Source organism: Elephas maximus, chromosome 9 (assembly GCF_024166365.1).
Source record: "Elephas maximus indicus isolate mEleMax1 chromosome 9, mEleMax1 primary haplotype, whole genome shotgun sequence".
Classification (NCBI taxonomy): Eukaryota; Metazoa; Chordata; class Mammalia; order Proboscidea; family Elephantidae; genus Elephas; species Elephas maximus.
This window is the reverse complement of record NC_064827.1, coordinates 92,080,427-93,233,859: the sequence shown is the minus strand read 5'-3', so window position 1 is coordinate 93,233,859 and position 1,153,433 is coordinate 92,080,427. Positions and strand designations below refer to the sequence as shown.

Sequence of the window (1,153,433 nt, the reverse complement as noted above, 5' to 3'; positions counted from 1 at the left end):
TCGGGGTCTCAGTTTTTTTTTTTTTTAAATCTCTAAAATGGTAATACATGTAGTTCCCGTTTTCATGTACCCTTTAGGATTGTTGAAAATTGTTGTTACCACTCCAGTCTCCTTGCCAAATTCTTCCCCATTGGAAATGCAGGGTGGCACCATAAGTTAAGATTTGTACCATACCTCTGAAACATGCCTTATAGTTTTGAAGGGAATTGAGATACCTTTCTATGGGAGAAGAGTGTGTAAACCCTGAACCACCTGTCTTTAATAGTGTAGTTTTGAAAGGAAGTGGAGACATTAAGGCCATCACCCCCTCATCTTTCACCGGCCACAGATGTGAAAGTGGCAGTCACTGAAGTGAAAGTGGCAGCCACTGTCTCATTTTCTTGATGACTCATAAAGCCAGAGTATGTTCCCTTTCCTCTGCTGTCCTTTCAAATTAAATTCATTGTTCTACAAGACATCTGCAGTTCCCAGAAATGACGCAAGTAGTATGAACCCTATTCAAAGGCTGGGCATTTGACTCTCAGGATGTTCTCCCAAGCGACCTGGGCCCTGCCACTCACTAATGCAGCCACTGACAATTCCATTAACCCCTCTTTCTTCTTTCTTAACAGAAACTCAGAGAGGATTACCACTATATGGATGCCTTAAAAAAAAACATTGCAAAGCCTACTTTAAAAAATTTGGTTATCCTTACCAAAACACATGAGAAAAAAATGAATTTGTTTTGATATTATCAGCCAAAATGAGTAGTATTTGATCTCCCACCAGGTGAAAGCAGACACTTGATAGTTGCTTAAAAGCTAAACAAGAGGCATTAGTTAAGGAACATGAGTCCTGCTTCCATCTCTCGTCCTTGAAACAAGCTTGGAATGCTTCTAAGTCTAGACCAAGTGGAAGATGCAGTTTCTTAAACATCTTTTGTCACAGGAAATAATTTAAAAGCTGCACACATAACGCATCTGCACCAAGGAGACCACACCTCTTGGAGGCGTGGTTGGTCAGTGAGAAAGCTAGCATGGAGACATGTCCCAACAGTGAGTCAGCAGCTGCCAGCCCAGCTACATTCCATTTTTAAAAGGATAGTGTATGCCATTTATTTCTTTATTTTATTTTACTCTCCCTCGTATTTTTAACATTTTCCTATATGTGTAGGGATGTTATCATTTGATTTTTTATAACAACCCTACAAAGTAACTTGGACATTGTTTTGCCCATTTTACAGATGAGGGGGCTGATGATCAGAGATGTCAATCGATTTGCCCAGAGACACACAGACAGTAAGGCACACTGTCAGGTCTCACATCCGACTTTTCTGATATCTTGCAGGTGAGAGCGCCAGGGGAGCTGGCTCTGATAAGGCAAACTTCAAATGCCTTAGGAATAGTGGTGCTGGCAGCGGTCATGCTCTTATTGGTGGGTGCAGTGGTACTGTGTTCCTCTGAGCACCAGCTAAAGGAAAGATGGAGTGCCATGTGGGGATGGGGAGTGGAAACAGCGAATATAAAATATGCATTCCCTGTCTTAAGGATCTTACATTCCATCAGTGAGTGGTGTAGGCAGATACGTTATTGTAGAGAAATGTCACTAACTGGAACATCTGCAGCACCTTTCTCTGAAACAGGTTTCTTTTTGTGTAAAGCGCAGGTTGCCAAAGAGGCATAATTCTTAGGAGGTATTGCTTGGTGTAGGAAAAACATAAATTATAATATAATCAGGTCATTTCACAATTTTAGTGACTACTGATCCATTCACAATTGACCTAGAAATTCTACTCTTATTGGGTTCTTTTCATGGAGGCTTTTATTTCTACTCTAAGCTATTTTATTTTGTTTCTCTTCTTCTTGAAAGACCATTTGGAATGGCAATAATGGCAATTCTTTGGGCCAGGAATTGGGCATTTAACATGTATTATTGCATTTACTCTTTACAACAATCCAAAGAGGGAGGATTATTCCAATTTTATAGATGAAGACACTGAAGTATAGAGAGGATAAGTTGCCCAAAGTTACTTAACCTATAAATGGCCAGGTGTTTTGATTATCTATTGCTGGTAATGCAATGGTTAAGGCACTTGGCTGCTAACCAAAAGGTCAGTGGTTTGAACCCGCTAGTCGCTTCGTGGGAGAGAAGACCTGGTGATCTGCTCTCGCAAAGATTACAGGCTAGAAAACCCTATGGGGCAGCTCTACTCTGTTATATAAGGTTACTATGAGTTGGAATCAGCATAACAGCACACAACAACATAATAGCAATCATTTTATTCTGTCCCTTGATTTTGTGGGTCAGGAATTTTGGGAGGGCTCAGCAGGGACAGCCCAACTGCTCTACATGGCATCAGCCTGGGGAGCTTTGACTGGGGCTGAAGGGTCCACTTCCAAGATGGCTCACTCACATGACTGGCTGTCAGCCAGGGTCCTTGGTTCCTCCCATGTGGACCTCTCTCTGTGGTTGCTTGAACTTCCTCATAGCATGATGGCTAAAGTCCAAGTGTGTGTATTCCAAGAGACAAGAAGTGGTAGCTGCCAGTCTCTTAAAGCCTGGTCCCAGAAACTGGCATGGCGTCACTTCTGTTATATTTTATTGATCAGGAGGTCACAGAGCCTTTTCAGATTCAAGAGGAGGGAACATAGACCCCACCTTGCACTGGGAGGAATGTCCAAGAATCTGTGGCCATGTTTTCCCTATCAGATAGAGCAGTAAGCCACCACACCACATTGCATCTCAACTAGTACAATACCAGATGCTTTTCTCAATCACTGAATTTATGTCATTGTATTATAGTAGCGAGACCATAAGCTCCTTCGGGCAGCGATCATGGCTTGTGCGTTTTGGGTTGGCATAATGCCTACGTGAACATAGTAGATGTTCAGTAAATACTGAAGGAGTGAATGAAAGAGAGCTGAGTTCTAGTCCTGGCTCTGCTTCCGAGCAGCTCTGTTAGCCTAAGCAGGATATTGAACCTCTCTGATCCATGGTACACATGAATAAAGTGAGGGGATGAGGTTAGATAATCCCTAAAGCCTCTTCTTTTTCCCAGAATTACCATTCCACTAATCTACTCTAATTAGCAAGGGCCCATGAGAGAGATAGAAATAAGAAGACTTAGATGTATGTATATATATCTAAGGAGCCCCTTGGTGATGCAAACAGTTAAGTGCTCAACTACTTGTCAAAAGGTCAGCAGTTCAAGCCCATTCAGAAGCACCTCAGAAGACAGGCCTGGCAATCTGCTTCTGAAAGGTCACAGCCATGAAAACTCTATGAAACAGTTCTACTCCGCACACATGGGGTCGCCATGAGTTGGAATCAACTCATTGCAACTAACAACAATAACGACACATTTCTCTCTCTTTATATATATAAAATGAAGAACATTGTCTTTATGAACAATGTTGTGAGGTGTTTGGTTATGTCTAAGAGGTTTCCCTGGCTGTGCCCTTCATGCGCTCTGTTGTCTATATTAATATATGTGGAGCACCTACAGTCATGTACATAGAAATATCCACCTTCAAACTTGTATCTGCTGGTGAGTGTGCTCTGTAGGGTGTATCTTGAGTTAATCTCTTTTGAGATGTAAAGCAGATTAAATAAGCAAACAGAAGAGAGATGGGTAAGATAGATATCAAGACACATGGAGATCTCCAAGGAACCAGGAAGCAGAAGCTAAAGAGACAAGGATCTTCTTCCAGGGCTGACAGAGAGAAAAATTTCTCCTGGAGCTGGTGCTCTGAATTTGGACTTCTAGCTCCCTAAACTGTGAGAGAATAAATTTCTGTTTGTTAAAGCCATCCACTTGTGGTTTTTCTGTTGTAGCAGCAATAGATAACTAAGACAGATGGGAATACCTGAATTATGATGAAAGTGCTTACGATAGAAAGGAAGGACATTAGAGAAGCCTTTTGTAAAGGATAAAGACATTGGACTTGGCAACGATTTGTCAAGAAGGGGTAGGAGAAAGTGATGAGTCAAAGGGGACTCCAGGTTTTGCACCTAGGTGACTGGGGTAATACAATGGTAACAGCAATGGTTTCTAACTATGACTACACAGAAAATAACTTGGAGAGCTTTTTGAGAATACTGATGTCTGGTCCCCTCTCAAGACTGCTCAATTCAGGACTCCTTGTCACTCATGCCCTGGAGACGAGGCTTGGGCATCAGTATTTTTCAAAGACCCCCAGCTAGTTTCACTCTACAGCCAGGATTGAAGGTTTTTGATCTAGAGCTAAAGGCCCTGGACCTCTGGCTGCTATGGAAGAAGATGTTATTAAGAAGCTGAGAATCAAAAGCTGATCTCCATCAAATAACTTGAGGTATGTGTTGGTGGTAGGAAGAATAACGGCCTCCGAAAGATGCCCATGTCCTAGTCCTCAGAATCTGTGAATATGGTGTGGTATGTGGAAAAAAGGAATTAAAATTGCAGATAGAATTAAGGCATCAAATCAGCAGATAGATTTTCCTGGATTATCCAGGTGGGCACAATGCAATTGCAAGGATCCTTAGAAAGTAAAGGAGAGTGGGAGAAGAAGAGAGTTGAAGAGAGATGTGACTACATCAGAAGGGTCAGAGAGATGCAACATTGCTAGTTTATTTTATTGTACTTTATAGATGAAGGTTTACAGAACAAACCAACTTCTCATTAAATAGTTGGGACACATACTGTTTTGTGACATCGGTTAACAACCCCACGATATGTCAACACTCTCCCTTCTCTACCTTGGGTTCCCTATTACCAGCTTTCTTGTCCCCTCTTGCCTTCCAGTCCCTGCCCCTGGGCTGGTGTGCCCATTTAGCCTTGTTTTGTTCTGTGGGCCTATTTTTTGGCTGAAGGGGGAACCTCAGGAGTGACTTCATTACTGAGCTAAAAGGTTGTCTGTGGGTCATAGTCTTGGGATTTCTCCACTCTCTGTCTGGTCTTTTTTTGTGAGTTGGAATTTTATTCTATATATTTTTACAACTCTGTCTGGGACCCTCTATTGTGATCCCTGTCAGAGCAGTCGGTGGTGGTAGCCAGGCATCATCTAGTTGCACAGGACTCAGACTGGTGGAGGCTGTGGTAGTTGTAGTCCGTTAGTCCTTTGGACTAATCTTTCCCTTGTGTCTTTAGTTTTCTTCATTCTCCCTTGCTCCCGAAGGGGTAAGACCAGTGGAGTATCTTAGATGGCTTCACATAGGCTTTTAAGACCCCAGGCGCTATTCACCAAAGTAGAATGTAGGACATTTTCTTTATAAACTATGTTATGGCAGTTGAGCTAGATGTTCCCTGAGAATGTGGTCTGCACAGCACCCAGCCCAGTAATTCGGCCACTCAGGGAGTTTGGATGTGTCTATGGAGTTTCCATGATCTTGCCTTGTACAAGTTGTGCTGGCTTTCCCAGTATTGGCAACACTGCTAGTTTTGAAGCTGGAAGAAGGGAGCTGAGAGTAGAGGCATGTGGGTGGCTTCTGGAAGTTAGACAAGGCAAAGAAAAGGATTCTCGCCTTGTCATAGATTGAATTATGTCCCCCCCCAAAACTTGTATATCAGTTTGGTGGGGCCAGGATTCCTGGTATCGTGTGATTTTCCTATACGTTGTAAATCCTGCCTCTATGATGTTAATGAAGGAGAATGGGTGGCAGTTGTGTTAGTAGGGCAGGACTCAACCTACAAGATTGGATTGTGTCTTGAGGCAATCTCTTGAGATATAAGAGAGAAGTGAACAGAGCAGAGAGACGGGGACCTTGTACCACCAAGAAAACAGTGCCAGGGGCAGAGCACGCCCTTTGGACCTGGGTTCCTGCACAAAGAAACTCCTAGTCTGGGGGAAGATTGACGAGAAGGCTGACAGAGAGAGAAAGCCTTCCCCTGGAGCTGACACCTTGAGTTTGGACTTTTAGCCTACTTTACTGTGAAGAAATAAATTTCTCTTTGTTAAAGCCATCCACTTGTGGTATTTCTGTTGTAGCAGCACTAGATGACTAACACACCCCTAGAGTCTTGAGAAGGCGCACAGCCTTGTTAACTCCTTGATTTTACCCCAGTGAGGCCTGTGTAGGACTTCTGACCTACAGAACTGTAATATAATAAATTTGTTTTGTTTGAAGTCACTGAGTTTGTAGTAATTTGTTGCAGTAGCAATATAAAATTGATGTAAGTAGTCAGTTCAGAAAGGCTTCCTGGAAGAGGTAAATATCGACAAACTTTTGATGGAACATTGCTGGTGAAGAAAAACTGGGGAAGATATATGATGAAATTTGAGTCCATCAGAAAAAAATAAAAAATTCAAGGCTGTATAATATCTACCCAGAGTGGTTACAATCAAAAGTCTCAAAAAAAAAAATTGTACGATTATTACTAAATTCCTCAGTGGAGTCAAGGGTAAGGAATTTTCAGGAATTTTTCTCAGTAATGTTACTTGAATTGTGATCAACTTCGCATATTTAAAGGCTGAAAAACACTTGTTTTACTTGATTGGTTTAAAATTAAGTCAGCAGAGAAAGGAGATAGAATCTGTAGCTATGTACAGCTCATCACCTGAATATAACCTGGAGCTTAATATTCCTATTATTTCACTTCAATCACATCTGTAGACTCTACTGAGTTCACTGAATTCCCTGAATAAAAAATAATTGGATCATGAGACAGACAGACAGAGAGAGAGGCAGAGACAGACACAGACAGAGAGTCCTTGGGTGGCACAAACAGTTACCTTCCTTGGCTACTAATGAAAGATTGGAGGTGAGAGTACACCCAGAGGCACCTCAGAAGAAAAACCTAATCTACTTTCAAAGATTCAGCCACTGAAAACCCTATGGAACACAGTTCTATTCTGACACACATGGGGTTGTCATGGCTTGGAGCTGATTGGACCAAAACTAGAAAAAGCTCAGCTGTTCGTACTCACCAGCTGCTTTGGGTAAAAGATGTGGAAGTCTACTTCCGTAAAGATTACAGCCTTGGAAAACCTATGGTGCAGTTCTACTCTGTCCTAAAAGGTTGCTCTAAGTTGGAGTTGACTTGATGGCAGTGGGTTTTATATATATATGCGTACGTATACATAAACCAAACCAAACCCATCACTGTTGATTCTGACTTATGGTGACCCCATTTGTTACAGGCTAGAACTGCTCCATAGGGTTTTCTTGGCTGTAATCTTTACAGAAGCAGATCACCGGGCCTTTCTTCCCTAGTGCCACTGGCTGGGCTTGAACCACCAACTTTTAGGCTAGTAACTGAGTACAGTTTGTGCCACCTAGCACCTTCATATATATGTGTATATATATATATACACACACATTCATGTCATATATATATGTGATATGATATAAGCTATATTAAAAACCCTGCCCTTGACAGCAACAGTTTTTTTTAATATTTATGTGTATATTTATATATATGTAAATTTTTTCTAGTTGTCTTCAAATCCACTCCATCTCATGGACCTCACTGCCTGGTGGAGAACACAAAGTAATCAGGCAATTTATATTAGGATGGAAAATACAAGTTTTGTATGAAAGAATGTAGAAAGGGCAACCGATTCCGTCTGGGGGTGGAGAGGGAGGAATGTGTAGTTCTCAAAGTGTGGTCCCTGGATCAGCAGCCTGGGCCACCCCTGCGAGATTGTTACAAAAATGCAGACTTATTCAGTTCAGAAGTCTGGGGGTGAGGCACGGAAATCTGTGTTTTCAGAAGCTCTCTGGGTGATTCAGATACGTGCCGGTTTCAGAACCATTGCTCTAACATAGTCAATCACACGTGGGCTGCACATGAGAATTACTGGAATCAGTTTTTACACTGTGCTGACGCTGCGGCCCCACGCCTAGAAATACTGATTCGGTTACTCTGGGACAGAGCCTGGGATCAGTATATCTTAAAACCCATGGCGGTGTAATGTGATTTTAATGTGCAGTCAGGGTTCAGACCACTTCTCTAGGCTGGCAGCTGAAGCATAAGTTAGCCAGGCAGTGAGGGCTGGGAAGAGGGCAAGAAGTATATTACAAGCAGGAGTGCAAAGACTCAGATGTGAGAGAAAGCCTATTATAGTGTATCCAGGGACCTAGGGCTGGTGAGTGCACACAACAGAACTCCATGACTGAAATAAGGTTCATAGCTGTACATTTAAGTGTTTATTGCAGTACTTCTTAAATTTTAATGTGCATAGAAATCGCCTGAGGATCTTGTAGAAACACAAACTCTTATTCAGTAGGGGGTCCGAGAGTTTGCATTTCTAATAAGCTCTGTGATGCTGATGTTGCTGGACTTCGGACTACAGTTTGAGTAGCAAGGTTTCATTGCACCAGCGTTTCCTGAGCGAATTTGTCAGAGTGTGTATGGGGAGTGCAGTAGGGTTTATCTACGCATTAGCCCCAGGGCCAATATAAGGGCATTCAGTTGGGGTGAACTCTGGGTCTCCATTGCTGGGTGGTTATGTTTTGAGAGTAGGGAGAAAGCAGCCTAGCACAACCTCCCAGCCCGCTCTTCTGATTATTTTCCATCAAGGTCGCAGGCTTTTTAGCTCAGTGGTACACCCCCGCCCCCCAACCGAGTGCGTGCTCTGGCCTGCCCAGCAAAGCCAACTCGTTAAGTGATCGCTGGAGCTCTCTGTAGCGCGCCAGCCAGCCTGGGAGGCTCTGGCCGAGGAGGGGGGCTCCCCCGGGGCCTGTTTCCCCTCGCTCTCGCTTCCCACCTCCCCTCTCTGACAGCGGCGGTGCCTGCGGCAGAGCTTCCCTCTGCAGCAGCCCCTTGCACTTGGCTCGCACTTCTGGGCGCTGTCCATGGTTGCAGCATCTTTCGGCGCGCCACGTCAGGAGGCCGAAGCCGGGCCCTGCGATTGGCCGAGGAGCCCCTCGCCATCGCCCAACACCCCCGCCTCTGCGCCCCGGCCCTGCGCCCTGGTCCTGGAGGCGCGTGTCAGCAAGAGTGCGGACGCGCCCAGGGGCTCCCGGGAGGCACACCCACTTTCCTTATTAGGGCAGAGTCGGGCGCACAGAGCGGGTGGTGGGGCGCGGTGCGGGGGGAGGGCGGGGGAGCCCTGGGCCGAGACAGCCGAGGGCGCTGCCACAGCCTCAGCCGCCTCTGAGCGGCTGGAGGGAGCAGCCGGTGTCTCCGCTTCGCCGGGCGGGCCACTTCCCCGCGACCCCGCACCTCTCCCCCGGCGGAGCGCTCCCTCTGCGCCCCTCCGGGTACCCCTGGGTCCAACCTCGCGCAGCGACATGGAAGAATTTTTGCAGCGTGCCAAGTCCAAACTGGTAAGTTGGAAGAGCAAGGCTCTGTGTGTATGTGCGTGTATGCGCGCGCGTGGGTGCGTGTTGATGGAGAGGAAAGGGCTTTGCAGCAGAAGAGGAAGGAACAACTTTGCCACTTAGTTGCCAGGGGGAACAGGCTGTACCCTGGCAAGAATCTCTGGACCTCCGGTCCTTACAGCAGACAGTCTGTGGCTAGAGTCTTCCATCACAGCTAGACCAGGTGCAGAGTTGAGGGTGGTCTTGGCCTGGCTGAAGTTGAGTTGCTTTGGTTCCCGTTGCCTGAGACTGGAGAGAGGCCCTCCAGCCAAATCTGCAGATTGATCCGGGAGTCTAGGGGATGAATGGGTGTGGTCTTCTTGGAGGAGAAGATTCTAGCCTTCTGCAGATGCAGTACGTGCGGGTGTAAAAGGAGAAGAATCCCTTAGGACAGTACTGTAGCTGTAGGAGGCAAAATGTAAGTGAGGAAGTTAGGGTGTGGACTAGGAAGGACGTGTGCCATCCTGCAGTTGATCCGAGGATCCCCCCCTCCATGGAACTTGTGCAGGTGGCGGAGTTAGGTTAGTGTATACGGTGGTCTCTCCAATCTCTTGCCCTATTCAGATCTGTAAATTCGGGCAGTGGCAGAGGGGAAAGCCCCAACTGTTGCTGGTGATAAAGGGTTTGCCAGACTGTTGTCCTCCTGGGAGGAGATCAGCATGTTGGCTGAGTGTATTCTACTGTATCACTGTCCAAATAGTGAACCATAATTTAACTGTGTGTGTTGACAGTTGTTACACATTCTGGAACAACAGACTCTAGCAGTTTCCAAATATCAAACTGTTCTGGCTCTCCAGCATAGCCAGTAGAAAATAAACATAATGGAAATGTTTGTGTTTTGGCACTTAAAAAAAAAAAAAAGCCACTGCCCATTTAGAAGCATTATCTTTAATGAACAATGAAAGCACCTTTTATGGGCCCAGCATAGGAGGAAATGCATAATTTATGATGCCTTTAACCTTTAAACCTTCATGGAAGCCAAAATAGAAAACTCTGCATTAAGGTGACGTCTCACTCACATGGCAGGATGTTTGCAGGGTTGTTACTGTAACTCATTTACCCTGGAACAACAAAGGAAGTGCAGGAAGGGAGAGAGAAAAGGTGCCCACGCCGCCATTCAGAGTGCAGACGGAGGTGTGATCCTTACAATGATCTAACTGTAAGTGTCTTAAAAAAAGAAAAGCAAAGTTGACTTATGTTAATATACAGTAAGCCTGCCCCAGAGTTGAGCATTTGTGGGGGGTTTCAGAATTGAGAAAGTTCGCGATCATCTTTGTGTTTATTGCTGACCCCTTCTTATTTTGACTTGAGCACATGAAGGAGAAGACTGATGGCAGAAAACTCATTTGCATTTCTGAAAGTATAAGTCTGCTCTTTGGTCTTTGCCTAATAATGGGATGAAAATGACCAAATATGGAAGTCATGTTTGGCAACACTTTTTTTCTTTTGGATGAAAGTGAACGGTGACCAATAATAAACACAGTTTTGGACTGCACTTTTCCTTTCTCTCCCATGCCATTTAGTTGATATTTTAACAGTAAGCTTTTAGATTGTGTGGCCTGATGTGAGTAAGAAGCTTGCCTGCTTTCTAAAGAGCAATTGCTGAAATGGAAAAATTCCCTATTCCGGAGTAATCAGTTTAAAGTAATGTGTACGTTTATTTACTGAGTCCCTTCATTAGACGAGCAATTGCTCAACATCATTAAAAAGAAAAACAGGAAACAGAAGCAGTTGTTTGAATACTGTTCCGAATTTCCTGCTTTAGCCAGAACAGTGACTGCTAATTTTTTTTTCCTGGAATTGGTTTCTTGTTAGAGATCGTGATTAGCCTTTCATATTCAGCCACAGCAGAGGTGTTTTGGTGGCTTTTGGTGTCACATGTCTCCTGATTAATGACATTTTCTAGGGACTAAAATTTTTACTTAGTGTGCAGCATTCAAATGTAGTAGTAGATAACCTTTTGCTTTTGGCTTTGGAGGAAAAGTCAAGTCAATAATTATGTCATTCATTTATGGGAAGTTTATTCATAATAAAATGGTAGGATTTTTTTTTTTTAATTAGGTCAATCCTTTAGAAACCATTTTAAAGAGAATAATTTACCATGCTGGCTTTCACTTTAGCCTTATTAGACCAGACAGAATTTAGGAGTTATGCGGAAGCTGTTATCCATCAGAAGTTAAATATAGATTTTTTATCTCTGCTTACTCCAAAAAAGCCTGATTACCAGTTTTTCTCTACCTACTTGGCTTCCTGTCTTGATATTCTGTGCGCATTTTATGTATCTTTTTAATGGTTTGCAATAGCCAACGTCCCTTCCAAATCCTAATGTAACCTCGTCATCATTAAACCTGTCGAGTCTATTCTGACTCATAGCAACCGTATAAGACAGAGGAGAACTGCCCCATCGGGTTTCCAAGGCTGTAATTTTTATGGAAGCAGACTGCCACATCTTTCTCCCGTGGAGCGGCCAGTGAGTTCCAGCTGCCGACCTTTTGGTTAGCAGCTGAGCACTTTCCAATAAAAAAAAGGAATTTTAAATTGCAAGATAGAATTGCTGTTACCATAGATCAAATCTCTAAAAGTCAGACCTTTGGAGAAATTCTTTGTGGGTGTTTTCTCCCCTGACTGGGATCATTTTTATTCATTTGTCATTGGGTAGAGAGGAGAAGCTCCCCTGTTCTAGGCCAGACCCTTGGCTTGAGCAGAAATCTTTGAAGAGGAGAGGGTGTTTTTGGATTCTTGTCACATAGTTTGGAACTTATTTCTGTTGAAGTTGGACAAGCACTCTCTCAATTCCATTTTTCATTCCAGTCTGGTCCTTTTAGTCCTTAAACTGAGGCAGATTCACCGACATAATCTCATTGTATCTCCCTTTTCCTTCAGTCTCCCTTCCAATACACACCCCTCCTTCCCAAGAATACATGCTATCTGTTTATCAGAAATGGCAAAATCAACACCCAAGTGTGCCCTCAGAGGGCCGCCCCTGCCTGGGCTCAAATGCTTCTAGAAGAGGCCTGCCTTCTGCTTGGTTAGGGCAGGCTTGGGTGGTTGTGAACAAACCTTAGCTGAAGGCAGAGGGTGGCAGGGGAAGTGGCCTCTCCCTCTCAAGCGGTCTCCCAAAATGGCACCTTGTTGACAAACGTGGCATGACTAATACAGAGTAGACACAATGATTGTTAAAAACGGTAAAGAGAAGGTAGTAGAGAAGGTGGTCTGTGAGCAATATCTTCAGCTAGCAGAGGTGGTAATGAAAGGGGAATACTCACTACCCAGCCCGCCAGGCCTTGTCCTGCCCGCTGATGTGAGAACCTGGTTAAGTTTCTCATCTGGACACTCATTACTAGAACTAGAAATGAAAGTCAGAACATATTTTTCTTTTTCTTCTCCTGGTGTCCACCTGGCTTTTCCTCTATCTGCTCATTCAGAGCTGGAATAGGAACAGAGGTCAAAGCGTCTAGTTTTAAGTCCATCCATAAATTTTAGCCATACTTTTCATTCTCACTTATACCATTTCCAGTGGCTAGAGAAGTTGATACCCTGGGCTGTGATTTGGGAAGTGTCTTCCAACTTCGTAATGGGTCAGTGAAGAAAAGTATTCAGGGCAAAGAAGGCTGCATGGTGGTAAATGGTCCAAGTTCATGTGAATAAAGTAAATGTAGAATCATCTGGAACTGATAGAGAGCTCTGGGGCTCTGGCTGCAGGAAGTCAGGGTTCTTGCACGGGTAGACTGGCAGCTGAGTCATCCACACCACCCAGAACACCACCAGCTGATGCAGTTCTAACAGCTGCTAAGGGGTGGGGGTCACTGCAGCCCACATGCCCTAAGATGTAGGTCATGAGCCAGCCTGGGGTGGACTGTCAGCTGCTGCCTGGAAGGGTGTAGCACACACCAATGTCCCAGGAATGCTGTTTTCACAGAGAGGGTGGGAGAGGGGTCAGCCCTGCCGTCTGTGGGGTGCACCTGCCCCCTCAGCAGTGACAGCTGTGGGTGAAGGGCTCCTTTCTGCAGTGGGTATTAGCCAATACATGGATTTCTGTAGAGGAAAAATTCTGGGCAACTTAAGTGCCTGTGGTGTGTGGCATAGGGACAAAAAAGCATATTCAAAACTCTAAATGAAAACCACGTTAGAATTGATGCAGGAGATGGGCTTTAAAAAAAAAAAACAAAGAAAAACACTGCAGCATGTCTGCAGAATGTCATTTTGATTGGAAATTCGAGGAGGATGTTCTTCCTGATGTCCTATAGAGAAGGAGGCTTCTGTGTGTGTGACAATGAAGAAGCATCTTTATTGAATGCGTCGTATCTTTGAAAGGGCTGCTGCGGTAAGGGCTGGTGATGACGGGGAAACTGGCCAGCGGTCTCATTTGAGGAGCTGAGCTCATTCCCATCAGAGACCACGGGACCAGCTCCCTCCCCACTGCAGGCGAGGGCAGGTGCACTCGAGAGGACTTGTGTCCCTTCCCAGAGCATTATGAGCAGGGAACTCAGGAATCCAAAGCTCTTCAGGGCAGGTGGTGCCCTGCCACCCCCTTAGGTTCTGATGAGAAATGAGCCCTTGATGGCTTTAGACCCAGAGTTAGCTCCATTTCTAACTATCCGAGCCTTCCATCTGAGAACTGGATTGGCTGAGTCCCAGGGTCTTCGGAGAAGAACCACACTTTTTCAGAGTAAAGAGATCTCAGAGTGGATGAGCCTGCCTCAAAGGTAAGAATTGGTTCCCAGCATTGAGACAGCACCCTGGGTCTTGGAGGATGTGTGATCAGGAGATTCAGGTACCCTTTAGCCAGTGATTTGGGGAATGTTTTATGTCAACTCGGTAAAAAAGGTGACAGTTTTGTTATAATCTGTCTGTATGTAGTCATTTTCTTGATAGATATTAACAGCATTTTGTGTTGGTTGTACCAGTGGGGGGAGCTCTTGTAAGCAATGGCGGGCTAGTGATAAAGGCATCACTCTTCCCTTAGTTCACTCCTCTCTGGAGTGCAAGCTGAGCAGAGAAAAGGGTGAGGGAGGAATACCTGGGTCTGTATGAGGGCAACAAAAAAGAAAGGAACATTAGGGAACCGGAGAGGTAAAATGCATGATGTAGCCTTGGTCTTTGAGTCTTCTTCTTTTTTTTATCGTGCTTTAGGTGACAGTTTATAGAGCAAATTATAGAGTTTCTTATTCAATAGTTTATACAAAATTGTTTCGTGATGTTGGTTGTAATCCCTGCAATGTGTCAGCACTCTCCCCCTCTCCACCCCAGGTTCCCTGTTTCCATTTGTCTAGTTTTCCTGTCCCTTCCTGCCTTCTTGTCATTGCTTTTGGGCAGGTGTTGCCCATTTCTAAGAAGCACGTTCCTCACATGTGTTATTGTTTGTTTTATAGCCCTGTTTAATCTTTGAAGGGCGAACATTGAGAGTGACTTTGATTCTGAGTTAAAAGGGTATCTAGGGGCCATAGTTTTGGGTTCCACCAGTCTCTGTCAGATCAGTAAGTCTGACCTTTTTTTGTGAATTTGAATTTTATTCTTCATTTTTCTTCCACTCTGTTGAGACTCTCTATTGTGATCTATGCAGAGCAGTTGGTGGTGTTCGCTGGGCACCATTTAGTTGTTCTGGACGTAGGCTGTTGGAGGCAGCAGGATGATTCTTCTTCAGTTCTGGGATTTAGGGGAAAGTCATGGAGTTTGGGTTTTTTTTTTTTTTAAAGTAAACTGGGGAGGGGCAGGACTGACATATTCGGGAGGCATCATTCGCAGGGACTTTGATATGAGTGACACCCCCTAGGTCTGTGCAATACACAAGCTGAGCAGTCATACGTGGCTGCCCTGTCAGAGGCCAGAGAGTAGTCTACTCAAAATTGCTGGCAATGTCCCAAATCCATTTCCTTCTAAGCCTGTGACTTTGGTTTTCAGGGAAAGGTAATCTTTAAAGAGTACTTAAATGAAAAAAACAAACAAAAACAAAAACTAGCACTTGTATGGCTAATTGGGTTCTAGATTGCCCTGAAAAATCAGACCCACAAAGTCAGTGTTAGAAAAATTAAGCTGATAACACAGACTTGGATCGTTAATCTGAAAAATGGCATAAATGATACCTACTTTACAGCATTGTTGTAAAGCCCAAACCTTGTACTTACGGCCCTTAGCACAGACCCTGGAACCATGGCCGACTCTATCCCCTCACCCTCAAGCCTGTCTTCTTCTGCAGTTCCGGTCTCTGTGAATGGCATCATCAGTCTTCATCTATTTTCTCCAAATGGAAACTTTCTTCTCCTTCATCACCTCCCCAGCCGCTGTATCCCAGGTATTGCTAAGTCACTTGAATAACAGTAGCGGCTTGCAAACCACTGTCCACACTGCTGCCCAAGAGATCAGTCTGAAAATATCTAATCCTAACAACTTGACATCACACTCTTGAAACCTCATAATCATTTCCCATTGTTCTTAGGTGAATGGACAGCACTCTTAGCACGACCCTGAGATTGAGTCCAGTCTGCTTTTCAGCTTCTTCTGACTTCTCCTCTTGGCTTAGATAACTCCTGCTTCTTCATATAAGGCCATACTTGTTCAGGAAAGTGTTTGCTGAATAATTCCACTCGATCAGTCTAAGGTTCTTTTGTTAAATGTTTTTAGGCCATTTAGCTTGTGATTATATCTTTATTGGGCATGTTTGTCTGATTAATGTGAGTTTGAGGAGAGCAGGGAATAGGGACTCTATGATTTTGTTCACCATGTATCCCCAGGGTGCCTGATGTTCCATGAGTGTTTCTAGAATGAATGAAACCATAAGGCAAGAGCCTTGCACAAAGCACATATTAAACCCAACCAAACCTGTGCCGTTGAGTCAATTCTGACTCATAGTGACTCTGTAGGTCAGAGTAGAACATTCCCACAGGGCTTCCAAGACTGTAAATCTTTACGGAGGCAGAATGCCACATCTTTCTCCCACAAGCACATAGTAAACCAAAAAACCAAACCCATTGCTGTCAAGTTGATTCCAACACATAGTGACCCTAAAGGACGGAGTAGAACTGCCCCATAGGGTTTCCAAGGAGCAGCTGGTAGATTTGAACTGCTGACCTTTTGATTAGCAGCTGAGCTCTTTAACCAGTATGACACCAGGTCTCTAGGGGCTTGAAACAAGAGGGTGAAAGCTGACATGATCACAATCAACATCTTAACAGTTTTCTCATCCTTAATGATTGGTGACCTCCCTGGGAACAGCATGGACCACACATTTTTATTTCCAGAACTTGGAAACCCTGAGGCAGCCTGAAGTAGAGGTCACTCGTCCTAAATTGGATGCTGGAAGATTTCCATAGAGGATGAGTTTTGGATTTTTATTTTTGGCCCCGTAAATGCAAGATAGCATGGAGACTAAGAGTGTGGGCTCTGGAGCCAGATGCCTGATTTAAAATCCTGACTCTGCCATTTACTTACTCGTCATTCAACCTCAGTTATTTAGTGTCACTGTGAGTCAGTTTCCTCATCTGTAAAATGGGAATAATATTGGCACTCGCCTCATAGAACTATTGCAGGTGTGCATGTAGTGAAATGAGAATCTGTTCTCCACAATTACAAAAGCATCAAAGGACCACTAGGGGAGTAGAGAGCCAGGAAGCCCTGCTTACATTTCAGAGACAGGGACAATTCTTAGCTCCCTTCAGTCCAACTCAAATTTGTTGAATATCTGTGTATGTTCTAAGAGATGCACCTTTTCACTGAAAACCCCTTCCGCCTCTCAATAGTCTTGTGAGTTAGGTGTTGTTATTCTCATTTTGTAGTTGAGGAAACCCAGGCTTAGTGAGGTGAGGTACGGAGTTTGCCTAAGGTTAAAAAAAAGTTGCTTTCAAGTCTACCCTGCCTCAGGGCGACCCCATGTGTGTCTGAGTAGAACTGTGCTCCAGAGGGTTGTCAATGACTGGTTTCAGAAGTAGATTACCGGGCCTTTCTTCCAAGGTGTCTCTGGGTGTACTTGAACATCCAGCGTTTGGTTAGCAGGGAGAGTGTTAACCATTTGCACCACCCAGGGACTCCAGGATTACCCAGCTGAAAAAGAGCAGAGTTGGTATTTGCCCCCGGATCTCCTGACCCCAATTCAGGGCTCTTTCTTCCTCAATAGCACAAGTGAGTCTTCCTACAAGATCTCCTGGAACATTTAGCTCCCTTTAAGTTAAAAGAAAAGAACATGACAGGTTTATAGGAGAGTTGAGTGACTACATAGATCATGAGTTTGCGTATGTATTTTTTATTTCGACCCAAGAGGGGTTCGTTTCTGTGTCGACTGTTTTATTCTAAAAACTCTTGGACAACCAAGCAATGAACCAATATTGTTGAATACCTGCTATGAGAGAAAGATGGTCCCAGGCTGTTTATGATTTGGTTGAATAAGCCATGAGACTTTTCTTACTGTATGTCTAATTGAAAGAAAAAATAAAAGACTGAAAAATTTTTATAAAAAATGGGGTGTCTGTCTAGCTCTTAGAGTGACTAAGAATAGTGAATTTTTAATAATGACAATACATTCTTGAAAGAGTTTGAAGCTGTCCCTTATTTACTGTCAAGGTTGTTGGCCCAACCTTTGATTTTGGAGATTTCTTCATTATTATCTTTCTCTTGTTGAAGATCTTAAGAATTACTCTGATGGGCTGACTGATTAATCAATCAGTTGATTGTGAGGTAGGACGAACTCGTCCAAGGTGACGCAGCTAGGAAGGAGGAAAGCTAGGCGGAGAATGCAGCTCTCAGTGTGTGCTGAGCCTACTTTTGCTCCTGAGTCTTCTGGCTTCTGTGCCTCAGAATCCTACTGGTTATGCTCAAGGCATTTGTAGGATGAAGGAAAACGAGGAGAAAGGAAAGAAGGAAGGTGGAGTGGAATGGGAAGAGAAATAGAAGAAAAGATAAGGATAAAGGGATTTAGAGAGGAAACAAGTTTGAGAAGTGGTAGGGCATAGATGAAAGCCTTCCAAAATTTAGGGTGAAATGAGTTTTAAGTGCAACAGTTCGGGTGTCTGGAGTTCATTTATCTGGCAGCATCAACCAACCCAAAGTCACCTTAAGGGAGAATTAGGCAAAGCCAGCTTTCCTTCATGCAGTTAAAATGAACTATTGAAAAATATCATTAAAATTAGTTCTTTTCTCACAGGAATATCCCCTAAACTCTATCTCTGAGCCTATTTGTGAGATAATACCTGTAAATCATTCAGAAGAATGCCAGGCACACAGCAAAGATGCACAAATGGTAGTTATCATCATCCTTATTATTTGATATTTGCTTTGACGCAATATTTACAAGTTTGGATGGAAAGAGAGGTGGTTGCTAAAGGCTGTAATAGCTGGAAAATTACAAGGAGGGAATTGTACAAAGAAAACCCAAATCAAACAGAACCTAAAAGAAACAGACCCAGGCCCATGGGTGCAGGGTTGTTGATGTTAGTTGCACTTGAGTTGGCTCTGACTCATGGAGACCTTATGTGTAACAGAACTAAACGTTTCCAGCCCTGCCTCATCTTCATGATCGTTGGTGTGTTTTGAGTCCGTTGCTGTGGCTTTTGGTTCAATCCATCTTATTGAGGTTTCCTTCATTTTTGCCAACCCTACACTTTACCAAACATGATGTCCTTTTCCAGTGATTGGTCCTAAATACCTGCACAGCCTCAGGGGAACATAACACCAATGACGTAAAGTATATAACTGATGTTCACGGTAATGACCCTGAATAATAAAGGAAAAAAAAAGGTCATTTAAGCTTAATGTTCTATTTAGGAAGAAAGGGGGAGGAGGGACGTGCGTAATCAATTTCAGGAAAATTTCCAATGCAGGTCATTAAAAAAGAAAAAACTGGAAAAGAAATTGGCTCATGAAAAGTAAGCTTCAGTTGTCTGGAAAGTCACTTGTATAGACGAGCTTGTTCTTGAGTGAAGCCAGGTATGTGAAATGGCATGGTTTATGACAAGCAATCGCGAGTCAGGATGGAGGAAGATGGTTCTAAAACAATGAGCCTAATGAAAACCAAACCAAATCAAACCAGTTGCCATCGAGTGGATTCCAACTTATAGCAACCCTATATATAAAATAGGACAGAGTAGAACTAAATGCCCCATAGAGTTTCCAAGGAATGCCTGGTGGATTTGACCTGCTGACCTTTTGGTTGACAGCCGTAGCTCAGCCTGATGAGGGGAGGCATAAATAGACCTGTGGCAAGTAAAGAATGTGAGCAGCCCCCTTTCCCACTCCCATCCTGAGTTGAGATCTAAACCTGGTTCTGGCCTTCACAGCAAAAGCCTCAGCATGACCCTAGGCCTGTAAAATAAAATCTCCGAGAAAAGCCTGAGAGGGTGGGATAGACTGCTGAAGGACTTGCAATTATTTGAAAGGTTTTTATGGAAAAGCTCCCACCCATAGGAGCCTTTTCTCACCCTCAGTTGAAGAAATGGGACTTTTAGAATGAATGTTTTTATTTACTTATTTAAAGAAAGCTCATCAATTCAATGGAGGCCCTTGGCGGTGCAAACTATTAACATGTTTGGCTGCTAACTGAAAGGTTGGAGGTTTAAGTCCACCCAGAGGTGCCTTGAAAGAAAGGCCTGGCAATCTACTTCCAAAAAATCATCATTAAAAACCCTGTGGAACTCAGTTCTACTCTGACACACCTGGGGTCCCCATGAGTTGGAACTGACTCGACAGTAACTGGTAAAATGAGCATCAATTCAATAAGGTCCAATTTTTTTGCTGTGAAAAAGTATCTCCTATAAATTAATTAAAGGATGCAAAAAAGGAAATGTGTGTGCTTGCCTCTTGATCTCCAAAATGGAAAAGAAGAGCATTAAAAGCCTTTTGCTTCCCTCCGTACTCTCTGTACACATTTTCTGTAGCTATTGGACAGTGGTGCTGGCCAGACTAGCACCTGACTCTGAGAAGACAGAGAAATGTCACGGCAGGTGGAGGATCACGTCTGAGAGGACACGTGGCTGATGATTCCCCGGGGAAGGCAGAGTCCCTGAGCCCTTCTTCAGGGAGGGAAGGGGCAAATGACTCTCTGCTTCCTATTCTCTGCTTCTTTAACTCCCGTCTTCCCTCTGGCCCTTAGCAGTTTGGTTTGTTTAGTCTGGGTGCTGCATCTCCTGACTAAAACATGGGACAGGATTCTCGCACCCCTGGGGGCTACCATATAAACAGGTATCTAAGACCACCTCCTTTTGGAGTGTGGGATTTCAGCATGGAAAGGTGGCCTGTATTCCAACTGATCCTTGTGCAAGCCCAAGCTTTAATTCAGGTTTTGCTTTATCTTTTGAGTGTGTACTGAGATGATTGGGAAAACTTTTTTTGTTTGTTTTTGGATTGTGGGCAAAGTGAAAGCCTGATATTCGGCACTATATGCAGGTCATAGACCAAGATGAATTAGAAGGAGACATTTTATTTTCGAGCTGGCTATTTCTTCACCACTTCCCTGTGAATGTGCTTTGTAAGACCCTAAAATAAAGCTGTGCATGACCCATCACAATTTCTGTGGTTTCATAAGTGATCGTACGGGCCACTTGGCTGACACTCCTGTACTGTGGCCTCAAGTGCCATTGCTCTTGGTTGCAATCTTCAGGAGAGACCAGGAGTAAACTCACCGTGGCGGATGCAGCGCAAAATGCCGTCCCAGAACTGGCTTTTAAAACACTTTGAAAAATTTATTAGCCCTCCATTAAGTTACTCTGAGCTTTATGGAGAAAAAATGTAATTCTCATTTCTGTGGAATTACTTCATGTCCAAACAGCCTTCTGACCAAAGACAGCATCTCAGTAAAAGCCAATTCATACACAAAGGATTTCATATGATAACATTTATTATATTGCATATGATGCTTTGATGAGTCTAGTAAACACTGAACCACACATTACTATTGGCCTCTTGGACTTTTGCTCCAACAAAGATTTATAGAGAAAGATTAATACTCAGCCGTCCTTATCACTATGCCAGACTGGGAACTTCCTGACCCATCCTTTCAGGGTGTGGTATGGACATTTTAAAACACAGCACTATAAAGCCATGGCCTTTTTTTTTTTTTCACTGATTTCTTGCAGCATAACTAACTGTTAGTTGTTTTAAATATTATAGAATCACAGACCTTTAAATCTGAAATTATTTTTGAATCATAGTTCAGTAACATTGAAATAGAAGAATTTTAATCTTTTGTATTTCAGCCTCCTTATATTATTATGTTTCAGGCTTTGTTTATTCATAAAATAATGAACGCTAAAACAAATTTAAAAAATTGAGGCAAGTGGAACAATTCCCCACGGACATGAGAAAAAATGGAAATTAAAAATAAAGGCTACCTACTTTCATTGAAACATAACTACTGCTAACATGTTGCCAAGTAGTTTTCTCAGTCTTTCTTCCCTGTGCACAGGATTAAAAAAAAAAAGTTGTAAATAAAGTATTCATGCATTTTAGTATCCTGATTTTTATTTTGCTTAACATTGTTTATTAAATTTTAAAAATGTTATTGCAGAGTATGTGGAATCAACATTTTAAATAATAGTGTACTGTTTAATAAAGAATATATACTAGGGTTAAATATTTTGTTTGCTCCCCTTTTTTGGTCATTGTTAATAATATTATAGTTAACATCTTTGTACATAAAATGTTTACCCTGTTTAAGATCACGTGTTTGAAATAGCTTTTGAAATTATTAGGGCAAAAGATATAAATCCAGTAAAACCCGCAAAAGCCGGAACCTGTGTAAGGCAGCAACTCAAGAGAAGGAAAACTCAAATATTTTCCACTAAAAGGAGAGATAGAAAAGTAGTAAGACTATGCCCTGTCAAAGGTGGAAAACATTCGAAACCCAGAAAAACAAGGCAGTCCTGTTGAATTCTGGCTCTCACAGGTTTCACTATACTATATTTGCAAATTTCTTGATAAATCTTTCTAAAATGGATTTCTGGATGAAATCCCCCAAATTTAAAGACATTGTGACAGAGCTGAACAGGCATCTTAGACAGCTAGGCCTGTGCTCCTGACCCGTTTGAGGGACTACAGCATCGTGGGGAGGGCACTCTGCTAATTTTGTAAATCATGGATCTGAACAAGTAATCTGAAAGTGTGTTGCTGCTGAATTAAGCGTATTATAACTCATTCTGTGCTGTGCTAGTTACAGCTCTGAAATTTGAGACCATGAGATAGAATCTGACTACAAAAAACACTTTCTCTTTTTCACTTCCTTGCTTAATTATTTAAAAAGGATTCATTCAAACTAGTTATACTTGGTGTGCTATTATACTTGGTGTGATAATTCAGAACATAATATAAAAACAAACAAAAAAACCACCAAACCCGTTGCTGTCAAGTTGGTTCTGATTCATGGCAACCTCATATGTACCAAACCAAATCCTTTGCCGTCAAGTTGATTCTGACCCATAGTGACCCTGTAGCAGCACTTCATAATTGATTTTACTGATATAATCTCATTTGATGAACCCTGGGTAGGTCAGATGTTATTATATCTATTTCGCAGTTGAGAAGAACAAGGCCAAGTTTAAATCCAGCCTTGCCCTAGGACACAGAGCCAGTAAGTGGCAGAACTGGGTGTAGAATCTGTTTCAGATTTTCAAGCCTTTGCCACTAATAACATCTGTGGGAACAAAAATTCGGTCGATATTCTCAAAAGATAGTTTGAGGGTTTCATTGCAAGTTTGGTGGTTTGGCTTCATCTCCATAAAAGAAAATGGCGGAGCACAAATGCAGTACACTTTTCTGAGGGGAGAACATTCACAGGTGAAATACACTCGTGCTGAAGCTGTTTGCCTCATTGCAGGGAAACAAGTCTACAGAGCTCTGGAGCTTCGTGTGGTGGACTGTGATGTACAGTTGGGAAGTGTGAGATTAATGAATGTGTCACTGGTGGAAACATGCTGAGCTTCTTGGGCTCTGGAGATCTTGCTCACGTTCTGCTGAGTGTCACCTGTGATGAGAAGGAGATGCCTGAGACGCAGGGTCTCTGGAGGACCTGTGAGCATCACCGGCACACCTGTAAATGGGGCACAGCTGACTGGGTTTTGCTTCTGTCAGCTTCAGCTAAGAGATCTATGTTATCGGGGAGAAGTTTAATTGCCTATAACGAGCTCTTTCCTGTCAGATTCTCACTCTAGCTTATCTCTTTCTCCACCTCCTCTCGCTACTTCTCCCTCTGAATCATACTCATTAACAGCCCATAAGCCTAGACGGGAAACCCTGGTGGCGTAGTGGTTAAGTGCTACAGCTGCTAACCAAAAGGTCAGCAGTTCAAATCCACCAGGCTCTCCTTGGAAACTCTGTGGGGCAGTTCTACTCTGTCCTGTAGGGTCGCTATGAGTCGGAGTCGACTCGACAGCAATGGGTTTGGTGTTTTGGAAGCCTAGATGCACTCCACATTGATGCAATAGGGACTAATTTTAGCTCGATTTGATTTAGTTTAGTGATGTAGTATATGCTGAATTCTTTCAAAAACACTCCTATTAAAAAGCACATGTAGAGTCCCTGAGTGGTGCAAATGGTTAAGCGCTCAGCTAGTTTACCCAGAGGTGCCTCTAAAGAAAGTCCTGGCGCGATCTACTTCCAAAAAATCAGCCATTGAAAACCCTTTGGAGCCCATGAGGTTGCCATGAGTCAGAATTGACTCCATGGCAACTGATTAGCAGGTGAGAAGTGCGTATATCCCTGGACCAACCTTTCTTACAGCCATAGTGCGACCGAGATGCCAGGATTGCTGAAATCAATACGTACAAAGACAAAGATGCATCAAACACAGTGGACTGTGGCTAGAGGTCCTGGGTTGCCTATGTTCTCCAGTTTTTCCTAGGAGCTTGATTAATTCACCCTGGTGAAAGAAGTGGACGGAACGATCCAAACACAATTGAAAGGAAACTTAGGAAGACAGAACTTCAATTAGTCTGGTGTCGAAATTCTGTGTTAATGAAAATTTTAAGTTTATAGGTCACGCATCATCTTAAAAGCTTAACAAGATTTTCTTAGAGAAATCTACTGGCGAACAGAATATGCTGTTTTTGTTGTTAGGTGCTGTTGGGTCGATTCTGACTCATTGTGACCCCATGTGACAGTGTAGAACTGCCCCATAGGGTTTTCTAGGCTGTAATCTTTACGGAAGCAGTACGGTACAGTAAGTCCTTTCAGACGTCATGTCGGGAAGCTGTAATATGTGCCCGTGGATATGTGTGGGAATGATAGCTGCTTGTAAGGGTTGAGATGGGACTGGAAATCAGTGACTCTGAGATATTTAGGCATATAATTGTTAACCCATGCGCATCTGCTAAATAATTAGCATGCTGTGGGGTAGTAGGTTCTTTCATGCTGCAACTCTTAGCTACCCAACTCATCTCAGAACACACTTCCTGCTTTTAAGACCAGAGCAGAGAACATGGGGGTCAGACAGGAACATTCAGATAAAGCTCGTGTCTCACTGTGCCCAGTATTCCTTACAGGGCCTTCTGCTTTGCTGTTCCCATTTCCTCAAAACATCTTCTCTCTGCTTCTTAGCCTTGTCTCCCACCCCTCAGCAAAACCTGCCCTTAGTCAACAGACAGAAGAATTAACATCTCCAGTAGATTATCATTAGTTGCAGTAGTTATGGTATATCGAGTTGCCATGATCACTGAATTAATAAATACAGACCCATCGCTCCTAGGGGAAGTACAGGGTTAGGTTCCTGTGAGCAGTATTTTCGTCAACCAATCAATATGTAACCTTTTTTTTTTTTAATGTGTGTTTCTTTTTAAAAACACCTTATTAAATATATATTGTTGATTCACTAGTGTTGAACTCACAGCCAATGTCCCTATAACTCATGCCTGAACAAAGTGTATCTAACACAGGGGTTTTCTCTGTAAGGCACATTACATGGCCTTCCTGTGCTTAGGAACACTAGACAGAACTTTGACACTATGCTTAGGGGCCATTTTGAACATCTAAATTACCAACAAAAGCACAAAAATAAGAAAAATGTGGCACTGTATTTACATGCTGTTGTTGTTGTTGTTAGGTGCAGTCCAGTCAGTTCTGACTCATAGCGACCCTATCTATATACAACAGAATGAAACACAGCCTGGTCCTGTACCATTCTCACAATCGTTGTTATGCTTGAGCCCTTTTTTGCTACTGCCGTGTCAATCCATCTCATTGAGGGTCTTCCTCTTTTTCCCTGACTGCTCTATTATCAGGCATGATCTTCTTCTCCAAGGACTGGTCCCTCCTGAAAACATGTCCAAAGTAAGTGAGATGAGGTTTCACTATCCTCGCTTCTAAGGAGCATTCTGATTGTTCTTCTTCCAAGACAGATTTGTTCATTCTTCTGGCACTCCATGGTGTATTCAATATTCTTCATCAACACCATAATTCAAAGGCATCATTTCTTCTTCAGTCTTCCTTATTCATTGTCCAGCTTTTGTATGCATATGAGGGGATTGAAGACACCATGGTTTGGGTCAGGTGCACCTTAGTCCTTAAAGTGACATCTTTGCTTTTTAACACTTTAAAGAGGTCTTTTGCAGCAGATTTGCCCAATATATATATACAGACTGTGGAAAGAACACTCGTGTACATCATGAGAGCTGAAACAAGGAGGCAAAGAATCACCTTGTTCTACCTCAGCTGTTGTCTTAGTCAGAGTTCTTTGTAGAAAGAACCAGTGATTATCTATCTGTATCTATCTGTCTGTCTGTCTATCATCTATGTATGTGCGTATCAATCTGTCTAGGAATTTACTTCAAGAAATTGACTCACATGATCGTAGGGGGCAGGCAAGTCCCAAATCCATAGGCCGAATAACAGGCTTGAAACTTCTTCAGGCTTGCACCCCCAAAATCCATAGGTTAGGTGATGGGAAGAGTAAAGAGTAAGAGTATTCTGGCAAAATGTCTCATGCTCAGAACCACACCTTAGGGAAGGTCTCTTTTTCCTCTTAAGGCCATCAACTGATTGAATAAGGCCCACCCACATTATGGAAGGTAATCTGCTTTACTTGAAACCAAAAAAAACCCCAAATCCATTGCCGTCAAGTTGATTCCAACTCATAGCGACTCTGTAGTGCAGAGTATAACTGCCTCATAGAGTTTCCAAAGAGTGCCTGGTGGATTCAAACCGCCGACCTTTTGGAGGTCAACTGATTTCATCACATGAATTTACTTTATAATCGCATCTAGACTAGCATTTGATCAAACAACTGAGCACCATCGCCCAGCTTAGCTGACACATAAAATTAACCATCACAGTTGTCAATATGCATATAGGGCAACTCAAAGTTTTTACCTCTCTGGGGTTACCATGAATCGGAATGAACTCAGCAGCAGCTGACAACGACAACAGCAACAACGAGCATGTCCATGACTGACCGTGAAAGCACAGCGAGTCTTGATTTTGAGAATACAAATAAATTTTAGTAAGTAGGAGGATTTACAAATACGGAATCTTTGAGCAATGAGGATTTACTCTGCAGCTACGGATGTTGTTTAATTAGGCTTTCCTAGCAATCCTCTGAGACACCGTTTACAGAGAGGGAAACTGAGACTCAGAGAGGCTGCGTAACTTGCCGAAGGGCAGATAACTAATGAATGCTGGAGGTAAATTTCTAGTGCCTGAAGAGTACCTGACAGTCTTACTCCTTACTCTTCCATTTCAACACACGTCAGGGACATAACACACTTACAGACAGTCCCCAGCTTCCATACAACTTATGTATACAACCCGCAGTTACGAACCAACCCTTGTAAACCTGTTACGTGAAACATTTGACGTACATACAATGGTTCGTAATAACAAACGGGCGCTACTTGGCGACGCACATCAAAACATTATTATTATTATTATTACTGTATTATGTTAAAGATGTTTTAGTGTATCTGGAAATGTTTCTTTAAGGTTTTTTATGCATAGAAGTGTACACTGTATAGTATACACTAAGACAAACTGACGTTAGATATGAGCTGTACCTGACTGTTCTGACTTATGTACAGAGCCAACTTAAAGACAGAGTTAGGAACAGAACTTGTTTGTAATCCAGGGACTGCCTGTATTTCAGGAAGAGAGGTCCTTATAGCAGCACTTCTTACACTTCAGTGTGCATAGGAGTGATTTGGGGATCTTACTGAAATGCAGATTATGATTCAGTAGGTTTGGGGTGGGGCCTGGGATTCTGCATTTCTAAGAAGCTCCAGGGATGCTGATGCTGCTGGCCCCCAGATGACTATTTGAGCAGTGAGGGTCTAGAACATTTATCTGCTATGAGGCAGGCGATACTGTTCATGCCCCTTTAAAGGGTGTGTTAGACTATGGAGGAGGTTGGGCAGTTGAGAGAAATTGCTTCCCAAACCACAAGGGGTGTTCCCCTCAGAGGGGCTGTTACAGCCTCACTGAACTGTTCTACCAGCCGCTCCGTTACACTGTGATGGAAATGCCTAATGAGACAGTGCCGCGTGGGTTCTAGGTTTCACAAATCTAAACCAAAGGACTAAGTCTTTAGTTACATTATTTCAGGTCAGAGAAGACTTGGTAGGAAAAAAAGACTTACCATACAGACACAGCCATCAATTCTAATTATCTGTAAGGTGGGTGCTGAGCCTAAGACATGTTTCTACTGACTAGTATGTGTCAGTGTTAAAATCATTGATGATTCCTTATGCTTTGCCCTTATAAAACATGGGGACTTTGGCTTCACAGTGCCTGGCAGCCATGGAGGGGACCATAAATATGTTAATGGGCTTTAGGGAGGGAGTGGGAAAGGAGAACTGAGGTACAGTCAGTGTTTTACAAAATGCACGGCTCCGGAGTCTGGGTTTGTTTGAATTATCTCAAGAGTAAAACACACGACTGGCCTTTTCCCAAGGATTTGCTGCAGGAAACAATGTACGAGTGAAACATTTTCCCCCCGCCCCTTAATTTTTTTTTTTTTTCTTAAAACAGCTCATAGTTCTTCTTACCCTTTTCCAGTCTATTTACTTATTTTGTCTCTTTGTCTAAATTATATTTTATTTTTCTTCTCTTAGTTAAAAAATTAAGTATCATCTTTTGGGCAGTCCGGTGCTGCCTTGATGCTATTTGCTTTCTGTTTCCTTGTCCCCACCTTCCAGATTGTTAGGGGTGCATGTTTATATGTGACGCTTTGTTATTTCTGGTGTTCCTTTATTATTTATGTCCTTCTTGCTTTGTCGATAACTTTTGCTTAGTCACTCTGCTTCTCTGGTGGGTTCTTTGTTTACACTTCATTTCCTACGGTGGTTTTCCTTTGTCAATTCCTTTTCCCTTAACACAGAATTCTGTTTTTCTTAGCACAGTGGGGATCCCAGAATGGCTGGTGGGACCTTGGGTTGTTTGGGGATGATCAGCAGACCTCTGAGAGTTTTCAGAACCAGCTTAGGCACTGCACTGTATCAGTCACTGTTCGCTAGCTTATGCTGCAGTAGCAAAAATCTCCAGTGTCAGTGGCTTTCGACAACAAAGGTTTATATCTTGCTTATGTTACAAATTGCGGAGGGTCAGCTGTGGCTCCCTGTGCCTTCTACACCTGGGATCCAGCAATGGCTCTTAAAGCTTCTACTCAGAACTGGAACAAGCCACTTCAATGCATATTTCATCAGTCAGAGCAAGTCACATGGCCAAGCCCAATGTCAGTGGGCAGGGAAGTATTCTCTTTGAATAGGAGGATGTGGCAAGTCACACGGCATCGCTCAGGGACGTGTTATTATCATCCTGCAGGAAGGACAGTTACGAAACAACAATAATATTGCAATCTACGATGTGCCCTGAAGCCAGAATTGTCTCCGTCACTGTACAGAACCACATTTACATTCTGTTAATGGTCATATCAATGGGTAGGTATTCACCAAATAAAAACTTTGACGAAGAAGCATGAGATTCCTTGGGAGGTTTTTATATTATTCCAAAACCCGTTGCCTTCAAGTCGATTCCAACTCACAGCGGCTCTATAGGACAGAGTAGAACTGCCCCATAGGGTTTTCAGTGGATTGGAAGTGCCGAACTTTTGGTTAGCAGCCCAGTGCTTTAACTACTGTGCCACCTGAAAACCTCCACTAGTCATTTTATCATCTCTTGGACACATGGCCTTAGATGAGGCATTTGGGATGCATGCAGGCTACATCTCTGTCCCAAGTGAGGCATTTGGGACAGCAAGGTCAGTTCCGTTAGATCACCAGGGAAACATTTATGGAATAAGACTGCCTAGAAAAATCTTGTAAACTCTCTGTGCCTCAGTTTCTTCATATACAAACTGGGAATAGCCGTAGATTATCCCTATAGGCTGTTCTGAGGATTAAATTTGTATAAAATTCTTAGAACTGTGTTTGTTCCGTAGTAAAAATAGTTGAGTGCTTGCTTTTTGTGATGATGATGGTGATTTCTGCTACTTTTGTGCCTGGACCCCTGAAAAGCATATTGGGGGATTCCAAAACCACGAGTTTTTGAGCTATTAGACAGACAGACTGATGTTTCAGAGCTTAAGAAATTAACACAGAACGTAGAGTTTTTAATTCTTGGCCTCTTAATGAAACTAGCCACCATTTCTGTTAAAAAAAACAAAAAACAACCCATTGCCATTGAGTCGAGTCCAACTCATAGTGACCCTATAGGACAGAGTAGAACTGCCCCATAGAGTTTCAGAGGAGCACCTGGTGGATTTGAACTGCCTACCTTTTGGTTAGCAGCTGTAGCACTTAACCGCTATGCCACCAGGATTTCTGTTAGGGAAATTAATATCCAGGCTGTGTGTTTGCCTCTTCCAGTCCTTGTGCAGAGTAAAAGTCCTTTAAAAGTTGTTGCATAAAATCTTGGGTTTGTTTGGTGACCACGGAGCATTTTATAGCTATGTGTGAGTGGGGATAGCTGTACGATTTTCTGGAAATCTCCAGACAAGGGCACAGAGGTGAGATACAGGGCTTTGTGTGCAGAAGGCAGTGGCTTGGCCCTCGGGGACAGGTCTGGGGGAAATGGGTCGAGATAAGTATGCAGGGGGCCTTTATTGGTAAAGGGAACACAAAGAAGCTTCTGGCCTGGATGGATGCTTTTGTCTTGCATCCCATCAACTCAGCCGAGCAGCCCAAGGTATAAGGAAAGGAACAAGGGTGGTGGAATCAGAATGTCAAGTACAGCTCCCCCTCAGCTGTGTGAACTGAGGTATGTTTCTTCAACTCTTTGGGCCTTGGCTTAGTTATAAATGAAATATTAATTAATATTTCTTGAGCCCTTACCATGTGTAAGGGCATTATATAAATTCCTTAAATGTTAATTACTTTTCACAATAACCCTATGTCTTAGGCTAGGTTTTCTAGAGGAGCAAAACCAGTGAAGCGTATGTGTGTGTGTATATATATATGTGCATGTATGTATATATGTATAAAAAACCCATATAAAAAATATATACAGAGAGAGATTTATTTCAAGAAACTGGCTCATGCAATTGTGGAGGCTGGCGAGTCCCAAATTCGTGGGTCAGACATCAGGCTGGAGACTTCTCCTGACTCATGTGGCTGCAGGGGTTGACGAAACCAATATCTGAAGGTCAGATGGCAGGTTGCTGGCTTACGTCTCAAGAATCAGAAGTCAGAGGGTGATGAGTTGGATGCAGGATCCAGAGAATATGAGCTTTGCTAGAACATCTATATATATTGGATGCAGGTCACACCCCCAAGGAAACTCCCCTTTCAGCTTTTTTGCTGCTCACATCAGATCACAAAATGGAAGATGATTACATAATATCTGCTAACCCCCTGAGAAGCATGGCCTAGACACGATGACCCATAACCTAAACCATTAAGTCCTATTAGGTAGGTACTACGGTCCCCATTTTGCACATGGGGAAACTGAGGTAGAGAGAAGTTGACTAACTTGCCCACACTTGCACAGGTACTGAGGGGTGGAGTCAGGTTAAACCTGTTCACCTCTTCTAAATTCTAGCCCATTATCTGTCATGTAATAAGTAGGTGCTCACTGAACAGCAGTGACAACCTCCTTCCCCCTGCCTTTTTCCTTTTAGCTCCCTGGGTCAGGGTCTCATCTGACTCTCAAATGTAGCATGTATTTTTTTTTTTAAGTTTTTATAGTTTATTAATCATCTGGTGAAAAATCCACACTATTATCGCAGATCAAGTCACTGCAGAATCTTCATTCCTTCTTTTTGCCTGCACCAGCCTTGGCCTTTGCAGTCCCCCTGACTTTCTTTATTCTGTTTTTGCACTCCTTGTGCCATTTTCCTGGGGCCTTTTTCTTCTCCTACAGGCCGTGCCTGCAAGTCTGTGTTTAGGCTCATTTTTCTTTGCATAATCTAAGGAATTGTAAATCATGCCAAATGCGTTCTGAATCCAGGCACAAAGATGACCTCTGGTGTGGTCTTGTACATTTTGGTTAATTTTCCCCAAATTTCTGTCTTAGGTAGCATTGCCTTCCCAGGGTGAAGGACATATATGACCATTTGTTTCTGCTTTAGTAGTCGGCTGGTCCTGAACTTCCTGGTCCGGATAGTTACTGTGTCCTTCGTGATGGTGGTGGACCCTCAGGCAGCCAGTGAGGAGAAAACTGTTGCATGTATTTTAATGAGACATCTTATATTCCATTTACTGCGTGGAGCTTTTGCCACTGTCCCACCTCTATGGCACCGAGCTGAAGAGTATGATGTCATCTGGTAAACTAAAAAATCAAACCTATTGCTGTTGAGTTGATTCTGACTCATGGAGACCCTATATGTTTCAGAGTAGACCTGTGCTTTGTAGGGTTTTCAATGGCTGTAATCTTATGGAAATAGACTGCCAGGACCCTCTTCTGCAGTGCCTCAGGATGGATTTGAATCGCCGGCCTTTCTGTTAGTAGCCTAGCACAAACTGTGTCATCTTGTAAAGTAAGCCCAGAATTAAAAAGAATAATGGCATAGTTCCGTGTTTCTCCCAGCACACCATCATATCCCCATAAGGAAATTCTCTACCCCAGTAATGATAATATGCAAAAGATTTTCATATGCTTTTGACTAATACCTAAAAAAAATTATTTGGTTTTTCCCTTTGGTCTTCGAGGTGTCAAAAATAGGAACCTCCTCACTCCTACCCTTAGGTTAAATAACTGCTAAGCCAAAAGGTGTGGCACATACACAGCAGCTGTCTTGAAGATTTTCAGTACATGACAAAGCTCTTCGATGATTCTCTTTTCCTACTCTGTTTCCTTCTACTGGGGATTTGGTTCCATATTAATCCTGTGACTAGTGCCATTTTCCAGAGGCAGAGTATGGCAGTGGAAAAAGCAATGGTCCTAGGGAATAATGAGACCTGGATTTTAGTGCATTCCCTTCAAAGTAGGAGCAGTGTGACCCTGGCAAATAGCTGACCCTTTCTGGGATTCTGATTTTCTCAGTTGCAAAATGAGGAGCTGGGTTTCATTCCGCCTTAGCCAGTGTTTCTAGCACCTCAAGAGCCTTCAAGGCAATGATCCATTTTAATATTTCTAAACTAATAATGCAGTTAAATGGTAGATAAAAACTTTCAAAACATGGAATCCACAGAGGAAAGAAAAGATTAAAGGGACCTTTAGTGATGGAAAGCTGGGGAGCAAGAATCAGTTCTTACTCATTTTTCATACAGTGCCCTGCACATAGTCAATAGGCAAATAATTCCTGTCTCTGAACCTCAGTTTTCTCATCTGTAAAATGGGGATAATATAGAATGTATCTCAGAAGGCTCAGAGAGTTGCTGTGAGGATCAAATGAGATAATGCATATAAAGGACTTACCCAATGACACTCAGTAAATTGTGGCTCTGTTCCTGTTTCTTCAATACAGGTTCAAAATTACCCAAGGAGGTTATTCCAGATTAAATTGTTGTTGTTGTTAAGTGCCGTCGAACTGGTTCTAACTCAGCAACCCTACATACAACAGAACAAAACACTGCCTGGTCCTGCCCCATCCTCACAATTGTTACTATGTTTGAGCCCACTGTTGCAACCTCTGTGTCAATTCATCCCCATGAGGGTCTCCTCTTTTTTGCTGATCCTCTACTTTACCAAGCGTGATGTCCTTTTCCAGGGACTAATCCCTCCTGATAACACGTCCAAAGTATGTGAGACAAAGTCTTGCCATTCTTGCTTCTATGGAGCATTCTGGTTGTACTTCTTCCATGACAGATTTGTTCATTCTTTTGGGTGCAGGTTAAATTGGTTCAATAGATTATATCATTAAAAAAAAAATATCATAAATGTCTTTAATTTACTGGTGGATTTGGGGTTCTTTGGGTTTTGGTGAACCCAAGAATGGACAGTTAATTCCTGCTTTCTTGGGAACTACAAACCAAGTGTGCTTTGTGCAAACCCTTCAGCTTAATATGCCATCCACCTGGCGAGACCTGACCCTGCCTGAAGTAGGTGAGTGGGGAGAGCAGAAGAGAAGATCCAGGGAAACATGGAGACCAAAGTCCTTGGCCCAGAGATTGGCATTCCTAGTGCGTGTCGTTTACAGCATATGCAGTCTCAATGATAATAAAACCCATTGACATGGAGTCCATTTGGACTCATAGTGACCCTATAGGACAGAGTAGAACTGCCCCATAGGGTTTCCAAGGCTGTAATTTTTATGGAAGCTGACTGCCATATCTTTCTCCTGTGGAGCTGCTACTGTGTTCAAACCTTCAGTGTTTCGTCTAGCATCTGAAAGCTTAACCACTGTGCTACTGGGGCTCCTCCTCAGTGATAATAATTATCATTTATTCAGTGTTTAGCAAACCTGGTGGCACAATGGTTAAGCGCTCGGCTACTAAGAGATAGGCCAGCAGTTTGAACCTGTCAGTTGCTTCGTGGAAGAAAAGACCTAGCGTTCTGCTCCCGTAAAGATTACGGCCTAGGAAACCCTATGGGGCAGTTCTACTCTGTCCTATAGGGTCGCTATGAATAGGAATTGACTCAAAGGCACACAACGACAACATCCAGTGTTTGCTATGTGCCAGGCCCTGTGCTAAGTATTTCACATACACTATGGATTTTAATTTTCTCAGCCATTCTATGAGCGCTTTTGTCTGTGAGGAAATTTAGACTCAGAGAACTTAAGTAGGAAGTTGCTCAAAATCACCATGCCAGAAAGAATTCAAATCCAGAGTTGTTGTACTCCAAAGTCCAAGCCTTGAAGCTTCACTGATTTTCCTGAGGCTTCATATTCAGACATGGAGAACTCGGGCAACAGTTCTGTATTAGTTTCCTACAGCTGCTGTAACAAAGCACAGGTAGTCCCCGATTACAGACAAGTTCTGTTCCTAAGTCTGTCTTTAAGTCGAATCTGTATGTTAGGTATGGTTTGATGTAATATCAGTTAGTCAAATGTTTGTCTCAGTATATAGTATATAGTGTGCCTTTCTATGCATATATTCTATATTTTCTATGCATTAAAGAAACACTTCCAGTATACTAAAACATCTTTGCCATAATAATACAGTAATAATAATAATGTTTTGATGAATGTTGCAAAGTAGTGCCCATTTGTTATTACAATCCATTGTAGGTACTTTGAAGTTTAATATGATAGGCATTACATGGGTTGGTTCTTAATTACGGGTTGTACATAAATCTGACATTTGTAACCCAGGGACTGCCTATACCACAAATTGGTTTACCACAACAGAAATTTGTTTTCTCAAAGTTCTATAGGATAGATGTTGGAAATCAGTGTGTTGTCAGTGTTGATTCCTTCTGAGACCTCTGAGGGAGAGTATTTTCCATGCCTCTCTCCTAGCTTCTACTGACAGCCATTGATCCTTGGCGTTCTTTGGCTTTAGATGCATCACTCCATTCTCTGCCTCTGTCTTCACATAGCCACCTCTCCTCTGTGTCTCTCTCTGTGCCTCTCCTGTTTTTGTAAGGACACCACTTATATTGGATTAGGGCCCGTTCTACTCAGTATGACCTCATGTTAACATAACTGATTATATCTGCAAAGACACTATTTCCAAAGAAGGTCACATTCACAGGTAGCAGGGGTAAGGACTTGAACATATCTGTTTGGGAGACACAATTCAACCCATAACAGAGCCTAATGGGAGTGTGGTGAACTTGTCTCTTGGTGTGGGAACATTGGGTCTGCAGATATTCCGTGTTCATTTTTCTTCAGGTAAACACGTTATTCAAGTAAAAAGAAAGTGAGTATTGCTTGGCAGAACCCCAGAGTTTACAGTGAAAGGTGGGTTGATACCTTTTTTTTTCTCTCATCAAGTGATGACTTTGATGTGTCAAACTTTTGGCCATCAGCCGCAGGGCTGTGTTTACAGTAACATGCCCTGACAAGGTGTTACTGATTAAAGTCAAGAATGACACCACTGCTGTTGTTTTTAAGAGGTATTTGTAAATCTATCAAGGGAGTTTGCACAAATGGCTTAAAAACAGTATAATTGCAGAGCCAAAATTTTGAGAGGAGAAGGTGCAGATTAGAAGATACTGCATTTTAGGCCACCAGAGTCTTACCAAAAAAAGAGAGAGCATCAGGAATCTAAATGCTGATAGAGTCAAAAGGCAAAGGAACAGCTAATAGAATAACAAATTCAAGAGGGAGATAATGTGGAATAGATATTTGTGTTCATTTGTCTTTTTTGGTAAATTTTCTTGGGTTAAGAAAGGAGACAGTTACTGGGTTATGGATTAAAAAAAAATTAATATTCAGCAAATGTAACCTGTGCAGGATGTAACTGCTTTCCCTTGCAAATCAGCGGTCTCTGTATCGGTTACCTATTGCTGTACAACCAACCACCTGAAAACTGAGCTACTGAAAACAATAAACGTTCATTATTTTTTGAGTCTACAGGTCACCTGGGTGATTTTTCTCATCTCACTTGGGCCCTCTCTGCATCCATGGTCTGTTATGTATCAGGTGAACAGCTCTGTTGTTCTTTGCTCTTACATATGATTGGAGTCAGCTGGTAGCAAGCGAATGTACAGTGGCTTAGAAAAGACAACTGGGCTTTTTCCCAAATGCTCTCTTATCCTTTGGCAAGCTGGCCTGGTCTTATTCACGTAGCAGTGTCAGGTAATCAAGAGAACAACTGGAAATGAACAGGTCCTCTTGAGGCCTGGCCTTGGAACTGACCCAATATCAATCACTTCCGCCACATTCTGTTGGCCAAAGCAAGTCATGAGGCAAGCCCAGCTCCAGGGATGGAGAACTGAACTTCTTCTCTTGATGGGAGGAGCTTCAACATCACATTGTAAGGGTGTGGATCAAGGGAGGGGCCATTTTTGCCATCAGTCTGCAACAGTCTGTGTAGTATAAATAGAACAGAAGATCATGTATTTCCCTGGAGTAGCTTCTGTTCTGAAGAAAGGGGAAGAAAAGATGTCAAGTGTGTCCTTGCATCTTAAGTCTCTTTCATTACAGATAGAGCCCAAGGTAATATTTAGAGGCAATAAAACTGAAATATGGTTCAATTTGTTTTGGTATGCTCAAGTGTCATATTGTGACTGGGGAATTTGGGCTTTTTTAATTCACTTGGGTTCTCATGTTCAAAATAAGCTGCAAGCTAAAAATGTCACTTATATCTGTTATCTCCAAGTTCTGCAGAGTGTTTATGTGGTATCCAAAGCTGTGAACATTTCCACCAACCTTTCCAAGGGAGAGCAATGAAACTTAATTTCTAAAAATAGTCAAGACAGAAAAACCATGTATATACACTATATAAAATACATGTAAATTCCAAGGTATCTGAGGTATAAAGATGTAATCAGTGATAACAGAAACATAAACAAGGGCATGAGGAGGGGAACAACTGGCATCTGTATAGAGGTTGTTTATGTTGATGATGTTAGGTTCGTATTAACATAAATCAGGGTATTATAAATGTAAGATGATAAATGTAATCTTCATGGTAACCACAGAAGAAATACATTAACAATTATACACAAATAGAAAGAAAACCAAACCAAACCCATTGCCATCGAGTCGATTCCGACTCATAGCGACCCTATAGGACAGAGTAGAACTGACTCATAAAGTTTCCAAGGAGCGCCTGGTGGATTCGAACTGCTCATCTTTTGGTTAGCAGCTGTAGCACTTAACCACTACGCTACCAGGGTTTCCAAATATAAAGAAGGGAAACAAAATGGTTCACCATGAAAGTAATCAAGGCTTCAGCTTTCTGATTCATGAAAAGGGTTGATGAGGGCTGAGCAGTATTATCCAAAAGGTAGAAGGTTTTGTATCGTAGGAGGTAAGATGATGATATGTGGATCTTTAAATAACTTGACTTAGATGGTTCATCAAATTTCCATTTGCAAATGACACTAGTGTTCCATATTTAGTAATAATAATACATTTTTCTTTTGAAATTAATTTTCTTACATAAAAATGAGTCAATTAAAATGTAGACAAATAATAGGGGTGATATATGGATATGGCAAAAAATACGAAGGTACTGCATAAATGACTTAACTTTGAGAAACACTGAACTCCAAATATCTCTGAGTTTCCTTCTGGTTCCCAAATGCTGTAGTTTTACTTCTATTTTTTCATCCTTTACTTTTTCCCAACATATGAACTTCCTTTTTAAAAACATGATATTTGTCTATTTACCCCATTCAAAGAATTCTAGAATCTTGGGTTGAGAATAGATTGTATCAATAAATCTATCATGAGCAAAGGAGACGCTATACCTTTACAGTGGGAATTCACAGATGATTAAGACCTGGACCTTGTCTTTTAGGAACTCACAATATCTTTATGGTAGAGACTATAATGACATGGTGACATAGTGGTTAAGAGCTACGGCTACTGACCAAAAGGTTGGCTGTTTGAATCCACCAGGTGCTTCTTCGAAACTCTGTGGGACAGTTCTACTCTGGCCTTTAGGGTCACTATGAATCGGAATCGACTTGATGGCAACAGGTTTGCTTTGGTTTTATAATGACATAGTAATAAGATTTTTATCCAGTTTTTTGTGTGCAAAAGTACAGAGTTTACGCAGTGCAAGGGAAGTCTTCCTTCTGCCTAGACTGTCCCAGTGCCCTGCTAGGCAACCACTGTTAACAATTTTGTGTATCCTTCTGGAAATATTTCTTGGTAATAATAATAATAATACAAAGTTGCCATGGAGTTGGTTCCAACTGATGGTGACCCCACATGTGTCAGAGTAGGTATGTGCTCCGTAAGGTGTTCATTGGCTGGTTGTTTGGACATAGATCACCCGAGCTTTCTTCCAAGTAGCCTCTCAGTGGACTCGAACCTCCAACCTTTCTGTTAGCAACTGATTGTATTAACTGCACACCCATGAACACTTGATTTTTTAAAGTTAGTATGTTTTTTTGAGGTCTGTGGAGCTTTATAACTCTCATAGGGTACATTTTCAACATGAGCACTTGAAAATAAAAAGGGCATACGCCACACACCCAGGGACTTTCCAAGGGAAGTAGATAGCATGAGAGTTGGTTCATCCATCCACCTAGCCACTTAACAAACCTTTATTGTATTCCTGTATATATACTGCACTATGCTTGGCCCTAGGATGCAAAAATGTATAAGACATGCTTCATACTTACGAAAAATAAATAGATTGACAGAAGAGAAATATTCAAACAACTGCGATACATCTGTTAGAATGGGGATGTGTACAAAGGGCTGGAGGGTCAAGAGTGGGCAGTGTCCAGCTCTGCCTGGGTGAATCGAAAGGAAAGGTGACATTTAAGTCAGGTCCTGAGAGGTGAGGAGGCATTTAACAGGTAAAGAAAAGGAAGAAGGGTATTCCTGGTAAATGGAGCCACATGTACAAAAGCTTGGCGAGGAAACCCCCTTGTTCAAAGTAAGAAAATTGAGGCCTGAAAGAAGTTGCTGAAAGTGTCATATCTAATAAGAAGTAGATCTAAGCTCCAACCCAGCCTCCTGTCTCAAAATTTATTTTTCTTTCCACTGTGCAAGCTGCCTTTATTTTCCTAAATCAACAAATCCAAACAAGAAACCAAATGACCTACATGCAAAAAAAGACAATTTATTAGGACGTATTGCAAAATGAGTATTTCCCACCATTTACAATTAAGCACTTTAAACATTTGGTGATAGGAACAAGGATTGTAATGATCATCTATCAGAGTAACATTCCCCTCAGAATCTGGGAGAATTGCGTCATCCGTATTTTGTAGACTCATACTACAAACAGAAATGCTTACAGTTGAAATCTGTCATCTACTGTGTATGCTGTGACAAATATTACCTTCTAAACACATTCCTGTGTATCCACATTAAAGAGAGGTGTTCTAATCAGAGATCACTTATTTACCCTTGCAAAAATATCTGATAATAAATAATTAATTATAAACAAATGTATTCATAAGCATATATATACACTCATATACATTTTTTTTTTTTGATACATAGCCTGTATAGCATCCCGGTTATTCTATTAGTATAATTGTTCTCAAATTCTTTGGTCTCAGGACACCTTGGCATGTTCCAGAATTATTGAGGACCCTCAAAAGCTTTTGTTGATGTGTGTTTGGTTTATGTCTTTCAATATTTGTGGTATTAGAAATTAAAAAATTATTTACTTATGAATTCATTAAAATAATATAAATGCACTATGTGTTAACAAAATAACGTATTTTATTTAAAATAACTATATTTTGCAAACAAAAAAAAGTTAGTGAAAGCAGTTAGTTCAGCTTGCGATTGAAATAACGGCACAAATGCTTTTCCTTCTAGATCATTCTTCTTCAGTATGCAGCAGACGTGCTTTGCGCATCCTTCTCATGTTATTTTACACAGAGTAATAAAAAATGTGTATACTCAAACTTCGAGCTTTAACTAAATTAGTTTTTTTTTTTTACTATTTTGTCAAAGAATTTTTAAGCAAAACTGGCCATTTTTGTGCTGCGAGCGGAGGTGGTGAGTACAATGCCTTATCGTACAGTTTGGTGTCACAGCCTTGATTCTTGTGAGGGCCCCAGGAGTTTCACCCCACTGCTTTTGTACCATCAGTGCAAATGTTGACACCATGAAAAAGGCAAATAATGTCTTCATATTGCTGTGATAATAGATTTGACTTCATGAACCCCCTGAAAGTGTCTTGGGGACCCCCAGGGGTCCAAGGAACACAAAGGAAGGACTCTTTGTGTCCTCAGTGAAGTACATGACTCAGGAATTACACACACAACACACACCCTTTGGGTTTTTCAAATATTAGACCTCTGTCTTAAAAGACTAATCTTTACAGTGGAAATAAAAAACAGGGCCTCATTTTAATCAAATTTTGTATCCTTCTACCTAATATACTCCCACCTCAGGACCTTGCTATATAACCTTTGCTCAGAATGGTTCTTTTCCAAGTATGTGAGCAATTCTCTTCCTCATTTCCTGTAGGGCCTTACTTAGCTATCACTTCAGGGACCCGTCTTGGACCACCTTACCTCAACTATCACTCCTTTTCCAACATACTCAGTCACTAACACACACATACACACAGTCTCTATTATCCTTCCCTGGTACACCTATCACTCAACATTTATCACTATTTCATATATATATAAAAAAACAAACCAGTTGCCCTATTTCATGTATGACACACTTGGTTTATATTCATTTTCCCATTAGAATATAGATTGGAAAAAGTAGGCATTCTTGTCTGTTTTGTTAACAGTCGTAGAATAGTGTCTGACATGTTGATGTCTGAATAGTGTCTGAAACGTTAATCAAATATTGTTGGATATTGTTGATGTTAGTTGATTCCGACTTATGGTAAGCCCATGTGTGCAGAGTAGGGCTGCTCCACAGGGTTTTCAAGGCCATGACCTTTTGGAAACAGATTGCCAAGCTTTACTTCCAGGGTGTATCTGAGTGGGTTTGAACCGCCAGCGTTTCAGTTAATAGTCCAACACATGTCCATTTGAATAACTCAGGACTCCAGTAACATGGCTAAAATTTTGATGTAACCATTTGTCGTCTCTTAACTAAATGGTATATCACAGACAATCCCAACATGTATTCCATAAGAAGCACAATGGGGAAAGGGTCTTATGATCAAAAAAATTTGGGAAAATTTCTCTCTCTCTCTCTCACACACAAACACAGACACACAGATATAAATATCATTAAACTCAATGTTCTCCAAATTATTTTACTAGTATTATCTGGAACACCCTTTGGGAAATGCTTTCCTATAGGCAACATTCCTGGCTCAGTTTCAGTGTGGCTGTGAGGGTTAATTGGGATAAAAGCTTTGGGGTTGCTTGGTATACTCTGGGGAACTACAGGGAGTCCCCAGATTACGAATGAGTTCCATTCTTGTCTCTAAATTAAATTTGTATGTAAGTTGGAACAGTTAGGTACAGTTCATATCTAATGTCAGTCAAATGTTTGTCTTAGTGTGTAGTATATAGCGTACCTTTCTGTGCATAAAAAACATTAAAAAAAACACTTCTAGATACACTAAAACATCTTTAACATAGTAATACAGTAATAATAATAATAATACTTTGATGTGCTGCAAAGTAGCCCGTTTGTTACTACGAACCGTTGTATGTACCTCGAATTTTTAATAGGCTTTACTGGGGTTGGTTCATAACTATGGGTTGTAAGTAAGTCAGACATTCGTAACCCAGGGACTGCCTGTATTGCAGTATAACATATTATGATTAGTTCATCCACATGGAAAATAAATTGTGCTTCATTTCATAATTCATAATGTTGTGTACTGTCAAATATTTTGGTGACACGAAAGAATGTAAGAGATATAGTTGTGTATCTATATATTTGAAAACATGTAATTAACAAGAGTAATTGTAATTAGATTGCTTTTGTGCGGGTTAATCAGGACAAGTAGTTGAAGTTTTCATAAATTTAGAGGAGAGCTTAGGAAATGTTCTAATCCCAATGGTATCTATCAGATCAGTTAAACCCATAGGAAGGAATAATTTGTCTGCTTCAGCTTTTACAGACCATCAAGGAAGAAAGTCCCTAAAGACTGCTTAATAATCTTAGCCCTCATCAGAAATCCTTGCTGTGCTCCTTTCTAACTTTTCTCAAATGGGTTGTTTACCCTAAGTCTCTTAGAAAATAGTCAATAGAATACTGTTCTAGGGATTTAAGAGGTAACTCCCTGGCACTGACTCATCTCTGGTCCTTTCTAAGTAACTTTTCATTGTGCAGCTAGAAGCTTGACTCAACCTTGAATGAGAAAAACCAAGCCAAAGGAGCGCTTGCTTCTTCGTAAAGGTTGTGGTTCCCTTGCCGGCCCATGACGTCCTCCCTTGTGTGCCCATGTGCTTTAAGAGCTCCACCTGGCCTTGTCTTTTTTTCTCCTCCTCTTTGGCAGTACTGAAAGAGAATATTTGTTTCTCTAACTGGCTTTTCTTGTCCTCAAGGTCAGCCTGCTTGCTTGCACTCAGAATCACCAATCCCTTGCATCTCCAATGGCCTCAAGGACCATCTGACTGACCACAGCCCTGACCTTTCTTTTGCAGAGCACAATTTCTGAGAAATCAGCAGGACCTGCAGCATCTTGCTGATGTGACTATTGATCTCTAACTCTTCCCTGCTAAACAGCTTGATCAGCCCCAGAATCTGTCAATAACACTACCACTGCTGAATTCCCACTTCCTGCTAGGTCCAGATCCCACCTCTCCCCTACTAAGTGCCACAGTATATCTTTACACTACATCTAAGGAGATTTTATTTTCTGTCTTAAGTCTTGATCAAATCAAGACTAGACGAGTAAACACTCCTAATCCCAGTGGCTAGAAGTGATATTATAAAAGCTAGCAGTTGCCCATCACTGTGCATTATTTATAACCAATTGTGCATTATTTATGACCAAGAGAAAAAATTTCCTCCTTCAAATAGTAGACCATCTATCTGACAATACTTAGTTACTGTCCTCTAAGGTCTCACTACTTTTTTAAGCACTCTTCAGACAAACTTCAAGAGAAGGCCAGCAGCCAAAGGAGATCCCTTCTGTGAGGTATGATTGGAGGGGCTCCTAGAAGGTCACCTCAAGGTCTTAGTGCAACAATACCTGGAATTCCATTAGACAATTGTTCCTTGGTTTTCTCTTTATATATGTAGGTGGCATAAACAGTGTGCTTGGCTACTAATCAAAAGGTTGGTAGTTCAAATCCACACAGAGGGTCTTCAGAAGAAAGGCCTGGAGATCTACCTCTGAAATGGCACAGCCATTGAAAACCCTATGGGCTGCAGTTCTACTCTAAAACACATGAGTTCTCCGTGAGTTGGAAGTGACTTGAGTGTAATTGGTTGTGTATATATACACCCTGGTGGTTCAGTGGGTAAGCGTTTGGCTGGTAACAAAAAGGTCATCAGTTTGAATCCATCAGCCGCTCCTTGGAAACCCTATGGGGCAGTTCTATTCTGTCCTATAGGGTTGCTATGAGTCGGAATCAACTCAATGGCAACGTTTTTTTTTCTTTTTTTTTGGTTTTATACATATATATTCTTGAGATCTGCTTTCATAATGATATGGCCAAGAAAATCCTATGGGACAGTTCAACTATGTCACATGGGGTCGCTATGATTTGGAATCAACTCGATGGCACCCAATAACAATGATGGACATTTCCAATTCATAGTGACCCCATGTGACAGGGTCCGACTGCCCCATAGGGTTTTCTTGGTTGAAATCTTTACTAAAGCAGATTGCCAGATCTTTCTCCTGTGGAGCCACTAAGTGGGTTTAGCAGCCGAAAAAATATAATATTCCAATATATTTATATTATACACACACACATTATATATGATATAAAAAAACTATATGTCCCTTTTTAAAAGGCAAGTCCTTCTGGGAGGTATTAATAGATTAGTGACGTAGATCCTTGTCCCACACCCATTGTCTTTTGTAGATTTTCTCTAGAGCATTGACGCTGAAAGAAATCTTAATGTCATCTGGCTCTAATTTTAGAGATGAGGAATCTGAGGCTCAGGAGACAAGAAAGTCTTGATCAAGGTCTCATAGCTAGTTAGTAGCAGAGAGTTAGGATCAGAACCCTGTGTCTCCTGCCTCTTTTCCAGAAAGCTTTATGTATCTTATGAAGTCCTGAGGAGACAACTTTCTTTCAAATGTGTCAACCTGCCGAAAAATATTTCATAGAATGCAGTTTGATCAGTATTTCTCTACAGTCACTGTAATTCTACCGATGTTAGGCATTGGGGTAATTGTATACAAAATTTCCTCTTGGGTTTAAGCCACTTCTGAGAACCAATGGTTATTTAAAAATGAATGCTTAGAGTGGGGTGTTTGGGTAACAGTGATGTCAGAAACAGAATGACTGGCATTTTTTTTTTTTTTGCCAATTTCACTAAAAATGGTGGGATGGTATGGGGTTCCACCCTGACCTGTCACCACCATCAAGTGTAATAGATGTGTTGGTGTGTAAGGGGAGGAGCAGTGGGTAGCACAGAAAGTGGGGATGGGAAAGAGGAAAGTAAAATAGACAGTTTATGTAGGTGTTTCTGTTGAATCAATATTGCCCATTGTCTGCTGTGGAAAACTCCTGAAACCTCCAGAGGACAACTGGCTGTAGACAGGGGCAGTAGTGTCCAGGAGGAAATCTCTCCCCAGTCTCTCTGGCAGTGTGTACCAGGGACAGTGGGTGTTCTTGTACTCACAGGCAGACCAAACTCCTCCTCTTCCTCCTTAGCAGTTCTCTGTAACACACCTCAGTTAAATTCAGATTTTGAGTTCTGGGTATTAATTGTTGATTTTATTCCGATTTATCTGTTTGAATAGTTTCTACAACCAAGACTGTCCCTCTGTGTCTACCTGAATCATTTCTCTTTGAAAGGGGTTTTGCAAGCTGGTTGTCATTAGTTAGTTGCAGTTGTGTCGATTCTGACTTGTCGTGAACCCAAGTGTGCAGAGCAGGACTTCTCAATAGGGTTTTCAAGGCTGTGAATTTTCGGAAGCAGATAGCTAGGCCTGTCTTCCAAAGTATCTCTGGGTGGGTTTGAACTGCCAACTTTTTGGCAAGTATTCAAGCGCTTAGCCATTTGTGCTACCCAGGAACTCTGTTTTGCAAGCAGACCCATGGAAATGTCTTCTCTACTTCATGGGAAATAGGAATTTCTGCTACCAATTTGTCACAGATCCACGATCCTTAAATTTCGATGTGTGTTACAATGACTAGGATAGATCTGGGCCCTATCTCAGATCTACCTCCTTAGAATGTAGCAGAATGGGGCCAGGGCACCTGCACTTAAATTCTTCCTAGGACTTCCTAGTCCTATCCTGTGATTCTGTTGTCCTCCCAAGTTTAAGATACTTGTCAGAGGGACACAGAGTAAAAAAGAAAGATGGTTAGAAATGATATGGCTTAAGGGTTCAGGGAGTCCCTATGCCTGATTTGCTCATTCATTCTTTATAAACCTTTACTGAGCCCCTTCATTGTGTGCGCAGAATGTTCCTAGGCTTTGAGCTTGCACAGATGACTAAAATACAGCTTTTGCCCTCAAGTTGCTCAAAGTTTAGGACAAACAGATATGGCCACATCTATTTACAATGCAGTAATCTGTGGCACAGGAGAAGTACTGAAGGTGACGTGGATAAGGTAGTCAGGGGAGTTCCACAGAAAAAGTGATGTTTAAGCCAAGTTTTAAAAGAAGGGTCATAGATCACTGGGCAGAGGACAGAAAGAAAGTTCTAGAAAGAGGAAACTGCCTGTGCAAAGACTTAACGACTGAGAAACTTCATGAGTTTAGAATACTTTGGGTCCTTTGTGTGGCTGAAACATACTGAGGTTGCATAAGGGGAGAAAAAACCTGGAAAACGGGTGTATTGGGCTAAGAAGTGTAGATTTTTTTGACAGACAATTGCAGTGGGATTATGGACAAGAAAGCAGGTTGCATATGTGAAATTCCAAATCCCTCCCCCCAAAACCAAGCCCATTGCTGTCAAGTCGATTTTGACTCATAGTGACCCTATAGGACAGAGTAGCATTGCCCCGTAGAGTTTCCAAGGAGCGCCTGGTGGATATGAAGCAGCCATCATAGCTCTTAGCAACTGCACCACCAGGGCTCCTATGTGGAATTAGTGTTTTAAAATTGGTTACTGCCATTTTGGTGTTAATTTATTATTAGCTAATATAGTCCCTGAGTACTACAGTCCCACCCCTGACCCCTCTTTCTGATCTCGTCTGGTGATAGTTAACGTGTTCTCTTACCTGCAAGCTCTTTCTTCTCTTTTTCTCTTAATCCCTCCTTTTCTGTTTCTCGAATGTTCTGGATCTGAGGCATTGCTCGACTCTGTAGTTCCTAGCGTTATTCCTATTATGCTCAAACCATCTTATTAAGATCTATGAGCCTGATTCCTCTAAACATGAATTCTAACTTAAGCAGTAATGTCCAATGAAGTTACAGTGATGGGGTGGAAAATGTTTACCGTCTTCTACTTGCTAGATTGACCCATGAATCTAACTCAGACTTTATTTTTTAAGTTTTTATTTCTTTTTCATGTCAGGAAAACTTAATGAAGGTCTTTCTAGGTTTTAACATAATGGCTATCAGAGTCAGTCTTGATAATGCCTGATTTTGTATTGTCTGCATGTTTTCTGTCTTCATCAGTAACAATAAAAACATACCCAGTTCTCACGCAGAGCATTATGCCTTCCAGTGAGCTTTCCCGTGTTTAAAATCACTTTTAAAATGATTTTACCAGGAATCCGTGAATTTAGCAGATCATTATTGTTGTTATTATCCTGACGTAACAAGCGCGAGAATGGAGGCCCAGTCTGATGAGCGATTCGCTGTAACAGGTTTTACTTCCACTTATGACTCTAAATATTCTCGGTCAACAACATGATAAACCTACTTAATGTCACCAAATTGTACATGTGAAGAATGTTGAAAAGGTAAATGTTTTGTTACATACGCGTTTATCAATTAAAAAAAAAAACACACAAACTCAATAAGGCCACTACCAAAGTAGAAGTTTTCAGTGCGGTGTTACGTTTTGGTGTTCATAATTGGGATAACATTTATCTGCAGGAATAATTCAGCATTTCCTCTCCCTAATAGATGTACTGAGCAAGCACTGCGGTGACAAGATAAGTTGCCCTGTTTTGGTCCATATGTCTGTGTTCAAAGTGTTCCATAGTTTTAATTGGTTCCCTGCAGAATAACATTTACAAGCATATGGTACGGAAAATGCTGACTGCTTTTGTTATCATGTATTTTATTAGTTGTGGTAGCCCTGGCTCACTTAGCCTTTAGATGTGATTATGAGGTTATTTAATGCAGTTTACGGTGTACTTTTTCTTAACCTGCCTACCGAGTGTGAAACGCCACCCGTCTAGTGTCTCCGGTAGCCAGCTCACATTTGGGCGGAGAACGGATTCACAGACGCTTTCATCGTGCCTTTGCGCCGCGAGATGGTCTCTGCCTCCTAGCCTTGGTGTGCCGTTTCAAAGGCACAGCGAGGTTGCCTTCAAATATGCTTCAGAGGAGGATGCACCGTTGGGAGCCCAGAAGAGCCAAGAGGCACAATAGAGCTCTTGGGACCCCTTGATCCCTTGAAAAGGGATTACAGATGTGAATTTAGACTCATGCATTGAAGAGAGGGCCAGCTGTATTTTGGGATATTAGAGCTACTTCGGTACTTGGGTGGATTCTTCGGGGAGTGCTGTGGTGGAGTGCAGGTGAATTATTAATATTTCTGAAACTACGTACAAGGCTGCCTTTTTTTTTTTTTTTAACTTTTTATTATGGAAAATTCCAAACAGACAAAAGTGGAAAGAATTGCATAGCGAACCCTCATCAGACCTACGACTTAGCCTCGGTAATTATCAGTGTTTTGCCAATCTTGTTTCATCTATTTCCACATCACCGGGGCATATGCTTGTTTCCTGGGGTATTTTAAAGCAAATCAGACATCATGTCTTTTCACCTGTAAATTATACCGTTTGCATCTCTGTTGAGTAAGGAATTTGTGTGTGTGTGTTTCTATAACCAATGGGAAACACTGAAAAAACAATAGAAGCTCCTGTGACTTCTCAGCCTGGGACACTTTCCTCTCTCTTCTCTTGAAGACAGACATAAGTCACCTCCTCTAAGCAGCCTTTCCAGCACTCTAGGGCAGTTAATGGCTCCTGTGCTCTGTGCGCCCATACTGTTTTTCAGCGACCTGTGACATACAGATTTATAGCAGGGTGATGTAGAAGTGGGGAAAAAAAAAAAAAAAAAGACTTTTTTTGTGCGTCATTTCTCTGTCTGTTCTATCCTTGACCCCCCCCCCCCCCCGCCCATTCCCTAGAAGAGAGGCTTTTCTAAAAGGCCATCAAGCAGCAAGGAGATGAGGCAATCAGGGATGGCGGGATGACAGAAGGGTTTGGAAAGTGCACCTGAGGACCCTATGATGGTGGAGCTGGCTGATGCTTCCTTCTCAGGGGACGTTGCTGGTGAAGTGAGGAGACAGTCCTCCAAGGGACTACGCTTCTGGTTATCAAGAACTTTGTAGGCATGGTATGGTGTCTGTTGTTGCTAAGCAGAGCTAAACAATAGAAGCGTTCTAAACACCCACCTGTTTTTGCTAAGTTATATAAATGTTTATTCTTTTCATTTTTGTAAAAACTACCATAGTAATCCGTATTTGCCCCATTTGCCCTGAGATAACCAAATGTTGATCATGGTGATTTTTAACTATGTGTAAAACCACCTAGGAGGCAGAGTGTGGTTAGACAGAGAAGGGCCTTGGAAGCGCAGGATTACCACAAATTCTTTGCAGGTCTGTCAGCCAGCACAGCATAAGGAAGTGGTGAAATACACAGGCTTTGGAGAAAATAGACTTTGGGGATCCTAGTCCTGTTTGCGGAGCCCTGGTGGTACAGTGCTTAAGAGCTTGGCTGCTAACGAAAATGTCGGCAGTTCAAATCTACCAGCCACTCTGTGGAAACCCTATGGGGCAGCTCTACTCTGTCCTATAGGGTTTCTAAGAGTCGGAATCAATTTGATGGCATTGGGTTAATCCTGTTTGCAGTTCCTTTGGCTAGTCCCGCAGGCAGTCTCTGTGGCTCAGACTTTTGATCTGTCAAATGGGGGATCATATGTAGTATTTCCTGCTTGGGATTCTCAGAGTTTCGTGAAATGAATCGAGGTTTGGAGAAACCATATAATACTGTTAGCTGGCCTGAGGTTGCTATGGAGGCGCCACTTTGTATTCGATGTGAATGACGCTTCCTAGAGCACATCCGTATGCAATGTGACTGGCGCCCCCTGGAGTTGTGTGACAGTGAGCCACTGCTTGTTGTCACTATTGTCATTAACTGGTTCTTGCCACTTGGGTTTCTCTCTCTAGTTAGCTGGGATTTGCCAGCAAAGCAGTGGGAAGTTATTTAATCCCCTCTGATCCGTGGGTCCCACCCTCTCACTATGCCTTCTCTTGGTCCTTACCCCACATTTTACTGTCAGTACCCTCCAGCCATGTCCGAGTCCTACCTGTCAAGGATTTTTTTTTTCTAGCATCTTCTCTCTCTTTTCCACTCTGAGACTCTGAAGTTCTCAATATTTTAGTGCGTTAAAAATGCCCTTGATACAAAAAAAAAAAAAAAAGTTGGAGGACCTTATTCTATATTTTTCTTTTGGTGAAGGGGCCTTAGTTGAATCAAGCTTCTGAAACAGAAACAAAAACAAACCAACAAAAACTTGGGAGGGCGGCAGAAGGCAGGATTTTGATCAGTTACTGAAGATAAACATGCATTACTTAATCAGGTCCAGATCATGGTTAAGATGTTATTACTCCCAGTCAATCTTCAAACCAAAGACTCACTGTCCAATTGCTGCTTGGAGAGTAATTGGCAATTATTTATAATAAGGCTTTTTGTTTCTACATTCCTACCTATCTTAATCATCTAGTGCTGCCATAACAGAAAGACCACAAGTGGACGGCTTTAACAAAGAGAAATTTATTTTCTCACAGTCTAGTAGGTCACAAGTCCAAATTCAGGACGTCGGCTCCGGGAGAAGGCTCTCTCTCTCTCTGTCAGCTCTGGAGGGAGGTCCTTGTCCTCAATTTTCCCCTGGCCAAGGAGCTTCTCAGGCGCAGGGACCCTGTGTCCAAAGGACGTGCTCTGCTCCTGGTGCTGCTTTCTTGGTAGTATGAGGTCCCCAACTCTCCGCTTGCTTCTCTTTCTTTTTTATCTCTTGAGAGATAAAAGGTGGTGCAGGCCACACCCCAGGGAAACTCCCTTTGCATTGGATCACGGATCTGACCTAGGTAAGGGTGGTGTTACAATCCCACCCTAATCCTCTTTAACAGAAATTACAATCACAAGATGGAGGACAACCACAGGATAATGGGAACCGTGGCCTAACCAAGTTGCTACACACAGTTTTGGGGGGACATAATTCAATCCGTGACACTACCTCACACAGCTTCACATCCACGCGTTAGGCAGCGGGTTTGCATTACTCATGAAGTGAAATTGTTAGGTTGCTAATAGTTGCAAAGTATTTGGAATTTTCAGAGCGGATGCCACAGCATTAAGGAATGAATGCTTAATATCCTGGTTGTTGTTGGAATTATAAACTCCTGAGGAAATTACTTAGAACACTATCTTAAGGAAAATAAAATGGTAAGAAACATTTCAATCTTTAATTCAGAGTTTTATGTAATTCACCAGTGAACATAGCCACTAGCCCGAAATAAAGATTTATTTTACAAGAAGAGTAAAAAATTAAAAAAAATGTGATATCATCTGTTTTACAGCTGTTTAATCTGGTGAAAGATTTTGGTGATCTGAGGCATTTTAATTACCTATTGTTAAAGGTTCCATAATATTTTAAAATCCTTGTGATTTAAAGGTTCCATAATATTTTAAAATCCTTGTGATTTGTTAATCCCTGGATATGTATTTTTATTGAAAGCCCAATATAAGACCTTTGTTAAAAATTAAAATAACAAAAACCCTCTAACAGCCCTTTTCTTTATGTAATTGATTTATTTTACATCAGAGGTAGAAAACTTTGTTCAAATATTTCAGTATAAAAGTTTCTTTGCATAGTCTCTTCATTGATTTGGCACCTTGAAATGTCAATAATAACATTCAAATTGATATATTGAACAATTTCCAATTTAGGGGCTCTGTTTGGAGACCCCAGGCAGCTTTCTCAGTAGAGGAGAGCAGACAAAGGCAAAATGTTTGAGCAATTGAAAAATAGGGTATTTAACACTTAGAAACACAAAATTACATTCTCCCAAGATTGGAAGGATCCTGATTTTTCCTTCTAATGCTTAGAAGACATGACACTTCCCTGGGAAGTGTGTTCTTAGCAGAGCATGGTACTATGTTAATGTTACATGTTTTAAAAATCAAATTAATTTAAAAAATACCAGTGGAATAATACAGAATTTATATATGCACGTATTTCTATATCTTCATCTGTATCCACATGCTATTACATTACTCTGTGCCACAAAAAGTGTATTTTAGTAAAGCTTTACTGAATACCTACCTACTGTGTGTCAGGTACTGTTTAGTTTTGAAAACAGTTTTCTATTTTACAAAATATTTTGAGAGAAAGGGAGAGAGCAGGCAAGTCTGAGTGGTCACCTGGAAGGTGAGGGTCCTTCTATCACTGAAAAACACACAGTGTAATAAGTAATAGCATCATTAAAAGCTGTCATTTTGCAAAGCACAGTAATTGTGGTGCATGTCCCTTGTACCTGTCCCTGGGAACCTGTATAACTCCATCACACTGGAAACACATCTTCTCCTCCTGCCTGCTCCCAGCAGCTTCTCTGTTCATTACTGTCATGTCTGAGCGAGTTTCAGACACGCCAGGTGTGTGGTGTCACCTGCCTGATGTCCATTCCAAATACAGACATTTACACTCGTGAGTATTAAAGTAATAGCTCTTCCTTATGACAACAGAAAGCTGACTGCGGAAAAGCAAAGCTTCTGGGAAAAGTTTTCAAGCGCATCTTGGCTTCTTCATGGGGCGGGAGGGAGAAAACCTGACTAATGAGCTTCAGCCCTTCCAAATCAGAGGGAGAAAAAATAATTAAAGTAGCGGAAAAAACCTGTGCCGTGTAGCGGTGGGCTTCTGAAAGGGAACATGTTAAGAGAACTGGACCTGAGAGAAGACTCATGAAAGAAGTTCAGTGAACTTAATGTAGAGCAGCAGATGCCTTTTTATTTTTTTTAATTGATTATTTTTTGCCCAAGGGTCTCTTATGAATCACAATTTTTTCAATAAAACTGAAAATGAGAAAAACATAAATTCCTACAACTTTTACTAACTTTAAAGAAGAGAAAAACAACAAAAAAAAATTTAGAGCTATTATTAAAATATTAAGTGTAGGGCAAATTTGAGAAGTAATAACCTGAGTACACCTTTCCAACCTTTTTTTTTCCCCCTGGGTGATACTGTGTTTTGCAACTTATGTGGGTTAGGTGTTGCCTGTTCCTAGGAAGAAGTCCTTTGCCCCTAGAGACACTTCTGGGAGCTCCTCCAGCAGGGATATTATAAAATGACCAATGTGGGTGGGCTTCTGCTTTACAGAATTCCTTCAGCCCATGCCAAGTCTCTAGTGCAGCTTTTGGCGACTGGTGGCTGCAACTCCAGTTCGTAAAATCCTTTATAGGTGTTAACAGTAATATCACTTCCTCTTTCCTCTCTTTGAACCTCCTTCAACTGGTTATTAGTAATGTGGATACAATAAACCTGAGAATATTCGTGGGCACTTACAGAGCACTCCAACATCAAGTGGCTACACAAAGATGAGCAGCTTATTTTTCAGAAGGCTCTGTATTCTTAGCAGAGGGCCTTGAAAATGTTTTTGGAAGGGTGGAAAAAGACAGGTAAATTAAAGAAGTTCAAAGAACATCACACCTGTTGTTATTTTGGTTCTCTTTTGTCTGTTCTTGATATAAACCCAGTTGCCATCAAGTCCATTCCAACTCATGGTGACTCCATGAGTGTCAGATTAGGGTTTTCAGTGGCTGATTTTTTGGGGAGTAAATCACCAGGACTTTTCCTAGGTGCATCTGGGTGGTCTTGAATCACCAACGTTTCGGCTAGCAGCCAAGCACATTGACGATTTGCACCGTCCAAAGATTCCATCTGCACAATGAGAAGTTCAGCTCCTGGCTACAAATCTGTGTGTGACTTTTCACGTGGGACCAGAGGCAATTACAAAGGCTGTACCTGGCAGGCCTCAGGGGGAAAGGTGTCTCCCCAGCCAGACTTGGGGCACAGCCAGTGTATGGCAGTCTCTGAAGGGAGTCAGCTAAGGACTGAGCCTCCTACACCCCTAAACCCCAGCCTTGCTCTTCTAGCCCAGGTGTCTCCATACAAAGGCCTCTTTATGGTGGGCGGGGAGGGCCTTCAGTAGAGGCCTTCCTCAGGCACCTCTGCTGAAGCCTCCTTATTGGGGAGATGATGGGGGTGGCAGGATGGTGAGGAGGAGTTTGAGTGGGGAGGATCGGGAGGGGAACCTTGAAGACAGTTTTCCCCACCCTGACACAGTACCCAGTACTTTTCCATCACTAGCCTTTCCCTCACATGGGGTCTCTCTGAGTTGAAAACTGACTAGATGGCACCTAACAGCCTTTGCCCCTCAACACTGAGTCCATAAAACCGCAGGGGCCTTTTGTCCAGGGCTTCCTCAGGAGTGAAATGGGTCCTCATGTCTTCTCTGATCCACCTGACCTCCACCCAGGCGCCATTCCTGGGGAAATAACAGAACAGAGGAAAGCTAGCCTGCCTTCTCCAGGTAGCTCTTGCTTACACTCTCACAGTAAGTGGTTAAAGGCCGGATTATGACTTCCTTTTTTTTTTTTTTGGCTCATCTTAATTGGCTTCTCAGACATCTGGCAGCTCAGCTCAGCTCTCTCGCTCAGTTCTCTGACACAGAGACATTCAGTGCGTGTAAAGGATGCTCTAGGAGTCACACAGTTTTCCCCTGATGTATTGTATGCCTCCGGCCTACACCCACCCCTGGTACAGACAGCATTTCTTCTTTCCATACATGGGCAAAGTGAAGAACGGGGAAGCATGGCTGAATGTTCAAGGGGATTAAGACTGAAGTCACAATGTGGGGCTATTTCTCCCTCCATAAGTTGTTTTTGCTTTAATTTGCAGCCAGGACAAACATTTAGATACATGCACACAAGAACATGTTGTTGTCGTTGTTAGGGGCTGTCAAGTCGGTTCTGATCCATAGCGACCCCTATAGGACAGAGTAGAACTTCCCCATAGGGTTTCCAAGGAGTGGCTGGTGGATTTGAACTGCCCACCTTTTGGTTAGGAGCTGAGCTCTTAACCCCTGTGCCACCAGGGCTCTACACAAGAACATGGGAATAACATCAGGCTGTTAATATGAAGGAGGAAAAAAAAAAAAGCAAAAGCACCAAAGTAAAGTGAAAGCTCTCAAGTCCTGTTCCTTCAGTAATTTCTCTGACACTGAGTCATCCTGACAGTCCTTGGAAGCACTGCTGATTTAGCCTTAAATTCTAGTTCTACCCAAAACATTTCTTTGTTCAGTTATATCACAGAAGATTCTGTTTGAATCTTGTTAGGGTGATACGTGATGGCTCTGCGTGGTCTGAGATGGTTTGTTTTCTTCTCTGTTGGGTCCTAATGGTTAAGTGCTTATCTACTAACCAAAAGGTCAGTGGTTTGAACCCACCAGCCGCTCTGCCGGAGAAAGATGTGGCAGTCAGCTTCAGTAAAGATTAAAAACAAAAACAAAAACCAAGCCCATTGCCACCGAGTCGATTCCCACTCATAGCGGCCCTATAGGACAGGGTAGGACTACCCAATAGAGTTTCCAAGTAGTGTCTGATGGATTTGAACTGCTGATCTTTTGGTTAGCAGACGTAGCGCTTAACCACTATGCCACCAGATTTTCCTGGTAAAGATTACAGCCTTAGAAACCCTATGGGACAATTCTATTCTGTCCTACAGGGTTGCTGAAAGTCAACTCACGTCAATGGGTTTTAATGGTATCTGGGTGGTACAGGTGGTGCTCTTGGCTGCAAACTGAAAGGTCTACCCAGAGGTGCCTCAGAAGGAAGGCCTGGCTATCTGCTTTGAAAAATTAGCCATTGAAAACTCTACAAAGCACAATTCTACTCTGACACACATGGCAACTGTTTTTTTTTTTATATAGTATCATGAAAATTGCTGTTTTCCTCCACCCCCTCCCCCATAACCCCATAAGACAAAAGATCAAAAGGAACTCCCCAAATGGCATGAGGAGTATGTTAGGGCTTGTGGGAAAGGACAGGGTAGTAGGTATGAGGAGCATGTGAGGAGTCAGGCAAACCATTTGTCCTGCTTTTGCTACTTTAACCCCAACCTGGGCTATAGCTGCCCATGAACTCGGAATTTGAGCTCCTTATTTATTGCTTTGATGCATTCTCTCACAGATATTAGCGAGTGTCTGCTTTTTAGTCTAGGTGCTGATCCACCTCTACAGGCTGAAACCGAAGACATGCTCTAACTGGTTGCTAAGAATGTGTATTCAAGGGCCTTCTTTCCTCCCCGTCTCCATCTCTCCCTCCCATCTCTGTCTCTTTCTCTTACGCTTTTTATATTCCTGGCTCTCTACGAGTTATTTTTATTGTTAAAGTGTTCAAACATGCACAAGAAGAGAGACCAGAGAGAACTTCAAGTACCCATCACCCAGCTTCAACAATTACCAACATTTGGTGAAAAAGTCATCTTAAAGTTGAACACTTACTAGCCTTTGGGGACAGCAGTTGTATGTCTTATTGTCATTCCACTTAGAACTAGGCATTTGGAAATTATTTGAGCATTACAACACATGTCCTACATTGTGTCAATGGAAAGAAATCCTTTATAACTGCAATATATCATAAAAAATGCCATATGAAGTTTTGGAATCCCTGGGATATCGCTGAGTGCAAAATCAGTGTCTGGAAACAACAATACCAGCCGTTTTGTTTATTGATACAACAGCTACGCCCTTTGCCTTGAAATCATTTAAACTTGAACTTAAAAATTACTCTACACTAGACACCTGCTATTTAGCAAGTGCTGGAGACAAGGCTAAGTAATCTCTCGTAGCTAATTGCAACTCTGCCTTTCTTGGTGGTTTATGGGTGTATTTCAGGGCCCAGGATCGGGCCTGCTGGATATACATCTACTAATAGCAAGTCGTGTTTTGATAAGCGTTCCATGGAGTGCTGTTCATGATGCTTGAGATATTTAAAAAATAAAAATTATTATAAAAGTTATGTCTGCAGAATAATAGTGAAATTAGAATGTGGAGTACAATCAGAAGTCAAGCATTTGAAGTCTTAAGAAGAAAAGTGAAAATGTGAGATGACATAATACTCATAAAATCTGGTACTTTATAAAATTGTTTCAATGCATTTTCTAACTTAACACCATGTGGTAGACAGAGTACACATGTCATAATGCTCTGCTCTGTGTGTGTCTGTGTGTGTGTGCGTGTGCACGGAGAGAGAGAGAAAGGGAGTGTTATGGGTTGAATTGTGTGTCCCCCCAAAATGTGTCAATTTAGCTAGACTGTGATTCCCAGTATTGTGTGATTGGCCACCATTTTGTCATCTGATGTGATTTCCCTGTGTGTTGTAAATCCTACCTCTATGATGTTAATGAGCTGGGATTAGCAGCAATTAGGTTAATGAGGCAGGACTCAATCTACAAGATTAGAGTTGTGTTTTAAATCAGTCTCTTTTGAGACATAAAAGAGAGAAGGAGCAGAGAGATGTGGGGACCTCGTACCACCAAGAAGCAAGAACTAGGAGAATAGCGCATCCTTTGGACCTGGGGTCCCTGCACCGAGAAGCTCCTCAGCTGGGGAAGATTGATGACAAGGACCTCCCCCTAGAGCCGACAGAGAGAAAGCCTTCCTCTGGAGCTGGCACCCTGAATTCAGACTTCTAGCCTCCTAGACTGTGAGAGAATAAATTTCTGTTTGTTAAAGCCATCCACTTGTGGTATTTCTGTTATAGCAGCACTAGATGACTAAGACAGAGAGAAACCCTCCACCAAATGAGTCTTTTAAGCTTGAGAGGATAATTACTTACAACCTTAATGTAATCTTTAAATTTTTGTACTTTTATCAAAGTGTTATTCCATAATATTGTTGTTTCTTAGGAATGTGAATGAGAGGATATAAAAGTAGAAAACTCTCTTCTGCCTATTATATCCGATATCATTGTTTGTTTTCACTAAGAAATGTTGATTTGAGTACCTCCTTTTTTTTTTTTTTGTGCAGAGCATGGCCTTAAGGAGCTCTGGGTCACACAACTTCAAGATGTGGCCAGGACTCTTAAGAAACCATTAATTCCATTGAACTGGATCTCTGATGTTCAAGAGCTGATCCCCAAATGTGTGCGTAGCCAGGAACTAAAGAGTGTACATCGAAGACAGCTACTGTTCAGTTTCATATGTGAGGCTGAGGTTTGTTTCTCCCATACTGCGCAGCAGAAGTAGGATGTTGGGCCAAAGAGGCAGCCTGTGAACTTTAGATGGGGAATTCAGGGTCTTGCCTGCCTCTTCTGTCCACCCCTTGGTTCTCGTTCGTAGTTGCCTCACGTATAAAAATCTGTCTCTAGTTATATTTGGTTGTGCAACCACATTCGTAAAAGTCTTTTCAGTACATTCTCAATACATGTGGAAACCCTGGTGGTGTAGTGGTTAAGTGCTATGGCTGCTGACCAAAAGGCCAGCAGTTCAAATCCTCCAAGCGCTCCTTCAAAACCCTGTGGGGCAGTTCTACTCTGTCTTGTAGAGTCCCTATGAGTCAGAATTGACTCGACGCAGTGGGTTTGGTTTTTTCAAAATATGTATTTATTTTTGAGTTTTATTCTTGTATTACTACATTAGCATATAGGGTGGATTGTAAAACCTGTTAAAAAAAAAATAGAAAATTTGAAAGGATGAGATAAATGGGACTTCTCATACTTTTTTCCCTTACTCCTGGAGGTGTACTGCCTCACTTTAGAAACCATTAACGGGTTTCAACTGGGTGAATTCTAAGGCCTCCTCTATATCTTGTTGTTAGTTGACGTCAAATTGGGTCTCACTCATGGTGACCCCATGTGTCCAGAGTGGAATTGCTCCTTAGGGTTTTCAAGGCTGTGACCTTTCGGGAGCAGATCTCCAGGCCTGTCTTCTGAGCTGCCTCTGGGTGTGTTTGAACTGCCAACCTCGGGGCTAGTAGTCACGCACTTAACTGTTTGTGCCACCCAGGGACTCTCTTCTAACTCTTAACATCGGTAAATCTAAATAGTAAAACATTTGCTAAAACGTCACCAGCAGTGGTTTCTGAAATTTTACTTGAGCTAGCAACTCAAGCAGTCCCTTCCTTTGGAAACCCAATTGCAGGTACATTCTGTCGTTGACAGGGGCCAGATAGTTTTTGTGAGCTAATCACAGACTCTCTTTATAGCCGTGGTTTCCCAACCTAACTGTTCGTGAGAATCAATCTCGACATTCCTATACTCCGCTGCAGGCTACTGAATCTACGTATTAGGGGTTGTTGTTGTTAGGTGCCATTGAGTTGGTTCCAACTCATAGGGACCCCATGTGCAACAGAACAAAACACTGCCTGGTCCTGTGCCATCCTCACAATCTTTGTGATGCTTGAGCCCATAGTTGTAGCCACTGTGTCAATCCATCTCATTTCACTGACCCTCTACTTTATCAAGCATGATGTCCTTCTCCAGGGACTGGTCCATCCTGATAACATGTCCAAAGTATGTGAGACTTAGTCTCACCATCCTTGCTTCTAAGGAGCATTCCGGCTATACTTCTTCCAAGACAAATTTATTTGTTCTGGCAGTCCACAGTATATTCAATATTCTTTGCTAACACCATAATTCAAATACTTCAATACTTCTTCAGTCCTCCTTATTCTTTGTCCAGCTTTCAAATGCATATGAGGTGATTGAAAAGACCATGGATTGGGTGACATCTTTGCTTTTTAACACTTTGAAGAGGTCTTTTGCAGCAGATTTGCCCAATGCAATGCATCGTTTGATTTCTTGACTGCTGCTTCCATAGGTGTATTGATTGTGGATCCAAGTAAAATGAAATCCTTGACAGCTTCAGCATTTTCTCCATTTATTATGATGTTGCTTATTGGTCCAGTTGTGGGAATTTTTGTTTTCTTTATGTTGAGGTGTCATCCATACTGAAGGCTGTATTGGGTAAGACTCAGAAATTTTCATTAAAATAATGTTGTAATAGGTGATTCCAGTGCAGTCAGCAAGACAATAGTGTCTAACAAATGAAAACTACAGCATGGTTTTCTTCTGAGAGGCAGATTCCGGAAGAAGCATCCATGTGATGTAGGGAGAAAAATATTGTAGTCCATCTTTCTAGGTCATTAGATATTGATCTAACTCATTTGTTGAAAATAGCTGCTTGAATTCTGTTTTATGAACATTCCATAATTTATCTAACTTTTCCTTGGTTGTTGTTCATTTAGGTTGTTTCCTTTTGTTGCTGGCCTTTAAAAAAATTTCTGCATTAAAAATACCTCTTCAATAAACATTCTTTTACATCTCTCCATATTTATGGGTACTTTTATTTTGTAGAATTGATTCCTAAAAGTGCATCTTAATGGATGACCAATTGCTGTCAAATCAACTCCAACTCATGGCAAACCCACCTGTGTTAGAGTAGAACTGTGCTCCTTAGAGTTTTTAATGGATGACTTTTTTCAGAAGTAGGTCAGCAGGCCTTTCTTCCAAGGGGCCTTTAGGTGGATTAAAACAGCCAGCCTTTCAGTTAACAGCCTAGAGAGTTAACTGTTTGCATCATCCTGGGACTCCATTTTAATGGATACTGTCAGATTATTTCCGAAGAGATTATAGTATTTCCTAATGCGATCTGCCTACAGTCTAACCAGCAGCGGATGTTAACACTTAATTTTTTGCCAATCTGATAGGGGAAAAAATGACATCTTGTTTTTGGTCTAATTTGAATTTTCATCACTACTAATGAGGTTGACTCTATTCATTTTATATATTTCATATATTCATTCTTCTTCTGTTAATTGTCCGTTCCCATCCTTAATCCATTATTCCATTGGGTCGTTTGACTATTTTTCTTTTTTTTAAATCAATGTGTAGGAACCCTTTGTATGTTAGGAATATTGTCCTTTAATGGTAAGATGATGCAAATATTATTTCCCACTCTAGAGTTTATTTTGTATCAGTCTTTATGGGCTATTGTCGGCAAAATTTCCCTATTTCTAACTACTTTGAATATTGATACCTTGGGCACCTTAAATTTAATTGTAAGTTGTATTATTTTGACCCGAGGCTACTCACAAAACAGGAGTAACTGTTTTTTATTCAAGAGACAGGAGACGTCTGGTCTCCAGGCAGTCTCACATGTATTATTGCAGAATTTTCATGAAGCAGGGTAGGTGGATTGAGGAGAAGTAGGATACAGAACGTGCCACTGCCCTTTAGTGCTCGAAAAAATAATGTCATATTAAATAACGCATACTTATTGCACACTTAATGCCATCTATTGAATAATTTGTTCCGTGGATCCCCAAAGCCAAAGAACAAAGTAGTATCTTATTGACATTACCAGAGATGAATATGTTAACAATATTTTAATAGTTTATTCATTGATAAAATAGGAGAAACATCCTAAAAGATATGCTGAGAAAAAGGCACAAAAATAATGTGCTCAGATGAAGAATATAATGTTTGGTGTCCATACGAAAAAATTACCTAAAGCCCTTATAATCAAAATAAATTAAACAACATTAAGTTATTCTTTTACCTATCAACATATAATGCGTACATACACTCCTGAACGTTTGAAACTCAAGTATTTCTGTGGATATGGGTGTAAATTTTTACAATCTTTCTGATAAGCATTAAAATACTTCCATTGTTTGATCCAGAAATTGCAAATCCAGGAGTTTATCCTGAAGAAATAATTAGGGATGGACACAAAATAATATCTTCCAAATATTCACTGCAGTCTTATTCATACTACCAAAAAATTAAAATAACTTAAATCTCCAAGAGGGGGTTGACTAAATAATGATGATGAGGATCCATATTAAGGAATACTATATGCATTATATGCCATAATCATTCATTTATTCATTTTTTCAGTAGTTATTTAGCACCTACTATGTGCAAAGCAGTAGGTTGGCAGCTGGGGTTACAAAAGTAAACACAAGTCACCCTGGCCATCCAATTTTATATTTTAGCATTTTAGAAGAATGCTTGTTAAGAAAAAGAGGTTACAAAATATTATGTATAATATGATCATAGTGTTGCAAAAAAAGAACACTCATATAGGCATAGAAAAAAGATTGAAAGGAAAACATTAAATGTTCATAGAGGTTAACTTTGGGTCTTGAGGGTTTTTTTTTCTTTTTGAGTTTCTACATTTTACAGATATTTCGTGTTGAATATATATTATTTTATAAAATAATTAATGTGTAAATCTTAGGTGATGTGCATACAGGTTTCTCTGTGTGTTTACCAGGGGTGTCCTTTCTCATTTTGTCTTTAGAACTCTTTTGTTGGCATGCCTTTGATCATTTGGAAGCTCTTCTGAGCCTTTCCTGAAGTTCAGTTATGTCCTGAGTGGTTTTGAACGTTGGAATGACTCCAAACTGGAGGTTTGAGCACAGCGAAGGGGCACCTGATAACACAAGGTCAGAGGAGACAAATGGAATGCTGTGGACCCAGATGCACATCCTATGAGACTAGATGAAAAGATAATGGCTCTCAAGTCTGAAAAGAGAAAGGCTGAGAGATGAAAAAGACTATAAAATCATTGAGGATAAACTCCATAGTGAATAGTAAGCTAGAAGGAAGCTGAACCTAAAGAGCAATCTAGTAAGTGATAAACATATAGACATATTTCCCCCAGAAGTGGGATGGCTGGAAAAGGAAAACATCTTCAGTCAGCTATATAGGACAATTTTCTAGGGCCTCTTTAGGAAAGGTAAAGATTTGGAGGAACCATCCCTGATCTGTTGAGGTTGAAGCTGTGGAGGAAAAATAATGATTCTGCTCTTGCCAAATTGTCCTTTGTGACTGCTGTAAGAAGGAGAATCCAAACTAAAAAAAATTAAGCTTCAGAAGATGTATGTACATTATATTTGAGGACACCCCATTTGAGAACACTATTTTTCAAGATCGGCAGCAAACAGGTTGAGAAAGAATGGATTCAGTACTGAGGGCAAAAAATGGTTGAAACCACGCCCAACGCTTTCAGCTAAGAGGGCACCTGGCCTTAAGGGGACTGGGGACCCAACTCTCATTCAAGAAGGGCCTGAAGTAATACTTGGGTTTAGGTTTTGCTCCTCCAGTGCCTACCCACTATGGTCTCCTGTTTTTGAAAACATAAGAGGCGCAGGTGCCCAGACCTGAGCTATTTATAACTGAGCCTGTTCAGACTGACATCTGTGTCCCATCTTTCCCAAATAAGAGATTCGAGAAGAGGGCACCCTCTAGTTTGGCAAAGAGAAGGCTGAGGCTATAGGCAATATGTATCTGAGTTGATTAGTTTCAGTTTATCAGAAAGTGAGACAATTAAATTACCTCATGGTCCTTTTGAACCTTACTATTGGAAGGCTTCTGTTTTTTCCAAATTTCTTTCTTTTTTATATTCACCCAGTATGTCACCAATTAAATTAGGTCATTTACCAGATAATTAAATATAAAATGCTTATGTCTCAAATTTGCAGACTCTGGTAAATGTTTTTGTTTTGACATATGATCTAAGCTACAGTTCTATACCAGGGCTGGTTTGAAGAGGCATCTTGTTTGCTTGCAAATGAACAAAAAATATGACTTTATCCATATCTGGCAGAGCTGATTAGTGGCTTTTGTTCTCGCCCTTGGCACAGTTTCTCTGGGTATCTCCCCAGCTCCCTTTTGTTCTTGCTGCTTATTTGGCTGTGACACCTTTCTGCATCCCCTCCCACCCTGGCTTTCTTGGTGACTGTGAGCGGGGTGGAGTGCAGGACCTATGGGGCTGGGATAAGCATTTATGTCTCCACCTGCCTATTCTCTGAGTCTTCTCACTTCGGATCATGGCAGCCCCATGTGTACAGGGTCTTCTGAGGAGGAAACCAGTAACCCAGTTGCCATGGAGTCAACTCCTACTCGTGGTGGTCTATGTGTGTCAGAATAAAACTGTGCTCCATAGAGTTTTCAGTGATTGATTTCTCAAAAGCAGATTGCTGGGCCTTTTTTCCAAGGTGCCTCTGGGTGGAGTCAAACCTTCAATCTTTTGGTTAGCAGTTGAACGTGTTAACTGTTTGTACCACCTGGGGAGGAAACCAGGCATTTTTCTGTACCACCCACAGCCGGCTTCCAGGCAGGTCCACCCCTCCTTGACTTGGAGTTAATAAGTAGTCAAGGGATGCCCTAACTCAAAAGCCAATCCTTTTCTGTGCTTAGGTTTTCTTGGTGACACCATTCCTAGACTTTCAGGATACTTCTTTTTCTCTTATTTGTTCATTTGTTGGTTAGGGAGGAGGAACTAAGAAATGTGTCCGCCTTGAGTGTGTGAGGAAGGAGACTGTCCAACTACTGTGGCTTTTGTTTACAATATTTTTTGAAACAAAATTAATTTCAACTAGTTATTATTGAAAGAAAATGTGTAGGATTTTTAAGAAAAGAGGATTAGGGAGGATGGGTACTGAGAAATCATGTTGTTGTTATTGTTAGGTGCTGTCAAGTGGGTTTCGACTCACAGTGACCCTATGTACAACAGAACCAAACACTGCCCAGTCCTGTGCCATACTCACAGTCATTGCTATGCTTGAGTCCATTGTTGTAGCCACTGTGTCAATCCATCTTTTTGAGGGCCTTCCTCTTTTTTCCTGACCCTTTACTTTATATTGTAAAGGCTCGTTGATTAAAAGGTTTGTTATGGGACTTCAGATGTGGAAAATTATAGGCAGGAGCAGCCGTTGTTTCTGAGAGGGTAAAAAAACAAAACAAAACAAAAAAAACCCACTGCTGTCCAGTCTATTCCAATTCACTGCGACGCTATAGGACAGAGTAGAACTGCCCTCTACAGTTTCTAAGGAGCACCTGGTGGATTCAAACTGCCAACCTTTTGGTTAGCAGCCATAGCTATTAACCACAATGTCACCAGGGCTTCCTGAGAAGGTAGAGTTATAAAAAAGTGAATAGAGAGGCCTTTGCTTAGAGCAGCACCCTGGAAGCCCTCTTTGTGATCAGTTCTGCAGTTTTCTGTGAATGTGTTTAAAAACTACTTTTGCCTAACAAGTGCAGTTCCTTTAATGGACAATTGAATCTGAATGCTTAGGCACTTTGGTGGCTTTTAGAAAGAGATAGGAAGTAAACTTCATTAAAAAGTCTTATTTTAGTGGTGTATAGGATTACGCTCTGAAAGCATACTAAAATTGTGCTTTGGAATGCTGGCATGCTCCATATATTTCCTTTTGTGCATTCATTATGGAAAGATTCTGTCCTGCTATTTGGAAGTCAATCTGGATGACAAAGCAGTGTGGTATCTATTTCAGCCCATAGTCAATACTCCATTTTGTGCTGGGCTTAGGCAGTACTGGGCTTAGGCATTTGCTCTGAATCTATGTCTCCTGAGATTTCTTAATGCTTGATGCGACGTGTTGAGACCATGGAATGGATATTTACCTTCCAGATCTGTTCACCCCTGGTTAGCAGTTTGCAGAGTCACACTTAGAAAATATACTCAGTTGGCAGTAATTATTTGTTGAACGTTCTAGGCATGCTCTGACCGCAGGGCCTTTGCACTTGCTGTTGCCTTGGCCTGAGATATCCTTAGGTCCTGCTCCCTCACTTGAAGTTTACTCAGATGTCACCTTCTCAGTGAGCCTCACCCCAGCACATCCAGCCCCCTTTCATAATTTTTTTTGTCCATTTATCATTATCCAATGTTTCTGTTCATTGTGTCTCCTTGCACTAAAATATGAGTCCACGAGGGCTGGGATTTTTGTTTGTTTGGTTCACTGCTGCATCCCTAAGGGTTAGAACAGGACCTGGTACAAACAAGCTTTCAATAAGTATTTATTGAATGAAACTAATAAACGGAATTGGTAAAATTGCACATCACATTAATTTGGGAATGATCTATTTGTGAATAATTCAGACCCCAATGTGAAATGTGTCAAAAACCAGTTGCCATCAAGTTGACTTTGACTCGTGGTGACCCCATGCGTGTCAGAGAAGATCTGTGCTTCATAGGGTTTTCAATGACTGATTTTTCAGAAGTAGGTGGCCAGGCTTTCTTCTGAGGTACCTCTGGGTGCACCCGAACTTCCAGCTTTTTGGTTAGCAGTCAAATGCTTTAACCCTTGCACCACCCAGGCCATAGATATGAGGGTTGAACATCTTAATTCTATGACTATGTGGAGGTATGAAATAGAAAGGGGCCCACAGATGTGCTATGAAAGGTGCAAGAGTATCTTTGTGGCCAGGAGTCTCTTCTTGAGTAGAATGAACCAGTGTCACTACTTCTTTCATTGCCGTGGTAGCCACTAATTGGACCCAGCACCTCAGAGACCTCCTGTTACCAGCCCTGGACACTCTAAAATCAGTCCCAGAGTTTTTTCATTTGGATGATGTCTGTGCTTGTTCTGTTCTCTCTGCCAAAGTCATTTGTGGTGGGAAGATTGAGAGTGGTTCTTGACTCCCAATTTTGAGAATCAAATCATAACGTTTTCCTTGAGTTCATCTACTGGATAAGCCTACATAAATAATTCCCTGTTTTCATCCTTTCAGCATAAAGGAGTCTGTCTGAGCATGGTTACTATGTTTACCTTTTGCTAACCCTCTTCTTATATCTTATCAGTGGGTAACAGACACTTAGGGACATTTGAAATTTTTGAAGCCAAATCTGTCACTGTCACCCAAATGGCTGTCCTATCCATTCTATCTGGTCCAGCATTCTCAGCCAGCCTGAAATTTCCAGTCACCTTTTCGGGATTGTGGCATAATCTCTGGAACGTCTCTTTAAAATGAAAGGGCGTTTTCTTGGTGAGAAGCTCACTAACCCAGCAATACTTGGTGACATCGAGTCTCTGGGTGGCGCATATGGTTAAGAGCTTGACTACTAGCTGAAAAGTTGGTGGTTCAAACCCACCTAGAGGTGCCTGCAAAGATAGGCCTGGCAATTTGCTTCTTCCAAAAGGTTACAGCCTTGAAAACCCTATAGAACAAGCCTACTCTGCACACATGGGGTTGCCATGAGTTGGAATTGACTCAACAGCAACTAATAACAACATGTTAGCTTACATCCTCCATTGCAATTGCTAGTGAACAAACAAATAGGTCCCTGACTGAACTGGTACCGGAGTGGTACATTTTGGCGGAGTTGGGTGGTTGAGGGAAGGGAGGGTTGGGATCTGATAACTGGCGTTGACTGAGAATGGCGAGTAAGTGAATGGCACTGGAAGGGGCCATGACTATGAGGGAAGTGGGTGTTTGGAAAGAAGGGAGATCAGAGGAAAAAGGAGAGAGCAAGAAAAGAGACGTATATGGCACCAAAGACAATCCCCATAGTTTTGTACTGGGATCTGCTATGGCTGTGTTCTGTGAGATAACCTTTACTTCTTTTTCCTGTTTAACTGGAGAGGAAGGAATAGGTCATAATCTTAGAAAGTCCCTGAGTTGTCTAAATTAGTCCAGCATGTTTTGGGTTCATAATGTTTATTTGGTTCTATTCTTTTTCAAGTAATAATTGGGTTTGGGCTTGGAAATAAATTGACACACGAATTTGCCTATTTCCCCTGTGTCTTCTTTGATGCAAGATGAAAGTTGAACACAGAATTGTGCCTAGGAATTATTGAACGTTGATAAACACACAAATAGGTCAGCTTCGGGGTCAGCCTTGCTGTATTTAGAATGCATATTCGACATTCTCTTTTCACCCTCCACTCCCGTGCTTATTGTTGTGTAGACACTGAAGTGATTTGGCATTATGGGGTGGTTGGTACATGAGTTAACTTGACAGAAAGGGGTTTTCAGGTGCAGGGCAGGGGAAACAGGACTTACTGTACTGGGTCGTGGGTTCTGGGAACAATTCTGGCCCTACCACACAGTCTATCAACCTATAAAGAGTGTTGTGAATCTTCTTCCTGTCTGCCTTATAGGGTTTGGAAGGGGAAATGAGGTAATGTCTGTTTAGACCTTTGAGCTTCTCGGAAGAACGGCATGCTACAGTAATATGATTTCCTAATGCATTTGTTTAGGTTGTAATGGCGTATAACTCCATTTATCTAAATTTCATTAGGTGCTTCTGGAATATTTAGCTGTCTTGCCCAGGGAAAGCAGCCCAGGTTTGAGAGTGGGAACTGTACTTGCATTAGAACCCTCACAGGATGTTCAGCCAAATGAGCCAGCTATCGATTTCGGAGGTTAGGGGAAGGAAGTTGGGAGAGGAAGTCATAGGAGCTAGACTGGGTGGTGATGGGAGAAGGGAGTTCTTGTTCTTTTCAGAGAGTTTCTATTATAGTTTTAAATATTGGTGTTTTACTAAGGATCAGTATATTCTCAATTTTTAAAAAAATATAAGTGTATTTGAATAAATTTAGCAGTATTACATGTAGAAAGACTCATCTGCAACACCGATCTTGCGATCTTTGTCTGTAGCTGATGCTATTGTTGTTAGGTGCCATTGAGTCCATTCCGACTCATAGCCACCCTGTGTACAACAGAACAAAACACTGCCTGGTTCTGTGCCATCCTCACAACCTTTGCTATGTTTGAGCCCGTTGTTGTAGCCACGTTGTCAATCCATCTCATTGAGGGCCTTCTCTTTTTCGCTGGCCCTCTAGTGGTAGACTCTTTTCACCTAAACCAAAAAAAACGAAATCTACTGCTGTCAAGTTGATTCTGACTCATAGCGACCCTATAGGGCAGAGTAGAACTGCCCCATAGAGTTTCCAAGGAGCGCCTAGCGGATTCGAACTGCTGACCTCTTGGTTAGCAGCTGTAGCATTTAACCACTATGCCACTAGAGTTTCCTCTTTTAACCTAGCTCCCTTCAGTATTTCTTTTATGATGTTCCTTGGGCTACAGCCTGGTTGTTTAATAACTTGTTTCTGATTTTGATGCCAGCAGTTCCATACAAGCACTAACAATCTTACGGATTCATTTTTAAAATACGTAGTAGGCTTCTAAATAATGTTTTACTTTTGTTCTGCAGATAAGAGAATAATAAATAAGTCATTTTTGCTGAAATAGTCATGAATAGCCTAACCTTTTGCATAGACTTTAGAGCAGAATTACAGCTGCGTTGGCTTTCTAGTTGGTTCTAAAAAGAGAAGTTAAGACAATGAACGAAAAGTGGGGGATATATACACGTGTCATCTCTGACATTACTATTAAGATGTGAATTTGTGTTACAATTATTTATACTGGAGAGTTTTGCTATAGAAATTTCTAGAAGCTGTTGGTTCTTTGGAATTTCCAACCCAGCATTTCAAAAAGAGGTCAGTCTTCTGTAAAGAAATTTTAAGTAACTACTCAGGAAAAAAAAAAATTACTCTCTTTTAGAGAGGTAACTATATGCACTGTTTAAGAGTAACTAACTTGGATTTTTAGAGCAACGGTACTAATCCTATCTCTTTCCCTGGGGGTGGAAAAGTGTTACATTTCATTTGCTAAATTATAGACTATAATGCAGAGAGAACGAATCCTATCACCTGGCATGAAAAAATAAATCCCTGACAGATCGTGTGTTTATGTGTCTACCTTTCATTCCAGGAACATATATGAATAAAGTTACTTTGTTTCACAAATTAAGAAGCATGTCTTATATAAGGAGATTATATAGAATACTATGCAACTGCTGCTTAAAATGAAATTAATATTTTATTAAAAACTTACGATTCAGAGATATAGTTCATATGAAGTTAAATTGTGAATATTCTTAATAGAACCACATTTTCTCTTCTTGACAGTTCACTACTGTTTGCGTGAGCACTGCTGAATGTTAAATTTATGTTCTCATGTAAAACTTCTTGATAAATTTATGAATTTATGCCATTGTGTGTAAATATAGTTAAGGCGTACTTTTTTAGAAAAGGTTGAAGTGTTTACTTTTATACTGAGGTTAAAATGTGATGTTTCATTTGAATTTGTTTCAGAATCGAAGCAAACGCTTGGAGGAAGTCCATGTGGTTATTGGACACAAATCATGCGACTTGGATTCTCTCATTTCTGCCTTCACATATGCATACTTTCTAGACAAGGTGAGGGGGAAAAAAAAGATTATGCTTTTTATATTTGATTTATTTCATAGTTTTTAAGAACAAACATTTTCTGAAAAAAGAAAGAACCCATCAACTTAATTTTTCATGTTCTGGTTTATTGTTACAGAGAATAAAATATTATAGTCCATTAATCAACAGATCTTTATTGAGCACCTACTAGGTGTCAGGCATTGTTCTAGTTGTTCCTTAGTGACTCTCTTCATAAAACATTGTTTCAATATGCTTAATATTGTCACATAAAAAAATTATCTGCTGAAAATTAAATTTTATGGGAATTAAGAGAGCTAACAAAAGTAAGGGTGAGGATTTTTTTGTTTTTCTTTACTATTCTTGGATATCTGTATTGTATGCAAATAATGAGAGCCTTCTATGTTCGTTTGCCAACCAGGCCCTCCCTCAACGAGGTATTTTTATAAGCACACTGTGGTAATTTTATAAGCAACATATAGTAGTCTAGACTTTGGGAGTAGAAAAATATGTGCCGAATAAGCTACACGAAGATTACATGAAGGACAGAGCCTATTGACTGGAATTTTCAGTAACAGGGCTATTACACGTCAAATCTGTATCCTATAAAACCTTGTTTTGCTTTGCCTGTTAGCTCTGTTTAGGAAGGCAGTTCTCAGTTAATGAGAGTTTCCCTTGAGCAAGAATCTTTCTACCCTGTGAAGTATATGGCATGTCTGTTGTGTCGTTGTTGTGTACCATCAAGTCAATTCTGACTCATAGCGACCCTGTGGGACAGAGTAGAACTGCCACATAGGGTTTCCTATGCTGCACTCTTTACGGGAGCAGATCTCCAGATCTTTTCTCCCGAGAAGCTGCTGGTGGGTTCCAACTGCCAACCTTTTGGTTAGCAGCCAAGTGCTTAACCAGTGTGCCACCAGGACTCTTTATGGTGTGCCTCTAGGGGTTGAAGGAGCACTGGTGGTGCAGTGGTTAATGGAGGTGGAAAGATCTTTCAGTAAATTGTTTTAAAACTTCCATCCCGTAAAATTCATCAGCTCATACAGTTGTACTCTGACATACATGGGGCACCAAGAGTTGGAGGTGACTAGACGGCAACTGGCTAGGTGACTGGTAGCCCCCTGCCCACAACCATAGGGTTGAGCAAAGTGAGGAGCAATATCCCAAAGAATTTGCCCAGGTAAGATTTGTTTTTCTCGTGATTAGTGAATTATTTCTCCCATCTACTTGCAATAATTACAGATTATTTGGTTTTCCTTTTGTCATTTTATTGTATGGTATTTGCTTTTAATGCCATTTTGGCTTTTGTAACTATTACTATGGACCCTGCTTTGCTTCTCTTTTCCTAGTACTTCATATGGTATGCCATCTGTTCTTAATCTACTAATGGTTACTTTTAAGGTCCAACAATTTAAAGTCATAGATTGAATTGTGTCCCCCCAAAATGATTCCCTGTGTTGTGTGATTGTCTACCATTTTGTCATCTGATGTGATTTTCCTGTTTAATGTAAATCCTACCTCTATAATGTTAATGAGGTGGGATCAGTGGCAGTTATGTTAATGAGGCAGGACTCAATCTGCAAGATTAGATTGTGTTTTAAGCCAAACTCTTCTGAGATATAAAAGAGAAATGAAGTAAGTAGAGAGACATGGACACCTTATACCACCAAGAAACAAGAACCAGGAGAAAAGCGTGTCGTTTGGACCTGGGATCCCTGTGCTGAGAAGCTCCTTGACCATGCAAGACTGATAACAGAGACCTTCCCCCAGAGGCAACAGAGAGAGAAAGCCTTCCCCTGGAGCTGGCACCCTGAATTCGGACTTCTTGCCTTCTAGGCTGTGAGAGTATAAATTTCTCTTTGTTAAAGCAAAAAAAAAAAAAAATTATCAGCTCATGATAATAATCCAAGCCTCTTGCCGTCGAGTTGATTCCGACTGATAGCGACCCTATAGGTTAGAGTTGAACTGCCCCATAGTGTTTCCAAGGAGTGACTGGTGGATTTGAACTGCCGATCTTTTGGTTAGCAGCCATAGCTCTTAACCACTGTGCTACCAGGGCTCTAATACTTCACCTTAAAGCCTAAAAAAAGCACAATATGTATGTTTAGGTGCTATTTTCAGTTTCATCAAAATTTTTCATTTCTGGAGTCTGATTTGTTTTATTCCAATTTTGCTTGGCTCCTTGGCCTCAGACAATATGCATAGCTGATCTAAAACAAAACAAAATAAAATCCAAGCCCATTGCCACTGAGTAAATTCTGACTTGTAGCGACCCTATAGGACAGAGTAGAACTGCACCATAGGGTTTCCAAGGAGAGCCTGGTGGATTCGAACTAATGACCTTTTGGTTAGCAACTGTGTCTCTTAACCACTGTGCCACCAGGGTTTCCATAGCTGATCTAGAGTGATTTAAATTCACATGAAAACCTGTGTCCCAGAATGAGCTGTGGGAGGCAAGAACTGCTTTAGGGCAGCAGCTGACAAAAATGCCGGGTATAATATTCTGATCTCTACATGTGGGCTTTATATCAAATTTATCTTAAAATTTGTTGAACTTTACCAGGGAGATTAATTGGCATGAGGAGATAAATGTGTTGTGTCAAGACATGCATATAAAATGCTGATCTTGTTAACTGTATTTTTTGACTCACTAGAAAAAAAAAAAGTCGCTAATCTAGAGAATACAGTTAATTAAACAAGATTGATTTTTACACTGATAATGGCATAGATTTTTAAGGAAATTATATACTACTACTAATAACAATAACAACAAGGATGTTTTGAATACATGTAATGACACCCAGCAAGAAAGGTGGGGAAAGTAGTTGTGACAGATAGAACAGATGATAATAACCGATCAGTTGCCACTGAGTCAGCCCAACTCACGGCGACCCCATGTGTGTCAGAGTAGAACTGTGCTCCACAGGGTTTTCAATGGCTGATTTTTCAGAAGTAGATGACTAGGCCTTTCTTCCGAGGTACCTATGGGTCACCTGGAACTACCAACATTTTAGTTAGTGGCTGAGTATGTTAAACCATTTGCACCATCCAAGGACAAAAGTATATGATAGATAAAAATAGGAAAATGTTTGGCTTCTCTTCTCTTCTAAGTCTTGCTACTAAGCGTGGAAACAAATATGGAATTACTGAAGGATCATGTACTGAAATTTGTTATATTTCTGTGCCTTCCTCATAGTTTATTGGGCCTCGTCCCCTACTAGAGGTCTGTGTCTCCCTTTTAATTCTTCCTGAAAATGTGGCCACTTCATCTCAGGGTATTAACACATAGCATGGCGTGAGTACAGAGCTCTGGCGCTTCAGATACATGACTTTATTTAAGTCTTCCTTCCCTGGTAGGTAAGCCCCATTCTACAGATGGGAAAACTGAGGCTCAGAGAGGAAGATGACTTTCTCAAAGTCACACGGCAGAAGCTGTGTCTTGTTCCAACTCCAGTATAAATCCTGCCAGGATAGGCTCAAGCCACATGCTGTTGACTTATGTATTGATTCTTCTCCTGTACTCAGGATTCAATAGCAGGAGTTAGATATAGCTCTATCAGTTAATTAGGAAAAATAGTTTGCCACACAAACTGCTAGTGATTGTTAACACAGTTGTGATTCGGTATTCACATGACAGTTGGGGAAAAAATCTGCTTTGTTGTAGTAGTTTGTGTTTTGTCTACTACAGAAGTGAGGGAGTCATTCATTTCTTCAACAAATATTTATTAAGTGTCTACTGTATTCCAGGCTCGTTTACACACTGGGAAACATAACTGAGGTATCCCTGGTTAATGCAAATGGTTAATGCACTTGGCTGCTAACCAAAAGATTGGAGGTTTAGTCCATCCAGGGACACCTCAGAAGAAAGGCCTGGCCATCTACTTCTGAAAAATCAGCTATTGAGAACCCTGTGGAGCACAGTTATGCCCTATGGAGACACACATGGGTCGCCATGAGTCGAAGTCAATGCAACAGCAGCTGGTTACACGTAACTGAACAAAACAGACAAAAAGCCCCGCCCTCTCAATGCAAATCAGGGAGACAGACGATAAAGATGTTATAATCGTGGAAAAAGCACTGTGCTGGTGACAGAGCAGGTGGTGGTGTGAGAAGAAAGGCCATTTACTGTATGCAAAAATTCATTGTTATCAAACTTTATATTCTCCCAGCGATATTTAGTGTTTATTGCTATATACTCACAGTCATTTTTGAAAGCATCTTTCTTTCTTTTTTTTTTAAAATTCCTGCTGAAAAATAACTTTAGTATTGTGAATCTGAAATTTTCTAACTCCTACCCATCCCCCGGAAACCCTGGCGGCGGAGTGGTTAAGTGCTATGGCTGCTAACCAAAAAGTCAGCAGCTCTAATCCACCAGGCGCTCCTTAGAAACCCTGTGGGGCACTTCTACACTGTCCTACAGGGCTGCTATGAGTCAGAATTGAATCAACGGCAATGGGTTTGTTTTTTTTTTTACCCATCCCTTTGATCCCTGGGTGGTGCAAACGGCTTGCACTCGACTACTAACCTAAAGGATGCCAGTTCAAATCTACCCAGGGATGCCATGGAAGAAAGGCTTGGTGAACTGCTTCTGTGAAGACTACAGCCAAGAAAATTCTACGGAGCTATTCTGTTCTGTGACACATGAGGTTGCCATGAGTTGGAATTGACTTGATGGCAATGGGTTGTGGGTCCAAACAAAAAACCAACCAACCAACCTATTGCTGTTGAGTTGATTTCCCCTTATTGCCTCAAAAAAAATTTTTTTAGTAATGTAGAGGTTTGTTACTATAAGAGGCTTTCATAACAGAAAAAAGCAACAGAAATCACAAATCTGATCGTCTGTGGGCTGAATCTGACTTATTGAGTTTCCATAGACCTAATGTAGTACTTGGAATTAAAAAAAAAAAATTCCTTGTCGCAATTAAACATCACAGATCACAGTCTGAAATTTTGATTTCTAGCTTCTCTTGAGTCACTGAAAGATTTAACTACATGGTGCCCGAATTTCTGCGTGTCAACAACTGACCGGAGCTGAGTGTCAGGCATCCCATTTAGATGAGACATAAGCCTTCATGTGTCACCACTGTCCCCGCCTGGCCTACTTGAGTCATTCTCATTTCCTGCCAATTCCCTAAAGACACGTAGGTTTGTTACCCTTCCTAAAGAGAAGAACGTGGGGAAAAAAAAAAAAAAAATTTTTTTTTTTTTTAATTGTAGCGGGGCTGTAGTGACACATGAAATATTTCAAGTAAGACATGAAAAGTTTCATGTAGGTTAAAGAATATTACGAGCCACTTACGAATGGGTAATGCTCTACCCCATGGGGCTCAGGAAAAGTTGGTTATGAATGTCAAAACGTATAAAGAAGCCAAAGGACTTATATTTCCTGTACCTGTTACCCTTGGGCTTGAGAAAAATGGAGTTGTTTTCTTTCCTCCTGCTGTTTTCAGTGATTAAATCAACTTTTTTCTTGGTAGGTCAGTCCACCTGGGGTTCTCTGTCTGCCAGTACTGAACATCCCAAGAACTGAATTCAACTATTTCACCGAGACAAAGTTTATTTTAGAAGAGCTAAATATCTCTGAATCATTCCATATATTCCGAGATGAAATTAATCTGCATCAGCTAAATGATGAAGGGAAGTTATCTTTAACACTCATTGGCAGCAACGTGCTGGCCAGGTAAGGCTCAGAGTGAGGCTCTGGAAGATTGATCCTTTGATGAAAGCTCTTGTAGGCCTAACATCGCCTTGTGCAGTAGTCCCGGGTGGTGCAAACAATTAATGTGCTCAGCTGCTAACGGCAAGTTTGGAGGTTTGAGTTCACCGGAGGTGCCTCGGAAGAAAGGCCTGGTGATCTACTTCCCAAATATCAGCCGTTGAAAACTCTATAGAGCACAGTACTACTCTGACACACGTGGGATTGCCATGAGTTGGACTCAGCTCTGCAGCAACTTTTTTTTTTTTTTTTTTAAAGGGAGAGGACATTTAGAGAAAAGGGAACATTTTTCTTTCCTACTGCAAAGTTTGGGTTATGTTGACGCTTTGTTTTTCCTTTTGCATTTCAAATATGGCATCTTTGAATGGAAACATCTTCTAAAACTGGCGGAAATTAAAATTTTTAATGAACTAACTTCAAACATTTTCTTATCGCAGCATGGTCATTCTAAGTATCAATGCCGAAAATATATAACGAAAATTGAAATTAAAGACGAAATAAAACCGAAAGATCTTTAAGAGGGAAGTGTCACTGAAGAAATAGAAACTACGTAGAGATGGGCTATGAAAATCACTGATCATTAGTTTATTCATTCGTAGTATTTTACGCTAGAAGAGCTGGAAGGGGTTTTTAAAAGTTCAGGTAGTTCGAACTCCTTATTTTATGGACAAGAAACCTAAAAGCCAGTGTCACAAATGACTTTCCCTGAGCCCCACATCCAGTTATTAGTAGAGTTGGGATAGTAGTTGGGTCTTCCGAGTCCTTCAGTAAGTACATTAGAGTTACTACAAGAATCTAAAGCGATGTAAGAGGAACAAAAGAAATTCTCTGCCTTCCACCTCACAACCCAGCACAAAGATGCCCTTCTAGATAAACTTTCTGCGGCTATTGAATGTTAAAAGTTAAACAGTTCAGCAGTTTGTGATGCTAGGTTTTTGCACAGTTTGCCAATTTGCTAACCGTTGATGACATTAACTAGTGGACCTGAATATGCATGAAATAACTTCTGCTGGCACCTAATTTTTTCTTTAACCTTCTTAGGAAGTGTGTTCAGGTCTGAATATATTATAATGTCATTGGTGCAGTTCATATAATTTTAAAGAGTTTTGAAAAATGATCTGTCTATGCATGGCTGTTTCTGTCCCCATGCTGTTTAAAACAAAATTCTTTTAAATAATATTTATCTATCAGTTTTTGACAACCGGCTGAGAGTTGTTGGTAGGTTATTTGGCTGACTTTAATTATCTGTATTCAGGACAATCACCTGCTTGACTAAATTCATGTGTGAACTTTTTCAAGACTTACTAATGCTGGTAGACCTGGATAAAAACAATGTAAGAAGCCAAAGAAGTGAACTATGAAACGTTGTGTGTTATTCAGAATCTTAGGAAGAGTCTGGTTACCAATGAAAATAGAAATAGGTATGCTGGTTTTGAGACTGGAGGTGTGAGTTCTGGCTTTGGGGTTGTTTATGAATTATGAGCTTAAAAAAAAATTGATATATTTGTTTCCCCCATTGCCACTCATTTGTTTTTGACAGGCATGAAGAATAAAGTTAGTTATATCCATTCTTTTCTTCCTGTCTTTGAAAAAAGCCAGCTCTATCTCACATATAAAGAATGGTGGTGGAAGTTAGTCCAGTAGTATTTTTTCTACAGCACAGTGGCTGGAGGAACAAACTTTGGAGCCAGATTGTCAGAGTTTAAATACCAGTTGGTTCACTTACTAGAGCCCTGGTGTCTCAGTGGTTAAGAGCTTGGCTACTAACCAAAAGGTCTGCAGTTTGAATCTACCACACGGTCCTTGGAAACCCTATGGGGTAGTTTTACTCTGTCTTATAGGGTCACTGTGAGTTGGCAGTGGGCTTGGTTTTGGTTAGTTCACTTCCTAACCGTATAACTGTGGCCAAATTTCTTAACCTCTTTCTGCCTCAGTTTTCCCATTTTTAAAATGGGGATTTTAATAGACCCTGTTTTCATAGGATCATTTTATAGTATAAAGCATAATAATATACTGAAGGTGTTTATAATAGTGTCTAGCATGTAATGGAAGCTGAATAAATGTGATCTATTATTATTTTAGCCCCTGGGTGGTGCAAATGGTTAGTGTGCTCTGCTCCTGACTGAAAGGTTGGAAGTGCCTTGGAAGAAAGGCCTGGCAGTCTACTTCTGAAAAATCAGCCATTGAAAATGCTACAGAGCACAGTTCTACTCTGATGCACATGGGGTCACCATCAGTCGGAATCAACTTGACGACAACTGGTTTTATTATTTTTATTATTATTATTATCCACCAGAGAAAGAAGAGATAGAGTTGCTAAGGTGTGAAGATATTTTAAGAATCTGGGGGGAGGGTGCAATTAGTTGAAATGAAGTGTAGAAACACGTTAAGTAAAGTTCTACTCTTCTGAGTCATTTGAGCTTACTGATATTTTTGGCTACTGAGAAAAGAAAAAGGATAGAGGAAGGCATTTGTATGGAGGTAGAGGTGAAATAATTACAAAAAGTGAGGAGAAAACATGTCACGTCTCTCTTTCTCCCTCTCTTTCATGTGCTTTATAGTGAGGACAAAACTTTAGAATCAGCGGTTGTCAAAGTCATTAATCCAGTTGAGCAGAGCGACACTGGGTTTGAGTTCCAAGAGTCTTCCTCCTCCCTTGTGGTGAAAGAGATTCTCCAGGAGGCTCCCGAGCTCATCACCGAGCAACTGGCTCATCTCCTCAGAGGTGAGAGATACGCTTCCTAGTTAATGCTGGAAGGCTTAATGGAGTGCTGCCCGACCTGCTCATGCAGAAAGAGTGCGATCCATTCTTGGGTTAACAATCCCTTTAAAGGCCACAGGAAGCTTCATCAGAGAAGCAGGGAGTAAAGAGTTTGTTAAAGAGTAGCATTTTATTGAATATTAAAAATGTGCATTTAAAAACAGGCACAAAAGAGCTTTGCTGTTTCACTAGACAAGAATATTAAATGGAGCTGCCGCACCTCAGTTGGGGAGCTGGAATAGCTCCTCTGGCCATTTTAACAGCTTTAACAGAGGTGATTCTTGTCCTGTGACAGCGTGAGCATGGTCCAGAGTTCCACGTTCCCACACTGAAATATCCCCTGACAATTATTCATGTTTGGCTTATATAATACTGCTCGTAGGGCAAAATACACACCTTTCCTGTTGATGACACTGTGTCAGGGCTTTAATATCAAACTGTCACCTCCTTCACCACCATCTTGTAATGTATTCCATCTTCACTTAGCCTCCTTGAAGCACTGGGGCCTGCCCATGGCATTGTAAATTATTCTCTTAATCTTCGTTTCAGCAGTGGAGCCATTGCTTCCAAAGAGTGTTTTACAAGCTGGAATGGTCAGTGCCAACTTGACCTTGGGACGAGATTCCCACAAAAATTCAGTTATTCTCTCAATTAAGACACTGTTTTGATTTTGTATACAGTTTTTTTTTTCTTTTAACAATCCATCTTGCACATGATAGAAATGAATTTTCCCAGAAATATTTAGCAAAGGACCAGTAATAGATTGAAGGAATTAAAAAAAAAAAAGATGGAGAAGATGAAGAAAGTATTGAGTCAGCTCTTGTGGGCTCTTTCCTTTACTCCCCTTGTCTCTACCACAATGTGGAGGAAAAGGTATCCAAGAGTTATATAGTTCCTGTGAATGTTTTAGAACTAGTTGCTTCAATAATGGAAACTCCAGTAGCATAGTGGTTAAGTGCTATGGCTGCTAACCAAAAGGTCGGCAGTTCGAATCTTCCAGATGCTCCTTGGAAACTCTAGGGGGCAGCTCTACTGTGTTCTATAGGGTCACTATGAGTTGGAATCAACTCGATGGCAGTGGGTTTGGTTTCAGGTTTTTTGGCTCCAGTAAACTTGTCCTTGAATATTTTCCCGGCTGTGGTTGTCTGTGAAAATGTCTATATGTGACTGTGCCCTCAACTAAACTAAGTGATTGCACTCATTTATCTTCATGACAGAGCAAAGGAAGAATAAATGTAATTGGGGATCTCAGTCAAGAGGGAAGTTGTTTGACAGTGCAAATGTACGATGCAGACAAACAGTAGAGATTATTGTGTTTAAATATTTTGCAAACTAAGAAGCTTGGTGTATTGTTAGAAAAATGTATGTGTTGTTTTGTAGGAAAGAAATGCAGTCAATGAATAGCTCATCATCATGATTTTCTGTAAGCAGGAAGATAATATCAAACATTGGTATGAAGATTGACATTTTGGCTGTTCTTGGTGATGACGATGATACTCAGATTCAGGAAGTTAGAAGGGTTGCAGACCCTTTTGTTGGTTATCTTGGTTTTAGTTTGCAGAGTTACCCAGAGTTAGAGCTATGGCAAAGGATTTTGTTTTCTCATAACGCTGGAGGTCTTTCATAATGTAAGGCATTAGGAAGCTGACACAATGTGGATATCACCACGTTGTCCTTTGGAATATGGGATGTGAGAGGATAAAGAGCCTCAAAAAAAAAAAAAATTTTTTTTTTTTTAACCCATGAAGACCACTGCCCACTCGTCAGTTTGTCATACTGTGGTGGGTTGCGTGTTGGTATGATGTTGGAAGCTATTCCACTGATATTTCAAATACCAGCAGGGCCACTCATGGTGGACAGATTTTAGTGGAGCATCCAGACTAAGACAGACCAGGAAGAAAGGCCTGGTGAAATACTTCTGAATATTAGCCAATAAAAACCGAGGAATCACAAAATATTGCCTGATGTAATGCTGGAAGATTACACAGTAATCTGCTGGCACACTGGTTAAGCGCTTGGCTGTTAACTGAAAAATTGGCAGCTCAAACCCACCAGTAGCTCCACAGAAGAAAGATGTGGCAGCCTGCTTCTGTAAAAATCACAGCTTTGGAGACCTTATGGGACAGTTCTACTCTGTCCTACAGGGTTGCTGTGAGTCGGAATTGACTTGAAGGCAATAGGATGGACACAGTAGCCACAACAGTGGACTCATACCAATGATCATGAAGCTGGTGCAGGACCAGGCAACATTTTGTTCTGTTATACAGTAAAACCTGCGAAAGCTGGAACCTGCAAAATTGGAAACCTGCCAGAGAGGGAAAACTCAAATATTTTCCACTAAATCGAGAGCAGTAGAAAAGGTGGAAAACTTGTGAGACCTGGAAAAACAAGGCAGTCCTGTCAAGTTCCAGCTCTCACAGGTTTCACAGTACGAAGGTCACCATAAATGGGAGCTGACTCAATGGCGACTGACAACAACCCACGAAGCCTGCCAGTACAGGTGCTGTCATGAGAGAGGCATGTTTCACTAAAGGCTTGGAGGTGGAAGATGTAGGTGGCTTGTTACAGTGGAAAGAGGGCTAAGGAGACCTGTGGCCAGAGAGTGCACGTGTGAGTATATGTTTGTTTATGTACGTAGAAGAGAGATGGAACACCACTGAACAGTTTTGGCAAGAGGGACCTAAAGGATGGTGATCCAAGGGATTTGGCTTTGAAGAGATGGGTGAAGAGTTCCCAGGCGAGAAGCGTTTTTAGGCAATGGCCAATTTTCAAAAGTTCCTAAATCTTTAGTAAATATAAGAAAGGGATCGAGTCAAATTTTGCTATATTCTAAGCTGTAACTTAGATTTCATAGTTTTCCAATCATGTATTAGCACCAAACCTAAAAGAACTTGTTTATTATATTCCTATAGTTTTTTTTTTAACATTTTTTTATTTTCATAATATGAATAGGTCTCTTTTTAAGGAGTATTGTTAAACAGCTGTGATGTTACTTTGTAATTTGGGTGGCACAGTGGTTAAGCGCTCAGGTGCTAACCAAAAAGCTGGCAGTTCAAATCCACCAGGCGCTACTTAGAAACCCTATGGGGCAGTTCTACTCTGTCTTATAGGATCTCTATGAGTCCGAATCAACTCGATGGCAATGGGTTTGGTTTTAAATGATCATTAATTTGTCATGGACTTCTAGAGCATGTGTATATTCTTCTAGGTCTTGAAGAAATGTGCAATTTTTATGCATACCTCTGCCATCAGGAGGAAAAAATGTTACCGGATGTCATCAGACTAGACATTTGTGGCTGAGGCTTAGAAAAGTCTTTAAAAGCATCACAATTAGACCTCTATGGAGGATATATTATTAGAAACATGGTACCAAAAAAATAAAAAAAAATCAGAATTTACTGTGAGCTAGGTACTTAATCGACTAATTCTTTTTGGTATAATGACTCTGTATATTCCTTCCATTTTCTTTTGATGCTTCCTGCGTCGTTTAATATTTTCCCCATGGAATCCTTCACTGTTGCAACTTGAGGCTTGAATTTTTTCTTCAGTTCGTTCAGCTTGAGAAACGCCGAGCCTGTTCTTCCCTTTTGGTTTTCCAGCTCTTTGCACATGTCATTATAATACTTTACTTTGTCTTCTCGAGAGGCCCTTTGAAATCTTCTGTTCAGTTCTTTTACTTCATCAATTCTTCCTTTTGCTTTAGAAGAAGATGGAAGGAATACAGAGTCATTATACCAAAAAGAATTAGTTGGTATTCAACCATTTCAAGAGGTGGCATATGATCAGGAACCAATGGTACTGAAGGAAGAAGTCCAAGCTGTTCTGAAGGCATTGGCAAAAAAACAAGGCTTCAGGAATTGATGGAATATCAATTGAGATGTTTCAACAAACAGATGCAGCGCTGGAGGTGCTCACTCATCTATGCCAAGAGATATGGAAGACAGCTTCCTGGACAACTGACTGGAAGAGATCCATATTTATGCCTATTCCCAAGAAAGGTGATCCAACCAAATGTGGAAATTAAAGAACAATATCATTAATATCACGTGCAAGCAAAATTTTGCTGAAGATCCTTCAAAAACGGCTGCAGCAGTGTATCAACAGGGAACTGACAGAAATTCAGGCTGGTTTCAGAAGAGGACGTGGAACCAGGGATATCATTGCTGATGTCAGGTGGATCCTGGCTGGAAGCAGGGAATACCAGAAGGATGTTTACCTGTGTTTTATTGACTATGCAAAGGCATTCGACTGTGTGGATCATAACAAGCTATGGATAACACTGCGAAGAATGGGAATTCCAGAACACTTAGTTGTGCTCATGAGGAACCTTTACATGGGTCAAGAGGAAGTTATTCGGACAGAACAAGGGGATAGTGATTGGTTTAAAGTCAGGAAAGGTGCGCGTCAGGGTTGTATTCTTTCACCATACCTATTTAATCTGTATGCTGAACAAATAATCCAAGAAGCTGGACTATATGAAGAAGAACGGGGCATCAGGATTGGAGGAAGACTCATTAACAACCTGCATTATGCAGACGACACAACCTTGTTTGCTGAAAGTGAAGAGGACTTGAAGCACTTACTAATGAAGATCAAAGACCCCAGCCTTCAGTATGGATTACACCTCAACATAAAGAAAGCAAAAATCCTCACAACTGGACCAATGAGCAACATCATGATAAATGGAGAAAAGATTGAAGTTGTCAAGGATTTCATTTTACTTGGATCCACGGTCAACAGCCATGGAAGCAGCAGTCAAGAAATCAAAAGACGCATTGCATTGAGCAAATCTGCTGCAAAGGACCTCTTCAAAGTGTTGAAGAGCAAGAATGTCACCCTGAAGACCAAGGTGCACCTGACCCAAGCCATGGTATTTTCAATCACATCATATGCATGTGAAAGCTGGACAATGAATAAGGAAGACCGAAGAAGAGTTGACACCTTTGAATTGTGGTGTTGGTGAAGAATATTGAATATACCATGGACTGCCAAAAGAACAAACAAATCTGTCTTGGAAGGAGTGCGGCCAGAATGCTCCTTAGAAGCAAGGATGGTGAGACTGCGTCTTATATACTTTGGACATGTTGTCAGGAGGGATGAGTCCCTGGAGAAGGACATCATGCTTGGCAGAGTACAGGGTCAGCGGAAAAGAGGAAGACCCTCAACGAGGTGGATTGACACAGTGGCTGCAACAGTGAGCTCAAGCATAACAACGATTGTAAGGATGGCGCAGGACTGGGCAGTGTTTCGTTCTGTTGTGCATAGGGTTGCTATGAGTTGGAACCGACTCACTGGCACCTAACAACAACAACAGGTACTTGATCGGAAACCCTGGTGGTGTAGCGGTTAAGTGCTATGGCTGCTACCAGAAGGCTGGCAGTTGAAATCCATCAGGCACTCCTTGGAAACTCTACAGGGCAATTCTAGTCTGTCCTCTAGAGTTGGTATGAGTCAGAATCTACCCGAAGGCAACGGGTTTGGGTTTTTTTGGTTAGGTACTTAATCAGTCTGATTGTTCTTTGCCTCTCATTCGCATGGTCACATCCTAGAACATGTCATGCTGATGCACACTGGTGCGCTGTAAGTGGATTTCACGTGAGCCAAGATATTGATTCCACTCAATTCTTGGAGGGAAACCCAAGTATGCCTCTTAGCTTACTATGCTGTTAAAAAAAAAAAAAAAAGGTATCTTCCATGTGTTCCTGAATGTGAAAAAGTTGGAAAGCGTGCATTACTACACTGCCTCCAAAATTTCCAATTCAAGTGGCCTACCCTTTGCTGGCCACACCCTGTCCTTCCAGACCTTCTGCTCCAGCATCTCTTCCACCTCATTGAGGGCTCCAATTCAAAGATTTTGCCACTTCCTCACTATTAACCGTGATCCCTTAAGGGATTTAATTCCCTCCTTATAAGTCTTGGGAAACCCTGGTGGCGTAGTGGCTAATTGCTACAGCTGCTAACCAAAAGATCTGCAGTTCAAACCCACCAGGTGCTCCTTGGAAACTCTATGGGGCAGTTCTACTCTATCCTATAGGGTCGCTATGAGTATAAATCGACTGGACGGCAACAGGTTTGGTTTTGATTGGTTTTAACAGGCTCAAGTCTCTGGTATTGTAATTGGTCAAGCGCTGTATTACTAATGGAAAAGTTGGGAGTTCGAACCCACTCAGAGGCATGTCGAAACAAAGACCTGGCAATCTACATCTGAAATGTCAACCATTGAGAAAACCCTGTGGAGCACAGTTCTAACTCTGATACGCCTGGGGTTGCCATGAGTGGGAATCTACTCGACGGCCACTGGTTGTTTGTTTTATCAGGTTTAGATTCTGTGGTCTTCATTGTGATTGTTCACTTTGAAACCACTTTACTCCTCCATTTTACTTGTCTGGCAAAATCCCAGCCCTGGGTAAACATCTCCTCCTTGCCTGCATCCAACCAGCCAAATGCTGCTTGAGAAAAAACAGGCAGAATAGTGTCACTTTTAATTTATGGAAACATGTCTTAAGTCAGCATGCGACACTGTGCAAAGAAAAGATATGTTGTCTTTTCTGCTCTTCATAATGACACTTTCACATTTTGTTCTGTCTCTTCTCTCTGCAAACAAACTGCGTCATCCTTCTTAGAGAAAATAGAAGTCATCAGATAGGAACTTCCTCATGTTCACCCCAAAAGCAAACCAAACCCGTTGCTGTCGAGTCGATTCTAACTCATAGCGACCCTATAGGACAGAGTAGAACTGCCCCATAGGGTTTCCAAGGAGCGCCTGGCAGATTTGAACTGCCGACCTTTAGGTTAGCTGCCATAGCACTTAACCACTATGCCACCAGGGTTTCCTTCCTCATGTTATCATCCCCTAGATCACAAATCTACCAACATTTCTATCCATCATCCCTTTCAATATTACAAATAAAGTGTTCTTATCAGATATGAGCCCTTTCCCTGTGTTCTGGATCCCTTCCCGTCTTTCCTTCTCTAGAACTTTGTGCCCACAGTTATCTCATCTTTTTCCTACAGTCTGCTTCACCATCTCTTCCTTCCTACCAGAATCTTCCTATTATCATTCTTATCAGCCAGTATCTCCTAAGAAAACCAACAAACAAAAAAACCCAAGCTTTATTTGACCCAAATTACCTTCCAGCCATGCCTCCTTGTCTCCTCTCTTGACATAGTAAAAGGCCTTGGAAGAGGTGTCCATACTACTTCATTCACTTCTTCACTTTGCTTTCTCCTCTACCTGTCCCCAGTCGGCTTCCTTCCAGCCACTCCTCTGAGATTTTTCAGTGAGTCACCAGTTGTCTCCATGTTGCCAAATATCAGTGGTGCCATTTCTTTGTGTTTACCCTAGTTGACCCCTTAGTAGCATTTGGTATAGTTGGCCATCCCCCTCCTTAAATTTTTTTCTTCTTTTGGCTTCTGTGCACCACAGCATCCTGGTTTGCCGTTTATCCTGCTGGCCACTCTTCCTCAGTCTTGCTTGTTAGCTCCTTCCCCTCTGCTCAGCTTCTAAGGATTAGAAGTTTGTCTTGGGACATTTTTTGCTCTATCTATACACTGAACTTCGAGCCCTGCTGGCACAGTGGTTAAGAGCCCGGATGCTAAACAAAAGGTCAGCAGTTTGAATCTACGAGTTGCTCCTTGGAAGCCCTATGGAGCAGTAGAGTCTCTATGAGTTGTAATCAACTCTACGACTATAGGTTTTGTTTTTATACATTGTGCTTAGGTGATCTTATCCAGTTCTGAGACTTTGAATATTATACACAGGCTGTCACTCCCTGTATCCCCAACTATGACCTCTCTTTAGAATTTCAGATTTATGTCAATGCCCACATGACAAATTCATGTGCAAGTCTAATTAGCACCATCACCTTAACACACTCAAAACAGAACTCCTGGGTTCCCTGTACCTCCAAACCAGCTTTTATCCCACTGTTCTCATCTCAGTAAAAGGCACCAGTTATCCACCCAATTTGTCAAACCACATTCCAGGAGTTACAGTTGATACTTTCTCTTTTCCCCTACACTGATCTAGCACTAAGTCCTGCTGACCCTACATCTGGAACACAGCCCGTATCTACCCACTTTTCCCCATCAATACTACTTGTAACCCAGCCCAAGCTACCAATTTGCCTCTCCTAGGCTATTTTAATAGCTGCCTAACTGTTGCCATATTCCCTCCAAGTAATCTATTGTCTACCAAGTACTCAGAATAATCTTCTAAAAATGTAGATCAGGCCATGTCATTACCCTGCTTAACTACCATCACATCCAAAACCCAAGCTTTCCAGCTTTACGAATTGCAACACAGTCTTTCCCCTGCCTACCTTTAAGGTCATCTGATGCCCTTTCCCCCTTTTCCCCTGTGTTCCAGCCAGAAGGGACTTTCGGTTTTTCAAATATGCAAAACTCTCTCTACTCTTGAGGATTCGCATACACTGTTCCCTCCTTCTGAATGCTTATCTCTCTGTCCACGTATCCCTCTTTCTGTCTACATAGCCTTTCTATCTATTGTTAGTGTCCGCTGCCCTCCCGTTCCCTCATTCTAGAATGTAAGCATCATGAGATGAAAAACCTTGAGTTTTGTTCACTGCTTCACTGTTGTGTCTCCAGCTCTCAGTAAATACTGTCACAAAATGAATGTTACGTGATTGTTTAGATACTCTCTTTTTGATGACTGCCTTGCTTTTGTTAGTGCAATGATATTTGAATTTCCAGTCCATCCCTGATGTATACTTTTTTTTTAATAATTTTTATTGAGCTTTAAGTGAATGTTTACAAATCAAGTCAGTCTGTCACATATAAGCTTATATACACCTTACTCCTTACTCCCACTTGATCTCCCCCTAATGAGTCAGCCCTTCCAGTCTCTCCTTTTGTGACAATTTTGCCAGTTTCTAACCCTCTCTACCCTCCCATCTCCCCTCCAGACAGGAGATGCCAACACAGTCTCAAGTGTCTATCTGATACAAGTAGCTCACTCTTCATCAGCATCTCTCTCCAACCCATTGTCCAGTCCCTTCCATTTTGTGATGAATTGTCTTCGGGAATGGTTCCTGTCCTGAGCCAACAGAAGGTTTGGGGACCATGACCGCCGGGATTCCTCTAGTCTCAGTCGGACCATTAAGTCTGGTCTTTTTATGAGAATTTGGGGTCTGCATCCCACTGATCTTCTGCTCCCTCAGGGGTTCTGTGTTGTGCGCCCTGTCAGGGCAGTCATCGATTGTGGCCGGGCACCATCTAGTTCTTCTGGTGTCAGAATGATGTTAAGTCTCTGGGTCATGTGGCCCTTTCTGTCTCTTGGGCTCGTAGTTATCGTGTGACCTTGGTGTTCTTCATTCTCATTTGATCTTGGTGGGTTGAGGCCAATTGATGCATCTTAGATGGCTGCTTGTTAGCATTTAAGACCCCAGATGCCACATTTCAAAGTGGGATGCAGAATGTTTTCATAATAGTGTTTATTATGACAATAGACTTAGATATCCCCTTAAGCCATAGTCCCCAAACTCCCGCCCTTGCTCCACTGACCTTTGAAGCATTCAGTTTATCCCGGAAACTTCTTTGCTTTTGATCCAGTCCAGTTGAGCTGACCTTCCGTGTATTGAGTATTGTCCTTCCCTTCACCTAAAGTAGTTCTTATCTGCTAACTAATCAGTAAATAACCCTCTCCCACCCTCCCTCCCTCCCCCCTCGTAACCACAAAAGTATGTGTTCTTCTCAGTTTATACTATTTCTCAAGATCCTATAATAGTGGTCTTATACAATATTTGTTCTTTTGCCTCTGACTAATTTCGCTCAGCATAATAACCTTCCAGGTCCTGATGTATACTTAATGTCCAGAATTTGGACATTGTCCCTTCTAGTAAGAAATCCTTTTTTTTTTTTTCAGTCTTTAAAAAATTTTTTTTGGCTTTTAGAAATCCTAGGAGAATTTGTTTTGATATTTTGCCTGCATTTTCATTTTTTTTCTTTTAGTTGTCATTAAATATATATATAATATATGTATTGTATATATGTTTGTGTGTATGTACATAAAATCCTTTTTTGTGGTGTGTAATACATGTATGGAAAAGAATACAAAACAAATATAAAGCTCAATGGATTGTCACAAAGTAACCCCTCTTCTATCAATTACCCAGGTAAAGAAACAGAATGAGAAGACCCCTTTGTGTCCCCTCCCCTCACTACTCACTCCCTCTCTATGTAAAGATAATTACCACCCTAATTTTTGGGTACACTGTTCCTTGCTTTTCTTTATGGTTTTACCATGCCCGCATGCTTCCCATAACTCTACAGATTGGATGTGCCTGTTTTTGTATATTATATAAACGGAACCATATTGTATGTACTGTGATCATCATTAGATCTCTACATTTATGTTAAATGCAGTATTTACTTGTGTAAGTCATCTAGCTATCATTTATTTTATTATTTCTGCCCTGCCTTCTCCCATATAATATTTGAGGTGGCTTACAAAAATGCATGCCATACAATAAAATGGGGAAAAAGGAAGTCAGAGTCAAGCAAAATAGAAACATGTACATAAAAGGAATAAGGTCAAGATATAATAATAAATTTGAATGAGTCAAAACAGTATTCTTTTGCAACATTGGATGTGAGCTTCCTGACCCAATGAAACAACAGAAATGTGGTTAATTATAATATTCATATTATGACTGAAGTTAAATACACATACCAGTTAACTCACTAAAAAATAATACTACTAATAATAAACAACCAAAGAACAACTCAGTCTAAAGTCTTTTTACACCAGTTTTCTTGAAAAAGACCCCTCGTAATGTAGATATCCCCCGATCACAGCCCTTTCACACATACCATGGTGGTTTATACAGGAAGTGTACAGTGCTGTATACTTCAGACTCCTCAAGCAATGTGTGGAGATTATTTTAGTAACTTACTCATTAGTCAGCATTGCCCTTAGTCTGGTAACGTTATTTTCTGTTCCAAATTTCTTTTATATGCATACTGATGTTTTTCTCTAAATACAGGAAATAAATACTAAAATTTCATCATATTAGAATTCTTTTGGAGCCCTGGTGGAGTAGTGGTTAAGAGCTCGGCTGCTAACCAAAAGATGGGCAGTTTGAATTCACCAGCCACTCCTTGAAAACCCTATAGGGCAGTTCTACTCTGCCCTATAGGGTCAATATGAGTCGGAATTGACTCGACAGCAAGGGGAATCCCTTTAGTCTTTATTTTTACTGCGGCAGCTGTATATCAAAGTGTTTGCATTATGGGATAATATTTTATTCAAATATTGAGGTAGAGCCTGGTGATTATGGATGTTGTTAAAAGATCGTTTACGTACCAGTCAGTAGGTGGTGTCATATTACCAGTGTAGCAATAATCTGCTTGTGTTTCTGTAATGTCACTGTATCCTCTAGGTCCTGGCAGACGGTTATGGATAAATGTCAACAGGTGACTCAGCCATAGGCATTGTGTGTTCAGGCTTTGTGGGGGATTTAACAGAGTTGAAATAATTTGCCTTTTCTTAAATCAATACTTATTACCATAGATAAAAAAGTATTAATTTAAGAAAAGACAAATTAATACTTCTTACCATAGATACAAACAATGAGATGGATTGACACAGTGACTGCAATAATGGGCTTAAGCATAACGGTTGTGAGGATGGTGCAAGACCAGGCAGTGTTTCGTTCAGTTGTATGTAGGGTTGTTATGAGTTGGATGGCACCTGACAACAACAACAGCCATAGATAAGTGGAGGCCTGTTGGCGCGGCAGTTTAGGGTTTGGCTGCTAACCAAAAGGTCGGCAGTTCAAATCCACCAGCTGCTCCTAGAAAACCCTATGGGGCAGTTCTACGCTGTCCTACAGGGTCACTATAAGTCGGAATCAACTCGACAGCAATAGGTACAGGTACCATGGATAAGACCTACAACAGATAGGTCCTGCTGTTCTTAAATTAGTGTTTCTTAATTAAGGTTCTCAAAACTTAGAAATACAAATCGTTAGCATCACTTTCATTTGAAAAGGCACAAAATTTAAGAAGCATCGTTTTCTAATTATTTGTGCAAGAAGAAAATATGCTCATTCAGATGCAATCATCAATGACCCTGATTTTTGGAAGCGCATCTTTTACCTTTTTCCTTCCCCTCTCTATCTCTGTTTTCGTCATTGCAGTTCTCCTTTTCCTTGTTTTCTTTATCCTCTTCCTTCTTTCCTTTTCACCTTTTCCTTTGCTTCTCCGTCCTCCTGTCTGCTTCTAAGATCTTTTCATTATCATTTTCCAAGAAACTGATGTCTGAATGTATCTAAAGCCACATTATACAATCATGGTGGCCTAGAGTTAATGCTTGGTTATGCCCTGGGTTTGTGCCCAAAGCAAACAACTATAGACCTGCCAGACTCTTCAATCTGTATTGTTTTATTTTCCCAGCGAAGTGTACTAGAAGACTATTGCCAAATTTAAGATCTATGAAATTGCTGGATCATCACATTGGGGGTTTGGAGATTTGTGTGCCCATGAACGTGTGTGTGTGTGTGTGTGTGTGTTTGGGAATAAGCTGGCAATAATGAGCTTCCAGTCACTGATTATCAGGCACGTTTCCCTCACAGCTACATGCTACCCAAATGACCTTTCACCTTTATGTGTATACAGTCTTGACAGAAGCCACAAGATGAAGACTGAGATAAATAACTTCAAATGTTCTCAGCTGAGGACGTGAAAAAACTATGTTCCCAATATTTTGAAAACAAATTCTTTCTTTTCCATTGGTAGTTCCATTTGACGTTTCCTAAAGAATCTGGCTATTTTAGTAGCCTGGATTAACAGCTTCAAAAAGATCCTTTTAAGGAGGTCAAATAGGCAAGAAACAGAGCCAGGTTTTTTTTTTTTTTTTTTCCTCCTTCTGTCTCTTGGCCAAAGAGTGATTCATACTACTCCCAAAATGGTTAGAAAGTCCAAGGGGAATTACGTCACCTGTTTTGCTTAGGAAGTGGGAAGACTGATGTTGGAGGTGGGGGAAAGAAAAGATATATATTTTTTTCTTTCCGCAAGATACAGAACCAAGATGATTCCTCAACTTCAGACTGTTAATTGTTTCTTCCGGCAAATAAAGATAAGCCTTATTTTTAAATTTAGACATTTTAAATTTATAAGAATTTTAAGCACTTGAATAATACGTTTTTTAAACCTTTTCAGACAAAAATGTGAACTGTTATATTTTCTACTTTTATTTTGCCTCTCTGCCCTCCCCCCTCAATTATTCTTTCCTTAGCTTTTTTCAGTGTGAAAAAAAGTCAATCCCAGGTGAAACAGGAAAAGAGGTTTAAATCCCTTCTTCTAAGAATTTATCATGCAGAATATGCCTTTATTGTGCTGAATGTTTTCCCCTAACAAATTCTGACTTCATTGGATCATGTTTAGTGTTAATGTACTTCTATTGCTTTTGGCAGGAGGTCTTTCACTTCTACATTTTTGTTTTTGAACAAAGAATATTGCGGTCAATTTTTTTCTAAAGAAATGAAATGTTTGTTTACTATTTTATTATAATTGCCTTCTTTGTTGCTCGTTGTTACTCCCCCGTGGCCTGTGAATAGGTGGGACACTGGGCACTTGTGTTTGGATTTATTTCTTTAGTTCTGCAGAATTTGCTTGCAAGTTAAGTCAGTCCTCACTACAAAAACCGGTTGGAATAAGCTATGAGGTGTCTCTGGCTAATGTACATTTTGATACTGATATTTAACTAAGTATGTGGCTAAGTGGGTTTTTAATATCAAATAGAAAAAAAATTCGCCACTGAGTAGTCCCTTGGGTAAAGTTAGACCATAGCCTGTCCTTCTTGGTGTTTGCATTATTCTAACTATGACCACAGAAGGCCCTCAGAGCATGGTGAGCATCTTTTTATTTTTTTCCCTGGTTATGTTAGTACCTCATCTTCTTTCTAATTCTCAAGTCAAACTTAATCGAATAGCCAATGTCAGAAGTCACAATAATTTATCGAATTATTCTGTGGCATTGTTTAAAGCAGTGTCTGTTAGATTAATTGCTGGATACTGCCTTTATATTTAATGTCTTTTAAAAGTAAGATGCCCATCTCCTGTCTGGAGGGAAGATGGGAGGGTAGAGGGGGTTAGAAACTGGCAAAATGGCCACGAAAGGAGAGACTGGAAGGAGAAAGTGGGCTAACTCATTAGGGGGAGAGTAAGTGGGAGTATGTGGTAAGGTGTATGTAAGTTTATATGTGAGAGAGACTGACTTGATTTGTAAACTTTCACTTAAAGCAAAATAAAAATTATTAAAAAAAAAAAAAAGATGCCGAAACCAAAGAAACTGTGTTCTTGGTTTGACTGCAAGCCAGGCACATTTTTGTCAAATTTGTTCCTAAGTATTTTATATTTTTGATGCAATTTTAAATATTGTTATTTTAAAATTTTGATCTTTTAATTATTGTTTATAGAAAGTCAGACAATTTTGTATTATTGACCTTATATCCAACAAACTTGCTAAATTTACTTATTGTTCTAAGTTTATAGATTCTTTTGAGTTTTTTACTTACACATACCATAATTTTTACATAAATAATATGCACCTTCTATGTTTGCCAACCACGCCCTCCTCCTGTGAGGTATTTCTGTATGCTGATTTTTTTAGGGAGCAATTGGTAAACAAACCTAGAAGTTGCATGTTGTTTGCATAAAAATGCAGTTATCCATGAGGAAAAACGTTTTTATTCCTTCATTTTCTTAACTTTTTGTTTCTTTTTCTTACCTTATTTCTCTGGCTAAGACTCACAGTGCAGTGTTGAATAGAAGTAGGAATTTCTACCACAAATTCTTGATTTGTGGAAGAAATCTTTCAGCATTTCTCAAATATAATGTTTGCTTTTTTTATTTGGTTTTTATAAATGCCCTTCATCAAATTAAGTAAGCTGTCATCTTTACTGAGATTTTGTATAATGATTTAAGTGTTAGATTTTTATCATATGGCTTTACTATATATATTGAGATGATCATATTATTTTTCTTCTTTATTCTGTTGATGTGGTGGATTATACTGACTGATCTTTGAATGTTAATTTGTCCTTTCATTTCTGGGAAAATCCCTACTTGGTCATTATGCAATATCCTATTATACATTGCTGAATTTGATTTGATACTATTTTATTTAAAAATTTTGCATATATGTTTATAAAACAGGCTTTCTTTTAATTATTTTATTTTACATTTTTCACCCTTTTGATTAGTATTCTTCTATAGACTCTTTGATCAAAACATTCAGTAATGGTAGCTGGGCACCTTCCAGTTCTTACCTCTTGGCATATGAGGCAGTTGTTCACGGAGGCAACCAACAATTCTTTTTTGTAATGTCCGTATTAGGTATTGGTATCAAGATTATTCTAAATTCATAAAATAAGTTGGGAAGTGTTCCCTCTTTTGCTGTTTTTTTTTTTTTTTGGAAGAATTTGTGTAAAATTGGTGTATTTTTAAAGTTTCAACTATGGATTTTGAACTGTATATTTATTCTTGAATATAGAACGATCCAGATTTTACATTTATTTCCTGCTAATTTTGGCAAGTTGAGTTTTTCTAGTAGTATCCATTTCCTTTAAATTTTAAAACATATTAAAATAAAGTTGTTAATATTATCTTTAACATCTACCTAGAATTAATAGTTATGTCACCTTTTCATTCCTAATGTCGATAAATTATGCTTTCTCTTTCTCCCCCCGAGCAGTTTTCGAAGCTATTTATATTAGTCTTTTTAATTAATCAACTTTTGTTTTGTTGATTTTCTGCATTGTATGTTGTCTTTTAAATTTTGCTCTTATCCTTGTTATAGCCTCCCTTCTACATTTTTTAGTTGAATTTGCTACTCTATTTCTAATATCTTCAGATGGATAGTTAGATCATAATTTTTAGACTTTATTTTTTTCATCATATGTATGTTTTTAGGCTATAAAATTTCCTCAGAGCACAGCTTTAACTGCATCCCATTAGTTTAAATGACCTATCTTCATTATCATTCAATTAAAAATACATTCTAGTTTAGATTGTTACATCTTCTTTTACAGTGAGTTATTTAGAAATATATTGTTTAATTTTCAAACATTCGAGGGTTTCCTAGTTATTGTTTTATTACCGATTTTTACACTATTCTCACTATGACCACAGGACATACATTTTATAATTGTAATCCTTCAAAATTTGTTAAAATGTAATTTATGTCTCAATAGATGGTCAATTTGGGTAGATGTTTTATTTGCACCAGAAAAGAATATAGAGTCTGACATTGTTGATAACAGAGTTCAATGTATGTCGATTAGGTCAAGTTTGTTATCGACATTGCTGAAATATTCTGTATTTTTACAGACTTTTTTGTGTGCAAGTTCTTAGAGTTGCTGAGAGAGATGTGTTAGACTTTCTGACAATAACTGTGTATTTATCTCTTTCTCCATCCAGTTCTGTCTACTTTTGCTTTATATATTTAAAAAGTGTGTTATTAGTGCATAGAAATTTAGAATTTATATATCTTCCTGAGAACTTAACCCTATAATAATAAAAAAAATTGTCTTATCTCAAGTAATTTTTTTTGCTTTACGGTCTGCTTTGTCTGGTATTAGTATAGTACACCAGCTTCCTTGTGGTTAGTGACTGTGTGCCATATCTTCTTCCATCCTTTTACTTTCAACCTTTGTATATCATTATATTTCAGGTGTGCTCTTATAAGCAGTATATTGTTGTTTTCAGAATTCAGCTTGACAATTTTCTCTTTAAAGTATTTTGTTTCTTTACATTTAATATAAGTACTGTTGCATTTGTATATATATTTATCATTTTTTTTACTTGTCTCACTTTTTTCCTCTTTCCTTTCTTTTCCTACTATATACTAATAAGTAATTTTTGTTATTAAATTTTTCTAGTAGCTTGTCGTGAATTATTTTTAAAAATTCTTTTAGTAGTTACAGTTGAAATTAAAACATGCAATTAAAATGTCATATAAATTAATATTTTTACTATTTCCCTCACAATCTGAGAACCGTAGAGCATTTTATCACTACTTTTTTTTAACCCCTTCTGGATTTTGTAGTATTACTGAAAGGTAATTTAACTGTACTTGTATTTTAAATTTTAAATTTGGTAAAATAGTATTCAGTTGTTTTTTACAGTTAATATTCATTTATATTTACCTGCATCTTTACATTCTCCAGTGCTCTTCTTCCCTTCCTGCATTTCTTTGTTTCCATGTGGAATAATTTTTCCCTGCCTTTGCTGTTCCTTTTAGTGTGTGTCCTTTCTCTGGTGACAGATATTTTCAGGATTTTTTTTTAAACATCTTTTTTGTTTTAATTTTTTCAAATGTTTTTATAGAATTCTAGATTGGCAGTTATATGAAGATATCTTATATGAAGATGTAATTCTGCTGTCTTCTGGCTTTCATCATTTTAGCTTTCAGTCTTATTGTAGACCTTTTGAGAGTAATATGTCTTTTTTCTGACTCATTTTTATATTTTTTCTCTTTGTAATTTTTAGCAGTTTTACTATCATGCGTCTAGCAGTGTATTTCTTTATGTTTATCCTGATTTGGGTTCATGGTGTTTCTTGAATGTTATAGGGAAGGCTTTCATTAATTTTGAAAAAATTATTACTCATTACCTTTTCAAATGTTGTTTCATCCAAATTCTCACTCTCTTTTCCAAGAGTAATTCCTGTTACAAATAGGTTAGACCTTTTCTCCATGTCACCTGTCTCTCTTATGCTCATCTTTGTATCTTTCATTCATTTTTCTCTCCATGCTTCAATATTTGGATAGTCTCTTCTAACATACTTTCTGGTTCATTATTTCTCTCCTTGGTGTGTCTAATCTCCTGATAAACACGTTTTTGAGTTCTTAAATTTTCAATTTTAAAATTTTATTTGATTTAAAAAAAAAGATTGTTCCCAATTCTTTATTGTAATTCTCCAGCTAATGTTTTGATCATCTCTGGCTCTGTTTCCATTCTTTGTTTTTTCTCTTGAGTTTCTAGTGTTTTGGTCTTATTTGCTTTATGCCTGGTACTATTTTATTGATCCCTGAAAAATGGAGTGATTCTGAGGCTATCAATGATGGAATTGTTTTGCACAGTTTTGATCATCAAAGGCAGTTAGGAGAGGGGAAGATCAACTTAATCTCTTCTGTATTTAAACTGATTCAGATCAGAATTTCAGTCTGTGTAAAAAAAAAAAAAAAAAAGTCGTGTCTATTTTTGCTTTACCCTTTTAGGGCTGTTCCCATTGCTGTTGAGTTGATTTTGACTCATGGTGACCTTAGGTAGAACTACCCCTGTAAGGTTTCCAAGGCTATAATCTTTACCAAACCATACTTCCACATCTTTCTTCCATGGAGTGGCTATTGAGTTTGAACTACTGAACCTTCATTTAGCAGCCAAGTGCTTATCCATTGCCCCACCAGGGCTCCTTTCTCCTAGAGGCTGACAAAATATTTCTGTAAAGGGCCAGATAATAAATATTTTAGGCTTTACAGGCCATATGATCTCTGTCACAGCTATTCAACTCTGTCATCATAGTACAAAAGTTACCATAGACGATACATAAATGAGTGGTTATGGTTGTGTTTGAATAAACCTTTATTTATAAAAATAAGCACTGCAGATTTGGTCCACAGAATAGTTTTCCAATCCTTCTCCTAGGGTGTAGCCCTCCAGAGTTCCCCTCTGAAAACCTGGGCTTTTTAACCAAGACTCCTTCTTCATGGAGGGCCCTGAACTCCAATTTTTATCTCCCTAGCCCTTTGAACCTACTGATAAATTTGCTCCTTCTCTAACCATTGGATGCAATTTATAAATTAGCAAATGCCTTGAGGGAAAAACCAAGACCAGAAGCTGGGCACACTTCTCTGTACTTACTTTCTCTCGAGGTCCTTTCTTCTTAGGATTCTTTTTTCTCGGTCCCTTTTGCCTGGGAGACTCTCTGATGCCTTTGTAGATTTTTTTTTTTTTTGTATCTTGAATTTTATGTCATAAATTGTGAGACCACAAGGCATATTCAGAAGGCCAAATCTATCTTCAAATGATAATTTGTGTTTTCTGCATGCTGACTCTTCCTTCCTTAATTCTCATCTAAACAATCTCTTAGCCAATCTTCCCAATGTAACTTTTCTATTCCATTCTCCACATGGTAGCCTGAATGATTCTTACAAGACATAATTTTGACCACATTTTCTCCCTACTTAAAGCTCTTTAATGATTTCCCATTCATCCCAGAATTTAAAAAACAAACTTTAAGATTGTTTGCAAGGCTCTTCATGATCTGGCCGCTGCCTACCTCTCCAGCCTAGTTTTTCAGCATTTCTTCCCTAAAATGATACTATTCAGCGTTACTTAATTGCTTTCCTTTCCTTCAACTGGCCAATTTCTCTACCACATCATTGCCCTTGCACGTGATCTGTCTGGGTCATAATTTCCTCTTGGGCTGCATTTGTCCTAAATCTCTAGTCATCCTGCAAGTGTCAGCTGAAGTTAACTCTATCTAGGAAGCCCTGTCTGACCCCTGAATCTGGCCCCCTGGATTCAGAGTGCTGTGTATTTCCCCAGTGATAATTCTTAACCCCTCATATTGAAATTTAAGTGTTTTCTATAGCTCCTAAAGTACTGTAAGCTTCCAGGGGCAAAGCTATCGCTATTCCAATCTTGAATCATTAGCTTCTAGCGCAGTACCTGGTACATAAAAAAACAAAACAAAACAAAAAAACCCACCAAATCCGTTGCTGTTGAGTCAATTCCAATTTATAGTGACCCTGTAGGACAGAGTAGAACTGCCCCATAGAATTTCCAAGGAGCATCTGGTGGATTCAAACTGCTGACCTTTTGGTTAGCAGTCATAGCACTTAACCACTATGTCACCATGGTTCGGCAAACAATTATTGAGTATCTATTGTGTACCATATACTCAATAATTGTCAGCAACCTTGGCAGATCCCTTAGCTGTTGGCAGTGGGATGGTGAGATCGTTTAGTTGTTGTAGAATGAATGAATGATAATTAATAAAATGCTTTAAATTTGCTGGCAATATTTATTTTTCATTATGAAGTTTACATTCATTTGATCCTCCGTATAACCTTGTGAGCTAGGAAGACAGTATTATTTCTGTTTTAATAACGGGAAAATCTGAACAGAGAGACCAAATGACTTTCCCAGGGCCTTCTAGCATGCTTAATGGTCAATGCAGACCTATTCTCTAGATTCTTAGGCCTCACGTCAAGTGTCCAGATTGTGTGCTTTAGTTTTCCCTCATTTCCAACTTCCTCTTTTACATTCTTATTTCTCTTTCGTTTTCCCTCCCCCCTGACTAGACCTATCATCAAGGCCACACTGAAAGCTAGGGAGGTAATGACGCTTTTGATGAATTACGCAGTGGTTAAGGCTTGGCTGCTAACCAAAAGATTGGTAGTTCAAACTCACCAGTGGCTGTGTAGGAAAAAAAGACCTGACGATCTGCTTCTGTAAAGATTACCACCTAGGAAATCCTATGGGGCAGTTCTGCTCTGTGCTACAGGGTTGCTATGAGTCAGAATCAACTCAACAGCTCACAACAACAAAAGGTTTTTGGAGAGTTTAATCATCCATAATTTTCTCAAAGCAGAGCCACTAACCCTAACTTCTCCCTCTTCCTGTGGGTCTGTGTTAGTCTGGGCACTGGATGCAGGGACAAGGGGATATGACTATTGTAATAACTCTTCCCTTTCAAGGCAAGGGTGTCTGTAGAATTTCTGGGAGTTTTAGAGAGGTCATTCACATTAACATGTTACTTTGTAATATAAACCTGTGCTTTAGAACCAGCTTGTAAATCCTCAAAACTAGATGATAGTAAATTACTTCAAAACTGTGTATGGTGCCTAGAAGGTCAGGAATGGGCTGCAGGTCAACCCGCTTGTCAGATCCTTTAGCTACTGGCAGTGGGCTGATAGGATCCTTTAGTTGTTAAAAGGAGGAAGTTCATATGTGAAAGCAATGATGTGATCAGGGAGAACAATATATTCTCTGTGGTTCCTTAAAGGGAATAACTTCGACTATGTTTTTAAATAGCTTACCATTCACTTCCATTTTGAAATAACTGAAAACCAAATATATCATTTTGTGTGTGCTTGTGTGCGGTGGGGAAAAGCCACCACTTTGTTTCTTGATCTGTTAACTGTCTGCCAACGTGTGTGCTAGGGGTCAGTTAAGTTGTAGAGATTAATACCTGGAGAATAATGAAGCCAGGCAGGTGGAGCCTGAAGGGTTTTCCAAGAGTTGCCTCCCTTCACCCCAATAAATAGAAAAAGAATCCTTTATAGACAAGTGCAGAAACGTTAGAGAGAGAAAACAGGAGTACTACAGCAATCTTTAAAAAATTCAATGACATACTTCTGAAGTTATTCAGTATTTTCTTATTCATAATAGCATATTTGGCCTGGTGTTTATTAGAATGGTTTTCAGCTCTTATCTTCTGAAACACTAAAATTGTAAGCATTACATTCTGATTATAAAGATTCTAACCACCAGTTGCTGTTGTCTTGAATGCTATGCTCTGATGGCCGATGGTCCAGGCAAGAAACAGGAAGGAGAAACCTAGGTCATCCGGCCAGAAAACATTGATTTTCCTGTCCCATGACCCGGTTTGGCTGAGATGTTTAAAGGTTGTTCCTATTCATGCATTTCAGGTAGCATCCTTTTCCAGAGCCTGACCATGGACTCAGAGAAGATCTCAGAGAGACAGGAGGAAACCCTCTCCATCCTGGAAGAGAAATTTCCTAATTTGCCTCCAAGAGAAGATATCATCAGGGTCCTGCAGGAGACCCAGTTCAGTGCTCAGGGTGAGTGACTATGTCCCCCAGTTCTCTCCCAAGGGGGGTTGCTCTGTGGGATGCGGGTTGAATGTAAATTTGTGCATGCGTTCATTTTCTTTACTCTTGTTTGTGTGTCTGGAAGATTTTTAGGCGCATGCGTTGGCCCACTTGGAAGGAGGCAGCCTGTACTGTAGCTTCTCCTTTGAGGCCTTTGTGTCTGAATCTGAGGTTAATTCAAGTGTCTAATGTGCACCCTAGGGTCCTGGGTGGTGCCAACCGTTAAGCACCCCACTACCTACCAAAGGTTGGAGGTTTAAACCCACCCAAAGGTACCTTGGAAGAAAGCCCTGGCAATCTACTTTAAAAAAATCAGCCATTGAAAACCCTATGGAGCATGATTTTAACATACATGGGGTCGCTGTGAGTTGGAATCGAATCAATGGCAACTTTTTTCTTTTTGTGTGTGTGCACCCAAAATGAATCAATACATGAAATCTCTGTGTTGAGAAGATTCTATCTTGAGAATGTGTCAGGAGCAATGTCAAGCACAATGGGATTTCATAAATCAGTTTCAGAAAGGAATAGTAGAGAAGTGACTGAACTGATGAAATTGTTCTTGAAGTCTAGATTTTATCAAGAAGTTTATAAACAAGTGTCTTAGTCATCCAGTGCTGCCATAACAGAAATACCACAAGTGGATGGCTTTAACAAAGAGAAATTTATCTTCTCACAGTCTAGTAGGTTACAAGTCCAAATTCAGGGCATCGGCTCCAAGGGAAGGCTTTCTCTCTCTCTTGGCTCTAGAGGAAGGTCCTTGTCCTCAACCTTCTGGTGGAGGAGCTTCTCAGGCACAGGGACCATGTGTCCAAAGGATGTGCTCTGGTCTTGGTGCTGCTTTCTTGGTGATATGAGGCCCCCAATGCTCTGCCTGCTTCCCTTTCCTTTTATGTCTTGAGAGGTAAAAGGTGGTGCAGGCCACACCCCAGGGAAACTCCCTTTTGGATCAGGGAGGTGACCTGAGTAATCCTTTTAACCACAGGCAGAGATTAAGATTTATATAGGAAAATCACAAAATGGAGGACAACTATACATGGCCTAACCAAGTTGACACATATTTTTGGGGGACACAATTCAATCCATTACACTCTACCCTTTGGCCCCCCAAAATTCATGTCTTGCAACATGCAAACATATTCATCCCATGATGTCATAGCAAAAGTCTTAACTCCAAGTTCAAAATCCAAATATTCTTACTTATCTGTGAAATCTAGAAATCAAGTTATCTGCTTCCAAGGGTACAATTGCAGAACAGGCACAAGCTAGACATTTCCATTACAAATGGGAGAAACTGGAGAGAAAGAACAGATATTAGGCACCAAAGCAAGTCAGCGGAACACATTACATTAGCCCTCAAAAAGAAAAGCCCTCAAGGCTTTGAAAATAATCATCTGTTCTCTGAGACAATTTACACAATAGCCCTGCCCTCCAGACTTTAGGTATTGGCCACACTCTGCATATTCTGAGTGGAGGCCCCTTAGCCCTGGGCTTCAGCTCCGCCTTCCAGGCTCACTGGGACCAAAACTCTGCTTCCTTAGCTTTAGGCACACCATTCTCCTAGTCCATCTGAGTGGTGACTCCACCCTTAGAAACACTGGAGGCCATGGCTCCACCCTTTGAAACCCCAGAGGTCATGGCTGTACCTTTTGAGACTGAGGCAGCTGGGCTTCTTATGTTGTCTCTTCAGCTTCTATTTCCTGGTTTCTTGGCCTCTTGGCTCTTCAGGCCTCATGCCCACTACTGCCCTGCTGGGGCAAGTGTTCCAAAGCTCAATAGCTCCACCGATAAGTGTCTGAAGGCACCCTATTCCGCCAGAAAGCCTCCTGCACACAGCCACTCCAGCTCTCTCTCTCCGTGGGTCTGCTCCAGTGCTGTTTCACGCTGGTCTCCTGGTTCTGCTACCACTGGGTCTCTACTGTTGCAGCTTCTCTGCCACTGCAGGTTCTCTGCAGCACTGGTCCTCTGCCACTGTTGTAACTATACCCATTCACAGTTTCAAAACTGCTTCTGCATTTTAGGAATCTGTCAGAGCAGCACCCCACTCCCAGTACCAAATTCTGTCTTAGTCATCTAGTGCTGCCATAACAGAAACACCACAAGTGGATGGCTTTAACAAAGAGAAATTTATTTTCTCACAGTCTAGTAGGTTACAAGTCCAAATTCAGGGCATCAGCTCCAAGGGAAGGCTTTCTCTCTCCGTTGGCTCTGGAGAAAGGTCCTTGTCCTCAATCTTCCCTTAGTTCTGGAGCTTCTCAGGCATAGGGACCCCATGTCCAAAGGATGTGCTCTGCTCCTGGTGTTGCTTTCTTGGTGGTATGAGGTCCCCAACTCTCTGCTTGCTTCCTTTTCCTTTTATCTCTTGAGAGATGAAAGGTGGTACAGGCCACACCCCAGGGAAACTCCCTTTTGGATCAGAGAGGTGACTTGAGTAATCCTCTTAACCACAGGCAGAGATTATGATTTATAACACATAGGAAAATCACAAAATGGAGGACAACTACACATGGCCAACCAAGTTGACACATATTTTTTGGGGACAGAATTCATTCCATTACAAGGGAAAAAAAATCTACAAAAATTTCCTAAATCGGCTATTTTAGTAATAAATAACTATAATGCATTGGGTGTTTAATATATACAGTAAAACCTGCAAAAGCCAGAACATGTATAAGGCAAAAAGCTGTCAGAGAAGGAAAACTCAAATATTTTCCACTAAAATGAATGGTAAGACTGAAAAGAAAGAAAAGTGGTAAGACTGCACCCTGCGAAAGATGGAAAACTTGTGAGACCCAGAAAAACAAAATAGTCCTGTTGAGTTCCAGCTCTCACAGGTTTTACTGTATCAGGTTCTTATGCTCTGTCTTTGCATGGACTAGCTCACTGAATTCTCATGACAACTCTAAGAATCAGGTACTATTATTATCCCCAATTTCCAGATGAAAATGATGAGGCACAGAAAGACTTCTTTGCTTTTCCCAGGTAATATACACCCACCTGGCAAGTGGCCAGACCAGGATTTAAACCTAGACAATCTACCTTTAAGGTAAAAGCACAGAATTACATGGGTTCCTACCTTAGTTTGAAAACTCCCAAAGGCAGAGCACAAGGCAAAGACTCTAGTTGTAAGTAGTTTATATGGGAGGTGACAACTGCTGTACATCAGCAGGAAACCCTGGTGGTGTAGTGGTCAAGTGCTACGGCTGCTCACCAAAGGGTCAGCAGTTCAAATCCACCAGGCGCTCCTTGGAAACTCTGTGGGGCAGTTCTACCCTGTCCTATAGGGTTGCTATGAGTCGGAATCGACTCGACGGCACTGGGTTTGGTTTTTGTTGGTTATACATCAGCGAGGAAACCGTGGTGGCCTAGTGGTTAAGAGCTACAGCTGCTAACCAAAAGGTGGCAGTTCGAATCTACCAGGCACTCCTTGGAAACTCTATGGGACAGTTCTACTCTGTCCTATAGTGTCACCGTGAGTTGGAATCGACTTGATGGCAATGGGTTTATACATCAGGGAAGGAGACCCAGTGGCACAGTGGTTAAAGAGCTCAGCTGCTAACCAAAAGGTTGGCAGTTCAAACCCACCAGCTGCTCTGCAGCGGAAAGAAATGGCAGTCCACTTCCATAAAGATTTATAGCCTTGGAAACCCTGTGTGGCAGTTCTACTTTGTCCTATAGGGTCACTGTGAGTTGGAATTGACTCCATGGCAGTAGATTTGGTTTTGGTTTTTTATTTTATACATCAGGGTGTGTGTGTGTTTGAGAGATGTTTGTTAAACATTTACCAATACCCACTGGACTATTGAGGGCTACTCCTAAAACCAAACTAAGCCATTTGCCAACAAGTCGATTACAACTCAGGCAACTCCACGTGTGTCAGAGTAGAATTGTACTCTGTAAGGTTTATAAGACTGTGACCTTAAGAAGCAGGCTGACAGGCCTTTCTTCTAAGCTGCCTCTGGGTGGACTCCAACCTTCAGCCTTTTGGTTAGTAGTCAAGCATTTAACCATCTGTGCTACCCAGGGACTCCTGAGGGCTTCTCCCATTGCCGTTGAGTCAATTCCAGCTCATAGTGACCCTATAGGATGAAGTAGAACTGCCCCGTAGGGTTTGGAAGGAGTGGCTAGAGGATTCCAACTGCTGACCTTAGTTATCAGCTGAGCTCTTAACTGCTGCACCGCCATGGCTCCTGAGGGCTGCTCCCAGGAGGTGTTAATTCCACAGCACTCGCTACTTGCCTCCTGTGAAGGGCCCAGTAGACTCTGGTGGCCAGAGAAAGCCCTCTGGAAAAGAGATGTTTGTGCTGGAGTTTCAGATTCATGCTGGGGTTCACTGAGATGGGAAAATCTGTGGAAATGTGGGTGGGACATATCAGCTCTGCATTCTGTTACATAGGTACATGTATATGTGGCTGCATAATGGTAAGCATTTTGTAATTGGTTTTCAGAGCTAGACCAAACTTTTAATGTCATGACCTATTCTATAAATCACTTCATCCAGCATTGTGATAGATTGTGGCCTTTCCATCTTTGAACCAAAGAAAACTATTTAGTACCTGGCTTAGTTATCTTGTGCTGCTATCACAGAAATACCTCAAGTGAGTGGCTTTAATGAACAGAAATTTCTTTCCTCACAGTTTAGGAGAATAGAAGTCTGAATTCTGGGTGAGAGGTCTAGGGGAAGGCTTTCTTTCACTGTCGGCTCTGGAGGAAGGTCCTTGTCTGTTTTGAGCTTCTGTTCCTGGGTGATCTTCGTGTGGCTGGGCATCTCTCTTTGCCCATCTCTGCTTGCTCACTTGCTTGTTTAATCTCTTTTATATCTCAAAAGAGATTGATTTAAGACACACCCTACACTAATCCAGTCTCATTAACTTAGATAACCCATCCCCAAAAGAGATCATAACCACAAGCATAGAGATTATAACACATATTTTGGGGGAATACAATTCAATCCATAACATTCCACCTTTGTCTCTCCGTAATTCTTGTTCTTCACACATGCAAAACACATTCACCCCATCGCATCATCCTAAAAGTCTTAAATCAATTCCAAGTCCAAAATCTCATCTTCTGAATCAAAATATGGGTGAGACTTTAGGCGTAGTCCATCCTGGGGCAAAACTGCTCTTTATCTGTGATCCTATGAAACCTAGAATACAAGTTATCTGTTTCCAAAGTACAATGGTGGAAAAGGTACAAGGTAGATATTTCCATTACAAATGGGAGAAATTGGAGAGAAAGAAGGGATAACAGGCACCAAGCAATTTCAAAAGTCAGCAGAACAAATTACATTAGCTGAAATAATCCTCTCTTCTCTGAGACCATCTGGGCAATGACCCTGCCCTCCAGACTCTGGATGTTGGCTATGTTCTCTGGATTCTGGGTAGAGATTCCTCAGTCCTGGGCTTCAGCTCCGCCTTCCAGGCCCCCTAGGATGGCAACTCCTAGTCCATCTGAATGGCAACTTCACACTTCAGCCCCTTCAGGCCCTGTTATTCAGCACCTTGGGTATGGCAGCTTCACCTCCTCAGCTTTGGGCAGTGGCCCCATTTCTCTGTCACACTTTAATGGCAGCGCCACACTCTGGGACCAAGTTGGCAGAGATCTAACTCTTTGAAACAGAGATCTCACCCTTTGAGATCCAGGAGATTGTGGTCCCACCCTTTGAAACTAAGAAAGTCCTGCTCCCTGTGCTCCTTCCGGCAATTCTTTTGGGATCCTTTGACATTGGCTTCTGGTTGGGTTTGGCCAATGGGAAGAGGTAGAAACACATTGTGTATGTGTGTGTGGTGGTGGTGGTGGGGGTAGGGGAAGGAAGGAGAAGAGAGAGGCTGTAGTATTTCTTCCCTGCTTCCTTCTGACTTTGGTGCTAAGTTTTTGGCAGCTCGTCTTTCCACTGTTCCAGATGTCTTTCCTTACCTTGGCTTCTTGCTAACCTCTGGGTGCTTCAGCATCCTTTATTTGTTTCCTTGGTCCTTCCTACATCTCTGTAAGTGCCCTGCCATTAAAGAGTCTTCTTTTAAATCATGAAGAGTTAGTTCTAATTTCTGTTGGGATCCTAACTGATGTATGTTTGTCAGTAATGTAATTTTTGCCTTAATGTATGTGTTTTTTATGGGTAAATGTATATTAGAGGGGAAAATATTGAAATTGCACGGTGAATTCTTAGAATAATCCACTGTTTTTTTTTTTTATTACAAAAAAGTTCACACCAAGTACAACATACTGTATTCTCTTGTCATTCACAGGTTTAAGTATTGAGCAGACAATACTGAAGGATCTAAAGGAACTGTCAGATGGAGAAATAAAAGTAGCCATTAGTACCGTGAATATGACCCTGGAGGTAAGGGTAAGGATGCTTTTTAAGCAATGATAGATTTTACAGAATGGCAGCACGAGCAACTGGAATACAACCCCCTCCCACCATGCCCTATAAGTTGGTGTTAGTCTTGTGCTCTGAATGCTTCTTTGTCGTATATTTGACTAGGAATACAGGTTATTATTCTGGGTGAAAACAGTATGCCAACTCAAAGAAAAATGCCAAACCTGTATTCCCAAGTTGAGTGCTGTTTCATTCATCTCAGTAAAAAAATTAAAGAAAAAAAAACCTACACCACAAACACTCATGGGTGTGTGTGTGGGTGTGTGTGGTGTGTGTGCACATATAACATGTTTAATAGAAATTACCTGTGTAATTAGGTTCACTTCCTTTTTTTCTCTGCACTACCTTTCATTGTCCACAGAACTTTTCTAAGATAGCAAGTTTCCTTTGGTCTTTGTATGCTATTTGGATACATGTTATTTTCATAATCAGTGAGGACAACTCAAGTATTAATAAGGAATCTCCTTCCAATCTGTTAAATGAATGATTCAGAGTGAATGCTACTCTTGTCTTTGTGTGTTTCCTTGGTAAATTATCTATTGTCTACTTTGGGAGTTTTCAGTGACTCGTGTGTTAACCTTAATTAACCTAACTAATGGGAACTATGGAAACCCTGGTGGTATAGTGGTTAAGTGCTACGGCTGCTAACCAAAGGGCCGGCAGTTTGAATCCACCAGGCACTCCTTGGAAGCTCTATGGGGCAGTTCTACTCTGTCCTATAGGGTCACTATGAGTCGAAATCTACTCGATGGCACTGGGTTTGGTTTTTGTGTTTTAATGGGAACTATAGTTTGCAGAAGCAAATTTGTGCTGTGCCAAAGTCTGTGCATTCCTTTACTGTTGTAGTGCCTTGATCAAGCTATCCACTTTTGGTTGATGTGCCAAGCTCCCAAGTCAAGTTTATGGAGATAATATTTGCTGTTTGAGGAATTTGTCTTTCAGTTTTTAGAATTGTATGTTGTTATTCTTTTTTCTCATGGCAGTGGTGTCTATATCAATGCACCTATTCCTGCGGAATAGCTGACATGCCTATGGATATCCACACCTCAGAAAGCCCAAGAGCAAGCCAGTTGCTTTTTGCAGTGATCTCTTTGGAAAATTTATTCCCAGTTGACTGACATCATGATTCAGCTCTCAGATCTATATGAGTACTGGGTGGCAGACTGCCATCACTAAAAATAATCACATTTTATGGTTGTATAGTGTCTTGTAGTTTATGAACCACATTCTCATTGGACATAGTTGGTAGACGGATTCAACTGTTTCTATGGACTTTCAAATTGATAAGTGCGCCATATAATTAGTTGTTGATATGAATCAATACAAGAAATACATGCAATTTGGGATGTAGTAACTAGATAATCACCTTCAATTAGAACCCTGCTTTGTGTCTAGAAATCCAAGGGAAACACGGATCTTGCAAGGGTCAGTAGCTCTGAGAATCATTTCTACTAGTTCAAGCCTTAGGGTTTTCTTTCTCTTTCCCCCTTCCCTGTCTCCCTTCATTTAATGGCATCTTATTAGGTTTTAAATGCCTTGTTTAGAATTCCTTTCTAAATTAAGATAGAACATCTTGTGATTGCTTAGAGAACTGTCTGTAGTTAGCAAATTATTTTAAGGCTATTAATATAGACTTACCATAGTTTTCCTGTACCTGCATTTATTTACTATATGGGTATACAAATGACTTTGTCAGATACATTAAACTGTAAATGCTTAGCAGTTGAGTAAGTGATAAAATGATCATCTTAATCTTGACAGCAATTTACACAGAGGTCCAGTAATTAATCAGGTGGTTAAGTACATCTCCGGGAGCGCTATGTGATCTTCCAGGAGGGGAGGGAGGAGGACACTTGTATGTATAAATAAGGTACTGGTTTAAACTCTCATCAGCTGAATGAGAGTTTTTTACTTTTGCGTAATGGAGATATGAGAAATGGAGAAAGAACTCCTTAGTAACATCCCATATCGCCCTTGAAAGAGAAAATGTACATTATTTATTTAATCTGCCAGAAAAATCTCCAAGTTAAGGGCAGAGTTTGGTTTTCTCTGTAGGTTGTCTTATGGTACAGTGTGGTATTTTCCAATCTCTATTTATATGTGATAGTATTTCAACATCCCTTTCCCATTTTCATTTTAAAAATGATGACAGAATCCATGTGTATTTGGGAACAGCAGTATTCTGGAAGAAATGTTCTTATTCCCATGACTGTCTAAATCTCACTTCTCCTGTGAAGTGCGATCAAGACACAGGTACTTCCTAATGCCTTTTGTAAATTCTCCATCTTTTATTACCACCCTCTGAACTCTTGCAAGATTTAGTCTAAATGACCTATTTAAGACTTAAGCCTATATAATCTTCTGTTAGTTTTGGCCTTGTTTCATATATTTAGTCATATTTAGACAATATTTTAAATTAATTGAGGGTAATGGTGGTATCTTTTACTCCTGTTTCTCTATTTCTTGGCACAGTGCTAGGCACATAATAGCTGCTACTAAATACAAATACTTAAATGAATATATATTGGTGTTAAAAATTTGTTACTTTGATATCTGATTTTTATTTCCTTTCGTATTTAAATGAGTGAGTTAGGAAAGCAAAGGTGCCTAGCGAAGCATCCAAGGCAACCTTCTTTGATCCCTTCTAGTTTCTTCTCAGACAACTGTGGTTGAAGATTGGGATCAAACAGATAAAGGATAGCCCACGTATTTATAGACAATGCTGCTTATCCAGCCGTCTAAAAATGGAGTGGGCAGCTTGGTAAAATAGTTAGCTATCTGTCACTGGAAGGAATCAACTGGAGGTTCTCTGGCATGCCAGGGATATGGGAAAGAGGATTGCTTATGTTTCCAATGGTCCTTTACAAGGCCATAATTCCACAGTTGTATGTGTGGTGACATTCATTTGTCTGATGACCCAATTAATATTCTGGGGTGGAAATTAGAAAAATGTGTCTCTTTGCAACATAAACAGCATGCTTTTCAGAGGAAACCACTCTGGTTTGGGAGGCAGAAGCCACTGGCTTTGACAGGTAGCTTAACTCTGACACTCTATACATCCAGGAGAAAGCTACAAAGAACCTTTTCTCTGGAAATTCAAGGGTTTCTCATTTTTTTTTTTATATTTTAGTATATCTCACAAATGATTGTTGTAATCTACTCAAGGTTATATAAGTTACTGAAAGAACTACCATAAAGAGCAAATGACCATAATAATGCAGAGTTTCCAGGTTTGCAGTGAGAGATGCTCAATAGATAAGGTAGAATGGATGTGGGTTTGAGGACTGGTAGAAATAGCCCTATCCGAAGTGTGGGCAGAGGGGCAGCCCTCCTTACAGAGAGGACCACTGGAAGCTAGGACCATAGACAAGACACTGTAGTCCCATTTTACATGGCCTCCAGGCCATTCTGAGTCTGACTATATGTAGCACAGTCCACTGGGGCCTACACACCACCATGTTGGAATCCTTCGCTGATTATCCTTCACTGCCTCGATTGTTGTTGTACCTACCTGGTTCCTTGAGCCATTTTCTTTGCTTGCCAATTTACCTATCAAAAGGAAATTTATAGACATCAAAGCATGAGCTTAATTGGAACAAACCTTAGCTTTATTCTTTTGCCAGCAGAATAGAGTGGTAATTATCCTTCTGGAACTTTTCTTACTCCCTAGTAAGGCCATACATTAACTTATTAGAGGGAAGGAACAGCTCTTTCCATTCAGATAAGGTACCACTGACGCAACTGAGGTTCCTCATGGCAGTACCACATTAATGATTCGTTTGATGACACCAGATATTATTACACCTCCTTTACGCATCTCCTCAAAGGCTGTAAGTCGTTAGCATCTTTTCCCTGGAAGGACAGTAGCCAAGTGCTGACTCCATTACTTTTGATTGTGATCAATTGCATTATAATTTATTCCTGCATATACACTATTAAAAAAAGTAGTCATTTTTCTGATAAATTAAAAAAATAAAACTTAGACTAAAACTGTCTCTTTGAACCTGTTAAGGGCATTGATGTTTCAGTGGTGGAATTCTTGCCTTCCATGCGGGAGACCCAGGTTCGACTCCTGACCAATACACATCATGCAAAGCCACTACCTGTCCATCCATGGAGGCTTGCATGTTGCTATGATGCTGGAAAATTTTCAGCAGAGCTTCCAGAGTGAGATGGGCTAGGAAGAAAGGATGACTCAATGGCAGGTAACAACAACATGAACCTGTTGCCTGCTAAGCACATTTCAACTGTTGCTCCCATATCTTCTTAATTTTGAATCATTATTCCTTTAAATGATTTGAAAGGATTTTCAACTCCTGCCATTTTGCCTCTTTATTTGGGTCTGGAGTAGGAGGAATTGTTCAGGCCTGTGTTCTCTCTGGGTCCCTGGACTGTTCTGCTGTGCTCTCAGCCCGCCCTCATCTTGAGCAGACACACTGCTATTTGAAAGCTGCGACAGAGAACACACGGGATGCATTCTGGTGAAGTGACTCAGAGACTGCTGACTCATCCTGCCTTGCCCAGAGATTACAAGTCAAGCTGCATCTTGGAACACTGCAGAGGGAAAAATAACAGCATTTCCCATTAGCATTCAGGACAGTGACCAGAATGAATTCCCAAAGTCACTGCTAACCGCCTCGCTAAAAAAAAGAGAAGTTTACTCAGGCCTCAGGAAGCATAACTGAATGATTTTAGCTAGTGATTTAAGGCCAGTCTGAAATCCGGTTTACCAATTTTGGTCACCAAATTGTGCTTTCTCATTGTTTGAGCTAGGAGTTTTTTGGAGGTCAAGATAATAGTACTTCTAGGGTATTTGCCTACCTTATGCTGTGGTAGAATGCGGGGTAACATCTTGGAGGAGCATGTAGTTCTTCTAGTTGATAAGCATATCCTTCAAAATGCCACACACTTATACTGAAGGTGAGTTCTCAAAGCCATCCTTTCCAACCAGTGGAAATGCATGCAACCTCCCCTCCAAGTTCTAAATCATAAATGCTTTCACTTCCCTTTGAATCCAGTTCTGCCAACTCCTTCCTGTGGCGATAATAATAGTTGGCATTTAATGAGTGCTTACTGTGTTGGTTTGGTACTGTGTTCCAGACAGTACAGTAAGTAGCTTATACGCATTATCTCATTAAATCTTCCCAGCAACCCCATGAGCTAGAGGAGCTATGATTATCCCTCTGCTGGTTAAGGTAGTACCAGCAGCCGTAACAGATAAACCCCAAATCTCAGAGACTCGGCACAAAAGTTGTTATTTTTTGCTCAAGCAACAATCCAACTTGGTGTTCCTAGTTGGTGGCCAGGACTGATTCAGAGTCTATCTTCGATACGTGGCTCCCAAGGTTGCCCTGGGAGTCGTGGCCATTCCACCTTCCAGAAAACCTTGGACGGTCAAGGATGGGAGGTTTTATGGGTCCGAACTCGATGTGACCTCCATCATTTTGCTCACATTTCATTAGCTTAGTCACACGGCTGCATCTAACTGCAGGGACGCTGAGAAATGTCCAGTTTTGCATCCAGGAAGAAGAACCGATTTGGGGAGTAATTGACCAGTCTCTGCCACAATCTCCATCTTGGAACTGAGGAAATTGGAAGCTGGAGGGGTTAAATCATTGTGTCAGGTAGAGCCGGGATCAAAATCCAAGTCTGTCCTGCTCCAACACTGGGCTCCATTGGTTGGAACTTGGTGCCAGGTGGCAAGATTAATTACGGAGCTTGAGCCTGCTCAAGGGTGCACTAGTCATTCATCAGTGGCCAGTCATTGCCCCAAATTTTGGATGTCAGACAGCCTAGGCATCCTTAAGCAATCCTTAGTTAGCTCTCATCTTTTCCTTACTCTGGCTGCTAAACTTTTTTACTCTCTATCTTCACATATTTGCTTCTTAAAAAAAAAAAAAGTATTTTAGCTTTTGAACTGTAAACACCATCCAGGTTGTATTCATAGTCAAACTAATTTCTGGTCCCTGATACAGAGGAGGTTTGGCAAAATAATTCAAGTAGATAAAAGTAATAGGAAAAAGATTATGGGGCAAGAGAATGGAGAGGACATGCCGCCATATAGAAAGGAAAGAAGTCTGTTATTTTTTCTCAGCCTGCCCTAGAACTCAAGGTGATGGGTACTGTAGTTTACCTTGCTATGAATTTAACTTTTTCAAAACTGTTTTCAAAATGAAGAGCTCCCCAATTTGTGAAGAATTTTAATGTAAGAGAATTTTCATTGAAGTTATTACTTTCAAGTACTATAGTAACTCCAAAAAACCTGTGTAAAGCACGTGAAGTGTGAATTACAATTGGAAACTAATTTAGAGCTAATAACTCATAGCTTCTTGAGGGCAGTGTTAGGATGAGAAAGTGAAATCTGGACTCAGAAAAGTGGATTTTCATTCTTATTGGGCTATATGAGTGGATCCTGGTAACAAGACATAACTGACATCAGAGAATTAAAAAAATGCCTATTTAAAGAATGTTTTATCACAAAAATGAGACTAAAGGAGCACACCAACCCAGGGGCAAGGACTGGAAGGCAGGAGGGAACAGGGAAGCTGGTAATAGGGAACCTAAGATTGAGAAGGGAGAGTGTTGACATGTTTTAGGATGGTTAACCAATGTCATAAAACAGTATGTGTACTAACTGTTTAATGAGAAAATAGTTTGTTCTGTAAACCTTTGTCTAAGGTACAATAAAAAAAAAATAAATAAGTAAAGAATATTTTATCATATCAAGGGCAACAGCAGTTTGTCTTGGAATAAGAATGTACTAAATAGCTGAAGCTTGTATAGTGAAACCTGTGAGAGCTAAAACTCCATGAGAATGCTTGTTTTTCTGGGTCTCATAAGTTTTCTGCCTTTGATGGGTGCTTACTATTGCTGTTGCTGTCTGTTAAGAATCCTACCTTATTTTAGTGCTGAGTTTTCCATCCCTGACAGGTTTCCAGCTTACTCAGTTTCCGGCTCTTGCAGGTTTTACTGTAATATTTAGAAGCCTTCCGATTTGTATGAAGGTAGCTCCTTCTGCAGATGGCCGAAAATATTTCAAAACCATCAAAATAAAGTTTGCAAAACCTGCCTACCTAGAAATCCCTTATAATACATACACCTAAACTCAGGTTGGTGGCAGCTTGATATTTTCCTTGACGACTTTTCTCTGCACATATGTATTTGCCTGTTGGCCAGTTTGAATGGACTTAAATGATTCACAAAACTTGGTCCATGTAGCTGTGTTTCTCTATAAATGGGCGTTATTTCCCTTGCTGTTAGTTGCTGTCAAGTTGATTCCAGCTCATGATAACCCCATGGCTGCAGGATGGAACTGCCCCATAGGGTTTTCAAGGTTGTGACCTTTCGGAAGCAGATTGCCAGGCCTGTCTTCTGAGGTGCCTCTGGGTGAGTTGGAACCACCAACCTTTTGGCTAGTAGTTGAGCACTTAACCGTTTGCCTCATCCAAATGGTACGAAATACTTCAGTACAGACTTTCTACCTATCATTTTGCTACAGGAATGAGATAAACAGTGATCCAAAGTTTTTTGTTGTTATTGTTAGGTGCTGTCCAGTCGGTTCAGACTCACAGTGACCCCATATACAACCCCGTATACAACAGAATGAAACACTACCCCGTCCTGCACCATCTTTACCATGGTTGTTAAGCACGAGCCCATTGTTGCAGGCACTGTGTCAATCTAAGGTTTGGAGATTATAGCGTTACTTATTACGCATTCGCTCTTTCTTTGGTACAGGAGAGTGCCTGGACCTCTCTCCCCTCCTGTGAAACACTGATAACGCATTCACGTGGAGCTGGTGGGAGGGACTATGTAAAACACAGACCCTGCCCCAGATATAAACTCTCCTAAGGGTCCAGAAATCCCAGCTGACTCTGTGAAACTGTGAAGTGGGAATGAGATGATGAGATAAGAGGCATTGAGGACACAGCCTCACTGAGAGGCTGCAGGGAGCTTAAAGGATGCTAGCCTTGAAAGTGGCTCTTTGGCGTGGTACAGAAAGAAGGAAGCAGTGGGAAGAGCCGCGTGCCATTCCAGGAAGCCCAAATGTGACTGATTGATAATGAATGAACAGGGTAGAGTCTGTGTTTCATTTGATGGTATTTTACTTGCATATCTGGTGGAGTATGGCTTTATGGGATTCAAATTTATATGCAGATGTGGATGTGCACTACTCATAATCATTTTCCATTTTTGTTGAATCTCTACCTTAACATGCCTATGCACCTGCTTTTGCACATTGGGTGTGGAACAAACAGGACTGCAGTACCCCAACCAAGGATTGCTGGGATCATGCTGTGATAGGGCCAGTTGGCTACCTACTGATTGCTTCCTTCTCAGAATTAAATGATGTTCAATTTATCTACTGTTGTGTAGCAAGCCACCCCTAAAATCTAGAGGCTTAAAAGAAGATATTAGCTCTGACAGTTCTATGGGTTTACTGGGCTCAGCTGAGCAGTTCTTATTCAGAGTCTCTCATGCAGTTGCAGTCAGATAGTGGTCAACTGGGAGCTCGTTTGGGACCGTCAACTGGCTTGGGTGTCTCATAGCATGGCACCTAGGCTCAGAGAGGTAGTGCCACAAAAACTAATGCCACAAGAGCAAGACTCAGGTGGAAGCTGCAAGTCTCCTTGTAGCCTAACCTCAAAAATGTCAGAATATCACTTCTATCATGTGCCATTGTTCAAGTAGGTCTCTAAGGCCAGACCAGATTCGAGATGAAGGGAATTAGCAGCGATGTGCTGCTAAATGTTTAACAACTGGGTCTCTGAAAAAAAAAAAGAAAAAAGGTATTATGTATACACACACATATTACTATATAAAGGATACCTAGCACATAATTTACACATAATAATACAATAAGGGATACTCTTTGCTGTAAATTCCATAGAGCAAATTGATTCTCACACAATGCTTTCATTAATTTTTGTGCAGTTAATTTAGTTAACGTGTATTGGGATTGATAAGCACGTATAGTTCCTGTAAGAATGTCGGCTGGTATTTTTGCCTTAACAAGAAAGTGATAACAGTGAAGACTTATGTGGAACTTCACATGTTTGTCAACAACGTGAGTGACTCTTTTGTTCAAATGGAGAATAGTTTTCAAATACTGTTCTCTCAGTTATTTTATTTTGGAGGGAAGGGTGCTGTTCACAGTGTGATGGCTACAGACATGACACACTTTCAAGTTTAATCTGCATTATTAACATTTTCTCTATTTTTTTAAAAGTCTAGACCAGTTTTCTTCTGTAATGGACCAGATAGTGAGTATTTTAGGCTTTGCTGTTCAGGAGGCACAATTGAGGGCATTATGTAGGAACTTAGATAACAAATATTTTTAAATGTGTTGCTCGTGAGCTGCACAAAAATAAACATGGGCCCAATTTGGTCCATGGGCCGTGTTTGCTGACACCTGATTTAGACAATCAGTAAGACAATAAAACAAGCCCTGATTGGTAGTTTTACCAATTCCCATAGTGTAAATACTCTCACAATGACCGATATCAAGGTATCAACATGATGTCATCAAAACAGGTTTGGGAGGAGATGCATAACACACACCATTATATACAGCATTTCTGCAATTCCGTTTCCCACTGCCATCGAGTCAGTTCTGACTCGTAGTGACCCTATAGGACAGAATACAACTGCCTCAAAAAGTTTCCAAGGAGCACCTGGTAGATTTGAACTGCTGAGCTCTTGGTTAGCAGCTGTAGCTCTTAACCACTATGCCACGAGGGTTTCTGACAGCTACAATAGATGTACTCAATCTCAAGAGCATAGATAATAGTAAATGTAGTAAAATAATTAGGAAGAGATGAGTTTCAAGAATTGATTGCCTTTATAATTTATTTAAGGTAAATTATATAATTTAATTTTAATAATGGCTGTACTTAATTTGGGAACAACCAGTTCATAAATTTCTTGAATTCTAGCCAAGATGTACAAGTCAGCTCCAGCACACCACCACAAATTAGACCCCCAATTCTTCTTTTTTAATAATATTTTATTGTGTTTTTGGTGAAAGTTTACATAGCAAATTAGGTTCCCCTTTGTGACAGTTTCCACACAAATTGATCAGTGACATTTGTGATGATTAAGATTGTGTGTCACCATGGCTGGACCATGATTCTCAGTGGTTTGGCAGTTATGTAATGATGCAGTTTGACAGTTATATGATGATGTAATTTGGCAGTTACGTAATGATGCAGTCATCCTCCATGATGTGATCTGATTTGATCAGCCAATCAGTTGTAAAGGAAGTTTCCTCAGGATGTAACCTATGTCCAATATATATATGAACGTTCTGGCAAAGCTTGCTTGCTTGCTCTGGATACTGCATCTGGCTTGTCATCATCTGACCTCCAGTTCTTGGGACTGGAGCCCGTGGCCTGCCGTCTTACCAACTGATTTCGGGTTTGTCAGTCTCCTCAGCCTGTGAGCCAGCTGTCTGACCTGCTGATCTTGGGTTCATCAGCCCCTGCAGCTATGTGAGTCAGGAGAAGCCTGATGCCTGATTTCTGACCTACAGACTTGGCACTTGCCAGTTTCTGATAAATCTGTGTGTGTGTGTGTGTGTGTGTGTGTGTGTGTGTATGAGCCCTGGTGGCACACTGGTCAAGAGCTGGGCTGCTAACCAAAAGGTCAGCAATTCAAATCCCCCAGCTGCCTCTTGGAAACCCTATGGGGCAGTTCTACTCTGTCGTACAGGGTCACTATGAGTCAGAATAGACTCTATAGAATTGGGGTTGTATATTCACTTCACTGGTTTTGCTTCTCTAGAGAACCCAGCTAAGACAGCATTAGTTATATTTTTCACATTGTGTCAATATTCTCATTAATTGTGTTCTGGTTGTTCCATTTTCAGTACTGTAGTTTCCCTTCCCCCTTCTTATCTCGTCTTTGCTTTGGATTAAATGTTCACCTTTTGGACTTATACAGGTTTTTTTTTTAGTACAACACTGATCTGATGAGTAATATCCTTTATATTGTGTGTCACTCAACTTTTCTGTTAAAAAGTGATTTTAGGGGAGAGTGTTGACTTGAAGTTTAAAGTATCTCAGCAGTAGTCTCAGGGAATCCTCTGGTCTCAGGTGGTCCATTTAGTCTGGCCACTTTTAAGAGTTTGAGTTTTGTTCTGCATTTTTCTCCCATTCAAACCAGGATCATCTATTGTGTCCCTGGTCAGATCGATCAGTGGTGGTACCCAGGTACCATCTAGTTCTTTTGTAGACCCCAATGCTTGATGTGAGGAAGAGTATGTGCATATAGGGAGGCAAGGAATTGAAGGTGGCCATCTTTCGAGACTATTTACCAAAGAAGAGAATCATTTCTGGTATCCAAGCCTATGTCATCAAGTCCCAGACTTTCTTCTATAAATCCTTGTGTTCTTTGACTACTACGATCTGTCGTATACAGGGGGTGCGAGTTGACATGTAGTTAGGTATAAGCACAGGGTGACTAGAATTTGAGGGGTATTAATCACTTATGTGTAGTAGAAGTAGATCTGTTCATGAGATAGCATAGCTGAAGTGCTCATAGATTTTTTTTATGTAAACAAAATAAATTGTGATTTTTTTTTTAACCATCCAAGAAAAAGTAGAACCTCGATGTATGATTCACAGTTTACTCAGCTGGTTTCATGCACTTTCATACAAAGCTGGTTTCATGTAAAGTGAAGAGGACTTGAAGTGCTTACTGGTGAAGATCAAAGACTACAGCCTTCAGTATGGATTGCACCTCAACATAAAACAAAGATCCTAACGACTGGACCAATAAGCACCATGGTGATAAACAGAGAAAAGGTTGAAGTTGTCAAAGATTTCGTTTTGCTTGGATCCACAAGCAACGCCCATGGAAGCAGCATTGGGCAAATCTGCTGCAAAAGACCTCTTTCAAGTGTTAAAAAAGCAAAGATGTCACTTTGAGGACTAACATGGGTCTGACGCAAGCCATGGTATTTTCAATCACCTCATATGCATGTGAAAGCTCGACAGTGAATAAGGAGGACCGAAGAAGAATTGATGCATTTCATTTATGGTATTGGTGAATAATATTGAATATACCATGGACTGTCAAGAGAATGAATAAATCAGTCTTGGAAGAAGTACAGCAGAATGTTCCTTAGAAGCGAGGATGACAAGACTTCATCTCACCTACTTTGGATATGTTATTAGGAGGGACCAATCCCTAGGAAAGGACATCATGCTTGGTAAAGTAGAGCATCAGTGAAAAAGAGGAAGGCCCTCAACGAGATGGACTGACACAATGACTGCAAGAATGGGCTCAAACATAGCAATGATTGTGAGGATGGCGCAGGCCCAGGCAGCATTTCATTCTGTTGTACACAGGGTCGCTATTAGTCGCAACTGACTCGAGGGCACCCAACAACAACAACACATATACTTTGGCTGATGGTATCATGTTTTTTGATAGTTAGTAATTTTTGCACAGATTAAAAGCAGATGTGCCCATCCTGCAGCTAGAGGTAACAGGTCACGTTTAAAGTATTGAACAACACTGCATAATTAGTCTTTGAGGCCTTTCTTGTTTGGACTCAAAACATCACAGGTACTCCTGCCTCCCCTCACCAGTTACTGCTGGGGACTCGGGCTCTTCCTTGGAAGACTTGTCTTCCTCAGTCTCTGCTCTTCAGCTGGAGACACAAGGATTGCTCTTGCCAATAATACATCCTAGATTATTACCACTTTCCTGAGCTTTAAGCTGTACTGGCATCTTCTGATAATACTCTTTGGACCACATCATGAATTTTCTCTCTTTTCTCACTTTCCATCTTTTCTTTCCTTAGTGGGTTTTGAAGTTTTTCCCTTTTCCAGAGGTCCACACACCCCTTTTCTGCATGTTCACGTACCTGCTCTCAGAAATACTGCCCTGTTCTTCATTGTCACTTCTCCTGCCTTGGTTTTACCATTCCTCCTTCTTATGACTTTGCAATGTATATTGGCAATAAAAAAGCCAATAGAAAGTTTTTCTGTTTGTCATCAAAATGACAAAATCTCTCCACTTAAGTGGGGTATCTCTGGTACCTGTTCACCTTATTTGGGGACTTCCCCTCTAAGTTCACAATCGCCTTTGGGGAAATAGGCATATTATCAGAGGGATTAAAAAAATCATTTAACATTTTATCTTATATAGATAAAAACTGTGCATGTATCGACCTTCAAAATAATAAGCAGGCAAATCTGTTGTACTGATTCCGAATCATAGTGACCCTGTAGGACGGAGTAGAACTGCCCCATAGGGTTAAATCCTTTGACAGGAGGAGGTAAATGAGTCCTCATGTAGGAAACTGAGTATCAATGTACAGCTTCCCGAGAAATAAGCTCTACAACGTTGGTAGAGTTCAGCACATCTTTTGTAATCACCCTTGAATAAATGTTGTTATTCAAGAAGCTGGAGTCCCTGGATGGCACAAACAGTTAACTCGATCACCTGCTAACCAAAGGCTGGCCATTCAGGTCCACCCAAAAGCACCTTGGAAGAAAAAACAGCCATTGACAACCTGATGGAGCACAGTTCTACCATGACCCACATGGGGTCACGATGAGTTGGAATCGACTTGGTGGCAACTGGTTTTTGCTTATTTGGAAATCTAATAGGTAGACTTTCGTGCTAGCCATTTTAATCATCTCATAAAATGACAAAGAAACTAGAAAACAGCTTATTAAGTAAATTTATCCTCAACTTTAGCACTGCTGAGGAAATTAGGAAACAGCATTTCACAAACTCTGTCTGTGACATTTTGAATTTTCTTCATAGCACAACATCGCTTTCTCTTCTGCGTCTCTCTTTGTGAGAAGGGAAACCCTGAGGACATGCTGATATGCTGGGATGACTGCTCCTTCACTCTGTAAATACTTTTTTTAAGTGTGTTATAATGTCATTTTGATGGTTTAATTTCTGGAAAGATATGGCTAATTACATTTTTAGGAATGCACTCAGACCAGTTTTAGCTGCCTGGTATTACTTTTAATAGCAGCCGTTGCTTACCTTTTCTCTCCTTTATTTTCTCTCTTTCCTGCTGATTTCGGGACTTGACCTTGGTTTAAATTAGTTTGTCTGTAACATGCCTGTGAATATGATGCAATATTTTAATGGTTAATTACTACGTTGTATCAACTTGTCATAAAAAAAAAAGCAGGCTGTGAAATTAGAGGACAGTTGTTCTCTTTTCCTATGGCAGAAGAAATCTCAATAAAAGAAACAGCCAACTGCGTTAAATGCCCCTTTCCAATCCATGTAGGTAAATACTGAATTGGTTCCCTAAGTAACGAGGACTTTTTTAGTACACACTGAAATGAAATAATAAATTTATACCAAATAGCCTGTGGCAATTCAGAGAAATAACAATATTCAAACAAAGGAATAATTTAGGATAGTTACTTTTTAGAATACACTCTATTTTGTTCTTCCTTATTCAACAGGGATTGCCAGGGAAGGTGGTGCAGTGTTGCAGTGTGGCTTATCATAGGTCAGTGGTGTCGCCTAGTGGTGGAAAAAGGAAAACAGATAAGGTGATAGAACTAGGATTTGGTAGTTTATTATTATCTTCTTTTATTTTGTTCTTTCAAAAGAATAATGCTTATTGCACTCACAGCATGGTGCTAGACAGTACCTTGAATAATTTAAATTAAAAAAATAATTGTAATGGTATCCAACATTCACTGAATTTTTACTATGTACCATTTTTTTTAGCATACATTTTACTTTGATTTTCTCGTGAACCTCCGCAACTACCCTTTGAAATGAGTCTGTTATTATTTACAAATGAACTTTTAAAGACTATTCTAGAAAGGGAAGTTCATGACATTAAGGTTATGTGGCTATGTTTTGCCTCTCTAAATTTCAGACTAGCATTCTTTTCGTGACACCATTATGAAATCTAAGTTTCAGTTTCTTCATGAATGTTCAACCAGGAACACCTGTGGGTGACCCTTTCTGATTATCCAGACCTTTAAGAGTGGTTTCCTTCTATCCCAAACCAAAAAGGAGACAGTCACTTTGTACCTACCTGCCCGTGGAGCCCAGAAAATGAGGCTCCCAACCTCCGCTATAGTCATTAACATCACCAGCTTAGTCTACAGCCCATCAGACTGGCTGAGAGACCCAGAGGCCTAGGGACACCAAGGTTGGAGAGAAGGGCTTGAATGCATGCACCCATTTCATCTACCACTAACATAGCCTTTTGTCATCAGACATTTACTGAATAGCCACAGTGTGCTTGCTATGTGGACCAGATGCTGCTCTGCAAGTCTCTGTCCTCCCTCAGCTTATGAGTGATTGGTAATTCTAATTGGCTCTAATGGGCCAATACAGGATACCACAGGAGCACAGAGCCTGATCTGCAATGGGGAGGCAGAGCAGAAAATGTTCCTGGGAGATGATATTGAAGCTAAAATGTGAAGGGTATGTAAAAAAGTTGGCTAGGTAAATGAGATATGGGATGTTATGGAGGGGGAAGGTTAGGTATAGCAAGGGGTGAGGTGAAGGAAGTCTATTTCAGGCACAGAGAAGAACAATGCTAAGGTGGAAGGTGAGAAACAGCGTGGTTATTGACTCTGAATTAAAAGCTCTGGAGAAATGGCCTTATCTCCAGTTTCAGAGTCTATTCTGGATTTATCCCTGAGCCACCTGGTGGGGAGACTTGTGCTGCACAAAGACTGGGAAGGGTTCAAGTTGGAGAATAATGGGCATTATAGGTCCATCTGTGGCAGGTGGATATTCAGAACAGTTTGGAGCTGGCAACAGAGACAGGGCTGCATGGCTTTAGCTGATTGATGGTGGGGAGAATGGGGATCCAGTTTACTGGCAAAGCCTTTGGCTGATTCTCATTTGGTCCATCAGGGATAGGGCTTAAGTTTTGAAGCTGATCGAGAGTAAGCAAACATCCTAGTTTCCTAGAGCTGCCGTAACAAAATACCACTAAGAGTATGGCTTTAAACAACAGAAATTTATTGTTTCCTAGTTTTGAAAGCCATAAATCCAGCCAGGGTATTGGCTACGTTGATTGCTTCTGAGAACTCTAAGAGAGGAACTGAGCCATGCTTGTCTCCTAGTTTCTGCTGAATCCTGGCAGTCCTTTGCATTTCTCAGTTTACAGATGCATCTTTACATGTCTTCTTCCCCCTGCGTCTGTTCTCCTTTTATAAGACACCACTCAGGTGGGATTAGGACCCACCCTACTCTAATATGACCTACTGTTAACCTAAGCCTGAAAGGAAAGGAAGGAAGCAGTTACCAGAACCTGGAAGAAGGTTGAAAAGAGAGGGCCACACTGAGAGGAAACTTTGGTCAAGGAATGGCCAGTTCGAGGTGACACAACACAAAAGAAATGGAAGACTAAATAGTCTGCCTTTACTTTCCTTCCTCCCCCCCAACACCTGTTCCCACTGACTGAAATCAACAGGAGGCCAGAGGCTAAGGAAAACCCTTGATGTAGTCGATAAAGTCGCTGTGCTGTGAAAGAGAGCCAGGTGGAAGAGACTGGCTCTGGAGGGACAAACAGAAGGCAAGTTGGAGAGATGCTCAATTAGAAGGCCCTACTGATGCACCAAAACACTACACAAACCTTCCTAAAGTGATGTGTGAGACCATGACACAAAATTTTCAAAAGAAGTCGATGAAATTTGGTTACACTGCTTTTAAACCTCTCACCATTTTTGAGAGAATAAATGGATTGGAATTTTAAAGTAGAAAAGAGGAGAAAATTTTAAATGTGTGGGCGCTGTGTTATGTGGGGGGAAATATATCTTCTCCCTCTTCCACCTCAAGCATAGACAAAGAGTTTTCAAAGCACCACTCAAAGAGATTCATATGAGTCTGTTTCCATTTGGGGGACACGTGGGGCATGCATTCCACTGCTCCTTGGAAAACCTAAGGGGCGAGAGATGTGCCAACTGGCTGTGTTGACCACAGAGCATAGACTGGGTGGCTGCACTAAGCAGTCTGCACCCTGAGAAAATTGTCAGAGTAACGGATGCTGGAATATTTAGAATAGGGTCAGATGTGAGTCATGTTCGAGAGAGTCAATGTGAACGTTTCTTAGCTCCTGTCCAAAAGGAGTCACTTGAAGTGAAAACAAAACAGATCTCAGCTGGGAGAAGCTAGAGGCAGGGCCAGTTTCCTAGGGGTTAGGAAAGTTATGAACAGAAATGCATTTCAAATGTCTAAGAATGTAGAATAGGTAGGGGATGGGGAGCTCCAGCAGGCCCACAAACAGCCCATAAGAGAAAGTGTCAGTATAAATACCTGTTGGAGGGCAGTGATGGCTCAGTGTTAGAATTCTTGCCTTCCATGTGGTAGACCTGGGTTCGATTCCCAGCCAGTGCACCTCATGGACAGCTACCATCTGCCTGCCAGCGAAAGCTTGTATGTTGCTATGATGCCAGATAGGTTTCACTGGCGCTTCCAAACTAGATGGACTAGGAAGAAAAAGGCTAGCAATCTACTTCGGAAAAACAGCCAGTGAGAACCCTATGGATCACAATGGTTTGATCAGCAACTGATCATGGGAATGGCACAGGACCAGACGACATTTCATTTCATGGTACATGGGGTCAACACGAGTCAGGGGCGGACTCAATGGCAACTGTCAACAACAAAACACCTGTGAAGAGCAGAGAGCTCTCATGTTAAATACTCCAGAGCCCCAGAGCCTAACAGTCAAGTAAGAATTTTCCTACTCATCTTACCTTATCTTCTCTGTTGTGCTCTAACCCTGCAGGGGTCAGAAACTGCAGTCAGCAAGATGAGCGAGGAGTAGAAGGGATAGGTGGGAAAGAGTGAGTAGGAGGCCAGACTCCCTCCCACCTGTAATGGGCCTTGCTCAGGGAAAAGGTAGAAGCTTAACTCTATACAAATTGCGATAATTGACTATGAGATGGGATTGGACATTTTGACTACTAAATCGAGACTACGTTTTGTGAATCGAAATGCCTGGGAAGCTGTGTTACTAAGAGTATCCAGAAGATTCATGGAGTTTACCTGAGTTTTTGCAAAGAAATCAGCAAAAATCGGACCCACAGAATGATCCTGCAATTGCATTTTACGAGTCCTGCTTGTTCAAGCCAGTCGGGGTGGAGTTGACTCCTCCTACGGAATGGCAACTCTGTGTGTCAGAGTAGAATTGTCCTCCATAGGGTTTTCAGTGCCTGCTTTTTCAGATGGAGAACACCGGGCTTTTCTTCCAAGGCACCTCTGGGTGGACCTGAACCACCACCTTTTGGTTAGCAGCTGAGCATGTTAACCGTTTGCACCAACTCTGTGCTTGTCCTAAAAAAAAAGATATCTGTAAATATAGAGAAAAATGAGCCCCTGCTTCCTCTAAAATAAAGTGGGCCTGTCCCTTCTCCCATTCCATACATATTCCATACATACAATTATTTTCTCTTCGAAACATTCTTGATCTTATTTATATAAGAATCTGTTGACAGCTGGATAGAGAAAAGAGTGAGGGAGGGAGCAAACAATGTGATTTTGTTTATGTGCCTAATCTTCTAAGGATATCCCTGGGCCTACAACCTTCTGGTTGTGTGAACCCAAAATGAAGCTTGAAGCTGTACTGTACTTGATCAGAAAGTGTGTTTGTGCCAGCATGAATATTAAACACTACTGTGCCCAGGACTGGAAACCTGGTGACGTAGTGGTTAAGTGCTGTGGCTGCTAACCAAAAGGTTGGCAGTTGGATTCCACCAGGTGGTCCTTGGAAACTGTATGGGGCAGTTCTACTCTGTCCTTATAGGGTCGCTATCAGTTGGAATTGACTTGATGGCAGTGGGTTTGGTGCCCAGGATCAAGTTTTGTAGCATATTTTCACTGTAAAGGAAAAAAAAAAAAAAAAAACCTTCTTTGAAAGAGCAAGAACACGGTGTTAGAACTTGCCAGTTATTAGTGCATTTTTTTTTTTTTTTGCAGACAAATTCAAACTACATAAAGCTTTCTCTTTGCTATTTAATTAAGGTTTACTTGGAAAGTTTGAACTTTTGCTATTCAGCAATTACTGTTTGATTTTAGTTTCTGGTAGCTGCAAACTTTTCTCCCATTTTCTATGCATACATGTGCCAGGCCCCAAGATGGGTACATGGATTTGTTTTTGTTGCTGAAGAAGCAAGTAAGCATGTGAACCTTTAATCTTCCAGTAATGGAATGGGAAACAGAATTCTCAGCAACTTACAGTGCTGTTCAGAGAGATTTTCCCGCTGCCTGTTGTGAGAAGTTAGGGTATGTAAAATAAATGATGTATAGAGCTGTACAAATGCAGCTTCCCCAGACTACCTTATGTCTAAGGAACATTAAACATAGGGTTCTCGTTTAGCAAATAAATAACCATTCATTTCTATGGCTGCATAGTCTGGACTTTCGTGCATATTTTTGCAAAGATAAGGAGAGGCCATTAGGGATTTAATATAAAATAAATCGCCAAGGGGTCTTCTTGTAGTCCTCGTCTTTCTGCCACATGGTGTGTTACTAATGTGCATAAATGGGCTTAAATGAATTTGTTATCTGTACTGCATTTGCAGTATGTATATATTTATATATTATTTTTTAATTGTGTTTAAAAATAAAACATTAAATACCTCATTTTGGAGAGTTGAAAACATAGAATACGTAAATCAATCAGCTTCAATTAGTATTAAAAATGTCAGTATATTAGATTTGCCCGTGGGTGTATTTACTCCACAGAGTTTAATGTATTTTAGTTTTGAGATCTTGGAGGTAGCCGTATGGTTAATTTGTCACCTTATAAGAATAGAATGTTACCATCCAAGCTCGATTAATGATTTAATGTGTATGCGCCATCGAAAGAGTCCATGTCTTGGTTGTTTTATTGATGCCCTAGGTCAGATTGGAACGTTGTCTACACGCAGCGCTGATGGCCTGGACTAACCAAGGAGCTTGGCGGCTTTGCTTTCTTCTTGAGTTACTCTCACCATTTTTACAGTTACAGAAAGAAGGGGGCAGGAAACATTCGGCATCGTTTAAAACTATTTGACATCATCCATTGTTGCATCCACAAGGTCACCGTCATTGCACGAGTTTCCCTTTACAAATTTATTTTTTCACAGTGATAAGTGGAAATTAATTAACTATGATCTGGTAAGATTTAAAAGATAGTTACATTCTTCTTGAGATTAGATTTCAAAATGATCTCAGATGGTTTTGATAACGTTTTAAAATATAGTTACTCATTTCATTAGAAAAGCTTTGGTATCTGCCCAGTAGAAACAGCTTTTGTTAAAGAAATTGTCATTTTTTATGAAATTAGTTACTTAGAGATGCCAATTACTTTATTACTTTTCATTAATAATCTGCTAGATGATGCCGCATTGCTAAATCCATGCTCAGTTTTCTATATATATTATTCCCAACATAGACTATGGCATAAAGATGCTCACTTGATATTCTTTCCTCCTAATCAATGTTATTTGATGTTCAAAGGGAGTGAAAAACTTTCTAAATCACATGCAGCTGATAGTGTCTTTTTAAGCCATCTTGATGCAGACTGTCCAGTGAGGAAATATCACTCAATTAAAATATTTTTTAGATAACTCTTAGACCTTGGTTAATAGCTTTCACTGTATTTGTTTCTGAACACAAATGAAACCACTGTTTTATAACCTCATACAAGGAGAAAGGCAGTTGGTGAGCATGTGTGTATCCTTTGCATTTGACTGGTCAGGAGAATACTGCTTATTTTGACTTCTCTAAATCTGACCAATTTATCATTTGGGGGTTGTGTTGTTCTTGTTTTTGTTACTGCTTTGCTGGCAATGTCTATGGGGTGTGGACTCTATCAGCAGGTGGTGTTTTTAAGAAAAATGTTAAGTGTAAAGCTTATGTTGTAATTTATTCACATGCTATTTGGTGTTTGTTTCCACTCTGACACTATATGCACACAACCTAACACTGGTAAGTAATTTTAAATAGGTAAAAATTGCCCTTGATTCTTTATCAGTCCAGGTGAACCGACACTTACGGAAGGAAGCCAAGGCTTGTCGCAGAAGTGAATTCTATGTCCAGGCAATCAGACTGCAGTGTCTGTGTTTCCAGAAGCACAAAAAAGAGGAGGGATATTGGTGGCTCAGTGGTAGAATTCTTGCCTTTCATGCAGGAGACTCAGGTTCGATTCTCGGCCAATGCACCTCAAGTGCAGCCACCACCCATCTGTCAGTGAAGGTTTGCATGTTGCTGTGATACTGAAGAGGCTTCAGTGGAACTTCCAGATGAAGACAGACTAGGAAGAAAGGCCTGGTGATCTATTTCCAAAAATCAGTCAATGAAAACCCTATGGAACACAACGGTCTGATCTACAACAGATCATGAGGATTGCACAGGACTGCACACCGTTTTGTTCTGTTGTATTTTGTTCTGTTGTTCAGGTCAGAGCCCTGGTGTTGCTATGGTTAGGTGTTTGGCTGCTAACCAAAAGCAGTAGTTCGAATTCATCAGCTGCTCCTTGGAAACCCTATGGGGCAGTTCTATTCTGCCCTGTAAGGTTGTTATGAGTCAGAATCGACTTGATGGCAATGGATTTGTTTTTTGTCTTTAGTACATTGGGTCACCATGAGTTGGGGGCCAACTCAACAGTAGCTAGCAAAAACATGTAGTTTAAAAGGAGACTGTTTTTTCCTGTTTGAATTTTAGTAATATTTTCCCACGTTGTCTAAGATATGCCAATTCAAACAAAAAATTCTCTGTTGGTTACCAGGGATGGGAGTGGGAGAGAGGGAAATTTACTAAATAGAAGACACATGTTAGTACTGGTGAAGGGAATAGTCACACAGTATATCAGGGAAGTCAGCAAAACAGGACTAAAGCATGGCAGGACACCAAGAACAAAGGTAGCAATGGCAATTACGATAGCGTAGACAATCCTGCAACAATAGTAGTAACAAACACTGATTTATGAATGGAGGCATAGGTAGATAGGTATACCGAGACGTGTGGGAGTAGGTAAGGGAACACACCCACCTGCAGATAATAGGTTTGGTGGTGAATATTTCTACATATGTAACTGTAGGTTCTGCTTATATGTTAATATAGATAATAGAGCACACAGGGGCCACAGTCAGGGAAACCTCTTAGACATAACCAGATGTTACTGGAATAAGGTTCTTGCCTCTCACTGGTCAAGAGTGAGCAGGTAAGGCACGTGGTTTTCCACATGAGCAAAGCTTTATTGAAGAGGCTTGCAAGCAGAGACGAGGAGGGCCTAGAGCAACGCATACCCTCATCTCACAGAACAAAAGATAGGCCCGAGTGTTTAAAAGTTCTTGGGTGGGAAAAGATTCATGTTTATTCATAGACACAGGTGGGGATATGTTAACTAAGGTGCGCGCGGCGGCAGCAGCCTTCCAAGATGGCTCCTGTCCTGGAGGCCTCTGGGATTCGTAGCAGGACTTATTGTGGGGTGTCACGTCTGCACAGTCTCTTGCTCCCCAGGTTCGATTCCCTGGCTGGGGCTATAGCCCCTCACTGCCCCTGGTGGAGGGTCACACAGTGGTCGCAGGTGGATGTTCCGCGCCTGTCCCTGGGCCTGGTTTTCTCCAGCTGCTTCTGAAAGGCAACTTTAAAGAAGTTTGCGGGCTATTTTTAGATACCCTGCCCCATTGTTCAGGGGAATGGTTTTGTTTCCATGCCCTGGCCTATTTCTTGTTATTTTTGTTGCAGATTTGGGGGCCACTTTGTTCTCTGTCTTACTAAGTTTCTGGGTTCTACACTGAACCCCCTATTACCTCCCTTATAGCATAGTCTATTTCTCTTTCACTTGTTTGTCCTCTCACCGTAGCAGTCTCTTCGCTATTTCTCAAACAGACACTCTCCGAACTCAGGGCCTTTGCTCCCTGTCTTACAAACACCTCGCAAGATGAAGTTCCTAGTCTTGAAGGTGAAGGACCATAGACTCATGGTTCATCTACGGCATTTGGCATATCATAGTTCATAAAGAGAAAGACTCTCAATGAGATGGATTGACACAGTGGCTGCAACAGTGGGCTCAAACATAACAACCATTGTGAGGATGGTGCAGTACCTGGCACTGTTTCATTTTGTTGTATGTATGATTGCTGTGAGTCGGAACCGACTCAATGGCACCTAACAACAGCAACAACATATATGAAGTGCCTTACCCTGGTGACCTGGACTGGATCATGGGTGACTTTCCAAGAAGTTCCTTTGCCAGTGCTAGCAGCAGGCAGGGCAGTCTCTTAGGTCCCTTGGGAGTCTTACCATTTCCAGTATGTATCCAGTACGCAAAAGCTGAACCAGAGGAAAAAGAGATTTTGCACCAACCTAGACAATTTGTTACAAAAATAAGTTCTCCTACTTGTAGATCTATGGCCCTGCTGTGGGTTTTAGGATTCTCTTATGCCAGTAGGGATAATGTAGGAGTGTGAGCTTTATGTGGCTGTTTGAGGTGCCACATAAGAGCCTTCGGATGTTTAACCTTTTAGCCTTTTTTTTCTTGATAAGCACTTCAAAAATGGCTTTAGAAATTCCCAACTGGGGTGGAGAAGCTCACGAAATTCAGTTCCACGTTGCTTTTATCAGGCAGAGAAGAAGAGAGGCATCTCATTCTTCCTTTCAGAGCCTTCCCCCTGCATGCTTAATGTATGAGTCGAATTGGTAAAAACAAACAAGGAGGCAGGAGGCAAGAGTCAAGAGCAAAAAGGTAAGATGTAATAAAAAAAGGGTCGCTAAAAGGTGTCTGCCATTAGGAGGGAGAAGGGTGATTGCTAAGGCGCCCCTACTCCATCCCCCTTTCTACCCTTCTTGTCTTTATATGACTATCTCAGGGCTTTAAAATACCAAATGGATATGCCACCTGTTTCTTCTCTCTACCGCTCAGATATGAAATTCTGGAACTATGTTGAAGTCTTAGACATCATCCCACCCCAGGGAAAGCTCAGGGAGTTTTACATACTCAAGAATTACTCCTGCTTTCTGGCTGGCAATGACTACAAAAAAAAAAAAAACCTGTTGTCATTAAGTCGGTTCCAACTCATAGCAACCCTACAGGACAGAGTAGAACTGCCCCATAGGGTTGCCAACGAGAGACTGGTGGATTCGAACTGCCAACGTTTTTGTTAGCAGCCAAGCTGTTAAGCACTGCTCCACCAGGGCTCGAACCTTATAACCCTATGTACTTGGGGAAGTTCAAGAACTTCTGTGAAAGGGATACATAAAAAAATACTGTTTCCTATTTCCAGTCATTGCACCAATCAGTTACAGACACTTTTCACAGTCCCTTTTCTTGGCTATTTAAAAAACTCCTTTGGGAGAATTTGTAATTTGGGTTTCCATTAGAAGAGTATTAATGCTTTCTTAATCCATTTACTTTACAAAATTTCATTAATTATCACATATCTTTTGTAAAGAAAAGTATTTCATTTACCCAAGTTATACACAAACTTAATTTAAATATGAGAGTTTGGGTTAAACTTTAAAATGAGGTGTCTGTACAGTGAGAGATTGGAATAATGAATGATTTCTCTTTGATTTATAAGAATCCATAATTGTTTCTTACAGAGTCTCATACATTCACTATCTGTCTGTCTGAGTCATGTCTCAGAAATTTTTTCAATATGAAAAGTCAGAGTCCAGGGCAAAAGTGAATAATTCATAGCAAATGATTTCTGGCCATTTGGTTAAAAAGTTATGTGTGATTTTTATGTATATCTGGGCTTTTTAAATAATGGGATGTGTTAACCATCTTGTATAGAATAGAAAATGGAATACGTGATTAATTGTTGTTGTTGTTCGGGGCCGCCAAGTAAGTTCTGACTCATAGCAACCTTATGTACAACGGAATGAAACACTGCTTTGTCCTGCGCCATCCTCACAATCATTGCTATGTTTGAGCCCATTGTTGTAGCCACTGTGTCAGTCCATCTCGTTGAAGGTCTTCTTCTTTTTTGCTGACCCTGTACTTTACCAAGCATGATGTCCTTCTCCAGAGACTTGTCCCTCCTGATAACATGTCCAAAGTTTGTGAGACGAAGTCTTGCTATCCTTGCTTCAAGCGCTCTGGTTGTATTTCCTCCAAGACAGACTTGTTTGTTCTTTTAGCAGACCATGGTATAGTCAATATTCTTTGCCAACTCCATAATTCAAAGGCATCAGTTCTTCTTCAGTATTCTTTATTCATTGTCCACCTTTCACATGCATATGAGGAAATTGAAAATATCATGGCTTGGGTCAGGTGAACCTTAGTCCTCAAAGTAACGTCTTTGCTTTTTAATACTTTAAAATGATCTTTTGCAGTAGATTTGCCCAACACAATACATCATTTGATTTCTTGACTGCTGCTTCCATGGGTGTTGATTGTGGATCCAAGTAAAATGAAATCCTTGGCAGTTTCAGTTTTGTCTCTGTTTATCATGATGTTGCTTATTGGTCCAGTCGTGTGCATTTTTGTTTTCTTTATGTTGATACGTAATTCATACTGAAAGCTGTAGTCTTTGATCTTCATCAGTTAAGTGCCTCAAGTCCTCTTCACTTTCAACGAGCAAAGTTGTGTCATCTGCATATTGCAGGTAGTCAGTCGATGAGTCTTCCACCAATCCTGATGCCATGTTCTTCTTCATATAGTCTACCTTCTTGGATTATTTGCTCAGCATACAGTTTGAATAAATATGGTGAAAAGATATAACCCTGATGCACACCTTTCTTGATTTTAGACAAAGAAGTATCCCCTTGTTCTTTTCAAATGACTGTCTCTTGGTCTACGTACAGGTTCCTCATGGACACAATTAAGTGATCTGGAATTCCCATTTTTCACAATGTTATCCATAATTCATTATGAACCACACAGTTGAAGGCCTTTGCAAGGTCAATAAAACTCAGATAAATATCTTTCTGGTACTCTCTGCTTTCAGTCAAGATCTCTCTGACATCAGCAATGATATCCATCATTTCACGTCCTCTTCTGAATCCAGCTTGAATTTCTGGTAGTTCCCTGTTGATGTACTGCTGTGTCCGGTTTTGAATGATCTTAAGTAAAATTTTACTTGTATGTGATATTCGATAATTTCTGCACTCTGTTGGATCACCTTTCTTTGGAATGGGCACAAATATGGGTCTCTTCCAGCTACCTGGTTGGCCAGATAACTGTTTTCCAAATTTCTTGGCATAGACAACTGAACATCTCCAGTGTTGCCTCCCTTTTTTGAACCATCTCAATTGGTATTCCTTCAATTCCTGGAGCCTTGTTTTTCACCAATGCCTTCAGTGCACCTTGAACCTCTTCATTTAGTATGCTACCTCCTGAAATGGTTGAACATCAACCAGTTCTTTTTGGTACAGTGACTCTGTGTATTCCTTTCATCTTCTTTTGATGCCTCCTGTGTCATTCAGCATTTTGCCCATACAGTCCTTCAGAATTGCAACTTGAGGCTTGAACTTTTTCATCAGTTCTTTCAGCTTGAGAAATGCCAAGAGTGTTTTTCTCTTTTGGTTTTCTAACTCCAGGTCTTTGCAGATTTCATTATAATATTTTACTTTGTCTTCTCGAGCTGCTCTTTGAAATCTGTTCAGCATTTTTCTTCATCATTTCTTCTATTCTCTTTAGCTACTCAACGTTCAGGAGCGGGTTTCAGAGTCTCTTCTGACATCTGTTTTGGTCTTCTCATTCCTTCCTGTCTTTTTAATGACCTTTTGCTTTCTTCATGTGTGATGTCCTTGATGCCTTGCAACAACTTATCTGGCCATTAGTGTTCTATGCATCAAATTTATTCTTGAGATGGTCTCCAAATTGAGGTGGTATATACTCAAGGTCATATTTTGGCTCTTGTGGACTTGTTTTAATTTTCTTTAACTTCATCTTGAACTTGCGTATGAGCAATTCCACAGTAAGCCCTCTAGCTTTATTCTAACAGATAGTATTGAGCTTTTCCATTGTCTCTTTCCACATATGTAGTCAATTTGATTCCTGTGTTTTTCACCAAACGAGGTCCATGTGTATGGTCATCATTTATGTTGCTGAAAAAAAGGTATTTGCAATGAAGAAGTTGTTGATCTTGCAAAAGTCTATCATGTGATTTTTCATGTCATTTCTATCACCAAGGCCATATTTTCCAACTACTGATCCTTTTCCTGTAGCCCTGGTGGCGTAGTGGTTAAGAGCTTGGCTGCTAACCAAAAAGTCAGCAGTTAGAATCCAACAGCCACTCCTTGGAAACCCTGTGGGACAGTTTCGCCCTGTCCCACAGGGTTTCCAATGTCCTGTATGGTCCCTGTGAGTCAGAATTGACTTCGTGGCAACAATTTGGATCCTTCTTAGTTTCCAACTTTGTCATTCCAATCACCAGTAATTATCAATGCATCTTGGTTACATGTTTAATCAATTTCAGACTGTAGAAGTTGTTAGAAATCGTCAGTTTCCTCATTTTTGGCATTAGTGGTTTGTGTGTAAACAGGAAAAATAGTCATATTAACTGGTCTTCCTTGCAGATGCATGGATATTATCCTAACACTGACAGCGTTGTACTTCAGGATAGATCTTGAAATGTTGTTTTTAATGATGGACATGACGCCATTCCTCTTCAATTTGTCATTCCCAGCATAGTAGATCATGTGATTGTTGGACTAAAAATGGGCAATATCAGTCCATTTCAGCTCACTAATGCCTAGCATATCAATTTTTATGTGTTCCATTTCATTTTTGATGACTTCCAGTTTTCCTAGTTTCATACTTCGTACATTCCACATTCCAGTTGTTACTGGATGGTTGCAGCTGTTTCTTCTCATTTTGAATCATGCCACCTCAGCAAATGAAGGTCTGAAATCTTTACTTCATCCATGTTATTAAGGTCGACTCTACTTTGAGGAGGCAGTTCTTCCTCAGTTGTATTTTGACTGCCTTCCACCCTGAGGAGCTCATCTTTTGGCACTATATCAGACAAATGTTCTGCTGCTATTCATAAGGTTTTCACTGATCATTTTTTTTCAGAAGTACACTGCCAAGTCCTTCTTCCTAGTCTGGAAGCTCTGCTGAAACCTACCCACCAAATATGACCCTGCTGGTATTTGAAATACCTGTGGCAAAACCTCCAGTATTACACCAACACGAAAGCTGCCACAGTGTGATACACTGACAGACGTGTGGTGGTTTTTACCGTTAAGGAGGCTAGAAGTCCAAGTTCAGGGCACCAACTCCAGGGGAAGGGTCTCTCTCTCTCTCTGTCAGCTCTGGGGGAAGGTCCTTATCATCAATCTTCCCCTGGTCCAGGAGCTTCTCAGTGCAGGGACCCCGAGTCCATAGAATGATTCGTTAAAGATAACATATTTGGATCCTGTTAATGAAAGTCTGTATTTTTACAACGAAGAAACTGTTTGCATTTACCTCCACTTCCTTCATCTGTACTTCTGTCTTTTCACCCCTTCCTCTGTCTTTCTCAGACTTGGTTATAAGAAACCAGAAGGTAGAGATAACATGTTAGGAGCTTAGGATGAGGTCACGCTACTTTCAGGGGAACCTACTTATGTTACTGGCTCTCACAGGAGTTATTAGCAACTCAAAATTAGGTTCAATCACAACCTAAGACAAGTTGAGTTAAAAATTCTTTTCACAGTGAGACTTATCTTCCAGGCTGTCTTAAGACCAAGTGGTGTCCACTAATGGGCAAATGACAACTGGAGGGACCAGAAAAAATATCCATTCTCCTCTCTGAAATAGGAGAGTCTCTTTCAAAGGCAGAAGTCTGTGTTTAGTGCTAGATTCCTGTCCATCTTGGACTGGGTCTTACCAGTTTAGTGACCATAAAGTTATGGTTTTAAAGATGTTTTTAAAGACCAGTGCCATCAATGCTGGGATTATCTAGAAAAAGGCAAACCTGATCTTTGGACACCTGTGTGCCTGAGATGCTGATAACTGAGTCCTAGACGGAATAATAAAAAAAATAGTCAATGCAAATTCATTCTGGGGGTTAGTCAAAGCTGCCTATGGGCATCCGACAGCTGGAGCCCAGCCACCTGGGCCAGTGTTGTTCAATTAAGCCCGATTTCCAGGTAAGGCCTATCGTCTGAGCCCTGAACATAGGTGAGAGCAGTGGGAGTCCAAATCCTCCTTCCTACCTTTTTTCATGGCAGGCAGAAGAATATTAGAAGGTGTTTTTTTTCTTCTAGTAGGTCTAGATCCCAGTGGTACAAATAGTTAATGCACTTAGCTGCTAACTAGAAAGATTGGGATTCAAGTCCACCCAGAGGTGCCTCGGAAGAAAATCCTGGAGATCTACCTCCAAATATCAGCCATCAAAAAAATCTGTGGAGCACAATTCTGCTCTGACACATACATGGGGTTGCCCTGAGTTGGAATCGACTCATTGACAGCTGGTAAACTAGTAGGGCCTAGATCCAGAGACTGATAATTTGGAGAATAATAATTGGTAACATATATCAAATGCTGAGAATATTCTAGACACTTTGTTTAAAACTTAACATGAATTGTCCCGTTTACTTCTTGTGGCCCTATGAGGCAGTTACTATTATTATTCCCGTATTATAGAGGAGATATCTGAAGCTTAGAGAGGATAGGTAACTTGCTCAAGGCGGCAGAGCTACTAAGTGGTGGAGCCTTTGCAAACACTTGCGTGACGTTTAAGCCTAGGCCTTCCACAGCCAGAGGCTGAGCTCTTTCTCCCCACCTACTCCCTCCAGGATGATAAAGCCTATGGTATGAATACAAATTGAGTCCGAATACCTGACTCTGCCGTTCACTGTATGAGCACATTTATTTACTTTCTCTGAACCATGGTGTCCTCATCTGTGAAAAATAAATTTAAAAACCTGCTTCCTAGAATTGTTTTGAGGACTTAATATGTATAAAATGCTTAGTAGCTCCAGATACACATTAAGTGCTCAATAATAATAGCGAGTCTTATTAAAATAGATCTTATTACGATAATATAAAACTTAGTTGGCTTTAGACAAAGTGATGCATTGTTAGGAAGCCAAAGGATATTTGTGGCTGCCTACACCATTGCTGGGTAAATTCATAGCATCTTTACAAGCCTGTTCTTTTGAAAATCAGACTGGAAGAAATAGCAGAGATGCCAAAATTTTATGGGACATCATGTTGTTTGGAACAGAGAATCATGAAGTGGGAATTAAGAAACTGGAATACTCAACCTAGTTTTACCATGAACTGGGTGAATTTAAGCTAGTTCTGAGTCTTGCTTTTTCTTTTTTGTTTCAAGAAAAATAAGGGGTTGGGTGTGAGAATGGGGGCTGTTAAATTAGATGTACTCTATAGACCTTTGGAATAAAAATTCTGTGATTCTAATTCTAAACCAATTCCAAGTGGTGACATGGCGGTTGACTGAACAATGCCAAATGTTCCTGCTCCTATTGGTGCCACCCTGCAGGATCCCAGGTCTCCACTGTGAAATTTCTCACACTTCACAGAGTTTCTCTTGTCTAGGTGGAACCTGGTTAGAGGTATGGCATTCATCATTTTGAGCCAGTTCCAGCATCTTCTAGGACAATAGGAGTTGCTGTTAGTTCTAATGAGATGATCCCTAGATGGGAATGATGAGCTTTAACTTAGCTTCTGTAGATTTCATTCTTCTTCTTAGTCATTGATGACCCTGTCAGGCATACATTTGTCAGCCCTCCACCTCTCTTACATAATACATTTATAACTCTTGCCTGTATGCATTCCGTTTGGTTAATAACTCTCATGTCTATTGCTTGCTGTGTGCAATATTATTTACACTATTCTTTGTATGCACAGCTCCTAGAGTTTCAAAGAGTGTCCATTTGTATACGTTTGTGTACTTATCTCCTCGAGTTCTACTAATTAGCCTAAGAAACAAAGGTCTCTGACCTCCCTCTGTGCTCTGCCCTGTCTACCTATTATAAATGCAGAGAGGTGACTAAACCCTACGTGGTATAATAGACTTAGATTTGGATTTCAGCAATTTTTTATACTTGCACTTGAACTTTGGACAATTAAAACTCCTGAGGATCAGTTTTGTTCTCTGTAAAATAGGATGGTAATACCTACCTTTCAGGGTCATTGTGGGGATTAGAAAAAAATGTAATTAAAATGAAGCCTCAAGCTAACACATAATAAGTTGGCATTCACAGAGTGGCTAACATAATAATGTCTAAGCCTAGAAAGAAGAAAAGAAACTTTTACATTAAAAGACCAAAAAGAAAAGAAAAAGTTGATAAAATACTTGCCATTTATTGGTGAATAGTATCTTTACTATATAGTGAATATTTTCAAATTAATAAGAAAACAGTAAAATCCTTGTTTTAAAATGGACAAAAAACCTAAACAAATAGCAAATTAATTCAGGAAAATGCATTTAGCTTTACAAGTAATGGATAAAATGTGCATTAAAAACCATCATGTATTAGTTTTTTATTGTGGTTAAAAATATGAATATTTAAAAATATTTGCTGTTTCGGCTTTCTTCATGTGTACAATTCAGTGACATTAACTACGTTCACCATGTTGGGCAACCATCACCATTATCCGTTTCCAAATTTTTCTGTCACCCTTAACAGAAATTTAGTACCCCCTAAGCAGTGACTCCTGCTTGCTCACCATGATGTATTAGTTTTTGTTAATAGAATTTTTAGTTTTTTCGAATAATGCTGTCCATGGTGTTGCATCCCTGGCGTCTGGCCTCTTTCTGGCTACCATATCCATGCCAGTTTGGGGCTCAAGGAGAAGAATTCTGTAGCCCCCTCATTCCGATTGTCCGCTCTCTGTGAGGCACCCTTCAGAGAGACTTCTTTTGCCCTTGCTCCATGAAGTACATAGGAAATGCTAGTATCTGGCTACTTTCTTAGGCCCTTTTGGAAAAGTGGCACATATCACTGCTGCTTGGACACACTCAAACCTCTCTGAGGTGTTCTATTGTGCTCTCTCCACCCTCCTTCTCCCCTGCGCCAGCCCTTTCTCAGAGTCCCTCCAGCATCTTTCTCAAGGTCTCACCCTCATCGAAGCTTTCTTCCCTCTTTCTCTTTCTATTAGATGCTTTTAAATCCAGTATGCAGGCAGGCTGGTCTGGTTCTTCCACATCGATTGTTTATTCCTTGAGTTCTTTCTCTGCTTCACGGCTGCATCATCTTAGCCATGACCAATGGTCTAGCTTCAGTGAGACCAAGGCCAGAGGAAATACCAGGATTTGAAAGCATACTGTCTTCTACATTAACATTCTATTGCCTACTGCATCCCTTACTTCCTGTGTATATACTGGAGTACAAGGACCATAACGGCAGGCCTTACCTTTAATGGCCTATAATACAAGAGACTATACATATATTTGCAGTCTGGGAGTAGTGCAAACGGTTAATGTGGTAGGCTGCTAACTAAAAGGTTGGAGGTTCCAGTCCACCCAGAGGCACCTTGGAAGAAGGTCTGGCGATCTACTTCTGAAAATCAGTCACCGAAAACCCTATGAAGCACAGTTCTACTCTGACACACATGTGGTCACCATGAGATGGAATTGACAGCAACTGATTGGTTAATACACAAATTCAGAAGTCACTGAGGAGAGCCAGGTTTTCTCTCGTCTATCTGAGTAAGGTGGCCAACCAGGGGTAATGAATTTCAGAACCCACAAAATGAAGAAAAGAAACAATGGCTGCCCAGGACATTTTGACTCAAAAATTCAGTTATAGCCAAATTTAAACTGTTAATAGAATTAACAGAGAGTGAAGAAAGTGTGGAAGTGAAAAGAAGGAAAAAGTAACTCAGCGTCTGCTCTTGACCAGCACAGTGTGAGCTGCTTTTACATGTGGTCTCGCTAAGTCCTGGATTGTTTGTTCATGCCCATTTTACAGATCAGGAAATAGAGGCTTGAGTGGTTGAGTAATTTCTCACGTTGATGGCAGGTGTGTGAGCCAGGATCCAAACAAAGCTTGTGGAAAGCAGAAACTGAAAGAAAACTGTCAAACAGCACAATTCTGTAGTTTTGCTTGAAAGCTAGAATCCAAACTCTCCATAGAAGCAAGGAACAGTCTTTGTGGTGGTAAAATGGCAGCATGTTTTTCATTTCCTTCCTGAGTTGTTCATTAAAAAAACACGACCCCAAAACCAAAACCCATTGCACTGAGTCAATTCTGGAAAAAAAAAAAAAATTTTTTTTGTGTCAGAAATAGGAATGTCTAGATTGAGCACAGATGAATGCATCGTTCTCTCAATATTTGTTCTGATAAATTGCGACAATCTCCTTCAGCCCCGTGCCCCATATTATACCTGACAATAGTAATAAAAAAATCGAGGACTAAAAGAATCATTTTTAAAACTTGAATTCCAAATAATAGGAATATGCACTGTTCTTGACTTCAAAAAGTTGGGTCATTAATGACCTTCCATCGTATTTGGAAGCCTCGTTGGATTTCAAACCACGGTGTTCCTTGAATGCTTGCTGGATGTTATGAGCTCCAAAGAAACTGAACAGAATTAATTCAAGAATTAAAAAAAGCCATCTCTTCTTGTGTGTCTCGATCTGATGTTTGCCATATGGGCGGCTCAGCATCACCCTCGCAGCAGGCCTAGTTTATGGCAAACACACATCCATGTTCACGGAATACAAGAAAGCACAGCCTTCCTCCCCGTATTTTTATTCTCTGCTTTGCCCCCCCCTAATTCTCAGTTACTTAAGTACAGATTTCCTGACAACAGGGGTGGGCAGTTGGCTGTAGCTGGTGGGTAGGAGGACATTAACTGTCAAATTGTACCTGGAAAGGAGAAAATTAGGGAATTTTAGTATGGCCTGCTTCTTGAATTTGGGAACACACATGTCAGACAGAGGTGACTGAACAAATATTCTGATGTTTTCCTGGAGTGAAGATTCCCCGTTGCCCACTAGGCCATTGCAGCTAGAAGTTCTGCAGTGTTCCATAGTTGACTTACTGTTAATTGGTCTGTTGTCTCATTCATTATTTCAACAAACCAGGCCCTGTGCTAGGCATGGGAATTGCAGAGACACAATGAAGAAACATGACCTCTTAAGGTTGTGGCAGAAAATTGTTGTTGTTGTTTAGTTGCCATCCAGTCATCCCTGACTCATGGCGAACCTATGCACAACAGTATAGAACGCTGCCCTGTCCTGAGCCATCTCCACGATCCATTGCAAATCTTTGTGATCCATTGGCTAATTTTTGGAAATAGATCACCAGGCCTTTCTTCCTAGTTTGTCTTAGTCTGGACTCTCCACTGAATCCTGTATAGCATCATAGCAACATGCAAACCTCCACTGGCAGACAGGTGGTGGCTGCATGTGAAGTGCATTGGCTGGGAATTGAACTTAGGTCTCCTATGTGAAAGGCAAGAATTCTACCACTGAACCAACACTTAACCCAGTTTAGGAAATTACTTGGAGTTAAAGTGGGTGCTTTCTAGGACTATGAACAAAGTCGGTCTGGAGGGTTCAGCAGAAGCTTCACAAAGGAGAAGAAAGTTTCAGCTATTGGGAACAGGAGTCCCTCTCAGTTCCCACTTCCATCTTACATTTTGTGGCCCCACCTGGAAAATGTCACGTTGCAGCTTTCTAAGACCAAGTTAACAAAGAAGTAAGTGACCCCATCCCTGCTGCCTTTGCTTTTTGATGCCTCATTCATGGTTGTCACATAGATATTACTCTTTGTAAAGATTGGCTACAGTACACATTAATCTGAGGGTCTTGTTATCTCATACTTAAAACCAGGGCCTGGAACCCCTCTACACTTAGAGTGGCATCAGGTACTACTGAGATGCCTGTTGAAAGTTTGTTGACAATCATTGCTGGTGACCCAGAGCTGGGGCTTCTGGCTGTGAGGGGAGAAGGATGAGGAGAGGCCTGGACAGCAAAATGTTATTCAGTGAGAAACAGAAAATCCTCGCTGACCGGGGTTACGGTCTCGCAGCCTTGAGCATATGGGAAAACCTCATGGGGATGCTTGGTATCCAAGCCAAGAACTCTCTACCTTCCAGATAGACTCCAGATGGAGAAATCTCTAGAGATGCTGCGTATCCCAGCAGTCTTTTCTCTTTTTAACATTGCTGTGGATTGACCAAGTTCCATCTACAAAAGGAAGCTTCCATATTGGAGCCCTCTAATGACTTTTATTTGGAAAGACACCATGATTCCCTGATCCTATTGGAAGATCATTGGATGAAAACCTTGAACTCTGGAATTTGAGTCCTGGCACCCATCACTTAATCGAAAACAAGCAAACAAAAAATAAAACAGTTACCATGGAGCTGATTCCAACTAACGCCAACCCCTGTGTGTCAGAGTAGAACAGTGCTCCATAGGGTTTTCAGTTGGTAATTTTTCAGAAGTAGATCACCAGGCTTTTCTTCCGAGGCATCTCTGAATAGACTTGGATCTTCAGCCTTTGGATTAGTGACCAAGCATGTTAACCATTCCACTACCCAGGGATTTGACAAGTCAGAACCTATTTGTGTCACAAATTTTCTTCTTCTGTAAAATGGGAAGAATTGTGCTTTCTCTGGCTACATCAAAGGGTCTGATGGAACAATGGATGTGAAGGCTTTTGCAAAAGGTACACTACCCAAGTGGAAGGGATTACTTGGAAGGTAAAGTTTCCTGATTTTTATATCAGTTCAAAGATGGCATCGCCCTTGGAAGGGTCTTGTCTTAAAGCTGTGCATGCTGAACATTTTTCATAAAAATGTAGAAGTATCAATTGTCCATATCAAAATATATGGGTGGAGGGTGGAGGAAATTATGGGGAAGACTTATGCTCCCACTACGCCCCTCCTTGGGTCTTCCCCTGAGAGAGAATGCTTCTCAGGAGTTTGTTCTTGCCCTTCTTAGTGAGACCCAGTCAGGAGAGCTATCTTAACTCCTTCTTGAGGCTCATATACATATCCTTCCTGAGATTTGGACTTGATTCATTTGACCAGATGAATTTCAAACTGGGATAACGGTAATCATAGCTAGCAAATTGCAAGTGCTTGAATAGTGGTAAGCCCTGCTCTAAGTTTGGGGAGAAAGATGTAGCAGTCTGCTTTCTTAAAGATTACAGCCTTGGAAACCCTATGAAGCAGTTCTACTCTGTCCTATTAGGGTTGTTATAAGTTAGAATTGACTCAGTGGCAATGGGTTACTTCTCTAAGTGCTTTCTGTGCATTTCTTTAATGCCCCCAACAAACTGCCATCTACGTCCCCACCTTATAGTTGAGACAGAATTAATTTTTTCCCAACAGCACATGACTACTAAGTAGATGAACCTTTTAATCCAGCCAAGTGTGGCTTCAAAATCAAGCGTTTGACTACTCTACTATGCTAGCCTGTGCATCAGGAGGTTTTACAAGGGGGGAATGTGTAGCTTGAGAGTTTGAGATCTAGTATTGTAATTATCAACCAGCTCACAAGCTATTTTTAATATTTTAACATTCATGCATTTATTCATGGTAACTCTACCCATTAAGAAGCATCTCTTTTGACTGGGATATCTATTTGGTGGGTTAACATCAGTTACTTCATGCTGTTTCGATTCATGTCTTCAGTAAAAATAGGGGAATAAATGATTCCCTAGGAGAGGCCATGTCTTTAGAAGATAAAATCTTTCAAAGCAAGGGGTCCCGGGAGTTCTGAGGTTCTCATAGTCTATTACACAAATATTATACTTTAGTTTAATATTAGGGACTTTAGTTGCTGGTGCTGGCTTCGGAGGCCAGTGACTCACTTCGGAGGCCAGTGACTTACTTCATCTTGAAGGATGAAGAGGAATCAGGTAGAAGAAAGGGAAAAAAGCATCCCAGACAGAGGATTTTCTGAGGCCAAGTATGAAAATGAAAGTATGGTGCCTGTGGAAATGGCAGGAAGCTGGGTGTTGCTGCGGCGTAAGGAGAGTGGAGAGTGTGGTCAAAGATAAATGGGTTAGGAGAGGCTGGGCTGTGAAGGGCCGTGGGCGCCATGTTATGAGGGATGGATTTCTGATTGGCAGTGGGAGGCTGGACTCCAGCAGGAAAAGCCTAGTGGCCATAGGAGCACTACAGAGGCTGTTGCCATGAATAGGCCAGGCTGGAGCTGCTGAAGGTCTAAACCAGAGCTATGTCTTTAGTTAAGGAGAAAAGAAAGGGATGAAGTTTCCTATCTCTAGAGAGACACAGAGAAGAATAAGAGGAAAAAGTAAAATATATTTCACTGTCTTTAAGATGGAAACCCTGGTGGCGTAGTGATTAAGTGCTATGGCTGGTAGCCAAAAGGTCAGCAGTTCAAATCCACCAGGCCCTCCTTGGAAACTCTATGGGACAGTTCTACTCTGCCCTTTAGGGTGGCCATGAGTCAGAATTGACTCGACGGCAATGGGTATGGGTATCGTAAAGATAGCTAGGTGACTGTTGGTTCAGCGGGAGAATTTATGTCTTCCACGTGGGAGACTCTGTTTGACTTCTGGCCAACATACCTCGTGCACAGCCGCCACTGCCTGTCAGTGGAAGCTTATGTGTTGAACAGGTTTCAAACACTCAACAGGTTTCAGCAGCGCTTCCAGACCAAGACAGACTAGGAAAAAAAGGCCTGGCATTCTGCTTCTGAAAATCAGCCAGTGAAAACCCTGTGGGTCACTATGGTCCCATCCCATTGCTCGTGGGGTTGCCATGAGTTGGGGACAACTCTATGACAGCTAGCTACATATGAAAGATAATAATAAACATGGCAAATGATCACATTTTTGAAGGTCAGCAAATAAGGATGGATTGATACTAAATTGAATAAATTGATAGTAAAGGAAATAAAATATCAATAATAATATAATACAATAATGTAACAATATAATAAAACAAAATAATGAGAATAAAGAACATTTCAGTGATAAACAAGCAATAAAACCTGTAACAAAGAATCAAAGTGAAATAGTATGCCAAAACACTGCAAGAAAAAGTAATATGGAATTAAGATTTTGGAAACATAAAGGTTCAGCAAGTTTAAAAATGGACAGAACAGCTTTAAAGTGTGAGTTCCTAACTGGGATTCCCGATGTAGCAAATCCTGTGGCTCCTTAGCAGAGAGTGGAGGTGTAGAGGGCCCTGAGGGGCAGGGAGTATGTCCAGCCTCGCCCCTATCTCTATGAAGGCCCAGGAGTGATCCCCTCTGTTCACGTGGCACAATCCGTCATCCTTCCGGCTTCAACCACTCACTGCTCTCAGCCCCTGCGTGCATGTACTCCTGGGCTGATGACTCCTGGGTTTCTAGTTCGCGTGACTATATTGGGGATCATGCTGTTAACTGCAACCAGTAATAAAGGGAGAGGAGCAAGTCCAGAAGAGGAAAGAAAGAAAAGAATAAGTTTGAGTATTTTGACTTTTAAGTTTCTAAAGTTCATCTAGGATCATATACCCAATGGACAGGGTCTATTAGGACAATAAATTGAGTCTGGGAGTTCAGGTTAGAGCTGGGATGGAAATAAAGACTTGAGAGTCACTGATGTTCCTGGGGAGAAGGACAAAGCAGGAATAGAGAGGGGACTGGTAAGTAATATGTTGGGAGGAAAGATAGACTTGGAAGCAAAGGCTAGAAGCCAACGTGTATCGAGAAAGGGAGCCAGAGATGGCCAGGAGCTAGTATCAGTAATTGGAGAATTAAACTCATGACATTGGCCCCATTCTTTTAATTCTGATGGACTGAGATCCTTGGCTTGGCCTGTGGCTCATGGAGACAGAGATGGTCATCTCCCAGAATTCCTTGCAACTTTGTTCCTTTTGACTAATGTACTCTTCAAACTAACATTTCTTTGAATCTCTACTGTTCGTATCATTTCTTTTTTTCTTCCCTGTCAGTTATCAGTTCAAAGATAACCTTATTCATTTGACTATCAGTGAAAAAGAGAGATGACTGTTCAGAGATATATGCGGAAGCACCTGAGCTGCTCGAATCCTCTCCAGACCTGGTAAATGATTCCTAAAAGATGAGAGAATTCAAATTCTGGCTTCCGCTGAGAATTGCATATTCCCCAAACTGCCTGATGCACAGCCCCAGCTGAGACCTAATGCAAGTATTTTGCTTAAGAGAACTCGCAAATGCGAGGTGCTTCTAACAATATGTGTCAAGCAGTGTGTTGCCGATGGTAGGAGTTAGATTTATGCATATTGTGGTTGTCCATTTCCAGCTGCTTTTGTGGAGTCAAACTTTTTTTATGTTAACAGATCACATTATTATCACATTTAGTGGAGAATAATGAGATATGGTGGTGATACATCATTGGCAGCTCATAGCGCCATTTGAAAACATGCTTGTTTTTAAGTCTGCAATAATGGGTCAGAGAGAGAGACACACACTGGTATGCACACACACATACACACACAGAGAGAGAAAGAAACCACAAGCACAGCTATCAACGATTGGTCCTGAGTAGCTCTTTCTTTGTAAATGCTTCTTTGCCAGAAGTTAACCTTTATAGTGACCCACAAGGGTGCCCTGTTTCTGCTCTGTTAATGAAGGGGACAAAGACATCTCCAAGTTGAGATAAGTGACCAGCAGGATTTGCTAAAATTCTTAAGAGTGCTATGTGTAGAATTGCTCACAGTTGAAATGACTGGGAGACTGGAGGCTGCCTTTGGGGATTCCCACTGCATCGATTCTGTAAAAAGCTTGTTGGATGTGAAAACAAGTGTTCCACTCACTAGAAGCTATGGGAGTAACCCAAGAACTTTGTAGTTGTCGCCCTGGGCTATTGAAGTATTCTCTGCAGTCGGTGGTGTATTCTCACTTCCTCTGTGTGTCTCTTCTCCTTTATCTTTTTTTCACCATCTCTGTCTTACCCTTGAAGGACTATGGAGAGGTTAACGAAGTGTACTATAGGAGATAATACAAGGTTCCCTGTCTTTCCTTCTACCCCCTAAGCTTAGCGACACGCCCCCCCCAAACATTCCCTCTGTGACTCTTGGATCCCATACATTTCTTTAAATCTCTTGTAATAAAATTATACCTTCAGCATGTGCTATCTCATGGGATAATTATTCCTGTAAGTTTCCCTTTTTTTGTGTGAAGTAAAACAGTTTATTCAAAACTTTACGTCATTTAAGATTTAGGAGATGAGGAAGGCGCTCCCAGGCAGGGAGACTAGTGTATGCCTGACCTGTCTGGAGAATTACAGGTTAGAGAAGAGGTTTCGTTTGAGCATATGGGGATGGGGTGAGGGCAGAGGTAGTAGTGATGGCAGAAGAGGCTAAAGGGATGGAGAGAGGTGAGGTTTAAAGAGCCTTGTGCTCCATTATTTCTGGATTATTCCATACTGATGGTGACCCTCGGCAGCTGTCCAGTTATTGTAGCCAGCAATGATCGTTTTAAAGAAAATTTTGCAAATGGTTTGGAAGGTAGACTATACAATTATATTGCCAGAGTTGTGTGTAAAATTGAACACTTCCAAGTTAAAAACAAACAAACAAGAAGTGGATCTGGTCATATTAAATAGAGTGGCATTTTGAGGTCTTGAAAGTGGACCAAAAAGGGGTAAATGAATTTCAGTATGGACCAAGGCAACTAGCGATAGTAATTCACTCTGTAGTCACTGTGCTATGAGCATTCAGATACAACCCTGGGAAGGTCTTGAAAGTCATTACAGACTGTTTATCAATGACTCGGGTGACTACACTGCTTTAGGAAAAACAGCCAACACAAATATGAAGGATATTTGAACCAAACAGAAGATATCGTCCTATCACTGTACAAAGGTCACAGTACAGATCAAGTAACTGACCTTTAAAAATGTAGTGTAGTTGGATGTGTGGAGAGTGTTGGGACTGGAAGGAATCTTAAAGATCGGTTGTTACAGTACCTTTATTGTGCAGGTTAGAAAATGGGGGCCAAGAAACAGGAAATGACTTGGCCATGAAGACGTAATTCAGGCAGAGACAGAATCCTGACCCTCTGACCTGTGATTACGTCCTGTGCTACTTGTCTACCTCATGCTCAGCACAGCTATTTGGTTTGGTCTGCTTGCTACCTGTCTTTTGAAGCCATCGAAGTTTTCTTACCTATTTCTCTCTCTCATTGTTAATGCTCACTGGGTGAATTCATTTTAAGCTTTTAATATTTTCAAATAGATGTTCACAACAGGGTCTATTTTCCTGTCTGCCATTTAAGGAGAGCATTAGTTTACTATCGTTGGTATTTTCTAATGTCATTTCCTGCAAGCAGGGACCAGGCACAGGGGCAAAGCTGTTGTCACCCTAAGGCGGTAGGGCACTTCCCCTGAGACATGTGCAAGGGATGGGCAGAACAGAAGGACAGGGACTGAGCCACCCTAAGAAATCCAGACTCTGTGAGGACAAACCAAGAGGGGAGACAAACCATAGGAACCCAGGAACAATTCTGGAAGGCCACCACACAGGAACTATGGAAATGAGCAGGGGGCGTTAAGACCATGAAGACTTCTAAGGCAGAAAGCAGAAGCTCAGTGTTGTTTTATAAAGTTGTTATTTCTTTGCTTCCTTTTCTGTTTGTGGGTGGGGCATTTAGAGAGGCTGAAGCTGTGCAAAAGCACACCACTATTCAGATGTTCATCTTGCTGCTGCTAGTGACATAGTTATCTCAGCTGCACCAGATGCATGGCCTCAGATGGTGAAGTCACCAGCCCCTTGTATTTTCCTCCTGGAAACGTATGTCAACATTTGAGGTGACAAATGACAGATGTCAGCATACCCTGAACTTGAGTTGGAAGCTAGACATGATGTTTAAGCTGCTGGATCTTATGAACACTCTGTTTCTTTCATCGGGCACATGGAATGTTAATATTTATCTCACAGAGCTGTTGGGAGGATGGAGCAACCTGTGTAAAGTTACTAGCACAGTGCCTGGGACACATCAGATCTTCCACAAATGTCATTCTATTGAGGTCTCTGATTTCTAGTTCACGAAATGTATAACCAGATACAGCTGATGTTTATTTATTGTCTACTTTGTTTCTGGCTCTGCGCCTTTCTCCTTACCATAACACCTACTGTGTGCATTACTTTGGGCATTTTAAAAGAAACCAAAGAGATGCAAGACACATAACTTGGGTTACTAAGAGAGACCTTAGAGATTGTCTAAATCAAGGATGTTATTTCATAGACAAGAATCTAAGACCCAGTATATTTGCAGAGGTCACACAGGTAGCTAATAGTAGGTCTATAGTTAAAAGCCAGGGCTTCTTACCTCCATTTTCGTGCTTATTCCACCATGATGCTCATTCCTGCTATTAAGAGGTCTAACATTTCTTTGTTGCGTTGACTACTCAGGAAACAGTGTGATTGGTGGTGCTCTAGAGTGATGTGGACTAGCTGATAAGATACAGAGTGGACTATAGTTAAAAGCCAGGGCTTCTTACCTCCATTTTCGTGCTTATTCCACCATGATGCTCATTCCTGCTATTAAGAGGTCTAACATTTCTTTGTTGCGTTGACTACTCAGAAAACAGTGTGATTGGTGGTGCTCTAGAGTCATGTGGACTAGCTGATAAGATACAGAGTGGACTAGCTTTTTGCTTATTGGCCTCGTTGTTTATTGAGATACTAATGTAGGTGTTCTAATTCATTAGGCCATAAAGCAGGAGGGCCCAAGAAAATACCTCCAAACCAAGCTATACTGTGTGTAACTCCTAAATTTTACTTTTATTTAACAAATATTTATATAGAATATAATACATGGCAGGTACTCAAAGATGTCAGCATACCTTGAAGTTGAGTTGGGAGCTAGACATGATGTTTAGCCTGTTGTGCCTCACTTAATCTTTATAACAACTCTGCAAAGTAGTTCTTCTTGTTGTCTCCATTTTCATATAAAGAAAGTGAGGCACAGAGAGAACTATAACTCACCCAAGGTCATACAGATGTGAAGAAGCAAAATCTGACCCCCGTGTTCATGTTCTTAACCATTCCACCGTATTGCTTCTCTAAAAATGTTTTTAAAATGCAGAACCTTCCCTCCACAGGGGATTCCTTCATTCATTCTCTCCCTTTTGGAAAGTTCTTCTTGATTCACTTCTCCTCAGTTCCCGTATTCCATTTGGCCTTTCCCAACACTTTCTATGTCTCTGATTATCTTGCCTACCTTTTTACAGACTCCAACACCTGCATCCTCTCTGCCATACACTTGGTTTTCTGTGGTTGTTAGTTGCCATCAAGTTGATTTTGACTCATGGTAACCCCATGTGTGTCACAGTAGAACTGCGTGCCATAGGATTTTCAAGGCTGTGGCCTTTTGAAAGCAGATCACCGGACTGTCTTCTGAGGAGCCTCTGGGTAGGTTTGAAAGGCCAACCTTTTGGCTGGTCATCAAGCACTTGCCTGTTTGTGCCAAGCAGGGTCCATACTTTGACTCTACAGTAACTGGTAAGGTAAGGATTAAAAAGTGAAATACGAAGAAAGTTTAACTATTTAATAGTTTAAAATAGTTTAATATTGAACTATTTAGCTATTAACTATTATCCATACTATCTGCTTACTTGGATCCCCGATCAACACTGGTAGAAGCAGTAGCCAAGAAATCAAAAGACGCATTGCAAATCTGCTGCAAAGGACCTTTTTAAAGTGTTGAAAAGCAAAGATGTCACCTTAAAGACTAAGGTGCACCAGACCCAAGCCATGGTATTTCAAATGCATCATATGCATGTGAAAGCTGAACAATGAATAAGGAAGATTGAAGAAGAATTGACACCTTTGAATTGTGGCGTTGGCAAAGAACATTGAATATGCCATGGACTGCCAAAAGGACGAACAAATCTGTCTTGGAAGAAGTACAACCAGAATGCTCCTTAGAAGCAAAGATGGCGAGACTGCGTCTTACATACTTTGAACATGTTGTCAGGAGGGATCAGTCCCTGGAGAAGGACATCATGTTTGGTAAAGTACAGGGTCAGCGGAAAAAAGGAAGACCCTCAATGAGATGGATTGACACAGTGGCTGCAGCAATGGGCTCAAGCATAACAATTTTAAGGATGGCACAGGACCAGGCAGTGTTTCGTTCTGTGGTACATGGGGTCGCTATGAGTCGGAATCGACTCAACAGTACCTAACAATAACAACAGCTTACTATCTGCTATGTGCTAGGCACTAAGGATAGAGGGAAATAAGATGCATGCAGCTCTTATCCTGTTGGATCTTTCAGTCTTGTGCAAGAGCTAGGCATTAAACATCATGCAAAGAAATACAGATTTAAAATGATTTTAACTGAGATGAAAAATACAGGATGCTGCTATGAGGAAATATAATTATACCTGACTTGGATTGGATGGGGAGGGTGGGTAAAACCCTCTTGAGAAAGTGATTTCTAAGCTTATAAATCAGGGTACATAATAGTAGAGTGGAAGAACACTAGAGATAAGACCATTCCTGGCAATGGGAATAGCATGTGCAAAGGCCCTGAAATACGAAATAGATTGATGCATCCAGGAAACTGAAAGAAGATCCATTGGGATCATAGTGAACATAGGGAGGAGAGTGGCATGGCACAACTAGAGAAGTGGTCAGAGTCAGATCAGGCAAGGCCTTGTGGGCATAGTAAACAGTATGGATTTTATTCCAAGTACAATGGAAGCCATTGGTGGTTTATAAGAAAGGTAGTGGCAAATGGTTGATGGGAAGGGTTAAGAACACAAAGAGGCAGTTTAGAGGCTCTGTCATAGACTGGAAGAGATGAGGTGGTGCTATGGATTGAATTGTGTCTCCTAAAAATATCTCTCAAGTTGGCTAGGTCGTGATTGTCTACCATTTTGTCATCTGATGCAATTTCCGTATGTGCTGTAATTCCTAATACTATGATGTAATGAGATGGACTATGGCAGTTGTATTGATGAGATCTACAAGATTAGATAGTATCTTAAGCCAACCCCTTTTGAGATATAAAAAAGAGAAGTGAGCAGACAGACATGGGAACCTCATACTACCAAGAAAGCAGCACCGAGAGCACAGCGCTTCCTTTGGACCCGGAGTTCCTGAGTGGAGAAGCTCCTAGTCCGGGGGAAGATTGATGACAAGGACCTTTCTAAAAAGGCGACAGAAAAAGCCCTCCCCTGGAGCTGACACTCTGAATTTGAACTTCTAGCCTACTAGACTGTGAGAGAATAAACTTCTGTTTGTTAAAGCCATCCACCTGTGGTATTTCTGTTACAGCAGCACTAGATAACTAAGACAGGTGGATTGAGGTAGGATGGAGAGCAGTGGAAATAATTTCAAGATATATTTTTAAATTGTGACTAACAGGATTTGCTGATGGATTGACTGGGGATTAAGGAGGAAAAAATATATCTGATAATATACTCTCTGATATGTAGTATACAAATTTGGTGGATATCCTGGATCCTTTACTAGATGGGAAACACTGGAGGTCAAGGTAGCAGACACTCCCCAGTTTTGCAGTGTGGTCTGTATGGCCCTGTGCAAATCCACATGGGGCACCTCCTGATGCTGCTACAAATCTGATTCCACTTCAGCCCACACTTAGTAAGCTTCCATCTTTGTTTTAGCTTCATCTTGCTCCTGGTTGTAAATGAATCTTAGATACAGGTGGCCAGAAAATGTGGTCTTTCAGCTCTTCTTCCAGTTAAGGATTTTTTAGTTTTGATATTTTTCACACCTCTCTGCAAATTTGTTCAATTATGAATTGGTTGTGAGGTGGGGAGAGACTACCTCATTATTGGCTGGCTGGTTGATAATCAAATAAACATAGAAAATATAATGGGATCATGTAGCTATCATTATAACCCAACCAATTTTTTAAAAGAAATTTTTGTTGCATATTACATAGGCCCAAGAGTTTAATTGCACCACTTTGGGGAATCCCTTTTTATGTCGTTGTTGAGCTAAAGGCAGCCAAGATAAAGCCTTGAGAAAGTGCCATTTTTTTTTCAAATATGAAATCAAGAGTTCTAGTCCTGAGATGAATTTCATGTGTTGGAAGAATCTACCTATTATTGAAGTTTAGTCCCTGTCTTTTCGTGTAATGGACTTGTATTTTATCAGCAGCCCTCACATGATTTCTTTGTGAAAAATTTTTCTCTGTATAGAAGAAAGTTTATCATTTGGAATGTTAAATGCAATTATATTGACATATGGTGATAATGGGATAAAGCATACGGGTTAAAGGTTGCGGGAACCATGGCTTGGCAATTAGCGATGTAAATGAAACATTCATTATCCATCATGCTGAGAAGTTGATGAACTGTACAGTAAATCTGAGCCCACAGTCACGACTGAGATAAGTCATTTCAGACAATACAGTGGAGTATTTATGAGCACCAGGGACAATGTTTCAGCTTCCTGTCATGGAGCATTCTTTACCTATTTGTTTATGTTGAATAAAGACCTTATAAAGCCCAGGCTACAACACTTTCCTTCCATGGAAATAAATATGAGATTTTAAAACTTTCTCTTAAAATGAAGCGTCTCGAGAGCTCAAGTTACTAGATGTTGACAGTTGACATGTTTCATAAAAGTCCATCCCATAAAAAAGATGCTCGATAGATGCTTTATTTTGAAGAAGAGCTTCAATGAATTTCAAAATGGAATCTAGATTTTGAAAGGAAACTATGAAAATAGAGACCTCGGTTTTTCTCCCAAAGCTTCTAATCCTGCAGGTTGGATGATGCAGAAGTAACTGCTATTTTTTTTTCAATTCTCCACAAAATGACTGAGGGAACATTAAGACACTTAAAAAGGTATCTAAAATTTTGCTTTGTCTCTCGCATATCTTGTGCTTATTCTAAAGCATGTCCTGTGAGTGTGGGTACTGCACATCCAGAAAATTTGAGTTGACGCTGACTTGTCCTTCTCAGCTTTTTATTTCAGTCACAAAAATGGCATCCCCAAAAGTGAGATAAAGAATCATTGGAGAAATGTTAAAACAATTTATTTAAGATAAGTAGTAATCATCTAGCCTTTTTTTTTTTTTGAATGCTCCCAATAACAAAGAGCTCACTTCTTACAGGGAACCACCATGATTCATTCATTGTCCTGTTAGTTCTAGTGGTGCAAAAAGCCTTCTTCAAACTGGGAGTTTACACACTGCTGGGTCTAGTTTTGTGATCTAAAGGAACTCTTCCCGCTTTCTTGCGGCAGTATCTTTATACGTTTGAAGAATTATCATGCCTTCCTTTGAATTTCCTTTTCTTTATCATCACACACAGAGACAAAGACAAAAGGCTTGGCTTTTCCTTTCACTCCGCTTGATATTCTTAGGGCTTCTAGACTATTCTCAGGTGAGGTTCCCACCTTGGCCACTGCCCTGTCATCTTCCTCTCAGGCCCTCTTCTTTCTTCCCTGCTCCATGACCCTGGATGACCGTCCTATAGGTATGTAATAGATTCCAGTGTTAGCTGAGTGACAGTTCAGTGTACCGTTAAATCCTTTCCATCCTTAGGACATTGATAATCATTGAAAACATGCTGTTAACCATAAAAAAAAAAATCTATGGACAGTGAGGCTAATTATAGATATTGGTGAGGAGTTAGGGGAGTGAAGGAAAAATAAAATTTAATTTGCTGGTTAAAACTAGTATTTATTCTAATCACTTCGTTGGACTCCTTAACCTTGCCCACTCTCTTCCTTGAGGTGTTACAGTTTCACATGCGGATAACTATAAATTGTATTTGATGACAATGGCAAATTACACGCAGTCATCATAGTTGGCGATTATTCAGTCCTCAGTCCATCGCTTAAAAAAATCAAAGGGAGCAATGGTCAGATAAATGAAGATCCTGGTTGTTTTGGCCAATAATCAGGACTAAACTTCTGATAGTTTGGAAAGGACTGTGTGTGAATCCATTCCAATTATCCACACCTTTCTGCTAGTTGTAAAACAGTCCTATGTACTTCAGTGAGTCAACGTTTTATTTGTATTTACTAAATTATGGAATGTTTCTTCCTGGGTGGCTTACTCTAGAAAACTTGAAATTGTTTTTCAGAGTTATGGAGAAGGGCTACTTAAGAGGACAAAGTGATCTTACTCCTTTCTCTTTCAAAATCTCATATTGGGAAAATTGCTTTGAATTTTTTGAAAAGAAATATAAGAGCAGAGAATTAGGCTTAGGAATAGTGACAGGAGCAGGGAAGTAATGATAGTCATAGTAGGAGTGCTACTATGTAGTATGGGTGTGGGCTGAGCCAGGAGTGAGAATACGATGTATCAGGAATGGATTTATGTTCATTGGCATGAAGCCCGGGTAGACATTCTCATGTATTTTTCAGGTGATATAAGGCCCAGGAAGGAGCCCTCGTGGCATGGTGGTTAAGTGCTCAGCTGCTAACCAAAAGGTCTGCAGTTCGAACCTTCAACCGCACCGAGGGAGAAAGACATGGCAGTCTGCTTTTGTAAGGATTAACAGCCTTGGAAACCCTATGGGGCAGCTCTACCTTGTCCTATAGGGTCACTATAAGTTGGAATCGACTTGATTGCAGTCGGCTTGGTTTTGGATAAGGCCCAAGACAATCTGGCTAAAATGAGACAGTATAAAGCCAAGTTTACACCCAAGAAAGCATCAGAGGTCCTAGGGCAAATATAAAGATCTAATTACCCTTATATACCTGAAGAGAGAGGAACTATAGGTAGAGTAACAAAATGCTTTTTAAAATGACAAAATTTTAATTGGTCCTCTGATAGTGTTGTTTCTCTTGGTCATTGTGAAGAGACACACTCTAGTTGGATGCTTTCATTTATAGCCCCAACACTAGAAGACATTTCTTTTTTGTCCCCCAGTCTTCCACATGGGTGCTTAGGGAAGAGTTGATTTTTTCACCATTTAAACTTGATTTTCTGTCTAATCCTACTGAGCTCACTTGGGCGAGTGACAGGGAGAATTTTTTCCTTCCTCTTTGAGACTTGAAATATTCTTTTTTGTAATTCACTGCATATCACAGTGTGCCAAGAACGTCACATAAATTAGCTGTTTCTCATAACCCTCTCTGTAGGGTAGGCATTACTGTTCCCAATTTACAGATGAGGAAAATTGAGGCTCAGGGACAAAAAGTAGCTCATGGTTGATAAAAGAATTTGAATTCATGTCCTTCTGTCCCTAAAATCTGTAACCCCTTCACTACCCAAAGGTGTTAGACCCCACCTAGTCTCATTTAGAGTGGAACTTTTTTTTTCAGTCTTAATTTCACTCTGGTTTAGAGAGGTGAACCTGCTCTTTTTCCTCTCCTCTGCCCAAGTTTTCAAGTAGATGATCTAATTGTTATTTGAAACAATCTTATTAAGTTTAAAAATACCCGACCTTTCCAAGCCTTGCAGACTTAAAATAGATCTGCCAGCCTCTGAACAGTCATATCTTTTAGTTTTCACTCGCCCCTTTTCTTTTCTTTCTTCTTTGAACATTTTATTGTGTTTTAGGTGAAAGTTTACACAGCAAATTAATTTCCCATTCAACAATTCATACAGTAATTGCTCTGTGACATTGGTTGCTATCCCGCAATGTGTTAGCACTCTCTGTTTCTACCCTGCCTCCCTGTTTCTGTCCCCTTAGTTTTCCTGCCCTTCCTTGCCTTCTCATCTTTGCTTTTGGGAAAATGTTGCCCATTTGGTCTTGTTTAGTTGATGATTCTAAGAAGCGCATTCCTCACGGGTGTTATTGTTTATTGTATAGGCCAATCTATTATTTGGCTGAAAGGTGACCTCCAGGATTGGCTTCAGTTTCAGGTTAAAGGGGTGCCTTAGGACAATAGTCTTGGGGGTGCCTGCAGTCTCTATCAGTCCAGTAAGCCTAGTCTTTTTTGTGAATTTGAGTTTTGTTCTACATTTTTTCCCCATTCTAACTAGGACCTCCTATTGTGTTCCTGGTCACAGCAGTTGGTAGTAACAGCCAGGCACCATCTAGTTCTTCTGGTCTCAGGTAAAGGAGGCTGTGCTTCCTTGAGTCTTTGCTTTTCTTCACCCTCCTTTGCTCCAGTTTAGATGAGACCAATAGTTGTATCTTAGATGGCCACTCACAAACTTATAAGACCCCAAACACTACTCACCAAACTAGGATGTAGAAATTATCTTTATGAACTATGTCATGCCAATTGACCTAGATGTCCCCCAAGACTATGGTCCTTAGCCTTAAAACCCAGTAACTCATTCCCACAAGGTGTTTGGGTATGTCTAAGAAGTTTCCATAACTTTGTCCCCATGTGCTCTGTTATTTATATGAATATAAAAAAAAAAATGCAGCAAATACAAATATGTATATACAACTACCCACAACTATATCTGTATGTGCATGCACATGTACTCACAGGCCCCCCACACCCATATAGCATACATATTTACCTATGTAATCACTCACAAATTTATGGCTGTTATTACTGTTGTTGCAGAATTGTTTATGTTGTAGCATTTTCTGTAGTTGTCCTTTATTCTTGCTTACCTCTGTGTCTTTGTTTGCCTTGGTCACGTTGTGCTGACTTCTACCATATTGTGTACTGCCTTTCCCTTCACCAGCATTAACACGTGTCTACTATCTACTAAGTGATTCCTCCCCGCTCCCTGCCCAGTTCCTGGTACCCATCAAAGAATGTTCCTTTCTGTGTGTAAATCTATTCTTGACTTTTTATAAAAGCAGTATCATACAACATTTGTCCTTTTGTGATTGACTTATTTCACTCAGCATAATGTCCTCCAGATTCATCGTGTTATGTTTCACGGACTCATCATTATTCTTTATAGTTGCATAGTATTCCATTGTATGTATGTACCACAGTTTGTTTATCCATTCATCCATTGATGGGCACTTAGGTTATTTGCATCTTTTTGGTATTGTGAATAATGCTGCAGTGAACATGAGTGTGAATATTTCTGTTTGTATTATTGCTTTTAGTTCTCTAGTCTATATTCCTAGGAATGGAATTGCTGGATCATATGGTATTTCTATTTCTTGCTTTTTGAGGAAGTGCTATACTGTTTTCCATAGTGGTTGTACCATTTTACAATCCCAGCAGCAGTGTAAAAGTTCCAGTTTCCCTACAACTTGTCAGTATTTGTTTTTGGTTTTTTGGATCAGTGCCATGTTTGTAGTGTTGAGATGGTATCTCATTGTATTTTTGTTTGCTTCTCTCTAATGGCTAATGATCGTGAGGATCTCTTCATGTGTTTGTTAGCTGCCTGAGTATCTTCTTTAGTGAAGTGTCTGTTCATGTCCTTTGCCCATTTTTTGATTGGATTGTTTGTATTTGTTGTTGTTGAGGTGCTGAAGTTTTCTATATGTTTTAGAGATTAGATCCTTGTCAGATATGTTGTTGCCAATTTTTTTTTTCCTAGTCTGTAGGTTTTCTTTTTGATCTTTTGGTAAAGTCTTTTGATGAGCATAAGTATGTAATTTTTAGGAGGTCCTGGTTATCTAGTTTATCTTCTGTTGTTTATGCATTTTTAATTGTGTTTGACAGTGTATTCATGCCGTAAATTGGGACCTCTAGCTTTGTCCCTGTGTTATCTTTCAGGAACTTTATAGTTGTAGGTTTAACATTTAGATCTTTGATCCATTTTGGGTTTTTGTGTGTGTGTGTGTGTATGATGTGAGGGGTGGATTCTGTTTCATTTTTCTGCAAATAAATATCCAGTTTTCCCAGCACCATTTGTCAAAGAGACTATCTCTTTCCCATTCAATGGACTTCAACCTTTTGTGAAAGATCAGCTGTCCATAGCTGGATGGACTTACTTCTGGGTTCTAAAATTCTGTTCCATTGGTCTATGTGTCTGTTGTTGTACCAGTACTGGGCTGTTTTGACTACTGTGGCTGTATAGTAATTTCAGAGATCAGGAAGTATGAGGCCTCTTATTTTGTTTTCCTTCAATAATGTTTTAGCTATTCAGGGCCTCTTTCCTTTTCATATAAAGTTGGAGATTAGTTTTCCATTTTGTTAAAGAATATTGTGGGGATTTGGATCAGGATTGCGTTTATATCTATAGATTGCTTTGGGTAGTATTGACAATTTCACAATGTTAAGTGTTTCAATCTATGAGCATGATATGTTTTCCCATTTATGTAGGTCTCTTTTGGTTTCTTACAGTAGTGTTTTGTAGTTTTGCTGGTATAAGTCTTTTACATCTCTGGTTAGATTTATTCCTAGATGTTTTATCCTTTTGAGGGCCATTGTAAATGGTATTGCTTTCTTGATTTCCTTTTCAGAGTTCTCTTTGTTCATGTAGAAGACTCCAACAGATTTTTGTATGTTGATCTTATACCCTGCCACTTTGCTGACCCCTTCTATTAGTTTCAGGAACTTTCTTATGGAGCCTCTGGCATTTTCTATGTATAGGATCGTGTCACCTTCGAATTCAGATAGCTTGTTTATTTATTTCCCTTTCTTGCCTAGGACTTGGCTAGGACATCCAGTACAATATGGAATAAGAGTTCGCACTTTCTCTTCATAGGTCCTGTTCTTCCGCTTGTGTTTTTCCATCAGTTACTTTCCACCTTCCTTCAGTGGGGTTATTTTTATGAGAGTGAGTTAACACATGGGATCTTCTAAATAGTTACATTTTCTTGTTCTTAAATTTCTTTTTCTAGTTGCAGCATAGGGACTGGCAAAGGAAGATACTGACATTAATGCATACATTCATATCAAGATATATTCAGTTTGTGGATGATGTGACTGCTGAGTGAATGTATTGAAATTAAAATAAACAATACACTGTCCAGCATAAATCATTCTTTCTTCCAGCTTTTCCCATGGTTTACAAAGATTTCTATTTCTTCAGTGGGAAAAGATTTGGCCTGTTTATTTAATTCCTGTCCAATTAGTGTATATAATAGTCCAAAGTTTTTCTTGAGCTGGATGAATTTCAACAACAACAAAAGGCTACTTTGGAAAAGTAGAATTAAACTTGAGAAATAAGTACATGCTTAAAGTGATAACTGGTGGGGGAAGATAGTGGGATCTCAGGTAATAAGAACCAGTTTAAGAAATTCACAATCTATTCTAGTTTGGAGTCCGTGGGTGGTGCAAATGGTTATTACACTTGCCTGCTAACTGAAAGAGCGGAGGTTTGAGTCTACCCAGAGCACCTCTGAAGAAAGGCCTGGCAATATACTTTAAAAAATAAATCATTAAAAACCCTATGGAACACAGTTCTACTCTGACACACATAAGGTCGCCATGAGTCAGGGTCACCATTAGTTGGAGTCAAGTCCATGGAAGCTGGTTTTTGGAGTCCCTGAGTGGTGCAAATGGTTAAGTGCTTGACAACTAACTGAAAGGTTGGCAGTTTGAACCCACCCAGAGGCATCTAGAAGGAAAGGCCTGGTGATCTGATTCTGAAACGTCATAGCTTTGAGAACCCTACCAAACAAAAACCAAACCCATTGCCATTGAGTTGATTCCAACTCGTAGTGACCCTATAGGGCAGAGCAGAACTGCCCCATAGGGTTTCCAAGGCTTTAAATCTTTACAGAAGCAGACTGCAACATCTTTCTCCCATCGAGTGGCTGGTGGGTTTCAACTGCCGACATTTCAGTTATCAGCCAAGCACTTTAACCACTGTGCCATCAGGGCTCCTCCTTGAAAACCCTATGGAGTACAATTCTACTCTGCACACATGGGTTCATTTTGAGTTGGAATCAACTCAACAGCAACTGGTTTGGGTTGGGTTTTTTGGGATGATACAAATGGTTAACATGTTCAGCTATTAACTGAAAGGTTTGAGGATCGAGTCCACATAGAGGCTCCTTGGCAAAAAGGCCGAGCGATCTACTCCTGAAAAGCCAGCCATTGACAACGATTTGGAACACAGTTCTACTCTGATACATGGGGTCACCATGAATAGGAATCAACTAAGTGGCAACTGGACTATTGTAGTTTAGTCTCTTACTATGAGCTTTTTCTAAATGGAAAGGTTTGGGGGCTAAATACATACTTTTCTAATTAAAGAGAAAGAGCAAACAATGACTTGGTTGTGCTTCCAGCTTCTGTTAAAACCATTTTCTTCTTGAATCCATGTGTGACTGCCCATCGATAACTGACATAGTTAAAAACTGTAGTTAGCCTTCCCCCGGGGAGGAGACTCAGAAGGCTGCTCTTGGTTTTCTCTTAAGGGTTTATTGGGGCTTGGAGACGGATATTTCTGAGAACATCAAGACTATGTATGGACTATAACAAGTATATACTGCATCGAGTGGATGCAGAACCTCAAGATGACTGTTGTAATTTTTAAAATTTAAAATAAATACTGTTGACAAAATGATTTTGAATCTTGAACTGAAGAGTTCTTTCAGAGAGCCTCTTCGTACTAGTAGCAAGAAGCCATGGTGATTCTGTGGCTACTGTAGTGGGCACTGGTGTCTGCTCATGGAGAAGAGCTTCATTTTGGTCTCAGGGTGGGGTAAATACAAACAAAACACTTCCTACAGCAGCCAGGGAGCAGAAAGGAGGCCTTCCATATGACCTCTCTGTCTAAAGCGGTAAGTGGAGTTCAGGGATTTGCAGGTTAAAGGGGAGTTTGCTTTGCACCTATTATTCTGCTCTCTGACTTCCTGTGTGGCAAATTTCCTGCAATGTTGCTGTGTATTTGGCATCAGTAGAGGGAAAACATCTTTAATGAACCCACTGAGCCGCATGCTGTTACTGTTGTCCTTATCACAAAGTGAGCATTCATGCTGCCTGTTAATCAAACAAACGGGCTAGTTTCTCCTTTCTCATTCAGCACAAGGGTCTGCAAACCACACCTGAGTGTCTGTGGCCTTTGTGGGCAGTAGAAGGAGTATGGAGGCCTCTCTCCTCTGGAAAGAATTGGAAATAAAAGCAGAACAGATTGGCAGATTCTGGGGTCTGCTCTTTAGCTGGAATGACATTTAGGCTTGGTTTTCCCGTTTTCTGGTTCTTGCTGAATTTTCTGATAATCACGTTGCTCAGTGGACATGTAGCAAATTTTAAATATTCATTGATTTACCACAACTGTTCTGATGTATACGATTTAGCCATCCAGGATTCCAGCCAGATGTTACCTGAACACCATCTTTCAATATTCTGTATTAAATAACCATTCCCACCCTGTCGCTGCAGTAATCCCTAATCACTGACCCCGCATTAGTTTTTTCCATTGCACTTATCCTCATGTGACATTGTTATGATTTTTGCATATGTCCCGGCTAGCACATGAGTTCCCATGGGCAGGGACCTTGTTCACTTCAGTAGCTCTAACTCATAGAAGGTCCCTGGCACATAAAACAGCCTGCACATAAAAAAAAAAAAATAGTAGAGCTTTAATCAATATTAAGTGAACGCATTAAAAAACTCAGTTGCCATCAAGTTGACCCTGACTCATGGCAACCCAGTGTGTATCAGAGTAGAACTGTGCTCCATAGGGTTTTCTGTGGCTGATTTTTGGGAAGTAGATCACTTGGCCTTTCTTCTCAAGCACCGCTAAGTGGACTCAAACTGCCAACCTTTCATTGAGCAGCTGAGCACACTAAAGCTTTGTACCACCCAGAATGAATAAATAAATAATTCGTATTTAACAGCTTTTGAAAATTCCTGTAACTTTGAGTTTATTTTTTTCGTTTTGTTATTACAGAAGCTTTAAAGAAATGTCTAAATTGATGAAAGCTAAGGAATGTAGTTTGGTTTAGTTTTCTTTTTAATATACTTAACATTCCAAAAAGTATATTTCATCATCAATTATTAAAACTGCAATCTTTCATATGGGAATATCATTTATATGATTATATATGATTTCTTTAAAAAATTTTTTTACTAAATATTTGATTTCTTTAGAATCCTTTCTGTTTTGCCAATCTTTTAAGTGTTTTTTAAGAATATTTTTGACAATTTCTCAAAAAGTGTATCAACTTTAATTTTCTATTTACAGTAATTAGTAAGCAAAATTTAATAAGTGATTCAGTTGTTCTGGTCACAAGCTGGTTTACCATTTAGTGATTCAATTTTTGGAGTCCCTGCCTGGGTGGTGCAAATGGTTAATCCACTTGACTGTTAACTGAAAGGTTGGAGGTTCGAGTGCACCCAGAAGTGCCTGGGAAGAAAGGCCTGGCAATCTACTTCTGAAAAATCGGCCATTGAAAACCCCGTGGCATACAGTTTTACTCTGTATACATAAGGTCGCCAGGAGTCGGAACAGACTCGATGGCAACTGGTTTAATTCCATTTTTAAGATTTTTAGAGATTTAATTTTCGTTTCCTTCACCAATTTCATATTTGTGGTTAATGGCTATTAAAGTTGAGATACTAACTGAACTGGCCATTAAAGCTATCCCTTCTGGATTTCTTCTTCACTGTTTTTCTTTTTTGCTATTTGGAATGATTTTATCATTTCACTTTCTTTAAAGGGCCACCAAGTTAACTCAGCTTGCTCTTGGTTAAAAACCAAAATCCAAGCTTTATATAAAATGTCAGCATTTAATACAACTTGTTGTTAATCATGTTATCTGGAAAGCTTTCAACAGCCTTGCGGGATTTTGTTGTGGTTGAAATGTTAATATAATTTGGTTTGGTTTGAGCTATAATTTTAGTTTTGCAATAATTATTTCACCCCAGATATTTTTTTAGTCCATTTTAGGTGAATGTCAGTTTCATGAGTGGTTCATCTGCTTTTTAAACAAGCACATATTATTCTTGTAGTTTAGAAATGTTGATAAAGTAAAATGTTTTTGGTAGTAGGAATTATGCAAAGTGATGATCTACAGATATTTAAAAAATGATTCATAGAATCCATGCAGAGGGTTTCATACCACACAAGCGTTCAATGATTTGGGAATAAATACATTCAAAATTACGTAGGTGATAAGAAATGCAAGGGAAATGGCCAGAATAGTGTGTGGCGTCAGGGATTTTTTTTTTTTAAATTGAGTCATTTGGGAGATGACTTCAACTTTGACCTTAAATTGTTGATGGTTTATTCAATGGGGGTTCCTTAACTGGCCAATGGCAAGAGCCCTGAGAGAAAGTAAGAAGTACTGGTTGGAGATGGAGACTTGGGAGTCATTGACAGGGAGGTGCTAGGTTAAGTCCAGAATGTGGGCAAGCTTTCTGAGGAGAACTATACGTGTGTGATCCTCCTCCCCAGGTGGTAGTGCTAGGCTGTCTAGGTGGGTTGGTGGGGCTGGTAAGGTCAACTCCAACCTGCCACGGTGTGCATGCAGCTGGAGAGCAGTTTCCAGATAATAGAAAAAAATAATACAGGAGGTCAGAGAAATGTGATAGCCCCTTTTGCTCCATCAGGAGCCTTAGTCAAGGATCTGAAAGGATTGGAGAACCAGGGAAGATAAGAGTAGCAAACAGTGGGACTGAGAAGGTAAATAAGACCATGTTTTGAATAAATACAGGTGCCTGCTTCCTTTAGTTGAGTTATAACTCCACTGGGAGACTTGTTGCTGGGCAGGGCAGATTTGTTTAAAGACTCATGAGGAAATGTACAATGCACATAGAGAAAAGTCGGAGAGAAATAGAATATTAATTGAATCAGCAGCAGAACCTAATTATACATGTTTTACTTTAAATAAAGGAGAATTGAGCCTCCTTGAAAAAGAAGGAATCCGTAAAGAAGGAGCTAGTGGATTCCTTTGTCTTCAGTGACCATCGGTATAATATATTCTTCCCCCAAAGCACACGGCCACCCAGTCAATGCCGGCATTAATCTCACACAGATTGGCTTTGCCTGGGGAGTGACATATGGTATCCCCTGAAAATTTCAGCTCTTCTGCTTAGAGTAAGTTTGTAAGAACCAAGAATGGCATTGCAATTACACTGGTTTTTTTTTATACTGACACTTAAAACATTTTAAAAAATAGGCCTTGGGTCCAGCTTATTGGCCATGAATTTTAAAGCTGGACCTTAAAATCAGCTAGTTTAACCTCTTAATATTATAAGTAAGGGAACTGAAGCCCAGAAAAATTTTAGTTTGGCCAAGCTGAGAAAGCTGTTAAACACGACTGTGGAGACCTGATGCTGTTCCCTAACCCCTGATCCAAATATTTTCCAACAAGCTTAGGCTGTACCTTCTAAATGTGAAGAAACTTCCTTTGTTAAGGTCGACAGTGACCTCCATGTTGTCAGATCTTCTTCTTGACATCTCAGCAGCATTCAAAAACAATTCAAAGCAACCCCCTCCTTCATGGCATCCATTTGATCCTGGCTTCTATGGCATCATTTTCTCCCAGATTCCGCTTACCTCACGGGAAGTGCCTTTTCTGCCTCCTCTGCCAGTTCTTCCTCTTTAGTTTAACATCTAAATATTGGAATTTCCAGCTCATTAAATTTTTTCTAACTCCATGCCCATTGATTATATGTCAGTGATCCCCAAATATGCATAGGCAGTTGAATTCAAAACTTACATATCTAACCTGCCTACTTGGCATCTCCATTTAAGTGATTAACCAAAACGTCGGCAGTTTGAATCCACCAGCCGCTCCTTGGAAACCCTATAGGGCAATTCTCTGTCCTATAGGGCCGCTCTGAGTTGGAATTGACTCAGCAGCAATGGGTTTGGTTTGGTTTTTGGAAATAGAACTTAGGATCCTGGGTGGTGCAAGCGGTTTGCAATCTGTTGCTAATCTGAAAGTTGGCGGTTCAAACCCACCCAGTGGCTCTGCAAAAGAAAAATCCTGGTGAGCTGCTTCTGTAAATATTACACCCAAGGAAACCCTATGGTGCAGTCCTACTGTGTAACACATGAGGCTACCATGAGTCGGGGTTCAACTGGACAGCATCTAATAATAACAACAACAAACGGAACTTATGACTTTGCCCCTAATTCTGACCTTTGCCATTCTTCCCCATCTGGGTAAATTCATTCGGCAATACTTAACAAGTGTCCTCTATGTGCCAGGTTCTTTTCTGGACACTGGGGATATAGCAGACAAAAACCCCTGTCATCATGTAGCTTACATTCCAGTAAAACAAAAACCCGTTGCCATCAAGTCAATTCTGACTCACAGCAACCCTATAGTACAGGGTAGAACTCTCCCATAAGGTTTCTCAGGAGCAGCTGGTGGATTGGAGCTGCTGACCTTTTGGTTAGCAGCTGAGCTCTTAGCCACTGCACCACCAGGTCTTCTAATTCCAGTGGAAAGATAATAATGTCATGGAAGCCAAGCAAATGGCTTTTTCAGTCCATAAAGCCCTAGGACCAACCACCGCTCCTCACCTTGACTATAGCAGTAACCTAACTGGTCTCCCTGCTTCTACCATCTGCAGTCCAATCTCTACGTAACAACTAGAGTAGTCTGTATAGATCTCAAATCTAAACACAAATTTTAAGTTGGGCATCCTCTCCTTCAACTTTAAATCTTCTAGTAGCTTCCTATTGTTCTTTGAATAAGATCCACTCATTCACAGGGCTCACAAAGCCCTGCATCATCTGGTCCTTCCTGACACACAGATCTTCCCCTTGCTCCCTCAGCTGCATCCACACCCATGTTTCCTCTGTTTCTCTAAAGCACTGAGTTGATCCCAGACCCTTTGCATTTGCTGTTTCTTCTACCTGAAATACTCTGACCTCAGAACTTGAAGGAGCTAGTCATTTCTCATCACTCAAGAATGTTAACTCAAATATAACCTCATCACTTCCCAGATTTCCCAATTTAATCCTCCCTTCCACCTCAGTCTACCAACTGTCTGTCAGTTTGTCATACCTTGGTGGCTTGAGTGTTGCTATGATGCTGGAAGCTACGCCACTGGTGTTTCAATTCCCAGCAGGGTCACCCATGGCGGATAGCTTTCAGTGGAGCTTCCAGACTAAGATAGACTAGAAAGAAGGACCTGGCTATCTACTTCCAAAAATTAGCCAATGAAAACTTACTTTATGGATCACAGCCGAACATTGTCTGACTTGCTTGCTTTGGGCATGTCATCAGGAGGGATGAATTGCTAGAGGAAGACATCACGTTCGGTGAAGTAGAGGGCCAACAAGGGTATAGGAGACACTCAGTGACATGGAGTGGCACAATAGCAACAAGGATGGACTTGAACATGCTGGCGATTGTGAGGATGACACAGAACTGAGGAATGTTTTGTTCTGTTGTACGTAAGGTCACCATGAGTTGGAGTCGACTCAACTACAGCGAACAACAATAATTAGTTATTAGCTTTCATTCCTCCAATAAACAAAGTCTTGCAAAATTCTTCAGACAGTTCCTTCGGTTCCTTGTTAGAGCATCCTCTCCTTTCCAGAATTCAATACATTCTCTTATCTCTTTGAGGATATTTATGATAGCTTTTAAATTTTATTCTCCCTACAAAGTCTACATTGCCATGAGTCGGAGTTGACTTGATGGCGGCTCTCACCACCTCATCACACTCGTTTCCATTACACTGTGTTAGATTTGACTTGGCACTTATCACTATTAGAAATCATCTTACTTATTTATTTACTTATTATCTGTCACCATGCAATGAAATGGAACTCTAGGAGAGCAGTGATATGGTCTGTCTTATTATTGACTACCATATCCCCAGTGCCTACAGTAGTGCCTGACACACAGAAGTTGTTCATAGAGTATTTGCTCTGTGAATCAATCAATAAATGAATGTATTAATGAATGAGGACATTGTCTCTACCCTTGTTATTGTTGTCAGGTGCCATCGAGTCTATTCCAACTCATAGTGACCTTATGTGCAACAGAATGAAACACTGCCCAGTCCTGCACCATCCTCACAATCATCTTTATGCTTGAGCCCATTGTGGCAGCCATTGTATCAATCCTTCTCATTGAGATTTTCCTCTTTTTAGACCCTCTAATTTACCAAGCATGATGTCCTTCTCTACGGACTGATCCCTCCTAATAAGTCCAAAGTATGTGAGACGCAGTCTCCACATCCTTTCTTCTAGGTAGCATTCCGGCTGTACTTCTTCCAAGACAGACTTGTTCATTCTTCTGGCAGTCCGTGGTATATTCAATATTCTTCCCCAGCACCATAATTCAAAGGCATCAATTCTTCTTTGTTCTTCCTTATTCCTTGCCCAGCTTTTGCATGCATATGAGGTGATTGAAAATACCATGGCTTGGGTCAGGCGCACGTCAGTCCCCAAAGTGACATCTTTGCTTTATAAACACTTTAAAGAGGTATTTTGCAGCAGGTTTTCCCAATGTAATGTCATTTGATTTCTTGACTGCTACTTGGCATTGATCATAGATCCAAGTAAAATGAAATTCTTGACAACTTCAGTATTTTCTGTTTTTCATGATCTTGCTTGTTGGTCCAGTTGTGAGAATTTTTTTGTATGCTGAGGTGCAATCCATATTGAAGGCTGTAGTCTTTGATCTTCATCAGCAAGTGATTCAAGTCCTGATGCTGTGTTCTTCTTCATATACTCCAACTTCCTGGATTATTTGCTCAGCATACAGATTGAATAAGTATGGTGAAAGGATACAAATCTGATGCACACCTTTCCTGACTTTAAACCATGCAGTATCCCCTTGCTCTGTTTGAACAAATGCCTCTTGGTCTATGTGCAGGTTTCTCATGAGCACAATTAAGCATTCTGGAATGCTCATTCTTTGCAATGTTATCCCTACCATTGCCTAACATGTAATCATATAAACCCACTGAAGTTGAAATCCACAGGTCAATTGTAGAGATGCCTCTCTTGTGAAGCCCAGTCCAAACAGAAATTCCCGTGTTTTTTGTATCTCTTAAACACTTTAATGTGATTCTAGTGCACAACCCATGGCAACTCATGGACATTTCCTTTCCTCTCATATTCTCTGACTCCTGGGCCCCTCTCACTGTATAACTGCAGAAGATTCTTCCCCTTTCCCACACTACCCCATCCCCTTTTCCCATCCCACCTTCCCCATTATTTTTTAAGTTATTTGGTGAAAATTGCATATTTATGCCAACATTTTCTAAAGACTTTTATTTTCCAGTGGAAATTCAGAGCCACCTAGTGACCAAAAATAAAACGTCTAAAATATAAAACATAAGAAAAAACTTCTAATTATTTTATCGTGATTTTTGATGCCCAAGGATAAAATTATATCTAGTTCAACTCTACAAAACAAGTGTTCCCACAAATTAAACAGAGTAAGTGTCTGGTTCATTTGGGATTAAAGGCCCCTAAACATAGACTCGAGATGGTAGTGTAATTAATTTTTTCAGTGTTTTAATACAGATACCCCTTATCAAATGAGATATATGTGACCTATAAAAATATAAGGTACTATTTCTTGCAGACTCATATCCTCATATCCCCTTCCTTAATGATGCCTTCTACCCTGGAGCCATTTATGTGTTTTTCTCAAGAAAAGAGAAAGGGGAGGGTCTTAGAGAAAATAAGGCAGGGTAGTTCAGCTTGGCTCAAGTAGAGCAAATCTGGTGGGAAATAATAGGAAATGAGGGTGCAAGCCAGGGTGTAGCCATGATGATGAACACTTTTGCAACACTTAAGGGGGGATTTTGATCAAAGTCATGATAAAATTTAGGAAGGATTCCAAAGCAGGACAATTGGTCTCTATACGCCTGGAGCAACAGAGGAAGAGAGAGAGTCAGGAATAGGAGGAGGATATGGAATTCCTGGCTAATTGCCTCCATGAACAACTGCCTCCTTTGCCATGAGACCAGAACTGGATGGTTGCCTGGCTACCATTCATTACTGAATATTTTGATCAAGGATTCATAGAGAAAACTTGATGAAAAGGGGGAAGCTTCACAATAGAATTTCAAATTCTCATGGACTCCAGACTTTCTAGAGCCACGGAGACTGAATGAACCCTGATGCTATTGCCCTGAGATAATCTGTAAACATTAAGCCAAAAATATCCCCTGAAGTCTTCTTAAAAGTAAACAACAGTTTAGCTTAACTAGTAAACAATACCTGCCTTGAGCATTATGCTTTTTTAAGAACTGCCTAAAGCCAAGCCATTGCCGTCGAGTCGATTCTGACTCATAGCAACCCTATAGGACAGAGTAGAACTGCCCCACAGAGTTAAGAACTGCGCATATAGGATCAAATTGACAACAGCAACTCAAAAGATTAGACAGGAACATTAGGGGGCAGTGAGTTTATGTTAACGGGGAGGAACAACTCAGAAAAAGAGGGTGATAATGATCTCACAACTCAAAGAATGTAATCAATGTCACTGAATTGTACACGGAGAAACTGTTGAATTGGTGTATGTTTTGCTATATATTCTCAACAACAAAAAAATAAAATTTAAAAAATTTTGGAAGATTAATCTGGATGCAGTGAGTAGAGTGAACTGATGCAGGTAAACGTATGGTAGGAAGAGCAGTTAGATTATTCTGATAGCCCGTGACAAAATTCATAAACATATAACCTAGAATTATTGAAGTAAGAAGAAAAAGATGTGTCAAATGAAAGAGAAAAACCTTCAGTACTAATATAGAGGAGCAATGGAGTGTTATATAAATGGTGGCTACAAAATGTCTGCACTAAGTGATGAGGGGGTAAAAGTTACTAGCAATAGAAATAACCAGTACTCTGACTCATGGTAACCCCATGTGTGTCAGAGCAGAACTGTGCTCCATAGGGCTTTCAATGGCTGATTTTTTGGAAGTAGATTGCCAGGCCTTTCTTCCAAGGCACTTCTGGGTGAACTTGACCCACCAACCTTTCAATTAGCACCCAAGCACATTTTCCATTTGCACCACCCGAGGACTCCAAAGAGAAATAAGAATACTGGAGAAGTGGCTGCTGTGTGACGGGGAGAGCATGAGTTTGGTTCTGGATATCCATTTATTCATTCAGAAACATGAGCACTGCTACGTGCAGACACTGTGCTGGGTGCTAAGGCTGCAGTGACATCAACAACCTCCAGCAGCCAGCAATCCAGGGACAAGGAGGCCAGAGCTACTTCCACACCAAGGAGCCAGATTAAATTCAAGTGACAAGCTCTGGGCCAAGTACATCGTCATACCCAAACAAGCCAAACTTGTTGCTATCGAGTCGATTCCCACTCATAGTGACCCTACAGGACAGAGTAGAACTGCCCCATAGGGCTTCCAAGGAGAGCCTAGTGGAATCGAACTGCCAATCTTTTGGTTAGCAGCCGTAGCTCTTAACCACTATGCCACCAGAGTTTCCACTTCATCATATCTTCATTAATTTAGTTAAAATTTGTAACAAATCTGAGAGGTGATTATTAACATATTAATTGTGCAAAGATGGCAACAAAAGTCAAAGAGATGCAGTGGGGAGTCCATAGTCACTCAGGAACTCTGTGATAGAGGCAGGCTTCAAACATAGTTGTTGCTAGGACAAAAAAGCCAGATAGGGAGGTGAGCGGCCAAGCCTCTACAGCCATGAACTCGACCTACAGAACAGTGTAGTCTAGTGGATCAGTGGCCTGCAGTTAAAAGGGGCTTGCATCTTGCAGTTTGGAGTCTGCTTCTCCAGTAAATTACTGCCTTGTACTGGAGCATGGCAGGTCTTTAAGTTCTTGTCCCTTGTTGCTGTCTTCTGACCTGCTCCTGTCTGAACGCTCAAAACTCTTCCAGTCTTCACTGTGTGGACCAGTCGCCTGGTCAAGAGTGACCATGGACTGGAGAAGTGTCAGAAGCTTTGGCTTTGAGATCTCAGCCATTTGCCAGCTATAATTTTTTTTTTCTCTTCTCTGTATAGCCCACAAAACCTCCTGGAATCTCAGTCTTCTAATCTGTAAAATGGGAGTAATAACACCCACCCACTGCGATTGTCTTGAGGGTTTAATAAGATAATGTAGATGAAAGTGCTTTTATGGATTGTAAAGTTCTGTGAGCACCCCTGGGTGGTGTAAATGGTTAACACACTCAGCTACTAACAGAAAGGTTGGAGGTTCAAGTCCACCCAGAGGCCCCTTGGAAGAAAGGCCTGGTAATTTACTTTCAAAAAGTCAGCCATTGAAAACCTATGAAGCACATTTCTACTCTGACACACATGGGTTGCCATGCGTTGGAATCGACTCCACAGGCACTGGTTGGTTTTGGTGAAGATTTGTGGGGTGTAAGATGCCCCCACCCTTCCCAAACACCCTGACTCAACAGAGCAATCATTTCCTCTCCTTGTTATTCCCTTTTGATTCTTGTGCAACTCTGCAGCGCAAGCCAGGAGACAGACCTTCAGCATCTGCCGGACTGCAAATACTGAGATTTATACAGTGAGAGTCTTCTGAAAACCAAACCAATAGCAGCTAGACAGAAAGGAGATTTCCTAGTCTCATCAAGCTGGTGTTTAAATAGGTTCTGTACAGTTTGCCCGAAGGTCTTCATGTAGTTTTAAGTCTTAATAGTATTAGAAGCATAAATACTGTCTTACAAAGAACTGCATTTGAAAGTTTAATTATGTTCATTTCTTTTACAGTTACTTGGTTTTGTGAATTTGGAATTATACTTTCTTTTAGCTTTCTGGAGATGGCAAATATTAACTGAAAGGGAGAAATTAAAAAGTAATGTTTCAAAATTCACAAACTAAATAAGCGTAAAGGAAATGAAAATAATGACACTTTCAAACGATGGTTAACTGAGTTTTTAACGTTTTTAACGTTTTTACTTCTGAAATCATTAAAGCTTAAAATTGCACTAAGTCTTTTGTCTTACAAATTATGGACAACATTACAAAGAACAGGAATTCCAGAACACTTAATTGTGCCCATGCAGAACCTGTACATAGACCAAGAGGCAGTGTTTCCAACAGAACTAGGGGATGTGGCATGGCTTAAAATCAGGAAAGGTGTGCATCAGAGTTGTATCCTTTCACCATACCTGTTCAATCTGTATGCTGAGCAAATAATCCGAGAAACTGGACTATATGAAGAAGAAAGGGATCAGGATTAGAAGAAGACTCATTAACAACCTATATTATGCAGATGACACAACCTAACTTGCTGAAGCTGAAGAGGACTTGAAGCACTTACTGATGAAGATCAAAGACTACATGCTTCAGTATGGATTACACCTCAACATAGAGAAAACAGAAATCCTCACAACTGGACCAATAAGCAATGTTGTGATAAACTGAGAAAAGATTGAAGTTGTTAAGAATTTCATTTTACTTGGATCCAGAATCAATGCCCATGGAAGCAGCAGTCAAGAAATCACACGACGTTGCTTTAGGCAAATCTGCTGCAAAAGACCTTTAAAGTGTTAAAAAGCAAGGTTGTCACTTTGAGGACTAAAGTGCACCTGACCCAAGCCATGGTATTTTCAATCTCCTCATATGCGTGTGAAAGCTGGACAATGAATTAGGAAGATTTAAGAAGAATTGATGCTTTTGAATTATGGTGTTTGTGAAGAATAGTTAAAATATCATGAACTGCTAGAAAATGAACAAGTCTGTCTTGGAAGAATAGCAGCCAGAATACTCCTTAGAAGTGAAGGTGGCAAGACTTCATCTCCCATACTTTGCACATGTTATTAGGAGGGAGCGTTCCCTGGAGAAGGCCATCATGTTTAGTAAAGTAGACCTCAGCAAGATGGATTAAAATGGTAGCTGCAATGGACTCAAACATAGCAACGATTGTGAGGCTGATGCAGGACCAGGCAGTGTTTTGTTGCGTTGTACATAGGGTCAATGTGAGTCAGAAGTGACTCAATGTGAGTCAGAAGTGACTCAACAGCCCTAACAACAAGGACTTTTGGGATATATTGCAATTTTTAGAATTTTGTCAAAATGTGGTCTGTGATGACCTGCGTCAAAATCCCATGAAGTGCTTGTTAAAATGTGAATTCCTGGTCTCCATCTCAAATCTCTGGTAGGGTCCAGGAATCCACATTTTAAACAAATTCCCTAGGTCATTCTTTTTGAACTCATGAACTACTGTCTATTTTCAGAGCTGTAATCTCTTGACCATTACATGAGAAACAAAACATTAAATTTGTATATATAGTAAAGCACATACAGGGCAAAGTTACGGAGACCTCTTAGACATATCCAGACGTCTCATGGGATTGGTTTACTGGGTAGGAGGACTTAGGACCATATTGTTGTGGGACAACTTGGTCAATTGGCATTACGTAGTTCATAAAATAATGTTCTGTATCCTGTTTTGGTGAGTAGTGTCTGGAGTCGCAAAAGCTTGCGAGTAGCCATCTAAGGTACAACTATTGGTCTTTAGTCATCTGGAATAAAAAAGAAGCAAGGACACAAAAGACTTAAAGAAGAAACTAGTTCTCAGGACTAATAGCGTACAGGAACCATGGCCTTATCTAGCCTGAGACCAGAAGAAAATTAGACGGTGCCTGGCTACCACTACAGACGGTTCTAACCAGGGACACACTAGAAAGTCCCAGACAGAATGGGGGAAAATGTAGAACAAAACTCAAATTCATAAAAAAAATTCAGACTTACTGGACCGATAGAGACTAGAGAAACCCCCAAGGCTATAGGTTACCTTTTATCCAAATAATAAATTGGCTTATAAAATAAACAATAGTACCCATGAGTACTGTGCTCTCTTAAATAATCAAATACTTGAGACCAAACAGTCAACACTTACCCTGAAACAGAGATGAGAAAGAAGGTAAGATAAATGGAAACAGAACAAATAAAATGGAAGTAATAAGAATGCTGACACATTGTGAAAAATGTAACCAATGTATAAAAATTGCTAAATGGGAACCTAATATGCTGTGTAAACTTTCACCTAAAACACAATAAAATAGTATTAAAAAGGAAACAAAGCATTGGGGTTTCATTAATAAGTTCTCCTTCACCTCGATTATTACAATTGTTACCACAATTATGTTGGCACCGCCCTTCGCTTTGGCAATGATTTATTGGCATTCTCTAACATTAGTCATTGCCGTAGAAAGATTTAGAATGATTCATGTTTCTCAGGATTTAGAAATAACCCTTTAATTTCAAAATGTTAGCTCTTAATCCTAGATTAGGCCAGTTACTTATTTACATAAAAGTAAAAAGCCCTTTTCAAGAATTAACATTGTTCAGAATGTCACTAAGCCATCAGCAAAACTTTCTCCTTGACTTCACCAGTTGACAGTGTTTATTCTGGCAGTAGATAGTGATCTAAATATTAACTAATTAATCTAGCTTGTAATATTCACTGCTGGCTTTGTGGAATGAGGTGGGAGTGGATCAAATCTGCAGACCGTTCACAGGCTCCAAATGGAAATAAAATAGCATTTGTTTGTAGGTGGAACCAAATGATTATAAATGAATGGCGAGCCATCTCCTGGGATTGGCCATAAAGGTCCTGTGAATGGAGAACTGTATCAACAAACAGCTGTTGGGAAAATGCTATTACGCTGTAATAGCTGCTATTAAAATCCATTAGCAATCTTGATGGCCTGTTTGAATTTGAGGCATCATTTGCTCTGAATAGCATTTCTTCCTAGAGTTTTGTAGTAGGATTTATGCAGATGGATCGGCTGTAGTAGTGACATTCTAGGAGATTAATACGGATTACTCTTTGCTTGCACTGACTAATCCAGCCCTAAGAGATGTCCAAATTTGGGGGTGGGGGTGGGGGCAGTATACAGTATAAAGACACAAAACCCAGAGCCTTTCGCACCTAGAGTGAAGCATCTATTTTGTTTCCACGACAAATGTTCACATGCCAGAAATGGGTCCCCTGTTTCCCACTTTTTAACAACTCAGCCTTTCCTCGTTCTAGTCCCTTTTCCAAATTCCAAGGAGTCCCTGGTGGTCACACTACCCTGGGGACACAGCTTGGCCGAGAACATTAGATATCTAATGTGATTTTGAAAAATGCATGTGTTGGCAAAGAGAATGCGGCTGGTCGACGGTGGGTGGAGGAATCATTCAAACGTTAGCTTAAAAAGCAAGTGAGTGCTTGCTTTTAGGTGCTCGGGCAGTAAGTAGTGCCTGAGCTGCTGGGAAGAATGGGGAAGGAGCGCCATCTGGCTGGTGTGTGGAGCAAAGAGATTCGAGGGAATTTCTTAATATACACGGGAGAGCAGTCAAGAACAGGTTTATGCCTTGCTCACAGTTCCTGGGAGTCCGGTGTGATCAAAGATAGGAGGATATGTATGAGGAAACATTAGGGCAAATAAACTGTATGTGTAAAAAAAAAAAAAATTTTTTTAGGGTAAGTTAAATCAAGATGTAATTTCGTATCTTTAAAAAGCATTTTCACAAGGCATTTTGTTGTTGTTAGGAGTCAGCTTGGACTCATGGCGACCCAGTGTACAACAGAATAAAGTGTTACCTCCTTCTGCACCCTCTTCACGATCATTTTTATGCTTGAGTCCATCATTTTGACTACTGTATTTGGAGTGCCTTCCAACTTAGGGGCTCGTCTTCCAGCACTATATCAGACAATATTCTGTTGTGATCCATAGGGTTTTCATTGGCTCATTTTTTGAAGTTGATTGCCAGGCCTTTTTTCCTAGTCTGTCTTAGTCTGGCAGTTCCCTGGAAACCTGTCCACTATGGGCAACACTGCTGGTGTTTAAGTGTCAGTGGCATAGCTTCCAGCATCATAGCAATATGCAGGCCACCACAGTGTAACAAACTGAGAGATGGGTGGTAGAGTATTGTTAGGGCAGTGAACTATTCTGCATGATATTGTAATAGTGGTTACATGACATTATGCATTTGTCAAAATCCATAGAACCATACAACAGAAAGAGTGAACCCTAATGTAAACGTAGACTTTAGTTAACAGTAATGTATTGATACTGGTTCATCAATTGTAACAAATGTTGTTGTGTGCCGTCAAATCAATTCCCATTCATAATGACCCTATAGGACACAGTAGAACTGCCCCGCAGGGTTTTCAAGGCTGTAATCTTTACAGAAGCAGACTGCCACATCTTTCTCCCACAGAGCAACTAGTGTCTTTGAACCGCTGACTTTTTGGTTAGCAGCCCAGCACTTAACCATTTCGCCACCAGGTCTCCTGTAACGAATGTAAGATGTTGATAAGAGAAACCCTGTGCAAGTGTTGGTGAGGTGGAGGGAAATATGGGATCTCCTTTTATTTCCTGCACAGTTTTTCTGAAACCCTAAAACTGCTCGAAAGATAGTGTATTAAAAAAAAAAGCTTCCTTTTGACACGTATACTTACAAGGATGCTCATCAGTTGAGGGAAAACTATAAACCCTCAGATCCAGGAGGTTCACAAAAGCCAAGTTATCAGAAACATTAAGAGAACCATACCAACACAAATTGTAATCAAATTGCTCAAATAACAAAACACATCTTTTAAGATGGAAACAACCAACATGTCCATCAACAGACCGATGGATAAACAAAATGTGGTATACCCATAAAATAGAGTATTATTCAGCCATAAAGAGAGATGAAGTCCTGATACATGCCACAACGTGGATGAACCTTGAAAACCTTATGCTGAGTGAAATAAGTCAAACACAAAAGGACAAATGCTGTATGATCCACTTATATGAAAGACCTAGGATAGGTAAATATATAAATATATAGAGACCAAAATTTATTAGTGGTTGCCAGGGGTGGGAGGGAGGGAGAAAGGGGAGTCATTGCTTAGGGGGCCACTGAGTAATACTTTTTTTAGAGTTAATAGATAGCTTAAATGTCCCATCAATAGATGATGCTAGAAGCAAAGATTGTCCTTTTTTTTCCTACTAGAATTATCAGGGGAAAGTCTACTGGCAGTTTTCAAAGCCTTGATAGGCTACTCAGTCTTTAGGTTATTGAAGTATAGAACTTGGTCTGGAGCCAATGTGCTTGAGTTCAAATCCTTGACCCATCACTTTTAAAGTATGGAGTCTTGGGAAAGTTACTTAACTCCTCTGTGCCTCAGTCTTCCACATCTGTAGAGTGGGAATGATGCTAATAGTAATCTATCTAAAGGAATTATTTTGAGGATTAAATGAGTGAATCCATGTACCATAGTCATAGCAGTGCCTGCCATGTTGTAAGCACTCAAATATTCATTGTTATTATCAATCTCCTATTCTGGAGACTCAAAGCCAATAGGAAAAAGTTTAAGGAGACAATTTTTGGATCCATATAAGGGAAAAACTTTCTAATAGATCTATTCAAGGGTAGAATGGGCAGTCTCAGGTGATGAGGAGTTTCCCATCTGTAGAAGTGTTCAATTCCAGGTTTCATAATCACTTGGTGGAGTGAAGTATAAGGAAATTTAAGAATTGGGTAGGTGATTGAATTAAATGGTTTTTAGGGCCCTTCTCAAATATGAACTCAATTATTTTCTCATTTTAATTGTAAAATTATTAAATTCTTTGAGTCCCTGGGAAATACAAATGGTTAGGTGCTGGATTAGTAATTGAAAGGTTGGTGACTCAGATCCACTCAGAGGTGCCTTGGAAGACAGGCCTGGAGATCTGCTTCTGAAAGGTCACAGCCTTGAAGATCCTATGGAGCAGTTCTACTTTGCAAACATGGGGTTGCCATGAGTCAGAAGTGACTCGACAGTAACAACAACATGAAGAACCCAACTAATCTAACTCTGTTCAAAACAAAACAAAAACCAAACCCGTTGTCATCAGGTTGATTCCAACTCATAGCTACCTTATACGACAGAGTAGAACCACCCCAGTAGGGTTCCCAAGGCCATCTTTATAGAAGCAGACCCCCACACTTTTTTCCCATGGAGCAGCTGGTAGGTTTGAACTGCCAGCCTCTTGGTTAGCAGCCAAGTGCTTAACTACTGCACCACCAGGGCTCCTTAATCTTTCTCTTAAAAAAAAAGTGGATGTCCCCAGAAGGCATCATGAGTTTTATTGAGATTCGGTGTAATAGCCCTCTAAATTTAAATTGAGTAGGAGATAAATCCACTTCTTTGAAAACCACCACTAGTTTTCTACTTTGAGTTTTATAAAGAATATGATCTGGATATCCCCATTTTCTTTCTATCATAATAGCTATCTGACAAAATCTATCTAGTTATTCATTTTGGCTGAAGGTCATAGTGATCAGTAATGATTTCTACTCATATTTTCTGTGAGAGATTTTTCCAAATAGGGTGATTTAAACAAGCCAAACGAAAACATTCAGCCACATTCCATTATGGATTTGTTGACATTTCCTGAGAAGATGCAAAATTAAAGTCCTTCTACTTCCTTTGGCAAGGGTGGAGAGGAATCTGAGACATACAGAACAATCATTAATCATCTCTTACCCTTTATAAGTGAAGTATAAAATGGAAAAGGTTTTTGTTCACAGCAATTGACCAAAATAAAATCTGTACTGGAATTAAGCCCTGAAGTAGGCACTAACTAAAGTATGATTTTAATTCCAGGCCTTTCTCGTGACTCTAAATTTCAGTAGCTTCCCTGGACACCCTTTGAAGTCAGTACTGAAGTCACTCCTGAGGTTCGCCCTTTAGCCAAAGATTAGACAGATCTGTAGACCAAACAATAACACACACGAGGGTCATGCTTTATAGTTGAATCGTGTATATGAGAATAATGGGCACACCATCCTGAAAGCAAAGACAAGAAGGGAGGAAGGGACAGGAAAACCAGATAAATGGAAACAGGGAAGCTGGGGTGGAGAAGGGGAGAGTGTTGACACATCATGGGGTTGGCAACCAATGTCACAGAATAATTTGTGTATTAACTGTTTAATGAGAAACTAATTTGCTCTGTAAACTTTTGCCTAAACCACAGTTTAAAAAAACAAATTTCAGTAACTTAATTGATGAATATCAATGTTATTGACCCTACTAAGGTTTCTGTGTGTGTATGTGTGTGTGTGTGCAAGTGTGTGCATGGACTCTAGGGAGCTGGCTGCCATCTGTCAGTGAAGATTGTCTAGCATTCTTGCAAAGAACAGCTGTTTATATCCATCCAGACTGCTTAGCAGAGTGCATGAGAAGAGGCTATTTGTGAGGCAAAGGGAAAGTTCAACTCCTCCTTTCTAATTATGCCCATGTTATGGGTCTAGATTTAGGTGGGCTCATGTGTGGAACCAAAAAGCTTGGCAAATTGATACAGCAGATGCCTTCTGTTGAGCATTAATCATTTCTTTCCTTAAACTTTATACTTGTCCCCTAGTACAGCTCAGTAAGTAACAATGAATTTCCAAGTCTTTTGCATTTTGCAGCAGGGACTCAATCCCAGGCCACATTTTCACATATTATACTTGGGTATGTATTGGAAGCTTCCATAACTGTATTTTTAGATGTGACCTTTCATTGATTTCTAGACACGTAAGGACAACTTTCAAGGGTTATTATACAGCTTTCTTGGTTTTTATACACATTCAACAAGGCAAACAGAAACTTGTCCCCTTCGGTCTAGTGCCACTGCCTTAGTTCAGTACTTCATCTCCTATTACCCAGAGTATAACAGCCAAGGTTGCTACTAGCTCATGGGTGCCTTGGTGAAAATTAGGAAAAGACCCTCTTCCTCCAGCTGATTCTGCCTCACCTCCCAACCATTGGCTTCGTGAGAGGGTGATGGACTGGATTATGAACTGGATTTCAATCCCGGTCTCCCCTGTGGCCTGATACCCCTGCTCGGACCACAACTTACAAGCCGCAGTCCTGCTAACAAGACTCTTACGGGGCCATCTGTATGTGACTGGCTTTCTGATCTTGAGCCCAAATCATCTCCAGTCTGCCCTTCACACTCTTCTCAGGGGTCTTTCTAAAGTGCAAATCTAATCATGCCCCTTCTTCCTCTTAAAATCGTCCAGTGGCTTTCCATAGCTTTCCAATTAAAGTGAAACCTCTTTGCATGGCACCCAAGAGCATTGAACTTCTGATCCTTATATCAACTCTAGCGTCACCTCCCTCCACTCACACCCACCCCTGACATCACTCAGAGGGTGGTTCTTATAATGGATAAGTGTTCGATTCCTCCTGCTTTTTTTCCACTTCTATACCTTGATTTATGCTGTTCTGTCTACTTGAAATGTCTTTTCCCCACCAAGCTAGACCCACTCACCTTTTCTAATGCAGCCCAGTTGTCCTGTTTCCAAGAACCCTGCTTTGACACTTGAAGTCAGATTTTTAACAGCTTTATTGAGATATAATTTATATACCATAAAGTTCACCTGTTTAAAGTATACAGTTCAATGGGATTTAGTGGGTTTAGAGTTGTACAACCCCATGTGTGTCAGGACTGTGCTCCACAGGTTTTTAATGGCCAATTTTTCAGAAATAGATCACCAAGGCCTTCTTCCAGGGTACCTCTGGGTGGACTCGAACCTCCACCCTCCAACCTTTGGTTAGCTATCAAGTGCATTAACTATGGTCACCATAAGTTTGAATCAACTTGATGGCAACTGGAACAGAGTGGTTTGACCATCACCATAATCTAATTCCAGAACATTTTTATCATCTCCAAAAGAAACCTTGTACCCATTAGTAATTCTCGCTCCCACAATTCTATCCCTAGGTAACCACTAATCTCCTTTCTGTCTCTATAGACTCCAAGTCAGAATTTGATGCTCCTCCTTAGTGCTCTTGGGCATAACTCCCTCTCATTAGATTGTCTGGTTATCTTACCAGCCCATCTCCTCCAGTCATCCGTAGGCTCCTAGGGATCAGGGACCTCATCCTCAACTTTGTATCTATAGAGTCTGCATCTAGCCCAAAACATGGTAGGCCCTCAATGATTGATTGAATAAAGAAAAAGAATTTTGCTCCTAATTTATGTTTCCTCTCAATGGCTTATTTTTTTTTTTAATAATTTTTATTGTGCTTTAAGTGAAAGCTTACAAATCAAGTCAGTCTCTCACACAAAAACCCATATACACCTTGCTACACACTCCCAATTACTCTCCCCCTAATGAGACAGCCCGCTCTCTCCCTCCACTCTCTCTTTTCATGTCCATTTTGTCAGCTTCTAACCCCCTCCACCCTCTCATCTCCCCTCCAGGCAGGAGATGCCAACATAGTCTCAAGTGTCCACCTGATCCAAGAAGCTCCCTCCTCACCAGCATCCCTCTCCAAACCATTGTCCAGTCCAATCAGTGTCTGAAGAGTTGGCTTCAGGAATGGTTCCTGTCCTGGGCCAACAGAACGTCTGGGGGCCATGACCACTGGGGTCCTTCTAGTCTCAGTCAGACCATTAAGTCTGGTCTTATGAGAATTTGGGGTCTGCATCCCACTGGTCTCCTGCTTCCTCAGGGGTTCTCTGTTGTGTTCCCTGTCAGGGCAGTCATCGGTTGTAGCCGGGCACCATCTTGTTCTTCTGGTCTCAGGATGATGTAGTCACTGGTTCATGTGGCCCTTTCTGTCTCTTGGGCTCGTAATCACCTTGTGTCTTTGGTGTTCTTCATTCTCCTCTGATCCAGGTGAATGGAGACCAATTGATGCATCTTAGATGGCTGCTTGCTAGCTTTTAAGACCCCAGACACCACTCTTCAAAGTGAGATGCAGAATGTTTTCTTAGTAGATTTTATTATTCAATGACTTATTTTATATTCTTTTAAATATCAGGATTTCTTCTCACTACCTTAAAGGAAGAAGACCTCCATGGTGACTGAAAACTGAACATTGCCCAGAATTACTGGTACAAAAAAAGTGGAGAGTATGGAGGTAGAAAGGTGGGAATTAAGGAAGGCAAAGAGAGTTGTCCTCAAAGAGAAGGTTGTACTGAAAGAGTTTTGTTGTCATCTTAAATCAGTGTTGCTTGAAAAATTCCTTCAAGGATCCATTTCTTATGGAAGCCAATTGATTTTCTTCACTTAGAGGAGTTGTCTGCCCATATCTAGGAACGAACTCAGTTATGGAAGCCCATGCAGTGAAACAGAGAGAGGGCACAGGCTTTGAAGTCCAACAGAACTGAGTTTGAATTGAGGCTCCTCCTCTGACTATCTGTGTGACAGTAGCCAAGTTGCTAGGCCCTCTGAGTCTCAGTCTCCCCACCAATAAATGAGGAAGATAATAGGTGTCTTAGGCTGGGTTCCCAAGAGAAGCAAAATCAGTAAATTGCATATATGTATGAAAATATATAGGGAGAAAGATTTATCTCAAGGAAATGACTCACATGGTTGGAAAGTGTGGCAAGTCCCAAGGTCATGCATGGCTCAGGAATCAGGCTGTAGGCTTCTGCTAACTCACGTAGCTGCAGGGGCTGACAAACCCAAATTGGCAAGTCAGACGGCAGGCCACTGGCTCATGGGCTGTGGAGACTGATAATTCCAAGATTGGCAGGTAAGACAGCAGGCTGCTGGCTCAAGGAGGTCAGATGATGATGAGCCAGTTGTAGGATCCAGAGCAAGTAAGCTTTGCCGGAGCATCTGTGTATATATTGGATACAGGCCACACTTGCAAGGAAACTCCCTTCTTAACTGATTGGCTGCTCACATCAGATTGCAAAATGGGGGATGACTAACTACATCATTACGTAACTGCCAAACTGCATCATAACTGCCAAACCACTGAGAACCATGGTCCAGCCAAGTTGACACAAAACCTTAACCATCACGATAGGATTATTGTGGGAAATAAAACAAGATAACATGTTTAAAGAATCTAGTAAAATTCCTGGCACATTGAAGGCTAACTTTTGCACTAATTAGAACTCTAATTTCAAAGACAGAAAATTAACTTGCCTTAAGGAAAAAAATGGGGAAGGTCTCACTGACTCATATTATACATCATGGATTCTCTTCCACCTCTTAACTCTGCTTCCTGCTGGGGACTGCTTTATTCTCCAGAGGCTGTCAACAGCTCTAGATGCACATACCAGAAGTTTCACTGTCAAAGGAGAAAAGAACTCTCTAGAAGCTCAGGAGGACACTGAGTGATACTGAGTGATGTGGGAATACATGTCCCTTACCAGGGTAGAGGGAGTGAGGTACTATGATTAGTCCAGTTTAGACTATGCCCATCCCTGTGGTCAGGAAGAGGGGTCTGCTGTCAGCAGGAGGAGAGGAAAGGTGCTGGGCAGACAAAAGCAATAGATACCTACTATGGTTTTCTTTCCTCTCTGCTGGAAGGTAGAAGATAGGCCAAGATCGGGAATTATTGAAGCAATGGCTGTGCAGTCATAGTAGGCAGGCAACTTGGTAGGGAGAATCTGGGGTTTGACTTTAGAATTTCTCCTAGAGAACAATACCTTCTAGGTGAAGTCGACCCAACTGTGAAGAGCTTACTAAAGAAGCTCACCAAGGCATAGAGTGGTGTATAGCATCCTTTGATTTGGTCTCTGCAAACAGGGTTCAAGGTAAAGTGGTATGGAGCCCTGACAGACGGGTGAGACACAGCCATGGTGAATGTGTGGCGAGCGCTACTCAGAAATCTAGGCAAGCCATCAGTGCTGAATAGTTCATCCATTGGGCTAGACTCAAGAGTTGGAGCTTCTTTCTCAAGGTGGATTAAACAGATAGGAGTCCATAATGGGGGTAGGAGTTGGATAGGGAAGGGAAGAGGGAGATTATCCATTATGCAATGAACATTGTGGAAACTCAGAGGGCAATACTAGGGCATGTGTTTGTAAACCAGATTAACGGACTCAGAGAGTTCATTTTAAACCCATTCCCAGGGTTTAGAGTGGGAAGGGTATAGAGCCTGCTTAGGTTTAAAGCTGCATATGCAAGAATGGGGAGTCCCCGGGTAGTGCAAATGGGATTAACATGTTTAACTACTAATGGAAAGGCTAGAGGTTCAAGTCCACCCAGAGGCACCTGGGAAGAAAGGTCTGGCAATCTGTTTTTGAAAAATCAGACCTTGAAAACCTGATGGAGCATAGTTCTACTCTTAACACACATGGATCACCATGAAGTCAGAGTAGACTCAGCGACTGGTTTACAAGGAGGGTGATGTGGGGCCGTTGTAGAGAGACATGTAAATAAGACAAGAGCAGCAGCCCCGCCCTTGAGGAAGACAAAACTCCCACCTGGGTAATCCCTGTTCCTGAGACCCTTGCTGGCATCTCCCCAATAAGGGACCTTTTCTGTGATCCACCTTTATTCTGGAAGGAATTTCCCCTAATCGATCATCTAGTGCTTTCTCTTCAACATTCTTTATTGCCTTGACCTTGGAATGTTTGATCTGCCCAGTTTAAATCTTACAAGGATGTTTGCCAACTGAACAAATGATTATAACCCAGCCTCTGAACTTGGCCTAGGAGACACATCTGCAGAGGTTTTTCTTGTTTGGGTAGATAATGACTTGCATTTCGTTCATAAGGAACTGACTGTTTAACAAATGAGTTGCTGAAGGCGCCTCACTTAACTCTCATAACCACAAGTGCTTATTGGAGCACTTAGACAAGCTCGAGCATATTATCCACACTCTTTACTGCAGAAAACAAAGACAAACTCATGGTACTTTTTGTTACTCTCTCATTTTCCCTTTACCTTTTTTTTTTATTATTATTTATTATTTAAATACATGCTTGTTTTATTAAGAAAAAATGATACAAAGATATATAAAGAAATATTTAACAAATTACCCTTCACTCCTATAGCCTCAGTTAACACCTCATGCAGTAACTAATGCTAACCAACTCTGTGATTATATGCTAGAGTAATACATAGATATGGAAAAATATAAATGGCATTATGGATTATGTAATTATTTTTATTTTAACAGTAGGATTGTATGGTACGCATTATCCTTCAATGTGCTTTTTTCTCTTAATAGTATGTCATAGACATCTCCCCAGGTAAAGAACTAGATCTTTTAATATTGTTGTTGTTAGGTGCCATTGAGTCACTTCCACTCATAGCCAGCCAACGTACAACAGAACGAAACAATGCCCAGTCCTGTACCACGCCCACAATTGTTGTTGTGCTTGAGCCCATTGCTGCAGCCACGGTGTTGGTCCATGTCGTTAAGGGTCTTCCTCTTTTTCACCGACCCTCTACTTTTAGTAAAATAGCAACGGGATGTTCTGTGCTATGCTGTGGTTGGATGGAACATGAGCGTCCCATGTCGAGGGACAGTCAGGGTATTAATGCCTATTTTTTGCCACCAAAACAATGCTGGATCAACTATCCTCATGCATGTATCTTTACAAATAGAATAGTTTCTTTTATCATGTAGAATGGTTTCCCAAAAGTTGGTTTGTGGATTATGTTAATAGTATCATATTAGTTTCCAAAATTTTGTTGTAATTCACACTTACCAGTTGTGTGTGAGAAAATTTAGATTTTCCTGTATCCTCAGGGGCTCCAGATTTTTTTTTTCTTTAAAGTTTTAGAATATAACAGTAAAAATGGTGTCTCATTTGTGCTTAGTTCGCTTTTTTCTTGATTACTTGTGAGACTGAACTTTCTTTCATATGTTGTATGACCATTTGCTTTTTACCCTCTTAATTGTAAATCTACATCTCTGTCCATTATTTAATTGGGTTGTTAGCCTTTTTTGTTACTTTTTTTTTTTTTGCTAAGTATTTGTATGTTATAGATTAATATTTGATAGTCATTAGTATTGAAGATAACTTTCCCAGTTCATCATTTATCTTTCAACTTTGTTCCCTGGGTGATGCAATCAATTGGCGCACTTGGCTGCTAACCAAAACATTGGAGGTTCAGGTCCACCCAGACGTATCTCAAAAGAAAGGCCTGGTAGTCTACTTCTGAAAAATCAGCCATGGAAAGCCCTGTGGCGCACAGTTCTACTCTGACACACACCTTGAATTGGAATTGACTCGACAGCAGCTGTCTGCTTTTATGCTAACACACAATTTTTTAAATTTTTACATGTAGCCAAATATGTCTCTTTTCTTTCATGGCCTCTGAGGTTTTGGCCCTCTTGAGTAACTCTCTCTACTACAAGATTATACAAATCTTCTTGATTTTCTTCAAAGTGTTATATTTAATTTTTTACATTCAGATCTTTAATCCATCTAGAATTTATTTTTAGCAGTCCTGTAGGGTCACTATGAGTCAGAATTGACTCAGTGGCAACTGGTTTGGTTTGGTTAATTTGGTTCCGTCAGATATGTTCCAATTATGTTAACATTATTTATTAGTCAAAACACTCATTTCTTAATGAGTTTGAAACACTACCCTTGCTATGTGTTAAATTCTTCTTTATGCTTTCCAGGAGCCAAGGTGTCACAGTGGTTAAGCGCTTAGCTACTAACCGGAAGGTCGGTGGTTCAAACCACTCTGTGGGAGAAAGATGTGGCAGTCTGCTTCTGTAAAGATTACAGCCTTGGAAACTCTATGGGACAGTTTTCCCTGTTGTATGGGGTTGCAATGAGTCGGAATTGACTCAATGGCACTTTTTTTTTTTAATGCTTTGTGAATTCTCTATTCTGGTTCATGGATCTATTTGTTGGTATTGTTAGCTGATATCTAATTTCATAACACTGTTTCTCTGACTGTACAAATCTTGATAACTTCAGGAGATTCAGGAGAGAGCCATGTAAAGAAAAAATAGATTTGTCTTATGATATTTGAGCACTAATACTGCCTGTGTATTTGATCTAAAAACTCAACTGATAGAGAAATAAGTACTAGCTATAATATCTATAGCCCACATTTATATATGATTGGAAAACATATAATTAATGGAATTTTCTGACTCGTAATCATAAATAGCCTTTTAAAATTTTTATGAATATAAGCCAAGCCATTAATTGTTGATTAGAAATCAGCTTCACAATCTTAATGGGGCCCCAGTTCTAGGAAAGAATTTATTTGCTATGCAGTTACAACCTCATTAATTTAGAAAAATGCAGGGGAAGCAAATATAAATAAATGAGATGTGAGCCTGAGAAATTTTTTAAATAAAAATGTTCCCTGTCTTTCAGGAACATATAAAAACTTGAGTCACTTAACAGATGCCTGGCAACTAGAGGAGATTTGAGGATCTACCTCCGTCACTAACAAAGAGAGAGTTCTAAATGAATGTAAAATTTTAATTTTAAAATTATAAAACTTTTTAAATAACTGTAAAATGCTGAATTTTTATTAAGTTTTTTTTAATCCTTAAGCTGATAAAACATTCCTCTTGGGAATCACTAAACATTTTCATTCAGAAAGTAAATGTAAATTTTGAATAGTCCACCATTGGAATTGATTAGTAGAATTTATTTTAATGAGCTTTTACTTCATTGCCTTTTGACTCTTTCGTTTGAATTGACTCATGTTGGGGGTCAAATAAAAACCAAACCAAACTCAGTGCCGTCGAGTCAATTCCGACTCATAGCTACCCTATAGGACAGAGCAGAGCTGCCCGATAGAGTTTCCAAGGAGCGCCTGGTGGATTTGAATTGCCAACTCTTTGGTTAGCAGCCATAGCACTTAACCACTACGCCACCAGGGTTTCCTAATTCTCAGTTTATCTCAGCATGTAATTGGAAGTGATCTCAGTTCTCTTTCATTGAGCAGTAGATATTCAATATTTAAGACCTTATTGAGAATTAGTCCAGATCCACCATCCTTCATCTGCAATATTGAAATCCCAAAAGTTGTGAAAACCCTCGGTTGCTTGAAAATTTGACAACAAACTCTGACCTGATATTTATAGTCTTTATCTTACTTTATATATTTTGTTGCACAATTGTTTACATGACTTGGGGGGGGCTGCCCTATGCTCCCCTGGGGGTGATACACAATATACCTTTCTCAGATAAAAAGAAAAAATTCTGAATTATGAAAGACATCTGGCCCCAGGAGATCCTGATAAGAAATTATATTTGAGAAATGATTAATGGAGTTTGCCACTCCCATTCTTTTTGTTGCCATTATTATTGTTGGCAATAAAGAACATTAGTGTCATTTACTGGGGACTCATTATGTATGTAAGCACTGCTTTAAACTGAGAGTTTGAGGCTGTAACTCTTCACATTGAGCCAGGGAACTACTTAGCGACAGAGCTGTATTTGATGCAACCAGCAATCGGTTGCTATTGAGTCCCACTCATTTGCCATCTGTCTACCACCCCACCAGTTGTCATCAAATGGACTCTGACTCATGGCAACTCCATGTGTGTCAGAGTAAAACTGTGCTGCACTGGGTTTTCAATGGCTGATTTTTTTTAGAAATAGATCACCAGCCTTGTCTTCCGAAGTTCCTCTGGGTGGATTTGAACCTTCAAAATATCAGTTAACAGCCAAACACATTAACTGTTTGCACCACCTGGGGACTCCTGTATTTGATACAGCTGGTATCCAAATCAGGAAGTCTGTCCTTGCCCTCTAGAATTTATTCTCACATTATATAGAGAGAAAGAGAGATGGATTGACACAGCGGCTGCAACGATGGGCCCAAGCATAACAACGATTATGAGGATGGTACAAGACCAAGCAATGTTTCATTCTGTTGTACATAGGGTCACTATGAGTCAGAACCAACTCTACGGTACCAAATAACAACATAAAAACAAAACAAAAACTGTTCCGAGACAATTCTGACTCATAGCGGCCCTATAGGACAGAGTAGAGTTGCCCCACACAGCTTCCAAGGAGCAACTGGTGGATTCAAACTGCTGACCCTTGGTTAGCAGCCTGAGCTCTTAACCACTGTGCTACTAGGGCGCATATATATATATATATATATATATATATATATGTATATGTATATATATATATGTATGTATTTGTGGGATTTTTCTCTTACCATTGGTTTCCTGTTGTATTTCTGTGATTTGGCATTCTTCATGGACAATAGGATTGTATAAAGAGTCACATCTTACCTCCACACTTACGAGTATCTTCTTAAAGGCAAAGAAATGGATGGCTTTGCTCTTGGTTCCTAGAGGTACATTGGAAGTGCTTGTTGTCCCTGAGGTTGAGAATAACGGACTATTTCAAGGAATCCATGCATAGTGTAGTTTGGTCGAGATTCTTAAGCCCTTTGCTCTTTCCTGTCTCAGTTTCCTTAGAAAATGGAGCTCAAAATCCAGCTTTACCCACTTCGCAGGGGGATTATGAGGCCCTGATAAGACAATGTAAGTGAAAGGGCTTTAAAAGGTAAAGTGATGTCTTTGACTTTATCCCTCTAAAAATATCTTCCCAAATCAAAGTATCTTGAATTCTCAAATATGACCGTATCAGCCAATCTATAATCGTTCACACTGAGAGTTGTAAACAGAGCTTGTCTAGGGTCAGAGCCTCGAAAGAGGGAAAAAGACTGAAACCAGGAGATTCTGAGGGTGCTCTGAAGTGCCTCCTTCACCTCTCAGGAGTTTTTAGGCCAGGGATGCTGCTTAGGAGCCCGCCATCTTCAGAGAGCGTGTGTGAGCTTACAGACCCGCAGTGGTTAAATCAATAGTTAACGATGTTCGTCATGTAATTTAAGCCTCTAATTTGTTTATGCTAGACCAACTTTATCCATACTCCAAACAAATTATCTCTTATAATTACCAGCCCGAAGATAAATCTCTAAATGTTTTTCTGATGATAGTGCTGTGGTTGGCAGGTGTTAAAAGTGCCTCCCAGGGACAGAGATTGAAGAGGAGCTAGTCCCCGCGAATCCTTCAGGCGAGGATGTTGGGCTTTCTCTCCCACCATGTGCGAAGGCGCCTTATATGGTGCCCCGTTAATGAAATCTAATAGGCAAAGGTCGTATATCTTTACGAGGAAAAATGCAAAGCTGGTGTGTGATAAATGGGCTCTGTGGGGTTCAGTGGACGAGATGTGGTGATAAAACCCAGGTTTTAACAGTCTGCTTGGGTTCTCTATAATGTTTATACCTTCAATACCCCCTTGTAGTGATTCTCCTCACCTGGTAGAATGACTAAAATAAATATGAAAGTAAACATCTATATGTTTTCAGTACTTCAAACCAGTGTGGCTGGCCATGAGATGTGAATGTTAAAATTAATCAGAACAAACAATGTGTGTTGGGAAAAAAGTGTAGGTTCTCAAAGAAATTTTTCTTTAAGACTATGCAATTTGAATGTGTTTTTAACATTAGAATCTGTCTTCTTAATTACTCCTATTAGGATACTAAACAATTCATGCAAATATGTAAGGTTTTATCTCCCCCAAAATGTACTTTTTAGAAACAGAAGGAAAAACCAATCCGCTTAGAGCTGAAATGGAAGAATAAGTTAAATCTGGAATTATAAAGAGTTAACTAAATCAGATATTGTTGAATTGAATCACTGCTGGTTTTAGGAGAAGTTACCAGTTCATTTGCTGTAGTTATACTGCTGAGCTAAGAGACAGTTCAATAAATCAATTCAAGCTTGATGGATTCTTCAATTCATTGAAATGAGTGCGTGGAAGAGAAAAGAAATCTCTTAGTATTCCCTCTTTGACAAAAGGGTATGCAAAGAGCCTGAATGGATGAATGGTTGATTAATTCTGCCAGAAATTTTCTTGACAGCAGGAAATGTGTTTTTGCATTACTCTGTTTGCCTGGGATTTGTTTGGAAGAATATGAATTATTGCATGTAAATTTTTACCTGAGGCTATGTTGCTGAAGTAGATAGCTCCTGGTGAGGTTTCTGAATACGGGACCTGTAATATTCCTGGATGGTCTTGCACTCCACCCCCTTCAGGGCTGCCCTGCAGCAGTGTATAAATGTCTGCTCTCACTGATGTTAGCAGTGAAGTCAAGCACTGCCAACGATTCAATATTGAGCTTGCTTTCAGTGATCATCTGTGCCCCCTCAAGAAAGCACAGGGCTGGAGGCAACCAACTGCCAAAGCTTGGTACTTCCTAGACTCATCAACCTGGCAGTTTATTTATAGGCTCTTACCTTTAAATAAGGCAGAGAAGGCAACAAGGTATTCCCTTGTGCTTTCTATTTACAACAAGCCTGCAAATGAGCATGTTTCTTAGTTTTGTCTCATCAGGAAGAGATACAGTTACACGTGTGAAGACCTTGGCTGCTGTTTGATGATAGATGGATTTGGTGAGAATAGACTGGTAATAGTGGTAGGCTCTCTGCTTACCAGGTCCCTGGGTGGTGCAAATGGTTTGTGCTCGATTACTAACGTAAGTTTGGCCATTTAAACCCACTTAGTGGTGCCTCGGAGGAAAGGCCTGGTGATTAGCTTCCGTAAAGATTACAGCCAGGAAAACCCCATGGAGCAGTTCTACTCTGTTACACATGGGGTTATCATGAATCAGAATCAACTTGACAACTGTGGGTCACCTCATACGTTTTCCACCTCATATCTTTTCCTTAAAGTATGATGCTCTGCCATATATATGACCTCTCCTGGGTCGGTGTGGAGGGTAGGAAGGCTTATGGTTCTCAGAGCCTGTACTGGGCCTGCAGGTGATGCTGTGTTGTTGCTGTTGTCGTTAGCTACCACAGAGCCAGCCCCCAACTCATGGCGACCCCTAGCACAATGAAACGAAACACTGCCTGGTCCTGCGCCATCCCCGTGATAGTTGGATCAGGACGTTGTGATCCACAGGGTTTTCGTTGGCTGGCTTTTGGAAGTAGATCAACAGGCCTTTTTTCCTAGTCTATCTTAGTGTGGAATTTCTTCTGAAACCTGTTTAGCAGCATAGCAACGTACAAGCCTCCACTGACAGATGGATGATGGCTGCGCATGAGGTGCCGTGGTTGGGAATTGAACCTGGGTCTCCCACGTGGAAGGGGAGAATTCTACCACTGAACTGCTTTCACTTAGACCTCCTCTGCCACCGTACTCAGACCCTGGAATCCTGGAAGGCCCTAGACTGAAGTCATGTAAAAAGAAAGGCTCTACTTTTTTCCCACTAGTAAATTATTTAGCAACTTCCTCTTCCTTTAGTTTTCCTTGTAGGGGTCAATACCAGAATTTCCTCTTTCTTTTAGGTACAAACGAGAAATGTTCTATGGCATTAAAAAAAAAAATAAGGCACAGCATTTGACATTTTGCATAATTTCATGTTACGTATATATTTTCTTCATACACTGATGCTGAGTCTCTTGAATGCCAACTCACCACGGTGCTTATGCTAATTCTGTAAATAAATTTATAGAGAAATTCTCCCTTTGAAGCTTTTGGATACACACACATACACACACACACACAAATACAACCTAATAAGCCATGAGACTGCAGAGTTTTTTCATTAACTATCCAAATTTGAAATCTCATATTTTCTCCTTAGATTACAATAGGTGCATGAGATGTGATTAAAAGAAATAAAATGTTAAATTAAATAGGAAATTTCCTTTTATGTCCCTCTCAGAGAGGGCACTCAGCCTCAACATGAGGACAATGGCATATACAAATGCACTAAAATAAAGCTCAGGAAACTTGGGTTCCAGGTCCTGCTCTACTACAGCTTATTCCTGGAATTTCTTGAGCCTCAGCTTCCTTATCTGGTAAATGGGTATAACTAAGTCTAAGCCTAATACCAGCTAGAGAATTGGTGAAAATCAATTAGGATTGCTTTGATCACATTCAGAAAAGTCAACATTACTCTATAGACATAAAATTTTACTTCCTTGTTAAGTGTCGTAATGCTTTTAGTTTTTGATTCTTTGTATGTTATCAACTTCTGTTCAATGATAACTCCCTAGGCTGGTGCATCCTAACAAGTGATCCCAAAGTCTCCCATGGTCAGCCTTCCAGTTACTTCTCTATCCCTTGTCCTTGGCTTCGAGGAGTCCAGCTGATAGGATCCCCGATTCTCTTGGTGTCTCAGTGCCTTAGTTGTCACCCATCATGGGACTAACCACCAGGTATGATTAATAAGAAAAAATATATATCTTCTTCAAGAAAACGTGGGGGACTTTGTTTCTAAACCAAAGACCAAAGTCATTGCTTAGATTTATCCTAAACATGAATATTCATGAAATCTTGCTTTTGAAGTTGTAATTACATGTTTTTCTGAAGTACATTAGAGAAAAGACATTGAACATGCAGTGAAATAAAAGACATCCATTGGCATATCACCTAAAATCATCACGGATGCTACTAAAAGATAATTCATTCACTTTTCGGGCAAATTTTTTTTAGTCTTTTATCTTCTCTTTTAATGATCAATCCTATGTGGTTAAGTTTGGGAAGACTTTACCAAAGAATTGATGATTCATGGCTCTTAAAAGATGAATACCCAAAATCAAACCAAACCCATTGCTGTCGAGTGGATTCAGACTCACAGGGACCCTATAGGACAGAGTAGAACTACCCCATAGGGTTTCCAAGAAGCGACTGGTGGATTTGAACTGCTGACCTTTTGGTTAGCAGCTAAGCTCTTAATCACTGAGCCACAAGGGAAAATGTAAAAACGTAATGGGCTTGGAAGAAAATATTTTTTCTTAAAGTGGTCTCTACTTCTACGAATGTCTGCTTCTATTATTGTAATCACTTAGTAGGTATTCATAAGTTGTGGGTTTTTATGTCTATTAGTTATTTCCTTTGGTTGTAAGTGACAGAAATCCAACTCAGATTTGCTTAAGGGAAACAAGGAATTAATTGTTCTGGTAGGTGATAATGCTAGCTTCTGGCATGCTTGGACTCAAACTCAAACTATACTATCAAGGCTTTTCACTTTTTCTCCATCTCTGGCCTCTGTGTTTCTCAGTCTTGGCTTCATTCTCAGCTAGGATTTCTCTGTGATTTCCCAAGACGGCATCACACAGCTCCAATCTTACGCAGTCTTTAGGTCTGAGGACCTCAGAAGAAGAGGAAACTCCAGCAAAACCCCTGAGAAGGCTCTGGTTGGCCTAGCAGGAGTCACGTACTTGTCCTGGAAACCATGATTGTGGTCAAGAGCATGAAGTACAGTTTGGCCAGCCCTGAGTCATGGGTCCACTCCTAGAGCTCAGTTTGAGGGCAACAACAACCCCACATTAGCCCCATGAAGTGAGAAGAATTACTATAGAATGGGAGAGGATAGGTCCCCCAAAGGAAGGAATGATGGACAGATGAAAAATACATATATCTATGACCAACCAGTTCCTGAAGAAGGACATCAGGCTTGGTAAAGTAGAGGGTCAGCGAAAAATCCTCTGGATAAATGATGAAGTATGTATTATTAGTATTATTATTCTCATTTTCAGATGCAAAAGGTGTGGCTTAGAGGCTAAGTGTTGTTGCCAGGTCTAAGTTTTTATTCCACATCACTGAAACTAAAATTAACCCATTGCCAACAAGTTGATTCTGACTCATAGCAACCCTGTAGGACTGCTAAAATTAATTCTAGATGGATTAAAGATCTAAATGAGTAGAACTGCCCCCATAGGATTTCCAAGGAGTGGCTGGCAGATTCGAACTGCCGACTTTTTGGTTAGCACACGAGCTTTTCCCTACGGTGCCACCAGGGCCCCATGTTTTTAGTCCAAGTCACTGAAACTAAAATTAGACATTGAAAATAATGGGAAGTCCCTAAAGGCCCATGCACAATAAATATTTTAAAAAAGCCTTGGCCCTACGCAAGGTCCCTGAGTGGCACAAATGCTTTGCGCTTGACTGCTAATCAAAAGGTTGGTGGTTCAGATCTACCCAGCAGTACCGTGAAAGAAAGGCCTGCCAATCTGCTTTCATAAAGATTACAGCCAAGAAAACCCTACAGAGCAGATCTACTCTGTAACATCTAGGGTTGCCGTGAGTCAGAATAGACTTGATGGCAACAGGTTTTGGCCCTACATGGAAAGTCTATAAAGGTATGCATAATTTTTTGTTCAAACTCAAATAATATTTTTTTATAAAAAATATTTACTGTAATTATTTCCCTCTTTAATCAACTTTTTATTTAACCAACTCTTTGTCCTAATCATATCAGCTAATGTAAATAAAGATATGCAGTGACGCCCTCTGTGTAGCTTTATTTAGAGAATCAAGGAAAGGAGAAGCAAGAAATTGTATTGCCTTAATGGGCATTTCCTATTTTTCAGATTAGGAGTTTGGGGCCCAGAAGGTAAAAAGTCTTGCTTTAGATCAAAGTGTGATTCTCACAAGGTTGTCTCCAGACCAGCAGCATCAGCATCACCTGGTAACTTGCTGGAAATGCCAGTTTGTGGCCGCTGCCCCAGATCTACTGAATCAGAAACTCTGGGAGTGAGGCCCAGCACTCTGTTTTCACAAGTCCTCCCATGATTCTGATGCAGGTAAAGTTGGAGGGCAGTTTACTTAGATGACACATCAAAAGCAGAGCCTGGAGAAGAATTTGTCCATCAATCAAACCATTCCACTGTCTCGCTCAGGTGCCAGGTACCTTCTGTGAACCTGAGACTTCTTTCTTAATTAGAAATTCTGTTGCTTACATAATTGAAGCCATCGTTACAACCAAAGAATCTTAGATAAAAAGGACTCTTTCTACCATACGTAAGGCAGAAAGATGATCTCAAAACTGTACCAGGAGTTCCTGGGTGGTGCAAATGTTAATGCGCTCCACTACTAACGTAAAAGTTGGAGGTTGGTGTCCCCCGAGAGGCACCTGGGAACAAAGCCCTGGTGATCTACCTCCAAAAAATCTGCTGTTGAAATCCCTGTGGAGCACAGTTCTGCTTTGAAACATATGGGGTTTCCATGACTCAGAATCTACTCCACAACTTTTTTTTTTTTAAACTGTACCTAAAGCCAAAAAACCCAAACCCAGTGCTGTCAATTCCGACTTGTAGAGACCGTATAGGACAGTGTAGAACTGCCCCATAGAATTCCCAAGGCTGTAATCTTTACAGAAAGGAGTCCTGGTGGTGCAGTGGTTAAGCACTTGGCTGCTAACAGAGAAGTCGATGGTTTGAACCCACTTCTGCTCCGTGGAAGAAAGATGCAGCAGTCAGCTTCTGTCAAGATTACTGCCTTGGAAACCCTGTGGGCAGTTCTACTCCTGTCCTGTAGGGTGGCTATGAGTTGGAATCGACTCGATGACACTGGGTAATCTTTATGGAAGCAGACTGCGCATCTTTCTCCCATGGAGTGGCTGGTGGGTTCAAACCACTGACGCCTTAACCGCTGTACCACCAGGGCTCCTTAAACTGTACCTAAGGATGGATAATTTCTAATGGCCTAATTGACAGGTAAGTTTACCACTGATATAATTTTTAGCTGTTGGTGTTGCTGCTGTTGTCACTTCGTGAGAGGTCCTCAGCTAAGTGTTTTACCTGGATGACCTCCCTTTATGAAGTAGGTTGTGATACTGATTGTGCAGATGAAGGAACTGAGGCTTGGAGCAATCAAGTTACTTTGCCTACAGGTGTAGAGATAACAGAGCATAGAGCCAGGATTTGAATTCTAATACCTATGCTTGTAAGCATTACATTTTTATTACCTGCTCATTTAGGGGAGTTAGGGCTTCTTAAAAAAAAAAAAAAGATTTAAATATATTTTTTAGAAGTATTTGTTTTCCCCAGTGACAATGAAATTCCCCTCAGTGACTAGAGAATGAAAAACAAGAATCACTGATGTGGCAACTATGTCTATATAGCGCAAATTGAAAATGTTTCTTTATATGAATAGAGCTAAATATTCTGTACCCTAGCTGCACAATAAAATAATATCTGGAACTCTCTGAAGATATGGTGATATGCAGAACCCACCCTTAAACCAATTAAACTGAAATCTCATAGGTGGGTCTGAGTATTGTTTTTTTAAGTTCCCTGCATTATTATTCCCACCACCCACCTGTCAGTTTGCCACACTGGGGTGGCTGGTGTGTTACTGTGTTGCTGGAAGCTATGCTACCGGTATTTCAGACACAAGCAAGGCCACCCATGGTGGACAGGCTTCAGTGGAGCTTCCACACTAAGACAGACTAGGAAGAAAAAGCTGCCAATCTACTTCTGAAAATTAGCCAGTGTGAACCCTACGGATCACAACAGAATATTGTCTGATGTAGTGCTGGAAGATGAGCTCTAGGTTGGAAGATAATCGAAATACACAAGGGCCACAAAAATGGACTTCAGTGTACCAGAAATTACGAAGATGGCCCAGGACAGGGTAATGTTTTGTTCTGCCATCCATGGGGTTGCCGTGAGTCAGAACCTACTCAATGGCAACTAACAACAAGAATCTATACCTACTACTCTTGTTGCTGTTGAGTCAATTCTGACTCATAGCAACCCCGTAGGACAGGGTAGAACTGCCCCGCAGGGTTTCCAAGGAACGCCTGGTGGATTCAAACTGCTGACCTTTTGGTTAGCAGCCTGAGCTCTTAACCTCTTCACAAAAAGAACAAATATTATTCAAAGTACAGCCATGGTTTTGAATTAGTGATACGGACATACAGGCTCAGATAGTTAAGGCTCAGAAATGGATTTGAGGAGTTTTTCTATCAAATTACCAGTTACCAGTCAGGCCAGAATTCTAGCCATTGATTGGATACTTGCCATCCCCCACGCTTGTTAAACTGTTCAGTGAGACCTTCAAAGATCTGCCCTATATTGGGTTACCATTATGGAGTTAAAAGATATGCATACATATCATTTCCAGGAATCCAAAATATAAAATTTGGTGTTTAAAAATGCCCTGTCCACCCATAACTGAACTGATATAATCTATTTTTCCAAACCTAAAAAAAACCACACACACTCTGGAAAATACCTAGGAAAACTTCATTTTCCTGGAATAGGAAGTAGATGTTTTAGGAAAATTCTGGCTCTTTATTTAAAGTCATCCTGTTTTTTTCCCTCTGTTTAAGAGAATCAAAACACTTTATTTTATAAGCGTGTTAATCTAAATTAAAAGACAATTGATGGCAATTTAAAAATTTTACCAGCTTAGAAAAAGATAACATTTGGCAATTAGTACAAAGTATTATTCTTCTGGACAGTCACTATCCCTGATATATTTTTATAGTTCCACTTCTTAAACCAGACACAATTAAAGATGGGTCTTGCTTTATTCAGTAGTGCTTTTGAAAAATTAAATATAGTTTGAATATATATATTTTTTTAATTTGCAAGACTATCCTGCTATCATTCCCTAAAGCAGTACTTCATAAGAGCGATTTTGCTCCCCCAGGGACATTTGGTAATTTGTGGAGATATTTTTGGTGGTCACAACTGGCTAGGTAGTGCTAATAGCATCTAGTGGGTAGAGACCAGGGATGCTGCAGAACATTCTACAATGCACAGGACGGGTCCCCACAACTGAGAATTATCTGGTTGAGGCTGTCAGTAGTGTCAAGGTTGAGAAGTCCTGCTCTAAAGTGATTTCTGTTGTACATAGGGTCACTGTGAGTCGGAACTGACTCAACTTGATAGCACTTAACAACAACTATAACAACGAAAGTGATTACATTTTACCTGTTATGAATTCAAATATTTCTATATTTGGGCTCCTTAGAGCCCTTCCATATGTAACTCTTGTATAAAATGGTAACAATTAAAATACTAAGCGAGACAGTTTGTTCCACAGAGTTAGTCCAAGTACTCTCTGCATCATAGGCAGGGCCTGAAGATCATTTCTAATTTGTATGTAAAACATTTCAATGCCTCGTATGTATAGTGAAAATAGCTGTGGAAGTTTGACAGTTATGGTGGAGATTTAAGCACCTGAAAACATCAAGAGCCAAAAAAAAAAAAAAAAGAATTCTACACACTGAGCTGGAAGAATAAAGACTAAAGAGGCTTGCCCTCTTTCCCCTCAGTCATTTAGCTGGTACTATGCAGAGTAAAAAATCTGAGAACCTGGACTGTATGAAGAAAATGGCATCAGGATTGGAGGAAGACTCATTAACAACCTGCAATATGCAGATGACACAACCTTGCTCGCTGAAAGCGAAGAGGACTTGAAGCACTTATTGATGGAGATCAAAGACCACAGCCTTCAGTATGGATTACACCTCAACATAAAGAAAACAAAAATCCTCACAACTGGACCAATAAGCAACATCATGATAAACGGAGAAAAGATTGAAGTTGTCAAGGTTTTCATTTTACTTGGATCCACAATCAATGCCCGGGGAAGCAGCGGTCAAGAAATCAAATGACATGTTGCTTTAGGCAAATCTGCTGCAAAAGGCCTCTTTAAAGTGTTAAAAAGCAAAGATGTCATTTTGAGGACTGAGGTGCACCTGACCCAAGACATGATGTGTTCAGTTGCCTCATATGCATGTAAAAGCTGGACAATGAATAAGGAAGACCAAAGAAGAATCGATGTCTTTGAATTATGGTGTTGGTGAAGAATATTGAATATACCATGGACTGCCAGAAGAATGAACAAATCTCTTTTGGAAGAAGTACAGCCAGAATGCTCCATAGAAGCGAAGATGGCAAGACTTTGTCTCAAGCACTTTGAACATATTATCAGAATGGACCAGTCCCTGAAGAAGAACATCATGCTTGATAAAGCAGGGGGTCAGTGAAAAAGAGGAAGACCCTAAACAAGATGGATTGATACAATGGCTGCAACAATGAGCTCAAACATAGCAATGATTGTGAGGACGGTGCAGAATCAGGCAGTGTTTAGTTCTCTTGTACACAGGGTTGCTATGATTTGGAACCAACTCAACAGTGTCTACTAACAACAACAACAATACATTTTGTTTGATCGAATAGGCATACTTTCCTTTTTATAAACTTAAAACTTTCATAGATTTGTTTTGTCACTTCTCTTTAAAATATTCTTCTTCATTGGAATGCAAAGTTCCCATAAAAATGAAAGCTAACTTTTCCCAATTAAATTACTTGACTAAAGATATCTTTCCAAGCATCATGTCTCTCCCTATGACTGGATTTGGTTGACCAGAAGTAAAGTGGGGACTTGGGAAATTGTTTGAAGTGTGTTTGTGAGGGTCCTTCGTGCTTGATATCTAAGAGTACCCACCTATCGGTTTATCTGAGCACTCCTTTTCTAGGAAATGACTCCCTTACCCACCACCCTTGTTACAGCTGATACCATGTCTGTGTTCTGTGATGTTTCCAATCCACCTTAAGTCATTGCTCCAGGTGTAGGCACCAAACCTGAGTGGGAAGAACCAGAGTCCCTTCTCCAGATTTTCAAACTAAAGAACCAGAGGGAATGGACTGGTTTCTCCCAAGTGACTAAAACCATAAGGTCTACAATTGAGCAGCTGGAGCTGCTATGTCTCCCACTATGTGGAAAATGCCAATCTGCTTCAGGCAGCAGTCTGAGGCCAGAAAAAGAGGATGGGAGGCCCAACGGCCTGTGTATCCCTGGTGGTCCTGGGGCTCACGCAACCCCTGCCTGTCTCCCAGCTTGTTCTCCAGGTCTTCCTTGGCTTCTGTGAGAACACTCCCCAGATCCTTCTCGCTTTCTCTTTATTAAAGCCAGCTCAAGTTAGGTCTTTATGATTTGCAACCAAGAGAGTCATGACAACACAGCGTCCTTTCCACACACACAGACATCTCCAAAGGAAAGTAAAACCACAAACCCCAGAGTGTATCTGTTTTCAGGAGGGGGTTTCTGGTAATTAGCTTGGATTTGCAACAAATGGCACACACAGACTGCTGGCTCTGCATGTGTGCTCTAAGATTGGTGTTTACCCTATTATATTCCAATTTAAGAGTGTCATAAAGTTTATCAGAGAGCAAATGGAAGCAAGCAAGAACACGCATATGGGTGGTGAGGGATGGGCCTGAAAAGGACTGTATATTGCGCCTTGACATCCATACTTCTCTAGACTTCAACAAAAATAAGTACTTTCATTGGGATGATAGGAAAGGGGACACAGCCTTATTCCCCACTTAAACTTGGTGATGGTTGGATATTTTTAGCAAATAGGTTGTCAGCAGCAAGGCTTCATTAGACCCATCAGGATATCTGCCCATGAAGAACGAATCCCAAACTGTACTGACAGTTTCCTTGAGCCAAAATGATGAAGCACCTCTGACAAGAGCCATATTGTGCTCCCCATGCGAAAAGCGTGAGGAACAAAAGAGACAGTTTGATCTTCATTTGGTCAGGTTAATATTGACACAACTTAGAGAAATCAGGAGTCTGGGTAATGCACAAGTACAGCAAGCTCTCTGGAGACTTGACTGGTGGTTCCATAAATCAGGAAGAGATACCCAGAGAAGAAAGGAGGTCTCCGGCTTTCTTGAAATATTGTTCAAACGTGATGATTGGTTTTTTAAAAAGGAAGATAAATAAAGCCATAAATGTCAGGCTCATGATCTAAAACAGGCTAGTTGGGACTTTTTTTTCCCTCCATCTACACGTAACTATGAAAATAATCTTTATTCCTTTATTTTTGGTAGCCAGGGTGTTGCCCAGGTTCTACCATTTAAAAAAGAAAGCATGCCTAATGAGTAGGTTTTCCAATGTGCATGTGTGCAGAATCATTCTTTCTCATATAAAAACCTTTATAAATATATATGAATAAAAAAGGGGGCCTTCAGGGGAATAACAGTCTAGCCCCCTTCTCACAGCCTCCTCAAATCTGTGCTGTATCGGAAAGTTTTGATGATTATGGGTCTGTCTTCAAAGAACATGTAAATTAGGTTGAGCTAGTTAGTGAGGTGATGGCTTATTTATCTTTAATTGGTTGTGAACTTTCCCCACATCCCAGTATTCAATCTACTATTAATGGGTTGTAGAGTCTGCCTAGGACCACTCTTCTGTGAAGTAAAATATTGAAGCATCTTTTTCCAGAGTCAGCTCTCTACTGGTATAACATCCCCTTTATGATTGAAACAGTGAAAATGAGTAAGCGTTTCAACTCACTTCATTGCAGGTTGGCCTGAAACCAGCCCACCTCATCTCAACAAGTTCATAACTCAAACTTGTGATTATCAGATGAATTATCCCAGTTCCTTCTCTCTTTCTCTTTCACTCTCTCTCTCCATTAACGATGTGGTTATAACCAGTTGCCATTGAGTTGAGTCCAACTCATGGCAACCCTGTGTGTGTCAGAGTAGAACTGTGTGTGCTCCACAGAGCTTTCAATGGCTGATTTACAGAAGTAGATCACTAGGCACCCCTGGGTAGACTCAAACCACCAACCTTTCTGTTAGCAGCTGAGTGTGTTAACCATTTGCCCACCCAGGGACTCCAATGATATGGTTATAGGAAGAAAAAATATTTGTCACATGACATGAAAGCAGTGATCTTCAATGAATTTATGATCTCCCTCTTTATTCTTGAATTTCTCAACCCAAGTGATAACATTACAAGGGTTATTGCTTAAAAGACTCTAGGTTTCTTTCCTAATACTTTTTATGCTTGATCTCAGTCAAAGCATCTACAGATTGATACATTATAATTGCCTTTGACAGTTGTGCCTTAATGGGGGGACTTCGCATGGAATGATGGCAGTACATAGGCTCCTCCCATTAAGTTGCTACACCCTCAAAGTAAAAAAATACCTCTTCTAACCCCCCCAAACCAAAAAAACCAAAATCGTTGGCGTTGAGTCAATTCTGATTCATAGCGACTGTATAGGATAGAGTAGAACTGCCCCATAGAGTTTCCAAGGAGTGCCTGGTGGATTCGAACTGCCAGCCTTTTGGTTAGCAGTCGTAGCACTTAACCACTACACCACCAGGATTTCCACCTCCCTCCAGCAATCCTAAATCCTATTTTTCTGTGGGCTTCTGAGCAGTGAAGAAGTAATGTTGGGAACATTTTTGATGATGACTTTTTTTTTAAATAATTTCTATTGTGCTTTAAGTGAAAGTTTACAAATCAAGTCAGTCTGTCACATATAAGCTTGTATACACCTTACTCCATACTCCCACTTACTTTCCCCCTAATGAATCAGCCCGCTCCCTCCTTCCAGTCTCTCCTTTCTTGACCGTTTTGCCAGTTTCTAACCCTCTCTACCCTCCCATCTCCCCTCCAGATGGGAGATGCCAACACAGTCTCAAGTGTCCACCTGATACAAGTAGCTCACTCTTCATCAGCATCTCCCCAACCCATTGTCCAGTCCCTTCCATGTCTGATGAGTTGTCTTCGGGAATGGTTTCTATCCTGGGCCAACAGAAGGTTTGGGGACCATGACCGCCGGGATTCTTCTAGTCTCAGTCAGACCATTAAGTCTGGTCTTTTTATGAAAATTTGGGGTCTGCATCCCACTGTTCTCCTGCTCCCTCAGGGGTTCTCTGTTGCGCTCCCTGTCAGGGCAGTCATCGATTGTGGCCGGGCACCATCTAGTTCTTCTGGTCTCAGGATGATGTAAGTCTCTGGTTCATGTGGCCCTTTCTGTCTCTTGGACTCATAGTTATCGTGTGACCTTGGTGTTCTTCATTCTCCTTTGATCCGGGTGGGTTGAGACCAATTGATGCATCTTAGATGGCCGCTTGTTAGTACTTAAGACCCCAGACCCAGACGCCACACTTCAAAGTGGGATGCAGAATGTTTTCATAATAGAATTTATTTTGCCAATTGACTTAGAAGTCCCCTTAAGCCATAGTCCCCAAACCCCCGCCCTTGCTCCACTGACCTTCGAAGCATTCAGTTTATCCTGGAAACTTCTTTTGATGATGAGATTTTTATATATTGAACAGTAGAGTGGAATTCTTTCATTGTTCATGTGTCCAAACTACCAGGGCAAGAAACATTACATGGTGATAATTCTAGATAACCAGTGGCATGCCACTTCCCTGATTGTTTTTTTCCCTTTGTACACATGCATGCCTAACAACTTTTCAAAAGTACATATTGCTGCAAGAATATCACTTTCTTGTACGTAGTTGTTTCTTTGGGCAGGTTTTTTATTTTAGGCTCACACATATAGTTAATGGTCATCCTACATTTGTGTTTTATAGAGTAGGTAAGAAACTGAAAATTGATCAGAAAGCATGGTATCAAATGATAATATTGGATCATCAAAAAATTTAAACGGTGTGGTATTAGCGTATTGTCAAAATCCATGGTGTGGCTTGCTGTGTGTAGTGAAAAGAGAGAATCAATACTGAACAGAAGGAAATGGAGTAGGAGAAAACTATTTTTTTTTTTATTAAAGTAAAAACTGAATTGATAAAGCATTTTCTCATTCCAGGAGAGCATGGGGTCAGACAAACCTGGATTCGAGTCCCATTTTTCCCACAGATGAGCTGTGTGACATCACTTACTTAGCCTCTTGAAGTCTCCATTTTCTCAGTGCAAAACAGAGATAATGTTACTTACCTCAAAGAGGCAGCTTCAAGTTTAAATGAGATGATGCAAAGAATTAAATGCGTGCTTAATGTGCAGAGTCAGTGCTTAGTTTATGTTAGTCTATTGGCGATTTAAACAAAAATTATATTGGTGTGTATATATATGTTACATATTGGCTTATATATTGCAGCATTTTTAATTTTCACAAAAGGGCCCTCTTTTTAACTATAAAGAATGAAAATATGTACCATCAGACTCTATTTTCAAAATAAAACGTATAATATAGTTTTAATAGACCTGGTGAAGTTTTTACTATTAAAATACCTTAGCTAACCCCTTAGCTAGCTCATAAAAATAAGAACAATAAAGTGTAAAACAAACAAAAAACGTATTGTAAAAACATGGGAAATATCTTTGCTTACCAATTAAAAAGTGTATGAAAAACAGAATAAATAAATCTTTTAATTTATGCATTTTGTGTCCTCATAAATCATTTTCCTGTCAAAATTATCAGACTTTATTATTGCTGAATATTTTAAACATCATAATGGAATTTTGGTGGCATAAATCATAAAGCTTTCAGTTAGAACATTTGTGTACATACCTCAGCATTTTTCTTATATCTTGATTAAGAAAAAAAAAGTCCTCTGTCTAGAAATAAGTCCATGCAGAGTATAAATGTCAAACTGTATTCTTAAATTTCAGTAACTCAGCAATCCATGCTGGCCACTGTGTGTACCAGGTAGTTACGGGTTGTCAAACCATGTTTCTAAGCCTCACTATTCTCAAAAATAAAACCATACAAACTTACGTTTTAATCTTGGTGGTGATTTTTATCTACAAGCATCCTTGTTGTTGTTGTCGTTAGATACCGTCAAGTTGGTTCCGACTCATAGCGACCCTATGCACAACAGAACGAAACATGGCCTGGTCCTGAGCCATCCTTACAATCGTTGTTATGCTTAAGCTCATTGTTGTAGCCACTGTGTCAATCCACCTCATTGAGGGTCGTCCTCTTTTCTGCTGGCCCTGTACTTTACCAAGCATGATGTCCTTCTCCAGGGACTGATCTCTCCTGACAACATGTCTAAAGTATGTAAGATGCAGTCTCTCCATCCTTGCTTCTAAGGAACATTCTGGTTGCACTTCTTCAAAGACAGATTTGTTCATTCTTTTGGCAGTCCATGGTATATTCAGTATTCTTCTCCAACACCACAATTCAAAGGCTTCAGTCAATTTTTCTTTGGTCTTCCTTATTCATTGTCCAGCTTTCACATGCATATGATGTGATTGAAAATACCATGGCTTGGGTCAGGCGCACCTTAGTCCTCAAGGTGACATCTTTGCTTTTTAACACTTTAAAAAGGTCCTTTGCGACAGATTTACCCAATGCAATGTGTCATTTGATTTCTTGACTGCGGCTTCCGTGGCTGTTGATTGTGGAACAAAGTAAAATGAAATCCTTGACAACTTCGATCTTTTCTCCTTTTATCATGATGTCTCTTACTGGTCCAGTTGTGAGGATTTTTGTTTTCTTTATGGTGAGTTGCAATCCATACTGAAGTCTGTGGTCTTTGATCTTCATTAGTAAGTGCTTGCTGAAAGTGAAGAGAACTTGAAGCCCTTACAAGCATCCTACCTACACGCAATACTTGCTCACTTGATTTTTCTATTTCCTGCATGAAGAAAAATATTACAGACATAAGGGATCTGGGAATGGCTTGTGCATGAATTAGGAAATAATTTATTTCATTTAATAAAAGCCTTACTTGGTGCATTTAACTTGTAATTTGAAAGGGAGACAACTGCTTTGGATTATGTGTGTAGACCCTCCATTTTTCAAATGTTGGAACTAAACGGACAATATTAGCATCAAGAGTAAAATCTACTAAAGATCATTTTGTGTTTGGAGGTAAGACAGTGGAAATGCTGAAAAAGACTCTATCCACGATGATTTAGCTGGAGGAAAAATCACTACTTTTTTTTCTTTTTTTGCAATGCTTTAAAAGCTGTTGTTTGGATAGTCACAAACAGAAGCTCATGAGGCATTCATTGAGTATAACTTGGAATTAAGGATAAAGAATCTGTTAACAAGATAAACACTGATTTGCCAGTAGTTTTTGTATCTTACATCAATTTTCAAAATGATTTAACTTTGTGCAACTTCTACCATCATCTTGCTTCTAGGGATTTTACATGTGAATAGCTTGAATGATTGAAAAATATGTGCGATCATTATTAGAAAGTTCACATATATTATAAAGGCTTTAATGTAAATAATTGTAATATGAATAACCAGCTTCCATATAATCTTGTAAAATTCTTTCTGTAAATTAGATTATTCCCATAAATCCTCAGAATGACATTTTTTATAGTTTAAGAACTATGAAAGGAAAGAGATCTAATGTTCATTGTTTGCTGTATGTCAGGCTGAGCCAGCCTTTTTCTATATGCTCTTAATTCTCACAACAGTCTTGAGGTGGGGGATTACAGGTGAGGAAAAAAAGGCTCAGAGAGGTGAGGTAACTCATTCAAGTCACCTTGCTCATGACCCGCAGAGCCAGGGCTAACCTCAGGTCCAGCCGAATTCAAAGACTTTTCTAGAAACCTTGGAGGGAGTTCTCTATAACAATGGAGAGACGCAAGATTTTAGATTAGCAATTTGGCTAAATTATGACAACTTTTAATATCAAGATACCTTAATGTCCATTGCATACTAGATTTCAATACATATTGTTGGAGTACATATAGAAATGTCATTCTGTTTATATGTAATTGTAGACATGATTTTCCTCTTAACACCATCATGAGTGTTTTCTTGTGTCATTAAGTATTTTTTGGTAGCATGACTTTTAATAGTGGCTTCATATTCTGTTGTTCGAGCTTCACAATTTATTTAACCATTGCCGTATTGTTGGACATTTAGATTGTTTCCCAGTCTTAATTATGAAAGTAATAACTCAATGGATAGCCTTGTACATAAACCTTTGTGGGCATATATGATTATTTCTTTAGACTATACTTCTCACAGTGTATGAGAATGCTTATTTGAGAAATATATACCAATGATATTAAGAAAAAATAGAATTTTTTCCTTTCAAAGCTTTTCTTTGATTATTAGCAAGTTTAGGTATTTATTGGCCATAATTTATTTGTATTTCAATTGTGACTTGTCTTTTATGTTCTCCAACTATTTTTGTATTGTATGTCTATTTTTTTCTCACTGGTTTATAAGAAGTCTTACTCTGAAGGACATTAAACCTTTCTTCTCCCAGCTAAAATATAAAACGATAGTAAATAATAATCATTGCATTGGGAAACTTTTGAGTGGATTTGAAGCAGAAGAGTGTCATGATTCAATTGACATTTTTAAAAACTCCCTTTTGGTGCTGTGTTGACTGTAGGAAGACAAGAGTGTCAGCAGAAAGACCAGTTGGGAGGCTGCCACAGAAATTCAAAGAAGAGATGATGGTGGTTGTAATTAGGAGAGTAATAGAGATGGAGAGAAGTGAGAGAAGCATCTGTATTTGAGATATGTTTTAGAGATAAAATGAATAGGATTTGCTGATGGATTATGTGAGGTGTGAGGTGAAAAGGGAATCAGGAATAATTCCTAGATTTGAGGCTTGAAGAACTGGTCGGATGGTTGTGCCACTGAATGATATGGAGAAAACTGGAGAGAAGGTGGGTTGTATTTTGTTTGAGATGTTTATTAGACATTCACGTTGGGGATATCACATGTACAGACAAGGCTAGAGGCCAGGGAGATGTATATTTGGTTATCACTGGCATACAGATAATTTTAAGACCATGTGACTGGACGAGATTACCAAGGGAGAACATACAGTTACAGTAGAGAAAGGAGTCGGGAAACAAATTCTAGGGCACTGACATTTAGTGGTTGAGTAAAAAACAAGAACCAGCAAAGGTAACTGAGGAATAGCCATTGAGGAAAACTAGGAGTGTATGGTGTCAGGAAAGAGAAGGAATTCAGTGTCTGAAAAGGGGGAAAGAATCAACTGCATGGTATGCCACGGAAAGTCTAATAGCATGAGAAGGGGAAAGTGACTTTTTGGATTTTGCAACTTTCAGTGGCTTACTTGAAGTGCAGAGGACTTGAAGCACTTACAGATGAAGATCACAGACTACAGCCTTCAATATGGATTCCACCTCAATGTAAAGAAAACAGAAATCCTCACAACTGGACCAATAAGTAACATCATGATAAATGGAGAAAAGACTGAAGTTGTCAAGGATTGCATTTTACTTGTATCCACAATCAACACCCATGGAAGCGCAGCCAATAAATTAAACGACATATTGCATTGGAAAAATCTGCTGCAAAATGTCACTTTGAGGACTAAGGTTTACTTGACACAAGCCATGATATTTTCAGTTGCTCATATGCATGCAAAAGATAGACAGTGAATAAAGAAGACCAAAGAAAAATTGATGCTTTTGAATTATGGTGTTGGCAAAGAATATTGAATATTCTTGGACTGCCAGAGGAACAAACAAACCTGTCTTGGAAGAAGTACAGCCAGAACACTCTTTAGAAGCAAGATTGGTAAGACTTCATCTCACGTACTTTGGACATGCTATCAGGAGGGACTAGTTTCTGGAGAAAGACATCATGCTTGATACAGCAGAAGGTCATCGTAAAAGCAGAAGGTCATCGTAAAAGCAGAAGAACCTCAGTGAGATGGACTGACACAGCGGCTGCAACAGTAGGCTCAAACGTAGCAATGATTGTGAGGACAGAACAGGACCTGGCAACGTTTCATTCGCTATGAGGCAGAACTGACTCGACAACACCTAACAACAACAATGACTTCACCTAACTTGGAAGCCATTGGTCCTTTTTGATGAGAACAATTTCAGTGGGCTGGTGAGGACACTAACCAGACAGGAGTGGATCGAGAAGACAATAGAAGGTAAGAATATATGGATGATGCAAGAAGAGCGCGTCCCCTTTTCATGGAGTATCCACATTTATGCACACAAATGTTTAAAAGACAATATTTAGATCACTTTTATTTCATGGGATGCAACGAAGCAATCAGCATGTAGCATAGAACAACAAAACAAACAACCCGTTACCATCGAGTCGATTCCGACTCATAGAGACCCTATAGGACAGTGTAGAACTGCCCCGTAGAGTTTCCAAGGAGCGCCTGGTGGATTCAAAGTGCCAACATTTTGGCTAGCAGCTGCAGCATTTAACCACTGCCCCACCAGGGTTTCCAATAAAAACTAAAATTTTCAGGCTAATGGAATAAGAAGTAAGATAAGATTTTGTGAAAGAATGGAGTTCTCCACTATGTTTGCCTGTGTACTTTCGACCACAAATGTAGTAAATCTTTTGGGCACTATCACTATCCCTATCACTTTCTCAGGTCTTATATTAAAGATGTATTATTTCTGTTTACCTGCCCTACATCCTTGTGATAATCAGCCCTTTTTAGGGCCCTTGAGATCTACACCTTTGTTTTTGGCTGAAAAATTCCGAAGGGTTTCCCCCTACTGCCCACCCCCACCCTACCCTCTCTTCTTATTTCTAGGGCTTCCCACTCATTCAGAAACTAGGAATTACTCAGGAAAAAACCTGCATGACCTCTTAAAAAATATGTTTAATGATTGAATCTTCAGAACGAAGGGTGGCAAAGGACTACATCAGGGAGCAATTTCCGTACTTCCTAACAGATGGGAGTTGTCTGCATTTTTGCCAGTCAATTCCCAGTTGTAATGATTAGTAAAGTAACTTTCTAAATACCATGCAGCAATGGCAAGCTGAGGTCGTATTTCAAATGCAGAAGGTATATTTGGCAGAGGTGGGAGTGGGGTAGATTAAAGGAGATCCCTTTATTTTCCAAACCTTTGGCAACTTGAGTGGGATATGTATGTCTGTGTATGTATGTATGTATGCATGTATGTATGTGTGTATCTCATTTTATCTTAAGGTGGTGGAAACATTTTGGAGACATTTGAGCAGATTAATAAATAGTATTTGTATACATGTAACTAAAACAGTAATTTATCAGGTAGAAGGCAGATGGGGGAATAAAGTGCCAACCTGTGTGTACAGTTGGGTTGTGTTGGTGATGAAGTGCTGTTTATTCAGGACCAGCCTAGCTTGTCAGCAACATAAGAGCCATCGCAGCACATGACTCCCTGTGTAGCTAGAAGACTATAATAAATTATCTCCTATACAAACAGCACCAGCATAAAAGCAGAACAAACAGACTCTGCCTCCCAGATTCCTGAAGATTCTCACTCATTCCCTTGTTTGGCTCTGGCTGAAACATAAAACTCCTGACATTATCCTAAGGCCCCTGATCCTAAGGCCAGTAAGACCTAATTTGGTTTGGATGATCTTATTAGGTTAGAAAGGGCACAGTTGTTGCCAATCTTTGTTTTGGGGTTACTGTAAAATTTAAGTATTTTGTTTCTCTAACATGCCTAGCTGAGTCAATACTTTTTATCAAAGTTTTATCAATACTTTATTTGGTCCTATGGAATTTGGGGCCACCCAGAGGAAATACAGGGCAGTGTCATCCAGGGGGGCTTGATTATAAGACTCATTTCGGGTGCATGATAAACATATAGATTCGTACACCCTGTCCAGTCTGCTCAATCAGAACCTCTAGCAGAGCAGCCCAGGGTGATTTTTTTCTGATGAGGTTAGAGTGAGGAACAACAGGTGGAGGGAAGGAGTCAGAACAAGTCAGGCGACAGTGTTGAGAGAACCCAAAGGATTGCTTCACTGGAAAATATACCCATTGCTGTCAAGTCAGTTCAGCCTTATAGCAACCCTGTAGGACAGACTAGAACCTGCCTCATAGGGTTTCCAAGGCTGTAATCTTTACAGAAGCAGACCGCCATATCTTTCTCCTGTGGAGCGGCTGGTGGGTTCAAACTGACAACATTTCAGTTAGCAACTGAGTGCTTAGCCACTGCGCCACCAGGCCTCCCTTTGGGAAATTTATCCATTAACAAATGCCTGCCAAGAGCAGTGCTGCTTAGATTTCAGTATTCATTGGAATCACCTAGAAATCATGTAAAAGGCAGATTCGGCTCCAGAAGGTCTTGGGTGTGGCCTGAGATTCTACTCAATGTTGCTAATGCTGCTGGACTTGGAACCACACTTTGAGTAGCAAGACCTTGTTATTGTTGTTAGTTGTCTTTATGTCGGCTGGATTCATGACGACCCCGTGTACAATACACAATACTCTGCCTGGTACTGCACGATTCCTGCGATTGGTTGAAGATTAGACCGTTGTGCTCCATAGGGTTTTCACTGGCTGACTTTTGGAAGTAGATCACCAGGCCTTTCTTCCTGGTCTTAGTTTAGAAGTTCTGCTGAAACCTGTTCAGCATGATAACAACACACAAGTCTCCAGTGCCAGACAGGTGGTGGCTGTGGATGAGATGCATTGGCCAGGAATCGAACCTTGGTCTCGAATACAGAAAGTGAGAGTTCTACCATTGAGCCATCACTGCCTTAGCAAGATCCTAGAGCCATCGTCTTCACACAGAACAGTTCAAACAGGTCGAGTTGTAAATGTTTCACAAGTATGGCTTCGAATAACGCTTACTCTCCTGAATCTTGTGTTTAGATACCGTAAAACCCTCTCCTTCTCTTGTTTGAGTGACCCAGCTGGGAGGGTCATGATGATTGTTACTATCTGTGAAAATCTCTTAGAATTGTGTGCCTTTTTTCAAGGAAAATGTATTTTGGGGTTTTATGCATATAAGTGCATGTAATAAAAATAGTAATTTGGAAGGAAAATTGTAGGATCGTCTCATGCCGAAGTACTCTATCACCAAAGATAAGATGTAGACAGCTGGCTGTATGTTCTTGTTTTTCTTCGGGACCATATCTTCTTCTCTGATTCACAACAGCATAGAGCTTGATAAGGAGGTTCTTAATTAATAATACCAATGACTATTAGAAATCATTGTGCCTATTTAATGTACATTGTGTATAATACGAGGGCTGATTTAGAAAACCAAAAAGCATACTCTAAATATCTATGCTTAACTGTGGATGAATTAATTTCAAAAATTTTTTTACAATTGTAATGTCATTGGGACAATAAATAAAAAATATGAAAGCTGACAGTACACTTAAAAAAAAATTTGATGTGTTGTTGAGAATATACACAGCAAATCATACACCAATTCAACAGTTTCTACATGTACAACTCAGTGACATTGATTACATTCTTTGAGTTGTGCAACCATTCTCACCCGCCTTTTCTGAGTTGTTCCTCCCCAGTTAACATAAGCTCATTGCTCCCTAAGTTTCCTATCTAATCTTTTGAGTTTCTTTTGTCTATTTGATTCCATATGGCTAGATATTAAAAGAGCACAATGCTCAAGGCAGACATTTTCTTTGCTCGTTAAGCTAAACTACTGTTTGGTTTTAAGAAGACTTCAGGGGATATTTTTGGTTTAAGGTTTAAAGGTTATCTCAGGGCAATATTTTCTGGGGTTCATCCAGCCTCCAGGGCTCCAGAAAGTCTAGAGTCCATGACAATTTGAAATTCTGTTCTGCGTCTTCTTTTTGAACACACACTTCCTCAAGCTTTTCTATTTGAACACATCAATTTCATTATTCATATCGTATGTATAATAGATCTTTGGTATTTATCAGCATATATCCCAAGACCTTTGTGAATTCCCACATACAAGTTCTTGTAATCAAAAAATGAAAGCAGTCTTTTGACGTGCCTAATGAGAGTGGCTACCGCAAAGAGGAAACACCAAAGCCCTTTCCTGTGGAAGCTGTGATTCCCCGTGTTTGCACACCTGCAAAATGTTTTGTGTCCCTTCTCAGGGGCCTCATAGACCTTGAGATTCAATTCAGTAGAACCACAGAGAACATGCATTATGGATAGTTGGTGTAGCCGGTAAATTGTCAAAGCCATTAATATCAGATCCCAAGTTTCGAAGAGCTCTCAGATACAAATATCAATCTGGGCCTGGAAAAAAATTTGTAACCATACTCACTGCACTGCTTAGCTCTTCACAGTGCTTATCTGAGGAAAGGTGCCTGGTGCTTCCACTTTCTATGGCCTACATTTCTGTATTATTTTAAAATTTTACTTGCAGCATGCATAATTCTGGTTACTTTTGTAATCAGAAAAAAAAAAATTAATAGAATTCTTTAAATCCCTTGAGTGCACATGATGGTGTTTTTCACTGAGTAGTGCAATAGACTGTCAGCTGATTGACTCTGCTTGTATATGATGACCCTATATATGCTATGATAGAGGATTATGTAGCTCAGGTTGATATTGCATGTTTCTCTAGTTGTTCACCAAACGTTTCTTGAGCTACTATGTATGTGAGGCATTAAGTCAGGGGCCAGCATACAGTCTTCATTGTACTTCTTTAAGGAAAGGTGACATCCCTGCAGATAAGGAAATTCTCATGGCAGCAAAGAAAACTCTAAAAGGCCAGGAACTTTTCTGCAGATGATGAGAGCCACAGGTCTGGGTGCCCCCTGGTCAGGGGTACCTTCTCCTCGTTTCTTTCATTCCTCCATAGAGCAAGCGGGTCTGATATCACAACCCTTATGGAAATTTTCTGGATTTCTATACCAGAACAAAAATCACTTAGTAAGCCCGACTAGCTTTATTCTTAGGAATTCCTACTTGGAATGAATAATAATCATTAGAAAACAAAATTGTAGAAAAGAGCAATAGCTCCCTCCTGGTTTTCATAACATACATTATGGATAGATGGTGGATAGATGGTGTGGCGGGTACATTGTCGAAGCCATTAATATCAAATCCCAAGTTTCAAAGTGCTCTCAGATACAAATATCAACCTGGGCATGGAAAAAAATCTGTAGGTTTTTTCTGGTAGAGCGTAATAATAATCAACAGGCATTCCTACATAGATCCTATGTACAATAAGAGGAAATAAAAGTAACTATTTGAATAAATATAGATATTTTTAAATTTTAAGATGCTAGTTCCTTGTCTAAACTATTCTTAATAATAATGACAAAGCATACTTTAAGCCTTAGCATGAAAGTTTCCAACTTTTTCAGAGCAAGATGTTTATTTCACTTGCATCTAAAATAAATATCTGTCCTAATAATACATAAGTCTGGGCAAATTTGTAGCACAACTCCCCAAAGTTGGCCATTGTTGCATTAATTTCAAATTTCCTGTTGTTTTTTCCAGAACTGTGTGTTTCATAGGAATATCACCAGTGATCTGAAAGCATTTACAGACAAGTATGGTTTCGATGTCCTCATCCTCTTGGCCAGCTACCCGTCAGAGGAGCAGCAGCCGAGACGACAGATTGCCGTGTTTTCCGAGAACCTAGAGCTGTGCAGCCAGGTGAGGACCTCCTTCTATCCTGACACATCACGCTGTATCCTAACTTGCTAACTCTCAGAACACGTGGGTGGAAGATGAAAATGGATTGGTGGCTTATAAGGAGTTGTCCCAAAGGATAAAGTCCTAGAGTTTGAGTTGTAAGAAATGTTGGTGTTTTGCCACATTGGACCTTTTTAAGGAGCTCTATAACCATTTCCCTTCTAGTTTGAATTCATAGAGATGCTGATTCATATCTTTTGCAGCTGAACGAGGGCAGGTTCACATTGGGCACTGTATTTCATTCAATAACTGCTACCTGGCAATATCTCATAAGGCTTAGCTTCTGTATTAGTGTCCTACAGGTGCCATAACAAAGTACCACATACTGGGTGGGTTAACAAGAGAAATGTATTGCCCCACTGTTCTGGAGGCTAGAAGTCCTAAATCAAGGGGTAGGCAGGTCAATGCTCTCTCTGAACACTCGGGGGGTAGGATGCTTCCCTGTCTCTTCTTAGCTCTGGTGGTTCCTGGCAATCCTTGGTGACCCTTGGCTTGTAGATACATCACTCCATTGTCTCCCTATCTTCACATGGCCATTTTCTGTCTCAGTCTGTCTCTCTGTGTCTCTTCTTCTCTTCTTATAAGGACTTCAATTATATTGATTAAGGCCCACCCTACTATACTATGACCTCAGGCTAACTTAACTGATAATATCTTCCAAGACCCTATTTACAAACAAGGTCACTTTCAGAGGTACTGAAGGTTAGGACTTTGACATACCTTTCTGAGGGACATAATTCAATTTATAACAGTCCCCTCTGATGCCCAATATTTGGTAACTGGCAATCAAATGATTTAATCAAAGTTAGTTTGTCTCCAGGTACTAAAATTCTGACTGGGTGATTAGCTGTATCCTCTAGGTTACATGTGAGTCTTTTCACCCAAGACTTTGGAAATAATAAAATAATTCAACAAATTAATTGAAACAAGTGACTAAACCAAGCCAGGTGTATTATAATAATTAACATGGGAACATACATTATTCATTATAATATGGACTACACGGGCATAGAAAGAATTCATCACTAAAGTTTCCTCACAAATGTATTAGACAGAGTCCCTGGATGATACAAATGATTAATGAGTTCAGCTGCTAACCAAAAAGTAGGAGGTTTGAGTCCATCCTGAGGTACCTCAGAAGAAAGCCCTAGCAATCTACTTCTGAAAAATTGGTCCCAGAAAACCCTATAGGACGAAGTTCTGTGATGACACGCATGGGGTTGCCATGAGTCAGAATCGACTCCATGGCAGCTGGTTTAATGTGCCTCATTTATCCACAGGTGGCTAAAGGCAAAGTCTCCATTCCTCTCTTTACTTTATCTTCACCTTCTGTCCTCCAAGAGACCATTTTTGGTTCTCTTAATATTTAACTGCAGGTACTCACAGCCTATAGTCGTATTAACTGGTCTTCCTTGTAGTCGTATAGAGAGCATTCTGTCACTGACAGTACTGTACTTCAGGATAGATCTTGAAATGTTCTTTTTGACCATGAATGCAATGCCATTCTTCTTCAGTTTGTCATTCCTGACATAGTAGACCATATGATTGTCCGATTCAAAATGGCCAATGCCAGTCCATTTCAGCTCACTAATGTCTAGAATATTGATCTTTACGTGTTCCATTTCATTTTTATGACTTCCAATCTTCCTAAAATCATATTTTGTACATTTCACATTCTGATTATTAATGAATGTTTGCTGCTTTTTCTTCTCATTCTGAGTCGTGCCACAACAGCAAATTAAGGTCCTGAAAGCTTGACTCCATCCACATAATTAAGATGGATTCTACTTTGAGGAGGCAGCTCTTCCCCAGTCATATTTTGAGCGCCTTCCAACCTGAGGGGCTTATCTTCTCGCACTATATCAGACAGCGTTCAGCTGCTATCCCATAAGGTTTTCACTGGTCAATTTTTTCTAAAGTAGATTGCCAGGTCCTTCTTCCCATCTGTCTGGAAGCTCCACTGAAACCTGTCCACCATGGGTGACTGTCTTAGTCATCTAGTGCTGCTATAACAGAAATACCACAAGTGGATGGCTTTAACAAACAGAAATTCATTCTTTCACGGTCTAGTAGGCAAGAAGTCCAAATTCGGGGTGTCAGCTCCAGAGGAAGGCTTTCATTCTTTGTTGACTCTGGAGGAAGGTCCTTGTCACAATCTTCTCTTGGTCTGGGAGCATCTCAGCACAGGAACCTCAGGTCCAAAGGACGTGGTCTGCTCCCGGTGCTGCTTTCTTGGTTGTATGAGGTCCCCAAGTATCTCTGCTCACTTTTTTCTTTTATATCTCAAAAAAGATTGGCTTAAAACACTATCTAATGTTGTAGATATCATCAGTATAACTGCTGCTAATCCATCTCATTAACATAGTGACAGAATTTATAACACATAGGGAAATAATATCAGATTACAAAATGGTAGACAATCACACAATACTGGGAATCATAACCTAGCCAAGTTGACAGATATTTTGGGGGGACACCATTCAGTTCATGACAGTGACCCTGCTGGCATTTGAAAGACCAATGCCGTAGCTTCCAGCATCACAGCAACATGCAAGACACCATAGTACAACAAACTGACAGACGAGTGGTGTGAAAGATTAAGAAATTGAAGCTTTTTACCAACTTCTGCAGGGTGAAATTGATTAAACATAATTATTAGTGACTGGAATGCAAAAGTCAGAAACAAAGAAGAAGGTTTGGTAGTTGCAAATATGGCCTTGGTGATAGAAATGATGCTGGGGATCATATGACAGAATTTTGCAAGACCAAAGACTTACTCATTGGAAATACCTTCCTTTGACAATGTGAACAGTAACTATACATGTGGACCTTGCCAGATGGAATCAAATTAACTATATCTGTGGAAAGAGAGGATGGAGAAGCTCAATATCATTGGTCAGAACAAGGCCAAGTGCCGACTGTGGAACAGATCATCAGTTGCTCATATGCAAGTTCAAGTTGAAGCTGAAGAAAATTTTAAAAAGTCTATGAAAGCAAAAGTATGAAATTGAGTATATCCCACCTGAATTTAGAGACCATCTCAAGAACAGATTTGAACACTAATTGTACAGCATTGAACACTAATGACCGAAGACCAGACGAATTGTGGAATGATATCAAAGACATCATACATGAAGAGAGCAAAAGGTCATTAAAAAGAGAGGAAAGAAAGAAAAGACCAAAATGGATGTCAGAAGAGACTCTGAAACTTAATTTTGAACACAGAGTAGCTAAACTGAATAGAAAAAATGATCACGTAAAAGAGTTGAACAGAAGATTTCAAAGGGGAGCTCCAGAAGACAGTCTTATAATGAAATATGCAAAGACCTAGAGTTAGAAAACCAAAAGGGAAGAACATGCTTGGCATTTCTCGAGCTGATAGAACTGAAGAAAAAATTCAAGCCTCAAGTTTCAATATTGAAGGATTCTTCGGGGAAAATATTAAATGATGTAGGAAGCATCAAAAGAAAATGGAAGGAATACACAGAGTCACTGTACCAAAAAGAATTGTTTGACAGTCACCCATTTCAGGGGAAAGCTTATGATCAAGAACTGATGGTATTGAAGGAAGAAGTTCAAGCTCACTGAAGGCATTGATGATAAACAAGGCTCCAGGAACTGATGGAATACCAATTGAGATGTTTCAACAGACAGATGCAGCACTGGAGGCACTCACTCCTCTATGCCAAGAAATCTGGAAGACAGCTACCTGGTCAACGAACTGGAGGAGACCCATATTTATGCTCATTCCAAAAAACGGTGATTCAACAGAAATTATCAAACAATGCCATTAGTTTCACATGCAAGTAAAATATTGCTGAAGATAATTCAAAAATGGTTGCAGCAGAAGATTAACAGGAAACTACCAGAAATTCAAGCCAGATTCAGAAGAGAACATGGAAACAGGGATATCATTGCTGATGTCAGATGGATCCTGGCTGAAGGCAGAGAATATCAGAAAAATGTTTACCTGTGTTTTATTGACTCTGCAAAGGCATTTGACTCTGTGGATTGTAACAAATTATGGATAACATTGGGAAGAATGGGAATTCCAGAACACTTAATTGTGCTCATACAGAACCTGTACATAGACACAGAACAAGGGAATACTGAGTGGTTTAAAATCAGAAAAGGTGTCCCTCAGGGTTGTATCCTTTTACCATAGTTATTCAATCTCTATGCTGAACAAATAGTCTGAGAATCTGGACTCTGTGAAGAAGAACTCACCATCAGGTTTGGAGGAAATCTCATTAACAATCTGCGATACGCAGATGACACAACCTTGCTTGCTGAGAACGAAGAGGACTTGAAGCACTTACTGATGAAGATCAAAGATTACAGCCGTCAGTATAGATTATACCGCAACATAAAGAAAACAAAAATCCTCACAAATGGACCAATAAGGAACATCATGATAAATAGAGAAAAGATTAAAGTTGCCATGGATTTCATTTTACTTGAATCCATGCTCATGGAAGCAGCAGTCGAGAAATCAAAAGACATATTGCATTGGGAAAACCTACTGGAAAAGACATCTTTAGAGTGTTAAAATGCAAAGATGTCACTTTGAGGATTAAGGTTCACCTGACCCAAGAAGTGGTATTTTCAGTCGCCTCATAAAAAAAAAAAAAAAAAAATCTTTTTTTTTTCATATGCATGTGAAAGCTGGACAGTGAATAAGGGAGACTGAAGAAGAATTGACGCCTTTCAGTTTTGGTGTTGGTGAAATCTGTCTTGGAAAAAGTACAACCATAAGGCTTCTTAGAAGCAAGGGTGGTGATACTATGTATCATGTACTTTGGACATGTTATCAGGGGGCACCCATCCCTGGAGAATGACATCATGCTGGTAGAGTAGAGGGTCAGCAAAAAAGAAGAAGACACTCAATGAGATGGATTGATACAGTGGCTGCAACAATGGGCTTAAACATAGCAACAATTGAGGATGGTGCTGGACTGGGCGGTATCGTTCTGTTTTACATAAAATCGCTATGAGTCGGAACCAACTCAACAACACCTAACAACAACAGCACTCTCAGCCTCCTTCTGTGCTTTCTCCTGTCCAGATATGAAAGAGCCTCCTGCTACTGCTGCAGCTGCATTTTGTTCTGCCTCTTCTGAGCCACCTTCATTTGTCATTGCACTACCAGCTGTGCCCTGGCTCTGCATTTTGTTTCAAAACTGAATTTTATTTATCTTTAGCCACTGGCATTCTAAGGACATTACATAGCTCTCCTAACCCTCCGGTGCAGTGGTTTCAAGTTACTTTTAGCAGCAGGACCCCTTTTTCAAACCAGTTTTAAAACTGATTAATATAAAATAGATGCGGAAGAGTCAATGAGGAGGTTGGAAGCCCTTGAGCTACTGCATCCACTTGGCCTCTCTTCTCCCCCTCCTACCAGCCTCCTCAACCCAGCAACACCCCAGAGGCAGCTCCTCAGTATCCTGGGATTTGAACAGCATGCAGTCAAGACTCTGCTCTAAAGGACTCCTTCTCTGACTGTTGGTCACACAGTGGCTTAAGTCAGCCTCTGAAGCTTGACTGCCTGAGTTCAAAACCTGGCTCCATCACTTTTTAGCTGTGTGTTGTTGGATAAGCTATTTAACCTTCTGTGTTTTTTTTTTTTTTTTAGTCTTAGTTCCCTCATTGATAAAATGGGTATAATGAGTCCCTAACTCATAATTCATGGAGAGAATTAAATGAAGTGAGGCTCATAATATCTTAGCACTATGCCTGACATGTGAGCCCCGGTGGTACAGTGGTTAATGTGCGGGCTGCTAACCACAGGTTCGGTGGTTCAAACCCACCAGCTGCTCCATGGGAGAAAGCTGTGGCAGTTGGCTTCCGTAAAGATTTACAGCCTTGGAAACCCTATAGGGACAGTTCAACTCTGTCCTATACAGTCGCTATGAGTTGAAATTAACTCCATGGCAATGGAAATGGATTTCTTATTGTTATTACTATTTACAGGAGCTCTGTGGTTACTATTGTTACCTCCACTAATCCTGTGGGGCCATTTTCAAAGGCCCACGGTGGCAAAATACCCTTGACATTTCAATAAAACCGTACAGCCATGGCAATGTCGGTGTCATGCGGATGGTCCCGACTTCCCCTCTGCCTCCCAAGCCAGCTTTGGGTCCTACATCAGTCTTCTGGGCTCCCTATCTCTGCTCCCCATGGCAGGAAGGGGCAGCTTTGGCTTGAATGACATTTGGAAAATTCTGCCCCTCGTAGCTTCTTTCTTTTTTTATCCTTACTCTTTTGCCTTCTGAAGCTATCATAGGTTAAAGCTAGTTCTGGCTGCCTACTCCTAAAGACAAGCCTTTCCTCTGATCCATTTCTCCTTATTCTAACCTTTTTTCACTAGTCTTGAAGGTACTGAACCAGCAACATTTCCACTTTTTTGCAAACCTGAGTTTCACTCTGGTTGAAAGATGGTATTAACATTACACTGAAGAAAAGAGTTTTTTAAAAAAAACCAAACCTGTTGCCATCGAGTCGATTCCGACTCAACTTATAGTGACCCTACAGGACAGAGTAGAACTGCCCCATAGAGTTTCCAAGGAGCGCCTGGTGGATTCAAACTGCCAACCTTTTGGAGAAAGGAGTTAGATGGTTTGAAATTTCTTTCCCCTTAGCTTTCAGGAGCCAGCAAAACTGGGCAGCTAGATTTTGAGTTAAATGAAAAGACAGCTTGATAGGATTGGAGAACGGGATAGTGCTATGTTAAGTGGTACTTTCTATGTTTTACATTGCACAGCTCTCAGTTGTTTCAGGTTGTATGTTTTTTTTAAAACAAATTAACACACATTAATTTTATATTAATTAATATACTTATTTAATAAATATAATTTTTTTAAAACCAATTATAAAGAGCAAAGATGGCCTGAGTGCTCACCAAACCCCTGTGCCTCCCCAACAGATTTGCTGTGAACTGGAAGAGTGTCAGAACCCCTGCCTAGAACTGGAGCCCTTTGAGTGTGGCTCTGATGAGATACTGGTGTACCAGCAGGAAAACCCTTCTGTGACCTGCGATCAAATTCTTCTCCTTGTCAAGGAAGTCATCAATAGGAGGTGTCCAGAGATGGTCTCTAACAGCCGGACTTCCTCCACAGAAGCTGTGGCAGGCAGTGCCCCACTCTCCCAGGGGTCTTCTGGGATTATGGAGTTGTATGGTTCTGACGTAGAGCCACAGCCCAGCTCTGTGAATTTCATAGAAAACCCTCCAGATCTCAACGATTCTAACCAAGCTCAGGTGGATGTCAACATGGACCTTGTTAGCCCAGATAGTGGGTTGGCCACCATTAGGAGCAGCCGTTCATCCAAGGAGAGCTCAGTTTTCCTCAGTGATGACAGTCCAGTAGGAGAAGGTGCTGGGCCTCACCACAGCCTCCTTCCAGGGTTTGACTCTTATAGCCCCATCCCTGAAGGGGCAGTAGCTGAGGAGCATACACGGTCCGGTGAACATGACAAACATTTTGATCTCTTCAACTTTGATCCCACACCCATGGTTTCTGGGCAGTCCCAGCCATCTTCCCATTCTGCTGACTTCTCCCCAGCAGATGACTTCTTCCCCAACAGTGATTCATCAGAAGGACAGCTCCCCACGGGGCCTAAAGGACTTGATGAGATAGAGATCAACATGTCTAATTATTCATCTAGTTCACTTTTGTCAACGGCTGGCAAAGACAGCCTTGTGGAATTTGATGAGGAGTTTGTCCAGAGGCAAGAAAGTCCCAGGGATAACTCTGAAAGAAATTTGAACCTGACAGATTTTGTGGGAGATGAATCTCCTTCACCAGAAAGTTTAAAAAATATTGGAAAGAGAATTCCACCGACACCTATGAATAGCTTTGTAGATAGCTCACCATCCACTGAAGAACGAACCCTATTCTATCCAGAAGATACCATCCAAAATGTAGTTGACACAGGCCACTCAGGGCAGCCTCAGTCCCGTGCGAGGTGCAGCAGCTGGTGGGGGGGTTTAGAAATTGACTCTAAAAACATTAGGGATGCATGGAGTTCCAGCGAACAGGAGTCTGTCTTCCAGAGCCCTGAATCATGGAAAGAACATAAGCCAAGCCCAGCTGAAAGGAGAGCCTCAGATTCTGTATTTCAACCCAAGAGTCTTGAATTCTCAAAATCAGGTCCCTGGGAGGCTGAATTTGGTCAACCTGTACTGGGTGGCAGAGAGAATCAAGATCAAACTGAAGAAAACTTGCAGCTTCAAAACCTGCCCACTGAGAAAACACATTTACCGAACGCTTCTCCTCAGGGAACAAACCACCTAATAGAAGACTTCTCTGCTTTGTGGCATTCTGATCGATCTCCCACAGCGATGCCTGAGCCATGGGGAAACCCCACAGATGAGAGTGAACCAGCGGCTGTAGGCGCATTTCCTGCCTGGAGTGCATTTGGTAAAGAAGGTGACACTGAAGCTTTGAAAAATACCTGGAATCTGCACCCTGTGAGTGGTGAAACACCTTCTGTGATGGACCCGAATGAGTGGGCCATGGCAAAAAGTGGCTTCTCTTTTCCTGCAGAAGACCTAGTAGACAATTCGCCCAGTGATGGAGATAACGAAGCAACTCCAGAAATCTGGGGCAAGAAGAACAATGACTCCACGGATAGTATCCTTGTATCTGGAAATTCCAGTTCGAATCTGGATCATGTGTGGAATCATTCTAAGTCACCAAAGGAAGACCAGAATGGTTTACTGGGTCCTCAAATTAGAGGAAAGGTATATGAAAAGGTAGATTCCTGGAACTTTTTTGAGGAGAGTATCAAGAAAGGAGGATCAGACGTTCTAGTTCCTTGGGAAGATTCTTTCTTATCATACAAATGCTCCGATTACAGCTCATCCAACATAGGGGAAGATTTGGTGACTTCCCCCTTAGATACCAACTACTCCACCTCTGACTCTTACACGTCACCAACATTTGCCGGACAGGAAAAAGAAACTGAAAACAAGTCATTTGATAAAGAGGAAGGTTTTGAGTCACAAGTTGCTAACTCCACCGCAGAGGAGGCTGAAATGCCTCCTCAGTCACCACAGGAACCATCTAGAAATCGAGTTAGTTCAGGTCCTGGAAACCTAGAAATGTGGTCTCATGCAGATAACAGTTCTGAAATAAATACCACTCACAGCCCAGATAAAGATTTCCTCCAGATCGAGCACACATACGATAAGAACCTCTCCATGGAGGATGACGTTGGAGACAGCAGCCAGTCCAGCTATGATGACCCCAGGATGATGCAGCTGTACAATGAAACCAATCGACAGCTCACACTCTTACACAGCAGCACCAAGTCCCAGCATGGGGCGCCCGACAACCTCGACTTGTGGAACAGAGTGATTCTGGAGGACACGCAGTCCACCGCAACGATCTCGGATATGGATAACGATTTGGACTGGGATGACTGCAGTGGGGGTGTGGCGATCCCCGGTGAAGGTCAAGTACAAGGATATATGGCTGAAAGTACTGAACCAGAAACCCGGTTTTCAGTGAGACACCTAGAACCGTGGAGTGTGGAGTATCTGGAAGCCAATCAGGTAGACTGGGAGCTTCCTGCCTCTCCAGAGCCCAGCAAGGGCACTGCTCCCGAAGAATGTCACATACTGAATGAGAAAAGTGGACAACTCATTGCAGACAGCATTTGGGATTCTGTCATGAGAGATAACGACATGTCATCCTTAATGTTACCCAGCCTATCACATATTACAGATTCAGAACAAAGCAGATCAACTCCTGAAACTCCCGGCTCAACAGAAAAAGTTAAGGACAGTGACATCCCAGACGTGCTTGATGTCTCTGAAGCCAGTCAGTCCGAAGCACTTACACCTGACCGTGACAACCAGGATGTGTGGAGGGGAACCTTGCAGGGTGATGTAGCATCCTTGGCCACCAGCCTTGAGAGCCCAGGCCATTTTGGACGTTCAGATCTATGGAAAGGTCATAGCTATGGGCAAAGTGGAATTGAGAAGGAAGCCCATGGCGCCTCTGAAAAGGAGGGCATTGGTGAGGAGGAGGTGATAAACTCTGAGGTGGATAGCGCCTCAGCGAGTCCTAGAAAAGGGGAAGGTGACCAGGAACTCTCTTCTCCAGTTGCATCTGAGCATCAAGAAACGTGCATGGAATTAGGCAAAATCAGCTCTCCTTCAGCCACTTCCAGTCCTCAGACTGAGAAACTAGAGGGGATTTTAGAGCATGAGAAGGGAACTTATAATCTGGATTCCTGTGATGTTCAAACGGTAATGTCTACAAATAACGTGCAGGCAAAAGATACCTATGAAAAGCACCTCCTGAACCAAAGAAATTTGAGTGAGGCTACTGAAGTTTCAGGTAGGGTGAATTCAACAGAAAATATATCTTTATCTGAAATGGATCTTGAAGAAATAGAGAAATGTAACATTCTGGAGCCAGAGAGAATGAATGAAGTGTCACCTCATGAATTTCCCCAAAGCCCTGACATTTGTCATGGCCCTAAAGAGAATGATGTGCAGGCAAGTTGCACAAGTTCTGAGATCACCAAGAATCTTGAAGATGAGAGTACTGAAAACAGCCTTCCAGGAGCTAGTTCACCTGGAAATTATGGCAAAAATAGTATTTCTAGTGAGTATACACATTCAAGTGCATCCAGTCCAGATCTAAATGGTTCTCCAGCAGCTTTGCTTTCCTGGAGACACATATCAAGCACTGAGCACAATGAGAAAGAGAATCAAGATGATTGGAGTGGACAGAATCACCAAGAGTCTGAAGCAGTTACCACTGATGGCCAAGTAGAATTAATTCCTGAAATGAAAGACCTGGAGAAAAACAGAATGGAAGAGTTTGAAAAGACCTTTGATCCCAAGGTGCCTACATTTTTAGAGATTTGGAATTACTCAGCAGATGGCGATTCCCTGTCCTCTTTGTCCAGCCCTGAAACAGGCAAATATTCTGAATACTCAGGTGCATATCAAGAAAGAAACCTTGTGGTTAGCCATCAAGAAGAAAACGAATGTGACACTCCTGAAACTGTGCAGCCGGCGGATACCAAGTTCATTTCAACAAGCTCAGGCTCTGACGATGATAGTGCAGATGATGAAGAGTCAGTGGAGAAAGAGATCCATTTGACCACTTGCCAAGATGCTCACAGTGAATCCAGAGCTTGGAACTCGATGAATGAATCTAATCAGTTCTTGACCACATCTGATCTCAACATTCAGGAATATTCTGAACATATAGGCAGTTCAGAACCAGCAGAGAGTGAGAATAAGTCAAGCCCATTTTATGATGATCAGCAAAGCAGTCCTGATCATTGGAATTTATCACCACAATTAGATTCATTGAATGAATCTAATAAGCTCTTGGCCACAGCTGAACCCAGTGTTCAGGAATATGCTGAACATATAGAAAGTTCAGAACCAGCAGAGAATAAGTCAGACCCATTTTGTGATGATCAGCAAAACAGCCCTGTTCCCTGGAATTTATCACCACAATTACATTCATTGGATGAATCTAGTAAGTTCTTGGCCAAGGCTGATCCCAGCGTTCAGGAATGTTCTGAATATGTAGGCAGTTCAGAACTAGGAGAGGATGAGAATAAGTCAAGTCCATTCCATGATGATCAACGAAGCAGCCCTGATCCCCGGAATTTATCACCACAATTAGATTCATTGGATGAATCTAGTAAGTTCTTTGCCAAGGCTGATCCCAACACTCAGGAATGTTCTGAATATGTAGACAATTCAGAACCAGCAGAGAATGAAAATAAGTCAAACTTGTTCCATGACGATCAACAAAGCGGCTCTGATCACTGGAATTTCTCACCACAGTTAGATTCACTGAATGAATCTAGTAAGTTCTTGGCCACAGCCAGTCCCAACACTCAGGAATGTTCTGAATATGTAGACAGTTCAGAACCAGCAGAGAATGAAAATAAGTCAAACTTGTTCCATGACGATCAACAAAGCAGTCCTGATCACCGGAATTTTGCACCACTAAAGGAGACTGAAATACAGGTTACAGCAGTGGATAGGGAGATAAAATCTTCCCCAGAAGCAGTGAAGACAGCAGATACTACATGGCAGATATCTCCCCAAACTCAACCACAGACTGCAAATAATTCTAAATTGGAAATGCTTGGCTTCTCAGCTGAGAGTGCTGAGTGGTGGACTGCCTCTCCACAGGAAGGAAGACCAGTTGAGAGAACATTTGAAGGGGAGCTGTCAAATTCAAGTGAAGTGTTAGAGATGAATTCTTCAGTCTACCAAAATGTGGATGCCTGGCGACTGCCCACCCATGGTGATGTTGAATCCATGGAAACCCATCGTACTACTCCTTTCAAGGATAAACATCAGTCTACCTTTCCGGATAGTAATGCGAAGAACTCCCATGAGCAACTTTGGAACATTCAACCAAAAGAACCAGTCTCAGATGCTGATGAGCTTAACCAACTGGAAATATTTGACCAAATTAAAGAAAAGAATTCAAGAGAGAAAGTCTTCATGTCTTCTGCTGGTGATGAAGTCACTTTTGAAACACATACCGAAGAGCAGTGTCAGGATACTGTGCTGCCAGTTGGGGATCAGCCAGACCCAACATTTACAGGTGAAAATGAATGTGTTGTATCTCATGTTTCAACTTTTGAGTGTCAAGAAACAAATTGGTGGGAACAAGAAAAATTATACACCAGTGAAATTACAAATTCAAGCATTGCCTCAGAAAACGTCCCTGTTGTCAGTTCTCCTATCCAACTGGTAAAGAATCCAGGCTCAGAATGGAATGACTCTATCTCTAGTGAGGGCCCTCAAGGTATGTTTGTTCCGGATATTTTACATGGCAATTTCCAAGAGGGTGGGCAGCTGGCCTCAGCGTCACCTGACTTGTGGATGGATACGAAGCAGCCCTTGAGCTTGAAAGCAGATGGTGAGAATCCTGACATACTGACTCACTGTGACCATGATAGCAACTCACAGGCTTCCAACAGCCCTGATATATGTCACGATTATGAAGCAAAGCAGGAGACTGAGCACCATATCAGTGCTTGGATGGAACCTGAAGTGGAATCTAGTGAGTTAAATGTCACAGAACCAAAGATGGATGAAGAGCCCAGTCAGGAGCCTGGGCAGGCATTAGTCCCATACAACTCAGGACTGTATTCTCAAAATGTCATCCCACTGCCTGCAATGAGTGAACAAGCAAATGGTAGTGGCATGTCTCAGCCTGCCTCTCATAAAGTTTCTCTGGAACCTTCTGAAATAAATGATGAAAATGATACAGATTTGCAAGCATCAGAAACAGGAACCAGCCCAGATGCAGCACCAGTTTTGAAACTTTTTGACAGAACAATCCCAGTGAATGAAAATGTGGGAGCCAGTATTTTTGTGACTCACTCAGAGCCAACTCTGGATGGCAATAGCCATTTGATATCAGACAACTTTGCTCCTGAAAATAAGAGAGATGCGAGGGCCTTGCTTGTCTATGAGCAACCTTTTATTACTGAGAGCCCTGCCTCAGTTACTGACACTCTCTTGGTCTCAGACATGTGTCTGGATATAAGCGAAGCTGCCTTTGACCACAGTTTCAGTGATGCCTCAGGTCTCAACACATCCACGGGAACAATAGATGACATGAGTAAATTGACATTATCAGAAGGCAATCCTGAAACGCCAGTTGATGGGGATGCAGGGAAGCAAGATATCTGTTCATCTGAAGCCTCATGGGGTGATTTTGAATATGATGTAATGGGCCAAAATATTGACGAGGACTTAATGAAAGAGCCTGAACACTTTCTCTATAGTGCTGACCATCCTATAGAGGAAGATGTCCTGAAGCAACCTCTGGCACCATACACTCCTCCCTTTGATTTGTCCTATCTGACAGAACCTACCCAGGGTGCTGAAAAGATAGAGGGAGCTGAGTCTCCAAAGGGTGAATCTCTAAGGAGCGAAGCCGCAGAGCTATTGCTTTCTGCCGTGCCTGATCGAACGGGCAAGGAAAACCACACAGAGACTAAAAGCATACAGCCTGGACAGCTGGTGGCGCTGCATATTTATGAAGACTCTGAGTCCCTTTCTTTGTCTTTGCCTGTAAGAGAAGGCTTGAACGTTGAGTTGTCTCCATCCAACGATGTTGACTGGGATGCAGAAACAGATAATTCTTACTCACCAGCAGGTGGAGACATAGGACCACCAAATGGTAAGAAATGTCCCTCTCCACCAACCCCAAGAAACTACTTTCATTAAACCCACTCAACTAGCACATTTGTAAGATACCCCTTCCCACCAATGTGGGTAGACAGGAATTAACTATATTTGCAACTCATGCTTAATGAAGTCCTGAGTAACAGCAGTAATACCTAATGCGTAGCGAACAATTATCCCTGATGGTGCATGAGAAAATGAAACATCTCCAAAACAAAACAGTTTCTTAAAATATCTCTTTTTAGATGGATCGTTTGCACAGATCACGAATCATATAACGTGTTAATTAAACCTCCTTCTCCCCTTTTCACCTTTGTCTTCCACTTCCAGGTGCCAACAAGGGGATATTAGACTTAGAAGAAGAAAAAGTAATTCCTACCAAACACCCTGAGCAATTAAAATCAGGATACAAGGAAGAAAGACGCACAGAGAAGAATGAAGATCACCGCACACTACACATGGATTACATACTTGTAAACCATGAAGAATATTCGCCTCAGGGGCCAGAGGCCTGTGAAGCAAGAGAACACACATTTGAATTAGAAGAATCTCACACAAATTCTGAAGAAATGGGGCTGCCAGGAACTCAGTTAGCAAGTTTCCCAGACACATTTAAGGCAGCCTCCTTAAATGAAAGACGCAACTATTCTCCAGAGAGAGTAGTTTCCAGAGATGTTAAGAGATCTTCTCCTGAAAGCCCTGGGCAAGACCAGGGTTGGATGGTCTTGGGCCACAGTGAGGTTGGTGATCCAGCGTCAGGAGGTTCCAGTCAGCTGGAAGCCAAGACCTCAGAGTCTGGATGGTCTGCCGAGGCTATGGCGTCAGCCTCAGATCCCAGCCGGGGCAAGGGTTACCAGATGCAGGTTCTGGGAGAAGCGCAGCGTCTAGAATCTTTAGTGCTAGAGGAAGCCTCTGGTCTGAGCAGCCAATCAAGGAAGACCGAGAGCCGTGGCGGGGCTGGGCCAGATGCTGTTACATTGCCGGCTGTTGCCCGTGACAATGAATGGGAAATGCTCTCACCACAGCCTTCTCAGAAAAACATGATGCTTGAAGCAGAAATGGAGGAGGAGACAGAGTTCCTTGAACCCAGAACCAGGAAACCAAGACCAAACGGGTAAGCAAAAAGCTAGATTTACATTTTCCTGAAAATCATTTTATTTAGAAACAGGAAGATAATGAAAGATTGTGGAATATGTAGAATTCCTAAATGATAGGAGCTTTGCTTGTATTTATTGCAAAATACACCATTGGGAAAAGCAGCTTCTAGATAACCATAATGACGATTTGTGTCCAGTTTCAGCCCAAAAAACCATTTCGGTTTCTATCCAGATTCTCATACCTACTCTTCTATCCCTCTGCCCCCACCTACTCTTTTTTCTTCTTATTTTAATTATTATTAAACAAGCAGTTGAAGTTGGGGCGGGGTGGGGGAGAGCACTACCATTTATTCCACATCTACTGTGTGCAAGGCAGTTTGCACGTCTTATCTCATTTAACCCTCACAACAACCCTGAGGTGGTAGGTATTATTATCTTTATTTTGCACGCACTGGTCGGGGAGGGAAGTGGGTGGAACTTGAGGCTCAGGAAGTTTCTATACCTTGCTTACAATGAAGTAACCAGAGTGAACACTCTGGGATTCAAAACTTAACACCTCTGAAGCATACACCTTTCCAGACTGGCACACTGTCTCTCTTACACATTTCTGGTTTTATTAAAGGACCTAACTTTTATGAATGGAGTCCCTGGGTGCTACAAGTGGTTAACACACTCAGCTGCTAACTTAAAGGTTGGAGGTTGGAGGCCACTCAGAGATGCCTTGAGAGAAAGAGCTGGTGATCTATATTCTGAAAAATCAACCATTGAAAATCCTTTGGAGCACAGTTCCACTCTGATACACACAGGGCTGCCATGAGTTATGATCAACTCAACAGCAACTGAGCTTACTCACTAATAGGGACAGAAAGACTCCACAGCAGGCTAAAACCTTAGTGTAAAATAGTCATCCCCTAATTGGGAACGAATTGGCTGAAAAATTGGCAAACAACCATCAAATCAATCATTCAATCATTCATTCATTCATTGATTTTTGAGACTCTGCATAACCAAAACCAAACCAGTTGCTAAGTCAATTCTGACTTCTGGCAACCGTATATGTATCAGAGGAGAACTAGGCCATGACTGCGACCTTTTGGAAGCAGATCACCAGATCTTTCCTCTAAGGCAACCCTGGGTGGATTTGAACCACCAGCCTTTCAGTTGGTAGCCAAGTGCTTAACCAGTCGCGCCACCCAGGGACTGCAGTATATTGCAGGGAGCAGAATGTCATTCCTGCCCTCAAACTTCAGGCTTTTCTGAAACTCTTTAGAGCCCTTCATTTCTTCTCAGTTGCCCTTATAAAGCCCTCCTGCTTCCAGGGACAAAAAGGCTAGCTCTGAAAAGGAACTTAAGTGAAGGAGAACAATCATCTTTCCTACTTAAATTGTGGTGGAGAAATGATATTTCCTTCCTTCTCATTTTGTGTGTACATGACGCAAGAAATCTGGTTCCAGCCTGGCTCTGCCATTAACCAATTATATATTTTAGGATAAACCTCAAGCTTACATTTGCTCATCTGTAAAATCAGTGGGTCAAAAAAAAAAAAAAAAGAAACCAAACCCATTGCTGTGTCCGACTCGTAGCGACTCTTTAGGGCAGAGTAGAACTGCCTCCATAGAGTTTCCAAGGAGCGCCTGGTGGATTTGAACTGTCAACATTTTGATTAGCAGCCATAGCCCTTAACCACTATGCCACCAGGGTTTCCAAAATCAGTGGGTAGAGCTACAGAATTTCAAGTCTTCCTTTACTGCAAGTTCCTTTAAATTCTATGAACTTAACTTGTTCAAATAGGAAGTGTCCAGGATAGCTTTGGCATTCACAAATTACATTTCCAGATGAAAGGAACAGAGAAAACGGAAGAGCAGGAGTATACTGAGGGTTAGTAGAGTGCCCTAAGGAGTTAAAAGCTCTACCATATCGAAGTGCAGCTTCATAAACGTAGCCATTTTCAGTTGGCCTAGCCATTCTTTCTTCCTGTCAAGCTGTTTCCTTCCACAGAGACCCCAGATCTGTTATTAGAAAAACAGTAGCAGATGGATCCCAGTTGCCCTGCTGGGATTGTTATAGATTGAGCTCAGAGCTCAGGCGGCCTTGAGTTGGCTGAGCTATTGTTTGGCTTCTTGTCTACACTTTGCACATGTCCCTGGAATCCAACAGATGACGGTGTTCAGCTGTGCCACTAGTGCCTTTTCTCTCAATAAAATTTGTTTACTCATTCTTTTTGCTCAGCCTCTGCAGTCACAGAACTGTTCCCACAGTGGGGGGAGAGCAAACCAAACCTATTTGTCGTCTAGTCACTCATATGAACCTGGTACGATGGAGAAGAGCTGTCCGTAGGGTTTCCAAGGAGTAGCTGGTGGATTCGAACTACTGACTTTTTGGGTTGGCAGCCGAACTCTTAACTACTGTGCTGCTAGGGCTCCACTGTGCTACCAGGGCTACTTAATGGAATGAAAGGGGATTAGAATTTTCCTTTTGGCATTTGTAGTACCTTTTGCATAAATAATTTGCTGTGAGTGCATTTGAAAGCTTCCGTCTCTGCAAGGCTCTAAGCAAGGTTTTGGAAGGATCCAAAGCTGTCTAAAACAGTCCTCACAAAGCGGGCTTCCCAGGCTAGCAGCATCAGCACCACCTGGACACTTGCTAGTTAGAATTGCAGATCCTCAGCCCCACCCTAGAAGTCCTAAATCAGAGACTCTGGCAGTGGGACCTAGCAATGAGTGCTTTAATTCCTCAAGGTGATTCGGATGCATGCTAAAATTTGAGTTCCAGAGGCCTAAAATACACCCCCAGCCCTCTAGGAGTACACAGTTTAATTAGGGAATTATGACGAAAGAGGAAATGTGGAAGATTGTGTAAAATCAATGTCAGTTTAAATATTAACCAGTTGTCGTCAAGCTGGTTCTGACTCATGGCAACCCCATGTGGGTTAGAATAGAACTGTGCTCTATACGGTTTCCAGTGGTTGATTTTTCAGAAGACCATCAGGCCTTTTTTTTTGAGCTGCCTCTGAGTGGATTTGAACCTGCAGCCTTTGGATTAGCAGCCGAGTATGTTAACCGCTTGCACCACCCAGGGACTTCACCTTTACTACTACTGCTTATTGCGTTCCACGGGTCCTGGGCTATTAGGCCATTGCATACATTTTCTCATTGATTCCTTCCAGAAGGTTAATGAGGTAGGTGATAGTATTGTTCTCATTGTATAGACGAAGATGTTGAGCTTCAGAGAAGTGAAATAACTTGCCCAGGGGCAGAAACAGTACTTGAAGCACAGGCAAGCGAACTGCAAGACCTCTGACTGCAGACCATGGGGGCTTTCTAGCCCTGATCCTCCAGACCCAAACTCTGGAGAAGTGGAGAAAAGGGATTCCAGTTTAAATATGAATAGCTACCAAGTCCGAGGATTTACTCAGGACCAGGGACAGTACCAAACCTTCTATAATACACTATCTCACTTTACTTTGACAACTGTAAAAGGTAAACATCATATAAATGAAGAAACTGACTTTAACCTTCAGAAAGGCTGAATTGCATGCTCTGGGTTAGTGGTAGAAAGTGGAGAAGCTGGTGTTTCAACTTGAATCTCAGATTTCAGAGTGTGCATTCTGAATGCTGCTAAGAGGAGGGGCATCTGTTTAGGGCAGCTTGGTGGAGGTGGTACCGGGGACGGCTTCTCCTTCACGCACAAGGGTACAGTGCCTAGGGCCCATGATACTTTCAGGGCCCCCCAAAATATTTTAATGTCTTTTAAAATCAGAAGAAAAAAATATGATCCAGCATGGATTGTATTTGTATACCATCGCAGTCGTAAAATACAATCTTGAATATTTTTTTGTGAAGAAAGGAGCCATGAAGGCAAAAGTGTCAGGGACCCACAGAAGTTGTACTTGGACCCTGAGAGATACAATTAGTGATGGGTATTAAAGGGAAGTTATAATTTGAAAAGGTAAAGACGAGAATGAGGGGCCAGCCAGGGTGGAAGGAGTAAGATGAAAGAAATTGTAGAGGCATTATTATGAAAATAATCATACAGACAATATGATAAGTAAAATAGCCATATTTTCTAAACCAAAAGTGTGGAAACATCTTCTGATACATAACCTGATGATAGAACAGAATATCCAAAATCAAGACCATCCTAAAAAGTTAAGATGTGGTCTTCGTAAATAGAAACAGGCTCATATATAGGCATTATAACACACCAGTTAGGAATTAGCTTGTTGCCCTGCCCTCACCCAGCCTCATCCCAGCTCCCAAGCTGCTTTGAAAACAGCAAGCCTTGTTTTCAAAGCCTGAGAAAGCATCAGAAAGATGCCTTTTCTCCTGTGTTTCGCCTACTGACTTTCGTTAATAAAATGCATTACAAGTGCTCGGAGATAATCTCTCTCCCTGGAGATTTTCAGCACTCCGTTCTGGTTCCACGGGATAAATCTTCCCAGAGGTCTTTGTTAACACCTTGGGCATTTATTCTCCAGCTATAGACCTTTTTCCACACGGGATGGCACACTAGTTCCCTGCAACAGTGATGGATATTTCTGATCTTTCCTGTATGGTCACAGAGAAAGCCTGCAGAGTAATCGCAGCACAAAAACCTTTCCTGAGACCGGAAAAAAAAAAAAAAAAAAAACTAGATGTTTATTTCAAAGAAGGCATGGTTGGAAGAGTGTCTTTTGAAGAAAAGAATAGTTTGGTTATATTCAAAAGCCCAATGTATCCTCAGCAAAGATCAAACCACTAGCATGTTTAAAATCATCATCTCAGTTATATAAAAATGTGACAATGGATGTACAAATATATTGGCTTTCTTCAGATGTGGGGCAAGGAAAATAGGTGTGCAAGGCAATGAAAGAAAATAATTTGCAAGGTACTTGTTGCCATCAAGTCGATGCCAACTCATGGCAACCCCGTATGTACAGGGTAGAATTGCTCCATAGAGTTTACTTGGCTGGTAATCTTTGTAGACGATCACCAGACCTTTCATCTGTGATGCACTGGGTGGGTTTGAACCATCAACCTTTAGGTTAGTAATCAAGTGCATACAATTACGCCATCCAGAAAACTCTTGACAATACTTCTCCAATCTTTTGTAGATATTTGCCACAACAGGGGCAAGGGGGGTAGGCGGGGAGCAGGGAAGGGAAGTCACTGTTACATGTACTTTTGAAACAGAGTAGTTAGAAGTAACCTGACCCTCATATTTGTGTATCTTTTTTATTTTGTTGTTGTTGTTGAGAATATACACAGCAAAACATACACCAACAGTTTCTACAGTACCATTTAGTGATTACATTCTTTGAGTTGTGCAACCCTTCTCATCCTCCTTTTCTGAGTTGTTCTTCCTCCATTAACATAAATTCACTCCCCCCCCTGAGGTTCCTATCTAATCTTTCAAGTTGCTGTTGTCAATTTAATCCCATATAGATAGTTTTTAAAAGAGCTAAATGCTCAAGGCAAAAATTTTTTACTAGTTGACCTCAATTATTATTTGGTTTTAAGAATATTTCAGGGAATATTTTTGGTTTGAGGTTTAAGGATAACCTCAGGGCAATAGTTTCTGTGGTTCATCCAACCTTCATGGCTCCAGGAAGTCTGGAGTTCATGAGAATTTGAAATTCTATTCTATGTTTTCCCTGTTTTGATCAGAATTCCTCTATAGAATCTTTGACCAAAATGTTCAGTAATGGTAGCCGGCACCATTCAGTTCTTCTAGTCTCATGGCAAAGGAGGCAGTTGTTCATGCAGGCAATTGGCCACACATTCCATTTCCTCCTTCTATTCCTGCTGCTCCTTCTTCTGTTGCTCTGGGCAAGTAGAGACCAATCGTTGTACCTTGGATGGCTGCTTGCAGGCTCTTAAGACTCCAAGCACAACACCATGAACTAGGAGATAGAACAGAAGCACTAAACATGTTATTAGGCTAGTTACCTCAGAAGTGCCATGTAACCATGACCTTAAACCTCTAACCCAAGAAACCAAATCCCATGAAGTTTTTGGTCGTACATAGCAGCCTCAACAGCCACTCTTTTTTTTTTTTTTTTTGGTCATTGTTGTAAATATATCTATTATACAGCTTTTGCCAATTCAACTTTTTAGAGGTATACAACTTATTGACAGCAATTACAATAATCAGCTGTGCGACCCTACCCTTAATTAATGTGATATTTCCGTCATAATTAACCCCTCCTTTCCCATTCCCTCCCACCCCTGGTAACCACTAATAAACTTTAGTCTCTGTACATTTGCCTTTTCTTTTTATATACATGAGGTCACACAACATTTGTCCTTTTGTGACTGATTTGGTTCACTCAGCATAATGCTATCCAGTGCCATCCATATTATAGCATGTATCAAGACTTGATTTCTGATCTGGAGCAAAGGAGAGTGAAGGAAACCAAAGACCCAAGGAAAAAATTAGTCCACAACACTAATGGCCCATGAGAAACAAAGCCTCTTCCAGCCTGAGACCAGAAAAACTGCCGGCTACTCTTACAGGGCAAGGCTTCCCAGCTCGGGACTAAGCCCTGCCTAGGTTCTTACTTTCTTCTGACCAAGAATGAGCAGGAAAGACTCAGAGGTTCCACACAAACAAAGGTTTATTAGTGACAGAAAGAAAGTCAAAGGCTCGCAAGGGAGAGGGGGAGAAGGTTTTCCGCCTATGCTAGCCTCCAGTCTCTCACTCAACAAAGGATTCCCTAGAGCTTATAAAAGTTCTTAGGTGGGAAAAAGGCATTATCTTTACTCATTAGATGGGTGGAGATTTCCAGGAAAAGGGGAGGGATTATGAAAATCAAATGCACGTGCAGTTAGAATTCAAGATGGACTTCCTTGCAGAGGTTGCTGGAACCAAGATGGAATCTCTCACAAAGGCTGTCAGGATGTCAAACAGAACTTATTCTGGGCTGTTGTGCATGCGTGATGCCCGTGGATCTTGGTTCAAGCCCTGGCAAGGGGCCCCTGTTCATGTTTGTCTCATGTGGAAGGTCATTCGTAGGCCGTGTTGATCTTTACTGAGCATGCTCTGCACCTGGTGAGGCCTTGAAAAACAACTCAGGAGAGTTATCAGTAATTTATAGCTAGCTGGTCAAGTGCACAGAGCCTTGAAATGTAGCCCTTTATCTTATCTAAGCACCTAGTTTGTTAATTACAAGTAGTTCTTGGGTGCCAGCAGTAGAAGTTATATGGTGGTCTGCACTTAGGTTTAGATTTAATTATAGCTGGTCGAGCACACAGGGCCTTGAAATGTAGCCCTTATTTAATTCAGCCAGCCTGATCTCTTCCCTGTCTCACTACTACTACTCTGACGAGGGACACAATAGAAGGTCCTAGTTAGAATGGGAGAAAAATGTAGAACAAAATTCAAATTCATAAAAAAGACCGAACTTACTGAACTGATAGAGACTAGAGGATCCCCATAAGACTATCACCCTAAGACACCGTTTTAACCCAGAACTCAAGCCATTCCTGGAGATTACCTTTCAGCCAAATAATAGATTGGCCTATGAAATAAACAATAATATGCATGAGGAATGTACTTCTTTAAACAATCAACTATACAAGAACAAATGGCCAACATTTACCCAAAGGCAAAGATGAGAAGGCAAGGAGGAGCAGATAAACTGGATGGATGGAAACAGGGTAGGCAGGGTGGAAATGGTGAGATTGCTGATGCATTGTGGGGATTGTAACCAATTTGTGTATGAAGTGTTGAATAGGAATCTAATTTGCTGTGTACACTTTCACATAAAACACAATGTTGTTTTTGTTGTTAGGTGCCATCAAGTTGGTTCTGACTTAAAGCTACCCTATGTACAACAGAATGAAACACTGCTTGTTCCTGCACCATTCTCGCAGTCATTGCTGTATTTGAGCCTCCTGTTGCAGCCACTGTGTTAATCCATCTCTTTGAGGGTCTTCCTGTTTTTCACTGACCCTCTACTGTACCAGCATGATGTCCTTTTCCAGAGACTGGTCCTTCCTGATAACACGTCCAAAGTACGTGAGACGAAGTCTCGCCATCCTTGCTTCTAAGAAGCATTTCTGGCTGTACTTCTTCCAAGACAGATTTGTTCATTCTTCTGGCAGCCCATGATGTATTCAGCATTCTTTGCCAACACCATAATTCAAAGGCATCAGTTCTTCTTAGGTCTTCGTATTCGTTGTCTAGCTTTCACATGCATATGAGGCAATTGAAAATGCCTTGGCTTGAATCAGGCGCACCTTAGTCCTTAAATTGACATCTTCGCCCTTTAACACTTTAAAGAGGTCTTTTGCACCAGATTTGCCTAAAGCACTATGTCATGTGATTTCTTGACTGCTGCTTCCACAGGCATTGATTGTGGATTCAAGTAAAATGAAATTCTTAACAGCTTCAATCTTTTCTCCATTTATCATAATGTTACTTATTGGTCCGTTTGTGAGGATTTTTGTTTTCTTTATGTTGAGGCGTAATTCATACTGAAGGCTGTAGTCTTTGAACGTCATCAGCTGGTGCTTCAAGCCCTTTTCATTTTCAGCAAGCAAGGTTGTGTCATTTGCATATGGCAGGTTGTTAATGAGTCTTCCTCCAGTCCTGATGCTGCATTCTTCTGCATATAGCCCAGCTTCTCAGATTATTTGTTCAGCACACAGATTGAATAAGTATGGTAAAAGGATATAAGCCTAACGCACACCTTTTCTGATTTTGAACCACATTGTATCCCTTTGTGCTGTTCAAACAATTGCCTCTCGGTCTATGCACAGGTTCCTCATGAGTAAAATTAAGTGTTCTGGAAGTTCCATGCTTTGCAGTGTTATCCATATTTTGTTATGATCCATACAGACAAATGCCTTTGCATAGTTAATGAAACATAGGTAAACATCTTCCTGGTATTCTGTGCTTTCAGCCAAGATTCATCTGACATGAACAAGGATATCCCTGGTTCCACGTCGCCTTCTGAATCTGGCTTGAATTTCTGACAGTTTCCTGTTGATATACTGCTGCAATTGTTTTTGAATGATCTTCAGTAAAATTTTACCTGTATGTGATATTAATGATATTGTTTGATAATTTCCACATTCTGTTGGATTGCCTTTCTTTGGAAGGGGCACAAATATAGATCTCTTCCAGCATGTTGGCCAGGTAGCTGTGTTCCAAATTTCTTGGCATAGATGAGTTAGTGCTTCCAGCGCTGCATCTGTTTGTTGAAACATCTCAACTGGTATTCCATCAATTCCTGGAGCCTTGTTTTTTTGCCAATGCCTTCAGTGCAGTTTGGCCTTCTTCCTTCGTTACCGTAGATTGTTGATCATATACTACTTCCTGAAATGGTTGAACATCACCCGATTCTTTTTGGTACAGTGACTCTATATTCCTTCTATTTTCTTTTGATGCTTCCTGTGTCATTCAATATTTTGCCCATAGAATCCTTCAAAATTGCAACTCGAGGCTTGAAGTTTTTTCTTCAGTTCTTTAGAAATGCCAGGCATATTCTTCCCTTTTGGTTTTCTAAGTCCAGATTTTTTCACATTTCATTATAATATGTTACTTTGTCTTCTAAAACATCCCTTTGAAATCTTTTGTTCAGCTCTTTTACGTGATCATTTCTTCTGTTAGCTTTAGCTACTCTATGTTCACGAGCAAGTTTCGGTCTCTTCTGGCATCCATTTTGGTCTTTTCTTTCTTTCCTGTCCCTTTAATGACCTTTTGCTTTCTGCATGTTTGATGGCCTTGATGTCATTCCATAACTTGTCTGGTCTTTGGTCATTAGCATTCAATGCATCAAATCTATTCTTGAGATGGCCTCTAAATTCAGGTAGAATATGCTCAAGGTCATACTTGGTTCAATAAAAATATATATATTAAAAAAAGACTTCATTTCTCCCACTGGCTGAGCAGTATTCCATTGTATGTATGTACCACATTTTGTTTATCCATTCATCTGTTGATGGGCATGTAGGTTGTTTCCAACTTTTGGCTGTTGTGACTAATGCTGCAGTGAACCTAGATGTACAAGTCTGTTTGAATCTCTACTTTCAAGCCTTTTGGGTATATACCTAGGAGTGGAATTACTGGGTCATATAGTAGTTCTATTTTTAGTTTTTTGAGGCACCACTACACTTTTTTCTACAACAGCTGTACCATTTTGCATTCCCACCAGCAATGGATAAGGGTTCCAGTTTCCCCATATCCTTGCCAACGTTTGTTTTTTTTTTTTTAGTTTAGTCATCCTAGTTAGAGTGAGGAGCCCTGGTAGCACAGTGCTTAAGAGCTCAGCTGCTAACCTAAAAGGTCGCAGTTTGAATCTACCAGCTGTTCCTTGGAAACCTTATGGGGCAATTCTACTCTGTCTAATAGGGTTGCTATGAGCCAGAATCAACTCAAGGGCAATGGATTTTAATGGGTGTAGTGGGAGTGAAGGAAACTCTGGTGGCATAGCGGTTAGGTGCTACCACTGCTAACCAAAAGGTCAGCAGTTCGAACTACCAGGTGCTCCTTGGAAACTCTATGGGGCAGTTCTACTCCGTCCTCTAGGGTCGCTATGAGTCGGAATCGACTCAACAGCAGTAGGTTTGCTTTTTTTGTTTAGTGGAAGTGAAAAGGTGTCTCTGTGATTTTGATTTGCATCTCTCTGATGGCTAATGATGCTGAGCATCTTTTCATGTGTTTGGTGGTCATTTGAATGTCCTCTTTGGTGAAATGTCTGTTCAAATCCTTTACCCATTTTATGATAGGGTTATTTCTTTTTGTTGTTAAGTTATTGAAGTTTTATATATATTTTGGTTATTAGGTTTTTGTCAGATATATGGTTGCCAAAGGTATTCTCCCAGTCGGTAGCTTGTCTTTTCACTTTTTTTGGTAAAGTCTATTGATGAACAAAAGTCTAATTTTTATGTGGTCTCATTTTTTTATTTTGTCTTTTGCTGCCTATGCTTTGGTTATTATATTAGGTAATCCATTGTTAAAAGCTTAACCTGACAGTCCTGCTTGTGATTTTTCTTCTAGTACTTTATGGTTTTAGTTTGCATATTTAGGTCCTTAATCCCTTTTGAATTTGTTTTGTATATGGATATCTGTGTATCTAGCTTTATGGGGGTGAGAAATTCAGTACCCCTAAAATAAAAGTGACCTTCAGAGACATTATATTTTATGTTTCACATGACCTGTTTCTGTAGTAATCTCTCTCCAGTCTTTCTTTTTAAATTAATTCTTCTTGGTCTTTTTCCTTGTCTGACAAGGCTATGGAAAAAACTTGATTTTTTTTCCCCCTGTGAGTGACGCCATTAGATCTTTCAGTATTTTTTCATGAGACCTGTGAACTAGTCTTTTTCTTCTGTCTGTGATTTATGGTTGGAGGGGGTGGTGAGTACATTGGGTCTTCAACCCATGTGGATGTTAAAAGTGAAAAACGGATAAAGGAATAATCCACAGACTCTTTGTTGGGTAAGGATGTGTTTCGGTTCTCTGAAAATCAGGCTGTTTGAGCACAGAGGCTCTTCTCTACTTCTGGCTGTTTTGTTGGGCTGTATCCGATGGACCAAACATTTGCCTTTCCTCAGAAGTAAGGTAATGCTCCATAAACTACAGCTTTTCCTTATTTATCCATTATTTTGTGACTTTGCCCTGAACCAAACCTTAAGAACCAATATTGGTACTGACTCTGCATTAATTTATTTTTGTAATTTTTTAAATTATTTTTTTTGTGTGTGTGTGCACTTTAGGTGAAAGTTTACAGCTCAAGTTAATTTCTCGTTCAAAAATTTATACACATATTGTTATGCGACACTAGTTGCAATCCCCGTAATGTGACAGCACACTCCCCCTTCCCACCCCAGGTTTCCTGTGCCCATCCAACCATCTCCTGTACCTACCTGCCTTCTCATCCTGCCTCTGGAGCCACCCATTTGGTGTCATGTATATGCTTGAACTAAGAAGCACACTCTTCATGAGTATTATTTTGTATTTTATAGTCCAGTCTAATCTTTGTCTGAAGGGTGGGCTTCGGGAATGGTTTTAGTTCTGGGTTAAAGGAGCATCCAGGGGCCGTGGCTTTGAGGGTTCCTCCAGTCTCAGTCAGACCATTAAGTCTGCCCTTTTTACCTGACTTTGAGTTCTGCTTCACACTTTTCTCTTGCTCCATCTGGGATTTTCTGTTATGTTTCCTGACAGGGTAGTTATTGGTGGTAGCTGGGCACCATCAAATTCTTCTGGTCTCAGGCTAATGGAGTCTCTGGTTAATGTGGCCCTTTTGTCTCTTGGGCTAATGTTTTCCTTGCATCTTTGGTGTTCTTCATTCTCCTTGCTCCAAGTGGGTTGGGACCAATTGATGCATTTTAGACGGCCACTCAAAAGTTTTTAAGACCCCAGACACCACTCACGAAGTGGGATATAGAACACTTTCTTAATAAAATTTGTTTTGCCGGTTGACCTAGATGTCCCCCAAAACCATAGTCCCCAGACCCCAGCCCCTGCAACTCTGTCCCTTGAAGTGTTTGGTTGTGTTCAGGAAGCTTCTTAGCTTTTGGTTTAGTCCAGTTGTGCTGACTTCCCCTGTATTGTGTGTTATCATTCCCTTCACCTAAGATAATTCTTGTATACTATCTAGTTAGTGAACTTCTATCTCCCTCCCTCCCCACCCCCGTAACCGTCAAAGAATGTTTTCTTCTGTGTTTAAACTATTTCTTGAGTTCTTATAATAGTAGTCTTATATAATATTTGTCCTTTTGCAACTGACTCATTTTGCTCAGCGTAATGCCTTCCAGATTCATCGATGTTGTGAGATGTTTCACGAATTCATCATCGTTGTTTATCGCTCATAGTATTCCATTGCGTGTATGTACCATAATTTTTTTATCCATTTGTCTGTTTATGGGCACCTAGGTTGTTTCCATCTTTTTGCTATTATGAACAGTGCTGCAGTGAACATGGGTGTGCATATATCTGTTCGTGTGAGGGCTCTTATTTCTCTAGGATATATTCCAAGGAGTGAGATTGCCGGATCATATGGTATTTCTACTTCTAGCTTTTTAAGGAAGCACCAGATCGATTTCCAAAGTGGTTGTACCATTTTACATTCCCACCAGCGGGTGCATAAGTGTTCCAGTCTCTCCACAACCTCTCCAACATTTATTATTTTGTCTTTTTTGGATTAGTGCTAGACTTGTTGGGGTGAGATGGTATCTCATTGTAGTTTTGATTAGCATTTCTCTAATGGCTAATGTCATGGATTGAATTGCATCTCCCAAAAAATATGTTTCAATTTGGCTAGGCCGTGATTCCTAGTATTGTGTGATTGTCTAACATTTTGTCATCTGATGTGATTTTCCTATGTATTGTAAATCCTACCTCTATGATGTTAATGAGATGGGATAGGTGGCAGTTGTGTTAGTGAGGCAGGTCTCAGTCTACAAGATGGGATTGTGTTTGAGGCAATGTCTTTTGAGATATAAAAGAGAGAAGTGAGCAGAGAGACAGGTGGACCTCATACCACCAAGAAAGCGGTGCCAGGAGCAGAGTGCATCCTTTGGACACTGGGTTCCTGCTCGTAGAAGCTTCTAGTCCAGGGGAAGACTGATGCGAAGGATCTTCCTTCAGAGTCAACAGAGAGAAAGCCTTGCCCTGGAGCTGACACCCTGAATTTGGACTTCTAGCCTACTTTACTGTGAGGAAATAAATTTCTCTTTGTTAAAGCCATCCACTTGTGGTATTTCTGTTATAGCACCACTAGATAACTAAGACAGCTCATGTTCGTGAGCATTTCCTCATGTATCTGTTAGACATTTGAATGTCTTCATTGGTGAAGTGTCTGTTCAAATCCTTGGCCCATTTTTTAATTGGATTATTTGTCGTTTTGTTGTTGAGGTATTGCAGTATCTTGTAGATTTTAGAGATTAGACCCTGATCCTATATGTCATAACCAAAAAATTTTTCCCCGTCTCTAGGTTGGTTGTCTTTTTACTCTTGGTGAAGTCTTTTGATGAGCATAAGTGTGTGATTTTTAGGAGCTCCCAGTTATCTAGTTTCTCTTCTGGTGTTTGTGCATTTTTAGTTATGGTTCATATTCTGTTTATGCCATGTATTAGGGCTCCTAGCATTGTCCCTATTTTTCCTTCCATGATCTTTATCGTTTTAGATTTTATATTTAGGTCTTGGATCCATTCTGAGTTAGTTTTTGTACATGGTGTGAGGTATGAGTCTTGTTTCATTTTTTTGCTGATGGATATCCAGTTATACCAGCACCATTTGATAAAGAGACTGTCTTTTCCTCATTTAATGTACTTTGGACCTTTGTCAAATATCAGCTGCTCATAGGTGGATGAATTTATGTCTGGATTCTCAATTCTGTTCCAATGTATCACTTGTACCAGTACCAGGCTGTTTTGACTACTGTGGCAGTATAATAGGTTATCAAATCAAGTAGTGTGAGGCCTCCCACTTTGTTCTTCTTCTTTAGTAAGGCTTTACTTATCTGGACCTCTTCCCTTTCCATATAAAGTTGGTTATTTGTTTCTCCACCTCATTAAAAAATGTCTTTGGAATTTGGATCAGGATCGCATTGTGTTTGTAGATCGCTCTGGGTAAAATTGATATTTTCATAATATTGAGTTTTCCTTTCCACTTATGTAGGTCTCCTTTGGTTTCTTGCAGTAGTGTCTTGTAGTTTTCTTTGTACAGGTCTTTTAGGTCTCTGGTTAGATTTACTCCTAAGTATTTTACCTTCTTGGGGGCTATTGTAAATGGTACTGATTTGGTGATTTCCTTTTACCTTATTACTCTGGCTAGGACCTCCAGCACAATGTTGAATAAGAGTGGTGATAAAGGACATCCTTGTCTGGTTCCCATTCTGAAGGGAAATGCTTTCAAACTCTCTCCATTTAGGATGATGTTGGTTGTTGGCTTTGTATAAATGCCCTTTATTATGTTGAGGAATTCTCCTTCTATTCCTATTTTGCAGAGAGTTTTTATCATGAATGGGTATTGGACTTTGTCAAATGCCTTTTCTGCATCAATTTGATAAGATCATGTGGTTCTTTTGTTTTATTTATGTGATGGATTACATTAACTGTTTTTCTAATGTTGAACCATCCTTGCATACCTAGTATGAATCCCACATGGTCATGGTGAATTTTTTTTTTTTTTTTTGATATGTTGTTAGATTCTATTAGCCAGAATTTTGTTAAGGACTTTTGTGTCCATGTTCATGAGTGATATTGGACTGTAATTTTATTTTTTGGTGGTGTCTTTACCTGGTTTTGGTATAAGGGTTATGCTAGCTTTACAGAATGACTTAGGGAGTAGTCCATACTTTTCTATGCTCTGAAATACCTTTAGTAGTAGTGGTGTTAACTCTTCTCTGAAAGTTTGGTAGAATTCTCCAGTAAAGCCATCAGGGTCAGGACTTTTTTTTTTGTTGGGAGTTTTTTTGTTTGTTTTTTAACCTCTTCAATCTGTTCTTTTGTTATAGGTTTACTTAGTTTTTCTACCTTAGTTTGTGTAGTTTAGGTAGGTGGCATGTTTCTAGATAGAAATTTGTCCGTTTCCTCGAGGTTTTCAAATTTGTTAGAGTACAATTTTTCACAGCATTCTTTTATGATTCTTTTAATTTCAGTTGGATCTGTTTTGTTATTGCTCATCTCATTTCTTATTCTGGTTATTTGTTTCCTCTCCTGTTTATCTTTTGTTTGACCAGTGGTTCATCAATTTTGTTGATCTTTTTGAAGAACGAGCTTTTGGTCTTGTTAACTCTTTCAATTGTTTTTCTGTTCTCAATTTCATTTATTTCTGCTCTAATTTTTATTATTTCCTTTCATCTGGTCCCTGAGGGCTCCTTTTGCTGCTCTCTTTCTATTTGTTCAAGTTGTAGGGTTAATGTTTGATTTTTGGCCCTTTCTTCTTTTTGGATGTGTGCATTTATTGCTATAAACTGACCTCTGAGCACTGCTTTTGCTGCACCCCAAAGGTTCTGGTAGGAGTGTTTTCATTCTCGTTTGATTCTATGAATTTCTTTATTCTGGCCTTGATTTCTTCTATAACTCAGTAGTTTTTGGGCAAGGTATTTTTCAGTTTCCATGTATTTGATTTTTCTTCCTTGCCTTTTCTGTTACTGATTCCTACTCTTACGGCTTTATGGTCAGAAAAGATGATTTGTAATATTTAAATGTTTTGGATTCTGTTAAGGCTTCCTTTGTGGCCTAATATGTAGTCTATTCTGGAGAATGTTCCATGTGTTGGAAAAGAAGGTATACTTGGCTGCTATTGAGAGGGGTGGTCTGTGTATGTTTATGAAATCAAGCTGGTTGATTGTGACATTTAGATCTTCTGTAACTTTACTGAGCTTCTTTCTAGGTGTTCTGTCCTTCACTGAAAGTGGTATGTTAAAGTCTCCTACTACTATTGTGGAACTATGTCTTTTTTCAATGCTGTTAGAGTTTATTTTATGTATTTTGGAGCCCTGTTGTTGGGTGCGTAAATATTTATTATTGTTATGTCTACCTGGTGTATTGACCCTTTCCCCATTATTAAAATTAAAAATTCCTTATCCTTTGTGGTGGATGTTGCTTTAAAGTCTATTTTGTCAGAGATTAATATTGCCACTCCTGCTTGTTTTTTATTGTTGTTTGCTTGATACATTTTTTTTCATTCTCTGAGTTTTAGTTTGTTTATGTCTTTGAGTCTTGAGGCGTGTCTCTTGTAGGCAGCATATAGACAGGTTGTGTTTTTTTAATCCATTTTGCCATTCTCTGTCTCTTTATTGGTGCATTTAGTTCATTTACATTCAGTGTAATTATTGATAGGTATGAGTTTAGTACTGTCATTTTGATGTATTTTTTTGTGTGTATGTGTTGTTGACAGTTTCTTTGATCCACTTGGTTTTCTGTACTTAGTCATTTTTCTTTATATTTTCTTTTCATCTTTTTCATTGTCTTTGATTTTGTGTTTGCTGAGTCTTTATGTTTTTCTTTTTTTGATGTGTAGGTTTGTTAGTTTGCTTTGTGGTTACCTTAAAATTCACCCATTTTTCTAAATTTGAACTAATCTTTTATATCTTGATATCGCCTTAACTTAATGTCCATATGAAAGTTCTGTGACTACACTATTTAGTCCCTCTTTTTGTTTTCATGTTGTCATCTTTTACGTATTGATGTCTCTGTGTCCCTATTTTCAGTGGTTTAGTTTTGACTTACTTTTGTGACTTCTGTATCTGGGTTGGTATCTGGTTGTTCAGTCTTGTCCTCTAATCTTGGGTTGTTATCTGATGTCATTGATTCTTTAACCAGAGGACCCCCTTTGCTATTTCTTGTAATTTAGGTTTGGTTTTTACAAATTCTCTTAACTTCTGTTTATCTGGAAATGCACTGATTTTGCCTTCATATTTGAGAGACAGTTTTGCTGGATATGTAAGTCTCAGCTGGCAATTTTTCTCCTTCAAGGCTTTATGTGTGTCATCCCATTGCCTTCTTGCCTGCATGGTTTCACTCACTCATAGGTTATTCATCTTGACAGAGTCTCACATAATTCTTAGAGTGTCTTCATTTTTTAAAAGTCTTTTATCTGATTTTTCCTCAAATAAATTTGTGTCTTGTACTTTGTCTTCAATCTCACTAATTCTTACTTCCATTGCCTTAATTCTGCTCCTATAACTTTCTATTGTCTAATTCCAAATTTTTATTGTTAATCTTCTGGACTTCAGTTTGCTGTTTCTCTATGGATTCTTGCAGCCTGTCAAATTTGTCATTATGCTCTTGTGTAACCTTGTTAAGTTCCTCTATTGCTTTGTCTGTGTGTTCCTTGGCTTGTTCTGCATTTTGGCTGATCTCCTTCCTGATCTCTTGAAGAGCTCTGTATATTAATCTTTTGAATTCTACCTCTGGTAATTCCAACACTTTCTCTTCCTCCAGGAGCTTTCCTGGTTCTTTGTTTAGATCATTTCTTTTTTCCTGTTTGTTTGTTTCTTTATTTGTTCCCTCCCCGAAGTGGGGAGACCGACTTGGATCTGAAGGTTCCACTTCTGGCCTTAGAGGCATGGCAATCGTTGAACACTGCCGGACTAGGACCGGAGCAGAGCGGGGAGGGGGTGGATGAACAGGGAGAGAGGCACTTCCTAGAATGGGAAGGGTTATTTTGATCTCTCATGGTAGGTTGGATACTTGCACTTAACTTTTGCAGATCCAGCTCTGCTTCCCCCTGGCTCCAGAGGCTTGTGCAGAGACTCTGCCACTTGGTTTCCCCTGATATGGAAAGCATGCCCGAGTGCCGCTGCTTGCCTCAGCTTGAGTGCGCCAGCCAATCCAGCCTGCAGGTGCCAACCAGTTGAGATCTGACACGTCCTCACAGCTTCTGAACTGTCTCTCCCTCACCCTGCCACCCATTTTGACTCCTCAACTTTGTCATTGGTGTTCAGGGCTCCTAGACTGTCATATATAGTCAATTCACTTGCTGTTTTGAATCTTCGTTGTAAGAGGGACCACCAGAAGCATCTGACTATTCTGCCATCTTCGCTCCACCTATTTTTGTAATTATTTTTGATAACTTGGTGTGTTAAGTTTGGTGAGTTTGTCATGATAAGTATTATAAAAGTCCTTTAAATTTGCACTTAAATAATTCAGGACTTAGTCTCCTTTTTTCTTTGGTGTTCCCCTTCTGCATTTCTGGCCAATTCTACCCAGGGCAGACTTTGAATAAGTGCTTGCTGATTGACAAATATCTTATTTGGTTCACTTAATCACCATTTCAGATAGAGAAGGCAAATTTTATTATCCTTGTTTTGCTGATGAAAAAACTGACTCAATAAGTGAACTGCTTAATATCATCTAGAGTTGAGAAAGCAGTGAAGTTGACCTTAAGTCTTTTCATTTCTAGCCAGTGCTTGTCAATAAGACACAGCTGACAAAACAATCTTTTGTCTTGAATTTCTTCTTTTTGTGATTATTGTTAGCTGCCGTAGAGTCAGGCCCCCAACTCACAGCAATCCCATGCCGGGTCCGGAGCCATCTCCATGATCGGTTGTGGGTCAGACCATTGAGATTCATATGTTTTTTTCATTGGCTTATTCTTGGAAGTAGGTTGCCAGGCCTTTCTTCCTAGTCTATCAGTCTGTAAGTGCTGCTGAAACCTGTTCAGCAGCATAGCAACACGAGTGCCTCCACTGACAGACAGGTGGTGGCTGCACATGAGGTTCATTGGGCCAGAAATCGAACTCTGGTCTTCTGCATGGAAGGTAAGAATTCTACTACTGAACTGCCAAGGCCCTTGAACCTCTTCTGTAGGTTGATCTATATGTTCCTATTCTCCCATTAAAAGACATAAAATTTAATAGCCAAGGTTTCCAACAAGACATTTTGAAACTGACTGAGCTAGAACTTTGCCTCTAACTCTTCAGACTATTTTGCGACCCACTGAGCTCTGTTGATGCCCAAAGACATATTTCACACTATAGGAAATTCATGACAGCTATTGCCTGTGGCATACAGGTCAACTTGAGTGGCTGGAGGACAGAGGAAGGCAAGAGAATCAAAGCTCTTCAAAGTTCATTTGAATTATCCAAATTTTTATAGATGGTATTTTGTGGTAAGGGATTTTACAGCAAGAGAAAGCCATGCTTGCCAAGATGAGGCAGCACAACTCAGCTGTCACATGGGAGGAACACCCACGGAGAAACCCATGTGTGTTGTGTTGGCCTCTAGCTGGAGAAAAAAAATCCAAGGTGCCTCCCCTGCCAGAACCTTGAAATGTCAAAACCAATATATAGCTTCCTTCAGAATAAAAGATTTCCACGAACATTAGGGGTATTTGAGGAGGACAGGAAGTAGTCATGGTTTTTGAAGGCAGAGTGTATTAGTACATCAGTCAGGGACCTTTCAGGAAAGAGACAGCATATCCAAATTAAGTAATTTGAGAAGTATTTAATGAAGGAGTATATGCAAAGATGGTAGCAAAGTGTGCAGAATCCCACGAATAGTTGCAGTACTGCTGTTGTTATTTCTAGGCTTCAGGGCCAAGGGGAGGGTGTGATTACCAGAACCAGAAAGAGACAAGGGTGGAGACAGCACTGACCTACTGTTGGGACACAGCCAGCCTGAGGCAGACCCACAGGGAGGGAGCCAGGAGATGCATATCCCCACCTCCTTCTCTTCCCTCCCTCTGGTCTCCCACCAGGGCTCCACATTGGTCAAAACCAAGTGGAAGTTAGAGGGTGAGGGAGCCTATTGGCGCAGAGAGCACGGTGGACAAACTAGGAGAGAGTGCCTGCGGAGGCAAACAGAAGTTATTTAGCGTAGCTGGCTTAACTGGAGAGTGGTCAACCCTCAGTTTTGGAAAAGTGCCCTGAGATACATTAATGCACCACACACACACAAAAAAAATTTGCTGCTGAGTCAGCTCCAACTCATGGCAACCCTATGTGTGTCAGAGTAGAATGTGTCCCATGGAGGTTTCAAGAGCTGATCATTCGGGAGTAGCTCGCCAAGCCTTTCTTCCAAAGTAACTTTGAGTGGAGTCAAACCTACAAACTTCTGGTTAGCAGCTGAGTGCATTAACTGTTTGTGCCACCTAGGGACTCCATATTAATGTACAAGGTTACTTAGCTATCCCTCCAATACATTGGAGGGTCTGTTTCCAAGTTCTGTGTGCGAGTTTAAAACAAAAGGTCTCAAAAATTCATTCCAGGATTGGGTCCCACTTTTTAGAAGAGCAAGCAATACCAATGGAGGAAATTAAGACTCTATCCTTCTCCATTTGGACTACTGGTTAAGGGATGAGGCTACTTTTAACTGTCAGCATAAGAGAGTGCTGTTCTAGGTAATTACCAGGGAGTAAAATTTTAAATTTACTTCCATAGACTATCTCAAAATATTGATTAAGGGATCAGGATTTATGGAGGATGGAATGAAAAATATGCATTGCATATATTCCTTTACGTGTTCCAAAATCTGCCAGGATTAAGCCCAAAGCAGAGAGAACTATGTATCTGTACCATGTTGCAGAAGATTGGTGTGTGCCATTGGCTTACCTTGATGATGGGAAACTTTAAATTAGCCTGTGAAACTCATCTCTATGCTAAAGATGTTGCTGAAACATTATTTTCTAACCAGAATTAACTGTGCTTCTTAAGCAACTCCAATCCAATCTTCATCTTGACTATTAAAGAATGTGGCTTCCTTTAATTAATAACATTTATGTAATTGATTGAGAGCCCCTGGGTTGTGCAAAGAGTTAAGCACTTGGCTGCTAACTGAAAGATTAGAGGTTTGGGACCACCCAGAGCTGCCTTGGAAGAAAAGGCTGATAATTCACTTCTGAAAAATTAGTCATTGAAAACTCTACGGAGCACTGTTCTACTCTGATACATACGGGGTTGCCATGAGTCAGGGTCAACTCAACAGCAACTGTTTTGAGACCTTTTTTGGTTTTAAGTACTGTATTTTTATGCAAATAACACACGTGGTTTTTTGGGGGGAGGTTTTTAAATTAATAAATTAGCACTTGCAAAAATACCTTTTAGGGTAGGGGAGGGAGGACATGGTTGACAAAAAAAGTTTAACACCCCAGTTATTTTTGTAAAAATATGGTAGTCGATTATGTTTATTCTTTCAAGTTGGCTGCTTGGAAGCTTACGTAATTTGCTTTTAATGAAGCTGTGATAATTTCTGGTGTTCACTGCTTCCCTTTCCAGGGAGATGCTCCAGATTTACATTTGGGGCAATTTCATCTCTTTTTTCTAAGGTTGCAAAATCCATCTTTTCTCTTCCTTTGAAATTTGAGACTATAGTTACCTTCTTTTAGTGTTTCCTACTTCTCCTATTCATTGCAATTCCTGCAAAAATTCTTATAGCCTTTCATTTTGCTTAAAGAGTTGTTATCCAGTTCACTCAACCTCATGGAGAAAAGTAGGTGTACCTATTCAACTTTTATTCTTGGCCTCTGTTGCCTGTGCCATGGGTATTATAATCTTTCAACCTGAATGTCCTCTTCCTTATCATAGAAGCAAAACTATTCTACATAGTCATCTGTTACATGATCAACTCAAGCAGCAGTCAAAAACATATAACTTTCAAAGACCCTTTTTTATGTTTATTTTTTATCCTCAATTGATTAAGTAATAATTTAGAAGTACTAGATTATCAGGGAATAACTAAAATTCTACTCATGAATGTGACATCTATCATGGTAAATTTGGTATTTATGAATATAATAACCAAGATGTTACTTATTTCATGTAAACAGTAATTCTTTAATTTTATTTTGTTGTTTTTTGTTGAGAATATACACAGCAAAATATACACCAGTCTAATCATTTCTACATGCACAATTTGGTAACATTAATTACATTCTTTGAGTTGTGCAACCATTCTCCTTTTCTGAGCTGTTCCTCCTCCGTTAATATAAATTCATTACCGACTAAGGTTCCTGTCTAATCTTTCAAGTGGCTGTTGTCAATGTGATCCCATATGAAAAAAAACCAAACCCAGTGCTGTCAAGTCGATTCCGATTCATAGCGACCCTATAAGACAGAGTAGAACTGCCCCACAGAGTTTCCAAGGAGTACCTGGTGGATTCGAACTGCCGTCCCTTTTCTTAGCAGCCATACCACTTAACCACTACACCACCAGGGTTTCCATCCTGATCCCATATGTTGTTGTTGTTAGGTGCCATCGAGTCGGTTCTGACTCATAGTGACCCTATGCACAACAGAACGAAACACTGCCCGATCCGGCGCCATCCTTACAATCCTTATTATGCTTGAGCTCATTGTTGCAGCCACTGTGTCAATCCACCTCGTTGAGGGTCTTCCTCTTTTCCACTGACCCTGTACTCTGCCAAGCATGATGTCCTTCTCCAGGGACTGATCCTTCCTGACAACACGTCCAAAGTATGTAAGATGCAGTTTCGCCATCCTTGCCTCTAAGGAGCATTCTGGTTGTACTTCTTCTAAGACAAGTTTGTTCGTTCTTTTGGCAGTCCATGGTATATTCAATATTCTTCACCAACACCACAATTCAAAGGCGTCAATTCTTCTTTGGTCTTCCTTATTCATTGTCCTGCTTTCACATGCAAATGATGCGACTGAAAATACCATGGCTTGGGTCAGGTGCACCTTAGTCTGTGTGATCCCATATAGATAGTTCTTAAAAGAGCATAATGCTCAAGGCTCATATAAACAGTAATTCTCATTTTATAAAATAATTATAACTGCCTCAGTGTAATGAATAGAATAATACATTTTTGCAAGTGCCCAGCTGACTCTGAGTTAGGACTATTCTGCCCAGCACAATCTGGGAGAGAATCCTGCATGACGAGAGGAAATATCATTAGTGATAACAGACAGCCCACATTTTCCCCATTTAATAACATGTTACTTAAATGTTCTAAAGGCATCTATGATTGGCCTGATGACAGTGATGTAATCACTTTCCATATCAACTGCTGATTTTAAAAACCGACCTCATTATTAAAAACAAATTTAGTTACAGTGTCCAGTCTACCTGTGTTGAACTTCTCTTTCTGCAGCCTTCAACTGCTGCCTTTTTCTGCCTGGGAGAGAAGCACCTCTCTAATGAGCTAGAATTTCACAAAGGACAAGATCCCCATTTTTTTAGCCTTGACCCTGGGCAGAGACATTCTCAGGATACAGCCAACTCTATTTTCCCCCAGTGATGTCCCACTTTTCTTGGCTTTGGGCAATCCATCCATGCTTTTGCTGAACCTCTGCCAGCCAGGTGCCCTGCAGAGTCACACCATCTTGTCGGCATCACCCCTAATCTGTTCCATAGCTGAAAGATATATAGCAGATCCCATGAGAAATTATTTCACACCTACTTGTAATTCCGAAGAATCTTTTAGACCTTCAGTCTAAATAAATACCTGTGCATAAAAAAATTACCCTTCTTCTCCCTTCCTCATGGCCCTCCCCACCACCCACAGCAGCCACGGGGAGGCCGTTAAATGCTCGGTATTTTAAGAGTAGGAGCTAACATTTCTTAAGCGCTTACCATGCCCAGATCCTCTGCCAAGTAATTCACTTTCCCAGTTTCATTACAGTTAGATCAGTTGAAGGTTACATAAAACTGTCCTATCCTTTCATCCTCATTCTACCTAGTCTCCCCTCACCCCACTCCCTAAAAGAAGAAAAAAAAAAATTCATGTAACATGAGATTTCTAACAACCTGGCTCTGGGAATGGTATCTTTTAATTATTTTTCACATTGCCATTTTGCCTGGTTTTGACCAAAAGGCTTTTAGTAATATTTCACTTGCCTTAACATCAAATATTTCTGCCGGCATTTTTAGAATTAAGAGTAGTAATAATGATTAAAGGAGCCTTGGTGGTGCAAACACTTAGGCGCTCAACTGCTAACAAAAAAAAGTTGGCGGTTCTAACCCACCCAATGGTTCCACAGGAGAAAGAACCTGGTGATCTGCTCTCATAGAGACGACTGCCAAGAAAACCCTCTGGGGCAGTTCTACTCTGTCACATGGGGTCACCATGAGTCGGAATTGACTGGACAGCACCGAAAAGCAGTAGTAGCTAAGATTTATTGAGGGCTTATTCTGCCCCAGTCAGTCTGGGAACATATACAGTCAAACAACAACTTCGAGGAACACTATGATTTTGTGAATGATGAATCTGAGACACAGAGGGTTTAAATAAGTGGTCCAAACTTGCTAATGAGTGGTGGAATTCAGATTCAAACTCCACCAGTCTGACTCCCAAGTCCACTTGTTTAAATTAACCCCCAGGCACATTGCCTCCCAATAGCTAGTTATCTGGGTCTTGAGCAAACGTCATGTTTCTCTACAACCTCCAGTTGGCCTTCTTTTTGTACCCCCTGGTGCGTCTATAGTCCACATTTTACTATGGTCTTCAACATTGTCCACTAAATGAAATTGTTACCCTGCGTTTTAGGTGGCTGTGTTGTGAAGCTACGAGATTTTTTTTTTTTTTTTTTTTTGCAGAGGCGTCAGGGGGGACTAAATTCCTTACAACCTGTGCTTGGAGCCCATTTACATTCAGTCTCACTCAGGAACAGCCGTGGCGGCAGTTTTTCTGAGCAGACGTAAAAATCAACGGGGCATTTCTGACTCCACAGCCTGGGCGAAAGAGCATTTTATATGCTCTAACCAACTGGGCACAGCACCAGCTCGGGTCCCCAGCCGAGCAGCTGTAGCGGCTGGTACACTCGGGGGTTCTGGGAGGCAGGTGATCATCCTTATTTAGATGTGCCAGGGGTCATGTGACCAGAAAATGGAGGCGAATCTGGATTTCCACTTAACTGCTTCAGAAGGGAGATAGATGCTGAAGAGCTGTGAGGGAGCACCGTGCTCGCCCTCCCGCCAGCGAGCCTCCTGTCCTCCTCAGAAGGTAGGTGGGTCCTGGCGCGGCTTTAGGAGGATGGGGGAGGGGAGGACATGCGATGGGGAGTGGGGTTCTCGCAAACGAGCTCATTGCCGCTGGGAAGTTGGAGGGGAGAAAAAGGGGGATGAGAGGATGCCGAGCGCTGCCCAGCCCCTAGCAAGTGACAGCTGGCAGCTGCGTTTCATTTTGTGTCCGTTCTACTGGAAAGACTTGTGTCCCCCACGCGCCCACCCCATGTTATCCCTCCTCCACTCTCCCTTGGCAATCAGGTAATTAGGGAACAGAGACGCTGCGCAGCTAGTCCCATCCCTGTAACCATTTTGATGCCTTTATGTCTGAATTAAAGTGGAGATGGAAATATCAAAGGAAGTGTCGGCTTTGAAATTGTTTAGGACTGTTGCCTAATGAGTATTATAATGTCTGTTGGGAGTATTTGCCCTGGTAGAGTGGTATTTTTATTTTTTATATTATTCCTAATAGCTATTGAAGCTAGTGACCATATACATTTCTTTATTTCTAATGAGTCTGGTAACCTTTAAGTACTACCTAAGTTCTAAGAGACAGAAATAGGTCACCCTCAAAAATGGGCTTATGTTGTTCTTCACTTTCTTGTCAAAACATTGAGAGACAGAATATTCTACTCATAGAATATCAATGTTTGATTGAGGAAGGAAGTTATGTGAGGAACTCAAAAAAGTGATCACCTGGTCAATTTTAACTGAGATATACACAGATTATTAAATTCCCGGGTGGAAACTAGAAAACAAAATTGGACTCCTACCTAGCTGAAGTGATTTAAGAGATACGAATACCAGCCCGGGGTGATCTAGGGAGGGCGGCATAATTTCCATAAACTGCTCCCCCTTCTTCCATATGAACTCTGACATGGCTTCAGTCTTATGTAAACCGTTATGTGAACACAGCTTCCAGGCCTCTTCCAACCAGATGGCTGCCCCCAAGCCCTGTCTATAGAGAAAAATGGGAGCTGCCCCTGAATGAGTCTAATTCAAAACATACATTTGACGAAAGTTTTCCTAGAATCATAATTGATAATTTGTGCAGAATACTAAAACCTAGAATAATTAGATTAAAATGACTAATCAAAAAAGGGGTTCTTGAAATTTCTCTTGAGAAGAGAGACTTCTTATCTGGGAGGGAAAAAGCTGCCTTTATGAAAATGCCTCTTTTAGCAAATTAAACATGCTCAGGATAGGGAAATCTCTGTACTTTAAAATTGTCTAGACCCTGAGCTAGCTTACAGGGCTAGGATGAAAAGACTGGGTGTTACTGACCCCTCAAAGGAAAGGTATTATCAAATGTAAGGACAGAACCACAGGGAAGCTCAAAACCATTATAATCCCTGTTTCACTGCCTCTTAGAATTCTGCCCCTCTGTCATTCTCTAGGTCTCACTATTTCCAAAGCCGAATTACTTTGCCCTGTTGGAACCTTCAGACTAAGGGTGTGATGACTGTGTTCCAGTTAGAACTCTGTATAGGAAAGTATCAGCCATAGAATGAATCATGTGGGAGCAGGTTTCCCTGCGGAATGGGATGGAGCACCAACTGAAGGAGTCAATTAGCTTGTCCTGTTTGGGCAAACAGAGCCCCCGGATGGTGCAGCTGCTAACCCAAGGGTTGGAGGTACAAGTCCACCCAGAGGAACCCCCGAAGAAAGGCCTGGCTATCTACTTATGAAACATCAGCCATCGAAAACCTTATACAGTTCTACTTTGACAACATACAGGGTCACCATGAGTCAGAGTTGACTCAGTGGCATTTGGTGGGGATCGTAGTGGATTTGGGGAAAGCATTTCTCAGACGAATGAATTAGGAGCTGAAAACTGGAAAAGTTTTTTTTTTTTTTTTTTTTTTTTTTAACTATTCCTTTACATAACTAGGCAGCCATCGTTATTTACAGGGGTTCTATTTCTTATGTGCTTTTCCTTCCAAAGCTTCTCACATAGCTCTGGCATTACTAGAAACTTAATCAATACTTGGTGTTTTTAAATTTATTGAATTTCAAAGAGGGAGCTTAAAGGTGAGGCATTTTGTGATGGGTGTGCATTCTGCTTCCGACTATAGTAACTAGAATATAAATCCCAGAAAAGGAAAGATATTTAATAAACACCAAAGCACCTTTGAGAGCTGATTGTGTCAAGTTTATTGATTATCATTAGTTTCGTTCAAATGATTAGGAAAAACTGATAAAATAAATTCTTTGGACTTTGCTGTGTAATTCAAAGACAAAGACCAAGATGAGACTTTTGTCTTTTGAAGTCAGGAGCACCTAAACATCCCCATGAGATTTAGTTTTGTAATGCAAATTTATCGTTTATGTCCTTAATAAGGCCTAATTCCTCAGAGATGCTTAAGGATAATGAGCCAGATTCTTCTTATTAATACTCTTCAGTGCATCCAGTGAACTCCCATTTTAGATTCCTTTTGATTTATTCATTCTTCAGTGGCTTTGTACTCCTGGAAGTATTTATATCTTATCAAAGGATCACAATTGCTTCTTGACCTTCATACTTCCTAGCTAGCTAGAAGACACAGTGTGGGGTTTGCTCATGGGTTCGATACTCAGTAAAGGTTAAAAAGCTTGGTTTCCCTTTGTTTGGCATTACAAGATTGTGCAGACAGGTTCCTGCTGGAGTCGTATTTGGATTTGGGGTGGTTTCTCAACCCCTTACCAATTCTAGTTAATGGTTCAATTGGGGGAAAAGAAGGGGAAGAGAAAGGGAAGAGGGAAAAGTAGTAGAGGACAGAATCTGTCCCTGGTACTCTGTCTGCATCAGAGTTAACAAAGAACAATTTGGGTGTAGTTCCCTCTGGGTTAATAATGGCAGGAATAGTGGGGTACTGGTGGCTAAGCGTCCTAAAGGGCATAGGGGAAGACAGGAGTGGATGCCTTCTGTTTGAGCACCAGTTCCCATTTGAGGACTCCATCAAGCCATTTACCTGCTCATTTGATAGCTGCCTGATTTTCTGTATTGTTCTTGCATCTTGAGTTTCAGGCACTAAAGTAATATAAGCTGAAATAAATCTTAGAATTCGTTTTGACTCAGTTCTTTAGTGTACAGTCAAGAAAATCAGCCCTAGTTAGAGTGAATGACTGGCATAAGATCAGGGCTTCAGCCTGGTTTAGTCATGGCCAATAAAGTGAAACCAGAGCAGACCCAAATTTTTACAGTTTGGGTGATCTGGAACAATAACCAGAATGGGAAAAATTATGGGTCAAAGCCCTGGAATGAGAGACTTGGGAGAGGCATCGTGAACGCTTTCAGGAGCTTGATGTGTGAGATTGGATTATTAGCAGGACTGTGGAGATGGACACACATTCAAAGCTATGCGATTGGCTGCCATCTTTGAGCAGGGCACCGCTGTTTCCAAAATCCTAAGGCAAGAGGTTTAGTTGCTATGCAACACATACGCTGCCCTTGTTTTCTAAGAGGGCTGTTGGGTTTCTAGCAGGGCTTTGACCCATAATTTTTTCTGTTCCAGTTGTTGTCGTTCCAGTTCACCCAAATTTTTAAAATTCAGGTCTATTCCAGTTTTGTTTCTTCAACCATGACTAAACCAGGAAGAACCAGTTCAAAGCCCTGCTTAAGAATACAGAGTGAGTGGTGGAGCTGGGGTCAGAACCCAAGTGTCCTAGCTCTTGGTCTTATGGTATTTCCTCTTACCCCAGGGCCTTAATAAAAAATCTGGTCCATGTGTTTGAATTGATCAGACTTTTTTTTTTTTTTTAAGTACCACTGTTTTAAGTATAAGGTGCCATTTTTCTAATTCCTATACAACCAAAAAAAAAAAATTTTTTTTTTTTTTTTATACAACCATTTTTTTTTTTTTCATACACTTTTGGGGAAATTGAAATTGAACTCTGCTCTCGGAAGCTGTGCATTTATTGTGAACAAGTTCGTATCCCTAAGGGTTGTACATGGTACAGAGATAATTGAGATGCAGCCTTTTACCTCACTCTAGTGAGGAGGAGGGGGTAAAACAATGGCTGTCAAAGGGCGAAGTGAAGTCAGTTCCATAGAGGTATAAACAGGGACTCTGGGGCTCAAATGTGGAGGAACTTCTTCCTTTTCCTGTATTGTAGAGCAGAAAATATAGGACTCATTGGTGGGGCAGATTAAATAGATTGGGGGAAAAGATAAAAGGTGGAGAATTTCAGTAGGAGGGAATATCATAGACCAAACTCTGGTGTTAGGAGAACTGTCAGCTTGACTCAGGAAACTGGAAGCTCATTTTGCCTGAAGGATAGAGTGGTTGGGGTAGCTAAGGATGGTATGAGGACTCCGACTCTACCAGCTGCACTATAAACAGGACAAGGTGGGCAAACCCCACCTTTATCACTAACCGAGTAGATTCCAGCATGAATCTAGTTCCCAGCTGGAAGTAGATCCGGGGCTTGCCTTCTCACATTTTCACTCCTACTTCCGTGGCAATTCCTCTCTCTGACCCTAACCACCCAATGTTAGATCAGACCTCATCTCCGGTATCCTGAGGTCAGGTCATCAGGGAGCAGCTGTAGGCTCCAGAATCTGCACAGATCCTTATACTTCAGACCAACTGGTTTTTTTCTCTGTCTTTTTCTCATCCCCTGGGACCAGGTCACAAGCTACAAGGGTTCTATCCTCCTTCATCAGCTGCCCATGTAGCCTTTCTTTATGACCCAGCCACCCAGAGCTGGCTCTACAGAAATCAACTCTGTACTGCAAGCCCCTGCTGGCTCATTGCCCCTGTGAGTTAATTCTCTGTAATGGTTTACAAAATTCATGGAGACTACTACCTATACTTACATTTACCCATTTGTTATAACCAGAAAGGATACAAGTGCAGAGATGCATTAGGCAGGGTCTGGGAGAAGTCCCGACACAGGGCCTCCGTTGTTCCCAGTGACATACCCCTCCTTCACCCATGGATATTTTTATAGATATGAGAGGCCCTAGAGAGAATGTTCCAAAGTCCCTAGTCCCCTAGTCACTGGGACCTCAGTGAATATGTGTGACTTGGGCCTTAATGCATAGTTATGATCTATCCAATCCATGAATATGCATGACTGCGTTAGGCACCCGCCCTTCCTGAAGTTAGTTCACCAGGTGTGGGGCCTGTGTAGCCCTACTTGCCGGGCTATTTTTGAAAAACAAAGGCATCTTGATTGCTCAGGTTATTTTCAGAAACTAGAATCAAAGGGCCGAACCACGTTCTTTATCCCACAGGTGAATGAATCCATGTGGTCAAAGGTCAAACAAATAAGTATGTATTAAATGTATTAAACACATTGGCAGTGGGAAGCTAATGTGTTTTGAACTGGGTGTTGTGATTGGCAGTAGATCGTCAATACTGCTGGAGAGATGGGAGATGAGACGGGGGTAGTTGTCCATCTGAAACATAATAAAGGCTGAAACTGTGCCAGGGATGAAAAGAAGAGAAGCAATTCCAGAACTGTAGACACAGAAGAAGCTGTAAATCAAACCTGTTGCCATGGAGTTGATTCCAACTCATAGCGACACTATAGCGAACCTATAGGACAGAGTAGAACTGCTCCATGGTGTTCCCAAGTAGTGACTGGTGAATTAGAACCGCCAATCTTTTGCCTAGCAGCTGAGCTCTTAACCACTACACCACCAGGGTTTCCTGTGAATACCAGAGAGAAACTAAATCTGTCAAAACTTGTGGGAAACTGGTTTGCAAACTTTAGGTAGATAATCAGAATGTTCTAGGTATAGTTTTGCCTGGAGACAGACATCCTTCAAAGTCCCTTCCAACCCAAGAATTCGTAAATGAACATGTGCCCTGCTGTTGTCTAAACCCAACATGGAAGTCCCATTCCTAAAGCAGCCATTGCCCATGAAACAGGAGAACAACTAGGGGAATAAAAATTTCACCACTTAGCAATTACATTTTTCTACACCCAACCCCAGAAATACCCAGGAAAGGTTGATGAAATGGCAGTTCTAGAAATAGTTCTTCCTAAAATAAAACAGGAGTGAAACCAACTTGGTGCGATCCCAAGAGAGCAGCTGAAAAAGAGGTATGCTAGGAGGATGGGAAAATGATAATGAGAGGAGAGCTGGCAATTACCGATCTATAGAAAGATTGGAGTCCCTGGGTGGTGCGTACAATTTAGGCGCTCAACTGCTAACTGGAAGGCTGGAGGTTCAAGTCCACCCAGAGGTACCTCAGAAGAAAGGCCTGGTGATCTACATCCAAAAAGCCAGCCATTGAAAACCCTATGGAGCACACACGTGAGCCGGAGTTGAACTCATGACAACTGGAGGTGGTGGTAGATAGAAAGATCAGGACTGGTAACTGGAAGAAAGCTTGGGATGGAGTAGAACCCCATCGCCAGACTGTCTGTGGGCGAGTTTTTTATTGATAGTGATTTTTTGTTTTGTTTTTTACCATTAACATTAAGTTCAAGAATGGTCAAACGTCATTGCCCTTGCTTTAAGGTCAGAGGCTGGATTTTCCATGATGAACGTTTCACCAAATTTTCAGCACTTGGCAGTTTATAAACTCAAGGCTTGTCTGTAACTAACTTGACGGATATGTGACTGGTTTTAGGCTGTTATTTCCCAGTACTAACTTTTATCCACCAACAGGAACCTGATAACTAGAATATGTGAGTAATGTGCCATAATCTTGAAATCCCATGTAATACTATAATTGTGCCAACAGTTATTTAAAAGCATAAATATATTTCTTTTTCCTGAAGAGTTACTGACGTTTATACAATGAAGGCATGCCAATTTAAAAAAAGTGGCTAAATGAATCAATTCTCCCTGTAAGGTTGGCATAGCTGTGTGAGTCCTGGCCATATCCCTTAGGAGAGTATGAAATTAATCAAGTTCTTGTAAATTAGCTTCATAGAAATATGATTATTCCATGCAGTGGGGCACATGTAAGTAAAGATGATGGCTTCTCTCTCTGGGAGCCTCGAGGGGCCTAACTCAGGCTTCTCTGTTTCCCTCTAGATCTGTCAGGCACCAGTAGAGGGCTTTTTATTAGACTGAAGGACTGATAGGCCTCTTCCAGAGCTGATTCTCCTCGTTGAAACTAGGTATGCAGGTGAAAGAGATCAGATACCCTGAGAATGTGACAGTGATGTGCTGGGAGACTCTGATGGTTCCCTGATTGGAGACGGGCCCCCAACCCCAAGAAATCATTTACCACACTTCAGTGATGAGTCTAAGGGTGGCTTCAGGGGTCCCATGGCCACTTTGGAGACTCACAGTCAATACAGAGGGTCTAGCTGAGCTCAAATTTTCCTAATAATAGAGCAATGTTAGAAGCAGTAACGTAGTAGAACTTTTGCTGAGCACTTCATTTGTTATCTTGTTGATATCACACTAGTCTTCATACCATACCCATTTTACAGCTGAGGAAACTAAGTCATAGGTCAAGTAGCTTTACCACAGTTACATGGTTAGTAAGAGGTGGAAGTGAGATTGATTCCAGTCTCCCGTTGTGGTAGATTACCTCCCTATTTGTGAGCATTGCTTTTTCTTAAACTGCTCTGGAAGGCTAAGGAGAAACTCCTTGCAGGAAAATGTGGCTAGGGGTGAGAGTATAAAGAGACTTCTTATTTTCGGCTTTGAATTGGGGATCTAAGGGAGTCCAGAATCCCCAAAGAAGGTTGGAACCTTAAATGTGATTCAGAATTTCCCTATTTCCAAGAGATCACTTAACAGACCTCAATCACTAATTTTAGACCCCATCTATTAGGACAGTGGAGGAAATGAGAAGAAAAGGCAAAAAAGGGGCTTAGGCAGATACACGAGACCAAGGGGTGCCTCCTCTTAAAAAAGGAGGCAGGATTAGAAGGCAAGAAGGGACTGGAGTTGGTTGGATGGACATGGGAAACCGGGGCGGAAAGGGCAAGTGTGCTGTCACATTATAGGGATTGCAGCTAGTGTCACGTAGCAATGTGTGTATAAATTTTTGTATGAGACATTAACTTGAGCTGTAAACTTTCACCCAAAGCACAATTAAAAAAAAAAAAAAAAGAAAGAAAGTGGCTTATGGTCTCTGGAGCTGCCCTGACGTTGAAGATGCAGACATCCCCTTCCGTAGAGCCCCCTCCCTTTGACCTGACCAGCAAACCATGCCAGAAGGCAAAATACCAGGGCGAACAATCTCAGGTAGCTTTTTCCAAAAGTGATCTCAGTTTCCAGAGCGTGTCTTCTCCCTACATGGTATTTTTTATTAGGGTAGTGATGTGCACAAATGCATTTATTCAACAAATATATGAGGGTCAGCTAATTGCAAGAATCAATGGCTCAATGCTTCACGTTGGTGCTACCCTTGTATTTACAAACAAATATACCGAATCTAAGCTCCCTGAGGTGGTATCAGCAGTGGTTCAGTAGTAGAATTCCTACCTTCCATGTGAAAGCTCCGGGTTCAATTCCCAACCAGTGGACCTCAAGGGCCGCCCTCACCTATCTGTCAGTGGAGGTTTGGGTGTGGCTATGATGCTGAACAGGTTTCAGCAGAGCTTCCAGACTAAGGTGGACTAAGGAAAAAAGGCCTGGTGACCTACTTCCGAAAGTCAGCCAGTGAAAACCCTATGGGTTGCAACAGTCCAGTCTCATTGTGCATGGGGTTGACAACTTGAGGGTAGTGAACAACAACAACAACAAACTCCCTGAGAGCAAAAACTTCGTTTTCATTACCACAACATCCACAGAGCCCTTTGAATGGATCCCAGTACGTGATGGATAGCCGATAAATACTTGTTGAATGAATGAAAAGAAAGAAAAATATTGCCCGTGGGCATACGTATTTTTGTCAGTCTGTTTTAGCAATCAGATCATTTTTGTTACGGGTGACAAGTACCCAATTTACCTTGCCTTAAGCTAAAAAGAAATTTTGTTAGCTCATATTACTAAAAGTTCAGGAGTTAACTTGGCTGTAGACAGGGCTGGGTAAAAAAGGACAAGCCACGCAGTCAGTATTTATCATTCTTTCTCTACCCATTCTCTGTTTCACAATATATTGGGTTTACTCTTAGGCTCCTTTCTCTACAGCATTCCCCTCAAAAAGGGTTTCTTTCTCAGTAATTTGAGCCAGGTCCTAGGTTGAGCTTCACTGGAATAACATTGGTGTCCTAGTCATCTAGTGCTGTTATAACAGAAATACCACAAGTGGATGGCTTTCACAAACAGAAATTTATTCTCTCACAGTTTAGGAAGCTAGAAGTCCAAATTCAGGTGCCAGCTTTAGGAGAAGGCCTTCTCTCTCTGTCAGCTTTTGGGGAAGATCCTTGCCTCCTTCCAACATCTGTGGGCCCAGGTATCCTTGGGGATCTCCATGTGCATTAATCTTCCCCGGGGTCTAGGAGATTCTCAGCACAGGGACCATGGGTTCAAAGGACTCTTCTTTCTTGGTGGTAGTGAGATACCTCTTCTCTCTGCTTGCTCTTCTCTCCTTTTATTCTTGTAAGATAAAAGTGTGATAAAAGCAAGGGTATGACTTGAGTAAGGTTGTAACTTGAGTCACACCTTCTTGTAAGGCTGTGACTCAAGACACACCCCACACTGACTCTGCTTCATTAACATATTTTAAAAAACCATTGCTGTCAAGTTGATTCCCTCTTATAGCAACCCTATAGGACAGAGTAGAACTGCCCCATAGGGTTTCTAGTGAGCAGCTAGTAGATTTGAACTGCCAACCTTTTGGTTAGCAGCCAGATGCTTAACCACTGTGGCACCAGGGCTCTGTTCATTAACATATAGTGATTAGGATTTACAACATATCACAGAATGGAAGCTAATTACCTCAGAGCACAAATGGAGGACAGCCACACAATACTGGGAATCATGACCTAGCCAAGTTGACATATATTTTTGGGGGACACAATTTAATCCATGACAGTCAATGGGTCACATGTTCATTCCTGGAACCAATCACTGTGATAGCGGGTGGGTACTATGCTGGTTGGTCAGGCCTGGGTCACATGGCCATCTCTGAAGGGAGAGGGTGGCGTTAGCCTCAACCCTCAAACCCTTTGACTCAATGTAATGGAAAAATGATTCCCCACAGGGAAATAGAGGTGCTGCTTTTAGAAGATGAAACAGTCTGTGTGAGTTGAAACCAGAAATATCCTTTACATTCAAGTACATTAAAAATGTTAATGGTGACCGTCTGTAGGGATAAATTACAAGTATTTTTTCCTTTATGTTTTCTACAAATTACATGTATTTTTATAATGAAAAAGCAGTAAGCCTTTTTTAAAGGTCTCAGAGAAACTAAAGCCTTTTTAAAGGTTTAAATCACTCCCTCTACTGAGGAGGTTCTTGTTCAGATCACGAGAATGTTTCAAACTTCCAAAATCTTTCCTTTCTTTCAACATTTTCTGTCCCCATCACTGCCTTCTGTTAGTTTTGGCTTCTTCAGGGGGTTTTCTTTTGTTACCTGATCTGGCTTTGCCACTCCCCATGGCTCTGAAGTTCCCTTAAAGAGTTCTCTTAAATATTAAAAACATCATTTCATCTTTAAAATAGTTAAACTACTATGGTTTAGTTCAGATTTCAAGGTGATTATATCTCTTTTAAAAGACATACCCTAACTAAACAAACAAATGAAAAAACAGCTCCCATGGAGTTGATTCCAACTCATGGCAAGCCCGTGTGTCAGATTAGCACTGTGCTCCACAGGTTTTCGATGGCTGATTTTTCAGTAGTAGATGGTCAAGCCTTTCTTCTGAGGTGACTCTGGGTGGAATCGAACCTTCAACCTTTGGGTTAGCAGCTGAGTGCATCAACCATTTGTACCACCCAGGGACTCTACACCCTCACTAGGTTAGATTTAATTGCTACTCTTTAAACTTCCAGAAAAGGACATCACGTTTGGTAAAGTGGAGGGTCAGTGAAAACGAGGGAAACCCTTCCTGAGATGGACTGACATGGTGGCTACAACAGTGAATTCAAACAGACGAACAATCATGAAGATGGCACAAGACCGGGCAATGCTTTGCTCTGGTATACAGGAGTTAGAGATAACTTGACAGCAGCTAACAACCACAACAAGAAGCTGATAAGAATTCCCAAAGGAGTTTTGGGCATAATTCTGAGACATTCTTGCTTGTGTTTTATATGGCATTCTGGGATAACTTATTTCCATGAGCTGACATGATTAGGCCTCACTGTGGGAGCAGTTGAAGAAAGCCTTGCTTTTGTACAGGTGTAACACTGATATCAAAAATGAAGCAGAAGCATCAAAACAAAACAAACAAAAATGGAATCTAAGAAAATACACACACATACACACAAAGCAGTAAAAGGAACCAAAGTGGAAAAAACAGACTATTGGAAAAGAGAAGATATTAAGAGATAGATAGAGCACAGATATTGAAAAACAGACTGCAAAGCAAGGGTAGAATTAGATAAATTTAAAAACAATCTGCTGCAAAAGATGAATCAGCAAATCTGTATATGGCCAGTACTGGGAGAAGCAGGTAGTGGCTATGTCGTCTATTTTGATATCCCTGTTGCTTGCACAGGTAAGGTCCTCAGAAAATAACTTGTGAAGGTGAATGAACATGACAGCCATGTGGCCACAGTGGGCAGCGGCCCCTCTGTTATGACGGCTCATCCAAGACTGGCCTTTTCCGACTTTCTTCCATTTCAGCTATTCGTGCTGCCTTCCTACACTTTGTTTGTTTTGAAAAACATCTAGAGCCATGATAACATGGCAGTGGGACGTGAGAACGTAATATTGCTACTGATAAACACCTGCAACAACTGCTTACTAAGTACTTAATTTTTTTCTAATGTTCACTGGAATTCGACAAGTGAAGATTTCTAGAAACTATTAGAGAATCTTATTATTTTTAAATTGCCTTTTTATTTTAAAACGTTGGACATGCTCTTGTTTTAATAATCAAAAACACAGAAAAGTAAATGAATAAAAAGTAAAAAAAAAATTTTCTCCCCAATACTACTTCATATAGGTTACTACTTGTTGTTAGCTGCCATCAAGCCAGCCCCCAACCCATGGCGCCCCGTGTACAATGGAATCAGATGGTTGTCATCCATAGAATTTTCATTGCCTGATTTTTCTGAAGTAGATTGCTGGGCCGTCTTCCTGTCTATCTTATTCTGGAAGTTCTGCTAAGACTTGTTCAGCATCACAGCAATATGCAAGCCCCCACTGCTGGGTAGAGTGGTGGCTGCCCATGCGATTGTTACCACATTACAGTTGAGAATTCTGCCACTGATCCACCACTGCCCACTAGGGAACCACTCAAAAACCCGTTGCTGTTGAGTTGATTCCTGTCATAGTGACCCTATAGGATAGAATAGAACTGCCGCATAGGATTTCCAAGGCTGTAAATCTTTACAGAAGCAGATTGCCACATCTTTCTCCTGCATAGTGGCTGGTAGGTTAGCAGCCAAGTGCTGCCAGGGCACAGCATGTTCTTTTCCTTCTAGATATTTTCTCTACCTAAAATATACATGTAAATATATATATGTAACTTTATATAAATGGCATCACCCTAAACATAACCCTGTAACTTGATTTATTTGTTAAATATATCTTAGATACTTTTCTGTGTCAGTATATTTAGAAATTTTGTTGCACTGATATACCATAATAAATTTCATGCTATATTTAATCAGTTCCCTACTGATGGACTTTTTGATTATCCCTTATATTTTAAAAAAAAAAAAAAAAAATTTTTTTTTTTAAGTGGAAATTTTTCTTTATTCACAGAATAGGCAACTAGTGACCAAGGCTGATGGCAAAATGAAGCAAAGTACTCCATATCCCAGAGAGAGAGAGCAATAAGCTCTCAACAATTGAGTTATAGGCTTTCCTCAAGACCTCTTAGAAGGTGGCCCAACTTTGCTAAACTCAGCCATCACCCCAGGCTACATGAGCAGAAGACTGAGAGGAGGAGAGTAAGGGAATATCAAGAATCATTGCCTGGTTCGTTGTGTGTCCCCTTTCTGCCCCTCTAAAACCAAGTAAGTGTTGCTCCCAGAGAACCGTGGGTAAAGGCAAGGAACACCTGCCACAGAGAGACGAGGATCTTGTTCCCAGTTGGATATCTGCATAGGCAGTGGACATGTGGGGTCTGCCCTTATCCTACCTGAGCCAATAGTAAAAACACCAGAGAGAGGATGGCATGGGTGTCCTGTGACCCACGGATGGTAGTAGACTTGACCCATTTCTCAGGACCCCATCCAAGGTGACAGGGCCCCAGCCAGAGGCTGTGCCAGTTACTGAGGTCAGGGTGAAGATGTGGAGTCAGGCCAGATCTGTATCACAGAAGTGGGTAAGGCTGACGTCCCACAGGCCTCATACAAGCATCTACCAGAGGGAAGGGGGTTATAGAGAACTGACCCTCCCCGCCCCATTCCAGCATGCAGACTGTGAAGAGGAAAAAATGAACAGTCTATACTTTTCCCCATTCCTACTCTCTACCTCAGCTCAACCCACCCAGCCTCTTCTCTCTGATCTGAGGTGCTGGAAAAGGAAGAAGGGTGGCGGAGCTCTTCCTAATCCAAGTTCCCTGACATTCAGCTTTGGCCAGTGAAGGAGATGAGCTTTTAAGATGAGAAATTGGCAGTTTAAAATTGGATTGGATTTTAATAGCGAGAAGTGATAACACTCAGCAGGGATGGGAGATTGAACGTTGCACAGTCGGGAATAGCAGTGATTAGAGAAAATATAAACTATTTCATGTTTGTATTACTGCCCATTTCAGACTGCTCCAAAAAAAAAAAATTCTTTTATAGTAAACATCTTTTTTACGTATACCATGGTGTATGTACATCTGGAAACCCTGGTGGCGTAGTGGCTAAATGCTACAGCTGCTAACCAAGAGGTTGGCAGTTAAAATCCACCAGGCACTCCTTGGAAACTGTATGGGGCAGTTCTACTCTGACCTATAGGGTTGCTATGAGTCAGAATCGACTCGACGGCAACGGGTTTGGTTTGGTATGGTTTTTGGTGTACATCTGTGAGTATTCTGCACTATGGAGTCTCTGAGTGGCTTAAACAGTTAAGCACTCTACTATTAGCCAAAAGGTTGGTGATTCACACGCACCCAGAGGTGCCTCGGAAGAAAGGCCTGGCAGTTTGCTTCCAAATGGTCACAGCCTTGAAAACCCTGTGGAACACAATTCTACTGCGCACACATGGGGTTGCCATGAGTTAGAATCGACTAAATGGCAACAACAACAAAATAATTCTACACTATATATGACTGTAATTGGAATAGCTAGTCAAAGAGTATCTACATTTAAAATTTTGATGAATACAACCAAAAATCATACCTCAATTTACACTCACACAACCACATGCCACCAGCACAAAATATTAAATCTTTATAATTTTAAAGATACGTTCAGCTTTTAGGAAATGAAATTTTATTCGAGTTGTCTTACTCTAGAACTGGGGTCGCAAACTATGGCCCGCAGGCAAATCCAGTCTGCCACCTATTCTTATATATAAAGTTTTACTGAAACATTGCCACGTTCGTTCATTTACCTGTTGACTATGGCTGCTTTTGTGCTACAATGACAGAGTTGAGTAGTTGCAACAAAGACTGTATGGTCTACAGAGGCTACAATACTCTCTGGCCCTTTACAGAAAAACTTTCCTCAGCCCTGCCCTAGAGAAGTCAGAGGCTTAAAAAGTCTTACATCATGTCCTGTGGATCAGCAAATATAACTGCTTGATTAGCAGTTGAAGGAGTATGTATTTAAGTGCCTGATGTTAATATTCCTGGTGCCAGATTGTCCAGGGCCTTTAGGTGACCCTTGATTCTTGAACTACTTCAGGGAAGGAAGTATTAACTAAGCCAGGGTAGTCATTGCATTGCCTTGTTGCCACGGGCTAATGAGGAATGCTTGTGATTTGATTTCCTCAGGGCAAGAGGGTAGGACAAGGAGGCAGGCTGGAGGCACATTCAAGGCTGGAGTCACAAAGAATGAATTCCAAGTGGTGCAGAGCTGGTGACATGGGGCATGGACAGGGCTGCAGTAGCCTATGTTGAGACCCTAGTCAATTCCTGCCCACCTGGGCATCCTGCAGAAGTGCCATCCCTGGCCCTGAAGAATCTGTCCTCAAATCTGAAGAAACAAAATTGTTCACTTCTCTTCCCCCTGCTTTCATAAGAACCTCATCCTTGCTAAGCCAAACACCTCCAATTGCTCCTGAGTGACCTTTACCTAATTGTGTGCATAGTACATCTTTGTAATATCACTACTCTAATAGTCATCTAATATCCCTAAATTATGTTTTGAAGAAAGCCTGACTGACCATCGAAAATAATTCATTGAAGGAGAATTTGATGGTCAGGTTCCAATATGTGGAGAGATACTAGGTGAAACGTTTTACCAGAAGAACAAGGAATCTTCACATCTCTAAATAAGTGCATTTGCCCATTAGTTATTTATTAATTTCCACCACATGCTAGGTGCTGTGCTAAGGACTGGGAGTGCCTGCCCTCAAGGAGCTTTGTATTTGTGTGTTTGTATGTGTGTGTGTCTGTAGTCCCTGGGTAGTACAATTGGTTAATCGGCTACTAAGAGGTTGGCAGTTTGAACTCAAAGTAAAGGCCTGGCAATCTGCTTTCAAAAGGTCACAGCCATGAAAACCCTATGGAGCACAGTTCTACTCCGACACACGTCGGGTGGGGGAGAGTTGAGAGGCAACAGAGAAGTTACCAATAGGTAATTGTAAGAACACAAAGAGTACCCATTTGAGGTATCACAGAGTGCTGTGGAACCTGACCCAACTGTATGGGCTGGAGGAGAATGGGGAGAAACTCAGTGATGCTAAGCTGAGTTATAAAGGACAAGCAAGATTAGCAAGGCTAAGTGGGGAAGGGGGATGAGAGACACAGTGAAAGAGAAGCTTCAGGTTTTAGGTTGGGGCCAGGTCATTATGAAGGCTTTGTGAACCATGCTCTGGAGCCAGGACTCTTTCCTCAAGGCGCTGGGGAGCCACTGAAAGGATTTAAGCAAGAAAGGGGCATCAGTGTTGAAACCGAGAAGGCTGTTCAATGAATGATTTGGAGCAGATGGTACGCAGTATTGGAAACAGAGAAAGGTCAAGAGGTTTCTTCAAGGAAGAAAAACGGTGAGGACTTAAACTAAGGTATTAACAGTGAAAATGAGCAGGAGGGGACAAGGTAAATCTACAGGACTGGATGACCAACTGGGTTGTGAAGAAATGGTAGTGAGGTATAAAGAAAGGGAAAGTGAGAAGGGATGCAAGTGTAGGGGTTTGGGTGCCCAGGCGATAGGTAGAGGCACTCGTTAGGATGGGGAATGTACTAGCTAGCTATTGCTGCCTAACAAACCATCTCAAAACTTAGCAGCTTGAAAAAACAAACAGTCATTATCTCACAGTTTCTGAGAGTCAGGAATTCAAGAGTGGCTTTGCAATAGGATCTGGCTCGGGGCCTCTCATGAGGTTTCATTAAAGACAGCTGGAGCTGCAGTCATCTGAAGGCTCAACTGGGCCTGGAGGATTTGTCAAAGAATTTATGAACATTTTTTTAAAAGTACTACAGAGAACGTTGTTTTTAGGTTGTTAGGTGCTATTGAGTCAGTTCCAACTCATAGCAACGCTGTGTACAATGGAACGAAACACTGCCTGGTATTGTGCCATCCTCAAGATCATAGTTATGCTTGAGCCCACGGTTGCAGCCACTGTGTCAATCCATCTCCTAGAGAGTCTTGCTCTTTTTCACTGACCCTCTACTTTACCAAGCATGATGTCCTTCTCCAGGGACTGATAACATGTCCAAAGTACATGAGATGAAGTCTCGTCATCCTCACTTCCAGGGAAAATTCCAGTTGTACTTCTTCCAAGATAGATTTGTTTGTTCTTCTGGAAGTCCATGGTGTATCCAGTATTCTTTGCCAACACCATATTTCAAAGGCATGTTGCCAATCTGTGGAAGGAAGATCTTGAAATCAGTTTTATACATGTTGAGTTTGAGATACCTCTGAGTAATCTACATTCTGAACTGTTAAATTCACTACATAGACTAGTGTATGCCCCTCCCCAGTATGTGAGTAGGCCATCTAATTTAATCCTCTTAACAATAAACAAATCTATTCACCTGTATTAAGGTTATAGATAAAATATTAGAACAGAACGGCATATACCTGCAGGCAAAAGTAGAAATCTCTCTGTGTCCCCATTTGCAACCAAGGATTTAATTATTATCTGAAAAGCAAAATGGGCTGAATGGTATTTAGGCTTCTTTCTATTCCTGCACAGTGTTCCTCATACTTCAGTGTTCATAGGATTTACTCTAAGGAATTTCATATGTAAAATCATGTATATTGTCATTCAGGGAGCACTTCAAGGAATTTTTTAAATGTATATTCTATTTTTGTTGTTGAGAATATACACAGCAGAACATAACACCAATTTGACAATTTCTACGTGTATGGTTCAGTGAATGATTGCACTCAAGCTGTGCAACCATTCTCACCCTCATTTTCCAAGTTTCCTCCCCCATTAACATAAACTCACGGCTCCCTAAGGTTTCTGTCTAATCCTTCTAGTTACTGTTGTCTATTTGATTCCATATAGATAGATCTTAAACAGAGCACAATGCTCAAGGCAGACATTCTTTACTATTTAAGTGAAACTGTTGGTTGGATTTAAGAAGACTTCAGGGGATATTGTTGGTTTATGGTTGAAAAATTTTCTCAAAGCAATAATTTCAGGGATTCGTCTAGCCTCCATGGCTCCAGAAAGTCTGGAGTCCATGAGAATTTGAAATTCTGCTACACATTTTCTCCCTTTTGATCAGGATTCTTCTATAGAATCTTTGATCAAGACCTTAAGTAATGGTAATCAGGCACCATGAGTTCCTCTAGTCTCATGGTAAAGGAGACAGTTGTTCACGGAGGCAGTTAGCCACACATTCCATTTCCTCCTATTTATTTCAAGGATTTTCCAATGGTCATTTGGACTACAAGTGATTTTTGCTACCTGCAGAATTTTGGAATCAAACTCTAGATAAGAAGACTGCATTGTATCCCTTTTCTCTGAAACCCTGAAAATAGGCATCTGTTATTTGCCAAGCTTTGCAAATACTCTAAGTGCTTGTCTTCCTACTGTTTGTTTTCTTCTCCTTTCCCTATTCTCACCTCCTTCCTTCATTTTCTTGCAGTAAGCTGGCTTCTGGGGCTCTTCTGCTGGGCCATGGCTCTTGTCTGTTCTAGGGTGAGTGAGGCACAAATGGGTAACTGATGCCAAGAGTCTGATTTAATGGTCATGAACCCAGCTTCCTATTGTGGGACCAGGACTCACATCTTTTTTGTGATGTGGTATCAGCTTGATTAAGCTGAATATGGAACCCAGTGCAGCCTCAGTCTTGCCTTCCACCTTGAGTAATTTGATAAGTGTGCTAGGTTCAGAGAGCAGCCTGTACTGTTACCTTAAGTTGTGTGGCCTCCTGTATCACACAGGAAACCTGAAATGTCAATCCTCTAACTACTGGCCTTGAAAGGGCTCATTTATGTACTTAACAAAAGAAGTCAGGCACCTCATAAGAGGTTTTGTTTGTTTTTCTTTTATTTCCATTTCTAGAGAAAGCAATTTTATCAGCCCGGAATATCTTACTTAGAAACTCTGACATTTATGTCAACATTTTCCCAAGATATATCAGCATAGCCAACTAGTATTTTTCTAAAGAGCAATTAAGCCCACTTCTTGACCTGCTATCCTACTTCCTATAACCACTTTTTAGTGGCCAATCTTTTAAGAATGGTTTATCCTGAAAAGGATTGCTGCCTGTAGCTGAGTCCTTGCCTGCCAGGAAACATGGCCATCTAACAATGTGTGAGCCAAGTCTTGCTTCACTGATCATTTCCTATGAAAAGAACCTGATCTCAGGCAAGTCTAATCCAACAACAACGATTAAATACCTCCAGATTCAGAAATGCTGAAGGATATAAAATGGACTTAACTTTGTACCAGTTCTAAAGGCAAGAGGATGTATTTAACAGCATTCTAAAGGTTTTTGCATTTGTGGTCCTTCACTGTCTGTGGCACCAGAACTGCCATGCTATTGCAATTAGACTTTTTTTTATTAAGACGCATTAACACCAGAAACACAAAGTCTGCTAATATGCATGGGATAGATTTTCAAACCGGAGAATTCCATTTATGTCACTGTTCCCCACCTGGTGGTATTCAAGATCATTAGAGGTGCTGCACAGGTTTAGTGTAAATAGCATTGAAGCACAGATGAGCCTGGTTCATTTTCTCATGTACTGGGTTGCGTTAGCTGACTCAGTCCAGCTTGTTTTTTTCTATCTGAATGTAAGACTATTTATTTTCCTCTAGGAACTGCTTTAGCTGCTTTCACAAGCTTTGACGTGTAGGCTTTGTTGTTCAGTTTTCTTTACTAGTGTGTTTTCATCTTTTGAACATTTTTGTGATTAATTTCTGAGTGTATGGTCCTGAGATCAGATAATTTGGTTCATATGATAATGATTTTTAGTGTTTTATGAGACATCTTGTATGGTCAGTTTTTGAGAATTTGAGAATGTATTTTTGTTGTTGTTGAGTGTAGAACTCCACATCTGTCTATTAGACTGAGCTATATTAATTCTGGAGCTCTGGTGACATAATGGTTAAGAGCTCATCTGCTAATCAAAATGTCGGCAGTTCAAATCCACCAGCTGCTCCTTGGAAACCCTAGAGGGCAGTTCTGCTCTTTCCTATAGGGTTGCTATGAGTTGGAATTGACTCAATGGCAATGGGTTTTTTTTTTATATTAACTCTATTGTTCAGATTTTCTACATTCTTAGGCATTTCTTCTCAGATTGATTTATAAATTATTGAGAGGTATATTCAAATTTACCCCCATGAATTTAATTTCTCCTTATAATTTATATGCAGTTTTTGTTTTACATACTTTGAGGCTATGCTGACAAAAGCATATTGGTTCTGGATTATTACATCTTCCCGATTTTCCTTTTATCACTAAATAAGCACTTCAGCCTTAATAATGCTTTTCTAAGATCTATTTTGTTTGCCTTTAATATTGCCACACTCACTTTCTTGTGGTTAATATTTTTCTGATATATCTTTTTATATCACTTTGTTTTCAACACTTCTGCATCATTATGTTTCGATGTTCCTTTCTTAAGCAGCATGGCTAGTCAGGCAAAGTGACGCCATGACAAACAACCCCAAATCTCAGTGGTGAACACAACAAAGATTTATTTCTTGTTCACATTGTAGTGTTAGGCAGTGTCCAAGCTGCTGCATTGTCTCCAATTCTCATAGGCTGCTTTTTTATTTTCCACCCCAGATACCATTCAGACTGCACGTACAGAGGCCAGAGGATAGAGGTTTTTCCCATCCCCTTTGATTGAAGGGGGCAACTTTTTAAGTTCTAAGGCCTTATTTAGTTGTTTAGATCTAGCCCTTCCTTCCATTCTCTGGAGGTCACTTCTCCTGTGTATGTGAGAACCCTGGTCACACTTCCTAGGGCCTGTGTCCAGTCCAAAACCATGTGGGCTACCTTTTCATCAACTTTCTCTAGAAACTCTTATTTTCTAGCACTTGAGGATTTCCCCTGGTTTCTTTCAAAGTTGGAAATGTAGGAATTATTTTGGGCTTGTTCTTTCCAACACAGCATTTCTTTGTATTTGTCATGGTGCACAGCATTACACCTTTGGTAGACACAGCTAACACTTGCTAATCTCTGTTTTTTAGCAAAGAGAATGCCTCAGTGAGAGCCTAGGGATGGCTACCTTGAACTTAATGACATTATTTTGTTTTTATTACATTTAATTTATGTAGCTATTCCTTTTAGGCAAGTAATGCTCAGTTTCCATATACAGTAGTAATGCAGGCCTTCCTTTAAAAATAAATGTATTTAAAACAAATCAGTTTAAAGAAAAATATTAAGTAAATGGGTAGAGGATACATGGCTTTGAGAAAAAAACCCATGAAGGCAATATATTAATGCTCAAGTTTATGGAATACTTTGAAGTATTCAATGCGCTTCTGAGCTTTTGTCTCCATTTTTAAAAATGTTCTCTCATTCATTAGCAACCTAAGCAAGAAGATATGTACCATATGTGTGAAATGGGTTATTCAAATTAGGAAACAAAACTTTGAGTATGTGTGAGTCAGGTATTCCCTTCAAAATAAGCAAAGGCCAGCTAGTCAGAATGTTGTGGTAATAAGTAACCCCAATATTTCAGAGCAAAATAGAACCTCATTTTTTAAAATAGATTTTAGACAGAAACTCATTTCTTGGCCACATGTCTAACAAGGCTTTTTAGGTGGGTCCTCTGCTTATCATAATCACTTGAACACAGCTTGGCAGAGCCTTTCCACACCACTGAGACAGGGAGGAGGAAGAAGTGACTAGCCAAAGCAAGTCACATGATTGCCTTAACGTCAAAGGGGCAGGAAAGTGCAATATTACCATGTGTGAAAAGGCTTAAAACAAAACAAAAACCCTGCTGTCAAGATTCCGGCTCATTGCCACCCTATAGGCCAGAATAGAACTGCCCCATAGAGTTTCCAAGGAGCGCCTGACAGATTTGAACTGCCGATCTGTTGGGTAGCAGCTGTAGCACTTAACCACTACACCACCAGCGTTTGCGTGAAAAGGCTAGAGAGTCCAATGTTTGGTGAAGAACTGTAGTGACTATAGCAGGACCCAGCAAAGACTGTAAGCAGTTCCATCCCCTAGATGGAGCCATGGAGCTGAGCATCTGGGAGCTGGGCCATCGCAGGGTCAGACTATGTCCAACTCCCTCGACCTCTTTATTAGCTAGGAATTGAAATCGACTCAATGGCAGTGAGTTTATATATATATATATATATATATGGAAACCCTGGTGGCGTAGTGGTTAAGTGCTACGGCTGCTTAACCAAAGGGTCGGCAGTTCGAATCTGCCAGGTGCTCCTTGGAAACTCTATGGGGCAGTTCTACTCTGTCTTATAGGGTCACTATGAGTCGTAATTGACTCGACGGCACTGGGTTTTGTTTTGTTTTGTTTTTTGGTTTATATACACACATATATATATTTTTATATATATTCAGAAAAGGAGTCTCTGGGTGATGCAGACGGTTAAACACACTCAGCTGCTAACTGAAAGGCTGGAGGTTCAAGTCCACCCAGAGAGGCACCTTGGAAGAAATGCCTGGTGATCTACTTCTGAAAAATCAGCCATTGAAAAACCTCTGGAATACTCTAAAACATATGGGTCGCCATAAGTCAGAATCGACTCAGTGGCTACTGGTTTTATAAACAGAAAATCCCAAATGTAATAATTGCTACAGGTGAATAAAATCAGCCCTTCAGGCTGGACTGATTTGTTACCTAATCAGATCCTGAGACGTTTCCATAAGTGATCATAAAACTGACATCCTGCATAATCACCAAGTACCTTGTTTGGTCACTTCACTTGTCTGAATTCTCATGGGCCTAATAGATGGGGTAGTTCATTTTAAGTATTGACAATGAGTACAACTTGAGTTTCTCCTAAATTTGCCTCAAGCCTTTTCTGGCTCAGTTTTCTCTCTCTTGACTTGGGTCCCTGGGGTTTCCCGACGCCTTCTGTAATATTGATCGGCTTTTGAAAGTCCTTCTCTTCTCTGACCACCCCCTGATCACAGCCTTTAGCTTTTCCTTTCTTCTAGTACTTTTTTTTTTTAGCACCTGCCACTATGACTTTCCAGCACCTTCTTTACAGAGTCTCTGCTTTGTATGGAGGAGTATTGAGAAACAAAGGCTCTGTTCCCTAATGTCGGCGAGTTCAGGGATACTTACAGGCTCTGTGGAGATTTGTGCAGTACTGAAATTTTCCCTCTCCTGGGCTAATACACAAATTGTAGTAACTTAATTGTTTTATCCAACCATGACACATGTTCAATTAAATCAGTGATCCTGATACTATGTTTTAAATGGGGAATGTAATACCTTAAATTTATGCAATGCTTTATAAGAGTACTTTCATATAAATTATATTTACACCTTATAGTCTCAATGGTGTTCGATATTTATTGTCTCCATTTAAAATCACAGAGAGGCCAGGTAATTTTCTTGAGGTTAACCAGCTATTCAGTACTGATAGTGGAACTATAACCCAGAACTATAATTTCATTATCTAGGACTTTTTCAATTTTTCCGTGATATCACCCATAACTTACAAACATTAACAAAATGACAAAATTTAAGACTGACCCTACCTGTCTGTTTATATACCCTCATTTATTTTGAGGCTAATCCTGCACCCTCATGTTCTGTGTCAGGCAGGTAGAGATTATGACATTTTTTAAAATTTTATTTAATTTTTTTTAGGCTAACTCTTAGCTAGAGTACTAAAGAAAATAATTTATAGGTACATTAGGGTATTTCAGGCTCAAAAAAAAAAATTTTTTTTTTATTTCAGTCCAGTACATATTTATTGGGTATTTACTGTATAACAGGTACTAGAAATATAACAATGAACAAAACAGGCATAGTCTGTGCCCTTATGAAGCTTCAAGTCTAATGGAGAAAGCAATTGGAATAGAAGGTGAAGAAAGCTACACCAATATAACATCTTTTTCTTTCAGTGCTTATCTTCAGGCGTTGCATAGTCTCCCTTTTTTATTGGTGAGGAAACCGAGCAAATAAATAAGAGCAAATAACTTGCCATATAACACACAGTAAGTGATAAAAAGAAGACTTAAATCCAGACACTCTTTAATAGAGGCTGCTACTTTTTGGGTACTAGTGGGTTGATGTCAAGGATAACACAGATTACTTCATATGACAAGGGGTATTGGAAGGAAATCAGAAAAACTTTGTGCTAGAGTTCTAAATTTAACACCTCCCTCTGCTCTTTATTATTATTATTTTTTTTAATAATATTTTATTGTGTTTTCAGTGAAGGTTTCTACAGCAGTTTAGGTTTCCATTCAACAGTTTCTGTACCAGTTATTCAGTGACATTGGTTACATTCTTCACAGTGCGTGAACATTCTCATCATTTCTGTTCTGGTTATTCTGCATCCATTAATCTAGTTTCCTTGCCCTCCTACATTCTTACCTTTGTTTAAAGTTCTTGTTGACCTTGTAGTCTCATGTAGGTGATTTTTTTAAAGGAGCACAGTACTTCTTGGTGACTTCCCTGTAATTCCATTCAGCTTGGGTGAATCCTGTTGATGTAGGCACTAATCTAAATTGGTGTTTAAATTACAAGGAAGTCACTAAGAAGAAAAATATATTATCATGATGAATGGGAGTTTACTTAATGAGGGCAGGGGATGAAAATAAGTCAAAAGGAATTCACTGTGAAAAGTGGCCAGTTTCCTACAAGAGTGTATAAAATTTTCACAGTTTTCTCCAGTACTTTCCCAGTCCCTCACACTTGTCTTACCAAGCAGGCTAATATAAATCGCTGTGGGCTCGGAACTGATTAGAGACAAGAGATAATAACTCATGACCAAAACTATCTTCACCAACATCTATTTACAATGAATCTTTAAATATTCAAAGGAAGAGAAGTAACATTCGTTGATTCCTTCTCAGGAACAGAGCCCTGGTGGTGCACTGGTTAAGCATTTGGCTGCTAACCAAAAGATCAGCAGTTTGAATCCACCAGCCGCTCCTTGGAAACCCTGTGGGGCAGTTCTACTCTGTTCTATAGGGTCGTTATGAGTCAGAATCGACTCAACGGCAGTGGGTTTTGGTTTTCTCAGGAACGGTAGGCACTTTACATTTAGAACTTCACCTTTCAACAACTGTTTGAGGTAGGTGGTATATCCCTATTTTACAGATAAAGAAAGTGAGACTAGCAGACTGTGTTCTTCTCTGCCCACCAGGCTTAACTACTTTGCTTAAGTTTACACAGGGAGAGAGATATATTCAAAGTCAGATCTGTCTTTATTTCAAAGCACATATCTTGACTCTTTGGTTGAAAAATTATATGTTAAATTCCCCTAAGTGTATTTTATTAGTGGTTTGCTTTCCTGTTTCTGAGTTTCCTGCTTGATGTGTGACTTACTATATGCTGTCTGCAGTTCTCATTCACAATAACTGTGCAAAAAGTCTTTCTTCTAGATTTCTGTAGATTTGGATTACATACTTGGTTCATTCCAAGTGAGTTTAAAATGTTATCCTGGAATCCTCGGTTTCCTTTTCAAAGGAAATAAAATCGTACCTAACTTTTTGCACCGTTTGCTCTTTTTTCAGACTACTGTCAGAGGATGTAGGAATGGACACCGCCTTTGATGAGGGAATGCTGAGCCCCAGTGCTGCAGACATGAGGCCTGGTGAGAGGAATATTTGCTCATTTTCTTTAGCACTATCCTACACCCAGACGTTTTTATTATTCAGTGAGAGGACCATTTCCTGTGCATTCAACTTGTGATTTCAGTCATAAAAGTGAAGAAGAAGAAAAAAAAAGAAGTGGGAAGGAAGGTGTTAGGCTTGATTTAATTAATTTCAGAGTTGACTTAAATATTGAGTAGGTCACAGTTTTTCTCCTGGGTCACGACCTCATCTACCAAGGTTTTCAGTTTCTGTGGTGATTGGCAACTATATATCAAAATGTCAAATTCTGACTAAAGACCAAGCTCACGAAATTTACTCTTAAGAGTAAGAATGTTTACAATTGGAAACGTGATATCAAGAATGCTCAGTATCCTAATTATTAAAAAAAAAAAAAAAAAAAAAAACCACACTGTAAGGGTTGATGACTCAAGGCCTATATATTAAAAAATTGATTAATTTGTGGTTTCAACCCATATGATTCCCACTTGGTATGAGGTTCACTACCTTGTACTGCACCAGCTTCAGAATTATACCAGGAGATGCATTTTTGCTGAACCCTGGTTTTATCAGCCAAGCCTGGGACAGAGTAGGAAGAAGGGAAGCAATTACATTTTTTTCTGTCCTACAATTTCCCAAAGTGTGTTCTTGCAAATACTGGTCATGTGGCATAATTTTTCTTTTAATGTCCTATGGTCACATAAGCTTGGTAACCACCGCAGCCTCCCCCACTCTCCAAGGTTCACAGCGCACCTTTGAATAATAAAGGTGCTAAAGCTGTAGGCAGCCAATGGAGTAGCCGCTTACTACATGCGGCCACTTAAATTATTTAAAATTAAAAAGAAATTTTAAAAAATTCCGTTCTTGGAACCAGACAAGGGTGCCCTTTATCACCGCTCTTATTCAACATCGTGCTGGAAGTCCTAGCCAGGGCAATTAGGCTAGACAAAGAAATAAAAGGTATCCGGATTGGCAAGGAAGAAGTAAAGTTATCACTATTTGCAGATGACATGATTATATACACAGAAAACCCTAAGGAATCTTCCAGAAAACTACTGAAACTAATAGAAGAGTTTGGCAGAGTCTCAGGTTACAAAATAAACATACAAAAATCACTTGGATTCCTCTACATCAACAAAAAGAACACCGAAGAGGAAATCACCAAATCAATACCATTCACAGTAGCCCCCAAGAAGATAAAATACTTAGGAATAAATCTTACCAAGGATGTAAAAGACCTATACAAAGAAAACTACAAAGCTCTACTACAAGAAATTCAAAAGGACATACTTAAGTGGAAAAACATACCCTGCTCATGGATAGGAAGACTTAACATAGTAAAAATGTCTATTCTACCAAAAGCCATCTATACATTTAATGTACTTCCGATCCAAATTCCAATGTCATATTTTAAGGGGATAGAGAAACAAATCACCAATTTCATATGGAAGGGAAAGAAACCCCGGATAAGCAAAGCACTACTGAAAAAGAAGAAAGTGGGAGGCCTCACCTTACCTGACTTCAGAACCTATTATACAGCCACAGTAGTCAAAACAGCCTGGTACTGGTACAACAACAGGCACATAGACCAATGGAACAGAATTGAGAACCCAGACATAGATCCATCCACGTATGAGCAGCTGATATTTGACAAAGGACCAGTGTCAATTAATTGGGGAAAAGATAGCCTTTTTAACAAATGGTGCTGGCATAACTGGATATCCATTTGCAAAAAAATGAAACAGGACCCATACCTCACACCATGCACAAAAACTAACTCCAAGTGGATCAAAGACCTAAACATAAAGACTAAAACGATAAAGATCATGGAAGAAAAAATTGGGACAACCCTAGGAGCCCTAATACAAGGTATAAACAGAATACAAAACATTACCAAAAATGATGAAGAGAAACCCGATAACTGGGAGCTCCTAAAAATCAAACACCTATGCTCATCTAAAGACTTCTCCAAAAGAGTAAAAAGACCACCTACAGACTGGGAAAGAATTTTCAGCTATGACATCTCCGACTAGCGCCTGATCTCTAAAATCTACATGATTCTGTCAAAACTCAACCACAAAAAGACAAACAACCCAATCAAGAAGTGGGCAAATGATATGAACACACATTTCACTAAAGAAGATATTCAGGCAGCTAACAGATACATGAGAAAATGCTCTCGATCATTAGCCATTAGAGAAATGCAAATTAAAACTACGATGAGATTCCATCTCACACCAGCAAGACTGGCATTGATCCAAAAAACACAAAATAATAAATGTTGGAGAGGCTGCGGAGAGATTGGAACTCTCATACACTGCTGGTGGGAATGTAAAATGGTACAACCACTTTGGAAATCTATCTGGCGTTATCTTAAACAGTTAGAAATAGAACTACCATACAACCCAGAAATCCCACTCCTGGGAATATACCCTAGAGATACAAGAGCCTTCACACAAACAGATATATGCACACCCATGTTTATTGCAGCTCTGTTTACAATAGCAAAAAGTTGGAAGCAACCAAGGTGTCCATCAACGGATGAATGGGTAAATAAATTGTGGTATATTCACACAATGGAATACTACGCATCGATAAAGAACAGTGAGGAATCTGTGAAACATTTCTTAACATGGAGGAACCTGGAAGGCATTATGCTGAGCGAAATTAGTCAGAGGCAAAAGGACAAATATTGTATAAGACCACTATTATAAGATCTTGAGAAATAGTAAACCTGAGAAGAACACATACTTTTGTGGTTACGAGGGGGTGAGGGAGGGAGGGTGGGAGAGGATTTTTTATTGATTAATCAGTAGATAAGAACTGCTTTAGGTGAAGGGAAAGACAACACTCAATACATGGAAGGTCAACTCAGTTGGACTGGACCAAAAGCAAAGAAGTTTCCTGAATAAAATGAATGCTTCAAAGGTCAGCGGAGCAAGCGCGGGGGTCTGGGGAACATGGTTTGCGGGGACTTCTAAGTCAATTGGCAAAATAATTCTATTATGAAATCATTCTGCATCCCACTTTGAAATGTGGCGTCTGGGGTCTTAAATGCTAAGAAGCGGCCATCTAAGATGCATCAATTGGTCTCAACCCACCTGTTGCAAAGGAAAATGAAGAACACCAAGGCCACACGACAACTAAGAGCCCAAGAGACAGAAAGGGCCACATGAACCAGAGACCTACATCATCCTGAGACCAGAAGAACTAGTTGGTGCCCGGCCACAATCGATGACTGCCCTGACAGGGAGCACAGCAGAGGACCCCTGAGGGAGCAGGAGATCAGTGGGATACAGACCCCAAATTCTCATAAAAAGACCAAACTTAATGGTCTGACTGAGACTAGAGGAATCCCGGCGGCCATGCTCCCCAGACCTTCTGTTGGCACAGGACAGGAACCATCCCCGAAGACAACTCATCAGACATGAAAGGGACTGGTCAGCAGGTGGGAGAGAGACGCTGATGAAGAGTGAGCTAATTATATCAGGTGGACACTTGAGATAGTGTTGGCAACTCTTGTCTGGAGGGGGGATGGGAGGATAGAGAGAGAGGGAAGCCGGCAAAATTGTCAAGAAAGGAGAGACTGAAAGGGCTGACTCAAGAGGGGGAGAGCAAGTGGGAGTAGGGAGTGAGATGTATGTAAACTTATATGTGACAGACTGATTGGATTTGTAAACGTTCACTTGAAGCTTAATAAAAGTTATTAAAAAAAAAAATTCCGTTCTTCAGTTGCGCTATCCACATTTCAAGTGCCCTATAGTCATATGTAGAACATATCTGTCATCATAGAAAATTCTTTTGGACAGCACTCCATTAAGAATCTCTGCAATGTAAAAACCAATGTAATTTTCTAAAATTCAGTGTTCCTTAAACTTATTGGTCAACAGAAACTTTTTTCTTTTTTTAAGTAGAACATTAAAACATTACATGGAACACAGCTTGGGTCATGTCCTATAGAAAAGAAAAATCTTAATGACAAAGGAACTGTGTCAGCTTCCTTAGGACGAGACCATAGTTGATATTCTGGAGTTGAGGAAGATAGCAGATGACTTTCAAAATACTTCTCGCCCAGGAATCCTATGAATTCTGTTTTTAGGCTGTCTCTCTACTTTTAATTAGTTGGCATGGACTGGTTTGAAAATGAAATGGAGAAGTGAAAATTTCTCCAACATTGCTTCTGTTAAAGTAAAGACCCATGTGAGCCTTAATATAAGAGGGTTATCATTTATGATATGGGAACCACCATCAGGCAATATCAGCATAAAAGATAGTGACTCCTTGCGTAGGTTCAAAGTTGAAACCTGGGAGAATATCTCCGGTATTATAAAGAAAGAGAGAGCCAGCCAAGGACAGGTCACTGATAATCATACACAGAGTTATCAGGAACTGAAGAGAAGCATTTTGGGAGTATTTGTGAACATAGCAGGTAAAGTTCTTACCTCCATTCCATAGAAGCCAAGTCTGCATGAATCGTTAGGAAGTCTGTGTAAGCTTAACTGTTGATCTTGCACCGTAAAATTCAATTTAACATTACGAAAGTCAAGTTCTCAAACTGGAACAGGGCAGTTCTAAAAATTAGTTTTCTACTCATTTATTAATGGCTCCCACTTGCTGTAGCTACATGGCCCAGGCATATGGGGAGTGGATCTAGTATTAGAGCTTACTGGTCAGGAAGGAAACTGAAATCCCACGTAAGCATTTTTAGCAGATCTGCCTTTGATGGAAGGGCCTTAAAAATGTTTTTCACCAGGGCCCAAACCCACTCTTTGCAGCCATGTATATGGCTTAATACTTACTGTTACTACTCTTTCTCCTCTTTAGAACCTCCTAATTCCCTGGATCTCGATGGCACACATCCTCGGAGAATCAAGCTTACAGCCCCAAATATCAACCTTTCTCTGGATCAGAGTGAAGGGTCTGTTCTCTCTGATGATAACCTAGACAGTCCAGATGAAATTGATATCAATGTGGATGAACTTGATACCCCTGATGAAGCAGACTCTTTTGAATACACTGGGCATGGTAAGTCGCCAAGTTGGCAAGGCCGAAGTACAATGAAAAGTGACAGATTAAGTGGCATTAGGGACAAGCCTCCCATTTTGGTGCCAGTGGCTCCTCCCTGTGATTTCTAGGAGCTTTTGTTTGTATCTCAGGTCATTGTTGGCCATGACTGATGGTTTAGAACTTGATAGAGCAGATACAGTTCACAGAGGTCATACCTAGCCATTGTCCTTTTGTTAAGGCCCTACTCTCTACCAGGCCTGGTGCTAGGTACTCAGGATGAGGAAGACTGTTATACCCTGTGTTGGAACAAAATTGGGGCTGGGTTTGGAGAATTTCCTCTGGAAGATAAATTTTGAAGCAGGGAAATCAGTTCTTATCAACTGCTTTGTACAAGTTCCTGCTATCTGGAGTATTCTTTCACCAGGTGCTCACATGTCTGGCTCCTTCTTTTACTTCAGGCCTTAATCAGATGTCATCTCCTCAGAGATGTTGTCCTTAAACTCTGTAATCAAAGGCACTCTCCACCCACCTCTTCCACCACATACTGTCTATCCCAGTATTGATTTTCTGTGTCTCGCTAACTGACATCATATTATTTAGCTGTTTGCTTGTTTGTTGCCTTTCTCTTCCCACTAGAACATATGCTCCGTGAGGGCAGGGACTTTATTTTGTTTGCTGCTGAATCTCCAATAAAGAAGGGAGGAAAGACGGACAGATGTAGCAAGAAAGGAAATAAAAAGAAAGAAAATTTTTAGTTGCCAGGTCAAAGACTGACACTCCTGATATGAAAATCAGTCTTACTTAGTTCTTTCTCTGGCTCAAAGAAATTTGATTCACTAAGAAGTAGGTGCAAATATAAAGAATTTGCTTGAAAAGCAACGTTGTGTAGTTTCTGTTTCACTAGAAGCCAGGGTGCCATTCTCTGAAATTCTAGTATTTAGAAGAGAGCCGTGGATGGTGCAGTTGCCTTTATTCATTGTTGAAACTCTTCTAGTCTTAAAAAAAGCAATACCACAATTAAGTGATCCCCTGACTTTTAGAGTCATGCTAATTCTAGCAGTTTTGCTCATAGGAGAAAATAAATAGGAAATTCATCAACTTAGTTAATTCAACCAATGGTTATTGAGCCCCTGGGACTATAGCCATGACCAGCACAGATTCAGACCTTACCTTTGCTGAGCTGAGGGCTTTGTTTCTCCAAGTTAAAAAAAAAAAAGGGAAATGTCTAAAAGTACTTGTTCTACAACTTACCATGTCTAAGTAGAGATTTTATATTGCATTTTTTGTCGTATTTATGAATTTCTATAGTTATCTGGGTATTTAATCCTGTAGATCAAAATACATAAATAGGAGGTGAAAGAAGGTCTTGAATTCATATTCTTTTCTGCCATCCAAGGGAATCTTCCCCAGCTGCTCTACCCATCCCAGCTGCCCTCAGCTGCCCCAGCCGCCCCAGCTGTTCCAGTCACTCTCACCCGTTTGCCAGCTCATACATTCTCCTGTGTGGGAATCAGCCTTTGCCTTCAAATCCCACAAGAAACAGCTGTGACTGACCCTACGGGTTCCTCCCTCTCTTCCCTCTGAAACATCACTGTTGCCTTGGAGAGCTGTGTCACGCTACGTTTGACTCTTATTTTTATAAAGAGTAAAACTGCCAAGCAGAGTGGTGGTGGCTGGACAAACTGGTAATTAAAGCTGTCACTTGCTGGCGTTGTTTCTTCTTGTTTACCTGACACAGTTATGTTGAAAGAACCTGTTTAACGGCCACAGCCCTACTTTTAGGTCTTAAACTCAAATGACAGAATTGTAAGTTGAATTTTAAAGTACCCCTGGCTTTTCAAATAAAAGATTATCCATACGTGGTTTTAAATAAACAGAAATGGATAAAACATTGAAAACACAAAGTAAATCTATCTAATTGTGAAGACAGAGAGAAATAACTAGATAAGAGGCGTGGGATATAAGTACATGTAATCCTGAAGTATGAAATAAATGCTTGAAAACTGCATGTTTTTTCAGATTTCTCACGTGAGTATTTTGAACTAGGCATAGGCATACTAAATAAAATCAGACTTTTTAAAATACAGTTGTTCGAAAGCATTTGGTCAGTGGTTTCTTTTATTTAATGAACACTTTCATAGTACCTAGTACTTAGTATGTCCAATCTAGGTGTTTTATAAATATTAACTAGTTTAATCTGCGTATGAACTCAATGAGCTAAGTATTATGTTGTTTTCTGCTACTTTATAGATGAGAACACTGAGGCACAGAGAGGTTAAATAATCCCTAAGTTCACACAGCTGGTAAATGGCAGAGCCAACATTCAAACCCCAAGGTGGTGCCCTTGACCCCTGAGCCCTGCTACTTGCCAATAAATATACTAACAATGAATAGGAGAGAGTCTTTTACTAAATTAGACCAACATATCTGAAGCCAGGCCTGATAGCCCACCCTCACCATCGTCCCTGTATCCAGCCATTTTCATGACTTGGGGATTCGTCCTTAACCAAGTACCCGGAGGATTGTCAGACCATTTTCCTGTTTTATTCAGTAGTTGACGACCAAATACCTCATCAAGAACATTTGCCTGTAGTGCAATTTTGCTTATAGAAAAATTTTGAACCTCACTATCAGAAGGTGTGGTGAAATTGGTCTTCACTTCTAAGCAATTTTCTATAATAGTTGTGTCCAAACAGTTGGGGAATATAATTTAAGGTACTATTACAATTAATTAAGGAGCCCTGGTGACACAGTGGTTAAGAGCTCAGCTGCTAATCAGAAGGGTGGCAGTTTGAATCCACCACCCGCTCCTTAGAAACCCTATGGGGCAGTTCTACTTTGTCTTATAGCATTGCTATGAGTTGCAGTCGATTCCATGGCAACTGCTTTGGTTTTTTGGGTTTTTTTTATAATTGAGGAGCCCTGGTGGTGCAGTGGTTAAGAGCTTCGCAGCTAACCAGAAGGTCAGCAGTTCAAATCCACCAGCTGCTCCTTGAAAAACCCCTGCCCTATAGGGTTGCTGCAAGTTGGAATCACCTCTATGGCAACGGGTTTAGTTTGGTTTTATTATACTTAAGGCTTGATTGCCATTGATATTTATAAATATGAATGATAACAGAAATAAGCAGATAGCAGAGGACTTGGGAGGTCCATCGTTCATATTAAGGGAGTGCTGAGGGTTGTTTTTTTTTTTTTAATGCTTTATTATACTAACCCGAGAAACTTAAAAAATCCATTAGTCAGAAAAGATGACTTATTTCTCTCTCTGTTTTCCAAACCGACCACAAAGTTTTTCGTTTTTACATAATTCAGGTCTCAGCAAAGGCATTTCCTAAGAGAAATGGAAAAACGATAAATAATTTTAACCTGAACATTTCTGATAAGAATATTATAAAAAGGATTGTAAACACTCCCATGCTCTCATATTTTTCCCTTCTAAACGCCCAAGTGATGTTTAGTGGGCTCATTTAAGCAACCTACCTTTTCTAAAACTAGCCTCTAACAACACACAGCTTTCGTTGTGCATAAGGCACGCTGGCATCATTTCCAGACAGTCAGGGAGTCGCTTCACTCAACTTGCCTGTCTGCAGTCTTCCATGTGTTCAAGCCTGCAGGCAACCAGCTTATGAAATCAATTCCATGTTTTAACTCTGCATATAAACTTGCTGAGTGTTAAGAGTGTATTTTGTTTTACCCACAAGCACCTTATGCCAGAATGGTGTTGTCTGAAAGGATGATTTATCTTTGTATTTTTGTATGCTGAGATTTTACACTCAAATTAACTGCCAGCCTGCCCTTTGTCACCAAAAGAATTTTTAAAGACTTCTGAACTGTATGCACGATGTCCTTCCTGTAACAACGGAAACCTCAAGCATAAAGTCTTCCAAGAATATTCCCATTGGAAGTGCAAGATCACAATATGGAAAGCTAGCCACCTTTCACAAACGTATGTCCCTTCTAGAAGGCCACAGCTGACATCATCGCTAGCTAGTCTATAATGAATACCAACAGTGGCCTCCCCCATTGTGGTCTGTGTGGCGTAGAACACTGAAGAACTTGTGTACTCAAAAGACGAAAGGAAATAAACGTCCCAGCTGACTTTCCCCCTGTGTACCCGGGGCGTAATTGACTTCATCAGTTGCCGGGGAGAAAAAGCTTGTCACTGAGAAACAGAGACAAAGGGAATCAAGCATTTCTTCGTGAAGAGGGCATGAGACCCAAGATTACATTTGGAGGGCCTGGGGATAGAGAGTTAAATGAGACTTTAAATTTTTGAAAATAGCCAGCAAACGGTAGCTGGGGGGAAGGACAGTAATACTATAGCTACAGCAGAAGGTATTGCTAACTCAAGGGAGTAAATAAAGCTGTCACTACCTGTTATTAGTTTGTATTGTTGGCTTCTAGAAATGAACGCCTTCAGAGAACTTACTGCACCCTTGCTATTAAATAACTTCTTTTTTTTTTTTTTCACTTAAGTCAGAAGAGATGAGGGAGGAGACGTAGTTTTTGCAACTTGCCAGCTTCAAGTCTCTGGGACACTAGGAGTAACACTTTATAAAAAGGTTCCACCCCAAACTTTTATAGCAAAATGAGTAATAATCCTGTTTTTTAAAAGAAACTGTAAGAAAATGCTCAGTGTGTGTGTGTATGTATATATATATATTTATAGCTCTAAAGTGGAGATGTCCTTTTTTACTCTAATAAGATAATAAAAAATCATAAGGGAAAAAATCAAGTTACAAATATTATTTTCTTATTTGGCAAAAAAAAAAAAATCATAAATTTAAAAGCTAAGCACAAGCCAGGAAAATAATTGTAACACATGACAAAATTCTATTTAAAGAACATGAATGAATCAACAAGAACCACAGTAGACAAAGGATTTGCCAGGTACCTCCCCATCAGTAGGAGAAATAGAAATAGCAAATAAACATTTTAAAATTCTTACCTTTATTAATAATTAAAGAAATTCAAATTAAAATAACAGTGAGACAGATTGCTCCTTGAATTGCCAGGGGTTAAAACCTTTGCTAACTTCCAGTGGGTTTGTCACACCACGTGCAAGGAGGCAGGCACTCTCATACATTGTGGTGTGACATGGTCAAGGACAAAAATGTCCGTAACAGCTTTAGAGGCTTATACCCTCTGATGCAGCCCTCCATTGCTGCAGGTTACCTGTTGGCAGGCAGTACGTGTATAAATGAGCTAAAATACCCATACAGCAGTACCTACTAAGGCATATTCTTTATAAGCAACAACTACAACAACACAATGGAATAAAACTAAATTTTGATCACTATGGGGTTGTTGGAAACCCTGGTTAAGTGCTACGGCTGTTAACTAAAGGCTCGGCAGTTCGAATCCACCAGGTGCTCCTTGGAAACTCTATGGGGCAGTTCTACCCTGTCCTATAGGGTCGCTTTGAGTCGGAATCGACTCGATGGCCCTGGGTTTGGTTTTTTTGTTTTGATGGGGTTGTTAAACTAAAAAGACATCAGTAAAATGGACTACCCCAAGGCTATTTTTAAAAATAAGCAGGATTTGTATTTTCTGAGGTGAAAAGCAGCCTACGCTGTATTATTAGGTACAGCCAGTTATAAAACATATAGAATTATGGAATAACTTGGAAAAAGTATGTGTGTGTGAGTATATGTGAGCGTGTGAAGAGTACACCTCAAACAGGGTAGAGTAGCATTGGGGATTTCAACTGTTTCCTTTAAGAATTTCTGTACTGCTTACATTTTTACTAGTGTGTTTTGTAACCAGAAAAAAGAATATGGTATACGAAAAAATTTTTTAAGGTGGCCGCTCAATAAAAGCATGCAGAAAGCAAAACAAAACAACCCTGCCCTCACCCCACACAGACCACAAGGATCAAGCTAGAGCAGGCCAAAAAGTCTCAAACATGGTGAAGAGGGGACGGTGAATTGTGAGTTCATTGCAGGAAAGGCATGTATGTACAGGAGCACAGAAGACAAACTCACATCAGAACACAGAGTTCTGAGGGAGGAGAGACCAGATGGGAAACAGGGGACTGGGGAGAGAGCTAAGATTAGCATCCAAGGACCCTAACCGATGTGAAGGGAGAAGCAGGAAGGAAAAGTCCAGTGCAAATGGTTGGATTTGTACAAGTGGTACAGCGCTTGATCTGAAGCCAGAGGTTGCTGTCCTCTGTTCTTAGCAGGCTTCTGAGCGCAGATGGGGACGCAGTAGAAGCTGGAGTGAGGCAAGGCTCTGTAGGTGGTGGTCGCTGTTGGTGCTGGCAAAAATGGCTAGGTCTGCTTCCCAACTTGGTTGGCCTCATTTTGCTTTTCTAAGTCATGGGTAATTGGACACTTTCGAATGCACAAGTGTAGAATCTTCCAGGACATACTAGCTTTGTTGTGGCTTCCTTACAGATCACTTATATTGCTGGGAACTGGTGCAAGCATTTCTTTACTTAAGCACTCACCCTCCTAATTTTTATTGGGTGCCTGTGCAGGTTTCTGACCTAAATGCAGAGTAGGGAGGTGGAGGTGCGTTTGATTTAGGCAGTGTCTTAGCTCAAGGAGCTCACAGTCCCGTAGTAAAGTAAGTGAGAATGAGGCAGCCACATATGCAAGGTAAAATGTGACAAAAGAGGTATCTCAGAAAAGTAGAAAAAGTAAGGGTTTTGACTATCTTCTCTTGCTAACTCTGTTAACTTGAAGCAAGCTACTTAACTTTTCAGAGGCAGTGTTTGCATTTATGTAATATCCATTATAATACCTACTACTGTACTGACACATGGAGAATAGTTAATAGATTGTTGCCATTGTCATTATCAAGGTCCCTAGGGGGAGCAAATAGTTAATGCACTAATGAGCTCAGCTGCTAACCAACAGGAGGTTCAAGTGCACTCCAGAGGTGCCCCGGAAGAAAGTCTTGCCAATGTGTCTATGAACACTCAGCCGCTGAAAACCCCGTGGAGCACAGTTCTACTCTGACGCACGTGGGATCACTATGAGTTGGAGTCTACGAAACCGCAACTGGTTTTTGTTATCAAAAGTGTTACCAGAGGAATACAGAAAACTAACGAACAGTGTCAATTCAAAAGTCCTTTTCCGTGAGTGGAAACACAAGAATGGTAATATATCACAGTGTTACTGTAAAGGTTATAACCTTTTTCTTCAAATTACTTAACTATAAAAAGAATTACTGTTATTAAATTCTATTAGTAGAAACAGAAACAATTGCTAGTTATTGTTTTTAAAAATCTTAGATATTTTTGTTGGATGTACAAGAGTGAGTAGTAAATTTTTTCCCAAAGAATGTTCAGTGGGTTTTTTTATTACCTTATGTACCCACAGATTTAAAAGTCTTATGAATTTTGGCCTTGGAATACTTCCGGCCAATAAAGTTGTTTGATTCTCACGTACTGCAGAAGCTTTCTGTAGCATTTTTTGAAACAGAAACCAAAGCAAATTTAAGTCCAGATGTGCTCCCAATAGGGAAGTGGATTCAATTTGTTGTGAGCGTCTTAGGGGTCTAGACTGGCAGCATCCTCAAAACACCAAGCTGAGGGCCTCCCAAAGTCTCTGAACACTCGGGATAGGACAGGAAATATGGTCAAAGGAAACCAGGATTATATGAGCCTGATTGATAGCCCTTCACCTCATCTGAAAGACCTGCAATCTTTGACCTGTGTCATCAAGGATGAGTTGGTACCACCCTGTACCCCATGGGGCAGACAGCACAAGCTAGTTCTAGCCCCGCACCTGCCCTCACCCTCTGCTTGACCTTTTTTAATCGTTTCAGTCAGTCAATAAGTAAGATTTCACTGAGTGTCTTCTATGTGGTCAGGACAATGTTAGCTATATAAGGGCTCTCCAACAGTGAGAGCTCTCTGAGGTTGTCTAGTTATTTAACTGCCTCAACTGTGGGGGTCTTGCTCCTTCAGCCCTGCTCTGTGTTTCATTTCCAGAGGATCCCATAGCCAACAGAGATTCTGGTCAAGAGTCAGAGTCTATTCCAGAATATACAGCAGAAGAGGAGCGGGAAGACAACAGGTTGTGGAGGACAGTGGTGATCGGAGAACAAGAGCAGCGGATTGACATGAAGGTCATCGAGCCCTACAGGAGAGTCATTTCTCATGGAGGTAGTCAAGCTTTACGCAAATCCTGGGAAGGGGGAAATGGGACAGCTGTATTAGTTTTTTTTAGAAAACAAAGGTCCTTTGTCGCATGACATCACAACATCACTATTCGTGAACAGTAATGTTCATGGGAACTGTAGGGCTAAGTATATTACTTCATACTCGATTCGTTAGGCATGCGAAAGCCTGCTTTGTAAAAATAACTTTCCAGTGTAAAAACTGCTTTTCACACCACATATCAGATGTTATCATTTTCTAAGTGAATTTCCTGAAAGCCAGAGTTGTCTAATTTAATAATGGCTATTTGGAATTCGTAGCAGCTGGTAACAGGGTTTAACTAAGTATTTCTACAGTATGGGACACTGTGGCTTATAGACAGACCATTATACCAGAAGTGCTTGTAATTATAAAACAGTCTTTTGAATCCTCTTCAGAAGCTTTAGGAAATCTTTTCTAGCCTCAGCCTGGTACTTTTTTTTTTTCCCCCATATTAAAGTTTGCTTTTCTATAAACTTCTTTAAATCTATGCCTGACAACAGCCAGCCCCAGTTAAAGCCGCTACCTGTTTAGCGAGGGACAAAGGAGAGAGAAAAGTTGTATTTTGTATTTCCAGTGCTTTCTTGAGGCCCTGGAGCATATGTAGCCGTGATTAATTTGAGGTTCACAAGTCAGATGAGCGCAAGCAACACATTTAACATTGTCAACTTGAGAAAATTATAAACGGCGTCTTGATTTTCTGCTGCGTGCCTTCCTTTCCTGCAGTCTTGAAGCACCACCCTCACCACCCGGCTGCTCTAGAAAGCCTGTAAGCTGACAAGGCAATCGTTGTTCCCTAGATGCCCTCTTCCTTAACTAGGACAGGGAAATAAGCATCTTGCTACTGCATTAAACTCGTAGCTCCTGTTTTCTAACGAGCAGAGAACATTTTGTTATTTCACTCAATCCTCCCTCCACCAGCAGAATTTCCACCCTCCCGTCCTATGTGTTACTACCTCAATGTAAGTAGTAGGACCACCCAGGGTACCCAAGCATGACAGCGAAGGAAAACGCCAATGGGTGCCCCTGACCATCACCTTTTTTTATTGCCTCACTATTTGACCGGTGTCCCTGGGTGGTACAAGTAGTTAACACACTTGATTGCTAAAGGTTAGAAGTTTGAGTCCACCCAGAGGAACCTCGGAAAAAAGGCCTGGCGATCTGCTTGCAAATAATCAACCGTTGAAAACCCTAGAGAGCACGGTTCTACTCTGACACATGAAGTTGCCATGAGTCGAAATCGACTCAACAGTAACTGGTTCTGTTTGACCAGGAATGGTAACGTTGCCCAGCAATAGCTGCTGTGGGCCTTTCCTCTTAGGGAAGCCTTTCCCAGAGCCCTTTGGAATGAAGGCTAAGTTTACTGGAAGTAAGGAGCCATTTTAAACTGACAGACAACCGGCCATAGAGCCAGCCCTTTTGGATGAAACCATAGCCTGAGTGTTATCCAAATCTCCCCAGAAAGCTCATACTTGTTTGCCCCCACCCATCAGGTATTTTTGGTTTGTTTGCTTTTTGGAAATAGCTTTTAAAAACAAAAACAAACAAACAGAAAAAAGATTGTGAAAGCCCACTGTGCTCAATCTATAAAAGTCCAAAACATCTACAAATATGTGTCAAAGTAAATCAGAGTCTTCCAGTGGTAATCCCTATAAACATTTTCACACCTCAGTTCTTAAATGAAGAGCCGCCTGGTTGTGAAGAAGGTAGGCTGTTTTGCTGCTAACTCTGGGTCAGGCTGTTTCTTATTTCTTCAGTAGACTCACCTACTTCTAACTTTCAACCTCAGTGAAATTACGTGGGTTGGGTGGATGTTGAAACTTTCGGCCTGTTGCCTGAATCAGGAGAGAATAATCATCAGCACACTAGGGTCACAAAAACCCACCGCCTCTGCCTGTCCTTTGTGGAGATTTACCTCAGACCTCAGGGCTAACCTGGTTTGCTGTGCTCTGCATCCCTGCCACCTCCTCGCCTTGGCATTTGCTCCTGTCCATTCTGTGTCGTGAACTCAGTTTTTGTCTGTGTGACTGCCCGTTTTGTTTTGAAGAGAAATCCCCCTTTCCTCTTCCCAGCTCCACCTCAGCCTGCTCCAGGCGCTGGTCCGCATGAGCGTGCCTCTGGCTCCACCCACCCTGGACATTAACAAGATGCCACCTTTTCCTACAACCTGAGCAGCTTTTGTGCTCTGTAGGTAAAGATAATTCAGATGTTCCTTCTGAATTTGCCACAGCTGTGCCTTCCTTTTTTATAGCTAACACCACTCTCTTAGACCTTAATGATGCCAAAGCGATACCCCTTAGTTGCCAACCACTTGAGTTTGTCATCCTGGCTTCTGAGGAGCATTTAAAAAGCAGCAATCCATAGTGAACACGGACCTCATTTTGGCACCTTGCGTTTTGCTGTGAAGAAGTTTTCCCCTTCAGGGCACAAGGAAAGTGTCAGCCATATAGTGTTCTATACAGTACAACTGCAAGATGGGTGTGGTTAAAAGAGCTGTGAAGACTAGCAGTGAAGCCAGACCCTGATAAGTGTCCACACCAGATGGGATTATTGGTATAGGACAGCAGTATTGGAACAAATAATTCAGTCTGTGTCTTCAGTGACCTTGGTATGAGTTGGCTGCTAACTGACAGGTTGGCGGTTCAAGTCCTCCCAGAGGCACCTCGTAAGAAAGGCCTGGTGATCTACTTCCAAAAATCAGGCATTGAAAACCTTTTGGAGCAAAGGTCTACTGTGACACACATGGGATCGCCATGAGTCAGAATGACTCACTGACAACTGGTTTATGAGTCCCAGAGCAATATCCCTGCCACTTGCTTAAATAAAAAAGCAAGGAGAGGTGGGCGTGGCTTTGATCAGCCAATGGGGGGGGTCACTTTGACACCAAAACTGGCTTTTTTGAACTTGAAGCAGGCAACACATTTAAATAATCAAGGGCAATCACGCCAAAGTATTGTAATAAGGAGTTTCTTTTCTTGTTTTCTTTTTGCTTATTTTGTTCTAGGAGATTCAGGTAATCTTCTCTACAGTGTTGCTGGAAAAATGATCCTGGAAAGAATGAGGAGAAGAGTTGCTCCCTGGTGTGTGTGTGTGTATGTTTTTGTTGCGACTGTGACATCTTTCCTTCTCTCTCCATTCCATTTGCTGGCCAGCAAACTTGTGTTACACCCCTTTCATGTCTCCCTGTCCTACCTCAGGTAAGGTTTGCCGTCATTGCTTCAGAGGGTATCAGGAAGCACCCAGGTAGGATGACGTTCTGTACAGTACAACACCTCAGCACCTCAGCACACACTCCCGAATTCACCTCCTGTTTATTGAGACTGGAAACTCTGGTGGCATAGTGGTTAAGTGCTACAGCTGCTAACCAAAAGGTCAGCAGTGCGAATCCACGAGGCGCTCCTTGGAAACCTTATGGGGCAGTTCTACTCTGTCCCAGAGGGTCAATATGAGTTGGAATCAACTTGATGGCAACAAATTTGGTTTGGTTTTTTTGGTACTGAGACTAGAGTTTAATAAGATAGCTTTTTTAAAAAACCAAACCTATAATGAATTATGCTGCTGCCAAGAGGCAGCTTCACTTGAGTAACAACAGAAATTGAGGATTTAGCCGACCCCCATGAAGGCATCTGGGAGGGACAAAAAGCAAAGGGTCCTATTCATTCTGGGTATTGCGCTTTGCCAGCAATGTCTATCTAACATACCGTCCAAGCCTGACAATGATGGTACCAACTCTTGATTTGGGAGGAAAACTCTATGTGGAAATATTTTTTCTTCTATTTCCTTTCTTACATTATCTCCTTCTGTTTTCTTCTCTCTTTTGCCCCTTCTTTTCTTCCTATAGCTGCTCTACCCACAAGTACAAAAAGCCATCTTCATGTGTATATTTCAGTAATTTTTATGTAAAGACATTTATTACCTAGAAATGGAGTGAACAAGAACCCTACAATGTCAGAAGGACAGACAGCAATGACACAGAGAGCTAAACTGCCATTTAAGATGACTGCTAAAGCAGTGTCCATAAACTTCAGTCTTTCGTTTTTTTTTAATGTCTTAGGAATTCTCCAAAAATAAGAAAAGAAGTCCAAGTAACCAATCAGTCATGATCTTGAAATTATTCTGACACCTGGGAGCCAGACAGCAAATTGAGAAAGATGCTCTTGAAAGGATACTTCTTACTTGTTTTTAAGTTGGATTCATCATGTCTGTTATCTCTTTTAATGAACTGGGTCTTTTTCATTGTGCCGAGTCTGAATCACATGTCTTTGTGGTTCGGGGATTAGTTTAGCTAAGCCGCCACCTCTTTTATGGATTTCTGTTTGGATGTGTGTCTTCTTAAATACAGTTGTTTGATGGAGCAAGCATTTCTTCTATTAAAGTGCACTTCCCCTGCCATTTTCCTTCACATGGCATTCTAAAATAGAAGCTGATAAATACTTAGCCAAGAAAAAAACCAAACCTGTTGCCATTGAGTCGATTCCGACTCATGGCAAGCCTACAGAACAAAGTAGAACTACCCCGTAGGATTTCTAAGGAGCAGCTGGTGGATTCAAGCTGCCGACCTTTTGGTTAGCAGCCAAGCTCTTAACCCCTGAGCCACCAGGGCTCCAACAAATACCTACATGTTGGAAAAGATGGAAACTAAAGCAAAAATTCTACAGGGAAGCTCCTGCAGCCCTGTTTCACAAGCCTGTGTTGCATCAGGTGTATATTTACATAGGAAACATCTTCTGAACTATGTAGTATAAACACTGTGTACAACAACCTCAAATTAGTAATACACACAAACCCATAATTTGATATATTTTTGGTTGGTATCACTGTCTTCCCACGCCTTTTTTTGCAGTAAAGTCATGCTCTCTTTGTTTAGAACATCTTATTAAACTGCTTTTCAAGAGTTAAGCTCATCCAGATCTATATCCAGCCAGTATTTTACTGCCATGTGTAATCACCAGGAAGTCTATTTAGAGTTCAGAAAAAAAAAAAAAAAATCATTAACCAGCGTGAGTTCTGGGGGGCTGGGTCAGCCTTGAGGTCCTATGTTCCTATTCAGAGCTTTAAGGAAACCTCTATTTAAGGATTCTGAAGTCCAGAACTGTGTTATATGACAGAAATCACAGGTGTTTAAAAGGGGATATTAAAAAAAAAATGAAAATACAGTGCTGCATCGTTTCTATTTTTTAAGCGTGGAAGACACTTAAAAACTGCTGACCTTTTGGTTAGCAGCCAACCACTCAACCAACTGTGCCACCAGGGCTCCTTCTGTAGGTTTTGACCAACACCTGCCGTGAATTTCAAAGATGAGCTCTAAGGGAGCACAGAGCTTCCTTGAAAAATGGGGCAAAGCCATGGTTATTTCAGAGCTTTCATAAGTGGGTAAGATGTCCTGAGATGTAGCTACATTTTCCTTGGCCCTTAAGAGTTTCAGTGGCCACACTTGCCTACGTCTTCCCCTCCTGTTTTCTCATTACCACCTGCAAACAGTACCCACTACCCCATGTTACTAGCAAGTAATTCTCAAGTATTCCCCCAAAAGCACAAATTTTCATAAAACTCAAAAAGAGATGGACTTTAGCTACGGTCTTCTTGAGTTAGCCCCTTTTTTGAAGAGACTAGGCTCTGACTTTTGTGTTCGGTTGTTCTGGGCCTGGTTAGAACTTTTCGTGTAGCCCCACCCTGCCCGTTGAGTCCAGGGATCCCAGAGGTACCACATGCAAGTGCACCAGTGATGTTGAAATCAAAATAAAGTTGTTTTACTCATCTGCTCACTAGTATCTGGTCACTGGGGTGTGTGCATCTGATACGATAGTATAGTTAGTTCAGTGACTAAATTTTCCCCTCAAATTAACTGAGTTTAAAATTAAAACGAGTTAAAGGAGATGAAAGAAAACCTCTTCACCATTAAAAGGATTATATAAACTTTTTTTAAAAATTATGTATGTTCACCACTATTAGTATCTTATAAATTAGAAACCCCTAAGTCAAAAAGTGTTGCCCTCTTATCCTTTGATACACTGAGTATTTGTACAGCCCATTCACAACTCTGCATAACACATATAATCATCCATAATATAAATTCATGCATGTATGTGTATGCAAATATATTCAAACCATGTACAGGTAGTCCCTGACTTAACGGCATATTTGGGTTACGACGAACCGTACGTAAGTGACTGTCCTTTTTTTTTATGATTTGTGTATTTTTTTATGTATGTATGTATTAAAATATATCTATAAATTTCTGTGTAATGTTTCCGACCCCCAAAGACAAATAAATACTGGATTTATAAAGATACTGATAATGAAAGCCAAAAAAAAAAAAAAAAAAAAATGAGGTGTTCAACTTAAATCAGAACCAATTTAGGACAGAGACGTCGGAGTGGAACCCCGTCATAAGATGGGGACTACCTGTATTTAAGACTATATGACATATGTTATCCACTGAAATATAATTATACATGCATATACGTAGAGGAAGACAGTCTATAGTTAAGACTACATAATGCTTATTTAGAGATATACTTACTTATTCTACCAACATACACACACTTGCCAACACTTCCCAATTGATCCTTTAGGTTAAATACCTTCTTGTTAAAAGCTTTCAATTGGTTACAAATGTCTTTTTGTTTGCTCCCCAGGATACTATGGGGACGGTCTAAATGCCATCATTGTGTTTGCCGCCTGTTTTCTGCCAGACAGCAGTCGGGCGGATTACCACTATGTCATGGAAAATCTTTTCCTGTGAGTGATACTTATGACAAAGTGCTTTGAATTAATGTCTGTGGGCATAGAATGGCAGATAGAGCACCTTTAATTAAAGGAGAATATTCTAAGGCTTTGCTTTAAAAAAGCCAGTGAAATCTGTCGAGAAAAACATGGCTCAAGAGACTAAAACCTTTCAAATAGCTCTTTTGTCAGTAGAATGGATTGAAAATAAAATGAACGCATTTGGGCCTGCGTTTTTAAATCTTGTTATGTTTCTTTTGGGTGAAGTATTATTTTTGTTCCCCGATAACATGTTCTTAGTCAACTGACAATAATCTGACTTTGTTTTCATCTGCCCTTATTTAATCTTAGTTGCTCTTAGTATTTGATAACATTGTTGACATTTTTTGAAAGTCAGGTTTCAGACCCAAACATTTTACTAACGTACTTGGAAAAAAAAGATAACCGTAAGAATAGATGAGCAATACTCACTCTCAGAGAAATGATCTTAGTAGGTAATTGCATTCTTCTTCTCAAGGTGAAGAGGTAAAATGCACAGCTATTAATGTCATACACCCTGTAATTTAAATGTTATATAATTATGGTGTAAATAGAATGGAGTATTTTATGTGGGAACTGAAAACATTCCTCTTCCTTCCTGTGATCAGGTATGTAATAAGTACTTTGGAGCTGATGGTAGCTGAAGACTATATGATTGTATATTTGAATGGTGCAACCCCAAGACGGAAGATGCCAGGGCTAGGGTGGATGAAGAAATGCTACCAGATGATTGACAGACGGTATGTGAACGCATTATTGAATCAGTATTTTGACTTCCTCAGTAGCCCCCACATTTCATCCCTTTTAATCTGCTAAAGGTGCAGTCACATTCTGTGAACATTTGAATTATACATCTTGGAAATAATAACTTAGAAAAATATCAATATACATACCACTTGGTGCCCCAAATTTGAAATAAAGCAAATCCTTGCAAGATTTTTTAAAATGTTGTGCTCTCAAACCTAACAAAGGCTTTAAACTGTGCATGTGCTATTTCCTCATGGAGGTGTACTTTGAGCTGGTTAACGAAAATACCATGATTCCTTGCTGGTATCCTGTGATCCTGCCGCTGTTGACGTGCGTTGGAACGATTGTGATTTGGATAACAATTATGCTGTTATTTCAGCATTCACTGTTAATTCAAGTTAAAGTTAACTCCTAGTCCATAGAGCACCTTCCTTTGAACTGGAATCCAAACAGATTTTATTAGAACAAAACATTTTATTGCCATCTGCAGGGAAATTGTCATAGTCAACATGCATATATTTGATGTCTGTGATATACGTGGCATCCCTTACGGCTCCTTGCATAACAACACACGGGTACCCTGACTGTTATACTAATTAAAGGATCCATTTTATAATCTAAACATTCATAAAGTAGCATTGCGTATGCTGAGAAGTGTGCCTGAAAACCAATAACATTAAAATGGTCATATTAAGCCCAAAAAACTACCATATACACTGTTACTATTTCCAGTATATAGAAGAAGAAATAAGGCTCAGTGAGATCAAGTAACTTGTCTAAGCTGCTGTTAAGAGTGTATGCTCTCCAAAAGAGTAGACATAATGCTGACAAATATTAAAAGCATTATTAAATCAAAATGTCACGATGATTATAGATAGATGCACTCCAAGAATACAACTATTCTACTTTACATTTATTCCTATTGGAAAATTATGTTTGAATTATACAAATATTGAGTTATGTCTCAAAAAACATTCTTTTAGTTAATCATGGCCATTCTATACTTTCCTACCATATAATAGTAAGGTGCCTAGAACGCCCTGAAATTACATGTATTTTTATTTGGTGATACAGTTTCTGTTTTCATTCCCAGTGAAAAAGGTTGAGTAATTTTTTTTTCTTTTTTAAAATAGGCTACGGAAGAATCTGAAATCCTTCATCATTGTTCATCCTTCTTGGTTCATCAGAACAATCCTTGCAGTGACACGGCCTTTTATAAGGTACACTTAGTAAGAGTATGGCTAGTAGTTTTTTAAAATATGTATTCATTGTCCCATAAACAAGGATGTCATAAAGAGTTGTAAGGAAAATATATTTCGTTTTCTTCCTTCCTGGAAAGATATTTTGGTTTATCCATCAGGAGTCCCTAATTAAGAATGAAAATTGTTTTGTAAAGAATATTTTCCCATCTGATCATTACAGAAGACCTCTAAAATTATCTGCTATAAACATGGGGATGAAGTGGTAGGGTTTCTATTACCCATCAGGAGGAGGAGTAGGCAGTAAGTGTAAAGTGATGTGCTATTTTGTAGAGAACGGAAAAGGGAGAGTAAAATGGCAGTGGGAAATAAAGACTAACCAAGGACAGAAACAGAAGTCAGACCTTGTCTTACTTGTTCCATTTCTTCTGAACAAATATAGTGTAGATCATTTTAAGAGCTGTGTTTTGATCATCTATGAGGATTCTTGGTTTCGATTCAGTTCATTTTGGTAAATATTTATCCAGTATTTATTTTATGTTAAGAGCTTAGCTGCTGACCAAAAGATCAACAGTTTGAATCCACCTGGCGCTCCTTGGAAACCCTGTGGGACAATTTTACTCTGTCCTATAGGGTTGCTATGAGCTGAGCAGTTCTACTCTGTCCTATAGGTTCACTATGAGTTAGGAAGTTCTGCTCTGTTCTATAGCGTCGTCATGAGTTGGTATTGACTCGACAGCAACGGGTGGTATTTTGTCATGTACTGTGTTACCTTACATTTTGGGATGTGATGAAAAGTAAGATATCCTCATAATATAGTAAGACTTGAAACAGTTACATTTTATTTTCTGGAATGCTTTAGAAATATAAGTCAGGATACAGCTTAGATAACTCTCTAAATAAATCAAAAATTTCCAGTTCCAAAGTTATTAGTAAATTCCTAAAGAAACTTCTGATAATTTAATTCTGGAGAAAAAATTAGAGGGTAAAATCCTTAATATCTCTTTGCATAGATTTTCCTGGACCATCCAGATTCTGCTTTTTTGTTCAGTGTTCACTTGTATTTTTTGGGGATTCCCAGTGTCTACTTCTAATAATTAAGGAGGAGGATGTAGTCTGATTTCTCTCTGGCAGTTTAGTCCTTTACCATACAGTGTTACTTTGCTTTAGAAAAATATTAAGAAATATTTAAGTCATACAAAAAAGCCACTTATTTTAATAATAACACAAAATAGTTTGACAAGGGAATAGGAATCAGTGCACACTAACGAGCTTATAAAAGGTTTGTTGTTGTTGTATGCCACTGAATCGATTCAAACTCATAGCGGCCTCATGTGACAGAGTAGAACTGCCCTATAATGTTTTCTAGGCTATAATCTTTATGGGAACAGATTGCCAGATCTTTTCCCACAGAGCGGCTGGGTGGGTTCAAACTGCCTACCTTTCTGTTAGCAGCCAAGCACTTAACCATTGCGCCACCAGGGCTCCTTATAAAAGATTTAATGGGTAGAAAAGTAAACATTAGCATTGATATTGATTTGTTGATATTTGTTTAATCACTCAATTCTTAGGTATTAAATTATACATACAAGAAAATTTATTTTTTTTGTGATAAACACCAAAGCTTTTATTACTATAACCAAAAAACCAAAACCCGTTGCCAACAAGGCATTTCCAACTCATAGCAACCCTATAAGACAGAGTAGAACTGCTCCATAGAACTGCTCCATAGGGTTTTCAAGGAGCAGGTGGTGGATTCAAACTGCTGATCTTTTGGTTAGCAGCCTGAGTTTGCACTACCAGGGCTCCATTTTAGAACATTGAAATATAATTCACTATTTATTCAAATGAGCTTTAAGATAAAATAATGATAACAAAAATAATTATAAAATTATAGTAAATAGTGTGGTAAATTACATATAGTAATTTATTGAGTACTTACATGAATCATTTCATTTAACCCTAATGACAGTCCCCTGAGGAGTGTGCTATTTACTATTTCTATTATATAGATCAAAACCCTGAGGCCAGTGGGGCCAAATAAATTGTCTAAAGCAGGATCCAGCAAACTTCTTCTACAGAGGATTAAATAGTAAATATTTTAGTTTTTGATAGCCACATGGTCTTAGTCACAACTACTCAACTCTGCCATTTTAGCATGAAAGTAGCCATAGATGATATGAAAACAAATGGGTGTTGCCATGTTCCAATAAAACCTTATTTATGAACACTGAAATTTAATTTTATATAATTTTCAGATGTCACAAAGTATTATTCTTTTTGATTTTTTTTTAAAATATAATTTTTAAAAAAACATTAAAAAATGTTAGGAACCATTCTTAGCTCACAGGCTATTAAAAAAAAAAATCAGACTGCAAGCTGTTCGCTGACCACTGGTCTAATTAACACAACCAATGAATGATAGATTCAGACTCTGAACCCAATTGTCTGCTAATGAAAGAACAAGCATTTCAGGTATTTAGCCATTGTATTATACAATTTCAGCAGGTAAAACCTTCCTTAAGAGCCCTCTTTTGAATCAGTTTGCATCAGTGTAATCAACTTTTGGACACCCTGGTGGTGTAGTGGTTAAGAGCTATGGCTGCTAACCAAAAGGTCAGCAGTTCGAATCCACCAGGCACTCCTTGGAAACCCTATGGGAGAGTTCTGCCCTGCCCGATAGGGTTGCTATGAGTCGAAATTGACTCGACGGCAATGGGTTTGGTTTTTGTTTAAATCAACTTTTAGGCCTGAGACACTAAAATGTATTACTCCTAAAGAGTAAAATCTGTGCTAGAGGTGTATGGCAAATTTATTTTTCAATGAGTTATTTATCTATGCCAAGCATTGGATTAGGTGTTGGAGACCGAGAGATTAATTGGCTCAATTGCTGCCCCCAAGGAGCTCACAGGCAAGCAGCAGATGTAGGCAGACATGTAAACAGTTGCATACAGGACACAACCGAAGTACATTGGGGCATGAAAACTCGAGGTGAAGGTGAGTTTTGGGGTAATATATAGAGAGCAAAGGCTGAAAATCTGTGTCAAGAAAGGTTTTCCACAAGAGCTTACCATCAGGGTGATTTTTGAAGGATGAGTAGGTGGGCCAGCAAACATCAGGGAGGATAATCCAGATAGAGGAACAGCAGATACAAACAGACTGAGAAGGATGGAACACCGCCTGTTTACACAACTCTAAGTTCTGGTAATCATAACACTGGAGACGGAGGTTTCCCCCTTGCATGACCTCTTCCTCTTCCTCATTCCAGCCACTCTGTCTTTTATCAAAACCTCAATTTAGCTCAAAAACTCCAGAGGAAGGAAGAGGTTAATGTAGCATGTCATTGGTAGTGTGTGTTCACTCAAGGCTTATCAAGAGGGCGAGAAGTGACTGTGTTAAGAAGGCTGCTGGTTTGTTCACAAGTCCGAGCCAGTGGCCCAGGGCCAAAACTGAAACTAAAACGTTAAAGGTAGATGTATGAAGAAATGACCTAGTGAAAGCTCCTTACTGGAATGCACAGCAGTTGGCAGACAGCTCAGCCTGATCCCAGTAGACTAGGGTAGTCTCTTCATTTCAAACCATTCAAGAGCATTAGATCCTTGATCAATTTCCTCTCCAAGTGGAATGATACATTTTTTAAATTAGTTTAAAATGAGATATATTTTTGAAAGAGTACAGAAATGCATTCTTCTTATAAAATATTCAGTCATTACAAATAAGACCAAGTTCTTCCTATATCACCTACCAATACCTGTTCCTAATCCCCTTTCCCAGAGGCAACTATAATTATCAATTTCATTGGTATCCTTCTAGATTGCCTTCTATGAATTTCCATACATCTAAAATGGTACAAACTGTTAAACACTCAGCTCCTAACCTAAAGGTCAGCAGTTCAAACCTACCCAGAGGCATCTTGAAAGAAAGGCCTGGCAATCTACTTCTGAAACGTCACAGCCATGAAAACTCTATGGAGCCTAGTTCTACTCTTAAAACACATGAGGTCACCCTGAGTTGGAATCGACTTGATGGCAACTGTTTTTTTTTTTTTTCTTTTGTTTTAAAATGGTAACATTTAGATGAAAGCTGTTTGTAATTCAAATCCAATTATCGGACCACAGTTTGTAATACTGGCCCATCTGGAATGTGCTCTCAAACTGAAACTTAAAAAAAATTTTTTTTTTTTTAATAAAATGAAAGCCAAAAAATTGGAGAGGGAAAATGAGTTTATATATTCTTTTAAAATATCATCAACTTTGGCAGATTCTGAAAAAACTAAATGACGTGATTTTTGTCTATTAAAAACAAGCAAACAAAGACAAATCATGAACCGGTGACTACTGAGAGTGGCAGGAACCACTGAGAGGCTGAGCAAGGTGTAGTGATGAGTGTGGACTGCAGTCAGCCTGCTGGGTTCAAATACAGGCTTTGCCGCTTCCTGATGGCAAGACCTTTGCCAAATACTTCACTCCCTGTGTCTGTTTGCGTATCTTTAAAAAGAGAATAACAATAGTACTTACTATTGCTAGGCTGTTTACTCAAATAATGTTAGCTTTTCCTCCTAAGAGCCCTGGTGACTCAGTGATTAAGAGCTTTGGCTGCTAACCAAAAGGTCAGCAGTTCAAATCCACCAGCCACTCCTTGGAAACCCTATGGGGCAGCTCCACTCTGTCCTATAAGGTTGCTATGAGTCAGAATCAACTCGATGCAACAGGCTTGGTTTTTTTCATTTTTCTCTTATTAAGAGTGCTGTGGCAAGATGTTAAGTGATACCAGGATTTTCGAGAAGAGTTAGCAGCTTTAGGAGGGATGAAAGAGCAACTAATGCTGTAAATTTTTTCTTTTTCTTTAGTTCAAAATTCAGCAGTAAAATTAAATACGTCAGTAGCTTATCGGAACTCCGTGGGCTGATCCCAATGGACTGCGTCCATATCCCAGAGAGCATCATCAAGTAAGTCCTGACAGTTGAGAAGATCTGGTAAGAAATAGTGCATGCCTGGAGAAGAGCTAGGAAAAGAACTCACTTTGGATGGTAGGGAAAAGGCATTATCTTATTTTCAAAATAAAAATCAAATGCCCGCCAGTAAATGTATTTTCTCTTACAACCTGCAGTTAACTCTCTTGTTTCTTTCAGACCCCCTTTCACATCATCTTCTTTGGTATTATTAATTATTGCTAGTCCTCACCTCGAATTTTGCTACCATTTTGGAGAAAGCATGAATTTAACATTTATCAGTACATCTGTTCCCCGTGGCCCCCACCCTGCACAGATAGAGTAGGATCTTAGTATAGCTGGGATTTCTTTACTGTCTTACAGAGAGTAATTTATCTGTATGACCACAGGAAAGTCAGAAAAAATTACCCTTTCTCTGTTGTCTTCTAAATCTATTTTTTCATGGTTGCCTTCAGGTGAAAGATTAGCTAGGTGGTGTATGCCCAGTGGTGGGAGGGCTGGTTATGAATGATTTCCTTGCTGAGGATAGGGTAACACCCCCACAGCCTGCAAGAGGAAAGAAAGCATGGGCACCGAAGGGCTCAGGATTGTGCTCAAAAGTAATAACAATAAAAGTTAACTGAACAACTGCTTGGAGCTGAGACTTGAAAACCCAGATACCAGGAGAATCAATACTCCTATTTGGTTCATTGTTGCAAAGACCTCTTGTTTTCTGTGTATCATGTCTTTTCTTCCTCTGTGTCTGATTCACTCGTTTTTGATTTGGACTAGAATTGAGAGAGGCTTACCCATCAAAGAAAACAGAAAAGTGTCCGCCATCTTCTTCCATAAAGTGGATTGCAAAATGGACCTCCCAATTTGGGCTTCCAAAAAAGAGTTCCATCACTTTTTAAAAAGGCATAGGAGTTGGAAGGAAAGGACTCTGGTTGAATGTGTATCTATACTGTACTGGGCATAGAGATGCTCTATTTATATCATTTAGTCCCCATGGTAAACTCCCATTTTACAGATGAGGAGAAATAACTTGGTAAGGAGAAGTTACTTATGTAAAGTCACACATCCGTGAAGAAATGGAACTAGAATTCAAACCCAGGGAAGCCTGGCTGCAAAATCTCCATGCCCTTTCCCACTAGATTCCTCTGCTTCCTTAAAAGTATTCATCTAAATTCAAAGTTTAGGAGTAGTTATATTTGGTTTTCTTACATCCCAAAAGCAGGCATAAAGACAGGACACTCTCGGCTTACAGTGGTCAGTTGGCCCAACTGAATCAAGCAGTTAGCTCAGCTGAATCAGCCATTAAAAACCCTGTGGAGCACACTTTTACTCTGACATACATGGAGTTTCTGTAAGTTGGAATTGACTCAACAGCATCTGGTTTACTATTTAAAAAAAAACAAAACAGAACACCCACTTATTATAATGCTATTTCCCTTTGTAAAAGATGATGACAAGGACATTCTCTTTTTCCAATGGAAATGAGCATTGGACACTTTGCAGGTGAATACAGTAATAGCTTCCATGGTGTGGCAGTTGGAGGTAAAAGAGTGAAGAAGAGAAAAGAATGGGCTTTGGAGTATTAGATTTGAACCTTCCCTCCTACTTCCTACTTCAGGCAACCTATTAAAACTCCCTGAGTCTCAGCTTCAGCATGTGTAAAATGGGGAAGTAATGTGTACTTCATGGAATTGTTTTGAGGACTGAATGAGAAAAATGCATATATAAGATATTTAGAAAGTCACCTGGCACAGAGTTGGCAATCCAGAATATTAATTATGATCGTGTTGCTTTTAGAAACTCATTACCATATGAAAAAGTTTAGCTGAAAACTTACTCATCCATCCATGTCAGTTTTCAAGGGCTCCATTTGGGGAAATTTACTTCAGGAGGAAGAGTTCCATTTGGAAAGATTTTCTTCCAGAGGAAGAAATTTAAAGCTATTCGTGTTCTCCCCAAGGGTCCGTGTTTTCTTCCATCTTTCTTTATCCATCTCTTCTGGACATCTTTCCTGCCGTTTTTATTGACCCTCATTGTCTCATTTTCACGTTACACAGTTTTTAAATTGGTACAAGCTATACCTTCTTTTCTGTTACTGTATAACATTCAAAGAATCTGATCTTGGCTAATCTGAGAATCTGATTTTGGCCAGTCAGATTATTCAGCTGGGTTGGAGTCTGTCATCAAAGGGGCTGAATGATAGAAAACCTTGCCCAACCTGGAATCACATTTATAATTAAGTTTATCATCATAAACCATTGGTTGTATCTAATAAAGATCATATTTCTCCCAAAAGGCAATTTGATTATCATTTGGGTGAGCTTTTTCTCTCATGGTCTGACTGTCCTTGAAAACATTTACTTGTCATTTTTACCATCTGTTTGTTCATTTTCCTCACTGCATCCGTTTTTTGTCTCGTAAGGTACGATGAAGAAAGATCTTATAAGAGAAGTGTGAGGTAAAAATCTCCTGATCTACAATTCACCTGGACCCTCTGTGTGTGTGCGCCAGTGTTTTCTCATGGGTGACCTCAACACGCTACAGAGCAAGAGGGCGTCCCATCAGTCCATTGTTTACCATTCCTGTCTTTGTCTTGTGTCTAAAGCTGTTGAGGTCAACCTGACTTGCAACTGAAACGTACTAAACCAGATCCATCCCTGACTTGGCCGGTGCTGCAAGCTAACTTTTAACTGTACTCAACAGGCGGATTTGGAGGTTCTCAGCTTTATTCAGACAGCATGTTTCTGATCCCCTTGCACCATTTATACCTTCCTTATGAAGGAATTTGCAAAGTAAGCGTATGTAAACACTGACTGGGAAGAAATGGCCCCACATTTAACTGAAGGAGTGATTCTAAGTGCTCCAGAGGACTGTTTCTCAAAGCATTTACACACTTCACTTACGTTTGGCTCTGCTTTGCTGGGTGACTCACGCTCTGCTTGCTTCTTTTTTGTTTCTTTTCTACGACGGTAATTTTTGCTCGTGCAGACTGGATGAAGAACTGAGGGAAGCATCAGAAGCAGCTAAGTAAGGCTTGGTTCTCATTTAGCAGCTGACATGATGTTGGCTTGCATTTCAGGAATGAATTGGAAGAAGCTGCATGCCTTGTGTCTTAGCCTGATGATAATGCTGCACTTTAAAAATTCCCTTTCTCCCCGATAGATGCAATTTCTATTATTCTTTTTAAAATATATGTATTTCTTATTGTGTTTTCAGAAAATGTTTACACAGCAAATTAGGTTCCCACTTGACAATTGCTGTAAGAATTATTCCATGACGTTACAGTGTGTCAGCATTCTCTTTAATTCTATTCTGGTTGCCCTGTCTATGATTCTTACTGTGATCTATTTACCCCCATGATCTTGGTTATTTTGAAGAGGGCATGTGTTACAGTTGCTTCATTTTTTTTTTACTTACATAAAATTTTAGGCATGACAGCAAAAGAACACATTGCAGGCATTGCCACATAAGATGTGACATCCAAATATACGGAGACAACAAACTTTGCAAATTTACTCTAATGAGAAGAAAGGATGACAAGTCAAAATTTGAAAAACTTTTGTAGAATCGACTTAATGGCTTTTTAAGATTAAAAACAAAAAACAGCCTTATTTAGTGGCTTGGAAATATTGCTCAACTAGCATCCTCTGAGCTCTTTAATAAATAGAAAAAATTATTGTTTGCTAGTATTAAAGTAGAATTTTCCAAAAGGCAAAATCATAACTCTCATGCAGATATAAAATGAACACGTCAATGATCTTATTCAGCTCATTACTTAATGAGGAAGCAAAAAAATGTTAAAGCTAGTTCAAAAAGCATATGATAAATTAGATATTTATAAGCCATTTAATAAAGGAATATTAAAAAAATATTTTTGGATTAGAATCAAAGCTGGTTAATGTCCAGCAGGCAATAAACTGTAACCTTAGGGTTATCTTTTCCACTGGACAGAAATGATTTACATTGTACTGGACAAGAATCTGCAAGTTAACCTCATGCCCCTAAAGAGCTGTGAAATAGCCCAGTCAATAGAGTCAGCCCAGCACTATTCTGAAAGAACGTCTAGTAGTTCCCTCTTCCTAAATTTTATATATCTTAAATGTGAACAGATGCTGTTCAGAAAATTTGCTATATTAGATATTTAAGCTTCCTTCCCATTTTTGCATACTGCTTACACTGTTAACTTATATAACCAGCTTCCATTTTCATAGATATTACATAAGCAGAAAGCCTGGACAATGCCCAAACAGCTACAAATTCCAAATAAATAAGATCTGAATTAGATTATTCTGCATAGCTTCGAATGCCGATTCTTCCATTAAAACAATCCCTTTAGTCATTTTTTTCTCCTACACATTTCTAGGAAACCCTGGAGGCGTAGTGGTTAAGTGCTGCAGCTGCTAACCAAAAGGTCGGCAGTTCAAATCCACCAGGTGCTCCTTGGAAACTCTACGGGGCAGTTCTACTCTGCCCTATAGTGTGGCTATGAGTTGGAATCAGCTTGACGGCAAGGGGCTTGGTTTTGGTTGGTGACACATTTTTATCACAGGTAGCCTATGGAGTTATCTGCCTATAGTGTGGATATTTTGGGTTAAAAATCAAAGATCTTTGCTTTAGAAAGCTTAACATCAGTATAGTTTACTGTACTCTATTCCTATCCCCTAATTTTCTTTCAGGATAACTAATGACCATTCAGATTAACATAATTCAAAATGATATAAATTTTTACTTGAACAGAATCATTCTAGTCTCTAACACAACAGTCTGTAACAGCTATTACAGACAAGAAGCTATGGGAATAAGGGATATGTTAAGAGTCAGGGAAACAAAGCCTGGTTTAACCTTTAGCATTTATCTTGCACTCAAATTGCATTGAGTCATGAGAGCTGCCAGGAAAAGAAATGTTAATAAGTTTCTCTTTCTAGTTCACTTTTTTTAAGATAATAACAAATTTGTGGAAATACAAAGTTGTATTAAAGACAAAAAATGGGGTGAGGGGATATCAGTAATTCTTCAGCCAACCCCATTATCAAGTCATTTCGTCGTGGTTTTTCATTGTTACCACAAAATTTGCCTTCTTTCATAGATTTTTTTTCCCCTCCATGCTTATCCTTTATCTGCTTAGTTACCATATTAAAACAGTTCTCATTTCTGGTATATTAAAACAGTTCTCATTTCTGGTATATTAAAACAGTTCTCATTTCTGGTTTAGTTGTGTAGCTTTCAGTTATTTATTTATTTTATCAAATCCACTGTTTTGTTCTCTTCCCCTCCCCTACAGGAAACCCTGGTGGCGTAGTGGTTCAGTACTATGACTGCTAACCAAAAGGTCAGCGGTTCGAATCCACCAGGTGCTCCTTGGAAACTGGGGGGCAGTTCTACTCTGTCGTATAGGGTTGCTCTGAGTTGGAGGCAACTGGAAGGCAATGAGTTCCCCTGCTACAGAACCCTCCCCCACCCCCCGACTTTCCACCCCCACCCCAAGTATCTAAATGGTCTCCCATTTTAACGGAAGTACCTTGTTCATGCCTGCAGGTGCTCAATAAATTTCTGCTGCTCAAATTACATTAATGAATGTACATAAGAGTGAGATCATCGCTGTTGAGGAGTGGTGTTCAGACTTTACTGTGCATCAGAATCACCCGGAGTACTTGTTAAAACGCAGTATCCAGGGCCCCATTTCCAAAGTTCTAATTCAGCAGATCTAAGGTGGGGCCTGAGAACTAGCATTTCTACCAGCTTCCCAGTGATGCTGATGCTGCCGGTCTGTCTCGGGACCGTGCTTTGAGAACCACTGCCTCAAAGTAAAGGGGTGAATAAAACTAGGTAGCCGTGCCTTAGGAGACTGTGCTTTTGCCTTGGGTTCCGTGGGTAAGCCACCTGCCTGAAGAATTCTCCCTCATTTCTCTTGATGGTAGCGTTTAGTGTATGGGAGCAGGGGTAGTTCAGTGGTAGAAATCTCATCTTCCACGCAGGAGACCCAGGTTCAATTCCCGGCCAATGCGTCTCAAGCATAGCCACCACCCATCTGTCAGTGGAGGCTTGAGTGTTGCTATGATGCTGAACAGGTTTCAGCAGAGCTTTCAGACTAAGACTAGATAGAAAGGCCTGGCGATGTACTTCTGAAAAATCAGCCACAGAAAATCCTATGGATCACAATGATCCAATCCCTTTGTACGTGGGGTCACCATGAATCAGGGGCTGACTTCTACGGCAGCTAACAACAACAATATTATGTATATGAGGAATTGAAAGATATTTCTGCATTTGAAAATGTATAAGGAGAAAGAATTCTGTTCTGTTGACCCCACAGATGACTAAAATGCCTTCAAATCCCACCATTTCATCATACCAACTACATCATCTCAACTCCCTGTCCTCCTCTGAAGTGGCCCCCAAATCCTTTGTCAGGCTGTATACCACGATTTTGGGTTCAGAAAACATGGTCGCTGCAGATACATGGTTAGATTCTAGAAGCCAGAAAGCCCGCCTTCTATTAGCATGTGTGCCCTGACCTTCCGCATGACCTTTATTAGAAAGGCTGAGTGTAACCAAAGGCAAACAGAAACTTCGTCAGGGAACAAAATCTGTCCGTTGTTGGGCTTTCTTCCCCTTAGTGTTTATAAACCCTCTCCGCCTTATACAAACACACACACCACCACCACCACCATCACTAATGGATTTCCAAGAGGTGATTAGCTCAGCAAGGCCTTTTCTTTTCCCTGAAACTTTAGATCAATAAGGAAAGAAAATAAGTAGTATCCATAGAACTACTATTCCTATTTGGAAAATGGTGAAGACCCCGTCAGCTGCCTTTTTGAGCAACAGTATTAGACAGTTTGCAGATTGCTGTTTTCTTTGGAAGGATTCCTCAAAGTTAAAAAGCAGAAAACCGAGTTTTGGAAGATTTCCACTTCTCGATTCCATTCCAGCTTTGCTAGTTTTTCTAGCACGCTGTCAACACTTACATGACTGTCCTGGTTCACTAGAGTTGCCAAATACCCTCCATAAAAATACCAGACCACCAGGGAGAAGGGTGGAGAGTAAGGGGGAAAAGAAAACAGAACCTTCTGCCCTTCCCAGGAATACAGCCTTTTGGCATTTTTCACAGAACTCCTAAATCTTAACAACTAAACCTCATATACAAACAGATAAATTAGTGTGTAAAGTTACATTACAAAAAGAACCCATACATTTAAAAAGGATCATTGAATCCCTTTAAATAGTGTGTTTACCAGTAGTAAAATATTAACCAGAGAGAAAAAGTCAAAGTTGAAGTTTATTAAGTCCTAATCAGGAATAAATATAAAAAATATAAAGCAAGTGTGAAATGTGCCAGTACAGGAAACCACCCATATGGAATATTAAAAACAGCTAATACACCATCAAACAACTTTTATTTGATTATTTTATATGGGTACGTTTTTATTCTTCTTGAGCACATTCATTTAGGTTCATGTCAGGACTCATTTGTGTTATCAGAACACAGCTCGGCTGTATGAAGTGGTAAGTGACCTGTTACTTTCCTGTGACAACAACAACAAAGAAAGCTGACACGGAAATTTTTTTTCTCCTCGCATCTTGGAAAAATCCTCCTTGCGAAAACTGAAAATCAACTGTGTTCCTATATAAACAAAATTAGTCTTCTTGAGAGTGATCTTCTTTTGCGTATACAATATTTTATTATTTGGGGTACAAATGAAATTTTGCAGTGTTGTGTTCCCAGAATAAGATGATCGAAAAGTCAGAAAAAATGACAAGAACAGAGGAGACCTCTGGAGGGGGTGGGAGTTTCTCATTCTCCTTTTGTGTTTCTAAATCACCGTTAATTCCTGTATTTCAGAAGTGATGGCAAAAGCATCACAGTTTAAGTTCACCATCTGTTCAGGTGTAGATTTGTTCAGTATTCACAGTGGCACCATGTTAAACAGTTGAAAATGCCCCACATCTTGTTGTGTTTACCAAGTAATAACAATGGAGAAATGTTGATTGCTTCCTATTTTTTTCCTTTGCGCTCAGAACTAGCTGCCTTTACAATGATCCAGAAATGTCTTCTACTGAGAAGGAGTAAGAATTCACCATCAGTACAGCTACTGTGTTACCTGTGGTGTATGGCTGGGCTGTGAAACACAAAAGTACATTGAGGACTGGGTAAACCCATTTCGATGTTCAGCTTTCATGTTCTCTATTCCTGTAATTAGGACTTCTGCCAGTTAAACGTAGTCTCATGATCACCACTTAAATGTCTTAATGACAAATTGAGTCTTTATATGGCATCCATTTTTCCAACCCAAAAATGAGGAGAAAATTAATAGTAGAGTCAGATGTTAAGAGCGTTTGGACGAGAGGACTGCAGCTCTGCTTTCTGCATTACATCATCGACTGTAATTAGTGAAAGTTTGGACTTCCACTTGAACTTAATATTTTGGTGGATGGGAGAGAAAATGCCCTTGTTTTGGAAATCCCAAGGAGGCAGTTAAGTCTGGATGGGACTTTTAAGAATGGTCTGTTCTGGAAATTCCCATCCTGTAAGAAATAGAAAACTGAGTTCTTGCCACGTGATAGACTCTATGTGAAAAGCTTCCCATGTAGCATCTGATTTTTATCTTCAGAATAAGCCTGTGAGATACATTTTATAGATGAGAAAAGAGAGGCAGAGAGAGATGATCTGAGCAGTCCAATGTTTTACAGCAGTAAAAATGCCCCAGAGTTGGGATTTGAACCTTTGCAACATAGCTCCACAGCTAATTGTTTTAAAGTCAGAGAGTGGTGGTCTCAATGCTGGAATGAGTATGCAACCACTGAGCTAACTGAGTATGCAACCACTGAGCTAACTGAAGACTAGAGGATACAAAATTACCCACTCAAAGGAACAGGAGCTAATTCATGGTCAAGTCGGTTTCGAAGAAGTAAAACTCTGGTCACCAATGTGGTCTGAGAGAATTTTGCCATCCCATCAGGGATTCCTAATTTGGCTTGAGGAATCCCTGGGTGGTTCCAATGGTTAACACACTTGGCTGCTAAACAAAAGGTTGGAGGTTTGAGTCCACCCAGAGATGCCTTAGAAGAAAGACCTGGTGATCTCCTTCTGAAAATTGAGCCATCGCAAACTCTTTGGAGCACAGTTCTACTCTGACACACATGGGGTTGTCATGAGGTGGAATCGACTCAGTGGCAACTGGTTGTTTCATTTGCCCTGAGTCATGGAGAATTTAACATTGTTCTTGTTTTGAAGAATCCAAAAGGAGAGGCACAAATAAAATTTAAACTCTCCTGCTATTGTCACATTTTTGTTCTCAGGCACAAGGACCCTCAAAGTCCCAAGAGAAGTTAGAAAACAGTAGTGCAATATCTCTGCAGTGACCATGTTGACCTTACAGCTGAAATAACGTTTATGCATGAAAACACCAGAGAGATGGTCCCAACTGAAAAATACATGAAGAACCAAGGCTTTAAGGGGACTTCTGAAATCACACAACTATATTTTTCTGAATCCCACCTCCTTTGAGATGAAGACTACAGTTGTTTCAGACAAATTGCCACATGAAAATTCTTCAAAGAAAAATACCTCAGTCCATCAGTCTACCATCATTTTGTTGTGCAAATAGTTCCTCCCTCAGCAAAACAGCGCCCCCTTGGGCAGAGTCCTGGGCCCGCAGTTAAAGAGCTGCTCAAACTGGAATGTCCCAACACCCAGGCACTCACTGGCCTATTGCTGCTACATCCTCGGGTTTACCCACTCCTTTGCCTGCCTTATCTATGTTGTTCCTGATTTATGTATAGGGCTGGTTTTGCTGGGGAGAGGGCAAAGCACCGCTTCTTGTTTGGGCTCATTCCAGGGCTGGGGATGGGGTGGGGGAGGAGGTAGCATGTTGCAAATTGTTACTTTTACTTCCTACTTCAAAGAAGAACACACTCTTTGCTCTTCTTCACCCCTCTCTTTCCCAAGTCCTTAGCAAGCACCCATCCGCAGTGCAGAGAATGACATCCTGGTTGAGGGACAGGAGTTGCCAAGGTTTTTTTTTTGCTGACTTTCAGCCCCGGATTAGACTTTCTGGCTTTCTTTATAATATTAGAATAAGGGGTTTTGTTTATCTTCTTCTGGCTCCAATCCACTGCAGGCCAGAAAAGATAGGGAAGAATTCTGTGTGGAAGCATTTTACACAGAGCTCAGATGCTAACCAAAAGATCAACAGTTCAAATCCACCAGCCGCTCTTCGGAAACCCTATGGAGCAGTTCTACTCTGGCCTATAGGGTCATTATGAGTCAGAATTGACTTGATGGCAACAGGTTTGGTTTGGGTTTTGGTAGCTAGTATTGGAGTCTCTCAGTGGCGCAAATGGTTAAGAACTTAGCTGCTAACTGAAAGGTTGGAGGTTCTAGTCCACCAAAAGTCAACCATTGAAAACCCAGTGGAGCGCGGGTCTCCTCTGACACACATAAGGTCACCATAGTTGGAACTGACTTGACATCAACTGGTTTTATAATAGTGTTGACTGGATGAACTGCAAATTGGGCAAAGGCTCAACCAAAGGGCTTAATCAGGCCAAGAATAAAAAGGAAGGTGTGATAATCCTGTAGGAACCAAAACCTGTTGGCCATCAAGTAGATTCTGACTCATAGCGACCCTATAGCGACCCTGTCCTTTTCCTGAGAGAAGGGAAGACTATGGCCATTTCTCATCTCTCTTTTTTTTTTTTTTGTACTGATAACACACAACAAAACGTTCAGCAATTTCTCAATTTCTACATGTGCCTCTCATCTCTTCTTACACAAAACACAGAAGCTTTTATTCATCATCATTCGTTCATTAAACAATATTGTCAGATACTTTGTAAAGTGTAGGGTGTTTAACACAGGCTAAAAGTGAAAATGACCTAGAGTAAAACTGTCAAAAAGCTGTATGTCTCACTGGAAAGCTGAACGTAGGAAACTAAACCTACCTGCTCACAGATAAGGAATATTCCCTTCATATTCAATTCTGATTAAAAGTAAACTTTTTTTCAAAAAGGATTTTTTTTTTAAAGTAGTCCTACGTGCTTATTTCCTTTACTTTTTAATTTGGGTTTTACTTATTCGTTCATTTTCTAAAACTTGCAAAATATTTCACATCCATAAAAGAACTTACATGATTTAGGGGACGTGGTTCTATTTGGAAGAGACTTCAACTAGTAGTATTGTTCGTAGCTTTGTTAGTTCCCTAAGATACTTGTTCTCTCAAAAATGAATCCTAAGGGTTGTTTCCTGTATTTATAAGTGTCCACTTTTGACTATCTCTTGCTTCTTCCATAAACTGAGTAAACAGGTCTCAGTCTTTCAGCTTTTGGTTACCCAAAAGCTGAAGGGGTTAATTAAGCCCTGGAAGGTTTACCAAAAAAAGTCAGTACAAAAAATAAAGCATTTTGAGTTGAATATCCTGGCCTAAGTGTTGTTTCAGATTTTTATCAGTGGCCAAGATGGTAAAACAAAGTGAACATGCACTCGAACCTTCACAAGATGATTTCAAATATTCTAACCTACATTCATAGTGTTCAGACAGTATGCCCCAAATTTTGACTTGGTAAATATTCTCCTGGTCTGTGAGAAAAATTAAGCCAACACCGTGGGAGAAAGAATAAAATTCCAATCAACTCAAACTTAATACATTTTAGAAGCAAAAATGAGTTCAAATACAACAGTGACCTGCATTATAGTATATTAGAAGAAGAGCTCAGGGTCTCAGTGGTTATAAAGAGAACGCCTCTGTAATAAAACTCTGCAGGTAAGACAAGTCAGATCCTTGATGCATGAAAAAAAAAAAAAAGAGAGAGATTAAAATTCATGATGACCTGGCCCCTTTCCACACTCAGCACAGCAGGTTCTGAAAGCTCCCAAAGGAGGCAAGATTATTGCAAGTACAGCAATTAAGCAGAAATATGATTTTCCCATTTTCAAAAACACCAAGTTTACTACTAATAATTACACTAACAGTTCACTTTTACTGGGCTTTCACTACATGTAATTGAAAACACTTCAGACTTAATCCTTAGCAAACTGGGAGAGAGATACGATTGTCCCTTTCACAGATGCAGAAATGGAAAGTTAAAGGTAGGTAGCTGGCCAACAGCCTACAGCTAATAAGTGGTGGGATTGCTGAAGGGTATTTCAAAGGAGAGATACTGTACAACTACAAACTGGTTGGGCAGGCAGGGTGGGTCACCAGTGGCTTTAGTTTGCAAAGCTACTATGAAGAACAGTACAAAGGCAGTGTTTCCTTCCATTGTACATAGAGTTGCTGTGAGTCCGACTCAGATGGCACTTAATAATAAGAATACTACAAGGAACACTGCTGGGCTGCTGCAAATTCCACAACCAAAGCATAGTAACCTTCACAACAAACAGACTTATGACTCAGGAGGGCAGAGATAAGCAAAATCCACAGATACTCCCCAACTTGCCTTTTTCAAACCAGTCGTTTTTCTTTTTCTCTCGTAACTGAGATTCCTCCTCAGACTGTTCACTGGCTTGTAGGTCTCTTCCTTTCTGATGCAGGTGCCAGGGAGTTGTCATACGGTTCACTAAGGCTCAAAAAAGGAAGTTTTAAACGTATTCCCTAGATATTTGGAAACCCACTGAGCATTTTTAAAAAACAAGCTTTTCATTGGTGATAAGGATCCACCTCATTAAGGTAAGCGGACCCTTGCAGACAAGTCCTTTGGCTCCTGGAAAATACTGAGTTTTCTGATTATTTTTTAGCACTTCTTATTGTTGAGCACTTGTCAGACTTGACTTACTTCAGGTAGATCATTTACTTTCTCCACTAGGAAAGGTCATTTACTGAAAATAGGTCCCTTGTTTTCGAAATGTAATAATGTTCCTTATCTTAACCTACTCTAGGAATGAGCCCTAACAAGAGCCTGTTGCCTCCCTGCGTCATTTTGAAATGGCGTAAAATGCTTCCAGAATCAGTTTTGTCAAAATAAACTGATTCCATATTTCAGAGAAAGACTTGGCAACGAGGGGAGGATTGTATTTTACCAGATTTTTCAAGTGTAAGAATTTTGCATGATTTATTTTAAGTTGGTCCTTTGAGGAAAAACAGCCAACATATGCCACCCAAGTCATTACTAAATATTTCACGTTCGGTTTCTCATGTTTCTCTCTTCTTTTCCTGTTTTTCAAAGCATTGACCTGAAGTTGAAAGAAAAGCCCTAGTTGACCATGGCTGGAAGAAGAGGATGCCTTTGTGCATCGTGGTCCTGCTGAATCTCACCTACCTGGAAGAGACAGGGCTGATGATGTTTTTTTCCCACTTTGCACTACCTGGTGCCATTCTAAATTTCTAAGGGGAAAAACAGTAAGGGAATGTGTTTACTCGTCACATGTTTTATGAAATTGTGTGTATTTTCCTATTTTGCCAATTATGTGCCTCAAAGATTTTAGTTGAACCTTAGCAGGAAAGTAGGACCTTCCATTCCGATATTTTGTTATCCTTTGGTGCAGTGGTATTTTGTCCTTTAGACCAGAATTTACCAATAAGACAAATTCCTATTAATAAGTGTGAATAGATTTGTTCCCATAGATAAGCTGCACTTCTCCTTGGTGATCCTTTTAGGTTGAGGTACACAGAAAATTGTCCGCATATAACTCCACCATTAAAATCCTAAATTTGCTTAGGATAGTCAGGAACCAGAGAGGTGTGAAAGCTGAGTGACAGCTTTGTTATCCTCTACAGGAATCTTCTCAAAGGGAAGCCAGTCTTTCTAATTCACATGGATTTTATGTTAATTATCAAATTGGACATCAATCTTTATGTGAATGGGCCTTCTTAAAGACTATCATTTCTCCAGTGACTGGTGAAGACCTCCACAATGAGAAATTTAAGATTAATGCCCATGTTTTTGGTAGCTGTCTGTACTCCAATCCGTAAAACTAGTTCAGTATGTTGGGCTTTTCATCCCAGCATCTAAGGGCCAAGGGCTCCCTAGGTGTAACATAGCCAACTCAGAAATTCACTATTTGGTGAGGCTCCGTTGTCTGAATTGCTCTTTCACTTGCATTATAAAAAGTAATCCACTTTAAAACGGTCCAATCTGATCACAGGTTTAAAATTAAGTATGAGTATGTAGTACTGTTTACAAAACATTTCTTTTACGGTCTCCATATGTCTATCCTTAAAATGTTAACTTAATTTCAAATCTATGGACCTCTAGGACAAAAGGTCAGCAAACAACACCCAAATCCAGCTTTTCTATGGTCTGTGCGCTAAGAATGGTTTTTACATTTTTAAGTGGTTTTTAAAAACCAAAACAAGAGTAATATTTCATGACTCACAAAAATTCTTCAGATTTCAGTGTCCATAGCTAAGGTTTTATCAGAACACAGCCATGTTCATTTGTTTACATATTGTCTCTGGGTACTTTTGCACAACGCAGGCAGAGTAGGTAGTCGTGAGTCCACATGGCCCACAAAGCTTAAAATATTCACTACCTTCATAGTAAATTTGCTGACTCCTCTACTAGTACATAGTCTTCCTCCCTCTGTTTGTACTTAGATATTATTTTCCCTAACAGAAGGACAAATAAGACTGTACACTCAATTCTTTTCAAGAACTGAGCAGGTAGCAGCTATATCTTCTTTGACATCCACAGAAAGTAAAATACCTGGCCTTCTGGAAAAGGCAGGGGGCCCCTAGCCACAAAAGCCCTGCTCCGTATGTGTTTGCAAGATCCAAAGTGAAGCCGCCTTCTAAAGAACTGTTAATTGTTTACATGTGTTGCTGAGGTCTTCATCTTACTTCTGGAACCACTTCTGAGTCTCCAGTATCACCTATGACAAACAAGCTAGCAAAACTAAAAACGTTACGGAGAGTGGGGTTCTATCATAGCCTCACGGCGGTAACTTCCTTGGGAGGAGCCATCACGGAAGAGCCTTGGGTGTAATGAGCTCTTCAAAGTAGACACCTTTGCACAGCTGACTTGAGTTTCACTGACCTCATTTGCTTCATGTTGGACTTTTACCTACCCTCCACCCACACTCACACACACATACACATGTTAGCTCTCTTCCTTGACAATACTAAGCCATAGGTATCTATTTTCCTTCCTTGGTCTCTTTCAACTTAAGTACTTATCTTGTGGAACTGTGTTCTTTTGGGTCTCTACCCTTAAAGCATCTGGTTTGCCTGATAGGAAAACTCTAGACCCCACCCTCTGTCGCAGCCCAAATGACGCCTCTCCCAGAACTTAGTGTTGACACAAGGACAGTAACCCAATATTCTGGTTTGCTGACGTGTTTATAACTGTTGCCCTGGCCTAATGATTAATAATGCTCCCTTCTGCTCTCGGTAATGTCCCACTTGGGAAGATAAATTACGTGATTACCCTAGCCACAGGAAGTAATGAAGAACCCAGTGTTCCATTTAGTGGTGCAAGCCTGAGGACGTAGGGAGTTGATCAAGGGCTCCTGTAAAGCCAATCAGACAAGGGACAATCTCACCATTCACATTTTCTGTCCAGCCTATTTGTGGAAGACTACCTTTTTTTTACTCAGGTGGTATGCTGTTTGAAGCTTTGTCTTCCTACATGGCAATGATGGGTGTTTTTCCCAATCAATGGTTTTTTTTTGGGGGGGGGGGGGCTGTTCTGTGGGCTGCATAACCATTCTGATATTTAGGCATCTGCTACTTTATTGTCTCTTAAAAAGACAAATTAAGTTACTTGCACGTGCTAGAGAAAATCCACCATGTAAATTCAATCCAAATAAATAGAATCCTGGAGGAATCCTGAAAAAAAATAACCCCTAAGCAGATAGGTAGACAGATGTAAACATTCATGTCATCCAGCTATCTAGCTCCTGCATTCTGAGCATTCTTGCTTTGGTTCTGACTTCTGGAAACTGCTTTGCACTCTTCCTGTAGTTTGTAGTTAAGGGAGCTAAAGGTCGTTAGGGCAAAAGGATTGTTTTCCCAATGTGGCAACTGGTCTTCATGTAGCTTCTTGATTAAGTGAAAGAACAAAAGTCTGCAGGAAATATATTGTCAAGGACTGAGAAAGGTTTGTTTGAGGTCACTTGATGGGTATGGGCAGAAAACCCTAAGATTCCTTTCGAAGCCATACAATGTTTTAGGAGGTCACCCTCTAAGACATACTTTGAGATGTGTGAGGAAGTCACTACTCCTAGCCTTCGTTATTAGATATATTTTCAGTATTCACTGATGGTACTATGTTTGCAGCTCTCATCACAATGCCTCAGTAGTTTGCTCCCTTAGAAACACTTAGATGTGCACAAATTAATCTTTTATATATTTAAAGGATTTTCTATCATGTATCAGATGATGCCAAATAAAGTATCTATTAGACCATGTTTGGGTAAATAAAGAAATTCTCCATAAATAGTGTGGATTAATAATATAAAGATATGTAACAACACAACATACATATAACCTCTCTGTACAATTCAGAAATAAAAATTAATTCCACATTTCATGGCTTCCTTTCTTTGAGTTAGCAAGAATCGCTCTCTAGCTTCATTTTAAGACGTTTCATCAGTACATCATTGGAGCAGTGGGGGTTCAGTGTAGAAATCTCACCTTCCATGCGGGAAACCCAGGTTCGATTCTCGGCCAACGTACCTCATGCACAGCCATCGCGACGGCTGGATCCGCAACTCCTCATGGGAATGGCGCAAGAGCGGGCGCGTTTCGTTCCATCGTGCGTGGAGTCACCAGGAGTCAGAGGCCAACTTGATGGCGGCTAGCAACAACAAGACTGGACATCAGTCCAGCTTGATTTTTGAGGACATATAAATTTTGACTTTCCTTGTCACTCAAATTTCTTTCCCTTTTCACTTTTGCCTTTCCTGTCTTAGAGTTTAATGAAGTAGGCTCTCAAAATGTGTTGCTTACCCTCTGGGTAAGAAGTTTCTCGCTTTGGAAGCATCTCCGTGTCTCACCGTTATTTGATTTTGCAAACTTTCCCTTCGACTGTCCCTTGCCTCTCATGGCATATATTCATTTTTAAATTTCAACACACTAAACACTATTTTGGTTTTAGTTTTTTTGTTTTTTGTTTTTTCACTTTTACCACCTTTGGGTAAAAGCAGGGTTGGGAATCACCACTGTGCTATCTTTTTTTAAAAACCTGATACCCAGTGCCATCAAGTCGATTCCAACTCGTGACAACCCTAAAGGACAACCATAGGGCTTTCAAGGCTGTAAATCTTTAGGGAAGCTGATTGCCATGTTTTTCTCCTGCAGAGCAGCTGTTGGGCTCAACCCACCAGCCTTTTGGTTAGCAGCCGAGCATTTAACCACTATGCCACCAGGTCTCCTCAAAGACCTAATAAACAGATGTTTATTGTACTAACGAATGTAATTGGTGGGCTAACCAAATGAGAACTTGTTCTACAAAAGGTGAGACATTGCACAGTTCTCATGATCCAGGAACTAGGTCTGGAGGATATTGTCCTCTACCCAAGGAAGAGAAAAAGCTGAGAAGTAATTGAGGGCACTCACCCTGCTTCCTTAAAATAACTATGGTGCTGGAAATTGGAGGCAAACTAGGTGTTCAGTACCGGAGGACAGGATGGGTAAAATGCGGTGGGTACACGTTGTGGAAGACTCTGCAGCTGTTAGGAGCAACAGGCTAATGTTCACAGTGCAATACTTAAAGTATTGCTCTAAGTGGAGAAGGTAAGAACCCAGTATTGATAGCATAGGGCCATTTTCTGTCATTTGTAAACATGTTATCGTGAGTTGCCATCAAGTTGGCCTGATACATGGTGACCTTAGGTGTGACAAGCATGTCCACTCCTGTGCCATCTTCACGCTGGCTGGTACGCTTGAGTCCACTGTGGTAGCTACTGCGTCATTCCATCTCATTGAGGAATTTATAAACATTCACGCACAAAAAACAACACTACGTATTACACAAATCCAGGCATATTTCAGGACTTAGCATACGCATTAGAATGGGTGCAAGGGGTGAGGGTGAGAGTGAAGATCAGAAATAAAAGGGAGAGTCTAATTAAAAATCAAAAAGATCCTTTTATGGGCTGCTGGTGGTGGTAATGTGCTACAGACTGAGGGTCTGATGAACTCAGAGCTCATCACTGAAGTTAAAAATAAAAATGAAGACACTCCACGTTGTCAGCTATGGAAGCCAGCACTTTCAGCCATAAATCACAGAAAAGCTGAGTTAAGACACTTTGGGCCCCCAAAGGGCTATTCCCTTTGCCTGTATCTCTCATACCCTTTCCCTCCATTGGCTGTGTCTCAGTGGACTGCAGCTTCCCAGGAATAAGTCAGGAACCCACCCTGGGTTGCATCACCCTGTACAGTCATGGAGCTTTTAATTAAATTAATGCCTCCTGACACACCAGTACTTACAGAGCGGTGGGTTTGATAGAGCAAGGAGACTGCCTTATGAGGCTGATTTTCCTAGCGAGAATTTCATTTACATTTATCCAAAAGAATTTAACTAAATAAAATTATTTATTTTCAATATATAACTGTTTTAATTATACTTAATGGCAGACACTCAAAACCACCATCTATTATCTCTCTGGCCCTACCCCTACCAAGGGCCCTGCAGCCTCTGACACTTGATCATTTCCTTCTTGTGAAACTCTGACCCCTTAAATTGGTGAACTGAATTACCTTGTTTTTTCCTCCATATTCATCATCTATTGCTGCATAACATAATATCCTAAAACTTAGCACCTTCCAACAACCCACATTGATTATTGCATATTTCTGTGGGTCAGAAATCCAGGCGCAGCTTAGTAGATTCTCTAAGGTCTCTCATGGACTGCAATCAAGGTGTTGGCCCACGGTGCCTCACAAGAATCAATCAAGGTTCAACTGGGAGAGAATCTGCTTCTAAGCTCACTCCCAGGAGCTTGGATTCAATTTCTCAGTAGTTGTTGGACTGAGGGCTTCGTTCCCTGTTGGCTTTTGGCTGGAGGCTACCCACAGTTCCTTATCACATGAGCTCCTCCAGCGTAGGAGATTGTTTGGTCAAAAAGAAAGACTGCTAGCAAGATAGAAGTTATAATTTTTTGTAATCTAACTGCTGACCTTTTGGTTAGCAGCCATAGCTATGTTAAGAGCCATGGCTGCTAACCAAAAGGTCAGCAGTTCAAATCCACCAGGTGCTTCTTGGAAACTGTATGGGGCAGTTCTACCCTGTTCTATAGGTTCGCTATGAGTCAGAATTGACTCGTTGGCAACAGGTTTAGTTTTTTGTTTTTTTTAAATTATAGAAGTGACATTTCATCACTTTTGCTATATTCTATTTGTTAGAAGAAAGTCACTAGATCCAGTCCACAATCAAGGGGGAGAGAATTACACAAAGACGTGAATACCAGGAGGCAGTGATCACTGGGGCCATCTTAGATGTCTGCTTACCACACCTCCTAACCCTTCTGCTGATTCTTCTTTGAGCTGCTCTGTCTCCTCTCGTTTATGAGTGGAGGTGTCTCTCAACGTTTCTCTTTTCTTTGCTCTTTCTGCTGTTTCCCCATGACTTCAACTAACATATCTCTTCAGAGCATTCAAGCCCTGATTTTGCGCTCAAGCTCCAAAACCACACCATCATTTTCCTACTCAGTCTCTGTGCCCCCCTCAATCTCTGGAAGAAAATTTAAATTCTCTCCCTTCCCTGGGCTGCTGAGACCATTTCTCTATTACCTCATTGTCTTTGAAATCACACATGATGTTGTTAGTTGTCATTGAGTTGGCCTCCCACTCATAGTGACCCCATGTGTCACAGATTAGAACTCCATATGGTTTTCTTGACTATAATCTTTATGCAAGCAGTTCACGAGGCCTGTCTTCTGAGGAGCTGCTGGGTAGGTTCAAACCAACAACCTTCAGGTCAGCAGCCGATCACAAACCACTTATACTACCCAGGCTCTCTTGTAAGCACACATACTAGGATTCAAATTTCAACTCTATTAGCTGTGTTATTTTGGGCAGGTTACTAAACGTTTCTGAGCTTTAGTTTATTTGTTGTTAAAATGTGAATAAAACTCTCATCTTACAAGTTTATGTAAGACTTCAGTGGAATATAAATGCCCAACCTAGTGTTTAATACCCAGAAAGCATTCAATAATTATTAGTTTTCTGCTCACACCTTCCAGTCCCTGGAGGAGGACATCGTGCTTGGTAAAGTAGAGGGTCAGTGAAAAAGAGGAAGGCCCTCAATGAGATAGATTGACACAGTGGCTGCAACAATGGGCTCAAACATACCAAGGACTGTGAGAATGGCGCAGGACCAGGCAGTGTTTCATTTTGTTGTACATAAAATCAAAACCAAACCCATTACCATCAAGTCGATTCCGACTCATAGCGACCCTATAGGACAGAGTAGAACTTCCCCATAGAGTTTCCAAGGAGCACCTAGTGGATTCGAACTACTGACCTTTTGGTTAGCAGCCATAGCACTTAACCACTGTGCCACCAGGGTTTTCATTGTTGTACATAGGGTCATTATATATTGGAAGCAACTTGATGGCACCCAACAACAAGGAAAACAACTTACGCTCCCTTCTTTTCTTCTTCTTAGTATTTACCCAGCCTTTTATCTGCTAACCTGCCAAATTCTCCAAATGCACTCCCAACTCACCTTTAGTTTCCTGTCAACGATGTCAGCCTCTCTTGTTTCCCCTCCTGCCCTCTCTTCTAAGTAAAAACCCATCCAGTTGCCGTCGAGTCAATTCTGACTAATAGCGACCCTATATTATAGGACAGAGTAGAACTGCTCCATAGGGTTTCCAAAGAGCAGCTGGTGGTTTCGAACCGCCAAACCTTTGTTTGGCAGCCAAACTCTTAACTTCTGCACCACCAGGGCTCCCTCTTCTAAACAGACTACATAATTCTCATTAACCAGTCCTCATTTTCTCTCAGATATAGCTATTTTACTCCCATTTCCTGCCTTACTCCTTGCCTAGTTCCTTCTCTTCCATCTCTTATCCTTACTTGATATGCCTTTTGTTTTTACTTTTTATTTTGAAACAATCTCAAACTTGCAAGAACAGTAGAAGAAATTATTTTGCTTGAAACATTTGAGGGTAAGTTGTCTACATGATGCCTATTCACCCCCAAATGCCTTAGTATGTATTTCCTGTAAACAAAGATATTCTCCCAATATGACTATCAAAACCAGGAAATGAACATTGAAACATCACTACCAAATAATCCTCAGCTGCCATACAAGATTGAGCTCTTGTCTCAAGAAATGTCCTTTATAGCAAAAGAGTCCCTTTCAGAATCACATGTCTCTTCAGTCTCCTTCAATCGGGAACAATTTTTCAGACTTCCCTTGACTTTCATGACTCTGGCACTTCTGGAGATTACTCATAATTATTTTATAGAACGTCCCTCTATTTGAGTTTGCCTGATGTTTTCCCATGCTTGGAGAAGACATCTTTGGCAACGATATCTCAGAACTGATGTGTGTCCTTCTCATTGCATCCTGTTAATATCAAATATTTGATTAACGTGATGTCCTACAAGGTTTTCCACTATTAAAGTCCTCTTTTTTCCTTTGTAATTAATGAGTGTTTTGTTGGGAGGTGCTGTGAGTCTATGTAAATATTCTGTTGCTGATCAAGCTTTTAATTAATCAATTTATTTATATTAGCATGACCTCATGGAATGCAATTTTATTCAGTAGGCTATAATTCGTCACTCTGATTGTTTATTTAATCCTCATATCGTCCCAGATTTGGTCAGTGGAGCCCTTCCAGTCTGGCTTTTGTGCTCTTTAACATGTTCCCATCATTCTTTGACTAATTCCTTACCCTCTGGCACAAGAAAACATTCCTGGTATTTTCGCCTTGTATTTTCCCTGCCCAGCCCTGGAATCAAGCATTTCTTAAAGAAGCCTAGTTTCTTTTAGTGGAGAATGGTATTTGAAATTCAAAACCAGATACTAAGTGTGCTCATTCTGATTGGGGTATCACTGCTCCCAGAACTTCTATAAGACAGAGCTAGGGAACACACACACACACATATTTACAGCTGTACTTATTCCTGTATCTATCTAAATATATGTATTGAAATCCCTGAGTTCATAATGATATTTCAGCTCTAGTCCAGATTATTGAATTACAAGGTTTATTTTATTTTTCTCCCTTTCCATATTTATAACTTTCTTCCAACAGTGAGAAACTTGGTTCCTGTTATTCTCAATATACATATTATTTGATCAATCCCCCTGCTTGTAACCAATATTCCATCACCACCCATACCCTTCACCCTCCTCAGACTATGACACTCACAGAGCTGTCCACCTTCCTGCACCTTCTTGGGCCCCAACACCCATGGTGGACTGAAACCAACTCTACTCAGTTGTACAGACTGCCTCCTCACCCTGTGCAGTCTTTGATACTCAGCAAAAGGGCACCAACTCACCAAGTCCTCCTTACCACATTCAGGCTGCTCAGTGGTCTCTGGCAGCCCTAAAGCAAAATCAACTAGAAATGCTCCAGGCTACTCCAAGCACAAGATTCATTGGTATCTCTCCACAAAAGGGTACTTTTGAATAGCTACAGATTTGTTATAACACATTTTATATGTAATATCCACCACTTGTATGTCAGTTTGTCTTACTGTGGTAGCTTGTGTGCTGCTACGATGCTATGATACCATTTCACCCCAGCAAAAATGACACTGGTCCAAAAAACAGAAAACAACAAATGCTGACAAGGTTGTGGGGATATTGGAACTCTTAAACACTGCTGATGGGATTGTAAAATGGTGCAAGCAGTATGGAAAATGGTATGGTGCTTCCTCAAAACCTAGAAATAGAAATACCATATGATCCAGCAATCCCAGTATTAGGTATTTACCTTAGAGAAATCAGAGCAGTCAAACAAACAGACATATACACACCCATGTTCATTGCAGCATTATTCACAATAGCAAAAAGATGGAAATGGTATCAATGTCCATCAACAGATGGATGGATAAACAAATCAGGGTACATACATACAACAGAATACTACCCAACAATAAAGAATAGTGATGAGTCCATGAAACATCTTATAACATGGATGAATCTGGAGGACACTATGCTGAGTGAAACATATGAATCACAAAATGACAAATACTGTATGATATCACTTTTATAAAAAGTTAAGAATAGGTTTACTCACAGGAGGTAAATTTCCCTGATGGTTACTAGGGATGGAAGGGTGAGGGAGAGAGAACCACTGCTAAATAGGAGACATATGTTATTTCTGGCAAAGGGAAAGGCAGTACAAAATATGGGGAAGTCAGCACAATGTGCCCAAGGCAAATGAAGACACAAAGAGGTACGCAAGAATAAAAGTCGACTTGCGAAGTGGTTAAGCGTTTGGTGGTTAACCAAATGACTGGCAGTTCGAATCCACCAGCCTCTCCTTGAAAATCCTATGGGGCAGTTCTACTCTGTCCTATAGGGTTGCTATGGGTCAGAATTGACTCGATGGCAACAGGTTTGGTTTGGTTTTGGTATGGTAATGACTAAACTGTATATAATTCTGCAACAACAGTAATAACAACCTAGAATCAATGAGTGGTTACATAGGTAGGTATGAATGCTCTACAGATGTGAGTGGGTGCATGGAGTGCGTGAGCATGTATGTACGGGTATAGTTGTGGGTAATGGTATATACATATTTGTATGTGCTGCGTGAGTATTGAAATAAATGACAGAGCACATAGAGGGCACAGTTATGGAGACTTCTTAGACATGTCCAAACATCTTGTGGGACTGAGGTACTGGGCTTGCGGGCTGAGGATCACAGTCTTGGGGAACATCTAACTCAACTGGCATAACACAGTTCATAAAGATAGTGGTTTACATCCCAGTTGGGTGAGTAGCATCTGGGATCTCAAAAGCTTGCAAGAGGGCATCTAAGATACAATTATTGGTCTCATCCCATCCAGAGCAAAGGAGAGTGATGGAAACCAAAGATCATGGAAGAAATTAACCCAAAAGACCAATGGCCTACACAAGCCACAGCCTCCTCAAGCCTGAGACCAGAAGAGCTAGATGGTGCCCAGCTACCACTACCGACCATTCTGACCGGGGACACAATAGAAGGTACCAGTTAGAATGGGAGAAAAACGTCGAATAAACTCAAATTCATAAAAAAGATCAGACTTACTGGAATGTTACAGACTGGAGGACCCCTCGAAACTATCACCTAAGACACCCTTTCAAACTAGAACTGAAGCCACTCCTGGAGGTCATCTTTCAGCCAAATAAAATAGGTTTATAGCCAAATAGGTTGGCCTATAAAATAAACAATACCACCCATGAGGAACTAAATGAGACCAAACAGGCAACGTTTGCTCAAAAGCAAAGAAGAGAAGGCAAGGAGAGGCAGGGAAACTGGAGGGACGGAAACGGGGAAGGCGAGGTGGAAATGGGGAGAGTGCTGACATATTGCAGGGATAGCAACTAATGTCACAGAATAATATGCGCATGAATTGTTGAATAGGAATCTAATTTGCTGTGTAAACTTTCACTTAAAGCACAATAAAATGTTTTTTAAAAAAATCCTGTGGATCACAATATTGTGCAATATAGTGCTGGAAGACGAGCCGCTAGATTGGAAGGCAGTACGCAATGACTGCAGCAATGGACTCAGGCACGCCAACGGTCATGAAGATGGGGCTGGACAGGGTAACATTTCAATCTGTTGTACAGGAAGTCAGCATGAGTCGGAGCAGGCTCCATGGCCACTACCAACAACAACGTATGTAATATAACATAATAATAATGCCCATCCCAGTAGATTTCTGGGTATGCTGCTTGGTGTTTCATTGATAGGCATCCCTGTTCTATCTTTTAGAATCTAAATCTTCCAGGTTCCAGAGACACTGATTCTATGTACTCTGTTCTCTTTGACCCTCTACCTCCCTCGCATCCCAGGAAGAAGGAACTAAAGCCCTGACATAAACTAATGTTCTGCTCACACACAGTAGGGATGAGACTGACATGATTTTAGCAATCTACTTTTCTGGAAAAGTTCAGAACCATATTATCAGAACGATTGGTTGCTGCATTAGTGGAAATCTTCCTGGGTATAAAATTATCCTTGAATACTTACTTCCTGACCCTCATGTTCACTCACTACGGGTATTCAGTTAACCAAAATTTATCGAACACACTGTGGTAAGTTCAAGTCACAGATAAAACCTGTTGCCATGGAGTCGATTCCGACTTATAAATACCCTATAGAACAGAGTTTGTAAGGAGTGGCTGATGGATTCGAACTGCTGACCTTTTGATGACCAGCTGTGCTCTTAACCACTACACCACCCACTCTCCAAGTCACAGAAACTTAGAATAAAATAATGGGTCTCAGTCTCTGTGGCCATAGGCCTACAGTTCTGTAGGAGGTAGGAGAGGACAGGCACATAAAACCTGGAATACCAGGCTGAGAAAAGCAAGCAGTAAGAGGACAGTCTAGGCACAGAGCTTCAGAGGGTCAGAGCAAGGAAAGATATCACCAGGTTAGGAGACCATGGAAAATGCCATAAACCAAAAAAAAAAAAAAAAGGAAAAACAAACCCACTGCTGTCCAGTGGATTCCAACTCATAGTGACCCTATAGGGTTTCCAAGGCTGTAAATGTTTATGGTAGCAGACTGCCACTTCTTTCTGCCTCGGAGCGGCTGGTGGATTCAAATCACTGAACTTTTAGTTAGCAGCTGCCTGCTTTAACCACTGCACCACCAGGGCCCCTTTAAGCGATAGAAACCCAATTCAAAAATACTTTAAGTCAAATAAAAATTTTGGCTCATGCTATTTAAAAGCCCATCATTAGGACTTGGTTTCTTTTCACTTCTGAGCTTAGCCCACTTCTATGCTGTTGTTGTTAGCTGTCACTGGGTTGGCCCCTGACTCATGGCAACCATATGCACAACAGAACAAAACGTTACCCAGTCCTGCATCATCCCCATGGTAGATAGCAGATCAGGTCATTGTGAGTCATAGGGTTTTTATTGGTTGATTTTCAGAAATCGGTCACCAGACCTTTCTTCCTAGTCTGTCTTAGTGTGGTATCATCACTGAAACCTCTCAGCATCACAACAACATACAAGCCTCCACTGACAGATAGGTGGTAGCTGTGCATGAGGAGCACTGGCCAGGAATCGAACCCTGGTCTTCCTCATGGAAGGCGAGAATTCTACCATTGAACCACCACCAATCGGCTTCATTCTAAAGTAGTATCTCCCTGTGATGACCCATATGGCCCAGGCTTACAGCTAATCCATCTAGCAACCTATTAGAAAAGTTGTACCTCCTCCTATTGTCGTTGTTAGATGTCATCAAGTCACTCCTGGCTCATAGCGACCCTATGTACAACAGGGTCATTATGGCTTTGTTGGGCTGCTTCTCATTGGGTTGCCTGGTTGCCTAACTGTCTGTGAACCAACCACTTCAGCTGAAGGGGTAGATTACGCAGAGTTAGTGGGGCCGGACCACTCCAGGGGGCATTAAAGGCCCTGAGAAAGATTGACTTCAGGGCCAGCCATCCTCTGCTCATAGAGGAGACTGCAGGATAGGTCTTTGTGCCCCTTGCAAGCTGAGTTTATCTTTCAAGGTTACGTTAAACTTATGTCTAATTGTGTAACTGGTCTGACTGTGAGGAATGTGAAGAGGAGCTTAATACCTGCTGTAATTACGGGATAACTTTATTCATAAGCTATGAGACTCACAAAAAGCTCTCCTGTTCATGAAACTCAACTGAGTAGGAATTTTCAATAATGTCCAATATTTTCTCACACACATTCACACGCACACAAAAAAACTTCTACAAATCCATACTGGTAATCCATCATTTTCTTACAAACAGAATAAATGTCATAATATTTCATATATTTTGCCACTATTAGAAGTAATCCACGATCATTCTTAAAAGGTGGGAAATACAGAAGAGTAGAAAGAAAAAGAAAGACAAGTTCCCCAGTATCACCATCCAAACACAAGCACAAGTAACATCGGGGTAGGAACTTGACTGTTTCAGGTGACAAACTCCAAATCACTGAGCTGGGGCATGTCAGACTGGGACATAAATACAGACCCAGTGGTCCTTGTACATCTGAATCTTTCTGACAGTGGTCACTCATACCTCATGTTACCACCAATTTTCTCAATATAGAAAATGAGATAGCTTCATTTTCTTTTCTACTTACTAAAAGGATACATGCTATTGAAAAAAATAAAAACAAAACAGAAGATAAAAATCACCCAAATGCAACAATCAATTATACTAGTGTTAGTTAACACATTTTTTAGGAAAAATCTTTCTAGATGTATCTCTGTGCATTATGTATACGTAAAGAGAGAGTGAAGTTACAGAGAGTTTCTGCTCTGGTCATCCTTCCGCATCCAGAAAAATCTTTTAGATAAATTCCTAAAAGGAGAGCTCCTAGATTGAGGATTTTTAAATTGTTGATACATATCGCTAAACCACCTGAAGAAAGATTGTACCCATACAGACTCTCATTAAAAGTATGTAAGACTAGATCAGACTTGCTGGTCTGACAGAGACTGGAGAAATCGCAGGAGTATGGCCCCCGAACACCCTTTTAACTCAGTACTGAAGTCACTCCGGAGGTTCACTCTTCAGCAAAGATTAGACAGTGTATAAAACAAACAACCCATCGCTGTCCAGTCAATTCCAGCTCATAGCTGACCCTACAGGACAGGTAGAACTACCCCATAGGGTTTCCAAGAAGCACCTGGTGGATTCGAACCAGCAACCTTTTTGTTAGCAGCCGTAGCTCTTAACCACTACACCACCAGGGTTTCCAGGTGGGTGTACAGGGCAAACAATAATACACGTGAGGATCGTGCTTCACAGTTCCATCATGTATACGAGGCTGACTGGGCACACCAGCCCAAAAGCAAAGATGAGAAGGCAGGAAGGGACGGGGAAGTGGACGAACGGAAAGAGGGAACCCGGAGTGGAGAGGAGAGAGTGTTGACACATAGCGGGGTTGCCAAACAATGTCACAAGACAATTTGTGTATTAATTGTTTAATGAGAAACTAGTTTACTCTGTAAACTTTCACCTAAAGCACAATTAAAAAAAAAAAAAAGTGTGTGAGACTATGCATTTCCCCCACAAGCTCACCAACACTGGGCTTTGAAATCTTTTTTAATCTTGACCCTTCTGACAGCAAGAAAAAGACACCAGTTTTTTATTTCCATTTCCTTGAAACTAGTAAAAGTGATTGTCTTTTTAAGTATTTCTTTTTGTACGAATTGACTGCTTATGTCCTTTACCCATTTTTCTGTTAAGGTAGCCATTCTTTACTGACTGATTTATAAGAGATAATTTTTTTAGTTTGCAATTTTGGAAATTTTTCTTAATGGATTTGGCATATAGTAACTTATCCTAAGCTACACTTCCCTATAAAACCTGACATACTGTAAATGTCAAATCAAGAAGAAGTTTTCGTCAGCAAATTCAGTCAATTTATCTCTACCCTCAGTCCACCATTTTGTTCCCAATGCTTTCTAAGAGTAAGAGACCATTAGGGGCCTTAGAGGTCAGGGATCCCTAGAGGCATGTATGCAGCTCTGTACGGTAGACTAGATTCATAAGCTCAGCCAGCTGTGTTCCTCTGGGCTCTGGTCAAGCCTTTAATTTCCAGCCTCGAGGCTCTTCTTTTCCCAACCTCGTCCTACCATCCTCCCAAAACCAAACCCACTGCTATCGAGTCGAGTCCGACTCATAGCGACCCTCATAAGACAGAGTAGAACTGCCCTGTAGGGTTTCCAAGGAGCAGGTGGTGAATTCAAACTGATGACCTTTCTGTTAGCAGCCGAGCTTTTAACCACTGTGCCACCAGGGCTCCATCATTCTCCCACCTTCCCCCAATTCCACCTCCACACTGGAGAAGGCAAACAACAAGCAAACGTATGTCAAAAGCTGTCTACTTCACATTTTTCTCCTATTTGATACTGTTAGGAACTTAGAAATCCTAATGTGTGACTTACAGAAGAGTTATTTATTGGATTTATAGTCATATAGAAGAATAAAGAAAGGATATGATTGAAGCAGTGTCCTTGGATGGTGCCAAGGGTTAATGCTCTCAGTTGCTAACTGAAAGGTTAGACTTCAAGTCACCGAAAAGCGTGCTGGAAGAAAGGCCTGAAAATCTACTTCTAAAAATCAGCAATTGAAAATCCTATTAAGCACAGTTCTACTCTGACACACATGTGATCACCATGAGTCGGGATTGACTTGATGGCAAATGGTCATGGTGATGGTGGTGGATAGACGAAGGACTGATTTAACCCACCTCTGTCTCATATCAGAGATTAGGAAATCATTAGGGGAGGTCAGAGGCACTGAAGGACAGCTTTCTAAAAGTCCAGTTCTAAGATCACGAGGAATATTGGTCTTCCAAAGTCACTCCTGAGGAATGCTGTAATGACCAACAGGTTCTGAAGAAAAAATAGCATCACCCACAACTCCCATGTTGATGAATTTATCAGTCATTTTTCTGTTGAGTACAGTCACATGTCAAAGATTTATTCAATTGATTACTGATGTTAAATAAGATGTTAAGACTGTTTTAAAGGATAGTTTGAAAATCAGTGACTATATATATATAATGTATGTATATATACATATATCTATAAACCAAAAAAAACAAACCCATTGCCATCAAGTCCATTCAGACTCATAGCGACCCTATAGTACAGAGTAGAGCTGCCCCATAGAGTTTCCAAGGAGCGCCTGGTGGATTCAAACTGCCAACCTTTTGGTTAGCAGACATAGCTCTTAACCAGTATGCCACCGGGGGGATTTATACATATATATATATTGCAATGGAGATGCCTCATAAATGAAAAACAGAGCTACATGACCCAGGAATAAACTTTATCCAAACTGAGAACAGGAATGAAGGGTTGACCCACCGGCCTGAGGTTTAGGTGTCGTAGAGGAGCATTGATCAGGCAAGGAAAGGAAAACAACTAATAAATTCAGCACTCGATAGTATTTTTACTTTCTTATAAATCACCTGTGGCTTCCATCTTCCCTTCTCTTTCCTTTTCTCTCCAGTGTAAAAATGAAGCCATGAGTTAAAGTCATAGCAGTATTTGATGAAGAAATGTCATTTTGACCACTTTGAAATTGGAAATCACTTAGGATATAAGCAAGGGAGGGATAAATAGAACTCTCGCTATTTTTCTAATTTAAATTTTCCTCCCCAAAAATGTATTTTTAAGCTTTTGAATGTAGCACACATTTGTTATAAAAATTTCAGACAAAGACACGTATCACACATGAAGGATAACTCTCCCTGTATCAGTCATCTATTGTTATGTTAAAAACCACCCTGAAAAACTGAGTGGCTTAGAACAATAATTCTCATTCATTTTGTCCACTCATCTGCAACTGCAAAGCTTGAGAGGAATGGCTCATCTCCGAGGCACACATTATCAGCCAAGGCGGCTTGGGTGGGGGTTGGAGGATCCACTTACAAGATGTCTTACTAACCCAGCAGGCAAGTTGGTTAAAATACCAGGTGAATTTAAAGCTACGGTTTTTCTGAGGATGTATATTATAAGGCTGTTTATAAAACAAAATGACGGTTGTAAATGACAGGAAAAGAGTGTCCTTTCACTTGGTGAAGTATGCTTTTCAAAAAGTTAGAGACATGGCTCTCGTACAAGTACAATCACACCTCAAAGATCTATTCAACTGGTTAATTAGTGATGATATTAAGTCAGATGTTAGGACTGTTTAAAAAGGATAGTTGGAAAATCAGTGACATGTGTATATACACATACACACATGTATATGTATGTATCGCATCAAAAACCAAACCAAACCCATTGCCATTGAGTCAATTCCGACTCATTGTGACTCTATAAGACAGAGCAGAACTGCCCCATAGGGTTTCCAAGGAGCGGCTGGTGGATTCGAACTGCTTATTTCTTGGTTAGCAGCCGAGCTCTTAACCACTGCGCCACCAGGCCTCCTGTATTGTATCAGAATGTCCAAATAAATTTGCTAATAGATGCAGATTAGTTAATATCCAAGAAGGTAATTAAATATAATGTTTGGGGTTATCATTTCTACTAGGTGGAAATTCATTGCTATCTCTACTGAATATTCATTTCTACGAAAACTGCCTCCACTCTTTAGCCTCAGTCCATGAACAAATTGAGTTCCTCCCTTCCACCACCACCACCATTGGTCCAAGAATGAGTATATGACTCAGGTCTAGACAAAAGGAGCATCCCATTTCCCTAGTGATAGGATCAGAGACAGCTGTGCAACCAACCCTATTGGTGCCCAAAGGCACAGTAAAATTTTTCAGGAATTTTGTGAAAGCCATCACTTTATCAGCTGCACTTGAATAAGAAAGGGTTTAGGATGGAATTTAGGCAGGCAGCCTGCCACCACACAAAGCGTGAAAATGGCAAAGGACAGAAGAATAGAGACAAGCAACAGAGGGGAAGAGCATGCTGGGGAATTCAACTGAACCCCTGCATCAACCCTGCTTATTGCCTCGTTACAGCCCTAATCCTAGGTTTTCATTAACGTTAGCCAATATAGTTCCTTTTTGTGTGTGTTAGTTTAAAACAGATAAATTCATTCCAAATGATTTCTCACAATATAAAAGGGTTCTCAAGCCCTGGCTCCTTCTAGGCTAGCCCATTAAACACATATTGACTTCTCTGTGCCTCAGTTTCCCCTTCTGTGAAAGGAATAAACAACATCTACTACAAAGCATTGTAAAGCTTAAAAGCCTAGTAAATATAATATACTTTTATAATACTGAGATAAAAGAAACCTCACATAACTTTTCTAAATTAAATTATATCTGGCTCTAAGCCCCCACTTACTAGAGCCAGATGACTCCCAATATCAATCATTATTGGAGGTTCTTTTCACTCTTTAGTGTGGTAAAATCTGTCCAAAATTACCTAGGGAAGATTTTCAGGTCTTTGGTGTATCATGGTTGCTACTGGGATGTTCCCTGTCCAAGTCCATACAGTCCATTCAAAGGCAGGTGACTACACAACCTCTTTGCTGCTTGTTGGCTCTAGAAACTTTTATTCAGCTGCTGAGACTACGGTGTTTACTGTTCAGTGTCCCGGCAAACATATCAGCTCACCCCATCAGAAATCCTACTCCTCCTAGAACACTTTGTTAAAGCCATTGAAGCTTGTAAATTCCTCTACACACTTTTCCTCAAGACCTTGGAGCCACTGATAACCTTGGGCAACTCCTCCTCTTTCAACCCAGTGACTCTCATCCAGAAAGTCTCCATCTCCTTCCTCTAAGGAACATCCAGCTAAATTCATCTCCCACACAAGAGCCTAAAGTTGTATAACAGATACCCTGGAACTTTGTTTTGGATAAGGAAATGCAAAAAGCTATTAATAATCTGTGGTAGGCAGCCTCTGAGAAGACCCAATGATCCCGACCTCCTGGTATTCATGCCCTTGTGAAATCTGCTCCCTTTGGGTATGGGCTGTACCTAGTCATTCACTTCTAGAAAACGGAATTAAGCAAAAGAAATAGAATGTCACTTCTGAGATGAGTTTATAAAATGACGGTGACTTCTATCTTGTTTGTTCTCTCTTTCTCCCTCACTGTTCTGTGGAAAGCAAGCTGCCATAATGTGAGTCTTCCAACAGAGAAGCCCTTGTGTCAAGGAACTGTCATCTAGGACTAGAGCCAGTGAGGATTCGAGGTTGCCAAAAGCCATGTGAGTGAGCTTGGAAGCAGATGGATCCTCCCCAAGATATGTCTTCAGATAACTACAACCCCAGGCAGAAGTTTGAGTGCTGCCTTGTAAGAGAATCTGGGCCCTTTAAGCAGCTGATCTCTAACTCACAGACACTGTGAGAAAATAAATGCTTATTGTTTTAAGTCGCTAAGATTTGGAAAAATTTATCACACAACAAGAGATAACTAGCACAGAACCTCTAAGACCAGAAGCCCAATATTTCCTGAAAAAGAGGAAAAATCGCCTTTTCCTCCTTAGATCTCTCCTGGCAGATGGTAGGAAACAGCAGTAAAGAGCTTGGTAAATTATCTTGTGACAAATGTACATTACCTGAAGCAGTATAAGTAGGTAGAACAGGGTTCTCTACAGAAGGAAATTACCACCTGTTATGGATTGAATTGTGTCCCCCCAAAAATGTTGAAGTCCTAACCCCTGCATCAATGAATGCGACCTTGTTAGGGGAAATAAAGCATTTCTTCACAGATGTTATCAGTTAAGTTAATGAGTAGCATGGGTCCTAATCCTAATCACTTCTGAGTGTCATTTTACAAAGAGAAAACAGACACCTAAACAGAGTCACACACAAGGAGAAGACAGCATATGAGGATCCATCTATAAGTCAAGGAATGACAACAAATGCCCAGGACTACCAGAAGCTGAAAAAGACCAGGAAGGATCTTCGCCCAGAGTCTACAGAGAGAGAGCATAACCCTGCTGATACCCTGAATTCCGACTTCTGGGCTCCAGAACTGTGAAAAAATAAATTTCTGTTCTTAAAGCCATCCACATTATGGTACTTTGTTACGGCAGCTCTAGGACACTGAGACACCACCTCCCACACTAAAGAATAGTCATGCCCCCTAAACCACATGACAACCTATGGCATCCCAAACCTTTTCAATAAAGGAAGACACAGATCCTGATACTCGGGGAGGGGTAGAGAGGAAGCTACTATAAGTTCTTGAACTGCCTTTTGGCCTCCCTAAAGAAACTCAAGCCTGTTCCTATGACCGCAAGAAAAGTACAGGCTAATTTCAGTTTGGACAAATGGAATTTCTAGATGAAAGTCCCCAAAGACCAGAACTATCTCCCCTATCATGGGTTGCTGCTTTAAACCTGGAGATTCCGGTGTGGTACCAAGAATTAAAAAAAAAAAAAAAAAACTAAAAATCAAATTACCACATGACCAAGAAATTCCTCTGCTAGATGTATATCAAAAAGACATGGAACGATGGACTGAAACAGAGACTTGTACACCAAAGTTCATGGCAGCACTATTCACAATAGCCGAAAAATAGAAACACTTCCATGTTGAGATTTGATATAATGTGATCACCACCATGATGGGATCTGCTGTGAGTAGCCAATCAGTTGAAAGGGAGTTTTCCTGGGAGTGTGGCCATTCTGGCAAGATTCAGGTTTTTTTTCTCACTCTGGATCCTACAGCTGGCTCCTGTTTGTCTGACCTCCGGTTCTTGGAACTTGAGCTAACAGCTTATCTGCCGAACTTGGAATTCATCGATCTTCACAGCCTGTGAGCAAGAGCCTTACTCTCTGACCTGCCAATCTTGGGTTCGCCAGTCCCTGTGGCTACATGAATCAGGAAAAGCCCCTATCCTGATCCACAGACTTGGGACGTTCCAGCCTCTACAACTGTGAGCCATTTCCTTGATATAAATCTCTCTCACTCTATATATATATTTGTATGCTTTACTGGTTTTGCTTCTCTAAAGAACGCAGCCTACAACATCCATCAACAGATGAATGAATAAACAAAATGTAGTACATACATACAATGGAATACTATTCAGCCAGTAGGAGAAATAAAGTCTCGATACATGCTGCAATATGAATGGAGCTTGAAGACGTTATGCTGAGTGAAAAAGTCAATCACAAAAGGACAAATATCGTAAGACCTCATTTATGTAAAAAGATAAGAAAAGACAAGTGTGTAGAGACCAAAGTTTCTTGGTGGTTGCCAGGGATGGGAGGGAGGGGGAAAGGGAGAATTGTTGCTTATGGAGCACTAAGTTTTGGTTTACATGATTGCAAAATCCCATTGATTAAGGGGTGGGTTGCACATACATTATTGTAAGCGCTGTCAAAAAGCTGTACACCTGTAAAAAGCTGAATTGGAAAAAGTTATGCTATAGACATATATACAAAAATGACAAAAAAAGTAGCTGCTGAGGCTGCTTATGTACAACCAAACACCTCATGGGATTTGGTTCTTTGTTTTGAAAGTTCAGGGTCATGGTTTCATGGGACATCCCAGTTAACTAGCCTAATAATGTGTTTAGTTCTGTCTCCTTCTGCTCTACCTCCTAGTTCGTTGTGTAGTTCCTGGAGTCTTAAAAGCTTGCAAGAGGCCATCCAAAACACAACAATTGGCCTCTATTTACCTGGAGAAACAGAGGAAGAAGGAGAGTCAGGAATATCAGTTGCTGTCGAATAGATTTGTCAGTTCTGACTCATAGTGACTCCAGGGCAGAGTAGAACTGCCTCGTAGGGTTTCCAAGGCTGTAAATCTTTAGGGAAGCAGACTGCCACATCTTTCTCTCATGGAGCCTCTGATGGATTTGAACTACTAATCTCTCAGTTAGCAGCCAAGTGCTTAACCACTGGGCAATCAGGGCTCCTTGAGTCAGAAATAGGAAGAGGAAATGGAATGTGTAGTTGATTGCCTCCATGAACAACTGCTTCCTATGCCATGAGACCAGAAGAGCTGTATGGTGCCCAGCTACAATTACTGAACATTTTGGTCAAAGATCCTATAGAAAAATCCTGATCAAAAGGGGGAAAAGCAGAACAGAATTTCAAATTCTCATGGACTCCAGACTTTCCAGAGCCCTGGAGGCTAGACGAACCCCTGAAACTATTGTCCGGAGATAATCCTTAAACCTTAGACCAGAAGTATCCCCTGAAGTCTTCTTAAAACCAAACAACAGCTTAACTAGTAAAAAATGTCTGCATTGAACATTATGCTCTTTTAAGAACTATCCATATGGGATCAAACTGACAAGAGCAACTAAAAAAATTGGATAAGAACCTCAGGAGGCAGTGAGTTTATGTTAATGAGGGAGGAACAACTCAGAAAAGGAGGATGAGAATTGTTGTACAACTCCAAGAATGAAATTAATGTTATGTAATTGTACATGTAGAAACTGTTGAATTGGTGTATGTTTTGCTGTGTATATTCTCAACAACAATAGCAAAATAAATAAATAAATAAAGTTTAAATAAATAAAGCCTGACAGGCATCCTGCCTTCAGGAATATGAGCCCCCTCTCTAAGACTTCACACCAGAAAGTCACTTGTGGTCTACAAAGTTCTGCTTTGGGGCCCTTGTGCCCTCTCCACCCTGATGTGTCAGCAGGGCTGGGGCAGAGGGGAAGGTCACACAGCCCTTCCCTGACCCTCAAGCCTAGCAGATACCCGCACCCATCCTGGACCTACAAGATCCCTCTGCATTTCTCGTGGCCATTCTATTTTCTAACTCCATCCTTTCATCATATCTATTTTTAGCTTAGTACAATTTTCCATTTATTCCACACGTAACCCAGATTATACCAGGGTCCAGCTTACCATTGGTGATCTCCACCAATTCCACAGCCTTCAGTCAAGTTTTCTCAGGAATTTGTTCTAATACCCAGGGAATTGTTCTCAGGACCATCTGTGTCCATCCTCAAAGGCAACTTCCCCATATAATCACTTTTGGCTTTACATCAACTTAAACCTCAATCTTGAGCTCCTCTTCAAGTTTCCCCAAAAGAACCCACCTTCAAAGGAGCATAAGAGGGGCTCTCAACTTTCCCACCTCTACACCCATAGGGCCTCACCCTGCTGGTCTTCCTCTCCTCTCTTAGTGTCCCTCCTTCCCCCAACAAGCTATATTTGCCCATTTTCATTCAGAAAGGATCTGTTCTTTCAAGAGTCCATATTCTAACCTGCACATCTAACACTGCATGTCCTGATTTGCTACATGGGTGAGGCCTTTATCATATCAAAACTCTTAAGAGAGTAATTGCAGTTGTATGTCACAATATCTTTTGCTTTCAGTCATACCTACGGTCACTTCCTCTTTGAAAGATTTCCAAATTTTTCATTTTTACTTTTCAACTTTTTGACACAACACCTTTTGACCTGAAAAGATTTTTAAAATATAATTACTGAGGTCATTTATTTGACATTGTACTCTATCTATCTATCCGTTTATCTATCTATCTAAAAGACTACAGGACTCCCATATATAAAAATACCCTTCAAAAACCAAGGAAAGGTAAGTGACAAGAAAACTTTCCAGATGAGAAAATCAGACACAAAAGAACAAATATTGTATGATCCCACTTATGAGAAACATTTGTCTCTAGGCAAATGCATAGAGACAAAAGTTCATTAGCGGTTACCAGGGGATGGGAGCAGGATGGATTGGGTTGTTATTTCTGTTTGGGGTGATGAAAAACTTTTGGAAATGGATAGTGGTGATGGTTGCACAATGTAATTAATGTCACTGGATCCTGCAGTCTGGAGAAAAAACAATACTCTCAAAATTCCTTGAGTGGTTTGCTCTTTTCTACTTACTGAAAGGCTGGCAGTTCAAACTCACCCAGAGTTGTCATGGAAGAAAGGCCTGGTGATCTGCTTCCAAAAAGATTATAGCCAAGTAAACCCTACGGAGCAGTTCTACTCTGTAACACACGGGGGTGCTGTGAGTCAGAGTTGAGTCCATGACAATTGGTTGGCTTACGAAGTAGGAAAGAGACGTGTGTGAGAGAAATTTGAAGGGACAGATGTATTAAGAGTTCCAAGTCATCCCTCCTTATTGATCATGGGAACCCTCACCAAGGCTTCCATCCTTTATTGCTCAGGAAGGGACGTTAAGTCCCTGGCACCCAGCAGACTTTGTCTGACTGAAAGGTGTAATCAGGGTGAGTCTACAGGATCAAAAGTTATTCTTTACTTTCTGTGTAGTCTCCCTCAAGAGCAGATTCTATATCTTGTCTAAATAGTTCTGTTTTATGGACTTTATTATGACCTTGATTATTTAAGAAACAAAACAAGACAAGCAACCTTGTTTTTTCCTTAACTTACAAAAGAACTCAGGTTCTTTAAAATTATTTATTCTGTTTATCTTAAAATTTTATTTTCACCCATAATCCTATCTTATTTAAGTGTTCGACTCTCCTCGGACAGTTTTTTTTTTTTTTTTCATTTTTTACTTCCCAATATTGGACATAGAATAATTTTGAAAAATAATAATAAGATAAAATTTCCAGGATCTCTTTTCATTTGTCACTATCTTTGAGATTTCCTAGTTTCCCAGGAAATCACAAAGTTATTTGTTCACTTTATAGAAGAAAGGCATTAGAAATGAAAAGGTTAGCTTGATATATTACATACAGCCACATAGGAAGAACTGGTAAAATAGAAGAGAACCTCAGGCTGCCCTTGGTTAAATTTGAATATATAAAACGGTATTAATATAAATTTTCCAGAAATTGAATATTTTATGGAAAGACCTTACGGATTTGGCAGTTCCCTCACTGCCCGTGTGTTTTTACCACCAGGGAAAACATTTATCAAAGGTCTTATTAAATAGTTGTGGCCACGCTCTGACTGGGATCACAACAGAGGGTCCCGGACAGAGCAGGAGAAAAAGGCAGAACAAAAAATCAAATTCACACACACAAAAAACCAGACTTATAGGCAGAGACTAGAGGAACCCCAGAAACTATGGCCCTGTAAACGTTCACCTAAAGCACAATAAAAAAAAATTTTAAATGATGTGTCCAGTTTTCCTTTATCAAAGTCCTTGGGTACTTTGCTGATGTACTTGGCATAAACAGTATAGGGTTATCAATCATAATTGTTATTTAAGATGTGTTTAATTTAAAATGCTTTCTACTTCAAATGTTTATTTAATCATTTCTTTAATTTAGTAAAGAAGTAAAGAAAAAGTAAATTTAGTTACTTCTTTGAATTTAGTATCTTTTGGGCAATGGTTCTCAATTGGAGTTGCATATCAGACTCACCTATGCGATTTCATTAAAACAGAGACACCTAAGCCTCCTCCAGACTTACGGAATCTCATTTTGTTCTTGGTACAAAAAATTGTCTCCAGATTATTGTTATTTCTCAAGAGTTTTCTCTATGAAAATTATGTTCAACTATTTTTAGAAATCAGATGCAATATTCATTGACTTCTTTGAAAATAGCCTTACACAATTATCTCATTAAGGATTATATTTGAAGGAATACATTTAGTATTTTACCTAAAAAATTTTTAAATGACTTTATTGTCTTTGCTTTGCATGACACAGAAATAACCAACCTGCCTTGTCAGTTGCATTATTCTTATTACAAACCCTCATCAGATCTTTCACATTGGAAAATTATCAACAAAAGTAACCATAGCCATTTAAGTCTCCGTCTTCTACAGGAGATTTTTGTTTTACACTGATGCTTGTCCCAAGGGTATGCTACAGGTACAGGTCAGAGTTTGTGTCTTCAGCAAAGAACACTCTCAGAGATTCCCTGAAAAGAACTGTAATAGGTAATTCAGCCTATGGACACCTCGAAGAACAGACAGAATCATGGGCACAGGCTTCTAAACTGACAGCGTGTAAATAACATTCAGACCACACCAGTGGGCTAGGTCAGGATTCCCAGGACTCTCTTTAGCCCAGAAGCAGGAGGTTTCGTGAGACAATTCTGTCTAGTTTATACCTGTTTGTGTGGACAGGACTCACTGTCATCTTCACACAGCTATTGCTAGAAGTCCATGCTGCTTTATTATAGAGCAAAATCCTACAGGATTATTCCCACCAAGTGTCAGTTGCTCAGATATAGTAGGCAATTATTAATCCATCCATTTTATTTTCAAAATAGTTTATGTATTGAGAAATTATTGTACAAGTGACAAGCACACATAATACAATTCATATCGACGTATAGCAAAATGGAAGTTCTAAGTACTCTTAGGACATACGCCTAACTCAAAAAAAGAAGAGATGGTTTTTGTTTTGTTTGCAGCACCTATTAAACGGTTACAAACATTTATTGAGAGCACACTAAATCTCGAACACTGCATTAAGCATTTTATGTGTTGTTTTTGTTAATCGACTTAGAGTTGGCTTCAACTCATGGCAACTTTATGTATAACAGAACGAAACCTTGCCCAGTCCTGCGCCATCTTCATGATTTTTGAAATGTTTGAGCCCATTGATGAGGGGCTTTTGTGTCTATCCATCTCATTGAGGGATTTCTTCATTTTCAGTGACCCTCCACCAAATATGTTGTCCTTTTCTAGTAACTGGCCTTTCCTGATGATGTGTCTAAAGTAAGCAAGATAGAGTCTCACAATTCTCTCTTCTGAGGAGCATTCTGGTTGTATTTCTTCTAAGACTGATTTGTTTATTCTTCTAGCAGTCCATGGTATATTCAATATTCTACCACAGGTCGTATGTATGACCAAAACCAAACCCAGGGCCGTCGAGTTGACTCCGATTCATAGTGACCATATAGAACAGAATACAACTGTCCCATAGAGTTTCCAAGGAGCGCCTGGTAGATTCGAACTGCTGACCCTTTGGTTAGCAGCTGTAGCACTTAACCACTACACCACCAGGGTTTCCCGTATGTGTGAAAAAGGAACCTATTAATCCTTATAGCAAACCTTTGAGGAGGAGCTTTTATCACCGTTTTGCAACTGAGGAAACTGAGGCTCAGGGAGGTTAAGTAACCTGCCCAAGATCACATTGCTAATAAGTAGTATAGGAAAACATTGTGCAAATTTTGGAACTGTTTTAAAAAGTTTACTTGGTATCTTCAATGGAAACCTCAGTGTTGTCTAGCACACCCTTTTGAGTAACCTGATTTTATGGAGTCTCTGGGCTTTTGTCGTCTTTGAGCTACTTGGATAGCAATGCAAATTATTCTCATCCATTGACATGGAGATGGATTTTGTCTAGTGGAAGGTCAACTGATTTCTCTCCCCCACTGGAAGAAGCCAGTTTTCATCTACTAAACACATTCTTTTTAGCGTTCATGATGGTTTATGTATGACTGCCCTTAGGTTCTCCTTTGAGCATCTTAGTATTCTTCTCATTTAATTAATTAGTTAAATAAAATCTTTGACATTTTATTCTTGTATGAGAGTCATGATTTGCCTTTGTTTTAAGAAAAAGAGAAAATCGCCCTTTTACAAGGAGAAGCAGAGATTTAGCCTCTAATAACCAAGCTACCAAGCCTAGGTTCTTAACAAATACTCATTATCTGCCAAGTTTTTGTGTTCTCATATTTTAGCTTTTGTAACTCATCTCATCCATTATCTCTTAAATCTAGAATTTCCTATTTCTTTTGGAATGATCATGAGTTTCAAGCTCCTTCTCGAATTTTTTAAGCACTGTTTTTGGGGTGGCACTCGGGGGTTTGCAGAGAGGCTCTACTTCCCATCATTCATAAGGTTGGTTCCAAAGAAATTGGAATCTGCCAAAAAATAAATAAATAAAATAAAGATTTGACCAATGTGTCTGGTGAAACAGAACTCCCTACTTAGGTAAGAGTCCATCTGAGTATCATTACTATCTCTTCCTGCCTCCTCCCACACACACCCTCACATTTGTGAAACTTAACATGCTCAGGATACAGTTGACTCATTGAACTAAGTCATTGATGATTTTAAAGCTGCTCCAAATCACAAGCAAAACCAAAAACCAGAACCAGTCGCCGCTGAGTTGATTCTGACTCATGGTGACCTCCAATATGCCAGAGAAGAACTGTGCTCCATAGAGTTTTCAATGACTCTTATCTTTCAAAGAGGTCCCTGGGTAGTGCAAACAGTTTGCTCTTGGCTACTAATCAGAAAAAAAGGTTAGCAGTTTGAACTTACCCAGCAGTACCTTGGAAGAAAGGCCTGGCAACCTGCTTCTGTAACGATTACACCCAAGAAAACCCTATGGAGCCGTTCTACTCTGTAACACATGTGGTCACCATGCGTCAGAATCAACTGGACAGCAACGAGTTTTTGCTTGGCTTTTGACCTTTCAGAAGTAGATTGCCGAGCCTTTCGTTCTTCCAAGGTACTTTTGGGTGAATTCAAGCCACCAACCTTTTGGTTACTATCCCAGGACTTAACCATTTTTTCCACCCTGGAACTCCATAACCAGAGGCAGTGTTGCTTTTTTTTTCTTTTTAATGAAAAATGAATCATTGAACATAGCATTTTACCTAGTAATTTTCTCAAACCACTAGAAACCTGTCTATGCTTTTGACTAAATTTGATTCAACCATATTTCTTAATTCACAGATAAAACTAGCTAACAGTTAAAATATCTGTGCATTTTGAAGGTTACAAGTCCTGTTCCCTTTGAAATGCAGGTGATTCTTAAAGAGAAAGTGATAAAGAGAAACAGAGTAAGACTGTGTTTGATGCAGCAAAAACTGTGAGAACCGGAACTCGACAGGACTGCTTTGTGTTTCTGGGCCTTGCAAGTTAGTGCCTTTGACAGGGTGCGGTCCTATCACTTTTCTTGTTTTAGTGGAAAATATTTGAGTTTTGCTTCTCTGATAGGTTTCTATCTTACACACGTTCTGGGTTTTGTAGGCTTCCCTGTATAAAGATTTGCTGATATACAGAAATTATTCATAAGTCTCAGACTTTTAGGTTAAATTCTTGGGTAATTATTACTTAAAAGAAAGGCAAATATTATTTCTCTGGATGCACACAGTAATGCTTTATCAATAATAATTGTTTAACTTGTTTAACAATTTAACTTGTTTAACAAATTAACTTGTTTAACAATTGTTTAACTTGTTTAATAATAATTGTTTAACTTGTTTAATCATTTAACACTTTGCTAATCAACTCAGTTTTCATTCATTCCACTAATATGATTGAGCTCCTTAAGGTTTATAGTCCTGAACTAAGTTTTCATTTAGTCCTAAATGAAGTGCTGTGTTGCAGAGAGAAGGCATGGTCTTTGGCCCCTGGAAGCTTAGAGTCTAAAAGGAGAAAATGTATATAAAAGCACAACATCCTTAAATGGCATCACAAAACAGTGCAGTGTATGACTAAGGCCTAATAAGTTGGAAGATTTATTTGAGGGCTAAGGTGCGGCTGACCCAAACCATGGTATTTTCAATTGCCTCATATGCATGTGAAAGCTGGACAATGAGTAAGGATGACCAACTGCCAGAAGAATGAACAAACCTGTCTTGGAAGAAATACAGCCAGAATGCTCCTTAGAAATAAGGACGGTGAAACTTCATTTCACATATTTTGAACGTGTTATCAGGAGGGACGAGTCCCTGGAGAAGGAGATCATGCTTGGTAAAGTAGAGGGTCAGCGAAAAAGGGGGAGACCCTCAATGAGATGGATCGACACAGTGGCTGCAGCAATGGCCTCAAACATAGCCACGATTGTGAGGATAGCACAGGACTGCGCAGTGTTTCATTCTGTTGTACATAGAGTCATCAACGATTTGGAAGGAACGTGGTGTAATGTCTGCTCTGCCACTAACATGATGTGTGACCTTGAGCAACCCCCCCTTTAATCCCTTTAATCTCATTTCCTTATACTTAAAATGAGAAAGCCAAGATATTATCTCAAAGGATCTGTCTAGCTATAGAGTCTAGAAAAGGCAATGTTAATTAAGGAAGAGAATGGATCTGCCAGAGCAGTCACGGGGAATATGGACAATACCTGAGTTGTCTACCGATAGCCATTCCACTACTACTTTCCCACTGTGTATTGTTTGGTTGGAATTAACCCACTCCCAGTCCTTTGGAGCACAGTTCTACTCTGATATACATGGGGTCGCCATAAGTTGGAGACAATTCCATGTCAACTGGAAACCCCACTCCTAGCACCAAAGTGTCCTAAATAGATCAGCAGAATGGCCTCCCCCTTGTCACAGTGATTAGGTAACTCAGGTTTAATTTAATCAACCTGTAGATACCTTTTCCACTAGGATTGGTTCAGGAGTCAGCCGATCTGAACACAGTATAGGATTTGGCTGGGAATTCTGGGATGGAGATGCTCTCCCTCTTTTTGGAGCACGTGAAAGCCTGGAAATGCCTCAGCTACTTACAAGATAAGTGGAGCCAAGTAAACATTGGGGAAGAGCAGAGCCAAGAGACTGATGGGAAAACAGGACCAGAGCTAAGATCAAACTCCCTGGAAGTCCAAAGGAAGAATTCATGTAGCTGATCCTTGCAGGATAAGTAAGGTTTGGAAAGGAGAAGGGAGAATAGTAACAGTGGAACAAATGGAAGGAATCTGGAAAGAATATGGAATATCTCAAAAATAGCACTTGTAATTATTTTTAATCTCTTTTCTTTTGCTTGGTTGATGCAGAGAAGTTATATTAATTCTATAGTAAACATCTATAGCATAATAGTACTGATATTGTGGTAGAGGTTGACCGTGCAGGCATGACATGTTCAAGTTCTCAAAATGCTTACACCCTAGCTGTTGCTGCTAGCTGCTGACGAATCAGGGCGACCCCATTCACAACAGCAAGAAACGCTGTTGTGTCTTGCGCCATTTCCATGATGTCTGTGGATCAGACCATTGTATTTCATAGGGTTTTCACTGTATAATTTTCAAAAGGTGATCCTGAGGCCTTTCTTCCTAGTCCACCTTAGTCTGGAAGCTCCACTGAAACCTGTTCAACCTAATAGCAACATGCAAACTTCTACTGACAGACAGACGATGGCTGGGTATAAGGTATGATCTGCACCCTAGCAGACTGGCCAAAATGTAAACCACCAACTACAGTAGAAGAAGGACCCCTCTTCCTGTCCCAAGATTGCGGAAGGGAGGAGGAGCTTAGAGCAGGGGATTATCTTTTTAGTTCCTGGGAAGAATTATCACCCACATTGTATAGATAAAGAAATGAAAGTATGGGAGCAAAAATGTCACACACCACTGCAGGCAGTTACTACTGGTAAGCCGTTATTACTGTGAAACCGAGAAGATAACGTTTAACTTTTTCTTTAAGTATTCTCTTAAGGCCTGCCCATGATCACAAAAACAACAGGCAGGGGGGAGAATCTGCACTTGAACTCTAGCCTGCTGGCTTCAACCCCTGTCTCTAGAGTCTCCAACATCATCTGGCATAGGAGCTGGCTACTTTATTTGTGTGGCCCAGTATAAAATAAAAATGTGGGCCCCTTGTTCAAAAAGCAGGGGGGAAAAAGTACCATTAAAGTCACTAAAATATACAGCGCTTTCTGTTCTTCCACAGCCTCTGGACTTGCCATGGAGTTTTATATTCGCTATTTAATGTCATTCTAATTAAAGAAAAATTAAGATTTTAAATTACTAGCACGGATTAACCATTCGTCTTTTTTTTTTTAATAACTTTTATTAAGCTTCAAGTGAACGTTTACAAATCCAATCAGTCTGTCACATATAAGTTTACATACATCTCACTCCCTACTCCCACTTGCTCTCCCCCTCTTGAGTCAGCCCTTTCAGTCTCTCCTTTCTTGACAATTTTGCCGGCTTCCCTCTCTCTCTATCCTCCCATCCCCCTTCCAGACAAGAGTTGCCAACACTATCTCAAGTGTCCACCTGATATAATTAGCTCACTCTTCATCAGCGTCTCTCTCCCACCTGCTGACCAGTCCCTTTCATGTCTGATGAGTTGTCTTCGGGGATGGTTCCTGTCCTGTGCCAACAGAAGGTCTGGGGAGCATGGCCGCCGGGATTCCTCTAGTCTCAGTCAGACCATTAAGTTTGGTCTTTTTATGAGAATTTGGGGTCTGTATCCCACTGATCTCCTGCTCCCTCAGGGGTCCTCTGCTGTGCTCCCTGTCAGGGCAGTCATCGATTGTGGCCGGGCACCAACTAGTTCTTCTGGTCTCAGGATGATGTAGGTCTCTGGTTCAAGTGGCCCTTTCTGTCTCTTGGGCTCTTAGTTGTCGTGTGGCCTTGGTGTTCTTCATTTTCCTTTGCTCCAGGTGGCTTGAGACCAATTGATGCATCTTAGATGGCCGCTTGTTAGCACTTAAGACCCCAGACACCACATTTCAAAGTGGGATGCGGAATGATTTCATAATAGAATTATTTTGCCAATTGACTTAGAAGTCCCCGCAAACCATGTTCCCCAGACCCCCGCGCTTGCTCTGCTGACCTTTGAAGCATTCATTTTATCCCGGAAACTTCTTTGCTTTTGGTCCAGTCCAATTGAGCTGACCTTCCATGTATTGAGTGTTGTCTTTCCCTTCACCTAAAGCAGTTCTTATCTACTGATTAATCAATAAAAAAACCCTCTCCCACCCTCCCTCCTTCCCCCATCTCGTAACCACAAAAGTATGTGTTCTTCTCAGGTTTACTATTTCTCAAGATCTTATAATAGTGGTCTTATACAATATTTGTCCTTTTGCCTCTGACTAATTTCGCTCAGCATAATGCCTTCCAGGTTCCTCCATGTTATGAAATGTTTCAGAGATTCGTCACTGTTCTTTATTGATGCGTAGTATTCCATTGTGTGAATATACCACAATTTATTTACCCATTCATCCGTTGATGGACACCTTGGTTGCTTCCAACTTTTTGCTATTGTAAACAGAGCTGCAATAAACATGGGTGTGCATATATCTGTTTGTATGAAGGCTCTTGTATCTCTAGGGTATATTCCCAGGAGTGGGATTTCTGGGTTGTATGGTAGTTCTATTTCTAACTGTTTAAGATAATGCCAGATAGATTTCCAAAATGGTTGTACCATTTTACATTCCCACCAGCAGTGTATGAGAGTTCCAATCTCTCCGCAGCCTCTCCAACATTTATTATTTTGTGTTTTTTGGATTAATGCCAGCCTTGCTGGTGTGAGATGGAATCTCATCGTAGTTTTAATTTGCATTTCTCTAATGGCTAATGATCGAGAGCATTTTCTCATGTATCTGTTGGCTGCCTGAATATCTTCTTTAGTGAAATGTGTGTTCATATCATTTGCCCACTTCTTGATTGGGTTGTTTGTCTTTTTGTGGTTGAGTTTTGACAGAACCATGTAGATTTTAGAGATCAGGAGCTGGTCGGAGATGTCATAGCTGAAAATTCTTTCCCAATCTGTAGGTGGTCTTTTTACTCTTTTGGAGAAGTCTTTAGATGAGCATAGGTGTTTGATTTTTAGGAGCTCCCAGTTATCTGGTTTCTCTTCATCATTTTTGGTAATGTTTTGTATTCTGTTTATACCTTGTATTAGGGCTCCTAGGGTTGTCCCAATTTTTTCTTCCATGATCTTTATCGTTTTAGTCTTTATGTTTAGGTCTTTGATCCACTTGGAGTTAGCTTTTGTGCATGGTGTGAGGTATGGGTCCAGTTTCATTTTTTTGCAAATGGATATCCAGTTATGCCAGCACCATTTGTTAAAAAGGCTATCTTTTCCCCATTTACCATTCATCTTTATATCTTGCAACGCCAGTTGTAAATGCAAATGAAAGAGGATGCCGTTTGTATTTTGTACCAGCCCCAGGTGACAGAGTAGAACTGCTCCATAGGGTTTTCTTGGCTGTAATCATTACTGAAGCAGATCACCAGGCTTTTCTTCTGTGGCATCACTGGGTAGGTTTGAAGCACCAACATTTAAGGTTAGCAGACGAGCACAAACCATTATATGTACTTCGGTTGTACCAGAACAGTGGAAATACCACACAAAAGTAACTCAACCCTTTTTATTTCACTTTTTTACAACTACACTTTCTATCAACACTCCCTACCTTCAGCTTCCTGATGAGTAAGGAAGAACTGAAAGGAAAAGGAACTTTCCTTTTCCATCTTTCACCATTTTCAGCATAAGTGGTTGGTTGGTTAACATAGGAAAGTAACACAGGAAGGATATGGTAGAGTTACTTGGTCACCCATGTTTCGTAAAAGGTAATTGCTTTCTTTCTGTTAGCAAAGTTCTGCAGAACTTTCAAAGATCTAATTTCAGTGGGAAGCATGGTATCTCCCAGCTGTCAACCCCACCACTGCCACCTTACACAGTCATAGATGTAACTGTACCATATTTTATGCAAATAACACGCACTTTCTATGTTTGTTAGCCAACCAAGACCTTCCCCGCTTGAGGTATTTTTGTAAGCACGCTATGCTAATCTTTTTTTTTTTCTTTGCTGTAAAAAAAGAGTTTCGGAAGTTCTGGCCTAGTCTGGGTTGCTAAACTACACTGCTTCCCAGGCTTTCGAGGCTGATTTCATGCTCAGGCTGTGTGAGTGGGTGTTTTCTCGGGTCAGCCCAGTCACCCGTGCTTCTCTCCTTTGTGCCTTACCTGCAGCCCCTTCAGGATGTTACCAATTACAGGGCCTGCTGGTTTTTCAGGGAAACTTACTTATGAGGCTTTGTTCAAGTCTCAGGTTTCATCTGCCTTCCATTCAAGGCCTTTGTACATTCATGAATTTCTGTGGCAAGCATCTAACTGGAACCTTCCTTTTAAAGGCAGATTTTAGGGGCTGGGCCAGAGGTGGAGCCTGCAAAAAGTTGAGAGCCTAGTTAATTTACATGTCAATGTGTAGCTGGAAGGACTTTATTATTGAGAATTCAGAATCTTGTTTTCCCCCTGTACTGACTGCCTATCTAATTCCATCTATTTCTCTACTGCTAGCTTTAAAATTTCACTCTTCTTTCAACTTTGTTTGAGATTTTTTTCATGATAAAAAGTTAGAAAAAACAATAACCACCCAAAAATATTTTTGTAAAAAAAAGGGGGGGGGGGGGTGGGTGGGAAAATATCCTTTGATGTGCAAGAAGTTCCTGAGAATAGTAACGAGAAAAGAAACTAAATCAAAATTAGGAACTTTTACTTTCTTCTTGTTTTACTTTCAACCTCGGAAATTAAATAGAATCTTCCCTCAGTTAAAATAGAATCGCTCCTCAGCTAAAACAGGATTGCTCCCCAACTTATGATCGAAGCTTTCCTGCACCTATATGTTGCAAGTCAAAAAAATTTAAACTCTTTGCTGTCCAGTTGATTCCAACTCATGGTGACCCCATGTGTTACAGAGTAGAACTGCTCTATAGGGTTTTCTTAGCTCTAATCTTTATAGATTGGAAACCCTGGTAGCATAGTAGTTAAGTGCTAAGGCTGCTAACCAAAGGGTCGGCAGTTCGAATCCGCCAGGCGCTCCTTGGAAACTCTGTGGGGCAGTTCTACTCTGTTCTATAGGGTCGCTATGAGTTGGAATCGACTTGACGGCATTGGGTTTGGTTTGGTTTTTTTTCAATATTTACAGAAGCTGATTGTCAGGCTGTTCTTTCTTAGCGCAGAGTTGGGTTCAAGGCAGTGGCCTTTAGGTGAGTAGTCAAATGCAAACATTTTGAGCCACCCAGGCACCTCTTGTGTTGCAAACCAAATACGCTATTTTTTCATAGAGTAGCTTCTCTCCTGTATGGGAGAGCATGAAAAAGAAAACAAGCAGAAGAAAAAAGAGGAAAAACAAAAAGGAAAACAAGATTTGAAAAGATGCCTGCTGTTCCCTTTATGGAGTCCCTGGGTGGTACAAACAGTAAATGCGCTAGACTGTTAACCGAAAGGTTGGAAATTTGAGTCCACCGAGAGGTACCTCAGAAGAAAGGCCTGGTGATCTACTTCCAAAAACTCAACCCATTGAAAACCCTATGGAGCACAGTTCTACTCTGACACACATGGGGTTGCCATAAGTTGGACTCGACTCAACAGCAAGTGGTTAACTGGGGCTCCTTTTACGAGGATGGCTTCCTCTTCTCAACTGCGTTGTCAGCTCCATTAGAAAACAGCATTCTTCCAATGGCTGATCTTGTCAGAAGCCAGCATTGCCTCGTAGTCAAATCAGACTTACAGAAATCTCACTTTTAAAACCAAGCTTGAGTGTTTCCTGAGCCAGACAGGAAATAGGGTACAGAGATAACCTAGGGGTTGGGGTAGGGCAGCAGCACAGAGAGAGTGGGGGCTTGGGTTTTTGGCAACCCCTATCTCTCCCCTGCCCCCAACCATGGCAGGAGCAACAGAGACATGCTCGAGCAGGTAGTTAGCTCCTGGGGGTTGAGTTTTTACTGCATATCCTTGTGTTGTGAGGTATTTCCTCATGAATTGTCCCACCTGCACAATAATTGCATTCTCTTTCGGATCACCAACTCAGGACACTTGGTAGCATGAGTGACAAGGACATTTTAAATTCATGGGAAATACAAAACCCCCTTTGTGGGCATTGGTTTCAGCTGCCGCCTCAGGTAACAAGAGTTGAGCTAAGTTTCCCTTCTTTTCCTTTCCTTATCCATTGATTCTCTGGCCAAGGTGCTATCAGGTAACCTGGTGACCCACAGGCCAACTGAGGGAGGAGATGAAAAGCAAGTTAATTCTCCAGATGGGTAGTAGGACGGCTTCATCAGGTGGCAGTGTGTCTCCAAAGCTGGATCAAAAGAAGGTTCGCAAAGTTAAGTCCTGCTTAAAAAACGGAACGTGTGGAGATGTAGGTCTGGGCTGGAACAGGAGATGAGGAACCTTCGCTTCCTCTTACTCTTCTCCATTTCTTCAGGGCCAGGATCTGGAAAGCCCCCATGGTTTGCAGTCAGAGGCCTTGCAGTTTGCCTGACTTTGATTCAAATACTGTTTCTGCCCTTGGGTAAGTTCCTTAACTTCTCTGAAGCTCAATGTCTTCATTTATAAAATGAGAACAATACTACCTTATTGGGTTTCTGACACATGGATTTACCATGAGTCAGAATCAACTTGACAGTAACTGGTTGTTTTTTCAGTATATATATATATATATATGAAAGGTTTGCTGACACCTACTCACCCAGTCTCCTTCACAGGTGCCACAAACTCAAGCTGTTGTTGTTAGGTGTTGCCAGTCACTTTCGACTCACAGCAGTACTATGTGTAACAGAACAAAACGTTGTCCAGCCCCACACCATCCTCACAATCGTTGCTATGTTTGAACCCATTGTTGCAGCCACTGTGTCAATCCATCTCATTGACAGTCTTCCTCCTTTTCACTGATCTTCTGCTTTACCAAGCATGATATCCTTCTCCAAGTCCCTCCTGATCAGTACCTCCTGATAACACGTCCATAGTAAGCGAGGCAAAGTCTCACCATCCTCGCTTCTAAGGACTAGTCTGGCTGTACGTCTTCAAAGACAGATTTGTTCTTTTTCGGGCAATTCATGGTATATTCAGTATCCTTCACCAACACCCTAATTCAAATACGTTAGTTCTTCTTTGGTCTTCTTTTTCCATTTTCCAGCTTTCATGTGCAAATGAGGCAATTAAAAATATTTCATGGCTTGGGTCAGGCACACCTTTGTCTTCAAAGTGACATCTTTGCTTTTTAATACCTTAAAGAGATTTTTTTTTTTTGTAGCAAATTTCCCAATGCAATATATATCATTTGATTTCTTGACTGCTGCTCCCATGGGTGTTGATTGTCAATCCAAGTAAAATACTTGACAACTTCAATATTTCCTATGTTTATCATGATGATGCTTATCAAGTATATCTCACCTGAACTGAGAGATCATCTCAAAAATAGATTCGACACATTAAACACTAATGACGTGACTAAAGACCAGAAGAATTGTGGAATGACATCAAGACATGCTACATGAAGAAAGCAAGAGGTCATTAAAAAGACAGGAAAGGAAGAAAAGGCCAAAATGGATGTCAGAAGAGACTCTGAAACTTGCTCTCGAGAGTAGCTAAAGCGAACAGAGAAATAGTGAAGCAGGAGAGCTGAACAGAAGATTTCAAAGGGCGGCTTGAGAAGACAAAGTATTATGATGCAATGTGCAAAGACCTGGAGTTCGAAAACCAAAAGGTATCTATCAAGCTGAAAGAACTGAAGAAAAAATACAAGCCTTGAGTTGCAGTATTGAAGGATTCGTTCTGTTGTACATAGCGTCACTGTGAGTTGGAACAGGCTTGACAGCACCTAACAACAACAAAGTGGGCAAAAAACTGAATGACACAGGAAGCATCAAAAGAAGATAGAGGGAATACACAGAATCACTGTACCAAAAAGAACTGATCAATGTTAAACCATTTCAGGAGGTAGCATATGTAGCATATGATCAAGAATCAACGGTACTGAACAAAGAGCCCAAGCTGCACTGAAGACATTACTGAAAAACAAGGCTCCAGGAATTGATGAATACCAATTGAGATGCTTCAATAAACTGATGCAACCCTGAAAGCGCTCACTCATCTATGTCAAGAAATTTGGAAGACAGGTACCTGGAAGAGATGCATATTTATACCCATTCCAAAGAAAGGTGATCCAATGAAATGTGGAAATTATTGAACAATATCACATGCAAGCAAAATTTTGAAGATAATTCATAAACGACAACCCAAGTACTGGACCTGAAAAAAGCAGACAGATGTTAAACAAAAGGAAGCAGTGAGGCCTGGGCTGAGCTGGAGGGTTCATGCTTTGTTTAAAGGCATTTAGGTTTTATTTAAACACTGTGCCAGCCATAAACGCAACGTCTGCAGGCTGAAAGCAGTCTGTGAGCAAAGAATTTGCTCCCTCGGGAAAGTCCCTTTGTACCATGTCATAAAAGTCCTCTCTGGCCTGATCTCTACTGTTCAACTACAACTTGACAAACTTCATACCTTTCCCATCCCTATCTGCCGGATTCCTCCTGTGTTTCATGACTTCCTGCTCATGCTTATATTTTTTGCCTCGCTTCTGCCTATTTTTTCCCCAAATCTCTTTTTCTTGATTATACTCTTTAGTTTTAGATGGGCCAATGTTTATCTTCTATGCCTTTATAGACCGTTATGCTGGCTCCTATCATTATATCCAGAAACCCTGATGGTGTAGTGGTTAAGAGCTACAGCTGCTAACCAAAAGGTCAGTGGTTCAAATCCACCAGGTTCTCCTTGGAAACCCTATGGGGCAGTTCTACTCTGTCCTATAGGGTAGCTATGAGTTGGGATTGACTTGACAGCAGTGCCTTTTTTTTTTTTCTTACATTACATTCAGAGTTCCAGGGTGTTGTAAACGGTCAAGTGCTCTGCTGCTCACAAAATGTAGCGGTAAGTTTGGTGGTTTGAGCCCATACAGAGGCACCTTGGTAGAAAGGCCTCATGATCTATCTCCAGTAAGTGAGCCACTGAAATCCTATGAAGCACAGTTCTACTCAGAGTGGAGTCGATTCAACGGCAACTGGTTTTGTTTGTTTTATCATTACATGCACTGAGCTAGTTTAAAATTACGTCTTTACTTGTGGTTTCCCCAAAGAATATTAAGTTCCTTGAGGATAGAAATAATGTGGCATTTGTGTAGGATTTCCAGTGCCCAAACCAAAAAGGAAACCAAACCTGTTGCTGTCAAGTTGATTCCAACTCATAGCAATCCTATAGGACAGAGTAGAACTGTCCCAAAGGATTTCCAAGCTTATAATCTTTTCTGGAAGCAGACTGCTTTATCTTTTGCCTGCAGAGCACCTGGTGAGTTTGAACCACTGGCCTTTCAGTTAGCAGATGAGTGCTTAACCACTATGCCACCAGGGCTCCTTTCCCAGGGCCCAGGTCCATATAAATATTCTTTGGTTTGGCTTAAACAAATACTAAACAGTCTAAAGAAGTTCTTTCTGAATCCAGGAGTCATTCATTTGTTAGTGATCATGGGCTAACCTTCTAAGACCCAATTATTCTCTCTAAATGGAAATAGTCTACTTCCTTCACAAACACTGGGTGCCGGAAATGCTCATAACTGGTTGGTGTTCACACACGAGTATACGTCGGTCAGTCTCCATCCAGCAATTCATGAATGTACTTAACTGTGTGTAAGTGGCGTGGTGACAGTGTCAGACCTCCCCGTCTATCTAACTTCATAAAGAGAAAGGGAGAGAACCATTATCAGCACCAATAGCCCAAAGCCGATTCCTATTAAGCAGAAGTCACACTTACCTCCTCTCACCAACATTTTTACCAATTCTAACACCAGTTGTCCCTCCCATGGCACTCTCTACTTCTCTACTGGGTTCAGTAATTCATTCACCAATAAGTGGCTAGAGGCACCCCCACTCCACCAGTAAGCCCGAAGTCACTCAACTCCCTAGCTCTGTGGGTCAGTAAGCCTAGCCCCGCCAAGTGCCTGGAGGCACCCCACTGTACCAACAATCCTTGTGCCCAAAGACACTCAGCTTGTTCATTCAGTGGATCAGGAAGCCCACTGCGTAGTCTCCAGTGTCACAGCTCTCTCTCTCTGTCTCCTGGGTCTAGGAGGTTCTCAAAACACAGACCCAGAGTCCAAAGGACATGCTCCACTCCTGTCTCTTCTTCTTCTTGGTGGTAGTGAGGTTCTCTCTGTCCACCTCTGGGATGGCTCATTTTAAGCGTAACAGCATGGCAAAACTGACCAATCCCCTCACTGGGGCTCCATACATCTTATGTGCATGGTCCCACCCCTACAGGGCTGCCATGGACCTTCTTTACATTAGTAGCAAGCTATCCAATCCCCTCGGTGGGCCACAACCACATCATTTGCATAGCCCCATCTGATCATTTGGTGGGAGATCATGGCCAGAAAGGCCGTATAGAAACAATATGTATAGAAACAATCCATCACACAGCAGTAAGTCATACCTTAAGTGGTAGAATTCTCACCTCCCATGCTGGAGACCCTGGCGATGTAGTGGTTAAGTGCTATGGCTGCTAACCAAGAATTTGGCAGCTTGAAACCTCCAGGTGCTCCTTGGAAACTCTGTGGCACAGTTCTACTCTGTCCTATGGGGTCACTATGAATCGGAATCAACTCGATGGCAGTGGGTTTTTTATGCAGGAGACGCAGGTTCAATTCCCAGCCAATGCATCTCATTCGAAGCCACTACCCATCACTCAGTGGGAAGCTTACATGTTACTCGGGTGCTAAATGGGTTTCAGTGAGGCTTTCAAACTAAGACAGCCTAGGAAGAAAGGTCTGGCGATCTACTTCCAAAAATGAGCCAATAAAAATCCTATGGATCACAATGGTCCCACCCCCAACTGATCAGGGGAATGACGCAGGACTAGGCAACGTTTCATTCCATTGTGCATGAGGTCAGCAGAGGTCAACTCAACGGCAGTTAACAACAAATTATACCTTAATTAAAAAAAAAAAAAAAAGGTAACAACAAATGCTCCATGCAGGCTGCCTCCCTAAGAGATTTCATTTCAATGTTTCATTCCCATTCACGTGTGGGTTAAACATACATATTGGCTCTGCACCCAGTCTGTGGTGAGCATTCAAGGGCACAAAAGCTGTGCCCTTGTTATCCCACAACAAAGGGAATACATTCTAACTGACAGTACCGAGGAGTCCCACTTCACAGAGCAAAGCCTGAACACAATGTTTTCTCCTGGCTTCCTATTCAGTTATTTCTGGGTGAAACATAAACACGAGAGAGCTGGCAGCCTCTCCTCCCTCTCAATATCTTATTTTGAGATCTGGGTGCTTTGAACACATAGATGTTCACCTTCAGGCAGCAAGCCCCCAAACAATACTCTTCTCAGCAGAAGAGGAGCCAGGAAGCTCTACCAAGCTGCCTTCAGATAGTTTTCAGGGTCAACTTATGCCCCTCCCAGCTGCCTAAGCATGCTCACTGAGTTTGCCTTTCTGTGCCCTTCCAGAGGCCCCAAGTCATGTGATACTTTGGGTGCCAAGAAGCCCTTTGTCACCAGGCTTCTCCTTAATTTCATTCTCTTCATGCCTTCTAGAAAGCTTACCCTCACAACTGGCTTAAGATATTTTGTTATGTGAGGAGAATTCCACATACACCAAGATCATCAGAAGTTGGACCTGGATGGAAAGGGTCTCAGGAGGAGGAAGGCCTGCAGTTCAGCCTCTATGGTGAGAGACCAAAATGGAGGCACCGAGTGAGAGGTAAGAAGAAGAAAATGGATCTCAGCTTATGACAGGTATGTGTGTGTCGGGGAGAGAAGGATTTAGGGTACACTACCCACCCTTCACAGCTTACCCGGGCATCTGCCCTATCTCCCTCCTGTACCTGCTTCTGCTTTCCCAGATATTTCTCCTTTCCAAAGACACAAGGTAGAGGTAGCAGTGGTGTTCATTCCCTCTACAGCCTGCAAGAGGGGAAACATGTTGCCACTAATGAAAGAGTATGGAGAACGTTGTAGAGGCACCTTCTTCAGGTGAATTCACTGTCGTGGATTGAATTGTGTCCCCCCAAAATATCTGTCAGCTTAGCTGGGCCATGATTCTCAGTATTGTGTAATAGTCCAACATTTTTTGTGATTGTCCACCATTTTATGTGATTTTCCTATATATTATAAATCCTATCCATATTATGTAATAAGATGGATTAGTGGCAGTTATATTGATGAGGTCTGTAAGATTAGGTAGTGTCTTAAGCCAATCTCTTTTGAGATATAAAAGAGAAAAGTGAACAGAGAGACATGGGGACCTCATACCACCAAGAAAGCAGAGTCAGGAGCAAAACATGTCCTTATTGACCTGAGGTTCCTGCACTGACATGCTCCCAGACCAAGGGAAGACTGATGACAAGGACTTTCCTCCAGAGCTGACAGAGAGAGAAAGCCTTCCCCTGGAGCCGGCGCCCTGAATTCGGACTTCTAGCCTACTGGACTGTGAGAGAATAAACTTCCCTTTGTTAAACCATCCACCTGTGGTATTTCTGTTACAGCAGCACTAGATGACTAAGACAGTCACCCTGACCCCTTCAGTGGTGCCCTGGTTTCTTTGAAAACCATTCCATTTCCTCGGCAAGCTAAGACAGGCCCTTCACAGTGTGATCCAGGCTCCCTTCCAGCCTCATTCCTGATACTTTCCCCATCGTACCCTTCACTCCACCCTTCTCAGGGTATTTTCAGTTCCCTGGTTGCGGAGCCTCCTCTGCTCTGGGAATGCTCTTCCTTCCCCTTCACCTGGCACAGTCCTCTGGAGATGTTTTTATCTCATCACTCTCCTGGCCAGTTTGTTTTAGGATCCCCCTCTCTGGACTCCACGGGCCTGCTGTTATACTCTATCCTGGCTTTTTCCACTGCACAATAAGCAATCCCTCTTACCTAACTTCTCCCTAAGACTGTACGTTTATCACCTGGCATGGTGTGTAGCAGCTGTTCCATTCTCAGAAGGTTGCCAGGTATTCGAGACAGATAGCCCAGTGTTTAACTTTCTGTTTAGTGAAACAAACGTGGACATACATGTGTTCTTTCCCACGTTTAGTAATATTATGACTATGGCACAATAGGAGTTTCCTGCACAACCAGTTGCCATCAGTTTGATTCTGCCTCATGGTGACCCTGTACGTTGCAGAGTAGAACTATGTCCCATAGTGTTTTTCAAGGCTGTGACCTTTTGGAAGCAGATCACCAGGTCTTTCTTCCAAGGTGCCTCTTGGTGGGTTCTAAGCCATCAGTCTTTCAGTTAGTAGTCGAGCACTTAACTGTTTGCATAGTTCAGGGACTCCAGGCAGGGCTTAAAAATGAGCATAACATAGATTTTTATTTTAAAAAAAGGTAATGACATTTTTTTTTCTATCATTAAGAATCCCCTCAAACACCTAGTGTTTTGGGCTCTGTTCATATTTAAAAATAAGCTCCAGAAAGCTCTGAGTGTAGGGGTGAGCCTTGCTGACCAACTTCACTGCAGGTTGCCCCAGCTGGGCTGTTTTCCTGGAGAACTTCCCCATGATTAATCGAATTGTGTCCTCCCAAAAAATGTGTTGGAATCCTAACCCCTATACCTGTGGATGTAATCCTGTTTAAAAATAGGGTTTTCTATGTTATGTTAATTAGGTCATACCCTAACAGTGTGTGCTCTAAAACTAATCACTTCTGAGTTATATAAAGAGCAGCCTAGACACAGAGACATACACACATGGGAAAGACAGATGCCATGTGAGGATCACCTACAAGCCAAGAAAGACCAAGGAATGCCTGGGGCTACCAACAAGGAAGGAATTGACATGGCCAAGACCTTGATTTGGACTTTTAGCCTTCAGAACTATGAGAAAATAAATTCCTGTTCTTTAAAGTCACCCATTTTTGGTATATGTGTTACAGCAGCACTAGGTAACTAAGACGCCCTACTGTCAGAACTGGATTTTGGTTAGGTTCCCCCAGAGACAAGGAGTCTGGTTCAGGTCATTTATTTGGCAGGTGACCTCAGGAAACACCGGTAGGAAGGTGGAGTAGCGAGACAGGGAAGGAAAAGAAGCCAGTGGAGGGGAACTTGGCAGCCAGTGTAGGTCATGCAGCTCAGGGTGGTCTGCATTATGCAAGGGCAAGGGAAGCAGGCTCTTTATCTACTAGCCCCTGCCCATCATTCACTGACTCCACCGACATCAACTCTGGCCTTGCTGCTGGTCCTGGGTGCGGGCTGAGAAAAGAAAGTGACAGATGTTTGCAGGAAGCCATCTTCTGTGGACAAAAACAAATGCTGAGGAGATCTGGGCAGAATAATGACGTGGTATCTTTGTTCTGTAGATCTTAGGTTGGTCGGGTTATTTTGAGATGAAAAGTTCTCATCTCCTACCTGGAGGTTAGGAAACCAGCTGCCAGCCTTCTAGGAACCGCAGGAGAAGGGGGTGGGCTCTCATTTAATGTTATTTAGTGTTAGCTTTCGCTTGGCCAGCTCTTTTCAGTATGGAAACTCCTCGTCTGTGCCGAGTCCCTCCACCAGTCACTCTCTAGAGCAGCACTTCCCAATAGAAATATAGTGTGTGTCATGTACATAATTTTATCGTTTCTATCAGTTACATTAAAAATATAAACAGGAGAAATCTATTTTGAGAATGTATTTCATTTAACCCAATATATCAAAAAATATCATCATTTCTGTAGTGTTATATATATTGTTTACAACAATGAAAAATGCTTATACCTAAACCTGTTGCTGCTGAGTTGATGCCAACTCACAGTGACCCTACAGGACAGAGTAGAACTGCCTCATAGGGTTTTCAAGGTGCAGCTGTTGGATTCAAACTGCCGACCTTTGGGTTAGCAGCCAAGCTCTTAACCGCTAAGCCATGAGGCTCCCTCAAAAAATGCTTATAGTAGACAAAAATGATCATTTCAACAGGTAATCAATATTTTTTTAAATATTAAGACATATTTTACATTCTTTTTTCTTGTACTAAGTCTTCAAAATCCAGTTTGTATTGCATTTAATGGAAACTTCAATTCAGAAGAGCCACAAAGGGTTACCATAAAGGGTGGCTCAACTCTAGAGAATAAATTTCCAGTCTTATGCAAAGAACGGGGGAAGGGACAGGTCATCTGCTATAAGGTATTGGAGAAGGGAGCTGGGTGGGATTCTAACTGCTTGTTAAAAGGACTTTCAGCCAGTTCTCCTGTTTTCCCCCTTCAGCCCCATCTTGGATATACCCTGTGCCACCAATTCCTGAGCATTCCTGGGATTCTGCAGTGCAAATCCCTGACACTTTCCCCTCCTGCTCACTTAGATTTTAGCTCCACTGAATCCACCAGGCCAGTGACCACTCATCCACCAGCTTTCCAACTTCCAGTTTTTTGTTGGGGTTTCCACTTCTCCCAGTCTCTTTGTCCTTATGGGCTTATGCCTTTAGTGTACATTTCTTGTCATTTTAGTGGAGTTTTGGGAGAAAACTGAGATAAACGTGTGCTCAAGCCATCATCTCTAACCAATAATCAATACATTTTTCATATCATGGGAATGTGAGCTTTTTTTTTTTTTTTTTTAATTTGGTCTACAAGTTTTTATCAGGTGTCTGGCATTTTGTTTTGATTTGTTGTTACTGTTTATCTGTGACTTAGGAGACCCCACGTGTTACAGAATAGAACTGTTCCATAGGGTTTTCTTGGCTGTAACCTTTATGGAAGCAGATTGCCAGGCCTGTTTCTTCTGTGGTGCCACTGGGTAGGTTCGAACCACCAAGCTTTTGGTTACCAGCCATCTGGGGAACTTGTGTGTCTGGTATTTTGGTTTAAACCTTCTGACAACCCTATGTATGCAAGAACTATCTCCCAAAAGAATGAATGGGTGAAGGAAGAGATATCCAGGAGAGGAACTCAGTGGTCAAGTGTCATCCAATCCAGTTGAAACCAATGGCACACAGTGACACCCTCTAGGTCACACTTCAAGGAGTCTGTCCCTCACCCTCCAACACACACACGCACACATACACACACACACTCAGTAGCCTAGCTCCATGATCTACCTCTCACCTCCCAGGTCCCTCTGAGCCATCAGAACATGCCCACAGAAATAATTAAGAATTTACAAAGGCAGAAGCAGTAAATCAAATGGGAAGTGGAAACCATGAGTGAGCTGTTTCCATCACCCTTCAACCTCATTACCTCACTATCTGCTATAACTGACCACTTCCTTGCAATGTTTGTACTCTCTTAACTTTTTCTGGTGTGGGGTTTTCTTGAGTCACTCACTTCTACTTCTACCAACTTCTAACCTTATTTCTTCTTTTGAAAGGTGCTGAATTTCTTTTTATGTGTTGGTTTTTCTGGGATCTTTTTTTTATAATAAAGCCCAGGACACTTAGACTCAACAATCATGAAGATGGCACAGGACCTGGCAACTTTTTGTTCTGTTGTATAGAAGGTGGCCATGAGTTGGAGGCAGCTCGATGGCAACTAACAACAACAGGTCTCTTAGAACACGTAGCAATCGAGTGTCCAGTCTTTTTAAGTGTAACCCACGTAGAGCTGGCAGCCTCAGGGAACTTTTTTTCTTGGCTTTGTTCTTATTCATTTGTTATTGTAGCATGAAATAACAGATGAAAAGCAATTTAAATATGCATTAGAGTCTTTTACAGAAATGCCAAAGATGGGATTTTTATTCATACTATCCAGTAAAACCTCTTAAACTCATTCCTTTTGCATAACTTATAGCCTTGAGAATCAAGAAATTTTCAGATTCAGAAAGATCCTAGTAGTTGGCTCCTTTTGTTGAAGCAGGATAGTTTCCTAGTTCAATCAGATGTTGCTCGTATCTGAACAGTGGACAGTAAATAAAAAGGAAGTCCTTGGAGCTGCTAAAGAAAAATGAAGTTCTAAGAGAACACGAGGAAATTTCCACAGAGGAGATAAAGAGAAGTGAAGTTGGAGGTGGGAGTGTCATTGAAGAAGGCCTTTTGCTGTTACAAAGTTTATAGTAGAATGATCAGTAGATATGCCAAGTTGAATTAAATTGGAAGTTCTTCAAAGCATTTCTCATAAGCTTAGAGGTTCCTGGTTTCAGCAGAATCTGGCACCTTACTGCTGTGTGCTGCCCACTCCCCTCCCCAGGCAGCCCATGCTTCAAATCTGCAGCATATTTTTAGCTCTGTGTGTTGGGGTATATTTTAGTCACATCAGTTTTATCAGTCATATAGAAAATAGACTTGTCTGTCTAAAAATTTGTATTACGGTAATATTTCCTGGGGAAATTTTTTTTATTATTTTACTGAAGTCATATTTGCACAGATTTTTCTAGTTTTCACAACATTTCAGAGTACCGTATTTCATTTTGTCTTTGCAGCAACCAACTCCATTTTCTAAATGCAGGGAAAGTGATTCTTAGCAGGCATTCTCTGTATTTATCAATTTATTACTTCACCCCATTGTACAAAGGACTACAGGTGGAACAACAGGCTTCTCACAGCTGGTAAACAGCAGGGTCAGGACTAGACATCAGTCTTCCTGACTTCTGGCTTGATGCTCTTTCCACTGAAGCTCTTTATCACTTAGTCTTTCACTCTGAGCCCAGAGATGGTCTCTGCAATGAACTTGATCAAGAACAAAGAGCCTTAAGAGTGGACTCAGAGTTTGTCATGTTGATGATTTGGGGCTGATAAGAAAGAAAATACTTTCCTTCCTCTTTCTCCTCCTCTTCCTCTCCCCTTTCCTTCTCAAACAATTCAGTCCTAAAGCCATTTGGTGGGGAAGAGCAAGCTTTGCATCCATGCTGAGGTGAGGGGCAGTACAAGGAGGTACTCAGGGTAGGGAGCATTAGCCTAAACAGGGTGAGTATATCCACTACTGGGGTCAGCCTGACTTAGGGTGTCAGAGCCTAAGTAGATAAGAAGGATCTCCTTGTAAGAGGGATGCTTATACTGTGTAACCATGGTAAGCAGGGCATCCCCGTGGAGAGACAGCTTGGCCTAAGTGTACAATCCAAGCAAGAGGGCTGTAAAGAGTTTGACCTTGCCCAAAGAGAGGTCTGGCCTTTGCCCTTGGCTCCTGGGAGGTCGTACCCCTAACCCTTGGAATGTCCTGCCTGGTAAGACTGCCCTTGTTTACCTGGAGGCTTTGGAAGACTCCAGAAAATAAAACAATGTGATTTATGGTGGTGGTTTTGAATCATATGGTATCAGCTCAACCTTTGAAGAGGTTGGAAACTAAATGTCAGCCACGTGGGTAGCTGACCATTTTTAGCACTATTAAAAACTCAGGTGAGCTTCCCTGGTGGGCAATGCTTCCTGCAAATGGTCACACATGGTTACTAGAACAGTAATACTGTCTATTTGAGTTATCTGGTGCTGCTATAACAGAAATACCACAAGTGGACAGCTTTAACAAAGATAAATTTATCCTCTCACAATCTAGGAGCCTAGAAATCCAAATTCAGGGTACCAGCTCCAGGGGAAGGCTTTTTCTCTCTGTCAGCTCTGAGGGAATGTCCTTGTCATCAGTCTTCCCCTGGTCTAGGAAATTCTCAAAGCAGGGACCCTGGGTCCAAAGGATGCGCTCCGCTCCTGGCACCGCTTTCTTGATAGTATGAGGTCCCATGTCTCTCTTCTTGCTTCTCTCTTTTATATCTCAAAAGAAATTGGTTTAAGACAAAACCTAATCTTATGGATAGAGTCCTGCCTCATTAACATAACTGCCTTTAATTCTGCCTCATTAATATCATAGAGGTAGAATTTACTACATATAGGAAAATCACACAAGATGACAAAATGGCAGGTAATACTGGGAATCATGGCCTAGACAAGTTGACACATATTTTGGAGGGGCACAATTCAATCCCTGACACTGTCCATGAATTCACAGGGAGAGGATAACTGGAAGCTTAATGTTTGGAACTTTCCTGGACCCTGCATCATGTGTCTTTTTTTCTTGGCAGATTCTAATCTGTATCCTTTAGCTATAATAAACCATAACCATAAGAAGAACAGCTTTCAGTGAGTTCTGAGAACTTCTAGCAAATTATCAAAACTAAAGATGAGCTTGTAGACCTCGGAAGTTGCAATGGGTGTCAGAGGGAGTTTGGTCTTGTGGCTTCCTGTGATTCTTTCAACTTTGCAAGGGTATATACAGGAAGGGGAGCTTGGCAAGGAGCATCAGACCCCAGCTGGGGTGTGTATGACATACCTGGAGGGACAGCCTGGTGTAGGGTGTTAGTACCTTACTCAGGAGGATGAGGAGGGCATTTATTTGGAGAAATACAGTTTGGCATGGGAAGCCAAGCTGAGTGGGTTGAAGAGGGTGCCCTGCCACGGGGAGATGGAAGACCGAACTGGGTGAAGAGGGCGATGACACAGTAGGAGGAGCCTAGTGGGAAATCATAGCTCAAGGGGGCAAGGAGGGTATTTTCATGGACAGCGACCCTGTGCAAGGAATCAGAACACCAGGTGGGTGAAAAGGGTGTCCATGTGGGAGGCAGCAGCCTGTCATGGGCTGTCAGAGTCTGAGAAGGGTAAGGATGGCTCTTGTAAGGTAGGGTTGAAAGAGCAAGGACAGGATGAGGAGGGTGTCTGTGGTGGTGGGGGGAGGAGAACAGTGATGAGTTACCTACAGGGGATTGAGCAAATAGGTAAATATATTAAGGATAATGAGAGCTAGCTTGCTTACTATTGGAGTTGGGGGTTACAAATATGAAAAAGGAGAAAACTAGAATAAATTCTGCAGTGTTGAGTATGAAGTGGATATCTTGTGGTGAACTTGTAGTTTTCAACATATATAGATAGATATAAAAGTAAATATAGGAGAGGCAGAGCTAAGATGGCAGAATAGACAGATGCTTCCGGCAAGCCCTGTTTACAACAAAGACCCAAAAAAAACAAGTGAAACGAGTATATTTGTGACAAGCTGGGAGCCCTGAGCATCAAAGGCAAGCTTAGACAATGAACTGAGGGGTGGGGGAGAAAGAGACCATTCCGAAGTGAAGAGGAGTTACTGGACCTGAATTGCAGGGAGCGCTCAGGTGCCATTCCTGGAGCAGTAGTGGTGGTGGGCTGGTACTAGCGTTCAACCGCAGTTTCCTCAGGAAGAAGCAGCCAGCCACACAGCCTACCCACACCTCCGGAACCTTAGGAGAACAGTGCTGTCGGCAAAAGCTAAGTACTTGTGTACATTTTACTGCACCCCCCCCCCAAGCTGGCTTCAGCGGCTGAATCCCTGGACCTGAGATAGACCCTGGTGAGCACTGAGAGCCATCCTCCTGGCCTTGGGAAAGGAAAAAAATTGCAATTGGGGGTAAAAGATAATTTGTTAGCTCCATTAACCAGGGGTGCTCAGGACAGAAGCGGCTCCTGTGCAGGCATAAACCATCTGTGGACCTTGAGCACATTTCCCTTCTGCATGGACCTGTGTGGGCCTATATCGGAAGAACTGGCCCTTGTTGGCAAACTCCAACCATTTCAGCTGTGCGGTAGAGAGGTGGGTGTTTGATGTTTGACATTGCTTTGCCTATTAAACAAGGTCCTCACCTACCCATATCAGGGACCTATGGACTGGTAGCTCCACTCAGATCACCCAGCCACCTGTAACAGGGGTCCAAAGATAACTCATACCTCCCAGTCCTTACAACCAAAAACTTTGGGCACCCAAGGTCCCTCTGCAGAACCCACCCACCAGCATGCTTTAGGGAACAGAGATGCATTTTCCTCAGAGACACTCGGGGGTTGGTTCTCAGCCCCCTGCCTTGTTCAGAGCGTGACCCTCTGCTGCAATCAGATACCAGTACATACGCCAATCACCCCTGCCACTCTAAGACTGTAGGACAGAGCCTGTACCACACACTTGATGATCAGCTACCTGTAAACCTGAGCTGAATTCATACAAGAAAACTGAATGGACTCCTAGACTGATATACCTGATAACAGCTCTAGCCAGCTGGGGACAGGTCACCAGAGCTCCAAAGGTGAAAATAAGCTAGCTCACGCAAGCAACCCATAGGGGTATAACAAAACAAAACAAAGCAAGCAGCTATGACACAGTAAGCAAGCATAAACTAATACAACAACTTATAGATGGCTCAGAGACAACAGTCAATATCAAGTCACATAAAGAAACAGACCATGATCACCTCAATGGGCTCTCAAAACAAAGAATCCAGGGATCTTCTAGATGAAAGTGCATTCCTGGAATTACCAGATGCAGAATACAAAAGTTTGATATACAGAACTCTTCAAGACATCAGGAAGGAAATGAGGCAATACACAGAACAAGCCAAGGATCACACAGATAAAGCAACTGAAGAAATTAGAGAGGTTATTCAGGAACATAATGAAAAGTTTAATAAGCTGGAAAAATCCATAGACAAACAGCAATCAGAAATTCAGAAGATTAAAAATAAAATCATAGAAAAAATAATAATAAAATTATAGAAAGTCAGAGGAACAGAACTGAGCAAGTAGAAGCTAGAATTTCTGAACTCGAAGATAAATCACTTCACACTAATATATTTGAAGAAAAATCAGATAAAAGAATTAAAAAAAATGAAACCTTAAGAATCATGTGGGACTCTACCAAGAGAAATAACCTACGAGTGATTGGAGTACCAGAACAGGGAGGGATAAGAGAAAATACAGAGAAAATTGTTGAAGATTTGTTGGCAGAAAACTTCCTTGATATTGTGAAAGACGAGAAGATATCTATCCAAGATGCTCATTGATCTCCACATAAGGTAGAAGTTAAAAGAAAGTTACCAAGACATATTATAATCAAACTTGCCAAAAACCAAAGATAAAGAGAGAATTATAAGAGCAGTGAGACATAAACGAAAAGTCACCTACAAAGGAGAGCCAATAAGAATGAGCTCAGACTACTTGGCAGAAACCATGCAGGCAAGAAGGCAATGGGAACACATATCTAAAAAACTGAAGGAAAAAAATCACCTGCCAAGAACCATATACCCAGCAAAACTGTCTCTTAAATATGAAGGTAAAATTAAGACTTTTCCAGATAAACACAAGTTTAGGGAATTCGTAAAAACCAAACCAAAACTACAAGAAATACTAAAGGGAGTTCTTTGGTTAGAAAATCAGTAATATCAGGTATCAAATCAAGACTGGGACACTGGGCAGAGCAACCAGTAGTCAACCCAGACAGGGAAATCCAAAAAAACAAAGCAAGATTATATATATATATATAAACCCAAAACAGGGTAACAGCGATGTTATTATACAGGAAAAGGCAACATTAGAATAATAAAGAGGGACTAAGAAATGTAATCATACACCTTCCATATAGAGAGGAAGATATGGTGATATACAGAAATAAAAGTTAGTTATAAATTTAGAAAAATAGGGGTAAATAATAAGGTAACCACAAAGGAGACAAACTATCCTACTCATTAAAACAAAATACAAGGGAAAAATACAGACTCGGCAGAAACAAAATAAACAACAACAAATATGAGGAAAGGACAATATATAAAGAAAATCTACTCAGCACATAAAATCAAGTGGGAAAAAGAAACTGCCAACAACACACAAAAAGACATCAAAATGATAGCACTAAATTCATACCTATCCATAATTATCTGACTGAAAATGGACTAAATGCACCAATAAAGAGACAGAGAGTGGCAGAATGGATTAAAAAACAAGATCCGTCTATATGCTGCCTAAAAGAGACACACCTTAGAGACACAAAAGAACTAAAACTCAAAGGACGGAAAAATATATATCAAGCAAACAACAATCAAAAAAGAGCAGCAGTGACAATATTAAATTCTGACAAAATAGACTTTAAAGTTAAATCCATCAGAAAGGATAAGGAAGAACACTATATAACGATTAAAGGGACAATACACCAAGAAGATATAACCATATTAAATATCTATGCATCCAATGACCGGGCTGCAAGACACATAAAACAAACTCTACCAGCATTGAAAAGTGAGATACACAGCTCCACAATAATAGTAGGAGACCTCCACACACCACTTTCGGTGAAGGACAGGACATCCAGAAAAAGCTCAGTAAAGACACAGAAGACCTCGTAGACATATACAGAACACTCCACCCAACAGCAACCAACTATACTTTCTTTTCTAGTGCACATGGAACATTCTCTAGAATAGACCACATATTAGGTCATAAAGCAAGCCTTAGCAGAATCCAAAACATGGAAATATTACAAAGCATCTTCTCTGACAATAAGGCCATAAAAGTGGAAATCAATAACAGGAAAAGTAGGAAAAAGAAATCAAACACTTGGAAACTGAACAATACCCTGCTCAAAAAAGACTGGATTATAGAAGACATTAAGGATGGAATAAAGAAATTCAGAGAATCCAATGAGAATGAAAACACTTCTTATCAGAACCTTTGGGACACAGCAAAAGCAGTGCTCAGAGGCCAATTTATATCACTAAATGCACACATCCAAAAAGAAGAAAGGGCCAAAATCAAAGAATTATCCCTACAACTTGAACAAATAGAAAGAGAGCAGCCAAAGAAACCCACAGGCACCAGAAGCAAACAAATAACAAAAATTAGAGCTCAACTAAATGAAATAGAAAACAGGAAAACAATTGAAAGAATTCACAAGACCAAAAGCTGGTTTTTTGAAAAAATCAACAAAATTGATAAACCACTGGCCAAAATGACAAAAGAAAAACAGGAAAGGAAGCAAATAACCCAAATAAGAAATGAGATGGGTGATATTACAACAGACCCAACTGAAATTAAAAGAATCAGATTACTATGAAAACCTATACTCAAATAAATTTGAAAACCTAGAAGAAATGGATGAATTCCTAGAAACACACTACCTACCTAAACTAACACAGAGGTAGAACAATGAATAGACCCATAACAAAAGAAGAGATTGAAAAGGTAATCAAAAAACTCCCAACAAAAAAAAAAGCCCTGGTCCGGCGGCTTCACTGCAGAGTTCTACCAAACTTTCAGAGAAGAGCTAACACCACTACTACTAAAGGTATTTCAGAGCATAGAAAAGGATGGAATACTACCAAACTCATTCTATGAAGCCAACATATCCCTGATACCAAAACTAGGTAAAGACACCAGAAGAAAAGAAAATTATAGACCTATATCCCTCAGGAATGCAGATGTAAAAATCCTCAACAAAATTCTAGCCAATAGAATTCAACAACATATTGAAAAAATAATTCACCATGACCAAGCGGGATTCATACCAGGTATGCAGGGATGGCTCAACATTAGAAAAACAATTAATGTAATCCATCACATAAATAAAACAAAAGATAAGAATCACATAATTTTATCAATTGATGCAAAAAAGGCATTTGAAAAAATTCAACACTCATTCATGATAAAAACTCTCAGCAAAATAGCAATAGAAGGAAAATTTCTCAACAACTAAAGGGCATTTATACAAAGCCAACAGCCAACATCATCCTATATGGAGAGAGTCTGAAAGCATTCCCACTGAAATCGGGAACCAGACAAGGATGCCCTTCTATCACCACTCTTACTTAACATTGTGCTGGAAGTCCTAGCCAGAGCAATTAGGCTAGATAAAGAAAGAAAGGGCATCCAGATTGGCAAAAAAAAAAAAAAAGCAAGGAACAAGTAAAAGTATCTCTATTTGCAGATGACATGATCTTATACACAGAAAACCCTAAGGAATCCTCCAGAAAACTACTGAAACTACTAAAGAGTTCAGTGGAGTATCGGGATATAAGATAAACATAAAAAAATCAGTTGGATTGCTCTACGCCAACAAAAAGAACATTGAAGAGGAAATCACCAAATCAATGCCATTTACAGTAGCCCCCAAGAAGACAAAATATTTAGGAATAAATCTTACCAGAGATATAAAAGACTTATACAAAGAAAACTACAATACACTTCTACAACAAACCAAAAGAGACTTGTGTAAGTGGAAGAACATACCTTGCTCGTGGATAGGAAGACTTATCATTGTGAAAATGTCTATTCTACTAAAAGTGATCTATACATTTAATACAATTCCTATCCAAATCCCAACGACATTCTTTAATGAGATGGAGAAACAAATCACCAACTTCATATGGAAGGGAAAGAGGCCCTGGATAAATAAGGCATTACTGAAAAAGAACAACAAAGTGGGAGGCCTTACTTTACCTGATTTTAGAATCTATTACACTGCCACAGTAGTCAAAACAGCCTGATACTGGTACAACAACAGATACATGGACCAATGGAGCAGAATTGAGAATCCAGACATAAATCCATCCATATATGAACAGTTGATATTTGACAAAGGCCCCAAAACAGTTAAATGGGGAAAAGACAGTCTTTTTAACAAATGGTGCTGGCATAACTGGATATCCACCTGCAAAAAAATGAAACAAGACCCATACCTCACTCCATGCACAAAAACTAACTCAAAATGGACCAAAGACCTAAATATAAAATCTAAAACAATAAAGATTATGGGAGAAAAAATAGGGACAATGTTAGGAGCCCTAATATATGGCATAAACAGTATACAAAACATTACTAAAAATTCAGAAGAAAAACTAGACAATTGAGAACGCCTAAAAATCAAACACCTATGCTCATCCAAAGACTTCACCAAAAGAGTAAAAAGACTACCTATAGACTGGGAAAAAGTTTTTAGCTATGACATTTTTGATCAGCGCCTGATCTCTAAAATCTACACGATACTGCAAAAACTCAACTGCAAAAAGACAAATAACCCAATTTAAAAATGGGCAAAAGATATGAATAGACACTTCACTAAAGAAGACATTCAGGTAGCTAACAGATATATGAGGAAATGTTCACGATCATTAGCCATTAGAGAAATGCAGATCAAAACTACAATGAGATAAATCTCACGCCAACAAAAAACGGCTGGCATTAATCCAAAAAACACAAAAGAATAAATGTCGGAGAGGCTGTGGAGAGATTGGAACACTTCTACACTGCTGGTGGGAATGTGAAATGGTACAACCATGTTGGAAATTGATTTAGTACTTCCTTAAAAAGCTAGAAATAGAACTACCATACGATCCAGCAATCCCACTCCTTGGAATATATCCTAGAGAAATAAGAGCCTTTACACCAGCAGATATAGGCACACCCATGTTTATTGCAGCCCTGTTTACAATAGCAAAAAGTTGGAAGCAACTAAGGTGCCCATCAACGAATGAATGGATAAATTATTGTATATTCACACAATGGAATACTATGCATCGATAAAGAACAGTGACGAATCTCTGAAACATTTCATAACATGGAAGAATCTGGAAGGCATTATGCTGACTGAAATTAGTCAGAGGCAAAAGGACAAATATTGTATAAGACCACTATTATAAGATCTTGAGAAATAGTATAAACTGAGAAGAACACATACTTTTGTGGTTACGAGGGGGGGAGGGAGGGAGGTGGGAGAGGGTTATTTACTGATTAGTTAGTAGATAAGAACTATTTTAGGTGAAGGGAAGGACAATACTCAATACGCAGAAGGTCAGCTCAAATGGACTGGACCAAAAGCAAAGAAGTTTCCTGGATAAACTGAATGCTTCAAAGGTCAGCGGAGCAAGGGTGGGGGTTTGGGGACCATGGATTAAGGGAATTTCTAAGTCAATTGGCAAAATAATTCTATTATGAAAACATTCTGCATCCCACTTTGAAATATGGCGTCTGGGGTCTTAAATGCTAACAAGCGGCCATCTAGATGCATCAATGGGTCTCAAACCACCTGGATCAAAGGAGAATGAAGAACAAGAACACCAAGGTCACACGACAACTATGAGGCCAAGAGACAGAAAGGGCCACATGAACCAGAGTCTTACATCATCCTGACACCAGAAGAACTAGATGGTGCCCGGCCACAACTGATGACTGCCCTGACAGGGAGCACAACAGAGAACCCCTGAGGGAGCAGGAAAACAGTGGGATGCAGACCCCAAATTCTCATAAAAAGACCAGACTTAATGGTCTGACTGAGACTAGAGGAATCCCAGCAGTCATCATCCCCCAAACCTTCTGTTGGTCCGGGACAGGAACCATTCCCGAAGACAACTCATCAGACATGGAAGGAACTGGACAATGGGTTGGAGAGAGATGCTGATGAAGAGTGAGCTACTTGTATCAGGTGGACACTTGAGACTGTGTTGGCATCTCCTGTCTGGAGGGGAGATAGGAGGGTAGAGAGGGTTAGAAACTGGCAAAATTGTCATGAAAGAATAGACTGGAAGGGCTGACTCATTAGGGGGAGAGTAAGTGGGAGTATGGAGTAAGGCGTATATAAGCTTATATGTGACAGACTGACTTGATTTGTAAACGTTCACTTAAAGCTTGATAAAAATTATTAAAAAAATAAAACATGGCTCTGTGGCTGGGCTGCGGAGGCTGTTCCACCAGCATCCTTGTTCTGTGAGATGCTTATGGAAGCCGGCGGCCAGGGCAGAAAGGCCTTGTGAGTATGTATAGACCTATGCTTAGCTCCTGCCCAGTACGGCAGAGGGGACTGGCTGGCTGCAGTGTGTCGGTTATTAGATGATGACCATGTAATACTGAAAATGTCCTTTTTGGTTTGGGCTGAATAAAATTTAAGGATTTTGAAACAGTTACTTATGTAACTGTTTTTTTTTATGTAACTGACAGAGTTGTCGTAAAATGTATTGAGCATTCTGCTACCATCATTTTTCTAACATCAGCATTTTTCCAACTGTTCCTTGGAAAAAATATGCTCATATGAAAATGGTTCCTTCATTGTCCACGCATGGGACTGAAAAACAACAATAACAAAAAATCCTTGTGTTTATATGAACCGCTATGCCCAGAGATTCTCTGATTTTAAAGTGTTTTCCCTTCTGAGCTTGGCCTAAATAAAGCAAGGATACCTAACAAAAAAAAAAATGAAACAAGACCCATACCTCACTCCATGCACGAAAACTAATTCAAAATGGATCAAAGACCTAAATATAATATCTAAAACGATAAAGATCATGGAAGAAAAAATAGGGACAACGTTAGGAGCCCTAATACATGGCATAAACAGTATACAAAACTTTACTAAAAATTCAGAAGAAAAACTAGACAATTGGGAGCTCCTAAAAATCAAACACCTATGCTCATCCAAAGACTTCACCAAAAGAGTAAAAAGACTACCTACAGACTGGGAAAAAGTTTTTAGCTATGACATTTCTGATCAGCGTCATCTCTAAAATCTACATGATACTACAAAAACTCAACTGCAAAAAGACAAATAACCCAATTAAAAAATGGGCAAAAGATATGAATAGACACTTCACTAAAGAAGACATTCAGGTAGCTAACAGATATATGAGGAAATGTTCACGATCATTAGCCATTAGAGAAATGCAGATCAAAACTGTAATAAGATTTCATCTCACTCCAACAAGGCTGGCTGGCATTAATCCAAAAAAACACAAAATAATGTTGGAGAGGCTGTGGAGAGACTGGAACACTTCTACACTTCTGGTGGGAATGTGAAATGGTACAACCACGTTGGAAATTGATTTAGCACTTCCTTAAAAAGCTAGAAATAGAACTACCATACGATCCAGCAATCCCACTCCTTGGAATATATCCTAGAGAAATAAGAGCCTTTACACCAGCAGATACAGGCACATCCATGTTTATTGCAGCCCTGTTTACAATAGCAAAAAGTTGGAAGCAACCAAGGTGCCCATCAACGAATAAATGGATAAATTACGGTATAGTCACACAATGGAATACTACACATCGATAAAGAATGGTGAGGAATCTGTGAAACATTTCATAACGTGGAGGATCCTGGAAGGCATTATGCTGAGCGAAATTAGTCAGAGGCAAAAGGACAAATATTGTATAAGACCACCATTATAAGAACTTGAGAAATAGTTTAAACTGAGAAGATAACATTCTTTTGTGGTTATGAGATGGGGGAGGGAGGGAGGGAGGGAGGGTGGGAGGGGGCATTCACATATTAGATAGTAGATAGGAACTGCTTTAGGTGAAGGGAAAGACAGCACACAACACAGGGGAGGTCAGCACAACTAGACTAAAACAAAAGCAAAGAAGTTTCCTGAATAAACTGAATGCTTCAAAGGCCAGTGTAGCAGGGGCAGAGGTCTGGGGACCATGGTTTCAGGGGACATCTAAGTCAACTGGCATAATAAAATCTATTAAGAAAACATTCTGCATCCCACTTTGAAGAGTGGCGTCTGGGGCCTTGGACGCTAGCAAGCAGCCCTCTGGGGTGCATCAATTGGTCTCAACCCACCTGGATCAAAGCAGAATGAAGAACACCAAGGACACAAGGCGATTACGAGCCCAAGAGACAGAAAGGGGCACATGAACCAGAGACTACATCATCCTGAGACCAGAAGAACTAGATGGTGCCCGGCTACAACCAATGACTGACCTGACAGGGAGCACAACAGAGAACCCATAAGGGAGCAGGAGAGCAGTGGGATGCAGACCCCAAATTCTCATAAGACCAGGCTTAATGGTCTGACTGAGACTAGAAGGACCCCGGTGGTCATGGCTCCCAGACCTTCTGTTGGCCCAGGATAGGAACCATTCCCAAAGCCAACTCTTCAGACACGGATTGGACTGGACAATGGGTTGGAGTGGGATGCTGGTGAGGAGTGAGCTTCTTGGATCAGGTGGACACTTGAGACTATGTTGGCATGTTCTGCCTGGAGGTGAGATGAGAGGGTGGAGGGGGTTAGAAGCTGGCAAAATGGACACGAAAAGAGAGAGTGGAGGGAGAGAGCGGGCTGTCTCATTAGGGGGAGAGTAATTGGGAGTGTGTAGGAAGGTGTATATGGGTTTTTGTGTGAGAGACTGACTTGATTTGTAAGCTTTCACTTAAAGCACAATAAAAATTATTTAAAAAAAGTAAATATCGATGAAAATGTGTGCTCATATATGTATAAACCAAAAACCAGTTGTCATCGAGTCAATTCCGATTCTGGGCGACCCCATGTGTTTCAGACTAGAACTGTGTTGCATAGGGTTTTCAATGACTGATTTTTCTGAAGTAGATCTCCAGCCCTTTCTTCTTTAAAAGATGACCTTTAATTGTGATGAAGACAGATAGCCTAGATTTTGTCTTCTAGATACCATTCTCTATTAAAGAAACTAGAGCTTCTTGGAGAAATTGTTGATCTCATGGTATTGTTGTTAGGTGTTCTGAACACTACTCAGTCCTGTGCCATCCTCACAATAGTTATGCTTGAGCCCATCAATCCATCTCAATGATTGTCTACTTTACCAAGCAGAATATCCTTCTCCAGGAACTGGTCCTTCCTGATAACATGTCCAAAGTATGTGAGACGAAGTCTTGCCATCTTTGCTTATAAGGAGCATTCTGACTGTGCTTCTTCCAAGGCAATTTCGGGCTGTGGAAGTTGGTAAAAATCTTCAATTTGTTCATCTTTGGCCTTAGTGGTTGGTTCCACTAAATAATTTGAATAATAGTCATATTAACTGGTCTTCCTTGTATGCATATGGATATTATCCTATCATTGACAGTGTTGTACTTCAGGATAGGTCTTGAAATGTTCTTTTTAACGATGAATGTGACATCATTCCTCTTCAATTTGTTATTCCTTGTATAGTAGACCATATCATTGTCCAATTCAAAATGGCCAATACCAGTCCATTTTAGCTCACTAATGCCTTGGATATCAATCTCTGTGTATTCTATTTCATTTTTGACGACTTCCAGTTTTCCTAGATTTATACCTCATACATTCCATGTTCCGATTATTAATGAATGTTTGCATCCATTTCTTCTCATTTTGAGTGGTGCCACATCAGCAAATGAAGGTCCCAAAAGCCTGACTCTGCCTGTGTCGTTACAGGTCAACTCTACTTTGAGGCGGCAGTTCTTTCCCAGTCGTACTTTGAGTACTTTCCAACCTGAGAGGCTCACCTTCTGGCTCTATGTCAGACAATGCTCTGCTGTGATTCATAAGGTTTTCACTGGCCAAGTTTTTCAGCAGTAGGCTGCCAGGTCCTTCTTCCTAGTCAGTTTTAGTATGGAAGCTCCATTGAAACCTGTCTACCATGGGGGATCCTTCAAGAAAATGGAGGATAGATCTGGGACATCTTATGCCAGAAAGCAAGGATGTGTTCAAGGAATGATGTGCATATGTCAAAAGAACACAGAAGCCAGCTTGAACAACAAAGTAAATAATCACTGTAATGGATTATAGCTCTTTGAATAAAATAGGAAATCATTAGGGCTTGTTGTTGTGGTGGTGGTTGTTAGGTGCCATTGAGTCGGTTCCGACTCATAGTGACCCTATGCACAACAGAACGAAACACTGCCCAGTCCTGAACCATCCTTACAATCGTTATGCTTGAGCTCATCGTTGCAGCCACTGTGTCAATCCACCTCATTGAGGGTCTTCTTCTTTTCTGGTGACCCTGTACTCTGCCAAGCATGATGTCCTTCTCCAGGGAATGATCCCTCCTGACAACATGTCCAAAGTATGAAAGATGCAGTCTCGCCATTCTTGCTTCTAAGGAGCATTCTGGTTGTACTTCTTCTAAGACAGGTTTGTTTGTTCTTTTGGCAGTCCATGATATGTATATTCAATATTCTTCACCAACACCATGATTCAAAGATATCAATTCTTCTTCGGTCTTCCTTATTCATTGTCCAGCTTTCACATGCATATGATGCGATTGAAAATACCATTGCTTGGGTCAGGCCCACCTTAGTCTTCAGGGTGACATCTTTCTCTTCAACACTTTAAAGAGGTCCTTTGCAGCAGATTTACCCAATGCAATGCATCTTTTGATTTCTTGACTGCTGCTTCCATGGCTGTTGATTGCAACATGCAAGCCCCCACCGTATGACAAACTGACAGACATGTGGGGGATTAGTTCTTAGCAATATAAATATACAGATAAATTAAGAGTTTAATAAAGAATGGGGTATTTACATAGAACCTACCCCACAAAATATGTATTAATTCCAATGGGAGAAACTAACTTCACATTGAGGAGGCCTGGCAGATACCACCTTTATCAAGTGATCAAGGTGAACATCATCAGTGATGGGGAAAATTGAAGTCCTGCAGCACCTGATAGAACACAAGGAGAAGAAGGCATGAGAAACTCCTACCAAAGATGCATAAACTAAATCTTACATCAGACAAACCCAATTTGAGGGACTTCTACAAAATAACTGGCCTGTAATCTTCAAAAATATCAGAGTCAGGAAAGTCAAGGAAAGACGGAAGAACTGTTTTAGCCAGAGAAGATTAAAGAGATTGACACCTAAATGCCAGGAGTGATTCTAACTTGGATCCTTTGCTAAAATGGACTCATTGAACAACTGATGAAACGTAAATGGGGTCTGAGGGTCAGATGAGAGTAATGCAACAAAGTTTAGCCACAGATTTTAATGATTGCAGGGTCCCTGTTTTTAGGACATACCCACTAACACATCCAAGGGAGGAAGGGTATCATGTGTTCAACTTATCAAATGGTGCAAAGTGAAAAAAAATTCTTTGTACTGTTCTTGCAATGTTTGAGATTTGAGATTGTTTCAAAAAAAAATATTGAAAAACAAATAAAAGTAGTCATCAGAAATAAATGAGTGAATGAATGTTGTGTGTGCCATAGAGTTTACCTTATAGGACAGAGTAGAACTGTCCCACAGTATTTCCTAGGTTGTAATTTTTATGGACACAGATCGCCAGGTCTTTTTCCCACAGAGCAGTTGGTGGGTTTGAACTGCCAACCTTTCGGTTAGCAGCCAACCACCTTCACCGTTACAACACCAGGGTTCCTAATAAATAAATAAAATAACAGGGCAGAAAACAAAAGGAAAGGAAAAAAAATCTTACCACATCAAGAGATGCTATGGTGGCAGGAAAATGTTAGTGGTATGATTCGCACGTGGATCCCTTCTCTAACTAACAGATGTCCTTTGTAGTAAGTTACCAACACAAGTGGAGAATGAGCTGAAGTCACACCCATTCCAAACAAGGCAGCCACAGAGCTCTTCTTAGTCCACAACCACAGACAAGTCCTAGAAAGAACAGGCAAAAGCAACTTCCAGGAGAAGGACAGGGTCATGTTTTCCATGCCATTATCATTGAGAAGGTTTCTTCCTTTCTTTTTTGTTTGCTTTTTATAAATGCTATGTTTTAAAAGAGGTGGTAGTGAGGAATAACTGGTAGAATTAGTTTTCTCCTTTCATTTAAAGAAAAATGATGTCCAGATGAAAAGCTTTCAACTGGAAAAGGTTTCCTCAACCATTGTTTTGGAAAATAGAGAAGAAAACAAATTGCCTCACTCTAACACAATGACTATTCCAGACTTTGTGTGTTCCCTTTGAGTCTTTTTATGTGCCTCCTTTTTAAATGGCTGTAATCCTAGCATGCATTTGGACAAGTGCAGGCTTTGAAGTCAGATAGACCAAGTTCCACATCTGGTCTCTGCCACTGTATTTTGTACACTGAGTTTTTTGTTTAGTATCTATGTATTCTCTTTATTATTATTAATTTTTATTGTGCTTCAAGTGAAAGTTTACAAATCAAGTCAGTCTCTTCTATAAAATTTATACACACCTTGCTATACACTCCTAATTACTCTCCCCTTAATGAGGCAGCACATTCCTTCCCTCTACTCTCTCTTTTCATGTTCATTCGGGCAGTTTCTGGTCCCCTCTGCCTTCTCATCTCCCCTCCAGACAGGAGATTCCAACACAGTCTCATGTGTCTACTTGATCCAAGAAGCTCGTTCTTTACTAGTATCATTTTCCAATCCATTCCCAGAGTTGGCCCCGGGAATGGTTCCTGTCTCGGGCTAACAAAAGTTCTGGGGACCATGACCTCCGGGGTCCTTCTAATGCCAGTCTGACCATTAAGTCTGGTCTTTTTATGAGAATTCGGTGCCTGGATCCCACTGCTCTTCTGCTCCCTCAGGGGTTCTCTGTTGTGTTCCCTGTCTGGGCAGTCATCGGTTATGGCCAGGCACCATCTAGTTCTTTTGGTCTCAGGCTGATGTAGTCTCTGGTTTATGTGGTCCTTTCTGTCTCTTAGGCTCATAATTACCTGTGTCTTTTGTGTTCTTCATTCTTCCTTGCTCCAGGTGGGTTGAGACCAACTGATGCATCTTAGACTGCCGCTTGCTAGCATTTAAGACCCCAGACGCCACTCTCCAAAGTGGGATGCAAAATGTTTTCTTAATAGGTTATGCCAATTGACTTAGATGTCCCCTGAAGCCATGGTCCCCAAACCCCAACCCCTGTTTTGCGGCCTTCGAAGAGTTTAGTTTATTCAGGAAACTTCTTTGCTTTTGGTTTAGTCCAGTTGTGTTGACCTCTCCTGTTTTATGTGTTGTCTTTTCCTTCACCTCAAACAAAACTTTTCTGCTACCTAATTAGTGAAAATCCCTCTCGCTCCTTCCCTCCCTCCCCCATCTGGTAACCATCAAGGAATATTTCCTTCTCTGTTTAAACTATTTCTTGAGTTCTTATAATAGTGGCCTTATACAATATTTGTCCTTTTGCAACTGACTGATTTCACTCAGCATAATGTCTTCCAGATTTCTCCGTGTTATGAAGTGTTTCATGGATTCATCATTGTTCTTTATCAATGTGCAGTATTCCACTGTGTGAATATACCATAATTTATTTACCCGTTCATCCATTGATGGGCACCTTGGTTGCTTCCAACTTTTTGCTATTGTAAACAGGGCTGCAATGAACATGGGTATGCATATATCTGTTGGTGTAAAGGCTCTTATTTCTCTAGGATATATTCCAAGGAGTAGGATTGCTGGATCATATGGTAGTTCTATTTCTAGCTTTTTAAGGAAGTGCCAAATCGATTTCCAAAGTGGTTGTACCATTTTACATTCCCACCAGCAGTGTATAAGTTTTCCAGCCTCTCCACAACCTCTCCAACATTTATCATTTTGTGTTTTTTGGATTAAAGCCAGCCTTGTTGGAGTGAGATGGAATCTCATTGTAGTTTTGATCTGCATTTCTCTAATGGCTAGTGATTGTGAGCATTTCCTCATGCATTTGTTAGCAGCCTGAATGTCTTCTTTAGTGACATGTCCGTTCATATCCTTTGCCCATTTTTTTATTGGGTTATTTGTCTTTTTGCAGTTGAGTGTTTGTAGTATCATGTAGATTTTAGAGATGACGCTGATCGGAAATGTCATAGCTAAAAACTTTTTCCCAGTCTGTAGTTGGTCTTTTTACTCTTTTGGTGAAGTCTTTAGATGAGCATAGGTGTTTGATTTTTAGGAGCGCCCAGTTATTTAGCTTTTCTTCTGAATTTTTAGTAATGTTTTGTATACTGTTTATGCCATGTATTAGGGCTCCTAATGTCCCTATATTTTCATCCATGATCTTTATCGTTTTAGATTTTATATTTAGGTCTTTGATCCATTTTGAGTTAGTTTTTGTGCATGGAGTGAGGCATGGGTCTTGTTTCATTTTTTTGCAGGTGGTTTATCCAGTTATGGCAGCACCATTTGTTAAAAAGACTGTCTTTTCCCCAATTAACTAACTGACTTTGGGTCTTTGTCAAATATCAGCTGCTCATATGTGGATGGATTTATGTCTGGGCTCTCAATTCTGTTCCATTGGTCTATGTATGTGTTGTTGTACCGGTACCAGACTGTTTTGACTCCTGTGGTGGTATTATAGGTTCTAAAATCAGGTAGAGTGTGGCCTCCCACTTCATTCTTCTTTTTCAGTAACGCTTTATTTATTTGGGCCCGCTTGCCCCTCCGTATGAAGTTGGTGATTTCTTTCTCCATCTCTTTAAAAAATATCATTGGAATTTGGATCAGACTTGCATTGTATCTATAGATGGCTTTCGATAGAACAGACATTTTTACAATGTTCAGTCTTCCTATCCATGAGCAAGGTATATTTTTCCACTTATGTAGGTCTCTTTTGTTTTTTTCTATGTATTCTCTTATACTGGCTGAATTTTTCCTTGAAATGCATGATGCTTTGTAAATTAGACTGTCTTCTGTAATAAATTATCATTTGTGCAGACTTCACTCAGGTGGCAGGTTTCCACACAGGAAGTAAGTTTCTACCTCAGGCCTTTTGTACTTGCTTTTTCCTCTGCCTGGAATGTGCTTTTCCAGGTATACACTGGTACACTCTTTAATGTCTGCTTACATATCTTCTTATCAGAGAGGATCCCTACCTTCTAACCTATTTCAAATTATTATTTGTCTCCAATGACTATACCTTGCCCTTGCTCAAAGCCACTCTGTTGGCCTTATCACAACCTGACAAAATATGTATTTGTTCGTTGTCTCAATCTTTGCTTTTCTCCCATAGCCTGTAAGTCAATAAGAGCAAGGACTTTTTAAAATGTAATGTTCACTGCTATAACCCCATTATCTAGAAACATACCTGACTTGTACTAGGCACTTTAAAGATATACAATGAGTGAATGAAGTATGAACTATTTTAAAATACAGAGAAAAATATGATTGGATGAAATCATGAGGGAAAATATAAAAGGCATGGTAGAAGAAATCAGAAGACCTAAATAGAATTCTCTTGAGAAAAAGAATAACTGGAAGACATACAATAATTAAACAAATAGTGGAATTTTTTCTGAGCTGAAGACGGGAGTGGGATGAGGCCTCAACATGTTATTATTGAGAAAAAACACACATTTAACAATAACCCAATACAATTCTTGAACTGGAGCTCTGGGTGGTTCAGTGGTTAAGCATTTGGCTCCTAACCAAATGGTCGGCAGTTGGAATTTACCAGCCATTCCTTGCAAACCCTATGGGGTAGTTCTACTCTGTCATATAGGGTCCCTATGAGTTGAAATGGGCTCAATGGCAATGAGTTTGGTTTTATATATGGCATAGAATCCCTGGATGGTACAAAGGTTAACGTGTTTGCTAAACCAAAGGTAGGATGTTCCAGTCCACCCAGAGACACCTTGGAAGATATGCCTGGTGATCTACTTCCAAAATATCAGCCATTGAAAACCCTATGGAATACAGTCCTACTCTGATACACTTGGGGTTACCATGAGTTAGAATCGATTCAAAGGCAACTGGTACTGGTGTATACAGCATAGATACAGAGATCCTGACGAAAGGTGAGTAAGTTTATAAATAAGGGCACTTGAAATGGAAGATTTATATGAACAATTCAAATCATAATTTTAAAACTTAGGAGTTGGAAAGTGGGTGAAGAAGAGGAAGGAAATACAAGTGATTTGAAATTTACCAGGACCACGAATTTTTAGCTGAATTTTATCTAGCCTTTAAAGGCCTGGCAATACTATATTTATTTAAACTATTATAAGGAGTTCCTGGGTGGCACAATTGGTTACGCGTTCAACTACTAGTTGAAAGGTTGGTGGTCTGAATCCACCTAGAGGCACCTCAGAAGACAGGCCTGGCAATCTCCTTCTAAAAGGTCATAGCCTTGAAAACCCCATGGAGCAGTTCTACTCTGCACACATGGGGTCTCCATGAGTCGGGATGGATTCGATGGCAACTAACAACAGCAACATTGTAAACCATAGAAAAGGATGAAAACTCCAAATTCATTTCACAAAGCCAGTGTAAACCTAATCAAACCTGATAAAGCTAAAGCAAAATAAGAAATTACAGACGATCTCACTTAAAAATATAGGTTTAAAAATCTAAATAAAACACTAGCAGATAGAATCCAACCACGTATCCAAAGAATGGTAGAAATTGTAACCAATGGCACCGTACAGTTTATATAAAAATTGTTAAAGGGGAATCTAATTTGCTGTGTAAACTTTCACTGAAAACATAAAGTATCATATAAAAAATATATATATGTATATACATGTACCCACATACACATATACCAAGAAGCCTGTATGGCGCAAATGAGTTGCTATTGGCTGCTAATTGAAAGGTTGGCATTTCGAACCCAGCCAGCGGCTTTGCAGAAGGAAAGTCCTAGCAATCTGATTCTGTAAAGATTACAGTCAGGAAAACTCAGTGAAACACTTCTGTTCTGAAACACATAAGGTGGTCGTGAGTCAGGGGCCAACTCAATGGCAGCTATAACAACAAAAACGTACATATACCAGAGTAATTATGAACCAAAAAAAAAAAAAAAACCTGTTGCTATGGAGTCGATTTCAGCTCATAATGACCCCACAGGACAGAGTAGAACTGCCCCATGCAGTTTCCAAGCAGTGCGTGGTGGATTCAAACTACTGACCTTTCTGGTAACCAGCTGTAGCTCTTAACCACTACACCACCAGGGTTCTGACTAATTATGTGTAACTTTTAATCTTCTTAGTTTCACTCTCTTTTAGAATTTTTCCAAATTTTCCACTAATTCTGTTATATATATATACAATTTTAACTTTAGTTTTTAAGATTTTTAAAAAGCCCTTTTCCCAGAAGCCCTGATTTTCTGAGCCTGCCACTGACTGGCCATGAAATCTACTCCTAAAATAGCCCCTGTGGCTTGCCAAACAGCAGATTAGCCTGTTTTATTCTCTAGGGAACCCAGAGAAATAAACATCAAGTTGGCAGGCATTGGGGCAGAGGGAACAATTCCTCTCACAGGTGTCATGCAGGAACCCCACATTTAATTCCATCATTCTCACCATTGGCCTCACCTGGGAACCTGTTAGAAAAGCAGATTCTTGGCCCCACCCCAGACCTACTAGATGAAATTCTAGGGAAGACATACAGCAACCATGGTTAACAAACCCTCCAGGTGATTCTGATACACACTAAACTTTGAGAAAACCTGGGCTAAGCCATCCAAAACAAGATTGCTGGCAGGAACAGGGCAGTGAGAAACAATTTGGGATCAGTAAGGGCGGGGGATGATGAGGAGAGAGCAAGGGTAAATTATCTAATAGGCAAGGAAGCATGGCGCTTACCTTGCTTATCAGACCATCTATAGTGAACAATTTCACATTTTTCACAACATCAAAGATTCTGCTTCTAGGTATAGCTGGCATCTGCTTCTTTCCCAACCCCACAGCACCTTCCTACAGAATCAAAGCCTCTTCTCAAATTTACCATCCCTAAAAAAAAAAAAAAAAAAAAAAAAGATGGATTACTCAGTAAGCAAGGTAAGCATAGGCTTACTCGCGCTTACTTACTAATTTGTAGTAACCAATTTCACGTGGCTTTCACTACATCTTTGAAAGGTGAAACCTATGTGAAATTGGTCACTACAGGTAAGAAAGTAGGCACAAGTAAACCTGTGCTTATCTTGTTTACTGTGTAATCCATCACTTAGAGAGAAGAAGCAAGTGCCCCGTTGGTTCAGGCTGGGAAAATATGACAACTGTTGTAACTGTGATAGATTCGTTAAAATTTTGTGAAAACGCCTCAAGAACGTTTACTCACACCGTGTACCCTGTGCCTAGAACAAAGCCTGGAACATGTTAAATATTTGTTGACTGAATTAAAAGTGAGTGCATGAGTGAATTAACCAAATAACTTATGTAACATGTAAAAAACAAACAAGAATGATAGACCATGAAGTCTTCCAGGAGGTCAAGGGTGGTTCGGTACCAGGAAGTCTATCAACACAATCTATTAAATCACCACTTTGAAGGAGGAAAATTACATGATCATATCTTTAGGTGCTGAAGATTTATTTAGTAAAATGGCACTCATTCCTAATGAGTAAAATAAGAGTAAAGACTTTCTTTTATATAACAATGTCTACATATCAAACCAACAGCAGATTGTGTCCTTAAGTGCATAATGGTAAAACCATTTTAATTAAAACTTGGAAGATGTCCCAAATGCATTAACACAACAAATTAAATAATCAATTGAATATCTGAAAATAAAAATAAAACTCTTTGGGCTTTCACCTAAAGCACAATAAAAAATAAATATATTAATAAAACTCTCTGATTTTGCTGATCGTGTAATTACATTCCTGAAAAGATCCCAGAGAGATTAGTAACAAGCTACTATAGATAATAAGAGAATTAGGTTACAGGGTTGGATAAAAAAGAGTTTAAAAATCAGTAGCTTTTTCTGTATCCTAACAATATCTACATAGAAGAAGAAATGTGGAAAAATATTTTATTCACAACAATGGAAAAATATAAAATATTTCAGAATATATTTAGCAAGAGAGAAAACCCATATGGGGAAAAAAACTATAAAATTTCACTGAAGAAAATAAAACACGATCTGAACAAATGAAAAGATAGACAACGTCCTTAAATAGGAAAGCTAATACCATAGATGTGTCAATTTTCACAAAATTCATATGTAAATTAACTGTAATTTTTTGGCAACACTGTATTAGTTTCCTATTGCTGCTATAACAAATTACTACAAATTTAGTGAGTTAAAACAATACAAATTTATTCTCTTACAGCTTCAGAGTTTAGAAGTCCAAAATCAGTTTCATTAAGCTCAAGTCAAGATGTTGGCAGGCTTGGTCCCTTCTGCAGGCTCTGAGAGGAGGATCCGTTTCCTTGTCTTTTTCAGCTTCTAGTGGCCACTTGCATTTCTTGGCTTGTGGCCCCTTCCCCCATCTTCAAAGTGTATTACTCCAATCTCTGCTTCTGTCATAACGTCACCTTCTTTTCTGACTTTGACTCCCCCTTCATCCCTCTTATAAGGATCTTTGGGATTACTTTGGGCCTGTCTGGATAATCCAGGATAATCTCCCCATTTTAAAATTCTTAATTTAATTACAACTGCAAAGTCCCGTTTGCCATATAAGGTAAAATTCACACGTTCCAGGGATTAGGACGTGGGCATATTTGGGGGAGGGTGTTATTCATCTTAGCACTAAACACCAGTAGGATTCTTAAAATTGTTACAGAAGAATGAATGCTCAAGAATAGCCAAAAAGGTATGAAAGAATAGTAACAGAAGGGGGCACATTCTAAAGCACTGTAATCAAATCAATATAATATTGTGGAGAAATAAATAGATCCATGGAACAGGATAGAGAATTCAGAAAGATATCTCAGTATATAAGAAAATGTAACACTTAACAAAATTGCTTTTTCAACTCAAGGAAAAAAGAATGGGTCATTTAGTAAATGATGCTAACAAAACTATTAAGACACAGAAAGAAAATGAAAGTGGACCTCTATTCCCACAATGTAAAATATTATAAATTGAATAAAGGTAAAGGTTCAACTGCAAACTAAAACAATAAAAATAGAGCAAAAAACCATAAGGGTTCCTTGGTGGTGCACAGTTTGCGCTTGTCTACTAACCCAAAGATTGACAGTTCGAACCCACCTAGCAGCATCTGAAAGAAAGGCCTGGCAATCTGCTTCCTTAAAGATTACAGCTAAGAAAACGCTGTGGATCAGTTCTACTACGTAACACCTGGAGTTGTCATGAGTCGGAGTCGACTTGATGGCAGTGGGTTTTTGGTTTTTAAGAAAACCTAGGGCATATACAATCTAAGAATGGGAAATGCCTTTCTGGAACCCCAGAAGGTATTTAAGGAAAAAAAAAAAAAAAGGACATATCTGAACATGTAAATGAAAAACTTATATCTGGAAAATGTAAACCAAAACAATCGCCATTTAGTTGAGTTCAATTCATGACAACCCCATGTGTTCCATGTTTTTCAAAGTAGAACCATGCTCCAAAGGATTTTCAATGGCTGACTTTTCAGAAGCAGATCGCCAGACCTTTCTTCTGAAGTGCCTCTGGGTAGACTTGAACCTTCAACCTTTTGGTTAGCAGTTGAGTGTTTTAACCGTTTGTGCCACCCAAGGACTCAGGGACAATAAGCAAGGTAAGCATGAGCTTAGGGCATCAACAAAACAAGGGGACCAGCTGTCCAAAGCAAAGACCCATCATAGATGCCAAGCAGACAGTACACAAAGAAAGGCGAGCGCTGCAGTGGAGGGGAACTGGCAAAGCACTAAATGAAATTGTGACTATTTTATAAATTTTATAAGTTGTTATACAATGACAATTGTATTTTCATTTTCATTTCGGACCCATCAGGTATAACCTCACATTCAGTTTTCTCTCATCAAAAACATAGGAGTGTGCCAGCAGCACCATAATCACGTGATTTGTGATGTATCTGGTCCTGCACAAAGTGAACCAAAACGGGTCTTTGGATTGACCATACCCTTGTATGTGTAACATGCATTTTGTGATCACTCTCACCACCTTCGAGTATCAGCAGTAATCCAATGAACTGTGAAGATGCAGCATCAAAGAACGGAAAGTGAGCGTGCAAGTTTTTAAGTATTATTTCAAAACGGAAAGCACTGGTGGAGATCTGTAAAGGATCTGCCAACAAATATCGTACAACAAACTAATGAAATTACTTCCGACTGCCTTGTAAGTGCTATTTCTTTTGACTATCTCAGACCTGAAGAACAAAATTATGTGCTCCAAATAAATTTTTTTACTTACTAATTTTCAAATATAAATTTTTGTGTTAACATTCAAATTCAAATGTAAATTGTATTTTATTAATTTTTCTTGTTTTATAAATCTTATTTATTTTCAATTATTCCAATTTATTTGCTACAGTAGAACCAAATTTAAAAAATGACGTAATTTTATATCCAGATAAAATGAAACGGAAAGAACTAAGTGGAATGCAAAAACAAAAGCTCACAGAAGATAAAAAAAAAACAATTTGTGAATCCCTAAAAACCATTCCAAAATTAACTTTGTTTTTGAAACATAATGAATCCAAAGAGATTTATTCCATTGAATGCTCAAGTTTAGTGTATACAAATTGTTGTACTAGTACTGATAGTGCTGAAATTTTTGATAGCAATATGAATATGATAGAATTTGTCCCAAATTCTGCATCCATTCCATGTTGCAGTAAAAAAAAAATTGATAATGGTGTAGATAGTGAAACTATTTTAGAATCTGAAATTGTTGCATCTGCAGATCCCATAAATAACAGAAATACAGATCCTGCTCTGTGGAATAATTTTTCTTCTAATGATGTAAATTATTGGATTGAAAGAGGGTCATGTGATTGTCAACATCACAGTGGACCTTTTGATAATTCCAGTTGAAAATTTCTGGATGGTAAACAAACAAGGTTTTGTAGCCAGAATGTACTTCTAGGATGCGAAGCTAAAGGTGAAAATTATAAGAGGGAGTGGCTACTGTATTCCCCATAAATCAGCTCTGTACATTGTTTGGTTTGCAAACTATTCAGTCCTAAATCAGTTAATTCTCGATTTCCTAAAGACAGATTTAACAATTGCTGCAACTCAAATAGGACTGATAAACACAAAAACAGTTGGATTCACAGAGACTGTATGTTGGCATATTTAAAATGAAGACACGGTTTCGACTTAGCTCATAACCTGGAAACACAAATTAATGAAGAATGTCAGTATTGGAAAGCCATTTTACAATGCACTGTTGCTGTCATTATAACAATCGCTGAACTTAGACTATCATTTTGAGGAAGAAATGAAGTGTTTGCGTCCCCATGAAATGGAAGTTTTGGGGATTTACTTGAACTTGTTGCTCAGTTTGATCCATTTGTAGCAGGTCACATCTCAAAATACGGTAACACGGGAAAGGGCAACCCATCCTATATGTCTAAAACAACATATAAAGGATCAGTAAACTTAATAAGTGATAAAGTTCGATCAACTGTTTTCAGTGAAAGAAATATAGCTTGCTATTTCAGTTTATCTTTAGATTTCACTCCTGATCTTTCTTATATGGATCAGCTAAGTATTGTTTTAAGGTATATATCTCCAACAGATGCAAAACCTATAGAACGATTTATCACATTTACTAGCTTAAGAACCCATACCAGTGAAAAAATTGCAAATCAAGAACTTGACTATTTATGTAAAGTTTGCAAATTGATTTTTCTAAGTGCAGAGGCCAGTCCTATGACAACGCTGCCAATTATGTCAGGGCATCCTAATGCATGCAACAGAAAATTTTAGAACCTAATGAACATGCCATTTTCCTACCATGTGCATTCACGTAATCTTGTAGGACATAGTACAGTAGATTGTTGTCCAGAAGCAGCTGATTCTTTTTCTACTGTTCAGTTATTCTACACATTTTTTGCTACCTTTAAACACCAATGAGCAGTTTTTTAAACATATTTAGGCAACAATTGAGTATTAAAACTTTTTTTTAATACAAGTTCTGCTGCTATTCATAAGGTTTTCACTGGCTAATTCTTTTCAGAAGTAGACTGCTGGGTCCTTCTTCCTAGTCTGTCTCAGTCTGGGAGCTCAGCTGAAACATGTCTGCAACGGGTGACCCTGCTGGTTATTTGAATATCAGTGGCATAGCTTCCAGCATCATAGCAACACACAAGCCCCCACAGTACAACAAACTCACAGATGCAAGGGTAGGTGGAAAATATGGCCTTGGTGGTAGATACCATGCCAGAGATCGCATGTTTGAATTTTGCAAGACCAACGACTTCTTCTTGCAAATACCTTTTTTTCACCAACATAAACAGTGACTATACACATGGAACTCGCCAGATGGAACACACAGGAATCAAATCAAATACATCTGTGGAAAGAGATGATGGAAAAGCTCAATATCAGTCAGAACAAGGCCAGGGGCCAACTGCAGATCAGGCCATCAATTACTCATATGCAAATTCGAGTTGAAACTGAAGAAAATTAGAACAAGTTCATGAGAGCCAAAGTACAACCTTGAGTATATCCCACCTGAATTTAGAGACCATCTCAAGAATAGATTTGACACATTGAACACTAATGACTGAAGATCAGATGAGTTGTGAATGACATCAAGGAAATCATACATGAAAAAAGCAAGAGATCATTGAAAAGACAGGAAAGAAAGGAAAGACCAAGGTGGATGTCAGAGGAAACTCTGAAACTTGCTCTTAAACATCGAGCAGCTAAAACAAAAGGAAGAAATGATGAAGTAAAAGAACTGAATGGAAGATTTCAAAGGCTGGCTTGAGAAGACAAAGTAAAGTATTATGACATGTGCAAAGACCTGGAGATAGAAAACCAAAAGGGAAGAACATGCTCAGCATTTCCCAAGCTAAAAGAACTGAAGAAAAAATTCAAGCCTCAAGTTGCAATACTGAAGGATTCCACGGGGAAAACATTAAAGACGCAGAAAGCATCAAAGGAAGATGAAAGGAATACACAGAGTCACTATACCAAAAAGAATTGAATGTTCTACCATTTCAGGAGGTAACATATGATCAGAAACCAATGGTACTGAAGAAAGAAGTCCAAGCTGCACTGAGGGCACTGGCAAAAAAACAAGGCTCCAGGAATTGACAGAATACCAATTGAGATGTTCCAACGAATGGATGCAGCACTGGAAGCACTCACTCGTCTATGCCAAGAATTTGGAAGACAACTACCTGGCCAACTAACTGGAAGAGATCCATATTTATACCTATTTCCAAGAAAGATAATCCAACCAAACGTGGAAATTATCGTGCAATATCATACGCAAGCAAAATTTTGCTGAAGATCATTCAAAAGCAGCTGCAGCAGTATATCAACAGGAAATTGCCAGAAATTCAAGCTGAATTTAGAAGAGGATGTGGAACTAGGGATATCATTCCTGATGTCAGATGGATCCTGGCTGAAAGCAGAGAATACCAAAAAGATGTTTACCTGTGTTTTATTGACTATGATAAGGCATTCGTCTGCGTGGATCATAACAAATTATAGATAACATTGCAAAGAATGGGAATTCCAGAACACTTAATTGTGCTCATGAGGAACATGTATACAGATCAAGAGGCAGTTGTTGGACAGAACAAGGAGATACCATGTGGTTTAAAGTCAAAAAAGGTATGTGTGCATCAGGGTTGTATCCTTTCACCATACCTATTCAATCTGTATGCTGAGCAAATAATCCAAGAAGCTGGACTATATGAAGAAGAACGGAGCATCAGAATTGGAGGAAGACTCCTTAACAACCTATGTTATGCAGATGACACAACATTGCTTGCTGAAAGTGAAGAGGACTTGAAGCACTTGCTGATGATGATCAATGATCACAGCCTTCGGTATGGATTACACCTCTACATAAAGAAAACAAAAATCCTCACAACTGGATGAATAAGCAACAGCATGACAAATGGAGACAAGATCGAAGTTGTCAAGGATTTCATTTCACTTGGATCCAAAATCAACACCCATGGAAGCAGCAGTCAAGAAATCAAAAGATGCATTGCATTGGTCAAACTTGCTGCAAAAGACCTCTTTAAAGTGTTAAAAAGCAAAGATGTCACCTTGAGGACTAAGATGCACCTGACCCAAGCCACGGTGTTTTCAATCACCTCATATGCATGTGAAAGCTGGACAATAAATAAGGAAGAATGAAGAATTGACGCCTTTGAATTGTGGTGGTGGTAAAGAATATTGAGTATACCATGGACTGTCAAAAGAATGAACACATCTGTCTTGGAAGAAGTACAACCAGAACGCTCCTTGGAAGCAAGGATGGCGAGAGTGAGTTTCGCATACTTTGGACATGTTGTCAAGAGGGATCAGACCCTGGAAAAGGACATCATGCTTGGTAAAGTAGAGGGTCAGCAAAGAAGAGGAAGACTTTCCACGAGATGGATTGACACAGTGGCTACAACAGTGGGCTCAAGCATAGAGACAATTGTGAGGATGCAACAGGACAAGGCAGTGTTTTGTTCTGTTGTGCATAGGGTCACTATGAGTCATAACTGACTTGATGTCACCTAACAACTACAACAATACGTGTTGGTAATGCATGCTGTAGCAATGCGTGCGATCCTGGAATCATGCACTCAGATTCTAGATGCATTAGAAAATATTGCTGCAGACCAGACACAAAAAGGAGATACTGAAAGAAAAACTGAAAACATTGCCAACGGAATGCAAATGCTACAGTAGAAGCCCCGAAGATTAAAGATAAAATATTAGAAATAGATATCTCAATGGAAGGACATAGAAGTAGAATTGAAACAATGGAAGAATTAGCCAAATAGAGGACAAATCCCTTGATACCGATTTGTTGGAGGAACAATCAGAAAAAAAGATTGAAAAAAAAGATGAAGAAAGACTAAGAGTTTTATGAGACACTATGAAGAGTAATAATTCATGTGAAATGGGAACCCCAGAATAGGAGGAGACAAAAAAAAAAAAAAAAAGCACAGAGAGAATTGTCGAAGATTTGCCGGAAGAAAACTTCTCCAATATCGTGAAAGATGAGAAGGTATCTATCCAAGAAGCTCTACGAACTCCATACAGAATAGGCCTCAAAAAAAAGTTACCAAGACATATCATAATCAAACCTTCCAAGTCCAAAGATAAAGAAAGAATTTTGAGAGCAGCTCAGGGAAAATAAAATATCACCCACAAAGGGATTCCAATAAGGCTGAGCTCGGGTTTCTTGGCAGAGACCACGCAGGCAAGGAGGCAGTGGGATGACATTTATAAAACACTGAAAGAAAAGAATTGCCAAACAAGAATCATACACCCAGCATAATTGTCTCTCAAATATGGTGGCAAAATTAGGACATTCCCAGATAGACAGAAATAAAGGGATTTTGTAAAAAACCAGACCATCCTTAGAAGAAATATTAAAGAGAGTCCTTCGGATAGAGAGCCAATGACAGCAGACAATAACCTGAGGGTCAGCCACATGACAGCATCACCGAGATGCCAACCCTGATAGGGAAATTACAAAACTAAAATAAAGCTGCAGAACTGAAAACAGGGAACTAGAGATGTCAATCTGAAATTGAGGGCAACTTCAAAGCCAAAAAAGGAATGAACAGTGTAGTTATAGAACTTTCATATGGAGAGGAAGTTAAGGTGGTAACTGTAAATAACAGCCTGTTTTAAACATAGGTTGATGAAGGTAACCCTCACAGTAACCATAAAGAAAATCAAAAAACCTACCTATGAAATTAAAGAAGAAAATAAAAAAGACTCAGTAAACACAAAATCGACAAAAAAGAAGGCAGTGAAAAGACAATTCGTGAACAACAAGAACTCAGCACAGAAAATTACGTGAAGCAAAGAAACTGCCAACACCACACACACACACACACACACACAAAAAACCCAGAAATTAGTGCAAGCTTATCTCGATGACTTAAATACAAACCTTCACAGGGAAGTGCAACAATTTCGTTCTTATATGAGAACTAAGTTTACAGATTCAGGAAAAACAAACTTTACTCATGTAAAAAAAAAAAAAAATTTTTTTTTTTTTTAACTCATGTAGCCATGTATAATTCCATAACAGAAGATAAAATACAGTGTGTATTTCCCGGTGTGTATTTCTCATATCCCTAACTTTAACGATTGATCACAAACTGCACAACAGAACACTTATTTTCATCCTTGAAGACACTCAAAAACCCTTAGTGTACAATAATGATTCAAGAAAGACTCAAGTCATTATCCTCACTTTGGATGGACGTCCATCTTGTTTGGCAGCTTAATTGTGATGGAATCATTGAAGAATTTGTAAGAGCAAAGAATATAAAGAAATGTTTTCAATTATAATGTGTTAGAAAGACCTATCTAAAAATAAAATATAGTAATTCGTTGTAATATTTGTTTTCTGATCATTAAATTTTCTTTTATGACATCTTTTCATTTGTTCATTTATAATCATAGCATTTATTACAAAACAAGCATCGAAACGGAAGTATAAGCTGTTTAAAACAAAATTGGTGAAAGTCAATTTTTCATTGTGGAAGCTCAACAGAATTTTCCATTGATTGTCGGAGCAACTAAGTTCACTGACTCAGTTTTTTTGTTGTCGTTGTAGAATATCTAGAATATTCTTTTTTGTAGACAACGTGGCATGTAGTAAAAATCTTAGTACCCACACATTCACTAAAAATTTTATAATCCAGTTCATCTCATTTTGATAAAATGGCATATGCCACTTTTATTACAGTCCCATTTAAAAAGAAATTACACCATAGATAGCTAAGACACACCCCCCACATACATACATATAACCCAAAACCAAAATACCCAGTTAGCACATATCCTGTTTCAATGCATGAGTAAGCAGAGGACCGGGCATCACAGATTATCAGTGATTAGGGCCTTCACATGTCTTAATCTGGCCCTGCAGGGACTCCAGATAACAATATAGAAAGAACAGACTTTTAATATTGGGTAAGCATTATCATGGAGCCCTGGTGGTACAGTGGTTAAGAGCTACGGCTACTAACTAAAAGGTCAGCAGTAAGTTGGAATCGACTCAACGGCAATGGGTTTTTTAAGCATCATCATACTTACAGAGACCCTATAGGACAGAGTAGAACTGCCCCATAGGATTTCTAAAGAGCTGCTGGTGGATCTAAACTGCCGACCTTATGGTTAGCAGCCGAGGTCTTAACCACTGCACCTCCAGAGCTATGAGTCAGAATTGACTCCTTGGGCTTGGTTTTGGTTTAATCATTATCAGAGTCGTATGCATGTAAGGTAGAAGGAAAAAACCCAAAACTGAACAAGTTGTCACTGAGTTGACCCTGACTCATGGCGACCCCATGTACATCACAGAAGAACTGCATTCCATAGGATTTTCTTAGCTGTGACTTTTCAGAAGCAGATCTCCAGGCTTTTCCTCCAAAGTGTCTCTGGATGGGTTCGAACTGACAACCTTTCAGTTGGCACCAGAACGCTTAGCCATTTGCGCCACCCAAAGTGACTGCAAAGTCTGGATAAAATTTCCATTAATTTAGAGAAAAGAACAAAAACTTCTCTGTCTCTCCGAGAGACATGAGAATGTACCTAATGATCACCTCATAGATACTTTGGGAGCAACCCTTGGGCTAATTTCAAAGGTAAGTGTTTACAGTTCCTAGGGTCCAAAGACCCAGGAATCAATGCACAAAAAAATACAATTAAAAAAAAAAATCATCATGTCGAAATCAAGTGTTAAACCAAACCAAACCCACCACTGACGAGTTGATTCCGACTTATAGCAACCTTATAGGACAGAGTAGAACTGCCCCGTAGAGTTTTCCAGGAGCGCCTGGCAGAGTTGAACTGCAGACTTCTCGGTTAGTAGCTGTAGCACTTAACCACTATGCCACCAGGGTTTCCAACCAAGTGTTAGAGTCTGTAATATATAAAGCGCTCTTGCAAAAGAACAGGAATGAGACAAAACAACTCATTAAAACCAGTCTGATCTGCCTGGCTGTGGGTTACTTCGTTTTTTCCGTCTTTCTATTTTCTAACTGTATCTGCTCATCTTTGGGCAGCATTTCCAGAGCTCTAAAATAGTTAATTCTGTAACTGTCAAAAGTGAATGATGACTTCGCCGGTGACTAATACGAAAATGGTTATCTGTGCCTGCCAGTGAGAGAATCAAATATTTTTCACTTTTGCTCTGGTGCCTTTTTAAGTGAAGGAAGAAGAATGTCCTTATTCATTTGGTTTCTTTCCCTCTCTCTTTGTCAGAGATGGCTTAAAAATTTCCATGATTAGCTATTTCCCTCCCCCGCAAGGCACTCAATGTTAATTTTGCTTTGCAGAGTAATTCCACTATCTGAATTTCAGATTTAAGGTGGGGTATTTTGTTTGTTGCAGTTATGTCAACTTTCCCCCTCTTCCTGGATTTGAGAACTTCATCATATACCTAAGGCTGTAAGCTCTCACTTGTTACACCCATAAAAGAACTTTCTATTTCTTATTCGAGCTTCTCCTTCCTCTTTTAAAATGTAAATTCAGGTGGAAGACCATGTGTGTTGTTAGGCAAGTCTTTACTGAATATCCCAATCTGTAATCTACAGGAATTACAGAGGACTTTTGTGGTGACAAGGGTCAGCCAGAGACAAATAAGTTTTCTTCAGGGAAACAATAAAATGGGAGGAAATTGAGTGTGAACCCTAGAGTCACACACGCCTCAGCCTGAATCCTGGCCAATTTCTTACACTAAGCCTTGGTTTCTTCATCTGTAAAGTGGGAAGGAGGATAGTCCCTACCTCACAGAGCTGTTCTGGAGATTAAATCAGAAAATGCACATAATTTAGCCAAAGGCCTAGCATATAGTATGATCTCAAAAATGTTTATTATTGTTGTTTTGTATTTGTCAGCCCTAGAATAGGAGAGTGGTTAGATCTTCCGCTCTTTTCAGGGAGGTCGAGGCACCTCGCCTGTACAATGTAGAATTTGAATGAGCAGAGGTTTTCAAACAGTCTTCCTCAAACCCCCAGGATTACACAAAGGGCCCTGGGAGCCAAGGAGGCTGAGACCACAGGTGAGACTTTGGATCTCCCACTCCAGCTTCTGGCTTTTGTTTGTTTGTTTTTCTGTTTTAGCTAAAAGAAACCTGCATGAGCTTTCCCTTTAAAAAACACCAATGCTTAAAATCTGTAAGGCTAAGACACGCCTATGATCCAGTGGCATTCTCCTTTGTAAAACAACTTTTCCCAGGTTTTTAGTAATCTTTTTTCATTATCCATCCTCAGCCACTGATGCCCACGAAGAGAAAGAAAGCATTTGAGAAGCCACATCCATTTTAAGCACAGGTTGCTTTGATGTCTTACGCCTTCTGGGAGGTGCCTGCGTTTTCAAAGAGTCAGAACAAGAAGAGGACAGATGAAGATTGCTTTCCTATTGAGGAAACTCCTGGCACCACAGGGCAGGCTCTATGGGGAGGGAGATCCTTTGCAAAGTAACCCCTGCCCTAATGAAAGAATAATCATGGAAGGCATTTGTGTAGAGATTCCCAGTTTACACAACAATCTCACCTCTGCTTCCTCATCGAATCAGCACAAGCCACCTGTGGATGAAGTGCGACTGTTTTACCATCTGCATTTTCAAGATGAGGACACAGAGGTCCTGGGTGGCTCCCTGACTTGCCTCAGTTGGCAGAGTTAGGCCCTGACTCCAGTCCTGGGCTCTTTCCCTAGGACAGCTCTGCTGCCTCCTCCCATTTGGGAAGCCAGTCCTGCTGATTACTCAAGGCGCAGACGTTTGAACACCGCCTTTGCAGAAATGGCACAAGCAAGACGGCTGGTTTTTCTGACTTTTTCTCCATGGGAATAAAGGAATGGTTGTAGCAGAACCGTCAGCTCTCAATGCGCTCTTTGTTTAGGTAAATTCCAGAGTTTTTATGAACGATGATTCCAGTGAGAGCTGCTTTTCCCCCCTGGTAGTTATGGTCAAAAGGTTGAAGTTTCAGCCGTGCCTGGTATTTCTCCAGAAAACTCTTGGCCCTATGCACTTTGAGTTTCAGACCCCCGGATCAGTGAGCATGAAAGATTGCTGCAAAGATATGAGAAGCTCCAGACTAAGCAAGTACTACAGAAGAAATCTTTATTTTTAATGGGTAATTTTTTTCCTTGTCGAAATCTTCAGTGACACAGTTTTTTAAAGCACAAAAAAGTAAACATGAAAGTTATTAATTGCTGGGGGAAAAGACTGTCTTTTTTCAATCATATTTACATAGAGCCAAGTTGTCTGATTTTGCTAATACACTCATACCAAGACTAGCTGGTGTGACAGCAGACGTTATAAGCTCTCAGTACATACGTATTTACTGAATGAATGAATGTCCTTTAATTTGGGGCCAAAAAATCCTCCAACAGAAGGAACAAGATAACTACCTCTGGGATTGCCCTTCATTATTGTTGACTCCTGGGCAATACCAGCAAACAATGATGAGGTTATTGTTTACCACTGTCAGGGAGATCACCACCTTGACCTAGCCTTAGTAGCATCTCCAAGGGGGAAGAGCCAAATTGGGACATTTATGAGGTTTGGAATCTGCTTTAAGGCAGGTTTTTTTAATACAGGAACTGTGTTCCATAGAGTTTTCAATGGCTGTTTTTTTCTTTTTTTCTGGAAGTAGATCACCAGGCCTTTCTCCCAAGACACCTCTAGATAGACTCGAACTTCCAATTTTTGGGTTAGCAGCCAAGTGCATTAACTATTTGCACTATTCAGCAACCTGTTCTCTGACACACATCGGTTACAATAAGTCAGAGTCAACTCATTGGCAGCTGGCTGGTTGGTTCAATGCAGGTGTTTGATTACAGTTGGGCAAGGATAGTGATATAACAGTTTAGAATTAGGGGATACAGCAAGACGAACGTTTTGAGAAAAGAGTTTTTTAAGTCTTGGAAAACAATTATATGATCAGTGGCATCCCTAGGGGCTGCAGAGAGTAAGGATCACACCAGGTAATGCTGTCAGAAGGGGTGACACCAAAATGACTATAAGATTTTTGTGCAGTGTTTCAGCAGATATTTATTATTTTTAATAAAAATATCCCTGTAGTTATAACAACAAAAACATTTTTCTGAAGGCCAACTTACATATATTAATACACTTACAAGGCTAAAACTCTATGCTAATTTACTTTTTGAACAAACGAAGCTTTGGTGGTACAGTAGTTAGGCGTTAAAGCTGCTAACAGAAGGTCAGCGCTTTGAATCCCCCAGCTGCACCTTGGGAACCCTATGGGGCGTTCTACTCTGTCCTATAAGGTCACTATGAGTCCGGAACCGACTCAAAGGCAACGGGTTTGGTTTCTTTGGAATGTGCTCCAGACAAAGCTGTGATTACTACCTAATTACAATGATGCCTGAAATCACGTGGTTTTATTTGCACACACTACAAGCATGCCACTGTTGTCCTCTTTGCTACCTATGTTTTTATAGTCAGTGATTTTGTCAAAGTTTCTGGCGTTTTAGCCACAATATTGTATTAATTATTATTTGGGGACCTATATCAATAATTTTTTTCTGAGAACGAAGTAGTAATTAAAGGAAAAGAAGGAGTGGTATATGGAAATTACGATTATGGGTAACATTAGTACAAAAAACGTCACTAAGAATTCTGTGTGGTTTGGTAGGGGAAGAGGTCCATGGGGGGGTGACACCATGAGTTAGCACACTGAGTGACACCAACCCTAGTGACGCCACTGTATGTGATGCTGAGTTTTTCCAAAGTGATTTGCAACTTTTATTACCCTGAACAACTTTTATTACCCTGGACTCAAAAAGTCACGGTGATGACAACGATGGAATAATCAGATCAAATAACTGAATGTAGCCAAGTAGTACATTCATATCAGTGCAGACCAGGGGATGGCAAGCTGGAGTCCAAAGGCCGTTTCCAACTTGTGGCCCATGTTTGTAAATAAAACTTTATTGGAACACAATCATTCTCATTCCTTTAAGTGTTATCTGAGGGTGCTTTCATACTACAAAGGTAGAGTTGAGTAGTTGTGAAGAGAAATTCTACTCTGTCCTATAGGGTTGTTATGAGTGGGAATTGACTCAATGGCAAGGGATTTATTTTTGGGGGGTTTAAAAAAAAATTTTTTTTTTTTTAAAGCCTAAAATATTTCCTATCTGATTAGCACTTTACAGAAAAAATTTGCCAACCCCTGATGTACGTGCTAAACTGTGTGGAGTTAGGTGGTTTCATTTCTCATGTATTTATCCATTCACAAGTACTTGCTAAGCACCTACTGTTTGCAAGGCAATTTTCTAGGTGTTGAGAATACAGCATTCAACAAGGCACACATCTGCTCTCATGGAAACAAACCAATAAATAATACAGAGCAGGTAGAGCTAAGTGCTATGAAGAAAAATTAAGCGTGGAAAAAGCATAGGTAGGTACAGGGTTGGTGCAGGGGAGCTGTTTGGGAAGTATAGTCAAAGAAGGCCTCTCTGAAGAGTTGACCTTTGAGTGAAAGCTATGTGAATGTGAACAGGAAGCAAATGACGACGTGGAGACAGAATGCAGACTTCGAGAAGAGCTTTCCAGGCAGAGGAAGAGAAATGCAAAAATCCAGAGGCTGGAACGACACAAGGTGTTGATAATAACAAGCAGGCCGGTGCAGCCAGAGCAAAGGGAGTAAATGGCAGAGTAGAGAGAGCTGAAACTGGAGAGGCAGTAAGGGCCACTGTAGCCACAGAGCCTGATAGGCGGTGGCAGTGTTTGAATTCTATTCTGAATGTGATGGAGGGTTTTAAGTGAGAAAGTGACAGGGTATGATTTACGTTTTAAAGCTTCACTCTGGCTGTCATGTAGAGAATTGAGGGTAGAAGGACAAAGTGGTTGCAGGGATGCTACCACAGGAGAAAAATCATGCTGAGTTTACGCAGCAGGATTAGTGGGTGGTGGGTGCCCATTGGTGAGACTCGGATGGATTTTAAAGGCATGGCTACTAAGACCTGCTAGTGAGTTTTATGTGGGGCAGGAAAGACAGGAGTCAGGAAGGTTTTTCATTTAAATGCCTGGGTGAATAGTGATACCATCTACTCAGGTGGGGAAGCCTGGGAGGCAAGCAACTGTGAAATCAAGAGTTCATGTGTTCTCATACTTTTATGGGTACGAGGGGGGGAGGGAGGGAAGGTGGGAGAGGGTTACTTACTGATTAGTTAGTAGATAAGAGCTACTTTAGGTGAAAAAAAGGGAAGGACAATACTCAGTACACGGAAGGTCAGCTCAACTGGACTGGACCAAAAGCAAAGAAGTTTCCGGGATAAACTGAATGCTTCAAAGGTCAGCGAAGCAAGGGCGGGGATTTGGAGACTATGGCTTAAGCGGACTTCTAAGTCAATTGGCAAAATAATTCTATTATGAAAACATTCTGCATCCCACTTTGAAATGTGGCGTCTGGGGTCTTAAATGCTAACAAGCGGCCATCTAAGATGCATCAATGGGTCTCAACTCGCCTGGATCAAAGGAGAATGAAGAACACCAAGGTCACACGATAACTATGAGTCCAAGAGACAGAAAGGGCCACATGAACCAGAGACTTACATCATCCTGAGACCAGAAGAACTAGATCATGCCTGGCCACAACTGATGACTGCCCTGACAGGGGGCACAACAGAGAACTCCTGAGGGAGCAGGAGAGCAGTGGGATGCAGACCCCAAATTCTCATAAAAAGACCAGGCTTAATGGTCTGACTGAGACTAGAGGAATCCCAGCAGTCACAGTCCCCAAAACTTCTGTTGGCCCAGGACAGGAACCATTCCCAAAGACAACTCATCAGACATGGAAGGGACTGGACAATGGGTAGGAGAGAGATGCTGACGAAGAGTGAGCTACTTGTATCAGGTGGACACTTGAGACTGTGTTGGCATCTCCTGTCTGGAGGGGAGATAGGAGGGTAGAGAGGATTAGAAACTGGCAAAATTGTCACGAAAGGAGAGACTGGACGGGCTGACTCATTAGGGGGAGAGTAAGTGGGAGTATGGAGTAAGGTGTATGTAAGCTTATATGTGACAGACTGACTTGATTTGTAAACGTTCACTTAAAGCTCAATAAAAATTATTAAAAAAAAAATTCTAGTGACCATATTAAAAATTAAAACTTAAATGTGAAAAAAAAAGAATTCATGTGTTCTCGGTAAGCTGCTTATGCCTATTAGACATCCAAATGAAGGAAGATGTAAAATAGGCAGCTGGATAAAAATCTGTGTAAATGGGAATAGGTTAGAGCACAAGAGCTAATTGGGGATTCATCTGTGCATCGGTGGTATTTTCTTTTTTTAAGTGAGCATAACTCAAGATTTTATTGTCATTATAATAAAACAAAAGATGAAGCTTAGAACGGGTTCACTCAGCCCTTCTCTTATCTTCTCCCAGCTCAAAATGCTTGCACCTCTTAATAACCAGCATTCTCTTAGATCTGCATTGGGTTCAACACATTCAAGCTTCGACACAACCTTCTTTGCAGTTTTACCCTTCTTGCAGACAGTTGACTTAGCCTGCCCATCGTATCCACTCTGCTTCCTGGCATAGTGCTGCTTTCCCTGGGCTTACGGAGAATCTTTGCCTTCTTTTCTGTGTCACTTGGTGGGGTTGGTGCTGTACTTCTTACAGAAAGTTTGGCAGGTTTTAGGAACATTGGCCGTGTTTGCAGGAATGCAATTTGCATGAAAACTGGGATAGTATCTAAAGCATGTAATTTGGTGAAGTCACCTAGGTACTAAATATAAAGAGAAAAGAAAATGGCTGAGTACTAAGCCCAGGATACTCAGTGGTATGGCGGAGTTGGCTCCAGCCTGCTCGTGAAAGCTGATGCTGCACGTCTTTTCCCAACTCCCCCTTCAGGGACATCATGTTAATAGCTCGAAATCAGCCTTAGTAGTGTTGTACGGGGAAAAAACATCAGAAAGTTTAGTAAGGCAAAAAGAAAGTTTTATTTAGCATATATTCAAAAAGTCAAAAGCGGGAAGTAGATAAGCATGCTGACAAAACTAATGTCTGCCTGAATCCAAGGAAATATTACAGAACAGACAAAGGTGGGAAAATGAACAAGCATTGCTACCACAGCCATGTCTGCCAAATTCAGAGAATGTTATGGAGTAGGCTAAGAATGGGAAAATGGACAAACATGCTGCCACGGCCATGTCTGCCTGAGTCCAAAGAAAGTTACAGGGTCATCAGTATATGTATATTAACATTACAAAATGGGCAATAGCATTGAAAGCATCACCTTTTCACAGTTTGGCTAGAAACTGTGACCCTACATTTTGAATTGCGTTTCTTAATAATCATTGCTATAGGTTTCAGTAACTGACAGTCAGGAGTGTCTTCATTGGTCCAACAAATTTTCTTTTCACTAAATGCTAGTTAGAAAAAGATAAGAGTGGAAAGCCTTTTGTGTTCTGTTTGATTGGCTTTATGTGAACAATTCTCTAAAAGATATTTTTCTTCCCTAAAAGATAATTTCCAAGATTGTCCCCCATCTATTGTCTTTACTTCAAAGCCCAGCTGATGTGTCTTTGTGAGCCCTTGTGGGCCCAGCACCATCTGGGTCACATTTTCTATGCTCAAGGACAGGGAATAATGATTCCAGTATTGTTTCATGTATCAGAGGGAATATTTTGTTGCTGTTAGCTGCTGTTGAGTTGAACCCTGACTTGTGGCAACTGCCATGCACAACAGAACAAAATCCTGCCCGGTCCTGCACCATCCCCATGATAGGTTTCAGAATGGACCATTGTGATCCATACGGTTTTCATCTGGCTGATTTTTCAGAAGTAGCTCAGCAGGCCCATCTTCCTAGTTCAACTGTTCAGCATTCATAGCAGCACACAAGCCACCACCATATCACTGAAACCGGCAAACACTACACATCAGGGCTTTTTTCCCCATAGAGCCAGTTGTTAAGCACTTGCCAGCATTCAGTTCCTGGAGCCCTCACATCTAAAGGTCCAGAAAGCAGAAAGAGATCATACAGGAGATTGAGAAAGACTAGGCAGTGAAGTAGAAGGAATACCAAGAGTGTAGTATAGTGTCCTGACTGACAATGTCCTGTAGTGTAGTATCCTGACCAAGTCAAGTGACAACTATATGGTCTTCTCTCCCTGCAAAATGGCTTTTGGCACTTGGAGTTGCTATACAAAAAACAAAAACCAAATCCATTGCTGTCAAGTCGATTCTGACTCACAGTGACCCTATAGGACAGAGTAGAACTGCCCCATACAGTTTCTAAGAAGCAGCTGATGGATTCAAACTACTGACTTTTTGGTTAGCAGCTGTAGCTCTTAACCGCTGCACCACGAGGGCTCCAACATATCCTATACAGAAGCATAAATCTTTTTTTGTTTAGCTCTCCAATTGAATATACATCTAGTCTTCACATGGTGATTTAAATTCATTCCTGTAAACCCGATGCTAAATGAGAAGAAGCCATTACATGAAAATATATTTCCATGAATTTTAAAGAGAAAAATCATGTGTTCTAGCTCAAACCAAGGTATGGACAATTTTCACAAATACAAAAAATATGTATCAATTGACAATTAAAAGCAAATTTACAGAAGTAATAGAGAATAAATTGAAGGTAAATATATGTTGTTAGGTGCCATCAAGTCAGTTCCTACACAGAACAAAACACTGCTCAGTCCTGTGCCATCCTCACAATCATTGCTATGTTGGAGCCCATTGTCACAGCCAATGTGTCAATGCATCTCATTGAGGATCTTCCTCTTTTTCACTGACCCTCTACTTTACCAACCATGATGTCCTTCTCCAGGGACTGATCCTTCCTGATAACATGTCCAAAGTATGTGAGACAAAGTCTTGCCATCTTTCTTATAAGGAATATTCTGGCTGTACTTTTTCCAAGACAGATTTTTTTGTTCTTCTGGCAGTCCATGGTATAATCGGTATTATTCACTGACACCATAATTCAAATGCATCAATTTTTCTTTGGTCTTCCTTATTCATTTTCCAGCTTTTGAAGGCACATGAGGTGATTGAAAGCATCATGGCTTGGGTCAGGTGCACCTTAGTCCTCAAAGTGACATCTTTGCTTTTTAACACTTTAAAGAGGTCTTTTGCAGCAGACATGCACATTTAATTTCTCGACCACTGATTCCATAGCTGTTGATTGTGGGTCCAAGTGAAATGAAGTTCTTGACAACTTCAATATTTTCTCCATTTATCGTGATGTTGTTTATTAGTCCAGTTATGAAAAATTTTGTTTTCTTTATGTTGAGATGTAATCCATACTGAAGGCTGTGGTCTTTGATCTTCATTAGTAAGTGCTTCAAGTCCTCTTCAATTTCAGCAAGCAAGGCTGAGTAATCTGCATAACACAGGTTGTTAATTAGTTTTCCTCCAATCTGATGCCAGGTTCTTCTTCATATAGACCAGCTTCTTGGATTATTTGCTCAGCATACAGATTGAATAGGTATGGTGAAAGGATACAACCCTGATGCACACCTTAACCACGCAGTATCCCTTTCTTCTGTTTGAACAACTGCCTCTTGGTCTATGTACAGGTTCCTCATGAGCACAGTTAGGTGTTCTGGAATTCCCATTCTTCCCAATGTTATCCATAATTTGTTATGTTCCACTCAGTCGAATGCCTTATCATAGTCAATAAAACACAGGTAAACATCTGTCCGGTATTTTCTGCTTTCAGCCAGGATCCATCTGACATCAGCAATGATATCCCTGGTTCAAAGTCTTCTTCTAAATCAGGTTTCAATTTCTGGCAATTCCCTGTTGAGCTCCTGCTGCAGTCGTTTTTGAATTATCTTCAGCAAAACTTTATTTTTGTGTGATATTAATGATACCGTTCAATAATTTCCACATTCTGTTAGATCACCTTTCTTTGGAAGGACATAAATATGGATCTCTTCCAGTCAGTTGGCCAGGTAGCTGTCTTCCAATTTTTTTGGCATAGACAAGTAAGTGCTTCCAGTGTTGCATCAGTTTGTTGGTACTCCATCAATTCCTGGAGGCTTGCTTTTTGCCAATGCCTTCAGTGCTGGTTTACAGAAGTAATAGAGAATAAACTGAAAGTAAATAGATAGTGTAAGGTAATGAACGTTCATTCTAGTCATCAACTGAGTAAGAAAAATCTTGGGAGCGAATGATGAGTGGTAGAGAAGGGCAAGCAGGAACCATCCTTTGGGATGCGCATTGTTGCTCTTTTTTAAAAAACCATTTTATGGACCCATTTTTTTGTAGCTCTTAGTTATCTTGCACTCAAAATACACTTAAAAATAAAATTATAGCACAGAGAAATATTTTAGAGCTAAAGAAAGGCTCAACATGAGACAGTTTTGAAACGTGTGTAAATAGCATCTGTTATGGATTGAATTGGAAACCCTGGTGGTGTAGTGGTTAAGGCAGTGGTTCGAATCCACCAGGTGCTCTTTGGAAACCATAGAGGGCAGTTCTACTCTGTCCTATAGGGTCGCCGTGAGTTGGAATCGACTCAATGGCTTAACGGGTAATAGGTACGGATTGAATTGTGTCTCCCAAATATAAGTGTTGGAATCCTAACCCCTGTACCTGTGGTCGTGATAGTATTTAGAAATAGAATTTTCTTTGTTATGTTAATGAAGTCATTATCTGTCCAGGGTGTATCTTAAACTAATCACTCCAGAATTATAGAAAGAACAGTATAGACACGGACGCAAGCATGTACTGAGGGAGACAGGCACCACGTGATGATCCTTTACAGGAATACTGAGAGCCAAGGCAAGCCAGAACAAATGACAAAGGACAGAATGGAGGCAGCCAAGACCCTATTTGGACTTTTAGCTTCCGGGACTGTGAGGAAAAAAAAAAAAAAAAATCTGTACTTTAAGGCCACCAACCTGTGGTATTTGAGTTACACAACTCTAGATAACTAAGACAGCACTCATGCATACGGAGACTGAAGAGTCACAGAAGACACTACCCATTCACCCCTCTTGCTTGGCTCATTGATGCAAAGCCAAATATCTGGGCTTATTCGAAGGTGGAGCACAATGAGACTATCTGATTAGAAATTGTTGTGGCAAGTGAATTGGTACGTGAGTCTTCACCTGAAACCATAATGTCAAACTGGCACTTCTTATACAGTATGTATTTATTGACTTTTGGGGTGAAAACTTAGGATACCAAAAAGAGAGAGAGAGAGAACAGAAAAGAATTTGTCCAAAAAGTTGTAAAACTTTTCAACACCACTGAAGGGAGCAGTCATTACCTGCACAGTCGTTATGGAAGGCAAACATGTTAAGTTTGACCTGAAAGTATATGTGGTGTCTCAGATGGTCTGTCAAGCGCAGTGAAAGGAAGTGAGACTCACGCAGGAAGGGCAGGAAACAAATAGAATTTATTACTTATAGGTTCCAGAGAGGAAACCATACCACACCATCACTCAGGACTACATAGGGAGCTGCACCCGCAGACAAGGTAACAACAAGCAAAAGGAGGTTTAGACAGTGTTTACATTGTTTGGTAAGACTGAAAGATGAAAATTTTTCAAATGTTTCTTAAGCAATTGGGACAACCTAGAAGAAAGGCACTGTATACATTTATAACTTTCTTATGCCAGGTTATAAGACACTTGAAACGATAAACCTTTTATATTTACCATGAAATCTAGCAAACGCTTGGTGATATATCCATCAGAGATGGAATTTCCCAGTTTCTACTAGTTTGTGGCATGAAGTTCAGTTTAAGTCAATGTTTATATACAAGACTCCAAAAGACAGCTGGCCTAGAAATGAATCTGAAAGAAGAAAAAGGAGATTTTTATTCAAAGTTAAAAAATAGATCCTAGAGTTGGTTGTTTTATTTTGAATTTTTACCATCCCCTCTCTTTAAACAGTCTTTAGCGTGCGTGTGGAACAAAATGCCTTTGTACCGACCAAATGAGTAATCTGGTCTTCAGCCAAAAAAAATGTAACTGGCTCGTCATAACCAGGTGTGATGCAAAGGACCTATCTGGAAGGTTATTCTGCATGTTATGTGAGTCAATGGGGTAGTTGTGTGAGTCCCATAAATTTTCCAGTAAAGAAAACAAGCAAGGAAAAAAGAGCTTCTGTTGCAGAAACCTCTGACCAAATTAGAAACAAGAGATTTGATATTGCATTCACCTGGGGAACTGTCTTGTCAAATCCAGTCGTACTCCCATCCCGTTGGGAGCTGCCAGGCGGGTGGCTCAGGGCACACCTGTGCTGAAGGTGGACACAAGGCAGAGGGGAGACCATCTTTATGTTCAAGGAAGCAGGCCACCCCCATGCCAGGCTCTTCAAATTGAGGTTATTGGGATGTGTGCCTCTTAGTTACAAGCTTTTAGAATAGAGTTTCTGTTTCTAAGGTTTGTGAAATGTCTTCGTTCCGTGGCATTTTGACGCGATTCCTGTACCAAAATTATGAATTGTAAGTTGACAGAAACTGAGCCTATAAATTCCTCAGAGGTTTAAGAACTTGGTGTAACAGAGCAAGCGCCAAGAAACAGTATTTGGCAACAGAATTCCTTTCTTATCCTCAAAGGTTTTGATTTTTAGAATCTTTACTAGATTACATTCATAGATCTTTGGCCCATAGCTTACACAACCAACTAGGCCAGGACCTAGTATAATGTGGTTACATTTCTAAATAGAGACAGTGTGATATTGCACTGATGGCTAGAAACATTTTCTCTGTTTTGTCAGATTAATAATCGGTTAACATATATCAGCAACTTCAGGCTAACGCCATTGGTTATGTTGAAAAGACTTCCGAAATAGAGAACTGATTTCTTTTTTTCTAAGTCCAGCAGTCTTTATCAAGGATCACTTTTCCCTGCTTCCACTGCATGTCTCCAAAAAAACCAAATAGTTTTGTCTGCTTTTGTTGTTGTTGTTATTTAGTTAGCTGCTGTTGTGTCAGCTCCTACCCATGGCAAGCCCATATTCTACAGAACCAAAAGTTGCCTGGTCCTGTACCATCTTCACAAACTTTGGCATATGGTCTAGTCCACTGCTGTGACCACTGTGTGTTTTGAGTGCCTTCCAACCTAGGGGGGACTCACCTTTCAACACTATATTGGACAATGTTCTATTGTGATCCATAGGGTTTTCACTGGCTAATTTTTGGAAGTAGATCACCAGGCCTTTCTTCCTAGTCTGTCTTAGTCTGGAAGCTCCACTGAAACATGTCTATCATGGGTGACCCTGCTGGTAATTGAAATGCTGGTTTTTAGGTCTTCCTAATTTGACAGCAATGTTGTTGTTGTTAGCTGCCACCGAGTCAATTCCGACTCATAGAGACCCTATGCCCAACAGAACAAAACACTGTCCAGTCCTGCACCATCCTCACAATCATTGTTACGCTTGAGCCCATTGTCGCAGTCACTGTGTCAGTCCATCTCATTGAGGGTCTTCCTCTTTTCCGCTGACCCTATACTTTACCAAGCATGATGCCCTTTTCCAGGGATTGATCCTTCCTGATAACATGTCCAAAGTATGTGAGATGTAGTCTCACCATCCTTGCTTCTAAGGAGCATTCTGGTTGTACTTCTTCCAAGACAGATTTGTTCGATCTTTTGGCAGTCCATGGTATATTCATTATTCTTCGCCAACACCACAATTCAAAGGCATCGATTCTTCATTCTTTCTGATTTATCATCCAGCTTTCACATGCATATGAGGCAATTGAAAACACCATGGCTTGAGTCAGGAGTGCCATAGTCTTCAAGGTGACATCTTTGATTTTCAACACTTTAAAGAGGTCTCTCGCAGCAGATTTGCCCAATGCAATCAGTCTGTTGATTTCTTGACTGCAGCTTCCGTGAGTGTTAATTGCGGAGCCAAGTAAAATGAAATCCTTGACAATTTCATTTTCTCCTCTTATCATGCTGTTGCTTATTGGTCCAGTTGTGAGGATTTTTGTTTTCTTTATGTTGAGGTATAAACCATACCGAAGGCTGTGATCATTGATCTTCATCAGCAAGTGCTTCAAGTCCTCTTCACTTTCAGCAAGCAAGGTTGTGTCATCTGCACAACACAGGTTGTTAATGAGTCTTCCTCCAATTCTGATGCTCCGTTCTTCTTCATATAGTCCAGCTTCTTGGATTATTTGCTCAGCATACAGATTGAATAGGTATGGTGAAAGGATACAACCCTGACACACACACAACTTTTTTCACTTTAAACCAGACAGTGTCCCCTTGTTCTGTCCAAACAACTGCCTCTTGATCTGTATACATGTTCCTCATGAGCACAATTAAGTGTTCTGGAATTCCTGTTCTTCGCAATGTACGTAATTTTATGATCCACACAGTTGAATGCCCCTCCATAGTCAATAAAATACAGGTAAACATCTTTCTGGTATTCTCTGCTTTCAGCCAAGATCCATCTGACATCAGCAGTGATAACCCTGGTTCCATGTCCTCTTCTAAATCAGGCTTGAATTTCCGGCAGTTCACTGTCAATATGCTGCTGCAGCCACTTTTCAATGATCTTCAGCAAAATTTTACTTGCATGTGATATTAATGATATTGTATGATAATTTTGCATTCAGTTGGATCACCTTTCTTGGGAATAGGCATAAATACGGATCTCTTCCTGTCGGTTGGGAAGGTAGATGTCTTCCAAATTTCTTGGCATAGACAAATGAGCACTTCCAGTGCTGCATCCATTTTTTGAAACATCTTAATTGGTATTCCGTAAACCTCTGAAGCCTTGTTTTTTCCAATGTCTTTGGTCCTGATCATATGCAACCTCCTGAAATGGTTGAAAGTCGACCAATTGTTTTTGGTATAGTGACTCTGTGTATTCTTTCCATCTTCTTTTGATGCTTCCTGTGCTGTTTAATATTTTCCCCATAGAACCCTTCAATATTGCAACTCGAGGCTTGAATTTTTTCTTCAGTTCTTTCAGCTTGAGAAATGCCAAGTGTGTTCTTCCTTTTTGGTTTTCTATCTCCAGGTCTTTGTACGTGTCATTATAATACTTTACTTTGACAATACAAGAGTTATACTTGCATGGATATGTGTGATCCTTTGACTTGACCAAGTTTTAATCAACTGGAGTTTGAAAGTACAAAAAGACAGAGAATTTACCACAAAGGAAAGAAAAAAAATGTTAGAAGGTGTAGCAAGCTTTGTTGCTTGTCTATTCAACATCCTTTCTTCCTAACTAAGAGGGCCCATATTTTATTCTGGTTTCTACGTATCAGAGAGGGTGAACTTATCTCCAGCTCAGAATTAAATCTAAGATTTCAAACTTTTTAGACTGTGACTCAGAGGAAGGAACAAGTTTCACATGCAACCCAGTACACATGTGTTCCATGTGATTTTTGAAGAAAATTGGAAAAGAATGCTTACAATATGCTTTGCTATATGTTTTCTATTCTCTTTCATTTTTAATGATTCTAACGCACAAAATTTGATTTCCCAACCCATCGTGGATCATGAGGCAAAGTTTCAAAAACAGTAGTCTAAGCTATCATGTCAATTCTACTCCTCTTGGCAATGACTGGTTTAGGAGTAGGAATGCAAACCCTGGCTCATGAGATGTGAGGGAAGCCTATCAGGGATATCTTTTTCCCTTGGAAAATTGTCATCTCTCTTTTTTTTTTTTTTTAAATTGTACTTTAGATGAAGGTTTACAGAACAAACTAGTTTCTCATCAAACAATTAGTACACACATTGTTCTATAACATTGGTTAACAATCCAACAATATGTCAACACTCTCCCTTCTCAACCCTGGATTCCCACTTACCAGCTTTCCTGTTCCCTTCTGCCTTCCAGTCCCTGCCCAGGGCTAGTGGGCCCCTTTAGTCTTGTTTATTTCCATGGACCTGTTCAATTTTTGGCTGAAGGGTGAACCTCAGGAGTGACCTCATTACTGAGCTGAAAGGGAGTCCAGGAGCCATACTATCAGGGTTTCTCCAGTCTCTGTCAGGCCAGCAAATCCGGCCTTTCTTTTTTATTTAGAATTTTGTTCTACGTTTTTCTCTAGCTCTGTTCGGGACCCTCTATTGTGATCCCTGTCAGAGCAGTCAGTGGTGGTAGCCGGGCACCATCTAGGATACTCCACTGGTCTCACCCCTTCAAGAGTGAAGAAGAATGAAGAAAACTAAAGATACAAGGGAAAGATTAGTCCAAAGGACTAATGGGCCACAGCTACCACGGCCTCCACCAGACCGTCATCACTCTTAAGAAGAAAACTGACGGGGAGATTATACCGAGTTCATGGTTTGGAAGACTCAATACTGATAAGCTATCAATTCTCTCCTAACTTGACTATAGATTCAACCCAGTCTCAATCAAAATCACAGAGAGATTTTTTTTATATATATCAAGAAACTTATTCTAAAATTTATATGGAAATGCAAAGAAACTAAAATAGCCAACACAATTTTGAAAAAAGAAAAATAAAGATGGAAGATTCATACTACCTGACTCCATGACTTACTATGCTGTGGAGTAGATTTCAATTCATGACAACCCTATAGGACAGAGTAGAACTGCCCCATAGGATTTCCGAGCAGCAGCAGGTGGATTTGAACTGCTGACCTTTGGGTTAGTAGCCAAACTCTTAACCACTGAGCTGCCAGGTTCCAATAAAGCTATAGTACTCAAAAAAGTTTGATACTGGTGAAAGGAGAGATGCACAGATGAATGGAACAGAATAGAGAGCCCAGAAACACATGCACACAAATGAGTTCTGATTATGACCAAGAGTCAAAGGCAATTCAATGGAGAAAGGATAGACTTGTCAACAGATGGTGCTAAACAAGTGAACATCCACATGCAAAAAATAAACCTTGACCTGTACCTTATACTTCATATAAAAATTAACTCAAAATGGATCACAGACCTAAATGTAAGACTATAAAACTTTGAGAAGAAAACCTTTGTGAACTCGGGTTTGGTAAAGAGTTCTTAGACATGATACCAAAAACACAATCGATGAAAGAAAAAAGTGATAAATTGGATTTCATCAAAATTAAAACATTTTGCTTCTCAAAAGATAGCATTAGAAGAATGAAAACACAAGCCACGGGCCTTGAAGAATGTCTTAGTCATCTAGTGCTACCATAACAGAAATACCACAAGTGGATGGCTTTAACAAAGTGCAATTTATTTTCTCACACTCTAGTAAGTTACAAGTTCAAATTCAGGGCATCGGCCCCAGGGGAAGGCTTTCGACTCTCTGTCAGCTCTGGAGGAAAGTCCTTGTCCTCAGTCTTCCCTTGGTTGAGGATCTCCTCAGGCACAGGGACCCCAGGACTGAAGGATGCACTCTGCTCCTGGTGCTGCTTTCTTGGTGGTATGAGGCCCCCAACTCTCTGCTTGCTTCCCTTTCCTTTTATCTCTTGAGAGATAAAAGATGGTACAGGCCACACCCCAGGGAAACTCCCTTTACCTTGTACCAGGGAGGTGACCTGAGTAAGGGTGGTGTTGCAATCCCACCCCAATCCTCATAACATAACATTACAATCACAAAATGGAGGACAACCACAGAATACTGGGTATCATGGCCTACAAGTTGACACATATTTTGGGGGGAACACAATTCAATCCATGACAAAGAACATATTGGCAAATCACATATATGACAAAGGACTTGTATCCAGAATATACAAAAAGCTCTCAAAACTCAGCAGGAAGAAAAAAGAAAAAGAACAATAAAAACACAGGTAAAGATTTGAACAGAACCTTCACCAAAGAAGATATATAGATGGCAAATAAGCATATGAAAAGATGTTAAAATCATTATTCCTTAGGAAAATGCAAATTAAAGCCACAATAGTATATCACTACATACCTACGGATCACCACAGTTTGTTCCACAACCGATTATAGAATATACTATTTTCGTGTTTAAATAGAATAGCAAGAAGTTTTTTAAGTCTATTAGAATAATTTCAACTTCTAAAGATAGGTAACTTGTCTCCCTTCAAAACAAATAATAAATATTAATTTTAATGCATATTTGTTACTGAATTAACGAAAATGGTTAGAAGTTTAACTGAGCATTCTTTTTTTTTATTAACTTTTATTGAGCTTCAAGTGAATGTTTACAAATCAAGTCAGACTGTCACATATAAGTTTATATACACCTTACTCCATACTCCCACTTGCTCTCCACCTAATGAGTCAGCCCTTCCAGTCTCTCCCTTTGTGACAATTTTGCCAGCTTCCAACTCTCTCTATCCTCCCATCCCCCCTCCAGACGGGAGATGCCAACACAGTCTCAAGTGTCCACCTGATATAATTAGCTCACTCTTCATCAGCATCTCTCTCCTACCCACTGTCCAGTCCCTTTCATGTCTGATGAGTTGTCTTCGGGAATGGTTCCTGTCCTGGGCCAACAGAAGGTTTGGGGACCATGACCGCCGGGATTCCTCTAGTCTCAGTCAGACCATTAAGTATGGTCTTTTTGTGAGAATTTGGGGTCTGCATCTCACTGATCTTCTGCTCCCTTATGGGTTCTCTGTTGTGCTCCCTGTCTAACTGAGCTTAACAGAACAAGGGATTGTTTTCAGTTAAAATTTCCTCTTCTCTTTATCCCTGAGTAGCTCCCCTTTAGTAGTAAATACATATGATATACATCACAATAAGTAGGTTGCAATAAGAAGTATGCATTTTTATACTTTACTAATGGAAAGCAAAGTGCCACTGTTAAGGAGACAATTATATTTTTTTAATTGACCTGCAATTCCTTTAAGCTAGAGTGAATCTTCAGAGTCTTCACTGGGCTTGAGGACCCTTCCTGGAGTGAGTGAGTGTGGTGATCCGGCACCCCTCCATTTGTGATCTGTTACCCCGTCCTTCATGCCAACCCAGATGGCCACTTCCATTCGGGACCTCTTCCCCAGAGGTTAGAGTTAGGGACAGAGAAAAGTGAGGGGAGGAGGGGAAGTCACTTGTTTCACCTACTATGCAATAGATAATGGCTGTTTATTTATTTATTTTTTTTATACTGTATCAAAATTGCTTACAGTTATATCAACTTCATCAACATATTGTTGAAACAGAGAATAGGGAAATGCTCAAAAATGGAATGGACAGAAAGACCAGCTAGAAGGGGCTCTCACTGGCCAAATCTGGGATAATTTGAGTATAAAAGTAAAAATGAGAGTAACAGAATCCACGGGTTCATAATGATATTAATTTTTTTTTTCCATGGAAGTGTGAGGGGGCAAAGGGAAAGCTCTTTACAGAAGAACGCCAACTAATAGATGTAAAAGTAATGACTGCATTAGAAAATAATCATTTTGCAATAGCCAACTCAGCCAAGAATTAGCAGTGAATGCTAAAACCATTGAGTGAAAAGATTTTGGGAATTGGATGTTCAAAATAGCACGTAAAAGATTATTTATTAATTACAAAGGCTAAAATATCTCTACAATGGAGAAACCTGGCAAGCATCGCATTAACTAAGTAATCAAATCTGACATTACCAATGATGGGACAGACTGCCATTATCTGTTTCCTGATGTGATGAACTGAAAAGGACACAAAATCACTTACATAATGTATTAGGTTTCTAAGCCTGCCATAACAAATTACCACAAACCCGGTGGTTTAAAACAACATAAATTTATTCTCTCACAGTTCTGGAGACTAGAAGTCCCAAATCAAGATGACGGCAGAGTCATGCTCTCTCTGAAGGCTGTAGGGAGAATCTGTCCCATGCCTTTCTCTTAGCTTCTGGTGTTGCCAGAAGTCCTTGGTGTTCCTTGCTTTGTAGACACACCACTACAATCTCTGTCCCCATCATCATGCGACGTCCTGCCTATGTGCCTGTTTCTGTATCTATTCACTCCCCACCTGTGAGGACACCAGTCATGTTGAATTAGGGGCCACCCTACAGACCTCATCTTAATTTGATCACATGTGCAGAGACCCTATTTCCAAACAAAGTCACATTCACAGGTATGGGGTAGGGTGGGTTGGGGGGAGAAGGAGGTCTTCAACATATCTTCTGGGGGATACAATTCAACCAGTAACACATAACATTCCTTCCGACAATGTTTAACTTGAATCTAAACAATGAGGAAACAATCAGACAAAAACAAATTGAGATAGCTGTGGTGGTTGCAACCCCCCCCCCAAAAAAAAAAATCAGGGACATTCTACAAAATAACCAGCCTAGTCTCTTCAAAAGTGGTAATGTCACCTGGCTACCACCCATGACCACCCTAACAGGGAACACAACAGAGAGTCCTGGACGGAGCAGGAGAAAAGTGTGGAGCAGAGCTCAAGTTCACATCAAAAGACCAGACTTAATGGTTTGACTGAGACTGGAGGAATCCCCCAGATGCTCTGTTAACCCAAAACTAAAACCATTCCCAAAACCTTTGTCTTCAGACAAAGACTAGACTGGACTATAAAGCAAAAAATAATACTTGTGTGGAGTGTGCTTCTTAGTTCAATCAGATACACAAGACCAAATGGGCAGCTCCTGTCTAGAGGCAGGATGGACACAAGAAATCTGGGGTGGGAAAGGGGAGTGTGCTGTCACATTGCAGGGATTGCAACTAATGTCACATAATGCTATGTGTATAAATTTTTGTATGAGAAACTAACTTGAGCTGTAAACTTTCACCTAAAGCACAATTTTGTTTAAAAAGTGGCAATGTCAGGAAAAACATACACATACACATACACAAAGACTAGGGAAGTGTTCTAAATTAAAGGATACTGAAGAAACATGAGCGCCCCTGGGTAGTATAAATGGTTAACACATACAGTTGCTAACAGAAAGGTTGAAGGTTCCATTCTACCCAAAGTCATCTTGGAAGAACCCACCCAACCCTATAGGATGGAGTAGAACTGCCCCATAGAGTTTCCAAGGAGCTTCCAAGGAGTTTCTTGGAAGAAAGGCCTGGCAAATTACTTCCAAAAAATCAGCCATGAAAACCCAATGGAGCACAGCTCTACTCTGACACACATGGGGTTACCATGAGTCAAGGTAGATCTGAAGGCAAATTTTTTTTTTTAAGAAACATGACAACTAAAGGCATTGTGATCTTTGAATCCTAAAACATTAAAAAAAAAAAAAAATCGTGTGCTTTGAAGAAGTTCCTTGTTTTTAGGAGATACACGGAGAAGTCTTTAACAGTGAGTTGCTATCACGATGCCTGTAACCTGGTCTCAAATGCTTCAGTGGGAACAAACTAATGCAGAAAGAGAAAAAGCAATGGAAGAAAATGCTAACAAATGGAGCATCTAGGTGAATCCATTGCCCTGTTCTTTAAACTTTCGGGTAGGTTTGAAATTTTTGAAAAAAAAATTGGAAAAAAATTGTTACATATAATGGTATCAAAATGTTTCCTGTATTAAAAGGCGATGTCAAAATATCTGCATCCATTTTGTTCCTTTCACACGGGGGAGCAGCAAGGGCTAAAGGCCATTGGGTGAGGGATAAGCTCTGTCTGGCTGACACAAGGAGGGCCTGAGAAATGAGGCCTGAGGGGGTTGTCAGAGCCAGATGAAGTGGGGCTTCCTAAACATAGTGTGAAGCCATTAAGTGTTTAAGGCAGTGGGGTAATTGGAGCTGCCCCTGTGTCTTAGTCATCTGGTGCTGCTATAACAGAAATACCACAAGTGAACGGCTTTAACAAAGAGAAGTTTATTCTCTCACAGTCGAGTAGGTTACAAGTTCAAATTCAGGGCATCGGCTCCAGCGGAAGGCTTTCTCTCTATTGGCTCTGGAGGAAGGTCCTTGTGATGCATCAGTCTTCCCTTGGTCTGGGAGCAAAAGACGTGCTCTGCTCCCAGCGTTGCTTTCTTGGTGGTATGACGTTCCCAACTCTGTTTGCTTCCCTTTGCTTTTATCTCTTGTAAGATAAAAGGTGGTACAGGCTACACCCCAGGGAAACTCCCTTTACATTGGATCAGGGATGTGGCCTGAGCAAGGGTGTCACATCCCACCCTACTCCTCTTTAACCACAGGCAGATTATGATTTATAACACATAGGAAAATCACAAAATGGAGGACAATCACAGAATACTGGGAATCATGATCTAACCAAGTTGATACACACATTTTGGAGGGACATAATTCAATCGACACCTTGCTTTTCTAGATTTTTCTGGCCTGGCTGATGTCCTTCTCCTCAGTGGCCTAGTGTGTGGACCCAGCCCCCTACACTGCTGGTGGGAATGTAGAATGGTACAACCACTTTGGAAATCTATCTGGGGTTTTCTTAAAAAGTTAGAAATAGAACTACCATACAACCCAGAAATCCCACTCCTTGGAATATACCCTAGAGAAATAAGAGCCTTCACACGAACAGATGTATGCACACCCACGTTTATTGCAGCTCTGTTTACAATAGCAAAAAGCTGGAAGCAACCAAGGTGTCCATCAACAGATGAACGGTTAAATAAATTGTGGTATATTCACACAATGGAATACTACGCATCGATAAAGAACAGTGACGAATCTGTGAAACATTTCATAACATGGTGGAACCTGGAAGGCATTATGCTGAGTGAACTTAGAGGCAAAAGGACAAATATTGTATAAGACCACTATTATAAGATCTTGAGAAATAGTATAAACTGAGAAGAACACATACTTTTGTGGTTACGAGGGGGGAAGGGAGGGAGGTGGGAGAGGGTTATTTACTGATTAGTAGATAAGAACTACTTTAGGTGAAGGGAAGGACAACACTCAATACACGGAAGGTCAGCTCAACTGGACTGGACCGAAAGCAAAGAAGTTTCCGGGATAATTTTCAATGGAAAAGAGAGTAAAATAGCAATGCGGGCACAGCTCCAGGTTACACAGGATGGCTTGGCAGCTCACGGAAACAGTCTGCTTAGGTTCAAATCCGGAGATGCTTTTTGCAATGGTCAGGCTCAGCAGACTTGGCCGTGGCTTCTGTCAGCTCAACCTCATAACAAACTTGGAAATGAAAATGTAACCCAAAAAATACATACATATATATATATATAGCCACCAAGGCTGCCCTTTCTGTCTTCATGGCTCAGTAGAGCTCTTTCGAGCTGTCTGGGCAGCCCATTTCTCTTTTTAGCACACAGCCACATTAACAACAGAACAATTTCAGAAAAAAGTAGAACAATTTTTACAAATTAGTTTTTAGCTCCCGAACTATTCAGTGGAAGATTTGGTTTCCTTTCCCTTTTAATTTTAAACTAGTTTTTAGAGTTATTATTACAAAAAGTAATTCATGCACATGATAAAAAATAATGCAAACACTATGGAAGAGAACAACATGAAAAAAAGCAAAGATTCCCTTACTACAATCCCTCTTCTTTCACAAAGCACTATTAATTCTTTTTTTTTTCTTTTTTTTACAAAACCTGCCAAAAACATTCTGGTGGACAATCTTTTTAGTCACACAGGTGTATTCATTCTTCCCTCTGGAATCAGGAGGGTCAGTTTCTGGAAGAATAATTAGTTATCTTTCCTTTCTGGGTAGTCTGTGAGTGATGGAAACTGTTAACACACTCAGCTGCTAACCAAAAGGTCGGAGGTTAGCGTCTACCCAGAGGTGCATCAGAAGAAAGGCCTGGCAATCTACTTCTGAAAAAAATCAGTTATTGACAACCCTATGGAGCACAGTTCTACCCTGACACAGATAGGGTCGCCATGAGGCAGAGTCAACCCAAGGGCAACTGGCTACTTCTTGGAGGGGCAGATGAAATTTTATTCCACACACATGTGCATACATGAAAATACACACACACACACTTTTTGTATCCTACTACACACACACACACATACACACATAATAAGAGGGATGATATTATTCGTACACTTTCATGTCTTGATTTTTCTCACTTAATACATCTGCCCCACAACCACCCAAACCCACAAACATATTGTGCTACTCATTTCCTCCCCTGAGCCTTTGCTTACACACTTGTCACTGCCTACAAATACCTCACCGTTTCTCTCTTCCCAGGTACTTCCTCAAAGCCATTAAGCTTGGCTTTATGCTGTGTTCTACCAAGCATTTATGGCTTCTGTATAATAATTTAGTAGATACCAATAGAGGAACCATCACAGCTTAGTGGAAGGGAGGGTAAACTCTTGAGTCAGTCATCCCTGTGCTGGATCTCAGCTCCATCACTCACCAGCTATTGGTCCCCTGACAAGTTTCTAAATTTTTCTGGATCTATTTTCCCATCTGAAGGTTCTGAATTCTAAAAAAAAAAAAAAAATGACAGTATTGTTTTTATAAGAATTATACCTACATGTATGTTAGGTGCTTTTTAAATTAAAAAATACTGAAAGGGCACAAAGAAGGAATCTTATCCCCTTCCACCTCAGATCCAAACACCTAGGAACAAGTAATCTCAATATTTAGTAAGCGTTAGTCTCAAATCTTTTACTGCTAAGTAGATAAACAGAGAAAGGCAGATTTTTAAAAACAGAGCATATGCTAAAATGATATTTTTAATATAAAAGTTTATGAATAATATTTTCTTAAAGAATAAAAAAGGAATTACAGTACAACTTCAAATAAATGTTTCTTTACAATAAGGTATGCTCGCTCCTAAAAGATCCTTCTGAAGCCAAGTCAAAACATTATTTAATAAAATCATTGAGAAATTTGAGACCTTGTGGGTTTCTTTTTTTTTTTCTTTTTTTACTACTTGTTTCAATTTTAGACAGGCTCTGCTTACTTCCTGTTATGAAAGAAAGAAATTAGCAGAGTACGTGACCTCTTGCCTGTCTCCTTGTCTCCACTTTCTGTTAGTCATTTGTATTGTTATTAGTTTATGTTGTTGAGGTTTACAAAACTTACCTTATGTGTTGAATTATAGCTTCCACAGTTGCTTCATTTTAGTTTTATATGTAAATATATTCACAGGATACAATGAGAATGAAAACACTTCCTATCAAAACCTCTGGGACACAGCAAAAGCAGTGCTCAGAGGTCAATTTATATCGATAAATGCACACATACAAAAAGAAGAAAGAGCCAAAATCAGAGAACTGTCCCTACAACTTGAACAAATAGAAAGCGAGCAACAAAAGAATCCATCAGGCACCAGAAGAAAACAAATAATAAAAATTAGAGCTGAACTAAATGAATTAGAGAACAGAAAAACAATTGAAAGAATTAACAAAGCCAAAAGCTGGTTCTTTGAAAAAATTAACAAAATTGATAAACCATTGGCCAGACTGACTAAAGAAATACAGGAAAGGAAACAAATAACCTGAATAAGAGACGAGATGGGCCATATCACAACAGACCCAACTGACATTAAAAGAATCATATCAGATTATTATGAAAAATTGTACTCTAACAAATTTGCAAACCTAGAAGAAATGGATGAATTCCTAGAAAAACACTACCTACCTAAACTAACACAATCAGAAGTAGAACAACTAAATAGACCCATAACAAAAAAAGAGATTGAAAAGGTAATCAAAAAACTCCCAACCAAAAAAAAGCCCTGGCCTGGACGGCTTCACTGCAGAGTTCTACCAAACTTTCAGAGAAGAGTTAATACCACTACTACTAAAGGTATTTCAAAGCATAGAAAATGATGGAATACTACCTAACTCATTCTATGAAGCCACCATATCCCTGATACCAAAACCAGGTAAAGACACCACAAAAAAAGAAAATTACAGACCTATATCCCTCATGAACATAGATGCAAAAATCCTCAACAAAATTCTAGCCAATAGAATTCAACAACATATCAAAAAAATAATCCACCACGATCAAGTGGGATTTATACCAGGTATTTTCATGCAAGGCTGGTTTAATATTAGAAAAACCATTAATGTAATCTACCATATAAATAAAACAAAAGACAAAAACCACATGATCTTATCAATTGATGCAGAAAAGGCATTTGACAAAGTCCAACGCCCGTTTATGATAAAAACTCTCAGCAAAATAGGAATTGAAGGAAAATTCCTCAACATAATAAAGGGCATCTATACAAAGCCAACAGCCAACATCACTCTAAATGGAGAGACCCTGAAAGCATTTGCCTTGAGAACGGGAACCAGACAAGGATGCCCTTTATCACCACTCTTCTTCAACATTGGTCTAGAGGTCCCAGCCAGAGCAATTAGGCTAGACAAAGAAATAAAGGGCATCCGGATTGGCAAGAAGGAAGTAAAATTATCTCCATTTGCAGATGACATGATCTTATACACAGAAAACCCTAAGGGATCCTCCAGAAAACTACTAAAACTAATAGAAGAGTTTGGCAGAGTCTCAGGTTATAAGATAAACATACAAAAATCACTTGGATTCCTCTACATCAACAAAAAGAACATCGAAGAGGAAATCACCAAATCAATACCATTCACATTAGCCCCCAAGAAGATAAAATACATAGGAATAAATCTTAATAAATATGTAAAAGACCTATACAAAGAAAACTACAAAGTAGTAGTGCAAGAAACTAAAAAGGACCTACTTAAGTGGGAAAACATACGTTGCTCATGGATAGGAAGACTTAACATAGTAAAAATGTCTATTCTACCAAAAGCCATCTATACATACAATGCAGTTCCGATCCAAATTCCAATGACATTTTTTAAAGTGATGGAGAAACAAATCACCAACTTCATATGGAAGGGAAAGAAGCCCCGGAAAAGTAAAGCATTACTGAAAAAGAAGAAGAAAGTGGGAGGCCTCACTCTACCTGATTTTAGAACCTATTATACAGCCACAGTAGTCAAACAGCCTGGTACTGGTACAACAACAGGCACATAGACCAATGGAACAGAATTGAGAACCCAGATATAAATCCATCCACATATGAGCAGCTGATATTTGACAAAGCCCAGTGTCAGTTAATTGGGGAAAGATAGTCTTTTTAACAAATGGTGCTGGCATAACTGGATATCCATCTGCAAAAAAATGAAACAGGATCCATACCTCACACCATGCACAAATACTAACTCCAAGTGGATCAAAGACCTAAACATAAAGACTAAAACGATAAAGATCATGGAAGAAAAAATAGGGACAACGTTAGGAGCCCTAATACAAGGCATAAACAGAATACAAAACATTACCAAAAATGACGAAGAGAAACCAGATAACTGGGAGCTCCTAAAAATCAAACGCCTATGCTCATCTAAGGACTTCACCAAAAGAGTAAAAAGACCACCTACAGATTGGGAAAGAATTTTCAGCTATGACATCTCTGACCAGCGCCTGATCTCTAAAATCTATATGATTCTGTTAAAACTCAACCACAAAAAGAAAAACAACCCAATCAAGAAGTGGGCAAAGGATATGAACATGCACTTCACTAAAGAAGATATTCAGGCAGCTAACAGATACATGAGAAAATGCTCTTGATCATAAGCCATTAGAGAAATGCAAATTAAAACTACGATGAGACTCCATCTCACTCCAACAAGGCTGGCATTAATCCAAAAAACACAAAATAATAAATGTTGGAGAGGTTGCGGAGAGATTGGAACTCTTATACATTGCTGGTGGGAATGTAAAATGGTACAACCACTTTGGAAATCTATCTGGGGTTTTCTTAAAAAGTTAGAAATAGAACTACCATACAACCCCAGAAATCCCACTCCTCGGAATATACCCTGGAGAAATAAGAGCCTTCACACGAACAGATATATGCAGATCCATGTTTATTGCAGCTCTGTTTACAATAGCAAAAAGCTGGAAGCAACCAAGGTGTCCATCAACAGATGAACGGTTAAATAAATTGTGGTATATTCACACAATGGAATACTACACATCGATAAAGAACAGTGACGAATCTGTGAAACATTTCATAACATGGTGGAACCTGGAAGGCATTATGCTGAGTGAACTTAGTTAGAGGCAAAAGGACAAATATTGTATAAGACCACCATTATAAGATCTTGAGAAATAGTATAAACTGAGAAGAACACATACTTTTGTGGTTACGAGGCGGGGAAGGAGGGAGGGTGGGAGAGGGTTTTTTACTGTTTAGTTAGTAGATAAGAACTACTTTAGGTGAAGGGAAGGACAACACTCAATACACGGAAGGTCAGCTCAACTGGACTGGACCAAAAGCAAAGAAGTTTCCGGGATAAACTGAATGCTTCAAAGGTCAGTGGAGCAAGGGCCGGGGTTTGGGGACTATGGCTTCAGGGGACTTCTAAGTCAATTGGCAAAATAATTCTATTATGAAAACATTCTGCATCCCACTTGGAAATGTGGCATCTGGGATCTTAAATGCTAATGAGCGGCCATCTCAGATGCATCAATGGGTCTCAAACCACGTGGATCAAAGGAGAATGAAGAACACCAAGGTCACACAATAACTATGAGCCCAAGAGACAGAAAGGGCCACATGAACCAGAGACTTACATCATCCTGAGACCAGAAGAACTAGATGGTGCCTGGCCACAACCGATGACTGCCCTGACAGGGAGCACAACAGAGAACCCCTGCGGGAGCAGAAGATCAGTGGGACGCAGACCCCAAATTCTCATAAGGAGACCAGACTTAATGGTCTAACTGAGACTAGAGGAATCCCGGCAGTCATCGTCCCCAAAACTTCAGTTGGCCCAGGACAGGAACCATTCCAAGAGACAACTCATCAGACATGGAAGGGACTGGAGAATGGGTTGGAGAGAGATGCTGATGAAGAGTGAGCTACTTGAATCAGGTGGACACTTGAGACTGTGTTGGCATCTCCTGTCTGGAGGGGAGATAGGAGGGTAGAGAGGGTTAGAAACTGGCAAAATTGTCACGAGAGGAGAGACTGGAAGGAGGGAGCAGGCTGACTCATTGGGGGAGAGTAAGTGGGAGTATGGAGTAAGGTGTATATAAGCTTATATGTGACAGACTGACTTGATTTGTTAACTTTCACTTAAAGCACAATAAAAATTATTAAAAAAATATATATATGTATTCACTGGGTATTACCATTCTTTTTACAAGCCTCCTATATATGTGAGCTATTAATTTGGACTCTTGATTGGAAGATTTCCCCCCTCCCCACGAACGGTTTGAGAGTGCTCTATCTAGGGTGGCCAGCCCTTCTGACTTCTCTGGAACTGTTGTGGTTTTAGCACAGAAAGTCCTACCAGTTGCAATCCAGTCAGTCCCGACTCATGGAGACCATGCCTATCAGAGTAGAACTGTGCTCCACAGGGTTTTCAATGGCTGATTTTTCAGAGGTAGATAGACTGAAAATTCTACATTCCGGGAAACTCCTCGGTGCCAAGTAAACTGGGACAGTTGGTCACCATGGTTGTATCCCCTAAGTTTTTGTGTTCCTGAGAATTTCTGTTACATTTTTACACATAGAGCAGCTTGAGTTGTCTCTTCCCTGAGAAAACAGTAAACATTGCTTCGTTGATTTGTGGCACTGAGCCTTGCTGGAAAGGGGTCTAAAGCAGGCCTAAACAATCCTCTTATACTTTTTCTGCTTTGAAGCCCATCAGACTTTTTCTTTAGTCTCGGCATTCGGTAACTTGGCATTCAAAAACTTTTTGATTTTTTTATGAGGGAAGGATATATACACTGTCTTACTCTGTAGACTAAACTCACTTCATGCACGTGTCCTTGTTTTACATCTTTGAATTTTTTCTGTTCCATTCTGCTGTCTTCTCATTTCCACAAACCCCACCTTTGTGCGTTTTTTTTCTCTTTACCTCTCTGTGCTTCCTTTTGAGTGAATTCCTGAGTATTGTCCAACTCGGAGTCTCTGGGTGATGCAAACATTTAATGTGCTCAGCCACTAACAGAAAGATGAGTCCACTCGGAGGACACAGAAGAAAGGACTGGTGATCTACTTCTGAAAACTCAGGCATTGAAAACCCTATGGGGCACAGCTCTACTCTGACGTACGTGGGTCTCCGTGACTTGGAGTTGACTCCACCACAACTGGTTTGGTCATCCAACTCGTGACAGCTTTCTTGATTCTCTCCCAAATGGTGTTTTCCCAGATCGTGAGGCTCATGAGAGCTGGGATATTAGTAACCATCATCATCTTCTCCATCAGCCCATTCTGGAAATTTACCGAGCACGTGCCATGGGCGAGGCACTGTGCAGGTCACTTTATATACTTTATATGATGTCATTTTCACAACAATCCCAGAAGATAAGCTCCACCATGACCTTCATTTTAAAGATAAGGGAACTAAAAAGTAGAGACAGTTACCACTCAAAGATACACCACTAATAAGTGGTACAGCTGGCCTGCAGACCTGTTTCTCTGACTCCCAAGTCTGAGATTTTAACCACTAAGTGCACTGCTTCTCATGTGTGCTCTTCCATTGTATTTGATCTGTGTCCCTTGTGGCTTTGAACAATAAGGAAGTGCTGAAATTCAGTTTTATTGATTAAATCATTCATCTGGCACATTTATTGAACATCTACTACAACCAGTTGCCGTCAAGTCAATTCTGACTCACGGCGTTCCCATGAGTATCAGAGTGGAATGGTGCTCCCTAGGGTTTTCAATGGCTGATTTTTCAGAAGTAGATCACCAGGTTTTTCTTCCAAGGTGCCTTTGAGTGAACTCAAGCCTCCAATCTTTGGGTTAGCAGTGAGAGCATTAACTGTTTGCCCTACCCAGACACTCCAAGAACCTAATACGTGTTAAATATTGTCCCAGGTGTTTGAAATGAAAAAACATATAAAATAAATAGGATGCATTAGTCGGGGTTCTCCAGAGAACCAGAATCAATAAGATGGATGGATGGCTAGATAGATAGATGATAGATAGGTAGGCAGATATTTTAAGGGGTTACCGTATGTGATTATCAGGGCTGGCATGCTCAAAATCTATAGGTCAGGCACAGGCCAGAAACTCTGGCAGTCCTGTGTCCAGAATCTGTAGGCCAGGCAGTGGGCTGAAAGCTCTGGGCAAGATATCTATGTTACAGTTTTGAGGCAGAATTCCTTCTTCTCTAGGAAACTTGAGTTTTTGCTTTTCAGGCCTTCACCTGATCCGATGAGGCCTACCAATATTTTCAAGGGTAATCTTTTCTTAGGGCCAACTGATTGTAAATCTTAATCATATCTACAAAATACCCTCCAAGCAACATCTAGACTAGTGTTTGGTCAAACCACTGGACACCACAACCTAGCCCAGTTGACACATAAAATCAACCATCATGTAGGATCACTGTCCTCAGGGCCATTCCAGGCTGTTGGAAAAAAAAAAACCAAAAAAACAGACTTATAAATAGAGAAATCTCAGTCCTCCTTGGTAAGTGCCACACTAGAAGAGTGTACCAATTCTGATAGGAACCCAGAGGCTGGAGAGAATGAGCTGGGGCTCAGATGAAGGGAGCAGGTGTCAGGGGGGAGGGCACATTCCAGGCAGAAGCAAGCACATGAGTGCTGTTGAGTTGAAAAAAAACGTATGTTATGTTCAAGGGATGATGAAAATTTTGAAGTGGCTGGAGCATAAGGCGTATGAAATAGCACACGGGAGATGCAACTGGAGAGATAAATTAGGGCCAAGTCAGGAAGCTCTTTGGTTTGGTTGGGTTGACTGTCATTAATTAACATCTTTACCCTGGTGAAAGACTGTTGATAAGTTTAAAAATTCTTGAAAGGCTCATATATACTCAGATCAAACTTTTCATATAGCATCTGGTATCTTATATCAGGTCTTGGTTTTCTTCTTATTCATATTTGATATTTCCAGCTGATTGTGGAACTATTCTTCCACTCTGTGTTTTTTTCTAAAGCCATAAAAGCTGACATTCAGTCTGGACTGGGATTAGGGGCAAGTTGAGATACCTACTTTCCAAAGAAATCAATTCAGTCCAGCAGTTCCTTTCCAGAATAAGATAAACAAAAAGGAGAGAGGAGAGAAACATCACAGAAACCTAAGTAAATAGTTCTTTTCTGAAAACGTAGTGGTTTTAACTTTGTTTTGTTTTTAATCTGAGAGCAAGCTTTCTGGAAGCCACTACCCATCAAGGAGTAAGTAGGATGAGGGGCCTTACATGGGTTGGCTGGGAGAAAGGTGAACTATGTTTGACTCAGTTAATTGTGGTGTCTCCTGAATACGAGAGCCCACAAAACTGCACTTCCTTATTCTGGAATCCACACAAACAACCTGGATTTGGAATGTATGGGAAGAAAAAGAAAGGCTTTTAGGGTAAAAAAAAAAAAAAAAGGTAGATGCACATTTATTCATAGAAAACTACAGCTTACCACTTTCAAGAGAAATTATTTTGAGCATATGGTTTTTTTTTTTTTTTTCAAAATAGCAAATCCTTTTAAGAAAAACAATTTGATAACTTAATAGATTTTTTTAAAATTGAAATATCTGGCAAATGATTAAACATGGCCAAAGTTGAGGCAGTTTTCCAATCTTGGTGGAAAGATCAATTTGGGTGCAATCCAACGAAGTATTTAAGGAGAGGCCATAAGTGAGGGAAGAGGAAAGAAGCTACTAAAACAAACAACAAACAAAACAACAACAAAAAAAACCCAAGGCAAGTGGTTACCAGGGCCAACATATCCATAAGACAAGAGTATGCGAAGTACTCAGGGACCACAATACCTTTAGAGGCCCACAAAAATGATTTAATTTTAATTTCTTTTGAATCAGAAGGAAAAAATGGGTATATAATAATGGATTCAGCCTGGGTTATATTCATCTTTATATTCATGCAGTTGTAAAATATAGTTTTTCATATTTTTTATGGAAGAAGAAGCCCCCGAAGACAAAAGTGTTTAGTGCCCACGAAAGTCATCATGTGGCTCTGGTGAGTGCTAAATATGTTGGCTCAAAGGCCTAAGAAAGTATAGCCTGTTACAGATGGTTTGAATTGTGTCCCCCCAAAATGTGTATCAACTTGGCTAGGCCATGATTCCCAGTATTGTGTGATTGTCCACCATTTTATCATCTGATGTGATTTTCCTATGTGTTGTAAATCCTACCTCTATGAACCATGCTGGCATAGTGGTTAAGAGCTACAGCTGCTAACCAAAAGGTTGGCAGTTCGAATCCACCAGGTGCTCCTTGGAAACTGTATGGGGCAGTTCTACTCTGTCCTATAAGGTCACTATGAGTTGGGATCCACCGGTTTTTTATGATGTTAATGACGAAAAATTAGAGGCAGTTATGTTATGTTAATAAGGCAGGACTCAATCTACAAGATTAGGTTGTATTTTAAGTCAGTCTCTTTTGAGATATAAAAGAGAGAAGTGAAGAGAGAGACATGGAAACCTCCTACCACCAAGAAAGTAGTGCCAGGAGCATAGTGCATTCTTTGGACTCAAGGTTCCTGCGTTGAGAAGCTCCTAGACCAGGGGAAGATTGATAACAAGGACCTTCCCAAGAGCCAACAGAGAGAGAAAGCCTTCCCCTGGAGCTGGCAACCTGAATTTGGCCTTCCAGCCTCCTAGACTGTGAGAGAATAAACTTCTTTTTGCTAAAGCCATCCACTTATGGTATTTTTGTTACAGCAGCACTAATATCTTCAGTGACATTAACATTGATAGTGTTCACATTTCACTGGCTGGGAGGTCCCCATCCACAGAGCTGTGCCTTCTCAGCCCACCTCTCAAAGTTTCCACAGCTATTTCTTAAGGCTCCAACCAACACATGCTTAGAAACAAGGCCAATCAGATTCACCTGATCCACCCCTTTATTGACTTACGCTGCAAAAATGCCAAGTCAGGAGCTGCCCCAACCATGGTTACTTTGGTGTTCAGTTCAGGTTTTTTTTTGTTTTTAAGTTTTATTGTGGTGAAATATATATAACAAAACGTTTGCCATTTCAACCATTTTTACATGTACAATTCAGTGACATTAATTAATTTCACCATGTTGTGTAACCACTACCTGTTTCCAATTTTTTTTTATCACCCTTAACAGAAACTCAGTTCCCTTTAATTAATAATCCCCATTCCTCCTGTCTCTGGTCCTTGGTAACCACTAATACACTTTGGTCTCTATACACTTGCCTATTCTAGATATTTCATATAAGTGAAATCATACAATATTGGACCTTTTATGTTGGACTTATTTCACTCTGACTTATTTCAGAGTGTTTTCAAGGCTCATCCATTTCTCTTCATGACTGAAAAATATTGCATTGTATGTATATACCACATTTTGTTTATCCACTCATCTGTTGATGGACAATTGGGTTGTTTTCACCCTTTGGCTATTGTGAATATTGTGAATAGTCCATCTGTTGATGGACACTTTCAACTTTTTTACCTGGGTGCTGTTCCCAAAATTTCAAACCCTGGAGGTGCCCAAAGAGCACTGTAGTGGCTTCCATCCTGACCACAGTGTTAGAGTTGTGTTTCGTATACCTAGGACTGGGAAGACTTCTCAGTCTACAAATCTGGGTGGCATGTTTTCACTGAAGTCCTGCAGCTGTTGCGCTTAACCCTGGAGCCTCCCAAGGTCCCTCATGTGAACAGGTCCTTCAGGCAATTACTGGTCTCTGTGCTGGGCTAGGGAACAGATAACGTCCTGTCTTCCACTTTCCCGTTTGCTCCTGTTTCTCTTTTATTCCAGGCATCTAAAGTCTAACGTTTCATAATGGATATATATATATATATACACACACACACACACATAAACATAATGGATATATACATGTATACATACACATAAACATAAAAAATATATATGTATAATTTAAGCCAAATATTTCAAAAACAAATATCAATGTTAAAAAAAGTATTGTGTTTAACTATATATATATATATACATATATATATATATAAAACAGAATTATTTAAAAATAAAGTTGCTATATACGTTTGCCCTCCTGAATTTTGTGGGCTGGTGTGATTATGAAATTATACCCGTTACAAAGTTATTGCACGTTTGAGCATATAGGATCTACACAGGTTCAAACACCCTAAAAGTCAGTCACTCGTGAAGAATAGCTCATCTATCCCATCCGACACCATAGTCCCATCAGCAACCTGGAATGAGTCTTGGCCCTCAGATATGAAGCTGGGATTGTTGCTTCAGAGAGAAATCTGGGATGTGGAGATATAAGGTGATCCAGCCTGATAGGTAGAATGTAGAAATATCTCAGGCCAAGTACGAAATTGAAAAAGAAACCAGTAGCTGCGCTATGATCTGAAATCTCATTTTGAATTTTATTTCTCATATATCCTGGGCATATTTAGCTTCGGTTATCTCAGTATGTTTGGCAAAGCGTTCTTGAAAATTCCAGACACAGTAAGGGAAGTCAGGAAAGGCAATTTCGTTTCTGCCTGCTTGAGAGATTTGGATGGGAAGTGGTATCGTCCAGGACTAGTTTGCTGATGACAGCAGTGGAAAGAAGGAGAAAGGTTCCCAGCTGAGGAGTAAAACTTGAGGACACAGACAGATCCTTCTCGTCTGCCTAATCTTTCCGCATGGAATGTTTATTTTCCTCTTAAAATTATATAAGTAATTTGTTTTCATGTTAGCAATGTTAGAAACAACAGATAAAAATCAAAAGAAAGAGAATTATTTGGAACCTTCCCACACAGTGATAACCATTGCCAACATTTTAATGTATACCTTTATAGTCCGTTTCTATACATTCATATGTGTGTATGAATGTTTCAAAACCAGGATCACACTAGATATTCTCTTTTGCAATCTGCTTTTATTTAAGTCATAAATTATATTGCGGACCTCTTTTCATGTCAATAAATGTTTGTCTACCTCAAGGCTATCAAACTTGAGCTTGTATCAGAATCTTTTGGAAAGCTTGATAAAACTCGGGTTGCTGGGCCTCACCTCCCAAGTCTCCAATTCAGTGGTTCTGGGGTAGAGCCCTGGTGGCACAGTGGTTAAGAGCTTTGCTGCTAACCAAAAGGTCAGCAGTTCCAATCTACCAGCTGCTCCTTAGAAACCCTATAGGGCAGTTCTACTCTGTCCTTTAGGCTCGCTATGAGCCAGAATTGACTCGATGGCAACGGTTTAGTTTCTTGGGAGTAGAGCCTGAGAATTTGCATTTTTAAGAAGGTGGGTCTGTAGAAAACGCCTTGAGAACTCTTGTCTACACCATCACGTTAACGGTTGCCTAATATGTTTCATATCTTGATTTGGATGTGTTTTCATAGGTGGACATACATGCAAAAATTAATCCTGTTGTATTGAGGATATGTGCACTTTATCATATGAACATTGTACCTTATCTCCAAAATTTTTTTTTAACTTTTTGGTCTTTTTTTTTCAGGCAGCAAAATCTTAAAACATTTGCAGCTGAGCTGTAGAAGCACCTGATCTATGTTTTCAGTGATTTTTCACTAATTTTTTTTTTTTTTAGTTTTTTTAAGATAAATGTCTCTTGGTTTACAGTTTCTCTCTGTTTATAATCGTTAATTTAGTAAAAGGGTATAACCCAGTCCCAGTACAGTGGGTGGAATAAAAAAATTAAATAAATAAAGGCCCCCCAAAATGCCCTCATTCTAAATCCCCAGAACTGGTGAAGATGTTACCTTACATGGTAAAAGGGACTTGCAATTGTGGTTAATTTAAAGATCTTGACATGGGAAATTTATCCTGGATTATCTTGAGTGGGCCTGATGTACTCAGAACAGTCTTTATAAGAGAAATGGAGGAGCAGTCAGAGACAGAGAGAAGGCCGTATGATGAAGGACACAGAGAGAGATTTGAAGATCCTAGGCTCCTGGCTTCGAAGATAGAGGAAGGGACCATGAGCCAAGGAGTGCAAGGGATGCAGCTCTAGAAGCTAGAAAACAAAAGGAAACGTATCCCTGCCTGCCCACACCTTGACTTTCGCCCAGTGACACGGACTTCAGACGACTGTCTTCCAGGACTATAACAGAATAAACTTGCATTGTGTTAAGCCACCAAATTTATGGTAATTTGTTACAGCAACCAGAGGAAGCTAATACAAAAGAGAAGGGAGACAAGACTCAAATATTGTTTTGAATTTTTAGGTTTGCTTTTCATGGAGACGTGGAAGAGCACGGAAAGCATTTTTTTTTCTCAAGTCACTTTTTACGTCAAAGATGATCTCAATGTCAGCAGAGGTATTCTTCCCTCTTACTTAAATGGTACAGGCATTTCAATGACAGAAAAATCAACGCTTTTAGACGAACCGTAAAACCAGTTGCCATCGAATCGATTCCAACTCATGGAGACCCCATGTGTGTCAGAATAGAACCGTGCTCCCTGGAATTTTTAATGACTGGTTTCCCAGAAGTAAATCACCAGACCTTTCTGCCAAGGCATCTCTGGTGGACTAGAACCTCCAACCTTTCCATTAGCAGCCAAGCACCTTAACCATGGGCACCACCCAGAGATGCCAGACTAAACGTACCGTATTAAAAATTAATAATGATTTTTCTAATTATAAAATTTGTATATGATCCTGGTATAAAATATATAATGGACATAAAAATCTCATTCAGCGACTGAGTTATCTGCTCTCATAATTGCCTTAAGGCTTCTCTGAGCAATGCTTGGCTGAGAATTCTTGCATCATTACCTGGGCTGATAAACACCACACAGAGACTGGGTCAAAAACTTTTGGCTTCTAGCATGTCACTATCCATAGTATTTACTGGTTTAAGGAAATAAGAAAAGGAAGTGGGTACAGCTTCCTTCCTTCCCTGTCTCTCTTGCCTTTGGCAGAAGGACAAGCCAGCTGGAGGGCCTATGTTCCATGGGGTGACCTTCAGCCTGTGTCCCTGGGGCATGCAAATTCCACAATGATTGTCACCCTCTCTCTCTTTTCCATGCTGGGGGTAGGACAGACTTGGGGTGGCCTATGAAGAAAAGTTGGAGACCAAGAAGATCAAAAAGGAGACTTCCCCATTTCTCACATTCCAAAGCAGATTTCTCACATTCCAAAGCAGATAAGCAAAGTTGTGTAACTAAAGGGAAGCTGTATGCAGTTGAGAAGATTGGCATGTGTGAGTTTGTCCTGTGTTTGGGAGTCCCTGGGTGGTGCAAACGGTTAATGTGCTTTGCTGTTAACCTAAAGATTGAAGGTCTGAGTCCACCCAGAGGCATCTCAGAATAAAGGCATGGAGATCTGTTTCCAAAAAAAATCAGCCATTAAAAACCCCAGTGGAGCACAGTTCTACTCTGAAACACACGGGGTCATCATGAGTCAGAAGTGACTGGAGAGCAACTGGTTTACATCCTTTCTTTGGGAGAAAAGTCCATGCTATCTGGGGAGCTCAAGTAAGGAAACTCGTTGCCGCCGAGGCGGTTCCAACTCAGAGTGACCCTGTAGGACAGAGTAGAACTGCCCCATAGGGTTTCCAAGGAGTGGCTGATGGATTCGAACTGCAAACTTTTTGGTTAGCAGCGGAGATCTTAACCACTGTGAGAGTAAAAAGGTCCTGGGTTCTTTTCGTGGTGTCTGTATTGAGTTCTGGAATTGTGGAAGAATTTGATAAAGGTGCACCATGCACATGTATTCATTTGCGAAGAATGGGAGACTAATTTGTGTTCATTAGGTCTTTATGTACTTGCACAGTTTCTACAATTTACCCACCATTAGGCTAGTAGCCTGAATCGAAGCCCAGAGAGGATGGAGTAGCTATTGTCCTTGTCTGCCCAGAATTATTTCCTTTAGCATCCCCACCTCTCTGACCATGGCTGGGCCAATCATAGCACATGACCCAAACCCAACCAACTGGATGCTTCTCCAGGATGTTTTTCAGAGTCACTCTTTTCTTATTTGTCAGGAGCTATATGATTGTGACTTGAAAGTGGCCAGCAGCCATGTTCCCAGCCAAGTGGAGAAACCCAAGGGGATAAATTTCCAGGACACGCTAAATAAGTTGCAGAGCCCTGATGTGTACCATGTACCAGCCACTCCTCATTCATTCAGGCATGAAGCCAGCTCCACCCTTCTTGTGGTTTGCTTGTAGGAGTCATAATTCACTTTGTATTAGGTTAATTCAATGTATGTTTCTAGCACTTGGAACCAAAAAGAAACTGACAAATACAGGTTTATGGGGAAACAAGACAAGGGCACTGCCCTCCTAGAACTTACGATTCATCTGGAAGGAAAGACAGAAGAAAACATAAGTTAGAATATGGTCAAGCATTGCATTGTGCATACTGCATACACGCCTGTGCATTTTGATAACATGGAGTTGTAGATCTGTCATCAAATGTAGAGCCCTGGTGGCACTGTGGTTAAGAGCTATAGCTGCTAGCCAAAATGTCGGTAGTTCGAATCCACTAGCTGCTCCTTGGAAGCCCTATGGGGCAGTTCTACTCTATCCTATAGGGTTACTATGAGTTGGAATCAACTTGATGCCAATAGGTTTTTGGTTGTTATCAAATGAATGAGGAGTGTGGGAGAGTGAACATTTGAATGCATTAGAATCATAACCATTGTTTAACTTCTCACAGGACTCAGAAGTTTCCAGTCCATGTTTTAAACAATTCCAAGTTCTGAAAGACAATGGGAGTACCGTGGAAAGAACACAGGCTTCGGGGACAGATCTGTAGCAAAGTCTGTTTTCCATGTCTGAGCTGCCTAGTTACGTCAGTTTGGACATCTTCATCTGGAAATAACATCTGGCTCAAAATGTCAAAAACAATAAGGAAATGTGTTTCCCAGCCTGAAAAGGCCAGAGGCAAGGTAACTTCAAGGCTAATTAATTCAGTGGCTCAATCATGTCAATGGAGACCCTGGCTTTTCGTCTCTCCACTTTGCCATTCTGGGTTACAATATGACAGTAGTTATTTCAGCATCACACTGGGTGACATCAGAGCCAGACATTCTGTCTTTTCCAATGTTCCCTTTCCCACTGTGCTCTCGTCCATTCTGACTCATAGTGACCCTAGAGGACAGAGTAGAACTGCCCTCCAGGCTTTCCAAGGAGTGTTTGGTGGATTTAAACTGCCAACCTTTTGGCTGGCAGCCAAGCTCTTAACCGCTGCACCACCAGGGCTCCATAATATTCCCTTAGGAGTGTGAAACTTTTCTCCGAACCTCCAACCCCCAGCTGACCTGCCTTCTCATCTCATTGACCAGAACTGAGTCAACGTCCAAACTAATCACAAAGGAATAGCTCTACCCTGATTGTCCAGAAGTAATCAGGATTTAAACTTGGAATGTGGGCTGGAATTGCCTTCTTCTGAAGCATGTGAGGGGCAGGGATGGGAGGTATTTTATACTCAAGCACAATCAAGGCTCTGCCAGCAAGGAAGGGGGGAAAATGGAAGGTAAGTAGGCAACTTAAAATGTCTATGATGTGGATTAGTTATAAAGTCTCTCTGAGCCTCAGCTTTCTGATTTATAGAATTGGATTCAAAATATCTAGCATGTAGGCTTTTTTTTTTTTTATTGCGCTTTAAGTGAAAGTTTACAAATCAAGTCTGACTCTCATACAAAACTTTATATACACCTTGCTATATACTCTTAACTGCTCTCCACCTAATGAGACAGCATACTCCTTCCCTCCACTCTTTTTTTTCCTGTCCATTCGGCTAGCCTCTGACCCCCTCTGCCCTCTCATCTGCCCTTCAGACAGGAGATGCCAGCATAGCCTCATGTGTCTACTTGATCCAAGAAGCTCATTCTTCACCAGTGTCATTTTCTATCCCATAGTCCAGTCTAATCCCTGTCTGAAGAGTTGGCTTTGGGAATGGTTCCTGTCCTGGGCTAACAGAAGGTCTGGGGACCATGACTTCTGAGGTTTTTCTAGTCTCAGTCAGACCATTAAGTCTGGTCTTTTTATGAGAATTTGGGGTCTGCATCCCACTGTTCTCCTGCTCCCTCAGGGGTTCCCTATGAGGGTACTCATTGGTTGTAGCCGGGCACCAACTAGTTCTTCTGGTCTCAGGCTGAGGTAGTCTCTGGTTTATGTGGCCCTTTCTGTCTCTTGGGCTCATAATTACCTTGCATCTTTGGTGTCCTTCATTCTCCTTTGCTCCAAGTGGGTTGAGACCAATTGATGCACCTTAGATGGCTGCTTGCTAGTGTTTAAGACGCCAGATGCCACTCTCCAAAGTGGGATGCAGAATGTTTTGTTAATATATTTTATTATGCCAATTGACTTAGATGTCCCCTGAAACCATGGTCCCCAAACCCCCATCCCTGTTACGCTGGCCTTCGAAGCACTTAGTTTATTCAGGAAGCTGCTTTTGGTTTAGTCCTATTGTGCTGACCTCTCCTGTATTGTGTGTTGTCTTTCCCTTCACCTAAAATAGTTCTTATCTACTGTCTGATCAGTCCCTCCCTCCCCCCTCTCATCAAAGAATATCTTCTTCTCTATTTAAACTATTTCTCAAGTTTGTATAATAGTGGTCTTATTCAATATTTGTCCTTTTGCAACTGACTAATTTCACTCAGCATAATGCCTTCCAGATTCCTCCAAGTTATGAAATGTTTCACAGATTCATCATTGTTCTATATCGATGCATAATATTCCATTGTGTGAGTATATCATAACTTATTTATCCATTCATCCGTTGATGGGTACCTTAGCATACAGGTTTTGAGGAATAAATAGGATAGCAACTTGGTCAGCATGTACTAAGGGATCAACAAATAGTCATTCACTTTCTCCTTTCCCTTCTCATTCGAAATCATGTGTTCAACCACTTTTGAACACCTACCATGTGCCAGGCCCTATGCCAGGCATCAGGAATACAGTGGTGTATAAAACATATTCCCTCATGGCTGAAATTCTACAGGAGTGACAAACAGTACACAGTAACTGACACTGAGAGTAATTAGTGGTGGCAGTGCTGAAAAGACGTAGAGGGAGATGTCATGTCTAAGGACAGTTTTGATCCTTTCTTTTCAATTTAGAGCAAAAGATCATATTTCAGTTCTCCTGAGTATCAAATATATAGAGAAATGTTCACCGCATACTGATCTTTTCCCCCTTGAAGCTTGGTTGCCTTTCCCAAAAGTGAAAGATTACCTTGGTTGTGCTTTCTTTCCCATCTCAATTCTGAGTTGTTAACCTAACCTTCATACATTTTCATCTCATAGGAAAACATATGTATATACATATACTCTGTCCTGTAGGGTTGCTATGAGTCGGAATCGACTCGACGGCACTGGGTTGGGTATATATATATATATATATATATATATATATATATATATATATATATATATATGCTTATCTGTGGACAAAAGGAAGTGCTAAAGGAAAAAAGCATTTGTATTATTTAACATTAATTTGAAAAATTTTAAAAACTACTGCCTTCCTATTCATTCTTGACACAAAAGCAGATAATCAGCCTGACTCCTAAAGGAAGTCCCAAGTCCCCAAGACTACTGCTTCATGGCCGCCTTTACCACCAGCATTTATTGACCACCTGCTCATGGTGCTACCATGGACCTGACTAAAACAGTGAGCATCCCTGTCTCCAGAAGTTTCCAACCCATGTCTCTAGATAGAACAGAGGAGACAAAATGAACATACCTGAAAATGATGCCCACGTCATCAACTGTATCTCACTGAATCCAAGATGCTACTAATAATAGGTTGCACCATTGTTTTATTTACCACAAAGGAAAAAAAAAAAAAAGCTGCAAGTTAAGCTATGGCATGCTATTGATTGTAAAATGCATCCTATGAACCTTGAAAATATTAGGCTCAGTGAAATAAGTCAGACACAAAAGGACAAATATTGTATACTCCCACTTGCAGGAAATATCTGGAGTATGCAAATGCACAGGGTCAAAAGTTTATTAGTGATTAGTAGGGGTGGGGGGAGAGGATGGGGATGGGGGAGATAATGGGGGGTTACTGCTGAAGAATGCTGATTTCTGGTTGGGGCAATGGAGAACTTTTGAAAATGAATAGTGGTGATGGGGCGCAAAATGGCGAATGTAATTAATGTCACTGAATCGCACATTTGAAAATGGTTAAAATGGAACATGTTTTGTTATATATATTTTACCGCAATTAAAAAAAAAATAGTAGTAAATGCACCCTAATTTCAGATATCTTTTTTCCTTCTCTGAATGAACAAAAACAACCTTACCATCCAATGACTTTATAGATTTTGTGTCTCTAGACTTTTTCCCTGCTACAGTTTTGTCAAAGAGCCCTGATGGTGCAGTGGTTAAGCCCTTGGCTGCTAACTGAAAGGTCTGCAGTTCAAACTCACCAGCCGCTCCACAGGAGAAAGTTGAAGTAAAGATTTCAGCCAGGAAACCCTGTGGGGCAGTTCTACTCCATCGTATAGGGCTGCTTTGAGTCGGAATCGACTTGATGGCAATGAGTTGATTTGTTGTTCTGTTGTAGGGTTTGTATTTGTTTTGAGCTTTGAGCTTATTACAAGTCTCAGTTACAATGTCGGAAGCTGTAGGTACAGCAGGAGCTTCAAGTTCAGCTTCACACTCAGCTAGCTAATCAGCAGACCCCACATATATCACTCTCTCCTCGCGTGGTAGAGCAGTATCAGCAATTCAGCCCTCGTTTGTGTTCTTTACACAATTCCTTTAAAACCCTATGAGGTAGCTACTGTTACAATCACCATTTTACACTTAAGGCAACCAAGTTTCAAGAGAGGTTAAGTAGCTAGTCCAAAGCACACAGCCAGAACTGTGTAACAATCATAGTAAGCAATTTTTCATCCTTGGACACAGCACTGTTGCCGGATTCTCCCGTTGAAAGGGCACGACACTGTGAAATCATGCCTGCCACTCCTCACAGCCCATAAAACAAAAAATTAAACCCACTGCCATCAAGTCAATGCCAACTCATAACAACCCTATAGGACAGAGTAGAACTGCCGCATAGAGTTTCCAAGGAGCGCCTGGTGGATTCAAACTGCTGGCACTTTGGTTAGCAGCCGTAGCACTTAACCACTACGCCACCAGGATTTCCTCACAGCCCACAACTATGTGGAAAGATTCTTGGAGAAGCTTGTCCTCTCTCCTGTCCCTACCAATTTGTCATTGCTCATCCTAATTTCCTTGTTTGCACCTCATACAAAGTGGAGTCCAGTTTTGTAGGAAACAGGTGTACCCTGACCCCTTTTGTGGGGTTTCTATAAATGGCTGGGGAAAGAACACACCCAGGGAGCTCTGCAGTCTGTCCTCCTCCTCCTCCTCCTGCCTTCTCACCTAGAGAACAAAAGGAACCACAACCCACCCAAGACTCTGCAAGGGCACATGAGGAAGCCACCCTGCTTGCCAGTGACCCCGGTCACATGCTTAGGCAGTGAGGACAGAACACCGATTCCTAAAGATCGAATTTCCTGAGCAGAAATACTTGTGGGCGGAAAAAAAATGATAGGCCATTTTCACTCAGGTGCATTTAGACTTCAGTCAGATTTTGCTTCACAGAGAGAATGATGACAAGCCAAATATCAGGGGGTTGTAAGTAGATCTACATTTTTCCCCCTTCTATTATTATGATGGAAACCCTGGTGGTGTAGTGGTTAAGTGCTATGGCTGCTAACCAAAAGTTTGGCAGTTCAAATCCACCAGGCACTCCTTGGAAACTCTATGGGGCAGTTCTACTCTGTCTTGTAGGGTAACTATGAGTTGGAATCAACTCAACGGCAGTGGGTTTGGCGTTTTTGGCTGTTATTATGATTTCTGGCTATTGGAAAGGAAAAGTAGTCTAAAATCAGACTTTTTTTCCCCTTACTAGAAACCAAACTAAATCCATTGCCCTGGAGTCATGTCATGGATTGAATTGTGTCCCCCCCGCCAAATATCTGTGAACTTGTCTAGACTGTGGTTCCCAGTATTGCGTGATTGTCCACCATTTTGTCACCTGATGTGATTTTCCTACGTGTTGTAGATCCTACCTCTATGCTGTTGATGAGATGGAATTAGCAGCAGTTGTGTTAATGAGGCAGGACTCAATCTACAAGATTGGATTATGTCTTAAGCCAATCTGTAGAAAGAAGCGAGCAGAGAGACATGGGGACCTCTTACCACCAAGAAAGTAGAGCCAGCAGCGTGTATCCTTTGGACTCAGGGTCCCTAAGAGGAGAAGCTCCTAGACCAGGGAAAGATTGATGACAAAGACCTCCCTTTAGAGCTGACAGAGAGAGAAAGCCTTCCTCTGGAGCTGATGCCTTTAATTTGGACTTCTAGCTTACTAGACTGTGAGAAAATAAATTTGTCTTTTTTAAAGCCATCCACTTGCAGTATTTCCATCATAGCAGCACTAGATGACTAAGACAAGTCGATTCTGACTCACAGTGACCCTTTCGGAGAGAGTAGAACTGCCTCCGTAGGGTTTCCAAGAAGCAGCTGGTAGATTTGAACTGCTGACCTTTTGGTTAGCAGCCGAGAGCTTAATCACTCTGCCACCAGGGCTCCAGGATAATACAGGAAAGGAAAAGTAGCTCTATATCAGATTTTTTCCCCCTTAGGAGAGGTTAATCAAGGTTAAGCAAATTAATTGACTTTATTGATTTACCACATATTTAATGAGCATGTACAGTATATAATGCTCCATGCTAGGCCCTGGAAATATAAAGATGAAGGAAATATAGTTCCTGACCCAAAGGGCAACATTAGCAATTAATTTAACATATTGACATGCCATAGAAAAAAAAAATACACCCAACTACATGGACTTGTATCGAGGCAGCAGTAGTTCAGTAATAACAATCCTTGCCTTCCATCCAGGAGTCCTGAGTTTCATTTCTGGCCAATTCACCTCACACCAGGCCATGACTTGTCTGTCAGTGGAGGCTTGCATGTTTCTGCGATGCTGAACAAGTTTCAGCAGAGCTTTCAGACTAAGGCAGACTAGGAAGAAAGGACAGTGATGGTCAGAAAAGACCTCATAGAGGAGGTGATGCTTGAACTCAGTGTTAAAAGGCGAAGATTTTCTGGCCTCAAAGCCTGAAGAATTGTTTTCTAACAGAGTATGCAGTGTGAGTTAGGACCTGTTCACATGCAAGTGGTTAAAAAAAATCTTAAGTAATAAAAGGCAGAGTTTATTGGATCACATATGAGTGAGCAGGTGTGGGTTCAGCTTACTCCAGGACACCAAGGACAGCTCATGACACAGTCTGTGTCTCTCTACTGCTTCCCTCTGCGTTCTCAGCCTTGGCAAATTGTCATGCTTCCTCTGAGATGGGTGTAGCAACCTCAGCATCTTCTTTCTCTTAGTCTATGTTGTTTTTGTTAGCTGCCATTGAATTGGCCCCAAATTCATTACAACCCCATGCACAATGGAAGAAAATACTGCCCTGTCCTGTGCCACCCCATGATCAGTTGTGGGTCATACCATTGTGATCCATAGGGTTTTCATTGGCTAATTTTCAGAAGTAGATTGCCAGGCCTTTCTTCCTATTCTGTCTTAGACTGGAAGTTCTGTTGAAAGCTGTTCAGCATCATAGCAACACAAAAGCCTCCACTAATAGATGGGTGGTGGCTGCATATGAGGTGCATTGCAGGGACCTGAACCCAGGTCTTATACATGGAAAGTGAGAATTCTACCACTGAACTACCACCGTTCTCCAGTTCATATTGAGGACAGAGGATTCACTTTCCCAAATGCCTTACATAAGCCTCATTAAATGTCATCAGGTATGATTCATCCTGGAGCTGGCGTGAGTCAACTCCATCAGAAGGAAAAGGGCTGAAAGTGGAGGAAGACATGGTTTTGATAGTGAGCACAGCCAGCAGCTGCTTAGCCACTATCAAGCAAGACCTGCTCTTCCTGTCCGTTATCATCAAGACCCTGAGCACTGCCTGTAACTCATCTTCTGCCTTAAATCAGCCCAAACCAGCCCAAATTAGCTCACTAGCCTCAAAAGCATTCTAAAGTAACCTAAGCCTCATTTAGACTTAATTGAAAATTAAGATCCCCACCCCAGCCAGAGCTTATCCGCCAATTTCTGTACATACTAAAGGAAAAAAAAATGTAATTTGTCTTACTGCACCTGAGCACCATGATAACCTATGTAGTCCATGATGTTTGTATGCACTTCCTTGTGAGAGATGGTATAAAAGATTCTGCCTCCCTTTGTTCGGGGAGCTGGATTTGAGGTATACACATCGTTGCTCCTTGCCTGTGCGCTTGCAATAAACAGTATTACTCTCTCCTCACCTCGGTGTGAATTTATTGATGAGAAGCCACAGCAGGCAGGTCCTCCTTCGGGTAAGTTTCCCCACACTTCTATTTTATCAGATGAACACTGATTGGATACCAGGAGACAAAAGCCTCAGATGAGCACTATTTTGTGGAGATATGAGATACCATCATATGTTCAGAGAACCATAAGGGATCCAGGAATGGATAGAGCATTGTGTGGGGGAAAAAAAAAAAAAAAGGAAGAAATTGGCTGGAGAGGTGGTCAGAAGCCAGGTCATGAGATCACGGAGGGCCTTGTGTGCCATTTGAAGAAACTAGGATTTCATCTTTTAGGCAACAGGGAGCTATTGGAAAGCTTTAAGCCAGAGTATGAAATTACCATGTTTTCATTTCTGATAAATCACTCTGACAGCAGGGGTGCTGTGTGACTTGTCCAAGTAACCTGACCTCTCTGAGTATCGATTCCTACATTTGTAGAATGTGTGCAACAATAGTGCCCATCCCCTCCAGTTGTGGTGAAGATTAAACCAGCTAATATTATTGGATTGGAGGAGTGTGAGACTGGAGGGCACTTTCACCCACGCAGCGTACTATTATGTTTGTGAACATAACATGACTACGTCAGGAAATATTCCCCCTGGAAGATGCTGAAAGTAACTTCATTTTTCATTAAGGAACATCAGCTCCTTAATAAAATGCATCAAACTACAGCTTAGGCCCCAAGTGTTTTTGAACTTCTCACCTCAAAATCCTCACCTTGCTGTGTCCTCCAATCCTAAACCATTATATTTTAATCATTATTCAAGTCCCAGCCTAGGGGACCCACATTGGTCAGACTTCCCAACCTCATAAAGAGCCAGACATGGCTCTCCTTCCTTTGGAAGGCTACCAAGAACTTCCATTATCGCAGTAAACAATCGGCTCTGCTTTGTCTTATCACCAGCTTGTTTTGGTGATTTTTTCCAGGAGCCAACATTCAAGAGCTGGCAGCTCCGAAGCTGGCAGCAGTCAGGTAAGAGGTAATGAGTGACCGAAGAAGGCTTGAGGACAAGAGAGGAGCCTTTGAATAGAAGCACTGTTAAGGGGCGAGAGAGACCTGGTAACTGGATGTGGGGAAAGGAGGAACATTCAAGGGCACCTCTCAGGTTGGCAGCTTCAGTAACTGGGGAGATTGTAGGACTGTCTTCCAAAGTAGAAATAGCAAATCTTAGTAGGTATAACTTAGCACGTGCCTTGGCATGTGATTATAGGAACCAGTTTTATTGGGTTTTTCCTTACTTCTAACCATCTACAGCCCTGCCCACGAAGATCCCCTCACAGGTGGGGTAGCTAGTATGCCAACAATCTGGGTTAGGCTTCTCAAGTTCCATAAGAGGATGTCATCGTTACGCCCTTCTCAGTTACAATTCTATGCTGAGTCAGAAACTTCGAGCGTCCCTGCTGAACACTGTGCGTGGTGAGTGTGTCACGCATACAGGAGACTCGTGGCCCACCTCTTCTTTCTCTCTGCCTGCCTGGAGGCCAATTTCCAAATTGCTAATGGCCAGAACCACCTCTGTCAGTTTGTTGTACTGTGGTGGCTTGCACCTTATTATGATTCTGGAAGCTACGCCACCAATATATCAAACACCAGCAGAGGGTAGATTACCTAATCTACAAGGGAAAAACATGTGAAAATGAGACAGAGCCCACAGAGTGCTGTGTTCTTTACCTGGCTTCCTCCCCTACAGTGTTGTGTTGCAAATCCTTTCTTTGCTGGGCTCCCCTACCCCGCCCGCCCCTCAGCTTTGCATCTGTTGCTTGGAGGTTATCTGTAAACCCCATTGCCCCTGCATAGTATGACTAAGAACGTTGCTGACGTAATTTGTATGAACTCTCTACTCGAAATCCCTTTCAAAATAACTTACCTGCCTGCCCTTGGCAAACAGTCTTGGCAGCATTAAGCTCTGATTCACTCCATTTCCTTGTATAATGAAATAAAGATGTCTTTTTTGTTTTCCTACCTCAGTCTCTCGTTTATTGACCAATACGGGTCATGTGAGTAAGAACCTGGGGTCTCTACCCGGTAACAAAATTGTTCACTTACAGATTAGGAAGTAAACACAAGTAAGCCCTGGTTTACCTTGCTGACTGGGTCATTCGCCCTTATCCCTTGCTGACTGGGTCATTCGCCCTTATCGGGGATTGTAAATTTGAAAAGAGGCTTTGATTCTGTAGGAAGGTGCTGAGGGGTTGGGAGAGAGACAGATACCAGCCATACTTAAGGGCAGAATCTTTGATGTGATTAAAAAAAAAAAAGTGAAATTGTTCACTATAGATGACACCATGCTTAATTTACCTACTGGATAATCTGCCCCTGTCCATGGTGGACAGGTTTCAGTGAAGCTCTCAAGCTAAAACAGACTAGAAAGAAAGGCCTGGCAATCCACTTCCAAAAATTAGCCAATGAAAACCCTACAGTTCACTCCAGAATATAATCCAATAAAATGAGCCCCATACTTTGGAAGGCATTCAAATACGCAGTGTCCACACTAATGGACTCGAGCATATCAACTATCGTGAAGATGGTACAGAACCAGGCAAGGTTTTGTCAAAAGTCCAGGTTGCCACAAGTCAGAGCCAACTCTGACAGCAACCAACAGCAATGCCCAGAAAACACAAATTCCATTCTCAAAGCACTGCTATAGAATTTCCTGGAGATTATGTGGAAAGAAAAGGTACAGAGACCAACTTGTCCTGGTTTTAGTGTTCAAAGTCCAGAATGCCAGGAACCTCCTCAGTCCCTGGCAAAGTAGGATGGTTGGCCATCCTAGATGAGGGAGAAAATCCCATTACACCGCGCATGTAAATCTTTTTCAAAAATCCCTTTAAAATCTCCTCTTTGTCTCTCAAGTTCTTCTCCACAGGCTGCAGACCCATCTCCTTCCTGATCTCCAACAGAGCCCTTTCTGGTTGCTCCAACTGGTGTCTCTGTCCCTCAAATTCTTTTGCAAAATCCCATCACTTTGCATAACTCACTCAGCAACACAAAAGCCAGCCCACAGGGGCTCAGACAACAATAATCCCCTGTGGTGTCTCAAATTCTTTCCAGTGTGGGGGCTCACTTCTTGAGGCCACCTTTATTTGTGTGTGCGAGGCTCTAATGAAGCCCTGGTGGCTCAGTGGGTAAGAGCTTGACTGCTAACCGAAAGGCTGGCATTTCAAATCCACCAGCCGCTCCTTGGAAACCTTATGGGGCAGTTCTACTCCGTCTATGGGGTTGCTATGAGTCGGAATTGACTGGACAGCAATGGGTATGGGAGGGTCTATTTATCATTACACTAGAGAGACAGTGGTCTAAAATGGAGTTTCATTAAACAGGGACTGTCCCTGGAAAATGGGGGTGGACACTGCCATACATATTATGCCAAAACATTTCCCCCTCGCACCTCCTACTGTTTCATCAAAAGTGTTAAGAATGACAAGACTCCTTGAAACTTGCCCCCTGGTGGCTTCCAGACTCCCCTCTCCACTTTTCCTCCCACCGTTAAGACCTTTGGGGCAGTGGTTAACAGGTCGCCTGCTAAGCAAAAGGCTGGCAGTTTGAATCCACCAGCCGCTCCTTATAAATCCTACAGGGCAGTTCTACTCTGTCCTATAGGGTCGCTATGAGTTGGAATCGACTCGATGGTCCTGGGTTTTGTGTTTTTTTTTGGTTTAAGACTGTTAAGGACCTTGCTCTCTGCTGCTTGCCAGCTTCTGCTCTTTCTCTGCTCTCGCTCCAGACACACTTTTGAGGTGACTTCATTAACACTAGTGGATTAATACTTGTTTCCATCCCTTTCATTTCTCAACAGAATCTGCTTGTTAACAAAAGTGCTACACTCAGCTGGGAGCAGGGCCTGGGGAAGGAGCTGAGTGGTAGAGGTAGTCAGGGGAGGAGCCAAAGAGGTCCTAGAAAAACATGGAAAATAAGAGATGCCTCCTGTTAGAGATTCATGCCTTTCTTTCAGGGGTTGCAACAGGTTCGAACCCCTGCTGAGAATTTGCATTTCCACCCCAAATATACTGAATCAGAATCTTTCTTTGACCCCTTGCTAAACTGAGCCAATAATAATAGCATTAAAGAAAATGCCTCTCCTGTCCCCGATACCCCCGCATTTAAACTTAACTCTTAATCCCTCACAGAAACTAAAACTCAAGATACAGACAGTTCTGGAAAAAGTTTAAATAATTAGATAAGCCATAGCTAGCCTAGAATGCAGACATGCACATTGAATAAACCAATCCAAGCCGCCTCCTGCAGATTAAGTGAATGATAACCAATCATTTTAAACTTCTCCTTTAGAAAATTCCCTAACAGTTTGTACTGTACATAATAAGTTAATCCAGATTGTAACGTGCCAAGCACACCTCTTCAGATGGGTGCTCCAAGTTCCCTGAAAAGTTTTTTTTTTTTTACTGTCCAGTAAAACCTAAAACCTTTTAACTCTAATTGACTTAAAAAAAAAAAACCATTGCCATTGAGTCAATTCTAACTCATAGTGACCCTATAGGGCAAAGTAGAACTGCCCCATAGGATTTCAAGGAAAGTCTGGTGGATTTGAACTGTCAGTCTTTTGGTTAGCAGCCATAGCTCTTAACCACTATGCCACCAGGGTTTCCTAATTGGCTTACTGATCAGATTTTTCTTTTGACAGTTCTTCACGTATCCGAAGTTTTTGAGGGGGTAAAAGAAGGCAACACACAGAGTGCTTAAACAGTGCCTGCTGGGCAGTGATGTTCGACAAATGTTAGTGATTGTCTCAATGGGCATTCTTCTCTAGGTGGAGGGGCAAGAAAATCTTCCTCCCATCAAAGACAGAAATTGATAGCAGATATCTTGCTTTGATTTAGGGGTTTCCTTACTCACGAAGCCAAATATGCACTTTTAAGAAATTCCTGACCAAAATTAATCCTGCCAGTGGTTTTTCTCTCACCCAGAATTGCAAATCCTTTCTTCCTGTTCAAAGCTGGCTTCTTTACTTTGAATTTCAAAAGATATGGCTGGGTGGAGGGCCAGAGACTATCTTGTGATCAGACTATCCTGTGATACCAGTGATTTCACTAAAAGGGCAGGGTTCAATCAATCATGTTAAGATTAAACAAACAAACAAACAAAAACACCAAATCTGTTGCCAAGGAGCCAATTCTGACTCACAGCGACCCTATAGTACAGAGCAGAACTGCCCCATAGGGTTTCCAAGGAGCAGCTGGTGGATTTGAACCACTGACATTTATGGTTAACAGCTGAACACTTAACCACCGCACCACCAGGCCTCTATATTAAGGTTAGCCAGTGGCTAGTCTTCTATATTTCTCCTTCCACTTTTCTTTGTAAGCCTCATTGTACAGAACTTCTCTGAGCCATTTGCTTTGTCTGGAATCAAAATGGTCTCCCTATATGTACATTTATATGTACACATAGGATAACTGATCAGAATGAAGCTTATGTTCAAATTTTGTTGAGATTTGATTATTTTTAACATTCCCCAAATGTTTCTCCTTAAATCAAGTGAGGAAATTCTAACTGGGCCATGAAGTTTACTGAGTCTAATGACAAAGTAAATTATAAATTGGCAGTGAAGTTTAAGCCAGTGATTAGTGATATCCATATACTGCAGAAATACTTTTTTTTTTTTAATGAGCTTTTTTAACTTTTATTTTAAGAAAGCATAAGTTTGTGTTTCTTAGCTAACCTTTTTAAGAAAGCACTGGTTTCTGCTACCTAATAGTTGAGCCTTCGAATACAATGCACAAAGATCTCTAGTTAAAGGAGATCCTCCTCCTGAACCAACATTGCTCATCCAGGATACTCCCAGAGTAGAGTGTTCGCCTGGACGCTACTGCAGGGAATGAGTGTTTTCAAGTCCTCTTGCTGAGAGAGAACATCTGCTTTGCATTGGCATGTACTTCAGAGAGCCCAGCCCATCCTCACCTAACAAGCAATTAACAATAATCTGGTTTCAGAAAATGAAATTCCACATATTGATTCTAAGGACTAGAGACAAAGTGGCCACCAGTTTAAGCACCTTGTCAGTGGCCTGTCCAAAAACCAAACTCATTGCTGTCGACTCCCACTCATAGCCACCCTATAGGACAGAGTAGAATTGCCCCATAGGGTTTCCAAGGCTGTAAATCTTTACGAAAGCAGCTGACGGCCACATCCTTCTCCTGCAGAGTGGTTGCCAACCTTTTGGTTAGCAGCCGAGCACTTAACTACTGTGTTACTAGGGCTCTTTTGGTGACCTATAATTCAAAAACCAACCAAACCCACAGCCATCAAGTCAATTCTGACTTATAGTGACCCTGTACGGTTTTCAAGGCTGTAAATCTGTATGGAAGCAGACTGCCACATCTTTCTCCCGAGGAGCCACTGGTGGTATTGAAACCGCAGCCCTTTCCGTTAGCAGCCAATCACTGTAACCACTGCACCCACCAGGGCTCCTTCTCTGAGGCCTACTAAAAAAAAAAAACAAAACATTGCCTTGGAGTCCGACTCACTCACAAGTGACTCAGAGTAGAACTGTCCCGTAGGGTTTCCAAGGAGTGGCTGGTGGATTTGAACTGCTGACCTTTTGGTTAGTAGCCATAGCTTAACCACTGCACCACTCATTAAATATTCCTCTGCCTAGTGCTGAAAAATGCTCTTTCCACTGAAGGCCTCCAGTTAGGGCATCTGATATGGTTATTCAGAGTTATAAGACTAGGACATACTCTGCTAAGCACCAAAGCTTAAATCTAAAAACACTTCTGTGGGTAAAAAAGAAGTGGAGAGAAAGCAAGGCGTCCCCTTCCCCCAAATAAAGGCTGGGGGTGGGAAGGATAAGGCTCCCTAAGGCAAACCATATGTGGAAAATGCTGCAAATAAATATTTGGCAAGCAGTAGTTTTATGGAGCTGGAAGGAATTGCTCTTGAAATATCAAGATGTGATTTCAGGCAAATTCTGAATGCTCCTTTGTTTAATGCAATCTTTTTTTAAAAAAAAAACATAATTAAGATCACATTATATGTAGTCTTCCACTTCATTTCACTTAAGCTATAGTTATTTTCCATGGCATTAAACATACTATAAAAAGATTGCATAAATACAAAAATAAAATACACAATTATTCTATCACTGGATGTCTTTTTACATCTTAGTATTAATAAGGATATGATAATTAAAATGATAATTAGATGGATTTAAATCTTGGGCTAGATTTTTTGATTATTCCCTTAGGATATTTTCTAAGAAGTAGAATTATTAATCAAAGAATGGGAATGGTTTTAAGGCTTTTCATGGGGTCAAACTTGTTCTGGTAGGTTTGAATAACTTTCCCACCAGTATGAATTTCTCAACATAGTGTCATAAGGACTGAGGGTGAATTTAAAAACAAACTTTGCTAATTTGGTATACGAAAATTAAACTGTTTTAAATTGGATGATTTTTATTAAATTTCAATTTTATTAAATTTCAATTGTCTCTCTTATTTTACCTTCTTTGAATTGTTATATTCTTTGACCATTTTCTCTTGGCATCTTAATGCTTTCTAAAAATACATTAGCAATTGGCATAATAAAATCTATTAAGAAAACATTCTACATCCCACTTTGGAGAGTGGCATCTGGGGTCTTAAACGCTAGCAAGAGGCCATCTAAGATGCATCAGTTGGTCTCAACCCACCTGGAACAAGAAAAATGAAGAATATGAAAGACACAAAATAATTATGAGCCTAAGAGACCGAACCAAAAAAAAAAACCCAAACCCAGTGCCGAGTCAATTCCAACTCATAGTGACTCTATAGCACAGAGTAGAACTGCCCCGTAGAGTTTCCAAGGAGTACCTGGTAGATTCGAACTGCTGACCCTTTGGTTAGCAGCCATAACATTTAACCACTATGCCACCAGGGTTTCCAAGAGACAGAAAGGACCACATAAACCAGAGACTACTTCAGCCTGAGACCAGAAGAACTAGATGGTACCCAGCCATAACTGATGACTGCCCTGACAAGGAATCCAACAAGGAAACCCTGAGGGAGCAGGAGAGCAGTGGGTTGCAGACCCCAAATTCTTGTAGAAAGGCCAGACTTAATGGTCAGACTGGGACTGGAGGGACCCCGGAGGCCATGGACCCCAGGCCTTCTGTTAGTCCAGGGCAGGAACCACTCCCAAAGCCAACTCTTCAGACAGGGATTGGACTGGAATAGGGGATGGAAAATTATACTAGTGAAGAACGAGCTTCTTGGATCAAGTGGTCACAAGAGACTATGTGGGCATTTCCTGTCTGGAGGGGAGACGAGAGGGCAGAAGGGGCCAGAACCTACCCGAATGGACATGAAGAGAGAGGGTGGAGGGAAGAACTGTTCTATCTCATCAGAGGGAGAGCAATTAGGAGTGTATAGCAAGGTGTATGTAAATTTTTTTATGAGAGACTGACCTAATTTGTGATCTTTCACTTGAAGAACAATAAAAATTAATTAAAAAAAAAAAACAAAAAACATTAGCAGGAGGTTGAGGGGAAATGGGGAGAAACTCTGAAAAGGTACATACAGGTTTTCTTTTTGGGGTGATGAAAATGTTGTAAAATTGATTGTGGTGGTGGTTATATTAAAACCCACTGTATGCTTTAAGTGGGTGAATTGTATGGTATGTGAACCCCAGTAAAGTCATTCCAAAAAATGAGCGTAAATTGTTATTAAGCCTCCCTTGTTCAAAATTTCCGTTTGCTTTTTCCTTTCTCATAATCAGAAGATAGACAGTTAGTTAAATCTATAATCTATTCCTATGAAAACACACATTAAAAATTAAATCCTTCATAAATAGGTTTATAATGTATAAAGGATATATAACGCTTTCAAATTTTAAAGACCTGTGGTCAACCAATTTTGCCTCTTTCTAGTCTGTTTCATCTAAAATGGGGCTCAAGATTATCCAGAGGGGTTTAACAGGTGAGATGACCTTTGGAACAGGTACTAAATGAGGGGGTGGGATATGCTTATGCGGTTAATTCAACACGCTTCCCTTTTCCAGCAGCTGTGACCACCATGTACTACAACAAGCAACAGATCCTGTTAGTCTTTGGCCATTGAGCTACTCTCTTCCTTCAGCAGAGGCATAGGATGCAAACTGCTGTTGTTGGTTACAGTCCAATTGATTTGTGGTGACCCTATGTATAATAACCATTAAATTACATTCTTCTCAAGTTCCCCACCCTGGCCCTTTTTCATAATCCGTGTTTAATTTTCTAACTTTGCCATACCCTTTTCCATTTACACATTTCTGCCTTGAGGATTAATCTTCTTGTTACCAATTGCCAATCTAACACAAAGGGTCCTTGTCTTTTCCTGAGTAAGAATACATGCAAAACACAAACTTTATCTTCAGCAAGGTTTATTGTGCTTGAGTCAAGCAAAAGGACCTCTCCAAAAGACTGACCTGAAAAGGGAAGCAAGGCTAGGGCTTATACGGGTTCGGTGTAGACAACAGAGTAATGAATATTTAGTGGGCTTCTTTCAAGGGGTGGGTACTTCTCAGAATGGTGGTGTATGCTGATTAGGTTGAGTCACACCTGGAATCTAAGATGGAACCCACTGATATTCAAGATGGAGTCCTCTTGGCAGCCTGTGGCATCATTTATTATGGGATAGAGCGCAAGTGCACTTGATCTTCGGCACGACATCACCATCTTCGGAGGGCTAAGGAAGGTTAAACATGGGTCACAATTTGTTCTTCTGCATATGAGGAGCCTGTAAAGGGCAGGGCGGGGGGGACTAGAGAACCCTAAGAAGGAGATAATAATTCATGGGTTGTTTCAATCTTAGATTGACAGGGTGCGTTCCTGCCTACCCAACTTCTAGATGGTAATCTTTTAACAGCTCTTTTGTTTCCCCCCGCCCCCGCAATTAATCCTATGTCTCAATCCCCCGAGATTCTGATTTTAATCACGACAAATGACCTTGTTAGTTATAATGTACCACATCAACCACTAAATTTAATGAGTACAAATATCAAATATTTAAATTTAACATTTGGTAGCAAATGAAAAAGGAATAATTCGTGGAGATAAGGCATTGGTTTCTGAATGGCTGATTTTAATGGTGATTGACTGATTTCAACTGCATCTAGTAATGTCCACATTCATAAGAGAAAACTTACTTTTGCCATGGAATAATGTTGAATTCATTTTATACTTAATGTGAGGAATTTTTATTTTTTCTAAGCAACTGAAAAGGTCCAGTTCAATTGACCCTACAGACAAATGAACTAAAACATGGCTACTTCCTCCTAAAACAACTACAAAAAATGAATGCGCTGATGTTATTTCATTTAAGTGAATTGTACTTGAATGAATGACACAAATACACGCTTAGAGACAAAAATCCTCCATGTTTTCAAGACCGGGCAGCTAGTTACTGTGGTCTGGGAAGAACCTGGGTAATTGCCTGTAAAGAACCATTTTTGTTAGCCTTTGTCCTTTACTAAGTAGTATGTGATTTAGAAAATATTGGAGTCATTATTCCCTGTCCTTGAGCATACAGAATGTGACCAAGCTGGAGCTGGGCCCACAAGGACCGATCAACTGGGCCCTTAAGTAAGTATAAAGACAATAGAATATGTAGGATAATCTTGGAAAATATCCTTTAGGGAACCTTTCACATAAGCCAGAACACAAAAGTCTTTCCACTCTTACCTTTTTCTATTAACATTTAGTGAATAGGAATTTGTCGGACCAATGAAGACCCTCCTGACTGTCATTACTGAAACCTGTAGCAATGATTGTTGAGAGGGACAACAACAAAATCTTCCTGCTGATTTAGGAAACAATACCGGAATCATTATTCCCTGTCCTTGAGCATAGAAAATGTGACCTAGCTGGAGCTGGGCCCACAAGGACTCACAAGAACATATCAACTGGGCCCTGAGATAAAGAGAATAGATGTGACAATCTCGGAAATTGTCTTTTAGGGGAGAAAAATATCTTTTTAGGGGACTTTTCACATAATGCCAATCAAAGAGAACACAAAAGACTTTCCACTTTTTTTCTATTAGCATTTGGTGAATAGAGAATTTGTTGGACCAGTGAAGACCCTCCTGACTGTCAGTTACTGAAACCTGTACCAATGATTGTTAAGACAGGCAATTCAAAATGTAGGAGCACAGTTTCTAGCCAATCGGTGAAAAGGTGAACATTTCAAAGGTTTTGCCCATTTTTTAATGTTAATATATACTGATGACTCTTTCTTTGGATTTGGACAGACATGGCTGCGGCAGCATGCTGGTCAGTTTTCCCATTTTTGCTTATTCTGTAATATTTCCTTGGACTCGGGCAGACATGGCTCTGGCAACATAATTGTCTGCTTCCCACTTTTGTCTTTTAGAAAATTTGCAGAATAAAACTTTCTGCCTTCTTTATTAAACTTTATGATGTTCTTTTCCCTACAACATATGTCAGCCTTGATACAATACTTCATTAGCTAGCATACTTTGATCACAGTTTTGCAATTTTTGTATGTTTAAGGATTTCCAATTTTATTTGTATGGCTTCTAATAATTTCCTATAAGACTTTAAGTGACAGTAAAAAAAAAAAAAAACTTAAGCTTAATAACTGACATTACGATGTAACTTAAATAACTTGTACATAACTTGTGTTTCGGTTCTCCTGAACGTATCATCAGCTTCCTTCTGAAATTTTGAAACTACCCTTCTGATTTCCTCAAACTGCTTTTCAGAATAACTTAAATTTAGTGGTTTCAAGTTCTTCTGAAAAGTTTAAAAATGAAATACTTTTAGTTTCTATACAGTCCCTGAACAGGTATTACCTGTAGGGTAGCGTTTGCAGACATTTTTCAACAAGTACCATGCTAGAAAGATGAGCTATCTCAACTGCGTAAAAGAAGGTGGGTTCGGTTTTAGCATGGGGCTGAGGAGATGGACTCTGAAGTCTTATTTTCACACCTATGGGGAAGGAAAAAATCCCTTGAAACTTGACAATTTAAATGTAAATGAGATGCAGTCACACTACAACAAAGCAAGAGCGCTGTGATAAATGCTATATTGAGCTATTTTTAAAACTAATTTTCAATTCTGCTTCATCCAAAACACATAAAACAATGCAAATAGGGCAGGAGGTTAACAACCTTTGGTTACGTGTAAGGGGTAGACAGGTGTTCGCTGTACCACTGGTTTAACTTTTCTGTGGATTGGAAAACTTTCAAAATGAGAAAAGTTCTGTAAAACAAGACACCAAGAATGCACTTAAAAAAAAAAAATATATATATATATATATATATATGTCACTGAACGTCTCTGGTCTTAGAGTGAAAAAAAAAAAAAAAAAGCCTTACCTTGTAGGTGACACCTTTCTGCTAAAAAAGAACATGGTAGAAATATTTGACATGCCTTAGAAGAAAAAAATTGGTTTAGAAACCAATAGAGACAGAGTATTATGTACCTAATGCCCTCATCAACTTTGTGTCAAGTTTTCAAAGTAAAGTGAGCCTTCCTCTTGGCCTAACACTGGCCACCATGCTAATATACAGAAACACAGCAGTCCACGGACATGCACGCTTACATATGATGATCCAGGTTCAAAAAACGGCATGAAATTTTCATTTAGTGTGGTCAATATAGCAAAACTCAATAAAATGTTGTTTTTCATCTTTAGAAATAAAAACATGTTTTATCAGTGAATGCCTGAAACTGGTATTATGAAATTCTCATGTACTGTTTAAGTCTCCTATGTTTTAAAAATAAAGTCCATGGCTTTGAAGAGTTTTAAAAGTCTAATGGTAAATGTTCACCACCACCTGTCTATCAGTTTGTCATACTGTGGTGGCTTGCGTGTTGCTGTGATGCTGGAAGCTATGTCGCCAGTATTTCAAATACCAGCATGGTCACCCATGGTGGGTAGGTTTCAACAGAGCTTCCGGACTAAGGCAGATATAGGAAGAAAAGCCTAGCGATCTACTTCCAAAAATTAGTCAGTAAAAACCTTATGGATTACAACTTAACGCTGACTCGCTGGCTCTGGACATGTAACTGGAAGGGATCAATTGCTGGAAGGGGGTATCATGTGTAGAGAAGTTTAGGGCCAGTGAGGGCAAGGAATACCCTCAGTTGGATGGATTAGCACAATAGTCCCTACGATGGACTTGAACATGTTGGCAATTGTGAGGATGACTGAGGACTGGCAATGTTTCATTCTGTTATACAAGGCAGACTCAAAGACAGCTATCTATCTACTTAAATGATAAAGCTTCACATTTTCTGTTAGATCTTTGGCTGCAGAAGGTCAGCTTATCAAACTGACTTTGAGCTATGACACAGCATGATAGCAACTCCAAATCAGCTGTCTTTTGGGTAAAAATGGAGAGCGTATGCTATAAATAATATCAATATCCATGCAATCTCTTCCAAATCTTAAATTCGTGTTAGGATTCCCAGGCCTTTGAGTAAGCCATGTGGAATAAAAGTGCCATTCTTCCTCCATTTCTGGAAGGTTATGATAACCAAAACCAAACGAAACCCAGTGCCATTGAGTCGATTCCGACTCATAGCGACCCTATAGAGGGAAATTACAACCAATAGGCTAAGGAGCTGCACAGGTAACGTGCAGCAGTAACAGCAGAGGTCAGTTCTTTTCCAGTGAAGGCACAGGTGACATGAGGAAACCTTGACCCTGGAAGTTTGGACACAAAGGGATTCAACAAACAACCTTTATTTCTGGAGATAGTGTCAATTGCTAGTTTTTAGAAATCATTAAAAAGAAACAGAAAAAAATTCATTGCCATTGAGTCGATTCCGACTCACAGCAACTATGTGACAGAGAACTGACCCATGGGGTTTCTAGGACTGTCATCTTTACAGAAACAGACTGCCACATCTTTCTCCAGCAGAGAGGCTAGTTGGTTTGAACCACCAACCTTTCCGTTAGCAGCTGAGCACTTAACCACGGGGCCACCAGGGCTTGTTTTAAAAATCACGGCCTTCAGTAATTGGCTAAATATGACAACTCCTCTTCCCCTCCTCCCAAGGCTATTTTATCCATTCTCTCTTCTCTGTACTAGTTGGTGACAATCAAGTCACATTGGAGTACTGAGAGAGTAATATAGGGTCCCATCAAAGTTAGGAGCCCTAGTGGTGCAGTGGTTAAGAGCTTGGCTAACCAAAGGTTGGCAGCTCGAATCCATCAGCTACTCCTTGGAAGGTCTATGGAGCAGTGTCTCCATGAGTTGGAACTGACTTGATAGCAACAGGTTTAGTTTTGTTTTTTGTTTTATCAAAGTTAAGCCTTGGTATCCAGTTTGACAGCAGGGTTTGTGCAGAATTGAGAGAGAAGCAGGGAGATAAATATATGGAAAATTTTTCTTGCGTTAACTCTTTAAGAAACTATAATAAAAAGATCTTAGCTTTTCTGATAACCTAAGATGATTCATAAATTACCTGAAAAAAAGTGCATTGTTATAAGCAAAAATTAGTCAAAAGTAACTCATGTTAAATCAAGTACTTTAAGTTCCCTGAGATGACATATAGGTATATACTCCTCACTTGTGAGGTAGTTAAGTTCCAAAGACCAGGTCATTATGCAAATATCAGCATTATGTGAAAATAGAGGATGACCACATCATTACACAACTGCCAAATTACATCATTCCATAACTGCCAAACCACTGAGAATCATGGCCAAGTCAACACATAACTCTAACCATCACTCTCGCCTCACACCTCAGCATTCGTTACTGCCAGATGTATGTTGCTAATGTGCAAAATAGTTGGATAGTAGATTTTTTACTATTGTCATAAATGCGAAATGTCAGATAACAAGGTATTTGGTAAGAGCAGGTGTACTACACAGCGCAGTGTTGTAATAGAAAGTAAATTATTCACAAGGATCATTGAGAGTCAAATCAAATTTCTATTTCAACAAATATACAAAAGCTGGACAATGAGTAAGGAAGATGGAAGAATTGATGCCTCTGAGTTATGGTACTGGCGAAGTATACTGAATATACCATGGACTGCCAGAAGAATGAACAAATCTGTCTTGGAAGAAGTACAGCCAGAACAATCCTTAGAAGCAAGGATGGCGAGACTTCATCTCATGTATTTTGGACATGTTATCAGGAGGGATCAGTCCCTGGAGAAGGACTTGCTTGGTAAAGTAGAGGGTCAGTGAAAAACACAAGATCCTCAATGAGATGGACTGGCACAGTGGCTGTAACAATGGACTCAAGCACAGTAACGATTGTAAGGATGGTGCAGGACCAAGCAGTGTTTCATTCTGTGGTACGCAGGGTCACTATGAGTTGGAACTGACTCAGCGGCACCTAACAACAACATACAAGATAAATTAGACCTTTATGATTGGTTGTTGCTACAAATTTATTCAAATCAGGAAAATTATCATATCAAAATAATTTTGGCACAGGTTGATTATTTTCCTTTTGTTAAGCATTTTTGATTTAAGTCCCTGAGCTTTTAGCAGGCCGAGTTTTGCACCTCACCTCTCCCTGCCACCTCTCCCACATTTGCTGTCTCTTCTGGCCTCATTGCTACCCACCACCACACATTCACAAACCACATAGCCAAAGAAAAGAGTTGTGAAGACAACTACATCTTTTCCTCCAACAAAATCTTGGCTCCCAGCCTCCCCTCTTTAATGATGCTGGAGATTTAATGCTATAACCTTTCTACCAGACTTGCTCTGCCGAAAACATGGAGATTCTCTGACATAAAGCCTTAGCAGAATCCCTGTCCCCAAAAGTTCCCCATACAGCTTTTCTGATGCAGAGAAGTCAGATGGTGTTCATTCTGCGCAGCACCCTTCTTTCTAAAGTTGCCTACCACGGTAAGTGTTTTAAAGGCTCCAGAGCTTTATGCCTCAGGTGCTCATCCAAACACTGGAGAGCAAAGAGGTCAACATCCACGTCAAACTTGTTGGCAAACAAGTGGTGCTTGCGTAGCATCCAGTTCAAGTCCCCTGACCCAAAAACACACACGGAGCGCACGTGGACGCCACTGCAGGGCGGGTAGGGGGCGCCCTTGGAAACATCGCCTTCATAGTAGTGCCATTTGACAAACCTCACAACCGCCTGCATGTCAGATGTGTCGTACTTATAGCTCAAGGGCAGTGCACCGGGGACTTCAGGGATCCTTTGAATGGTGGCCCAGAGATATTCATCGGGGCTGTAGGTGTCTTTTGCCCACTCTATAAACTTTTGGATTTTTTCATTTTCTAGCACGTAACCCACATAGTTCCTACTGACCACAAAATAGGCACTGCCTGAGAAAATGGGTGTTTCGAGAGGAGGATGCACTTTATCTGCCCCAGTGTTTGTTAGCTTCCCATCAATGACTTCATAACGCTTTTTCCACCTTTCCACTTTGTGGGGTGGCATTTTCTCAGTTTCGAGGTTGTTTTCACCCATGAATGACTTGAGCTTCCTGACAATTTCCAGATTGGTTTTAATAGGAAAATCCATACCACAAAGATTTATCAAGTACTTCCAGTCCGCACTCATTCTGTAGAGGTCCTTCATGCAGTTGAGGTCTGCCTGGACCCGGCTCCATGAAGCATAGACCACACTCTCCAGCTGGCTGGCCACAAAGACATTACTAAAACAGGACGCAATGCCCATCACTGCACCTAAAAAGGAATCCTCAGACTTTTTGTCCACGTGAATACAATAGAAATTCTGAGGCACATAGATGGCCCTCAGGAGCCTGTCGAGCATTTCAATTTTGTGGTGAACTACTATAGAATATGCAATTGGAAACTCTGCCTCTTCTTTGCTAAGGGTATCTGTGATATATTTGCGCCTCTTGGTGAAAGATGTACAATCACTGGTCATGTTTATATAATCGTAGGTTGTCCACCGAGGGTGCTTTTTAAATTTTACTGTTAGCATTTCGAGCTTTGCCTTTTGGATTTCATCTGCATCACCCTGTAAAACTTTGGTACAATTAATATCACTACTAGGATTCTCTTCAGTCAGTTCCAAGTCTCTAATGCTTACAAATTCAGTCTTCTGATGAATTCTTAAAACAGAGAAGGTGACTAGGGAAAAAATGGCAACTAAGAAGTAGTATTTAGTGGGATAAGAAAACAGTCTCCTCCGCAGAAGCTTCCTCAGCATTTCAAACAACCGTCGGGGCCTTGGCTTTGTAAAGGGCAGTCTTCTAGGCTTCAGACACCACTGATTTTCCCTCTCCTGTGGACTTGGGAGTTGTCAGTTTGCATTTATCACAGGTGCAAAGACATTTTGAAATGGAGGACAGTACTGGAAAAAAAAAATAGAAATGAAGTATGTAAATATAAAATTTTCCACTACATTTTCTCAAGGCTCAACTGTCCTCTTTGCTATGAAATCAAATTCTGTAAAGTCAGATGTTTAAAACAAAGTGGGTCAATAGGAGGAGAAGGGGTAGCATTATAGGAAACCCACAGTCTCTAGTATTTATGCTTGTTTCAACAACAAAAAAAACTAGTTATAAGGATGCATTGGAATATGCTATGCTATAATACAAATTTTACTTGTTAGGTATGTACCAAAAACCCACTGCTGTCAAGTTGATTTCAACTCATAGCAACCCTATAGGACAGAGCAGAACTGCCCCACAGGGTTTCTAAGGCTGAAATCTGTATGGAAGCAGACTGTTTATCTCCTACAAAGCAGCTGGTGGGTTTGAACTTCCTACCGTTTGGTTAGCAGCCAAGCACTATAACCCCTGCATCACCAGTGCTCCTAGTTAGATATATACAGGTATTAAAAAAAACAGTTGAAGACCTAAGCTACAATGATTGTGAGCTGTCCATAATTAGAAGGTTTTTGACGCTGCACCAATTCCAAGAATTACCACCTGTTATGGATTAAATTGTGTTCCCCCAAAATGTGGGTCAACTTGGCTAGGCCATGATTCCCAGTATTGTGATTGTCCACCATTTTGTCATCTGATATGATTTTCCTATGTGTTGTAAATTCTACCTCTATGATGTCAACAGGGCAGGCTTAGAGGCAGTTATGTTAATAAGGCAGGACTCAATCTACAGGATTAGGTTGTATCTTGAGTTGATCTCTTTTGAGATATAAAAGAGAGAGAGCAGAGAGATGGGGGACCTCATGCCACCAAGCAAGAAGAGCCAGGAGTGCACGTGACCTTTGGACCTGGGATCCCTGCACTGAGAAGCTCCTGGACCAGGGGAAGATTAATGACAAGGACCTTCCCCTAGAGCCAATAGAGACAGAAAGCCTCCCCTGGCATTGGCACCTTGAATTTGGACTTCTAGCCTCAAAGGCTATGAGTGAATAAATTTCTCTTTGTTAAAGTTGTCCACTTGCGGTATTTCTGTTATAGTGGCACTAGATAACTAAGACAGAGCCCCTTGCCTTGATGGCACAGTGGTTAAAGCAATAGGCTACCAACTGAAAGGTCAATGGTTTGAGCCCACCAGTCACTTTGTGGGAGAAAGATGTGGCAGTCTGGTTCCATAAAAAGATTTCTGCCTTGGGAACCTTATGGGACAGTTCTACTCTGTCCTACGGAGTCACTATGAGTTAGCATCAGTGCAACAACAACAGGAACAGGTACCGGCCTTGAAGTAATTCTTAGCATTGGTGCAGCATCGAAAACCTACTAACTGTAGTAGTTAGTTCAATAATTGAAGCGTAGGTCTTCCACTGTTCTTTACACCTCTATATCTCTAACAAGGAACCATGGTGGCGCAGTGGTTAAGCATTCAGCTGCTAACCAAAAGGTTGGGGTTCTAATTCACCAGCCACTCCACGGGAGAAAGATGTAGCAGTTTGCTTCTGTAAAGATTTACAGCCTTGGAACCTTATGGGGGCACTTCTACTCTGTCCTATAGGATTGTTGTGAGTCGAAATTGACTTGATGGCGATGGGTGGTCATGCCTTGAAGCCACTGCTAATTTGGGTTCCTCCTGATAGATGCATTAATGCCCATCACCTGGCTTCAGCAGTCCTGGGGATTAGAAGACATCATATTCATTCTACTCTGGGCTGATTTAGGATTAGGGAAACGCTTTGGGAGAAATTCACAAATGGCTGTGACTTCTAGACTTTTTTAGGGAAGGATAGGTCAAATGAATTTTCAAACTAGACTGAAAAGGCTCGACTGAAACCAGGCCAGACTTGGGAGACGAATGTGAGTTTACCGGACACTGAGTTCAGTTCCATGCCAGGCACTACAGGAAACAAACATAACCCACAACAGACTGCCAGTTCTGCATTCCCTGCATTGGTTATGTTACCATAATTAAGCCGTGCAAAAAAACAACAATCATATGCAAATTATAATCTGCGACACACCTTATGCCTATACTCAAATTCCAGGAACCCAACTCACTTTTACAATGTAAAATGTTTAAAAACATTCAAATGTTGCTTTGTTTTAAAAAATCACTTTTGTAATTTGGCAACTGGTTCTATAACTAATAAGTGTTATTCTATGAAGGAAGTCAATTGTACCCGTATCAAATTTTTAGAGATTTTAAACTAGTTTTTAGCACCACAATTAATACTGGAACTTCTAAATGTTTCCTTAATAAGTTGTCAATATTAATAATTAAGCAATAATAAATAATTGAACATGATTAGTATAGAATAATGTTAAGAAAAGTACTTAAACTTTTTACCAGTTAGAATGAAGCAAAGTCTGGCTCATTTAGTCTTGTTTCCAGGTAAAGTCCTGTGACCATCCAGAGCATATCTTACATGATCAAGTTTCTTAAATATACTCGGTGTTCAGCAATCGTGAGTCCCATGAGGCTTTTTAAAAATCTGTGAAATGAAAATGGAAATGTGTGAAGGGAATGTATACGCATCCATGAGTACACACACACTCAGAAAGCACATGGGTGAACTAATCTTATACATTTACTCATTTCTCAAAATTATACCTAATTCTTTTTTTCTCTTTTAAAATTTCTTTCTTTCTAGTCTTATTTTTCCTAATACTGTGTTTGTGGATTGAAAAAGTTTGAAAGAAAACTCTAGTAGCGCTTCCCCAAGTGTATGCCAAAGAATGGTCCAACATGATCAGGAACTCTGACATACCCTATCCCAACTCTGAAGATTCCCAGTGTTCAGTAGCACATTAAAGCCAATCCTCTAGCTGAAGTAGCTGTTCATCTCCGTGTTGCCCAACTATTTTGATAACCCACTTCTCCACTCTCTATTAGCAATCAAACATTGAGGGATGTTGCTAAAAAGAAATCCAATCAACAACAACAACAACAACAAAATACTGACAAATCTGAAACAGTAAAACATCAGCACACTAAACAAATTAAGCAGTTTGAGCCAAAATAAATGAAATAGAGAATAGAAAAACAATGAAATAGAGAAAAGTCAATGAAACCAAAAGCTGGTACTTTGAGGAGACCACAACAAAACTGACAAAACTTTTAACTAAACTGACCAGATGAAAAAGAGAAAGCACAGGATTGCTAAAATCAGGAATGAAAGAGGGGACATTATTACCAATCTTACAGACATAAAAAGGACTATAGGGAACACTATGAAAAGGTGTATGTCAACAAATTAGATTATCTAAATAAAATGGACCAATTCCTAAAAAGACAAAAACTACAGACACTGGCTGAAGAAGAAATAGAAAATCTGAAGGGATCTACTTCACACGAAAGAAGTTCAGGCTTAGGTTGGCTTTACAGGTTAATTTTACAAAACATTTAAAGAATTAATACCAATCCTTTATTAATGCTTCCAAAGATTAGAATTCTATGAGTCCAGTATTGCCCTGATACCAAAACCAGACAAAGATATTGCCACAAAACTACAGAACAATATCCCTTATGAATATAAATGCAAAAATCCTCAACAAATTCTAGCAAACCAAATTAACAGCATATATATATATACCGGAAACCCTGGTGGCATAGTGGTTAAGTGCTACAGCTGTTAACCAAGAGGTTGGCAATTCGAATCCGCCAGGTGCTCCTTGGAAACTCTACAGGGCAGTTCTACTCTGTCCTAGAGGGTCGCTATGAGTCAGAATCGACTTGACGGCAGTGGGTTTGGTTTGGTTTTGGTATATGTATACCAGGATGACTAAGTGAGATTTATCCCAGGAATGCAAACTTGGTTTAACATGTAAAAGTCAATCAATCTAACATTTTAATGGAATAAAGGAGCCCTGGTGGCACAGTGGTTAAGTGCTCGGCTGCTAACCAAAAGGTCAGCAGTTGGAACCCATCAGTCGCTCTGTGGGAGAAAGATGTGGCAGTCTGCTTCCATAAAGATTACAGCCTTGGAAACCTTATGCAGCAGTTCTACTCTGTCCTGTAGGGTTGCTGTGATTCGGAATCAACTTGATAGTATCGGGAAAAAATGGAGGAAAGTCATCCGTTAAATAATTCGATTTTCCCCGAATGAAGAAAACTGTTTCCAGATTGAAAAGCCTCCTGGAGTCCAGCACAATGGATTTAAACAGACCCACACAAAGTCATATCATGAAATGTCAGAATACCAGGCAGGTAGAGAGTAGGGGGCTTCCTATAGGCTTCTGTTATGGATTGAATTGTGTACCCCCCCAAATGTGTGTCAACTTGGCTAGTCCATGATTTCCAGTATTATGTGACTGCCCACCATTTTCTCATCTGATGTATTTTTACTAAGTGTTGTAAATCCTACCTCTATGATGTTAATGAGGCAGGATTCAATTCAGAAGGTTAGGTTATGTCTTAAATCAATTTATTTTGAGATATAAAAGACAGAAGCGAGCAGAGACATGGGTGACCTCCTACCACCAAGGAAGCAGAGCCAGGAGCAGAGCTCATCCTTTGGACCCAGGGTTCCCGTGTGGAGAAGCTCCTTGTCCGGAGCAAGACTGATGACAAGGACCTTCCCCCAGAGCCAACACAGAGAGGAAGCCTTCCCCTCGAGCTGGTGCCCTGAATTTGGACTTTGAGTCTCCTAGACCGTGAGAGAATACCTTTCTCTTCATTAAAGCCACCCACTTGTGGTATTTGTTACAGCAGCACTAGATAACTAAGCTTCCAAAGAGGAGGTGGGGGGAATAAGCCACATAAAAACTATCCAGAAGCAGGACAATTTCGTACTTCTCAAAAGCAGCAGCAGAAGCCAGAAGACAATAGAGCAATCAATGCCTAAAATATGTTGAAGGAAATTGAATTCCAGCTGAGGATTCTTATACCTAGGTGAACTACTAAGCACATATAAGAGCAAAATAAAAGCATTTTAAGGCAAGCAAATACTTATAATATTCACCCCTATGCATCCTTTCTCAGAAAACTACTAGAGGATTAAGCTCCACCAAAATGAAAGTATAAACCAACAAACAGGAAGACACAAGAATCAGAGAGAGTATTTAACACAATAAGGAAGAAAAGGGAATCCCGTGATTATGGTAAAGGGACATCCTAGGTTGTGAAACAGGCCATTTGACAACCACAGCAGACTGGAGCAGGTCAGAGGGCCTTGGGAGCGCCGTCTTCGGGAAAAAGGAAGCGATGGCATAACTGATTGGAATAAACATATTGAAAAGCAATTTGAACAACTGGCAAAGTTTGGAGTTGAATTTGTTATAACTACATTGAAAACAAAAAACAATGAAGGTGAACAAGGAGATAGTTATGACTCCAAAGAAATGAAGCAGTCATGCAGTAATGAAAAAAGCAACCACAGTGTACTATGTGGCTTAATTCAAAGTTTTAATAATATAAACACTATTTGCCCAACCAAAATTCAATAAAACTTTACTAGAGGCACAAAGCAAAGGATGAGTGTGGGCAAAAAAGGGGTTGTGTACACTACCAAGCATGGTGATAAGGGTGTATTTTTAATTACTCTTTTTTTTTTTTTGGTAAAGGTTTCTTTTTCTAATTTTCTTCTGCTATGAAGTTCCCTTGACTTCAACTACTCAAAATGGTAAGGATCAGAGAGACAATGTGAAGTGCTGTAAACAGTACAACCCAGTTCAGGATTGATTTCAGTGATAAATAGATGAGATAAGAGTAAGAAAATCCCCAAACCACTAATTTATCACATCTAGATTTCACCTTAGAATAAGGAAGGAACACGAGAAGACCTAACAATGCAGAAAATAAGAGCTATACTGGCATCTCAAAATTAAAATCTACTAAGATCTGACTAGCGTATGCTTCTATATGTTAAATGAAACAATTCCAAGATGAAAGAAAGTATTCAGCCCAGTATCACACATTTACTAAATCCATCGCCGTCAAGTCGGTTCCAACTCATAGCGACCCTATAGGACACAGCAGAACTGCCTCACAGAGTTTCCAAGGAGCGCCTGGTGGATCTGAACTGCCAACCTTTTCGTTCATTATATGGAAGAGAAATTAAAAAATTTAACAAATGAGATACCTGTGGCTCAAGCTAGATTTTGATTCCTTTTTTGACTGTAAGAAAGATAAAGCAGGGACCTCAGAAGGAAATAATATATGTTTATTATAAATTAGCATAACATAACAGATGAAGAGCTTTAAGCAGAAGTTTTTTTTTAACATACAGGAACACTTATCTCTAAGAACAATCTGGATTTTTCTGCTCAGCCTCTAATTATACCTGAGACATCTGGACAAGGAGTAAGACATGAAGGGGCTCTACAACGGTTAGTTCAAGGTTATTGCTGATAGATACACTATCAACTTCAACAAAGAAAAATGCAGAACCCAAAAAAGTTCTGTTCTCCATACAACAAAAATAATTCTGATCTTCAATCCTAATCAAAATATTGCATATGAAACTCAATTCTACCTGTTCTACCACTTTTTTTTTTTAAAGTAATGGAAATGCTTTCTTTAAAAAATAAACACATGCAGACGTGCATCTGTACACATAGCTTGTGCACATGTCTGTAGGTCTTCATGGGTAATGTATAAACAAATAGCTGGATGGATAAACCCTTCCTTCTGCAGTAAGAAGCAGGGTTGAAGTTAGTTCAGTTGGCCTTTGGCTCCAGTGAATACTTTACCTGGGCTCAATTCCAGCCTTTCAAGGACTACTGTTCTGCAGCCTAGAGGCAGTGGTGACTGGAACAAAATGCCCACTACTGTGATCCATGCCAAAGCCATGCAAGTATCTCAGAAGGTCATTACCCAAGCCAGAGCACCCAAATGCCACCACAAAGCAGGCCAAAGGAAAAAGCAGGAAACAGGTAAGATCACAAGGTGAGGCCTTTCTATTCAGGATGGAACTCCTTCTGGCCACATGGGCCTCCAGGGCCACACCTCATCTGAATGCCTGGTCTCTGCCCCAACCCACAGGCTTGCCCTACTTTGATGACTTCTCTGACACCTGACTATTGCTCGTAACTCACTACTGTGAGCTGCTTAGTCTATGACATCTCATGTTGAAACAAACTCCTCAGACCCTAGTCCTGCCTGCCCCTTCAAACTGGTCAAGAAGGGTTCTTGGGGGCCTTCTCCATTACTTAGCACCATGATTACAAAATTAAAAACAAACAAAAAAATGTTCCATGGTTTAGGCTGTTGTTTCCCTGAATTCGCCCCAGAGTTTTCTTGGGCTCCAGTCAATGAAACATTAGGCAATAGGGAACCTTCCTGACCAGCACTGGACCATGTCTCTTGCCTCATTTGGAGAGGGGGCTTCCAGCATGAAATAAGATATCACGACTACAGCCAGATGGCGTGACAGAAGACCAGGAGCGCCAAGATCATGTCTTTTTTCTTTGGACCCCCACATCCCACAGCCAGGTCAGCCTTCTTCATGATCTATGAGCTGTTCTACACCAGTGATATCAAGTTAGAAATTCAGTATTCCTGCCACATAGATCCACTGATCTCTTCCATTATATCATCTTCATCGAATGCTTGGAGAATGTTCATGTAACTCAGTAATTTTTTTCATATCCCCTGCATGCATTTTCCCATAACTTCCACCCAGGAAGATGCAACATTCCAGATATACTGACTGTTGTGTGATTTATCATAACTCAATGAATCACACAATTCATGTCATAAATCAGAGACTAACTATACTTAATGGCTTAAAACAACAACAGCTTGTTATTTCTCACTACTTTGAAGGTCATTCCTCTGATGGTTTCACCTGGGCTCACTTGGAGAACTCAGAAGCTGAACCCCAAAGCAAATAGTGGGGAAAGCTAAGAGGCAACCCATTTTACAGCAGAGCCACCACCACCATCAACCACCCTCCCAAATGGCTCAGGTATTGGCATCACAGTTTCTCTGGAAGTCATGGTGAAGTGGAGTTGCAAACTAAGGACTGGGTGAAAATCTATTTAAGAAGCAGTTAGAAGCCCTGGTGGAGCAGTGGTTTGGCACTCAGCTGTTAACCCAAAGGTCAGCAGTTCAAACCCACCACCTGCGCCGTGGGAGGGAGATGTGACAGTCTGCTTCTTAAAGATTACAGCCTTGGAAACCCTATGGGGCAGTCTACTCTGTCCTAGAGGATTGTTGTGAGTTGAAATCAACTAGACGGCAATGGGTTTGGTTTTTGGTTTAGTAAAGATTGCTTCCCCTATTCTTCTTAACTAAGCACAAAACCTTCCTGACCTCAGAAGGAGATTCTGGAGAATGTAAACCACAGGGTACTGATCTGAAAGGCACAAACACAGATGAGGGCAGTAGTACCAACATGAAAGCAGAGAGATTAAGTAAAACCTTCCCTACTCAATTTCCAGAATGTTGGCGGGCGAGCTCATACCTTTCAGGCTTATACTTCAGAGAACAGAGAATTAGCAGACATCTGAGAAAAGCCTATGCACAAAAGAAATCAAAACACACAGGGAAAAAAAAAAAAAAAAACACCTTAGGAGGTGTCTTAGGTGAGGTTCTCTAGAGAAGCAAAACCAGTAACACATATAAATGTATATACAGAGAGATTTATATTAAGGAAATGGTTCACATGCTTGTAGAGGCTGGAATGTCCCAAGTCTGTGGGTCAGGATAGAGGCTTCTTCTGATGAATGTAGCCACAGGGGCTGGCGAGTCCAAGATCAGGAAGGTCAGAGAGCAGGGCTCTTGCTTAGAGGCTGTGAAGATTGATCAATCCCAAGATCAGAAGGCAAGACCACAGGTAAGCTGTCAGCTTAAGTCCCAAGAACTGGAGGTCAGACGAACAGGCCAGCTGCAGGATCCAGAGCAAGCAAAAGCTCTGGAGCCTTGCCAGAACGTCCACTTATACTTGATGCAGGCCACACACCCAAGGAAACTCCCTTTCAGCTGACTGGCTATTCATAGCAGATCCCATGATGGAGCTGATTACAACATCTTTCAATTGCCAAACTACATTATAACTGCCAAACCACTGAGAATCATGGCCGAGCCATGTTGACATACAACCGTAACCATCACAGAAGGGTAAAAGTTAACTATTTCTATATAATGAACCACAATATTTAATGGCTTAAAACAGCAAAAATTGTTATTTCTCATTCACTTTGAAGGTAGTTACTCTCGTGATTTCACTTGGGCTCACTTAGGCAGATACATTAAGCAAGAATATTATCTAGGTTGGAAGGTCCAAGATTGCTCATGCCTGCATCTGGTGCTGGCTGTCAGGCTGGGGCATCTTTCATCCTCTGGAAGGCTATACTGGCTTCCTTACACAACACTCTCAGTACAGTGTTCCAAGAGAACAAAGGTACAAGCTGTGAGCCACCATAAGGCCTAGGCTCCAGAACATGCACATTACTTCTGCCACATTCTATTAGTCAAAGAAAGTCATAAGGCCAGTTCAGATTCAAGAGGAAATAGATTTCACCTCTGGATGGAAGGAAAAGCAAAGTCATATTGCAAAGAGGAATGCAGGCTAGAATGAGAGGAACGTGTACTCACTGAATATTCTACTGCAAGAGGGAAATAAAGATCAAGCAAGAAGATACAAATTTCAAAAAAGAAAACTAGTATTATTATCTGCAGACAGGTAACAAGTTATCACAGCAATGAAATAAGAACAAGAGACTATGAAAAAGGAACAGAAGACAAAAACAAAAAAAAGAGCCTTTAGAAATCAAAGATACAAGAGCTGAAATAATATATTCAAAAGAATGGTAGATGCTGAAGTCAACTCCAAGAAAGTAGAGCAAAAAGACAAATAAATTGAAAACAGAGAGAAAACATGTAAATTAGAGCATTTGTAAGGATCCACTATCCAGACAACAGTGTTTCACAAAGAGAGAAAGAAGAAAACGAAGGGAAGGAATTCTTCAAACAAAAAAAAATTACGAAAATGAGGATACTGATTTTATCAGCCTGAAAGAGCTCTATTGGTGCCCAGCACAATAGATTAACCAGTCCTAACCAAAGATATTATCTTGTGAAACTTTCAGAGTACTGGGATAAAGAGAAGCTCCTACAAGTGTCCAGGGAGGCGATACAAAAATGCCCAAAGGATAAGAATTAAAAATGGCATTGGGCTTCTCAACAGCAACAATGAAAGCTAGAAGAAAGTGGTTAAAAGCTTGGCTGCTAACTAAAAGGTCAGCAGTTCGAATCCACCAGCCGTTTCTTGGAAACCCTGTGGGGCAGTTCTACTCTGTCCTACAGGGTTGCTATGAGTCAGAATTGACTTGACGGCAATGGGTTAAACAAAACATAAAAATAAGACATTAACTCCATGAAACACAAAAAAGTACAATAAAAGAAAGCTAATTTTTTTTTTTATCATGATATGCCTCTTAGCTCTGCCTAGGAATATCATGTATACATGGTTGTAAAAATACTAAACACTGAATTGTGGTCTAACAAAATTTTGCTATAATACAGAGGTTCTCAAAATCATTTCCATAATAACACTAGGAGATTATTTGCCTTTTTCACTCGCATTTTTCTTACAGGTGTAGAGTATGGTATTCCAGAGGCTTCGTTAGGTGTAATTTCTCAATAGAATAAATGCAGAAGTATATGAATTCAGTTGTCTCCTAATAAGCCGAAAATTAAAGACTTGCCCCCCTGAAAAAAACTGTCATTCTTCTAATTTTTATGAAAATATAGTTTTGTTAAAAATATTACTTATGTTAGCATGTAAAGCGTTAATCACTGCTCTTTTAAAAGAAATAACAATATATTTTAAATGTTTTTCTTAGTTTTAATTCCTAGTATGATAAATACCAACAAATATTTCTAACATAAACAAAAGCTCTTTGTGATCCACAATGATTTTTAAGAATGTAAAGGGCCCTAAAGCCAAAAAATTTGAAACTATTGATTGGGAAGATGAGAGGCAGGGCCAGGAAGTGAGTTCATGTGTGGTGGGGGGTTTGGAGTAAAAGAGAATTAAATACTCATCTTTTATAATAGAAAGTCAACAGAAAAAGTCTAAAATAAAAAAATCTACACAGAGTAAGAAGAGTACCAGTGTAGTATTTAGAGACATAGGAGGACACATCCAAAGAAACCGATTAAAAAAAAAAAAAGTTAAAAATGGTTACCTCTAGGGCTACCGTAGGAGTTCCTGGGTGGTACAATTCATTAAGCACTCGACTACTAACAGAAAGGTTGGTGGTTCAAACCTACCCAGAACTGCCTCAGAAGAAAGGCCTGGCAATCTGCTGCTAAAAGGTCACAGCCCTGAAAACCGTATGGAACTGTTCTACTCTGCACATGAAAGGAGTCACCATTAGTCAGAATCTACTCCCTGGCAACTGGTTGAGGACTATGCTATCCAGCGGAGTAGGAACTAGTCACTTGTGGCTACTGAGCCCTTGAAATGTGGCTAGTCTGATGAAGGAACGCCCATTGTTTATTTTAATTAATTGAAATTAAATATAAAAACTGAAACAGCATAAACTATCTCTCCATTAAACACAGCTTGATTGTTTTAGTAAGTGTTACGGATTAAATTATATCTCCCAAAAAGAAATGTGGAAGTCCTAATCCCTATAACCTGTAAATATGACCCTGTTTAGAAGCAGGCATTTTTTTGTTACGTTAACGAGGCCATAGCAGAGTAGGGTGGGTCCGAAACTTAATCACTTCTGAGTAAAAAGTTAATCACTTCTGAGTGATGTCTTATCAAAAGAGCAGAATAAACAAAGAGATACACTCACAGGGGGAAGCCAGACACGATGTGAAGATTCAGTCTACAAGCAAAGGAACACCAGGACATCAGAAACTAAGACAGAGGTCCACAGAAGGAATCAACATGGCTAAGACACTGATTTGCACTTTTAGCTTTCATAACTGTGAGAAAATATCTGTTCTTTAAAGCCACGCATTTGTAGTATTTTTCACTACAGCAGCACAAGGTAACTAAGGCAGTAGCACTACATTTCACTTTAAAGGCTGTACTGTGTAAGGAATCACTGTGGTATTACAATACATGTATCAGGCTATCAGGGATATGTAGCATTTTAATACCTCACTAATAACTTTTCAGGTTGCTTACATATTAAAATGATATAATATTTTATATAATGGGTTATTAAAATAGTATTAAATTAATTTCAACTATTTCTTTTTTCCTCTATTAAGATGCAGTTACCAGAAAATTACACATGTGGCTTACATTAATTTCTACTGGACAATGTTACTCTATGGAGTAAAAATTCTGGGGGGCTGTTGAGAGAGGAATGCTGCTTTTCATAACTACAATTCTGTTGGCAGACAATTCTCCATTTATCCATCACATTTCTACGCATCTTGCAAGTGATGTAGTAACTGTCCTTTTGTTCCACATCATTTTTTCCAAGGATGCTTGGATAGCAAACAGCCTTAAAAGAAATAGCATTTCTCTCCCTACCAAAGGACAAGTGTACTTACTCTCCATGTAATAATTTTTTCCCAGAGCAAAGGGCAGGCAAGTTTACGGCCCACTAAAAAAAAATTTTTTTTTTTTAATAAAAGATTCAGGTTCCCTAAGGTCAAGGTTCCTTTCCTGTAATGTAATCCACTACATGTGCCTCTTCACATTGTCCTGTGGGAACTGAAACTCAGGAAACCAACATAAAAAGTACTGATACCCTAACTACTGCTATCACTATAGGTAACAAGCTGTCCTTCATTTCTGGCCCAGGAGTCTTGTGTCTTCTGCTACCATCGATAAAAACTGCCGCAGTCTGGTTAGCTTTACTAGTAGGGTAAAACTGCAGACCTTTCAGTTACTGATACTCTTATAGAACTATCTGCCTCTTTAAACACTGTGCATTTATAACTCTGATCAAAATAAAGACTAAGTTTTTAGGGTCTTAAATGTATGGATAAAATTAAGAGGTATAAAGATGGTTCATCAGTTTTCAAAGATAACTGACATAAATCAAAAGCTTTAATAAGCAGAGTGTTAGAATTTCCTCTTCTCCACCTCTACCTTCTTTTAACAACCCCATTAAATGTTTAATCCAATATTGAGGCATATTTTATAATTACATAAAATTATTTTATAAAAACTATTTTATAATTTCTTCAGTGTGGTCACGTACAAGAAAAAAAAAATTGGTTCTCCATGTCTGAATGGGATTTTTTTTTTTCCTTTACTCATTATACTATTTTGGGACAAAATGTCACTCACGTAATCAACACTTGCATTTCATTCATTAATGGAAATACTATTTGTTCCTTTCTTCTCTTCATGTAGTTCTCCCCTCCTAGGCATAACCAGAGCCACAAGCAGCTAGAAGCCTGGAAGAGGAATTGAAACCTACTCCCTCTGTCTACAGATTTGCAGGAAAGATGAAACATGCCCCAATTTATGCCACAAAGTGGAAGACTGCAAACCCCCTCAAGAGGAACAGAAAGGGGCTAAGAAACCAAAGGAGAAAATGTTCCATTTATAGGGATCCAAGAAGGCTGCCTCAATTACAACTGACCTGAATCTCGAAAGATGGGTAGGATTTAGATATTAGAAGATAGGAGAATGTAGACCCGAAATTCTAGTAAAAAGATCAGACTTAATGGTCTGACTGAAACTGGAGGGACCCCAGAGGTCACGGCCCCCAGACTCTCTGCTAGCCCAAAACTAAAACTATTTCTGAAGCCAACTCTTCAAACAAAGACTAGACTGGACTCTAAGACATAAAACAATACTGGGTAGGAGTGAGCTTCTTGGCTCAAGTAGACACATGAGACTATGTGGGCAGCTTCTGTCTGGAGGTGAGATGAGAAGGCAGAGCGGGACAGAAGCTGATTGAATGGACACGGGAATACAGGGTAGAGAGGAGGAGAGTGCTGTCACATTGTAGGGAGGGCAGCTAGGGTCACATAACAATGTATGTGTAAGTTTTTGTATGAGAAACTGACTTGAATTGTAAACTTTCACTTAAAACACAATTAAAAAAAAAAGAAGATAGAAGAGAAATGTGATCCCTACTTCCTATGCTTGCTTAGGAAGGAGAAGCCGGAAGTTAAGGAAACCTGAAAGGTAGAAGATACCACAATGAGCTATAAAAGCAGTTTTATAAAGAGGAAGTTGAGTAAGGCACAGTAGCTATTTGCCACTTGTGTTCTATAACCCTAAAGACCTCCTTCCCCACTCCTATTATGATACTGTCTGTTTCCCAATATGATGAAACACAATAATGAATAGATTAAAAACACATCCACGAAAGAAGGCTAAGATTTTGGTAAAGAAGTCAAAGGAGTGGGGATAAACAGGGCTTACTTTGTCTCTCACATACACACACACAGAGACAGATGATAAAAATGATCACTCATAATGAAGAACCCATCTAAGAAGCAGCCTGAAAGGCTGCAGAGACATTCTGTGCAGAGGCACAGGGGTCACCTGGCTCCAGGGTCAGCACTGCCTTTCCTGGATGGCTCCCCATCTGTTAATGAGCTTTGCCCAGTAATTATGGAAACATTCAAACCTTCCCCCAAGAGGAGGGAAACTGGGAAAAACCAAGACACTGTTCTGGAAATTGTCTTGGCAAATATAGGGCAAACGGTAAGTACACAGAGAACACGGAGACTACAGATTAGATTTGTTCCCTGTTCTCTGAACAACTTCCTTTCCTTGCCCCCAACCCTCCCTACATACACTAAATATGTGAGACTTGAGGCCACCGGTCTTCATCTGGGTTCCTCTTTAAACACCCAATGTTAGCTTGAAAGAATGAAACACAACCCAATAACTGGCCTGGGTTTGTCCTTTTCCAAGAACCTGGAGACATACATAAATGGAGTCAAAAATGAAAAGGGGGACCAAGATGAGCGTACCAGCAGGGCCAAATACGATCTATTAGAATGAACTTGTGGAGGGTCTCTCGTTCCTAGGGACATCTCTTTTCCAGGCTGATTTGCCTGTAACCGTTGGCCATCACAGAAGCACCAGGGCTGAAGCAATATGACTTGAAGGCTCTGACCGCAGCTCAGGCTAGGGCAAAAGTAGAAATGATGACATGTAGGGATTCTACATGTGAAAAAGAACGAACAGATCTGTCTTGGAAGAAGTACAACCAGAATGCTCCTTAGAAGCAAGGATGGCGAGACTGAGTCTTACATACTTTGGACATGTTGTCAGGAGGGATCAGTTCCTGGAGAAGGACATCATGCTTGGCAGAGTACAGGGTCAGCGGAAAAGAGGAAGACCCTCAATGAGGTGGATTGACACAGTGGCTGCAACAATGAGCTCAAGCATAACAATGATTGTAAGGATGGCTCAGGACCCGGCAGTGTTTCATTCTGTTGTGCATAGGGTCGCGGAGTCGGAACCGACTCGACGGCACCTAACAACAACAACAGGGATTCTACCCATTACCATCAAGTTGATTCCGATTTATACTGACCCTAGAGTAGAGAGTAGAACTGTCCCATAGGGTTTCCAAGCAGTGGCTAGTGGATTTGAACTGCCAATCTTTTGGTTAACAGCCCTGGCTCTTAACCACTGCATCACCAAGGCAAAAATGGAAAGGAGGACATATAGGGACAGAGCTGCTCAATTCAAACAGGACTCTACAGGGGTATCCCTCAAGGCTAATATGTGTTTTTTCTACACCAAACAAGTCCCATCCTCCCTACTACTGTTAGTACCAGTGCTTTCTCAACAGCCTTTACCCAATTTCTCTTTAAATTTAAAATTTAGTGCTAGAAATATATCAGAATTTACCCATTACATGTTTTAGACATTCCCTTGAAAACCAAAGGAATGTCTATTGTTGTACTTAAGTATCAGCATAAAAGCATTATATATTCGTAGTCAGGAAAAGCAAATCATTTTCCTGACTCCATCAGTGATAGTTTTAACCTTCAGGGTTTTTTTAAATCTCTTTGTAATGATTAAAAGAAAAAAAAAAAAGATGCTGCTGGCTTACAACTTGACCAGATACCTTCAGACAAGGTGACAGAGTCAAGAGAGCATATTGCTCAAAAAAGACTTTTTAAATGAATTTCAGAAGACATTGAAGGAAATACATCAGGAGTATACATATAGGTTTGAAACCAGGCTGTCTGAAAAGAAAAAGTTGAGAGTTATGAATATTTGGAGATAGAGAACAAAGATCATCTGTCTGACTCCTACTCAAAGGCCAGTATGTCTGTTACTGTCTACGCTGCTGCAGAGAGCTCCAGTTTCCTGAACATATGAGTAATGGCTAGTCTGACTTTTAATGGGAAAAATCTGCCCTCTGAGGCAGTAAGCAGAGTTAATTTGCAGAGATTGGCTTCATAGACTTGGACAACAGAAACCTATCTATTTATGCCAACAACAACAACAACAACAACAAAAACCCAAAAGCACTACCAACAAAAACAAATAGACAGTAGTCTTTTTCTAAGAAACTCTCTACCTCACTACTACTTGCAGGCCAAAAGAGTATAAAAGACCTTATTGTCCACTTTAACATTCCAGAATAAAGAGTAATGAACTTTTTTTTTCTTTAATTTAAAACTAGGTAGTTTATAGTACTGAATAGAGTGCCTCAGTTTTATGGGATGAAAATTTTAGATCTGAAAAGTACTTGAAGTTCAGTTTGCCCGTTTTTAATTTTAAAGATGAGAAAACCAGGGCTCAGAGGTTACCTAGGTGGCTAGGCCAAAATGCACCAAGAACGATTCTTTAGCACGGACACGTTATAGTGGCCCTGGTTTACCCCAGAAAGTCACCAAGCTACATGCAGTCACAAACCACCCTGCATGTCACACAGCCCATGGGTTCTGGGTTTTCTGAGCAATTCCAATTTCAAGTACTATAGCCTCCTAAACTGTTCCAAGGTCCCAGAAATTCTAATTTCAAGTGGCTAGATTCCCTCTTTTTACAGAGTTAGCCCCAAAATTCTGGGTCATACCACATGCATCTGGATTTTTGGCTTGTTAAATGTGATCAGACAAGTATAAACAGTTTTAATTCTCCTAGAATTCAGATTTCTGGGTCCATGGAGTTGGGGTGACCCACTCAGGTCATCTGCCCTTAGGTGTCCTTTTGAACCTGGAGTCTTTAAGAAACTATTTTCCTAAGGTCAACTTCAAGTCAAACAATAGCCTGGTTAGCACTTTAGCCTAGTTAGACCATTTTGCCTTAGGCACTGGGGGAAGACTGGGAAATACAGGCATGCCCTTAGTGACTGTTTCTACAAGACACAGACCCTGACAATGACCTTGGAGGGCCTTCCTGATAAGCTGACACTGACCTCACAATAAACATACTCTATTACACTAATTTTTGGTGTTTCTCTGTGCATTTTAGTTTTTGACAAGTAGGAATTCTCATTCTAAACTACTCACCATAAGGTTAATCATTAGCAAGAATAAAAAGTGCCCTCTCTGCCTGATTTCCTTCAACCTGTTCAAAATCCAGCTTGACCCCTTCCATGTAGTCACTTTCTAGAACCACAATGATTTTCCTCCTCCACCTTTGGAACCCAATATCATTTACTATTGGAGGTCACATAGCAAAACAAAAAGTATGAAGTCAATGCTTATGAAAATACCTTGCAGGGGAAGGGCCTGGCCAGCAAAACAAATACAGAAGGCGTGCATTATCTGCATAAAAATACTGTATTGTGGTGGCTCCTGTGTTGCTGTGAAGCTAGAAGCTATGTCACTGGAATTTCAAATACCAGCAGGGTCACCCGTGATGGCAGGTTTCGACAGAACTTTCTGACTAAAACAGACAAGGAGGAAGTCCTGGCAATCCACTTCCGAAAATTAGCCCATGAAAATCCTATGGATTACAACAGGATATTGTCCAATATACAACATTTTTACACAAATAATGCACGCTGTCTATGTTTGTTTGCCAACTGTGCCCTCCGCCTGCAAGGTGTTTTCATAAGCATGCTATGCTTATTTTTTTTTACAGCAATATGTTAAAAAAACACTGACACAGTGGCACTTATAAAATACCTTGCACGGGGGAGGGCGCAATTAGTAAACACATAGAAAGCGCACGTGATTTGTGCAAAAATATTGTAGTGCTGGAAGATGACCCCCTAGGCTGGAAGGCACTACACAATAGCTGCAGCAATGGACTCCAACACACCAGCGATCATGATGATGGCACAGGACTGCACAATATTTCGTTCTATTATACATGGTGTCGTCATGAGTTGGAGCCCACTCGATGGCAATGAACAACAACATTCCACTTTCTAATGTGTGGCTTCAGCAAGTTACTCAAGCTTTTTGACTCTTAACTTTCTCATCTGAAAAAATGGATATCTCAAGGTCCTCCTCATTGGGTTGAGTGGTGATTAAATAATCTATAAAGCACTTAGCACAGTAGCTGGAACACAGCAAATGCTCAATAAACGTGAGTTATCATCATCTCTCATTTCAGTCCTTAATCCCATATAACCCTGTCTACATGAACTACCCCGTACATGTGCTTTGGGGAGCTCCTAATAGCCTAACTCTGGTCTTAGGCTTCCTCCCCTACCCACTGGCCCCTTCTACTGACATTACTCCCTGGGTCAAGCACAGGCTGACTTACTCAGTTGGTAAGGGCTCAAATTCATGGAAGGAAAAAACAAGTTCAAATATTTCAAAATGCACCCTTCTCCAAAAAAAAAAAGGTAGGGCAACATCTTGGATGCTTTTGTTAAATGTGCCTTCTAGGTCATAGTCTTCTCCAGATAAGGAAAATAAAATACAGTACTTAAATGTTCCAGATTATAGTGTGTCAGGGAGTATAACACGAATTCAAAGCACTCAGTGCCGGGTCTTACAGAGTGAGTAACTACACAGAACCGGAACGGGCTGGCCTCACTCTGGGTGGTGCTCTCATCCTGTCTTTGAGATTGACTTTGACCTTGCAAAGGAGAGGCTGGATTTGATTAGGGGTTCCCAGCTCCCGAGTGATAAAGTGGTCTGCTGTTCCTTAGAGGATGAGTGATGGAAGGAGTTGGGGGAGGTTGGTGGCTAACTGGGCTGTGTGTCAGGAAAGTGAAGGGCGATGGGAAAGTCCTGCCACAAAACAAACTACTAATACTGTGTCTAATACTGGGCTGACACAACAAAATACCACAAAGTGAGTGGCTTTTAAGAACAGAATTTATTTTCTCACAGTTCTGGAGGTAAGACGCCTACGCCTGAATCATGGTAACAGCAGGACTATGTTCTTTCTCTCCCTGTTGGTTTAGGGGACGATCCTTCCTCATTTCCTTCAGCTTCTGGCAGCCCTGGGCATTCTTGGCCTGTACATGGAACCTCAAATGCTGTCTTCTCCTTGAGTGATTCTCTTTCCATGTCTGCCCTTCTCTTTTTAAAACTGCCACTCAGGGGTGATTAGGACACCCCCTAAATTAAGAGACGTCAACTGGTAACATCTCCCAAGAAAAACTGTATTTTCCCAAACAAGGTCACATTCACAGATACAGGGGTTAGGACTTCAACATGTCTTTTGCGGGGGACACAATTCAACCTATGGCATACTGTATTTCCTCAATTCTGAGAACTATTTTTTCTCCTCATATTCACATTTTTTTAAATTGACATGCATTTGACACACTGACACAGTCACCTTGTTGTTATTAGTTGCCGAGTTGATTCAACTCACAATGACCCCATGTGTGCAGAGCAGAACTACTCCACAGGGTTTTCAAGGCGGTGAGCTTTTAGAAGCAGATTGCCAGGCCTATCTTTCAAGGCACCACTGGTAGGTTTGAACTGCCGATCTTTTGGCTACTAGTCAAGGGCTTAACCATTTGCACCATCCAAGGAATCCTCTGCACACCTCAGAGAGCTAACGTATAAAATGCTTACTGCATTTGACGTATTAAAAAAAAAAAAATCCTCATTGAGTGGACACTTCACGTGTTACAGAGTAGAACCGCTCTGTAGGGTTTTCTTGACTATAATCTTTAGGGAAGCAGATCACCAGGCCTTGGGTGGATCTGAACCTCCAACCTTTAGGTTAGTCATTGAGCCCTTTGTACCACCCAAGGACCGTATATGACACATAATAAACCCTTAATAACATTAGCAAGTCACTCATTACTATTGTTTATGTTGTCTCTTGTCTGAACTTTGTTAAAATCTTTGATTCACACTTAAAGATAACTTTTTCAGACCACAAAAATGAGAATCCATATTTTGAGTTTATGAGTAAATATGCTCAATTTAATTCCACACTGAGTATTTAGTATACAAAGCAGCTTTCTAGGTTCTGGAGGAAAAACAGAAACATAAGTGTTAGATTGAATTGTGTGTGTCCCACCAAAATAAGTGTCAATTTGGCCAGGCCATGATTCTCAGTGTTGTCTGACTGTCCACTATTTTGTCATCTGATGCCGATTGATTTTTCTATGTGTTCTAAATCCTACCTCTATGATGTTAATGAGGCAGGATTAGAAGCAGTTATGTTAATAAGGCAGAACTCAATCTACAAGATTAGGTTGTGTCTTAAATCAATCTCTTTTGAGATACAAAAGAGAGAGAGCAGAGAGACACAGAGATCTCATATCACGAAGAAACAAGAGCCAAGAGAATAGTGTTTCCTTTGGATCCAGGGTCCCTGTGCTGAGAAGCTCCCAGACCAAGGGAAGACTGATGACAAGGACCTTCTCCCAGAGCCGACAGAGAGAGAAAGCCTTCCCCTGGAGCTGGCACCCAGAATTTGGACTTCTAGCCTCCTGGACTGTGAGAGAATAAATTTTTCTTTGTTAAAGCCATCCACTTGTGGTACTTCTGTTACAGCAGCACTAAGTAACTAAGACAATAAATAATGCATACTCCCTGCTCTCAAGGAACTCACACAATGGTTATATGCTGAGCCTTCTTGGGGAAATTTACAGGCCTGGTCAATATAGCTAAAAACTATTTTTGGGACACTGTGTCCAATATAGATCTGAAAGGAACTTTAAAGAACATCTAGTCCTACTAAAATCACTAGTTCTCAGAGTTGCTACTAAGTCTTTGGGGTAGAGGTGGATTACCTGGTCCAATAAATTAAGAGAAATGTGGGCATAAATAAACAAGATTTTTTACTGCTGGGCTTCTTGGCCCTTAAGATAGCAACAACCAAAAACCAAAATCCTTTGCCTTCAAGTCGATTCTGACTCACAGTGACCCCACAGGACAGAGTAGAACTGCCCCATAGAGTTGCCAAGGAGCGGCTGGTGGATTCAAACTGCTGACCTTTTGGTTAGCAGCCAAGCTCTTAATCACTGCAGCACCAGGGCTCCTAAAATAGCAATATACACTGTAAATATTTAAAGACAGAGACATGGTAATTAGCATTTCTCAAACTTTTTGACCAAGAAAACTTTTTTGGAGGAGCGTATATTATCACCAGTGTCTTGGTCATCTAGTGCTGCTATAACAGAAGTACCACAAGTGGACGGCTTTAACAAAGAGAAATTTATCCTCTCACAGTCTAGTAGATTACAAGTCCAAACTAAGGGTGTCAGCTCTAGGGGATGGCTTTCTCTCTCCTTCACCTCTGGAGGAAGATTCCTGTCATTAATCTTTCCCTGGTTGAGGAGCTTCTCAGATGCAGGGACCCCAGGTCCAAAGGACGTGCTCTGCTTCTGGTGCTGTTCCTGGTGGTATGACGTCCCCAACTCTGTTTGCTTCCCTTTCCTTTTATCTCTTGAGAGATAAAAGGCGATGCAGGCCACACCTCAGAGAAACTCCCTTAACATTGGATCCGAGAGATGACCTGAGTAAGGGTGGTTGTTACAATCCCACCCTAATCCTCTCAACATAAAATTACAATCATAAAATGAAGGACAACCACACAATACTGGGAATCATGGCCTAACCAAGTTGATACACACATTTTTGGGGGGACATAATTAAATTCATGACAACCAGTATCACCAGATCATAAGAAAAATGTCCATCTAGTCCCAAATTAGTGGCTCAGTGGTGGAATTTTTGCCTTCCATGGGGGAGACCCAGATTTGTATTCCCAGCCAATGCACTTGAAGCGCTGTTGGTGGATGTTTGCATGTTGCTGTGATGCTGGACAGGTTTCAGCAGACAGTCCAGACTAAGGCAGGCTAGGGAAAAAGACCTGGCGATCTACTTCTGAAAAATCAGCCAATGAAAACCCTACGGATCATATCAGTTCAACCTCCTCGTGCATGGAGTTGCCATAAGTCAGGGCTAACTCAAAGGTTGCTAACAATAATATAGTCCCAATTACACTTTCCTCTATAATACACAGGGAAGCTGAGGCCTAGAGGCATTAAGTGGCTTTTCTAAGATTAAACAACTAGGAACTTCACTCACGTTAATTATGAGCCCTTTTGTACTGTGTCGCTATGCTACGAGTTGGAATCTACCCCATACCAATGGGTTTGGTCTGGATTGCACTGCCTCAACTCAATTCTATTTTTTTCTTGGCAGGACCACCCATAGAATCTCAGATGGGAAATCTGACATTCCTTTGAGGACAGTGTAGATCACACACTGCTTCTCTTTTTTTATTCTCTCTCTGAACACAGATCAAATTCTATAATATCTCCCAAGCCCAAAAAGCAAATCGCTGCGTGAGTCAAACAAGAAATCGAGTCTAATTTCTTTTTTACATTCACATTTCATTTTTGGTCCCCAAATGGTATTACTACCTTTTAAGCCAGACTTTAGCCATTTTTCCCAAATCACATCTACCATTGCCATCAAAAACTGGTCCCTTTCCTAATGGGTCCAATTTAGCAGAGTACCATCCTCACAAATGTCAGAAATGTCCATGTATATCCAATAAGGTGTTTAAAGACAGTCATTTAGACTTGTACATTTTTGAAAAACTATTTTTATAGCTAAGCCTTATACTTTCCAGAAAGTGGTAAGTTCTCTGATAAAAGATAATTAACATAACGTTGTTAGGCTGTCTATAATTAATTTTTTTTAAATACTTCTGCATAGCTACAAGAAAAAAATGAGTTGGTTTTCAACTGTACCCTGGGGGACGGATGAGGTTAATGAACCTACCAAGAACACATTCCATTCTGGGTATAGCCACACTCCAGAACCAGCTTCAAATGTTTCAGTCATTTTAATGGCAGAACTAGGGGTTTTGTTAACTGGCATACGGATGAAACATATTTTCCTCAATGAATTTAATGACTTTGTCGGTCAGAGTGACGGATGTGAGTAATGGGTTAATGACCATGAGATCTGGGGTGCACCATCTATGTGAACGGACTAGAGGTATCTTAAGAGGTACTTGCACACTTACATGAAGAGTACAAACCGGGCAGGTCATGTAGCCTGGACCTTCAGATGGTGCCCAGGCTTATTCTGTGTCCACCAGCTGATCTCAGAAAATTCTTGCTCACCTGCCTCCAACTAGATGGTCAGCTGAGACTGCTGCTAGAATGTTAACACATGTGGCTTAAAACACATCTTTCAGGGAAGGCCTTGTCAGAGGCCCTATAAAAGTTCAATTTTCCTAAGACTTGCTTTTATCTTCACCTTCACCTATTTGTACAGCTGCCCAAGGGGAGAAATGTAGCCCTCACCAATCTCTACCTGTTTACCAATCCCCCCACCCCCTCAACACCCCCAAAAGACTTGATTTTGTGGACAACAGCACTTAGATGGCTTGTGGCTGAGAGGAGAAACCACACCACCTGTGCTTAAATGGATTAAAGCATTTACTTGCGTGGAAACAGGGAGACTGAGCCCAAGAGTTCTGGAAGCTCCTAAATTCAAAGTGGCATCACATTTAAAGGAAGCTTATCTACACGTTTAAGAGAAATAAGATACACAAACCACACACACACACCCCGTATTCACACCTTTTCAGAGCTTTAGCACTTAATTTCACTCTAGTAGCAATTTTATTTTCCACAGAATGGATCCAAGAGTATATTACAGAGAAAAGGAAATTTTAGATTAAAGTTTTTAAGGAAAACAAGCTCCCAAATTGTCTTATTTATAAATAAATATACACATGTGGAGGTCACTTACTCAAAAGTTTTTACTAATGAGGTTGCAATTTTTTTTAGTACAAATCCTAAGAACAAAAATTTTAAGTAGCCTGAATATATTTGTTTAAAAATTATATGTAGGTACTATTACTACTGTACTAATTATGTACATTATTGTGATACAAAGAACTCTCGTTTGGTCTTTGTCTTTGGCTCCTGAAAGATTTGTTGTGTGCCCTCAAGTCAATTCCAACTCATAGTGACCCTGTATGACAGGGGAGAACCGCCCCATAGGGTTTCCTAGGTTGTAGTCTTTACGGGAAGTAGACTGCCAGGTCTTTTTTTTTTTTTTTAATAATATTTATTGTGCTTTAAGTGAAAGCTTACAAATCAAGTTAGTCTCTCATACAAAAACCCATATACACCTTGCTACACACTCCCAATTACTCTCCCCCTAATGAGACAGCCCGCTCTCTCCCTCCACCCTCTCTTTTCGTGTCCATTTTGCCAGCTTCTAATCTCCTCCACCCTCTCATCTCCCCTCCAGGCAGGAGATGCCAACATAGTCTCAAGTGTCCACCTGATCCAAGAAGCTCACTCCTCACCAGCATCCCTCTCCAACCCACTGTCCAGTCTAATCCATGTCTGAAGACTTGGCTTCGGGAATGGTTCTTGTCCTGGGCCAATAGCAGGTCTGGGGGCCATGACCACTGGGGTTCTTCTAGTCTCAGTCAGACCATTAAGTCTGGTCTTATGAGAATATGGGATCTATATCCCACTGCTCTCCTGCTCCCTCAAGGGTTCTCTGTTGTGCTCCCTGTCAGGGCAGTAGCCGGGCACCATCTAGTTCTTCTGGTCTCAGGATGATGTAGTCTCTGGTTCATGTGGCCCTTTCTGTCTCTTGGGCTTGTGATCGCCTTGTGTCCTTGGTGTTCTTCATTCTCCTTTGATCCAGGTGGGTTGAGACCAATTGATGCATCCCAGATGGCTGCTTGCTAGTGTTTAAGACCCCAGACGCCACTCTTCAAAGTGGGATGCAGAATGTTTTCTTAATAGATTTTATTATGCCAATTGACTTAGATGTCCCCTGAAACAATGGTTCCCAGGCCCCTGCCCCTGCTACACTGGCCTTTGAAGCATTCAGTTTATTCAGGAAACTTCCTTGCTTTTGGTTTAGTCCAATTGTGCTGACCTCCCCTGTATTGTGTGCTGTCTTTCCCTTCACCTAAAGTAGTTCCTATCTACTATCTAATATGTGAATGCCCCTCTCCCACCCTCCCTCCCTCCCGCCTCTCGTAACCACAAAAGAATGTTTTCTTCTCAGTTTAAACTATTTCTCAAGTTCTTATAATAGTGGTCTTATACAATATTTGTCCTTTTGCAACTGACTAATTTCACTCAGCATAATGCCTTCCAGGTTCCTCCATGTTATGAAATGTTTCACAGATTCCTCACTGTTCTTTATCGATGCGTAGTATTCCATTGTGTGAATATACCATAATTTATTTATCCATTCATCTGTTGATGGGCACCTTGGTTGCTTCCATCTTTTTGCTATTATAAACAGTGCTGCAATAAACATGGGTGTGCATATATCTGTTCGTGTAAAGGCTCTTATTTCTCTAGGATATATTCCAAGGAGTGGGATTGCTGGATCGCATGGTAGTTCTATTTCTAGCTTTCTAAGGAAATGCCAGATCGATTTCCAAAGTGGTTGTACCAATTTACATTCCCACCAGCAGTGTATAAGTGTTCCAGTCTCTCCACAGCCTCTCCAACATTATTTTGTGTTTTTTTGGATTAATGCCAGCCTCGTTGGAGAGAGATGAAATCTCATTGTAGTTTTGATCTACATTTCTCTAATGGCTAATGATCGTGAACATTTCCTCATGTATCTGTTAGCTACCTGAATGTCTCCTTTAGTCAAGTGTCTATTCATATCTTTTGCCCATTTTTTAATTGGGTTATTTGTCTTTTTGCAGTTTTTGCAGTATCATGTAGATTTTAGAGATCAGGCGCTGATCAGAAATGTCATAGCTAAAAACTTTTTCCTAGCCTGTAGGTAGTCTTTTTACTCTTTTGGTGAAGTCTTTGGATGAGCATAGGTGTTTGATTTTTAGGAGCTCCAGTTATTTAGTTTTTCTTCTGCATTCTTAATGTTTCGTATACTGTCTATGCCATGTATTAGGGCTCCTGATGTTGTCCCTATTTTTTCTTCCATGATCTTTATCGTTTTAAATTGCCAGGTCTTTTATCCTGTGGAACTGCTGGTGGGTTGGAACCATGATTACCCATGGCACCGCCAGGGCTTTCCTGAAAGATAGCCCTTGGAATTCTGCAGCAACTGACCTTCCTTTGTCTTCTTAAATAGCCAGGCAACACTTAAATGTGTGCAAAAGAGTGGGGGCAATGCAGACTACCTGGTCAGCTAACCTTAGGAAGGGATGGGGCATGTATTACTCAATCATGCATATCCAATGATTTAATCAATCACGACTACACAAAAAGGCTCCAATCATGATTATGCAATGAAGCAAATAAACTGGCAAGAAGTCCCCAGAGATGCACCACTTTCCCCTGAGCAGGTGTTACTGCCAATCCAGGGGAAGGTAGCAAGTCCTTGGGGATTATGGAAGTCGCCAGGTGGTTATAATAAATGAGCAGCTGTAAGTATAAGTACTGTACCCGTTGGCAAGTCAATTCTGACTCATAGTGACCCTATAGGACAGAGGAGAATTGCCCCATAGGGTTTCCAAGAAGTAGCTGGTGGATTCAAACTGCTGATTTTTTGATTAGCAGCCTGACCTCTTAACCACTGCACCACCAGGGCTCCATAGGTACAAGTAGTCTCTGAATTCTGTGAGCCACTCCAGAGAAGTAACAAACCCAAAGGGGGCAATGACAGTCAGCAGGGTTTGCCCACGTAGACAGAAGAACTGAGTCCTTCTAACTTGCAAACTCTGACTGAGCTCAGTGTGGCTAATTCAGAAAAGGACTGTGTAGGCAGATCTTTTATCTTCTGTGCTCTGACCTGACCCCAGGTGGCCATAGATGAGAGGACCTAGCCCCAGCAGCCATGGATGAGACAGAGTGCAGCTAAGTGGCTGGCAATGAAGGCAGAGATGTGGGAAGGTGAGGCCTGAATTCATTTCTAGGTCAGAAATTCTAATCCTTATCAGGCAGTCAGTAATAAAGGTAGGATTTGTCCATCTTACCCCTTATTTACTGTAATTACATAACATAAAAATGGGGAAATGATGAAATAAGCCTATTTGCTCAATTATTCATGGAATAAAACTTCTTGCTCACTACAAATTATTGTTAATATTTTTAATGAAAGCAATGTATTAAATACACTTCATCATTTTTGAAAAGTCTTAAACATTTTGTGATATAGCAGTTTGAAGTTCCAAGTTCAGCGTTTTTTACATTTTGTTTTAATGGTTATCTGGGCTGACAGGGATACATTAGAGATCAAGTCCCGGGATCCACTCATCAATTATACAAAGATTTCCAGTGAAATTCAGCTGGTAAGGGCCAATCAATTGTCCTTGCAAACTGATCCACAGGTGTTGCATTTTTATAAATTTAACAAATGGATTAAAAACTCACTGATACTCAGAGATGAATGGATAAACAAAATATGGTACATACATACCAAAAACCAAACCTGTTGCCATTTAGTCCATTCTGACTCATAGCGACCCTAAAGGACAGAGTAGAACTGCCCCACAGGGTTTCCAAGGAGCAGCTGGTGTATTCCAACTGCTGACCTTTTGGTTAGCATTTGAGCTCTTAATCACCGAGTCCCCATGGCTCCAGTACATACATACGAGGGACTATTACCCAGCCATAAAGAGAAACAAAGTTCTGATACATGCCACAACATGGATGAACCTTGAAACATCATGCTGAGTGAAATAAGTCAGACACAAACAGATAAATATTGTGTGATCCTACTATAAAAGGCAAATGTACAGAGACCAAAGAGTCCCTGGATGATACAAATGGTTAAGCACTTGGCTACTAGCAGAAAAACTGGTGGTTCAACACCCAGAGGTGCCTTGAAAGGCAGGCCTGGTGATCTCTTCCGAAAGGGCACAACCTTGAAAACCCTCCAGAGCAGTTCTACCCCGCACACATGGCGTCACCATGAGTCAGCATGGACTTGAAGGCCAGTTAACAACCACATAGAGACCTAACGTTATTAGTGGTTACCAGGGGCAGGAGGGAGGGGGAAAGAAATTATTAAACAATGACTTAAGTTTTAATGAGGAAACAGCGAGTTTATATTTTTTAACAATAAAAAAAAAAACCTCACTGAAACTCTTTAAGAGATTTTAAAACTAGACAGACAATTGTTTCCATGTTCTCAACTTTTTTTTTTAAACAGTTTCAGTAAGTCACAAATGCACAATATTTCTCGGCAGCATATTCTCATTACAATGAAAACATCTCCAAACAGTGATTTCCAAATGCCTCTCCTCTCTCCGTAAGTTTCTTTTGAAAAGCAGACACCCTCCATCTCTCACTGTGAGACCCTCACATTATCTTGTACTCACCCTCCTCCCTGAAGTATCCGTGCCTATTAATACCAAAACCCATTGCTGTCGAGCAGATTCCAATTCATAGCGACCCTACCAGACAGAGTAGAACTGCTGCACAAGGTTTCCAAGGAGCGGCTGGTGGATTCGAACTGCCGACCTTTTAGTTAGCAGCCAAGCTCTTTACCACTGCACCACCAGGGCTCCATGCCTATGACTGTTGGTAGGCGTGGCAAAATTGGAAAAGAGCAGCAAACTTGGAAACCCAGTTTTTTTGTCGAAGAGAGGTGCAGACACCTGTAAGCTCAACCGTTCTGAGTGGTGCAGAAGATGGTCGCTTGCCTTCCCCAGCACATTACAAAGGACTGGCTTCTGCCACCTAAAGCAGCGACCCTTTCGCATGCCACAACATATATCCACAAAGGTAAGAGTTGAACCAATGTGGGCCAAGAGAGAATCAGTACCTCAGGACACCTGCAATCCACTCAGGGATAAGCCTAGGTACACCAGTCGAGAAATGCTCTGATTGAAAGCCCTTGTGCTTGTAAAATTAAACAACTCAATGATATCCTGTAGCCCATACCTATAGCATACCTCACAATATGCTTAACATGTGGGCAAGGCCCCACCTAGGTAAAAAACCAGCTTTTCCACCTTAGGGAACCATACCCACCATACAGGACACAAGACTGAAAAAGGCACCACTGGCAATCCTTACTTGAAGTATTAATACGCCTTAATTTCTTCCTTAAATCTTAAATGTTTATAAAAATTTTAGTGGAAATTCTCATCCTTTGGATTGTCATTCCCACCCTGCTTTGGGTGGGAAATGTAATTTCCATCCTGCTTTGGATACCAATATATTAGGGCTCACGGCGGTCACAGCCTCATTTTCTGTCCTATAAAACTGACAGATACGGTAAGCTCTGGGTAACAAGGGCCGAAGCCCAGTATGGCAGAGTGGCTTTAACTGGGCCAAGGTCCACACCCAAGTCTGTGGCTCACTACCTTAGCTGCACACTGAAATCACTGAGGGGTTTTCAAAAAAATATCAATACCTGAGTCTCCCACCAAGAGAGGTTCAATAGAATTGGTCTTGAGTTTGGCCCAAGCATCAGTTTTAAAACCTCTCCAGGTGTCCCTAATGTACAGACAACATTGAGAACCACCCTGGACATGGACCTCATGGAGAGCTTGAAAAGGCCCTTTCCTCCCCAGGACCCTACGCTTCGTGGTTTTATATCCATCAGAAGGGTACCCTCAGCTGAACATTATTGCCTTTAGACAAGGTCAATGGTGGGTAGTAATTTGTAGAAAAGGTAGTACAGGACTATTTCAGATGTATAGGGCAAGGCCGAATGGTAGTCAACATCAGTCATAATACTTTCCAAGGTGCCTAACACAAACCTCAGCACTATAAGATCCTCAATAAATATTTGTTGAAGAAATACCTGAATTTGCACACAAACACACTAAACCCAGTAGACGGCTTTGCCTCCTTCAGAGAAAAGAGAAGTCCTCACAATTACTGGTTCCCAAGCTAAGGCATCTCTATCTATTCTCTCCCTCTCTCCTTCCTTCCAAAGATCAATCCTTCCACCTATGTTCTGGAATCTATTCTTCACCTTCTCTTAAACCTGGCCCTATCATTTCTTTCTTTCTCCTGTATCTTCAATCTCTGGACCCGAAACTTCCCAGCAGCATTAGAACATGTTCAAGTCTCTCCCATCTCAATTTGAAAACGCAAATAAAAAGAAAACCACTGGACCCCACATTTTTCCCCATCCTGCGTTTAAATTTGGCTTCTCAGTAGTGCTAACCAGCTTCTTCTCCTCTACCAAACACAGCGATCCAACTCTTCAAGGCCGCCTCTTTCTCTTTCCATTCTACGCCTCTCTTTACATGATCATTTTTACTCCCAATCATTATTTCTACTCAACAGCTCCCAAACGTGTACTTACACCGGGTCTCTTTCCTGTGTTCCCGTTGCCTACGCCTTGTCTCCACTTGGATGTGTCACAAGCAAAACATGCCCGAAACGGAATTATCATCCCTCCGCCACCTCCTTCCAACCTGCAACTCCTCCAGTGTTCTCGAGAGCCTAATTGCTATCACCATCTCATCCCACTCAGCTATTTATGCCAGAAACTTTTGAATCATCCATATCTCCCTCTCCATCAACCACATCCAAATAACCACCACTTTCTGATTTTTAACTACAACTTCAATCTCCCTCTCTCTGCCGTTCACTTCTATCCAGAGCACTGCACTCTCCCCATTCCTAGCTTCGTCCTCTTCCACCTGGGTGGCATCCATTCTCCCCTCCCCAGGGTGGCCACATGTGACTGGGCTGTACCTGCACGAGGCAACTAGCTGAGGGGGCTGAAGCCTTTGGCCCTGGCCTAGCTGGTCCACACAGAAGGGAAGCCTTTTCATAGCTTGTACAAAGGCACCCTATGTGCCAGCAAAGCCTACCCCTCTAAATCACTCGCCACACAGCAGCTTCTTTTTTTTTTTTTAATTTGGGGAAATATAGGATCTGCACATCTGCAGTGCCAGGGATGAGCCTCACCCCAGGGGAAACCACCTTGGAGATTGTGGTATCTCCCCTGCCAGGTAAGAGGAGGAGCACCATTTTTTTTTTTTTAAATAATTTTTATTGTGCTTTAAGTGAAAGTTTACAAATCAAGTCAGTCTCTCACATATACACTTATATACACCTTACTACATACTCCCACTTACTCTAGCCCAAATGAGTCAGTCCGCTCCCTCCTTCCAGTCTCTCCTTTTGTGACTGTTTTGCCAGTTTCTAACCCCCTCTACCCTCCCATCTCCCCTCCAGACAGGAGATGCCAACACAGTCTCAAGTGTCCACCTGATGCAAGTAGCTCACTCCTCATCAGCATCTCCCTCCCACCCATTGTCCAGTCCAATCCATGTCTGATGAGTTGGCTTTGGGGATGGTTCCTGTCTTGGGCCAACAGAAGGTTTGGGGACCATGGCCACTGGGATTCTTCTCGTCTTAGTCAGACCATTAAGTCTAGTCTTTTTATGAGAATTTGGGGTCTGCATCCCACTGTTCTCCTGCTCCCTCAGGGGTTCTCTGTTGTGCTCCCTGTCAGGGCAGTCATCATTTGTGGCCGGGCACCATCTAGTTCTTCTGGTCTCAGGATGATGTAGTCTCTAGTTCACGTAGCCCTTTCTGTCTCTTGGGCTCATAATTACCTTGTGACCTTGGTGTTCTTCATTTTCCTTCGATCCAGGTGGGTTGGGACTCATTGATGCATCTTAGATGGCCGCTTGTTAGCATTTAAGACCCCAGAGGCCACAGTTCAAAGTGGGATGCAGAATGTTTTCTTAATAGAATTTACTTTGCCAATTGACTTAGATGGCCCCTGAAGCCATAGTCCCTAAACCCCCGCCCTTGCTCCGCTGACCTTCGAAGCATTCAGTTTATTCAGGAAACTTCTTTGCTTTTGGTCCAGTCCAGTTGTGCTGACCTCCCCTGTATTGAGTGTTGTTCTTCCCTTCACCTAAAGTAGTTCTTATCTACTATCTAATCAGTAAATAACCCTCTCCCACCCTCCTTCCCTACCCTCTCTCGTAACCACAGAAGAATGTGTCTGTGTTCTCAGTTTAAACTATTTCTCAAGATCTTATAATAGTGGTCTTATACAATATTTGTCCTTTTGTGTCTAATTGCACTCAGCATAATGCCTTCCAGGTTCCTCCATGTTATGAAATGTTTCACAGATTCATCATTGTTCTTTATCAATGCGTAGTATTCCATTGTGTGAATATACCATAATTTATTTATCCATTCGTCCCTCGATGGACACCTTGGTTGCTTCCATCTTTTTGCTATTATAAACAGTGCTGCAATAAACACGGGTGTGCATATATCTGTTCGTGTAAAGGCTCTTATTTCTCTAGGATATATTCCAAGGAGTGGGATTTCTGGGTTGTATGGTAGTTCTATTTCTAGCTTTTTAGGAAACGCCAGATCAATTTCCAAAGTGGCTGTACCATTTTACATTCCCACCAACAGTGTATAAGAGTTCCAATCTCGCCATAGCCTCTCCAACATTTATTATTTTGTGTTTTTTGGATTAATGCCAGCCTTGCTGGAGTGAGATGAAATCTCATCGTAGTTTTAATTTGCATTTCTCTAATGGCTAATGATCGAGAGCATTTCCTCACGTATCTGTTAGCCGCCTGAATAACTTCTTTAGTGAAGTGTGTGCTCATATCCTTTGCCCAATTTTTAAATGGGTTGTTTGTCTTTTTGTGGTTGAGTTTTAACAGAATCATATAGGTTTTAGAGCTCAGGTGCCAGTCGGAGATGTCACAGCTGAAAAATTTTTCCCAGTCTGTAGGTGGTCTTTTTACTGTTTTGGTGAAGTCTTTAGATGAGCATAGGTGTTTGATTTTTAAGAGCTCCCAGTTATCTGGTTTCTCTTCGTCATTTTTAGAAATGTTTTGTATTCTGTTTATGCCTTATATTAGGGCTCCTAGCGTTGTCCCTATTTTTTCTTCCATGATCTTTATCGTTTTAGATTTTATATTTAGGCCTTTGATCCATTTGGAGTTGGTTTTTGTGCATGGTGTGGGTATGGTTCCTGTTTCATTTTTTTGAAGATGGATATTCAGTTATGCCAGCACTATTTGTTAAAAAGACTATCTTTTCCCCAATTAACTGACACTGGACCTTTGTCAAATATCAGCGAGCAGCACCATTTTTAAAACCCAAATTTAATCATCTCGTCTCCCATTTAAAACCCTTCAATGAGCTCCTGCTGTCTTCATGTTAAAGGTCAAAATCCTGAAAATGGCACAAGGCCACTCTGTTATGGATTGAATTGTGTCTCCCAAAACAATATGTTTTAGTCCTAACCCCTATACCTATGAACGTGACCTTGTTTGGAAATAGGGTCTTTGAAGATGTTACCAGTTACCCTGAGGTCATACTGGAGCAGGGTGGGTCCTAATGCAATATGACTGGTGTCCTTATAAAAGAGAAGAGCCACAGAGAGAGCCACAGACGGGAAGACGGCCCTGTGAAGACGGGCAGAGGCAGAGATTAGGGTTATGCTGCCATGAGCCGAGGAATGCCTGGGGTTACCAAAAACTTTGAAAGAAACAGAGGATCTTCCACTAGAGCCTTCAGAGAAAGCATGGCCCTACTAACACCCTAAATTCAATCTTCTGGCTTCCAGAACTGTCAGACCATAAATTTGCCATTTTAAGCCACCCGCTTTGTGATAATTTGTTACGGCGCCTAAGGAGCTGATACCCATTAATAAAAACCCCATTGCTGTGAGCTGATTCTGACTCACAGTGACCCTATCGGACAGGGTAGAACTTCCCTATTGGGTTTCCAAGACTGTAAATCTTTACAGAAGCAGACTGCCACATTTTTCTCCTACAGAACGGCTAGGGGGTTTGAACAGCTGACCTTTCAGTTAGCAACTGAGTACTTAACCGCTGTGCCACCAGGGCTCCTTGCTTGCTAGCCACTAGCCTAAAAAAAACCCACTTCCCAGTCAGTTGATTCCAACTCATGGCGATCCTATGTGCTTCAGAGTAGAACTGCATACTGGGTTTTCAATGGCTGTGACTTTTCAGAAGTAGATTACCAGGCCTTCCTTCCAAAGTACCTCTGGGTGGATTGGAACTACCAACCTTTCGGTTAGTAGCTGAGCACTTAACCATTTGTGCCATCTAAGAACTAGCCACTAGCCTAGTGGCCTAGTGAATGTAGGGTCCTTTGCTCTTAGCTGAATCCCCAGAGACTACCACCCAGGATATAACAACAGGTGTTCAGTAAACAGTGGTTCTATGAAGGCCTGAATGAATCCATCGCTCAGGTACCCAGGGCCCTACCAAACAATGTGGCTACCTCTTTAGAAAAAGAAAAATTAATCAAGAGAGAATTTCTTAGTAACTTTATTGCATCGACTGCCAAATACATGCAGACCCCTGATTGAAAACAGAAGTGCAATCAATGGATCAGAAACTCTGGGTGCTTTGTGGCAGCAGTAACATTTCTATTTTGGGATCTGCATTTGATTGCAACCCTACTTTTGGCTACGGACAAAGAGTGTGACCAGAGCCAGTTTCATGGGCGAGTGACCTCTGCAGTCCCACAGGTCCCTCACAATGGGCTTAATGTTATGCTATCTGTAACCATGTTAAAAACTCTTAATCATTTTTGAACAGGTGCTCCATAACTTATATAGCTGGTCCTGAGTTATACAAATAATTCTGATTTCTGGAAGAGGCCAGTGGATAACCAATCCCTAACTAAGGATGGGAAACCCTGGTGGCATAGTGGTTAAGAGCTACAGCTGCTAACCAAGAGGTCAGCAGTTGGAAAGCACCAGGCGCTCCTTGGAAACCCTATGGGGCAGTTCTACTCTGTCCTGTAGGGTTGCTATGAGTCAGAATTGACTTGATGGCAACGGTTTCGGTTTTCTTTTAACTAAGGGTATATCTTTTATAACCAGAGTTGTGTTTTCAATCTCCCTGAGCTCATTTCAGGACTAAAGGGTCAAATTTTCAGGTCATTTTCCCTTCTGATAAGAGCTATAACATTTATCATACAGAGCTCACATTCATAAAATTCAGATTTCTTTTGGACTTCAGAAATACACGCTAGCCTTAGTTGCTGCTGTTAAAAGCATTTAGTTTTTCCTAAAACGATATTCTATTCTGAGCACGATTTAATCAACCTGGGTATTAAAAGTTTTGCTTAGAACTTTTTGTGTGGGGTTCTACTATCTAGAGATTGTGTTGATTTTTCCCAAATCAACAAACGTGGTCAATTGCTACACCGTGACCTGAAAATTTGAAAGGCACTGAGTATACTAAAAGCAGAAATGAAAACTACTGCAAAATTTCTTTTTAGTCACTAACAGTTTAAGCTTCATGAGATTTAAAACGTACAATGAACACCTGACATTTCTTTGGAGACAAAGCTCAGCAGGACACATCGGCTGTTTACAAAGAGCACTGGTTTAGTCATTTTTATCATAAAAATGTTTTAAAATGTCAGATGTTTAAACTTTACAAATAGCCTCTCTAGTCACTGAGTTGATTCCGACTCACGGCAAGACCATGTGTATCAGAGGAGAACTGTGCTGCACAGGGTTTTCAGTGACTGGTTCCTCAGAAGTAGATTGTCAGGCTTTTCTTCTGAGGCGCCTCTGGGTAGACTCCAACCTCCAACCTTTCAGTTAGCAACCGAGCACATTAACTGCACCACCCAGGGACACAAATCCTGCTGAATATCCTAAAATGCACAACAGAGTCCCCCACAACAAAGAATTGTCTGGTCCCAAATGTCCAAGGTGACAAGGTGAAGAAATGCTGCTTTAGATGAGTTTTCATTGTGCTACTATTCCTTTGTACTTATCCCAAGAAAAAGACACCTGAGTGTTGTGAGCTCTTGGAAACTCTCTCAAAGCAAGGAGTTAGATATTTGGCATCCTGAGCTAGAACCATGAATTTGTTTTTCATTAAAATGGATATTAAAAGCAGTGACAAGATTCCTCGGCTGGCGCACAAAACACTACTTTATGCAATGCGGTAGAAATACTATATACTTCATAGAAAGGAGAGTTTGACAGTCAGAGGAGATCATTTTCAATAGCATTAGTTTGCTTCCTACCATCTCATTTAACAAAAATGTATAATATCTGCACCAAAGGTAAGAATTTTCCAGTCGCCTGAGAGTGTAATCATTATTTATAGCAGTTTCAAAGGCAGAGCTTTACAACTGGGGATGTGTGAACCAAATTTTATTTAATTCTTCATTTTTTTTTTAAAAAAGAAAAGTAAGTTTTATATTATTTTTAAGAAATGACAATTTTCAGCTACTCTTAGGGGAAAAAAACAAACTGGAAGATGTGGCCACAGTGGTCAGGAGTGGCTGATCCCTACCCAGAGTTAGCAGGTCCTCTGCAGGGCACCTTGGCCCAACCAGGACCCACACAGCCCATGTACATTATCTGTTTGGTCCCTTAGAAACCCAAGCCCATTGCCATTGAGTCGATTGTGAGTCATAGTGGCCCTATAGGACAGAGCAGAACTGCCCTCATACAGTTTCCAAGGAACGGCTGGTGGATTCCAACTGCCGACCTTCTGCTTGGCAGCTGAGCTCTTAACCACTGAGCCTCCAGGGCTCCCTTCTTGGTCCCTTGGTCCCTTTAGATAGTTGATTATGTGATCCCAGTTCTAAGGGAACCCATTTTTCTTAGTATTAACTAAATTACAAATGGAAAAGAAGCAATTTGTGAGTTGTAAGTAGTCCTGTCTTTAATGAAAACCAAAAAAAAAAAACAAACCCATTGCCATCAAGTTGATTCCAATTCATAGCGACCCTATAGGACAGAGTAGAACTGCCCCACTGAGTTTCCAAGGAATACCTGGTGAATTCAGACTGCTGACCTTTTGGTTAACAGCCATAGCTCTTAACCACTACACTACCAGGGTTTCCATCTTTAATGAAGGATGGGTGAAATCTGGTACAAAGGTAGGGCCGAGACTAAGGAGGTCCTTCCTTGTGGCACAGTGGTTGGCCACTTGACTGCTTACCAAAAAGTCCACCAGGTGCTCCTCAGGAGAAAAAAGTGGGATCTGCTTCGGTAAAGATTTACAGCCTTGGAAACCCTATGGGGTCAATTCTACTCTGTCCTATAGGGTCGCTGGGAGTTGGTATCGACTCCACAGCGACAGAGTTTCTGAGTTTTTACAGGACCAGGTTGAAGAGCAGAGAAAAAAAGTCAACTTCTTTCATCCATTAATAAAATACCTAAAAAAAAAAGTAAATTCACTCTATGACATATTGTTTTTCTCAAAATAGAGGAGTTACTCTGCTATTTCTAATAATTCAAAGTTTTCCGAAACTACCATTTTGCAGGCAGGCAAAAAAAAAAAAAAAAAGCAAAAGTAGATATCCCCGGAGCCTGAGTTTTCAGCCAGAACTGAAATCTGTTACCAAACCCTCACGCAGAGGAACTTGTGTGGAACTGCCTAAAGCTCCTAACTAAACTAGCTGGTGGTTTATACCGATCTTTAAAAACCATTAGCCCGTCCTCTTCTCCCCTCTATAAAACAAATCTGTCTTTCAGAACAGCTCGAAAGAGGGTGCAGAAAGCCAGAGGAGGGGGTAAGAAGACACCAAGTCTCTGATAGCACCTCTCCCCTACCACCGCCTACCACATTCAGGCCACGGTATACCTAAGATGGCTATGTTCTCATCTCCAGGTGCCACTGCTTTCTCTAAACACGACATATCCTGCCAATATGCCTCTTCTATAAGACGACTCTCTTTTTAGAAAGAAATCATGAGGCAAAGAGTGTGCGGGGCAACGTTTATATCAATCTACAGGACTTAGGGGACTACAGAACTTACCTCCTTCTGGGCGGCCCATAATGTCCAGCCCAGATCCGCAGGCGACTTTATCTACCATGGAAGATGGAGAGAAGCGTGTAGCAGACAAAAGTGCCTGAGTTTTACTTCGCAGCGAAATGAAAGCTCTGCAAGAAGAAACAGGAGCTGTGAGCAAGACTTTCTTCCACTCCAAAAGAGTAATATCCGAAAACTGAAAGGCTTGACTTAGAGATTGGAACTTAAAAAAAAAAAACCTAGGAGTAGCTTGCGTTTAAGAAGAATCACCTGTTTCCACAATAAATCCAACAGCGCGAGTTTCCTAGACATGCGCGTAAAGATGGAAAGGGGGGGAGCAGGAAGGGAAAGGAGAGAGACGTGGACGTCGAGCATCTACGCCAGCGTATCCTGTTCTAATTTTTTGCCCCAGGGCGAGTCACTTATCTTCCTAGCATCGGCTTCTTTATCAGTAAAACCGGCTAATAATGTCTCCTGCGCGGATCTGTGGTTTGGGTCAAATGAAGTAAACGCGGCTAGGACTCAAGGGGAGGTAGTAACTATCTGCTCCAGCCTATCCATGCCTGCAGACAACCCGTCCGATTTCTAAGCTCCTACTCGCTAAGCGGACGAGCCGGACAGAGGTCAGAAAGTAACTTCCAGAAGACGCTGGGCACCCGAGTCCTGCCCTCAAGATCAGATGGAAAAAGAGAGACGAGGCAGCGGGCGCCGCGCCATTCCCGGGCCCGGCGCACACGCTCGCTGCGGACTCCGGCAGCGCACTGGCTCCCTCCCGCCCCGGCTCCGCTTCCTCTTCCCTAGCGGAGACCATCCCGCTGCAAGAAGAGGGGCCCCCGGCTGAAGCCGGCTCCCGTTCTCGCACCCTACTAGCACAGGCGAGTAGGGGAGCCGACGGTGGGCTAGTTACCTGGAGTGAGCATCTGGCTTCGCAGGCGCAGGAGGATCCCCGGCTTCCCGGCGCGGAACAGAAGCAGAACGAAGCGCTCCCTGTCGCCGCGCACACGCCCCGCCCCGCCCTGTACTGCGCTTGAGGAGCTCCCTGGCCCGGCTGCCCAGCTTCCCACCCGCGCGCCACGCCCCCGTGCCCGCCCCTTGCCCACCTCGGCGGCGCCAAGGGCGCTCCGCTCCCGCGCCGAGGTCAGCGCGCCCTCTGGGATTTACCTTGGCGGGAAGAGCGGACATCCGTGAGCCTCCCCATTTCACCGCCTCGGGTTAACCCTGGTTCTTAGTTCTGGAAACAGCATAAGGGAGATTGAGCTTTGCGCTTGAGAAGGGTCTTGTTAAAAATTTTATGCCCTTTCCCGCGGAGGCAGGAGCCCTGGTGGCGCACTGGTTTTGCTCGGCTGCTAACCGAAAGGTCAGCTGTTTGAACCCACCAATCGCTTTTCCTTCTTTCAGAGAAAGGTGTGGCGGGTCTGCTTTCTAAAGATTACTTGGAAACCCTAAAAGGGCAGTTCTACTCTGTCCTATAAGGTCGCCAGGAGCCGGAATCAAATTTACCGCAACAGTTACCCCTCCCCGTCCCCACCTCCCCAGGCAGAAAAAGCGACAAGTGTTGTCTTTGCTGATTTTAAAAACAAAAATGTTTTATAACAAAAAAGAAAAAAATTAAAATGCAGGGTTCTTTATACCTTGTAAAGTTTAAAGATGACCATGTAGTTTTTGTTTTTCTTTCCCTGATGGGTCTTGCTTGCTTAATTTAGTATTTAAACACTCATGCATGTGAATTTTCACCTAAAAAATAAGATCAAATTATGGAACAATCCACAGTCCTGTGGAAAACACATCTCTCCTGCCGTTACACCGTACAGCCTTGGGTCCCAATTAGGAAAGTTGACACAATTTACTTTGTAAAAAGAGGACTGTGTATGTGCCTTCTTCCATTGGATTTTTAGCTCCTGGAGAACAAAACAGGGTTTTATTCATCTTTTATTCATTCGACACACATGTATGAAGGAACTTACTGTGGGCGCACTCACTTCCCTCCCACCTTGTCCTGCTGGGGCTGATGGGTAAAGCTGAGACCCCCTGAGTAGGTGGGTTTCCCTGAGTGTGGGGGGAGAGCCCGGTGTCCCTCATTCTAATAGAAAACCCATTGCCGTGGAGTCGATTCCAACTCATAGTGACTCTGTAGCACGGAGTAGACTGCCCCATAAGGTTTCCAAGGAGGGCCGGGTGGATTGGAACTGTCAACCTTTTGGTTGGCAGCTGTAGCTCTTAAGCGCTGCACCACCGGGTTTCCTTTCTAATACAGGAAGTCATCAAAGCTGACGGCACACCTCGGTTGACCTAGAAGGACCCACTAAGTCTCTGGGGCTCACCCTCTAGGGCTTTGGACCTGAAAGAGGTTAGATGCCTCAGCGGTGGGTGCTGAAATATGTCCCCACAGAGACAGGCAGAGGATAACAGCCAGCTGTACACCCAGCTTGAGATAGTCACACCACATGAGCCGCACTGGTTTTGTGTTAACCCCACATGTTTATGTCCCTTTCGTTAAGACCTGGCCTTTCCTCTTCTATGCTTGGGGCTATTCCCAAAGGATTGTCTTCGCTCTGTCCATGCCCCATCCCCCCACTCACCTTTCGCGAAATTGTTACTGGGTGAAGCGGCATCCTGCAGGCCACCGTAGTGACACGAGTGTCCGATCTAATGAAATATCCCTGGGGATAGGTGAATGTTGTCCCTTCCCCGAGGAGATTTCCTTCTCTAATGACAACTTTCTTTAATTTTGTTTAAGAAAGTGATTTTCTTTACGTGCCAGACCTTGAACTAGGGGACCGTGTGAACTCCTTTTTACCTGTGGATTATATTTTTATCATGGAAACGAAAGTCATAATTCCAAATAACTTCTGCAAGCATACACAAAATTTGCATGTCAGAACTAGAAAAAAGCCATTGCAACTTTTTTCTCCATGTATTTACTAATCCACATGACCTTGTTTACTAAGGGACAAAATGGTATTTTTAAGTTCCTTAAGTAAAAGCGTTGTAAAGGCACATATGCCACAAAACTCTTATAATGCATTATGCAATTAAATCAATAAATTTTAGTAATTCTAAAGCTATCGCTGCCACTTCTCTTTCCCACTAACATAAACCAAGTTTTCTCCATCCTTCTTGGTCAGTTTGTTTATTCCTGAGCTTAAGTCATGGATGTTTAAGTTTGTTTTTAATTGTCAATACTTAGCATGTGTTATGGATTGGATTGTGTTCCCCCAAAATGTGTGTCAACTTGGCTAGGCCATGATTCCCAAGACTATGTGGTTGTCCTCCATTTTATAATCGTATGTGTGTCCTTTGGAACCCGCACTGAGGAGCTCTTAGACCAGACGAAGATTGATGACAAGGACCTTTCCCCAGAACCAACAGAGAGAAAAAGCATTTCCTGGGAGATGACACCCCAGATTTGGACTTCTAGCCTCCTAGACTGTGAGACAATAAATTTCTCTTTGTTAAAGCCATCCACTTGTGGTATTTCTATTATAGCAACACTAGATAACTAAGACAGTGTGCATATAAGCATATGTTCTCAGATTTTTTAATATCTAAAAGGGTGTTTACAAATTTGTTACTAGCATACTAGGTTGCAACTTTGAATGTATATTGCCGAAGACATGCTAATTCTGTTATCTAATGAGCTTGTACAATATTATACGATAGTTCCGTTATAAACATTGATGATGGCCTGATAATCTAACCTTAATGTGTAATATTGTTTTAAGAGGAAAATTAATTTCAAGATCCAAACAATGGATTTATAAATTAACTTTTGGAATATATCTTGTTTGTCAGTTGGATATTGCCTGTATACCATAAACTTAATCCAGTTATTTTTAATTACCATAATAAAATCCCAGACTAAAAAAAACCCAGTGCCATCGAGTCGATTCCATAATAATTCCGTAATTCCATAATAACATACCCATCATAAATCTATCCAAGTAATTTGGAATATATTTCTGGATCTCTCAGGGGTGTATCTGTCAGGGTCCAATCAGAAAACAGAGATCACACCTGTTATTTTTACAGAAAATTTAAGGAATTGGTCAAACAGGTAATGGAGGGTTGAAAAGGCAAAAAGGGAAACAATGGAAGTAACAGACAGTAACTGCAGGAAGCAGCTGTCACCATATAGCTGGGGGAAAGGGGAAGTATTAGAGTTGGCAGAACCTAAAATGTGGGAAAGGGCCCTGATGGAGCTGACATTCAAACATCTGAGGAGGGATGGTACCCAGATCCGTTGTTATTTATAAGCACTGAGGCTGAATCTGGGGGAAAAAAAAAAAGAAAAACCCAAAATCTGTTGCTCTCGAGTTGATTCCAACTCATAGCGACCCTATAGGGCAGAGTAGAACTGCCCCATAGGATTTCCAAGGAGCATCTGGTGGATTCAAACTGTCAATCTTTTGGTTAGCAGCCATGGCTCTTAAGCACTACACCACCAGGGTTTCCTGAATCTGGGAGGGTGAGTTGAAAATTAGAAAACTCGAACTAGCTATTGCAGTCAAGGTGAAGAACCATCGCTTGAGTGACATAAGAACAGCAAGCAAACATGAAGGAATAAGTCCCTTCTCCCTTCTCCAGCTTTCTAATCTCCTCAAGCAGTCCTTACTGTTCAAACCTTACAGGAAATAGGGTTTGCAGAGTCCTGACCCCCCATCACAGAGTCCAGAAGGGTGGGTTTGAGCTTGAGGAATGTACCTTAATAATCAACACAAGAGGTAAACTCAGGATTACAAATGTCAACTTTATTGCTATTGTAAATAGGGAAATGTGCCTGATAAACACAGCTGTCATCGGAACGATTCATACAATGCCAAGAATTTTTTTTATATCACAAAAAACTGTAGCTATAAGTATACTCAAATAAGGTGATGATATTGAACTTTACCCAAGTGCTGCGCTTCCGGCAAACAGTGAAGATTAAAGAAATCCCCCTTCCCTTTTGTGTTCCATGGAGCCCTGGTTGCCTAGTGGTTAAGAGCTTGGCTGCTAGCCAAAAGATCAGCAGTTTGAAACCATCCACCAGCCACTCCTTGGAAACCCTATGGGAGACTTCATGAAGAGGCTTTTAAAAGTTGTGAGATCTGTGGTGAAAGCTTGGAGAACCAGAACTCAACGGGACCACCTTATTTTTCCGGATCATGGAAGTTTTCTGCCTTTGACAGTGTGTAGTCTTACCACTTGTCTATCGCTCGTTTTAGTGGAAAATATTTGAGGTTTAATTCTCTGACTGGTTTCCGCCTTACATAGGTTCCAGTTTTCACAAGTTCTACTGTATAAATGAATAAATAAGATAGTCAGATGTAAATTTACCATTTATGTGAAAAAGAAAATAAATTTTACAATAAGAAGATGTCAGTCAGGAGGTTTACCAGCAAAAACAAATCACAAGTACCTGCCTGAATGAATGAATGGTGACATATTTATACAGTGCAATATACTTAGTTTAGAAAAAAGAAAGGGAAAAACTGGCTCACACAGCAACACTGATGAATCTCTCACAGACTTCATGTTGAAATAAAGATGCCAAACATAAAAGAGTATATTCTTCATGGTTCATATTTACATATTTGAAATTTGGGAACAGGCAAATTCAATCTATAGTGACAGAAAGGAGAAAAGTTATTGCCTGGGGCTAGGCTTGGCGGGGGGGGAGAATTACTCTTGAGGTGATGGAAATGTTCTTTATTTTAACTGAGAGAGTGATTTCATAAAGGCATACACTGAACTATACATTTACATGATTTTTTTATTGTATGTAAGTTGTACCTCAATAATTTTTTTTTTAGCGTCCATTAGAAAGGACTGGAAGGGGTAAATGGAGGAGAGAGAACATATATTGGCAGGATTTGGACACATTGATTTTACCTTGAGGATGAGATCTCAAAGAGCAGAGGATCTCTGAAACCTGTTGCTATGGAGTCAATTCTGACGCATAAGGACCCTGCAGGGCAGAGTAGAACTGCCCCATTGAGTTTCCAGGGCTGTGGTCTTTATGGATGCAGACTGCAACATCTTTCTCCCTCAGAGTAGCTGATGAGCTCCAATTGCTGACCTTTGGGTTAGCAGCCGAGCTCTTAACCACTGTACCACTGGGGCTCTTTAGAAGACCACTAGGCTTCTGGAAATATGCCTGAAGTCCAATGATTTTAGAAGCCATCTGGAGAGGGATGGTTAGTGTGGCCATGATATACCCTTTTGAGGGTGAGAGGGCACAGGGGAAGTGTGGATTTTCACCATTACAGAGCTCTGGCACAGCAACAGAAGAGAAGGGGCTAGAGGGGACAGAAGAGAAACAAATAAGCCACCAAGAGAGTGGACTGGAATGTTAAAGGGAACAGAAGAGTCAGGTAGGATCACAGAGTATTTTAGGCTAAGCACTGGAATTCCTGTGCTACACGAGAATGTTCCAGACATATTAAAAGTTGTTTATTTTTACAAACTTGTTTGTGATGCGTGCAGCATGGCAGAGGTGCCCTCTGGCGGTAGCATCTAAAACCAAAGGCATAAACATAAAATAGCCAATAAGCGTTGTTAGGATTAAATTGTGTCTTAGAGCCCGAAAAGAAGGAATCTACATAACTGAGACCTTGAATTGGACTTTTAGCCTTCAAAACTTTGAGGAAGTAAATTTCTGCTCTTTAAAGCCACCCACTTGTAGTATTTGTGTTACAGCAGCACTAGGTAACTAAGACAAAACCAAAACCAAACCTGTTGCCATCTAGTTGATTCCAGCTCTTAACGACCCTATAGGACAGAGTAGAACTATGCCATAGGGTTTCCAAGGAGCAGCTGGTGGATTCAAACTGCTGATCTCTTGGTTAGCAGCCAAGCTCTTCACCACTGTGCCACCAGAGCTCCAAGTATGATGAAAATCAGCTCTAGTTTTTATATATGTTAGATGTTAGAAGTAAGATTAATTCATGCAATGAGAAAAGCCATTATACTTAGTTACCATTATCTAACCAGAAGCCCTGGTGGCAGAACAGTTAATCACTCAGGTACTAACTGAAAGGTCAGCGGTTCAAACCCCCAAGCATATCTGCAGGAGAAAAGACCTGGTGATCTGCTCCCGTAAAGACTACGGCCTAGGAAACCCTATGGGGCAGTTCTACTCTGTCATACAGGGTTGCTGTAGTCAGAATTGACTCAACGGCACAACAACCATTATCTAAAATAAATAGCTGGATAGACGTCCATTTTTGTCCAAAAAAGAATAAAAGGAATTAAATATACCTTCTCTCCTGCAACAACTAAGCAATCATACAAAATGTACAAAATAAGATTTTCAGACATTGGACATCAGGCAGCAAGGACAGCGATTCCTGAAAAATGAGAAACAAATCAAGTGAGTTCTGTGATTGCCCTGGCTAACTGCCTGGAGAACGTTTCCAGGCTGTAGCTCAGGGATGGGGAGCTCAAGTGAGGGACGGGGAGCTCTCTGAAACATGGAGACAGCGCTGGGAGTACAGGGAAGCCAATGTAGGTAGAGTTCAGGCACTGTACCAAAAATGAGAGAGAGGCACAGGAAGAGAGCTCCAAAGGTCTGTAGAGGGTTCCCCTTGATGCTGTTTTAGGCAGTGCAAGAAATTAATATGTGACCCCATCCCTCGGTGACACAAAGTTTAAGTGTTTGTCATGGATTGAATTGTGTCCCCCCAAAATATGTGTGATTGTCCTCTATTTTGTGAGTGATGTAATTTTCCTATGTGTTATAAATCCTAACCTCTGCCTGCGGTTAATGAGTCAAGATTAGATTATGTTTAAAAGGATTAGGACGGGATGTAACACCCTTGTTCAGGTCACGTCCCTGATCCAATGTAAAGGAAGTTTCCTTGGGGTGTGGCCTGTGCCACTTTTATCTTACAAGAGATAAAAGGGAAGCAAGCAGAGAGCTGGGAACCTCATACCACCAAGAAACAAGAGCAAGGGGAACAGTGTGTCCTTCGGATCTGGGGTTCCTGCACTGAGACGCTCCTCAATCAGGGAAGGATTGATAACAACGACCTTCCTCCAGAGCTGACAGAGAGAGAATGGCTTCCTCTGGAGCTGATGCCCTGAATTCGGACTTCCAGCCTCCCAAACTGTGAGAGAACAAATTTCTTTTTGTTAAAGCCATCCACTTGTGATATTTCTGTTAAAACAGCACTAGATAACTAACACAGCACTCTACTACTAGCCTAAAGTCTGGCAGTTCGAACCCACCCAGAGATGCCTCAGAAGACAGGCCTGGTGATCTGCTTCCAAAAGATCACAGCTTTGAAAACCGTTTTGGACAGTTCTATTCTGAACACCTGGGTTGCTAGACTCGGAATCAACTCAACCAGTAACTAACGACAACAACCTTGCTATGATGCTGGACAGGTTTCAACGGAACTTCCAGAAACTAAGACTGGGCAGAAAGGTCTGGTGACCTACTTCTGAAAATCAGTCAATGAAAACCCTGTGGATCACAACAGTCCTATTTGGAACCATTCCCAGGGATGGCACAGGACTGGGCAGCATTTTGTCCCATTGTGCATGGGATCGCTGCGATATGGTGGCTGACTTGATGGCAGTTAACAACAACAATAATAAAGACATGTCACTGTTACAATAATAAAGACCAAAACCAAAAAACAAACCCATTGCCACTGAGATGATTCCGACTCATAGTGATCCTATAGGACAGAGTAGAACTGCCCCCTAGGGTTTCCAAGGAGTAGGTGGTAGATTGGAACTGCTGACCTTTGGTTAGCAGCCAAGCTCTTAACCTCTGCGCCACCAGGACTCCATAACGAAGACATATATGTCTATATTTCCCGAAAGGCCAGCCCTCCCTCTTGCACCGTTGATCCCCACCCCTCTATCATACTTAAGGACATCACCCTAGCAATTCTTGCTTCGTCTTCTGCAACTTCAGTTTTTATTCTTGCCACGGAATCTTATCAGCAAACAAAAATGTTGCTTTCTCCCTTATTTTGATTTAAAAAAAATAAAATTATTTTAAACTTATGCATGATAATTTATATTATTGTGATCAAACAGAAATATAATTTAACACTTATTTTCCAGCACTATGTTATCTAGGTATTTTCTTTTTTTCAAATAATATTTTACTGTGTTTAAGGTGAAAGTTTACATAGCAAATTCGGTCCCTATTTAGCAATTTCTACACACATTATTTAGTGATGCTGGTTACATTTTCCACAATGTGCCATCATTTTCATTCTTTCCATGCTGGTTGTACCATTTCTAGTATTCCAGTTTCCCTGCCCCCTTACCTTCTTGTCTTTGCTTTAGAGTAATTTTTGGCCATTTGGTCTCATTTTTTTTTAAGTGTTTTCTTCCTTCTTTAAAAACCCTTTCTTGAACCTTCCTCTAACTACCACCCTAATTCTTTCTTTTTACAACAGGGGTTGATAGACTTTTTCCGGAAAGGGCCAGACAGTAAATGTTTGACGCTTTGAGGGCTATACGGTCACTGTTGTAAGTACTTACTCTGCCCCTGTAGGTGCAACCAGCCACAGATAACACACAAACCAATGAGCACGGCCGTAGCTTGCCGTAATCTGCCAACCTCTGTTTACAGAAAACTGACCTTCCATTCGCTCTTGCAGTGGCCGCTCAGGAAAGAACTGTTGTTTTGATCCCACCTTGTCTTTTTTGTTTCTTTGTCCTTAGCCGACATATCGCTGGGATCTCCAGAAATGTATAGAGGAGTCCAAGAGGGCATAACCCCTCTGCGAGTACAACAAAAGGACGTCTGGAAGAACCCGATTATCCGTGTCAAGAGAATTGTTCGTGTCTCAAATTCTGGTGAGCCCACTCTAATTAGGGATTTACTCTCATGCCTCCATGGAAACTGCTTTTGGCAAATTCTGCCCCACATTACTAAACCCAGTAGGCATTTATCTGACCTCAGCTTACGTCTCATGTCAGCAGCCTTTGGTGCGAATAATTCATCTTTGTCCTTGGAGGCCTTTCTCCAATGGGGTGATGAACTCTCCTGGTTCCTCTTTATCTCCCAGATTCCTTAATGTTGCAGAGCATTTGGACTGACTCACAGCCTCCTGAGCTGTAAGAAAATAAGTTTCTGTTCTTTAAAGCCAGCTCCTTGTGGTATTTTGTTACGGCAGAACCAGCAAGGTAAGACAACCAATAAATAGAAAGTTTTTTTTTTTTTTTTAAGAATAGTGTTCTTCCGTGTTTTGTTCTCACAGCACCCCACATCTATGAAACTCTCTGGCACGAAATAGGAGCTCAATAATATTCAATGAATGAAAAAGAGAACAAACTAATGGATTAATGAACACTTTACATTTATATAGCCCTTTGTGGTTTAAGAAAGATTCCCATCTCCTTTAATCACTCTGAAAATCAGGTAAAGGCAATGTATTGTCTTATCACTGCTGTAGCAAAGTACCGCAAACTTAGTAACTTAAAACAATACAAATTTGCTACCTTACATTTTTGAGGGTTAGAAGCCTGACATGGGTTTCACTGGGCTAAAATCAAGATGTCAGCAGGGCTGCATTTCTTTTCTGGAAGAATTCATTACCTCCAAATGAGGGGAGGTGAGAATTTTTTTCCTTTCCTTTTCAAGCTTCTAGAAGTCACCCACATTCCTTGGCTTGTGTCCTCTTCTTCTGTCTTCAAAACTAGCAATTGCAGGTCTAGTCCTTCTCATCTTGCATCATTCTGACCTCTGCCTTGATCATCACATCTTCTGAAGTTCAGACTTCCTCTTTTGCCTTTATCTTCAACTTTTAAGTGTCCTTATGATTTACATGGAAACCCTGGTGGCGTAGTGGTTAAGTGCTACAGCTGCTAACCAAAGGGTGAGCAGTTCAAATCTGCCAGGGGCTCCTTGGAAACTCTAATGGGGCAGTTCTACCCTGTCCTATAGGGTCGCTATGAGTTGGAATCGACTCGACAGCAGTGGGTTTAGTGGGTTTATGATTTTCCACCTGGATAAGGGAAAATCATTTCTCGGTCTTAAAAAGTCAGCTGACTAGCAACTTTAATTCCATTTGCAATCTTAATTCCCCTTTGCCATGTAAGGTAATACATTTGCAGGTTCCAGGGTTTAGGACATCTTTGGGGAGCCTTCATTCTGTCTACCACAGGAGGAACCTATGGGAATTCTTCAGAAGCCACAGTTCCCCCCTAATCAACCAAAAGCCTGGTAGATTGATGTGATTAAGGTGCAGCAGCTCTGCCAAGGAGATTCTCCTGCCTGGGACAGACGTCCTCCCCTGTCTTCTCTAGGCAGTGCCCCCTGCTCTGGACCTATTGGTGGTCACTCAGTCAAAACCGCTTCTCACATCTGGGGTCTTAAACACTAGCAAGTGGCCATCTAAGATGCATAAATTAGTCTCAACCTACCTGGAGCAAAGGAGAATGAAGAACACCAAAGACACAAGGTAAATATGAGCCCAAGAGACAGAAAGGGCCACATAAGCAGAGACTCCATCAGCCTGAGACTTGAAGAACTAGATGGTGCCTGGCTACGACCAATGACTGTCCTGACAGGAAACACAACAGTGAATCCCTGATGGAGTAGAACAGTGGGATGCAGATCTCAAATTCTTGTAAAAAGACCAGGCTAAATGGTCTGACTGAGACTGGAGGGACCCTGACAGTCATGGTCTCTGAACCCTTTGATAGCCCAAGATTGGAACCATTCTTGAAATTAACTCCACAGACAGGGATTGGCCTGGACTATAAGACAGACAATGATGCTGGTGAGGAGTGAACTTCGTGGCTCAAGCAGACACATTGAGACTATGCGGGCAACTCCTCTCTGGTGGGTACAAGAGCTGGTTGAATGGACATGGGGAATACAGGGTGGAGAGGAGGAATGTGCTGTCTCATTAAGGAGAGAGCAACTGGGAGTGCACGGCGGGGTGTGTATGGCTTTTTATATGAGAGACTGACTTGATTTGTAAACTTTCACCTAAAGCACAATTAAAAAAAAAACTGCCTCTCAGCCAGCTGTCAATGGACAAGATGCCAGTGAATGCCTTCACATCAAGGTATAAATAAGGTTTCTTCTCCCAGGGATATTTGCATTTTTTAAAACTTATTTTTTGTTGTTGTTGTTCAGAATATATACACTACAACATACACCAATTCAACAGTTTCTACATGTACAATTCAGTGACATTGATTACATTCTTCAAGTTGTGCAACCATTCTCACACTCCTTTTCTGAGTTGTTCTTCCCCCATTAACATAAACTCACTGCCCCCTAAGTATCATATCTAATCTTTTGAGTTGCTATTGTCCATTTGATCCCATATAGATAGTTCTTAAAAGAGCATAATGCTCAAGGCAGACATTTTTAACAAGTTAAGCTAAACTATTGTTTGGCTTTCAGAAGACTTAAAGAGATACTTTTGGCTTAAGATTTAAAGTTTATCCAAGGGCAATAGCTTTGAGGGTCCATCTAGCCCTCCATGGCTCTGAAAAATCTGGATTTCATGTAAGTTTGAAATTATATTCTGCATTTTACCCCTTTTGATTAGGATTCTTCTAGAGAATCTTTGATCAAAAATGTTCAGTAATGGGGCCTTTGCATTTTGTTAACAGGAGTTTTTTTCAGCTCTAAGTCACAGTAAAGCCATGTGGTTGATGCAATTAAGGGTTTATTTTTCTTACAGAACAACACTAGCACCAGTGTCTGCAGTTATCCTGGCTTGCCCTTATAATCAAGAGAGGGCTGCTGCATCCTAGGCAAGAAGGGACAGAGCAAGATACCACTAGGTATATCTATCTCTTTTGCCAGGAAAAAAAAGAGAGAAAAGCTTTTAAAAATATACCTCAAACATACACATAAATTTCCCCTAATGTCTCATTGGTCAGAATTGGTCACGTGAACACCCTCAACTACAAGGGGCTATGGGAAAAAAAGGAATTGTATTATCACGATTGATTTAGACCACTAATGATCCAATGTCTGCAGATAGGCATATTGCTACCACAAACAAAATTTGAATTTGGTTAGCATAGAGTTACCAGGTTTAGTAAATGAAAATAGAAGAGACCCAGTTTATTTGATTTTCTGATAAACAATGATGTTTGGATTCAATTATGTGCCTCCAAAAGATACGTCAAAGTCCTGACACCTGTACCTGTGGGTGTGAGCTTGTTTGGGAGAATAGGATTTTTTTTTAATTGTGCTTTAGGTGAATGAAGGTTTACAGAGCAAATCAGTTTCTCATTAAACAATGAGTACACATATCGTTTTGTGACATTGATTGCAAACCCGATGACGTGTCAACACTCTCCCCTTTTCTATCTTGGGTTCCCCATTTCCATTCATCTGGCTTTCCTGTCTCCTCCTGCCTTCTCACCCTTGCCCCTGGGCTGGTGTGTCCATTTAGTCTCTTATACCTGGTTGAGCTATGTGTATTATTTGTTTTCTGGGCCTGTCTAATCTTTGGCTGGAGGGTGAACCTCAGAAGTGACTTCAGAATTGAGTTAAAAGGATGTCCGGGAGTCATGCTCTCAAGGTTTCCCCTGTCCCTGTCAGACCAGTAAGTCTGGTCTTTTTCTGTGAGTTTGAATTTTGTTCTACATTTTGGGAAATAGAATTTTTCATTGCAGGTATTATCAGTTAAGTTAATCACCTCACACCTGAGTAAAGTGGGCCTTAATTGCTTCTGAGTAATGTCTTCTAAAAAGAAAGTCAGAGAGATATCACTTGACAATGGAGGCAGAAGCATCTATAAACAGCCTTCAGAAACTAGGAGAGAGACATGGAAAGGTTCCTCTCTCAAAGCCCTCAGAAGGAATCAACACAGCTGATACCCTGATTTGGACTTCTGGCCTTCAGAAATTTAATAAAATGAATTCCTGTTCTTTAAAGCCACCCACTTATGGTATTTTGTTATGGCTGCCCTGGGAAGCCAAGACAAACGAATATTGTTTTTAGCATAAGTATGCAATGTTTATAGGAGCCCAGAGGGCACAGTAGTTAAAACACTCTGCTGCTAACTGAAAGGTCAGTGGTTGGAACCCAAAATCCGTTCCAGGAGAGAAAGATGTGGTAGTCTGCTTCTGTGAAAGATTTATGGCCTTGGAAACCCTATGGGGCAGTTCTACACTGTCATATAAGATCGCTATGAGTTGGAATTGACTCGACAGCAGTGGGTTTTTTGAATTTATGCAATATCTAGGACATATTTATGCTAAAAAATTATTCATCATTTATCTGAAATTCAAATTTAATTGGGCATCCTGTGTTTTACCTTGAAGTCCTGGGTTAGCAAGGAAAAGGGGAAGTGGATATTTGGTAGTGTAAAAATGGCATGGAAGCGGCATTGCCTGACCTCCTTTAACTTCACAAGGGGGAAGGAGAATCAAGATCAACAGCCCAAGGCTAATTCCTTTGAGTCAGAGGTCAGACATATCTCCTTTCTCTGCCATCTTTACCCATTCTAACACCAACAGTCCCTCCCATGGCACTCTCTACTTCTCTGTTCGATAATTCGTTGCAGTGGTCACACAGAACTCACACAGACAATACTCGCGATTATGGAGCTTATTAGGGATGTAACAGGGTACAATTCAGGTTCAAGAATGCTCAGGATACAGTGCTTCCATCGGGACAGCCTGTTCTCAGCCTTGCCCAGGCACGCCTCTCTTTGGCCCTCGGCCTCTGCCCTGCTCCAGCAAGTGTTATAAAACTCTTTCAACTCTGCCAATAAGTGCCCTGAGGCACCCCACTCCTGCCAGTAAGCCTCAGTCTGAAGCTGCTCAGCTGTAGCTCCACCAAGTGCCTGGAGGCACCCTACTCCACCAATAAGCCTGTTGCCTAAAGGACCTCAGGTTTCTCAGTCCATGGGCCAGGAAGCCCACTGTGCCATCTCCTGTTGGTCTCTCTTGCTGCCATTTCTCTGCCATTGCTTCTCAATGTCTTCAGTGTAACAGCTCTTCGCTCTTGGTCTCCTCGTTCCAGGAGCTTCTCAGTGCAGGGATCTTGGGTCCAAAGGATGTGCTCTGCTTTTGGCTCTTCTTTCTTGGTGGTGGCGAGATCATCTCCTCCCACCTGTAGGACAGCTCATTTTTAGCCTAGCAGGATGACAAAACTGACCAATCCTTTCATTAGGTTTCTACATACCTTATTTGCATAGTCCCACTCAATCATTGTGTATAAGTCACAAAGACTATGGCTAGAAGGGTCATATTAGGTAATTCACTGCACGACAAATACATAGCTCACAGAATTTGCCATGACGGGGGACTGTATTTTATTTCAAAAATTGCTTCTACCTGGGGAGAATCAGGCCTCACCCACAGGCTGATGGGGGAGTTCTTGTGGCAAAGGCTTTAGGGACATTTTGAACTTCCATTAGTATGCTCATGTGACATCCTGTTCACCCTCCGGGGCAGACAGTTCTTTGGTAGGGTTGTCAGGAAGATTTTCATTCCAAACCAGTACCAGTCGTCATCGCTTCAACCCTGACTCATGGCGACCTCATGTGTTTCAGACTAAAACTCTGTAATACAGGGTTTTCAGTGCCTGATTTTTCAGAAGCAAATCACCAGGCCTTTTCCATGAGGATCTTCTGGGTGGACTTGAATCTCCAACCTTTTGGTTAGCAGCCAAGGGTATTAGCCTTTTTACACATAGTGATTCCTGTTTCCATTTCAGTAATTCCAAGTCAAATCTGTTCTCCTTTTCATCCCAGTGTAGGAGTTGTTCAACTCTGGAAGGCAAACGATGGGCTCAAACATAGCAATGATTGTGAGGATGGTGCAGGACCAGGTAGTGTTTTGTACTGTAGTACATATGGTCACTATGAGTTGGAACCAACTTAACTGGCACCTAACAACCACAACAAGTTCAAATTAATCTACTCCCTTCTTTTGACTAATTCAAGTCCTGGTAATGATGGGTTCGTAATTGTCATGGATTAAATTGTATTCCCCCAAAATATCTGTCAACTTGGCTAGGTCATGATTCACAGTATTGTATGATTGCTTACCATTTTTTCATCTGATATGATTTCCCTATGTGTTGTAAATCCTATCACTATGATGTTAATAAGATAGATTAACGGCAAGTTATATTGATGACATCTACAAGATCAGTGTCTTAAGCCAATCTCTTTTGGGATATAAAAAAGAGAAGTGAGCAGAGAGACACGTGGACCTCTACAACCAAGAAAGCAATACCAGGAGCAGAGTGTGTCTTTTGGACCCAGGGTGCCTGCTCCGAGAAGCTCCTTGACCAGGGTGAGATTTATGACAAGGACCTTCCTCTAGAGGTGACATAGACAGAAAGTCTTCCCCTGGAGCTGAAGCACTGAATTTGGTCTTATAGCCTATTCACCTGTGAGAAAATAAATTTCTCTTTGTTAAAGTGATCCACTTGTGGTATTTCTGTTATAGCAGCAGCAGATTACTAAGACAGTAATTAACCACTTCAGTACTCAATTAGTAACAAAAAGCTAAAAGTATGCAATTAAATTGAAAACTCATTCATTTCCAGAGCAAAAACTCTGTCCCTGGGAACTCCCTTTCTTTTTATCACTGTATTGAAGATATTCTATAACTACCAGGATGTGGGTTCTGTGGCCTGACAGTCCCTGAGGTCTAAATTTTCAACATTTACTTTGAATCAGAGCTGGTAAAGTATCGCTAGAATCACACCGTGTTAATTGCTATGGAACAAAGTTAATCTATTTTGATGTTGATTCTGACTATATGTGAGTCTTTTTCACAGCTCTGAGTCAGATTTTATTTTAAAACTAAAACCATATTATTAATTAAAAAAAAAAAAAGCATGGTCATTTTATCTCTTCAGGTTTCTGTTTTCTTAGAAATGAAACAGGTACCTTAACTTAGTTGATATATGACGATTCCATTCCAGTTGCCTGCATTACCCATTAAGGTTCTCTGAACTTTTTTTAGATCCAGGAAACCTCAAAGAAAAATACTGCATTTACCACTTGGTATGCCTTAATGGGAGCAGTGTTGAGTAGAAGGTGTCACCTGGGCCACTTGGACAGTTCATCTGTGGCCTTCCTTATATGAGTCACATTTTCTCTTTGTGTCTCTAATTTTCCGTCTGTGAAACAGATGGTGTGACCAGAAATTTAACTCATTATTTGATGTAATTTGAAGAAAAGTATTATGACATTTGTTATGGATTGAATTGTGTTCCTCCAAAATATGTGTTGGAACCCTAACCCCTATACCTGTGGATATAATCCCATTGGGGAGTGAGGGGTCTGTCTTAGTTATCTAGTGCTGCTGTAACAGAAATACCTCAAGTGGATGGGTTTACCAAAGAGAAATTTATTTCCTCATAATAAAGTAGGCTAAAAGTCCAAATTCAGGGCACCGGCTCCAGGGGGAAGGCTTTCTCTCTCTGTCAGCTCTGGAGGAAGGTCCTTGTCCTCAATCTTCCCCTGGTTGAAGAGATTCTCAGGCGCAGGAACGCCAGGTCCAAAGGACACGCTCTGCTCCCGGCACTGCTTTTTTGGTGGTGTGAGATCCCCAACTCTCTGCTTGCTTCTCTTTCCTTTTTATCTCTTGAGAGAGAAAAGGTGGTGCGGGCCACACCCCAGGGAAACTCCCCTGACATTGGATCAGGGATGTGACCTCGGTAAGGGTGGTGTTACAATCCCACCCTAATCCTTTTTAACATAAAATTACAATCACAAAATGGAGGACAACCACAGAATACTGGGAATCATAGCCTAACCAAGTTGATACATACATTTTTGTGGGAACATAATTCAATCCATAACAGGGTCTCTTTGTTATGTTAATGAGGCTGTATCAGTAAAAGCTGTGTCAAGGGAGCACAACCTGGGGGTGACAGATGCACATGTGAGAATCATCGAGGAATCCAGGGATGTTGGGGCTATCGTAGGTGAGACAAGGACCTTCCCCTAGAGACGACAGAGAGAGAGCCTTCAGCTTTAAAGGGTGCCCTGAATTCAGACCACTATCCTTCTGAACTATGAGAAAATAAATTTCTGTTCTTTAAAAACCATCCACTTATGGTATTTCTGTTATAGCAGCATAAAGAACCCCCACGTGTCTGTCGGTTTGTTGTACTGTGGGGGCTTACGTGTTGCTGTGATGCTGGAAGCTCTGCCACTGGTATTCGGATACCAGTAGGGTCACCCATGGAGGACAGGTTTCAGCTGAGCTTCCAGACTAAGACAGAGTAGGAAGAAGGACCCGGTAGTCTACTTCTAAAAAGCATTAGCCAGTGAAAACCTTATGAATAGCAGCAGAACATTGTCTGATATAGTGCTGGAAGATGAGCCCCCCAGGTTGGAAGGCACTCAGAAAATGACTGGGAAAGAGCTGCCTCCTCAAAGTAGAGTCAATCTTAATGATATGGATGGAGTAAAGCTTTCGGGACCTTCATTTGCTGATGTGGCGTGACTCAAAATGAGAAGAAACAGCTGCAAACATCCATTAATAATCAGAATCTGGGATGTATGAAGTATGAATTTAGGAAAATTGGAAATCATCAAAAATGAAATGGAACACATAAACATCAATATCCTAGGCATTAGTGAACTGAAATGGACTGGTATTGGCCATTTTGAATCGGACAGTTATGTAGTCTACTATGCTGGGAATGACAACTTCAAGAGGAATGGTGTTTTGTTCATTGTCAAAAGGAACGTTTCAAGATCTATCCTGAAGTACAATGCTGTCGGTGATAGGATAATATCCATATGCCTACAAGGAAGACCAGTTAATACAGCTATTATTCAAATTTATGCACCAACCACTAGGGCCAAAGATGGAGAAATAGAAGATATTTATCAGCTGCTGCAGTCTGAAATTGATCAAACATGCAATCAAGATGCATTGATAATTACTGGTGATTGGAATGTGAAAGTTGGAAACAAAGAAGAAGGATCAGTAGTTGGAAAATATGGCCTTGGTGACAGAAACAATGCCGGAGATCAAATGATAGAATTTTGCAAGACCAACGACTTCTTCATTGCAAATACCTTCTTTCACCAACATAAATGGCGACTATACACATGGACCTCGCCAGAGGGAACACACAGAAATCAAACTGTGGAAAGGGACGATGCAAAAGCTTAACGTCAGCGGTCAGAACAAGGCCTGGGGCCGACTGTGGAACAGACCGTCAACTGCTCATATGCAAGTTCAAGCTGAAACTGAAGAAAATCAGAGCAAGTCCATGAGAGCCAAAATATGACCTTGAGTATATCCCACCTGAATTTAGAGACCATCTGAAGAATAGATTTGATGCATTGAACGCTAGTGACCGAAGACCAAATGAGTTATGGAATGACATCAAGGACATCATATGTGAAGTAAGCAAGAGGTCATTGAAAAGACAGGAAAGAAAGAAAAGACCAAGGTGGATGTCAGAGGAGACTCTGAAACTTGCTCTTGAGTGTCAAGCAGCTAAAGCAAAAGGAAGAATTGATGAAGTAAAAGAACTGAACAGAAGATTTCAAAGGGTGTCTCGAGAAGACAAAGTAAAGTATTATAATGACATGTGCAAAGTGCTGGAGATAGAAAACACGTTCGGTGTTTCTCAAGCTGAAAGAACTGAAGAAAAAATTCAAGCCTTGAGTTGCAATAGTGAAGGATTCTATGGCAAAAATATTAAACTACACAAGAAGCATCAAAAGATGAAAGGAATATACAGAGTCATTATACCAAAAAGAATTAGTCAGTGTTCAACCATTTCAAGAGGTGGCGTATGATCAGGAACCGATGGTACTGAAGGAAGAAGTCCAAACTGCTCTGAAGGTATTGGCGAAAAACAAGGCTCCAGGAATTGATGGAATATCAATTGAGATGTTTCAACAAACAGATGTAGCACTGGAGGTGCTCACTCATCTATGCCAAGAAATATGGAAGACAGCTTCCTGGCCAACTGACTGGAAGAGATCCATATTTATGCCTATTCCCAAGAAAGGTGATCCAACTGAATGTGGAAATGATAGAACAATATCATTAATATCACACGCAAGCAAAATTTTGCTGAAGATCATTCAAAAATGGCCGCAGCAGTATATCGACAGGGAACTGCCAGAAATTCAGGCTGGTTTCAGAAGAGAACGTGGAAACAGGGATATCATTGCTGATGTCAGATGGATCCTGGCTGAAAGCAGAAAATACCAGAAAGATGTTTACCTGCATCTTATTGACTATGCAAAGGCATTCAACTGTGTGGATCATAACAAATTATGGATAACACTGGGAAGAATGGGAATTCCAGAACACTTAATTGTGCTCATGAGGAACCTTTACATAGATCAAGAGGCGGTTTTTCATACAGAAAAGGGGATAATGATTGGTTTAATCTCAGGAAAGGCGTGTGTCAGGGTTTTATTCTTTCACCATACCTATTCAATCTGTATGCTGAGCAAATAATCTGAGAAGCTGGACTATATGAAGAAGAACGGGGCATCAGGATTGGAGGAAGACTCATTAACAACCTGTGTTATGCAGATGACACAACCTTGCTTGCTGAAAGTGAAGAGGACTTGAAGCACTTACTAATAAAGATCAAAGACCACAGCCTTCAGTATGGATCACACCTCAACATAAATGAAAACAAAAATCCTCACAACTGGACCAATGAGCAACATCATGATAAATGGAGAAAAGATTGAAGTTGTCACAGATTTCATTTTACTTGGATCCACAATCAACAGGCATGGAAGCAGCAGTCAAGAAATCAAAAGACGCATCGCGTTGGGTAAATCTGCTGCAAAGGACCTCTTTAAAGTGTTGAAGAGCAAAGATGTCACCTTGAAGACCATGGTGCGCCTGACCCAAGCCATGGTATTTTCGGTCGCATCATATGCCTGTGAAAGCTGGACAATGAATAAAGAAGAACGAAGAAGAATTGGTGCCTTTGAATTGTGGTGTTGGCGAAGAATATTGAATGTACCATGGACTGCCAAAAGAACGAACAAATCTGTCTTAGAAGAAGTACAACCAGAATGCTCCTTAGAAGCAAGGATGGCGAGATTGCATCTTACATACTTTGGACATGTTGTCAGGAGGGATCAATCCCTGGAGAAGGACATCATGCTTGGCAGAGTACAGGGTCAGCGGAAAAGAGGAAGACCCTCAATGAGGTGAACTGACACAGTGGCTGCAACAATGAGCTCAAGCATAGCAACGATTGTAAGGATGGTTCAGGACCGGGCAGTATTTCGTTCTGTTGTGCATAGGGTTGCTATGAGTTGGAACCGACTCAACAGCACCTAACAACCACAACAACAACAGTATTAAGAAACTAAGATAACACCTTAGGACATGATTTGATATACCATCTAGTCCGATGGTTCTCAAACTTGCTACATATTTGAATTACTTGTGGAGCTTTTTTTTTTTTAATAATTTTTGTTGTGCTTTAAGTGAAAGTTTACAAATCAAGTCAGCCTGTCACATGTAAGCTTATATACACCTTACTACATACTCCCATTTACTCTCCCCCTAATGAGTCAGCCCGCTCCCTCCTTCCAGTCTCTCCTTTTGTGACAATTTTGCCAGTTTCTAACCCTCTCTATCCTCCCATCTCCCCTCCAGACAGGAGATGCCAGTACAGTCTCAAGTGTCCACTTGATACAAGTAGCTCACTCTTCATCAGCATCTCTCTCCAGCCCATTGTCCAGTCCCTTCCATGTCTGATGAGTAGTCTTCAGGGATGGTTCCTGTCCTGGGCCAACAGAAGGTTTGGGGACCATGACCGCCGGGATTCTTCTAGTCTCAGTCAGACCATTAAGCCTGGTCTTTTTATGAGAATTTGGGGTCTGCATCCCACTGTTCTCCTGCTCCCTCTGGAGTTCTCTGTTGTGTTCCCGGTGAGGGCAGCCATCAGTTGTGGCTGGGCACCATCTAGTTCTTCTGGTCTCAGGATGATGTAAGTCTCTAGTTCATGTGGCCCTTTCTGTCTCGGGCTCATAGTTATCGTGTGACCTTGGTGTTCTTCATTCTCCTTTGATCCAGTTGGGTTGAGACCAATTGATGCATCTTAGATGGCCGCTTGTTAGCATTTAAGACCCCAGACGCCACACTTCTAAGTGGGATGCAGAATGTTATCATAATAGAGTTTATCATGCCAATTGACTTAGAAGTCCGCTTAAGCCATAGTCCCCAAACCCCCGCCCTTGGTCCGCTGACCTTCAAAGCATTCAGTTTATCCCGGAAACTTCTTTGCTTTTGGTCCAGTCCAGTTGAGCTGACCTTCCCTGTGTTGAGTATTGTCCTTCCCTTCACCTAAAGTAGTTCTTATCTACTAACTAATCAGTAAAAAACCCTCTCCCACCCTCCCTCCCTCCCCCATCTCGTAACCACAAAAGAATGTGTTCTTCTCACATTCTCAGTTTATACTATTTCTCAAGAACTTATAATAGTGGTCTTATACAGTATTTGTCCTTTTGCATCTGACTAATTTCACTCAGCATAATGTCTTCCAGGTTCCTCCGTGAATTGTTATGAATTGTTTCACAGATTCGTCACTGTTCTTTATCGATGCGTAGTATTCCATTGTGTGAATGTACCATAATTTATTTAACCATTCATCTATTGATGGACACCTTGGTTCCTTCCAGCTTTTTGCTATTGTAAACAGTGCTGCAATAAACATGGGTGTGCATATATCTGTTCATGTAAAGGCTCTTATTTCTCTAGGATATATTCCGAGGAGTGGGATTTCTGGGTTGTATGGTAGTTCTATTTCTAACTTTTTAAGAAAACACCAGACAGATTTCCAAAGTGGTTGTACCATTTTACATTCCCACCAGCAGTGTATTAAGAGTTCGAATCTCTCCGCAGCCCCTTCAACATTTACTATTTTGTGTTTTTGGATTAATGCTAGCCTTGTTGGAGTGAGATGGAATCTCATCATAGTTTTAATTTGCATTTCTCTAATGGTTAATGATCGAGAGCATTTTCTCGTGTGTCTGTTAGCTGCTTGAATATCTTCTTTAGTGAAGTGCGTGTTCATATCCTTTGCCCACTTTTTGATTGGGTTGTTTGTCTTTTTGTGGTTGAGTTTTAACAGAATCATATAGATTTTAGAGATCAGGCGCTGGTCAGAGATGTCATAACTGAAATTTTTTTCCCAATCTGTAGGTGGTCTTTTTACTCTTTTGGTGAAGTCTTTAGATGAGCATAGGTGTTTGATTTTTAGGAGCTCCCAGTTATCTGGTTTCTCTTTGTCATTTTTGGTAAAGTTTTGTATTCTGCTTATGCCTTGTATTAGGGCTCCTAGGGTTCTCCCTATTTTTTCTTCCCTGACCTTTATCGTTTTAGTCTTTATGTTTAGGTCTTTGATCCACTTGGAGTTAGTTTTTGTGCATGGTGTGAGGTATGGATCCTGTTTCATTTTTTTGCAAATGGATATCCAGTTATGCCAGCACCATTTGTTAAAAAGACTATCTTTCCCCAATTAGCTGACACTGGGCCTTTGTCAAATATCAGCTGCTCAAATGTGGATGGATTTATATCTGGGTTCTCAATTCTGTTCCATTGGTCTATGTGCCTGTTGTTGTACCAGTACCAGGTTGTTTTGACTACCGTGGCTGTATAATAGGTTCTAAAATCAGGTAGAGTGAGGCCTCCCACTTTCTTCTTTTTCAGTAATGCTTTACTTATCCGAGGCTTCTTTCCCTTCCATATGAAGCTGGCGATTTTTTTCTCCATCACTTTAAAAAATGTCATTGGAATTTGGATCGGAAGTGCATTTTATGTATAGATGGCTTTTGGTAGAATAGACATTTTTACTATGTTAAGTCTTCCCATCCATGAGCACAGTATGTTTTTCCACTTATGTAGGTCCTTTTCAGTTTCTTGCACTAGTACTTTGTAGTTCTTTATACAGGTCTTTTACATCTTTGGTAAGATTTATTCCTATGTATTTTATCTTCTTGGGGGCTACTGTGAATGGTATTGATTTGGTGATTTCCTCTTCGATGTTCTTTTTGTTGGTGTAGAGGAATTCAACTGATTTTTGTCTGTTTATCTTGTAACCTGAGACTCTGCCGAATTCTTCTGTTAGTTTCAGCAGTTTTCTGGAGGATTCCTTAGGGTTTTCTGTGTATAAGATCATGCCATCTGCAAACAGAGATAATTTTAATTCTTCCTTGCCAATCCGGATGCCCTTTATTTATTTGTCTAGCCTAATTGCTCTGGCTGGGACTTCTAGACCAATGTTGAAGAAGAGTGGTGATAAAGGGCATCCTTGTCTGGTTCCCGTTCTCAAGGCAAATGCTTTCAGGGTCTCTCCATTTAGAGTGATGTTGGCTGTTGGCTTTGTATAGATGCCCTTTATTATGTTGAGGAATTTTCCTTCAATTCCTATTTTGCTGAGAGTTTTTATCATAAACGGGCGTTGGACTTTGTCGAATGCCTTTTCTGCATCAATTGATAAGATCATGTGGTTTTTGTCTTTTGTTTTATTTATATGGTAGATTACATTAATGGTTTTTCTAATATTAAACCAACCTTGCATACCTGGTATAAATCCCACTTGGTTGTGGTGGATTATTTTTTTGATATGTTGTTGAATTCTATTGGCTAGAATTTTGTTGAGGATTTTTGCATCTATGTTCATGAGGGATATAGGTCTATAATTTTCTTTTTTTTGTGGTGTCTTTACCTGGTTTTGGTATCAGGGATATGGTGGCTTCATAGAATGAGTTAGGTAGTATTTCATCATTTTCTATGCTTTGAAATACCTTTAGTAGTAGTGGTATTAACTCTTCTCTGAAAGTTTGGTAGAACTCTGCAGTGAAGCCGTCCAGGCCAGGGCTTTTTTTTGGTTGGGAGTTTTTTGATTACCTTTTCAATCTCTTTTTTTGTTATGAGTCTATTTAGTTGTTCTACTTCTGATTGTGTTAGTTTAGGTAGGTAGTGTTTTTCTAGGAATTCATCCATTTCTTCTAGGTTTGCAAATTTGTTAGAGTACAATTTTTCATAATAATCTGATATGATTCTTTTAATTTCAGCTGGGTCTATTGTGATGTGGCCCATCTCGTCCCTTATTTGGGTTATTTGTTTCCTTTCCTGTATTTCTTTAGTCAGTCTGGCCAATGGTTTATTAATTTCGTTAATTTTTTCAAAGAACCAGCTTTTGACTTTGTTAATTCTTTCAATTGTTTTTCTGTTCTCTATTTCATTTAGTTCAGCTCTAATTTTTATTGTTTTCTTCTGGTGCCTGATGGATTCTTTTGTTGCTCGCTTTCTATTTGTTCAAGTTGTAGGGACAGTTCTCTGATTTTGGCTCTTTCTTCTTTTTGTATGTGTGCATTTATCGATATAAATTGACCTCTGAGCACCTCTTTTGCTGTGTCCCAGAGGTTTTGATAGGAAGTGTTTTCATTCTCATTGCATTCTACGAATTTCTTTATTCCCTCCTTTATGTCTTCTATAACCCAGTCTTTTTTGAGCAGGGTATTGTTCAGTTTCCAAGTATTTGATTTCTTTTCCCTGATTTTTCTGTTATTGATTTCCACTTTTATGACCATATGGTCTGAGAAGATGCTTTGTAATATTTTGATGTTTTGGATTCTGCAAAGGTTTGTTTTATGACCTAATATGTGATCTATTCTAGAGAACGTTCCATGTGCACAGGAAAAAAAAGTATATTTTGTAGCTGTTGGGTGGAGTGTTGTGTATAGGTCTATGAGGTCAAGTTGGTTGATTGTAGCAATTAGGTCTTCCGTGCTTCTGTTGAGCTTCTTACTGGAAGTCCTGCCCTTCTCCGAAAGTGGTGTGTTGAAAAAAAAAGTCTCCTACTATAATTGTGGAGGTGTCTATCTCACTTTTCAGTTCTGTTAAAGTTTGTTTTATGTATCTTGGAGCCCTGTCATTGGGTGCATAAATATTTAATATGGGTATATCTTCCTGTTCAATTGTCCCTTTAATCATTATGTAGTGTCCTTCTTTATCCTTGGTGGTGGACTTAACTTTGAAGTCTATTTTGTCAGAAATTAATATTGCTACTCCTGTTCTTTTTTGATTGTTGTTTGCTTGATATATTTTTTTCCATCCTTTGAGTTTTAGATTGTTTGTGTCTCTAAGTCTAAGGTGTGTCTCTTGTAGGCAGCATATAGATGGATCATGTTTCTTTATCCAGTCTGAGACTCTCTGTCTCTTTACTGGTGCATTTAGTCCATTTACATTCAGTGTAATTATAGATAAGAATGTGTTTAGTGCTGTCATTTTGATGCCTTTTTGTGTGTGTGGTTGACAATTTCATTTTTCCACTTACTTTTTTGTGCTGAGATGTTTTTCTTTGTAAATTGTGTGTTCCTCATTTTCATAGTAGTCGAATTTTTGTTTGCTGAGTCGTTATGTTATTCTTGGTTTTTATTTTGAATTATGGAATTGTTAGACCTCTTTGTGGTTACCTTAATATTTAGCCCTATTTTTCTAAGTAAAAACCTAACTTGTATCATCCTATATCGCCTTGTTTTCCTCTCCATATGGCAGTTCTATGCCTACTTATGGAGCTTTTAAAAATAAAAGTTTTGGATAGATCATACATGATGAGTAGATTTAAGTTCGATACAAGGAACAAATTTCAAATGAAAAACTCTCCCCCAAATGGCACATAAGATGGTGAGTTGGCCAACACTAAAAATGTTCCAAGTGATGCCAGCCAACTGACTGGATTTTGAAAAGGTAATTCCTATGTTGGAACTAGAGCCCTGGTGGCACACTGGTTAAGTATACAGCTGCTAACCAAAATGTTGGCAGTTCGAACCCACCAGCCTGCACTTGGAAACCCTATGGGGCAGTTCTACTCTGTCCTATAGGGTTGCTATGAGTTGGAGTCAACTCAAAGGCAACAGGTTTTTTTTTTTTTTTTAATGTTGTAATTATGTTTAGAAGACAGGACTGATAGCCTAAGAGCTCATGTGATTTACATTTTTTATTCTGTTATTCTAAGGATAGGGTCTAACTGAACACTGTGTGTATGTAGTTAGGCTCCAAATAAATACTTTTGTTAATCCTTAGATATTTTTGTAGTATTTTCATTGTTTTATTCTGCTTTCTGTTTGAATTTTATCCATCTTTCTCAATGTCAAGAGTTTTCAAAATAATAGTAAAATTAAAGCAATCATTTATTAAATGAAGAAAAAAATACTGGTGCTTGGGTTCCACACTGTCAGGGATGGTATTATGTCCCCAAAAAATATGTGTCCACTAGGCCATGATTCTCAGTGGTTTTGCAGTTATGTAATGATGTAGGTTGGCAGTTATATAAAGATGTAGTCATCTTCCATTTTGTGATCTGATGTAATTATGTGTTATTAGTACTAAAACCTCTATGAAAGGGACTAGGGTGGGGTGTAACTTAAGTCACCACCCTTACCCAAGCCAGTGTTTTGCTCAGGTCACATTCTTGTTTGAGTCACACTTTTATCTTGCAAGAGATAAAAGGAGACAGAAGGGAGCAGAGAAGAGGAACATACTACCACCAAGAAAGAAGAGCTTGGAGTGGAGTGCATCCTTCGGACCGGGTCCCTGTGCTGAGAACCTTCTAGACCCATGGGAAGATTGATGTCAAGATAACATAGAGATCTCCAAGGAACACCAGGCTTACAGATGTTGAAAGGAGATAAGGACCTTTGCTGAAAGCTGACAGAGACAGAAAGCCTTCCCCTAGAGCTGGTGCCCTGAATTCAGACTTCTTGCCTCTTAAACTGTGAAAGGATAAATTTCTGTTTGTGAAAGCCATCCACTTGTGGTATTTCTATTGTAAGAGTACTAGATAACTAAGATACACACCAACCAAAACCCAGTTGTCAATATTGACTCATGGTGACCCCATGTATGGCTGAGTAGGACCGTGCTCAACAAGTTTCTCATGACTATATTTTAGAAGTAGATCACTAGACCTTTCTTCCAAAGTGCCTCTGGGTAGATTCAAACTGCCAACATTTTAGTTAGTAGATGAGCACTTAACTGTTTATTCTACCCTCGGGTTCCACAGCAAGGATTCAGATTTAGTTGGTACGGAGTGTGGCCTGGGCATTGGGATGTTTTGAAGCTCCCCAGGTAATTCTATTGTGCAACAAATTTTGAGAACCAGGGAACACTCCTCCCAGGTAACTATAAACAGTCTCTTACAAATGTGCTACTTCCTGAACCAAGCCCCAGGGCGATACACTATAAAGTGCTGTCTTTCTCTCAGGGCCTAGAATTCAACCATCACTCTTAGCTTTGCTCCCAATAACCACTAGGAAGGAGTTAGAACAGTGAGGGTAGGACCCCAGCCACACTAAGGAGGGACTCAGATTGGAACACCAATCTAAGAAACGCTGGTCTCTAATCTGAACACACTAGAAACCTGACACCACCGTAACTCAGAATTCCTCCTTATGAAGGTTGGGAAATGAGCATGGATATCACCCTCATTCACCACAGCCTTGGTAGAGCCTGGGGACTGTGGAATCTTGTGTTCACAAAGCAAACCAAGTTTTCAGCCTCAATATAATTCCTTCCATCTGCTTAAAGTAAGTGGACTTTAGAAATGTAGGTGGGAATTGAATTGAACTTCTCTTGTAAGAAACGGTCAGAGAGAAGACATGGAGACAGGAGGGGCCAAGAGAGGCCACCAAGTTCAGCTGGGCCAAGAAGAGACATTTGGAAGAGGAGACATCTCAAGGGAGGATTTTTTTTTTTAAGTGAAATCCTGGAACCGCCGTGTTCTACAAGCCCCCTTCTTCAGCTCCCCTCTAAAATCTTACATTTTATAATCTTCACTAATGCATTTATACTAGAAGAAGGAGAGGACTTGTTTAGAGGAGCTCAAAGAAGAGGAGAGAGCAGCCAGAGTGAGAGTCATAAAGAAAGGGACACATAGCTTTACAAAAAAATAGGCTTGCCCTAATCTCCACTAAATGCAAACCAAATATTTGAAGACTATTTGCTTGAAAGGGTATCAGGTGATTAGCTTGCTTAGGCACTCACATGTCTCAGCTCTACACTGGGCAGAAAAACAAAAAGAGGAGAGGGAAGGAAGTGACCATCTTAGCAAAAGATTAGCAGCAGTGGTTCTCAAACTTGGTCGTGCATCAGAATCACCTGGAGAGCTGATTAAAACACAGATTGCTGGGCTCCACCCCAGACTTTCTGATTTAATAGATAGGGCCAAGTTCTAGGAAGTTCCCAGGTGATGCTGATGCTGCTAGTCCAAGGACCACACCCTGAGAACCACTGACTTACGGCACTCACACAGAAATTCTTTCTTAGTCTAGGAAAAACTAACAGGTTCTTCGAAATATTGACAGGTTTTATAAGACAGGAGTGTGGTGATTGCTTCTCTGCCTTTTGGCTGAGACAAAGTGTAGACAAGAGTGTGGTGGTTAAATGAATTAGGGAAATGCTGGATTAAAGAAGTTAAGATACTTCTTTGGAGAAATTGACGTAGCTTCTCTACATCTACCTGACTTTGCTCCTTCAGGAAATTCTTGCCTAGGAAAGTGAAATTGCAAACAGTTTCATTGTGCAGAAACTTCCTGAAAATTCACTAATACAAATACTGGATGATTTAATTTACACTCATTAAATACCAATTTCTCAGGAAAAGAGATAGCTTCAAAAGACTGTTTTCCCTTCAAAAGTCACCTGGAAACCTTCACATCACTGTATCCATCAATCCTCAACTATTATGTCACAAACATGACCAATCCTAATCGAGCTCTGTGTCAAAATAGCCACCTCAATCCAGACCCCCAAAACCTCATAAGTATCTTGCCTTTGCTCTACCCCTACCGAGAAGCTACTGAGACTGTCTTGCTAGTAATCTCCCTTACTAAGGTGAGCACTAAAGTAGACTTTGCTTTATCCATAGGCTATTTTGGGGACATTTTGGGGAAGCCAACATTTAACAACCTATTACCTTGACTTCTTATACTGGGTTAAAAATATATTGGGTAAGGTTCCTCTTAATATCTGTCTTATTCACAGCCTAGCACAGTGTCTGGAGAATAGCAGACATTCAATGAATATTATTTGAGTGAAAGAATGAACTTCTTAGAGCCTTTAATATGCTATTGTGCTCTGTAACTTTCCCAAATTTTGTACCACTTTATGGAAGGAGCGTTCCTTAGAACACCCTTTGAGCAAATTTGTCCTAATCTGTTTCAGAAATGCTTTTAAATGGTATGAGAACTGCTGATTACCACTCTGGGCACTAAACTATCAAAAAATTTCAGATTCTGTGATCTCAGAAATGCCTTCCTACTCACAATTACAGGCTTCTTTGGGCAAAACTTGTAAACCAGTGAGTCATACATAAGCCCTGACATTTGGGAAACTCCCTGTAAAGTCTCCTACTATTACCGTAGAACTGTCTATTTCTCTTTTCAATTCTGTTAGAGTTTTTTTTTTAATGTGTATTGGAGCTCCGTGGTTGTGTGCGTAAATATTTATTATGGTTATGTCCTCTTTGTGTATTGACCCTTTAATCATTATATAATGGCCTTCCTTGTCTCTTATAATGGATTCTGACTTAAAGCCTATTTTACCAGAGATTATTATTGCCACTCCTGCTCTCTTTTGATTACTGTTTGCGTGATATATATTTTTTCCATCCTTTGATTTTTAATCTATTTGTGTCTTTGTGTCTAAGATGTATCTCTTGTAGGCAACATATGGACAGGTCATGTTTTTTCATCCAGTCTGCCACTGTCTGTCTGTTGATTGGTGCATTTAAACCCTTTACATTCAGTGTGATTATTGATAGGTACTGAATTTACTCCTGTTTTTTTTTTTTTTTTTTTTTGCATGTGGTGTTAATGGTTTCTTTGTTCCACTTAATTTTCTGTGCTGAGTTCTTTTTGTTTACGGATTTCCTTCTTGTTTCCCTCCTTGTTGTTGATTTTGTATTTGCCAAGTTTTTAAAATTTTCTTCTTTATTTTGTTAAGTAGATTTATTTTCTTTGTGGTTACTCTAAAATTTACCTTTATCATCCTAAATTTAAAACAGGCTACTAAATCTTGATATCACCTTGACTTCCTCTCCACATGGAAGTTCTGCAACTATCCCATTTATTCACCCTTTTTGTTTTGAAATTCTTGTCGTTTACAGATTGACATCTCTGGTTTCCTGTTTTCAGTTTTGCAGCTTCGTTTCATTTTCGAGAATTATTTATCTGGATCGGTATCTGAGAGATACTGTTGTGTGTCTTAATCTCAGGTTGCTGTCTGACATTGTTTGTTCTCTGTCTGAAGGAATCCCTTTAGTATTTCTCATACGGTTGGTCTGGTTTTAACAGATTTCTTTAAATGCTGCTTATCTGGGAACATTCCAGTTTCTCCATCATATTTGAAACACAATTTTGCTGGATATATGACTCTTGGTTGGCAATTCTTTTCTTTCAGGGTTTTATACATGTCATCCCATGGCCTTCTTGCCTGCATGGTTTCCGCTGAGAAATCAGAGCTTGGTCTTACTGGTGCCCCTTTGTAGGTGATGTTTTATTTTTCACAAGCTGCTGTCAGAATTCTTTCTTTGTCTTTGGTTTTGGAAAGTTTGATTATGGTATGTCCTGGTGACTTTCTTTTGCGGTCTTTCCCGTATGGTATTTGTTGAGTTTCTTGGGTGGAAACCTTCTCATCTTTCATGATATTAGGGAACTTCTCTGCAAATAAATCTTCAACAATTCTCTTTGTGCTTTTTTTTTTCCCCCTCCTGTTCTGGAATTTCACATAAGTTATTCCTCTTGATAGTGTCCCACATGACTCTTAGGGTTTCTTGATTTTTTTTCCTCATTGTTCCTCAAACATGATTGCCTTCATTTTCATTAAAAAAAAAAATTTAGACATTTTAAATTTTGATTGCCTGCTATTTTTATTCTGAATGTAATATACATATATTTAATTTTATTTATTTTGTTGTTGTTGAGAATATCTACAGCAAAACATACACCAAATCGACAGTTTCTACATGTACAATTTAGTGACATGGATTACATTCTTTGACTTGTGCAACCATTCTCACTCTCCTTTCCTAAGTTGTTCCTCCCCCATCAATGTAAATTCATTGCCTCCTAAGGTTCCTATGTAATCTTTCAAGCTGCTCTTGTCAGTTTGATCCTACATAGATAGTTTTTAAAAAAGCCTAATGGTCAAGGCAGACATTTTTTACTAGTTAAGCTAAACTACTGTTTGGTTTTAAGATGACTTCAGGGGATATTTTTGTTTTAAGGTTTAATTATCTCAGAGCAATAGTTTCAGGGGTTCATCCAAACTTCACGGCTCTAGAAAGTGTGGAGTGCATGAGAATTTGAAATTCTGTTCTGCTTTTCCCCCAGCCTTACTTAGCAGCTACTTTTTTTTTTTTTTGTCATTTAAATATATCTATCACACCACTTTTGTCAATTTAGCTTTTTACAGGAGTACAACTTATTGAAAGCAATTGTAATTGGCTATGCAACCTTACCTGTAATCAATGTGATATTTCCATCAGCTTTAACCTCCCCTTCCCTTCCTTCCTCCAGCCCCAGGCAACCGCTAATAAACTTGTGTTCTCTATACATTTTCCTTTTCTTATCTTTTTATATAAGTAAGCTCATACAGTATTTGTTCTCTTGCGATTGACTTATTTCACTCAGCATAATGTCTTCCAGCTGTACCCATATTGTAGCATATATCAAGACATTATTTCTCCTACTGGCTGATTAGTTTTCCATTGTATGTAGGTACCACATTTTGCTTATCCATTCATCCGGATAAATGAGGTTGTTTAGGTTGTTTCCACCTTTTGGCTATTATGACTAGTGCTGCAACGAACAAATACAAGTCTCTGTTTGAGTCTCTGCTTTTAAGTCTTTGGGTATATGCCTAGGAGTGGAATTACTGAGTCAAATGGAAGTTCTATTTTTAGTTTTTTGAGGAACCACCACACTGTTTTCCACAATGGCTGTACCATTTTTCATTCCCACCAGCAATGCGGAAGAGTTCCAATTTCCTCACATCTTCACCAACATTTGTTATTTTCTGTTTTTTAATCTTAGCCATCCTAGTGAGAGTGAAATGATATCTCACTTTGGCTTTGATTTGCATTTCTCTAATGGCTAATGACGCTGAGCATCTTTTCGTGTGTTTGGTGGCCATTTGAATGTCCACTTTGGTGAAAAGTCTACTCAAAGTCCTTCGCCCATTTTATTATTGGGTTATTTGTCTTTTTGTTGTAGCTGTTGAAGTTTTATATATATTTTGGTTATTAAGTTTTTATCAGATGTATGGTTTGCAAAGCTATTCTCCCAGTTGGAATCTTATCTTTTCACTTTCCGTGGTAAAGTCTTTTGATGAACAAAAGTTTTTAATTTTTACGAGGTCCCACTTATTTTGTCTTTTGCTGTTTGTACTTTTATTATTGTATTAGATAATCCATTATTGAAAGCTAGCCCTGACAGCATTGCCCCTGCTTTTTCTTCTAAGAATTTTATGGTTTTAGTTTGCACATTTAGGTCCTTAATCCATTTTGAATTTGTTTTTGTGTATGGTGTGAGGCATGGATCCTGTTTCATTTTTCTGCATATGGAAATCCAGTGTTCCCAGCACCATTTATTGAAGAGACTCTTCTTTCCCCATCTAACAGACTTAGCACCCTTGTCAAAAATCAGTTGACCATAGATGTGTGGGTTTATTTCTGGGTTCTCAATTCTATTCCATTGGTTTACGTGTCTATTGTTATTCCAGTATCAGGCTGTTTTGATTACTGTAGCTGTATAGTATGTTTTAAAATCAGAAAGTGTGAGTCCTCCTTTATTCTTCTCTTTTAATATTGTTTTAACTTTTGGGGGCCTCTTGCCATTCTATATAAGTGGACAAGCTGATTCTAAAATTAAAATGGAAACACAAAGCATCTCAGATAGTCAAAACAATTTTGAGAAAGAACAAAGTTGGAGGACGCACATTTCCCAATTTCAAAACTTAGCACAAAGTTACAATAATCAAGACAGAGTGGTACTGGCATAAGGATAGGCATATCGACCAATGGAATATTATTGAGAGTCCAAGAATAAACTAAAAAACCTATGGCTAATTTATTTTTAACGTGGTTGCCAAGGCTATTCAATCAGGAAAAGAACGGAGACAACCGGAAGAAAGGACTGTCAATTTACCTCTGAAAACGAGCCACTGAAAACCCTATGGAACACAGTTCTGTTTTGACACACACGGAGTCGTTATGAGTCAAAGTTGATTCAATGGCAACTGGTTTCGATTTATTAAAACCATTAACTTAAAAAAAAAAAAGCTGTATCATGAAGTCAAAAGATCCTTATATTTACTTACATTCTAAAAAGGCTAGTTAAATGTGAATTTTTGAGGAAGTTTTATTTAAAATGTGAAAAGAATGTGGTCAAATTTTTATTTATATTCTTTGGACCTTGCTTTTTTAAAGATGGGAATAGGGTGAGTTCTAATCCTATCCAAGTACTGTTTTGTAAAAGAGGAAAACAGAGACAGAGAGAGAAAGAACGACTATGTGACAACAGGCGGAAGATGCCATGTGAAGATACATCTACAAGCTAAGAAATGCCAAGAATTGCTGGCAGCCACCAGGAAGCTAGGAGAGGGACATGAAACAGTTCCTCTCTCAGAGCCCTCATAAGGAATCATCAAGGCCAATACCCAGGTTTGTACTTCTAGTCTCCAGCACTGTGAGGGGATGAATTTCTGTTCTTATAAGCAACACAGTTTGTAGTATTTTGTTATGGCAGCCCTAAGAAGTTCTCTTTGGTCAGTCAGCCCTTCAGAAGAGGGAGATTGGTGTTGCTCCCTAAGTTCACCACTTTAGTGGTAGTTCAATATCCTTTTTCACAAAAAGTTCCTAAAACAGTGCATTTGATTGTTGATTTTAGTTTTGAGTTGACTGATTTCATTTTTACTGTTTTCTGAGGTGAAGAAAATGAATCATACTCACCCTAGTACCGATTTGCAACTTTCGACCTTTCATTTTGAATAGGGTAAAATAAGAGATCTAGTTATGTATCACTCAGTTTTATATTACTCAGAGTGCTCAGAAGCATACAAATCCTTTATCTTATGGGCTCTCTTTAGCTTTTGAAAAATGCAAGGGCTTTTAAAAGCATGTAAGTACTGGATACTTTTCATGAAAATAAAGGTATTAAAGACTTTAAGCTTGATTTTTACCTATCAGTATGAATGCATATTCATTTCACTAGGGAGAGAAAGGACCCTCATCAATTCTTGTCCCAACCCAGCTCCTTAGAAGCCATCACAGTTCAGAAAATGTTTATACAGTCAAAGCCACCACCTTGGATTCAGAGGCAAACCATTCTTTGAAACCTACACTGCCTAGTATAGAATGCAAAAAACAACAACGAAAAAACTCCCATTGCCTTTGAGTAGATTCAGACTCATGGCAACACCATGTGTTACAGAGTGGAACTGTGCTCCATGGGGTCTTCTTAGTGTAATCTTTACTGAAGCAGATTACCAGGACTTTCTCCTGCACTGGGTGGGTTTGAACCACCAAACTTTACATTAGTAGCCAATTGTAAACTGCTTGCGCCACCCAGGGACTCATTGCTGAATGCAAGGTAGAAAGTAAAATACCAACAGATAGCTTTGATAAAGCAGATTTCACCCTGTATCAAATCTGACCAGAGATGTTTAAAAAAATACTGGCACAACTGAGCTCGCTGGCTGGTTTGATTATCTATTCCTGCAGAACAAACCACTCTAAAACTTAATGACTTGAAATAATTTATTATTTCTAGGCATCTGTATATACATGTTTGTGTGTGCTACATATACATCCATATATACAATAGAGCACACAGGGGCACGATTATGGAGACTTCATAGATATATCCAAACAACTCATAGGATTGATTTACTGGGTTAAAAGGCCTAGGACCATAGTCTCATGGGACAACTTAGTCAATTAGCACAACATAGCTCATAAAGACAATGTTCTATACCCTAGTTTGCTGAGTAGTACGTCTGGGGTCTTAAAAGCTTGCAAGTGGCCATCTAAGATACAACTATTGGTCTCTACTCATCTGGAGCAGAAGAGAATAAAGGAAACCAATACCCCACATGAACCACAGCCTCTTCGACCTGAGACCAGAAGAACTACATAGTGCTCGGCTACCACTACCAAGTGATGTGAGTAATGTGTTCCCTTAAAAAATCAATTATATGAGACCAAACTGTCAACATTTACCCAAAAGCAAAGATGAGAAGTCAAGCAGGGGAAGGGAAACCAGATCAACGGAGACAGAACAAACAGAATGGAACTAATGAGAATGCTGACGCATTGTGAAAATTGTAACCAATGTCACAGAGCAACTTGCATAAAAATTGTTAAATGGGAACCTAACTAGCTGGGTAAACATTCATCTAAAACACAATAAAATATTTTTTAAAAATTATTTCTCATGATTCTGTGTGTTGGCTGGGGCTCAGCTGAAAGGTTCTTCTGCTGGGAGCTCAGCTGGGGCTGGAATGTCCAAGATGCTTCAGGTCTCTCTTTAGATGCTCTCTCTCTGTCAGTGTGGTTGGACTCCTCACATTATGGCTAGCTTCCAAGAGGGAACATTCCAAGCACGTGAAGTGGATGCTGCAGACCCCTTTGGGCCCATTTTGTGAAGTTACATAGCATCATTTCTGCATATTCTATTGGTCAAAGTTATATGGTCAGACCATTTTTTATGGGGAGGGGAAATGGGCAAAGAATTTCTGGGTACTTTTAATCCACCACACTATCTTTTATTCATTTAGTGACAACTTTTCAATCTAAATCATCCTACACATACTTTTTATTTTCTTCAAGATACAGTTATGCTCCACGCTGAAAACAACTCAGTAGATTAGAGCCGTTTTCTGTGCAGCTGTGTTATTTTGTGTATGGGGCATAAAAAATGGCAGATTTAAATTTGTGTATTTTAAATGTGAAAAAGGAGAAGGAAATATCAGCAATTTTGGAGACAGTCATAATTAAATACGTAATTATTTTTGGTAATGTCTATTTTTTTTTTTTTTTTTGCCACGATAGGCACATAGCAAAGCATCATGAAGTTGACAGAACCCTAGATAGAGGCTCTCACTGAAGCTAAAGAATGGTTCGTTCACTTCACAATCAGTAAATCCTGCCTTAAAAGGGGACATTTCAGTTTAAGGTTTAAAGATTATCTCAGGGCAATAGTTTCAGGAATTTATCTGCCCTCAATAGCTCCAAAAAATCTAGATTCCACTGAGAACTTGAAATTCTGTTCTGCATTTTGTTTTGATCAGGATTCTTCTATAGAATCTTTGATGAAAATTTTCAGTAATGGTAGCTGGGTACCATCCAACTCTTCTGGTCTCATTGCAAAGGAGGCAGTTGTTCAAGGAGGCAACCACTCGCAATTTTCATTTCTTCCTCTGATTCCTGACTCTCTGTCCCCTGCTGCTCCAGGTGAATGGACACCAACTGTACCTTTGATGGCCACTTATAAGCTTTTAAGACATCAGGCAGGTAAGAGGTAGAACAGAAGCACTGAAAAACATCGAACCAAACAATAGCTTAGCTTAATTAGTAAAGTATGTCTGCTTTGAACACTGTACTCTTAAAAGCTATCTATATGGGATCAAATTGACAACAGCAACCGGAATGGTTAGATGAGAAGTTTAGGAGGTAGTGAGTTTATGTTGATGGTGGTGGAATAATTTGGAAAAGGATAGCAAGAATAGTTGCACAAATTGAAAAACGTAATCAATGCCACTGAATTGTACGTGTAGAAATTGTTGAAATAGTGTATTTTTGCTATGTATATTTTCACCAGAAAATTAAGAGAAAAACCCTATTCCCATATGGGATTACGGTCACAGGTATAGGGATTAGGATTTACCACTCATTTTTCTGGGACACAATTCAATCCATAACAGGCCCCAATGTCTGCTAGGCGTCAGCCTACACTGCAGCCTTCCTTACTCGGGCCCTGGACTCCAATGGCCACTGCTCTTCTCTTGTTAATATTTCTTGAGTAAATAAATAAGTGAATGAATGAAAAATAAAAGGGGTGGGAGGAGTTACTGCACACAGGTGGTGAAAACAGGCGATCTCTCCTGGGTGCCAACTGAAAGGATAACCCCGATACCAGCTGTTCCCCCCGCACCCCCCCCAGCACTCTGTCTCTATTGGATTCATAATTGATTGAACAGTCACAGAAAACAGTTATGTTGTTACGGAAACAACAGAACTGCAGAAACAACCTTAATAACAGAGAAGAATATAAACAAAAGATACAAAAAGAAACAAAGATACGCAAAGGGCAATGTTTGGGATTGGTCCCAGCACAGGACCTCCATGTCTAAGAGGAGACTCAGGTTTCAAAGGGGACCTGCTCACCCTTCCCGAAAACCAATGCTCATTCTCACCCATCGGGAAACTTTCAGACAGGAAACCCAATGGTTTGAAGTGGTGGGCTCAGCTATTTGTTGCTCCTCTCACCTTTCAGCCAGGGTTCAGTCTTCACACTCTGTTACCACTGTCTGGGTCTGCTCACAGCCTCTTCCTCTGTTGTCCTTGTAGGTTTACTCCGTCTGGGGGGGCCATAGGGCAGGGCCCCCAGTATCCAAAAAAAGTGCTGGCTCTTCATCTCTTCAGTGACCAGGAAGCCCCAACTGAGCCTCGGTGTTTAGTGTTTTTATCAGTTACCTGGCGGGTCCCCCAGCCAATCTGTGTAAGGGTCAACTACTGGGTGGGGTCTCTCCTGGCAAAGATCAGACTGGGCAGGACCCACTAGCCAATCCCAGTAAAGGTCAACTACTGGGTGGGGTTTTAGAACCCGGACCAAAAGGTCAAATGCAAAGGGATTCTATACCATGCAGATGGAAGGAAATTCACCTTCAAAATCTGATTATTTACTAAGTATTGTGGAAAGAATCCCACACCCTAGAATTTTTTTTTTTTTTAATCTTTCTTTCCAGAAATTTCTAGTATATCCTTTTTGTCTGTAGGAGTCCCTGGGTGGAGTAAGTGGTTAATGTGATTGGCTGCTAATGAAAAGGTTGGAGGTTCTAGTCTACCCAGAGATGCCTAGAAAGAAAGGACTGGTGATCTACCTCCAAAAAATCAGCCGCTGAAAACCCCATGGAGCACAGTTCTGCTCTGACACACATGGAGTTGCCATGAGTTGGCATTAACTTGGTGGCATCTGGTTGGTATTTCTCCTATACTGTCCTTGTACCAAATGTATATAAATTGAACTGAGAAAGGAGTCTGAAGTTTTCCATTGTATAATTCTAGGTTTTCTTTTTCATTCTGCCCTCCTCTTTTTCCTTCTTATCCTTCTTTAATGGAACATAATATTCAAAGAGAGCTCCAAAAACTCATAACTTTTAAAATTACAATAATCTATCAAATACTTTTGTGATTGAGGGAGGAAGTAGAACACAATGGTCATGTCAACCAAGAACCAAATCCGAGTACACGGAGCAGTGAGTACATTTCTACTGAGTACAGAATTCTGCAAAGAGCCCTGGTGGTACAATGGTTAAGATGCTAACCAAAAGGTTGGAGGTTTGAACCCACCTAGCGGTTTAATGGGAGAAAAGATCTGGCGATCTGTTCCCATAAAGATTACAGCTTAGGAAACCCTATGAGGCAGTTCTACTCTGTCACACTGGGTTGCTATGAGTTGGCACACAACAACAACATAGAGTTCTCCTGCCCTAGCACACTGCCTGATGAAAAAAAGGCAACATAATTTCCTAACTTTGATTTTTCATTTGCATTTCTAACATCAAATACCAGTAAAGTAAAAAACAAAGTGATAATATGCCACCTTGTGGACACCTGAGGAATTGAATTCTTTTTTTTCCCCCTGATTTTTTTTTTTTTTTTTAATTATCGTACTTTAGATGAAGGTTTGGAACCCCTGGTGGCGTAGTGGTTAAGTGCTATGGCTGCTAACAAAGAGGTTGGCAGTTCAAATCCACCAGGTGCTCCTTGGAAACTCTATGGGGCAGTTCTACTCTGCTCTATAGGGTCGCTATGACTAGGAATCTACTTGACGGCAGCGGGCTTTGTTTGGTTTGTAGTTTTAGATGAAGGTTTATAGAGCAAACTAGTTTCTTATTAAACAACTAATACACATATTGTTTTGTGACATTGGTTGCCCATCCCAGGACATGTCAACACTCTCCCCTTCTCAACCTTGGGCTCCCCATTACTAGCTTTCTTGTCCCCAACTATCTTCTCATCCTTGCCCCTGGGCTGCTGTGACCCTTTAGTCTTGTTTTGTTTTATGGGCTTGTGTAATCCTTGGCTGAAGGGTGAGCCTCAGGAGTGACTTCACTACTGAGCTATAAGGGTGTCTGACAGCCATATTCTCGGGGTTTCTCCTGTCTCTGTCAGACCAGTAAGTCTGGTCCTTTTTTTGTGTGTGTATGAGTTAGAATTTTTTTTTATGTTTTTCTCCAGCTCTGTCTGGGACCCTCTGTTGTGATCCCTGCCAGAGTAGTCGATGGTGGTAGCTGGGTACCATCTAGTTACGCTGGACTCAGTCTGGTGGAGGCTGTGGTAGTTGTGGTCCATTAGTCCTTTGGACTAATCTTTCCCTTGTGTCTTTGGTTTTCTTCCTTCTCCCTTGCTCCAAATGGGGTGAGACCAGTGGAGTATCTCATATGGCCACTCACAAGCTTTTAAGACCCCAGGTGTTACTCACCAAAGTACAGTATAGAGCATTTTCATTATAAACTGTGTTATGCTAATTGAGCTAGATGTTCCCTGAGACCATGGTCACCACAGCCCTTAGCCCAGTAATTTGGTCCCTCAGGGAGTTTGGATGTGTCTATGGAGCTTACATGACCTTGCCTTGTATGAGTTGTGCTGGATTTCCCAGTATTGTGTGCAGTCTTACCCTTCACCAGAGCTACCACTTATCTATTGTCTATTTAGTGTTTTTTTTTCCCTCCCTCCCCTTTCCTCCCTCATAATTATCAAAGATTATTTCTTTTTGTGTGTAAACCTTTTCAAGAGTTTTTATAGCAGTGGTCTCACACAATATTTCTCCTTTTTGATTGACTTATTTTACTCAGCGTAATGCCCTCCAGATTCATCCATGTTGTGAGATGCTTTGCAGATTCATCATTGTTCTTTTTGGTTGTGTAATATTCCACATATATGTACCATAGTTTATCCATTCATTTGTTGATGGGCACCTAGGTTGTTTCCATCTTTTTGCAATTGTGAACAATGCTGCAATGAACATGGGTGTACATATGTCTATTTGTGTGACGGCTCTTTTTCTCTTGGATATATTCCTAGGAGTGGTGTTGATGGATGCATTTCTAGCTTTTTAAGGAAGGGCCATATTGTTTTCAAAAATGGTTGTACCATTTTGCATTCCCATCAGAAATGCATAAGAGTTCCAGTTTCCCTGCAGCCTCTCCAACATTTGTTATTTTCTCTTTTTTTTGATTCGTGCCAGCGATGTCAGGGTGAGTGGTATCTCATTGTGATTTTGATTTGCATTTCTCTAATGGCTCTTTAGTACTATAGGGTCACTATGAGTTGGAATTGACTCCACGGTGACAGAATTTTTTTTTAACGGCTTTTTAAAGTGCTGAAAAGCAAAGATGCCACCTTGAAGACTAAAGTGTGCCTGACCCAAACCATGATCTTTTCAATAGCATTATATGCATACTAAAGCTCTACAATGAATAAGGAAGACAGAAGAAGAGTTAGTGCTTTTGAATTGTGGTATTGGTGAAGAATATTGAGTATACCATGGGCTGCCAAAAGAACAAAAAAATCTGTCTTGGAAGAAGTACAACCAGAATGCTCCTTAGAAGCAAGGATGGTGAGACTACATCTTACATACTTTGGAGATGTTCTCAGGAGAGATCAGTCCCTAGGGAAGGACATCATGCTTGGTAAAGTACAGGGTCAATGAAAAAGAGGAAGACCCTCAATGAGATGGATTGACACAGAGGCTGCAACAATGGGCTCAAGTATAACAACCGTGGGCATGGTGCAAGACCGGGCAGTGTTTCATGCTGTTGTACATAGGGTCACTGTGAGTCAGAGCTGACTTGACGGCACCTAAGAACAACAACAAATGGCTTGTGATCTCAAGCATTTCCTCATGTATCTGTTGGATGCTCGAATGTCTTCTTTGGTGAAGTGTCCACATCCTTTGCCCATTTTTTAATTGGGTTGTCTTTTTCTTATAGAGGTGTTGTATTTTAGAGATTAGACCTTTGTTGGATTTGTCATAGCAAATTTTTTTCTCCAGTCTGTAAATTCTTTTTACTCTCTTGGTGAAGTCTTTTGATGAGCATAAGTGTTTAATTTTTAGAAGATTCCAGTTATCTAGCTTGTCTTCTGGTGTTTGTGTATTGTTAGTTATGGTTTGTACCCTGTTAATGCTGTGTATTAGGGCCTGTAGTATTGATTCTATTTTTTCTTCTATGATCTTTATAGTTTTTGGATTTATATTTAGGTCTTTGATCCACTTTGAATTAGTTTTTGTGTATAGTGTGATGTATAGTTTGTTTCATTTTTTTGCAGATGGACATCCAGTTTTGCCAGTACCACTTGTTAAACAGACTGTGCTTTCCACATTTGATGGACTTTGGGCCTTTGTCAAAGATCAGACAACCGTAGGTGGATGGATTTACATCTGGGTTCTCAATCCTGTTCCATTGGTCAATGTGTCTGTCGTTGTGCCAGTACCAGGCTGTTTTACCGCCTTAGCTGTATAGTAGATTCTGAGGTCAGGTATTATGAGTCCTCCAACTTTATTCTTCTTCAATAGTGCTTTAGTTATCCAGGGCCTCTTTCCTTTCCATCTAAGGTTGGTGATTAGTTTTCCATCTCTTTAAAGAATGCTGTTAGTACTTGGATTGAGATTGCATTGTATTTGTAAATTGCTTTGAGTAGAATTGACATTTTCACAACGTTAAGTCCATGAGCATGGTATGTTTTTCCATTTGTGTAGGTATCTTTTGGTTTCTTGCAGTAGTGTTTTGTAGTTTTCTTTGTATAGGTCTTTTACATCCCTGGTTAGGTTTATTCCTAAGTATTTTATATTTTAGGGGCTATTATGAATGGTATTGTTTTACTGATTACCTTTTCATTGTTCTCTTTATTGGTGTATAGGAATCCAACTGATTTTTGTATGTTTATCTTGTTACCAGAAACCCTGGTGGAGTAATGGCTGAGAGCTACGGCTGCTAACCAAAAGGTTGGCAGTTCAAATCCACCAAGCGCTCCTTTGAAACTCTTTGGGGCAGTACTACCCTGTCCTATAGGGTTGCTATGAGTCAGAATCAACTCAACGGCAATGGGTTTGGTTTTTTGGTATCTTGTATCCTGCTACTCTACTGAATCTTTCTCTTAGTTCCAGTAGCTTTTTCGTGGAGTCTCTTGGGTTTTCTATGTATAGTATCATATTATCTCCCAATAGGGACTGTTTTACTTCTTCCTTACCAATTTGGATGCCCTTTATTTCTTTTTCTTGCCTTATTGCTCTAGCTAGGACTTTCAGCACAATGTTAAATAGGAGAGGTGATAAAGGGTATTCTTGTCTTGTTCCTATTTTCAAGGGGAATGTTTTTATCCTCTCTCCATTAAGAATAATGTTGCCTGTTGGTTTTGTATGTCGTTGTTGTTATTAGGTGCTGTTGAGTCGATTCCAACTCATAGCAACCCCATGTACCACAGAACAAAACACTGCCTGGTCCCGTACCATCTTTACGATTGTTGTTATGCTTGAGCCCATTGTTGCAACCAATGTGTCAATCCATCTCATTGAGGGTCTTCCTCTTTTTCATTGACCCTGTACTTTACCAAGCATGATATCCTTCTCCAGGGACTGATCCCTCTTGATAACATGCCCAAAGTATGTAAGATGAGGTCTTGCCATTCTTGCTTCTAAGGAGCATTCTGGTTGTACTTCTTCTAAGACAGATTTGTTTGATCTTGTGGCAGTCCATGGTATATTCAATATTCTTTGCCAACACCACAATTCAAAGGCAGCAATTCTTCGGTCTTATTCATTGTCCAGCTTTCACATGCATATGATGTGATTCAAAGTACCATGGCTTGGATCAGGTGACATCTTTGCTTTTCAACACTTTAAAGAGGTCATTTGCAGCAGATTTGCCCAATGAAAAGCATCTTATTTATTTATTTATTTAATTGACCTTCAGATGAAGGTTTACAGAACAAACCAGTCTCTCATCAAACAAGTAGTACACACGCGGTTGTATGACATTGGTTAATAATCCCACAACATGTCAACACTCTTTCTCAGCCTTGGGCTCCCCATTATCAGCTTTCCCATCTCCACCTCTCCCCCCCTCCACCTTCCAGCCCCTGCCCCAGGGCTGGTGCACCCCTTCAGTCTTATTTTGTTCCATGGGCCTGTTCAATCCTTGGCTGAAGGATGAACCTCAGGAGTCGCCTCATTACTGAGCTGAAAGGTTGTTCGGGGGCCATACTCTCAGGGTTTCTCCACTCTCTGTCAGGTCAGAAGTTTGGTCTTTCTTTTTGAGCTAGAATTTTGTTCTATATTTTTCTCCAGCTCTGTCCAGGACCCTCCATTGTAATCCCTGTCAGAGAAGTCAGTGGTGTTAACTGGGCACCATCTCATCGTACTGGACTCTGTCTGGTGGAGACCGTGGTAGATGTGGTCCATTAGTCCTTTGGACTAATCTTTCCCTTGTGTCTTTAGTTTTCTTCATTCTTCCTTGCTCCTGAAGGGGTGAGGCCAGTGGAGTATCCTAGATGGCTGCTCACAGGCTTTTAAGACCCCAGACACTACTCACCAAAGTAGAATGTAGAACATTTTCTTTATAAACTCTGCTATGCCAATTGAGCTAGGTTTTCCCTGAAACTATGGTCCCCGCAGCCCTCAGCCCAGCAATTTGGTCGCTTGGGGAGTTTGGATGTGTGTATGGAGCTACCGTGGCCTTGCCTTGTACATGTTGTGTTGGTTTCCCGGGTATTGTGTACTCTCTTACCCTTCACCAAAGTTTACCACTTATCTTTTGTCTATTAAGTGTTTTTCCATCCTCACCCCTCCCCTCCCTTGTAACCATCAAAAATTGTTTCTTTCAGTATGTAAACCTTTTCATGAGTTTTTACAGTAGTGGTCTCATATAATATTTGTCCTTTTGTGATTGACTTATTTCATTCAGCATAATGTCCTGTGCTGAGTTCCTTTTGTTTGTGGATTTCTTTTTCATTTCTTTTGTTTTTGTAGATTTTGTTTTTCTTGAGACTTTGCGTTTTTCTTCTTTATTTTGATGAGTAGGTTTGTTAACTTTCTTTGTGGTTACCTTGAAATTTACCCTTATTTTCCTAGGTTTGAACCAGTCTATTAGTGCTTGGTACCGCCTTGTCTTCCCCTCCATTAGAGTTCTATACCTATACCATTTATTCCCTCTTTTATTGCTCTGACATTGTTGTCATTTACAGATTAACCTCTCTGTTTCCCTGTTACAATTGTTTTGGTTTTGGATAGTCCTTGAGAGTTCATTTCCTAGGTTGATATCTGGCCGGTACAATGTTGCATCCTAGATTCAGGCTGTGGTCTGATGTTTGTTCTCAGGCGGAAGGACTCCCTCTAATAATTCTTGTACGTTTGGTTTGGTTTTTACATATTCCATTAACTTCTGTTTGTCTGGAAATGTCCTAATTTCACCATCATATTTGAATGAAAGTTTTACAGGATATATTATTCTTGGTTGACAATTTTTTTCTTTCAAAGTTTTATATATGTTGTCCCATTGCCTTCTTGCCTGCATGGTTTCTGCCGCATAATCAGAGCTTAGTCTTATTGTTTCTCCTCCGTACATGACTTTTTTTTCTCAAGCTGCTTACAGGTTTTTTTCTTTGTCTTAGATTTTAGCAAGTGTGATTATGATATGCCTTGGTGTTTTTCTTTTGTGGTCTGTCCTATATGAGGTTTGCTGAGTTTCTTGGATGGTCAGCTTTTCATCATTCATGATATTAGGGAAGTTTTCTGTCAGCAATCCTTCAATGATTCTCACTGTGTTTTCCATTTTCTCTCCCTGTTCTGGGACTCCGAATACTCTCAGATTTTTGCCTTTGATTGTATCCCAAATAATTCTCAGGGTTCTTCATTTTTCTTCATCCTTTTTTTTAATTTTCCCTCAAACAGAGTTGTATCTAAGTGTTGGTCTTCAATTTTGCTGATTCCATCTTCCATTGTTTCAAACCTGCTCTTCAGCCCTTCTATGACACTGTCCATTTCTGAAATCTTGTTGCTTATCTTTTGGATTTCTAATTGTTGTTTCTGAATGATTTCTAATTGTGAATTTATTTTGGCATTTTGTTACTGTATTTCCTGAGTTGTTCCATTTTTTTTTGCTTGTATTTTCCATGAATTTGTCTGCTTTTCCAAAAATTTATCTATTTTTCCTCATTTTTGTCTGCTTTTTGCTTCAACTCTTGGATTGCTCTGAATATTAAACCCAAAACAAATCCAGTGCTATTGAGGCAATTCTGACTCATAGCGACCCTATAGGACAGAGTAGAACTGCCCCATAGAGTTTCCAAGTAGCGCCTGGCAGATCCGAACTGCCAACCCTTTGGTTAGCAGCCATAGCACTTAACCACTATGCCACCAGGGTTTCCACGCTGAATATTAGAGATGTGAATTCCCTGTCAGGTACTTTTAGTGCCTTTTCTTCTACTGGAAGGTCATCTGGTGTTTTCGTTTTTTTTTTTGGATCCCTACTTTTTTTTTTTACTGAACCCATCCAATCCTGCTTTTTAACATGTTTTGATATTGTCTGCTGTCTTTGTGACATTCAGAGCTATTTTCTTCATTTCTTGACTGTAGATTTGTTTCTTTCGTCCTGCTTTGTTTTATTTGATTATGTCTGAGCATGTGGGCTGTGTGTTCTTTGTCATTTGCTTCTCTGTAGTCATGATATTTTTCACCTCCTTGTCCAGTGGGCAGGCCAGTCATTCGGCTAAGGTGCAGAAGGACAGGTCCAGTAGGTGCTCTGTCTCCTTCTGGGAACTTTGTGAAGCTGCTTTCCTGTATTCCCTGTCTGCTGATCTCTGACATGGGTGGGGCAAATCCAAAAGGCCAAGCCACCGCAGCCAGCCAGGAAGCTTGAAGGTAGAGCAGCAGGGAGAGAATGGGGATGGTAAAATGTGTATCACTGGTTACTAGGTGTTCTGTCTCCTACTAGGAGTTCTGAAAAGCTGCTTTCCCGTGCTCCATCTGCTGATCCCCAATTGGAATCCAAAATGACAGATCCATGCTGCCTTAGCTGATGGGGCCTTCAGCAAGTGTCTCTTCTCGCTCTCCGTCCTCTGTCAGTTTCTTATCCATTCGGTGCCTGGCTGAGTTCTCTATTTCTTCATTTGGCACTTCGAGTTCCAGGAATGATGTTTATCTCTGTTTTACTTAGTTTGTCGGGTCACATGTCTTTTGGTTTCTTGACTGCTGCTTCCATGGGTGTTGATTGTGGATCCAAGTAAAATGAAATCCTTGACAACTTCAATCTTTTCTCTGTTTATCATAAGGCTTATTGGCCCAGTTGTGAGGATTTTTGTTTTCCTTATTTTGAGGTGTAATCCATACTGAAGGCTGTAGTCTTTGATCTTTCTCAGTAAGTGCTTCAAGTCCCCTTCAGTTTCAGCAAGCAAGGTTGTGTATCTGCATAATGTAGGTTGTTAATAAGTCTTCCTCCAATCCTGATGCCCATTCTTCTTCATATTGTCCAGTTTCTCAGATTATTTGCTCAGCATACAGATTGAATAGGTATGGTGAAGGGATACAACCTTGACACACACCTTTCCTGACTTTAAACCACTCAGTATCCCCTTGTTCTGTCCAAACAACTGCCTCTTGATCTATGTACAGGTTCCTCATGAGCACAATTAAGTGTTCTTCGCAATGTTATCCATAATTTGTTATGATCTACACAGTCAAATGTCTTTGCTTAGTCAATAAAACACAGGTAAACATCCTTCTGGTATTCTCCGCTTTCAGCCAGGATCCATCTGACATCAGCAGTGATATCCCTGGTTCCACATCCTCTTCTGAATCTGGCCTGAATTTCTGGCAGTTTCTTGTTGATATATTGCTGCAGCCACTTTTGAATGATATTCAGCAAAATTTTACTTGCGTGTGATGTTAACGATATTGTTTGATAATTTCTGCTTTTGGTTGGACCACCTTTCTTGGGAATAGGTATAAATATAAATCTCTTCCAGTCTGTTGGCCAGGTAGCTGTCGTCCAAATTTCCTGGCATAGACAAGTGAGCAGTACAAGCACTCATCCATTTGTTAAAATATCTCAATGGATATTCCTTCAATTCCTGGAGTCTTGTTTTTCACCAATGCCTTCAGTGCAGCTTGGACTTCTTCCTTCAGTACCATCAGTTCCTGATCATAAGCTACCTCTTGAAATGGTTGAACATCAACTCATTCTTTTTGGTATAATGACTCTGTGTGTTCCTTTCATCTTTTGATGCTTCCTGCGTCGTTTAATATTTTTCCCATAGAATCTTTCACTATTGAAACTCGAGGCTTGAATTTTTTCTTCAGTTCTTTCAGCTTGAGAAATGCCGAGTGTGTTCTTCCCTTTTAGTTTTCCATCTCCAGCTCTTTGCACATGTCATGATAATACTTTTCGTCTTCTCAAGCCACTCTTCAAATCTTCAGTTCTTTTACTCTATCATTTCTTCCTTTTGCTTTAGCTGCACAATGTTCAAGAGCACGTTTCAGAGTCTCCTCTGACATCTACCTTGGTCTTTTCTTTCTTTCCTGTCTTTTTAATGACCTCTTGCTTTCTTCATATGTGATGTCCTTGGTGTCATTCCACAGCTCATCTGGTCTTTGGTCATTAGTGTTCAATGCATCAAATCTATTCTTGAGATGGTCTCTAAATTCAGATGGAATACACTCAACGTCGGACTTTTGCTCTCGTGGACTTGCTCTGATTTTCTTCAGTTTCAACTTGAACTTCCATATGAGCAACTGATGGTCTGTTCCACAGTCAGCCCCTGGCCTTCTTCTGACTGATGACATTGAGCTTTTCCATCCTCTCTTTGGACAAATGCAGTTGATTTGATTTCTGTGTCTCCCATCTGGCGAGGTCCATTTGTGTAGTCACTGTTTATGTTGGTGAAGAAAGGTATTTGCAATGAAGAAGTCATTACCAAAACCAAACCCACTGCTGTTGAGTTGATTCCAACTCATAGTGACCCTACAGGACAGAGTAGAACTACGCCATAGAGTTTCCAAGGAGCGCCTGGTGGATTCGAACTGTGGACTTTTTGGTTAGCAACCATAGCACTTAACCACTCCACCACCAGGGTTTCCGAAGAAGTCGTTAGTCTTGCAAAATTCTATCATTTGCTCTCTGGCATTGTTTCTGTCACCAAGGCCATGTTTTCCAACTACCGCGCCTTCTTTCTTTCCAAGTTTCACATTCCAATCACCAGTAATTATCAGTGTCTCCTGATTGCAAGTTCGATCAATTTCAGACTGCAGAAGCTGATAAAAATCTTCAATTTCTTCATCTTTGGCCTTAGGGGTTGGTGTGTAAATTTGAATAGTAGTCGTATTAACTGGTCTTCCTTGTAGGCCTACAGATATTATTCTATCACTGAAAGTGTTGTACTTCAGGATAGATCTTGAAATGTTCTTTCCGATGATGAATACAACACCATTCCTCTTCAAGTTGTCATTTCCAGCATAGTAGACTACATGATTGTCTGATTCAAAATGTCCAATACCGGTCCATTTCAGCTCACTAATGCCTAGGATATCGATGGTTATGCGTTCTATTTAATTTTTGATGTTTCCAATTTTCCTAGATTCATACTTCATACATTCCACGTTCTGATTATTAATGGATGTTTGCAGCTGTTTCTTCTAATTTGGAGTCATGCCACATCAGCAAATGAAAGCCCTGAAAGCTTTACTCCACCCGTGTTGTTAAGGTCGACTCCATTTTGTATAAAACTAAAAAAAACAAAAACAAAAAAACCCAAACCCACTGCTGTCGAGTGGATTCCAACTCAGTGATCCTATAGGACAGAGTAGAACTGCCCGAGTTTCCAAGGAGCACCTGGCAGATTCTAACTACTGACCTCTTGGTTAGCAGCTGTAGCACTTAACCACTATGGCACCAGGGTTTTCCCACTTTGTATAGTTTTCCTTTATTATGTTGAGGAATTTCCCTTCTATACTCATTTTATTGGGAGTTTTTAATCAGGAATGGGTACTAGACTTTGTCAAATGCCTTTTCTGCATCGATTGGTGGGATCATGTGATTCTTTTATTTATGTGATGGATTACATTGATTTTCTAATGTTGAAGCATCCTTGCACTTGGCCGTGGTGTATTATTTTTTTGATATGACGCTAAATTCTGTTGGCTAGAATTCTGCTGAGAATTTTTGCATCTATATTCATGACAAATTGGTCTGTAATTCGTGTGTGTGTGTGTGCGCGCGCGTGCGTGTGGTGTCTGCCTGGTTTTGGTATCATGGTTACACTGACTGCATAGAATGAATTTTGAAGTATTCCTTCCTTTTCTATGTTCTGAAATAGTTTCAGTAGTAGTACTGGTGCAAGTTCTTATCTAAATGTTTGGTGGAATTCTCCAGGAAAGTTATCTGGGGCAGGGCTTTTTTTGTTGTTATTGGAAGTTTTTTTTTTTTTTTTTCATTACCTTTTCAGCCTCTTCTCTTGTTAGAGGTCTGTTCGGATTTTCAACTTCAGTTTCTGTTAGTTTGGGTAGGTAGTATGTTTCTAGAAATTTGTCCATTTCCTCTAGGTTTTCAAATTTGATGGAGTACAGTTTTTCATAGTACTCTGTTATGATCCTTTTTATTTCAGTTCGGTCTGTTGTAATGTCCCCCGTTTCATTTTTTATATGGGTTATTCGCATACTCTTCTGTTTTTATTTTGTCAGTTTGGCCAGTGGTTTGTCAATTTGTTGATTCTTTTAAAGGACCCACTTTTGGTTTTGTTGATTCTTTCTATTGTTTTTCTATTCTCTATTTCATGTATTTCTGCTCTGATCTTTACTATTTCCTCTCTTCTGGTGGCTGTGGGCTTCTTTTGCTGTTCTCCATTTGTTCGAGTTGTGTAGATAATGTTTTGCTTTTGTTCCTTTCTTCTTTTTTGATGTGTGCACCTATTCCTATAAATCGACTTCTGAGCATTCTGTGTCCCAAACGTTTTGGTGTGATGTATTTTCATTCTTGTTTGATTCTAGGAATTTTTTGATTCCATCTTTGATTTCTTCTATTACCCATTGGTTTTTAAGCAGGGTGTTATTCAATTTCCACGTAGCTGATTTTTTTCCTGCTCTCCCTGTTGTTAATTTCTACTTTGATGCTGTTGTGATTGGGGGAGATACATTATATTATCTCAATGTTTTGGATTTTGTTGCTCTGTGGCCTAAGATGTGGTCTATTTTGGAGAATGTTCCATATACACTGGAAAGGAATGTGTACTTTGCAGCTGTTGGGTGGAGCATTCTATACATGTATATGAGATCAAGTTGGTTGGCTGAGGCCTTTAGATCGTCTGTATCTTTGTTAAGTTTCTTTGAAGATGTTCTGTCCTTTATTGAGAATGGTATGTTGAAGTCTCCTACTATTATTGTGGAACTGTCAATTTCTCTTTTCAGTGCTGTTAGAGTTTGTTTTATATATTTTGGTGCCCTGTCTTTGGGTGCATAGATATCTATTATGGTTATGTCTTCATGGTGGATTGTCCCTTTAATCATTATATAATGCTCTTCGTCTTTTATGGCAGATTTTGTTTTAAAGTCTATTTTATCTGAATTTAGTATTGGCACTCTTGCTCTTTTTTGGTAGGTGTTTGCTTGATACTTTTTTTCCATCCTTTAATTTTAATAAATTTATGTCTTTGTTTCTAAGGTGTGTCTCTTGTAGACAGCATATTGATGGGTCTTGTTTTTAACCCATTCAATCACCCTCTCTCTCTTTATGGGTGCATTTAAGCCATATATGCTGTGTGACTTGATAGATGTGAGTTGATTGCTGTCATTTTGTAGCCCTTTTTTCATGGTGCTGACATTTTCTTTGTTAGTCTTACTCCTCTGTGCTGAATTTGTTTGTTTCTTTCATTTTTGTGTTTACTGAGACTATGTTTCTCTTTTTTATTTTGATGAGTAGGTTTATTAACTTTTTTTTTGTGGTTACTGTCATGGATTGAATCGTCTCCCCTAAAAAATGTGTGTATCAGTTTGGTTGGACCACGATTCCTGGTATTGTGTGACTGTCCACCATTTTGTCATCTGATGTGATTTTCCTATGTGTTGTAAATCCTGCCTCTATGATGGTAATGAAGGGGGATGGACGGCAGTTATATTGAAGCAGGACTCAACCTACAAGATTGGATTGTGTTTTGAGCCAATTTCTTTTGGGATATAAAAGAGAGAAGCAAACAGAGAGACAGGGGGACCTCTAACTACCAAGAAAGTAGTGCTGGGAGCAGAATACATCCTTTGGACCTGAGTGGAAAAACTCCTAGTTCAGGGGAATATTGATGAGGACCTTCCTCCAGAGCCGACAGAGAGAGAAAGCCTTCCCCTGGAGTTGGCACCCTGAATTTGGACTTCTAGCCTACTTTACTGTAAGGAAATAAATTTTTCTTTGTTGAAGCCATCTACTTGTGATATTTGTGTTATAGCAGCACTAGATGACTAAGACAAATCCCCAAAACTCATTGCCATGGAGTCGATTCTGACTCATAGTGACCCTATAAGACAGAGAACTGCCCCATAGAGTTTCCAAGGAGCACCTCGTGGATTCAAACTACTGACCTTTTGGTTAGCAGCCATAGCACTTGACCACTGCGCCACAGGGGTTTATGATGACTAGGACAATTACCATGAAATTTATCCCTATCTTCCTAAGTTTCAACCAGTCTTTTATTACTTGATAACACCTTAATTTCCTCTCTATTTGAAAGTTCTATAACTACACCATCTATTTTCTCTTTTATTGTTCTAATGTTGTTGTCATTTACAAATTGACCTCTCTGGTTCCCTGTTGTAATTTTTCAACTTTTATTTTATCCTTGAGAGTTCATTATCGAGGTTGGTATCTGGCTGATGCTGTCTTATGTGCTAGAATCAATTTGTTGTCTATGTTGTTGGTTCTCTAACTGAAGGAGTGCCTTTAATAATTCTTGTAAGTTTGGTTTGGTTTTTACATAGTCTCTTAATTTCTGTTTATCTGGAAATATCCTAATTTCCCTATCATATTTGAGTGAGAGTGTTGCAGGATATATTATTCTTGGTTGGCAGTTTTTTTTCTCTCAGGATTTTATATATGTCATTCCATTGCCTTCTTGTATGCATGGTTTCTTCCAAGTAATCAGAGATTTTATTGTTTCCCCTTTGTATGTGATTTTTTGTTTTTCTTGAGCTGCTCTCAGGATTCTTTCTTTGTCTTTGGTTTTAGTGAGTGTGATTATGATATATCTTGGTGTTTTTCTTTTGGGGGTCTATCCTATACAGGATTCACTGAACTTCTTGGACATCAACTTTTTGTCTTTCATGATATTAGGGAAGTTTTCTGTCCGGAGATCTTTGACGATCCTGTGTTTTTCATTTTCTCCCCCGTTCTGGAACTCTGATCACACAAAATTTTTGCTTTTGATTGTATCCCACATCATTCTCAGGGTTTCTTCATTTTTCTTTGTTCTTTTCTCTGATTTTTCCTCAAACAAAGTGGTATCCAAGGATTTGTCTTTGATTTTGCTGATCCTGTCTTCCATCATTTCAAATTTGCCCCTAAAACCTCTATTGCACTGTGCATTTCTGAAATCTTGTTTATCTTTTGGATTTCTAATTGCTTTTTGTATAATTTCTAGTTGTTTATTTATTTTGACATTTTGTTCCTGTGTTATTTTCCTGAATTCTTCCATTGATTTATCTTTTCCATGATTTTGTTTATTTTCTCCTTATTTTTGTCTGCATTTTCCTTCATCTGTTGAATAATTCTGAATAGTAGAGTTTTGAATTCCCTATCAAGTAGTGCCAGTGCCTTTTCTTCTAGCAGAAGGTCATCTGGTGTTTTATTTTCGTCGCTTTCTGGAGCCATCCTCTCTCTCTCTTTTTTTTTTTTTTTAATATGTTTTGATATTGTCTGCTGTTTCCAGGACATTAAGGAATTATTTTCTTCATTTATTGATTGCGGATTTGATTTTTTTGTCCTGCTTTTTTGTTTTATTTTATTACATCTGGGCAGGTGGGCTGGGTATATTCTTTTGCTGTTTCCTGCTGTGAGCTCTGTGGAGTTGCCTTCCCGTACTCCCTGTTCTCAGTCCTTGGTGGCTGAGGTCCAAGATGGCAAATCTGGGCAGCAGTGAGCTGATATGTCTCCGGCCAAGCGGAAAATGGTGGAGGTCTTGTACAGAGATGAAGGGGGTGGGGGGTGGGAAAGCACGTATCCCTGGTTACTGGTGTTCCATCCCCTTTGGAAGATCTGTGGTTTTGCCTTCCTATACTCCCTGTCTGCAGTCTTTGGTGGCTGAGGTCCAAGATGGCTAATCTAGCCACATTAGCTGGTAGAGGACCTCCACTCTGTAGCTCTCCTTTTCTCTGTTCTCCATCAGTTTCTTATTCCATTTGGTGCTTGATCAAGTTTTTTTCCTTCATTTGGTACTTAGGGTTCCAGGATTGATGTTTGTATTTGTTTTACTTAGTTCTTCGTGTCTTTGCTGCAGAGGGATGGCATGATGTTTCTGTCTTTAGTGCCATGTTGACTCCACCTCTAGAGGAACTGAATTCTTGTAGAGACGTCTGGTGGTAAGGAATCGACATTTTATTTTTATGCCCCCTCCCTCAATTATACAAAAAATAATTGCCTGGTGACGGCACTGGGTTCTGGGTTAGTGCAAAAAAAATAGTGGTTACTCAAATATTTGTGAAATACATGATAAAAATTTTTATTCCTCCTGCTCCTAATTTGGACTCTGCCCTTTTGAAGCAGCACCATGAATGAAGTGCTGCTACCAAATTTTCTAGAAAACCTGATTTCTCAGGTCAGCTGTTGGTCTCCAGGCCTGGCCTGATATTGCGATCTAATATTCCAGGCTATCAGGAGGGATAGTCCCTGGAGAAGGGCATCATGCTTGGTAAAGTAGAGCATCAGCAAAAAAGAGAAAGACCCCAAACAAAATTGATTGACACAGCAGCTGCAACAATGGGCTCAAACATAGCAAGGACTGTGAGGATTGGTGCAGCACTGGGCAGTGCTTCATTCTGCTATTCACGGGGTCACTATGAGTCAGAACCCATTTGATGGTACCTAACGACAACTGCAATCTTCCAGAGATATTATTAATGTTCTGTTTTGATAGAAGATGATGATACTGATAATAACAATAATCGCAATTATCATTTACTGAATTTTTATTACATGCCAGGCAATGTTGTAAGTGCTTTGTTGTTGTAATTAGTTGCTGATGAGTCAATTCTGACTCATGGCACCCACAAATGTTAACAGAGTATAACTGCTCCACAGGATTTTCTTGGCTGTAATCTTAATGAAAGCAGATCTCCAGGCATTTCACTCTGGGTACTGCTAGGTGGGTTCCAACTGCCAACCTTTAGGTTAGTAGTAGAAGGCAAACTGTTTGTGTCATGTAAGGACCTTTATATACAATATAGCATTTAAGTTTCACAGTAACTCGCAATACTATTTATATCCTATTTTAGTGATAAGGACCCGGAAGTTCAGACAAGGTACTCTGCCCAAGGCCACCCAGCTATTAAAATACTAAATGAGGCAAAGCCTGCATTCAAGTACTGATTTATCTAGCTTGAAAGTCCACACTCTTAACCACTGGATATATAAAATGCATCGTAGGAGAGCTCGGCTTGCTCCAGAGCTTCACCAGCACTTTGTAAGAACTTCTATTGGAGTATTGACAGCATAGTGCCGCAATCAGGTTTACCAGTAGGTCTCTCTCTTAGACTGAGCCCCTAAACCTTGTCTTGTCACTGTTGCTCCCCCAAGGACCTTGGACATACTGGGCTCTTTGGTTCATTCTTTCTGCAAATATCATGGAGTGCTTGCCAGGTGCTGTTCTAGTGTAAGGGAAATAAAAGTCGACCACAAAACTTCCTTCGTACCAATACACAGAATATATATAATTTTAATATTGGGTAAACATTGTCAGAATTTTATGCATGCAAGGTAGAAGGAAAGTGGCTGCAAAGTCTGGTTAAAATTTCACATAAATTTAGAAAAAAACAACAAAAAACTTCTCTTTCTTCTTGAGAGAGGAGGATGGGATGCACCTTCTGATTACCTCGTGCATACCTTGTGAGCCACCCCTGACCTAATTCTGCAGGTGTTTACAGGTCTTGGCATAGTGGTTAAGTGCTACAGCTGCTAACCAAAAGGTTGGCAGTTCGAATCCACCAGGTCCTCGATCCTTGGAAACTCTACCAGGCAGTTCTACTCTGACCTATAGGGTCGCTATGAGTCAGAATCCACTCGAGGGCAGGGGGTTTGGTTTTTGGTTTGGGTTTTACAGGTTGTAGGGTCTGAAGAGGAGCCCTGGTGGTGCAGTGGTTATGCACTTGACTGCTAACCGAAAGGTAACTGGTTCAAACCCACCAGCCGTACAGCAGGAGAAAGATTTAGCAGTCTGCTTTCTTAAAGATTACAGCTTTTGAAACTCTATGGGGGCAATTCTACTCAGTACTATAAAGTCACTACGAGTTGGAATCCACTCCAGGCCAACAGCCGTGGTTACTGGGTGGGGTCTGAAGGCCCATAAATTTGCATCGCAAAATTAAGAGTTCAAGCCTTTTTTTCCGGCCTATGCTGTTCTCCAAGTGCCAGGTGGCAAAAATGGTTGAGCTCCACTACTAAAGTGATTGGCAATTGGAACCCACCCAGAGGTGCCTCCAAAGAAACGCATGGTGATCTACTTCCAAAAGGTCACAGTTCTCTACTACACACGGACTCGCCATGAGTCAGAACTGACTCCACTAACAACTGGTTTTATCCTGTTCTCAAGGCGACACCCTAAAGCATGGATAGGCAGCGGACTCCCTCTTCAAAAAAGATTACATCATTGTACCCTTTTACAAGACACTGGGGTTGTAACGTTGTAACGTTATGGAGTCAAACCTGATCCCCTGGAGCTTACATTGTTATAACTTCAGGCCGTGGCCTGGCGGGGAGGAGGGCCATTTCCAGTACAGTGTTCAGGAAAAGCCTCTGTGAAGAGGTGATCTTTGGGCTGGGATGTCGGAGCTTTGTTTCAAGAAGGAATGAGTGATTAACCGTCAACCTCCCGGTTGCCAAGGAACTAAAGAATGACTCACTTTGGCGTCAGGACTGTGATCTAAAGTAGGAAGGGGAATGAAGAGCTAAAGCGGTTGGGAAACGATGCTTCCGCGTCCCGTAAACTGCACCGCGGATGTCCGCCCCGTTTCCGCGCCGCTGGCCGGAAGACCGCAAAGCCGCAGGGCAAGGGCTGGGCTGGCGCACGGACGACGCCTTCTCTGCCGCTGGGGGCGGGGTCACGCCGGGGACGCGGCGGAGGGGGGCTACGGAAGCCGAACTAGCGCAAGCGCACCCGTCCGAAGGGGTGGGCTCGGGACCTCTCACGCGGCCGGCCCGCCCCCGCCGCGCTCCCCGCCCACGCCCGCACATAACTTCCGCCGTCGCCGCTGCTGCACGGGTGGAGACGCAGCTGTTGAGTCGCCCGGCGGCTTCTGTTGGGTCAGCGGCGTGAGGGACCGGCCACCGCGCGTTGTCGGCCCAGCCCGGCTTGTGGTGCGCCCGCCGGGCCGAGCTCGGCCCGTGTCCCCCGGCTGGTCCGGGGGTCCGGGCAGTGCCTCGACGGCGGCTCCTCCGGACGCGCGGTCCGGGCCGCAGCCCGCGCCCCAAGCCGGCGGCGTCATGAGGCACTTGCCGTACTTCTGCCGCGGCCAGGTGGTGCGGGGCTTCGGCCGCGGCTCCAAGCAGCTGGGCATCCCCACAGGTGAGTGCGGGGCGAGTCAGAGCTCCCGGGGCCGGGTCATGTCGGGGGGCCTGGACCCGGGTCGTGGGGCCTCAGGGTGTGCGGGCTTCGGCGACTGCCTTCCCTGTCCCCTGTTCTCGCTTCTGGGAGCGGAGGACCAGTGGTCGGGTTGGGGGAGCACGCCCTGCGCCTGTCCGCCAGCTCCCCGGGGATCAGCGTCGGACACGCAGTAGAGAGGAAGCCGGGGCTCAGCCGCGGGATTCCCCATTCTCGTTTCTTTGTCCAGCGAGGATACAGGGGCCAAACCTAACACGCATTTTGCGGGTTGCGAAACGTAGTGTGCACCAGCATGCTCAAGCCACCTTTAAGGTTTTTTTTTCTTAAAATCCGCTATTATATAGTATCCAAGTGTTAATACAAGTAGAGTTGAATAAGAAGCGTATCCTTTTTTGGTCTGCCTGCATTTGTTTTAGTATTCAAGAATTGACTACAGTTAATTCGTTCTTGGAAATAAAAATGTTCCAAGTCTTGGTCTTTGTCGTTCTGAGGTTGGTACATGCATTACAATCATCTACCTTGAGGCCTTCAGAAAAAGCAAAGCAAAATAGGTTCCACGTCTGCCTCTTGGCATATTAAATCAATCTGCGGACTCAGGCAAGTGTATTTACCAAAGAATCTTCTCAGGTGATTCATAACCTCTTCAGCAAAGATCAGGTCTAAAAACCCACCTGTTTATGTACCTGTTTTCTTACTCTGAGTGCTTTTTTTTTTTTTTTTGGAGAGGTTTAGTAAACACTGTAATCTTATAACCACGGTAATTAGTATATCACTTTCACATTTATAACCTTGCTCTTAAGCTATCAGTGTGAAGAGGGGAAGGAAATCCTAGCCAGAACATGGAAGGGTGGGATTGGTAAACACAGGCAAAGTCAGAGGAAGGTGGTCCACTTAATGATTTAGACTAGCCTTGTGTGTGATTTTTATAAATATTTAATATAAGACTCTTAACACTCAATATTTATTTATTTTGTGTAGCTAATTTTCCTGAACAAGTAGTAGATAATCTCCCAGCTGATGTATCCACTGGCATTTATTATGGTTGGGCCAGTGTTGGAAGTGGAGATGTCCACAAGATGGTGGTGAGCATAGGATGGAACCCCTACTACAAGAATACGAAGAAGTCCATGGTAAGAATTGTATTTTGCCCTGTACCATAACAGACAATGAGATGACTATTTAGAGTTAGTCTTGGGTGCAGTGATGTTTATAACGTATTTCGCGTTAAAAAGCTTGTTTCATAAAATTGAGCTTTCTAGTTAATGCAGTTTGTTCACCATTTAGTTACTTGGTAACCCTGTTAGGGTAGAACTGCTTACTACAGGGATGGTGTTTTCTGATACGATTGCAAGACCATGTTCACACAAGGTGTTTTTGGTTTGGCTTTTTGTTTTTCTTTTTTAATACTGCTTTGCCTTATGTTCTTTTCACAAGACCCACACAGCTTAAGGGTTTTATCTGCTGTTATCAATTCCAACTCATGGCGACTCCATGTGTGCAGAGTAAAACTGATCCATAGGATTTTCAAGCCTGTGACCTTTTGGAAGCAGATCCCCAGGCCTAACTCCAAGGCGCCTGGGGGTGGGTTCCAGCCACCAGCCTTTCAGCTGGTAGTGCTACCAAGGGACTAGATGTGACAGTTTTTTGGTCAGTGGACGTGTGTGTGTGTGTGTGTGTGGCAACAGCAGATTTTGACATTTATCTAAATTCTACTGTCTTTGAAGATAGAAAACCTCAGAGCTAAGTGCCAATAGAAACAATAGAAATGGCATAAAACTACTTAACATTTTGATCAGTATTTTTGAGTATTAAGGATGTGAAAATTATTTGTTGGTGGAGATAAAGAAGAGAATTGATGAAAGAACACAAAATACTTTTCTGTAGAATGAGGGAGGAGAAAGGGAGAGGAGGCTAATCCCATGATCTCTTTTTTATTAACTACTCAAATAACAGGAATATCAACTGTAGAGCCAGTTAAGTAATACCTTGTAAGTCTTTCCATAGTTAAGAGAAACTCAGTTTTCTATTGGTAGGAGGTTCATACCTTTCAGAGTTTTTCTTTTTGCTATTTTTTTTTTTCTATAACACACATTTATGAAGTGCGTATTCAAAACTAGGTTATTGGACTTACTGATTTTAAAATATTCTTAATGTATTCCACGTAGAGTTCCTTTGTTGAACCTATATATTGCAAGTATCTTCTCCCACACTTTGTGGTTCTTTTTTTTTTTTTTACTCTTTCAGTTCTGTCTTTTGTCCAGTTCATCGCTTTTCTGTTATAATGGTTAGTGCTTTTAATCCTTGCCTACTCCAGAGCCATGGAAATATTCATCTGTTTTATTTTAAAAGCTTGATTTACCTTTCTAATCAAATTCATTTTTGAATATGGTATGTGGTTGGAGTCTACAGTGAATTTGGGTATGCTGCACAGACTCAGCCCTCACTTCAGACCAGTTGGCTACAAATTCAGGGATAACCACAGACTCCCTCATGTCTGATGATTTGCTAAAAAGACTCACAGAACTCATGGAAAGCTATTATATGTACGGTCACACTTATTACAGGGAAAGGATACATGAAAACCTACATGGGAAGAGTTGTGTAGGACGAAGTCTAGGGTACTTATGGACATGAAGCCTCCATCCTCAGAGATGTGTTACCCTCCTAGCATCGATTATGGCCATATAGGGAAGCTCTCTAGAGCTTTGATCTCCAAAGTTTTTACTGAGATTCTGTTACATACGCATGGGTGATCGATTCATTGCTTGATCTCCAGCCCCTCGCTCCTCCCTGAGATTGGGCTGATATCACTGACAGCACTTGCCTCCGAGTTCCAACCCTCTTATACCAGCATAGTTGATCTTTCTGGTATGGCCAGCTACCACCCTAAGATTTATGGTGTTGCTGGACCCACCCTGAGTCATTAAAAACCAAACCAAACCCAATACCATCAATTCCGACTCCTAGCGCCACTTTAGGACAGAGTAGAACTGCCCCATAGGGTTTCCAAGGCCGTAATCTTTATGAAAGTAGACTGCTACATCCTTCTGTGACAGAGCAGCTAGTGGGTTCAAACCACCAACCTTTTGGTTAGCTGAGCACTTAACCATTGTGCCACCAGGACACCTTAGGCATTTTATTAGCACCATGCAATTCCATGTTGTAAAAATGGCATGGGAGTGGCGGCTGACCTCCACTAATTTCACAAGGGGGGAAGGAGAATCAAAATCCACATCCTAGGGCTAATTCCTGTGAGGCAGAGGTCAGACATGCCCCCTCTCTCTACCATCTTTACCAATTCTGACATCAGCTGCCCTTCCCACGTGCTCTACTTCACTGCTGGGTTCGATAATTCATTGCAGTGGCCACACAACTTACAGACCGTACTTACAGTTATGGGCCTTATTAGGGAAGTACCAGGTTACAGTTCAGGTTCAGGAACATTCACAATACAGTTCTTCTGTCAGGACAGCCTCTTCACAGCTGTGCCCAGGCACGCCTCTCTCTGACGCTCACCCTCTGCCCTGCTCAGGCAAGTGTTTATAAAGCTTTTTAGCTCTGCTGAGAAGTGCCCAGAGGCACCGCGTTCCGCTAGTAAGCCCCCTGCCTGAAAGCACTCAGCTTTCTCAACTCCATGGGCCAGGAAGCCCACCGAAATGCCTCCTGCCAGTCTCCTGGTTCTGCTGCCTCTGCTGCTACTGTTTCTTGCTGTCTTGCCATCTTTAGTGTTACAGCTGTCTCTCTGTCTCTTGGGCCTAGGCGGGTCTCAGTGCAGGGATCCTAGGTCCAAAGGAAATCGTCTGCTCCAGCTTCTTGTTCCTTGGTGGTGGTGAGATCCTCTCCTTCCTGCCTCTGGGATGGCTCATCTTAAGCCTAGCAGGATGGCAAAACTGACCAGTCCCTTCATAAGGGTTCTATTAACCTTATATGTGTGGTCTCACCCCCAAACAAGTGCTATAAACTTCATTTGCCTTACTGGCAAGGTATCCAATCCCATTTTTGTTGCTAGGTGCTGTCGAGTCAGTTCTGACTCATAGCGACCCTGTGTACAACAGAACTCAGTACTGCCTGGTCCTGTAACATCCTCATAATCATTGTTATGCTTGAGTCCGTTGTTAGCAGCCACTGAGTCAGCCCATCTCATTGAGGGTCTTCGTCTTTTTCACTCATCTTCTACCAATCATGATGTCCTTCATCCAGGAAGTGGTCCCTCCTTCCTTCTAAGGAGCACTGTGGCTGTACTTGTTCCAACACAGATTTGTTCATTATTCTGGCAGTCCATGGTATATTCAGTATTTTTCACTAACACATTCATTCAAAAGTATCAGTTCTTCTGTCTTCCTTATTCATTGTTTAGCTTTTGCATGCATATGAGGCGGTTGAAAACACCATGGCTTGAGTCAGACACACCTTAATCCTCAAAGCGACGTCTTTGCTTTATAACACTTTTAAAGAGGTCTTTTGCAGCAGATTTGTCCAATGCAATGTGTCATTTGATTTCTTGACTCCTGCTTCTGTAGGGTCGCTATGAGTTGGAATCAACTTGACGGCAGCAGGATTGGTTTTTTTGGTTCTGTGGGCATTGAGGAAACCCTGGTGGCATAGTGGTTAAGTGCTGTGGCTCCTAACCAAAAGGCCAGTGGTTCGAATCCACCAGGTGCTCCTTGAAAACTCTATGGTGCAGTTCTACTCTGTCCTGTAGGGTTCCTGTGAGTCCGAATTGACTTGACGGCAACGGTTAGATTAAGTTAATAGGTTATGGGTATTTATTGTGGATCCAAGTAAAATTAATCCTTGACAGCTTCAGTGTTTTCCCTGTTTATCATGATGTTGCTTAGTGGTCCAATTGTGAGGATTTTTGTTTTCTTTATGTTGAGGTGCAGTCCATACTGAAGGCTGTAGTCTTTGATCCTCATCAGTAAGTGCTTCAAGTCCTCTTTGTTTTTAGCAAGGAAGGTTGTGTCATCTGCATAGTACAGTTTGTTAATGAGACCTCCTCCAATCCTGATGCTGCGTTCATCTTCCTGTAGTCCAGCTTTTTGGATTGTTTGTTCAGTTTTTAGATTGAATAGACATGGTGAAAGGAGATAACCCTGATGCACACCTTTCCTGACCTTAAACCACACAGTATCCTCTTGTTCTGTTCGAATGACTGCCTCTTGGTCTATGTACAGGTACCTCATGAGCATAATTACGTGTTTTGGAACTCCCATTCTTTGCAGTGTTATCCATAATTTGTAATGGTCCACACAGTCAAATGCCTTTGCACAGTCAATAAAACACGGGTAATTATCTTTCTGGTGTTCTCTGCTTTCAGCTAAGAGCCATCTGACATCTTCTCTTCAACACCCTGAGCTTAGTATAGTATATAATTTCCGACCCTTATATAAGTGATTTTAGATTTAGTAATCTGGTAAAGTCAAAGCTCTAATGAGGATTATGTTATAAGAAAAGTCCTATCCGTATTTAAATCAGATTTTTAAAATAGACTTCACAAAATCCATAAATCCCATCGCATCATATACAAAGTTTAACATTAGATTACTCGGGGAGAGAACCCATTTTAATCACCTCAGAGGATCCTTGGGTCCTTTACCCAAACAAAAAAAGTTATGAAATACTAGAATGTTTTATTATTTTAAGAGAAAAAAATAAAACCCACCTTAATCTAAAAGTTCTGTTTGAAATTTCCTTTGGTTTTTTTGGTCTGAATCATAGTTTAAGTGCACATGGTGAACTTGCCACTTTAATTAAGAATATAAACTCTTAATTTTTGGATTTAGGTTTTCATGTTTAATTTATTTAAAATAAGACATCATATTTAAGTATAGTTTGCTCTTACTATCTCTGTTATTCTGAGTAACTGTACTCTTAGCTGATTTGAGATAGCTATTTTGGGATCGCTTTATATATTAGATTTTTCCAAAGTCATATGCTTCAAAATATACTTTTAATACCAAATTACGTGTTTCTAAAATGTTTACACTTAAACATCTCCATTTCCAGTGTCACCATCCTAGTCCAAGCTCTGCTGGCTTGTATCTGTGTTTGGTCTCCTACCCTACTTGGACTTTCTGTGTTTTGGATTTCTTCTTTTTGGGATTCTACTACAGGTGCAGATGATGTATCTGAGCTAGATGGGTGTTAGGAGGTCATCTCCCTCTGGCAATGTTTTACTCCAACATGTCTGTACCTGTTTGTCCCATCACTCCTTGATCAGAAACCTGCATTGGCGCTGTTGTCCCTGCATCAGTCTTCAGGTCTGCCTAACCCTCAGAGGTTTCCATAACTTGATGTTTATTAGAGACATGCGGATTCTGAATGGCCTTACAACCTTTTTTTTTCCCTGTAGAACAGCTCACATTTTGCTCATTCCCTCTTTGATGTCTGCTCAACTGTTTCTTCTTGATACATCTTCTGCCTCCTTTGGTAGCTGTCTACTTTTTCTGTAAACAGTAAATCTTACCAGATTTGTTGTATAACATATCACCTCTCTTGATTTTAGTGCTTAAATGTAAGGGCAGGGACAGAAACAGGATTGGTGGAAGAATTTAGGAAAAACTGTGCTTAAAATGTAAGTACATAAGTCTTAAAATTTAGTGAGGGTTGATTGGTTCTTTTAAATTAACTCAGCATAAACACAAAGATCTGAAGTATGTCTTCTCACATTTTAATATTTTCTTCTAACACTTCTTGACTGTAGGAGACTCATATCATACATACTTTCAAAGAAGACTTCTATGGGGAAATCTTAAACGTGGCCATCGTTGGCTACCTGAGACCAGAAAAGAACTTTGATTCTTTGGGTGAGTTCTTGTTCAGATCTGTGTAAAATACTGCTGCAACTAAAGTTACCTCTGCTGCCACTACTACTAATGAAGGCAGAACAGGCGACACCTGAGCGTTTCGGGTGTGCAGGCACTGTTTGAAATGCTTTTCGTGAATTAACTAATTTCATGTTGACAACAGGCATGTGAGGTAGGAATTGTTTTGCCCGTTATGCAGATGAGGACATTGGCACAGAGAGGTTAAGCACTTTGCCCAGGGTCACACACGTAAGTGATGGAGTCCTAGATTCAAACCGAACAGGCTGGCCTCAGCGCCTGAGTTCTTGACCACCCTATGTAATGCTGCTTCTCTCCAGTAGCTTGTGAAGTCTTTATTTCCTTTTCATATTTAACAAGTAGAATTAACACTCTGATGCAGAATGGATGCTTTGGAAATGTCTTAAAGCATGAGAAACAGTCTGTCAGAAAACATTTGAAATAAATGGTATCAGATTTCTATTAGTGTAATGTGAAAGTTTTAATTCTATTGTAGTTTTTTTTTAACAACTGTAAATACAGAGGGGAATAGATCATGAATATTAATTTGTAATTTGCAATGTACATTTTTGCTAATTGCAGGAAGAAAATTAGGCACTTTTTTTGTGTTCCATTGACTTTTGTTTATGTAAGTCAGGAAGAAGGGGTGGAACAAGTATTTCCTGGGCACTCACCTTGTGCCAGAGACACTATCAGCCTGTGAGTTTTTGGGAGAGGCTGAACAATGTAGAAGTTAAAAAGTATATTAGCGGTTTTTCACAATAAAAACCAAACCTTTGTATATATATAGTATATATGTTACATGTAACATATGTTGTGTGCAAATGTTGGGTTGATTCTGATTCATAGTGACCCCATGTGACAGAGTAGAACTGCCCCATAGGGTTTCCTATGCTGTAATCTTTACAGGAGCAGATCACTAGGTCTTGTTTCCCACAGAGCTGCTGGTGGGTTTGAACGCTCGACTTCTTGGCTTATTGCCAAGTGCTTAACCATTGTGCCACCAGGGCTCCTTATAACATAAAGCCCCAAAAATGGGGTTTATAGCAGCAAGTTGAACTTAGTTCATGCTTACTATATATTTTTCAGTTTTGTCTACTCAGTAAGATTTTCACTTTGAGTATTACAGATTTTTCTTAAAGGCAGTTACTGAATTATCTTTCCCTGGAATGTTCTCTCTGCAGAGTCGCTTATTTCAGCAATTCACGGTGATATTGAGGAAGCTAAGAAACGACTAGATTTACCAGAACATTTGAAACTAAAAGAAGACAATTTCTTCCGGGTTCCGAAAAGCAATATACTGAATGGCCACTGCTGAAAAATCATCTTATTTATTCATTCACTCTTTCCTGGTATTTCACTGTTCATAACTCTGCAGTCTCATCTTGGTCATATTTTAAAAATCAAACATTTTCCTACAGCTGTGAATTAGTTTAAATGTTACAATGTAGTGACTATATTATGCTTCAACTGTAAAACCCATCATGCCACAATACTAAAAAGATTCATTTAAAAATCAAGGCTCTTTTTTATGTATTATGTTAATGAAAACTTTCAAATCTTTTCAAAATATGCCACTAGAAAGATCTTATATTCTTATGATGGAAATAAAGTGTATGTTAGTCTGGATGCGAAGGCAGGTAACTAGTTTGAGATGAGAAGGGTAATTCTCCTGGTAAGATACCAGCATATCTGTACGTGTGTGGCACATCCAGCTAAACAGAAAAGGCTTATGGAAGTACATGCATTAAAAACAGAGGTTTGGGAGTTAATTATAAACCTAAGGGGGAAAATCCATACTTTGTATTTTTGATGTATTGTACATTTACATATTTTATTATAGACATTGGAAACTTGGCGACATTTCATTTTAGTCATTTCCTTTATGAGTTCAAAACATTGTGCTCATCCATTTTTTTTATAAACCTGCCTCAGTTCTAACTCAATTCTTGACTCCCTCCTCCTACCATTTGTTGATTGTTTTTTTAAGACAAAGGAAAATGAATGTTTTTCAAATCTATAGGCCTCATTTTTGTGTTGGATAACACTTCTCTCTCCTTTTTAAGAGTAGATATCCTTGTTCAACATTTTTCTTGATTTTGGTCTTTTTTCCGTTAAGTGATTGCCAGTATCAGTTTTTGTCAACTTAGAATATCTTACAGCTGTACACTTGCAAGAGATGGAGTGTGTCTGTAGTGTTTCATCCTTTCACAGTGTGGACAGTGATTACCATGTAGATCTGTACTGCATTTTTTTTTTGGGCAGGGGGACTTCATCTTTAGGTTTCCTCAAGATTTAAATTAACGCATAGCAGTTCGTTTACATGCACCAGTTGCTTAAGGAACACAAAATGGTTGTCCCCCGCCCCCTGGGAAACTAAGAGCCAGTGAAACAATGAAAAATAAAAGGTTATTTATTTTTAATGTAATTGTATGGTCCTCAGCAAATCCAAACTCTGTGCATACACAACTGTAGCAATGTAACTTAATGCCGATCTAAATAGTGCTTGTAGCTGAGGGAAAAGGCATAGATAATAAAGTTTCAGTTAAACTACATCCTATGCATTTTTCCTCCTAACTGTGATTTTTGGGCACTTGAGTCTTGTTCATATTGGCAGAAATTTGAAATCTTTGGATATTTAGGAAGTTAAGATTGCAGATTGTTTGGGGCCACTCAAGTAGTACACTGTGTCATCATTCATCTTAGCACCAGATTTGGGGGGCAGGGGCAGTATGTAGGTGGTAATTTTAAAGGTGATAGCAACTCAGTATAAATCAGTTTCCCCTAAATCAGCATTAATGAATTAGAACTGACTTTAATAAAAATACTTACAAAATGTCTAGAAAAATGTCTTATTCCTGATGTTAGAGCAGGGGGAAACGTCGATAAATTCAGTTGAATTGTGCTTGACTTTATGGTGTATGGATTTGTGGTAAACAAAGCAGTTTATGGCTCTTTTTTTTTATTATTAAAATTTTTAGGAAATGTATAATATTTTGGTTTTGGTAATTTTAAATGTTAGAAATCCAGTACTTGAAAGATGCCTAAATTATGAATGGCGTTATGAAACAAAGTTAAAAACAAACATGTAAAATGTGAAAACAGATTTGTGTGTGTTTTGTTTGACTAGCTTGCTGCTAATCATGTCTTCATAGGTGTGAAAGTTGTTTGCTGTGTTCATTGTCGCCTCGCGTTTTATGAAATAGCCACCGCTTCGAAAATCTTAGTGTGTCATTTAGGGGTCAGGTAATAGTATTGCATTTATACTTTCAAAAGTTTTATATTAAATATTTATTACACAAAATTACAGTAGTAACAATTTGATTAGTCTGAATATTTTCAAGCACTGAAATAAATTTTGACTAAGTGATATATTTTTTTCCCGTGTCAACTTGTATCTTTTACTTTATGTAAGTCCGTAATATGCAGGCTTTATTTATTTTTGTTTATTTATTGTGCTTTAGGTGAAAGTTTACAAATCAAGCCAGTCTCTCATACAAAAAGTTATACAAACCTTGCTGTGTTCTCCTAGCTGCTCCCCCCCGCAATGAGACAGCACACTCCTCTTCTCCACCCTGTATTCCCTGTGTCCACTCAACCAGCTCCAGTACCCCTCTTCCCTTGTCATCTCGCCACCAGACAGGAGTTCCCTACATAATCTCATGTGTCTACTTTGAGCCAAGAAGCTCACTCCTCACCAGTATCATTGTCTATCTTATAGTGCAGTCCAGTCCCTGTCTGGAGAGTTGTTTTCAGGAATGGTTCCAATCTTGGGCTTACAAAGGGTCCGCGGACCATGCATGACCTCTGGGGTCCCTCCAGTCTCAGACCATTAAGCCTAGTCTTTTTATAAGAATTTGAGATCTGCATCCCACAGTTCTGCTCCCTCAGGGATTCTCTGTTGTGTTCCCTATCAGGGCAGTTATTGGTGGTAGCCAGGCACCATCTAGTTCTTCTGGTCTCAGGCTGATGGAGTCTCTGGTTTATGTGACCCTTTCTGTTTCTTGGGCTCATCTTTACCATATGTCTTCGGTGTTCTTCATTCTCCTTTGCTCCAGGTGGGTTGAGACCAATTGATGCATCTTAGATGGCTGTTTGCTAGCATTTAAGACCCCAGACACCTGTCACAAAAGTGGGATGCAGAACATTTTCTTAATACATTTTGTTATACCAGTTGACCTAGACGTCCCCTAAAACCAAGGTCCCCAGACCCGCATCCCTGGTACTCTGGCCTTTGAAGCATTTGGTTGTATTCAGGAAACTTCTTAGCTTTTGGTTTAGTCCAGTTGTGCTGACTTCCCATGTTGTCCATTGTCCTTCCCTTCACCTAAAATAATTCTTGTCTACTATCTAGTTAGTGAATATTCTTCTCCCTCCCTCCCCACCCTCGTAACCATCAAAGAATATTTTCTTCTGTGTTTAAACTTTATCTAAAGTTCTTATAATAGTGGTCTCATACAATATTTGTCCTTTTGCAGCCAACTAATTTTACTCAGCATAATGCCTTCCAGATTCCTGCATGTTATATTTCACAGATTTCATCTTTCTTAATTGTTGCAGAGTATTCCATTGTGTGAATATACCATGATTTATCCATTCATCCATTGACGGGTACTTTGGTTGATTGCATCTTTTTGTTATTGTAAACAGTGCTGCAGTGAACATGGGTGTGCATATATCTGTTTGTGTAAAGACTCTTATTTCTCTAGGATATATTCCAAGGAGTAGAATTGCTGAATCATATGGTAGTTATGTTTCTAGCTTTTTAAGGAAGTGCCAAGTAGATTCCTGAAGTGGTTGTACCATTTTACATTCCCACCGGCAGTGTATGTGTTCCAGTCTCTCCACAGCCTCTCCAACATTTGTTATTTTGTGTTTTTTGAATTAATGCCAGCCTTTTTGTTGGGGTGAGATGGAATCTCATTGTAGTTTTGATTTGCATTTCTCTAATGGCTAATGCCCCCACGTGTCTGTCAGTTTGTTGTACTGTGGGGACTTGTGTGTTGCTGTGATGCTGGAAGCTCTGCCACTGGTATTCAGATGCCAGCAGGGTCACCCATGGAGGACAGATTTCAGCTGAGCTTCCAGACTAAGACAGACTAGGAAGAAGGACCCAGGACCCGACAGTCTACTTCTGAAAAGCATTAGCCAGTGAAAACCTTATGAATAACAGCAGAACATTGTCTGATATAGTGCTGGAAGATGAGCCCCCCAGGTTGGAAGGCACTCAGAAGATGATTGGGGAAGAGTTGCCTCCTCAAAGTAGAGTTGACCTTAATGACGTGGATGGAGTAAAGCTTTCAGGACCTTCATTTGCTGATGTGGCATGACTCAGAATGAGAAGAAACAGCTGCAAACACCCATTAATGATTGGAACCTGGAATGTACAAAGTATGAATCTAGGAAAATTGGAAATCATCAAAAATGAAATGAAACACATAAACATCAATATCCTAGGCATTAGTGAACTGAAATGGACTGGTATTGGCCATTTTGAATTGGACAATCATATAGTCTACTATGCTGGGAATGACAACTCGAAGAGGAATGGTGTTGCATTCATCGTCAAAAAGAACGTGTCAAGATCTATCCTGAAGTACAACGCTGTCAGTGATAGGATAATACCCCTACGCCTACAAGGAAGACTATTATTCAAATTTACGCACCAACCACTAGGGCCAAAGATGAAGAAGTAGAAGATTTTTATCAGCTGCTGCAGTCTGAAATTGATCGAACATGCAATCAAGATGCATTGGTAATTACTGGCGATGGGAATGTGAAAGTTGGAAACGAAGAAGGATCAGTAGTTGGAAAATATAGCCTTGGTGATAGAAACAATGCTGGAGATCAAATGATAGAATTTTGCAAGACCAGTGACTTCTTCATTGCAAATACCTTCTTTCACCAACATAAACGGCGACCATACACATGGACCTTGCCAGATGGAACACACAGAAATCAAATTGACTACATCTGTGGAAAGAGACGATGGGAAAGCTCGATATCATCAATGAGAACAAGGCCAGGGGCCGACTGTGGAACAGCCCATCAATTGCTCATATGCAAGTTCAAGCTGAAACTGAAGAAAATCAGAGCAAGTCCACCAGAGCCAAAATATGACCTTGAGTATATCCCACTTGGATTTAGAGACCATCTCAAGAGTAGATTTGACACATTGAACACTAGTGGCCGAAGACCAGACGAGTTGTGGAATGACATCAAGGACATCATCCATGAAAAAAGCAAGAGGTCACTGAAGAGACAGGAAAGAAAGAAAAGACCAGGGTGGATGTCAGAGGAAACTCTGAAACTTGCTCTTGAGCATCGAACAGCTAAAGCAAAAGGAAGAATTGATGAAGTAAAAGAACTGAACAGAAAATATCAAAGGGCCTCCTGAGAAGACAAAGTATTATAATGACGTGCAAAGAGCTGGAGATGGAAAACCAAAGGGAAGAACACGCTTGGCGTTTCTCAAGCTGAAAGAACTGAAGAAAAAATTCAAGCCTCGAGTTGCAATAGTGAAGGATTCTGTTGGGAAAATATTAAATGATGCAGGAAGCATCAAAAGAAGATGGGAGGAATACACAGAGTCATTATACCAAAAAGAATTAGTCGATATTCAACCATTTCAAGAGGTGGCATATGATCAGGAACCGATGGTACTGAAGGAAGAAGTCCAAGCTTCTCTGAAGGCATTGCCGAAAAACAAGGCTCCAGGAATTGATGGAATATCAATTGAGATGTTTCAAAAAACAGATGCGGTGCTGGAGGTGCTCACTGATCTATGCCGAGAAATATGGAAGACGGCTTCCTGGCCAACTGATTGGAAGAGGTCCATATTTATGCCTATTCCCAAGAAAGGTGATCCAACCGAATGTGGAAATTATAGAGCAATATCATTAATATCACACGCAAGCAAAATTCTGCTGAAGATCATTCAAAAATGGCTGCAGCAGTATATCGACAGGGAACTGCCAGAAATTCAGGCCGGTTTCAGAGGACCTGGAACCAGGGATATCATTGCTGATGTCAGATGGATCCTGGCTGAAAGCAGAGAATACCAGAAGGATGTTTACCTGTGTTTTATTGATTATGCAAAGGCATTCAACTGTGTGGATCATAACAAACTATGGATAACAGTGCAAAGAATGGGAATTCCAGAACACTTAATTGTGCTCTTAAGGAACCTTTACATAGATCAGGAGGCAGTTGTTCTGACAGAACAAGGGGATAGTGATTGGTTTAAAGTCAGGAAAGGTGTGCGTCAGGGTCGTATTGTTTCACCATACCTATTTAATCTGTGTGCTGAACAAATATTACGAGAAGCTGGACTATATGAAGAAGAACGGGGCGTCAAGATTGGAATAAGACTCATTAACAACCTGCGTTATGCAGAGGACACAACTTTGCTTGCTGAAAGTGAAGAGGACTTGAAGCACTTACTAATGAAGATCAAAGACCACAGCCTTTGGTATGGATTATACCTCAACATAAAAGAAAACAAAAATCCTCACAACTGGACCAATGAGCAACATCGTGATAAACAGAGAAAAGGTTGAAGTTGTCACGGATTTCATTTTACTCGGATCCACAATCAACAGCCATGGAAGCAGCAGTCAGGAAATCAAAAGACGTGTTGCATTGGGCAAATCTGCTTCAAAGGACCTCTTCAAAGTGTTAAAGAGCAAAGATGTCACCCTGAAGACTAAGGTGGGCCTGACCCAAGCCATGGTATTTTCAGTTGCCTCATATGCATGTGAAAGCTGGACAATGAATAAGGAAGACCGAAGAAGAGTTGATGCCTTTGAATTGTGGTGTTGGTGAAGAATATTGAATATACCATGGACTGCCAAAAGAATGAACAAATCTGCCTTAGAAGAAGTACAACCAGAATGCTCCTTAGAAGCAAGGATGGCGAGACTGCATCTTACATACTTTGGACATGTTGTCAGGAGGGATCAGTCCCTGGAGATGGACAACATGCTTGGCAGAGTACAGGGTCAGCAGAAAAGAAGAAGACCCTCAACGAGGTGGATTGACCCAGTGGCTGCAACAATGAGCTCAAGCATAACGATTGTAAGGATGGCTCAGGACTGGGCAGTGTTTCGTTCTGTTGTGCATAGGGTCGCTATGAGTTGGAACCGACACAATGGGACCTAACAACAACAACGACTAAAGATCATGAGTATTTCCTTATGTATCTGCTAGCTACCTGAATGTCTTCTTTGGTGAAGTGCTTGTTCGTATCCTTTGGTGGGCTTTATTTTTAAGCCTAGGAAAGAATAGCTTATAATGATGTTACTTCAAGGTGTGTTAAAGGGCCTAAATATGCCGGATGTAGTTGGAAGAACCTGGTAACTCACAGTGACCTTATGTATAACAGAATGAAACGTTGCTGGTCTTCTGCCACTTTCTTGATTATTGATGTGTTTGAGACCATTTTGTGCCATTGTGTCAATCGATGTCATTGAGGGTTTCCCTCACCTTCGCCGGTCATCCACTTTACCTCCAGTGAACAGTCCCTCCTGATGATGTGTCCAAAGTAGGGGAGTCAAAGTCTCAGGCAATATTCTGTGATCCATAGGGTTTTCATTGGCTAATTTTTGTAAGTAGATTGCCAGGCCTTTCTTCCTAGCCTGTCTCAGTCTGGAAGCTCTGGTGAAATCTGTCCACCGTGGGTGACCCTGCTGGTATATGAAATATCAGTGGCATAGCTTCCAGTATTATAGCAACATGCAAGCCACCACAGCAGGACAAACTGATGGGTGGTGGAGTCATGAGAATTAATGCCCTGCATTTTATAATAGAATACATTTATAGGAGGGATGAGAAGATGGAAAGGTGTAAGAGCAATGATGGAAAGCAATAGCGTGAGAAAGAAATGCTCGTATTCTGTTGGTGTGATAGATATCTAACTGGAAAACACAAGACTCAGCCGTATAACACTTAAAGATTAAGCCGAAAAAACGAAACCCGTGGTCCTGGAGTCGAATCTGACTCATAGTGATCTTATAGGTCAGAGTAGAACTGCCACTTAGGGATTCCAAGGAGTGGTTGGTGAATTTGAACTTTCAGTTAGCAGCTGAGCTCTTAACAACTGCGCCACCAGGGCTCCCACTTAGAGACAGGGAGGTAAATAACAACATGTTGAAATTGGTTGCTCTAAGGAATGGAAAATGAGGTGAGGATGGGAACAAAGAGATTAATATTTCTTAATATGTCTTGTAGAACAATTTGCAGCTTTTAAGTACATGCAGGGGTATTTTTATGAAAATAAAGATTAACCTTTAAAAATTATGTATTTAGAGAGTGACCAAAAAGTTGGGAAACAAGATGAGCTTATTTTTAAACCTGCCCAGTTGCCAATGAGTTGATTCCCACTCATGGTGACCCCGGCTCTGTCAGAACAGAAGTTTTCAATGGCTGGTTTTTCGGCAGTGGATTGCCAGGCCCTTCCCTCTCCTTTCCTTCCTTGCTCCCCTGAGTTCCCTTTTCTCCTCCTTCTCCTCCCTGCTCTTTTAAGGAAGCAGGTATGAGCAGTTGAACTAGGGGGGGAGTGAAGGAGTTAAGTACCCAGGCATCACCTAGAAAATATTTGCAGTCTTTCTTTTTGGAACTAGATTAGAGATGGCACATTGCCTGCCTGCAGGATATTGGACTTAATATAGTTTCTTAAGGTCAGTGCTCTAAACCAGTCCTAGTTCTCTGTGTTAATCAGGACAGAGGGAGAGCAGAGCTGCTGAGGGGCATGTGGGGAAGGAGTGGGTGGGAGTGGGCACAGTAAAGAGCTTCTAGCACACACTCACTCGCTGTCTACAGTAGAGCCTCATTTTAGGAAGGGGTTGGGTTGTGAAGTCAGCAGGCCTGGCCAAAGAGCGGTGATAGAAGTCAAAATTATTCGTGAAAACTTAGCTTTAAATTGCTAAAGCCTGGGCCTTTTGAAACTCAAACCTAAGTTTTAATTCTTTTGTTTCTCTGCATTTTGGCTAAGGCTTCCATATTCTGGGACAGTGGAGACCTTGGTCGAGATTGAACAAACAAAGGTGACTGAGCAAATAAAAGGGTCTTACTTTTCTCTCTAACGTGTTTTGCCAGATGAACCCATGTAGTTGAACTCTCTTAAGTTAAACGCAAGTATTACACAACTGCACTGTAATATCTTTGGTTAGCAGCCGAGCTCATAGCCACTACACCACCAGGGTTCCAGTATCGTCAGTATTTTCCCAAAGCAGACAGGAGCCTCATATATTATTATTTCAGCTAAGAATCTATCCCTTTGGAATCCCAGGTTAATCTCAGGATCACTTTAGGTCTCTCTGAGCCTTCAAAGTACTTTCTAGGGCTGTTTACAGATTTGAGAGTATTTAAATAGATTGACCCAGTGACTGCAATAACGGGCTCAAACATAGCAATGATTGTGAGGGTGGCAGGGTGGCGTAGGACTGGGCGCTGTCCTGTTCTGTTGTACGTAGGGTTGCTATGCTTTGGAACCGACTCCACAGCACCTGACAGCAACAACATTCTTAAAGATTCCCTATCTAGTGCATGGTGTTTGGCAGTCGCCTCATGTGCGTGCAAAAGCTGGACAGTGAATAAGGAAGACCGAAGAAGAATCGATGCCTTTAAATTATGGTATTGGCAAAGAATATTGAATATACTGTGGACTGCCAGAAAAACGAACAAACTGGTCTTAGAAGTACAGCCAGAGTGCTCCTTAGAAGCGAGGATGGCGAGACATTACCTAAAGTACTGTGGACGTTACCAGAAGGTACTGGTACCCGGAGAAGAACATCATGCTTGGTAAAGTAGAGGGTCCGCAAAAAAGAGGAAGACCCTCAACGGGATGGATTGACACGGCGGCTGCAACAGTGCGCTCAAATGTGGCAATAATTGTGAGGATGGTCCAGGACTGGGCAGTATTTTGTTCTGTTGTAAGTAGGGTCACTGTGAGTCGGAACTAACTCAATGGCACCAAACGACAATAACAACATCTAGTATATTATTCCTATCAAATGAAGTTTTTGTTTTTTCCCCAAATCTATCTCCCAAACCCCTCAAAACTCAATACTAACATTCCAAGATTGCCAGTAGATTTCAAAACCAGATTTTCCCCCTGGCCCTCACTCTGAAGAGCCAACCTGAGTTGATCTGTTCTCTGCTATTTGTGTGCGTTGGATTTGAGTACTTTTATGAAGTTTTCTTTTAGAAGATGGTGGGAACGTTAGCTTGTATTCTCTGCCTTTTTGAAAGTGCTGTTTTCTTCATTCCTTTTTAGACGACCTTGCAAAGAGATGGATAATATGAAATATATTATTGCAACAGCTTAACTACATTAACGATATCATGTTCTTTGTAATATTTTACAAGTCAAACATAGGTAAACTAAATGCATGTTGAACATTAAAAAAAAGTGATGTCCCCGTATTTTATTGCAGAGATTGAAGATTTGAGGGAATCCATTGTCTCCATTTGGTCAGCTGACCTGTAGATGTTAGCGATTATAGCAACAGCATCTTCAGTGTACTTTTATTTACATCTGTTATGGATTGAATTGTGCCTCCCCACCCTCCAAAATATGTGTTGGAATCCCTGTGGAAAAGAGCCCTGGTGGTGCAACGGTAAAGTGCTTGGCTGCTAACCGAGAGGCTGGTGGTTTGAACCCCCCCAGCAGCTCTGCAGGAGAAAGACCTGGCTCTCTGCTTCTGCAAAGATTACAGCCTAGAAAACCCTATGGGGCAGTTCTCCTCTGCCACATGGGGTCACTATGAGTTGGAATCGACTCCACAGCACCCAATAACAACATACCTGTGGATGTAATCCTATTTAGGAATAGGGTTTTCTTACATGAGGCCATTATCAGTGTAGGGTGTGTCCTAAACCTCATCACTTCTGAGTATAAGGAGCAGGCTAGACATAGAGACAAGCAAGCCCAAATGGGGTAGATAGATGCCACACTTTGTGAAGATTGCCGAGGAACCTAGGGATGCTGGGAGAGAGCTTCCCCTAAAGCCTGCATACAGACAGCTTTCCCCTAGCGTCAGTGCCCTGAATTCAGACCTCTAGCTTTCTGAACTGTGAGAAAAATTTATCTTCTTTAAAGCCATTCACTTGTGGTATTTCTATTACAGCAGCGCTAGTGGACTAGAACAACTTTATTGCTCCTCACAATAAGTCTGAGACATCTAGCTGGATGTTCTTGTTACCGCATTTCAGATAAACTGAAAGTCAAAGACAAACTCAGACCAACTCAAACTGTGTAGCTAGTAAATTTCAGAGCTGGACTGGAACACAGGTCTTCTGCCTGTTTCACTAGAGAAATACTTCTTCGTAGAAGTAGCATAGCTGTCATGCTCTGAAGTTGTGTAGTCAGAGGCTTGTGACTCTGGGAGCTATGGGTGAGGGGATGACAAGTGAAGACCACCCCCAGGCTCACCTGTTGGCAGCTTTTGTGAGACATGGAAGCTCACTCTTTGCTTGACTTGCCTCTACTAGCCAGAGTGTTCCAGGCGTATGGATCAAGTTACCAAAGGCAGAGATCAGACTTTTAGCAGAGGTAGCGAAATGGCAGAAAGTTTGCAAACACAGAAGCCTTCAACAACTTGACATACTGTAGACAGGAACAAGGTCTCTGAGTTGGAGAAATCAGGAGGTGTCAGGTTCCAGTTCACAGACTGGACAAGGAGACCAATTAATGTCAGGGAAGAGAGTGCTAGGCTTTAGCCCTTACTCCACTCCACTTGGACATTCATCTTTTGTTCCCTGTAGAGTTCTGTTGAACGTGAACGCTCCACAAAGATCATATTCCCTTGTAATCCTTAAACTCTCATTGCTTATTCCAGACTCCAAGCCTTTGTTCACTCTCTTCAATTCCCCACTTATCCACGACCCACCCACCAGTAAGAAGATGTTAAACTAGAATTCTTTTTTTTCTTCATAATGGAAGAGTGGGGCAACAGTAAAATCTTTATAAAAAAAAAAATCCCTCATGTTCTAATACTGTTTTGTTGTTAGTTGCCATCAAGTTGATTCTGACTCATGATAACCCCATATGTAGAGTAGAACCATTCCATAGAGTTTTCAAGGCTGTGACCTTTCAGAAGCAGAAAGCCAGGCCCATGTTCTGAGACAGCTCTGGGTGGGTTTGAACTGCCAGCCTTTCAGCTGGTAGTTGAGTACTAACCATTTGCACCACTGAGGGACTCTGTTCAAATACTAAGTCCTGTAAAATCAGGACATGCTAAGAAATTATGAAACCTGTTCTGTCAGCCTATCACCCATCTCCTATTTAAAAAGGGGCGGAGTTGAAGAGTGGAGGGAGAATTCCTTTGGAGAGAGGTATCGGTACTCTGTATCCCCACAAATGGGTCAATCAGAAAGCTTCACTTGTGTCCCCTTAGGTTGGGGGGTGAAACATAAAAATTGTATGAGAAGCTTTGGTTAGGTTGGTGCCTTAAATAGAGCAGAGAGAGAGGGAGAGATGACTGCTTTCTCTCAAAATTGGGAAGCGGGGTGGTGGTATAATTTTCCTGTGGACCAGGTATGGCTGGATCCATGTTGGAAAGAGATTCCACCCAAGATGGTAGCCTGGAGCAGTGAAGTGACCCAGGAGAGGGGCAGAGGAAGGATTTCCAGAAGTCCAGGTCTGAAGAACCTGTTGGAAGCAGTCTTCTAGGGGAGGCATTGGGTGCCTGGGAGGCATTGCAACTGAAGGATCACAAAAGGGAATACTCAGAGAATCTGCTCCCATGACAGCAAGCTAGATGCTGGCGGCACCAGCTATGTGGGGCTTCGCTCTTTTCCCTAACCTGGGGTTTTTAAACTGTGCATTGTGAAGTCAAGTTACTGTAGTGGATTGTGATCAGCTTTAAAAATAAATAAATAAGATTAAAATGGAATATATCATGTACTTTGATAAGTATTGTTTCCTGAAACTTTTGCTTCCATTTTATATTAAGTGCTGGTGCAAATTTTCTTTCTTATTGGGGGTCACAGTCAAAAAATTTGAAAGTCCTTGTTTTAATTCCTCTCCTTGTGCTTAGTTATGGAGGAATTAGGCAGCTGCCACAGATGGGATTAGGAACAAGGCCCCTGGAGCCAGATTAGTTCTGTGCAAACTCAGGCAAGTTATTTTACCTCTCCTGGCCTAGTGTCTTGGAAACCCTGGTGGTGTAGTGATTAAGTGCTACCGCTGCTAACCAAAGGGCAGCAGTTCGAATCTACCAGGCGCTCCTTGGAAACTCTATGGGGCAGTTCTATTCTGTCCCATAGGGTCGCTATGAGTCGGAATGGACTCGACCGTAATGGTTTGGCTTAGCGCCTTATCCATAAAATAGGGGTAACAGTACTGCCTTCCTCGAAGTGTTGCTATGACAATTCAAAGGATTACAACAGTCCTTGCAAAGTACTTCTAATGGTGCTTGGAAAACAGTACGTGCTCCATAAATGCTGATTACTGTTTTTGTAGTAAGGGCTACTCTTCTCATGGTCAAAGATAACATTGTAACTTTAACACAGCAAATTCTTCCCTAGACTATATGCAGAAAGTCCAGTTTTATTCAGTGGAAGACAATGATTTCTGTAAGCAAATGTGTACTTCGCAAATATTTATGGAGCAACTATTGTGTGCTAGGTACTTTTCTGCGTGCTTGGAGTACCAAGTGGAATAAGGTAACATCCTTGACTTTGAGGAACTCATAGTCTCCCAGAGGAGTCCCTGTGATTTGATCTCCATCACCCCGCTGTGGTGTCGGACGTATTTTAAGTCTCTGAGAAGTCTTTGGAAACCCTGGTGGCATACTGGTTAAGAGCTATGGCTGCTAGCCCAAAGGTCAGCAGTTCGAATCCACCAGGTGCTCCTTGGAAACTATGGGACAGTTCTACTCTGTCCAATAGGGTTGCTATGAGTCAGATCGACTTGACAGCAACAGGTTTTTTTTTTTTTTTGGTTTTAGGAAATAAGTGCGGAATGCTTTTCTATGGAAGGAATTAAGACCTTTCTTTGCTTTACCCAGATGCTGCAAATAAGGAGTATCATTGTTCCTTCATCTTTTCCAGGGCCTTGGAGGTGTGGCAGTGTGTGGTTAATGGAGAGGTAGGAGTCCACCCAGGGGCACCTCAGAAAAAAGACCTGGCGATCTACTTCCAAAAAATCAGCCACTGAAAACCCTGTGGAGTACAGTTCTACTCTGACACACATGGGGTTTGCCGTGAGTCACACATGGGGTTTGCCGTGAGTCACACATGGGGTTTGCCGTGAGTCACACATGGGGTTTGCCGTGAGTCACACATGGGGTTTGCCTTGAGTCACACATGGGGTTTGCCTTGAGTCACACATGGGGTTTGCCGTGAGTCACACATGGGGTTTGCCGTGAGTCACACATGGGGTTTGCCTTGAGTCACACATGGGGTTTGCCGTGAGTCACACATGGGGTTTGCCGTGAGTCAGGGTTGACTACAGCAAGAGGAAAGAACAGCAGCCTAGGAGACTCTGTGTAAATCCCATACATAGACTTCCCAAAAGTCTATGCTTAAAGGAAGATGAATTCGCTCATGTACACACCCTCTGGCATTTATTTCGTAGTGTTTTTTGAAGAGTTTTCAGGAAAGGCATGAGAAAGGAAACAGGTGGCTCCTAATGATGGACGCCTTACAGTTTCTTTACTGCTAGGAGTTGCTATAAGCTACCAGTTAAAAAAAAGGGGGGGGGGGCGGGGGACGTGATGCATCCTCCCGAGTCACTCATTGAAGTGGCCTCCTCCCAGGGAGGGATTATCCAATAGGCGAGGTAAGCACAGTGCTTACCTTGCTTACCAGATCATCTAAGTGAGGAATTTCACTACATAAAATATTCTGCTTCTTGGAATGGCTGGCATCTGTCTGTCTCCCCAACCCCACAGCACCTTCCTACAGAACCAAAGCCTCTTTTCAAATTTACTGTCCCTAATGGAGCCTGAATCGACTGGAGGGCACTGGGTTTTTTTTTTAATGGGCGAATAAGCCAGTGAGCAAGGTAAACACAGGTTTACCTTGTTTATTGGGTAATCTTCCCCTGCATTCCAATACCTCCCAATCCCTCAGCTCTGTAAACAGAGCTCTGAGGTCACAGCTGGAGGGAGGTAAGGCCAGAGGTCTGGCCTGGTGAGCATGGAGAGCCTTTTCTCCCACCCCCCGCCCTTCGAAGCTCTGCAAGAACTCCCAAGCAGGTCATATATGTGAGTAACACATTGACAGATTTCTTGTTTGTTTAGCATAGAGGCAGTGGACACCAGAAAAGACTGACATAGAGACAGTGTAAAGCTGTTCTCACCCCATTGCCTTGGAAGGCGTATATTGCTACACTTAGATGTGTGTGTAGGTTTTTTCTAAACGGACCAAAACCAGTTGCTGTCAAGTTGATTTCGACTCATGGGAACCCCATGTGTTTCAGAGTAGAGCTGCTCTATAGAGTTTTCAATGGCTGTGATCTTTTGGAAGTAGATCAAAGAGACCAACAACTACCATTACAAATAGCAACAGTAAAAGTTTACACTCCAATTGTTATGCATGTTTAAACCCCAGTGCCATCGAGTTTACAAGTTTATAAAACACGAAGCACAGCCATATACATTATCTCAAATGACTTGGCCACATAGAGCCAAGATGCAGATGTCCTGAACTTGACCAGCTCTCTTCCAATTTTATGTCTAAAAAGAAATTCTTTCTCTTCCATATCAAACCATCTACATCAGTGTTTTCCTTGTATCTATATGTTTTATGGATTTTAAAGAACTCTTCTGTTTCCCCCAATTAGTATCTAAATTCCTTGATGCACTTAGGGTCGGAGGTAGATACAGTAGTAGATGCATTTTGCAAGCCTAACATTGCTCTGAATATATTGCCATCAGGCTCGGTTTCACGGGCGTGCATCCTGTCCAGTCACACAGGGTCCCACACTTGGTTCAATGTTTTACTGCCGCCATCTTTAAACTCTTAATCATTTATATATTGGGGCCCACAAATTAGGTAGCCTGTCATGAAGGAGCTGGTTAGTTTTCTGGGAAAACGAGTCCAGATGATTGGCCTTAGAATATTGTTTGATTTCTCCCAGTTTCCACGGTATGAGTTGGCATCCTTGCCTAGGATAGATGGCAGGTGGACACGGAAATGATAATGTTGGGGTAGCAGCTTACAACAGACATGCACATGCATTATCTCTAATCATCACAAGCAAGGGTCAGGAGACGAGCCTATTTAAAGCCATCAGAAATCCATCTATATGGGATAAAATTGATTTGACAGCAAAGAGCAAAGAGCTCTTTAAAAGAGAAAATCAACAGAACAACAGGAGAGAAATTATCCAGATGTTATATAGCTGCAAAGGAAGTACAGTGGCCAAAAAGGACTCATCATGGAGTTTGGCCAAAGGAATACTGGGGAATAAAAATTCCAACTCCAGGCCAAGTTCTTGGAGCATCCTGAAGCTTCAGTCACAAAGATCCTTCCTGATGCCTCACAGCCCAGGGATGTGTCTCACTAAATCTTGCTGAAAGCTCCTTTGTCAGGATTCTACCTTTGTCTAGTCACTTGCAGATTAACAATTGGATTTGATTTCTGTGTCTCTTTGTTCCAGACAAAGATCAATACTGAAAACACTGCTCAAGTTGCCTTTATAAGCTGGTTGGCCTTTGACTTGGACTCTGGAGTCCAGACTAAATACAACCTTTTAATAACCTGGTACCACCCAGCCTATGGTTTTTAACTTGCTTCCACTCAATTGGCTGACCTTCTGATCGCCTGTCCCTGCCGGCCCCTATAATGCAGATCCAGGTCTAATATGACATCTAAAGTCCTGGCTACTTTACCCTCACCATAAAGGGTCAACTGGCTGGATTCAAGTGGAGGAACATGACAAGCTTCAATTCCCAGCCATCTGGGAGTAGGAAAGAAGGCAAAGAGAACATTTTTACGGTTTTTCACCTCTGTAGTTTAGACACCATCACCCATCTGTCAGTTTGTCGTACTGTAGTGGCTTGTGTATTGCTGAAAGCTATAGCACTGGCATTTTAAATACCAGTGGGGCCGCCTATGGTGGACTGGTTTCAGTGGAGCACCAGACTAAGACAGACTAGGAAGAAAGTCCTGGCAATGTACTTCAGAAAATTAGCCAATGAAAATTAGCCCTATGAATCACGACAGAATATTCCCTAATGTATTGCTGGAAGATGAGTTCCCCAGTTTACTCAGACTACACAGTGGCCGAAACAATAGACCCGAGCATACCAGTGATTGTGGAGATGGCGCAGCACCGGGCAGTGCTTCATTTTGTTGTACATGGGGTTGCCGTGAGTTGGAGCCAGCTTGACGGCAACCAAAAACAACAGTTCAGAAAGGTCCATTTTTCTGACTCTGTTCCCAGCGTACTTTTCAAGTCCTGTACCTTAAGAATTTCTTTATGCGGAAAGTAGGAACAGATCTAGAGAAACAGTGAATCTTTATTCTCTATCTTCCAATGTTCTCGGCACGTTTTTAAGATTACTTGTAACATTCTAGTCAAACTCTAACATTTGAGTTTTTCAAGACTTGACATGTAGAGTTTTTCGAGACTTGACACGTAGAGTTTTTTGAGACTTGACATGTAGAAGCATGAATTTTTTTTTTTTTGAACTTTAGATGAAGGTTTACAGAACAAACTAGTTTCTCATTAAAGAGTTAGTATACATACTGTTTTATGACATTGGTTAACAACCCCACGACATGTCAACACTCTCCCTTCTCAACCTTGGGTTCCCTAGAAGCATGAATTTTTCTTGGACGGTCAAGGTATAAATAGGATTTCTAGTAAGAAACTATTGATATGGAGTGGAGTATGGTTGGTTTTTAGAGTGAAAAGCTGTGGGGAGGTAGATAAACAGATAAACAGATTTCAGTACAGGTCAAGCAAATGGCCAGTGTATTTATTGAACTTAAGGCCCTTTGACCAAAACTTTTTATCCTTTTAGCAGAAAAATGAGTTTTATTCTCTCCTTGTTGTTTTGGAGCAAATCATTGTTTAGGCTTTTGCGAGAATGGTCTCCTGTTTCTCTATATCTGCTGAGATATCAAGTAGCGAAAATCCAGTTAATAATCTGTTTATCTAGAACCACTCATTAGAGTGTATTTCCTTTGTTGGAGAAAAAGGAAAGGCTTTGTTAGCAAGTGCTCAGTGGGTGTGTCTTCTGTTCCAGGTTAAGTTTGTAGAGCAAGTAAAGTCTACTTTTCTCTCCCTTGTGTGATCTTGTGTAACAAAACTTTTAAAAAATAGTTGGTTTGTGGATGGAGCGTATTAGCAAGCTAACACTGATACAGAAATGATATGTGGGGGTCTGGATACAAGGCCCATTGCATATGTAATCTGTTTTGATCCTCACAGCAACCTTGGAGGTCTAGAATTCAAGTTTTCCATACTTAGCAGATAATCAGGGAAGTTCAGTAACTGGCCTAAGATTTCACACCAAAAAAAGGTCAGAACTGAAATTCTACCCCAGGAGTCTTCAACCCCTAACCTTATGGTATTTCCATTATACTGTACCATCTTTATAGAAACACACAGGAATGGTGCATGCACGTAATCATGGCATCGCCCACCAAGATTTAAAAAAAGAAAAGAGTGTCATGCTTTGAATAGTTTATGAATGTAATAAAAACCAAAACCCATTGCCATCGAGTCGATTTCAGACTCATAGCAACCCTTTAGGGCAGGGTAGAACTGCCCCATAGAGTTTCCAAGGAGCGCTTGGTGGATTCCAACTGGTGACCTTTTGGTTCGCAGTGAGATGTAATTATTCTAACTGAAGCAAGGGCGTAGTTCCTCAAGTTAGCACGGATGGACCAGTGTAGGCCAATCTTTTGACACTGGTAGAGCTTTTCTTCTTTTTTTCATGGGTGGCTTGGGAAACAAGAGCACAAAAAGGAGAAAATGATATGGGAAGTGGCTTTTTTTTTTCTCCTAGTTACTGTCGAGTCGATTCCAACTCATGGCGACCCCATGTATGTCTGAGTAAACTGTTTTCCATAGGATTTTCAGTGACTGATTTTTCAAAAGTAGATCACTAGACTTTTCTTCTGAGGTGCCTCTGGGTAAGGCTTGACTCTCCAAACTTTTGGTTAGCAGCTGAGTGCGTTAACTGTTTGCACCACACAAGGACTCTAAGGAGGAAGCAGAGTCCACTAAAGACACTATCAACTTGCTGCTTTTGCCTGACTGTACTAACTCAGAGGAGCCCAAGTTAGCCCAGAGACTAAAGTCCTTTATCAGATTTAATTGAAATTTACCACAATTTCAAGTTCTTGTGAAAAGTGTCATTTTATTGACCATGGGAAAGTCTAGCTAGGGACTTGCCTTCCATTCCTGCTGAGTTCTGAAAATCTTTTTTTATTCTCCTTAACATTTCCCTGAACTTTTTTTTCCTTTTTTTCCTAAGATTCTCACCTTCTTTTGTGTTCCAATGGTTTACTGTACTGTTTTCCAGAATTATAACATCACTCACATTCTCCCTCATGTCAGAGTTATTTGTACACATATTCTTTTTCCACCTCACCGTTAAGCTTTTTGGGAACAGTTAATACGTCTTGTTTATCTTGGCTTTCTACAATTAAACTTGCATCCACATAGCTTTTTGTTGTTTTATTGCAGAAATACCCTTGAAATGGTAGTGCACACAAACTTCTACGTAACTATTTTATGTAAGTATTATAGCATACTTGATATAGCCTTTATAAATGTGCTTTTAAACTATGTTAAGTACTTTTAAATTATAAATAAACAGAAATGGACCAGACTGTGTTTCATTCTGTTATGTATAGTGTCGCTGTGAGTTGGAACGGACTTGATGGCACCTAACAACAACAACAAAAAGAAATAAACTTTTTTTTTCTGTGACAGCTTTGGTTCTGTTTATGATATTTTTTAATGTGAAATTAGTGAATTCAAATAGAACAAACATTTAAAAGACTCTTGATGCATTTTGTTAAATTGATTTCCAAAAGCTTTATTGGCTATGGTAGGTGACCACCACCGCCCATGGCCATCAAGTCAGACTCATAGCAAACCTATAGGGCAGGGTAGAACTGCCGCAAAGGGTTTCCAAGGAGCACCTAGTGGATCTGAACTTCCGACCTTTTGCTTAGCAGCCATGGCTCTTAACCACTACGCCACCAGCGATTCCAAGAGTTTTATTGGCTGTGGTAGGTAGAATCCTAAAATAGACTCCCAAGGTTTTTTCACCTTAACTCCCAAGACTAGGAATATGATGAGATACCTTGCCTGTGGTTATGTTACATTATAGCAGAAGGAGACTATTTTAGTTGGACTAATCTAATCACTCAAGCCCTTGAAAAGCAAAGAAGTTTCTCTAGCAAGTGGCAGAAGGGAAAGTCAGAAAGATTTTGTTATGGATTGAATTGTGTCCCCCAAAAATATGTGCTGTAAATTCTAACCTCTATGCCTGTGGTTATAATACAATTTGGGAATGGGTTGTCTCTGTTATTTTAATGAGGCAGGATTAATGTAGGGTATGTCTTGAGTCAATCTCTTTTTAGATATTAAAGAGATTAAACAAGCAAGGGAGAGAAGCAGTGATGGGGCAAGATAGATGCCAAGACACAAAGAAATCACCAAGGAAGCAGGAAACAAGCAGAAGAGCAAGGACCTTCCTCCAGAGCTGACAGAGAAAGCCTTCCCCTAGAGCTGGCACCCTGAATTTGGACTTTAAACCTCCGAAAGTGTGAGAAAATAAATTTCTGTTTGTTAAGGCCACCCACTTGTGGTTATTTCTGTTATAGCAGCACTAGGTAACTAAGACACATGTAAGCATCAGAAGTGTTTCAGTGCACTAGTTAGTGGCTTTGAAGAAGGAGGGGGCATATGCAAGGGGAACAAAGCTGCCTCCAGGAGCTGAGAGTGACAACCTGGGCGACAGCCAGAGAAAAAACAGGGACCACAGTCCTTTAGCCTCCCCCAGAGCCTCCAGATGAGAACCCAGTTGGGGATGGGAAGAGTAGAAGAAATAAGGGTTGTTGAGCCGTTGAAACAGACTGTGTGTTTGAAAATTAATGACTCTGGGCAATTATAGACAAAGAAACTAAGATCTCCCTGCAAATAATATTTAGCATTGTCATCATAAACCATTCAGACAGAAAGGATGACCCATTGTGATACATAAATGTAGAAGTTGTGGGCCTAGGGATTACATATAACCAGGACAATGAATGGCGCAAACCTGTTTTTTGTTTTTTGCTTGGGGACACACATCTGCCTCACTCTTAGTCCATGTGGTTCTGGTGCACGTGACATTGTCTCCAGCTCCAAGGGTGGAATGTGATACAGATCCAGTCTATCAGTCTTGACTTCCTCTGGCTAACACGATTGGTTCAGAGATGATCTGCGATCCTTTCTAAGTCAATGAAATACCACAAAAATTTATCCTAGATGTGAGTCAGAGGCAGGGCCATTTCTTACTGACTGCGGACCCAAGAGAATACACGGGCAGCATTGCTGGCAGCCACCTTACCAACGTGAAGGTCAACCTCACCTGAGAATGGAGCCAACATAGCAAAAGATAAAAATGAGAGATGGGGATAAGCCAGTATCTGGTACCGTGGCTTGAGCTCTAATTTCAACTGTACCTGATTCCTGCCCTAACTCAAATGGGTCGATAAATTCCTTTTGTGTCTAAGCCAGTTAAGATTGAATTTTCTATCATTTATTACTAAAAGTAGCTTAAACAGCACAGCAGAATTTGTATCAGCTTCAGAACCACACTCCTAGACATCATTGGAGGGAGGTGTCCCTGATAACAATAACTTAATCAGCAGGGAGGTGAACCTCCCAACCTCAGGTTCGCTTTGCTTTTGTATTATTTATAATTCTCTGTTCTACAAAAGTATGTTTGCTTCATTTAACTGTTTAATAGGCCTTATATCATTTCCCTTGCAGACTGGGATTGGTTCTTACAATGAGCACTTTTGTTAGAGTGTCTGGCATTCTTGTCAGGCTATCCTGCCTTGTCCTCTTCTTCCTTGATAATGGAAAACACTTGTATTCAGGGTGGCAAAGGCTCACAAGGACAGTCATGATTGCTCTAAGCCTGTCATGCAGATCTTATTACCTCTTAGCAGATATTTACTAGCCTTCCTTACAGGGATAGCCACGGGACCTAGCTCTGGCATCTACGCTTATCTCAGAAGGCTCACGTATGCAATTGCTTTTATTGCTGCAGTCACTCAACAAACATTTGTCTATGTATTGTGTAGTGTGCTGGGCACTGGGATCACAGAGGCAAACAGAACAGACCTAATACCTCTCTATCTTTCTTAACCATCATGACTTGTTCTGTTTGTTTGCCTGTGTTTGAAAATAATGCACCCAGGAAACTCCTAAAGCATAACTGTTGTTGTTGTTGGGTGCCATCGAGCCAATTCTGACTCCCAGTGACCCCATGTCATAGAGTAGAACTGCCCTATAAGGTTTCCTTGGCTGTAATCTTTATGGGAGCAGATTGCCAGGTTTTTCTTCTGTGGAGCTGCTGGGTAGGCTCGAGCCGCCAACTTTTCCGTTAGCAGCCAAGCACTTAACTGTTTGCGCCACGAAGCCTTCTTCTAAAGCATAATACTAGGCATATAAAAGGTGCTCAGCAACAGTTTTTTTTAATAAGTAAGTCCCCATAGCATTATCTGGTCTTGATTTCATTTTATTTCCAATTTAAAAGTTACTTTCTGTGAACTGGAAACTCCTCAGCTCTTACCCAGCTTCTTGGTGCATTTCCAGTCCACAAAGATTCTCTTAATATTTCCAAGGCGTTTTCAAACAGAAAACCAAAAAAAGGACTTTGTTTTACAACTACATATTTATCTATTTAAACAGCTGTTAACATAGTATTCAAAAGGAGTCTGAGCATAATGTGATATGACTACGGACAAAGAAGGGAGGAGGCCAAACCTTACCAGCACACACCATGAGCCTTCTTTTCATTGCAGGTCACATACAGTAACAAAAGCACAATTCTTCTTAATATTCAAGGTCATCTCTACCTCTTTCAACCTTTAACTGTGTATCAAAACACAGATTTTTCTTGGAGAACAATTTCCAGGCTATAGATAGGAATGTCAAACAGTCTATGAGAGCATTAGAATTATCAAGGAAAATGAACAAGACAGTATAAACAACATTATTTGTTTCCATAGGCTACATTCTGTAAATACACAGCAAGAGATGAGAAATTCTTCCATTTCTATGATGACTCTCTTACATGTCTTCTTATATATTTCCAAGGATTGAAAAGGAATCATGAGGGCTTCGAATAGATTTTGAAGAGATGATTTTAAATGGAAACCTGTCATATGTATGATAGTTATATGATTTTTATGTGTGTGCTCTGTTAAGAATTTCTTTTTAAGAAGGGGGTCAGCAAACTCCAGCCTGTTGGCCAAACATGGCCTGTTACTTGTCCTTGTACTGCTGTGAGCTAAGAATGGTTTTTACATTTTTAAATGGTCGAAAAAATCAAAAGAAGAATATTTCATGGCACATGAAAATAATTTGAAATTCTAATTTCAGCGTCCACAAATAAAGCTTTATTGGAACACAGCCACGTCCACTTATTACATATTGGCTGCTTTTGCACTACAGTGGCGGGGTTGAGTAGAAGTTGCAACAGAAACTGTAAGATCTGCAAAGCCTAAGATATTTATGATTTGGCCCTTTACAGAGGAAGTTTGCTGACACTTATTTTAAGAACTTTCCTTTAAAGAAATGCTGGGACTTTCAATAAACTAAAGACTTCTTCATGGAAATTTGTTATGATACTGATACATTATATTCAAAACAAAGGAAATGCATAGATTTATCAAAGATAATTCACTTTGCCAGAATGATACTGACGTCACAGAATAGGAGACATGCCTCTATCACATTCAAGGCACCTATTTGCCCACTTTCTGTAACTTGTAATCAGGGTAGGACAGTTTTTAGCATGTGCTTTAGGGTCAATTTTTTCTTGAATCTTGCTCTGTTATTTCAAGAAGTCAGTTAGCTTTCTGTGACCTTGGGTTAGTTATTTAACCTCTTGTAAGCCTTGCCTTCCTGTAAAAAGAGGTAGTAATAATTACTGTAAAAAGAGGTAATAATAATAGTACTAACCTCAAGGAATTGTGGTGAGTATTAAGGAGGATTTTTTTTTTTTTTAAGGAATTTAGTTTGGTACCTGATACGTAGTAGGGATGCATTACATTTTCTTACGGTTATCATCTGAAAATGCCACTTTCACCTTCTGGTGTTTCACCCTTCTTACTGCTTAGAACTTCTGCTTTAGCAGGGAACTCTTTAAGACAGCGCTTACACAATTTTGCACAGCAAGAGCTCTGCTGTCTACATTACTCTGCAGAAAACCCCTCCCTGGTTGCACTAGTCCAAGAGGGCACTTGATAGGAGGGTGGAAGATGGGAAGACTAGGATGTCTAGAAACAAAGATCACAGTGATGAAGAGTGTTGGAAGGTGGCCAGCAGCTAGATTACAGTTTGTGAGCAGGATATGGGGGTGATTCCTTATAGACTCTATTCCAATTTCTTCTCTGGAGAGTCCACCATTCCAGGATGGACTGCTAAATCAGTTAGCAGCTTATGTTTTGTCTTAGAGCGGATAAAGTTTTTGCCATTGTTATCCATTTTATGTTAGGTCAACACTCCCATTTTTCTTTTATTACTTGATGTTTTAGCTGATGTTTCCTATCAGAAAAGCACTTAGGAAATCATAAGGGCATAACGTAATGATTCTTAGAAACACAGTGGCTTTTCTCCTTGGGCGTGCTGCTGCCTGCTGACCATCTGAGATTGCTCTGCTTCTAGAAATTGCCAGGACTCTCTATCACTGTTGGTCTACTTGGTGGTCTACAGTCAGTTGATACCTGGCATGAAGAGGAGATGCCTCTCTCCTTGGCCCTTGCCTAACCAATCTCTGCCTAAAGTGAACTAAAAGGGGAGAAAAATTATCCTCTAAAACAAACAACTCTTCCGCCTTCACACCCTAAACATTATTTAAAGAAATACCCAAATTCCAGAAGGCACCTGACATTTCCCAGAATACAGTTTGGAAGAGGAATTCCTATAGATCGTCTGCTCCACCTCCCTTTTTTTTTTTTTTTTTTAATCACATAAAACAATTTGTAGAAATCTCACTTGTTTTTACCTCCCGAGTTTTGTGCCGTGATATATTGTTTTGAAGGGAATGGCTCTGCATTTTATCCTTGCTCCTCAGTGATGGTTGAACAGGAACTGTTCATTGATTTTAGCCACCCAAAAGAAGAAGAAAATATTTTAGCTTTCTAACATACTCTGTTTGGACTCATGATCAGGAACACAAATATGAACACTTGCACATGGCCTTTGTGTGTGTGAACAAAAGCAAACACAGTAATGCTCACACACAGGCCTGTGCATGGAATGGGGTGGGGTGGCCCCTGTTTACTTAAAGGAATAGCTCTCATCGTCGTATTCCAGCTCATCTTCATCATCATCATTCAGCAGCCCGTACTTAAATTTCCTGTAGACGGTGCCATCTTGGCCCATGTAGACAATGTCATCCTCATCATCTTCATCGTAGTCCCGGTCCCTGTATTCAATCACCTGATCCTCTTCAAAACTGGTGCTTTCACGATGGCCGCTCTCGTAGGAAGAGTAAGCCTTGTTCAGGTCAGCCAGCTTTTCATACCCAGCCTTTTTTGCTGGCTGGGCTCGGCTCCGTGATTTTCTCCAGACAATCACGGCTGCCCCAGGCAGCAGCACCAGCATGATGGAGGAGATGATGAGCAGAGCTGTCCTGGAGCGCTCAGCTGCAGGCTCGATCTCACTTGTTTGAAGGATGCACTCTTCTGTTGAAGATGACCCCAAAGGATGGGAGGGGCGAGGAGCATGGGGGAGAAGAAATATGAGGAAAATTAGTTTCTGAGGTAAATAACTTTGCCTTAATTGAAAAAACAATGCGGTAAATGTATAGGTAACAGAACATTTGCCATTTTTATAACCTTTGCTTGTACAGTTCAGTGACATTAATTACGTTCATTACGTTGTTCAACCATCACCATGCACCATTCGAATTTTTTCATCACCCTTGATGGAAGCCCAGTGTCCCCTAAGCATTATGTCTTCAATCCCCGCCCCCCCCCCCCCCCCCGCCCCATCCAGGCTACCTCTCGTGGTTATAATAAACTCTGGTCTCTATACACTTGCCTATTTGCCTTGATTTTTTAATTAAAAAAAAAAAATTATTGTGGTAAGGTATATATAACAAAAAGTTTGCCATTTTAAGTGTACAATTCAGTGACATTAATTATATCTACCAGCTTGTACAACCATCTCCACTATCCATTTCTAAAAGCTGTACATCATCTGAAACTGAAACCTAGTACCCCTTCAGCAATAACTGCCCCCTTCCCTCCCTCCCAGTCCCTGTTGTTGTTGTCGTTGTTAGGTGCCGTTGAGTTGATTCCAACTCAGTGACCCTATGTACCACAGAATGAAACACTTCCTGGTCCCTGGTAGCCACTGATAAACTTTTGTCTCCATGCATTTGCCTAATCTAGATATTTTACGTAAGTGAGATCTTACCATATTTGTCCTTCTGTGTTTGTTTTATTTTACTCAGTGTTATGTTTTCAAGGCTCATCCACATTATTTCTCTTTATGGCTGAGTTACATTGCAGGTATATTGTCTTTATTTTTAAAATCTAAAATGGTGGAATCACTGTCTGATTATCTTAGAGGGTACGGTGCTCCGTGAAATGGCAATATGTACCCCATGAGAGTCCCAGTCTGTGTCTAATGATACCAACAGATTCTTCTAGGAAGAAGATTAGTTTGAGATCCAAAGTTGTTGCTAGGTGTCATGCACTTGGCTCTGACTCATAGTGACCCTATGTACAATAGAAGAAGACAATACCTGGTCCAATCGTTGCTATGTTTTAGCCCATTGTTGCAGCCACTGTGTCAATCCATCTCGTTGAGGGGCTTCCACTTTTTTTGCTCACCCTCTACTTTACCAAGCATGATGTCCTTCTCCAGGGACTGGTCCAAACAGAGCCCCCTTTATTCCCAAACCTCATGGTCAACCACAAGAGTCCAACCCTGATTCTTTTATTTTCATTCTGAGAAAAATATTTAAACTCGGACCATGCTTCAGTTATTGCTAAATGTTCTATTTTCTATCCCAACTCTGCATTTTCCTAAGGCTGAATCCTGTCCCCAGCTACCCTTATGCCTGTTCCAAGTATGACTTTCACCATTCAAAGGCAGGAGCAGATTATTTATAAAACCATTGACTATTATAGCTACCTGAAGCTTGCAAATTACTTAGGCAAAACCCCTTGTTTGGCAGTTGAGGAAACTGAGGCCCACCAAAAAGGAAGAGATTTGTCATGTGGTCAGAAATAAGAGCCTGTTAGTGTGCCAAGCCGAATTTGAACCCAGGAATCCTAACTCCACCCTACAGTCTGAAGACATTAGGGCAAAATGCTCTGACAATTCTTTCTTGGCTCTTGGCTTCTGTGGTCTCAGCCTGACAGGAAGAGAGGTACTATCTTTAAATGCTGACTACCCAGTTTCTGTGACAGGGGATTTCTTCTACCATAATTAAGATTTCTGAAGTTGAGAGCTCTGCCCCGACATAGTCACGGTCCCATGATCCAGCAGTTTGTATTTTGATGCCATGATTGAGGGAAAGATTAAACCACGACTTCAGCAACAAGCTTACTTTTTTTTTTTTTTTTTTAACTTTTGACTCATTTATCCAGGTTATGCTATGATTTGGGCAAATTATCTAGCTTGTTTTCTTTAACCCGTCAAATAGGAGTGTGAAAGAAAGTATGAAAAAGCTAGAAAAAGGACTAACAGGCCAGGTTGGATATACAAGTTGAAATACACAGTAGGTTTTATGTAAATGTTTTTTGACCTGGATATGCCCGTAGGATTCTTTTATGAGAGTCCAGGTACATTATACCTACTAGCTTAATGGATATAATAATTGTCAGAATTATTTTTGCTTATTAAGTATTGACCAGTTAGATCTAACTCGTCACCATTATATATTTCCCTCTCTTCTTTGCTAGTGCTAAACTAGTTCTCTATTTTATTGTAATTTAACCCACATGGGATTTTGTCCATCAAGCAGAATTTTGCCTTCGAAAGTAATAGCACTCTCATTGTTGCATTCATGGATAGTAATATCAGCACAGAATTTTTCCCCGGTGCAAATATTAAAGCACCAGAGGGATGGGGAATCTGTGTGTGTGTGGTACTTTGAGATAAATACTGTTTGAGGCAGGAGAACCAGTAAAAGACCTTTCAAGTTTGTTTCAGTTACTAGGGTGCCATATGCAATCATGTCTTACTATTTTCCAGTTTTAGGTCTGCAGAGTTAGGGTCAGCCTCTGAGATCTGGTTTCTTTGAAGGAGCAGAATGTCACAGTAAAGAATGAGAAGGTAATCGGGAGTGTTTAGATTGCTCCCCCAGGTGGATCCTCAAGAGCTGCAGAGGGACTAGGAAAGCTGACTACATAGATTTTAGTTGGAACCAACTTGCAGAAACTCTGCACCCAATATGCACACACGTCTGGTTTCATTTAAAGGCATTGATAGAATGAGAGTTATTATTTTGCATCAACAGTATGGACCCTGAAGGCAATGAGACCCTGAAAGTGGATCTGTATGAGATGCTGGGCACACAGCTGCTGGCAGGATGAAAAAGCTGAGAGAAGGAACTAATTTGCTTTAGAAAGAAGATATTTAGAAAATAATTTAAAAGACTGATTAAAAAATTAAAAATAAATAAATAAATGACTGGTAGCAGTTATGGGTCTTGGATTTTCACAAGGATTTTACCAGGTGCCATCAAGCTGATTCCTATTCATGAGGACCCCATTCGTGTCAGAGTAGAACTGTACCCCATAGGGTTCTCAATTTCTGACTTTTCAGAAGTAGATCACCAGGTCTTTCTTCCAAGGTCCCTCTGGCTGGACTTAAACCTTCAAACTTCCTGTTAGTAGCCAAATGTGTTAACAGTTTGCATGACCAAGGGATTTTAGTTTTATATAAATGGACATACTTCCATAAATATGACATCTTTTTTGTCAGGCAATGATAAATCTGAATCCCAAAGACATCATCTACTTCTGGACTAGAGAATATACTTTAAGGATATATATTTCCTTTTTTTATCAGGAATAACTCTATTCTGGGTCTTTTAAGTTTGTGGCCAATGAGGACCAAGTACCCACATGGTGGGGTTCGGGTAGGGAGACAGCTGGGGAATTGGTAAAAGTGATTTTGCTTCTTCTTAGCCTTAAAGGAAACTTCACTTGTAAAATGCCTTAAATCTCTGAGAGGCCTGACTTGAACTGACTTCTCATAGAATAATATTTCAACAGAGTCAAGATATATTGGCTTCACCTTCCTTGATAGCCGGTTCTTTTCCTTTTTCCCATAAGAAGAGAATACAAAAAGGAACAAAGTAAACGTATAAAGATAAGATTCTAGACCTATCTGAGTAAGTCTTCCAGCAGTGGAAAGAATGTGGACTGTGTAGTCCAAAGGACTTGTATTCTAATTCTAGATGTGACTCCAAACATTGGTGTGGACTTGGGCATGCTAATCATTCTCCTTGAGCCTCAGTTTCTTCCTCTGTAAAATGGGATTAATAAATATCTACTTGGAAAGTGAGATGATGGACAAGGAGTTTCAAGTACCGTATGTATATAGCAGGCACTCAATAAAAAGGTTGTTGTTAGTCGCTGTCGAGTGAATTCCAACTCATGGTGACCTCGTGTATGCAGGGTAGAACTGCTCCATAGGTTCTTCATGGCTATGATTTTTCTGAGGTGCATCTGCGTGGTTTTGAACCTCCAGCCTTTTGGCTAATAGCCAAGCATTTGACCATTTGCATCACCCATGGACTCCCAATAAAAATAAAAGGGCAGCCATATTGATCCCCCCTGAACTGTCCGCTATTCCCATCAATTCCCTGAGGTCATCCTCTTCCTCTCCTCTCACCGATGGTGTCCTGACAGTCACAGCACTCTTGGGTGTCGGTGGGATCAGAGGCATTACAGCAGGGGAGGCAGAGGTTGTCATCCGTGTGCAGCAATAGGTTGGCAGGGCACACGGTGCAGTTCTTGGCTCCAGGTCCCTTGCATTCCACACAACTCTCGTGGCAGTTTTCACAGTTAAATTTTTCTCCCTGTTAAGAACAACCAGGAGATTCCTTTTGAGTGTGGAGGGCTTAAGAAGGAACTGGAGTTCCCAGATAGGTATCCCATCTTGTCTCCATAAGGGAGAGAGGTGTGTGGGAGACAGCAGAAAGATAGTTTGTTCTGGGTTCTTTTTAATGGTGCCAGGTGAAAGACAGACCAATTGTCTGTGCTTGGGTGGAACCATTGCTGAGGCCTGTCCCTCTGAGGTCTGCTAGTTACAGTAGTGGGAGAACGAGCTTCTAGAATAGTTTGGGATACAAACTGACCTGTTCAATTGCTACATTTAGTCAAGGACAAGTTTTGTCTGGCCCATCCCAATTTAAAATGTTTTGAATTAGTTGTCCACCTTTCAAAATTGGGATATTTCACATGTAAACCAATACCTAATTTCTCTTTAAAACCGGAAGATCTGTCAATACTGGGCTTATCACTCCCACATGGCAATGTCACAGAGCTGAGTGGCAGTGGCTCCATTTTTGTGTGCTCCTATTTGACACAATTCCCAGCACTTGCTATTATGTCACCAACATACAGGTGTTCGAGTTTCTGCTTTTCACCAAGTTTGCCCAGGGGTTTTCTTTCACCACACCCTTTACTCATTCACATTATCTGCTTGGCACCTGTAGTTATTATATTGTTGTGACCCTGCCCCAGAATAATAAAATTTGTGGCTGTGTCGCTAAAGCAGTTAAATTCTCATTGGGAAGAGTGTCAAGAGATGAGAAGAAAGTGGCTCCTCTCTCTGTAAGTTGTTCCTTGATTGGTTCTGGAAATATAGGTTAGGGAAGATGCCTCTCTGTTCTATTTCTGTAACTCTGGAAGTATCATCTAGTAGAAAAATAAGGAGAAATGGAAATCACCTCTAAAAAGCACTGTGGCATGTTGTAGGCGCTACATCAGATGCTTTCTCATTTATTTTTATCTCACAAATCCTAGATTTCCAGTCAAAGTCCCTAGGTTCGATCCCAGCTTTGTTACTTAGTAGGTATGTGATCTTTACCATATTATTCAACTTCTCTGAGCTTGAGTTTCTTCCAAAGTGTAATGAAGGCCGTTGTCAGAACTTAAAGAGTTCACATGTGAATGTGCTGGTTTGCGTTAATTTCAGCATGGAGAGAACTACTTAGTTTCTAAAGTTTGGAAGCACATCCAAGCAGCCAGTGAACTCAGGAAAGCCATGGCTTCTATGTAAGCAAATGAAATACATCCTTCCTAACACACTTTGACAGGGTGGAGGAAATGATGAACCAACATCAGTTGCGCGGTTCCTATATTATTCAGATGTTTCAGGTTAGACAGCAAGATGGTAGGGATATTGCCCCAGGATGGAATGAATATACCTAAAGTCTCACTCATATTGGACTTGGAGTCAATTTAAGACTTCTGGGATGATATGATGGGGTGAATGTGTTTTGTGTGTGGCAAGGCCATACATTTGGGGGGGCCAAAGGGTGGAATGCTATGGGTTGAACTGTGTCCCCCTAAAATACGTGTCACCTTGGCTAGGCCATGATTCTCAGTATTATGTAATTACCCTCCATTGTGTGATCTGATGTGATTTTCCCATGTGTTGTAAATCCTAACCTCTATGATGTTAATGAGGTAGGATTACAGGCAGTTATGTTAATGTGGCAGGGTACAATCTACAGGATTAGGTTGTATTTTGAGCCAATCTCTTTTGAGATATATTAAAAAAGAAAAAAAAAACTCTCTCCTACAGTCTCACTATGAGTCAAATCGACTTGATGATAATGGGTTTGGTATAGTGAGTTGAGGAATTTTAGGACTTTTGGGCTTTCTCCAGAATAACCAGTAACTGAACTCATTCCCTCTCTAGAGGGTAGAAGGCAAACCAGTCCGAGCTTTCAGTACCTCTCCCACTCTGTATTTCCCCGTAAAACAATCCGAAGTGCAGATTCCTCCCGTGAGGTGGTAACTCCACACACAGGACAAGCAATTCAATGCTCCTTTTCCTGGAGAAAAAAAGAAAAATGTAAATTATAGGAGTAAATTAGATTTTTACCTCTGTTTTGGTTCCAAAACACTTAGGAGCGAAGAATATGTCAGAGTAAATTGAAGTAGAAGGATGAATTGATTGAGGATATGGGAAAAAAAAAGTCCACGAGATACAAAGGGAAGACTAATTATCCAGTCGCTCCAATCTATGTAGACTCTCAGTCTGGAAACGGAAGATTTGTGGATGAGAAATCTTACATTACAGCAAGAGAAAAGACTTTCAGAGAATGAGAAATTATGTAGAAAGTTTATAAACTTTGTCATTCTGTTTATTGTTTAACTACTATAGAGGGCATCCCCAGCTGATTTGGAGGGTCTCAATACTGTTTTGGTAAGTGAACCATAAACAAGCAGTTCCTAATCACTTATCTGTATGTTTGTCATACTGTGGTAGCTTGTGTGTTGCTATGATGCTGGAAGCTATACCACTGGTATATCAAATACCAGCAGGGTCACCATGGTGGAAAGGTTTCAGCAGAGCTTCCAGACTAAGATGAACTATGAAGAAAGGCCTGGCAATCTACTTCTGAAAATTGGCCAATGAAAAACTTATAAATCACAACAGAACTTTGTCTGACTCGCTTGCTTTGGACACATCATCAGGAGGAATCAGTCCCTGGAGGAGGACATCATGTTTGGTGAAGTAGAGGGCCAGCAAGGGCAAGAGAGGACCTCAGTGAGATGGACCGGCACAGGGGCCCCAATGACAGCCTTGAACACTTTGGCGATCGTGAGCGTGATGCAGGACTGGGCAATGTTGTGTTCTGTTGTACATAAGGTCACCAGGAGTTGGAGTCGACTTGACACCATCTATCTATATGTCTGACCAAGAAATAACGTTAGACGTGGAACTTACAATGCTAGAGCTAAAATGGGACTCAACAGATCACTTCGTCTAGAGGCTCTTAATTTTGTTTGGGGGGGAGGGGAGAGATGCAGTGATAGATTTCTTTGAAATTCTTTCAAAACTGTAAACTCTCTTCTTAGAAATTTGTCATCTTATTTATTTAAATAAATGAAAACTAAGACCCAAGCATGTGAAATCACTCATCCAAGGTTATGCAGATGATGCTTGAGTCAAGATTCAAATTCAGATTATTAATTCATAGTCCAGAGCTCTTTCTACCACACTATTTGTCTTAACACGTGAACTGCCAAGTAGAGGAGAATTTGAATACACAGACTGTTTCTTGTGGAGATAATGGTCCTCTCCCCTAATCCAGACACCCCAACAAAGACTAATGGGCTCAAACATAGCAACAATTGTGAGGATGGTGCAGGACAGTGTTTCGTTCTGTAGTACACAGTGTTGCTATGAGTCAGAACTGACTCAATGGCACCTAACAACAAGACAACAATGACTGACCCAAGCATTTCCTTCTACGCAGGTACCAAGGGAGAATTCTGGGAAGAGCTGGGAGACAGGAGATCTGAACTCTAGTTCATTCTATTAGGGACAGTCTGGCACTTTTACTGAGAATTTCAAAACAGGAGCAGGAAGAGAGATGTGGCCTGGAATGTGCCTGGTATTGGGGGTTGGAATTTGATATCTGTCTTCCCATTGGAACAAGAGTGTAAAGACTGCTTAGTTGAATTCAGAATAGAACCAACCGTGAGTGCATTCACTATGAAGTTGAATTGACTTTTCCTGTCTGATCTGTGAGCTCAATTGTTTACAACGTTGTTTCTGTGGAAAATTGAATTCTGAGCTCTGAACAACAGCTTAGAGAATAAACCTTTAGTACCCAACTGCATCTTAATTTGGGAGCTGCCTGGAGTGATATAAATTCAAAGCAACTTTTTTTTTTTTATTTCATTTAAATCTTACCTCTAGCTTCCTGCAGAATTTCCTCCACGTGCTGGAACATAATGGTCATTTCTGATGAAAAACTCAGTCTTCGCCTGACTCCTCCTTCCTTCCTTTCCTCTTTTCCTCCTTCCTTCTTTGTCTCCCTCCCTTCCTCCCATTCCCCCTCCTCTCCTCTTACTCTCCATTTTTTTTTTTTCTAAAATACAGCTTAGGTGTCTTACTCCAATTTTTAAAATACAAAAGCATTTTTTTTTTTTTTAATGAAAAGAAATTAAGGGTAGGAAAAACTTAAAGAGGAAAAAAGGCAGTAAAGAAGTTAGGTCACAGAATTCGTGCCTTAAGGTTCGCTATATTTCCAGGAGAAGACCATCAGCAACAGTTTGTCTTAGAGCAAGATCCTGGGCAATCCCCCAAAGCACTATCTGTCACCTTTGGGTGACCAACCAGTGACTCCACTGACATCTCCCACATTGATTACTGCAAAACATAGGGTGCTTGGGGTCTTCGCCAAAGGCAGTTTGTTCACCTCCAGAATACTCTCTATTGTTTTCGAGTTTGACACCCTGCGTCTGTCATTCCTCCTAAGGATCTGCAGGAGCCTTGGGATCTATAAAGACAGCTTTGGCATTTCCTTAAAATTCAGAACTGCTCATTGTACGCGCTCCCTCAGACTGACCCTCACGGGATGAATTCAACACTGCCAAGCCGCCCCTGGGGTCCGTCCATGGGCATCATTCAGGTGGAAAAGGCAGCTCAGAGACTCAGGGGGCTTCTCAGCCTAGATTTGGATTCCAAAGGATTTTACAGGGAGGATAAACAAAAAGTTAAATACGTGAAGGCAACGAATGAGCTAAATTTGGAGGACCCAGTTGCACACAAAGTTACCTTGTTAGTCCTCAGCGTGCTTTTAAGTTTATCACGTCCTGAAATTATTGGACAGTCACAAGCGAATGAAATCGTATCTAGTTGGTAAATCGTTTATTTAGGTTTGCTACATTTTTCCTGGTTCCTTCATGTACCCCCATTTCTTAGTATGACAGCCAATGTTTTAAGAAGGAACTCACCCATTTTTTAATAACCAGAGAGGGAACCTGTCCCCAAGGTTTGTAATCCATATGTCCCCAAATCAGAAAACAACATAAAGATTCACTAGCCAGGAAAGGACGTGTGTGGTATAGTGAAGAAAGGATGGCAGAAGAAATGAGCACCACAGATGGAAAGCTTTGTTGATACTGAATTTACCTGACCCCTGTGATACTGGAAAATAGTGGTGGTTAAAGAAATCCCCCCCCCGCCCCCGTGTTCGCTATGAGTTGGAAGTGACTCCACAGCAAGAGGGTTACAGGCTCTGTGTACAGGGAGATGGCTCGCTGCAAAGAGCCGCCTTTCCCATATGATGTGGATAAGACTTATGGTTGCCCCTTGTTTACCTATGAAAAAGTCAGACAAGTTGTCATGTGCCTCCAGTTGATAAATGAGTAACTGAATTACTTATCCCTACTGATTAATCGGAAACCCTGGTGGCACAGCGGTTAAGTGCTATGACTGCTAACCAAGAGGTCAGCAGTTTGAATCTACCAGGCGCTCCTTGGAAACCCTATGGGGCAGTTCTACCCTGTCTTTTGGGGTCACTATGAGTTGGAATCGACTCGATGGACATGTTTTTTTTTTTTGGTTTACTGATAAATCAGAAACAAAGTGCTTGTTAACCAAACTTTGATTAAGCTTCTCTCCTTCCCCCAGGTCCCTGGAGGCTGTCCCACCCTCAGTCCGAGCCAACATACTACCCCTCGTTAAGGACCCCTCCTGGGGAATAGGCTGACCTCAGCTTAAAACATTCTGATTTATTATCCAACGATGTCACCCGCTCATCCCATGTCCCCCGCACCTGGCTTTTTGTTTTTAACCTGGATTACTTTCAGTCTCTACAAAAGAAAATGCCTTTTTCCTGATTCTTTGAGATGCTTGTAGTTCTTATGATCTGAGTGTTCTCGCCATTGTAGTAGTCCCCTCCCGCCCATTATTAGAATGATCCCTTTCCTTCCTCTTTTTCTTTCTGAACAAAGCTTCTCCCTTTCAACATCAGGATTTGTCTTTCATTTGACAGCTTCAAGAGGCAAGTTCTGGGTTCAGGCAAAACACAGGAGGAGGCGTTACAAATACTCAGAACAGCTTCAAGACTTGCCCAAATACGCCCAGTCATCCCTTGAATACCGTCTCAAGGAAACTGTGATGATGACTTTTTAAGACTGGAAGTGCTCAAAACCATCATCCTGAAGCCACCCAGGACATCTCAAATCCAAAGAAAGATATTTATAGTTTTTTAAACTGTGCTTACAACATCACTAATGATTTCTCAAATCCTCACAAAAATCCTTAAAAAGCTGGTGGTGTTCTATTTTGATGGGCTGATGTAAAGAGATGTTAGTTTACTAAAATTACTACCAATGAGCACTGGCTCATTTACAGAAACTCATTATGTCTGGATTAGAGGATGGGAACGGAGGTGGTCAGAGATAAGGCTGAATAGGAGGAGTCCCATGAATGAAGACCTTCATATACAAAGCTACAAAGTTAAGACTCTATCCTAAAATCAGTGGAGAGTTATCTTAAATAGAGGAGCACCATTATGACATTGTCATGCAGAAAGATACATCTGAGAGTGTAAGGAAAGACTGGCTGGTTGTAGAGCGGCTCATGTTGGAAGCTTGAGGACCAAATAGAGAACTGGTGAATAATTCAAGCAAGGAATGGTGTCATGGATTGAATTGTGTTCCCCCCCCCCCCCCGCCACCCAAAATATGTGTCAACTTGGTTAGGTCATGATTCCCAGTATTGTGTGGTTGTCCTCCATTTTGTGATTGTAATTTTATGTTAAAGAGGATTAGAGTGGGGTTGCAACACCCTTACTAAGGTCACATCCCTTATCCAATGTAAAGGTAGTTTCCCTGGAGTGTGGCCTGCACCACATTTTATCTTACAAGAGATAAAACAAAAGGGAAGTAAGCAGAGAGTGGGGGCCTCATACCACCAAGAAAGTAGCGCTGGGAGCAGAGAGCGTCCTTTGGACCTGAGGTTCCTGTGTGAGATGCTCCCAGACCAAGGGAAGACTGATGACAAGGACATTCTTCCAGAGCCAACACAGAGAGAAAGCCTTCCGCTGGAGCTGGCATGCTGAGTTTGGACTTTTAGCCTACTTTACTGTGAGGAAATAAATTTTTCTTTGTTAAAGCCATCTACTCGTAGTATTACTGTTACAGCAGCACTAGATGACGAAGACCAATGGCAAGAGTCTGAACGAAGGCAGTGGCACTAGAAGACCAAGACAGGAGAGATGGAGTTAGGGGATATTTAAAAGGTAGATTTGACAGGACTTGAGGACAAATTGAATGTGGGGGTTAAGGTACAGGAAGGAGGAAAGGATGATGGACAGCTTTCTGTCTCAGGCAAAGGGTAAGTTGTGGGTCATTCATCAAGATAGGAAGCAAAGAAAAGAGTGGTCTGGAAATGGGGTAAAGGGGGTTGGGGGATAGTAATGAGTTTAAGGTGTCCGTTGGGTATCAAAGTAAAGATATTCAGCAGGAAATTGGATGTTTGCTAGGGACTCAGGAAAACCATTTGGTTGGGAACAGAAGTAAATTTGGAACCATGAAGATATAGATGCTAATGGAAGCACTTGGAAAGAAGTTACTTGTGAAATATTATCAGGACAGTGTTCAGGGAGGTCAGGGAAGTGGCTAGACTGCAAGCTTGACTGGTGGCCTCCTCCCAGGCGAGGGTGGGGAAAGAGCTGACTTCTCACTTTGTTTTCCTCACTCCATGGAGTTTCTACGTAGTCAACCTACTGCTCTGAGATGAATCATTTCGGAAGGGAGAGGGAGCAAGATTAGAAGCAAGCCCTAACAGGTTGCCCTTTATTTGTTTCATCCAAAAGTCTTATGTACCAAAAACCAAGTCTTAAATATACCAACCACCCCGACTCCCAGGTGTCTGGATTAGCAAAATGAGGCAGGGCAATAATGCTTTTCTAAGAACCCGACTATCCATTAGTAACACACACACACACATACACACAAACTACACATTAGTTCAGGTTCTGACATAACCCTTTCACTCCAAACATACTGAAATGACAGTCTAAATATGAAAAGAGGAAACCAAAAAAGAAGTAGGTGGGCTCCAAAATAAGATGAGTTTGGTGGTTCCTCAAAAAGTTAAACATAGAATTACTGTATAAGCCAGCAATTCCACTCGTAGGTATACACGCAAAAGAACTGAAAACTGGTGTTCGAACAAAAATTTGTACACGAATGTTCATAGTAGCACTATTGACGGTAGGCAAAAGGTGGGAACAATCAGAAGGTCCATTAATGGATGGAAGGATCAATGAATTGTGTTATATACATACAGTGCAATAATATTCAGCCATAAAAAGGAATGAAATGCTGATACATGCTATAAGGTTGATGAACTTCGAAAACAATATGCAAATTTTAAAAGTCAGGCACAAAAGGTCACATGTTGTATGATTCTCTTTACATGAAATATCCAGAATAGGTAAATCCATAGAAACAGAAAACAGATTGGTGGTTGCCGGGGCTGGGGGAGAGGAGTAACTGCTTAATGGTATGGAGTTTTATTTTGGGGTAACAAACCAGACGGAAGTAGTGGTTGTACCTGTTGTGAATGTACTAAATGCCACTGAATTGCTCACTTGAAAATGGTTAATTATATTTTATGTGAATTTCACCTCAAAAAAAAATCAAATTAAAAAAAAAAAAATGGCGTTCTTGGACAGGTAGCCAGGTTCGAACCATCTACCTGCTCTGCTCTGGGCCTAGAAGAAGGCAGTGGTGGTTGGGAGTTCCACTTTTCCACCACAGTAGTGATTAAAGGTGCCTTATATGAAAACGGAGCCAAAAGCCAGGTTTGGGGATTAAAACAGGAACCAGGGTGGAACTCTTGCCTTTACAGATATCACTTCCTGATCAGGAACTCCCTTAAGCTGCTTGTTGGGTTGCTGGTGGTATCAGTATTGTCACTAATATCACTTTCAGGAACATTGAAAAGCCCTATTTTCTGGACTTTGTCCCAGGCTGGAAGCAGAGAAGGAATTAACCAGCCTGAAGGACCGAACATAAAGGGAAAAAGAGAAAGAACCAAAAACAAAACCTCCCTTTCAAAATGAGCCAAAAACCAGAATTCCAAAGTATATGAATATAAAGAATGCTAAAAAAGTCAATGAACACTATCAACAATTAGAATTTACTTCAGATAAAACGGAGTTCGTTGAAAGTTTGACACATTCTTTAAAATCAGTATGTTTAAGATGCTCAAAAATAAAGGAAAGCACAGTATCTATACATAATAATAAATTATGAAACAGGAACAGGAAGATATAAAATAAAAACAGGTGGATATGAATTAGAAATCATTAGCAATCTTACAAATAAAAAATATAGTCATTATATTGAATATACAAAAAGGATAGATGGGGTGAACTCTAGACTGGACAGAGTCAGAGGGCAAATTAGAAAAATGGAAGAGAATACTGAAGAATTAACCTGGTATGAACCACAGACAGTCAAAGAAATAAAAATATAAAAGAGCAGTTAGGAGACATAGAGGACAGATCGAGAAACTCTAAATTACATTTAATAAAATTTTCAGAAGAGGATATTGAAGAGAAGGGCAGAGAAGCATATTTGAAGATCTAATAGCAAAAACTTTCCAGTTTGCCAAAAGACATTAGCATCTATTTATTTTCTGTTCATTCATTCAGGCTTAATGGACACTTACTACGTGTTACACTCTGGACTAGACACATTGGATACAAATAAGTATGTTACAATCCTTGCCCTTGAGGGATTCAGTTTGTAAGAGAGATGGACATGTTTAATTACAAGGTAATCTAAAAAGTGCTATGAGAAGATGGTATATTACAGAATCAAGAAGGAGGAGAAAGAACACTCCTGGGAGGACTAAGAAGAGCTTCACAAAGAAGATGACATTCAAGCTTGTCTTTGAGAGTTCACAAGAGTGTCATTCTCCATGAAGAGGACACACATGGACAAAAGGCATGGAGGCGTGAAAGAGCATGACATATTGGTGGCTACTGAGTGGTTCCAAGTGGCTCAGGGTGGTCGGTCCTAGGTCCTAGAATACATAGAACAGTAAAAAACATAAGCTAAAGGGTAAAGACATAAGTTGGTGAAAGATTTTAGCTACTTTTTAAAAATGAAAAACATTTATTAAAAGCTTATTGAAGGATGATAAGTAAACACATAAAAATGTTCATAAATATGATGACTCAGGATTGTAAAGACAGGTTTTTTCACTAAAATAAATTCAATGCAATGTTATTCAATATCCAAAGGATTTTTTGATGAAACTTGAATGATTACAAAATTTATGTGGAATAAGGGCTAAGAATATCCAAGATAATTTTGAGAAAAGAAGAACAGGAATGCTTCATATCAGAGGTCAACATTTATCTAAAAGAATTTATCGACTAAAGCTTAGTGGTCCTGGTGGTGCAGTGGTTAAGAGCTACGCTGCTAACCAAAAGGTTGGCAGTTCAGGTTCACTAGGCGCTCCTTGGAAACTCTGTGGGGCAGTTCTACTCTGTCCTATAGGGTTGCTTTAAGTTGGAATTGACTCGACGGCAATGGGGTTTTTTTTTTTTTTTTTTGGTTAGGCTTATTTCTTTCTTAAATGTTGGGAAGAATTAAACACGATCATCTTTTTATGTCAAGCTATGGAGTTTAATAAGCAGATTTGAATTTTAGAAAGATCACTCTGGCATTATTAGGCAGGATGGCCTGGAGGTAGGCGTGTTAAGAACAGAGTTGGGGTGTCCTGCTGGCTGCTTCAAAAGGTTGGCCAAGAGATCTGAGAATGGAGAAAGGTCTGATTAGTGTTTAGGTGAGAATCAAAAGGACTTGAAGTTTACCTTTGTTGGGGCAGATGGGCTGAGCAGGAGGTGAGGGCAAGAGAAGAGCCAGGATAACTTCATGGTACCAAACCTGGACAAGAAGATTTGGCTGGTGGGTCCATGACAAAAACAGTGAATATCAGAGGAAGTACAGATTGTGTTTATTTTGGGATGTGTTGATTTTAAGGAACTCTGGGACAGACAAGTAGGTATCTGGAAAACAGGAATGGTGCTTTGGAGAGTTGGTGGCAGAAATCTTCTGTAGTTGTTGAAGTAATGAAAATAAATAAATTTCTCTAGGCAGAATTTAAGTTCAATGGGTAGAGAAGGAGGACAGAACGGGTGGAAGACACCTGGTGGAGGAGACGATGCCTGCTTTCTGACGGTGAAGGACAGGGAGGATATGCAGAGGCAGCAGTGTGGTCAGGAGCAGCCCAGGTTAGAGGGAACCTGCAGAAGCTGAGAACAGAGGGTACTCCTGCTGGAGGCGGCTGGGTATGAAGTTGGGAAGGGAGGAGGGCCAACCAAGGTGGTGAGAAGGGAGAGAGGGGCTAAGCAGGAGGGAAATCTTTTCATTTTCCCATCCACACATGCGGAATGACAGCTACACCCTCACCTCTGCATTTATCGCACGTCGGATGGCATCTCTCACAGGTCTGTGTGCTCTGGTCTGCATAGTAATGCTCTGGGCAGGTGCGGTAACACTCTCCTTTGGAGCGGAGCAGAAAGAAGAAGGTATCGCAGGACAGGCAGTCTACAGGCCGTGGGCCCCGGCATGCCTTGCAACTCTTGTTGCATCTCTCACACTGGCCCGTGGAATTTTCTGCGTAATACCTGAAACCAAGGGAGGAGCAAACAAGGCATATGACGCTTTGCTCTTAAGTTGGTGTGGTGGAAAAGACGTGGTTAGTCCCACAGGGTCGTTTACCTACAAATTGGGTGACCAGATTCATTACTTAACTTTACTCATTAGATTCCTTATTAATTACATGCAATTAATAACATATGTAATGATTCTCGGTTTTCTTATCTGCAAATGGGGCATTATAATACCTCCCCTAAAACTTGTGAGGACTAAATTAGATAACACTTATGAAAGGACCCAGTACTGATTAAATATAGTAAAACCAAAGTAGCTGCTGTCAAGTGGATTCCAACTCAGGTGACCCCACATGTTATAGTACGGAACTGTGCTCCGTGGAGTTTTCAAGGCTGTGAACTTTTGGAAGCAGATTGCCCGGCCTTTCTTCTGAGGTGCCTCTAGGTGAATTCAAACTGCCAACCTTTCAGTTAGTAGTCAAGTGCTCAACAGTTTTCGATACCCAGGGACTCTATCACACATAGTAGAGCCTCAATAATTGTTAGCTACCTTTGACTTTCTTTTTCCATTTCTTTCTTCGCTTTCAAATTCAAACTTCAAGTTGTGTTGAATGGATCGGAGAAACGGAAGTCATTTTAGATATATACCCTTAGGTGGTTCTTCTAGTTTTTCAATGTAAAAGCATCTCAAAATAAGGGGTGACATGAGTGATTTTGATCTTTATATAATAGATGTAAAGATTTTTGGAAGTTAATATAATATTTTTGGAAGTAAATATAACAATAATCAACATTCATTAAGTTTCTATTATATGCCAGATAGTACACTAAGGAATTCATAAACATGATTTCACCTTATTGAGCCTAAAAATGAGACACTAGGCCATGGTTGTTAGGAGCCTGCCCTCTGGAACAAGACTGCATGGGTTCAAATCCCAGCATTACCACTTTACTGTGCTGTGCAAACTTCAGCAAATCACTCAACATCTCTGTGCCTCAGATTATAGTATGGAGCTAATATTATTACCCAAAATTATACTAATTAATACTGGGAAAGTGGCTAGAACAGTGCCTGGCACACTGTAAGTTATTAATGTATATTAGTAATAATAGAAGCAATAATTATTAATTTTATGATTACTTCTCATATTAATCCACATTGTGATTTAGATATTACTATCCCTATTTTAAGGAGCTCTGGTGGTGCAATGGTTAAGCACTTGGATGCTTACCAAAAGGTTGGCAGTTCAAACCCACCAGTAGCTCTGTGGGAGAAAAGACCTGGCAATCTGCTCCCGTAAAAGATTACAGCCTGGGAAATCCAATGGGGCCATTCTACTCTGTCATATACAGGTAGTCTCCTACTTATGACAGGGTTCCATTCTGATGACTCCATTGTAAGTGGGTTCTGATATAAGCTGAATACCTAATTTTTTTTTAAGTTTTCATTATTATTGCCTTTTATTCTCAGTATCTTTATAAATCCAACCTTTATTTGTCTTTGGGGTTGGAAACATTACGTATAAACTTGCAGATATATTTTAACATTATATGTATTACATATTGTAGCCGTAAGAGGTACAAAAAAGACCCCCAAAACAGATGGTCATAAGTACAGTTCGTCATAACTAAAATACGTTGTAGGTCGGGGAACACCTGTAGTGCCATTAGTTGGAATCAATGGCAATGGTTAGTTTTTACTTTTTATGGAGCCCTGGTGGCACAGTGGTTGAGAGGGATGGCTGCTAACAAAAAGGTGGGCAGTTCAAATCCACCAGCTGCTACTTGGAGTACTACTCTGTCCTATAGTGTCACTATAAGTTGGAATTGACTCGATGTTAACAGGTTTGGTTTTTTGGATTTAGTACCCCATTTGTACTCCATTAAAGAGATTTATAGGAATCTATATCTCTCCCCCCAACTGGTATGCTTATGCCCTGTGGAAGAATTGTCTTCTTAATTCCATGGTCTGCAATCTGTTTAAAAAACCAAACCAAGCCCATTGCCATCCAGTCGATTCCAATTCATAGTGACCCTATAAGACAGAGTAGAACTGCCCCACAGGGTTTCCAAGGAATGCCTGGTGGATTTGAAATGCCAACCTTTTGTTTAGCAGCGTAGCTCTTAACCACTATGCCACCAGGTTTTCCACAATCTATTTAGATGAGAGGATTATACCATGTTTTTGTTTTGCTTTTCTGTGCTTGAGAGTATTTAATTATTTATTTTGAGGAAGATGGTGATTCTTTACAGGGAATCCAAATCTCTTCAGGCCCTTAATAGGGTAAAGATGAAAGGTTAAGCCAGAAAGCCTCATCCCAATCTGGCACAGCTCTTTCTCCATTGATCTATAAAACCAAAATGAAATGGATTGCCATCAAGTCCAGCTCACAGTGACCCTCTAGGACAGGGTAGAACAGCCACATAGGATTTCCAAGGCTATAATCTTTATGGAAGCTGACTGGTACATCTTTCTCCTGTAGCGTGACTGGTGGGTTTGAACCGCCAACCTTTCATTTAGCAGCCGAGCACTTAACCACTGCGCTACCAGGGATCTATATGGATGGTGTTTGTTGAGGGCATATGTGGCTCTGTGCCGAGTGTTGTAGCAGCATGTGTGAGAAACAAAATGTTGTTTTTCTTCCAGGAGCTTATAATTTTCTTGGGAAGAGACATAAACAAATAAGTATAAGCTCTTAAAGGTCAAAGTCTTTATCTTCTTCACCTTTGAATCCGTACAATAATAAGCTTTCTGACATATACAAGGTGCTGTTCATTAAATGGGGACCTGGTGGCGCTGTGGTTAAGAGCTCAGCTGCTAACCAAAAGGTCAACAGTTCGAATCCACCAGCTCCTCCTTGGAAGCCCTATGGAACAGTTCTACTGTGTCCTATAAGGCTGCTATGAGTCAGAATCGAATTGATGGCAATGGGTTGGTTCATTAAGTATTTGTTGAATGAATGAGTGAATGAATGAATGAAGTAAATAAAAATTCAAGGCTATAAAAAAAATAGATAGCACTAAAATGAGTGATTCAGGCAGTAAATGCTAAAGGAGCGAAGAGGAGAAAAGTGCCAATTGGGTAGAAAGAAATTAGGGTATGCCAAAAGTTACACCAAGGTGTTTCAAAAAAAGGCTTTTCAGTTTGGACTTAGAGGGTCTCAGGGCCTTAGGTTACTGGGTGGGAAGGAATTGCTGGCAGCAGGACCGTAGCCCATCTTTCTTTTTGGGAGGAATGCCGGGGGGAGGAAAAGGACTCAGTCACATCCTCTGCCAAATATACCAGTAACCAGACGTCCTACTAAACACACTGATGATTTTTTTCTAGCAGAAAATTAATAGAGAGCCCTTATCTGTGAAATATTTTTGGAAGGAGACACGTGGTCTGTCTAGATTGCTTACTGTGAATAAACCTGGAATTTGTGGATTTGTGGGGGCACGACTGGTGGGAGAATTAATGGGGTGTAGATGGAGACAATTAACTGACATTGTTCCCTTTGTAAAGTCAATGCTCCACAGGCATTGCTTAAACCTCACGTATCAGATCTGAATCAGAACAAATCCTAAGGCAGAAAGAAAAAGCCGGTATTACTGGTCCTGGACTTCTCTCAGGGAAGAAGGTTTTCCCTGTACCTTGTGATTGCCTGTTTCCTTTGAATTATTAGTGGAGCTTGGCACTGGGGAGGGAGTCTTATATAACAGTAGGGCCCTCTGTGTTATTGCACTGGGTCACTCAGCCCCTCCTGTTTCTCTTCCACTACTGTGAACAGGCTGAAATCTGCTGGAGACCATTGGACCTGAGCTGGACCTCATCTTAACTCCTGACTAGAGTGAGACTCCAAATTGGTGACAGACGTGCTCTGAGTCTGAGTTTTCTCATCCGCAAACTTTGCTAAGAGCAATATTTGGAGTAGATGTGGGATTAAATACAGGAAATGTGGGTTGGGCACCTTACCCTTCCCTGCACTGGGGCAGGCACTCCTTCCCCAGCTGGAACCAGCCGGGCCGGCAGGACTGGCACTGCATGCTGTGTCTCCCTTCACATGTCCTGCAAGAGCTGTGGCAGGGAGCACACCGGTGGCTCTCCTCATCGGCGTAGTAGCCCTCGGGGCAGTCCTCCACGCAGGTCGTGTCTGGAAAAGAGTTTGTCTTGGCATCAAGCACACCATGTATTTCCCAAGCATCCCCCACTGTGTACCGGGTGTGGTAGGTACAAGAGGAATGAGACAGTGTCCCTAAGGGCTGATGGATATGCTTGGGATCTAAGATGACTATCTAGGAAATAGAATTGACCATAAGGCCATAGGAGTTCAGAGAAACCAGAGATCACAGTGGACTAGCCATGGTGCACAGGACAGAAACCACAGTCTAGAGAGTTGAGCTAGAAGGACACCCAGGGTCTACCAGGAGGGGAGAGTAAATTTTAGGTAGGGGCTGACATTGGCGGTGGCATGAGTCAAGACTCTACTGAAAACAGAAAGGGGATGGCCAACATGATGACATGATCCCACAACATCAACTTTCCATGTCTAGTCTTGAATGTATTCCCTTCAATATAAGGTTTTGACCCCAAATTCTGCCGTTTTTTTGTCTATACAATGTAGCTCTTTAACTTCAGCCCTTCATCCACCAGCTTCAGACGGAGACACTGATCTTTGCTTTTTCTTCCTCTTTAACAACATTTAGGGTTGGAAGGTAAAGCTGGGCTGGTTAGAAAGTTAAAAAAAAAAAAAGAGAGAATTTCTGGTGTCATGATTTAGCATGCGGTGTTTAGAGGCAACTACCTCTCCAGCTTCTGCTTAACCTGATAGGATGGAAGCCAGGCTCTCCTGAATTATTAGTGTGAGCAACTGGTCGGCTATAGATCGGAAACTCGTTTGTCTCCATAACTCCATGCAGCATTGGCACAGGCACTGGTTGAAAAGTCAAATACTGTTAGAGCTGCTGCCCAAAGTGCTGTGGACTCACCTGCATTGGGAGACTCTGAGCTACTCAAGAGTAGGTCATGCCATTCATTTCACAAATCCACAAATTAAAAAGAAGGAAGCCAATAGCTACTGTGTACCAGGCATAGTACAAGGTACTATGTACATAGTACAAGGTACTGTGTACCAGGCATAGTACAAGGTAGTTTCCCAGATGGAGGGAAAAACAAACCTGCGCTCAGAGGAAAAGTTACTCACTTAGAAGAAGGCTTTCCCTTGGGCAGGCACGGCACTGGTCCTTGGTGGGCCCCATGCATTGGAGACACTTGATGTGACAGGGCTTGCACGCGTGAGCCTCCTCATCCCAGTACTCCGCTTGGGTGCACTCCTTGTAAGCCACACAGTGCCCATGGCTGTTCTTCCACAGGCCTTCTTGGCAGGTTGTGCAGGTCCCCGGGAATGTGCAGGCCTTGCAGCTCTTGTGGCAATCTGTGGACGCGGTGGGGGCAGCATGAAGAGAGTGAGAGAGGGTCAGGGCACCCCTCTAGGAAATTAATTCCCCTGGAACATGTGTGCACATTTCCCCCATATATCTTCCAGAGATTTCTAAGGCTCTGTGCTAAGGGTAAGAGTCCCTGGGTGGTGTAAATGGTAAACACGCATGGCTGCTAGCTAAAAGATTGGAGGTTCAAGTCCACCCAGAGGTTCTTTGGAAAAACTGCCTGGCCATCTACTTCCAAAAAAAATCAGTTACTGAAAACCCTACGGAGCACAGTTCTACTCTGACACGTATGGGGTCACCATGAGTCAGAGCCGACTTGACAGCAGCTGGTTATTGGTTTGATGCCAAGGGTGTGGAGCCATGGACTTGGTACAGCCCTTAGGCTCTGGGGTGGGGCATTCTTGTTCCAAAATGAGAAACCAATGACTGTTTCCCTTTCTCTGTAATACCCAGAGAGCCTCTTTCCTACAGTAGCCATTTTGGGAATACTAGTAAGTCACACAGTGTAATTACCCAAACTGCAACAAAAGTAAATAAGATCAAGTCCACAGCAGCAAGTTAAACACTAGTATATGGCCTTTCACCATCATAATCCCTATGGCCATGGTCCTCCACTCACCTTCCAGAATGCCCTGAGCTCATCACTAATGTTTCCAGTTGCCATCAAGTCAGTTCCGACTCATGGTGACACCATGCATGTCACAGCAGAATGGTGCTCCGTAAGACTCTCGATGGCTGATTCCTTGGAAGTAAAATGCCAGGCTTTTCTTCTGAGGTACCTCTGGGTAGACTTTGATCTCCAACCTTTCTGTTAGCAGCTGAGCACTTAAATGTTTGCACCACCCAGGGACTCCAGTTAAAACATGAGGAGATATAAACAATAGCAGACCCTTTCTTGAAAGTGTAGGGATTAAAGTGCTGAGGGGTGAGATGGTGTGGGAGACCATCTCAGAGCAGAGGCTCTGCCCCTGAGGGTGATGGGGGGAGGGGTTCAGGGCGGCAAACAACAGAGGGAGACCAGAGGCACCGAGAAAGTCCTCTATGGGACAAAATTTGCTTATGCTGCTATAAACCTATCACTGCTTAACATTTTTTTTTTTAATAACTTTTATTAAGCTTCAAGTGAACATTTACAAATCCAATCAGTCTGTCACATATAAGTTTACATACATCTCACTCCCTACTCCCACTTGCTCTCCCCCTCTTGAGTCAGCCCTTTCAGTCTCTCCTTTCTTGACAATTTTGCCAGCTTCCCTCTCTCTCTATCCTCCCATCCCCCCTCCAGACAAGAGTTGCCAACACAATCTCAAGTGTCCACCTGATATAATTAGCTCACTCTTCATCAGCGTCTCTCTCCCACCCGCTGACCAGTCCCTTTCATTTCTGATGAGTTGTCTTCGGGGATGGTTCCTGTCCTGTGTCAACTGAAGGTCTGGGGAGCATGGCCGCCGGGATTCCTCCAGTCTCAGTCAGACCATTAAGTTTGGTCTTTTTATGAGAATTTGGGGTCTGTATCCCACTGATCTCCTGCTCCCTCAGGGGTCCTCTGCTGTGCTCCCTGTCAGGGCAGTCATCGATTGTGGCCGGGCACCAACTAGTTCTTCTGGTCTCAGGATGATGTAGGTCTCTGGTTCATGTGGCCCTTTCTGTCTCTTGGGCTCTTAGTTGTCGTGTGGCCTTGGTGTTCTTCATTTTCCTTTGCTCCAGGTGGGTTGAGACCAACTGATGCATCTTAGATGGCCGCTTGTTAGCATTTAAGACCCCAGACGCCACATTTCAAAGTGGGATGCAGAATGATTTCATAATAGAATTATTTTGCTAATTGACTTAGAAGTCCCCGCAAACCATGTTCCCCAGACCCCCGCACTTGCTCCGCTGACCTTTGAAGCATTCATTTTATCCCAGAAACTTCTTTGCTTTTGGTCCAGTCCAATTGAGCTGACCTTCCATGTATTGAGTGTTGTCTTTCCCTTCTCCTAAAGCAGTTCTTATCTACTGACTAATCAATAAAAAACCCTCTCCCACCCTCCCTCCCTCACCCCCTCGTAACCACAAAAGTATGTGTTCTTCTCAGGTTTACTATTTCTCAAGATCTTATAATAGTGGTCTTATACAATATTTGTCCTTTTGCCTCTGACTAATTTCGCTCAGCATAATGCCTTCCAGGTTCCTCCATGTTATGAAATGTTTCAGAGATTCGTCACTGTTCTTTATCGATGCGTAGTATTCCATTGTGTGAATATACCACAATTTATTTACCCATTCATCCGTTGATGGACACCTTGGTTGCTTCCAACTTTTTGCTATTGTAAACAGAGCTGCAATAAACATGGGTGTGCATATATCTGTTTGTATGAAGGCTCTTGTATCTCTAGGGTATATTCCTAGGAGTGGGATTTCTGGGTTGTATGGTAGTTCTATTTCTAACTGTTTAAGATAACGCCAGATGGATTTCCAAAATGGTTGTACCATTTTACATTCCCACCAGCAATGTATAAGAGTTCCAATCTCTCCGCAGCCTCTCCAACATTTATTATTTTGTGTTTTTTGGATTAATGCCACCTTGCTGGTGTGAGATGGAATCTCATCGTAGTTTTAATTTGCATTTCTCTAATGGCTAATGATCGAGAGCATTTTCTCATGTATCTGTTGGCTGCCTGAATATCTTCTTTAGTGAAATGTGTGTTCATATCCTTTGTCCACTTCTTGATTGGGTTGTTTGTCTTTTTGTGGTTGAGTTTTGACAGAATCATGTAGATTTTAGAGATCAGGCGCTGGTCGGAGATGTCATAGCTGAAAATTCTTTCCCAATCTGTAGGTGGTCTTTTTACTCTTTTGGAGAAGTCTTTAGATGAGCATAGGTGTTTGATTTTTAGGAGCTCCCAGTTATCGGGTTTCTCTTCATCATTTTTGGTAATGTTTTGTATTCTGTTTATACCTTGTATTAGGGCTCCTAGGGTTGTCCCAATTTTTTCTGCCATGATCTTTATCGTTTTAGTCTTTATGTTTAGGTCTTTGATCCACTTGGAGTTAGTTTTTGTGCATGGTGTGAGGTATGGGTCCTGTTTCATTTTTTTGCAAATGGATATCCAGTTATGCCAGCACCATTTGTTAAAAAGGCTATCTTTTCCCCAGTTAATTGACACCGGTCCTTTGTCAAATATCAGCTGCTCATACGTGGATGGATCTATGTCTGGGTTCTCAATTCTGTTCCATTGGTCTATGTGTCTGTTGTTGTACCAATACCAGGCTGTTTTGACTACTGTGGCTGTATAATAGGTTCTGAAGTCAGGTAAGGTGAGGCCTCCCACTTTTTTCTTCTTTTTCAGTAGTGCTTTGCTTATCCGGGGCTTCTTTCCCTTCCATATGAAATTGGTGATTTGTTTCTCTATCCCCTTAAAATATGACATTGGAATTTGGATCGGAAGTGCATTAAATGTATAGATGGCTTTTGGTAGAATAGACATTTTTACTATGTTAAGTCTTCCTATCCATGAGCAAGGTATGTTTTTCCACTTAAGTATGTCCTTTTGAATTTCTTGTAGTAGAGCTTTGTAGTTGTCTTTGTATAGGTCTTTTACATCCTTGGTAAGATTTATTCCTAAGTATCTTATCTTCTTGGGGGCTACTGTGAATGGTATTGATTTGGTTATTTCCTCTTCGGTGTTCTTTTTGTTGATGTAGAGGAATCCAAGTGATTTTTGTATGTTTATTTTATAACCTGAGACTCTGCCAAACTCTTCTATTAGTTTCAGTAGTTTTCTGGAGGATTCCTTAGGGTTTTCTGTGTATATAATCATGTCATCTGCAAATAGTGATAACTTTACTTCTTCCTTGCCAATCCGGATACCTTTTATTTCTTTGTCTAGCCTAATTGCCCTGGCTAGGACTTCCAACACGATGTTGAATAAGAGTGGTGATAAAGAGCATCCTTGTCTGGTTCCAGTTCTCAAGGGAAATGCTTTCAGGTTCTCTCCATTTAGAGTGATATTGGCTGTTGGCTTTGCATAGATGCCCTTTATTATGTTGAGGAATTTTCCTTCAATTCCTATTTTGGTAAGAGTTTTTATCATGAATGGGTGTTGGACTTTGTCAAATGCCTTTTCTGCATCAATTGATAAGATCATGTGGTTTTTGTCTTTTGTTTTATTTATGTGATGGATTACATTAATGGTTTTTCTGATATTAAACCAGCCTTGCATACCTGGTATAAATCCCACTTGATCAGGGTGAATTATTTTTTTGATGTGTTGTTGGATTCTATTGGCTAGAATTTTGTTGAGGATTTTTGCATCCATGTTCACGAGGGATATAGGTCTATAATTTTCTTTTTTTGTAATGTCTTTACCTGGTTTTGGTATCAGGGAGATGGTGGCTTCATAGAATGAGTTGGGTAGTATTCCGTCATTTTCTATGCTTTGGAATACCTTTAGTAGTAGTGGTGTTAACTCTTCTCTGAAAGTTTGGTAGAACTCTGCAGTGAAGCCGTCCGGGCCAGGGCTTTTTTTTGTTGGGAGTTTTTTGATTACCGTTTCAATCTCTTTTTTTGTTATGGGTCTATTTAGTTGTTCTACTTCTGAATGTGTTAGTTTAGGTAGGTAGTGTTTTTCCAGGAATTCATCCATTTCTTCTAGGTTTTCAAATTTGTTAGAGTACAATTTTTCATAATAATCTGATATGATTCTTTTAATTTCATTTGGTTCTGTTGTGATGTGGTCCTTCTCATTTCTTATTCGGGTTATTTGTTTCCTTTCCTGTTTTTCTTTAGTCAGTCTAGCCAATGGTTTATCAATTTTGTTAATTTTTTCAGAGAACCAGCTTTTGGCTTTGTTAATTCTTTCAATTGTTTTTCTGTTCTCTAATTCATTTAGTTCAGCTCTAATTTTTATTACTTGTTTTCTTCTGGTGCCTGATGGGTTCTTTTGTTGCTCACTTTCTATTTGTTCAAGTTGTAGGGACAGTTCTCTGATTTTGGCTCTTTCTTCCTTTTGTATGTGTGCATTTATCGATATAAATTGGCCTCTGAGCACTGCTTTTGCTGTGTCCCAGAGGTTTTGATAGGAAGTATTTTCATTCTCGTTGCTTTCTATGAATTTCCTTATTCCCTCCTTGATGTCTTCTATAACCCAGTCTTTTTTCAGGAGGGTATTGTTCATTTTCCAAGTATTTGATTTCTTTTCCCTAGTTTTTCTGTTATTGATCTCTAGTTTTATTGCCTTGTGGTCTGAGAAGATGCTTTGTAATATTTCGATGTTTTGGACTCTGCAAAGGTTTGTTTTATGACCTAATATGTGGTCTATTCTAGAGAATGTTCCATGTGCACTAGAAAAAAAAGTATATTTTGCAGCAGTTGGGTGGAGAGTTCTGTATAAGTCAATGAGGTCAAGTTAGTTGATTGTCGTAATTAGATCTTCCGTGTCTCTGTTGAGCTTCTTACTGGATGTCCTGTCCTTCTCCGAAAGTGGTATGTTGAAGTCTCCTACTATAATTGTGGAGGTATCCATCTTGCTTTTCAATTCTGTTAAAATTTGATTTATGTATCTTGCAGCCCTGTCATTGGGTGCATAAATATTTAATATGGGTATATCTTCCTGATCAATTGTCCCTTTTATCATTATATAGTGTCCTTCTTTATCCTTTGTGGCGGATTTAAGTCTAAAGTCTATTTTGTCAGAAATTAATATTGCTACTCCTCTTCTTTTTTGCTTATTGTTTGCTTGATATACTTTTTTCCATCCTTTGAGTTTTAGTTTGTTTGTGTCTCTAAGTCTAAGGTGTGTCTCTTGTAGGCAGCATATAGATGGCTCGTGTTTCTTTATCCAGTCTGTGACTCTCTGTCTCTTTATTGGTGAATTTATTGGTGCATTTAGTCCATTTACATTCAGGGTAATTATAGATAAATAAGTTTCTAGTGCTGTCATTTTGATGCCTTTTTATGTGTGTTGTTGACAATTTCATTTTTCCACATACTTTTTTGTGCTGAGGCGTTTTTCTTAGTAAATTGTGAGATCCTCATTTTCATAGTGCTTGACTTTATGTTAGTTGAGTCGTTACGTTTTTCTTGGTTTTTATCTTGAGTTATAGAGTTGTTATACCTTTTTGTGGTTACCTTATTATTTACCCCTATTTTTCTAAGTAAAAACCTAACTTGTATGGTTCTATATCGCCTTGTATCACTCTCCATATGGCAGTTCAATGCCTCCTGTATTTAGTCCCTCTTTTTGATTATTGTGATCTTTTACCTATTGACTTCCATGATTCCCTGTTATGTGTATTTTTTTTTTTAATTAATCTTAATTTGTTTGTTTTTGTGATTTCCCTATTTGAGTTGATATCTGGACGTTCTGTTTTGTGACCTTGTGTTGTGCTGATATCTGATATTATTGGTTCTCTGACCAAACAATATCCTTTAGTATTTCTTGTAGCTTTGGTTTGGTTTTTGCAAATTCTCTAAACTTGTGTTTGTCTGTAAATATCTTAATTTCGCCTTCATATTTCAGAGAGAGTTTTGCTGGATATATGGTCCTTGGCTGGCAGTTTTTCTCCTTCAGTGTTCTGTATATGTGGTCCCATTCCCTTCTTGCCTGCATGGTTTCTGCTGAGTAGTCAGAACATATTCTTATTGATTCTCCCTTGAAGGAAACCTTTCTTTTCTCCCTGGCTGCTTTTAAAATTTTCTGTTTATCTTTGGTTTTGGTGAGTTTGATGATAATATGTCTTGTTGTTTTTCTTTTTGTATCAATCTTAAGTGGGGTTCGATGAGCATCTTGGATAGATATCCTTTCGTCTTTCATGATGTCAGGGAAGTTTTCTGTCAGGAGTTCTTCAACTATTTTCTCAGTGTTTTCTGTCCCCCCTCCCTGTTCTGGGACTCCAATCACCCGCAGGTTATCCTTCTTGATAGAGTCCCACATAATTCTTAGGGTTTCTTCATTTTTTTTAATTCTTTTTTCTGATTTTTTTTTCAGCTATGTTGGTGTTGATTTCCTGGTCCTCCAGATGTCCCAGTCTGCATTCTAATTGCTCGAGTCTGCTCCTCTGACTTCCTAGTGCGTTGTCTAATTCTGTTATTTTATTGTTAATCTTTTGGATTTCTACATGTTGTCTCTCTATGGATTCTTGCAACTTATTAATTGTTCCAGTATGTTCTTGAATAATCTTTTTGAGTTCTTCAACAGTTTTATCAGTGTGTTCCTTGGCTTTTTCTGCAGTTATCTTAATTTCATTTGTGATATCATTAAGCATTCTGTAAATTAGTTTTTTATATTCTGTATCTGATAATTCCAAGATTGTATCTTCATTTGGGAAAGATTTTGATTCTTTTGTTTGGGGGGTTGGAGAAGCTGTCATGGTCTGCTTCTTTAAGTGGTTTGATATGGATTGTTGTCTCCGAGCCATCACTGGGAAACTAGTTTTTCCAGAAAATCCGCTGCGTCCAGTCCAAATCCCTGCGGGATGGTTCCCCGGCTCGGACGCTGCTCTTTCTGCTCCAAGACCAGTCACTGCCTCCCGGGGACTTCTCCTACCGGCTGCATCCCACGCCGCCCGCGGAACCGGCTGGTCCCCCTCCCGGGGTTAGTTCAGGGGGTGGAGCAGCTCTCTGTGCTTGTGCCGTACCTGACTGGTACGCTGGCTCCAGGCTCTGGAAACAATCGCTGCTTCCCCGTATTAGTTCGTTCTCCGTCTCTAAATCTGTGTTTGTTGTTCAGGGTTCGTAGATTGTTATGTATGTGATCGATTCACTTGTTTTTCCGTGTCTTTGTTGTAAGAGGGATCTGAGGTAGCGTCTGCCTAGTCCGCCATCTTGGCTCCGCCACTGTTTAACATTTTAATAACAATCGTCCACTCTGGTGACTCTTGAAGGCTCATTATCTCCGTTGTAAATCTCCACGTGAGAATCTTTTTTGATCAGCAGTTCACAGCCACATTGGTGAGGAGGGCTGATGGGATTTTTTACTAATAATAGTTACATGACTAAGGCTTATAAAAATTCTTTAAATAATTTAAAAATAAATTAGAACAGATTCAAAGTATGCTTCTTTGAATGGGAGGGAAAGGGGTGGAAGGACAGCTCTGGGGCTAGAATTACGCAAACCCAAGAGCCTGTTTTGTCTGGGCAGAAATGCAAACTCTTGGGAGGCTCCCTGGGAGGCTGTGCTCAGCCATGCTTCCTGGAAGTCTTTTTTTTTAATTTTTTAAAATCATATATATATATATATAATTTATTTTGTTGAGTTCTTGAGAACATACACAGGCAGTTGTCATTATTGTGTGCTGTTGAGTTGATTCCTACTTGTAGCAACCCTATAGGACAGAGCTGAAACACCCCATAGGGTTTCCTAGGCTGTCACCCTACAAGAACAGATTGCCAGGTCTTTCCTCCCATGGAGCATCCGGTGAGTTCAAACTGGTAACCTTTCAGTTAGCAGCTAAACACTTAACCATTGTGCCACGAGGGCTTCTATACACAGCAGAACATAACACTAATTCAACAATTTCTACGTGTACAATTCAGTGACATTGATTACATTCTTCAAGTTGTGCAAGCATTCTCACCCTTTGTCATGGATTGATTTATGTCCCCCCCCCAATTTTTTTTTTTCCAAAATGTGTGTATTAACTTGCTTAGGCCGTGATTCCCAGTATTCTGTGGTTGTCTTCCATTTTGTGATTGTAATTTTATGTTAAAGAGGATGAGGATGGGATGGTAACACCCTTACCAGGTCACATCCTGATCCAATATAAAGGGAGTTTCCCTGGGGTGTGGCCTGTGTCACCTTTTATCTCTCGAGAGATAAAAAGAATGGGAAGTAAGCAGAGAGTTGGGGACTTCATACCACCAAGAAAGCAGTGCCAGGAGCAGAATGCGTAATATATGATTTTGTACCTGGGGTCCCTGCACAGAGAAGCTCCTAGTCTGGGGGAAAACTGATGAGAAAGCCTACCGAGAGAGAGAAAGCCTGCCCCTTGAGATGACACTCTGAACTTGGACTTGTGACCTCCTTTTTGTTAAAGCCATCCACTTGTGATATTCCTGTTATAGCAGCACTAGATGACTAAGACACCCTCCTTTTCCAAATCGTTTTCCCTCACTAACATAAACTTACTGCTGCCTAAGCTTCCTATCTAAACTTTTGAGTTGCTGTTGTCAATTTGATCCCATATAGATAGATAGTTTTTGAAGGAGCACAACGCTCAAGACAGACATTCTTTACTATGGTATTTCAAGCAAATAATGTGCACATTTTTTTTTTGCCATTGGCTTCCTCCCCGAGAGAGGCATTTAGCTAGCATCGTATGTTAATTTTTTTTACAGCAACACATAAAAATCTAGTATAGCAGCATTTATGAAAATACCTTGCAGGGGAAAGGAGCAGTTGGCAAACAAATGTAGAGGGTGCACGCTTTTTGTGCAAAAGTGAAACTATTGTTTAAAGAAGGCTTTAGGGAATATTTTTGGTTTAAGGCTTAAGGTTTAAAGATTATCTCAGGAGAGTAGTTTTGGGGGTTCATTGAGCCGCAATGGCTCCAGAAAATCTGGATTCCATGGCTTTCTGGAAGTCTTTACCTTTGCAATCATTACTTTCTCTTTCAAAGTAAGTTCCTGTTGGACACTCGTCCAAACACTGCCCATCGTAGAGGACCAAGGATGTGTCAGCACAGAGGTCGCAGTCATCCTCATCGGGGCCACTGCACTCCAGGCAGTCTTCATGGCAGGGGACACACTGGCGGGAGTCCTCATAGAAGCCTTGGGGACAGGACTGGTGGCACACATCATTGTACAGGAAGAAATCGGGCATGCACTCTGCCGGGAAGGAGTGAAAAGTGAGTTATTCCTCTCAGAGGCTAAGAAAGGAATGCATTCCTTTGCAGTGGACTAGGACCTCTCCCTGCCACTGTGCTTCTTTCCACCTGCAGTGCACATTTGCCTTGGTTTCACCCTGCCAGAGTACATCCTAGATCGCTTGGGAGCAAGGGGCCACAGATAGTGGCTTAATTGGATAGTGCTGCATGTAAGCCTTGAAACGACCAGCCCCCTGGAGGTGCAAAAAAATTGTAGAGCTGTGACAGATGAGTGAAGGCTGAGATGTTGAAGGTACTATTTAGAAAACTTGAAAAGCATTTTACATTTTTAAAAATTTATTGGGGTCTTCACACTGTATTTAATACAGAAAGAAGGTTAGGAATTGTTGCCTTCATTAATTTCTTTGTTCATTGATAGTAGACCAATAAATAGCATAGACGGTTAATCCGTATGAAGAATGCACTGTGGACTTCTTTTTATTTGTGTTCACTTTTATATTTGGGGGAGAATCCGGAAAACCCTTTAGGTCACACCAAGAGAATACTTTAGATAGGACTGCCCCACATAAACGATCTGTGTTATTTTGGGAAGGACACTGGACAGCCTTTTTGGGGAGATAACTTTAGAGAGAGAGAGAAAAACTGTAGCCAGAGTGTTATTCTCAGCATCTTATGGCTGCTTGAACTTTTTATCTTTTATAACAACTGACACTCTCTAGCTACCTTTGTGTCTAGTTGTTTAGTATCAGTCCCTTCTGGTAGCACAGTGGTTAAGAGCTTGGCTACTAACCAAAAGGTTGGCAGTTTCAATCCACCAGCCACTCCCTGGAAGCCCATGGGGCAGGCAGTTCTACTCTGTCCTACGTGGTAGTTATGAGTTGGAATCAACTTGATGGCAATGGGTAATATAAGATTTTGTGCCCAAAATGTGGGACCTTAGATTCTTATCTGTGCCTCCAGCAGCTGAGGAGTGCTTGGCACACACTAAGTAATCAACAGAATCAAAATCACACCAGTTGCTCTCCAGTCAGCTTTGACTCATGGCAACTCCATGTGTGTCAAAGTAGACTATGCTCCATAGGGTTTTTAGTGGCTGAGTTTTTGGAAGTTGATTGCCAGGACTTTTTTTTTCCAATGTGCCTCTGGGTGGACTTGAACTGCTAACCTCTTGATTAGTAACCAAACGTAACTGTTGCATCACCCAGGGACTCCTACATGCCCAATTTGTTGTTGCCCTGGAGTTGATTCAGACTCATGGGACCCATGTGCATAGTAGGACTACGTTCCATAGGGTTTTCAAGGCTGTTGTGTTAGGAAGCAGTCTCTAGACCCGTCTTCCAGGTGCTGCTGGGTAGATTTGAGTTGCCAGTGTTTCAGCTAGTAACCGTTTACACCGCTCAGGTAAACTAAAACCCGTTGCCGTTGATTCCAACTCATAGTGACCCTATAGGACAGAGTAGAACTGCCCCATAGGATTTCCAAGGCTGTAAATCTTTACAGGAGCAGACTGCCACACCTTTCTCCTGCAGAGTGGCTGGTGGGTTCAAACTACTGACTTTTAGCAACTGCGCTCTTAACTACTGTGCCACCGGGGCTCCTTGGGACTCCAATACATGTGTATAAAAGAAATCTTGCAAAAAGCAGCTCTCATTTTTCTTAACTTGCAGAATGCATAATGTAAAGGCTTGGGATCACTCTTCATTTCCTCAGTGATGTGCATGGAGATGGACCTATTTCAGTAAAGGGAGTGAGACTGGTGCCCGCAGTTCTCTTTGAAACCCCATCCTCTGAGAGTCGGTCCCAGCCGGGCTGGCTCACTTGAGCCATACTTTGCCATGGAATGCTCCTGAGTACCTTTGCATGTCTCCTCGTGGATGCAGTCCTGGCACATCTCTGGGCACCGCCTGCACACGCCCTCCACAGCCACGTGTCTTTCAGAGCAGGCTTCACGGCACAGGCCCTGCTCCAGCACGAAACCTCCCTCACAGGAGAAGCAGTGGGTGGCGTTTCCTTCACAAGTCCTGCAAGGTGAGCTGCAGCGTTCACATAGACCCGCTTCTGCATAAAAGCCCCTGTGGAGAGAGGAGAGAGAACAACCAAGGAACCTTAAGCACTAGAGAAATTCCTCACAACTGGTGGCAAAGGACTCAGGCCTAAAAATGACAGGGCTGCTCCTATGGTAAGCCAAAATGAATCCATTGATAAGACTGACCGGGAATGTGTGGTTAATAAGAAAGTCTAGAAAAATAAAACAAAAGGGAAAGGTATTGTCACTGCATATTTAGTTTGTTTGAAAATCAACTGGTTTGTATGAAAATGAGCTGTTGTTTATTATTATTATTATCACACATAGCATGAAACATATTTTGAGAACATAGCATGAAACATATTTTGAGAACATGTCATTGGAATACACGTCTGTGGGATTCACTTCCTTCTGGGGAAATCTGATATCTGTATACAGAGTATTTCTGAATTACGAACACAGCACACCATATAAATCCCTTACTGGTACGTGAACACAGTGAATATAAAACCCCAACCCTCTCAGTATTTGGGAAATAAGAGCAGTATAGATAACATTTCTTTAAAGATGAAGAGAAGAGCTGGAACTTGCAGAAGCAGGAAAATCATAAACCAGTTTAGAGAAAATGAACTTTGATATCAAAGGTATCTATTCCAATTGCTTTCGATAGCAGTCCTTTCTTGGTCACCTGTTGTCATAACAGCAGAGGGCAACAGTAGCTCAGTGATAAAATTCTCACCTTCCACTCCAAAGACCAGGGTTTGATTCTTGACCAATATACCTCATCCCCAAGACAGCAACATCTGTCACTGGAGGCCTGCATGTTGCTGTGATGTGGAACAGGCTTCCGCAGAGCTTCCAGACTAAGACAGACTAGGAGGATAGGTCTGGTAATCTACTTCTGAAAATCAGCCAGTGAAAATCCTACAGATCACAACAGTCTGGTCTGCTACCGATCATGGGGACGGCACGCAACTGGGCAGCATTTTGTTCCGTTGTGCATAGGGTCAACATGAGTCATGGGCAAACCACCTCTTAAAAAAACAATCGTATATTTGCGATCATGTGTCGGTGAGTAGGGAGATCTAGGCTGGGCTTCCCTGGACTTGACTCCAAGCTGCACGTTGGGTCCAAGTCTTCTTTCTCCCTGGCACAAGGGGCTCTGGGATATATTCTTCTCATCACCATGACAGAAGCACAAAAGGGCACGCTCAACCAGCCAAACACATTTTAAGCTTCTGCTTGCCTCTCTTCTGCTAACATCCCATGGGCCAAAGTAAGGTCCATAACCAAGTCCAAAGTCAAGGGCTAGGGAAGTACATTCTGCCTCTAGTGAAAGTTCTGCAAAGTTACAACGTAGACAGTGTGGATCTAGAGAGGCGTGGAGAATTGCAGCCAATAACAAAATCTGCCAGAAAAAAAAAAAAAGCCCTCTTTAAATCCCGACACTCATTTTACCAGATGGGCTCTCAACGCTCAGCCTGGTCAAGGCCATCAGGGGTTAGCTTCTGCAGCATGAGTAGTTCTAGCACAGCACCCGAGAAGAAGCAGTATGAAAAAACCTTCCTCAGATTCTTCTCGTAAGGAAGTCAGGGGATGGTGGATTAGATGATGCAACGAAAGGAATGGAATCAAGGGGGGAAGAATCCATTGAAGACTAGTGCTAACTAAACAATAAGTGAACACCAGAAACTCTGTTGAAAGGCAGCCAGAAGGCAACACGAGAAGGTGTTTTTCTGAAAGCCACTTTGCTAAAATCAGCCTTCACTACTCAGATCCACCCTGTTATTTGTCTTCTGCTGTCTTCTCTCCGCATTTACAAAGTCTTTTTGTTAATGTTTTATTTCACTGTATTTTTTTTTTTAAATTTATGAAGACAAATACAATTTCTTTTGAAAAGAAATGGCCACATGTATTGAATTGTTAAGTTCGAAGTACTTTATGTTGAAGTCTTTCCGCTCAGATAAATCTATGCAATGCAGAAGCAGAAGGTTCTGGAGCTTCATCTATATTTTACAGACATCCAAGACGGTCACAGCCAGTGCTTAAAGGAAGACTGGTTTTCTCGCACCAGAGCCTCAAATCTGTTCATATTTGGTGAATTTAAGTACATCTTAAATTTTTTGCTGCCTTTTAAACAGTCACTAAGATGTTACTGCTCAATCCTTTCTTCTTTCATGAACATATGCCATATACCGTAGTTGAAAAAGTGGTGGCCATTATTGAGGCTTATAAATAATTCTGAATACCTCGATGCCATGTCATTGCAGGTGGTGTTCCGTTATAAATCTTATTACTATTCTAGGATGGATCGCACCCAAAAGGGCAATTTCTCAGAAATAGCAACAACATCTCTCAAGGCAAGCTGGTTAGTATATATTCCTCAGATTTCATCTCCCCTGCTTTTTTGGTCAACACAGAGATGAAGGACACTGAAGTAATGAGATCACCCTACTCAAAACAGGAGGGCAGATGCTCCTAATTTCATAGCCTTCAGGATTTTCAGGACATGCTAGGAGCTTCTCTAAAAACCAATTGTTGTCCAGTCGACTCTGACATATGGTGACCCTATGTGTGTCAGAGTAGAACTGAGCTCAAGCTGAATCATGCTCAAAGTAGGGTTGGTTCTCAATGGCTGATTCTTCAGAAGTAGATCATCAGGCCTTCCTTTCAAATCACTGAGTGGACTCTAACCTCCAATCTTTTGGTTAGCAGCTGAGCACATTAACCATTTGCACTACCCAGGGACTACAGAAGTTTCCCTATTGCTCAAAAAATACAAAATATCTTGGCCGCTGTGTATCTGCTCGGTGCTCCAATGTGGTTCAACCCCAATCTGGGAGGAATGAAGTGTCAAGTGGCCAGCTAATTGGAGAAGAGCAAATTACATCTCTTTCTGCCTTGTTTTTATGCATCATCAATCCCTGAAGCATTCAAAGAGTCCAAGAGGAAGTTGGGAAAAAGAGAGTCATGATCAAATGAGTAAGGCAATGGTAATGACAACCAGTTCAACCCACCATGGGAGAGGTTAATGAGGAAGCAATGATTGAGTTTGGTGGGTAGATTTCTGGCCTTCACCTTTGTTTTACAATAACTGCTGACTGCTGAGGTTGGGGCATGGTTGATGGGGCTGGAGAAGAGTGGGAAGCTGGGAGTATCAGGACTCCCTGATTTTGTGTCTCTACTGATATGGCCTTTTCCCACTGTGATTTCTTACTCTGACCCTTTCTTCCCCATCCTCAAATTCCTGTCTGACAAAATCCTTTAAGAGCTATCCTTCATTAACATCTTCTTAAATACCCAGCCTAGGGTGAAACTTGAAAACATTACACTAAGTGAAAGAAACCGTCACAAAAGACCACATGTTATATGATTCCGTTTATATGAAATGTCCAGTAGAGGCAAGTCCATAGAAACAGAAAGTAGATTAGTGGTTGCTCAGGGATGAAGAGGAGGGGGATGAGGTAAATTGGGGGTGACTAAAAAAAAAAAAAAATTTTTTTTTTTTTTTAGCTAAAAGGGTATGGCCAATAAGATGAGTAAGGAAGCCTGAGAAAATTTTCTGTTCTCTTAAAAAGAGGTAAACAAGGAGAGACTGTGGTTGTGGCTGCGTTAGGTGGTGATGTTTGGAGCTGGAGCAGACAGCTTGGGACCAGGAGAGGAGCTGGCTGGAGAAGACAAACTACAGATGGCGTAGCGGCAAATTGGACAGACTGTGGAGTTTTGATGATGTTGCTGGCCACTGAACTAATATTGGATTTCCAAACTTTTAGTTAAGTGAGATAATAAACCCTGGAGCATCTCAGCCATTTTACTTGGCATTTCGGTTGCTTGTTGCTAAAAGTTTCCTGATAGATTTTTCCACTCATCCTTCCTACTTCTTGTTTATTTATTTATTTATTTTTCTAGTTGTATTTGTTTTGTTGTTGTTTTTGAGAATATACACAGCAAAATATACACCAATTCAACAGTTTCTACATGTACAATTCAGTGACCTTGATTACATTCTTTGAGTTGTTCAACCATTCTCACCCTCTTTTACTGAGTTGTTCCTCCCCCATTAAAGCAAACTGACTGCCCCCTAAGGTTCCTATCTAATCTTTCTGGTTGCTGTTGTCAATTTGATCCCATGTAGATAGTTCTTAAAAGAGCATAATGTTCAAGGCAGACCTTTTTTTTTTTTTTTTTTTACTAAAGTTAAACCATTATTTGGTTTTAAGAAGACTTCAGGAGATATTTTTGGTTTAAGATTTAAAGATGATCTTGGGGCAATAGTTTCAGGGGTTCATCTACCCTCTGTGGCTCCAGAAAGTCTGGAGTCCATGAGAATTTGAATTCTATTCTGTGTTTTCTTCCTTTTGATCAGTATTCTTCTATGTGATCTTTGATCAAAATATTAAGTAATGGTAGTTGGGCATCATCTAGTTCTCCTGGTCTCCTGGCAAAGGAGGCAATTGTTCATGGAGGCAATTAGCCACACATTCCATATCCTCATCCTGTTCTTGACTCTCCTTCTTTCTCTTTTGTCCAGGTGAAGAGATACCAATTATTGTGCCTTAGGGGGACACTTGCAAGCTTTTAAGACCATACCTACTCTTTTTAGGTAAATCCTGGAAGTTGGACTGTTGATAGAGGGAAAAAAAAACCCATTGCCATCGAGGCAATTCCAACTCATAGCAACCCTATAGAAGAGAGTAGGACTGCCCCATAGGGTTTCCAAGGAGCACCTGTGGATTTGAACTGCCTTCTGTTTGGTTAGCAGCCATAGCTCTTAAACACTGTGCCACCAGGGTTTGTTGATAGGAAGAGCAAAGGAATTATAAGAAATGAGATTAAGGAAAACATCCGGAATAGACAAATAATTACCCTGGTATTATTATTTATTTAGGTCGCTGGGTGGCACAAGTCGTTTGTGTTCAACTCCTAACCAAAAGGAAGGTTGGCAATTAAAAGACACCCAGTGGCATCGTGGAAGAAAGGCTTGGCGCTCTGCTTTCGTAAAGATTATAGCCAAGAAAACCCTATGAAGTAGTTCAACTGTGTAACACATATAGGGTCACCATGAGTCGAAACTGACTCAACAGCAATGAGTGTGTTTGTTTTGTATTATTTATAATTAATATCTCACTAATTTTAAACATTTAGAAGAGATCCATGCATTTCACAGTTTATCACAGCCTTACTTTTGTGATGGAGAAATAGAGCTAACAACACTTGAACATTAATACAAGATGAAAAAAGAACATATTTTCGTAAGTAAAAATTGATACACATAACAGTCACATGGGAGAAGGGTGCATCTTGTCTTGTGCGAGTTTTGGCTGCTGTGGTCAACAGAGCTGTCAGGCAGTCCAGACAGGGCATTTATGAGGACGCTGTGCCCAGGGAGGAGAACAGTTCTTTGATGAATAAGAAGGAACTACCCCCAAAGTAGAATGAACATGAACAGAGAGGAAAAGGAAAAGGGAAACTTACTCGGGGCACTTGGAGTAGCACCTGCCATTATGGAGAAAGAGAGGGTGGTCAGGCTGAGTCCGGCACTCTTTGCAAAGATTGGCTTCTGAGCAAAAGGCACAGTCTTCCGTACAGTTCTCACAGCTGCCACTCCTTGCTGAGGGCCATGTGCCTTGGGGGCAGGAGGAGACACAGGCCTGAGCCAACAGGTACGCACCTAGAGCCACAGTGAAGAGTGCAGAGAACCACCATCATGTGTCTGTCCTGATGGGCACACATTCATACAGAGAACTGACACCCACTAGAGCAATTTTAATCTTTCCAGAGATTTCAGTGGTTCAGAGCTATGACTGCTAACCAAAAGGTCGGCAGTTCGAATCCACCAGCTGTTCTTCAGAAACCCTATGGGGCAGTTCTACTCTGTCCAACAGGGTTGCTAGGGGTTGGAATCGACTCAACAGCAATGGGTTTTTTTTTTTGGCTTTGAGTCTCCAGAGCTGTTATTTCAGGTTTACCAGAGTATTTATTAGTGATGCTAAGTCTTCCAAGATAAGTTAAATCTCTAGAAAGGAAGTTGACTACAGGAGACCTTCATCCTTTTACTTTGCTACTAATATTGGGCATGGGTTACTATAGGCTTTGCTTTGCTGAGTAGATCGGTCTTATTGGTGTGGTCTACCCTTGTGCTTTCCCAATGCCTACCTTATTAAGACGCCAACATAGTAGTAACTCTTCCACTCAGCTCCTCCGTAACAGACTGTCTACTTATTTTTAATTGAAAACAATAGCACCAGCAACAGGTAACACCATTATTAAAGAAAACATGAAAAATCACTCCAACCCCCAAATTCCAAGACAATCCTTTCAATTTTTGAGTGTAACCTTGTATATTTTATATGATTATAATCATGACACACCCAGGAAGATCCCTGGGTGGAGTAAACGGTTTGCTGTCAGCTACTAACTGAAAGGTTGACGGTTCAAATCCACTCAGCGCTGCCGTGGAAAAAAGTCCTGGCAATCTACTACCATGAGATTATAGTCACTGAAAATCCCATGGAGCACAGTTCTACTCTGAAACATGTGGGGTCACCTTGAGTTAGAATGGACTCAATGGCAACTTTTTTTGCTTTTTGCACCACATTTTACTGTTAACATTGAACATCCCAATGCGGTCTTCATAATGATCACTTTAATGGGATCATAACGCACTTTATGTTAATGTGCCATGTTAACAAAATCTTCCCCTAATTCTGGGAAGTTACTTTTAATGCTTCACTTTTATAGAGGATGATGCAATTAATAATTAGTTGAGTTGTTACATTGTTGCTTTTCCTCTCCTAAATTCAGTATCAGTAATGAAGAAGGAAATAACAGGCAGGCAATTTATCCCCACTTCCATTTTCTACCTTAAGCTCTCTTGCTTTGGCTAAGGCACTCTAAAAGGGTGATGAAATCTGTAAAAATATCAAGTACCCATAAAACCAAACTCATTGCTGTCGAGTAGATTCTGACCTATAGCGACCCTACAGGACAGAGTACAAGTGTCCCAAAGAGTGCCTGGTGAAATCAAACTGCCAACCTTTTGGTTATCAGATGTAGCTCTTAACTACTACGCTACCAGCGGTTCCCACAGATCCTAGCAAATCTATGGCCAAGTCAACCGATAGCTTCATCATGTCTTTGGGTTAATAAATTTCACCCCCCACCTTTATTTTTTGTCCTTTGAAAACCAGTTTTCATTGGCAGTCAATGTTTGGGTCCTTGAGTTTCTCCAGAGTAGCCACTGTGGTAGGAACACGTGACAGGACTTGGTCAAGGTCCTACAAACCTCGTCACATAAAGATGCCAATAAACCCGTGATCCAATGAATTGACTTGGCCACTGCCTTCCCATCAAACTCCACACTAACCTTTTGGACACGAAGTACACAGAGTTGCAGATCCATTACAGGTTTTACAAGAAGAATGACAAGCCTGGTGTTGTCTCAAGATATCTGTGTAAGGAAAGAAATGACAAGTCAGTCTTCTTCTTTGAACAGGCTCACCATACTGCAGTGTTCACAAAAAGTCTCATGGATAAGGTCGTCTCCCCTCCTGCCCAAAGTAGAATCTCTTCAATTTTACATTAACTAACAGGGAGCCCCTGCCCATTGCCTACTGTGTGGACTTCATTCGTTTTCTCCCTTACTCTTACGCATTGACAATTGCCCCTTTCGCTATCAAGACTTTCCTTGCAAACTTCCAGTGACAGAGAATATGGTATCTTACAAGGCTGTCTTGAATCCTTTGGGGATATTTGGACTAAAAAATGTTATGTTTTTCATATATTAAAAATGTGTGCGAGTATGTGTGTGTACACACATGTGAATGAGTTTGCAAGTCAAAGGTAATCACATCTTTCCCCAAGATTCTTAGATGATCACTTCTCTTCACTCCAAGGTGATAACTGAGGATTCATGGGTCTCTTGTGGAGAAACATGTTTTCTTTCTTTCTTTTGTTCTCTGAAAACCATATTTTATTATTGGTCAATGTTTTGGGTCTCTCTGTTTCATCGGAGTAGCCATTGTGAAATTCAACCTAAATTTACCTCATCTTAAATTTGTTCTAAATCACTGTTAAACATTTAAATAATGGCTCCACCCTTGAGCTCTTTGGTTGGTCAGTTGTTAAACAGGCTGGCCCAGATTAATACACCATTGATTCCAGGAGTTTCCTTTCTGCCCCTCCAAGAACATTCAGTGGGTAAACTTCTCCAGTAGCCACCCAAGCAACTCCATGGGACAGTTTCAAAGACTACATAACAGCCTCAATGACACCACTCAATAATACGTGTTGAGACCTAGACTAAAACTCAAGAATTTGCATTTCAGTTTCAGCATGACTCATAAAAAAAAAAAAATGACTCATACAGGCTAATAATTAGAAAAAGAAGTTCTAGCTCAGACTGTGTGATATAAACGACTCTGACAGTCAATTCTTGGTGTTTTACCATTCCCCTCCATAATTCCTTCCTTCCTCCCTCCGGCCCTCCCTCCCTTGCCTTTCATTTTCTTTCTTCTCCTCAGTCTAGCATAGTTGGCTCTCTAGTCACACCTGCCTTCAGATCCCAGCTGTGATGCTTACTGGTAGGGTAACCACAGTCCTGCTTTCTATGTCTCTAAAATGAAAGAAAATGATTCCTCCTTTATAGGACAGTTGTGAAGGCTAAGTGAGACGATGTGTTTGAAGTGCTTAACACCATAGCTCAGTAAAGGGTAGTTCTTTCTGCTTCCTCTTCTTTCTCTTGGCTTCCTTATTGGTTACCATCCACCCCATTTCTGAGGCTTTTGTTTTATTTCCCTTTCCCTTTGCTGTCTTACACCTCTTAGTGGTACTGGGATGCACCATGATTGGTGCTCATGGTTAAAGAAGTACTGAATCTTGCAGTCGAGGAGTTGATATTCAAATAGACATACATGTGAGTACGCGTGTGTATCTGGCTGCCCGTGCTGAGTGACAGTTTATTTCCTAGTATAGAGAAAGAAATTTCCCTTGCTTTCCAGCAGACTAACGAAAGCTGATAGCCATGTGAATGATGAACTCTCCCTGGGGGACCTGTGAAGAGCTCAGATTAGCCTCATATAGAGGAATATTAGTTACTGGATTTTCCCAAAAGTGGTTGGCTTGCCTGTCAACATAACCAAGTCTTTCTCTGAAGGCTTTTCCAACCTGACAAATGTCACTTAACCCAAGGGAGAAAGACTTGGCAGCAGAAAGATAAGTAGCAAAGGATTCTGTTCCTAAGATCAGTCAAGATGCTTACTTAATGGATGAGAAAAGGTGCTGAAAGAACGATAACAAAAGGATATTCCTTGGACGTGGAACGCCTTGAATGTCTTTAATATTATATTTCCAGGCCATGTGTTGATTTCCTGTTGATTTTATCATCTTTAAATTAGATTGTGTTTATAGAAGTATGAGTTTTAATTTATATTATCGTATTTGTATAAATATAATATTCATATCCATACACACGTATATCTGTAATTACGTATATCTCATATTCTGGCAATTTGATACTTTACACACTTTGTTTAAAATGGTGTAATGTTCTCATTTCTCCACCAGAGGGGGCTCTGTACAAGCATTTAACTTCGCAATTACCCACTGCTGTCAAGTCGATTCCAACTCACAGGGAGGTACCTTGTAGGACAGAGTAGAAATGCCCCATAGGATTTCCAAGGCTGTAATCTTCATGGAAGCAGACTGTCTCATCTTTCTCCCTTGGTGAGTTCGAATTGCTGACCTTTCGGTTAGTAGCCCAGCGCTTAATCACTGTGCCACCATGGCTCCTTAGCAACTGCGTGTGGGCAATGGGTGAAGTCATCCCTAGCTCGCTGGAGTTCTTTATCATAAATATCATTGTGTAATAATAACTTCTATAAAGATTGGCTTTGTAATAAATCTGAAAGTTTAGTGACTTAGTTTCACTAATCTTTGTGTGAGTATAATTTGATCTCGATTATAGTTCCCTTCCCTCCCACTCCAGGACAGGACCAGAAGAAAAAAAAAAAAAGACTGACAAAGGAAGTGTAATGTTTTTCCTTCAGAAATGACTATAACTATAACCGTATATAAAGCAGGGGTCCTTTTTATTCTCATTTTTAAATTAAATAAGCAATACTCACATGGTTCAAAATGTTCAAAAGAAGACCATAAAGTTTCCCTTCCAATCCTCTTCCCCAGATACCCAGTTCCCTTCTCCAGAAGCAACCAGCAATACAAGTTCCATGCCTATTTTTTTCTAGAAATAGCCTAGGCACATGAAGCAAATGAATGGATATATTTGCCTTTTCTTCACACTTTTTAGTACAAACTCTACCTATTCACACTGTTCGTTGCCTTGCCTGTTTTTTTTTAAACCAATATATTTTGGACACCATTCTTTATGAGAATATAAAGCCCCTCCTGATCTTTTTGATGGCTCCATAGTATTCCACAGTATGGCTGAGTCAGACTTCGTTTCTTAGTCTCCTATTGGTAACCGTTTAGTTTGTTTCCAACCTTGGCTATTTCAAACCATTCTGCGGTGACAGAGAAGGCAAAAGGTGCTTCTGCAGCCAATTCTTAAAGACCTGCAAGGACAGAAGCTTTTCTTGATAGCCTCCCAGGTATAATCACTTAGCCTGTCAGGAAGTCTTAGATGTTAACAGGCATCTCCATGCTGAATTTCCTCAGTCTTTCCCCTCTGAGTGCCCACTTTGATTTTATGTCACCACCCCTCCTTGCTCCACCTCTCTCAGAACTTTCGGGTCCCCATTTGTTCCTTGCTTCCCAGTCTCTTGGGTTGGCTCCTGCATCGCAGTCTCTTGCAATGTGTTGTGATGGTCTTCTATTTCCCTATTACCTCTTTTGATTTGAACTTTCCACCTTCGTCGTTCCTGCAGCAGGTTCTTCACCAAAGATGGGCTTGCAGTGGGCACAGGTTCTTTTTTATTAAAAGAAATAAAGTGTTTTATTTTTTTAATTCAGAAAGGATAATGAAGAAGATAAAACTCACCCATAATCCCACCACCCAGTAATATCTGCTATGTGTACTTTGGCGTGTAGATTTCCCATCTTTATACTGAACATGTGAGTATAATTACCTATATGTATATATATATATATATATAATCATTAACATCTTTTGCATATATAATAATGACCCTAAATTTTTGCATTTAATATTACATATCTTATAGGAGTTTTATCCTGTCATTAAACTTTTTAATGGCATCATTTTTAGTGGTTTGCAAATTTATTTATGTGAACCATAATTCACTTAATTTTTGTCCTTTTTTTACATTTTTCATTTGCCCCCCCCCCTTTTTTTGCTATTATAAATAAAACTGCTGTGAACATCTTTGTGAATATACATTCTTGATTAAGTCAGGATTCTGCCTGGCTACTAGGCATCCCAACTGGCCATTATTTCCTGTCTTCTTTCTGGGGGCTATTATTTTCCTCAGACCTATATTACTCCCTAGGCTTCAATAATTGCTTTTTTCATGAGTTAAAGAAGGTTGCTTTGAAAAGTGGACTGGTATTTTGTGTGTTCAAATTGGATCAGGCTGAAGGTTAGGGAATAGACTACCTTTTATTTTGTGCACGTTATGTGCGGGGAGCTTTCGATGTCTTCTCTCATGTAATTCTCACGATGATTTTGTGTGGCTTAGTTTCATGTCCTCATTTTACAGATGAAGAAACTGAGGCTCAGGAAGGATGAGAGACTTGCTCAAAGTCACATAGCTAGTAAATAATAGAGCCAGGATTTCAGTTCAGGTATGCCTAACTGGAAGAGCCCTGCTGGCACAGTGGTTAAGCGCTTGGCTGCTAATCGAAAGGTCGGCAGTTCGAACCCACCAGCTAATTCATGGGAGAGAAGATATGGCAGCCTGCTCTGGTAAAGATTATAGCCTTGAAAACCCTATGGGGCAGTTCTAATACGTCCTATAGAGTCACTATAAGTTGGAATTGACTCCACTGCAACCCGTTTGATTTTCTGGTTTATGTCTATCTCTAAAGCTCATACTCACTAAGGTGATTTTTCAGTAATGAATTTGGACGTTGGTTTGATGGAGGCCAAAGCGGTGGTGTGCTGGTTAACCAGCTCTCTGGAAAAACAAAAAACTTGATTTGTAGTGTTTGCCAATTTCCATGGTGTAAAAACTCCCATTATGGCTGATTTCAAGCTGCCAATGGTTTACCAACTGATTTAAAAAATTCTTGAATATTTAACAGTTAGCACAAGCTGACACAAATGTTCCATCACACCACTGGGCCAAAGATTTCAAAAGGCTGCCTTATTTACCCAGCGACAGGCCCTTCCTGCACTCGGAGCTCTGGTGGATTAAGGGACTAAATATGATTCCCCATTTCTAAGTTAAGTGAGGTTAACAGTATACATCTCTTCAAAGTCCTTCTAGAAACCAGACTCTCATGGCATCTTTAAAGTTCTCTCATGTTCCGTTACTATTAGTAAACGTATCTCCCCGTTTTTGAGATTTTTCTTCCACATGTGAGTAGGTTTCAGTGTTTGCAACTGACTCAGGGATTCCAGACTTTTCCCCAGCACAGGAATTATAAGATCAAAAGGCAGGCAAATGATCCATTGCTAGGATGTGGTCAAAGATAAAAAGATAACTCACCATGCCTGTGCTTTGTGGATTAGGCTGTCATCAGAATATTTAATTAGAGCCTGCTATAAACATGGTTTTTATCAGTGATGGAAATAGGTGGGTAAGAAAAATGTGCAGGAGTTACTTCTGGAACTTTCCAGGACTGCTGGGGAAGAAACCACTTAAGAAAATCCGAACGATTTAACAGTAACAGAATAAATGATTTCCATGCCCGACAATGGTTTTAGGAACCCAGCTGAAGCTGTCATCTTCTCTCAAAGCCAGTGGCTTGCTGCACCTGAACGTTTCCATCAGTGGTGGCTTTGTGGGATGTTTGAGTGAGTGCTGAAACCTCTAACTGCGTGCTTACTATTGGTTTGATTTCTGCCATTTAGGGAGAGTGGACCAAGTAATCTTCGCAATATGTTGCTGGCTGGAAAAGGGAATCTGGGGATGAACTATACTTTTTGTGCAGTGACATTTTGGTGGTGGGAAGGACAGAGAGTCGAGCAGCCATTTTTGAAGATTACTTATTCTTGGCTGGCGGGTCTACCAGGCATGAGCTAATGTGTGCCGAAATCTCTATCCTTGGTCTCGGGTAGGAGGTGTTCCCACTCCGCTGGTAGTTGACAAAGAATTATAGCCCCCTTGTCATTGTCACTGTCATCCTGATTAGCCATCTTATTAAAAGAGGAGTTCAGGGAACACTTGTATGGGTTCTTATTTGAAGGATGTCTTCCTAGCACGTGCTGACATACACTCCTGTGGCAGGCCATAGTCGTGGGATGCAAACATGATCTCGCTGTTTCCACTGGGGAGCGGTGCAGGTGAAGGAATGGACTGAAATTGATTCCAGTTTACCTTTCAGAACTTAACCTGTGTTTGTTTTTTTTTTTAAATGGAAAAAAGCAAGAAAGCTTGCTGGTACCACCTAGGCAGCTACATTCTCTCATATACACTGTGTAATTTGTCTGGGCTTCCTCTAACTTCACCCAGGATGACTGCAATCTGCTTTCCATCATCTTAAAGGTGTGGCTAATTAGGGATTGTTCTCTGGAACTGTCTGCTCTCTCCTTACACTCTCGACCTTGTTTTTAAGGAGACGTGGGGAAGGATGAAGGCATTAGCTCCAATACTCCCAGGGCTTTATGGAATGCATTTCCCGTTTACTATCCATTTCAGGGCCTAAACTATGCTGTGCAGCCGAGGGATGGCCTTACCTTGCCTAATAAATAGACATTGTTTTCTCTCTGTCTATGGTCTGCGTGTCTCATTTCAGAGATCACAGACATGGAAAAGCGTGTCCATGTCATTGACTTTATTGCTTTTGTCCAGCCACAAGAAGCATTCTCATCTGCTTCCAAAGCTCTTATTAGTGCTCAACCCCCAATGGACTAATTCCTTTATCTTTTCAAAAACATTACATTTCGAGAGTAGAAATTGTCGAGGGATGGGTGCGGTGCTTCAACAAAGGGGAACAATCAAAGCCCGATTTCTGTTTGCAAAACGCGTAGTCCAGTTGAAGGGATGGGTAATCATGTAGGGAATCAAGTCTGCTCTGACTCTTGGCTCCCTGGACCTTTTCATCATCTGGTACGCCAGATAAAATACAGATGTTCTGAGCTCCGAACACAGCATCAGGCCATTTTCCTCTTGGCTTGCGGTGCCTCTTACATGCCTGAATGCCAGACAAACTCTTTTTTCAGCATTTTGGTTCAGCTTAAATTCATGGAAGGTATCCCAATCTGGACTGAATAATTTTCTTCCCAGCCATATCTCTAAAATAGGCCCTGTGTTCTCCTTGGCCTTTGGCTGGTGGGTTTGTGACGGCCTCTGAGCCACTCTTCCTTTAGTCACATGGGCAACATTGCCGTAGTAGACAGCCGCCATGGACATCCTTCCTCGCTCACCTGGCAAGACTTTCTCCTGCCCCCAACCTATCACTCTCTCATCCTGTGTGGACCTTCTTTCAGAGTCTGTTGCTTCCGCCCCGACGTGACTCTTTCAACAAACCCTTGCCTCGGAATCCAACAGAGAACATCTTGTTTCCATGAGGGTCTCTGCCTAGAATGTGAATCAGGTTTTTCCAACAAGAAGAGAATTTTGTTTTGAATCACCTCAGACATGGAGAGGTCACTGAAAGTTTGTAATTACCTTGCAAGGAAGCCTGTGACTGAGGCTTAAATGTGAGAAGGCTGATTCTAAAGACTTAGGTAAGAAGGAGATACATGCAGGTCTTTGCTGTTAGATTCCAAGCTCCCACAGTTTTCCTTCCTCTTTTCCCCTCTCCATCCTCCCATTTTCCCCCATCTGTAACTGGGGAGGGCAACTCTTAAAGGCAAACTTGAACAGTGTCAAGTTCTAATAATTAATCATAAAGATCAGTTGTTTTAGGGTAAGCTCCAATACTTTGAAGCAGTTCTTCCTTGTCTAACTGGAAAAACCTACCCCATTGGCTAGATTTCCTTTACTATAATAAAAAAATACATGAATGTGATAGAAGCTAATTAGAAATTTTTGAGAAAATGGTAGTTTGGGCCATTTCCCTATATGACTCTCTATATATTCCAGTCCCTGGGTGGTACAAATGGTTAAGTGCTTGTTCCCACTGGGAAGGTTGGTAGTTTGAAACCACCCAAGAGGCACCTTGGAAGAAAGACCTGGTGATTTGCTTCTGAAAGGTCACAGCCATGAGAATTCTATAGAGCAAGTTCTACTCTGCACACGTGGGGTTGCCATGAGTCAGAATCTACTCCACAGCAGCTGGTTGGTTATTGGTTGGACTTCATCAGGGAGAAACCCAAGTGGCCAGACCACTAATAAGCTGCTCTTTGGGTTCCCCCTGCTGGCCAAATGCCACCACAGCCTCCTACCCTCTTCCACAGCAAGCACCAGAGAGACCCATAGGAAGTCAGACCCATAGGAAGTCAGACCCATAGGAAGGATCCCTCTCTTGAGAGGCACATACCATTCCAGAATTTGCCTTCCACTTTGGTCTGGGCAGGACTGACACATTTCCCATGCAGAAGCTGCAGTCCTTCTTGGCAACTGCTGCATTCTCCATAGCCAAGGCCCATGCAGGTTTTGCAGGCTCGGTGGCAGGGCTCACATTCTCCCACTTCTGGATCGCCATAGAAGCCAGGGCCACATTTCTTCACACAATGGCCGCCTACATAGAAACACAGAGAGGAAGCACGAAGACATACCCCAGCCAGCTTAGCTTGGTGGTCTATGCAAGGCCAAGTTCTACAGAGGCAGAAGGGAGTCTTAGGGAACATTTTTGCTTGTGTTTATCGAAAAGAAACCGAGGGCCTCACTAGCTTATTTCAACCAAAGGATGTGTTTTAATAAATTCCATACCTTATCTAAGTTCTCTTTGGCCATTGGCTTGAAGGGTTAAAAAGAAATGACATTCTTGAGGCCTTGAAAAATTATAAATCAAATGAACTTCTATATATGAAGATCACTGTGAGCTCTCTGCCCATTCTTCCCCTCAGAAAAATTCAAGAGCACTGAACAATTAACTCTTCATTTGGAAGAATCACAGCATATTTCTTCCCTAACAATCTATTTCCATCAAAGTCAATGGATTGACTGAGGCATAAGACAAGAGATCTTGTAACTGTTACATTGCATAGGAATATATAATAAGGATTAAGTCTCAAGGGAAGGGGCATGGATATTCCATGTGACTTCAACTCCAAAGCATTTATCTTCAGGTGACCATCTCTTACTTAACCCTCTTTCCATGCTCACCCTTGTTTCCATCAGCTTGGAGATGCTTGAGGTTAGTTAGTAAGATATAAATTATACTTTAGGAATAAAAGCAGAATGAAGTCTTGGCTAATGGTTACTTTCAGTCAAATTAAAGTTTCTCTTTGGACAAGAGGCACCAGTACATGAAGACCCTGAAATCAATCACTGGGGCCTCCTGTTACCCTGACTGGGTGCTGTCCCTTGGGAGCCTTGGTTGCACTTTCTACAATGTCGTTTTCTGGCTTACCCAAGAGGAAGAAGCCCTCTTCACACCAGTAGCACTCGTTTTGGTCACAGTTGCCACAATTGGGATTGCACTCTTTGCATTCAAATTCTTCATTGTAGGTTTTTTCAGGGCAGGTTCTGTAACAATGGTGTTTAAACCTGGGGGAAGAAGATGTAGTTTCTTCTATGAGATGTGGTGATATATTTCTCTTAAGCACCATGGTTTAATTTCCTATGCATCTTTTTTTTTAAAACAGGAGTAGATATTAGGATTTCAAAGGAAGAAACCAAGTCATTAACCACCTCCGCTGTACCTCTGAACACCCTTTACCAGAGCAGTTAGTTGGAGGACAGGATGGGGAGAAGTGAATGCTAAGGAAATAAACAGATATTTACGAATTACTGATTATATGTCAAGTATTAGCTCATTTAAATCTCCACACAATCCCTGTTGTTGTTGTTGTTAGGTGCTGTTGAGTCATTTCCGACTCACATCGACCCTGTGTACAATAGAACGAAACACTGCCGGGTCCTCTGCCATCCTCAAAATTGTTATGCTTGAGCCCATAGTTGCAGCCACTGTGTCAGTCCATCTTGTTGAGGAACTTCCTCTTTTTCACTGGCCTTCTACATTACGAAGCATGATGTCCTTCTCCAGGGGCTGATCCTTCCTGATAATATGTCCAAAGTATGTGAGACATAGTCTAGCCATCCTTGCTTCTAAGGAGCATTCTGGTTGTACTTCTTCCAAGACAGACTTGTTCGTTCTTATGACAGCCCATTGTATATTCAATATCCTTTGCCAACACCACAATTCAAAGATGTCAATTCTTCTTCAGTCTTCTTTTTTCATTGTCCAGCTTTTCATGCATATGAGGCAATTGAAAACACCATAGCTTGGGTCAAAAAAAAAAAAACAATCCCATTGCTGCCGAGTCAATGCCGACTCATAGCGACCCTACAGGACAGAATAGAGCTGCCCCATAGGGTTTCCAAGGAGAACCTGGTGAACTGCTGACCCTTTGGCTAGCAGCCTTAGTTCTCAACCACTACGCAATCAGGGTTTCCATGGCTTAGGTCAGGCTCACCTTAGTCTTCAATGTGACATCTTTGCTTTTCAACACTTTAAAGAAGTCTTTTGCAGCACATTTGCCCAATGCAATGTGTCTTTTGATTTCTTGGCTGCTACTTCCATGGGTGTTGATAGTGGATCCAAGTAAAATGAAATCCTTGACAACTTCAAACTCTTCTCCATTTATCATGACGTTGCTTATTGATCCAGTTGTGAGAATTTTTGTTTACTTTATATTGAAGTGTAATCCATACTGAAGGCTGTGGTTTTTGATCTTCATCAGTAAGTGCTTCAAGTCCATTTCACTTTCAGCAAGCAAGGTTGTGTCATGTGCATAACGCAGGTTGTTAATGAGTCTTCCTCCAATTCTGATGCCCCATTCTTCTTCATATAGTCTAGCTTCTTGGTTTATTTGTTCAGCAAACAGATTGAATAAGTATAGTGAAAGGATAAAACCTTGACTCACCGTTCCTGACTTTAAGCCATGCAGTATGCCTTTATTCTGCTTGAACAACTGCCTCCTGATCTATGTACAGGTTCTTCATGAGCACAATTAAGTTTTCTGCAATTTCCATTTTTTGCAATAATATCCATAATTTGTTATGACCCACACAGTTGAAAGCCTTTGCATAGTCAATAAAACACAGGTAAATATCTTTCTGGCATTTTCTGCTTTCAGCCAGGATCCATCTGACATCAGCAATGATATCCCCAGTTCCAAGTCCTCTTCTGAATCCAGCTTGAATTTCTGGCAGTTCCTTGCCGATATACTGTTGCAGCCACTTTTGAATGATCTTCAGGAAAATCCTACTTGCATGTGATATTGATGATATTATTCAATAATTTCCACATTTGGTTGGACCACCTTTCTTGGAAATAGGCATAAATACGGATCTCTTCCAGTTGGTTGGACTGGTAGCTGTCTTCCAAATTTCTTGGCATAGACAATTGAACACTTCCAGTGCTGCATCCGTTTGTTGAAACATTTCAACTGGTATCCCGTCAATTCCTGGAGCCTTGTTTTTTGCCAATGCCTTCAGTGAAGCTTGGGCCTTTTCCTTCAATACCATCAGTTCCTGATCATATGCTACCTCCTGAAATGGTTGAACATCGACCAATTCTTTTTGGTACAGTGACTGTGTGTACTCCCTCCATCTTCTCTTAATGCTTCCTGTGTCCTTTAATATTTTCCCCGTAGAATCCTTCAATATTGCAACTCAAGGCTTGAATTTTTTCTTCAGTTCTTTCAGCTTGAGAAATGCCGAGTATGTTCTTCCCTTTTGGTTTTCTACCTCCAGGTCTTTGCACATGTCATTGTAATACTTTGTCTTCTCGAGCTGCTCTTTGAAATCTTCTATTCAGCTCTTTTACTTCATCATTTCTCCCTTTCACTTTAGCTACTCCATGTTCGAGAGCAAGTTTCAGAGTCTCTTCTGACATCCATTTTGGTCTTTTCTTTCTGTCCTTTTTTTTTTAATGACCTCTTGCTTTCTTCATGTTTCATGTCCTTAATGTCATTCCACAACTCGTCTGGTCTTTGGTCGTTAGTGTTCAATGCATCAAATCTATTCTTGAGATGGTCTCTAAATTCAGGTGGGATATGCCCAAGGTCATACTTTGGCTCTAGTGGACATGTTCTAATTTTCTTCAGTTTCAACTTGAACTTGCATATGAGCAATTGATGGTCTGTTCCATAGTCAGCCTCTGGCCTTGTTCTGGCTGACGATATTGAGCTTTCCATCATCTTTTTTCCATAGATATAGTCAATTTGATTCCTGTGTATTCCATTTGGCGAGGTCCACATGTATAGTTGCTGTTTATGTCACTGAATAAAAGAAATTTGCAATGAAGAAGTCATTGGTCTTGCAAAATTCTATCATGCGATCTCCAGCATTGTTTCTAACACCAAGGCCATATTTTCCAGCTCGTGATCCTTCTTCTTTGTTTCCAACTTTCGCATTCCAATCACCAGTAATTATCAATGCATCCTGATTGCATGTGTGATCAATTTCAGACTGCAGATGTTGGTAAAAACCTTCAATTTCTTCATCTTTGGCCTTAGTGGTTGGTGTGTAAATTTGAATAATAGTCATATTAACTGGTCTTCCTTGTAAGCATATGGATATTATCCTATCATTGACAGCATTGCACTTCAGGATAGATCTTGAAATGTTCTTTTTGACGATGAATGCAATGCCATTCCTCTCTTCAAGCTGTCATTCCTGGCATAGTAGACCATATGATTGTCTGATTCAAAGTGGCCAATACCAGTCCATTTCAGCGCACTAATGCCTAGGATATATACATTTTTATGCATTCCATTTCATGAACAAAACACAATCCTTATGTGGTAGATATTACTAATCTTTAATTTCTAGATTAGGGAACTGAGTGAGGTTCAAGGTCAAGTGCTCAAAGTCACAAAGCTAGTTCAAGATGGGGCTGGGATCCTAAGTACAGTCTGTCTGAAAGGGTAGCTTGTGTGCTTTTGCCACACTATACCTGGCACTTGCAAGGGATGAGACAGCTCAGTGTTATGTTCAAGTAGCTTACCAAAATGTCTGTAATCAGATTAATAATAACAGCAAAAGCCTTAGCTTTTATGTGTACATTTTTACACCTATTATCTCTTATTATATAATAAAATGCAATTCCTATGCGACTGAATTGCAGGTGCACTTGGAGGGGGAGTGGACCAAAGTTGCACTTTTCTCCTTTGATGAATTTCACAGTATCAACAAGACACAAGGGGAAATCTTTGCATTACTTCCTTAAGAACTTCTACTTTACAGTGTTTTATTGGCTGCATTCAAGGTTATTAAATATTTTAAAAGATAATAAATGTGTATTTCTTTAAAAAAAAAACAACTCATGTTTTGCCCTTAGTGATATTGGGACGTGTCTCTTCAGTGTATTTGTTGCTCGAGGGGTTTTATGAAGCATGCTTACTAGTGTATTAGCAGTGAACCTGAAAGGCTGACAGTGCTGGCTCCAAAGCTTAACAGATGTCAATGAAGAAGGCAGGCAAGGTAAAGTCAGGCTGAAGGGATGCAGAATTGTAAGAGGGCCAAAGCAGAGAATTGCTTTCCCACTTCCACACAGTTACCGTATCCTTATTTGAGTCTAAGTTCTCTTCCTCCAGTTGTTCAAGAAATATCTTGTGCCCCCAACCATGTGACCTCACCAAGGAATGCTGCTTGTCTCTGCTTGGAGATCCTGTGGCAGGCCATAGGTTGGGTAAATATCAACTATAAAACTGCTGACAAATAACTTTCTGCTCATTAAATGTCATCTGGTCTACCTTATACTACTCAAACCTGGGGGGTCTCTTCTCCACCCCTCCTCCCCTGTTTAAATGGAGCAATAATTTAAATCAACAGGTCAGGTCTGCAGTGATATAGAGACACAGTCAATGTAGAATAACAGGCTCTTCTGGAAAAGTTGAATTAAAACCATAAGATTAAGTAATGATAAGGTTAACTGATCATTTTTAATGTGTTTCAGCTTGTCGGAACATTTTTCCTTCTCATCCTCCCCATCCCTTTAACATTTTAACATCAACTACCACATTTCAAGTCCCTGGAAACTGACAGAGGTGGAAGGTAGTGCGGTGACAAGTGAGGTAGGACTACCAAAGCTGGGGTGCCCAGATCTGTCCCTAGCTTGTGGTACAATGTGAGGGGAACCCATTGCCTTCCTGAGCATCAGTTTTCTCTTCTGGTGACCAACGTTGATCCTATGCCCCTGACAATCTTGATGGACAGGTGAAGAGGGGGAAAGGACATGAGAGTCTGTATATCACAGAACTCTCTAGTAGTCAGCGTGACAGGGAGAAATTACGCAGCCCATGCATTATCCAGAACCTTCCTTTCCTTTTCATCTCCCTTCTTTTCTGAGTTTTTCTTCCAAGATGGGTACCAATGTACACTGGAAGACTGGAATAGGAAGGGGAGATGACATTGGAAACTACCATCTTTGATTTTGAAGATATCTATTAAAATAGATAGTGGCCTAAGTCTCTCATTGTCCATGGGATGAGCAAGAGCTCATGTACTTTCAGCCCGAAGCATCTGACCCCTCCAAGGACAAGATCTCTCTGCAGACATGTGGAAACAGCTTGCTTGGTGTCAGATATACTATTAAGGTCTGTCCAGAAACATCAAGATCTGAATCTTGGTAAGCCATGACACGATTCCTAGACACCAATGTCAGGCTGGAAGACTTTCAGGATCAAGAAAGAGAAGGCCTCCTTTCGAGGCAAGAAAACAGCTGGTCTCTTATTGCTAAATCCAAGAATTGCTTGTTAATAGCCTGACAGACCAGAGTTGCTTCGGGCTGTAGGACCTCTTTGCTTTAATCACTTACTGGATTTAGGCTTAAGTCAGTAATGCTTAAACGGCAGAAAAGTTACTGCCAGGAAAAAGAAGGCCAAACTTACATGTAATACCCCGTAGCGCATGATGTGCAGGTTCCTGGATCATCTGGAAAAAAAAATTATAATAATGAAAAATAATAATCACTAGGAATTTGTCATTTGAACAAATGGACTTTGGCAAAGTTGTGACTTGAAACAAAGAATCTTCTGGGCTGGTTTCATGAAATGTGCTGTCCAGAACTGATATTTGAACAGACTGCACCATTTTTAATTAGTAACAAGATGTACACTAGGATTTATCTTTAGCCAAGGTAGTAAATAGTTCTCATAAATGCTTGGCCCTGACTTTCAAGGAGAAATAGGCCCAAGCTACTGGGTCTTTATATTGAAGATCAACAGGCGATCCAAATTAAGAACCCCTGGCCTCTCTTGAAATAGAGGCATCAAGTATGCCCACACACAAACATTCAGAAAGGGCTTTCCAAGAGTTACCCTCAGACTACATGTCAATCTAACTGTGTATAATTTGGAAAGTCCCTTTGAAATCTGGGCAATTATCTTTGGCAATTATCTCTCCCAACACAAGTATCCACTTTGTGCTCTGCACTTCACAACCCTCTTAAAGAAACCATTCTGTTCTCATTAAGTGCAATGATTCAATGTGTCCCTGTTGGCTCAGAAAAGCGCTCTTTTCTGTAGCTTTCAGGGGATTTAAAGAGGGAGAAAGAACTTTGAGAGTCACCAACTCGGTCTGTTTCCCTCCCTCTTAGCCCTCCCAGCAAGATGCAACTCCAAAATCTGATTATTAAGGGAATTCTATGACTTTCTTTGGTCCATGAATTCTTATAACATGGTTCTTGTAACCGTGGGCAGGTTCTGTTGTTTTACCTATAACCTAGTCCTGCTCTTTTCATTCTAATAGGAATTATGGAATAACTGCCCTCCTTTAAAACACTCCTCTGGGTGCATGATGATTTTTATGTCACTTTCAACTTAATTTAAACTAAATAAAACTTTGTCCCTTGAAATTTGTGTGTAGCTTTTCTTTCTAGTCTATTCTGGGCTCCATTTTGGTATTCTCAAAGACTGTCTCTTGGTGGTAGAGACCACCTCACCTAAATCTTTAGTTACACACTTGCCTGAGGTCCTCCTAGGAATTTCGCAAAATGACACCTCCTTGCATTACACATGATTCATGCATTTCACCAAAAATTACAGTGAAAAAAAATTCTAGAACAGGCTCTGCCAATTAAGCATGGACTTTCAGAACCCTTTGGCAACAGCCTGGTGGTGATGCAGTGGAGAAGGCACTGGCCTGGGAGTTGGGCTACTTGTTTCCAGTTTGAAATTTAAATCTGGAATTACTGTCTTGTGGCAGTGAGGGTTCAGTCGTAGAATTTTTGCTTTCCACACGGGTGACACGTGTTCTGTTCCTGGCCTGTGAAACGCATGTGCAGCCACCACCTGTCTATCAGTGGAGCCTCGAGTGTTGCTATGATGCTGAACGAGTTTCAGTGGAGCTTCCAGACTAAGATGAATTAGGAGGAAAGGCCTGGTGGTTTATTTCCAAAAATCAGCCGGTGAAAACCCTATGTAATCACGATGGTCCAGTCTGCGACCTATCATGGAGATGGAACAGGGCTCTGCAGCATTTCATTCTGTTGTACATTGGAGTCACCACCAGTCACTGGTAGCTAACAACAACTGTCTTGTAAACTTGTATTAACACCACTCTACTTTCTGGGTTCCGATTTCTTCAGCTATAAAATGAGCAGGTTGGACGAGATGTTTGCTAAGACTCTTCCAAAACCAAAGAATCTGAAATTGAGTCTAGCAGAAGTCGGCAAACTATGGCCTTCCGCAGCAAATCCAGCAAATTCCATTTGTTTACGCATTGCCTGTGGCTGCCTTCGTGCCACAACGTCAGAGTTGAGTAGTTGTGACTGAGCCCGAAAGTATTAACTCTCTGCCGCTTTAAATAAAATGTCTGCTGACTCCTGGCTGTAGCGCTATTGGCTCATGACTTTATCATGCTTGCCTTTGTTAGGTAACACAGGTGTAAATGTTAATGTCTAAACAGTTGGCCTGGGAGTTCCTCTTAGGGAGAGAACTGCCTATATTTAGGAAAATACCTTGTTAAACTACTTGGGGGAAAGTTTCATTGGAAGGATGGAATGGCAGCCGAGGCAGTGAAGGAGATGGCCAGGCTCTTCTGCAGGAGGCCGTGATTTGCACATGAGAGCGAAATGGTTTTATGTCTGGGTCAACATGGTCTATTCCAGGGCAGCTAAATCAGGACAGTGAAATGAAACCATAAATCAGGCTAATTATGTAGAAACCAGGAATCTGAAGCTAGAAAAGCCCAAGAGAATGAAACGCTCCCTGGAATTCTTAGAAATTTTGGGAAAGGCGTTATGCTTCCAGAATTCACGGATTCAGGATCTGATTTCATCTTAAGGTAGAGCAGAGGCCCCAGAGAACACCAATGATTCCACTGGGCAACTTCATTTCCCGCTGCCAGTCTATTTCTGCCTCAATATTCCACTTAGTTCTTCTCCTAAATGACTTGCTACCATTCAGCTCACATTTAGGGAGCTTACTTTGTCTCTGCCTGTCCCCGATGAACGTATTTGATCCTGACGATTTTGCTAATTTGGCAAGGGCTGGGGAAATTCTAATCCTGTTCCCTAATGTTCTGGCCATCCCTTCCATCTAGGAACTTAATGAGCTTACTCTCTGCTCCTTGAAGCAGGTCACTGATGAAAATGTTAAACAGAACCAAGTCTCACAAATGTGCATACCAATGTAGTCTTGAGTTCAGCGACTTTTCCAGCCCAGTTGCACAGTGAATGTGGTAACTTTACAACAGTTTGCATAAATGAATAATGCATAGAATATGAACTGTGTCTTTTAATGGCCTATGAATGCCCATTAGTCTTTCTCATTATTACCAGTTGTTCTAAAGAATAAGAATTAGTAAAAAAAAAAAAAAAAAATTCCATCCTCGAAGATCCACAAGTCAGACATAAGCTAAATGGATTTAGCCTGACCACTGAGAGGCAGCTGTTATGGGATTAAGGAAGAAGGTAACAATCCCAGACACAGAAGTGGACTCTAAGTCAGCTTGGCATTTGAGGGGTAAGGAGGGGTGGCTTAAGGAGAAAGATTAATTTTCCTGGCTTCTAGTGTGTGTGTGTTGGGTTTGGGGCAGTGGTGAGGGGGTGGGGGAGTCTAAACAAACTAGAATTGTTAACTGTCTTAGAAGTTGTTATCCCAAGTAGAATGTTTAAAAAGCTCTGGGTATTTGATCTTGTCCAACTTCTGAGTTAAGAGAGCATATTTTGAGGAGGGATGGGGCAAGTTCAGTCTTAATTCAGAGAGAGTGCCTCACATTTGGAGAAAAGCCTTCAGAAATAGTTGCTGGCTTCCAGCTACTCACATCCCCGCTGAGGAGAATATGTGAGCAGATGTCTTGTTAGGATGGGGATACAGCCTGCCTTTGTTTTATTTATTTATTTATTTATTATTGTACTTTAGACGAAGGTTTACAGAACAAACCAGCTTCTCATTAAACAGTTAGTACACATATTGTTTCGTGACATTTGTTACCAACTCCACAACATGTTAACACTCTCCCTTCTCGACCTTGGTTTCCCTATTACCAACTTTCCTGTCCCCTCCTGCCTTCTAGTCCTTGCCCCTGGGCTGCTGTGCCGCTTTAGTCTCATTTTGTTTCATGGGCCTGTCTAATCTTTGGCTGAAGGGTGAGCCTCGGGAATGACTCCACTACTGAGCTAAAAGTGTGTCCGGGGTCCATACTCTCGGGGTTTCTCCAGTCTCTATCAGGCCAGTAAATCTGTTTGTGTGTGTGTGTGTGTGAGAGATAGAATTTCCTTCTGCATTTTTCTCCGGCTCTGTCCAGGACCCTCTACTGTGATCCCTGTCAGAGCAGTCAGTGGATGTAGCCGGGTGCCATCTAGATGTACTGGACTCAGTCTGGTGAAGGCCATGGTAGTTGTGGTCCATTAGTCCTTTGTATTAATCTTTCCCTTGTGTCTTTAGTTTTCTTCATTCTCCCTTGCTCCTGAAGGGCTAAGACCAGTGGAGTATCTTAGACGACCACTCAGGCTTTTAAGACCTCAGACACTACTCACCAAAGTAGAATGTAGAACATTTTCTTTATAAACTATCTTATGCCAATTGAGCTGGATATTCCCTGAAATCATGGTCCCCGTGGCCCTCAGCCCAATAATTCGGTCCCTCAGGGAGTTTGGATGTGTCTATGGAGCTTCCAGGACCTTGTCTTGTACAAGTTTTGCTGGCTTTACCAGTATTGTCTACTGTCTTACCCTTTACCAAAGTTACTGCGTATCAATTGTCTATTGAGTGTTTTTCCATCCCTACCCCTGCCCTCCCTCGTAACCATCAAAGAGTATTTCTTTTTGTGTAAACTTTTTCAGGAGTTTTTACAATAGTGGTCTCATACAATATTTGTCCTTTTGTGACTGACTTATTTCACTTAGCATAATGCCCTCCAGTTTCATCCATGCTATGAGATGCTTCACAGAAGCATCATTGTTGCATAATACTCCATTGTGTGTATGTACCATAGTTTGTTTACACATTCTTTTGTTGATGGGCATCTAGGTTGTCAGTCTGCCTTTCTTGAGAAAATTCATTTTTATTGTCTTTTTTTAGAGGATGAGGTGGGCAGAACTACAACGTCAGCTTTGTCTTGAGAGCCCTTCATGATGCCCTGTCACCTTTCCTCTGATTACATGAAGACCATCAATACTGGAACTCATTGCGAACCCCCAAGACGAGGGCCACTGTCATCACCAACACACACAGTTGACGCCACTTTCGGCAGCCGGCTTACGTTCTCTGCCATTTTATTTTGTTCTCCCTAATACCTAGAGCCTTCACTGTGGAATATGGATGGATCATGGTTATATTAGGATTTATGTACATGTTACCCATAAAATGTATTGGAAACGGGATATTTTTAAACTCAAGTTGAAGCTCACTACTTAAAAAAAAGTCAGAGAAGAATAAGTCATTTTTATGGTTTACATAATCATTGGGTCACATAATTAAGGATACGCACAGGCTAAAATGCCTCTAAATGCCAAGTTTTACAGTTCTTATTGTATGTTCATTTTCATTTGAGGGAGGAGAGAAGAAACCCTGGTGTCTTAAGGACAGCCCTTCATTGTATAACATCCATAAGTACCAGAATTAGCCATGAATTAGCTATCATGTTTAGATAGAATTGGCTTTCTGAAAAATTGTGAGGAAAAGATGATTTCAGGATGTTCCTACCTTACCTTTGGCTATTTCCTTCAATGCTCATTTTTAGGCTTCTAGCCAGACTTCCCTCTACCACTCCCCATTGAAATCTGTCTTGCAACACATTATCACGAGGGCCTACGAAGTAACTGCCTAGGACGTAGACTAATGGGCATTTTAAATTTGTGCTGTTGGGAGATTGCTGGGCTCTCACTTACCTTAGTCTCCTCTCCTCCCAGGTTGTTCTAGATTCCCTAGTCTCCTTCTAGCTTCACTCTCTGTGCCTTCAGGCCCCACCTGTGTTGCATAAAACATCACTCACCTGATTGTACTTCAACAAACCCTGGATGCTTGCTTTTCCCAGTTGTTCACTACCTTTTGACTCAGCCCTCTTCTCAGGATCCAATCACCTAGGTCCTAGTCTCCACCAAACTCGGATTCTATTCACCTTCCTAGGATTCATCTTGACCAATGCCTCCCAGTGCTTAGGCAAAGTATTATACCAAACCGATGCTCCATCCATGCCTCATATGGCTCTACCCTAACCACATCCCAAGCTCCATCAAACTTCATCAATAACCAAAATCTAAAGCAGTAGCCGCCATACTTTCTGACTCACTACAAAATTGATTAAAAAAATTAGCATGCAGACACAATATACATCTATGCATGTATGTGTATGTACATAACTTATTTAATTATTTTGGTGCATTAATATTTTACCTATACTAAAAAGGTATGTTAGAGTAGAAAATATAAGAGAATAATATAAAAATAATTGTGAATACCAATTTTATTTTTTTCTGCAGCCCAGTGGGTTGTCTTGCACATCTCTCTTTCGAAGACCAATGACTCAGGCCACACCCACCTTAATGCCACATATGAACAAAAAACATGTTTTAGATTCAGTTTTTTAAGGTTATGATTGAAAGAACGGCTCTCTGATGGGTTTGCTCATCTTCATCTAAGGACCCCCTTGCACTTGGCTTCCAGTCCTTCCTTATTTATAGACAGGCTATTTGATTTTAATCAACTTGTTCGCCTAGCATTTCTGGGCTTGAGAGGTAGTGGAAAACATAGATATGAATGAAAGTGTTTCAACCATGTGATTAGATTCCCTTTTCTCCACCTGTCTTCTACCACCCTACTATGAATTGAATTGTATCCCCAAAAATATGGGTTGTGGTGGCACAGTGGTTAACCAATTGACTGTTAACCGAAAGGTTGGCAGATTGAGACCACCAGCAACTCTGAGGCAGAAAGATTTGCCAGTCTACTTCTGTAGAGATTCACAGACTAGGAAACCCTATGAGGTTGCTATGAGTCAGAATCCACTCGATGGCAGTGGTTTTTTTTTTTTTTTTTTTTGGTTTTGGTTGTGTCTATGGTTATAATCCTATTTGGGAATGGATTTTCTTTGTCATGCTGATGAGGCAATATTAGTGTATGGTGTGTCTGAAGTCAATCTCTTTTTTAAAATTTTTATTGTGCTTTAAGTGGATGTTTACAAATTAAGTCAGTCTCTCACACAAAAACTTAATATACACCTTGCTACATACTCCCAATTACTCTCACCCTAATGAGACAGCTAGCTCTCTCCCTCCACTTTCTCTTTTCGTGTCCATTTTGCCAGCTTCTAACCCCCTCTACCCTCTCATCTCCCCTCCAGGTAGGAGAAGTCAACATAGTCTCAAGTGTCCACCTGATCCAAGAAGCTCACTCCTCACCAGCATCCCTCTCCAACCCATTGTCCAGTCCAATCCATGTCTAAAGAGCTGGCTTCGGGAATGGTTCCTGTCCTGGGCCAACAGAAGGTCTGGGGGCCATGACCACTGGGGTCCTTCTAGTCTCAGTCAGACCATTAAGTCTGGTCTTTTTATGAGAATTTGGGGTCTGCATCCCACTGCTCTCCTGATCCCTCAGAGGTTCTTTGTTGTGTTCCCTGTCAGGGCAGTCATTGGTTATAGCCGGGCACCATCTAGTCCTTCTGGTCTCTGGATGACGTAGTCTCTGGTTCATGTGGCCCTTTCTGTCTCTTGGGCTAGTAATTACCTTGGTGTTCTTCATTCTCCTTTGATCCAGGTGGGTTGAGACCAATTGATGTATGTTAGATGGCTGCTTGCTAGCATTTAAGACCCCAGAGGGCATGCTTCAAAGTGGGATGCAGAATGTTTTCTTAATAGATTTTATTATGCCAATTAACTTAGATGTCCCCTGAAACCATGGTCCCCAAACCCCTGCCCCTGCTACACTGGCCTTTGTAGCATTCAGTTTATTCAGGGAACTTCTTAGCTTTGGTTTAGTCCAGTTGTGCTGACCTCCCCTGTATTGTGTGTTGTCTTTCCCTTCACCTAAAGTAGTTCTTATCTACCATCTAATTAGTGAATACCCCCTCCCACCCTCCCTCCCTTCCTCCTCTCATAACCACAAAAGAATGTTTTCTTCTCAGTTTAACCTATTTCTCAAGTTCTTATAATAGTGGTCTTATAGAATATTTGTCCTTTTGCAACTGATGAATTTCACTCAGCATAATGCCTTCCAGGTTCCTAAGTCAATCTCTTTTGAGATGTAAAAGCAGAGATGGGGGAAGATAGGTGTTTTGCCGCATGAAGATCACAAAGGAGCCAAAGAACAGAAGCTGAAGAGACAAAGACTTTCCTCCAGAGTAGACAGAGAAAGACTTCCCCTAGAGCTGGCACCTTGATTTCAGACTTCTAGTCTCCTAAACCGTAAGAAAATAAAATTCTGTTTGTTGAGCCACCTAAAACCAAAAACCCCAAACCCGTTGCCATCGAGTTGATTCTGACTCATAAAGCCACCTACTTGTAGTATTTTTGTTATAGTAGTACTAGATAACTAAGACATACCCTCTATAGTTTTAGTACATAAATTTATTCCCCAGAGCAAACTTTCTAGACGAAAATTACTAATGATCCTGTCCCCATGAAAAACAACCTAAAAATTTATCTGTTGGGAAAAGATGAAATACATTATGGTACATTTATATAAGGTGGACTATTAGGCAGCCATTAAAATTTTGTTTCTCAAGAGTATTTATTGACATGGAAAGATTCTCATGACAGGCTATGTGAAAAAGAATGATAATCCATACATGTATATGCATAAGGGGCAGTGGTGTTCGGTGGTAGAATTCTCACCTTCCATGGGAGAGACCCACAATAGATTCCAGGCCAATGCACCTCATGGGCAACTATCATTTATCTGTCGGTGGAGGCTTGCACGTTGCTGGGATACTGAACAGGCTTCAGCAGAACTGCCAGACTAAGACAGAGTAGGCAGAAAGTCCTAGCAATCTGCTTCCAAGAAGCAGCCACTGAAAACGCTATGGATCTCAATGGTCTGGTCTACAACCAGCCACGGGGATAGCACAGGACAGGGCAGCGTTTCATTCCATGGTGCACGGCATGGCCATAAGTTGGAGGGTGACTCAGCAACATCTAACAACAAATATAAATGTACAGATATGTATATAATATGTTGTATATCTATTTATCTGCATAGATATGACTTTACAAAAAAAATCAGAAGGAAAAAAGCTAAAATGTTAACAGTAGCTATCTCTGATTTTACTCATGTGTATACATATGTTTCTACACTTTCTTAATAAATGTGTGTTGTAGAAATAATTAGAATAAAAAATGTGATTAGGAAAAGAAAGAAAATGCCCAGTTCATGAGTTCCAGAGGGTCATCTGGGCCAAGTGTTTGGAAACATTCTTCTCCAAGGGAGCGTGCCATTTGGTTATGCTCTCCATTTTTGGTCCCTTTCCTGCTCATTCTTTTTCTAATTTTTTCCCTTTGTCTCTCAGTTCTTCTTAATTCAATCTCACCAGGACAAGACTGACATTCTTCCATGGGGTGTGGTTAAAACAGTGGCAGATGTTTCTATAAACTCTTGAAAAATACTCACTTTTAATATGAATTCTTTTTTCTGATAGTATTCTGCAAGGGAAACAGATGACTAGGAAACGGGGTTATTCTTGGCGCTGCCTCAGGCTTGCTAAATGGACTAGGGGCTGTCACTTGGGGCCGCACATTCTTAAACAATTCCCTTTATGAGCACCTGCAGCCTTGTTGGAGCACCAGCAGAACATCCACCCCTACTGAGATGTACTACTGCTCCCTTTGAGGCGAGAGACTGCATTATAAGCAACCAATGCCTGAATTGTTTGAGGAGGTAATTAAGCACATTGTCAATAACGTATATTCTTCCAGAGTAAATATGTACTTAGTTATTGGATCATGTTGTACGAATTTGTAGGAGAGTCACTGACATTTTTCAATCCACCCGAGGATAATGAACTGGGTAAGAGATTTATATGCCCAAAGAGTACAACTAATTATAAGCTGCAGATAGCACTAAAAAGGACATAATTCAAGTAGGCCTTGGACTTAGAATTACTTCAAATAATTAACACTTGAATACAGAAAGCACCCTCTAACAGCGTTGCCAAAACAGAAGACTTTTCTGGAAGGTTCGACAGTACCAGGATACAAAGTATTTGGTTAGTAGAACTATGGATGATTTTCAATCATTTGTCCTCACTACGTCCAAGGACAGTGAATAAATATCTGAACTGGAAGTAATGCTAATGGCACAGCTGACAATGGGGCTGAACCTCCTGGAGGGACACAGTAGTGGAAAGGATCTGAATAAATAATCCAATCATTGTCTACAAATGTTGGCTCAAAATGGGCTCAGTCCTCTATTGGACTCCCGTCTTTACCAAGTCCTCTGATTCCAACAAAACCAAAAAAAAAAAAAGGAAACTCGCTGTAGATTCAAGTCCGACTCACAGTGACCCTGTAGGATAGAGCAGAACTGCCCCATAGGGTTTCCAAGAAGTGGCTGGTGGGTTTGAACTGCTGACCTTCTGGTTAGCAGTTGAGCTCTGTAACCGCTATGCCACCAATGGACAGTCAAAATAGGCAATCTGCTTGTAGATTTCCATGCTGCTCTAGGCTGAATAGCAGGTGGTAGTGATGACTGAATACAGGCAACCGAGTTCCTGTAAGGATCCCTCAGTGCAGCTGTACATACAGTTATTCATTCTAAGGCTTACATTTTAGGGAGAAGACAGATAATAAAAAGAATTGGTTAACAGAATGTAGACAAAATGTAAGTTGTCCTCCAATAAGTTCATGAAATAGCCACTAGAATGCAAGCATTATGAAGACAGGTTTTGGTTTTTTTTTTTCTTTGTGCTTGTTTGTTATTTTTTCCTGTATTCCCAGTGCCAAGAGTATTGCCAAGCACACAGCAGATCCTGCATATGTATGCCTTGAATGTAGAAGACAAATGGATGAACAAGTATAGAAATTCAAAAAGTGAATAGTGCTATGACATAAAACAGAATAAGAGGTTTGAGAGCGATGAGGCTGGGATAGAGGAGAGAGGCCCTAATTAAGGTAAGATAGTTAAGGAGAGTGTCTTTCAAGAAATTATATTTGAACAGAGATCTGAATGATAACAGGATTTAGCTACATGAAGTTCTAAAGGCAGAGTGTTCCAGACAGGGGCTAGGAAAAGCTAGACCTGTTCAAGGAACATAAAGAAGGCCAGTGGGGCTGGAATGAAAGGGAGAATATCAGGAGATGAGGTCAGGTTCATTGCAGGATCAGATCAAATATTATAGGGAAAAAAGTTTGCATTCTAATCCAAGAGTAATGGAGAGCCAATAGAAGCTTAAAAAAAAAAAAAAAAGACCTCAGAGATCTGAGTTACTTCTTAAAAAATCATCGTGAATGCAGTGTGGAAAATTACTTATTTAACTATAGAATCTGTTACACATCTATTTAATCTTGCAAAATTATGATTCCATGAACCAACCTTGAGAAACAATTTTTTTTAGGTCTAGATCTTTAGATCATAGGAGAAATGATTAGGTAGGAACTCAGACTGTAGCTGCAGCAATGGAGAAAAATCACGTTTGTGAGAAACTACAGAGGTAAAATCAGCAAGATTTCAAGACAAGATGTGGGAGGTGAGGGAATGGGATAACTCACTAGTTCTGGCTTGAATGTCTGGATGGATGGGAAAGGAGGAGCACTCCACTCAGGAGTAATAAACAGACTTAACTCATCATGGACTGCAGTCCTTACCCTGGTCTGGATATTATAAGGAGTATCTACAGATGAGAAAGGCAATCCTTGCCCTCAAGGAGTTTGCAATCTGGTAAGGGGACAGTAATGAACAAAGGAAGAAACCACAGTGTGGCAAATGTTAGAATGGATAAACAAGCTTCCAGTCTAGTACAGCACAGAAAGATTTGTTCAGACCCTGAAAGAAACCAAGTCATGATTCTCCCTCTTCTCTTTTCCCACTTAAATTGGGCTTTTATTTCTCCTTTTGAATGGAAAAATTAAGAGCATTCTTATTATAGCTAGGTTGGCCAAGATGAAATATAGGCTGCCCAGTTAAATTTGAATTTCATTTCGCATAAACAACAAATAATTTTTTCATTAAAGTATGTCCCATGCAATATGTGTATATTATTTCCTAAATCTGGTGGCCCTGCTAGGCTTTTGTTTTGTTTTTAAATCTATGGAAGGCCAATATGGCAAATTATACCTTATTTGGCTCTCCTATCTAAAACACCTACATTCTGGATTAAAACACACAAAAAAATTAAAAAAAAAATGCATTGCTGCTCTGGTATAGAAGCAAAGTGAAATAAGAACTCTCACTGTAAATAAGCCACACAGTTAGCTTTCACTTTAGGGTTATTGACAAAAAACTAGGAAAGCTTTAAGTGTTTCCTCGGAATGTTGCATCGTGGTGAGATGTGTGTGTTAGGGGGTGGTGGTGGTGGTTAGGAGATAAAGTCTGAGGTTCACCCAAGGCGGAGAGTCTTAGAGGAGACCCCAACATAAAGTTGGAAACCCAAGAGCTAAGTTTCAGTGTAAGGGTGAATGAAAAATAAACTTGTCAGAAGGAGGGGACAACAAAAAATCATCCTGGTCTTAGCCCTAGGTAGATTAAAACAAAGCAAAAACAAAAAACCTCTTCTGAAAATTTGTAACCATAAGCTGGATCTCATATAGATTTATTGTCAAAATTCCTGTTACCTGTGTGGTCTGGAACACCTCAAAGGGAAAATTTAACTTAAAGAGTCCTAGGTAGGTTGTGCTGTGTCCCAAAGCAATTGGTGGAAGCCGATGGGAATCCCCTCTGAGGTAATGTAATTTTAACCTAGACCGCAAAGTATTCTCATAGGTACAATTTCAAGGAAAACAAGTAGGTCACAGTTAGAAAACATAAACCACGTAAGGAAATCAGGCACCATGAGAGAATCTGGAGAAATAACAGACAGCAGAATCAAACTTGCAGAGACTACAGATCTTGAAATTATCTGGCACAGAATATAAAAATAACAAATATTTAATAGGTTCAAAGAAATAAAAGAGCATCTTGAAAATATAAAAATGACCAAGCAGTGAAGGAAAGAACCAAATAAAACTTCAAGAAGTGAAAGAAATAAAAATTAGAATTTAAAACTCAATCAATAGATTAAACAGTAGATTAGACATAGTAATCTACTGATAGACTTTAAGATAGATACAAAGAAAACATCCAGAATTCAGCTCAGAGAGATGAAAAGATAGAAAACAAGAAAGAGGCATTAAGAGATAAAGGTTAAAATGAGAAGGTCTAACATATATCAAAGTTCCAGAAAAAAAAAAAAAGAAAAGAGACAATATTCAAAGAAATTAGAATGGTTGAGAATTTTCCAGAACTGTTAAAATGCACTTATCAGTTCCATGAATTCAAGGAACCACAAAGAGTATGTCTGTGTGTGTGTTTATATATATATTTGCAAATATATAACATATAGTCAGTCCTCAGGTTACGAAGAAGATCAGTCCCTGTGTCTTAAAGTGGAATTTGTAGGTAAGTCGGAACAGGTGCATATAGTTCTTATTTTGCCATACTTTAGTGCAAGAAAAGGCTCAAAGACTTTTCAATGATTTAAAAGCTGTACATTCAGCAAGTGAAGGTGTCGGTTGTGAGTAGGGGTTGGTTCAATTGTTTCAAAGTGAGGGCAAATTTACGTAACATTAAAGGGCAAGTACAAGTTGTCCATAAGCTGATGATCATAACTAGGGGACTTACTGTATATAAACATGAATAAATATATATAATTAAAACTCTACAAGAAGGGATATAGTGAATTGTTAAGGATCTGTCCTAGTTAGGGAATATATTTTACTCATCTCCGTAAGCCTAGTTTCTAGTGTTATGGTTACACGACAAATATATTTCTTCCCACAAATATATCGAGTCTTACTACATGCTATGGCTAAAATGCTGACTAATTCCTAGTATAATATGGAATTCAGAGTCTAGGGAAGAATGCAACAAATAAAAAGATACTGCAATGAATGCTGTGTGATCAACGTCACTAACAGGATTATGAACAATTTACTTTGTAGAAAATAGAGTGATACCTAACCTAGGGTATGTGTGGGGTGAAGGGGTGCAGTGAAGGAAGAGCTCTTTGAGGATGTGAAGGCTTAGGTGAGACCTGAAAAATTAATTAGTTTCATAAAGAGAGAAGGGGTGAGGGTGAGGAAAGGAGAGAAAGGCATTACCTGTGGAAAGGCCTAAAGGCAGACAGAGTTAAAGGTATTGAGATAATTTCTTTAATAAATGTGTTTATGAGACTCCCTCACAGAATTTTTGTCAGAATAAAGCGTAGTTGCCTTCACCTTAAAAACATACAAATTTTAAAATAAAAGAATGAGAAAATATCAACGTGGATCCCAAAGAGTTTGGGGTAGCTAGAATAAAGAGTAGATGTTGGGGCTTGAGGAAACAAGAAAACACGGGAGAAATAACGCTGAAGAAACAGGTGGTTAGATCATGAAGAAGCTTTTATGCCGTACTTGGGAGTACCAACTTTATCTAGAGAGCCATGGGAAATCATTTTAGAATTGTAGGTAGTCGTAATGATTAGGTTTAAACTTCAAAAAGAATACCACTTTTATAATATAAAGAATGGTTTTCAAGAGTGAAACAGCAGAAAAAGATGGGAATTAGAGAGACAAATTCGAAGACTATTGCAGTGTGTAGGTGCGCTAGGTAGGTAGCCTGAACTAAAGTGTATAGTGGGGCTATGAGATGTGGACAGAGTGAAAAATATTTAGGAAGCAGAATATGACAAGTGTTTAGGAGACAATATTTTCACTTGTGTCTCTGCCTTGGTCTTGAAAATATTAAGATCACATCCAGGCCTTCTTTCCAATTCACCTACACCTTTATTTTTACAGGTTAAAAAAAATTATTTTATTTTTTGTTGTTGAGAATATACTCAGCAGAATGTACATCAAATTCAACAGTTTCTACATGTACTATTTAGTGACATTGATTATATTCTTCAAGTTGTACAAACATTCTCACCCTCCTTTTTCCAAATTGTTCCTCCACTATTAACATAAAACCACTACCCCTTAAGTTTCCTATCTAATCTTTCAAGTTGCTGTTGTCAATTTGATCTCATATAGACAGTTCTTAAAAGAACACAATGCTCAAGGCAGGCATTCTTAGCTAGTGAGGCTAAACTATTGCTCGGTTTAAAAGGAAGACTTCAGGGAATATTTTTGGTTTAAGGTTTAAAGATTATCTCAGGGCAATAGTTTTTAGGGTTCACCCAGCTTCAGTGGATCCAGAAATTCTAGATTCTATGAGAATTTTAAATCCTGTTCTATATTTTCCCCTGTTCGATCAGGATTCTTCTACAGAATCTCTGCTCAAAATGTTCAGTAGTAGAAGCTAGGCACCATTCAGTTCTTCTGGTATCATGGCAAGGAGGCAGTTGTTCATGGAGGCAATTAGTCACACATTCTGTTTCCTCTTCCTATTCCTGACTCAAGAACCCTGGTGGCACAACTGAAAAATTGGCAGTCTGAACCCATCAGCCTCTCTATGGGAGAAAAGGCCTGGCGATCTGCTCCCATAAAGATTATAGCCCAGGAAACCCTATGGGGCAGTTCTACTCTGTCATGTAGAGTCACCATGAGTTGGAATCTACTAGATGGCACACAACAACAAAAACAATTCCTGACTCTCCTTTTTCCTCTGTTGCTCCAAGGTGAATAGAGACAAATTGTAGCTTGGATGGCCGCTTACAAACTTTTAAGGCCCCAGGCACTACAAAACGAACTAGGAGGTAGAAAAGAAGCGCCAAACACAATATTAGGCCAATTAACTGGGATGTCCCATGAAACCATGACACTAAACCTCCAAACCAAGAAGCCAAATCTCATGAGGTGTTTGATTGTACATAAGCAGCTTTAGCAGCTGCTCTTTTTTGTTGTTGTTGTTAATATAGCTACCATACAACATTTTCAGTTCAGCTCTTTACAGGTGTACAACTTATTGACATCAATGACATTAATTGGCTGTGTAACCTTTACCCTTAATCAATGTGATTTTTCCATCACTGTAAACTGAAACTCAGTACCCCACGAGCAACAGCCCACCCTTTCCCCTCCCTCCCACCCCCCTCCCCCGTAACCACTAATAAACTTTGGACCCTACATATTTGCCTGTTCTTGTCTTTTTATGTAAGTGAGGTCATAGAATATTTGTCCTTTTGTGATTGACTTATTTCACTCAGCATGAGTCAGAATCAACTCCATGGCAGGGAGTTTTTTGTTTTTGAATGTCTTCAAGCTTCTTTTTTATTTTTTTTAAATTTATTGTGTTTTAAGTGAAAGTTTACAAATCAAGTCAGTGTCTCACACAAAAATTTATATACACCTTGCTATGTACTTATGTACTCCTAGCTGCTCTCCCCCTAATGAGACAGCACACTCCTTCTCTCTAATATTCCCTGTGACTATTCAACCAGCTCCTGGCCCCCTCTGTCTTCTTGTCTTGCCTCCAGACAGGAGCTGCTCACAGAGTCTCATGTGTCTACTTGAGCCAAGAAGCTCACTCCTCTCCAGTATCATTTTCTGTCTTATAGTTCCGTCCAATCCCTGTCTCAAGAGTTGGCTTTGGGAATGGTTCCAGTCTTGGGCTAACTGAGGGTCTGAGGACCATGACCTCCGGGGTCATGGCCCTTTCTGTCTCTCAGGCTCCCAATTACCTTGTGTCCTTGGTGTTCTTCATTCCCCTTTGCTCCAGGTGGGTTGAGACCAATTGATGCATCTTAGATGGCTGTCAAGCTTCTTCTTTTTAAGGGAAAGAGGAATGCCTTATATAATTGGTGAGTTTGGGAGAAGGAACTCAGCATGCCCAACATAGTGAGATGGGAAGTTTAATTCAGAATGGGGACTGTTAGGAAGGTCACTTTTCATAGATCTAATTTCCATTCTCCTTTTTAGCTGTATAGGTAATAAAGCTGATACTTAGATCTTCTTTTGTATGACCCCTCCTCCTCCACCAGTCTTAATGCTCACGTTGCTCTGAAATGTGGAGAGAGGTATAATTGATTGTCATCTCTCTCTCTCTTTTTTTTTTTTTTTTACTTTTTGTTGTGCTTTAAGTGAAAGTTTACAAATCAAGTCAGTCTCTCACACAAAAATTTATACACACCTTGCTATATACTCCTAGTTGCTCTCCCCCTAATGAGACAGCACACTCCTTCCCTCCACTCTCTCTTTTCGTGTCCATTCGGCCAGCTTCTGACCCCGTCTGTGCTCTCATCTCCCCTTAAGACAGGAGATGCCAACATAGTCTCATGTGTCTACTTGATCTAGGAAGCTCACTCTTCACCAGCATCATTTTCTGTCCCATTGTCCAGTCCAATCCCTGTGTGAAGAGTTGGCTTTGGAAATGGTTCCTGTCTTGGGCTAACAGAAGGTCTGGGGACCAAGACCTCCAGGGTCCTTCTAGTTTCAGTCAGACCATTAAGTTTGGTCATTTTAACAGAATTTGGGGTCTGCATCCCACTGTTTTTCTGCTTCCTCAGGGGGTTCTCTGTTGTGTTCCCTGTCAGGGCAGACATTGGTTGTAGCCAGGCACCATCTAGTTCTTCTGGTCTCAGGCTAATGTAGTCTCTGGTTTATGTGACTCTTTCTGTCTCTTAGCCTCATAATTACCTTGTGTCTTCATCTCTTTATTTCTAACAAAGCACAGAAAGTGAGGAGAAATAAAGAGTCCCGTAGGATTTTAGCCTGAGCAGCTGGGTGGTGTTATTTATAGAGCCAAATAATTCAGGAGTAGAGGTTGTTGCCACCGCCTGTATGTCAGTTTATTGTACTGTAGTGGTTTGTATGTTGCTATGATGCTAGAAGCTATGCCACAAGTATTTCAAATACTGGCAGGGTCGCCCATGATAGACAGGTTTCAGCAGAGCTGCAGATTAAGATAGGCTAGGAAGAAAAGCCTGGCAATTTACTTCTGAAAATCAGTCAATGAAAACCCTATGGATCACAACAGAATATTGTCCAGTGTAGTGATGGAAGATGAACTCCCTAATTTCGAAGGCACTCAAAATACACGGTGGTTGCAACAATGGACTTAAGCATATCAACAATTGTGAAGATGGTGTAGGACCAAGCAATGTTTCATTCTCGTGTACATTGGGTGGTCATGAGTCAGGCTGACTTCACAGCAACTGACAACAACCACAAACGGTTGTTGGAATGCAGGTGTGGATGATAGCACGTAGGAGGTGCTCAATGTTTGCTGAATGGAATGTGATTCAACCTCCTTATTTTAAGGATAAACTGAGCCCTAAAGAACCTCAGTCCCAGGCCCAAGGTCACAGAGAACAAATGTAGATTTAGGTAGGCACTTCTATTTCATCAAATTTCTAGGTGAGTCCTCTATCTTCTCTGCACTGCTTCTATGTAAAATTACATATCCTTGCTTACTAAAAATATTCACACATCCATTTAAAAAAAAACCATATTAAACGGAGAACCTACTGTGGGGAAGAGGAGAGTGTTGACACATTGCGGGGACTGTAACCAATGTTCCAAAACAATTAGTGTATAAATTGTTGAATGAGAAACTGATTTGCTCTGTAAACGTTCACTTAAAGCACAACAACAACAACAACAACAAAAAGACTGTACTATCCAGCCTTAGTATATTCAGGGTCATTGACCCCTTTACTGGTTAGCAAAAGCCCATATCACGTTATCTGCTAAAGAATGTTTGTCCAGGCTGTAGGCCTTGGGACACTTCAGCTGGGCTTGGCTCCAAAAATTTACCCAAATCATTCAATTAAGAGCCCTCCACCCCCCACATAAGGGGTCCCCAGGATATTTAATCATTGCAGTTTTCATTTCAAAATCTTGCTTTGAATCTCCAGTCTGTTCAGGGTGCTCTGCCAAAGTCAAACTGCCTGGAGCAAAACAGAACAATCCTTTAGATGCTGAAAGAAGCGTCCAGCGCTGCAGGAGCCAAGTCGGAGAAGCCGAAGAGACTGGGTGTGCAGTCCCATCGAAATCATATTTTTTATTACCTCTCCATTCAGACAGACAAGGGAAGTTTACAGAAAGCACAACCTTTCATTTCCTGACTCTGCTTAAGCTAATTTCACATCCTCCATATCCAAGGAAACTCTCCAACTAAATATACTGTCAGAAAAAAACAAAAACAAAAAGCAAGACAACATACATTTATCTCCCTTGCTGCCTAAACAGAGACAGAACTGTTGAAAAACAAAATTTATCTTCCAACAGACATATTTTTTCTGGTCAGTGCCCAAATTGCTGGTTTGTGTAAGCAACCTAGCGTTTGGGTAAACAAATCCTGTTATCTGGAAAAAAAAAAAAACATATATATATATATATATATATATATAAAATATATATAACATATATGTGTGTGTATATATATATATATACATAAGCACCATCCTGTGTGATTTGCTCTTTTTTTAAAAAAGGAGTCTCTTACATATTTTAAAAAGATAATTTGAAAGACTCTGCCTCCTCATCACTGGGAATATTTTAAAATGATGTTTTCTTTTGTATATCTTCAAGTAGCTCTAGCAGTACGGTCACTTTCTTCTCATGAATCAGGAGCTACCAGCCAGAGAATCTATCCTTCCCGCTGGGTTTGCAGCCTTTGCCTATTGCTCCACCTTTTCACAACTTCACAGATTTTGGAAACAGTCTTCTACAAAAGTGTTTTCCTTGATCTGAGAGTTTTGCTGTATTTGGTATATTATTCATTGCTACACATTATGTCTTCTGTGTTATTTGATGGCTTCTGTGGAGTACGAGGTTCGTTTTGATTGCCCCTTTCTCTGTACTTCTGTGTTTTATTTCTTACAGCTATGGGAGATTTTGCTGAGTCTCCAGGGCCGTGTGGTGAATTATACAAAAACCCTTCCACTGGCTCTTCCTTATGTATACTGTCAGCTGAAAATGCCTCATACAGTAAAAAATGGAGTTTTGTTCCATTTAGTGTTGAAAGCCAGCAGTCCCATCTAGATTTCCATTAGTAACACTTGGACACTTGGACCCGCTAGAAACAGGATGAATGATCAGCACAAAGCTTAAATCATTTGATAGTCTAAGGGATTTAGTGACCATCTTTCCTAGGGTCCATGTAAGCCTCATTATTTGGTTTGTATGTCAATTGCTAAACTTCATAAAAATAGGGAGGGAGGGGCCTTGGCATACCTGCAGTCCAGAAGTTGCTAACCAGTGGCCCATGAGTCCAGTCTGGTTTGCAGAAATGTTTTGTTTGGCTAGTACAGTGTTGACCCACACTATGTCTAGAGAATCAAAAGATTTCTCATAAAAATCTGGATTACCTCAAGTTCTGCCTGCAACATGTGTTGAAGCTGAATAACAAATGATTCTTCTAGATAAGTATGCCTCCGTGGGCCTTACTTCCACGTGGTCCACTTGATCATGGTACCTGCCTGGCACCTACAAGTATTTGAATCTAGGACTGTTGATCTTGTCCAATTTCCACCCCTCCGTCTCCTTCCCCCATTTTACAGATAAAGACACTGAGACTTAGAAATTTTCAGGGACTTGACTAAAGCCAAAGTGGTATATTGAGAGCTAAATGGAGTCCCTGGGTGGTGCAAATTGTTAACACACTGGCTGCTAACTGAAAGGTTGGAGGTTTGAGTCTACCCAGAGGCACCTTGGAAGAAAGGCCTGGTGATCTACTTTTGAAAATTGATCATTGAAAACCCTATGGAGCACAGTTCTACTCTGACATACATGAGGCCACCATGAGTCAGAACTGACTCAACAACAACTGGTGTTTTGGTTGGCGAGGACTAAATCCAGTTTTCCTAACTACTAACCCAGTGCTTCAAGTTCTTCAAAGATCACAACCATGTCTTAGAGTGTTACTTTATCCTATGCAATGGATGTATATTAGGTTCTCAGGAAACACTTCTCTGACTATGACTAAGAACTACAGAAAACCATTCAGGTGATCGCCAGGAAACAGCGACAACTGTCATCACCATCAGTTTTTTGCAAAACACTGTGTGTTATTTAGGATGAGAAGGGAATTATTATTTTTTTTGGGTTAAAACCGTTGTCACAGAGACCTTATAGGACAGAGTAGAACTGCCCCATAGGGTTTCCAAGGAGCAGCTGGTAGATTTGAACTGCCAACATTTTGGTTAGCAGCTGAGCTCTTAACCACTGCTCCACTGGGTTCATAATTCAGGTACAGAGAAATACATTACACTGCACAAAGATGTGTATGTGTATATGTGTGGGGTGGGCAAGAAGAATGAAGAGACCCTCTGAATATATTCTCTGAAAGTGGCAACTTTTCAAGATTTTTCAAATGTAATATGCTGATCTGAAAGCTAGTAATTATGAACAAGATGAAAGAGTGTTAGAAGAAGCACTATGAGCACAAAACAGATTTCTCTAGAGAAGGAAGTAAAAAGATGGAAATATTTTTAAGTTATTTGCCCCCCAGCAATTGCTGGCACACATCCTAGTTTCTAGCACACAGTCTATCCGCTCCTCCTATTTCATGTTAGAACATTGCTGTTCTCATGGGGTGAAGATAGGCCCATAGGTATGTGTGTGTGTTTATGTGTGAGCGAGTGTGCGTATGTGTGTGTGTATGTGTGAGTGAATGTGTGGATGTGCATGTCTGTGTGAGTGTGTATGTGAGTGTGTGTGGGTATGTGAGTGTGTGTGTATATGTGTGTGGGTCTTGGGAAGGTGGGCAATGAATTTGTGAACAAAAAGGGAACGCCATTCCATCTCTGACAGCCTTTTCTCCTTGCATCCATTCCCAAAGAGAACAAAAATTAGTAAGTAAATACTGGTTGGTTTGATGCTCCAGTAAATAAAAGTTGGCCATAAAAGGGAACCCTGGTTGTGGTAATACTTAATCTAAACAATTCGTGGGGAAACAAAGTCAATATATAATTATAAAAATGAAAACTTGGCACCTGCCATGGAGGCAGGCCACCACTGAGACATTGTGTCTTGCAGGGCTGGGAGATGGTTTCTCCTTAGCACCTACAATGGTTTTAACACAAGGAGCTTTGTGATGATGAAGAAAAGGTTCCGGGGAACAACCCTACACTCGGCCATTTACAGAGCCAAACTCTTCTTCCTAATGAACCTCATGTGACCACTCTAACAGCATTCCAGGGGCACTTAGGCCTGAAAACAAGAGGGAGTTCACAGTACGATTAAGCCTACACAATAATGGGGAAAGCAGAAAAAAAGCAGGCTGATAATTATCTACCAAATTTGGAGAATGCTTTCCTCCATCATGAAATACCTTAGACTGGCTGCCTCTAGTGTATGATTGTTTCCAATAATTGCTGGCTATCTCTCCAGTACATTTCATGTTTTATGGTCTTGGTCGTTCCGTGAAAGCGCTCCTATTTCCCTTCTTGATGGCATGGGAACACCCCAGGACTGATTTGCAAAGTTCACTTGAAATAAGGGCTCCATTTTACAAGGCTGGCCTTTTTCAGTCAGCTGAGATTCCTTTCTCAGCTATGAAGATTCTGGCCCCCGAGCCATTGTTCGTCTTGGCACTTCGTAGCCCTCCAGGAGTCTTCATTCATATTGGCAGGTGATAAGCTATTTTCAAGTCATGGGTAATCATAGTAATTCAGCATTTTTCCTTATTAGCACCTCTGAATGGGAAAAGTGCATGGAAGCTGTTCATCTGAGCTGTCTCTTTTATCTGGGTTTAGAGCTTTTATGCTCCAGATGGGCTATGTTGTTAGTTCAAAGGGATTAAATGAAAGTACATCTAACAATAGTTCTAATGGTCACAAATTATATGGATGACTATGCTCAGCATTTCTTCTCTTTGAGAGAAGCCACCCTTCTTGTAGGAAAGCCATTGTTCATTTCATTCCTGGTTTTTGAGATGCTATTGAATGATAGATGTACATGTCAGTGTCTAAATGTGTGAGTTGTTCATTCCCGGTGATGAGGCAATTTTCCAAAGCATTGATACATTTTTGGAATCTCCCATATTTCCTAAGAAGTTTGGTAATGATGGAGGGGGCTAACTTTAACCACAGGAGTCTGTCAGCATACGAGAAAAGGGAACAGGATTTAATGTCCACAGAAAACACCAATATTCTTTACCAACTCTATAAAGGAGGAAAGGGCTTATTATTTCAATTGGAATTAAATACACACATCTTTAGAAATATTTGGAGATTATCTGTGATTTACCCAAGCTACCCTGGTCTCTCCTTCAGGCCCATTATTTTCAATTATGTCTACATGTGGCAAGTACATGTAATTGTTTTTATAAAGGACTATTGACTTCATTCATCTAAAGGTTTAGCTGACTGCTTTGCTAGGTTTTTGAGGAGACATATTTATTTAGGCTATCATGTATAGCACTATCATCTGGATATTTCTAAGCACCGTGCTAGCCTTTTAGTGTCTAAGACCTATCACGTCAAAACTAGTTATTACTCGAAAATTTTACTTTCTTTGACCAGAGTTTACTTTAAACACACTTAATGTTATATACCTCCACGCGTCTGTCAGTTTGTTGTACTGTGGAGGCTTGCATGTTGTTGTGATGCTGGAAGCTATACCACATGTGTTCAAATATCAGTAGGGTCACCCAGGTGGACAGGTTTCAGCTGAGCTTCTAGACTAAGACAGACTAGGAAGAAGGGCCCGGCGGTCTACTTCTGAAAAGCATTAGCCAGTGAAAACCTTATAAATAGCAGCAGAACATTGTCTGATATAGTGCTGGAAGATGAATCCCTCAGGTTGGAAGACACTCAAAATAAGACTGGGCAAGAGCTGCTTCCTCTAAGTAGAGTGGACCTTAATGACATGAATGGAGTCATGCTTTCAGGACCTTCATTTGCTGGTGTGGCATGACTCAAAATGAAAAGAAATAGCTGCAAACATCCATTAATAATCAGAATGTGGAATGTACGAAGTATGAATCTAGGAAAATTGGAAATCATCAAAAATGATGAACACATAAACATTAATATCTTAGGCATTAGTGAACTGAAATGGACTGCAATTGGCTGTATTAAATCAGACAATCATATATGGTCTACTATGCTGGGAATGACAGCTTGAAGAGGAATGGCATTGCATTCATAGTCAAAAAGAACATTGCAAGATCTGTCCTGAAGTACAACGCTGTCAGTGATAGGGTAATATCCATATGCCTACAAGGAAGACCAGTTAATACAACTGTTATTCAAATTTATGCACCAATCACTAAGGCCAAAGATGAAGAAGTTGTAGATTTTTATCAACATTTGCAGCCTGAAATTGATCAAACATATAATCAGGATGCATTGATAATTACTGGTGATTGGAATGCAAAAGTTGAAACAAAGAAGAAGGATTGGTGGAAAATATGTCCTTGGTGACAGAAACAATGCTGGAGATCACATGATAGAATTTTGCAAGACCAACAACTTCATTGTAAATACTTTTTTGACCAACATAAATGGCAACTATACACAGGGACTTCACCAGATGGGATACAAATGAATCAAATCCACTACATTATGGGAAGAAATGATGGAAAAAGTTCAATGTCATCAGTCAGAACAAGGCCGGGGCCGACTGTGAAACAGACAATCAATTGCTCATATGCAAGTTCAAGTTGAAACTGAAGAAAATTAGAACAAATCCGTAAGAGGCAAAGTACAACCTAGAGTATATCCCAACTGAATTTACAGACCATTTCAAAAACAGATTTGATGCACTGAACACTAATGACCAAAGACCAGATGAGTTGTGGAATGACATCAAGGATGTGATACATGAAGAAAGCAAGAGGTCATTAAAGACAGGAGAGAAAGAAAAGGCAAAAATGGATGTCGCAAGAGACTCTGAAACTTTCTGTTGAACACGGAGTAGCTAAAGCAAAAAGAAGGAATGATAAAGTAAAAGCTGAACAGAAGATTTCAAAGGGCAGCTCAAGAAGGCAAAGTATTATAATAACATGTGCAAAGACCTGGAGAAAGAAAACTAAAAGGGAAGAACATGCTCAGCATTTCTCAAGCTGAAAGAACTGAAGAAAAAATTTAAGCCTTGAGTTGCAATACTGAAGGATTCTGCCGGCAAAAAATTGAACAACGTAGGAAGTATTAAACAAGAGGGAAGGAATACACAGAGTCACTGTATCAAAAAGAATTGGTCGATGTTCAACCATTTCAGGAGCTAGCTTATGATCAAGAACTGATGATACTGAAGGAAGAGGTCCGAGCTGCACTGAAGGCATTGGCGAAAAACAAGGTTCCAGGAATTGATGGAATACCAATGATATGTTTCAACAAACTGATGCAATGCTAGAAGTTCTCACTCGTCTGTGTCAAGAAATTTGAAAGACAGCTATCTGGCCAACCAACTGGAAGAGTTTCATATTTATGCCTATTCCCAAGAAAGGTGATCCAACTGAATGCAGAAATTATTGAACAATATCATTAATATCATAACCAAGCAAAATTTTGCTGAAGATCATTCAAAGGTGATTGCAGCAGGGAACTGCCGAAATTCAAGCCAGATTCAGATGAGGATGTGGAAGAAGGGATATCATTGCTGATGTCAGGTGGATCCCGGGTGAAAGCCGAAAATACCAGAAAGATGTTTACCTGTGTTTTATTGACTATGCAAAGGCATTCAACTCTGTGGATCACAGCAAATTACAGATAATGTTGTGAAGAATGGGAATTCCAGAACACTTAATTGTGCTCATGAGGAACCTTTACATAGATCAGGAGGCAGTTGCTCAAACAGAACAAGGGGACGCTGCATGGTTTAAAGTCAGGAAAGGTGTGCATCAGGGTTGTATCCTTTCACCATACCCATTCAATCTGTATGCTGAGCAAATAATCCGAGAAGCTGGACTATATGAAGAAGAATGGGGCATCAGGATTGGAGGAAGACTCATTAACAACCTGTGTTATGCAGATGACACAACCTTGCTTGCTGAAAGTGAAGAGGACTTGAAGCACTTACTAATAAAGATCAAAGACCACAGCCTTCAGCATGGATCACATCTCAACATAAAGAAAACAAAAATCCTCACAACTGGACCACTAAGCAACATTATGAGAAACAAAGAGAAGACCGAAGTTGTCAAGAACTTCATTTTACTCGGATCCACGATCAGTACCCACGGAAGCAACAGTCAAGAAATCAAATGTATTGCATTGGACAAATCTGCTGCAAAAGACCTCTTTAAAGTGTTGAAAAGCAAAGATGTCACCTTGAAGATTAAGGTGTGCCTGACCCAAGCCATGGTATTTTCAATTGCCTCATGTGCATGTGAAAGCTGGACAATGAATAAGGAAGACCAAAGAAGAGCTGACTCCTTTGAATTGTGGTGTTGGCAGAGAATTGAATATACCATGGATTGCCAAAAGAATGAACAAATCTGTTCTGGAAGAAGTACAGCCAGAAGCAAGGATGGTGAGACTACACCTCACATACTTTGGACATGTTTTCAGGATGGATCAGTTCTTGGAGAAGGACATCATGCTTGGTAAAGTAGAGGGTCAGCGAAAAAGAGGAAGACCCTCAACAAGATGGATTTCAAACTGTACACCATAAGTTTACCTGTTAGGATTCTACCCACTTATTTGTTCAAAAATTATGTGTTGAGCAGTTACACGCAGTAGGCGTGAATCTATGTGCTGATGATACAGCAGTATATATATAAGTGCCGAGCACTTAACCACTGTACCACCAGAGCTCCTTGCAGTAAATACATAGCAGATAAGGTCCCTGCCCTCCAGGAAGTTACATCTTAGTGGGGGAAGAAATACAGCAAACAAACCGATTAAAATAAATAAACAAATGAAATGCCAGAGAATTATATGTGATCTCCTCTGAATTAAAATAGGATGATTGGGCCATGGCCTCATCTACCCTGAGACCAGAACTAGATGGTGTCTGGATACCAGTACCGGCTATTCTCATTAGGGTCACAAAAGATGGAATCTGATAGAATGGGAGAAAAACGTGTAGCATAGGCTCAAATTCCGAAACAAACAAAAAAAATAGACATAGTGGACTGGTTGAGGCTGGAGGACTCCCAGAGACTACTGCCCTGAGATATTCTTCAAACCTTGAACCAAAACTAACCCCTGAGGTCACCTTGTAGCTAAATAACACACTAGCTCAAAAACTAATAAATATCACCAGTAAGTACTGTGTTCCTTTAAAAAGTTACTGTAAAGATGAGAATGTAAAGGCTCATCAAAACTAGCTTAATGGAAATGGAACAACCAGAATGGGAATCATGAGAATGTTCACACATTGTGAAAAATGTAACCACTTGTGTAGAAACTGGTGAATGGGAACCTAAAACTGCTGTGTGAACCTTCACCAAAAACACAATGAAATATTATTTTTTAAAAGAAGGATAATTGAAGTGTGCGTGTGTGTGTGTAGAGGGCGAAAGGAAGTCCCTCCCAGCAGGAGATCTTCCAGTGACAGTTGGGGCCACCACCCAGATGTGGAACAGGGCAAAAGGACTCCCAGGGAAGAGGGGATACAGAGAGGGAGCTTCTGTATCTAGATGATGTCACTGAGCAGCAAGGTGGGGTGTCTCTTGGTCAGAGAACTCTGAAGGGTAGCAACAGTTTGGGGTCTCTTATAGTGACAGGATTTAGCCTATCTATATAGGGTTCTTTTTTTTTATATAGGGTTGCTATGAGTTGGAATCGACTCGACAGCACTGGGTTTGGTTTTTTTTTGGATGGTTAGCAGATGTTTGGTGCAGTTTATCAGAGTTTGCAAGCAGGCAGGCTGTAAATGGCTAAAACACACTTATCTGAGCTACTTTTATAGCAATTGGATGTACAAAATTTGAGTTTGGAGCTGGTGGGCTTTGGGCTAACAATCTTAGCTTGGTGTGAAGAAATAAACAACCTAGGGGCCATCTTTGGCTCATTTACATAACAGTCCCCAATCTTGTTGGTGTTGTTAGTTGCTGTTGAGTTGATTTCAGCTCATAGCGACTACACGTACACAGAGTAGAACTGCTCCACAGGCCTCTTCAGAAGCAGATTGCCAGGCCTGTCTTACAAGGTGCCTCTGAGTGAGTCTGAACTGCCAAACTTTTGGCTAGTAGTTGAGCTATTAAGCATTTGCGCCACCCATCCGTCCACATAACAGTCAGTCATGTTAATATCTTGGGAAAATGCATTCCAGGCAGAGGAAACAGCTAGTTAGGACCTTGGGATGGGAATGGGCTAGAGCATCAGGACCAGTGTAGATGGAGAGTGCGGGTTAGGGGACAGAGGTAGGCAATGAGGTTAGAGAGGAGTAAGAGATGAAAGTCAATAAGGCCCTTTTGATTAAAACACACAGGTGTTAGTTGTCAAGCATTATCTACAAGTTCTAGCTTAAGGCAGGCGGAGATACCAAGTAAGGGGTCACAGGCTTCTTGGCAGAGCAAATGTACCATGCCACATCAGAAGAGGTGTTTGTTAATTGGACAGGGTTCCAATGCTTATCCTAGTGACTTGCCGTGGTCCCAAGTGGCCCATCCCATTAACGCACATTTGAACACACAGGCAACAGTTGGACAATGGCTTTGAGTAACGATCATTAGCCATGTGTACCCTGATAAAGTTACGCTGTTCCTGACTGCATGATTCTGATTTGCATCTCTTCATTAAGGGGTGATTGTTGTACCCGGTCCCAAGGAGTAACTGACATATTTTATCTTTGAAATCTCAGTAGGTCAAACTTCCCATCTGTAAAACTTTTCAGTTGCTCCTTTGCTGAGCACATAAAACGAATTTACTTCTGAACTGAGACCTCCTATGCCAAATTTTTATAGCCTTAAATGTAGTATTTTATCACTACTATAAATGGTTCTTGACTCACCTCCCACAGACCCTTTAGCGCTAAAGGCAAGAGGCGTTCTGAATTCACTTGTTTCAATTCATATAAGATTTCTAAATTGAAGCCAGGTTATTTGGATAATATTTCAAATGTACAGGCTGTACTTCTGATAAACATAATAAATCTGCAATTTTACAATTGGCTTGGGCAGCTAGCATAATTGTAGCAGGCATTTCAATAAGCATCCCCTCAAAACGACCTTCTTTCTCTTTCAAGACTGACCTCTAAGCCTGACCCAAAGGCTTCATGTCATCCCTGAAATGTTGGGGTCATGGTAGTAGGCAGGCTACATTTTTAGGTTAATTAATTTTTTTAGTGGAACATTCAGGTTTCTAGCAACTATTTTAGGGCATAAAGTTCCACCATGATGATAAATCATGCTGTCAGTTCTTTCTGGTCCAAATTAGAAGTTGGAGAGATTGAGAAGCTTTTCTATTCTAATATTCTACACCTTGCATCTCCAGATTACTCTCATTACCCCTCTGGGGGTAATGCTACGTTTGGCCTTGGGTTTCCTCTTGCCCTAGTGATCTGATTGAATGGGGACTGCTCAGACAAAAACGCTCGTGCTCTTGTTGTTCTCAGCTGTAGAACAAGAGACTGAGAGGTGGCCATCCCTGGGTTGCCTGCCTGGTTCATACAAAACATTATTCCCTTGTCTCACTTAGTGGTGGATAGTTTATAGCTAGTCAGAACATGCTGTTTTTATGGAAAAGATTTTGGGGAAAAAAAAGTTGGCTGCCACAGGTGGCCATAGGCACAGCTGGGAGGGAAAAGGTTCGATTGACCTGCTAACATCATCAGTGAGAACATGACTAATGTTTGGAGATGTCAGCACAGATACCCCTTACCTTCCAGAACTTTAACTTTGAGTATTTGGCCAAGGGAGTAAATGAGGCATGACCCTGCCCAGGGCTGTGTCCCTGAGCCCACTGCTATCTCCAGCTTGCTGTGCTGTTCCGGACCCCATCCTGTGTCTAATGCCCTGGGCTGGCCCACTGTGCTGGAAGCTGAGCTGAAGGCTGTTAGTAGGGTTGTAGCCAAGGGTTCTCTGGTGGGAGTTGCAGGGAAACTTCATGGAAAGGATGAGTCTGGACTTCTACCAAATTACCCTCCTGTTGACTTTTGGAAGGCCGGAATTTCAGACTCTAGAGGTGCAGCGGCAATTTACTGACACTCACTGTTGGTCCAACTTTCATTTGGAGACCTGCCTATTGAGCAGCTGGGTATCAACATGAGGATGCTCCTCCCTCACTCATGCAGCTTCTCTCTATTCTGGTGTCTGCTCTGTGACTTAAATCAATTTTTTTCTCCTCAGCCAGTGGAGCTTGAAGCTCTTCCTACCATCTGGTAAAGGACTATGTAATGGCAGTTTGGCAGTGACATGGGGAGATGGAGAGCTGGGGGTGGGATGAAGACAGCTAACAACGGTTACAAAAGCCACAGCTATTTACCGAGGGCCTACTCCATGACAGACACCGCGCTGAGTGCTGCGACAAAATGGCGCATGAGGTAGACGAGTGGCCCTTGGAATTACCAACAGGCCTCTTGGTGACGAAGCCATAATAGGAAAGAAAAAGGGTGGAAGTGAAGAGAGCATAAATTAAATTTCATTGTGATATTGATAATAAAGTCATTTGGTTTATCTGTCCTGAAGCACACAAAATATGATCTTTCTAGTTTTCATTATCATTCCTTGGGCCATATTAGAAGGTAAAAGGAATGTAACTTGTGTGGTGTCTTCCTTTATAAAACAGGAGAATTAAGAAATAGAAAGTGGGGGGAGTCATTGCTTAGGGGCACTGCTACTGTTCAGGGTGACAGAAAAATTGGGAAATGGATAGTGGTGATGATGGTTGTACAATGTGATGAACATAATATCACTGAATTGTACACATAAAAAATGTTGGGGAAAAAAAAGGAAAAGAAACAAAAAGTGGGTGAGGTTTGCCCAAAGATTTTTATTTTCATTACGTAGGGGATGGATGGAGAAAATCAGTCAGTAAGATTTCTGACACCATTCTCCGTACTGCCTCCAAACCAAATAAAGCCTAACCGTCCAAAGTTCTAGTCACTACTGCTGGTCCCACTTTCATTTTTGTTTTAAACTTGATAAACAGACATAAGCTGGGGGTCTTGGCTGCCTAAGGATTTCACAAAAATCAAAGATAATTTCCACTAAAAAGAAGTAATTTGGCAATGGGTTTCTAGCTTGTTATTCTAAAACTTGCAAAAGAGACATTTTCCTTGGTGTCTAGATTCTCCCGCAAAGGTGAAATCCAACCCGCTGGCCCAGCTGCCTCTGCTCCAAGTCAGCCGGAAGTTAATGTCACAGACCCCACATTGCTTTCAGAAACAGCAGATGGCCTTCTGAACCTTTCTGCCCTTGTTTTGCTTTTGGCTTCACTCCGCCCTTTTGTTTGACTAGATTTGTTTTGGAAGAGCTTGGCTCCGTTCTCTTTCTGTAAGCATACGTGATCCAGACAGACTTGGCTTACAGCTTGATTTCGCAGGACAGTTACACAACAAGTAGGAGGAACTTTGATTCTACCCTGGCTCTGGGGGAAAATAGCGTAATAACACCGAGAGCCAAGATGATGAGCTAATTGCTCCAGAATTGAACTTAGGATACCTCTCCATTATATTCTTCTCCCCCATAGCCTTAAGAACGTGAACTTGAATGCAGGCGAAAGGGCAAGGAAAACTCCAGGAGACACAACTAAGAGCTGCACAGCATGACGAATGTAAGTGATGTCACTGAATTGTACATGTAAAAAATGTTGGAATGCCAAATGTTTTCTTGTATATATTTTTATTAAAATTAATTTTTTTTGAAAAGGAACATAACAAAGAATGAAATAAATACAGCAGGTTGACCCTTCTATGTCTTTCATTTATGTAAACCCAAACCCAGTGCTGTTGAGTTGATTCCGACTCATAAAGACCCTATAGGACAGAGTAGAACTGCCCCATAGAGTTTCCAAGGAGCACTTGGCTGATTTGAATTGCTGACCGTTTGGTTAGCACTTAACCACTACGCCACCAGGGTTTCCTTCATTTATATGCTCTACGTAAATTGTGTAGTCCACTCTGGAAAAGAGCACATATCCGGATGGGCTATGGATTTGGAGCCAGAGGTCCTAAATTTGAATTTGCCAGGCCTTGGTTTTCTCTTCTAGGTCATGTTTGTAAAGTGCCTGTCTAGCTCAGGGCCTAGCATGTAACGGACAAAAGTGGTATAACACATCTGCCTTGCTTCAGCTTCCTTCCTCAACAAATTATTTTAAATACAGCTTTGCAAAGATCTGTTTATATATCCATCTTCATCAGCAGTTCTCAACCTTGATTGCAGATAAGATGATGACGATGATGATTAAGTCCATTGTTTATTTGGATTTCCTTAGTTTTTACCCACTATCCTTTTTCTGCTCCAGTATCCCATGCAGGATACCGCATTACATTTCGTTGTCATGTCTCGTTAGTCTTCTCTTGGCTGTGACAAGTTCTCAGACTTTTCTTGTCTTTGATAGCCTTGACAGTTTTGAGGAGTAGTGGTCAGGTATTTTATAAAATGTCCATCAATTAGGACTTGTCTGGCATTTTTTCTGATTAGGCTAGGGCCATGGGTTTTCAGGAGGAAGATTCCAGGGGTACGGTGCCATCTTCATCACATCATATCAAGGACATATTATCAACATGATTTATCACTGTTGGTGTTGACCTTCATCACCTGGTTGAGCCAGTGTTTGTCAGGTTTCTCCACTGTACAGTTATCCCCCCTCCCTTTCTATATTGTACTCCTGGAAGGAAGTCACTACGCACAGGCCATCCTGAGGGAGTAGCCAGTGATGCTCCCTGAGGTTGGAGTATCTACATCGATTATTTGAAATTCTTCTGCCTGGAAGGTTTGTCTTTTCTCCCCCATTTATTTATTTCTTCCATCATTTATATCTGTATAGACTCACAGATATTTATTTCATACTTAGGGTTATAATCCAATACTATTTTTTATAATTTATTTCATTTTTATTGTTGTTGAAAATACACACAGCAGAATGTACATGAGTTCAACAATTTCTACATGTACAATTCAGTGCCATTGATTACATTTTTTGAGTTGTGCAACCATTCTCATTCACCTTTTCTGAGTTGCTCCTCCCTCATTAACATAAACTCACTGCCCTCTAAGTTTACCCAAATACTACTTTATGTTGTTGCTCAAATTGTTCTAGCTTTGACCATTGGGAGCTCTTTCTTTGGGTTCTGTGTGGCATTGACATACTCTATCATTACGGGGTTTTGTTTTTTGAGCACTTTCTTGCTTTCTGCCACAAACTGATGCTACAGGCCTATCTTGTGTATTTCCTGCGCTAGTCCTAAAACAGCTGTAAAAAAGCAAATGCATATATAGTTGTGTTATATACACCCAATTTCCCTCTGCAGAGATTGTATCATTTTGCACTCCTACCAGCAATGAATAAGAGCAATGAATGAGTGCCTATTTTCCTGCAGCCTTGCCTGTAAAGTGTATTGTTAAGCTTTTCAATATTTGTCAGTCTGGTAGGTGAGAAATAATATCTCATAGTAGTTTTAATTTGAATTTCTCATATAAGAGTTAAGCATCTTATGCTTAAAGGCCATTTGTTTCAAGTGATTTTTTAAAACTGTCTCTTTCTTCATAATTTCCTGGCTGTCAGGTTATATCAGGCTCCTTTTCCTTCATACCCAGACTACTGAAACAGCCTAGCTAGTTTCTCTGCCCACAGCCTCTCTTCCTTTCAATTTCGTTGAATACAGTTAACAATGTTATCAAATTAATCTTCTTATGACACACCTTCAAAACACTCTCTTTTCTAAAGAGCTTTTAATTATTTCCTTTCAGTCACAGAATACTTTTAAACTCATTAATCTGGCTTCAAGATCTTCTGCAATTTGGTTTTCACCCACTTCTCCAAATGTCTCTTCTACTTTCTTATATTCACTTATTCCTTCCACAAAACTGGAATACTCAGTGTCCTAAGAATCCATGGCATAAATTCCTCCCTCCAAGCCTTTTTCCTGCTGTTATCCAAACCATAGGACCCTCCGTAGGGCAGGTGTTGTTAGTTACTGTTGGGTTGATGATTCCAACTCATGGAGACCCCATGTGTGCAGAGTAGAACTGCTCCATAGAGTTTTCAAGGATATGATCTTTTGAAAGCAGATTTCCAGGCCTGTCTTCCAAGGGTGGGTTTGAACGAGCAATCTTTCAGCTAGTAGTTCAGGGCAGCCTTGCCCTCATATCTATTTAAATTCCATGCAGACTTCAAGGCTCATCCGAAGTGCTCATCTTCTAGAAAGCCTTCCTTGATCACTTCTGTGCACAGGGATTCCCTGCTTTCCTGAATTCTGTGAGTACATATGTTTGTGCCCTTATCTGGTGCTTAATTTATAGTAATTTACCCAACATTTTAAAACTCGTGTGTATTTTTTCCCAAGAGTAGGGACTATAGCCATTTCAGTGGGTAGATATTAATGGGCTTTCATTATTCACTTCTGAACCAAGATAAGGGCACATGAATCTCTATTTTATTGCTGAGGTAAGGAAGTAAAGAGACTTTATACACTTTGATTAAAATCAACCATTAATCAATGGTGATGTACATATGGGTCCCAAATCTTAGGTTATAGTCAAGTACTATATCTATCACTAAATTCCCTAAATTAAAAAAAAAAAAAAGACTCAAAACATTAAGTAAAAATTGCTCTACTTATTTCTCCCCTCATTTATTGATGAAATATAATTTGGAACACTTAGGCTTATCTTCATTAAACTTTCCATTCAAGAGACTGGTTGGAAAGACAAAGAATGTGGCATTAAACCTTCTTGGAACAAAATGGTATTATAGAAAATGCTATCTGTGTGTTTACAGGCTGGTAAAGAAATCTAACCTTATAACAATAAGGGCTCCCCTGTTTCATCCCAGAGTATCAGATTCAATATTTTCCTCCAGATACAATAACCACCGTTGAGTTGTGTGTTTTGTTTTCTGTCTCCTTCCCAGCAGTCTTTCCTTGGCATAACAAATTTCTAGCTCCACCCAGGAACAAGGTGAGATCCCAGTCAATCTGGTGTTTGAGCTCTTCCTTCTTAGGTGTAAAAGATAGGTCTTAATTTATAGTGCACTGAATATCTAGAAGGAGCTCTGGTGGTGCAGTGGCTAAGAGCTTGGGCTGCTAAACAAAAGATCAGCAGTTCGAGTCCATCAACTGCTCCTTGGAAACCCTATGAGGCAATTCTGCTCTGTCCTATAGGGACACTATGAGTTGGAATCAACTCAACAGCAATGATTTTTTCTTTTTAATATAGAATGTATACTTTACAGAGCCCTGGTGGTGCAGTGGTTAAGAGCTCAGCTGCTAACCAAGAAGTCAGCAATTCAAACCCACCAGCCACTCCTTGGAAACCCTATGGGGCAGGTCTATTCTGTGTTGCAGGATTGCTATGAGTCAGAATTGACTCAATGGCAATGGGTTTGCTTTTTTGGTTTTTTTTTGGAGTATCTGGAAAGAAATGAAAAACTCAGAAAAATCCCTACTATTTTCAACAACTAATTATCCCATAGTGTAGATGAAATGCTTCAATGTGAATGATTTTATTTTTCCTCTAACTCCTCCAGAGATTGTTTAGACCTGGTCCAAATCTACATTATTATGATGGAATAAAGCTTAGTTCTCTCCAAAAGGTGACATCTCTTCTCAGAAGAAGAATCTCAGAAAAGTCTACAGTGAATTATTTATATCTTATTAAAATTATGACATTTACTAAACCAGGTCTTCTTTAAACCTCCCTATTTTTTTTTTTTTATAGTTCTAATACTCCATGAAAAAGCATTTATTTTTGTATTGCATGATTTCTCTTCCTCTTGGCCCATAAACAAAGTCTGGTTAGAGAAAACATCGTATCTAAATTCCTGGTTATTCTAAGCCATTCATCTCTGCTTCAAGTTTTGACAACTCTCGGATTTATTTCAACAAAGCTTTATACATTTATTGTGCATTTATTATATGCTGGACACTTTGCTAGGTCTTGTGAGAGAAGAGTATATAAGTCCCAGGGCTTGTTCCCAAGTAGTTTAGCAGAAAGGTGTGTGCATACCAAATATTACACAAGTCAACTGTAAAAAGTATTATCATCGGCCAACAAACGAAGGAGAACAGTAAAAGAGAGAATTGATTCTACTGGGAGATCAGTAAAAGCTTCAGAAATAAGGTGAGAATTAAGTTGAGCCAAGGCAATCCAAGAGCACATAAAGCTCAGTACATAGGGATTTTATAAATTAAGAGAAATATTAGAATTAAAAATTCTCAAATTTCTCTTACTTTTTAATTATCAACCAGTTGCCGTTGAGTCGATTCTGACTCATAGCCTCACTATAGGACAGAGAAGAACTGCCTCATAGAGTTTTCAAGGAGCACCTGGTGGATTCAAACTGCTGACCTTTTGGTTAGCAGCTATAGCACTTAACCACTATGCCCGCCAGCAGGGTTTCCATTTTTAATTATAGTTTTGTAATTAATTAAAAATTCTAAAATTAGAAATTAGCACCTGAATCATATTTAGAGTGTTCTAGTCCCCCTTTCTCATGATCCCACCACACTTTGTACCTCCGTCTACTCTGACAGGTTATCTTGTAAAAGATTTCGTTCCAGATGTGTCACTTACAACTGGCTTACAGCAGGATCACAGCCATACCCCCTTTAAAAATCCAGTGCCATACTAGACAATTAAAGTTTCTTAAAGGAGTGAATGAATTGAATATTTCAACAGTACTTTGTAAAGTGAGGCAAACCTAATTTATCTTTTTGAAAGTTGATTCTCTTGGAGTTTGAGTCCCCAGATGGCTGGTGTCTGCTATGGATCCACCTCAGTCTAGTCTTTAGTTGGATCAGTTAATGGGTGGGTGGGCACAGTGAAGGTCCCTAGTGATTGTGGTTGTCACTGTTCCCACCTTTGTGCTAAGGCTCTCACTGATCCTGAATGAGTTCACAGACATTCATACATCCCTTTCAAGATGTCTTAAAGACACGTAAGGAACGTCTTCCTTTGTGTTTAATTTGCTGGCTGGCTTTGTTCCACTGCCATCACTGGGCAGAGCCAAGAGAGCTAAAATTTCTGGTTTAAGATATATATAGTGTGTGTGTGTCTATACACATACACAAGCAACACACGCACACACACAGCTCTGTGACACACAAAATATCATGATGGACAACAGCAGACATGCAAACAGACACCACAAATGTTAAGTGGGGTGTGATATTTCATGGGCAAATATGGCCTGAAATGGGTAAAAAGTGAAATTGTGAGCTAAAATAGTTATCCTTGTTTCCCGCAAGACCATCTCCCATCGCTTCACAGGAGACACCAGGATTTGCTTGTATTTTTTATTTTAGTACTTTCATTACCTACATCTAGGCTTTTTTTTTTTGCTTCCCTAGAAAATTAGCATTTTGTCCTTAAACCTCTGATTCTAAATGTTACCCTCTTCTTAAGTGTGAGTTTATTGTTATATTTTATTTTCCAGTAAAATACGCCTTGTTTCACAGTGAGAGGTAATGGGAGAAGAATGTTCAAGCCCCTAAAAACTCTGTTTCGTACTTTCAAATTTTATAAAAATACTCATAATTTAAGGCAGGGAGAGAAAGTGATAACCATCAGATAAATTATAACTTATGAATAATACTTAAGAATTAATGAAATTCAACCTGTACATCAATGTTCATTGCAGCACTTTTCACAATCGCCAAAAGGTGGAAACAGCTGAAACATCTATCAGCAGATGAATGGATAAACAAAATGTGGTATAGATACACAAGTAGGTCCTCCGAATCTGTGGGTTCTGCATCAACAGCAGATCAAAAATACTCAGAAAAAAAAAAGAAGGTTCCAAAAAGCAAAACTTGAATTTGCCCTGCACCAAGCACTACACTGAATCCATGCGAATGAAGTGACGTGTAGGCATACCCTGCTGTAGCCTCCCACCATTTCACAGATTCTCAGGCTCTCTCCAGCACTTGTTGTTTGAGCATGATTCACCTTGTATCTTGTCACCATTCCCTAAACAATACAGTACTGTGTAACAACTATTTACACAACATTCACATTTTACTAGGCGTTATAAGTAATCTAGTTTTAGAGATGACTGGAAGTATACAGGAGGATGTATATAGGTTATACGCAAATACTACACCCTTTTATACCAGGGACTTGAGCATCCTGGGATTTTGGTATCCGCAGGGCCCTGAAACCAATCTCCAGATGCTGAGGGATCACTGTACTACTCAGCCATAAAGAAAAATGAAGTTCTGATTCCTGCCACAACATGGATGAACCTTGTAAACATTATGCTTAGCAAAATAAGTCAGTTGCAAAAGGACAAACTCTGTATGATGTCACTTACATAAAATCAGCAAATACATAGAAATCAAAGATTATTAGCAGTACCAGAGGTGGGAGGGAGAGGGAAAGGGGGAGTTTTTCCTCAGGAGGCATTGAGTAATTTGACAAAGGATGGAAAGAATGGTTCCAAAACTTGAAGAATGTATTCAATGTCATTAAATTACATGAAAAATTGTTGAGTTGTCATGTTTTATTGTGTATATTTTTGCCACAATTAAAAAAAAAATACTGAAATCCACCAGGTAAGGCCAATGAAAACTCTACTTAATCCTAACACAGTCTAACTCCTTGCAACTTCAAGAGTGGTCCACAGACTAATAGCATCAGTATCACCTGGCAGCTTGTTAGAAATGAAAATTCCCAGGCCTGACCCTAGGCCACTGAATCATCACCTGTGTTTTAACAACCCCTCCCCAGCATGATTTGTGCCCACACTGAAGTTTTAGAAGCACTAGTTAGCCAACTGTAGAGCTTCATGGAAGCTCCATGAAGAGAAATTATTCCATGAATCCTTAATTTAGATTGGGTTTCCTTTTGAAGATCCACAGACCCAAATACCAATTATTTTCTATATGTTGCTTAAATTTACATTAAGATATATTCCCGGAATATGGTGGCCTCTCTATTTTTCATTTATATTCAATTCAAGTTGCTATGTGTTATGGGCTGTCCCTACCACTACCTTCACAGGAGATTCAGGTGTGCTAAAGGCCAAGAAAGGCGGAGCCATTGATTTGAATCAGAGGATGATACTGAAGACTGACAGGTGCCTTCATTGCATGATGGGGATTTCAACTCCACTGTCATCACGTTGCTTTCTTTTCTAAGGATTGTCTTAGGCTCTAAGCGATAGAGGCAATTTATTTAAAGAAAACCCTCCAATTTCTCTCCTGTGCCAAGCTTTTGTGTTTCATACACCAAGTGAAGTAGAGTAATTTGATATTTGTTTGCCTGGGTTTAGTTCTCTCCCACCATTGTTCATCTTCAAAATGTCACCTTGAGAAGCTAAGGAGAAGTTGAGGAGTCCCTGGCATGTTGAAACATCGTTACCTATAGGTAAGCTCCTGCCAACTAGTTAACAAGCAGAGAAAAAGATGCCATCATCCTTTCCTAAATTCTAGTTTCGTAAAGACAAGGAATCTTTCCATTGTCTCAAAGATAAGTGTCTCATCAACATAACCATTGCTTGTTTTGGGGTAAGTGTACCTAATGGATGGTGATGACAACACTAATGACGATAACGAGTCCTTGCCGAAATAGCTAAAAGATGGCAACAACCTACATGTCCATCAACAGATGAATGGATAAACAAAATCTGGTAACTACATACAATAAAATATTATCCAGCCATAAAGAGAAATGAAGTATTGATACATGAATGAACCTTGGAAACATTACGCTGAATGAAATGTTAGTCACTAAAGAACAAATATTGTATGATCCCACTTATATGAAATATCTAGAATAGGTAAGTGTATACAGATTAAAATTGATTAGTGGTTACCAGGGGCGGGAGGTAGGGAGAGGGAAAGAGGTCTCATTGCTTAAGGGACGCTACGTTACAGTGAACGGTGATAGAGATATTTGGAAATCAATAATGGTGATGGTTGCACAATGTGATGAACAGAATTAATGTCATTGAGTTGTACATGTGAAGAATGTTGAAATGGCAAATGTTATGTTACATATATAGTCACCTAGTTACCAAAAAAAAAAAAAAAAAAAGTCCTTGCTGAAGCAACGGTGACGACAGGATAAGGATGTGTGTAAAAAGATAAAGCTACTTCAGTTCTTTTAATCAACAAAGGAAGGTGACATACCCAAGCTGCACCCCAGACATCCTTCTTCACAAGGCACGCATTCTTCATAGTCTGGATCTTCGACTTCACCTACACAGCGAGAGGCATGAAAAACACAACTGATTTCCACTGACTGGAGAACATTAATTGCTATGAAACTATGCTTTTGTGTAGCTTATTTTCACGCCGATCATAGAACAATTAAGACACTGAAAACAGTCCTTGAACATATACATGTCATTGACTTTTCATCTGCTATTAGTTGAATAGATTGGATCAGCTTGATTGGCTACAAATAGAACAACGCTGGACTCTATGCCCTGCAGCTATATCTGAAGCCCAGCTAGTAGATATGATGTATTAAAGAAACAAATTGTTTCTGGGAAAATAGAATTGGATGTAAATGAACAGGCTCTGCTTCCCAAAACTTTTTTTTTCCTTAAGCTTTAAATCTTATACTCCATTCGTATACATTAAGTAGAAAAAGAAATGAGGGTTGTAATTACTCTAAAAATGTCTTGGAGCTGTCTTCCGCACTAGACCAGGCATAATTCTTACACAGAGCAGAGTTAACAGTCTGTGGCATTTTTACATGGAGGAGAGCAAAAGCTCTAAGCGCTGTTTGTAATCTCCCTCTTCCCATGTAAGATAAGATGCTGGGCAATAACAATAACACGTACAATTCATAGAATATTTTAATAGTTTCTAGTCGGTTTAGGTGGGCCGATTTCTCATTTGCTGCTCGCAGTAGCTCTGTCTTGGTGCTAGGATCTTCCTCTCAGAAATGAAGAAACTAAGGCATGAAGACATTAGCATAATTTTGTCCAGGGTCTCATATCTGATAATTGAGAAGGAGAAAACTATTGTCCAGGACTTCTGGGTTCTAACCTAATTTTCTTTCCACTATATCTTTTCTTATATCCTGCCCAAGGGGTTGCTGGTGGTACTGTGGCAGAATTCTCATCTCCTGTGAGTGACACCTGGGTTGTGCAGCCACCACTCATCTGTCAGTAGAGGCTGTGTGTTGCTATGATGCTGAACAGGTTTCAACGGAGCCTCCAGATTAAGATGGACTAGGAAGAAACGCCTGGCAATTTACTTCTGAAAATCAGCCAATGAAAACCCTATGGAGCACAACCATCCTATCTGCAACTGATCATGGGGAGGGCACAGGCATTGTGCATTGGGCTGCCATGAGGTGGGGGTCAACTGGGTGGCAGCTAACAGCAACATATCCTGCCCATGAACCCCAGACCTTGGTTTGTGCCTAGGAAAGCCCAGAAAAGGGTATGTGGGGAAGAGAGAGAGGCAGCTATCACTGCCCCCACTGGAAATATAGAGTCACCTGAAGTCAACCCTGCCGCCAAAGCCGGAAAGACAATTCAAGTCCTGGAAACATCCAGGTGCCCAGTGCCTTATCCTACCTTCTCCTAAATGTCCATGGGCCCAGAGGAGCCTTACCTTGTGCGCACTCTAACTTCCGGCAGGTGTGGTTGGTGGGTACTAGGAAGTAGCCATTGGTGCATCGCTTGCAGAAGTGCGGGCCCTCGCAAAGGGCGCAGTGGTCTGGGCAGGGCAGACAGGTGTGCTGTGGCGCAGGGTAGTGGCCTGCAGGGCAGCGCTCTCGGCACTCCCCCCAGAACAGGACTCGCTGTCGGCCAAGCTTATCTGAATGGTTAGGAGGCAAAGTAAAGAGGGGAAATAGACAAAATTAGCCAAGAAATTAATATAACTTAAGCTATTTTATATATATATATAATTCCCAGGTGCTTTTCCTTCTAGGAGACCAGGAGTAAAAGAATAGACTTAATGAAAAGTACAATACCTATATACTTGTAGGTGAATTGTTTTCCTTGTGGGGAATAATTTTCCAGTATTTTATATATTTGACTGAACAGTGACTATTACCTGGGATGTCACTGCAAACCCATGAACCAGGCTCTGTGAGTAACTATAATTCAGATTGCATTTAACTTTTCTTACAAGCTCCTTTTGATATCTTTGGACCCTCTCAGACTTGAAGGCAGCAGAGCTCCCATGAGAATAAACAAGTGCTTAGTGATAGACACATTATTATAAAAGTGCAAAATTTTAAAATGATTTTGAATTCTGCTATCAAAATCACATGCTTGTGTCAACCGCCCAAGGTCTGTATTTCTGCACAGTTTCCAGTTTCTGTAATGACAGCCTTACTGAATGAAGCTCTAGACTACGACTTGACCACTTCATCTGCATTCCTCAGAGCTCCCGGCTTCGGTGAACGCTGGACTCTACCAGGAAAGAATCAGCAGTACCTCCAGCCTGACCTACTATGGGGAATTGCTACTAAAGGAAATGGAAGATTCTAATCAGTTACAAAGGGATGCCTGTTGTCATTGTTAGTTGCCATCGAGTTGGCCCCTACTCCTGGGGACCCCATGTACGCAGAGTAGAACTGCTCCATAGGATTCTCAAGGGCTGTGACCTTTCAGAAGCAGATTGCCAGGCCTTACTTCCGAGGCACCTCTGGTTGGGTTTGAACCGCCAACCTTTTGCTAGTAGCCGGTTCAGTGCTTAACCATTTGTGGCACCCAGGACTTCCTTCAAAGGACTGCAGTCAGATGTAAATATTAAAAAAAAAAATCAAGACTAATTCATACAGATGTACCTAGAGGTTGCTTACTCCCACCCTCCTGGATTCGTTTGTTTGTGTGGAGTGTATCTTGGGGTATCATCTTCTCTGAATGTGTCCGTGAGAGAATCAGAGTCACCAATACAGCACTGGATTAAGTGTTGGGCTCTGCGGGCAGTGCCCAGAGTGTTAGGCTTGGCGGTGTGCCAAGTTTGATATGTGTCAAAAAATTAATTTGCCTAAAATATTATCAAAACAAACTAAATATCAAGTAGTTAACATAATTTTAAAAAAAACCACAAAAAATAAAATAGAAACAAAACAAAAAACCAAAGCTGTTGCTGTGAATCAATTGTGACTCATAGCGACCCTATAGGACAGAGTAGAACTGCCCCATAGGGTTTCCAGGGAGTGGCTGGTGGATTCCAACTGCTGACTTTTGTTAGCAGCTGAGCTCTTAACCATTACTCCACCAGGACTTCCTGAATTTATGTAAATGCTCCCATATTATGCACGGTGGTGCAGTGCTGTAAAGAGGCTACATGAAACCCGCTGTAGAAAATATTCCTCTATTTAAGGAAACGAATTACTGTTTTAATCTTGCAGGAAAAGCTCATCACTATGCTGATCCCAGACAATTTAGGAGGCGTGAATCACAAGAGCGAGTTCTATGAAGTACCCTGAATCAACTGGACAGAAATGGGTGAGTCCCCGGATCACGCCCAGGTGGTGCAAGCTATCCGGAAATATGAATTGGTGAGGTTCTGAGTGTGTTTTTATTACATTATTTTCCTCAATCTGTTATTTGAAATAAAGTAAACGAGTAAGTAGACTTTTTCCTGGTGGCATTGTATTAAAGGGCACTGCCAACGTCCTCTGCCTGGGGCAAGTAACTGCCTTCGCTGTCCCAGCATCCAGGTGCCTCTGCCTCAGAAAACAGCTGACCTGTGTTACCCAGAGTAACTGGGGTCTGGTGTCCACTCTTCATGTGACATACCATGTGGAGATACAGAATCGCTGGCCTTCAGCATGCAGGCCTGCTGAAGTTGTAGATAAACACAGCACTAACCCCGTATTGTAAGCACAGAAGCTGAAAGTCAGTATATTAGATTGATTCTCGTGAAATTGCTGACATTTGACTGTTTTTGGCCTGTAAACTCAGCACCTTCAAATGGTTTAACCTATTATTGCTTATTTAATCAAAGCCCTAGTTCAAATACAAGTTAAAACCGACACCCTTGGATTATGGGCTCTCGAGCTATCCCTTTTGTGATGGCGATTTCCCCGTGGGAAAAAGAAAATAAAGAAGGCTTCCAAAGAGGCAGTAAGAGAAAAACCTGATCATCTAAGGAGCTGAGTGTCTGGGACTATGTAACGTGCTTTTGGAGTCCCTGGGTAGCACGAACAGTTAAGTGCTTGGCTGCTAACAGAAAGGTTGGAGGTTTAAGTTCACCCAGAGGCACCTCAGAAGAAGGCTTGGTGATTTACTTCTGAAAAATCAGCCCAGTTCTATGGAGCACAAGCCTGTTCTCACACCCTCAGAGTCACCATAGGTTGGAATCGGCTAGGTGGCAACTGGTTTGTTTTTTAGTTTGTAACGTGCATTTGGTAATCCCAAAGCTATAGATCAATATCGTGCAGTATAAACTCCTATCTGTGGGAACCTGGATCACAGGAGTTCACAGAGTGTCCATCTTCCACTTTATGGTCTTCTCAGGAACTTTGTGAAATCCCACAAGCCTCATGTTCACCCTAACTTGTTCTGAAAAGATCTCTTTTTTCAGAGGGCTCCAACTTTTCTAGCAGAGAAGTAGGAAGATTTGAGGGAGAGCGATGAGTCCATCTTCACATCCATTTGGAAGTCACTGTACACCTGCCACATCTTCACATGACATCAAGAAGTAGAACCAGAGCTTCTGATAGCCAGGCATATGGCAAGTTCTAAATCCTACCCTCCAGAACCTGTGAACTTAGCCTTGCTTGGAAATAGGGTCTTCGAGGATGTATATCAGTTAAAGTAACATAGGTCATATTGGAGTAGGGTGGGTCCTAATCCAATATGACTGGTGTCCTTATAAAAGAAGAGACACACAGAAGGAAGATGTCATATGAAGACAGAGACAAAGATGGAGTTATGCTGTCACTGCAAACCAAAGAATGGGGCCACCAGAAGGTGAGAGAGAGAAGAAACACTCTTCTAGTGCCTTCGGAGAGAGATGACCCTGCTGACACCTTCAATTTGGACTTCCAGCCTCCAGAACAGTGAGACAATAAATTTCTGCTATTTTAAGCCACCCATTTTCTGTTACTTTGTTTCTGCAGCCCTAGGAAATAATGCAACATATTTGTTGAATGAATGAATGAATCCTATAGTATTTGGCAACACTGATATTTTTCCTACATAACCAACTGAATCAACAATCTTGAAATAAATATTAATGGTGATGGGCTCAGATATAGGAGGAAATGTTCTCCAATTCCATCTTTATTATACAGTCATGGTTTTAATATTTGAACCCTTTTGGTTATAATTATAGTTCGGGTGTAAAGCATTGAGATTTGAAGGGCCTTGGTGTTTAAAATACATGGACTCCGCAAAGGGAGGTCACTTAGATGCCTTGATCATGGCCAACGTTCCTCAGAGATTCGGCCCAGGATTATGTGAGATTTGGTCATATTTCTGACAGCCTCAGTATGACAGCTTGCTTAGTTATGGGTGATAATTTGGATAGTTTCTAGGTTTAAATACCAAGCATAAAGTTTTGGCTACTTGCCTAGTGTCTCAGAATTTAAATTCTTGTGACAATATATAGGGAAAGCTGGTTCAGGAGTAGAGTTTGATATTTGTATTAGGCTCCTGAACTTTCATGTGATGATGTAACAGCTGAAATGCAATGAACTCCGAAGGAGGCTCAGATCAGTTTTCAACCATACTAAAGAGAAATTCAGAAACCCTGGCGGTGTAGTGGTTAAGTGCTATGGCTGCTAACCAAGAGGTCAGCAGTTCGAATCCACTAGGTGCTCCTTGGAAACTCTACGGGGGCAGTTCTACGTTGTCCTATAGGGTCGCTCTGAGTTGGAGTCAACTTGATGGCAATGGGTTTTTTTGTTGTTGTTAAGAGAGGAATTCACTGTTACCATTGTTTTCTGGCATGTGGTTTTATTAGAAAAGAAGGTAGACCAACATGAAGGTGTTGGATGCCTGTAGGAGGAGAGGATGGTTAGAGGCAGGAGGGAAAAGGTACTGCTGGTAAAGATGACAGAAAGGCTGAGGGACTCTGAAAATAAATTTTATGAAGTTTATTTCAAAATTTTGCTTACTGAGCATTTGTCAAAACCTATAGGACTGTACAACAGCACAAAGAATAAACCCTCATGTGACCTATGGACTTTAGTTAATTTTTTCAATATTGGTTCATCAATTTGTATATCAAGTAACAAATGTACTACAGGAATGCTAGATGTTAATAACAGGAGAACCTGTGTAGGGGGAAGTGCTTACTATGTGTCCAGCCTTGTTCTAAGTGCTTTATAGTTTTATTTCATTTAATCTCGTTTAACTCTCACGATAACCCTAAAAGAAGGCACCATTATCACCATCTTACAGACAAGGAAGGAAGAAGAATGTGGCAGGCTAGGAGATAAAATTTGATACAGCTATACTATGTCTATATAAGAAACACAAAGAAATAATTTTAGGTTATACAAAGAAATGTTTATCTCCCATGATCCTTTCAATCTGTCTTTCATTTTTGTTGGTTTTATTACAAGCAGGAATGAAGAGAAATCGTTCTCTTCCACCATAAAAACCATGTAATATGATGATGGGTGGATGCCAACAAACTCAGGGTCAGTGAGGCAACTGGGAGTGGTGGGGTCTGTGGAGAAACAGGGAGCACATCTCTCCCCTTAAGGGGACAGCCTCATCCATCTCCAGCCAACTATCTAAGAAATGCAGTCCCAGTGCTGCCAAGTCCTCCAATTTTTCAAGAGAAACAAAATATTCAGGTTTTTATTTGAAATTTCTGTATTTTCAAATTTGGTTCAAATTTTAAAAAGTGCTGTTATAGGTCAATAAGATGTGAGTCTGGCTCAAAGACTGTCATCTTACCTCATGGGGTCAAAGAGGAGGGACAGGCATATGAGGTGAGGCCAGAGAGGAGTCAATGGTCAAACTTTAGAGGACCTTTGAGATGAAGGAATGTAAATCCGATGACAGCAGAAAACAATTAAAGGTGTTAAAGCTGGGCCAGGAAAGGTCATATTTGTGCTCGGGCAACTTCTAAAAGACATGGCTCAGGTGTGAGAAGACCCTGACACACCCTCTGTCACGGTATCTTTCTTCACGTCTGAATGTTTCTTGCTTAATTTCCTGACTTCTCACTTTTACTTCACATCTTAGCTTTACTGCTTCTCTTATGTCTGACGTAATGTTTGCACAGCCTTTCTTTCTCCTTCTCTGAAAAGACATTGCTTCTCTCTCATCTCCTCAGGGGCAGTGAGTGTGTGTCTACAGTAATGTGAATGAGATTTTTCATGTTCTGACAACAAGCAGAAACTCCAAGGTATACAGGCTCTCTATTGAATAGCTGTCTAACCTTCACTCCTCAACCTGAGACACGGCTTCTGAGTCAAAGCAAATAATGGCCTGTGGTAGAACAACAGGTTTGAGGCAAGGAAGAATGAGCAAGTGACCAGACTCCCTCACTGTGATGTTTGTGTGTGTGTGTGTGGTAAATATACATATAACACAACATATACCAATTCAACATTTTATACATGTACAAGTCAGTGACATTAATTATTTTAATCACGTTGTACAATGTGATGGTTAATTTTATGTGTCAACTTGGCTAGGCTACGGTGCCCAGTTGTTTGGTCAAACACTAGTCTAGGTGCTGTTATGAAGTGGATGCATGTGATTAAATCAACTGAACTTAAGCAGATTACCCTCCATAACGTGGATGGGCCTGATCCAACCAGTTGATGGCCTTAAGAGCAAAAAGGGAGTTTCCTTAGGATGTGCTCTGCATTCAGACTAGAAATAAATATTCTGCCAGAACTCTCACCCTTCACTCTTCCCATTACCTGTCTTACAGATTTGAGGACACAAACCTACAGAAATCTCCAGTGTGTCAATTGACCTACAGAATTTGGACTTGCTGCCTCCCATAATTGTGTAAACCAATTCTTTAAAATCTCTCTCTCTCTTTATGAAAACCCTGGTGGCATAGTGGTTAAGTGCTACTGCTGCTAACCAAAAGGTCAGCAGTTCAAATCCACTAGGAAATTCTATGGGGCAGTTCTACTCTGTCCTATAGGGTCGCTATGACTCAGAATCAACTCGACAGCAGTGGGTTTTTTTTTTTTTTTTTTTTTTTGCTGTGTGTGTATATATATATTTGTACATTCTATATCTCTGAGCCCTGGCGGTACAGTGGTTAAGCATTTGGCTGTTAACCAAAAGTTCAACAGTTCGAATTCACCAGCCAGTCCTTAGAAACCCTATGGGCCAGTTCTAATCTGTCCTATAGGGTCACTGTGAGTCAGAATCCACTTGACAGCAGTGGGTTTGGTTTTGGGTTTTATATCTCCATCTATTTATCTATCTACCTATCAATTTATATACAGTTCGTTGGTTCTGTTTCTCTAGAGATCTCTAAGACACTCACCTATTCCACATGAGGTGCAGTTCGAAGGCTCACTTCCTTGACATTCTTGGCAGGTGTGATGACATGGATGGCATTGGTTCTTAAATTCAAATTTCCGTGAAGGACAGTTCAAAATGCAGCGGCCATTGTCAAAAATCCTAAAACAGTGCAGAGAGAAAAAGTAGCCTCAATTAGAGTTTGTAAGGGTGCCTTTCTGGAATGGCCCTAATTTTCAGAACATATTGTGTTCATATTTCACTGCACGGATTTGATTTCATTGTTCAAGAAACAAGACGGATGCCTGGGACCCATCATGTGAAATATTAGTCACACACCCATCCCCGGACCAAGGTTTGGACCTGACAGCAGGCAGGCCAGAGACTGGCTGGGGTGATCAGGCTGGCTGGTTCCCAACAAGCTAACTGGTGCCCATAGGGATTAAGCCAGTGTTGTAGGCCCCAGCGAGTCCAGGCAACAGTCAGATGGAGGGCTCTGAACTTTGAAGACACTAAACAGGCTTTGAAGAAAATCTTCCTTTAGTTAATAGCATGCCCATACTTTGCTGAGGAAATGTCAGCTTAAAGCATTCCCAAAGGGTAGAACAAAGCACAATTCTGTAGCTTAGATGCTACTGATATACTTGGTTTATGCATATTGCAAATAATCAACAAACACAGATTTCAAGTGTCATTTTTGCAAGCATTTCCTGATGCATAGGGTGCTGCAGACTGTACTTTCTGACCATGGTGTGAACACCTACAAGGACACTGCAGATAAATTAGTGTGTGGGCTTTGAAAATCATTGGCTTCATATACATACAATAAACAGGATAATTTCTTTGTTAATGTTTTCATAGTTCTGTTTCTCTTTTCCTTGCAATGTAACCACAAGAGTAAAGGTGATTAAATTGTATCTATGAATTCTGCTCAAAAGACTACGTATGTTTATCAAGAACAGGGACAAGATACCAAAAAAACAAAAAAACCCTGAAACCTATTGCCATTGAGTTGGTTCCAACTCATAGCAGCCCTATAAAACAGGGTAGGGTTTCCACAGGCTATAATCTTTACGGAAGCAGATTGCCGTATCTTTCTCACATGGAACAGCTAGTAGATTCGAACCAACGAGCTTTACGGAAGCAGATTGCCGTATCTTTCTCACATGGAACAGCTAGTAGATTCGAACCAACGAGCTTTAGGTTAGTAGCCAAGTGCTTAACCACTATGCCACCAGGGCTCCTTAGGGACCAGATGGTATTGTGAATAAATGAAATGAGCTAGGGGGTTCAGGGGTGGATTATCCAATAAGCAAGGTAAGCACAGGCTTACTTGTGCTTACTTACTAATCTGTAGTGAGCAATTTCACATTTTTTTCACCACATCAAAGATTCTGCTTCTAGGTGTGTGGCTGGCAACTGACTCTCTCCAAACCCACAGCACCTTCCTACAAAATCAAATCCTCTTCAAATTTACAGTCCCTGACAGGGCAGATGGCTCAGTAAGCAAGGTAAGCACAGGCTTACCGTGTGCTTACTTTCTAAACTGTAGTGAACAATTTCACATGGGTTTCACCACACCACATTGAAGTGAAATCCATGTGAAACTATTCACTACAGATTATTAAGTAAGCACAAGTAAGCCCGTGCATACCTTGCTTATTGGATAATCTGCCCCCGAGGGGCTCCATTCCCAGAGTGTCTGATTCAGTGGGTCTTGGAGGGAGGGAGTTGAGAATTCTCCTTTCTGCCAGGCTCCTGGTGATGCGGATGCTGCTGGCCCAGAAACATACTTTGAGAACTGCTGCTCTACTTTATAGACTGGATTACTGTGAAATTTCCTAAATGATTTCTAAATAATGCAGGTGATTCCAAGTTGGTGTCTCTTTAATGTTCCTTAGCATATTAGCTATTGACTATTGTGTAGTTGTGAGTGTAAGTGAGCTAGAAGCACACACATACTTGAAGGCACCATGCTGGCCCCCAGCCCTTGGAGAGCTGAGTGGGCTGCCAAGAAGGAAAGGGCTTCCTTCTGTCTCTAACCTCTCTGTAGTCGGGTGGGACACCCCACGGAAGGTCAGGTGTAGGCTTCCAGCAACTTGTTCCTAGAGTGGCACTTGTTTACCTAAACCCCACTGATTCTACAGTTAGAGCCAACTCTGACCAGGGGGCGGGCCTTTCCATCTCATGTGTCTTAGTTTCCTAGTGCTGCTATAACACAAATATCACAAGTGGGTGACTTGAAATAACAGAAATTTATCTTTTCACAATTCTGCAGTCTAAAAGTCCAAATCAGAGTGACGGCCATGTTGATTCCTTCCTTGTCATTAGCCCTGGCATGCCTTAGTTCCTTGGCAATCCTCACATGGCATGTCTTCCCCAGTATGTATGTGCTTCTGTGTCTAATCTGCCTTTTTCATAATTCAGAAGTGATTAGGTTTAGGACACCCCCAATACTGATAATGGAGCCCTGGTAGCACTGTGGTTGAGAGATTGGCTGCTAACCAAAAGGTCAGCAGTTCAAATTCACTAGCTGCTCCTCGGAAATGCTATGGGGCAGTTCTACTCTGTCCTATAGGGTCGCTACAAGTTGGAATTAACTCCAGGGCAATGGGTTTTGGTTTAATACTGATAATGGCCTCTTTAACATAACAAAGAAAATCATATTCCCAAATGGGATTACATCCACAGGCATAGGGGTTAGAATTCCAACACATATTTTGGGGGGGATATGAGCCAATCCATAATACCAGGTTTGGAGGAAACTGGGGTGGGGGGCAAGGCATTCTGAATAGTGTGTGGTTTGCAGTCTTCTATCTGGTCCCCACACCCTGGAAGTCTGTATAAAGTGCATCTGTCTGGAAACAGAGTGGGATTAAAGACAGCAAGAGAAGACAGAAAGCCACCTCTGTTCTTGGATTCTCAGCCCCTTTCATTCTGGTCGCCGCGCCCAGCACCACTGGAGTGAATAATCCTTTTGGCCCACTGCAGAGTGTGGCATCCCAACCCTAAGCAGATGCTCACACATCTGGTTGTTCCTTGTCGAAACAGATCCCCCTCACCACCTCGTGCAAGGAGGGAACTGCTCTCCCAGCCCAAAGTGTAGCTGACGGGACCAATGGCAATGATGACTATGCTATCCCCAGCCTGGTTCTGGTTTCTGGGCTAGAAGATTTTTCAGGGAATAATTTAGATATGGCTGGTTAAAAAAAAAAAAAAAAAATAGTACTTAGGAGAAAAACTGCATAAGAACTTTATAAAGTTATTGAACAAGGAAGCTACCTCATGGATTTAACTTGAAGAGAGACGAAGGGGGCATGTTTATTCTGAGGCTTATTTTCTTGCTAAATTCTATTGGAAGAGGGATGTAAGGTACATCATCATTTTATGCTTCATAGGAAGAGATGAGAGATTGGTTTAGGGGGGAAAAATCATTTCTCTCGGAACAGGCAATTTAATGCTTTCGATTGGAACCATTTAAAACTATCCAGAAACAGCAGGGGGACGCAGACGGTGTAATACTGTCATGTTTACAGAGGAAAGGGACTGGCTTTCTTACTTGAGTGCTTGATTGTAAGAAAGTATCAAACCCATAATTGTGCTTTAAACCACCCCCCTCTGCCTGTACCTAAAGAAAAGCACAGATGACATACCCAATTTTTGTGAGAACATGGTTCCAACTAAAGATGGAGAGAGAAGGAAAGTAGTCATGCTTAAGTGAATAGGCACTGAATGATGTTATTCACCCTGTACCCTCCTTCCTCTGTAAGTGAAATCGCTAAAGAACTTGAAGTACCACTTCAAATTGCTACTTTTCCACAGACACCAACAAATCTTCCCTAATGGCGGAGAATAGATTTCTTGCTCTGGGCTCCATTGGGGTTGATGGAAATCTCCTTTAAAGCCAATTCCAGCCATTTCTGGCACCACTTGTCATCCAATTTGTGAATTCCTGAAACCCTCTCAGTGCCCCCCCGCCACCCCAAGTAACTTAAGCTTAAAGAACTTCTCTCCACCAAGTCACACAGGCTTTGACCTTTTGTAGCTGAATGACACTGAGTAACAGCAGGTCCAACAAGGCTCACAGAAAGGAAGGAGCAGGCAATGCCAAGTGCTAATGAGCCAGGCAGAGGTGATGTCTTCATTATTGGGAGTGAATATTCCAGAAGCCCCAGGGCCTGTGTGTGTGTGAGATGTGGACCAGAACAGGAACACTGGAAAGCTAGGCCCTCTGTGCCGATTGTTGACTTGGCCTAATGAAAGCTATCACAAATTACTTAATGTAAATTCTGGGTGCTTCAATGTTCTAACAGAATATAATCTCGCAAAACGTCTTTTGCTTTCCCTAATTCATTGAAGCAGATAAAATAAAACGTTTGAGGCTGGGTTTCAGGACAGAGGTAACTTTTAAATGCTTTTAATTAGTTCATTGACTCTGAAACTCCTTCAGAACTGGGTTGGGAAATTAGCGTGGCCAGCGAAGACCATGGCATTACAGAGCTACACATATTAGATAGCAGAGTCAAAGGGGACACCTGCTTCCTCCAAGTCTTCAGCTGTCTTTAAGCCAACTCTTTCCGAGGCTCAGACTCCACCTTTTCTTTCTCAGGAGGTGACATCATCTACTAATTTGCTAATAAGATGTTTGAATTTCCTTATCTTCTTGTTTTCTTCATGTCAAAATTCCTTTCTCTCTTTTTTCCTTAACTGTTCACACGTAAATGGTGTTTCCCATTGGCTTCTGGTGTGTTTCAGACAATGGAAAACACCAGCAGAGGATCTGAGGGTGGGAGGAGAGAGAGGTTGAGGTATTTATCCATCCCTTCTTCCATGGTTCTGTGATTGCATCCTGACGGTGCCAGTTTCTACCAGGCATTCCCTCCTCCACAGTTCCAGCTTTCACTTCAGGCCTAGGGTCTTCAGGCTTCCACACTAATGCTAGCCCCTAAGTGCTTCAGCATCTCTTGACTATACTATGCTGACCTGTACCTTACTCAGGGCAAGACATAAAGCAGATGCTGAAGATTATCTTGAATGGACTTGATTCTATTCAAGGGAAGCGTTGCATATTTTGTTGCCCTTTTCAGAACAAATAAGCCATCCTTTCAAAAAGTTTTTTTTCTCTTCATCTCTTCAACTCCATTCAGGGAAAATGCAAAGAAGTAAGAAAGTTCATTGTCATAATATGATGCTGTTTCTTGGACATATTTGCAAGTAACTGACATCAAGGAAGACAAGTGGAGAGAAATGGAGTACTCAGGGTGACGAGAAGAAAACGTTTCCTGGGGAACAAAATTTTAAGAGAAGACCTTAAGAAGTCCTGGTTCAAGAGCCTTACAAATGATCTTCTTACTTCACAAACTAGAGTATGGGTTACTAAACGAATAAATGAAACTACCAAGATGACCCAGCATTTGTACCTCTGGTTTTCTTGCACCACTGGTCTTAGAATTTTTTTTTTTTTTTTGAAAATGGTAGAATTTTTTTCTCACTTCTGGTGAGCCTGGAACAATTACGACTTCTATGATGTATACTGGGTGGTGGTAGCTGCCTTATTCAATAAATGCTGAAGTTTTTTTCTATTCCAAAAGATGTCCAAGTATGCAATGCCATTTGATTGCTGGCTTGGTGGGGAGTTGGAGGCAAAACAGGATCTCATTTTGAAAATGCTGGCTATATGGTGGTGTAGTGGTTAAGAGCTACAGCTGCTAACCAAAAGATCAGCAGTTCAAATCTACCAGGTGCTCCTTGGAAACCCTATGGGGCAGTTCTACTTTGTCCTGTTGGGTTGCTATGAGTCGGAATTGACTTGACGGCAACAGGTTTTTGTTCTATCTTGTAGTATACTCTGAAGCTGCTTAAAAGCAAATCCAATGCTTAGAGGTATAAATATCTTAGAGAGGCACTCAAACAATGCTATCACAGTTAACATTCAGAATTCTTAAGACTGTTGTTCTGTGTCTCCTTCATTTCCTCTTTTGTTTTGTTCTTACTTCCTTGTTTTATTTTTTCCATCTTCCTTTCTTTTTCTGAGAGAGCTAGTTGGGGAGTCAAGCCCATGGTATTGATTACACACTTTACCAAGTTCAAGAAAACATGCATTTCAACTTATTATTATGTGTTGAGCAGTGTGGGGAAGAAAGGGACAAATACACCACAGCTCCTGCTCTGAAGAGTACTGCAATCAGAGGATAAACTGGGCAGAACGACTACTGTGCAAGGCAGAGTGGAAGTCCATCGCAGAGGCGTGAAGCACCTGCCCCTGGAGCAGCTTGTCCTGATCTGGGAAGAGATTCTATTTCCTAGTTTTTTGCAGAGTCTTGATGAGGCCATTCATTCAAACACTCAGTCAGCCAACACACATAAAGTGCTAGTCTCAGGGGACCGTTTCCTAAAATTTTAAAAGGTCCCCAACTCTCTACGTAAGAAATTCCCAGTATTAGCATAGATGCTCAAGCTTTTCAGATACTTGCTCTTCCCTCATTCAATCAGTTTCCAAACATTTCTCGAGCACCCACTATTAGTACTGTACTGGAGATACAAAGATGAGTATCTCAAGGGACTTACAGTCTGACAAAGAGACAGATTTGTAAATGAATAATGTCTTAAAATGCTGCAGGCATGTGCATATGGAAGCTTATGTGGAGCACAGGGGAACATAAGAGGGAAAGGTTAATTCTATTGGAAAAAGTCAGAAATGACTTCATAGAGCAGTGCACCCTGGGACTGACTCTAGAAATATGGATGGATATTTGATCGGCAGATGGAAATAATGGTTAAGAGATGGACGTGTTGACACGGGTGAGATTTCAGACACTTAAAGCAGCATCATAGGGCCCATTGCTGTCAATGAGAAAGCCCCTTTAGAGGCCAGGGAACTGGTTCTTGCCATGGGTATTGGACATCTTGGGAGAGGGTGCTACAGAAGCTCTGGCCAGATAAAAGAAAGTTTCTGTTTCACAGGAATAAGTTTAATTCTTTTTCCTGTAGTTCTGTGGAGTGCCCATGGGGTGGTATATTAATTTCCTAGGACAAATTACTACAAGCTAGGTAGCTTGAAACAACACAAGTGTGTTTTCTCACAGGTCAAGAGACGAGAAATATGAAATCAAGGTCCCATGCCACTCTCCTAGCTTCTGACGGTGTCCAGTAATCCTTGGCATTCCTTGGCTTGTGGACACATCAGTCCAATCCCTACATTCCTCTTCATGTGGTCTTCTTGTCTGTGTTTCTGTATCCTCTCCTCTTCTCATAAGAACACCAGTCATTTGATGTAGGACCTACCCTAAATCCAGAATGATTTCATCCTAAGATCCTTAACAAATTACATCTGCAAAGACCTATTTCCAAATACAGTCACATTCTGAGGTTCCAGGCGGACATGATTTTTGGGGGGACACCCTTTAACCTAATACAGGTGGTAAGGCAACTCCTCTCTCCATCCTGTCCCAGCAGTGACCCATTTGCTCCCACCCACCAAGACATACTGAGAGGCCACTCACCTTGTGACGGGGCAGCCAGTGCAATCTTCCTGGGTTGGCCCCCAGCACTTGGCACACGAGGCTTCACAGATCTGGCAGCGGCCATGCTCGTCGATGTACTCTCCTGGGGAACAAAAATCTAGTTGTTTACTTCAATCTACATGGCAGTGTGGCTGGGGCTGTCAGTCTGAGAGCAGCCAGATCTCTTTGTGGCTGCCTGAACAAAATGAAAATCGCAGAGAGAAGAGACCCTGAATGACTTCAGCTGCCAGGCTTAAATCTTGACCTTACAATAGCAAAAGCTCTTCTCCCAGGGGCCCCAGAAGTTGGAACTTCAAAAAGCTATGAGGCAATGACATAATTTGGATCAAGTCAACATGTGTTACAGATTTTATAAGTAGGGAGAGGCCAAGGGGGGCTTCCCACAGGACCTCTTCACTGAGCTCCTACTGACTTTCGCATTAAAGGCTGAGGCCTCCTGGTTGACAGAGACCCCAGTAATAGTCTTGTTCAAGTCAGACAACAAGCAGGACCCACCCAGATCTTGTCCCACCAGACTGGAGGGGGGTTGTGGTTATCGGTCAAGAGTGGGAGTTAAATCTCGGCTGACATTTGGCAGACATGAGCTATATGTCACCCTGAAGGAGTAACGATGAGGAGATAGCAAGAGAATTCTTTCTTTAATTGAAAAGTGTATTTTTCCCAAAGAAAAACAAATAGGAGGCCTTTCCACGGAAGGAAGTCCAGCCTCACAAATTTCTTGTGAACATTTAAGAAATTACTCCCATGGTGAAGGTGGTAGAGAGGGCTCATTGAAGGTTAAAATCTAAAGTTGGGTCTCCACTTACTGAATGTAACCCTTCTGCCTACACCCCACTCATCCTTCCCTGCCTGTCTTCAAGAAATTGACAGGCTACTTTGCTCTGATCCAAAGAGCTATTTTTTCTAGTGTAGCAATGGATAATGTTCAGGAAATAGGGTTTCAGATTTCAGCAATCACAGTCATAACCTTCACTCACCCCCACTGCCTAGTGTTATAGCCCTGTAAGTGTATCTGAGCACTGTCAATCTGAAATCCAGTATGATGACATAGCAAACTTCACCCATGGTTTAATCAAGTGGGGTTACTGAAACTCTAAGACTTGCTACCAGTTTTATTGCAGTCACATCGAAAAAAGCCCTGGAAATATAATGGCTAGTGAGCGATGGAGGGAAATTTGTCCCTCTGCTTTTTCCCAAAGCTTTACTGAACTGAGACACTTGGGTAAGGTAAACTTTACTTACATAAATCTTCCACTTGCTAGTATCAAACCACAAAGATGAAATCAAAGAGGCAACTAGAGTTTTCCTTTACATAGCAGGAAAAGCTTTTCGTGTAGAATTAGGTATCCTATTAATTTTGTTAACTGAAGGGGAAAAGTACACATTATAGTAATGTAGGCATCTACTAGTGGCACAGTTTACGCATCTTGGACCCCACGCTTCTATGTCTTCTCATTGCCACCAAGGTGCCATCTGGACCAGGGATCTGATTCCTACTTTTAGGACCAGATTGTAGATCTTAGCTCAGCAGTGATTCTCTAGGCTCAGAGGCAATGGATGCAGATGTGCAGGCTGTTCACTGCACAGGGAGTCTGCCCAAAGGGTCGGTGAAGGCTGAAGTCCAGCCCACGCTTGTCTCGTCAAGCCACGCACTCTGGTGTTGGCTGCCTCTGCCTGGAGTACGAGGAGCCTTTTACTAATTCTCATGAAGGTATTGGATTGATTTGTTGCAGTCTTCATAATCAGCAGTCTCAAAGCAGAAAAAAAGCTGGGGCTTTAGTAAGAATGGTAATTTCAAGTTGGGACTCTTTCATTTATATAGGCATCATATTTCTACAGCCTTCTTTTTTTTTTTTAATAATTTTTATTGTGCTTTAAGTGAAAGTCCACAAATCAAGTCACTCTCTCACACAAAAACCCATATACACCTTGCTACACACTCTCAATTACTCTCCCCCCAATAAGACAGCCCACTCTCTCCTCCCAGTCCCTCCCCTCGTGTCCGTTCCTCCAGTTTCTAACCCTCTCCACCCTCCCATCTCCCCTCCAGGCAGGAGACACCAACACAGTCCCAAGTGTCCACCCGATCCAAGAAGCTCACTCCTCACCAGCATCCCCCTCCAGCGCACCGTCCGGTCCAATCCATGTCCGAAGAGTTGGCTTCAGGAATGGTCCCCGTCCTGGGACAGCAGAAGGTCTGGGGGCCATGACCACTGGGGTCCTTCCAGTCTCAGTCAGACCATTAAGTCTGGTCTTATGAGAATCTGGGGTCTGCATCTCACTGCTCTCCTGCTCCCTCAGGGGTTCTCTGTTGTGTTCCCTGTCAGGGCAGTCATCGGTTGTAGCCAGGTACCATCTAGCTCTTCTGGTCTCAGGCTGATGTAGTCTCTGGTTTATGTGGCCCTTTCTGCCTCTTGGGCACATAATTACCTTGTGTCTTTGGTGTTCTTCATTCTCTTTGCTCCAGGTGGGATGAGACAAATTGATCCATCTTAGATGGCCACTTGCTAACATCTAAGACCTCAGAAGCCACTCTCCAAAGTGGGATGCAGAATGTTTCCTTAATAGATTTTATTATGCCAATTGACTTAGATGTCCCCTGAAACCATGGTCCCCAAACTCCTGTGCCTGCTACGCTGGTCTTCGAAGTGTTCAGTTTATTCAGGACACTTCTTTGCTTTTGGTTTAGTCCAGTTGTGCTGACCTCTCCTGTATTGTGTGTTGTCTTTCCTGTCACCTAAAATAGTTCCTATCTACTATCTAATTAGTGAAAACCCTCTTCCTCCCTCCTTCCCCCCCTCATAACCATCAAAGAATATTCTCTTCTCTGTTTAAACTATTTCTCAAGTTCTTATAATAGCAGTCTTATACAATATTTGTCCTTTTGCAACTGACTAATTTCACTCAGCATAATGCCATCCAGATTCCTCTATGTTATGAAATGTTTCACAGATTCATCACTGTTCTTTATCGATGTGTAGTATTCCATAGTGTGAATATACCATAATTTATTCATCCATTCATCCTTTGATGGGCACCTGGTTGCTTCCATGTTTATGCTATTGTAAACAGTGTTGCAATAAAAATGGGTGTGCATTTATCTGTTCGTGTAAAGTCTCTTATTTCTCCAGTATATATTCCAAGGAGTGGGATTGCTGGATCGTATGGTAGTTCTATTTCTAACTTTTTAATGAAGCGCCAAATTGATTTCCAAAGTGGTTGTGCCATTTGGCATACCCACCAGCAGTGTAGAAGTGTTCCAATCTCTCCACAGCCTCTCCAACATTTATTATTTTGTGTTTTTTGGATTAATGCCAGCCTTGCTGGAGTGAGATGAAATCTCATCGTAGTTTTGATCTGCATTTATCTAATGGCTAATGATTGTGAACATTTCCTCATATATCTCTTAGTTACCTGAATGTCTTCTTTAGTGAAGTGTCTATTCATATCTTTTGCCCATTTTTTAATTGGGTTATTTGTCTTTTTGCAGTTGAGTTTTTGCAGTATCATGTAGATTTTAGAGATCAGGCACTGATCAGAAATGTCATAGCTAAATGTCATAACTTTTTCCCAGTCTGTAGGTAGTCTTTTTACTTTTTTGGTGAAGTCTTTGGATGAGCATAAGTGTTTGATTTTTAGGAGCTCCCAATTATCTAGTTTTTCTTCTATGTTCTTTATAATGTTTTCTATACTGTTTATGCCATCAATTAGGGCTCCTAACATTGTCCCTATGTTTTCTTCCAAGATCTTTATCGTTTTAGATTTTATATTTAGGTCTTTGATCCATTTTGAGTTAGTTTTTGTGCATGGAGTGAGGTATGGGTCTTGTTTCATTTTTTTTGCAGATGGATATCCAGTTATGCCAGCACCATTTGTTAAAAAGACTGTCTTTTCCCCATTTAACTGTTTTGGAGCCTTTGTCAAATATCAACTGCCCATATGTCGATGGATTTATGTCTGAATTCTCAATTCTGTTCCATTGGTCCATGTATCTGTTGTTGTACCAGTACCAGGCTGTTTTGACCACTGTGGTGGTATAATAGGTTCTAAAATCAGGTAAAGTAAGGCCTCCCACTTTGTTCTTCTTTTTCAGTAATGCCTTATTTATCTGGGGCCTCTTTCCCTTCCATATGAAATTGGTGATCTTTTTCTCCATCTCATTAAAGAATGTCCTTAGGATTTGGATCGGAATTGCATTAAATGTAAAGATCGCTTTTGGTAGAATAGTCTACAGCTTTCTTTATATTTATTCAGGCTTCCCTGTTCTTCCTTACTTATTGACCTTACTATAATGTCTCCCAATTTTATCATAGGAGGCAACATCAATTGAGCAGTGCAATTATCAGTCTAGGGATCAGCAATTTTCCAGAGCAGACTTGGTAGGAAGAAGTAGATCCCGCCTACAGGGCCAGAGCAAAAAATCCAGGTTTATAGACTCAGGTGATAACTATACATCTTTCAAAAGACACATGCTGAGTGGAACAGGAATGGGAGAGTGTCACAAATGGGGGAGGCTTCAAAATCCAAAGAAAGTGTATTCTACAGAAATGTGGGATCACAGAAAGCACAGGCTATCCATTTATTCATTCCATGAATATTTTTGAACACCTATGTGCCAGGTACTGGGTGAGGTCTAGGGATATGCAGATTAAAAAGCCAGCAGCCCTGCTCTTGGGTTCTCAAAGATTTGGTTTTGTTGTTGTTTTTAAAAATTATGTTTTATACATACACAGACACACACACACATATAAAACATTTGCCATTTCAACATTTTTTGCATGTATAGTTCAGTGACATTCATTACATTCATTATATTGTACAACCATCACCACTATCCATTTCCAAGGTTTTCTATCACCCTTAATGGTTCTCAAAGGTTATTGAGAAAAATGATTTGTAAAGAGATAGTTTTAATCCAAATGCTGCCCAGAAGCCTTTCACTCCTCCAAATAGTCTGGATTAAAGACTATGACAGAACAGCAAGAGAGTAATGCTGGACTCTGGTAGACCTGGTGGCAAAAACCCTTACCTTGTCTTGGCCTCTGTGCCTATCGGAAGTGACACAGTGGTTTGGGTCATTCCTGTTCCTGATATCTATCCATCTTAATCCTTAGGATTTAAGGTAGGATATTAAATACACCTTGATCTGCTAAATTAAGTTCTACTTAGATGGTTCTGAGAGTTATACCATTCCCAAAAAACCCAGTGCCGTCCACACCCAAAGTCTCCCTTGTAATTACAGATGAAGCAAGTCTAAGTCAGGCAGGGGTTATTAGGACATTATGGTGAATATTTTAAATTCTACTCTCTCTTGTTTGCCTCCTCATTGGTTTCCATACGCCAGTAGATGGCACTAGTACCTTGGCCTCAGATTTCCTTGATCTGTTCACCTATAATGGTCCTTGGTACTCAGAGGGCCACCTTAGATATAATCATCATTAGGAATTGCCCCATCCACGAGATTTCAAATACCCACTCCAAACACAACCTTCTTGTGCCCCACTATGAGTCCAGCTCACCATATATGGCACCCTATGACTACTTGGCCACCCTTTCATCCATTGTTTTCTAGCTCCCTATTGCATTCTCCACTTGGGCTAGGCCAATCTTTTCCAAGGCCCGAGTTCCACCCTTTCTTGTTTAGAAGGTGACGTCACTTCCTACTTTGCTGATAACCAAACCGGTTGCCTTGGAGTCAGTTCTGACTCATGGTGACCCCATGTGTTTCAGAGTAGAACTGTGCTCCATGGAGTTTTCGATGGCTGTGATCTTTGGAAAGTCGTTTCCTCAGGATTTGGTGATAGGATATCTGTATTTCCTCGCCTTCTGTTTTTTTCAGTGTCAAAATTCCTCTCTTTCTCCTTGCTTCTCTTCTATCTTTGAGAAAAATATGCCTCTCCTCCTGGCCATTGTCAGCTCTCCATCTAATGATCTTATTCTTCTGTCCTCAGGATATCTCCCCACCAGTTACTCTGTCTTCAGTCTCTTCCTCATCTCTCCCATCATTCTCCAACCTACAAACAAGCTCAGCTCTCCCCTAACTGAAAACCTTCCCAAGCACTGGGCTGTATCTCTTCTTCCATTCTTTCATAAGTGACTCTTGAAACTTGTTTCTTCCTCCTACCATTTGGAAACAATGGTATAACCTTGATGCTTATGTAACAGAGTCAGTGTAGGACAGCTAAACTGTGCATCTTTCTCTAGTCTGCATGCCTCTTAACTTTAGAGCAAACTTTGGCTTTAGAACAGATGAGGACAGAGGGACCTGCCCCGATTTTCATATTTATGTAGACTTCCAATTAGTTATACAAACAACTGCCCCCAGCACTTGCAGGCATGAGTTTTCCACTGCACATTTGGAACTGAGGAAGCCAGATTCCAGGGACATAGTGAAGTTGCTTTTTTTTTTGTTGTTGTTGGAGCAGCAAATTCTTGTCATCTGTCTTCATTGCACAATGAAGCTGAATGTTTATGACAGGCGTGATATACAAAATTCTTTGTGTATCAAAAGTCGCTTTTAGCAGAGACTTCAGGGGCCAATATTTTATTCTCCACCTCATCCTACAAGCTCTTCTTTCTGGCATCTTCACCCATTACTATCATGTCCAAATTTTCTTTCCACTCTGATCAAAAAATTTTCATCCCCCTTTGAGTTCCTTTCCTATCTTATCGTATCTCATCTCAGTTCAAGGGATGTGGAAAAAGTCGGATGGCATGGGGAAGAATGGCGCCTGAAAAGTTGAAGACACAGCTTGAAAACTTTACATGTAAATGGTTTGTTCGACTTGTTCCATCTCTTGATAACATTGCAGAATGTGTTTGTGCCAACAAGTCCAAGTTATAAATAAATTCTATGAAATCATCCAGAATAGGTGTACATTTATTAGATCACCATTATTAAACATGTTTGAGACTCACACAGTAATATTTTTTAGGCTTTTGTGGCTTATGTTCATTTCTTCTGAAGAAAAGTTATGCTTCCTTTTGGATTTCATATTTCTTTGCTTGATTAGAGCCAAATTTGTAGCAGAGTTTAAGCACATAGATACACTAAATAAATTAGTAAACATGTAAGCAAATAGATTATGATGGGAGTTTAAAACAACTTTTTAGCAAAGGTGATTAATAAAAGAGGTTGGGTGAAACATTTGATGAGAAATCAGTCCTTGGCTATTTAACTGGTTATTTCTGTCATCAACCTTGGGGCATTGAATTACCTATTCTTTGCAATATATTTTTCTATATACGTGTCTTATCACTCAAATGTCAGAAACCTTAGTGTGGGGTTTGACTCTACAACCACAGTGCTAATCAAATAATACTATCGCCTTACAAGTTTGCAAATACTTTGTTCCCAACTTGAGCTATCACTGTGTGAAGACGGTTTTGATGAGAAGAAATCCACATATTTTTTTGAAAATAATTTTTATTGTGCTTTAAGTGAAAGTTTACAAATCACGTCAGTCTCTCACACAAAAACCCACATACACCTTGCTACTCACTCCCAATTACTCTCCCCTTAATGAGACAGCCTGCTCTCTCCCTCCACTTTCTCTTTTCATGTCCATGTCGCCAGCTTCTAACCCCCTCCACCTTCTCATCTCACCTCCAGGCAGGAGATGCTGACATAGTCTCAAGTGTCCACCTGATCCAAGAAGCTCACTCCTCATCAGCATCCCTCTCCAACCCATTGTCCAGTCCAAACCATGTCTGAAGACTTGGCTTCGGGAATGGTCCCATACATTTATTACTTTCCCCCCAGTTACAATAAATGCTTGGTAACACTTTCAATTAATTATATAGTAATGAAATAAATAAGTTTTTAAAGCCTTATTAAGCATGAACTTTTATAAAAATTTTTTTTTTTTTTTTTTTTTAAGGCTTAAAATAAGAGGCCATCAGCCGAGACTACAATATCTTCACTTAAAAGCTTATGGAATGACTTGTTCCTTGGCAGGCCAATACTTAATCTAATCAGAAAAACTCAGGATTGTCTGCCCCTTTCAGATGGGTCCAAAGAGTGTCAACCATATTGGGGAGCCAGTTTATTGAACTGAGACTTGGGGTTCCTCCTGGTAGAAAACTTGTGATAATGAAGATATTTGGCAGATGGAAAACTCCATGATTTTCTTTTTCATTGTTGTTAAGTGCCTTTGAGTTGGCCCCTAACTCATGGCGACCTCATGCACAATGAAATGGAATGCTGCATGATCCTGCACCATCCCCATCATCAGTTGCAGATTGGACTTTTGTGATCTATAGGGTTTTCATTGGCTGATTTTTGGAAGTAAATTGCCAAGCCTTTTTTCCTAGTCTGTCTTAGTCTGGAAGCTTCACTGAAACCTGTTCAACATCATGGCAATACGTAGATCTCCACTGACGGATGGTGGCTGTGAATGAGGTGCATTGGCCAGGAGTTGAACCCAGGTATCCCACACAGAAGACAAGTATTCTACCTCTGAACAACCAATGATCTCTTTCTTTTTCCTCAAGACCCACAAAAGGCAGAACACACATATGAGGCCGCTGGAAGAAGAGTCCTGCAATCATAGCCCACAGTGTCTGAAGGACACTACTTCTCAATCTTCCTTTCTCAACAACAGCTTTCACTTCTCCCCATACACACTTTTCTGACTGACAAGACTTTTCCTTTCTGGTCCAATTGTGTTTTCATTCCCAGGTCCTGGTGCTCATCTGTGTGGTTTGTACAGTTATCTTGAAATGCTACTTTGGCTTCCCATGGGTTGGCACTCCAGCAGTAAGGATAGATGGTAAATTGTGGGCCCAACGCAGATATGAGCATTTAATTTCCTTCAGACTTCTCATTGTTCTGAGAGGAAAGAACTAAAAGTCTATCCTCTTAGTTTCCACCATTGATTGGACCCTAACAAGAGTTAGGCTACTAAAAATAAAAAATAAGTGGATCCAAAGTGTAGTCTTAGTAGTTAAAACAGCCTGGTATTGGTACAACAACAGACACATAGACCAATGAAACAGAATTAGGAATCCAGATATAAATCCATCCATATACGAGCAGTTGATATTTGACAAAGACCCAAAGTCAGTTAAATGGGGGAAAAGCAGTTTTTTTAACAAATGGTGCTGGCATAACTGGATATCCATCTGCAAAAAAATTAACCAAGACCCATGCCTCACACCATGAACAAAAATGAACTCAAAATGGATCAAAGACCTAAATATAAAATCTAAAATGATAAAGATCATGGAAGAAAAAATACGAAAAATGCTAGGAGTTCTAATACATGGCATAAACAGTATACAAAACATTACTAACAATGCAGAAGAGAAACTAGATAACTGGGAGCTACTAAAAATCAAACACCTATGCTCATCCAAAGACTTCATCAAAAGAGTAAAAAGATTACCTACAGACTGGGAAAAAGTTTTTAGTTATGACATTTCTAATCAGTGTCTGATCTCTAAAATCTACACGATTCTGCAAAAACTCAAATACAAAAAAGACAAATAACCCTATTAAAAAATGGGCAAAAGATATGAACAGACACTTCACTAAAGAAGACATTCAGGTAGCTAACAGATATGTGAGGAAATGCTCACAATCATTAGCCATTAGAGAAATGCAAATCAAAACTACAATAAAATTCCATCTCCCTCCAACAAAAGGCTGGCATTAATCCAAAAAACACAAAATAATAAATATTGGAGAGGTTGTAGAGAGACTGAAACACTTACACACTGCTGGTGGGAATGTAAAATGGCACCACCACTTTGGAAATCGATTTGGCGCTTCCTGAAAAAGCTAGACAAAGAACGATCTAGCAATCCCACTCCTTGGAATATATCCTGGAGAAATAAGAGACTTTACATGAATAGATATATGCACACCCATGTTTGTTGCAGCTCTGTTTACAATAGCAAAAACATGGAAGCAACCAAGGTGCCCATCAATGGATGAATGGATGAATAAATTATGGTATATTTGCACTATGGAATACTACACATCGATAAAGAACAGTGATGAATCTGTGAAACATTTCATAACATAGAGGAATCTGGAAGGCATTATGCTGAGTGAAATTAGTCAGTTGCAAAAGGACAAATATTGTATAAGACCGCTATTATAAGAACTTGAGAAATAGTTTAAACAGAGAAGAGAATATTCTTTGATGGTTATGAGAAGGGGGAAGGAGGGAGGGAGGGAGAGGGTTTTCACTAATTAGATAGTAGATAGGAACTATTTTAGGTGACAGGAAAGACAACAGACAACACAGGAGAGGTCAGCACAACTGGACTAAACCAAAAGCAAAGAAGTTTCCTGAATAAACTGAACACTTCGAAGACCAGCGTAGCAGGCACAGGAGTTTGGGGACCATGGTTTCAGGGGACATCTAAGTCAATTGGCATAATAAAATCTATTAAGAAAACATTCTGTATCCCACTTTGGAGAGTGGCTTCTGGGGTCTTAGATGTTAGCAAGTGGCCATCTAAGATGGATCAATTGGTCTCAACCCACCTGGAGCAAAGGAGAATGAAGAACACCAAAGACACAAGGTAATTAATTATGTGCCCAAGAGGCAGAAAGGGCCACATAAACCAGAGACTACATCAGCCTGAGACCAGAAGAGCTAGATGGTGCCCGGCTACAACCGATGACTGCCCTGACAGGGAACACAACAGAGAACCCCTGAGGGAGCAGGAGAGCAGTGGGATGCAGACCCCAAATTCTTGTAAAAAGATCAGAATTAATGGTCTGACTGAGACTAGGAAGACCTTGGAGGTCATGGTCCCCAGACCTTCTGTTATCCCAAGACAGGAACCATTTCCAAAGCCAGCTCTTCAGAAAGGGATTGGACTGGACTATGGGATAGAAAATGATACTGGGGAAGAATGAGCTTCTTGGATCAAGTAGACACATGAGTCTATGTAGGCATCTCCTGTCTGAAGGGGAGATGAGAGGGCAGAGGGGGTCAGAAGGTGGCTGAATGGACACAAAAAGAGAGAGCGGAGGGAAGGAATGTGCTGTCTCATTAGGGGGAGAGCAATTAGGAGTATACAGCAAGGAGTTTATAAATTTTTGTATGACAGTCCGACTTGATTTGTAAACTTTCACTTAAAGCACAATAAAAATTAAAAAAACAAAAAACAAACTGTAGTCTTGGCCAACACACCTGAATATAGTGCTGGTGTAGAAATCCCAGTTTCTGGGTGGTGTAAATGGTTTGTGATCATCTGCTAATCTGAAGGTTGGTGGTTTGGACCCACTCAGTGATGTTGTGGAAGAAAGGCCTGGTGATCTGCTTCTGTAAAGATTACAGCCAATAAAACCACACAGAGCAATTCTACTCTGTAACACATGGGGTCACAATGAGTCGGAATCGATGGCAATGGGTTTCGGTTTTTGGTTTTGGTAACAATCACACGAGCTTCTACTCAACAACACCTACCATATTACAAGTACCATTCTATGTGATGTTTAATCCAGACAAAAACCTCTTTTATAGATGAGCAACTGAGGCTTAGTTCAATATCTTGCATACATTTATTCAATTAGGTGACACAGTTGGGCTGTGACCCGGCCCTGATCCCTGGGCTCTGACTCCGAGCCCAGGCTCTTTCTGTAATACTTCCCTGGTATGGATTCATTTTCCCTTTAGTGTCCTAAGTATCTCTGCTATTTATAAAAAGAAAAACCTGAGCATAAGCTTCATCTCAACTATTTGGTGAGGTAAAGTTTTCAAAAATGAAATCACTACAAAAAAAAAAAAAACAAAAAACAAAGCCACTTTGAGTGGGAATATCACATAAAGCGAATTTGCTCAATGATTGAATATACCCTACAAATTAATTTTTTTCTGATAAGTGGCCATCATTTATTAAAAGGCAATTGCATTTTTCTAGTAAACTGAGATTTTATAAGCAGTTTTTTCCCCCCATTAGATTGTAAACTCCTAAGAGGCACTCAAAAATATTTTTTGAATGAATAAGATAAATTTGTTGGGATGCTGGGTAGGAATTTTCTATATAGCTTAACTGCTATCTGAAAACAAAATAAAGTAGCTCCCCCAAAATAGCTTACCACCGAAATTATAGTAAACTCTCTCTGGTCCGAATTTATATAAAAATCTAGTATATACATGGATTGGGTCCTATGTATCTTTTCTTCAACTACCAGAATTTCTCGTTGACTCTTTGTTAGTGAAAAGTCACTCTAAATTTAGCTTAAAACCAGATGCTGTCAAGTCAATTCCTATTCATGGTGACTGCCATGTGTAACAGAGTCGAGCTGTGCTTCTAGGGTTTTCAATGGCTCATTTTTCAGAAGTAGATAGCTAGGGTTTTCTTTCAAGGTACCTCTGGGTAGACTTGAACTTCCAGCCTTTTGGTTAGTAGCTGAGTGTGTTAACCATTTGCACCACCCAGGGACTCCAAATTCTAGCTTAAGGAAGCAAAAATTTAAAAGGCATTGAACACTTGGTCGGACGACCAGACACAAGGGGAAAAAAGACACGAGTATGATTATTATTTACAACTGAACAAAATAAATTTACAAAACATATTGAATTTGTGGATGAGAAAAATCATGAAAACAGTCTTGAAAGCAGGGGACGGTACCTGGAAATACATTTATTGCCAATCCAAAGTGTGTACAATTCTTGGCAGTTGCTTTCTTTAGTGGGCTTTGTTATTCAGGTAAGAAAGCCTAGAACTTCCATGGGTTCACTGGTGCATTCAGGCCTCCTATTCTCAGATTTAGGATTCTTAATCCCAAATGTTCCCCACCATTGGTGGCTACAGAGGGAACACTCCTGTGGGGTAAATTGTGTGGAATCTTATGTGTCCCCAGTGGGGGACTTGTGAGTGCTAAAACACAGTGAAAGAAGTAAATGCTCATAATTTGAGAGAATAACTTGTTTGCCTTTTGGGAGGCATTATCAATTACCCGACACAAGTTACACTGGGAGACACTAAGAAAGGGAATAACTTGCAAGGGGCTGATGAACAGGTCAAAGGTAGGCTCCCATTGTATGAGGTGCAAAGGCAGGGTTTAGGAGCAGGAGACAGGTTGTTGAAAAGCGCGGTCAATGGGCCCACGAATGAGTACGGCGCTCTCGAGTACTAAGGGGTGATCACTTACTATTTTGGAGGGGATGAAGATGGCAGAGGAAATTATCAGGAGTGTGATCCACTGAATTAAACAAGGGTCCTAGAACCACTGGGCAGTAAAAAGTTTAAAATCCTTCCCAAGGAGCTTCGTAAGATCAAGTGTTCCCTGGGATAGGAAGTCTTGACAGAACAAACACAGGAATGGGACTTGTTATCATCCACTTTCATTTCTATAGCGACCAAAAGAGCCTCCCTAACAGCTTTTATAACTTGCTGTCTTATAATCCTTCCAAGTACCACCAGGGTCACTTCCTCTCTCCAATGCCCAAAGGAGGGAACGTCCTCAAATTACCCTCGTCCTCCTCCCCTGCAACAAACACAGAGGGCTGACTTCATCTCTCCTCTCCCACACTCAGTCTTTCCTCTTGCCTTGTCTTCATGGGCTAAAACATTTCAGCTTCAGTGCTAATTAAGAGAAAAGAGAAGCCCTGGAGAAGAGGAGGAATTTGCATTCCAAGGCCAAGAGCTCTGGCTGCAATGAAACCAGACGGGCTGTGGTAATTGGTAATTGACAATTAGTCTTTTCTTGGGTCATCATTAACACCGCAGTAGATGCTGCTCTGCCAAGTGATGCGTCAGTTTGATTAGTGACAGGTTTGTATGGAACACAGCACCCAGAATGCATCTGTCCCTTAGTGACCGGGGAAGCATTTGATGAGTCAGGCTCCTACATGTTTTACTGGGAGTGGCCAGATTGGTTTTTTTTGTAAAAAAACCCAAGTGTGGAAAGGGGTTTGGTTTTTTGGGGTTTGACTGTGGAAAAAGGAGCCCTGGTGGCGCAGTGTTTAAGGGCTTGGCTTTTTTTTTTTTTTAAAGTGTGGAAAGAGGGCAGAGAACCAAATCTTCCTGTGTGCCTACTGTGTGTCAGTGAAGCAGGAAGTACATTGAGTGTTCACTATACAGTGTTGAATTAATGCAACCATTTTGGAGTTGGACCCCCCTTTCTCCAACTGTCTCCATTCTCCAACTGTCTGACATTGATCAAGTCACATAGTTTCCCGACATTCCTGTAGTGTAAAATGAAGATAATAATTCCCTTTTCATGGGCTGTGGTGGGGAGCAAACGAGAAAGTAGTTCTAAAGCACCTAGCACAGTGGATGACAAAATGTTAGCGGTAATTACCCCTGGTGGTGTAGTGGTTAAGAGCTGTGGCTGCTAACCAAAAGGTCAGCAGTTCGAATCCACCAGGTGCTCCTTGGAAACTGTATGGGGCAGTTCTACTCTGTCCTATAGTGTTGCTATAGCCAGAATCAAGTTGATGGCAATGGGTTTGGTTTTTGATTTTTTAAAATATGTGGGAGTCCTTGGGTGGTAAAAATGTTAATGCACCCGGCTGATAATCAAAAGATTGGAGATTCGAGTCCACTTAGAGATGCCTTGGAAGAAAGACCTAGCAATCCACTTCCAAAAAATCAGCCATTGAAAACCCTACAGAGCACATTTCTACTCTGACACACGTGGGGTCACCATGAATCTGAGGTGACTTGACGGCAACTGGCTAAGTATGTTATCTCACTGAAACAATAGTACCTTGGGGTAGGTAGGTGCAATCAGCTCTATTTGACCAGATGAGGAGTTTAAACATCAATATGATATTAACTTTCTGAACATCATGCAAGCCTGGGTCTGAGTGGATCTCAAATTGTGCTTTTCTACTACCCCTAAGGGGACTTGAAGAACGGATTGGCTGCATAAGTGGGTGGCAGTGAGGCTACTAAAATTAATGACCCTGTGGATCTAGAACAATGACCTCTCAAGCAATTGAGCTGTAAAATGAAACCTACTGAAGTCATTTTTTAGTATTAGCAGCCCTTGGAGATAGCCTCCCTATACCAGAGCAGAGCCAGCTTTTCCTAAATTCTGCTGTGGAAAATTCTAAAGCCATGGCTGTGTTCCTCAGGCTGCTGAGGCAAAAGTCTATTAGAAATGGGACATTGGACAGGATACACAAGCCTCGTCTTCACTTTGCCTGACTCTGGCACTGTTTCACCAAATCAGTGAGGTTCTTGTACTCACTGTGGAGAGGTCACTCCTCCTGGACTGTCTGCTTCTCCTTTACGGGGGTGGAAGGAACTCCAATGGGAGCAGAAAGACAGGGACAGATTTGCTTTCTGACTTGGCGGCTATCAGGACAAATTGCCTAGTACCTCTCTGTCTCAGTGAGAGTGGAGCAAATAATAGGTGAAAATGAAAGTAGTCTGTGTGTTTGGGGGAGGATAGGGAGCAGTATTGTGAGCCAGAAGCCTTAGAATCCCTGGGTGATGTCTATCTGGCTGTCTGTCTGTCTGTCTGTCAGGCTGTCTGTCTATCATCTGTCTATTGAAGGAAAGAGAGATTGAGGAAGAGAAATGAAAGAGAGAGAGAGGGTGAGACAGAGAGAGAGTCTCTCAGGTGTTTGCCTGCCTGCCAGCCTCCTTCTGCATGGTTTGCGTCCTGTCAATGCTTTAGACTCTCCAAGCATGGAATCTGGGACTACACCCTCACCTGGCTCCACCACAGAGAGAAGGCCATTTTTCCGCCTTTAAGATGCCTCTCATTCCCACTGTGTACATAGATGAACTGACCTGTCCTCTCCCCATTTTGGGAGCCGTGCGGTCCCCTCAGAGGCAGGATACAGGTTAAATGAAAGTACCTAGAGCCAGGCATCCTACATACGAATCTCAGCACTGCCTTGTGTTAGCTCCCTAAATTTGGACAAGTGATGCAACCTCTGAGCCTGAGTCAACTCATCTGTAAAATGAAGATAATTGCACCTATATCATAAAATTGTTGTAAGGATTAAATGAGCTAACAGATGATATTTGATGTGAAAGGTACAGTACATGGTAAGTGCTCAATAAATGTTAGCTGTCACTTTTCCAGTGAGCACAATCAGGCCCTTCAGCTAAGCAACACGAGAGAGTGAGAAGAGCTTCAGAGACACCCAAATCTCAACTCACCTCTTATTATCCCCATGGCTTTGAATAATTCGACCTTTCTTCAGCTCCATAAAGTAAGATCAATTGCCCCAAACTCTATAGTACCCTGTTCTTTTCCCTGAGTAATATCAGGTAATTTTTTTTCTTATACTGTGTTTGATTTATAAATGCATGGTAAATATAAATAAAACATCTGGAAAAGATTTCCTTCCTCCACACTGTTAAGGGACCGCTTGTAAGAATAGGCTCTAATCCTTACCATTTTATTAAGTTTTAACAACTCAAAGGGCATCATCTTTCCTGTTTGGTTAGGACCAAGGAATAGTCAGTTCTATTCAGGAAAATGGTAACCCTTTGCCCTTTCACCATCCACCCTAAATCCACAATTCTAGAACTACTAATGTGCTAAAAAATGTGGGCACTTTAAACCAATATTTGACAGATCAGTGATTCTTCTATTAACCAATATTATCCTTCTGGCTACCCTGAAGAAAAACCTCTTAGGAATAACATAAGACTGTTGTGACTTTAACCGAGTTTCACTCAACCTTTAATACTATGATCAGGAGCTGGTAATAAGCTAATTTTTAACGACCTTGATATTATTGTTGTTGTTAGCTGCTGTGGTGTTGCCCCAACTCATGGTGACTCCATGCAAAACAGAATGAAATACTGCCTGATCCTACACCATCCCCAAGATAAGTGGCTGGTTGGACCATTGTGATCCATAGCGTTTTCCTTGGCTGGTTTTTGGAAGTAGATAACCAGACCTTTCTTCCAAAGTATTATTGCATAGACAGTAATACAATCATGAGAGGTCAAAACATCTCAGAAAGGCGTGGCTGAAATGTTCTTCTCTTTTACCTTTTGCCTTAGAGTCTGACATCTCCTTCAGATGCTCTCCTTGTGCCCCTCCACCTGTCTATGCTGTAGAGAGCCTGGTTCTGACCAACAGTCAAAACAGTAGCCTCTCTCCCTCTGCCATAGAGAGCTGAGAACTCACCTGCCCAGCATAGCCACACAGAAAACATCAGCCTCCACCAAACATAAACATGATAGCTCTAGAAAGACTACATGAGCCTGGAGAATGGCTCAGTGCCCCTGTCAGAAGAGCCAACTTGGCTGGAAGGTGTTTGTAGCGAGACAGAACTCTCCTCACTTGGTCTGACCTCTACTGCCTCTCGCTGAAGCCCACCCCACACAGGGCCTCAGTGTCCTAACCTGGGGGTCACTGCACCTCCCTGCACTGGTTACATCACCATCCCCGTGGGTGCCTCTTCAGCATCATTTCTAGAGAACTGGCCACCACTTGGGGCCTCATCTTAGGGGATTCTGAGACGTCAGAGTCCAGCCCCAGGCTAAAGTCTACAGCTACAAGGCAGTGAGTTGGGGCTCAGTGTCCAGAATTTGGGGAGCCTGCTGCTTACTGGAATGTCTGTTCCCATGATCCCGACAGGCAGGCCTGGTAAGTCAGACCCTCCTTCCCTTCCTGAACTCGCCCGGCTGCTGTCTGACCTGCTTTGACTCTTTTTGGCTTTCAGGGCTGCTCTTGATATTCATCTTAACCGGATTTTACACTGTGTAATAACTTGCCTGGGGCCCAAGCCTCCTAGAGACAGCCAGCTCCTCTCTGCTGTTTACGGTTTGCCAAGGGGCAGGAACCGGCTGTGGAAAAGCCTCCATGGCTTGAGGAACATGAACGGTGTTTTGCTTGTGTAATCGTCTAGTGTATTTTTGGTTGTAATTTTCCAAAGATGAATTTGTAACAGGCCAAAGTTTTCTGTGAGATAAAAGCAACCAGCTTACTACAGTAGCATGAATGATGGACTTGCAAAATGGCTAAAGGAGCAGAGACAGGAGAAAGGTGGTGTGATTGTGTCGTTTGGGGATTATAAGGTCAGGCTTCAGTCAATGACCAGGGAACCTTTTCTGGAAAAGCTAGGTGCCTTTTCAAATTTAATTCTCAGAGGCAGCTTATGGAGATAGGTATTGTTCCCATTTTAAAGGTGAGGAAACTGAGGCTCAGGAAACTTAAGTGATCTGTCCAAAATCACTGAATTAATAATAATAATGAACTGGTTGCCAGTGAGTTGATTCAGACCAGTCAAGCTGGAAGGTTGGAGGTTCATATCTACTCAGACGTGCCTCCAGAGAAAGGCCTGATGATCTACTTCTGAAAATCAGCCGTTGAAAACCCTATGGAGCACACTCATGGGGTTGTGATGAGTGGGAGATCACACAATGGCAACTGGTAACTGGTAGGAGGTCGGGGAGAGATGGGCTTTAGAGCGTATCTGCTCTGGGTGCCCCTTCTCCGCTCCGCAAGGGCTGGGCTTGAACTCCGTCATTGCTTTTCTAGCCCAGTGGCTGCCCAGGGTTTGAATGAACACCAAAGGGGACAGAGAACTCATTATCTCCTATTCCATTTTTCGCAAACTCTAACTCTCAGAAATTTCTCTGTGGTAGGCCAGAATCAGCCTCCTAGTAAATTTCAAACACTTGTTATTTCAAAAGTGAGACAGCAGTCCTGAGGAAGAAAACACGATCTTTATGAAAATAGTGAAAGGAATCAGCAAATCCAAACCTGGTTCAGACGAGTGGCTTGAACAAGTCACTTCAACCAGCATTTAACTAACTCTGTGAGTCTTCTTCTATGAGAATGGGGGTCAAACGTGTTCTGCCTCCTTTTCTAGTTTCTTTGTAGGACCAAATGATATGCCTTATGAGCCTAGAGAATGGCTCAGTGCCCCTGCTAGAAGACCCAACTTGGCTGGAAGGTGTTTGTAGCGAGACAGAACTCTCCTCACTTGGTCTGACCTCTGCTGCCTCTCGCTGGAGCCCACCCCACACAGGGCCTCAGTGTCCTAACCTGGGGGTCACTGCACCTCCCTGCACTGGTTACATCACCGTCCCCTTGGGTGCCTCTTCAGCATCATTTCTAGAGAACAGGCCACCACTTGGGGCCTCATCTTAGGGGATCCTGAGACGTCAGAGTCCAGCCTCAGGCTAAAGTCTACGGCCACAAGGCATTGAGTTGAGGAAACTTCAAAATGCTTCATAAAGGAGGGGAAGACACGATCACTAATGTTTTACCAGAGGGAATGCAGTACAATTTAGTGGCAGAGAAACTTGGTCCCGATTTCCAGCTCTGCCACTTTCTAGCTGCGTGATTTTGGAGTAGCTACTTAACATCTCAGGAGTCCCTGGGTGGTACAAATTGTTAATGTGCTCAGCTGCTAGCTGCGAGGTTGGAGGTTTGAGTCCATCCAGAGGCACCTTGGAAAAAAGACCTGGTGACCTACTTCTAAAAAATCCATCACAGAAAACCCTATGGAGCATAGTTCTAGTCTGTCATAGCTGGGGTCACCATGAGTCAGAGTTCACTTGACGGCAAATGGTTAATTGGTACTTCCCTAACCCTAGTTTCCACACCTGCACAGTGGGATAAAAACAGTCCTACCTCATAAAGTGTTCTAACAACTAAACTAGATAAAGTATTTTAAAGCACTTAGCAGAGAGTCTGACCCCTGGCATATGACAAATGTTCAGTAAATACTATTTTAATGATCATACAGGGGATGAGTAGACGAAGAGGGGACAGACCCATGGATTTGAACTCGAGCAAGTAAAGGAATGATGGCAGCACTGAGAGGGCCTGAAAATGTGAGGGAGGCTGGCTGGGATGATCCGGCATGTTTTCAAACCCCACAACTCTTGGCATGGCTCTGTGCATTTATGCACATGCCACAGGCAGTATTTTGACAGTGGCTGTTTTGGGGGCCTGCTTAACATCAAGAGGTTATGTTCTCTGACACATGTATAATAAGAGTTGAAGGAGTCAAATATAGTGCAGGTGTTCACAGCCTATTCTGCCTAAAGCCACGCCATAAACAATCGGGAGCTAAATTCCTTGTTACCAGATAGAGTGTCGTGTTTAGATGTCAAGAGGGTGGAGGAAATGTCATCACCTACACACTCTTATGGAGGGACCATCCGCTGCCAGGAGAGAGGTTTGGCAGGAAAGGCATACATCTGTAGACACTCAAATGCAAAACCCACGCAGAAAGAAGGTAAACTGTTATAAAGGGCTCTTACCACAGTGCTTTCAGCTGCTTGGCTTTTAGGGGTGTTTTAAAGGATGATCCCAAGGTCAGCTGCTTTTCAATCAATCACCAAATCTTAGATGAAAGATGAGCTAACACCACTAGTGGGTTATAGACACAGTGCAAGTGGAGCCCAGCACTTTGAGGTTTCCAGTCAGGAGTGTCCTTGCCTTGACCAGGCTCAGTGCCTTGTGAGGTAAGAACATAAGTTTGAAATCTTTTGTGTTCAGGAGGGAGAGATGTGACTTCCCTCTCTATAGCTTTGCAAAGTCTGTATCTCGCAAGAAAAAAAATTTTTTTTCATTGACTGGCTCTCAGACAAGCTGATCTGTACTTATGAGGTCCCCATTTTACAGACGAAGCTGGCAATCAGTTTCTACAACTTGCCACAAATCACACAATTTGTCTTATTCCTTCTCCATATCCAACTCCGCTGGAGTACAGAAAAAAAAAATCATTTTGGAAAGAGGTGGAGAGAAATAGAGGCAAAGCAATACCCAGTGATGACAGAGATATGTCATCTCTAGGTCGGGAGAAGACCTGGTAGTAGGTGGATGTTGTTAGTAATAGTCAACTAACTCATCCAACACGGTAAACTTCTAGTTATTCATCCCCAAATGTCTTCTGCCTCTGTGGCTTCAAATATCTTCTATAAGCCGGTGATTCCTAAACAGCTCCTCCCAGATCTTTCTCCTGGGTTCAGTAATCCTGTATCCACTGTCTATTGGACTCTTCACCTGGACATTTTACAGGTATCTCCAACTCAACAAGTACAGCAAGATTTATCATTTGACTCCAATACCAATTCCCCTCCTGTACTCTCTAGCTAGGATAGTCCCATCACCCCCTCCACTCAGGGTAGCCAGTATAAAAGGAAGCCATCCTGAAACCCTATCTCTCTAAAGGGGACAGAGAACTCAATACCTCCTCTTCTGTTCTTGGAAAATTCAGACTATTTCTCCCCACATCCAGCCTCTCACTATTTCTGTCAATTCTATCTCCAGAACATCTCTCAGGGCCATATCCTCTTCTCCACTATCTGATTTCTAGCCCAATCAATCCCATCCCATATAGTACACCCAGCTTTCTAATTGATCTCCTGGAGTCATTATCTCTCATATCTGGCACTCTGCAGCCAGAATGGTCTCTTTCAAATTCAAATTTTATCATACCACTCTCCTGCCTAAAATCTCCCAGTGCTGCTGCCTCAATGCAGAATCAAGCTCCAAGTAACCATATACAAAAACCCATTTCATTGAGTCAATTCCAACTCATAGCCACCTTATAGGACAGAGTAGAACTGCCCCATAGGGTTTCTAAGGAGCAGCTGGTGGATTCAAACTGCCAACCTTTTGGTTCGCAGCTGAGCTCTTAACCGCTGTGCCACCAGGGCTCCAATGACATACAAAAGCATGCAAAATTTGACCTTTGTTTAAATTTCTAGCTTCGTTCTGTGCTATTCTCCTTCCAAACTGTAGCTGACTCTTTGAGAGCCCTGTCTGCATTCCTCGGCTTCACCACATGGATGTGCAGAAGTCACCTTCCAGGTGAGAGTACCTGCTTGCATTTTCCTGAGGCTTTCTCCAGCCCCTCAGAAGGCTGCTCTGTCAGATACACATGGCAGGCCAGAAGTGCCAGACTAACATCCAGGAATTGTCCTCAACAATGAGAGAGGGGGACTTGGCATGTGAACACCTGCTCCACTGCCCCACCCATGAGATAACTCTGAGGCCTGTGTTCTATACCATTTTCCAGAGCTTCCAACAGGATTGAGTTCCAGTAGCCCTCAGGGATAGCTGGCTTGATAACATAATCTCCATTGGCTGCCTTCCCTTCCCCGTCATGCCTTCCCACTCCACCACGGGCATGTGCCTTCATCACCCTAATAAGCTTCTTGCCCATGACTCTTTGTTTTAAGATCTGCTTCTGGGGGGCCAGCTAAGACAAAGCCCCAAGCTCCACTATTCCCAAGAAACTTCTAGTTCCCCAAGCCCATCATGCATTCTCCCACCTGGGATATAATTTTAGTTCGTACCCCACTCCCTCCTGTCTTCTCTCAGCAAACTTGTACTATTCATTCTTTACAAAGTTGCCTCCTTTATGAGGTTCTCCCTGAATGTTTCCTGTCACATCATAATGCACCTGAATGGAATATTCTCTGCTCTGTAGCACTTCCTTCATATTTTAACTTTACCCTACATATCAACGGGTATTTATGTACATATGTGTCTCCTCTTTGGGACTAGATACTCTTTGAGGTTAGGAATCATTTCTCACAGTCTGGTCTACTACTTGCCACTGGTAAAGCGGTCGAAGCATTTTAGTTAGGAATGCAAAATAAATAAATAAAATAAAAAAGGTCATCTGGTAGCTGAAAGCTCAATGAAAATGCTTTCATTAATTCATTCAACATATGATTATTAAACATCTACTACATACCTGGTGGGGTCCATGGGTGGCACAAGTGGCTAAGCACTCAACTACTAACCCAAAAGTTGGTGGTTCAAGTCTACCCAGAGGCACCTTGGAAGAAAGTCCTGGTGATTTACTTCCAGAAGATCAGCCACTGAAAACCCTGCAGACCACAGTTCTACTCTGACACACATGGGGTCACCATGGGTCAGAATTGACTTGACAGCAACTGGTTACATATGAGGCACTATTCCAGGTATTTGGGATGCATTGGGCAACCCTGGTGGCATAGTGGTTAATTGCTACAGCTGCTAAACAAAGGGCCGGCAGTTCAAATCCGCCAGACACTCCTTGGAAACTCTATTGGGGCAGTTGTACTCTGTCCTATAGGGTCACTATAAGTCGGAAACGACTTGACGGCACTGGGTTTTTTTTTTTTGGTTTCGTGGGCAAAATGTACATCTCTTCCCTGGTGGTACTTATATTGCAGCCCAGGAGATAGACTGTACATAAATACAATAATCTAGTAGATTTTATATATAATTAAACAAACAACAAACAAACCCATTGCTGTTGAGTCGATTCAGACTCATAGAGACCCTACAGGACAGAGTAGAACCGCCCCATAGGGTTTCCAAGGAGTGGATGGTGGATTTGAACTCACAGCCTTTGGTTAGCAGCCGAGCTCTTAATCACTGTGCTACCAGGGCTCCATAGTACACTTACCCAAACCCCACTAAACCCACTGCCATCACTTAGAAGCTAGTAAATGTAATGGGGCGGAGAGGGGGGAAGGGGCAAGCAAGGTAAGCAAATCAGATGGGCGGTGATGGAAACATAGGTTACAAGTAGAACATAATGGGATCCAGGAACCCCAACAATAAAAGTCAGGAAGAGGGTGTGCACATTAGGCCGGAGTTGTTCTGAAACTTAGTTGACAAGGTTAATTACCAACATGCACTACAGTGATTTTGCGTTCAGCAGGCTAGCGTTTGTAGCTTCCGAGTACAGTAAGTAGCCCTATTCTATAAAAGCTTGTAATATCCTTAGTTAATGTCTATAAGGAGGCTGGAGCTTTCAGGGTTTCATAGACATGTGGTCCCCAGGCAGACTGCCTGCTGTGAATCCAATTTTTAACACAAAATGTGTTTCCAGCTCACAAGTTCACTGCCAGTTTATTGAAGTTCATGGAGAGAACAATATCAGTTGACAAAAGTGTATTACAGAGGGGTGCTAAGTTTTTGGAGGTGAAGTGAGGGGATGAAACAAACCAAGGACAGTGTATCTAAGATGGCAGACATTTTCAGCTAAATTCACATCACAGTTACCATCCATCCCTTTTTCAGTAAAACTGCCCAGGCTAAAAAAAATATTCTGCATGAACAATAAAAATTATTGTGCTCAGCTTAATGCCCTAATAGTTAACACAGCAAATTTACCTTTTGAGTACGTGCATATAAAAAGTAAAAAGAGTAGGGGGTTAAGTGGGATTCAGAAGTATAAGCATATTTTTAAGAGGGCATGATTTAAAAGTGAGATTGACAGAGATTCTAAGGGAGATGATAGTTCACTGTAATGGTAGGCTCTAAAAATACAGTTCTGAAAACGTACATCACGGAGGGTTTCGATGAAGAAGAAAAGGCAAGGAGCACTTAAGAAAGCCACCACAGTTTCATAGAGAACTCTGTGCTGAGTTCAATATTTAAATGTCTGTAAGGAGGTCAGAGCTTTCAGGGTTTCCTGCTAGGAGCTCCCATCACTGCAGGGGATGGAGTATTGATAAGGGCCGCTTTAAACTCTCCAGAGGCTTCCCATAGCACATGACATAATCCAGACTCTTTGGAAAGGCACCTTGGGCAACCCACAATCTGGCCCATCTCTTTCTCTGTGCCCAGCCTCTTGCACCCAAAGCTCTAATAGTAGGAAACTTTCTGCAGTGCCCCAGGTGCTCTGGGTTGGCTCATACCTTCCTTTCCTGTTAACCTCTTTTCTCCAGTTCTATCCTTCCACCATTCCCCAGTTTCCTCTACAATTTCTTTCCATAGCACGTTTTAACACATACGGCATTTCCTTCTTCCTTTAATCTGTGATGCAAACGGTTACCATGCTTGGCTGCTAATCTAACCTAGATCTCCAGGCCTTTCTTCTCAGCTACCTCTGTGTGGACTCAAACCTCCAACTGTTTGGTTAGCAGCTGGGCACGATAACCAAAAGATTGGAGGTTTGAATCCACCCAGAGGTGCCTGGGAAGAAAAGCCTGGAGATCTAGTTCCAAAAAATTAGCCATTGAAAACCATATGGAGCTAAGTTTTACTCTGAGACACATGGGGTTGCCATGATTGGGAATTGACTCAAAGGCTACTAGTAGGGTGGTATAAACCTATTAGATTATGCTGCCGTTACATCCTTTTACAGATGAGGGGAGTGAGGATTAGAGAGATTGCATAATCTACCCAAGTTACAGGTGGCCAGTGGCTGAGCTGGGACTTGAACCCAATGTCTCTTTAGTCTGATTACTGGGTCTCTGTGCCTAATGTCGGTGCCAGTGATTCTTAAGGTGGGACCAACAGCATCAGCATCACCTGGGAATTTATTAGAAATAAAAGTTCACAGACCCCTCCTCAGGCCTCAACCTGTTGCTATTGAGTCGATTCAGACTCAGAGAGACCCTATAGGACAGAGTAGAACTGCCCCATAGTTTCCAAGGAGCAGCTGGTGGATTTGAGCTGTGCACATTTTGGTTATCAGCCAAGCTCTTAACCACTATGCCAGCAGGGCCTACTGAATATGAAATTCTCAGGGTAGTACCCAGCAACCTGTGTTTGAATAAGCCTTCCAGGTGACTCCGATGTCCACTCATGTTTGAGAACCACTGCTCTATGCTATTCTTCTTACAGTCCTTTGGAGGGGCTGTGGCCACCTTGCTCGAGACTCAGACTACTTGCTACTCTGAGTTACTATTTGGCACTATCAGTAGGAGTTGGGCAACGTGCATGCTGCAAGGATATCACCCCCATATGCCATCCTGAAAGGTGGTTGTACTGTCAGGCCTTTTGCTAGAGGGCTAGGAATCCAGCTCAGAATCAGAAATTCTGCTGCCTCCCTAGAGAATAAGTTTGATGTGAAATACAGAGTAAGAATTTATCATTAATAAAAGGCAGAGAAACATCATTGCTATTTTATTTTAGGATTGTCTAATTATTAGCCTGAAGCACTAAAAGGGGACCAATATTGTCTCTGTTGACAGCTATCAGATTAAGCTACATCTTGAAAGTACCTGCCAGTATCTGGAATTCTTGGTGCTCGATATGGCCCCCATGTTCTTAGAGCTTATAAGCTAGACAGCCTGACCTGCAATGCTCAGAGGCCCAGAAAATATGTCACAGAACAGGGTAGAGGCATGAGCTGGGTTCTTCTTGCAGGATTTAGTGACGTGCTTGAAATTTCCAGGACAACAGAACTATTACTCAGTTTCATTTCTGGCACAGGTATCAGAGATCAGGTTGCCCCATCCCTGAGCAGGCTGCCATGGTCTGCAAATGTCTCACCACCTCCTCACTGTGTTCTGTGTGAGGAACAGCGTAGGCAGCAGGTCTTCATTCTTCAGCTCTGGGTCATTGTGTTTTACTCCTACAGAGCTGAGTGGGAGGGGGTGGGTTGGTAAAGGAGAAAGGACAGTTATCTCTAACCTAGTGGTGAGATAGTGGCAAACTAAGGTTTCTATCTTTTGGTGGGGAAAATTTCAAAGATAAAAATCTTTCTAGACAGTGCCCAGTGGCGTATCTAGGATATTGCATAGGCCCTGGGCCTGGGGCATCATTGAGCAGGTTCTGTTAACCCGGTACGGCCCAACGTCCTTCCTCAAGCATGGGAATGTGTTAATTAAAAGATTAATGAGCTCGACCTGTATTTTTGAGCTGATATGATGGTAAAGTTATCTAAAAGAGAGGTGTCAGATGTTTGGACCAGGTGTAATTTCAGTGCTTGCCTTAGGGACCATTTTCTGTAGACAAGCCATGGCCATACCAGGTTAATAGAAATTGCTCAGTAGTACCATACACCTAGGGCAGGTGCAATACCTGCCATGTCTGCCATACCCGAGTTACACCTCTGCAGTAGCTTTAAAGAAATAATGGATATTGAGTGGTGAGAGTGTGGAAAGGCCATTTTTTCAGCTTTTGGTTTTTATATAACCCTTTAGACTTTTTTTTTTTTTTTAGACTTGCTGTCTAAAGGTGGCACAGGGGTAAAGGTCGGAGGTTCAAATCCACCAGCCACTCTGTGGAAGAAGGATGTGATAGTCTGTTTTCTTAAGATCTACAGCCTTGGAAACCCTATGGGGCAGTTCTACTCTGTCTTACAGGGTTGCTATGAGTCAGAATCGGTTTGGGTTTGATTTTGATTTTTAGACTCGTAGTGTGTGTTATGAGATGATACCTTGGCTAAACCAACTTCCAGTTGTTGCTCCTGTGCTCAGCTGCTTCCAACTTAGTTTGCAGGCAAAGGTTGCATCTACTCAACAGTTATCCAGCCATTGACCTGGATTTTTTGACTTTACATAATTTAATCCTCACCCTTCCTTCCCCCAGACAGAAGTCAAACCAACAGAAAACATTAAAGTCTTGCTTATTCTGCTCCTACAACTGTGCCACAGTCTTTCATGCATTCCTTCTTTTTTTTTTTTAATTCGTTCAAAAGCTATTCATTGAACAACTATCAAGTACCAGAAACTGTGCAAGTTATAGGGGATACAATAGTGAGCAAAAACGGATGTAGTTCTTGCCTTCATGGAGCTTACAGTCTAGAATGGGAGACAGACTTCAGTCAAAGAATCACAAAAGCAAATGTACAATTGTGACTCTGACAGGGCTGGGAAGGAAAGGTGACACTTGAGCAGGTGTCTGAGGGATGAGTCAGCCAGACTTGGGGTAGGGGGCACTGCAGGCTGAGGGGACAGCACACACCAAAGATCCCAGGCGAGAGGAAGCTTGGCCAGTGGTGCGAGGAACTGAAACAAGGCTAAAGTGGTCAGAAGGGAGAGAGGTAGAGATGGGGAGAGAGGGACAGAGAGAGAGAGAGAAAGAAGCATGTTGAAGTTGAGGTGGGGGGCAGACCTTGCAGGGTTTGTTAAAGAATACCATATTTACCCACAGAGCAACAGGTTTCAGCAGGAAGGTACTGTGATCAGATGTACATTTTGAAAAGATCACTTTGGCCAACAAAAAGTAGGTGATAAGTAAGCGAATGATACATTTGAGTCTGCAGTAAGGGAAATAGAGCAGGATAAAGGTGCCACCTAGTCCATCTGCCAAAAATGAGGCTGATCGTCCAGCTGGTTTAAGAGAGAGGGCTTGGAAATGCTATGCAGGACAGAGTGAATCCTTCACTTTCGTGAGTATAAATGATACTAAGGCAGAGCTTAACGGTGAGCCTGCCTAGTCGTTACAGCAGCCACAGCCAGGCTTTGTTGCCTCATCGACTGCTGATGGTCAGTGTTGGAAGTCTGCTGGTAGGTGCCATTCAGGCTCCAGCTCTTGCCGTCGAGTCAATTGTGACTCATAGCAACCCTGCAGGACAGAGTAGAACCACCCCATAGCGTTTCCAGGGAGGGGCTGATGGATTCAAACTGCCAACCTTCTGGTTAGCAACATGAGCTCTTAACCACTGGGCCACCAGGGCTCCATTCAGCCTCAAGCCACCTGTAAACAAATCCCCAATTCACATCTTCAGCCAAAAAGTCCAGGTCTATCTGGCTCACAGCCTGGGGCTCAGAACACCCTATTGCTCAAGAGTTGCTTCTTCGATCTGAGAGGCTGTTAATTTGTCTCAGTCCTGAGGTGAATGGCCAGCAAAATTGGTGCCTTGCTGAATAATTCTTCAGAGTGTATCCATTAAGAACATGCTGTTTATTGGAGTATCTCTCAATACATCAAGGGTAGGCATCTCAAAAGGAGGGAAAAAGCATCTAGGGTCACTATGAATTGGAATTGACGGCAACGGCCTTTTTTTTTTTTTAGGTATGGTAACAGTGCTTCTCTGACTTGATGTGCTTATGGATCTCCTTGGCGTCCTGCAAAAGTGCAGATTCTGATTCAGTAGATCTGGGATGAGACTCAACTTGCCCTTCTAACTGTATGAGTTTTATATTGCTGCCATAACACGTTACTGAAAAACTTAGTGGCTTAAAACAACACTCGTTCATTTTCTTAACAGCTTTGTAGGCCAGACCTCTGGCAGTGTGGCCCAGCTGGTTCTCTGCCCCACATTTCACAAGGTCAAAATCAAGGTGTGGGCCAGGCTGTGTTCCTTGTGGAGGCTCTGGGGATGAATCTGCTCCAAGCTAATTCAGGTTGTTGGCATAATTCTGTTCTATGTGGTGATAGGACTGAAGTCCTTATTTCTTTGCAGGAAATTGGCTGGGGGTTGTTCTCAGCTTCTAGAGGCTGCTACATTTTCTTTGTGTGTAGCTCCCTTTCTCTATCTTTAAAGCCAGCAACTGTAGGACAAGTCTTTCTCATGCCTCAAATCTCCCTGACCTTCCCTTCAGACTCATGTCTCTTTCCCCTTCTTTTGCTGTATCTCTCTGACAGGCTCTAGTGCTGGTAAGGCCTCATTGATTACATTACACCCATTCAGATAACCCAGGATAGTCTCCCTAGTTTTTTTTTTTTATTTTATTGTGTTTTTGGAGAAAGTTTACACAGCAAATTAAGTTCCCGTTTAACAATTTCTATACATATTGTTCAGCGACATTGATTACATTTTTCACAGCGGGTCCAGTTTTTCATTATTTCTGTTCCAGTTGTTCCATTTCCACTAATCTAGCTTCCCTATTCCCCTTACTGTCTCATCTTTGCTTTAGGGTAAATGTTGACTGTTTGGTCTCATATGGATGACTTTTTTTAAAGGAGCACAGTACTCGTAGTGATATTGTTTATTTTATGAGCCAATCTGTTATTTAGCTGAAAGGTGACCTCTGGGAATGGTTTTAGTTCAAAGCTTAAAGGGTGTCTCAGGGCAATAGTCTCGGGGGTTCCTCTAGCCCCTACCAGTCCAGTAAGTCTAGCCTTTTTTTTTAAAAGAATCTGAGTTTCATTTTACATTATTTTCCCATTCTATCTGGGACCATCTGTTGTGTCCCTGATCAGAATGGTTGTTAGGGGTAGTTGGGCACCATCTAGTTCTTCTGGTCTCAGAAGAGATGAGGCCATGGTTCATGTAGGTTATCAGTCCTGTAGACTAGTTTCTTCTTTGAGTCTTTGGTTTCCTTCTTTCTCTTTTGCTCCAGATAGGTAGAGACCAATAGTTTTATCTATAGTCTCCCTATTTTAAGGTCAGCTAATAAAAAAACATTTTCTGCCAGCTCAGTTCTAAGTCATGGGACTCCATGTGTGTCCCTGTACCACAGGGCTTTCAATACCTGATTTTTTTGGAAGTTGGTTGCCAGACTTTTCTTCTGAGGTACCTCTGGGTGGTCTTAAATTCCAACTTTTTGGTTAGCAACTGAGTGCGTTAACTATTTGCACCACCCAGGGACTCTGTGGTCAGTTGATAACAACCTTTAATTTCATCTTCAAAGTCTCTTCACAGCAATGTTTCCATTAGTGTTTGATTGAATAACCAGGGAATGGGACTTCTGGCGGGATATGGTTGGAATTCTGACCATGCTAACCAACTCCCAGCTCATGATGATGCCTATGTTGCTGGTCCACTACCCACACTTTGATTGGTGACGTCCTAAAGCATTAGCTTTACTGAGTTTGTGGCAATGGTTTTGTGTGTGTTCTAGGTTCAGTGACAGCATTGTCAGGAAGTCTCATGCTATTTTCCCTTTACACTGAATAATGTAATATTGATAACAATAATAATGACTCCTGGTTTGGTCACACAGAGCAGTACGGGGTGAACATTGCCCTGTTCACAAGAGACAACATGGACCCTGAGCCTGACATCACTAGCTAAAATAGATCATCCTGATGCAAACTCCATGGTCATGGGCTGAAAGTTGTTTTGAAGGAATTCTTCCTTGGCTCTTGTATTTCTCCTCCTGGTTGCTGTTGTTGTGTTGTTAGGTGCTGGCGAGTCAGTTCCGACTCACAGCGACCCTATGTACCACAGAACGAAATGCTGCCCAGTCTTGCGCCATCCTTACAATTGTTATGCTTGAGCCCGTTGTTGCAACCACTGTGTCAGTCCATCTTGTTGAGGGTCTTCCTCTTTTCCGCTCACCCTGTACTTTACCAAGCATGATGTCCTTCTCCAGGTACTGATCCCTCCTGACAACATGCCAAAGTATGTAAGACACAGTCTCACCATCCTTTTTGCTAAGGAGAATTCTGGTTGTACTTCTTCCAAGACAGGTTTGTTTGTTCTCTTGGCAGTCCATGGTATGTTCAATATTCTTCGCCAACACCACAATTCAAAGGCATCAATTCTTCTTCAGTCTTCCCCATTCATTGCCCAGCTTTCACATGCATATGATGTGATTGAAAATACCACGGCTTGGGTCAGGCGCACCTTAGTCTTCAAGGTGATATCTTTGCTTTTCAACACTTTAAAGAGGTCCTTTGCAGCAGATTTGCCCAGTGCAATGCGTCTTTTGATTTCTTGACTGCTGCTTCCATGGCTGTTGATTATGGATCCAAGTAAAGTGAAATCCTTGACAACTTCAATCTTTTCTCCGTTTATCATGATGTTGCTCATTGGTCCAGTTGTGAAGATTTTTGTTTTCTTTATGTTGAGGTGTAATCCTTACCGAAGGCTGTGGTCTTTGATTTTCATCAGTAAGTGCCTCAAGTCCTCTTCACTTTCAGCAGGCAAGGTTGTGTCATCTGTATAATGCAGGTTGTTAATGAGTCTTCCTCCAATTCTGATGCCCTGTTCTTCTTCATATAGTCCAGCTTCTCAGATTATTTGCTCAGCATACAAATTGTCTAGGTATGGTGAAAGGATACAACCCTGACACACACCTGTCCTAACTTTAAATGATACAGTATCCCCTTGTTCTGTTTGACCAACTGCTTCTTGATCTATGAGCACAATTAAGTGTTCTGGAATTCCCATTCTTCGCAATGTTATTCATAATTTGTTGTGATCCCCATAGTCAAATGCCTTTGCATAGTCAATAAAACACAGGTAAACATCTTTCTCGTATTCTCTGCTTTCAGCCAAGATCCATCTGACATCAACAATGAAATCTCTGGTTCCGCATCCTCTTCTGAATCTGGCTTGAATTTTTGGCAGTTCCCTGTTGATGTACTGCTGCAACTGCTTTTGAATGATCTTCAGCAAAATTTTACTTGCGTGTGATGTTAACGATATTGTTTGATAATTTCTGCATTCTGTTGGATCACCTTTCTTTGGAATGGGCACAAATGTGGATCTTTTCTAGTCGCTTGGCCAGGTAGCTGTCTTCCCAATGTCCTGGCATACACGAGTGAGCACTTGCAGTGCTGCATCATTTTTTGAAACATCTGAATTGATATTCTTTCAATTCCTGGAGCCTTGTTTTTCGCCAATGCCTTCAGTGCAGCTTGGACTTCTTCCTTCAGTACCATCGGTTCCTGATCATATGCCACCTCTTGAAATGGTTGTAACATCAACTAATTCTTTTTGGTATAATGACTCTGTGTATTCCTTCCATCTTCTTTTGACGCTTCCTGCTTCATTTAATATTTTCCCCATAGAATCCTTCACCATTGCAACTCGAGGTTTGAATTTTTCTTCAGTTCTTTCAGCTTGAGAAACGCCGAGCATGTTCTTCCCTTTTGATTTTCCATCTCCAGCTCTTTGCACATGTCATTCTAATACTTTACTTTGTCTTCTCAAGTTGCCCTTTGAAATCTTCTGTTCAGTTCTTTTACTTCATCAATTCTTCCTTTTGCTTTAGCTGCTCAATGCTTGAGAGCAAGTTTCAGAGTCTCCTCTGACATCCATCTTGGTCTTTTCTTTCTTTCCTGTCTTTTTAATGACCTCTTGCTTTCTTCATGTATGATGTCCTTGATGTTATTCCACAACTCATCTGGTCTTTGGTCATTAGTGTTCAACAGGTCAAATCTATTATTGAGATGGTCTCTAAATTCAGGTGGGATGTACTCAAGGTAGTATTTTGGCTCTCGTGGACTTGCTCTGATTTTCTTCAGTTTCAACTTGACCTTCCATATGAGTAATTGATGGTCTGTTCCATAGTCGGCCCCTGGCCTTATCTGACTGATGATATTGAGCTTTTCCATCGTCTCTTCCCACAGAAGTAGTCAATTTGATTCCTGTGTTTTCCATCTGGTGAGGTGCATGTGTAGAGTTGCTGTTTATGTTGGTGAAAAAAGGTATTTGCAATGAAGAAGTCATTGGTCTTGCAAAATTCTGTCACGTTATCTGTGGCATTGTTTCTGTCACCAAGGCCGTATTTTCCAACTACCAGATCCTTCTTCTTTGTTTCCAACTTTCGCATTCCAATCACCAGTAATTATCAATGCATCCTGATTGCATGTTCAATCAATTTGAGACTGCAGAGGCTGATAAAAATCTTAAAATCCTTCATCTTTGGCCTTAGTGGTTGGTGTGTAAATTTGAATAATAGTCATATTAATTGGTCTTCCTTGTAGGCATATGGATATTATTCTATCGATGACAGTGTTGTACTTCAGGATAGATCTCGAAATGTTCTTTTTGACGATGAATGCAACATCATTCCTCTTCAAATTGTCACTCCTGGCATAGTAGGCTATGTGATTGTCTGATTCAAAATGGCCAACACCAGTCCATTTCAGCTCACTCATGCCTAGGGTATCAATGTTTATGCATTCCATTTCATTTTTGATGATTTCCAATTTTCCTAGGTTCATACTTCTTACATTCCAGGTTCCAATTATTAATGGATGTTTGCAGCTGTTTCTTTTCATTTTGAGTCATGCCACGTCAGCAGATGAAGGTCCTGAAAGCTTTACTCCAACCACGTCATTAAGGTCGACCTACTTTGCAGAGGTGGCTCTTCTCCAGTCGTCTTTTGAGTGCCTTCCAACCTGGGAGGCTCATCTTCTGGCACTATATCAGACAATGTTCTGCTGCTATTCATAAGGTTTTCACTGGCTAATTCTTTTCAGAAGTAGACTGCTGGGTCCTTCTTAGTCTGGAAACTCAGCTGAAATCTGTCCTCCTTGGGCAACCCTGCTGGTTTCTGAATGCTGGTGGCATAGCTTCTAGCATCACAGCTACATGCAAGCCCTCACAGTATGACAAATGGACAGACCCTTGGGAGCTCGTGTGCCTCCTCCTGGAGGCTCAGAAAATCACATTTTCTGGGTTTAAATCAATTCCAGATCTTCTTCTTAGCACTGGGGTACCTTAGGCTTCTACCCCATCTGCTTTTTCATTTGTAAGAAGGGAATAAAATAGGGGTATTGAAATGAAATGACCCTTATAAAGCATTTAGCACAGTACTCAGCACATAGGAAGCACACCGTACATGGGGGCTGCTATTATTATTACCAAAAAACCCATTGCTGTTGAGTTGATTCTGACTCATGATGACCCCATGTGTTAGAGTAGACTGCTCCATAGGGTTTTATTGTTTGTAATCTTTATGGAAGCAGATTGCGAGGCCTTTTGTCCATGGCACTGCTCGGTGGGTTCAGTCCACCACCATTTAGGTTAGTAGTTGAGAGCAAACCATTTGTGCTACTGAGGTGTAGTGAATTACTTAACATGGCCCTTCTAGCCATAGCCTTTGTGACTCCCACCAAATGGCTGGGTGCGACTATGCAAATAAGGTTCTTGTGGCCCACCAAGGGGATTGGATAGTTAGCTAATAATGCAAATAAATGTGTGTGGAACCCTGTGGGGGTGGGAACCATGAAATAAGGTGTATGGGGCCCTAATGAGGTGATTGGTCAGTTTTTCCAACCCCCTAGGCAGAGGGGACCTGGTTACCACCAAGAAGAGATGGGAGCAGAGCACATCACATCCTTTGAAGCCAGGACCCCTTCACTGAGACCCTCTTAGACCCAGAAGACAGAGAGAGCTATAACATAAGAGATGGCAAGACAGCAAGAAGCAGTGGCAGAGAAATGGTGGCAGCAGAGGCAGCAGAACCAGAAGACCATCAGGAGACACATGGTGAACTTCTTTGCCTGCCACAAGAGTGAAAAAGCTGACTACCTTTGGGCAAGAGCCTTGCTGGTGGAGCCTTTGGGCACTTTTGGGCAGAGCAACTGTTTCCGATCTATGGAAGGTGGCCGTGGGGTGCCTTCAGGCACTTACTGGTGAAGCTAAAGAGCTTTGTAACATTTTCCCAAGCAGGGTAGAGGCTGGGCAGAGGGACTGGGGGCCAGAGAGAGGCCTGTCTGCTGGTATGACTGAGAAAAGGCTGTCCTGATGGAAGAACTGTATTCTGAATTGTAACCTGTTGCTTCCCTAAAAACCCTATAACTGAGTAGGGTCTGTGAGTTCTATGTGGCTATGGCAAGAAATTATCAAACCAGCGGAGCAGTAGAGAGTGCTGTGGGATGGATGACTAATGTCAGAATTGCTAAAAAGGTTGGAAGGTGGAGGTATGTTTGACCTCTGCCTCATAGGAATCAGCCTTGGGCTGTTGATCTTGATTCCCTGTCCTCCTTTTATTATTATTAAGGAGTTATTGTTGGTGCTGTTAGGGAAGCTGAGCTGTTAGCATATCACTTTCCTTCCTTTTGCTCTTCTCTGGTAATGACAGCTTAGAGGGGAAGGGGCTTTCTCTTTTCTGAGGAGGAAAGTAAGGCTCTGAGCAGGCTCCTGTCCCCAAGTCCAGTCTTGTAAACAGGCGTCACCTAATTTGTTGCTGTGGCCATGGACCTCACAGTGACGAGAGGCTGTGGGCTGCCTGCTCTTGTGTACTCACCTGAAAGCTGAACTCTGCTTGGTGCCCTGTCCTTTCATTAAGCTGGCTCAGCATAGCCATCAGTCCTCTGGGAACTGAAGCACATACAGCCTCCTCAGCATTCTGTCTGAATGAATTGCTTCCTTAATATGTTGGCAGGAGGCCAAGAGTTGACTTGATGGGGTCCTTGGGCAAGTCAGTTAGCCTCTCTGAACACAGAACTGATGACTCTGATGACAAGATGGGGGAGGAAGGGCAACAGCCCCACTGAAGGTCTTTTACAAATTGACCCCAAGTGGTTTTCCCATCTCCTCCCTCCAGCCTCTTGCCACACCCACCCCATGCCTCAGCCTCTGTGCCCCTCTTAGTCCACAAGCCTTTTGATAGCTTTGTGTCTTTGTTCAGGATGTTCTTTCTTGGAGTACCTTGCTTTTATATCCTAGCCTTCCTTGACTTACAAATTCCTGCTTATCCTTCAAGATTCGGGTCAAATGTGACTTCTCTCTGAAGTCATTCTATTCACTCATTCCACAAATACTTATTAAGCAAGGCACTGTGCTAGATGTATAAGATGCAGCTGTGAATAAGACAGATGAGGTCCCAGCTCTCATGGAGCTGACATTCTAATGGGAGAGACCAACAGTAGACAAGTAAGTGAACAATATAATGTCATGTTGTGATAATGGCTATGAAAGACTTAAAAGAAGAGTGGGCAGGTATGCATGGAGGGAGCTTCTTTCTAAGGAAGTTGTTTTTGAACAAAGACCTGTAGGATGAGAGGGAGCCAGCCATGTGAAGACCATGGATCTTGAACCTGAACAAGCTTGTTTTGTTTGCAGAGTAAAAAGAAAGTTGCTATGGCTAGAACATGATGAACAAGGGAAAGGGTGGCATGAGATGAGGTGAGAACGAGGCCGTCGTAAGGAGTTCAGATTTTATTGAGTGAATAAGAAAGGAGTGACAATATCTGATTTTATATTTACAGTAGCTGTGGAGAATGGATGGGGATGGAAAGAAAAGAGAATAGAAAGAAGAAAAGAGGAGAGAAGAAAGAGAAGCAGAGAGTCTAGTTCGGAGGCTCCTGCAGCAGTACATTTTGGAGAAAATGGTGGTTTGGCCCAGTGTTACAGCTGTGGAGTGGGGAGAAATAGACCTTTTGAGATATATTTGGAGGTAGAGTTAACTGGACTTTGTTGATGGATTGGATATGGGGGAGAAAAAAAGGAGGAAGAACCCTAGGTTTGTGGTTTGAGTGATTAGGTGGTTGGATTATAATGCCTTTTACTGAGATGGGAGAGATTTCTTGGTAGCGATGGTTAGGGAGTTGGGGAATCTTAAGTTTATTTTGGACACGTTAATTTTGAGATGATTATTAGACATCTGAAAGGAAATGTCAATTAGCCTCATGAATCTTGAGGAAGAGGTCAAGAATAAAGATTATCCATCTATCTAGTAATCAACATACAGATGGTATTTAAAGCCATGAGACTGGATAAGATCACCTTGAATAAAGTGTAGGGAGCAAAGAGAAGACGTTAGGATCCAGGAAGTGATCTGTACACCAACTAGCAGAGTGAACTAATTGTTCCTCCCTTTGTTTTTGTAGGGCTATGTTAAGACCCTCCATAAATCCTAGATCACCCTACATTTTAAGATACGACATCATATCCAACATATTAAAATTCACCTTCATCCTACATTAAATTTAGTTGTATGTAATTCCTTAAGAGTTGAGTTGCAATTGATTAGCTTGACATGCTGCATTTTGTAGATATTTCATTAAACAGGATATCATTTGATTTTGGTCTTTGACTTTTTATTTCTGCATTTTAGAGCCAACTCTATTTTTAGTGGTTCAAGCTATTTTTGAGTGCACTTGAAAAGCTTGTAGTGCAAGGGCATGGGACTTTTAACAATTGGCGAAGTGGGCTCGCTCCTCTGGACTGCCAATATTTTCTTAATGCCCCTTTTAAGGCACTTAAATAGCTTCATATTATAACCATGTGTTTTTGTGTATTTAGACTATAAGCCTGAAGAGGCCAAAAAAGACCTCAGAGGTTGGTGTATAATAGGGAATTAGTAAAGTTTATTTATGGAAGCAATTAATTCGAGCTTACAGGAGAAAGAGGCAAGTCCAGGGATATATGGTGCTTTCTCTCTTCACTTGGGAAAAGGTTCTGACCCTTTGCTTTGCAATGTATGTAATGTGAATTTGTTTTTCTCTGGCAATGCTAAAAAGAAGGCAGTGTTATACAGAAGGCTGAAGCTGTGGGCTTCAGTTCCAGCCACACCCCTTAGACCAGAGACCAGACCAGTTGCTGTCGAGCCGATTCCAGCTCGTAGTGACCCTATAGGACAGAGTAGAACTGCCCCATAGGGTTTCCAAGGAGTGCCTGGTGGATTCAACTGCCAACTTTTTGGTTAGCAGCCGAACTCTTTACCACTAAGCTACCAGGGTTTCCTGATTTCTATAGGCCTCTAATGCTTCATCTATATAATCAGGATATTAGTACTTGCCTCATCCACCTCATGGGGTTATTGTGTGGACCAAATTAAATACAACCATTTTGGTAAAAACTCTGTCAAACTTAAAATACTGTGTTCTTAAAAAAAATTAAAGAATGGTTACAATTTAGGCCTCAAAGAATGTGTCCCGAATTTTCTAGCAAGTGGGGATGCAAAACATCTGTGGCCACTTGATACATAGTCCTGAAAAAGTAATAGTTGTCCCCAAACAAGGACACTTTAGAGAGAACTTGTAGGAAAAATCTTCAGGGATAACTCAGTGAAAACTGTCTTATATGTCCCTTGGAGGTAGAGAATGGGAGACAGCTGCAGACTGGCCTGCTGAAACGTAATGGTTCTGCATAACTGCATCCTTTTGCCCAAGAACTGACTGGGGCCAGATCTTTACCTCTTGTGATGATTACAGGGATTACAGTCTTCATTTCTGGGTGTCAAGTAGCTCTAATGAACTACAGTGAAATTAAGTCCATCTTGGCTATGACCTGCTAAATTTGTCAATGGCTGTAAAGTACTCTGCCGAGAGCTCCAGATTTTATGGGTTTGCAACAAAAATAACATATTTGGAAATAGATGTTGACCAGAGAAGTGAAGCAGGTTTATGGTTTCTGTCAGATACACATATTGAATTTGGGGCCGGGGGCCCAGCTCAGGCCAGGTGAGGTCAAACTGCAGCTGGCCTTTGTTTCCCCTTTGCCATTTAGTATTACAGTAGAAGCATTGAACTGGGCAGGCCATAGTTTAGAATCGTCTCCATACGCTATTTCCATTTTTCATGCTGCCTGTCTGCCATCACTTTCTTTGAGTGAGGCTGAATGATAATATGAAAGTAGTTAAGAATGCAAGTCTATTTTATGCTTTAGGAGCATGACATTCTCTTTACATGAGGAGGATAAGGTGCTATAAATTTCTATACCCGGATATACCTAAGGTGTTGGTTACTCTGAGAAGCTTAAATCACGAAATTGTTACTAAACCAATACCCTCCCCTCTGGACCAAGTTCTTAGTTTGCAAGCGCCTCAAAATGAAGGGTAGATGTGGAGTGGAAAACAATGAATCTGACAGAAGCTATTAGCAGCATATTAAGACTGATACTGAGGTGGAAAGTAAGTCTTTCTCTTGTAAGCAAATTCTGATCAATTTGTAGATGGATACTGATTGATTAGCAATGTCTTCCATAGGTGTCTGCCTTAGCTGTCCTTCCAGAACTGATTCTAGCTTAACCTGTTGCAGGAAACTTGCCCCAACCAGTCCAATCCAAAGGAATCTCAGTGTATTCTGAACACACTGGGTGTGTGTCCCGTTCATTTGATATTTACAAGCCATTACATATTGTTAACTGCCTTACTATTATTTTCTTATTATTCTGAATCTACCACTTACAAGATACGTAAACTCAGTCAATTTATTTCAAGTCTGTGCACCTCAGTTTTTTGTTTGTAAATGGAGGATAAGTGTACATCTGGGCTAGGTTCTTTTAAGAATTAAAAGATGATATATTTACATCATCATGTATATGCTGCATATTCCCACATTGTGCAGCACACAGTAGGTGGTCAATAAGATTAGTTTCTTCCCATCCCAATCGGGGGGCTTTAGCACAGTAGAGGCTCTCTCTTACATCTTTTATACCTCTAGATCTTTAAAACTAGTCGTTCAATTTGTTTGTTGGTTTTTCTTTTTTCTCATTTCGTTACAAAAAGGCAGGGCAGTGAATCTTCAAGGCTAATGATTACATCTTACGTAAGGTTCAAAGAGTCAAAGACCTATATACTCCACGGCTGTTTTTGCTAACTATTCAGTCCCACTCTTTGCCATGTACTGGAGATTTATTTTGAACAAAGTCATCTTCTAAGCATCCACAAATATAGCCATTGTCAGTTTCATACAAGTTGTCAGCAAACTGAACCATGCCACCTCCTCCTTTACCAATTTGGATGCTTCCTGCCTCATTCTCCACCCTTTGGACCCCATCCCCCCACACCCACTGGTAGATGCGTAGTGCTTCATGCCCATTGGAAGCACAAGGGAAACAGTGGACCCAGATGGTCCATGGGATGGGAACTAGTATTCATACAATTGGAGAAAAACTACACCAAGTTTTTAAAATATTTTTCAAAACCTGCTTTGTAAAAACAAGATATAATATACATTCATGACCAAATTTAACCTGTTCTCTTCTTATATTGTTCTGTTTCTCTTTCCTTTTCACTTCAGACCTCTGCCTACCCTTTCTTTTCCGACTTTATTTAGATGCTTCGTTCACCTCCACCCTTTCCTTTTTGTTCACAGATTCGATGCAAAAACAGAGAACAGTTTCTCATTACCTCGCACCCTTTCAGAGATGTTTACACATGGGTATGAACAGATCAAATAAACAGGAACTTAGGTTAATTTAATAGAAAAAATAAAATGTGGAATAACATTGATTTTGGCCAGTATCAATTACAACCATTCTACTATATTTTACAAAAAAACAACTGAACATTTTACACATGTACAGTATTTTTCAGTAAAAGTGGATTTGGATTTAACAATGGAGCACTAATCAAAAATAAAAAGACAAAAGAACACAGAAGATAAGACTTTTGTCTCTAGAAGGTTAGAGCATTTGTTAAGTCTCCAAACTTTGTACTATCCATTACATATATCTCATTATGAATATATATATTTATACATAATATATAACATTAACTTAAACTTTGAAAGCATTATGTTCTAGTTAATAATGTTATGTAGATAAATGAGGCAGTATAACACTAGTAGTTGAACCAGTATTTCTGTGACATGAGCCTGCGGGGTCAATGGGAAATGGAATGCACGCGGGTGGACCCCAACGGATTTGGCTGTCATGTGGATTGTTATTTAAGAACACAGACATCATTTTGATCTTTCCTACCATAATAACCTTGTGCCTCAAATATTATGGGCTGGTTCAATTAAATGGACTCCTTGGCAGATATATCTGGTGTATGCCATCTGCTTGACCTCGGTTTAGGCTTGTGCTTACACTTATCCACAGGACTGTGCTTTAAATGTAAGACTCTATATTCTGTGCCCAGGATTAACTCACTTTCTTCATGTTAGAAGGGCCTGCAGTGTTATAAAGAGGAAAATTATTCAGTAAAATCAGTTACTAACCTAGTTACTTATGAATCATATGACTTACTGTCACTATAATGCTTTAAGAGGGCCATTAGACTTATTATTCATCTTGGTTTGGAAGAAAGTCAACTTTGATGTCTGGGGATGATTTTTCAAGGTAGGCTTTTGACTAACTTGCTGCTTGGATGGGGGACCTTAGCATCCACTTCCCAGCTCCTTCCCAGGATAATTTATCTTAATATCATTCCTCTCCTCAGCTGTGAAAGCCAGTGACACTTTGGAAGTGAGGCTCTGAGAAGCATAAAGCCTGCAAGATAGCTGGTCACTCCCAAAGCAAATGAGGTCATCAATGGAGCTCTGATATGAGAAATGAAGAAACTTGATGTTGGTTGATATTCCTCTAAGCAGCAAAACTCAGAATTGGTAAAAATATCTATCAGGCTTGCTTATTTTTGACCGTGGATTCAAAACAGTTTTCTTGTATTTCTATCTGCTAGTTTCCATGATGGATTTAGGGAGTCATAGAAAACCAGAACAGATATTTCAAAGAAAACAACACTCAATAGACAGGTGTTTTGTAGCATGGTTATAGAGGGACAGAGAAGTGGGAAAATAACAGAACCAGGAGGGTACAATCATGCTGCCCATATTCTATTTCCAGTTTTATTTTCTTCAAATGACAAGATGAAAAAAACGTCTAATAAGCACCATTGAAAACATTGCCCGGCCAAATGGGGCACGGGCTTAAATATTATTTAAATAAATTCCATTTATTAAAAAATACAGGACCTTTTAGAAACATTTGACTCCAGGAAGAAACTTCCTGCATCATATCCAAAATGCTTCCTACCACCACAAATGAAATTTTTGATGGCCTTTAAAAAATGCTATGGGCATAATGGCTAGATAGCACCAAGAGATTGTGCAGGGTCCATGAAGTTAACACTCTGGATTTCAGGGGACCTGGCTCGGTCTAGCTCTTTTATGTATTTCTGCATTCTTTCCATCACCAATCTGACTATATACAGTGATCCAATCAGACTAGCTGTGTGTAAAATAACCCGATCTACAGTGGAAAAGCCAGTAGCAGCAAGTCTATCCGATGAAACCAGTGGAGCAGACTTATCAAGTGAGAATAATGCAAAAATCAGCACGCAATGCATGAAGTAAATTAAGTGTGGAAAGTATCAATGCTCAACTGTGAAGTACTAAGACAAACGACACTGAACACAACTCTGTGGGATGTTCTTAATGCCCTCAGATCCAGTTTCCTGACATTTCCGCCAAAGGTGGACACAAGTATGAAAAATGACTGGTTTAAGAACTTTCTCTTTCATTTTGATCTATGTACGCTCTTGTGATGTTTTTTGAAAGGTATTTTTATACGTCTCAAAGGGGGAATAAGCAAGTAAATGCAGAAGGAAAAAAAAAATGGACCTTCAAAACCAGGGCAGGAAATCAAATCACTACTTTAACGTCAAATTTTGGCATCAAATGCTTTGGTCATACAATACTGTCTCTGTGGTTCTGGCTGTTTAGTGCTAAACACCCAGTTATAAAAGGTAGGCTTGTTGTAGGTTTATTATTTTTTTTCTCCATTTAAGTTCTGACAAAACAGTTCACCATCTCCCTGCACAAACTTGAGAGAGAGAGAGAGAAAAAGAGAGCAAAAAAGAGAGAGGTGGCTTGCTTTTTTTTTTTTTTTGCTTGCTTTTTTTTTTTCTTTTTAATAATAATATGGAGTAATCTATAAGTCTACAGGAACAAAGAAATCTAGGATGGCTGCTCAGCCTTGGAATGTACATGTTTTGCAGCAGAGTTGTTGAAGAACCTTCCGTTGGCACAGATTGTTCTTTTTCACTAGCATACAGAAGCCTCCTTCAGCCCAGGACTCTTCCGTGGCTTTTCCAGGAAGTCAGCAAGACAGAGGGAGAGTTGAGGATGAGAGCAGCATGATGTGTACACACGGGAGAAGGTTTTGATTGGTCAGAGAGGCAGATTGGGGGGTTGGAAGAGATCATTGAGGAGCAGTCAACAAGGAAGAAATTTGGTCCACCCAAAGTGATTTCAGTCAACAGCATTGTTTTTCAAGGAGAGATATTTGCGTCCAACAGGAAATGTGATTGGTATCCATTTATGAAGGAAGAAAAAAAAAAAAAAGGATTAGAAAAAGAATAAATTAGAAACCAACAATAATATACGCAAGAAGTTTTTCTCTTCAGAATTACCTACGGCACAGAGTGTATAGTCACTGATACCATATTTCATCGCATCTAAGACACTGTGGATTTAAGATGCTCCCTTATTTTAAGTCCTACAAAGAAAAATGCTTATTAAACCATATATTCTTATCCCTTAGAATTTTCATTTTCTGCTTGAAAGTATTTGTTACATATAACATGCTGTTTGGCTTCTGTGTTTACACAAGAACTCTTCCTTTGAATATTGATCCATAATTTAATTTTTTTTGAAGCTATTGTGAATTGCAGTTCAATTCAACACATTCAGTAGTAACTATGTGCCTGACTGTTGAATAGGCAGCACGGGGACTAAACCTCATTCACTTCCAGGCAATGACAACTCCGTCATATCAACCTGCTGGACAAAAGCACTTGGAAAATGCCAGGAATAACATGACGCACTTGACTTCAGAGATGTTATAATGTAAAAATGTGTGTGTCTTAGAATCTCTGAAATATGATAGCAGAGAGAGAACAAAAAAGTACATCCTTAAATGTAATTTACCATGTGATTTGAGAAGTCTGTTGAGCCACTGACAATCTCATTTTTTAAGAAATCTGAAAATTGACTCATCACAAATTATGATTCTTCATTTTCCACTTTTGCCCATAGTCTTGACACTCTGTTTTCACCTAAGTGCCATTTGGCATAACTTCACCCATGCTTACCATGGTTTAGGAAAAATAATTAAAGCATCACAAACTTTGAAATGTCCAGTGCATGTGCTGTGGGTAGAATTTCAAAGTAACACTAGATTTCCTGGGTCAAACACTTTCAAAACGTTTTTAGTTTTCAGGAAGCTGACTAAAGAAAATTCTGGTCATATTCAGATATAGAGGAACCATGTTTTTAATTGAGGGTAAGGAGGCACTTGCTGATAACTAAAAATGATACTTACATGGTTGCTGGGGTACTAGTCCACTCCTCTCACCCCAGTATGTGAAGTTAGCCAAGAAACCCTCAAACATGCAGAGCCTGAGTGGGTCTGACTTATCCCTCCCAGACCAATCATACATCAGGAAAGCTAGATGCAAAGTCACCTATGATGCTCCGTGGAAACAAGACCATAGATAGTGTTTGATCAGTACATTCAACGTGCCCAGCTCTTTATGCTGCCTTTTTGTGATTCCTAATAGGGAGCTGGGTGGTGTAGTGGTTAGGAGTTTGGTTGCTAACCAAAAGGTTGGCAGTTTGAATCCACCAGGCACTCCTTGAAAATCCTGTGTGCCCCCGTTCTACTCTGTCCCACAGAGTTGCTAGGAGTCGGAATTTGATTTGACAGCAATGAGTTTTAACAGGGAATTGCAGAATAACCATATGAGGTCAGTACTATTACTCTCATTTAGTAAGGTCCAGGGACGCTTATAATTTGATCGAAGTTTGGAGCTCAGATGTGAACGTGAGCAGTCTGGCTCCAGAGTCTACACTCTCCCATCCTCAGCACTGCTCTACCACTAATAGGTGGTAGAATAAGATTTCTGGAAGACGAAATATTCAAAGGAGGGGAAAGAATAAACCCAGGGGAATGATCATATCAAGTTAGACTGTTCCAAATGCTTACTTTCTTTTTATTTTTTCTATTTTCACAAGGATCCAAAGATAGTTAGAATAACCATGGTTCAAGATAATTTCTTTCTGCACCATTGAGATGTATTGTCTACATAAATTTAGTTACAAATTTGAGGGCCCCTCAGCATAAATTATATAGGCGGTTAGGAGTCAAAGTGCACAAAATGTTAGGACTAGAATAATTTACATTCACTCGTTTTACAGATGGGTAAACTAAGGCTAGAAGTGAGGTGACTTGTCATTTGCCAAGTTGTTGAGGGGATGGGATAGTGTAATGGTTCTCAAAACTGACTACATATTAGAAATACTTGGGGAGGTTCTAAGTATATCCATGCTCAGGTTGCACCCCAGACCATTCAATCAGAATGGGGCCCTGGCATGTTTTCACGAACCACTGGTGCAAAGGAAAGAAACGTGGACCAACATTTAGAAAATTTAAGTTTTATAATTGGTTCTATCAAATTGTATCATTAAGTCTATGAAGCTAGGCTTAATGAGAGATTCAGATACAACTTGATATTATTTACTTTGCCATGCCAGTCCGTAAACTAATAGATTCATTAAGACACGTCGAGGCACCAATGTTTTATGATAAATTATCTTCATTCTCTTGGTTTCATGATTTAACTTCTATCAGTAACCCATTAAGTATTACTAAGTAATTATGTATGTTCTATTTATAAGTCAGAAAAAGGGAAGATTCATCTATTCCATCATTTCAATGCTTTCACTTGCTGAACGGTGGTGAATTACAATTGAGAATATTAAAAATCACATATTAAAAATTCTCAAGAATCTTCCAAAGGTAATAATCTTAAACATGAACAAAGCTTTGTGACATAGATGTCCACAATCATGTTATCTAAAAAAATCAAAAATATAAACAATCCAAATAGTGATAAAAAAACCTATTTTTTAGTTAAAAAAAAAAACAAATAATGGTAAAAAACTATGGTATCTCCACATGATGGGATATTATGCTGTTATTAAAAGTGGAAATTTCTTAAGACTGTAATATTCATGTCTAATGCTTGTTGCAAAAAGCAGGATACAAAACTCAATGTACACGGTATTTTAAAAATGTGATAAAAAATACGCATGGAAAAAGACTGAAAAGAAATATGGCAAAAATTAACCGTGGCACTCTTGGCCAGTAGGATTATAGGTGATTTTTTTATTCTTGTAATTAAAAAAAAAAATACCATTGAGGGGATAACTTCAAGATAAATGAATGCCAACTAGATACTGGCCATGTCCTATCTGATGCATGCCTGATGGTTTCTTTAAGTGGAAATATATTAGACAGCAGAATAGAAAGATCACATTTTGTTGAGATCAAAATGAGCAGTTGTACTCACCATCCTTGCAGATTGCTCCCATTTGACACATTCCCAAGTCTAAGAGGTACCCACTAGGGCAGCTTGTACAATTCTTGAACCCTGGACCATTGCAGGTCAAGCAGCTGGCATCGCATCTATGAGAACAATGTACAATTGATTATCCTTTCTCACATCAAGCACAGCAGAAGGCGTGTTTGCGATCAATGTCTTATACTTAATTCTCCCTTAGACGATGACACACAAGTCTTTTCTGATGGTAAGTGATAGGTTTGACAACATTAAAGAAAATCCAGCTGGTGGCAATTGTGATTTTTAAAGGGGACATAGCAGGTATTTGACACAGAAATATTACCTTAAAGATTTTTAAAATACTCCTCAGATGATAAAAAATACCAAAGATAAGTTGGGTTAAAGTCACAGGCCGGTGTCTGTTTGTAAACGTTTAGACCTGATTTTATGATTAAAAATTCTAAGTTTTCCAGTTTGGCAGTTCCACAAAAAGTTAAACACAGAATTTTTTTTTACGTGTACATCAGTGTTCATTGCAGCACTATTCACAACAGCCGAAAGGTGGAAACAGCCTAAATGCTCATAAACTGATGAATGGAATATTACTGAGCCAGAAAGAGAAATGAAGTCCTGATACATGGACGAATTTTGAAAATATTCTGCTGAGTAAAGTAAGTCAGTTACAAAAGGACAAATATTATATGATCCTACTTATATGAAATATCTGGAGCCCTGGTGGTGCAGTTGTTAAGAGTTCTGCTGCTAACCAAAAGGTTGGCAGTTTGAATCCACCAGCTGCTCCTTGGAAACCCCAAGTGGCAGTCTACCCTGTCCTGTAGGTTTGCTATGAGCTGGGAATGACTTGACAACAATGGGTTTGGTTTGATTTGTCATATGAAATATCTAGAATAGGCAAATGTATAGACGTTACAGTTTATTAGTGGTTACTTGGGGCAGGAAGAAGGGGCAAAGGAGGAGTCATTGTCCAGGAAGCAATGAGTGTCTGTTGATGGTGATGGAAAATTTGGCAACGGATAAAGGTCATGGTGGCACAACATGATTAATGTAATCAATATCAATGAACTAAACCAAAAAACCAAACCCACTGCTTCTCGAGTCGATTCTGACTCATAGCGACCCTATAGGCAGAGTAGAACTGCCCCATAGAGTTTCCAAGGAGTGCCTGGTGGATTTGAACTGCTGACCTCTTGGTTACTAGCTGCTGCACTTAACCACTACGCCACCAGGGTTTCCGTCAGTGAACTGTATACGTAAAAAATTTGAATTAGCGAATGGGCTATGTATATTTTTGTGTGGAAAAATTCTAGGTTTCCAAATTATTTATGAAGGCAGTCATATAAGGAACTAGGAATCAAATGCTAGGACCGGAAGGGCAGACCCACTTACTTTTTGCAGGATTTGTATCCATTCTCTGAAGGGTAGTCAAAGTAGTAGCTGATACTGCAGCTCTGCACACATCTCCCGTCCTCCATGAAGTAGCCCTCAGTGCAGTTAATGCACCCATCAGCTCCTGCCCCTTCAAAGCAAGACAAACACAGGAAACAGAAACAAAGCTTCAACAAACCAAAACCAAACCAAACCCGCTGCCACTGAGTTGATTCTGACTCAAAACATCAATAAAAACCTGCTGGTGTGGAGTCGATTTCGACTCATAGCAACCCAACAGAACGGAGTAGAACTGCCCCATAGGGTTTCCAAGGAGCACTTGGTGGATTCAAACTGCTGACCTTTTGGTTAGCAGCCATAGCTCTTAACCACTGCTCCAGCAGGGTTTCCAAAACTTCAATAGAGGTTGCATATGGGCTGTTTCTTTAATAGTTTGTGAAGATAGCAGTCATGTGTTATGATTTTAAGAGTTGTAATTTAATATTTATGCTTTTTCTTACTTCCTTTGGAAAAAAAAAAAAACTCCCATGTTAAACCGAACCCATACGCCCAAAAAAATCAAATCTCTTCGGAAAGAGGAGGAGATACCATTGGGATATTTAAATTTCTCAACAGGCTACTGTTGATTGTTTGACTGTCAATGAGAATACAGATATAGTGTCATGATGATTGAAAGAGGAATATGCTTCTCAGAGATTTCTCCAACATTTAATTAAAAAAAAATCAAGTGGGTTGCTTAAGTGATGAGTAAAAACAGATAAACAAAAGCAAAACCAGAGCCAGAAGAATAAAGGAAAAGACTTGGGGGAGCAGGGTGGGGGTGGTACCAGCGCAGGTGGCACAGAAGCGGTGGCAGGGTTGACAGTCCTGGCCATCGAAGTACCATCCGTCCTCACAGGCGACAGAACACCGGGATCCCTGCAAGCTGGAGGAAATAGAAACAAAGCTTTACAGACTGCTGTGATCCAGGCAAAGACGTAACGACTCTCCAAACTCCATATGCAACAAATATAGCTTCTCTGAAGGCCAGGGGATCAGGCAAAGCTTCAAGGCAAGGGAAACATTCCTTGTACCCTCTTTTTCCTTCTAGATTCCTATCATGCTTCTGTGCCTACACTGATGCCTGAAGCATGAACATGTGCTGGGAGGCTTTGGGGACAGTCTTCTTATCTTTATTTAGATTGGCTGACATGCTTTAATTTTGGTCAACATCTTCCAGCCCTGAGACTTTTACAGGTATTTTATTGACAAGACAATCACATTACCTAACAATCCAGAATACTCCCTAATACCCAGACCTACTACATAATTATGTTTAATGTTATTTTGTAATTATAAATGCAGTAGCAATAGGTGGTAAGATGAATTCCAATCAAATAAAAGCATACAATTATCCTTGCCTGATCCAAGCCCAAATTCCCAGAAGTAGCCTTCTTTCATCTTTTCGGTATTTTTTTATTTTAGTTTTTCTGTTGGTTACCATCTAAACAACAAACTCTAATATACTTCTGCCTATATTTCTTAATATAGTAATGCTAAACACTCTAGTGAGGAATTTAGCAAAATTACTTGCCTATCCTGCTACTTCCTCAAACATCTCAACTTTTCTTAGTTACATTATTTTGTTTTTGTAGTAGTTACATGGCATCCTGGTGGTACAGTGGTTAAGAGAGAAGCTGCAAACCAGAAGGTTGGCAGTTTGAATCCACCAGCCGCTCCCTGAGAAACCCTATGGGCAGTTCTACTCTGTCCTACAGGGCTGCTGAGTTGGAATTGACTCACGGCCACGGGTTTGGTTTTTGGTTTCGTAGTTATGTAGGATATTAAATAATTAATTTAAATTTATCTTTCTCTATCAAGCATTACTAGACATCATTAATGAGCTGCCTGAATGTTGGATGAAGAATGTATATTTTCCCCTCCCTTCTCTTGATTTCTGTTAGCTACAGTATTTTTTCATAATTTCCAAATTAAAAAAATTATAGATTAAAAACAAATAAATACTTTTTATAACATTTGATATATAAATATTATCCACTGCATAACTGAACAGTGTAATTGGAATTACAGAGAAGGAAACAATCTTATGTCACCAAGTCAATGATGCTCGAACATGTGTATATAATCAACAAGGTCAAATGATTTCAAGTTTCTTAAAACCCCTATATTGCTCCAATTCATATTTCTGACTTTGTTTCCTATGTGGAACACACTAATTTTGAAGAGTAAAATGTATTTTTCCTTATCCTTATTAAAGAAATTTGCAAAGCATAAAAATAAGGTAGATGAGAAAAACCTCCCAAACAGTTTAATCCATTTCCTTCCAGTATTTTTAAACATAGATTTTTTTTATCCCTTTTTTTTTTTTTTTAAGTCACTATTTAAAAATTTACTGGTCTCTTGAGAAAAATGGTCAACCCTAGAAGTCCACAGAAAAATGCAAGGAGCCTCAAGGAGACTGAGGACTGTACTGAGATTGTACTTCATTCATGACCTTCTGACTGACCAGAGAGGGCTGTTTCAAAAGCCAATAAAAGAAAATCTCCTCCTTTTCTATAGGAATGGATTAAAAAAAAAAAAAAAGGACATTGCACCAAATGGCACCCTTTTGTGGCGGGAAACAGGACCCCTGAAAAACTTATCAGAGTTTTTAAAAAGCCGTCTCGTTTTTCTAATAAAGGATAGTACTTCTGAGGTTGGCATCTGGTCAGCAGGAGACAGAGGTTGCCCTGTGTGAGTAAGGAATGAGCTAAGTGTCATGCGCAGCAGAGGGCGGTTGCTGTGAACTTGGAGCTTCTGCTGCTTCCAAAATAATGGTAAACATAAGGCAAACGGACCTGGTACCAGGAGCGCCTGCTGACAATGCTTACGTTCCTTCTGTCCGTCCTGCGCTCTCCAACATAGAGGCCTCCGTCGCGCACACGTGGCAACTGAGCACTTGAAGGGTGGATCGTGTGGCCAAGGAACTGAATTTTCAATTTTATTTACTTTTAACTAATTTAAATCTAAATTTAAAAAATGGGTACTTGATTCATTTACTGGCAAAATGTAAGTCTGGAATAACTTGGCTGAGCAAATCTACCTTTTTGAGTAAATTTTATGAAATCTAAATACAGATCAACTATTTCTTATAAAAAAATTCCTGTCTGAATTAAGATGTCCTTTAAAGTTATCATACATACCAGGTTTCAAAGACTTAGTATGAGAACAAAAAAATGTAAAATATCTCATTAGTAGTTTTTTATTACTACATGTTGAAACGATAATATTTTGGATATATTTGGTTAAATAAAATATTTTATTAAAATCAATTCCACCTTTTTAAAATTTCTTTTGATATAGCTACTAACAACAACAAAAAAACCAAACTCTGTGCCATCGAGTCGATTCCAACTCATAGCGACCCTACAGGACAGAGTAGAACTGCCCCATAGAGTTTCCAAGGAGAGCCTGGTGGATTTGAACTGCCGACCCTTTGGTTAGCAGCCGTAGCACTTAACCACTACACCACCAGGGCTTCCATATAGCTACTAGAATACTTAAAATTACATATGTAGCTCTCATCATATTGATATTGGAGAGCAGTGGTCTAACTTACTATATTAAATGTTTCCTAAGAAATAAAGAAAATCACCTTAAATAATTTCTTATGGAACAACTATCTGCCAGATGCTTTGTAAATGTTATCACAGTTAATCCTTACCATAATTCACCAAAATAGGGGCTATTATCTCCATTTTATAGAAAACTGAGTAGTTAAGTGATTGCCCAACGTCACACAGCTATTAAACAGCAAAGGAGGACTGGCACCCACATCTACCGTCCTTTTTATTATGCTGCTCTGCTCCTTCTCCAAGAAGAATTAGGAGTCTGAATAAACTGAGAATTATTAAGAGTAAAGTTTTGAAATGAAAGGCGCTAAGGAAACTAGCATTGAATGTACTTATGAAGAAAAAAAAGTAAAGCCACAGATAGTCGATAAATGCAAATAAAAAATGATGCTCCAATATTGGTCAGATATTCAATAAATCTAAATAAAAATGTTCCAATATTTATTAGTGTGAGGAATTACCTGCTTGGAAACTACCTAAACCAGTTACTGTCATGTCAACTACGACTCTTGGTGACCCCATGTATGTCAGAGGAGAACTGGGCTCCATAAGGTTTTCAGTGGCTGATTTTTCAGAAGTAGATCACCAGGCATTTCTTCTGAGACGCCTCTGGGTAGATTCAAATCTTCAACCTTTTGGTTAGCAGCTGAGTATGTTAATCGTTTGTAACACCCAGGTACTCCGGAAACTGCCTGGACCCTGCCTATTTCACCTCTGATCAAAGGCGAGAAAAAGATACTATCAATGCTTAAAAGCGATTCAGTACAAAAGAATCTGAACTCTGTGCAAACTCATAGTCTAGCTCGTCACTCAATGTAGGTCATGGTCTGAGCCCTACTGAGATCAACAGGGTACCGTGTTCTTTGGAGTTGCATGCTGCTCTTACAAGCTCTGCCAACTATCTCACTTTTGCAATGAGCAAGTCATCCATTCAATGAAAACCTCCTTTGGTGTTAAATCTATGTGCATACCATAGCATAATGGAACCAAGCCTGAGGTACTTAAGATAAGAGAACGATTGGCTATATGGACAGACATAATAAAGATAAGGGAATAGTTTCCGACCATCAAAGGAATAAATCAGGGAGATTAAATATAATTCGTTGGCATTACCTGCAGAGCAATCCTTGACTGGCATACTGCAGGTCAAAAGTACGAAGAATGCCTCTCAAAGGGTCGTTTTTATTTACTTGTATCTAAGCAATCTTTTCTAAAGAGAATTTTATTTGGTTTATAAACCTTCCTTAGGCAAGATGGCATCCAATTTGTCACATAAAATTGTAGAAAGAAAGCAAATAGCAATCGAGTGTCTGAGTGGGAGTCAATTCAAAGGTATATGGTAAGAGAGCTATTTATTGGCTTCTTTTTTTCCATTTTATTTATATTGAGAATTTCCTGGGACTGTGTGACTTAATGAACTCCTTCAGTTGCTTACCTTAACCCATCCCTACATTCTGTACAGTTCAAGGACTCAGTACATGTCTTGCAGTTTTCGCTGCATTTCCGGCAAAGATTTTTCTCTGTTAAAAAAAAAAAAGTAACAAGGTTATAAATCCATCGGTCAGTTGGATTCCATAAAAGCACGTAGGGAAGTTCTAGTATGTGCCCTTGTATGCTATGGTATCCTTAGCCTTGAGTAGAAAATTGCAAGAAAAGCCCCAGACCCACTATTTGTTATCACTTCTCAGTAAACCAAACACAGGCAGGAAGTACAGCACCAGGAAGCACCTTGGGGACCATCTACCATTCTGCAGTCAAGGGAAGTATGACCTGCTCAATTCTTAGTTGATTAGTTTATACCCTGTCTCTTTCTCTCCCTCCCTCCCTCCCACCTCTTCTCGCCCTTCTTTCTCTCCCAAGCAAGGTTTTCTAACTTCCATCAATGAAAATTCTAAGGAAGCTGGGGCAACACCATTGTGGAAAGGTTGGGAGGTGACGCTTGAGGCCGTGGAATGGAATGGTAGACTCCCAGGCTCCCAGCCTTTAGGACGACTCTGGTGTGCTGTCCTGCATTCAAGACTGCAAGATACCAAACCAAACCTGTTGCTGTCGAGTTGATTCCAACTCATAGCAACCCTATAGGTAGAGTGGTACTGCCCCACAGGGTTTCCAAGGAGTCATTGGTGGATTTGAACTGCCCACTTTTTGGTTAGCAGCCGCAGCTTTTAACCACTGCACCACCAGGGCTCCATGACTGTAAGAAGACTTAACATAAGGGTCACTTATTTATTTCTGGCATCACCTCAAACAACATCTTGTACCTTATGGCTGCTGTGGAATTGATATGAATGTTACCATATTTCAGATAACATCTGTATTCTGGAGAATAGAAATGATCTGATTGAATAAATATACTGTGGATACTGGTTTTCCAATTTAATACCAAACCCAGGTCTACAATGGGGGAAAAAATGGCCAATTCATGATTGGGTATCTTATTCCTTGTTCTACCGTGAAAAAAGGCAACTTAGTATATTAGCCATCAGTTGCCACTGAGTTGATTCTGACTAATGGCAACCCCATGTGTGTCAGGATAGAAATGTGCTTCATAGGGTTTTCAATGGCTGAGTTTTCAGAAGTAGGTTACCAGGTCTTTCTCCCAAGGGGCCTCTGGGTAGACTTGAACCTCCAATCTTTCGGTTAGCAGCCATGCACGTTAACACTTTGTACCACCCAGGGACTCCTGGGTATATTAAGTAAGGTCTTTTATCCTTGATAAAATTTTGCTGGAGACTTGGTACTTGCTCAGAAATGCACGTGGATGATATCCACATATATGTGTAGAACTGAATGAAGCTTTGTTCATGGGCTTCTCTTCCTCTAACTGCTTGATCTATTGGTGTTCTTCAGCACTCCAGAGAGAAATCATGCTTTAAGGGACCCCTATAAAGACCTAGTGGATTGAGTCTGAGTACCTCAGCATGAAACACAAAGCCCTTTACAATCCTATGGTAGTTACCATATGGTCTTCTTCACTACATCATTAAGAATCCTGCATATAGCATAGGATCTAAAGTCAGAGGGCCTAGATTTATTTTACCCTCTGCTTTTATCCCCTCCAATGAGTAAGTTAAAGGGTCTCTGTTCTCTCTCTTGTTAAGTGGAGATTACAATGAGGCTTGTCTTGAGGGCTTAATGAAATTAGACAAGGGAACTGCATGAACTATAAAGCACTGAACACGTTTGGTAGTATGTGATCACCATGTTGCATATAAACGGACTCACTCAAGTATGAAACTATAACAAAAGGCAATTACATAAAAGGAAAGAGATACACAGACCACTTGTATCAACACTACATGGTAGTTGAAGTAATTATTTGCACAGCCTTCCTTAATTATCCACCTCGCAGGCTCTGGAGAAAGAACGGACTCTCTCAATTATCTTGATCCTGCCATACAACATTCCAACACCAAATTTCTTTTCCAAGGCTCAGGTTCTTAATAGACTTTTGCATTTCTTTTCCCCCAAGGAACAGTGCATATTTCTGTGGATCCCTTACCTCTCCTCCCTACCCCCCCATTTTCCACTTTCTCCATTAAGTTGTAATTCACGTTCCAAATTTTGGGGCAAAAGGGGTATCCCTACCCATTGTTCTACAGTGCAAGTTGACAGACACTATCTGCCTTGAAGAGAAATGCCTGCCTTTGAATCAATAAAGAACTTCACTTCTGAAGAAGCTAGAGTACCCACTTCCAGAATCTTGCCTGATTTTATGTAACAACTCTTTTTTTTTTTTTAACCTGGCTTTTCTTCTTTCTTAAGTTGTGTGGAAACATGGAATTTAAGTGTCAGCCTATACCATGGTGCGATACCCTTGTTAAGACAAATTATCCAGAGCTCAAAAATAAAGGAAAAGGTACCTGTATGTCTTTTCAGTGTCATGTCGGAGCTTTGTCTACAGAACTGCTGCCCCTTCCCCCAGAAAAAACAGTCCCAGGACTATTTAATTCTATAAGGGAATGTCCCTTTGTCTGTTCATAAACCACAGTTGATAGAACCCAAACTCTGTGAAGTTACATGTTAATTTACAGACTTTTGTTTGGATGAGTTGCAGATGATTCCTATCCATTAGAAGAAATGAACCCCATGTAGGAAATCAATCAATGTTGTCTCTAACTTGATTTGATTTTGCTTTTCCTGTAGAATATCGTGCCTGATCGTCTTTGAACTCATTTGCAGATTCCCTCATTAATGGGTTACATAAATCTTTGGGGTATCTCCACCCTATATTTATATATGGAGCCCTGGTGGTGCAGTGGTTAAAAGCTCAGCTGCTAACCAGAAGGTCAGCAGTTTGAATTCACCAGCCGTTCCTTGGAAACTGTATGCGGCAGTTCTACTCTGGCCTATAGGGTCGCTTTGGGTTGGAACTGACTCGACGGCAACCTTTTCTTTTTTAATATTTATATACATATTTTTCAACTTCTGAAAATTATGCTTTGATACCATAGAGGCCTGGTCCTATTGTGTTAGTGTGCGGAAAAGAGCAGGTATGCCTGCTATCTTTGGAAAGGCATGCTTTCACGGCTGGCATCTAGGAACTTGGATTTCGTGAGTGTTCACACTACTCCTTTATAAGAGTGGCTCACTGTACCAACATTATGGTTTATATTGAACATCTGCTTCCCTTCTGGGAGTCTAGAATTTTGGTGCCTGGTAGGCAGAGCATGCCTACCTGCCCAGCTCCTGATAAAAACCCTGGGTGCTGAGTCTCTAATGAGCTTCCTGGCAGATGACATTTTACACGTGTTGTCAAAAATCACTGCAGGGAAGAATTTTAGGCATGTCCCATGTGACTTCACTGGGAGACAACTCTAGAAGCGTATGCACCCGGTTTCCTCTAGACTTCGCCCCATGCCTTTTCCCTTTGCTGATTTACTTTGTCTCCTTTCACTGTAATACATCTCAGCCATGAGCGAGTAAAAGTATGTATTGAGTCTTGTGAGTCCTCCTAGCAAAACCTTGAACCTGGGGGTGCAGTGGTCTTGAGGACCCCCAGACACAGTTAGTTACAGGCATTTTACATAAAGCTTCTAAATTCTTCTCTTAAGAATATCAAATGGCTGGATCCTCGTTTGATATTAAGCAAAGCCTAGAATCACAGAGGAGAAAAAATCCATGCCAAGGTTATTCACTTAAAGACAAAACCCACCTTTCCTCTCTGAAACCCAGATATTTGGAATCAACTTACTGGTGTCCTGATAAAACCCCTCCGGGCAGTGAGTAACACAGCTGTTGATGTCTTCATTCAGGAAGTAGCCATATTTGCAGGACAAGCACTGGTCGCTGTGGCTCCCAAAGCAGGACTCGCAGTTGGGGGCACACTTCCTGCATCGTTTCTTGTCAGCATGGTAGTGGCCAGGCGGGCAGCTAGAGACACAGATCCTGAATTGTGCAATGACAAGGAAGAAGGGCTATGTTACCAGTGCCTTAGTCCATAGCATCCTCATTGAGGTGTGAGCACACAACTGTCCTCAGCCTCAAAATCCTTTTTTTAAACCATGTTGATAACCCCACATCCAAAGGGCCAAATGTGGTTTGGTAAAGCTTTCTCAGCCACAGGGTGTTAAAGCAGCAGTGCAGTTACTCAACACCAAGTACCCCTTGCAAGGCATCTCTTGGTCCCAACCACACTGTGGGGGATCTGAAGTGGCCTCTTTCTTACCTGGTGTTGTTTTTCAGCTTGTAGTAGTAATGCAAACAGTCATTGCAGTGGTCCGGCCCCGGCCCGTCACAGCCAACCTCACTGCACTCAGGGTCACATGAGCCTTTCCAAAACAGATCAGAGCAACACTTCACAAAATGACTTTAAACCAGGTCAGCTTTCCCTTGAATTTGGTATAAGACATTTTTTTTTTTTTTTCCTTAACGCTGTGGAAGTTTTTTAAGATGAAAGAATGATGGTCAATGTGCTTATAAGCCCAGAGATAGACTTTGACTTTTTGGGGAAAACCTCACTTGCTTAAGTATCAAAACTGTAAATCCTAATTTTCAAGCACATATGGGTGCCTTGTGGGAGATAACAAACATTTCCAAATTCAAATGAACAATGCCACTGTAGCAACTTGAAAAAGCTGATGCAATTAAATATGCATAATGATAAAAATGTCCGATTTATGGAAAATGAGAAGTAAAGCTGTTGACAGAAAAGACATAAAGGTTATTATTCAATGCCTGGACCAGATTGCTTGTCTTGTCCAAGGTCATTAAAGCCACTGAAAACCTCTGAGACAGTGCAGCCAGCAAGAAACGTCATTACGGCATCTGGCATGAACTTATCAGCGTTTAGTCTTGGATTACAAAGCAGGTACTTCAGGCACAGAAAGTAGATTTAAAATTGCATCTCACCCATGAGCCAAGGCAACTCAACAAAAGAAAACCATACATAAATTTAAAAAATGCGAGCGAGCTTAAAGAACTCCAGACCTGGGATGAAGGTTCCTAATCTCTCTTGCTACATATCTTTCAAAGTAGAGCTAGAGTATGCACAGTAAGAAAACAAAAAATCTGCCAGAAGGATGGAGCTATTTTGTGATTAATGAAAAGCTTTCTAATGATATGGTTATAAAAGTTTTGCTTGCTTGAACTTTCTCTTTCCTAGTTCTCCATACTTTGGGACATTTGATCTCATAATCTTCAAGCTCTTTCCCGTTGTGTATTCATATGATTTTAACTAGCAATAAATACATATTGCATGAAATGTACAAACAGTAAGTTAAGGGCATGAGAAATGCTTTGAAAGGTATTTTTTTTTAATCAGAAGGGTTACTGTTGAAACTTTGTCTTCATTAGTCATTATGGGACAAAAAAAAAAAAAAAATCCAAACCTGTTGCTGTCAAGTCGATCCCAACCCACAGCGACCCTACAGGACAGAGTAGAACTGCCTCACAGGGTTTCCAAGGAGCATCTGGTGGATTCGAACTGCTGACCTTTTGGTTAGCAGTCAAACTCGTAACCACTACACCACCAGGGTTTCCCATTATGGGACTAGATTCTACAATTACTGAATCACATAGACATAAAATATTGGAGCTAGGATGGAATGACTTAGAGAATATTTTGTAAGCATCCTCATTCTACTGATGAGAAAACAGATTTTTCAAAAGTTCCAATGGCTTGTCCAATATCATAGCGTTGATGATATTGCTGGGGAGAGTTGGGATCAATTGTGTGCTGATTCCTTGTCCAGGTCTCCTCCCTAGTGATAGTAAATCATGTACTAGAGATGACCTTCTGATCAGAATAGAAATGAGTCATCCCAAAACACTGCAGACTTGGAATATATTCCTGATTATTCGCAGGAGTAATCTGACCAAACCCACTGCCGTCTAGTCGATTCCGACTCATAGCAACTCTCCAGGATAGAGTAGAATGGCTGCATACGGTGTGCTAAGCTGTAATTTTTACAGGAGCAGACTTTCTCCCACGGAGCAGCTGGTGGGTTCGAATGGCCAACCTTTCGGTTAGCAGCTGAATGCTTAACCTCTGCACCACTACGGCTCACTGAGTAATCTGACGGCACTGTTTACTGCACCACTACGGCTCACTGAGTAATCTGACAGCACTGAGTAATCTGACGGCACTGTTTCAGGCTTTGTTGGGAAATAGAGAAATCTGACAGTACTGTTTATCTCTATTTCCCCCAAAGCCTTAAACTAATCTCTAAGTTTAATTCCACAGTTAGTACATCTTGGAACAATTTAACCATCTACAGTTCGAATCCACCAGCTGCTCCTTGGAAACCCTGTGGGGCAGTTCTACTCTGTCCTATAGGGTAGCTAGGAGTCGCGATCAACTCAAACACAGTGGGATTGGTTTTTTGTTTATGGTATACTAGGAGAGTGGTGTCAGGGCTGAAGTTCAGCCAGCCGTGGGTTTCTCAGTCCCTGTGACTCAATGAAACTGTACAGGGATCTGGTTAAGATACTGCTATCTCTGTCTCTGATTTCTAAATGAAGACGGAACACAGGACCTAAAGGGCTGAAATTTTTACCAGCTGACTTTTAAAAAATAAAAAAGAAATAAACACCCAAATCCATTTACTCTTCATATTTGCCCAGAGGGCTCTGTATGGTGAGACATTCAAGTTCACATCCTGGACTACTTATTTCAAAACTGTAAACTGTTCCAGATGCAGGTTAGCATTACAGGTTACAGGATAATAATGAAATAAGTGTCTTTGCTTTCCTCACAAGTGCCCATGTGGATGTTTTAGAGAGGTAATGGGAAAAACCACAAAGATATGTAACTATTTTCCACTTTGTTCAGAATCTTAGCATTACCAAAACAGGAACTGGAAACATACCAATAGGTTACTATTCTATTCCATCTACATTTTTCGGTACACTTTCTCATATTAAAAACAAAAACAAAAAACAAACCTGTTGCTGTTGAGTCGATTCCGACTCATAGCGACCCTATAGAGAAGACAGAATGGTTTGCTAGGCACAATATGAACAGTAAAACAAGACAAAACTTAACAAAATCTAGCTCTGGTTAGTTCAATTGCTCTTAACTATCCAAACCTATTGTTGACTCTGGGATACTACCTGTTCAGAATAAAAGGAGCCACATGCCTATTTAAGATACTCTATTTAGGTGACTAATGAAGTACTTTCTTTAGTATCCAGGAGAAGAATCTCAGAGAATTGCAGCAGAAAATACATTCCTTCCAAAGCTACATTAACTGTTATTTACTAACAGTTCTCCATTATGGGAATCTTTGCCCATTACGCATTTTATATTACATCTAAGAAGGTCTAAGCACTCTTGGAAGATAAAGCCAATGCAACAAGACAGGAATCAAAAATATATTGAGAAGAAGAAAAAAAAATTGCAGATGATATGACTAAAGTACCTAAACTGCCCCGGAAAATCAACTCTAAAACATATAAACTAATAAGAGAGTTAAGAAAAGTGGCCAGATATAAGATAAATATGCAACAGCCAATACACTAGTTAGAAAACATGGAATATTTTCCACTACAGTAGCAACAAGACCCAGAATACTTAGAAATAACACTAACAAGAGGAAAACGACAAAATAAAAAAATTCAGTAAGATGGGATATGCTTTGGATGGAGAGATTCTATATTGCAAAAGCAATTCTTCCCCTGAGGTTGCACAGTAAACTCAATTAATTCCAACAGAATTTTTAAAGGTGGGCTTAACAAATTATTCCAAAATTCATCTGGAAAAATAATGGAGCAAGAATTGCTATCAAAATGGGAAGCAGATGTCCTACAGACATTAAAATATTTCATGAAATAAAATTAACATAGGAAGTATTAGTTTAAGAATTATTTGATAGAAAAGATGGTACCAGGAGAGACCCTGTTATGGAAGAACTTAGAATATTATTATAAAGGAAGCATGCTAAGCTAAGAAAAGAAGGGATGGTAACTTGGCGAGCGACACTAGTCTATTTGGAAAATAATTAAAGACAGACTTGACTTCACATTATATATCACAAACCAAAATAAGTTCCAGATGAATTAACGACCAAATATAAGAATAAGAGATTACAAAAATGTGCATGTGGATATTTAGCTGATCTTAAAGGATAACAATTCTGCAAAAAAAAAAAAAAATGTATCATACTTGTTATATCTGAACCTATAAACTTGACCCTCCAATAGTTCATTGTGTCAAAACAATACAAAACAAAAACAAAAATTACATTTGAGACACAAGTGATAACTGAGAAAATGTTTTCAGCAAATGTGAGACATAATTTACAAAGAGTTCTGGAAAATTACTACCACCACAGGACTGTAGGGTGGAAAATTATGTTGTCTTTTAAATATGTGTTCTGAGAATATTTGACAACAGCAACAATACTTATAATAAAATCTTTAGTGGGAAAAAAGGATATAAAAAGTCTACATGCAGTACAGGGAGTCTCAGTGGTACAAACAGTTAAGCACTAGGCTGCTAACTGAAAGGCTGGCGGTTCGAACACACCCAGAGGCACCTTGGAAGAAAGCTCTGGGGATCTGTTTCCAAAAAGGTCACAGCTATGAAAAATCTGTAAAGCGCAGTTCTACTTTGACACTCATGGGGTCGCCAATAGTGAAACCGACTTGATGGCAACTGGTTTTTTGGTTTTATAAACAGTATAGGTTTTGGTTTGTAGAAAACACATGAATATTTAAATATATGAATACATATACATACATAATGCACACACCTACAAGCACGGATTAAATATTCTGTGGGTAGAAAAGGAGATGATAGATAATGTGTAAGTACTGGGTAGCGGTTTATCCCTCGAGGAGTGGTGATATATATGAGCTTTGTTTCCGTAGGCTGTGTGCCCAATGGAAGCTGGCTCACCTGCATAATCTTCTGTCCCATAGTCATCTGTAGGGTCCTCTACTCGGCTATAGCGGACACGCTCCACTTTGGGAAACTCGTTGGTTGGTGAATATGGCTGCACGGAGGTGCCATAGAGGACCAAAGACCATTCTTTCAATTTACCTTGAGAAACAATGAAACCACAGCATGACCAAATATACGCTCTTCAGCTTTATGACTTTTATTCCTTCCCATCTAAGAAAAGGCGACAGTAGAATTGTGGAAAGCAGATTCACCTGAATTGTTGCATCAGATGCAGGGCTGGGAATGTACACTTTCCACTGTTAGCAGAATTCACTATTCAAGAATTCACACGCCATGTGTTTACTGAGCACCTACCACACATGAATAGGGAATAGCATTTATTGGAAGACTGAGGAATAAACATACCTCAGATTGCTGGATCAAGGGCTGAATTTCAAATTATGAGTATTTAATGGATTCCCAGAGTCTTTTTTTTTTTTTTTTTTTCCGAGTCTTAGAGAAGGCTTTGTTTTCCTAGGCATAAACCTCTCACTTGAGGTTTTTTTTTTTTTTTTTTTTTGCATTATCTGACTTGTGGGACTAATGGACCACATCTGACTGCCCTGACAGGGATTACAATAGAGGGTCCCAGACAGAGCTGGAGAAAAATGTAGAACAAAATTCTTACTCAAAAAGAAAGGCCAGACTTGCTGGCCTGGCAGAGACTGGAGAAACCCTGAGAGTATGGCTCCCGGACACCCTTTCGGCTCAGTAATGAGGTCACTCCTGAGGTTCACTCTTCAGCCAAAGACTGAACAGGCCCATGGAACAAAACAAGATTAAACGGGTGCACCAGCCCTGGGGCAGGGGCTGGAAGGCAGGAGCGAACAGGAAAGCTGGTAAGAGGGAACCCAGGGTTGAGAAGGGAGAGTGTTGACATGTCGTGGGGTTGTTAACCAATGTCATAGAACAACATATATACTAACTGTATGATGAGAAACTAGTTTGTTCTGTAAACCTTCATCTAAAATAAAAATAAAAAAAGTAGCATATCTGACTTGTTTATCGACAAATAGAGAAAAACAACCATTTATTTCCTCCTGATTCCTCAATCTTAAGAATACGTCACTATTTATATATTCCTAGAGACCTGTGCAGAAATCCCTGGGTAGTATAAATGGCTAATGCACTTGGCTGCTAATCAAAAGGTTGGAGGTTTGAGTCCACCCAGAGATACCTCGGAAGAAAGACCCGGTGACCTATTTCTGAAAAACCAGCCACTGGAAAACCCTATGGAGTGCAGTTCTACTCTGACACACATGTGGTAGATTTTCTAGCAATCAAATTTATAAAAATTTAAAAATGTTCTTTTCTCCCCCTCCCCTTTTTTCTTTTCATCTAAATGAGCCCGCGTTGACTCCACAGCACCAGGTTTATCGACCTGGGCTATTCGAATTTACGAAAATTAACAATTCAGTTCCTTTGTCACACTCACCACATTTCAAACACTCGAGAGCCATATGTGGATCCTACCGTGCAAAGCACAGATACACAAGGCTGGCATCGTTGCAGAAAGTTCTATTGGACAGCGCTGCAATAGAACATTTTCTGGTCAAGGGTGCCTTGAGACATGAGGCAAGTGCTTCATCACCTCCTGTTGGCTGGCATGCTCACAAGGAACATTTTGCTTTAGTTTAGTCCTTATTGATTCATTTATTTCCTAGCTTGATAAAATTAAAGTCTTCAACGCAAGAAAAAAATAAAAAGGAAAACTCTCTCCAGGCCATTAAGCATAATAAGATTCACATCAAAAGGAATCAACCATAAGCAGAAGTGATTAAGACAAACCCATGACAAACATGAAATACGCTGGTCGGAGGGCAGTTCCCCCTGTAGAATACCTCCCTCCCTGGCTTAATACACAGAATCTAGGCACAATCCAGGGCTAGGCTGTGCCACTCCAGAGAGTGGTGAAATTTAGTCGTCGTGACTCTTCCTCTATTCGCGCATCATCATAATCACCCTCAAGCTGATGCCTAACGTTTCTAGGTGCTTTCTACGTGCCAAGCACAGTCCTTTGTAAGTTTTGCTCTGAAACTGGATGCCTTTAAGTTTTATCCCACTCAACCTTAACAACCCTGAGATAGGTACTAGATATATATGAGTCGACTCTAACGCATGGCAGCCTTATGTACAACAGAATGAAATGTTGCCTGGTCCTGCATCAGCCTGACACCTGCCAGCATGTTTGAGTCCATCGTTGCGACTACTGTGCCAGTCCATCTCACCCAGGGTCTCCCTCGCCTGTGCTCTGCTTCACCAAATGTGATGTCCTTCTCTGGTAATAGATTCCTTCTGATGATGTGTTCAAAGCAAGGGAGTTGGACAGTGTTCTGTTGTGATCCAGAAGGTTTTCACTGGCTGACTTTTGGAAGCAGATTGCCAGGCCTTTCTTCCTAGTCTGCCTTAATCTGAAAGCTCCATTGAAACCTGTTCACCATAGATGACCCTGATGGTATTCAAAAGACTGGTGGTATCATTTCCAGCATCACAGCAACACAAAAGCCACCACAATACGGCAAACTGACAGATGGGTGGTGGGGAAGAGAGTTAGGTACTAGTATCCCTATTATACAGATGAGGACACTGAGGCAAAGAGGGTGATAACTACCCCAGGTTATTAGTAGAGGAGTGATTAGGAAGAGGACAGAACATATTATAACCCCTTTTGAATCTAAATCTTGTGTTCTTAAGCCATTACACAATACTGCCTCCTGTTCATATCCATGAACCTGTCTTTACAAATGAACATATTCTCTGATGCACTTGTTTTTTTTCCCTGACATTTGCATTGGAACAGTACATGGTTCGTATGTGGCTTTCCCTCTGCCAGCTTTTCTTTGGACTCACTTGCTAATGACCATGCTGTTCAGAATCAGGGCGCTGCTCAGTCTCAGAGTTCTAAGTGCTGTGCATTAGGTAGTGGCAAGAAGTGACTGTCCACCTGCAATGGGTGACCCAACTGATGGTCTTTAGTAACAATGCAAACGAGAGGCCATTTTCCTAGATGGCATCTCTCCAGTGGACAAACAGAACATATAATACAAGGACACTAGGTCATCCGATCCATCTGCCATCCTTCCTCCTGGCCCATTTTACCTAAGATCATTTTGTGCCTAAAGAGTTATTTTTGTAAGTGCTTTGGCAAGTGCCGTCTCATAATTGATTATTTCTTTTTTATGCCATTTCCGAAGTACATCACAAGCCCACTAGGGGTATCCTTGCCAGTCAATTTGTCTCTTTATTATTCATTTATTATGTAACTTTACTTCCTTAGAATTGTAATCTCTGTCATGATTCTCATCAAACACTGCCATATTTGGGCCCTCACATATTTGGCCAACTTTTTCTTCCATACTTAAAAAATATACATATATTATTTTTTGTTGTTGTTGAAAATAGACACAACAGAACATACACCATTTCAACATTTTCTACATGTACAATTCAGTGACATTGATTACGTTCTTCAAGTTGTACAACTATTCTCATCTTCCTTTTCTGAATTGTTCCTCCCGCATTCACATGAACTCACTGCTCCCTAAGCTTCCTAGCAAACCTTTCATGCTGCTGTTGTCAGTTGGATCTCACAGAGGAGAAACTGCAGTTGACACTAACACATTCTGTAAAGCAATGCTGTGTAAATACACAAAAAGAAAAATCCATTCTCTTGCAGCACACAAATGGTGTGCATCCCAAGATAGTTTAATGTGCAAAAAATAAAACAGAATTAAAAAAAAAACCCACAACAACATAATTTTAGTATGTATTTTAATAATAAACATATAGGAAACAAACAATGAACAAATACAAACTCAGCTTGGAGCCAGGAGTCTTTATTTTGGGGGATGATTCTACCATTTAATTGGGATAGAAAAATTCTACACAGCCAAATGAATTTCTAATAAGTAACTGAACCGAACTGAACTCACTGCTGTCGAGTCGATTACCAACTCATAGCGACCCTATAGGAGTCCCATAGAGTTTCCAGGGAGCTCCTGGTGGATTTGAACTGCCAACCTTTTGCGTAGAAGCCGTAGCTCTTAACCACTATACCACCAGGGTTTCCTTCTAATAAGTAGTCCCTCATTAATCAGGGAAAACTCACCACAGGTCTGTACTCCACAAAACAATAACAGAAATGTATACACATGCACACACATGAATAGAAAAGTCAAAGTCCCTTACCAATCCTGCAGTGAAAGTTTGGTTGAAGGAAGGATACACAAAGACTATCTTCTATTAAAGCCTCTTGACTTCAAACCAGTAGTAACGTTAGGGTATCTCTCTTTTGGCATAAAAAGAACATCTCCAACATGACTGGAGGTGATTGGGGTTAAATGCGAGTATTTAAATAGTATAAAGAGGTCCCAGTGATCTTGGGAGTCCCTGAGTGGTGCAAACTGTTAACCGACAAGTTGGAGGTTTAAATTAACACAGAGACACTTCAGATGAAAAGCCTGATACTCCCAAAAAACCCGTCACTGAAAACCCAAGGAGCACAGCTCTACTCTGACACACATAGGGTGCTATGAGTCGAAACTGGCTTGATGGCAACTGGTTAGATTATGTAGGCTACTGCAGAGAGCTTTGAACAGAGATAATCGCAGTAAGTCCTGGATAGACTACAAACTCCCTGAATGGTGGAAGGATTTATATTCTTAGTGTCTGACCCCTGAACACAATGCACCGTGGTATACTCCAAGTGGCAGTCTGTTTTTATGGAGAGGAGTATTTTATTGCTGGCCTTCTTAAGAATTGCTGGTGCCTGACAGGGTTGCTATGAGTCGGAATCAACTTGATGGCAATGCATTTGGTTTTTTGGTTTGGTGATAATAAAAAGTACAGTCACCTGTACTCAGTTTTATGACTGTTTTAAACTCCAGGCCACAGCCCCTTGGTATGCCACGGCAATTGATATTTTATCAGTGAGTGAAGGTCACATTTTAGATGGTGTTTACTCTTCTGGGGTCTCTTGACACCTAAGAGCTTTTCAGTAATACCTGCTCCTAGATGAACTGGGAGCTGCCTTTTGGTTAGGGAAGCACAGCCCTGGTATGATGCTGCTACTGCCCATGAGAGCCATGACCCCATGCTTGTTCATGACAGAGCCATGCTGTTGGCCAGAAAGAGAAGAGAAGGAGAGAGGAAGGGAGCTAAGCAGATGATGAAGTGAAAGTGTCTAGAAATGCTGGTCTAGTGAACCTGACTACTTTCTCAACCAACCCTGCCTCTGCAAACATTTAATTTTTGGATAAAACATTGACAAACACCGTATTCTGATGCCTACTGGAGGTGAGCTAGACCCTGATACTCTTTAATGAAACTTTTGTCCTGATTTATGGCAACCTTGCCACCATGTTCGTTTTGGCTTCCACGATTATGGGACCACTATGGCAGCACAGATGAACCACATCACAGGATTAGGGAAGAGACATGACCAAAATGTGCTGACGAAAAGGCTTCTCTCAACCAAGGTTTATTAGTGGTCACCAGGGGCAGAAGGGAGGGGGAAAAGGGAAGGCATTATTTAGGAAGCATTGAGTATCTGTTTATGGTGATGAGCAATTTGGCAACAGATACTGGTGATGGTTGCACAAAATGACTAATATAATCAGTGTCAATGACCTGTATTTGTAAAAAATGTTGGATTGGCGAATGTTGTGTTATATATATATTTTTACCACAATTAAAAAAAAAAATGGATCTCTCCAAATGAATAATTTTCCCTGATTAACAGGCAAAAGGGTGGTAAATGCCCACTTCACCCCTGCATTCTCTGTGTGCCTCTTTGGCCCTGTATCTGAATGGCACACACCCTTAAAATTACTGAATGCCTGGGGTAATTTATTCTGCAATCATGAGTGGGAAAGAATTAGATGTCAGCCCTAAAATCTCCCTCAGGCTTGGCTCTTCTGCAGATATGACTGAGCAGAGCGCTGAGAGAGATGACTTTATCTGGAGGTTGAAGACATGGCCACAGATGGGTGGGATGCTGAGGTAGTTATCAAACAGATCGTTCATTGCCGAGCCACGCACTGCACAGGGCACCGTCCTGGACAACACAGGCTGCTGAAAAAAACTAATCAGTCTTCCACCCCAAGCTGCATTTGTACCTTCCCTTATTTTACGTTACAAATAAACCGCAGATGTTAGCATGAAAACAGGCTGAAGGTGGCAACAGAGTTTGAGATTGCCTGAAAAGACCTTTGTTGACATCATAATTTCCATGTTTTACATGTCAAGGAGGGTTTCGGTTTCCTTTGCTCTTGGGCCCATGCGGGCCAGAATGTCATCATTCATCTTCTTTGGTGGTAACGAGTTTAGCTGGCATAGGCCAAGCTCAATGTCCTGCCTGGCCTGAAAATTTTAATTTAAACTCAGAAAAAAAAAAAAAAAAAAGATAGCTAAGGAAGCCTCTCTCTTCTTTTTTTTTTTCCAGTTATTATTGTACTTTAGATGAAGGTTTACAGAAAAAACTAGCTTTGCAATAAACAATTGGTACACATATTATTTTGTGACATTGGTTACCAACACCACGACACGTCAACACTCTCCCTTCTTGACCTTGGGTTCCCTATTACCAGCTTTCCTGTCCCCTCCTGCCTTCTAGTCCTTGACCCATCTCATTTTGTTTTATGGACCTGTCTAATCTTTGGCTGAAGGGTGAACCTCAGGAGTGACTTCACTACTGTGCTAAAAGGGTGTCCAGGGGCCATACTCTTGTGGTTTCTCCAGTCTCTGTCAGGCCAGTAAGTGTGGTCTTTTTTTGCGAGTTAGAATTTTGTTCTACATTTTTCTCCAGCTCTATCCAGGACCCTCATTGTGATTCCTGTTAGAGCAGTCGGTGGTGGTAGCCAGGCACCATCTAGTTGTACTGGACTCAGTCTGGTAGAGGCTGTGGTAGTTGTGGTCCATTAGTCCCTTAGACCAGTCTTTTCCCTGTATCTTTGGTTTTCTTCATTCTCCCTTGCTCCAGAAGGGGTGAGGCCAGTGGAGTATCTTAGATGGGCGCTCACAAACTTTTATGAACCCAGAAGCTTACTCACCAAAGTAGAATGTAGAACATTTTCTTTATAAACTATGTTATGCCAGTTGAGCTAGATGTTCGACAAGACCATGGTCCCCACAGCCCTCAGCCCAGCAATTCAGTCCCTCAGGGAGTTTGGATGTGTCTATGAAGCTTATGTGACCTTGCCTCGAACAAGTTGTGCCGGTCTCCCCAGCATTGTGTACTGTCTTGTCCTTCACCAAAGAACAACTTATCTATTGTCTACTTAGTGTTTTTCCATCCCCAGCCCTTCTCTTCCTCGTAACCATCAAAGATTGTTTCTTTTCGTGTGTAAACCTTTTCATGAGTTGTTATAGTAGTGGTCTCATACAATATTTGCCCTTTCATAATTGACTTATTTCACTCATCATAATGCCCTCCAGATTCATCCATGTTGTGAGAAGGGGAGCCTCTCTCCTCCTGGGAAGAAATTACGACTGTGCAATTTAACCCATTGAAGGTGGACAAGACTGGCTTGTTAGAGACATGGGCCATATGTTCTGAAACATCAATCAGAAGCTGTCATCTTTTGTCCTATACTTATATCCAAATATTAGGTCTTTAATCCTATCCTTAAATTATTACCTTTCAAATGGTAATCTCGAGAACTGGAATACATGCAGACAACTCAAAGCACAGAATTACATGAAGAAAGGAGCTCTCACCTGGAGTCTTGAAGTTCCTCAACTGAGAGGGAGTATCATAAACCTCCAGGATCCAGTCACCTGCAGCTCTTTCTCCCCAACAGTGGATGGTCATGAACTCCCAATTTTTAAATCCTTCCATGGAATGATCAAATAGTCTAAAAGAGAAGCATAAATCATTGCTTTGTTTGTTATTTAAAATCCAGTGACTAATTTTTTTTTTTTTTTTTGTATCTATCAGGGAAACAAAGCTAAGACTCTGCCCACAAGACTGACAATACCAAGTGTTGGTAAAGATGTGGCTCAACTGGACCTCTCTTATACTGCTCATGGAAATGCAAAATGCTACAGCCACTTTGGAAAAAACATCTTGACAGTTTCCTACAAGGTTAAGCATACACTTACTCTTATGGATTGGATTGTGTCCCCCCAAAATGTGTGTCAACTTGGATAGGCCATGATTCCTAGTATTATGTGACTGTCCATCATTTTGTCATCTAATGTGATTTTCCTGTGTGTTATAAATTCTACCTCTATGGTGTTAATGGGGCAGGATTAGAGGCAGTTGTGTTAATGAGGCAGGACTCAGTCTACAACATTAGGTTGTATCTTGAGTCAATCTCTTTTGAGATATAAAAGAGAGAAGTGAGCAAAGAGATAGGAGGGCCTCATACCACCAAGAAACAAAAGCCAGAAGAATAGTGAGTCCTTTGGACCCGGGGCTCCTAAGCTGAGAAGCTCCTCAACTGAGGTAGACTGATGACAAGGATCTTCCACCAGAACTGACACAGACAGAAAGCCTTCCTCTGGCACGGGCACCCTGAAATCGAACTTCCAGTCTCCTACACTGTGAGAGAATAAATTTCTCTTTGTTAAAGCCATCCACTTGTGGTATTTCTGTTATAGCAGCACTAGATAACCAAGACACTTAGCATACAACTCAACAATCCCTCTGCTAGATATCTACCCAAGATAAATGAAGACATATGTCCACACAAAGATCTCCACATGAATGTTCACAGCAGCTTTATACACAATCACCAAAAACTGTGAACAACTCAAATGTCCATCAGCTGATGAATGGGCAAACAAATTATGGCATGTCCATACAGTAAAATACTACCCAGCAATGAAAACTAATGAAATGTTAATATATGCAACAACATGAATGAATTTTAAAAGCCTTAAGCTAAGCGAAAGAAGCCAGACCCGAAAGACAGCATACTACATCATCCAATTTACTTGACATTCTAGAAAAGGCAAAAATATAGTTACAGAAAACAGGCCAGTGGTTACCAGGGGCTAGAGGCAGGGGAGGGACACAGGGAACTTCTGCGAAGTGATAGAACTATTCAGTATCTTAAAAGTGATGGCGTGTGTTTATATGACTGTATAAATGTAAAAAACTCATTGAACTATTCACATAAAAAGGTAAACTGTATTGTATGCAAATTATACCTGAGTAAAAAGATTCTGCCCACTATTCTTATTCAGTTTAGGGAGTCATGCCTGAAAACCCAGCCTAGATCCTGCTCTTCCAACCCTTCTACTGATTTTATACGGGTCTGAATTCCCTAGAATTATTTCTCTTTCCTGTGATGGAATACTGGCAGATACAAAATATGAAGAAAAGTAAAATAAAGAAATGGAATTCTTGTGAATTATAAAGAGATATTAATAGGTAACATATAAAATCAGCATATCAAGAAATAGGCATCTGCTATTTATAGGCCTGTAATGTAGATGGAACTACCCACAGAAATATCCAGAAGACTTCAAAGACATTTTCTCTAGGTATGGGACCTAGTGGATGCAAAGTGAAAGATGAAGCAGGAAAAAGATTTTTAGTACTTCTTAAAATTATGTGTATCTATGATTTGGATTTAAAAAATAATAATAAAATAGAAAAAGAGACTACTGAAAGTCAGAGAGGCAAATATAGAGGCAAAAAAGCACTAGCATTGTCTCAGAAGTAACCATGTTCAGTTCCTAGACATATCCGTCTTTCAGTAGAGACCAATGCGGAGGGCAAGGTTGCTAAATGTTGATAGCTCTTTAGAACATGCAGTCAACTCTCCTTGCTTCACCAAGCCAAACGATGGTTATAATTTGACCTTCTATGTGGTAGATTTTACCACTGGGAGAAAATGAAACAAAAATTACCAATTTAATCAATAGTTTTCTTTCTCTTCATAGCTTGTTAGAATTGTGATTGAGAAAAAAAAAAAAAAAAGACCATTCTATCAATCTTGTGTTTGAAGTGCTCTCTAAAATGCCAGCTGGGTTCTAAAGCTGAAGGGTTTGGGTAGCACCACTGTGGACTGTGTTAGGTAAAAGGCTCACACTCAGTATTCCCTAGAGCAAAGCAATAAACAGGGAAGTCACCTGCTCAAGTTCCTGAGCCCATTAAAGAAAAATGAAGATTATTATGCAGTTTCCTCCAAGTGGCAAAGTATTTGGGAAAGGTCGAGTTAAACAAAGTTGAGTAGATCTCTTTACTGGAGAAATCCCAGAGTTTTGGAATACGTAGATGTGTTTTGCTAATCTCCTTAATGGAGCTAATGGTTGGCAGTGATTTTTAAAACTGAAACTCTTTCTTTTTTTTTTTTTTTAAAGAACATCTGTATACTATATTGTGAAGGTTCCCTTTTCGAACAGAGGAATGTGGCATTTCAGTGAGGACCACCTTGGATCTAGCAGCTTTCTCCCCATGATAAAAGAGATGAAAACTGCGCTTCTTACATGTATGTTTTCCCACGTTGGTGGATTCTCAATAGAATTAGGATGGCACATTTTATGGAGATCCTATAAAACTGGACTTGGCCAAGAAGAAGTTGCTAGGTCATTATACAGTTGATTCCTACATTTACATATTTAGAGTCTTTTGCTTAGAACCTAGAACCAGTGAGTTTCCAAGTGTGTATGCTGGGGGAAAAGACAACACAGATATGGAGGAAGAGAAGCTTTTTTCAAACTGCCCTTTCTGACATAGAGACGCTACTAACAGGACTATGTTGGCATATTTATGGTATAGGGGCAAAAAATGGGTTTAGAACCACTTACTAGTCCATAGCTCTAACTGAGGCTCTAATTTGTTCAGACCATTGTGCCATTTAAGGGCAATCAAGCAAAATTTGTCACATAATACCTTTCCAAGAGTGCCTAATTTAAAAGCAGTTCACAAACAGTTTAGAGAGAACACTTGGCTCATTGCCTCATACCAAAACTACAAAGGAGACTTGAGGCTGCCATCACACGGGGGGGGGGGGGGGGCAGTCTTGTTTCCATAACCTCAGCCAACTTTTAATTACTCATGGGTCAATTATTTGACTGCTGGATTAGCAGACCCTATGTTTCTTCCCTTCCACCCTTTCCTGTCCACTTCTGAAATTCATTTCATTGTTGCTGATCATTTTCAAATTACATTTGTAACAAAAATTATACATAAACTGGGTGCCAAGAAGAAGCTCTGGTAAAGTCAAATTCAAATAAGTGTTTCAGAAAGAGAATACAAACGGGCTTTTTCTATCTGGCTAAGCAGTTTCCCGCCCTGGCCTCTTCACCTTATGCAGGGTTGGAATGTCCATTACTGTCTAAACCCATTTTCTGATATAAAAGTTGAGGAGGAGAGTGAACAGAGAGCCAAATATAATCATTATATGTTGCTAAAAGAGTTGATGGGGAAAGAAACAGACCTTGATTATTGTTACTGCTTCAACCAACTGGGCACTCACTTCTGTAGCCTCATCCTGTCATTTATAAACTCAGTTTAAACAGAGATGCATAATTCTCTTTTAATCCTGATTCAACTATTCTGCATCTTTCGCGTTGTAAAATTAAAAAACAAAAACTGCACCATCTGCATATAAAAATACAGGTAATCCAGCTAGTAGATTAGATTTGTGCTGCAAAGAACATACTTGTTGAAGACAATCAAATGTTAAGCCATTGGGCACCTGCTAAGGAGATTCTAACTGTGGGCTCTCTGTTTATCAACTAAAAAGTCTAATGCCCTATCTGAATGTCTGTGTCATGTCAACAATGAAGAAACCAAACACAGGCCCACGGTCAAGTAGAATCCATGTCCTGAAAGCCAGGTTAAATGAACTCTATGGCTGTATCCACATCTCCTGGTGCAACGGAACTCTGTTCTGTCAAAGCTGACTTCATAATTCTGTGTTCGAAGAAATGATATATGCAGGCAGTAACACAAATTATGCATCCAGTTATTAAAATGACACCCCACAGCCAGCCCTATCCCTGTGAGCGGTTTTCAGATAAATTACTTTGGATTATGCCTTGTAGAAAAGGCTGCCATTATGTGCAGTATATCCTTTTGAGGAATTAACTCAGGGAATAACTCATATAATTACTGTAAGCTTTTTCATCTTCCCATCCTTTCATTTATTTAGCCAATGTGTCAAATGTGTCAAGGCTACAATGTTTTATGATGTTACGGCAACTAAATAACAAGAAATTTTATAAATATTGAAAGCTAGGTGATATCTTGTAATTATTTCTAAAACTGCCAATGGATCTTAATTTCAAAATCATCCGCTCCTACCCAAACAGTATTTATTTTTTTTATCGAATTAGACATTAGGCCAATAGATTTCTAAGTTTTCTTCTTGTTGTTCTGGGGGTTTCATCACAATTTAAGGTGGCGCTTATAGAATGCTTGAAACACTTATTTAGATCAATTATAATTGTTTTATTTAGATATTGGGTTTTTACAAGGTTTATATAATTTGTTTCCAAAATGGGGTATTTGAAACATATTATTTGGCTTTTCTCTCTGATTCTAAATAGTTTCTTTAAGAAATGTTGAGACAGAGGACAGTACTAGTTCTGGTAATTTGGAACACCTAAAAAGTGAGTTTTTTCTTTTTAACTTTTACCATGCATAGCTGGGCTTCCCAAGTATTACCAACTGATCAACCCTAAAATGCATTCCTCTTTGTGGGTGTATGACATAAGTACTTAATGTTCTTGAAGATTTATTCCATTTTATACTACAAGGCCTTTAAGTCTCTGTTTTATATTATAAACCTCTTCATAAATTACTTGCACATCCAGCAGATGCTTGCTTGCAAGTTTTCTGATTACCGTGAAAATAACAATGTGTATGACAAAGCTGGATGAACATATCAATTGGTGCTATTTCAAATATGGTAGGAGAACAGGCAGCTTCAGCATCACCTGGGAACTGATTAGAAACGTAAATCGATGGAGCTCAGCCCAGATATACAGAATCGGGATCTGTGTTTGACAGAATCACTCACTACGCGCTTTGAGAGCACTGTGCTAAATGAGGGCTACCACTTACTAGGTGCTTACTGTGCTAAGAGCTGTGCTAAGTACCTTCTATAGCTTAGCTCATTTAATAACTATTAATACTTATTTAACAACCCTGTAAGGCAGATGTTATTATAGCTATTTTTTAAATGAGGAAATCGACTTTTCCAAAGTCAAACACAGTAATCAGTGAAGTCAAGGCAAACCCAAACCAAAAAACCAAACTCAATGCCATTGAGTCAATTCCTACTCATAGTGACCCTACAGCACAGGGTAGACCTGCCTGATAGGGTTTCCAAGGCTGCAATCTTTATGGAAGCAGACTGCCGCATCTTTTCTCCCTCAGAGCAGCTGTTGGGTTTGAACCGCCAACCTGACCTTTTGGTTAGTAGCCCAGCACTTAACCACTGTGCCGCCAAACCAAAACCCACTGCCGTCAAGTAGAACTGCCGCATAGAGTTTCCAAGGAGCACCTGGTGGATTTGAACTGCCAACCTTTTGGTTAGCAGCCATAGCACTTAACCACTACGCCACCAGGGTTTCCGCTGTGCCACCAAGTCTCCTTAATCAGACAAACCCAGTGCTGTCTAAATCCAAAGGCTGTGCCTCCTTCTGATTGAAGGAATACAATTCTTATGGAGACGGCTTATCATCATGTAAAACTTTTTTCACTGCAAGCCACAAATACGTTTAAATACCACACTTAACAAATGTCAATAGTCTGTCATTGAACAGTTCGGTAGGACAACAGCAAAAATGAGCAAAGTATAAACGGTACATTCTAAACATCATAAATTATAAATCCTATAAGGGTCTTTCTTTGTTTCAGTATTTCAGACTAGAAAGTGTACCTTCTTTCTACTTAAGACCATAATTGGAAGCAGAAATAGTCATCTGTAATCAAATTTAGAAAAAGCGGCAAAGTTTCAGTTTTCAGTCAGAGGCCAAAATTTGGAACAGAGAGCCAATACTTCTAAATTAAATCCCAAACTCAGTGAGTTGCGGGAGGTGGAGATTTAAAAAAAAAAAAAAAAAGACAACTTTTCATAATTCTAACAAATGCCATTGAAAGCAGAGAATCTGATGGTATGAGATTTTTTGTTTTTTTTTGGTTGAAAAATTGTTATGCAGGCAGAATTTGAATGTGTCACAATATAAAGGCACACACTTGCTTGTCTAAGAACATTTTCAAAGGACCCAAACCCACTTCGCTTCCCCCGACAATGCGCAACCTCTCTATTCTCCACAGAAGTACACCATTCGTGGTGAATGTTCAGTTTGGCTTTTTGTTAGGCAGGGCATATAGGCCAAGAGGAGGACTGGAAGGGTAGGGGCAGGAGAAGAACAAAGAGAAGAGAAGGAAATAACCATTTGTCCATTCCAGTACTGCTCTGTTTACCTGTGGCTTCCACCCACTAAATTATCAACCTGGCTTGCCAGCGGTGCTTGCCTGCTGGGCTAATGGGACATGAAGCTGGAGTTGGATTAACACTCTGAATGCTTCAGAGTGCCTTCCAGCGCTCGGCACCTGCAGATGCTTGGGTAAACTGTTCTCCCTCAGACAGCTGTTCTCCACAGGAGTGCGGGCAACTGCCCGTCAGCCGTCAGCCGGGACAGGGAGCCACTGAGGGGCTCCAGACGGCCCACACAGACTTATTCGAAGTGTTCAGGTTGCTCCTACAGCCTAGCCACTTTGCAGAAAACGGGCACCCAAAGAATTGCCTGAGGAAGGGGAAGGAGTTAACAATACTGAAGAAATCCCTCACTGAAATGTCTAGGGGAATAAGGACTTCCAGGAAGCCAACCATGGCCCCTTTTTACTTGGGAGTTTATCCTTATGTACAGTGATCATATTTTTAGGTCCTCAAACTAGATTTGTCTCACAGCTTGTCACACGGTGCTGGCTTTCACGTTGTTATGATGCTGGAAGCTTTGCCACCTGTATTTCAAACACCAGCAGGATCACCCATGTGCACAGGTTTCAGCAGAACTTTGAGACTAAGACAGACTAGGAAGAGAGGTCTGGCAACCTCTTTCTGAAAACAAGCCAACAAAAGTCCTATGGATCACAGCAGAATATTGTCTGATATAGTGCTGGAAGGTTGCCCCACAGGTTGCAAGGCACTCAAAATACACAGTGGCCTCAACAATAGACTCAGGCATACCAATAATCATGAAGATGGTGGCAGACTGGGCAATGTTTTATTCTGTTGTACATGGGGTTGCCATGAGTCAGAGCTGACCCCACAGCAGCTAACAACAAGCTAGGATATAAATTTTGACAATACTGAAAATGAAATAGTCTCAGATAATAAGACGCGGGGTCACTGTCATCTCAGCTCTCCTCCTGGTTTATCCTCCTTGTCGGTGTTCTCTCCTTGTTCTCTCTTTTTACATCGTAAAGGGGTGATGTCGCCGAATGAGCCTTGTGACGCTGGGTCTGTGCTGGCCTTCTGTACCCTGGGTTCTCACAGCAGCTGATGTGAAGCCTGCTGTGGGTAGCCCTGCCCCAGAGGGACTGCTGCAAAGCCTTGGGGGCTTTGCTACAGTAGCTGCCAGGCTAGTCAGTGTACAGTATTGGGAATTCCAGGTCTAGGGATGCAAAATTGCACCTCACAGAGCAGAAGAGGATAAACGGGGATGACTCTTTGCCATGACAACTTGGCATCTTCATCTGAAGCAACCTCCACCAGGGAAACTTTGTATTTTAAACTTTCCAGAATTCCTACCTTTTAGCTGCATGTCATTCTTTGCTTTACCCGGTGCTCTTTGGAAATCTTGACTTCTTTGAATAAGGAATGAGATTGCTGTTACTAATAGTTTCTGACACATGGATTCCTTCTACAACCTGATCTATTCACCTTTTCTTGAGGAAAAGTATTGCTTTGCAGACCCGTGTGAAACACACCAGGAGCAAAGCAGGCCTGTCCTTCACCCCCGCTTCTCCTCTTTTCTGTGCTTCCTCCACTCAGTTCCTAGCTCTGGGGATGTGCTTTGAAACAAGGCCAAGATGAGAGCCCGAGGACTCCTTGCCACTAGGTCAGGCTGAAAAGTTTTGAGTAGATATTTCCTCTAATAAAATTAAACTCCAGAATACGCCAGGAGGAAAAAAGAAGAGCCAAAAGAAACCCCGTCCTTCCTCAGCTGCCTCAGTAGGAGGGATGCTACTAGTGTCAAGGACAATAAGAACCGGGAAGCCAGGCCCTGGAATATGGCCATTGTTGGTTAAAAGTCTGGGACCGGTGCAGCTGTTTCACATTTAAAGGGTCAGCCATGTAGAGCAATGTTTTGGGGGGTGCTGTAGATAAGCGATTCATAATATCCTTTCCACTTCTCAGTGCCTCCAGCCCCCTTTCTCCACTCTAATCTCTCTACCTCTTTTTGGTGACTACTTATTTTCAGCACTTAGTTGGAGGATGGAAGAAAGGCCTGGCAATCTGATTCTGAAAATCAGCCAATGAAAACCCTACAGATCATACTGGGCAGACCTGCAACTGATCATGTGGAAGGTGCAGGACCTGGTAACGTTTCATTCTATTGTGGGGGGTAGGGGAGGAACTCAGGGGCAGCTAACAATTAGCTGGAGAATATGCAAAAGAGCAGCACTTTCAGAAAATGCTCCAGGTAGAAAAGACACAGTCTGGGTGCAAAGCTCATTCCCAGGTGCTTTTGATGAGAGAGGCTGAGGTAAACCTTGGGGACACCAGTCACCGAGAGCATCTGAAACCCCGGGTTCTTTTCTCTTACAAAAGTTGTCCAGCACTGTCGCGTCCAGCACTTTGCAAACAGCCGAGCAGATATCTGCTGTTGAAGAATGCAAGCGAGACTGAAACCGGTGTCACTGTAATCCACCAAACGCCTGCGAAGGAATCCGTAGCTCCTCTGCCGTACGAGTTTCCTCACTGAAGTCATTTCGGGGGAAGCCAACAATAAATACCAAAATGTGCAGGGAGAGCCCAGAAAGGCCAAGGAGGCTGCGTTTTCCAAGGCAACAGCAACTGCAGGGGGACTGTTCTCCTACAAAGAAGGGGGGCGGGGGTGGGGGCCAAGCTCCGGACATGTGTGAAGCAAACCTTTGCACTTCACAGTGCTTCACCAGGATGCTCTTTCAAGTTAAACCTGGATGAATAATGGTAACAAAAAAGATGGGGGGAGGCCTTCCCCAGATTCAGTAACAACAGCTGGTATGACCTCCCATTAATCACGTAATTGCACATCTGCGGGCCTGGCTTGTTCAGAAAGGAGCATCAGGCAGGTGATGCAATTACCTGGAGGCAGGAGCTAAACCACTGTTTGTAGCGGGAGGAGGGCATAGGGAAGAGCCCAGTGATCTGATGCCAATGCATTCTTACGTTCTTTGCACCTGTATGCATTTATCCTGGCAAAACTGGGCTTCATGTTTAAAGCATGAAGGCTAGGTTTCCTCAAGTCTTAATGGAAGATGTTAGGTTTTAAAGAGAAAGACAGCAAGCGTAAGCCCAGAAATAAAATGCACATGAAGATTTGGTAGTGCTCTGAGTCACTATCACCTAGAAATACGATTACTCTCTCTTCTTCTTCTCAGGGACCTAGAGCAGATCAACGAGGCACTGGTGGTTCACTGGTAGAATTCTCACTTTCCGTGTGGGAGACCCAGGTTCAATTCCTGGCCAATATGCTTCAAGCAGAGCCACCATCCATTTATTGGTAGAGGTTTATGTGTTGCTATGATGCTGAACAGGTTTCAGTGGAGCTTCCAGACTAAGACGGACTAGGAGGAAAGGCCTGACAATCTCCTTCTGAAAAATCACCCAGTGAAAACCCTACAGATCACAACAGTCTGCGTTTTATTCTGTTGTGCACGGGGTTGCCCTGATTCGACGGCCGACTTGATGGCAGCTAACGACCACCACAGATGAAGTTTGGGAATTCTTAGAAGCAACTGTTCAGTGTCACTTTCTGTCCTGCAGGCTTGAATTCAGCCCCTGGCCTCCAACTCTTATGGCCTTTCACTTGTGTTATAACAAAGATCACCGCTGCCAATGGCCACCTGGGATGGGGACAGGTGGCTATGTACAGATGGCTATATCCACCTGTTACATAAAAGGCTGACTTTTCATAGGACTAGATATATGCCACTGATAAGGTTTTTGCTCCCATTAAATGCTCCTCTTGGAGGAAAAAGAATAAAATTAAAGAACCCTCCAGGTTTTGTCTGTGGCTGGGCTACAGTGACTGGATGTTTGGTCAAACACTAGTCTAGTTGGTGTTAGGAAGTAGTTACACGTGATTAAAGCAGTTGGCCTTAAGTTAAACAGATTACCCTCTGTGATGGTTAAGGTTGTGTGTCAACTTGGCTGGGCCATGATACTTTGTGATTTGGCAGCGCTGTGATGTGGTGATCACCTCCATGATGAGATTTGATATAATACGATCACCTTCATGATGCGATCTGCTGTGAGTAGCCAATCAGTTGAGAGGGCATTTCCTTGAGCATGTTGTCTGCATCAAATATAAGTGAACATTCTGGCAAGGCTTGTGGCTTTTTGCTCATTCTGGATCCTGCAACTGGTCCCTGTTAGTCTGACCTTCAGTTCTTGGGACTTGAGCTAGTAGCTTACCTGCGGCCGATATCGGGATTTGTCGATCTTCGCAGTCTGTGAGCAAGAGACCTGCAGATCTTGGGTTTGCCAACCCCTGTGGCTATGTGAGTGGCTCTGTGAATCAGGAGAAGTTTTATCCCGGCCCACGGATATGGTGTGAGCCATTTCCTTGATATAGATCTTTCTGTACATATATGTACACTTTGCTGGTTTTGTTTCTCTAGAGAACCCAGCCTAAGACACCCTCCATAATGTGGGTGGGCCTCAACCAACTGAAGGCCATAAAAGCAAAAAGGGGGTTTCCCCTATGTTGTATTCTGCCTCTGGACTATAAGTAGACGTGTTGCCAGAACTTTTCACTCTTCTTGCCACCTGACCTATGGAGTTTGTGAAATAAGACCGCAGAAATCTCCAACCCGACACCTGACCTACAGATTTCAGATTTGCAAGTCCCTACAATCATGTGAGCCAGTTCCTTAAAATGAATCTCTACACACACACACACACACACATATGTTCACACAACACACACACACATTCTAACTGGTTCTGTTTCTCTAGAGAACCCTGACTAAGACAAAGGTCTGTAAGGCAACCTGACACCCTCCTTTGGTCTCACTTGCTGACAACTACCTTTTCATACTCCCAACCATCAGAAAAGCCAATGGAGCCACAGAAAACTTGAGTTAGAACATTCTAGCCTTATTCTTTCAGAAGGATGGGTCCTGGTCTTCACAAAATGAAGTTACCTGCTGATGAAATGTTTGGGAGGGAATGAAGAGAAGGAGAGTGGCTAAGAAGAGAACTGGCTGCCCTCTAGGACAAAAAGGTCCGTAAGCGGTGCAAACAGTTTGTGCTTGACTACTAACCTAAAGGTTGGTGGTTCAAACTCACCCAGTGGCACCACAGAAGAAAAGCCTGGCGATCTGCTTTTATAAAGATTATAGCCAAGAAAACCCTATGGTGCGTTCTACTCTATAACTTATGGGGTCACCATGAATCAGAATCATCCTGAGGGAAGTGGATTTGTGGGTTTTCGAGGATAATGAAGGTTAAAGAGCCAACCTTTAGAACAGGGCTCAGCAAACCATGGCCCTCAGGTCAAATCTAGCCTGCTGTCTGTCTTTTGTAAATAAAGTTTCATTGGAACACAGCTATGCCCGTTCATTTATATCGTCTATTGTACTTCCCACACTATGATGGCAGATTTGAGTAGTTGTGACAGAGAGTACACGGCCTGCAAAGCTCAAAACATTTACTACCTGGTTCTTTACAGATAACAATTACCAACACCTGCTTTAAAACAAATAGAATTTCCTCTAACTTTGGCAAATAAGTATGTGAGAAAGAGAATTCAACTGATCTGTAATGAATGCCCCCAGATATTTAACTGGGGGCAGAAAAGAATCTCAGAGGCCTTACTAGTTAGTGCTCTGCTTTTTTTTTTTTTTAGGCGGAAGAACAATAAGTGATTCTCCATATTTTTTTCAGCTTCTTTTTAATATTATCCCACTATCACATGCAGTATTTCTCTATGCCTACAGATTCTAGGCAAACTCACACTCTCTACTTAAGAGCAGTGAGATCTGTGACCACCCCACCATGACATCTATCTGCTGCCTCAGCTGGTTCCTAGGGTAGGAGTCAAGAGCTGTTGACCTTTTCTACCTCCAAAGATGGGCTGAGTGTTGTGAGACCCCTACATTGGTGGGCAAAGGCCATCACTGTACCTGTTGGCGAGAAGCTGGGACCTGGTTCCTGAGGGTGAGGTCAGGTAGATGGCCAGGTCTCCCCTCCTGGGGTGGGTGATGGTTATGCGTACCACTACATGTTCCAGGTAGTTGACATGGTGGTTGGGGTTATCTGAGCAGCCCGAAGCTTTGTAGATGGAGCGTACGGCGCTGTTGGGACGAATTGTCCTGCAACAGAGAAAGAGAGAGTTTGAGCAGAGGTGGCAGAGCTCGACTGAGTAAACCTGGGTGCCTGCTGTGATTATACAATGTAATACAAGCATCTGGCCCCTAGATATTGAGGGACCACAATGTCATCACCCAGATAATTGAGTCACTTAAAGGGTTAACACTGGTTAAACAGAGGGAAAGATGAAAGAAAGAAGAAAAGGGGAACTAAAGTTCTCTTCAGGCAGGAGCCCTGGTGACATAGTTGTTAAGCGCTGGGCTGCTAACCCAAAGGCTGGCAGTTTGAATCCACCAGCTGCTCCGTGGGAGAAAGACGTGGCAGTCCGCTTCTGTAAAGATTACAGCCTTGGAAACTCTACGAGGCAGTTCTACTCTGTCTAGAGGGTCGCTATGAGTCAGAATCGACTCGATGGCAACAGGTTTGGTTTTTTTTGTGCGACAAAGGGTAGTTGCGAGCGCTCGTGCTGACTGGCTTTCTCTCAGGGCACTGCCACGCGCCTGTCTGCAGCAAACATTACTTGATTTGTCGGTCCGTGCTCTCCACACACACGTGCTGCTGGGGGACGGTGGTCCACTTCTCTGCCTCCATCACCATGGCCTCTGCATCCATCAGTCCAAATCCATAGAGATGGCTCACTGTGAAAGGCAAGAGGACTGTCAGCCTCACTGGGGTTAGGAACAACCTCTGCTCATGCATTCAGTTATAATATCATTCAATGGAGACTTCAGACACAACCCTGTGGGATGCTAGCTATCTTTCTGGCAACGATTTGAAAGCCAAATAAAACAAAAGATAAACAATAAGGAAATAAGATGAAAGTCTATTATTAACTGATTATGTATTGTTACTAATACCATGCCTATCATTTACGAGTTGTTACCACATGCTGGGCACTGATTTTGTGTCTTTATATTTAATCCTCCCAACAGTCTTACGATGCCAGTACTATTAGTATCACCATTCATAGGTGAGGGAACTGAGGAATAGGGAGAAACGTGGCCAAGACTGACTAGCAAGTCACTGGTTGAGCTGGATTCTAAGCCACACAATTTTACTCCAGGACCCCACTGTTATCCACTTCCAGTTTAGTGATGACATCATCACTTTTGTAAGATAAAACTAATAGATTTAAAGAGGAGTGACAATGTACACATCTTCTTATAGTACAAGGCTTCTCATAGTGTATGAAGAAATTACATGCAAGAAATATCAATTTTCTGACATACCTAGTAATTAGGCTGGATACCCCAGAAGACTTAAATTATCTTTCCTCTAGCATGTAAAAAAATTATTAAACTTTATGCATGACATATTTGAAGCCTCTAGACTTTTATGCCAGCTTCTTATCTTCAACCGTCATAATCTTTTACTTCTCAGTGAGGGTGCTCATTGATCTAAAGCTGAATTTGATGTAACTGTCTCAGAAACTGCAATTAGAAGTATGTTAATGATGATGTAGCAAGAACTACATGTGCAGCTCTTTCTAGAAACACTTTTAAATTCCAGCTGAACACTTAAAATCTCCATTTTGTGTTGAACCATCTCATATCTTTACATTCAACACAAACTCATACTTCTACCAGATTCATTGCCTAAAATACCCTTCATCAGGGCGTTATTTATCTTATGCAAAAAGTTTCTAGAGCTGCTTATGCCTGTGGAGTCTGCAAATACTTCCACTTGAAAATCAAGATGTTCTATGATGTAGTCCCATTCTCCATAGAAAACGATGCCCTTACCAAACCTTTTGTTTTAGTAAGGCTGCTCTTTCACAGTTCCACTCAGATCTTGCTCTTCCTGCCTCGCTGCCTTTGCTCATGCTGAGCTTGAGCTGGTGGGCTAGAATTCCCTCCCTCCTCCTTTCTGGGAGGAGCCCTGGTGGCACAGTGGTTAAGGTGCTTGGCTGCTAACCAAAAGGACAGTGGTTCAAACCCACCAGGCGCTATGCAGGAAAAAGATGTGGCAGTCTGCTTCTGTAAAGACTTAGAGCCTTGGAAACCTTATGGGGCAGTTCTACTTTGTCTTAAAGGGTCACTATGAGTAAGAATCGGCTTGGCTGCAGTGGGGTTTTTTTTTTTTTTGGTCTTTGCTGTAGATTAGACAAGGAGTCCTGGTAACACAGAGGTTAAGTGCTAGGCTGTTAACCAAAAGGTTAGCGGTCCGAACCCACCAGCTACTCCATGGGAAAAAGATGTGGCAGTCTGCTTCTGTAAAGATTACTGCTTTGGAAACCCTATGCGGCAGTTCTACTCTGTCTACTCTGTCCTATAGGGTTGCTATGAGTTGGAATTGACTCGACAGCAGTGGGTTTGGTAGATCAGGCCCTGACTTTTCTACGTTCCTCAAGGCCTAGGTGCAGTCTATCTTCTCCTTCCTAAAATAGTCTCTGACCATATAAAATAATCAATAGGCATTTACTGAAATTCAACCTTCTGTGACCAGTGAACTTTTCTTCTTCCTAGACCTGTAACTGTAACTTGTCAATCTATCTGCCCTTCTGCCTGCCTGCCTATCCATCCGTCAGACTGTCCATCTATCCACCCAACTAACATTTCCTGGGTGTCTCCTATGTGCCAGGCATTGTATTAGGCACTGCGTTTTTCATCTCAACTATCACTTGAATTGCTAATTAACTTTCTCTGTTAGCATGTATCTTTTTTATTATTATCATTTTATTTTTATTGTACTTCAGATGAAGTTTTACAGAACAAACTAGTTCCTAATCAAACAGTTAGTACACACATTGTTCTATGACACTGGTTAACAACCCCACAACATGTCAACACTCTCCCTTCTCAACCCTGGGCTCTGTATTACCAGCTTTCCTGTTCCCTCCTGTCTTCCAGTCCCTGCCCCAGGACTGGTGCACCTCTTTGGTCTTGTTTTGTTCCATGGACCTGTTCAATCTTTGGCTGAAGGATGAACCTCAGGAATGACCTCATTACTGAGCTGAAAGGGTTTCCGGGGCCATACTCTCAGGGTTTCTCCAGTCTCTGCCAGGCCAGCAAGTCTGGTCTTTCTTTTTGAGTTAGAATTTTGTTCTACATTTTTCTTCAGTTCTGTCGGGGGCCCTCTATTGTGATCCCTGTCACAGCAGCCAGCGGTGGTAGCCAGGCACCATCTAGTTACTGGACTCAGTCTGGTGGAGGCCATGGTAGATGTGATTCATTAGTCCTTTGGACTAATCTTTCCCTTGTATCTTTAGTTTTCAGCATATATCTTTTTACTTCAGCTGTATTACAAACTGCTTGATGGCAGGGTCTAGGTCTTATATTTCTTTATATGTTCCATGGCATTTAGCAGAACTTCATGCACATGGGATGGACAAGATTAGATTACTGCATTAAAAGAAAAAAAAAAAAAAGGTAAAATTGTGCCAGGATTCAGAAGTACTGCTTTATTTCTGCTATCTGCCGACCACACAATTCTCAGCAAGCAGGATAAGGTATCTAATCCACCATTTTCTTGTTTTGGAGTATTATTGTCTATCCCATCAGCATTTCTAAGTTGACTATGTTTTATTATGTATCCCATGTGCAAAATCTCTGTAAAGAACCATACAAATGTAAGGGCTCATTATTATAATATTGGGTACTCAGCCAGTACATACAAAGTAAAATTGAATAAACCTATCTTGCTAAGACAAGAATATATGAAGAGTTTTTATACATGTCCTTCTGGGGCTTTTATTATTAATGATTTTTTCTTTATTAAAAAATAATGCATGTTCATTTATGTAAAATTACCATAAACCAAAACCCACTGCCGTCGAGTCGATACAATCCAGTAATTCTACTCATAGGTATATATATACTCAAAAGAATTGAAAGCACAACCAGACATACGCACACCAGTGTTCCCTGTAGCACTATTCAGAATAGCCAAAAGGGGGAAACAACCTAGTTGTCCATCAACAGACGAATGGATCATTAAAATGTGGAAATGACATACAATGGAGTATTAATCTGTCACAAAGAGAAATGAAGTCCTGATACATGTCAAAACATGGATGACCCTTCAAAACATTATGTTGAGGGAAGTAAGTCAGTTACAAAAGGACAAATATTGTATGATCCCACTTCTATGAAATATCTAGAATAGGCATATATAGAGACTGAAGTCTATTAGTGGTCACCACGGATGGCAGGGCATGGGGGAGAGAGGGAGATGCTGACTGGGACGCATTGAGCTTCTGTTAATGGCGATGAGACAATCTGGAAATGGATAGTGGTGATGGCTGCACAACATGATGAATGTAATTAATGTCACTGAATTGTACAGTGACATTTTATGATATAAAAACATGTCAAAATGGCAAATTTTTTGTGATGTATATACTCACCACAATAAAAGAATTAAAAAAAAGGAATGCATGTCTATTAAATTTTTTAAAATACATCTAGAAAAGAGTAAAAAAAACTAAAAAAAAGCCTTGTCACAAATTGATAAATGCTCTTCTAATTCCTTGTATTTGTTAGTTACATAACATTGTGTGAGGTAATCGGGCCCCCGTGAGCGACTCCCAAAAAGCAGAAGAAATGTCAAGTTTTGGGCTTAAGGAAACCAGATTGGGATCGCTTACAGACCTTTTGTTAAAGTTCATGAAAATCACATGTTCTGACTCATCATTTTACCATAGTCTATACTATTTCATCAAGAACATTTCAAGGTATTTCCTTTCCCTGGGGAAATAGACATTTTTGCCAAAATGCTAAGCCAGGATCTGTAACTCTGCTCAGTACTCAAATATTCCCATGCTGGTGTCAAGTGGTTATAAACCAGCACGTCTTATTTCATCTTAGTTTAGACCAAAAAGATGAAAGGTTTGATTGGCCTGTGGGGGTGGGAAGAAAGGTAGGTGGGGGTTTGGGGAGGAGTAGGGCTTTGCACAGTCATCCAAAAATGAAAAACAGGAGCGGCTCCCACCTCTCTCCATCCCTAGTAACTGTCAACCTCATACCCATTAGGACATAAATTAACACAGAGAGTCACTGAATACAACAAACACTTCATGCCTGCTAACAGCCACTTGAGGAGTTAAGCAGAAAAACACCTTCAGTCTTTATGAAGGCCATAAATTTGTTTCCTTTTTTAATTCAATTGCTACTCTCCAGAGACAACGTTCATTCATGAAAAACTCAAAATAGATGTTCAGAAAAAAGGTTGACTAGCTACAGTTAAACTACGAATTGTCATGTCAACAGAAAAATTTATATTAATATATTAATAAATGAGAACTGAACTAGATCAATGAAGGCTATTGAGTCAGTAATGGAGATTTTCAGTGTTTTCAAATACTGGAAATTGAATATTGATCCACAATCAGGATTCACCAGCTAGGAAAAACATAAAGCATATTTCTTTATCTTATTTAATTATTTTCTTTTCCTGGCAATATATCAACTCTATGCATTCTGATTGGGAGTTAATTGTTTTTTAATAAATACTAATGAGTAAGTAAATAATTACACAACGAATGTGCTGGAAAGATAAAATCCTTCAAAGCATGGTATCAATGGGGGAAATGACCATTAAATAGTTTGGAAGCACTAATAAAGATTATGTTTTTTTATGTAACATTTTCACACCCTAAAATGATCAGAAACACTGATTTTTTGGTGACCATTTAAGTCAAGTCTATCTTGATCATTGCACTGCTAACGTAATACACACCAAAAAAAACCTACAAACTTGTTGCCATCGAGTCAATTCCAACTCAGAGGGAACCTATAGGACAGAGTAGAATTGGCCCATAGAGTTTCCAAGGAGCGCCTGGTGGATTCGAACTGCAAACCTTTTGGTTAACAGCCGTAGCACTTAACCACTATCGCACCAGGGTTTCCAAAGGAGTATTATTTCTCACCAATTGCTGCAGTGCCTGGCTTAGAGGAGGCCTCCATAAATATTTGTGAAATGAATGACCAGAACTGATAGAAGAAATCTTATTTAATTCACCAAATGGCATAAACAGTTTACCAGAGAAGGGTAAGGGGAATTAGGGAGGTCTCTTCTTTTATAAAGTTATCATTAGCAACCTGAATTTATTTAAATATAGAGCCGATATGGTGATATTCACATTTTTGAAATGTACAAACATAGCCAATATACCATGGAAACAACTGGTTATGAGATGGTCACTTCTAAAGTCTATGTATCTATATGCACATTTTTCATGCCAGTCTCAGAGCAAAATTTGACTCTGAAAAGAACCTTATTAGTATCAGATGACACCCTCTCTATGCAAGTGCTGTGTAAAGTGCAAAATTTGAAATGAAATTAGAGTTTGATTAACATCGGTGTGAACAGGAGTTCTGACCAGTTCAAACAGGATTTTTCATTCCTAGGATTCTTAGAGGCAGCAAACATTCAATTCACAGTTTTAACATTAGTTGAGACTCCAAAATCAGTATTTGGAAAAATACTGAAGGAACAGGAATTGTATATAGGGCAATGAAAGATCCTGAAGCAAAGTTACTGAAGTATATTTTAGAAAGTTGATTATTTCTTGGTAGAGTGATATAGGATAAGCTCCATTTCAATGAGGGAGATTTGAAAAACTTGCATGACATCGTATCTGTTCCTTCAGGCTGCATTACTGTTTATGTTTTGATATGTATGTTGTTGTTGTGTGCCGTGGAGTTGATGCCGACTCATAGAGACCTATAGGACAAGTAGAACTGCCTCACTGGGTTTCCAAGGAGCAGCTGGTAGATTCAAACTGCAATGAGCCTAAGTGAAGCCCACAAGACTACTAGCTTCCAGCAAAACTGAATCAAGAGTGCTTCCACTTTTTGTTCCAAGCACATGGGGTAAGCAGCAATTGAGACCTGACCTACAGGCTCATTTACACAGATAAGCTCAGGACTGTGTGTTGTCTTGAGCCAGAAGTATAGTACAGCTAGTTTTCATTGAAAGTTATTCAAAGGCTTCTGTGATTGGACAGTTAAGTGGACAGACAATGCAGGAAAAAGAGAAGTGTTTTCCAGCAAGTATATTTTCATTTTCCAATGATTCCAGAAGTGCTGAGCGAAGCTGATTGTTCAGCACCAGTCTAAGTAAGTGATTGCATAGTCTGAGAATAGATAGTTAATTTAAGCAACAGATCTGGCTAGGAGGCCCGAAAAACTCAATTCTAAGGAAAAGCTAGAAAGCTCAGTGGGGGGGTGGGAGGGGGGCAGTTTCTGAGAACAGGAAGCAATAACTGGGGAAATTTGGTATACTTTTACCTCTTAATGGACTATCCTTAGTGGAACTACCTACTTAGAATTTTTTTTTTCTTTAATATTGCACTGAATGAGTATTTCATGATGACTCAAATGACGATTTGCCAAGACATTCTATACATAATACAGGAGCTGTTGGGTTAAAAAAGAGTGTTTTTTTTTTTTTTTTTTTTAGGTTTTTGAGCTTTTTGAAGTGAGTAAGGGCATTTCTGTGACCAGCTGCCAGATGGTAGGCAGCATCTGGTGTAAAATAAAGCAAACAAATAAACAACAAAAAACACTATAAAATGAGCCCATGAGAAACTCAACATTTTGTCTATAACGGAAAAAAATGCACCTAAGTGACAGATATCCACTAATGAGAATTTAATATAAAAGTGCAGCTAATTTCTTCCACTAAGGAAATCATTCCTTATAGCTAGGCTGACTCTTCTGAGTTTGACAATGAATGTCCCCTCCTTCCTGGGCAAACCTGGTCACCTTACTTGGAACTGAGAGAATAATGCAATGTTATTATGGAGAGCCACATAACTCTCAGATCTTTTACGATCACTAATCTGGTAACTAGATGGTATACAGGCATTCTGGAATTATATTTATATTTGTAAAAATCAACACATTCACTAAAATACAAAAAGTAGCTGATTATATAAACTAGGTTCCTTATTTATTACTTGAAAGTGTCAATTTCAATATAATCCACCAATGTAAGCCAACAATTTGTTGCATTCATTATTATATCACTCAGTTGGGTTGTTAAGCACCTACTATATACATTCAATACTATACTGAACAGTGAGCATCCCAAAGAAACAGAAAATGATTTATGTTCTGAGTTCAGTAAGGGGTGAGGCAAGAATAGCTTTATGGTTTAACTAAGAAACAATTAAAAGCACCAAACTGTGAAATTACTGTAAGTGTAAAAGGACTTCAAAGGAGTGAGAAATCAGTAAACAAGACAATGGACGTGAAGGAACCTATCAGCGCTTGGTATACAAGAAGTGCTCCATAGATGTGAGCTGAAATGTGGAGTCATGTAAGATGACTTCAGAAGGGAAAGTGGTATTTGGACTGTGCTTTGATGCACGCATAGGACTGAGATGGAGATATAGGCAAGACATTCCAGGGACCAGAGCAGAGCCTCCTGGTTAAACAATCAATCAGGTCTCCGTTTGGCTCGTGGGGGGTACTGAAGAAATCAGTGTCCCTGGAGAGGGTGGGTTGTGTGTTGAGTGGTCAGCAGTGGGCACGGATGGAGGGACACATGGCAGGAAGTAGAGGGTGAGACCAGGTTGGGGAAGAACCAAAAGCCAAGCGCTACTGATGGGTGTCCTCTGTCGTCAATCAAGTCGCTGGTATTCTCATCTACCTATAAATAAACCACCAGGATAAAAGGTGGTTACCCAAATTCCTGTCTTGAGGGGGGCTGCTTGATCTGTGGGGTGGGTAGAAACTCCAAACCAGAGATCAAAGAGCTGCCTGCAGCTGTTGGAATCCTGGCACCTTTGGGCTCTTTGATCCTCAATGTGCTGAACCACCTGTTCTGAAATAACTGCTCCCACCAGGGACCCCGTGTCTCCCGCACCTATTAATCAACCCAGGCCAAATGCTCGGCGTAGGAGGAGGGGATGAAATGTGAGAGGGCCTGGAACACTTTCTTTAAGTCACCACACCCCATGTGCACGAGGTAAATGCTTTAGCACTGCCCGCTTTAAAGTAAAAATGGATCCCTAAAGATGAACACATAAAATGTAAGATTCATAAGCACGAACAAGGGCGAGTGATGCCGTTCAGTCTCCTGATGTCAGCAGTTCCACACCTATCACATCAGAGAGATGAAAGAACGCTTCCAGCATTACCCATCTCTCCCTTTCTCCAACACTCTCTTCTTATGTCCCTTTTAGATTTCACTGTGAAAGGCACGCAAGCTTCCTAGAGAGAGACTCACAACTCGCGCTGCAGCGCTTCCTTCTGCCACATAGTGCAATGTGCAGACTCCCTTGGGGCCGGAAAACGAAGCAGCCTGCACCTGCAATATTCTGCATGCTTTGTTTTTATTTTTCCCTTGCTCTTCCTAAAATCTCAGGCACCAGCAACAACTCCAGCCAGATCCAAACATGCCAGCTGTCACCAGCGCTACTGAGGACTTGCATGTGGAATGTTTCCAAACGCTGATACTTGGCTGTCTGCTGGGTCTGCAGTTCAAAGCTCCTCCTGGGAAGGGTTTGGTCAGCAGCTGTGGGTACTCAGACAGGCTCATCATTATGGAGACAGTATTGGAAAACATTACTGAGCGCCTCATCTCCAAGTACACCTCACTTCATTTTATATAGAGACATACCCAGTTATTATACGGTATATGTATATGTCTGTTTATATATACATATATATAGATAGACAGATAGTCGCCGGGTAGTGCAAACGGTTAATGAGCTTGGCTGGTAACCAAAGGGTTGGTGGTTTGGGTTCGCCCAGAGAGGCCTCAGAGGAAAGGCCTGGTGATCCATGTCAGAAAAATCAGCCACTGAAAATCCTATGGAGGACAGTTCTATTCTGACTCACACGGGGTCATCCTGAGTTGGAATTAAGTAGATGGAAACTGTATTTTTTGTTTGTTTGTTTGTTTTATATGTAAGCTGTTGCTGTTGTCAGTTGTCATCTAGGGAATTCCCACTCGTGGTGACCTCATGTGTTATAGAGTAGAACTGTCCATTGGGTTTTCTCGGCTGTAATCTTAACGGAAGTAGATCGCCAGACCTATTTTCTGTAGTACTGCTGGAGGGGTTCGAACCACCAGCTTTAGGTTAGCAGTCAAGTGCAAACTGTAGAGAAATAGAAAAAGTTAATTACTGTATTATATATTTACATGTAAATATGTATTTATTATTATTATTTTAGTTTGCAGAGTTAAGAAAGGGAGATATGCCTGCTTCTCTCAAGGGCCTCTTTCCATTTTAAGAAAAGAAGAAATGCCAATTTTCTTTTCTCTTCTCTGGTCATTTCTTATTATTTGCTTCCAAAATGGTTCTAATAAGGGAGTAATTTTTGTAAGATAACTGACAAGTATTTCTTGAAAGGAGGTAGGAAAAATATTTTACCAGCTCGGGGCAAACCAGCTGCATATCCCAGGGAACATTTAAATCACAACTGTGCTCGTTTTCAGGAAACTAAGGCTGTCTGGACAGAGATGAGAACAAGATCAAAAATGTACTATGAGGACCTTTAGGTAAAGGCTAACTGAAGATTAAATTGACCACGACAACTCCCAACCTAGACTGTCTTGATATAAAACTTGTGCAAACAACAGAATGGGATCTTAATTAGCCAGCAGCCAAAATTCCTATTCGTGGATTATTTATATGGTATTCTTACGTAATTGTTAACTTAATTTTCCTTTATTTTTGCCTTTTCCTTCAGTTCTCATAAAACAAAGGTATAGAAAATCTAGTTGACACTTATTTCAAATCCGTGCATTTTTTACACTCAGAGCAGTGGCTGCGAAAGTTCCTGTATTTCATCCACCCACCGATTCTTCTGCTCACCAGATATGGAGCCACGCCCCACTGCTGGAGGTGATAACTGCAAAGCGGAAAGAAGAGTAACAACATAGAAGAAATAGTTCCTTGCAACTGGGAATATCACTATCTCATTGGGAAGAAAGCTAACACTGAACCTTCTAAATCTGAAGCACTGTTAAGCCTCTAATGAACTTCTCTTTTCATTTACATGAAAATCAAATACTTTCCCTGGTGTCACAGTAGTTAAGGGCTATGGCTGCTAACCAAAAGGTCAGCAGTTCAAATCCGCCAGCTAGCTGCTCCTTGGAAACCTTATGGGATTGTTCTACTCTGTCCTATAGGGTCCCTATGAGTTGGAAGAGACTCGACGGCAATGGTTTAAGTTTGTTTTTTTTGTTTTTTAAAATAGTAATAGGGAGAGTTCTAGAAAATTTCAGAAAAGTAAGACATTAATGAGGGCTGTATATTTTTTTGTATATTATCTCAGAAGAAATATGATTTGAGGCAGATCTTAGATCTTTGAGTAAGGTTTGGGTTTATAGCGGTGTAACTGGGGGAAAATAATGAGGCCAGGACATTGGGAATGGTGGTTTTTCTCAAAGAAGTGTGAGCCTGGATACATGGTAAGATTTACTCAAGAGGTAATAAGTAGCCAATGATCAAGGAAATGACATAATTTAATTTATATTCTAGAAAGATTTACTGGAACCGGTATATGGGATTGACCAAAGGGTAAAAACACTGAAGCAGGGAACTAGTTAGGAGACTAGGTTACTGCAACGGTCCAGGCATGGAGACCATAAACCTGGTTATGGAATTGGTGAATGAAAGATCTGATAAGAAAGGAACAATGGAATTTTGCAACTCACACAATGTAGGTGACTGAGGAGAGGGAGGTGTCAAAGTGGAAGTGAGTGACTAAAGGAAGGGTAACCCCTGACACCAAAGGCAAGTTTTCAGAGAAGTTGTTGTGTGAAATGACGACTGATGGATTCTGCTTTGGAAATTCTGAGTTTTAAATGACACAGAGAGAGCCAATGTGCAGAACTTCTAGATTGGTACTGGATGAAGTCAGTATTCAAAATGTAGATGTGAAAAATCATTTTACAAGGAGGTGATACCTGTAGTTGAAAGGAAGGCACAGATGTGAGGGAAATGCAGTAGAAGAGATACGAGAGAGAGAGAGAGACAGAGAGAGAGAGGAGAGGGAGAGAGAGAGAGCATGCCAGTATGATGAGCAGGACCAAGCCAGACCATAGGGAATGGCCCTGGTTAAAGGAAGAGAGAAAGAGATAGGTAAAGAAGGACAAGGGCTATCTCTTCGCATCACAAAAGGCAAGGAAAGAGAGGTCTGGACTGAGGAGATGAAGAGCATAAAGTCCTAGAGAAAAACAAGAGGCCTCTGATCTGGCAAGCAGGAGCTGGTTGAATATCTCAAATTTCACTTCAAAGGTGGCCGTGGAAACAAGGTTGTAGGGAATTTCAGAGGGACTGAACAGTAAGACAATGTACGCAGCGAACGCAGCCTACTTGTTGGGAAAGAAAGGACAGAATTAAGGCAGCAAGATAATGGAGAAAGCTTTCTTCTCCAACATGGGGAATATAAAGTTTAAAAACAGAAGGCCATGGCCTAACCGACAGAAAGGAAAATGAGCATGGCTGGGAGAAAATAGCTAAGGGACTGGGAAGGGATGAGTTTTTTTTTTTTTTTGGGAGAGCACCTTTCACAAATGGGATTCCTCATCCAAACTATGGAAAACAGAAAATGATTTGAGAGACTATTTCTCAATTCTTCTGAGCATGGTACTTAAGTAGCACTATTCCAGGTGCTCAGGAGAAAGGTTAGTTCATTACATACAGTAGATGACTTCGGTCAGGGACTCTCAAACTTGCATGTACATCGGACTTGCCCAGAGGACTTGCTAACACACAGACTGCTAGGTATCATGGACGCAGTAGTTTTGAGGGATGGCCCAAAATTTGCATTTCTAACAAGTTCCCAGGTGATGCTGATGCTGTTGGTCCAGAGACGACGCATTCTTTAGGGTATTAGGGCTGGTATCTCCCCTGGAGCCCTAGTTGATAAAAGCTGGATAATTAGGCTAACATCTCCAACATGGGGCCTGAGACTCTGCAAGCATGATCCACAAATACTCCATCCTTTCATTCCAGTAGGAAACTCTGGTGGGGTAGTAGTTAAGAGCTATAGCTGTTAACCAAAAGGTCAGCAGTTCAAATCCACCAGGTGCTCCTTGGAAACTCTATGGGGGAGCTCTATTCTGTCCTACAGAGTCACCATGAGTCAGAATCGACTTGACGGCAATGGGTTTGGTTTTCTTTTTTTTTCATTCCAGTAGCATAACAAATGAGAGTTCGTTATATAGTACATGACACTAAAATCTTTTCTTATGGCTACCCCAAATGTTACTGCTTCCCAAAATAATCAAAATAATGTTCTCTTGACTAATCTATGGATATACTATCCCTCACTTTTTCATAACCAGCCAAACACTAGTTGGCATAGCTATTTCCTTCTTTGGATGCACATTACTCAAAGTACCATGTTCTATGCATTGTTAGGACAGAATCAAGGTTTGACTGATTGGAGAGATAAAATCATGGTTGGAGTACAATGTTGAAAATAGGAAATGTACCAAAGTATCAGGGTATATTTATATCTCTATCTATTTCCTAATCTCCACCCTGTACAACTGAAGAGCATTTAATGTATCACGCGTGTTTCCCAAAATAAGATGTTGAGAAGAAATTTTATAGAAGGGGTAAAAACAACATCTTATGTATGCACAGTATTTTATTATATGTTAGCTAATGAAACTGTCACAACAATCCTATTAGCAAGTCACATTTTACAGCTGAAGAAACTAAATCTCATGGACATTAAAAGAATTCACTGAAGGTCACAGGGACTTGAGCCCAGTTTTTCAGAATCTAAATTCACAGTCTTTTTTTACTAAAATTTTTTTTTTTTTTTTTTTTTACCCAGTGACTACTATTCTCTATAAGATACACACAGTAGTTCTTTTAATAAGGTACTCAAATTACTCATAATTCTCAGAATAACCCTGCTACACGGTAGCAAAAGGGGAAAAACATTTGGGAAAAATATTTACATATCACAAATGGATACTGGAAAACAATTTTTTCCTCTTTGCCTTTTGTAAATCAGCTGCATAAAAATTGCTCTCTTTTTCAAAATTCATAAAAATATTATGTTCAGAAAATGAAATATGTGGGGCTTGGAAGGAAAGTGAACATCTGGTCTGTAACATTTTCCCCTACTCTTGTTGAGCAATGACCTTCAGTCATTTCTATCAGGGATTTTCCCCTGAGTGTAAAGATATTATTAATATGGAAAAGATATTCTATTTTATATTCATGCTTAGGCCACTTTTTATTAGTGCTAACCAGGCATGTACAAATGGAAGATTGGCATGAAGAGGCAAAGAGCAACTCCCATTGGTTAACATTTGGGAGTGATCACAATACCCTCTCTTTGGCTCTTTCAAGGATGACTCTGGAAATTTCTGGGTGTACTGCTTGTCTTGTGGTAGAACACCATAAAATAAAGCCTGTGGAAACCATTATTGGGATGTGTGATTGAAGTTTAATTGCTTTGATATGTCTAAGGCTAGTAAGATGTGTTCACGTTTGAACTGAGATTCTAAGAAAAAAAAAAATCTGGGTCTATTTATTTCACCTAAGATGTATCCAGAGGGATTCTGCAAAGCGATCACCTGTCATGTCATTGTACCCTGCTAGATGCAGTGGCCTTAGAGTCATGTGTTGAACTAGGGTGGGCTTAAGACTTAGGATTGCTTTTTGAATCTTAGGATCTGGTTTATATTGTAGACACCGGCATCAATATTAAGATCTCTCTGGACATCAGATAAGGGTGGGCTTAGCCATCTTTATAGAAATCTTATTTTAAAAAGATGTAATCATAGAAGTGTTCTACCTCCTGTTCATATGGGCCATCTTATTGATCCTGCGGAAACCCTGGCGGCGTAGTGGTTAAGTGCTACAGCTGCTAACCAAGAGGTTGGCAGTTCAAATCCGCCAGGTGCTCCTTGGAAACTCTATGAGGCAGTTCTACTCTGTCCTATAGGGTCGCTATGAGTTGGAATCGACTCGACGGCACTGGGTTTTATCGATCCTGCACAAGTTTCCGCTGCTAGGGCAGTGCCCATTTACCATGATCTCAATGTTTCTGGCCCTGATGGGGGAACTTAAAACTGGAGCTGCATTGTGTGCCTGGAAGATTGATGCTGGAATCCGAACTGACATTCATGTACTAATTTCAGTAACAGAGTCTCTTCTGTTGACCTCAATCATGTTTTTCCCTTTCACATTTATAGCGCTATTACTTGGTAGATAAGACGGTCTGCTGGGACTACCTTCACAAGACAGCTTGATGATAGTCATGGTGCTAAAAAAAAAAATTTTGATGATAGTCATAGAACGCTTCAAATAAAGCCTTTCACCACTGCCTCACGTCTGTGCTCATGTATCCTGCATAAGTCAGTATTTATAAGGACCATTCACCTCAGATAGTAATGTTCTAGTGGCCTCCAAATGAAAAAGAAAAAAAAAAATTGAATTCATGAAGCTTCAATCATTTTTGGTAATGAAAAACTGTTACTGTAAAAAGAATATAAAAAATAATAACAGATTTGTGCTTAGCACTCAGTTAAAATTCTAAGATTTTACTTCTAACTTTTCCTAGAGATCTGGTGCTAAAGATAGCAATGAAATACCTAGTCAGAAGGTACCGGAATACTCTATTTGGTTCTAGTAACATGTGTTACTTTACTGATGAAGGAATATGTCCTGTGAATGTCAAAATTGAAGCAATTGGTAGAGGTTAAAAGGAATAAGATGGACCTCCAAATGGATATCATTAAAAAAAACCTTGTGCCTTTGAAATATTTTAGGGAAAAAAAGCACAGAGTTCCAGGCAATAAGACTGCCCTTTTTTAATGAATTAGAAAAAGGTGCTTCTTTCTTTAAGGTGGACATAATCCCAACTTCAGAGCACATGGCTTGGTGAGTGGATCACAGGGTGGACTTCAGACCCCAGTTAACCCCTTGGTCTGGCTCCCTTGTGTAGTTAACCCGTACAACCAATGTGACAGCCCTATCAAACCATCATAGATACTTCTTGCATTTTAAGCTATCTCCTCTGATTCTTTATATGATATGGTGGCATTCAGTAGGGGTTTTAGGCTTCTAAGGAAAAAACTGGACACTCACCTTTGCCTTGATTCTACAGATACTTATGAGGGCAAAACACAAAAAGCAGCAAATGTTTTCTAGACAAAACTATCCCACACCATTTATTAAGAAGGCGTATACATTGTAGCTTCGGGTGGGTTTAACAAAAGCAATGCAGCTCTCTGAGTATACTGATGATTCTAAGTTGGCTCCATTGCAGAAAAAAGAATATTAATGTAAAACTTCAGAGAGAGAAAAAGTCATTTATAAATGCTAAATGCTTCTGCCTCTCTGCTTAACAGTCTTACAGAAACTCAAGATTCTAACCAGAATTATGTCGCTCACTTTAACTTTTTGCAAAGTAACATGGCAAGTACAAAGTTAACAAACGCATGCAAAAGAAATTCAAATACTGGAAGTTAAGTGGCTTTCTGAAGGTCACAGTGAACAATAATAACTAGCGAAAAGCCTTTGGTCAAAGGAAATTTGTGAAGGCTTCTCAAATCACAATTTCTGGCTCGACATTTTTCAAGAAGCAATCTTGTCACCACACCCTTTTGCCCTGGATTTATTAAAGAACCATTTCACAAAGCATTTCTTTCTCTTCTTTTAAAAAAAATGTAGCAAAGATGGTTCTATATTCCAGCTCTATAACTCTTCTCATTTAGACAGAGGCCAAGAGAAGATGAGAAAATTTGCTGAATGTCATAGTCCTTCGAATCACAGATATACAATTGCATACTAAGATAATATACAATGATCACTGCAGGAGCGTTTCCATCCATTTCAGCAGAGTCCATTTCTTATATACATGTCATTTGCAGGATATATCATAGGACTTAAGAGCCAGAATTGACTTGATAGTAATGGGCTTGTCATAGGACCAACAGATTCACCTCATGAATTTAAGAAATAAAGCCGTTTCTGAAATCGGACTAGCAACTAGAATCAACTTGCTTGAAAGTCATTATTATTACCCAACTCACTTTCTGAAAGTACTGCTGTGGCTCCAAAATGGTTTTCAAATCAAAACAGAACTCCTAACTCTAAGATTCAAGCAGCCCTGCTCTCTGTATATTTTAAGTCACTCTCCTCATCACACCACACCTGTCTTTGTTCTACCAGCTGTACATTTTTGCCTACACTGTCCTCTTCTTCCTTACACTGCATCACCTTTTTCACCACAGTCATCTTGTACACAGGCTCACATAATGTTATAACCCCCAATCTTCTAGAACACACAAACAAATAAAAGATACATCTGCTATATCTGACCAATAACCCTAGCAAATATTTCAGATACATCTTAGTTCCTAAACACAAGTTAACTCTAATGCTCTTGGAAACCCTGGTGGCGCAGTGGTTAAGAGCTATCACTGCTAACTAAAAGGTCAGCAGTTCGAATCCACCAGGTGCTCCTTGGAAACCCTATGGGGTAGTTCTACTCTGTTCTATAGAGCCACTATGAGTGGGAATAGACTCGATGGCAACGGGTTTGGTTTCGTTCTTTTCCAATGCCCTTAGTCAAATGCCTTCTGCCCTCTGCCAAACTGTATAAACACGACTGCCTTGAGATATTTCTCTATAATCATGCTTATTTACACTTCTGATCCGGGTTATGTAAATGGCATTAATATATTTTATTAAGATCAGCATATTTTGCTTTCTTTTTCAATACATTTGAGCCCATTCAAATGCTTGTTTATTGAAATCCAGGTAGTCTTCTAGAAAAACAGAGAACATGAACAAGGAAGTTAGCTATTTATCCAGAATCATCAAATAAAAATTTAAAATGTGAATGATTCTAATGAAAACAAAAACCCAAATTAGACAAAATAGACCACAAAGCTGAGAATAGGAGTGATACAAGAGATATGTGAATACAAATTAGCAAGTCTAATATCTGACTGGAGTTTCATTTCTAAGTTATACACACCATTTTAATGGCCATAGCTCTACACACGTATGCATATATCCAATTTTTATTATAGGAAAATTTTATTGACAGACTATTAACTGGGTATGTAGCATTAGTATGATAAATAACTTTCAATGAGTGCACTATGAATGAAGAACTATGCTAAATTCTTTATATGATACTGTTTTCCTCATTCTTTCCAGTGCTCACTCCACTCAAGTACGGTGGTCTCTGCATTTCCTCCGATCTGCCAAGCATGCTCCTGCCACTTGGCCTTTGTACACGCCATTTGCCCTGCTTGTAACACTTTGTATCTGATTAGCCACTTGGATTGTTCCCTCACTCCTCAAGCTCTCTGCTTAAATTAGAAAGGCCTTTTCTGACAATCTAGGGTTTAAAAAAATTATAAGTTGCCCACACAAAGATTTGTATGTGAACATTCATTTATTCATAATCACTCCAAACTGGAAATGATAAAATTGTTCATCTAAAGGTGAATGAATATATGTTCAATGGCATGGATGAACCTCAAAAATATTATATGGGGAGGAATAAACCAGTTTCATATGCCTCTATTTACAGGAATTTCTAGAAAAGACAATCTAATCTCCACTGACAGAAAGTAGATCAGTTGCATGGTGTGGGGGTAAGTGGGATATAGGGAAGAGGCACAACGGAACTTTTGGGGTGAGAGAAATGTCCTGTACTTTGATTGTAGTAGTTATTTACATGATGTATTTTTTTTTATACACTTGTCAAAACTCATTGAACTGTACGCTTACAATGGTGCTGTTTAGTGCATATAAATTTACCTCAGAAAAGTTGACTAAGAAAGTATGTCTATTTGTTTATTTACAAAGCTGGGATTCAACTCCAGGCCATTTGACTCTGGCGCCTGTGCTCTTAACCACTATGCTGAGTGACTTTTTTGTTTTAAATAAATATGAAACCTCAAAAAAAAAAAAAAAAATGCTTGCTGAATTTCAAAATAGTCTTTGTAGGAGAATGTAGGTGTATGTATGTGTGTATCTATGTAGTTTAATAAGACTTCTTGGCTTAAATACTTTTTGGGTATCTTATTTTGGAACTGGACTAAGAATTCAATTACAAGTGGGTTAAAGAAATCCATTTCATTATTTTACAGTCATAATGCACTTTTGGCCTAAAAACAGCATTTGCTGTGGTTGATCACCCTCTGCAATCCCCAGGCTTAGGGCTTGATAACTTTTATTTGTGTCTAAAATGTCAACTGTAACTACCAAATACAGAGATTTGCTACCATTAAGGGTAGTCAAACCCATGTACTGAAAGAAGAGTTTTAAAAATACCTCGGGGAAGTCCAGCCTCATTTGAATTAGTAATTCAAGTTTCTTCAGATGACTACACAAAAAGAAACATCAACTTTGTCTTAAATGTAGACATTTTGCATACTGTTAAAAAAATCATATTTTATAATCACAACTTTTATATTTTATAGTAATGACCAAAGAGTTGATAAGACATTGATAAGCTACCACAGTTCAGATTCCTATCATTAGCCCCTATATCAAAGGAATTACAGTAATTACAACCTCTAAGATTTAGTAGGTGGAAGTCAAGGTGTCATTTAAACATGAAAATGCACTTGCAAACCAGAGTTTAAGTATAGTTGTGTTACCCATTGATAGAAGATTATGGGATAAAAAGATGTGAAGCTACATTAGTGATAATTTTATTACAAAGTCCTTAATACATTTTCTCAAGCCCACTCAAAGTAATTTAATTAATTTAAAACCCCCAAACAGCATCCTAATTCACAACATAATTCTGTATCTTTATCTTCATTTCAGGGAGTAGGAAGCTGCTAAGTATGAGAATATACTTTTCAGGCTCTTTTTATGCTTGGTATTTTTCATTTTCAAAGCACTTTTTTCATTTAATTCAGCTTCCACATTATATTTGGTGTTAGTTACCCACATTCTGCAGAAACCAAGGTAACAAAAAACAAAACCTTACTGGTTTCCTCAAAGGCCACAGAAAGTATCAACGGCAGGCTTTGTACTTGAATTTAAAGGTTCTTAAGATTGTGGCAAAACCACAAAGCTACTCCAAACATAATTCTCTTCATTAACTAATTAAATATGGTATACAAATGATAGGGAAATAGTGCAACCATCAACATTTTAATTCTGTTTTGAAGATGGATATTAAGTGTGAAACCACACGTATTTAAAACATATAATGTGGTATGAAAAAACAAATAAAACAAGTACTCAAAAGACCTACAAACCTAATACTACTGTTCAAAGATAAGCATGAAGAAAACAACACTTTTCATTTGTAGAAAGTATTTTTAAACCTCATATATTTAGTCGGTATAAGTAGGACATTACTATGAAGACAAGTGCACATTTTGGATACAAGACTCTAGATCAAGCAATGAGTAAGCAGGGCTTCTGTCCAGGGTTCTATATGACTGTTTCCACACAGATGTTTAAGGAAATCATCCACCAGACAGAATAATAATGGTGAAACTCCTAATTTACGTGTGATTCACATCTTTTTGAAAAAATGAGCAAGAAGATATCCTGTCTTAGTTATTTTAGTTCATATATACAATGGTCAATAAATACAAAACAAAGAAAGGTCTGAAGTCAATAAATATGAAACGAATGAGTTCACAGAGCATAATGGTATGAAACATAGAATCTTAAAAAAAATCAGGTGGCATTTCCAGTGAGCAAATTTTATCAAGTAGAATCCAAAGTATTTACCTCCCTCTGTCTTTGCATTATATAAGAAATAAATGCCTTATTCCTGCAAATGGGATCGGGACCAGCGTCAAGCATCTCATTCTAATACCATCTCTGACACTGACCAGCTGAATGACATTTTATTTTGACTTCTCTTCAAAAACATGGTCTTCAGGTTACCAATTAAGGTGCATTATATAGCTTTAATCATAGCTACCAACATTGTATCAGCATGCTAGGTGGCAAAGATGGAATATTATTTGTACAGTGAAATCATAAAATAATATGAAACATTACCCTTCCAAATGGTAACACATGTGAAATCATTTCATACACTCAAAAAAACATTTCAAAATCTTTAGTTTCAGTTCAAACATATGGCATGCTTAACGGTTTCAGCACTTCTAATTCTTTTTTAATAAGTGTTACAAACGGAAAGCAAGACAAGTAGATATTAAAAATATATTGGAACATCTTAAAATTATCAGCCCTACCAGTGGAAATAAAATGATGGCAATTAAAAGGAATCAAGGTTATTAAAAGTTAAGGCCTTGGAAGCTAAGAAGTCATGTTAGACTGTCAATTGTTTTCCCCATGGTGGGAAATCAGTTAGAAATTAAAAAAAAAAAAAAATCTAGTAGTAGTTTAGTTGTGGTCAAAGAAAGAGTCAGTGGGGGTTGGGGGGTTCAGCAGCATGCTGGTAGAAAAAAAAAGACTTACATAGTCTGGGAGGGCAGTGAAATGGAAGGCGTGGTAACCTCGCTCACTTAGTTGTCATTTTTGATTTTCAATGACATTTTTTTCATTCTTTCGCCTAGTAAAGATGACAGAAGGTCCTAATTTATTATCTGATGTCTATTCCTGTTTCTAGATTTAAGAACTCTTAACTGCATATATAGTCATATAACCCAAATACAAACACTCTGAAAAAGAAACAAACCAAAAAAAAACCCTGAAGCACTGACGTGGCATGCATTCAGTTATCATTGTCACTGTGTACGCAAACCAAAGATGAGGATTCGGTGGGAAAGAACCAGCCTGCGTGGCATAGGCTCTCGGAGGATGGGGAGGGCTGGATTTGCAGGTTTCTCAGGTTAAAGCAGTAGAAGGTAGGAGATCACAATAAAGAAGTAAACTCTTCCTGAAATGACGTGAGCCATGGCCTAGATTAAGAGTGCCCAGAACTAATGTTCACAGGATGGCTCTCTGGTCCACATATCCTATATGTACAAACACAGCTGGTCAAAGTGCCCATCTGACACTGAGCTAGATGTTCTCTACGTTACGCGCCTTCTGCAGATGAGGTTAGGCTACATTTTAGATGATGAGAGAAGTAACAGCAACACCTTTATCTCACATGACCTGGCAGATCGTTCCCGCCCCATGCAAGTTAAAAAAAAAAAAAAAAAAAATGGTGCAGTGTAAATTTGTTTCTGAATATAAATTCTACCATGGCCAGATCAGATTAGGTAATGCCGTTGTGCGCACGACATTTCTTTCCACTTTCTGAGTCCTCGTCAATCTTCACTGGCCTGGCAAGCTGAAGGTACTCAGGGAATTTGTAACTAAATAAAGACAGCATAAATTAAATCCCTTAAAGAAAACCACCAGGAATGGCAAAGGTTCTCAACTGTACAGCTGATTTTTACATTCAGGAGGGAGTGTTAAAAAGAACAGAAAAGATTTTTCATAATAGGAAAGGGAAAGGACCAAGAGAGAAGAGAAGTAACTGAAAACAAAATGAGCAAACAAAAAAATCCCCCACAAAAGCAAACAATTTAATGCCAAAGTCAAGTCCCTGCATTGCAAGTGTTGCTCAGTAGCAAAATACTGGCATTTGGATTTTAGTTCTCAAGAGACAGAGTATCACATCTGTTCATCTGGTCTCAGACAGTTTCCTATTCTCACGTACAATCTCAAGTAGGTCTTTGATAGGCACGTGCTATTCATTCTACTGAAAGAAAATATCTCTGGGAAGATTGGAGTCAAAGCGTATAGTCTGAAATTTAACTGCGATAATTCACAAGATGAACAAGTAAAATGTTTGGTCAGCTTCCACAGCATATATTCATTGGATATGTCTGTTCATTTTGAAAAACTAATCTGTTGTAAGAGGCACTTTAATTATACTGTAGGAGGTTATTATTATTTAAGAAGCAGCAGGGCGGAATACATCTTAGTTCAATTAAAATGGTTAAAAATTAAGGTAACACTAGCATAAAAATGTTGAAGAGTGGCTTCCATTCTTGGGGCTTCCCTCACTGTGAGCTCATTTCACTACAGGATCATTCACAGAGTAAGGTTATACTGAGAACACAGAGAATGGAAAAGAAAGTTCTCTGCACCCAGCTCATCCGTGTGCAACTCCAGAGTAATTCTACTCTCAGAGAAACAAACACAAATGAGTTAGCAGACAGGCAGATCCTTCTAGCATTTTAATGTCAACTTGTTGCCTGGATGGGAGTCTGTGCATGCCAGTCTACAGGCAGCTAGCAGTTACTTCAGGCAGAAGGAATCCCCTTCTATTTGCCAGATCCATAAGCCATGTGGGCAAGTATGGGTCAAGTCTGCCTTGAGGAGGGGCCCACATCAGTCTAGATCACATGCCATCTAGCTCCATTCTCTGTCTAGGATGTACTACACGTGGGTCTGTCTGAAGGAATAGAAAGATATCGAATAAAACGGACCTGACTGTTCCTGCGGGTGCGTGTTTTCCTGAAGTTGTCAGTGATGAATAAGACTACCAAGCCTATTGATGTTCAAACCTGAAGCCAAACTGGTTGCCATTCTGAGCTGCTTCTGCTTTATAAGATGAGAAAGGAATTCTGACATTGATACTGATGTCTCCATTGCGGAAACCCTGGTGGCGTAGTGGTTAAGAGTTCAGCTGCTAACCCAAAGGTCGGCAGTTAGAACACCCCAGGTGCTCCTTGGAAACGCTATGGAGCAGTTCTACTCTGTCCCATAGGGTCGCTATGAGTCGGAATTGACTCGATGGCAAAGGGTTTGGTTTTTTTTTTTTGGTTTTTGCCTCCATTGTAGCCAAGTACCTACTGAGCAATTTGCTATATTATTCACATGATTTTTTAAAAAAACACTCTTCAAACAAGTTAGATTGCTCACCATTAGGGCACAAAAGCAACCCCAGGGAAGCACAAGCACAGGTATTTCTTTCCATGCATATGTTTTACCAAATATTAGAATTGAGTTGGGTGGGAAAAGGGTGAGCACCCATGGCTACATGCTTCTGTTTGCAGGAGACTTCTGTTTTTTTTTTCCTGCTTAAGAAAAGCCAAGGAACCCAGTTGGCTATTGGCTCCTGCTAAGCAAGGCCTGAAAAAGGCTGCTTACCTAATTTAAAGAACCAACTCTTGCTGAACCTCTTCCAAGCATTAGCTATTTTTTATTCTTGCTGTGCTTATTTCATAAGTCAGTCCCTCCTTCTCCAGTCCTAGTGACCTACATTCTTTACTTCCCCAAAGAACCCTGCTTCCCCTGCTCACCTCTGCTTCAATCACTTCTATTTGTGGGACAATAGGGAGAATATGGCAATGTTCAGGGTAGGGGAGAAAATAATTCTTCATCAAAAAGTTTTTCCTCTTATCCTGATCAGATATGATGAAATATGGGGTTTACCTTCAACAAAACTACAAAACAATTACACCGGGAGCCCAGACCATCCAGAATAATTCATCTATGAAAAAGCCAACTTTAATTGTTACTCTTGGCAGCAATCTAAGAGAAGAGTGAAATATTATACTAAATATTGCCACGTGCAATAGTAAAATACTATTTCCTTCTTGCCAGAAGCAGTGTCCAGCCCCCTTCAGACTCAGGTTTGGATCTGGTGATTTAGTCTCAACTCTGTATCCCCCTCTCCAAGACCAACAGAGGTTTTCAAAAGAACCGTGTTTTTATTGGAACCATTTGCTCTTTTTAACTTGCCAAAAAGGAGTAAGTAAAACTATGACCCTTATTTGGGTTAAAGTTGACTCCTTAAGCTTCATGGAGGTCAACGTATTTAGTCTGCGAAACTTCTAGTAAGCAGTTCGCTGCAGAGTTGAACCAGTCAAGGTTATGTTTTGGTCCCTTCCTGCAACCCTCAGTCTCATGGATTTATACAGGAGGATTTGGAAGCATGTGAAAGCTAATCAAAATGAAACATACATATGGCAAATTACAGCCTGGATTTTCTGGAACAAGCAAAACTTCAAATATTTTTGATGCCACCCATACGTTTGTAATTTTGGGATCAAGCATCTTGATTTTAAGTTTAAAAATCAAGTTCAAAAAACCCCAACAGGTATTCACAACTATTTAAGATTAAAAGCTTATGGGACGCTGTTGTATTATCTAGTTTCCAGGCGTGGAAAGGTGTTTGATAATACTCAAAAGCAAAGGGACAGTCTTCTTTTTTTTGAAAATGGAATAAAGTCTTTCGTGAAGATGTTAATTGAAGGACTCTTTTATGGGTCTCTGGTTCCTTGGAATATTTATAGATTTTGGCTTATAACCAAATGAGTGTATAATAAGCTACTTGCAAATAATTTTTTTAAATACACATTTCCTGCATAAATATTTGCATATGTCAAATACAATTCATTAAAGATATATTAAGACCATATATAAGGTATAATATGTAGATAAATATTATTCAACTTCCAAAATATTTACATTGGGGAAGCTAGGGCCCAGAAAAATTAAATGACTTGCTCAGGATTATTTAGCAGGTTACCAATAAATTGAGAATTAGGACCTCAATTTCTAAGTAGATATTCTCTCTGCTATGTAAAATTGTTTTCCATTCATGTGGTTGTTGTTGTTGGGTGCCATCGAGAGGGCTATATAATGATACCATGAATATCTGGAAGTAAATTTAAATCTGCAGGTATGATAAAAAGTAATCCTTATTTGTAAATTAAGCTAACGCATTGAAACTTTGGTATCTGCAACTTGAATTAATATATTAAACTGTAAAACATCTGTTTTATAGAATTACTTTCTTTTTATCATCACATATATTATCTATGACATCAAACAAAATGGCGACCCTTAATAAGACAGTTTGAGGGAACTATAACCTGTATCAGCCATGGAAGAATATTTGGCACTTTATTGTTATCTCTTGTGCTATATAACACAATTACACAAAGACTGCACACGATAAAGCTTCATAAGAAGTTATAACTAACTTAGTCTGTATAAAGCAATCTCTCTTAGAACTATGCCCGTTTTTTCTGTTTGTGTAAGCTAACACCAACAAAAAAACCCCAAGATTTACAAAATTATTAAATTAGCCTAGCAACTAGCAGAATTATACTGATGTGGAACAAGATATACCAGTTATTATTTAAGAGGAAACAGTCACTATCAAATTTGAGGAATTTTAAAATAACATTGCTACAAATACCACTCAGATAATTAATGACAGCAAATCCTCATCTCATAGGTCAACTAGGAAGTTGGTTGATCTTTTAAAATATTGACCTATGATGTGGGAAGCCAAGGAAATCTGCCTTAAATGTGTTGTTTTGATTTAAATTTTTTTTTTTTTTTTTAATTTGCCTTTAATTTACTGAAAGATCAAGCTCTCGGTTGGTTAACACAAAATTGAAAGTTTTTTTTGAGGGGTTCTATTTCCTGCTCTCCATTTAAAATGGAGGAAAAAGAAAAATATTTTGCCTGTGACAGAATATGAAAGAAGTTCTCACCCTTAAAACCAGCAGCATTGGTTTTCCAGTCATTAGCGTTCAAATGTCCTGCACGGGAAGTCCTGACAATAACATGCTGCACGTCTCTCCAGGTCAGAAACGGACTGGGGAAAGACAAGGTAAGAATCATTGTACCAAAAAAAAAAAAAAAAAAGATGGGGGCAAGCAGAGAGTCACAAGCAATTAAAAAGGCAAAATCAAAATGGCAAAGTACTGAAAACAAAGAGCCAGGACTTGGGGCTTGGGAGGAAGAGTCTTGTTCTCAACACGGAGAGGTGACATTAGTCTGGGGGAGGCGGAAAATATAATCTCACATTTAACAAATAATATGATCTTCTTCAGTGTAACCTAGTCTTTGAAAGGGCGAGGATTTCCGGTTTCCTCAACAAAATTGCTGCCAATTGTGGTATCTTCAGAGTCTGAGTGAAAGCTTGCATTGTGGATAGACGATTACAGAGTAAGCTAAAAGCAAAACTGAAACCCTCTGGACCACTTCTTGTTCATTTGTATAGCTAAGGCACTTGATTTGCAATTTACCAAAGAACTTAGCAATATTTAGCCTTTTGCATATATATATGTGAGATATAAAAAAAAGCCTCAAATGAAACCAACTCCATTTTCAGTGTTCTTCAAGGAAGAGGGTATATAGTATGGAGACCAAAGCTGGGCTCCAAGGTACAGACAGATACAGAAGTATTCTTTATTTGTAATAAAACCCGCTGCCATAAGTATTAATTATTTAAGGGGCCGTAGTGGAGCGATGGTTAAACGCTTGATTGGTAACTGAAAGGCTGGCAGTTCAAACCCATTCAGTGGCTCCACAGGTGAAAAGACCCAGCAATCTGCTCCCATAAAGATCATAGGCTAGAAAACCCTATGGGGCAGTACTACTCTGTCACATGGGTTGCTATGAGTTGGAATCAACTCGATGGCACCTAATCTATGATTAACAACACCTAATTATATTAGGAGTCCCTAATGGCTACTAAACAAAAGGTTGGTGGTTCGAATCCACTCAGAGGCACCTCGGAAGAAAGCCCTGGCATTCTACTTGCAAAAGATCACAACTATTGAAAACCCTATAGAGCACCATTCCACTCTGACACACATGGGGCCACCACGAGTTGGTACTGAATCGATGGCAACTGGTTTGGTTTTGGTTGAATAATTATATTAAGTTATTGGAGATCTATTTTTTTTTGTTGCTGGTGACTGTTAGTAATGAAGAGCACAAAGAAGCTACTGAACAGGAGATACATCTACTGAAGAACTGCAGGGCTAATCACAAATACACAGAAAATAAGTCCAGGTACACATCCACAGACTTGTTCTCTTTTAAAGACTATATGTATGTCTACACACACACACACACACACACACACACACACACACACACACACACACACACACACACACATACTAGAAGGTACGTGCCTCATTGGGGATGCATGAAATTCAAAACCAGGATACTTATTTAATTCAGAATAGAATTTGAAGTGTGACACTCTTATGATTAACTAAGAAACCTGGCAATTGTCATGCAGCTCGTATATATTTTTTCCCTTTATTTGTTCCTAGTATGCCACCTTCATTTTAGAAGGAATATCTGCAAAGGATGGGTAAGAAGACTTGAGGTGTGACAGGGGCATGAGGTGGTCTCTGTGCACACTCATGAGTGCAGACGGTAGGTACTGGGATCTCCCAGGCGTACGGGGAACCTAATGTCTTTGTTGTAGCTAATGGAGCGTCACCTTCTACTACATTTTTAGCATCACATTCACAACATATGTGGTTTTGAGGGTGGCCTTCTAATAATAGGGGGCACAGCAATCTGATTCTAGCTCCTTCATTTTCTATGTAACACTAACCTCTCACAGTTCCCCCAGTTAGAATGTGAGTGCTAATACCTTAATTTACTGGGTTGTAGCAACTTAATGAGTTATGGTAGTGCCAAGTACCCCAGTGCCTGGCACATAACAACCTATTAAGAAGTGGTAGATATTACATTTTGATAAATTACAAACCGCAATTCTTATTTGGTGGCTTGAATATGATGAAGACAGGAAGAGAAGAAAAGCACTCTAGGGTTCTTATTCCTTTTTTTTATTCTCTCAGATTAAAAATAAAAGCAGAGTGAGCACTGACATTTTCAAAGTTTTCAGAGGGGGCAAAATTGGATCTAGATTATTCTGTGAGGTTGCTTTAACAAAAGACCTCATATTAATGAAGTTAAAACCCAAATACATGAACTTTAAAAACAGGAGAGCAATGAAAACAGAATTATTTTTGTTTTGATGCAACTCTTATTAGAAGCCTCTTTTAGAACCTGAAGGTAACTTTCAAGAAAGGAAGAGAGGTTTATGATGGATCCCAGGACAGACTTTCAGGAGGCGGGGAAGTTTTGCTTCTGAAACAAATAGCATGATTTGGCCCTTTGCTGATTAATAGTGAATTCACATGATAGTTCAGTAGGCTTAATGCACTAATATTAGGAAAATTAGGCAACAAGTCAAGGCATAATTCTGATTTAGTCTCAACATATGATGCTCTAGCATTGCCTGGATGTGACATTATTTCCCTTCTTTCCCAGGGTAGTTATTTGTGTGAGGGGCAAAAGCAACAAGAATAAAGCTCTGTCCAAAAGACATTTCAGATACTTGTTTATGGTAAAGCAAAATCCTCTCCAATGAACATACATGCTTTTATCTTGTCATGAGTAAACTGCAAAACACCAACAAGTACCCTTACGTTTGATATGTCAAAATCAACCTAGTGTTTTTAAAATAATTTCTGCTTTACAGTTGAAAGTTTCAGGTTTAAAATCTTACCCTTTGGAAAAGAAACAAGTGTCTCATGTTACCTACCACCAAGGCAAGATTCCTTCAGAAATATCAAGGACAGGGATCCGACCATTAGGAGCTAAGCATTTTCCCTAGTGAAACTTAGTATTAAAATAATCACAAGAAGAACAGAGCAGGGAACATTTATCTTGTACCATAAGCAGCTGTATTCAGGCAGATTCAAGAAACTTCTTGTATTCAACTCTGCCTGAAGAAATAGGAGTTACTTGCTCTCATGATGAGTTGTAAAAACTAGAACTTGGAGGGCATGTAAGTAGAAAAAATTAGCTTCAGGAAATTGGCACTACATGCGGAAAGAAGGAAGCATTTAGGTGATTTTACTCTGACATCTTACAATCCACAACTTCGGACTTGATTTTATTTCAAAATTTCCAGAATTTAACCAAAATTAAGTGAGGAAGATGTTATAGGAAACCAGTGGATTAGGAATCAGTGGTGTTTCTACCTGTGTGAGGGTTCCTAAATAACTCAGGAAACCTCTAGTTATCAGTTGCCACCTAGTCAATTCTACCATATAGTGACCCCATGTGTATCAGAGTAGAACTGTGCTCCGTGGGGTTTTCAGTGGCTGACTTTTCAGACGTGCCGTTTCTTCTGAGGAACCTTTGGGTGGAACCTCCAAGCTTTCAGTTAGCAGTTGAGCACGTTAACCATTTGCACCACCCAGGGGCTTCAACTCAGGAAACAGCTCTAGACTGATTTTGATAGACACTATTTTTTAGTTGTTGCTAGTTTCCTGAGGTAGGGGCAGTGGTGGTTTGGTCATAGAATTCTCGGCAATTTCCAGCCAACGCACCTCCTGCCCAGCCCCCACTGGTCTGCCATAGGAGGTCTGAGTGTTGTATGATGCTAACAGGTTTCAGTGGAGCTTCCAGACTAAGACAGCCTAGGAAGAAAGGCCTGGTGACCTACTTCCGAATATCAGCCAATAAAATCCTTAGGGATCACAACGGTCTGATCCACGACCTACCAGGGGATGATGCAGGACCAGGCAGTTCTTTGTTCCAATGCACATGGGGTTGCCGTGGGTTGGGGGTTGACTATGGCAGCTAACGGCAACAGCAGTATCCTGAGAGGACCTTTCCTTATGAGAAACTCTCATTCACATTTTATCTCCTATTTGTATTTATGCTCACAGGGATGATGCAAAAGTGAAGTCTACTATCAAAGATCTGGTCAGTCACACATAGAGAGAAAGCAGAGAAGGGAAAGCTGAGAACTTCCTTGGGAAGTTGCTGGGATCTCCATAGTGCACTGCAGTGATGTAGGCCCCCTAAAGTTTACCCGCCTGCCAAATACCTCTGGCCCCACATTCCACTGGCCCCTGAAAACCAAGACCCTTTCACCTCCAAGAACAGAGAGATTAATTAAGCAATAAGAGCAACAACTGAGAGGTCAGAAGTCTACCTAACCTGGAGAAAAGGAGCAGAATCTCTCAACTCTGAGCCAGGTGACCACTGCCCCATAACAAGCCACATGTTGTTATGCTACCAGGGGCAGTGCCGGTTCAGTGGTAGAATTCTCACCGTTCATGTGGGAGACCTGCGTTCGATAACCAGCTGGTGCACCTCATGTGCAGCCATCACTTGTCGGCCAGTGAAGGCTTGAGTGTTGCTGTGATGCTGAACAGGATTCAGCAGAGTTTCCAGTCTAAGACAGACTAGGAAGAAAGGCCTGGAGATTTACTCCTGAAAAACCAGCCAATGAGAACGCTATGGATCACAATGGTCTAAGCCCATTGTGCATGGGGTCACCATGAGTCAGCTAACAACAACAACAAATTATGCTACATACCCCTCAGGCTTCTCCCTGGAATTATGGGCAATTACTCTTAAACAACAATGTACACCAAAGGGTAACATTTATAAATGTCTGCTATTCAAGGTAATCAGAAGAACCCGATTTTCTGGAGAGTTCTTTATACGTAAATTTTTTGGTTAAGAAGTTTTGTTTCCTTTAATTTCAGGGTCCTGGTGGCGCAGCAGTGAAGAGCTCTGGCTGCTAACCAATAAAGGTCAGCATTTTGAATCCTCCAGCTGCTCCTTGGAAACCCTATGGGGCAGTTCTACTCTGTCCCATAGGATTCTTAAGTGTTGGAATGAACTTGACAGCAAGGGTCTTTTTTTTTTTTTGGATTAATAATAACGAACATTTAGTGACTACTTGCCCAGTGCCAGGCATTGTATATTTTATATGCATTCTTACTGTGTAATCTTGAAATCTGTGCAATGTAGGAAATAGTCTTATTCCCATTTCACAGGTGACAAACTGAGGCTTTGATTTACACAAAGTAACTCAAGTACACCCAGGTTGTACTAAGATTCACACCAGCTGTGCTTGTCTCCAGTTGGATCCACCAAAGTCAAACAGAGACATACACACATTGGCTGTAGGTCACTTCTTTAACAATTGGATCAGGAAGTCCAGTGTGGCAATAAGTGTTATTCTTCCACATAGTCACAGTTGCCTCATTTCTCTCAACTTGTTGATTTTTGTTTACCACAGAATTCAGGAGATTCTTGAGTCTTGTTAATTTGATTTTAAGGTTCTAAAGGCCTAAATTTTTGCATATTCTATATAAGGTGAGGAAACCCTGGTAGCATAGTGGTTAAGTGCTACGGCTGCTAACCAAAAGGTTGGCAGTTCAAACCCACCAGGGGGTCCTTGGAAACTCTATGGGGCAGTTCTACTCTGTCCTATAGGGTTGCTATGAGCTGGAATCGACAGGATGGCAATGGGTTTGGTTTTTTTTGTTTTTGGATCTAAGGTGAACAGAAAGACGTAACACCAGGAAAGTTGCATTTTTTTAAACATAATAGTTTATATTTTATACTACATGTTTAAAGTGATAATATTATTTATTGAATTGCCCCAGCGGGTTTCTAAGGAACTGCTGGTGAATTTGAACTGCCAATCTTTTGGTTGGCAGCTGAGCTCTTAACCACTGAGCCACCAGGGCTCTGGGAATATTATTATATATTATAACAGCACTGCTATAATTTGTCATTTTGCCTGATGCAATGACACTTTGATGTGGCTTATGGCTAAGGAAGGTAAGTCTCCTGTCGGTGAACCTCAGCTGAACCTTAGCTCAAACACTCTTAGTTTCCAGCTGTAAAACCAGGATAATTAATGGCATTATCACTACCTGGTGTTTGGATTACATTTTTGTTCTGTGCAGTTCAAAGTATTTCACGGGCCCGATACTAGGTTTAGAAGAAGTAGGACATATCCCAAGAGACATGCTTCGTGTGGTGCTTTTTCCTGGGTTTCTAAGTGCAATGGCTAGTGCTTAAACTCGAAAAGAAAAAAAAAAAAAAAGTCTCTTCCAGAGAGTTTTCCCAGATAATTCTGCAGATCTGGGAGTGTTTGAAATAAATCTGTGCTTAACCCCATTGCCACTGGGTCGATTCCAACTCATAGGGACCCTGTAGGGTAGAGAAGAACTGCCCCAAAGGTTTCCAAGGCTGGTGGATTTGAAATGCTGCTTTTAATTAGCAGCTGAGCTCTTTAACCACTGCGCCACCAGGGCTCCTTGGTGGTCCTTAAAAACCAGGACTAATTTTACATCTTGGTTGACTGACTCACTTGCACTTATTAAAGAAAAAAAGAACTTCCCCCTCCCCTGTAGGCGATGTCGTGACAACTGATAAAGGGAACAAGAGACACACATCTTATTACAGAAAGAGAATTTATCAATCCAGGGAGCAACAGCAATTCCAGATAATGAAACTGTTTCCTAAACAGGGCAAAAATCTTTAAATAAAAGAGTGATTCTGTCTAATGCAATAAGGGGGGATGGTTTGGACCAGATCAATGGGGAAATTGTATAACCAGCCAGGAATCAGTCAAATCTCCAATTGGTCCAAATAATATTCAACAGACATCCAGGACAAAACCAGCCTCCTTTTAGGTTTCCTAAGAATGTACAAAATAGAAATGAGAACGAGTAGCCAGAAAATTAATGTCATTGTACCAATGCTAAAAAAACATCAGCAATTATGGGAAAGGATTCAGTGTGAGCTGGAACAGCAAAAATAGGCAGAAAGTATCCAAAGCCTGCTGAGATTGGTAAAAACATGACCCTGAGTGCAGCCAGTGCGTGCAAATGATGACGCAGGAATAAAATACAGATTATCCAACAGAGGAAACCGTCTTCTTTTGTCAGACAATGAAGAACCCTAAGGGTCACCAGATCATCAGTCCCACTGGGAGTGGGAATACAACGCTTACTAGGGATGCATTTTTGTTGTTTTGTGTTCTACATTAATTCAAAAGTTCCAGGCCTATAACTGGGTTCCAATAATGGAAAACACAATTATATCTCCAAATTCAGAAATGTGACTTGTACTGGTATCGCCTGGACACCCACTTACTATCCATTCATACCCGAACGAAAGCAGAAAAAAGATGAAAGCAGAAAATTGCTTCAAGACCACCCCTGTCCTATTTTTATTTCATGCTCTTATAAAACCACTCTGATTCCCTAAATATGGTATAAACAAAAGGCAAAGAAAGCTGATCTTCAAACACAGTGAGGAAAAGATAATCCTTATTTTTAAAAAGAAAAATTCTGTCCTTTTAACTCAAGTGCTTTTTTTCTTTATAAATCCAGTTTATCACTGCAGATATTTGTTATTACACCTAAAAAGCCACAATTAAAATTTCTGCAACCCCATAAACAATTTTTTTTTTTTTGCAAACTCGAGAATCATGTCCTTGAAATACTCTTCTGCATAAATTCTTATGGAATAAAACCTGACAAATAGTCCATTGGACAGAGGCACACTAACTTGAGATCACATGACTTGAAATGAATTCACAATAATGAAACCTTCCACAAGCTCTCCCTGTTCACTCAATTCCTTCCAAAAACATTACACTGAGACTGTAAATTCTGGCCATTCTAAAGAACTTTTAATTCATCTTACAACCTGGAATGTAGGTCTAGCCCTCAATTTTGTTCCCAAGCTTTAAAATTTTCTGAAGTAAACAAGAGTGACAGTGTGTGGCTTAAGTTATCTAGTGCTAAAATACCACAAGTGGATGGATTTAACGAAGAGAAATTTATTTTTTTAGTAGTCTAGAAGTCCAAATTCAGGGCGTCAGCTCCAGGGGAAGGCTTTCTCTCTCTGTCGGCTCTGGAGGAAGATTCTTCTTATCAATCTTCCCCTGGACTAGGAGCTTCTCCAAACAGGAGCCCAGGGACCAAAGGACGTGCTGGGAGCAGAACTGCTCCCAGCGCTGCTTTCTTGATGGTATGAGGTCTCTCCCTCTCTGCTGGTTTTCCTTTCATCTCTTAAAAGATGCAAGATGGTACAGATCACACCCCAGGGAAACTCCCTTTTCATTGCAGGGATGTGACCTTAGTAAAGGTGTTATAATCCTACCCTAATCCTCTTTAACATAGTCTGATCTTGCCTTTTCAACCACAGGCAGAGATTAAGATTTACAATGCATAGGAAAGTTATAATCACAAAATGTAGGACAACCACACAATACTGGGAATCATGGCCTAACCAAGTTGACACATATTTTGAGGGGACACAATTCCATTAGTGATAGTGAGCATCTTCCCTAAACTTATCCCTTTCAAGACTGGGAGAAACCCAAGCTGGGAAAGCAGCTGGAGAACACTGCTGATTTCCCTTTTCCCCTCACTTTGTAGGCTGTACCAGCACTTGGGGTAAATAAATGTATAACTTTGGGTTAAATGATCCAGTCCTATAGAAAGGCATTGACATGCCTGTTATTTCTATTTCTTGTTTAAACTTGGTCTCAAAATAATAATTAGCACAACCTTTAATCACATCAGAATGATGTGCTTTAGAGTCAGAAAGACCTGATCTGCTACTTAATACTTCTATGACGTTAGACAATTTACTGAACCTCTCTGGGATTCAGTTTCCTCAGCTGTCACATGGCAATGACAACATTTACTCTGCAGGGCGCTTGCAAGAATTTCAGGCAAGGGATATAAAGTGTTTGGCACATTATAAAGGAGCCCTGGTGGTACAGTAGTTAAGCATTGGCTGCTAACCAAAAGGTTAGTGGTTCGAACCCACCAGCTGCTCTGCAAGAGAAAAGTTAAGCAGTGAGTCTTTGTAATGATGACAGCCTTGGAAACCCTATGGGGCAGCTCTACTCCATCCTATACGGTCACTATGAGTCAGAATAAATTTGACAGCTATGGGTTTGGTTTTTGTTTTGGTACATTATAGGTTCCTAAACACAATGTCGTTATCAGTTGTCGTTGAGTTGATTAAGGTGATCCCAACTGCGTAGAGTAGAACTGCTCCACAGAGTTTTCAAGGCTGTGACTTTTTGGAAGCAGATCACCAGGCCAATCTTTTGAGGTGCCTCTACCAATAGCAAACAAACGTATTGCCATTGAGGCAATTCCGAGTCATAGTGATCCTATAGGACAGAGTAGGATTGCCCTACAGGGTTTCCAAAGAGTGGCTGGTGGACTCAAAATGCCAACCTTTTGGTTGGCAGCTGATCTCCTAAGCACTGTGCCTTGGGGTGAGTGCAAACCACCAACCTTTCAGCTAGTAGTCAAGCATTTAACTGTTTGTACAACCCAGGTACTCTCTACCCATTATGGTTTATTGAGACTAACAGCTTACCATTCCATAGAAATTCAGAAGGGCCACTTTCTGAGTTTACACTAGTATCTGATGAACCCTCATTTAATTAATTTTTAATAATATACCTTAAGTTCTGTCATAGACTAACAAAATAGCATTTTCAGCACGTTGGTATATTTCTACTTAGTGAAATAGTAATGCTACCGAGATCTGGTTTTCATAGTTGATGGTGTAGGCAGCAAGCTGACTGGGGGATGCGTTGTGTATATGGTCATTTGTATCCACTGTGGTTGCAACAAATACTTTCCCTCTGCTTGTGAAAAGTTCTTCTACCCTGATGTTTGGCTACTGACACGGTGATGGTGTAGAGGATGGTGAAATGTTCTTTGGTTTGATATCGGAGCATTTTTAGTACACCAAATGTTAGAACAAATACTGCAAGCATACCTACTCACTTAACCTAATCGTCAAAATGAAGACTCGCTTAACTTAATTGCCAGACTGAAGTGTTTTTCATACTTTTCTACATAGTTTGGGGACCTGCAGAGTTCTTCCCCTCAGAAGCCAGCGGTTAAGCTCTTGGACAGGTGAAAAAATGGTTGCATCTCTGTTATTACTGTTTTTCTAGATTATTTTATGGCTTTTACCTTCCATTAAAAGCCATAAAATAATTTAGAAAAATAGTAATAACAGACCTTTCATTACTAGGAAACCCTGGTGGTGTAGTGGTTAAGTGCTACGGCTGCTAACCAAAGGGTCGGCAGTTCGAATCCACCAGGCGCTTCTTGGAAACTCTATGGGGCAGTTCTACTCTGTCCTATAGGGTTGCTATAAGTCAGAATCGACTCGACGGCACTGGGTTTTTTTTTTTTTTTAACCTTCCATTATTTTTTTCCAGTTAAATACAAAAGATTAGAAGGACACTTTCTATACATTCATCAAAGGATTATATTTTTAAACAATGCTGAGCTTTAATTCTAAACTTTAATGAAAATCACCAACCTTTTTGCATCTGGAATTTGAAGTAAATGTTATTAATGTCCATTTTAGAAACTTATGGCTTATTATGTCAATTCCTAACAATTTTTCAATTTTTAAAAATATCTATGGTGACAAAAAACATTAAAAACTTACACACACCTCCACCCCCCACCACTGAAAAATATCAACTAAGATGAATAGAGGAGGAGGTGGTCCAAGATGGTGGCACAGTCAGACAATTCATAACGTTCCTCTTACAACAAAGACCCAAGAAAACAAGTGAAATGGATACAGATGACAACTTTGGAACCTTGAGCATCAAAGACAAGGCTGAAGAATTAGACCAAGTGCCAAGAAAAAGTAAAAACTATACAAAAACAGCACACATGGAGAATTATAGATTGCCAGTGCCCTGCCAGCTAAACCTGCACAACACGGCCATATTGAGACAAAGCAAGCAGCATTCGCAGCCAAGCCCCCATCACCTGGCACAGCCAAGCAGGAGTGACTCTGTGCCCACAGGCAGGTGTGCTTCCTGCTCTGCTAAAGTTAAGTGTGTTCAGCTCACCCACTGGAGGCCCACGGACTTGCAGTGCCCACCCACCCTCCTCATCCATCACCCCCCTGCATGTGATCCGGATCTGGGGGTACCCACTACCACCCTGCCCCCTGAGCTGGGGGCCCACAGACTGGCAGCTCCCATTCCTTCACTGAGCCACTTGCACCAGGCACCCACAGACCAGTGGCACCTACCCCTCCATCCAAGCACTGGCACAGGGAGCTGTGGAATTACTGTGCCCATTTCTCTACCTAGCTGCCTGTGCCGGGGGCCTGCGGACCAGTAGCATACCCTCTTCTGCTCACCCAACTGCTGTGGGGGCCCACAATTTGGCAGCACCTACTTCTCCACCCAGCCACCCATGCTAGAAGCCTGTGAATGGGTGATGCCCCCCTTCTGCCCACTCACCCATGCTGGGAACTTGTGATCTGGTGGCATGACCTCTTCCACCAGCTCACCCACACTGAAGGCCCAAGGTCTGGCAGCACCTACTCCTACGCCCAGCCACCCAACCTGGGGCCTGTGGACTGACAGAGTCTGCTTCTCTACCTGGATGCTGTTGCCAGGGACCTGGGAATGGTGGCACCCTTTCTTCCTCCCAGCCAACTGTGCCAGGGGCCTGAGGACAAGCAGTACCCACTGCTCGGCCCAGCCACTGGTGCTGGAAGCCTGCGAACCAGAGGTACCCAATCCTACACCCAGCCACCTGTGCTGGGGGCCCACAGACCAGCGGTACCTCCTATTCCCTCCAGCCACCGAGTCAGGAGCCCAGGGACAGGCAGCACACCGTCCCCAGTGCTGCACTCTATTGGACAGGGGCATGTCCTCCTAGCAGGCACCTGTGAACTGGAAGCATCCTCCCCTGCCTCACCCTCCACATTGCCCCCCACCCCTGCAACTGGAAGCTTGTGCCTGCTCGGTTCATCCCCATGCAGCCTTGCCAGTCTCACCAGTTGGTGAGAGTTTCTGTACCACCTACCTGGTGACCGACAACCTGGGCACCCCTGCCCCAAACACTCATCACCTGGCAGTGTGACATACAACACCCAAACCAGTGACCAATGAAAACGCTCCCTGCATCCATGCTCAGGTGACTGGCTGGACAGACACATCACCCCATCAACACAGCCAGCTACATCCTCAGCCGCTTCACAACACCAGTGAAGAGACCCATGCTCACACACCCAGCCACTGACCCACACACCCACAGACAGGTGGTGAGAGTACCAGTGTGGCCAGACTAGTGACCCAGAGTAGCATACACGCCCCACCTACTTGTATATATCAAAACAAAACAAAAAATCAGTATGCAACAAACAACAAACAATAAATACAATAAGACCTTTTTATGAACAGAGCCCTGGTGGTGCAGTGGTAAGCACTTGACTGCTAACCAAAAGGTAGGCAGTTTGAATTCACCAGCCACTCCTTGGAAACCTATGAGGCAGCTCTACTCTGTCCTATAGGGTAGCTATGAGTTGGAATCCACCCCATATGAAAAGGTTTTGTTTTGTTATGGAATGAATTGGGTCCCCCCAAAATGTGTGTCAATTTGGCTATGCCAAATTTTGTGATCTGAGGTAGTTATCCTGTTGTAAATCCCAACCTTTACGATGCTAATGAGGAAGGATAAGAGGCAGGACTCAATCTACAGGATCAGGTTTTATCTTGAGTCAATCTCTTTTGAGACATAACAGCGAGAATTGAGCAGAGACAAGAGGGACCTCATTACCACCAAGCAAGAAGAGCCAGGATGGACTGTGTCCTTTGGACTTGAGGTCCCTGCACTGAGAAGCTCCTAGACCAGGGGAAGATTGATTACAAGGACCTTTCCTCAGACCAACAGAAAGAAAAAGCATTCCCCTGGAGCTGGCACCCTGAATTAGGACTTCCAGCCTCCTAAACTGTGAAAGAATAAATTTGTTTGTTAATACATCCACTTGTGGTATTTCTGTTATAGCAGCACTAGGTAACTAAGACACACCTAAATGCCTTGAAGACAAGAGACAATATCAAATCCTATAAAGAAGCAGAACAAGATGGCTCCGGCAAGTGATCAAAATAAAGAACTAGAAAACCTTCCGTAGGAAGAAAAGTAATGGAACTACCTGATAAGGAATTCAAAAGAGTAATATATAGAGTTCTCCAAGAGATCAAGAAAGAAATCAAGGAAAACACAGACAAAACCAAGGAAAACACAAAGTAATCGAAGAATTCAGGGAAACAATACAAGAACAAAATGTCAAAATAAATAAACAATTAGAAACCATACAAAAAAACAGCAGCTAGAAATCCAGAAAATTAACAACAAAATTTCAGAAATAGACATCACAATAGAAGGACATAGGAGCCAAATTGAATCAATGGAAGGCAGAATCAGTGAAACAGAGGACAAATCCCTAGACAACAATTTCTTGGAGGAAAAATCAGAAAAATCAAGAGGAAAAATTTATGTGCATTTGGAATTTCAGAACAGCAGGAGGTGAAAGAAAAACAAAAGACACAGAGAGAATTGTTGAAGGTTTTTGGCAGAAAAATTCCCTAATATCATGAAAGATGAGAAGATATTCATCCTAGAAGCTCAACAAACCCCATACAGGATAGACCCCAAAAGAAAGTCGCAAAGACAAACAATACTGGGAGCAGCATAGGAAAAACAAAAAGTCATCTACAAAGGTGAACCAATAAGACTAAACTCTCATTACTCAGTAGAAACCATGCAGGCAAGAAGGCAATGGGATGACATATATAAAACCTTGAAAGAAAGAATTGTCTCTCAAATACGATGGCAAAATTAGGACATTTAAAGATAAACAGAAATTAAGGGACTCTGTAAAAATCAGACCAAACATAAAGGAAATATTAATGGGACTTCTTTGGACAGAGAACAAACAACATCAAACAAAAACCTGAGATTAGGACACAGGACAGTATCAGTCAGATGGCAAACCAGATAAAAAAATTCTGAAAAATAAAACAAGACTGAAAACAGGGAAACAAAGATGTCAATGTATAGATGACGATGTCAAAACAAAAAGGGGGAAAAATGGTGTAGTTATAGACCTTTCATATGGAGAGGAAGTCAAGGCAATATCAAGAAATAAAAGGTGGTTAAGACTTAGGAAAACAAAGGTAAACTTCAAGGTAACCACAAAGAAAGTCAATAAACCTACTCATCAAAATGAAAAAGAAAAACATAAAGACTCAGTAAACACAAAATCAACAACAATGAAAGAAATGAAAAGAAAATCTGCAAGCAAAAAGAACTCAGCACAGAAAATTATGCAGAACAAAAAAACTATCAACACCACAAAAAAAAAGCACAATACACCTTAGACACAAAAACATAAATAAACTAAAACTCAAAAGATAGAAAAAAATGTATCAAGCAAACAATAACCATAAAATAGCAGGAGTAGCAATTTTAATTTCTGATAAAATGCACTTTAAGGCAAAATCCATCATAAAAGATAAGGAAGGACATTATATAATGACTAAAGGGTCAATCTACCAAGAAGATGTAACCATAATAAATATATACACACCAATGACAGGGCTCAAAAATATGTAAAACAAACTCTAACAACACTGAAAAGAGAAATACACAGTTCCACAATAATAGTAGGAGACTTTAACACACCACTTTCGATGAAGGACAGAACAACTAGAAAGAAACAACAAAGATACAGAAGATCTAAATGCCACAATCAACCAACATGACGTTATAGACATATACAAAACATTCCACCTAACAGTAGCAAAGTATGCGCTCTTATCCAACACACATGGAACATTTTCCAGAATAGACCACACTTTAAGCCACAAAGCAAGTCTTAACAAAACCCAAAACATCTAAATAATACAAAGCATCTTCTCTGATCATAATGCCATAAAACTAGAAATCAAAAACAGAAACAGCAAGGAACAAAAATCAAATACATGGCAACTTAATAACACTTTCTTTAAAAATCACTGAGTAATAGAAGAAATCAAGGATGAAATAAAAAACTTCCTAGAACGAAAACACAACATACCAAAATTTTGGGACACAGTAAAAGCAATACTCCAAGGTCAATTTATAGTAATAAAGGCACACACCAAAAAAGAACACAGGGTGAAAATCAAGACAACAATCCTAAAACTCAAAAAAACAAAACGAGAGCAGCAAAAGAAGCCCACAGTCACCAGAAGAAAGGAAATTATAAAGATTAGAGCAGAAATAAAACAGAGAACAGAAAAACAATAGAAAGAATTAATAAGACCAGAAGTTAGTTCTTTGAAAGGATCATCAAAATCCACACACCACTGGCCAAAACCACAAAAGAAAATCAGAATAAGAAACAAAAAAATCCAAATAAGAAATTAAATGGGGGATGTTACAACAGACTCAACTGAAATAAAAAGGATCATAAGAGAGTATTATGAAAAACTATACTCCAACAAATTTGAAAACCTAGAGGAAATGGACAAATTTCTAGAAACACGTTACCACCTAAACTAACACAAACTGAGGTAGAAAAACCGGACAGGCTCATAACAAAAGAAGAGATTTAAGAGATAATTAAAAAAACTCCCTCCGACACCTCGCAAAAAGCCCCAGCCTGGATGGCTTCACTGGAGAATTCTACCAAATATTCAGAGATGAGCTCACACCAATACTACTCAAACTATCTCAGAGCATAGAAAAAGAAGGAATACTTCTGAGTTCATTCTATAAAAGCCAGCATAATACTGATACCAAAGGCAGGCAAAGTCATCACAAAAAAAAGAAAATTGTAGACCAATATCTCTCACGAATATAGATGCAAAAATACTCAAGAAAATTCTAGCCAAAAGAATTCAACAGCATATCAAAAAATAATACATTATGACCAAGTAGGATTCATACCAGGTATGCAGGGATAGTTCAACATTAGAAAATCAATCAGTGTAATCCACCACATAAACAAAACAAAAGATCATATGATCATCTCTATTGACACAGAAAAGCGATTTGATAAAAAAATCTCAGCAAAATAGAATAGAAAGGAAATTCCTCAACATAATAAAGGCCATTTATACAAAACTAGGAAACCCTGGTGGTGTAGTGGTTAAGTGCTACAGCTGATAAACAAAGGGTTGGCAGTTTGAATCCACCAGGCGCTCCTTGGAAACTCTATGGCTCAGTTTTACTCTGTCCTGTAGGGTCACTATGAGTCAGAATCGACTCGACGGCACTGGGTTTGGTATACAAAACTAACAGCCAATATTACTCTCAATGGAGAGAGACTGAAAGCATTCCCCTTGAAAATGGGAACCAGACAAGGATTCCTTTTATCACCACTCTTAGTCAACACTGTACTGCAAGTCCTAGCTAAAGCAATAAGGCAAGAAATGGAATTAAAGGGCACTTTAACTAGTGAGGAAGAAGTAAAACTATCTCTATTCACAAATGATATGCCCCTATACATAGAAAATCCCAAAGATTTCTCAGGACAGTTAATGGAACTAAAAGAAGGATTCAGCATAGTAGCAGGATACAAGATCAACATACAAATATCAGTTGGATTCCTCTATACCAACAAAAAGAACTTTGAAAGGAAATCAGGAAAACAATACCATTTACAATGTCCTCCCAAAAGATAAAATACTCAAGAATAAGTACAACCAGGGACATGAAAGACCTATACAACAAAAACTACAAACCACTACTGCAATAAACGAAGAGATCTACATTAATAGAAAAACATACCATGATCATGGATAGGAAGACTTAACATTGTGAAAAAGTCAAAACTACCCAAAGTGATCTATAGAAATAATGCAATCCCAATCCAAATTCCAACAGCATTCTTCAATGAGATGGAAAAACTAATCATCAACTTTATATGGAAAGGAAAGAGGCCCTAGATAAGTAAAGCATTATTGAAGAAGAAAAACAAAGTAGGAGGCCTCACATTACCTGATGTCAGAAACTACTATGCAGCCATGGTAGTCAAAAGAGCCTTGTACTGGTACAATGACGGACATATAGACCAATGGATCAGACCTCAGAAAGAAGATGTAAATTCATCCACCTACGGACAGCTGATCTTTGATAAAGGGCCAAAGTCTGTTAAATAGGAAATAGTCAGTCTCTTTAACAAATGATGCTGGCAAAATTGGATGTCTATCTGTAGAAAAATGAAACAGGGACTCACACCTCTTACCATACACAAAAACTAACTCAAAATGAATCAAAGACCTAAATATAAAACTTAAAAGAATAAAGATCATGGAAGAAAAAATAGGGATAACCCTAGGGGCTCTAATACATGCATAATTAGAATACCAAACATAACTAAAAATGTACAAACACCAGAAGATGAACTAGATAAATGAGAGTTCATAAAAAATTAAACATTTATACTCATCAAAAGACTTCTGCTAAAGAGTAAAAGGAGAACCTACAGACTGGGGAAAAAATTTTGGCTATGACATATCTGACAAGGGTCTAATCTCTAAAATTTATAGAAAACTTCAATACCTCAACAACAAAAAGACAAATGATCCAATGAAAAAATGGGGAAACGATATGAACAAACACTTCATCAAAGAAGACATTCAGGCAGCTAACAATCACATGAAGAAATGCTCGTGATCATTAGCCATTAGAGATGCAAATCAAAACTATAATGAGACACCATCTTACCCCGACAGTAATGGTACAATTCAAAAAAACAAAAAAATAACACATGTTGGAGAGGTTGTGGGGAGACTGGAACTCACACACTGTTGATGAGAATGTAAAATTGTACAACCACTATGGAAAAGCCGTGGTGCTTCCTTAAACAGCTAGAAATACCATATGATCCTGCAATCCCACTCATGGGTATATACCCTAGAAAATAAGAGCTGTGATATGAAAAGACATATGCACACCCAAGTTCACTGCAGCATTACTCACAATAGCAAAAAGATGGACACAATCTAAGTTCCCATCAACAGATGAATGGATAAACAAAATATGGTACACACACACACATAGTGGAATACTATGCAACAATAAAGAATAACGATAAACCTGTGAAACATCTCATAACGTGGATGAATTCGGAGGACATTATGATGAGTGAAATAAGTCAATCACAAAAGGACAAATATTGTATGAGATCACTATTAGAAAAAGGAAAAAACAAGAAAAGGGATGGCAGAGGGAGGGAGGGAAAATTATTAACTAGATAGAAGACACATGTTAATATTGGTGAAGGGAAAGGCAGCACACAAAATGGGGGAAGTCAGCACAACATGACCAAGTCAAAGGAAGACACTAAGAGGAATGTAAGAATCAGGGGCAACTATGGTCATTATTATAACATAGACAATTCTGCAACAATAGTATTCACAAATAATAATTTGCAACTGGATACATAGGTAGATAGGTATGCTAAAGATGTGTGAGAAGGTGTACACCCACCTGCACACATAGGTTTGGTTGTAGATATTTCTACTTATATACATAATTGTAGGTGCTACAATTATTAGGTGCTACAATTATTAGGCAATAGAGCATACAAAGACCACAGTCATGGACATTTCTTAGGCGTAACCAAATACCTCGTGGGATAAAGTTTCTAGGCTTGAAGGTGAAGGACCAATCTACTCGGAGAACATCTATGTCAACTGGTACAACATAGTTGATAAAGACAATGTTCTGTACCCTACTTTGGTGAGTAGTGTCTGGCATCTTAAAAGCTTGCCAGCAGCCATCTAAGACACAACTGTTGTTTTCTTCCCGTCCGGAGCAACGGAGAGGGAAGAAAAACCAAAGACTCAAAGGAGCAATTAGTCCAAAGTACTAATGGACTACATGAACCACAGCCTATATGACACCAAGACCCGAAGAACTAGATGGTGCTTGGCTACCACTCTGACTAGGATCACATCACAGGGTCCTGGACACAGCAGGAGAAAAATGGAGAACAAAAAATCAAATTAAAAAAAAAAAAAAAGACCAGACTTACTGGCCTGACAGAGACTGGAAGAATCCCTGAGACTATGGCCCTAAAACAGCCTTCTGATCTGGAACTGAAGCCATTCCCAGAGACCACCGTTTAGCCAAACAATAGACAGGTCCATAAAATAAACAATAATGTCCCAGAGGAATGTGTTCCTAACAGCAATCAATTATACAAGATCAAAAGGACAACATTTGCCTGAAAGCAAAGATGAGAAGGCAGAAAGGGGTACAAAATCTGGATGAAAGGAAATGGGGAACAAAGGGTGGAAATGGGGAGAGTGATGGCACATTGTGTGGAATGACACAAATGTCATGGAACACTTTATGTAAACTCTATCAAATGGGAAACTAATATGCTCTGTAAACTTTCACCTAAAGCACAATAAAAAATCAAACAAACAAATAAACAAACAAACTGGCCAGGAACAGCACATTGGACAATAAAGTACATGACGAGATGGTTCCTGGATTGAAGCAGGAAGAAATCATGCTTGGACCCTATGAAGAATTTTTACACACACTGACGGGACAATAAACAATATATAAGTTTAAAGAAAACAAAAAGATGAACAGAATTGTATCACAAAAACTTTGGAAGAATTTCCAAGAACCCTATGACTAATGTGACTGGAATGAAAAAGTAAGTTTTAACTTTCCTATACTTTACATTAAGAAAACAAGTTTGGCTTGCCATCTATAGGAAAGTAGGGGAGGAAAGTTACAAAACCCCAAAAGCCTCAATTCATGTTTCCTTGCCTGACTTCTGACTTAAAGATCCAAGGTACATATTGACCAAAACATAAGGCATATGATTCTCTACTAGACAAGCGCCTCTCCCCAAGGTAGCCCAAGTATGAACTCTGATAGCTTTCCTGTCCCTACTTTCAGAGTCTCAACTTCAAGAAACTACAGCAGGACAGGAGGTAAATTCCAACTTTCTTTTTCATTGCCTTCCTCTACTATAGACGTTGGGATGCCAAAATTGTGTCTTAGACTCCCTTACAGTGAGACAGAGTTCTGACTAATAAAACATTAGTTGGCGTCTGCTGGGGATTTCTGGGAAAGTCTTTGCTTTCCTGCTATAGGCATGACCTAATCCTGCTTCATTCTTTCCTATATCCTTTCCCTGGATGTAGATGTGGTGGCTAGAGCTGCGGTAGCCAGTAGGAAAAGACCAAGAGAATAACATAGACTTTGGCCTTGTTAACCTTGAGCTTCTGAACCAACATCATGACTGCCTGCTTGTGGATTTCTTCTATGAGCCACTCTTTCTTGCAGCTGAATACAATTCCTAAAAGAGGTATCTCCAAAAGTAGAGCAGTAGACGGTATTTACCGAAGGCCCACTATGTGCTAGGCAACCCATGAAAAGCACTCTGTATTCATTATTTCATTTGTTCCTCATGACAATCTTGTGAGACAGGTACTACTATTATTATCATTTATAAAATAAGGACATCAAAGCACAGAATGTGTAATGATCCTCCTCAGTGTCACACAGACAACAAGAGCTGGAATCGGCACCAGGATTGTGACTCCAGAGTTGGCTCTGCCCCACTCTGCGTGCTGTCCTGAGCTGGAAGAACATGGAAAGAGCCAGGTGGACAATGGTTAGGCAGATCAGTCTCTGGTTTTGACAGAAGGGGTAGGACAGGATCCTGTTTCTGCTCAGCACACTTGCTCTGGATGAATCTCTGGCAAAACTGTGCAACTGGACCAGGGGTTTTGTCCATTATCCCACCATTCAAAGGGCAGATTTGAGAAAATCTGTGCTTGTACATGAGGCAGAGTAGGAACAGCTTCACATCCTGTCTGAAGCCAGAAATTTTCATTAAGAACAATTAAAAAACAAAACAAAACAAGAATGAAAACAAAGGAAGAAAGGATGAAAGAGAAAGAAAGGAAGGAAAAGGAAGAGAAGGAAAAAAATAACCTAAGAGGAGCGTAGATTAAAAAAAAAAAAAAAGGAGAATGAAGCAGGAAAAACAAAAACAAAAACAAAACAACAATAATAATATGGGTCTCTGGGAAAAATCCACCACTTGTCTGTCAGTTTGTTATACTATGGTGGCTTGCACGGTGCTCTGATGCTGGAAGCTATGCCACCAGTATTTCAAATACCAGCAGGCTCACCCATGGTAGAGCTATTAGATTTTAGAAAAGGATTGGGTACTCCCTATAGATTCAGGAAGATACAGATTCTTAACTGAAATTGAAAAGAAGAGAACAGAATATAAAAGCCAATGTACAAAAATAAAGCAACCTGAAATTTTAAAAAAAGCAGCTGGGAAGGATTAAGAAAGATTACACAGAGTATAATGTGGTATTAGCAAAGACAAAATTTGCATTGGAGGGCGTTTGCTGCATAAATCTAGATTAGTGTATTAAAGATGGGAAAAATAGTGATGGAGCAGTAAAGTAAGTGTAAGCCAAGTTCATATAGTGAGGACTCAAGGGGATAATGCTCCTATTATAAGACATATTTATTTCAAAACATTAGCTTTGATTACTTAACCTACCTAAAGAATGAAATATAAAAAGTAAAAATTAAAGAACAAGCACAGATTTTTCCATGAAACAAATAAATACACATGGATGGCAAAATTAGTTGCAGACAACGTAATATTTCAGAGCAAAACACTAAAGGAACAATGAGTCCAATTTACTTGAAAGACAATGTGCTATTTACAATAAATATTTAACAGCATGAAATTTGTGCATCAAAATGTATGAATCAAAGACAAAAAAAAAGGGGAGGTAACTGATGGAACCATAGTAGTGTTCAGATAATTTAATCCATTTATTCCAGGAGTATGAAAATAGATTTGTTTATATAACCAATATAATTTAATAATATAAAAATACATGTCCTACAAATATTAATTTTTTTTCAAAAGAATTCATGGGTCGATTAAAGAGTTTTGAAAGAAAAGCTGAAAACATATTGGGACAAGAGGAAATCTCAAGTGCCCCAAGGAAAAACAGTACCTTACAAACCACTACTGTGGTTGATCATCTGACTTTATTATCTGCACACAATGTAGTTTTAAAACGTCAATAATATACCTCAATAAAAAGAAAATTTGTTAAACAGTTGAAAGCACTACTCTTAATTGCCACTATCAAAAAGGAAGCTAGAACATCTCACAAAATAAAGATTAGAACAAAATACAGCAAAATTTAAGGGGTTCAGCCAAATACATATTTCAAGTTAATTTTACAATGTTAAAAACTTTTATTAATGCAGAAATGGAAAAGCCAAACCTTAAATTCATATGGGTTTGCAAAGGCTCTGAATAGCCAAAACAATACCGAGAAAGAACAAAGTAGGAAGACTCACGCTTTACAATTCCAAAAGCTACTTCAAAATTACAGTAATCAAAACAGTTTGGTACTGGTCTAAGGATAGGCAGTAGACCAACGGAATAGAACTGAGTGTCCAGAAGTAAATCCATACATCTACGGCCAACTGATTTTCTACAAGGGTGCCGAGTCTATCAAATGGAGAAAATATAGTCTTTTCAATAAATGGTGCTGGGACAACTGGATATTCATATTGAAAAGAATGAAGTTGGACCCCTACCTTATACCATATATGAAAATTAACTCAAAATGGATCAATGACCTAAATATAAAGCCTAAAACTACAAAACTCTTAGAAGAAAACATAGAGATAAATTTTCACAATCTTATATTTGGCAAAGGAATCAACCCAAGTGGGCATCAAAACATGAATGGATAAACAAAATGTAGCATATATGTAAAATAAAATATTATTCAGCCATGAAAAGGAATAAAATTCTAATTCATGTTAAAACACGGACGAGCCTGCTAACTGAACAAAGCCAAACACAAAAGGACAAATATTGTATAATCTCATTTATACGAAATATCTAGAATAGACAAATACACAGAGACAGAGCATGGATTAGTGGTTACTTTTTTTTATAGGCTGAGGGGAGAAAGGAATGGGGAGCTATGTTTTAATGGGTTTAGAGTTTCTGTTTGAGGTGATAAAAAATTTTGGAAATGAATTGTGGTGATGGTTGTACAGCATTAGAAGTGTGATTAACATCATTGGATTGTACACCTGAAAATGGTTAAAATGGCAAATTTTATGTTGTGTATCTTTTATCACAAAAAATAAACAAACACGCAGACAAGCAAATAGTCAACCAATAAGATTCAGAAAATAACAAAGTAAGATCCTAAGGAAAACTGGAAAAAAAAAATGAATAAAAGAAAAGAAATGCAAAGGAACGATAGCATTACTAATCAAGAAATCCAAGAATGATAACAATAACTATGACAGATAAAATATAATCAAGAAAATAAAAAGAAAGCTAATAAAATAAATTCCAAAAATTAAGGCAGTCATGAAAACCAATACAAGAGATTTTTATGGTATTAGAAAATACTATATATAATTGGCTAATGAATTTGCAAATTTTAATGATAAAGTGGAATGGTTCTGGAGAATATCAATGAAAACAGTTAAAATAAAAAATGACTGCTTTTCAAAAAGGCTTTGGGGCTTAGGTAGTTTCCTTCAAGCTTACAAGGACAAAGATTCCAAGTGACTCCAGAGAAAAGACAAAGTTACAAATCTTCACACTTTCTACCAAAAACTGGCAGAGATGAAGGAATAGTTTCGAGATTAAATCGACCTGGGTCAAACCAAGTCTGTTTCTCAATTTACTACCTGTGTTACCTTGGGTAAGCGGGTGACACAAACGGTTAGTGCACTCTGTTGCTAACCAAACGTTTGGTGGTTTGAGTTCCCTCAGAGGTGCCTTGGGAGAAAGGCCTGGCAATCTACTTCTGAAAAATCAGCCACTGAAAACCCTATGGAGCACTGTTCTACTCTGACACACAGGAATTGGAATCAACTCCACAGTAACTTTTTTTTTTTTTATTATCTATCTTTTATGTGAGGAGCCCTGGTGGCACAACAGTTAAGTGCTCAGCTGCTAATCAAAATTTTCGGTGGTTTGAACAGACCAGCACCTCCTCGGGAGAAAAGACCTGGTGATCTGCTCCTGTAAAGATTTGGAAACCGCCTAGAAAACCCTACGGGGAAATTCTACTCTGTCACATGGGATTGCTATGAGTTGGAATAAACTTGATTGTATACAACAACAACATTATACATAAGGATTAAATAAAACAAATCACAAAGAATACTTTAAAAGATGTCACTTTTCAGTCGCAAGCACACAACTAACATTAGCTGCTATAATAATAATATAGACTATATGCACACTATCAGTAAAAGAGGCTATAAATTAATCTTATTCAGGAAAATAAAGTCTAAGGCACAAATACAACACTCAAACCCTAAACCAATAGCAGGTTAAATAGATTAATTTATGAGTATAAGCAGAGAATAATATTAAGAAATCTATTATTCCAATAAATCACATCAACAAATCTAGTATGAGAAATTATGTTAATCTCAATAGATAATGAGAAAACACTCAAATCCCTTTTTTAGCAAAACCTTTATAAAACCAAAAATCCTGCATAAGTATTATAAAGAACATCAAAAGAAAAGCAAATGCCAGAAAAAGTAAAACGGGGAAAAAAAGAATCCAGAGAAAATCAGAACCTAGACATGAAAAAACTTTCTATCACTATTGATATTTAATGTTCTTTCAATGGTTAGCTAACGTAATAGAATTAATATTAATCATAAGCTTCCATATACCTAGCTCCTTTAACCCTAGCAACAACCCTATGATTCCGGGCTTTCACCCAAAATTTCAGTTGAAGAAACTGAAATTCAATGAGGTTAAGCAACTGAATTTTTACGCGCTCAAGGTTACCTGCGTAGAAATGGCAGAGGTAGGACAGAAACTGAAGTCAGCTTGACTCCAAAGCCTGAGTATGTACTACTCTCTAATACGAATAACTTGAGAAATGTTTATTATAAATGACAAAGACAAGCATTACTATTTTCAGATGCCATACATATATTCTGAGAAACAAACAAGGCAATCAGCTGTGATGTAACGTGAACGAAAATGGCTCGAGTTAAGAAAAATATACAAAAACAATAGCTCTGTTATAAACAAGCAATCACCAATTAAAGGCATAATGGTAATAGCAAAACAAACATTTATTTTTCCTAAAAGTAAATCTAAGCCAAAAAGCATGGAACTGAAGACAAGCCCAAAACTTTTTCATGCCAGAAAAAGAGGATTTGAATAATCCAGTGACAGGTTTTCTTGAATGAGGAAACCAACTGCAGTAAAGAAGCCAAGATTCGTACAATTGTCCTAAGTTGTTACTGGGATTGATTTTGGAACATGAAAACAGGGCTTTATATTTTAATGGAAAAACAAACACGTAAAAATGTTTAAGAAAATGTTACAAAAAAAAAAAAAGAAGAGTGATGATGTAATGTCAAAAGCCTTGAGCAAATAATGGAAAAGAACAAAAAACTCTAGAGACCTTCATAAATACAACAATTTACAGATTGCAAAACACATAGTTTTTGGAGGAAATGAATTATTTAATAAATGACATTGGGAAAATGAGATTCCTATAAAAACCCAATTTAGATCTTCAAACTGGCACCCAAACAAATTCCAGCTGGCTAAATACTGATGGCAAAAAATGAAATGATAAAACACTAAATGGAAAAGTAAGGTGGCAATTAATAGATTTTGAGATAGGAAAGGACTTTCTAATCTAAGGTACATGGAACCCTCTGATAAATGTATACTTGGGCACCTAATTTTAGGGGGAAGAATCCATAGCTTTCATCAGCATATATAAGATTCTCCCAGAAGTACCAAGAAATCAGGTATGATTAATTGAAGAATTCATAAAGGACACATGCATTTGACTAAATAATAATTAAAAAAACAAAGAAAAATACTTTTTCCATGTAAAAATAGTATGATGAAAACTTGAAAACAAATGACAAATTGAGAAAATATTTGCAATAACTATGATCAAGTGGTAATACATTAAGAGTATGTATATATAGATAAAAGAACCCTGGTGGCACAGTGGTTAAGCACTTGGCTGCTAACCAAAAGGCTGCGGGTTTGAACCCACCAGCAGCAACATGGGAGAAAGATGTGACAGTCTGCTTCCACAAAGATTGACTGCCTTGGAAACCCTTGGGATATGGGGCAGTGCTACTCTGTCCCATAGGATCGCTATGAATCGGAATCGACTCAACTGAAACGGGCTTGAGATTCTATATGGATAAGACAGTGTACTGAGTGGTTTAGAAGGGATTCATACCGTTTCTTCCCTCTTTCGAGTGACTTTGAAACACATTTCCGAAATGCAATGTGAATGTTAGTTCTTACAATTCAGAAATTTATGAAAAGCCAAATTCCAACAACTGAATGGAGACAGCAACAACAAAGACCTGAAACCTTGAATCTAATCGTGCTCGACTGCAGGTTGGATAAAGGTTTATTTGGTAAAAACAATGACCAAAAAAAAAAAAAAAAAAATAACGGGAAAGGGGGACAACGAACAACAGGATCTGAAAGGAAAGCAACACTGCAGATCAAAGATAATAAGGTGTGAGCAATTTCTCACAATAGATATATCATAAATATGAAGAGTATTTAAAACAAAATTCATTGGCATTGTAGCATTGGGAGATACTGCACTATTCAAGCATAAAGTGGCCCCTGAACGTTGCCTGTGTAGGGAGACTTTCAGGTTTTACTTATGAACTTCCGCACGATTTATGTTCTTTTTTTTACTATATGTATGTGTTATTTGGACAGTAATAACCAATTTTTTTTAATGGTTCTAATGCTAATAATTGCTCTCCTTGGAAACTTTCAGTGTTCAATACATATTTATTTTGCTCCCAAGCACTTAGTGAGTGGCAAATGAAAACAAGGAGATGTTTGCAAGCACAGCCAGAATGAAAAAGGCTCTCCAACTTTTTTGCATTTGGGAATCAATGCAAAACTGGTAACTTTTAATTTTGTCAAATAAGGACAGCCTTGACTCATACAAGAAAACTTTATACAAAAAATTGTATTTAATTTTTAAAAAGTTACTTTAAAAAATTAAAAATATTAAAAATATAAAAACCAAAAAAGGTACCTTTATTTTAAAATAACCTATATTACATTATAAGAAAATTTTATTCAAAAATAGCATGTAATCTCAAAAGAAGTTCCTTTAGAAAAGTTAAATGTACCTTTACTTTAAAAATAACCTATATTATGTTACCATTATTATTCTCCTTTGCCTGGCAATCTTTGAACCCTCTCACTGAATAGCATCTCTACAGACCAGATGGTCTCTGGGCAACCTTCCAACGCTAAGATTCCACAGAGAAACTGATAACAATTATTTTATATTGTTATATTACAGGTATGGGATCTCATGCAACTGAGAGTTTTAGCACAATGAAAATTATAAAATCGAATACATCTGCTATGGAAAATGAGGCCATTTGATGTCAATTCCAATGGCACCCAAATTCAGAGCAATGAATAAGAATTCAGCATGACAAATATGATCACTCCCGAATCATACGCTCTCCAGGAAGCTCTCTACAACATTCTTTCAAGTCATTTGTAAAGGTTTCCAATAGTTAAATAACAAACAGACTCCTCTTAGAGCTGGTAATAGAATACATCTCTCTATCTTAAATTTCCCTCAAATTCTCTTTGCTCCTCCTTGGTTTTATGTAGAGTTTTTCGAATAACAGAGAGTGCCCGGTGAAGGCAGAAAAACGAGGCTTTTACTGTAATTGGGTAAATAATTTTAATCTTTGAAGGAATGCCCAAAAAGTTTTCAATCATCTATAGGCATGTTTCTAAATTTGTCAGAGGAAGAAAAATTACAGATCATTCAGGCTTTCTTCTTTTCATTTGGTCTTCTATTACCTAGGGCTTGGTGATGGTGTCAGTTTGCCATACTGTGGTGGCTTGGACACTGCTATGATGTGGGAAGCTATGACATCGGTATTTCACCCATGGTGAACAGGTTTCAGCAGAGCTTCCAGACTAAGACAGACTAGGAAGAATGGCCTGACAACCTACTTGTGAAAATTAATTAAAATCCTATAGAACACAACAGGATATTGTCTGATATAGTGCTGGAAGTGGATCTCCTCAGATTGGAAGGCACTGAAAATACACAGTGGCTGCAACAATGGACTTGAGCATGCCAATGATCATGAAGATGGCACAAAACTGGGCAATGTTTCATTCTGTTCTACATGGAGTTGCCATGAACTGGAGCCAACTCGAGGGCAACTAACAACAACATGATGCTGAAGATTGCAACTGACACCGTTATTTTTTGCGTATCTGGTAAGAAAGAAAAAAATCACTCCTGATTAAAATATTTCTCTAAGATAGATTGTAGCTTCAGAGATGTGAAAAATTGCCTGTCTCGAAATAAAGAAATTACGGTAATGGCATGACTCAATAAATATTTCTTTAATGAATTCATCAATACTTAGAGTTAAAATTATACTTGATAGCAGTATACCCCACTAACTACAAATACCTTACTATATACATATCCATACTTTGAATAAATACAGGGAAAGTTCCTTCTCTCCATTTATTCATTCATTTTTTTTTTACGAATCTTTGATTGCCGACTATGTGCCAAATATTGTTCCTACTCTCAAGACATGTTATACTCTAGGAAGATTTTTCATTGTGATCCATGACCATTTGCAACTGAATCACCAAAATTATTCTGAAGGCTTCGAAATCTTCATTTTTAAACCGGATTCTATTGGACTCATGTGCACACAAAAGCTAAAAAAATAAATCTTCACAGTATAGCTCAAATCTCTCCTCTTCTGTGAAGTTTTCCTAAATCATCCCTGTACAAAGTATCTCATATCTCCAAACTCATGACCCTTATAGTTCCCAGCATCCATTTGTAACTAACCATGTCTTGTTAATAGCTACTAAAATAGAAAGGGGACGTAGTGTGATGATGGATGCTGGTGTCAGGCTGCCTTGACTTCAAGTTCCAGATCTATCACTTGTTACTTGTGTCAACTTCTAAGCCTCACTTTCCACATCTGAAATATAATGAAAGCGCCTACTTCACAGCTCCGCTTTGAAGATTCAATGAGATAACCCATGCAAAGCACTCAGCTCAGCATTTGCCACAGAATGAGCAGTCAATGAAGGCTGGCAGCTGTTTTTTTCTATCACAATTTTTTTTTTTTTAATTTTACCATTTTATTCCTTATTTTACCTTTCAGTACTCTCAGGAACCGTGTCTAAGGTCTCTAAAAAAAAAAAAAAAAAAAAGTCTCTAGGTGGTACAAATGGTTTATGTTCTACTGCTAACATAAAGGTTAGCAGTTCGAAGGCACCCAGCGGTACTGCGGAAGAAAAGGGCTTGCAATCTGCTTCTGTTAAGACTACAGCCAAGAAAACCCTATGGAGTAGCTCTACTCTGCACACATATGGTCGCCATGAGTTGGAATTGACTCAATGGCAATTAACAACAATGACAACATCAACTGTTTCCACATTCAACTGGAGTCAATGGCAAGAAGACCCTTCTGTTTCTCATGGAGGATTTATACTATGTCCCGTACACAGGATGGCACAGTCAAAAATGTCTATGATCTTTACCGATGAGAAATGACACTGCCAAGTTTTGAAGGCTTGCTGTTTTACCGGGATATACAAAGAACCTAAAATTTACTTCACCTTAGTCACACACAGGGTTACGCAGTAAGATTCAGAATCATCACAAATAGAGAAATAAAAACACCACCAAAGATGGTAAGAAATAATCCAATCTTCTGAATCTAAAATGTCTTCTTGTGTTGCATGTTCTATTCCAGGTATCACAGTTTATTTCACTATGAATATGTTGCTTAGAATTTTTGACACGTCAAATGCCACAAGCGACTTGTTGATGTCAGAATGAACAAATCTCAGATGTTAGTGAAATGACAGGCTTTTCAATCTGTCATTTATAGTTCTCTTATTTTCTCTCACACTGATGGCAAAATGCAACATGTGTCACGTTTTTTAAAAGAAGATGAAAAAAAAATGCTGGCATCAGCTAACACAAAATGAGATCCTAGTGTCACTAGGAACAATTATGTTCTTCTGAGCAAATGACACAGAATATCCTGGAAGTAAAAGTTTACAGGTTAAGACCATTCTGACCTAGGCCAACTCGATTGAAAGCTCAGCCTAAGAACACTTGGCATAAAAAATAGGTTTGGGCTTTAACTAGGTTTTAGTATAGACCTTAGGAATATATCTTAGACTCTTCAAATATGAAGACAGTGATATTTGATGAAACTATCCAACGAGTAATTTTGCAGAATGTATTGAAATACGGGAAACCCTGGTGGCGCAGTGATTAAGTGCTACAGCTCCAAACCAAAGAGTCGGCAGTTTGAATCCGCCAGGCACTCCTTGGAAACTCTATGGGGCAGTTTTACTCTGTCCTAAAGGGTTGCTATGAGTCAGAATTGACTCGACAGCACTGGGTTTGGTTTTTTTTTGGTATTGAAATACGCTTTGACTAAAGTGATTGAGTGGAGTCCCTGGGTCGTGTAGCTAAGTACTCAACTACTAGCTGAAAGGTTGGTGATTCTAACCCACCCAAAAGTGCCGCAGGAGATAGGCCTGGTGATCGGCTTCTGAAAGGTCAACAGCCTTGAAAACCCTATGGAGCAGTTCTATCTTGCACACACGGGGTTGCCATGAGTTGGAATCGACTTGTTAGCAACTCACAACAACAACACAATGACTAAGTACCAGGATGCAGTGTGAAACTATAATGGGCCCTGAAAATAGAATCAGCTTCTCTTTTTCTTAGCAAAGAAAACTGTATTTAATAGTATTTGGAGTGTTACCATAGACACTATCAAGAACAAAAATTTCCTGGCAATGAATAAAATCCAGAAACTCTCAAGAGACTAAGTTTAAATGCTAAATTTTATACATTTTTTATAAACTCACTAATATATTAGTAGATTTTCTAAGCAATCTTACTGGGAACTGCATAAGGTTAATCAGCTGTTAACATCCTATTTAAATTAAACAACACAGCCACAGATCAGCAATTTATAATGTAAATAAATCCATATTCTCTATTGTCTTTCTCCTTTTTAAAATGTAAACTGTCTCAGTCATTTAGAGCAATCATGACCTCAGTGAAAGGCATTTTCTGAGGGTTGATTAATTACCTTCTGAGGAAGCTGAAGTACCAAAGCACAGTCAATAACTGCAGGAAAAAAAAGCGCTACAGGTGTTGTTGCAAGACCTGTCGGCCCAGGGAACTTCATGTCCTGTTGAATTTTTATCCTTCTTTGAATTCGCAGAATCCCATGGGAAGAATAAAGGGTCTCTATCTCAACAAACAGTACTACAATCCACCCAAGTGCTCAGCTAATCTCAACAAACAGTACTACAATCCACCCAAGTGCTCAGCTAAGAAACTAGACCTTAGCTTTAACTTTCCCCTTTCCCCCAAGGAACATATCTAATTCATTCCCTGTTGACTGCACTTGTAAAACGTACATCGAATCTGTCCAGACTACCCTAATTTCTCTCCTGAACGACTGCACTAGCTTCCTAAGTAGTTTATCTTCTTGCTCCCACACAATTCTTTTTCCATAGAGAAGCTGGAATGATCATTAAAAGTGTTTAATCAAATCATGTTTCCCCTCCTTAGAAGATTCCATAGACCTGCATCATTCTGACTTAGGACTACGATACCCTCTGTGATCTGGACTTTCTCAACCACTCAACTCACACCAGCCCCACAGATCTTCCTGTTTCTCTACTGGAGTAACCTTGTTCCAACTACATGATCTTCCCAAATTGCTCCTTCTTTCTTCTCCCTGGAACGCTTAAGCTCAGTTCAGGTCATTACATGGTAGTCTCCTTCTAATGTTTCAGGTCTCAGCTGAAATGTCACCCCCTCCAAGAGGTCTTTCCTTTACCACTCTAAATAAAATAGCTCCCTCCCTCCAATTACTTTCCATTACACTACTACTCTGTTAATATATTTTTTAGTATTTATCATTTATTTGTTTACTGTGTCCCCAACTATGATATAAATTCCATGTCTGTCAAGCCAGCATTCAACTCACAAAGCCTAGCATAGTAACGGACAACTAAGCAAATAAACAAAAAACAAACCAGTTGCCATCAAGTCCTTTTTGACTCCTGGTGACCCCATGTGTTTCAGACTAGAACTGCGTTCCATAGGGTTTTCAATGGCTGTGATCTTCTGGAAGTAGATGGCTAGGGCTTTCTTCCAAGGGTGCCTCTGGGTGGATTGGAACCACAAACCTTTTTGTTAGTAGCCCAGCACTTAACCATTTGTATCACTCCCAAACGACAATTATCAAATCCAAACCAAACCCACTGCCATCGAGTTGATTCTGATTCATAGCAACCCCATAGGGTTTCCAAGGTTGTAAATCTCCATGAAATAATACTGCCACATCTTTCTCTTGTGGAGCTGCAGGTGATTTTGAACCACCAATCTTTCAGTTATCGGTAGAACAACTTCAACCATTGCGCCACCAGGGCTCCTTAACTGACAACTCATGTTGCTGTTGATTCTGGCTCATAGCGACTCTATTTGTCAGAGTAGAACTGCCCCATGGGGTTTCCAAGGAGCAGCTGGTGGATTCAAACTGCCGACCTTTTGGCTAGCAGCCATAGCTCTTAATCACTGCGCCACCATGGCTCCATTAATGCATGTTTTTTGAATGAATGAATGATGCCACCTCAGAATACGTATGCTACATCCATACTCTATACACTCTAGAGATGGAGAAAAACGAGCCTTTAGAAGTTTCCTTCCAAAATCCCTCTGTAACACCTACTTTCCCCCCGCCTCCCAGACTTATATAGGCAGAAACTTCCTACAAGCTTCCTACCTTGTCCTTTCTCAGGGTGGTATCACTGGTTATAGGATTCTCAGACATGGTGTCCTCTGAGATGAGATTCTTATCAAAGTGACAGGATGGCATATCATAAATAATGACATATTTGCTATGAAATTAATCACATCCTAGAGGACACTGTTAAGTCCTTTTCTACTCCTAAACATAAAGCCTTATTGCTTAGGTTAAATCACAAATCGGATATTTATAACATGAGACATTTCTAACACATAAGAGACCTGAAAATGGTACTTGACAAGCCACACAAGGAAAAGTTCTGGGATGGAAACAGAACTGCAAACAATTCTTTTTAAAGAATGATCTCAGTTATTACAGTAAGAGTTCATTGAATAATATGTTTTAAAAATGTAGATAATCAAAAAGGGTCAGGTAACAATCACCTGAGAACTTTCTAGTCCTCAGATCAGTCTCTGAGCAACTCAACTGTCCGCCATGTTTCTTAGCTTCCTTGTCTGGGGAAGGAGGTGGAAAATGCTGGCTAACTCTCAAGATAATACAAGGTAAATAAGCCTATTGACCAAGGGTTTTCCAGTAAGAAAGGACACCTTTGGAAGCTGCACTGTTTTAAACCGTTAGTTAAGGTACAAAGCGGAGTCCAGTGAAAATTGGCTTCCACATAATTTGAACTTGAAGAGTGTTAGAGGACAGAGTGTATTGTCTGTGTGTATGTAGACATAACAAAGCTATTTTCATGCACAGTCCTGGCAGTGGGCCCGTCATAACTGCTCTCCGGGTCTGGTTATAATTATTTCACTATAGGGAATAATCCAAGACAGTACATCCCTTCTCTGTCTGCTCAGCCTTAAGTCCTATGTGTGCTGGTTTTACCTCATAAAACTTCTTTTCAGCTTTCCTCCCCGATTACCTTTTACCTCACCCTCTTCACGCTGTATATTCCAACCGTTCACGCCAGAAATCTTGGCTAAATTCTAGGCCTGAACGCTGACATTACCATGCACAAGAAACGAACTCTTAAGAGTTTGTTAAAGGAAGGGCGTGGGTGATACCTCCTCCTTTATCCTTGTAATTATACAGCGTCTGGCATACACACCTGCCCTGCATTTGCACTGTTTGTGCATGTGTCTCCTAAGTTCTAGTTGAAAGAAATAAAACTCTCCTAAAAGGAAAGAAAAACTTTTTTTTTTTTTTTAAAGGGTTGGTGTGTCCTCTAGTATTTTGCCTCAATAACTAAATGCATTTGTGGTCCCCGCCCACAGCAATATTTTCTACAGCTGTATGTGGTCCTGCGGAAACTTTTTAATGGAACGTTTTATATTGAAACATGTTTTTAATTAAAACAAAACAAAGAAGATAAGGATAGTCTAAAAGATATCAGTACTAACATGCAAACCCCAATATTTAGACATATTTATGTTATCAAATCTTTCCAAGGGGCCGCCCTTTAACATGCTCAGTTCTAGAAAATTGAATTCCTCCAATTCGTTGTTTCACCTCAGAGCTAGCTTGTTAAAAACTCCAGGCTCCCTCTCAACTGGCTCAGGTATTCACTTTGATAGTAACTGTATCCCAAATATTGTGGGTGTCTCCCCATACTTTTCCTGCATTGGAAATACACATAGGTGAGACACAGAAAATAATGAAAGGCGAAGCAAAGACATACAGTGATTGTTCAACGGGAAAGGCATCAAATTTAAACAGATGGGAATTTTTAGGTTTACAAGATGGTCAGCTTAATTTCCTGAGCAAAGAATTTTCAGGATGGTTTACTGAAATTAACAGCATATGACGTGAATCACCTTTTGGCTCAAAGCTTCTTTACCCTTTGACTTGTCCATATCTCACATTACCCCAGGCACTAAATATAAAATGTAGAGGGAATGCCTATGGAACCTGAAGGAGGGAAAAGCACCATGTCTTTGCTTTACTGAAGTGAGGTCCAGTTCTAGGGAAAGATAAGCGAATACTAAGGATGGCAGATGAGTTGAGGCAGGCTGGGGAGTAAGTCACTAACCAATCTGTAAAGGACATGAACTAAATGGTAAAAATGACTCATATATAAAACTGAGCCATTTTGCTCATTTCAGTTAGGACTATTATTTTGTCCAGAAAAAGAAAGTTTGACTAGATTGATTTACTTAATATTTGTTGAGGATTGACCTTTCTTAAATCATTGTGCTTAGGTGTCAGGGAGGATATAACAGTGTCACGATGCCAGCATTCTAACTTAAATCATTGAGGTTGGCCATTTCTATTTTCATCCAAGTCCTCCTACCCTCCACAACCTTTTCCCCACAACCATTTCACACTTTCTTAAATAATTTGTGTATATCTCTGTTAGTGCACATTTACCTCACTAATAAGATTGTAAGACACTTGAGGGCAAGTAGCATACATCACAAGTATTTGCATTACCCCTGATGATGCAGTGGTTAAGAGCTTGGCTGCAAACCAAAAGGCTGTCAGTTCAAATCCACTAGCTGCTCCTTAGAAACCTTATGGGCCAGTTCTACTGTGTCCTATGGGGTCACTATGAGTCGGATTTGACTAGATGGCAATGGGTTTGTTTTTTTTTTAATTCATTTTGCTGTTAGCATGATGCTTTAATTTTTTTTTTTTTTTTAGCATTCATTATATACTTGTTATATTCACATAAATGCTGTTTTTGTTAGGTGCCATCGAGTCAGTTCCAACTCAGAATGAAAGATAAATTGACATAAATATCCTCAAAGTCAGGAGCATAAACTTCATTTGGAAGATAATACATATAAAAACATCTGTAGTATAATACTAATACTATAGATTGTGTAAAACATCTCTAACATTCTTTAAATGAGTGGTAATAGGACAATGGCAATAGGATGGAACAGATATGCAAAAAAGGAGAGAGCAGCTGAACCTGCCTAGAAATGTGTGCACACGTAATAGGTACAGCATACTTGGGCAGCTGATGTTTAATAAGTACCAGCTATATTTCTAAGTGTAGCATAACAGCTGCCACCCCAAGTTATTTTCTTTCTAAATTTAGATCTTGATACATTGGGTTTTCTCAAAGTAAGTATCACTATGGCCCCTGAGATACGAAATTTGAGGCAAAGCCTTCTGGGTCATACAGTACGAGGATTTGTGGAAGATTCTTTATATCGACACACTTTTTGTAAGTCCAAAACAATTTCTTGCGTTTCTACCTGACTCAGTCCGTTTTGTTTTCCATTCACTACACAGAGTAACATTTCTTGATAGCTGAACATAATACTGTTCTATTTTCCAAAGAAAGACCTTTTGCAATTCAAGGCAAAAAGGTTTCTTTAGTGAACTTAGACTCTGAATATACCGAGTTAATGCTGATATCTGAACACATAAAATACTCCATTAAAATAGCTTTTCTTTGTTAATAATTACAGGCTTAGGTCAGAAAAACTTGCAGAAAGAGTTTATTATTCTGAGCACTCTGCCTTGTTCTAAATGTCAGTTATTTCTATTTTATTTTATAAACAATTTTGTACAAATCATCATTTGCTAGCAGGCTTTCTCCCTTTCCGATGGGCCCAGAGTACCGGTAGTATCTACAAGGATCTAGATACAAAGCACCTTGCGAACTTGGTGTTCTTTTTGATTATTCACCTAAAACTATTAGAGTCATGTCTCAGCACTTTTTTATTTAGGAAACTTGCTCCCCAGGGTCCCCCTTCTTTTGAACTTTCTGAATTACCCTGTATAAAAAGACATCATTTTAAGTACAATGGCCCATAGTGTAATTAGTTCACTTGTAATCACCGACTATCTGCTCTTTATTCACTCAATGGAAAAACAGCAAATTACCAAAAAATTCATGAAATTAACAAAATATTATAAACCTTCGGAACCAATACACATTGATGAAGTTTCATCGACACAAGAACAATGTTCTCCTCCCTCTTTTCTGATGATGATTTTTTTCTCTTATCTTGAAATAGCTCATGATTTTTAGAAGGGTAAAGGGTTTATAGCTTTATGCACTCAGAAAGCATCTTCGGGAACAGAGAGGAGATCACCTAATTTACCAGAGAGGCAAAATCCAAGATGTGACTGTCCACGAACTTAACACAACCCAAACGAAGGAGGTAAGGAGGCAGATTTTTGTAGGAACTGAAAATCCTTTCAGTCTTGGGAATAGTTTGCAACCCAAGTATCCAGGATATCTTGTGGAGTTTGTTACAACACGTGCTCTTAACATCCCTGAGGAAAAGGATAGCTTGGGGGTCCTGTTAGCTGTCACAGCTAAGTTAATTCATGACCAAACTTTTGCTAAGTTGGGATGAGAGATCTAGACACTTTAAATTGGTCTGTTTCCATATTTTGTATTTGTTTTCTTTTCCCTTAATTTTCTGAGAAGAAGGTTTTTTGAAAAAGTTCTAACCTCAGGGGAGCAAGGAGAATCAAAATGGCGGAAAGGCCAACGGTAGCAGTAGCACCCACAGTAGGATCCACAGTCCTGTCTCCTGATCCACACAAGCACCTGGATGATATTAACGAAGCAGATTCAGGGGAAGCTTAGGATGTGGGAGCTTCCCGTGATGTTCCTATGACTGAGTAAATGCAATAACTTAGCGACATTCTGAGAAAAGACACATGTTGCCTTGTAGTGGAGGGAGAGTTGGGACATGTAGGTGAATAGGGACTGGCAGACCCTGCCTGTAGCCTTTCATCTGAAGACTCAGCCCTATCCAGTTACTCAGCACACCCTGATCTGGGCAGTTAGTGCATTGCTAGAGCATCGGGCAGTGTTCTTAGCTGTAATTCTGCTCGCTTATGGCTTTTTCTCTTCTCTCCTGACTAGTTCACTTAAATAAAAAGGAGTATCTTGTAGACTGAGCTTCCCAACTTGTGAGAGAAAAGGCTGACTCTTAAAATACCAAGGTTCAAACGTTGTTGAGAAGCAACAGTGAGGTATCAGGCAGGAGGGCCTGGGAGGTACCTGAGGTGCATTTGTAAAGGTAGGATTAACTTTAGGCTGCAACAGAACCATTGCAGCCTGGTGCACTGTTACTTGAGCTCTTTTCTAGAAATTCTTAGTTTTAGATATTTTTTCACTCATGCTAAGGCCCACTGCTCACTGATGCTAGTTTAGCATCAATGCTGGATCCATTCTTTTAGCTATTTCTCTCCTCAAATTTTCAGCTTCACTTATAGGCAAAGATCGGCCTGTAGGACAAACCAATAGAATTGTAAGGAAAGGTTGATTCTTTCTCATTTCGTCAGATTTTTTACCATCTACCTTGACCCCATGATTGAACTGAACTTCTCATACCTTCAAAGGAAGCAGATTTTCCGGATAAACTGTTACTTGGGGATTTTCCTCTTTCCCCTACCTATCATAGTTTTGACAACAATTAATCTAAAAAAAAAGTTCAAAATGCAAAGGAAAAAAAAAAAAAAAAAGGATGCAGTCTTCAGTGTGTTGCTCAGTCCCAAAGTGACATTATCTGTCTGAGGCACAAAGTAAGGATTTTTCATTTGAGCTTAAGTATTTGTTAAAAGAACAGTTGTTGAAAATAATAGTGCTACTGTAATATCTCAAAGACGTGAATATCACTTAGGTCTGTGTAGAGACAGCTATGTTGCAATGGTACTACAGTGCCAAGTTTGAGTTTCAGATTATAACCAACTTTTCTTCTGGGGAGGGGGGCAGTCAATAATCTCCTGATTTTTTTTCCTTCAATATTTCACAGGTAAAAAAATTCTCCAAAGAAACAACTCAGAGTTTAAGAAGGAAAACAATATATACTTAAAAATTCTATTTAGCATCACCAAATTAAAAACACAGACACTTAACATTAAATTTCTGCTTTCAGAATATTCTAGTGAAAAGGTTGCAAAGTGAGAATTTAACACGTGCCAGTTCCTTGCTGAACTCCAACTTTTAACACCTTAGAAGATATATAATGCTGAAATGACTCAATATTTGACCTCATCTTGACAAAAGAAATCCCAACATCCATGGGGGCAGGAATATCTCTCAATGTCAAAGCTTGGGCAGGAGGCCACCCAAAGAATCTGGCGCCATATTGTGAGCCTCTCCTCTTCTGTATGCTTCAGTCCAATGCTTTGCACGACTTATCAGTTTACTGGATCCATATTATATTAAGGCCCAACTGCCTTCTAAGAGGGGCAGCTCTGAATGTTGGGAAGCCACCTGTGTAATGAAATAGTACCGTTTCTTATTTTAATGCCTGAGCCTCTTCATTCTTGTATTTTTTACCTGTCACTTGCTATTGCTCTACTGCTTTTACTTCAGGGTGAAGCTAGATGAACTGGTCTTTCCATTCTTCCAAGGGGGTGGTATGAGGCCATGTTTTAAAGAAACGCTTAAGCAATGATTCCAGTTCTTTTTTATTATGCTCCTCTTGCAGGATGAACCTCTTATCTAGAGTCCTTGGACCAGATGTATTATGGATTTCAAATGTTTTTTTTCAGATATGGTACCCGAAATATATATTACATAGAATCTCCAGTGGGGTCTGATCCAGCATCTTGTAATCAAATCCACTGATATTTCTGCAGTGAAATTTACACATTTTCACAATCAATGGAAAATAAAGTCTGTTAATAGCCTCAAAACAGTTCAAGTCACGCTTTGCCGTCAATGAGTTTTGGTGTCAAATTTGCAAAAAAAAAAAAAAAAACACTTTGTTTTTAGGGCATTTTGGATTTTGAAATTGAGAATAAGGGATGTAGACCTGTTATTAGTTTTTCAAAGAGTTAATCTATTTGTACTAAGAGAAGGAAGGGATGAAACCTATCACAGATAACCCAAGCAGGCCTTTCAAAGCGATCTTTTAGACACAGAATTTGACTATTTTGAGCAGGATTTGAGATGAATGAGTTGTTCTCATTCCTGGCTCCTGTCATATGACCTTGACATATTCTGGCCCCTAGAGTCTGTCTGTGACGGTGCTGTTGTCATGAAATCTGAGCTGCCTCGCTACTCTACAGGGAAAGGGAGCAGAAGTGGGCAAATCTAACTTCCCTGAGACTCCCAGAAACATTCCCAGACCAGGATCAGAACCTCAAGTAGACGACAGCATCAGAGCCAACTGGCATGCTTGTACTATGACTCCATAACAAAGTAATTGCATAGTTGGAGTTTTTAAGAATATAAAAACTCAAAAATTGCCTTCTTCCTTAATGTAGGGGATTTTTTTTAAAAACCCTAATCCTTGAAATTTTAAATATGGGGTTAGGAAGACTGAATTCTGGGTTATTATACTAGGGAGGAGGGGTTGTCACCAGTGAAGAAGACATATAGAGATCAAGGCTTACTTGGCTTCCAGTGCCAATGCAATGATGCCTGCAGCCATGGGCGCTGAGGCTGATGTCCCAGTGTGGTTGTCTGTGCAACGCTGCCTCAGATCCGTAGTGATCTAGAAGACAGAAGAAGTGAGACAGTTTAGGCCTCTGGGGTCAAAGTGAGTCACATGCAATTTTTTTAGTGAAGAAATTCACCCATGAAAGTGGAATGGAAGTGGTATTGAAATATACATTTTAAATTCTTTATTCCTGCACTCCCGTGATCATCCTTACCCCAGCCTTTCTTTACTATCGAGCATGTTGAATCAATAACCAGACACTGACTTAGGCATTAGTAATAAAGGAATTAAAAAGTACATGGCTCCTCTCCTCCTAGGACTGTTACCTTGGGAAAGTCACAGGTTTGAAGCAAAATGTATGCTCTGTTCTGCAATAGAAGGAACCTTTGACTGTGGACCTATTTCTAGAATTCACAGAAATGCTGAATGGAAGCAAAGACTTCCTCAAAGACTTAACACAAATACTAAAAACAAAGTTGAAACCAGGGTGTTTGATATGAAATTACAACATGAAGTACATATTACAGAAGACTAGCCGTTTCTCCTGTTTTTTTTTTTGGTCAAACATGTGAACAATAGATAATTTTTTTCCTCTTGGCTTGAATCCAGCTCACTTCAGCTGTGTGTGGCTGAACAACATGACCATCCAGCAAAGGAAATGTTTCTCAATCTTTTTGCCACTATCATCCCACTAAGGAGAGAAAAGTAAATTTAAATTCTCCCTAATGAGAGAAATTAAATACTACGGAATAAGATTTTATAAGCCAGTGTAATATCTAAGATTTTTTTAGCCCCTCATCCCTTGCAAAAAATCAATTTCCCCCTTTTGCCAGTGATATTGCTCCAGTTGAGAAAATATAGGGATAACTGGCTTGGCAAATGAGTTACCGGTCTTGTTCCAGTTACTGGAAGAAATTAGTAAAGCCTTCTTGGGCAGTAAGACAAATATGGAGCCCTGGTGGTGCAGTGGTTAAGAGTTACAGCTGCTAACCAAAAGATTGGCAATTTGAATCTACCAGCCGCTCCTTGGAAACCCTGTGGGGGCAGTTCTACTCTGTCCTTTAGGGTCGTGATGAGTCAGAATTGACTGCAAAGGGTTTGGTTTTGGTTTTGGTAAGACAAGTATATTATCCGTATTTTACAAATAAAACTGAGGGGAAAGTTCAGGAGAAAGGTGAAGGAGACAGGGCTACTGAAAATAAAAAAAATAAAGCTCTTCTTTATTCTCCTCTTCGAGAAGAGAGTGAAGATGAGTTGAATTTGGTTTGCAAAGAAATTTGATCTCCATAAGAAGGAAGTGCTACATAACTCGAGACATGGTGCCTCCTCGAGAATTTTCTTCAGTGCCACATGGAGATGTCTGAGTAGACATTTTAATTATCTGCTATGCAAGCCAGATTGACATCCTAGCTGTTTTAGGTTCATGCAAGGCACCAGTTGTCAGTATCTTTTTTGTTCCTTTTGACATCTCTGTTAGGTTCTAGGATGGCTCAAGTTGTTTGTGACGGGCTACTAACCTAGAGGTTAGTGGTTTGAACCCACCCAGAAGCTCTGCAGAAGAAAGGCCTGATGACTTGCTTTCGTAGATTACAGCCACGAAAACTCTATTCAGGAGTTCTACTCTGTAACACATGAGTTGGAACTGACTCAACAGATGAGGGTATTGGTGGTTCAGTGGTAGAATTGTTGCCTTTCATGCAGTAGACTGGGTTCAATTCCTAGCCAATGCACCTCATGCATAGCCACCACCCATCAGTCAGTATGGGCTTGCGTGCTGCTACGATGCTGAACAGGTTTCAGCAGAGCTTTTAGACTAAGACAAAGTAGGAAGTAAGGCCTGGTGATCTGAAAATCAGCCGATAAAAACCCTATGGATCACAACAGTCTGATTCACAACTGACCATGGGGATGGATGGCACAGGAACAGGCAGTGTTTTGCTAGTTTTGCATGTGGTCCCCATGAGTTGGGGGTCAACTCAATGACAGCTAACAACAACAACGTAACCAGACTATCCATGCCTGATAGGTATAGGCAGTGAAACAAAAGAAACGGAAGAATGAACAAAAATGTATAGAACTACAAAGACATGGTGGCGAGAGGTAGGAGTGTACTATTTTTTACTGGAGCACTGAATAGTGTGCAAAAGCCTTAAGGGACCATATCTGACAGGCAGGAACATTGTTTTATGATTAACAGGCTTTGTTAGCCATGTACTGAATCTCCATATTTGCGGCTCTCTAGATGTCTGGGAAAATATAGCCCTATCCAGAACCACTCTGGACTTTCAGTGGTTCACTGTGAAAGTGTTTGCCTCATTTGAAATTAAGGATCAACTTGCAGTCTTATTTTCCAAAGCACTGGTCCCCAAGGCAATTCATGAACATACCAGAAGCAACTTGTCTCTAGGTCTGCAAATATGCAGTTGTTCAGAGAGGGCCTTGCTTGCATTCTTCCCATTTTACCTCACTCTCATGGTCATATTCCTTTGTCCAAGTTTTGTTTTTTTTCAATGACTTGTGCCTGGATTCAAGATTTTTCATGATGTTTTCCCACTTGGCTCTCTTTGTCTATTCTTCTGCTGCACCAGACACTTTCAATGCACAGAAATAAATCCAGAATAACACTCCAAGAGAGTCAGTGTAGCGTTTTCGAATATAATAACCTCCTCCAGCCAGCCTCAAAGGTGAACAGTCAAAATTGCATGATGCTGAGTTTGCAGTAGGAATATATCCTATCCATATACAGTTACCTCGTATACCCAAACCCACTGCTGTCAAGTCGATTCCTACTCATAGCGACCCTATAGGACAGAGTAGAACTGCCCCATAGAGTTTCCAAGGAGCACCTGGTTGATTCAAACTGCTGACCTTTTGGTTAGCAGCCACAGCTCTTAACCACTACGCCACCAGGGTTTCCGTCCCCACGTATATACACATATAATATATGCTGAAGTAAAAAGTGACTCAATACTCTGATACATAAATGCTCATGAAGTGTTAAATATCATTCATTGGATCAAGCTTGTGATATTCCAAATCAAGATTGTGCTTTTATTTATTTTTTCTAAAGACTTTTAAAAAATGAAACTTGAGAGCAGTGAGTAGGGGGGTGAATTGGGGGTGGAAGGAGAAGGTGGTGGATGGGGGAAAGGTTAAAAAGAATGATAAGAAAAGAGGCAAAAACATCCTTGCTCCAGTCCCGTGCTGTTTTAAGTGGAAATTCCAGCTGGGTCATTTCAAGAAGTTACTGTCAGGGATGGAGATATTTAGGTGTAAATTACCATTAAGATCTAAGGCAGGGTTTTCATCCTTAAGAGAAGCAAGAGTATCAGAGAATTTTTATGTCTGTCTTTAGAAAGGAAAGGCAAAGACCACCAAGGAGCGTGCAATCTTGAAGAAAAATGATGTTCCGAAAACTGGAACCACATGGGGGTAGCCTCATTAATTACAACGTGTGCACACAAGATCTGACAGTGTAATTTAAAGGAAAGCTGCACTCACTGGTCAGCCCACTCACTGGTCAGCCCACTCACTGGTCAGCCCACTCAATGGTCAGCCCACTCAATGATCGGCCCACTTAATGGGGCAGGGAATCCAGAGATGCCACAGGCAAAGCCAGAACAACAAAAATTCTACTTCAAAGAATGTCTTGGAATTTGGTCTCCATCCTGCATGCCCCAAATTCCCTTAATTCACTACCCAAATCAGAAACAGAATTTTTCTCCAGAGAACTTCTCAGATTGCTCAAGAAAATATCACTTGTGTCCATCAGAGTGAAGGAAACAGGAGATGACACTAGGCCCTGAGCCAGATCAAAGCTGTCCTGGTCAGCAAATTAGATTTTCAGGCTCTCTCAGGATCAGCCACAGATGGTTTTATGGACTCCACACAGCTAGGGATATCATCTGGATTTTCTAGGAATAGGTGGGTAGTGTTCAGGTCCGCTCAGGCTTTCTCAGAGAAGGTCTATCACTTTTTCTCATCCTTAACTCTCATTTCCTAATATTGCATATTTTATTACTTGAGCTAGTGGATCATTTATTTACCTGTTGATGTAATTCACCAGGGGATCTTAGATCAGGTTGACTTTTGCTATAAGTGACAAGCCTTTATAGCAAACACACAGTCAAAGAGTTTCTTCCTCCCTGATATCAAGTGATCTGTTTTATTTCAAAGGTACCATATTGACTCATATCTGTTAAAAGAATAACTGATCAGATCTTTTCAAAAACATGAAATGATTCTACTGTCTGTTAGGTTGAGTTTGTTTCTGGTGTTGATTTGGATTAGAAATATGCCAAGAAAGCTGTTTCAGACACAGCTACAGGGGATAAGGGCAGAAAGTGTATCCTGAATGTATCAATGAATAAAACAGAAGAAACTGATTTGTTAAGCACAGTGAAATAAAAAGGAACCAAGGACCAATTAATGTTTGTCGTGTCCACAGCAATCACAATGACTGGTGTGAAATCCAATCAGGACTGACAAGCCCATATGGAATCTCACTCCCGTGTTGCTCACAGGGTCTATGACTATAAAGCACAAACGCGAGGTTTTACTTACAAAAGTGAGTCTTCGAGCACTAAAGGTCCCATCTTAAATCATGTTTGTATCTCTGTGATGTTCAGCTCAGTGCCAGGTGCGGAGGAGGGGCACATTATTTATTTGCTAAATCGAATTGCTAAAGTCAAGCTCCTTGATACTGATTTTGTTCTGCACTTGAAATTCTCCCACCTATCTGGAAATGCCTCAAGGCCACTTCTGTTTTGACTACCCAAACAAAACTCACATAAATTTATAAGCAAAGCACAAAAATCATGTGTGTAGGTATGTATATCTACAATCTAGAGTCTACAGTATGGCCACTGCTATCACAACTACTATTGCTGCCATGAATCTCACCGCTTCTCCTAAAACTACACCATGAGCAACTTGCCATGAGTGAGGCAATGCACAAAAGGGTGTGTGTGTGTATGCATATATACGTATGTATGTGTGTGTATATGCATATGTGTGTGTAAAACTACACAGGAACTCCACAAGAAAGATACTATGTTTGATTAGCTAAGGAAATGGAGGCTCATACAGACTAAGTAACTTGCCCGAGGATACTTAGCCACTAAAGAGCCAGTAAGTGATGAAAATATTAACTCCTGAAATGGCAGTGCAAGAAAGAGCTGAGTTTCAGAGCATTGTCATCTATGGGGACAAAGGCAGCAGAGCCAGACCACCACCAACAGTGATGGCAGAACTGGCCTGGAGGTCTAGCCCAAGCCAGCAAGTAGGCACAGCGACTCTCCTTCAGGCCAAAATTAACATCAGGACTTTGCAGGACCGATGTTTCCTTTGCTCTTTTGAACAGCCTCAAGAGAATATGTATCAGACTTCCAAAGAAACTAAACACATCTGGATTTGCCAGTCTTTCACTCATGAAAAATGACAGTTTCCAAATCAAAAGAAGAAGCAGGAGATGATAGCCAGTGATCTGGTGCAATGGTGACTGCATTTGAAAAATGAATTGGGTTGTGGTGGTGGTGATGGGGGTGGGGAGGGGGCAGGATGTTTCTGCAAAAGGAATACAATAATTCCTCCACATGGAATGAGTTGTTCTGACCAGTCCTGAGACACCCCAGGAAGCAAGTCTGTTTTTGAACACAAATAAATAAAATGACATCAGTAGAGAGCTAAGTAGAGCATATATTCTCCAAGCCTTGGCTCACAAAACCCTCCCCAAGAGGAAAAAGGATAGCCCCCATATTTCAGTCATCAAGACAAACTACTAGGAAAAAAAGTCAAAGGCTGAACTAATCCCAAAAGAAAGATAATTAACAGTGGGAGTGATTGGAGAGACAAGGAAGCTTTATCTATAAATCAGATCTTGGGGGAAATTTTAGGAGTGAAGGAGGGGTTATAGACCTGTTCTTTAATATTCTTTGACACTAAGCAAGGTTATACCTACTACAGCTTTATCTTGCAGCAAGGTTAAGGGCAGTCTCTGTCCAATCTGATTCCGATTCATGATGACTCCACGTGTGTCAGAGTAGAATTGCACCCCATAGGGTTTTCATGGTTGTGACCTTTTGGAAGCAGATCACCAGGGCTTTATTCCGAGGCACCCCTGGGTAAGTGTGAACCCTCAATCTTTTGGTTAGTTGCCCAGTGCTAACCATTTGCGCCACCTAGGCACTCTGTGGTAAGGTTACTGCTGGCCGATTTTCTATGTCAAATATCCTGGCAAATATCATTTGCCTTTCACCAACCTATCAGTAGAAGGAGTTTCTCTTAAAGGAAGAGAGTGCCCCCCGTCTTCTTCATATGGCTATAAAGACAGCTTGTGAAGTCTCTATCCTTCAGATACATGACAGTCATTTATGCACAAATATTTATTAAACTTGAACTATGGGAAGGGACAAAAACTCTTCACTCTCAAGAAGTTTCCATTTGGGGATTGAAGTCAGACAAAAAATAAAACATATACTAGCATGTTAAGTAGTCAGAAGAACACTAAAAAGAATATTGAAGAGGATACAGGTGGCAAGAGTGATGGAGTTGAGTGTCACTATTTTAGGGAAGGTGATCAAGGAAATCCTCTCTGAAATGAAATCTGAGGACAGACATACCCAACACCCAGTGCCGTCGATTAGATGAAATGATATCTGGGGGAAGAGTCTTCCTCCCTCCCAGAAGCCACAGCGAAGAAGCTGAGTGGAGGGAGGGAGGGACAGTGTTTAGAAATGAGCCGGGAGAGGTAAACGTTGGAATCCATGCCCCGATGTGCTATGGATGGTGCTCTGAAAACTCCGAGAAGCCAAAAGAGATGACGAATGATGTAATCACCAAGAATTTAATGAAAATGAGGGACTTTGGAACGAAATCTCTCATTCTTTACTCAGCAATGACTTAAACAAGACCCAGTGCCATTGAGTCGATTCTGACTCATAGCGATGGTTTTTGCAAAAAGCCAAGAAGGACACGCCTCACATATGAGAATGCCCTGATCTGAAAGTCACACAAAAGCCATAAGCTCCTGAAGCTCGGTGCTAACACAGTGCCACAGGAACCAGCGACTCCTGTTTTCAGCGAGCTTTAGTTTACTCCAAGAAGACAGGCTGTCAGAGGGGATTAAGAAGAGGGGTTAAAAAAACCCCCAAAAACAAACCTACTGCTGTCGAGTCAATTTCAACTCATAGCGACCCTGTAGGACAGTGCAGAACTGCCCCATAGGATTTCCAAGGAGTGGCTAGTGGATTTGAATTGCCAACCTTTAATTTAGCAAACAAGCCCTTAACCACTGTGCCACCAGGAAAAGGGGTACTAACACAAAATTCAAAATCAGTGGGCTAAATAGTGGAAAACAATGGACGCCTACATATTCTAAATGTGTTTTTATCATTGTCATGGTAAAACAAATCCTCTCTTCCATACAGCACCATACTGGATGTCCCTGTATGGTGTCAGGGGCATCACAGCACACTGGTTACGAGATGAACTTGGGGATCATCCCGACTCTGGCTGGGATCCAGGCTCTGCCATTTACTGGCTTTTTTGGAAACTTTCAGGCCTTAGTTTTCACATCTCTAAAGTGGGGACAATACCTGGCCCTCCTAGACAGGATTTTCAGGATACAATGAGACAATGCATTCAAAGTGTATAGTGTAGTGCCAGGCACTTATTAGAAGGGCAAAAGAATGTTATATTTATGGTATATTAATATAATAACCACAAATAGATTACATGTGAAATGAGATATATACCATAGCATATTAAAAGCATTGTTCCATTATATGCCTTTATAATGGCCAGTCAACTGGTTATTCAGCTGCTTTTTATCAAGCTTATAGAAGAGCTTCTAACTGCAGTAATCTTGATATTCTGAGTGCTTCATTTGTTGCAAGGTCATCACTGGCCCAAATCTACTAAAGCATGAATATAATATCAAGGTCCCGAGTTGTGCCAAGAGTACTGGCCGGAAACCAAGAGATGGGGCCCTGGCTATATTTTGAAACTAAGGCAAGGTTTTCCTGCTTGCATACCATGCAACAGTATTCTCTCCAGGACAAGGACAATTTATTCAACAGAAGGGCTTTCCCAGAAGCACAGGGATCTTTCCTCTCTCTGCTCAGATCCTCAGCCTCAGTTCAAATCAGGAAGGTGCTCTGTGAATGGAGAACGACAACTGTGCTCTTCCGGAGAGGCCACAAATGACACAAGGAAATGGATGGCCCAGGGAAGAGGGCCCCAGCACAAAGGGACACACGACCACTCCTGTAACACTCAATCATGGATGCCACTGACAGGATGTGGGCATCATCAAGGGACCACAGGCGTCTGGGTTCAAAGCCTGGTAAAGAAAGGTCCCAGGAGCAACACACGATTATTTGTCATTCTGACATCTCAAAGGAAAAGGGGTCAGCTGACCATAAAAGGCTGATGCTGTTGCCAACTCTCGTCATGTCCAAACTGTTAACACGCTCACGATCAAAGTGCCATTCTTTAGGGGTTGGGTGGAACAGATCACAGTATTTTATAGATTGGAAAACCAAAGGTGCAGCAAGTACCTTCACTAGCAACAGCTGGAAAAACGACCAGCCTAACCTCCCCCGAGCCACTGCAGAAAATGACACTGTCTTAGTTAATAATGACACCAATCACCTACTGAGATGCTCACTTAAACCAAGGACTGTGCGTGTGCATTACACACAGTAGTCAGACACAGTATCTTCTTTACGAAAATCTGTGAGGTTGGTGCTGGTATTACCTCCATTTTACGGATGAGAAAGCCAAGAATCTTATAGGGTTGCTTAGCCCCTGAACGGTCTCTCTGATACCTGAGACTATACTTTTGAACAGCTACCAAATTTCTTCCTCATTTGGGGATAGTTTGGAGAGTCATGCAAAATAAAAGAATCTAAGGGCTGAAGAGAGAAAAATTACTACAATAAAACCTGCAAAAGCTAGAACCTGTATAAGGTGGAAACCTGTCAGAGAAGGAAGACTCAACTATTTTCCACAAATAGAGGGCGATAGAAAAATGGTAAGACTGCAGCCTGTTGAAGGCAGAAAACTCATAAGACCCAGAAAAACAAGGTAGTTCCGCTGAGTTCCAGCTCCTACAGGTTTTGCTATAATGAACTGATGAAAATGGAAGAAGGAAATTAAGCAAAAAGTAGAATTAAGTAAAAGTTAAACATATAAAGTGAATCAGTAGAGGTTTTGATATCAGAAGCAGCAATAGGAGAAAAGAAAGTTTATGACCTGACAAAAGGACATTGACATGGAGCCATGATGCTCATTTTCCCTCTCAAGCCCTATCTCAGATCACAGAATGGATCAATCTGTCCATGAGAGAATCCTAAATGTCCAATCTGTCATGGAGGTTAGGAATCTCTGGGTGGTGTAAATGGTTAACACGCTCTTTCACTCATTGAAAGGTTGGTGGTTCGAGTTCACCCAGAGGTGCCTTGGTAGAAAGACCACTGAAAACCATATGGAGCACGGTTCTATTCTGACACATATGGAGTTGCTACAAGTTGGAATAGACTTCATGGCAACTGGTTACCAGATGGGGCAGTTTCCCTGGAGAGGAGGCTCCTTTGCATGTCCTTTGGGGCTCTTATGTAAGTCCTTGCTTCACCTCACTAGCTGGGTCTGCCCTTCCTGGGAAAACAACATGGTCTCTCCACAGCAATTGCTCCACAGGAAATACCAGGACTAAAACGACGCACTGACTTTGCAGCAATGGTGAGTTTGCCTTAAGATGCCCTCTAAGATTCAGACTTGGGAGGTACAAAGAGGAGAACTTTTATTCCAGAGAGCTTTCATCAGGAATTTCATGATGCAGAGCTGACAGATGCCACTCACTACTAGAAGGGACTGACCATGAACTAATCATAGGGAAACAAGGTCTTCATATTAAAAAGCACAGGAGACATTGCTTGATTATAAAGGTCCTATAAACTCGTTGCCATCAAGTCAATTCCAACTCACTGTAGGACAGAATAGAACTGCCCACAGGGTTTCCAAGGAGTGGTTGGAGGATTCCAAGTGCCAGCCTTTTTGTTAGCAGCTGAGCTCTTAACCACCGTACCACTAGAGCTCCAACGGTCCTTTAATGAGGGTAAAATATCATACGGGCATCATTTTCCCACCAAGTTGGAATTTCAAAACTTGCTGATCTCTGCATTTTCTCCCTTTGTATTTTACTTTGTGAAAAATTATGATTATTGATGAATAATGGAGGTACTTAATGGCTGGGTACATGTGTGTATTTTTTAACCCTGTTATTGTGGAGAAACTAGGGAAAGATGGGGGAAGATGGGATATTAACATAAATAGGCAGTTTTCACTTTAAATCAATCTATAATATGTAACCAAAGAAGGTAGTAAAGAGTGGCTGAGAAATCAAACATAAAAATGACATAATAACCAGGAATCAAGAAGAATAGAATGGCTGTGGGTTAGAATTGCATGAAAGAAGTAGCATCCTGTCACCTGTATTTCCACCACCAAAGAAGAGGCAAGTGTGGCACCAGCAGAGTGAACTGAACCTGCATCAATTTGCAGGAACTCAAAGCAGAGTGTCTACTAAATGCTACAAAGTACCAGGGACAGCAGTTTAGCCCCACTTTAGAAAGGTAAATCCTGAGTCTAAACTTAGGCTCTGCAGCACAGTGCTGGCTGTTCCGAAAGTCAGACCTTTTTTGAGCATCACTGTACCAGGCACTATGTTATGCATTTTTAATTTATTTTCTGGTAATCTATATAATACCTCCTTGAATTATATATTATTAAATGTCTCCATTTTACAAGAACACTGAGACAGAAAGATGAAGTAATTTGCCCAGAGTTACCCCGTGGGTACGGAGCACCATGGTGAAAGGAGCAGAGCAGGCTGGTTCTGCAAACTAAGCTCCTATCATTTTGTTGTTTGCTAGAAAGCAGGGCAGACTGGAAAGTAAGAGATCAGTCAGGACTTTTGTGCTTCTTGTTCAGGTGAACTTTGTGCTGCTGTATTAGAAAAGCACGTTTTGCATAGGCTTTACTCATGTTTAATAGGAATAGTCTAAATGGAATCATTCCGAGTACCTTTACCACTGGGAGCCCTGGTGAGATAGTGGTTAAGAGCTCAGCTGCTAACCCAAAGGTCGGCAGTTCAAATCCACCAGCTGCTCCTTGGAAACCCTATGGGGCAGTTCTACTCTGTCCTGTACGGTCACTATGAGTCAGAACTGGCCTGACAGCACCTAACAACAACAACACCCTTACCATACCTTTGTTTTTCCCACTCAATTAGCTGTATTTAGAAGCTTAAGCACCGAGGATGGGGCTGAGAAAGTCAGACTTGGATGCTAGTCTCTCTCCTGCCACTAACGCAGAACATGAACTTGAATCAATCAGTTCATCCTCAATAAAAACAAAGCTTGATCATGTCCAAGGGCACACTGAATGCTGGAATGCGATGACCCGGACAAGCGTTTTCAGTGAATTGGTAACAGAAATAAGTTAAAGCATTTCAACTAGGTACACTGAGTAATCAGCTAATCGGCCACCTTCTATTTCCATATATTACTACTTGCACTTATATATTTAGTGTTCTCACTTTGCATTTCAAAACTAAAAGATAAGTAAGTGACAACAGACATGGAAATATCACCTACTATTTTCTTATCATAGGACTCTCCGCTGCTGTAGGTTGTGGCCAGTGTGGATGAACACTCTTCCAGGTACCAAGGTTTCTTTCCACTTTCGGCTGTGCTGCTGATGGAGATGGTGTAGATGCTGTTGGTGTAGCCATCACAGGAGCAGTGGTCTTTGCTCCTGCCACCATTTCCTGATGCCCAGACAAAAACCGAGCCGAGGCCTCTCCGCCCCTGTTCACAAACAGAAGAAGTTAAATGATAGCATGAAAACATGAGGATCACAGACTCTAGATGAAAAGAACATTAAAGTCAATGGCAAAATCCAATACTTGTAGGAGGGTTGTAGTAGTATTTTGATAATATGTTGGATTTAAGCTACTTGGGGTGAGGGGAGTTGCTTTTAGGAACTAAAAGAAATAACTCATAGAAGTAACAGAAGCACCAATAGTGATGATAATAATGGGTAACATTTATTAGGTAACTACCGTGTACTGAGCACAATTCTAAATACGTGAACCAGATTTAATTCTTTTGACAACCTGTGAGATTGGTATGATTTTTAACTTCATTGTACAGATGAGGATTTGAGGTACAGAAATTAAGTAATGCCTTAACGCATAGCTAGTAACTGATTGGGTCAAAATTTGAACAAAGGCTGTAAGACACGAGAGTTAGAATAAAATCAGTTATAATTGTTGTCATCACATATTGCTTGAAATCTCTACATCCACCATATACTGGGTGCTATTACAAATTTCCATTTTATATATGAGGAACATGAGGTATCCAGCCTGTTGCCGTTGAGTCGATCCCGACTCATAGCAACCCTACAGGACAGAGTAGAATTGCCCCACAGGGTTTCCAAGGAGTAGCTGGTGGATTCTAACTGCCAACCTTTTGGTTAGCAGCCAAGCTCTTAAGCACTGCGCCACCAGGGCTCCATGTATGAGGTACAGGGGCTCTCTATCTAGCCCACAACCGTAATCAGTGAAGGGCAGAAGCAGGTACAAACCATGTGCTTCCTTCTAGACTGGTCTCTCCTATGCACATTGGAGATATGAGGGATGTTAATGGATGTTACCAGAAATAAAAGGATTTTGAGATCAAATATGATTGGGAAATCAAGAATTAAACAAAATTAAACCAGCTTCTTTATTACAGCAATTCTAAGAGCCTTTAAAACAAGTGAATTTTCGTTGCAAACCTCTATGAGGGGGACACAGTCTATTTTCAAAACGTTTTTGACCATGGATACCTTCTTCAATCAGAACATGACTCTTCTTATAATGCTAGGAGATACATTCCTTATGCCAAAACTTGGCTGCTTCAAAAAAAAAAAAAAGGATAACTAAATGACTTTCCTAAGATCATAAAATAATTAAGGAATAGAAGCAAAGTAGAATGCAGAAGTAATGAAGCAAAGCAACTACTTGTTCCCGTAAGATGAGGTCTTCAGGACAAAACAAATAAGTCAAGTGAAGAGTATTGCTGGGGATGATTACATTTGAATCCCTGAGAAATTCTGCCATTTTAGAACTAAAAGGCACATTGGAGGGTATGCAGACCAAATGTATTCTTTTGTAATTAAGGACTCAAAGTCACACAGCCAGTGATGGCTCAGCCTCTTTCTGCCAGGCTCTGCTTTCTCTATTTTCAGGTGGAAGGAAAAGTATGTGGGATGCTGGCTTGGAATTTCTTGAAAAAGAGCCAAGAGAACAGAGACTACAAAGAATATGGAATATATATGACAAACTCTCTCTGAATTTGAATCTTCAAAGAATAAAATATTTACAACATAATTTGATTGACCTGAACTTAGATTTGTTTTGTCCTTCAAAGTGGAAAACTGCAATATGATTACACAGGAATGGGAAAAACTCCTGAAGAAAGAAGACACGGAACCCCTTGATTGCTATTGCTGCCAGACAGCTGGACCCGGTTTACCATCATTAGTTCCCTATTAAAATATCCATGAAACATAGGTAAGGATGCAAAAATTATCAAACCATTACAAACTAAGCGTCTTGTTCCACGCTCTGACAATCAGGAGGAATTACTACTTTTTTTTATAGTGTGGGCCTACCACCTGGCTGTCAGTTTGTCATACTGTGATGGCTTGTGTGTTACTATGATGCTAGAAGCTAGGCCAAAAGTATTTCAAACTCCAGCAGGGTCACCTACAGTGGACAGGTTTCAGCAGAGCTTCCAGACTGAAACAGATTGGGAAGAAAGGCCTGGTTGTTTATTTCCAAAACTTTGTCAGCGGAAATCTTATGGATCATAACAGAACATTGTCTGACTCGCTTGCTTTGAACACGTCATCAGAAGGGCTCAATTGCTAGAGGGGGACATCATGTTTGGTGAAGTAGAGGGCCAAGGACGGCGTGGGAGGCCCTCGGTGAGATAGACTTATTGCATGATAGCCACAGTGATGGATTCGAACATGCTGGCAATCCTGAGGATGACACAGGACGGGGCAATGTTTCATTTTGTTGTGCATGTTCATTTTTTTGTTATGGTTGCCGTAAGTCAGTCAGCTCAACAGCAGCCATTCATCTACCTATCTGTTTCTACCTACCTACTACCTACCTACCTACCTACTTACTACCTACCTACCTCCCTACTTACTACTACCTACCTACCTACCTATGACGTGGGTGCCCTGATTGAGAAACCCTGGTGACTGGCTCAGACCCCAAAGAAAGAACATCACTGCCACAGAAGAAGGAAGAGAGCTCCAAATCACCGCCAATACGTGCCTTCTCTATCAGACACTGAAGGGCTGTGCTGCAGGTAAAACACATGGTCACACTGAAGCCTGACTTGAAAAGTCAACAGAATACATGGGACGACAGCACAAATCCCACCTGGCTGAAACAGCATCTTAACAGATGGTAGATTAAGAACCACAAACCAGTGAAAAAGCCCATATTGCACAGTCACATTTACACTTCTCTCTAAAATCATGTCTCTGTACATATGTATACAAATTCAGTTAAATATCTTTTAAAATAAATGAGATTTTTAAACAATATTTTAAAGGGGAAATATTTTAATGAGAGAAAGGGGGCATCATTGTTTAGGAAGCAGTGTGTTGGTGTTCAAGGTAATGGAGAATTTGGCAACGATTATACGTGACGATAGGAGCCCTGGTGGTGGAGTGGTTAAGGGCTATGGCTGCTAACCAAAAGGTCAGCAGTTTGAATCCACCAACCACTCCTTGGAAACCCTGTGGGGCTGTTCTACTCTGTCCTACAGGGTTGCTGTGAGTCTGAATCGGCCTGATGGCAATGGGGTTTTATTAGTGATAACTGCAAAATATAATTAATGTAATTGATGGCATTAACTTGTACACGTGAAAAATGTTGAATTGGCAAATGTTGTGTTATATATATTTTTACCATAGTAAAAAAAAAATTAATAATAAGAGAATATTCAGAAGGTCCTTTTGTGCTCACTATGTATTTAAAATGTGCTACTAAAAAAAAAAAAAAAATAACTCTTGTTAGGTGCCATTGAGTTGGCTCCAACTCATGAAACAGAATGAAACATTACCCAGTCCTACGCCATACTGATGATCATTGGTACGTTTGAGACCATTGCTGTGGCTACTGTATAGGATACAAAGTAATATAGTATGGCCTCAGTTCAGAAAAAAGTCAATGTGCATGTGTGTAAATATATATATATATATAGTCAGTATAGTCACAATGTAACAGAAGTTATCCTGCTTGATAAGATTAGAAAAGATTTTTATACCATCCTTTAATAATCATGTATTATTTTTATAAACAGAAACAAACACATTCCTCTGCTTAGAGGGAAAAGACAGGGCCAATTCTCAAGGGATAATTTCTTTCACTTGAAGATCAAAAGGGGCTTTACACATAGAAGGCACATTGTATACTAAAAACAAAAGAAGCTAACATTTACAGAAATTCACTATGTGCCAAGCACTGTACAAACATTATTCTACATAACCCAAGTCTATATTATCATCATTTTACTAGGTGAGTGAACTAGGGCTCAGAAATGCTCACTAATGCCAGAATCAGACCTTGAAATCTTACTGGAGCAACATCTGAGCTCTAGCCATTCAATAGCCTTCTTTTGGGTAATGGCGGCTGTGCTGTTTCCAGGGAAATCTCCAGCGTCTTTGTTGAAGCCTGGCACCAGGATCTAAATGCACAGGAGCCACCAAACTCTCCCCAGGCATGTCAGTAAAACTGGAGCTGATGAAGAAAGGAGGTATTGCCCTCTCTTAAGCATTCTTCCTTATTAGATCAAGGGGTAAGACGTAGGTTCTGACCCCAAAACTCCCCTTTAAAACCTCAACCAGAGAGAGGCTCCCTCAGAAGTATGACCACAAGTCTTTCTATTCCGGCAGCATCCACAGATGACACCACTACTGGAGGAACAAATATATCACTGAAGGGTGCTTTGGGGATCCACTGGGTTGAGAGAGCAGTGGGTTGTTGCTGGCCTGGAAGTGTCCCTTCTACACAGAGGTGATGTTCTTGCATCGAATAGGGTCCCAATGGCAAACAAATAATTTGAAGAGAATTTAAGGAGGGGACTATTTTATAATCGGGCAGGGTGAAAAGAAACCACAGCGTGGAGTTTGTTACCATGCCCAGGCCTGAAGGGGACCTGGGAGAGGGGAGTCACTGGACCTGGAGACAGAGGGGCTGAGAGGAACTGAGAATTGGTCAGGGGACACGCCAACGCATGCTGTCCTTCAAGGAGGGGTCCAGGAAAATACACACTAAGACCCCAGTCTCTTCCTCCCTCTCTCCCATCTCTTGTCAGTAAGCCCCATTGACCAAGTCCTACCAGAAGCCAGAGGTCCTTCCTGGGAGCTCAGAGATACAGATCACATAGGTTAGTGTCCCTGAGCACGGACCTTGTGGAGAGAAGGGGAGAGCTAATCTGGAGGGTCAAATGGGAGATATAAGGCATAGTCCTTCAGGTGAGAGGATGAGAGAAAGGGTGATAACCCTTGTCCCCGCCTCCCCCATGGAGGCTACAGAATATGCAGAAGCTTCTATCATTATAGCCACTAGGCAATCAGAACTTTATGTGTGTGTGTATATTTTGTGATTAAAGTCCCAGAAATAAACAGATGGAATTTGTGGGCTGAAAAATGCCACAGACAGATGCTAAAGATCCATGGGGTTAATGTGAAACAATTAGCAATTCAAAGATTTATTTACTACAGAGGCACAGAGAGTTTTCATTCGTTTGCAATATTCAGAATCCAAAACATATGTGGGAAAAAAAATATCTGGACATTTCTCCAAAATTCAGAGTAATTTAAGAATTAAACTTTAATGTGGGGTATAGGGAGAAGGAAGAGAGGGTGGGCAGAATACCATAAAGAGAAAAGAGTCTGGAGCCACATATTTTCCTAAAGTGTAAGACATAATGACATTTATTAGTTTGGTGAAGTATTGTGATTGTGATTGCTTATTTAAATCAGGCTTTTTTTTTTAGTTGAGGAAAAAAGAAAAAAAAAAAACTCCACCTTAATTGAGCGCTAAGTTAAAAGTAAATTTGCTGCGAAATGTATTGTGAAATTCACACAGAACTCATGCGAACAAATTCTCTTTCACTGTATGTGTACATGTGCATGTATTTCTTATAATGTTTATCAGTTTATAATACCCCATAAGCATTGTGATTAAAGAACAGAAAGGAACTGGGTTTTCTTGTGGTTCAGAAGGTCAGAAAAAGCCACTGGATTACCAATTAAATTGTACATCTCAAGTTTTGTGAGCTGGAGAGTTTGGTGGAGCTTAATTTCTTTAAAATGTTACGATAATTTTTTAAGCCAATGCAGTTAGATTTTATTTGGCATTTTAATATCACTTTCTTCCATAGCGCTTAGAAAGTATTCTTAAAGGTGTATAAATGAGTGACTAGAGGTTTCTTGCAATACAAAAGTAGGGAAGAAGATAATTAATGTCCCTTGAAAATAAATGAATACTGTGTTAGGTGCTTACACATATATTAGTTAAACAAAGGCCAGGAAGATAGATATTATTATATTCCTTTGTACAGATTGGGAAACTGAGTCTCGTAACATTAAGTAACGTGCCTAGGATCATACAACCAGTACGCAGTAGAGATAAGAGGTGGAGACCCCACCAAGTCTGATCAGAATCTGTGTATCTGTATGTGTTGACGTGAAAACCAAACACCAAGTCGACAGCCGTCAGGTGGACTCGTGGTGACCCCACGTGTGTCAGAGTAGAACTGTGCTCCACAGAGTTTCCAACAGCTGATTTTTTGGAAGTAGATTGCCAGGTCTTTCTTCTGAAGTACCTCTGGTTTGACTTGAACTTCCAACCTTTTGGTTAATAGAGGAGCACATTACCGTTTGCACCATAGTCATGTCATGACTATGTCGACATGAAGAGACACAATCAAATGATTTTAGGATGTAGAACTTTTATATATCTGTGATCTCCTCCAAGCACAGCCTGAATATCGAAGTTACCAAAGCCCCTCGCTGCTCCGCTCCCCTCCTCTCAGTGAGAGAAAACACAGTCTTCTCTGCAAGCTCTTCCATATGTGGTTCATGGACAAGGGGCTTCAGGCTGGGAGAGCGTGGAAAGAGACAAGGATACTTACATCGACTCAGTAGCTGACATATGAAGAGAATACTGCTCAGCTTTTTTAAGCTCAAGGGCATTCTAACTAGCAGTTTCAGAATAAATCTTGTCCCTTAAAGGAGTGAGCAAGGTTCATTGAAAGAAATAGGTTGGGTCTAGAAATGTAAAATAAAGGCAAACGAACAAAAGCAAAAAACAGAAACACTTTTTTAAAGAATCTGTAGTGCTCTTATAAAATCTTTATTCTAAAATTCTAAAATATTGCTTTCATAAGCAGTGTTTAATAACTTTTTGAATCATTATCAAGAATAAGACAAATGATTCATGTGAAAATGAAAACTTCTTGAAAAGAAATTTAATCCATAAACGAAAACAACTCAGGAGCAGATGGCCACACTGCTCCTGATGCTGTAGAGACACAACTGGTGTTACTGGAAAGCCTTCACTGGGATACATGGAGAGAATGAAGTCACAGGGCATGGTGATAAGATGTTTTGGAACAGAGTTTGCAGGAAAGAAAGGTGCTACTAAGGCTTGAGCAGAAACCCTGGTGGTGTAGTGGTTAAGTGCTATGGCTGCTAACCAAGAGGTCAGCAGTTCGAATCTACCAGGCACTCCTTGGAAACTCTACGGGACAGTTCTACTCTGTCCTATAGGGTCCTTATGAGTCAGATTCAACTTGACGGCAACGGGTAACGCTTGAGAACTGTTCCCTCAATCAATTCATTTGGGTAAGATGTGCTATGTGTAGAGATACTGATTAAATGAAGTTGAAATGGACCCAGAGAATAAAGTGGGATACCCTTTCCTCTCCACCTCTACAGCAAAAAAGGGAACAGAATGCCATTGATACGAGATGTTTTTAAAGGAGTGAAAGAAGGAGCCCTTGGCATCTGAGCGTTAGGAATCCAAAGTCCAGTTTCTGTTTTTGTCATAAACAATCCTATGGAAGATTCTAAACTTATCTGCCCAAAGGGCCCTATTTGGAAAATAAGCATCCAGGACTCTTATTTTTTGTAATTTACTCCATAAATTGGAATCCAATGTAAAGAGTATATAAAAGGTTTCACTTGCTTCCTTGTCTGCTGTCAGAATATTTAATTATTCTGCTCTCAGAATAACTAGAGTAAATACAGGAATTATTTTATGTATTAAAAAAAAAGTTGCTGCCAAGTTGATTTTGACTCATGGAAACCCCATGTGTGTCAGAGTAGAGATGTGCTCCTCACGGTTTTCAGGGGCTGATTTTTTTGGATGTAGGTAGCCAGGCCTTTCTTCTGAGGTACCTCAGAAGAAACAGCAGCAGAGATATTGCCTTCTCTTGAGCATTCGTCCTTATTAGGTCATGAGGTAGGAGAATGGTTCTGATCCAAAACTCCCCTTGGAAACCCTAACCAGAGAGAGGATCCCTCAGAAATATGACTACAAGTTTTTCTATTCTGGCAGCATCCAACATTTGGTTAGCAGCCGAGAATGTTAACCGTTTGCACTACCCAGGAACTCCACTTTATGTATTAATTAACTGTGATTAAATATGGTTTATTTGGTAATTTGAGTGCAGCCAACACTTAAGTACTTCCACTTTTTTCCAAGCAAAAATTCCAGGACTGAAAATGCTTACCAATGGAAAGCAACAGCTGAAGCTCACACAGGAGCGAATGTGTCCGCCAGCACCTCTGCTGATGTCCAGCACTTCCCTCAGCCCAGCTCCCGTTTCTGCTGCTGTTCTCAATCCTTCTGTCCCTGCTTTAGCATCTCAGCTGCCAGACTGCCCAGGCAGGTCTCCATGAGACTGGGAGGAAGGACCCTCTGAACGCCCACAGACTGACTTACAAATATCATTCCGTGGGGTGTCTTCACTGCTCAGGCTAACGCTACTTAGCCTGCCAAATATGAGTGAATGAGAGAAAGATCTACAATAAAATGCAGCTATTTTCTAGTTCTCCACCAATAAAAGGAAGAAAAGGTACTAAAAGTGGCTCCAAAAAGGCTTTTGTGAATAACACTCTATTCCTCCCTATCTGTCTTCTGGCCATTTTCCACGCGACAGGTCTTTTTCCTCCTCTTTCTCCTCATCGCAATCTCACCCATCTTTTCAGTCCCTCAATTAGGTGTTCTGTATTCTGATCTGCTATGCACAAAATAGTATATATTAAGCATTTTTTAATGTTCTGTTGACTTTTTAATAATAAACTGGAAATCTGTGAAGCAGTTATTAGCTGCATATTAATTCCACCATGCACAAATGAAAATCCATTTTATTTGCTTCCTGAGGATATCAAATGTTGTCGAATTCATTTTTAGAGAAATAGAGAGCCTAATAATGATTATAGGATAGACTGCTGGTGACCATAGTTGCAAGATGTGCCGGTAAAAATAACAAAATTAAAAAATTTATAACTGACGTTTAATATCTTTTCACAATGTTCCTCATGCTTTAGCTTCTGAATTCACTGAATTCAGCTCAGTTTTCTAAAGAGAAACTTGGAGATGGTGAGTAATTGGGGCCAAAGGCTAGTGTAAGAAATAATTAATCAAAGCTGCAAATACAGAACACCCTCACACTCAAGTTCCTGATAAACACCTACTTTTATGTTTATTATGTGAATAGAAAGAAGAAAAAACCAAATTAAGAAGATCATCTACCACATATGCCAGAAGATAAATTCCACAGCGCATCAACTCGCTAAAGGCTTAAGAGAATCAGTCCTGTTACCAAAGCTGCCCTTTCTTCAGAAGGGTTGATCCTGAGGGCTTGTGGACATAACACAACAATGTGACAGCTATATTATAACAGCGTGGATTTCATTTATTTTATTTTGCAAAGTATAATTGGGAGAATAAAATCAGTCATTCAGGGAGAAAGGATGATAGCATATCTCTGAGGAAACAAAATAAACAGGTGTGCCTACTAATGGAAATAAATATTCTTTCATGAGGAGAATGTAATTCCTATTTATCTTTAGCTACACTACTCATTTAGGAATTTTACATAGTAAAAATTTTGAGGCTGGATAATGTGCTATGTTCATTATACAAAGTTGGACAAGACCTCATAAAGTTCATTCAGTCCAATTTCAAATTTTTCTACATAAGGAAATGAATGTAATCCACAAGAGAATGAAGTTTGCAGAGCCAGTTACAGGTAGGGCTGGGACCAGAATGAACCAATTCTCCCAACAACCTTCCCAGTTCAGATCTCCCATTGATTAGCACTGGCTTGGGGGATTCCTAGAAAATGCTTAACAGCATGGTTTAGGGAAAAACTGCTTAACAACAGTGAATTGGGCGAAAAACAAACAAACAAAAACCCAAAACAAACCTCCCTTATCTTGTTTGTCAAATCAATACTTCCAAAATAATTGTTGGCTTTTAATGTTCTATCAATGGCCCACTCATGATCTTATTCATCTTACTCCCCTCTTTTTTCTCAGATCCCATCTTCTTCATTTGACTTGCAGATGCATGAGCAACACACAGATTATTATTTTCTTCTAGTCACTCCCTCAGGTCTCCACGCTTTAAGCCCAGTATGAGGTGTTTTCCCACGGCATGGGCACCACTGCTAACTCTGGCTGGGACATGGAGCATGGTGACTCGGTTTCTTAAGTCCTCATGACAAGCAGCTCTCGGCAGTTTGAAAAGTACATCCATATTTCATCTCTTAAATAATTACCTGAAGCAATTAACAGCACCGACACATCTGCTCTAGGTACTTCACCTCCCCATTCTCTTAACTGCCAAAAGTTTCTACATCTTTGACCATCACCAAGCAAAGGCAAAACCATGCTCACACTTTCAGGAGGGCCAGGTTTATGAAACTGGGAAGGACACTTCCAATAGAAACATGAATTTCCTGTTTTGAAACTGCCCTGAACTGTACCACCACCTTTAAATTCATAGGATGAAATAAAAGTTTGAAAAATTCCTTTCGCAGAGAATAAAAACATTATCAACAGGAGCATGCAAGGAATTTACTGTACATGTTTGGAAAGGCATTTGGAAAAGGAGGATAGAGGGACACTCCAGGAATCATGAAAGGTTTATACTCTTTCCTGAAGTTAGCTCGGGGTTGTGGAATGCCTCACTGTGGACTGGTTCCAACTGCCAGCTCAACTCCTAGAGGGCAAACAAGCTGCGCTTCTCCAAAGCCTCTACCACCTGAAGCAATACCTTGACTCCTGGAGCAGCTCACAACATTTCTACAACAGAGACAACCAACGCTTTGCATTTTCTTCCCGTAAACACAATCCTGCCTTGAAATAAATATAACATAGGTGAGGAAAGTGCTCCTTAGAATAATTACCTACATGAGATCAAAAGGACAACATCTGCCCAAAAGCAAAAGCAAGGGGCAGGAAAACCAGATGAATAGAAATGGGGGAACTCAGGGTGGTAATGGGGAGAGTGCTGACACATTATGGGGACTGCAGTGTATGTCATGACACAATCTGTGTATTCAGTAGAAAACTAATTTGCTCTGTAAATTAGTGCAATTAAAAAAAATGACACTTTTGAAAAATGATGTGTTTAATGAGTTCAAAACTACAACTGGTATTTTGTTATTGTTAGCGCCTATTAAGTTGGCTCCCAACTAATGGTGACCCCATGCATGACAGAATAGGATTGTTGTGATTCATAACGTTTTCAAGGGCTGATTCTTGGAAGCAGGTCACCAGGTCTTTCTTCCTAGTCTGTCTTAGTCTGGAAGCTCTGCAGAAACCTGTTCAGCATCATAGCAACACGCAAATACCATTAACAGACAGGTGGTGACTCTGCGTGAGGACCACAGGCCAGTAACTGAACCCCCAGCCTCCTGCATGAAAGGCGAGAATTCTACCACTGAACCACCACTGCCCTCACAATTAGCCCATGTTATTTGTCAGACTTTGTGGTGGATGCTTTGAGGGCCTTAAAAATATATCAAAAGAGGCCCTTCCTCTGAGGAGGAGACTGGTTGCCAGTCTGAACACTTTATATGTGAAATCTCAGTCAGTCTTCATAATGAGTCCATGAACTAAGTATTATCAGAGCCTTTCTCAAGGAAAGAGAGACTCAGATAGCTTAGTAACTTGTTGCATGGCCAATAACTATGGTGTAACCAAACTGAGATTTTAATACAGGTTTTTGTGACTCCATGGCCTGTACTCTCTGTACCATCCCAGACTGCACCCAAGGATGAAGAGAAAGAACCAACAATACAGTGAAGTGCAGAACGCGTCCATCAGTCGCCTGAATGATTTGTGCTCCAGGAACTCAGAGAATGGAGAGAACCCTGTTGCAGCATTCATTTCACTGTAATCATGAACATAATTATAGCCACCGTTGACGAACAGCTGACTGTGCACAGGTAAGCTTGTAGATCGATTCGGCAGAAGCTGATATCACAGAGCATAGGGGTCAGAGCATAAGCTTTGGAAGAAGACCAACCTGAGTCTGAATCACAGTCAAACCTCTTTCTTTCTTTTTTTTTTTAATTTCTTCAATTCTTTTAATGGAAAATTTCAAAATGACATAGAAGAAAATGATATGATTAACTTTCACGTACTCATTACTCAAAAAAGAAAAAATTCTTTTTTTTTCTTCAACAAATTAGTAATATTTTGCCAAGTTTGTTCCATCTTTTTTCTTCTATTTTTGTTGTTTTTGGTGGTGTTGGAATATTTTAAAGCAAATGCTGACATCGCTTCATTTCAGTACTTCAGTAAGTAACTCTAACACATAGAGTTTTTTTTTTTTCCCATAATCCTAATGCCAGTATCACTCTTAACAACAAGACTTGGTTTGCCAAGACTTGATTTCCAGATCTGTAAATTGGGTGAGTTCCTATAAGGCTGTCATAGATTGAATTATGTCCCCCCAAAAAATGTGTGTATTAACTTGATTAGGCCATGATTCCCAGTATTCTGTGCTTGGCCTCCATTTTGTGATTGTAATTTTATGTTGAGAGGATTAGGGTAGGATTGTAACACCACCCTTACTCAGGTCACCTCCCTGATCCAATGTAAAGGGAGTTCCCTGCACTACCTTTTATCTCTCAAGAGGTTCCTGCGATGAGATGCTCCCAGACCAAGAGAAGACTGATGACAAGGACCTTCCTTCGGAGCCGACAGAGAGAGAAAGCCTTCCCCTGGAGCTGACGCCCTGAATTTGGACTTGTAGCCTACCGGACTGTGAGAGAATAAACTTCTCGTTCTTAAAGCCATCCACTTGTGGTTATTTCTGTTATAGCAGGACTAGATGACCAAGACAGAGGCCCATCCCAATGCCTAACTCAACTGGCTATCAGAGTTAATAATCATAATGACGGTTAGAATTCCAAACATTAGATTTTATTGTTTTCATCTTACAAATGAGGAATGCAGTCTCAGGCTAAGTAAAAAAACTGCCATAAGAGCTGTATATACTTTCAAATCATTTGATATTATCAACTGTATTCAATTTATCCTTATTTATTACACAGTGGCCTTTCTTTCCCAATGACCACCATGTTTTGTTGAAGAAAACTGATCTGTCTGTCCTACCTATCAGCTCTCTTAAATTTATATTTAGAATGACAGCTCAGGATTGGTATGGACCTTAGCCTGACTTAATCCAATCCCTACATCACTTGGCATCTTCCCTTACAACAGAGACATACAAACTATACTAGAAAAATCCCAGTGCAAGGAGTTCATGTACTTGCCTAGACAGCCCAGTAGTCACTATAAACAAAACAAAACAGGACTGTTTTGTAACCTACCTGGTTAATCCCCAAGAGGGCTAGCCCAACAGAGGGATTTTGAATGGAATTTGCAGAAGTTATACCACTCAGAGTTAGCAATGAACATAGAAACTAAAACTGCAAACAGGATGACAATAAATATTTAATATATACCCCTACGCAAGGCTAGAATATATTTTTACTACTCATAAAAATATATCATAAGTCACATTAATAGTGTAATCTATATTGGATACTTGGGTGTCAAATGGCTTTGCGAAGACTATAAAACGTAAAGCCACATATATATTTAGAAGAGACATACATTTGTTTCCAGAATGGATGGTATTATATTGAGTCTGCTTGGCAAGTTCTATCTTAGCTTTGTTAAAGCTCTAAAAAACACACAGTTCCACCAGAATACAGTTAAATCCTGAGGGAAGATTTTTAAAACAAACTCCAGTTAAAGTAAATTTTCATTAAGTGGAACCAATTTTAAATAAACTCCCTTGTCTATCTTTGCCTACACATAAATGCTTCCAAAGTTTTACATTGGCCAACTAGTTTAATAGCAATCTGTCATTTGTTAAAATGCAAACTGGTACCAATCCTGCTACAGTTGGGTGCATATTAGATAAAAACATACCCCTCTCGGGTAGAATCGGTTAATTTTATTATGATTATTATCACTGCTTATATTATACAAGCTCATTATACCTCTTCTCTCTCCTCCTGGTGAACATATGCCTTTAATTTAAGGGTGGAAGACTATGTCTGTATGCATACATGTGTATGTCAGAGACGATGTGGACTCTAGAGTAACCTTCTGCTTTCAGCAAATTCTACTCAGCTGTAAAATCTGGCGAATCAAAAAGGCCATTGATGATGTGGAGGGAAAGTGCTAATCCTGATGTCTATCAAATGTCCAGGTTCTCATCTGGACTTCTGAATAGAGGAGTGAGATGGGATGGAGGACACAGTCCAAACAGGGAAATTAAGGGCTGCTGATTCTGAGTTCACTCACTCTTCTTCCCCATTTGTGTCTCTGGCTGTGTTCTGTTCAGAATTCACTGATGGAGGCTCGTTTAGTAATTTCCAAGACTAAAGAATGGCTGCTAACCAACTGGTCAGCAGTTCAAATCCGCCAGGCACTCCTTGGAAACTCTATGGGAATCGACTCGACGGCAGTGGGTTTTTTATTTTATTTTTTAAAAGAACTCAAAGAAAACTGACCTGGACTTGAAAGCACACTTGTAGATAAAATGGCAAAGCAAACTCTGTAAGTTATGCTCCAACAACACCTACAATGAGCTACGTGATTTCTCCAGAAAAAGACTAAATGCCAATGCAGTCCTTGGCATGTACTTCAGAAGTATTAAATAAAAAAATAAGGAAAGAACTGGTAACCAAATAAAGGCTTTTCTGATGATGGAAAAAGTAACAAGGAAAAGATTTGATTCCAAAGGTTGGCTCTTTTTCTAAAGGAACACTTGTTAGAAATTGTGCTATGCCATCAACACATTTGATATATGCTGAAGAATATCAATTACACCAAGTTTTATTAAAGTTTAAGAATCCAAATGGGACAAAAAGATGATTCCAAGTGTCGTGTATTGAACTGTGCCCCCCAAAATATCTGTCAGCTTGGCTAGGTCATGATTCCCTTGCATGACTGTCTACCATTTTATATTCAGATGTGATTTCCCTATGTGTTGTAAACCCCATCACTATGATGGAATAAGATGGATTAGCGGCAGTTATATTGATGAGGTCTACAAGATTAGATAGTGTCTTAGGCCAATCTCTTTTGAGATATAAAAGAAAGAAGTGAGCAGAGAGACGTGGGGGCCTCATACCACCAAGAAAGCAGCACTGGAGCAAAGCGCATCCTTTGGACCTGAGGTTCCTGCGCTAAGATGTTTCCAGACCAAGGGAAGACTGATGCATCACAAGGACCTTCCTTCAGAGCCGAAAGAGACAGAAAGTCTTCCCCTGGAGTCAGCGCCCTGAACTTGGACTTCTAGCCTGCTGGCTAGAAAGAAAACAAAAATCCTCACAACTGGACCAATGAGCAACATCATGATAAATGGAGAAAAGCTTGAAGTTGTCAAGACTTTCATTTTACTTGGATCCACAATCAACAGCCATGGAAGCAGCAGTCAAGAAATCAAAAGACGCATTGCATCGGGTAAATCTGCTGCAAAGGACCTCTTCAAAGTGTTGAAGAGCAAAGATGTCACCCTGAAGACTGAGGTGCGCCTGACCCAAGCCATGGTGTTTTCAATCCCATCATATGCATGTGAAAGCTGGACAATGAATAAGGAAGACCGAAGAAGAGTTGACGTCTTTGAGTTGTGGTGTTGGCGAAGAATATTGACTATACCACGGACTGCCAAAAGAATGAACAAATCTGTCTTGGAAGAAGTGCAGCCAGAATGCTTCTTAGAGGCAAGGATGGCGAGACTGTGTCTTACATACTTTGGACATGTTGTCAGGAGGGATCAGTCCCTGGAGAAGGACATCATGCTTGGCAGAGACCCTCAACAAGGTGGATTGACACAGTGGCTGCAACAATGAGCTCAGGCATAACAACAATTGTAAGGATGCCTCAGGACCAGGCAGTGTTTTGTTCTGTTGTGCATAGGGTCGTTATGAGTTGGAACCAACTCGACGGCACCTAACAACAACAACAACAGCCTACTGGGCTGTGAGAGAATAAAATTCTCTTTGTTGAAGCCATCTGCTTGTGGTATTTCTGTTAGAGCAGAACTAGATGACTAAGACACCAAGACAACTATACTGCACTACAATAAGTTTGGCTGTGTTGTACTATATATTCTTTTTTTATTGTTTACAGGATTCGGTATGTGGGAGGGACTTTAGGATTTTTCTTGCACTTTATTTAGAATATTTATTTATCATTTTGTGCTGAGCTCCCCAAAGACAAGGGCTGAGTGTTGTCTTTTCATTCCCACCTAGCACAGTGCCTGGAATATTGGCTTTACCACCCAGTGAAGGTCTCCTGAATGCAATCGGGAATAAATGAATGAATGAAGCATATACCAAATAAAACTTTCGGCTCTTAGCTTTGTATTCTGACACAGTCACGTCAAGGAGCCAGAGCAAAGGCTCCCCATGGTAAGTGCAGCCATGTCGGTCTGAATGAGAAGAACTTTTAAACTGTCCTTTCCTGAGAGAACATGTAAGATTTCAATACACAGACCCCGGGCTAAATTGTGAAAGACCTTGTATGCGGTGCTTAGAAACTTAGAATGTTCCTTTGGAGTTCATGGGTAATCAGTGTTAAGTTTTAAAGAGAAGAAAAATCACATCGTTTGCATTAAAAAAAAAATTTCTTTGGCTGCAGTATTCAGGCTGAATTGAAAGTCGAAGCTCAAGATAGGAATATGGAAGTTTTGGAAGCAAGCTATTCCCAAGGTTTATGAGTGATGTTGGAGTCCCTGGGTGGTGTAAATGGTCAAGTGCTGGACTACTAACCGAAAGGTTTGAACCCAGCCAGAGATGCCTTGGGAGAAAGGCCTGGTGGACTGCTTCTGAAACCCTATGGAGCTTGGAAACCCTATGGAGCACAGTTCTACTCTGCAACACATGGGGTTACCATCAGTCAGAATTGACTCCATGTCAACTGGTTTGGCTTTTTTTTTTGGTTTTACTAGTGATGTTGGTTCTAATTATGAGGGCAAGTGGTAGATTCCACAGGCTTTTAGGAAATAACATGGTCAACACTTACTGGTTTCTAAGATGAGGAAAGAAAGGAATCATAGGTTTTAGGGATGAATAGTGATGCCATCTACAAGTATCCCGCTAACCATAAGTACATAAATGTGTTGGTACGAATTGCCTTAACTGCTGAAATTATTTCCAGTTCTACTGTTCTGGCTCTAAAGTTCTAACAAATTTAGCTGAATGGTTTGTAAAGTAGTTCTACAGAATTTAAAATGGAGTTAAATTTAAAGGGAAATTTATGAAGGTCAGGAGAATAAAAGCTCTTGTGGGATTAAAGTTGAGAACGTTGATTAAATAAAGCTCAACACATCTTTTTACTGCAGGATTTCTCAGAGCCTTTGATATGCTTTTAAATTTCTAAGAGGGAACATAGAATCGGTGGTGTTCTTCAAATGTATTTGACAACAAAATTCCTCCACTCTTGTTGCCGCCCCCGACCCCTGCTTTTTTAAGCATTTTTTGAAACTAGTGTTTATAGAACACATTTTAGAAATTACTCTCTTGGCTGTTTTCTCCTTCTTATGTTGGCCATTCTCAACAATAAGTTTCATTGAACAATATGAAATCAATTAAACCCAGATATTTAGAACAATTATGACTTTTACAATATTTCACATGGTAATCAGCATTTCACTTCTATCACCCTTGCCCGTTTTCAGTGATGATAATGATTAAGATTCACAAAATAATTATTGAGACTTTACTATGTTCCAGGAATTTTACTAAGTATTTTACAGGCGTTCATCATGCAATCCTCACGACAGTCCTATAAAGCAATTACTAGAATTTAATTCCATTTTATAGAAGATCAAACTGATCCTCAGAAAGGCTAATTAACATGAAAAAGAGAAGAAAGTGTTAGAAACCACTTTTCCAAACTGGAGAGTCTGAATCCAGAGCCTGGGCACATTAACCATCATACTGTATCGTGTATGTTGATAACTCATTTCTAAAATATTAAGCCAAAAACAATGCAAATGTGGTCTTTAAGTAAACTCACTCAGTACATACAACAAATTGGCATGGAAGTCATTCTTATGTTCATTCACGCACTCATTCTTTCATTCACTAAATACTTGTTCAGTTCGAATCCGCCAGGTGCTCCTTGGAAACTCTAGGGGGCAGATCTACTCTGTCCTATAGGGTCGCTATGAGTCGGAATCAACTTGATGGCACTGGGTTTTTTTTTTTTTTTTAACTATTATAGGTCAGAAACTGTTGGGGTACATGGGATTCAGTAGAAGATCAAACAGCTAAACTCCACATCTTTGTGAAACTGAGATTCTAGTGGAGGAAGACAGATAGCCAAGAAGATAAGTAAATATAATAAATAAAATGGGGGATAATAACTGCCAAGAAGGGGTTAGGAAGAACTGGAGTGCATGTGTGTTAAATTGTGGATAGGTAGCCTTGTTGTTAGGTCAAGTTAGATGAGAACTCGGAGGAGCACTGAGTTTCCCTTAGGGAGGTCACTGGTGACTTTGATAACAGCTGCTTCTGTGGAGTAGTTGGGCAAAGTTCTGATGCAGTGGGTTCAAGAGATAATGGAGGAAGAGAATTTGTAGAAAGCCAATACAGATAATGGTTTCAATGAATTAATTCTGTTTAAAGGAAAAGAGAGAAATGGACAGGAACTGGAAAGAGACAAGGGAACAAGAGATGGCTATTTTTTCTTCTTAAGATGGGAAAAGTAACAGCATAAATGTATGTTGATGGCAGTAAGACAGTTGAGAGGGAAATTTTGATGATGAACGAAAACAGAATCACTTGAGCTATGTCTTTGACTGGGTGAGAAGGGATGGGGCCCAGTGAACCAACAGACAAGGTGGCCTTAGGTAGACGATGAATGATTAATTCATCATAGTCACAGGAGGAAGGCTAGGTTATATGGCCATAGATGAAAGTGGGTCGTCAGATATGCGAAATAAAATAGAAATGACAACATGTAACAGAATTTACTAGATTTCTTTGAGGCACATGTTTTGACTTCTTTAACTGTGTTGAATTTCAGTTTTCCTTGTCTGTAAAATTGGGGAGAAGAATACTTATCTTATGAGATGATTGTGAAGAATTAAAAGTTATAATTTATTTTAGGGCTTAGAAGAGTGACTGTAATAAACAAAAATGTTAAATGTTATTGTTAAATAATTTTATGAAGCTCAAACTCTACAACTCCAGTTGTTGCATTTAATTTTACAGCTCCTTAGCATCAAATAAAATGCAACCCTTGGAAAAAACAGAGCAAATTGTCAGTTGTAACATGGTTTGCTGAACACAGTTTCTCTAATGCAACTTTGGCCCATTAATTCTAAAGGGGCTGCAAATCGGATCAATCTGATTTTGTTAAAGTCTTTGAAACAGTGCTGAATTCCTATTGAGCCAAATGTGTTCTTATGGTAAACAAATAGGAAGTATTTTGAAATTCAATATTTTCTACATTTTTTGATTAGCAAGCAGAAGGAACGGATGTAATCAATACTTGGCCTCCCCGAGCAAAATTTATTTATTTCCTCTGTGAAAGTCTTTCTTGAGAGCAGTTAAGAATTACTGTGTTGAAGATTTCTCTAGGGAGTTCAACTCAAAGTCTTGGGTTTCTCTCCCTTCCCACCCCATCCTTGTGAAGATTTCTTGACGCTTCTGCTACCCAACCATTATCAACTTTCTCCTGGACCACTTCAACCTTCCACTCTTGCCTCCCCATTCCTCACACAACATACAGCCCATTTTCTATATAGCAGTGATCTTTTAAAAATATAAATCAGGTTGGGTTACTACCTGTTTAAAATCCTCCAATGGCTTTCTTTTACAATAAAACGCAAACAGCCACGGAGGTTTAGTAAGGTCTGCAGAGCTACCCCTGTCCACCTTTTCAACCTACTTCCTACAGCCTTCCTTCTGTTCACACTACTCCCAATGCCAAATTAACACTCAAACCAAACCAAAACAGCAAAAACCAAAAAACCCAAACCTGTTCCCTCTAGTTGATTTTGACTCATAATGACCTACAGGACAGAGTAGAACTGCCCCATAGCTGTTTCCAAGGAGCAGATAGTGGATTTGAACTGCTGACCTTTTGGTTAGCAGCCGTAGCGCTTAACCACTATGCCACCAGGGCTCCAAATAAGCACTATGTTCTGGAAATATACCAAGCTCATTCTCCACTCAGGGCTCTTTGCTCTTGCCTTTTCTTCTGCACAAAACATTCCTCCTCCAGTATTTTGCATGGCTGCTTCTTATCATATATGTCTTCACCCAAATGTCACCTCCTCAAAGAGGACTCTTAGTCCTTCCTAACTAAAGCAATCATTCAGTTTTATTTCTTTCATAACACTTATCCCTAGCTGAAATAGTCTAGACTGTTTCTATGCTTGTTTTCTGTCTGGTCACTAGCATATTGGGGCTGTTATGTGTTTTATGTGTTATGAATAAAACTTAGATCTCTTCTTTACTCCTTTATCTACAGGGTATAGGAAGTGGGAACTCACTAATTTAATAGAAATAATAAATAAATTCCAATCCTTGCATTTTGTAGATGATTCATTTAAAACGCCACTAGGCCAGAGTGACTTTACATCACCACATAAGTTTTCAGTTAGCCAAGTAAAAAAAAAACAAAACCAACTGCCATCAAGTTGATTCCGACTCATAGCGACCCTATAGGACAGAGTAGAACTGCCCCATAGAGTTTCCAAGACTGCCTGGTGGGTTTCAACTGCAGACCTCTTGGTTAGCAGCCATGGCATTTAACCACTTCGCCACCAGGGTTCCCTAGCTAAGTAAAGCAATTATTTTATCAGTCATTCATTTCTTCATTCCTTCAACAGCTCACTCGTTTATTCAATGCTCATTTATTTCTTTACAGTGCTCTATAATCTAACTTTGTATAAAGGATTTATCTAATTTTTCAATATATTTGACAATATGTACATTATATAATGGATATAAATTAGCATAATCTCAAAAACTAAACACAACCAAACCCATTGAGGTCGAGTCGATTCCAACGCAGAGTAGAACTGCCCCATAGGGTTTCCAAAGAGCATCTGATGGATTCGAACTGCCGATCTTTTTGGTTAGCAGCTGTAGCTCTTAACCACTATATCAAATCTCAAAAGAAATAAAATTTACTGTCTCAAGTGCTGTCTGATAACAGAGTAGAGGGTGGAAAGGTTTTTTTTAATTTCCTAGAAAAAACTATCTAATATACTACTTAATTCCCTAGAAAAATCTATTTAATATACTACTTAAAATATTAAATTATATAGTCACAGATATTTAGAGAAATATCCCTTGGGAAAATACGAATGAAATTTAAGACTACAAACTTGAATAATTGAATTTGTATATCCAGAGGTTATCTCAATGAAATTGAAGACGTGCTTTTAAGGGCAAGTAAAATTAAAGATATATATATACAGAGAGAGAGAGAGAGAGAATGAAGTGACACTGCAGAATTCAGAAAGTCTATGCTGACTTTCACCATATTATTTTTAATATAGCACAACAGGTAATTCAATGGAACCACCTAGAACTCAGCAGTGTGGAAATGATATAGGAGAAAAGGATAGGGGACTGAGGACAAAGGTAAACAGCTTTATTTTTGAAGGACATAAACTCTTCTCTGAAAACAGAAAGTAATGGAAATATAAAATATATTTATTGAGCACATACTAAGTTCCAGGTGCTATGCAATTGTTCTACATTATCTCATTTGGCACTCATACCTCTGTAAATAAGTACTACTATTGTCCCTACTTTAGAAGAGGAAATGGAAGCAGAGTGGTAATGCATATAGTCAGACAGCAGTAAATGTCAGATCCTGGACTCAACCCTAGCCGAACTGCAAAGCCTATGTGTACCAAACAGGTAAAAACACTATCCTGTTGATCTTTTCACATTCAAATGGGCCAACATTGCTTTTCCATATCTAGATGTGCAATGCTAGGAGCCAGAGAATAATGTGTCCTTTTTAAGAGCTATTTCTTTTGTTACTACCTTAACTCTAAAAAAATTAATGGGTTGTTTTAAAAAACTGAACTCCTTTTTTTCCAGAGTAAAACTTTGAAAGATCCTCAATGGAATGTTGCATAAATTATGGGATCCTCACACACTAAATTTTGAAACAAATAAAATGAATGAGTTCTGTCTTTACGGATGCCCTGGGAAGGATGCCCATGACCCACTGTCAGGTGAAAACGGCAACATGCAGAGCCACAGGTATTGTATGATCCTGCTTGGTGTATTTACGTGCACAAGAGTATGAAAAGATGCAATCCATGCTCTGAACAATGGTTACCGAATTGAGTGGAGAAATGTATTATTAATTTTATCTTTACATATTTTTGTATATGATTTGTTACATCAAGCATGGGTTACTTTTGAAATGAATAATGAGTACAGAGTAAAATTTTTTCAAATTACTTATTTCTAAATATGATCCTCCTAAGTGTTTAAGTCCTTGAGTGGTGCAAATGGTTAACGCGAGTGGCTCCTCACAGAAAGGTTGGAGATTCAAGTCCACCCAGAGAAGCTAGGGAAGAAAGTCCTGGTCGTCTATTTCTTAAAAATCAGTGATGAAAACCTCACGATGCACAGTTCTACTCTGATACACATGGGGTTGCCCTGAGTCGGAATTAACGGGACAGCAACTAGATACTGGTTATGTGTTCGAATAGTTTCCCAGATGATCTTCTTTCTAATCTTAACCCTTTTCTATTCTTCCTTCAAACAAAGCACCTCGTTTTTCATTTATTTTACCCACTTAGCTTCCAGTTAAGATTGCCACTGAAGAAAGGATTCCCCAGCAAAAAGAAATTTGAAAACCATTGGTTCATGAAACCTGATTCAATGACATGCCTGTGAATCTGCTACTAAAACCAGTTCGTGAATATAGGGTATTCTCTGTATACACATGTACACTCATGAGGCTGTGGGTTTTTTATATTAGTAAGAAATTCCAGATTCTTCTTTACGATATTAAAAGCCACACACATACAATTTGAAATTAAATGTAAATGATGTTTGGTTTATTTAATGTGAATTATCATTTTATGGATGGCATATATAAAGAGAACACTATTTAGGAGACCAGGGCTTTAGTAACAGAATCACCAGATTATTTAAAATACATCCATTTACTGTTAGAGGACTTTGAAAGGAAAACTCTAGGCAATGATTTAAAACATTATCTTCTGGGTTAAGAGGGCTCTAATGTAGCTGCAAATTGACGGAGCAGGTTTGGTTAGGAAGTGTCTACAGTGCAAGTACATAAGCTTTCCCCTCTAGTCTATTTCAGAATAATCAGGGGGCTGCTTAGCTCAGTCTTCTGATTAAAACCCTAACACTGATCCCATGAAGGTGTGAGAGAATCATTATTTGTACTCCAGCTGCAATGCTATATTAATCAGCTGCATGCAATCCACTGTGCCAAATATATAACAACTCTGTGGTTAGCATAATTTGTAGTAAATTAAATTCGATTCAACAAACATTTATTGAGCACTCAGTAGGGTTCCTTGCACTGCATAGGTTTCGCAAAGCCCACAAAGACGGGTCACACACAGGCTCTACTTTCTAGGAACTTACAATTTAGTGGGGGAGATATACCCAGAACCAACTCTGCTATAAAGCACAAAATGATAAAGACTGTATGGAACACCAATAATGATATGAAGTAAAGCGAGCACTGGGCAGAGATTCCTTCTACTTAATTCTGGTTTGGCCAATGAGAAGGTTTCAGGGAAGAGGTAACAATTTAGCTGAGGCCTGAATGTCAAATTGGATGTGGCTACACAGTGGTAAAACTGGGGGTGGGATAGGGTGCCAGGTAAAACCAAAGACCAAACCTGTTGCGGTCGAGTCCATTCCAACTCATAGCGACCCTATAGGACAGAACAGAACTGCCCCACAGAGTTTCTAAGGAGCGTCTGGTGGATTCGAACCGTGGATCTTTTGATTAGCTGCTGTAGCTCTTAACTACTACGCCACCAGCGTTTCCAAGTAGAAAGAAGGAAATGGAAGTGAAGGCCAGATCGATGACAGCCTTAAATGAACATGATTAAATATATGCTTTATGTCACCCAAAGGTCAATAGATGATTAAGTCAGAAAAGAGCTGTTTTGGCAGAGGCCCCCTCTTCTCACGATTTTAAGTATGTAACGCCCTTATTGTTCATTAAATTTTACTGAATTATTTATACAATAATTTCTTACTGCATTATTATACTAGATTCTGTGGTTTGTTTTTTCGTGGGGGAGGATGGTCCGTAAGTTTGAAGTGAAATCAAAGGCAATGATGATAGGTTAAGCTGCCTGGTTCGGGAGACTGGAAGCTAGCATAAGAATAATATTCTCCTGGGACAGAGGTGAGACTGGGGAAAGGACTACAGGAGAGATGGCCAGGAGGGCAAGGTTGGATAATCTATCACCAACTGAGTGCCATTATCTCCACTTCTCAATCCCACAGCCCCAAGAATTTACTTCTCTAAATGCAATATTAATTAGTATATTTCCTTTGAACAAACCTGAGCATCCGAACATTCATCAGAGGAAACTCTCTAGCTCTTGAGCTTATCTGCCAAACAGAAAGAACTTAACCCAAACGTTTAAAACCTCTTTTTCTTGGTGGCATGGTGGTTAACAGTTAGGCTGCTAACCGAACGGTCTGCAGTTTTAATCCACCAGCCGTTCCATGGGAGAAAGATGTGATACTCTGCTTACATAAAGATTTACAACTTTGGACACCCCTGGGCAGTTCTACTCTTTCCTATAGGGTCGCAATGAGTTGGAATCAACTCAATGGCAATGGGTTTAGTTTGGTTTTGGTTTGGGTGATACAAACAATTTCCTTTTGGCTACTAACCAAAAGGGCAGAACTTCAAGCCACCCAGCAGTACCACAGAAGAATGTCCTGGGATCTGCTTTCATAAACATTATAGCCAAGAAAACCCTATGGATCTCAGCTCTACTCCGTAACAAACGCGGTTGCCATGAGTTGGAATGGACTCAATGGCAATGTTGTTTTGTTTCGGTTTTCCTTTTACCGCTTCTCAGTACACAAGATCTATCCATTCCTCTAAGACTGGAGGACTGGAAATCCACAGACTCAGGAACGGCTTCATGTGAGAACTGTCACCTAGACACACAGCATAGGGCCTAGATGCTTTTAAAACCTACCATTCTAACGCCGTTTTCAAAAGCTTGCCGGGTGAGTGGAGCTGGTCCGTCCACCGTCTTGCCATCATCATCCGGGCCCCAGCTTGCACTGTAAATGTGGACATGCTGGGGATTGAAGCTAACTGATTTTGCTTCAACCATGTCCGTGACATCTCCATCTAGCATTCGCACTCCTTCAAAACAGAAAGGGGAACAAGCTCGATTACTGAGGTTTTCCTACATGACACACAAACAGCCCATGACATCTTCCGGTTTCAGGATATTTTGGGGGAAAGCAAAAACTTTTATTATTTTAACGTTTAAGTGAATATATTTTCCCAGTAAAAGGAAAACACAGACCTTACTGAAGCCTTCTGGGGGAGAAAGGAAGTCACATTGCATGTAAAACAGCAAAACTTCTTTACATTTTTTGATGTATTGTTCTTTAAGGCTCCAATCCCCACAGCAGCTGCCATCCTCTCGCTTCTCCCTCTCTTAAGAGAATACTTGACAAAGAGAGCCTCAAGCAATCCATCTTCCCTAAATTTCTTTTCATTAGGTACCTTGTGTTCATAATTGGTATAAAACATTCTGACCTTTGCAGTCTTACAAAATTTGAAAAGCTGCCAAGTTACGTTGGTCTAATTTCCTCCATATTTAATATTATCTCCTAATCTGTAAGAATGATGTGAACGCACTATAGTACTTCTTTGCCAAGTTATTTATGAGTCAAATAATAAATGAGAATGCTTTCTGTGCTTGTAACACTTTAAATAATTCTCAAAGGGTCTTAGCACTGTTTAGTCATTAATCTTCATTTAAGTGTATTACTGTTAGACAGGAACTTATTATTAACCCTGTTTTGTAAAAACAGAAACTAAGATATTCAGAAATAAATTATTTGCCAAATGCCAGGCTCTCCTTTTTTCCTTTCATTTTGGAGACTTGCATGAGAAAATCCATGTCTGTTATGAATAGAGGAAAACAAAAAAACATCTCGCTGTGAAGAAAATATGCCTGTATTTTGTACTTACACTAAATACCATCATTGAGACATTGGAGTATTTTTAAATGATATCTTTACAGCCCAAATTTACTCCTAAGGATAAACTTGTTATCCAACAGGATTTTAAGTTTTTATCGGTTACCAATAAATGGGGATTAAATGATAAAACCCCAAATCAGGCAGCTTTAGATACTATGTGATTTGAGGTAGAAATTCTCACAGAAAATAAAAATAATCTTGAAGACTATTATATCACTTTTTAAAAAATGTTTAACTTTTAACTGTAAAAATTTCAAACATATAGAAAAACAGAATAGTATAATGAGCAGTGATATAGCCAGTATTCAACATTTGTTAACATTTTGCCACATTTTCTTCATCTTTTTAAACTACTTTGCAGATACTATGACACTTCATCCTTTAATATACTTTTACCAAAAAGTGTGGAAATAAGGTCCTACTTTATCATCAAAGGAAACCCTGATGGTGCAGTGGTTAAGAGCTACAGCTTCTAATCAAAAGGTTGGCAGTTCAAATCCACCAGCTGCTCCTTGGAAATTCTATGGGGCAGTTCTACTCTGTCTTATAGGGTTGCTACGAGTCAGGATCGAATCGACAGCAATGGGTTTTCATCAAATACCCAGTCAACATTAAATTTCCCCCAAGCGTTCCTAAAGACATTGCATTTGGTTGTTATGCCTCTTGAGTGTCTTTCCCTCTAGACTTTTTGTGGATTTTTAAAGGAGATGTATGTTAACAAGTGATGCCGAGAATGAAGACAGTTGAACAAGCCCCTTTAGAAATTATGGAACAGAAACTGTATTACGAGGGCTTATCATTACTTTGTTCTGTGGAAGCAAAGGACCCAGCAGAATGTCCTGCATGTATTGGGCCCATTGTTGTTTTTTTTTTTTTTAATTAGATTTGAATATTCAAAATTTATCTGCACATTTTGTACTGAAGAACCTTACACTACTTCATGTTCTTACTATTTAAAAGCATAAAATAGAACTATTCTACCTGCAAAGGGAGGTCTGAAATAAACCCTGTACCAGATAGCCCCCCAAATAATGTGACCAATATGTCTAAATGTCAACATACAGGAGTTATCTATACAACACCCTAATTCGGTTTCTGTTATTTATGTGAAATCCACAAATAAAATGCTTGATGAAATCATATAGAGAGGATAGCACTTCTGGCTGAAAACTCACACATAAGAATTTTGATTCTTCAAGTTTAAATCTGAAAGGCTGCTTCTTTTCCCTCATTTAATGCCAAGCCTTCATGCCTTGGGTTTGAAGGATTAAATGCATACTTCAGGAAGTTTTTGTTTTAGGGCATGAGAACACTTGCAAGTCATGGCCATATGTTCATTTTTTTCACCAAGGTACTGTTAAGCTGGGTCAGCAGTTTAGCTGTTAAGGTCACAAGTTCATCCCCTCATTCCCTCAAGGTCAGCGAGAGAGGGGTGGAGAGTAATGATGGGGATATGGGATGTGCAGCTGTGCACGTGACAGACAGTGTTTGGGACAGTGAGAGGGGCTGACTGGGTAGCTACCGTGGTCATCTCATTCTCTTGGGAAGACGGGTCTTCAGCACACTCGTCATTCTTCAGGGAAAAGTCTTTGTGTCCTTTCCTTTAGCTGCTCCACAAGCACCTCCCTGCTACATAGCAGATGTTGTCAGAGTATAGCTAATTGTTGGCTAACGAGCTGCCATACTGTATGAATTCAAGGTGAAATAAAGGAAAGACCCAAACCCCACTGCCACTGAGTTGATTCTGACTCATTGCAACCCTACAGGATGGAGTAGAACTGCCCCATAGAGTTTCCAAGGAGCACCTGGTGGATTTGAACTGTTGACCTTTTGGTTAGCAGCCATAGCTCTTAACCAGTACGCCACCAGGGTTTCCAAAGGAAAGAAAGAGGTAAAATATACTATGGACTGACATTCAAGGTAGTCTCAGAAAGCCTTGCCTTAGCACCATTATTAGATACCCCAAATATTTCACGTTACAGGGCTATATTTATATCTTCACCCTAGAAAGGATTGTAATTTTTATTCCTTACTTTCAACTCTATTTACCACTTGGAAACAAATAGTGCTTTGAAAATAAGGAGGTCAACCTGGTCCCAGGAATTTCATTCATCTTGTGATACCCTTTAGGAGACCCCGAGGGGATACCTCCAGGCCGCCATGATCTATACTATCTCTTACAGTGTTTTCTTCTCATTTGTGTATGACTTGTCACCAGGCTGTTGGTAACAAAGATTATTACAAATAGGACAGTTAGCATTTGCTTTTACTAATGCTTGGATTTACACCGCTTTGGCTGGGTGCTTGTAGTAAATGTGTGTATGTTTGAGTGTGTGCGTATGTATGGATATGTATCTATAATCTGAAATTATTAATGTAATCTTTACATTATGGAATGGAAACCCTGGTGGCATAGTGGTTAAGTGCTACGGCTGCTAACCAAAAGGTCAGCAGTTCAAATCCACTAGGTGCTCCTTGGGAGCTCTATGGGCAGTTCTACTCTGTCCTATAGGGTCGCTAGGAGTCACAATTGACTCGACAGCAGTGGGTTTTTTTTTACATTATGGGACTACAAAAGGAGATTTTACCATTTCACATTTTAACTGCAAGTAAAAGGAACTCTTTGTGAAGCCTAAGCAAAAGAGGGTTTTCTGCTTTGACAGAATTTCTTTCCACAGAGATGTTATTGCCTGGTGTTTATATCATTAGCTCTTCCTGACTTAAGCACCAATTGTATATCGATGTCATTGACCCTATTGTCACTATTAGACATTTCTTAATGCCTGTTTAAAGAAAGAAATGTCTATGCCTGCAACACTTTAGAGGTACCCTTTCAGAAGTCTTTGACTGTATTTAACAATACATGTTAACATTGGTCATTTTGCTGTCAGCAATAGTTGAACACTATTATGCAAACATATGCCTGCCTTCAGTTCAAAAGGTTTCTGAAAACCAGTTAGCATGAGAGCTCTTGGCTCATTTCTATATCCATGTAGTTTGTTTCCCATACCTCCGATCTTGGCGTTGAAAGCAATTCCAACTGTGCAATGAGAGTTGTTTGCAGCCGCTGCCACTTCTCCAGCACAGCGCGTCCCATGCCTGCAGGCAGAACACACACACTTTCTAAAGTAAGACACTCCATTCTCGCAAACCCAACACATCATTGCCACCTCTCAGACTTCAAAGTGGTGAAGAATGTACCAAGCTGTGGGTGTTTCTGGAACCTCCTACCCAAGTAGCATTTAGTCAGTCCAAGGCAAACTTTTAGCACTTAATTTCATTCTAATTTGGATTATCTTCTTGGTATGTTTATGAATGACATCTTGCTTGGCCAATCAGAAAATCCCCTTGAAGGCTAAAACCAAATCATATGTTTACTTCTATTCTCCAAAGTTGTACTCTCTAATATGGTAGCCACCAGCCATATGTGGGGTGTGGAGCACTTGAAATGTGGCTAGTGAGACCTCATCTGATTAATTTTAATTTAAAAACAAATACTCAAATCAACTATTGGAAAACTTAAGAATGTAAGGACGTGAATCTACTTTTGAACTTGTCAAATTAAATACAGACCAAATATTTCCAATGAAAACTTACCACCTAAAAAGGGATGTATTACAAGTGCAAAATACACACCGGGTTTCAAAGAATTGTATGAAAAAAAAGTAAAACATCTCATTATTAACTGTTTTATATCAATTACACGTTCAAATGTTTTACTTAACAAAATTCTATCAGAATTAATTTCCCGTTTCTTGTCACCTTTTCATCATTTATTTTTTTAAATGTAGCTGGTAGAAAATTGAAACTTTTTCTGAAACACATTCCCTGTTATTTCTTGCCATAATAACTTTGTTCCTGGATCAGAGAAATCTTATAGCTGAAAGGACTTCCAAGATCATCTTGAGCCAAGGATGGAAAAGAAGTTTCAAGTGCAAAGTACAAGCTGTTTAGAAATGGTCTCACACAACAGTATATTGAGAAGAATTCTAAGGTGTGACTGAATCCATAGAAAGTGCTGACTGATGACTAATGTCTGCCATGGGTGCAGAAGAGGGGCGTGACGACAGTCAGACTGCATTTATCATTGCCTATGAAGTCAATTCCCACCACCCCATTTTTAGAGATAAGGGTTGCCTAAGAGGCACTGAAAGGAGCCCTGGTTATACAGTAGTTGGCAGTCATCTGCTAACAGAAAGGTGGCCAGTTCAAATCCACCAGCTGCTCTGGGGGAGAAAAACGTGGAAGTCTGCTTCTGTAAAGATTTATAGCCTTAGAAACCCTATGAGACAGTTCTACCCTGCCCTACAAGGCCACTGTGAGTCAGAACCAACTTGACGGCAATGGGATTTGGTTCGGGTCTTCAACCTATTACCCGGACTGAGAAAGTCAAATATACCCTCTGTCTCTCTGTGTGTAGGCTGTGTGTGTTTGTTTTTCTATAGCTAACATACTGAGGGTAGTGCCTCATGGGTTCTGCTTTATGCACAAGTCTTCTCCTACCCCGTTGGGCCAAGGTTTTGTCTCCTGCTACTGTGGGCTTGTTAAAATCCAACTCCAGGGGCTATGGGATCAGTTGCTCACCCCTAGAAAATCCCTAAACAACAGCAAAAAAATCCCTAGCACCCACCTAATCTTATAGGTTTGATATTTCACATAATTGTTAGACTCTCTGAAATTCTATTGATGTCCTACCAGTTCAGCGATGTACTAAAAAGCTTTAAAATATTTTCCCAGAAGTTTTAGATATGCTGTGCTGGGAGACATTTCTCTGAGTATCTACCCTACCATATTATCCTAAAACAGAAGAACGAGCTTGTTTGAACATGCCTTAAATATAATGGAGCCCTTCATATGTTGTACACATCATCAATGCATAGTGAATTCTCCTGAATGAAGATCAGAGTGACTATTCCCTTACAAACATGTTCTTGTAAAGATTTCTGGACATTGTGTTCCGTTATGATGTAGGAACCATTCTTGGAAGTCAGGGAAGTTATCTGAGCCAAACCCTCAATCTACCGCTGATATATGTGTTTTAAGTATCAGTTAAATAATATACTACAGCATACTGTAATCAAGGGTCCAAATTGGTAGCTCAACTATATTTACACAGCCCACTCTCTTCAGATGACAATGATCATTACCCCAAGAAAAGTACCAGTCATCTTTTTTATTTTTATACCTTAGTTGACTCAGTCTTCCGACATGGGTTTAAAACAGATCGTGGAAGAATAAATACCACCATGACCTGTCTGAAGTTCAAACATGTGAACAAGATTCAATTTTTTCTTTTTCTCAAAGAATAAGTGTAGTCAATAGGAGCTATATTCATGATCAGTTAGATATAAAAATCACAAAACAAACAAAAGCCTGTGTTTTAGATGTATTTTTCTTTAGATGCCGGAGTCTGAGTACTTAATGTGTTTTCAGCGGGCAGACAGTTTTAGTGGATTTTAGCCCAGAAAACAATTATTCACTATATTGGGCTCTGACCCACATATACCTAAATATGAACTTTATTAGCCAATTATCATGGAGTAACTATCCCGGGGAAAATGAATCACCTTTTAAGCTGTCTTGTATATATGCTCACAATATTACTAAGACACATTTTCAGAGTTTTTCAAGAGATAATCCAATTACATAAATTATAATGGATGTATAGATCAAAGACTTACAAGAACTTGGACATCACCTAAAATAAAGTGGATTATAGACAAACTTAAAAATGCTGTTTGCTCAACATCATTAACAAATGTTGCTGTGGATATGGGAAAGCTGGAACCCTTATCCATTGCTGGTGGGAATACAAAATAGTACAGCTGTTGTGGAAAATATTGTGGCAGACCCAGCAATTTCAATCTTACGTATATACCCAAAAGACTTGAAAGCAGAGACTTGGACACCAGTGTTCTTTGCAGCACTATTCACAATAGCCAAAAAGTGGAAAAAACCCAAATGCTTGTTAACAGATGAATGGGTAACCAAAATGTGGTGTGTGTGTGTGTGTATATATATATATATATATACACACACACACACACCCACAGTGGAATACTATTCAATCAGTAGGAGAAATGAAGTCTTGATACATGCCACAATGTGGATGGAACTTGAAGACATTATGCTGAGTGAAATAAGTTAATCACGAAAGGAAAAACATTGTATGACCTCATTAACATAAAAAAAGAAATGGTAAGTGTATAGAGATAAAAGTTTATTAGTGGTTGCCAAGGGCAGGAGGGAGGGGAAAAGGGGGGATTATTGCTTATGGAGTACTCAGTTTCAATTTATAGTGATAGGAAAATCACATTATTGCATAGCCGATTATTCTAAGTGCTGTCAACAAGTTGTACACCTGTAAAAAGTTGAATTGGCAAAAGTTGTGTGATAAACATACTTACGACAACAACAATAGTAGTTGTTGAGTCTGCTTATGTACAACCAAACACCTCATGGGATTTGGACCCTTGATTTGGAGATTTAGGGTCATGGTTTCATGGGACATCCCAGTTAGTTGGCCGGATAACGTGTTTAGTGCTTCTGTTCTACCTCCTAGTTTGTTGCATAGTTCCTGAGGTCTTAAAAGCTTGCAAGCACCCATCCAAACACCTCATGGGATTTGGATTCTTGATTTGGAGGTTCAGGGTCATGGTTTCATGGGACATCCCAGTTAGTTGGCTGGATAACGTGTTAGTGCTTCTGTTCTAGTTCCTAGTTTGTTGCATAGTTCTCGGGGTGTTAAAAGCTTGCAAGCGGCCATCCAACGCACAATAATTGGTTTGTCTGGAGCAACAGAAGAAGAAGGATAGTCAAGAACAGGAGGAGGAAATGGAAGGTGTGGCTAATTGCCTCAGTGAATAACTGCCTCCTTTGCCACAAGACCAGAGGAACTGGATGGTGCCTGGCTACCATTATTGATCATTTTGATCAAAGATTCTATAGAAGAATTATGATCAAAAGGGGGAAATGCAGGACAAAATTTCAAATTCTCTTATGGAATTCAGACTTTCTCAAACCTTGGAGGTTTTCATGGAGCCCTGAAACTAGAGTCCTGAGATAATCTTTCACCATAAACCAAAAATATCCCCTGAAATCTTTTTAAAACCAAACAATAGGTTAGCTTACCCAGTAAAGAATGTCTGCCTTGAGCACTGTGCTCTTTTAAGAGCTATCTATATTGGATCAAATTGACAACAGGAACTCCAAAGACTAGATAGGAACCTTAAGGGATGATAAGTTTATATTAATGAGGGAAGGACAACTCAGGAAAGGAGGCTGAGAATGGCTGCCAGCTCGAAGAATGTAATCAATGTGACTGAATTGTATATGTAGAAGCTGTTGAATTGGTGTATATCTTGCTGTGTATATTCTCAACATCAACAAAAACAAAATTTTAAAAAAGTAAATAAAAATGCTTCTTGTTGCATCACTTCTTTGATTCTCTTTTAAGGATACTTCCATTGCTGCCAGGGCCCTAGTGAGTGGGAAATGTTTTATTATATAATTTTTTACTGCAATAAACCATTTTGGCTCATACAAGAGAATAATGAATTAAAGATCACACCAGTCTATGTTCTACTACTTTTTTGTATTTGGAAATAAACAGGTTTTATCATCTATTACATTACCTTTTTCCAATCTTACCTTTTAAAATGACACTGTGACTATAACATCTTCTTTGTGGAGAATATCACTTCGAAAGCATTAATCTTACTAATGGGTAAAATATCTCAAATGTGAAATGCTTAGCCATGAGGAGCCCAATGGGCAACACAACTTCCAAGTAGGGGTGAATGGGAGAGTCAAAGGGCTGGGTTTGTTTAGAACCAGAGACCGTAACCTCAAAAACCCAAGTGCCCCAGTCAAGCACTCTACCCCCACTGTTCACAGCCTGTGGGCCTTCCCCACCTCTCTGGTCTTGTGGGACTCTCTTCTTCAAACAGGAAACACTCTATAATTTAAGTCAGAATGAAGTTGGAAGGCAAAAAATATAATTCCCACAGTAAAGCATTGTAAATAAAGGTCTCGAAGAGCTTTACATAGGGCTAATTGGTTGAAAACATGGAAAATGAGAACAGAGAGTACATGGTGATCATTTTAATAATACGGTGAACACACACAAGTTAGGTGAAACGAGTATGGAGTACAAATTCGAGGTGTTTATTATATCTTGCCAAGTGGTAAAATGCCACATTCGATCCTTATTTTTGCTTTCTTCCTCTAGTCACATGGATTTGTGAACTTCTTTTCTTCCGTATGAATCAGTGGGGAGGGGAGTATTAATTTATTTGAGCTTTCACCAGAGATCTGAACAGTGTGCTGGTGAGATCAGCACTGACTCAGAACACTGGGACAGATGCAGGAATCTCCCTTTACAGTTGTTAGGCTTTTGCCAAGTTGGTGACCACCTCAGTTCTCAGGGATTCAACCTTTGCCACGGCCTTGCTTGAAAATAAAAAAACATTTTTTCTTCTAATTGAGGTATAATATACACAACATTCAGCTCACCATTTTAGCCATCTTAAATCACAGGATTCAATGGCATTTTGTACATTCCTAATGGTAGGAAACTATTACCAGTATCTAGTTCCAGAACTTCTTCATCGCCCCAAAAGGAAACATTGTACACATTAAGTACTTACTCTCCTTCCCCTGCAAACCCCCTGGCAACCACTAATCTTCTTTCTGTCTCTCTGGATGTGCTTATTCTGGGTATTTCACATAACTAGAATCATCCAATATGTGGTCTTTTCTGTCTAGCTTCTTTCACTTAACATAAGATTTTCAAGGTTCATCCATGTTGTAGCATGTATCCATAAAAAAAACAAAAACAAATCAAGCCTGTTGCTGTCGAGTTGATTGCGACTAATACCAACCCTACAGGACAGAGTAGAACTGCCTCACAGAGTTTCCAAGGAGCGCCAGGGGGATTCAAACTGCCCATCTTTGGGTTAGCAGCAGTAGCACTTCACCCATTATGCCACCAGGCTTTCCATACTTCCTCCTTTTTGTGGCTGGATAATATTTCACTATTTGGAAAACCACATTTTGTTATCAATGTTATCAGGAGGGGCCAATTCCTGGAGAAGGACATCATGCTTGGTAAAACAGAGCATCAGCGAAAAAAGAGGAAGGCCCTCAATGAGATGGATTGACAGAGTGGCTGCAAGAAAATGGGCTCAGATATTGCAACGATTGTGAGGATGGTGTAGGACCGGGCAGTTTCGTTCTGTTGTATATAGGGTTGCTATTAAGTCAGAACCAACTCCACGGCACCTAACAACATTTTGCTTATTCATGCATCAGTTGATGGAAATTTTTGTTGTTTTCAACTTTTGGCTATTGAGAACAAAATAATCCCTTCCCCCACCCCCGGCAGAGGGAATCAAGCAAAGACAAGTGAGAGAAAAACTATGTTTCTACTCCTTTCTGATATCTGGCATGCTTACTATTTTTGTCATGTTCTGATTTTCTATTAATCTGAGCAAAAATTTTTCATTGACGTCTATTTCAAAAGCACCCTCAGAAGAGGAGAGGACAGCAAGAAACAATGACGTGTTCTCCAATATATTATTTTGATCTGATATTTCTGACTGCTTATGTTGTGCATGGTAATATCACTACCTCATGTTTATAGCACATTCTCCAATTCTCAAAGTACTTAACATCTCATTTGATTCTCACATCAACCCTGTGAAGTAAGCAAGGAAGATATTATTTCTCTTATTTCGTAAATGAGAACATTCAGCCAAGACAGATGGTGAATAGAAGGCAGAAAATTAGACAGGGCAAGGACTAGATTTGGGTCTTCTGGGTCTTATATAAAGAGACTCACTTTCAAATGGCCTGAATGATCACTGAGATTGTGTATGACTTTTTTCCTGCTACCCTACTTACTCTGATGTTCTGTGAGGTAGAGGCGACTTTATTCCTTCATTACTATTGATGGGAGAATACTTGGCAGTATATTTTATAGAAGTTCCGTGATAAATTATTTAACTTGAGTTAGAAGGAGGAAATGCTGGGAATCTTAACACTGAAAACTGAGAATGGAAAATAGCTAAAAGTGAATTAACTTTCTATCTTTAGTGAAAAGCTTACTGAAGCTCAAGCAGCATATTAGGGAAAAAAAATTTTTTAAAATTTAGAAAGCAAACAAGAAAGTGCATGATATTTTTTGGTGATTACTTTTTGTGAGCCAATTAAGATAATAGCTGCTAAAGTGACTGCAATTATACACAGGCCATGAGGCCTTAATAACATTAAATCTTTTGTTATATTGGGAGCAGATTCAAGAAAATGTGCTTGTAATAAATAAATAAATACATAAAATAATATAAGATTATGTTTAGAGACCCTTGGATAGACTAAGAGAATCTCAAGCATTATTTTCAAACTATGATGGCTTTTAACTTTGCAATAGACATTGAGAATCTTCCTTCTGGGCTGCAGAAAGATATACAGGATATTTTAAGAAATGAATAAAAATTAGTATTAATCAATTGCTCCAATGCCTGACAGATATCATGTTGTAGACAAGGAAAAAAACCAAAAAATTATATTTAATGATATTAAGGGGTAATGGGTCACTATTGATAACTGGCATCACATATATGTAAATGACTGGTAAGTACTGAAAAAACCGTTTAAGAATTTTTTTGGGGGGGCTGGTTAAATGTATTATTCTGAAACACGCTCATACACATATAAATAAGTGTATATAAAAATTGGTAAAATCTAAATAGGTGTGTAGGTTGTATTAACATCCAATTTTAGATATTGTACTATAATTACATAAGCTGTTACCACTGGCGGAAGCTAGAGGAAGGGTACAGAGGGGCCTCTCTGTACTATTTTTGAAATTTTTCTGTTAAGTTTATAATTATTATGTCAAGATAAAAAGTTTTAAAAAATCACTGTAGGTCTGGAGAATGTGTAGTTCCTTGCATTGATTGTAATTCAAGAAGGGTATTTTAGCCTTAGCAAAAATAATGTCAACAATGAAGTACACCAAATAAATAAAATACGAGAAGTCAATATACAGCTTTAGAATTGTTTTCTTACTTCTGCCATTTTGTCTCTTCCTCTGTCCTCCCCTGCCTAGGCTTTGAAGTCTTTTTTTCTCCTCCTTCTATCCAGCCCTGCCTAGGAAAACAGCTTATTCGTTGTTAACTGAAGGAACATAAAAATTACGGTAGCCTATTTTTAAGGAATGAATACATAGCTTGGTTATCAGAAAACTCAGTCCTTTTTGCTACTGTGGCTTTCTCAAATACCATGTTGCATGGAATGATAAAGTACAGCAAAAACCCAAGACAGCCAAGTATGTATGTATGTAGTCCTGACCAAGATTGCAACCACCTCCTTACTGATCCAACCCTCCCTCCCATCCTCATCGTAGGGATTAACAACAAGGACAAATCCAAAAACCCAAACCCGCTGCCGTTGAGTTGATGCTGACTCATAGCCACTCTACAAGGCAACAGGATATGAAAGATGCCTGTTAATGGACTATACTAACCATGATGATGGAATGGCCCCTTTTTCTGGGCTTCCTGGTTAATATTTCAGATTTACCCCTTTCATTCATTTTGGCCCCTCTTTTTGCCTTTAATGATGAGTTTTTCATGTAGAACTTGAGCTTGCCATTGTCTGTCTGTATCCCTAAGTGATTTCATGATGCTATTCCTTCCCCGCTGTGTCTTTCAGAAGCCTAAAACCCTGCTCTTCGAGCTCGCTGACCTCTGTCAGAGGGTTCTGCTTAGACTTTTGAGACTTAGTCTTACTTTGTATAGTCGGAGCTTTTAGAACTGTCTGATCTCATTTTCTACCACAAATGGAGGGCTGAGAAATTGTCTCCCTTACCCTTTGACTATTAATTAATAGACAGAAATTAGTCACTCCTGTTCATTCATATTAGGTCTGTTCATAGTAAGTTGTTCAAATGTTTTCTCTTAAAAGTTCACAAAAGCAGTTGTGGAGGATCCAACTCTTCCCTGGAATTGGAGGATCCAATGTGATGTCCATCTTTTCCATAGGACATTTGTCTGCTTTCCTGAGATAAGTACTAACTACAATCCCAACAAATAACAAATAAAGTATTTCTTTTAAGGTAAGCATTGAAATCAGAACTGTCAGGAATGTTCTTTTTATTTTCTTGAAAATTACTAAAGTACCATCCAATAAATATTTTAGTTAAAAATACTAGCCACTCACTCCCTCTATCCTTCGTCTTTTCCCTTCCTTTCTCAAGTCCAAATATTTACTCACATCTATGTTCTAAGCATTTTCTAAGCATGGGGACAAAGTTGAAGAATCCAACGTTGTGGTGCTCACACTCTTGGTGGGGAGGAACTGAGTAAAGGACTACTCTATGGAAAAATTACTTTGGTTTAACTTTCTAGCCCTGTTCCCCTTGACATCTGATAAAGATGAGATGCCAGCTACCAAGCAACATGTTTATGGTAAAAATGAATGCTGCTTGGTAAATTACGATGAACTGAGAGGTCTGTGGAAATCTTGGTGGCAGAGTGGTTAAGAGCTATGACTGCTAACCAAAAGGTCCGCTGTTCGAATCCACCAAGTGCTCCTTGGAAACCCCAGGGAGCAGTTCTACTCTGTCCTGTAGGGTCACTATGAGTTGGAGTTGGCTCGACGGCAATGGGTTTGGGAGGTTTGTGGCCAGGACAATAAATATATAGTACAAAGTTTTAGTTTTGGGTGTCTAAGAGCTGGCCCTGGAAATTGAACGTGTCTGTCTTTACATAGGAGTCCCCAGGTGGTGCAAATAGTTAATGTACTCAGCTACTAACTGAAAGGTTGGAGGTTCCAGTCCACCCAGAAGTGGCTTGGAAGAAAGGTGTGGCAGTTTACTTACAAAAAATTAGCCATTGAAAACCCTATGGAGCACAGTTCTACTCTGACACATTTGCGGTCACCACGAGTTGGAGTGAACTTGATGGAAACTGGTTTTTGGCTCCTGGCATAGCCCTGGAAACATCGATAGATTACTGTAAGAAATATTGTTCCTATGGTCACAGGGCTTCTAAGGCAAAGTGACACTCACCCATGTGGCTCATTCTTGCACAACTGAGATGTCACTTGTGGGGGTGGGATGGGGTATGGTGGGGAAGGAGTGCTGGGACCGCTGAAGACTCTTTTTAAAGAAAGGCAACTGATACTGGCACGGTTATGTTTCTATCCTTCTAATGACCTGATGTGATCTAATTAGTTCTATAGTTTTGATTGACCAACTGAAACTAATACCACTGACAATGGTGTTGCAAGACTCATGGAAACAATTACCAAGTACTGTGGTACATGCTAATCAAGGTTTGTGTACAAAGTGTCATAAGAACTTTGGATGCAAGAGTTTTTGCTTTGGGATTGGTGCTAGCAAAAATGCTTGCCATGCAATCTAAACAACTTCCTCTTCCTTACACCTCAGCTGATTTTCCTGTAATTTCACATAATCATAATTAAAAAAAAAATTTATAATTAGAACTCAGTAAAGCATGATGTATGTGCTAAGACACATGCTTAGAGGCTGGAAAAAGATCTATAAAGATAATGAAAGAAATAATGACCTGTATCAAATTATAATTTTGATTGTTTGTGGTCTATTTCTTTCTATTTTTTTCCTTCTCCAAATGTACACTGAAAACTAGCTCCTGTAAGTATTTCTAAAGTAGCAGAAACAAGAGACCGGGAGATTAGAATGTATCCCTAAATAGACAACATTTCAACTTTATCTGCCCTCCTGTATGTAGGTTAGCTCCCATTTCATGGATATTATTATAATGACCTACTTAGCTGTACTAATGAGACTGCTCCCATTTCCTGGCCCATAATTAATTTACTTTTCTTAATCATTCATTCAGAAAATATTAAGTACCAGCCATGTGTTGAGGAGCGTATTACTCACTACAGATTCGATAGTGAGAAAGACAGACAAGATCTGAGATAGTTGCAGTGAATTCTGTTGGCCATGAAATCCTGAAAAATAAACATTAATTCCCAAGATTATGTTCATTTAGCAGTAAATCTACTTAATGAGGAAACCCTGGTGGCATAGTGGTTAAGAGCTATGGCTGCTAACCAAAAGGTAACTCACTTAATGGCTCTAATTCTGGTTTACTTGTGGTAACATATTTAGGTGAAGATACCGTACAATATACATACATTGTAAAACAGGCTAAAAAATTTTATTGTTTTGCTCAAAATCTGTTAATTATTGACTGAAGAAGGTTGATATTATAAATGTTTGACTTCATTTTGCTCAAGACTTCTCCCAGACCATGAACAAACTGTCAAAAACACTTACGAAGACTTGGGTCTTACTTTGCATAAAGTCAAGATCTAAAATAGGAGGCTGTGACATAATTCTATTTGTGTGAAATACAAAAAAACAAGTGGCCATGGGGTTCTGATCCAGGGTCTCATTTGGTGGTATCATGCTCCTTCTTCAATATACTTCTGGGTCTGAGAAGCTGCATGGTGCTCGGTCCTAGGTTATAAATGATAAACCAAAACACCTTATGTTCGCTGAGCTACCATGTCACCATTTCAGCTTGGTGACACCAAGCAACAGCTGGTCCTTCTGTTTGTTCATAGCTATTCTTGGTTTCCTTTGATGAGTTCACCAGAGTCATTTCCTCACTCATTGGAAAGTTATCAACATTATGGAGATACTAAAGCAACAATTAGAAACACCTTCTCTAAAATGTATCAATTATCCTAATATTTTCATATATATATAAAATATATATATATATATCATATTTCATTTAGAAATAACTTAAGCGACGGACTTTTACTATGATGGTGTTTGCATGAGTTTATAAGCAGAGACTGGCAAGCATTTGCTGTAATGGGTCAAATTCTAAATATTTTAGGCTGTTCAGGACCATATACAGTCTCTGTCATATATATAGACTCTGTGGGTGGTGCAAACGGTTAACAGGCTTGGCTGCTGACTGAAAGGCTTAAGGTTCAAGTCCAACTGGAGGCACTTAAGAAGAATGGCTTCTGATCTACTTCTGAAAACTCCCCCACTGAAAACCCTCTGGAGCACAGTTCTGCTCTGACACACATGGGGTCGCCATGAGTTGAAATTGACTTGATGGAATATGGTTGGTCACATATTCTTCTTTTTGTTTTTTCTACCCTTTGAAAACATAAAACTATTCTTAACTAGGGAGTCACTGGCTGGATTCAGCCTGTAGTTTGCCAAATCCTGGTTTCTAGCATGAAAGGTAGAAACAGTCATTGCCATTTATGTCTTCTTGGGAACCACAAAACACAGACCTCTGACTGATATTCCTTCCTACTCCTACTTCCTATGATTTGATATAGACATTTTATAATGTATAGTAAATGCTGTTTCCTGTAAATTATTCAACTCAATAAAGACAATGTTCTGCTCATGTCCACTGAAATAATAATTTCCATTTAAAAGAATACTTACAATGTGCAATTTAGGTATCAAATCAATGAAGGTAGTGAGGCTCACCCATTTATCACCTGCCAACTACTTTCACCTTCCACTTAGGTTCTCATATATAATTTCATTTGATTGTGCCAATAATCTTACATCATTTATACTTTTGTCTCTATTTTATAAGTAAGGAAACTGAAATTTTATTAGTTAAGTGACTTCCCTAAGGTAACTCCAGCTAACTAACTGTCAAATACCAACAAGCTAAGGTAAAGCCAACTAGCTTACTGCCAAAATTCCTGAACCCAGGTCTTCTGACACCAACTCCTATAGCTTGTACAACAATAAATGCATGGCATGTTTAAAGAAGAACATGCATACATCTCAAGCACATACAAACTTATCAGGTCCAGAACAAAATAATGGGAGCTTTGGACTTCTCCTGAGACAAATGCTCAGAAGTTGTATCTTTGAAGCTATCTGGCTAACTGCCAACAGGTTCTTTTTAATAGGATACCACAGTTATTAGGTTCCCTAGGTAAGAAAAGAAAGATGTTCATGAATGATCCTACTACTAATGAAATTAGTGCCGACTCAAGCAGCCCTCTTTTTCTTCAGTGCCAGAGCTTTATATCTCTGTGAAAACATAAAATGCAAAAAAACAATACAAGGCAAATCAATTACCTAATGAACTTTCAAAAGACACAGGGCTTCATAAAACCAATGAAGACAATATCTGAGAACAGCTTCAATCACACTAAAAACTGGGAGTGTTAAAAGAGAATTCAGAAGAGTGAGACCAGTAAGAACGGAAGAGGGAAAAATCAATGAGGATAACGACGTGACCGTGGCTTTAGGTGAGAAGAATTCGTCGATGATTCCAAACAACCGTAGGAAAAATCTATAGAGATTCTTATAAGCTGAGTCTGTTTCTGCCCCTTCTAAAATTCATATTTCATATTATTACAGAACAACTACAACTTTAAACATGATTAATTTTTGTTTGATCTAAGAATGGCTGTAGTTGTATGTTCTACTAGATAATGAACTACATGCATTTTCATAATGTTAATTTTATTGTTGAAAATAAAGCACCACTTCCATTGGCCATTACAGGACTCTGGCCTTAATTTAAGTAGATTCATTTTTAATGTTTTCCTCCCAACCCCACACCCATTTATCCTATAATGACTTCCTCCTACATGCCTCCTTCGAACCAGGCAGGCTGAGGATTAAGTAGAAGAATAAGGAACTTGCTCCCCTCTTTTGAGAGAGCAGAAATAGTCACAGGGGCTGAGTCACTGTCATCTCTAGAGTTGGCTTGCTACCTTGAATTCCAATGTGTATCTGTTTTTTTTTTTTATCCTATGTAACTGTCTTTCCACGTCCTTAATGCTTCTTTTTCAAGTCACTGGGATGCACAAGCTGTCTACAACAAACCAGTTATCGAGGTGATATTCCCCCATGAATACAATTGTGATAAAAGAAAATATGGCAGGCCCTGAACTGCATTCTTGGTATCCATAAGGTTTCACGTGTAGTACTCGTGTAGTTTCCCAAGTTTAGGATAAGGATCTTATTTCCTTAGTTGACCCATTAGTTGCTTTGGTTAGGTGAGTGACCACATTTACATAATATTTTAGAGACATAGGGGAAGCACATGCTTGGAAGCTCTTATGTTACGTTCCTTCATTAAAGTTAGACATTGGGACTTAGAAAAACTGTTTTTATCCCCCAAGAGAACTGTGCTCATAAAACTGCGCTGGGTGATTTTTAAGAACTCTTCTCTTTCCTCCCCTATCTAGTGTCTTGCCAGTTGCCATAAAGTTGATCCCAACTCATGGCAATCCCATGTGTTACACGGCAGAACTGCTCCATAGGGCTTTCTTGTCTGTAATCTTAACAGAAACAGATCACCAGGCCCTTTCTTCCGTGATACTACTGGGTGGGTTCAAACTGTCAACCTTTAGGTTAGCCGTCAGGTGCAAACCTCTAAACATCTTAAAATATAAAAGGAAATACTATGTGTTAATGCTGCTGAGGTTTTATTTTACCATTCAGATTGATTCAACTTTTCTGACTTCCAAAACACAAAACAACTGTATTGATGCTTAAGCAGTTTATGTTAAAGCATTTATTTATCATAATTCTTCATTCTCTTCTCTATGGAATAGTTCCGAAATATCTAGTAGTTATAAGTGACAATTTCAGAAAGGGAAAATCCTTATGGCAAAATTAACTAATAGTCTATCAGCAGCAAGAATTTTTCCAAGTTGCCCCACTAGACTCCATACTCAATAATTTTTTTTTTTCCATTTCAGGTCATAGAAGATTGAGATCACCGAACTGTCTCCTTCCAATATTTTGGCCACTTCCTTGTTTAGTGGCCACCACAGGGACAGCAGGTGGAGAATAAAAAAAGGCAATCCCAGGCCAGTTAAACTGCAATGAGGAAAGGAACTCTGTGAAGGGTGGAAAAGAAATCCAATTTGATTCGTCAGAAGAGGCACCGTTGGACGTTGTACGTGTCCGATAATTGTCAGTCCGTAGCTCAGACAATCATAAAACTGTGTCTTTTTCAAAGGGAGAAAAGAGAAATGACTCCGCAAACATTTTCTTTTCCTCTCCCTCTGCCACTTAAAAATGGAAGAATTCTGGATCCTTGCTGTTAACCAAATAGCATTTACAGCTCTCGGTTGGCATGGGGCGGCTGAGAATCTAAAAAGAGGAATGTTTATTCCATTTCCATGGAAACCAGTTACCAACTGGTGAAAACAAGGTAGATCAAATTTTTGAACAAGAATGTTGAAATAATCACTGTTTTAAAACTTTTCTCTTGCATCAGGATAGACAACAGAGTCTACTTTCAGGAACACGCAGAGATGTCTGTGTGCATAAACAATTCACCGCTGCTTCAGTCACACAAATCACTGTATTCATGTGAGATTTCCTTTTTGTCATTCTTTGAAAGAAAAGAATGTGCAATATAAATTCAATAAATCAAGTATGTAATAAATCATGAAAATAAAATGAGTTTTTAATGGTTTTTTGTAAAAAAAAAAAAAAACTTTGAAAATGATCAAGTACACCTAAGAACGTCTTTCAAATTTTATGATTATGTTTCTTTTCTCTTATGTCCTCCTAGCAAATGCATGAGAAAAGAAATGTAATGATTTCCAAAGATGGGGTGGGTCATAATCAGTTTTTTTTCCTTTTTTTAAAGGAGATTTAGAAGGAGTATTCCACTTTTTGAAACTCTACAATGAAGATGAGACTTTGAAAAAAAAAAAAAAAACACGGAAATAACCAGTTACGACAGAGTAGATATCATCCCATAGCCTTAAATTATGCCTTTCCAAGAGAGTTTCAGCCTTTTCTCACCGCCCCCAATACAGAAATCACCCCCACTGTTTACACACACAAAATACAAATGTTCTCAATTGGGTGGAAATAATTTCCCCCAAATCAAGTGACAGGACAAAGACTGGCTGTGATTTATTTACCTTGCAACTCTGTTGCTACTCTTTTTTTTTTTTTTTTAATTGTACTTTAGACGAAGGTTTACAGAGCAAATTAGTTTCTCAATAAACTATTAATATACATATTGTTTTGTGACATTGGTTGCCAATCCCCTGACCTCTCTACCTCAGGTTCCCCATTACCAGCTTTCCTGTCCCCTCCTGCCTTCTTGTCTCTGCCCCTGAACTGGTGTGCCCATTTAGTCTCGTTTTGTTTTATGGGCCTGTCTGATTTTTGGCTGAAGGGTGAATCTCAGGAGTGACCTCAGTACTGAGTTACAAAGGTGACCAGGAGCCATATTATCAGGGTTTCTCCAGTCTCTGTCAGACCAGTAAGTATGGTCTTTTTTTTTTGTGGAGTTATTCTTGATGAGAAAATTTAAGTTAGCTCTAACACCATGAGTCATTACGTAGGCTAAGAGAGTCTCCAATATTCTGAATATTCAGAATGTATTATCTGTAGTTCTCATAGAAAACTATAAGTAGCTATTTTTTTCCCTCCATTTTGTATACAGAAGTCAACTGTGACTCCCGGCGGCAATAAGACTTGCCCAAAATATTCCTACAGCCTTCTACCTTGTTTTCCCACATCAGAATATAACATTCACAGTTGTCCTGCTCAGATGCACTGTTTCTAGCTTGTAATCCCAATTCAAAAATATCAGCATGTCTATTTCTCATCTCATTAATTCCTATCAGTAAAAATAAATATATGCAAAAATGTCTGACCTCAACTGCTGCTATTTTTTGAGTACATGCAACTCATTTATGGTTCTTATACATAATTTTTAAAATTTCAAGTTGTTAAAGTAACAGCTAAATTCTAAATCTGAAGTTGTCCCTTAAGTGGTCTAATTATTTCTGATTTATTTTCTCTTTTCTACTTACTTCTGGTATTTAAAGGAGCCCTGGTGGCCTAGTGGTTAAGTGCTGGGCTGCTGACCAAGAGGTCAGAGGTTCAAACCTACAAGCCTGCTCGGCAGGAGAAAGATGTGGCAGTTCGCTTCCATAAAGATTTACCCATTGCAATGGAGTCATTTTGACTCATAACGACCCTACAGGACAGAGTAGAACTGCTCCATAGGGTTTCCAAAGCTGTAACCTTTACGGATGCAGACTGCCACATTGCTCTCCCAAAGAGCAGCTGTGGGTTCGAATCGCCAACCTTTCGGTTAATGGCTGAACATTTAACCACTGAGCGACCAGGGCTCCTTTCTGTAAAGATTACATCCTTGAAAACCCTATGGGACAGTTCAGTTCTGTCCTATAGTGTCACTATGAGTCAGAATCGACTCAACAGCAGCAGATTTGGTTATGGTAGTTAATATTTTAATTTATAAGATCAACATTTATAGTTAACAAAGAAGAATAAAATAATAAGAAGAAAGATAACACGGGTATAAAGAATATACAATGCTAACTATATTAAACACATTTTTCTAATATAGGTAGAGGGACTAGTCTGGCCTCCCCTCAGGTTACTGAGGAGGGCTCCAGTTTATACCTACGGTCCTACTTTAATTAGTCAAAACAAAAAGTTCTGTTTTCCACATAAAAAAAAAAATTCCCTAACTTTATTCTACTCTCTATATAACATATCTGTGTGTGTGTGAGAGAGCAAAAGAGAGGCGGAAGGAGGAGGGACAGTGAGTTTGACTGATATTGGCTAAAATTAAAATCTCTTAAAATATTATTTCAAAAAGTTTTCCTGGTTGTGGGTTGCATGGAGTCGGCTTGTGGTTCTCAAGGACCCAAAAATTGAGAGCTTATTTGCTCCCCGAAGAACGCTTCTGGCACCTTTGCTGGTGTACCATGCCACAAAACGAATATATTGAGATACACCATAAACGCTATGGATATCTTTTGTATTACCATGAGAAAAAGAGAAAGAAGGAAAGTCAGAGGCTCATAAATGTTCAAAAAAGGAAAAAAAGATGATTGGTCTAAAGGCTAAGCTCTACCATAAACAGTGCCATGCTGAGAAAATACGTATGAAAAAGACTATGAAGATGCATGAAAAGAAAACACCAAAGAAAAGAATGATGAGGAGACTCCATAAGGTGCAGCATCTACCTCTCTCCTGTAGAGTGAGGGGCAGTCACAAGCTAAAGTACTTTCCAATATGATTAAACAAAAATGAAAAGAGAAATTGGGAAGTCCCTCTGCCCAATGTCCGTGCCCAGGGAGAAACAGAAGTATTAAAAGCCATTGGAATGAGGAGGTGGGGCCAAGATGGTAGAGTAGTCAGACGCTTCCAGTGATCCCTCTTACAACAAAGACCTGAAAAAAACAAGTGCAGTGATTATACTTATGACAAGCTAGGAGCCCTGAATACCAAAGGCAAAGTTAACAAACGGACTGAGTAGCAGAAGGAGGGAGAGACAGTTCAGAAGTGGAGAGAAGTTGCTGGACCTGAATCAGTGGGAATCCTCAGGCACCATTCCCTGGAGCAACCGCAGCAGGGCTGGCAGTAGCATTCTGGATGCAGTTTCCTCAGGGAGAATACAGCCAGCTGCAGAGCCTAATCACACCACTGGAACTAGAGAAGAACGGTGCTTTTGGCAAAAGCTAAGTACTTGCACATATTCTACCACACCCCCAGACCCCAAGCCAGCTTCAGTGGCTGTCGATTTCCCGGGGCCTGAGATAGGCCCTGCTGAGCACCTTGAGCCATTCTTCCAGCCTTAAAGAAGGAATAAATTCACAACTAGGGGAAAGGATAATTTGTCAGCTCCACTAACCTGGGGAGCTCAGGATAGAAGTGGCTCCTGTCCAGGCATAAATGGTCTGCGGACTTTGAACATCTTTCCCTCCAGCACGGAGCTGTGTGGGACTATTTCAGGAGAATAGGCCCTTGTCAGCAGAAGGCAACTGTTTCAGCTGTGTGTTAGCGAGGCGGGTGTTTGATGTTTGACACCGCTCTGCTTATTAAACAGGGTCCTCACCTACCCACACCAGGGGCCTAAGGGCTGGTGGCTTCACCCATGTCAACCAGCCACCTATGATAGGTGTTCAAGGATAACTGGTACCTCCCAGTCCTTACAACCAACAGCATGGGGTGCCCATGGTCAATCTACAGAACCCACCCACCTGTGAGCTCTAGGGAACAGGGACGTGCTTTCCTCACAGACACTCGGGGGATGGTTGTCAGCCCCCTACCTTGTTCAGAGTGTGATGCCCTGCTGCTACCAGATACATGTACCAACACCATTCCCCCCTGCCCCTCTAAGACTGTAGGACAGGTCCTGTACCACACACTTGATGACCAACTACCTCAATGTCTGAGTTGAATCCATATAAGAAAAGTGAACGGACTCCTAGGCTCATATACCCAATAACAGCTCTAGTCATCTGGTGACAGGAGGCTAGAGCTTCAAAGGCAAAAATAAGCTAGCTCACTCAAGCAGCCTATTTGGGCATAGCAAAACAAAACAAGAACCTACGATACAGTAAGCAAACATAAAATAAAATAATACAATAACTTACAGATGGCTCAGAAACAACACTCAGTACCAAATCACATAAAGAAGCAGACCATGATTGCTTCAACAAGTTCTCAAAAGAAAGAATCAAGGGATCTTCTGGGTGAAGGTGAATTCCTGGAATTACTGGATGCAGAATACAAAAGATTAATATACAGAACTCTTCCAGACGTGAGGAATGAGATCAGGAAGGAGATCAGGCAAAACACAGAACAAGCCAAGGAACACAGAGATAAAGCAGTTGAGGAAATTTAAAAGGTTATTCAAGAACATAATGAAAAATTTAATAAGCTGCAAGACCGTAGAGAAACAGCAATCAGAAATTCACAAGATTAACGAGAAAATTAAAGAATTAGACAACTCAGTAGAAAGTCACGGGAGCAGAACTCAGGAAATGGAAGGCAGAATTAGTGACACTGAAGATAAAACACTTCCCACCAATATATTCGGAGAAAAAAATCAGATAAAAGAGCTTAAAAAAAGGAAGAAACCCTAAGAATTACATAGGACTCTATCAAGAGAAATAACCTATGAGTGACTGGAGTACCAGAACAGGGAGAGATAAGAGAAAATACCGAGAGCAAAACAGGAATAGAAGTAAAATTCCTCAACATAATAAAGGGCATTTATACAAAACCAACAGGCAACATCATCCTAAGTGGAGAGAGTCTGAAAGCATTTCCGTTGAGATCGGGAGCCAGAAAAGGATGCCCTTTATCACCACTCTCATTCAACACTGTGCTGGAGGTCCTAGCTAGAGCAATTAGGCCAGGTGAAGAAAAAAACGGCATCCAAATTGGTAAGGAAGAAGTAAAAGTATCTCCATTTGCAGATGACATGATCTTATACACAGAAAACCCTAAAGAATCCTCAAGAAAACTACTGAAACCAATAAAAGAGTTTAGCAGAGTATCAGGACACAAGATAAATATTCAAAAATCAGTTGGATTCCTCTATACCAACAAAAAGAGCATCAAAGAGGAAATCACCAAATCAATACCATTTACAGTAGGCCCCAAGAAGATAAAATACTTAGGAATAAATCTTACCAGAGATGTGAAAGACCTATACAAAGAAAACTACAAGACACTGCTGCAGGAAACCAAAAGAGACCTACATAAGTGGAAAAAGATACCTTGCTCATGGATAGGAAGACCTAACATTGTAAAAATGTCTATTCTACCAAAAGTGATCTATACATACAATGCAACTCTGATCCAAATTCCAATGGCATTTTTTAATGAGATGGAGAAACAAATCAGCAACTTCATATGTAAGGGAAAGAGGCCCTGGATAAGTAAAGCATTACTAAAAATGAAGAACAAAGTGGGAGGCCTTACTCTACCTGATTTTAGAACCTATTATATTCACAGTAGTCAAAATAGCCTAGTACTGGTACAACAACAGATACATAGACCAATGGAACAGAAATGAGAATGTAGACGTAAATCCATCCACATATGAGCAGCTGATATTTGGCAAAGGCCCAAAGTCAGTTAAACGGGGAAAAAACAGTCTCTTTAACAAATGATGCTGGCATAACGGATAATCATGTGCAAAAAAATGAAACAAGACCCATACCTCACACCATGCACAAAAACTAACTCAAAATGGATCAAAGACCTAAATATAAAATCTAAAATGATAAAGATCATGGAAAAAAAAAATAGGGACAACGCTAGGAGCCCTAATACAAGGCATAAACAGTATACAAAACTTTACTAACAATGCAGAAGAAAAAGTAGATAACTGGGAGCTCCTAAAAATCAAACACCTATGCTCATCCAAAAAGGCTTCACTAAAAGAGTAAAAAGATTACCTACTTAAAGAGTAAAAAGATTACCTACAGACTGGGAAAAAGTTTTTAGCCATGACATTTCCGATCAGCACCTGAACTCTAAAATCTACATGATACTGCAAGAACTCAACTACAAAAAGACAAATAACCCTATTAAAAAATGGGCAAAGGATATGAACAGGCACTTCACTAAAGAAGACATTCAGGTAGCTAATAGATACATGAGGAAATGCTCACGATCATTAGCCATTAGAGAAATGCAAATCAAAACTACAATAAAATTCCAGCTCACTCCGACAAGGCTGGCATTAATCCAAAAAATACAAAATAATAAATGTTGGAGAGGTGGTGGAGAGACTTATACACTTATACACTGCTGGTGGTACAACCACTTTGGAAATCGATTTGGCACTTCCTGAAAAAGCTAGAAATAGAACTACCATACGATCTAGCAATCCCACTCCTTGGAATATACCCTAGAGAAATAAGAGCCTTTACACGAACAGATACATGCACACCCATGTTCACTGCAGCACTGTTTACAATAGCAAAAACATGGAAGCAAGCAAGGTGCCCATCAATGGATGAATGGATAAATAAATTATGGTATATTCACACAATGGAATACTAGGCATGGATAAAGAACAGTGATGAATCTGTGAAACATTTCATAACATGGAGGAACCTGGAAGGCATTATGCTGAGTGAAATTACTCAGTTGCAAAAGGACAAATACTGTATGAGACCACAATTATAAAAACTCGAGAAATAGTTTAAACAGAGAAGAAAATATTCTTTGATGGTTATGAGAGTGAAGAAGAAGGGAGGGAGAGGGATATTCACTAGACAGTAGACAAGAACTGTTTTAGGTGCTGCGAAAGACAACACACAATACAAGAGAGGTCAGCACCACTGGACTAAACCAAAAGCAAAGAAGTTTCCTGAATAAACTGAAGCTTTGAAGGCCAGTGTAGCAGGGGCAGGGGTTTGGGGATTGTGGTTTCAGGGGACATCTAGGTCAAGTGGCATAATAAAACCTTTTAAGAAAACATTCTGCATCCCACTCTGGAGAGTGGCGTCTGGAGTCTTCAACACTAGCAAGTGTCCATCTAAGATGCATCAATTGGTCTTAACCCACAAGGAGCAAAGGAGAAGGAAGAACACCAAGGACACAAGGTCGTATTATGAGAGTGGCTTCTGAGGTCAAGGACACAAGGTCGTATTATGAGCCCAAGAGACAGAAAGGGCCACATAAACCGGAGACTACATCAGCCTGAGATCAGAAGAACTATATGGTGCTTGGCTACAATCAATGACTGCCCTGACAGGGAACACAACAGAGAACCCCCGAGGGAGCAGGAGAGCAGTGGGATGCAGACCTCAAATTGTTGTAAAAAGACCAGTCTTAATGGTCTGACTGAGACTAGAAGGACCCTGGAGGTCATGGTCCCCAGACCTTCTGTTAGCCCAAGATAGGAACCATTCTCAAAGCCAACTCTTCAGTCAGGTATTGGACTATACTGTAGGATAGAAAATGATCCTGGTGAGGAGTTAACTTCTTGGATCAAGTAGACACATGAGACTATGTGGGAAGCTCCTGTCTGGAGGGAGATGAGAAGGCAGAGAGGGTCAGGAGCTGGCTGAATGGACACAAAAATAGAGGGTGGAAAGAAGGTGTGTGCTGTCTCATTAGGGGAAGAGCAACTAGGAGTATATAGCAAGGCGTACATAAGTTTTTGTATGAGAGACTGACTTGATTTGTAAACTTTCACTTAAAGCACAATAAAAATTAAAAAAAAAAAGTCATTGGCATGAAAGAGAAAAAAGAAAGCTTGGAAGAGGATGGTTACTAAAGTCTGCTTTTTTGGCGATGGCCTTATGCAAAAACCACCTAAGTATGAACGATTCATCAGACCAATGTGCTTCCGTTTCAAGAAGGCTCATTTGACACATCCTGAACACAAAGCCACTTTTGCCTAACAATGCTTGGTGTAAAGAAGAATCCACCAACCTCACCATATACCAACTTTGGGTGTTATTACCAAAGGTACTGTCATTGAGGTGAATGTTAGAGAGTTGGGTCTTGTGACTCATAACATTTCAATAGGACAGAATTGCCCCATAGGGTTTCTAAGGCTGTAAATCTTTAAGGAAGTAGACTGTCATCATATCTTTCTCTTGCAGTGAGGCTGGTGGGTTCAAACTGCCGGCCTTTTGGTTAGCAGTGGAGTGCTTCCCCAGAGCTCTTTTTCTTAGAAACAAAAACTTTTTATTTCAAAGGCAATACATGTATCCCACTATGTAAAACAGGCTAAAAAAAAGGAGTGGAGTTATTCCATTTGAGGAAGAAGAAGCCACACCTGTTCCACACAACCTCCTGAGCAGCACTTGGGCAGGCTGTGAGGTCCATGAGCAGACTCTAGGTTCCATGAAACACTTTTGGAAAACCACTGGTCTGCAAATCCCATCCTGCATAATGGTTTATTTTAACTATTGCATTATGTTATTATTTAAATGATGGATCAACATTAAATTTCTACATACTATATATCACTAGCTTGATTTTAAAGCATCACCAAAGCACAGTGCTATTCTCATAATAGATATTCAAAAAGCCTTTTCTGAAAGAAATTATATGGCATAAAATAAACACTAAACTACTTGTTTCCATGAATTAAAAGTGCTATTGTCTAGGAATGTTACACTCAAAAAAGAATAGCATTTTGCCCCAACTTAGCGTGCATTATGTGATAAAAAGACCATGAATTTGGATTCAGATTCATTTTCATAAATCGTGGTCTTGCCTTAAATTTTACTATTTTCTTCTACAAAGAGTTGTTCTAAGCTGCTTTTTAGTCAGCCTCCAACTCATGCACAACAGAAAGAACAACACTGCCTAGTCCCGTACCATCCCCGTGATGAGTTACAGATTGGATCGTTGTGATCCATAGAGTTTTCACTGGCTGATTTTCAGAAGTAGATTGCCAGGCCTTTCTTCCTAGTCAGTCAGTCTGGGAGCTCCACTGAAACTTGTTCAGCAAGACAGCAATACGTAAGCCTCCAGTGACAGATGGGTGGGTGGTAGCCGTGCATGAGGAGCACTGGCTGGGAATCAAACCAGGTCCCCCACATGTGAGGTGAGAATCCTACCACTGAACCACCACTGCCCCAATTTTGCAAGGAAGGTGTACCATTAATAGCATTGAAAATTCAGATTCCTGGCTGTAACCAACAGCAGCTGCCTCTGGCTGAGTTAAGTGGAAAGGAATTTATTAAAGGATATTGTGCAGCACAGAATTATTGGGAGCCCTGAATAGCCAAAGTGGAGGCTAAGGATCAAGAAAAACACAATTCTATGAAAGAGAGAAAGCAAGGGAGAGCATGCCTGACCTTTTAGTTAACTAGGCTGCACAGGTACTATTAGTCTTTAGAATCTAGATTGCATGACCTGGGTCCTAGACCTAGAGCAAGGGAGGCTGAGTAAATAAGTACTATTTGCTATTTTCAGCCACTATACTGGAGAGTACTAGCCTTTCCTCTTCACCAGCATACTCATCAGACAGAAAATTCCTTATACACAAAAGGAATTCAGGTACTGGGGGACCAAAACAATTATCTACTATTTATCTGACATGAAGTTTTCAAATGAGAATATGTGTAAAAATTCTTTGTAACCTGTAAAGTTCTACATAAAATTATTATTCTTATAGATGGGCCCTCCATGTTCGAGAAGATAAGTTCCAGAATGGCTTGGAAGGATGAATGCTCTTTTCTTCTCATGGAAAACATATACTGGCCCTGCAGAACTCTATCTAGACTTTGCTAAATTTATAACCCAAGGCAAAAACAGTCAAAGTTTTTTGGAGGGGCAAAATTATTCTCTTTGCCACACCCCAAATCATACACTAAGCTTCTCAGAGCTGTAGAACTGCTTACAGGAAAACCAAGTAAGCAACTTTTGTATATTGAGTTTTAAAAATTATTATGATGAGGAAGTGCCATATCATTTTCCAAAACAGTTGTACCATTTTGCATCCCACCAGCAGGGCATAAGCATTATAATCTCCCACAGCCTCTCCAACATGTGTTATTTTCTGTTGTTTTGATTCATGCCAGTAATGTCAGGGTGAAATGATATCTCATTATAGTTTCGATTTGTAATTTCTCTATGTGCAAAATACTGAGCGGTGCAAGAAGCATCAAAAGAAGATGAAAGGAATACACAGAGTCACTGTACCAAAAAGAATTAGTGCATGTTCAATCATTTCGTGAAGTAGCATATGATCAACAACCTATGGTACTGAAGGAAGAAGTCCATGCTGCACTGAAGACACTGGTGAAAAACAAGGCTTCAGGAATACCAATTGAGATGTTTCAACCTACGGATACAGCACTGGAAGTGCTCCCTCATCTATGCTGAGAAATTTGGAAGATACCTATCTGGCCAACTGGCTGGAACACATCCATATTTATGCCTATTCCAAAGAAAGGTGATTCAACCGAATGTGGAAATCATCGAACAATATGATTAATATCACACGAAAGTAAATTTTTGCTGAAGATCATTCAAAAGTGGCTGTAGCAGTGTATTGACAGGGAGTTGCCAGAAATTCAGGCCGGATTCAGATGTCAGATGGATACTGGCTGAAAGCAGAGAATACCAGAAAGACATTTACCTGTATTTTTTTTTTTTATTATTGGCTATGCAAAGGCATTCGACTGTGTGGATCATAACAAATTATGGATAACATTGTGAAGAACAGGAATTCCAGAATATTTAATTATGCTCATGAGGAACCTATATATAGGTCAAGAGACAGTCGTTGAAAAAAACAAGAAGATACTGCGTGGTTTAAAGTCAGGAAAGGTTTGTGTCAGGATTGCATCCTTTCACCATACTTATTCAATCTGTATGCTGAGCAAATAATCCAAGAAGCTGTACTATATGAAGAAAAATAGGCATCAGGATTGGAGGAAGACTCATTAACAACCTGAAATATGCAGATGACACAACCTTGCTTGCTGAAAGTGAAGAGGACTTGAAGCATTTACCGATGAAGATCAAAGACTACAACCTTCAGTATAGATTACACCTCAACATAAAGAAAACAAAAATCCTCACAACTGGACCAATAAGCAACATTATGACAAGCCGAGGGAAGACTGCAGGTGTCCAGAACTTCATTTTACTTGGATCCACAATCAGTACCCACAGAAGCAGTAGTCAAGAAATCAAACGTGTTGCATTGGACAAATCTGCTGAAAAAAAGACCTCTGTAAAGTGTTAAAAAGCACAGATGTCACTTTAAGGACTAACACATGCCTGAGCCAAGCCATGGTGTTTTCAATCGCCTCATATGCATGCAAATGTTGGGCAATGGAGAAAGACTTAAGAAGAACTGACACCTTTGAGTTATGGTGTTGGCAAAGAATATTTAATATACCATGAACTGCTAAAAGAACAAATAAATGTATCTTGGAAAAAGTATAGCCAGAATCTTCCTTGGAAGCAAGGATGATGAGACTTTGTCTCACATCCTTTGGATAAAGTTTATCAGGAGGGATCTGTTCCTGGAGAAGAGTGAAAAAGAGGAAGACCCTCAACTAGATGGACTGACACAGTGGCTTCAACAATGGGCTGAAGCATAATAACAATCATGAAGATGGCACAGGACCAGTTAGTGTTTCTTTCTGTAGTACATAGGGTTGCTATGAGTGGGTGCCGACTCGCTGGCTACTAATAACAACAACAATGAACATTTCCTCATGCGTCCGTTAGCCACCTGAATGTCTTCTTTGGTGAAGTGTGTGTTCATATCCTTTGCTCACTTTTTAATTGGGTTAGTTGTCTTTTTGTTGTATCGGTGTTGGATTTTCCTATAGATTTTAGAGATTAGACCTTTGTTGGATTTGTCTTAGAGTAAAATTCTAATTCACAAAAAAAAAAAAAGACCAGAATTACTGGTCTGACAAGAGACCGGAGAAACTCCGAGAGTATGGCCCACCCCCGGATGCCCTTTTTACTCAGAACTGAAGTCACTCCTGAGGCTTACCCTTCAGCCAAAGATTAGACAGACTTATCAAACAAACAAACAAACAAACAAACAGACAGACTTAATAGCCACACCCACCCAGGGGCAAGGACAAGAAGGCAGAAGGGGACAAGAAAGCTGGTAGTGGGGAACCCAGGGTCGAGAAAGGGAGAGTGTTGACATGTTGCAGGGTTGGCAACCAATGTCACAAAACATTATGTGTATTGTTTAATGAGAAACTAACTTGCTCTGTAAACTTTCATCTACAGCACAATAAAATATAATCAAAATAAAAATTAGTATGATGAAATAGTAATAACTTTTCAAGTACAAACAACATGTAATGTTTGTCCATATATCAGAATCCAAACCAAACCAAACCAAACCCACTGCTGTTGAGTTGATTCTAACTTATAGTGCCCCTATAGGACAGAGTGGAAACCCTGGTGGTGTAGTGGTTAAATGCTACAGCTGCTAACCGAAAGGTCAGCAGTTTGAATCCACCAGGCATTCCTTGGAAACTCTATGGGGCAGTTCTACTCTGTCCTATAGGGTCGCTATGAGTCGGAATTGACTCGACGGCAACGGGTTTGCTTTTGGTTTCATAGGACCGAGTAGAGTTGCCCTATAGAGCTTCCGAGGCTGTAAAGTTTTACAGAAGCAGACTGCCAAACTTTTTTCATGTGGAGTAGTAGCTGGTAGGTTTGAACTGCTGGCGTTTTGGTTAGCAGCTGTGCACTTAAACCACTGCATCACCAGGGCTTCTTATATATCAGAATAGGGACACTTTTATAATGTGTTGTTCAATACATTAACCAGTGTATAAAAGGACTGTTCAATTTTATTAAACAACTGATCTAACAAACAGTAACTTGGGCCTCCCTACCCCATACATACACATTTTCCTGCTTCAATCCAAATATGCATCTTAGAAATCTATATCTGTGTAATATTCAAATAGATTTCAGAAGTCTATAAATCTTAAAAGAAAAACATTGTGTGAATTTAAGGAAGTTTATTTTTAAGTAGAAGAAGAAACAGCTCCTTAACCAAAGCCAAGGAAAACGCATAATTTAACAGATATGAAGAAGTTACAGATATTTTATTTCAACCAGGATGAATTAAACATGACTTATTATCCCTTCTAATTGAAATAACTTTTACAATGGGAATTATAACAGAAGCTCATAGAAAAATAATGAGAAAATTAGAGGAAGATAGATGGAATCGACTGATGCAAAAACACTGTGTACAAACATAAAATAGAAAAGAAAGAGCATTCAGAGAATTTGCAATGGCTTACCCAATACTTTCTCTTATTTGCATTTGGGCTATAAAGATTTCAGCAAATATGCATGAAGACACCTACAAATACACCAGTGAAATGGGCTTTGTTCCCACACTGCGGAGCTGTGGAACGTGGTTCCTCCATAATCATGCTGCCAGCGTTACTCCCTGCAGAGGGATGAGCAATTTGGTATAAACTCAATGTATGGAAGAACTGAGACACAGTTGCTGTGGCATCTCTATATTAAGAAAAACAACACAGAAATGACAATGACAGGGGCCTCCCTTGTCCCACCAATGGTTTCCTTCAAAGTGTGGACGAATAAGGCAACTGCATGGTTGTTAGGGAGTTGCTTTTGATCATCTCTGAGATGACCTTGACCCTCACTTTGGGGGTTTGTCTTGCCTCCTTTTGAATTAAATTTCAACAAAGTCCAGTCCCTAATACGCCTTATGTAATTCATAAGATGGGTAGATAAGAGACACAAAAAACAATCAAGTGGTATTTTTGTTTCGAGTACAGGATCAAATATTTCTCATTGCATTGAAAAGCATTAAAGGGAATTGTTATTCCTTTAGAAAGGGAAAAAAAATTATGAAAGAACCTGACATTCAATAAAATGAACAACACAGGTCGCGATTAAAATTCATGACCGAAGCACGTTGCAGTCAGATCACTTAGTGTAAATTGCAGTGACGTGGTTCCAAGACTAGGGAAACTGCTAAAGCCAAGTGTGTGCTTATGTCTCCGCGTATGATGAGCACATAATGCTACAGCCTATGGGGAGATTTGGGTATCAGGATGGTGGAAAAAGAAAGAGATGTGTGACAACCTGATTGGGGGGGAGTTGGTGGGGTAGGAGGAAAGTAAGAGTCTATATTTGACAATTGGGACATGAGTGGGAGGGGTTGTGATGATATAAGGATGAGCCTCAGAAGGAGGGAAAACCAACCAAGAACAAAAAGGTCACATAAAATCTTCAGCAGTCAGCTAATCTCAGCCTAGGGTGCCACCACAAGGTATTTATCTGCAATTAATGCAAAATCAAATGCATTTACTAGCATATGTAAATTGTATGCAGATGGTGTAGGGACATCTAAAAATAGAAAGAGGTAAAGTAAACTTTTCTAACAAAGGTTGTTCTTTTCTAAAATTCATGAGATGGCAGTTTGAGATGAGAACCAGTAGTGGAGAAAGTGGGAAATACAGGGGAGTCTTCTGGAAAATCCAAAGAAATATTAAGCTCTTCTTAGTTCCTTGGGTGGTGCAAATGTTTAATCCCTAAAGGAAGAGCTGGTGGTTAGAAGCTGTCCAGAGGTACCTAGGAAGAAAGGCTTGGTGACTTGCTTCCGAAAAATCAGCCACTGAAAACCCTACGGAGCATAAATCTATTCTGACACACGTGGGGTCTCCATGAATCGGAATCAACTCGATGGCAACTAGTTTGGATTTTTGGTTTCTATAGGCAAAAAAAAAAAATTTTTTTTTTTTTTTTTATAGGCAAGAGAGTGTGCCACTATTCTGCCAAGCAGGGCACATCCTCCAGAGGAAGGTTTCTGATTCCCACAGTCTCTCCTTGGACTCAGACTTTTGATCCTACAGAGAATCTTTCTTTCACAGCCCACATTTCCAGAGCACTCCTAAACGTTGTCATTCAAGTGTCACTGGGAAAGTGTCTGTAAGTTTATGTGAGTTAAAACCCAAAAAACCCATATCCCGAAATAGGGAAATGTGAGCACTAACTACTGAGAAATGACTAAACCTTTATCTTATTACCTAATTTTCACCCTTGATAATAATATTCACAACATCCATAGCTGGGGCACCTTAATATAGTTTCCCCAAACCTTTTACTTACTTATGACCAGTTTATACTCACTCAAGTTTAATTTAAAAAAAACAGAAGTTAACATATACTAGTAGAGTTCAAGACTGAAATCCAAGTGCCTGCTTCCCTTTGTCAAACTCCAATCAGAGCATTCCTAAAAGCACCCCTCCCCCGCCCCCGGCTGGCCAACCATGAAGCTTTCCAGAGTTCCTGGGTGGTGTAAATGGTTAATGCGCTAGGATGCTAACTGGAAGGTTGGAGGTTCGAATCTACCCAGAGGTACCTCAGAAGAAAGGCCTGGGGATCTACTTCAGAAAAATCAGCCACTGAAAAACCCTACAGAGCACCGTTCTACTCTGACACACATGGGTTGCCATGAGTCGGAACTGACTGGTTATAAAGCTTCCACAGTACTTGACCTGCCTTTGAGTCTCTGAAAACACAAGTGATGGTGGCTGACTCCTTTGCTATGGCAAGCTGTAAATAAATAGCTTCTGTCTCATTTGGGTGGTCTTCATTTATTTCCACAGAACAAATACCACTGTGGAGTCAAGATTTATAAAATCATTTTCTGTAATAAATTTTCTCTGTTGTTTGTTCAAAGTTGCATGTACATAAGATGTTGGCAATCTTTGTGTACCGACCCCCTCCTCCTGTGAGAAACAGAGCCCTGAGTACCAGCACTTGGTAGAGCCAGGCTATTAAGTATTTACTAAACACAATGCTCTAGCATTCCAGTGATTACAGTTCTCTGATGGAAGTAAACTTACTGAAGCATGTGCTCAACACAAGGAATTAATTTCACATCTACTTAGCCACAGATCAATTTAGCTACGCAATTAGATAGATGCTATGGGAACGAATGAGCTCCAATTCTGACTCTGCCACTCTGGGACATTAGGCAAATTACTCAACCTCCCTCAACTTTCTCTCTGAATGTGGGCTGTTGGGAGCAGTAAATCAGACAACATACAGATGTGCTAATTTTATTCCCAGTTGCCTATATTGCATTCAGATAAAGTCAGATAGCAGAGTTAGGTTCAATTCCAGGGAATTACAGATTTTCTCATTTATTTAAGTTAAATACGGACATTCAGATATCAATGTGGCAAGGGAGGGTTTGAGAAGCCAATGCTTGTTCAAGGTTACACAGATAGTGAACAACAAGGCTGGATCTGGAATACAGGTCCCCTCTGAACACAAAACATTTTTTTTTTCTCTTACTCTGAATTCTTTCTGACCTACTTTATGTGAACTAATCAAATATGTCCTGGTTTAAAGGACATATTTTCTATACTTCTACCTTCTATAAAAAAAAAAATTTTTTTTTTTCCTTCTATAAGCTTCATAATTAAAATGCACATTTACCGTTGGCACACACTCACCTATACACAGTACAACCCATACCTTAAGTACCTTAGAAAAATAGGCTCCTATTCCAATTAATATGAACAGGGAACTGCCAGAAATTCAGACCGCTTTCAGAAGAGGACATGGAACCAGGGATATCATTGCTGATGTCAGGTGGATCCTGGCTGAAAGCAGAGACTACCAGAAGGATGTTCACTGGTGTTTTATTGACTATGCAAAGGCATTCGACTGTGTGAATCATAACAAATTACGGATAACCTTGAGAAGAATGGGAATTCCAGAACACTTAATTGTGCTCATGAGGAGCCTTTACATAGATCAAGAGGCAGTCGTTCGACAGAACAAGGGGATACTGATTGGTTTCAAGTCAGAAAAGGTGTGCGCCAGGGTTGTATTCTTTCACCATACCTATTTAATCTGTATGCTGAGAAATAATAACAGAATCTGGACTATATGAAGAAGAATGGGCATCAGGATTGGAGGAAGACTTATTAACAACCTGCGTTACGCAGATGACACAACCTTGCTTACTGAAAGTGAAAAGGAATTGAAACACTTACTAGTGAAGATCAAAGACCACAGCCTTCAGTATGGATTGCACCTCAACATAAAGAAAACAAAAATCCTCACAACTGGACCAATGAGTAACATCATGATAAATGGAGAAAAGATTGAAGTTGTCAAGGATTTCATTTTACTTGGATCTACAATCAACAGCCATGGAAGCGGCAGTCAAGAAATCAAAAGACGTATTGCATTGGGTAAATCTGCTGCAGAGGACCTCTTTAAGGTGTTGAAGAGCAAAGACGTCACCTTGAAGACTAAGGTGTGCCTGACCCAAGCCATGGTATTTTCAATCACAGCATATTCATATGAAAGCTGGACAATGAATAAGGAAGACCGAAGAATTGACGCCTTTGAATTGTGGTGCTGGCGAAGAATATTGAACATACCATGGACTGCCAGAAGAGCAAATAAATCTGTCTTGGAAGAAATACAACCAGAATGCTCCTTAGAAGCAAGGTGGTGAGACTGCATTTTACATACTTTGGACATGTTTTCAGGAGGGATCAGTCTCTGGAGAAGGACATCATGCTTGGCAAAGTACAGGGTCAGCGGAAAAGAGGAAGACCCTCAACGAGGTGGATTGACACAGTGGCTGCAACAATGGGCTCAAGCAAAACGATTGTGAGGATGGCGCAGGACCGGGCAGTGTTTCGTTCTGTTGTGCATCGGGTAGCTCTGAGTCGGAATTGACTCAACGGCACCTAACAACAACAACAAACACTGACATCTCAAGGTCTTCATGCCCTAAATTTTTATATATTTCTGGATATAAGGAAACGAGAGAAAATATAAGTATCCAAGGGGTAGTTAGAAGAGAAGATTGAAGGAGAAAGATAAATAAGTACACCTGTCTGGAAAATCTGCTCAAATGCTTAATCCATTATTTAAAAAGGATACTTATCTCTTTCCCTTACTGTGATTTCCATCTGCTTTAGAGGCCTCAGGAATGTATGCGTTTGTTGTTTAAATAAGAAATTTAAATTCACACAACTATCAATTATTCATGTCAATCGTGCACTGGCTTAGCATAAATTATATCCAAACTTCAGTTTTACCTATAGCATCAATCAAACCTTTTATCAAAACTATTACTGAGATTCCCCAAGAGACTAAGTCATCAAATCCTTGAGAACAAACCAAAGTTGACAAAGGGAAGAGCAAGGGGTCTCATGTTTGTATTCTCATTATTATAAGCCTTGGGATAATTAACACATTGTTTTATAAAATTAATATTTACAGTTTAGGTGGCAGGTCTTAGAGGAATTCTTAGTTAGATAACTATTTTCTATATTTATTTGGCATCCATTAAAGAATATACAACCATTTAGACAGCTCCTATAAAAAAAAAAAATTATTTATTTATTTATTTTTATGGATCTAGTTATTTTCTTTCTCAAAGGTGTCCGAACATTCTCCCTTTTACTCTAGCAAAGACACCAAGTTAAAGGACTAATATATCTGTGTCAATCAGGGGCCCATCAAGAAACATTAGACCTTTTTGTACTGGGTAGCATTAGAAGAGTTTATTCAAGGGACTTACATAAAGATGCAGGCAGGGTTTGGGAAAACCAATAGGGAATAGTGCAGTGCCCTGGGCTAGCAACACTGGAAAACTGATGGCCCTTAGGCCTGAGGAGACTTGGGAAGGGAGTGGTGGTTGTTGTTACGTGCCATAGAGTTGGCCCCAACTCACAGCAACCTCATGGATAACAGAACAAAATGTTGCATGATCCTGAGCCATCTTCAGGATTGTTGCTATGTTTGAGTCCATCGCTCAGTGTTTGAGTCCACTCCACTTTGAGGGAGTGGTTACTGGTATCCAAAGAGGGCAGCTTTTAGGAGAGGGCCACCTGAAAGGAGTTATGATCTTTAGGGATGCAGCTAACCCCAATGACCCGGCAAGGAGCAGAGAATAAAGACATCTTCCTCATTCTCCTGCATTCCACCAATCTGTCTGAACCTTCCATTAGCCAAACCCAGTGGAAAGCCAGAGGGCAAGGGAGCTCATTACTGTTGTCCCTAGAGGTCAGCATTGTGGGGTTCGCAGCAGGGTGGAAGTTAAAAAGAAAAATTTATGAATATATATATATATATAAAACTACTGCTGTCATGTCGATTCCAACTCATAGCGACCCTACAGGACAGAGTAGAACTGCCCTGTAGAGTTTCCAAGGAGTGCCTGATGGATTCGAACTGCTGACCGTTTGGTTAGCAGTCGTAGCACTTAACCAGTACGCCACCAGGGTTTCCATATATATATATATATACATACACACACACACACACACACACACACACACACACATATCCAGCACAGTGGCCCAGTATACGTAACATCATTTAATAGATCAGCTACTTTAAATGTGACACATTTTGCTAATTCATCTAGGTGAGCCAAGCAGGGTCAGTAATTTTGTACTTAACTGTAAGAGTGAATCAATAATTTACATCGCAAACTGAACTGAAAATCATCTTCTCAGCATCTGTTCTTGCCTCTCTATTCCTTACCTCGGTAAATGTGACCCCATTTACAAGAGGAAAGGTGTCATAAAGAAATAATATCTTCACAGGTGCTATGAACGCTCATTGGAGGGGTCCCAATGTGAAAGGGTTGGAGAAGGTGCGGCAGAGCAAGTGACATGAGTTGAAGACAAGTAGCAATTACTCAGGTGCAGGTGGTGGGAGGCTGAGCGGTTCTGGCACATCCAGAGAACTGCACAAACTCTCAGGGCTGATAAATAAAGTGGGTGGAGGTGGAGAAAAACACAGCAGGCTTAATAATGAGCGAGGTCTGAAGGGTCTTGTACTTTTAACAAAATGTCAAGACATTAAAGGATTTTAATGTTCATATTTTGTTTCAGAAATATCACTCAGGCAGCAGGATAGGAGTGAGAGTGGAGACCGTGTAGGAGACTCTTAGAAGGATTGAAGTGAGAGAAAGAGGGGTAAACTATGGCAATGGCTAATGTGAATGAATGAGGGTTGTGTGTGAGGCTTTTGAAAGCTATTAAAGAAGAGAAATTAAGTTGTGAGAACTGTCAGGGCTAGTGACTATGGGGTTATTGAAGGAAAGGGAAAGGGCTGGCTGTCTTCTGGCCTGAGAGACCTTTTTCCTAATTTGTAACTCTCTCCATAAGGTGCCCGCACCCAGAACACTTCTTAGAACTAGAAAATGATAAAAAATGTTAAGTACTTCAGGGTAATGCATCATGAAACCACATGGATAGAAATACATTTTCTAGAATATTGATTGCAGTTTCTTCTTCCATGACCATAAAATCAATAGCTGTATATGAAAAGTACCAGATATTTTTTCACAGCTGCCTGTTTTGTACATATTAAGCCTCCCACATGTACATCTGTACCCAATGTTACATAGATTCATTTGACAGTCATAAGTTAAATAACTACTATGTTAAAACTACTGTGTAGTACTATGTACTGTGTAGCATACTGTAGATGCTGTTTTGCGAAAGGATTAAAGTTAAAAATTGGAAAATATATAGAAAAAAAATCAGTCTCTGCAAAGGGCCCAGCTTTTCTTTGGTGAGCCTTGTCTGACTTACTTTGCTATAGGATAACTTTATCTCAACATATTTGGCTAAATCCCCAGTAGGAAGAAATAATACTTCTACCTGTTAGGACCACAGACCTACAGCACAGGCTTTTTCTCTCTAGGATATTTTCCATATTATCAGAAAACACTGACCACATGCATTGGCTTTGCCTTGGGACACTATCTCCTGACAACAGTTCTCGTCTGCAGGAGTGAAAAAGGGAAGGCCATACACACTTTGGCTTCTGCAACATGGCAATGATGTGTGAAAGGAGAATAAAGAACCAGAAAAAATGTACTTCCACCCAGTCTGACTAAATCTGCCTGGAAACAGAGATAAGAAACAAAATGAAAAAATTCATTCCTTTAGGAAAATGAGTCTTTAACCTATGGGTTGGTTTATTCTGAAAAAGGAATTAGATTCTGGGCCCACATGCCACACCTTCAAAATATAATGTCATGTCTCAGCTACGAAATATGTTGCTATGACTTTTAAGTGGAAGGAACACTGAACAGGAAGCAAAACTGGGGAAAGGATGATCTAACTCAGACATCAATAATTCATTTATTGGAAATAGAAGTAGTGGCATGAGATGCCAGGAGACGGCTTAATTTGTAGGGAGGACGTTTTCTATTTTAAGCCTAGAACAGTGCAGTCAGCTTTACTTGACATGCCAATATCAGTGGAGGAGAAGCTGAATGGGAGGACAAGTTTTCATGGTCTCCCCTAATACTGCTATTTCTTCACCATCAAGTATTTAGGTCTGACGCTCCACCATTTGGGAACTTGAAAAAGGGAAAAGAAAAGAATTTTTTATAACTTTTGCACTTCAAAGGGGATTTCCTTCGCCCCCAAAGCTTTCGCATTACAAATGTAATGATGCAAGTCTAAAATATAATTTGCATGATTTGCATAAAGTTTTGAGGGTACTTTCTTTCTTAGTACCGAAAGCCCTTCAGGCATTATAGCTTCTACTAAATCATCTTCCAATTCTACCCCATTAGTTAGTATTCCCTAGGCATTTAGCGCAGAACAATTTGCAAAGTAGGGTCTCAGAGAATACTTGTTGAATGAATGAACAAATGCAGCCAAGTCTGAAATAATTTCCAATATGCACTGAAGCCTACAGGACTGGTTGTACAGTGAGGAGAAGGCACCTGTGTAGCAGCACAGGCCTCATCTTCCTCGGTTCTGATCATGATAAGACATTCCTCACCCTCACTACCAACCCTCACTATGTCATATCAAATTCTAGGACTCATGGTCCACTGGGAGATGACGGTATGGAATTAAAGAAAACTAGTATAGCCTGAATGAGTCATAGCTCCCAGTCCAAAGCAGAAAAATCCATAAAGGTCTAACCCTGTAAATAAATAAAGATTTCCAAGTCTAAATTTAAGTTCAAAATGTTCATATGCACATACATTTTGAGGTACTGCTTACCAAGAACTGGATATATAAACAGAAAACATAATTATACTAAGAACAGCTATTACTTATCCAGCACCTATATATATACATCAATTACATTGGAAGATACATAAAAAAAAAAAATTTTTTTTAATACGTCAATTACATTGGAAGAAATATGCACTATGCTTTATTGTTTTACATATTTTACTGCTAATCTTTACACATATTATTATGCCTCTTCTAGAGATTAAAAAAATATATAGACTATGTTGGCATCTCCTGACTGGAGGGGAGATGAGAGGATAGAGGAGGGTAGAAGCTGGCGAAATGGACATGAAAAGAGAGAGTGGAGGGAGAGTGGGCTGTCTCATTAGAGGGAGAGTAACTGGGAGTATGTAGCAAGGTAAGTTTTTGTGTGAGAGACTGACTTGATTTGTAAACTTTCACTTAAAGCACAATAAAAATTATAAAATATATACATATAGACTAATAGCTCAGGGTAGTTAGGCCCGAAGGCCATAAAGTCAATCAGGGAAAGCCAAGACTAAAAGCAAACCCTTTTAAACTACAAATCCACTCTATTTTCAAATGCCAAGGGACCTCAGTTTAAACAGAATAGTCTAACCATGGACCCATGCATAAAAACAGAGGTAGAGAGTGCTGGTGTCATATCTCTGAAAATGTCAAATTTCACTGTCAAGACTACCAGTTTAAGCACACATCTGGGAAATTGTCTGCATTATCCAATTATTAAACTCCAACTACACTAAATGGCTCAGGGACAGTGCTTGGAATGGATAAAGAGGTGACATTAGAATACCCTGGAGTGAGTGTGACCAAGGTGATTCTTCTTGAACGAAGGTCTTGGGGACAGCTAAGTTTAAAAAGTCATGAAAGACAATAATTAAAGAATTGTTTTTACACATAGATAATGTAAAGACAGTGGTAGTCAAAGATCAGCCACACCTTTGGAGAACAGTCATCATCACCAATGAGTTTTGTATGCAAAAACTCATTGGTAGATTCAAACAGAACTGGCAATAGAACAAGCAGAACAGATTGGCAGTTTCTAGCTATAGACCCTCTTGTCCCTTAAACCTTCTGCACTTGGGCATGTTGGATGTAAACATGATCTAGACTTTCCTACACAAAGTCTTCTTGTTTCTCTTTTCTCCATACAAATGTTGGTTTATTAGGTTCCTCTTTTTTTTTTTTTAAATGTGTCACTGATGAAGTTTTTGGGTACTATGCCCCAAATCCATTACCCTAAAGCCCTGTGTTTTTAGACTTTGCAGGGTGCACTTATTTTTAGGAACACAGATGTCGCATGATAGCAGAATGGACTGCATAATTAAATTTATCTGCTGTGACTTTCTAACTATCGAGAGCTTCAAATTTCTTCTTTAGAGTGTTTTGTGCTAGTTTTCAAAATAGGCTAAAAATATGTTACCTCACTTTGTCTGAAACGATAACCCTTTGTGTGAAATTCACTAACCTGAAACATTGTAAACTGGATAGCAACAACCAGGTCTGAAAGAAAACTATCTAGCTTAATTTAGGTCCCTTTGTATTTTTTTCTTGGAATGTTCTGGAAAATTCTATGTACATCACCCTGTTTATTAATGTTCATCATTAAATATGATTTGTAATATTTACTTGGCTGTTAATATTAAGCAGCGCATTTTCCACAGCACTTTGTTGAGAGTTTTTTTGTTTTGTTTTTTGTGGGTAATAAAAAGCCACATGTGGTCACAGTTGCCTAAGTAATGTGGTTTTATCTAAATGTATTGACTCATTTAATTAAATCATACTAGCTGAGAAAATCTTCCCTAAAGAAAAAAGCAGGTTGGAAAGGGCACATAACAAATGAGCAAGAACTCTGCGACTTCTGTGTTCCCAAACTACGAGATGTACATAAACACTCAAAGGATTATCCTGGAGAAGCTTTGCAGTAAAAAAAAAAAAAAAAAGAAAGAAAGAAAAAGTTAGCTAACACGACATAGAGATTGGAAATATCTACTAATCTTTTAAGGAATCTGGGTCATTTTTAGCAAGAAAATCCTTCCCCCTTACTTTGTGAAGGCTGTTAGGATATATTACATGCTATCTCATGGATGCGCATTTTCATTTATTTTGACTAAAACTACCGTACTAACTGGAAAGCATATATATGGTTAAATGATTTCTGTGCCTCTTGACTATAGGCAATCCTTGTAGGTACGTCAGGTATATTAGTAGAAAACACAATTACTACAAAGCAGAATGGAGTAAAGGAGAATTGGAATAAGAAAGTTCCTGAGAGAGATCTCAAAGACAGTAGGTACTCAATCAAATTTGTTGGATTTAACAGAAAAGAAACTTTTTCTTTTGCTTCTCCCTTTAGTACATCAAGCCCACAAAAATGTGTCACATGTCAATTACTATGTGAGGGGCAATACTCTCCAGTACCACTCTCAAGAGTTGGAAATGCTGAGTCATTCCCTAGGGCTCTCTCTGTAGTTCTCACTATGTGGACCACCTCTTTTTATTAGCCAGAAGCTTCAGTGAAGAGACAGTTGTTTATCTTGGAGCAAATCAGGGATCATTTGTTACCAAGGCTTTCCAAGAAAATACTTCCCTCAGTATGAACAGAAAGCAAAGCTCCAGGCAGGCCTTGCCAGACACACGCCAGCCACCCCTCACGTGGGCCTTACTTGTTCTCATTGCTTGCATCATAACGAGGCATTGGGTCCAAATCATTCCCATTCACGTCACAACTTGCTAGAGCATCCTAAAACCACAGGGGAGAGAAAGGAAATGGATGGTCATTAATCAGCCATTAACCCTCAGGCTCATGCATTCTTGAACACATTTCTGCAAGAGAATATTTAGGTTAACTAAGACGTTCATGGTTCAGTGCTGTCAGGCCACCTTAGGGAGGGATCACTTGTCCAATAATAATCAGTGTTGTATTTTTCTACTGTAAGAGGAAAAAGTACTCTACACAGACCATATAATTGCCTGGTCCCCATTCTTGCTGGCAATTTTCCTGCCATACCTCACCTCATACCTAGAACTGACGCCCTCCACCCAGTTCATAAAACGTGTATCTATCAAAGATGGAGTCAGGAATTACCACCTTTTCTGTGAAGTACTCCGTGACTCTCTTCTACTCAGACTCCATGGCTACCTACTTAAAAAAGTGATTTTTTCCTATGGATTCTCTTCCTAGTCCTTGACTCATTTTTAGCATAATCCAAAGACTTTAGAAGACAAAAATAATTCACCAAAAATTGGCAAGCCAATTAAAAATCATATTTGGTATTAATTAAGTCAGGTATCTCAGGACTTCTATTAGACAACATCTGCCTGGTTTCAGTTATTGTATCTACTATTAAAGAGTCTACAGTTCAGACTATTTACTAATACTCAATGGCCTTTTGCCCAAACCAAAATAATAAACAAAGTTTTATTACACACCAACATTTCAAAACAAGGCAAAAGTGTCGCCAAAACCAAAGTTGTATTTGCTGGCTTTTAAAAATGATTGTGAAAAATCTTCAAATTGCTAAAAAGATTTTATTGGGTTATTACCATTGTTCAAATTTACATCACAGTAGACAACCTAATTTAGGATATTTTGGATTTTCTTATGAGGAGCCCTGGTAGCTCAGTGGTTAAGCACTTCTTGCTAACCAAAAAGTTGGTGGTTCGAACCCACCAGCTGTTCTGTGGGAGAAAGATGTCACAGTCTGCTCCCATAAAGATTTACAGCCTTGGAAACCCTGGGGGTGGGGCGCGGTGGGGGCAGTTCTACTCTGTCCTATAGAGTCACTGCGAGTTGGAATTGACTCAATGGCAGTGGGTTTGGTTTTGGGGGATTTTCTTAGGCTTTATGATTATGATTATTCTTGTACAGCTAATGGCATAGGTAACTCTAGAGAATTTTCTTTCAGGGGAAAAGAAAAAAAGAAAACGTAAAGAAGGTAATTACAATTAGGCTAAAGCTCTCTGTATGTGATCAAATATATTCCTATGTAGTAGGGAGCAGGGACAAACCATAAAACCCCTTTGACAAGAAAGACCTCTCAGCTAGGAAACAGGCAGCTATCATTCAGTGATTATATGTGACCCTGGATAACTAACTTCAACTTTCAGATACCAATTTCTTCACCTATCAAATGAAGAGACTGAACTAACTTTTCTCTTCAGTTCCAAAGCTCTCTGATGTGAACAGCCACAAAGCTATCCGAGTAGGCTTGAGACCGGGGTGAGAGTTGCCATGCTATACTGTTTTGTTCAAATGGGAACTAAATAAATTTACAGTTCCTCCCTAAGAAAGGGAATTGGCTGATCCCCATGTACCACAGTGGGGCTGATGACTGCTGTTCTTAAAAACAGGAGAGGCAGAGAGAGAAAAATACCAGCAAAAGAACTTGAGAAAAGTTATGACAACATTTCTCTCCATAAGGGAAACTAAGAGGGATGCCTGGCTACTTGGATGAACTGTTGAAAACCGTAGCTGTTGTTGGTAGCAAGACGGTGTTGGTGGTAGAGTTTCTGCTACCTTACCACCGGCTTTTTTTTAAAAAGGTCAGCACAGCAAAGGCACTAGACAGTTTAATGTGTTATTTCATGCTTCCTGCACCCTAAACGCGCACCTTTTACTAGAAAGGAGCAACATGGAGAGCCTACAGTATCTGTCAGCTACATTTTCCAGTAGCTTTCCCCCTTTGTGATAATCCTAACATGAGTTCCTTTGCTGCCAGGGAGGGGAGGCGGTCCACCCACAGCCAACACTTACATAGTTCTGCATCAGATCTGGGTGTGTTCTCTCAATGCCATCGTCCAGGATGGTGACCACAATGTTCTTTCCCGTGTAACCTCTCTTCCAGGCTCCTTCAATATTCATGTCTGATTGGCAGGGATGCGTGTTGTCACTGCAGTGCTAAAGAAGAAAGAAGGAATACTGGATGTTAGAGACTACTGAAGAGTTAGGCGATGGGGGAATTAACCTATGTGTTAAGATAATGCATTAAATTAACAGCAATTTGGTGGGTTGCCAGGTAGAGGGGAAACATGGATCTTTTCCTTACCTAACAGGGGAAGGTAGGAAGGCAAGGTATAGGGAAGGCAAGTGAAATAGAAATCTCTTCCACCAGCTCTGACCCGCTGTGATGCCTTAAATCCTTTGGAAGAGTATAATAAAATAAAGTTTATCTGAACAGCAGAATAATGGATAGATCAGGTTTTTTTCACACTGCCATGTATTAGTGACACATGTAATTACCTCAGATAGGCATCATAGCATTTCACTTATAAATCCAAATCAGGTAACTGAAGAACATATACTTTATAATTTCTTAACCAGGTACCTAGATGCCAACCCAGCTACAAATGAGAACTAACTTTAGGCAGCTTTTGTACAGTGTCAGTCAGGTGTGTTACTGTGAGAAACCCACGACTGAGAGCAAATAGCAGGTTCTCCAAGTTCCTTCAGTACATTACCAATGGCGGCCACACCCTAGTTTTTGTGTCTGTGGAGGGTGGGGGGGGGAGCGTAGAATGACCCAATCAGGGCTACTTTGAGGAGGGAAAGTATGGAACAAAGTACAGAAGGGTAGATGTACACAGTATACAGGAGAAGGCGTGTGAGGGCTTTTAAGGGAAAGCTGTAAAAACATAGAAACTTAGCTCATTATATGCAGCAATTTTATTCCTTAATGGCGACAACATATAAATATACTGAGAAATGAACTAAACCAGCAGCTTTTCCCACTATAATATACTAGCGTTCGTCCAACCCACATGATTGTTCTTTCAAAGTCCATCTTTTTGAAATATCCTTCTGAGTGGTGTTGTTTTCCAAGTTCTTAAGACTCAAAAGAGGAATAAAGGAAAAGAGATGTGCTGAAATGCAGTGCCATAGCAACACGGCCACCCCAGGCCTTCGCCATTCACTGTTTTCTGCCTGCTCTGTGATGCTTTAGCACTTGAGAAGCAAAGAGAATGCAAAGCATTGTATGCTTGAAGCATAATGGAGACCCTACTGACCTTGATTCATTTAATACACACTTCATTGAGTGCCTACCACCTGCTGGCGGGTACGGACTGAATAAGGCACAGGAGATCCCTGCCCTAATGACCCTCCAGTGAGGAGGCATGGATAATAATAAATAAATAAACAAATGAACAAGACCCTTCAGAGTGCTCCTTATGTTTCAGCGGAATTAAAGAGGGTGATATGATGGTGAATGTGAGAGCTCTGGGTACCAGACTTCAGGCAAGATGGTCAGAAAAAGATCTTAGTCTTTGAGAAAGTGAAACGTGAGCTGGGACATGACTGATGAAAAAGAACCAGTCTGCCCAGGACCCTGAGGACAAGTGTCCTGGAGGAGGGAGCAGCAAATGCAAAGATTGTGTGAGGCAGGAAAGAGCTTAACACGTGGAAGAAAGAGAAAGAAGGTTGGTACTGTTGAAGCAGTGTGAATGAGGGAGGGAAGGATACAGAAGGCAAGAAATTAGAAGGGAAGGCAAGGTGAGACGGTGCAGAGGTTTGCAGGCCATGACTTGACTTTTATTCCAAGTACAACCTCAATGGGAGCTCATTTCTTTCCAAACCTCATCCCTCAATATCAAATGTTACCTAGTGACAGATACTGTCAATGCCCCCGACATGAATGAGTTAATTAATTTATTCCCTAAATAAGATTGCCTTTTGTTGAATGTCATAAATACATTTAATAGTTTCAGGGGTTTTTCCTAAGAAAAGGGGTTACCCAGTTTTCATTAGTGACAATACCAATTTCATACAGAAGAGAGGTTGATATATTTTAACAACATTTCCATCTCTTCCCACCTTCCTGGCTTCTTCCTGGCATTCCAAAAACCAACCCCCCGCCACTGTGTCAATACCAACTTATAGTGACCTTATAGGACAGAGTAGAACTGCCCCCATAGGGTTTTCAAGGCTGTAAATCTTTCAGGAAGCAGACTGCCACATCTTTCTCCTGTGGGGCAGCTGGTGGGTTTGAACCACTGACTTTTTGGTTAGCAGCTGAACTCTTTAACCTCTGCACCACCAGAGCTCCTTTTCCTGGCATTAGAGGGCCTAAACACATTCTCTCATCTGCTAATCCAAATTCCACACCCCCAATGGCCCAGTTTTCTGGGCACAGTGCAGGACATACCTCCAGCCACAAAGTGCTTCAACCTACTCGTCTCCTTCTTTCCCTGAATTTAGAGGCACACACACAGACTCTGTCCTACACAATCCAGCCCCTATTCACATATTCTATTGAATTGCTGTTCCCTGTTGAATCCTGTGTGTTAGTTTTGACTCCTTGATTGTAAGCACACAGAAGACCATGCATTAAACTAAGCCTAACCTAAAAACAAACAAAAAAACCAAACCAGTTGCCGTCAAGTCAATTTTGATTCATGGTGACCCCATATGTTTTAGAGTAGAACTGTGTTACATAGGGTTTTCATGAATGTGACCTTTTGGAAGCAGATCACCAGGCCTTTCCTCTGACGTGTCTCTGAGTGGGTTTGAACTGCCAGCCTTTCAGTTTGCACCACCCAAAATTCTAGTAAATACTGGTTAATTAATTACAGTTAAGAAATGAGGGCATATCCTCAACTTTATTTCCAAGTTCAAAATTGCCATTAGGCTTACTGCTCTGACCTTAGTTAGCTGAGATGACAATGAAGGAAATGGTGTGGATTTCTGAAATGTTTATGTTTTTGCAGAAGTCTCACTCTGGCCAAGAATTTGGGCCTTTCCTCACCAAATATTTTACTTAAACACAAAGCAACCCTGACAAGTTTCCATTTCATTTTCTTTTCAAAACCTGGTCTGGCCACCTGTGGTATGGATTGTGACACGGAGTAACATTAATGTGGATAAAAGGTGGGCCACAGGAAGGAAATGCACAGGAAATGGGTAACCCACAAATGGGATAACTGTCCTGGAGTGGAGGGACACTGTCTGAAATAGTAATTAATAAAACTGAAGAAAACCAGCCATCTATGGGAAACGTGTCGTGAAAGTGGAGCACTTAGGTTTCTTTCTTCCATCTCTGCTTCTATTGAATCTGCCTTTATCATTAAAGCTTCTCATACCACTGTTTCCTCTTTCTCCTTTTCATCTACCTCCCCAGTATTGGTGGGAAGCAAGGAAGGGGAAACAGCCAATTGATAGTTTCATTTGGATAATCCAATATAGTGAGTAGCCAAAATGTTAAAGGGTAAATGAAAACCATAAATTAATCACAGCCAGGGATCTTTCTTGGAAATCAGATAAAAAGTCAGAGAACATTTAGATCAGAACCCTAAATCCTGAATGTGAACTCTAGATTTTTTTTAAAGTTTTATTGTGGTAAAATATACACATAAAACATAAAATATGCAATTTTAACCATTTTTAAGTATACAATTCAATGATATTAATTACATTCCCCAGGTTGTGCACTTGTCACCACTATTTCCAAAACTTTTTCATCACCCCAGACAGGTCAGTACCCTGGTGGTGCAGTGATTAAGAGCTTGGCTGCTAACCAAAAAGTAGGCCATTGGAATCCACCAGCTGCCCCATGGAAGCCCTCTGGGGCAGTTTTACTCTGTCCTATAGAGTCGTCATGAGTTGGAATCGACTCAACAGCAATGAGTTTCGTTTTTTTTCAAAAGCAGAAAGTACCCATTAAGCAATAATTCCCCATTACCCCCTTCCTCGCATCCCCTAGTAACCACTAATAAACTTGTCTCTATGCACTTACCTATTCTAGATATTTCATGTAAGTGGGATCATAGAATATTTGCCCTTTTGTGTCTGACTTATTTATTTAATGTTATGGATTGAATTGTATCCCTCAAATATATATATATGTATATATGTATTGTAATTCCTAACCTCTATGCCTTGTGGCAATGCAGTGATTAAGGGTTCGGCTGCCAACCAAAAGGTTGGCAGTTTGAATCCACCAGCTGCTCCTTGGAAACAGGATAGGATGGTTCTACCCCATCCTATAGGGTCACTATGAATTGGAATCAACTTGATGGTAATGGGTTTGGTTTGGTTTTATGCCTGTGGTTATAATTCCACTTAGGAATGGACTATCTTTGTTGTTAATGAGGCAGGATTAGTGTAGGGTGTACCTCGAGTCAATCTCTTTTGAGATATAAAAAAGAGATTAAATAAGCAAGCAAGAGAAGCAAAGGTGGAGGAAGAGAGATGCTAAGCCTTTACATGAAGATCCACCAGGAGCAGAGGCTCAGAAGAGACAAGGGCCTTCCTCCAGAGCCGACAGAGAGGGAAAGCCTCTCCTTAGAGCTGGCACCCTGAATTCAGATTTCTAGCTTCTAAACTGTGAGAAAATAAAGTTCAGTTTGCTAAAGCTACCCGCTTGTGCTACTTCTGTTACAGCAGCACTACTAGATAACTAAGACACTTAACAATGTCTTTAAGGCTCATCCATGTCACAGCATGTACCAGAATTTCATTCTCTGCATGGCTGAACAATATTCCATTGCATGTATCTACCGCATTTTGTTTAAATATTCATCTGTTGATGGATATCTGGGTTGTTTCTACCTTTTGGCCATCATTAGTAATGCTGCAATGAACATGAATGTACAAGTATTTGAGTCCTTGCTTTTGACGCTTTTGGTTACGTACCTAGGAGTTGGGACTATAGCTTTTTTCCACTCTTTTTTTTTTTAATTGTGAATATATGTAACATCTGCCATTTCAATAAGCTTCACAAGTACAATTCAGTGACGTTAATTATATTTATCATGCTGTTTAATCATCGCCCTTAGCGATTCTCACGTTTTTCCGTCACCCTTAACAGAAAGTCAGTGTCCCCTAAGCATTATGTCTTCTTGTCTCCCTTCCTCCCATCCACTCCTGGTAACTAGTAATAAACTGTGGTCTCTGTATGCTTGCCTATTCTAAATTATTGTATATAAGTGAGATCATACCGTATCTGTCCTTTTGTGACTGATAAGTTCATCATTCTTGCAGCATGTATCAGGACTTCATTTCTCTTTATGACTAATATTCCATTGTGTGTATGTACTACATTCTGTTTATCCACTCACCTGTTGATGGACATTTAGGCTGTTTCCACCTTTTGGCTATTGTGGATAGCGCTGCAATGAACACTGGCGGACAAGTATCTGTTTGCGTTCCTGCTTTCAGTTTTTTTGGGTATATACATAGGAGTGGGAGCTATAGATTTTTAACACTTATTTCAAGTGATCCAGGATTTCAAACATGTTTACAATACAATTGTTTTATATACCAAAGGTACCCAGAAAGCAAAGACTATGGGAAACACCCATGCCAGTCAACACTGACCAAGGCTGAGAACAAGTTACTCGTTGCCATAACTGCCTGGTAGGAATGGTACTTAAAATGAGCCCTATTTGCTTGAAAGGAATCTATACTAAATCAGCACCCAAAGGCAAAAGGGACATATATTAGCCGGGATTCCCTCATTGATAGTATACCATATTGAGAAGACCTCTGCCAGAACCAGAACTAAAGAGTTGTGTCTGGAACTGTGATACCACATATCCATTCCACAGCCTGATGTTCACAAAAGAGGCTAGTCAGAACTCCCAGCATATTTGAAGTCGATGAAAACCACATATATGCACAGTACTTGCAAAAGATAAATATTTATAGTAAATGCATGTCCCTTCAGTTCTGAATAATTTACTATATTTAAATAATGGTCTATGCACAGATGACTTAATATTTAGAAAAAACATTGGACACATACAATGGAAAATATACTGCAGAAAGAATGGTTGCAACCTAGGTCTCCCACTTTCTTATCCATAGAAACTTTTATTCTTTCTAAGAATTAAATTTTAAAGGGGCTGTTTTGTGAACTCTAAAGATAGCCTTTTCGATTCCAGTGTTAGGAGATGTTCTGCTTATAAACCACACCGGGTGTGTCTACTTCTCCTGTGTCTTCATAAACATATCACAGTGTTTGCTCAATGAAGGAACACTTTATCCCCAAAATAAACACCTTTGTTATGTTCTCATCATCATTTTCTTCAGACTTGGAAAAATAAAAACAAATTAAAAAAACCTTCAATGTCATTCTTTTCTAACTTCTCTAAGTTCTGAGGTCTCCAACAAACTGCCAATTTATATATGCTGTCAATAGTCCACTAACAATGAAAACATCTGTTGCTCATTTTTATAGATACAGTGGCTCATAAGACTACATTTCTGACTACACAATGCTAATACGCAGGCAGAATTAAATACACAAAAAATCTCTTTTATAGACATATTAAAAAACATGTCCAGTTGACATAGTAAAGTGCATATGTACTTGAAATTTTTCATAAAATCTGAAGCCCAACCATGGCTTCAGGGGACATCTAAGTCAATCGGCATAATAAAATCTATTAAGAAAACATTCTGCATCCCACTTTGGAGAGTGGCGTCTGAGGTCTTAAATGCTAGCAAGCGTCCATCTAAGATGCATCAAGTGGTCTCAACCCACCTAGACCAAAGGAGAATGAAGAACACCAAGAACACAAGGTAATTATCAGTCCAAGAGACAGAAAGGGCCACATAAACCATAGACTACATCAGCCTGAGACCAGAAGAAATAGATGGTATGCAGCTACAACCGATGACTGCCCTGACAGGGAACACAACAGAGAGCCCCTGAGGGAGCAGGAGAACAGTGGGATGCAGACCCCAAATTCTCGTAAAAAGACCAGACTTAATAGTCTGACTGAGACTAGAAGGACCCCAGTGGTCATGGCCCCCAGACCTTCTGTTAGCCCAGGACAGGAACCATCCCCGAAGCCAACTCTTCAGACAGGGATTGAACTGGGCAATGGGATAGAAAAAGGTGCTGGTGAAGAATGAGCTTCTTGGATCAAGTAGACACATGAGACTATGTTGGCATCACCTATGGGGGCGGGGATGAGAGGGAAGAGGGGGTCAGAAGCTGGCAGAATGTACACAAAAAGAAAGAGTGGAGGGAAGGACCGGGTTGTCTCATTAGGAAGAGAGCAATTAGGAGTATATAGCAAGGTGTATATAAATTTTTGTATGAGAGACTGACTTGATTTGTAAACTTTCACTTAAAGCACAATAAAAATTAAAAAAAAAAAAATTTGGAGCCCAAGAAATTGAAAAACATAGAAATGATATTCCTTTAAGTTGAAATATATATAAAATGATTTACTAAGTACTTATTGTGGCCAGGCATTGTAATAATCACTTTATGTGGATTAGCTTCACTTAAGACTCAGGACAACCATTTGAGGGAGGTATTTTCTTTGCCTGTTTTCTTTTTATTGTGGTAAATACATGTGTAACAAAACATTTGCCATTTTAATATTTTGTATATGTATACTTCATTAATTGTTGAGCAAAATGATAAATGTAATTAATATTATCTGCTTCTAACAGGTAAATATGAAACTTAATCAGCCTAGGTAACCTGCCAGAGTTCAAAAAGCTGGTGAATAGTGGAATCAGGATTTAAATCCAAGCAGTCTGACACCAAAGCATAGGGCTATGGAGACTCACCTATTAAAAGTTGAAAGAGAAAGTGCCTAGAGCAGGAAAAAATACATGCAAATTCAGATATGGAGTGGATGCTGGAAAACACAGTACAGGTAAAGATAGTCAAATAACAGAAATCACACTAGCTTGAGCACTGTAATCCGTGCATTCAAGTGATAAAGTGGAATATAGTTGGATAAGACCTTAAAGACCTTCTAATTTTGTCTTATTCCTCTTATTCCAACACATCTTTTAGAAAATCCCTCCACTTTCTACTCAAATACTTTCAGTGTCAGGAAGTTCACTTCTTTATGAAACAGTCAGTTGTTGCTGGAAGCCCTTATTTGTACTGTTTGCTGATATCCATGGTGTAAATATTCAACATCAGTTTTAAACAACCAATGGAGGCTCGCAAAATTCCTGAATGTGTAACAATTAGCTATCATGAGCTCTTAGAAGGCAGTGCCAGCATTTCACCGGAAACAGCCCTTTTCACTTATGTTGTTAGTTGCCCAGGAGTAGGCTCTAACCATTGTCAACCTCAAGTACAACAGAAAGAAACAATCATCTTCATGATCGTTGGTATGTCGTGGCCCCTGTGTGTTTTGAGTGCTTTCCAAGCTAGGGGACTTTCAGCACTATACTGGGCAATATTCTATTGCGATCCACAGGGTTTTCATTGGCTAGTTTTTCGGAAACAGATTGCCAGAGCAATTCCATTGTTAAAAAACCCAGTCTTGCTTTATTTCTGATGCAGTCATCCCTTCCAATGGGTCTGACATCTGATTTCCAGGACTTGGGAAGTACCTAGGCTCAGCGGTCTCCTTTGCAGTTTCAGACAATAGTTTAATCGCTCTTAAATTAATTTGAAGAAGATCCTCAGATATTTTTTGGCCTTTCATTCTCTAGGCTACCTGTAAGAGTTGGATCTTGAACTTTTGTGAGGAAGGTCATGAGCCAATGAGCTCTCCTGTGCCTTCAAAACTGAAGATACCTTTATAGATTTCTGAAAAACTGAATTAAGCTAGGTAAAGTCTAAGATGTTTATTGTTATGCTTATGGGACAGTTTTATGGACTTCAAATCCTTTGTGTGGTGTGAGAGATCACTTTTTTGTGGCCTTTCGATCCATGGTCTTATAACTCCCACCCAAGTGATTGGGTGGGACCGTGCAGATATCCTAATTGTGGCCCAACAGAGGGATTGGTCAGTTTTGCCACGCTGCTGGACTTGAGGTGAGCCATCCCAGAGATAGGAGAGAGAAGAGCCCACCACCACCAAGTTAAAAGAGCCAGCAGGTCCTTTGGACCTGGGATACCTGTGCTGAGTAGCTCCTAGAAGCAGGAGACAGACACAGAGAGAGAGAGAGAGTGAAAGGAAGAGAGAGAGAGAAAGAGAGAGCTGTAATCCTGAAGATGGTCAGAAATGCTGGCAGCAGAGACCCGGCAGCAGGAGACTAAGAGGTGGGCTTCCTGGCTCAGGGTGAGAAAAAGTTGAGTGCCTTTGGGCAAAGGCCTAGGGCCAGTGTGAGGCATGCCTCCAAGCACAGCTGAGAAGAGGCTGTCCTAATGGAAGAAATGTATCCTTGAGTGTTCCTGAGCCTGAATTATAACCTGTCGTATTTTTTTTTTTTTCGTATATATATATATACCCTATAGTCATAAGTGTTGTCCGTGAGCTCTGTGTGGTCATCGCAATGAATTATCGATCTCAGTAGAGAAACAGAGAGTGCTGTGGGAGGGATGGTCAGTGTCGGAATTAGTAAAGATGGCGGAGAGAGGAAGCATGTCTGACCTCTGCCTCGTGCGAATCAGCCTTGGGCTGTAGATCTTGATCCTCCTTCCCCCTTGTGAAGTTAGAGGAGGTCAGACACTGCCATTTCTACATTTTGTTATCACAAAAATAAAATCCCCCTGGCCAAAATAGATTCAATGTCCAATTATTCAGAGTATGATTATCCAATTCATGGATTATCCAGAAATTCCAAGGAAGCCCAATATGTTTCAAAAACACCAAACTCAGCAGAACAACGAAGGACACTAGCGGGGAGGGGGGGGGCGGTGAGGGGGTGGGCAGGGAATCAGGCAGAGAGTCCGAATTCGACTTCTGCTACTTTCCAGCTGTATGACTTTATCAAGTTACCTAACTTCTTAAAACCTCATCTATAGCTTGAAAACAGAGGATTGCTATAAGAGTTAAAGAAGATAAAATACATAACAAATGGCTGCTATTATTATAATCGTGTTGTTACTGATGATAGCACATTGATTTTAGGCATCAATGATCCTGATGGTTTAGGAAGAAGACCTTGGTTTTAACAAAAGGAAAGATAGACCACTATAATATAATGAAATGATGGTTTTGTTCACTGTTTGGAGAGGCAGCTTAGGCAAACTCGAAAGGGCAATTGAGTATTTATAAGGCTATATGGAACAGCCTAAATAGCTTGCATTTGGGGCTGTGGGCCTGGGCTGGGGGCTAGAGACTGGAGTGCAGGAGAAGAGAACAGTGTTCGAGTGTCCTTGGTATACTGGTTAAATGTTTTTGACCTTCTATGAATCATCTTGGTTTACTCCAGAAGCTTACACTGGTACTTTAACTCTACTAGAACCATGGTTACACCTACTATAATATTTACAGAGGGCCATCTCAATGTTACAAAATTCTAAGGATGTCCCACATAATACCAGTAAATATCAAAACAGAATGGATGCTGGGAGAAAGCTGCTGTGTACAAGATTTACAGCATATATAGAGGAAAATAAGAATAAAAGAAATTCCTAAAATACTACTAATAGTCAAGAATCAAGAAATTGAGGCAGAGAAGCCAAAGGATAACTGGGTGGTCTATGAATTTAATTAAGTAGACAACATTTCTCTCATTTGTACACTTTGTGATCTACCTTGAATCTTTCCAAATATGACCCATCTTGTATTAGAATCTTCAGTGCTAAAAATACTTAACAACAACAACAAAAAAAACCCAGCAACAACAACAAAAAAAAAACCCAGTAAACCAACAAACTAATCTTCTGTCTCTTTTAAGGAATCTCTGCATGTCTTGAGTTTCTGGGTGATACAAATGGTTAACACATTGACTGCTAACCAAAAGATTGCCAGTTGAAGTGCGCCCAGAGGTGCCTTGAAAGAAAGGTCTAGTGATCTACTTCCAAAAAATCAGCCATTGAAAACCCTATGGAGCACAGTTCTACTCTGACACAAATGGGGTTATCATAAATCAGAATTGACTCAACAGCAATTGGTACAGGTACTAACGTGTCTTATCTTAGTATTTGAAGTTTTAGCTACATTACCTGGCCTTGTGGCTAAAGGCGACCAGACTCTCTAAAAATCTGGGCATTTCTATGGCATGAAGCCCAAGCTTACCTTTTGCATATAGTGCCCAACTGCACCTGCCAGGGCTCACGGTATTCTCCAAGTACCTCAGGTCCAAAATCAGAGTTGAGTTTTGGAAAGCTGGGTCTGAAACCACTGCTTCCTTCTCCCTTGTTCTTGTAGTTAGTGCAAAAGTCATCCCACATTCCTTTTCATTTTCACAGCCACCTTGCAGTGCAGGCTCTGGCCTCTGGCCCACTGCTTTTAGTCTTTCTAACTCATCTTTATTCTTCTTCTTATTCCCCCCCCTCTTTAAAAAAAATAGTAATAATAAATATTCATCAAGTGTTTACTACATTCTAGTGATTATCCTGGCCATGACACTGTCCCTGTCCTCAAGGCCTTCAGGTCCAGTGTGTGTGACAAGCAAACAATTATAACAATATGTCAGAGATTATAACAGGGATTAGTCAGGGCACTGTGGGAACAAGAGACCTAGTCAGGGGCAAGCATGAAGGGGGTCAGGTCAGAGTGCCTTTCAGAGACAATGGTATTTAAAACCAATTTCCGAAATATAAGTTGACTAGCCCAAAGACAAGTAGGGAATGAAGAGGATATGTATAGTGCATAGAATTAGTGAAGAGAAACTTGAGTGATAAAGGAACTGAAAGAAATTCTGGAGAGCTGGAAGATACAGGATGAGAGAAGGAACGTGGGGAGGTGAGAAAAATGGAAACAGATGAGACTGAAGAGGTAAATAGGGGCCAGATGATAAATTTTCTTATAAGCCATGTTTAAAAACTTTACATAATTTAATGTAAAATTATGCCATCTGAAATGGTGATTTTGGGTTCCTCAGGTCCTGCAACCACGTGAATCAGGAGATGCCTTTAGCAATTATATACTAATTTATCAGGGTATACAGTCCTTATATCATGGACTGCCAAGAAGAACAAACAAATCTGTCCTGGAAGAAGTACATCCAGAATATTCTTTAAAAGTAGGGACAGTGAAACTTTGTCTCACATACTTTGGACATGTTATCAGGAGGGACCAGTCCCTGGCGAAGTATACCATGCTTGGTAAAGGACAGGGTCAGCAAAGAAGAGGAAGATCCTCAATGAAATGGATTGACACAGTAGCTGAAACAATGGGCTCAAGCATAACAACAATTGTGAGTATGGCACAGGACCGGGCAGTGTTTTGTTCTGCTGTACACAAGGTCACTATGAGTAGGAACCTACTCAATAGTACCTAACAACAACAACATCTCCTTATTGTATGTCACCCCCACTAGGTTGTGAGCTCCATGAGGGAAGTCACTTTGTTTTACTTATTTCCCCAGCCACAGTGTGTGGCACATAGAAGATGCTCAATAATTTTATACTAAATGAGGATTTTAAAGAGTCTCTGTGGGTTCTATAGAACATGATGGAAAGCATGAAGATCATTTAACTGGGAGACTGCTCCAGAGACCAAGAGAAGAGATGATGGTGGCCTGGATTAGTGGGTAACAGTGAAAACTATGGCATTTGATACATAGTGCTGCTGTTGTTGCCTTGTGCCAGTCGAGTCAGCCTTGGACTCATGGTGACCCTGTGTGTTACAAAGTGGAACTGCTCCATAGGGTTCTCTTAATTGTAATCTTTATGGAAGCAGACAGCCAGGCCTTTTTTCCCCAGTGTTGCTGGGTGGGTTCGAACTGCTAACGTCTTGGTTGCCAGGCAAGTGCAAACCATTTGTGCCACCCAGGGACCTTTGATACACAGTAGGCATTCTAAATGTTTGTGGGCAATAGCAATTAATGAACAGAGCAAATGGGAGGAAGAAACTGAGAACAATGATCAGATATCTGGCTTAGAAAACATGGTAAATGGAAAGGCTACTTACTGCCAGAGGAAATAGAGGAAGAAGAGAAAATATGGTTAGAGAATGAAGATGTTGAGTTCAGTCTTGCAAACATAGAAACTGAGGTGACTGTGGAACATCTAAACAAATGTGGCCTGTAGCAATTGGATATAAAATTTCTTTTTGCACAGATCCATAGCTAGATTCGTCCTAATTTTTTTTTTCTTTTTTAACTACTTTGGTTACCAACCCCAAGACATGTCAACACTCTCCCTTCTTGACCTTGGTTTCCCTATTACCAATTTCCCTGTCCTGTCCTGCCTTCTAGTCCTTGCCCCAGGCTGGTGTGCCCCTTTAGTCTTGTTTTGTTTTATGGGCCTGTCTAATCTTTGGATGAAGGGTGAACTTCAGGGGTGACTTCATTACAGAGCTAAAAGGGTGTCTGGGGGCCATACTCTCTGTTTTCCTAAAAATTTTGCATCATGCTTTTCCATATTTCAAATCTTCTCGATGGCTATGAGACATGAACATCTTGGTCTCTACAACCCCCTACAATGTGGCAAGGAACCTAAAATGTGTGGTACAATTTACGGCCTCAAAGTTAAAGACAATAAACAAGCAAGCAATAAACCCTAAGGTACACATATACTGTGCAAATTTGAGGGCCTTAGCAAAATTGAGGTCAGTGTCAGGTACAGCTGACTGTAAAAATGGGCACAGTTCTCCACAGTTCCCCGTACCTATTGCCTTCGCAATTCTTCCCATCAAATGATGAGGCTTCTTCCTCACCATTTTGATTCTGGGCTGGCCTCCTGACTTGTTTTGGGCAAAACAATGCAGTCATTTGACAGTGCCCAGTTCTGAACATTCCATGTCCTTTAACTTGGAGTCCTTCCTGGCTGCCATGTATACAAACTCAGGCTAGTCTGCTAGAGGATGAGAGACCACATAGAACAGATAACCCAAAAGCCTACCACAGGTACATTAGTGAGCCCAGATGAACCAGAACTCTCCAGTTGAGTTCAGGCCAAATTGTCGACAAACAGAACCGTAAGTATAATAAACAGCTGTTGTTTTAAGCCACAAAGTTTTGGAAGTGGTTTGTTGTCTTCTACACACTAGCTCGTAAAAGGTCCAAGAAAGATCATCAGGAAGGTGCAAGAACTGACATATGAGGTTATCAGTGAGAGAAGTAAGCCAAATCAGAGAGGTAGGTGAAAATGAGAAGACAATTTACATAGTCAAGACATGTATTACAGTAAGAAAGAAGGTTCAAACAAGATCTTGAAATATGTCTTTCATACATTGCCTCCTAAGAGAGCATCTGCTTATTCAACTTTGCCAATGAAAAGGAGTGGCTTAGCTAGAAGATAAGACTTGGCTGTATAATTGTGTAGGTTGGGGTGAGGGCTGCTAGATGTGTCAAGCATGTGATTCTAAAGCCAATTCTAAGATTCTTGTGCATTCACTGGAACATTCGTCTCGTAGGAATCCCAGGATCTTTCCGTTCACCCCATCTAACACTTACCATATCGGTAATCTCTGATCATACATTTTATCTTCCCAATGAAATTACAAGCAACTTAAGGTAATGGAGCCTGTATTATATACCTCTAGAGTTCATAGTAAAACGCTCAGTAAATTAGTGAATTGAAATTTAGAGAAAATTTTAAGAGAGAAGGTAGAAGTAAATTCTAACATAAAATGTAGAAGAAGACAATTTACATAGTCAAGACATGTATTACAGGTAACAGAAAAGGTCCAAACAAGACCTAGAAATATTTGTCTTCTACACACTGGCTTGTAAAAGGTCCAAGAAAGATCATCGGGAAGGTGCAGGAACTGAACCCTTTCAGGGGTTATTATTTATTTATTTATTTTAAAATAATTTTTATTGTGCTTTAAGTGAAAGTTTACAAATCAAGTCAGCCTGTCACACATAAGCTTATATACACCTTACTACATACTCCCACTTACTCTCCGCCTAATGACTCAGTCAGCCTGCTCCCTTCTTTCAGTCTCTCCTTTCGTGACCATTTTGCCAGATTCTAACCCTCTCCACCCTCCCATCTCCCCTCCAGACAGGAGCCAACACAGTCTCAAGTGTCCACCTGATACAAGTAGCTCACTCTTCATTAGCATCTCTCTCCAACCCATTGTCCGGTCCCTTCCATGTCTGATGAGTAGTCTTCGGGAATGGTTCCCGTCCTGGGCCAACAGAAGGTTTGGGGACCATGACCGCCGGGATTCTTCTAGTCTCAGTCAGACCATCAAGTCTGGTCTTTTTATGAGAATTTGGGGTCTGCATCCCACTGTTCTCCTGCTCCCTCAGGGGTTCTCTGTTGTGCTCCCTGTCAGGGCAGTCATCGTTTGTGGCTGGGCACCAACTAGTTCTTCTGGTCTCAGGATGATGTGAGTCCCTAGTTCCTGTGGCCCTTTCCGTCTCAGGCTCATAGTTATCATGTGACCTTGGTGTTCTTCATTCTCCTTTGATCCAGGTGGGTTGAGACCAATTGATGCATCCTAGATGGCCGCTTGTTAGTATTTAAGACCCCAGACGCCACAGTTCAAAGTGGGATGCACAATGTTTTCATAATAGAGTTTATTATGCCAACTGACTTAGAAATCCCGTTAAGCCATAGTCCCCAAACTCAGGGGTTATTATTTAAGAAGAGGTGAAGATATTCATCTGGTGGTGCTAATTATCCTAACATGCCACTAATCATATTCAATACTCCTAAACCTAAAACCAAACCCAAACCCGTTGCCATTGGGTCAATTTCAACTCATAGTGACCCTATAAGACCCAGTAGAACTGTCCCATAGGGTTTCCAAGAAGCACCTGGTGGATTTGAACTGCTGACCTTTTTGTTAGCAGCCAAACTCTTAACCACTATGCCATCAGAGTTTCCTCAATACTCCTAGCAGAAGTCAAAAGAAATGCTACATAGAAACAGGCAACTGTTATCTCCTTACAGGCCTGGTGGAAAATTTCTTTGGGCCAAAAGAAGCAGAGACTTACTTTCTTTGAAACAACCAGAGCACTGATTGAAATGAACACTTCTTGACTCTTCTCTGGTTTTGGGTACATGCCTCAGTTTGAACACTGTCTTTCCTTCTAGGTTGTATAGTATGTTCTTCCATGAGTTGAGGGGAATCCAGTTTTACCAAGTGACTTTCTTCCTGGCAGGCCACGAATCAATAGCCAAATATCTGTTAATCTACTACTCTTCCCCCATATTGTACAATTAGTAAATCACTAAATTGTGTTTGCTTGGGGGATGATCTCAATTAAACTGTTTTCCTTAAGTGCCTACATGCCAAGAAACAATTCCTATGATGGAGCTCCCGAAAATGAATTTCAGAAGTGGCAGAGCTGTGTTATTTAAAAATTACGGGAAACTTCCAGCAGAGAGCAACCCTCATTCTTTTCTAAAATGTAATTCAATTGTTTATATTGTTTACAAACTTCTGTGTGCATAGAACTCTTTTCCCTCTTTCTCTCCTCTGTGCATACATCTGGCTCAGAAACTTCGTCTCCTCACTTTCACAAATGTCAGGGAAGGGAGCGAATAGGATAGAAGAATATTTCATTTCTTTAAGATCAGTGGGATCCAGTATGGCTTAGATAAACATAACCAACTCACTTCTGAACCCAACTGTCCTGCTACTTTTATTTTTACAAAACAAATTTGTTTTTTTGCAAAATGCATTTTTTCAAAAGAAATTCTGAGCAAAAATTACGGAACACAATTTTTTCCTAATGCCAGAGATGTTTAAGATCAAGGGAGGGGATATTTGAACATCATTTGAAAATATCTGAATGCAACTTTATTGATATATTTCTTCATTTATATTACTTCATGAATGGCAGTATTCTTATAAAGCATAACACAGAAGCAGCTATTTTTTTTTAAGTGAGAAAAAATCCATTTTTCAACTGAACAAACAATGAAGATCATGGATATATACTTATACAAGATCCTCCTAAACGCTCAATTAGCCTATAATCAGTTCCTGATATCTCGATGGATGGATGGACGGACGGACAGACAGATGGACGAATAAGTAATTAAGTAAGCATTAAAACATTAAAAGCCCCTTCTACTTCCCTAAGTCAACCCCTGAAACTCACACAGATTAAATGTTCCCAAAAGATATTTTCAATTAATAGCAAGTCACAAAGGTCTGATAGTCACAGAAAGAAGACATAGAAGAATGGGAGATGAAGAGATCAAATCCACATAACAGTGAAGCCAGGCATATATTCAAGTCAGGTCCAGAACAATTATGGGTTCTCCTCATTTCAAGAATAAGACCCACTTGAACTTTCATAATAGAACCCAAGCTTAACCTCTTTAAACTTAACATATAGAAGAGTAGAAATCTGGTTTTAAACATTAATGGTGGGTTCCCTAATTACAAAAAAAAGGCGGCACTGATGTAGATACCCTTAAGGGGCAAAAAAAATTTATTAGTGTGTGAAATTATATATAAAAACAAATAGGACGTGGAATTTCAAATAGGCCTTTTCAGATTTTTAAACTTTGTTTCTCTCTAGATCCCTCAGATTACGTACTTAATTTTCTAAATATTCTGAAGGTTCTGAAAGGTTTTCACCATGCCCTCTAATAAATTTTCACCTTAAATACATTTATTTCCATAAGAAATATATAAAATTTGTGGCATGGAAGCTCTGCAAATAGGAAATAGTATTATCGGTGTGACGAAATTCTTGTTTTTAAAATTAAATGATCATACCAGAAGAGGTTGAGCGGTCACAAAACCATAACTTGTTGCAGACAAAATTTGAATTCAATTTTGCTTTCTTCCCAACATAGTAGCCCCCTTTGACACCCACAAATCATTTCTATTTCCTAATCTAACATGAATTTTTCAAGTATAATCTGCTCTTTATGTTTTTATAAAGTCAAAGACTAGGTCTAGTATATACAGTGGCATAAAATAAAAAAATTTTTTTAGAGGAGCCATGATGGCACAGTGATTAAGCGTTCGGCTGCTAACAAAAAGGTCGACAGTTCAAATCCACCAGCCGCCCCTTAGAAATCCTACAGGGCAGTTCTAATCTGTCTTATGGGGTTGCTGTGAGTCAGAATTGACTGGACGTCTACGGGTTTGGTTTTTTATTGGGGTGGGGGAGGGTGCGCTTCTTAGAAAAGGAGAAAAGTTCTTTAGTATCCATATAGGAAGTTTGTATTGTCAACTTTTTTTTTTTTATATATAGTATAAGGAGCCATAGTGGTGCAGTGGTTAAGTGCTTGATTGTTAACCAAAAGGTTAGCAGTTTGAATCTACCAGTCACTCCTTGGAAACCCTATGGGGCAGTTCTACTTTGTCCTATAGGGTTGCTATGAGTCAGAATCAACTCCACGGCAATGGGTTTGGCTTTTGTTTTTGGCTAATAGTATAAACCAACTACCCCAGGACTTAATGGCTTAAAACAATAGTTTATTATTCCTCACAGTTCTAGGGGTTGACTAGGGCAAACTGGGTATTTTTCACTCAGAGCTTCCCATGTAGCTGCAGTCAAATGGCCACTGCGGCTGGAGGCATCTGAGGGCTTGACTGAGCAGGACATTTAAGATGGCTTCTTCATTCTTGTGCTAGCGACTGGGATGGCTGGAACAAGTGGGGACTTGCAGAGCATCTGTCTTTCAACAAGGCATCTCCACATGGCTAAGTATGCTTCCTCACATCACGGGTGTCTCAGGAAAGTTGGACTTCTTATGGGGTGGCTTGCTTCCCCCAGAGTGACTCTACTAAGAGACCAAGGGAGAGGCTATAGGGCTTCTGTTAATTTAGCCTTAGAAATCACAAAACATCTCTTCCACTGCATTCTATCAGTGACGAGAAGTTTCAAGCCCGGCCCATATTCAAGGGAAGGAGCTAAGCAAGGGCATGGATATTGGGGGATATAGTTAATTGAGAGTTCACTCATCTTTAGAGACTAGCTACTACATTTATATGCTCGATTTCTTTCTAATTCTTATTTGATGCATATAATTTAAAATTTAGAGCCATTAATGTAGAACAAATAAATGTGTAAAACGAGTGTGATTGATTTAACATTCCTATGTTTCCAGTAAAAATTTCTAGGTTGTATTTCCATTATTTCAAGAAATTCTGCAGCCGTCAGAATACTTAATCAAATTACAATAATATATAGGATAAAGAAAAATTCCTTTTTGTACACAGGTGAAACCAAACCAAACCCATTGCCATTGAGTCAATTCCCACTCAAAGTTAACTATTATATGCAAGAGATAGTAAGTAAAAAGTGCTATATTTTAAATGTAACCATATTTTAAAGTAGAAACTACATAAGTCATTCTAGCCATAATATCCAATTGATTTACTGTCAAGTAGTTCAAGCCATTTTAAAAGCCCCAAAACTAACAAGGTAGAAAAACTACTTCGGGTGAAACTATAATCATTTTAAACAAATAAAAAACAAACCAGTTGCAGTTGAGTCAATTCCAACTCACGGCAACTCATGTGTGTCACAGTAGAACTGTGGTCCACAGAATTTTCAATGCCTTTGATTTTTCAGAAGTAGATCACAGGTCTTCATTCTGATGCACCTCTGGGTAGATTCAAACTACCAACCTTTCAGTTAGGAGCTGAGCATCACCCAGGGACTTCATAGTCATTTTAACTAGAGATGAATTCTGGACTGGGAAACAGAAAACCTAGGTTTTCTTCCCATATCTGCTGTCCTTTGGCCTTCATCACTAGATCTTAGTTTATTCATTTACAAAACAGGAAGGTCTTTGCAGAGGCCTGTCACATTGTAGCATATGAAAAAATAAAGCAGAAAAAAGATGTTCCACAGAAGGAGTGAGTATCTAAGCCTTTCTCATATTTTCCGTGCTGCTTGAAGGGAGTATATGTCGAGGTGTGTGTGTGAGAGACAGAGAAACAGAGACAGAGACAGAGAGACAGATGAAAGACAGGCAGGCAACATGACCTATTTCTGTGTGGTTATTTGTAAGCTCATAACTTCTAGGTTACATTTGTTAAGATGAAAATCAAAAAGTTTTCAAATGAACAACCTGATGAAAAGAGGAAATCTCTCTGTCTCTGTCTCTTACACACATACACACACATTGTCTTCTTGAAGTTGAAGGCCTCTCACTGAGGTAGGGACTAACCTATATAAAGATCTTAAGCTTGAGCCCAAAGCCATCACTCTCCAGATCATCCTGGCCTTGCTCCTAAGAAGGTCATTAAATAAGTTGGGAAAATCTAAACCATAGAAAATTCAAAATGGAAGTCTTACTGATGTTAGGAGAGGCCTAGAAATTTGCCTTTGGTTAGTCTTTCTTTCCACTTAAAATACAGTCATTGAGCTTGGTACAATTTAAAACCAAAAACCAAACCCATTGCCATAGATAGAGTCGATTTTGACTCATAGAGATCCTACAGAACAGAGTAGCACTGCCCCATCCATCGGGCTTCCAAGGAGTGGGTGGTAGATTCAAACTGCCAACCTTTTGGTAAGCAGCTAAGCTCTTAATTACTGTGCCAGCAGGGCCCCTGATGCAATACAAGTGGGTTCCAATTCATGTTGCCTTAAAAAAAAAAAAAAAGATCTTTTTGAAAATACATTTAGTGATATTTGTGGAAATTCTTCATAAAATTATATCATCCATTATCTTTTTAAGGGTGAATAAGAGCTATTCAAAATTTGAGAAAAGATATTCAGAAAGTGATTCAAAATTTGAACAGATGGAGAATTTTCAACCTTATTTTATGTGTAGGATTTAGTTATTAGTGCGCATTGGTCTCAGCTGAGTTATCTGCAGGTTATTCTGTAGGCTATATATTTTTTTGTAGAAGGGTTACCCAGTAATAGCTAAAGGAATGGCAGTTACATCACAGCTATTCCACATCTATTAACTGTCAAAACAATTCAACCGTTTACTTTTTTTTTTCAAACTAGTATGCCTTTTAGATGTTGAGTGTACATCAGGGAATGAGAAAACACAACAAGGTCTGGGCTTCACAAAGTTTACACTCAAGCTGAAGTTGATGGGTAGTACATAAATTGTATAGAGAAAAACAGTATGGAGAGTGGTAATAATTATGAAGGAAAAAACAAGATCCTGGATAACTTTAGGGGAACTGTGTATTAGTAAATATATACCTTTTTTGAACTCTTTGCAATTTTGTTTGTACTAAGCTGAACTTGATTCAATGAACACAGAAACTTCACTTTTAAAAGAGGTGTTTATAGTCATCAAACAATAAACTCATCTTGGAAGAGTACGCTAGAGCGAAACTGAGGTTTCAAGCCCATTGCCACTTAAAATTAAAAAAAAAAAAGTTTTTTTCCACATTTCAAAAAAAAAAAAAAATTAAAAACAAAACCCCATAGCAATAAAGGATGTCATATGTGCTATCACTGTGGTGCATCCACAAAACATAGATCTATTTACAGTGGAAAGCAGAAACCATCTCATCTCTAACAATAAGCAAAATCAATTCAGAGAGCTACTAAAGAGACCACTTTAAAATCGTCCCTTTTAGACCAACAAAAAATAATTGTCTGATACCACCAGACATCTTTGCTTTCATCGTCCACCTGGAGATGGAAACTAGTATAAAATCTACAAAGTTGCTCACAAGGACAATGCAACATTTGTACTGCCTTGCTTGTGCAGGCCAATAATATGTCTAGAGCTTCTTCTAATGTGTCCACTAGTAGAGGTTTCATAAAGGATGAAGGATTCCATAATACATTTGATTAGCTTCTCAATTTAAGAACCTACAGAGAAGATTGCCTCTTCGACCTGGTGAGATTCTCTCCAGACCCTGGAGTATAATGAGCGAGAAAATAAAGTGATTTTTATCCTACACGAGCAAGCATAATTGCAAATGTTTTTCTTATTAATAAAAAATGTGAAATCTTTCCAAGAAACTAACCAAGCAACTTGCTTTAATAGCATCCTGCAGAAATTCTTCTGTTAGAGAAAAATAATAGTTTCAGGGAAGTAGCCAAACAAACATAGTGGAACATCTACATTTATAGGGTAAGGACACCGAACTTTCTCTATAATAACACCTAACTCTTATAGGGACATATTCAAGATAAACTGGAACACTACTCCTATAATGCTCACATTTTTTTTTCCTTTCCAGTAAAGAAAGAAATAATGTTAATGCAATTAAGTTCAACACCAGGTTGCATCTTTGCACTGCCACACTCACTAGGTCCATATTTTAGTGCACAATTTTCTAGGTATCTGCTATCTTTTCCACCTAACAAATTAGGAAGTTTTTCATGGACAACTAATATCAATACTTCACTGACAATCATAGTCCATATCTGACAGTGGCATGTTTTCACATTTGACTTAGAACAGGGCTTCCCGAATTGGAGAAAGTGGAGAAAGATGTGGAAAGATGTTGAATAGGAGCTGCAGAGTTTCAGTAAATGGCTCAGTTGGTATGGCAGAAAAAAACATGCTCCTTCCCATTTCATTCTGTAACACCTTATTTTACATTAGAAAGGAAGAAAGGACACAGCAAACAATAAAGTGGTAAATCACAATCCCAGGAAGACTGTAACTAAAACAAACAGAAAATACAACTTCCTTTAAAAAGATAGGTTTGATCTATAAATTCACTCTCCAAGTCCTAAAGTTACTTTCTAGTGAGAAGGAGTTTGTATTAGTTTGGAATGCTTTTAGCTGCAATGCAAAGAAAACCCAATTAACCGTAAACAGAAAAGGCATTTAATTTTTAATTATCACTCAAGAACTCTGGAGGTTGGTGATTCCAAGTTTGATACAGCAGCTTAATAACGTCATTAAGGAACCAGACTCTTCCTGCCCTTCTCAGTCACCGTGCTTAGCTGTTGGCCCTTTGTCTACTGAAATTGCCTCCTGGTTGCAATATAGCTGCCACAGTTCCCCATGTTATAAACCTCATAAGCATCCCAAGCAGGAAGCAAGGAGGAGTCACAAAAGGTTTTTCCCTCACAAGAGAAGGACTTTCCTCCGTAGACGTTCCTTCTGCGAAAATTCAGTCATAGTTGCAACTCCTTCCCCATCCCTGGTGAGGAGCATATGATTCATATGACTGGCTTAGACCAATCATGATCTATCCCCTAGGGCTAGGGAGGAGTTTACCATCTCTAAGATTAGGTGATCTCACAACAGCTACATAAACATAAATCCAAGGTTATTTAAAAAAAATAATGAGGTATGGTTGTAAGGTAAACCCTGTCTGAAATAGGGTTACTCGTTAGTTTTGGTAAAATTATTCTACTTAACTCTCTAGTTTTTATTTCCTTTAACTACTTATGTACTATCTTTGTTTTATATATCTACTCTACATTATTCCAGAGAGCTTAAGGTAGCTGGATTTTTAAAGGTGCGTTGGAAACTCAAACATGAAGACCACTAATATCAAGCATTAAATCAGTCCATATAACTGGGAAGAAGTAAATGCTTTAGTTCAATCTGAGTTGAGATTGAGTAAAATCAGAACGAACATTTTTTTAGTGCATGCTCACATTTCATCATAGAATGACATATTACAATCACCATGTTTATTCCTAAATTAATATTTTTAATTCAACAAATATTTTGCATTTACTTTGTACTTGGCACTATCCCAGGTACCATACCAGGTACCACACGGAATGTGAAGAATAGTGGCAAACATATTTCCCTACAGCAGGATTGCTAGATATAATACAGAATGCCAGTTAAATGTGAATTTTGCATAAAAAAATACCTTATTAATATAAATATGCCTCAAATACTGCATGAGTAATGCTTAAATTAAAAGTTACTCATTTATCTAAAATTCAAATTTAACTGGGGCCTTCTGTATTTTTATTTGCCAAATCTGGCAACCTTACCTTGAAAGAACCACCAGTGTGACAATAAATTTATGACATGATAATAATTTGTCCTATGATAACCCTCACTTTAATCAGTTGCATCTATATTCCTTAAAAAGCAAAAAAAAAAGCTATACCAGAAATGGAAACCTGATAGCATACTGGTTAAGAGTTCAGCTAACCAAAAAGTTGGCAGTTCAAATCCACCAGTTGCTCCTTGGAAACCCTCTGGGGCAGTTCTATTCTATCCTATAGGGTCGCTATGAGTCAGAATCGGACTCGACGTCAATGAGTCTGGTTTTTTGGTATGCCAGGAATACTAAGAAAGGAAACACGCAATTTCCATTTTCTTGATATCTAGAGTAGACTTTGGAGAATCAAAACAAGAGTCCTGGCTCCAATAGGATAGTCACCTGTTACCTGTTGGTGTTGAGTCAGTTCCGACTCATAGCGACCCTATAGGACACAGTAGAACTGCCCCATAGAGTTTCCAAGGAGTGCCTGGAGGATTTGAACTGCCGACCTTTAGGTTAGCAGCCGTAGCACTTAACCACTATGCCGCCAGGGTTTCCATAGCATAGTCTAAGCCACCTAAATCTTAATCTCTCCATCCTCCTTCAGGAAACACACACAGACCAAATAGAGGATTTAAAAATATGGATAACATGTATCTACATCATAACCAGGAGAAAGGGAATAAAATAAAACAACAGCAGTGGGTTTTATTTTAGGAGCCCTGGTGGCACAGTAGTTAAGTGCTTGCATGCTAACCAAAAGGTCAGTAGTTTGAACCCACCAGCCACTCTGTAGGAGAAAGGTGTGGCAGTCTGCTTCTGTAAAGATTATAGCCTTGGAAACCCTGTGGGGCAGTTCTACTCTGTCCCACAAGGTTGCCATGAGTCAGAATCGACTTGATGGCAGTAGGTTTGGCTTGGTCTGCTTTAGGAGAAAATTTTTCAAATCCAGCAGAACCAGCTCTAGAGAAATTCAAGAGCAGAAAGTCAGGTGAAGATTGTGCAAAAAAAGTAAAAAGGGATCAGAAACCTGGTGGTGGAAGGAACAGAGATAAAATAGTCCCGTGAAGAGAAAGTCCTATCCTCAGAAGGGAAATGTTAAGAACAGATCTGAGACCTGGGTAGAGCTCAAAGTACAAAGAACCAGAGATGACAATGAGAGGAAGGCACTGCTTCTGGGGATGGGGGAAACTTGGAAGGGACACCCCTTGGAGACTTGATGGAGAAGTAGAAAAGAAAGAGATGGAAATCAGGAGTCTTTTAAAAGTAAAAGAGAATCACAAAATCATAAGAGCATCTACCCTCCACGTACTCCAGTTGAATAGATTATCTCTGGGACACTGGATCATAATATGTTACATCTTAAAAGAATCCAGGAGTCCAGAATGATATTAAAAAGCAGAGGAAGTGAGGAAAGGAAAGCTCTTTTCTATAGAAGAGAGTCACCTAATAAATGTAGAAGAAATTACAGAACTACAGGATCATCATCTTGTAACCACTGATGTAATAAATAAATTAAACAAGGATCATCAACAGATACTCAAATCTTGGGAAAAAGTTGACAGGGAACAGGTTATTCACAAACATGAAATATTACCTCCTCAGATTTCTTATTAATTATAAAGAGAAAATGTACCTTTACAATGGAGAAATCTAGCAGATATCACCTTGACTAAGTGAATAAACTTAACATCACCAAAAACCAGACTTCTGACATTATGCCTCCTGACACAAAACACTGAAAAGGGCATAATTTCTCCAGGGTAGTTTTTGTGCTAGAATATGTAACCCCTTATCTGTTCCTGAAAGAAAAAAAAAAAAAGAATAAAATCCCAAGTGTGATTCATTCTACAAACTACCAGTATGGAGTCATCAAAACGGACAGCATAAAAGACCACCCGTTACCATCACCACCACTATCACCAATAAAAGTAGAGGAAGTCTTCTAGATTAAAGAAAATAGACAAATGGGACCGCTAAAGGTAACACACAATACTAGTTTCTGGATCTAATACAGTTATAAAAAATATTATTGGGAGAATTAGGGAAATTTGAATATGGAGAGTATATTGGATAAAATTATATCAACGTTAAATTTCTTAGAAGTGAGGATGGTACTGTGGTTATATAGAACAACATTCTCAAGGGATGCATCCTGAAATCCTTAGGGGTGCATTTTCATAATGTCTACAACTTACTTTCAATTGGTCAAGCATTAAAAAAAAAAAAAGTGTGTGCATAAAGAGAGAGAATATGGCAAAATGTAACAGTTGATAAGTTCAGATGAATAGAATATGTGTTCATTATACTATTTTTCCAAATACTCTAGTTTATCAAAACAAAACATTGAAGAAAAAAATATACGTATACATCCCAGACACACTCATAAACGTATAAAGGGGAAGGTCCCAAGGGGTGCAGATCACAGAGTTTACACCATAATGACAGACTGCAAGATGATCCAGGGAGAGGCAGTCAGCATCTAGCAGCTCCAGGGAGCCCAGGGGAAGCCAAGCCAGAGCCTGCAGACCACCCACGCTGCCCTTTTAATCCACACCCGGGTGCTGCCCTGGCTGAGGGGGTATGCCAGCTGTCTCTTCTTTAAAGCTGTCTGGTGAACGCCTTTTATCAACTGCTACCTTCACTTTGCCAGTGAAACACACAGGATAGGGAAGACCACCCATGCCCCGAGGTTACTGTTGGAGCAGTGTAATCTTTCCCCTACTCTCACATTTCTTGCTATCTCTTACTGACTATTCTGTCTAAATCACAATGTACAAAGGTATCTGCCATGGCAGGCAAGGTTCAGTGGTCTGAAAACTAGAACAGAATAGACACAGGTGAGGAGAGATGGAAAAGAAGATATGTACCTTCTCCCCTAGGAATTTCTCCTGGGATACCAAGGCAAAGGCTCTCATTTTTTTCCCATTAGATCCAAAAAAGGAACTACAGACAGCTATCTTGCAACCATGATCAGAAAACTTAATTGAGAAGAAAATCAACAATTGGAGAGATCAGAGTTAAGCCAAGGGGTGGAGAGAATTCGGTTCCTGAAGATCCGCTTTACCTATCAGATCAAGTGAGGCAGGCCTGCCTGGAGTCACATGAGCCAATAAATTCCCTGGTCCTTACCCCCTTTTTTTACCTTCTGCCAGTTTGTATTGAATTTTCTGATCACTTATAACCCAAACAATCTCAACTGAAACAATGCTTCCTAAAAATTGTATTCTGTGATCAAATTAGGCAAACAAATATTGTCTATTTATATTCCCTTCTTGTCAATTCCCAAAGCATATTAGGATAACAAAGTCTCTGAGAAGTCCAGTAGTAAAGAACCTTTTTTTAACTGTTCAGATCAGCAGGTCCCAAACACTTGAGTTTGGAGACACCTATTGCTAATTCTTAAATGCAAGGCTCCATGGGAAGCAATTTTTGAAATAATTGCATAGAAATCATTCATTTGCCAGTTTACTCCAATGAAATCTTCTCCTGTATCATTTAGCTTCAATATATAGCATATGTCTATTCCCACTTTGAAAATCTGAGATCCACATAACCAAATCAGAGATTATAGCTGAAGAACAAAAGGCTTAAATATACTGGCAGGGATTAATCTCACAATACTTTGTACATGCCTATACTACACTTCATCTCACATACTTTGGACATCTTATTAGGAGGGACCAGTCCCTGAAGAACGACACCATGCTTGGTAAAGCAGAGAGCCATTAAAAAAAGAGGAAGACCCTTAACAAGATGGATTGGCACAGTGCTGCAACAATGGGCTCAAGTATAACAATGATTGTGAGTCTGGTGCAGGATCGGGCATGTTTCATTTTGCTGTACATAGGGTCGCTGTGAGTTGGAACTGACTTGACAGCACCTAACACCAACACTATACTGCACTGTCAGGATATCACATAAAGTTAGTTACTCCCCAGCTTGACTCTGACCTGCTAGTGAGCAGAACACACAACCTTTTCGTATTTGCATACCCAGCAGGTTGAATTATGTCTGATACATTGGAGGCTCAATAAAGGTCGCTGAATAAATGAAATCATCACCAATTTAGTATTTTTGTGGGTGGGAATTACATTTCTTATTGCTTTTCTTCATGTTCCCTTCTGTTACACATTAAATTAATGTTTTTATTGAGCAGTCTGTGGTAACTCCTAGTTCTAAAATCCTGGGAGGACAGAACTAATTCAATGTTCATTAGTGTGTACAACTAGTTTAAATGATTTGTTCACAGCACATTCATTTCACTCTTCCAGGATGAATCAGGTTTGATCTTTACAGATCTCTTTAATCTTTCATTTTCTCGGACATGCTTCTACAGTTAGAAATGTTTCTGGTCCTGTTTTACCTCATCCTTCATATTAATAGAGAATGGCAAGTTTAGCACACTCCTTTAAATAGGCACATTAGAGGAAATAATTATACACCGTTGAGCATAGACCTAGTGGAGTTAATCTCATCCTTTCAAAATAGAGCATTTATTTCCAGGACATCAGGTTGCTGGGACGGATGGTTTTGCTATCCTCTATCTATTGCCTATACAATCTAGTGCAACGCATGCATGCCTTTGTAATATTTTGTAACCTTCCAATGACAACAAAAAGAACATAAAAACTAAAACAGGTTGAGAAAAAAACTATAATGGCAGAGTAGGCTTAAAGCCATGTAATATATGTAAGAATTTCTTGAAGGAACTGAGGATAGTTTTTAATCTTGATAAGATTCTGCGGCAGTATAAGAGCAATTTAAAAATGTTTGCAGAGAGAAAAACAGTCCAAGTAATTTCAAACAAGTAACTTGACCATATGACATGTGTGAAATGTGTTTCTAAGGATAAAAAAGAATTACATAAATTTTAAATTGTTTGCAGTTATCAAAATGCTGGTGGCAGTTATTTTAAGACTGTGTGGTATATACTAAACCTGTTGCCATTGAGTCAATTCTGATGACCCCATGTGTACAGAGTAGAACTGTGCTCCATAGGGTTTTCATGACTGTGACCTTTTAGAAGTGGATCGCTAGGCCTTTCTTCCGAGGTACCTCTAGGTGGGTTCGAACCACCAACCTTTTGGTTAGTAGTAGAGCACTTAACCGTTTTATGCCACACAGGGACTCCTTGTTGTATATAGTCTAACATATGTTGTATACAGTGTAAGATAAAACGAATGAACAATTACATCGGTGTCACTGAGAATCAGAATTGTCAGTGAGGGACAAAGATACAGATGTAAGGCTGATGAGGTTAAATAAAAACTCTGTAGAACTGGTTTTAAGCTGGAAAACCTGTATAAACTCAAGATAACAGGTAATAATAATAATAATATATAATGCATATTCCCAGCTCTGTTCACTGAAAAGATCTAAAAACAATAATTAGCCCAACAGCAATGAGAATCTCAGCACTCATAGTGTAAAAAAACTCTCCCAATATCAGTTTGTAATAAAAGGGAACAAGGAGTCTTTGGAAAAATGGTTGATTCCAGGTCAGGGACAAGAAATATACAAGAACATCTTGTCAGAACAGAAAAAGATAATACTGGGCTCACATCAAAAGGACATAGGAGCCAACTTAATTGGGATATCACCAGTCAACGATGAGGTAATTTAAGGAATGATAAGGTTTATAAAACTTCAATGAAATAGAACATATCGAATTTGTTTAAAACCATGAATCTACAATAATAGTAGAAAAAATCTAATTGGTGGCCTTTCATGGATGCCTGGGAGTTAATACATACATACATACATACATATATAAACAATAAAACAGAGAAATAAAATGAAAGAATTGAGCATTAATCCTGCCTTTCCCGTAGGAACTGTACCTCAGTGTAACAAAATAACTGATAAAAATTTTCTCTTTACAAAAATATTTCAGCCAGTTTAAGACAAAGGAATCATAAGAGGAGAATATCACCATTTTGTAAACCCTAATGAATTAAAAGATCCAGGCAATGATAGTTGCTAATACAAAAAAGAGAGACAAGCACACATTTTGTACCTCCTGATGGAAGTACACACCACCAACTAGGTATAGTAGTTTTGCTCTCACCCTCTCAAAAATAACATTGAACTTGAATCTGATTGAGCCTTTAGCTCTTACTCTCAATTTATTGATTATTGGGGATAAAACATGCTAAATGACCACACTAGGATGTAGTCAGCAAAATCCAGACCACGGCAAGTTCTACAACACAAATGACCTAGATCCTTCACCCAAAATTTTTCAAAGAAAAAAAAAAAATGGAGGTGGTCTATGCAATAAAAGAGATTTAAGAGATATATCAACCAATCACCAAACAATTTGTTTGTATTCTGACTCAAATAAATTACAAAGAAAATACTATGAGACAATCAGGAAAATATAAAAACTGACTAGACATGTAATATGAAGAAATTATTCTTAATGTTTTTGGTGTGAAAATATTATGGTTTTATTACGATAAAATGGTTCTTATAGAGATACACACTAAAACATTCAGGCATGAAACGAAGTATGGGATTTGCTTTAAAATAATCAGAGGGGAGATAGGGGAGGAGGTATAAATGAAAGAATATTAGCCATGAGTTGACAGTTACTGAAGTTGGTGATGGTGGATGGGTATTCGTCGTATTATTCTATTTTTGCCTATGTTTTACATTTTCCAAAAAGTTTCTGTAAAATTTGAAGTGTAAGCATAGGAAATAAAGATCAGATGTTGTGCTGTTGTTGTTAGGTGCTCTTAATGAGCATTCTGGTTGTACTTCTTCCAAGACAGATTTGTTCATTCTTCTGGTAGCCCACAGTATATTCAATATTCTTCACCAACATCATAATTCAAAGGCATCAGCCCTTCTATGGTCTTCCTTATTCATTGTACAGCTTTCACATGCATGAGGTGATTGAAAACATCATGGCTTGGGTCGGGCACACCGTAGTCCTTAAAGTGACATCTTTACTTCTTAACACTTTAAAGAGGTCTTTTGCAGCAGATTTTCCCAATGCAATGCGTCATTTGATTTCTTGACCGCTGCTTCAGTGGGCGATGATTGCAGATCACAGTAAAATGAAATCTTTTACAACTTCAATATTTTCTTCCTTTATATCATGACGTTGCTTATTGGCCCACCATGTGTCTGTCAGTTTGTTGCACTGTGGTGGCTTGCATGTTGTGTGATACTGGAAGCTTTGCCACTGGTATTTCAAATACCAGCAAGGTCACCCTTGGTGGACAGGTTTCAGCAGAGCTTCCAGACTAAGAGAGACTAGGAAGAAAGACTTGGCAGTCTATATATGAAAACATTAGCCAGTAAAAACATTATGAAAGATCAGATGTGACTTATATAATCCTCATCCCTGTAAAGTTGACCGGGGGAGCATGGGGAGTGATAGGGACACTACTTTCCAGTAAATGCAAGAAAGGGTAGAACTGAATTATCTGGGTAGGTATTTATGGTTGCTGAAAATATCCAAGGTGAGTATTGAGCAGAAACTGAGGGTTGAATTAAGTTACATTTTAGGCCCATTCGAATTTAGAAGTCTATGAGATTGTTTTCAATATCCTCTTCTCAGGGACTACCTAATTGAAAAAGTAAGCACTAAATCCAAACACATGCACAGCATTTGTTTCTATGTGCTTCTGTTTGGTAGTGTACACGGATGTGAAGAGGAAGGGGCTGGGATGCAGAGGACAGGAAAGGAAGAGAGATGAGAATGGGCACATAAAACATTTCAGCAGAACAGGAAGGAGCTGTAGACCAACTACTGGCTATGCTTAACTTACAACGTTTAGAGTCCTGTTGAATCTCTTTTAGTTCACTGAAAGATATGATTTCTTTATTACTAGGTAACAAACCCAAACATCAATTTCTTAAGACACTAATTTAACTAAGTTTCAGGAAACCATGTAAAGAGATCATTAGGAAAACATAGTCCTATGCTTATTGTTGTTGTTCTTAGGTGCCGTCGAGTTGTTTCTGACTCACAGTGACCCTGTTTATAACAGAATGCAACATTGCTCAGTTCTGTGTCATCCTCAACAATAGTTGGTGTGTTTGAGCCTATTGTTGGAAGCCACTGTATCAATCCATCTTGTTGAGGGTATTCCTTTTTTTGCTGATCCTCTGCTTTACCAAGAATGATGTCCTTCTCCAGGGACTGGTTCCTCCTGATAATATGTCTGTCATGGAGTGAATTGCGTCCCCCCAAATTATCTGTCAACTTAGCTGGGCCATCAGTCCCAGTACTGTGCAATCATCCACCATTTTATGTGATTTCCCTGTGTGTTGTAAATCCTATCACTATGATGAAAATAGACGGATCAATGGCAGTTATATTGATGAGATACACAAGACTAGATAGTGTCTTAAGACAATCTCTTTGAGATATAAAAAAGAGAAATGAGCAGAGAGACAGGGGGACCTCATACCACCAAGAAAGCAGCGCTGGGAGCAGAGTGCGTCCTTTGGACCTGAGGTTCCTGTGCTGAGATACACCCAGACCCAGGGAAGACTGATGACCTGGACCTTCCTCCAGAGCTGACAAACAGAGGAAGCCTTCCTGTGGAGCTGGTGCCCTGAATTCGGACTTCTAGCCTACTGGACTGTGAGAGAATAAACTTCTCTTTGTTAAGCCATCCACTTGTGGTATTTGTGTTATAGCAGGACTAGATGATTAAGACAATGTCCAAAGTATGTGAGATGAAGTCTCGCCATTTTCACTTCTAAGGAGCAGTCTGGCTGTACTTCTTCCAAGACAGGTTTGTTCATTCTTCTGGCAGTCCATGGTATATTAAATATCCTTTGCCAACACCATGATTCAAAGGCATCAATTCTTCTTCGGTCTTCCTTATTCATTGTCCAGCTTTCGATTGCATATGAGGGAGTTGAAAATACCATGGCTTAGGTCAGGTACACCTTAGTCCTCAAGGTGGCATCTCTGCTTTTTAACACTTTAAACAGGTCTTTTGCAACAAATTTGCCCAACGCAGTATGTCGTTTCATTTCTTGGCTGCTGCTTCAATGGATATTGACTGACCACGTGTCTGTCAGTTTGTCGTTCTGCGGTGGCTTGTGTGCTGCTGTGATGGGGGAAGCTATGCAACCAGTATTTCTGCTGAAATCTGTCACCCATGGTGGGCAGGTTACAGCAGAGCTTCCAGACTAAGATAAACTGGAAAGAAGGGCCTGGAGATATACATCTAAAAAATTAGCCAGTGAAAACCTTACGGATAGCAGCAGAACACTGTCTGATATAGTGCGGGAAGATGAACCTCTCAGGTTGAAAGGCATTCAAAACATGACTGGGGAAGAGTTGCCTTCTCAAGGCAGAGTTGACCTTAATGATGTGGATGGAGTAAAGCTTTCGAGACCTTCATTTGCTGATGTGGCATGACTCAAAATGAGAAGGAACAGCTGTAAACATATATTAATAATCAGAATGTGGAATGTATGAAATATGAATCAAGAAAAATTGGAAGTTGTCAAAAGTGAAATGGAATGCTTGAAGATCAATATCCCAGGCATTAGTGTGCTGAAATGGATGGGTATTGGCCATTTTGAACCAGACAATCATGTGATCTACATGCCGGGGATGACAAATTCAAGGGGAATGGTATGGCATTCACTGTCAAAAAAGTCCTATGCTATCTGGGTATGATTTTCTTTGCTTTGCTTCAGACATGCTAATTTCTTATGTCTGGATCAGAACTTCCATGCCAGCAGGCTTTTTAAAGGGGCTAAAATCCAAGCTGACTTCTTTTAGTAAAATTCAAAGGGAAACTAAAAAAGAAAAGAAAGAAAAACGAAGTAGCCTTTTAAGATTATCCTGTAAATCTTACACCAAATATTGGAATAGACAGCATCCAGAAAAACTGTTTTTTGTTTTTGTTTTTTTCTTAACATAAAGAAAAAAATATGTTTCTTATCAAGTTCTTCTCTTTTAAATAGAGGCAAAAAAAAAAATTAGTGAGTGCACTTTTGACTTTGTCTCACCATCACCTCTGCATTATAAACTCAATTTTGATTCTGACCTATGCAATTAAGTAATCAAATCCTGTTTCTGGAATCGATAAGTTTTATTCTACTTGTCTTGGTCTAAGTTGACTTCCCCAGGCATGCAGCAGCTCCTTCAGTTTTTAGCATTTGTATTTTGGACTATTCATTGCTAGTCTCTGTCCTACAGGGTCGCTATGAGTCAGAATCGACTTGACGGCAATGGGTGGTAGTTGTTGGTTTTTATCGCTAGTCTAAAATTCCTAGGCTGAGGCAGTCTGCAAGGATTTTCTTATATTTGAGAAATTAGAAAAATCATATTGATGTGCCCATGTACATTCTATTTGAAGACGGTTATTACTTTCTTCTCTCCAGGCAATATAGGTATTTTCTTCCTTTTCTCATCACTGGATTACTAGAAGTCATTCACTTTACCTCATTAATATCCTGGCCAAATCTACTGCCAACTGAAATTAAGAACAAGCTGCATTCCAGATGCTTCTGTCTCAGATAATTATTAGAATTTAAATTCTCAACATTGGACATTTGAAAGCATCATTGCCTTTTAGGAATAGCCAATTTCAGTTCTATGGTTTTGGAACATAATATACTCTAATTGATTGACTCTGACCTCACTTTATATCAACAATTAGAGAGTGCTTACTAAGAGCAACCCTATTTATTGGCAGATGGATGGGTTAAAATAGGCCAAAACTGTACCCTGATCACTAGAACTAATCCTAATACTGTCATGACCATATACATTCTTGGTCCCATAAAGCTATAACAGATTTCAGAAATCTGATCAAAGAATGGGACGTAGTAGATATAACCGGACACAGCAAATGTAACAGCTTCCTGCATAAACATGTGTACTTAATATGGTGTTCACACAACATCCAAATCACATAATTTCCTATTTCACAGAACATATTGTGGACGTTAAGTGATGCATGACTGTACTGAGTGAAAAGTAAATGAGAAATAAGGAATTCAGAGAAGCTGTTTGATAAAAGGACTTGAATCAATGTGTTCAAGAAGACAACCACAGATGAAATTAACTTAACTCAAGGGTCATTGCTATTCACTCCCCAACAGAAAATGAGTTACTAATTAAAGAAAAATCTTGACTAAAACCTGGATAAAACTTTGTTAATAAATCCATCATCATAGGAGACTGGGGCCCAAAGGGCCAGACTACCCACATATTTGTATTTTTTGAAAGCAAAGCTGAAAAGATATATTACTAATATGGAAGAAGTTATATCTTGCTCAAGGAAATTCATAAAAGATAATCATAATTTGCACTGGGCAAGAATAGATGTTATCTGAGGTGACTTTTCTGAGGGGATCATTAATTACTGACCTCTTCGAGAAACCCCTTGGCTAGTTATTTAACTTAACACTCCTGATACACCCACTTCCATAATGACCATCATCTGGGACAATGAAATCATAATCATCGTATCATTATGAGTTAATCAGCAAGTACTAATTAAGGTTCTGTGATGCACTCTCACTGGAAAAGCATTAATTGATTAGGCATACTGACTAAATTACCCAAACCCATGCACGTAAAACGTTCCCCTTAAGCTTCATTAAAGAAGGCACCATGGCCATCTTGTTTACCATTTTATCCTCAGCGTCTGGAACATTATAGGTGCTGGAAAAATAATCTTTTGAATCAATGAATGCACGGATGAAAATCTGCCCCTTAGGAACTTTGATTCAGTTGGCATTTCCCAGGATGTGAAGCAAATGTGAACCGCACCTGGGATCTCAGTTTCGTCTCTCCTTAGAATTATAACTTATGAGTATTTTTATTTGGTTCAGTGAACACAAATTTTTAAAAAATGGCAGCTGTTATTCCAGGTCGATCACACGTGTGTTTGGCTCCCTACCACCCCTACTATCCTGTCTGAGAGGATCACAGATTTAAACCAATCAAGAAAGTGATGGAAATGCAAGGTTTCAAAATGCCATTGTAGGGGATGATCTTCCCACCCACTCAGGGTGCCAGAAAACTATTATTAGCTATGATGAAAGAAATAATAATGGGTGGAAAACAAACGGTAGAGACATATTATAAAAACATATGATTTTCTTTGCAATCATTAGGAGAAGAACAAGGTTGAAAGAGGGGTGTGTGTATGTGTGTATGTATGTGTGTGTGTGAAAATCTATATGTATGAATTTTGTCAAGTATCACCATTTACAGCTATTAACAGATTGGAGCTCCATCTAGCCCATAGTTCTAAGTTAAAGAAATAGTCCCTGTGACTTGAGCCAGAACAGGACAGTTATCAGTGTACCAGGTATGGGACCAAACAGTGACACCTTAGGAGCATTACCCACCAACCGTCTGTCAGTTGTCATAGTGTGATAGCTTGCATGTTGCTATGATGCTGGAAGCTATGCATCACTATTTCAAATACCAGCAGGGTAACCTATGGCGGATAGGTTTCAGTGGAGGTTCCAGGCTAAGAAGAAGGGCCTGGTCATCTGTTTTCAAAATTAGCTAATGAAAATCCTATGGATCACAATGGAATATTGCCTGATACAGTGCTGGAAGATGAGCCCCCTAAGTTGGAAGGCACTCAAAATACAACACAATAGCCACAACAAGGGACTCAAACATACATACCAATGATCATGAAGATGGTGCAGCACCAGGCAATGTTTCGTTCTGTTATACAATAGGTTGGAGTGGACTTGACAGCAACTAACATTAGGAACATTATAGCAAATTCAATATATAAGAAAAAGCACTCCTAGACAAAGTTAGGACACAATTTTTTCTAAAACAAATTTCATAAAATATCCATTTTTTCTTTTACTAGAATTTATTCAATTAATATAAGCCAAATTTTTTTTTAAAAGATACAGTATAGTCCAAACATCAGCACAAAGTCTTTTATTCATGTTTCATTGATCCACTCATTCATTCAACAAATACTTATAGGGGCCCATTACATATCATGAACTGTACAAGGCACCAAGGATTCAATGACGATCAAGATTTCCATGGTTCCTTCTTCCATGGAATTTACAGTCTAATGAGAGATAGTTATCAAAGAATTACATAGAAAAAACAATTATGATTGTGATAAATGCTTCAAAAGGAGATACAAAGAGATGATAATACAAGAAATATAATGGGGGACTTGGTACTCAAGAAAGGCTGAGGAAGTGATGTTGGTGATCTAAATGAACCGTTAGAATTAACCAGCAAATAAAAGGGCAGATGTGGAGCGTCCAGGCAGAGGGATGTTGTGCATAAAGGCTCTATGGAGGGAAGGAACTTGGGGTGTTCTATGAGGAAAAATAAAGCCTGTGGGCTGAAAACAGAAAGTGAGGTAGGAAGTGGTGCAAGATATGCTTGGAGAAGTGGGCAGGAGGCAAACCAGGTGAGGACTTAGAGGCAATGGCATGGATGTGGGCTTTTATTCTCAAAGCAATGGGAAGCCATTCAAAGGTTTTAAGTACAAGGAAGTGATTAAAATGGGGAGGTGTTTTCTTCGATTGGTTGGTTTTGGGTTTAAACCATCACTTTGACTACTGTGTATAGAATAGATTGAAACAGTTCAAGAGTAAAAACCAGGAGGCAGATAGTTGTAGTAATAATCTAGTTGAGAGAGAATGGTGGCTTAGACTAGTGGGGTGGTGGTGGGGAGGAAGGGAAGGCAACCAGTTCAAGAGGTGGTGAAAGAAGAGAAGGTAAAATGGCTTTGACTTGGTGGTAGATTGGGTATGATGGTGAAAACAAGGATAACAACCAGGCTTCTATCCACTCACCGAGAGAAAGAACAGTGGAAAAGGACTAAGTTGGGGGAGTAAGGTCATGAATTTGATTCGGGGAGGTACAGAACAAAGTTAACAGAGCAGGCTTGAGACTGCTCTCTTTTGAAAGTCCAGCTTGCAAGACTGGCTCATGGCTGGTGTCTGGGAACTTGGATTTCAGAAAGGTTCTCACCATTCCCTGTCAAGAATGGCTCACTGTGCCTAAACTATTTGTGCAAACAATACGGTTTATGTTGAGTACTTGCTTTTCTACTGGTAGGCTGGAATTTTGGTTTGTACTAGGCAGAGATGCCTACTTGACCATCCCCCAACAAAAACCCTGAGCACTAAGTCTCTAATAAGCTTCCCTGGTAGACAACATTTCACACTGGTTATCACGATTCATTGCTGGAGTAATTAAGTGCTTTCTGTGTGACTCACTCACTCAGAGACGAATATTGGAAGCTTCTGCCTGGTTTCCCGTGGACTTCACCCCATGAGCCTTTCTCTTTGCTGATTTTGCTTTGTCTCCTTCACTGTAATAAATCATAGTTGTGAGTCTGACTATATGCTGAGTCCTGAGAGTCCTCCTAGTAAAATTCTGAACCTGGGCAAGTGTCTTCAGGACCCCAGCACAGGGCACATGTTTGAGTGTGAAGTAGTGATGTAAAGGAAGTGGGGTAAACAGCAGTCTGGAGCTCTTGTGACGGGTCTGGACTGAAAATCAAGGTGTGGGTCCTTTCAGTGTATTTGAAATTATGTGGTCTCTCTTTAGACTTAATTCCAGTATAAATTACCTCATGGAATTAGAGGAAGTTCAAACAGGAACGAATCTAGAAAAACAGTCCACAATCCTCATTTTTTTAGATGAGCTAAGGTTGAGAGACGTAAAGTACCTTTCTGCAGGTTAGAGTTAGCTAGTGGCAAATAATAGTACGCTAAATCCATGCCTCAGCTCCTAGTAGTTCCAACCAGTCCTTCATCTGCTGCCCAGTAAAGGAGTTTGTCCTTTACTGCAAGGCCTCCTGCTTACATCAGTATCTGCCACATGGTTGCAGATTTCTACCATGTTGTATTTTCAATTAAAACAGCTAAATGGGGTGTTTTAAGAGGATGATTTCCAAGCTGCCAGGGCAATAATGTCACAAACTCTACCAGATTTTATTAGAGTCAAATGACAGTATAAATCATTAGGAAAACATGTGCCAACCACAGAAAAAGCAATGCCTCACACTCTTGGAGTACTGAACATCATACAGTTGGCTGAGAAAGAACCAGGTGGCTCAAAATCATCTTTCACAATTACTAGTCTACTTAGTTCATAGTTCTTGGCAGATATACACCACATGCATAGCCGAACTCAGCTAATTTTCACTCTGCTGATCGACAAATACGATCCCCCCCACCTCCCCCAGCCGCCGGTCCCAGAAAAACCACCCAGAGAGTTTTCATGAGCTCTCACTTACTGTATCAAAAAGTTAAGTCCATTTGTTGCAGCCTGGCTTTGAATAAATTATTAAATAGGCCACACAATATTCAGCATAAAAAATTCTACTGTGCTAACTAAGATGATGAGTTAAAAGTACCAGACATCATAACTAGTAGAGTTTGAGAGTTAAAGAGAAAGATGTTAGCAGTCCTTTATTTTTTTCTTTGGAATCGAGCTTGCCTTCCCTAAGGCAGAAGAAAAAAAAATTTTTTTTTAAGTTATTTGCTATGGGCTTCTCTAAAATTATTATGAGTGCTTTGGAGTTAGACAAGAAACACTATACAATGCTATAGCAATTTCCTTAAGCAATAAAATATTTACATGACTTAAGGAATGAAAGAGGCTTTTCATTAAACTTTGATTTTCATCCAGGTTTAATTTCTAAATTATCTTCTCGGAGCTATTCGTCAATAGCCCAAATGCTGAATTCCACGTAGGAAGGTACGTTTTAATATAATTAAAAAAAAAAATTATATCTACTGTTAATTGAATAATCCCTCTCACAAAGAGATGCCATCCTGCCAGTAAGTGAGGACTCCCACAACAATTTCAAATTCAGCATCTGTGATAACTCTGTAGGGGATGAAGGGGCGCTATTAGGATGGGGAACACAGGAAGCTTCAACAATACAGATAATGTTCTATTTCTTAGCTTAGAATTGGTCAGCAGGCATTGGTGGTATCCTTTAAACTTCACCTATGTTTCAAATATTTTATAATAAATTTTTAAATATATAACTCTGAATTCTCAATCGGCATTCCCAGACCCTTGAAGATAAGTTTTCCTTAACCTTGGTGTCCCTAGAGTCAAATCGAATTTTCTCTAGCAGTATAAAAATGGTCCCTTATACCAGGTGGGTGAGTTAAAACCATTTGTATCACAACAAATTTCCAAAGACTAGGCCACATCCTGGTGACCTTTTCTATCAGATATTCTTTGTCTCCAGAACATCTCGAAAGAATACATAAGCTGAGGTTATTTTCAATCAGTGAAAGTAAAGTGAAAATTCTTTCCCATAATAAAGCTGCCAGCCTCCCAAATTGAACATTTTGTCGGTAAGAAAAAGGTTTAAGATCAAGAAAAACAACTGAGATTGATCAGGAGTGCTTACACCATCCCATAAGTTTAAAACCCCCTCTTCCTCCAACTTAAAATGGAAAGGCAGAAGCAGGCCGTGCTCACACACTCTTGTTTAAAGTGTGGTGGAGCAGTGAGTGGGTTCTCAAAGGGACTCCTGGATCCTCAGCGTCGGCATCAATTGGGAACTTGCTAGAAACACTAATTCCTGGATTTTACCCATCCTAAACCAAAACAAACCCAAATTGCCATTGAGTCAATTCTGACTCACAGTCACCCAATAGGACAGACTAAAACTGCACCACAGGGTTTCCAAGCAGCGGCTGGTGGATTCGAACTGCCAACTGTTTCTACAGCCTCAGAAATGCTGGGAGACGGAGCGGGGCGGGTGGCAACCTGTGTTTTAAGAAGTCTTCCAAGTGATTCCAATGCCCCCGGAGTTCCAGGACCACTGATGCGGGAGTTGAAAGCCTAGGCCTCAGGGGTCAGAGTGACCGGGTGTGAATATGCAGCTGGGATAGAATACTGTTGCACCTGGTACAACTGTCTAGGACAAGTTACTTAACTTTTCTACGCTTTCATTTCCTCATCTGTAAAATGAAAATAACTATAGTCCCTACCTAATTAGGACATTAAAAAAAAAAAAAAAAACCCGTTGCCATCGAGTTGATTCCGACTCATAGTGACACTACAGGACAGAGTAGAACTGCCCCTTATGGTTTCCAAGGAGCACCTGGTGGATTCAATCTGCTGACCTTTTGGTTAGCAGTCGTGGCTCTTAACCATTATGCCACCAGGGTTTCTATAAACCAAAACCCAGTGCTGTCAATTCCAACTCATAGTGACCCTATAGGACAGAGTAGAACTGCCCCATAGAGTTTCCAAGAAGTGACTGGAGGATTCAAACTGCAGACCCTTTGGTTAGCAGCCATAGCACTTAACCACTAGGCCACCAGGGTTTCTGGGTTTCCATTAGGTAGGACTAAATAAATAACACATGTAAAATTTGGCAAAATGCCTGACACATACTAAGCGCTCGGATGTGAACAATGATTTTCTCTACTACGTTTTTATTCCCATTTGCCCACCTATTTATTCACATATCATATATCAGAAGGAGCCCGGAGATGCAGCGGTTAAAGCAATCAACTGCTAACTGGAAGGTTGGTGGTTCCAAACCACCAGCAGCTCCGCGGGAGAGAGATGTGGCAGTCTGCTTCTGTAGAGATTTACAACCTTGGAAACCCTATGGGCAATGGGTTTGAGTTTTTGGTATCATGTGTCAGTCAGGCACTGAATAATGCAGAATTCCTGGCTTCAGGGAGCAGCCAAATGCAGTGGTGTTCTATGCTGGCTGCGTTTTAGATCACCCAGAGAGTTTAATGAAATACCGGTGCCTGAGCCCCACTCTGTATCAAAACATAAAGAATCTCTGATGGTGGGGCACAAGCTTTGATTTGTTTTAAAAGCTACTTAGGAGATTCTAATGGAAGAAGCAAGCCAGCAAGCAAAAATTACAGCCCAACTCCTGAAGAACAGTGGCTACACATGTATGCACAGAGCTGCAGGGAAACTTTTATGAAGGAGTCACTAGTCTTGCACGCTTTCACTGGTGCTTCAATTTCTCCCTACTTTACTGATCTTCTTAGTGGTTAAGAGCTGCAGCTGCTAACCAAAAGGCCAGCTGTTCAAATCCACCAGGCGCTCCTTGGTAACTCTATGGGGCAGTTTGCTCTGTCCTACAGGGTCACTAGGAGTTGGAATTAACTCAATGGCAATGAGTTTGGTTTTTGGTTTACTGATCTTCTTAGGAAGCAGGAATCACATTTTACTAAATTCTCAGTGCTCGGTGCCATGCCCGACAAAGAGGAGATGCAGGAGAAATTTGTTGATGCAACATGAAATGAGTTATATTTCTAGTACACGGGCCTCTGGCCTCCTGGAAACCAGAGCCCAGTATTACAAGACAGAGAAGTAATGACAGGGCCATTATCTCCATAACACACTCTTGTAAATGAACATTTCCCAAGCCTTAAGGCTTGGCATAATGATTTCAAACACCAGTTTCTAAGGGGAGGAGCAACATGGGCAAAGCTTTTAAATTAATGAAAAGAGACAGTCAGGCACACTTCATGCCATTCTTTAATCTCCGTTCTCCTGTGATAAATGTAGAGTGACGGGAAAGGGCCCAGGCTAACGAGCTGGAGGCGAGATCCTATGGAGGTTCGCCAAGCAGCCCTCCAAAACACTGCAGCAAGGGCAAGGCTCCACAAGAGGAGGAGGAAGGAAATGAGCACCTTGGCTCAGCTGTGTCATTGACATGTCCCCACAGAGTGCTCCGAAGAATGCTCGCTGGACGCACAATCCCAACCTTCTTTGACTGGTAGCAATTTATATGACAGATAAAAAGGAAACAGCCTGTATTGTCATTAGATAGAAAAGAATAATAACAACAATTACAACTTATTGAAGGTTTCCTATGTGTCAGGCATTGCACTAAAGGCTTCTAAGATGATAACTTTGTGGGTTAACGCTGATTCCTGTAAGGCAGAGATCACATCTGTCCCTGCTTTTCCACTCCTCCATCATTTGATACCAGCCACCCATACACACTTTACCTCTAGGCAGCCAGGGCAGGGTCAGGCCTTAGCAGTTAAGAGGACACCATCCTTGGGTTATTAATTTGCTGGAACAACTCTCAGAACTCACAGAAACTACTGGTTTTATTATAGTAAAAGTGATAAATCAAGGTCATCATAAGGAAAGGGGATGCACAGGCGAGGAAGATGCCCGATGTGAAGCTGCTGTGTCAGAGATGACTCTGTGACTAGTAGAAAACTACAGAAGAAACTGTCTGTGACTTCGGAGATGAAGTTATAAAAGACATCACCACGTCCAATACGATTTCTTGGATCACTTGCCTTGGGGGAAGCCAGTCACCATATCCGATGGCCCCTCAGGGAGCCCTGTGAAGAGGTCCATGGGGGGAAAAATCAATTTGCCAACCATGTAGCTAAGCCACCTTGGAAGTGGATCCTCCAGATCCAGTCAAGACTTCAAATTCCAGGTGAACCTCCAGGCATCGTGGAGTGAAGAAAAGCCATCCCCTCTATGTCATCTGAATTCCTCACCCACAGAACCCATGAGATAAATATTTTAAAAATTAAGTTCTGTGGTGACTTTTTATGTGGCAATAGATAACTCATACCCAAGAATTAGATCCTCTTATTTTACAGTTAAGGAGCATTTAGGTTATTCAATCATGGACATCGTAAGTGAAACAATGGGAATATGAATCCAGGTCTGCAGATTTGAGAGTTCCACCTCTCATTCTGTCATGCTACACCTGACAGACAAACATAAGGTGTGCAACTTATTTTCCATGCCTGTAGTTAAGGGAAAAGTAATTATTTAATAGAAATCCTTGGAGCTCTTTGTTTGCCCCCAAGTTATTTATTCATCCTACATGAGACCCACCATTATGTCCTGTATTTTAGTCATTTCTCTACTGCTAGAGTAGAAGTTCCTGAAAGGCAGAACTGGTGCTTTCCTCAAGATGGAAACAAAAACAGTTGCCATCAAATTGACTGAAACTCAGGTCCATCCATGTGTGTCAGAGCAGAACTGTGCTCCATATCGCTGTTTTTTTAGAAGTCGATCACCAGGCCTTTCTTCCGAGGTGCCTCTGGGTAGACTTGAACCTCCAACCTGTCAGTGAGCAGCTGAGTGTGTTAACCATTTGCACCACTCAGGAATTCCATGATTAAAACAAAACAAAATAAAACAAAAACCTGACACTATCCAGTCGATTCTGACTCATAGTGACCCTATAGGACAGAGAACTGCCCCAATAGGGTTTTCAGGGAGCAGCTGGTGGTTTCAAATTGCTGACCTTTTGGTTAGCAGCTGAACTCTTATCCACTGTGCCACCAGGGCTCCAGACTCCATCCTAGTACTTGGAAATAGTAGAAGGGCAGGGATAAGATGTCACATTAATTCTGTGTACTCTGGGAGCAACCTGCCTAATTTTCTATCCCTGCTCTATCATGTTCAATCTTAGGCAAGTTACCTAAACTTTATGAGTCTCAGGTTCCTCACCTTTATAATGGGGCCAATATTAGCACACACTTTTCTTAGCACTATATTAGAAAAATACTCATAAAGTACTTAGCACAATACTCAGTACATACTACAAACCCATAACCCATTGCAGTTAAGTTGATTTTGACCCACAGCAACCCTACAGGACAGCGTAGAACTGCCCCACTTGAAGACAGAACCTGCATCTTGATTTCTCTTTATATCCCCAGATAACCTAACCCCATGAGCATGCAAAGAGGCCTCAGGAAAGTAGAAGAAGGAAAAATGATGATATATGGGAGGACTTTCTAGAGCAGTCAGCCCTGGATATGGACTTGAAGGATGGGAGAATCTTGACCTGACAATGTGAGAAGGGCAGGGAGAGCAAGCAGGCAGAGGGAATGAAAGGCAAGGAGTCAGGAAGGCATGAGGCAGGTGCAGGAAATGTTATGGATCCATGCTCTTTCTTCAGTTAGGAGGCATTCAGAAGAGAAGTCTGAGAGAGACTGCAAAAACTAAAGTAGTAGAGAAGAAAATACACCTGCAATAATTAGCAATAATAAATTTTGAAGAAGAGAAAAGTAAAGGGCATTTTCAGATTATAGGGGAAATATGTGACATACGAATTTCATGGTTAAGAATAATAACAACACTCAGAAAACTAGGAATAGAAGGTAACTCCCTCAAGGTGATAAACATTATTCATGAAAAAACCTCAGCTAACATCATAAAAAATGGTGAAAGTCTTTAGTCTTTCCCCCCAAGATCAGGAACAAGGTAAAGATGCCTGCTTTCATCACCACTATTCAATATTTTACTGGAAGTTCTAGCCAGAGCAATTAGATAAGAAAAAGAAATAAAAGGCATCCAAATTGGAAAAGAAGTAAAACTATTTCTATGTGTAAATGATATGATCCTATATGTACAAGACCCCAAAGGATCCATAAGAAAGCTACTAAAGCTAGTAAATGAATTCTGCAATGTTGCAAGATACAAGGTCAACACACAAAAATCAGCTGAGTTTCTATACATCAACAATAAAAAACCTGAAAAAAAAGCAACTACATTTACAATATCATTTAAAAGAATAAAATATCTACAAACAAATTTAACCAAATAGATAAAAGAACTGTACACTGAAAACTGCAAAACATTGCTAAAAGAAATTGAAGAAGACCTAAATAAATGGAAAGACATCCATGAATTGGAAGGCTTAGTATCTTTAGGATGAAAATACTATCCAATACAATCCAGAGATTCTATACAATCCCTATCAATATTACATTAGTCTTTTTTTGCAACAAAGTTACAATAATCAAAACAGTTTGGTAAAGGAATAAGCATAGACATACAGACCAATGGAACAGAACCTGGAGTCCAAAAACAACCCCACACATTTATGGCCAATTGATTTGACAAGAATGCTAGGTCACTTCAGTTAGGAAAGAATCAACTGGTTTCACATGCAGAAGAATGAAACTGGATCCTAACCTCACACCATATACAAAAATTACCTCAAAATGGACCAACGACCTATGTATAAAGGCTATAACCATGAAACTCTTAGAAGAAAACAGAGGTGAAATTTCATGACCTGGGTTTGGCAATGGATTCTTACATGACACTAAAGCACAAGCAACAAAAGAAAAAAACATAAATTGGACTTCATCAAAATGAAAAAGTTTTGACCATCAAAGGACATTATCAAGAAAATAAAAGAGGATCTACAGAATGTATAAAATATCTGCAAATCATATATCTGTTAAGGGTTTAATATCTAGAATATTTAAAATATATAAACAACCCAATTAAAAAACAAACAAAAGATTTGAATAGATATTTCTCGGAAGAAAACTCACGGTCAAGTCGATTTGACTCACAGCAGCCCTGTATAAGGTTTCCGAGGCTATAAACCTTTAAGGAAGCAGACTGACACATCTTTCTCCTGCACAGCAGCTGCTGAGTTCAAACTGCCAACCTTTTGGTTGGCAGCTGAGCGCTTAACCACTGTGCCACCAGGGCTCCTTCATGTCTCCAAATAAGATACACAAATAGTCAACAAGCACATGAAAATATGCGTAACATCATTAGTTGTCAGGGAAATGAAAATCAAAACCATCACATCTACTATGATGGCCATAACAAAATCAGAAAATCACAAGTGTTGGTGAGGACGTGAAGACATTGGAATCCATATACAATTCTGGTAGAATATAAAATAGTAGTGCAACTGCTGTGGAAAACCGTCTGGCATTTTCTCCAAAAGTTACGTATGGAATTACCATATGGCCCAGCAATTCCACTAGGTATACACCCAAAAGAATTGAAAGCAGGGACTCAAACAGATACATGTCCGCCAGTATTCATTGCAGAACTATTCACAAAAGCCCAAAAATTCTGGAAACAACCAAGTGTCCATCAACAGATGAATGGACAAACAAAATGTGGTATATCCATACAACAGAATATTATTCAGCTATAAATGTAGTTCTGCTACATGCCACCACATGGGTGAACTTTAAAAACACTATGCTAAGTAAAATAAACCAGATACAAAATGACAAACAACACATGATTCCACTTACTTGAAGTATTTAGAACAGACAAATTCATAGAGAGAGAAAAAGTATATTCCAGGCTACCAGTGGCTGGGTGAGGGATGAATGGGCAGTTATCATTTAATGGGTACAGAGTTTCTGTCTGAAGTGATGCAAAAGTCTTGAAAATAAATAGTGGAGATGGTGGTACAACATTGTGAATGTAATTAATGCCACTGAAGTATACACTTAAAGATGGTTAAACTGGCAAATTTTAGGTCATGTATATGTTACTAAAATAAAAAGATAAAAATTTTTAAATAATAACATATTCTAATCAATTTCTCAATAATCATGACTACAAAACTCTACCTACAGAAATACATTCTATAAAGAGATAATGTTAAATGAACTGGTGGATCACATTTCCCTTGCTGAAAAAATTTTTGCCTGAGCCACTGAACTAGTTATAAGTCAAACACTTTCCAACTACTTTTCTCCTAGCCTAGTTTTAGAAACTATTACCTAAAGTGAGAAGGTCGACATTAGATGGCCTCAGTCAGGAGTGTGTTACTTACCCACAGAGTCATTTCAATGACTTCCAAGAACAAGTATCCATTAACCAGACTAGTTCCAAAGTGGAGTAGTATGTGTAACAGGTGAACACTCTGACAGATACGCCTAAGGGTATCTGCACCATAGTATACCTTCCTGTCCTCGGCCCCAAATTTAGAAAGCTACTGCATAGTAGTTCCCAATCAGGAACTCTGTGAATCAGTATAGCCTTCTGTTTCTCCTCTGAACCAAAAACATACAGTATGTTCAAAAAAGATCCACACAAAATCATAGGCAATTAACCAGTCTCAAACGGTGGGCCTTGAAATAGGAAAAAGTTCATGTTCAGCATTTCATTGTGCTCTCAGTTCCAGCCAACGCTCCCTGCAAAACACGAGGCTAGGTGATGTGGCCCCCAGCCAGCCTCTCTTTGTGAGCTTACCATATACCACATGCTTGGCCACTTGGGATCATTGAAGTAAGTCGACTGGGCACGACTGAGGTCATAATCCCTCTTCGTCCGTTTTTTTACCACTTGCTGTTGGATCCACTCCACCTGCCAAGAAGAACATTTGGTGAGTGTTCAAGATCCATTAGGGTTAGCACGAAATAAATGACAAGTCTAGGGCATTTCTTACCTCTAGTCAATGCTGTTTAAGTCACAGGCTTCATTTCTCGTGACCAGAATTTCTGAGTCCAAGTGCTCAGAAATTCTCTAGAAACCTAGTTCTGTTTGATTGTTAACACAGGCAGGCTTTGTAGCCTTTTGTGACAGATTATTTAAATCTTTCAACAACGTGTTAGCCTTTTAGCTTTTCCAGAAAGCGTATTTTATTCACAATTTATTACAAATTGATAGTGTTAATTTTTTAAGATAGAATTTTCATCCCTACCTTACAATAAGGGTCAGAAAATTTTTTTCTATAAAGGTCTAGATAATAAATATTGTCGGCATTGCAGGTCACACCATCTCTGTTGCAATTACTCAACCCTGCCACTGTAGCGTGAAGTCACCACAGATAATACATAAACGAATGGGTGTGACTGTGTCCCAATAAATCTTTATGTATGAAAACAGTGGTAGGCAGGTTTTGACCTGTAAGCCATAGTTTAAGACCCCTGCCTTATACTCTATAAATTCAAAAAACATTCTGGGATCACAAGTTGTATATAAAAAATGTTCTGGCATCAAGAGTTGTAGGATGACAAATTTTACAAACAGCTTTATACAATATAAAAACCACCAAAAAAAAAAAAAAAAAAGGTGGTAGTATGGTAGAAAAAGCATGATTTGGGGAATAAGAAATCCAAAGCCCTAGTAGTCTCTCTGCACATAATTGGAGAAGTCACTCAATTTTTTGAGCAATAGGCTCCTTGCCAGTTCTAAAATCCAAACCCACTACATTTGAGGAAGTCTTAATATTTAGCCATAACCTTTGCTTAAACAAGCAACTGGGAATTTTGAGTTTAACACAGAACTTCAGTCTAATGGTAGGGATATGTATCTATGGGGGTATTTTTCAAAACAGATAATCATTATTGTAACATAAAAACAAGCATGTTGCTTTTTCACCTGAGCATCTCAAATGCAGTATCAGCCCCGGTGACTTTCTACAATTGATTCCTAAATGCTCCTTTGTTTGATTTCTTCTGGCAATAACTAATTTATTTACAATGTTCCAAAATGTTCTATTCCACCATTTATCACAACACTCCACAAAAACAATTAAAAATGGGAAAGTAGACACTTTGTAGTCCACTGCCGAGATTCTGTATCCACCCATTCGGTAAAGATTTCTAACCCTCTCTAGCCTACTTGATTAAAGGCTTACTGGAGTAGAAAGGATACCAAGGTACTGATTAACAGGTAAAATATAACAAGCTCAAAATGCATAGCAAATAAAATACCAAGGTCAAAAGCCACATTAATACATTTCTGTGGCTCTCATACTGGGACATATATTTAACAAGGATATTGGGACGCAAGATGAATACAAACAGTAAACCCCAAGTCACATCACTAACAAAGCAAACAGAATCACGTTGTGCCCTAAATAACTACAGAAATCTATTTATGATTAGGATCACAGCTAAGCATCACATATGTGATATATTAAAACAGTATAGTGCAGAAAAAAAAATCAATAAATGAATAAATAATATTCTGGAAAATAAAAGTATTTTTGCTCCTGTTTTAATAAATCTAGACCAAGTTGACTTTGGCAATAAATCACTCATTCTACACGCACACACCCCCACACCCCCACACCCCCACACACATGCACACTCTCTGGACTGAAAGTACTTCATCTCGTTCTTTTATGCTATTGAACAATAGTTGTCAGGGAAGCTAATGGTGATCTTTTCTCTCCCCTTTTATTAAAGAGACTGCTTCTTAGAAACCGTAATATATAAATTAACTAATGTGATACTTAAAATGTGTATATTTTTTAATGAAGACAGTAATTTTTAGTTGTGTTTCTAAATACTCAGGAAAAAATCAATTTCCTTCTCAAAGTAAGCAGAAAGCATGGGCTTGCATGTACTTTTCCTATTTGAAGGAAACACTTTAATCTCTTCATTTCAGACCATCTTTCTAAGAAATGAGTTTCATTCATTTACTCATTCATTTATTCATTTAATAAACATTCAGTGCCTACTGTATGCCAGGCACTGTGCTGGGAATATAGAGATGAATAAGAATAGGGTCTGGCTTTGAAGGATTTCCATTTTATCAGGGAAATTCTGCAAGTATCACAAGTATCTTTGTGAATGACATCTGGCACAGGTTTTATCACTGTATTTGTTAATTAGACCATTTATGAAAATTTAAATTTTTCATATTATATTTGCAATCCCTACCTTATATAGGAAACCCTGATGGTGTAGTGGTTAAAAGCTACAGCTACTAATCAAAAGACTGGCAGTTCGAATCCACCAGGCGCTCCTTGGAGCCCTATGGGGCAGTTCTACCTTGTCCTATAGGGTTGCTATGAGTTGGAATCGACTCAACCGCAATGGGTTTTAACCTTATATAACTGTCTATACGTCTTATGCCAATTTTTTGAACTATTTTATCTTTGCATGTTTGGTAGAAGAAGGCAGCAGATCTGTTTAGGCAAACTCTTTTCAATTAATCCTACATCGGCAGTAGCCTTTCCTAACTGAGCGCCGATAAATTCTGAACTGCCAACTTATATGTGTACACAGTCTCTCTCCAGTGTGGACTCAATGAAGAGACTCCTTGAGAACAAGACAATCAATACTGAGTGGGAATGGATAATTGTAACAATGACACTGAAAGTATTCATGTTGTCACATGTACACCCTCAAACAGAAAATGGAATGAGGATGTGAAAAAAATCAAGTAAGAGTCATCTGCTAAATGAACTATAAGTACTAAAATTGGACTAAATACCTTACCAAACAGCATCTCTTCTGTAATTTTATAAAACAAAAATGCTTAGTTACAGGGCTTGGTGCCTTGATGGTGGCACAGCGACTTGGCATCTAGCTTTGACTACCAGTCACTCTGTCTGATCACAGGGCTGCAGTGCTCAGGAATAGATCAGCGGTTATTTTAGTGCCAGATACCATGTATTTTGCCTTGGTGTTTTATGGGTATGAGTAGATAGCCACATATTTTTTGGAAAAGGGAGGGGGGGAACAACACTTCCTAAATGGGAAGGTTTCTATGACTAGAAAGAGCATATTTATATTTTTAAAATTCTATCCATAAGTCTATCCTAGAGCCCTTTAAGGAAAAAGATCAGAAGTAATGGATTATCCAGATTTCATTTTCTGCCAAGGAGCCCAAATGCAAAGAAAAACACTTAAAAATTCATTTTCACAAAACTATGGTCAAATCAAGAAAGGAGAAAAACTGCTTTCGCTCATTGGTTTAACTTCTAAAAGTTTTCTTTTCCTGTACATTAAGTGGGGAGCCTGGTGGTACTGAGGTTAAGAACTACAACTGCTAAACAAAAGGTTGGCAGTTCAAATCCATCCACTGGTCCTTGAAAACCCTACGGGGTAGCTCTACTCTGTCTTGTAGGGTTGCTTTGAGTTGGCATTGACTCAATGGCAACTGGTGTTTTTATTATTATTATTATATTTTTTTTTTTTAACACATTAAGGAACTACAGCTAATCCAGAGTGTAAAAGCCACAGGACCAGGAATCATCATTCTATCTTCTATTAATTTTAACATGTACATGCTACATGCTTTTAAGCCTCCTTCCTTTATTCACAGAGTTCTCTTCTTTGTCTAAAGAGGTTCTCTTTCATCAAATCTGCTCACCAAGCAAAACATGTTAGTTGGTAAGTATGGGAGCCTGCCCCATAATCTTTGCTGAACAAGAACCCACATCTCCTTACTTTGAAATTTACCAACTTTTTGACACTCTACAAGGTGATAGCAATTGAAGCCTATCAGCAATGATGAGAAAAATGAAATAAAAAAGCAGCTTAGACTATTTTGCATTACATTTTAACACAATTTAAATATTGAGAAAAGGTGGGTAAAGTATCAAAAAGAAATGGCTGAAATCTGGGGAGCTTGGATTACAATGTTGTATTTGCCACCAGCCACCTGTGTGGCCTTACAAAATCTTTGTGAGCCTCTTTTGTCTGTAAACTGAGAAAAGACAGGCTAAATATGCCTTCTAACCCCTTTCTTCTAGCTTTGAAATTTTATCTATATAGCCCTCTTCTCTGATTTAACTGGGAATAAAAAGTTTGCATTCAAAACAATGGAGAGGTGAGGTCAGCGGATAAATGGTCTTCAATCATACTGTGAAGATGCATGATGAATATTTAGAAAGGAGTGTAGTGAATTATATTACTCATTTTGTGATTTGAATAAAGCAGTTGCCAGGAAATAAAATGTGGGATTTCACTTTTATGGTGGGGGTAGGGGGGAAGAAAAGATTTAACACCCCTTTTTTTTTTCTGGGAAACCCTGGTGGCATAGTGCTTAAGTGCTACGGCTGCTAACCAAAGGGTCGGCAGTTCGAATCCACCAGGCACTCCTTGGAAACTCTATGGGGCAGCTCTGCTCTGTCCTATAGGATCGCTATGAGTCGGAATCGACTCCACGGCACTGGGTTTGGTTTTGGGTTTTGGTTTTATTTTCTGACTTTGAAAACAATAGACAAAGGGCTGCCTTGATGACAAAAAGAAAAAGAAATGTGTGAGTTAAGTCCTTACCTGCCTTTTGCAATAGAAGAGGACTGATGAAGAGATTTTACTACCAAGAGATTGCTCCTAAGCCCTAAAATTGGAAGCAAACATATCCCAGAAGTTTTCTAAAACTGATCAAAAAACTGTGGTCAAGAAATCAGAGTAAAAGAATCAGAAAAATCTAGTGAAAGTATGTGTTTAGACAAAGATTTTCTATTCTTTAAGTCTTGTTCCACCTAACAACTGACAATTGGTGAGTTTATAAACAGTTTTACGCGTCACTTAACGTCCACGATACTACAGTTGGGTGAAATAGGACGATTTGAATGTTGTGCGAACAGCTAGTTTATTTAAGGCCTCAGCAAATACTTCTGCTGCCTTCACATCAGCACTGGCAGACTCACCACCCACTTTCATAACATGCAGCGAAAAACGTCAATATGGTAGCCTGTTCCTGCTCCTTAAGCATCTTGAACAAGCGTTGTGCCTTACCAGTGATCATCAATGTGCTGAGAGGGATTTACTTTTGTGTCTGTTCCTCAATTCACACTATTAGCAATTTCTCCATGTGGGATATAGGTCCTGCTCGAGTTGTCCTTAGCTGAAGCCGATCCTTTAACAGCTTGGAGGATTTTTTCGTTGTTTTTGAGGTAACAGCCGCTACGTCTCATTCTCCAACTGGAATTTCTGAACTCTGTTATAACCTCAGGGGACTATGGATATATATGCAGTTGGATGTTGCCTAAAGAGATGTTATGGGGCACACGACTGTATTCATATTGGTATTTGATTTAAGAATCATCCTTTTTCAGATGAACATATTAATTGTTTCAATTCTTCTTATTTTTGACAGCTACTTGAGAGCAAAATAAGCATGACTTTTTATTGGATGGGAACATTTTACTTGATTTGCTTGAGACAAGCATTTTGAATCCTATTTAATGATTGCCAACATCAGAGACTTATGTAAGGGAATACATTGGTCAGGGATATGGAGATCATATGAGTTTTGACAAGTCATTTAGAAAGAAGTTGTAAAATAAGTATTACATGTACTATAGAAGGTGATACAAGGCCAAACTGAAAAACTTGAATATATCATACAGTTTATACTTAGTTGGCTTTCTCCAAATGAGCCAAAATTTTAGCAACGTGTCATCAATTTAATCTTGCCGTATTGTGCTCAATGGAAAACTCATAGCATTATTGCTATAACTTTATTACTGTTACTCACGTGCAGAGAATTAAAGCCGTATTTCTTCACTTAAAATACTCCATTATTATTTGCATACTTCTAAAGATTTAATTTTCCGATTTGTTGCCTATTTTTTCCCTTCATCCATTAAGATGATATGTGAAAGGAAAAAATAAAATGAAAGCAGTGAAATTTATTCCTCACTCTCAAGCCACTTTTGTTTATTTGTTTACTCATTCCAAAAATTCATGCCTACTATGTGGCAGGGGAAACCCTGGTGGCATAGTGGTTAAGAGCTACAGCTGCTAACCAAAAGGTTGGCAGTTCAAATCCACCAGGCGCTCCTTGAAAATAGCTCTACTCTGTCCTATAGGGTCGCTATGAGTCAGAATTGACTCGATGGCAACGGGTTTGGTTTTTTTATGTGGCAGGCACTGCCATAAAAGCTAAAGAAGAGGTGTGTAAAAAACAGACAATTCCCTGGCCTCAGAAAGTTTTCATTTTAGTTTGAGTCAGACAATAAACATGCAAATAAATAAGAGATTATACGATAACCCTTCATAGTGTTAAATGATGTAAAAAAAAAAATAAGGTAAGGAGATAGAGAGTGATTATGGAAAAAGAGACTACTTTAGATAAGGTGGTCAACAAAGGCCTCTTTGAAGATGTGATATTTTAGTAGAAGTCTGAATAATAAGGAGCCAGGCATGTTAAAATCTCAGAGAAGACATTATAGGCAACATGACCAGTGACAGCAAAAGTCCTATAATGACTGTATGTCTGTGTATTTTTATCTATAGCACATCCATTGTCCACAGATACCTATGTCTACGGCAACCACTCAGGCCTAGAGGTGAGCCAACCAGTAGAGCATTTTTCGGTCCAGTGGATGGACGAGGAAGGAAGTTCATTTGGATCATGGAAGTGGTTTCTCAGTGATCCAACAATTCTGGGGTGATTAGTACCTGGAATATGATCTAGAAAGGGAACACAATTTCAGAATGGGGATGTCCCCATAGCTCAACAAACTCCTCAGCTGATTGGGCTAAACTTGGCTGAAAAAGGGCTCAAGCAAGGGCCTCTAAGGGATGAAGCCTAGGGCAGGGGCCCCTCTCGACCATTTCTAGGGGGCAGTACCCTTGTGAAGCAGCCAGTTGAACTGTCCATTACGGATCCTGGCCTTTTAATTACACAGTAAAAATCAGAGATTGGAAGTCATCTAAGCAGCAGAGAACTTATTAAAAAAAAGTCTCTAAGATAGAAAGACTGGGTCCCAAAAGGAAAAGACAGGGGCATAAAATGCAATTTAGCCTAGCAGCAGATATAGAACATTGTACCAGGAACTGGAAGAGATAGGTTTTATGACCTCATACATACCAATCACTACCTCTGCAATTCCATGAAAAAAGAAAATAAAATGTCTTTGGACAAATCTTGCCAAGAAATGTAACATTAAATTAGGATGTACAAAAGCAAAGTAGTTTAGTGGTCATAGTTACACAACATTGTGAATATAATTATTGTCACTGATTTGTACATTTAAAAATGGTTCAAATAGTCAGTTTTATATATTTACCACAATAACAAAAAATAAAAGCTAAGTAGTTACTACCGGAGCTCTGTTGTTGTTGTTAGGTACCATCACACCGATTTCAACTCATAGCAACCTTATGTACAACAGAACGAAATACTGTCTGGTCCTGTACCACCCTCACAATCGTTGCTGGGTTTCAGCCCATTCACTGGAGCTATATCCCTCTCCCCACAAAATCCAGTATGTATTCTTTACACATGCAATAGCTTGATGCCCTCTATACCTAGAGGTGGGTATAACACTCTAACGAAGTTCTTCGCAGAGTAATCCTAATCACTACCCTGGTCACTTTGGGAAAATCGCACAAATTCTTGTTATTTTGTCACTAGCATATTGTCATCTGTAAAATGGTATTATTGTTGTGAGGGTACAGTTGTAAGGTGCTGCACTAAATGCAAGCTGCTGTAGCACTTGGTGCCTTGTATTCTAATTGTATGTTTTCTCTCACTTCCTTCGGGGAAAGAATCTATGTTTTAGTGTCCCTGATCCCAAGGAAAACACACAGTAGGACTTCAATAAATAGGTGTAGAATGAATGGATGGATTTTTTTTACATTGCATTATTACATTTTCTTGGTAGGCATGTCTAGGTTTTCTAGTCATTAAAAAGAAATTGCTGGAAGCTTGAAACATGGGAGAATAAAAAAAAAAGAAGGGCATGCATAATCCTACTAGGTATAATAGGATATTTTGAACTTGAAAGATGGTAGCAGAAGCATGATTACATTACTACCTATGAACCTCGTTGCTGTCCAATTGATCCGGACTCATAGTGACCCTGTAGGTCAGAGTAGAACTTCCCCCAAAGGTGTTCTAAGGCTGTAATCTTTACAAAAGCACACTGCCACATCTTTATGCGGAGCAGCTGGTGGGTTCAAACACCAGCCTTTCAGTTAGCAGCCAAGTACTTAACCATTGTGCCACGAGGGCTCCTTCCAGAAGGATCACAGCCTTGGAAACCCCATGGGGCAGTTCTACTCTGTCCTATAGGATCGCTATGAGTTGGAATCAACTCGATGGCAACGGGCAGTGGTGTTACTACCAGGGTGGAGGGGGTGTGGACAGAACCAAGTGATGCTGCCAGAAATGGTGACACCAAAACAACAGTCTATAAAATTTTTGTGCAATGCTTCAGCAGAAATTTGTTGTTTTTTATAAAAGTATCCCTGGAGTTAGTTATAACAACAAAAAAATTTTCATAAGCCCAACTTCCAAAAGCCAAACCTGTTGCTGTCAAGTCGATTCTGACTCATAGTCGATTCCGACTCATAGGGACCCTACAGGACAGAGTGGAATGGCTCCATAGGGTTTCCAAGGAGCGGCTGTTGAATTCAAACTTCTGACCTCTTGGTCAGCAGCTGAGCTCCTTAACCACTACGCCACCAGGGCCCCACGCCCAGCTTACAAGTATCAATATACCTAGGAGGATAAAACTCTATCCTAATGCGCTTAGATCACAGCTGTCATTATCACCCAATTACAATGATGCTCAAAGTCACATGGTTTCGTCTGCAAGTGCTACAAGCACTTGCTGGTGTTTTTGTTGCTGCCAGTGTTTTCATAGGCACTGATTTTGTCAAATTTTCTCATGTTTTAGCTACAGTATTGAAGGAGCCCTGGTGTCTCAGTGGTTAAGCACTTGGCTGTTAACCAAAAGGTTGGTGGTTCTGATCCACCAACTTCTCCGAGGGGGAATGGTGTAGCAGTCTACTTCCATAAAGATTTACAGCCTTGGAAACCCTATGGGACAGTTCTACTTTGTCCTATAGGGTCATTATGAGTCAGAATCAACTCCATGGCAGTGGGGTTTTTGGATTTATTGTGGTAATTAGCATGTGCATGTGTGTGTGTGTGTGTGCAGGTAAAATGCTTATGCTAATATATTGAGAGAGATTTAATGAAACAGCTGGAAAGATATTCAACTAGAGAAGATGGGATTATAGGTGATTTTTAATTTCTGATTCATCCATTTCTTTTCTTTTTTTACAATGAGTATATATTATTTTTTACTTTTATGGTAAAAAAATAAAATTCTCCATACCCATTTCCTCCCTCCAATCAGGGTGAAACCTCAGATGTTTTATTTGTGTCCTGAGGTTCCTAGACTTTAAAAGAGTCTCTCCTTGTTTGTGCAGCTCCTCAGAGGTTTTGATGTGGAATTCTATGGGCCCACTATCCTCTATTCAGGCTCAGGGACATCCAGCACATGGAGCAGGGCTAGGTATTAAAAGGAAAAGCAGGTGATGTGAACTCATTAAACGCTTGTTGAATGGCAAGATTACAGCCAAAGAATTTTCCATTTTCTAACATGGATTGCATGTTCTTCTATTTTAAACTTTAGGACAACTAACTTAAGCCATGAGAGGAAATTTGAAAACAATTTTGATTGCTCAAGTGTTAAAAGGAAATGGAACTCTAAGTTACCTAAAACTAATTTTACTTTCTGAATGCCATCTGGGGCTAAACTCTCACGTTCAATTAAATGTAATCTTAATAAAACTAAAAAAAAAAAAAAAACCACCAAACCACACCCACTGCTGTAGAGTGGATTTTGACTCATAGCAACCCTATAGGACAGCGTAGAACTGTCCCATAGGGTTTCCAAGGCTGTATATCTTTACGGAAGCAGATGCCACATCTTCCTCCTGCAGAGCAGCTGGTGGATTCGAACTGCTGACCTTTTGATTAGCAGCCAAGCGCTTAACCATTGCGCCAGCAGGGCTCCTTCAATATTGTAGCTGAAACCCCAGAAAATTTGATAAGATCAGTGACTATAAAAACATCAGCAGCAACGAAAACAATAGCGCGTGCACAGAATTCCCTCCTACCTCTTCCTAGGATCAAGGTTATTACTGCATTAGAAACACATAGGCCTGACTTCATTCTACTCTATTTATCTTCTGAATAATCACCTTCTAAGTGATTCGAAAGCCAAGGCAATGTAATTAATAAAATCCACTCAACATTTAAAGTAAATTTAAGTTACATCTCATTTTGCCCTTGGCATAGCTGGAGTTTTAGATATGTGCGAGAACGACAATTTTGCCTTAAAACAAAGCATTTAATCACTCAATGGATTTTTGTTCTCATTGACCAATCCTGCAACTCTATGTATAAATCACTCAAGATATTCCCCGTTTGCAAAAATTGGATGCCCTGAAGTTGTACATCAAGTGAATACAAAGAGGAGTATTATTTTTGTACAGACTGGAGAAATTCTTCAATTCAGCTGAGATTGATATAAAAACTGACAAATGCTGGCAAAAGAAAGGGCATTCATTCTCATTATTTCCTCAAGCAGAGGCCATGGGATAATCTGCTAGTATCAAAAAGTGTGTTGGCAGCTTTCATTTCAATATAACACAACAATTTGATAGCTGAAAAGCAATGAGCATGAATGTTATACTCATATGGGGAGAAACACTCTTCTCTTGCGACTAATTCAGCTCCAACGCACACATTGTCTTATTTATCTAGCTGTTTAAATATAAACAGTGATGGCTTTTGTTTCTAAAGTGTCACAATCTTACTGCTATAACTTCAATATCACTGGAAAAATTTGGTGGTGAGTGTGGAAGTGCAGAATTGAGTATCCTCCGATTTTTTTTATTTCGTTCATTTTATTTTCTCTCTCTTTTTCTTAATGTGAGTCATTCTCCATAATCTGGTACCTTTGGTCTTTACATTTTTTTCCAGCATCTTTAAATCTCTTCATTGTCAAGTTTTAAAACCTTAGAAATTAAGGAACTATTCCACCAATTGTTATGTAAGCAAGTTCTAGCACAGGAATCAAGTGGGTTTGAGTAAAAATCAATATCTTCTTTTCTTCCTATTGCTGTGAGATAAATGTGCAACTTTGGGGGTAACTGCATGAAGGTTGAACAAGTATTTAATAGTTGCTTGAGGATTATCTACATTGTTAAATCCTAAAATAATTTTAAAATTTATAGATGATAGAGAGATAGATAAAAATCAGTTGCCATCCAGTAGATTTTCAACTCACGGAGACCACATTTGTGTCAGAGTAGAACTGTGCTCCACAGGGTTTTCAGTGGCTGGTTTTTCCAAAGTAGATCACCAAGCCTTTCTTCTCAAGCATCTCTGAGTGGACTCTAACCTTTTGGTTAGCTGCTGAGAGCATTAACTCTATATAATGCACTGCTCAGTTCCATAGCTGAAAGACTCCAGAGATGATGGATGGATGGAGGGATGGACGGACGGACAGATGGATGGATGGATGAGAGATAAATAGAATGAAGCCCCCGGAAGGAAGAAGTCTGGATGGGAGACCCCCATGCTGGGCCTCCACTAGGCACCCAAGCAGCAGAGAGAAATGAGTAAGGTCAGCCTTAGGAGAAAGAAGGCCTCTGACTTGGGTGCTCATTATACTTCCCTTTTTCCTGAACGCTAACCGTATACTTGGTAGAGAGGGCAGGGTTGTTTTGCAACCAAAACACTGAAATTATGGCAGCTCTTAAACACCATCATCACCCTCCAAGATATTTAGCGAACAGCTACTTTGTTCAGGGTGGGGGAGACTATACCTTTCAGCCTTGAGGAAAAATATTGTCCTAAATCCCTGGGTGAACAGGAAAGGGGTTGGCATTTTCTTTCCTAACTCTAGTTGCCTGAGGCAAACCAAATGTTTTCTCAATTTGAGTGCTATTCCCTCACCTCAGAAACCACTGACAAGGCTTCCAGCAAGGTGGTACTTGACAAAACTTGCATGTCAGAGTGCATAAAAATCTGGAGCAGGGCCTGATGAGTGAGCACTGGCCAGTGCTTCTGCCAGCCCTTCGTGGAGGCAAGGCAGCACCTCAGTCCCAGCTTCCTGGCAGTCTTCATGAGTGTGGAGGCAGAGGGTGCCAAGTCACTTCCCTCTCCCTGAACTCATAATTCATACCCACCACAGTAAATTACAGGAGTCCTGGGGCTGAGACTCTGTGAATGGGAGAGAAAACACATTTTTCTCCCTGTCGTCAAATCTGACACATTTTCAGTCTGAGGACCCAGAAGCTGCGGACCACCCTCCCCATCAAGCTTCCTCCTTTGATGCTGTGTAATTTGGATGGCTTACCCTGGAGCCTGCTGTGTCAGTGTTCATGGAATTGTGATGCATTTACTACACCAGGGCTGTCAGTCAATTATGTCTGCCCCTCCCTCCCACACACAAAAAAAAAGTTCCACCTTGGCACTAGCACATTCCAGCCCTCGCTAAGCTGGCCTTCACCACAGTTCCCAACAACCGTACAAAGTCTTGGCAATTTAAGAAAGGGCCGTCAAAATTCTAGCACCTGCTGAGTACAATCCTTAGGAACCTCATTCAGTATAGTACCTAGCAGCTCATAATCACGGTGAGGAAAGACAGAAGAAGGTGAGGACAGTGTCCCTGAGGTTTTCTCACCCCCACAGCACAGAGGCTGTGTCTTATCAGAGCAGACATCCAGTAAGGATTTATCTTGCAGTAAAAGAATTATTGGCAGTCCAGTTGTTTTTTAACCCCCAAATACGTAAAGGAGAGCAGAAAAGCAAGTTCCAGTAAAAGGGTTCTCAGTCTCTGAAATGAAGGGAAAAATAACCCTATGCCATTTTCAGATAGGAAGCTCTGGATTTATATTCATGTCCCTTAAATGAAGTTTTTACCACACAGCCAGGATACAAATAATGTAGTTTTTTTGTTTGTTTCATTTTGTTTTAGGTACTCTGATTTCCTTTGTGTAATCACTTGTTATAATTTTAGAAGTATAACTATTTCATATTTTTTTGTTGTTTTATGCAAAATAAAATCTTTCTATTATTTCTTTAACACCTAAGGACCCCATGAAAGCATCATCCTTTACCAATGGGGAAACTGAGGCACAGCGAGATTAAGTGATGTGATCGGGTCACATGGTAGTAAGGTATCTGAAACAAGAACCTTGACCAAGTAAATCCATGTCTGTTTCTTTCCATAGAGAACGTTGGCTCCCTTCTGATATATCCTCTCAGCTGGTGGACTGGATTAGGGGAGCACATTCTATTTCTCCCCCTTGGGGTCACTACAACGTTTCTAAGCCTACAGGAGATAAGTCAAACCTGATCAAACACCTTACTCAAAGCTTTACTGGATGAAAGACGAGTAAAGGAAGGAAGAAAGTGGAAAAAAAGACAGCATAACACCAAAGCTTTTATTATCCATGCAAGGAATTTGAAGGTGGGGTGGTTACTGTCCATTACTCAACTGCTGTTGTTGTTGTTAGGTGCTATTGAGTCAGTTCTGACTCACAGCAACCCTATGTACAACAGAATGAAACACTGCCTGGTCCTGTACCATCCTCACAATTGTTATGCTTAGGCCCATTGTTGCAGCCACTGTGTCAATCCATCTCACTGGAAGTCTTCCTGTTTTTCAGTGACCCTCTACTTTACCAAGCATGATGTCCTTCTTCAGGGACTGATTCCTCCAGACAACATGTCCAAAGTATGTGAGATGTAGTCTTACCATCCTTGATTCTAAGGAACATTCTAGTTGTACTTCTTCCAAGACAGATTTGTTTGTTCTTTTGGCAGTCCATGGTATATTCAATATTCTTCTCCAACACCAGAATTCAAAGGCATCAGTTCTTCTTTGGTCTTCCTTGTTCATCGTCCAGCTTTCACATGCATAGGAAGCAACTGAAAGCACCATGGCTTGGGTCAGGTGCATCTTAGCCTTCTAGGTGACACCTTTGCTTTTCAACAATTTAAAGGGGTCTTTCGCAGCAGATTTGCCCAATGCAACGTGTCTTTTGATATCTTGACTGCTGCTTGCATGGGTGTTGATTGTGGATCTAAGTAAAATGAAATCCTTAACAACTTCAACCTTTTCTCCCTTTATCATGATGTTGCTTACTGGTCCACTTGCGAGGAATTTTGTTTTCTTTATATTGAGATGTAATCCATACCGAAGGCAGTGATTTTTGATTTTCATCAGTAAGTGCTTCAAGTCCTCTTCACTTTCAGAAAGCAAGGCTGTATCATCTGTATAACGCAGATTGTTAGTGTTAGTTCCTCCAGTCCTGATGCCCTGTTCTTCTTCATATAGTCCAGCTTCTCGGATTATTTGCTCAGCATACAGATTGAATAGGTGTGGTGAACGAATACAACCCTTATGCATATCTTTCCTGACTTTAAACCACACAGTATCCCCTTGTTCTGTTTGAACAGCTGCCTCTGGATCTATGTACAGGTTCCTTATGAGCACAGTTAAGTGTTCTGGAATTCCCATTCTCTGCAATGTTACCCATTATTTGTTATGTTCCACACAGTTCAATGCCTTTGCATAGTCAATAAAACACAGGTAAACATCCTTCTGGTATTCTCTGCCTTCAGCCAGGATCCATGTGACATCAGCAACAATATCCCTGGTTCTGTGTCCTTTTCTGAATTCAGCTTGAATTTCTAGCAGTTCCCTGTCAGTACAGTATGCTGCTGCAGCTGCTATTGAATGATCTTCAGCAAAATTTTACTTGCGTGTGGTATTAATGATATTGATAATTTCTGCATTCGGTGAGATCACCTTTCTTGGGAACGGGCATAAATATGGATCTCTTCCAGTCAGTGGGCCAGGTAGCTGTCTTCCAAATTTCTTGGCATAGACGAGTGAGTACTTCCAGCACTGTATCCGTTTGTTGAAACATCTCAGTTGGTATTCTGTCAACTCCTGGAGCCTTGTTTTTTGCCAGTGCCTTCAGTGCAGCTTGGATCTCTTCGTTCAGTACCATTGGTTCCTGCTTATAGGGTATCTCCTGAAATGGGTTAATGTCGACCAATTCTTTTTGGTATGCTGCTGTTGTTGTTAGGTATGCCATCTTGCAGCACTATATCAGACAATGTTCTGCTGCTATTCATAAGGTCTTCACTGGCTAATGCTTTTCAGAAATAGACTGCCAGGTCCTTCTTCCTCGTCTTAGTCTGGAAGCTCAGCTGAAGCCTGTCCTCCATGGGTGACCCTGCTGGTATCTGAATACCAGTGGCATAGCTTCCAGCATCACAGCAACATGCAAGCCCCCACAGAATGACAAACTGACAGAAGTGTGGGGGCTTTTTGGTATAGTGGCTCCACCGTATATTCCGTCCATCTTCTTTTGATGTTTCCTGAGTTGTTTAATATTTTCCCCACAGAATCCTTCAATACTGTATCTCAAGGCTTGAATTTTTCTTCAGTTCTTTCAGCTTGAGAAATGCAAAGCATGTTCTACCCTTTTGGTTTTCCATCTCCAGGTCTTTGCATATGTCTTTATAATACTTTGCTTTGTCTTCTCAAGCCACTGTTTGAAATCTTCTGCTTAGCTCTTACTTCATCATTTCTTCCGTTCACTTTAGCTACTTGACATTCAAGAGCAAGCTTCCGAGTCTCTTCTGACTTCCATTTTGGTCTTTTCTTTCTTTCCTGTCTTTTTAATGACCTCTTGCTTTCTTCATGTATGATGTCCTTGATGTTGTTCCGCAACTCATGTGGTTTTTAGTCATTAGTGCTCAACACATCAAATCTATTCTTGAGATGGTCTCTAAATTCAGGTGGGATATACTCAGGGTGGTACTTTGGCTCTCGTGGGCTTGTTCTAATTTTCTTCAGTTTCAATTTGAACTTCCATATGAGCAACTGATGGTCTGTTCCACAGTCAGCCCCTAGCTTTGCTCTGACTGATGATATTGAGCCTTTTCATTGTCTCTTCCCACAGACATAGTTGATTTGATTCCTGTGTATTGCATCTGGTAAGGTCCATGTGTATAGTCGCTGTTTATGTTGGTGAAAAAAAAGGTATTTGCAATGAAGAAGTCATTGGTCTTGCAAAATTCTATCATGCGATCTCTGGCATTGTTCCTATCACCAACGCCATATTTTCCAACTATCAATCCTTCTTTGTTTCCAACTTTCGCATTCCAATCTCCAGTTATTATCAATGCATCCTGATTGCATGTTCAATCAATTTCAGACTGCAGAAGTTGGTAAAATCTTCAATTTCTTCATCTTTGGCCTTAGTGGTTGGTGCGTGAATTTGAATAATAGTTGTATTAACTGGTGTTCCTTATACCCAAAAACGTTGTCTGTGTATGGATGTTATCCTATCGCTGACAGTGTTGTACTTCAGGACAGACCTTGAAATGTTCTTTCTGACAATGAATGCAACGTCATTCCTCTTCCAAGCTGTCGTTCCTGGAATAGGAGACCATACGATTGTCCGATTCAAAATGGCCAATACCAGTCCATTTCAGCTCACTAGTGCCTAGGATATATCAATGTTTATGTGTTTCATTTCATTTTTGACAACTTCCAATTTTCCTAGATTCATACTTCATCCTTTCCACATTCTGATAGTTAATGGATGTTTGCAGTTGTTTCTTCTCATTTTGAGTCACGCCACATCAGCAAATGCAGGTCCCAAAAGCTTTACTCCATCCACATCATTAAGGTCAACTCTGCTTTGAGGAGGCAGCTCTTCACAGTCATCTTTTAAGTGCTTTCCAATCTGGGGGGCTCATCTTCCAGCACTATATCAGACAATGTTCCTGTGCTATTCATAAGGTTTTCACTGGCTAATGCTTTTCAGAAGTAGACTGCCGGGTCCTTCTTCCTAGTCTGTATTAGTCTGGAAGCTCAGCTGAAACCTGTCCGCCATGGGTGACCCTGTTGGTATTTGAATACTGGTGACATAGCTTTCAGTATCACGGCAATGCTCAAGGCCTCCTAGTATGACAAATCGACAGACACATGGGGGATTGTTCAACTAGAAGCATTTCAAAATGGGTTAAGAGACTAATTTAGTCTGTAAATGGCATTAGAATTGTCTGATGATCGAAGAACAAAAACCTGAATGAGGCAAAAGAACTCTTAGGCACAGCCTTGGCAGTGAAGACAGAAATCCTTTATCCCCCAAGGGCACTTTCTGACTTGTAATTTAAGAGCATATAAAGTTCAAGGTCTAAAAATTTCCCAAATTAAAAAAGACAAAAAACCTAACTCATTGTAATTAAAATCCTTACTTACCCAGTTGCTCTAAGTTACACTGCATTGGCAAGAACAGGCAAAGCAAGACATGATGGTAACTGATTAAGAGCTGGAGTTTCTGGAGTCCAAGGAACCTATTTGAGAATTCCTGCTCCTCCAGTGGAAATCAAGGTAACCTCAGGCCAGTTACTTAGCCTCTGTATGCAAAATGAAGAAGATAATTGAATCTGAAGAATAAATGAGCTGATTCACATCAAGCACTTAGCACAGTTCCTGGCACAGGAATATCCACCATGCAACCATGGTGATCTGTTGGTGTGCCAAACTATGCCCACCAAAGAGTTTACTTCTTTTATTGGCCCAAAAGAGCTGCAAGTTTGAGTATATTCCCCCTTGACCAGAGTTGACAATGAAGATAGAAGTTTTATGAAGATATACTAACCAAAAAAATTGAAAGCAGAAATGCAAACAGAAACCTGTACACGAATGTTCATTGCAGCACTATTCACAATAACCAAAAGGTGGAAAAAAAACCTAAGTAGGCATCAACAGGTGAATGGATAAAGAAAATGTGGACAATTACTCAGCCATAAAGAGAAATGAAGTCCTGTACATGATATATCATGAATGACCTTTGAAAATATTATGTTGAGTTAAATAAATCAGTCACAAAAGGACAGATATTGTACAATCCCACTTATATGAAATAGGCAAAAATATAGAGATCAAAATTTATTAGTGGTTACCAGAGGAAGGAGGGAGGAGAAAGGGGGGAGTCATTGCTTAGGGTACACTAAGTTTCTGTTAATTGTGGTAGAATAATTTGGAAAAGGACAGTGGTGATGGTTGCACAACATGATTAATGTAATCAGTGTCACTGATTATACATGTAAAAACTGTCGAATTGGCAAATGCTTTATTGTACATATTTTTACACCACCACCCTCTAACATACACACACACACACACACACACACACACACACGCACACACACTGGACTAGAAATTAGTGCACCTGAACCCTTTACATCTCTGATTCCATTTTGCATAGGTACAACTTCAGGGGTTGGGCAAGATCATTTATTTGACCCTAGGGGTCCAGAAAGGTGCCACCAAGGCCGAGGGAGTATGGTTAAACAGTAAGTGCAATCATTTTTCTGGGTCCCCTCCCTCTCTTCCAAAGTAGAGCATCTCTACCCTATAAAATTTCATTGGAAGAAATTGTTCTGCTTCAAAAAAGACAAGACAGTCTCAAAGGTTCTGTGATCCCATGTGGTTAATAAAATTCTGTTAAGTGTCTGAAAGTTTTAGACATACATTTTGTCCAGAACTAAGACAATCTGAATCAACACCCAAGAACTAAACATCAAGATTAAATACACACAAAAAAATTGCAATTTTTTCTGTGTGAGCAAATTTTCCAACTATTTTTTTTTCCTGATGGAGTAATCAGCAGTAGTCTTAGAATAAGGACTGGAATCATGGAAAGCTAGATTGATGCTAGAATTCCACTAAGGGCTGAGCACAATTGCTCCCTATTAAAGTGGATGTCTAGACCTTCTGAAGAGCAACCTCAGTGAAACCAATGTCCTGGAGTTCACTGAAGCCATGTTTAGAAAAGCAAGTAGGTAAGTGTAATATACACGATGATGTCTATGATATGTAAATAGTTAAACTTATAGAATCAAAAAAAATTTTTTATATAAATAAATAATCAAAGAAAGTCAAAAAAGGATTCCACAAACCATATCAACTGGTCCCTACCATTGACTACAGAACATTGATTAATCTTTCCCCATTAGATGGATTGGATCTGACCATTTTTCAGCATGTTCACAGCCATAATCCTAACTCAGAGCCTCATCTTCTCATATCTTGCTCACTGAAATCCTTAATAATCCCCTTGCAGGATTTCTGAAGTTTTGTCCTAATTTATTACATCTTCTTGTCAAGTCTTCAAGTCTAGTATTTTCTTGTTGTGAGTATCTTCTTTCCTTCCTTGGTGCTTTCAGGCCACCGTATCTTAGCTCTACCACACACACACACACACACACAAATTGTCAAAAGCATTTTAACTATTTATTTGTGAAGCTACTCCACAAAAGCATACACTCTCAGAGGGAAGATAATATATTTTTCATATTTGTGTTCCTGGCATTTGGCAGAGTATATGGCTGATAAAAGATGTGCAGTGTTTGCTGAATGAATTAATTTATCTGTTAATGTGGAAGAATATAGCAGGACTCTGTGATATACTCAGTCTGGCATTTAATAGCTTGCATCAGCTGACTAGTTCCTGAGACTGACCTTCACACCTCTTGGACACAGTTGTTCCTTTTCAAGCTTTCAAATCAATTTGATTCAACATTTACTAAGCACCTACTAATTGCTGGAGTCCTTGGGTGGGGCAAGGTTAATGTTCTCCGCTGCTAAGTGAAATATTGGGGATTTCAATCCACCCAGAAGCACCTTAGAAGAAAGGCTTGGTGATCTACTTCTAAAAAAATTAGCCATTGAAAGCCCTGTGGAGCACAGTTCTATTTTGACACTCATGGGAACCCTATGGAGCACAGTTCTACTCTGACACTCATGGGTAGCCAGAGTCTACTTGATGGCAACTGGCTACTAGGTACCAGGCACTGTGCCAGGCATTGGCATTAGTGACTCCACCAACATGGAGCAGGGAGGATGAACATTTCTGGCAATTAACTAAAAGGCTTGTCTCTGTCCTCAAGGCGCTCACAACCCAGTGGGAGAATTACTGTAATACCAAACAGTGCATGTTTTAGTAACAGAGCATTCCCTGTGGTCCCTTCTTGCTCTAAAATGTTCTATTGGGCAACCTTTAGAAAGCTTCAGCTCCACAGTAAAAGAGCAATGCAGCCATTCATCTTACCAAAGGTCAAATACCAGAATGGAGAATGAAACTCAGGCTTCTAGTTTCAAAGCTCATGCTCTCATGCTCTTGTGGCTACAGTAGATTGTATGAAGTGGGTCAACAATACAAAAAAATGTGAACCAGATCCCAATCCTAAAGGAATGTTTGTGAAAGCTGTACATGTCATAGGTATCATAGTTGTTTCTGGTCTCTGGCTAAAAGCTGTCATCCTATATTTGCTAGTAAGACCCAAGAGGAAATGGATTACCTCCTGTCCTCTAGAGGCACTCTCTGTTGACTGAAACAGACTGTGATCCAGACCAAGACAACCAAACCATATAAGGCAGAACCAGTTTACCTTTATGTTAAAGATACAACTTGCAGTGATGAATGGCTTACAACATATGCTGTGGTAAAAAACAGTGGACAAAACTAGATGGTTCTAAATTTAATTCCAGGCAGCAATACTTACTATGTGACCCTGCCCAAGTGACTGAACCTATCTAATTATTGGTTTCTTCATCTATAAATGGTGACACAAGATTCTATCTTGCAAAATGCTGTAAGCCAAAGTGCAGTGAACATGGTAGGTATAAAATAGTTCCTTCCTAACCACCACCACCATTACTGCTACAAAATTGTCCTCTGTATTTACTGACAGGGACACACTTATTGGGGTTAAAACATGGATAGGTCCGCCTGCAGGTAGTTAGATGTTATTGAAATCTATCTCATAGCAACCCTATGGAACAGAGTAGAACTGCCCCAAAGAGTTTCCAAGGAGCAGCTGGTGGATTCAAACTGCCGATCTTCTGGTTAGCAACTGTAGTTCCTAACCACTGTGCAACCAGGGCTCCAATAAAAGCACTAAAAACATAACTACCTCAATAGCAAGAAGAGAGATTTCTCAAGAGCACATTCCCATGAAGTTGCAATGGTGAGTTGCTTTCTTTCTACAGGGAATACCCAATTAATACCTTATTTGCTGTTGTTGTTGGGTGTCCTGAGTCTATTTTAACTCATAGGGACTCCATATATGACAAGAGTAGAACTGCCCCGCAAGGTTTCCTTGGCTGTAGTCCTTATGGAAGCTGATCACTAGGCTTTGGAGTAGCTGAGTGGGTTTGAACCAGCAGTCTTTAGGTTAGCAGCTGAGTGCTTAACATTTGCACCACCTTAACCTATTTGTAGTAGTTCTTTAAAACTCATTATTGGGGGAAGCACTACAGGGGATATCCATGGTGTCATTTTTAATGATATCCATTTTTAATGAAAGCTACCGGACATTCTTCAAAATATGATGAAATTTTTAGAGTTTATACAGGCGTATGTATGTTTACATATGACGGGAAGAAAAGCCCAGAAATGCCAGTGCATGACTAATTGCAGTAGAATTTCGGTTTGAGGAATGTCATTATTAATTTGTGGTTCATTTCAAAGTCATGTACTAAATAAGTGCTCACTGCAGCTACCATTTTGTATAACAAGGCTATTTCCTGGTAGGTTCACATTCCATCTTGGCAAGTCTTTGCTGGTCACTGTTGAATTTTAGGAAGCCTAAAGGTTGATCTAAGCAGTGCCTTTCTTCCCTTGTAGGGAAATCCCAATCACCACTGTAAGAAATCTCTGCTGGGCATTTGGGCCAGTCAGAAAACAATCTGATTAGATCAATTTCCATAAGAACATCTGGGGAGACTTTCTTTCTCTGACTTACCTCCAAGATGAAGAAACAAGTGCCTTTTCCAGCCCTGCCTCAGCATAGCATTAACCCTGGAGCAGCTACTAGAGGTATTGATTGATACAAGAGTACAGGGCCAAGAGCAGCTCACAGAGCATCAAGGGCAAACCCTCTGAGGGAAGAGACTGGCTCCTTTTTCTGAACTGCACACTCCACGTGGCAATAGGTTTCATGCACCCTGGCCATCTGTCTCTAATGTGCGGTTGATAGCTCACATGCTGGATTCGCCTTCCTTACTGTAAACCACACTCCTAGTAATGTGTGGCCCTCCGGTGGCAGTTGCAGAGTTCAGGATATCGCTTTTCTCAAGAATTCCCTCTTATTCTGAAACCCCTGCCTAAAAATGCAAACAGCTGATTTTCTGCATTCATTAGTCTTTGCTTCAAACATAGTTGACACACAAAAAAGAGAAACAGCCTTACAGGTTTACAGTGTGCTTCAAACAGTGAGTGGCCTTGTGTTCTGACAGTCTTTGCCTTTTGGACAGGGATCTTAGGGATCATCTAGCTCAAAGCTCATCATTTTACAAATGTGGAACCTGAGTTCAAGAGGGGCTACTATGTGTCTGTAGTAGGAAAGGTTAGGGCCCAAGCCTTCTTCCTCTCAGGCCTGTCCTTTTACCACTATTTCAACTTCGCACCATCTGATGCTTCATGTTTGGCTTTTAAGCACAATTGAACCAGTTTGGATAATGACTCCCACAAGGAAAGAGAAAGGCACTACTTAAATCAAACTTTAGGTTTTCTAAAATTTGACAATGACCAGCTTAGCAAAGATATGGAATATGAACCCACCAGGAATTAGCCTTGTTATACAAAATGGTAGCTGTGCAGTGAGCATGTAATTAGTACATGACTTTGAAATGAACCACAAATTAATAATGACATTCATCAAACTGAAATTCTGCTGCCATTAGTCATGCACTGGCATTTCTGGGCTTTTCTTCCTAAGTATTATGTAAACATATGCACATTTAGAAAGCATCAAATATCACGGACAAACATCCCAGATGCAAAAGCAGCACAGATCCTGGGCTTGGTGCAGACAGGTAGACTTTGGTGGGGTTATGCTAGCCACCACATAACTCAGTCTGCTGGTTTTCCCGAACCCAAGTTTTATTTCATTGCTTTTATCACAGGGTGCATATAAAATATTTGGGAACACTGAGATAATATCAGTAAGAGTGTCCTGAGAACACACTCAAAGTTCTCAAACACAGTAGCCAAGCAATGTAAACATCGACTGTCTTGTGGTTAAAAACATCAAGAAGATGAAAAACATTGCGATACAAGGAATTCTTAGAACCCTGACTTGTTTGTGCTCTGGCCAAAGGACTCTCACCCAGTTATGAGCTGACCTACTTAAGGACGGAATTTATGTTCTCCTAGTATCCAGGCCTGTGCCACCCCAAATCCATCTACGCAATTGAACGTGCTCTCTTTAGGCAGGAAAACAGCAAAGCAGTAGCACCACTGGACTTGCTCAGCAAGAACTACAATTTCAGCCCCAGGTGCTCAACAGACTTAGCTTCTAATATTCTCAGTAAAAGAAAAGCCTGGGTATTGTTTCCATTTTCCAGATAAAGAAACAGATTCAAAAAGGCTAAATGAATTGTCCAAGACTAGCAATAAGAATGGGTAGAGCTGGATGCAAACATACTCCTAAACCTGGACTTTTTCTACTACGTAATCCCAATCATTGAAATATTCTGTAACCAAAAGTAAAAGTGAACTCAAACAAATGATCTTACACACCACCACCACCACCCCCCGAAACCCGGCACGAAATCTACATCTCTCTAAACTGGCTAAGAACCACAGGAAAGCTTGAAATGTCAAGATGCTCTAAGTGGCAGACATTGTCAACAAAATGATTCAGGTGAAGATGACTCTGTATAGCTCTTTTCCAAGTTGCTTATTTTAAGCACAAAAGCTCCTTAGACTTTCACTGTAAATTGTTAGAATTGGAAATGCGAGAATAATTTCAGAGAAAAGCTGTGATTTCCGTGGGTTTGCCAAAGTCTGCAGCCTGGAAAAGCCAAGATTACATTATTTTTTTTATTTCCCACAGTAGTGTGTTGTGGTCTCTATCTTTTAATTGTGTCGGATAAAGTATCTCCAAAATGTAAAATCTATAAGCCATGTCCCAACCTGATCTTTTAACTGCAAAAAAAAAAAAGTCAAGGAAATAACAAAAAGAGGGCCAATAATAATAACAGCCACAGTTCATCGGCACTTTCTATGAGCCAGGCACTGTGATAAGCACATTGTATATACCACATCATTTAATAGTTGTAACAGTCCCAGGGAGTTGGTTGGCATCATGTAAATGACATCAGTTATGGATAAGGATACTGGAACTCAAAGGTTTAGTTCTTTGCCCATGTTCCCACAGATAATAATTGGCAAAGCAGGATTCAAACAAGATTTGACTCTAGAACCCATGCAATTAACTATTACATATACAGTTTCTTATGAGCAAGACAGGACCAGTACTGAATTTCCATTTACGTGAAGGACCATTCATGACTTGTACCTTATCACACATCAAGGTGTGATGATTTAAGACATCGGTGTGCTGTCTTACCGGCTCCCTGAGATACACCAGTGAGGCCATGGTCTACAGATGGACCAAATTATGTGTACCCATAACAAATGCTGGTTCCCTGTCTACTTCCAAATCCCTGCTGAGACCCTCATATGCAGATAACAAAGAGTATTTATCCCAGTGCAGTCTATACCTTTCCAAGATTAGACAACACGGGGGAGCCAAGCACACACACACCAGATCACAAGTATAAACCTAGTATATGTTCTGCTATGAACACCCGGTTGTCAAAATGGAATTGTTTGGGCTCTTATGAAAGAGTCACCCTGTCACATTCCTAGCCCTCAACAACCAGCTTGCTCCAAGATGACCCATCTGCCAACAGACTCTCCCTATGTGCTAGCTGATGGCCTGGCTCCCAGCCCAGCCGGATCCGTCTTCTGAGTTGCCAGGCCTGGTCTAAAGCCAGGAGCTTTCTCCACACCCTCCTTTTGACCCAGTAGCCCAAGACAGCTTTCTGAATGAGCTAAGGGTAGCACAGCATACCCAACCTTCAGGGCCCTGATAAAAGGCCTCCTCTTCTGAGAAACCTTTTGTCATCTCTTCTATCTCCTCCTCTTCCTTCAAGGTCCCAGCTCAACTAACCTTTTATTTAGGGAGGCCTTCCCTGACCTAAATGTGGCCTCCCACCTCCAATTACTCACCATGTAGAACTGCTCCCCAAACTTTCCACAATCTGAACTCATGCTGGTGATGTGTCAACTTGGCTAGGCTCTGGTTGTTTGGTCAGACACTAATCTAGATGTCACTATAAAAGTATTTACATGTGATTAACAATTAAATCAGTTGACCTTAAGTACAGGAGATTAATCCTCCATAATGTGGGTGGGCCTTATTCAATCAGTTAAAGGCCTTAAGAGCAAAATTTGAGGTTTCCCAAGGGAGAAGGGCTCTGCCTCAAGACTGTAACATAAATACCCTGCAGAGGTTTTCAACCTGTTTGCAGCCTGTCACCTGACCTACAGATTTTGGACTTGTCAGCACCCAAAACTGCGCCAGTCAGTGCCTTAAAATAAATCTCTCTCTCTTTCTCTGTATGTATGTATATATGTGTATGAATAAGGCTAATTTCTAAAATATGAAGATAATTCCTTGTCACTTCATCATCCTGACACCAGCCACCTATGTGGCACTTTCTCTGACCCTAGTCACCCAGAGATGGGTCTCCACAAACTGGGCCTCTGTCCTTTCAGCCCCTGCCAAGTAGGCAAATGCCAGCCGCTTTGCTGGTTCTCACTGCCTCTGGTGGGTTCGATAATTTGCCATAATGACTCCTAAAACTCACAGAAACTATTACGTATACAGTGCTTACAACTGCCCATTTATTTAATATAGCCAGAAAGGATACAAGCATAGCAATGCATCAGGCAAGGTCTGGGAAACGTCCTGGCACCAGGAGGCTTCCACTGTCCCCAGGGACTTGCTGCACCCTCTCCCAAGCATAGATGCTCTCACCAACACAGGAGGCCTTGAAAAGAACACTCCAAGGTCCCAGGTCCCATAATCGCTGGGACGTCAATGAATATGCATGACTTGGGCCTTAATGCATCATCATGATTGATCCAATCAATGAATGTATATGATTACATTAGGCCCCCCTCCCTTCTTGCAGTTAGTTCTCCAGGTATGGGTCCTGTGCAGCCCCTACTTGCCTGGCTATTTTAGAAAGACAAATAGCACTTAAATTACCCAGGCTATTTTCAGAAACTGGAGACAAAGGGCCAAAATAAGTTCTTTATCGTACAATATGTATGTATGTATACACACACACACACATAATTGGTTCTGTTTCTCTGGAGAACTCTAAAACACTGATTATTCATGTTTATTTATTTATTGTCCATCCCCCCCACAGGAACTCTGTACTTCACCAGGGCAGGAGTCTCACTGCCTCCGTGCCTACCACCTGTGGTGAGCGCAGTGCCTGAGACACTGAAGTCAATTGGTTCCTGAATCAGCGCAGTCCAGAAATAAAATGCAAGTAACATGTGTTATTTTAACTCAACTCAATGGCAATGGCAGGTAGGTAGGTAGATAGGAGCCACTTTGAAGATGCAAACAGAAACAGATGAAATGAATTTTAATAATATATTTTTTTTAACACAGTATATCCAAAACATTATATCATTTCATTGTGTAAGCAATATAAAAATACTAATGCAATACTCCACTTCCTTTTTCTCTGGTACTAAGTCTTCAAAATTAGTTGTATATTGTACACTTATAGCACATTTCAATCCAGATGACAAATTTTCATCAGAAATGCTTGTTCTATAATACCCAGTGCCGTCGAGTCGATTCCGACTCATAGCGACCCTACAGGACAGAATAGATTTCATAAAATTGACAGTTGAAAAAAGGAGATTTACATACCCAAATGGCGTCAAAGGTACACAAATGTTTTCTAATAACTAAGTCAAGTATCATTTCTATAATTTTTATTTAATTACAATGCAGTAAAAATAAAAACTCAGTCCCTCAGATGTACTAGCCACATGCCAAGTATACAGTGGCCACACATGGCTGGTGGCTAAAATATTGGAAGTCAGATCTGAATGATTAAATGAGAATGAATGCTAAAATATTAATTAAATTATCAGTGAATTAGTTAAGTAATCAGTTTATTAGAAGGAAAATGTCGATAGCAACAATCCATTAAAAAAAAATTTTAAAAACCCCAACCCATTGCCTCCGAGTAGATTCTGACTGGTAGCGACCCTACAGGGTTTCCAAGGCTATAATCTTTACAGAAGCTGACTGCCACATCTTTCTCTTATAGAGTAGCCCACCAAACTGCCGACCTTTTGGTTATCAGCTGAGCTCTTTAACCACCGTGCCATTAGGGTATCCCCCCAGTGCTCCAACCCCAAGGAGTTGACTGGCCTGTAAGGACAGAGTGGTTAAGCACTAGGTTGCTAAGCAAAAGGTCAGTGGTTCAAACCCACCAGCAACTCTGGGAGAAAGAGGTGGCAGTCTGCTTCTATAAAGTTTACGGCCTTGAAAACCCTATGGGGCAGTTCTATTCTGTCCAGTAGCGTTGCTATGAGTCGGAATAGACTGGATGGCAATGGGTTTAGAAGCCCTGGTGGCACAGTGGTTAAGCACTTGGCTGTTAACCAAAAGGTTGGCAGTTGGAACCCACCAGCCGTTCTGTGGGAGAATGATGTGGCAGTCTGCTTCCGGAAAAAGATTTACAGCCTTGGAAGCCCTTTGGGGCAGTTCTACTATCAATCTATTAAAAGGCCTTAAATTCCTTGGATTTCCTCTGAAGTTGAATCACTTCGTAGCAAGTCAGTGCAGTCTTGTACCATTTCCGTGTAGGGGTACACCAGCCCATGCTCTATGCCACGGGTGGGAGATAAGGCTGCCTAAGAGGCGCCAGATGGAGTTTGGAGGCCTGGACTTCAGGCTCAGCTCAATCACAAGGACTTTATTCATTTCAGCAGCAAACAGAATGTAAGGAACTTGAGGATGAGGACCTTGCCTATCTGCCACTCAGTAACTAGTGCAATCAGGGACACCGTGAAGTCACACAGCTCTTTTGTTTGATTAGGAAGAAGTGGTCCTCTGGCACTTGACCACATTCCCCCTTTCATTGTGACTGAAACATGTTTCAGTTTCCCTTACAGGCCAGCCAACTCTTTGGGGTTGGAGCAAGCTTTCTTCATCAATAAACAGAGTGACTAGATGTCCCTGTTTGACCACGAAAATGCAGTTTAAGCCTGTTGTCCTGGTGTCATCTGCATCCATTTCACTCTCAAAATTCTGCAAGGTTACAATTTACTGTGAACCTCTCAGGGAACTGAGTTCCTAGAAGGCACTCAGAAAACAGCTGTTGAATGTGAGGGAGCCGAGAGCATGGCTAGAGCCCCAGGGATGACTGATACTCACCTTTGGCTGCCTTCTCTTCCATAAATAGAATTTTGGAGACTAATACACCAGCACAACCCTGCGATATATAAAAACTTAAACTGGCCTTTATAGCAACAAGATTTACAATCTTTGGCATTTCAAATTCCCTTTTGTTCTTCTGTTGTCTTTTCTTAATCATTCAAGCATTTCCTCCATGATCATACTCCTTCTTGTTTCCCTAAACATTAGAATTAATTTCTTTCTCAGACAGTTTCCCTCTATTGACTTGATTTTTCCATCTCCTTTGAATGATCAGCTGCTTGCAGAGCTTAAGAGATCACTCCTTCAGAAGTCTAGATTACTGAGCTGACCTCACCTCCGAATGTTTCAAAGTAATCCTACTCCTTCCCACCACTTTATTTCCCCTTCAACTCTCCACTTGGTAAAATGTGGGTCTTGCTCTGATTGATTCTTCTGAGCTATGATTTAAGAAATATAGGTCAAAGAAGAAAGAAATGTCAAGAACATTTTATTTTCAAGGGAGAATGAAGAAAACTAAAGACACAAGGGAAAGATTAGTCCAAAGGACTAATGGACCACAAGTACCACAGCTTCCACCAGACTGAGTCTAGTACAACTAGATGGTGCCAGGCTACCACCACTGACTGCCCTGACAGGGATCACAATAGAGGGCCGCAGACAGAGCTGGAGAAAAATGTAGAACAAAATTCTAACTCACAAAAAAAGACCAGACTTACTGGCCTGACAGAGACTAGAGAAACCAGTCTGGAGAAAGGGTACCCCTGGACACCCTTTCAGCTCAGCAACAAAGTCACTCCTGAGGTTCACCCTTCAGCAAAAAATTAGACAGGCCCATAAAACAAAACAAGACTCTAAGGGGCACACCAGCTGGGGGCGAGGACTGGAAGGCAGGAGGGGACAGGAAAGGGAACCCAAGGTCGAGAAGGGAGAGTGATGAGGTGTTATAGGGTTGGTAACCAATGTCACAAAACAATATGTGTACTAACTGTGTAATGAGAAGATAGTTTGTTCTGTAAGTCTTCACCTAAAGTACAATAATAATAATAAACAGCTTTATTTTTATTTTACAATGGAAAAAGGCCCTAATTATAGCCTATGTTATTTCCTACAGCCTCCTTCACATATATATCTTCACCTCATATATAATCTCCCCCTTCCCGCCCCCAGTTGCTGTTAAGTTGATTCCAACTTATGGCAACCCCACAGGTGTACATTACTGCATTCCATATGTATAGTTAGTCCTGTAGGTATATTTGTCCATCATAGACCAAAAGGCAGATTACATGCATGGTCTTTGGTGTTGGACATACAAATCTGAATCCTAGCTCCTCTCCAAAAAAGCCGTGGGTAGAAAGTTGTTTATTCTGTTATATATCGAACAAGATTACAACACTCCCCTTAGGGGGCTTTGGAAGGTTTAAGTTAAATATGAGTAAAACTCTTTAAAACCATGCCAAACCCATAACCATCACTCAACAAAAGGCAGCTATTGTCATTATGAAGCCTTTAACCATATCTTATTCATTCTATTTCTCCCTTACTCTTAGCATACCACTGTGCCCGGCACGCAGTCAGTGTCCAATAAATAATCTTTTAAGTTGAATGTTTATTGCTGCAAATGTGACCAAGGTTGCATAGTTGACTCCAATAAGTATTCTTAAGCTTCACTCGGCAAAAATCTCAATTTATGCCATCGCCACAGAGTTGGTCCCGAGTCTGGTCACCACTTGAATGTGTACAACTGCTGTGACTGGGGCACTGGGCAAGAAGTTAACTAACCCATTGTCATTGAGTCCACTAGGTTAGTGCAAATCTTTCTCCGGTTGGCGTGAAAATGTAAAATTGCACGAGCAGTTTATGGTGGCTCAGAAGCATTGTCTTTTAACAAGAACAGGATATTCTCTAGTCTCATATATATAATACGACACCTCAGCTCATGCCAGACGAAGTTCAAGCCCTTCAGCATGGAGTAAGCTGTCCTTCATGACCTGGTTCCTGGAGTATCTTCCCCTATCCCTCCTCACCCGACATGTCCTCCCCACCTCCACCCCCCCATCTCACCCACACAGACACACACACACACATACAGACACATACCCACACACACCACACCCCTAATGTCAAATCAAAATGAAACGTGGACTACATAATGCCATTTTCTGTCCTATATCCGAAACTTTTGCCAATCTTTTTCCTTTGAATGTCCTTGTGTCACCTTGATTCCCTTCTCCACAGGCAAACTTCTATTCCTGAAGGGCTTTCCTCTTTAGGAAGATATTCCAGATTCCCCAAACAATTACACACTTTCCTCAACGCTCCCTCTGTAACATGAACACACTGCCCACGGAGGACCAACTATAAAAACTATAGCATGCCCTAATTCCATGTCTATCAAATTCCATGTCTGCCTACCTCCTAAATTGCTAACTCTTTTTGGAGAAATCCAGAGCACATGTGGTAGGGTTCAGTGATTGAATGAATGAGTGAATATACTGCTTTGAAGTGTCTTTTATATTACCTCTGTAACCTTGACACTCCTATGAGCTTTTTTGCTATCATTTCTATGTTACACAGAAGGAAACGTGGGCTTAGAAAGTCAAATAATTGCCCAAATGCCCAGTGTCAATGAAAGCTAGAAAAACAAAAACCCATGAAAGCTAGAGACAGAATTAAACCAAAAACAAACTCACTGCTGTTGAGTCAATTCTGACTCCTAGCGACCCTATAGGATAGAGTAGAACTGCCCCACAGGGTTTCCAAGGAGCAACTGATGAATTTGAACTGCTGGCCTTTTGGTTAGCAGCTGTAGCTCTTAATCACTGTGCCACCAGGGCTCCAGGGACAGAATTAGTGCTACTCATTCCAAATCAAGGGCCTGGAGACCTCTATGGGAAGAAAATGCCATGTGCCTTATCTCATCTAATCCAAAACAACCCTGCAAGACAGAGGAAACCGAGGCCCAGAAAGTGTCAAGCTCATGAATCACACATACATAGGAGGCCAGGGTCCTGAACACAGCTCTTTGGTGTCTAAAGCTCATGCCCTTCCCCTGAACTAAGCTGCCCTCAAGCTACCCAGTCCAAGGTTATGCACTTTCTCAGAAAAAAAAAAAGAATTTCTTCCAACTGTTGTTTATTATTAGGGTAAACCACTGTTAAGCACATACAGCCAAATGTCCTAATAAACTAGCTTCATTCTCAACCCTTGAACTCCAGTCTATTCCAACTGGGATAGGGGTTAGTAAACATCACGCCCATAGCGTCACTGAGCCTGAACTGGGTCAAAGGCTCAACGTGTTCTAGGCCTATTTCAGGGGATTGTTCTCACTCAGTCATCTTATAAAACTAAGTAGTTTTGCCCCAATGTAGACCTTAAATCTTACTGTTCCTAATGCATTATTTTTGAATAATCTTTTCAAGTTTACAAAGCAGTTTGAAATCTCATTTGAGCTTTATACAACCCAGTTAGACAAGGGCAGATATTATGCTCCTGATAAATGGCTACACACAGCTAGAAAAAAAATTATTATTTTTTTTTACAGCTAGATGGGGACAAATCAGAGATGCACGATTTAGGGTTCCAAGTCCACTGCTTTTTTCTCTGTTTCATAAACCACCACTCTTGGGTAAAAGAGAGGATCTGTTGGCTCAGCCCTGGATCCTTGGTGTAACACTAAATGAGAACAGGATCTCTCAAAACAGAATTACCTAAAAGAAACGGTCGTGCCTTACAACTACTAGAAGGCAACTGCACTCTATACCTACATGATTTTTTCCATTAATTAGGAAGCCAGACTATTAAAACTGAGAGTCTCATCTTCTCTTCTTGGCTAACAGGAAATGTTAATAGTAACACTGCAGCGTATTTGAATAAGATATTCTAAATTAAAAAAAAAAAAAAGATGTGTAAAAAAATTAGAATTAGACAAAAAAAAAAAAAAGCTACACACACAGGTTAGAACCCTTGAGGCAGATATTAACAAACGAGCTAATTCGGACGATTCCAGGTCCTACCGCACCCACCATTTCAGCCTTCACTGAGACAGGCAGAACTGTGATTCTCAACAGAGGGTAACCAAAATCCTAAACTGCTGTTTTTGTCAGAAAATAGGAAGAAAAAAAATTTTTTTTTCCTAGCAACAATTTCTCATTCTTTGGTATACCCACAAGTCATCAAGTGTAGAAAATGTAGGCAAGAGTCACTAATTTGCTATTTATTATAACAACACTGCCTAGTATTTATACAGCACATTCCATTCAGTGATCTCCAAGAATGTTACAATCTTTTCCACTAAAACAGATGGAGAAACTAAGGCACACGAGACCACCCACATAAATACCCTGAGGAGCCAAGGGCAGAAGCCATCAAATGATCGCCCTTCTGCCAGGACTAAATCAGGATCTGGTTAAAAACAAGGCATAATAAGAAGAACGTGGGCTCAAATCTTTAAAAAGGTGGGGATATAGCAAACCCCATGAACCCAACCCTCTCTCTTCCTCTGATTTATAACCTGAGAAACAGGCCTATGAGTGAGTCAGCAGGGAACTGCTATCCCAAGGATTCCAAGGGCTCTGCAAGGCCCTCTGATGAATTTCCCTACCACAGGCCAGCGCCTAAAATGTCATCCTTAATATTTTATCCCCTAAACCTCAATTTCTGCCAAATTGGAAATCCTCTGGGAAGAAATAGTACTTTAAGCTATTATTGGCCAGAGAGTCAGTCTGAGAAGTGCTAAGGAAGAGAACAGAGGACGTTGAGAACAAAAGGAGGTAAACAAAGGGGAGAGAAAGAAGAGACTGATGAGAGAGAGAGACAAAGACAGAGAGCGCAAGAGGCTACCAGGAAAAAACTGGACCTATTTTGTAATCCTGCCCAAGTCCCAAGATATTTTATCTTCCTGTCTAATTGATGTCAGGCAGCAGTGTCTTCTAGCTAGGGCTCCAATACCTCTACTGAGTTTGTACCCTAAATCATGCACAACTCTTTCCATAAGTCTTTTAGATTTTGCTGGGGGTAAATTTGAGTTACTCTATTTTGTCCATGAATCTAGAATTATTTCAAAAAAAATGTGAATGATGTTAATACATCGGTCAGATGTGTGATGAGATGCTGAAAGCCCACTCAGAGGTTCTGCTGGCATTATCTGGGAAGTGGTCATGGGCATACATGAGTTTTGCAATAGAACCAATCTGGACTGGTTGTCTAGTTCAGTAACTTCCTAGCCCTGTGGCCTTGAGCAGGTTTCCTAACCTGGTAGTTCTTCCCTGATTTATCTATGAGGGTAATAAAGCTGATCCTACAAGTTATCAAGAAGATTAAATTAGATAATATATATGACCCCAGTAAACTACCCAGTGCCGTCGAGTCGATTCTGACTCATAGCTTAGTAAAAGGCTCAGGCAGAGTACCTGCTCATGCTGAGAATTACTAAGTATGCCAAGGCCAGAATTCAAATGTGTGTTAACCAGAAGGTAACAAACAAGGCAACTCTGACACGCTCATTCATACTGCTACCAAAGATTAGACTGTAGGTGGTATTAATGACCGAAGAATTAGATGCAATGTAATGTAGTGGTTAAGAGTGTACAAGATGGGAAGTTTTACCTACTTACTAACTATTCTTTGATCTAGTTACTTAACCTCTCAGGGCCTTTGTTTTCTTATCTGTAAAATGTGTAGACTAATAGCAGCTACCTCTCAGGGTTGTAAAGAGCACTGAATGATTTGACTCAGTAATATATTCTCACCTGGGGTGATGTTGCCCTCAAGGGGATAAAAACTGGTTCTGGGGGAAGGGAGAAGAATTTTAGATATTAGAATGGTTTGTGGCCCTCGACAGCTTACTCTATCGGACAAAATCATATTCCTTATTATCCATTATGGAGAAAGTGAATTTAAGTTGAACTTAATTAAATTAAATTTGATTTTTCTCCCTAGGCAGACAATAATAAGGAAAAAGGTTGAGAAACAATGAGTTAATATTATATAAAGCACTTAGAATCTGACACCTACTAAGCATCCCAGAAGTAAATTATTATTGTTATTCTTATTGGTACCCTGCATCTAATTTATTATAACTGCAATTAATTGGAAGCTACTGTTTAAAACTCAAGCTTCAGTGTCTTCAGCTGTTGAAAATTACTTAAATCATTAAAAACGATTTTAAAGTACATGTGTTGGTGAGAGGGAGCTTAAAAAGTGGGAGAGAGAAGCTGACTTTTCAGCCACTCCTGACAGTTCCATTCTAAAGTAATGTTAATCTTTTTTAATTGTTACGTTTTACACTCCTACTTTTTACCTTTGCCAGAGAGAAGAAAAACAGATGCAACAGATGCAGGAGATAGCATGGTTTAGTGAAAACAGCAAACACTCTGTTACCTAACCTCTCTGAACTCAGTTACAGGAAAAGAAGTACACCTTCTTCAAAGGTATGTCAAGAACATCAAATGATAGAATGGCTGTGAGGTGCACAGCACACTGCCCAGCAAAGAGTAGGTGCTTGATAAATACTAGTTTCCCCTTCAAACGATATATTTTGAATTACTATGAACCATAAAAATGGAGATTTTCATTAGCACAGTCAATATTTAGTGTAGAACCTAAAACAGTTCCAAGCCATTTTTAAAGGAAGATAACTATAAGAAAAGAAATACATTTCATGGTTCATTTTTTTTAAGGTTGTTTAATTTTTTTTTAATTGTGGTATAAAACACAGCTGGGTGGCATAAACAGTTAAGAGCTTGACTGCTAGCCAAAAAGTTGGTACCCACCCAGAGGTACCTTGGAAGACAGGCCTGGTGATCTGCTTCCAAAAAGTCACGGCCTTGGAAATCCTGTGGAGCAGTCCTACTCTGCACACATGGGGTCACCATGAGTCAGAATCAACGACAAAATGTATGTAGATGACAAAGCATGTGCCATTTCTACATTCTTCTCTTGAACAATTCAGTGACACTGTGTTCATTATGTTGTATAATTGTCACCATTATCCATTTCCAATTTTTTTCCTTCACCCTTACCAGAAGTTCAGTGTCTCCATTCAGATAGAATGTGCTAACAGATAGCATCTCAGAGAAGTGTAGGCAACCACTACAAAGTAACATCTTAGGTGCTTTGCCATAATTGTCCTTTCTCTTTGGTGAGTATTACACAGACCTGGCCTTCCACAGAGAAAGCCCTAAACCAAAAGGATAGAGCAGCTTTTCAGGCCATCCTTCCCCTGTGCTGGCCTGGTTTGGCTGGTGGAGGCTTCCATAGTGTAGGCATGTATTTCCCTTTGGTTCTCAGGAGGTCTAAATCCATTGGATCCAAGCAGCCAAACTCCCACTTCACTCTCTTTAATACTGACTTTTGGGAGAGCCAAGTATTTTAAGTGTAACAAATTGCCATTGTAACAGCTGCAATTATGACTAAATTTGATCTCGAAAGAAGCCAAGGCACTGTAACTCAATAACTTTGTAACAAAGCTATCCTTATAATAAGGATAAAGTACCGCAGTGTTTTCCTGAGCGCTTCATCAGCTTCTTCTAATAAGAGAAGTGGGCGAGGCAGATATTCAAGGATGCCTTTCTCTTCCCTCCCAGAAGGTTCCTTAACCAACTTAGATGCTTGTAAATTCACAGCCACCATGGAAGTTTACAAACACAAAGACAGATGATTGATGTTATTTAAGTGTTAAAAGTGACTGATGAACCTAATCTAAGCAATAATATACCTATAAAGAAAAATGTTTCCCTGATGATAATCTCCTAAACCATGTACAAGCTCTACATGGGGGAAAAATAGGCCTATTTCTAGAAATGAGATGCCAGGTATGTTTGCTAAGCCACTTGGTTTTCTATGTTTCCATGTACTGTTTAGCCGCACAAAGATTCACCAATTATTAACCTATTCAGATGGCCGAGAATGTCCTTCTATTCCTATTTTTTCAGTTTAACACCTTCCAATATGAATGCTAAATGCAAAGTTTTCTATGATAACACCTTTTCCTTCTTGATTCTTAGCTCAAAGTCCAAATTACTGCTTCAAGATATGAAGAGGGGTGGGAAGCTGCCCCACAGGACCTTATCGAGGGTGATACGTAAAATTGCATCTCTACTCTTAACTCTTGTAACAGAGGCAAAACCACATACTGATCTTTTCTGCTTTTACTAGAGTCCAATTATTCTGACTTAAGAGTTTCCAAAGCATGGGAATTTGATAGATTCTTAATACCTTCTTGTTGAATAATTAAATGAGTAAATTAATAAAGAAAGTACTTTTTTTGCTATCTCTAATTTCATTAAACACACACGTACACATACGCGCACACACGCATGTAAATGTTGTTGCTGTTGCTGGCAGTTGAGTCTGCCCCTGATTCACAACAACCTCATGCACAATGGATCAAAACGGCACTCCTGTTCCATTCCCATGATTGGTTGGTTACAGATGGGACCAGTGTGAGCTATAGGATTTTCATGGGCTGATTTTCAGAAGTAGATGGCCAGTCCCGTCTTCCTCAGCCATCTTAGTCTAGAAGCTCCATTGAAACTTGATCAGCATCATAGCAACGTGCAAGCATCCAATGATAGGGGGGCAGTGGCCGCGTGAGGTGCATTGGCCGAGAATTGAACACAGGTCTTGGCAAAGAAGATGGAGATCATCTGTGAGATGGATTAACACAGTGGCTACAACAATGGACTCAAACAGAGCAACAATTGTGAGGATGGTGCAGGAGTGGGTAATGTTTCATTCTATTATACATAACGTCTCTATGAGTTGGAGCCAACTCAATAGCAAGAACTCCCAACAAGAACTCCCGCATGAAAGGCAAGAATTCTACCACTGAACCACCAATGCCCCCATATGCATGTAAATAAAACTACCAAATTGTTTCTGCTTTCACAGAAAATGCGGGAAGCAAGAAGAGACAAGCAGGTTTCTTCCCAATAGGCACCTGGCCAAGCAGCAGCTTCTCATATTTGGCACAGGATCTCTGGCCAAAACAAAGCCACAATCCTATGGTGAAATTCATCCCCTCATCAGTGTCTCAGCTAACTAAACCCTGCATCAACCTGACTGTTAAGCAACTTGACCTGGTGTAACCACTACCACCTAGCAACCTGGTGAAATATTTATTGGTGGTTGCTACCATTCCCTGGAGCTTGCCTCTTCTCCATTATCCCTCTTCCCTCATCTTGCTTTTCTTGCTTCCTTACCATCAAATCATCACCAATACCTACATTCCTCGGTGCTCGGAGCACAAAGGCGGTTTATACATAGTTGCTTCTCAGAGGAGACTGGAAAATTAAAACATGTGTCCTGCCCAGGAAAGAAAAATGATCCAAACCCACTTGAAAAATATCACCCACGAGATAGACCATTTAGACCATGAAACTCAAGCAAGGAATACTTTTTTTTTTCAGGTTCCAGAGTCAAAATGCAAAATGTAATGCAATGTATATTGTCCGCCTGGTTTTTATAAGGTGGAGATTTCATAGGAGCAAAATAACTGAACAATTTTCTTCCAATCCACACCCCTAGGAACTTGTGATTGTGCATTTGTATTTTATTTGATAATGAATTGGAGGAATTTACAAATAAACACCAAAGCAAAAATAAATAAATAAATAAACCCCAAACCCACTGCCGCCAAGTTGATTCCGACTCATAGCGACCCCATAGAGTTCCCAAGGCTGTCAGTCGCTACAGAAGCAGAATGCCCTATCTTTCTCCCGCAGAGCCACGGGTGGTTTTGAACTACAGACCTTTCAGTTAGCAATGACTTTAACCACTGCACCACCAGGCTTCCTTAAACAGCAAAGCGGGATAGTACAGATCGACCTCATACCTGCCTTAAAACACATGTCATTCAGTTGACAGCAGCTTTATTCATAATCATCAAAAGCCAAAACAATCCTAAAAATGTCCTCCAATTGGTGAATGAAGAAACAAACCATGATACATTCATATAATTGAATACTATTCAGCAATAAAAAGGAATAAACGGCAGATATACACAACCTCATGGATGAGTCTCAAATGCATTATGCTAAGTGAAAGAATCCAGATGCCAGAGGCTATATACTATATTAGTCTATTCATATGCCATTCTAGAAAAGGCAAAACTATAGGGTCAGAAAACAGGTCAGTGGTAGCCAGAGGCTGGGGCTCTGGAGGTGGCTTACTATACAGGAATCCAGAGGAGTATTCAGAGGTAATGGAACTTTTCTACATCTTGATCACGTGTTGGTTACACAACTATATACATTTGTCAAAACTTGTAGAGCTGTACACTAAGAAGGATAAATTTTACAGCATGTAAATTATAACTTCATTTAAAATTTTTTTTTACAAAATGTGCTATTCAAACTAAAATTTATGGTGGAAAAAACAAAACTATGATTGCCTCTGGGGGGAGACAAGTGACTGGGAAGGGGGTTGAGGGAAACCTGGGGTGATGGTAATACTATCTTGGTAGGAATTCAGGCTACTATGCATTTGTCAAAACTCAAAAGATTATAAACTTCAGACTTGTGCATTTCAGAGTATGTAAATTTTACATTAAAAAGGAAAAAATGTCAGCAAATATGGTATGCTGAATGATTCTGAATACACGCTGAAGTATTTAGGGGGAAGAAAACTGATCTCTGCAATTGCCTTTGAAATGCATCAAAAATTAACATGACTCAGCGGATGGACAGAGATGGGTAGGGGCACAGATTAGTGAAAAAGGGCATATGTAAAATGTTACTGGTAGAATTTAGGTGCTAAGTGGAGGGGTGTTCACTTTAAATCCTTTCAATCTCTCTGTATGTTTGAAAATTGTTATAATAAAATGTTGGGAAAATCAATTCTAAAGAATTAAAATATGTACTTAATACAAAGATTTTTAAAGCATTAAAAAAAATAATAACGTGCAGTAAAAAAGGGGGGGAGGGGCTATTATTTTTCTAGTGGGATATTCTTTGGAGTCAAAGAACAAATCACTCAGACTCAAAGCCTGTCAATGATGCCACAAATGCAGTGCTGTCCTATCTCTTCACAGGGTTTGCTCAACTACAAGCTTGAACGAGACACGCGAGGCTGATGACAGGACTCTACTTATCCACTGATCCTAAGAGAGAACCAACTCGTGTAAGATAAGTTCGTAATTTCCTGCCACTGTACTAACTCATAATGCCGGGTGCTGAAACCAGGGCAAAGGGGGAAACTGTCTTTAAACTGTAATCTCAATGATGTAATCCCAGTGTTCCCAAAGTCTGAGCCAGAAAGTCATGAAATTGGAAAAGACCAGCTTTATATCCTGGTGATTCATTGTGTTATCTTCATTTAAGTCTACACTTGGAGCCTTTGCCCTCTCGGGGTAATTCAGCAGTCTCAGATATAGTGCCAAGCTGGACTTCTGACCCTGTTCCTTTCAGTTAATACTAACTACTGGTTAGAACATATGCCTGTGGAGTTAAAACTTTCTCCTGAGAAGGGACGGTGCGACCACTACCGTGCTTATAAAAATTCGCCAAAACTATAAATCTTCAAATGGTGTCACTTTGCCTGTAATCATCCAATCTGAAAGCTGACAGTTGACCAGACGGCTGCTAAATAGATGCTTTTGTTTAAAATGCTCTAAGTGGGGCAGCTCCCAGAAGGTTAGCTGTAGTAGCACCCCGTCACAAACGCACACACACACACACACACATCTATTACAGAGGTTGAAGGGTTAGGTGTACAGAGCCTGCCAATTCAGGTGTGAGAAAGCTTGCTTAGTTTCACCAAGAGATTTAAAAAAAAAAAAAAAAAGCACATCCACATCCATTGACAATCTTCACTAACCCCGTCCATCCTTAGGACGCCATTTTGACGACACACTTGAGAGAAGTAAAATATGAAAAACACATCTGAATTAGGAGGCAAAAATGGCACAAAGTTTAAATTTTCACTTTAAAAACTCCCTGCCAGTCAATTACAAACAAGGCCAGAAATAAAATCTATTTGATTTTATTTCTGGCCTCTGTCTCCCACACCTGCCCACCATCTCCACCAACACCGCCAACGTCACCACCACTCTCACTCTCCTAATATATTTCTAATTTCTAATATGCATGGCTGGCTGGGCTTTTTCAAACTTGTTTTATTTTGTTGTTGCTATTTTAGAAGGTGGTCCATTTCTCCAAGACCAACACAAAATATTTAATTCTTTAGAAGGAATTCTATGAAGTACAATGTCTTGCTATTCAGTGCTGCCTTCTTCTGGAAGCCCATGAACATCAGCAGTAATACTTACTGTTCTCATTATGATACCCTTGTATCAGTGAGAACGATGTCCTGGGCCAATACAGAAGCAAAGTAACTTGTTCCTCATTTATCATGTGCATAGCTGAGTAGGTCTAGCTCTGTCTCAAGATTAACCAGGTTAATCTCAAATCTATTTGCAAAATCAGCTCTTTCAGGCAAAACAGAATCTAGGGGGAGAGCTGATTGTGCTGAGAAACATCCTAAGTGCTGGAGACAAAGATAGAAGGGAGAGGTTTAGAAAGAAACTAGAACAGAGAATACAACACGGGCATATCTGATAGGCAGCGTGGACAGTGATAGTAAAATCACAAGTGACATTGATTAGATGGTAATTAATGGTTTGGAATGAACAGTAGAAAATATCTAGCCGGCTTCATGATTTTACAAGTGAAATAAGCTCAGTGAGGAATGACATGCTAATAGCAACTCTGAGCTAGAAGTAAAGCTGAGGGCAGAATCCAAACATCCCCAATCCAGTCCAAGTCTCTTTCACTTTAGCTACACTATCCCTCCACCTGGCCGCACCAATATTCGTGCTAAAACGTGTGGCTGTTGTTAATTGCTGTCAAGTCAGTTCTGACTCAAGGCAAAACCATATGTTTCAGAGTAGAATTGTGCTCCGCAACGTTTTCATGGCTGTGATCTTTTGGAAGCAGATGACCAGGCCTTTCTTCCAAGGCACCTCTGGGTGGGTTCAAACCACCAACCTTTAAGTTAGCAGCCATGTGTTTAACTGTGTATGCCATCCAGAGAGCCTGTGATAAGTCACCATAAAATGATTAAAGTTCTAGGGAAAAAAGAGAAATCGTGGCTCCTAGCTTTATTATTATCATCCCAGGAAATTTTTTCCCTGTAAAAACTAATTATAAAATGTCATCCGTTCAATCATTCATAGACTGAAAGATTTCTATGTCCCAGACATTGTTCCAGGTCATGGGAATATCATAGTTAAGAAGATACATGAGCTCCTGCCTTCCCTGCACTTACACACTGGAGGGAAAAAACCAACAACAACCAAATAAACAGCATGGTGTCAGATTCAGACAGGAACCACAGAAGGAATACCCACGTTGAAGCTACATAGTAGGTGGGTGGATGAGGGTTCAGGGAAAACTCTAGTAAGGGTGATTACAAAAGGTCTTTCAAAGGAGGCAACGCTAGCTTTGATAATGGAAGGATGAGAAGATACCAATCACGCAAAGACCAAAGGAAACATATTCCAGGCAAAGGCAATAAAGGAAAAAGCTCAGTGTGTGTTGAGGGAAAGAAAGAGGCAACGTAGCTAAATGCAATGAGTGGGGGCGGGGGGGGGCCATTTCAAAGACTAGCTCAGGGAAGTAGGATGGGACCAGATCATGAGGACCCTTAAAGATCATTATAAAATATCTGGATTTTATCCCAAGGGCAGTGGGAAGTCAGTGAAAAACTTGATCTGTTTGTATCTTTAAAACCTTACTCTCTGTGGAGCATGCTCGAAGAAAAACAAGAGTGTAACTGGGGGCAATTGCTATGGCCCAGATAAAAGATGTTGGCCACGTGAACCGGGATGACAGCAGCACAGGAGAGGAAGTGAATTACAGAGGTGGAGCCAACAGGATCTCTTGATGGTATGATATGGGTGCATGCGGTAAAAGGGGGAATCAAAAATGACTGCTCAATTTCTGCTTTGAGCAACTGGGTGGATCATGGAGCTATTTACTGTGAAGGAAGAGAATTGAGGGCCATAGTAAAGGGTAGGAATTAAAAGTTCTGTATTTGTCACTTTATGTTTTAGATGATTATTAGACATCTAGCTAGAGATGTTAAGTAGGTGTTTGTATATGAGTCAGAAAATCAAGGGAAGGATGAGAGTAAGAGATGCACATTTGAAGGAAGGACACCAGCATAAAGATGGTTTTTAAAGCAGTGGAATGAATGAGATTCTCTAGAGAGGCAGAACAGAACCAGGGCTGAGCTCTGGGCTCTCTAAACTTTCCAGGGGAGGTACCATTGAGGGTGACCGAGAAGGTGCAGGTGGAGAGGCAGAAAGAATACCAGCAGAAGGTAGTGTCAGAGAAGCTGAGAAAGCCAAGTTTTCAAGAAGGACCAAATGATTGCCCATTCCAAATGAAAGCTGGAGTCAGAGGAGAACAGAGATACATCACCTGGAGTTGAAATAGCAAAGCATTCTTGAGTTCAACAAAAGCAGTTTCACTATACATGGTGGGGGGCGGGGGGAATATCTTACAGTGTGGAAAGGGAACAACTAGTAAGAGTTATTTTTAAGTGTTTGTGTAGCCTCCCAAACATATCCCACATATAACTACAGACATATGCACAAGTTTTTTTTTTTTTTTTTTTTTTAAACATAAACAGGAACACAGCTTATATGCTCTTGGTATACTGTTCTTTTTGTACTTTATATATTATTTTGGAAATCTTTCCTTAAACACTGGTGGTGTAGTGGTTAAGTGCTATAGCTGCTAACGAAGAGGTCAGCTGTTCAAATTTGCCAGGAGCTCCTTGGAAACTCTATGGGACAGTTCTACTCTGTCCTACAGGGTCACTATGAGTTGGAATAGACTCGATGGCAGCGGGTTTAGTGGGTTTATCAGAATTTACGGACTTACAATATGAGTTTAATGGCTATTTACTATTTTGTTATAAGGATTTAAGCTAAACTTTTAACCTTACGTGCACAATTCATCATAGTGCATTATACTGAGGAGATGCAAAAATAATTATGAACCTTCAAATGGGAGAGAATCGATGGGCTGAGAAGTTAAGTGCTTACCTTACAAAATTTAAAGCAGGAACTAGAACCCAAAGATTTCTTTCTATGGCACCATATTGCCTCCATTTATGTTCTAAGAACTGATTACATTTGGGAGAACTGAGCGCAGAAACAAAATTCACAAGCACTTATGAACAAATCAGGTCTTTTCAATGGTGATGTTATAATCGGATTTCTTATTTACTCTTGCATTCATGAATACATAAATCACTATGATTTCTCTTCAAAGCCAGACAATTAAAATGACTTCGGTTTTGTCTTCATTGTTGTTTTGCTGTTTCCTCTAATTCCCCAGGTTTGCTTACTCATTTTATCCTAACTTGACCCAGATTTCAACAGAACCTGTGGCTCCACGATTCCTTTCTTAAAACCTAAGAGGGTCGGTGAAAAACAGGAAGACCCTCAACAAGATGGACTGACACGGTGGATGCAACAATGGGCTCAAGCATAATAAAGATTGTAAGGATGCCGCAGGATTGGGTGGTGTCTCGTTCTGTTGTACATATAGGGTTGCTATGAGTGGGAACCAACTCGATGGCACCTAAGAACAGCAACAAGATCTACCCAGAAAATTCGAATGTTGTCATTACCCTACATTTTCTGGGTTCACCACCTGCTTTTTCAATATCTGATAGCTTAGAAATACCACATAAACAAACAAACAAAAAGATTTTACAGTTAATATCTTTCCTTTGAGTGGCTAAAATGATTTATGCAAAATCCATAATCTATCCTCCCTTCATCAAACCCCTCTTCCTATTTTTATTGCCATCAGTGTTATTTACCATTCATTCTCTTCTCCAGTCTCCATGACCTTGACTTATCCCTTTCCTCCAACCTGTTAAGGCCACTTCTCTCAGTCAGTGGAAAACTGAGCAAAGCACAAAGAGAAGCTATAATGAGTCCACCGCCTTTCTCCTCACCACCAGCAGCCCTTGCTTCAGAGCTTGAAAGATCTGAATCTATTATTTATGCTAAAAAAAATTCATATTCCAGTTTAGAGACTAAGACCCAGAGAAAGAAATATATTTGAGCCACACACTGGAGCATAACCCATAGAACTAAAACCAGGTGTCCAGGTGAGCCAAGCAAAATCAGGAGAGTGCTGATATCTTTCTTGCCTACTCCCCCTTTCTCCCAACACAGCCTCACTTGAGAGGTAACAAATAGGATGTCCCTCAGATGTGTTTTCTTTGGCCCACAAAGATATTCAAAAACTTTTGAATTGGTTGCCAAAGTTTAAAATTGGGAAAGCTTATGTAAAAATCCATACTTGGCGGGTTCTTTTGAATTGGCAACCCCGAGCCAGCTCTCCAGTGTGAGGACAACTGGCTGTAGCTAAGTAGCAGCTGCTCCCTTACCCTACAGCAAGCATTCCACGCTTTGCCCTAAGCCCAGTTATGTTTTATCTGGCCCATCTCGCTCATTCTTGTTACCTGCACAACCACCATAGGCATGTGAGTTTATGACCTTTCAAAATGAAATATTGCCAAGTACTCTCTAACAACAATCTGGCAACCTTTCCAAAGTAGCTAAAAAGCCTTTTATTTGTTTTGTTTTTACCTTTTTTTTTTTTTTTAATCCACTCCTATCTCTAAGGGGGGTTCTGGTCCTGACCTAGAACTTTCCCATCAGATATCTCGGTGATGTACCATCTAACTCTCTGGTTTCTCACAGTCTAGATGCCTGACTAGGAACAAGAGAGAAGCACAGGGGAGATGGAGAACATGGTGAATTCTGCAGTCACACACCTCCTCACCGCTCTCCCACATCCTAGACATCTTGCCACTATCAGTGTATCAAAGGTTGCAAACCTATAGCTAAAGTGCGTCTCATAAGAGTGTATGCATTCTAGAGGAATCTCCAAGGATGCAGAAAAACTATCAAAAGTCAAGGAAAGGAATTTGCAATAAGGGTCGTATCATAGCTGATGAACAAGAGATAAATAAGGAACAAGACAGGCTTTCCAAAAGGCCCACTGTGTTCCTGCCCTCTGCTCATCAATGGATCCAAGCCCCCAGTTTCTGGAGAATGCATGGTATTCACAAGATACTTAGTAACTACTTTCACTCACTGGTGAGACTGACAAGAGAGAGGTAAATGTGAAATGCCCATTATTTCTGACACATGCTGAACAACAACACAAAGCCCTAGGTACCTGCCAGAGAGAACACAGCCACTCGGGTTCTGCAGAAAAACGAAGCAAAAACCACACACTTCGACTCCCTGGACCATCCCATGCAGCTGCATGACCACAAGCCCAGGAATGTTCTATTGCACTTATAAAACTGCACTTCTCAAAAGAGAGTCAATCCATTAAATCATTATCACATTTAAAACCAGAGAGCAGAAAATTAGTCTGCCAAAGAAAACAGTTTGCAGGAGGACAAGCCACGACGGCAGGTTAGGTGAGAGGAAACAGTACACTGGCCTGAACAGGAAGTACTGGAACTCAGGGAGAAACTCACTTTGAAGTTCCCCAGGCCAAATGGAATATTACTTGAGAAAAGGCATGACCATGATTCATATTTGGGGGCCAGGGTAGATTAGGCTGAAAATCTTCCGAGCATATATTTCTAACTAAAGAAGGCTTCTCCCCTATGAAGTTCTCTTAGTAGATCCAGATACACGCAAACTGCTTATAAATGGCTTATCTTTGAGTTTAAGACAGGGATGACTGTGCTGGCTGCCACTATAGATCAATCATATAGCAATCAGCTGTGAAGATAAAATAATTCTGAAATTACGAAGTGAATCCATGGAGAATTGGGGTTTGATAGGTGAGAAGTGGACTTGTACTTTTCAGGAACACAGCCATTATGTTTGGTGAGGGGGTCTTATTATTCTAGTTACTCCATCACATGTATGTTACCTTGAGGCAAAAGAGAAAACTCCAGTCATCTGACAATCAAGTACTGGGCATGAGAGGTACCCACACGAGTTAGTGAAGAACTTGAACTGGCTTTTCTGCTCTCCTAGGTCTGATTTTATCCAATCTTGCTGACTACCTCCCACCGCTTCATTTTGCCCTTTCTGTCCTTTTCCCCACACCTCTTTATTTGTCCTTGTACAATGCTTGACTGCCCTGCTTTAAAATTCTCTCCAGAGGAAATAGCGATGTATAAATGTAGCAAACTGGGTATCTCTGGGAGCTAAAGCCTTGAACTTAATTCTAGGCCACATTTTCAGGAGAACAGTTGCTTATTCAGGAGAATGAAGAAGGAAGCTTCAAATATTTAAAGAGCTGTCATGTAGGAGTCAATTTACTACTGTGTATAGGGTCGCTATGAATCAGAATCGACTCAGTAGCAATGGTTTTGGTTTTTTGGTATAGGTCTGGAGAAGTCCCTGAGTGGTGCAAATGGTTAACACACTGAACTGCTCACCAAAAGGACAGATGTTCAAGTTTACCCAGAGGCACCTGGGAAGAAAGGCCTGGCAATCTACTTCCAAAAAATCAGTCATTGAAAACCTTATGGAGTATAGACCTACTCTGATACACAATAGGGTCACCATGAGTCAGAATCAGTGCAAAGCAACTGGTTTTACAGATCTAGAAGGCAAAAGTAGATCCAATGGGTAGAAATTACAGCTAAGCAGATTAGGACTCAACAAGTTAAATCTCTTCAAAAATAGAAATGTTTGCCTTGTCCATCAGGGAACTCCCTGCCACTGGACATGCTCAAACAGATCTGAAAAAAATTCCTTTTAGGAGTACGATGGGAAGGAAAGAGATATCACTAAATCAACTCTAATTCTAAGGAGTCTGTGATTCTATGAAAAACACCATATGAATATTATTTCCATAACTGAGTAGTCATACATGTCCACATAATAAGGCAGCCTGACTGAAGATAAACTTTAGGAAGAAACAATTTGGGAGAAGAGCCCATCCCTGACCTCAAAGGCAATTCTACCCTAGACAGACAGTCCCTTAGTAGATTTGCAGATAGAAAAAGCACTGGAAAAGATAAGAGATTGTTAGGCCAGAATCTTCACCATAAAAGTGAATGAGAAAAAGAGGAAGCTGTACTTATATAGGAAACCCTGGTGGCATACTGGTTAAGAGCCACAGCTGTTAGCAAAAAGGTCAGCAGTTTGAATCTGCCAGGCGCTCCTTGGAAACTCTACAGGGCAGTTCTACTCTGTCCTATAGGGTCGCTATGAGTCGGAATCGACTCGATGGCAAGGGGTTTGGTTTTTTGGTTTTGGTGCTTATGTAATCATGGATAGGACATGGGTAGTTAACTTAATGGAATTTTATAGTTTTTGCTTTCTTTTGTTTCAATTTTGTTTTTTTGCTGTTGTTTTTTAAAGCCAAATAGGCCCTACTCTAATAGGAAACTAAAGATTCTGGTTTTTCTGTTTCTGCTTACAGGGGAGAAAAATGAGAAAAAAAAAATGATTGTCCACCATGTTCCCCACCTCAGTTCTAAATGGGTAGCTAAAGGGCTACAAAGGGCTTCTATCCCAAAGCAATCCTACAGATAACGCTCTCCTTGACTAACATGTCTGTGGCTGGCAAGGATTTATAAACAAATTAGTGAGAGGCTTCCAAGAATGTTAATTAACTCAGACTATTGTTTCTGAAATTTAGCTTAGGTTTCTTGGAAAAAAGTTGGTCAGCAAAAATTAAAAAGTTCTGGGTAAGAACATTGGAAAGCTTACTGCGCCAGCTGCTCTGAGGTTGTAACAACACTTTCCTCAAAACTTGACTGCACTATAACTATACCAGTAGTTTCAGAATCCCTCTTCCTGCTAACTAACAATTACAGGAATAAAACTGACCAACCTAGTTTATAGGGTCACTATGAGTTGAAATCAACTTGACAGCAGTGGGTTTGGTTTGGTTTACCTAGTTTATGAGCTAAGAGAATCACAGAATTCTGTATTACCTAGGAGTCCCTGGGTGGTACAAACCATTAACGTGCTTGGCTGCTAACCAAAAGGTTGGAGGGTTAAGCCCACCCAGGTATACCTCGAAAGAAAGGCCTGGCGATCTACTTTTGAAAAATCAGCCATTGAAAACATTATGGAGCGCAGTTCTTCTCCTACACACATGAGGTTACCATAAGTCAGATTCAATGTCAAGGCAACTGGTTTTAGTTTTCCCTTTAGTGAGAAGGTGATGATCAGAGTTAATATTATCAGTAATGAAATAAGTCCACATCATGTGCCTTCTGATTTCACCCACTGAGGACACATAGCTTCTCTGCTATTCTTGCCAAAAAACTTGTTGCCAAACCTGAATCTAATCATGAGGAGACAGACACACCCAACTTGAGATTCTACAAAATAACTGGCCTATAAACTCTTCAAAAAGTTTGAAACCTGGAAAAAAAATAATCGAGAAAGAAAAACAAAAGACTGAAGGAAGTATTATACATTAAAGTGGACTTTGGAAGACAGGACAACCAAACGTAATCCCATCTAGAAAAGAGACAATTGACAAAATTTAAATGAAGTCTGCAAATTAGACAGTGATATTGGATCACTGTTATCATCTGATTTTCAGTATTGTACTATGGTTAATATAACAGAACATTCTTGTTTAAATATGAAGTTGCTGTTGTTGTTAGGTGCCGCCCAGTCAGTTCCAGCTCATAGCGACCCTATGCACAACCGAATGAAACACTGCCCGGTCCGGTGCCATCCTTACAACCGTTATGCTTGTGCTCATTGTTGTAGCCACTGGGTCAATCCACCTCATCGAGGGTCTTCCTCTTTTCAACTGACCTTGTACTCTGCCAAGCATGATGTCCTTCTCCAGAGACTGATCCCTCCTGACAACACGTCCAAAGTATGTAAAATGCAGTCTCGCCATCCTTGCTTCTAAGGAGCACTCTGGTTGTACTTCTTCCAAAACAGATTTGTTCGTTCTTTTGGCAGTCTATGGTATATTCAATATTCTTTGCCAACACCACAATTCGAAGGCATCAATTCTTTGCTCTTTCGTATTCATTGTCCAGCTTTCACATGCATATGATGTGATTGAAAATACCATAGCTTGGGTCAGGTGCACCTTAGTCTTCAAGCTGACATCTTTGTTCTTCAACACTTTGAAGAGGTCCCTCGCAGCAGATTTACCCAGTGCAATGCGTCTTTTGATTTCTTGACTGCTGCTTCCATGGCCGTTGATTGTGGATCCAAGTAAAATGAAATCCTTGACAACTTCAGTCTTTTCTCCGTTTATCATGATGTTGCTTACTGGTCCAGTTGCGAGGATTTTTGTTTCTCTATGTTGAGATGCAGTCCATATTGAAGGCTGAGATCTTCGAACTTCATTAGTAAGTGCTTCAATTCCTTTTCACTTTCAGTAAGCAAGGTTGTGTCATCTGCATAACGCAGGTTGTTAATGAGTCTTCCTCCAATCCTGATGCCCTGTTCTTCTTCATATAGTCCAGCTTCTCGGATTATTTGTTCAGCATACAGATTAACTAGGTATGGTGAAAGAACACACCTTTCCTGACTTTAAACCAATCAGTATCCCCTTGTTCTGTCCGAACAACTGCCTCTTGATCTATGTAAAGGTTCCTCAGGAGCACAATTAAGTGTTCTGGAATTCCCATTCTTCGCAATGTTATCCATAGTTTGTTATGATCCACACAGTCGAATGCCTTTGCATAGTCGATAAAACACAGGTAAACATCCTTCTGGTATTCTCTGCTTTCAGCCAGGATCCATCTGACAACAGCAATGATATCCCTGGTTCCACGTCCTCTTCAGAAACTGGCCTGAATTTCTGGCAGTTCCCTGTCGATATACTGCTGCAGCCGTTTTTGAAGGATCTTCAGCAAAATTTTGCTTGAATGTGATATTAATGATATTGCTCTATAATTTCCACATTTGTTTGGATCACCTTTCTTGGGAATAGGCATAAATATGGATCTCTTCCAGTCAGTTGGCAAGGAAGCTGTCTTCCATATTTCTTGGCATAGACGAATGAGCACCTCCAGCACTGCATGTGTTTGTTGAAACATCTCATTTGATATTCCTTCAATTCCTGGAGCCTTGTTTTTTGCCAATGCCTTCAGAGCAGCTTGGACTTCTTCCTTCAGTACCATCGGTTCCTGATCATATGCCACCTCTTGAAATGGTTGAATATCGACTTATTCTTTTTGGTATAATGCTCTGTGTATTCTTTCCATTTTCTTTTGATGCTTCCTGTGTCATTTAATATTTTCCCCATGGAATCCTTCACTATTGCAACTCGAGGCTTGAATTTTTTCTTCAGTTCTTTCAGCTTGAGAAACGCCGAGCATGTTCTTCCCTTTTGGTTTTCCGTCTCCAGCTCTTTGCACATGTCATTATAATACTTTACTTTGTCTTCTTGAGAGGCCCTTTGAAATCTTCTGTTCAGTTCAGTTCTTTTACTTCGTCAATTCTTCCTTTTGCTTTAGCTGCTCAACATTCGAGAGCAAGTTTCAGAGTCTCCTCTGACATCCATCTTGGTCTTTTCTTTCTTTCCTGTCTTTTCAATAACCTCTTGCTTTCTTCATGTATGATGTCCTTGATGTCATTCCACAACTCGTCTGGTCTTCGGTCACCAGTGTTCAATGTGTCAAGTCTGTTCTGGAGATGGTCTCTAAATTCAGGTGGGATATACTCAAGGTCATATTTTGGCTCTTGTGGACTTACTACGATTTTCTTCAGTTTCAGCTTGAACTTGCATGTGAGCAACTGATGGTCTGTTCCACAGTCGGCCCCTGGCCTTGTTCTGACTGATGATATTGAGCTTTTCCCTCGTCTGTTTCCACAAATGTGGTCAATTTGATTTCTGTGTGTTCCATCTGGCAAGGTCCATGTGTATACTCGCCGTTTATGTTGGTGAAAGAAGGTATTTGCAATGAAGAAGTCATTGGTCTTGCAAACTTCTATCATTCAATCTCCAGCATTGTTTCTATCACCAAGGCCATATTTTCCAATCACCGATCCTTCTTCTTTGCTTCCAGCTTTCACGTTAAAATCACCAGTAATTACCAATGCATCTTGATTGCATGTTCGATCAATTTCAGACTGCAGCAGCTGATAAAAATCTTCTATTTCTTCATCTTTGGCCCTAGTGGTTGGTGCGTAAATTTAAATAATAGTCGTATTAACTGGCCTTCCTTGTAGCTGTAGGGATATTATCCTATCACTGACAGCATTGTACTTCAGGATAGATCTTGAAACATTCTTTTTGATGATGAATGCGACACCATTCCTCTTCGAGTTATCATTCCAGCATAGTAGACTACATGATTGTCCAATTCAGAATGGCCAATACCAGTCCTTTTCAGCTCACTAATGCCTAGGATATCGATGTTATGTCTTTTTTATTATTGCCATCCTAGTGGGTGTGACTCATCTATCAGTTGGAATCTACTCGACGGTAATGGGTAATGGGAGTGGGTACGAAGTGGTCATTTTTGAGGAATTCCAATTTTCCTAGATTCATAGTTCGTATATTCCAGGTTCTGATTATTAATGGATGTTTGCAGCTGTTTCTTCTCATTTTGAGTCATGCCACATCAGCAAATGAAGGTCCCGAAAGCTTTACTCCAACCACGTCATTAAGGTCAACTCTACTTTGAGGAGGCAGCTCTTCCCCAGCCATCTTTTGAGTGCCTTCTAACTTGGGGGGCTCATCTTCCAGCACTATATCAGGCAATGTTCCGCTGCTATTCATAAGGTTTTCACTGGCTAATGCTTTTCAGAAGTAGACTGCCGTATCCTTCTTCCCAGTCTGTCTTAGTCTGGAAGCTCAGCTGAAACCTGTCCTCCATAGGTGACCCTGCTGGTATCTGAATACCGGTGGCATAGCTTCCAGCATCACAGCAACACGCAAGCCCCCACAGTATGACAAACTGACAGACATGTGGAGGTAAATATGAAGTACTTAGAGGTAAAAAAGAAACACTGGTGGCGTAGTGGTTAAGTGCTACCGCTGCTAACCAAAAGATTGGCAGTTTGAATCCACCAGGTGCTCCCTGGAAACCCTATGGGGCAGGTCTACTCTGTCCTTCAGGGGCGCTATGAGTTGGAATTTCCTCAACAGCAACGGGTTTCTTTTTTGGGGGGTTAGAGGTAAAAAGGCATCATGTCCACAATTTGCTCTTAAATTTTCAGAAAAAAAGTTTATAATTTATATAGATATACCTATATATCTATAAGGAGCCTTGATGGTGCAATGGTTATGAGCTCACCTGCTAATCGAAAGATTGGTGGTTGAAACCCACCCAGCAGCTCTGTGGAAGAAAGACCTGGCAATCTTCTGTAAAGATTACAGCCAAGAATACCCTCTGGGGCAGTTGTACTGTGTCACAGGGGTCACTCTGAGTTGGAATCGACTCGACGGCACCCTAAAACTACACCAACAACCTACATATGTGTACGTGTATGTATATGTATGTTTTATATGTGTGTGAACACATACGTGTATATGTATACACAGAAAAAGAAAAAAAAAGATAAAGTGTGATAAAATGTCAACATTTAGGGGACTCTGGGAAAAGTATACAGGAATTCTCTGTAAAATTTTTGCAGCTGTGCTGTAAATAAAATTTTTTTAAATTTAAAAGAAAAGAAATTAATGTGGGCCTGAGCCTTTTGAGAAGGAAGATGGAGAAGGAGGAATATAATAGAACACCCTCCCTCTCCTTTGCTTTCCTCGCCGACACTGAGAAACACTGTAAACTATAAATATCCTCAGATCCTTGAAAGCTACTGCGGTAGACCTCAACAGTGAGCTCCCTTGGGGTACCACTATATCTCTGAATTCCCAGGGCCTAACACAGGGCCTTTTTTTACACAGGGCCTAGTATACACTAGGGGCTGAAGAAATGGTTAATGAATGAATGAATGAACTACAAGAAACATCTGAAACAAATTGTGGCCAAATCACAACCTCTGTCTGCAAAGTTGGGAGAATTGTGGCCCTTTTGCATAATTGGCTGGGTGGCAATGGCGGGTAGGGGGCATTAGAATGAAGAGTAAGATGGGGCCCTGCTCTGGACATTCTTTTATTGAGGAGAAAGGAAACCGAGCACGCACTCTTGGGCTGGCCTGAAGTGGCTCAGCTCATCTGGTTTGTGTGAGGAAAGGGCGTACACTTGAGGTACTATCTGTCCCAGCACTCAATGTCTCTGTTTGTTCAGACACATGCTATTCGGAGCACTGAAAAAGGAAGAAATGAAGACCAAGATGTCCCAAGAGAAGATTAAGGATCGAAATAGCTCCGTTCAGTAAACCCTTCATCATGAAAGCAATGTCTCATTATATTCTGCTCTTCCTTCCCAAACCAGCAAGTACTTGGTTTTTCAAATTCACACTGACTACCCATGAGGTCAGAGATTGGAATCATTTTAATCACCAAGTTCAAGAAACCTTTGAAAGAGTTGTTTAACAGATGAAAAACACGACTTTGCTTCGAAAACACAGCTAATTCAGAAATGTCCCAATAGACTGCTTTTCCAGAAACATAGAATTCTGAATAGAGAGGAAGGAAAAGAAAATCCAATCCACAGGCCACTAAAGAGAAAGCATTAGGGGATGTTCCTACATCCCACAAAAAATCGGGACCTAGAAGTCAGGTGCTTTCTCTATCCACCAAGTCACAATTTCACAATCATGAACACTGTGTCATAATATTCCAGAAAAAAATGAAATGAGGTGAATTGTGGCACATAACAGAGGGCAGGATTCCAAACTGAAAACCTAATTTATGCACTAAATTTTGCTTTAATAAGGAATACAATTTTTGAGGAATCTCTAGCTGAGCTTGCTATGCTTACTGGTAGGGACTTGTTCACAATTTATTTGAAAACGAGCTCAAACAGCAAACCCAAACCATAATGGAAAACAACCATCCTAATCAATAAATAATGGGCAGGGATCCCACACACAGAGTAACTGGGACGAGTTGGGGCAGCTGCTCTCTCTTCCTGTTTACTTGACACCTCTGAGAGGCCAATTAATTTTCTGTCAGAAATTAGTCCCTTCCTCAAACTTAATCAAAAACAAAAACAAAACCCATTGCAGTCGAGTCAATTCTGACCCCAGTGACCCTACAGGTCAGAGCAGAACTGTCCCATAGAGTTTCCAAGGAGTGCCTGGTGGATTTGAACTGCCGACCTTTTTGTTAGCAGCTGTAGCACTCAACCACTACACCACCAGGGTTTCCCAGATAATGGTAGATATTTTCTAACCTGCCCCCAAAGACCTTAGTGGCCAGTTATTGGTTTGTTTTCCTCGTCCTCCCCAACTTTCTATCTCCCATTTCCAAGCTGCCTTCCATCTCTAAATGGGATAAGAATCCTGGGTTTACCATACCTACTTCTAGATTCATCCTGGGGTATGCTCTCTGTATGATCCAAAAGAACCCAAAGCAAAGACAATGTATAAGAAAGATACACGATCAGCCTCAAAAGGCAGTGTGCTATACAGCAGCCCTGAAGAGGAGGAGCCTGCTTCTATCCTTCCATTTGTTCTCAGTATCCCACCAGTTCCAAATACAGTCTGGTGCTTGGGAGGCCAAACGCATGGCTCTGTTAATGCCAGCTAAAATAGTGATGATTCATTGTGACTGGAGGCCTGCCCTACGGATTCTGGAAGAGATCCTTCCTTCTATAGAGCTCAGCACCTCATATCTGTATGCAAATGATCAGACAGCATGGTATTCTTAACACGTCAATCCCAGTCTCTCTCTCCCTGTCTCTCCACTGTCCATAAGAGCTCATTCCTATGGATACCCCTGGGCTCTGCAACTGGGATGATAATCGTACATCAGTAAAAATCAAGCCATTGCCTATTCCTTGCCTGAAGAGGAAGCAAAGGCACTAGAACCAAAGAATCGTATGACACTCTAGGAATTTGAGCCTTCATGCTGGTCATCACCTCCTAGTGTGATATTACCAATGAAAAATGCAGAAGCTTTGCCTCTTGGTCCCCACCCAGCTGGTTCTTCTTACCTTTGGTTCCATTGAAATGAAACTGTGCGTTCCTCTGCTCGAGAGAACTGACCTTTTAATCGTCCTGCTATGGTAGAAGTGGTAGTAGTCTTTCAGGGCCCCAATCTGCAAAGGCAGGGTGGGAAGGAAAGAGCAAAAGAAAGAGACATTAATGCATGGGAAAAAAACAAAAAACTTGTTTTCCTGTTTTTCATTAAATTAAAAACACAAAACCAAAAAAATAAAAATACAAAAAGGTCCATAAATTATGCAGTTGCCTGGTGTGCTTAAATGTTACTTGAACCTTGGTGATCGCTTTTCAAAAAGGACATGTGATATGAAATGGAGTGTCCTTGAGGCAGTGACTGCAGAACTAAAGATTATAATGGGTAGCTTAACCTGTCCATATCTCCCTTTTAATGTTTAATTTATATGCAGCATTTTAAGTAATTCTATATCAATTTATATCCAAATGTGGGGAAGGAAAAAAAAAAATCAAGTAGCTATCTGGTTATTAAAACACATTGCATTTTCTTTGCTCCCGGAAATGTACAATGAAGTACTTTGTTAGATTATTTATACCATTCATTTGAAATAAGTCTTCAGCAGGAGATCACTCACAAAGATAACATTACTTAATTTGTTTCCTGACTTTAGTAAACAGTATAAATGCACAGTCCTCGTTCATTTATTTCAAAACAAAAAGTGGAATGGCAATTTCTAAAACAAAACTAAAATCCCACATCCTATTCAACTAAGCTTTCTGTGTAAAAACAGTTCAGTGCACTGTACCTTATTCTTAACCATTTTAGTCTTTTTATTTACATATCCCTTTCCTTAGTTAAAAATAGGTTTGTGTAATATAGCTTTGAAAATAAGTCCATGTCTACTTTGGAAAACAAACAAGCAAAATGCTAAAAAAAAACATTATTTTTTCAGCAGATTATAAAACCTGGGCCACATGATAGAAATTGAACCATTCGAATAAGATGGGAGACTTAAGTTCTAGATCCAACTGATGGCACACCAGAATTGTCTCCTTGGGTAAGTCATATACACTTAACTAAACCTCGGTTTCCTTTTCTATAAAATTGGAATTTGTGCTAGTTAATTTCTAAGATCACCACACCTCTCAAATTCCAGTCTTTGACAGTAAGACTTTACTTGGTTTGGGCAAATGCATCAAATTGGCTATTTCTCCAGAACATCATGGCTCTGCCCTAAAAGAATGACCATCAGTCAAACAGGATATTTTGCAATTGGGACAACTCAAAGGTTGGGCTTTTCTCAATTCAAAAAAGAAAAAGTCATTAGCTCATCTTAATTTTCCCCACTAAAAGGTTTAGGTTTTATTTCTTCTTTTTGTCACATTCTCAATTATCGTCCTACCCCTTGCAATAAAGATGAACCGAATTTCTGTTCCATTTATGAGACATCTTCTCACTGGAGCTTTACACTCTATTTGAGTGTCTCATAATCGTTTAGATTTGAAAGAAAGTTTCAAGTCTCCCAACCACTTTTTTTTTTTTTTATTAAAATAGACACTGATCTATACAATAGAAGAGATCCTGGGGGGGGGGGTGAGTAAGGGCTCTGGGAGACTCTCATCTCATTGATCCGAACACTGAAGGGGTAGGAACAATGAGGAAGAAGGTGCAGATGCCAGCCCCAGTCTCTGAGAGTGATTCAGGAAGGATTTACAGGCTGGTTTTAAGACTCCAGAGGACTAAGGGTAGGGTCAGGAAGGACCCTGTAATCCTTTACAAGAAAATCTTAAAATCACAAGAAACTCAGAGTTTCCATCTTATGTAGCTTTTGTCAAGAGTGTTCCCTGAGAGCTTGTGGAGTTCTACGTTCTCAGAACATAGAATCCCTGAGGGAGTACCTTACAGAGAACCCATCGCTAATGTGAAAAATGTCAGTGTGTTTAAGATCATGTCTACTCAGCTATAATTAAATCTCTTTGATTATGGCAATGACTGAATTCAATTCAACGATTAAACCCAAACTGTGCATGAAATTCTTTCTAAAGACGTTTGTGGATCCTTTGTGGCCTCATTGGTACAAACTGGAATTCCAATCAAATACAGTAAATAGGGAGGAGTTCTGGTGGTGCAGTGGTTAAGAGCTCGAACTGTTAACCAAAAGGTTGACAGTTCGAATCCACCAGCCACTCCTTGGAAACCCTATGGGGCAGTTCTACTCTGTCCTGTAGGGTCTATATGAGTCAGAATCAACTGGACGGCAATGAGTTTGTTTGTTTTGCAGGGGGGGAGAGGGAGGGGCAGTGAGTAGAAAGCTGGAAAATTGAACCCTACTCCTGACTTGTGAGGTATTGGTAGTTCAGTAGAATTCTCGCTTTCAGTGTAAGAGGTTCAGTTCCCAGCCAAAGCACCTCATGCATCCGTCAGTGGAGGCAATGCTGTACAGGTTTCAGTAGAACTCCCTAAGATGGACTAGGAAAAAAGGCCTGGGGATCTACTTCTGAAAATCAGCCAATGAAAACCCTGTGGATCACAACAGCCCAATCAACAACCAATCATGGGGATGGTCCAGGACCAGGCAGTCTTTGTGCATGGGGTCGTCATGAGTAGAGGGCAAACTCCATGGGAGCTAACAACAACAATGTTCTCTCTATTTGCAGCACCCTCCCCTACCTCCATCCTCTCCATCTTGATTCCTCGTCCTCCTCCTGTATGTCTCACCTAAGGATGTCTTCCTTAATTCCCCAGACCATGTCAGGTTCCTTTATTATATCATCTCATAGAATCATAAGAACATTTACCTGTAATTATACCTTGATTAGTACAGTTATTTGTTTAGGGTCTTTGTCCCCACCTGTATGTTCCACTGAGGCAGGGACTTAATCTGTTTTTGCTCACCAATTAATTTGCAGCTGTTAGCACATGAGTTCTCAGAAAAGACTGCTGAACGAACGGTATAAAAATCTAAATCTGTGAAGAACTAGAATTACACACATTAAAGCTATATGTAGTTCAAAATCTCTAATATGAGCAGCAGAACTATCAAATGAAGGCTAATTCCAGCAAAACAGTCCAATTATTCTCCCTTAATTGAAATGCCAACACTGCCAGGGTTATGGTTCTGAAGGTTGTGAGTTAAGAAATCTCTCTCTCTCTCTCTCTCTCTCTATACATATATAAAACCAAACCAGTTGCCTTGTAGTCAATGGCGACTCATAGCGACCCTAAAGTATAAACATGTATATGTAATTTTTTCCAACACAACAACTAAGGAATAATACTGCATTAGTTCAGTTATTCTCCGTCATTAAAAAAAAAAAAAGTCCATCACCTCCCAGAATTATATATAACATATATACATGTTTATGTCTCTCATCTATTAATATGTATATCCCTTATTGGCAAGAATTGTGCTTTTATATTCTTTCAAAAGCACAAAGCATGCTGAGGGTATTTAATAAACATTAAGAAGAAAAATGTCATAACATGTTGGGAGTTATTCAAAAGAAAGACAGCATATGAAAACAAAGCAGTAGTATTGTCTATAAGCAAGCATTTCATCTAGCTCCTCTGGGGTAATGTAAAACAAAAGATGACGGTGTTTATAAGTTATGAAATAGCAACAGCACCAAAATAAGGAACAATATATAACTAACATAGAAGCATTTTATAAATAAGTCAGAAACAATAAGAGTATATAAAAAAAAAAATAAGAGTATATGAGGTATAAAATCAATAGCAGACAGATCAACCAACCTTTGCCTTAACACTATATAAAGGAAGGAAAGAAAAATGCCCTCCCTGTTAGCCCTGGTGGCACCGTGGTTAAGAGCTCTGACTGCCAGTCAAAAGGTTGGCGATTTGAAACTACCAGCTGCTCCTTGGAAACTCTATAGGGCAGTTCTACTCTGTCCTATAGGGTCACTATGAGTGAGAATCAACTCGACGGCAGTGAACCTTAGTTTGGTTTTTGGTTTGTCAGCCCTCTTACACTCCTCTTCTGTACAGTCACACACAAACATTCCTTGCTTTTATATTAAGGTATAAATGACTGATAAGATTCAATGTCTTTGTAATCTTAGGGACAGAAAATTAAAACTTAAGCCAAATAAATGAGTCTATAGTGCATGTGTTTCCAAAAACAGTCATCACTGGAATTTCTTCCCTGGCAGTAGGAGGGAAACTTCCCAGTGTTCCCAAATCCTCATGTCACAAAGAGCTATTAAATTCTAAGCAGAGGGCTGGCAGCCTAAGACCCACACTTTACTCTGGCTCTGCCCCGGTGAGAAGCTTCAGGATTCATTCACTACTAACAGCCTCTCTTGTGTTTGCAGCTAAAAACCTTCTCACTAATGACTTTCCATGTATAGTTTGCACCTTCCTTATACATAGTGATACAGGGTGACCAACTGTGCCAGTTGGTCTGAGGTGTTTCTGGGACACAAGGCTTTCAGTGTTAAAACTGGGTCAATCCCAGGCAAACGGGGACCTTCAGAACCAAGGTCACTGGCACTATGGCCACCTGGATGAACCTGTCAGTTTTCTCTAATGGTTTGGTCTGCCTCATTTTCCCTCCTGCCTCTTCCAATTTATAGATATCACCAAATTCTGTGCTCTTATTTGAAAAATTATTTACTTCTCAAAAAATGGGAAAAATTTGAACAGACATTTTGCAAGGAAGACACATACATGGTCAATAAGCACATGAAGACATGCTCAAATGCGAATTAAAATCCTAAGGAGGTAGCACTACACATCCATGAGAACGGCAAAAATTAAAAAGACGGACAACACCAGGTTTTAGTGAGATTGTGGAGCATCGGAATATTGCTAGTGAGAGTGTAAAATGGCCCAACTGCTTTAGAAAACAGTTTGGCAATTTCTTATGACATATGCACCCTCCTCACGACCACCCATTTCATTCCTAGGTAAAAAGAAATGAAGGTAAATTTCCAAGCAGAACTCATACACAAATGTGCACAGCAGCTGTCTTTATAGTAGCTCCAAACAGAAAACATCGTACAATGTCCATCAAGAGGTAAAAGGATAAATAAGTTGTGGTATATCCATATAATGAAATGCTACTCAGCAATAAAAAGGAGCAAACTACTGATATATGCAGAAATCCTGGTGGCGTAGCGGCTAAGAGCTACCTCTGCTAACCATAAAGGTCGGCAGTTTGAATCCACCAGGCTCTCCTTGGAAACCTGTGGGGCAGTTCTACTCTGTCCCATAGGGTTGCTATGAGTCGGAATCGACTCGACGGCAATGAGTTTGGGTTTTTTTTTTTTTTTTTGGTTTACTGATATATGCAACAACATGACCATATCTCAAAATATTATGTTGACACAAAAGAGTGCATGCTCCATGATTCTGTTGATGTGAAATTCTAGGGCAAAAAAAACTAATCTATAGTGACAAACCAGATGAGTGATTGCTTGGGGGTGGAGTAGGGACTGACTGGGAAAAGGCGTGGGCAAACTTATTGGAGCGCTGAGAATGGCAATGTTCTGTATCTTGAATGTGGACGTAATTACATCAGTGGTAAGGGCCTAAGTGTGCTGGAACCAGTTCATAGGTTTTCAGGAGCTGATTTCAACTTTTCCAGTTCAGTGACATCATGTTGATGACTTGAAATCAACAAGGATGGAAGTATCTGCATCACTAAAAATTGGCAAATGATACTGTTATAGACTGAACTGTGTCCTCCCCAAAGTATGTGTTGGAATCCTAACCTGTGGATGTAATCCTTGTTTGGGAATAGGGTTTTCTTCGTTATGTTAATGCAGCCATATCAGTGTAGGGTGTGTCCTAAACCTAATCACATCTGAGCTATAAAAACAGCAGATTAGACACAGAGGAGGGATTGTCTACAAACCAAGGAAGGAACCCAGAAACACCTGGGGCTACTGAAAAGGAAGGAATTCACTTGGTCGAGACCCTGATTTGGATTTTGTGAGAAAACAAATTTCTGTGCTTTAAAGCCACTCACCTGTGGTATTTGTGTTATAGCAGCACTGGGTAAAACAGCTAAAAATTAGGACTTCCTTGTTACCCTGAAAAGTCACTCGTTAAGCATTTATAAGCATACCGCTGGGTCTGTATGTTTGTCAACAATTTATCCAATTGTATACTAAAATGATTACATTTTATTACACCTAACTCCTATCTTAATAATGGTGATTTCAAAAGTTATAAGTGCTGTTTTCTGATTTCTCTTTCCAGTCTGTAGATTGGGAAACAGAAAAACACAGTTAGCTGGAGTTTGAGTTTATCCTCCAGCTCACACCTTTTCCCACTCTCTCAGGTGAGGCAGGGAAGAATCCACTCACCAAGAACACTGTTTTTGCTGGCCAACCTCTTTCCACTGCCCAAAAGTGGCAAGCCTGAAACTTCCACTTGTTAACCTCATTTCAATTTAGACAGAAAACTACAGAGGCGGCGGGTGGATATATTGCTTGCCCTTCTTAAAATACAAAACATGATGAATGCTTCCTTTAGTGTTTCCCCAAATAGTGAGAATATTCAAACAATTATATTTGTCTTCTGTGTTCCAGAGTCTATGGCATTCAAAGGAGAACCAAAGAGATGTTAGATACGATTGCTTTTCTCAAAGTTAGCAGGAACAGTCCCAAACTTAGGGCTTTTGAGCCTGCTTTTCCTCTGCCTGAAAGGTTCTTCTTCCAGAAATCTCTATGCCTTGTTTCCTCGCTACTCTCAGGTCTTTGCTCAAATGTCACCTGCTCAGAGAAGCTTTCCTTGACCACACAATCTAAAATTGCAATCACCCTCTCAGAATACCCATTTCTCTTTCCCTGATTTTTCTTCCATAACACCAACCACCACCTAACATATAAAAAGGGGAAGAGAAAAAAAAACGTTGCCATTGAGTGGATTCTGACTCATGGCAACCTCATGTGTGTCAAAGTAGAACTGTGCTCCACAGGCTTTTCAATGGCTGCTTTTTCAGAAGTAGATCACCGAACTTTCTTCAAGGCACCTCTGGGTGGCCTTGAACCTCCAACCTTTCAGTTAGCAGCCGAACACGTTAACCATTTGCACCACCCAGGGACTCCTAACATACTATATATTCTCTTTATTTGCTGCAGTCATTGTCTTCCGCCCACTAGCATGTAAACTCCATAAGGATAGGGATTTTTATTCGTTCACTGCTGATTAGCCCCAGCTCCTATTAATAGTGCGAACACATGTAATAAATATATACAATGAAGGAATGAATAAATGAATGGCTCCTGCCTTGAGGAAGTCAAAGCAACAGTGAGAATGCCTTAACCTCAGGGAAGGTTTCTTGTTCAGCCCTTTATAGCCCTTTTTGTGATATAACATTTATAATGTAACATAGGCTTTATGATTCATAAATGTCGAATGAACGAATGAATCATCACATGTATAAACACACCTGAAATTTAGAATTTCCCACCAATGACCACATAATCACCGAAGTCTCTACCTTTATATTTCTCAGTTCCTTCCTTCATTCCATTAGTTAATGACCTCTTGGAATCAATGAAATTAAGTGGACATTTATAACAAAGGTTCTGAATTCATGAAGAAATATTAAATTAGGATGCAGGGAATGCCAAAATCTAAAAAATTGCTAATATTTATGGAGCACAAACTAAGTGCCAGGCTTTGTTTCACTACATCCTCACAATATGAAACAGATAGCATTATCCACAACTCACACTCAAGAAAGCAGAAGCACACAGGGTTTTAAGAACTTGCCCACGGCCACACAGTTAGTAAAGGGTAAAGGTATTGCGAGGCAGTGGTGGTTTAGCGGTAGAATTTCCACCTTCCACGCAGAGACCAGGTTTCATTCCAGGCCAATGCACCTCAAGTGTAGCCACCACCCATCTGGCAATGGAGGCCTGTGTGTTGCTATGATACGGAACAGGTTTCAGTGGACCTTCCAAGATAAGATAATAAAAATCCTATGAATCACAACAGTTCAATCCTCAGCCAATCATACGAATGTCACGAGATTGTGCGGCATTGTGACTATTGTGCAGCTACCTGGAGATCTCAATTATCCAGAAGACTGCATTCCTAAGAGATGTACAGAGAGGGGATGTTTTTAGGGATGTTTCAGCATACTTTGAGCAGACAGCAAAAGAAAGTGTTGCCAAGTATCTCAGGGAATAAGAAAAAGTTCATTCCCGCCCTCTAAGGAGTCAAGAAATCTGGCCTCCGTTTCCAGCTCTACTGCCAACCTCGGGAAACTTACATTAAGTCTTCATGTCAGTGGGGAAATATCTACAAGGCATACTTTCACCACAAGGTTCAAGGGCATTCTAAGATAAACAAGCACAATACCCTGGTACTACGCATTTTAAATGCTATTGCAGTGGGCCATGGAATATCACAAAACACAGAAAACATCTTCCTTAGATTTTAGTTTCAAGTCAGTCTCTCAAAAAGCTCTGTGATTTCTTCTAAAATTCCTTATAGTTCAGACTGAGCATTTGAGCTTTTCAGAGAAAGGCCCTGGGGTACATGAATTCAGAGCAAAATCGCTACAATTATTTCTTAAAAGTCAGGATGCTCAAGGAAAGATGTCTAATCTCTTTGGTTTCAGAGGCAACCTTCTGAAAACCTGCAGGTATGTGGTGCCTTCTCCCCACCTCCACCTACCAAAGATATCTATGTCTTAATCCTTGATCCTGTGACTATGTTACCTTACATGGCAAAAGGGCAGTTCGCAGATATGATTTAAACGAAGGATGTTGAGATGGTGAGGTTATGCTGGATTATCTGAATGGGCCCAATCTAATCACAAGGGTCCTTATGAGAGGGAGGCAGACAGAAGCAGAGGGGGAAAGAGAGAGAGAAAGAAGGAGGGAGGGAAGAGATCTGAAGAAGCTACGCTGCTGGCTTTGAAGAAGGAAGGGGCCATGAGTCAAAAGGATGCAGGTGGCCTGTAGAAGCTGAAAAGGCAAAGAAACCGATTCCCCCTAGAGACTCCAGAAGGGATGCAGCTCTGTCCACCCTCTGTGGAATTCTGAGCTCCAGACGTGTAAGCTCTTTGAAACCACTAAATTTGTAGTAATTTATTACAGTAGCAATACCAAATTAATACAACGTAGAAGTAGTATCTCAGCAGACATCCATGAGAAGCAAATGAAATGAAACTAGATAGACCAGTTGTATTTGGAGTCTTTCTATTCTTCATAATTTTCAGGACTCCCTGGGTATTCAGTTACTGATTTCTGATGAGCTCTGTTACTTAAATATAGTGTTTAACATTGGCCAGGCACTCTGCTAAGCACTTTGTAAGCATTATCTTACTCAATTCTCAAAACAAACTGAAGTCCAAGAGAAAGTAACTTGCCCAGCAAAACAGAACTAGTAAAAGGCTTGTCTACTTTCAAAACCATTGTGTAATTAACAATAATAATAAAAGCCATCATCTATTGCATGCTTTCCTGTATTATATCTAATCTTTACAAGAAACCTGCAAATGAGGGACTATTATTCCAATTTTATAAAACTGCATCTAAACCTGAGAGAGGTTCAGTAACATGCCCAAGTAAGGAATATCCAAGCCACCATTTGAAACTAGGTCAGTATGATAGTAACAGTCTGAGCCTTTTCTAGTCATAGCACTTTGCTTTTACTTAAAATTATTCAAAGGGTTTTGTAGTGCCACATGCTCCCAAATCTATGGGCACATTCAAATATAACCCCACTGCATCCCACCCCCTTGCTCTTACCAACATGAGGTCTCATTATTTTGTTCTGAAACCGCCTGACCAGGAATGTAGAGGAGAACTCAGGCCCCCATAGTTCATCTTCAAAGCACATAACCAAAAACATCTTGACTATAAACCCTTATCAAGTGTGTTAAGAAACAGGTGCAACAATCTCACCAAGGAAATGGAAAATATAACAAATTAAGCACCAAATTCTCCCAGATTCAGGTGAGAACCCTAGAGTCTGTCCCGCTGTTCACATGAGACATGGGATTTGCCTCAAAGCAAATCACAGAATCTCAGAGTTGGGAAAGGCCCTAACAAGTCTTTCTAACCTTTCCCACTGCATGCAGGAGTCCCTTCTTCAAAGTGGCATAGCCAAAACCAAACCTGATACTTTCAAGTTGATTTTGACTTATAGCGATCTTATAGGACAAAGCAGAATTACCCCATAGGGTTTCCAAGGAGTGGCTGGTAGATTTGAACTGCTGACCTTTTGGTTGGCAGTGGAGCTCTTATCCACTGTGCCCTGCATTTCCTGGGACAGCCCATTTGTTAGAAACTTCTTCCAGATAATTAGCCTGAATCTGCCTTCCTGTCATCCACTCACTGTTCCTGGTTCTGGCTTGTGGAGCCTGCCCAGTAGCGTCCTCCCTCTTCCATGAGCCAGACAATCAACACGCCCCTATCAAGTCTTCCCTAATTCCTGGCTGAACATCTGAATTTTTCAATTTTTTCCTCATAAGGCAAGACTTTGCAGGCTTATTTTCCCTAGACAAGCCAACATTTGTAATGTCTCCCCAGAAAACTTGGAGTCCAGAACACACTTCTTGAGATTCCAGGTATGCTGTAGCCAAGATAGAGTCCACGGTATCATGACCTCCCTTGGCAAAGTACTTCCAATAGAAGCAGCTTAAAATTGGAATATTTTTAGCACAAGGAACTTGGTCAACTAAATAACCCTCAGAAACTCTTCTTATTTTAGTTCTCCTCCAGTCTATATTCTAATATTTCAAATATAAATGATAGAAATTTACATTTACCCTGTTGAATGCCAATTTCTACATTCTACTCTGTGGTTTTACAGCCTGTCTAGACAGCCATTTATTTACTGGGTGAGTACGTTCCGTGTGCCAAGCACTGATCCAAAGACATTGCAGATAGAGAGGGAACAAAACAAAGTCCCTACTCACATGGAGATAACTTTCCGACTTGAGTCTGTCATTTCCCCTTGTGTCAACTGTAAATTTAAAATTTATGTCTTCTCTACTGAATCAGAATATTTTCCCAAGAGTACTCAAATAATTTTTCATATTAGTATATTACAGATAAGAATTATTTCCGTTCAACATTCAACTTTGAATAAGTTTGTAAGTTACTTAATAATGAACTTGTCTTAGTTATCTAGTGCTGTTATAAGAGAAATACCACAAGTGGATGGCTTTAACAAACAGTAATTTATGCTCTCAAGTTTAGGTGGCTAGAAGTGAAAATTCAGGGTGCCAGCTCCAGGGGAAGGGTTTCTCTCTCTGTTGTCTCTGGCAGAAGGTCCTTGTCGTCAATCTTCCCCGGGCGTATAAGCTTTTCAGCACAGGGATCCTGGATCCTGGCTCTTCTTGCTTGGTAGTAATGAGGTACCTCTGTCTCTCTGCTTGCGCCTCTCTTTTATATTTCAAAAGGGACTGACTTAAAACACAACTTAATCTTGTAAATTGAATCCTGCCTTATTAACATAACTGCCTCTAATCTTGCTTCACTGACATCATAAGCCCATTGCCATTCGTCGAGTTGATTCCAATGCACAGCAACCCTATAGGACAAAGGAGAACTGCCCCACAGAGTTTCCAACGAGGGGCTAGTGGATTTGAACTGCTGACCTTTTGGTTAGCAGCCGTAGCTCTTAACCACTATGCCACCAGGGCTTCCCCCTGACATCAGAGAGGTAGGATTTACAATACGTAGAAAAATCACATCAGATGCAAAAATGGTAGATAATCACACAAGATTGGGAATCATGGCCTAGCCAAGTTGACAGAAATTTGTTGGGGCGGGGGGGGGGGGGCGGTGGGATACAATTCAATCCATGACAGAACGGGAACAAAAAGTCAAGAGAAGGTTTACACACAGAAACATTCTTTGATGGTTACCAGGGATGAGGGGGGAAAGAGGGCAAACCACTAACTAGATAGCAGACATGTGTTAACTTTGATGAAGGGAAACCAAAACCAAACCAAACCCATTGCCATGGAGTTGATTACGACTCATAGCAACCCTATAGGACAGATGTAGAACTGCCCCATCGGGTTTCCAAGGAGCAGCTAGTGGATTCGAACCGCCGACCTTTTGGTTAGCAGCCAAACTCTTAACCACTGCACCAACAGGGCTCCATTGTGAAGCGAAAGGCAATACAAAACAGAGGAGAAGTCAGCACAACATGACCAAAGCAAGAGAAGACACAGAAAGGTACCTAAGAATAAAAGGCAACTACAGTAAATACTATAACATATACAATCCTGCTAAGTGTGGGAGGGTGTATGGGAGTACAACCACATGCATATATAGGTTTGGTTATGGACATTTCTACATATATATTTGTATGTGTTGCATGTATTTTCATATATATATATATATATATATAGAGCTCATGGAGGCACAGTCATGGAAACTTCCTAGATATAACCAAACACCTCACAGGACTGAGCTACTAGGGTTGCAAGCTAAAGATCATAGTCTTGGGAAACATCTAGGTCAATTGGCATAACATAGTTCATAAAGACAAGGTTCTACATTCTACTTTGCTGAGTAGCGTCTGCGGTCTTAAAAACTTGCGAGCGCCCATCTAAGATACAACTCTTGGTCTCTTTTGGTCAGAGTAAAGCAGAGTAAAGAAAACTGAAGACTCAAGGAAGCCCTTAGTCCAAAGGACTAACGGATCACAGGAACCACAGCCTCCACTAGCTAGAGACCAGAAGAACTAGATGGTGCCCAGCTACCACTACTAACTGCTCTGACTGGGATCACAATAGAAGGTCCTGGTTAGAAAGGGGAAAAAATGTAGAACAAAACTCAAATTCATGAAAAATGACAGACTTATTGGTCCAACAGGGACTAGAGAAACCCTGGAGACTATGGCCCTCAGACATCCTTCTAACCTTGAACTGAAGCCACTCCTGGAGATAACCTTTCACCCAATTAACAGACGGGGCTATAAAATAAACATTAACACCCATGAGAAATGTGCTCCTTAGAACAATCATTTACATGAAATCAAAAGGGCAACATCTGCCCAAAAGCAAAGATGAGAAGGCAGGAAAACCAGACGAACGGAAACAGGGAACTCAGGGTAGTAATGGGGAGAGCACTGACACATTGCGACAACTGCAACCAAAACCACGGAATAATTCTTATATATGTTACTGAATGGGAAACTAATTTGCTTTGTAAACCTTCACCTAAAGCACAATAATATGTTTAAAAATAATAATAATTCATTAATTACAAAAAAAAAAGTGAACTAGAAATGATGTCAGGGCTTTATTTTCTTCAATCTATTTTTGTCCAAAATGAATAATTAAGTCCTTCATGTAAAATAATCATTGTTTATATTTCTCAGATAAGAACACTTATTACTGCTATTTATAGTCAACTACTCTTTTTAAAGTTTTTAAAAACTAATCTGTAAGTAATTGCTGAAGAAACTAAAAGAAATGATCATTTAAGCTGTTACACTTGCTTGAAAGACCCACGTAACCTTTCACTTTCTCATCACAGGAAGAAGTCCAAGAGAGCTTCAGAGAGAAAGGCCACAGGTAGCCTATATGGTAGGCCAGGTACTTTAGGTCTGTATTCTTTATATTAGCCACTAACTCAGCAACTTGACAGGAGCCCTGGTGGTAGAGTGGTTAAAGCACTCAGCTGCTAACCAAAAGTTCAGTGGTTCAAATCCACCAGCCGCTCTGCGGGAGAAAGATATGGCAGTCTGCTTCCATGAAGGTTTACAGCCTTGAAAATTCTATAGGACAGGTCTACTCTGCTCTGTAGGGTTGCTATGAGTCAGAATTGTCCCCACGGCTTCATGGTTTTTGTTTTTTTTTTTTCGTTAGCAACCTGAAGTGTTTCCACACATACGGAAACAAATAGAAATGGTACATATTTTGATAGGTGGAAACATTGCTAAAATTATTCCTGGTACAGTATATTTTCTCTTTAGGGCCAGTGATTCTCAACCCTGGCTATACATTAGAATTATCTGGGAGCTTTAAAACAATACTAATGCCTCCCACCCCCAATTTAGAGATTCTGATTTAAGGGTTTGAGTTAAGGACAGGGCACCCGTATTCTTTTTTTAAAATTTTCCGGGTGATTCCAATGAGCAGCCAAGTGAGGAAACACTGTTCTAACCTATCCATCTCATTCTGCAGAAATAGAACTATTTACCCTGAATTCTATGATCTACATTCAAATATTCCTATCTACTTAATCGAAATAAGTTTAAATGAGAAAATATCTACTTCATGTGATTTTATCATTTATGTAACTGGCGTGCTTTATCCTTTTGTTCATTCCTCTAATTATTTCAAATGCACTCCTCCAAAAAAATGAGAAAAATGTATTTGATAGAACCAGATTTAGAATTTGACATTTTATCCTCCTGGTGAAGAGGCTATTTTGAGCTCTGCAACATTTTAAATGACCCATGATCTTTTTGAATGAGAAGATTCAGAGTGTAAAAGTTGTGAGCATTAAAAACATGGGATAGAGACCACATGTGTTGAAAGGCCAGCTGACAGCCTGGTCAGCCTCAGTGAGAAACCTATTAGGAGGAGAAATGCCCCTATATCCTTTGCTAATAGTTGTTCCAAGTTGCCCCGCTTATTTGTTCCCATACTGGTCCTTAAGGGAGACAGCAAGGTTAACACTGTGGGCTATTGTTGTTAACTGCCATTCAGTTGACTCCAACTCATGGTGATCTCACGTACAACAGAACAAAACGTTGCCTGGTTCTGCACCATCTTCACTATCGTTGGTATGCTTGAGTCCTTTGTTGTGGCCACTATGTATACAAGTGCCTTCCAGCCTTGGGGGCTCATCTTCCAGCACTATATAGGAAAATATTCTCTTGTGATCCATAGGGTTTTCATTGGTTAATTTTTGGAACTAGATCTCCAGGCCTTTCTTCCAAATTTATCTTACTCTGGAAGCTCTGCTGAACCCCATCCATCATGGGTGACCCTGCTGGTATTTGAAACACAGGTGGCATAGTTTCCAGTATCACAGCAACATGCAAGCCACTACAGTATGACAAACTGACAGGTGGATGGTGGAGCGCTGTGGGCTAGTGACCAAAAAACTGGGTCCAAAGCAGAGGAATAACAGTGAAACAGCAACACATGTGACATAATAGCATAAAGGAAGTAGAAGCATTTTCTAGCCAGATATGAAGTTCTGCATCTAAGCAGATGTGAGGCTGGGTCCTGTGCTTAAAGCTTCCAAGGCTCTGCCACTGTAAGCAGCTGACCATTTTCCCAAGTAAAAGCCTATTAAAAGGGCTAAAATGAAAGACATAAATGTAACACTAAGTGATGGCAAGGATGTGGAGCAACTGGAACTCCCATACCTTGTTGCTGGGAGTACTTTGGAAAACAGTTTGGCAGTTTCTTATAAAATTAAACAAACACTTTCTGTATGACCCAGCCATCCTACTCCTAGAGAAGAAATAAAAAGAAACAAAACTTTATGTTCACATGAGAACCTATATGTCAATGTCTATAGTGGCTTTTGTCATAATCACCAAACCCTGGAAACAACCGAAATGTCCTTCAAACTGGTGATCAGATAAACAAATTGGTACAGCCATACAATGGAATGCTGCTCAGCAATGAAAAGGAACAAACTACTGATTCGTCATAAATGCATCTCAAATGAACTGTGCTAAGGGAAAGAAGCCAGGTCCAAAAAGCTACATACTGTGTGATTCCATTTATATGACATTCTGAAAAAGGAAAAACCATGACAGAATCCAAATCAGTGCTTGCCAGGGCCTAGGGGTGGGATGAGAGGCTAATTACAAAGGTATACCAGAGAATTTTTTTTTGAGGTGATGGCAATCTTGATTATGGTGGGGGTTACATGACTATACACATTTGTCAAAACTCATAGAACTATACAGTGAATTTTATTATGTTAATTATACCTCAGTTACCCGTGATCAAGAAAAAGCCAAGACATCAAAATGAGGAAATTGGAAAGGTGATGCAAACGGAAAAGCAAAAAGTTAGGAAGACATTTGTTTGGATTAAAAATTAGTACTGAAATGGCTTTATTCAACTGAGGAGCTTCCTTAAAGCCATAGCAACCATGCTCAACATGTGAAATTACACGTCACAAACAGGAACCCTGAGAATTACTCACAATATCTAAAGCCTTTGTTTTATAAGATGGATGGAACATTTGGACATTTCTTGGTAAAATACTGCTTTCCACTGCCCAGCTTAGCCCCAACAAAATACAATTGATTATGCTAATATTATGGAATCATTTGAAAATACTCTAAAAGCTGAAACAATAGTAACTTTGAAATAAAAATGAGAAAGTATAAATGGCTCAAAGCTTTAGCTGTTAACCCGACACCTAATAGAGCTGCCTTGAAAGTAAATAAAAACCTATGAAGCACTGATTCTCAAAGTGTGGCCCAGGGACCAGAAGCATCAGATCAGCAACAATGGCACGTGCCTGTGAGATTGAGATTGATAGAAATGTGAATTCCTTCCTCCTCCCACCCCCAAATCAGAGCCTAGGCACAAAGATGCAGGCATGCTGTTGTCTATCTTTATCTGTGCAGCCAAGATGCAATACAAACCTACACAGACACGTGTACCAATCTACAGGGCACAACCCAAACAAAAAAAAAAACCTTTCCATGGAGTGGATTCCAATTCATAGCAACCCTAAAGGACAGAGTACAACTGCCCCATAGGATTTCCAAGGAGCACCTGGTGGATTCAAACTGCCGACCTTTTGGCTAGGAGCCATAGCTTTTAACCACTACACCACCAGGGGTTTTAATTTCTAGGTTGTAGCTTTTAATGATACTATGAGCCCAATCTGTGTTCAAAATAAAATTGGATTTCAAGAAGAATCTTATCCAAGCTCGACAACAGCAGATAATTAAAAACGTTAATAATATTCACAGAGCAAGGGAGGGGTTAATTATCGATGATAGAGTACCTTGATAAAAACTCAGTTCCTTTTATAACTGAAAGAGTAAAGTTTCAGAGCTAAAAATTCACAGGTGATATATATGCTCATAAAAGTAGCTATTAAAAATTAAAAGTTGTCTGCTCATAATCTTAAAAAAAATCAAATTCATTGCCTCCGATTTGACTCCGACTCATAGTGACCCTATAGGACAGAGTAGAACTGTCCCATAGAGTTTTCAAGGCTGTAAATCATTATGGAAGCAGACTGCCATATCTTTCTCCCACGAAGCAGCTGGTGGTTTCAAACCTCATGACCTTTCAGTTAGCAGCCAAGTGCTTAACCACTGAACCACCAGGGCTCCCGCCCATAATCCTTAGGTCCTGTCATATTTTACTTTATGTGAACTGTATCTTCTTAGTTTCTGCTTCCCATAAAGAAGGGCCAATAATGATTTCTAAATTTTCAATAAATATCTCAAACAGTAAATATCAGAACATGTTTTCCTTCCTCTTTTCAAGTAAAATGTTTTGATATCTCAACAGATGCCTTAGTAGAATAAATGTTATTTTCAGCGGGCTCAACAGGAGTTCACGAAGCACTGGGAAGATGAATAAAATAGTCCCAAATATCATCACAACTATGTCAGCAGATGTGCTCAATTTATCAAACAGGTTTTATTTGCATTAAATTATCAATACCTTCTCTTGGAGTCTTGCTTTATTTACACTATCTATGCAGGACTCTTTGAATTCCTTACTGGTACCTGTTACCATTGAGTCAATTCCGACTCATGGCAACCCTATAGGACAGAGTAGAACTGCTCCATAGGGTTTCCAAGGAGCAGCTGGTAGATGTGAATGCTGACCTTTTGGTTAGCAGCTGAACTCTTTAACTACCGCACCACCAGGGTTCCAAATCGAATTGCTCAGAAGCAGGTATTTAATCTACCTAATGCTATTTCCCAGTTGACACCCAGCCCTTCAGCAGGTGTGTGCTCACAGAAGGCAACAAAAGTTGAACATCAGTTTAAGCAAAATATTATCAAGGTAGATCTGCCCCCCCCACACACACATTTTGACCCCCCCAAAAAGCAAAAATAATGGAAAGTATTTTGAATTGTCTGTGTATCTTAGCACCATTTGAGTTGTCCATTTTGTGAATCTGACAATCTAGTAAACAGGATAAAAGAACTCATCAGGCCATGTGCTTTTGTCTTGTATTTTATTCTATACATAATGTACATTCAGATGCTGTTTCCATCTTTAAAGCGCCTTCCCATACATTACTTTATATAAGCAATTAAGATAATTTCATACCCCTCTGTAAAACTGGTAATTACTTCCCATTACTTTTATAATAGAATAAAAATCGACTTTAATGGGCCCATGAGGGACTACCAGACCTGGCTCCTGTTCAGCTTTCTCTTCCCACCTCCCTGGTTACTCTTCCAGTCTCTGGACCTTTGCACTTGCTGTTCCCTCTACCTAGAATTCCCTTTCTTCTATACCCCAGTGCCTAATTCCTCTCATTTTTTAGATCTCGGTTCAAATAACACTTCCTCATTACTCAGTGGCCTTCCCCAGTTACTAGCTATCTGCCAAGTGGTTTATTTTATTAACTTTTTTAAAATACTAAAATGTTCCCTGCATGAGGACATGGGTGGTTCAGTGGCAGACATTCTAGTCTTCCATGCAGCAGACTTAGGTTCATATTCCCAACCAATGACCCTCAGGTGCAGCTACCCCCATCTGTCAGTGGAAGCTTGCATGTTGCTGGTAAGCTCCACAGACTAAGAAAAACTAGGAATAAAGATCTGGTGATCTACTTCCAAATGATCACAACGATCTGAGCAGCAACCGATCATGGGGATGGTGCAGGACCGGCAGCAATTCATTCCCTTGGGGACACCGTGAGTCAGAGGCCAAGCAGACAGCAGCTAACAACAACTGCACTGTTTCCTCCACCTTTACAGTGCCTGGTGCAGACCGGATGCTCAGGGAGCATTTGTAGAAGGAGTGAAGCGACGAATTCTTTAGAACAGATAAGTAATTATTATCCCCATTTTCCCAATAATAAAGCTGAGGGCCAGCTAAATCCAGTGATTTACCCAAGTTTATACTATTAGCAAGTGATAGAAACAAGGTTTTCCTGACTCCAAGCTCAGTGCTATTTGTTCTATTCTATACTAAACCTGAACAGGCTAAAGAATATCGTAACTTATGGTTAGAGTCATATTTTCAATTTTTATTGACATTTCAACCCCAACCTGATTAACTTTAGGATTAATATCTTTACAATTCCTGAACTTGACTAAAATTCTATGCTTTTCTTTTTTAATATAAAAAGTCCATTGGCCTTTATCTTAGCAGCACTCTTGGTCTTAAATATATGTCAAATAGACCCAGGAAGAGGGTTTAAATAACCATTATGCCTACCAAGTAAATGTTTGTAAAATTGAAAGTCAGAAGTGATGTTTAAGAAAATGTACTTGGTGTGGCAGATTGAGTTTAAGCAGCTCTCTTCCATCATTCCTAAGTACCTTCTGTTGACATAAAAGATAAACCCAATACAGTGTCTCACCAAAAGAATCGCTGTAACGTTTACAGATTTTTGCAGTAACTGAAAACATATACTATCAGGACAAATGCCTCATATTTGGATAAATGAAGAAATAGTAAGTACATTTAATTTAATATATATATCAAGCTTCTGTATAAGGCTTCTACAAGACTAAAAATTAATCCATGAATTATTTTAATATTCCAAACACTGGTTATTGCTGCATTTGCATGGCTCAAATAGATGCAACCAATTTAGTACAAGAGCAGGGCTTCACAAGTTTCCCTCTCTCTTAGTTCAAACCTGCCAACATTCTGCAGCTAAGGTGTGAAATAGGTTTAAAGCCCCAGTAAAGTAAAGTGATAAAAACCCAGGGTGGAGAATGGTTTGAGCGGCCACAGCATTTACTCCCATTTCAGGTGAATCACGTTAATCCTAATTCTTACATCAACTGCGTTAGATAAACTGATATGTCTCTATTCTGTTATTTCCGTCACTGTGCGTACATTACACAGACCCATAAATGGAACTTACGCTGCTCAAAGTGATGGATGCAGCAACTTACCCCTCAGTCGCACAGTTTTAACAAACCACGTAATACAGCCGGGATTGGCCAAGGAAAGCTAAGCTTAGCTTGCTGGCCCTGCGCGTTGCAGTCATGGGTAAAGGTACCACCATAATAACATGGTCATTTTCCTACTTGCAAAACGATTTCTATGCTCACCTCTCCCAAAATAAACCTCTGACTTTCCCAAGGAATGAATTTTTTGGTTTCAAGGGACTGACCAGGATGATCTTGCATTAGCCACTTGCCAACCCAATTGCCTATAGTAGAACTGTGCGCCATAGAGTTGTCAGTGGATGATTTTTTTGGAAGTATGCTGCCAGGCCTTTCTTCAAGGCACCTCTGTGTACACTTGAACTTTCAACGTTTTGATTAGCTGGCACACACGTGAAATGTGTGCACCACCTAGGGACTCCTCCTTAGCAACTAGACCAATCTTATGGCTGAACAGTCACCATGGCAGAACTATAAACTACTCCTCAGGGTTTGTGCTGTTTCAAAGTCAGGAAAGGTATCTATCATTTCTTATCAAGGCAGAATTAGGGAAAAAATATTGCCTCTAAATCTGAGTACTTTGCTCATACACCACACATCCACACACACGAAATCCCTTGGTCAATTCCCCCACACACTTATCTCCTAAAGAAAAATATAGGTCTTGATAAATACAAAAATTATCAGCAAGAATTATTAATAACTATATATAAACCCTACAAAGTACCAAGATGACTAGAAAAGCTTTCCTACATTACTTATTAGGCAACTCCCAGCAGTCGCTTTAATAATCACAGCTTGAAGATATTGCTACACACCAGTTCAACGTTTTATCCAAACCTTTTCTTCCTGAGCCTCAGTTTCTTCATCTGCATAATGAGGTTGTTCGGTGAAGTATTGCTCCCAAGTCTAAAACCCAATGAGTCTAACTACCTAAGGAGCATGTACATTTTAGGACACCAATAACAGGACTCTTCCTAAGCCACGAACTGTTGGAAGAGGCATTTCGTTTAAGACAAATAAATTACCTTTAATTAAAACACACAGACACACACACACACACACACACACACACACACACGTTCTTCCCAACAGTGAGGAATAACCAAGTCCAATGTGGTGATGGAGGCAGGGGTGGGTGGACAAAAGACTCTGCTTAATGGAATGCTGGATCCAGCAAGATTCAAGCAATAAATCTTACAGAGCTTTGTCATACTCTGACATTTCAGAGTCCTTTATGATAACACTCAAGTAAATTCATCTGGTTGAGTTAATAATTAGTTCAAATCTGTTGCAAGTTAATGATGCACAGGCAAGTCACTCAGGGTACATGATGATACAGCAAATTTGGAACACAATTTGCAGATAATGTTTTGCACAGCTTTTCATTTTTCTCTATTTCCTACTCTGATTAGGAAAACAAAAAAAGCATTCAAAGAACAGATGTGGTGGCGGTGGTGGTGTTAGGACCCTTAAATAAGACCTATACACATACAGGCTGCATTAAAACACACACACGCACACACACACACACACACACACACACACACACACAGGGTTCTTTAAGACCTCTTGAAGGTTGAGACAGAACCCAGGCCACTACTATGTTGAGGCTCCTGGCGTATTTGGAAACCTGGTGGCACAGTGGTTAAGTGCTACAGATGTTAACAGAAAAGTTGGCAGTTCTAATCTACCAGGCCCTCTTTGCAAACTCTATAGGGCAGTTGTACTCTGCTCTGTAGTGTCACTATGAGTCAGAATCTACTCGATGGCAATGCGTTTTTTGGTGTATCATAAAATAAAATAAAAACAAAACCTAATCCATTGTCATCGAGTCAATTCCAACTCATAGATCCTATATGACAGAGTAGAACTTCCTGACAGGGTTTTCAAGCAATGCCTGCTGGATTTTAACTGCCAACCTTTGGGTTGGCAGCTGAGGTCTTAACCACTGTGCCACCAGGGCTCCATTATAAAATAGGTGCCAAAATGTGTATTAATTTAAATGTTTACATCTAATACCAAAATACAACTATGCTATTCACCAGATAGTTTTTTCAGTACGTACAAGATATATTAATTCTCAGTGTACTGTAAGCAGTATGATCTGGTATCGAGACATGGACAGAAGTTTTCAAATGGACATTGTCTTTCATTCCAGCCAGGGCAACTATGAAATGGTTATCTATAAGCTCAATGGGAGATACTGTGTAAATACGAAACCTAGAGCCAAATTATCTTCCACCCCATATTCCTAGTATCCTCTCCCTTGTGTAAGGTCTTGGAGTTTAAAGATTTGTAATGTGGACAGGGATTTTCAGTGTCAATCACACAAAGAAACACAAATATGTGATACTAATTACCAACAAAAACTTACTCAGGTATTTGTAACTGTGAAGGATTATACCCCACCCCAAAATGCAAATGGATTGTAATGAAGCAAAATCTAACTACTGAGGCCACAATCATCAAAATGCACTCGGGTTGAAAATGGGCTAATGATTCAAGTCTTTGATGGTAATAAAGAGTGGAGGGAGAGTGGATTCCTCAAGGAAAGAGAAGTTCTGAGTCCTTCAAGAACAGCCAACAATCATATTAGGTGTTGAGGAAGAGGTAAACACAGTGGTTGTTATCAACCCTAGCTGCTTAATAGAATAACCTGTAATATTTTAAGAATTAAAAAAAAAAAAATCAAACCCACTGCCACTGAGTCAATTCCGACTCACAGCAATCCCATAGGGTTTCCAAGGCTGTAAATCTCTACAAAAGTGGACAGTCATATCTTTCTCCTGTGGAGCCGCTGGTGGTTTCAAACTGCCTACCTTTCAGTTAACAGTCAATTGCTTTAACCACTGTGCCACCAGGGCTCCTTACTTTAAGAATACTGAAGTCTAAACCCCAAACCAAAAAAAAAACAAAAAACTAAACTCACTGCCAACAAGTCGAATCAGAATCATGGTGACAGAGTAGAATTAAGCTCCATGGGGTTTTCCTGGTGTAATGTTTAAGGAAGCAGATTGCCAGGCCTTTCTTTCACAGTACTGCTGGGGGGGTTCAAAGCACCCATATTTCAATTAGTGGTCAAGCACCCAAGCCTAATTAATCGGAATCTCTGAAGGTATCTTTAAAGGGTCTCAGGTGACTGGACTGTGGAGCCAGAATAGAGAGCCACTTGGGGCACCGGAGATGAGGATCAGGGAAAGAAAAGGCTGAGGAAGAGCAGCACCAATAATCAGGACTTGGGTGACTGCAAGGAGAGAAAGCAGGATCATTCCAGGATCGATCTTGTATGGCAGTAAGGTGGGGGTGGGGGATGTCCAGAGATAGGGTCCTTTCTTTTTTGTCAACAGAGAAGAAAAAAACAGATCTGCAGCAGAAAGGACAAGCAGATGATTGAAGCTATGGCAAGCTCAATTCAGACAATGTTCTTCTCTACATTAAACGCGTGGTGTCTCCGTGCTCCCGTAGTATGTGTGTATTTACACATTCTAAACAATTACCTTCTCTTACTATGTCTCTGCTCAAAATTGTCTAAAGGCCTCCTTCTTCATTTAGAGAAAACACAGGGTCCTTACCGTACATGGTCTACAAAGACCAACAAGCTTGCTCCACAAAGTGTGATCCCAGGACCAGCATCACCTGGGAACCTGTCAGAAATACAGATTCTGAGGCCCCACTCAAGACTCACTAAATCAAAATCTGCATCTTAACAAGACCTCTAAGTGATTTACATGCACATTAAAATACAAGAAGTACATATAGGACCTGCAGGATCTACCCCACATCCCCATCTAACCCCCCACTACATTTCTGGCCCATCATCTAACACACTCCTGCTCACTCAGCATCACTGGTCTGCCTGCTATTCTTCCAACATACCAGCTTCTCTTCCTTTAGGGCCTTTGCACTATGGTGGCTTTGAACCCCTGCTCCCCTGCTGAGAATTTGCATTTCTATCAAGTTCCCAGGCGATGCTAATGCTGCTGGTTAGGGACCAATTCTGAGAACCACTAGTAGAGCAGTGGTTCTCAAAATTTATTATAAGTAAGAATCACTGGGGGATCTTATTAAAAAGTAGATTCTGATTCAGTATATATGGGAGTGGAAATGCAAATTCTCAGCAGGGGTTCAAATAGGAATGAACAGGCTCAAAGCTCGGCTTTGCACTGGCTGTTCCCTCTCCTAGAATGTGCTTCCTCCAGATAGATGTAAGAATTATTTCATTCCCTCACCATCTTTAGGTCTTTGCTCCTATCACCTTCTCCATGAAGGCTTCCTTAGCTATCCTGCTTACAACTGAAAAAAAAAAAAAAAATTCCAGACATTCTCTGCTCCTCCCTCTCTCTGCTTTTTATCCATAGCATTTACCAACCAAGATATTTTTGTTTCCTCTTCAATTGTTTATTAACAGTCTTCCTGTGTAGATTGCAAAATGTGGCCACAAATTTTTTGTGCCATCACCCTTCAAGAGTTAAAGTCTATTTCTCCATCCCTTGAAGCTGGGCTTGTTTATATGGCTTGTTTTGACCTATGGGATGTTAGCAAATACAACACAAGAAGAAACTTGAGAAGGGCTTACACATTGAGGCTTCCTTTCTTTTACTGCTGAGATACCTTCTTGTCACTATGGGAAGAAGCCCAAGCTAGTCTCTGGACTATAAGAAACACAGGGCCAGTTACACCCATAGCCCAAACCAACAGCCAGGACCAACCACCAGACATGTGAGTGAAAGCATCCTAGACCAGCCAGCCTCTAGCTGTCCCACCACTTGACTGCAGAACCTACTACTTAACACACAGACTCATAAGTAGAATGCTTATTGTTAAGCCTCTGAGTTTTGGATGATTTATTTTGAAGCAAGCTGATACACTCCTCCTATGAGTATGCAAGTTCCAAGAAGGTTGGGATGTTTGGACATTGTCCCATTTTTAGAGCTTACTACAGTGCTTAGCATAGTGCGGGTATCCTAAAATATGTGGAATGGATGTTGATGGAAAGAATGGTGAGGAAGAAGTGTTTACAAATGAAAGAAATTAATAAATGCCAGGGATGGCCTCCATAGGTGAGACCCTAGAAGGTGGGAGTAGGGCCTCCTCAGTTTATCGTAATCTCTCCCTTCCAGAGGCCTTGAAATAACATTTTGACTACTTTGGTAACACAGGCAGTCTCTGGATTATGAACGTATGGGACAACCCGTAGTTATGAATGAACCCCTGTAAAGCCTATTATATTAAAAATTTGAAGTACATACAATGGTTTGTAATAACAAATGGGCACTACTTAGCAACCCCTGCATCAAAACATTATTATTATTAATACCATATTATTATGTTAAAGATGTTTTAGTGTATCCAAAAGTGTTTCTTTAATGTTTTTTCAGGCAAAGAAAGGCACACTATATACCAAGACGAACATCTGACTAACTGACGTTAGATACGAACCATACCTGCTTCAACTTACGTACGAATTCAACATAGAGACAGGTTTACGAATGGAACACATTCGTAACCTGGGGACCGCCTGTAGGACATTTTAGTGATGATAATAATAACGATCCACATGTTCACACACAGTATTTCAAATTTATTCAAAATAGCTTGTTTCATGGTGCTTCACTTGTCTAAGTCTGCAGATCATGTGACCTTTAGAATATTTTTCACATTATGCATTCATTTCCTCATTTAAGTTATTCTGATTCTAACAGATAGCAAATCGGCAAACCAAATCACTGCATGTTGCTTCAGTTCCATCTTGCCAAAGAAAGAAGAAAAATCTGCTGCTTTGGATTCATTTCAACCACTGGAAATCCAGGTCATAACATTTAAAATCTCAGATGTTCTCCACTGTGTCCACAGCACATAAATAAGTGAGTGCACAGATACACGTATGTGAAGCCAGTTCTCCAACAACTAAGGCATAATGTCCATTGGAATGCGGTAGCAAATTTAAGTGGATTCCGCAGCAGTGGGTGTCATAATTATGAAAGCACAGCACAGCCCTCAGAGAAGGCACGAGCAAGTGCTATTGGCAAGCAGAAAGCGAGTTCTCTATCAAACACTTTTTTAAAAAGATACAACATTCACATGTTATTTTTACTCAGTGGGGAAAAATAAAAGACAACCTGCAATACACTAAGTTTCTTCCTGGAAAAGAAAAGAATCCTTCATTTTATAAAATTGCTTACCCGTCATTAAATGAATACATCTGAACTCATGCAACAAGTCTTGTCCAGAGACCAGGAAAGACAATATGTATCGTAAGGACAGAGAAGCAGTTTGGAGGGCAATTAAGCTCTAGGATCTTAAGGGTTTCTTTTAGAAAATTCGAATCTCTTCTAAACAGAATGACGTTTACAAATACCTAATATCTGGCTTCAGATTTTTTTTTTCCCAGAAACATCATAACCAGATTGTATGATGAATGAGCAAAATGTATATTAGAGATCACTGAGGTCTGCCCATTAAGTCACAGAGTTCTTATTCAGAGTATCGCATAACCCAGTTTTCCCCTTTGTCACATATTTTAATCTATAGTATGCATGAAGTTGAAAGGAGTAAGCTATTGAAATTGTACTTTTGTACTGGTCAGGATAGGCAATGTTCCACTGTGATAAGAAAAGACCCCCCAAATCCCAGTAGCTTAAAATAACAAAGGTTTATTTACAGCTCATGTCACACATCCACTGTGGTTTGGCTGAGAGCATTGCTCATCATATCCTTCAAAGATCCAGACTAATGGAGAATTGACCACCCAGAAGATGGCTAGTCACCAGAATAGACACCAATCACAGCAAACCACACACCAGCTGTTAAGAAGGTAGATGGGTCACTTCTACCCACATTGTATTGGCCAAAGGAAGCCACATGGCCACTCCTAACACCAAAAATAAGGAAATGCAATCTTACTATCTTTTTACACATCCAGGAGGAGAACCAAAAATATTCAGTGAACAGTAATACTGACTGCTGCAGCTCACAGCCATCTATCCATTTCAGAAAATGTTTGAGGGCATTTTAACTGCAGAAAAGTCTTCCAGGTGCCATGTGGGATACAAAGATGAACCAGACAGAAATCCTGTCTTTGCAGAGATTACCATCTAACAAAGGAGATAAAACATATGTATAAGTGAATACAAGATGAAAAAGTTGAATACCAATAAAAAGAAGCAGGAAAGGTTCAATGAGAGTTTAAGCAAAGAAGGTTTTCACTACAGCAGTTTCATCTGCAGATGCAATAAGCAGTTTGTAGAATGAGTGAGACCAGGAAATGAGGATGTCTAGACAGTGGGAGGAGTTCCTAGATGAGGCAAAACGGTTAAGGGTTCAGGTGCTAACCAAAAGGTTGGCAGATTGAGTCAATTGAGAGCACTTCAGAAGAAAAGTCCTGGTGATCTACTTCCAAAGAATCAGCCATTGAAAACCCTATGAAGGACAGTTCTACTTTGACACACAGGATTTCCGTGAGTCAGAATCGACTCAATGACAACTGGCTTGACTTGGCGTGACTAGATGGTGGAAATAACATGAGCAGAGACACATGACTAGGGCATGGCAGTTCATGTGCAAAGAATGTCAAGATGTTTAGGGTGAATGATGTTTAGAGTTCTGTTCTGTTTTGTTTAAGTGTAGGCTTTTTGTACAGAGTGGATTTTGAAAAAAATTAATCTGCCTTAGATGGTAGGATTTGAAGGGGAAAATGGCAGGGTCAGGGTAGGACTGGTGCTATAGTCCAAACAAAAAGTAGTAAAGGCCTTAGTAAACCCATCAGAATTGAAAGGAAGGAACAGTTGTACTATAGAACCATGTACACCACAAGAACACACAGCTTTCCCATCTTCCTTTCATCTGACCCAGAAAACACAACTCACTTTTCCCTCTGTCTGAGACTGAAGGACCGGTCATTTGAGTCTTGGATCTGATAAAAGTGAAGAGGTCAGATAGGGAGACCATCTTGATTAAAAGACTGGCCACTGTCCATGCAACCCAATCAAGAGAATGTTCCTTTTATAATTAAGAAGAGTCATTGCCAATGGATACTGTCCTCAGTTTGATGTTTCCTATCACCAGAGGTATTTCTGAAGCTACTCCTTAAAGCTTAAACTGCAGGGTTTAATTTACATCTACCATCTCTCCTCTCATGCAGATATAATTTCAAAATGGCCAATCCAAGTGGGCTCTGCCATGAGTCTTTGACCATCACAATATCCTACCGCTAATTTTAAACAGAGCTTTAGGACCCTTCATGAAAAAAAACTGCTTGTTTTTGCCATTCTCACTGCATCCACATATAGTAAAATTTGGTCGTGATCTGAGACTTTCCAACTACTGAGCAGTTCCTTCTTTGGGAGGACTCTCTGCTCTTTGTCCTACTGCTCCGACAGACACATGACTTCCACGGCCACCCCCAGGGAGATTATCCCAGCCAACTGGGTCCTCCAGGTTCCCTGGGATCTGCAGAGAAGCAATGCCAGTTCTAGGGCAGACAATCTAGGACTTGGCTCTAAGTGGAGGCCATCACACTGTGTACTGTGACTCTCACGCTAAGAATTTTCATGAAGTCCAAATCAGAAGGAAGGACCTTGCTGATGGTGCCAAGGTCTGAAACATTTAAAGATAAGGGTTAGGCTAATTCCCAGGAAGCCCTGGACTTTAAAATCCACACACAGATGACTCATTAGTCCTAGATCACTGTTTCTTTTTACCATACTCCTTTATGAAAGGTTCTGTGCACTGAAGCCTTCCTTACTGACTAGGTAGTAGAATTTTTTTGTAATTTTTCTCCAGTGTTTAGTTTTATTTTATAAATATTGCATTGTTTATAAAATACTTTATAATTCAACCAATATTTACTGGCTACTTCCATTGAGCAAGATACCATGCTATTTGCTACAGAGTAACAATAAAGTGCCCATAGTAGGAGGAAAAAAGAAAGAAAAACATAACTATACTAAATTCTTTAAAAGAAATTTGGACAAACTACTATGGCAGTTAAATAAGTGAAAAATATCTAGAGCAAGGTAAAGGTAAAGAGATGATATTTGAGATGTGCCTTCAAGAAGAGATAGGATTTCAAGAAAAGCAACGGATCAGGTGGAATGATTGGCACAGAAACAGCAAAGCACTGAGTGTTATGTGGTGAACAACAGGAAGTTCAGTGTGGCATTATTAGGAAAGAGTAGGAAAGATGATGGAAAAAGTATTTTAGGACCCAAAGGTACCTCAGAAGGCCTGGCAATCTATTTCCAAAAAATCAGCCATGGAAACCCTATGGAGCATAGTCATACTCTAACATACATGGGGTCATCATAAGTGGGAGTCAACAGAACTGGTTTTTGTTGTTTTTGTTGAGGTGGAGATCTTTAAAAACCTAGTGAAGGAATGTTTTCATGCAAAAGGCAAATGAGAGGTACTGGTGGTTTTTGAACATGGAAATGGTATACTGTAAGCTTTAGGATCACTCTCTCCAACTTCAAGCTTGACCACGTCTTCCCTATTAGCTCGGCTCCATTTACCTGACCTGCTTTCTGTTCCTCTGGGGCCTTTGCACTAGCAGTTTCCTCTGCCTGGACCTCAAACCATCCCCAGACCTCCACCTTCTTAATAATCAGATTTCTCCTTAAGTGCTTCTTCCTCACTGAGCCTCCTGACCAGCCTATCTGAAGGGGTTCTCCCATCCTTGGTTACTTTTTACTCTATTACTCTGTTTTGTTTTCCAGCAGCTCTTATCATAATCTGAAATTGTTTTAGTCATTTCATTACTGGTTTATGGCTTGTTTCTTCAAACTATAAGCTCCATATCTTACTGAAGGTGAGCAGACGCCTTCTCTAAGACAAATGCAGTAGTATTGTGTCTATTAGAATGGATGATGAAAAATAAGCACTCAATAATTATTTTTAACAGCTATGCTGAGATAAAATTCACATACCATACAATTCACTCATTTAAAGCACGCAATTCAATGCTTTAAATGATATTCACAGAATTGCGAAACAATTACCACAATACATTTTAGAACATTTTCATCACCTCCAAAAGACACCCTGCACCCATTAGCATTTAATACTTCCCCCCAGTCCCTCCAGCCCTAGCCTCCAAAACCAAATTCGCCGCCATCAAATTGATTCCAACTCATAGTGACCCTATAGGACAGAGTAGAGCTGCCCCATAGCGTTTCCAAGGAGTGCCTGGCGGATTCGAACTGCTGACCCTTTGGTTAGCAGCCGTAGCTCTTAACCACTACATCACTGGGGTTTCCAAGATAACCACTAATTTACTTTCCGTCTCTATAGATTTGCCTGGTTTGGATAGCTCATAAAATAGAATCATATAAGGTTCTTTGTGACTGGTTTCTTTCACTTAACATAGCGTTTTCAAGGTTTTTCCGTGTTGTAGCAAAATATCAGTACTTCATTCCTTTTTATTGCTGAACAATACTCCATTGCATGGACAATGCCATATTTGTTTATCCATTCATCAGTCAGTTAACATTTGGGATGCTTCTATAATGCTGCTATGGGCATTTGCGTACAATTTTTTTGTGTGGACATATGTTTTCATTTCTCTTGGAATTATTGGGTTATATGGTAACTCTACAATTAAACTTTTGAGGAACTGCCAGACTCTTTTTCACAGCGGCTACACCATTTTCACATCCCCACTATAGCACTGCGATGAGTCGAGGTTGACTCGACAGCAATGGGTTATGGTAACTCTCGGTTTAATCTCTGATGAACTGCAAGACTCTTTCCCAAAGTGGCTACACCATTTTTACATTCGCACTAAGAGTGTGTGTAGGCTCCAATTTCTCCACATCCTTGCCAATGCTTGTTATGATCTGTCTTTATAACCATCCTAGTAGGTGTGAGGAGTTCCTGGGTGGTATGAACAGTTAACACGTTAGGCTGCTAGCCAAGAAGTTGGCAGTTCGAGTCCACCCAGAAACACCTCTGAAGAAAGGCCTGGTGATCTGCTTACAAAAAATCAGGCACTGAAAACCCTATGGAGCACAGTTCTGCTTTGACATACTTTGAAATCAACTCGATGGCAACGGGTGGTGTTGGTGGTGATGGGTGTGGACTAGTGTCTGATTGTGGTTTTGATTAGCACTTCCTTAAGGGCTAACGAGGTGAGGCACCTTTTCACATATTTATTGGCCATTTGTGTATCTTCTTTGGAGAAATATCTGTTCAGATCCTTTTATGAAATGCCTATTTTTTAATTGAGCTATTTGTCTTTTTATTGAGTTGTAAGAATTCTGTACATATTCTGGATACAAGCCCCTGATCAGATATGATTTGCAAATATTTTCTCCCATTCCGTGAGTTGTCTTTTCACTTTCTTGATGATATCTTTTAATAACTATTTTGTAAATAAAAGAATGAACAGGACTAATTCTTTATGGCAGAGAAAGCCCATAAACAGCTCTTAAGTATGGCAAAATAGTAGTAGGGCTAGAAGTAGACAGAAACTCAAATCACCTGCCTGCAGCCTTAAAGTTTGTTCACTGGCTCTGAGTAATGTCAGAACAGCCCAGAAGCAATGCCATCCTTACAGGGTGAGTCAAAGAATGCAGCATTTCATAAACCAGCCCTTGGGAACTGACCACATAGAAAGACACCAACGCGGTTAAAAAAAATTAAGAGAAAAGAGATTTTGCTGGAAGTTAGCCTGTTATAAGTCCTGAGTGGTCTACAATTGTGTTTTCTTTTGAAAAACTTCAGAACCGAAGAATGAGGTCACACGCACACACAAATGTTAGTTAACTTCAACTAGGATAGGCTCAGGATGAGTAAGCAGTGGTATAGTTACGGGTATTTTCTGACATGATTACAGGCCCTGGGATCACCGTCTCTCCCTGCACTGTATTCAAACTAGATGAGCACTGCCCCGTTTTATTTTGGTTGAGAAACTTCAACTTGAGAAAACAAGGTACAAGCCTGGGAACACTGATATGGAGAGAACTGGTATATTTTTACAGCTGTAAGAGCTTCTCAGCATAGAAAAATACCAGACCTTAACTACTGATTACATAAATATCAGGCCTTAAGTACTTACTACAAATACATATATACGTACATATGTACATACACACACATATATGGTATATATAATATATAAAACAGTTTCACCAGACTGGGAAAGGCATCAGGGAAAGACTCATTTTTTAATAAATCTTAACTAATTCCAGTGCTGGCATGGTATCCAAAATGTAATTTTCCCAGGATAGAATTAACCTCTTAGATAATACAAACCAAAAAAAAAAGAGCTGGTGCCAACGAGCAGATTGACTCATCGTGACCCTACAGAACAGAGTAGAACTGCCTCATAGGGTTTCGAAGGAGCGGCTGGTGGATTTGAACTGCCGACCTTTTGGTTAGCAGCCAAGCACTTAACCACTGCGCCACCACGGTCCTAGATAACACATAGAAGATTAAAATAGAAACTTAATCCTTCCTTTGTGGTGCTAATCCTAAATTAAAAATCAGATTAACATACAAATATAAACAAGATCAATATTATTAGAGCAACCTAAGAAATGTGATATACTAAAGAGAGCAATCTATAAATAATTTTTAAAAAATGTATTTTAAAATAACTGTATTTCTGTAAGGCAGTGAAGTTTAAGTGAAGAATACATAAAGATGTCTTCAGAATATAGCTTTGCTGTGTTAGATAAAATAATGTATGTAAAGGGCAAAATACATGATGAGTGCTGAATAAATGCAAATTATGATTATTATAACACAGAGACAGAAAGTAGGCTCTGCTACAACAAAAAAAATTTTTTTTTTTTTTACATAAGGCAGAGGTAAATCTAAAATGTGACATACGATACACCATTTAAAAATCTTCCAAAAATATATTTCTGGTTTCACGTTCTTTGTTTACCCTGTTTCCTCTGTGTACAGTGCCCAATCCAATCTTCAGTTTTTAAATCAAATATGGGAAGGTACATTTGGGAGTTGGAAGCAATCACCTATGTGTCTGTCTTCTTCACCCCTTATGTTGATATAGGCCCTGCAGTGCAAATAATAGCACACAGATGTGTAAAGTAGAGATAATACCTAAATTTATCCAAGGAGAATTGAAGTATGGGGCAAACTTGATGTTTATCTGACCAGTGGTTATACCAGCACAAATCTCCTGGGATCTTCATCTTACCCTAACTGATCATCCTTTCCCTGTCCTGGTCTCAGTTTCTTGATTCCTTCCAATCCACTGGACTTTTCTTGTTCTCTATACGGCACATGCCACCTGGGGCCTTATCATCACATAGAATAGCTCCAACTCATAGCTTCCAAAAAAAAAAAAAAGAAAATACCCCCTGGGGACCATGGTCTCGAGGAATAGCTAGCTCAACTGGCATAACACAGTTTATAAAGAAAATATTCTACATTCTACTTTGGTGAGTAGCATCTGCGGTTTTAAAAGCTTGTGAGCAGCCATCTAAGATACACCACTGGTCTCACCCTGTTGGGAGCAAGGGAGAATGAAGAAAACCAAGGACACAAGAGAAAGATTAGTTCAAAGGACTAATGAACCACAACTACCACAGCCTCCAGCAGACTGAGTCCAGCACAACAAGATGGTGCCCAGCTACCACCAGTAACTGCTCTGACAAGGATCACAATAGAGGGTCCAGGACAGAGCTGGAGAAAAATGTAGAACAAAATTCTAACTCACAAAAAAAGACCAGACTGACTGGCCTGACAGAGACTGGAGAAACCCCGAGAGTACAGGCCCCCATCACCCTTTTAGCTCAATAATGAAGTCATTCCTGAGGTTCACCCTTCAGCCAAAGATTAGACAGGCCCATAAAACAAAATGAGACTAAATGGGCACGCCAGCCCAGGGGCAAGGACTAGAAGGTAAGGTGGGACAGGAAAACTGGTGATAGGGAACCCATGGTCAAGAAGGGAGAGTGTTGACATGTCGTGGGGTTGGTAACCAATGTGTACCAGTTGTTTAATGAGAAGCCAGTTTGTTCTGTAAACTTTCATCTAAAGTACAATTAAAAAAAAAAACAACAAAAGACAACCCTGAGATGCCTCCCACCTTTCCACTCTTACAGCTCTTAGCAAATGTGCCTTCCCTTTTCCTTTTGAACTATAGCCTCCTACACCCCACCCTCCTCTTTTGGTGCAGCAGTCCCATTTTGGCCCCAACTTCCTCACAGCTAGGATACTGCAGTCAATCATTTCAAAGATGGTACCCCTTGTGTTCAAGAATCATTCTCCTCCCCTTACGTTCAAGAATCACGCTCCTCCTAGCTTCCCACAGTCTCTCTTTTTCCCGTCTCGTCCTGGTGAATTCTAACTCCTTGTGTTTTCCTTTTCTAATCTCAGGCTCCTGAGCTTTGGCAAAAAAAATGCACAAAGTGATACAGATTGGTTCATCGATTCGTTCCTTCATTTAACTACTACTTTTACTGAGCAATGCACAAGCAGCAAATTACCTCCCTGCTATTTGGTAATTCTTCTCATAGTCATTAATCATTGATTCTTATCAGAATTTCCTTAAAATGTGATTCCAAAACACTGGACCACCTAATGTCCATTTCACCCCACTCCCCCTGTCTCTGCAGGTGCCCTTCACCTCTGAACTGACTGAGATCAAGGCCATCCTACATACAGGCTCTCCCCAAATCAAACTCCTCTGTATCTCCACCCACCTTCCATTCTTCTTTAGTCTCAGAGGACCAATATTCCTCTTCCTTTTCAAACCTATTCCTCTCTACTTAAGCCCTTTACTGGAAACCCTGGTGGTATGGTGGTTAAGAGCTATGGCTGCTAACTAGAAGGCTGACAGTTCAAATCCACCAGGCACTCCTTGGAAACTCTACGGGGCAGTTCTACTCTGTCCTATAGGATTGCTATGAGTCGGAATTGGCTCGAAGGCAACGGATTAAGCATTTTATGCCTCCTGTCCCAAGTCCCCACTGTGTTTCTCCTGTGCCACCCCGACATTGTGCTGGGTGCTGAAGAGCTCGCCAGGTACTAGATGGACACACATGTAATTACACACACACATATGCAAATACACATACAATTAGGGTGGGCATATTATTTCTCTCCCAAACTCAGACGTGTTTGAGAGTGAAAGGGGAATTAAAAATAATTAATTGAGGTGAACTGATTTACCACAGGCATAAACCAACTGTCCCTGGCAAATTAGCACAGCCACATTAATTGTAACACAACATGGTTCCCTCAATTACGGAACCATCAACATTTTCTAAAATTATTTAGTAACATTGAAAAAAAGTTCACGATATAATGCTAAGTGAAAACAGTATATACAAACTGATGATAGTTTAGTCAAAAAAAGAAAACAGCAACTACCACTCAAGGTATAATATCAAAAACCAAACCCTTTGCCATCAAGTCTAATTCCGATTCATGGCAACCCCCATCTATTCCAGAGTAGAACTGCTCCATAGTGTTTCTTGGCTGTGATCTTTATTGAAGCAGATTGCCAGCCTCTTCTTTCTGCAGCACCGCAGGGTGGGTTTGAACGAGCAACCTTTAGGTTAGTAGTCAAGCGCAAACCATCTGTGCCACCCAGGGACCTTCAAGACACAATAACTGAAAATTACTGGGTACTTAGTAGGTGCCAGGTACTATTCTAACTATTCCTCAGAACAATCATATGAGGTAAATACTATTATTATAGCCCTTTCACAGATAAGGAAACTAAGGCACAGAGCACTTAAGAAGCTTGCCTCGGATTCCTCCAGCTAAGAAGTAGCTGAGTTTGGATTCAAACTCTTTTGATTCAAGACCTATGATCTTAACTACCCCAGCATGTTGACAAGGAAGAGGAGGTAGGTTGAGTAGACAGACAGAAGCAGATGTGCAAAAAAAGAAGGCAAGGAAACACACCAAATGTTAACAGTAGGCTTGCAAAAGGCTTCTCTTGTTTTCTCTAAACATTTCTGTGTTTTCCTAATTTAATAATGTAACTCATGTTGCTGAGAAAGGAATAATGTAGTGCAGAAATGGAAAGAACAGAACAGCTAGTTCTGATTTGCAGAGGGGGAAGGGCCATCAGGAGAGGCTCTCAGTCCGTCCACTCATTTCTGTTACCATCACCCTGTTACTTTCCATGAGCTCTTTCCTTTTGCTGACCGATAAGTATATCCAGGTCTCCCTTACCAGGAAGATCCCTGAGTGGTGCAAACAGTTCGTGCTCAACTGCTAACCTAAAGTTTGGCAGTTCGAACCCACCCAGCGGCACTGCAGAAGAAAAGGTCTGGCAATCTGCTTTTGTTAAGACTACAGTCAAGAAAATCCCGTGGAGCAGTTCTACTCTGTAACATGTGGGGTTGCCATGAGTAGGAATCGACTTGACGCAACTAACAACAACCCTTACCTGGTCTCCCTTTAACCCCGCCACCCCACAACTCCTAATTCCATCATTTCTGCCTTTCGTGGGCAAGCTTTTGTACTCACTTCCTCTACTGCCCACATCCCTAACTTCCACTCCAGTATTTGATCAAGGCTTAGCAATAAGAGCGCTAGTGTCCTCATTACCAAATCCTAAAGCCATATTTCAGCTCTCATCCTCCTGGATTCTCTCTATAGCCCTTCATACTGTTGCACACCCTCTAAAGGGGGCACCTTTCTCTGACTCTGCATCTTCGCGGCCTCCTGTCTCTTTCATCTACTCCCTTCTCCCTAAGTGGAGACACTTCTCTAGGTTCTATTCTCAGCCCTTGTCTCTTTCCATGCTTCATTTCTTAGCAATCCTGTATACTTCCATAGCTTCACTTATGGTGAATAGGTGTCATTCTTTACTTCTTCTGAGTCCTATATTCTCTTCTACCTACTGAATATTTCTACCGGGCATGTTCTTCTATCTACCAAAACCAAAACCAAACCAAACCCATTGACATCAACTTGATTCCATCTCATATTGACCCTACAGGGCAGAGCAGAACTGCCCCATAGAGTTTCCAAGGAGTGGCCGGTGGATTGGAACTACTGACCTTTTGGTTAGCAGCCAAGCTCTTAACCACCGCACCACCAGGGCTCCTCTATCTACCAACAAAACTATAAAGCTAACATCTTTTGGTTCCCAAAATTGTTCTTAATTCTGCAAAAGAGTTTACCATTCTCCCTATCCCAAAGCTATAAACCTTGCAGTCATCTTCAGCTTCTCCCTCCTCCTCATCTCGACTTCCATTTAGTTATCAAATCCTCTTGAGTCCATGGCTATAAGAACTTCTAAATCTATTCTGTTTTCATTCTAGCAGCTTCTAGCTTTATGACCAATAACCTTTACTAATGCACCAGTCTCTCTGTCTCCTCTAGTTCATTATGCACAGGGCCCCAGAGGACTCCTCCCACATGACTACACTACAGTACACTGCTATACTACCCACGCCTCCATTAGTTTTTGTCTTAATGACAACGCAACCAAACCCAATGCCATTGATTCCAACTCGTAGTGACCCTATAGGGCAGAGTAGAACTGTCCCATAGGGTTTCCCAGGCTGTAAATCTTTACAGAAGCTGAGTGCCATATCTTTCTTCTGAGGAGCAGCTGGTGGGTTTGAATGCCGATCTTTCAGTTAGCAGCCAAGTGCTTAACCACTGCACCACAATAGTTATGGGTAAAAAAAAACTTTTTTAAATCTCTGCATTACCTGGTACACTCTCAGGTTTGTTGAATCAATAAGTTATGGTGTCTCTCCTTCTCAAAGGCCTTCAATAAAGCTTTTTATCCTACATGATACTGTTGACATCTTCTGTGGGGCAGTTCTACTGTATCCTATAGGGTCAATATGAATTGGAATAGACTCCACAGCAATGGGTTTGTTTTTTTTTCTCTACACGGGAGCAGATCGTTCCTCCAAAGTTCAGGCTCGTGTAATGTTTTAACACTTCTCTTACAATCTGACTCATAGCGACCCTATAGGACAGAGTAGAACTGTCCCACAGGGTTTCCAAGGAGCGGCTGGTAGATTCAAATGCTGACCTTTTGGTTAGCAGCCGAGTTCCTTAACCACCTTATCAGCCTAAAAATGAAACTGAGGAAATAGATGCCTGGCATTACCCCTGGCTTTTCAGCTGGACAAACTCATGAGCACTTTCTGAAATTCTTCGATCTAGATGTGTTTCAGAATTCTTCAGATCTGAGAAAAGTAAAATGGGGTATATACTGGAGTATACCTGGTTTAAGGATAACATCCCTGTAATCAAACTCATTAATATTTCTGCAACAAAACAAATTAATGCCCTAATTAAGTAAAATAAAGACTATGAATAACTTCATGTCAGTTTAGGTCAGGATAGGTTTTGCCACAAAGAAAATGCAAATCAGGTAAGGTTTGGTTGAAAAAAGGGTTCAGCTCTCTGTTTTTAGAACTGTGCATAAGGGCAGTTATAACGGAATCTGTTTAAACCAATAAAGTCCTTGTTTCTGTATCTGATTGTTAGTTTTATTTAAGCAGTATGAGTTGGGTTTTTGACACTTGCCCCTAAAGAGTCCTATTCCTTATGGGCCTATCTATATTTCAATTTTATTTCCCACCACTCCCCTATACCTACTCACATTCAAGTCAAATCAAAAATACATTTTGATTCTTTAAATAAAAAATCTTGCAACCACCATATGGTATGTGTACCATAAACCAAGCTGGCCAACCAGAAGATGGGGAGCCCTAGCTGGCTGATTTTCTAGTCAGTTGCCCCAGCCTCACACCTCGTTCTGTGGCTCCCAGGGAAGCGTAGCTATCACTCCCCTCTTACAGAAGAATCAGACAAAGCACTGAATTTCCTCCTTCCCCCTTCTCCCCCTAGAAGCCCTGGTGGTGCAGTGGTTAAGAGCTACAGCCATGAACCAAAAGGTCAGCAGTTCGAATCTACCAGCCACTCACTGGAAACCCCATGGGGCAGTTCTACTCTGTCCTATGTGATCACTATGAATTGGAAGGCAGCAATGGGCTTTTTGGTTTTCCCTTCTCCTCCATTTCATCCTCCATTAAATCTCCATGGGCACTCAAAAAAATCAGGAAAATTGTAAGCTGCTCCATTACAGAAACCCCCATTAACCACAGCATTCTCTTATTTTCCTTTGCAGTCTTTGCATCTCTTTGGTAGCCTTAGAGATCATGTAATGCTTCATGTGCCTTGATTTTTATATTCATTTTCATTACGTGGGCACCTGACACAGCAACAATATCAGTGGATGTAGCAGGTATTACAGTCCTTTGTTTGAAAAAGAAGGAAATAAGGATCAGGTTGGTTAATAAAAAAGAAAGATCCAGGAATTTCATTCAAACCTTCTGATTCCTAGTCTTCTTTCCTTTGGTCTCATTTTCCTCCCAGGATTACCCCAAACTGAAGAGATTATTTGCATTGATTGACCCTCTTTGGTATCCATAGAGGCAGAGGTGAAATCTACCAAAACTACTGAGGATGTTGCATGGATAATTTCACTCTAAATGATGTGCATATATTATTTTGATAAAAAATAAAAACATTTCTATTTTTATGTTACTATATATAAATAAATATCATAAAATACAAAAACATGAATGCTTGTGGACATTCACACGCACCGAAGATATATAGTGTGCACGAATATTCACAAGCATTCATTGTCACCAACCAAGAAGCCAAAGTTGGCTTCATCTCATCACTGAAGCCAACCTGAGTTGACTGAGTGATGAAGTTCCAAGAGCCATACCTATGGATACTTCAGGCTTGGAGAAAACCTAGACAGCTTCATACAACTTGAATGGACAAGGCAGCAAATACCCCTCCCTACGCAGGGGATATCTCTGGGGTCAAGACTCCTTCCTTCAGCCAAGGAATCACTGCTGGAAACTTTCTCAGCGCACTACCCTGCTTCTCTGGCTGACCTTTAAGGATAGGGTCTCTGGCTATAAGCCCAAGAAAGATAGTGATAAGGCAAACTCAGCTTCCTCTGGGCTCACAAAAATCCAGTTTTCCATTGCGAAGAAACCAAAAACCCATTGCCTCCAAGTGGACTCATATTGACCCTATGGGACAGAGTAGAACTGCCCCGTAGAGTTTCCAAGGAGTGCCTGGCGGATTCGACCTGCCAACCTTTTCGTTAGCAGCTGCAGCACTTAACCCCTACACCACCAGGGTTTCCTCTTAACAACTAGGCCCCCAAAATTCTCCATAGCCATATACCAGCCATTCCAGTCTATGAGGTTAATGCAACAGACTCACCAACATGAGGGCATGCGTTCCGAATGGCTTTTTCCAGTAAAGGATCCCCTCCTCCCCCTCCATTTTCCTTTTGTGATAAGAAATACGCATTTGAGAGTGCTTAGCTGAGATCAGAGCTGAAGTTCTTGAGCTTAAAGAGCTGCTCTTTAAGCCAAATTATCCTACACAGATCAACCTGGGACTTCTAAATCAATGTACTTTTCTGTTTACAAACTAAGAACTTACTATGGGAAGATGGTCCACTCCCATTAGACTAGTCACATCCCCTATTTCAAATACCACCCACAATCATCCAGAATCCACCTCCCCTCTTTCTCCCCTGTTTATCAACATTGCAAGTATCCTTCATTACTCATAGGTCAAAATTTATTGGCAGAGCGGGAGGCTCTCAAGACACAGCAAGGCTCTTCCTATTGAAGAATCTCTTCCCATTCATTTGGAAAATGCATCTTCTAATTTACTCATACAAATTATATTCAGAATTAGACAAAATATAAAAATTCAAACTTGATTTAACATAATTTACCCAGGTAAGATGCTTCATAAAATAGTCTTCAGATATGTTTCTTCCCTTTCTCCCACCTCCCTAAGCTTATCTCATAATATTTAATGATCAACATGAGAAGAGAGCACTGCCATGGAAAGTTAGCCATTATTCATTTAGAATCCAACATAAAAGTATTTTTAGTTGTTAGTTGAAATGGAAAACCATTTTCGCAATCTACAAAGCTCTGATTTGGCTCTACTAACTCAGTCATTAAGTTTATTTTCCTTATTTTCATATTTTGCATCTTCCATCTTAAAAATACATCTCCCTTTCCCCATATCTAAGTAAAGTTTGAATCTCATCTATTTCAGCCTTTCTCCTCAAACTCAGATTCAACAAACCTTCTCTGTAAGGCTACCTATGTGCTGAGCAATGCATAATTAACTCACGCTATTATTTAGAGATTTCTCACGTTACAGATGAAGGAACAGGGGCGCTGTTTAAGTTCAGTGACTTCACAGATCGTGCAAGTGGCATCTCCAGACTTTCCAAGTCCAAATGCTTGCAGTAGGGGCTCCAGGTTAAATATTCCCCCAGTGTTGCTTGCAACTAGCTTTATTCTTCTGGAGTCTTGTTTAAGATAAGTTACGTGTCTTGGGAAAGGATTTTTGCTACCTTGGAGCTGGAATCAAGGATTAGCAACTCACAGAAGGATAAATACAGCCATTGCACATTGCAAACAATCTAGTCACAGGAGACATTCTTCCTTCCTTCTGGTTTGTAGAAAATGTAGTCCAAACACAGGTTCACAATTAACGAACATTACCTCAGGTCTTGTTGCTTTTTGTCATTCCTATAACCAAGAGATTGTTAGCATGAAGGGTCAAAACACAAGATTAGTGAGACCAAGGCCTCTTGTTTGATCCCAGGGCAAGCTAAAAGCCATGCACGCCTACCTTGGCCAACCAGCAGGAGCTGGTCAAACTAGATCCTAAGAGTGCTTGTAGTCAAGGCACTCTACCATTGACCCTAATACCAAGAAAAATATGCCCGCTACTGACAACTACCACTAATAATAATGATTAGGTACCATTCCTGACTTTCAAGGCATAACCACTCACAAACTATAAACATTGTGTGAAGACCTACCAAAACACAACGTTATCTCTATAACCAAAGGCAAAAAAACCCTCATTACTGTTCCTTCCTAGGAAGTCAGGCATATCCTTTTTGCGTGTTTGCTTTCTTGCATTATTCTGCACATCCTATCTCTCATGAACAGAAGAGGCATGCTTATACTTTTTTACAGAAATCTCCAGGCCACGAATATTACCTCTGGTGACTTTAAGTGCTAAGATGCTATAAAAAAATACTAAATTAATATTCTAAGTAGATGGTTAAAACTATATCTTTACTGTGGTGAAAATTTACCTTGAATTTTTAAGATATCAAAAATACTGCCAGAATATTAAATGACTTTAGAAATAACAAGTTTCAGTACCAATTTGTAACACGAGGTGGGACCCCAAGACCAAAAGAGTAAAAAACAGAGAAGCTTCTGAGCCACAACATTCCCAAATTACTTTCTACCCTCAACTGAACTACAGCTGGTTTACTGTTGGAAAGAAGGACTAACAAAAGGATGTCTAAAGTGCTAAAAGGTCAGTGCAGTAAAAGGATGAATGAGAAATACTTTTGGCCCTTACAATGCAATGATACTGCACGTGCGAACTGAATTTACCACTCCAAAGACTTAGAATAGGGTTACACTCCTTTGATCTACAGAGGAAATGCTTTACACTGTAAGAATAGCTGATCTCTCTAAGCTGGTTATAGCATCAGCCCAGGACTCCTCTGAAAACTTGATAAGCACTAAATTTCCTCATCAGTGTTGTAAAAACCACAATAAATAGTGTTTGGTGCTATTTGTATGTAAACATTCAAACTTCTTTAATGAAATGCCAAGGACCTTCGTTTTCAGGCTTTTTGAAAAAAGTCAGACACAGCTGCAAGATATTGCAATGTCTGCCTGTTCAAAAGCGGATTTGGCGACAATTTCTCATCCCTCACTATGCCAGGTTTTGCAATATCTACGTTCTATTCAATGAGTTCGAAAAGATACAGGTGTTTCTACCCTTGCCAGTCGTGAAGCTTCTTAGATTCAAGAAGTCCAGGTCTGTTTGAACTAATATCTGTGAATTAAGACCAGATGTTTGTTTCTAGTCTACTAAGCCACTAACCCAGAATTCAAGGAAATGGGGATTTTACTTTATTCCTCCCACCCCTGCCAAAGGACAGAAGGATTTCCTAAAAGGCAGGGTCCCCTGGGCAGTGGACCTGGACCAGAGAGCCCTAGGTCTGAATCATAGCTGCCACTATCTCACTGGATGACCCTGTGTGGGTAGGTCACTTAGCTTCTCAAAAGTCTTGGTTTCCTCATCTGCTGTATATAAAGTAATATCTATCAAATGAGGTTGGTTTGAGGATTAAGAAAAAAGTGAACGTTCAAGAATTTATTCTTCCAAATATGCCTGGCTCCTAGGAGATGCTCAATGTCAGCTGAAACCGAGAGTTGTGGTTTGGGAACTGAGAGATGTGGCTTGGAAAGATTAACAGTATTACTTTCAGTGTTAGCCTTCCCAGTTACCTTACTGGGGCAATACAACTTTAAGCTTATGGTAGAAAAGACGAGAATAGCCTCAGTGTTTCTTCCAGAAAAAAAAAAAAAAGGTAGTAGGCTCCTAACAGGACTGGACAGTGTTTCTTTCTGTTATACATAGGGTCGCTATGAGTCAGAACCAACTCGACTGCACCTAGCAACGACAGACTCCTAACAAGCTATTAGAAGAACTCTTCTGCTGGTGACAGGCACTCAGGCAGCAAAATCTGGCTGGCTTCCCTTACTTCCTTCCTGGAGAAAGAAAATACCGCCCGTGCCCCTTGCCCTGGTCTCAGTCCTCCACAGGACCGGCTCTTCTGGAACATGCCCTCCCTCTGTGCCGGCAAAGAGCAAGACTTCGCGCTCTCGCTCTTCCCAACCCTGCCCAGTTCCTCCGCTGCCTTGGCAGACGCAGCGACAACATCCCAGTGCCGCGTATCCCAGGCGGAGGGGGTGAGGATGGGGTGGGAGTTCCCGAGCTTCTCCCGGACCCGAGCTCCAAGGCTCGCGTTCCGGGACGTGGCGCGCAGTAGCATCAGAAACCGTCTGTGTTCTCTCGCTCCAGCGGCACCAGCCAGCCCCTTTCTCTCCCTGCACCCACGCAGGGCGCGCAGGGCGCGCAGGGCGCGGGCTCCGGCCCTTCCCGCGTCTCTCCGCACCAGGAGAGCGCCTGCTGCTAGGGCACCCCGCCATCACCTACGCCTCCCATCCCCAGCGGGGTCTCGCCTGAGTCTGGCCAGGACCCCCTGCTCGTGCCAGCCCGGAAAGAAGAGGTGTAAGAGTGAGGATCACTTTCTGAGACCCGCTTACACAGTCCTCTCCACTCCATTTCTCGCAGGGGTATGGGGTGAGGAATCTCAAGGGGAGGAGAAGGAGGAAGCCTAGGAAGCCCAGAGGAACCTCCAAATTGCTCTTCTAATCATTCCCATAACATCACTTCAATTTATTGGCATTTCCCCCCCCTAAACAGGGCAGCTGTCTGGAGAGCCCTTAAGCGGTACCCTACAAAAATCCCGCGCCCAGCTGCCGGACCAATTCGCCCCACGGCGCCGCCTCTCCGCCCCGCACGTCCGGCCCCAGGACTCGCGGCTTTTCCGGGCAGAGGAGCTCGGAAGTTTCCCACCTCTCGCTCCGACCCCCTTCCGGGAATTCCCAAGCAGGTCTGGATCCAAGCAGGCGAGGGAGCTGGAAGGTCTCTCCCCACGTCTGCGCTGACGCCGGGTCTGACCCTTCTTGCCTCACTCTCCGCGTCCCTCCTCCCCTCCAGCTCCAGTCTACGCGCCTCCAGAGCCCAGCGGTTCTCTCGCCCAAGAAGATGAAACTTCTTTCTGGGCTAAATTCAGGTAGGAGCAGGAAGGCTTCTCCGCCTTCCCCTCTTCTCTCCTCCTTATCCAGCCTCCCCCCACCCAAGTAGCGGGTTCCGGGGGGTCTCACTCCCTGCGCCCCCAAAAGAGCTAATTTCCCCCTCTCCTCACCGCCACGCGCCAAGACTTTTCCTCAGGCTACTAGTGCTCCTCGTCTTTCTAGGCCAAAAGGTCCCAGGTCGAGTTTGCAACAACCACGCGAGCAGGCACACTCCGGATTTTTCCAGAGACTCTACCTGTCCCGCGTGGCTTGCAATAAAACAAAATAAACCCCAGTAACTTTGGGGAGTGTGTGTGCGTGTGTGTGTGAGAGAGAGAGGAACAGAGAGCGCGCCCGCATCGCCCACGAGTTTGGGTAACAGCTGCAAAAGCACATCTGGAAAAGGGGGGCCGACAGGGAAGGGGCGAGAAGCGCAGGGCCGCAGGCACCTCCTCGCCAGCAACTTCCAGGGCCAAGGGCCGGGCCAGCCGGTCATTACCTGTCCAATGTTGATGAATCCGTACTTGCTGGCGATGCGGTTGGCTTCTGGAAAGCCGCCGGCGATTTTGACCGCCCAGTGGTTGGTGTAGACGCGCGTCCGGCAAACAGGGAGCAGGCAGCCCCCGAGCAGCGCCAGCACGCACAGCAGGTCCAGCCGTCCCGGGCAGCAGCAGCGGCTCCTCCAGCCCATGGTCCCGGCGCCTCGCTGCCTCCCTCGCTCGTTCCCTCTTTGCTCGCTCCGCGCACTAAGCGGCCGTACAACTAACTTCTCTGGCCTGGGCCGCCCCGGCGCGCAGCCCTCGGCTGCTGCGGCTCGAAGCCTTGGGCGATCAGCAGGAGGCGGTGAGCTCGGGTTGGGATCACAGCAGCGAGCCTCTCTCTGGCCCCTAGACCATCCCTGGGGCTGCGGGGACCAGTGCTCCCCCGCTCTCCGGCCAGCAAGGCGGTCGGCGGGAGCTCCTTGGCTCGGGTGCAGGAGGCGGCTGAGTGGGGCGGGCGTCCTCCAGCAGTTGGATCTCGCCGGGCTCGGCTCCGGGACTCAGCGACTCGCCCTCGCTCCTCCCCAGGCCCCGGAGCGAGGCGGAGGCGGCCGGCGGGGGTGGTGCAGCAGCGGCCGGGCGCCCCCTCTGCTCGCCCCGGCTCCGAGCGCGCGCTCGCTTGCTCCCTCGCGCTCCCTCCGGCTCCGAGCAGCGCGCGGGGAGTGTGAGTGGCAATGGCAGCAGCGCCTGCTCTGCATAAATGACTCCCTCCAGCCCCCCTCGACACCCCTCCTTTCCCACCTCCCTCCCCCTTCTCAGCTCCCTCCTCCGCCCGCCTGAAAGCGGCCGCAGCCAGGCGCCAGCCAGGTCCTAGCGCCGCCGGGTTCTCCCGACTGTAATCTCCAGGGTCTTGGGCAGCAAAGGCGAGTCTTTGCAAAGGGCTGGGAGAAGAGCTCCGGGCTGGTGATTTTACCTCCTTCTCCCCACTCCCTGCTGGATTTGTAGTAATTTGCCTCCACTTCCCGAAAGACTAAAGAGATTTACACGTTGGCTGGTCCGAGACTAGCGCCTTGAAGATTCATTCATCCTCGCTGTGAACGTCTTTAAACTAAGTATTTAAGGAGGTCACTTGTGTGTCAATTGCCGAACAAATAACCAGAGATTTTCACTTCGTTAATTCTTTATGCTGTTCAGCAACTGTTTATATTACACATTTTGCTCCCGAGAGAAGCTACTACTACACGACCTTAGGGCGCATCGATTCTTAAAAACTCCAACCACCGTAGCTCTAAAGCCAAGCGTGTTACTTTCTAGCTTTCGAAATCGATGCTTCGGGCACTAGACAACGCCACGAGGGAAATATTCCAGCCGTGGAATTGAGGAAAGATGCTTCTATGGATGTTTGGTATGAAAGTGGATGGAGATGTGGGCCAAGGGAATAGTTTATTTATTTGTTGGATTGAGTCTGATAAGGGCTTCTTTTTCTCCACCAGGGGAAAAGTTTTCCAACTTTTTCAAACACAGCACTGGAACAGTGAAAGACTTCAATATAAGAAGGACCACAGAGGAAGTTCAAATGAAATATGTGGCCGCCGCCTTCCTCACTGTGTCATGCACTGGTCCTCGCAGAAGGCAAGAGGGAGCTCTGATTAACCGGCTTTTTCGCAACCTCCCCGCTTTTTTTTTTTTTTTTTTGGCACGTGGGTGATTTCTTGTGAAAAGAAAATTATCCCTTATAAAATAATTCAACAGGAGTTTAAAGTATACACTATATCCTTCATCAGGGCTTCCCACCGTCTTTCTTCCTCCTCCCATCGTCTACTTTTCTTGCTTAGCATTGGTTAAGTGTATTTGAGATTAATTAACCCATGATGCCTATAACTTTGGGTGATGGTTCCCTTATCTGCCTAGGGCCTCACTTTTCTTTTCCCTCAGCTGAAGCATACATGCATATTCAAAACTCCGCTAGCACCTTGGAGCATAATATTTTATGACATTTTACAAACTATATAAAGTATGCTATCTTGCTTGATCTCCGAATAAACCCAGGAAATATTATTCCCAAATTACTGATGAAGTGGAAGATCAGAAGAATTCAGTCACTTGCAGAAGGGTATTCTTTTTTTCATTTATTTATTTATGTGTGTGTGTGTGTGACTTAAAGAACAGAAATGTATCGTCTCACAGTTCTGGAGACTAAAAGTCCAAATCAGAGTTTCCACCATCATTTATTTATTGACCGATTCAACATATCAATTTTGAGCACCTAAAATGTGCCAGGCATTGTGCTGGACACTGGAAAAGTTGGAGGAGGGGAAAGCAGAGCTGCACAAAGAATTAGTGGAATTCAGACTCTGGATACCTCTAGAGGAGATGTGGATGATGATGGTGATTAGATGGAAAAGCATAAACCCTGCACTTGGGCTTTAGAGGTTTGGCACAGTCCCTTCGTATACACCCCTTCCTGTCTTAGTTATCTAGTACTAAAAAAAAAAAAAAAGAAATACCACATGTGGGTGCTTTGACAGATAGAAATTTCTCTTCTCCCGGTTCCAGAGGCTAGATGTCTGAATTCAGGGTGCCAGCTCTAGGGGAAAGCTTTTTCTGTCTGCTCTGGAGGAAGGTCCTTATCTCTTCTGAGCTGTGCTCCTGGGTGATCTTCATGTGCTTGGCATCTCTTTTCCCCCTCTCTGCTTGCTAGCTTGCTTTTAATCTCTTACATCTCAAAAGACATTGACTCAAGATGCGCCCTACACTAACCCAGCCTCATTAATATAACAATGACAACCCACTCCCAAAGGAGGTTATAACCACAGGCATAGAGGTTAGGATTTACAACACATGTTTTGGGGGGACACAATTCAATCCATAACACTTCCTAACCTTGGAGTCAAATCCAGAAAGTTTCACGATCTATTAGCTCACTGTTAACTGCCACCCTAGGCCATTTGCATATATACAGAAGAGCCTTGGCTTATTATTTCTGTGGAAGCTGATGGGTTTCAGATGCAGTGGGAATCTCAATACACAAAAAATCTAAGTGCACATAAAATACCCTTCAGTCTTCCTTTCTTTCAGAATTGTGAGCCTTCGCATAAACGCTAGGTGAGAGGAAGAGCCTGTCTGCCTCTGCCAACGTTCCGCAGGAGGGTGGCCTTGGTGACAACTGAGCAAGGCTACTTCCTGAGCCTTGTATGCAGCATGATGTGTGGGTCTTTATTGTTTAGGACTGCAAAGGCAGCACAAAATGCTTCTCTTTGAACAATGTTACCTCCAGGCTTCAATTTCTGAATGAACTAAAGAGGAATCACTGCACTGGGTCTCCCAACACCTTAAGGTTGTTTCCTCAAACCAAAACCAAACCTACTGCCGTCGAGTCAATTCCGATAGCGATCCTGTAGGACACAGTAGAACTGCCCCATAGGGTTTCCAAGGAGTGGCTGGTGGGTTCGAACTGCTGACCTTTCAATTAGCAGCCAAACACTTAACCACTGTGCCATCAGGGCTCCTGGTTGTTTCCTAGGAGTGGCAGAATTACTCACTGATATTTTTTCTCCGTGATATCTTTCTCTTTTTCTTTCCACCAACACTCTTGCTTTCTGTGAGCATGCCTGGCTTGGCACACAGATACCATTCACTGCATTGAACGTGAGAGAGAATTAGAAAGTGAGGTAGGAAGTGGGGAAACCACTTTCCTACTTTGTAAACCAATCTCTGGGCCAGCATTTAGCTTACTCAAAGGGCATATTCTTCCATTTGGATGAATATGTATTTGGAAGGGGAAAACCTAGTTCTATTTTTAAAAAAAACCCATTCATCTGTCAAATCAAACGTATGAATGTAGATTCATTCATCTTGCCTGTGGCCTTTGCATTTATCGTCCACTTCAGTTGCGAGTGATTCTTAAAGCTAAATGATAGGAAGGAAGCCCCTCTCACACTGACACACAGGCAAACCCTGCTTCTAGCTTTGTGACCTGATGAACTTATTAGATTCATTGGTTAGAGCCTGTTAGCCAAGAATGAAACTTGCATATAAGGACCAATAGCTGCAGCAAAGAAAGTCTTATTTAATGACCTTAGGCTCTATTGGTAATCTCCATCAGCCCTGTTACAAATGCCTCAATAGCAAAAGGGAAGGGGAACCTATAGTAGCAGCGCTTAGTGCAAAACCATCCCTGTCTTAATTATCTACTACTGCTGTAACAGAAAGGAACCCTGGTGGCACAGGGGTTAAGAGCTCAGCAGTTAACTGAAAGGTCAGCGGTTCAAACCCACCAGCAGATCCATGGGAGATGTGGCAGTCTGCTTCTATAAAGATTACAGCCTTGGAGACCCTATGGAGCAGTTCTTCTCTGTTCTATAGGGTCATTATGAGTTAGAATGAACTGTGAACCAAGGATTCAGATTAATTTAATTTGCATACCTGGTGTTTTAGTTATCTAGTGCTGCTAGATAACAGTTCATTGGTTTTTTTTTTCCCGTTTTTGCTGTAACAGAGCTACTACTAGTGGTTGGTTTTAAAGGAACAGAAATTTATTTTCTCACAGTTTAGCAGCCTAGAAGTCCAACTGAGGGCTATGGCTCTAGGGGAAGGCTTTCTCTTTCTGTTGGCTCTGGAGGAAGGTCCTTGCCTCTATTCAACATCGGTTCCTCAGTTCCTTGCCTATCTTCATGTGCCCGTGGCTTCTATCTTCCCCTGTCTGTGTTTCCTTCTTCTGTGCCTAATCTGCTCTTTTAAATCTCAAAAGTGATTAGTTTAAGACACACCCTATAATGATAAGGCCTCGTTAATATAACACAGAAATCTCTATTCCCAAATGGGATTATATTCATAAACCAAAAACCAAACCAAATCCATAGACTCACAGTGACCCCATCAGACAGAGTAGAACTGCCTCACAGGGGCCTCACAGGGTTTCCAAGGACAGGGTAAAACTGCCCCATAGGGTTTCCAAGGACAGAGTAGAACTGTTCCATGGAGTTTCCAAGAAGCAGCGGATGGATTTGAATGGCTGACCTTTTGGTTAGCGGCCAAGCTCTTAACCACTCTGCCACCAGGGCTTCTTCATTGGTGTAGGAGTCAGGATTTACACCACATATACTTTGGGGGACACAATTAAATTCATAACACATCACTAACATTGGAAAAGAAACGGGAGAGCAAGCCTTGCACTAATGCTTTCTTTTTGTATGCGAAGAGTAGCATTGTGCGATTTGACCCTGGACTTTTCCTCTGTAACATGCCATATGGCAGGAAACCATGCAGTTTAAAGTTTTACTCTCCCTTATACTTAGAAAAGTATTACTTGATAATGAGGCCCCACTAGTGTTTGGCCTCTCTGCCAAGGTCCTTTATAGTTCGAAAAGAATATTTCAGTGAAATGCAATGAACAGAAATCCAGGCAGTTTAGTAGAAAGAGAAGTGAATAAGAACCCCACAAGGAATTATCTTGAGGTTCTGCAAACTGGTATTATTCTGGAAAGAGTTTGCCTTCTGAGACACCACATTTATTCCTCTGCTACACCCTCTGCTGGAGATTGATCTTTAAGGTCTCTTCTAACCTGAGATCTGGGAATCAATGATACATAGGTAATGGGCAGCATGGAGCTAACCAAGGGGGAACATTTTACTACCCGTTACTAAGTCTATGGGGGGTCTCAAACAGTTTTCCTATACAAAGAATTCAGAATCAGTAGTGAAAGTTGGTCAAGTTTAATAATAGAGAATCAGAGCTGAAAGAGACCTTAGATTTCATATAATCCAACTTCTTTATTTAATAGATTAGAAAACTGGGGCCAACAGAAGACTAATTTGGGTGACAGTAATCCTACTAGGGAAAAATAACAAATGGATGAATAATAAAAGTAAATAAAAGGAAGGGGTGTATGGGCCAAAGATGATAGTGTGCTATGAACCAAGGACTCAGATTAATTTAGTTAACATACCTAGTGTCTTGGTTTTTGAGGGCTGCTGTAACAGAAATACCACAAGTGGATGACTTTAACAAACAGAAATTTATTTGTTCATGGTTTAGAAGGATAGAAGTCCAAATTCAGGGCACCAGTTCTAGGAGAAGGCTTTCTCTTTCAGCTGGGGGGCGGGGGGGAAGGTCCTTGTCTCTTCAGCTTCTGTTTCCTGGTTCCTTGGAGATTTCCATGTACTTTTCGGCATCTACCTTCCCCCATCTCTGCTTGCTTAATCTGTTCCTTTTATATTTTGTAAGAGATTAACTGAAGATACAGTTTACACTAAACCTTCCTCATGAACATAACAAAGAACCCATTTCCAAATGGGATTAAAAGCACAGGCAGAGAGGTTAGGATTTATAAGACATATTTTGGGGGGACACAATTCAACCCATAACACCTGGGGTTAACAAAAATAAATTTTATAAGAAGAATAGAAACTCGATTTAACATTTCAGATTCCTTAGGTATTTAAAAAAAACCTGACTTAAAATCAGGAAAGGTGTGTGTCAGGATTGTATCCTTTCACTATATTTATTCAATCTGTATGCTGAGCAGATAATCCAAGAAGCTGGACTATATGAAGAAGAATGTGGCCACAGGATTGCAGGAAGATTCATTAACAACTTGTAACATGCAGATGACACAACCTTGCTTCCTGAAAGTAAAAAAGACTTAAAGCACTTACTGAAGATCAAGTAAGGCCTTCAGTATGAGTTACACATTAACATAAAGAGAACAAAAGTCCTCCCAACTTGACCAAATAAGCAACATCATGATAAATGGAGAAAAGACTGACATTTTCAAGGATTTCATTTTACTTGGATTCACTATCAACACCCATGGAAGCAGCAGTCAAGAAATCAAAAGACACATTGCATTGGGCAAATTTGCTGCAAAAGACCTCTTTAAAGTGTTAAAAAGCGAAGATGTCACCTTCAGGACTAAGGTGGGCCTGACCCAACCCATGATATTTTCAATCTCCTTGTATGCATGTGAAAGCTGGACAATGAATAAGGAAGACCAAAGAGGAATTGATGCCTTTGAATTATGGCGTTGGCAAAGAATATTGGATACACTATGGACTGCCAGAAGAACCAACAAATCTATCTCAGAAGAAGTACAGCCAGAGTGCTCCTTAGAAGCAAGGATGGTGAGATTTCATCTCACATACTTTGGATATGTTATCAGGAGGGACCAGTGCCTGGAGAAGAACTGCATGCTTGGTAAAGTAGAAGGTCAGCAGAAAAGAGGAAGACCCGCAACTAGATGGATTGACACAGTGGTTGCAACAATGGGGTCAAACACTGCAATGATTGTGAGGATGGCACAGGACTGATCAGTGTTTTTTTCTATCGTAAATGGGGCCATTGAGTCAGAACTGACTCGACAGCACCTAACGACAATTGTTTACCACCGCCATTTAAAATATATGATCCATGACACATGTGAAGCCAGGGCAAGAGTTAATTCAGGACTTGCTATTACATTTATAGCATAATATTTACATAATGGGACAGTCACAGGTGACCAGCATCCCATAGATTTCAGGAAACTTTTAGCGCCTTCTTGGGCCTGTTTAGAGTTGATTTAGAGTGGCATGGTTGACTGTCTTCTGTGGACATGTAAATCTAGTAATGACATTCTGGTTCCCAGAAAACTTTCCAATTAGAATCAAAATGTGAGGTTGTAGCTGATTTCCTTCAGATATAGAAGGAAGCAAAAACAATTGCTTGTTACCTTCTAGCTTCTACCTCCTGTCTGTCACAGAGCAGTATCTCTCAGCATGGATGTGACTAGCAGTGGATGGATGTGTACTCCAACCCCTGCCACCTCTGGCTTGAATTTAGGGGGAAAGCAGGTAGCATAGGGATGGGAGAACTCAAAGGAATGGGCTTAAGTCTTAGAACTTCATCCACCAAAAGGAATGGATGTCCTATGTCAGTGGCAATAGCCCTCTTCCAAAAGTCAATGCTTGCTCTTTTTGTACTAACACTGAGCCCTCTCCCCCAATACTTTTTATTGTCTCTTTTATTACTAAGACCCCATCAGAGAATCAGAGATTTAATAATTACTTACTCAACGTGTTTTGATCTTGCTTAGGAAGGCCAAGTTAAATGGACCCTAGAAATTAAAATTTTTTTAAGGCCAGGGTGTATTTCTAATTCATTTAGGCCAAATAATACATTCAAAATCAAAACATATTCAGTATGACTTTACTTTTTTATCTGAGGCAATATAAATTATGACAACATTCTTTCACAAATACCCTGTGTGAACATATCCTTAACATTTAGACATTCCTTCGTTTCCAGAAAGTATATATCTAGGTCATTCACCACTCACTGTGTGTGACATAACTTCGTCATGTCCGTGGTGTGTTCAGGATGTTATTATACAGCCATTGTGTAGCTATCGTTCAACCACCTCTATACCAGCCTACCCTACCCCTGCTGTGATGGTGAAGGTTGTGTGTCAACTTGGCAGGGCCATGATTCTCAGTTGTCTAGCAGTTATGTAATGATGTAATTTGATAGTTATATAACAATGTAGTTAGTCACCCCCCCATTTTGTGATCTGATGTGTGCAGCCAGTCAGTTGAAATGGGGGTTTCCAATATATATATGGGAGTTCTGGCAAAGCTTGCTTGTTCTAGATCCTGCATCTGACCCATCATCCTCTGACTGCCAGTTCTTGGGACATGAGTCAGCAGCCTGCCTACAGTTGGTGGGATTCGACAGCTCCTGCAACCCTGTGAGCCAGCAGCCTTCTACCTAACCTGCCGATTTTGAGTTTGTCAGCCCCTGCAACCTCCTGAGTCAGGAGAACTCTCCAACCTGATGCCGGACCCACAGATATGGGACTTGCCAGCCTCCACAACCTCATGAGCCATTTCCTTGAGATAAATCTCTCTCTCTGTATATTTATATATGTAGGGCTTCATGGTTTTGCTTCTCTAGCAAAGCCAGCCTGAGATACCTGCCCCTGCTCCTACCTCAGATCTTAGGAATATGAGAAAAAAAAATGAATATCTTCGGTTGCCCTTAGCTCTTAGGTGCGTGGTGAAGACATATATCAGTAAGACATTCCAAAGCCAAATCTCTATGTATTATCTTGCCTGGAAGAGGAATTCAGTACAAACATGCTGATGAGCAGCACCTATCCTTTCCTATTACGTATTTGGAATGGCAGTTAATTTATATTTCCAAAAAGATTACCCATATTTAGGAATAATTCATTGATAAAATTTTATTTTCTGAAGGTTAAAGGAATACAGTTCAGTAGAAAGCTCCTCAGGGCTTTCAGCTTGGCTCTGTATTTACAAGTTCCCTGTGACAACTCAAATCCAGATACTTTATAAAGCAAAAACAGACCCCGAGATGAACTCTGGCAAGTGCTACTTTTTAAGACCTGTGACTTAGTTGGCTTCCTCAGAAATTCAAGAACCAAGAGTTCACTACATCACTGGCAACCCTGAGGCAAGCTTCTCTCTTCAATTTTCTCCAAATATGAACAATGAAAGTCTATTTCGTAGATGTGCTAAATAAGACTATAAAATGAATTGGCTGTATAAGGCTAAATATTGCCTTCTGTGAGTGAAGATGAAACTATCAAATTTTATGAAAATACTGTGCATCATATTTAAGGTTTGGGTGAAGAAAACATCTTTCTCTAATACTGCTATACGGCTTGCTGTCTATTTATTTTAAAATAATTAGAACATTGTTTTGAAACCTGGAGGCATATTGAACTCTGAGAGGTGAGCATGGACTGAGCCTTGTGCAGATAGAGCAGGGAATATATTTGGTATCATTTATCATTTCTTATTCTAGTCTTGTTATACAGTTTTTTGTCTGTCCATACAGATACAAGTTGGCAAATTCATAGGATATTTGCATCTTGACATTTTAGAAGCAAAATGAAAAATTAGAAGAATTTTTGTAGAAAATGTCAACAATGCAGAACTTAGTGACATTCTATAAAACTGGGCTATGCATTATTTTAAAAAAGAAATCTAAGGGATGGTGGAATTTAAGACTTCTAGGCTTCCTAGAAGCTGAATGGAAAAGAAAGGATAGTTAGGCTTAGAGGCAAAAAGCTGACCACGTAACGGTCAGTGAAATGTTCAAGGCCACACCATTGCCCAGATGAAAGAATTGGATCCACGTGGAACTGATTTTATATTTAATACCCTGGACATTTTAGGAAACACTTTTTCTGCCCAAATGTGTGTGGGAGAATCTCTGGGTTTAACAGATTGATTCTCCTGATTGGAGTGACATGAGATTCCAGAAGTGGTCCAGTTATGTGCCGAAACTAATGACTCTGAAGCAAAGTATCTGATCAATAGTCTATTATCCGATAGCCCTTTTTGCATACTTTGAGTCTAGAATGCTGCAATTTCTCCTGTGTTAGTCATGCCCTCTGTGTGTTTAATGATAAGCTCTCTGCCAAATAGAGTCCAGGCAGGAATAGGCTTTTTCCTTTCTACAAATTCAGAGTAAACTCCCCTGAAAACATCTGGGTGAGAGGAAAGAAAGGAAATTGATGAGTTGCTTTAGTAAGGGTCAACATAAACCCTGTCACAGTGATGGGACCAATAATGACCCAGAGTGATCTTGATAACTAATATTGTTAAAGCATTTTAAAGCTTACGGAGTACTTTTAGGTTATTATCATTTTTACATCTTATAGTGACATGCGAGGTGGGTGGAGACCTCATCATTATTTTAGCACTGTCATAACCATCACAGTAACTACAGATACAGAAACCGGGAGAGTAAATTAATTGTCCAGTTGCACACAGCTAGTGAGTAACGGGGTTTGGCCTGGAACTCAGGTTTTCTGAGTCCTATGTTTGTGCTACTTCCAGAGTTACAATAAAATCTCTACCATGAGAATCCCTCTAAAATATAAATACTCCTGTCCAATTTCTGTGCATTTACCTGTCACTTATTGTGGAAAGTTCTTGAAGTGTGTGGGTTGTATTGTTCATTGAGGAGGAGACACTGGAGATTTCAAAGCTAAGGGCCTTCCTTCATGGCTTCCTAAGTCTGTCATCACCATGGAGTAGCTACTTCTCACTTCCTCCCCTCATCTCTCTTCACCTCAAAGTCCAATCCTTTCTCAGCTCAATCCCCAGATGGATATCCAAATCTACACTACCCCAGAGTTTCTAGAAGAAAGTGGATGTGGGATTCATTGTGTCTGAAATCTTTTTCTCCTTTCCTGACTGAATTCAGAGGTTTTCTTTTCACATGCTAATTATCCAGGTTCAACAAACTTTTGGATGTGATTAAATTGAAATGTACTCATTGTGATGAAGCTCCACGGGCTTTATAAGAAACAGCTGGGAAGTCTGTTAGAATTCATTATAATGGACACTTGTCAAGAGTCATCTTAAGGTTTCCAGTAAATGCTCATTTTAGAAGTCATTTCTATTATCAGAGCTGTCCTTACATGATGACCAAAGGGGCATTTTTTTCAATTGGATCCTCCCTAACACACACACACACACACCAGTAAGAACTACGAGAATGAAAAAGATTCATACAAAAATAAATGGATGGGTTCAGGTGGCAGATGCCACAAGTAAAATTCATCACTGGTGAGGCAACTGTAATTGAATCTCCTCCTTGCCTTTAATTTAATTCCTTCACTCTACATTACCCCTGTGTTTCTTCCAACACCTCTCTTGCTTCAAGTTTTCTATCCATCTGTCTATCTGTCATATGTTTTCTTTCACCATCCTGATCTTCATTGGAAAAAACAATAGAAAAGAATTTGGAACATTTTGAAAAAAGGAGAAATATAGTAATATTTCCACTGCCCAAATGTAACTATTTTCTTATTTATGTACTCTCTTCCAGTCTGGGTCTAAAAACAACTGTATCTTTATAAAGTTATAAGTATACCACAAGTATACTTTTATATTCTATATTTTCACATAATATATACCGTAAATATGTCTCCATGGTCTTTGCAATTGTCATTTTAATGACCATACTCCATTGAGTTGATGTATCATAATTTACTAGACTCTATTGTAAGACATTTAAATTGTTTCCAATTTTTCATTGTTGCAAAAAATAGTGCAGAGAATACCTTCATGACTAAAGGCTGTGTGTGTTTTAGATTTTCTCCTTAGGATAAATTCACAATCTTTGGGTCTTTCATGCTCCAAAACTTAGAGCATGGTTTGTAGCCTCAGACAGCTAGAGGGACCAGCAGGTAATTTAAAACACGTGAAGCAGACTAATAAATACAGTGAACTGAATCAGCTCTTATCTCACGGTTCGCCAAATCTACTGCCCTGACTACCACTCGTGCTGCCTGTATCCTTCCATCTGTTCATCCATCTGTCCATCCTTCAGTCAGCCAATATTGCACTAGGTGCTATGATCAATGACTAATTTGTCATTGTTGTTAGTTGCCCCGATTCATGGTGACCCCAAGTGTTACAGAGTAGAACTGCTCCATTGAGTTTTCTTGGCTGTAATCTCAATGGAAGTAGTTCGTCAGGCCTTTTTTTTTTCTGTGGCATCACTGGGTGGGTTCAAACTACCATCATTGAGGTTAGCAGCAGACTGTAAACGATTTGTGCCATAGAATTCACGTTTTAACCAAACTTCAAACCATTTGGTGAAACCCTCGAACTGTTGTATTATTATTTAATTTGATTAATTGTTAATACCAAATGCTGACAGTAAAAGATAGAAGATGACGGGATGAAGAAGTCATTGCTAGAGTGGTCTAGCTATTTTGTGGGGATAATAGAGCTTGAGATACTTTTTTTTCTCTTTAAAGAATTTTATTATGGTAAAATATATATAACACGAGCATTGCCATGTTAACCATTTCAAGTGTATGATTCATTGTCATTAATTATATTCACAATGTTGTGAAACCATCACCACTATCCATTTTCAAATTTTTTCATCACCCCAAACAGAAACTCAGTATTCATTAAGCAACAACTCCTCTTTCCTCCTTGAGATACATTTTAAAGGGTGGTTTGGGGGTTGGGTTTGAATAAAGTAAAAATTATCACATGATTCTAATATTTAGTACACTTCTCAATGCTTTTTATTAGGAATCTTAAGATTTTAGGATTTTTTTTTTTGTACGTTTAACCAAAGTTCTCCAACTCTCCAGGTTGAAAAGTACCAAGTACTATCCCCCTTTAACCAATGGCAATCCTTATTACTTCATGCTTTTCTTTAAGGTTAAAAATCAACTTCTGAACTAAGTATCAGGGTTTTGATTCTTGATTTGATTAGGGGAAAATCTTAAGGGAACTGGACAGGGCTGCGTTCTCGGAGACATTTAAAGTCTATTTGAAATAATCTCCTAGTTTTCGACATATGAAGAAAACCACGCTTGACCAGGAAAATGGAACACCTTAAACCTTCTCCATAAAGCTCTTTGTCTTAGACTTCAGTCTGTGAACAGGTTCTCCAAAATGCAGCCTTTAGTTTCTACAGTAACCAGGAAACAGGAGCATGTTTCGATGAGTTCAAGCATTCTGAAGGATGATTTTGTAAAGCAATTTAAAATGTACTCAAAACTCTGCAATCTACCCGATAATACTTCACGGCCTTACTTGAATGATATAATCAACAAAGATCACCAATTTCTTGTCTAACAAAAAAAATGGTCTTTTCTCCCCATCCCTTTGGGTCTTATTCAGGAGTGTTTTCTCTTTAAATAACAGATGCATTTCTCAAAAACTGTTCCTTTCTTTTCTTTCACTCTTCCCTCTTTTTGCCTGTAATTTTAATTACCTAATTTCTTCACTGTACTATTTAAAGAAAAGACAGTTTTGAGGATGCAGTATACTTGAAGGAAGTATGACTCAATGCAAAATTGAAGGAAACTGTGGAACACTGACCTGCAGTAGAAAATTTTAGTAGAGAATACTTGGCAATCTCTAATCATCTTTTATCTTCATGTTTCCTCCTGGCAATATGAGCTAAATGACCATTTTGCTTAAATGTGTCAGACAAACACCAAGGAAGAAAAAGAAAGATGATGTATGTGATGGCATATTTTTGTTTTCTGTTAAAGCATTCACAAATGGGTCAAGATAAAGACAGGGCCAGAAATGCTTACCATAGCATTTAAATACAGAAGTTTCTTTGACTATTACTGGGGAATTGTCTCATTCTGAGGATGATACCTCATGCCAGGTTGCACCCTTCCCCAGGGGAAGTCCACATCCAGTGACTGCACAGGTAAAAATATCCAGTCCCATTTGCCTTAATTTCGGGAGAAAGATATGGCTGGCTGCTTCTGTTAAGATTAATAATAAAAATTAAAATAAAAAAAAAAACTTGTTGCCATCAAGTCAATTCTGACCCATAGATACCCTAGAGTTCAGAGTAGTAACTGCCCCGTAGGGTTTCCAAGGAGCAGCTGGTAGATTTGAACTACTAACCTTTTGGTTAACAGCCTTATCACTTAACCACTGTGCCACTAGGGCAACTCTGTGAAGACTATAGCCTTGGAAACCCTATGTGGCAATTCTCCTCTGTCCTATAGAGGCACTATGAGTTGGAATCAACTCAATGGCAATGGATTTGGTTTCGGGGTTTAATGCCTTAATTTGGGACATTTCTGAAGGGCCATTCCCGTGTCAGGGCACACCACGGGATCAGTTGAACCTTTGTTGCGACTGCACCACAGGTCAATTCTCCCTCTGCCCAATCCCTCTAGGGCCTCTGCTTTAGAATCCTTCACTCCCTTGTAGGTATGGTTCTCAACAGCACACCCCAATAAAACAACTGCTTGGAAATTTCTGTCTCACAGGCTGTTTCCAGGGGTATCTGACACCTGACCTGGGATAGTCACAGAGGCTTCACTGAGATGCCACTCAGCCCTAGTCCTTATCCATCTGCATTTCCTAAGTGGGGACAAGAAGCCTGGGTATTTGGTTTGCTAAGAGTGATTTACAAAATCAACTCAGGACTAAACTCAAGCTACTTTTCCAGAAAAAAATCTCGTAATTTCTACTAGTCATAATAAATAGAAAACTTGAGGCTTGGGATTCATTATTAATGTTTCCAAAACAATAAATATAAGAAACATTTATCTATACACTACAGATCAGTCAAAGTGAAGCAATTGTGAATAATTATGAACATTATTTTCCTCAGATGCCACTAGAATTGTTTTGCGACATTTGGGTATTTTTGGACCATTCAGCTTCCTCTTCCTTCAGTTTATATCCCTTAAGGCTCCCTAATGCTGCTTCATTCTATTTCCAAACTGTCTCACTTCATGAGTTTTGACTTATGGCTAATGCAGGCAAAGACTGATGGAAGATTTTACTGGAAGGCCTATTGAGAATAGATCTTTCAGTTCATTGTAACCTATAGTTGTATCCTCAGGGAATAGTAGAAACTGGGGGTGTAGATCTGTCAGACTAAGACTGTTATTCTAAGCAGAGTCTTCCTGATTTGTGGATTTGAGGCTATGTGATAGACCCAGAGATAAGGCACACAGGCAGAGTGAGAGATGTATTGGGGAATTCCAGAATTAATGTCCTTCTCCCTACTCACAGGTGATTGAAAGCTCCACAGAGTGCAGCACAGTTCGCTTGACTATACCATTGGTGGCTCTCTTCACATGTCTATGAGATCCAAGAGCTTATAGTTCTCTTTGCTTTGACAAGCAACTTTCAAGTTGTACCCAGTCACAGAACAAACAGAACTGGGGCTTACCATTGTAATCTGTTTTGTTTGTGAAAGACCAGTTAACTCTAGGTGTCTGAGTGGTATGGTTTGTTTAAATCTTTTCATTAAAACTATGCACAGAATAATGATAAATATAAATATATAAACTATAAATATGTTTTACTACTTGTGCAGGTAACTTAATGTACTCTAGACCCTTGCTGCTTAATGTGTGGTTTGTGAACCAGCAGCTCGGACATCACCCAAGAGGTCGTGACATGAAGAATCTTGGCCCCTGGCCATACCTTGGACCTACTGAATCAGAACGTACTTTCTAACAAGCTGACTCTGTATTTCTTGGAGGCTTCCTGGTGATACTGATGTCACTGGCCTACAGAATACATTTTGAGTTGCCAGGCTCTAGAAAACTCTATCGAATTTCTAGCAGTTACAATTTATACCACTTGTAGAAAGCCAGGTTGTTGGTGTGTGTCTTTCTGTATCCCCCAGTGCTGTGTTTATGGCCCTAGCCTTTGCCACAACATGCTAAAAGCTGTGAAAGAGAATTGGAAAGGAAGCAGCCCTTAGGTAGTGATAATGGGTGCTGTCCCCAAAGAGATGAAGGGAGCCCTTGTCTTATGGGCTGAACTGCTGTTAGGTGGAAGTAACGTAGCCTGTAGCCCAGCTCTGGGAAGTGGTTGATTGTCTCATAGAAGAAGTTCACCAAGAAGCAGCTTTAATATGGAGAAGAACATTGCTCAGACTGTGATTGGCACCTCCACCAACTCTGTTCAGAGGCAGCAGCAAGCGGAGCACTGGTAAGGGCAATCATACCAATGAGGGCATTCCTTAAACTTCTAAAATATGGAGAAAAAGCTGCTGTTTGGGAGATAGGAGACAGAAAAAGCTGCTTTCTGGATAGTGGATCTGTCTCAGTCACCAACAATGATAAGTTATGTATCCTCTCTGGGTTTCAGTCACCTCATGTGTAAAATAAGGGGGTTTCTAAGATCCAAGAGCGCAGATGTTCTAGAATTGGCTGCAAATACTGCTCTTGCCACAAGAGGGAGCTCTCTTTCTGAAATCGTAGAAATTCTATGCCTAGTCTTAACGAAAAGATTTAAACAAACCATACCACTTGAGCACCTAGAATTAGCTGGTCTTTCATAAACGATCAAAAGAGATGACAAGACTCACTTTTTCTTTTTAATTTAAGATTAAATTATAACCAATCCCTTGCTTGAACAAAGCAAAAAAGGGGACGCTTAGAAAGACTGGCCAGAACTGGCAACGAGAACATAAATTGAGAGTCTATAAATACAACAAAGTAGGATGGTCCTAGCTTTCCTCCTCAGCTTCTTGAAAACTTCAATGCCTGTTTCGTGACTTTTCTTCTTCACAAGCTGGCCAACCCTGGGAGTGTCCTGGCCCTATGATAGAACTTTATGTGTCCAAGAGTCAAGGTGGAGCTCTAAATGACAGTGTAATTAAGGCAGGGAATAAGCTGCTACATAAGGTGGTGGGAGGCACTGTTGTCTATAGGATCCCACACATCTCTGTGAAAAGTGAAACGTTCCCTCAAGATTCGGCATGTTGGTTCCAAAAACGGTGCTTTCAAATACACTGGGTGGTAGGTGTCATATGAGCTAAAAACGTGAGGAGCTAAGGTTGTTCATTTTTCCTCCATTTGTCCTGGGTCACCCAGGCTCCCTAGTGCTGTAACCGATCTCACTTTTGCTTTTCTTCTTCTTTCCTCATCTGTGGTGTGAAAGAGAATTTTCAGGCTGAAGTCAGTTGACTTTGCCTACAACAAGTAGAGGATAGAACATGGGGTTTGAAATCTGGTATAGGGGCTGGGAGGAAAGGAATCACTGGCTGACTTTGGTGGGCAACCTAGCAGTGGGTTTCAAATGATAGCCCTCTCCCTGTTGCTGGTTAGGAGGTGTGCCTTAGAGGACTGTACCATTTAAGAGCTGGAATGGTCATGTATCCCAATGTTTCCCAAAGTGTAGAGTCTTTCATTCAGAGAACAGACTATAATTTTAGCATACGCCTGAACATAGAAATAACACCAAATCTCAGAGGAAGAAGGGTTCTTTCCTTTTCAGATCTCAAGCACTCTTTTTAATGACATCAAGGAGATGTCTCATTCTCATGCTGGGATGTCTTTAACACCCCTCTAACAGTTGCCAGTTTCCATTTCCAACACAAGGAGAGCAGACCTCAGGAATCAGAGCCTCCAGCATTCACAATAACTAGCTAGAATATAATGGCATTGCTTGATTTTTCATATTGATTTTTATGGTTATGTTCTATTTATGGCAGTGATACTGGTTTTCCATCATGGTGACATCAAATTTCCTTTTTAAATAAAAAAAAAAAAAGAATCAATTTAAAGAAAAGTGTTGTCTAAATAGTAGTAGGTGACACCAAGTTAAGTAAAAAATTGTGAAGAGGTTATCAGAAGGTAGAGAGACCTGACAATAAACACACAGCCCTATATTCTGGCTTGGCGATAAGTTCTCAGCCCTGTTGAGTATCTGGTTCCATGAAGAGGTTGACCACTAATGAGTTACTTTTAGTCAGGCTGATACAGAACAAAAATGTGTCCCATTTTCTTTCAACTAGTCAAGTTTTTACTTCATTACATCTACTAAGTAACTCCTATTGCTCCTTAGAGACAAATAAGGAAAGGGGGAAATTCCTTGTGCCAAATAATGCAGTTCTGTGTTAAATTCCATTGCAGCCCATGGGCAAATCCCCATAGCTGCCAATGCCATTTCAAAGAAGGTCCTCTATTTCTACATCCCTGTGGATGGCTGAGTTAATAGTTAGTAATTACCTAATTGCAACAAATTCTTTCCAATAATAATCCTTGCAACCAGTGTTTTCTCTGGAGCTGGGCCAGTGACTCAGTAAAGAAAAGACCCATGATTTTCTTTGGGCAGGAAATCCTTGTTCTGTTTAGCCCGGATATTGCTTATAACTTTATTTGCATGTTTATTGTCAACCAGTACAATGAGCATCAAACTCCTTGAATTACGTGAGCTTATTGAAGACAGGGGTCTCTGTCTGATTTGGTCACTGCTGTATTCTCAATGACTGGAATGTTCAATAAACACTTGTTGATCAACTGATTAATTAACTGCACTAGTGAGAACAAGTCTTGATTGTGGGGAAATGCTTGTTTATGTAAAGCCAACTGGAACTTCTGTCCTGTGTAGGATCACATCACAGAAACAGCTTTCACCATAAAGAGGGAAATAAAGAACATTCTAGTGATGGAGGTTATGCTCAGCTTGGGGAATCATGGATTCCAAAGAATGCCAAAGATTATCTCCCTGGTATTGAACAGTGGAACCATCTCAGGAGAGAAAGTACTTACTAATTGCCTGAAGGCACCAGAAAGTAGGATGTTGGCAACTCGTTTTATTTTGCCAACAGGAAAGGTTTCTTCTTGTGAAATAGTATAGGGCTTTCAGTGTCTTCTAAGGTTATTGTGATTTTTGGTTTCATTTTGTTTTAGGTAAACTTTCAATTAGTTTAATGCACATTTTGGATTTCCCACTGCCAATAAAAACAGCTTACTCTGACTCAGCAGAAAATAGAAAATACACAGGAAAATTCAGAGTCACAGATAGAATTACTGGCTTAGAAGAGACTGGTTGTTCCCTTGAGTCTCATCTGTAGCTACAACTTTTTTTTCTCTATAGATATTTATGTGGCAGTGAGGATTGCGAATATAATGTGTAATCCCTGCCCTCAGTGGGTGTAATCACAGCCAAAGGGGAAAACAGACAGGGGAGCGAGAAACTACCATTCTTGTGTGCCATAGTTCCTGTAAGAGGAGAAAGCACAGGGTGCCAGCAGGAGTGCCATGTACCCAGTCTCCGTGCGTGTGGTGGGGGTAGGGGCCAGGGACTGCATCAGAGAGGAGGGTAGTATACTAAAGATCTTGTAGGACTCAGCCAGGTGATGATTACTAAAATGTTCTCTGATGAGGGAGGGCATGCTTCTACTAAAAAAGATCTCATCATTTTTCCACTCTCAGGGATGACTTCTACTTTGCTCTGCATTCCGTTTCTCTCTACACAACCTTAACGTATCATTACCAAAGAAGAAGCTGGTGAGGAACTCCAACCCATCACCATGTAAGAATATAATCTGATCTGCTTTTTCCAGCCTTAAAAACCAAAAAAACCAAACCCGCTGCCTTCAAGTCGAGTTTGACTCACAGTGACCCTATAGGACAGAGTAGAACTTCCCCAAAGGATTTCCAAGGAGCAGCTGGTGAATTCAAACTCCCAGCCTTTTGGTTAGCAGCTAAACTCTTAACCACTGTGCTACCAGGGCTTAGAGGGTGAAAAAACTAAATCAAACCTCAAATCAACTCTAATCATGGCTACCCTATGTGTATCAGCGTAGAACTGTGCACCATAGGGTTTTCAATGGCTTATTTTTGAGAAGTAGATTGCCAAGTCTTTCCTCTGAGGTGCCTCTGGGTGGACTTGAGTCACCAACCTTTCAGTTAGCAGATGAGTATATGTTAACTGATTGCACTACCTGGGGACTCCTTACAAAGTGATAGTTACTTTCTTATCTCAGAAAAACCCTTTGTAAACTGAGAGTACAGTTTGGCCAGGGACTCCAAAGTAGCCCTTAGGCCTGGTGTCTACCTGATAATAATAAAAAAAAAAAAAAAATTTTTTTTATAGGAAAACTATAAATGCACCATCCTTCTCCATAGTACGGAAGCTAATCTCTCTGTCATTGCCTTGCGCAGTATATAATAGCATTCTGATTTTAGAGTACACTTACTTTTGAAACATAGTTTTTCTCCTCAGATGACAAAAGAGAGAAACCTTTTTGTACCGTAGGCTATCTTTAGGCAAAAAAACTGACAACGCTTCTGGCTTGTGGGTGAAGGGGAGGAGTAGATGACGATGACCAGAATGTCCCTCACAGACTCTCGGAAGATGCTATCCATTCTTCTCTAGGAGAAAATAAAACAACTGATTTTAACTTTTTAAAAAGATGTTTATTTCTTGAATAGTTTATGGGACATTAAATGCTACGTGAAATTGTTGTTTTCCTTGGATTTTTAAGATACCCTTCACGCAGCTTCCCCCGAAGGTAACATTACACAGTACTTTGTCAAACTGATTTCCCATAGATTTTATATGTTAACTTTCTAAAGTAGACAACCTTTTTTTATTTGTACATTGGTTATTTTTTAATTTATTAATTCTACAAACACTCAACGAGGACTTACTCTGTCCCAAGAGCTGTACGAGGCCCTAGTGGTTCAAAGTTGACTAAAACATGGCTGATTCGCTTAAGGAACTCATAATCCAGTGGGGGAAACAGGCAACGACAGCATGCTAAATCCTAGGACAGGCACCCAGTACTACCAGACACCAGAAGAGAGGCTTCTCCTTCAGATTATTTGCCCAGGAACACTTCTCAAAGACAAAGCCTGATTGGAATTGTAAGGAATAACCAAAAAAAAAAAAAAAAAAAAAAACCCACTGCTGTCAAGTCGATTAAGACTCATAGTGACCCTATAGGACAGAGTAGAGCTGCCCCCATAGAGATTCCAAGGAGCAACTGGCAGATTTGAACTGTCAACCTTTTGGTTAGCAGGCATAGCTCCTAACTACTATGCCACCAGGGTTTCCTGTAAGGAATAAGTAATCCTTAATTATCCAAAGGGATCAGAGAATATTTGGGGCAGAGGAACTGAATGTGCTAAGTCTCAGCACTATGATACAGCAGGATTCATTTGGAGACCTAAATTAAGTCAATTGGATGGACCAAAGAGCAAAGAGGACGTATGCGGTTTAGGGGTGGAGTATGGAGTCAAGGCGGGGAGGAGGAAGAAGGGGCAGCAGGTGAGTTTAGAAAGGCAGTCAGGGGCCAGGACGCCAGACAATGAAAGGCCTTGCTTGCTAAGCCACATCTTTAAAGTTAACTTAAAATGCAGGGTGAACCATGGATGGGCTTTGTAATATTATCTGTAATATTATTAGACTTCTATTTTAAAATGCTTCCTCTGACAGCAATATGAAGGAGCACTGAGAAAAAAATCTAAAGGCAGGGAGAAGGGAGTTAGGAGTCCCCATTCACCACTAAAGCAGAGAAAGAAGGGAGAAGAAAGATCAGGCCAAAGGCAGTGGGAGAGACAGGAGGCAGAACTGACAGGATTCAGTGACTGGTTGGATATTGGGGGTGAGGACGGGTAAGAACTAATATCTGGGCTGACTCTTGAGTCTCTGGGTCTGACCAGTGGGTGGTATTAATGGAGACAGAAAATAAAGGAGGAAGGGAAAGTTCAGGAGAAAATTTAGTTCTGGACATATTAAACTAAGGTCGAGATAACCGGTTGGCAAGTATCTATACAAGGCTTATAAACGGAAAACAAAGCCATTGCCTTTGAGCTGATTCTGACTGGGGACGACCCCGTGTGTTACAGAGTCGAACTGCTTCATAGGGTTTTCTTGGCTGTGACCTTTACAGAAGCAGATCACTAGGCCTTTCTTTTGTGGCACCGCTGGGTGGCTTTGAACTGCCAACATTTTGGTTACTGGTTGAGTGCAAACCATTTGCACCACTCAGGGACCTTATAAGGCTGATACTAGTGATAAGATATCACTAACTTCTATTAGTTTACACCTCCAAGCACCTGGTGAGAATTGCAAACTTGTATGAGGTGAGACAATCAAGCTAAAATGAGTTCCCATCTTCCAATTCGTTCAGTTTCTTTAACAATAGTATCTTTCCGCCAAAAGAACAACTTAATAGCAGTTACCTTTGTTCCCCTAGAGTCATACACATAATAAAAACCAAAAAGAAAAAAAGTAAAAAACCTTGTTGCTGTCGCATAGTGACCCTATAGGACAGGGTAGGACTGCCCCATTGGGTTTCCAAGGATCGGCTGGTGGATTCGAACTGCTGACATTTTGATTAGCAGCCGAGCTCTTAACCACTGCCCAATATTTCCTACATGAATAGAGGACTGCTCTGTTGGTTTCCTATGCCATTGTAAATTCTTCCTACCTAATCTCTTCTGGCCTCACTAGTTGACTTTCCCTCTATAAAAAAAAAAACTATATTACCTTCATATGAGTTTATTTCTTTTCCTCCCTGTCTTTGGAGCTTTGACAGGAGCCACTAGAGGGTGACGTGACAACATCCATTTAATAGACTTGACAGAGAGAGCCTTATCTAGAAGTCAGAATGTTAGGTAGGGATGCTTAGACTTCCCACACATCCCCAGAGAGAAGAGTGAGGTAGTGCCACCTAGAGGAAAAGCATGTAATTGCCAAGCTACATAACACCAGAGGTAAGAAATTTCACATCTCTGGACTCGGTCTTCTCACCCACAGAATGGAAACACAATATTCATCTTTGTTCACCATTTCCAGTTTATGAGAAAATATATAAATAACGTCTCTATTCCTATAAAAAACATAGCATGACAAATAAAAAAAAATTTTTTTTGTAGTAATCTTTAAAAGAGCCCTCTTGAAGTTACCACAAAGTTTTTCAAGAGAATTTTGATAAAGATTTTGGAAAATGAAGCTCCTTATGGGGTTATTATATACCAGTAACCAGTTGCCATCAAGGGGATTCCACCTCGGGGCGATCCCTTGTATGTCAGTGTAGAACTGTGCTCCGTAGGGTTTTCAGGGGCTGATTTTTGGGAACTAGATTGCCAGGCTTTTCTTCCAAAGCACCTGTGGGTAGACTAGAACCTCCAACCTTTCAGTAAGCAAGTAAGCAGCCTAGCATGTTAATGGTTTGCACCATCCAGGGCCTATTAAATAATAAGCAAATAGGAAGAAAAAAAAAAAACTTGGCAAAATACATAAAACGTTAATTCACCCATATATTTATTAAACAAATACTCATCCGGTGCCTAGGGATCCAGCAACAGAATAAAGAGCTTGCTTTCCTGAAGCTTAGTTCCAGTGGGGTGAGGAGTTGGAGAGACAGTGGATACACACCTTATCAGATGATGCTTTAAAAAAAAAAAAGTAGGGTAAGAGAAGGAGAGTGTCAGGAACTACATGCTGTTAGTAATCACCACCATTATCAATATCTGTGTGTTTGCACAACACCTCACAGCTTACAGAGCACTTGCCCACGTGTTATTTCTTTCATTCTCCAAATCTCAGGGAGGACAGATACTTTGCAGGTAGGAACATGGAGGCTCAGGAAGGTCAAGCTGAAGATACAGCATCAGGCAGGCAGGCTGGTTCAGCAGGAGTTTTTGACAACAGAAACACCAGCAAGTTCTGATAAAGAGATAAAGGAGTCTTTATGACTTGTGGATTGACAAACTCATTACATTTAAAGTAAAACTACTGCAATACTCAAGCAATTATTTGCATTTTTTCAGTTCTTTAGTCGTTAAGAAGGGCTTTGTTCCTCAACGAAAGGGGCTGGAATGAGTCAGCAGCTGTTAAGGAGAGAATTCTTTGGGGTGAAGAGATCCTGGAACTCAAACCTGACTTCTTCCTATGAGCCTGGAGGGATGCCTCAGTGAATTCTATGGGAACGGGTAAGGTCCCAAAACACTCATCTGCGATTTTCTCAGTTCACATTCCCAAGGTCCCTCACTCACCTGAGAAGCTTCCATCAGACAGCTGCAGTTTTGGTCCCAGGAATTTTTGTTGTTGTTAGGTGCCATAGAGTCGGTTCTGACTCATGGCAACGCTATGTACAACGGAACGAAACCCTGCCCGGTCCTGTGCCATCCTCACAATCCTTGCTATCCTCAAGTCCATAGTTGCAGCCACTGTGTCAGTTCATCTCGCTGAGAAATGTTTAGGTTAGGAAGAACCTGCATTCCTTCAAAGCAGTTCCTTTAGCTCCTTATTCCTGGTATATAAAGGGTTAGTGTTCATTAAATATTCATCAAGTAGACAGATAAACAATGATTTTAATAATATAAAAATTATTTTCTATTACAATTCATCACTCAGCTGCCTGTATTATTTCTTTATTCATTTATAAGATTTCTATCAGTAAAAAGGTGTTTCATCAAAACACATCCTCTTTGTTAATTGAAAGGTATTCCTTTATTTTTAGAAAACAAATAGAGCTTGATGATTGCCGGAATCTTCTTGGTAGTGACTAACTACCTGTGCTCACCTGTTCATTGAAGTAGATAATACAACTCCTTTAAAATACTGGCATTGAACCTTGCAGGCCCATCTTGTTCCATTTACCTTAAAAGTACCCTAGAGCAAATAGCTATTGGGCTTTAGGGTGACAAGTCCTGACCCCAAGGTCTATCTAAAGTCAGACAAGATAGGGTAAGACACTGGTCTACCGTGTTTCTTTAAAGCCTAATAGATACATTTCAAACTGATTCACCTAATACTTTTTGCCACCACCCATCTGTCATTTTGTCATACTGTGCACGGTGGCTTGTGTATTGCTGTGCCACTGGTATTTCAAATACCAGCAGGGTCACCCATACTGGACAGGTTTCAGTGGAGCTTTCAAACTAAGACTGCCGTCCAGTCAATTCCAACTCATAGCGACCCTGTAGGACAGAGTAGAACTGCCCCGTAGAGCTTCCAAGGAGCGCCTGGTGGATACGAACTGCCGGCCTTTTGGTTAGCAGCCGTAGCACTTAACCACAATGCCACAAACTAAGACAGATGAGGAAAAAAAAGGCTGGTATCTACTGCTGAAAGTTAGCCAGTGAGACCTCATGGATCACGACAGAACGTTGTCTGATATGCTGCTGGAAGATGAGCCCAAACATACCAATGATCATGAAGATGGCACAGGGCCAGGCAACGTTTTGTTGTGTTATTCATAAAGTTTCTATGAGTCAGAGTCGATTTGAAGGCAACTAACAAAAACAATCATACTTTTGCAACCCCTCTACATCCCAGGTTTGTTGCAAAATTTAGCTTTGTTTGGAAACGTAATCTTGGAAATTTTCATGAGGACTATTTTCAGGATAGGAGAGGAAATGAGAGTCCTGACCTTTATACCACCTCATCTTACTTTGAACCACACGATATTAGAAGGACAGAATCTCCCTGGGTAGCTGTTACTGCCACGCTTTTAGCACTTCTTATAAAATAAAGTTCATGTTTAATGTTACTTATATTTTGTGCCAATCAAGTTAATAAAAAATAAACGCAGAGAAAAATTAAATGGGCAATAGGATTCCAGCAAGGAGAAGCAAAGGCAATATCTGTAGTTTGCTATTGTCTCTTTTAATACAGAGCAATGTCAAGGAATAACGGGAAAAAAAAAATCTCCTTTGACGCAAATCTTTGCTCATTTCTATGGTTGCATATACAATTATAATTATGGGTGTGATTCTGTCTTTCCAGATGCCTCTTAAGGAGATGACAGTATATTTTGCATAGTGTTAGAAGAGTTGAAGCCAAGGTTTAGAAATGACTTTCTCAGGGCACTGAAGCCCATTATGGAATGAATGGGCCATGGGGCTGTTGGTTTTCTGTAATTGGCCCTTCCCTTCTGGCTGGCATGTTTCAGAGTGGTTGTTATCTGGAAGAGACTTATTCATTCCATGAATGGGTGAGGTCATTAGGATGCCCTACCCTTCCTAAGCTTACAATGCTGAGACCTTTTATACCAGTGTCAGTTGCCAAAATCTGGTGAGGGGTGGAGTCCATCAACCACACTTGAACCTGGTGGCTTATCTTCTTGAGAAAGTTGATTTCCAAGCATAGGAATCTGAAAACGGTGTGTGGGAAACTGATCTGGATAAGGAACATTGCAGATGCACAGAATTATCAATTAGGAGAAAATACAGAACAGTTATATGACTTATTTTTTAATCTTACCCAACAATGGAGAAAATGAGATCGTTTTAAAGAAGTGAAGGATTAAATACAACAATCGTGAGTTTTACCTGATATAGAAATTTCCTATTTTGGCTTAGAAAGTGTTTTCCCCAAGTTCTAATCCACATATCCTGCTTTTTTGTATCCCTTGGAAAAGAGAAAATTAAATTTAAGGGTTGCATTTTTTTTTTTTCCTTCCTGCTTCTATTTAGCATTAATAGTTCCTGAAGTATTCTCAATGCCTAGAACAGTTCCTTGCAGATCGTAGGTATTATGGATTGAATTGTGTCCCCCCAAAAGATGTGTTGATGTTCTAAACCCCCAGTGCCTATGAATGTAAACTTAGTTTGAAATACAGTCTTTGAAGATGTTATTAGTTAACATGAGGTCATACTGGAGTAGGGTGGGCCCTAATCCAACATGAGTGGTGTCCTTGGGAACAGAGGAGAAGAGACACTAAGAGAGGCAAGCACAGAGAATACAGCCATTTGCAGATGAAGGTAGAATCTGGAGTGGTGCATCTGCAAGACAAGTCAAGAAACGCCAAGGATTGCCAGGAACTGCCAGAAGCTAGGAAGTGGCAAGGAAGGATCTCCTCTCGAGCCTTCAGGGAGAGCGTGGCCATGCCAACATCTCAATCTCAGACTTCTAGCCTACAAAACAGTGAGATAATAAATTTCTGTTGTTTTAAGACACCTAGTTTGTAATACTTTTTTATGCAGCCCTAGGAAACTAATGAGCATGTGATTAATACACATGCTTGAATAAATTAATGTCTCAAAAAGTTGATGTCATCTACTAATCCACTAAAGTTCTAATTCCCAGTGAAGTTACAGGTTTACAGAAGAAATAAGACACCTATGTAAATTAGTAGCATAAAAAGTCAAAATTGTTAAAATGCTGTAATAACTTACTGCATCTTATTTGAGCATCTACTGTGTGTTATGTGCCTTACATATGATTTATTTAAATATTACTAGAACCTCCCACAAAATGTAGGAATTATCACCCTCATTTTTATAGTGAGAAAACTGAGGCCTATATAGGCCAAGTGACTCACACTAAAGTCAGAGTGATAAAGGTAGAAATGGATTAAAACCAAATCTTTCAATTGCCAAAGATGCTATTGCACTTTTTATAATGTTTTTTGGAGTAAAGCGATAATAATAATACTATCAACAGCTAACATTTAATGCACTTACTACATATTGGACCTTGTTTTAGACAATTTACATATATCAACTCATTTAACCCACACAACAATGCAAATAGCTAGTCACTAATATTATCCCTATTTTATAGATAGGGGCAAAAACTAACTAGGGTATCTTAATAAAGGAGAGACATTCAAAGTGGACATTTAAAGATAAGTAGAATCTGGGTGCTTAGGGATGAAATAAATGTCAAAAACTGTGAAGCGTCTGAGATTTTACCTACTTGCAAGCTAAGAATAGACTGCTACAGTTTTATGGAAGCTAGTAGAAGACATGAGACTCCTGGGTCAGAGGCAAAGGACAATTTGTTATCGACAACAATAGCAGAAGCCAGAGTATCAACATTTTTTGTGCTTGTTCCCTGAGTCTTCGTTCCCACAGGGTGATGTGAAAAAGGCCAGATACAGTAGGTTGTATTACAGGAATGAAACCCTGAGCTTTGGGAACCTGAATCTTTAGCAGAGACAAAGAACAGTTTATTATTCATAGCTCTAGCAGTAAATGGAGTATCAGTATGTTTTTATGCCCATTCCCTGAGTCCTAATTCCCACAGGATGGTACCTCCAGATACAGTTGGCTGTGTTACAGGAGAGAAACCCGTAGTTTAGGGAACCCCTATCTTTTATAATGGGCAATACATATGCGTGCCCTTTGCTCTTGAGGGAGATACCATCTCTATCTTCCAAGGCTTTTTTCTGTACAAACATCTTCAGAAAGATAGAACATAGAGTAGTCAGTGCCTCTGCTCACAAAATGTGCTGAAACATGTAAGACCCATGGAAAATTGTATCCCAACAATAAGGTGGGAAAAAGAATTCCCAGCAGGAAAAACAAGATGAAGAAAGATCAAAAGGAGTAAAGTAAGGGGAACATATGGCAAGTAATAAGCAGTTCAATGACTGGAGGAATGGTACAAGAAAAGAAGTAGTCAAAAATGTACTTGGAAGTAATTGGGGCCAAAGAAGATCTCTAAGTACTGGGGAGGATATTTACCAGAATTTAGAAAAAAAAAAAAAAAAAAGATTTTCTTTTGCACTCACTTCACTGTTGGCAATGCCAAAGGACTAACCCTTTTTTGAAAGATCCAGACTGGCTCACTAAGCAGGGAAATCCTTCCAAAGATAACTCTCTCTCTAGGAAAAACTTGCTTTCTCCTTTGAGACAGAAGATAGCATCATAGGGTCCAAGACTGTCCTCCCCTTGATAAGAGGCAATGTCATGGATTGAACTTTGTCCACTAAAAATATGTGTCAACTTGGTTAGGCCATGGTTCTCAGTATTGTGTGATTGTCCTCCATTTCGTGATTGTAATTTTCCAATGTGTTATAAATGCTAATCTCTGCCTGTGGTTAATGAGGCAAGATTAGATTATGTTAAAGAGGATTAGGGTGGGATTATAACGCCCTTACTAAATTCACAATCCCTGATCCAATGTAAAGACAGTTTCCCTGGGATGTGGGAATTTATCTTACAAGAGGTAAAAGGAAAGGGAAGTGAGCAGAGAGTTGGGGACTTCATACCAGCAAGAAAGCAGTGCCGGAAGCAGAGCACCTCCTTTGGACCCAGCGTTCCTGTGTGGAGAAGCTCCTAGCCCACGGGAAGCTTGATGAGAAGGACCTTCTTCTAGAGCTGAAAGAAAAAGAAAGCCTTCCCCTGGAGTTCATGCCCTGAATTTGGACTTTAGCCTCCTAGACTGTGAGAAAATAAATTTCTCTTTGTTAAAGACATCCACTTGTGGTATTTCTGTTACAGCAGCACTAGATGACTAAGACAGGCAATATTCTAATCATGGCTATGTTCCGTTAGATGGCAACATGACTGCGCAATATTTAAATAAGTCCCAGTGGATTACAAACGAAAACATGCTTACTTCTATGCCTGGGGATGGGTGACACCTATTAGTTCTGCCACTTGTCTATTTTTAGAATCCCATCTGTAGGTGGCAGCAGTGAAGATGCCCAACCTCATTTGCATAGCATAGATCTTTTATTCCTTCAAAACTGTTCCGAAATCTGAAATTGGTATGGGGCTGGTTAGAACAATGGGGTTTATTTTCATTTCATGTCATTTCAGCACTTGGAAGAAAATTCTATCACAGTTAGGCAAAGTATGTTTCTAGTGGAAAGAAAATTACTTTGGATAATTCAAAGTTCCCCTGGAACTGAGTTAAACTACTAGTAATAATAATTTTAATTTTCTCTTTACTAGAGGAGAGGAGAGGAAGAAAGAAGGAAGGGGATAGAAATAACATTTTTAAAGCCTCTGTGAAGCTTGCTGCACATTTAGTTTTGATAAAATTTAATCCTCAACAGACTCCAGAAAGCTTCTATTCCCATTATACAGATGAAGAAACTGGCTTATTAGACCAAAATTAGAACAGTCAAAGATGAAAACCAATTTTCTGGCTTCAAAGCTTGTTTTCTTTTCAACATTACGGGCTGCTTTACAGAGATCATTTGCTAATGTCAACTACGTGATGAACAACTTAACAAATGCCAGCAACTTTGCCAAGGACTTCATATCATGGATTTTTTTTTTTTAACTCATAGACAATGAAGAGAAGAATTTTATATTCATTTCACAGATGAGGAAATGTGATACAGAATAATTAAATGGTTTGCCAAAGACCATAGTTAGGAAGTGGAACGGTCAAAATTCAATTTTAGGCTGCTCTTACTGCAATGTCAGTATTTTTATTCTATTTACCACAGTGCATTCTTGGAGTTGGTCAATTATTTACTACTCAATAATTGAGATACACCGTATTCATTTTATATACCGAAGTAAATATATTTAATTGGGATACATTATAAACCAGCATATTTCAAACTTTCTTAAATCATGGACAATTTCTAAAAATAAAATAAAATAAAAATCCCCAGAACATTGATTAAGCTGTAAAGCTTTAACATATGTAAAGGTAAATGATATCAAATCAAATTTATGTTAGTTGGTGCCTGGAATTTCATGTTAAGGGAATGCCAGTATGAATTGTAATCACATGGAAGAAATATTAAACTGATATTAGGGCTGCAGGCTATGAGAGTTTCAGTAAAATGCCTTTCATTTCTAAGTTGTGTCTGGTCCAGCTAAAGTTAGGTTTTCCACCTAAAGATGGCAGCACATGTACTGTTGCTTTTTGGTGCAGCTTTTAATTGCATCTAACATAGTGGAGTCTTTGAAAGCTTCAAGGGACCTTAAGAATCACCTAGAACAGCCTCAATATATTGAAGCTGAGGAAACTGAGGCCTAGAAAGACTCTGTGACCTGCCTAGCATCCCACAGCTTTGTAGAACCTTAGCCCCAAATAGAATCCAAGTTACCTGACTCTTAGACCCATTTCAGTATACTAACCTCTCTTCAATGGGAAGAAATTCAAGGCTGGTAGGTGAAGATGAGAGAGTAATCTGGAGTTTAAAAGAGGAAAGGAAGAAAGACGGAAGAAGAGGAAAAGAAAGATAGTGGACTCAGGAAAAAAAAATTAATGCAAACTTAAAGTCTTGAAGCCGACTATAACTCTATAAAAACTTCAAAAGCTTAACTCTGCTTGCTAAATAGGAACCTCATGGTCTTGGGGGCATTCTGGAGTTCCTTGCTATACACACATCAAATGTATTTGGGCCAGATGTGCTGAGTTAGGAGGTCCCTGGATGGCATAAGCAGTTTTCATTCAGCTAATAACTTAAAGGTTGGCAGTTCTAATCCACCAAGCTGAACAGCAGAAGAAGGGCCTGGCAATCTGCTTCCATAAAGATTATAGCCAAGAGCACCCTATGGAGCAGTTCTACTTTGTAACACATGGGATCACCATGAGTCAGATTCGATTCAACAGCAAAGGGTTTTTATATTGAGCTAGCAACATCTGGGAGCTTGTTGGAAATATAAAATTGTAGCCTCTTTTTCTCCAGGTTAGCTGAATAATGTATTATTAGTATATTCCAAGGGGATTCATAGGCATATTAATGTTTGAGAAGCACTGGTCCAGTGTCTAGGCTGTAGACTAGAGTATGGTTTTCAGAGTGGTCCCCACACCAGCAGCATCAGCATCACCAGCAAACTTGTTCGAATGAAAGTTGTAAGGCCTCACCCCACACCACCACCCACCCACTGCAGTTGACCAGCTCATAGGGACCTCATAGGGTTTCCAAGGCTGTCAGTCTCTATGGAAACAGACTGCTACATCTTTCTCCCAAGGAGCTGCTGGTGGTTTCCAACCAGGGATCTTTCGGTTAGGTTAGCAGTCAAGCGCTTTAACCACTGAGCCACCAGAGCTCCTTGGCCCTCCTTCCCCCCGCCCACCTCCTTCATTTGAAACTCTGGGATGGGGCCCAGCACTCTGTTTATTATTGGCCCTTGAGGAGGTTCTAATACATGTCAGAGAAGCACTACACTGAACTTTTCTGACCCCTTTGCTCTCAAAACTCCTATATCTTTGGTGACTGTAACTGTTGAGACTTGCTCTGAATTGCTTTTTTCTCAGATGTCGTCTCTCCCTCTTCCTCTCTTCTGGTGTGTGTGTGTGTGTATATATATATATATATATAAATCAGCAAAGCAACCAATTTCTTGGTAATGGTACCTCAAGAAACCATTAGATAGTTAGGGACAATGACAGTGCCTGAAATAGGATTGTTCAAACTTTCAGAGTTTACCAAGGAGGAGATGGGGACAAGATTTGTCATTGGCTTGCTCTGGCCCCTGTCCTATTTTCTCTTACAGAGATGGACACGTGGGGACTTTTGTATACCCTTCAGGAGTCCATGAAATGATCAAAAGTCATCAACCTTCTGTAATAAAATACTGAATTGGGTTGCATCTACAGAAGTATGTGAAAAGACCTAGCAATCCCTACTCTCCTGATAGAATAATGCTGAGACTGAGCAATTACTAAGGGAAACAAGGGCCATCACAACACTTTGTTCATGTTTTTTGGAGCACAGGCAGTGTTGTCCCACACCATGGGGCCCAGAAAGATTTCAACCAGGTAAACTGTACCATTGCACCTCCAGCATTTGGAATTTTATGTAGCAGCATACTTCAAAGTCCAGCATTGAGACCTTCAGGTATCAGCTTAATGGCAAAGAAGGAAAAAGAGTGTAAGGCTGAGTGTTATTTTTTGTTTGCGTTTGTTTTTATTCAATAATCAGGTGTCATAAAGACTCAACTGGGCATGAATTTTCTTTTTTAAAAAGTATTTCATCTCCCAGAGCACATCATTAAAACTCTTTATTTCTTCATTTGTGAAACAAGGATACAGGTCATTGTTCAGCCTCCCTCACCCAGATGTTGGTAGAATCAAGAGAGATTGTATATATGTAAAAACATTTTGTAAACTGAGGCATATATACCAAAAAAGTTACTATTGCTATAAAAATATTATTATTGTCTGTACCTGGGAATATTCAGAGCTTCTGTTCTTTGTCCTTTTCACAACTAAGAAGCATTTTGGAAGTGCGGTGGTTTTGTAGTTTAAACTACAGCAAGGGTCAGCAATCTGTTTTTGTAAAGTGCCAGATAGTAAATATTTTTGGCTTTACAGGCCATGTGGTTGCAACTATCAGCTCTTAGGAGGGATCAGTTCCTGGAGAAGGACATCATGCTTGGTAAAGTAGAGGGTCGGTAAAAAAAAAAAAAAAAAGGAAGGCCCTCAACAAGATGGATTGACACAGTGGCTGTAACAAAGGGCTCAAGCATAGCAACGGTTGTGAGGATGGCACAGGACTGGACAGTGCTACATTCTATTGTACATAGGGTCAACGTGACTCAGAAATGACTCAACAGCACCTAAAAACAACAACATTCAACTCTGCCATCGTAGCATGAAAGCAGCCGTAGACACAACATAAACAACGAGTGTAACCGTGGTCCTGTAAAACTTGGTTTACCAAAACTAGCGGCAGGTGGGAGGAAATTGGCCCTATAGCATGCCCCCCCCTTCAACTAGAGTATAGATTTGAGTTCTTATCCTTTTGATAAGCTTCTGCAGAATTTTTGAGGCCAGAAATGAATGAGGAAGTAGAAGGTATTTCTTAAAGTGAAGTTTTGGGAAGAGAAAGAAAAAATTCTAGTATAAGTACTCTTGAAAATTCTATTAAAATTATTTATTGCTGGGCTGTGGGGGTATAATTTTGAATGAAACAACCCCTACCCACCTCATGGTGTTTGTAGTCTAGATGATAGTGAGGCACCGTTGGTGGAAATGTATGAATTAAGCCAAGAAAGGGCATAGTTTTGGGCAACAAGCTGTGACTTTGGAATTCATCAATTTGGGGCCCTTGGTATGTATTCTGGATTGTGCTTGTCACAGTGGGAGAAGCATGGTCTTCATGCTCAAGGAGCTTACTGCCTATTGGGATTGACAAAGCAATGCAGACCAAATAATAAAGACAGTAAGGACTAAATTGAGTGTGGGACTTAATTGGAGTTACCCCAGGGAAGGCTTCCTGGAGGAGGTAGGGGACTAAGCTGGAGGGTCTGAAAAGGGCTCAGTTAAACTCTCCCCCAAATGTTGGCAGTTTGGGGGCAAAATGGATCTTATAGCACACATTTCTCCTCTTGCATTCAGAGGCCTTGGTAAATGAGTAGAGAGGAGCCATACTCCACCTCTTTGATCTTCTACCAATTTCCAGTAGAAAAGTAAACCAAACCCCAAGTTAAAAAAAAAAAAAACACCTAAGTCAGTAACCGTGAGCCCTTGTGACGCAATGGTTAAGCCCTCAGCTGCTAACCAAAATGTTGGCATTTCGAACTCACCAGTGGCTCCATGGGGCAAAAGACCTGGCGATAGGCTCTTATAAAGTTTACGGCCTACGAAACCCTATGGGGCAGTTCTATCTCATCCTATAGGGCCACTGTGCATTGGAATCGACTTGACAACACACAGCAAGAAGTAAGTAATCTCAATTGTGGAAAACATGGGCCATTGTTTGTTTCTTTGAGGGAAAGAGAAGACCATTCCAACTATTTTGAGTCCTGGCACAAAGTCCATTTCGCAGGGATTAGGGGTTGGTGAGGCTACATATCTGAGTTCTGTTATAACAACAGTTTGGCCAGATTCTTATACCTGGAAAGCAAAAGTCATTGACAGGTTATTCCAGGCAGCTCTACTTTGTGGAAGAAAAACCATAACTGTTTTTCAAATAGTTGAAATGCCATGGGAGTCACCATGGTTAAACAGAGAGTCTTGAAATACCAATGAGTTGAGAATTGTCTAGTCTCTATAAGTCATAATCTATTGTCCTACTTTATCAAAACTTACACAAATATGTGGCAAATCTGACATAGGTAGCAGACACATTTCCTGAAATACAACCTAACAAATATACACTTAAAAATATTTCATTTTCACCAGGCTGAGTCCATGCACAACTAGATAGTGCCCGGCTACCACTACCGACTACACTGACAGGGATCACAATAGACGGTTCTAGACCAGCTGGATATAAATGTAGAACAAAATTCTAACTCACAAAAAAAAAAAGACCAGACTTACTTATCTGACAGAGACTGGAGAAACCCTGAGTGTATGGCCACGAGACACTTTTTTAACTCAGTACTGAAGTCATTCCTGAGGTTCACCCTTCAGCCAAAGATTAGACAGGCCCAGAAAATAAAACGAGACTAAATGGGCACACCAGTCCAGGGGCAAGGACAAGAAGGCAGGAGGGGACAGGAAAGCTGGTAATGGGGAACCCAAGCTTCAGAAGGGGAGAATGTTGACATGTCATGGGATTGGCAACAAATGTCACAAAACAATATAGGTATTAATTGTTTAATGAGAAACCAATTTGCTCTGTAAATGTTCATCTAAAAAGAAAAAAAAAATCATTTTTTTATTTAGAAACAAAGAACAAAAAAGTTAGTTTGCATTCCTAAACCCTTTGGTCAGGCTGTGAGAGCAGGAATGAATAAGGTCGTAAGAAAAGAGGAATTGCAAGAATCTTTGGAGAAATAATATTAATGGTAATTTCTAACTAATGTTTATTTACTGCTACTTGCCATGTACTATGAAGGGGCTTTATATTAATTATTAAATCTCACTGTACCTCTGTAAACTCTGTAGTATTAGTCTTCCTATTTTACAGGAAATACAAACTGAGGTTCAGAGGGGTTACATAATTTTCAAGTTCTCCCAAATGTAGATACTTTTCAAGCCAAAGCTCAAAACACATTGTAAAACTGCCTTGGATATAATCAAGGGAAGATATGAGAAAGACCCCCAAAGAGAGAATTTAAAAATGGGGTGATGAGAAATAGGACCTGCAAGTTTCTCAGTCTAAAAACTGGGGGGCTCTTTGACTGTTGGGGTTAGTTGAGAAAGTTGTGGTCCAAGATAACATAAATGTTAGTATCCAGAACCTATGTCTCCTGACCCCATTTCCTCAAATTTCCCACACTCTCCAGACCAACTTGAACCCTGCTCTTTCTACAAGAAGCTACGAAGTCGGGAAGGGAATGTACTGGGTGGTGATGCCAGCTGGATTCATTCATTCCTTATTTACCAAACCTTGTCAACTATGGTTTGGGTAGAAAAAGGCATAAGCTACCAATTCCTTAAAAAAAAAAAATTATTTGTCCTACTACTTTGGGAGCCCTGGTGGTGCAGTGGCTAAAAGCGTGGCTGTTAACCAAAAGGTTGGCAGTTAGAAGCCACCAGCTGCTCCTTGGAAACCCTATAAGGCAATTCTACTCTGTCCTATGAGTCTCAATCGACTCGATGGCAGTGGGTTTGGTTTTGGTTTTTTAATACTACTTAAAAAAAAAAAAAAAAAACTTCCTTCGTTCCCACTTTGTAGATGTATAGCTTTGTTCTTCTAAAAGAATGAAGCCAGTATTTGTTTACTGTATTTTAGAGAACAGCCACAATTGTGCATAATTAAAACTCAAGAAGATAGAGTGCTTTGTCCAAAAGCTAAACAGCCTTCTTGGAAGCGATAAATGCTGAGTTCCATAATAGCCCCTGCTCATCATCGCCCATGAGCCTTGGATTCAGCATGTTGCAGGCCGCTCTGGAATGCAAAGCCAGGACCCGTGCTTTGTGCTTTGTTTTCCTGGGATTGTTTATAAAGCTCCCTAACTCACTTCTGCTTTTTTTTGGTGAAGTCAGATTCTTAAGCAGGGAAGTGAACATTTTCCAGGCACCTATTGGTTTTTACATTTGTTGACTCATCTTAGCAATATCACCTTAACCTGGGTGCTGTGATTCCAGGTAAGTTGCCTAGAGCCATCTAACCTAGCAAAACTAGCATTTTAACCAAGGACCTTTTGACTCCAAAGCTGTACTCCTTTCCCTACAGGACCCTGTACCAGATAACAGCCTATGTTCTCTCAATTGTTGGGGACAGGATTGAGGATAAAAATAACATGTTCAAAATATTTTTAATTTTACCTTCTCTTGTTCCAAAAATTTTTTTGAATAGGTTACAGAGCTCTGTAGAGACAAACAGGATTCAAAACAATTACAACTACCGCAAGTAGAACATAAGGTTAACATCAACTTTTAACATATTTGCAGAATGTTTGAGAGTTTGTCCTATGCCTTACCTACTTGATCCTGTTATATTCTCCATGAATAGACTTGCAGGGGAGGCAGGAAAACCTAACTGAGCCCAGATAGCTCCACCTTTAGCCCTGTCTCACCCATCTCAGGTTTTCTGACCCCACTCTCTCATGCTTTTCATTTTAAGTTATGAAGTTTCTACTTGGGAAAATGTCCACTCTGAATCAACTGCAGTGATTTCCAGAAGAGAAATTAATATGGCTCACAACTGGGTTCTGAATTTCCATTCTCCGATGAGCTGACTGACTCGTTCTAACCATGGTAGCTGGTAAACGGGAGAGTTAGCGCTAGAGTTTGGGATCATATTAACTTTTATGTCTTGAATCTTTACAATACAGGGTTATGTTTTATGTACTACTTTTTTTATTATAGTAAATATGTAACAAAGCATTTGACATTTCAACAATCTTCACGTGTACAATTCAGTGACATTATTAGGTTCATCATGTTTCCAACCCTCACCCTTATTTATTCTCAAATTTTTCCATCACCCTTAACAGAAGCTCAGAGTCCTCTAAGCGTCGAGCCCTCCTTTCCTCCTCCCTTCCACCCACCCTGGTAAACACTAACAGACTTTGGCCTCTATACACTTGCCTATTCTAGATATTTCATATCAGTGGAATCATATAATATTTATCCTTTTGTGACTGCCTTATTACACTAAGCATAATTATGCATTGCTCCCTGGCATGTATGTGTCAGTGGACTACCTTATATTTCTTTCTTTGGGGTAATTAGTGTATCAGTTGCCAGGATAACTCTGTCCTAGGGAGATTTAGGTTCTGCTGTACTTTTTTTTTTAATTGTGTTTTAGGTGAAAGTTTACAGTGCAAATGAATTTATCATTCTAATTTTATACACAAATTGTTTTGTGACATTGGTTGCAAATCCCTGCAGTGTGTCAGCATTCTCCCCCTTTCCCTTTATACCCCCGGGTTCTCCTTATCCGTTCATCCAACCTTCCTGTCCTTTCCTGCCTTCTCGTCTTTGCTTTTGGGCAGGTGTTGCCCATTTGGTCTTGTATACTTGATTAAACAAAACACGTGTTCCTCACGTGTGTTATTGTTTGTTTTATAGGACTGCTCAATCTTTGGTTGAAAAGTGGACTTCGGGAGCGGCTTCAGTTTTGAGTTAGCAGATTGTCCAGGGACCATAGTCTCAGGGGTTCCTCCAGTCTCGGTGAGACCAGTAAGTCTGGTCTTTTTTTGTGAATTCGAATTTTGTTCCACATTTTTCTCCTGCTTTGTCTGGGACTCTCTATTATGATCCCTTTCGGAGGGGTTGTTGGTAGTAGCCGGACACCATCTAGTTCTTCTGGGCTCAGGCTAGTGGAGTCCATGGTTCATGTGGTCCATTAGTGCTTTGGACTAATGATTTTCTTCATTCTTCTTTGCTCCAGAACGTGGTGAGACCAATAGATGTATTTTAGATGCTGCTCACAAGCTTTTAAGATCCCAGATGCTACTCACCCAAGTGGGATGTAGAACATTTTCTTTATGAGGTATGTTATGCCGGTTGACCTAGATATCCCCTGAGACCATGACCCCTAGCCCTCAGCCCCTAGTAACTCGGTCCCTCAAGGTGTTTGGATGTGTCTAGGAAACTTCTATGGCTTTGCCTTGGTCAAGTTGTGCTGACCTCCCTATATTGTGTGTCATTTTTCTCTTCACCAAAGTTACCACTTCTTCTATCTAGTTAGTGATATCCCCTCTCCATCTTTTCTTTCCCTTGTAACCATCAAAGATTATTTTTCTCTGTGTGTAAACCTTTTCTTGAGTTTTTAAATAGTGGTTTCGTACAATATTTGTCCTTTTGTGATTGAATTATTTCACTCAGCATCATACCCTCCAGATTCATCCATGTTGTGAGATGTTACACGGACTCATCATGATTCTTTTTCATTGTGTAGTATTCCACTGTGTGTATGCACAATAATTTGTTTACCCGTTCAGGATGGTTTCCAAATTTTTGCTATTGTGAATAATGCTGCAGTAAGCATGGGTGTGCATATGTCTATTCTTGTGATGGCTCTTGTTTCTCTAGGATATATTCCTAGAAGTGGGATTGCTGGATCATATGGTATTTCTACTTCTAGCTTTTTAAGGAGGTGCCATATCACTTGCCATAGTGATTGTACCATTTTACATTCCCACCCGTAGCACGTAAGAGTCCCAGTTGCCCCAAAACCACTCCAACATTTGTTATTTTTTGCTTTTTTATTTTTTTAGTGCCAGTAATGTCCAAGTGAGATGGTATCTCATTGTAGTTTTGATTTGCATTTCTCTAATGACTAATGATCAAGAGAATTTCCTCATGTGAATGTTAGCTGCCTGAATGTTTCTTTGGGGAAGTGTCTGTTCATATCCTTTGCCCAGTTTTTAGTTAGATTATCTGTATTTTTTTACTGAAGTATTGAAGTATTCTATAGATTTCAGAGATTAGATACTTGTGGGATATGTTATAGCCAAAAAAATTTTTTCCCTGTCTGTAGGTTCTCTTTCTATTCTTTTGGTGAAGCCTTTTAATGACTGTCTTAGTCATCTAGTGCTGCTATAACAGAAATACCACAAGCGGATGACTTTAACATAGAGAAATTTATTCTCTCACAGTCTAGTAGTCTACAATTTCAAATTCAGGGCGTCAGCTCCAGGGGGAAAGTTTTCTCTCTTTGTCAGCTCTGGAGGAAGGTCCTTGTCATCAGTCTTGCCTTGGCCTAGGAGCATCTCAGCACAAGAACCTCAGGTCCAAAGGACACACTTTGCTCCTGGCACTGCTTTCTTCATGGCATGAGGTCCCCCCACTCTCTGCTTGCTTCCCTTTCCTTTTCTCTCTTATAAGATTAAAGGTAGTGCAGGCCACACCCTAGGGAAACTCCCTTTACACTGGATCAGGGATGTGACCTGGGTAAGGGTGGTTTTACAATCCCACCCTAATCCTTTTTAACATACAGTTACAATCGCAAAATGGAGGGCAATGACACGATACTGGAAATCATGGTCTAACAAAGTTGACACATATTTTTGGGGGACATAATTCAATCCATGACAATGACCATGAGTGTTTAATTTTTAGGAGCTCCAAGTTATCTAGTTTATCTTCTGGTGTTTGTGCACTGTTAGTTACAGTTTGTATTCTATTTATGCCATGTATTAGGGCCCCTAGTGTTGTCTCTATTTTTTCTTCCATGATCTTCATGGGTTTAGTTTTTATATTTAGGTCTTTGATCCACTTTGTGTAGTTTTTGTGTGTGATGTGAGGTATGGGTCCTGTTTCATTTTTTCTTTTTTTAGCAGATGAGCATCTATTTTTGCCAGCACCATTTGTTAAAAAGATTGTCTTTTCCCCATTTATTGGGCTTTTGTCCTTTGTCAAAAATCAACTGACCATAGATAGATTTACGTCTGGATTCTTGATTATGTTCCATTGCTCTATATGTCTGTCCTTGTACTAGTACCAGGCTGTTTTGACTACCATAGCTGTATAGTAGCTGCTGAGATCAAGTAGTGTGAAGCTTGTTCTTTTTCTTCAATAATACTTTGTTTATCCGGGGTCTCTTTCCTTTCCATTTAAAGTTGGTAATTAGTTTTTCCATCTTGTTAAATAATGCTGTTGGAATTTGGATCAGGATTGCACTGTATCTATAGATCACTTTGAGCAGCATTGACATTTTTACAATGTTAATTCTTCCTATCTTATGAGCATGGTATGTTGTTCCATCTATGTAGGTCTCTTTTGGTTTCTTGCAGTAGTGTTTTATAGTTTTCTTTGTATAGGTCTTTTATGTCCCTGATTAGATTTATTCCTAAGTAGTTTATCTTTTTAGGGGCTACTTATAAATGGTATTGTTTTCCTGATTTCCTTTCTGAAGTTCTCATTGTTGTTATATAGGAATCCAACTGATTTTTGTATGTTGATCTTGTATCCTGCTGCTATGCTGAATCTTTCTATTAGTCACAGTAGTTTTCTTGTGGAATCTTTGGGGTTCTCCATGTATAGGATCATATCATCTGCAAATAGGAACAGTTTTACTTCTTCCTTTCCAATTTGGATGGCTTTTATTTCTTTTTCTTGCCTTATTACTCTGGCTAGACTTCCAGCACAATGTTAAATAGGAGTGATTATAAAGGGCATCCTCGTCCCCATTCTCAGGCAGAATGCTTTCAACCTCTTTCCATTGAGAATGATATTGGCTATTGTTTTGTGTAGATGCCCATTATGCTGAGAAGTGTCCGTTATTTTTTTACTTTATGGAGTGTTTTATCAGGAATAGGTGCTGGACTTTATCAAATGCCTTTTTTGCGTCAAATGAGATGATCATGTGATTCTTTTCTTTTGTTCTGTCTCTTGTGGTAGATTGATTTTTTAATATTGAATCATCCTTGCATACCTGGTATGAATCCCACTTGGTCATGGTGTATTATTTTTTTATATGATGCTGAATTTTATTGGCTAGAATTTTCTTCAGAATATTTGCATCTATATTTATGAGAGATAGTGGTCTGTAATCTTTTTTTTTTGGTGGTGTCTTTGCCTGGCTTTGTTATCAAGGTTATGCTGGCTTAATAGAATGAATTTGAGAGTATTCTTTCCTTTTCTATGCTCTGAAATAGTTTGGGTGGTACTGGTGTGAGCTATTTGAATGTTAGGTAGAATTCTTAAGTAGGGCTTTTTTTTTTTTTTTTTTTGGTGAGAGTTTTTTACCTCTTAGATCTCTTGTTATGGGTCTGTTCAGATTTTCTATTTCAGCTTGTGTCAGTTTAGGTAGGTAATGTGTTACAAGAAATTTGTCCATTTCCCTTAAATTCTCAAATTTGTGTAGAGTACAGTTTTTCATAGTATCCTGCTATGATCCTTTTTATTTCAGTTGGGTCTGTTGTAATGTCCCCCATCTCATTTCTTATTTGGATTATTTGCTTCCTGTCTTGTTTTTCTGTTGTCAGTTTGCCCAATAGTTTGTCGATCTTTTCAAAGAAGAAAGTTTTGGTTTTACTGATTCTTTCTATTGTTTTTCTTTTCTCTATTTCATTTATTTCTGCTCTAATGTTTATTAGTTTCTTCTGGAGCCTGTGGGCTTCTTTGGCTGCTTTCTTTCTATTTGTTTCAGTTGTAGAAATAACATTTTGGTATTTTTCTGTTGTTTTTTGCTGTGTGTGTTTATTGCTATAATTTAACCTCTGAGCATAAACAAAGGTTTTGGTATGATGTGTTTTCATTCCCATTTGATTTTAGGAATTTTCTAATTCCCTCTTTGATTTCTTTTATTACCCAGTTGTTTTTAAGCAAGATGTTATTCAGTTTCCACATATTTTGATTTTTTTTTCTTGCTCTTCCTGTTATTGATTTCTACTTTTATGGCATTGTGATCAGAAGAAATTCTTTGTATTATTTTGATGTTTTGGGTTTTATTGAGGGTTGCTTGTGGCCTAAAATGTAGTCTATTCTGGAGAATGTTCCATGTGCATTGGAAAAGAATGCACAGTTTCCTGCTGTTGGGTGGAGTGTACTATATATGTCTATCGGGTCAAGTTGATTGTGGCCTTTAGATCTTCTGTATCTTTTTTAGTTTTTTTCTAGATGTTCTGTAGTTTACCGAGAACTATGTTTTGAAGTTTCCTACTATTATTGTGGAACTATTTCTCTTTTCAGTACTATTAGAGTTTGTTTTATGTATTTTGGAGCTACGTCATTGGGCACATTGATATTTATTAGGGTTAAGTCTTCTTGGTGAATTGTCCTTTTAATCATCATATAATGTCCTTCTTTGTCTTTTACTGTTGATTTTGCCTTAAAGTCTCTTTTATCTGAGATTAGTATTGCCACTCCTGCTCTTTTTAGTTACTGTTTACTTATTTTTTTTCCATCCTTTGATTTGATTTTTAATATATTTATGCCTTTGTGTCTAAGGTTTGTCTCTTGTAGACAGTATATTGATGGGTCATGTTTTTTTTTAATCCATTCTGCCACTCTCTGTCCCTACGGGGGCATTTAAGCTGTTTAGATTCAGTATGATTATTGATAGGTATGAGTTTATTACTCTCATATTGTTGTGTGTGTGTGCTTTTTTTTTTCCATGGTACTGACGTTTTCTTTGTTCCTCTTACTTTTTTGTGCTAAGTTCCTTTTGCTTGTGGATTTTTTTTTCTTTTTTTTGTTATTATAGATTTTGTGTTTACTGGGTCTTTATGTTTTTCTTCTTTTTATTTTGATGAGTAGGTTTGTTAACTTTCTTTACCTTAAAATTTTAAGTTTGAACTAGTCTTTTATCACTTGACATCACCTTGGCTCCCTCTCCATTTGGAAGTTCTGTACCTACACCGTTTATTCCCCCTTTTATTGCTTTGACATTGTTATTATTTACAGATTGACATCTCTGTTTGCCTGTTTTAAGTTTTTTTAGCTTTTTTTTTATTATTGAAAGTTGTTTGCCAAGATTTGTATCTGGCTAATGCTATCTTGTGTCCTAGACTTTGGTTGTTGTCTGATGTTGTTGGTTCTCCAACTGAAAGACTCCCTTTAATATTTCTTGTATGTTTGGTTTTGTTTTTATAAATTCCCTTAATTTCTGTTTATCTCAAAATGTCCTGATTTCACCATCGTATTTGAAAGGGAGTTTTGCAGGATATATTATTCCTGATTGGCATTTTTTTTTCTTTCAAGGTTTTATATATGTCATCCCATTGCCTTCTTGCCTGTGTAGATTCTGCCAGGTAATCAGAGTTTAGCCTTATTGTTTTTCCCTTGCAAGTGACTTTTCATTTTTCTCGAGCTGCTCTCAGGATTCTTTATTTGCCTTCTGTTTTGGAAAGCGTGATTATGATATGTCTTGGTGACTTTCTTTTGGAGTCTATCCTATATGGGATTTGTTGATCTTGGGTAGTCAGCTTCTCATTTTTCGTGATATTTGGGAAGTTTTCTGATAGCGAGTCTTCAACAGCCTTCTCTGTATTTTCCATTTTCTCTCTCTGTTCTGGAACTCTGATCACCCACTAATATTTTTGCTCTTGATTGCATCCCACATAATTCTCATGTTTTCTTCATTCTCTTCTGTGATTTTTCCTCAAACAAAATGTTGTCTATGGATTTGTCTTCATTCTCTCTGATCCTGTCTTCCATTGTTTCAAATTTTCTCCTAAAAACTTTATTGAGTTCTCCATTTCTGAAATTTTGTTGCTTATCTTTTGGATTTCTAGCTGCCATTTTTGTATGATTTTTGATTATTTATTTTGACATTTTGTTTTTAAATTACTTTCCTGGATTCTTCTATTGCTTTGTCTATGTTTTCTTTGATTTTGGCCATGTTTTCATTGGTTTTGTCTGTTTTTCCCATGATTTTGCCCATTTTTTCTTTGGTTTCGTCTGTGTTTTCCTTGATCTCTTTCTTAATCTCTTGGAGGGGCCTAAATATTAGTCTTTTGCATTCCTTATCTGGTAATTGCACTATCTCTTCTTTTACTGGAAGATTATCTGATTCTTTATTTTGGTCACTTGCTGGAGCCATCTCATTCTGCTTTTTTTTTTATTTGTTTTGATATTGTCTGTTGTCTCTGAGACATTAGATATTCTGTATTTATTGATTGTATATTCATTTGTTTCATCCTGCTTTTTTGTTTTGTTTTGATATATCAAGGCTGAAAGGCCAGGCATGCTTTGCCGCTTGCTCATCTGTGGGCACGATAGCTCTCACCACTTTGTCCAGGTGGGCAGTGCAGCTATACCTGCTTCACTGGTATGCGAGGTTGAGGGCAGACTGGGCGGTCACTACTTGCCTCCTGATGGTGTTCCAGCAGTGTGGGAACATTCACAGCCCAGATCAGTGAGCTGTTGGATGGGGAGTGGCACAGGCTTGCTTCCCACTGTTCAGCAGCTGGTCAAATGGCAGGAGGGTAGGGGCAGTACAGGCCATGTTTGGCAGTGGGCCTGAATGTTGGGGATGTTCTAGGCATGGCGGTACAGTGGGGGCTGTTGGGAAAGGGAGTGGTGTACTGGGCTCAGTGGGTGAGAGAAAAAAAAAAAGTAGCTTGTGGGTGGGGGTGAGGCAGACCTGAGAGGAAGCAAAAAAGGAAGAAGGAAAGAGAAAAAAGAAAAAAAAATGGTAGCATGGTGAGGACCAGCCTGTGGGGTTGGGGTGGACTCAGGGGCTAGTGGGAAGAGAGGGGATGTGTTGTAGCAGGCTAGGTGGGAGGGAGAAAGAACAAAAGAAAAAAAGACAAAGTTTGGCAGCATTGTGGGGACAGGTGCGCCAGTGGCTGTCTAGCTGCAGTGGTGCTGTGTGGTCCGGCAGGAAGGGTGGGGGAGGTGGCATACAGGGCTAGATGGAAAAGAAAAAGAAAAGGAGGAAAGAGAGAAAAAAAGTAATAAAAAAAAACTGGCTGCATGGTGGGGCTAGCTGGTAGAAGTGGGGTAAACTCAGAGTGATGGTGGGCCAGTTGCTGTCTATCCAAGGCAGTGCAGTGTGGCCCAGCTGAAAGGGGTGGAGGTGGTGTACAAGCTAGATGGGAGGGAGAAAGAAAATAAAGAAAAGGAATAAAATAAAATAAATGGTGTGGCAGTAGCTGACAGGTTAGGGTTGGCCAGGCTCGGGGTGGCAGCAGGCCAGTGGCTCTCTAGTTGTGGTGATGTGGCATGGCTCAGTAGGAAGGGGGTAGGTGGTATACAGGGATAGGTGGGAGGCAGAAAGAAAAGGAAGAAAAAAAAAGATGGTGTGGTGGGAGCCAGCAGGTGGGGGCAGGGTGAACCTGGGGTAGTCGTGGGCTGGTGGCTCTCTAGCTGAGCTGTGCAGTGTGGCATGACCTGTTGGAATGGGGTGGTGTAAGGGGCAGAAAGTTGAGGTGTGGAAAAGAATGTTTCTCTGGTTACCAGGTGCTCTGTCCCTTGCTGGGAAGCTCTGTAAAACTGCTTTCCTGTACTGACTATCCCAGGTCATTGCTGGCTGTATTCCAAGGGAGTGACACTGTGCCCTGTTAGTTTGCAGGGACCTCCCTTCTGTATCTCTCCTCGTTCTCTGTTTTCTCTCAGTTTCTTCTTCCATTCAGTGTTTTAGTTCTTTATCCCTTCATTTGATGCTTAGGGTTCCAGGGTTGACTTTGTATTTGTTTTACTTAGCCTTTCATGTCTTTGCTGCATAGAGTCTACATGGTGTGTCTGTCTATGGTACCATGTTGGCTCTGCCTAGGTTCTGTTGTACTTTGGACTACACATTGGATAAGATGCTTTCTGGTCAGAAACTTTTTTTTTTAACTAAAAGAAATTATACAAGTGATTATACTTATTATAAAAAAAAGAAATTCAAGCAATATAAAGAATAAAGCCAACATGTATGACTTTCTCTGCCCTGATCTCATTTTCCTTCTTAGAGTTCATCCATGATTAACACTTCGATGTGTTTCTCTTTAAGACTTTTTAAAAATTAATTGTTTAAATAGTTCTTTCAAAATGCTTATGGGCCGTGCTTATAATTGTGGCCCATCATGGCAAATAGTGCAGTTTTGTCAGCACTCGAGGTTATACACACAGTCACAGAGACACAGTGACAGCATTGGTAAAAGAAAATTGTCACATAATTTTAAATTTGTCTCTTTCCTGGACTACACTGCCTGAAGCAAACTATTATTTAATATATATATTTTTTATAAATCCTGCAATTATCTTGAGAACAGAAGACTCTTACTACTTTTTTCACTGTTAAAGTTTTACTTTAATGTCAACATGTAAAATATCATACAATTTCTGCTTTTGGAGATCTGCAGTTTTTAATAAGCCATGAGCCTCAACAAATGGGTATGGCCTCTGCAGGGCTTTGTTTGGGAAAAATTCTAGGGCTGTGTCTTCTTGATCCTGCTACAAATGAGCTTCGTGACCTGGGCACAGCACAAAGCATGGCTCCTCTGATCTTGTCTTTAAAATTGGAGGCTGATTCATAAAGGCCCCATTTTATTGAACGCAATTGCTGTGACCTGCAGCAGACTTTGTCAGGCCACCATCCACTCCCCTTCACTCCCTTCTGCATGTCTGTGGTCTGCCCCTCTGTGCCTGTCAGGACTCTGGGTGCATCTAGAGGAGGAAAGTGTCAGTGACTGTGTGGTCGACATGTGTGAGAGACTGTGTACATGATGCACTCATAGCGACAAGGCTGTTATGGGCAAAATCTCCAATCTAAACAGCAAAACTAACGGCTCACTTCTGTAGTTCCTCATGCTACTATTTGTAATGTCTTTTAGAGTTCAAAAATACCTAAGGGATCTTTACAGTTTTGACATCTTAGATAAATTTTGGGGCCTCAGTTTCTTCATCTATAAAATATGTGAACCAGATTCATTAGATAACTTTTTTTTTTAATTAAAATATTCTACTGTGTTGTCAGTCAAAGTTTACACAGCAAATAAGGCTCCTGTTTAACAATTTCTACACAATTTGTTCAATGGCATTGGTCCCATTTTTTACAGTGAGTCAACTTTCTCATTATTTCTGTTCTGGTTATTCTGTTTCCAGTAGTCTAGTTTCCCTGTCCCCTTGCCTTGTCATCTTTGCTTTTGAGTAAATATTGACCATTTGGTCTTACATATATGATTTTTTAAAGAAGCACAGTACTCACAGATGATATTGTTTATGTTATGAGCCAATCTATTATTTAGCTAAAAGATAACCTCATGGAATAGATTTGGTTCAATGTTTAAAGAGTATCTCAGGACAATAATCTGAGGGAGTCTTCCTCAACTGATCCAGTAAGTCTGGACTTTTTAAGAATTTGAGTTCTGTTCCACACTTTGCTCCCATTCTATCAAGATTCATCTATTGTGTTCCTAATCAGAATGGTCAGTATTGGTAGCTGGGCACCATCTAGTTCTGGTCTAAGGGTAGATGAGGTCGTGGTTCATGCAGACTATTAGTTCTATGGACTAGTTTTGTCTCTGAATCATTGGTTTCTCTCTTTTTCTTTTACTTTGACACCTAATGACCAATAATTCTATCTTAGATGGCCACTCACAAGCTTTTAAAACCCCAGATGCAAGCTGGGTGAGTTGTTTGAGCTGTCTCATGAGACTAGAGTCCCAAGCCTTTAGACCCTGTAAACCAACCCCACAGGGTTATTGTTTAAGTCTAAGACATATCCATGTTTGAGCCCCATGTGCTTTATTGTATATATGAGTATGTGTGGTTGCATGCACTTTTATATATATATATACACACCTGCGTATGCATACATCTATAAAAAAACAAACCACACCCATTGTCATGGAGTCAATTCCGACTGATAGCGACCCTAAAAGACAGAGTAGAACTGCCGTATAGGGTTTCCAAGGAGCAGCTGGTGGATTTCAACTGCTCACCTTTTAGTCAGCATCTGAACTCTTTTAACCACTGCACCACCAGGGCTCTAATACATCTCTCTCTATATATACATACACATACATACCTATATACTTGTATGCATTCATACATACACATGTAACCACACTTCTGTTTTTAAATTGTGGTTGCTCATTAGATAACTTCTAAATCACTGACCTCACTACCCCAAATTCTAGATGAAAGAAGTATGTATTGATTAGCTATTTTATTTAAATCTATGTGCATAATTTCTATGCAGACATTTTGGGGCTTCTTTCCTAATCACCTGCTAAAGTTTACCTATTTCAATGCTATTTTTCTCATATGAAGATCAGAAACATCTCAAATGACATGACATTTCTCAACTTGCAAAATTATCCAATGTGTTAAAATAATTTTTGCCTGTTTAGTAACCAAAAGTCATTTCACCCACAAATGAGGATAATTGGAGGCATTTCACCTGCGAAAGAATGATAGTTTTTGTCACCTTGCCCTGCTGTTGAAAAATTAAACCCTATAGCACATGAGGAAATTAGATTATTCCCAGAAAAATATCATTAGCTCTGGGACCTGTCCATGTCATTGATTCCTAATTCTGTCAAATCTCTACCTTTCAACGGCATATAGAGAAGTGGATTAACACCAAATGAGAAGTTACAAATTATGTGTAACAAAATGGGTGACGTTTCTGTGGTGGAATTTATTTGTGATAGGCTGAATAATGGCCCTTAAAGATATTTAGGTCCTAGTTTCTGGAACCTGTGAATGTTACCTTATCTGGCAAAGGGGATTTGGGAGATGTGATTAAGTCAAGGATCTTGAGATGGGGAGATTATCTTGGGTAATCCAGGTGGGCCCTAAATGTATCATAAGTGTCATTATAAGGCAGAAGGAAATTCGATTATAGAAGAAAGAGATACAATGATGGATGCAAGAGATTGGAGTGATGTGACCATAAGCCAAGGAATGTCAAGGAATGCCAGTAACCTCTAGATGTTGGAAGATGTAAGGAACAGATTCTCCCTTGGAGCCTCCAAGAGAATCAGCCCTGCTGGCATCTTGATTCTAGTCCTGTAAAACTGATTTTGAACTTCAGAACTCTATAACATTGTTCTCAGCCAGTTAATTGGTAGTAATTTTTTACAGCAACAATAGGAAACTAATACATTGTTATTTCAGCTTTATTATTTATTTATGTTTTGATTTTAGCAAAAAAGGTAATAATCATTCCAAAATGATTAACTTGGTTGTTGAATTACCTCTGTAGACCCCAAGAATCCCATGATGAGAGGAAAAATAATATTAGTAGTTCCCGAAAAAGGAATCATCTATTTCATAGGTACACATGAGTAAAGATGGTGAGAATGCTTGGATTACTGGTTCCTGAAGAAATGTCTTTGTATGCCTGCAGTCAGTTTATAGGTTTGCATGACTGTAGAGTGTTGTCAGATGGAAATGAATATGTAGATGCCAACTGCAGAAACCAAGTATTATCCCAGAAATCCTTTCTCTTACCTAGTGAGCTCCAGTCACAAGGCAGTTCACTTGCGTTTGAACTCTAGGATAGATGACAAAATTGTTCTTGCACACATTCTTGCAGGGACAAACAGGAAAGAAGAGATAAAGTATAAAGTGTTCTCTGGGTTTAAATAGTTTCTTTCCAGATAGTCTACAATGTAAGGTGTGTATGTGTGAATATATATGTATTTCACGTAGAGCCCCTGAGTGGCACAGAAGGTTAATGTATCCAACTGCTAATTGAAAGGTTGGAGGCTCCAGTCCACCCAGAAGCACCTTGAAAGAAAGGCCTGACGATCTACTTCTGAAAAATTGGCCATTGAAAACCCATGGAGCACAGTTCTACTCTAACACACATGGGGCATTGACTTGATGGCTACTGTTTTTTGTTTTGTTTTGTATTTTATGTATATATGCTTCACATATATATGTTTTAATGTAAAAAGAAACTTCCTAGTCTTGGTGAAAAACTTCACTTCAGAGATTATAGGGAGTCTGTTGTATGTTGCTAAGTCGATTCCAACTCATAGTTGGCCTTATAGGACAAAGTAGAACTAACTGTCCCACAGGGTTTCCTAGGCTGTAATCATTATAGAAGGAGAGAGCCAGGTCTTTTCTCCCACGGAGCCACTGGTGTGTTCCATCAGCCGACGTTTTGGTGAGCAACCAAGCCCTTAACTATTGTGCCATGAGGGTTCTTTACAGAGAGCATAGCCAAGGTGAAAAGGTGAAGATCCATTGCTGCTGGGACAAGATGTTTAGTGGCTTCTTGTAGCAACAATATACTTTTTCATGAAATGTGGGTCTTTCAAGGGAAAATATTAAGCCTCTTTCTCAGACCTCTCTGTCAACACTTATCAACTTCTGTTGCAGACATTTCTCAGGGTTCCTCTATTTTCTCATAAATATATTAGTACTCAGTGCTGTGTGCAAATACTCACAGGAAGAGTTTAGCCTCAGGAACAGCCTCAGCTGGGCTGGCTCTAGAACAGTGCAGTTCAGTAGAAATATAAAGTGAGCCACATATGCAATTATAAATTTTCCAATAGCCACTTTTAAAAAAGGGTAGAAACAGGTGAAATTAATTATAATACATTTTATTTAACCAAATATATTGAAAATGTTCTTATTTCAACGTGCAATCAATATTTAAAAATAATTAATGAGGTATTTTACATTATTCTTTACACTGAGTCTTCAAAATCTGATGTGTACTTTATACGTACAGCACATCTCAATTCAGACTAGTCACATTCCAAGTGCTCAGTAGCCACCTGTTGATATTCACTATCATATTGGACAGCTGATCTAGGTAAAATGCCAAAGACTGTCTGTATTTCTCCCACTAGATTTTTGGGGTACAGGTGGAGTATGGATCTTTGTCCATTTTCTCTCTTTTTTTGACCAATGCAGTCTAAGCACATAGTAGGTATTCGTTCAAATGAAAGTGCACACCTACTTTTTCTGGCATGAGATTGCCTGTTTAAGAACCTAGGTTTTCCAGTTTTCTCACGCTGTCACCCCTTACCCCTAGGCGTGCCATGTGGCTCCATACAAATTTACAATGTTCATGCTATAACATTTGTAACTATTGTATCTCTACTCTGCACTGCTTTCTCTCTTCCCCAATTCACCTTTGTATGAATAGTGTGAGGATTCAAGAGTTCTTTCTTGTATCTCAGAAATCGGCAACCAGCTTCCATATTTGCTGGGAGGGCACAAACTACCTCTCATTCTGATTTCAGAGAACTTCCAGCTGTGGGGACTCCCTTTCCTCGGAGCATGATGAAACGTTCCATTTTAGCAGAATCTCCACATTAGATTCCCTCTCATCCCTGAATCCTGCGTAAGCAAGATGTAGTTCAGACCAAAGCAGTGGAGTCAATTCTGACTCATGGCAACCCCATGTGTGTCAAGGTAGAACTGTGCTCCATAGAGTTTTCAGTGGCTGATTTTTTGAAAGTAGTTTATGAGAACTTTCTACTGAGGTGCCTCTGGTAGCCTCGAACCGCCAACCTTTTGGTTAGCAGCCAAGCATGTTATCTGTCTATACTACCCAGGGACTCCATGGGGAACACAGGGTTTGTAGAATATTAAACATTCTTTTGCCCTCCCATCTCTTCCTATAAATATGGAGTTATCTATCTGTTCCCCACTTCCACTAGGGTACAGCCTGATGATTATCATCTTCCTGAAAAGTGTGAAGCTACTCGTTTCCTGAACATCTGATGTTCTGGGCTTGATATTGTTGGGAAATGGCCAAAGGACAGGCAAGGAGGCAAAACTGACAGACAGTGCCAGGGGTGTGAGTCTGAATCCCATTATTGGACTAAGCAAGGAAACAAGGTTCCACTTTCTTATGGGTAAAATGGAACCATGGAAGGTAGCTGGTGGTTAAGCATTTTTACGGTATTCCCCTAAGATGTCTGGCCAATGGCTAGATGACCCCCAGAAGAAAGAATCTGAAGGATAGTTCAAAACTTCAAATGTCTGTAGCAAATGTCTAAAATTTCAGTCATATTAAGTTTGAATGCAGTATATACAAAGTGTCAACATATCATTGATCTAATTTCAAGATATAGCTTATTGCATAATAATGCCTTTCATTAGTAGAGGATTTTTTAATCCACTATGTACTTTCAGATTTGTTATCTCATTTGATCCTTAAGGTATACTAATAACAGATTGATTTCATTATTTTTACTTTTCAGATTAAGAAACTGAAGTTCTCACATAGGAGCAACAGGCTACTTTTGTTTAGTTATCCCCGCAAGGCCTTCATCCCATAGCTTGGGCCTGTGCTGTCCAGTGTAGTAACCACTGGCCCGATGTGGCTATTTAAATTAAAATTAATTGATACTAAATAAAATAAAAAATTTAGTTCCTCAGTCACTATAGTCACATGGTAAATGCCAAATCGCTACATGTGGATACCAAGCCAAAACCAAATCTCTTGCAGTTAGTCGATTCCGACTTACAGAGACACTACAGGACAGAGTAGAAATGCCACCTAGGGTTTCCAAGGAGTGGTTTGTGAATTCAAACTGCCGACCTTTTGGTTAGCAGCCATAACTCTTAACCACGTGTGGATAGTGGCTACCATATCGGGCAGCACAGAATAGAACATTTCCGTCATTGCAGACAGTTCTATTGAATAGCACTGGCTTGGATTGTTAAGGAAAGAGTTTCCTATCCCTATCCTTCTTCAAAGGATTGACTGTCTCTTCTGCTTTTGAAAGCATCACCAAGTCAAAATCTCATCACGAGCCCTATTTCTTCAGTTTCTGCTTGAGGCAAGAGATGTACCAAAGTAGGCATGCTATGAGCTCCAAAGTTGAATTGTGATCTTCGCTGATGTCTGATGACTTTTGGGATGAACTCCCTCATTGCTAAGGCATCATCGAACAGTGAGCAGAAGAAGCTTCGAGGCAGTCCTCTTTGAAGGGTACTAAAAGTGAAGCTGAGATTTACAGGACTTATTGAAACTCCACGAAGACACTAACTTCAAGTTTATGTGACAAAGTAGATAAAGAGATGGTTCTCTAAGAAGCTGTCTGATTGAGTCTTGGAATTGGTATCCAAGCTGTTAGCCGTAAGTAAGAGTGATTTTCAAACTCTGCTTCCTCTGCATATTTTAGATTAGTTTTTCAGAGAAATTTGGATTGAGGATAGTAAATGTTTTCTTCAAGTGGCAAATATTACTTTGGTCAAACGAGATAGAAGGAACATAAGGGCATAGACAGGCCAAAGACATTTGTGAAATAAGCAACTCCATTCTTCAATAAATATTTATTTGGCCAACTATGAGCCAGACACTATGCTAATTGCCAGGAGACTGCAAAGAAACTTAAGAAATGGTCCCTGTCCTTATGGTGCTTAAAGGTAATTAAAGAGATTAAAATAATCAATCATGGTAATAGCTCCCCTTTATGGAGCACTTATTCCATCCCACGAACTATGCTGAATACTTTATATAGATTATTTCAGTTAAGGCTCCTCACTATCCTAAGAGGCAAATTAACTGGGCCCCTGTCAAAGTAGCTTTTAAGGAGATAATAAGAATGCCAGCCTCTCCTTTGTCTAATGGTGGAGCTAGGAAATCATGGGAACAAACACTCTTATTCAGAGTGGAGCCACTTCAGTGGCTACTTTAGTTTTATAAATTACAGCATTTTAGAACTTTTTTTTTTAACTTGAACCAAACTGCCATTCCTTTTGATCCTTGATATGCAAAGTTAGTCCTAGGGAGGAGATGGCTCAATTTGCATAAGAAGTTCAAGGTTCGAGGGCAAATACTACCACCCCCTTCCCATATAGCCTCTCTGACATTTAGAATTATGGAGGTTAGTCAGAATGGACTAGACCAAGACCCTCTAGCTAGTGGCGTGAGGGAGAAATGAGTGTGTATGTGTTAGGTCAGGATGAGGTAGAAAAGTTTCAATGCACCTACTCCTCATTTATCAACATGGTTAGGTTCCAAAGACCATGTCATTATGCAAAAATTAGCATCATGCAGAAATGGAGGATGACCACATCAGATAAAAAAAATGGTGGATGACTACATCATTACATAACTACCAAACCAATGAGAATCATGGCCCAACCAAGGCGATACATAACCTTAACCATCACAGCCAGTGTTACTCTTGCCTCGCACCCTGGCATTCATTACTGCCAGACATATATTGTTAATATTCAAAATAGGATAGTAGATTTTTTACTATTGCCATAAATGGGAAATGTCAGATAATAAGATAGTCGGTAAGTAAGGAGTAGGTCTGTTGTGTGTAGTTGCTAATGGAAATGTCAGGATCACAATGATACTCTGCTTTTGTGCCTGAAAGAATCAGTTCCCTAACAGGCCACAGCAGGTAAGTGGGGAGCCTCATAAGTTTCTGGGATATTCAGCAGTAAAGCAATCTGTAGAATTTGGTTGAACTCAATGTTTCCCAAAGTTATTTAGTGAGGTATGAAAAGAGAAATATTTTATATAGCATTAGCCCAAGCACCTTAATAATAGAACGTGGAATACCAGTTTGAGAAATGCTATAGAGATCTGTTTTGTTCAATACTTACCCACCTCTCCTCCCCAAATACATGTGAAACAAATATAGGAGAGCCAGTGAATATTTGCATCTCGGAATCAAAATACAAAATGACTTCAAATGAGACAGGTAGAACCCTGTCCCCCAATTTATATGCTGAAATTTGAATAAGAGTAAATTATGGAAAAATAAATCAAATATACAAACAGTGGGTGTCAGAAATCTATTTCAACAGCAGCTCATTTGAAGAAAGCCCTGGGACTTTCTATGTCAGAGAGTTCAACACGAAACAACTGTGCTGTAACAGACCCCAGAAATCATGCAATCCTAGGTAGCTCTAAGAGAAGTTCTACTTGCAGAGTGTGGCTTTCAGGAGCCCCACTGGGCTATGCTGCTGTCCCCTGCTTGAGTTCTATTGTTGGTGGTAGATTTTAAGAGGGAGACAGTAAAATTAAAGCCACTCCACATATGGTGCTGTGCCATTTATTGTCAACTTGGTAAGATGGAAGTTTTTTCCTTAAATCATTGTATGGTTCCGAGTTAGAATTGGCCAAAAGAGGGTTGGTTCTTAAGATTGGGTGGTGGAAGTGAAGCAGCAGACATTGTTCTCTGAAGGCTGTGGTGGTTAGATGCAGTGACAGAGAGGTTTAGAGATGTCGGGTTCCACCTTTTCCTTGTTCTCCCCTCTGCATCTAGCTTTTCTTCCACTACTGACCCTGCTGACCAACAGTGGCCTCCATCCAACCCATCAACAGATGTTAGAATGCTGACCCGCGGTCTATTCCCACAGGTCTCTCCACCAGCTCAGCAGCTGATGTACCCTTTTGGGACAGGTGGAAACACTCAGCCTCAGATTAGTTTGGTGATTCCTCTAATTTCCCAGCTTGCTCCTTTCAGACCTTCACTTCCTCGTCTCCTCCAACAATTACATAATTCTTATATTCATTCTCTTATTCCATAACCTTTATCTGCCTCCCTAGTTGAACTTTGACTGATTCAGTTATATAACAATAATCACAGATGACACTGTATAGTATTTTAATTCTCATCTTTCATGCTAGAGACCCAGCTTCGATTCCTGTCAATGCACTTCTTGCACGGCCACTACCCACCTGGCAGTGGAGGCTTGCATGTAGCTATCATGCTGAATAGGCTTCCGCAGAGCTTCCAGACTAAGGCAGACTAGGAATAAAGGCCTGATGATCTACTTCCAAAATTCAGCCAATGAAAACCCTATGGATCATAACAATCTATCTAACCCTGGTATGCATGGGACCACCATGAATCAGGGGGCTGACTTGATGGCAGCTAATATATATTTAATATAACAACATTATTATTGTTATATATCTGATGAGTGTTTAATCTTTGCCCAGCATCATTCTAAGAGCTTTGTATATGGTAGCTCATTTATTCCTCAAAGCAGCCCTATGAGATAAGTACTATTATTATTTCCATTGTATAAATGAGGAAGTGGAGGCACAGGGAGGTTGTGAAATTTGCTAAGGTTTTTCAAGTTAGTGAATGGCAGCACCAGTATTCAACCATGAATGGGGGCTCTAGAGTCCATTCTCTTAACCACTACCCAGGTGAGGGCAAACAGAGTAATGAAGGGCCCAGGAATCACGTCAGAAAAGGAATGTCTGAAAAAACAAAATAGTGGAGATCTCTCATATGAAAATTAATTCACAAAAAATATTTTCAAAGGTCTCAGGGAGAGTGATAGGAAGAGAATGTGAGCTTGTTTATTCCTGTTCTACTAAGAAGAATTACAACTATTGGGTAGAAATTAGGAAGTAAGTTTCAATACATTCAAAACGCTCTAATTATTAGAGTTGTTCCAAAGTGAAATCTCAACCAGAGACAGCATGGTCATCAGTCAGGGAGATGACCAGTGAAGTTCAGCTCCGTCATGAACTGTTTTTTCATTCGTTCAGTGAATCGTTCTTGGATATCAGGCATTGTGCTCATACTGGACACAGCAAAACAGACATTGCTCTTGAGCTGATAATGTTTACAGGCCAGTAATATAGACAGATATTCAACAACAAAGACATCTCTCTCTTACACACAAAGTATGACACAATCTATGATGAATGCTCTGAATGAAAAAAAAAGAAGCTATAAGAGCACATAAAAAGAGAACCTGATCTAGTGAGCAGCTTCAGGAAGACTTCCATGATGAAATGACAATTGTTCTGAATTGGCTGGATAAATAAGAGTGTTTTGGGTGAATTAATAGGGAAATGATAATACCAGGCAAAGGAGAAGTCTGTTCAAAGCCTGTGGGAAGGACAGAGGAACAGAAAGAAGGCCAGGTGGCTGAAGTGTAGAATGTTAAGGAGAAAAGAAAACAATATGGAGCTAGAAAGGTAGAGTGTAGTCCCTGGGTAGTCAAATGGATAACACCCTTAACTTCTTACTGAAAGATTGGCAATTCAAGTCCACCCAGAGGCAGCTCAGAAGAAAGGCTTGGCGACCTGCTTCCAAATGATCACAGCCTTGAAAACCCTATGCAGTGCACTTCTACTCTGACACACACACGGGGTCGTCATGAGTTGAATTTGACTGGACTGTAACTTAATATTTTAACTATGGTGAAAATATCCATTAACAAAACATACACCATCTCAATAATTTCCACATGTACAATGCACTAAAATTGCTTGTGTTCTTCAAGTTGTGCCATCGTCTTCCAAATCGTTCCACCACCATTAACATAAACCCAATGCCTCCTAAACAACAGTTCCCCTTTTCCCCTCCCTTCCATCCTGGTAACCACTAATAATCTTTCGTTTCTATATATTTGCAGCCGAGTGGTTAACCATTGCGCCACCAGGGTTCCTATGTAGAACCTAGTGGATTGTAGTTCTGGATTTTCGTCTTTTGCCTAGGGGGGCATTGGAGGATTTTAATTAAGGGATTGGAATGAGAATCATTGTAGATGAAAAGGATCACTTTGGATGCAGTGGGAAGACAGGATAAGAGTGGAGCAAGAGAAGAATTAGATGGCTCTTAAAGTGGTTCAGGTGAAAGGCCAGAGTGATCTGAACCTGGATAGAGATGGAGAGAAGTAGGTAGACCCTAGATAATTTTTAAAGGAAAACCAGTGAGATTCAATATAGTCCTGAATATGGGAAGTAACAGAGAGAGAAGTGACAAGGATACCATCCAAGGTTCTGACTTGTGTAACCGGATGCATGGGTTTGAAATGCCCTGGGATAAGCACATTGGAAGAGGACAGAGTTGGAAAGGGTAATATAAGAGTAGGATGAAAATCAGGACGTTGCACCTTGGAAGTAAAGGGGGGGGGAAGTATATTTAAACAATGAAGAGAATAGAGTGTATGATATTCAATATGGCTTCCAGCTCTGAAATGATTCTATGGTCCTATATTTTAGAGGGTAATACTATGGAATTTTCTATTCTATGGTCCTATTTCGAATATCTCTCAGCACAATCAATGTAGACAATCAAGCCACTACTCTATAAAGCTGAACATTTTTATATGCTTCCACATATATTGTTATCTTGGCCTTCACACGTTTGAGGAGGGATGAGGAATTTATTTTTTGGTTATTTTCAAATAAGAAAATTGGAATTCAGAAAACTAAATGTTTTGCCTAAGGTTACGTAACTAGAAGATTTTCTGACTTCTTGACCGACTAATTTTCTTTCTCTTCCTCTATGCTTTCTTCATATGTCATACAAAAATAAACTTCAGCCCAGTCTCTCTTTAAATTATAAAAAAAAAAAAATTATAAGACATGCTAAATAATTGAAATCTAAATCACTTATATTTAACTATCTATTTTTAAAGCTCACAGCTTTACTAAACTTAAAGCTGTATTGGAATGTGACTGAAAATAAATTTTCTTTATCATTATTACCTAATATCAAGAAACTCTTCTGGCTGTAAAATAACTGCTTTTTTTCTTAAAGAATCTTTTCCTTCTACATATACTGCTGATCTGTTCAGCTCTTCTGTTCTCTTCATCTATTGCCATGGAAACACATATGAGGTTATAAGCTGTCACCGCCAAATCTATTACATGGTGAACTCCCCATTTATGATGCCTGTAATTGATGTAACCAGTTGAAATTTTGGCTTTTGGCACTAACTTAGTGACTGATCTTGAACTCAATGCCAAACTCATCAGTCAATAATAATAAAAAAAAAGAACAAGTTTTTTCATAGGAAAAAAAAAATTGCCAAGATTGGCAGTGAAAATGAATGCAACTCACATAGAAGTCAGTAGTAGTTTAAGAAACACTTCTTGACTTTAGGCCATTGCCAGAAACCTTGATTAGAAAGGTGTCTTAGTTATCCAGTGCTGCTCTAACAGAATACCATAAGGGGGTGCCTTTAACAAACAGAAATTTATTTTCTCACAGTTAAGAGGCTAGAAGTCCAAATTCAGGGTGTTACTCCAGGAGAAGACTTTCTCTCCCTGTTGGCACTGGAGAAAAAAGTCTTTGTCTCTTTTCAGCTTCTGTTCCTCGGAGAACTTCATTTGGCTTGGCAGCTTATTTTACCCCCTTCCCTGCTTGCTTCCTTAATCTGCTCTTTTCTATCTGAAAAGGGATTTACTTAAGACACACCCTACACTAATACTGCCTCATTAACCTAACAAGGAAAATTTATTCCCAAATGGGATTATAACCACGGGTATAGGGGTTAGGATTTGCAGCACTTACTTTTGGGGGACACAGTTCAATCCATAACAAAAGGTATGGAAAGTAATTTAGCAAAGAAAAAATAAGTTACCACTCCAATCAAGTTTTGTGCATTTTGTCTTGTAAGCCAACTCAGTTCATCAAAAACAAAACAACAAAAGTGAATAAACTGCCCTCTTTTCATTTCAGGAATTGATGATTAAATAAATTTGTCAAATTTTACGCATGTTCAATATCTGGTACCTCAAATGTTTTCTAATCTCAAATCTATTGTCTTGAAAAAGTCTTTTTCTCTTTCCCGGTGTCTGTCCAGTCACCAAGCAATTTTCCCACCCAGCTCTGATAACATGGAGTCTCCTCTCACCCTTCACTTATGCTCTCAGCTCAACTCCCATTTCTACAACACACACACACACACACACACACACACGCCTGCCTTGGGCCACTTCCCCTCAACCTCACTTTTTTCAGAATTTACCATTACCCTTTCTGTGATTCTAACTTCTTCCTTGCAAGCACATACAATAGTTGGAACTAACCTCTCTCTCTTTTGAGTCCCCTGGTCTGCCAGCATTTGATGTTTTTATTTTCTCGGGAGATTTTTTTTCTCTAATTATCAAACAGCACAGTTTATTTTAAAAAATACAAATAACACAGAAATATAAGAATTAGAAAGTGATAATACCCTCCCTAACAAATACCTACCATTCTATGAGTGGAGCCCTGGTGGCGTAGTGGTTAAGAGTTTGGCTGCTAACCACAAGGCTGGCAGTTTGAATCCACCAGCTGCTCCTTGGAAACCCTATGGGGCAGTTCTACTCTGTCCTACAGGGTCGCTATGAGTCGGAACCAACTCGACGGCACCTAACAACAACAACAATTCTATAAGTATAATTTGCTTTATAAGGATATAAAAGTATGTTTTTAAAATGACTTTAGGCTATATTTATTCTTCTGCAGCCTATTTTTTTTCACTTACATCATATGGTTGGGTTTTTACACATTCATTTCATAAAGAATTTACGTAAAGCTTTCTTAACAGCTGTTGCATGGTGAACTCAATATGACTACTATGTTACGCTTATGACATCTGAAAGGGCATATAGGAAAATGACAGAAAAAAAGCTAGTGAGTCCAAAGGTGGATGTAAAACAGGAGTTAGCAAATTTTGTCTATAAAAGACCAGATAGTAAATGTTTTAGACTTTGTGGTCCATATGGTCTCAGTTGCAGCTACTTTGCTGTTGTAGTGCTAACACAGCCATTGACAATACATAAGTGAATGAATGGGTGTTGATGTGTTCCAATAGAATGTTATTTACAAAAACAGACAGTTGGCTAGTTTGTCCCACAGGCCAACTCCTAACGTAAACCATTGCTTTTCGCACTGTGCAGTCTATTCAGAGTCCACCTCTGCTGAGCATGCCAGAATCCCTCCTGTTTCTGGCCTTCCTCATTTCCGTCCTTCCCCACTTTTCCTATAGACTTGCCCACTCATTTGCCTCCAGCTCCATCCTAGAAGGGTGAATTCCGATCTGGAGGTTTCACCCATAGCTGTAAAAGTCCTTCCAATTCTTCAGAGGGAACCATCTACAATTCTTCAAAGGGAACCATCTGGAAGACAAACAAACCTCTCTGTTGCCAATATTGATTGTTTCTGGAAGTATAACTTCCTTAATATATTTACCATGTGGCCCTTTATAGAAACAGCTTGCCGATCTCTGTTTTAGTTCTACCTTTGGACTCTGACGTAGTGGTTAAGAGTTCTGCTACTAACCAAAAGGCTGGCAGTTTGAATCCACCAGCAGCTCCTTGGAAACCCTATGGGGCAGTTCTACACTCCATCACCACCAAGAAACTCCCTTGTGCTACCCCTTTATAGTGGCACTCACCCCTTCACTCCCATCCCTGTACCCCCTCACCACCTACCCTGTCCCCTAACAAACTGATCTATTCTCTATCTCCATAGTTTGCAATCCTGTCTTTTTCATCTTTGAGTCCATATCACTTACCATGAGCGCCAGGCACACAGGTATTTAATATGTATTTGCTAAATGAATGAACGCATGGAAACCAAGTTAAATGTGGCTTTTTAAAGTTGAAAACCTAAAAAACGGAATGCTTTATATTCATTAACGGAATTCTGATTATTTGAAAAATTATGATTAAGTTTGCAAAATAATTAAAACCACTTATAGTAACATTTTTTAAATAATATTTTCTTAGAGTGTGAATGAAGCCCCCCCAAAATTGAGCATGATGTGGTTTAGACATAGCAATGACCTCTTGGAGCAGCTGTTAATTGTGTTACACAGGAAGTACCCTGGCACGACACAATGGGCAGTTTTCAACTCATGCCCCAATCAGGAAGTGGCTGTGACCAAAGAGGTTTAAAGGCCCTTCCTTTTATTGTACCAAGGCAGAGACAACTGGAACAGGTCTCTGAGGACACAGATTAGACCAAGTCAGAAATTTCCAGTTGTTCACTGTCATTTCAGGGTCAAAGCTTCAAAAGGGTCTCCAGAATAGGGATTTCCGAGAGGAAGCTTTGGGCAAATTAATAAGTGAGGAAGACCACTGTATGTCACATCCCATACAAGCAGCAGAGGGTACACAGGGGACCATCGGCTGAACCCAAGCACTGTAAGGATGAGGTAGGTTAGGCCAGTGGTCCTCAAATAGGAGCACACAAAGATTTCCCAAGGGTTTTGCAGGCACAGATTTAGAGATTCAGTCTTACGGTGTAAGCTTCCATCTATACTCTTTCCCAAAATTGAAGAATCTGAGATTGAGCCTGAGTTCGCAATAGCTCTTCTCCTGCTTGACAATAGAAAGACATTTCCCATCATTCATCCCAAATTCTTTCCTGGTGTGTAGAAACCCCAAGAGTGCCAAATAAAGGAGGAGGTTCTTTAATGATCAATCAAGTCCCCATCCCTAGTAAAACTTCCTGTCTTAGACATGTTTCTGTTAAGGGCAAAACTTGTTCTTGGAAGAAGGCTATTTTTGTCCTTATCGGAATATTTGGAACTCAGGTCTAGGGTAGAGTAGGGTGGTGGCAGTAATGATAAACTTCTTCATTCCCCCGACTGTTAAAAGACTGTGTGTCTCTTTTGAGGAGGTCCCCTAAGGGCAGAGTGACCTTTCAGAAAATATTGAATTCTAAAAAGGCTTTTTAAAAGTATTACAATATAAATTCATTTTTAGCTATTCTCCATACTTATCCCTAGAATATCTAATTAGCTGAGAGAAAAATCACCTTCCAACAGCAGAAGCAGTATATAGACTGCTGCTGTTGATTCTTTTAAATGTAACTAGAATATTTCCTGGTACTACTGAAACTTTCAAGATATGTTGACTGAAACCCATCGATAAAATTTTATGTGATTTCTTTGAGATTTGTGTTGTGTTATTTAACAGTAATCAGGGGAACCCTGGTGGTACAGTGGTTAAACACACGGCTGCTTACGGAAAGGTCAGCAGTTCAAACCCACCAGCCTCTCTGCAGGAGAAAGATGTGGCAGCCTAAAATAGTTACAGTTATTTTATAAAAATATGTCTTGACATGTTTATTTAAAGTGTAGTAAATCTTTATTTTATCCTATTAAATATTTAGTATTTGTACTTTTTATTAACCAAAAAAAATTAGCTACTCATCTGACTAACTTCTAGCAGCAAATGTTCTTTCATTAAGTACGTAAGTAAAGTTTGATTATAATGTCTAATGAATTAATGGAGTTGCTTCTGTTTTTTAAAATTTGATTCTTATTTAATTATTCCTAGAAGCCATACATCAGAATATATTTACTGAATACTGTGCCTTTTCTTATACTTCCAGCTTCATAAATAACATAATTTTAGCTATACCTTACATTCTTATTAAGTAGAAAATGACAAATAGCCTATTGATTTATTATCTTTCTTTTTAATGTATTATGGAATGAATGTATTAATTAGATCTATGGTAATTTAATTCTGAATAACTTTTGTAATGGACCTTACAATATGTTACCTATTATTTCTCAGTGCTTTAAAAATATATTTTCTGAAGTGCATAATAATATGCTTATTGGAACTAAAAAATAGAAACAGTCCATTTCAGACAGGGAGTAAGTCTTCTATGGCTAATAGGTTAGACAACCAGGTACAGCCTTCCCAACTAAGTTAACTGACAGAGAGTTCTCATAACCTGAATAAGCTAAATCTATAACTCCACCTTTGTGATGAAGACATATTTAAAGCCCATGATTAAATAAAAGTATTTTATCAAAAAACAGTGCAACTGCAAAATTTAACAATATTTTGATTTTTCTCAGTTCTTTTTTGAAGTTGAATAAGATGGCTTTAAATAGTCTTCTATTAGTAACAAGTATAATTAATAATAGCTTTTTTTTGTTTAAAGCTACATTTCCAGAAATACAGAGAGTGAATGACTCAAATGTCCAGGTCATAAATTCTTTTTACAATTCAGGCCTTTGCCAGCTTTCTACATCTCACAATATTAAAGAAGGATCCAATGAAATTGTCAGCTGATATATCATTTTAAAAACTTTGGTCATAGAGCATTGTGTGATTTTTTGGTTTATAACCAGGAAGAAGTTCAAAGAGTCAAGTAATGTTTTTTAAAGAAAAAAATAAGGTCCATTGCATGTAATTATTTATGTGAACATATTTATAAACATCAACCCTTATTTCATTTACAAATAAGTCATTTCATCCATAGATACATGAACTAACTGAGAAAAAAACAACCTGACTTATGTCATTGGAGACAACTTGCACTAAAATTTTCTCCTTAGAAGTAAACATGTCGACACTACATCTTACATACTTTGGACATGTTTTCAGGAAGGATCAATCCTTGGCGAAAGATATCATGCTTGGTGAAATAGAGGGTCAGTGAAAAAGAGGAAGACTCTCGATGAGATGAATTGGCACAGCGGCTGCGATAGTGGGCTCAAGCATAACAATAATTGTCAGGATGGCACAGGATCAGGCAGTGTTTCATTCTGTTGTACATAGGGTCGCTATGAGTCAGAATCAACTTGATGGCACCTAACAACAACAATCAAAATTTGTAATATATAAATGATCTTTAGATCAAGTGTTTAAAAATAGCAATTGTAATGACAACTTATTCCAGAAGAAAGTTGATCGTATTAAGACTTATGGCCACAGGAAATTAAACCAAGTTAAAATTTTTATATACTTATTTTTGTTGCAAAGGAGTTTGATAGAGTGATTAATGAAAGACTTCAAGGCTAAAATACTGCATTTATAAAAAATTATGTGAAGAAAGTATTTTCTTTCCTTGTATGAAGGAAGTAGTTTTCATCTTTGAAAAACAAAAAGTGAAAACAAAAGAAACATTAAACAGTTAAAAGTTTGTTCATGTATTCTTGAAAAGGATGACACTTGTTTTCAATCATTACTTATTTAGAATCCACAAGATGGGAGCTGGGGCCATGGGGAGGGATGCTTACCTGTCCAGGAGGGATCAGGAACCAGGCAGAAAGGCAGCCACCATCAGAGATCCTTCCAGAAGCATGGAAAAATGAAGATGGGAGGGTAGATGCCCTAGATTCTTCTTTCCTCTCATGGTCTCTACAGGGCAAAGCTAGCTGGCAAGGGAGCTTGGGAAATGTGATTTGCAGGAGAAGGGAATCAAATGATGGAGAGCCAATGGGCAAATAACAGCACACAAACTAAACAGTTGGAGGACATCTGGCTGAAGCCAAATGTCCCTCTATGAAAGATTAAGACTTAATTCCTTTTCATGCTCAACTGTCTACATTTCCTATCTTCTCTTCCTCCCAGTATGTTGTTGTCAGCTGCTGTCAAGTTGGCCCTGACTCATGACAACCCATAGGGTTTTCAATGGCTAATTTTTCAGAAGTAGATCGCCAGGCCTTTCTTCTCCTCCCAATATAGTTATATCATAATTATGGTAATATTAATAGTCAATGCTAACATTATTATGTCTAATAAATTATATATAGCTGAATCATGTAGTATATACCATGATTCCTTTCCTGCACACATTGTTGTTTTCTGTGTACCTAATATTAAAAAAAAAATTGAAACACAATAGTATATAATAAACCTCCATGTGCCCAGCACTCAGCCACTTTTGTTTTATCTGCATTCTACCTTCCATCAAAATATTTTTTTAGAGCGGGAGAGGCACAAATCCCCTCTCCTTTGTTTCCTTTCTTTGTTTGCTAATGTTTTATATTTCATCATTAATTCAATCCCCAAATCTCCATCAGTTATTCAAATTTCTTCTCAAAACATTCAGGCATATCTGATATTAGACTGGCACAGTGACTACAACTCCATTATATATAAGGTCGCTACTAGCCAGAACAGACTCGAAGACGACACCTAGCACATAACAGTCTTCCTTCACCTTCCCCTCCTCACCCTTGCTCTATGAATCCCAGGTCTTACTTTTCACTTTTTTGATTTTCCAATTTATTTTGGTGAAGCTTATGTTTCAGATGCTTGCTACAAAAAGATACATGTAAGGTAAATGCATGTCTAAAAATGTTGGTCATTTTACTCTCACATGTAACTAATTATCCTAACACTGACAGCATTGTATTTCAGGATAGATCTTGAAACATTCTCTTTTGAAAATGAATGCAGCCCTATTCCTCTTCAATTTGTCATTTTCAGCATAGTAGACCATATGATTGTCCAATTCAAAATGTCCAATAGCTGTCCATTTCAGCTCACTAATGCCTAGGACGGAGCCCTGGTGGTGCAGTGGTTAAGAACTTGGCTGCTAATCAAAAGATCAGTAGTTCAAATCCACCAGCTGCTCCTTGGAAACCCTATAGGGCAGTTCTACTCTGTCCTATAGGGCCACTATGACTTGGAATTGACTCGATGGCAATGGGTTTGGTTTTTGAGTTTAATGCCTAGGGTATCGATGTTTATGTGTCCCATTTCATTTTGACAACTTCCAATTTTCCTAAATTCATACTTTGTACATTTCATGTTCCTGTTATTAAATGGATATTTGCAGCTATTGCTTCTCATTTTGAGTCATGCCACATCAGCAAATGAAGGTCCTGAAAGCATGATTTCATCCATATCAATCATTAAGGTTGGCTGTACTTTGAGGAGACAGCTCTTCCCCACTCATTAGTACCTTCCAACCCGAAAGGTTCATCTTCTGACACTGTATCAGACAATGTTCTGCTACTATGCATAAGGTTTTCGCTCGTTAGTTTTTTCAGAAGCATACTGCCAGGCCCTTCTTTCTAGTATGTCTTACTCTGGAAGCTCAGCTGAAACTTGTCCACCATGGGTGACCCTGCTGGTACCTGAAATACCTGTAGCATAGCTTCCAGCATCACGGAAACAACGCAAGTCACCACAGTAAGACAAACTGACAGACGCCTACAAGGAATACCAGTTAATATGACTATTATTCAAAGTTACTCACCAACCACTATGGCCAAAGATGAAGAAATTGAAGATGTTTACCAACTTCTACAGTGTGAAATTGATCAAACATGCAATCAATATGCATTGATAATTACTGGTGATTGGAATGCAAAAGTTGGAAACAAAGAAGGAACCAGCCAAAACCAAACCCAGTTGCTGTTGAGTTGATTCCAACTCATAGCAACCCTGTTCAGTAGTTAGAAAATATGGCCTTGGTGATAGAAATGATGCTGGAGATCACATGATGGAATTTTACAAGTCCGACAATTTATTCTTCGCAAATACCTTTTTTCAACAACATAAACAGTTACTATACACGTGAACTTCACCAGATGTAACACACAGGAATCAAATTGACTACATCTGCAAAAAGAGATGATAGCAAAGCTCAATATCATCAGTCAGATCAAGGCCAGGGTCCGACTGTGGAACAGACCATCAATTGCTCATATGCAAGTCCAAGTTGGCCTGACCCAAGCCATGGCATTTTCAATCACATCATATGCACATGAAAGCTGGACAATGAATAAGAAAGACC

General features: G+C 40.4%; 4 protein-coding genes, 1 non-coding gene and 1 pseudogene across 13 annotated transcripts; 3 read left to right on the top strand and 3 right to left on the bottom strand.

The window, feature by feature from the left end:
* The first annotated feature begins 9,001 nt into the window (after positions 1-9,001).
* On the top strand, positions 9,002-323,223 carry PRUNE2 (prune homolog 2 with BCH domain). Of its 6 annotated transcripts, none has more exons than XM_049895199.1 (19): positions 9,002-9,225; positions 69,324-69,428; positions 74,894-75,096; positions 77,694-77,857; positions 99,572-99,724; positions 106,000-106,094; positions 213,891-214,049; positions 221,011-228,271; positions 228,607-229,390; positions 279,905-279,984; positions 284,807-285,007; positions 292,932-293,105; positions 299,777-299,879; positions 300,512-300,643; positions 301,784-301,870; positions 306,699-306,797; positions 309,783-309,821; positions 314,814-314,861; positions 319,959-323,223. In XM_049895199.1, the coding sequence occupies exons 1-19, from the start codon at positions 9,190-9,192 to the stop codon at positions 319,987-319,989; spliced, it is 9,954 nt and encodes a 3,317-aa protein (XP_049751156.1). In that variant the 5' UTR covers positions 9,002-9,189; the 3' UTR covers positions 319,990-323,223. The 6 variants fall into 6 exon arrangements, with proteins under 6 accessions (XP_049751156.1, XP_049751154.1, XP_049751155.1 ...); XM_049895197.1 differs by having other exon boundaries at positions 106,000-106,100; XM_049895198.1 differs by lacking the exon at positions 309,783-309,821 and adding an exon at positions 309,217-309,252 and having other exon boundaries at positions 106,000-106,100.
* LOC126083083 (40S ribosomal protein S24-like) lies at positions 31,402-46,474 on the bottom strand (annotated as a pseudogene).
* A 136,770-nt stretch (positions 323,224-459,993) lies between the features above and the next one.
* Positions 459,994-504,202, bottom strand: GCNT1 (glucosaminyl (N-acetyl) transferase 1). 2 transcript variants are annotated; one of them, XM_049895208.1, is made up of 4 exons: positions 504,059-504,202; positions 502,904-503,028; positions 467,343-467,487; positions 459,994-464,967 (listed from the first exon to the last, which is right to left on the bottom strand). In XM_049895208.1, exon 4 carries the CDS (start codon positions 464,821-464,823, stop codon positions 463,528-463,530), a length of 1,296 nt encoding a protein of 431 aa, XP_049751165.1. In that variant the 5' UTR covers positions 464,824-464,967; positions 467,343-467,487; positions 502,904-503,028; positions 504,059-504,202; the 3' UTR covers positions 459,994-463,527. The 2 variants fall into 2 exon arrangements, with proteins under 2 accessions (XP_049751165.1, XP_049751164.1); XM_049895207.1 differs by lacking the exon at positions 504,059-504,202 and adding an exon at positions 503,805-503,932.
* A 56,246-nt stretch (positions 504,203-560,448) lies between these two features.
* On the top strand, positions 560,449-571,133 carry RFK (riboflavin kinase). Its single transcript, XM_049895221.1, has 4 exons — positions 560,449-560,882; positions 561,897-562,048; positions 567,622-567,724; positions 568,927-571,133. Exons 1-4 carry the CDS (start codon positions 560,801-560,803, stop codon positions 569,058-569,060), a joined length of 471 nt encoding a protein of 156 aa, XP_049751178.1. The 5' UTR covers positions 560,449-560,800; the 3' UTR covers positions 569,061-571,133.
* A 23,051-nt stretch (positions 571,134-594,184) lies between these two features.
* PCSK5 (proprotein convertase subtilisin/kexin type 5) lies at positions 594,185-1,086,359 on the bottom strand. Of its 3 annotated transcripts, XM_049895206.1 has the most exons (37): positions 1,085,640-1,086,359; positions 1,040,452-1,040,556; positions 984,841-984,954; positions 937,078-937,221; positions 934,988-935,064; positions 895,009-895,097; positions 890,975-891,147; positions 865,755-865,967; positions 854,051-854,151; positions 813,911-814,014; positions 788,094-788,211; positions 787,387-787,575; positions 774,801-774,937; positions 767,040-767,183; positions 762,369-762,471; positions 761,895-762,088; positions 758,136-758,220; positions 753,917-754,014; positions 753,090-753,219; positions 751,692-751,807; positions 705,441-705,543; positions 697,964-698,100; positions 691,142-691,348; positions 689,702-689,770; positions 649,917-649,959; positions 644,429-644,565; positions 643,394-643,594; positions 635,196-635,279; positions 633,305-633,500; positions 627,658-627,875; positions 625,568-625,804; positions 615,756-615,986; positions 614,528-614,705; positions 610,370-610,587; positions 600,866-600,966; positions 598,794-598,980; positions 594,185-594,622 (listed from the first exon to the last, which is right to left on the bottom strand). In XM_049895206.1, exons 1-37 carry the CDS (start codon positions 1,085,829-1,085,831, stop codon positions 594,216-594,218), a joined length of 5,580 nt encoding a protein of 1,859 aa, XP_049751163.1. In that variant the 5' UTR covers positions 1,085,832-1,086,359; the 3' UTR covers positions 594,185-594,215. The 3 variants fall into 3 exon arrangements, with proteins under 3 accessions (XP_049751163.1, XP_049751161.1, XP_049751162.1); XM_049895204.1 differs by lacking the exons at positions 594,185-594,622; positions 598,794-598,980; positions 600,866-600,966; ... (12 more) ...; positions 697,964-698,100; positions 705,441-705,543 and adding an exon at positions 745,837-748,425; XM_049895205.1 differs by lacking the exons at positions 594,185-594,622; positions 598,794-598,980; positions 600,866-600,966; ... (22 more) ...; positions 787,387-787,575; positions 788,094-788,211 and adding an exon at positions 808,664-809,013.
* On the top strand, positions 855,758-855,827 carry TRNAE-UUC (transfer RNA glutamic acid (anticodon UUC)). The gene has a single exon. It is a non-coding gene; the product is annotated as a tRNA-Glu (tRNA).
* Positions 1,086,360-1,153,433: the final 67,074 nt, after the last annotated feature.

Bases quoted from the DNA above. Each gene is read 5' to 3' on its own strand.
- PCSK5 (XM_049895206.1), bottom strand. From the start codon at position 1,085,831: ATGGGCTGGAGGAGCCGCTGCTGCTGCCCGGGACGGCTGGACCTGCTG. The intron at 643,595-644,428 runs GTAAGCCAGAAA...GTTTCTATGTAG, and splicing joins AGAGGGCTTCTTCCTCTTGG to GCGGCCATTGTGTGAAGAAA. The intron at 625,805-627,657 runs GTACTCAGGAGC...CCTTCCCGGCAG, and splicing joins CCACGAGGAGACATGCAAAG to AGTGCATGCCCGATTTCTTC.
- RFK (XM_049895221.1), top strand. From the start codon at position 560,801: ATGAGGCACTTGCCGTACTTCTGCCGCGGCCAGGTGGTGCGGGGCTTC. The intron at 560,883-561,896 runs GTGAGTGCGGGG...TATTTTGTGTAG, and splicing joins GCAGCTGGGCATCCCCACAG to CTAATTTTCCTGAACAAGTA. The intron at 562,049-567,621 runs GTAAGAATTGTA...TCTTGACTGTAG, and splicing joins AGAATACGAAGAAGTCCATG to GAGACTCATATCATACATAC.
- PRUNE2 (XM_049895197.1), top strand. From the start codon at position 9,190: ATGGAAGAATTTTTGCAGCGTGCCAAGTCCAAACTG. The intron at 99,725-105,999 runs GTGAGTGACTAT...TGTCATTCACAG, and splicing joins GACCCAGTTCAGTGCTCAGG to GTTTAAGTATTGAGCAGACA. The intron at 214,050-221,010 runs GTGAGGACCTCC...CCTCCCCAACAG, and splicing joins ACCTAGAGCTGTGCAGCCAG to ATTTGCTGTGAACTGGAAGA.
- GCNT1 (XM_049895208.1), bottom strand. From the start codon at position 464,823: ATGCTGAGGAAGCTTCTGCGGAGGAGACTGTTTTCTTATCCCACTAAA.